The 1,014,517-nt window shown below is 38.6% G+C and overlaps 2 protein-coding genes and 1 pseudogene across 8 annotated transcripts; 2 read left to right on the forward strand and 1 right to left on the reverse strand.

Annotated features, from left to right (window-relative positions):
• Positions 1-48,676: 48,676 nt before the first annotated feature.
• On the reverse strand, positions 48,677-75,925 carry LOC108710199 (annotated as a pseudogene).
• Positions 75,926-139,984: 64,059 nt separating this feature from the next.
• Positions 139,985-282,341, forward strand: LOC108710851 (gamma-aminobutyric acid receptor subunit beta-2). 4 transcript variants are annotated; one of them, XM_018252027.2, is made up of 9 exons: positions 139,985-140,091; positions 143,023-143,114; positions 143,932-143,999; positions 196,140-196,360; positions 232,167-232,249; positions 274,426-274,563; positions 276,699-276,851; positions 277,665-277,909; positions 280,534-282,341. In XM_018252027.2, the coding sequence occupies exons 2-9, from the start codon at positions 143,042-143,044 to the stop codon at positions 280,879-280,881; spliced, it is 1,329 nt and encodes a 442-aa protein (XP_018107516.1). In that variant the 5' UTR covers positions 139,985-140,091; positions 143,023-143,041; the 3' UTR covers positions 280,882-282,341. The 4 variants fall into 4 exon arrangements, with proteins under 4 accessions (XP_018107516.1, XP_018107517.1, XP_018107515.1 ...); XM_018252028.2 differs by lacking the exons at positions 139,985-140,091; positions 280,534-282,341 and adding exons at positions 142,344-142,887; positions 278,041-278,378; XM_018252026.2 differs by lacking the exon at positions 139,985-140,091 and adding an exon at positions 142,350-142,887.
• A 28,772-nt stretch (positions 282,342-311,113) lies between these two features.
• On the forward strand, positions 311,114-974,819 carry LOC108710852 (phospholipid-transporting ATPase VB). 4 transcript variants are annotated; one of them, XM_018252031.2, is made up of 30 exons: positions 311,114-311,566; positions 315,740-315,851; positions 419,945-420,007; positions 549,831-549,937; positions 620,759-620,820; positions 692,791-692,853; positions 762,495-762,551; positions 819,965-820,016; positions 859,808-860,079; positions 864,189-864,383; positions 920,727-920,931; positions 930,806-930,891; positions 935,384-935,490; positions 939,756-939,887; positions 941,920-942,047; positions 942,601-942,853; positions 943,158-943,384; positions 948,488-948,679; positions 949,432-950,023; positions 952,258-952,367; positions 954,633-954,759; positions 955,700-955,884; positions 961,179-961,491; positions 962,347-962,423; positions 963,170-963,295; positions 965,242-965,442; positions 967,620-967,700; positions 969,930-970,034; positions 971,687-971,874; positions 973,138-974,819. In XM_018252031.2, the coding sequence occupies exons 9-30, from the start codon at positions 859,817-859,819 to the stop codon at positions 973,550-973,552; spliced, it is 4,308 nt and encodes a 1,435-aa protein (XP_018107520.1). In that variant the 5' UTR covers positions 311,114-311,566; positions 315,740-315,851; positions 419,945-420,007; positions 549,831-549,937; positions 620,759-620,820; positions 692,791-692,853; positions 762,495-762,551; positions 819,965-820,016; positions 859,808-859,816; the 3' UTR covers positions 973,553-974,819. The 4 variants fall into 4 exon arrangements, with proteins under 4 accessions (XP_018107520.1, XP_018107523.1, XP_018107519.1 ...); XM_018252034.2 differs by lacking the exons at positions 311,114-311,566; positions 315,740-315,851; positions 419,945-420,007 and adding an exon at positions 522,009-522,070; XM_018252030.2 differs by lacking the exons at positions 311,114-311,566; positions 315,740-315,851; positions 419,945-420,007; positions 549,831-549,937; positions 620,759-620,820 and adding an exon at positions 637,226-637,568.
• Positions 974,820-1,014,517: the final 39,698 nt, after the last annotated feature.

A 1,014,517-nucleotide genomic window follows, 5' to 3' on the forward strand; every position in this document is an offset into this window, starting at 1 on the left:
ATTTATTTTTTTTAAATGATTTCCTTTTTCGCTGTAATAATAAAACAGTGCATTGTACTTGATCCCAACTAAGATATAATCAATCCTTATTGGAAGCAAAACCAGCCTATTGGGTTTATTTAATGTTTACATGATTTCGTAGTAGACTTAAGGTATGAAAATCCAAATTACGGAAAGATCCGCCGTCTAGAAAACCCCAGTTCCCAAGCATTCTGAATAACAGGTCCCATACCTGTACAACTAAAAGCAGAGCTTTGGGACCAGGTAGAAGTTGCCTTTAAGTTATTACAGTAAAGGTATGGAATCCCTTATCCGGAAACCCATTATCCAGAAAGTTCCGAATTACGGAAAGGCAGTCTCCCATAGACTACATTGTAATAAATGAATCCAAATTTTTAACAATGATTTCCTTTTTCTCTGTAATAATAAAACAGTACCTTGTACTTGATCCAAACTAAGATATAATTAATCCTTATTGGAAGCAAAACCAGCCTGTTGGGTTTATTTAATGTTTACATGATTTTCTAGTAGAATTAAGGTATGAAGATCCAAATTATGGAAAGATCCATTATCTGGAAAACCACAGGACCCTAGCATTTTGGATAACAGGTCCCATACCTGTATAAGCAGAGTTTAAATAAAAAAAAAAAGCTTAATAGAAACAAGGGGAAATGTGAATCAGGAATATAATTACTAATCTTCTCTTTTTTTCTCTCTCTGTTTTCATTGTATTTTTTTCTGAAAATACATTATTGAAAAATTATAATTAATAAAGGGTTAGTGTCTTTAAAACATCCTTATGTTAGGATCTGCCCAGTCTAGAACTGGGAGCGTTTGGTTTTTAAGATGCTGTTTCTCCAGGTTGAGCATCAGGAAACAGTCGGAGGTAAGAGAGGTAACCTATGATAATGATTGTTCATGCTTGGGCCTTCCTTGGGTCACACCTGTTAGTTACTGTTCCTGATCCAGCTGTGGGTAATTTCCCAATTAAAGGGCTTTTCTGCATGTTCCTTCCTGCTCTCCTTGCTGGATCATTAAACCAAACTACTTGTTGTGAGCAAGTCAACACTATCCTGAGAATTCTGTCCTGCTGTTATTATGTGAGTGTATTCCTGCTCCATTATTGTTGCGGCTTATTTCTTGGTATGAACCTTGCAGCCTGTCTCATGGATTTAGTTTTATAGTGATTGCTCTGATTTATGCCTGTATTCTGACTTGTCTTTCTTTTATGGCTCACCTCTGTTAAATTTTACTTTGAATTGCTTATTAAAGCTTCATTTTGCTGCAATGTATTTGTTTTTGTGTAAAGAACTAAGGGCTCTTACTCTTGAGCGTTTTTACCAGCGATCCCCTGTGTTCCGTTTTCTGCGTTCAGCCGCAGGGGAGCGCAGGAATAGACGCATTTCATTATTTCAAATGGGGCTGTACTCACACAGGCGCGTGTAGGCGCCGAACACAGGAAAAATGCAGCATGTTGCGTCTCAACCTGCGTTCGGCGCCTACATGCTCCTGTGTGAGTACAGCCCCATTTGAAATAATGAAATGCGTCTATTCCTGCGCTCCCCTGCGGCTGAACGCCGAAAAACGGAACGCAGGGGAGCGCAGGTAAAAACGCTCATGAGTAAGAGCCCTTATGGTTCATACTCAACGGGGTTTCTGTCTCCCAAGGGCCTAACTACAGAGGAAACACCGCACAGCTGCAGGGAGGCCCAGGAGGGAAAGGGGCCCCAAGGCCCTAAATCATATACAATTTCAATAAATATTGGTAAAATGGGTCAACTTCTAGACATTTTGGGAACCTGAAAAATAATTTGCTGTGGGCCTCAGTAATATCTAGTTACACAACTGCTCCCTGCATTCCCAAGCGATCAGTTTTTCTGAAATACAGGGGAGCACAGGACAAAACACAGCCTATTCTTTATCCATGGCCGGAACTCACACATGTTGATCCAAGTGCCAAATACAGGCGGAACATCAGTGAGTAGGAGCCCTTAACATTCTTTCATCTGGATACCTAGCACATAGGCTCCTCACTGCCAGTACTACGGCTGGGATTAATCCTGATGGCAAGCCTAAGGGTAGAGCTCCACAAGCGTTTTTCGTCCGCCAACAAAACGCCCCGACAAGTCTGATGGTGTCGCACACGTGAAGATATAATTGGACTGAATGGAAAGTAGTTGTTAACAACTACACGGTCCAACTGTCTGATAAAGACTTTGAATATAATGTAGTTGTTACTAGCAAAGGGCGAAATTGTCCTGTTTCCTATTGCCGCAAAATTTGTGAATTTCCCATGAAATGGGCGAAAAATTCTCAAAGCTCAAATTTTTACTCCAGCAACAGTTTTGATGCTGGCGGCATTTAAAGTCATTGGGTGTCCATTTAATTGTCACCGGCGTTGGAACTGTCGCTAGAGTCAGAACTGTCGATGGTTTAAAAAAAAAAATGTTTTCGTGGCAAATTTATTCGGTGGCGAAACGCAGATATTTGCAGCGAATTCGTACCTGGCTAATAAATTCACCCATCAGTAATTGTTACCTCCGACTTTTCATTCAATCCAATTATATCTTCACATGTGCGACTCAGTCCGACTTGTCTCGTGCGTTTTGTCGACGGGCGTCAATCCGCCGAAAAACACTCGTGGAGCTATACCCTTATAGAATGGTCCAGCAATGGCCCCATAATAAAGATCTTGATCTACAGCTCTCTGCTAAGCATTCACTTTCAATTGTGAAGCATTTAGGGCAAAAAGACATGTTCCCCAACTTTGTGAATTGGCTGTTTTACTTGAACCCACACAAAAATAGGTTTATAAATAGCTGTATTTTTATACTATTCTAAATAACTATATTTTTATGGGTATGGGATCCGTTAGCCGGAAAACCCTTTATCCAGAAGGCTCTGAATTACAGAAAGGTCATCTTCCATAGACTCCATTTTATCCAAATAATGCAAATTTTTAAAATGATTTCCCTTTTCTCTGTATTAATAAAACAGTAGCTTGTACTAAGATATAATTAATCCTTATTGGAAGTAAAACCAGCCCATTGGGACTTAAGGTATGAAGATTCAAATTATCCGGTTATCCAGAAAACCCCAGGTCCCGAGCATTCTGGATAACAGGTCTTATACCTGTACTATACTAGATGAAAACATTGCTGTTCTTAACAAAGTAACCCTATAATCAATCAATTAGTATAATACCATTAGATGAATACTGTGCATGTCTATTCATATAGATAATGTTATTCTTCTTCATTTTATGTAAAGTTATATTTTTAATTCAATAGAAACGCTAGGACTCGTGTTCTTCCCATTTGTGCAAAAAAAAAAATCATAAATCACTACATTAATAAGAAATAGGGTGGACAAAAGAATTATAACTAGAGCCAAAATATCTTGCACAAAATAAATGAGTGAGTCTGGCAGCTCCCATAGCTAAAGGCCATTGAAATGAAAACTGTCCATAAGTGAACGGAATAGTTTAGATATAATTTTTTTAACATTTCCAGTTCAGCAAACACTTGAGAACCTTCCTTCATTAGTAAACTGGGTAGGGTTCATTTGTTATAAATAATTAAATAGGAAATCGTTGTCACATTGATAAATAACAGTAATGTCCAAATCTGGCATTCATAGCTGCTCGATAATGGAGACTTGTGTAGCAGCTGAAGAGCCAAGGCGCAAGAGATTCATGGATGTAGAAAGTCAATTAGGTATCAATAAAGAGAGAGAGCTCCTTTAATTCCATATTTATATTAAATTAAGGGCCCATCTAAGATTGGTTGTGCTTATGGACACAAGCAATCTTTATTGAAACCTCACATTTAATTTGCTCTGACTGACAGTTATTTATAAACAGTGGGCAATTCTGCTCCTGGGTAGTGATGGGCGAATTTGTCCAGAAAAATTTGCGAAATGCCGATTTTGCCGCCGGTGCCCATTAAAGTCAATCAGCGTCCATTAAATGTCGCCGGCATCCGAAACTGTCGGAAACTGATTGTTGCCGCCGGCAAACGTGCAAATTTGCCGTAAATTCGCGCCTACCAAAAACATTCGCCCATCACTAGTCCTGGGCTGTAACCCATGAGAACCAATCTTATGATTGCTTTTAGTGCTTAACCTGCAGCTGGCTGAAAAAAAGTGATTGGTTGCTATGGGTTACTGCCCAGGTGCAAATTTGCCTACTGCTTATAAATGAGCCCAACTCTGACTCTAAGGGGCAAATTCACTAAGCGCCGAAGCGCCTTACACTAGCGTCAATTCGCTAGCGTTGGTCATTTTCGTTACTTCGCAAATTCACTAACGAACACTGGCGTAAATTCCCTAGTGTTACTTCGCACCCTTACACCTGGAGAATTTTCGCAATGGACTAACGCGCGCATTGTACTGAACGCTACCTTTTAGGCTAGACTTCCTTCGCCACCTCAGACCAGGCGAAGCACAATAGAGTAGATAGGGATTGCTTCAAAAAAAGTTCAAATTTTTTCTAAGTCCCAAAAAACGCTGGCGTTTTTTCTATATTATGGGTGATAATTAGCGCAACTTCGCAACCTTACGCTACCCCTGAGCACAACTTCGGATTTTAGTGAATTTGCGGAGCGCTGCTGAAACTACACCTGGCGAAGCGTGGCGAAGTGCGGCAAAGTTACACCTGGCGCAACTACGAATCTTAGTGATTTTGCCCCTAAGGGTAGAACTCCACTGTGCGGCTCGAGCCGACACGTAGTCATGTGACGAAATGTATGCGACATGTCGGATGTCCTGAAGATACAGGAAGTGAAGGAGAAATCGCAGGTAAGAACTACATTTATCCGACTGTCGGATGAAAACGTTGCACGCTGCATTTTCATCCTATAGTTGGATAAAAGTAGTTCCTACCTGCGATTTCCCCTTCACTTCCTGTATCTTCAGGACATTCGTTTCGTCGCATGGCGACGTGTCTGCTTGGGCCGCACCCTGGAATCCTACCCTAATGGAGAAAAAACCAGTGTGATTACTAAACTCACGTAGACTTTCATCAAAGGGGTTGTTAACCAACTTTTATTATGATATTCTGAGACATTTTGCAGTTGGTTTTAATTTTTTTTTATTTGTGTTTTTTGAGTTATTTATATTTTTATTCAGCAGCTCTCCAGTTTACCAATCTGGTTGCTAGGGTAAAATTACCCTAGCAACCATGCATTGATTTGAATAAGAGACTGGAATATGAATAGGAGAGGGCCTGAATAGAAAGATGAGTAATAAAAAGCAGCAATAACAATAAGTATGTAGCCTCACAGAGCATTTGTTTTCTAGATGTGGTCATTGACTGAAGAAGAAGGCAAATATTAAAAAAAAACTATAAAAAATAAAGGTCATTCTAAAACATACTAAAAGTTCACTTAAAGGTAAACCACCCTTTTAAATTATGGGAATAATTTAATAGGATAGAGATATCTATTTATGACTAGAATTGAGATTATTTTCAACATAAATGAAAAAATTTTGCCATTACAGACAATGTGACATTGAAATATATCTGGTACAGTCACGTTGATGTGTAAAATGCATTAAAACTGACTGTATAGCAAGTTTATATTTTCATTAAAACAGTTCTTACTAGAGGCAAAACAATCCTATGGGGTCTCATTAATGGTTAAATAATATTATAGTGCACTTAATAAACAGAGGTCAAAATTACAGAAATACCCTTTATCTGGAAAACCCCAGGTCCTGAGATTTCTAGATAAAAGGTCTCATACCTGTAATTAATTTCCTCTTAATAATAATGTGTGTGATAGTGTTAAATAATTTTGATGCGCGACAATTTTTATGCGTGCGACTAGTTTGACGTGCATCTTGTTTTTGACTTGGCAGATTTTTTGCAGGCAAATTGTCGCCACAGTTTCGTGAATTCATTTGCTTGCAGACCATTCTTTTAATAAAAAATGCAGGGGAAAAATGCTCTTTCATATAAATATTGAGGTCTAATTTCCTATACAGGTATGGGATCTTTTATCCAGAAACCTGTTATCCACAAAGCTTCAAATTACAGAAAGGCAGTCTCCCATAGACTCCATTTTATTCAAATAATCCACATTTTTTAAAAATTCTCTGTAATAATAACACAGTATCTTGTACTTGATCCCAACTAAGATATAATTAATTATTAATGGACGTAAAACAGTCCTGTTGGGTTTATTAAATGATTTTTTAGTAGACTTAAGGAAGAAAGATCCCTTATCCGGAAAATCTCTGGTCCTGAGTGTTTAGGGCCCATACATGAATTACTGTATATTGATATTTTTTTTTACCCTCCCTTTTACTGCCTTTACCTAGTTTACAAATTACAATACCCTTTGTTTGTTTGGATTCTCTTAAAGGCAGATTTATCAAGGGTCGAATTTCGAATTAGAAAAAGCTTCGAAATTCAACCATCGAATTTGAATACTTCGACTATTGAAGTCGAAGTTTTTTTCATCGAATTTGGCCATTTGCGGTCGAAGTAAAAGCGACGATCGATCGAACGATTTTACTTCGACTTCCAAAAACATCGAAAAATGCTCTAGAAGGTCTAAGCTAACAACACTTAGGCAGGTTTAATTTGGCGAAATATTGATGTCGAAGTTTTTTTTAAAGAGACAGTACTTCGATTATCGAATGGTCGAATATTCGAACGATTTTACTTTGAATCGAAGTCGTAGTATCCTATTCCATGGTAGAAGTATCCAAAAAATTACTTCGAAAATTCCCTCGAATTCACTTCGACCCTTGATAAATCTGCCCCTTAATGTCCTCAAAAAATGCAAATACAGATTCACTTGTATAAGAGATGCTAATAACTGGTTCAAGGAAATATTAATGAGCTAAGCCTTTGGAGTTTTAACATTGCATAATTTCCTTTTAGGATCATTATTTCATTGCTTCTAAAACCCTGTGCACTTTTAACGCAGCATAAAAGATGAACAGCCTGTCGACTATAACCCTGTCAACTAGCTTCCACTTTCACCCACAGGGCATCCTTAATTGGATGTCAGATCATTATCTTCAGCTAAATTAAAAATCCTGGGATATTATACAGATCGTTTACATTCATTCCTCAATGTATAAAATCACAAGGAAGAGAACACACAGTCTATGAATGTGAATAAAGAGCTGTAAAGAGATGCATATTTGTCAGATTAGTGAGTAATCTGGTAGTAATTACAAATAACCCACTCCTTGAGCTACAATGCAAACAAGAACACTATTTTGGTACCCTCTGGTGGACAGTCTGTATAATTTATGCATTCTAAGCCCATCAATTGAATAAAACTGTCCAACAACCAAACCTGCACAATTTTTTTTTTCTGCCCGGAACCCAACACACAATTTTAATCAATAAGAGACAAACAGAGAGACAAGGGACAAAGGAAGTGCCATTAATATGCAGGCAATGAACAGAAAGAGACAGTGGCAGGTTTACTAAAATTCAGATTTCTATTTTTTCATTAATTTTTCATATTTTTTCTTCTAAATTTTTCTTTGTGTTTTTTATTTCTCTAAAACGCTATAAATTTGATATTTATTACGTGTAAAATCCATATTAAGTCCTATTTTTTTTAAAAAAGCTCTCAAAATTTTAGATTTATTATGGGGTAGATTTATCAAGGGTCGAAGTGAATTTGAGGGAATTTTCAAAGTAAAAAAATTCGAAATTCAATGTAATTTTTTGGATACTTCGACCATCGAATAGGATACTATGACTTTGACTTCGGTTTGAAGTAAAATCGGTCGAATATTCGACCATTCGATAATCGAAGTACTGTCTCTTTAAAAAAACTTTAACTTCAATACTTCGCCAAATTCAACCTGCCGAAGTGCTATGTTAGCCTATGGGGACCTTCTAGAGCATTTTTCTAAGTTTTTGGAAGTCGAAGTAAAATCGTTCGATCGATCGATTTTACTTCGACCGCAAATGGCCAAGTTCGATGAAAAAAACTTTGACTAAAATATTCGAAGTCGAAGTAAAATCATTCGATCAATCGCTGAAATCCTTCGAATCAGTCGATTCGAAGGATTTAATCGTTCAATTGAACAATTTTACTTCGACCGCAGGATACCCAAATTCGCTGAAAAAACTTTGATTTCGATATTCGAAGTATTTCAATTCGATGGTCGAATTTCGAAGTATTTTTAACTTCGAAATTCGACCCTTGATAAATCTGCCCCTAAGATGAGTTTTTTTTGGATGATTTCCTGAAAAACTTAAATTTTTAGAGGTTTCTGCATTTTTTAGCACATCATTAATGCATTTTTTTTCAAATTTGTACTTTTTATAATTGAATCTTTTAATAACTCTTTTATCGCTTGTGGTTTTAGAGAAAATGAGTTTACGCTCGCTCTAAAACAGGTATGGGACCTGTTATGCGGTACCTGTGGCTTTCCGCAATTTGGACCTTCATACCTTAATTCTACTAGAAAATCATGTAAACATTAAATAAACCCATTAGGCTGGTTTTTACTTCCAATAAGGATTAATTATATCTTAGTTTGGATCAAGTATAAACTACTGTTTTCTTATTACAGAGAAGAAGGAAAATCATTCTTAAAAATTTGGCTTATTTGGATAAAATGGAGTCTATGGGAAATGGCCTTTCTGTAATTGGGAGCTTTCTGAATAACTGGTTTCCGGCGAGCGTTTTCCGACATGAACATCTCAACTAGAATATATTTCTTGAAAACTATTTAAAACACATTTCTTAAGTTATATTGTTTGAGATCTGTGCTAGAATTGGAAAATGGCTAAGATGAACTGGTCCCTGAAACTGGAATATGCGTACCTCTGGGAAGCTTACGGTATATAGAGAATGCTGTATTTCCTGTAAGATAACAGCCATGAAGAGGGAACCAAAAAACCTGCCTTGTAATTTTAAGTTGTTCCATATAAGGTTTGTTTGGAAACGTTACGATGAAAATCAGAATACTATAGAGTTTTTATAATGAGGTGAAGGGTGGAAGCATTTTGTCAGTTAATGTAAATTCAGTATACGCATAAAAACTATAAAGCAGATTTATTGTATATCAAACTTGTAAATCCAGAAGGATTCCCATCAGTACAATTTTTCTCCAGTTATTACCACTTTGACTTGAGCTGAAACCGACAATGATTTGCTTTTGTGGAGCGTTAGCGTTAAGTTTACCAGTATGAAAGGAAATTGGTTTATAATTGCAGTAGAAATGTAAATATGCTTTGTATACGACTGTCTTCATAGTCTCTATTGCTGCAGGAATTGGGGGTAGATATAGAATGAATACATTCTTATGTGTGTCAGAGTTTACTTCTCTTTTAGGGGCAGATTCACTAAAGGGCGAAGTGACTAACGCTGGCGAAAATTCGCCAGCGTGACGTCAATTCGCTGCCGTAATTTCGCCAAGGAGATAGATTCTGGCACAACTTTGCACTCTAACGCCAGTCGAATTTACGGTCTGGCGAAAGAGCGTTACTACGCCAATCCACAAAGTTTTTGATTTTACTGACCCTTACCTCTATCGCCAGACTTGCCTTCGCCACCTCAAACCATGCGAAGTGCAATAGAGTAGATAGGAGTTCCTCAAAAAAAACGCTGGCGTTTTTTTTCCTATTTAAAGGGTGATAGACTGAAAAAGATCTTAACTTTTTTTTGGGGTACCCTCCTTCCCCCCTACATTTGCTAACATATGGCACCTAAACTATACAGTGGGCACATGTGTAGGGCAATATAACAACTTTTATATAATTTTATTAAGGTTCCCTGGCCTTGTGTAGTGTAATGTATTTGCTGCAGCATATACGGCCATTGTACTGTAACTGCACGCCGTATGCTAATTAGCCAACGCAAGTGTAACTTCGAACTGCCAGCGTTCGGTATCCTGTGCGTAACTTCGGATCTTCGTGAATTAGCATTGTCCAGGCAAATTTACGCCTGGCGAAGTGTTGCGATGTGCGCGAAGCCATCGCTGGCGAATTTTCTCCTGTTAGTGAATTTGCCCCTTAATTCCTGATGGAAGCCGAGAATGGGATTTTTTAGGATTCTGAATATGAAATATGTAGGGGCCCATTTACTAACAATCAAATTAAATTTTTTCCACCAATCTCTAAACATTTGTGGTTTTCCTATTTTTTAAAAAAAAAAAAAAAAAGTCTAAAAATTTGAGATTAATGAAGTGTAAAAAACTTAAACAGTATAGACCGAATTTAACTCAAATATCTGTCATTCAAAGTCAGACAGCTGTTTGTAAATTGGCCTCTACATTCCATTAGGCTCCCTTTAAGAGGGGCTGACATAGGGTGGCAAATAGGTGTCCCCCAGATACCTGGACCCCCTACCCATCATTCAGATGTGCAAATAGGGAGCAGCAAGAGGCACAGTCCACAGCAAATGCCCTTATATAACACAACATCACAGGAACCACTGTAGGACATAGGTTTTCAGATTTCATTTCCAATGGGCAATGGGCTGTCATTAATGATGGGCGAATTTGTGGTGTTTCGCCCCTAAATTTGTGAATTTACGCGAAATTCTCAAAATGGTGAAAAATTTGCGAAGCGGCGCCGACGTCTCGTTTTTGATGCCAGTGTCCATTTTTTTGACGCTGGAGAATTTTCGCTGCCGTTTCACTAATTTATTTGCCGGCGCCGAATAACGCAAATTTGCCGCAAATTCGCGCCTGGCGAATAAATTCGCCCATCACTAGCTGTCATAATGGATAGTATTGCTGGGGTTTTATTCCAGCCAGACTCTGTAAGGAGTTTACTGTTTCCCCGTGTTTGTTTGGATTTGTTCTTGGCACTCTAGTTTCTTCCCACATTCAAAAACAAATACGTAGGTTGATTGGCTCCTACAATGTACTGTAGTGTGCAATCGGGGTTCGATTTTAAGATTCACTGTGGCAGAGAAAGATGTGAATGACGGGTAAACCCTGTGCAGTAGAATATGTAGCTGCTATAACTTAACTAGGAAAACAATAATAAATATGTTCACCATTATTAATGGAATTATAGAAGTAGGAGAGCAAATACACATCCTTTCTAATTCTCACCCAGCCTGATCTTTAGGCTGTGCCCTCCATTCCCTATACAGTTATGGGACCTGTTATCCAGAATGCCTGGAACCTGGGGTATTCTGGATAAAATATCTTTAAGTCTTCTAAATCATCATTAAAACATTACTTAAAACCCAATGTGAATTATTTTATTAAATATGGGAGATGACCTTCCCATAAGTTGAAGCTTTCTGGATAACAGGTTTCTGGATAACAGATCCTTTACCATGTCATTGTAGTGGGCCAGGCCCATGGTTTGGGAAACACTACTATAGGGGAAAGGCATGCTAGACATATTATGGAATGAAAGCAACTCTTTTAATTTTCCAAATGATGTCACTTAAATAAACACAGTGTAGAGAAAAATGCTTGCTTCAGTGCTTCACCGGAAAAGCAACTGGAATGACTGATATGTCTAATTGTAAGAGAGGAAAAATAAAGCTGTCAAGGAAAAGAAGGAAAAAGCTTCAGCAGTGAAGACTTACCAAAGAGCTGAATGTAAAAGATTTAAGCTTTACAAATGCTAACAACTATTATTTTTTTTTTTGCATATTTGTAATGCTTTATATTTTGTAATTTTGATAAAAATGGCACAGTATTCTTTATCCATGTACAACAAACTGCATAAAGGCAATTACCTCCTTCTCTACTATTTTCCCCTAATTTTCATCTTTCTAAATATACTAATCTAAGTCATAAAAAGCACAGCTCAAAGCAGCACTGCAAATGACACTTATAATATAGATTAAAGAACACATACCCGAGCCATAACAGTGTCAAAGTGAAATATTTGAAATAAATGACTGTAAAGTGTTCCTGCTGTTACATTCAGTGGGAACTGAGCAACAGTAACATGAAACAAAAAATATAAAAAGAGGAGTGAAAAAGAGGCAGAATGTTATAGCAAAATGTACATTTTAGGGCTCATTTACTCCCACAGATGCAGTAGGCAAAGTTGTGTTCTTCCTCGCAGCAAGTTGTATCTAAAACCACTTTCATCAAAGAGGCGGTTCACCTTTAAGTTCACTTTAGGTGGTTATTTATCAAAGTCTGAATGCCGAAATTTAAAAACTCTTAATTTTTCATGATTTATTAAACCCCGGGCTGCAAAAAGTCCAAATGTGAAAATCCAGTATCTCAAACCTGGCGAGGTTGTATTTAAGTCAGTGGGGAGTTTCTTTGGTTTGCACTGGAATTAGCCCTAAAATCCGACTGTTTCGAACTTTTTGAAAAAAAAAGAAAAAAAAATCGGTTCGGCAAAAAAATCCCGAAAAAAACATACGATTCGGGGAAAAAACTCTGAAAAAAATCACGGATTTCGATAAATAACGCCCCCAGTATGTGTTAGACTGGCTATTTCTAAGCAACTTATCAGTTGTACTCCATTTATTTTTATTTGCCTTCTTCTTCTTCTGACTGTTTCCAGCTTTGAAATGGGGGTCACTGACCCCATCTAAAATCAGATGCTCTGCAAGGCTACACATTCTTAGTTATTGCTACTTTTTATTAATCATCTTTCTATTTAGGGCCTCTCCTATTCATATCCCAGTCTCTTAGCTATAGCAATCATTGTTGCTAGGGTAATTTAGACCCTAGATAGCTGAAGCTGCAAACTGGAGAGCTGTTAAATAAAAAGCTCAAAAACCACAAATAATAAATAATGAAAACCAATTATAAAGTGTCTCAGAATATCACTCTATATAAAAATTTATTAAATAAAAGTTAATTTAAAGGCAAATAATAATACCTTTAAAGGTACTTCCAAATGTGCACTTCCATATAGTGGTACTCATCCCCAACCATCTATTGGCACACGGTGCTGTGCAGTTCATGTTTTAGGCTGTTATGCCGTCTGAGGTGGCGTCTCTCTCTATAGTGTGTCTTGCACTCTCTGCGCTAGAAAAGCCGAAGAGCCGTAAATTTGGCTCTAACAGTTACCAGGACCAGCTTTTTGCCGCCCCGTCTGATGCAATATGCTCACCCTGCCTCATGGCAGAAACACCCCTGGTGCTATGTGACCCCTGGAGCTACCATCAATTTTTAAGATGATGGTAGCTCTGGGGTTCTTTTGATGTCCTGCTTCAATAGATTTAGCACACTCGAATCCAAAGAATCAGGCGCAGGTGTCATTCGCGTGCCAAACACCGGAACTGAGGCCAGACAGTCTAAATATGTGGAGCAACTGAAACAGATTTATGGTGAACCTCTATTAAGTATCTGTTTACTAATTGATCAATCGGACACTGTTGCACCCTCAATGATGCATGAATTCTGGGGAATAATGGGGTATTGTGGGAAACATGCTGATAGCATCCAAATTTGTTCATTGCGTCAGGGTAAGTGAATGAGTCCATTTGTCAGAACTTCAGTTGGTCAGCCAATGGTTTCTATTAAATTTACAATCCTCTTGTAGCTTTTTAATAAATGTTGTTTTGTCTCTTTACATTTTAAGTCGGTCTCTTACTAAGAAAATAATAAATACAGGTATGAGATCCATTATCTGGAAACCCGTTATCCAGAAAGCTCCCATAGACTCCATTTTATACAAATAATTCACATTTTTAAAAACGATTTAGTTTTCACTGTAATAATAAAACAGTAGCTTGTACTTGATCCCAACTAAGATATAATTAATCCTTATTGGAAGCAAAACCAGCTTATTGGGTTTATTTGATGTTTAAATGATTTTCTATTAAGCTTAAGGTCTGAAGATTCAAAACGACATTAAGATCCATTATCCAGAAAACCCCAGGTCTCGAGTACTCTGGATAACGGGTCCCTGTATTGATTTTTAGGTACAGCATCAGTGAATTTATCCTAACTACCGTATGTGCCCCACTATATACTAACTAACACTATATTCTACTAACATCCAACAATATTTACAGATAATCCAAGTAATGTGTGCGCGGGTTTTACATTTTACACATAACGTGATTCATATGTTCCCATTTGCATAATTCCCAGTATTTTCTCCTTGACTATTGTTTTTATTTTGATGTTTCGCAGATGATTTCAGAAAATCAGATTGACCATATGGCTGGTGATGAAGCTGCTCCCACCTTTTCATGGTACCAGATGTCCCCTTGGAGATCCTACTGCACCGGCACAGAACGCAAGGAAATTGATGCAAACTGAAGCATGATAACACAGTGGGTCCTTATTACTCTATTTCCTTTGGTCTGGAGGCTCATTTAATTTGCTACACTAAACATGCATTAGAATGATCATATGCAAAATTCTCTTGAAAAGGTTTTATTGAACGCTCTGTCGTGAAATAGGTTTAAAAGTACTACTACTGTTTAGGACAATTGATAGATATTCCTGCTTTATGGACATAATATCAGTAGTAATTCTGTTTCTCAAAGCTGTAACAAAACACCATAGATTCCCAATTTGTGACCAGATGGCACATATTACTTACAAGCTGCTTATGTTTGTATGCAGACTATACACAGGAACTAATGGAATGTACAGTAATATGGTGGGAGAAAATAAATAATGCTCATTTGATGCCTGTTTAGAGTATTTAAACCAAAAGGTGGTCAATTCTTACCTTGGCACATGAAGCAGCATGGCCAGACATTTTGGAAAACTTTAATCATTGGCAAACCAAATTTATTGACAAAATCTGTTGGCAAACCATAGTTATGTGTTGATCAATTGAGAGGCAATTTTGACAATTACCTTTGTGATTTGACCAAATCACATTGAGTGTCTTCAGTCAGATGGGAGCATTTCCATTCTCCTGGAGTGGACAGAACATTTATCCCACTTCTGCTCAATTATATTTGGCCATTTGTAGGTTTGACCAAATCATATCTTATCAGCTTAAAGTGGAATGAAAATGATTTTTGTTGTAGCATGGTGTTGGTAATATAACTGTTAATAGCAGCTCAAAGTAATCCATTTTGATTTTGAGTTAAAGCCCTCAACTGTACATCCAAGATTCTAATGTTGTTTGGCAACTGCAGTATACAGCGAGCAGCATGTCACGTTGCATCAACGCTGCGACAAGATCCGACAGTAGAATTACTTACCTTATTTTTCATTTTTGCGCATTGCGTCGGATCATGCCGGAATCGTCCGTGGAGTCCTGCCCTTAATAAACCCAATAGTATTGTTTTGCTTCCAATAAGATGAATTGGATCTTCGTTTTTAGCGAAGTGCAAGGTACTGTTTTATTATTACAGAGAAAAAGGAAATGCTTTTTAAAAATGTGAATTATTTGGATAAAGTGGAGTCTGTGCCTTCAGAGCTTAATGGATAACGGAGCCCATACCTGTACATGACAAGGGGCCATTTACGACCGCAAGTGTAGTGCGCAAAGTTCAATTCTTTTTTTTACCCACAATGTGGCATTTTCCCATAATTCCAGCGTAAATATTAACATTAATATGAGGAGGAATATTGTGACTAAAGTAGTCGGATGCATTGCTCCTTTATTACATTTTTATCCACTGTTTATGATCAGTGCACAGAGCAGCCCAGCACCCTTTCTTGTTTTCCTTCAGTATAATATATGTGTAGACTCAAGTTAGCACTCCATTTAGAATTTACAAGCACTTCTCAGCTTTTCCAACAATGGGCTATTTGGCTGGAGTTAGAGGATGGTTCCCCCGGTTTAATCAGCCAAAATGCTCTAAGAGACTATAATTCACAGATCCATAACAGCAAAATACGACTTTGGCACATCTTCTTGTTTTGATTCATTAAGCAGTAAACAAGGCTCATTAAGTTTTTTTAAAAGAAGTTTTCCTGAAAAACAAATGTTACTGTTGTTATTCATAAAAACATATTTCTGTTGCAACCTGCTCCTATGTTGCCATCTGTACAATTGCAACATGCAGAGTGGTATTGTGGGAAGAATTTGCAATGTTTGTTTTACCAAAATTTTGTTGTGTCAGATCTAAATCTGCCCGATTTACCAAAATGTGTTTGTGTTGTGCAGATTGGATTTCCCTGCTTAATGTGGTGGCATCTGCTTCTAATTTACTGGGTTTGATTTCTTAGGTGCAAATGTGCAGCAAGTATTGATACAACCCACAGGGGAACCCTAGAATCACTGCTACATTCAAGATAGCAGTAGTCCAGGGTTGCTATGCATCAATAGGTGCACTTGGACATGATTTGGAACAGGAGGCAGGATGGACACACCGGCACCAATCACAATCATAAGAAAGCATAAGAAGCATCTTTGGATACAAGTACCTTTAAAGGAGAAGGAAAATCTAACATTAAGTAAGCTTTATCAGAAAGGTCTATATAAATACACCAGTAAACTCTCAATGTAATGCTGCTCTGAGTCCTCTGTCAAAAGAAAGACAGTATTTCTTTCCTTCTATTGTGTACTCATGGGCTTCTGTATCAGACTTCCTGTTTTCCGCATAAACCTCCAGGGCTAGGGCTTGAGCATGCTCAGTTTGCTCCTCTCCCTCCTCCCCTCCCTTTTCTGCATCCCTCCTCCCCCCCCTGCTGTAATCTGAGCCCAGAGCTATGACTGAGCAGGGTGAGACTCAGGCAGGAAGTTATGTCACACCAAGCTAATGTGGCAGCTGCTATCTTAACAAACAGAGAGAGTTTCTAAAGCTGTTTACTCAGGTATGGTAAAGCATTCTGCAGAATAATTATAGTCTTATAGTTTGCACTATTGTGGCTAATCTATTGGCATTAAATTGCTTTGTATTGAGTATATGAGTATTATATCATTTAAACCATATTTGTATTTAAGTTGTATGTAACTTCTTTATCCATATAAAGGATACGTTCTATAGGATACGTTCTTTTATATTATGTGCAGTGAAGATTTTAAGTCTTACCACTGAATAGAGAAGGATGAATAAAATGATTTTATTTGCCCATGCATCACTTTGCTACATTCCCCTAATTGGTTTTTAATTTTGCTCTTTTCTCTTACATATGATTTGCATTCTATGAAAGTTTGTCAGATAATTGTTTTTTTTTTGCTCTTTGGGTACCAGCAAAATTAGGCATAAATATTGCTGCTATCTTCTCAGGAAGCCCTGCACTCATAGTAACATAGTAACATAGTAACATAGTAAGTAAGGTTGAAAAAAGACACATGTCCATCGAGTTCAACCTTTTTTTTTTTTTTTTTTTTATTAACTACCTATCTGCCAGTTGATCCAGAGGAAGGCAAAAAACCCATCTGAAGCCTCTCCAATTTGCCTTAGAGGGGGAAAAATTCCTTCCTGACTCCAAAATGGCAATCGGACTAGTCCCTGGATCAACTTGGACTATGAGCTATTTCCCATAACTCTGTATTCCCTCACTTGCTAAAAAGCCATCCAAGCCCTTTTTAAAGCTATCTAATGTATCAGCCTGTACAACTGATTCAGGGAGAGAATTCCACATCTTCACAGCTCTCACTGTAAAAAAACCCCTTCCGAATATTTAGGCGGAACCTCTTTTCTTCTAATCGGAATGGGTGACCTTGTGTCAGCTGGAAAGACCTACTGGTAAATAAAGCATTAGAGAGATTATTATATGATCCCCTTATATATTTATACATAGTCATCATATCACCCCTTAAGCGCCTCTTCTCCAGCGTGAACATCCCCAATTTGGCCAGTCTTTCCTCATAGCTAAGATTTTCAATACCTCTTACCAGCTTAGTTGCCCTTCTCTGTACCCTCTCTAATACAATAATGTCCTGTTTGAGTGATGGAGACCAAAACTGTACGACATATTCTAGATGGTGCCTTACAAGTGCTCTATACAGTGGAAGAATGACCCCCTCCTCCCTTGACTCTATGCCCCTTTTAATACAGCTCAAGACCTTATTTGCCCTTGATGCTGCCAACTGGCATTGTTTGCTACAGCCAAGTTTATCATCTACAAGGACTCTAAGGTCCTTTTCTATAATGGATTTGCCTAGTGCAGTCCCATTAAGGGTATAAGTGGCTTGGATATTTTTTACATCCCAGGTGCATGACTTTACATTTATCAACATTGAATCTCATTTGCCACTTAGCTGCCCAGATTGCCAGTTTGTCAAGATCATGTTGCAAGGATGCCACATCCTGGATGGAATTAATTGGGCTGGATAATTTTGTGTCACCTGCAAACACTGATACATTACTTACAACACCCTCCCCTAAGTCATTAATGAACAAGTTAAATAAAAGTGGACCCAATACTGAGCCCTGGGGGACCCCACTAAGAACCTTACTCCAAGCAGAGAATGTCCCATTAACAACCACCCTCTGTACCCGATCCTGTAGCCAATTTCCTATCCATGTGCAAACGACTTCATTAAGCCCAACAGACCTTAGTTTAGAAAGCAGTCGTTTGTGGGGCACAGTATCAAACGCTTTGGCAAAATCCAAATAGATCACATCTACTGCCCCCCCACTATCCAGAATCTTACTTACCTCATCATAAAATGCAATCAAATTCGTCTGACATGACCTATCCTTCATAAAGCCATGCTGATTGTTGCTCATAATGCCATTCATTAGGACAAAATTTTGAATGTGATCCCTTAACAAGCCTCATTAAAGGCCCTGACTTGGTGACAGCTGGTCCTGAGGGTATCGCAAATTGTATCAAGAATCATAAAAGATTCCTAATGTCTTTGTCTTCAGTGATAAATCATGAACACATCAATAGAATGGAAAGTGGCTGCAGGCCAGGGTCCAGATAGTAAACCACAACCAACAATTAACAATTGGCTTCAATTGGGGGTTGCTGTGGTAAAGGGACCCTTTTATAATCCATAACCTCTAATAATTTATGGTTAATTGGGTGTATTTGCCTTGTGAACTGCCAAATTTCTTGACTTTACTCTGTCCTCCTAGGGCGAAACCGAAGGTTGAGACTGGAATCAGAGTAACATGATGCCCACCTTGTTCACATGCTTGCTGTGGTTTCATGCTCGGGGGAATTATCTCACCAGAGGTCTATAGATGTCCAGGTGACCATGCCCCAGACCTTTCAGCTGAAGGCTAGCTTTACACCATAAGGACCTTAGGAGAAACGCAGGCCGAGAATATGCTTCCCCACTGCTGCTCTGCCTGCACCCGAAAATATAACCTCCACTCAGATCTCCGCCTATTGGTGCAGCCCACATTGGGAACCCTGGAATTACTGCCACATTCAGGGAGGTGGGGGCCACTGCGGCAATTGGTGTACTTGCCTCTGACAGACAGGGTGGGCAGGGCTGAAGCACCTGGAATGAATGGCGTCAATGGGCGCAATGATGGCATCCATTTGTTATGTGACTGCACTTTACCTGCGATCACAAATGAGCCCAGAAAAATATTTAATTTGTAATATATTTGCCTTTCATTTTCAATAAAACAACACTTTTTCCATAAAGTTGAAATTGGAGAAAGCACTTTGCTAAATGGGTTTCCTTACGAATACATGACTAGGAATGGACCTGAATATCAGAGAATTACCATCCAGTTAATGTCAGTCTCTTCTTCTACGACGGGAGGATAATTACAGAGGCACTTTAGTTGCTAGGCAACTGAAATCCATGCAAAACTCAGCGCAGCCCATTAGCATGTGATCGCAACTGTTAAGCTCAGACTATTTTAGTGGCAATGCTCTATGACAATTAAATATTTCAATTTTATTCATTTACACTTTCGGTTTTGGAGCTTGTTTATCATTTCCCCATTTTTACTGAGGGCAGCTTGCAATTTAATTTATTGGTCACATAACAAATGCGAGAGTCTATTTCATTGCAGGCCCATTACCTGCATGTATGTTTTTGGAGTAAAGAGCGCCCAGCTACAAATTTAAATGAAGATCCCAGTAATAGCGATGGGCGAAATTGTCCCGTGTCATCGAAAAATTTGTGAAATTCGCGAAACGCGTATTTTGATGCTGGCAATAATTTGCCGTGCACCTATTTTGTCAATTCTTTGACGAATTTTTACTGCAGTTTTGCGAATTTGTTTGCCGGCGGCGAAACATGGAAATTTATGTGCCTGCCGAGTAAATTCGACCATCACTACCCAGTAATATGTACAAGGGAGCCATTGCACTTTATCCCAAGTAGGGATGAGCGAACGGTACTGTTTTGCAGTCAAATTTGCGGTTTCACCAGCGGCAACGTTTTTGCAAATGAGTGCTAAAATTTCGCATATGGTCTGTTTTGCCATTAAAAAATGTCTGTTCACAGCCTTCTACATTAAGCAATGGAATCCGAACCCTTCCCAGCCATCTCATATCTATATAAGGAGTTGTCTGGGCAGCCATTGTTCTGATGTTTTATGTTTAGTGGACAGAGATATATGTTACTAACAAGGTCAGATTTACATAGTGGGTGCCCTTAGGCCTGCTGCCATTCGTCTCCTTCACCCTCTTCCTCCAGCCACTCAGGCGCATATAGAAATTTCCTTTCTGAGTCTAGAGAATTTTGAATTGGAGCACAGGAAACTTAAAAACTATAAAAAATCTCCTGTGTGTCCCCAATGCTTTGGAACTAATGCGGATGTGGCTGGATAGCATGACACCCCTAAAATCCTGCCTCCCTAGTTCTGGCCCTTTGTGGTCTTCCCACAAATTCAGGCCTAGTTACTAAAAAGGATTTGTTATTGATGGAGGCTATGTTTGGAAGAAATTGCCAACATGGAGGTGCTGTAGCACTGTAGAAGGGAGCTCTAACAACTTATATGCTAACTTTGCTTTAACTACTATGTCATTTCACCTTCCCACTGATTCCAATGACTCCAATTTCAGCCTGATGTTTCACAAATGTTTATGCAAAACGAGACTAACTGTTTTTAAAAAAAAAATGCAGTTGTTTTCATGCAACCTTTGCTGCAGTTGTAATGGGAAACAACCCCATTTATTAAAGATAATTGCATCTAAAGCTACTTGTCACAAAGCCAAAGGAACCCACACAGGGAACAATAGAGCTACCACCACCAAGAAGGTAAACTTTATGGGGGCAGCAACTGCATTGGGGTGGCATGCCAGCAGCAATCAGTAAGGGACAGTAGGTAGTTCCATGAGGTAGGGAACATCGGGTTCCAGTTTAAATTGTCACCAGACACCAGTCACCAGTTAACTTAAAATGTGATTAACCCTTTAATTGTGCCCACAGTCTTCTGCTTCAATAGACATGGGAATGTCAACATCCGATACCAACGATTTTCTGTGCAAATACATCCAATTCACATCAAAGCAAAAGTGCAATTCAGCATATTTTAACACATCAGCCCCAATTGTTTCAGGCACATCGCCACCTCTGGTCCGCTATTACACTGGAGATGTGGGGGGGGGGAACATTGCATTCTGGGTAGCTAATCTGGGCCTGAAATTGCAACTGGCACACCTTTCTTGCTCTTCAATTTTCTTGATTTTACTGCACTTGACTTAACCTACATATGTTTTTTTCATGTTCCCTTTCTATGGTACATTTCTTGAGAAAGTAAACATGTGATGTGGAGTTTTCGACATTCTAGACGTTATCTTAGTTGCTTGCAACGATCTTCCAAGAAAAAAACTAGAGTGCTGCTATTTGTTACTGGGTGACAGTTTGCCCCAAGGGAAACTATTAAGAACTTGTCATCTAGTTAGATTTTTGTATCTTACTGGAAGAGTCATTATCACTGAAGCAAGGTATTGCTGAGCACAGTAACAAGATATTTTCCATGTTAACGGAGAGGGCCAACACATCAAAGTTCTCAGCTGCTATTGTAGAACACTGAACCAATCCATTCTGTTGCTAAACAATAGAACAAATGTAGGGTGCGTAACCTGGCAATGGAGCACAAAACTCAGCTGCAAGTTTTATTGCCTCGATTTCTTTGGGTCTTGGGTTGGCATGTTTTTTAACATCCAAATGTTTGCTTCATTCTGCTTATAAAATCCAAATGTCGGGAATTAACAGGGAACAACAAGGTCAGGAGATCAGGCCACATTGTGCCCAGATTTAGCTATTGTTATGAAGAAGTATTAATAATAGTATTAAGGGGTGTAATGTACCATATGATAATGAACAGTGCACTACAAATCATATGTTGCCCATTCTTGCACATGTGCTGAAGCATATAAATCCATTCCAGATTTGAAGCATTTAACCAACACATCGCTATATTAACTGATTACAAACTGTAATACTGCACTGTAGCATCTCCTTCAAAGAAATAAAAGCACAGGAGTAAAAACATGCAAAATTACAGAATGAGTTAAATATTTGAATTATCTAGGCTGTAACAAGCACTATTTTACATCTATAGTAGGGATTTGTCATGGCTCTTGATGGACTGAGCCAGAAACCCAGACAGTTGTATTTTCAAGTTACTGTTGGTCTAACCAGCCTTTGTGTGTATTAAGAGGATCTGTAACTGGGATAATGAGTCCTAGCAAGATTGAAGGTCTGACCCAGTGCACAGTCTACCGTATGTATGCAGATTTGGAACAAGAGATCCGACCTGCTTACCACTGCGGTGGTTGTGAGCAAATGGCCACTTTGGAGGCTCGAGTCAGAGCAGTAGAGCAACAAATTGCAACTCTGCGGTCAGTTGACAGGAAAGGAGTCTGTTGCTCACTGAGCAGGACCTAGCTGGGTCAGATAGTTTTGGAGGAAATTAGTTATGGGCAAATTTGTCCCATTTGGCTTTGAAAAATTCACGAATTTCACACGAAATTCACAAAACGGCGAAAAATTATCGAAAGCATTGAAGTCAATGGGCGTCAGAATTATTTTGATGCGTGTCAATTTAGACGCCCGCAACAATTGTTATACGCATGCCTACTTTGACCAAATGTATTAAAGTCAATGGGCGTCCAAATAATTTTGATGCGCGACATGGTTTATGCGCGTGACTATTCTGACGTGCGTCCACGTTTTTTCGACCCAAAGGATTTTTCACTGTTGAAACGTGAAAATTTGCACTGAATTTGCTCCTACTAAATATATTCCCCCATTACTAGGGAATATAACAACAGCAGGATGTTGAGGCAGCTAGGAAAATTGGTCAAAAGGAAAATGGAGGCTGCTCCAGGGGTTTATACATCCCAACAGATTTGCCATATTGTGTGAAAAAGATGGGCATGTGAACTCTGGATTGGCAATTCTAGATGGGGCTGATCTCTCTAACAGCCGGGAGACCAGTTTCTCTATTAGTGGTGGGGAGGAGAGCAGAGCCAGGCCTAAGCAGATTGTGGTTGTAGAGGATTCAATTATTAGGAAAGTGGATAGGGTAATCATCGGTAAAGTCATCCGGATCACTACAAACAAACAGTTTGCTGTCTTCCTGGTGCCAGGGTTCGGCATGCGGGTGATCAGGTAGACAAATTATTGGGTGGGGCTGGCATGACCCAACTGTCTTAGTAGCTTAGGGAGCTAAATGTGTGGCTCAAGTCTTGGTGTAGGAAGGAAGGAAGGGTTTGGTTTCCTAGAGCACTGGGCTGATTTTTCCTTGGGTTAGAACCTATACAGTCGTGACAGACTGCACCTCAATGGAAGGGGATCCACTGTGATAGGGGAAAGAATGGCTAAGAGGTTGGAGGAGTGTTTAAACTAGGCAAGGGGGTGGGTGTTAAAGAATTATGGGGAAGCTAGGGTAGACGGGCAGTGGGATTAGTTAGGGGTCATGGGGGAGGAGTGATTGGACCTCACGGCACACAGGTCTGCATGAAGTTTTCAGTGATTTATTGAAGCGGAGTGCACAGCAACGTTTCGGGGTCACCCCCTTTGTCAAGCCTTGACAAAGGGGGTGACCCCGAAACGTTGCTGTGCACTCCACTTCAATAAATCACTGAAAACTTCATGCAGACCTGTGTGCCGTGAGGTTCTTTCTACATTACTGCTTTGGGGGGTTGCCGAGCCTCCACCCACGTGCACCAGGCATATCTTTGCTGACCTAGAAGGTGGGTGTGCTAATCCACACTACATTGCTTGGAGGAGTGATTGGGACATACAGTTTACCAGATAAGGAGGCCCCTCTGTCACAAGGAAAACAGAATAATACTAACTTAACATATAATTCTTCACTAAGTAATGCAAATTTCATAAGAAAAAGTAGTAACCTCCACTGTATGCTGGCAAATACATTAAGTTTGTCAGGTAAAATGGGAGACCTATAATTAATTACATGCTCCAAAAATTATGATATGATTGGTATCACTGAGACCTTGTGGGATGAAACATGTGACTGGACTGTAAATTTAAATGGTTACACCCTTTTTAGAAGGGACAGAGGGATTAAAAAGGGTGGAGGAGTGTGTTTGTATGTAAAGCCTGAATTAAAGCCATGCAGTAAAGATATAACCATAGCTGGCACTGGTGAGGGTGTAGAATCCCTCTGGGTAGAGATTTTCACTGGGCAAAAGGTTACAAAGAAAATTATCATTGGTGTATGCTATAAACCCCCTCGTATAAGTGACAAGTATGAAGCCCAGCTACTCTTACAAATAGAAGTGTCTTCACAACTAGGTCAAGTTATTAATATGGGTGACTTAAATTTTCTGTCCCCTTACAAGTGGAATATACTGACAAGTATATTTATTAAGCAGCTTTTTAGACTTCCCATTTTTTTTTCTTTGTTTAACCCTGTGAAAAGCATTTCTTTCATAATATGTTGCAGAGATGCCCTTATACTATCAAAGTTTGTACGTCTAAAAACACTAAATTTTAGACGTGTAAACTTTGATAGTATAAAGGGCATCTATGCAACATATTAAGTGGGACATGCTTTTCACAGGGTTAAACACAGAACAAAAATGAGAAGTCTTTAAAATGCTGCTTAATAAATATACATGTCAGTATATTCCCCTTGTAAGCAAGGAACGTTGTTGCAAAGCGAAACCTTTTTGGTTGAATAAAAGTGTTGGTGTTGAGGTGGGTAAGAAAAGATGTACATTTAAGGCTTTCAAGTTAGCTGGGACAGCCAAATCTTTTATAAGGTACAAGGAGGCCAATAAATCATGCAAAAAAGCATAAGGCAAGCTAAATTTGAAATGGAAAAGGATATTGCAGCAAGCAATAAAAAGAATCCAAAATTATTTTTTAAATATGTAAATAGTAAAAAAAAAAAATTAAGCAGTAAGGGATCCCGTTCTCAGCCTCAAAACTGTAGGCCAGTTAGTCTGACATCAGTGGTAGGAAAGCTTTTCTAAGAGTTAATAAAGGATAAGATACTGGACTTCATAGCAAATCATAATAATATGAGTTTGTGTCAGCATGGTTTTATGTTTACTAGATCTTGCCAGACTAACTTAATTTCTTTTTTTGAGAAGGTGAGCAGAGATCTTGATTCTGGAATGGTAGTGGATGTGATTTACTTAGACTTTGCTAAAGCATTCAATACAGTGCCACACAGAAGGTTAAATTAAGAAATGTTGGCCTGGAACATAGTATTTGTACCCGAATAGAGAACTGGCTAAAAGATAGACTACAAAGAGTGGCTGTAAATGGAACATTTTCTAATTGGACCAGTGTTGTTAGTGGAGTACCGCAGGGCTCTGTACTAGGTCCTTGGCTTTTCAACTTGTTTATTAATGACCTGGTGGTGGGCATTGAAAGTACTGGTTCTATGTTTGCTGAACTATAAGTTCCATGCAGGATGCTGCCACTTTGCAGAGTTATTTGACTAAGTTGGTAAGTTGGAAATCTGGGCAGCAAACTGGAAAATGAGGTTCAATGTTGATAAATGCAAGGTTATGCACTTTGGCAAAAATAGTATAAATGCAAGTTATACACTAAATGGCAGTGTGTTGGGAGTTTCCTTAAATGAGAAGGATCTAGGGGTCTTTGTAGATAAAACGTTGTCTAATTCTGGGCAGTGTCATTCTGTGGCTACTAAAGCAAATAAAGTTCTGTCTTGCATAAAAAGGGGAATTAACTCAAGGGATGAAATCATAATTAGTAGTGATGGGCGAATTCGCAAAACAGCGAAAAAATTGTGAAACGGTGCCGGCGTCTCGAAAATTTTTGCGCCTGCCGAATAAATTCGCCCATCACTAATAATTTTGCCTCTTTATAGTTCCCTAGTAAGGCCTCATCTGGAGTATGCAGTGCAATTTTGGACTCCAGTTCTTAAGGCACTTGAAAGGGGACATGATTACACTTTACAAGTACATTAGAGGACATTATAGACAAATTGCAGGGGGCATTTTTACTCATAAAGAGGATCACCGTACCAGAGGCCACCCCTTCACACTAGAAGAAAAGAACTTTCATTTGAAGCAACGTAGGGGGTTGATCACAGTCAGGACAGTGAGGTTGTGGAATGCACTGCCGGGTGATGTTGTGATGGCTGATTCAGTTAATGCCTTTAAGAATGGCTTGGATGATTTTTTGGACAGACATAATATCAAAGGCTATTGTGATACTAAACTCTATAGTTAGTATAGATATGGGTATATGTAGTATAATTTATGTGAAGGTATGGAAGGGTGTGTGTATGGATGCTGGGTTTTCATTTGGAGGGTTGAACTTAATGGACTTTGTCTTTTTTCAACCCTCTTTAATTATATAACTATGTATGAGCACACTCCTCAGTGCTCATTCAGAAAGCACAGGAGTTACCGTATTTATGAGCAGGAAGACAGGGTCAAAATGGGTGCAATTGGCAACTTTTTTGCACTTTCTGTTCTGCCTTAAAGAATTTCTGCAGGTGTCTTCTTTGAAATGGTTGCTTCTGCCCAAGTATATACAGTGCTATATTTATGAAGGACAATGAGGGGTTAGGCACGTAGTAGTACCACCTTCCTTATGACCCCTACCATCCCCTAACTTTTACATAAAGAAAGGGTTGGCCTGCACCCACAGATGATGCACTTTGCACCTCTTGGTTTCTACAATCAGATAGCATCCCTCCCAACATGTGAACATTTCAAGATGCAGCAGGTCCGCCAACCTGGTGACAGCAGGATTATACTGTCTTCTACATTGCCTGTGTGCGCGTAGTGTCACTTGATATGTACTGACAGGAGATCAAAAGCAGCTGGTACATAAACAATTGCACATACATCCTCTGTATTGGGAGCTAAGGGCTTGCCACGACTGGGGCCCCCATGGCTTTCTCCAGTTTCCCACTGCTTTAGTCCAACACACTGAAAGACACAATAGAATTTTTTACTATAAAATATTGTAAGATAAAGCAAATAATTACAAATATGTTTTTCTACTCTAAAAGTGTGCATCTTGCCTTGAATAAATGTGCTTCTGTGTCCTGCTGTTTTGTGGCATCTTTGACACTTGCATTAGTTGTATATGTAGAGTATTCTATTGCACAGCTTTTACTTTTGAACCTTCAGCTTTCTAACGTTTTTCTATAGTTATTGAATAAAAACCAGTAGTCCGCTCCAGTTCCTTCCTGTTCCCTACAGAGGGACAATAGACTAATAAAATTAATCTGATTTAAAATTGTTTTTGGACTGTTCTACAGATATCCAGAAAGCTCAGAATTCCATAGACTGCAGTGTAATCAAATAATTCACATTTTGAAGATTTTTTTTTCTTTTTCTCTGCAATAATGAAACAGTACATTGTACTTAATTCTAACTAAGATATAATTAATCTTTAATGGAGGAAAAACAATCCTATTGGGTTTATTTAATGTTTAAATAATGTTTTAGTGGGGGCGTGGCCTAAGCACGCGATGCAGTAGCAGCACTTTCACATTGTCTCCCGGGAAATTCTTTCTACTAGCCTCTTCGGGCTTGCTATAAGCAGTGGCCAGAGTCTCAGTCTACTCCCAGTGCCTCCGGATTGACTTCTGATATGGGTAGGGTGAAAAAAAAGCAATCTCCACTCAAACTCACCTCTTTCTATAATAAAAAGCCAGAGCTGGATCCCATCCAAGATGGCGCTGAAACGCACTCTGAGGAATCAGCGTCGCAGCACAGCTCTCCAGGCGCAGAGAAGCTTATTCCCGCCACACCACTCCGATCCTCTCCCGCTGAACAGCATATTAAAGATATGCTTTCTACCTTTCGGGCAGATCTGCAAATGGACTTTAAAAACATGCTCAAGGAGCTCAAGTCCGAACTCACTGCCTTGGGAAATAGAACGGGCCACTTGGAGGACAAGATGGAGGAAATGGTGAGTGCGCACAATAGTTTGGTGGATGAGACTCATAAATTGGAGGAGGCCATTGTTGACATTAAGCGCAAGTTAATGGATATGGAAGACAGATCCAGGCGTAATAATGTGCGAATCAGAGGCATCCCTGAGCAGATATTACCCGCTCAGTTACAAGAGTTCTTTATGGACTTCCTACGTACTATGTTACCTGAAGTGGAAGGTAACTTTCTACTTATTGATCGGATCCACCGACTGTATAAACCTAAGAATGCACCCCAATCCGCACCCAGGGATACGGTTGCCAGATTGCATTTTTTTCACGTAAAGGATCTCCTGCTGAAAACGGCTAGGAATTCAGAATCCAGGCCTGAGAGATATAGGAACATAGAGTTGTTCACCGATTTGTCTCCAATGACTCTACAAGCCAGGAGGGAATTTCAAGTAACGACTTCCATACTTCGGCAGCACAATATCCCCTACAGGTGGGGTTTTCCTTTGCGACTGGTGATCATGAAAGATGGAGCTACCACCACCATCCTAACTCCAGCGCAAGGGTGTACACAACTCCGCACTTGGGGTTTAAAGCCGATACCTCATCTACCGCCTGTAGGAAAAGAGGGATGAAGTTCTGTTTCTGGTCTTTGATCCCTTTACTGCAAGTTCTATTTTTTGCCCGACCGGGCATTACTGTTTTCATCATATCTCCCGGGAGCTGTGATAAGTATATTGGAATAAGTTACTGTTTGCTTGGTTAACCCCCTGATACAGACTTTACCCTGTGGGCCATTTGCTGGCGGTAGGCCCCACGGTTCAGTGGAAGTATCCACCTTTATAATTATAATGTTTTTTTCTTTTTTGTATGTTTATACTATTGTTTTCTCTCTTCTCCTTTCCCCCCTTCTTCTTGGGTATGCGTTCCTTAGGAAATTGTATATGCTTTGTGATGTTATGCTAACTGGGTTCGCTGGTGACTCTCTATGTGTGACTTTATGCAACCGACATTATATTTATGATGGCGTTTAATGTTTTAACCGTTAATGCTAAGGGTCTGAACAGCCCTTATAAGAGATCCTCTTTATTGTATGAAGCCAAACAGCAGCGGGCTGATATTGTGTTTGTTCAGGAGACACACTTTACTCCTTCTACTACATGTGTTCCGAAAAACAAATTGTATAGTATATTCTATTCTGCCCCAGCATCTACGAAAAAAGCAGGTGTTGCAATAATGATAAGCTCTTCCTTAGCTTACACATATGAGAGTCACCATGTGGACCCTAATGGTCATTGTACTGTGTTGAATTGCTACATTAATCGGAAACCTTATACTTTGGTCAATATCTACTCCCCAAATTCCTCTCAACTTACATTTCTTAGAAAGGTATTGCATAAGATAATCTCTTTGAAACATGGGTCCTTGATCTTAGGTGGAGATTTCAACCTGGCCCCTGATCCTGTATTGGATAGATCGGGCGCTCCTAAGGGCCGACATAAGCTGAAACTCTCCTCATTCCAAAGCCTTTTACAAAAATATGGGCTTTATGATTCATGGAGACTTTATCATCCTGGGGAAAGGGACTATACATTTTATTCCCATGTGCATTTGTCCTACTCGAGGATTGACCTGATCCTTGTTCAGAAGGATATGCTAGACTACATCGCACAGTCCCATATTGGTCTGATTTCATGGTCGGATCATGCCCCTGTGCTGTTATCCGTAGCAGACCAGGTGCAGAGATTTTCTAGGGCCCAATGGAGACTTAACCCTTTACTGATCACCAGACCTGTATTTAAAGAGATAATCTCTAAGGCTATACAGGAGTATTTTGAACTTAACGATAATGGTCAATGTAGTACCTTTAGTGTATGGAATGCCCATAAGGCTTATTTGAGAGGGCTTTTCATTAAGTTGGGCTCTAAATACAAAAGAGATAAGATTATGCCATATCGCACACTTTTGTACAAACTATATAGTTTGGAACATAACCATAAACAGTCACCTGATCAATCTACTGCAGTCTTGGTTGATGATACTAGAAGGGAGCTTCAAAATTTAGCGATGGTACAAATTCAAAGTAAATTGACGTTTATTAAAGCCACTCATTACAGGATGGGCAATAGAGCATCTACGCTTTTGGCTAACCAACTACGCACTAGTTAGGCCAAAAAACGTATTCACATGATTAGAGATAACCGCAACAACCCCATTTATGACCCAAGAGCAATAGGGAATAGATTTGCTGAATTTTATACGACTCTTTACAATATAGCTGACGACCCTGCTACTCCTCAACCCACTTTACAACGCATAGATGATTTCCTAGATTCCATTCAGCTACCCCGACTTACTCAGACTCATTGGGAACAGCTTAAAAATCCTATAACTGAATTGGAGGTCTCGAAAGCTATAGCATCATTTCCTAGTAATAAGGCCCCCGGGCCAGATGGGCTCACGCATTTATACTATAAGACGTATTCCCCACTATTACTCCCACATTTAACAAACACCTTCAACGAAGCTTTTGCCGCAGGTTCTTTTCCCAAGGAAATGCTTCTATCACAGATTGTTACCTTACCTAAGCCGGGGAAAGACCCATCTTCCGTACAAAATTATAGGCCAATCAGTCTACTGAACGCAGATATAAAAATATACGCTAAGGTTATAGCTATACGTCTCCAGTCCATTATGCCAGCAATTATAGCTCCGGACCAGGTGGGATTTACTGTCGGTAGGGGTGCCCCTGATGGTACTCGTAGAGCCATTAATATTTTACATTGGCTGGGGCACAGTCGGACGCCTTCTCTGCTTCTTTCCCTGGATGCGAAGAAGGCGTTTGATAGAGTTAATTGGTCGTATTTATCTAGGGTCCTAGAAAAATTTCACTTCCCCCTGGAATTAATTACTGCAATTATGGCGCTGTACAAAGGACCTTCGGCACAGATCAACACTAATGGGACTTTATCTGCCCCCTTTGACATATCTAATGGGACCCGGCAGGGGTGCCCGTTATCTCCTATTATATTTTCCCTGGTGATTGAACCCCTTGCCCAAGCCATCCGCCAGGACCCGGATATCCAGGGTATCAATATAGCAGGTCAGATTCAGAAGGTGGGTCTCTTTGCGGATGACACTATTATTTATATGTCACACCCATCCCACTCCCTAAATAAATTGCTAGGGCTATTACGAGCATATTCTGAGGTATCGTATTACAAGCTTAATGAAACCAAAACGCAGGCTTTATGTATTAATCTGTCGGATGCTGATGCCGAGTGGTTTAAACGTAATTATCAGTTTCAATGGAAGGGGAATTCAATAAAATATTTAGGCATTGATATTATGCTTTCTCCCAGTGATATGGTTAGGGCAAACCTTACACGGTTGTACCAGGAATTATCTGCTGATGTCAAAACATGGAAGTGCCAATTTTTGTCTTGGTTGGGACGGCTGCAAGCTTTAAAAATGTTGGCATTGCCAAAGGTTTTGTATGTGTTTAGAACTATGTCTGTACATGTACCACCTACCTATATTATGAAACTGCAGTCACTCTTCAATTCCTTTTTGTGGGCGAACCAAAAACCTAGAGTTGCACAGAAAATTATACAATTGTCAAAACGCAAGGGGGGTCTCAATGCCCCTAATATATTGAGCTATTACAAAGCGGTGACTCTTGATCAACTAAAGGCATGGATGACACTAGATATGGAGAAACGGTGGGTTCAAATCGAACAAAACTCTGTCTCCCCGCTTTTACATCCACAGCTTATGGGCACCCAGACGCCACTCTCTTATATTAATCCGCAAAAAGTTCCTCCAACTGTCACCCATTCGCTGGGCGTGTGGCAGAACCACAAAAAATACTTTAACACCTCTTTGCACGTGTCTCCCATTGCACCAATTGCAACAATGGAACTACTCATTCCGGATCTCAATCTAACCCATTGGGGTGACTTCCGATTAGCTCCCATTCACTATCTTACCAAAAAAGGTCAACTTTTGTCTTTTGAGGAGCTACAACGACAATTGCTCCTTCCGAAAATGGTGTTTTACCAATATCTGTAGATAAGACATTATTTAGGGTCAACTGGCTGTATCCCGCTGAGGAACCCAACTGTGTTGGAACGCTGGCTAACTACCCTAACTCCTCTGAAAGGAGGAATATCACTTTGGTATAGATCACTGCAGCCTTCTGTTGAGATTAAGAGCACTTCCACAATCCTCAAGTGGGAGCAGAGATTGAGCATATCTTTGTCTGAGGACGACTGGTTGCAGATATTTACTATTCCTACCACAGTTTCTAAATGTATTTCTCACCTGGAGACTTCTAGGAAAATATTGTATGATTGGTATATGACCCCCAGTAAACTCCACCGCATTTACAGGACTGTACCCAATACGTGCTGGAGGGGATGTCACCAGAAAGGTGATATGCTCCATATCTGGTGGGGATGCCCTAAGCTTCAGCAGTTGTGGCAACAATTGGAGGCCTATTGCAACACTCAGTTGAACTTACAAATAAAGTTTACCCCAGAAACTGTTCTCCTGGGCCTTCTGGATCCAAACGTTCCGAAGGAGTTGTGCACAACCGTGCACCATCTGATCTTTGCGGTTAGGCAATTGATTGCAAGGCAATGGAAGTCCGTCACGGTTCCCACGGTTCGGCAGATTATCAAGGAAGTGGACATTCATTATCAATATGAGAAACTGGCTGCCTTGGCTACGTTTAGTGCAGCGAAATTTTATAGGAATTGGGAGAAATGGTCCTCTGTCAGACACAGGCTGGTTTACGTTGATCCTCCGCTTCAGATATCCTAGGAACGCATACCCCCCCCCCAAACCCCCCCTCTATTCTTTCCTCTATACTATGCTTTTATATTTTATTTTACTTTCCCTTTATTGCATTTATGTGTATTGTTTTCTTTTGAAACTCAATAAAAAGATACATTAAAAAAAATAAATAATGTTTTAGTAACTTAAAGGAACAGTAACACCAAAAAATGGAAATGTTTTACAGTAATACTAATATTATGTTCTGTTGTGTTTGCTTCAGAAAGACTACTATTGTATATATAAACAAGCTGCTGTGTAGCCATGAGGACAGCCATTCAAAGCTGAAAGAGGAGAAAAGGTACAGGATACACAGCAAATAACACATAAGCTCTAAAGTATACAATGGGATTCTTCAATTTATCTGTTATCTACTGTGTATCATATGCTTGAATAGCTGCCCCCATGGCTACACAGCAGCTTGTTTATATAAACTATAGTAAAGTTTCTCCCAACTGGAATGTTATGCAGTTGAACATACTAGTCCAGCATTTGTAGTTTTCATGAGAAGGAACTTAAATATCATATATTATATTCCCTCTTTATTTGTTGTCTTACGTGTTTTCTGGCAAAACTCCAGACAAAATCCCACTTCATATCTTAGGCTGGACAATGCCTCTAATGTCTATTCAGTGATGATGACTTTGCTGAAACTGGCAAAAATAAAAGCAGAGATCCATAAATTGAGAAGAGGGGGTTTATTTTGCATATTACAAATGCGCAGTGAGCCAGTAGATTTTGATTTAAATCTGACTTTAGCGTTTGTAAGGATTGAGAGGTTTTGCCTGGATTTGGCTCAGATGAAAAACTTAACATGACTTTTTTGCTTCTGTTGGTTGTATTTATTTTGTAGTATCTACAACATTCTCAGCTATTCTGATTAGAATCATCTGGATGCACTTCAAATGAAATGTAGAATTTGGTATACACAAAATATCTTTAAGTGTCAAGAAACAAATGGATGTTATGGTTGGTGTCAACAGTGTCAGACTGGCCCACTGGGATACCGGGAAAACTCCCAATAGACCCAAGTGTCTGTGGCCCTCATGCTGCTAAACATTTGGCCTATTTCATGGTCATTCCCTATGACCAAAGAGGCTAAATAGATGGAATAATAGATTAGATTACATAGATAATTAGTAGTTAAAGAAAAGGCACTAGGAAAAATAGAGGTTGAATGAGGAGAGGAAGAATAATATTACTGAGAGTGGGCCCCTGGTCTGAGGTTTTAGGGTGGGCCCTTGGTGTCCCAGTCCGACACTGGGTGTTAATAATAATAACTGTCTGAGAGATACTCCATTCAAAACCATCCATCATTTGTTACCGTGTGGAGAGTTGCATCTACTGCAGGGTGGTGTCATGCATAGAAATGAACACTTTTGCATGTGTGTGTGTTTTGCAAATCAGGTCCAATTTGCAGCTAAATAGGGGACCAACCAAATCCAAATTTTTCTCACGTATTCAAGGTGTATTGTTCATCATATTCTACTGTGGCAGTAGGAATGGCAAAGCGAAAAAGGCAGTAATGTAACTAACTAGCGGCGGGCCCAGGTGCAGGCCATGCAGCCGGGCCCACCCAGCCGAGCCCCCCCCTCAAGGGGGTGCAAGCCCAGGTGCGATTGCACCCTCGGTAATTATGCCCCTGTAAAAAAGGTCACAATGTACAAATGCTTATGTGATATATATCAAGGGTAAACATATTTCACAAAAATCCAATAAAAATACATAAATGAGCTTGACTTATTCCATAAAGAAAACATTATTTTCAATAGTCTTTTGGGAATTTCAGTTTTATAATGAATGTCTGAACCTTAAAATATTATTCATATATATTTTGCACAGCTTTATGCCTCTAGGGGAGGTTTTGTAGCCTGGGCCCTATCCAAAGTAGCTTTTCCAGATTGTATTCCTTAGAAGTTATTACCCCCTCTGTTAATAAATGGATGATAAACAGTGATGGGCGAATTTGGCCCGTTTCACCGAAAAATTCGTGAATTTCCTGCGAAATATGACAGACGGCGAAAAAGTTCTGAAAAATTCACGTTTTTTGACACCGGCATCTGTTTTTGGACGCTGGCGTACATTCGGCGGTGAAAAAGGCATCTGTTTTTGGATGCCGGCTTACATTCGGCGGCAAAAATGCACCAGCATCAGAAAAAAAAACGGATGGCGGGTTACATTTTTTTTGGACACCGACGAATTTTCACGGCAGTTTCGCGAATTTATTCTCCGTCGGAGAAATGCAGGAATTCACCGCAAATTTGTGCCTGGCGAATAAATTCGCCCATCACTAATGATAAATAATAGGTATAAACATGAAGAAGATGGGCAGCCATGTAAAAGAAATCCCCAGTTCAGTATTGCAGATATATTGTTTTCTTTGTTTAAAAAATGGCAAAACTCCAAAAGAAGCTGGGCAGCAAGATCATTAAAGAGCGTAATGATTAAAATAAAATCGAATTTCCTGTGAACATACACTAATAGTTACTTCCCCGCTGTTTTAAAATGCTATTAAAGACAATATTGTCATAGCAATTGTTCTTTAAAGTGATGTAGGAGAAAAATACACTGGCGAAAAAAAAATCATACTTGTATATTTTTGTTCCTTTCAAATATATAAAAACAGCAATAGACAAGTCCTATGTTGAAATGTCCAAGAAAGTCATTTTCCCCCTGCTTGCTATTCCCTCAGGTTCTGTCTTACAAGCGCTATAAGAGATTCTTCTTTTTGCCATCAACCTAAATGCGCAAGAGGTTTTTAACGGAGGATAAAATGTAATGTACTGTGTCTAGCATTTCTAAATGAAGCTTTTAAGTAAGAGTGCATTTGCTTTAATTTCTGTTATTGATGGCAGCTATGCTAAAGGCATTTCTGCATTTTCCTGCGATACCCTTCACATGCATACGACTTCCTAAACATTACTGTAATTTTATGCAAAGAACAGTCATTTGTAAAAATGATAAGATACTGGCAGAATTTAAAGAGGATATGCTACAGCCTGCATGTTGGATGAAATAGAAACCTATCACTTCCAATTCATGCTATTGCACAATCTGGGTGTGATAATATTACAATTTGTTTTACCAATATATGCATTAGAACAAAATTTATTGTGTAAAGCAAAACCAAAAAGAATGCTTACCATGGGGGTTTCCAAATAATTAAGTAATAATTAATAATTAACAAAGCAATTAAGTAATAATTAATGAAGTAATACATAGCAATATATTGTAGGAACCCATAGGGTTAATGTGTCCTTGTGGCTCTAATTCCCTACACTTCCTGATCTCCCTAGTTGCTGGGCAGAGGCCCTTGTAGCTAGATGTAATTTGCGTAGTTGTGCTATTGGCCAGGAGGCGCTGTGACCACATCCTGTCACACTCTGGTATAGTGAGTGAGAAGGGGTGGATCTTCCTCTTTGGCTTCTGGATGCTGATATAGCTGGGTGTGCCCAGGGGAGCCTGGGTACAGCAAGGCCAAGAAAAGCCATGTGCTCTAGAAGGATCATACCTCTAGAGAGTCGGGGAGCAGGGACCCTGTGAATGAGGCTAGTGAGTGGCAGGAATATAATGTTATAGACTCTCTAGAAAGAGCAGCTTTGTGCTCCAACAAGTAGGTGTAGCAGGGAGTAGCTTCTCAGGCTGTAAGATTTGCCTTCAGTGAATGGACCACAGTTGAGGGTGTAAGGCTTTAGGTTCTCCTCCCTGACCACTCCACTGGGTGGGATCCAGACCACAAGTGAGGTCTTTCTGCTGTACTACCTTGACTACAGACTCAGGGATTGCCCCTGCGTCTGCCTCTGAAGCTCTGTCTGAGCTATGTGTATGCCTACATAAATTCTGCAAATGCCTCTGTACTGATTTAAGTACCCTGGGAATGATTTGTCCCTGACTTACTCTGCTTGACTGCAAGAACCTCCTGGCGCCCATTCTTTTCCTGTTTTATTAAACAGTAATCTGCGGGAGTTGTAGTTATACTACACCACACCTTTAGGCTAGGGCCTTTGCTAAATGAAAGCTTAAAATGTTAGAGTCCCTTATAACCCATGCTCTGTTGCACTAGTTGGTGATTAACCCCGTTGGTCTGTATAGCCCAAAATAGCGTTACAATATTATTTATAGTTTTGTATCCTCATATTTGCTATATACTACACAGTGTAGCTTGTTTAACTTCTTGTTTTGCACCTTTCAAGCTTAGAGAAATATTCCCCGTTTGCAATGTGTATGAAAGTGGAAATGATGGTTCCAGTCACTAGATGGTGCTACTAGGAAGGGGATCCTCTTGAGCAGGTTCTTCTCTATGGCACTTTCCAAGAGCGACTATATAAGGGAGGAAGATATGTCAATGGTGAGAGGAGGATTGCCCCTTCAGTGAGGTCCACCAAGGAGTCAACAGTTAGTATAGCTAGTGAAGCTCACTGTAGGTGGAGAGAGAGAGTAGTAGGTTAGCTAGTTGAGGATCCCTCAAGGAGTAAAGAAGGGGCCAACACCCCGGCTGTATCTCACCAACAGGGAAAAGGTACCACACTGAAAATTTCAACTAGGACTTGATATGCCGTAGGACTCTGAACACAGACTGACCCTTGTGCCTGGTGTCTGTAGAGTGCAGAGCCCTTGGCCTGAATAGGAGGAACAAGAGGATAGGCAATAGGTGGCCCCAGTGACTTGGGAACCCTTGTTCTGTATCTTTGAAAGGGATGTAGCGAACGTCGGAAAAAATGTTCGCGAACGTCCGGACAAAAATGCGAACGGTTCGCGAACGTTGCGAACCCCATAGACTTCAATGGGAAGGCGAATTTTAAAAGCTAGAAAAGACATTTCTGGCCAGAAAAATGATTTTAAAGTTGTTTAAAGGGTGCAACGACCTGGACAGTGGCATGCCAGAGGGGGATCAAGGGCAAATATGTTTCTAAAAAATCCATTGTTGACACAGCGCTGCGTTTTGTGCTGTAAAGGGCAGAAATCACACTACGTCACTCAGGTGGTGTTTCTGGAGACGGTATTATTATTGATATTTAGACAGAATGTGAAAAAGCTCACACAGCTAGGTGGCAGTGGTTTGAAGAACACACTGGGCAAATAATGCCTGCAAGGTCAACGTATACACTACAGCAGTGGATACGGAATATATTATTGCTGCTTGGAAAACGTCACTCAGGTGGTGTTTCTGGAGACGGTATTATTATTGATATTTAGACAGAATGTGAAAAAGCTCACACAGCTAGGTGGCAGTGAAGAACAGATGCAGATGAGAGATCAGCAGCAGGACAGACAGCTGCCCACAGCATCTACATACAGAGCACTGCAGTAGAAGGTAGATTACTAGCCAGCAAAGCTACCTAACCTAAAATGTCCCTCAAATCCCTGCAGAGTTCTGTCCCTACAATACAGAGCAGTATCAAGTAGATTACTAGCCAGCAAAGTTACTATCAACTGTCCCTCAAATCACTAACAGCTCTCTCCCTACACTAGCTCTTCCAAGCACACACAGGCAGAATGAAAAAACGCTGCAGGGCTTCAGTTTATATATGGAAGGGGAGTGGTCCAAGGGGTGTGGGGGTGGTCCAGGAGGGAGAGCTTCCTGATTGGCTGCCATGTATCTGCTGGTCTGGGGGAGAAATGGCAAAAAAATGCGCCAGCTAAGGCGAACCCAAATTGGCTAACGTTGCGTTACGTTCGCGAACATTCGGCGGACGCGAACGGTCGATGTTCGCGCGAACAAGTTCGCCGGCGAACAGTCCGCGACATCCCTAATCTTTGATTTTTATTTTGGAATTTAGAAGTAAAATATTTATGTATGCTATCCGTTGCTTAACATTATGCTCATTATAATGATTTATATTTAGGCAATTTTTCATTCCTTAATTCCTGATTCTGTTGCAGTCTGGCTTATGTATAAGAAAGCAAACAATCTGAAAATACACCCTTATTCTCAACAGTACATCTGCTGTGTACTAATGCTGCAAACACATTCATCTATCACTATCTCTGCGAACCTAGTATAGATACAGCATATGTTTATGAAGAACCTGAGAAGTTTTATTTCATGAGTCATGGGAGTAAAGCAGTATAATTGAGTTCTAGAAAGATATTCTGAAAAAGATCACTTTGTAGCATACGTATGAAGAAGTATGTGGGTATTTCCTTCTACCTACAGCATGTGACTTGAATGTCCTACTGAACACAACAATTTAAGCCAAGCCATACAAGAGCTTTTATTTTCTGCCAACTCACCTTAATAATTTATTGGTTTCATGGGGCTAAAAAAACTTCTCCTCCCCCATCTTACATATATATCTGTTTCACTGATTTTGAGCAATCACCCTGGGCCACATATATATTTAGTGTAGCACAAATAACCCTCCTAGTGCTTTCAAATAACCGCCCTAGTGCTTATCAGCAAAGGGTTAACAGGCATTCTTTCAGGCCCAGTCCAATGTTTGCTTTTCCTCCTATTAGGCTCAAAATGTCCTTTTTTTTGAAAATCTGTGGCTAAATCTAATAGTCCATGAAGACATATAAAATCTATAAAGTATAATGTAAGTACAAATAGTCAATAGATGGAATCAGTGGGTGTTTATTATCTGTTATGGGTCACTTTAATCTAGTAAAGTACAAATAGTCAAAGCATTGGTTAAATATGCTGAAATGTAGTAAAAAATTTAGTAAAAAAACATTAACAGAAAACTATTCACAATGCACACAAGGTTTTCTTTAATATAGGTTTATAAAGTTAAGATAATTTAGCGATCTATACCACCACTGGAAAAAAAATGTGAACCCAAAGGATAGCCATGCAGACATGGAGAAAACTTAGGATCACAGCATTGCAAGGCAACAGTGCTACCCACCATGCTCCCTTAACAACGTTATGAAATGACCCCACATAAAAAAAAAGGAAGTGTTCCCTCGATGCTTCCAACAGATTACATCGATAGGAACCAGGGAGCAGAAAACTGAATGGCAGTTGACTGGAATTTGGAAATAAGGAATAAAAATTCCATTTACAAAAACTGATTTCCATGGAATCAATTAGCCAATTTGGAGAAACAAGCATAATAACCCAATTGCTAAGTGCAGTGCCATATGGCTATAGGCTACACAAATGTTGGCACAATTCATGTCTTAAAGGGGACCTGTCACCCAAAAAAATGATTCAAAATCCTATTTTATCACATTAGTCAAGCAAAATGAACTTTAATTACACTATATAAATAATTTGAATCTTGTTTCCTCCAGTCTGAGAATTCATAATTATAGCAAGCAGGCAGGAGCCATTTTGTGGACACTGTTATAAAGGCAAGCCTTGCATCAGCTCAGAATCTTGTTTATGCACCAGAATGGAGGCCCTAATGTCCATCCCCATGTCCTGGCTACACAATTAAATGGTAAAGAGAAAGGGGGAATGTGTGGAGAGTAGTAACACCTAGTAAGTGCTAAATGGAAAGTGAAAGTAATTGTCTGCCCCGCCTCTATGCCCAGGGCATAGAGGAGTGTCAGACAATTTTGATTGACAGCTGATATTTTTAAATGAGCTTACAACAGCTATGAATGCTTTAATAAAAAATAGAAATTGGATTTCATGTTTTATTTGAAAAGGACTTTTATTATACAGATTTTTGTGTCTGGGTGACAGGTCCACTTTAATTACATGACGGATCAGGTATAAAGTTAAATGTCGAGATACCCAAATTTTGGGTACATGTCTAGACAGCTAAAGTTAAGAACAGACCAGGACTCCATATAGAATACCAGAATAATATAGAGCAAAACAGTGCACACCCGTCTTTAACAGTAAGACCTACAATTGGATACTGAATCCAGGTCTGAAAGGTTCTTAATTCTTAAATATTTTGGAGTTTGGTGTCAAACACTGGCATCTTAGTGCAGTTATATTACATCATAGATCCAGAACAGACATGATGGCATCTCCATCCATTGACTTCTATGCGCTTGGCACCTCTTTTTCCGTTTCGTGACTTTTTGGTGAAGCGTAATGGGTCAGCTTTGCCCATTGCAAAAGGCAAGTAAGAGGCACCCTAGTATGGAATCCCACACAACTATAATAATTTTGCCAGATGTTTTTTTTACTGTATTATATATGCTAATTAGCAATTTTTCTGTTATATAACTTTTTAATTTGATGCTTTTTGCAAGCCTGTAGGTCATGTTCACACACCTAATCTAATAGAATCTGAGGCCTTTTTCAGACTAAGGAATGATGACTGTGAAATACAAATGTGATAAAAGAAACTTAAATCCTTGATTTTAGCATAAAAGTCCTGACTAGCCATTTTCAGTAGTGCAGCTGAAAATGTAGAAAATAGAAAAGTTCCATAAAATAACAAAAGGTAAAAAGAAACAGACGGTTAACAGCAAGTCTAAGAGTAACTGGAAATTTCTGAGGGAGAATGAATTTAATTCTCTTAGTCTTAGACCAACTGCAAGTCTTCTGTTTGTTTACAGTTATTGTAGAAATACTGAATCCCTTAAAACCAATAAATTAAAATGACAGTATAATGAAGGATTTCAGTTTACCACCATTCTGCGTGTCATTTCTGAACTGCTAAATTAATAAAAAGGTAAATATTTCATTTTATTACAAAAAAAAACAAGCTGAAAGAAATTAAACTTGAACCACAAAGACAAAACCGGATTTATTGCACAAATGGTTCAGCTATATGATGGCACAGTGTCTCTAAAATAACATTTCCAGTAAATTTCCAGGTGTCTTCACCCTTTTTTACTCGTAAGCCACATTTAAATGTAAAAGGAGTTGGGGAGCAGCACAAGGATTGCTAAATAAGTGCTGTGATTGGCTATTTGGTAGCCAGTATGTGTACTGACAGACTACAAGAGGCTCTATTTAGCAGTACACCTGGTTTTTATGCAACCAACATAAAATTAAAAAAATAAGTTCCTGTTTTGAGGCCACTGAGAGCAACAATCAAGGAGTTGGTAAACAAAATGTTGTTCGCGAGCCACTGGTTGGGGATCACTGCTTTAACTATTGGCTCTGTCTGTTTGGTCTTGTTGCTAGTTTTATTGTATACAAAACAGGGTTTCATATTGAAACTTAAAAAACATAAAAGCATACCTTTCTGACTTAAAGTGTAGGTCATGTGACTTGAGTATGATTAACTGTGCAGTAAAAGTCAAATTAAAGGTGTTCATACACGAGCGATTAAAAAACTGCTGCATATTGGCTTGTGTTTGGGGCCATCTGACAAATATCTCACTGAAAATTGGCCAGGTATTCATTTTCCAGCTAGTGGGAATCACACTGGTACGTTGATGACGTCCTCTTCCCAAAGGCCTGCACTGGTGGCAATATGATCCAAACACTGGAGGAAGGGCCAAATGGTTGGATCTCATGGTAGGTGGGCATACTGGGGAAAGCTCAACTTGTTTGGTGAACTTGCCAAATGAGTGGATCTCAGGTGTATGGCAAGCTTAAGATTGAGGGGTACTTAAGTATATGTAGAGTATATGTAGAATGTAGAGAGTTGTTTCTTAAAAACTAAAATGTTGCGTGGTGTACACACATACAGATTGATATCATGCCTCCAAACAAATGGTTACAAATCTGTTTATTAAGCAAAAGTAAAAATTACATAAAGGATGCCTTTGGGATGTCTGGGGGAGAAAATGATGATCATGATATGGATACAGAGAATTTATTTTAAATTGTGTCTCTGTTCATGTACTTATATGTATGGGAAGCACTCACTACTGATACTGCTCTAAGGCTGCATAATGCCCTGCAGATATTCCCCAGTTTGACATTAATACAGGTTTCCAAGAGGTTCCAGAGGGTCACTTTATTGTATAAAGCCAAAGTGAATTTGCAAAGTCATCATTAATCTGGTTCCCAGTATTCTCCGTAAAATGCACAATAATCATTGAAGATTAAATATCAAAAAATAACTTTTTTGGAGATTAACTCTGCACAGATGTTTTTCCAATAGATTGATAGATGATTGATAGATGATGATCGATAGATATTTATTGTGATGATGTAGGTTGTGTTTTACTACACTTTTGAAACACAGATTTATAACAGCTCTATTCTTTAACCATCATTAGGATTATGATATTTAGTCTGAGATTAAGAGGTTAAACGGGTTGATTAAATAATTGTAAAGAGAGGTTTTGCAACAAAAGTTTGATTTTTTTGCAGTAGCAGCTGTTCTTTGTTTCTGATCTGATAATAAATCAATGTTAGTTTATTATGTGTCACAGTTGCTTATAGATGGGTTCCTTTCTCTTCCAAGCAAAGCGTGCACTTACTGTCTATTGTCTTATTAACATATTTGATAATGTTTTTAATGAGCATGGGATTAATGATTAGATATTTGCCAAATCCATTTCAATCAAATCAGTGAATACTCCAAACTGATTTTCTCATTCCTGCAAAATGTATTATACAAAATTTAAACCATCAATTTCATTAAATCTTAATAGGGTGATTTTTTTGTTCTTTTTTAAATTGATTAATCTCCTGTACTAATCCCATTGGCATAATGATAGTGTACAGTCCTAAGAATTGTAATCACGCTACAATTATTCCGCAATCAATGACAATTATGATTTTTTTGTTCCTAATTTCATTGCTTTTTAATTTTTTGTTTTAATTTTTTTTTTTTATGTTTCATTCATGCTTTGTGGCCTCTAGATCTTGTTCCATGAATTATGCATTTCATTATCAAACAAATTATGTTATTTACTCAATATGCGCGTATAGGGTTACAGTGTCAAATATGGAAGAATGTATTTATATACTACTATATATTTACTATATATTTATAGCGAATACAGGAAATAATGAACTATGTACAAACATTACTTTTGAGAATTGTCCTTATTGTCCTTTACTAGCCCTGTTCATAGAGTAACAACCCTTTTAATAAGTACAGTGCACTGAAATGTTTACTTTAGCTACAATAGTTAGGAGGAATGTGTCAGGACCACATGGAATACAGAATTTAGGAGAAGACAAAACAGGCCAATAGCTTGGTATCTAAAGGGTTACGCAGTCTTGTAGTCAGTATTCACATATAGCTGGCACTAAACAAAATGGCTGGAACCTTTGCAAACAGCATAATTCGATAATTTAGAGCAAACCTATGAGCTTAGCAATGAAGACCTACAGTTGGGCATTGATATAGTATTTTCATTTTGAATAATGCAGCAGCCTGTGCTGTGCTTACGTCACACATAGGCACATCATTACATCGGCATCATAGTTCTTACTGCAGGGCTGTACCATAATGATGTCACATCTATAGACACCACTCTTTTAGAATTTAGCCCTGCAATCAAAAGAAGTTCCTGACTTAATGGTACACACAACTTTCCTCTTACTAGAAGTTACTCGGAACAGATGCCGCTACTTTAATTGATGTTGAATAGTTGAAGAAGATGGAAAGGCTTTGTGCACTTGAGGGTGCCAAATGTAAGGCCCCCTCAAGTGAAACCCCAGTGAAAATCAGCTCACACTTATATAACCCGGGCCAGTGCAGTTTTCTGCTGATAGGAGCACTGGCGGTTATATCAATGAGCACCAATTCAGCACCAAATTTCCCGGGGCATACGCAGTTGAACGATATTGACAACTTTTTAGTTAAAGTTCGGCTTTTCGTTCTACTGCGCATGAGCAGCCGCGCGAAGGAAAGATGAAGAGGGAAAAGGATCGCTCTGTTGTTCTCACTGGTATAACCATGGGCCAGTGCAGTTTTCTGCTGATAGGAGCACCGGCCCGGGGTATCAGGTAAGTCAATACAATCACTTGGGGTGTCTAACATTTGGCACCCCCAAGTGCACAAAGTCTTTCCTTCTCCTGGTGCATGGGTGTGAGGAGCTAGGGTAGAAGTATGTTCTTGATATCTGCTTCCAGGTACCAGAGGCACATACTATGATATAAAAAAAAACCACAGTGAGTTGCTGATCGGTTGTTTCATTTTGTAGACATACTGTAGTAACAGATTTTCAAGAGGACTGGTGTACCCATCCCTACTTAATAAAATATTTCCTGTCACTCCAAGTTCTGCATACAGAACAGCCACTGGGCACATGGACATCCATGTCAACCAATCAGGTTTTTTGTATTGTTCTATTTATACTAAGCTGAAAAACTGGAAAATAACTTGAGGGCAATTTTTTTTCGACACCGGTGAATTTTTGCCAGCGAATTTTCACGGCAAATTGGAATTTATTCACCGGAAGCGAAACATGTGAATTCGTGCCTGGCGAATAAATTCGCCCATCACTAATAGTAGGTAGGCTGCCAGTGGGGGAATGCCTTCACGCATCACCCAGCTGTCCCTCGCCAATACAGCACTGACTCATTGCAGTTGGTGCTGTAGTAGTGAGGGGTCCACAGATCTATGTGCCCCAAAATGGATTGTGGAGGCCCTATAATGTCCTTCACTTTGTAAATGAGGCACAAAATCTGCTAAATTAAGTATTTTTGATTTTAGCGTGGAGGGTTCTTTTTTTTATTATAAATGCCCCAGATAACAAATTTCAATGGGTTATTCATTAAAATTAAAGGACTGAGCAAGGCACTTTAGTAAAGACTCTCCCATTCGAATGTTCCATATATACACTGTATATATTTATGGGAAAATGACCCATTTTTTGATTGCTTGGTGGGTGGAAAGAGGATGGTTGCAAATGACTTAAACCACTGGACATAGAATAACAAGGGAGACACTTTCTGTATTTAGCTACAGAAGGAAATGAAGATTACAGAATTTTCAATTTAGCTGCATATTAATTTCATTGGTTCTGTGCTGGAAATGCAGGTTTCTGTGTAACACTGTGGTTTTGGTTAATGTGAGCAGTTTATGTAAATCGTTGAGTAGTCTGTATTACTGGCTAGTTATGGTTCAGTGTGGCACTTAGTACACTTGGCATGAAATCATCAAGGTTCAGCGGATTGCAATAACATTTTTGATATATATGCCAATGCTAATGTTCACATTTGTTGCAAGCAGCGTGAAAAGCGCAAGTATTATGGGCAGTAGCAATTGATCTAGTCCCTAGAATGTAGTTCAGGTTCAACTTACAAGCCTAGTTGATGCCATCAAAAGGATGCAACCAGGGGCGCTCCACCAAGAAATACACAGTATTAATAAAATATTTATGTTCTACTACATTTTAAGTCACTATTTATTCAAATACCAAAGCAAAATAAAAATGATCATCACAGATATATATAATATACCTAAAGGGCCAGTAACACAAAAAAATATAATTTGATATAGTATTTCTGTTTTATGCAGTGTGTGTGTGCAGAGCCATGATTCTCTGGGGGTCCATTCCTCATGATTAAGGGCAGCAGGGTCAGAATGGGGCATCCAGGGCCCACAGGGGCTGCAACATCAGGGGTCTTAATCGTGACATCTAGTCTCCCTGTGAACAGCTTAATTCCGTACCTTTTACCTTCCTACTCTATTTTTGCGAGTGTTAACAGGAGAGAGCAGGTGATCTAGGAGGGGGAGCGGGCCTGGGCCAGTGGGGTCCTTGAAGGCTGTGGTGTAGTAATAACACTTTCATTCCAACAATGTCACTTTTGAAATCCTTGAAAAACTATACTATTTAATAAAAAAAAAGCTTTGTGATTGATATACAAGCTATGCAGAAATCATACAGGCAGGGCAAGCTGGGATAGAGGCTTGTGCCAGAATAGCTTCTGTGTTAGTACACCCCAGGGATGAAAAATAGCCAGGGCTAGTGAGCAAGAGCAGCCCTGTACTCCACTAAGTAGTAGAATTAGTATCCCCCAGGTGGCACACCATTAGTCTGTTTACTATATAGGCACCTGGGGCCCATGCCTAGGTAGCGGCTTTAGTGGTTAGTATTTGGGTGTCTATAAACAATAAAAATCACTTTATAAAAAAATTTTTCAATAGAATTTTTTTGCTACCAATAAAGATTAATGCAGCTTAGTTACTGTGAAGTAGAAGCTACTTTTTTATTACAGGGGGAAAAGAACTAATGAAAAAAAAAAACATATATCTCAATTATCCCCATCCCAATAGTATCAAAGCCCTTGTGTACAGAGCCCAAATTACCTACTACATTGGTTTGTCTGTATTTTAGTTACATAGTTAAGTTGGGTTGAATAAAGACCAAAGTCCCTCAAGTTCAACCCATCCGAATGAACCCTAGTGCACATACATACACATACTTACATTCATACTGGCCTATACACACACTCTCATGGTTACCTATACTTTATCTATAATAATTGTAGATTTTAGTATCACTATAGCTTTTGACATTATGCTTGCCCAAGAAATCATCCAAACCCCTCTAAAAGGTGTTAAAGGACCCCAGTGAGACACCCTCACTGCCTCCCTCTACTATGAATAACCACATACGTTGCTTGAAATTAAAGTTCTGCTCCTCTAATCTAAATGGGTGGCCTCTGTTGCAGTGATCCTCTTTATGGAAAAAAGTGGGGCTGTCTATAATGTCCTCTTATGTACTTTTGAAGAGTAATCACGATCCCTCTGAAGTGTCTTTTCTAAAGAGAAAACAACCCCAATCTTGAAAGTCTACCATCATAATTTAAATCTTCCATCCCCCTTAATCAGTTTCGTCACTCTTTCCAGCTCATTTACTGTATATCCTTCTTAAGGACTGGAGCATAAAATTGCAATGTATTCTCCAGGTGAGACTTTACCAGGCAAAATTATGTTTTCATCCCTAGAGTTGATTACTTTTTTGTGCAAGACAGAACTTTATTTGCTAGTTGTATACCCTTATCTACAACTGTGCAGGATATGCTGCTAACTTATAAATTAATACAATAATAACACATCTTATTTTCCATTCTAGCCATCATTTTATCAGTAGTTTTTTTTTATTCAATTAATCATTTGTACATTTTATTCAGAAAAGGACAGTGAGTGCCACCTTAAAACAAAAGTTAAAGGCAATCGTTGAGAAATCTGTAGGAAAATCTGTAATTACTAATATTTTTTTATGTCAGCATATTAAAATTATATCATTTTTGTCAATTGAAGCCGAGTAACTACAAACAATATTCCTTATATGCAAAGCACATAACAGTTATTAACATTGTATTTTTTAAGGCGGGATCGTGCTGCATTTTCTTTATAGTCGTACTCCTTATACTTATTACAAGTCTAAAACAACATAAATCATGAAAAATGATTAGCAATATATAGGTTTTTCTTCTGCATGCAATTGTGGATGTGTAGACATTTCAAATAGTATACATACTGCTAACCGTGGCTTTAAGAACTGCGTCAAGCGGGGTAGCCCCCATAAATCCATATAAACTAAATATTTAGTTTTACAAACATACCCACTCATGCCCATAATAACTCTAAGTTCTAAGCAGAATTCATACATAGTGCAAATAGGCAGTTTTAATTTGGCTTTGTGTTCCCAACAAATTTTAACAAAGCTTCAAACTATACACCCCTCTCAACTGTTTGAGCCCACCAAGGGTCTTCAGTATCTGTTGTCTGGAAAAAGTGGGAACTGGAGGGTGAATTTGAGTATTTTTGGCTGTTGGGATAATAAATATGACTGGCAAAATAAATGATATTGTCCCATTTGTCATTGTCCTGATGGTCGTTTCTGCAATCTGATCATTAACATTGTTATTCTTAACTGATGGCTTAAATTTACAGTAGGTACCAATTTATAGTTTCTCAAAACTAGCTAATAATTCCATAACCAAAAGGCATTAGATTAGTCTAAAATAAATGAAGATACTACAACGATGAGCTTACCTTTTGTAACTTTTAGATTCAGTTACCATGATTAACATCCTTTGTGTCTTTTGAAAGATAAACAACCCAATTAACCAGGTTGAATCCTGCAACTGATATTGATAGCATATTGGTCTATTTTACTTGTTCCTGTAGGCTGGTTGGAGGAGGTATCCAATAGCATATAATTTCTGGTGGGGATATCCGTTTGTTGACTGTATGGAGAATCTTCATAGAGTGGCAAATCACCTTCAGTTGACTGATCCCCTTTAGGGGCCACTGAATTGATTCTTTTTTTTTTTTTTGAAATTGCAGTTTGAGTAGGCATGCTGTCAAAGCAAATATACACTCTGTTTAAGGCAGAAGTACAACAAAAGTTTGCTATTAAAAGCTAAGCTAAAGTACATAAACTAAAATAATATTTCAAAGGCTAGTCATTAGTCATGGCTAATTCCGCCTACTCTTTGTACTTTCAAGCCCTGTGCAGGACGTATACAGTACTTACTATAATGATAGATGTCCAGAGACTAATTTAACTAATATACTAGTACTTTACGGTCTGCAAGCAAATGATTGATAAAAAAATATAACAAAGAGTTTCTAGGTAATATCGATGATTCATTTGCAGATTTATATAAACATATTTTCCATAAAAATAAGGCTTAAGGTAGATATAATGGTTTGTGAGCAATAAATCACATTTTCTTCTAAGTTCTCAATTATTATATTGGGTTGGATAAATGAGAAATAATAGATGGCCCTTAATACTTAAAAATCTGGGGAAATGAGCATACTCATAACTGGGTTTAAAATTGGTGAGTGCCTTCCATGGGTGTTTTTTCTGTTAACCCTTAACCATTAATTTTGAAACTTGTACAATTAGCAGGTTTATTTAAAATTACCCTCAACCTATTGTTTATCTCAACAACATAAAGGAGAGTTTTGTTTAATCTCCAGAAATATACTGCGGCATTAACACATTTAAAGGAAAATGAAAGCTCCAAGGGGGTGCCAAATGTTAGGAAACCCCCACGGATTGTAATGACTTACCTGATATCCTTGACTAGAGTATGATTAGATTCCGCTACAATTCTCCAACACCCCATAAATACACTCCAATCACAGATCTTTTGGTGAAAAAGGCCGCAGCTTGTTTTATTAAATAACATTTGCATTCACTTATTCTTATTTAACTTATTTAAAAACATACCAGCATTAGTGATGGGCGAATTTATTCGCCAGGTGCGGATTTGCGGCAAATTCCTGCAAATCTTCACCGCCGAATAAATTTGCGAAACCGCCGCGAAAATCGCAGGTGTAAAAAAATTGGATGCCGGCAATTTCGGTGTCCAAAAAAATGGATGCCAGCGTCAAAAACGAGATGCCGGCACTGTTTCGCAAATTTTTCCGTGAAACACCACAAATTCGCCCATCACTAACCAGCATAAAATAATACTGCATAACACTTTGACATTTTGGGGTAAAAACAATAGCCGCTGAAGGCTGCACATAACATTTAACAATGTTTACAATAACTTCCCAAACCCTTCTTAGTCAAAACCCATTAAACAGCCTAAGGCTAAGACTCAGACACCTGTTTCCTCACTTACGGTGCCTCCTTGCCCCCTAATCCTCACCCCAGGCCTATCCAACCAACCTCACTTTACCTTCCAGCCCCCTTTTTGGCTACCCAGTAGGGCAGCCCAACTATGCTACTGCTGCAACGTAACCATCCACCCCCCCATCTCCGTAGGGCGGGAGGGAGGGACATTGTATCTTCTGTGCCAACTACAAGTAAAATGAGTTCCCGCACTTTTCACCCCTATTTATAGGTTATGCCCTACCCCCTTTACTCCACACTACAACTCCCACAATGCCTGACACCACTACACCCTTTATTTCCTCTACTCTCCCCTCAGTCATGTGCCCCTTCCACTCCACCGCTTCCCAGGCTCACTATTTGGGCTTCTGGGCTGGTGCTCCTGTTAGAAGAAAACGGCATTGTCCCAGGTAATTGTGAGCAATTCTCTTCTTCCCGTCTTTATTCAAAATCCAGTGGGCAATGCATGTGCAGCAGAATGAAAAAGATGGCTTTTCTGCCCATGTCCACCTGCGAGAAGAAGGAAGGAAGAAGATTGCTTGCAAGTGCCCTGGGATGATGCAGTTTTCTGCTAAAAGAAGTGCTGGCCCGGGGTATCGGGTAAATCATTACAATCCTTGGGGAGTACCCTAACAAAGGACATCCTCCTTGGATTTTAGCTTTTCTTCTCCTTTAATTGCTTTGCCAAGCTCTTTGGAATGTGCAGTGCAGCTGAGATGCCATTTTATACATGCTAAAGATTACTAAACATATTTAGAGCAGAGCAATATTTGTTGTACATCTTCTAGAATATATGGGTTTTTTTCTGCATCCAATTGTGGATGTGTAGACATTTCTTCTAGAAAACTTCCAGCGCATGGTGGGTTCTGAGTGTATAGGTATAGGATTTGAATGATGGAAAGGCCATCTTCCACAGACTCTATTTTATCCTAAAAAAAATCCAAATTTTTAAAAGTGATTTTCTTTTTCTCTTTAATAATAAAACAGTACCTTGTACTTGATCCAAACTAAATAAATACATGGTATGATTACTGTGAGTTCTTTTATTTGAAATTTACTTGTATTTTGGTATTGGTTTTGGCATTTTATAATTGAAAAAAAATCCATATCTGCAATAATGTGTGTGCTGATTTTTATCAATGCCACTGCTTTTGATGGGATCCTCTTGATGAACACTACAATATTGCTCTTTTATTTTGCATTCCCTTTTCTGCCTGACTCTCCTAATATTGGACTTATGAAAGAAATACAAATCTATTACCGTAACAAACTCATTTTCTGCCTTTGCAGTTACCGCTGCTAGAGCTGATTCCTTAGCAGCCTTCATCATTGTTTTCTGAATCTGGAGATTAATAAAATAGTTCCCAGCAGCAAACTCAATTAATGCGGAGAATACAAACCAGTCCATCGCAGTTGCATATGAGACTTTCGGGAAAGAATGACTGGCGCTTATACGCCATAAGTCAAAGGTTTTTTTCGTTCGTTTTGAAGGGTTAAATCGTTCGTTCATACGATTTTACTTTGAACGTACTTCGATCAAATATGGCCGTTTCTGCTGGAAAAAATACTTTGACTATCGAAAGAACTCAAATTCAATTGTCGAATTTCGACGTTTTTTTACTTCGAAATTCGATCCTTGATAAATATGCCCCTAAATATGGTCATTGTTGTGATACCTGTCAAATAGAAGAAGGAATGATTTTATTTTTTTATGCAGAAAGTATAGCTCTAATGCGAACAGCACACAAAATATTCTCATTGCCACTACATGGCTACATAATAGTGATGGGCAAATTTGTTTCGCTTCGTCGCCATATTTCCCACGAATTTTGACAATTCGCCAGCGTAAAAATGTTCGCGGGCGTCAAAGTTGATGCCGTCACCCATTCAAGTCAATGGGCATCCGTTTATTGTCACCGGCGTCAGAACCGTCACTGGCATCCAAAAAAAAATAAAGTGACGCCAACATTGAAACCGTCGACTGCCTCAAAATTTTTTCAACGCGGTGAATTTTCTCCAGCAAATTTTCACAGGCAATTTCGCTAGTTTATTTGCCGGTGGCGAAACTGGCAAATTTGCCGCAAATTTAGTGCCTGGGAAATAAATTCGCCCATCACTACTACATTAGTTTATGGTTCGTAATGTATATATTTGGGGATGTTATGGTATCAATTTAGTTTATTGGCATTATATGGTTATTATAATGTATAATCTACTATAACCTATATAATTGTAGAACCAAAATTCAGACAAGAAGGTTCTTCTAAAACATCATCTGTACAAATGCAAAAACCATGGTTCATGAGCGTTTATACAGATCCCACATTCCTACAGTGAACAAGTACCCCATACAACATACTGGAGGCTTCTGGTAATCTTATTTAGATCTGTATGCAATTCAATTACAACATTTATAAGGACACATTGTTTTTAATGGTTTCATACAGCTAGAGTTGATTTTGTCATTTGTCCTCATTTATGAGTTTTAACCCAACAGATAGATTACAAATATTACATAGATCCTGGATATAGTAATTAGGTGAAGAATGCAGTGAAAACTGTAACAGAACCATTTATTGGAAAGTCTAGGGACTTATATGACTGCAAAGACTTAAGAGGAAATGTATGATAGGATGCAAAAGCTATCAGTAAACCAAAATGTCATACCAGCAACAGTCCAGGCTGGAACAGATTCTTTGTTGATCCAAAAGACAACTTGAGACAGAACAACAGTCGTGCTGCATGGGATGTATGTATGAATTATATAGTATCCTATTTTACTCTTAAGGAAAAACAGGACTACTTGGAGTGAATATTCACCTACAAACACACAGAAGCATACATTATATGACAGATAATGACAGAAGATGAAATGGATTTATGAAACTGAGCCCTGGAAGAGAGTGGACCACATCATTTTGCACAGATTTGGCAAAGGCCATAGCAAACACAGTTCTGGAAGGAACTGACTTCTTGTTGATCCAAAATGAAACCTGAGAGAGAATGACTGTCACTATGCAGGGAATATAAATTTGTATCACAAAATAGCCCATTTTCATTTCCAAGTAGAAACGCACTTGCAATATATTCACCTGTAGAAATATAGAAGTTACATTATTCAATTTTATTGTAGCAGCTTACAGAACAGTCTGAGAATGTAAAGAGCCACTTAACTTGGCCACACATAGAGGTGGATTTGGTGGTTACCCTGACATATCATCACTGCCACTTATTTGGCTGATGGAGTTGACAAGCAGGTCTCCATGGAAGCAGAGAGTATTATTGGCATGAGTCAATGTCACATGAGCTTGAGCATTTTTAAATAGGGATCCACTGGCCAGAAGCTTTTTGATGACCACTATTCTTTGCAGCAGGGCAGCAGCAGTTCGTACGTGTGTTTCATAGGTCTATTATTTGGCAAGTATTGATGTAACCGCTTTATACTCTTGTATTCAACACCAACATGGGTTTGAGGCTATTGTCTTCCATCTTGATCACTGTAGTACATCTGAACCTATTCTTATGCAATCCATTTAATTTTAACTTTTTTTTTTTTTTACTACTTATAGAAGTCCAGAACAGCCATAGGGGCAACGTTTACCCCAGCTTATGCCAACCTGTATGTGGTTTGGTGGGAGCATAGGTATGTGTACAAAGACCACAATCCTTTTAAACAATACATCTTTTAGTATGGTCGCCACATTGACAACCTATTAACATAGATGGTGTCAGAGATATGTTTGTACAGTTTACATATGGCCACTATATTGACAACCTATTATTAAAAGACACCAAAAGATGTTTGCATAATTTGTTACAGGTATGGGACCTGCTATCCAGAATTCGTGGGTCCTGGGGTTTTCCAGATAAGGGATCTTTCTGTAATTTGGATCTTCATACCTAACAAGGATTCTGTCATTATTTTTTTGATGTTGTTTTATAATAAACGTGGCTGTAGCAAGCAATGCCAGTCAGCAGCTGCAAAGGCAAACAAAGTCTTGAGCTGTATTAAAAGGGGCATAGATTCACAGAAGAAGGGGGATATTCTTGCACTGTACAGTGCTCTGGTAAGGCCCAATCTAGAATATGCTGTGTAGATTTTGTCTTTGCTGTTCAAACGGGATATTATTGAATTAGAGAGGTTCCATAATGTAACACTGGTTAAAGCTATGGAATATCTCCACTATGAAGAAAGCCCGGACAGGTTTTGTGTTGTTCACGCTAGAGAAGAGGTGCTTAAGGGATGATATGGCAACTATGTAAAAATATATAAGGGGATCATATAATAATTAGAGATGGACGAGGTAATGACGCCCTTGGACTTACATGAGGTTTTGCATCAAAAAAATATAAATATTCGCTGCATGTCAATTTTTTTTTTTAAACTTTAATGGGCGTCGGTGACATTTCGCCGGTGGCAATTTTTTGACGAAACAGGTCAAATTCACCCAAGCCTAATAATAATCTCTCTGTTTTATTAACCAGTCGGTAAAACACAAGGGCAGGCATTCTGATATTTTTCCCCTTTTCTGCAAATTAGTTTAAAAGGTTGAATTTGAGGGGCATTTATTTTTTCAGCCTAACTTACTATGTCACAATGTTACTATGTATGTTAAAAACATTTAAATACATATTTCATTAGAACATTACTTTCAGCGAATGATTCTCAGCAAAGTACATACGATCGAACAGAAGTCATTTTATAAATGAATACATATGATTGAGAGCAGGTTGCAGTGCTTGTGATATTCTTAATCATTCTGTTAATGCTCTTGATGTTATAACATAGTAGGTTACTGAATACATTAATAAATATTGCCCAGGAACCAACTCATTTTACTAAAGTTAAAATTTTGAGGAAAAAAGTAGGGAATATCATGTTAGAAGTAGTAATGGGAGAATTTATTTGCCAGGCGCGAATTTGCGGCAAAACCGCCGTGAAAATTCGCCAGGGTAAAAAAAAACGGACGACGGCGCCGTTTCACGAATTTTTTGCAGTTTCGCGAATTTCACTGGAAATTCACAAATTTTTCGGCAAAGTGAAACGCTCCAAATTCGCTCATCACTAGTTAGAAGTGCTATTTTATAAACACAACAATGCTTTAATTGCAGTATATTAGATGCCGCTGCTTGAATTATTTACTTTAGTGTATGTATTAATAACTTTGATGTTCACATTAAAAGTATGGGGGTGTGATGTGTTTCCTAATTATAGCTACATTTGCCAGACTTAGCAGTTACAGTTTGACATGATTTAGGTACATTGGGGCTAATGGAAGATGAAGTTCAATTTTGACATAGATAAATGCAGGTTTATACATATGGGGATTACAATAATGTCCAAATATTCAGCAATTTGTATAAAAATGGAATTAGGAATCTAAATGCCGACAACTTTTTTATGTTTTATCTACCTCAAATGGATCGCAATAGTCTACGGTTTTTTATCTAAATTTTTTTACCTGTCTCACTACCCACTTTTTGTTCAACTAAATCATACTGGAGGAGACTTGAAGATTCCTCTGGTACCTCAACAGAGTACAATGGTCCTTTTTTGAGTTGACTTCGCCACCTCAGACCAAGCGAAGTGCATTAAAGTAGCTAAATCGTCCTCAATCTTCTGTTACTTAAATTATATTCTATGAGCCGAAAATGCATAAAAGTCCAAAAAAAACTCTGGGGTCTTTTCCTATTTTCAGCCTCATTGTCTGCAAAACACCTAACAAACTTATTTTGGGTAACCGGTTTTCCCCATACATTTGCAAACATATGGAACATTAATTTTACAGTGGGCACATGTGTAGGGCACTACAATAACTCTATTGTCTTTATTACGGTTCCCTGGACATGTGTTTTTAAAAGTGTAATTGGTAAGTGTATGCACCAATATTTAACAGAAAGATGTCCATACAACTTTAAATTTCCCGCCGTATGCAAATTGACCTGAGCCCAAGATCTCTAGCGAAGTTTCGCAAGGCAGAAATGAACGCTATTTGGCGACCACAACTAAATTTTAATGAATTAGCGTAGTCTGAGCAAATTTTCGCCTGGCAAAGTGTGGGTGCAAAGTGAATGCTGGCAACTTTTCACAAGTTAGTAAATCTATCCCTATATTGGATGTATTGATATGACATAGCTAATGAAACTGAAATAGCAACTGATTGCAGAAATAAATATGAAAGTAATATGTTGGTGCTCAATATAATACAAAAACATTGAAAACATTGCAGCAATTCCGTATAATAATTTGGTCCCACTGACTTATTATTGCTAGAAATTGCACATGGTATTTCAGTTAATAATCAAGGGTCTGAAAGCCTTTGGTGCTTTCTACTGATATTAGTAGGAAGGAGTCTATGGCAAACTAGTTAATGTTTTTGTTGTCCCTGCAGGTAGCAGCTACTATCCCGAAACATCAAACGTGGTAATGGCAAAACTGCAGATAACAATGTTTTTTGTAGCAGTTATGCAATGTAGACAAATTTTTGAGCACTTATGAAGCTATTTATTGTATTAGTCTAGGGCTAGTTTTTCCTTAATTACATGGGGGCAAATTTACCTAGGGTTGAATATCGAGGGTTAATTAACCCTCGATATTCGACTGCCGAATTGAAATCCTTCGAATATCGAAGTCGAAGGATTTAGCGCAATTCGAACGATTAAATCCTTTGAATCGAACAATTCGAAGGATTATCCTTCGATCAGAAAATTGTTAGGAAGCCTATGGGGACCTTCCCCATAGGCTAACATTGACTTCGGTAGGTTTTAGGTGGCGAACTAGGGGGTCGAAGTATTTTTTAAAGAGACAGTACTTCGACTATCGAATGGTCAAATAGTCGAACGATTTTTAGTTTGAATCGTTCGAATCGAAGGTCGAAGTAGCCCATTCGATGGTCGAAGTAGCCAAAAAAAACATTAGAAATTTGAACTATTTTTCCTCTATTCCTTCACTCGAACTAAGTAAATGGGTCCCTTACTGTCTAAAAAGTTATTGAAGATGATGAACTCCCTTTAAGTGAGATTTATTTTTTTAGATTGCCTAATTCTTCATAAACTGGACACTGCACCCAAGAGATTAAGGCTTTGCAAAATTTGACTAAATTTATGGAAAAAAAACCGCTTGTAATGTTTAAAAGAGGAATAGCCTTATAATATTAATAATAATTTTCTGATTCCTTAATCCCTTCATGCGATCGCCGATTTGCAACTTGTGCTGAACACCAAAACCCATTGAAAATTAAGGTGTTTGACTGTCCAGAGCAAGCAACATACATATGTACAAATTGTACATCTGTCACCTTTGATAAATGCATAGGTTCATTAACACTATAAGTGGTAGGAAATGTTTCTGGATCATCAACAAAGTGGTGTTAAATTGAAAAATGCATCAAACTGCTCTGAATTTTAATTTGCGATCTTTTTACATCTGCCCCTGAACCAATCAAACTGGTTGTAAAGGGATTTAATCCCTTATACCCTCTCTCTCTCTCTCTCTCTCTCTCTCTCTCTCTCTCTCTCTCTCTCTCTCTCTCTCTCTCTCTGTGTATGGATGAATTATTGAATTTAAGAAGCTAATTAAAACAAAATTTAACAAATTAAGACATTGATCATCTCTAGAAAATACTTTCATTAAAGTAGTTCAGCTTCACCAACTTCTTTTATAGCTTATTTATTTTTATACATAAAGCAACAATAGGGTAAAACTTTAAAGGCAGATGTTTTGTGATTGGTGTTTTGATGTCCCTGGTTGTCCCTGAGATAGAAATAATGGTTAAATTGTCTGGGTAACTTACCAATAGTTTAATACATTTTGCCTAGCTATTTGCAGGTAGATCTGTTAATAGCACACATGAATCTCTTAAAGATTTAAGACTTATTGAAATCACTGGGATTCAAGTGGCAAAGCTTGAATTTTGCTTTTTTGTTTTTAAAAAACTGCTAATTAAGTATGGTTTTTGTATTGTGAAAACAGCCAGGCCATGGGGTCTACAGTGTTATATATTAAAAAGGAGTTAAGATGAAATACATTCAGAATTCGTGTTTCAGCTCCCAAACTTTAGAGGGCAGGGATGTCCATCCATTGGGAAATTCATTAGCCTCATTGGGGCACTCAGCTTTTATTGCCAACCTGAAATGAAAACATTGTAAAGTATTAATAATACAATTAAAAGGAATTCAAAATACAGTATAAATGTTTACATGATAAAAAACATATTAAAGGAAAAGGTGTGAAATTGCTGTATACTGAAACTGTTGCTTTACAAGGAGCTTACATATACTTTCACAACTGAACCTTCAGTACTGTTTTTTATGTCTATTCATGTATAGACTTTGGTTTCTTGTTGATGCAGTTGCACATTGATGCTGATATCAAAGAAACACATTATAATCATAACTAACCTAAACTTAGGGGCCTAGTTAAGATTGCTTGCACTTTTCAGTGTGAGTTTGCAAACTAACGCAGGGTTTTGGACAAATTTCCAGCATTTTACCCTGAATGGGCATTTATAATAAAGAAAAACTTTTGCAGCTTTTAGGTGCCAACGTTTCTACATTCCAAAAGCCCATTTGGATTTTTTTTTTTATCCTGAAACCTGTGCTTGTTAGGAAACTCATACAAGGATTCCTTAAAAAGTGCTCATGCTGAAAAGCACAATCAATTTTAAATAGGCCCCTTAGCTTCCTTACAATTAATTCAGTAACTTTAACTATTTAACGTATTGTGCATTTATCAGAATATACAATGTCATATTATTTAAATAGAACCCCAACCTGCATAGCCAGTTGTACACATGCAAACGAATCCAGCAGCTGAATGATGCACTTGCACATTGTGAGATATGGAGTGCATAACATTGAGCAAAATTGTAGCAGGGTCTTGCAAACACTTTTATACAGTCCCCTAGGGTTCTTCCTTTATTATTGGTTAATTTGGAATGCTGATAGTAGTATAATTACAGAAGAAAATGAAAGACTAGTTTTTGTGCAGCCCCTTTTGACATCCCTTATTATTTTCATGGTCCCTTTAGTATATAACAAGCTTAAGGATATGCAAAAACACTATTCTATACTATCTTGGACAGAAAATATTGTCTAATTAAATCGCAATTTAGAATGGATATTTGTGTAAACAATTTAGCTAATTATTTTTTTTAATTTATACGTGGTCAAATCTGATGAACTTCAATAGAAGACAACGAGAGTTGCATGTCAATATTCAAGCTACTCTTTATTATTTTTACATTTATTTAAAAAATGAATTTAACCATAGCCAATGTAACTGATAAAATCGGGTTATACTGATGATATAGTATTGTTCCTTACTAATCCTCAAATGGCAGTACCAAAACTATTGCAAATTTTAGAAGGTTTTAGCAACATATCACTGTATAAACTGAACCAATCTAAAACTCAAGTTATGGGGATGAACATTCCTGAACACTCTATGGTACAGTTAAAACAGGCCTACCCATTTGAATGGAAACAAAAGGAGATTACATACTTGGGCATGCACCTATCAAATACTATAAAAAAACTTTGTTAGAAGATAACTTTTTTCCATTGTTACACTCAATAAGAGAGGAAATTGCCTCATGGAAAATTATGTTTATATCTTGGAGGATACATGCCCTGAAAATATGTTTACCCAAGGTATTAAATTTAATGCGAGTTGTGCCTACAACTTTTTACAACTGTCTTATGGAATTCAAAAACCTCACTTATCACAACATATTCTACATGTAAGCTTACCCTGGTGGTCTAGCGGGGACTATGGCCCGGCGGGGATGCCCGCAGTCCTAGTCCTTTCAGTTCCTGAGCCGGCTTCACTATGGCGCGCGGCCATTTTACATGCCGGCCGCTTGGCGTCATCACGCCAGCGGCGCGAAATTCAAATATTTAAAGGGGCCTCTGATCTTAACTTATTGCCAATTGTTAGGTCTAACTTCTTAGTAGCTGGGTGCAATTCTTCTGCTGTTTGATTCCTGTTTTGACCCTTGCCTGCCGACTATTCTGAACTGTGCCTGCCTGACTATCCTGTTTCTTGTGATATTGACCCTTGCCTGCCTGACGATCCATGTACGCTGCCTGTAACAACTCCGGCCTGATTGACTTTGCTTGTATTCTGACCGCACCGACCCCGGCCTGTCCGACTACGCTTTTGTCTGCTCCCTGAACTGTACATTTCGTCCTAAATCTTGCTAACGACCGTGCCCCTTTGCTCGTCCAGAACATTTGCTTGGCTCCTCTCTTATTAAGACCTGGTGGCATCCAATTAGCTGAGGGCTCCTCCCGAAGTAAAAGACGGCTGTTAAAGGCAGAAGCAAGAGCTGATACCAGGGAGCCTAGCACTGGTTCTAGATTAAGGGTGCCAGTCGTGACTCTACAACAAGAATAAAAAAATAGGAGGCCTGGCATCCCCTGCCATTGCAATATATCATAAAGCAACATTACTGGATCAGTTAGCAGAATTAAATCTACCTAAAGGAACCAAGCACTGGGTTGACATAGAAAATTCATTTTTTTGTCCTTGTACTCCAAATAAAAGTTTCACTTCTAACAGCCCAGTAACATTTTGTAATTCATGAATCATTCCTCCCCATCTTTGGTGGATTATAAAGAACTGGCGAATGATACGCAATTCAAAATATATTTACCCTTTTCCACCTCCATTTTTATCACTGGATACAGTTACTATGGATATATTTTGTCTCAAAATGGTGCATACTCTCTACTACAACTAGTGGAAGGTCATTGAAATCATTTACTTCCATACAGAAAGAATTCTACCTTCCGCGTACCGAATTCTACAAATACCTTCAGATCCGTCATTATTCATATAAATGGATGCGACAAATCAACAGACCACCTACAGTTTGTGAAGTATTCTTCCGAAATCCAACTCTCAAGAAGCAAGGTACCTCTGTACTATATAAACTGCTATTATCCCCAGAGAATCCGTCTAAATATGGTTTCATGCAAAAATGGGAAAACGATTTACAACAAACATTTACAATGCGACAATGGAATGAAGCTCTTAAATTACCACTTTTATATTCCAAATGTGTTAACCATCTTGAGAAAGCCAGGAAACTAATTTATCAATGGTATCTAACACCAAACAAATTACAAAGGACATATTGTACACCAAATAGTTGCCGGAGAAATTGTAGTGGCCCAGGTTTATTTTGCATATCTGGTGGTCATGCCCGGTTATACAAATAATATGGAAATTAGTGGAAATTGTGATTCAAAAGGTTACTAAAACAAACAAAGCACAACTTTATTTATTATACCATATCTTATTTGCAACTAGAATGGCAATAACAAGGAAATGAAAGTCTCAAGACATTCCATACAGTCAATTGTGCACAAACTCATTTAAACTTCAATCTATGAATGTTCTATTGCCCACAATCAAGGGAACAATTTCTAAAAATTGCAAGCTGGCACCATATGCATGTATGTATACATCTTTGTGATACAAAGATCTATGTAACCCTTAACATATAACTATGACTTAAAGGGGACCTGTCATCCTAAGAAATAATTCCAAATTATTTTCTATCATGTTAGTTGAGCAAAATAAATTTACTTACACAAAATTTATTATTTACATTTTGTTTCTTTCCGTCTTGGAATTACACAATTACATCAAGCAGACAGGAGCCATTTTCTGTACACTGTTATTAAGACAAATTGTGTATCACCTCAAAATCTTATGTATGCACCAGAATGGGGACCTAATGCCCATACACAGTACCTTACCAAATTATGGAGTGTTAGGAAGGAGGGTGAATGTGTGGGGGCAGTGACATCTAGGAAGTGCTAAATGGAAAGTGAAAGTAAGTGACTGCCACACCTCTATGCCTCCGGCATAGAGGTGGGGCAGGTAATATTTGATTGACAGCTCAGATATTTAAACACCTTTATAACAGGTCTGGATGCTTAAATGAAGACAAAAAATTTGGGTTCCATGTTTAATTTGCAAATTACTTTTATTATACAGCTTTTATGTGTAGCTGACAGGTCCGCTTTAATGGTACGTAAACAAATGTTTCCCAGAGTCATGTTAATTTGTATGGTTTTTTTTCTCTTTCTTTTTCCTTTTCAGAATTGTTTATTGTAATTTTATGTCTTTTTTTCTTTTTGTGGAAATCAATAAAACACTTTAAGTAAAAAAAACATTGCAAAAAAACCTTTATCAAGTTTAATCACATTCCTTTCATAATAGAGTAAAACAACTTACAAAAAAGCTCACAAATTAATAAAACTTCCTCCCTGTTGTATCTAGAGCTGAAAAGAGCACAGTCATCTATAAAAGTGTTTCTGAATTAACACTGCAACAATTGTAAAGCCACAACCAAAATACACAAGGAAGAAAATTAATAATGCCAACAAATGTGAAATCTTTCAGCGTTAATCTGTATTGAGAAACTATTCTAAATATTCCCTATGCACCCTTCTTGAATCAAATATTCGTTGTATCATGTAATTCTTTTTTAATTAACATATTCTGGACTATATTTTGGGGAACCAAAATTCTAGTAAATCTAGTCTTCCAATAATTTTGGGCAGATTCATCAAGGGCCGAATTTCTAAGTAGAAAAAATGTAGAAATTCGACCATCGAATAGAATCCTACGACATTCGAATTTGAAGTTGGAGGATTTTATACATCGTACGATCGTATTCCAATCGTAGTACGACCGTATGATTTTATCGTACGATCGTAAGATTTTCCCAAAAAAATCCTTTGACTTAAAAAAACTTACCAAAACACACAGGAGGTCCCCCATAGGCTATACAGCAATTCGGTTTAAGTTTGCGAAGTATTGAAGTCAGTTTTTTTAAAGAGACAGTACTTCGATTATCGAATGGTCGAATAGTTGAACGATTTTTACTTTGAATCAAAGTCAAAGTAAATTCGAAGTCATAGTATCCTATTCGATGGTCGAAGTATCCAAAAAATTACTTATTATTTTTTTATTATTATTCTTATTATTCCCTCAAATTCACTTCAACCCTTGATAAATCTGCCCCTTAATGTAGTTTATAAGAAATCCTGGTGAAAGCCCTTGTCAAGAAAACATTTTCAAATGAATTTTCAGTCTCACCTCATTGTGTAGAGCACCGTTCCATTCTGCATTATTCTCAAAAGGTTTATTGGGGGTTGTCATATTGTGAGAAATTGACTTTTTACCATTCCTGAAAAAAGTGTCTGGAGTCCAGATTTTACTGACCATTAAGTTGTTCAGCTAAAGTATTTCAGTCGGTCCATCAAATTTCAGTCGCTCATCAATCCATATCTGATGAAAAAATATATCCATTGTGTATTCCTAAAGAAAATTCGAATATATTCAGTTTTCAGCCCAAAACAATAGATAATTTAATAATCCTCTTAACTAGTATGTTATCCACACTTCTGTCAGCATTTAATGATTCTAATCCTATTGCATTAAGTAGTTACCTAAAAAAAAAAAAAAAAAGCTATTTGAGGGGGAAGAGAATGAGTGGTTTGCATAACGATTCACTAAACAAAACGTTAATCAAGCAGTACAAAATGGTTTGAAAAGCAAATTAGGCAAAGAATTGTGCGCAATAATTAGATGAAAATACATAATTTGGGATTTGAAAAGCAAAGAAAATTGAATTAAACTTTTCTTTCTGAACTTTGTGCTAGCCAATTTGGTTAGTGTGCAATTTGATTAGTTTTAATTGTAAAACTATTATGCTCATTATTGAAACCGTCATAATCATAAAAGTATGTTATACAACTGTAGCAATAGACTTTAGTTGTGAGGGCTCATTTACTAATCAAGTGCAACGTATAAACGTTTAGCTCAGTGCACTTTTTTTTTTTTACCCATAATGCATAATTCTTTTCTAGAGTTACAGCTGTCTGGTTCATATATTCTCCTTACTGTATGATCCTTCAGTAGGGATGTATGATTCTCACCTGCAATGAGCAAGTCACTCTTGGATTTGAATAAATAGCTGACTCAAATTGAGCTTGACCCTGAAGTTCTCCTTGGGCCTGAATAAAACCAGATTTACTCAGCATATTAATCAGGCATATTTATTGTAGGTATATATAAATACAAAGTAGTACAATACAGAATACTCAATGCATCATGACAATGACAATGTTCTGCATGCGTTTATATTTACAGTATAAAGCTGGGCAAATACTATGCAAACATCATTTTTTCTTAAGAGCAATTGTCCTTAAAGGAATACTGTCATGGGAAAAAATCAGTTAATAGTGCTGCTCCAGTAGAATTCTGCACTGAAATCCATTTCTCAAAAGAGCAAACAGTTTTTTTATATTCAATTTTGAAATCTGACATTGGGCTAGACATATTGTCAATTTACCAGCTGCCCCAAGTCATGTGACTTGTGCTCTGATAAACCTCAATCACTCTTTACTGCTGTACTGCAAGTTGGAGTGATATCACCCCTCCCTTTTCCCCCCCAGCAGCCAAACAAAAGAACAATGGGACGGTAACAAGATAGCAGCTCCCTAACACAAGATAACAGCTGCCTGGTAGATCTAAGAACAACACTCAATAGTACAAACCCATGTCCCACTGAGACACATTGTTACATTGAGAAGGAAAAACAGCAGCCTGCCAGAAAGCATTTCTCTTCTTAAGTGCAGGCACAAGTCACATGACCAGGGGCAGCTGGGAAATTGACAAAATATAAAAAAATCTGTTTGCTCTTTTGAGAAATGGATTTCAGTGCAGAATTCTGCTAGAGTAGCACTATTAACTGGTGTGTTTTGAAAAAAAACATCTTTTCCGATGACAGGATCCCTTTAAGAGCTTTTTAAATATGGCATAAATGCAAATTACAAATGTTTTTGCACCACAACTTTAGTGGCAGAAAGAATGTTTGCTAAACAGTTTTTTCTAATTGTAAATTGATATTTGCAAAATTACCATCAACGCTGGGTTTGATGTGAGAAATTATAGTCACTGGGGGGTGCCTAACAAAATTGGTATTAATGGTGTCAGGTGGAGCTTTCATGTACCTCTGGTGTAAAGCAGGGTACAGCAGGATCAGGGGCGATCCTGGCCCCTCCGCCGCCTGAGGCAGCATTTTTGCTGCCCCTGGTACCTAGTGGGGCGCTGCCGCCTGAGGCGACAGCCTCAACTCGCCTCATTGGCTAAGCACCCCTGAGCAGGATGATCAGTTTAATATAAGCAATGGTCAGTTAAAAAGCAAAAAGATGGCCCAGCACAGACTATTGCCGCACCTCCCACATCTCTTGACACACTTTTGGCACAGACCCCCCTAGACAACCAGCATTCAATTCAGCAATATTTACCATTCCCTACATTGCATACAGGAAGGGAACCCGTGCATCAACATTTCAGGGGGCAGAACATCCCCTTCATCAAGATACAAAGACCCGCCTCTTGTCCCAAGAGCCCCAAACAGTCCAGAACTTTTCCAGAATGAGGCTTGTTATAATCCACAAATTGCCACTTATTCCAAGCATTTGTGAGCAGTTGTATTTTTATATTCTCTGGGTTATGATAGGTAGCAGCTGTAGTGCTTAAGAATGTGAATGATCTTTCGCTTGCTATGTGACCCCTTCTGTGTGTGTGTATGTATATATATGTACACACACACACACACACACACACGGCACTATATATAGTGAATAAAGTACCCCCTCTTGTAAAATATAAGGATATTATAAGTTACAGAGGAGTTTCATGACTATATAAAAGTACGAGGCTGAAGGCTGAGTGTATTTATACAGGTCATGGAACTCCGAGGTAACTTCTAATTTCCTCATATTTTGCAACTTGGAGTACTTTATTTATTATAATACACAAGTTTTAGTGAGTCATGTGAGAGAAATGACATCAGAACTCACCGTTTATAAGGATATTATTTACAAGCTATTCATGGCTTTTGTGTATTATATATATATATATATATATATATATATATATATATATATATATATATATATATATATATATATATATATATATATATATATATATATATATATATATATATATATATATATATATATATATATATATATATATATATATATATATAGATACAGGCCCGGACTGGCCATAAGTTAATTCGGGCAATTGCCCGTTGGGCCGCTGCCTGCGCAAAGTAAATGGGCTGCACCATACCAAAATCTTCTCCCTCACCAAACGATCCCCTGTGCGCGTAGTAACAGTGATCGAGGAAGATCACTTTTTTCTGTCTGAAGAGCCGTCCCAAGGGCCGTGCTTGTTTTCTTTTTTCTGTCTGGACTGCTCATCTTTAGCAGGGGGTGGGGTTTAAGTGTGCAGTGGAGAGGAGCGAGTGGGAGAACTAACGTAACTTACGTCCCCTGTGTGCCCTCAGCTATGGGACAAATGACAGGCAATTGCAGGCAGGGAAAAAGGCACCTGTATACGATTGCTTTGTCCAGTACTGAACAGGCAGGATGGATGGCAGATGCTGGTGCTGCAGATTCATCCTCTTCACCCACCACTATCAGTGCAGAAAGAATGCTGGCCAAGTAAGGATACAAATCATTTTTATTACACTGCCTTGTGATTTTTAACCCTTTCCTTGTGCCATTTCTGGGGGAATTCATGGAATTCTCACTGTGTTCATCCTGCTTTTAGTTCTGGGGTATTATGCATGGAATTGCAACTGTGTCTTTTGGGTTTTAATAAGTTAAATTGCATCAGTGTCTTTTTTTAAAAAGAAATGTTTAGCTGTCTATATTCAATATTCCTCCCATAATGGGCATGGTCAGATGGTCACCTCACATTTCAGCAGGAACAGCCCCTAACTTTGCTCATAGTCTGTACAGAGATATCCCATAAAACTATGGCAGCATAGGTATTCCCCTGTACTAAGCACAATTCAGCAGGAACAGTCCTCTAAATTTGCTCATAGTCTGTACAGAGAGATCCCATAAAACTATGGCAGCATAGGTATTCCTCTGTACTAAGCACAATTCAGCAGGAACAGCCCCTAAATTTGCTCGTTTGGTGCCTGTTATTCAGAATGCTCGAGACCTGGGGTTTTATGGAAAACGGATCTTTCCAAAATTTGGATCATCATAGTTTCTAGAAAATCATGTAAACATTAAATAAACCCCATAATCTGATTTTGCCCCCAATAAAGACTAATTATATCTTTGTTTGGCTCAAGTATAAGGTTCTGTTTTATTATTACAGAGAAAATGAAATCAATTTTAAATATTTGGATTGTTTGATTATAAGAGTCTATGGGAGATGGCATTTCCATAATTTGGTGCTTTCTGGATAATGGGTTTCCAGATAACCAATCCCAAACCCGAGGTGGGCTGCTTTGATTTATTTTGCCAGGGCTGCTTTTTTCTCCCAGTCCGGCCCTGTATAGATAGTATCACTCCCAGAATAGTACCTATAGGTGTTATAAGCAAATCAGTTTTATAGTCTTTGATAAATTTTACAGTCTGATAAGTTTTATAGTCTGTGATATACAGTATATCTGGACCTTGCAATTTTGTAACACTTAGCTCCAAATTTATGAAATCCTGAAGAAATATTTTTCCTTTTCAATACAGAAATAACATTAAAGGGGTATTTACTAAAACTCAAATTTAACTCACCTATTTATTAAACCAAGCTCAAACTCCCATCAATGATTTTTCTTATTTATCAATAAAATAACTCGAAAAAGTCAGGTTGGGTAAAGACGATAAAATCGAGCGAAAACTTGAATCATACTGATATATCGGATTTGACGTCCAAAACGCAAGATTTTTTTTCGGGTTATTGCCCAAAATCATCATTTTGTGTTGTTTGGAAGTCTCCAAGAGCAGTTTCTGATTAATTACTATTGTGATTTTAATTTTGATATTCATAATTAGTGTATCAATTAACCATGATATTTTAATCTTTGTGATATTTGTAAATTGGAAAACTCATATAACCCTTCTATATATCTGTAAATGCAGTGTAAAGACTTTGAAAGCAATTTTTCATGTTCTATGTTACTATATAACAAGACTTTCAAAGTTATTGACTAAATACTATGGCAAAATAGTCACTAATAAACCAACATGCTAAAACCTTGGTATCACTAATCAATTTATTGACTGCCCCATGTGTTGTGTGATATTCAGCAATAGAGTTTATATACAAAGAAGATTGCAGCGAGTTCTAAAACTGTCCCAATAGTGCTCCGTCAGGGCACCCAATAAACAATTATAATTCGAATAAGGAACAGAAGGACAGAATCGCAGGTTTAACTGCTAAAGTGCATTTTGAATTGTCCACACGACATGTTTCGGGCACATCTGCCCTTTTTCAAGTATGAAACACAAGTGAAATACAAAGTATAAATAACCACACAGAGGCCCTGGGAAAAGAAATGTCTCGATACAGGAGTATCAGATTGTGTACCTACTTGGAAATTTCTAATATTACCCTTATGTTCTTTTATGCGTTCCTTTACAGCTCTACTTGTTTGACCAATGTAGGCTAATCCGCAGGGACATTTTAACATATAGACCACATTTTTGGTCTCACAAGTAGAAAAATCTTTCAAATGGATATTGTTGCCCTTTGTGGGATGGCTTACTGTTTCTCCTTTTATTATAGAGGAACAACATATGCAATTTAAACACGCATGTGTGCCTCTCTTCGGAGGTCCCCAAAACCTCGTTTGTTCGTTTCGCTGGGTAATATCTGAAGGGCAAAGAATATCTTTAAGGCTGCGTCCCCTAGTGTAGCTAAAGATGGGGGTTTGCTTAAAGAGTGAACCATATTTAGTATCTAGTTGCAAAATGGGCCAGTATTTCTTGACAATAGTTTCAATATGTTTACTTTGTCTGCCAAATCTAGATACAAAGGGGGTGCGTGCGGCCTCCGAACGTCTGTTAGTAGGTCCCTGCAAAAGTTCACTTCTGTTCATTTTACCTACCTCATTCTGAATAGTTCTAAGTTTAGATGCCTGATAGCCACGTTTAGACAATTTACGTGTAAGTGTATCAGCTGCTTTTTTATAGCGGCTCTCTGATGATGCAATCCGGCGTGCACGCATGTATTGACCCTTGGGTATAGCATTCAAGATATGTGAATTATGGTAACTGGAATGAACTAGTAAAGTATTCCGGTCTGTCGGTTTAGAATACATCTCAGTTATAATTTTGTTGTCACAAACACTGAGTTTAACATCTAAAATATTTAAGGATTAATCTGACCACTCACCAGTAAATTTAATGGTAGGATGGCATTTGTTAGCTTGGCACAACATATTGTTAAACATCTCCTCAGAGCCCCGCCATAGTAACAAGATGTCATTCACAAAGCGCCAGTATCGTAAAATGTGTATATTGTATGGACCCTTCAAAAAAATCTTTTGTTCGAGATGATATACAAAAATGTTTGCGAATGAAGGGGCAACCGACGCACCCATAGACGTGCCTTGGCGTTGCCAGTAGTACTTGTCTTCAAATCTAAAGTAATTTTTGTGCAATACCATAGATAGACAATCTAAGAGAAAGTAAAGTAAATGATGCTCAATATCTGTTTCTAACAGAGACTCTTCCACAAAACTTATGCCTTCATTTTGCGGAATGGAGGTATAAAGACTCTGAATGTCTATAGTGCAAAGACTAATATTACTGTTAGAGTGCACATTGCTATCGGGAAAAACAAGATCCTCAAGCTGTCTAAGTACGTCCGTTGTGTCCTTTAAACATGTAGGAATTTTAACTACAATTGGTTGAAGATATTGATCAACGAATTTGGATAAAGGTTCCAAAATAGATCCAATCCCTGAAATGATCGGTCGCCCAGGCGGATCAGTGAGGGATTTGTGGATTTTCTGAAGCAAATGTAAAATGGGCGTGCGTGGATAATTGGTAATAAGGAACTCTTTTATGGTGGCATTAATTACACCCTGTTGCCATGCTTCTGTTACTAAATTATCCACTTCCCGTTTTATAGACCAGACAGGGTCATATGGGGTTAACTCGTAGTGTTCAGGCACAGAAAGTTGTCTATGTGCTTCCTCTATATATTGGGATTTATTCATAACTATTATAGCTCCCCCTTTATCTGCTGGCCTGATTATTATTTCAAGGTTATGAGTTAAGGTATATAGAGCTTCCTTCTCTTTTTTAGATAAGTTATGAAATAATCTATGATGACCCCTTATATCCCATATTTTTTGGACCTCTTTACATATGGTATTTTCAAAGGTGGTAATGGTTGCATTATCGATAACTGGATTAAAGGTGCTGGGCTTCTTTAACTGGATCTTATCCCCATGGTTCACACTAGCACTATCAGGATAGTCAAAGAAATGCATTTTCAATTTAAGCCTTCTCACAAACTTTAAAAATTCAATGTCCCACTCATAGTATGGTATATAACCCAGTCCTTTATTAAGCAGTGCAGTCTCTGTATCAGTCAATGCATACGATGATATATTAATGCACAAGTCTAATACCTCGCCTTGGAGTGGGTTCTTCGTGGGTATCTCTCCCTGGGTATCGGTGCTCTCGGGTTCCTGTATTGCCGTTTCGGTGGATAACGTTGCTCCCTGATATCCACCTCTAAAAAGGGCTGGCTGGATGGTGTGGAACTTTATTCATCATTGCTACTGGATGCCCGCATATCTACCTGTGCAGCATTCTGTGGTGGATAGTAACTGCGGCGTTGTGGTAGGGGATCTGGTGCTCCCCCGGCAATACGGCCTGTATTGTCCCTCTGTGCGGTATTCTCCCCTACGGCGTTCCGTTGTCTGCAGATTACGTCCCATCCTCTGCTGATAACGCTCCTCCCGCCATGAGTACACGCGGTTATATATATACTGAGCAAGTGTGCATTAATATATCATCGTATGCATTGACTGATACAGAGACTGCACTGCTTAATAAAGGACTGGGTTATATGCCATACTATGAGTGGGACATTGAATTTTTAAAGTTTGTGAGAAGGCTTAAATTGAAAATGCATTTCTTTGACTATCCTGATAGTGCTAGTGTGAACCATGGGGATAAGATCCAGTTAAAGAAGCCCAACACCTTTAATCCAGTTATCAATAATGCAACCATTACCACCTTTGAAAATACCATACGTAAAGAGGTCCAAAAAATATGGGATATAAGGGGTCATCATAGAGTATTTCATAACTTATCTAAAAAAGAGAAGGAAGCTCTAAATACCTTAACTCATAACCCTGAAATAATAATCAGGCCAGCAGATAAAGGGGGAGCAATAATAGTTATGAATAAATCCCAATATATAGAGGAAGCACATAGACAACTTTCTGTGCCTGAACACTACGGGTTAACCCCATATGACCCTGTCTGGTCTATAAAACGGGAAGTGGATAATTTAGTAACAGAAGCATGGCAACAGGGTGTAATTAATGCCACCATAAAAGAGTTCCTTATTACCAATTATCCACGCATTTTACATTTGCTTCCGAAAATCCACAAATCCCTCACTGATCCGCCTGGGTGACCGATCATTTCAGGGATTGGATCTATTTTGGAACCTTTATCCAAATTCATTGATCAATATCTTCAACCAATTGTACTTAAAATTCCTACATGTTTAAAGGACACAACGGACCTACTCAGATAGCTTGTCTTTCCCGATAGCATTGTGCACTCTAACAGTAATATTAGTCTTTGCACTATATACATTCAGAGTCTTTATACCTCCATTCCGCAAAATGAAGGCATACGTTTTGTGGAAGAGTCTCTGTTAGAAACAGATATTGAGCATCATTTACTTTACTTTCTCTTAGATTGTCTATCTATGGTATTGCACAAAAATTACTTTAGATTTGAAGACAAGTACTACTGGCAACGCCAAGGCACGTCCATGGGTGCGTCGGTTGCCCCTTCATTCGCAAACATTTTTGTATATCATCTCGAACAAAAGATTTTTTTGAAGGGTCCATACAATATACACATTTTACGATACTGGCGCTTTGTGGATGACACCTTGTTACTATGGCGGGGCTCTGAGGAGATATTTAACAATATGTTGTGCCAAGCTAACAAATGCCATCCTACCATTAAATTTACTGGTGAGTGGTCAGATTCATCCTTACATTTTTTAGATGTTAAACTCAGTGTTTGTGACAACAAAATTATAACTGAGATGTATTCTAAACCGACAGGCCGGAATACTTTACTAGTTCATTGCAGTTACCATAATTCACATATCTTGAATGCTATACCCAAGGGTCAATACATGCGTGCACGCCGGATTGCATCATCAGAGAGCCGCTATAAAAAAGCAGCTGATACACTTACACGTAAATTGTCTAAACGTGGCTATCAGGCAACTAAACTTAGAACTATTCAGAACGAGGTAGGTAAAATGAACAGAAGTGAACTTTTGCAGGGACCTACTAACAGACGGTCGGAGGCCGCACGCACCCCCTTTGTATCTAGATTTGGCAGACAAAGTAAACATATTGAAACTATTGTCAAGAAATACTGGCCCATTTTGCAACTAGATACTAAATATGATTCACTCTTTAAGCAAACCCCCATCTTTAGCTACACTAGGGGACGCAGCCTTAAAGATATTCTTCGCCCCTCAGATATTACCCAGCGAAACGAAGAAATTAGGTTTTGGGGACCTCCGAAGAGAGGCACACATGCGTGTTTAAATTGCATATGTTTTTCCTCTATAATAAAAGGAGAAACAGTAAGCCATCCCACAAAGGGCAACAATATCCATTTGAAAGATTTTTCTACTTGTGAGACCAAAAATGTGGTCTATATGTTAAAATGTCCCTGCGGATTAGCCTACATTGGTCAAACAAGTAGAGCTGTAGGTACACAATCTGATACTCCTGTATCGAGACATTTCTTTTCCCAGGGCCACAATCAGACACAACTGAGGTGGTTGGTATTGGAAAATGTGAAATTACCAAGAAGAGGAGGTAATATACAGAAATTGCTTTTACAGCATGAAGCAATATGGATTAAAAAACTATGCTCCCCATGGGTTTGAATGACCACTGGAGTCTAACGCCGTTCCTGTAATAGATATATCTTTTTTGACCTCTCATTTTTTCTATTGCAGATTTTGAATACCACCTTAATCGTTAGTCTCTACTAAGGGTAAAACGCACAAATTGTTTCTAGCTACATCAAGTTGTATTTATTATACATTTAGCAGGGCTAGCTTAAAATCTCAAATATGTCGTGTAACATATGCTATAGTGTGAATAGGCCCAGTTGGGCAGTCTTCACACTTAATCTTTTTCTAGTGTTTTTAAGATATGTGCAATACGTATTTATTTGTGTATATCCAACTTTTTATATTTATATTTAATATTTTACTATCCCCAGGTATCTATTGGGATTTTCACTGTTTATCCTGCACATTATATTTACTATGTTGAACCTCGGCAACAATGTATTCAAACTGAACACATGTTACTAACTAATTGTTACTTGCTATCTAGGATGTGGGGGGGGGGGTGTCTACATACCTCAGTGTGGTTATTTATATTTTGTATCTCACTTGTGTTTCACACTTGAAAAAGGGCAGATGTGCCCGAAACATGTCGTGTGGACGATTAAAAATGCACTTTAGCAGTTAAACCTGCGATTCTGTCCTTCTGTTCCTTATTCGAATTATAATTGTTGTGTGATATTGTTAATAATCTTTGATAAACAGCAATGTAGTAAACAGCTCAGTAAATTGGTCTATAGTTTCTTGTATACTTTGGTGTCAAAAAATGCATTTAAAAAAGATAACATTAGTGTTGAAATGTAATTTTATATTTATTTTATTCAGTTATTTCATATTTATTTGCCAAGCCTCAAAAATCAATATTGTTATAGCAACTACAATGGCTTCTAAGAATACAGTAATACAAGTACATTTCAGGCACATTTATTTCTTTATATTATAATATATATGCAATGATATGGAAGCCAAAAATATTTTTCATCATAACCAACGTTTGTGGAATTCTCATTGGAGTTAAAATTTACTTTTGTTACTAGATTGCAAAAAAAAATATGCCAAAAAGAGCCAAAGTGTAATAAATAAGTCTCTGCCTTCTGTAGGTTGACATTGACAAGAAGATTAAACTAAGTAATCTGGACTAATCAGTTTGCTTAAATACTGTGCGAGCTAAATGCATCTTAAAAAAGTAACGGGACAAGGTTAAGTGTATTTTATTATTTTTAAACAATATTATTTATGCATAGATATGACTATTTATGATTCTTACCATGTCGACATCTGAAACAGGGCCAAAACGGGTCACATATATGTCTCTTTTGACTTTGGTTACAGGACCTGTTAAAAATTTGGGCTAAAAACTTTGGCTGTAAGACTAGTTATAAATATAATAAAACTGCTGTATATTCTATGTTTTAAGTACAATGCATTTAAAGAGCGAGCAGGAAATGGTAAATTCTGGTTTCTCAAATACAATTAGTGATGGGCGAATTTATTGGGCAGGCGCAAATTCAAGGTCAATTCCCGCGATTCGCCACTGGAGAATAAATATGGGAAACCGCCGTTTTTTTTGGACGCCAGCGCATTTTCGTCCGCGTCCAAAAAAACGGACGCCAGCATCAAAAACGAGACGCCGGCGCCGTTTCACGTTTTTTTCGCCATTTCGCAAATTTTGTGAGAAATCCGCAATTTTTTCGGCGAAGCAAAACGGCCCCAAATTCACCCATCACTAACAATGATAGTTTTTTTCTAATTTGAAATACAAACCCTGAGTAGTGATGGGTGAATCTCCCGCCAAACTTTGCCGTCGTCAAAAAATTCGGAAATGCAAAGTATTTCTATAGTTTATTTCAGTGTTTACTTTTTACATTAAATGCAAAGCCCCTGCAAGAAGTATAAGAAAACAAAGCATTAAATAAAATAATTTAACAATGTAACAGTGCATTAGTAGTAAATCACACTAATTACATGTGGTTTAAATATTTTAGTTTCATGTATAAATCAAGAGTTTTAATTATTTAATGAAATAGGTCGATACAGGTGTGGGACTTGTTATCCAGAATGCTTAGGACCCGGGGTTTTCCGGATAACGGATCTTTCCATAATTTGGATCTTCTTAGCTAAGGTCTATTAGAAAATTATGTATAAACAATTATTAAATAAACCCAATAGGTTTTGCTTCCAATAGGGATTACTTATATCTTAGTTTGGATCAAGTACAAGCTACTGTTTTTTTATTACAGAGAAAAAGAAAATCATGTTTAAAAATATGGATTATTTAATTATGATGGAGTCTATGCCATTCCATAATTCGGAGCTTTCTGGATAATGGGTTTCCAGATAACTGATGTCAGTTGTATAAATGCAAAATATTACCTCCGAAGCTAGGTCGGAGTCTGTTGTCATAACCAAGAAACCGGGTTATATTTTCAGAATGCAAATTTGCAGTAGTGATATAGATTCCCAGTGCATTTCATGTACTGTAGAAATGCATAACATTAAAGGTCAATTTTAAGGTATGAAAACATAGCAAAATACTCATGTATAACAGTGGACATTTCCTAAGTATCTGCTCACCATAAGAACACGTACAGCCACACAATAAAAGATGCCATGATCCCTCTTTGACTGAATGTCTATAGGACAAAACAAAAGGAATTAGTCAAGCGAGATAAGTTACAGATGCCATGATTTTTCTCACTTCTCCATCTGGATATCGATACAAGTTAGAGCAGTGCAGACAGAATGTTTTTTTTTTCTCTCTGCTTTTGCTCTTTGATTTCTCTATCACAGTTAAGACTCATCTGACTTGCTCAGCTCAGGGAATTAGTGTTTGAAGGGGCCGTGCATGGATGGAGAGCATTGACAATAATCTAATAAGGCATTATAGAAGATTACCAGGAAGAAAGCCACAGTTAGTTTTGGCATAGCATTATCTGGAAAGCTTTGTTACTAAAAGACCTATGTTATATTATTTCTACTGAAAGGTGATTATGCAAGATTTTTTATCATTCCATTAACTCAAAAAGCATTTTTTTTTCTAATTTGGTAGTTTAATATATTAGTAATTACACGAAAAACTGGTTACTACACACCAATTAAGGGATGTATAGATTCATTATATCATTAAACTTGAAACATTTCATTCATTCAAACTGTTACTCTAATCTATATAAAAATGGACTTAATATGTTTTCACTCTAATCATTAAATATAATCGAAATAGCAAATAAAGGTTCATGGCTACTTTAATAACAACAACCTGTCAATAAATATAATACCTATGGGCTGTGATGCTACAGCCTGATATATGAACATTGGATTATTATGTTTGGCAGTTGTATTATTATTCTGGCAAATATTTCAAGGTTGCTTTCAAAAAATTCTCACTTTTTCAAATGAAAGGTTTATAGTTTAGAAATGTACTTTTCTATACAGGTCATTTTCAAAGCAGAATGTAGCGTGCAAGGTGCAAAAAAAAAAAAGCCATAAGGGCTTATTTATAAAACATTGGGCAAATTTGCACCTGGGAAGTAGCCCTTGATGACCAATCAAAATTTTGCTTTTGTGCTTTTGTTGTTCAACCCGCAGCTTTCTGAAAAAAAAAAAAAAAAAGAAAAAGCTTACTAACTGGTTACTATGGATAACTGCCTCGTGTACATTTGCCCTGTGTTCAGCAGGTCAAATCCTTTTTGCACACTGTGTTCTACAGGTCTCTGTGCTTCTGTTTGGATCACAGCGACCTGTGAGTGCTGCCTGTGTTGGCAAGAAAGATGGGCACGGGGAGGTACATAGGCAGCTTTCCCTTGAACCCAAATGCTTCTTAAGTAAACGTTAAGGAGCATGTTCCCGAGGGAATAAAAAAATGGCTCCTATGTTTTGAGTTCATCAGTTGGAAATGCTGATGTACTTTAGTTAATTTATTCACTTTATTGAATACTTATGTCTTTGAAAAGATAGGGTTTTTTTTTTAAGGGTAACCATATTAAAATATATGAATGCATTCCGAAAGACAGGCCTTGCCGTTCTGTGTTATATATGTAGGGACCTATAGGATCTATTAGGCTCCTATAGAGTTAATATCCTACCTTTCTTTAAGTTCTCTTATCCGTTGTTATTGGACCAAGCCCTTTATACTGGTTAAGTGTAACATCTTCACCTATTGGACAAAGAGTGTAATGACACTCCCCTGCCACACTGCTATATAGTGTTGTGTAGGGAGTGGCCTCTTCCTCTTTGGCTCCTGGTGTCTGTGCTGCTGGGTGTTTCCCATTGAGCCTGGGATCACCAAGGCCCCAGTAAGCCATTTACCCCAAAGGGACCTGTACCTTTGGTGCTAAAGTCGGGAACCAGGCAATCCCGTGAATGAGGATTAGCTATCATTAGGGCAGATTCTGTAATAGTCTCTCTAGGAGAGAGAGAGACAGATTTAGATAGTATGAGCAGTTGTGTGCTCCATCAAGCAGAATAGCAGGGAGTAGCCTCCCAAAGGCTTCTAAGGTTGCCTTTAGTGTAGGGAACTCAGTGATAGGGAATTCAGTTTTGCAGAGCACTGCCTGACCCCTACTTGATTGATCCTGTTTCACACTGGTCGCTGGTCTTTGAGAGTGAGATATTCTGCCTACTATTTGACTATGGGAGTGACATCTGTACATGCTGCAAAGTCAATAATAGTGCCACACTCACACTAACCCGCCTGTTGAAGCATCGGGTGCACGACTGTGTTCCTCTCTGCAAAGGAAATTTCCCACAGTATACCATAAAATCCAGCAGCACTCCGATAAGTGATTCAAATGTTTATTCGTGCCACTAGCCAAGCGACGTTTCGGGCTATTCCAGCCCTTTATCAATCCCTTGATAAAGGGCTGGAATAGCCCGAAACGTCGCTTGGCTAGTGGCACGAATAAACATTTGAATCACTTATCGGAGTGCTGCTGGATTTTATGGTAAATCTGTACATGCTGCATCATCATCTGCTATCCTTCCTCCTCTGTGCTATGCTAAGTCCTGTTACAGCTCCTGCGTGAGTAAACCTGTGGTCAATTGCCTTTGCATATTTGTGTGCCAATAAACCATCTCACTTGTTTCACTATCTAAGAACCTCCTGGCGTCCAATTAATCTATCTTTAACACTAATTAGCCTGTGGGTTGTAGTTTTACACCATCTTAAAGGGGAAGCTTCCATTTAGCGAAGGCTCCGCCCTGAGTGTAGTTTCACAGTGTAACCCATGCTCATACACTAGCTGGACATCTTAACCCCTAATTGGCAGGATAGCCCAAGAAAGCGTTACATAAATAAAATATACTAAAGAAGAAAAAAAAGTGGGTAATTTTTATGTGTTTGGCAATACCTTTCTGTGGGTATAGACTAGGGTTGCCACCTTTCAGAGCCATGCTATCTTGACAGGAGAGTGTGCCAGTGATGTCACAGGGCTGATCACTGACATCACAGGGCTGTGACTTGGTGATTGGTTAATCACAGCATCATCTAGGAAAACCAGGCAGGCAGTGACCTGGGCAGCCGTTCCGAAAAATCAAGCTGTCTGGGGCAAAACTGGACAGGTTGCAAGCCTAGTAAAGACCCACTGGAATAATTGAGATCAAATATTTAATTTTTGTTGTACAGAAGCAAAAGAGTCTGGTTACATGCCCTTAAACCAACAAGCAATGAAACAGAAAACCACTCTCTTTTTCAACCCCTGCTGCAGCAATGTGCCAAATAAAGTGGTTTTAAAGAATACAACAAGATGTTTGTATGTTTGTTTGTTTGTTAAAATTATATATATATACGGTTAATAAAAGATGCATTTGGGTGATCTTAACATTTGTTTTCCATTAATATATAATGTTTGCCATTTATATAATCTTAAAATAATAGTCAATTTCAGTGCAATTTTGGAGATCTCTAAGGCTTACTAATAGCAGTATTTCACGAAGCGTGTTACAGCCGTTCCTTTTTACTTATATAATAAACACACCCTTGGGAACATATTATTTCCAAAAAGAAATGCAAGCAGAGAAATGAAAAAAAAATCAAACTTTCTAAAAAAAGAAAAAGAAAAAAAAAGGTTACCTTTTTGGTATTATAACCTTTGTGGTTTCTAGTTAGTCAGAGAGAGTCTTGTTTTCATGATAGATGTAAGTTCTATAGAGATTAGCTAAGGATAGTTTGAACAGGATGTGACAAATAACCAATCAAATGTACTGTAGGTAAATAGGTTTTTTTTCAAGAACATGCTTAAGGGGTTATTTAATAAATGGTAGAATGAGTTTTTTGGTATTGTTTTTATGTATTTATTTAGAATGTTTAACTCAAGGTTTAAACGTGAAACTGAAGTTTTACATAGGGGAATTGAGAATGTCACTAATTAGAGTCTGATATGGTAAAAAGGAATATTATTCTGGTCTATCTTGTAGACTTAGGGCAATTTCTTGATGACTTGATATAATCAAAGCTTAAGGGATACTGGGCTATAGGGAGCTAATTGGTTGTAAATGTGCAAGTTCTACGTTTTGACTATGGTAGTACATTCTAAACTATTTTTTTATTGTTTTGTTGGCGTTATTTTTCGTACACCAGTTTTTATGTGCTTAAAATATTTATAAACCCAAATAAAAAAGATGCATAATGAAAAGAAATTAGTCTAACACCTTTAGAATATGCATAAGCTACAAATATTTAGTAACTTTAAAGTCATTTCAAAATATAATTACTGTTAAAAACAGCATTTGCCCATCTTTTGTTATTGTTACTGTTGGTCCTGACTACGTGTATCACTAAAATAAGTAGTCCATTCTCTTCTAGCCAAGACTTTTCAAGTTACATTATTACATAGTCGGATTACTGGTTATAGAGGACCACAGATTACATTAGACCTGCTGTCTCCAAGCACTAAAACTATTGTATTCTATATAGCTTATCTGTTTTCTGCAATGCTATAACTACAGGCTAATTTAAGATTCAAGACAACCCACATATGATAAGGCAGTACATAATCTTAAGGGCAGTGACAGACAGACAGTTTGTCACCAGCAATTAATCATCCTTTATTTCATCTTCTGTTGCTAACTTGGGAATTATTGCTGGGCAAACAAATGCAGCGCAAGTCCTTAGTTTCCTCGGGTCCAACCTGAGAGAAAAGAGAAATGCTGTGTTGCTCCCTGTACCCGAGATGAATTAGAGGCAGCAAAATTACCTGTTTCTCATTAACCTTAAGGGCAGAGACAAACGCTCAGATTCAGGGCGAATAGTCGTCCAGCAACAAATCTCCTCTTCCTCGGGGCGACTAAACTCCCCGAACTGCCTTCCGCCAGCTAGAATGTAAATTGCCTGTGGGACGGCAATCGGTTTGCTTAGTTTTCCGAAGTCGCCTGAAGTTGCCTCACGAGGAAACTTTGGGTGACTTCAGTAAACGAAATTGCTCCAAGTGCCATCCCGCCTGCGATTTAGATTCTAGCCGGGGGGAGGCAGTTTCAGTGAGATTAGTCACACCGAAGAAGAGCCGATTTATCGCCGGGCAACTAAATCTCCCTGAATCTGAGAGTGTGTCTCTGCCCTAAAGGGGAAGAATACTTAAAGCTCTTATGAATTATTTATTTGGTTTTTTTTTACCTTTCTAATCTTTCTAACCTTAAGTGCAGATACACACGCTCAGATTCAGGGAGATTAGTCGTCCAGCAACAAATCTCCTGTTCTTCGGGGCGACTAAACTCCCCGAACTGCCTCCCGGCAGCTAGAATGTAAATTGCCTGCGGGACGGCAATTGGTTAGATTTGTTTTCTGAAGTCGCCCGAAGTTGTCTCACGAGGAAACTATGGGTGACTTCAGAAAACGAAGCGATCCAAGTGCCATCCCGCCTGTGATTTAGATTCTAGCCAGCGGGAGGCAGTTCAGGGAGATTAGTCGCCCCGAACAAGAGCCGATTTAACGCCGGGCGACTAAATCCCCCGAATCTGAGAGTGTGTCTTTGCCCTAAAGTGGAAAAATACTTAAAGCTCTTATGAATTATTGATTTGTTTTTTTTTACCTTTCTAATCTTCCCCTTTGTAATCAGGAATGCTACCTTCCACATGAATGCAAGGGTTCTGATTCCCAGAACTATTTTTTGTGATAACGGAGTTGGGTTTACTCTCCACTAGGGATGGGCGACTTTCTTCGCATTGTTTCGCCGCGTAAATTATACTCATAGACTTGTATGGCGTTGTGCGACAAAAGAAGTCGCGCGTCAAAAAAAAATTTCGCCATGCGGCCAATTTTTTTTGATGCCCATAAACTTTAATGGGCGTCGGTGACATTTTGCCGGCAGCGATTTTTTGCTGAAATGAAACGGGTCAAATTCTCCCATCCCTACTCTCCACTACTGAATGCTATAAAGTGAAAGTTCAGTGTAAAAATAAAAGCTATGTAAATAGACTGTACAAAATAAAAAATGTTTATTATATAGTTAGCCAAAAATGTAATGTATAAAGGCTGGAGTGACTGGATGTCTAACAGAACAGAACCCAATGTCCTGCTTTTTAGCTCTCTAACTCTGTCAGTGACTTGAAGGGGGGCCACATGGGACATAATTGTTCAGTAAGGATTGTGAGACTTGTGCAATATGAATGCAAACGGCTATATTTTTAAGTGATTTTAAGAAAAGTAAAAAATAATCTCTAAATTTAGGCTTTGCTGTTTGGTAATTTTGCATAGAAATAAATATTTACCTGCTATGAAATAAACAAAAAGTGTACTTTTCAAAAAATGTATGGTTTTATGGGGTCTTTGTACTGTGATGGGTTCTTACTTCACACAGTAAGAAGGCAGAGTGCAGTGTTTACAGAAGCTGAATTGCCAAATTTGTATCCGATTTATCCATTCTAGGGTCCCTTAATGGCCACAAGCTTTGGTAAATATTTGCAAGCTGGGCATCAAATTGCTGAGTAGATGGAAATAATAAATGAAAATATCAAAATGGCTTTGCTGTAAAGAGGGTGAAACCAGAAAACGTTGATGGGTGAAGCTTATGATACCAATGGGTGTGGCTCATTTTGTCATGCTTTTCTACACACGTCACACATATCATTGCTCCACTTTTTTTTATTAGCGCAGTTTAAGCACTGTCACTACCTATGAGGCAAATCCCTCCAACACTAAACTGTCATTGAGCATCTCAAGACCATTACATCTAATTATATAAAATGTGAGCACAAGATGTCAGGCTGCTTCCATAATATTACGCCCCCTTTTCCTAAAGTCAGAAAGGGTCAATGTATTAGTGCTGCTGGATTTTTTAATTATGATAACCCCTTGCCTAGGACATGTGCTTTGTGGATTTTAGAAAACCATATAAAACCTGTACGTAATATACAAATTCTATGCAATTATGTTATACTGTGTATAGTGCCAGTACATAAATACACAGGGCTGCAAGGGCTCACCAAGGCTGACATATTTTAATGGTACAAGACTTAACAAACACGTTATATTGACAGTTCACTTGTAAAATAGATTGAATCAATCAGTGATGTCTACATGTACTCTGTGTATACATCATAGCTTTGTGCTCTTTGCCAAAGTGAACGTTTTAAGATAAATAAAGCAAGTTTTCTAGCATGAAATAAATTCTGCTAGTGCTCAGAAAAGCAAAATATAATGCATATAAAAAGTGTATAATGCATCACTCCGAATGCTTGGGAACTGGATTCTTTGGCAGAAGGAACTTTGTATAATGTGAATCACCATGGCTTAAGGCTGCTACTGAAATTATTTCAACAGAAAAAGCAAAAATGAAGGATTTTGTTAAATTTAAATAGGTTTTGTATTTTGCAGCTACTGTATTCAGATTAAAGGTTTCTTGACAACAGATCTGATAATTAGATCCCATACATTTATAAATGTTCATTTTCTCTCAATATAATATCTCAATATAATGTTGTTTAAATGAACCTATAGTATGATGTAGCAGGGATCCCCAACCTTTTGAACCCGTGAGCAACATTCAGAAGTAAAAGCAGTTGGGGAGCAACACTAGCATGAAAAATGTTCTTGGGGTGCCAAATAAAGGCTGTGATTGGCCATTTAGTAGCCCCTATGTGGATTGTCAACCTACATTGAGGCTCTGTTTGGCAGTGCACCTGGTTTTTATACAACCAAAACTTGCCTCCAAGCCTGGAATTCAAAAACAAGCAATTGCTCTGAGACCACTGAAAGCAACATCCAAGGGGTTGGAGAGCAACATGTTGCTCACGAGCTACTGGTTGGGGATCACTGATGTAGAGAGTGATATTCTGAGAATTTGTATTTGGTTTTCATTTGTTATTATTTATGTTTTTTGAATTCTTCAGCTTTTTATTTAGCAGCTCTCCATTTTGCATTTCAGCAATCTGGTTGCTAGGGTCCAAATTACCCTAGCAATTATGAATTGGTTTGAATAATAGACTGGAATATGAATAGGAGACGGCCTGAATAGAAAGACGAGTAATAATAAGTAGCAATAACAATAAATGTGTAGCGTGTAGCCTTACAAAGCATTTGTTTTTTTAGATGGGGTCAGCGACCCCCATTTGCTTAGAATTAGCCATTTTATTTCAAACTAGAAGTTAACTTAAAGGTGAACTACCCCTTTAAGCTTTTTTAATAGAGCGGTAACACAGAAAAATGATGGCACTCTGTAAGTTGAGGTTCAGGACTGTAGATTTTATTTTTGATAATACATTAAGGGCAGATTTTAAAGGGTTGAATTTAAAAATTTGATTTCAATTTTTTTATGGTAAAAACTAGGGAATTATCCAAACTAGATTCGAGTTTTTAAAACAATTCAAATTTTGAGATTTATTATACTCTGATCCTTTAAGAATTCAAATTCAGCTATTCACCACCTAAAGCCTGCCTAATTAATGTATAAGTCAATGCTAGAGGTCCAGTGACAGTTTCCTGACATACAAGTTTTTTTCGGAGAATAAACTCAAATCAATTTGGGTCGGTAAAATTTAGATATTCTTTTTTTTTTTTTATTAAACAACCCCCCAGTCGAATTTCGAGTATATTTGAGTTTAAGGGAGTTAAAAAAAAAAAACTCACATGAACTTGACATTTGACCCATGATAAATCTGCCTCCCCTGGTTAAAGAGCATTGGTTAATTCTATAATATTTGTTGGGAGAGGTAAGCATTATCATTTATTTGTTGTCAACATTATTGGGCATGCGAGAATGACTACTGTTTGCCCTATTAATCAAGCATATGGTATAGTTAGGGGCAAATTTACTTATGGTCGAATAACCCTCGATATTCGACTGCCGAATGTAAATCCTTCGACTTCGAATATCTTCGAACGATTAAATCATACGAATCGTTTGATTTGAAGGATTTTAATCCATCGATCGAACGATTTTTGTTCGACCAAAAAAAGATTGCAAAGCCTATGGGGACCTTCCCCATAGGCTAACATTGACTTCGGTAGGTTTTAGGTGGCGAACTAGGGGGTCGAAGTTTTTCTTAAAGAGACAGTACTTCGACTATCGAATGGTCGAATAGTCGAACGATTTTTAGGTCGAAGTAGCCAATTCGATGGTCGAAGTAACCAAAAAGAACATTTGAAATTCAACGTTTTTTTTATTCTATTCCTTCATTTGAACTAAGTAAATGGGCCCCTTAGTGTTTAAAAAATGAGGAGTATGGCAATTTGTTTTTTAGTGGTTCTATTTTTTTTTTCTTTGTGCGTGTTTGTATTCATTACCTTGGATCAGAATTGCTGTAAAACAGTTAAAAATCAATCTGTCTAAATCACTTGACATCACAGCTAATTAAATCTTATCTGGGTATAGAAGTGAGCATTAATTGAGTAACACTTTATTTGGAGCGTTTGGAGTATCCACAACGTAACTGTTATCACGGTATGCATAATTCATCAAGAATAAAGGGAAAGTGATGGGCTTAATGACTCTGTTGCTGTAGACAAGGTCAGTAAAACACAGAGGCTTTCAGTAAACCTGTTTTATTAACTATGTTTTTCTGTTTTGGCAGCATTGGAGAAATGGGGGAACTGGTGTTAAAATAACAAGACTGGGTATATATATATATTTTAGAGAGTGTTTGTTTTTTTGTTTTTTGAACAATGAAAGATCTATTTTATCTGTTATGAAGATAATTCAAGGGTTTATCCTCACCATTTGTGGTGGATTAGCAACTTTATGGCCATAAACCTGTAAGTATACCCCCACTTTTTTAAAAAAAAAAAAAAAAAAAAAAAATTCCAATTAAAACATGGTGCCGTGGAATGTGAATTTATCCTCCTCCTTTTTGTGGAGCTTATTTATTAAAATCTGAATTTATCTCAATATTTAAATTAAAAAAAACATGACCAAACTCAAATCGACTGAATCGTACCATTTTTTCAGCGTCTTTTTCCCGACTTGCTAGATTTTTTCAAACTTTTTCCTGACTCACTCTTTTCGGGCTTCTTCCCAAAAAGCCGAAATATTTTGTATCTTTGCCTGAAACGCTCAGATTTTTCTGGCTAATTCCAGCGCAGACCACAGAAACTTCAACTTCTGCCATTGACTTATACACAACCTCAGCAGGTCTGAGATTACCGATTTCCAGATCCATGTTTTTTGCAGCACCAGGCTTTAATAAATTTGAAAAAAGAAACATTTTAGTTTTGCCCCAAAAAGCCCAACGAGATGCATTCAGAGTTTAGTAAATAACCCTCTAAGTGCTTGGAACAATACTGGCCAGAGCATACACACTTTCATTATACAAAAGATATTGTAGAACAACAACAATAGGTTGCAGTGCACGAAGAAAGGCACCAACCATTTTTTGCACTTTTCACAATGCGTTTTGCTATTTACACATTGCTGTGTTCTTAAGCTAGCTCCATGAGTGCTGTCAGCATTAGGAAGCACACTATCCAAGGCATGTGGGCTTGCAGGTGTTCCCCTACTCCCTCCCTATCTATTTGGTAATGCAAGTGTAACGACTAATAGTTACCCTGGTGGTCTAGTGGTCCACTTGCTGGCATGCGGGGCCGAAACGCCGTGCCTTCGGCGGGGATCCCCGCCACATGCTTCTGGTTCCCTTCAGAGCCGGTGTTCCTATGGTGTGCGCGGCTGCGCCCATATGGGTTTATGCGCCGGCATGATGACGTCATTGCACAACGGCGCGAAATTCAAACTATTTAAAGGGGCTTTGTAATTAAACATGTTGCCCGTTGATCAGTTCAATCAGTCTGTTCCTGGTGCTATTGCAACGTGAATTAGATTGATCTTCTTTTTATTGACCCTTGCCTAGTCCTACTATTCTGAACTCTGTATCCTGACCTTTGCCTGGCTGTTTATTCTGAACTCTCCTATCTGACCATTGCTTGCCTGTTGTATTCTACTTCTCAAATCCTGATTCCGGCCTGTCTGACTATTCTACGCTCTCCAATCCTGATTCCAGCCTGTCTGTCTATTCTACGCTCTGCTTATGCTGACCCCGGCCTGCCTGTTCCACACTGTGTTATCTGGTCTGTCTTCCATATTATGTGATCTTCCATTTCCAGTATCCTTGGTGAAATGATCCTGCCTCTCTGCTCGTCCAGAACCTTTAGCTTTGCTCCTCTTTTAGTAAGACCTGGCGGCATCCAATTAGCTAAGTGCTCCTCCCAAGGCGAAAGGCAGCTGTTAAAGGCAGAAGCAAGAGCCAAGACCAGGGAGCTTAGCATCGGTTCTGGATTTAGGGTGCTGAATGTGACAGCAAGTTAAGGAGTGACAAAAGCAGGCTGTCTGCCCTGTTCCCCTAATGCTGCTCTCTGCACTTAATACAGTATTCCCTGGGGGGTAGGTGTATGTTAAGTACTAAGTGGTGTGCTTTAGCGTCTATAATTGATTCCTATAATGCCTAATTATAAAAAGAAATTTAGAAAAAAGAAGGTATCAACACTTTCCTGTACATAATAAAGCCAGAGGGTGCAAAAAATAAGGTTAGGCTTGAAGTAGAAAGGGAGCAGGCTTACCAGGCAAGGAAAAGCAGCTTGAGCCAGAATTCCTCCAGTCTGTGAGGATTAGCAGTAGGAGCAGCGTCTCTCCTTTGTGTTTTGGAATTCATGAAGGTTTTGATAAGGATGCTGTGATGGCAGCTGGGTAGGTGGGTGGCGAAATGGGGCAGACAGCCTGCTTTTGTCACTCCTTAACTTGCTGTCACATTCGGCACCCTAAATCCAGAACCGATGCTAAGCTCCCTGGTGGGTGGGGAAATGGGGCAGTATTTTATCTGTGGAGTGTGCTGGCGCCTCTCCAGGTAAGGGTGAGGTGAGGCCATTTGCTCCTACTTGCTCATCTAGGTACAGCACACTTTGGGTGGCCCGTTCACTCAGTAGAGTAATTGGTTAGGGAAGAATTACCATTGGGGTTGATTTTATGCTACATGTTGTTCATATATTTTATTCATTGGCATGGTTAATAACGCTGTGGCCTTTGCAGGGCTCCAAGTGTTATTATTGTGATCACTGTTCTATACATGGGTTAAGTCAAAGGGGTAAAACTGGTGGCCTCAACACTGCCCAGGTCATCCCACTGCTGGCTGTTTCAATATGCACAGCAGATTTGCACCGAAAGAATTACTTGCACACATCATAATGAAGTCAAGCACCAGAAATTATACAATCCTGATTAATGTTCTTTTAAACATTGGCCCAGCGATGTCAAATAAAAATATCTACATACTGTGGGAATCATGACTTTATGACTGTGTTTACGGCTTCGCTGGACTGGCAGTTAATGAACTGTTAGAAATAGAGATACCTGTGGTGCTAATTGGATAAGTGCTGTGGCTATTTGTTGACAATTACCAATAACGTTATTTCATGGAGTTTCCTGTTAATAGTAATTTTTTAGGGCAAAGCTTTAAAAAAAAGCTTTAGCAGTTAGGGGGTCAATTAATGTCGGAAATTGTATCCCTGACAAGCTTTGAATTATTTGCTTAACACAAACTATTTTAAGTTTAATTGTTCATTTTACCTTCAAAGGAGAGGAGCGGCAATGTGAGCGCGGTTTGCGCCCCATAATACGCAAACCTCTTTATGGGGTTATCTTACATACCATTAGTTATTTTCATTAGATCGTCGATTTGATTTTCATTTGGAATGGTAATGATTCTCCAGTTAGGGATTTCATCCAGTACTGTAATGATATGCAGGATATGCACCTTTAATTCTCAGGCTGTGTTATTCGAGGATATGACATCTTTACAGCAGGATCTGGACACACTGGACAATCTGAGCGGCTAACGGTAGCCATAGACGTAACAATTACGATTTTTCTTGGAAAAGCTCTTTCCAAGAAAGATCGTTCAATACACACGCGTAGAGCTGAATTGTTATACAGGTAGATATACGGGAAGAAACAATAGAATTCTACCTGTATCTGATGATTCAGCAACAATGGCCAATGTGTGGGTCCCTTCAAGGGCACCTGATCAAAATTTTCCGTCCAGCCCATTCGACGAGCAAGTCTTCTGCCGATATTGGTAGGCTCTTTTTCCACCATACACGCACTGAATATTGCATGAAAATTCGCTACGTACGATATTATCTGTGCTTCTATGGCCACCTTTAGAGGTAGACTTTAGTGATGGGTGAATACATTTGCCTGGCGCAAATTCACAATGAATTTCGGTGTTTCCCCGCCATCGAATAAATCTGTGATTTGCCGGCGTCAAAAACATTTTCTACGAAAAGGGAGAAATTCGCCCATCACTAGTAGACTATAATTAGCAGGGTATTTACTAGAACTCAAAACTACTCAACTACTAAAACGAATTTATCAATAATTTTGTTGAAAAAGTCAGTGCAAAAAAATGTTGTGCCAAATTCGTGGGTCAATTCAAATTTTTCGATTGACGCTCCATAAACTCAACTTTCTTAAATTGTTGCTGCGAAAACTCTGCTTTATCAGATTATTAGACGAAAACCAGCATGGATCACAATGTCAAGAAACATTTTCATGGACATTTGAAATTGACTTCTCAACAGGTTTGAGATGACACATTTTAAATTCTAATTTTTAGTAGCTTTGGGGTATAATAAATCTCTAAAAATCTTTTTTTCCATTAAAAATTCAAGTTTTTCCCTTTAAAACCTTGACCTGTAAAGTCAGAGGTTTAATAAATGGACCCCTTAATGTTTATAAATGTAAGGTCATGCACCTGTAATGTAAAAATATGCAAACTGCTTACAACTAAGTTTGAGTAGTGAAGCTGCTGACAATCTAAAACTTTGCATGCGGCTGAAGAATTCAGCACTGCTATTGGGACTGAACAGTTGAACTTTGATATTTATTATTTGCAGGTTCATGAGAAGGGATGAGCATGGACAAAACAAATCCATTGACTACAATGTATTTGGCGAACTTCTGCCATTTCCTGATTTTTACACATTTTATGGGCAGCGTTGATTATTCTCCAATGTGCTTCAATAAAAGTGTTAATGACTATTTTATATTTATAAAAATATTTATTTTTAATGATAAAATAGTATCTTTCCCTTGCAAAAAAAAGTCATCCCACCAAACCTTTTTAGTACAATTACATAAGCAATAGATTTTCTTGTCTTTGCAGCTCTCACTGTATAAAAATCCTATTGCACCTTAAAATTATACCTGTTTTTTACTACTTACTCTTAGAGGCAGATTTATCAAGGGTCGAAGTAAATTCGAGGGAATTTTCGAAGTAAAAGAATTCGAAATTCGAAGTAATTTTATTGGATACTTCAACCATCAAATAGGATACTACAGCTTCGAATTTACTTCGAATTTGATTTGAAGTAAAAATTGTTCGAATATTCGATAATCGAAGTACTGTTTCTTTAAAAAAACTTTAACTTCAATACTTCGCCAAATTAAACCTGCCGAAGTGCTATGTTAGCCAATGGGGATCTTCTACAGCATTTTTCTACGTTTTTGAAGTCGAAGTAAAAATCGTTCGAACGTACGATAAAATCATTCGAAACGTTCGATTTGAAGGATTTAATCGTTTGATCGTTCGATTTTACTTCGATTATTTTATGGCCAAATTCGGTGAAAAATCCTTTGACTTTTACAGATGCAGCCACTTTGGTTGGTCTGTTTGACACAGAATAACTAAACACAGATATCCCATTTATCTCATTTAACACAGAAAACTGTGACACAACATCCCATCTAATTAAAGCATTCACCATTGTGAACAATGGTGCTTTGGTATGCTAATGAAAAGGTTAAATGCATTAAATGAGTTAAGATAACTTTAGATAACACAGTTTCTTCAATTAACTCTGAGTCATGACGCATTTAACTCACAAATCCAAGTGGCTTCATGTATATTCGAAGTTGAAGTATTTTAATTTGATGGTAGAATTTCGAAGTACTTAAGTGAACATCATTTAGCCATATGCCAAAAGTTCATCTGCTGACAGGTCTGAGTCATTTTATTTGAACAAAACATTTTCATGTGAGAGGCAAATTTACTTTGAGCTACAGAAAAAAAAGCTTTATCCTTTTTAAATGCCAAATCGTTTCCTAAAAAGCTTCATCCGGAATGACACTCTTTCATGCATAACATTTTATAACACCCCACTGAACAGCTAAATAAACATCTACCATTTTGTGCTAACCTGCAATTTTTTCCATTAACATTTAAACAGTTGTTTATGTTTGCTTTGCGAAAGAGCTGAAGTTATCACCCAAAACCCACAAGGTTTTTTATTATACAATATGTATTCAGAAGAATCTATTCTAGTGTTTGCTAGTGTTTATCCAAAAATAAAATGTATTTAATGAACTTAATGCCCTTAGTTTTTTAACCTATCACTGGATAAGAATGAGCTCTACCCTACTGGCAGCTAGTGGTAGTAGAGTTATGTTTAAACTTATGATGTCTATAGTAGAAGTTACCACCTCCATTCTCCTTATATACTGTTCCAATGGGTTCTCTGTGCCTATAGCACAAAATAATATTCAAACAGGGAGGGCAAGGTTTTATAATATTCGTATTCAGATTTTCACACAAAAAGGTAAACTTAGAACGCAAATAGTAGGCTTTAAAGAGCAAATGTCCTTAATATATTGATAATGGATGGAGTGCAGAGGACCACTTGTATTTGTCTGTGAAATTCTTAGTGAATCAGATGCAAGTTGAGTGTAGGACCATACCATGTAGGCCATACCGGGGATGACTTTGACATAGTTGGCCAGCTCAAATATATTGCAATATATGGACAAACAATCCCTGTTTTGTTTAAAGGGGAAGGCATTCTTAGTAGCTTAAGGCACAATGTTTCAATGTCCTTAATATACTGAGGATCTCTTATATGTGTCTAAAAGAGCATATAGAGTGATCTAGATTATGAAGACATGGCTGATCTTTTTAAAAAAAAAAAAAAAAGAAAAAGATATGTAAGTCTAGTGAATGTTTATCAAATATCAAATTGTGAGTTTAGAGCTCACCACACAAAAGCACGCACTTTATATTAATTCCTATGGGATTTTTAGAAGCATATTTATTTTGAGAACTGCCCCTGTGTTGTGATGAATATGTAGGTATAAGCCTAACAGCAAATGCACATTTAGGAGGTTATTTACTAAACCTCTGTTTTTGTGGTCAAGGATTTTTGGCCAAAAACACATTTTTCAAGATTTATTATACCCCGAAGCTGCTAAAAGTCAGAATCCGAGAATCTGCCATCTCAAACCTGTCACGGTCATGTAGAGGTCAATGGCAGATGTCCCTTTTACAACTGAAAGATATTGTGATCTCCACTGGGTTTCATCAGTAACCCAGTAGTAGATATATATACGTAATTCAAAGACTCTATTAGCGTTACCTCTGTTAATTATTTCCTTAAAGGACAAGGAAATTTAAACTAAAGAAGTAGCTGTCATATATTATGTTTTGTGCTTCTGTACCAGCCCGAGACAACCACAGCCCTTTAGCAGTAAAGATCTATGTCTCCAAAGATGCCCCAGTAGCTCCCCATCTTCTTTTCTGCTTATTCACTGCACATGCTCTGTGCTGCTGTCACTTACTGAGCTTAGGGACCAACACACAATATACAGTACACATAGAATATAAATGTCACAATATAAGGCTGATTAGTAATTAATACAGAAAGTTACTACATGGCAGCACAGAAACCAGTGCAACTAGCATCAGAATTTATTAATCAACCCTGTAGCATCAACTTATATTACAGGCCAGCCTCATTTTCTGCTTGATAATTAGTGACAACCCCTAAGCTTAGCTTCTCAACAGCTGCTCAGAGCCCACTGAGCATGTGAGTGTCACAGACACTTTCCAAGATGGTGACTCCCTGTGACAAGTTTGAAGTCCTGGATCATTGCTGCTACTGACAAGCTGGAAATTCAGGCTGGTGCAATAAGTTCAGTATATAAAATATGACATTTTTAGCCCTTTTCATTTCTATGGTTTACTTCTCCTTTAACGGTTGGGGCATATTGGGTCTACAGCTTAGCTGCTATTGCTCTACATTTGTTCATCAAATTATGATTTACTAAGGTTTGACTGCATTTGTGTATTACTTGCAGAATGCTACATGAGGTGCTAGGATCTGATCTGGTAGATTATTTATTTGTCCAGAATGGTTTGGATTAATTGGACAGTCCCAAAAATATGTAATAGTGATAATGACATTCTGCAGTTTCTCCAACACAAGGTGGAGAGATCTGGAGAAAGCTTATGGAATCAGTCAGAAGTGGAGTACCAGAACATACATATGTTTTTGCCTGGTACAAATGACTATTTTCCTAATTTTCCCAGATCTCTGTCTAGTCCAGTGATCCCCAACCAGTAGCTCGTGAGCAACATGTTGCTCTCCGACCCCTTGGATGTTGCTCCCCATGACCTCAAACTTATTTTTGAATTTCAGGTTTGCAGGCAAGTTTTGGTTGTATTAAAACCAGATGCACTGCAAACAGAGGCCCCTGTAGACTTCATGGAGGCTACTAAATGGTCAATCACAGCCCTTATTTGGTACCTCCAGGAACATTTTTCATGCTTGTGTTGCTCCCCAACTCTTTTTACATCCGATTGTTGCTCACAGGTAGAAAAGGTTGGGGATCCCTGGTCTAGTCAGTGGCAGATTAGGAATGCTGGAGAAGCCTGTCCCATTTAATCATATAAGAATGTTGTCATGTAGTGGAGTTCAAAGATTCAGTAAGAATCTTATATATTCTGGAAATAGGATTTTTTTTTTTTTGGAAGGCCATATTTGGCTAGGGTTTCAAAGGTTGTAGAGGAGTTTCATTTTGCAACAGCAGATGGGTTAAGAAAGTGGTGGAACTGAACATATCCAAATAAATGAAGGGATTTTTGGGGAAACTTGCCTTTCAAATTCAGAAAAAGTATGTGTTAATAGGTCAATTAGTTCTCCTGCTATGTTGAACCTGTCTGTGTTTTTTTTTTTTGCAGAAGGCGTGATCCATACCAGGAGGGAAATTGGGGTTTTGGAGATAGTTTGTTGTTAAGAGCCACTGTGATATCAAACCATATTTATGTTTAAGCTTATTCCATATTTGCAGGGTGAACAAAGTGCAGTAGTTGGGAGCAAGTCCATTAAGGTATTTAATATCATACGACCAATTACAAAAGTTTGTGCTGGCATCTACAGTGACATTAGCATATTCACAATATGACCCAACACAGTGGTTTGAGTCTGAGTGGCCCAAGAGGCTTATTGATTTAAAAAAAGGGGGGGCTACCAACTTTAAAAAAAAACTCAAGTTGACATGATTGCTTGAAATTTGCTATGACAATTCCTATTGACTTTTTGATGATAATTAGGGGCACCTAGTAAATCCTTTGCAGTGTTTTACTGTACCTGGCAAGATGCAAATAATATTTTTCATTAATGTTTTGGAGATGGATATTGCGAATGTCAACACTTTCTGATTAAAATAAATGTTGTTATATGTCACATAAATACGCAAGTCTTTTGCTTCATAGTCATTCTGTGTAAATTATTCTGTAGCAGGAGCCAGGAGGATTTTATCAAGTATATTTCCAGCATTTTACCTGAACCTGTATTGATTTCTCGTACACATTTCAAAGTACTTCAATGTGTCTGCAGTCGTGTAGTGTTTTAGGGTGATTGATTTGCATAGAGGGAATGTTGGAATTTTCACTTGAAGTATTTGCATTGATAGAAGGGCTATCTGGGTATTGAAACCTACTGAAATGATGCCATTGGGAAACAAGCTGATCTTGTAATCTGTTGCCCTATACTGGCAGTGTATTTATTTACATGAAAAAAAACATTTCTATGTGATTTAAAATTGAGAGGTTCAGTAGGATGGAGCATTTGGGAAATTCACACGTTTGAGTATAACCAGCAAAAAGACATAAAAATGCCACAACAGAAAATGTGTTTAATCTTTGCCTATATTCATCTTAAGGGAGAGGTAAATGGGGATATACCCACCTTGCAAGTTGTTTACTTGCAAATAATCCATACTTAACACAGTGGGGCAGATTTGCTAAAGGGCGAATTGACTAATGCTTTCGAAAATTTGCCAGCGTGACGTCATTCAGGCACGTCGACGATTTACGGACGGGCACAGGCGTAACTTCGCTAGGGAAAGAGACAGACGCTAGCGATCATTTGCACTCTCTCGGCAGGCGAATTTTCGCTCTGGCGTTTGGATGTAACTCCGCAAATTCACTAAAATGCGGATTTTACTGAACGTTACCTCTTTCAACAGACTTGCCTTTGCCAACTTAGACCAGGCGAAGTGCAATGGAGTGCATAGGACTGCCTCAATTTGTAGTGGAAACATTTTCCCAAAAAACACTGGTGTCTTTTCCTTTTTTCAGAGCGATAGCCTGCAAAAGTCCTTACATTTTTTTTGGGGTAACCGGGTTCCCCCCATACATTTTCTAACATATGGAACACAAACTATACAGTGGGCTGATGTGTAGGGCATTATAACAACTATATTTTCTTTATTAATGTTCCCTGGATTTGTGTAATGTATTTGCTGCAACATATACGTCCATTCAACTGTTTAATTTCCCGCCGTATGCAAATTAGCCTGAGCGAAGATCGCTAACGAATTTGCACTAGGCATAATTGAATGCTAGTGCATCTTCGCTTTGATTGCTGACATAACTCTAGCAAAATTTTGTCAATTTGTTCGTAGCCCTGGACGCAACTTTGCATTTTAGTAAACTAGCATTGTCTGAGCGAATTTTCGGCTGGCGAAGTGTCGCTGGCGAATTTTCGTAGGTTAGGGAATTTGCCCAGTGGCATCCCATATACTTTAAATATATTTAAGTCAAAATTGACCCACAAAGGCATTCTATAACTCTTTACTGCCCCAAGCTCTGACAGCATAGGAAATACCAAGGAATGGATGTAGGGAGCTTGAACACTACAACTTTTACAAACCCTTCTGTGATCTTAGAAGCTTATTCCATGTTTGTGGTGCACCATGTTCTTATTCCATTTTTGTGGAGAACCATGAACTGAGAATATAAATCCAGTTGTACTGCCAAGAGACCAAAGTTTGGGTCCCAGGATATAAATTTTTCATTCTAAGCATGGTGGGTTTAATCACCACAAGAATGTACTTACTATGCTGTTCTAGGGTTTTAAGTGCCAGGCTGTTAAAGCCAAATAATTGACATGTGGAAGGATCATTACACCCTACCATATACATTAATCATTCTTTCACCACAGCAGCCCATCCAAAAATTATAAGTCAAAGTCCACAGATTCTACGTCTGTCCTCATTTGTAGAGAATGGAGAATCTAGTGGGACTCGTTATGCCATAATGATTAAAGACTGCCCCATCTTTCTTATACCGTATTATTGCTTCAGGTTCAGGCAAAAGAAATATTTGCAGTTAAAAGCATTAAGGTCAGACTTGGTAGAACACTTATCCATCATTCTAGTAAAGAATTTACACATGGAATAGAAAAAAAAGGGAAAAACAAAGATGTGAAAATGTAAAATCGCATCTGCAGAATACAAAGAGTAATTTTTGATGCACCAAGATTTTTTACCCACAATGCAACTTTTTAAAAACACAACTCCAGCATGTTTGCAGGTACAAGGGGAAATTCCACCTGATACAGTTGGGACTGATCTGTTAAATGCACGTGTAAAGGGCTGCAAATCAGACTCAGTTGCTCTAAAATTCGTTGGTGTTCGAATGTTATAATTATGTACAGTAGCATGACAGTTAATAATGATTTGAAGTGGTAAATAAAAAGTACTATGATTAAACCATAAGGTAACATAATGTAAATAACTGTTCTACATATAAGGAATAAAGGTGTAAATATTGTGTGGTATTATTTGATTAGCAATTGGAGTTTCCCTGTTCACTTTAAGGGGCAAATTCACTAAGATTCGTAGTAACTTTGCCGCGCTTTGCACACACACTTCGCCCGGCGTAGTTTCGCTAGCGCTCCACAAATTCACTAAAATCCGAAGTTGCGCTCAGGGGTAGCGTAAGGTTACGTAGTTGCGCTAGCGTTGAGTAGCGAAGCGAAGTTACGCTAGCGATGGTTAATTTGCATACGGTGCCAAATTCAAATTTCAATGGAGGAATATGTAGCAGCACTACAAATGCCTGGGAAACCTTCAAAACATCAAATAAAATTTTTATTTTGCCGTACACATGTGCCCACTGTATAGTTAAGTTGCCATGAGTTAGGAAATGTAGGGGGGAAGGCGGGGAGCCCCAAAAATTTTTTCGATCTTTTTCAGCCTATCGCCCATAATATAGAAAAAACGCCATCGTTTTTTGGGACTTAGAAAAAATTTGAACTTTTTTTGAAGCAATCCCTATCTACTCTATTGCGCTTCGCCTGGTCTGAGGTGGAGAAGGAAGTCTAGCGTAAAAGGTAGCGTTCAGTAAAATGCGCACATTAGTGAATTTGCGTAGTTACGTCCGTTGCGCAAATTCGCCAGGCATAAGGGTGCGAAGTAACACTAGCGAATGTACGCCAGCGTTCGTTAGTGAATTTGCGAAGTAACAAAAATGACCAATGCTAGCGAATTGACGCTAGCGTTAGGCGCTTCGGCGCTTAGTGAATTTTCCCCTAAGCATGAAGCCAGGGATGAAAACATTTTTCTTTGGATATTTATTCTTATGTACCGTATTATATAATCAAATATGTTATCTTCATGGCATTATTTATTTAGACAATGGTTAAAGCAGTTTCAAATGACTAGTTATACTCCATAAAGCAGCTGCATTTCTGTATTAGTATTGTATCCTTCCATTTAACAGTAGATTTCAGATTCTGAAATGTCCACTTAACTTTGTGAAAGATAAAGTCATTGCCATTCCAACAGCTTATATTTTTGTAAAAGGCTCTCCACAAGGTAATGATTTTTAAGCTGTCATGCTTTCGAAAATGCTCTCTTGTTCCAGGTTATATGATTTCTGAGAATCCGTATAAGCCCATCATTTTTTTCCTCTAACATGGTTTCCACTGATAATGGTGTTCCTCTGAAAAGAAACATCCTAATATACTGTACATAGAGAGAGAGAATACAATATTTTACATTTAATTTGTTCATTCCTTTCAATGTGTTGAACAAAGATTTCCCGTCACTAAAAATCTCTGCTATAGTCAAGAAGCATACTAATGTATAGGTGATAATAAGTGGCAATAATCAGTGTGAATAAATCATTCTCTGATCCGCTTCAATTAGAAGCTATGATAATTGGCAATAACCACTTCTAAGAATCTACAGTATGCGAAAGGAAAATGTAAATGTTGAAAACATGCAAATAATAGTTCTACAAATAAAAATTAGATAAGTTTGCATAAATATTCACCAACCAAAATAATATTTTGTTTCAGCTATCACTAACTTTACTCTGCTCTACTCTAGTCTGACCAAACTAGAATCCACTATTGGAGCTTATTTATTTAAAAAAAAAAAAACCACGATTTAATCAGATCAGGGACAAAACTGAAAAAATTATTGCCCTACACATGAGCCCAGTGTATAGTTTATGTCCCCTATGTTAGGAAATGTAGGGAGGAAGCCGGGTACCCCAGAAACAATTTACGATCTTTTGCAGCCTATCACCCTGATATATGAAAAGTCGCCAGCGTTTTTTGGGAATTTTCAACTATTTTTTGAGGAAGTCCTATCTACTCTATTGCACTTCGCCTGGTCTGAGGTGGTGAATGCAAGTCTGGCACAAGAGGTAACGTTCAGTAAAATCCGCATCTTAGTGGATTTGCGTAGTTACGTCCCTTTGCCAGAGCGCAACTTTGCCAGGCGTAAGGGAGTGAATTACTGCTAGAGTCTATCTCCTTTGATAGCGAAGTTATACCTGCACCCATTAGTAAATTGGCAAAGTAACAAAATGACGTCACTCTGGCGAATTCTCGCTAACGTTAGTGGTTTTGCCCTTTAGTAAATTTGCCCCACAGGCTCTATATACTCTAGATTTCATGGATAAATTCTCATTTAGACACACTGGAGCAGTGTGTCTCTGACTGTTCTGCTATTGGTCCCAGCCGATGAAGATGATGACGTTTTCAAACATTGCACATAACTCTGTCTGTCACCTTGTTCACCATATCATTTATGGATTGTTTAAAGGTGAACTGCTTTCAATCCATTATATTGAGAGAGTTGTTCTGTGAAAGGGCCTGTCGCTTCATGCAGACATTTTTCAAACAATGTCCTGTCTGGTAAGGCCAGTTCTCCACAAGTGATACAATCCCTTCTGGGCATCATTCTCCTTTGTAAATCGTCTCTAGGTAGGGGAATCCTGGAAAATTAAAAAATAATTACTCAACAATGTCCTTAAGTAATTCACCTCATAAGCACTTACCCCCTGGAGCCAGAGCATCTGGAGCTCATGACAGCTAGTCTGTATAAAAAGATGACCAAATTATAGGTTAGTTACAGAAAATGGAGGCTCCATGAGTAATACTCCTCATAGGCTTCACTTACACCTGCGTTTTAAGAAACATTAAGCTTTAAAGTTTGGTGCCAGGTCCCTTTAACTCTGAACATGGAAGTCTGGGCATGCACAAAAGCACTTTTCTGCATGGGCTCCATCTTGGATTGGCGCACAGCGTCTTCTTGATCATGTGATGCTTTCTGCATCTAAAGCATTGCACAGGAGGCAACGCTTCCCCTGTAACACTAAAAAAGGTTGGTTCAGGTGGTGTCAGTAGGAATTGTAAGGCTCTGCTGGGGCTTGAACACATGACATCCTGCTTGTAGGCTGCTCTCCTTAACCACTGGACTGGGAGAGCAGCCATCGTGTGTACACCCCTCACTTCAACTTGTTTCCCTGACTGTGTTGCATGACCCCTGCAGCCTTATTGGTTAGTGATGGGTGAATTTAGTCGGCAGGCGCGAATTTGCGCGATTCGCCGCCAGCGAATAAATTCGCGAAACGCCCGCAAAAATTCACGGCAAAAATTCGCCTGCGTCAAAAAACTTTTTTCCGAAAAAACGGACGCCGGCGCAAAAAACGGGGGCCGGCGTCAAAAACGGGCGCCGGCGTCAAAAACGAGACGCTGGCGCGATTTAACGCGAAATTCACTAATTTTTCGGCGAATCGAAACGGCGCAAATTCGCCCATCACTATTATTGGTTGGTTGCAGTCAGCCTATCATGGCTGACTCTGCCCTATATAAGCCCAGCCTTTGTCACAGCCAGTGCCTGAGCATCGGCCTTTGTACGTGAGCACTGTGGCATGTCCCTAGCTCTCTTCCTTGCTCTAGCTCCTTCACCAGCACCATCACGGATTCACGGTCCAGTCCTGTCTCTACTCTCACTCCCATTTGGCAGAAGTTTTGGGGGCAAGACAAGGATTTGCATTATCTTACATTCCACTGAATAGAGAAACAACATTTTATTTCAAATAAACATACTATTATTAAATAAAGGTAAACTCAAATTTTTTTAAAAAATGTTTATTACATTTTTTATATTCCTGGACCCGAAAAATAGCCAAGAGTGAAATATAATACAATTATGATGTTGTGTTCCACAAACATTTGTTGTATGTTTTTTTATTTACTTTTTCAAGTAGTGTATATTAAATCATGAACCCCAATTTGTGTTTTTGCAAATGTTCCCATCTAATAAAAAAAAATCTTTTTAGCAAGAAATAAAATGCCCTCCAAATATGAACACACCAACAGAGCTCAAAATTAATATGTTTTTTATTTTATTTTAATAGTTGAAGAAGCAAGATGTTCTCAAGAAATTATTTCTGCTCTACAGATTAAATTACTCTATTAAATACTACAAGAACAGGCAATAATTTAGAATAATTAACTCTCCATGAATTTACCAAAGAATAATGGGCAGCATTAAGTCCCATTTACCTACAGGATTTAATTATGCAAGGAACATTTACCTTTTGTAGTGAGAAAAGTTATCTGTGATATTCTATACAAAACTATATAAAACTTATCACTAAAGCACTACTGTGCCTATAATGTTTTCTTTTTATAACCACTAAGAAATACTAATAACTGTTCTTCAATTCCCTTCTTAATCCCCACTAAACAAAATGTACACCAAATGTGTTGTAAAATAAAAATTGAAATAAACAACCATTAATGTTCTGGACCTTCCAAATACATTACCAGCTGATTTGCCTTAAATTGTCAAGAGATTAAATCTAAGGCACAGGATTATTTTAGATAATTGCTATTACAAAAAGTTTTTTTTACCAATGTTTAAGAATAAATACAAAAAAACTATACAATTTGGTTTATAAAATTTGTTTCAGTGAACAATATCTAGATATTATTTAAATACTTTTTGTGGTTTACTAATTATTGCTCATTAAGTAGAATATATAGATAGAGAGAAGATACAAAGATAGACGGTAGGGGGTAATTTACAATGGTCTGAACTAAGGTGCTAGGGCACTAGTGGGTGCAACATTCCACCTCTTAGTGCTCATTCTTTGAATCCCCATGGTACAGTGTGGAAATATGGAAAAAACATACTAGTCTGCGTCAATTTTTACACATGAAACATTGTACCTGTCCTATACTTTATAAACAACACCTAATATAAAATGAAAATATTTGCTAAAGATGAAAAAGATCAACCAACACCCCTTCGCTAGTAGTGTATGATGGGCCATGGCTGCTAGGGCCAACCCTTGATTGTTTAATACTTTTGGCTGTCTGGCGGTGGGGAAAACAACAATTTAATAATGCTGTTGCCTTTATTCCCTCCAGCATGGTGTCAAGTTTTTTTTCAGTAAATGGTGTATACCAAATACCACATGTAATTAAAAATAATATTGCACTTACTGACCCTCTTATTGTGTTTTTTATCCTCATGGGTACCAGTACTGTAGTAGATACTTCTTTTTTATTACAGTGTGTATGTGATTCCACACTCATATGAGCTGTTTATAAAACTGACTCACTCCCTTCTCCATTGTAATGTTTGAGCTGATACACTCACTGTATTATACATGGTTTACGTCAGTTTGGAAACACCGTAATCTTTACTGTACAGCTAGACAAACTCCTACGTTGTTGGAGGACATGTGAAAGGAGACACTGAACTGAAATTATTTTACTGAAACCTCAATGGAATCAGTCAGTGTCATAAGTTTGTTGTTATGGAGCTATGAGGTCGTTTGTGAAAATGTTGGTTTCCTTTCTGTATAATTTGCAGTTTCATCTACATTTTACCAGCAATTGTATTGTCCACAGTAAGCCTCACACTCAACAAAAGTCTAATCTATAGCTCATTTAAAATGATTTTTCTCTTTTATTTTCAAGATTATCTCTCTTGTTAAAGATGTTACAGAAAATAATTTCAATTTCTATTATGCTTATTTAGTTCTCTATCTGTTGCGGGTACATTTATTTTTTAATTGTTTTATATTTCATTACTATATATTGTGAAATTGCGGAAAACGTGACTCACTTCTCCTAGTTATCGCCACCTGGATTAAGCAACACCATCTCAAACTGAGCAAAAGAAAGTTCATTCAGTGCTACAGGTATATAGTGATGGGCGAATTTATTTGGCAGGCGCGAATTTGCGGCGAATTTGCTTGATTCGCCACCGGCGAATAAATTCGCGAAACGGCTGCGAAAAATGGACGCTGGCGTAAAAAAAACGGACGCAGGCGTCAAAAACGGACGCCAGCATCAAAAACGAGACGCTGGCGCCGTTTCATGAATTTTTGCCCATTACTAGTGCTATATTGTGGTGTAATAACTTGATTGCAGCTCCTCAATAAGGTCCATTCGGACAGATTCTCCAAGTAAAGTCAATAATCTTGATGAGAGATTAATGTTTGGCCTGACTTTACATGCATCTGATGAGTAGGTGACTCAGCCAGAGTGTGGTTTTTAGATCACCTTATACCTACACAAGTTTGTATGGAAAAGTTTTGCACTTTTAAGGAAATGAAGCAATAATATTGGCACACACACACTTTGAAGGTACTACACACTTTGAACACACATGTTTGAAGGTATTACAAAATTGTTGACCATCTTAAAATGAACCCAACAAAAACTGAATTAATTCCAGCTAAACGTGTTCCTAATCCTTTCTTTACTATTTATACTGATGCCGTGCTCATTAACCCTGGCAACTGAGCATGTTGGCGTGGGGTAGATATTAACTTGTCCCTCTCCTTCTCTGATAATATTATCACAGTCAAAACCACTTCTTTTTACACAGTATTGGCAAAATGTATGCCCCTCCTGTATTGAATTTCTTACCTTGGCTTCCTGTAAAGCAAAGAATATACTCCTCAAAACCTTCCATTCCTTTCCTGCAGCTCCATAGACCTCTTCTCTTGTATATCCTTACATTCCTATTCCTCTGAGTCCTCTTTAACAATTAACTTGAATCTGACTATATTTATTTTATTATTGCATGGACCAATGTTAGTTCTATTAATGTATTTTTCTACTGTATACATACATACATTCACAGGGAATGACTTATACTTTTCCTAGTAGAAATCAATGGCACAATGGTATGCTATACAGCTTCATGTACTGTACACTGTACTTCCCATTCAACAAATGGCTGCAAGAGGCTGCAGTTCTCCCTGTGTGACATGTACATTACACATATGACCTATAGCTTATTATGCCTTTCTGCCCATGGTAAGCTATGCCTGGTATTGATTAAAAAAATAATAAATGGATAAAAGATGTATGACCCACTCATATTTTATGCAAAAATAAGCTATTCCAAGCTATATTCCTTGTTAATAATATAGAGAATATTTTTTCCAATATGCAAACCTTTTCAGTAAGGTTATGTCAAGAATATGCAAGCAATTTCCACGTATGTATTGTTTCATCCATGTTTTCATTTTCAGACTATAAATACAGCTTGTTTTATTAATTCTGCATGAACAGAACATGATATTTTCTTATCACATTGATGAACACCCACATATATGCCCTGTGTCATCCCAGTTATCCAATCTCAGAAAAATAATGGGAGTAAATGTATAAAATAATCGCACCATTACCAGGTAGTATTGCTTAGCAACAGCATGTTATAATATGTAACCCTTATTTCAACCATATTACAAAGTCCATAATTTATTCATATTATTTAGGTTTTTATCATTCATTATCACATTTGCGGTTTGTTATCATGTATGAAATCTTCCGTGAAATATTTATGTACTGTAAATGACAAAAGGAAATATTTAGATACAAATCATATAGGACATCTAAATACAAGTCCTAATACCTAGCTAATGGTGATGGTAAAAAAAAGAGTCGCCAAAGCCATTAAAATTATGGGTAGTTTTTATATTCAAGCCTGTTTCTATAATAAGCACACATTCGGGTTTGGTAAGTTATTAGTGAAATCTAATTCAAATATTGATAAATAAGACTCTGTGTTTGTTGTATAGTATTGCTCTATACTATACTGCATTTAAATGTGTTTTGTTTTTAAGCAATGTCATTATTTGATAGATCTGTAAAAATATACTATACATAAACAATGCATAATTACTAAATCATTCATTTCAAGAGGGTGCCTTAAATATTTTGAAATGGAATGCATGAAATAAAATGTTTGCAATTAACAACATTTCACTGAAACAAATATTTACTATGTAGAACAGAAATCAAACGCTGTTAGACTATTCACCCTGAACAGTATTTGTGTTGTGCTCTAAAATATTCAAGTTGGATATGAAACCATTATGTTTAACTTGTGTTAATAAAGTTGTGGTATCACAATGCTACTTCAAGCAGGCAATTACTGTTATCTGCCATTCCATGAGGCTGAGAAAAAAAAGTCCTTTTCAAAGAGTAATGGAAAATGATCGTAAAGCCAAATTTTACCAAATGAGGTCCTTGAATTTCCATTTCAATGTGTGACTTTTCTCCACGAAAGAAAGTGTCATAATAATGCAAATTCAAGAACACAAATCTGCATAGTTTGTTCTTGAGAGTTTCTCAAGGATGAAAACATCACTAATCTGCCTTATGCAACTTTTTATAATTTCTGCAAGAAAACACAGACCTCTGTTACATACATAATAAGCAGGCTGTTTTTCCAATGAAACCAAGTCCACATAAAAAATAACTACTGGGGGGTGGGGTGGATGGGGGTCATGTCTGAGCCAGTGGGCCCACTGGATCCAGCTCATAGGGCATGTTACATATTGTGGGCTCGCCTTGAAGGTTGGCCAGGGTTTTAACAAATTACTCTTCTAGTAGTGGTAGATACTGTAGCTCCTTATTTTTAGAACCCAATTTCAAAGTCTCAATAGAAAAATTGCATAAAAACTCTGAAGCTAATTTAGCCATCAACATTTAATAAGCTGGTATCTAGGAACCTTAGTTTCTATATCGTCTTCCAGTTGGGAGAGCCAGTCTCTTAATACTCTGGAAATAGGAGGACTCTGCTCCCTGTGGGACTTTGGGTCTCTTAGACCAGCACCATCTTCCACAGATGAGGGTCTCTTAGAAAACCAGGCCAATATCCATAGTAGGAGAATTTTCCCAGCGGTAAGCTTCCTTGTTTAAGATAAAAACACCAATCTCAAAATCCTACCAGAAAGTAGGACAGAAAAAAAACATGATGCTAAAATCGATGTTGTTTCATACGTGTCCTATTAGAAGGGTAAGAGGGGTTAACAAATAGGTGCCGCTGTATGCACATTAAGGAAATGCTGATTGACTCCAATGCATTTGACGCAAGAAAAAACTGCCAATTGAATTCATTGCATTTGATGGAAGAGGAAAAACACCCTTTGACTCTAATACATTTCACAAAGTTTTTTTAGGGTAGTTTCCCTTGCATTTCCCTTTGCTGAAGACGGCCCTAGTAAAGGAGCCGAAACGTTGAAATAAATCACTTTAATTTTTCTCACTTATAAATTTCCTGGAGTGCGGTTATTGGATATTTGTAATATAGTATATATGTATACTATATATATATATATATACAGTATAAATAAATTATATGTACTTTATTCCATACATTTTACCAACATTTGTACTAGCCTTGAAAAAGACTGTTTTATATAAATACATACAGGTATGGGATCTGTTATCTGGAAACCCATTATCCAGAAATCTCCAATTTATGGGAAGGCCAACTCCCTTAGACTCCATTTTAATAATATAATTCTTGTTTTTAAAAATGTATTTTCTTTCTCTGTAATAATAAAACTGTACCTTGCACTTGATCCTAACTGATAAATAATTAATCCTTATTTCAGGCAAAACAACCCTATTGAGTTTATTTAACATTATTTAAGTTGATATTTTTTTAAGTAGACTAAGAGGTTATTTATCAAAGGTCAAGTTGTTTTTTCCACATAAAAATTGAGCTTTCAAGGATATTTTTCATTCAAAAACAATTTTTCAGGTTGAAAAAAAAAAAACAACTTTTGAGAAAAAAAGATGATTTATTATACCCCGAACCTGGAAATAGCTCAAATACAAAAATACACCTATAAACCTGTCAAGGTCATGTAGAAGTCAATGGCAGAGGTTCGTTGAACCATTTTAAGATGTTTATAGCCTTCATAATTAATTTTTTTGTTGGTTTTCATTCGAAATTCGAGCAATTCTATTTTTTTTTCACCGAAAACTCAATCAATTTGAGTATTTGAGTTTTTCACCCCGATTACACTGATTATAGTTTTTTACATTAAATTTTTTTCTTACATTGGAAACCATTCCAGTTGTCAGTTCATTTGAGGTCTAAAAAAGCTCACAAAGCTCTAAAATTAGACCTTTGATAAATAACCCCTTATGGTATGGTGATCCAAATTGCAGAAATATCAATTAGAAAGTCTAAATCAATTATTTTCTGTGAACGCAATTATTTTCTCTATCACTAGCCTATGCAAAATAAAACAAAAATCAGAAAAATGTCAGTTATTTTACAGAAAAAAAGGTTTCATTAATTTTTTTCAACTGTAATAAAAATATTGGAAAATAAAATAACTTGAATGTGGCAAATCCACCTCTTATTGACTTATGAAAAAGTTTTAACTGTCGAATATGTATTTGACCATGATTTTTTTTTTTCATTTGTTTGGAGAACTGAAATCAAGTTAAAATCAAGTTAATTTTTTCCTGTCATTTTCTTGAAATGTGGAAAAAAAACACAACATTTTTTATAAGTAGGTCCTTAAAAGTAGATAGGAAGCAGAATAGCATGGTGGCTGCCTGGAGTATGGGGTGTATACACTGGAGAGAAGAATAGCAGAATGCAATTGTAGTCATGTCAATTTTGAATATTCTGAATCTGTACAGTTCTGAGAAGCTGTTAATATGAATGATATACTGGTAGATTTATAAAAACATAATAGTTTATTTTCCCAAGCAAGAACAGAATGGACAATTGCAAGGACAATAAGGAGTGGGAGATCAGAAGAATATTTTAAAAGGACCAGAAGGTTTCTACAGACCTATTGAAATACATACACAGTTCAGGTTGCAAGCCTTAACAGTGAAACAATAATGTACTATTCACGGAAGAGGATATTTGGTTTATAGTTGTTATTATTACACATATTTCATGCTCATATTTAAAGAATTGGAAGTGATTTTGTTGATAGAATAAATGCATTTATATAACTAAAAATGTGCCTCTGTTTGCCTTCTAATCATAAAAGCCACTAGTCAATTTCCTGATTTTTAATCTATATGCATATAAACCGCTGTCTCCCCCGAGAAAAGGCATGCAAAGGAATGCTTCCTGTTCAGGTTGAAATTGAGAGAACAATGAAAACATAAAAGAACAAATAAAATATCCCATGAATACTAACAGTTCTTTTTGTACAGATAAGCTAAGAATAATGTCGTCCAGATTTGTGGGGATGTGTTTTCTAACTCATAAGAAAGTAAGAATAATTAAAATGATGGGTCTACCAATTCAAACTACCAAATTACAATTTTTGCTTTTTGTCTATACTAACCATAGCTTTGGGTGCTGTTCTCTTAATGGACATGCAAAAGACTTCCAGCAAAAAACAAGCAATAAATGTAAGTGACTGTAAAGACTATTGTAGGGATCCATATGGTTTACTTTACATTTGGCTTGAAAATTTCCATTATTTGGGTGGGATAGTAATTCCAATGACTTAGAGATCCTATCACCCAGTAAAGAGTAAGTTCCCTAAGAGGAGAACCCCTTTAGAGAAGTTAAGGTAAAGGGACCCCATTAGGGATTAGACAGATATAGGATTATCTTTGTCACAGTGAGTTTGAGACTGTAGTTGGAAAGAGCAGCCTTTTGTTCCAATTTAGGATTGATACCTGGAAGTACTGTAGCTCAGCATTGGGCACAGCTGCCCTAAAGTAAAGTGACTACAGTGCTGAGAGAGATTCAGGCTTACTAATTACTTTCTGAAAATTTCTACTAGAGGGTATCTAGACCACTAGTTAAAAGATGTATCTTGTACCTGCCTCACCCTCTCCACAGTGGGGCCTTGGTTAAGCTCTACCTTGATTATATATGTTATCTACTGTGAGTATATCTGTGACTTTTGCTAATACACCTTTTGTTTGCACTTAAGAACCTCTGGCATCTTAGCTACCATGCATAACCTGAAGGGTGTAGTTACGTAACACCCTCTTCTTTACTCCTCCACTTAGTGGGGGCCCAGCTAAGAAAAGGAGTCCAGTTTAACCAATGTTTCTGCCATAGTAAGATAGAAAATATATTCTGCGCCAAGATAGAGTTTCACTGTCTTTTCCATTTTAAATAATAATAATTTCTAAAAAGTCTTTTACATTTGGAAGAGTTCTCATACATCCAGCGAGACATAGTAACATAGCAACATAGTAAGTAAGGTTGAAAAAAACCATGTCCATCGAGTACCTTTAATTAACTACCTATCTGCCATAAAAAAAAAAGGTTGAACTCCATGGACATGTGTCTTTTTTCAACCTTACTTACTATGTTGAAAAAAGACATGTGATATGAAACTTTACTCCTCCTTTACTATCATTTATTTATGAAATGAAGATGAATAAAGAAGTGCAAAGGAAGAAAATGCAATGGGCCATTCCCTTAATTACAAAAATGAAGCTTTTAAGATCATGTGGGACAACGTAGATATTTAGATAAGCAAAGAAGTAAATACAAGAATAAACCACAGCAAGGGAGGGGAAAAACATTTTTCTCATGCATTTAATGTGCATTTGAGTAGAAGATTAGAGAGCATAAGCTAATTGATTCCATTTTATTCTGTCTTCACCACTGTCTGGGGATGCCAGTGTACTTCAATAAAGGGACCTGAGACACAGTTGCAAAGGTGCAATTAGTGGGCTGTAAAGTAAGTGGTGTTTGGAAGAATCACTGTTGTTTATTTTTATAATAGTACTTAGGCAGGTCAAGGACTTAGCTATGCATGAATATTTTTGTTTTCCTTTGAGGCCCGATTCTACTTATGGGAAAGGTCCACTTCCAAGAAAGCCCAAGTAACCGGTGGGCTTATAGTTGGGGCACCCTGAGGTGAGATTCCTGTACCTTATAGGGATTCCAAACAGGATCTCAGCGTACAGGAGGAGGACAGTGAAAGGGCCAAGGAAGGGTGTGGGAAGTGATGACAAAGGCTGGAAAGGTGGGTCAAAAAAGGAACTAGTGTGTCAGGAAGAGAAGAGTGGCACCATTCTTACCTGATCCAGAGTAGCATCCCATCCATGGATTAGTGTGGTCACTGTGGGTGCTAAGCTACAATTTAGTCAAAAATAGCAGTGGAATGCTTGCTTTGGAGGACGATGGCCATGGATTGTTACAGCTAAGTAGCAGGTAGATAAACAGGCTCTTGACAGGCATGGGTCTCGCATGAGTAGAGACAATTGGTTGCCTGGTTTTACCTGACCCCAAGGGGTTGGGTGGCCTGCATGCCAGGTAGCCCAGGAAGGTGTATAGTGTTGGACTTAGGCAAGCATTCTTCAGAAAGGGGCTTTTTCCGTGTGTTCTTAGCTGTCAACATTTTGGTTGGTAAGTTAATACATTGATGTTAATGTATCTGTATCTTGCTCTGTAATTAAAGCTGTGGTCTCTTCTATTCAAAAATGGAAGTCATTATTGTGTCTTTGGGGAAGAAGTTCCAAGGGGATACTGGTATAAGGTGGGGTGTGTGAAGTTTATGTGGGGTTTTCCTTTGGGGCTTGTCAGTAGTGTGGGGTCCTCTGATTATTGATGGCAGCCCTGCCTGCAAGAATTTTAGTGCAATTGCATGCAGCTGCATTTTTAATGCATTATGCTGCATATTTATGCATTTTATGTGATTTCAGCATATAAACTAGAGAACTTACATACATTGACATGGCTCAATTCACTTAAAATAACTGAATTAAATATACTGTAATGTGTACAAAAGACTACAGAATAATCACAAATTGGTTTTATTCTTTTGAGAATACTAGACATAATTGTCTAGTATTGGTAATGGTAATATTAATTATTCTGAGGCCAGTCATCTGTAGAATTTACTATACTTGGATTTTGCAAAAGGGGACACAATATATTATACATAGCCAAGATGTAGGGATTTGGGATTTGAAGATGTTTTGCAACATGGATTTTATTTTTGTATTACAGGTATGGTAAAGGACTGAGAAACCAAAGATCATGGTGTGTGGGATGCTGTTCCCTTGCAGGAGAAGCCCAACCTCTGTGAAGTGACTTTCCCACTGGCAGTGCTTCAACATCCTCCCCTACTGCCAGCTTCCTTTATATCCTGCGTGGATCCTTCCCCAATGCGGCAGGTACAGAGCTCCCATGTGGAAGCAAAGCTATCCTATTGGGTTTAAAATTAAGTTTTTTTTTAGCAAACTCAAGGTATGGAGATCCAAATTTCATTAAAAAAAATCATTATATGAAAAATCCTAGTCCCCAAGCATTCCAGATAATAGATCCCATAGCTTTCCTACCTTCAGTCTTATACCGAAATATTAATAGAAATTAAGGATAAGCAGCTTTTTTTTTGAAAGTCGTTTTTCAAAAAAAAAAAACTGCCAACATTTTTGTGAATCTTGGTGGAATTATTCCATGCATTTTGTGTCATCGTAAAAAAAAATGTTTTAAACAAAAAAAATGAGAGAAAATGCTCTTTCACTCCATTGTGCATTGTGCATTGATTCCAATGTATTTGCTGCAAGAAAAACTGTGGTGAAAAAAACACCATTGGGTTTAATGCATTTAGTGATGCAAATTTCTCTGTGCCTTTGTTTGGTGAAGCGAAACAGGAAAGTTTTACTCATCACTAATATAGATGATTAAACCCTCAAAAATATATGAATACGTTTTTATTTTCTTGAAAGAATCATATTGCAGGAATTTAGCTGTTTTTTTTATTCAAGTATTCTCTTTGCCAACAAGGGGAGAAGAATATTTTAGCTAAAGACAAAGTAAAGTTTTGTGCTGATCAATACACTTTCACATGCATCTGCTGAGAATGCTTTTTGAAAACAACAAAATTAGGAGAGCGGATACATCTCAGGATCAATTTCATTGATATCAGGTTACACATTTACCAGTATTAGGCGATTTAACAGCAGGACGATTTCCAAAAAAGTTGTATATTTGAATCAAAACTGTCTAGTGTAGTTCATTGGGGGGAAGTAAAAAAAATATGGGAATAATAACAGTCTATCAACTTGTGGAAGTTAGTCCTCTAACCAAGAGAGACAGGTCCTATTTTCTTCTTCATATTGAATGAAAGTACAGTTTATTGAAAATTACCTTATAGTATTTTTTCATTAGGCTAAAAACATATTTTTGGTTTTTTTTATCCCTTTTAAAGTTTTCTTTAAACGTTTCACTAAAATCAAAATAAAATAAAATAAAAACGTGCAGTAAAGATCAAATCATGGCAAAAGTGTGGGGGTCTTTTATAAAGTTCGCGCATTGCATATTTATTCGCAAATGGTTGTTTTGCCCTTGTTTTTTCATGAACGCTAAAATATTGCACTACTGTGCTGTCTTTCCGGTTTTTGCGAATTGGCTTTGAGGATAAATTTTGGTATTTGCGTGAGTGCGCCCACTGTGCGAAGTTGTTGTGCGTGGAAATATCACTTAAATTTGCAATTTGTGAATATTTTCTCCGCCACCAAAGTTGTGTTGTGATTCAAACACAGAGTGTGTACATAATATTCCCAATTTGCAATGTTTGCCATATTTAAAAGCTCTTATAGACATTCATAGTGTGAAAAAAGATTCATAATTCTGTTTGCACACTCTTATTCAGCTTCATAAATGTACCCATGTGCAGGGCAAATATATTCACTGTGTGAACCAATCTGCCCTGCGCAAAGTTTATAAATGAGCCCCTGTGTGTTTTGATAAAATGAGTGTGGTGTTTAGGGGTGTGGTCACAAAGTGGTTGTGGGCATGGGCAAGATCATGCTGAAACTTGGTGCCACATTCAAAATAAAAAGATGCCAAAGAGACTTGATAGTATGTCTTGTTTCCTGGTTGTCTGGTTGCACTATTATTATCTTCTATTGCTGATTTACCAGTACCTGACTTTCTAGCCTGTTTCTGACCTTCCTGATTGCTGCCATCCCTGACCTTTGCCTGAAATTTGACTATAATCAGGGGCGCTCCACCAATGAGGCGAGTTGAGCTCCTGGTAACTTAGAGCCAAATTTCCAGTTTTCAACCCGAAAATTCGGCTCTTCTAGTGCAGAGAGTGCAATTGTGCTCTCTGCACTAAGCGACGTGGACCTCCCCTGCCCTCTCCGTCGCTGTAAAGGTAAGTGCCGGGGCAAAAGAAGGCAGCCTCAGGCAGCATAATCGCTAGAATCACCCCTGACTATAATATTTTCTCAGCCTCCAGATGCCACATATTGGATCTTCCTCCTTGGTTCTAATAATATCCTCAAAATTTTTAGCAGCCCTAATATAATAAATTCTCCATAATAATCAGGGTATATCAAACACTAAATGAGTTATTTCTCTAGCTGATTAAGCTATGTATAAGGAAGTAAGCATTGCCAATATGCTATGATAACAAAGTACATGGTATCGATTAAATTACCCTCCTTATTGAGGGTTCAGCTATTCCCTCAAGGCTCACCTTAAAACCCACAGTTTGAGGATTACGCTGATTTAACATGACTGAATCAATATGACTGAGACCTTGATCCCTGTCCATTTCTCCTCTGTTTAATATATATACTTAATCCCTTATTTGTTGTTTTGCCTCAAGTAAATGCCTACAATCCCTCTAGATCTTGTAAATACAATATTTACAATTATATTTGGCCTCTACCCCTTCAACAAGAAGCATAGCTCAGTTCAGTTCATTCAGTATGGTGGTGTCTCCATTAACACCATTTTGCTATAAGGTCCACAACATGGAAAAACACTTTCCTAAATTATTCATGCAGCATATTTACTTAATTATCTCCCTTGCAACCCTTTGTGAAGGGTAGGTTCAGATTTGGAAATTTGAGTGAGAATTATTGACACCTCTATATCTGTATTCTGGATGCATTCGTGGATCCATAATTGCAGCGGATTTGAATGTGATTGATTGATTTTTGGTTTCTATCAGATGATTGGCTGCAAACGGTGTAATTGTGAAATAGATGACATGCTTCTAGAGATGGTCATGAGTTATTGCAGAACTCATAAGACTCATTTACAACCACTAGGCACAGTTCTGGTCTCCCAGAAAAAAAATATTCACACTAGTGCATGTACCTTCTTCATCCAGCAGCAGTACCTACTATAAGTTGTGCCTGCTATAAAGCAACTGTGCCATGAACAAGATCCAGGAGTTAAATATGCAAGATCCCTCTAGAAATCCCAGGAAGAACCGACTGACCTAAAAAAAAATTCAGACTGAGTGATATCCATTGGTTGATCCTTTTTGTTTCCACATTGTTGAGCTTTCTTTTTTTACCTGTCACAGTGGACCCAGACCCTACAATTTTAAGTCATAAGCAAATTTCCATTAGCAAAACAATAATAATGATTTCAGCCTGTTGAAATGACAGAAATCAAAGAACATGGGATAATAACAATTATAAGACTGCTAACGTAGCTCTCCACAAAGATGCTTGACGACAAGCAATTTAGAATGTCATTTGTCAATAGGAAATGTTGATCTCCTGGAAACATTAACAAGTAGCAGTCATTATTAAGACTTTAAAGTGTCAAAGACAGACGTATCACATATGGGGGCAGCTTTATTAATACAGTACATGAAAAAAGAAAGAATCCTTTAGGACAATAAAATCTCCCATTGAAATACAGGTATGGGATCCGTTATCCGGAAACCCGTTATCCAAAAAGCTCTAGGACTATTCCCGTAGATTCCATTTTATCAAAATAAAAATGATTTCCTTTCTCTCGGTAATAATTACACAGTACCTTATATTTGGTCCAAATTAAGATGGAATTAATCCTTATTGAAAGTAAAACTAGCCTATGGGGCTCATTTAATGTTTATATGATTTTATAGTAGACTTAAGGTATGAAGATCCAAGTTAAGGAAAGATCCACTATCTGGAAAACCCCAGGTCTAGTGATGGGCGAATTTGGGGCATTTCACTTTGCAGAAAAATTTGCGAATTTCACGCGAAATTCGCGAAATGGCGAAACATTTGTGAAACGGCACTGGTTTTTGACGCCGGCGTCAGTTTTTTTTTATGCCGGCGCAAATTCACTGTGAATCTGCGACTGGCGAATAAATTTGCCCATCACTACCCAGGTCCTGAGCATTCTTGATATCAGGTTAGTATGTCACTTTGTTTTGGGAATTGGGAATTTAAAATCATTGTGTAAAAGCATTAATATCTGTCATTCCAATAAAGGGAATGCATATTTAGTAAAAGGCAAAAAAATAAAAACAAGGGGAAGGTGAAATTGCATTGCAGTTAAGACATTTTTTATCTCTGCAATGCATAGCTCCGATGTTGGCAATTTATTTTGGTGACAACTTCTACATCAATATTGCCTAGATATCCTTTCTCCCAGTTTCTCTGGCCAGAAATTCTCCAAAATGTGGAAGACAACGGCGGTTTCTTTCTAAAACAGACCATTATTAGTAGTGTGAATTTCTGAAAAATTTTACCATTGGAGAATTTAAATGCACAATTATACCATAGCTCATTCCTACTAACATATAGGGGCAGATTTATCAAGGGTCGAAGTGAATTCGAGGGAATTTTCAAAGTAAAAAAATTGAAATTCAAAGTACTTTTTTGGATACTTTGACCATCGTATAGGATACTACGACTTTGAATTTACTTTGACTTCGATTCAAATTAAAAATCGTTTGAATATTCGATAATCGAAGTAGTGTCTCTTTAAAAAAACTTCGACTAAAATACTTCGCCAAATTAAACCTGCCGAAGTACTATGTTAGCCTATGAGGACCTTCTAGAGCAGTTTTCTAAGTCTTTAGAGGTCGAAGGAAAATCCTTCGATCGATCACTGAAATCGTTCGAATCGTTCGATTCAAGCAATTTAATTGTATGATCGTACGGTTTTAGTTTGATCGTTCGATTTCAAAATTTTGGTAAAAATCCTTCGACTGCTATAGTCAAAGTACTTTAATTCGATGGTCGAATTTCTAAGTAATTTTTACTTCGAAATTCGACCCTTAATATATCTGCCCCTTACTGTATTTGCACCATAAGATAATGCTTTTTTAAAATTATGGGTAAGCTGTTTGTGGCCAACATTATGACAAAATTATGGTTTTGACAATGACGAATTGTGTGTAGTATTTAAGATCAGCGAAGCAAAATTTTACAAAATTTAAGGAAAATTGAAGGTGTCTGTCAACAAGCATAAAAACAACTTCCAAGCTAATCTCAATATGACCCCCGAGCTCATGGAAGCTTAATGACCTTCTGTCAAATATTCTTCCTGAAGTGATATTTATTATTTGCAAAGAATTACTGCCATTATGTAGAAAGGATCTAATGGTCACTCTAGATGATGAGGCAAAGGACATATTGATTAGAAAAGGAAGAAAACACAGTCCATCTATTTTAGATAAAAATGGAAATCCCCATCTCTTCTAGTGAGGTTCCTGCTAGTATACTATAATGGGTTTTGTGGTTGTTCTCAACAACTGCGTTATTAAAAAAAATAAAGTTTTGTTTATCCTTGCATCCTTTCTACTGTAGCCTTGACTTGGGTGTGTTCCAGAGGGTGCATGATCAGCACAGCCAACAATTTTAGCATTCCAAACATCCAATCAAATGATCAATGGGGTTACAGCTACTATCAAGTAGCAGTCCTAATTTCAGCTTACTACTGATATCCTGGTTTATAAATATTGATTAAAAGAACTACAGCACACAGTCACATGTTTTTCCCCAATAGAACTTAATTGTGAGCTGAGCACAGTGTCCATCATTACAAAGAAAAAAAAAGTCAACTCCATCTGCATACTATGGCATTTGCAATATCTATCTAAATAATGAAAAGGATATGTTTATACTTTTCTTTGAGAAGGTTATTTATCAAAGGTCAAGTTGTGTTTTCTCACAAAATTCTAGTTTCACTAAAAAACTTTAATGAACTTAATTTAACTTGAATTTTTTCGGTTACATTATTTCTTAGAGATTTACTATGCGCGAAGTTGCAAAAAGCCCGAAAATACTCCAGCTAAAACCTGTCAAGGTCATGTAGGAGTCAATAGCAGAGGTCAGTTGAACCATTTTTTAGCCTTCATGGTTTTCAGGCTTTTTTCTGGTAGTTTGTGCTCAACAACTTTGAGGATCAATTTGAGGTATTTGAGATTTTATTTTGCCAATAACGAGATCAGTCGCGTGTTCAAGTTTTTCCCCTGATTGCATTTAATTGAGTTCTTTACTTTTGGGTTTTTTCATAAATAAGCAAACATTCGCCTTGTGAGTTTATTCGAGGATGAAGACGGTCCTAATAAGGACTGAAATGTTGGAGCATTGTAACGTGTATATGAATAAAAATCACTAATTTCACAAAGGGAAGTGCTGGTCCAGGGATGATTCATTCCAAATTGAAGTTATATATATAAATACAAGAGGTTCTCTACACTCAACCCATTATTAATATATTAACGACTACTAAAAATGCTTTCCCCTTTAAAAAAGCAGGGGTTGTTTGTCCGAACCAATTTTGGGAGTTTTACTTTGAAAGCAAAGAGTAATTTGCAGGTAAAACTTAGTCCCTGTGTAAAATGTATAATGAAGCAGTAGAGTTCTAAATTAATCAAATGAAAGTTGAGTGTAGGACTGGCCATACCAGGGATGACTTAACTTAAATATATTGCAATATATGGACAAACAACCCCTGTTTTGTGGAAAGGTTAAGGCATTTTTAGTAGCATAAGGCACAAAATGTTTCAATGTCCTTAATATATTGATAATGAGTTGAGTGCAGAGGACTCTTGTATTTGTCTGTGAATTTTGTGGTTACAGCCTCATTGTACCACGCCTAATGGTTTTAAAAATTAGTGGTGAGCACAACTTTCCCTTGTTTGTATATATATTTTTATATTGTGTCTTGTCTTCCACATCTGATTTCAATATAGGGATGGGTTCTGCATACATGTATACATTTGGGGGCAGATTTATCAAGGGTCGAATTTCGAAGGATTTTTAACATCGTACGATCGTCCTATGTCCTTTTTATAGAGACAGTACTTCGATTATCGAATGGCCGAATAGTCTAAGCATTTTCACTTTGAAAGTCAAAAGTCGAATTTGTACTATTCGGTGGTAGAAGTACCCAAAAATTACTTTGAAATTCAAAGTTTTTCAATTCTAATATTAACTTCAAATTCACTTCGACCCTTAGTAAATGTGCCCCTTGGAGTAGAGATGGGTAAATTGGGTCAAAATTATAATATATAAAAAAACATAATAGACGCGTGTAAATTTTTGAGGGAGTCAAAATTGAAACACGTCCAAATAATTTTGACACCCTTTGGCTTCAATGCAAATTTTTTGCCGTTTGCTGTAAATTCCGAAACAGGACAAATTAGCCAATCACTAATTTGGAGGGTTAGTTGGAGACTTTTATTCATATTTTTTGTTTTGCAGAGAAGAATGTAATTTTCAAAACAGAATCCAGTGCATAGGGTAAACCATTTTGGTAAGTAAACATATAGTACTATTAAACTTCATATGTATCTGTCTATGGAGAATGCCTCTGTAAAGGGAGATATATGGATTATGTTATAATGGAAACTCACAGAAAATGAAAAAATATACATTCATGATCATTTCTGTTTAATGAGATATTCTTTCCATTTAAAGATCTATACACCTTTAATAACATCTCTAAGAAGGTATTAAATATTATTGAAAATGTGTCTACCTTGAAGTGGCATATTTATCAAAAGTGTAAATAGACAATTATACTTAAAATTATTCATGAAATGTTCTCAAAGAGCAATTTCCTTTGTGGGCTTCTGGGTACTTATTAGAATCATTCTATTAATCTGTTGATTCTTTTAACTTAAAGAAAACACTGAAAAAAACACCATGTTCTTTTATCCGTTAGCAAAATATTATTTCAATTCTGCATTATTCTGCAGGTGCATTAAAAAATGGAAAACAAAAATCTGAATAGCAAACCATTATATTCACTATAAAAAGCTTGTAATAAAGTATTTATGGCATTAAAGTCTCTTTTTATATATTGATTAGCAATGTTACATGTAGAGTTTCTTAGTAATGGTAGGTAATAAAAGGATTAAACTTGATATTTGACATTTGAAATTGTTTCCTAAAATCTTGCTTTCTGTTGTTTTGCCATGTGAGTAGTGTTCTGTATCCTAAACCTGTAACCTTTTAAAGTTATTAGTGGATACTTGCATTAAAAATAAAAAAATCAATGAATACAGATTTAATAAGGTCGAGTGAATAATTGGAATACAAAAATATTCGAATTTCGAAGTAATTTTTTAGGTACTTCGACCATCGAATTGGTCGAATGGTTTGAATGGTTTGAATGATTTGAAGTAAAAATCGTTCGACTATTCGACCATTCGATAATCGAAGTACTGTATCTTTCAAAAAGAGTTTGACTTCATACTTCGCCAGATTAAAGCTACCGAAGTGCAATTTCAGCCTCTGGGGACCTTCCTGAGCACTTTTCTACGTTTTTTTTTGATCGAATAAAAATCATTCAATCGATCGATTCAAATCGTTCAATTCTAAGGATTTTATCGTTCAATTGAAAGATTTTTATTCGTTCATTTGATCGAAGCTTTTGCGCTAAAATCCTATTTTATTTCGAGGGTCGAATTTGAGGGTTTTTTAACACTCGAAATTCGACCCTTGATAAAACTGCCCCTCAATATTATATTTGGAAACTATCCCCAAAGTAGGCATTTAAAAAGGTTCTGTGCTCAATTCAAATTTCATGTAGCTGTTTTTTTTCGGAATTGAGTTCTTTTCTTAATTGGTATTTTGGTTCTAACCAGCTCTTTTAAATATGAAAACTGACCCTGAACATGTTTAAATCTATTTGATGTACAGCATTAACCCGATAATAGGAAATGTCTCTAAGGGAGAACCTGTTTATTTGATTTAAACTCTACTTCTATTGCACATATGTATGGTCTATTTAATAAAGGTGCCCTCTGAAATAGTGTTTAATAATTAGAGGTAATAATTATTATAATCAAAGAGCAACGATGCAATTGTAAAAGATCAATCTTTTGAAATACTCTCAAGGCTCAAAAGATATTGTATATTACTAGGGTATGCAATATATTTCCAGAAGAAAATCTGCATTTTTATACCGATCGCAATATTTTTGGAAAAAAAAAAGTTTAGCAAATTGATTTTAATTGCATCAAGGACCATTTCTAAACAAAGTGACAATAACCAAAGTGCATTTGCTACAGCAATTTATACAGGGAGAGAGTGATTAAGTAATTGAATGCAGTTTTGACCTGTTGCAGACATCTGGCTATAGAAAATACAGGGGATCCGTTATCCAGAAACCCATTATTTAGAAAGCTCAGAATTATGGAAAGGCCGTCTTCCTTAGACTCCATTTTATCCAAATAATCCAATTTTTTAAAAATGATTTCCTTTTTCTCTATAATAATAAAACAGTACCTTGTACTTGATCCAAACAAAGATTTCATTAATCTTGTTACATGATTTGCTGGTGGACTTAAGGTATAAAAATCCAAAATCCATTCTGGATAACAGGTCACAAAATACATTAGTCTTTCATGACACTTAGGGGCAGATTTATCAAGGGTCGAATTTCGAAGTACAAAAAACTTATAAATTCAACCATCGAATTAAAAAACTTCGAATTCGAATATCGAATTCAAAGTTTTTTCAGCAAATTTTGCAATCCTGCGATCGAATATAAATAGTTTGCTCGAACGATGAAATCGTTTGAATCGATTTTATCGTACGATCGAACGATTTTTATTCGATGTGTAAAGACTTAGAAAAATGTTGTAGAAGGTCCCCATAGGCTAACATAGCACTTTGACAAGTGTAATTTGGTCGAAGTGTTGAAGTCTTTTTAAAGAGACAGTACTTAGATTATCGTATGGTTGAATATTCGAACGATTCTTACTTCGAATTGAAATCAAAGTAAATTTGAAGTCATAGTATCCTATTCGATGGTCGAGGTATCCAAAAAATTACTTTGAATTTAGAATTTTTTTACTTCGAAAATTCCCTTAAATTCACTTCGACCCTTAGTAAATCTGCCCTTTAAAATATCTATGGATATATAGGCATCTGTGAATACATTTGCCACCTTTGAGGGGGCCAAGGATTGTTAAAAAAATGTGGTTATTCAAATATCATTCACAAGCCTCTCACTACTGCAATTCCTTATACGTGTCATTAACATGGAAAAGTGACCAGACTACTGAAGTTACTGGTGCAAACTGAATAAAAACATTACAAATCAAAATTTATATAAATACTTTCCCCAAAAATCCAACCACAACATTTATTCTAAGTCCTCAGTTGGTCTATATAGTGCCCCATTAATCCAGGCAAAACATTTTGACAGGCAAAATAGACCTGGTGGTCTCCAACAACACCATATAACAAATAATAGAAAGTCCCGAAATAACAGGAGCACACTGGTGAGACTGCAATGTGGAAATAAGATGACTTATTGAGTAATGTGAGACACCAAATAATTATACCCCCATACTTTCTCAAGCACTTGCAAATGTTGTCTGGTCTAAATTTCTGGTGTCTCTCATAACTCAACAAATCTTCTGCAACGTACACGTCAACTTGTTCATCATACTTGCTGACTTTATTCACCATCATTTCCTTTTTTGTTTTCAAATCCTGAACATTAAGACTAGTGATGGGTGAATAAATTCGCCTACCGTGAATTTGTGGCTAATTTCCACATTTCGCTGCCAGTGAATACATTTTTGAAACGCCCGCAAAACATTTTGGACATGCATCCGAAAAAAGTTGATTGCGTCAAAAATCGCCGTGAGTCAACACTATTCAGAAGCCCATTGACTTTAACGATGGCGTCAAAATTGACGCGGATGTCAATTCTCGAGTTTCACAAATTTTTCCCCATTTCGAGAATTACACTGGAAATTGGCAAATTTTTCGGAAAAGCGAAACGGGAGAAATTTGCCCATCACTAATTAAGACAACATCCACTTACCCGGCATCACGCAGTTATGATTTTTTACAATCCGATACAAAGAATGGTTAATTGTATACTGCAAGAGGGTTAATGGCAAAGAACTGGAAAGCATTGACCCCTCCAGAAAAAGAACTATTAAAGAGAATAACATTTGTTCGAAAAATTGGACTACTTAACTGTCAGGACTGCCAATGAAAATCCAAGATGGCGGCGCCCATGTTGAACACATGGGTGCAGCGTCGCTGCATGATGACGTCATCAATGGTGCCGATGAAAATCCAAGATGGCGGCACCCATGTTGAACACATGGGTGCAGTGTCGCTGCATGATGATGTCATCACTAGTGCCGGGATTTTGTCATAAAAGGGTGCCCTGGACACTGAAACCCTGCCCAATTATAGGTATTCTTGCCTGCATTGTACCTGGGTGTTTCCTGTGAAGATTTCCTGTTTGTTCCCTGATCTTGATACCTGCTTGTTCTGGACTTTGACCCTTCGCTGCCTGCCTGAAGAACTTTGCCTGTGACTGGACTATTCTCTTGTTTTACCCTTCGGATACCTCGATCTTGGACTCTTGTTCCTGGCTTCCTCCTTGGTCTGTCCTTTTCGGAGCCGATAGGCCCCCTGACATTAACAGTGCTTAAAATGATAAGGTGGACCAGTTTGACAAGATCTGGGGTAACTGTGATGCATTGGAGGCCATGATAAACACCTAAAATGTAAAGATGTAATTGGAGGCCAGATTATAGGGGGAAATAAAACAAGTGATATAGGTGAGATCTGGAGAGGGTCATGTTATAGCCTACCTGGATCATAAGAGGGCTTGGGTATGGTGACCAGCCAGTTTTAAAGAGAAATAAACTATGATGTCACGCATAAGAACGTTTTGGTCATACTTGATGTAATTGCAGAAAACCACTCACTGGTACATTTCTTATGTAACTGTGAAAAATGTCATGGCCCATTGAGGGCAAACTGTTTATTGTTTTTTACTAAAAATTTTTAAAAATAATAATAATTTTTTACTAGTTTGAAAATTTCCAACACATAATTACCTTGCATTGCCTTGTTGCATTAATGTCTGTGATTAAAAAAAAAATATATTAGCTGCTGTCCTTCTTGTGTCTTCTGAGGAGCTTTTTTTACACATTAGAGGAGTATTGAAGTCGAAGTTTTTTTAAAGAGACAGTACTTATCGAATGGTCGAATATTCAAATGTTTTTTATGTAGAATCGAAGTCGAAGTAAATTCGAAGTCGTAGTATCCTATTCGATGGTCGAAGTATCCAAAAAATTACTTTGAATTTCAATTTTTTTTACTTCGAAAATTCCTTCGAATTCACTTCAACCCTCAGTAAATCTGCCCCTAAATAGCTGGTACAGTTTTGTATAATTATGTAACTGCATCAGAGATTAAATAGCCTGATAAAATTTATTAATTTAGGTGCCATCATAAATGGATTATAAATGCAAATTGGTGACACACACTTACCACTTTATTTTTACTTTCCAGAGATTATATGCATCACCCACTATGGAAAGCAGAGGGACTTCAAATCCCAGAATCCATCACTTTACAATGGATCAAGATGAAGGAAAGGTTGCATGACATTCTGGAAAAGGGTTGAGTATCATGGCTTCCTTTTAATCTGTGGAATCAGGTGTCTATGAGAAAAAAAAAACATTTATATTTCTTTTTTAAAATTCAGAAAATGTTAAGCACATTTTCTACACCAAACAAGCTCATATCAGAAAGGTTTATTTTTCCTTTAAATACTAACACAATATCCAAGGCAATAAGTTCCAATATTAGATATATTGGACAATGACGCCTTTACCATATTTTCAATAAAATGACTTTTTCACTGTAATACATTACAATCTCTTTTTAATACAATAATACAATTCAATTGTGCTTTAGTTCTTGCAATAAAGCAGCACGAAATCACTTCCCTTTGATGTCTTGTATTTCAGATGCTGTCGCTACCACGATTGCCCTGAAGTCACACGCTCACATGCTCCTGAAAAGTAAATTAGACAATGCATTCATACATACCATGAGACTGAAAATGCAAACTTTACATTTTTCATGAGATAGGCATCCATTGGCTGAGATTTTCCGAATTTCAAAAAAGTCTAAAAGCCAATTAAAATTAAATTAAAAAATCATTATCTATAAATATCCTATATATTTCCACTGCCAAAGTGCAAAACAGCACTTTACCTACTGAACGTCTATGATTTAGATGAGGAGAAAATTTGCACTTTAGTAAATATAGCCCATAGATTCTTGAGCTAGTTATACAGTAATACAGATGGTTAATTGTCTGGAATTCTGAAATGCTTTGGACCTTGGGATTTCCTGAAAAGGGGTCTTTCTGTAATTTGGATCACCATACCTTAAGTCTGCAAAGAATGAATGGAAATGCGGTAAATCCTTCGACTTCAATATTCGAAGTCTAAGGATTTTACTTCGATGGTCAAATATCGAGGTTAATAAACCCTCGATATTCTACCCTAAGTAAATGTGCCCCTATGTCTGCAAAGAAAACCCAAACACTTAAACAATAAGAGGGTTATTTATTAAAAGTCGAGTTGTGTTTCCTCGAAAAATTTGAGTTTTTAGAGGGTAGTTTCACTAAAACTCATACATTTTTTGAGATTTATTATGCCCTGAAGCTGCTAAAAGCCCAAATCTGAATCCTCCAGCTAAAACCTGTCGAGGTCATGTAAAAGTCAATGGCAGAGGTTCCTTTAACCAGGTTTGTGCTTGAAAATCCGATAAATTCAAGGTATTCAAGTTTTTTCCCTGATTACATTCAATCGTGTTTTTTACATTCAGATTATTTTCATAGATAAGCAAGCATTCGGGTTGTGAGTTTAATCAAGGTAGTAAAAGAAAAACCTCTCAAACTTGATAAAAAATAAATAACGGATGGGATTCATGCAGCTTAGTTACCATGAAGTACAAGGTACTGTTTTTTGTTACAGAGAAAAAAGGGGGGCAGTATAGTTAGAATGGACTTTATGGAAGACGGTCTCCTCAATTCAGAAAGTCAGACAGATTTGCTGATAAGAGATCCAATGTACCAGAAACGAGAACTCCTCTAATTGCATTTCCACATCACACCAAGGGGCAGATTTATCAAGGGTCGAATTTCGAAGTAGAAAAAACTACAAAATTCGACCATCGAATAGAATCCTCCGAAATTCGAATTCGAATTTGGAGGATTTTATACATCGTACGATCGTATTCCGATCGTACGATCGAAGTAAATTCGAAGTCATAGTATCCTATTCGATGGTCGAAGTATCCAAAAAATTTATTCGAATTTTAAATTTTTTTACTTCGAAAATTCCCTCGAATTCACTTCGACCCTTGATAAATCTGGCCCTTAGTGTTTAATCTGATCGATTAGATGATATCAGAACATACAGCTCTAAATCAATCAGATTCTAAATGATTACTTAAAGGGATGGTTCACCTTTAAGGTAACTTTTAATATGTTATAGAATGGCTAATTCTTAGCAACTTTTGAATTGGCCTTCATTTTATCTTTTATAGTTTTTGAATTATTTGTTTTCTTCTTCTGACTCTTTCTGGCCTTCAAATAGGAGTTACTGACCCCATGTAAATATATTGTCATTGCTACTTTTTATTACCGTATATACTCGAGTATAAGCCGAGTTTTTCAGCCCCCAAAATATGCAGAAAAACTCTACCTCGGTTTTTACTCGGGTCAAGCACAAAAATGGTCGCCAGTGTCCAAGAATAGTCTCCGGTGCCCAATAATAGTCGCCGGCGTCCAAGAATAGTCGCCGGCGTCCAAGAATAGTCTCCGGTGCCCAAGAATAGTCTCCAAGAATATTCACCGGCGTCCAAGAATGGTCGCCCCCATCCAAAAACGAGACACCGGCACCTCCAATGGGAGCAGAAACCCTCAATTTTTTGATTGAAACTTACCAGAAGCTGCTGCATTTCTCACCCTAGGCTTATACTCGAGTCAATAAGCTTTCCCAGTATTTGGAGGTAAAATTAGGTACCTCGGCTTATACTCGGGACGGCTTATACTCGAGTATATACGGTACTGGTATTTCTATTCAGGCCTCTCTTATTCATATTCCTGTCTGTTATTGAAATTAACACATGGTTGCTAGGGTAATTTGGAACTTAGCAACCAGCGAGCTGCTGAATAAAAAGCTAAATAACTCAAAAACCACAAATAATAAAAAAAGTAAACACATTGCAAATTGGTTCAGAATATCACTCTCTACATCATACCAAAAAAAAGTTAATTTAAAGGTGAGCAACCACTTTAAGAAAGTTTAAATGTGATCATTATTGATCATTACTGGTACTGAACCAATCACAGTGAGCAAAAATAGTAATACATTTTCTATAGCCTTGTGTGGGTCTCCAATAATGTGTTTGGGATTCTTTACTGGTTAAAATGTCTGCAATCCTTTTGCAGAGAAGATCTGTGCCTCTGAAAATGTCTTCGTTAGATCTTCATCTAGTTTTCTACTGATTTACAGCTATGGGTGAACCAAATTCAATTTTTTTTGATTCGGCTGAATCCTTCATGAAAGATTCAGCTGAATACTGAATTGAATCCAAACCCAAATTTGCTATTGTTTGTGCGTGACTAAAAAGCATGTGACTTGAGTTCCGAATCCTTCTGAAAAAGGCTGAATCCAGAAGCAAATCCTGGGCTCAGTGCACCCACATGTCTTTTATGTCCCATGTTGCCACCGAGGGACCCCATTCCTGACCTTGCCCACCACACTGTCCAACCAGCTCAACAAAACCCATTACACTCTCATTACTTCCCATGACCACCACTATTGCTGTGACTCTTCAAACCTCTATCCCAATGGTTATAACTAGGAGCCCCCAACCCCAGTCTTTACCTCCCCTAATTCCCTGATTGACCAGCCAACCCTGCCTGTGTCAATATAGGGTGGGGGGTCATTTTTGATTGATCACTTCCACTGATTCTACAAGTAAGTTGAGATTCCTCAACAGTTGCCCAGAGCATACTGAGCATACATAGTGTCATGGCAATCATAAAAAAAAGCAAGATGGTGGCTGGACAGGACAAGTAGGACAAGAAGGCCTGAATCATTATTGTTATACGGTTGCTGAACCTCATACAGCATTTTAGGCCATATTGATTTTTTTCATTATTTTCAATTCCTCCTTATTTTTTTTAAATGTTCAATAGAAAAATTATAATTGCAATTGTTATTTTTTTTTCTGGACTGTATTTTATGAGAATTTCCAAACGGTGTTTTGTTCCCAGCCTGCCTCCAATTAAATGTGAACTTGAATGTCCAAATTGTCGATGACCATTGCACCATTCTTGTTTACTTATTGCATCTGTTATATTGGAGTAGAAATTCCTTGATCAGTATCCGTCTTTAACTCTTCTCTAACAGTGCCCGTACCTTTTAAGGGCGGAGAGTGATTCCAAATCCTATTTACTCGCTTGTCCTTTCCTCCTATGCGAAGCTGGTGCTTGTTTCTGAAGCTAGCTGAGCTTATCTCTTGAAGAGCATGTTCACTCTATAATGCTTTCCACCTTTCTGTACAGAAGTGCTTTCAAGAGCTATTCCTGCAGCTTTGGTATGAAAGAAGGGATAGAGGCAAAAAGGCAGTTTGCTTTGCACTGTTGGTTTCTGATCAAAGGGGTTAATGAGAAGCCACATTCCCCCTGTACCGCGTACCCGTGGAGAAGTATATTATTACGGTGAAAAACACTCAAACAAAATGTTATATAAAAGGATGCATTAATGTTACAGGCAGATGTGCCTGTCTGAACAGGGAATATAGATTGGAAATAGTACATTCATGTGTGTCTGCAGCAGTCAAACAGGACATGATCTGAATGACTATATTCTGTATAGAAAAACCTGCACTGTGGATTAATCTTATAGCAGTCAAATATGCACTTTCCAATTATTATTATCATTATTATTTTGTGTCTGTCCAGTGATAAATAAGTGTAAGCATTGATGAATGGAACGGAGCTCTTTGTGCATCTTCATGCTGTTCTTTCCATTACCTTGTCAAATCCCCACCAGGTTAGCAGCGATGTAAAGTTCTTGTTTAAAATTCTGTTCTAGTTGCACGAAACTGGAGCATGATAGATGGCGTGCAGTTTGAGGCACAAAATGCTGCAGTGTATCAAGCAGGAACATTGACACTTACGGACTATTTACCAGGCCACTGTGAGCAGAGAAGCCATTGCTTTTTTTTGTTCAGTATTAAACTGATTGCAAGCTTTGCTTCTTCATTTCTCACTCTTTATAGGTTTTATAAATGAAATGCTACACTACAGGTTTAAATGAGTCAGACTCAATATATTCATGCTTTGCAGTGGTATGTAGAGCCAGTGTCATTGGCATGCTGTGTAAGAGCGACTCTTCTATCCTTTGTACTATTCTCTCCATAGAATTAATATGGCTTACACCTATCATTACTGTCTCAAAAAACACTGTAAATGTCTGTCCTTTTTTCTTCTCACTCTGCAACCAAATGCTTATTCTTTCACAGCTGGATTAATGTAATGTTCTGCTTACTGTTCTCCCTGCTGACCATACATCCCCTTTGCAATCTGTCTTTAGATCTGCTGCCAGAATAGTACATGTCTCAGTTCTCTACTAGAGCAATATTTTCTCAAGCTCTGACTCCTTCTGAAAGGGCAACCTGTATACCAAATAAATTATTAGTCTGGTGACTGTGTATGTCACAGTGTGTATATATATATATATATATATATATATATATATATCTATATATATATATATATCTATATATAGCATACAAAAAGACCAGCAGCACTGGGATTTCAGTGAAAAAAGCAAAATATTGTATTTATGAATGCATATACAGCTGGGCCATCTAAGACCTGCCGAGGTTGTGTATACAGTACGTCAGTGGCAGAGGTTCCTATCCTAATTTAAATTTTCCAACATACGAAAATTGAGTAGATTCAGTTAATGACCTTTAACCACCGCTTCCACCCAATGAAGCATATACAGCTATAGGATCCCTTATCCGGAAACCCGATATCCAGAAAGCTCCGAATTACGGAATGGCTGTCTCCCATAGACTCCATTTTATCAAAATAATCCAAAAATAACCCAAATTTTTAAAAATGATTTCCTTTTTCTCTGTAATAATAAAACAGTATCTTGTACTTGATCCCAACTAAGATATAATTAATCCTTATTGGAAGCAAAACCAGCCTATTGGGTTTATTTAATGTTTAAATTAATTTCTAGTAGACACAAGACATGAAGACCCAAATTACGGAAAGATCCCTTATCCAGAAACCCCCAGGTCCCGAGCATTCTGGATAACAGGTCCCATACCTGTATATAGCAAAGCAATTGTGGTGAAGAATTGGTCAAACGCAGGTCGTTGCTGCAAAAAATTAAGGTGCTTTAATTGTACCCTGTACAATTAAAGCACCTTAATTTTTGCAGCAACGACCTGCGTTTGACCAATGCTTCACCACAATTTCTTTGCTAATTGGAAGTTATCGTGGTCTGTGATGGGTTTAACCTGAAAATCCGATCATTTTGGGCTTTTTGGGCAAAAACCCAGAATAAAGTACGATTCGGGGAAAAAGCCAGAAAAAAATCATACGATACGATTTTTCATATACAAATTTGTCTGGGTTTTCCCTGAACCGATTAATTTGAGTTTTTAAATAATAAATAAGGACAAATTGTGTTGGCTCTTATTAAGTTCCGGCACAATCTGACTGCAAAAAAATTTTTAAGAGACGTTTTTCTCATTTGGCAGGAGGTTAGTGACACTTTTGTGTGGTTCATTCAGTCATCAGAGAAATACCTAGCAGCAAACTGTAGCATTGTTCTATATTGCACTCTTTTGGCTATGCTCATCCTTTGACTCTAAGGGGCAGATTTACGTAGGGTCGAATATCGAAGTTGAAGGATTTAGCGCTATTCCTACGATCGAACGATCAAAGGAATAATCGTTCGATCGAACGATTAAATCCTTCGAATCGAACGATTCGAAGGATTTTAATCCATCGATCGAAGGATTTTCCTTCGATCAGAGAATTGTTAGGAAGCCTATGGGGACCTAGGGGGTCGAACTAGGGGGTCGAAGTATTTTTTAAAGAGACAGTACTTCGACTATCTAATGGTCGAATAGTCGAACGATTTTTAGTTTGAATCGTTCGATTCAAAGTCGTAGTCGAAGGTCGAAGTAGGCTATTCGATGGTCGAAATAGCCATATTCGACCATTCGAAATCCGAAGTATTTTTTCTTCTATTCCTTCACTCGAGCTAAGTAAATGGGCCCCTTTATGTACAGTACTATGTATTGTTTTTTGCACTGTATTTGTATCTGTAATTGTATGCTTGTACATCTTTAGTAGCCAGCAACTTGTAATGCAGCTTCCTATTGAAGGAAATGATACAAGCTCACTGGCTGTTATTCATTTACATATTTTGGTTGGTAATTGTCACAATCAGCCTATAACTAAGTGCCCCAGAGAGGCTTTTTACAGATTTAATTTTTGTACAATAAGGGGCAGATTTACCAAGGGTCGAATTGAAAATTCTAATTTTTAGATTTGAATGTTGAGTTTATTTTAGTGTAATTTGACTAGGGAATAGTCCAAATTCGATTTGAGTTTAAAAAAAATTGAAATTCGAATATCGAAAATTCAAATTAGACTATTTGCCATCTAAAACCTGCTGAATTGGTGTTTAAGGCTATGGGCTAAACAATTTGCAGTAATTTGGTGGACTTTTGAAAATCTAATTTTTTCAATTCAAATTCGATTTTAGTTTGCAGGTAGATCCTATTCACCCGAATATATAAAAAATGTGTTGTTGTTTATAGGAAATGATGGGAGTTTTTAGAAACTCCAATAAATTCAAAATTCGACCCTTGATAAATATGTTGAGGTTTTTAAGCAGCAACTTTTCTATGATCCAGTTTTAAGTAACGATGAACTATGGAGCTCTCCTCTAGCTGAAGGTTTGAGGCATGGGCACATGTACATATATTAGGAATGTGCCAGATTAAAGGTTGAATTGTGTTTCAGTATATAAAAATTGGGAACTTGTTACATCCCTCTAACACATCATAAAAGACTCCCACAGTAGTTCAGATTTATTTTTGACAGCAGCCATCAAGCAACTCTAGCAGTCATATAGCAAACATTCTCATTACAGCATTCAATATATCAACTGGCATGAGATGATTAACGTTTAGAGTAAATAATATCCCATTATTAAAAATCTAATTTCATCCCACATGCCGGCTATGTCTAGAAAGCAATATAAGATTTGTGACATGTAACATATATAACCGGCGTGTGTTGATAACATACCTGCAGGGCACACACACACACTATTGCAGAAGGCCCTGTAATTATAAGCTGCAATTGACCTGCCACATATATCTCAACTATACATGATCCACTTGTTAAGCCCATGGTTTGAATGTGGAAATTGTTTCCCTTATTGTTTGTTCAAACTGCATTAAATAAAACCGCACATGTGACGTTTCCACATTTTGTTTTCACCGCTCCTTTGCAGGCCTCCATTACAGATCTTTTCTATAGTAAAGACATTCTTGGTCATCACTAGGGCATTGATTTATCAACGTTTAAATTCAAAAGTTCACCACAATTAGTTTTTTGGGGTTTTTTTTGCACAGAAACTCACCAATTTGAGTTATATTTTCAATAACTCAAATGTTTGGTATTTATTAAGCACTAAGGATCCCATTTACTAAGGGTCGAAGTGAATTTTCTAATTAAAAAACGTTGAATTTCGAAGTCATTTTGGGTACTTCGAACGTCGAATAGGCCAAATTCGACTTCGATTTGAATTGAAAATACTTTACAAATTCGACCATTCGAAAATCAAAGTACTGTCTCTTTAAAAAAACTTCGACACTTTGCCGAATTGCTATGTTAGCCTATGGGGACCTCCTAGAACCTATCGCCAGTATTTGGCTAAGTTTTGAGAAGTCAAAGGATTTTTTTGTAAAATTGTACGATCTTAAAAATCCTTCGACTTCAACTTCGAATGTTGGGCTACCCTTTTCGATGGTCGAATTTCAAGTTTTTTTCACTTTGAAATTCGACCCTTGATAAATCTGCCCTAAAAGTCAAATGTAAAAATGTATTATCTAAAAGCTTCCGAGTTCATGTAGAAGTCAATGGGAGTTGTCCTAGGCAAAATTCAAGCCATTTTTTTTTTTATTTGAATTTTTTTCGTTTTTTTGAGCTGATAAACTCACAAATTTGAGGTACAGTATTCAAGTTTTTTCCACGAGTGTATTCAATCAAGTTTTTTCTATTCAGATTTTTTTTTTTATAAATAAGCAAACATTTGAGTTTTTTATATTGTCAGTTAATTTGAAGTAGAGAAAAACTCTAAAACTTCACAAATTAGATTTTTGATAGATAAGCCTATAGGTGTCTCCTGATGACAAAAACAGGACATTGGCTTCAAATATGTGTACCAATATCAGCAATGTATGAATGGATAAAAAATTCCCTAAAACCTTTATAAGCACATTGCAACCAAATAAAGATCTGCAGCCTTTGGTAAATTCTGCACAATAAAGTAAGTCCAGATACTGTATACGAAGCCTTAGGTCTGAATCCCCATACCCACTATAGACAAGTAGTGATGGGCGAATTTGTCCCACGTCGCTGTAAAATTCACATATATCCCACAAAATGGATACAAATTTGCGAAGTGCAAATTTTGCCGCCGATGTAAATTTGGATGCATCAAAATTGACGCCTGCAACAATTCTGATTGCGGCGATAATTTAACGCTCATTAACGTCAATGGGCGTGAGTTTAATGTCAGTGAATTTTTGTGCCAATTTCGTAATATGTATTAGCCGGCGCCGAAACACAGAAATTCCCCATGAATTCCGCCCATCACTATTGACAAGGTATACTTAAACTGAATTATAGTCCCAGGCTGGAAAGATTTTGACTGCCAGTGACTAGCTACCTGACACTGCCTACAAACTAGCTATTGATGAATGCAAGAAAATGCAAGAATGCCAGGCAAAAATAAAGTGTTCACAAGATCATAACACTCCTGAGAGGCTGTCAGGGGGCCTATCGGCTCCCAGCAGGAGAGTCAGGGCCAAGGAGGAAGCCTTTAGGGGGTAAAGTTCAGGTTCAAGGTACCTACAAGGGTTAAGGCAAATTCAAGGTCAAAGTTCAGGCAGGGGTTCAAAGGCAGGCAGAAAGGATCAGAATCTAAGTCCAGGCAGGGGTTCAAAGTCCAGAATACAATAAAAGAGCACCCAGGAACGCTAATAAACATATCCTATACTTGGGCAGTGTCTAGAAGGCCAGGGCGCCTTTACCCATGTGGCAGCCATGGGCGCCGCCATTTTGGGAGCGACGCCGGCGGGGAAGGGTGCGCCGGGCGGCGTTTCTGACAGAGGCTACACAAGTTTTTCCAAGATCAGTCCCCTTTATTTTAGCAAAATTGTGGAGTGAATGGCTCCTTACTGCATTTTTTTTTGGGACTGCCCAGTAGTGCAACCACTTTGGTCTGAAGTCAATTCCCTTATCTAGCAGATGCTGGCATGTCCCATTTTTTTTCCTCGGCAAACCAACACAGGTTGCACGCAAATTAAGCCAGGCACTGGTTAACCAGATCTTAGCAGCACGCATGGCAACAGCATCCAAGTGGACAACTCCAAATAGTGCCACCATACAGGAAATAGCTAAAAGAATCAATGTCAACAGAGCCTTCGAGGCAAATATAGCCTTCTTAGGGAATAAGGTACCACGCCACCTTCACATATGGAGTACAGGACTGCCATCAGAAATCGCAGGGCCCCATAAGACAAAATTTCCTGGGCCCCCTGGGCTACGCGAACCGCAAGCCCCACAGGTCCGCCCTCCCCACCACACAGTAAAAAAACAAAAAAAATATTGGTGGCTAGGGTTCCCACGTGTTAATAAAAGATATTGGTGGTCAGGGCCCCCCATAAAAAAAATTTGTGGCCAGGGCCCCCCATTAAAAAATATTGGTGGCTAGCACCCCTCATGAGAAAAAAAATTGGTGGCCAAAATTGGTGGCCAGCCCCCCCCCCCACATTATAAGAAAATTAGTGGCCAGGGCCCCTTAAACGCCCATGCCTTCCCGAAGTCAGCAGCTCTCAGAAAGATGGGGGGCCCGGCTAATCAAGTAAGTGTGGCATGGCCAGGCCCCCCTTACCCTCGGGGCCCCCTACAACTCTCCCCCCTGTCCCCCCTTGATGGCTGCCCTGATTGAGTATATGGGAACTCAGGGGCTACGCCCTAGAATCCAACCCACATCTGACCTATCACCTACAGGTATATAGATCACTGATTTATACAGTCCTTATATTTATTTTTTTCTTTTGTTAGGCTCACACTACTAAGCACCGTATAGGAATCTGACCTTGGAAATTTTGAAGGAATCTGACCTATTCGAAACTCTGACTCAATTGTATACTTGTGCCTATGTAATCACTAGGTTGTTTCTTTTAACCAGGATGTATAATTTTGGTTTTCTACTTTGGCAATGCATTTTTTCTTTTGCTACAATTGAGACTTTATGCAATTACCCTCAATTCCAGTATAACATCACTTCTTTTACTTGTTACCACTCTTATTTATTCATATACTATGTTATATTGATATCTGTTAAAACTAAATAAAATATAAATTACAAAACATTGTGATTTAGCCCTGTTTTGCAGGTTTTAGTGTGTTTAAATTATTATTATTATTATTATTATTATTTGCCAGATCAGGTCTTTAAAATGGTAGAAATAGTTCTGTTGAAATTGGTTCCTATTTTTATAGATAATATTATATATATATATATATATATATATATATATATATATATATATATATATATATATATATATATATATATATATATATATATATATATATATATATATATATATATGCTTGTAAAGTCACATTCAGCATTTTTCAATCTGCTGTTGTAGTGGAAATGCAAAAAAATGCACTTTATACAGTTAGCAAAAAATATTCTCAAACAGACAAGGGGTTACATTTGATTGATGGTGCTGGAATCTGCCAGTGAGTAAATATTTTTTTAACCTTGAGCAAGTTCAGAGGCAAACAACTTTATTAACTATCTGTATACTATGTTTAAGAATTTCAGGGGTCAATCAAAAAAAACACTCTGAGGAACGTTTCATACCTAGGACTGTAGGTAGGTGAGAAGAGATAGTGGTAGAGTTGGGGTTGCCACTATTCAAATGGTTTCTTGACCGATAATTATTTTAATTCATATGTAGAGAGACTGAGCTAAGAAATTAATCTGATTGCCATTTGAAGGTCACCTATCAATAGGTATCAACATATTCAATAATAGAGCTGTTTGCAGCTGGTTGACCCAGCCAGATTATAAGGAATTATAAAATATGTAGATAGAGGCAAAGGACAACCATTCCTGCACCTCCAACCCCATAATGAGACAGCTCCTGAAAGTGTAAATAGAGTTTGTAAAGAGAAGGAGAGGCAAAGCCAGTCATTTTGCAGCCATGGTGGTGTCAACTACAGGTCAGTCTATGACATCCTAGTGTAGATACTTTGGGGATTTGTTATAAAGGGGGGAAAACTTTGAACTGGATGTTCTATTGACTCTTTGTTAACCTTGCCAACAATGTTGCTATGAACAAATACATAATGTAAATTATTGATTAATTTGATGTTACATACAATCCTCACATACTAAAACCTTGATGGATTGCAAAGGAATATGGACAGACAACACAGTACTTGATGAGTATTGATGAAATGGAAATGTGAAGGAAATGAAAAAAACACAGCACTTGATGACATTGGACAAATATCCCAATGATGATAAAATGAGACACAATGATGAGTGAATGACAGCTCTAAGATGATAATTATACACTGTAACACCAGCTGTGTTACGTTACCTCTATATCATGTGCTGGATCTTGCCAAAACAACAAAATATAAAATAAAAAAACAAAAGTGTCCCTATGGATTAGATATATAATGACATCTATTTACACCTTATCTGATATATAATGAAATAATCTGTGTATAATGTACCCATCAAATTAAAAAGTGGACGCACAAATAACCCTTTTGACCCTTTTGCCAACCACGCTCACTGAATAGACAGCTTTTTCATATCAAGTGGAAGGTGCATTGGAAGTTTCTCCAGTCTCAAAAGCTACAAATGATCATAAATCTAAAAAACAAAACCCAAATGTGCATGGTATAAAAATGCATATGGGTCTTCAAGGAATGGTAATTGGTACAAAATAAATACAATATGAGAGTGAACCTTCTCCTATTCCTTTTAAAGTTTCTTGTGTTGTTTTTATGTAAAAACAACACAGGACTAAAGACAAGTGGGAACTTTTTTCACCCTTATATATCACTGGAACATCCTTAAGTCATTTCCCATCCTGGGAACAATTACTTTTCAGGTGATTTGTCTTCCGTCCAAGCAGCTATAAAACGAGATGATCAAAAATTTAAAAGATACTCATATGTCACTTCCCTAACATTTGCAGCTGTCCATCAAGCTAAAGTAAAACCAACAATATCTGATATTTTAGATATTTGCAACATACCCACTTCCCCCATAACCAAGACTCTTAGGGGGTTATTTTCAAAGGTCAAAAATTAGAGTTATGGGAGCTTTTTTAGACCACAAATAAACTTGAATGAACTCAAATAGTTTCTAATGTAAGAAAAAACTTAAATCAGAGAGTTAGGGGTTGACAACCCGAAAACTCGAATTGATTGTGTTTTTCTTGGGAAAAAACTTAAATCGCTCAAATTGATAAGAGTTTTTGAGCAAAAAATACCCTTGAAAACTCAAATTTTTCACAGAAAACACAAATCGACCTTTAATAAATCTGCCCCATAATATTTTGTAGATGGAGCTCTAGGTTTGACTCCAGGTTTGCCCTTTCTTAAGGGCAGTAAAACACAGAAACATGTTTATATGCCTTTTATCAGAAAAGGTGATTACATATTACAAAATATTGCTACTTTCATTCATCTTGGAGGAACTTGTGACCTAACTCAATATTACAGAGAGAGAATTTCATGCACACTAGTGTTGACCAGCAACTGTTGGTCAGTACTTTGTCTAATATTTGCCTAATATTTTTTAGTTTCAATTGGCTAACTTCTATTTATATTATATACTGCCACAACTTGTACACAGAAAAGAGAAAACAAATTCCAAATCAATTCCTCCATCATGTTTGCCCACAAGGCACTAGGATTCCTTTTATTACACCCACTGCTGTTATTTGTGCTTAATAATGTATGGCATGTAAGTGAGAGCATCCTTCAATCACCAGTAAAGGGATGGGCATGGGCCTTTCAAATGTGCCATTGCTTAATGGTAATAGTGTGCACCTGTGGTTGTAAGATGCAGGGGGTTATTTACTAAACCTCAAATTTATATGGTTGGGCTTTTTGGGGCAAAAACTTGGTGAAAAAAAAACTTATTTGCTATCTCAGACCTGTCGAGGTCCTGTTTAAATCATTGGTTTGTGCTGGGTTAAGCCTGATAATCCAAAATGTTGCGGTTTTTGGGCAAAAACGAGAAAAAATCGAGTGATTCAGGAAAAATGTCTGAAAAAAACGTAAGATTTGTGTTTTCGCTCGATTTTATCAGGTTTTTTCCTGATCCAAAAAATTCCAGTTTTTCTATTAATAAATAATGTTAAATTGGGAATGGGAGTTTGGTGCTGTTTTTCTAATAACGTAATGAGATAAATTCAGAGTTTACTAAATAACCCCTGCAGTGTTGGTCCTGTGCTCCCCTGTTCATCAGTGCACCTCTGCACAGGCACTTGCACCCAAAGCCATTGCTTGCATGTCCACATAGTTGCTATGAGCCTCCATTCATTCCAAACAATGTGTGTAAGTGTGCCTATTGAATCAGGGGAACCCTGCAGCTACCACCACACTGGAAGATGGCGGCAGCTCCACGGTACCCACAGCAGTCTGTGTCAGTAGGTGCAGTGAAATAGTGGCTCAGGACTGCAATCACAGTGGGATTTTGTTAAAAATGTTGTATTGTGGGTAAAGCATGGTAAAACTGTGCACTGCATTCTTTTTCTCTTGTAAATGAGCCCTCGTGTCTGTTCTCAAAAATATACAAAATTATATAAAATAATTATGAAATTATGTATAAGCACAGAGTAAAAATAACTGACTTTTCTATGACAATTATTAATGTTCATCTTTTTGTGTACTACTGGTCCTTTAGCAAATGCATAGCACAACATCACAGTCCTATAATCTTCGGTTTAAAGGGGTGGTTCACCTTTAAGGTAATTTTTATTATGTTACAGAATGGCCAATTCTATGCAACTGGTTTTCATTATTTATTTTTTATAGTTATTTGCCTTTTACTTCTGACACTTTGCAGCTTTCAAATTGGCTACAAATGTATTGTTATTGCTACTTTTTATTTCTCATCTTCTATTCAGGCCTCTACTATTCATATTCAAGTCTCATGCAAATCAGTGCATTGTTGCTAGGGTAACCTGGACCCTAGCTACCAGATTGCTTAAACTGCAAATTGAAGAGCTGTTGAATAAAAAGTTAAACAACTCAAAACCCCTAAATAACGAAAAATGAAAACCAAATGCAAATTGTCTCAGAATATCACTCTCTACATCATACCTAAAATTGGTGTGAATATCCCCTTTAAGAGCAATTGGCAGATTCTTGTAGCAGCCAAAATGGACAGCGGATTTTTGCATCTGCTTGACTAATTAAATTTCTGTCCAGAAAAGTGGTTACTTTATAAATGTTTAGAAACCAAGGACCCGCGTCCAAATGAATTGGCTAGTTCATTGATCCTTATTTGTTTTACATTGGAAGAAAGTAGACTTTAATCATTAATTCATTTTTGTTGTTTCGCCAAAGGTCAAAGAGCAGACACTAAACAATATGTTTTATTGGCCTGTAATCATTTCTTAGATTTGCTAATTGCAATGGCTGGAAGCCATTTCTACACTGCAAGATAATCTCTTTATTCTGAAAATACTTTACAGTATTTTCATATAAATAAATCCGACTTTTTCATAAAACAGACTTTGGTAACCAAAAATATCTACCAATGTAACGGTTGCAGTATATTCTAAATTATATCTTCAAGCATACGAAAGTGGAGAAATGCAGTAAGGCAGAAAAGAAAAATCATACAATTAAGAAAACAATTCATCCACAGTGTAATATTCATTAGATATTGGTTATATCATTGCAAATTTGAATTCCACATACAGCTTTTTTTTTTTTTTTAAATATACAATTTCAAAATTACTTTTTTGGTGGAAAAATAACTTTCTAATTAAGAAGCTTTATTAAATATACTTTGTACAAGCATGCAAGGCACTATGGGAATTGGAGACTTGCCTGGAGGAAAGCTGGTTTCTGAGAAATTGCTTCTATATTTTGAAACTTTATAATCATGTATATTATATAAAAGTTGCTAAGAATTAATTTTTTTTTCACTATAGCCAAAGAAAATCTTAAAGATGCACAAAGAAAAAACTGTTGGCATTGATCAAATTCTTTCCATTAACTTTTATTATAGTCACTATACCCTGCTCCAACAGATGTCCCCTCTAATAGTAGTGGTTAATGTACAGTGTGCTAATAAGAGGCATGCACATGGACATCCGTTCTCTAGGCTGCATCCACTTGGGTGCTATTCACTTCTGGATTTGGCCATTAAGATTTGTACTTGGCAACTTGGCAACATTGGGTGCAAATAGGTAGTAGTAAAAAAAAATTCCCCCCTATCTCTTAGGGCTCTTACAGACGAGCGGTTGAAGCTGCGCTCCCCTGCGTTCTGTTTTTCTGCGTTCAGCCGCAGGGGTGCGCAGGAATAGACGCAGTATGTTTTTTTTCAATAGGGCTGACTCACACAGGGGCGTGTAGGCGCCGAATGCAGGTTGAGACGCAACATGCTGCATTTTTCCTGCGTTCAGCACCTACCCGCACTTGTGAGAGTACAGCCCCATTGAAAAAAAACCTAATGAGTCTATTCCTGCGCTCCCCTGCGGCTGAACGCAGAAAAACGGAACGCAGGGGAGCGCAGCTTCAACCACTCATCAGTAAGAGCCCTTAGTTGCTCTTCATATACTATTTACTGTGACATTTTAACTGAAAGCCAGCATTACTAGGTGTACAGGGGTGATGTTTGTCTATTTGTTCCTTTTTTTGTTTTGGCCCAAAAACAGCACCCCGATAATAAGAAATATTCCCCCATACCAAGGATGGAAACTGTCTGCTAATAAGAGTGGAGATGAGAAGGACAATGGCATGTGCACCCTGTGAGCTACTGTAGGTTTAAGAGGCTACCTAGCGGATATAGCTGGCAACTGGTAGAGGAGACTGACAGAGGTCCTAAGGATTCAAGGGATTACATCTGCTGTAATGTTATATGTTATTATGGGTATTGGAATATTTGATATTGAAATGTTTTTATTTACACACACACATATACATTGTCCCAGTGGGAATTGTGTGTATGGTGGCAGTTATATAGCACCCATGCTGATGTATTGGCTCCTTTAAATCTCCAGGAATCTCCAGAAAGGCTAGGGCCCTGGAAAGTGCTCTGGCCAATTATTCAGCAGGTGAAACATTTAGGGGGAGCCTGGGTGTGATGAGGAGTTCAGTGAACTTGGAGAGGCTGTTAGGAAAATACTGACTTTTGTAACAAACCTCCTCTGATACTGGCACTCCAGAGAAATACTTAAATCTGGTGAGAGCTTATGAAATCTTATTGCGTTTCTTATTCACGCGGAAGTTGTGCTTTGTATATTTTGTCTACTGTGAAAATAAACCACAGACAGGAGCCTGCAAATTTGTTGCTAACCTGAGTTGCATGTCTCGTCTCTGCAACTAAGTTACCTGACCCCCTGCAAGCTACTATAAGCAATCCCCCAATATATATATATTTATATATATATATATATATATATATATATATATATACATATAAAAAATCTTTATCAAGGACCTTAATCAGGGACCAAAACATTGTAAGGGCTCTTACTGACGAGCGGTTGAAGCTGCGCTCCCCTGCGTTCTGTTTTTCTGCGTTCAGCTGCAGGGGAGCACAGGAATAGACGCATTACGTTTTTTCCAATGGGGCTGTACTCACACAGGCATGTGTAGGCGCCGAACGCAGGTTGAGACGCAACTTGCTGCGTTTTTCCTGCGTTCGGCACCTACACGCGCCTGTGTGAGTAAAGCCCCATTGAAAAAAACTTAATGCGTATATTCCTGTGCTCCCCTGCGGCTGATCGCAGAAAAACGGAAGGCAGGGGAGCGAAGCTTCAACTGCTCATCAGTAAGAGCCCTAAGAGATAGGGGGGAATTTTTTGTATGTTTTGTAGTGATGGGCGAATAAATTCGGCAGACGCAAATTTGCAGCGAGTTTCCATGTTTCCCTGGAAGCTAATTCATTTGCGAAACTGCAACGCATCAAAATTGGCGTGCACATAAATGTCGCATGTCAAAATTGTTCGGACACCCATAGATTTTTATGCGTTTGGACCAAATAGTTGCGCGTATATTAGCTCTTGTCAAAATTGACTTGCATCAAAATCATTTTGACGTCCATTGACTTCAATGTGTTTCGCAAATTTTTCAGAGTTTTGCCAATTTTGCCGTAAATTCACAAATTTTTACGGCAAAGCAAAATGGCACAGGTTTGCTCATCACTGATGTTTTGTTATTGAACTCAGTCCTGATTAACACAAGGTTAGGGTGCATTAGGGAACATTTACTTTGAATGTAATACAAATGTTTTGAGGATTCAAAATACCCATCATCCTCCATCATCTTCATAAAGCAGGTAAAGTCTGCATGCTATGAATGCAGCACAGTAAGCATGATGGGCACAAATTGCAAGCTATTAAAAAGGTAAATATAAGTTACTGGAACCTGCAACAGGTTTATATGAAAGTCCCCAAAACGCTGGAAAGATGCCCCATTTTGCAAATACAGGTATGGGACTTGTTATCTGGAATGCTTGGGACCTGGGTTTTTTGGATAACGACTGCTCCTGTAATTTGGATCTTCATACCTTAGGTCTAATAGACAATCCTTTAAACATTAAATAAACCCAATAGGCTGGTTCTGCTTCCAATAAGGATTAATTATATCCTTTGATCAAGTACAAGGTACTGTTATTATTACAGAGAAAAAGTAAATGATTTTTAAACATTTGGATTATTTGGATAAAATGGAGGCTATTGGACACAGCCTTCCTGTATTTCAAAGCTTACTGGATGATGGGTTTCTGGGTAACGGATCCCATACCTGTATATGCCCAAATATTGCAGGCCTGTATACCCGTGGCCCCACTACAGTTGCCAGGTCCCTCCTTCTGCAAATACATCCCACTTCTTGTCATCCTGACAAGAAGTGCTCTCCTGAGCAACCTACATACTTATTTTAATGTCAGTGTAATGTATTTTAATGTAATTTAGCTTTTTGCAGTATTTCCTCCAGCGCTGCAGCTCGCAAAGCTTTCCACCTTGAGAGGAAGCTAAGAATTATGGGAGCTGTAGTTCCTATTCGAGTTCATTTGCATTATAAATTCCCATCTTATCCTCTTTCTTCTCCAAGATAAAAACTACTGTATAGATGAGCTGGCTCAATAATAACCGTATTAAATATTTTCCTTTGCATCATCCTGAGACATGGCTGTTTCAGGGATCAGGTATTCAGATCAGGGTTAGGATTATGTACAGTTCGTATTAGATTTTTGCTGCTACTATAGATTATCACTAGGGTCCTTCTCCTTTCTGCTCATTGGAGGGGTGACTTAAACACATTGTAAGGACTACATTGCAAGAAGTTCTGCAGCTGCAGGTTATCATGGGTCACAAATAGCATTTCTATGTCGTCCGTGGGCTGTATGGAGGCAATGATGCTGCTGGGCTGATTCAGGCATGATCTGAGTCCATATGCCCCACAGAGAGGTTCAGCTTGCTAGGTACCAGTAGGAATGAAGAAGACAGCTGCCTCTCCTCCACAGCTCAGCGTTGGAAGCTTCTGTTCATTTTCCCACTCCCCCCTTCCTCCACTCCCACATCAGCCTCTCTGTCAGCAGCAGCAGCAGCACTACAGAGAGAGAGAGACAAGTCGCTGCTGCCTGCACTGAGCTCAGACAACGCAGGGAAACAAATGAGCAGCAGCATTAAACACGCATAGAAGGGAACTGAACCACAGGGGTCATTGAGCTTTGGTGGAGGAGTCACCTCTGGCTGCCTAAAAGTTGGGGAGGGGGGGTTCCTATTCCCCCTGTCCCCACCATTGTTTGCGCTTATGTCTGTAGCCTGTGAATGCTGCTCTCTTTTGATGTTGGGCTGAAATGTGCGCATGCGCAGCACTTTAGAATTACTGCACTGGCCAGAATAAGTTGGATGTCTTCTGCTCTTCACTGGAAAGCCTAAATCACATCAAAACCTAAAGGGATGCTGAGGATCAAGAAAAAGGGTTACTTGGGGATCTGGGCATTCCTGATTACCATGGTCTGTACGCAGAGGTAGGTGAATCCGAGGCATCCGTTTCTCCCCTTTACTTTGAATGAAATCAGGATGCCAGTGTCAGCTGAGCACCCGGTAATGACAAATCTCTCGTCTCTTCTTCACCTGTTTTTGTATTTTTTATTTTTTTTTAGTGTCAATGATGCCAGCAATATGACACTGGTTAAGGAGACGGTGGATAGACTGCTGAAAGGCTATGACATTCGTCTGAGGCCAGATTTCGGAGGTAAATGATATGGGGATATTGGAGCAAGCTGACTGTACTTCTGTTTAGCTGCATGTGTATCTGTCTCATTATGCTGATACCACTAGTCTCCCTCCAGCCAAACTTCACTTGTTTTCCTTGGGTCTCTTCATGTACAACAGACGTCCATCTGAATTCAGATCTCATCTGCCTCGTTCCAAATTGTCATTATTTAATCCCCTGCCTTATATTAATTGTGCTGTGTTGGAATAGTAATGAGCCATTTTACTGCAATATATATACATACAGTGTTTCTTTGCTGGCATAGTATATGCAACTATCAACCTCTAAACATTCCAGCAGACTTTCCAAGTTTCTGTCTTTTATTTTAATGATCTTATCTGCCTCCTTAAACAGATGCTAATTCATATGACTTGCCTTGTCAGCCACATGACATCATTATGGGATGGATTCCTGTCCCTAAAAAATAAATAAATGCCTAACATAGAATGCCCAGTGTAGCTGTTTTCTTCATGTTATAATAAACCTGTAGAAATATTGCCACCATGCTTCAGTAGGAATGATGACATTTTGACATGCAAGTGGTATATGCCTATAAAACACGTGCCCCATTTTGATAAACCAGGAATATGCCCATGACAAATAAAGATGGACATTTGTATCCATTTATATTAATGCCAGTGAAAGAATATGGCAAAGGTTTCTGAAGTTAATTAGGCAACTTCCTTAAAAAAAAAACCAAAAAAAAACCCCTGTCACCATCCTGGAGCTAATCGATGCCTTTAACTTCTACAAAAGGGTTAAATTCTTAGAGATCTGATTGTGGATTGAATTACAGGTGACCCTGTGGCAGTTGGTATGAATATCGATATTGCCAGCATAGACATGGTATCAGAAGTCAACATGGTGAGTCAATTTTATTTATTTTTTTAAATAAAAAATCCGGAATATTGGATCATTGCAATTTTTTTTAACCTTAGCTGCTCCCCCCCCCCCTTTGGGTTTATTCATATGCCTCTGTAGTGCGGGTATGTAGAGGGAGAGATTTGCAGGAATTCAGAACAGGATCAGATAATCTGGCTAATCTGGTATTATTTTAATGAATGGCTTAACAGTGATATGCGTATTTTTAAAAACGCTCTAGTTGACGAGAATCTAAAATAGATCTATGCTGATTTAACTTTATGAAATGCTTGAACATTAGGTTTAAATGTCTGCTTTTAATGCAGTTAAAATGCTTATTATTGGATTAGACTACACGTCGGGGAAAAGGGTAATCAAGCTCATGTTGCACAGCAGTGGTTCTTTTTTTTTTTTTTCCTTAATTGTACCGTCTGTGTCGCCTATCAGTAACAACATGCACCGTGCCCTAAAATCTATTGACATCCTTATTATGGAGTCACTCTAAATGCATGGGGGCTTTTGATCACTTCGTTGAAATTCAGAGAACACCGTTGGGCTTGCTTTGCTTCATGCAATAGCATCCCCTGCTGACATCTATGTTCCACTGCAGATCACAGACAAATTAGAATGTTAAAAAAAAAAAAAAATAACAGCAGATTCAGTGCAAGGTCCAACACTGAAGGTTTTAGCCGCTGTATAAAGTGGGAATTCATAATGGGTCTGCTCAGCATCAGAAACCATTTCATACAGTGTTTCAAATGCATTTTACATGTGATTTTTTTTTTTAATTTTTTTAATTCTGTTTGTTCAATCTGATTGGGCGGCTGTATTTAGTGCTGCGGTTAGGTGCAATAGCAGCATTGCCTTGAAATGTAAAAAGTTTGCTCTGTAAAGAGATGCACCCATATTTATACAATAAACCAGCATATTATAAAGAAAGGGGGGGGGTTTGTGTATGCATTTGTGTGTAAACACCAAGAGGTTGTTTGTGAAACCAACTTAGTGAAAAGACAGTTGTAGTGTATGCCCTTTATGTAGCAAGCAGAAAACTCTGGCTGAAATCGATTCAATGCTTTTAATCTGAACAGGTAGAAGAGCTCTGCTGCAATGTTAGCACATCCGGAAGTCAGGAGCAGAGACGCATAGTAATTGCCAGGCTGATACGCTTTATATTTAGACCAAGCTTTATATAATCCTACCTAATAAATGTGAGTTAAACATGTTTTTTTTCTACAGTTCTTCAGCTATGGTGTTTTTTTTTTCCTCCCCCCAAATTTACCACGTACCTGCCCTGGCCTATATTATTCCTGTGGGACTCAATTCGCTCAATTCTATTTCTTTGATGAATTAACTCCTTCGTTCTGGTTTTTGTATCTCTCGTGACTGCAATATCTTAAAATTGTCATTGGAATGTTTTTAATGCTGGAAAGACTCCATTTTCTTTTTAGGGATGCACCGAATCCACTATTTTTGATTCGGCCAAACCCCAGAATCCTTTGCGAAAGATTCGGTTGAATACCGAATTGAATCCGAATCCTAATTTGAATATGCAAATTAGGGGTGGGAAGGGGAAAACATTTTTCACTTCCTTGTTTTGTGACAAAAATTCACACGATTTCCCTCCCCACTTAAGCTTATGCAAATTAGGATTCAGATTCAGTTTGGCCAAAAGGATTCGGCCGAATCTGAATCCTGTCAAAACAGGCCGAATCCCGAACCGAATCTTGGATTCGCTGCATCCCTAGTTCTTTTGACTTCATTCCAAAACAAGGCTATTCATCACGTCAGTTCATAATTTAAATAATCATTTGGGATTTGCGTGAATTATGAATTGGATTCACAAATCAGAAAAGGTTTTTGGAAAGATACAGATGCTTCTTTTTGACCACACACTGTTCAGGCTGGAGATAGACAAGTGCAGTATGAATGTAGGCTGGTTCTGCTCAGTGCAAAGAATAATGGTTGGTGCCGGGCAAAAATGCTTTTGGTTTAGAGTATAGGTTCTGCTCAGTGGCCTTTTAGCTTATGGTGGCCTGAAGCCACTGAGTAAGAGCATCAGTTGACACCCCTTGTGACTGCCCTACTTACACCCACATGCTGCTGAGATACCAAAGCCACTAAATCCACTAAAGCTGGATATCAAACAGATGGGTCATACGCTGTGTCTCAATGAGTCTTCCTGGGACCAGTGCCATCACTGGGTCATGTCTACTGAAACCCAATTTTTTAAAATTCTGCTCATGTTGGTTGTGGTCAGACATTCTTAAAGAAAAACTATACCCCCCCCCCAACAATGTAGGTCTCTATAAAAAGATATTGAATAAAATAGCTCATATGTAAAACCCTGATTCATGTAAATAAACCATTTTCATTATACTTGTTTAGTAGTGTGTTCCATTGGGTAAACATAAATAGAAAATGGTCATTTTAAAAAAATAAGGGCCGCCCCTTGGGATCGTAGGATTCACGGTGCACACAAACAAACAAACCATACATGTTCGGTCACATAAGCCAATTAACAGAGTTCTGTCTTTTGCTTCCACAGTTCTACAGTTAGAGCTGCAGTATTTCTGGTCAGGTGATCGCTGAGGCAGCACACAGACCATCACAAAATGGTGGTTCAAGGCAAGAGATGTAAAAGGGCAATATTAACATATATATATATATATATATATATATATATATATATATATGTATATATATATATATATATATCAGTTTGGCAAGCTTCTTTAATATGCCACTTAATTTGATATAAGCTGTTGCTTAAATATTCATTGTGGGTCTATAGTTTTCCTTTAACCAACACCAGGGCAACCCCACTTTCTCTGCCTGTCCAGCCTCTGCCCATGTCCATTTCCAGAAGATGGTAAAGGTATGGCCCACTTATAACAAATATGACGTGGAACAGTTCAGTGTACAATAATAGGTGGACATGGGTGGTGATTGATGTGGAGCACAAACTCTCTGGCAATGCAGCCACAGAGCAAGTTGCTGATTACCAGTGCAGATTTGACCCATGCCAGGTGACCGGGTTGCTATAGGAGACAAGCGGGTTATGTAATAAAAAACACAAAGGGGCCTATTTATCATGCGGTGTAAAATATTAACAGTGATGTTGCCTATAGCAACCAATTATAGCTTTGCTTTTGTTGTGTAACTTGTGACTGTTGAAATCTAATTGCTGATTGGTTGATATGGGGCAACATTACCAGTGATATTTGTCTCCAATGTTTTACACAGCATGGCCCCTAAGTTTTCCCAGGTACAGTAACCAATAGCAATCAGTCAACAGGAGAAATGTCCTGCCCACCTGTTTAAAATCCAACATTTAATTGGTTGTTATAGATCACAGACCCTGGGCCTTGCCTTTTAAGCATGTGTTGATCTATTACAGGGTCCTCCTTGGGAGTAGAGAGTTTATGTTGATGATCCAACTCTGGGCACATATGGGAGAGAGAATGTCCCACTGAAAGTGAATCTTACTGTGCTGCTGTACTACAGGCGTATGCCTGATGTGGACAATTATTATTATTATTAATGAAGAAAATGTAAAACTACTGGAAATGGACCATTCACCTTTGTTTCCCCCTTTATTTTACAGAAAATAAAATTTGCCTCAAAATAAAGTCAAAAATTTACATTTTATTTAGGCAAAAATAAAAAGCGCCCTCTGCCTACTCTAACATGTTGCAACTTAGGCTTTTTCTCCCTTAAGCCCCAACTTTACTCATCTGTGTAAGGCTGTTGTGACTGTGACACTGAGGTTGAGGGCTGGGTGATGATCTGAAATAGAGAGATACAACTTACATCAATCAGTGGGCCAGTCTTATCAGGTCTTTGCTCCTCCCCAAAGTCCAACATCACTGATAAAACAGCAATGTCTTAAAGGGCACCTATAATTGAAAAATGTTTCCGCTACGAGGTGGCAGAGTTTGTATTCTGTATGGTAGAACCAAAAGCCAATGTTTAAAAATATGCCATGCACTGAGCACTGCTGCAGGTGACATTGGGTGCCTACTCTTGATACAGGTGGCCATGCTGGGGTGCATGCTTGAATGACAGAGCCTGGCATGCCATGGCTACTGAAAACACAACACCCTACTCTGTCTTTTTTCCCTGAGAGGCAAAAAGGCAAATTTGTTTTATTAAATACATTTATTAAGTCTATTTAATTCACCAAAGGGGAACCCCACAGCTTCCTAAGATGTATTATTTTTCTTATACTTAATACAGGTATGAGGCCTCTTATCCAGAATGCTTGGGACTTGGGGTTTTCTGGGTAATGGGTCTTTCTGTAATTTGGATCTTCATACCTTAAGCCTATTAAAAAATCACTTAAACATTCAATAAACTCAATGGGCTTGTTTTGCCTCTAATAAGGATTAATTGTATTTTAGTTTGGATCAAATACAAGCTACTGTTTTATTATTGCAGGGAAGAAGGAAATCATTTAAAACATTTTTTAATTATTTGGATAAAATGGAGTCTATTGAAAATGGCCTTCCTGTAATTTGGAGCTTTCTGTATAATGGGTTTCCAGATAAGGGATCTCATACCTGTATATAATATATATTATATTAATATGTATAAGTCTACACCAGTGAATTGAGAGCTCTGGCAAACTGTGGCAAAGTTTATTTTCATAAATTGATAATTAAGCTCCAAAGTGCAAGGAATTGACTAATACTACTTGGGAAATTGTATTGGCTGTGCTACAAAAGAAAATAAAATCATGAAACTGAGTCAGGGCAGTCCATTACCTGCCACAATTTCATGCTGAATTTTAATGTTGTTTCAACAACCACCAATTCTCTAAAAGAAAGCAAAGCCACAAACAAATACCAGTGCAAGGATATCCCTTACCTTTACAAATGAAATGTTTTAGAAACAAAGTCAGACTAGGATACCTATGGCCCGCCAAAGAGCCCGACATCCAAGGTCCATTATCCCAAACATTAAATGTATATACAGGTATGGGATCTATTATCCAGAAACACGTCATCTAGAAAGCTCAGAATTATGGGAAGCCCATATTCCGGAGACCACATTTTAATCAAATAATTCAAATATTTAAAAAACGTCCTTTTTCTCAATCCTGCTGGGTTTAATTATTTTTTAAATTATTTTTTTAGTAGCATTAAGGTACGAAGATCCAAGTTATGGAAAGATACCTTATCTGGAAAAACCCAAGGGCCCAAGCTTTCCAGATAACAGATGTTCCTTACCTGTACTGCTAAATATTATTGTTGGTCCGACCCTCTTTGCAAGTGTGCCCCCTTATCAGGTGCCACAGCACAATAAACTCAGAGAATACCCTTGTATTCTTTTCCTTTGTTATCATGTTTTCTTTGTTAGACAATGGTACAAAACATGCAGATCCCTATGGGTCATTTGCCTGTTCTCTTTAGCTATCATTAGAAGCCATTTTAAATTTTCTTGCACCTATGGAGTTCAAAAAATCATTATTAAAAGTACCAAATGATTGCAGTTACATTATTCTGTTCATGGTAGAGCAACGTTTCCAGTTGGTTAAGCCTGGAAGAATAATTTCCTACATGCAAGGCATGGTGCAATGTTCAAAAAATGGGGACAATCTTTTCATCAGCATTATATTCATGACGATGACAGACATGTAGGCATTCCCTTTCCTGACCCGCCCCTAACTTCTGTGTCAATCACTGCTTAAAATGAACTACAAATTTGCAATCTACAACTGCACTTATTTTTGGTTATTTTTTCCCTTGTAGATGAATGGTAATCTGTGACCTATGACTGTGTGCAAAATGTCTTGCCAAACTTCCATTGGTTTTTTCTTCTACTGCTTTTAGCAGAAAGACCTATTATACGATTTAGTCTTATGATCAATAATGTATGCATACCATTTGAGATATATATATATATATATATATATATATATATATATATATGTACTGTATATATGTAAATACTTCCCTTCCACTTTTTCCTAACAATGAAAATACATTTATGTAATGTCTACAGCCTCGTTTTTTTTTAATAAAGCTTCATTATATTTTACCGCACTGTCTAACAGCGTAGTAAAAGCCAAGCTCTGCAAACGTTATTGCTAATAAAGGCAAGTTTTATAAACACAAAAGAAGTAAAACAGAATGAACACGAGCCAGAAGGAGAATTAGAGATATTTGGGTCATTAAACAAATCTTTGCTTGTGTTTATTTTAGAACTTTAAATGCAGGATTTTTCGGTTTAGATATTGAATATGCAATAAATGTTACAGAGAACCACTGTGTAGGGCCTTAGACTCAAATACAGTGCATAGTATGTTAAGCTCTTGTCCACCATTTCATACCTCCAGACATTTAAACACAACACTTAAAGGAGAAGGAAAACTAGGCAGTTTATTGCCAATAGGTTAGCTACAACAGTTCAAGCTATAACACCATTTTTATTCTTTAGAATGCTTTTCCATACCTGAGTAAACCGCTCTAGACACTGTCTCTGTTTGTTTAGTATATCAGCTACCATATTAGCTTGCTGTGACATCACTTCCTGCCTGTGTCTCCCTGCTTGCTCATAGCTCTGAGCTCAGATTACAGCAGGGCGGGGGAAAGGAGCAAATTGAGCATGCCCAAGCCCTGGAGGTTTAAGCTTAAAACAGGAAGTCTGACACAGAAGCCCATGTGTACACAATAGAAGGAAAGAAATGTGGTGTTTTTTTTTGAAAGAGGACTCTGAGCAGCATTACTTTTAGGGTTTACTGATGTATTTATATAAACCTTTCTGATAAAGCTTACTTAGTTTTTAGTCCTTTAAATTGCCCAGTATCACAGTTAAATCCGCATGCAGTACAACTTTCAGTGAAAAGAAAGACAACGCAATAACTGGCTTCCAAACACTGTACTGTACCTATGCAAATATGCTTAGTCAATTTAAGGGTATAAAACATATATTTGGACTTTAGCTGTGATTTAATAGAAATACATTTGTCTATTTTCATATTCTGGCATTGCTGTTTTATTGCCTAATGTTTGGGGTGGGCAATCACTGAGCCGCTAGCTTATCCTTGCCCTTAATTGCTGTGCATTTATAAAACAAAATCTATATGGAAGAATGTGAATTGAAATGAAAGATTTTTAGAGTATGAACAGATAGTCAGAATGCTTTGGCATAAATAGTAAAAATATCTACTATCTTACTTAATGGCTTTGTCAAGTTCAGCCCACAGCAGCTTCCGGGAGTCAAGCAATCAATAACAGCCACTTGGTTATTACAGTGTTGTGTTGGACATCCATGTTCTGCAGTGTGCCCATGATACAAGTTAAACAGCCATGATTCCGATATATATTCAAGCCAAACTTTGTTCTTGCTACAGAAAATATCAAGTTTATAAATATACTGACTACAGTGGGAACACAGAGAGAAATTTTGGACATGTGCTTGGTTCACTATTGTCTTTACACAGTTTAGAGTCCTGCAGCGGGTCGGGTACCCGCGGGCTACTCGCAAAAACCTGCGGTACCCTGCGGGTAGAATTTCCTGTGAGGGTATAGATGCGGGTCGTTGGTTCTGCGGGCTTGTAGGCCGCGGGTCGGGCCACGGGTCTTCTCAATAGCAATTTTTACTCCTTTTTTCTGATCATGCCTACTTCCGATGCTGTCACTTCCGGTTTACAATGACAGCACTTCCTGATTCTTGATGGTCAGCGGGTCTGGGATAAGGTACTTGCGGGTCAGGTAGCAGGTCCAATTGGGTAAGAATGTGGGTCCGGGTTGCGGGTATGGGTCGGGTACAGGTTCCAAAAAATGGACCCGCCCAGGACTCTTAACACAATTTAGAAGTGTGACTTCCAGCCCCCCATTCCCAAAACAGCCTTTGGATAATGAATGATACTATGAATTCATCGGTAGTTGGCAGGCCACAGGTTGAACATCTTTCTGATGACCGATGGTAGCATATTTTTTTTTTTTTTTTTGGAGTAGTAGAATGGGACAATAACAAAAGTAAAAATCTTTGCTATATCTGTTGTTGAACACAACCTGGAAGTTTAACTTAGCAGTAATTGGGTGAAGGAAACCACTATAGTAAAGATAAAAGAATGTTACACTTTATTAAAAAAATAGTGATACAATTGAGATAGAACCAGTAAGCTTTTTATTTTACAGAAAGAGATAAGTAGTTCCTATCTATAACTGGCTTAAAATTGATTTCTTAGAAGATTCTGCTACCCATAAAATACACATCACACCTATTATATCATTTAGTTTAGTTAGAAGCCATTGCTAAGGTGGAAGTGAAAATAAAAAAGGGTTTTTGCACCCATAGTTTTTCATGTTTTTCTTTCTCAGTCAACCTAGTTAGGATGTGGTTTGACTATGGCAGTGTCTCATTAACATTTCTAGAGGAAATTTGTTCCTGACATTTTGTTGGAGAAATCCTTAGCTATGTGTCGACTCCAGGATTCTGAAGCTGCACAAACTCCAGGTTTCACAAAGTTTCATTTTACCTGAGCACAGATTAACAAAATCACCTATTCAATGCATCTGTGTTGAAACCTAAAAGTATGAGTAGTTTACAAAGTGCCTCTTTCCTGATGCTAAACCTCTGCCCCTGCTTAATGTACTGTAACTTTCCAAACCTTGGGCATCTCGCAATGTTAAAATAATTGACACTTTTGTATTTACTGGTCCTTTGTTTTTTAAAGGTCATTTTGGTTTTAGCAAATATCTGAATATGCCAACTTTTTACTTTTAATCCAAATCTTTAAGGTTGCATTTAGGGATGCACCAAATCCAGGATTCTTTTCTGTATTTGGCCGAATCCTAGTGCCTGGCCAAATGGAATTCAAATCCTTAAAATCACGTGACTTTTCATCACAAAACAAGGAAGTAAAGCCATTTTTTAACCACATTCTGCATGTGCAGTTCTCTTTTTTTACCCTGTCGCCCCTAATTTGCATATGCAAATTAGGGACCACTAGGGAAAAAAGAGATCTGGGTTCTGTATTCGGACGAATCTTTCACAAAGGTTTCGAGGGGTTCAGCCAAATCCCATTATAGTGCATTCCTAGTAACTATCACCTTCAAATTATTTTTGGGCATTTCCATTTAAAGGGATACTGTCATGGGAAAAACATTTTTTTTCAAAATGAATCAATTAATAGTGCTGCTCCAGCAGAATTCTGCACTGAAATCCATTTCTCAAAAGAGCAAACAGATTTTTTTTATATTCAATTTTGAAATCTGACATGGGGCTAGACATATTGTCAATTTCCCAGCTGCCTCAAGTCATGTGACTTGTGCTCTGATAAACTTCAATCACTCTACTGCTGTACTGCAAGTTGGAGTGATATCACCCCCCTCCACCCCCCCCCCCCCCAGCAGCCAAACAAAAGAACAATGGGAAGGTAACCAGATAACAGCTCCCTAACGCCTGGTAGATCTAAGAACAACATTCAATAGTAAAAACCCATGCCCCACTGAGACACATTCAATTATATTGAGAAGGAAAAACAGCAGCCTGCCAGAAAGCATTTCTCTCCTAAAGTGCTGGCACAAGTCACATGACCAGGGGCAGCTGGGAAATTGACAAAATGTCTAGCCCTATGTCAGGTTTCAAAATTGAATATAAAAAAATCTGTTTGCTCTTTTGAGAAATGGATTTCAGTGCAAAATTCTGCTGGAGTAGCACTATTAACTGATGTGTTTTGATAAAAACATGTTTTCCCATGACAGGATCCCTTTAAGTAACTGGAAGTAATAGTATTTAAAATGTATATACGAGTGCTGTATCATTGCTTAATTATGTTAGGATCCACAACCGGTTATAATATTCTATGTATTTTTGTATGGGTAGTCATGAAGGAAGTAGTCCAGAATGACAGAAAAAAACTATTGCCAGGTTATTGAATTAAAAAAAAAACAGAATACCAGATTACAGTAGTATCATTGTAAAAACCATCTTCGTAAAATACAATTTCCTCAAGTTGACTAGATACATCAGAAACCAAATGACACACTCTTTCACCGTGACACGAGGGAAAATTAAGCCAATGGGAATAAGTGGATGGCTCGTTCAGTAAATGAGGAATCCTTCACTGGTTTAAGCTCTGATATTGTTACTAACTTATGGTATTTTAGTAAAAAATGGGGGGAAAAATGTATTTATCACATTTAATACAGAAAAACGACATCTCAGAGTCAATTAACGATGAGCAAATGCAATTGCCCTGTAAAAGTCCCAGTGTCCACTGGTATTCCATCTTTGTGCCTCCCAAATGAAGTCTTGGGAAGCCTACATTCCACTCAGCCCTCTCATATATAAACGTTATGCAGACAGCATCTGCCACTTCAAACAAAACTAGCAAAACTGTTGTGCCTATAAGAGCAATAAGGTAATAATATAAGGGCACTTTGCACCCATTTTCTTTTGTATTTTACACCCTGTCCTGGTATCAAAAATAAAACCATTACGATTTCTGTTTGAAGAAAATCTAAATCTTAACTGAATAGCATGGTTAGCAAGTTTGATTTCCATGCAGATCATTCCATGGCACCGTTTTATTAGTATTAACACATTAGCATAGTGCCAATTCATTTTCTAATGTGATTTCTGTACTAAAAGATGCCTGTTTTGTTTTTAGAAATTTGAAGAGACATTTAAATAATATTTTGGACATATATAGGGTTATGTAATAAAAAAACACTGTTTGCCCAGGAGCAGTAACCCATAGCAGCCAATCAGCAGGAAACATTTACTGTTCACCTGTTTAAAAACAAACATCTTATTGGTTGCTATTGGTCTCTGCTCCTGGGCAAACTGTGTGCCTTTTATTACATATAGGGGATAGTCAGTTATATAGGGCAAGCAATTATATAACAATTTGTGAGAACTAAACCCTAACAATGAATATGGATAAAAATGCCATATTTTATATACTGCACTTATTGCATCAGCCTAAAGTTTCAGTATCTCAATGGAAGCAATTGTCGAGGAGTTCAAACTTGTCACAGGGGGTCACCATATTGGAAAGATTGATAAGCTAAGGTTAGAGGTCATTGCAAATTATCAAGCATAGGTTGTAGGGATGGGCGAATTTGACCTGATTCGTTTCGCCAAAAATTAGCCGCCGGCAAAATGTCGCCGACACCCATTAAAGTCTATGGGTGTCAAATAATGTTGTCGCGCAGCGAAATTCTTTTTATTTTGACGCACAACGCCATACAAGTCTATGGGAGTAATTTTTTCGGCAAAACAATGGCGAAAAAATTCGCCCATCCCTATTAGGTTGGCCTGTAATATAGGCCTTATATTGTGACATTTCTATTCTATGTGTACTGTATATTGTGAGTAGGTCCCTTAGTGACAGCAGCACAGAGCATGTGCAGTGAATCAGCAGAAAAGAAGATGGGGAGCTACCGGGGCATCTTTGGAGACACAGATCTGCTAAATTGCTCTGGGACCCTTGGGCTGGTGTTGAAGCTCAAAACATAATGTACAACATTTCTACCCTACTAAGCTTTACTTCTCCTTTAAAACACATTTACATGAAAGGATCACGCATTTGTATGAATTCATTGTAGTTCATATAAAATTTGATTCACACTCACATTTAAGGCCCTTAACAATGAAGCCAATCCTTGCTTCTCAGCTCTGGTGTCAAACTACACTTTTCCCTTCAAACTAACCTTAATTTCTCTTCTCGTCTCATGTCATCCCATTGCCAACTGCAAGACTTCTCTTGACCTTCTTTTTTTGAACTCCAAAATACGATTCTCCCCTTCCCTTTAAACCTTTAATTGCTAAAGACCCACCTATTTAAAGATTATGCAAGGTCGCTTTTGAAAGCAGAAGAGATGGTTTGTTGGAAGCAGAATACAAGGAAAATGAAAGAGAAGATTCACTGTCTTTGATCATTTTACATCAATTGTAATAATTAGTATTTCATTTGTATGTATAAAGGGAAAGTAATAAAAGTCGGGGCAAGGATAGCACCTTATTATGTGTGAACCTGTACATTTTTTCAACTGGATTTGTCTTGTTTTCTTGTTCAGAATCTAGATTTATCTTGAAAATGTCTATCTTAGCTGCACATCATTAGAATGTATCACAAGGGTGCACTACACAGATAAATGCCCAAATGTAACAACAAGAGACATTTTATCTATCTATCTATCTATCTATCTATCTATCTATCTATCTATCTATCTATCTATCTATCTATCTATCTATCTATCTATCTATCTAGCTATCTATCTAGCTATCTATCATCTATTTCTATCTATCTATAATCTATTTCTATCTATCTATCATCTATTTATTTATACTTATCTATCTATATATGTCTGTCCATCTGTCAAAGGAGTTATTTATCAATGTCCAATTTTTCTGTAATTTAAAAATAAATTTTGCACTGAAAATCATTAATCATAATTTGAATGATGGTAAAAAAAACCCCACAAATGTTTGATATTTATTAAGCAAGAAAAGTGAAAATCTGTAATTTAAAACGTAAGCATCCAAAAGCTTGCAAGGTTAGAAGAAATTCATTGGAACCCATACTACACATTTATTGAGGAAATGCAAAAAAAAGAATTAAAAAACACAAAAAGTCAATGGAAGCTGTCCTGGTAAATATGTCAATTTTTTTTTCAATTTGAGTTTTTCAAATTATTTTTGAGTTTCTCCACCCATTACAAATATTGACTAATATTAATTCAAGGTATTCTATTTTGCTACAATTTTATTTGATCACATTTTTTATAAACAATTATTGAAATGAAAAATTACACAAATCCAAATTTTGATAAATAGGCCTCCCTGTGTCTGTATGTTTGTAATTTTTTTTTGACATGCATGAACCTAACTTTTTTGCTTAGCTCATTTTATTACCCACATTTATAGAAATCTTTTATTGGTGGTCAGTTAAGGTGGTGCATCATTCTTATTCTGACTTATACATCTTTTAGTCAGTATTGCTTTCTTCTGTGTTTAAAGCCTGAATATGCAAACATATGCATGTTTCTCTGGAATTTCTGCTTCCTCCTTAGCCATATAATAAGCAAATGTATAGACATAAGTTGTCCTATTAAATGGCTTTATTGACCATTTATTGATTTTGTATGGGTCTTCTAAGAAAGCAAAGTCACGAGTTACTCATGCCTCTAGTATGTTTTGTTCAGTAGTATTTACTTTAATTAAGCATTCTAAGTTAAAGATAGTTTTTGAGGTCATAGAACAGTTATTTCTATCTGCCTTGCTGACCATTTACTTTATTTGGCTTGTACCTCTTCTCAAGTTTATCCTTTTTAAGAGGGGAGTATTCTTTACTGATTGTATGTTTTAGCCTTGGATACCTTGCTTATTCAAGAAGATAGCCACTTCATTTTGATGACTCACGGGGGCAGATTTATCAAAATTTGAGATTAGAGCTCACCTCAGAAAAATTCACCCACTTTCTATTAATTCCTATGGGATTTTTAGAATTGTATTTATCAGTGGGTGAAAGGTAGAGCTCACCATTTAATAAATGCAATTAAAAATCCCATGATAATGAATAGAAAATGAACTTTGTTGTGGTGAGTTCCAGTCTCACATTTTGATAAATCTGCTCCTAAACAAATCTTCTATTACAGTCGCACATGACATAACGTTCCATATATGTAGTGCTCTGATAGCGAAGAACCCTTTACGTTGCTGAAGGTGACTTTCATTTTTCTGAGAAAAATCTGTCTCTTGGGATTTTTCTATTTTAAACTCATATATTTATAAAAAGCTACCATATCTCCTTGTCAGAACATTTAAAGAAAAATAAAATGAAACTAAACCCTTGAGACCAAAACTATAAAATATACAGATAAAACATAAATTGAACAGGGACTTTATCCATTTGCCATTTTCAGATCCAGGAAAGCTTTCCCTGGATCTGAAAATTGCATTTTTGGATTTTGTATATTATACCAAATTCAGGCTGTAAAGCTATATAAGGTTTGTATGCGTTAAATCAGGGTCTCATAAAGGTCCAATGGGCAGTATACCCAGGTTCAACAAGACTTGGGAATTGTAATTATTTTTAAAATTAATTAGTTTTAATATTTTACCAATCATTTAACAACAAAAACATAAATTTTTTAATTGCCACCATCTGTTTGCTTCCCAGAAACACAGGCAACAGTGAAGAAAAAAGGGGGGACTCAATAACAATAGATTATCGAATGTTTCCTTTTTTTCCTAAATGATTCCCAAAAATTACGACATAGCTCAAAAGTTTATTTATTTTTATGAATACATCTTAAAAACCCCATCTTTCCACATAAAACTGGCCTCAGGAAAAAAAACTTATTGGGGCTCATTTATCAACACTGGGCAAATTTCACCATGGTCAGTTGCCTATAACAACCAATCAGCGATTAACTTTTAAAGTCAGCTGCAAGTACAACAATGAATGCAGAAATCTGATTGGTAAATCTGTCCTGTTTCGATTAACCAAAAGATTTGCGAAACTCCGGAAAAAACAATAACGCATGACAATTTTGACACAAGTGACTCTTTTGTCCAAATACAGTCAATGGTTGTCTGAAAATTTTTTTGTTATGGCAAATCTGGAAATCCGCAGCGAGTCCATGCCTGCCGAATAAATTCGCCCATCATTACCCTTTACGTCTCTGTTTTTTTTTTAAATTTTTACTGCCCATGGCCAAATTTGCCCAGTTTTCACGAATGACCCCCACTGAGTGTGTACTATTATTTATCAAAATAATTAATATAAGTAATACTTTAAACATTTTTATAAAAATATATTTTTTAACTGTGTTGATACAGTATAATGTGAATATTTTTAGGTAACATTTAGAAAAATCTTCCTACATCTTCCTATAAATCCTCCTCTTAATTTGCAGTTTCAAGTGTCACATTCACTGCACACTTTTGCTGCAGAGTGAAAAATGTATATTCCACTAGAGAGAAATAGGCTGAGGTTGACTATCTTCTGTATCTGAAGCAATGTAGAAATTAAGTTTAAGCACTGCTGTTACAAATAAAATAAATGTATTGGTTGGCCGTTATGCTCATCTCAGTTTCTTGGGAGAGTACAGTAAATTGTCATTGAAGAACAGATTCATTTACATTGCTGGATATCTAATGAGCTGTAGATCTTCAATGTAAGAATTTTGTTTCGATTGATTAGGTTGAAATTTGTAAAATATAAATATTGTACACTTATTAGGAAAGCTAAAATAAGAAGAGAATATGTTTGCATTGTTCTTGGAGATTTATATTGCAAATTAACTTTGTGTTTATTTTTAAACAAAACACATACAATCGTTTTTTTTTATAAAATAATTTTATTAACACAATAACTGTTTTAATATAATAATGTAAAATGTTATCTCATTTACAAAAAATGTGAAAAATTTAACAAATGTATTATTTATCAAAGTAGATGAAAGTGTCAATTATTGATGGGCGAATTTGGGGCGTTTCGCTTTGCCGAAAAATTAGCGGATTTCCCACAAAATTTGCGAAACTGCAAAGAATTTGCGAAACAGCATCCATTTTTTTTGGATGGCGGCGTCCATTTTTTTTTACGCCGGTGAATTTTCTTGGTGGATTCGCGAATTTATTCGGCGGCGAATCATGGGAATTCCCAGCGAATTTGCGCCTGGCTAATAAATTCGCCTATCACTAGTGTCAATCCATTAGAATGTGGGTGATTGCTTTGAGTAGTCAAACACTGTTTGCTTCTAAAGGATGTTAAAGGGGTTGTTCACCTTCCTACATTTTTCCCAGTTCAGTTGGATTGAGTTCATTTTTAGTTGTCTCATGTCTTTCTGGAGAGACATGAGAACCTGGTAAATTTGACAACATTGGTACTTTTTATCACTTGTTAAACATTGTTGCAACACAATAAAAGAACAGTGTATAATAAATGATCTGCTATGCCTTTCTGTCATTTCCATTCATTGTTATAAACCTCATTTAATGATACATTTAAACCAATTTTCAGCTTTTTTGCTTTTTGAAGTTGCCCCTTATTAAGTTGAAGTGTTATAAAGTAATATAAATGAGAAAAGTTCATGAAGTTGAAATTCATTATGAAAAGAATTGGAGCAAAATTGACACAAATTATAGCATTTATCTCCAGTTTGCAAAGCTGTGACAGAGAAGCAAGGCAGATTTGTCTATATCAATATTCCACCTGGAAAACCCCAGTTGCGAACTGCAGAAATAAACTTAAATATTAATACTAATTCTATATGAATATCTGTAAATGCACTCATGTCATCTTTAGGTCATCACTTTGCTTCTGTGTCTGTGGACTGCTTTTGAGACAAAGGTTGTTTGGTGAACAAATTTACGGTTACTTTAATGGGGTCATTTCTGGTCAGGGTTTTTTTTGGGCAAAATCAATCCAAAAAGCTGCTGGACTGCTGGTGGAGGTCCCATGGGAGATGTAACCTGAAAAAATGTAGTGATAACCCAAAAAAAACAGCGATTCGTCAAATCTGAAAAAATTAATACGATAAAGGTTTTCATGATTTTATCACGTTTTTTCCCCAACCTGACTTTTTCAAGTTATTTTATTGATAAATACGATAAAATCATGGATGGAAACTTGGTTGAGCTTGGTTTAAAAAAAAAAATATTAGATAAATTTGAGTTTTAGTAAATAACTCTTGGGGGCACATTTACATAGGGTCGAATATCCCTCGATATTCGACTGCTGAAGGTAAATCCTTTGACTTCGAATATCGAAGTCAAAGGATTTACCACAATTAGTTCGATCGAACAGAAAATTGTTCGATCGAACGATTAAATCCTTCGAAACGAACGATTCGAAGGATTTTAATCCATCAATCGAACGATTTTTCTACGACCAAAAAAAGCTTAGAAAGCCTATGGGGACCTTCCCCATAGGCTAACATTGAGGTTCGGTAGCTTATAGGTGGAGAAGTAGGTGGTCGAAGTTTTTTTTAGAGTCAGTAAGTACTTCGACTATTCGAATGGTCGAATAGTCGAAAGATTTTTAGTTAGAATCGTTCGATTCAAAGTCGAAGTCGTAGTCGATGGTCGAAGTAGCCAAAAAAATCATTTGAAATTCGAAGTTTTTTTTATTCTATTCCTTCACTCGAAATAAGTAAATGTGCCCCTTAATGTTTTTCCTATTAATCCTTTATCTCACTGCTTTTCCTCAAAGGAAACAGCTCATCAAACAGAAGGAGAACACCCATTTTACATTTCTTAAATGTATAAAAAATATTTGGGAAGGGGCTATGCTTCTGCATTCAATTGGCACAGAAATCCTTGAATGTGCATGTCTCTCAAGCAATAATGAGCAGATGCAGAATCTAGAACTAAAACAAAAAATCAAGGTGATTGCTTAATTCAAACATAAGGAATTAATACCAGACCCTGAACATGCTCTTTTTTATTACCAAATTAACACTGTACTTTGCATAGCCTGTTTATCGATTTGTTGAATTACTGGTCTGGGTGATTAAACACATGGGGAAGATTTACTAAAGGGCGAAGTGGCCATCGCTAGCAAAAATTCACCAGAAACCCTACCCGCAGGCACATTGCCAATTTACTAACAGGCATAGAGGAAAATTTGCTGGCAAAAGAGACTATTGCTAGCATAGTTTCACTCCCTATTGCCAGGCAAATTGTCGCTCAGGCGAACAATCGTTACTCTGCAAATTCCCTAAAGTGTGAATTTTACAGAAGGTTACTTCTTTGGCCAGAGTTCCCTTTGCCACCTTAGACCTGATCAACAGATAAAATTAAGCTGTTTCCTCAATCTTATGTCAGTGACATCATATCCTGTATGCCAAAAAGTCATATTTTAGAGAGGGATTGCCTTCAAAAGTTCTAACTATTAAAGGATTTTGTGTTAACATTTTTTTTAACCAATTTGAGGGTCATGCGACATTTGTTTTAGGATGGGCTCATGTCTAGGGCATTATAGGATGTCTTTATTTTGCTTCCTTGGACATTTGTAATAATAAATAGCCACTTCAAGCATTTGCACCATCTCTACCCAAGAAATATACTGTATATGACCTAGATGTACCTGCCCTATTTAAATTGACCTAAACGTAAGATTACTAACAACGTTTTGCTAGGCAGAATTAAACACTAGTGAAAGATCGCTATGAAATACTCTCACTGACAAATTAACTCTAGCAAAACTTTGCTAGTGTTTGGCTGACGAAGTTTCGCAAAGTGTGGTGGATCGTCACTGGTGAAAATCTGCCCTTTAGTGAATTTTCCCCTTGGAGTGAAGCATTCATCTAAGTCTGGTTGACACCACCAGTTACTTTATTGAGATTATAGATAACCGTGAAATTAGCACAAGCTCTAGTTCTTGTTATCCAAAGAAACCAATTAGCAAGATGCAGTAACTTGGTTGCTATGGGTTTGACATGAATCCTTGGGGGGTTATTTATCAAAGTCCAAATTTATCTCAAATTTTTCTGCTTGGGTTTTTCTGCTTATTTATTATTACATTTTTACATTATTACACTTTCGCAAAAAAATCTTTTTTTATCCGATTTTTTCAGAATTTTCACCCGAAAACATTGAAAACTGTGGGGTATTGCACGAAACCCAGCGCACATCGAAAATCATTGGGACATCTTCCATTGAGAATCTTTCCTTTTCATGTTATTATCTAATTCATAATCAGATCTGAACGTGGGCTGTTCAAAGAATGGAATAAAAATATATTTTCCATGTTTTTGAAAATAGCTCATCTCTTATAATGTGTGTAGGTGTGTATATTTATATCTTGTGTAGGTGCAGCCAACAGCGTAGGCAAAGAAATACCTATGGGCTTTTAAAATGATTGCATTATGCATATCATACTGTATATGTAGACGTTTTTATAAAATCAATACAAACATGTAAATTTAATGGTTCAACATCTAAAAGCTGGCGATGGGAGTTGTCCAAGCTAAATTTGATATATTTTTTTTTCAATTTGAGTTGTTCAATTTTTTTTAGGATTGGTTGAAAATGATCAGTATGAACTGATTGTGTTGCATTCAAGAGTTTTTCATATTTTTGAGCAATCCAGTTTTGAAGATTCATATTTATTTGAAGAAAACCCATTTGGAGAATTGTTTTGATTAGAAAAACATTTTTGAAAAATAGACCTCAGCAAATCCCCATGTATTGCATTTATTTCCAAATGGTACTTAAATTTTAGCAAAAGGCATGTATTATATTTAATCATATCTACACATGTTGTTGACTAGATGGTAGTGTAACAAAAAATTTGATTCTCGAATTTTGCAGGAAATTCGCAAATTTTTCAGCAAAGCAAAACACCCCAAATTTGCCCATCACTACCTTTAATATATTTTTGAAGGGGTGGTGTTTTAAAGAGATCTATGTCCTCATTTTACATTTGTCATACTATACATTTCACACACATTTTTATACCTAAACTAAAATAAACAGATCTGCTCTGGACCACCCCACTGCCAGGCAATATAGTGCCATTCATTGTTCACAAGTGGATGATTTTAGACTGAAATCCACAGTTGATCTACATGTAAACTGGAATTGGAAGCTTCAAATAAAAAATTACAACATTGTCTGCAGTTCTTTTTCCCTTCTCCATTTTTGCATCTCATTTGTGCCCTGGATAATAATACAAAAGTATTATTAAGCTTGAAAATACTCAATAGACCATTTACTGGTTAAAAAACTTTGAAAGCTGCCAGGCAATTCCCACAAGAGTGAATAGTAGGAACCAGCAGAGTTTGTTGGCACATCTCTACTGTATGAAATAAGCACAGTGTGATCATTACCTGATGTAAAACTGGTTATTCTAAAGATTAGGGTGTGATCGTGGATGAATGAAATTGACCATGTCCGTGTTTTTTAAATGAAAATGAACAATATATAACAGTTCTCACACCAATGATATAGGTTCTCTGTAAACAAGGCGTGTGAATTGTTCTAGTAGGACAATCTGTTGACTCAAACCTAACGTAGCTAATGTATTGTACATGTGCGCCTTTTTTGTAGCAGCAGGAAGTCATTGTTTTATTCTAATTGCCAAGGACAGCTAAATTGTCTGCCATGATGGGATAAATACTTTTTCACTTCTCTTTTTTTCTAAATTATACTATCCTCTACCTTCAAAATCTTTTGTTAGTTGCTGGTTTATATGACTGGTGCAGGTGTTATATTCATTCAAAAGAGAACAGTTTTATCTTTGTGTGCTTTTTGATATGCTAATTCTAAACCTTATGTTTTTTATTTTAACAAATACAATGTTTCTTACAGTTAATATATTTTTAAGAATATGCTAAAATAAAAATAATTTATTGAAATAAAGATAGTTAGATAAGGATTTGAATGAAAAAGTAACAATAGCATTTCAGCGGTCCCATCGAACTGTAAGATTTTTGGACAGTGACAGGTTAATGCATATGCCAGTGTTCATTATGGGGCAGATTTTTCAAGGTTTGAATTGGAAATTCCAATTTAAATTTTCGAGTTGGGTTATTGATCAAAATCCACGAATTTGAGTTGCATAAAATCCAAACTCGAATTCCAATTCAAATTTAAATTTGAGATTTATCATACCTGGACCATGGGAACAATTCAAATTCGACTATTTGCCGCCTAAAACCTGCCGAGTTCATATTGAAGTCAATGGCAGAGGTCCAGTGACCCATTTGAAGATGTTATTATCCTTCCTGACATTCAAGTTTTTTTCTGAGAAAAAACTTGATTCAAGTTCAGTCAAATTCAAATCGAGTTTTTGGGTTGGTAATATTATTTTAGACGTTCTAATTTTTTCTTAAATAACCGCCTAGTCAAATTGTGAGTATATTCAAATTTATTAACTTTGGTAAATGTGCCTCTATGTGTGCAACAATAGTTGCACAGAGTATTCTTCATATATGTAGAGATATATTGGACTAACTAAATAAACGTTAACTCATCAAGTGGACATGCTTGATTCAAATATAAGAAAGCCAGGAATACGTTATTGCTTTCTTAATTGTTGATAGCTAAAGGTGGACAAATATGCAGACATAAGTTGAAACTATGTAAATTCTGTCACAGAAGAGTTTGCTAGGCATTCTGGGTAGAATACTCAAGGCAGTGCTACAATCTGAGCATGCTCCTGAAATTTGCATGTTATAGTCTCTGTTATAGTCTCAGTATGGACTCAGTGAAAGAGCCCATTTGACAAAGTAAGGGATTTTTAAAACCTGCAGTTATTTCAAAAAACAATATATGTAGTTTGATTAAACGTGTTTGATTTTGGCTGTGATAAGTGCCCTTTAAAGAAGAACTGAACCCCTCTTTCTTAAAATAGGGTGCTTGAATAGGACTTCCTACACAGTCCTACTAACAAGTGTCCCCCAAATGGACCTGTACCTCATACCTGACGAAAAAAGCAGGCCTACACAACATGTTTGATGGCCACAGTATCTGACTGTGCCATTTCCTGTCCCTGATTTTCACAAAACAGGATGTGCACATTTGAAATCAAGAACAAACTTCTTTCGAGAACAGGAAGTCAAAACATGTCAAGACATGCCAGCCAACCTACTGAGCAGCTCTGCATTTTCTGCTCAGGCTTGGTTTTATAAAGGATTCATCGGCCTGAAACGAGTTTCAGGTTTATATGTTTAAAGCATTGCACTTTGCTGCAGGCTAATAGCACATACTGGTGCAGAAACTATTCTGTATTTTTATCAAGAGGAGATATTGCTAAAACTGCCCATTCTGCCTCCATTCACTTTAATGGATACAACAGGTCTTGAAGATGCATAGCATCTTCTTAACCAACTTTGTTAGCCAAACACTTTATACAATAGTATAGATAAACATGTATGTATAACCATTGGACACTGAAGGTTGCATGACAGGTTACTAAAAAATCAAATACATTAACATTAACCATCTGGACAGAACCCATACCAAGCCTGTGACTTAAGCCTCCTCCTTGTAACTAATACTACTCTGCCTTCTTTGCTTGTTCCCCAAGCCCAGCCCCAGGCCTGCTCCTACTAAAAACACTTGCACCTTAATCAATTCCCACCATTCTTCTCCCTTTTTGGGTACCCGCTAGGGCATCCCCACCGTGTAAGAAGCTGCAAAATAATGGAAACTCCATCCCCTTCATCTTCCCTAGATTACTACAGTTGCCATAATGGCAAGCAGTTGTCTGACCCAGGGTAATACCTCACTTCCTGCCTCAGCATTTATGCTTCCCTCGCTACTCCTATTTCCCTCTCTCTCACACCAAAACTACAATTCCCATCATCCCCATAGTACCTTGTTTTCCAAGTCTTTCTTTATCCCCCTAGTGATTGCTCTGTCACTCCATCTGTTCAAGGCTTGCTTTTTGGAGCCTCCTTTCTTTGAGATGTCCACTAAATGGCTAATGGCAAGCAGGGTCAGACTAGGCTGACTGGATACCAGGAAAAAAACAGGTGGTGGACACATTTATTAAAGAATTTTTTCACTGTGTAATAGGTGCCACAAAATCAACATCGCCAATGTTACAGATTTACAAAAACTGCCAGATTTACAAAAATTAAAACAAAGCTTGTGACCCGGTTAATGGTCTTAAGCATGGCCACATTACTTCAAATTTCAGTTTGCTATAAATCATGTAATTGATGGTCTAAAAAATTTCTAGTGTCATTCTAAGTAGGAAATAGTTCAGAAAATGTAGCAAATTTAGTCCCTTCAGCCAACACGCTGATATGACTTTACTGAACATAAACTTAACAGAGAATCTGTTTGCTATTGTGAAACTGTTTTAACATTATGTGGAAACATGCCAACCATTAAAATATTAGGTCTGCCAAGCAGACATTACTGATGATACAAAATAGTTGCACTATTGCCAAGCACCTCTGGTTGCCATAGAAACCATTTTCTGCAGTGTTATTATTAGAACATGTCAATATGGAATAAGACACTTTGGCTAAATGTTTATATCTAGTATGAAAAAAATGTATTGCTTGCAGCACCAGTTAAGGGAATATGGCTGAAACTAGCTTTTCTTAGATGTAGCTTATACAATCGGGTATGAATAAAGTTTAACAAAATGATAATTTAATTTCCAATAAAATGGAAATATTCACAACTGATTCAGTGGCTCTCATCAGTCAATAAATATCCAAATAGGAACTGAAAAGCAAGTACTGTATATTTATTCAGTGCTTCCTCGCATGGCTTCAGAATGCAGGTGGATTGGTGCAAATATGCGTAGATAATGTAAAATCTTGCATTTTGATAGGTAGAATAAACCATGTGACATTTCTAGAAAGGAAAGTCTATAGACTCTCCCCCTCCCCACTTTTCCCTCCTTTCTTACACTATATCACTAGGTGTTGTACAGGTCACAGATAGGCTTGAGAAAGGGCCCAGTGGGGTCCGAAACGTTGCCTTGCATGTATCTACTCTTTGGGGCCAATAAAGAAATTTTTATGCACTAATCTTCAAGTTTGGTGTGCTACAGTGTACCTGGTTTGCTACATGTGTTTTGGATCATAGGCGGATGGTCCCTTTACTGTTAAGCACCCTACCCAGCAAAAAGGGCCCAGCAAAAAGGGTTTTCTACAGGTAGAAGCTCTCCTTATTTGTGTGATATAGAGTGTTGCCAGACATGGTTGCCAGTCATGGTATTATCTGACTAGTATCATTGGCAAGAACTAAATTTTGCACCATTTAACAATGTTGTTAAGTGGCCTCACTTAGCTGATGAATCAAATTAAATAAAAAATAATTGTCTTATCATTTGGTGTATCTTTCTGTGTACCAATCCAAGACATTCTGTATATTATTGTATTTGAAAATATATATGCCATGTATCTGTGAGTAATTTTGTATATGTGGCATAAAATGGCTGATACAAAAAAATCATATCACTGTTTTTGCTAGTGTAACCCATTTTTGGCCACCCCCCCTGGTGCAAAGGTGGTACATCACAATATTTACACACTTAGAGGTCCTGAGTCCCCTTTCCAAGGTGAAAGGGTACTGGGAATTCTTCTCTCTGGCGGGGACTCCATCTAATGGGATCCTGGAATACACCCGAGGATAGTCCCATTAGGAATAACATGAAACACACACTCCCATGGGAACATGTGGCAGTCTATTTCCTGGCCCTCTATGCCAGGCAAAGTCTCGCAACTCCTTTGGCAGACAAAGAATCTCAGTCCCTTTTAATCAAAGAGCACATATGTCCCCAGGTAGCGCTACCTGCCCCAAATACCTTTCCCACTGGACAAGATATTGGCTCCCACGTCGCAGGCACACAAACAGCCTGTTTCACAAACAGGAGATACGCTGGATCCTTTTTTTTCCACCCTCCCCTGACATCACTCACCTGAGGGCTCACACATAGAACTGGCAGGCTCACCTAGAGCTGGAACAGGCATCCACAGCGCTAAATCATTTTATCCAAGGACAGGAATCTTGATTTATCTTTAGGGTATTGCTCCCAGCACTGTCTATAGCGCGAGCTTGTTAACCTGCTTTATTTCTCGTGACACAGCTCCCAGCACTGTCTATAGCGCGAGCACACAAATATCTTCTTCTACAGAACTACAGCTCCCAGCACTATCCATAACACAAACACAAAAGATGTCCAGCAAACTCCAAACCGGCATGGTTGAGCTTTCCAAGCTTTTGGAGTACCCTACATCAGCCCACAGGGCTATCGAACTCCCTTTTAGCCCCTACAACTTTGCATGAGTTCTGTCCACCTTCCTACATGAAAGTGAAAGTAGGAATCCTCCAGCAGTAATGGCTGCGAGCACATGGCAATCACCTTTTATAGGGCACAGCGACATCTTGTGGCTGCTTTTGGGATCAGCCATGTTGCACCAATCCAAGAGCTCTGCCCCTGGAAACTCTAGGAGACCCTGTATCCACCATGAGGCTCCGGATGAAAAAGGGAACTTAAGCCTCAGGGTCCCTACACTAGTTTTGCCTAAAAAAATATAGTTACCTTTTATTTATCTAGAAGAATAATTTTTCAAAACATTGCAACACATAAAGCTTAGTTAGTGTGATTGATTTGCAAGGGCAGAAGTGATATAAATGAAAATTTGGATCAAATTGTCATTTTTGAATTAGTTCTGAGGACACAAAAAATTGCAAACTTTCATAAAACTGGTATGTATTCTTATGTTTCTACATACAACATTAAAGGATTCAAATAAATTATAAAATGTTTATCATGTGAAAACTTAAGGCAAGATTCAATTTGAGGAGAAAAAAACGTTTCTCTCAACGTCTCTTAAGTTTTCATGTTATAAATGTTACTTATATTACAATACATTCTTGCCATATATATGGCATTGGATTGTTACATCACTTATATAGTTCCATAGTTCTTATCAATACAAAAATGCATTCTATGCTTGTTTTACTGATGATTTTATGGAACCAATGATTATGATTAATAAAATGCTGTAAAAATAATAGAAATGTAAGGCTTTTTCAAAGATTTTGACATTCTTTAGAAATTTCCTTAAAATATAATGTTTTATGGGGGTTAACTTACTGCATATAAAATGCAGGCAGTGCAAATTTTTCAGACACATGATAAAACTGATAATCATTTCTCAAATTTGGGAGTCTCTATATTTCACATAGTTTGAGTAGCCATATGCATATGTAGAAAAGTATTCAAAAGACTTGTACTATTAATATTTTTAATGTTTTGCCTTTGTTCCCAAATGCATAAGATGCTGTTTAAAAGTGCAAGCTGTAGTCAATTTCGAACATTTTTTAGAGATCAACATATCGCATTTTGAATTCTTCCGAAACTGTACTTTCCAAAATATATGGTATTGTGTAGTTAACTTACTGCTAGGGGTCTTTGAGACACATACAGTATAAAGCAGAAAGTGGTTTGCTTGCAGGAACCAAAAATTGGATACATATTATTTATTTTTTACTGTGAAATGAAACTTTTCAGAAGGCCTGGTACATTCATTTAATTATTTTTTTTTTCTAACCTGGAGCATGTGGGAGAAAAAAAATCTGTACATCTGAGCCCATTTTTATTTTTTGTTTCGTGTTTAAATTTGTCTTTCTACCCAAGAGCATGTTGGACATAATGTCCTTTGTTTTAATATGTAGCACTTCAGAACTTCATTATATCAATGCCAGCAGCAACTTGGGCAATGGGTGTATTACAACTTGGTTAAAGACACTTGCTTAATTTCTGGTGCTTTAAGGTATTTAATGGTTTCCCTTTAAATAAATCTAAACAAATGCCTTACTTGACTATCCTTTAAGAAAATCATTCTCTGTATAACAAGGAAAATTGATGGTTGATTGTTTAACCAAGCAAGGAAAATGCCAGAGGCCTATATGTAACACATCTTTCCAGTAGATCTTAAATTCTTAATACAGCTTCTGACCGTATTTTATTTTCTTTATTTTAAATTTGATAACTGAAATACAACATTACTGAAGATTGTTCATAGCTCCAGGATTGCTCCAGCATGAAGTATGTAAAGTGAATTAAAATAGAGACGTTTGTTGGTGTTGATCAGGATTGTTAGCATTTTACGGTAGTGCTAAGGGTTTTGTGGACATGATGTTGGATAAGTGCATTAAGTCTAGTGCCACACAGTGGGCAGAAATCAGCCTGCCAACTGTTAGGTTGTAGGCTGAAGTACAGGCAGACACGGCTGATTTTGGCATAAGAAGTCTTATGTTTCTTCATCAAAATCTGTCATATGCCTGCACCCGAGCTGACACAATGTTTCTGGGTGATTGCAGAAGAGGAGGCTAATGCATGTGTAGGGGCTGATTTTCACCCTGTGTCTTTAAATTTCCATATGAGTGCATATGCTGCAAAATGTAGTTTCTACATTTTTTCAACATTTACAAACATAAAGGGGATGTTATATGAAATTTTAAATTAGTGGAAAGTTATAACATTGCAATTTTGTATTTTCTTGCCATTTATTTTTTTTTAAGCACGTTTCATTTATAGTGTGTCGGACAGTGGGGTAAGAATGGGAGGGATATGGGTAGGAGGAGTGGTGGAGGGTTACAGTTACTCAGGTACAGTAGACATATACATTAGTTATAAACCAGCAGTCGATGACAGACATGTTGAAAATCAGCATACTTTCATGGTATCAGAAGCCCTATCTAGGATCAAATGTGTCTTTCATTTTTAGTTCTTTCTGGTTCTAAATTATTTACAACAACTAAATTATTTACTATTGGAAGTTAAATCATGAACTTTCCTGTTAATAAAGTATTGCTGCCATGGAGATTACTGGACTGGTTCTACAATACAACTCTCGGCAACAGCTGGGAGATATGAACACCCCAGGATTTTAGTTCAGGGTTACAATCAACTTTATTTTTATCAGCAGACTTCTTTGTTTTTTTTTTTGCTTTAAAAAACACATGTCCATTCATCAACTCCTCTTATTATTTGAACAATAATGGTAAAAGGATTATTTTAATCAGCAATTATATCAGGAGATTTCAGAATCCCACATAAACAAACCACTTATCACACCATGAAAGCTTTATTTACATATTTCCATACTTTTATCATGATTACAATACACCAAAGTGTTGCAACGAAGATGGGAAATAGAGGCTGTTAAATGGAATGCAGTTAAATTGACATAAACCCACATGGTGTTCCTATGACAACAGACAGGAGAGCTTTTAGTTGATATTCAGATAAAATTGAGTTTATGGGCTTCTGATAACTAGTTTAGAGAAATTAGTTTCACAAAGTACTCAAGATAAAAGTTCAATTATGAGGCTTTTGCAGCATGAATAGCTGAATAGCCATTGGGACCATCAAATTAAGTCTATAAGAAAATATTATAAACAATAATACTGTATTACAGTACTTATTTTAGAAGCAGAGAGGATTTAGAATGAAAATCCTTTCTTAGATAATCTTGTTTATGGTCTAAACCAACTGATAGCAGAATGCATTTAGGGCACAAAATACTGTTTGCACACACTGCAAATATGATCTCACTGTGCAAAAATAAGGCTTCATAGCATTCAGCTAATGATAAATGTACTTATATTCATGCATGGATGTATTATCAGTCTATACAGTTTTGTATTGTAGGTTAAATATTTAGGCCTAAACTGAAGACTTGTTTGAATATAAATATGCCATTGTCTAAAGTTGGTTGAGAGTTCTCAAAACCAATTATATTTTGGGATTCACTCGATGCAGCATATTTACTAAAGAGTAGTGATGGGCGAATTTATTCGGCAGGTGCAAATTCGCGGTGTCAAAAAAAATGGACGCCGGCGTCCAAAAAAACGGACGCCTGCGTCAAGAACGAGACGCCAGCGCCTTTTTGTGAATTTTTTGCCATTTCGCGAATTTCATTGGAAATTCACAACATTTTCCGTGAAACGCCCCAATTTCGCCCATCACTACTAAAGTTAAAATTTCACTCATGAGGCAACTTTGTGCTATATGTTACATTAATGCCGGTGGGAAGGGAACTTCATACATGTTGTCACTTAGATTAAAGGGATTCTGTCACGATAAATAGTGATGGGCGAATTTATTCGGCAGGCGCGAATTCGCGGCGAATTTGAGCGATCCGCCGCCAGCGAATAAATTTGCGAAATGCCGGCGTCAGCGGGTGCCGGCGTCAAAAACTAGACGCCAGCGCAGTTTTGCGATTTTTTTTGCCATTTTGTGAATTTCGCGTGAAATTCGCAAATTTTCCAGCGAAGCGAAACAGCGCAAATTCGCCATCACTAACGATAAAACATGTTTTTTTTTCAAAACTCATCAGTTACTGCAGTTAGTGCTTCTCCAGCAGATTTGTTGACCTGGATCAATGAAAACCTTCATAGACATATAGCTTAATTGAAAGCAGTTCCACCATGATGTGCTGGCTCTTTCTGAAAGCACAGAATCCGGCAACATGACCTGAGATCTACAAAACAATATTACAGTTAAAAACCTATTCTTGTTGGTTCAGGAATAAAATTGTATATTGTAGCGTGAATTGCAGTGTAAACAATATAATTTCGAAATAAAAACTACACAATAAAAATCACGACCACAAAATGTTCCCTGTTCCATTGAACTAAAAGGTACTATAGACATAAAATGGGTTATGTAAGAAAAGGCATGAAGTTTTCTCAGGAGCAGTATCCCATAGTAACCAATCAGCAGGTAGAATTTACTGGTCACCTGTTTAATACTAATATCTTATTCTGCTATGAGTTACTGCCCCTGGACAGTACTTAGTACCATTTATTACTTATGGGAGTTTTGCTGATCATCTCCATTTTTCTTGTGGCAGTAAATTGATGAACAGAGTTAGTGTGACTTGCCTCATTGTGTCAGATTACTTTTTCCCTATGAAGCCATTAAATGCTTGTGAGTGATAGGAAGATACTGCATGGAATATTGTGATTTATATTGATAGATATAATTAGGACAAATTCAGGGTGAGAGCAGAGGACAGAGGCAGGTACTTACTCGTATTCTTTACCTACTACCTACATATTACTCATTCCCTGCCCTAATGGAGATTATTGTCCACTTTCACTAATGTATGAGCACAAATGCAAAGGTTAAATGCCTTTATGAGATATTCAACCAAAACTATTTTTTTGAATGTGGGAGGAAACTTCAGTCTCTATATGCTCTGTTCAATCCAGAAATTACCTTGATTCACCCATTTTCCTGATAAACCAGTGGTTTGTAGTCCATGATTTGGGACGGTAAGTTTCTTTACCCTATACAGTCTAAAACAATTACTGATTGCTCTTGGCTATGTAATTACTAGAAATCATTCATAAACAAGACACATCCAGGCCAGTGGAGTATTACTACTTGAACATAGTAGCACAGATGATTACGTTAATTAATTCCCTGCTCAATTGGAATGTCAACCCTTGTCATTGTTTCTAGGCAGGCCTCTGATGTTGGCTTTCAAATAAGACCAATTCTTGAAAGTGTGCAAATTGCAGCTCTATGTGACATTGAATTCTGCATCATCATCACTTGCTTTCCATCATTCTAAATAAGGATATAAAATATTCATTGATTCCACTCCATTAAAATTAATATGTAAACCGATTACTTACATATTTGAATTAGAAATGTAAAATACTAACTTTCTTGTTTAAAGCCTAATCTACTAGCAACATAGAGGTAGATTTATTTTTTGGTTTACTTTTATGGAAAATATTGATTTTTTTCAAATCCCATCTGTGGCATAATTAAAAATCACTGAAGTTTAGAGGAGCTAAAATCCGGAATTAGCATAATAGTAAAAGATTCAGATGTTTTGGTAGCATTTGAATTACTGATCTAGAAGAGAAGAAGAGAAGGATATAAAATCCAGGGAGTCATGACTTACTTTGCATTTGCTTGTCTGAAATCTCTTTTGCATTTAGAAAGAAATTATTTTGTTTGATTAACTATCTACAGTATATGAAGTTTGATGCTGTTTATGCTAAGCTCAGGTTTTTAAGCTATGGGGGTTATTTATCAAGGTCCGAATTTATCTCAATATCGGCTGCTACAAACTCCGATCTAACCCGCTCAGGTTTTTAACGCATATTTATTATTACATTTTCCCGAAAATTTGCGGGAAAAGCTCAGATTTTCACAATTTCACGAAATTTCAGAATTTTTCATTGTTTTCACCTGAAAGCTCCAAAAATATCGTGAAATTGCCCGAAACCCCCCGACACAACCAAAAATAAATTGGACTGTTCCCATTGACTTTTATGCAACCTCGACAGGTTTGAGATGCCTGCGAATACTGCGATCGAACGATCGAAGGAATAATCGAATGATATTCGAGGGAATATCGAACAATTCGAAGGATTTTAATCCAACGATCGAAGGATTATCCTTCGACCAAAAAAAGTTAGGCAAGCCTATGGGGACCTTCCCCATAGGCTAACATTGGGTTCGGTAGCTTTTAGGTGGCAAACTAGGGGGTCGAAGTTTTTTCTTAAAGAGACAGTACTTCGACTATCGAATGGTCGAATAATCGAAGGATTTTTAGATTGAATCCTTCGATTTGAAGTCGTAGTCGAAGGTCGAAGTAGCCCATTCGATGGTCGAAGTAGCCAAAAAAACACTTAGAAATTCAAAGTTTTTTTCTTCTATTCCTTCACTCGAAGTTAATGAATTAGCCCCTTAGTAAATCAAAGTAGAAGAACCAATGGTACAATGATACTTTTAGACTGGTGCTCCATAAAACACCATTAAAATAATTTTAGGTAGTCTAGTGTATGTAGAGTATTCGAACTGGTAAAAAAATTTCAGCCACATACTGAGACTTTTTTGTGTACTGGTTTTATACTGATTTTGAAATCAAAGAAGAGAAAAGCCAAAGAGATCGAGAACAGTTAGAGGGAACTCGCCTCATGAAAACAGCATTGCTAATCACTGGCAACAATATATTTATAGGGCAAATGCAGATGTCTGCTCTTTAATTTGGACCTGTAGCGATTCATAAAAGTAGTGGTTATTTCTACACATTCTTTGCATCTTGCCTTGCACTTTGTAATTGAGCCTTCTAGACGATACAGTATGTCTATTTCTCTATTATTTCTTGGCTCTGGTCACATTATTCTTGTTAAAAATTCTTTTAAATTATTGCAAAAATGTCTTGAAGTTATAATGCAAACTAAACACTGCTGTTGATACAAAGATGGAAAGAAGGTGGAAGAAACCAGCTATGCAGCCATAATTATATGTAAAGATTTGAATGGATTTCTTCAGTATGTTGGCAAAATTGCTGTTCAATTGAATTTTCTGTCAACATATGAATTGTACTATATGTAGTTATGTCTAAGTTTGGGATATATTCCTGGATAAGAGAGAGCGGCATCCTATAGAGATATTATATAGGTATGATTCCTATCATAATGATATGCCTTTCATTTCAGTCTGGGCCTCAAGTATATTCTCTGTTCCAAAATAAAATTGGGCATCCTATCAGTTACAACAGCCTGTCAGTCAGCATGAAAGCAATGGCATGTAATTAACTCAAATTGCTTTTTCACTTTCAACCTTTCAGCTCTTTTCAGCATTTGGAATAAAGTATCATAAAGAATGAACATAGAACAGCATGTGCTGGGAGATGGAACAGGCTTTTTACTGACTTGGGTTTATGTATTGGTATCGAACAAATTTGTCCCAGTGTGATATTGTACAGCAACTAGTCATTACCAGAAATGACAATTGTTCAATACAGTGTAGGCAAAATAATAAAAAGAGAACATTGATTGACTATAGGTATCTGCCATGAAAGGCTGAATCTTGTATTACTTAGTATATACAGAATATAATAAAGAATGTATGTCAGATAGAAATACAATCACCCAACATCATCTGGAAATCTGGCACCTAATTAGTTATTACAGTTTGTGACTGCAAGTCATGTATCACTTTTATATACTGTTTAAGGCTGTCTTCATGAGTCTTGCATATATGGTTTAACCTTAACTTACACTATACATGCATTTAAGATACATATTTTATCCTTAACCTACAACCATGACTTATAGATGGCTCAGTTAGTTTTTATAATAGTGACTACATAGTCTGGGCACTTATGCCAGCTGGGGCATTAGTTTCAATAGACTATAAAGGTATAATGAAGAACTGCAGTCCAAGCTGAAAATGTTCTCTTTTGATGCATATTGTCAGTTATGGTGCATTGGCAGAGGAGAATGTGAACTAGAGTTTACTGCAGTTGTGGATCTTTTGCCAAATAAACTAAATGATAGCATGTACAAGCAGTTGGTGTCTCTAATTTTGCCCTGGTGGCTAATTGGTAAGATACCCTGAAGAGTCGTTATTCCTCGATCCAATTTATAAGCCTAAAAAACAATAGCCAAGAGCAGACCTACTGGTGATGTTGAATCATATGTCCATTCCCTATTAACCAATGGCCAAAATCTAAAACAAATACTGCTTTATTACAGGTAATAATATTAGATTATGATTATAGGAGCACTCATTTGCCATTACCTAAAACTCAAAATATTTAGTGGCGTTGATGCACTGTATCAAGTAAGAGGCATTTAATGAACAACAACCTACAATACAATTTTTTTTGTGTATTTGCATTCATGTTTGCAGACCTAAATGTATCTTATCACACAAATTGCAGATAAATATGGGATTTACCCAAAAATGTATGCCTGTAAAGATATAACTTTAAGTTAATTTTAATATTACCCATTTAAATGCGAATCACTAAAATGATTATTCATAACAGCAACCACATTTAAGTTTCTGTCTCAAAAGGAGAAAGTTGTGACAGCATGTCTTTGATCTTCTTTTAGAGACAAATGGTTTCTCTTTTCAAAACAAAGACAGTTTTGTGTTTTGATAGGAATTAAAACTGTCTTGAGTTGAGAATCATTCAAACACAATAAAGCTTTTCTTCTGAACCCAAAACCAAAATTTCCAGAACCAATATGGTCAAATCAAAGATGCTGTGATATTTCAATATGTTCTACTAAGCCATGTGCTGTAATCACTATCATAACAAGTTGGATGAAAGAAAAAAGATAATTAACAAGTCAAACAGGTTTCCCTTTAGATCTCTAACACAAATTTAAAGGAAAATGTTAAACCATTTCCAGTAAATAAAGTGTAATAGATTAAGGGGCAGATTTATCAAGGGTCGAAGTGAATTCGAGGGAATTTTCTAAGTAAAAAAATGTGAAATTCTAAGTAATTTTTTGGATACTTCGACCATCGAATAGGATACTACGACTTTGAATCTACTTCAAATTCATTTTAAAGTTATAATAGTTTGAATATTTAACCATTCGATAATAGAAGTACTGTCTCTTTAAAAAAAACTTTGACTTCAATACCTGCCGAATTGCTATGTTAGCCTATGGGGACCTTCTACAAACTTTTTTCAAGTCTTTACACATCGAATTAAAATCCTTTGATCGATTGCTGAAATCGTTAGTTTAGAAGGATTTTAATTCGATCGAACGATTGCCAAATTCACTGAAAAAACTTTGAATTCGATATGTACTTTGAACCCTTGATAAATCTGCCCCTATGTATAGAAGTTGACTTTACAGTTATATTCAACCTTTACAAATTCGTATAGATCTCATAGTTGCCTTCACATTTTCAGCAATTGTTTTTTGTTCTATTATCTAATATTCAAAACTGAGTTCCTTTATTTAATCATGTACTGACTCTATTAAGGAAGGATTGCACACTCAATTTGCAAAAAATAAAGTGAATTTATTACATAAGTAAAAAAAAAAAGTATTAACACAAATAACAAAATAATAAGCGAGCCCAACATGTTTCAACCATAGTGGTCTTCCTCAGGGGCACAAATAATGCAAAATCAAAAATGTCCCCGAAGCAGACCACTATGGTCGAAACGCGTTGGGCTCACTTATTATTTTGTAATTTTTGTTAATACTTTTTTTTTCTTATGTAATAAATTCAGTTTATTTTTTGCAAATTAAGTGTGCAATCCTTCCTTGATTACTTACATGTTAGACTTGGAGACCCTTATGGGGAGCCTCCTATGGATTAGCACCTCGCTCTATACACCTTCTTTCCTGATATTTTCTGGCTCTATTACAAGTCTCTGAAAAAAAATTCCATTAATGCTTTTAAGGAGCAGGAACACAGACACCACAGTCATTTGTTTAATTAATTTAAATCACTTAATTTAGCCCATAGATAATTTTTGATTTTTTAACCTTCTATTCTACTCTTGAAAAAGTGTGCTGTAAATTCTTCTTTTCATATTCCTGGTAAAAAGAGTGTGAATGAAAGGCAAGTGTGCTATAAGTGGTTCCCTTTATACCCCTGTGAATAGAGAATTTGTTTTATGTTGTTCCTGTGCGACAATTGTGTTGTATGTTTGTTTGCAGGTGAATTCTGAATGTCCTGTAAATTGTTACTTTTATAATGAATGGTTATCAGTTTCAATTGTCGGTGATTAATCCAATGCTCATTACTGACCTCAGTTCAGTGTACAAAGAGCAATTTTCCGACACACATTTAAATTTTTTCCAACAATGCTAAATTTTATCCCAAAACTCCAACACTGCAGTCAAGAAGAGGTTGTGCATTACAAGGAATGCAACTGCATTTTTTTTCAATCAGGTGCAACTTATGGTTTACGTTCTCAGTGTGGGGATTTCATGAATTCTGGAACATTATTTTGTGATGATTTTGGCACTAGTGATGTGAGAATCTGTCATTTTTCTCTTCAATGAAAAATTCACAAAACCATGGAAAGATTTGCAAAGCCGTGGCTTTTCAAAAAACCCACTGTGGTATCTCTTTTTACTGTTCATAAATAGTGCTCAACAAAAACCCGGATTCTGTAGGCAAATATACTTGTAAAACCCGGATTCTGTAGGCAAATATACTTGTCCAACTCATTCAAGGTCACATTGTCTACAAGATAAATATTCACTTGTTTGTATCCTTTCTCTAAATAATGAACAGCCTCTAGTTCATGCTAGACATTTGAGTGGTTAAAAAGGTGATAGAGAAACATTCCCCCTCAGACCACCTGCTGCTATGCTCAAATTTAAATTTAGATCTACCTGTGGGTATTTTTAGCATTAATGCAATAACACTACACTACTTTATTACATTCCCACAAAATGTAATACAAAGGATAAAGTTAATTCTGGTGCAATAATCGATGGCAACCAATAATATGTTTGCTATTAAACAGGTAATCGGTAATTGTTATCCACCAATTGGTTGCTATAGGTGATAAGTCCTTTAGAAAACTTTGCACCTTTTATTACATAACCCCATTTGCATTCTGTCTAGTAGAGAATATAAAAAGGTAGGAAATAGATCTAGGAAATATTCCGTTAAAAGGTTAGTTTTTGCATTTAAAATATGTTTTTTTTAAACGTCATCCTTCCAATTAAACTATTAGGTTTGATGTTTCTTTGTGTTTTTTTTTAGATTTTATGCCATACAGAAAAACACAATTAGTAAAAAGAAGCAAATAAAGAAGAGTTACAATTAGTATTTTTCCATCAAATGTCATTGCCTAGTAAATCTATCAAACTATTAAATCTTTTACTTTTATTCAAATCAGGGAGACCCTAAACCTTCTAATTACTAAAAACAAAAAACATCTGTTTGCTTCCCTCTGCTGTTGGGCACCCTTAGACATGAACCTTTTGTGGCTTCAGATAAATACTGATACCGTTGTTCCAAAGAAAAAACAATTGCACTGTATATAATTCCCTAGGTATTATGCTTCATCCTCTCTCATCCAAGATCATTCTGAATCTCTTGTTTGTGCAAAACTAAAAGTAAAAATTTTCATTTCATGCTACGCTCATAGCATTGTCTTAAAACCAAAAATTATATTTTATAATTATGGGCAGAGACATGCAAAGTCATTAATTATGTCCCTGTGGCCACCTATGAATCTAGAAGTACTGGTTTAACAGCACATATATAGCCGAATTCAGAGCCATATATGAAGTATCCAAACTACCAGATCTCGTGTTGCAATGTTTTTAAATACTGAAACCAAGATATTGGAGCTTGCCTCTTCAATGCCTTCAAGCCTTTCTCTTCCTTACCACAAAGGATTTTTCAGCTATTGAATTTCTCAAATCTATTAGATTAAAAAAGGTTACAAAAAACTACTAATGCTGTTAATGAATTTCTGAAACTAACTTTTTACAAATTTCCAGTAAAGCTGTGTTTGTTCTGGTCTACAGTACATTGGAAAGCGGAGCTGACCGGCACTCGAACGGATCCACAGGACCAGAGATTTTCAGGTAAAAAATGATTTTATTGATAGAAAAGTTAAAAATATAGCTATGTCTCCATCCACCCTACGCATTTCGCACTCTTCAGGGTTATAAGTCCATGACTAAGCACCCTGAGGGGTGCGAAACGCATAGGATGGATGGAGATACAGCTATACTTTTCTATCAATAAAATTATTTTTTAACTGAATATCTCTGGTCCTGTGGATCCGTTCGAGTGCCAGTCAGCTCCGCTTTCCAATGTTTTGCTGTACCGCTCCCTAAAGCTGGGGGTCTGGGGCTGGTGCACCCGGACCACTTTTACTGTTTGGTGGGTGACTATACATTTAATTCTGGAGCACCTTGTCCTTCTCCTAACCATTTCTACAGTACAATTACCAAATGAAAAAAGTTCAACTCAAAAGGTGAATTCTCTGTAGATTTTGGAATTTGATACGTAAAGGTATGAAATATATTATTTTGGGACCTGAAGGTTTTTTTAGGTCATTTGGATCACCATACCACCATAAAGTTATTAAAATACATTTAGATTTCAAGAAACAAGCCCCAGCAGGATTGTTCTGCTTGCAGTTTGGATTCATACTGTTTTATTATTACAGACAAAAAGAAATTGAAAATTGCATGCTCGTATTCTATAGTTTTCTGAATAAAACCTGGGTTTCAGGATATTAAATCCCATTCCAGTAATTTTTTTAACATTTATGTTCCAATAAAGATTTACTGAAAATCAAAACAAACAAGGATTGATTTAATAGACTTAAGTGTGCTCAGTTGTTCCCTGTACACACCAATTTGTGGTGTATGGTGATGACAGTTCAGCACTAGTTTCATACAACAATTAGCTTCTTTGGGATTTCCACATTCATAAAGACTAAAGAAGCAGGTTTTAACAGGCACCTAATGAAACATTCTTACAAATGTAATTTTGTACATGGTCTAAATATAGTTTTAAATTAAAATCAGCTAAATTAGTGGTATTTAATTAATGTGACATTCAAAACTGACTGTGCATACATTGCTCTGCTTACGGCAATTCACTGGTGAAAGGTAAACTATAATTTCCTACAGTTATAGGTAGAATTATAAAAGGTTGAATTAAGAATTTATGTACATTTTTTTTACTCTAATAAATTTGCATATACGCACAACTTGAATGGGAGGTTTTTTAAGAAAAAATTTGAACATCTAACATTCTATCGAATAGCCCTGACCCGAAAATTCGAATCTAATTCGAATTGAGTTTTCCCTCTGAAAAAACTTGAATGTCAGGAAGGCAATTAACATATTCCAATGGTTCAACTGACCTCTTCCATTGACTTGTAAATAAACTTGGCAGGTTTTAGGTGGTGAATATTAAAATTAGAGAATTCCATGGTCAAGATGTGATAAATCTGACATACAAATTTACATTTGCATTGGGGTATTACAATTCGAATGTGTGAATTTTAACACCAAAAACAATTTCTATTCAACCCTTAATAAAGCTACCCCTTAATGTGTACAAAGGTATTGTACACATTGGGATATTTCTATTTATATGTCTGTCTAGTGGGAGATAATTTATAGAGAATGTATAGAATTTTTTGAAATCTTTATTGTGTACAACACGTATGTGTGTGCCACAGGAATGGTTTTCCAATTGATATAGAATCAATTATTTATTCTCCCTCATTCTTTCAAAGCCAAGTTGTAGCTACACTTCCTTAATCTTTTACCCATTAGTTATTAACATGTACTTGGAATGAGTGCAAGATATCTGATATAAAGCATTAACCCAAATGCAATATGTCCCCTAAGTGTTTAATGTTTATGTGTTGTTTCATCCTCCTTAAAGCTGGTGTGGCATGAATTTTATACAGTGCATTTGGCAGTTTACAAGCAATATTATTTACCCTTTTAAGCTGTAAATAAGAGGTTTTTTTTCCTGTAAAACATAAAATACTATACCATTGTGCATTGTGCATTTAATATACAAAGTAAAAGCATTTAGGTACTAAGAAGATTTCTTAATGTTTATAATGCTCTCAGTACCAACAAACTGTATTTACACAGCAATAAAAATAAACTACTTTTAGTAGCTCATTGACGTTTTTATTGTATACTGGCATGTGCCATTTGGCTTCAGGAAAAATCATAGTTTAGTTCAATTATAAAAGTAATTACAGTATAATTTGAAAGTGATGGATATAACATGTGACAACACAAACATGTGATAACACAACTATGACAACATATTTATTTTTCATTATGAAGGTTATTGTTTAGGTTCTCATCTCCATTTCATAACTTACCTATAAGCTAGAAGGTAAGGTAAGTCTGTATATAACCTGCCTAACTGCTCCAATTGCTCCAGAGGAAGGCATAAAAAAACATTTGAAGCCTCTCCAATTTGCCTCAGAGGGGAAAAAAATTCCTCCCTCACTCCAAAATGGCAATTGGACTAGTCCCTGGATCAACTTGTACTATGAGCTATCTTCCATAACCCTGTATTCCCTCACTTGCTAAAAAGCCATCCAACCCCTTCTTAAAGCTATCTAATGTATCAGCCTGTACAACTGATTCAGGGAGAGAATTCCACATCTTCACACCTCTCACTGTAAAAAAAAAACTTATTAAAAATATTAAGATGGAACCTCATTTCTTCTAATCAGAATGGATGCCTTGTCAGCTGGAAGGACCTACTGGTAAATAAAGCATTAGAGATATTATTATATGATCTCCTTATATATTTATACATAGTTGACATGTCACCCCTTAAGCACCTCTTCTCCAAAGTGAACAACTCCAACTTGGCCAGTCTTTCCTCATAGCTGAGATTTTCCTTAACTTTTACCAGCCTACCTGCCCATCTCTGGACCCTCTCTAATTCAAAATGTCCTGTTGGGCCCAATACAGAGCCCTGAGGGCCCCACTAAGAACCTTACTCCAAGTAGAAAATGTACAACCACCTTCTGTACCCGATCCTGTCAGTAACTAAACTGCATAAATGCATATCGGTGTTGCGTTTATGTCATGTTTTAATTATTTGTTTTTTGTAGACTTGGAGGCCTATTTATTAATGGTCAGATGTTGAAACCACAACTAAACTCACAAACTCGAAAACTACAAAAGTCATGGAATTTATTAAAAGATCCAAACATATAAAGTACAAAGAAAATAATGCGCTAAAAAATCTGAATACCTTGAAAACCTCTAAAAATAAAAGTTTTTCAGGAAATTCCTAGCAAAAAAAAATCTGCAAGCCTCTAAAAGTTGTAATTGATTCAAAGGGATACTGTCATGTGTGAACCGGTAACTGGAGCACAGTGTGAAGGGAGATATATTTCCCCTAGGTTCATGTCTTGCTCCCATATGTACAGCAGTTCTGAGTGGGTTAATTACCCTAGAAAGTCTCACCTGGGAAATAATTAGCAGGCTAGATCTGCTAGCTGCTAGAGAGGGTTGGTGCTCAGAGAGTAAGATTGAGATACATGCTGAGAGGGCTGAGAGCTGGGATCTGTGTAGCCATTTGGAGCGGCTGTTTGTTTTTCTAGAAGGAAAAAGGACATTGTAAAGGTACTGTGACTCTGTGGAGTTGTACTTCTGTGTTTGGCCTGGAATCCCAGTAGGGGACCGGAAGTAGAGAGGTAAAATACCCTGTGTATGAGTTACAGCCGAAGTGTGGCAAGGATTTTGTTTTGTTTAATGCTGCTTTACTCACAGAGTCTGTATATGTGAACAATAAATGGACTTTGCCCTGTAAAAGGAGAAGGAAAGGTTAAAACTAAGTAAGCCTTATCAGAAAGGTCCATCTAAATATACCAGTAAACCCCCAAAGTAGTGCTGCTCTGAGTCCCCTGTCAAAAGAAACACTGCATTTCTTTCCTTCTATTGTGTACACATGGGCTTCTGTATCAGACTTCCTGCCTTCGTCTTAAACCTCATTGCCCTGGGCAAGAGCATGCTCAGTTTGCTCCTCTTTCCCCCCTCCCCTTCTCTACTGTAATCTGAGCCCAGAGCAGAGAGAGATTCAGGCAGGAAGTGATGTCACACCACATTAATACTGCAGCTCCTATCCTAAACAAACAGAGAGTTTCTAGAGCTTTTTACTCAGGTATGGTAACACATTCTACAGAATAAATATAGCATTCGAGCTTGCACTATTGCAGCTAATCTATTGGCACTAAAATGCCTCTGTAGCTGTCTGTTCATCTGATCCTGCTCACTCATGGGAAAACATGTTTTTTTCCAAATGCATCAGTTAATAGTGCTGCTCCAGCAGAATTTTGCACTGAAATCCATTTTTCAAAAGAGCAAACAGATTTTGTTACATTCATTTTGAAATATGACATGTGGCTAGACATATTGTCAATTTCCCAGCTGCCTCCAGTCATGTGACTTGTGCTCTGATAAACTTAAATCACTCTTTACTGCTGTACTGCAAGTTGAAGTGATATCACCCCCTCCCTTTCTCCCCCTCCCCAGCAGCCTAACAACAGAACAATGGGAAGGTAACAAGATAACAGCTACCCTGGAAGATCTAAGAACAGCACTAAATTGTAAAAGCCAAGTCCCACTGAGGCTGATTCAGTTACATTCAGTAGGAGGAATAACAGCCTGCCAGAAAGTAAGTCCATCCTAAAGTGCAGACACAAGTCACATGACTGAGCAGCTGGGAAACTGATAAAATGTCTAACCCCATGTCAGATTTCAAAATTGAATATAAAAAAAATGTTTGCTCTTTTGAAAAATGAATTTCAGTGCAGAATTCTGCTGGAGCAGCACTATTACCGTATATACTCGCGTATAAGCCGAGTTTTTCAGCACCCAAAATAAGCTGAAAAACGCTGCCTCGGCTTATACGCGGGTCATTTAAAAAAATATTACCTATTTGATGCGATACTAGGTGCAGTTGTCCCGCGGCTCGGCGCTGATCGGATCTTCCTTGACTTCCGGGTATTCTCGGCAGTTTCCGGAGCGGCGGAGGGAGCAGGAGGACTTCGTGACTTGACTTCGTTTATTTCCGTCACGGCGCTCTTACGTCACGGCGTCCGATGCGCCGCATGCCATTGAGATTCTCTGACTGGGAGGGGAGAGCGCGCGTCTGGTGAGTCATCCCAGAGTCTCCATACTTTGCGTCTCAGTTGCTGTTAGGCTGCCCGCCGAGGTAGAAGATTTTTCTGCTGCATTTTGCATGATCATCGGATCAGATCCCAACCCAAATCCAATTGTAGTAACTCACTGTAAGGTAGGCCGCTCGGATGATCCCTCAACGAACCCAATTTTAGTAAACTTCCTTTCGGGCTCTGCTGAGTGCTTAGTAGGGGGGTATTCTACTTGGACTACAACAAGTAGGTCTCAGGGGAAATGTTAGGGTCAGGCTAAATAAAGTTGTAAATAGTAACTCTTTTACACACCAATGTGTACGCCCCACTTATGGTGACAGGCAGGCTTATTTGCCTCCTTTTCCTCACTCAAACCTGTTGGGCAGGAAGGAACTCATGGAGTTTCCAGGATTCTCCATACTGTGTGACCCCCCCCTCACCTTGATGGTCTCACTATTGTGATGCACCTCATTCTGCTCAGGGCAAATACATTCGTTGCAGCATATGGGGGTCGGGGAATGTGACAGCCTGGATTCACTGGGTGCAGTAAGTTATAACCTAGAAAGCCTTTCATTAAAGACGGCATGTTTATTAACCTTTCGTTCTCCTTTAAGGTGGAAAAGCAGCAATGCAGATGGTGATGGACCTGCTTTTGCAAGCTGCTGCATTTCTCACCCTAGGCTTATACGCGAGTCAATACGTTTTCCCAGTTTTTGTAGGTAAAATTAGGTACCGCGGCTTATACACGGGTCGGCTTATACACGAGTATATACGGTAACTGATGCGTTTTGGGAAAAACGTGTTTTCCCATGACAGTATCCCTTTGAAATGGTCCTTTTGGATCAGCGCAGCTCCCATTGACTTCTTTAGAACCTCAAAAACTTTTACTTGGCAAAGTTTTGTATTAGTGGTTTTTGTATTTTTTAACACTTAATAAATCTCTAATTTTTAGAAAATAGGAAAACCACAAATTTTCAGAGATTCATGGAATTCTAGATATTTAGACATATGCAGGTATAGGACCCTTATTCAGAAACCTGTCATCCAGAAAGCTCTGAATTACGGGAATACCATCTCCCATAAAGTCTGTTTTAACCTTTTAATCATATTATTACCATATTATCACTCATAAAACAGGCCCAACTCTGGACCATATATAGTTAATTATGGTTTAAACCCCTCCAAATGAATCTTGGTGCACATGTACTGTATACACATACTTATACAGATCTATCTAAACAATCTCATAACATATAAAGATATATACCAATATCAAACTAGAGCCTTGGATATTATGCTTTTTAAGAATTTAGAATCTGCTATGACAACATAAAAATTAGTATTTTTCTTATAATTCTTTAAAGTTTATTAGTGTAATAAGTGAATTTTTTTACCTCTACATTTAGGGGCAGATTTATCAAAGGTTGAGGTGAATTTTTGAATGAAAAAAATTTGAATTTCAAGCTATTTTTTGTGTACTTCAACTAGGGAATAGTTCAAATTCGATTTGAATTTGTAAAAAAATTCAAATATCGGAATTTATCATGTACTGTCTATTTAAAAATTTGACTTCGACCATTCACCTTCTAAAACCTGCCGAATTGCTGTTTTAGCCTATAGGGGACCTCCTAGAACCTATTTGGAGTCAATTGGTGGACTTTGAAAAATCAAAGGTTTCTTTTTGGGAAATTCCATCGAATACGCTATTACTTCGATTTTTATGATTTGAATTCGGCTGAATACGGACGAATTTGATTAAAAAATGGACCTATTCTGCCCAAAAAAAAACTTTGACTTAATTTCAGTTGGTCTTTTTGAATTCGAATTTCGAAGTTTTTCAAATTCGAAATTTGACCCTTGATAAAATATGTCCCAAAAATTGCGATGTAACTGTACTGTGTATTTTACTTCAGTTTTATAAATGTATTTCTCCCAAGACGTAAACGTTTACGTTAAACTTTTTTCAGCGTTTGCGATAAAAATATTACAGAGAAAGAAAGGTATTGAGTAAAGGATTTGATGTTCAGTTAGATGAGAAAGTTGGTCAAGGGTCTAAATATTTTTGAATAGACTGTATATATTATACATCATGTCAAACCTATACAACATACAGTGAAAATGCAATAAATAAAAAAAGAGAGATCTCACTTGTCCCTTTTAAGTCTAACCTTTGTGTTAAATCGTACAGTATAATATATTATTATCCAATCACTCCTGCTGATATATTTATAGGCAGTATAAAAGAAAAACTCTTATTGCACAAATGAAATCACATTGTTCACATTCAGAAATGAAATCACTAAGTCACATTATTTTGTTTTGACATTGAAATGTGAGTGGGACACATTAAATATTATCAGGTAATAACTTTGTATGCAACTGTTCCAAATTAAATGTGTGTGGTGATAATGTTAAAGTACAATGTAGTAAGAATAGACATACATATGTCAGTTTAAATACTGGCCATTGCTTCAGAATCTCAGTGTAACTAGTATCGTATCCAGGGTCCCTACCCTCATGGGCCCCCGCCAGACCCCCTCTCCCAACATTCGGTTCTACAAAAAAATTATTTTTTTTCGGCGTTACACAGCCCCGTTCGCGCATGTGCGCCATGCAGAGCTGTTGGCGCCTGCGTGCCGAGCGGATATTTCTTGCATGTGCACCAAGCATCACAGTAGGGGTCGCAGGGCAGCCATCAGGGGGGAGAGTTGTAGGGGACCCCGAGGGTAAGGGGGCCCAGCCATGCCACACTTTCTTGATTAGCCAGGTCCCCCTGCTTTCTGAGAGCTGCTGACTCCGGGAAGGCAGGACGGGAGCACAAGGGGAGGTATCTTCTGTTCATTACTTCCCCTTATTGGTCACTGTGTGGTGGGGAGGGCAGACCTGTATGTAGGGCTTGTGGATGGCGCAGCCCAGGGGGCCCAGGAAATGTTTTCTTATGGGACCCTGCGATTTCTGATGGCGGCCCTGAGGGTGCGCATCACAGTAGGGGGTGGGGGGCCAGAGGGGGCCCTGGACAGCAGTCCTGGTGGGCCCCCGGGCTTCCCAGTCTGATCCTGATTGTATCTGAAAATGTAATTATAAGTGGAGTAGAACGTGAATTTTAAGTCATTTGGATCCCCTGATGGTGGGGTCAATGTTCCCACCTAGAAGTAATTACATTAAGGGACAAATTTATCAAAATGTGAGTTTAAAGCTGAATAAATAAAAACTCACCTACGCTCTATTCATTCCTATAGGATAGAACATGGGTGAGTATATATTTTTCAAACTCTAAACTTACATTTTGACAAATCTGGTGCAAAATGTTTTTTTTAGGACTCTAGGACCCCTGTAGATTACACAACTACCATGTACTGTACACAGTTACCATGCACTGGTCAGTGTTTGTACCTTCTGTCATTTGTTCTACCATATTTGACTTTCTGTGTAATTTATTTCTTGGAAAATTAATTTAAAAATGACCATTACATACTTAATTTATAGTTATCATATTGATAGGATTTTCTGCCTACTTTATTTTTTCTCCTGCCTCCCATTGTTTTATTACACCATGATATTCTAGTAACATTCAGCAATCTGTTTTTCACAATATGTGTCACAACTAATGCATTGCCTATTCTTAATGCATAGTGTTTACAGGTCCTGCAGGAGCACAATGCTTTTATGTCAGGTCAAAAACTGTGACAGGGGCTTGTCATAGCTGAGAAAGACAGTTATAAGCACGATGTCATTAGCAGCAGTGAATTGTGAAGGTATGGTTCCTTGTTGGTGCTGGCCAGTAGCAAGCCTAATTGACATTGCTCTGGGTGCTTCTTGGCTCTGTGTAAGAATTCTTTCTTGTGCTGCTGTGGGTGCTTGTTATATCAGCACCCATAACTGAATTTCCTCAATGTGCTGGCATGACAGTAGAGAATGACACCATCATGTTTGCAACGGGTGCTGGTCTGACAGCAGCATCCATAGCATAGTGTTAAACAACATCTGCCTATCTTTGTGCAATTTTTATTTACACTGCCCCTTATTCTGATAATGAGATTTACTTTATGTCCCCCTATATTCATTTCTTGGCTAAGAATGAATGCACATATAAAGGGTTTAAACATTTTAAACTTTTTCTGCTACTTATAAAATTGAAAAAATGAAGATTACCCCCAAATCAATTTGTACCATATTTAATGGCAAGTCATTAGTTGCAAATTTGGTTTTAGATGCTATTAGTCAAGATAACCTTTAATTGGGACTTAAACACTGCACCTGGTTTCATTAATTAAGTGGCTCCATTTTAGTGCTACATCTAGAAACACAAGCAAATTTGTTAAATGGATGTGCCTAATTGAAGGGAAGGTGATAACTCATTTGTTCACACAGCAATAAATAAATACATTCATGTTTTTTATTGTTTATTTTTCTGTTAATATTCTCTGTCTTCATCTTCAATTCTGACTAGTGATGGGCAAATCTGTCCATTTTCACTTTGAATAATTCACGAAACGGTGAAAATTCGTGAAACACATTATAGTCAATGGGCGTCCAAAATAATTACTACGTATCCCATCACCTATTTATATAACACCAGCAAGCTATGCAACACTTTAATTTTATAGCATGGTGTCTTATATAAATGTACAAAATTGCAAAACAAAGGACCTAGACAAGAATGGACCAAGGCAAAGTACTTTGTTAAAGGCTACAGGGAGATCTAAAATGATCAGTATGGAGAAGTAACCTTTACATTTTGCTAGCAAAGAGGGCATTGGTTAGTTGTAGGAAGAAAACTTTAAAGTAGACAAATCTAAGGTATTTTAAGGGCTCTTACTCATGAGCGTTTTTACCTGCGCTCCCCTGCGTTCCGTTTTTTCGGCGTTCAGCCGCAGGGGAGCGCAGGAATAGACGCATTTCATTTTTTCAAATGGGGTTGTACTCACACAGGCGCATGTAGGCGCCGAACGCAGGTTGAGATGCAACATGCTGCATTTTTCCTGCGTTCAGTGCCTACATGCGCCTGTGTGAGAACAGCCCCATTTTTAAAAATGAAATGCGTCTATTCCTGCGCTCCCCTGCGGCTGAACGCTGAAAAACAGAACGCAGGGGAGTGCAGGTAAAAACGCTCATGAGTAAGAGCCCTTAGGATGGGGGTAATTAGTGTGTGCTTGAATGAGGATGGAAAGTACTAAAAGAAAGGTTAAAGGTAAATTGTATTAAACTATATTTGGAAATGTGTGGTATATATTATATATATATACAGTATATATATATATATATATATATATATATATATATATATACACACACACACACACACAAAATAAATGTTTTTCTGCAGGAACTTTACTATTTGGGGCTTTTGAAAAGCACAGATTGTAGTAAGCTTTGTTTGCAGTGGCTGAAGTAGCCTGAGAGGTTTCCTTTGCCTTATTTGCAGATTTTCTACAAGTACTGATCCCTGTCTAGACAAGGATTTATGAGTGGTTAGAAATGAAAAAAACTTTCTTTGGGACTGATAAGTCACTTTGTAATGTTTGGCAGTGAAGTACTTGTGTACTCTCCATAAGTTGGTGTAATTGTAGTGTCCTTATATTTTCCCAGTTGGATATAAACTTGGCAGGGGCTACTGGTGTTGAGATGGGAGAATTCTCTTTCCATTGTCTAAATTTATTTGCAAAGTAATTTTGACAAAAGTTAAGTAGATAAACTGTGTTTTTGAAGTTTGTTTTAAAGGTATGGGAATCTCTTATCTGGGAAATCAATATCCAGAAAGCTTAAAATTACAGGAAACATGGAATCCCACTAGGGATGGGCGAATTTTTTCACCTTGTTTCGCGGCAAAAATTATGGCTATAGACTTGTATGGCGTCAAATAAATTTCGCCGCGCTATGAAATTTTTTTGACGCCCATAGACTTTAATGGCCGTCGTCTGCATTTCACCGGCGGCGAATTTTTTGCGAAACAAAATAGGTCAAATTCGCCCAGAAACTGTACTCCCATAGTATGATCTTATCATTAAGCCCCAGAGCGATAATTGCATATGCCCAATTTGGCACAGGTCTTCAAATCAAAGAGAGAGAGTGTCTCATTAAACAGCTTAGTCAAACATCAAAACCTCAAAAACTAGGAAGCAAAGAAAGATTTTTTTCATTGAGAAAGGACAGCTCCCATTGACTTCTACATGACCTTGGCAGCTTTTAGATGACAATGTTTTGTATGAATGTCTTTCATGGTTTTCATGTTTAATAATTGTTTTTGTGATTTAAAGTAATTAATATAATCCAAAATTGTAAACTGGCCACTAATCTTCTTCTGGAGGTTAAGATGCTGACCCAAAACTATTATCACATTAGGCTTTTTGGTTTACTCTAGCCTACAACAACATAGGTTTTAATCATTTCTTTCCCTTTACACAACTGGCTTTATGCCAGTTCTGCATGAAAAAAATTACGAACATTATAAATAGATGACTATTGCAAGGCAACACGTGGCATACAAGGCAGCAGTGCACAGTGTCGAACCTTTTTTTGGAAAAAAATAATTTATTTTCGGCGATGCGCAGCGCCGAGTGGCATTGTTGCGCATGCGCGCCGAACTGAGTTATTGCGCATGCGCGCCAAACGCCGTTGTTGCGCATGCGCGTCAAACGCCGTTGTTGCGCATGCGCGCCGAATGGCTGGGCCGACGGGTTTTAGTAGGGGGGCGGGGGGCCCCTGGACAGCAGTGCCGGTGGGCCCCGGGCCCCCCAGTCCGACCCTGGCAGTGCACAAGATTTTGAGATGATGCAAGGCTTGTCCTAATAACATTGTCCACAAAATGGCACCAGCTTGCTATAATTATTAAATTCCCAGACCAAGAGAAACAAGATTCAAATAATTTATATAGTGTAATTAAAGTTCATTTTGCTTGACTAACATAATAAGCAATGATTTGGAATTATTTTTTCAGGTGACAGCTCCCCTTTAATAGTGTTGCTTTCTTTTTATTTTAAGATAATGCCTACCAGCATTCCTATAAAGGTATAATATATATTAGCAAGAAAGCTCCAAAACATAGCAATTGCACCTCCCATAGTGTCCAAATCAAACACACAGAATGGATATTAAAATAGTATTTTGTTTTTTATCAGGATTTATGATAGCTAGAAAGACCCTTTTTTTCCAACATTTCTCCTGCAAAATAGGTGTGTGTCAATCATCCTTTGTGCATATTGTTTTGATTATAACATATGTATGTTTTCTGTTATTTATATATTGTATGCACTAAATGTGGCAAAAAGCTGAAATTTTGTATTAAAACAACAGCTTAATGGTTTGTTCATCACAAGCCACAGTATGTGAGAACATTTGGAGGATTTGAGCTCAAATCTATTTGGATGACTTTACTTGCTGTAGCATATAATGGTCTTTGCATGGCTAGCGAAGCAGCACCAATGTTAGTAAAGCTGATGATGCTTTCTTCGATGCCACTTGGCATTTGAATTTGGGCAAGGATATAAACATAGGAATTTAAACAAATACAATATATTTGAGTGGATATAAATAATTTAGCAATTAGAGTTAAAGTATAGATAAGTTATGGCAAATGTTGCATTATGAAAAGTGTATTTGCTGAAATTCCTAAATAATGTGATGAAACCCTAGTCCATAAGCCACTACAAATATATAACTGAATAATCCTTTAACTGGGGTCAATATATTTTTTCAAGTTGCATGTGTAGCATTTTAGCTATGAGTAGACATTTTAATATTGTACCCTTTCAATGGTGCAGAAAAATACCTTTCTGTTAGAAGATGCTGAATTATTAAAGGTCTTCTTCATTTAAGTGATAATGAAGTTACCAGTATAAGGAAGACAGCTGACATTGGTTTTTAGCAACTAACAATATGCACCTAAATTACTCATAGCAACAAGATATTTGACTTCATTATTCTAACTGCAATAGAAAATCACATCTAATTGCTTATTGGTTTTATGTACCACCGCACTGCTGCAGTTATATGAGTAAATAAGGGCTACTGGGATTTCAGCAAGGGTCTTTGGCTTCCTAATCAGTATGGTTACTTAACCTGTGCGTCACTCTTTGTCAGCAATTAGGGCCAACACCACAATTTTCTAGAAAAAAACATTCTTCCTCTTTTATTTAACACGGTCACAAAACATAGATATGAGCAGTCAAAAGAAATTAAATACACTTTTTTTCCGTTTGCAAAAATACATGTAAGGAACATATGAGATATTAAACTTAAAAGAACCGATTTAAACAAAATATGTAAAAAAAATTGTACAGGTAAAGGATGTTATTAGGAAACCTGTTATCGAGAAAGCTCCAAATTAAGAGAGGGCCATCTACTGTTGACTCCAGTTTAATAAGATAATCCACATTTTTAAAAATTATTTCCTTTTTTTCTGTAATAAAAAACAGTACCTGTACTCAATCCCAACAAAGATATAATTAAACCTTAGTGGAGGCAAAGTAAACCTACTTACTTTATCTAACATTTAAGTTACTTTTCAGTAGACAAAATATGGTTATGCTTTACAGAACGATCCCTTATCTAAAAAATCCCAGGTCCTGTGCGTTTTACATTACAGGTTCCATGATGCAGCATAGTGTAAGAACCAGTGGACTTAAAATTACAATAAATAATAATAATGGGAAGGTATGGTTAAATACAGACGGACAATAATGCATTCTTAAAATGCAAGCATACAGCACAAGCAAAAACAACATGTCCTGCTTACACAAAGCTAACCTACTCAAAACAAAAGAACTTGAGAAATTAGGATAAGAGGCAAAAATAAACAAAAAAAAGTAGCCATTTTTGAGTATATGGCAAGGATAAATCTGAAAGCTCTCTGCAAATGTGAATCCAGAGATATTGATTATAAGGCTGTATCTGTTCCATTAAACCAGTAGCTCTGGATGCATAAGTAATTCCAGGTGCAAAAAGACAAATCTTATCAGCTTACATTTCCCTAAGACTAATCATACATGTTAAATAGAGATGGAAAAGGGTATTGCAATGAAGAGTAAAAGGAATCCAAAATTATTTTTTAAATATGTACTGTAAATAGTAAAAAAAAAAAAAAAAAAAGCAAGAAGGGGTGGAACCATTTGAATCAAAGAGACGTCAATACGTTCATGAGAGTCCAGCACTAGAAGATATGCATCCCATGGAACTAAATGTGCAGCACATCTTAATGTGTAATAGATCTTGCCAGACTCATTTATTTGTCTTCTCTTAGGAGGTTTATGGCAGCAACATCCCTCTTTTCCCTGACTATTCCCCAGCCGTGCAAAAACAATGAGCATCATTCCAGAAAAAACACATTATGACAGAGGGATGAAAGCTCCATGACCTCACTTGCATATACTTGACGTTTCCTTTCTAAACTTGCATTCGAAATTAAAATGTTGAAGAAATATTCTCCTGGTTGCGTATATGCTGGAGAGTGTCCTCCGAACTGCAAGTTAGCCCCCTACTGAATCTCTCAAAAGTTTTATATTTGCCCTGTTTCAGGACAGGAATTTCTGCACTACTAAGACCCACCTTGCACATGATATGGTTTCTGGTAAAGGCTTAACTGTGTTTGGGGTTGGATATTTTGGGTTTTAGGGTGGGTTTTTTGTGTTGTAATAATTACTGATCATGTTCTATTTCACTTGCCTTAACACATGGCACCCCAATACATAGGTATGTATTTTGTAATCTGTTCATATTATTACACAGTGACAATGCTCATGATGTACGAATGAACCATCAATGATGTTGGTTGTTGTTCTAGATCATTAGTGTGCTCAACTCAAAGTTCAAAAAGGCACTGGTGTTCAGTCACATATACCAATACAAACCTGATTTAATGTTGCTCCAGGAGACCCATCTTGCAGGCCTAAAGCTTTTGGCATCGAAAAATTCTACTCACCCCTAACCTGTGACCCAGGTAACAATTGAATGTGATGTCTTGAGGGGGTTGACCTCCGCTGATTATCAGCTCATTAAGTAGATTTTCTAGACAATCCACTAACACAAGCATAAATTGCGCAGGTCATTGCAGACCTCCATGCCCACAAAGTATTTGGCCCACACTTAAATGTGCTGAAAATACAGTAGCATGCAGTTTTGCCTTTACGTGTTAGTTATGGGGAATAACCGAGACCTCTTAATTTTCATCTGTAGCTTGTTGTAGTATTGATTTTGTTGTATTATTAATTGGTTAACCCGTATGTATGCGCTCTAACATTAAATACAACTTTCTCATATTCAATTTCAATTATTAATTATTGTATTCTTACAGGACTATACCCTGACAATGTACTTTCAACAAGCTTGGAGGGATAAAAGACTTTCTTATTCAGTGATTCCTTTAAATTTGACCTTGGACAACAGAGTAGCAGACCAGCTCTGGGTTCCTGATACATACTTCCTGAATGACAAGAAGTCTTTTGTTCATGGAGTTACAGTGAAGAATAGAATGATTCGTCTGCATCCGGATGGTACTGTGCTTTATGGTCTCAGGTGAGTTTGTGTCGCATTGTTATGTGCAATTGTTTGCATGCAATTGAACCTGCAATTATTTATGGCCACAATGATGGGTTCCAGTAACACAATAACTACCTAGTAGTACTGTAGTATGATTGTGTTTGTGAAGGCATAAGGAGTACAGTGTGCTGCATAGTAGTGAATTCTTTGAAAGCTATATCTCGGTATAATACACAAGAGCCATGTGTATCCTGTAAACTGTATCCTTGTTATCAATGCACCAAGCCTAGGCCTGTGACTTATAGTATCCCTATGTTTTACAATACATTATACACAATAGTTTACAATTAGGGATGTAGCGAACTGCCGATTTGGTGTTCGCGAACGTTGCAAAAAATGCAACGTTCGAGGACAGTTCGCGAACTTCGAACACCCGCTAAAATCGTTTGATTCGAACGATCGAAGGATTTTAATCATTCGATCGAAGGATTTTCATTCGAATCGAACGATCGAAGCCATTCGATCGAATGCTTTCATTCGATCGAATGCTTACAATCGTTCGAACGAATGGAAATCGTTCGATTTTTAGCGGTCGAAGGAATTCGAATGGTCGAACGACTTGTATTCGAATCGAACGCGAACTCAAAATGCGAACGTTCCCAAACGTTCGCGAACATTCGGCGGACGCGAACGGTCGAAGTTCGCGCCAACTAGTTCGCAGCAGAACAGTTCGCTACATCCCTATTTACAATACATTATCCATTATTTATTTTCACTTCAGCATTGTGAATAATAGTTGACTAATATACTCAGTGGCATTCAATTTCACATTATCAAAAGGTATTTAAGAACTACAGTCTGACATAAGCTATGTTTGGATGGATTCATTTGTTTGTGATACATTTACAAATGGCTGATGCCCTGTGATACAGTGGGCTGGAATCTTTTTTTCATATCCAAGGAGAGTAAACAATGCAGTCATTTCTCTCTCATATATTGTGCACAGCTGGTTTCATACCAATGGATCTGGAGCTGTTGGGGGAGTTATTCCCACATCGATGGTTGCTTACTTTCCAGTGGGACATAGTTAACCATTGTTATAGTTTATCAAATGTAACATTTGACAGTGGGGGGCTTCATTGAAGGAGAAGGAAAGTGTTCTTGCACTTGGGGGTGCCAAAGTGAGCACCACGGAGCGACCCTCTTCCTCTTTCTTCACACGACTGTACTGAAAAGTGAACTTTAACTAAAAAGTTATTTCGTTCTACTGCGCATGCGTCTGCCCAGGCAAATTTGAAGAAAGAAGCCAGAAGAGGATCGCGCTGTGGTGCTCACTGGAATAACCCCGGGCCGGTGCAGTTTTCTGTTGATAGGAGCACCGGCCCAGGGTTTCAGTTAAGTAAATACAATCACTTGGGGTGCCTAACATTGGCACCCTAAGTGTAAAAGACTTCTCCTTTAACATTCTCCTTCTCTTTTAACATTAGTTAGGAAGCACAAACCCTTCCTAGAATAATTTAGACACCAAGGTCTATCGGAATACAAAAGGAAACCAATAAATCAAGAAAACAAAATTCTTGAGTTACTTGTTTCAGCCTGGAAGGAATCCAAAAATTCATATGGTCCATATGGTTGTGGTTCTGCTTGTCATTATTTAAAAAGGAACCCCTTATAATGTAAAGCATCCATTATAAGGAGCATGCATCGCTTACAGGCTCAGCAAACCCATTTATATCCTACACAGCTATCTCAGTAAGGAGACTCAGCCCTTCTCTATGGGGAAACTACAACGGCAAATTAAATCCATGATCTACAACATTGTACTAGGCATGATTTATCAAACCCAAGGTGGAACTAACCCATTTGCGTGCAGGGATGTCCCTTCTAACTGACTCATTAATTGCTTATAGAATGACAAATTACGGTATCTACTATATATTTTTAACTACTATATACATATACATTTTGGATCAATCTTAAATTCGGCAAAACCCCATATAAACCTTGTTTCAGTTTGCCTCAGTAAAATCTAAATGGATTATTACTAATAATCATACCAGCATCCCAAAAAAGTGACAAGAATACATTTAACTTTATATTGGAAGCTGATTTAGTTTGATCTTTATTACTGATTAATATCAATAGCCGTGTATTTCTGATATCAGGGATCATACACAACTGCAGTTGCAGTTATAGCAAATGAAATATAGGGTTCCAACTGTGGGCTGCAGCCTTGTGCCTAAACATTCACATGCAAAAGTCATTTGATGCACCATTCTGAAAGTGATGTAATCCTGTATCCACAAAAATTACTAATTAAGTCAGGAAATAACTCCTCTTTGTTGCTGCAATGGGAGTGACTCTGCATTGTGGGTAAAAGAAATGACTAATTGCATCCAAAATTGGATATACAGTATATACTTTTCTCCTGCAGGTAACTCAGGGGTTGTGACTGGTGATATTGTGTGGGGGCAGTGCGGTGACATTGACGAGGTGGGCGGCACCATCATGGTCCCATGGCTGCATCAATCTAATCCTAATATGGAAAACTGGCAAGGGAGTTTTGACTTGTTCAGCCTTTCCGAAAACCAGACTGGCCAGGTCAAAATTGGACAGGTGGCAACCCTAGAATTTGAGTGCAATCTGAGTGCACCTATCTAGTTATATGTCTATATATATATATATATACAGTATATATAACTGCTCAATCTCATATAATAAAATATTAATCCAACATGATATCATGTATCCGTGATGTAACTAAAAACCTTTATGTGTCTTTTATTGGGTGAATACCGTGTCACCGTGATCATTTGTGAGGCTTAAAATCATTGCTTACCGCAATATTCCTTGTTCATCGCCCCTATGGACCTTATTTAATCCTTCTTATTTGTATATCGCCTATTTAGTGGAACCCATGTCGGCGATCAAAGTAGGAGTCAACCCGTCAGTATCTAATGCCATTACCGAGTGCCAATCTGCAACCGGCAGGTGCGGTGTATCATGTTGGATCAATATTTTATTATATGAGATTTAGCAGTCACCGCATACAGCTTGTATTATTATAATATACTTATCACTTGAGAAAATGTATGACCAATGGGATACACTTCCTGTGGATGACATCATGGGTTGGTTTGGCGCCATCTTAAGTTTTAAATTTGTATGTTTGCTGTGTTGTGTTCACTCCCTGAGGACGGCTTGAGTTAGGAGCCGAAACATTGGAATAAACATCGCTTAAACTTTTTTCACTTGAGAAAAGAGTGTGGTTTGTTTGTTTTTGTATGTATGATATATCCTGCACCTAGGCATTTGGACATTTATGAGGAGTGCTCCAGGTAGATAACTTGTATGTATATATATATATATATATATATATATATATATATATATATATATATATATATATATATATATATATATATATATATATATATATATATATATATATATATATATATAGATATATATATATAGATATATATATATATATAGATATATATATATATAGATATATAAAGATATATATAGATATATATATATAGATATATATAGATATATATATATATATAGATATATATCTATATATATATAGATATATATCTATATATATATATATATATATATATATAATTTTATTTATTTTTTATTTTATTTTTTTCAGAATATACAGTGAACAAACAAGCCGCACTCCAAGGACTTCATTTCGAAAAATAAAGAAATAAAGGTGAACTTCACCTTTATTTTTCAAAATGAAGTCCTTGTTTGTTGAAGGCTTGTTTGTTCACTGCATACTAATTTGTTGACCAGCACCCAGGCAGCTGTGGATTGTTAAGAGTGCACCAGCTAAGCTGTATATATGTATGTATATATACATATGTATATATATATTTACATGCTATATATATATATATATATATATATACAGATAGATAGATAGAGAGAGAGAGAGTCTCTGCAAAAATGTAGTTAACTGCCTGGGTTCTGGTCAAATAAAATAAATAAAGAAACAGAGTACAGCACTCACTGGGAATTAATACAAAGAAAAAAAAATCCAACATTTTGAGCACAAATGGTGCTGTTTGTCAGGTACAAACCAACAGACTGATATGAACCCAGGGGCTTAACTACAGAGGAAGCAGACCCAGCAGCTGCAGGGGGGCCCAGGAGTTAGAGGGCCCCATAAGACCCTCCTTCATATACAATTTAAATATTGGTAAAACAGACATTTTGGGGGCCTGAAAAATGATTTGCTGTGAGGCCCAGTAATAACTAGTTACACCACTGTATGAAATACAAACACTTAAACCCTGAACAGTCCTTGGTAACTAAGGCAACCAACGTAGAATAGGTGCAGTAATTAATGAGTGGAAGGAAAGGTGAAGCACACAAAATTAAGTCACCATGAACATGATTTGAAGCTCAGAAACAGAAATGTCAAAATAAAACATCAGTAGCAAAACATGTACAATGTTTATTGTGTGAAGAGAGATAAGGCAACAGCGTTCAGTATAAATACACTGGTAGAAAATGGACACAGCTCAGAATTGTAAGGTGGGCAAACCCAGAGGTTTCACTGTATAAGACTGCAGTCCCACATGGCCGCCCTAGCACCCGAGCAGTCCAATGTCATAGAAGAGGAACATCATTTGGAATCAAGGCAAAGAAAGCACAGCTAGCCAGACACAATCCCTTCAGTATAGAAAGTGCAATAGAATAAAAACAGCAGAGTAGACAGGGACGGTCAGAAAAAGAAACAGAAAGCATTTGTTATCAGCTCATGTTCAATGGGGAATCAGCAGGGATATAGGGTCAGATGTGCCCTGAACCTGGGCAAAGGTGATTAAACCCATCACCTTATTGGTCGGTAATGTCAATCAGCAAAAGAAAAGGCATTGGTAATGGAAACAGTGTCCAGTAGAGGCCACTGGAGTAGTGTAACTGTAACTCTCAACAAAGCTGCAAATGATAAGCAAGTATTTAACGCATACTGTTAATCAATAAGTAAAGGGCAAGTGTAACTCCTCATATAGTGGTTTATCCACATATTTGTGGTGCTATTCACACCAACATTAAAAGCCCATTGCCGCACGAGGGATTCCTTTTAGCCGTGTATGTAGGAGTGTTTGGTTAGGGTTTAAATGTTTGCGTTTCATTTCAGTCTGTTGGTTGTCTCTGAGGAAGAGCACCTTTTTTGCTCAAAATGTTTGTAAAAAAAAATCAATTCTTTGTATTAAGTCCCAGTGACTGTTACTTTATATATACAGTATACATGTATATACACACACCAATTAAAATCACTGTGTATATAACTGTAACTACTATATATACACAATATTATCACTTGTATACACTGCTCCAGTCCTAATAACACAAAATATTTTCCGAATAACAGTTAACGTTATAACACATAAAACACTTATGAACACATAAAAAGACAATAGATAAGCCTACAAATTATTTACAGATTTTTCAGAAAGTAAGAAGTACAAAGAGAAATTGCTGCACCTATTAGCTGAACCTTTTTGATGAAGAAACCTCTATGGCTTTGCAAGATTACACAAAAGAACATTGTGCATCTTTCTTTCATGTTGCTCCATTAAACTGTAACAACATTTTCAACATTCCTCTCCTCCTTAGGAATAATGCTGCTATAAAATAGATTTGCTATTTGTGCAATGTGTAAATTATTATATTCAAATTAAAAACTGACATTTATATAGGTTAAGTAACTTTTAATATACAGGTATGGGACCTGTTATCCAGAATGCTCGGGACCTGGGGTTTTCCGGATAACAGATCTTTCCATAATTTGGGTCTTCATGCCTTAAGTCTACTAGAAATTAATTTAAACATTAATTAAACCCAATAGGCTGGTTTTGCTTCCAATACGGATTAATTATATCTTAGTTGGGATCAAGTACAAGCTACTGTTTTATTATTACATAGAAAAAATAAATCATTTTTAAAAATTTGGATTATTTGGATAAAATGGAGTCAGACAGCCATTCTGTAATTCAGAACTTTCTGGAAATCGGGTTTCCGGATAAGGGATCCTATACCTGTACTGCCCTTTAATAAAATATTTAAAATAAGTAGGGCTTTGTGCTGGCTCTTAGCTGCCACTTCATATGAGGAGTTACAATATGAAAGGACTTGGGTACAAATGCAAGTGCAAAAATGCACTCACATCATCATGTTTTTTTTCCTAAAATACAGCATTTCCCCAGAATTCTAGATCAATAGCTCCCTTGCTTTGGTGTGTCCTTCAGTTTTGTACTTGCATCCACGTATGAGCCACACATTTTAATTCTACCCCATACTCCTTAGACTGGAAAGCTACTGTGCTTCTGATGCCTTAGAAAGGATCGTTCACTCTTCATGGAGCTCTAAATTAAAAACATGGTGGATGGTGCCTATTTTTAGCACTATGCACAGTTCCCTGTAGGTAATATATGACCCCCATTATTTCATGGCTGGTTGCTGTAAAGGTTACCTGTAGCTTCCAAGGCCTGTTCAAGAACTGAGTCTCTGTGACTGTCTAGTTCTTATTTTAACTTTAATAATCAAAAACTTGCTTTATTTGGTAGAATATGAGCTTCAGAAAATATTTTAAGGCTCAAGATGTTTTATCCATCTCAAACAGTTCTAAGAGCTTGGATATAATTACATATTTAGGACAATCAGACTTAACACAAACTAAAGATTTCTCTTAGTGGTTGTATATAAACTTTTTTTTAAGCTTTTTAGCTCTAAACCAGGGGTGTCCAACCTTTTGGCTTCCCTGGGCCACTTTGGAAAAAGAAAAATTGTCTGGGGCCACACATGAAATACACAAACACTTTTGATTTGTAAAGGTAAAGAAAATAAACAGAAAAGAACTACAATACCAGTTGGATAACCAGATGGAGCTATACACTGGAATATGGGACACCTGGATATTAAATAGACTTATTATATTATTATGAGCTTTCCACGGGAACTGAGCGTTTCAAGCTAGGCCGCATGGGCCCTCAGGCCGAGGTTGGACACCCCTGCTCTAAACCCTAGGACACGGGGTCTGTTCCTGTACCAAACTCTTTTTGGCTTACTTATAGTACTTTTTTATATTTTGGCAGGAATAATGTTAGAAAATGTTTTGGTATCTACAATTACAAGGAGGCCAGTGATTATTGTTGAGACAACTACTACAGTATATCTTTAAAAAGAGAAGTGCTGTGAAAAAGCTTATTCTGCACTCAAACCCCCAAATTGTTAAAATTATATTTTTCTTTAGAATAAATAAGGAACTATAACAATAAGTCCCTAAGTCCTTGTTTTATATATATAGGCTAGAAAATGCTGCCCACATTTGTTGGAATAGTAACTGTTCTACCTGGAATTGGGGAATTGAGTTCAGAAGGGAAAAAAATATGTACAAAGATTTAGGTTTTTGTTGTGCCAGGGTTCATGAAAGAAAGGTTTGATTGAAGATTTCGGGAAGTGAATAACACGAATGCTTCAGGGAACAATTGGCAGGCAGTAGAGTTTTGCTAAGCTCATAGGAAAGCATATAAAGACATTAGGAACATCAGTCAACCAGTTCTCCATCTCAATTAAATCTGGGTTACCAATATTTATACCTTGAGGATTTTTTGACAGGAAGGTAGAGAAAAGACGGGATTGTTGGCTTTCCGCAGTGCCAAGTTTCCTTAAAAACTATTGGCCTCTGCCTTATTTAAAGAAAATGATTATGTTTTCACTCTATTCACAAAAATAACTGCAATCTTAAAGTTCACTGCAGTATCTGGCTGGTTATTTTACACATTTATCATCATGAGTCAGAGAGGTGAATGCCAGAATGTTTGGGACTGTTTCCAGAGAATCCTGATGGGGCTTGTTTGACAGAATTTATGTTATGCAGTAACCAGGGGTATCGCTCACTTAATACAGCCCTGTGGAATTTCAAAGTTAGTTTTATCCAAGTATAAATAATTGTGCAAGAGATCCAAAGATTTGTGGCTGTGATACTTCCAGTTATTTATCTAACCTGTCATTTTTTGTTGAAAGAGCACAAGCCACTTAGTGGTTTTTTTCCCACATAAAACAAGCATACATTTTGTCTTTCTCTTTAGGAAAATAAAATCTTTATATCTTTATCTTAGCACAAATATATTTTATATATTGGTATTTTTTCAATCAGTTAAAACAGAGGCTGCCTGTAAAAATATGAAAATGAATGGTGAAGGTGCTACAACACACAAATACTGTAACTAAAATTATATGTATTTAGGGGAATCCATGCTATGGAATGATAATCAGACCTGGATTTGTGGCAGGGCCAGCAAGATTTTGGGGGGAAACATACCGCCCAGGTGCATTCCAATTTTATTGGAAGTGCTGGGCATGCTCTGCTTTTTAAATTGCCAGCACACCTAATCCCCAGTGCTCCGGAGGGAACTTGCGTGCACCGAGAGGGGAGGGGGGCACACTCGGAAGGGGGGGGGGCTAGGGGAGGTCCAAATAGAAATCTGGGCTTGGAAATATTGGGCTGCATAAATTTATAATTCATTAAATCATGTATTCAATGAAACCCTGCTTTTTCTATACCTTTTTGTTTTTCAATCATGTTTCTTTCTTAGCATATTAAATTCATATTAAACAAAGTGGTAACTGTTGGTAGAACAAATTTCAAAGTACCTACTCTTTTGAATTTCTACTTATTCTGGTCTTGGGGAAAAGTATGTGTGGAATTTTTATATATTACATATCCTTTATTACACAATGATATGCATTGAGAATGCTGGTACTTATTACCCTTAACATTCCTTCTGGTGGTGTCTTGGGATTCACAGGCACCCTTAATGCTTCACCCTTAATGCTTCAGGGGGCGACAATGTCATTAGAATGTGTCTCTTGCCAGGGAGCAATCAAACTTTCTTGTGACCTGACAATACTGTGAAGATATTCTAGGGACTGCAAGGGCCAGATCAAAAGAAGCAAATATCATGCATCTGCATTGGGACTTTAGCTTGAAGAGGCACCACATTAGCTCCCCCCCCAGCAGTCGAACAACAGAACAAAAAAAAAAAACAACCTGCCAGAAAGCAGTTCCATCCTAAACTGCTGGCTGTTTCTGAAAGAACATGACCAGACAAAATGACCTTAGATGGCTGCCTACACGCCAATATTGCAACAAAAGAAAACATACACTTGCTGGTTCGGGAATGAAATTTTATATTGTAGAGTAAATTATTTGCAATGTAAACAGTGTAATTTAGAAATAAAAACTACATCATAAAAATCATGACAGAATACCTTTAAGAATTTGAATTCCACTATTCGCCACCTAAAACCTGCCAAATTCCCGTATAAGTCAATGGGAGAGGTCCAGTGACCAATTTGGAGATGTTTGGCATTTTTAAAATTACATTTTACTAATAAATTTTCCCGTCGAATTTAAGGGAATTTAAAAAAAAAAAAATAACTGTGCCTCAATCTATTTAACTAAGGGGAAGATTTACTAAGCTCGAGTGAAGGATTCGAATGAAAAATAATTAGAATTTCAAAGTAATTTTTTGGGTACTTCGACCATCGAATAGGCTACTACGACCTTCGACTTTGACTCGAACTAAAAATCGTTTGACTATTCGACCATTCGATAGTCGAAGTACTGTCTCTTAAAAAAATACTTCGACTACATACTTTGCCAGGTTCAATGTTAGCCTATGGGGACCTTCCCCAGCACTTTTTTACATTTTTAAGATAGAATAAAAATCAATTGATCGATTAAAATCGCTCAAATCATTTTTTTTTCCCCGCTAAAATCCTTCAAATTTGATATTCAAATTTGAAGGATTTTACTTTGAGGGTCGAATTAGAGGCTTTATTAACCCTCGAAATTCTACCCTTGATAAATCTGCCCCTAAGTGTTTCCTCTCTGTGGCACTTTATGCCTATGATGTAGGTATACTGTATATCCCTTTAATTCTAGTGTTATTTTCTTCTATGAACTTTATTGTTCATTTTATTACTGTGTGTTAGTATTTTATATAAAATAAATTAAAATTTTATATCCTAGCCAGTGTACCAGTTTCTTGCTATACATCAGTGATTGTTTTCCAGATTTTCTTGACTAGCACATAGTAATGTTATAAATTGTCACACTCTCTTTTATCTCCTGTCCAAAAGCAGAGTACTGACACACCCAGATGAGCCATGAAAAAGTGGAAAGGTAAACTGTCTCCTAATTCGATTATAAATAACCAAAAAATCACAAGTGCCAAGTCAATTTTCAATTTCATATTTCTTGAAGGATGTCTATGATTTAAATGATGTAATATGACTTCATATTATTATTACTAGAAGGTGTTTGTTTTTCAAATAGGAATGAGAAACCAGCAGTACATTTTCTTGATTGTATTTCTTAGTATGTAGAAACATTTAAACAAGGCATAATTAGGATGGTTAAGTTAAAAAAAAATTGCAGCTTAATCATTTTCCAAAAAATTCAAGATGGCTAAGTTGCTTGTGTTTGTAGTAGCCTTATACCAAATCTGAGTTTGAGGAATTGATTTCGTAGACTTAAAAACTCAAATATTTTGGGCAATTCTGAAGTGTTATTTTTATAGATTTTGTAAATCCAGTGCCAACGAAAACATTATAATAATTTAAAATATATGGATTTGTGAAAATAATGTACTGAATTGATGCCATTAATCATTTTGGCCATTGTACAAATCACATTGCATAAAATGTAGAATTCGATGCACCCTTTAAAAGTGAGATTTATTTTTCCTGTCTTTATTTCAGTTTTTTTTTTAATAAGGAATGACTGCATATTAACCTTTACTCTGGCATCCAAGATTAATATTTTTCAGGTCCTTTATATGCAATCAGTTTTCTGCTTAAACGGCTCGCTACTAATGCCAAAATATTTAATTATAAAATTAGATGACCTTCTTTGGGGAATGACTAGGCTTAATTAAGATGAATATTTGGCTCTTCATGTGCTATAAAGAAAAGTATTTTTCTAACAAAGTGCATGCATAGTCAGGTTTGGTGATACGCTGTCTGTATTACACAAGTGGTAATTTAATTTTACTGTAATATCTATGACTCTATGTATTTCAACCCGACCCTTGAACCAAGCACACAGCCTGATTAAAGTTGTCTCATTGCACAGAGCAAATTAGGGACCTAATGGGTTCTTCATTAGGGTACTGACAGATAGGGCTGCTTTGGATTAATAAAAAATGCTAAATGAAAGCCTCTAAAATAGCCCCCCTGTAAAGTTACTTTGTAATCATACAGATACTTTTTCAGGCAGCTATGACGTGGCAAGTGCAGTTGTTTTGGGGTGTATTTTTTGGCTACCTAAAAGCATGATGCTTAAAGCACGCCAAGCAGTCACAGGTGCCATTTTCTTATGGTGTCCCCAAGCAAAGATTATAAGGTATAAAATAACCCCTAATCTCATTTCATTGATGAGATGTTCACATATGAATTTAATTTAGTATGTTATAGATGAACCTATTCTTAGCAATGTTCAGTTGACCATTATTTATTTGAAATATTTTTTGATTATTAGTCTATTTTAGCCTATTTTGCACCTGCAGGTTATCAAGGGTGTCTGGGTCTCTTTTCAGGCCTTCTACAGATGAAGCCACTTAGATTTGTGAGTTAAATACATCATGACTCAGGATTAATTGACGAAACTGTGTTATCTAAAGTCATCTTAACTCATTTAATGCATTTAACCTTTTCATTAGCATACTAAAGCACCTTTGTTCACAGTGGTGAATGCGATAATTAGATTGGATGCTGTGACGCAATTTTCTGTGTTAAATGGGAAAAGTGGGATATCTGTGTTTAGTTATTCTGTGTCAAACACACAAACCAAAGTGGCTGCATCTGTACATGTATTTGCTAGTGATGGACGAATTCGCGGAACAGCGCCGGCGTCTCGTTTTTGACGCCAGCGTCCGTTTTTGATGCCGGCGTCCGTTTTTTCTGATGCCAGTGAATTTTCGCAGCCGCTTCGCAAATTGTGCAAATTTGCCGCAAATTCGCGCCTGGCGAATAAATTCGCCCATCACTAGTATTTGCTATTCTGACTTCAAAACTGCTGTCTGGTTGCGAAGGTACCCTTCTATCCCTAACACCCAGATAGCAGTTGAAATAAGACAAGAGTTCTGAAATGACAATATAAATGTATCAAAAGCATTATCAAAATTACATTCAAGAGTGCTGTGCTCTGCATCTTACACCGGCTTTACTGCAGGGTGCCATGAATCCTGCAGGCAGAATTAGTAGCCATTATATATGTAGCAATCAATGTGCGTGTGAACGTACTTAAAACATAATTTAAAAATATAAGAAAAGAATAAGGCTACAAATGCTGAACATTGTGTTGTGAGGTTCTGTACCAGCCCACCAGCAACCACAGCCCTTTTGCAGTAAAGATATGTGCCCCCCAAGAGCAAATGCTCTTTGCTACTGTCTGAGCTTAGGAACTAACAATATATAGAACATAAAAGTCATGGTTCAAAGCTGAATAGTAATTAATTTAGATTTTCATTTTTTAGCAGTTCAGAAACCAGTACAATCAGAATTTAATGATCAGTAATGTATCATCAGCTTCTATTATCACTTGTCAACTTAATTTTTTGCTTGATGATTTGCGACAACCCCTAAACATTGCTTCTCAGCAGCTGCCCAGGGCACACGGAGCATGTGCATTTCACTGACATGCCAAAATCCAAGATGGTGGCCCCCTGTGCACAAATTTGAAGGCCTGAATTATTACTGTTCTAAAGATTCTACATGTGTAGTTCTTTAAAATGCTTAATGCTTTCCATGTATACAAACATTCAAATATGTTAACAAAGTTTTAAAAATATATGTACTTTAACATGCATTTTGTTAAATTCATTTAGAGGGCTTGTGTTACTTTTTTTAAAAAAACATAAAACACCACTGGTTTACAAATGATATTTAGGCTAAGTATCAAACGATGTGTTCACATTAGATTCAGAAAATCTGCCAAAGCATTGAGTTTAACACAACAGAGGTAAATAGGGTAGTTTTTAACCACAGTGTGCTGTTTTATGTCTTGATTTTCATGGCAAGATTTAATTTGTTTTTCCTTTCCAGTTAATAGAGGTTGTTTAATGGCATAGTTCCAGATACTTAACTGTCGCAGCACTGTTTAGAATATAATTATTTTAAATTATATTGTTTTATGGAATGATGCATAATAAAACATGTTTACCCATACATCACCTTCCGCTGCCACTTACTGGAAACACCAAAGGCTAAGGAGTATTTATCAATATGAGGTCATATGATGACTCTTAACTAAACTAAATGGAACATGTTTGTTGTTAATAAAACATCACCAGGTCTTCTGTCATTAAATCAAAATCACATCATCTAAACAATGACTTGTATCAAAGGCAATGTATGCTCTAAATGCCCTGATGCTGCTGACAACTTAAGGGAAAGAAAAACAAAGTAAAAAATACAATTGTTTCATCTTTTGAGCACTTTTGCAATTGACTTCTAATCTCCAGCATCATGCTGAGTTCCACCTGTGCACTTGGATATGCATGATTGGAACTATGTACAAGACTATAGGGAAATACATACTGTGTTTCTTTCTGTGCTCCCATGTGGTGGAATGCAGGAAAACTGACTGCAGAGCAAAACACCCATCAGTATGAGTCCTAAGGAAGGAAACTATTTCTCCTAATATGGGTAGGTGATACTCGTAGTGATGGGCGAATTTGGGGCGTTTCGCCGGAAAATTAGCGAAATGACGAAAATTCACTTGCGAAAATGTGCCGACGTCCAAAAAAACGGATGCTGGCATCATTTTTTTTTTTTTTATGCCAGCGAATTTTCGTAGCGGTTTCGCAAATTTATTATATCATGGGGATTTCTTGGTGAATTCGCCCATCACTAGATACTAGTCAAACAGACTTATATTACAGAACACTTTGAGCATGTCTTACCAAATTAACACCATATAGTGTACATATGTGTCAAAACTGCCATTGGCCGTGTTAGATTTCCTTGGTAGATGAGTACAGGATACCAGGATCTCTTAGTGAATCTAAAGAATGAAATGCTACATTTATATAGATCTTTCAATGGCCTCTGGAAAAAAAATACAAAGTACAAGAATACGACAACAAATTTTATTAAGAAGTATAGTGTGGAAACATATAATACATGGACTAAGGTTTTTTAGTGGCCCTTTCTTTCAAAATATAAAATGATATATGGATTAAAAAGTACAGACAGGCGGTTGCATTTTATTTTTCATTTTATTTAGCTAATGTAAAAACAAAATAGTTATTTACTTTGCTCTTTTTTCAGAGCGTCACTGATTCTGTTGAGAATTTCAGACTAGTAATAGTCTCTATTATTCACTGGCTGGCTAATGGCAGCGTTTCTTTTTCCATTTTCTTATCCTAAATCCATAAAAAAGCAACCCCTTGGGACTTGGTCTGACATCACTTTTAAGCATGACCAGACAAAATAGTTTGGTGATTCTGTTTTGACCAAAAGAAATGACAACCCCATAGTTGACAAGCTCATAGTCTTTGCAGAGAGATATGATAAAACTATGCCAGTATTATTCTATACGGATTATGATTTAGAAGGAAATTTTAGTAATATTTTCACTACTTACCATTCCTGAGTTGATTAGAAAAGTTAACACATACATGTGTGATTTATTGACTACAATATAATGTACTTTAGAATCACAAGTACTGCAATTAGTATTACAAATTTTACTAGACTTTCAGTCATCACGGGTTAGTCTTAATTGGAATCTCTGCGCCTATATAAACATAAATTTGCTGTAAGAAGGAAAGAATTTGATTGGCATAAACAAAAGACAAGTTAAAATAGCACAGCATGTTCAAACACATGCATATACACTGCCTTGCAAAGGTAATCACCCCCTTGGCTTTTTACCTATTTTGTTACATTCCAACCTGTAATTTAGATGTTTCTTGATCTTATTTTATTTGATGGATCTGCACAAAATAGTCTAAGTTGGTGAAGAGAAATGAGAAAAATATATATAAAAAAGAATTAAAAAAAATAAATAAACTGAAAATTGGCATGTGCACATTTATTCACCCCCTTTGCCATGAAGCACCTAAAAAATCCTGGTGCAACCAATTACCTTTAAAAGTCACATAACTAGTGAAATGAAGTTCACTTGTGTGCAATCTAAGTGTCACATGATCTGTCAGTATAAACACACCTTTTCTGACATGGTACCACAACAATGGTACCACAACAAACCTGCCAAGAGAGGTCCGCCCACCAAAACTCACAGACTGGGCAAAGAGGGCATTAATCAGAGAGGCAGCACAGAAACCAAAGTTAACCCTGAAGGAGTTGCAGAGTTCCACAGCAGAGACTGGAGTATCTGTCCATAGGACCACAATAAGCCGTACATTCCATAGAGCTTGGCTTTATGGAAGAGTGGCCAGAAAAAAGCCAGTACTTAAAGTTAGAAATAAGAAGGCACATTTTGAGTTTGCCAAAAGGCATGTCGATGACTCCCCAAATGTATGGAGGAAGGTGCTCTGGTCAGATGAGACTAAAATTTAACTTTTTGGCCACCAAGGAAATTGCAATGTCTGACGCAAACCCAACACATCCCATCACCCCAACACCATTGCCACAGTGAAACATGGTGGTGGCAGCATCATGCTGTGGGGATGTTTCTCAGCAGCAGGGACTGGGAAACTGGTCCTAGTCGAGGGAAAGATGGATGGTGCTAAATACAGGGATATTCTTGAGCAAAACCTCTGTCAGTCTGCCTGTGATTTGAGACTGGGACGGAAGTTCACCTTCCAGCAGGACAATGACCCAAAGCATACTGCTAAAGCAAAACTCGAGTGGTTTAAGGGGAAACATTTAAATGTGTTCAGAGCCGGGCCAAGGTAGTTTGGCACCCTAGGCAAGGACTTCAATCAGCGCCCCCCCCCCGTTCTGTAGGACCATTTACCACCTAATCACTTACAGTTTTTTTAATAAAGAAACCTTACAACACATTAATGAATTAAACTTTTCTTTTATATAAATATGTAATGTTAACAAACAAAAATAAAGTACACTAAAAAAATTTCATAAAAACCAAAACAGTAGGATAATTTTATCCTGTTAAACAAAGTGCAAATACTAGAATATCCACAACATTTTACTTTTAACACAACTACTAAGAGAAAGTGAAATCCATCAATTATCCATGCAAGCAGCAGCCAAGATATTCTGCCTGTGCCAACAGCACACAAAATCTGTACCTGTGCCAGCCAGCAGCACCTAAAATATTGCCCCCAATATGTACCTGTGCCAGCCAGCAGCACCCAAAATATTGCCCCAATCTGTACATGTGCCAGCCAGCAGCACCCAAAATATTGCCCCCAATCTGTACCTGTGCCAGCCAGCAGCACCCAAAATATTGCCCCCAATATGTACCTGTGCCAGCCAGCAGCACCCAAAATATCGCCCCAATATGTACCTGTGCCAGCCAGCAGCACCCAAAATATTGCCCCCAATATGTACCTGTGCCAGCCAGCAGCACCCAAAATATTGCCCCCAATATGTACCTGCGCCAGCCAGCAGCACCCAAAATATTGCCCCCAATCTGTACCTGTGCCAGCCAGCAGCACCCAAAATATCGCCCCAATCTGTACCTGTGCCAGCCAGCAGCACTGAAAATATTGCCCCCAATATGTACCTGTGCCAGCCAGCAGCACCCAAAATATTTCCCCCAATATGTACCTGTGCCAGCCAGCAGCACCCAAAATATTTCCCCCCCCAAATCTGCACCTGTTGTGCCAAAAAAATTCATTGCCCCCAGCCCCCCCCCCCAAATCTGTACCTGTTGTGCCAAAAAAATTCATTGCCCCCAGCCCCCCCCCCAAATCTGTACCTGTTGTGCCAAAAAAATTCATTGCCCCAGCCCCCCCCAAATCTGTACCTGTTGTGCCAAAAAAATTCATTGCCCCCCCAAATCTGTACCTGTTTTGCCAAAAAAATTCATTGCCCCCCCAAATCTGTACCTGTTGCGCCAAAAAAATTCATTGCCCCCCCAAATCTGTACCTGTTTTGCCAAAAAAATTCATTGCCCCCCAAATCTGTACCTGTTGCGCCAAAAAAATTCATTGCCCCCCCAAAATCTGTACCTGTTATGCCAAAAAAATGTATTGCCCCCCAGCCCCCCCAAATCTGTATCTGTTGTGTGTCCAATATCAGCAGTTCAGTCGCCACTCACCAGGCACAGGCAGCCACCCACAGTTTTTCAGGAGCCAGGAGGTCCCTGCTGACGTCACCGCGCACGCCAGCGCAGCGGCGCGCCTCTCTTTATGCCGGCGCATCATTGGATGGATGCGCAAGTCGCTGGGCTGGTTTGCTGCTGCCCTGCTGCCTCTAGACGGATCCAGCCAGCAGGACAAGTAGAGACTGCCTGGCTGGGTCTCGGAAGTTGGAAGCAGAGCGGAACTCTGCAGGGGGCCTGGGGCAGCCGCACAAAGTTTAAAATTTAAAGAAAAATAAAAAACAAATAAAAAAAAAATTCCTTTTGTATATTGCGCCCCCCTATGACTGCGCCCTAGGCGGGCGCCTACTCTGCCTACCCCTAGTTCCGGCCCTGAATGTGTTGGAATGGCCTAGTGAAAGTCCAGACCTCAATCTAATTGAGAATCTGTGGTCAAACTTGAAGATTGCTACTCACAAGTAAAAAACATCCAACATGAAGGAGCTGGAGCAGTTTTGCCTTGAGGAATGGGCAAAATCCCAGTGGCAAGATGTGGCAAGCTCATAGAGACTTATCCAAAGTGACTTGTAGCTGTAACTGCCTCAAAAGGTGGCTTTTTTCCCCATTTATTAGGAAATACACTGAATGAGGATCATTACAGCTTTCACATAACAGAAGATGATATGGAGCTTACATTCCCCTGTGTATCTTATTAAGTGGTGCAGAATGATTACAACATGACAATATATGTATGATTATTTTTACTCTTTGTTTTGCTATTTAAAGGAAGAGACAGAATTACAACCAGTACAAGAAATGATTTATAAATAAGATAACTCTCATTGTTTTAAGGCCAATAGAAATTTTTGCAGACCCCCACCACATAAGCCTCAGGCAGGGCCGTACCTATAGAAGAAGCAGAAGAGACTTATCCAAATTGACTTGTAGCTGTAACTGCCTCAAAAGGTGGCTCTACAAAGTACTGACTTTGGATGGGTGAACAGTTATGCACGCTAAAGATTTCTGTTATTTTGTTCTATTTGTTTGCTTCACAATAAAACATGAAAAATGCCAAGGGGAGTGAAGTCTTTTGCAATACACTGTAATAAGGAAATTCCAACACCAAAAAGATGTAAATACATATTCAAAATATAAAAGAGGAATTATAAATAACTTAAAATTTGTCCCGTTTTGCTTCACCACGAATTTCGCAAATTAGTGGCGGAAAATTTGCAAAACCAAATCAAAGTTGACGCGGGCACCCATTAAAGTCAATGGGCGTCCGTGTATCGTCTAAATTGGCGTCAGCATCGGAACCGCCAAAACCATCGCCGGCATCATTGCGAATTTATTCTCCGGCGAATTTTTGCCTGGTGAATAAATTTGCCCATCACTACTTAAAATATATGTGTTTAGAAGAGCTGTATTTGGGAGCAGGAGGGTGGAAGGAATGTAGACTCCCTTCCCCATCTGCCCCCTACCCATCTCCTAGCATCATTTAGAAGCTCAAAATAGGGACTGCAATGGGACTTTAATAACCACCTGTCCTGTGGCTGATGGTAAGGACAGGGCTATTTTGAGCCTGCTGGTATTGTGCTTTGTACCTTATTGAGCATGGTGTGCAGAGCTTAGTCAGACCTTGCATTGATATGTTTTTTAAATAAGGACTATGAGGTGAGCTTTTGTGTTTTTCTCCAGGGTCTAGGTAAATAACCCTTATCATTTCTCATTTAGACTAGCATTTTCTTACAGATCTCCATAGTTAACTATCTGTTTATTCATAAAAAATGGTGGCATATGCCACAATGATGCAAATATGGGTTGAAGCACATGAAGACAGCATGACTTTTATTAGATGAAATAGAGTCAGTGTTGTTCTTGATTACCATTGTCAGCCAGCTGTGTGCCTTAACTCTCTGACCTCATTTTTGTAGCTGGGATCTGCCAAAATGTGCCTCTGAGGGGCCAGCACTAAAACCACAATGTGGATCACTTATTTCTAAAAACCTAAACTTATCTTACCTCAAAGAACCTTAAGCTTTTTATTTCTTGCAGTGCAAGCAAAATCACTTTTGTAAAACAAAAAATCCTGCAAACTTCAGCAAATAACATTAACAAGGTAAGGAAATGTAAATAGTAGATGCATTCTCTTGGGAGTTATGATAAATGGCTAAATAGACCTTGCACTAAATAGGGCAATTATTCACATGCTTTCTCTGCCAAATTTGTTTAGTAAACTGACACAGAGTATGCCTGGCACACTCGCTATACATGATATGTATGATAGCTCATTCAAAACCGTGCCCTAGTTCTAACAGAAACGCCACTTTGTATACTGTATATTTAGACAGCAGTAAACTTGAGTGTAATGTAATGTAAGTTTTATTCCCTTATTCCATAACTGAAATAGAATGTGAAACTAACACTTTATTCTGTTAATTAAGCACGGAAGTAGGATGTATTAATCAAATCTGGTCAGACCGTTCAGCTGCTAATTCCATTTGAGCTTCATGCCCTGCTCACACAAAAGCATAATTCATCCATGTTTCATTTCCAGTACTTGAGAATTGTATTCTTCTTGCTCATGCGGTGCACAAATATTTATACTACTCTAGCAGCATATTTTAGCTAAACACACAGATATAAACACACACACATATTCATTTATTATCAAAGCTAACAATCAATCAATTTTTTTGCATAATGATTTAGCATTTGCTAAGGAGTTCGTAAAGCAATAGACATCTTTTCCCCTGTACACCTTTTAGTTTATTTAAATTGCATAATTTATCATATGATGTGTTCTCTACTTTTAAACAACCCTTTCAAGATGCAGTTTGTCAGTTCTTAGTTTGTGCTACAAAATGTTTCCTTACAGCAATTTTGTTCTTTTAAGACTGTACTGGCCCTGCAGAGCATTTCATGCATTATTTAAGATACATATGTATTTGTATAGGTCAGATGACAAAAAACTATCATTCTGTAGTGAATTTGATATTAGTAGTGTGTATCTTCTATAATCCAGGCCAGAGAGGTAGGGTTGGGATCAGGAAAGGCTTCCTATAACGGCTAACCAGGAAGGAAGTACCTGTTTCCCAAAGGAAGGGGTGGGATTTCCCATAACCCTGTTCCCCAGTTCCTCTGTGTTTTTATTCATTATTCCAGTGCCTGCTAAGCAATAGTTTTTAGATTAGCATTTGGCTGCAAGTAATGGTTCATACCATTTAACTCGACAGTTAAGGAACCAGAACATGACATTGAAACGAGAAGAGCCTTGGAAATGTGTTGGTGCTATATACCGAGAGAGAAATAAACACTTCTTTGCAGAAAGAGAGAACCTTCCTGCTGATATTTGTCCCCATTTATTAGGAAATACACTGAATGAGTAGGATCATTACAGCTTTCCCATAACAGAAGATGATATGGAGCTTACATTCCCCTGTGTATCTTATTAAGTGGTGCAGAATGATTACAACATGACAATATATGTATGATTATTTTTACACTCTTTGTTTTGCTATTTAAAGGAAGAGACAGAATTACAACCAGTACAAGAAATGATTTATAAATAAGATAACTCTCATTGTTTTAAGGCCAATAGAAATTTTCGCAGACCCCCACCACATAAGCCTCAGGCAGGGCCATACCTATAAAAGAAGCAGACCTTGTGGCTGCAGGGGGGCCCAGGAGGTATAGGGGCCCAATGAGGCCTTAATTCATACACAGTTTCAATAAATATTGGTAAAACAAGTCATCGACTAAAAATTTTGGGGTCCTGAAAAATTATTTGCTGTGGGGCCCAGTAATATCTAATTAAGCCACTGGCCTCAAGGAAGAATATCAAAGCAGTTGGCAGAGTAACTATCCTGTATCCAGCAGTCATTGTAATTGTGCATCAGTTGTAGCTTCTGGTGGAGTCTTCAAACTCTAAAATACTCGTAGCAGCTGTCATTCAATTGATTTTTTCAATTCTGAATACTGGCTGAATCATTTTGGTCTTTATTACATCTAACAAAAAAAAAACAACCTTCTCAAATCTAGTAAATACATTATTTTCTGAGAGGAGATAGACATGCACATTTATTTTACAGTACGTGTATGTAGTTCTGTCCTAAAAATGTGTACAGATAAAATTCACAAATGAATGTAGTGCCGACTTGAGATAGAACTGCACTTCATAGAACTTTCTGACATTCTCCATGGGTCCAACTAAAATGAATTGATGTTTTTCATTTGATATTCATCCTATGCATATTTTTATCAATTAAGATGCTTTTCAGTTCCTACAGAATCTTCCAATTAAATAAAATCTAGAAAATGTAAATAGAATTATTTGATTAAATCCTTATGAGCTTCTATAAAGGTCAATGAGAGGTGTATTTTCAATATTCAGACTATAATATTTATTATTTTTTCACAAATTAAAATGATTGTGTTCAGTTTCGGGATTTTGGAAATTTGATTGTTGAAACTTTAGTTTGATTCTGTTTTTCCGCCCCAAAGGAATTTTTTTTAAAAATGAATAAATCTGACATAAAGGAAAGATTTCAGCACAGTATGTTTCCTCATAAGATCCCCTTCTTTAAGGCTTCAAAGATTTTGACTCCATGGGGCATGTTTTTAATTTTAATATTTTTTTATTTTTTTAATTCAAATATAAGAAAATAAAACTTACTGAGATGAAATCTACCCTCACCCATTAGTGTAATAATGTTAGTTCTCAAAAGCATTTTCCCACTGTTGTTACACCACTGTGTATGCTTTGAGCTGTGCCACATAATCATTAACATTTTGTGGTAAAACATATTGATGTGTGTAAATACAATCAGTGCAAATCACCTCCCTTTATGGTCCCAATGCAGCTGTTTGTCGATATAAATGTCTCAAAATGTAAGTGAAGCAATTTTCAGTAGCCTCTCTACATAACTAAGCATTGCATATTCCATTCAGAAACCAATGCAAACTCATAGCAAGGTATACAAGTAGAGAAATGAAAATCTGGTGGTGTGTTTCTGCTGGTAAATGTAATATTAAATCCACTGTGGTGGATTATAAATTACAAAAGAGACGCATATGTACTCATTCAGGGCATGAAAACACCATATACCTACAAACTATAGATATTGATGAAGCATTACCCATTTTTGCCATATCAAATAAATGTCTTGACAAAGCGGTGGTTCTATATTATGAGCAAAGAGACCCTTGTTTTGGTAGAAAAGTTGCAGCGTCAATGAGATCATTCAAGCAAAGCAAAAAACGATCAAAAACTCTAATCTCAGGATCATTTATTCTTTAAACTGATCTTGGGAAGAAGCTGTAGTATTTTGTCATATATCATGTAAAAGAATTATTCCTTCACATTGTCCTTTTGTGGAGAAGGTACATTTATGAAGCAGAAAATATCACCAGCGACGGAGATTAAAGTCAATAATGGTGTTGATCAGTATAAATTTAGATTGGCTAAGGAAACGTCTTCATGGCTTATCAAGGTTATTGATTCTAGAACAGCAAATCAGCATGTAAACTAGTTAAAACTCTCCGTCTAGGCCTTAATATCCTCAGATTTGAGACACCTTAAGATGCAAAGCCCCATAGCTTGGATCTCATGTCTAATGCCTGGCATGGTCACTCAAATCTCCCACTGCAGTGATGCATGACAGTCTTCAGCCATCTGAAGTGTTAAAGGGTATAGTACAATACAAACTATGGTAATGGAATTTTGTTTGATTGCTACTGAAGGTTTGAAATCATTGATTTTCTTCACTACCTGCATTTCTTCCAGTAAATGAGCAAAACTTCCTTTGGATCAATATGATGTCTAGCTTCTAACCAAATGAGAAAAACTGTTGGTATGTTTGCTTGATTTGATTTAATGTGATTTAAGAGTGAATCTAAAATGCTGAAATTAAATTTCCAAAAGTTGATGCGTATAATTCCTTGGTTAAATTGTATTAAAGGGGTGTTGGACAGCCACTGCATAACCAAATTAGGAAGTTTCTCAACAGATTTGCCTTTTTTCCCTAATGTACAAGCAACCTCTTTAGTCAGCTATATATCTTTCATTTAAACAAGCAGCCTTCAGACACATGTTTTTCCAAATGCCATAGTGAGTATTTATATTTATTCATTGTATCTGTTGGTAGACATAGCAATCACAGCGGTGGTTGAAATTTATGATACACTTCTATGTTGCCTTTGTCCAGTGGCTTTGTTTGGAACAAGTGAAATACAACTCTACAGATCATTCAACCACAGTTAAAAGGATTGTAGAGCTTAATCTAAGAAAGAAAAGCATAACAAGTCAGTATTTCATCTAATACACACCAGTAATGTATTTGTCACTGTTTGAATGGACATTTTTACTGGTTCTGTGTGAAATATACAGGATCATTACAATGGCCCTATGTTTGGAAGTACAAGTTCAGTGCACATTTCTCCATAAATCTGTAAAGTATTTATACAGTCTTTATTTGTTCTATTAGATGTATATGCTTAGAAGTATTAGTCCCTTTAAAGGGGACCCATCACCCAAAAAAATTATTCAAAATCCTATTTTATCACATTAGTCAAGCAAAACGAACCTTAATTGCACTATATAAATTATTTGATTTTAGTCTGGGAATTCATAATTATAGCAAGCAGGCAGGAGCCATTTTGTGGACACTGTTATTAAGGTAAGCCTTGCATCATCTCAGAATTGGAGGACCTGATGTCCATCCCCATGTACTGGCTACACAATTAAACGGTGAAGAGAACAGGGGAATGTGTGGAGAGCAGTAACATCTAGGAAGTGCTGAATGGAAAGTGAAAGTAATTGTCTGCCCCGCCACTATGCCTACACATAGAGGAGGGGCAGACAATATTTGATTGACAACTGAGATTTTTAAATGAGTTTACAACAGCTATGAATGCTTTAATAAAAATATAGAAATTGGATTTCATGTTTAATTTGAAAAGGACTTTTATTATACAGATTTTTGTATCTGGGTGACAGGTTCACTTTAATGCCTCCCTTCTCTTGAGTCTGGCATTTGTCTTACGCACATCCAATTTTTTATTCCTTTATTACTGATTTTATTACACACTGCAAATAAGTATGCAATATGTAAATAATGCACTAGATTGTTCAGTTATGCACTGAAACATACACCAAATAATACTTTGTTTGAATATATGTATACTAGATTATAATCATCGGGTTACTGGTTTGCAATATTTTTGGTACCGGTATAGAAACTAGTATGCTTGGGACCAGGGGGTTTTCCAGATAAGTTTTTTTTTCTTAGTGATGGGTGAATAAATTCGGCATACATAAATTTGCGGGGAATTTCTGCGTTTTGCCGCAAGTGAAGCTGCGGTAACTATTCACCGACGAAAAATCCTGTGTCAAAAAAAAATTGGTGCGCGTGTAAAAATTGTCACCTGTCAAAACTATTTGGACGCTCATTGACTTTAATGCATTTGGACCAAATATTGACGCTTATAAAAATTGTCATATGCATCATGTTGGGCAGTCATTTCTTCCATTGATTTAATCTCTCATATACAATTGATTATCTCACCTATGGCTGGATGTTCCATGTATTTTCCAGGTAGAAGTGACTGGAAGTCTAATAGTTGTGTATATATCTTTTAAAAGCTTTTGTTCAGATGGCAGGGTATGTGAGAGAGGGAGTGTTCTTGTCCACACAACCTCCAGTGCATTGCCAAAGTATTGCTGGGTATAATTAATTAAGCTTCTCTGGAGTGTTATACCGGTAGAGTATTGTTTTGTATATGCATTATTTTTGTCTCACACGTTTAACACTCCTTATAGCGTTATCCAAAACGCTATCCAAAACTCTAACATTATTCTAGAGATAAGATTGTGGAGAGCTCTGTCTCCCAGCGTAGCATATATTTGTGCTTGGGGAATGGGTCTCTTGCTACAGTATTAAGAAGAGAGTAGTTATTAGATATTAGGGCTCTTTGGGGCAACCCAGCTACACACTAAAGGTGTCAAAGAAGTGGAAGAACTGATTCCCCTGCAGGTATTCTGAATAAAATGTGAAATCTGCATATATTCATAATGCCAGCTCTGGAGAACTTGGGATTTCATTTGGAGTTCTGCAAACTATTCTAATTTTGAACATGCTTACATCCATTATTTTGTTGTACAGGTTGCAATTAAACTAATTTGCTATAATAATTGCAAATGTAGTGCATTCGTTGTGAGCTGTGTAGGAGGCATAACCCTGTTATAACTAAATTCCTACGATATGATTAATTGTTGAAGAATAAATCATGATCTTATTTTGTGTGTGGGTGTGTGTATGTACTGTATGTGTGGAAAGGAAAAAATAATGTATTTATATATAGTGTAGAATATAGTCTCATGACTTTTAAGGTCATTATTCTATTTTTGCTTTCTACCTTCTTATTTTCTGAAAAAACTGTAATCTAAACCGTTATGTGTCGTATCGATGTTTTTTTATTTCTTTTTGTAATGATATTGTGGGCCTTGTTTGGTATTTATCGGCGCCCTCGAATATGGCTCATGGATCTCATATACAAATTTCAGTTGGATCTTCCAATAGTAAAAATTCTTATCCCTTTGAGAAATAGTTGGAAAACCCATAAAAACATAAAGTTTTTAGGGCAAGGGTCCATGGAGCATAGGCTGCACTGCTCTCAGCCTGTGTATTTTTTTGCTGGCTAAGATAAGTGGTTCCTCTCTATGCCTAACCTTAATTGATTTGCATTAGATTCACTTGTGTGCACTCACACAGCTGAGTGGGAGCAGAGGAGGCATCTTTGGGCTGAGCTCTGCTTCTCTTCCCTGCATGAGCACACATGGGCTGAAGCAGCTCACATAAATGGAGCAGGGGCACAGAGTGGATCTACGCTCCATGTGCCCATGCATAAAGTTAAAAAGTGGCTGGAAAATAAAAGTAGCAAGACTTCTCTCTTCTGCATATAGCACATAAATAACTGCCTACCATAAAGTTCACCCAGTTACTGCTATTATTTTATGCCTGAAAATTAAGCACACCAAAATGTATTGTCCTTTAAGAAACTTGCCTACCTCCCTATGACAAATGCAGTGTAGTAAATGCCTATGGCATCTTCTGGCATTTGCCACAATCCACAGATAGCCGGTCCAGGCCTCAGGGTACCCCAGATAACTGCCACAAAGCCATCAATGAGAGTGCTGTGCTCCTGGTCTTCCACCTTCCCAATGCCAACTTCAAGGTAACTTTTGTAAGCACCCTTAAACCCCTAACCCCGAGCCAGGCCTCCTAACATTGTCATGCCCTGCTTCTCTCCATTCTGCTATAACATTATTAATAGCTTCCCATAGGCTGTTTTAAAAGCTGTTGGTGCCAACATAAGACTTCTTCTGCCTTCTAGAGTAATATTTTCAACTGGTCATAGAGTCACTTCTTAATGTTTTTTTAATTTTCATAATGGAATGAAACAATATTGATTTTGTAACACAATCTGTACCTATAGCTCTCTTGGCTAAACTGATGTGGAAAGAAAAATCATATGACATATATACTTAATATCTGTTTTTTACAATCTATTTTAAAATGTTGGACTTTCTCATGAGATGTGTCAGGCCAGCGAAGTTTTGAATTGCTTAAAGTGTCAGCACTGAGCAGCCCAGCTGGTACTTTTACACTCCGCAGAAGTGAAGGGACCTTAGAGACTATTACCTTGTGACAGGAGGCATCTGTAAGTAATTTATTTTTCCTATTTAAAAATGTTTTGCTCGGCTGCGTAAGGTTAGCACAGCCTTATACTTCTGGGAAACGAAGATAGCAAGTTGAGCAGAGACCAACTACAGAAGTGTTTTCTCTGCAGATTTGCTTTTTTTGGATTCAAAGGTGAAACACTGTAAACTGATTTAAAAAAAAAAAAAAAAAAAAAGAAATGACATCAGTAAAATGTGCAACAAAATCCCACAGAGTGGGCTGGAAACCACTGTACATTAATGATATTTGCCATTCTTTTAAAAACATATAATGAGAAAATGTTTTACATTTAATTGCTAAAACTTGTCTCACAAGTCAGGAATCATGAGCTAGTCTGAGCACAATTATTCGACATGTGACTCATAAATCCAGTATAATTGAGATGTCACAGTAGCAAGCTTCAGTTTTAACATCCTAAGGCTCATTCACTGACGTAAGTACTAAATGGCACAAGTGCAGTTGCCCATAGAAACAGTCAGTCATTAGCTGTGAATATTCTTCTACTACAAGTTAGAAAGCTAAAGCAAAGATGTATTTGCTATTGTGGGTAACCCTACTCATACAATTTAGCACTTACTATATGTGACTAAATCAACCTGTCTGAACATTACCAAAACTCTTCACTCACATGAAGGAAACTCAGTCTGCCAAGTGATAAAATAAGGATGATAAGTTGCACTGTCTACTAATAATATCCATATTATAGTTAGTATATATAGCTGACTTGGCTCCGATATACTAGAACCCCAATTTCAAGACCTATTGCCATGGATATTGTCAGGTTTCTAACTAAGTTTAGAAGTCATGGGTAAGATATAAATAAGTCATCCAGTAACATCATGTGCTATTCAGTTATATCAAATTAATTTTGGATGCTAATTGGGAAAGTTGTAAAGAGTAGTTAGTCTTATATGATCTAAGTCAATGTTCTCTATATTTACGGTGTAACAATTATTTTGAAGGTAAGCTTAAAGGCCATGTTTTTGGAAAGTAGACCCCTCAACCAGGGGATGGTTGCATAGTCTACTGTATGGAACCATCCACCATTTTAACCTTTCTCACCCATCACAAACAATTGATGTATGTTCTTATGTTTAATACAATGTGTTCTGAACCTGATTCCTTTGGTGTTTTCTTGAGAGCTGGACTTAATGACCCCTAGTCTGTCAGAGACTGTATAATAAAATACAGAATATCATCTTCAGCACAGAAACTTATTTATGTATTTTTGAATTTAAAGACATTTCCTTTTACATTTCTCTGCCCTTTAAAATGACTTATTTATGGCTTTGAAAGCATTAACTCGCGGCATGGAAACAAATCTGATAATATAACATTCTGTGAATAAGCCTAATGTGTAACTTGACCTTTTGTCTTAGGTTTCTTCTGATTAAACAATATGGGTTTAGTTTTATATTTGTATTGTTATAAGTAGCTTATCAGGTTGGACATGGTGATACTAACACAAACAATAATGGACACAGAACTTTTACTGCTCTAAGCCTTACTCCAATCTTTTCCTTTCCCTACCTGGTGGTTGCCATTTGTTTCTCTTAGTGCATGTTCTTTTAGCCCTTACATTAGGTTATACAATCTATGATCTTTGAAAAAAAGGGAGCCAAAGTCTGAAGCTTTTCTGAAGTCATAATTCACTTTCCACTGAACCTAAGCAACAAGCTGTAGAACAAGTGACCTCTGGGGTGCAGTTGCCCAAGATACCCTGGACAATAACAGACACATGGAAACCCATTCTTGCCATAAGCCCCCTGCTTTTACACACTAATATACAATGTGCACTAATATGCACATAACTTGGTAGGTGTACACACACACAAATATACACATAAGAACTTTTTTTTTAGCATATTAAGTATTTTTTAGCCTTAAAATGTTTATTTATTTTTGGGGGTGACCAGTGTCAGATTAAATTATACTGGATTCGATTTCTATGATTTTGCTATTTAACAATTTTAAAGCTGCCCATAATGTGCCCATAATGTGCCCATAATATGTTTCCTGCACAGGAAACAATGGAACTGAGAATCAGTGATCTCACTATGTGACAGATTTTTTAATGCTTTGATTTGTTTTATTGGATTTTTAGTAATTGTACTATGGGTGCTGTACTTTATTTATTGTTTTGCACATTAAGGGGGTATTTATTAAAGTCTGAATGCCAAAAACTCAAAAAAATATTTTTTTTTTGTATAATATCTGAATTTTTAGTGGAAAAAATCTTAAATTTTTCAAGATTCATTACACCCCGAGGATGGAAAAAGTCCAAATTCGAAAATCCAGCATCGCAGATCTACCAAGGTTATATATAAGTCAATGGGAGAGTTCCTTATCCTAATCGGAAATTTTTGTGGTCTGTGTTGGAATTAGCCAAAAAATCTGAATACATATCAGAAAATTCCAGGCTTTTTGGAAAAAAGCACAAAAAAATTGAGCAATTCGGGTTTTCGCTCGTTTTTTTTTCTGTTTGTCAGATTAAATCATGCTTTTTTTTATTAATAATAAGGTCCAATCATGAATTATAGTTTGGTCAATCTTTTTTTAATTAAAATAATCAGAAACATTTGGATTTTGGAAATGTTTGTGTGAAATGTTTTTATTTTACATGCCACAAGTTTTTTCATCCAGTGCATAGTGGATAATAGATATTTTGTATTATTATTTATTGTTTATTTTGTTTATTTATTTGTTTATTTTGTAAACACATTTATCTTATATTTGCATTTGGTAGCTTGGACTAGAAATACACATTTACCCATTTTGTGTAATTACCCATTTACCCATTTTGTGTTTGCAGAAGCAAACATCCTATTTATAGGGGAGTTTAAGACATACAAAACACAGCTAGTGAGATTGTCGTGCAGCAATATTTTTAACTATGAAGGATCATATGTGCTATTTTTATTTAGCAATCTCTACATACCACATACTTTATAATCTTTATAATTATTCCTGAATCAGTTATTTTCATAAACATGACATTTATATGTATGATGTTTTATCTTAATACCTAAGGATTTATGGTAAGATACTGAAGTGCAATCTTTTAAAAACGGCAAATTTTAGCAATTTGTTATTACTGGGAGTAGAAAGCTATGCTAATAAAGTTCCAGTACTACCAGGATATGGACTTTCTAAAAATTATATGTTTTTCTGGGGCCAGTTTAATTTTGGTGGCCTTAAAATCCTTGGTTCATGCTTTGAATGTTCAGTTTTGTACTGCTGTTTGAAGTCAGACATTTAAATATTTTTTTGCAAAATGGGAATAACAAAATAATGCAGGTGCATTTAGAAGCCTTATTCTGTCATAAAAAAGTTGCAAAACTACTTGAGTACTACTACTAAACTGGTTTCCTTCTGCAACATGGTGTTCCTTGTATAATTGATTCAAAATTACTTTATTTTATCCGAGTCTTTGGTTTTTCAATGTTGCAAATGCATGTATATGCAGTAAATGTATGTGCTAAATGGATAAGGACTTCAGAACCATTTTTTTTAAATTTGATATAAAATCGACATTGGTAAATGATAAGTTCATTATGTATTAAAGGAGAAGAAAAGGTTAAAACTAAGTAATCTTCATCAGAAAGGTCTTTATAAAAACACCAATAAGCCCTCACAGTAATGCTACTCTTGAGTCCTCTGAGTTCAACACAGCATTTCTTTCCTTCGGTTGTGTACACTTGGGCTTCTGCATCAGACTTCCTTTTTTCAGCTTAAACTTCCAGGGCATGGACTTGAGCATGCTCAGCTTGCTCATCTCTCCCCCTTCCTCCTCCCCTACCTGCTATAATCTGAGACCAGAACTTTGAGCGAGAAGGAAGAGATTCAGGCAGGAAGTGATGATACACCAAGCTAATATGGCAGCTGCTATCCCAAAGAAACAGCTTCTAGAGCTGCTAATCAGGTATGGTAAAGCATTCTACAGAATACATATAGAGTTCTAGCTTGCACTTATCTATTGGCAATAAACTGCCTCGTAGCTTTCCTTCTCTTTAATACAGATGATTACTCTTTTCTTTTGCACTGACAAGGGTTGGCGATTAGGTCATGTTGCAGCCCAAACACAACAATACCTCCTGTCTGCCAGAGCTAAGCCTAACCCACAGGTAGTTCAAATATACTCTGCTCGGTTCAGTGTATAGTATTTCTATAGAATACCCATGTTGCCAACAGAACAGTATCAGAAAAATTAATTATTTAGTGATTTGTCTTTAAAACAAATTAATTTGTTTGTAAATTTTTGTAAATACAGATGGTCTTACACACACAAAATGAATGCATGATATTGTTAATAGTTTGTTGATTTTGTAAATAAGTATATCGTAGTTATTGCTAGAGAATGCACAAATTACTGTTTCATCATATCAATAGCTAAGGCTAGAGATCTGTAGACAAACCAGAAAGATAATTAGACCTCAAATGACTGGTCTATCATGTTGAATAAAAGGAGAAAAGTGAGCTAAGATTAGTAACAATGAAGTATCCAACTGTATTCATAACCTTATTTTAATACGACAAGTAGTTTAGTATTTTTTAATATAAGTACAGTTGTAGCACAAATTTAGAATCACTGTTCAAGTCCTTTTTACCTCCAGCTGGTTCCTTTAGCAAACATGGTCACCAGTTGTACTCAAACCCTCAAAATATCCTCAAGTAAATGAGTATACTATTAAATGTACCATGGGTTCATTAACATTACCAGCACAGTTGATCTCACACTGCTGGGTCAACATTTACATTTTACAAATTCTCCTTCTTATAACCATTTTACCTTTTCACACACTGCTTGGTATGGCAAGTTTTGTACTTAAGTTTTGATCCTTCATGCACTTAAGAAAGGTGTTTGTTGCTTGAAATGTCAAACTCTGCACTTTTATAGTCACTGTAATGCCCATGCAAAAGTAAAGACTTTTAATAGGATAAATGTCTATGAACTTGGAAAATCATTTTAAAGTTTACAAATCAAAAATGTTAAATGTTTTGTGCAGTCCATATGTTGCTCTCTACAAACTACATAGTCTTGCATATTGAATTACAGAATGAAGCTACCAGAAACAGAAATTCTAAAACTTAAGTTTGATTAAGATTGTATTATGGCTGCAAGCCCTAAAATGGATGCAAAATTGATCCCCAACCAGTGGCCTTGTTATTGAATTCTTGGCTTTGAGGCAAGTTTTGGAGGAATAAAGACCAATTTAAAGGTCTGGGACCTGTTATCCAGAATGCTCAGGACCTGGGGTTTTCCGGATAACGGATCTTTCCGTAATTTGGGTCTTCATGCCATAAGTCTACTAGAAAATCATTTAAACATTAAATAAACCCAATAGGCTGGTTTTGCTTCCAATAAGGATTAATTATATCGTAGTTTGGATCAAGTACAAACTACTGTTTTATTATTATGGGGAAAAAGGAAATCATTTTAAAAAATTTGGATTTTTTTTGGATAAAATGGAGTCTATGGGAGACAGCCTTTCTGTAATTCGGAGCTTTCAGGATCGGGTTTCAGGATCCTATACCTGTATATGTAGAAATATGGATGAGCGAAAAAACGCCATTGACTATATTGCGTTTGGCAAATTTATCACTTAGATCTAGAGCCTCCTTTTTACTAACAGTCTACACTGGCTTTTAAACAGCCTATTATTTGGCAATCCACAGGAACTTTTTTCATGCTCAAGTGGCTTTGCAACATTTCTTACATTTGAATTTGTCTCAAAGGTAAAATACTAGAGGTTAAGGACCCCTGTGATAATAGGTCAATAATATTCACAACTAACTCTTGGGAGTCAATAAGTTTGATGATTCCCTTTCATGGTGTTATAACATCCAAGTAGGAGTTTCCCATAGCAGGAAAAAACATAATTTGACATGAATTTGCATGGAGAAAAAACATGCTCTTAAAGAGCAGCTGTTACCCAAAAATTGTTTTCCCCATTAGAGGTTCAGGCTAATAGAGCCAAGTTTAGTAGCATGCATGTGCATAATGAGTGTTTCTCCTAGCCAGCTCCTAATGTGAATGCGTGTATATAGGAATATCTCATTTTTAATGGCAAAACAGATTACACAGGGTTTTTTCCAATTAGTACAATTGCACCTGGCCAAAATTATACCGAAGACATACTGGGGCTCATTTATAAACACTGGGCAAATTTGCACCTGGGCAGTTACCCATAGCAACCAATCAATGACTGGCGTTTTACAGGCAGCTGCCAGTTGAACAATGAAAGCAAACATTTGATTGGTTGCCATATGTTACTGCCCAAGTGCAAATTTGCCCAGTGTTTATAAATGAGCCCCAGTCTCGAGAAACATGTGTTCGTAAAATCAGTACGTAAATCTCAATAATAAACCTGCTACAATAGCTTTTACAAATGAATTCTGTACTATTAGCATATTAATACAGAGTTAACAGATGGCATGATATCATGCATGTAAAAGAACAGTTGTCATCAAACTAAAATACAAAAGCTTTTTACCTTGGTTTAATTTTGAAAATGTTGCAAGCATTTTAAAAAGGGCATTTTGTTTTGTAATAATATTGCATAATTTCAAATTTTATCAAGGTTATTAACACTTTCCTGGTTGCTTATATTGAAAGACATTTTAAAGTATATGTACAAATGTGTTTGTAACATTTTCTATACAGTACAAAATTTGTGGAAAAATATAAAATACCCCTCCCAGTTTGAATTTTCATAGCAGGTGCTTAAGTGAATGTCTACATGGCAGCTAAAAAAATGAAGTCACCTTATTACCTAAGCATATATTGAAGAGCCGCCTTTTGCAACTCCATCCACACCTCCAGCCTTGCCCCTGCCATAACTTCACTCATGCCCTTTCCCCACTTTATTCATTCCCTGCCTAAATTTAATTTACACAACTATGTTATTAACCCATACTGCTCCATAATTTTCCCCTGGTGTTTACAAAGGTTATCACGCCAGAATCTCACATTCAACCGTACATTCATTACCTTCATGAAGATGTATAAAAATTTTTTTGTAAAATAAGAGATATTTATAATGCTGTGTTATTCTCTTAGTCTTGATTTTAAACTATCTGAATTTAACAGGTAGAATTTATTGCAGCATAAAAAGTGGTATATATTACAAATATGTGTATTTCGATTTCCTCTTTAAAGGTGTACAGTTGTTATACTGGTATGTGATCTGCTACAAAGAATGTCCGGGACATGGGGTCAGGCCCGGATTTGTTAAAAGGCCACAAAGGCCTTGGCCTAGGGCATTACACCACCCAGCCAACTATAATTTTTTTTCTGTAGCTCTGGGGCCAAGGGTTCATAGTGCTTTCAATCTTTTCTGCAAAATCCCTGTGCTATAGATGCTGTAAGAAATTCTAGTTAGAATATTGTGCAAGTGTGCACATGTGCAAACTTGTGAGGAAGGGGAGGACAGGGTATGGGGACCACCTGGCCTCCAGGCAAACTAATTGAAAATCCAGACCTGCATGGGGTTTTTCAGATAAGGGGTCTTTACATAATTTGAACCACCATACTAAAAGGGGAAGATTTATCGAGGGTCGAATTGAAAATTCTAATTAAAATTTTTGGTTTTCTTATGGTCCAAACTGTCAAATTCGACAAGGGAGTTAGTAAAATTAAATTTGCGTTTTAAAAAATTCTAATTAGATTTTCCAGATTTATCATACTCAAATTCGACTATTCAACACCTAAAACCTGCCTAATTGCTGTTTAAGTCAATGGGAGAGGTTTGCAACCTTCCTGACATTCAAGTTTTTTTGGAGAAAAAAAACTTGAATCGAGTTTCTTAAATTCTAATCAAATTCGAATAAAATTCTATTCGAGTTATTGGGTCTAGTCTATTCATCTGAGTTATAAAAGTTATATTTTGTTAAATAAATTTCGATTGGTCAAATTTCGAGTCCATGGAAGTTTATGGGAATTTGAAAAAAACTCAAAATAAATTCGAAATTCGACCCTTGATAAATGTATCTCTATGTCTACTAAAAAACATTCATTTAATATACAAAGTAGGATTGGTTTGTTTTTAATAAGGATTAATTATATCTTAGGAAAATGTACTGCACTGTTATTTCTACAGAGAAAGAGGAAACATTTTTTAAAAATGTAAAATATTTGATTAAATGGAGTCTATGGAAGATAAGGAATCCAATAACGTGACCACCTTAGACCTTATGTAACTCATTAAAGTCAATGGGACAGGTTCTGGAAGAGAAGATATCCTTCAGCAAAAAATGTTGTACAATTATAAAATAACATGATCAGTTGCTTTGTAATTATTTTCTTATTTTTTTAATGTATTAAACTGGAAACATGAAATACTTGCCCTCGTGATCACATAAAATATTTACTTAATACTTCTTATAACTTTCAAGCAAGTCATGGCAATTTAAATATAATCTGGTATCTTTCTCAGTTTTGATTTCCCTGAGTGTTTTAGGTCAGTCTTTGAAAAATCAGTTACATCAAAAAGAATCTAAGTTCTTAATTAATGTACCCTTACTATTGTTATATCTGAAAGCAAGCCAGACCTTAATTATCTGAAACTCGTGCATGCACTGTACTGTATAACTGCCTCATCTTTACATTTTAATTTTAACTTGTTTGCTACGTATTAATTAGTCAATTATTGTAACAATAAGGGATGAATCAGTCAAACTATACAAGCAGTATAATAGCATGAACCCCTTTTATTTATATGACTGAACCACATTCACAAATTGTGCTCATATTGTGTTTTATTTTTGTTTCACAAAAGAAAAAATGCTTTTCATAGCTAGTTGATTACTGAACCTGTCTATTCATGTCTGTCCCCAGGATCACAACAACGGCTGCTTGTATGATGGACCTCAGAAGATATCCACTAGATGAACAAAACTGCACTCTAGAAATTGAAAGCTGTAAGTAAGATTGTGGATTTAGTTCATAATATTTCTCAGTAGACTTCATATTATACCAGGTGTTTGTTTCACTTGTTAGTGTCTCTATTCTTCCCTTATCCTTACCCAATATGTCTGCATTAGTTCACAATTTCTTTAGTGTGTTGATTTTCAGTTGTCCTGGTGATTGTTTCCCTTAATTGTTTCTGATCTGACCCTGGCCCCTGCACAGTTGATTTTTAAATGAGCAAGAAGAAAGATTATTTTTATCTCACTGAGAATTTATGTCTATTCTTACCGCACAGTAATAGCATTTATAGGCATTTATCAGCATGAGGGCACATTTATGATCACAAAGAGCATCCCCATTATACCTTGTGTGCTTATGTATATGTACAGTATTTATATGTATGAATCATACACCATTGCTGATTGTGCCTCCTCTGATGCATGCTGATGCCGAACATACACCTTGACCAGGAGGTACATGGATAGCTGCCTTTGGTTGTTGCACTCTATAATGTGTACTTCATATTGTGTGGCAAGAATTGTGCACAGCTGATGGGCATGTTAATAGAAGCCCAAGTTAATCCTCTTTAAGTACAAGCTGTGCCCTTTAAAGACTAGTATCTAGTGCAAAATTTACATCTTGTTTCCAGTAGATAAAAATATGCTGTTATTCTGAAAAGTACTGTAAAAGGCATTGTGGGTAATTAGACTTTAATAATTGCACACATATTTGCACTTTGCATTCCTTTAGTAAATGAGATCATTTGTTAATTCTGCTTAGACCGCTATACTTTAAAAGGGATCACATTCAAAAATTCATCCTGTTCTCAGCCTAAAAGCTATAGACCTGTTTGTCTGACATCAATGTCATGATAGCTTTTGAAAGGGATAATATGACATAATATATGAGTTTGTGCCAACATAGTTTTATGTATAATAGATCTTGCAGAGGTGAGCGGGAACCTAAAATCTACCATGGCAGTGGATGTGATCTACTTAGATTTTGCTAAAGTATTTAAAACAGCACCACACAGTAGAATATTGACCTTGAGTATAATATGTATACTTGCTGAAAAATAGCTTACAATGAGTGGGGGTAAATGGAACTTATTGGTCTTATTGGACCAGTGTTTGTGTGGAGTACAAATAATGGCAAATGAGGTTCAGTGTTGATAAGTGCAAGGTTATTCACAGTATTGTGTTGGGGAAATCTTGAGAAGTATATGCATGTGTGATTCTGTCTGGTATCAATGATGAGTACTCCGGATTCTTTTGGTGCAACTCAACTATGGTGATTGACGTAGGGTGCTGAATGAGCCCTGGAGCTACCACCTGGTCCAGTGGTGCAGCAGTACTCAATCCAACATAAATAAGCTCTTTTATTTTACCTCTTTATAGGTTCCATGGTAAGGCCTCAACTTTTAAATACAGGATTTTGCAAATGAACATTTAATTTATGTGTATAATTTTGTAAGTAAAAATTGCTTTGTACATACTGATTGTCATTTTTTAAATTTGTTCTGTAGATAACATAGAAGAATTCTTTAGTTTTTATTAAGATTGCATGGTTTCTGCAAGTAAGCACCATGTGCAAACAATTTGTTTTCCAGAGGGATTTTAGGTGTCATGATACCTTAAGATAGATTTTGTGTAGTGTAGTAATGTTAACAGTGTTTATATTGCTCTTTGACAAATCGTTTCATTACTTTAACAAGTTGGTTCTTCTGTTCTCTGTTAATAGGGGCATATTTATTACTATGTGTAGAAAACATCGCCAGGCTACGGTGTATAAAATGGAGTCAACTCTTTTACATGTTTGCTTTTTTTTTATTTTTGGCAATTTTGTTTTTTTAACCCGGAAAACCCCAGGTCCCGAAAATTCTGGATAACAGTCCCTGTACCATAATCATGGATTTATCAATTTAACTATGACAGTATTTTAAAGCTGCTTTGGACCAGTTTTACTGGTTTTATACATAAGAGTAAAATTAGAAAGCTGATTTCTTGTGAGCTCATTGCAGAATGTTTGCTTCAAGCACTGAAGATCTGTTAATCATTCTCTTTCTTCTATGTACCAAAGGTCTTACTCTCTTGTGTCACTATTTTCCAGTTCGATCTTGCTATGCAGTTACCACAAAGGACAGTTGCATGACCTTCAATGTCCTTTGAATAACTGGTTTTCTGTTCACCTAGCAACAATGTGACTTTTTTTGTCAAAGCTGATATTGGCTTATAGTCGACTAAAGTTGAGGAACACAATAGGGATTTAGTGAAATGATCAGTGGAAGCATGGTCTTGTAATTTCTCCTTTTTCCCTTTTTAATGATGTTTTGCCATTAGTCATCAGTTTTAGGGTCTAGATTGGCTTGTTATTTCTATTTGCGTCTAAGTAAATACAGTACATATATAAAAAAAATGTGGTAATACAATCTTTGCTATGCACAAATGTCATTTGTTTGGATCCAACTGCACGTTCCTTTCCAGCTTTGAACCTATTCTTGTCTAACCGTGTTCCCCAATAATGTTAGTAACATTTTATAAAAATGATTTTTTTTTATGAACAATAATATTTTTTCTCTTTAAAGTAGTGATACTTGTGTACATAGTGTTGTACATTTACCCAATTTATTAATAGAACTAATAGGGTTCAATTCAATACAATAATAGCATATAAATAAATACAAAAATATAACAATATTCAAGATAAAGTGCTAAAAGACAAGTGATATTTGGTGCAGAACATAAAACAACATCTAGCAGTACCTATCTTTTTTGAAAGTGTAATGTTCATATTCTTGTTAGCTCAATATTTATTTGTTTCTTTGCTAAATCATATTGTTTTTTACCCAAGTAGTGTGTTTATGCCAATAACATCACAAAAGGGGCAGGGCAGGTGCACTCCTATAAAACCAGAAATTGGAAGCCGGCAGTCAAAGGTGGCACAATCGGTCCGAACCCACACAACCCGTGGGTATCAGGCCAGCCTGCACATCACTACTCCAGGGGTACTATTAATTTATTTTAGATCTGATTTCTTTAGACTGGTCTCATACCACCTTGACAATATCACCATTTTTGCTTGTCTTATCAGGTACAAGAAATACAAAGGCAAAAAGTAGACCATTAAAATGCAAATATATTATTTAAATATATTGAATTTTCTATAAGAATTATTTTAAGAAAATGCTAATATATTTCACACACTATTTTTATATTATCTAACGGGTTAGTTAACTTATTGTAATTATTCATATTTGTATTGAAACCATGCCATTTTGGGAAATTCTCTAATAAAAAAGTCACTTTGTTAGCAAGAAAAAGTTATCTTTGTGAGTCATAATTAGTGTGCCCTACCGCATAACACCATTGTATTGTCCATTAAAATAATGTCTTTTCTAGCTAGTTTAGTACATTTGAATGTTTGTAACTGAAGATGTATTTAATTGCTTTTATTTAATCTATTTTAGGACCCAAATTCCTTTTTAAGCCACTAGATAACTATAGAGTAGAAAAAGTATGCTTAACAAAAATATAAATGAAGTCTATGCCAAGCTTTGCGGGAAATGTGATGGGATCAGCAGTGTTGGGCACATGAACTATATTTTCCTCCGAATTAATAATTCATGTCCACGATTCCTGCTTTTTTTACTTTTTACTCATTGCTTTGCATTTTTATAAAATAGCCACTGTAGTCAATCTGAGGTTATCATAGGGAAAATAATAAATTCCATGTCATGCATGGAAGGAACACTGGTACAGTTAAACAAATAATTAAATATGAAATAAAATATTAATAACACACAAGTGCATTGCATGTCCAGAATACATGTTTACAACTGAGCCAACATAGCTGGTATATTTATAAGGCTGCTTTGTTTGTTTTTTTACACAAATTAAGGTCATGCATTGCAAGAGTTGATATAATCCATTACATCATTATTACACCAGCTCATACTATACTCTATATAAATCACTGAAGGCAATGGGACAATTTTGGCTGGAAAGACTCTTTTTATGTTACTCATTTATTTCCTTTTAAAGGACATGTAAAGTAAAAAAAAATGCTTGAGTGGAGGGGTTAGTGACCAACTCGCTAAATGGCTCAAAATGAAAAGAATATATAAGTTGCTGAAACTTTATATGTGCATTAAAAACAAACCAAGTGTGTCTATAGCTTAAGTCTATGGGGCAAATTTATGAAAATATGAGATTAGTGCTCACCATGGAAAAATTCATACTCATTTTTTTTTTCATTCCTATGGGATTTTTTTTTAAATGTGATCATCAATGGGTGAAAGTCTGAGTTCACACTTCTAAAAATCCCAAAGGGTTGAATAGAAAATGGGTGAGTTTTGCTGTGTTGTGTTCTAATCTTACATTTTCATACTGTAAATCTGCCCCTAAGTGAACATGTAAACCCCAACTGATCTAGTCAACTGATACACATTGACCTGGGTGTACAAACCCCAGACCCTGCACACATGGCTGAAAAACAATGGTAATTGAAAAACAGAAGGGTGCACTTACCAGATATCAAAAGGGGTCTGGGTCCATTTCCCCAAACTCGTAGCTTGAGGTGGTTCCAAATGAATGCTGTTAACTCTTCTCTTCAAAACACTGAATGGCCCAGTGTACTGTGCTGCAGTGTATGGCAGTGATATCTTTCCTTGCAGTTACCTGAGCTTGGGGGACATATGTAATACAGTATAGTTTTAAGTACTATTCAGTGTAAATCAATACCATTTTTTTTACGCTTAGACTCCTAATTGTTTAAGACCTACTGACATTTGCTTTTTGTATTCTTTTTTGCATCCTGTTTTGTGCAAGATGAGATTCACGTCCAATGTGAGGGGCGAATCAGCAAAATTAGCAAAACTGCAAACATTTGCATTTCCATGGGCAACAAAAAATGTTTGATGCGCAAACTTGGTGAAAATGTTGCTCATCACTACTTGTAATCTAATTTCTACACCACAAAAGATTTCTATACCACAAGCACAGACACATTAGGGTCAATTTAATCAGGGTTTAAAGGTGAGAAATGAATATTCCATGCAAAATGATTTGCAGATACTTGGATAAACATTTAAAATGTGTCCCATCTTAGTGAAAATTGGAAGATTCATAACCTTGTCTTAAAAAATAACTTTTTAATTTTTTTATATAATTATGTAATCGCTTTAAACCCAACTAAAACAAACATTATAGTGTAAAATGAATAAATGATCTATGAGCAGAATAAGATTATACAGGAAATAAATCATACCAATATCATATACTGTACCGTATAAGGGTACAGACGTTCAAGCATAGTCTGCCATAATAATTTATACATTTGCTTCCAGTTTACATTTTATTCAGGGGGTCTATATTTTATGAAATTTTTTGTGGCAACCCCTATTTGATGGGGCAAATTTATGAAAATATGAGATTAGTGCTCAGCATGGAAAAATTCATACTCATTTTTTTTTTTCATTCCTATGGGATTTTTTTAAATGTGATCATCAATGGGTGTAAGTCTGAGTTCACAATTTGATAAACACACTTCTAAAAAACCCAAAGGGTTGAATAGAAAATGGGTGAGTTTTGCTTGTGTTGTTTTCTAATATTACATTTTCATACTGTAAATCTGCCCCTAAGTGAACATGTAAACCCCGACTGATATAGTCAACTGAAACACATTGACCTGGGTGTACAAACCCCAGACCAGTGATTTATAAAAGGGAGATGATTGTCAATGTCAACCATTGAGGAATGGGAGTGCAATTGGGCCCATCCATTTCATAATTAACCTTTTGGCAAAGAGTAAGATATTCCTTACATACCTGTACTTCCTAGTTTTATTAAGAGGACGCATTTCATCAATCACCCGTAGGCGGCAGAGTTACAGTAAGAAAACCTCAGGTAAAGATAGATAAGAAACGTGTTATTCCTGAAATGTGCTTAAATGATAACAACCCCATATTAAGTGGAGTAAATTGGCATCTATTTAAGCACATATAGGACACAAACCAGCTTTGCCCATTTTTTTAAAGCAAAGTTGGGGTAAGGTAAAGCCAATAAGTAGACTTAAATTTCATCCACCTATACCTAGTCTAAATGGTATGAAGACAATTATGTACAATATGTACAATCTGTTCATATATTTTTCCCGAGGATGTGTCTGGGATTTGAGGAATGGTTGCTTCCCATTTCCTAAGCCAGGTAAAATGGCAGAGGTGATTTATACAAGCCGGAGACCAGTTTGCATTTTTTGGGGGGGTCCCAGAGGACCTCTTCAAGTACTAGGAATTTACATTTTATTTTCAAGAATCCAGTTTGTGCTATAATGGGAGGAAATGTGCTGCTTGGGGCAAACTGTTTTGTTGTAAGAGGGTAATGCAGAGGGATTCAGTGAAGATAAGTGATGGTTGAATGTTAGTCTATTGGGTAATTTTAGGAGGGAAGCTGAGTTTCCTTTCTGTTTTGCACACAAATAAAGAGAGGGTCTCTAATTTGAAATGGTTTTCATGTCGTTACACATGCACTATGCACCTATAGATTCTGCATATGTGAATGATACATTTTGCAAACATTAAATAGCTTTGATTTTTCGTCATTCAAACAATGCCATGAAGTATGTTCAGCACAAGTTCTATTCATTGAATTGATGTTGAACAAGAGGTTATACTGCCCTGTAACTCATACTTAATAGCTAACGTCAGCTAATCTGGAAGTCTCTCACACCATTTAAGCCAATGTATTTCACTTTTTTGTGAAATCCTTTCGTATCCAAAATTTGTCAGGGGCTTTTAAACATATGGTTGTAGGAATTTTTGTTCATATGAGATGTAAGGAAGCATAATGGAATTGACCATCCTGATATAATTCCCGGGGTTTTTAGAGCAGCAGTGTGTATCCTTATTCCCATCCTAACTGCCCTTTAAGCTAGGATTCTACCAAAAGGCAACAAATACATTTTTGCCTAAGCTATTACCATCAGTGGCCTTAAAACGGTGTCCCCACTCACTTCGTCAGTGTGATGAAAACACTCACCCTGGTGGTCTAGTGGGCCGTCGGGGACAACCGCCGCGCTCTGGGCGGGGACGGCCGCCATATTGATCTGGCGCATGGCGCGCATCTCCTGGATTTATGCACAAACTACGCTGGCGTGATGGCGTCATAGCGCAATGACGCGAGATTTAAAGATATTTAAAGGGACCTTGTAGATTTTCTCACTGCCCGTTGTTTGGTTCCATTTGTGAGTTCCTGGGTGCTATTCTTGTTATATTCTGTCCTCTGATTTCTGTTTTGACCCCTGCCTGCCTGACATTCTCCTGAATTCTGTGATCCTGACCTTGGCCTGTTATTTGACTATTCTACATTCTGTTATCGTGCCGGTTTGACTACTCTGATTGATCTTCCGGGTTTTGACCCTTGCCTGTCTGACTCCGCTTGAATTCTGCCCCACCGACATGGCCTGTTTGACTACGTTTTGTCTAACCCTTGAACTTTGACCTTTTGCCCAAAATACTTTGCTTAACGATCGCGCCCCTCTGCTCGCCCAGAACCCTCGCTTGGCTCCTCTCTTTTTAAGGCCTTGGCGGCATCCAATTAGCTGAGGGCTCCTCCCGAGGTGAAAGGTGGCTGTTAAAGGCAGAAGTAACAGCCTTGCATTGGTTCTGGATTCTGAGTGCCGATTCCTGACACTCAGGCTTTGTGTCTGGACTTCTATTTGTTTGATAATGGTGTTTTCTTAACTGACCATGTTGTATAATAAATAATGATATATAAACCAAAGAAGCTAGGTAAATCATAATTTTTTATAGGCCATGCATCAACAAGTTTCTTTACTTCTGTGTCTGTGAGCACTCGGAATTGTTTTTGTAATGGTAAATTTATGACCACTGTAGCAAGCCTTTAAATGCACTTGAAAGCTCTTTTAGATAGTGGTTCACACTGGTAATAAATCTTAAAAATAAATCTTTACCATGTCATTATGCAGTAGATGTTTCCTCACATTTTTTCTTTCTGAAAAATAGTAATACATAAAGGTACACAGCTTGGTTATGTACAGAGAAAGGAGATTTATAATAACTGTGGTGCCCTTAAGCATTTATATTGCAGGCATCCTGTCAATTTCGAAACTCACAAGCATTAGTTAGTCTTGTTTTTCAAGGAAAACTATACTCCCAACCAATGTAGGTCTCTCTAAAATATACCAAATAAAACATATATAAAACCCTGCTTCATCTAAATAAAGCATTTTCATAAAAACATAATTCTATGTAGTATGTTAATTCTCAATAGAAAATCACCATTTTAAGTACTAAGGGTCTCCCACTGGGACCATACAATTCACCCTGCACAGAAACAAACCAAAGGCACTAGTGATGAGCACATCTGTCAAATATTTTGCCAAATATTTGAAAAACGCATAAAAATCAATTGGTGTTTTTTTTTTACGTGCAACTTTTTTTTTCATGCAACTTTTTCAGCACACAAAACATTGGAGACTATGAACGTTTTTTCGCAGCGAACCCTGGCAAAAAGTTTCATTCCTCAATAAAAGGCACACAGACATGTTAGGTCACATGAGCCAATTATTGGACAAACTTCTGTGTTTTCCTCCCATACTTCTTCCTGTTACAGTTAGAGCTGCAGTATTTCTGGTCAGGTGATCTCAGAGAGCACACACAGACCATTACAAAATGGTGGCTCAAGGTAAAAGGGCAATATTTAATAATGTATATATTCTCCAGTTTGGTAAGATTCTTTTACAGGCCACTTCATATGATATAAACGATCTGCTGATTAAGTATTCAATCTGGGGGTATTGTTTTCCTTTAGGTTCTATATCATTTTAAGCAGTAAAATAAATATTCTTAAATTTTACAAACCCATTTGCTTACAATACCGTCTCCCAAAGCTAAAAATGCAAATAAGACAAACACTGTCATAATATAGCCTTGTGTTTGCAGAGAATTGTATTTGCATGCCTATTCTAGCAGGACATTTATATTCGGGGCATAAATCACCTTTATAGCTATACTCACTGCCTCCTGACTCTGTAAGGAACCTATGATAAAGCCAAGCTTTCAAGATGCAGCTGTTCCAGTCACTTTAACTGTCTGCGCTATTTAAATGGATAGTTGTTATACATAAGGCCATATTTATCAAAGGTCGCAGTTTATCCTGCTCGATCTTGACTACTGCTGATTTATGAAAGGTCATATTTTTTCCTGCCCAGTTTTTTTTTATATAACAAGTGGGGTAGATTTATCGAAATTTGAGATTAGAGCTCACCACAGGAACACTCGCCCATTTTCAATTCATTCCTATCTGGTTTTTAGAAGCATATTTATCATTGGGTGAAAGAGTTCACCATTTGATACACTTCTGAAAATCTTATGGGAATGAATAGAAAGTAGGTGAGTTTCTGTGAGTTCTAAATTCACACTTTGAGAAATCTGCCCCAATGAGGCCCATTTATCAACATTCTCATTTTAGTGGTTTTATAGGTTTTTGGGAACAAACTCATTTTCTTCAAAATCTGAAATGCAATGCAACTTATTAAAAGATCTGAAAATCAAAAGCACAAACAAAAAAAAAAAGTCTGATTTATGCACTAAAAAAATACAAGAATCTCTAAGACCTCTAAAAATCCCCTCTAAAAAAGTTTTACAGATAATTATTAATGAAAACCTCTGTCTGAAATGGCCAAATAGAATCAGCACAACTCCCATTGTCTTCTATGGGACGTCAACTGCTTTTATTAAGCTTTGTTTTAGCTTAGTATTTAGTTTTGTATTAGAATTTTTTGTATATTTTACACATTTTTTAGGAAAAACAAAAAAAAAAATTTTTTGAGAAAAAATATGATTTGTGATAATAAAAAAAAAAGAAATTCAAATGTTAGAAAATAGGCCCAATGTGTTTGCAAGTGACACTGAAGACAGATAGTACAGGTACGGGACCTGTTATCCAAAATGCTCGGGACCTGGGGCTTTCCGGATAACGGATCTTTCTGTAATTTGGATCTTCATACTTTAAATCTACTAGAAAATCATGAATGCATTAAATAGGTCCAATGGGCTGGTTCTGTTATTAATTGTGTCTTAGTTTGGATCAAGTACAAGGTATTGTTTTATTATTACAGAGAAAAAGCAAATCAGTTTAAAAACTTTAGATTATTTAGATTAAGAGTCTATGGTTGATAATTTTCTTGATAACAGGTTTCTGGATAATGAATCCCATGCCTGTAGTTTCCAGATTATACGTTTTCTAACCAACATTTTCACAGATCTATGATGGCCAATTGTGGAAATAAATCAGACCCTGGTAAAAATAAGAAAAAATCTTGACAAGAAAAAACTTGCCATTAAAAGTAAGGGACAAATTTATCAAGGTGTGAAATGAGAGCTCATCACAGAAAAAAATCCCCCACTTTATACTCATTCCTATAAGATTTTTTAGAAGTGTCAAACCCCTCTGACTTACTTCTTGTCAGCATTCTACAACAGCCTACATGACCAAAGAACCACAGAATGTTCAAATACCCCTTCTTCATCCCAGTAACCACAGCACCCCAGGCAGCATATTTCGTATTGCATCTAGCTTAGTAGGCCATTTTCTGAGCTATTTCCAGGTGATTGTTGGAAGTGGTCACTTATTATTAGAAATGTCCAAGCAAGCAAAAAACAATAGAGATCCTCTACTGTACTAGATATAAGCCCATCCTAAAACAAATGTGGCATGAGCTTCCAATGGTTAAAAACTTTAAATAACATATATTTAACAGTTACAACCTGCAAACATAATACCACATTAATATATGAAAAAAAACAGCAGCCTTTTATTTTTATGACTTTTTTGGAGTACAGGACATGATGTCACTGACATAATAATGATGAGGATGTAGCTTCATATTATCAATCGAGGTAGTACCTGTGAAATAGACTTTGGCAAAAAGGGTAACAAATTGAAAAGTTTAATACATTTGCGCATTTACAGTCGTTTGAAAATTATATAAAAAATATATATATATGAAAAGGCTACTAAAGTGTACTTTATCCATTCAGCATCACGGCTTGCTCACTACCATCGCTCAATACCCACCCGCTTACAAAGGATTATATGACTATTTATCAAGATCCACCTTCTCTTTTCCATTTCATGCTATACATATTCTGTACTACTGCTTCTTGGAAAATCACAGGTCTGGCTAAGTGTTACTGGGCAGTAGGGATGTAGCGAACTGCCGATTTGGTGTTCGCGAACGCCGTTCGCTAACACCGGCAAAAAATGCGAACGTTCGCGAACAGTTCGCGAACTTCGAACACCCGCTAAAATCGTTCGATTCGAACGTTCGAAGGATTTTTCATTCGAATCGAACGTTCGAAGGATTTTAATCGTTCGATCGAAGGATTTTCATTCGAATCGAACGTTCGAAGGATTTTAATCGTTCGAACGAATGGAAATTGTTCGAACGAATGGAAATCGTTCGAACGAATGGAAATCGTTCGAAAGAATGGAAATCGTTCGAACGAATGGAAATCGTTCGAACGAATGGAAATCGTTCGAAAGAATGGAAATCGTTCGATTTTAGCGGTCAAATGGTCGAATGGTCGAACGATTTGTATTCGAATCGAACGCGAACTCAAAATGCGAACGTTCCCAAATGTTCGCGAACATTAGGCGGACACGAACGGTCGAAGTTCGCGCGAACAAGTTCGCCGGCGAACAGTTCGCTACATCCCTACTGGGCAGAATTTCCTTTTTTTTTTATAATTATATGAATTTATTAAAACTTGATAATCATAGTACAAGTTGTGGTCAAAGTGTGAATTTAAGCAATTTGATTAAATTATTGGTAGATAAGACTTTTCTGTGTCGGTTTGATGCTGGCCACAGGGTACTGACATTTTCAGGTTTAAAATAAAAAATGTAACTAATTGCTGTTTTTTTACAGCTTTCTCCATATTGGTATATTCTTCAGATACAATGCAACGTTTAAGATAACAAGTTGTTTGATAGGTCTTTTTATTTTAACAAAAATGAAGGTAGGGATGAGCGATTTTTTTTCACCTGATATGGATGCACTACAAATTTGCTGTGTGTTTTGTTTAGCTAGAAAACAAACCACCGTTTTTGTGAGGGATAAAAAACACAGGAAAAAATATCAAAGTAGGATATTTTGTTCAGAGCACATAGTATTCTACAGTAGCATACTCTATTAGACTGTTCTGACACAGCACAAAATTGATGCCATTTTATATAACAGGAAATCGTTTACATCACCACAAATTGGTTAAATAATTACACCTCCTGATAAAATTAAGTTCTTGTTGGTACTGGCACTATGGGACTGATTTATCAAGCTGTGCTGTCGTGGGTTTGGGCAATCGATTGAAGAAACTGCAATTGAGTTCCTGAACTTGCGCCTACAGCAATTGATTGCTTTGGCTTACTTCTGAATGTTTTTTTTTTTTTTTTAACAAATGATTGCTTTTGCCAAAAACAAAACAGTTGCCAGGCTTTTGGTGGCAAGTTTTTATTTTTGTTAATTTTTTTTTAATAAAACCCTATTCAGCAGCAAACCAAAGGAATCAGTGACAGAAAATGTGATTAAGTTCAGGAACACAATTATCAATTCATGATGAATTTTTTCTGCATGTACAGTGTTCTTCCCTCGTTGTCCTTGCTTGTTATGGGCAAATTAATTCGCTAATTCGCGGCGAATTTGCGCATTTTGCTGCCAGCAATAAAATTCACGAATTTCGTCAGAAGAATTTTGACGCCATCGATGGTTCCGATGCTGGCGTCAAAAAATCCTGGCACTGGGGATGATTAATGGACTCCCATTGATTTTAATGGGTGTCCAATGTCACCGGCGTTGAAGTTGTCACCGGCATCAAAATTCGTGTTTTGTGTATTTTCCACTTATTTCATGAGTTTCGCGGGAAATTCAAAAAATGTGTGGCGAAGCAAAAAGGGACATATCACTAGCCCTTGTTATATGACAATGTCGAGTAGACGTTTTGTTATATGTTTAGCAATGGTAGGGAATTGCCTTTTATATGCAGTACAATTGTACCTTGGTTGTAATTTGCCTGTAAAAAAGATCATGATGTTCTCAGTCTTGACAACTTGAATTATAATGTTGAAAAGTGTAGAGTTTTCTGCAGAAAGTAATTTTCAGTTTTTTTGAATCATCCTTTAAATTGTCTCAGCAATGCTCTCGTTTGAAAATGAGTTCTGAATATCATAAATATGCATTATTCTTTGAAAACCATTAGGGCACGCATCAGCTACTTTATAAATCATTACCATATTATCCTTAATATGTTGTTTGATTTGGATGAATAAAATGTTTTATATTGAAACTACTTTTCACATATAGATACATTGCATACATATTATTGATTGTGCAAAGACTTCTTGCTTTCAGAATGTCTGCTTTAATACCTGTAGCCCACTTATATTTCTCCCAGGCTTTTCATGCATTCATGTTTTCTTGCTAAATTGGTCTGTTTTTTTAATAATTTTTAGAATTTGTTCTCAGCAAGCCCCAGAGTATTTCTGTTCCTGCTTCTTCTTTAGTCTTGCGGGTGAGCATAAGCAACAGAGTGAAAAGCAGAACTTTAACAAAAAGATTTACACTTTCACTTTACTGCACATGCTTCGGCATCGGGGGAAGTGAAGAAAAAAGAAGCCTAACAGTTTGGCACCCCCAGTGATTTCACCTTATCATCTTTTTTCAATTTTGCCTAAGACAGCTCCCATTGACTTTTTACATTTGTACTTTTTGCATTTAATAAAACTTAATTAAAATTAGAATTTTGGTAAGAGTTCTTAGGTCTTAGTGAAAAAAAACTTGAATCGTGGTACAAACTTGAATTACCCCATAAGTGTGCAAATGGTATTAGGTAATAAAAAAAAAACACAGGTAATGTTGCCCAGGTGTGTTAACCCATAGCAACCAATAATCAGGTAGCATTTACTGTTCATCTATTTAAAACCACATATTTGGATATATATATATATATATATATATATATATATTTTTTTTTTTTTTTTTTTTTTTTTTTAATGATAGGTTTCCATTCAGCGTTGCATTCATTTTAGTTGATGCCCTTCATGCAGGGCTGTCATAGGAAATGTTGGGTTTCTACAGTGAAATAGGTGATGGCATTGTACAGCACCTTGCCTGGCTGGGAGCAGGGGGAAAAATGCCTTTGTCCCTTCTAGTCTATTTGTCAGGCCCTACAGCAGTCCTGGCTATCCCCATTATGCATGAAATCACAAATTTACAATGATCATATGGGAATTCTTCAAATTTCACATAAGCCTTACACACAAAAATGATAATTTGTGGTCACTATTTAAAAACTGTGCACTTGCAGGGGTTGGTCCAAGCCAATGTATGTCTATAAACAAATTCGGCATGTTCCTCAATTTGATCTGCTGTTACTGTATAACTTGCCTTCTTGCATGAGTCGCCATTCTAGCGTGAATATTAGATGATACATCACAGCTGTAAGCAGGGCCGGAACTAGATGTAGGCAGAGTAGGCACATGCCTAGGGCGCAAAGCTGGGGGAGAGCCAGGCACGTACCTGCTCTAACACCTACCCCATTGTCCAGTCCCGTCTCTCCACGACTGCCACGAATATTTTTTTGTAATAATGCACTTCTGCGCATGTGCGCATGTACTTTCGCGCATGCGCGCTCGAGCTCACCTTCGCACATGCGCACCAGAGCACGGTTTTGCGCATGTGCACCCAAGCATGCATTCAGCCGGCGCCGTGCCCGGCCAGGTTACCTAGGGCACCTGGCTGGCTTGGCCCGGCTCTGGCTTTAAGATTGCAACTGGTTCACTTACAGTAATTCATAATAATTGTATTTGTGGGAGCTGTTATCCAGAATGCTTGGGACCTAGGGTTCTCCAGATAAGGGATATTTCTTTAATCTTTGCTTTAAGTTTGCTTAAAAATCTTTTAAACACTGATTATATCTTAGTTGGGATCAAGTGCAAGGTATTGTTTTATTATTTCAGAGAAAAAAGAAATACCTTTTAAAAATGTGAATTATTTGGTTAAAATCGAGTCTATCGGAGATGGACTAAACGTAATTCTGAGTTTCTACATAGTGGGTTTACTGATAATGGATTTTTAATTATCGCTATGCAAAAAAACACAATTGTGAGTGCACATTTCTGCAAAGTTAGGTGTAATGCTGTTAACAGACTCGTGGTGTTTAAACAGCATTCCAATTTTATTCTTTTGGTGAAAGTATGTTGTGGCTATTTATACAACCTGCAGAGAGAACTTCACACTAATGAGTGTAATTAATTTAAACACGTGAATCATCTGCTGGATAATGTTCATTAAAGAACTAATACACTCTACAACCACTAGAGACGCAGGGAAAGTAAGGAACTTTTAAAGAGACCCTGAGACCTCCAAACTATCCAGTTCAGACAAATTAGTAATTGAAAAGGTGTTTACAAATAGTTTAAAACGTAACTTTTACTTTGGATAGGGTTAAAAACATACGCACAACCACACAAATCATTCCTAGTCTGACTCCATTAAACATATATGGAAGTCTGGGACCATGTCTGGGCGTTTCGCCGTATATAATTATGCCCCTGAGGAAGCCGTTATATACGGCGAAACGCGTCGGGCTGGTGGCATAGGTGGACGGTGGGTGATTAGCCCCCACTTGTTCCCTACGTAGTCAGGCAGGAATTTGACACTGGGGAATGAATGGAAGGGGGGTTCTGGGATAAGCTAATGAAGCTGGACTAATGCTTTATGACTGTGGGTGTCAGGCTGCAACTCAAACGCTGGCAACACTTTTTTACCCACCGTGCCATTTCATGCCTGTTTTTATGGGTGTTTTTAGGGACATGGTCCCAGACTTCCATATATGTTTAATGGAGTCAGACTAGGAATGATTTGTGTGGTTGTGCGTATGTTTTTAACCCTATCCAAAGTAAAAGTTACGTTTTAAACTATTTGTAAACACCTTTTCAATTACTAATTTGTCTGAACTGGATAGCTTGGAGGTCTCAGGGTCTCTTTAAAAGTTCCTTACTTTCCCTGCGTCTCTAGTGGTTGTAGACTGCAGAGAGAACCCCTAAATTATAATGGCAGTAATTCCAGTGTCAATCGGAAAAACTTGAGCTCAAGTCATCAGTAGATGAGCAACTTTTTGCACCTGATATAGATTCCTGGCAAAATTCCAATTTTCACTACTGTTGAAAGTTTTTTGTGCTTGAATCTGTGCTAACATATTAACAGAAAAATTGCCCATTAAGAAAGAAAAACCTGAGAAAAAAGTGTCCCATTGATGCCAGTGCATTTGGCTATTTCACAATTTTTTTCATGGGTTTTGTGGATTTTTCAGGGAAATGGGGCAGTTTCACACATCATTAGTCTTTAGAACAGACTAGGTGGGCACATTGGCACTTAAAGGAGAAGGAAATTCCCTGTGTTGCCCCACCTCCTTCCTCCCCCCTGGCCTACCTGTCCCGCCGCGCAAATGCCCCTAGGGGGTAGGTAGGCCAGGGTGGAGGAGGGAGGTGGGGCAACACAGGGGAGGGGGGAGGAGGGGAAACACAGGGGAGGGTTTTTTTGCGCCCAGGGGGTTTCCCTCTCCTTTAAGTGCCAATGTGCCCACCTAGTCTGTTCTAATGGGCTTTTCAGTTAAATGTAAAAATTTCCAATATTTAATTTAGACTTCTTATTACTGGCACTGTAGTGACATAGAAGCAAGGACATATAATAACATCCCAGTAGACCTTCAGAAAACATTATTGGCTAAATTAGGTTTGACTGCTGTACAAAAAAAAGATGTTTAACATATACATCATATTTCATTATAAACGGTGTCTGTATTGTGTTGATCTTACTGCTATTCTTTATGTAAATAATTACATTACAGACAGATTTAGGACAACCTTGCTGTAAAGGCTCACATGGGGTGTCTTATGACGCAGGATAATGCACTTGCTTTCCATCATATGTCCTTTTTCAGGAAGTGAAGAATTTTAAAAATTCACATCAATTTTATTTGGTTCATTCTTTCAGAACATTGTTTACTGCATTATGCCCTTAGTCAGATGGATATGCCCATGAAATATAAAACAGGAAGGTCACAGACTGACATCTGTCTCTTAGTAAATTATAGCTTCTACCATTCTTATGTATATTACAAGCGCTAAAAAGGTGTATTTTATATCCCCACTTTTTTTTTACAACCTACAAGTATTGCTTTTTTTTTCAAAACGCATCGGTTAATAATGCTTTTCCAGCAGAATTCTGCACTGAAATCCATTTTTCAAAAGAGCAAGCCATTTTTTTTTATACTTGATTTTGAAATCTGATATGGGCTAGATATTTTATCAGTTTCCCGGTGCCCCCAATCATGTGACTGTGCTTTTTGCTCTGATAAACTTCAGTCGCTCTTTACTGCTGCACTGCAAGTATGATTGATATCACCCCAACATTCTATTAATAGAACAAGAAGAATGTAACAAACCCGGTGGGTGAGAATATAACTCAATAGTAAAAATGCAAGTCCCACTGTGAATACTTCAATTACATTGAGCTGGAAAAACAATAACTTAACTGAATGCAGTTCCATCATGAACTGTTGACTCTTTTTTTTCTGAAAGCACATGAACAGGCAAAATTACCTGAGATGGCTGCCTGCACTTCAATATTACATCTAAAAAAAATATCTGTTCGTTCAGAAATAACATTTTATATGGTAGAGGAAATTGTTTGCAGTGTAATTAATGTAATTAAAATACAAACTAAAAAATCATGACAGAATCCCTTTAACAGTGACCATATAAGAATTCATTGGTAGTGAGGACATTTCCTATATTTTACAAGGACAAAACTGAGCAAAAGGTCTCTGTTTATAAATAATTTATGGGAACTATTACTGTATTACATGCCAAGCTGACCACAAACCACTTCATATGTTTAATATCATTACTATGTACTGTACCTATCGTGCAGAAAGGGAAGAAATAGGCAGAGGTTCCTAAAAGCCCCATAATTGGAATGGGTTTGGCACTCAACCCCTTGCCCAATCCTGGGTTATCCTGCAAGGGTTTTTTTTTTTAAAAAACGAATAAAAAAATTTCTATGCAACCTTTCTCTCCATCTTGAGCAAATTGAATGGAGACATACAAATAGTATCTACCGTAACTATATCTGACTGTAAATCTTCATCTGCATGATCCCAGGGGAGGGTCTCCATATAACTGGCTGCCATTCAAATAGACCTACAGACAATTACAGGAGATCTTTACAAGTTCCCTGTCAGTTTGCCATCCTTTATATACCCAGGTGCAACATCAGCTCTGCTCTACTTGCCCAGAGGGCTTCGAATAAAACCTCCTCCCTCTACAGGCATTTTTTTTATTTAGTGTGGATAAAGGGTCTTGGGTGATGATAGTGGTTGGAAACTTTAAAATGAAAAAGAAAAAATTTATTTTATGTACCTAGAGTTAAAATGTGGACTATAGTTTCAGGTTTTAAGGTCCAGAGCCCTTCATTTGAACTATAATGCCTTCTTTATACCAGCAGTGCCAAGGAATATCAATAGGTGATATGGTAAATGTGGGCTGTAGCTGGATGACATCTATGTAGGTATTACTTAAACTAGCCATGGTCAAAAACCTTTTCCAATGCAGAGTTCTGATGAGGATTACAATTGGCAGCAAATTTGATTTTCAGGACTAATGCTCAAGTCTGCACATTTCCTGTTGCCAAATTATCAGGGGGCCTATCGGCTCCCAGCGGGGAGAAGTCAGGACCAAGGAGGAAGCTTAGGGGTAAAGTCCAAATACGCAGTAACAGAAGGGATCAGGAGTAATCGTCGTCAAATTCCAGGCAAAGTTCAGTAGGCAGGCAGAAATACAGCAAAATCCAAGTTCAGGCAGGGTCAGGATGTTCATGAATCAAACAGCTCGAAAAATAGATACCCAGGAACCAAACAGGAAATCCTATACTTGGGCATTGAACCGGTGTCCTGGGCGTCCTTTTATTTGAATTTGGCTACCCACGTGATAGCTATGGGCGCCGCCATTTTGGATTCGCAGCCTGAGAGGAAGGACTCACCACCGGCGCTCGTGACACAAATAGGTGATCATCAAATAATAAATCTATAAAGATGAAATGGTCTATTATGCAGAATATGTGTAGTATATCAGCAAATAACAGTATAGAGAAAATCTAGTTCATCCTATTATTGATTTAGGGGGTTATTTATTAAAGGTCGAGTTGTGTTTTCCCCGCAAAATTCGAGTTTTTTAAGGGTAGTTTCAGTAAAGACTTCGATTTTTCTGGACCATTTGAAGATGTTTTAGCCTTCATGATTTTATAGGGTTTTTTTTTTTTGCAATCAATGTATTCAAGCTTTTTTTTGCTGACAACTCGATTAATTAGAGTATTCGATTGTTTCCCCCCTATTGCATTGATCCCAGTTTTTTACATTAGGGCTTTTACATAAATAAGGAAACATTTGAGTCACAAACCCGTCCTTTGATAAATAACCCTTTAGTGCCTCCGATTTCATTAACTGAAAATTGTTTTAAATAAATCTGAATATACAGCATTATTGCCATATCTGTAATACAAATTATGCAGATTAAGTCAACATTGGCCAGTGGATGCTGCGGATACCTTTCCCATTGTTTTTGCTATTTACTCTATGTTGGAGCAGCATTTGTAGGCTGTTTTGTTTCTGTGCAGGAAATGTGAGGGGAAGGAGTGCCCACCCTCTTGCTTTGTCCAAATAAGAAGGAAGATCTGCAGTAAGAAGTGTTGAAAGTAGAAGCAGGCAGAGAGGAGTGATTATGTTTAGTGGTGAGCGAATTTGTCCTATTTCACTCGCCAAAAGATTTGTGAAACCACAGAAAAATTTGTGAAACACATCGAAGTCAAAGGGAGTTTTTTATCACTCCGAATTTGAAGTTAATGGGAGTCTTTTCTAACTCCAAATGCATTAGTCAGTGGGCAGTCTTTTTTTTCTCGATTTTTTCTCATTCCAAATACATTGTAGAGAATGGGGATTCTTTTACCTGATTTTTCCTGGAGAAAATTTTTGCAGCAAATTATGGCTGGAATTTCACAAGTCCATGCATGGTGAAAAATTGTGCTCATCATTAATTATATATAATGCCTTGAAGCATGTAGTAAGTTTGAACCACAGTGGCAGCAAAGCATGATCTTTCGAGAGTGTGGAAGAAAAAGCAGGGCCTGCTCTTATTAAGGCAAGGAAATTCAAAGGGAGATCAACACACAATAAAGCAAATGATATGTATTCATGTGTGACTCCTTTTCTAAGAATTCTGAAGCCAGTGAATGATGTGCTAAAATTGTTATGTTACTTAACCATATTGTTTTATATAAGTGTAGGGATGTGAAAATCTTAGACACCCTTACACATTACAGACAGGCACATCCCTAGTAAACAGTGGGTCCTTATGGGGACCTTGTGCTTATGTAACCCCTGTAGTTCCCACAGTGTACACCAGATGGCACTGTGCCAGAGTATAAAAGGTTTAGGAACCATGTGTTCTAGGTCCATTGCTTTAGCCCTTGGACCTAGGAATTAGACAGCTATACTCGTTTATAGATCGCTCTAGGAGTGATAGAGAGGTTAATTAGTTGAGCAGCTCAAGGCTCCGCTGAGGAGATTAGAGGGATTAAGATCCCAGGGTATTACTGACCCAGAGATAGGGATGTCAGGAGTTCCCCTAGGCTGCCACTGGAAGATATCCTGAAAACTGGGCAATACCCATCACATGCTGTCAACTTACTCTCTGCTGTATATTCCCTAGCCTGTGGGGATTCAGCCTATACGTGCTGTGAGTATATGCTTCCTTTATGCTGCTGTGTATGTTCTATACTCCATTGTGGATCAATGTGCTAAATGATCTCTGTGCTATTGTTCAATAAATATTGTTCTTGGTTCAACCGTTAAAGAACTACTGGCGCCCATCATTGTGCTATCGCACTCAGTTAGAGTTACACTACACCCTGCCTCCACCGCGTTGCGAGGGCTTACCCCTGAGAAAGAGAGCTCATCTGTGGTCTCAGCCCACAAAGGAAAGTAGCTAAAACTGCCCTGGCACAAGTCAGTTTACTATAGCGCTACATAAGTTTATAAAAACCCATTGAGAACTTGCAAACCAGTTCAGTAACCATTATAAAGAATACCAGCTGCTTCTAAAACTAGACTTTTCTTCATCACCTCTATATGGAATTAATTGAATGGGTATGAATTCATATTTTGCAAGAAATTGCTGCGCATCATGTTTCCCTATGTTTTGAGTGAAATACGTTTATTCAACAGCATTATTTTTTCCCTTGAAATATAACACTTTGTGCAGTACCTTTTCCAGTTTTGCTCTACTTCGCTTCAGTACTTTAGAATTGAGGTTAGGCTGTTTATTTGTCCCACAGTGTTGTCTCATCTCTACAGTACAGAGAGCTTTTTATTTCCATCTCTCGCTTTGACAAATTAACTTTAAATGAGACTGACTGTACAGAAAGCAAAACCCAGAGCAGCATGTCAGCTGAGCACATATGGCTTTTTGAGGCACAAAAGATAGAAGCATATTGTGAAAAGAAAATGGGAAACTGTCTGATGTAGAAGTGTTCTTTTAGATGCACTCATCAATTGTCTTTTGCATAGGGAAGCTGAAGTATACTCTTACTTCCTCTGTTCTGTTGTAACAAAGATATGTGTATGCTTAAAGATTTATATTAGATTACAACATGGCAAATTAAACCGTCAACTTATTAGTATATTAAATGCAACTGCCATGCAGTCTCTTTTTTTTATTTATTTTTATGTTGGCTTTTCATTGGATGCTTGGAGGAAGAAACGTAAATGTAGACAAGCTCTTCATTTCATTTACAATCTATTGTATGCAAGTATCATGATGTCTCGTTAACATACATCTCTTGGACCGAGTGTTTGAAAAGCCTAATTAATTTTAGTTATGGTGCGTGAAGTGAAAGGTGCTCTAGGTCTCCGTTCATTTGACAGCTGCTGCAGCTCTCTGTGAGACACGTTCAACCGAAGGCTTTGCCCCTGTTAAATCTGAAAGCTAACTTAATTTTCCAATGAGTGGATTTGGCAGATTTTAAAGCGTTGTGAACATAACCGATATTAAAACACTAACAAAACTTGGAAGACTTTTAAACAACATCTCCTCGGTCAGTGCACAAAGTCAATTGCCATTGGCCATTTTAAAAGTACACTGATGCTGATAAATACATTTACTTGTTAAAAGTTAATGCTGGCGAATTTATAGTTTTGAGTCCAATTGAAAATTGAGATATATGGTTTTAAAATAAATATTTCAACTAGAAATTATTTTACAATTATTTCTCACTAACTGCAGTATTCTAACACTTGCATAGTCACATAGTTAAGTAGGGTTTTAAACCTTAAATGCAAAAATAAAAAACCTTTTTAAAAAAAAAAAGTTGGGTTTTAAACCACTCCAAATAAACACCAATAGACACTTATACAGACCTGTCTATGCACTTATATATATATAACATGCATTATGGAATCAGTAGTATTTCAGCAGTGACATAAAGTTTATTGGATTAACATAAAATATGCACTATGTATCATAACAAATAAAGACAGGTGCATAAATTTGGGTACCCAAGCAGAGATATTACATCAATACTTAGTTGAGCCTCCCTTTGCAAAGGTAACAGCCTCTAGATGCCTAATTCTTTGAATTCTGGATGGCTGTATTTTATACCATTCGTCCATACAAAATCTCTCCAGTTCAGTTTAATTTTATGGTTGCCGAGCATGAACAGCCTGCTTCAAATCATCCTATAGGTTTTCAATGATATTCAAAACGGGGGACTGTGACGGCCATTCCAGAATATTGTAATTCTCCCTCTGCATAAATGCCTTTGTAGATTTAGATTTGTGTTTAGGGTCATTGTCTTGTTGGAATATCCAACCTCTGCTTAACTTCAACTTTGTGACTTATGCTTGAACATTATCCTGAACAATTTATTAATTTTGGGTTGAATTCATCCGACCCTCGACTTTAACAAGGGTCCCAGTCCCTGAACTAGCCTCACAGCCCCACAGTATGATGGAACCTCCACCAATAGCAGTTGTTTTTCTTGGAATGCTCTTCTTCCACCATGCAAAGCTCTTTTTGTTATGACCAAATAGCTACATTAATGTCTCAAAAATGACTGTGTCTTGTCTAAATGAGCTTTTGCATACAACAAGCAACTCTGTTTGTGTCGTGAGTGCAGGATTGTAAAAGGATGTACAAATACACCATCTGCAGCAAGATGTTCTTGCAGGTCTTTGGAGGGGATCTTTGGGTTGTCTCTAACAATTCTCACAATCCTCCGCATATGCCGCTCCTGTATTTTTCTTAGCCTGTCAGACCTGGGTTTTACAGCAACTGTGCCTGTGGCCTTCCATTTCATGATTACATTCCTTACTGTTGAAACTGACAGTTTAAACCTCTGAGATAGCTTTTTGTAGCCTTCTCCTAAACCATGATACTGAACAATCTTTGGTTTTTTTTGATAATTGCTTTGAGGATCCCATACTGTTACTCTTCAGAGGAGAGTCAAACAGAAGCACAACTTGCAAGTGGCCACTTTAAATACCTTTTCTGTATGGTTGGATACACCTGCCTATGAAATTCAAGGATTAACGAGCTAATACAACCAATTTGGTGTTGCCAGTAATAAATATTGAGCAGTTACAAGCATTCAAATTGGCAAAACTACAAGGGTACCCACATTTGATTTAATTGCATACAACTGAATACTGCTTCACTAAAAATCTTTCTTTAGAAAACACCCCAGTACTTAGATGTTCCTGGAAAATGAAAGACATACCACTGTTATCTTTTTTGTTAAAAGTGGAGTAAATTATTATGCAGGCTGAGAGGGGTTCCCAAACTTTTTCATATGACTGTATCTGTGAACCATGACAGTGTACCTTTTATAATGTAGTTTCAAGGAACTGTGCAGTCTGTGAAAATAAAAAAAATGTTTTCAATATAGTTATGATGTGATGTAATGTATAAAGGCTGGAGTAACTGGATGTCTAACATAATAGCCAGAACACTACTTCCTGCTTTGCAGCTCTCTTGGTTTCCACTGATTGGTTACCAGACAGTAACCAATCAGTGACTTGAGAGGGGGGGCACATGGGCCATAACTGTTTACTTTTGAATCTGAGCTGCATTCTGAGGATCAATTGCAAACGCACTGAACAGCTATGTCCCATGTGGCCCCCCTTAAAGTCACCAACTAACTAAGAATTAGAGAGCTGAAAATCAGGAAGTAGGTCTTTTTTAAACATCCTTCAATCCATCCTTTATAAATGACATCTTTGGCTAACTAACCAAATTAGAAACATGTTTTATTGTGCACAGCCTGTCTATTTACCCAGATTTTATTTTTATACAATTTTTTTCCTTTGTTTTCCATACCTTTTACCAGTTTATTTGCACATCTCCGCACTCTCTCTAGCTCGTTAACCATTAACATCCCTCCTAAGAACTAGAGAAATATTAAAAAAATGTTAGAATTACTTGACTTAAATGAAGCATAGTGCATAAATAAATAAATACATAAATATAAATATATATATATATATATATATATATATATATATATATATATATATATATATATTTCAGGCCACTCCAAAGTGAAAGTGTTTATTTTGAACTCAAAAGGCTTCCAGCCACAATCATTGGCAACAGAAAAACAGCTTCACTTTAGCAATATAAGTCCCAAAATAAGAACAGCTTACTTGAGCAAAATACAATGTCCAGCCTGCAAGGAGTGAACAGTCTGGTCTTTTAGAGAGGATCTTTTTTATGGAGTGCCGTTTGTCCCAAATACATTCTGTATACAAAACTATCCCTAATACACAGAATGAATGTCTCTCATGTTATATAAGTATTTGTAACAATACACAGATAAAAAAAAAATATACAAAAGACTTATTTCTATTAAAGAATGAAAACAAAATCTAGTTAGTGCACAAAAGGATGTCATTAAATCACAAACTCCATTCTGTACAGTTTAACAAGCAATCTGTCTCACAAATATATAACCTCCATGTAACGGACACACTTATGTGCAGAGTTACTTACAGAATGAATTATGTAAAAACAAAGTTGGACATAATATATAATAGTGTAACTAACTAGTGCTTGTCAAGCTAGATTTGACTGACAAAATAGATATCTGTGACAGAAAGCAAGATTTTATAGTACAGGATTCATTCTTTCCACAAAATGACAGTTTTGTTTCACAAAACAGATAAAATAACCATTCTGTGAAGCAACACTGTCAGTCACATTCCTGAACCAATAAGAACAAAGCTTATTGCCATATACAAACAAGATGAGAAGTGGCCAGCTCTGCTCCACATGGCTAAGGCAAAGTATCTGACCTGCTATAGAGGGCGCCCTCTAATGTCCCTTGTGCTGCATAGTAATAAACATGAACAAACCTTTCCTAAAAGAGCTGCTGTTAAACACTACAGGTTCATAAATGGAAGTTTTTACAAATGGCTGAGAAATATAATGCTGCACTTCTAATGATTGTAGAAAAAGAAAAGTATGCAAAACATAAATATGCTCATTTTAGGTGATATGGCTATTCTTATTGTAGTAACCTGCTTGTGTGGCTGTTTTGGTTATGGGCATTCCTGCTGTTTTGCCATTATCTTATGATTTACTCCTATTCCTCTTCCTGTCTAAGCTGAGAGCAATAATAGGATAGGCCACACCCACCTGCCATTAAATGTACCTGAAGTTACTGTGCTTGTCTGGCTGCTTTGCCTGACTTTCAGAGTCAGTTATAAGTTTTGTATATGATATTTAGACTCCAATATCTCCTCCTAGCTGTAATCTTGCACTAATTAGCTTGTAGTAGTCTCTTAATAATGTGCTTAGCTATAGTTCAACTACTACATAATAGATTTAGCCAGAGACTTGGGACTGATCATGTGCATCACACATTGTGTATAGTATGATGTGTAGGTTATATGAGCAGCCACTCCTGAGTATTGTGTGTAAACAAAAGACTTCAGGACTTCAACTTCACCTCCTTTCGTGAATTTGTGTCTTTTCACCTCTTCGGGACTTCAGCTTCGTCTTTTCGGCACTTCCGCATTCGGTAATATGTGAAATGGCCGCACGGCTCGGGCGCTCGTAAAGGGGACCCGGCTCTTTGAAAAATGCAGCACTTCTGGTCCCCCCTTCAGGCCCGGAACACTTGTCCCCCCTGCTGGCGGCCCTGGACATGCATGTGACATGGGCGCAGTTGTGCTCTCTGCTCTAGTGTTGTGCCCCCCTCGACCCACTCTTATGTGAAAGGGTTAAGCACTGGGCAGGTAAGGGGATGGTATCATTTATGGAGTCTTTTGTTATAAATAAATATAAAGCATTGTATAGCTTGTTGCTTCTATATAAATAGATTATGATCCCCTAAAATTGCCCCTGCCTAAATGACCCCCTTTTGTTTACACACAGTACTCAGGAGTGGCTGCTCATATAACCTAAACATCATACTATACAGAATGCGTGACTGTGCACATGATCAGTCCCAATTCTCTGGCTAAAGCTATTATGTAGTAGTTGAACTATACCTACCAACATTTTGGAAATAAAAAGAGAGAGACAAAAAATGTTTTTGCATGTAGTGCAGCAATTTTTTTTGACCACACCCATTTTGTGGCCGCACCCCCTAATTACCATGTTCATTTTTCAAAGTTTGGCAGGTTATAAAAATTTGAAAATATTCCTCCTTATCTAAACTGTTAAAATTTCTTATTTTCTTATCTCAAAATTGTTATAAAGCATCTTAGTTGCACCTGTTATCTGTACTGGCCTCTCTGCCAAAAGCCAATTAAGTTAGAAACTTTGTTTCTTTTTCTGGCTGTTCAGTGCAGAGAAAAGAGGGACTTTCCAGTACAAATGAGGGACCTCAAGTTGAGCTGTCAAAAGAGGGACTGTCCCTCTGAAAAAGGGACAGTTGGGAGGTATGTGTGCACATGATCAGTCCCAAGTCTCTGGCTAAATCTATTATGTAGTAGTTGAACTATAGCTAAGCACATTATTAAGAGACTACTACACGCTAATTGGTGCAAGATTACAGCTAGGAGGAGACATTGGAGTCTAACTATCATATGCAAAACTTATAACTGACTCAGAGCAAAGCAGCCAGACAAGCACAGTAACTTCTGGTACATTTAATAGAAGATGGCAGGTGGGTGTGGCCTGTCCCATTATTGCTCTCAGCTTAGACAGGAAGAGGAATAGGAGTAAGTCATAAGATAATGGCAAAACAGAGGAATGCCCTTAACCAAAATGGCCACACAAGCAGGTTACTACAATAAGTATAGCCATATCACCTAAAATGATCATATTTATGTTTTGCATACTTTTCTTTTTCTACAATCATTAGAAGTGCAGCATTATATTTCTCAGCCATTTGTAAAAACTTCCATTTATGAACCTGTAGTGTTTAACAGCAGCTCTTTTAGGAAAGATTTGTTAATGTTTATTACTATGCAGCACAGGAGACATTAGAGGGCGCCCTCTATAGCAGGTCAGATACTTTGTCTTAGCCATGTGGAGCAGAGCTGGCCACTTCTCATCTTGTTTGTATATGGCAATAAGCTTTGTTCTTATTGGTTCAGGAATGTGACTGACAGTGTTGCTTCACAGAATGGTTATTTTATCTGTTTTGTGAAACAAAACTGTCATTTTGTGGAAAGAATGAATCCTGTACTATAAAATCTTGCTTTCTGTCACAGATATCTATTTTGTCAGTCAAATCTAGCTTGACAAGCACTAGTTAGTTACACTATTATATATTATGTCCAACTTTGTTTTTACATAATTCATTCTGTAAGTGACTCTGCACATAAGTGTGTCTGTTACATGGAGGTTATATATTTGTGAGACAGATTGCTTGTTAAACTGTACAGAATGGAGTTTGTGATATAATGACATCCCTTTGTGCACTAACCAGATTTTGTTTTCATTCTTTAATAGAAATAAGTCTTTTGTATATTTTTTTATCTGTGTATGGTCACAAATACTTATATAACATGAGAGACATTCATTATGTGTATTAGGGATAGTTTTGTATACAGAATGTATTTGGGACAAACGGCACTCCATACTTTTTCCATGTCCGTTAGCTACCACCACGTAAAACTCCTTCTTTATCTCTCACACACACCCTCCACCTGCAGCCCACCTCCTTTAACCATCCCTTGGATGTCCAGTCCACCTCTGGCTGGTTAACCCCACGGTGTCTCTTAAAGGTGTGGCCCTTTAAGGCTTTAAGGGGTGACTTTAAAACCTAAATAATTTGGATATATACAGGCCATCCACAATATATCCCCTCCAGCTTGTACTATATATAATATATATATAAGTCGCAGTCACAGGTCTTGTGATATGATAAAAACTTTTATTGTGGGCACACACTAACGTTTCGAATGGAACGCCAGCCTTTTTCAAAGTGAACCAGAAACACAAACAACAGTATAAATACATTGTATGGCGGGAAGGAAGTGTGATGTGCAGAGGAATGTGACGTAACCCAAAAGCTGTATATTCTGTGTATATAGTGAATAAAGTACCCCCTCTTGTAAAATATATGGATATTATAAGTTACCGAGGCGTTTCATGACCATATAAAAACACGAGGCCGAAGGCCGAGTGTTTTTATAGAGGTCATGGAACTCCGAGGTAACTTCTAATATCCTCATATTTTGCAACTGGGGGTACTTTATTTATTATAATACACAAGTTTAAGTGAGTCATGTGACAGAAATGACATCAGAACTCACTGTTTATAACTGATGACATCAGAACTCACCGTTTATAAGGATATAATTTACAGGATATTCATGGCTTTTGTGTATTATAAAGGGTTATATACACAGAATATACAGCTTTCGGGTTACGTCACATTCCTCTGCATGAAACTCTTCCTTCCCGCCATACAATGTATTTATACCAATGTTTGTGTTTCGGGTTCACTTTGAAAAAGGTTGGCGTTCCACCCAAAACATTAGTTTGTGTCCACAATAAAAGTTTTCATCATGTCAGAAGATGCGGCTTCTTCAGACCTCTTCTATTCATCCACATCGAGGACTGCACCCACTCACGGCTGACTTGATTTTTCGTGAGTGCCGACATTCATTTACCTATATATACTGTATGTGTGTATATTTAGTTCATTTGACCATGAGTCTCCGGCATAAGATTTATGTTTAGCATTGTGTAAATTGCCTGCTACGTTTTTTGTGACACCATTTAATGTTTGTAGCTTCTGTCAGTAGCGTTCGTTGAGGGAGACGGACCCTGGTGCGTGACGCACAGCCGGGCCCCGCATTTGGCCGCATTTTCAGCAGCGAACGGACTGCTGGGGGGCCCTGAGGGGTGCGGGCCTTGGCCCCCTGCTCCCCCGGTAGTTCCGCCTCTGGCTTCTGTGGTAAAAATTAATATGTGTATATAAAGGTTAAGGGCCACACATGTCACGGAGGACTTCCATGAGCAGTGTTGGGCTGGAGGAGGCCAGAAAACCCAGGCAAAGTGCCAACCACTCCAATCGCTTCCTCCACCCAAGGGCCCATTACTCCAGTCTCTCTCTCCCCCCCCACACTAAGGGCCTGTTTCTCCGGTCACACACTTCCCCCCACTAGGTAAGGACTCCCTGCCTCCAGTGATTACCACTGCTACCAGTGCACTGTAAATTATCACCTGACACATTCAGACCCTCCTAGCACTCCATCACTGTACCCAGGTCTAGACTGAGAATCAAAATAGGCCCTGGCATTTCAGGCACATAGAGGCCCAAACAGCCCCCTACCAGCCCAATAAAGAGTGACTGTCTATGGCATCTTACAGCAGTCTCTCTGGCATTTGCCAGAACCCACAGATTGCCAGTCTGAGCCTGACTGTACCACACAGCCTGCCTGTGTGCCTAGGCTGGTGGTGCCGGGTTTTCTGATAATTTTTTTTAATTAAAATAAAAGTGTGGTAAGTACTCACTTACTCTTGCAGTTAGAGTCCTCAACAATGAATCCTCACGCCGTTACAGTAACTGAATACATTCAGATATAAAGGGCATCTTACATCAACACTTATAAGGCTTCTGAGAAAGTGGCTAGGTCAGCCACAAAACAAATTAAAGTGAAACTAAAGTCTAATATAGAATAATGTTAAAAATGCTGTATTTTAAATACTAAACATAAACTTGAACTTACTGCACCAGAAGCCTAATAAAACAAATGATTTATGCTTTCAAAGTTGACCACAGGGGGTCACCATCTTGTAACTTTGTTAATCAGCTTTGCAAGACCAAGACCATGCACATGCTCAGTGTGATCTCGGCTGCTGCTTAGGGATCGTCATAAATTATCAAAACAGCACAAGTCAAATAATATCTGCCATAGAAGCAGATACAGCAAAACTGATTAATAATCAGAAAATGCAGACTGCACAGGGGTCCTGTGTTGTCATGTAATCTAATGTGGATTTTATAATTTTTGCATTGTTTAATACAAACTTTCTCCAGCTCTGCAGAACCAGTGGCTGCAGCAAAAAAAAAATCCTTTACATAGAATACCAGTTTATCTGTTTAAATCTGGCTCCATGATCTTTGTCCCTGCAGCTGGAGTTGGAAATAGTAAAGGGGATGTAAAGGCAAAAATAAAATCCAATCCAATCGATTGCTTTACAGGGAAGAAAAATAAAGCTGCTTGAGTTCTGCATGGCTGGGAAGTAAGGTGGGGCCCCCCTGCTGTTCATAAGTATGATTGTTTCCTTGCAGAGCAGTTAAGGACTGTCTGACAATTCCTATCCACAGCAGTAAATGAAGGGAGAATTTCACTGCATATAGTCAGGTTTCTTATAAAAATGGTACATATTTTTTAAATAAAGTATATTGGAGATAGTTTTCTTTTCCATTAAAGAAAGTAAAAATAGGATTTTATTTTTTTGCCTTTACATGCCCTTTAAGCCAACCAAGCGCATGTCCTACTGTCAAATTGTTAAATGCTATATAAAGTAGATTGATTAAACCTTTGCATCTTTGGCTGACCATGTGCAAGTTGCCCCTACCAGTTTGTGCCTGAATGTATCAAACAAATGCTGAATGACCCACTGTTAAACATAGCAGATGTTTTATAGAATGTGAAACAATTTCTCTCTAGCTTTCTTCTGTCTAATATGCATACTTTGAGATATTTAATGAAAACAAAGCCACTTGATATTTATTGATGAGCATTTCCATGATAATTTTTCTAATGTGTTAATTATCCCAGGCTGTAGAAGAGGCTGAGACATCATTATCAGCAAAGTTTAAAATTAATTATCAGCATAGTTTAAAATTAGCATTTACATTTTTGATAACCGCATATTTATTTAATTATATAGTAAGTAATGTAACTGTCAGATTTGTATTTTTTGAAAGATATTAATGGGCACAAACATTAAGCAAAAGCTTTAAAGAGTATTTAAAAAGATTGTCTTTTTACAAGCCACCATAAGGAAAATTTGTGAATATCGGAAATACTGTAGGAATAGGGAGATCATTAGGAAGAAACTGAAATACAGGGCTAGGGATTTAGATGGAGATATAAATAGGGTCACTTTACACCTAGGGGCACATTTACTAATGGTCGAATATCGAGGGTTAATTAACCCTCAAAGTTAAATCCTTCAACTTCTAATATCGAAGTAGAAGGATTTAGCGCAATTTGTTCGATCGAACGATTCAAAGGATTTTAATACATTGATCAAACAATTTTCCTTCGATCCCAAATTGGCTAGAAAGCCTGTGGGGACCTTCCCCATAGGCTAACATTGATGCTCGGTAGGTTTTAGGTGGCGAATTAGATGGTCGAAGTTTTTTTTAAAGAGACAGTACTTTGACTATGAAATGGTCGAATAGTCGAAGGATTTTCAGTTTGAATGGTTCGATTTGAGGTCGAAGTCGAAGTAGCCAATTCGATGGTCGTAGTAGCCAAAAAAATACTTCGAAATTCGAAGTATTTTTTATTCTAATCCTTCACTCAAACTTATTAAATCTGCCCCCTACTGTAGCTTTTTTACTTTGTAGCTCCATTGAGAAAATCAAAGCCCCAAATCGATTATGAAGCCATTGCTCTTTTTAAACACTTGTGTGGAATTTGCTAGGATACTTAAATGAGACAAAAATGCCATATATTATATACAGAACTTATTACCTAAAGTTTCAGCTTCTCAATAGCAGTAGGGATGGATGAATTTTTTCACCTTGTTTCGCCGTGGAAATGACGCCCATAGACTTGTATGGTGTCGTGCGTCAAAAAAAAAAAAAAAGACGCGCGTCGAAAATTTTTGACGTCCATAGACTTTAATGGGCGTCAGCGAAACGAAACGGGTCAAATTCACCCATCGCTAAATAGCAGCAATGATCCAGGACTTCAGACTTGTCACAGGGGGTGACCATGTTGGATAGTGTCTGCGACACTCACATGCTCAGTGGGCTCTGAGCAGCTGTTGAGAAGCGAAGCTTAGAGGTTGATGCATTATCAAGCAGAAAATGAGGTTGACCTGCCATATATGGTGATGTTACAAGGCTGATAATGAATGAATTATGAAACCAGTTTCACTGACTTCTGTGCTGTCATGTAGTAATTATCTGTATTAATTAATCAGCCTTATATTTTGATATTTATAATCTGTGTGGTTGATCCCTAAGCTATGTAAGTGACAGCAGCACAGAGAATGTGCAGTGAATCAGCAGAAAAGAAGATGGGGAGCTACTGGGGCATCTTTGGAGACACAGATCTTTACTACTAAAGGGCTGTGGTTGCCTTGGGCTGGTACAGAAACCCAAAACATAATGTACAAAGTTTCTAGCTTACTCCTTTAATAAAGCTTTATTTCTCCTTCAAGCAATTAATTGTATCAATATGTACTCTCTAATGTGTCCATTTTAGGGCACCGTCATTTATGGGTGCTCTTTCTGTCTCATTTCTCCAAACTTTGCAACCTCAGCAGATCAGCAAAAGTTACTTTCTGACTGCACTTACTGCTCTCAGACATAAGATACCCTTAAATAACATGACCCATGCATGCGCCTACACTCGCTCATCTGACTCACAATTGCCAGTGACAAATATCATTATTGGAATGATCATAGCCACAGCTTTTATTAATTAAAACAGTGCATAGCATCAATACAAAATGTAAACGTGAATAATTCATCCATAAACATCCATTTATATAAAATTACAACAATGCCATTAATAATAGTAAGTAACACAAACGTGTCTGCCTGAGCCCATTGTCAGTCTACCCCTTCCAAACCAAGCCAGAATATCCTCCAGCCACCAAATCCCAACCTTCCTCCGCTTCGTTCACCTAAAATGGTGGCTAGCCCAGCCTACTCCTGTCTCCTTTGTTCCCCGCTCACTGCCCTGTTGCTATGCCCCTTCCCCCCCTTTCCTCCCCTTTCCTCCAATCTCTGACCTATCACCCGCTGGCAATGCAGAGCTAGGTCATGCCGCCCCTCCTCCGACTTCGCTGCTTTGGGGCTCTCATGATGCCAGGGTCGGACTGGGGGGCCCGGGGCCCACCGGGACTGCTGGACCAGGGCCCCTCTTCGCCCCCCCCTGTCCCCCTACTATGACGCGCCGAGCTCGGCACGACTGTGCGAATGCGCTGCTCGTGGTACATGCATGAAAGCATGTATGAGCGGCGTTGCTCGGTGCGCATGCGCGAGCTGCGGTGCGTATCGCCAAAAACTTTTTTTTTCTCCAAAGTGTTAATATTGGAAGAGGGGGTCTGGCCCAGCGGGGGCCCATGAGGGTCGGGGCTCACCGAGTTTTTTCCTGGTCTCCCGCCAGGCCAGTCCGACACTGCATGATGCATGGTGTTTTCTATAAGTAATGGCTTGAGACCATTATAACCTGCTCTCACAAGCTTCCAGTGAACTGAGGAAAAGCAAGGAAACATAAACACATTGGAGATAAAAGCGTTGGTTTATATTATTGTCATTCTAGTGATTGTCCGTATGTTTGAATACAAATTGGCTTCCACAGTATAGTGTCTAGAAATATATAGCAATATTACTAAAAGTAAACAAGATGTATATTCCTTTTGTACTGGCTAATATATGCAACATAATGCATATCTGGTAATTTGTTAGCAATTGCCTGGAATCTACACAGCAAATTGAAGGGACATTTGCATACCGAGAGTGTCCTTGTTTCAAATTAATGATAACTCGTTAGACCTAGAAAGAAAGTACTTCACTGAATGAATGACAGCTGCAGAAGCAGACAAAACTGACAACTGTTTGCACAAGCAGCTGATGATGAATAAAACTTTTTAAAGCAAAACATGCCTCATGCTTGATACATTGCTTTTTCGTGCCTGAATAGGAGTTTTATATCTGGAGCAGTTTGACATATCCAGATAAATTGTCTTGAGTTTCAGAGTTTAATTTTCTTAACTCTTATTTATGTTGCATCTTGTATTCAAAGAGCTGTGATATTTTGTGGTAACAGTATGAGAAAGATTTACAGAAGGGTAGTTTCATTCTAAGAATGATTTTTTTTATTTCTATAAAACTCTAAAAATTAGAGATTTATTAAGGGGCCCATTTACTTAGCTCGAGTGAAGGAATAGAATAAAAAAAACTTCAAATTTCGAATGTTTTTTTTTGGCTACTTCGACCATCGAATTGGCTACTTCGACTACGACTTTGACTTTTAATCGAACGATTCGAACTAAAAATCGTTAGACCATTTGATAGTCAAAGTACTGTCTCTTTAAAAAAAAACCCTAGTTCGCCATCTAAAACCTACCGAAGTACAATGTTAGCCTATGGGGAAGGTCCCTATAGGCTTTCTAATGTTTTTTTTGTCGAAGAAAAATCAAACGATTCAAAGGATTTAATCGTTCGATCAAACGATTTTTCCTTCGAAAGTTCGATCGAACGAATTGCGGTAAATCCTTCGACTTTAATATTCGAAGTCGAAGGATTTAACTTCGACAGTCAAATATCGAGGGTTAATTAACCCTCGATATTCAACCCTTTGTAAATCTGCCCCTAAGTGTAAAAAACACAAAAAAACTGTAATATAAATCTTTGCAAAGTAAAAATAATCTAGGTTATACAGTAGATACTGTCAATGGGAGCGTCACTGGACCTTTTTTAGTCCTCCAAATTTGAAGAGGTATTAGGATTTTTTATTCACCAGTAATTGTCTGGTAAACTCAAATTTATAGAGTTTTTCAGAATTTTTAGCCCACCGTTCTGGTTTTTTTCTTTCCATTTGTGCTTTTTATATTTGGATATTTTATCAAATTACATGGGAATCTTGGTTTTAAAGAATATGAGTTTATTTATGGTTTCAAAAAGCTTTAAACCACTGAAATGTTGATAAATGGATAAAATATTGCTGTTCTCATATATATATATATATATATATATATATATATATATATATATATATATATATATATACACTGTATATATAATACTTACATGCTAAGTACCTGATAAGGACCTTTTTGGCTCAAGCTATTTTTAGGAAACCCTGAGTGAGTTTCCAAACTAATCGTCGGCTTTCAGGCCGTTTTCACAAAAGTTTTACCAAAAATTAAGGAAATAGCCGAGCCTCTTCGTCCTGAAACCCTTTGTGAACTATGAAACTTACGTGGAGCTTCCTTAAAGATTGTTTGAGCCAAAAAGGTCTCTATTAGGTTCTTACAGTGTCGGACTAGCCTACCGGGATACCAGGAAAACTTCCGGTGTGCCCAGGTGTATGTGGGCCTCTTGCTTCTAACCATTTGGCCTATTTCATGTTCATTCCCTATTTATTTTATGAGAAAAAGAGGCTTAATAATGAAAGAATAGAGTATATTATGTAGAGACTAGGAAAATAAAGAGGTTGAGTGAGGAGAGGAGGTAAAATAGTTTGGAAAGTGGGCCCTCAGCCTAAGGTTTCTGGTGGGCCCCTGGCATCCCAGTCCGACACTGGGTCTTTAGCATGTAAACATTATATATATATATATATATATATATATATATATATATATATATATATATATATATATATATATATATATGTGTGTGTGTGTGAGAGCAGCAATATTTTATCCACTTAATGTGCACTACAGAAAGAACAGCATCCCTACCACAAGCAGGTAAAACTCTACAGTGTCTACTAATAATGTCTAAGCAAATCAACATGTCATACATCTAATATAATTACCAATACAAAGCATACTACAAGATTAGATCACTTGCTAATTAAATATTTTCATAGAGACTTGATCGTGTTACACACATTCGTTCAAACCTTCTACAGCTTGGTCATTGCAATGGGAATAATAACATTCCAATTACTTCTGTGAACATCTACCCCGCAGTCCTATTAACCACATAGTGGACAGATCTCCCGTGGGAACAGTAACTCAAGTAGGCCGTATTAAATCTGCTTATGTACACTGAATCTAAATTAGAATGAATGTGTACTGACAGCATTTTGTTACTGCCAAGCAGTGCAATTTATCTCTAATTCGACCCTATGGATGATGCATCCTTTAAAGTCGCATATTATAATATCACGAGTGATTACTATTGCATTTATTTACTGAAATACAAAATGTAAAATTTGTAGATTTGTGCTCCCACAGCTATGGGCTTTTTTACTTGGATATCTAGAGGGTACAGGTCTCGTCTGTGTGTTTAGAGGAGAGAAACGGTGCTGGTTGTTCCTAGTGAGTGAGAGAAAGCCTAAGTGAAGACCAAGGGGCCTGAGGAGCCTGAGACATGGCAAGAGTCTAATAAAGAGAGACAGAGTGCCTGAGCTTAAGATAGACAACTAGTGCCAAGGGACCTGTAAAAGGGTCTGGAGAGTGGCAGTGTTTGGAGAAAGTGTAACAGTGAAGTGTTTATTAGCCAACAGGGTAATATTTTAGAATATTCTGTTCCATTCCTTAAGTCAAGGGCACAACTGGCCATGAGAATAGTTCTTTATTTGACGTTTCAAGTCAGCTCACATTTCCCCCAATATAGCTAGAGGAGACAAGACAAAAGAATAGAAAACAGAGGAACTATAAGCACTTTTTCATAAGAACATGTATAAATCATAGGCTTTATTTAACCCGTTAGGTGCCAGTGTATTTAACTGATATCACACCTCCACTTTTTCTAACTCCTGATCACCCTCTGGCCTAGGTGATGATATTTGCACTTCTTTTAGAAAAACTGTTTCCATTATGGCAATACCCACCGTCCTCTAATGAGCCATCTATCTGCACATAGCTATTTTATTATGAACCATTGCAGTCAACTGGAAACAACCCAGGAACATTTATTGCCGATTATACTGATATGAAATCATTCCATGTTCCACAGCTTTAAATAAAAGTATTTACAAAACTGGAAGCATAATGTCGTATATTTGTTATTTGAACAGTACCTTTGGTTTCTTTTTCAATTCTTCTTAAAATGTCCATTTAAAAGATGTCTAAACATGATACAAGGTCAACATATTGGTGTTTTAAAGAGTGTGGTACATTGTTTGCTTATTCCTTTTTTCACTGGAAACCCTTGTGCTTTATGGGAGTGGACAGAGCAAGATAAACTAACCGAAAACTAAACTAAAACAGGGACAGTTGCTGGCCAGTCTTTTAAAGTAAGGTTGGCTCTAGTGGGAACTTGCTGAGTGAGCACATTGATTATTTTATGCAAGGCAGTAGATTTAAACATGCATATATCAACATATCACTAATAATTAATTGGAGCCTTGAGTCCCCAAAGCACAATATTCCCAGTGTATTCTCTCACAGGTAGCAAAAATAGACCAGTTTGCCCTGTTTCTTTCAACTGCATGTTTCTTAAAACCCGCTTTTCCTAATCTACAACATGCTTACCTCAGCTTTTAAACTGTAGTTTCAATGTCTTATTTTGTTCTTGATTAAATAATGTATTTAACCATCCTTCACATACTCTTTATGTAACCAACTTTCACATACTCTTTGGGGCACATTTACTTAGCTCAAGCGAAGTATTAGAATAAAAAATACTTCAAATTTCTAAGTATTTTTTTGGCTACTTCGACCATCGAATTGGCTACTTCAACATTCTACTAAGACTTCGAATCAAATGATTCTAACTAAAAATCGTTCGACTATTAGACCATTCGATAGTCGAAGTACTGTCTCTTTAAAAAAAACCTACCGACGTACAATGTTAGCCTATGGGGAAGGTCCCCATAGGCTTTCTTACTATTTTTTTATCGAAGGAAAATCGTTCGATCAATGAATTAAAATCCTTAGAATTGTTCGATTCGAAGGATTTAATCGCTTTTCCTACGATCGTTCGAACGAACGAATTGCGATAAATCCTACGACTTCGATATTTGAAGTCAAAGGATTTTACTTCGACGGTCAAATATCGAGGGTTAATTAACCCTCGATATTGGACCCTAAGTAAATGTGCCCCTTTGTGTACCCAACATGCAAAGGAAGTTACATGCAAGTTAATGAAGACCTTGTATTATAAACCATACAGTATATTCAGAATATCTACATATCTAACTATTCTTTTAATGTTACAGGTACAAAAACACACAATAGGGCTGCACTGTGTGCAAACCACAAAATCATTCACAATTTGCCATGTTCCTTGCCTGCAATACAAGACTCCTACTCACTCAGTGGTTTAACTTTGTGATTAAGTTAAAAATTGTGCACTGTGCAACCGGAGCCAGAATGTATGATGTTAAGAAAGTATGATTCGATTGGGAATTCAAAGTTGACTTTGAGAAAGGGGTAATGTGCTATCCCAACATGTAAATCTATGTAATGTGAAATTAGAGGAGTTTTAATCCACCCTGAGTACCTTGGAGTCTGCAGAAAGAGTACAATGAACTTTTAATTCAAAGAATAGGCTGGTTGTTTCTAAATGGACCATCCTCATAAGCCTGACTCCATGGTTATCGTTTTACCCGACGTCCACATTACCAAATGTGTTGGCTCCGTGAGTCTTTGCTTTTGTCTTCTTGATTATATTTCCTAACATACGTTTGTATTTTCTAGATTTATATAAATAGAAATGTAGATATAGAATTCTATATAGATACAGAATTGATAGGAATTTCATGGAACTCCCATAAAGAATAATCAGAACTGATGTACTATTTATCCAAAACACTAAATGCAGTTTTAACAATACAATACTAGTCTCCCAGTATGGCTCTCATTAAACAAAGTCCAAATTTCATTAGTGTCCTGTCTGGGGAAAACAGGACTTTCTCATTCTGAAGTCATAGATGTGTCTTTTGATTGCAGACAGTAAATATGACAAGTGAAACATGCACTGACATTATGTTATAAACTGTGTTATAAAGCTAGTTGGAGGCTTATAAATTATAGACAAGGTTAAAAATTGAACTTGTTACATAATATTAAGCATATTTTCAAACAATTATGTAATCCTTTATTCAGTACAACAGCCACTAACCGCTGCATTCAGAATTCCAAGTTTGGGGGGGGAGGACGGGAACGCTTTTTAGCATGTTGCCCTATGGGGGAAGAGACAAAATATATCCTTTCCATGCTACTATGTCCGTCATAGAGTGGTCTCTCCACATGTACTTGAAGAAAATTTGCCCTGATCCTTATGATAAATGTGATGTGGGCTGCATTGTGAACTCATCCCATTGTTACATTTAAAATACCCGCTATTGGACTGGGTTCAATACATTATTTAGCAGATTGTGTTGAGGGCAGTGATTTCTCCAGAGACAACAGTGACAGTGTGACACTCACCGGGTTGCTTACAGAATTGCTTATTTTTACTGCTTGCCTTCAACTAAAATTATATATTTGGGACATTGTGGTCAGGTCTTCAGGCTGCATGTGAAGGCACTAGCTAGGTCCACATTAATATTTGTCAAACAGTAACATATAGCAAGACCACTGACTGCTAGTGAAAAAGCCAGATGACCATAATGCCAAGACTCATTCTCCCTGCAAACACATTGCATATATTCCTACCTTTCAAATAGGTCAGAGACAGTGGGGGTCATTTAAAAACACTGGGCAAATTTGCACATGGGCAGTAACCCATGGCAACCAGATGATTGCTTTCACTGTTCAACCTGCAGCTGGCTGAAAAAAGCTAATCACTGATTGGTTGCTATGGGTTACTGCCCAGGTGCAAATTTGCCCAGTGTTTATAAATGAGCCCCTGAGAGTACATAAGTTATGTGACCTCCGATCTGACCTATAAGAAAAGTTGTTGGCTGGGACAGGATGGCTGTAGAGACTCTGGTCTAAAAGTCCAAATTAGGACCCTGGACCCTGGAGTTAGAATTGTCTAACTGCCTTATGAGGGCAAAATTCTGGGAGGGTGGCAAGTGCCCCTTTGCCCCTGTTTGCAGATGGCCATGTCTATTTTGCCTAGACATTTCATTCCAAAAATGTTAACAATATATTGACTTTAAACTAAATATAGATAGGTACAAATTATGTGATGAGTTGGGGTTATCTGTGCAAACAAAAAAGAAGAAAACAAAATAACATCATACGGCAACACATGCTCTATATATATATATATATATATATATATATATATATATATATATATATATATATATATATATATATATATATATATATATATATATATAGTGAATAAAGTACCCCCTTTTGTAAAATATAAGGATATTATAAGTTACCGAGGAGTTTCATGACCATATAAAAACACGAGGCCGAAGGCCGAGTGTTTTTATACAGGTCAGGAAACTCCGAGGTAACTTCTAATATCCTCATATTTTACAACTGGGGGTACTTTATTTATTATAATACACAAGTTTCGGTGAGTCATGTGACAGAAATGACATCAGAACTCACCGTTTATAACTGATGACATCAGAACTCACCGTTTATAAGGATATAATTTACAGGATATTCATGGCTTTTGTGTATTATATATATATATATATATATATATATCTATATATATATATATCTATCTATATATATATATATATATCTATATCTATATATCTATCTATATATATATATATATATATATATATATAGATATAGATATAGATATAGATATATATATATAGATATAGATATAGATATATATATATATATATATATTTTCCTATTAGCACAGCTGAAACCTGAAAATGAGTTGTATTCTGCAAATACTGTACTTTGTGCATTGGTAAGTAATTACTGCATTGCCCTGGAATTAATGCACAACTAACATGACCCAATTTTGTCCTGAAAGCTTTGTCTTTTTGCAAATTTAAATAGTGTGATAATGTCAAGTATGTAGAAAACCCTTCACCTAAATAGCCATTCTTTTAGTCTAATGTAGTGAATAAAAATCAGGACTCTAGAGAATTCCCCATGAAATGGCTATATTAATGGAGAGGGAGAATTATATTGCTTACATAAAAACATTCATAATAGCAGCTGGATAATAACTAGGTCTTTACATTGACAGAGCAAAGCCAGAACTGGCACCCCAGATCTCCAAAGATACATCAATACATACCCTACATTTCTGCCATATTTGTAGACTAGACAGGAAACAGCTCCAGTCATACAGTGATTGAATACTTCCTGAAAATAAAATTATAATTTCCACAGCTGGCAAATCAGTTTCTAGTCCAGACAGGCCATTCTAGATGCCACACACTGTTCCACCCTAGGCACCAGGGCCTTTTCTTCCAAGTCACGTTTTCTAGAATATCTATTGATCTCTGGTCCATTGGTACTACTGAAAATCAATTTGTATAGTGGTTCTACCCCCTTAAAAAACTATCTATTTGTTATGATGTTAACATTTAAATATTAAAAAGTAATGTAAAGGCTCCCTACTGGAATTCTATGTTGTCAAAGCTGTTTGCCACAATATAATTTTAAAGTTACCGATATCTACTGACGGTTTCTTTCTTCCCAGGTATTTTTTCCTGCCGAACAGACAGTATGTAGGATATAATAATTCTTAAATTAAACAGTGTTGCCTATTTCTAATTGTATATTAGATATTGTATTTTCCTTATTTGATCGAATGTAAAAAATATGGTATTTGTGATTTGTAGATGGATACACCACAGATGACATTGGATTCTACTGGCGTGGTGGCAATAATGCTGTAACAGGAGTGGAGCGGCTTGAACTGCCACAATTCTCAATCATAGATTACAACCTTCTTTCAAGGAATGTGGTTTTTTCTACAGGTAGGTTTCTGTAAATTTAAAAAGTGGTAAAAATATTAATGTAATTTTTAATTGTGTTTAAAGTATATTCAAACATAATGCAAATACAATTTTGTATTCATGCTAGTATGTGACCTGTTATCCAGAATGCTTGGGATCTGGGGTTTTCTGGATAATGGATCTTTCCATAATTTGTATCATACCTTAAGTCTACTAGAAAATCATGTAAACATACAATAACCCCAATTGGCTGGTTTTGCTTCCAATAAGGATTAATGATCTTAGTTTGGATCAAGTACAAGCTACTGTTTTGTTTGAAAAAATCATCTTTCAAATTTGGATTAATTGGATAAAATAGAGTCTATACGAGGTGGCCTTTCAGTAATTTTGAGCTTTCTGGATAATTTGTTTCTGGATAACAGATCCCATACCTGTACATCAGTTGGTACTTTGGTGCAGGGACCCTTATTGTTCTTATTTAGGTTTATGGTCACAAAAGATAATGTTCTGCGCTAAACAAACAAAACGTCTACTTTTTATCTCAAATATGTAGTATGGGAAGCCTATTTGTCAAAATTCAAGTTTGTGAATTTTCGAGTTTTAATAAAAAAAAAAAACTCACAAACTCAAATGTGCGCTCAACAACTTGATGCCTTCAAAACGTTAAAAAAAATAAAATTCAGCACAATTGCATTCAGTGAGTCTATCAACTTTCAAAAGAACGCAGAAAAAAACTTGAATTTAAAAAAAAATCACTTGAATTTTGCTCAGGCAACCTCTATTGACTTCAGCAGTTTTTAAATGCCAATTTTTTACATTTTACATTGAGGTTTTAAATTTTTGCACTTGAAAAAACTTAAATTTGAGTTTCAGAACCCGTAATGCTAATTTGTGAGTGCAAAAAAGCTGAAATCCCAATAAAAAGTTTAATTTGAACGTTAAAAATGCTGTGTGGCTCACTCAAAATGCAATAATAATTTAGGTATAATTATATTCCCAAATGCATTACAGGTACTTTAAAGGGGCTCTATCATATATCATGAAAATATATTAATTTATCTTATCAATCGTTATAGCTGATTAAGAATATTTTAATAAAAATATGTTTACAGTTCAGTATCAGTATACATATATTAGAAGCATGTTTATCACATGTAGAGAAGAGCAGTTCAAACTTTATGAATCACCTCTCACTAACCGTAATCTCCCTGTAGCAGAACTATTGACTCAGTCCTGTAAATGATATGCCAGCAGTAATGCCCTTAGGCTCACTATCACTTACAGTACAACTTGCACTGTTAATTAATTGTTCAACTGAGAACAAGTTACAATGAGCATACTTTGACTCATAAAGCTTAACTGTTGCTCAACTTTTACTTTAAGTAACTTAAACAATGCTGTGAGTCCCTGAACAGAAAGTTTATCTATATTTTAAAAACATCTGTCATGTAAGCATCCGTATGTAAAACATGCATCAAATAAATATAAATATAAAACTTACAATTGCTTTTAAAATACATTACACAAAATAAATTAAGTTGTAAATTTATTTGAAGTATAAAAAAACTCTAATATTCGATCTTTGATTAATAACCCCATTAATTTAAAAATTATTTATATGTAGGGATAAAGGCCCATTTATTAAATGTAGAATTTTAGTGGTATTACAGCTTTTTGAAACCACGATTAAACTCATTTTCTCTCAAACCACAAATGCCATGAAAGTCATTAAACAATCCGAATATAAGAATGATTAAGGAAAAGATACAAAACGATCTGCTAAAAAATATTTTTGAGTTTTTTGAGTTTTTGAGACAATTTCTAGAAAATTAATTTTAAGACCTCTAAAAGTCTGGCAAAAAAAATCAATTAGGATGAGTGCAGAACCCATTGACTTCTAAGTTTTGATTAGAGCTTATCTCTTTTGATTTTTAGAGAAAAAATACCATTTGTGAAGGATATAGAAGTAGTAGATCGGCCCCACCGTTAACATATCATAGATCTGGCCCACTCTAGTACAAAATACTAAATTAAAATCTAACAAAATATGTTCATAAATTAGCTGAAACAATGAACAAATTTTTGCTAATGTTTATATTGTATGTTTGTACTGTACTTACTAAGATGTAAAATCTATTTCCAAATCAATTTTTTAGGATCGTATCCAAGGTTGTCCCTTAGTTTTAAGTTGAAGAGAAACATTGGCTACTTCATCTTGCAGACATACATGCCTTCAATATTGATCACAATTCTTTCATGGGTTTCTTTTTGGATTAACTATGATGCATCAGCTGCTCGAGTTGCTTTGGGTAAGACGATTCAACATTTGAATTAAAAAAACAATGTCTTGACTCTAATGAATCAACTGATTCTAGCCACTATAGGATTGGTTTTACAGAAAGCAATTAGCTATACAGGATAAAGCCAAACTGTTGGATTTGAATTCAGTGCTATAGTCAACAAAATAAAGAAAATGGAGAAACAGCTTCATAAACGACACATTATATATGATGTTGATTCAACAGCAGTGGAATGTTTCTCTAAATTTCTTAATGATGCAAAATTATATGTGGAATCCTGTCCATAGTGAACCAAAACAAATGTGTCCTCCATGAGCACCTTTCCTCCATGGGCTCTTTATTAAGCTGACCCCCAATATATGCCTATAACCAATATCTACCTATAAGTGCATCTCACCCCATGATATAATTTTGGTTTGGTTCTCTAAAGAGGAATTTAAATATCTGTGTTCATTGACCCCTTCATTCCTAAGGTCTGATTTAGGTTGCATTCACTGATGTGTAAGGAGTTATGCGCTCTAATGAGTGAAGTAGTGGAATTTCTGTTTTTATGAAAAACTCACATTTGCTTCCATTTAACAATTCATTGAATACAGTTAAAGCATAGCTGGGGTCTCATTTGATAAAACAGATGAATGCATCAGTGAAGTGCCTTTTTTTGAACAGCAATTAGTTGTGGTTTAGGCAAAACATATCTTTGTTTGCAATCGTAGTAAAAATGTGTACATTTTTTAATATATTTCTATTGATACTTACAATGGGACTTGCTCATATAATTAAAATGCTAGTACAGTAATACTTTTCTTTCCTTTTCTTTTGAAGGAATCACAACTGTTCTGACCATGACAACCATCAACACTCACTTACGAGAAACCCTACCCAAAATCCCATATGTGAAAGCTATCGATATGTATCTTATGTGCTGCTTTGTGTTTGTTTTCATGGCTTTGTTGGAGTATGCTTTGGTCAACTACATATTTTTTGGCAGGGGACCACAACGCCAAAAGAGAGCAGCCGAAAGGGCTGCAGTTGCCAATAATGAGCAGATGCGAATGGAAATTAATAAGGTATTGCAAAATTGCATTTTGATTTTACATATGGTTAATACTTTTACAGACAGTCATAATAAAACAACTAGATTATTATAAAATTTATGTTAATATATACTGACTTCTGTCTATCTATTCTGGTTATCTAGAACAGAGCTGTCCAGCAGGAGGCCTATAGGCTAGATGTGGAGGCTAGATTACTTCTTGCTGGATGTCAGGTGACCTACTAACTGCACCATTCTATTGTTCCATAAATGGTTAGCGCATCTGTATGTTATAATATTTCAGGAGGCTGAGGAATACATTTCAACATATACATATCTCTGTGGTATATTTTCCTGTTTACACAGTGTGCTCTGCAAAATACTGACCCTTGATTCTTGCTATAAAAAAAAAAAACCCTTACTACAACAGACTTACCAGAGAATGCTTTTTTCTTTATTTTTATTTATCTATTACTAAAATAAATCCGTATGAGTTAAACATTTGCATTTGGTAATTGATCTTGGCTTTGGGTAAAAGGAGCAGAAACAAAAGAGGGAAGGGACTTAAAGAAGTGTTAAGGTTAAGAAATGTAGATCACTAGAATTTAGAGGCCCCCTATTCATATATTTATAACTAAAAGGCCAGGTTTATTACTATTTTTTCATGGCCTTCCTTGTTATGTTATGTTCTTTTGTTATTAAATCAAAATCATTAAAAAATCATCAAAGTCAGAATTGGTCTAGTAGACCCTTGTTTTTCCTATTAAGTTACTGGTAAGTTTCTCATTCAAAAAGACGATGATTTAGCATCTATAATGCCTCTCTTTATTAAAAAAAAAAAACTTGTTTTTTGTCTGTATACCCTGTAGGTGTCATGAAACCTGCAACCTTGTAACGTTTGGTTTTAGGTTATAACAATGAATTAATTGAATAAATATTGGGGTTGGGGCTGTTAAAGCTTGAGATGAGGTACCTTAAGGCTTAAGCAACCAAGAGCTGTATCTGCCTTATACGTAAAAGTAAAGATCTAAGGGGCAGACTAAAGAAAAAATTGCATTAGGGAATCCTGAATGATTCCCAACTTTTTGAATTTTATCAAATTATTAATACTTTATTAAGAGCCAGGAAGGGGTTTTAGCCAAATTCCACATACATACAGCATGTCCTGCTTTAAGAAATCATCAGAATTGAATCGACAGCAGACAAATTGATTTCTTTCCTGTGGGGCACTGTAGTTTAGTAGCTACAACCTAACCAGTTTAAAGCTTTTAAAAAAAATAACCATTGTGTTAATTTTAACCTCATTTAAGTCTATCCTATGTCAGCTTTTGATGCAGTTCTACTTAAAAAGTAATTTTGAAATTTGACGCTATTAGTATTTTTTTTAACTAAATTGTAACCTCTGTTACTGCTTGGTGAAAAAAAATTAAATTATAAATTTGCCCCTCTGTAGCATTACCTGGTATTGGTGACACACTGCATTATTATTCTCTGGACTGTTTCCTAATGATGCTCCAAAAAGAATCGGGATATAAAGCTTTGGGTGAAACTTTTAAGGCATGGGTCATTGATATTAACATGTTTCTATACCGCCAATGTGGTGTATAAAAATCACTTGCATGAGATGTATAATTTAATATTTTTAGCTTCTGTTTAATTATTGTTTATCTCTTGCTTATCTCAATGGCTAACAAGGCATCCTCTGTGATGTAGCTCTCTAGATGTTGACGTATATATTGATGTATATTATTTTAATGCTATATTACATAACTGCAATATTGTATTGATACCTTTAGTATTTAGAACATTTTGATATGGCTAACATAGTTTCCTCAAAATGTATTATATTTGAATATGTTAATTGTAGTAAAATATACTAATGTGGGGTATAATGTTGGGTACACTATTTAAAGGGGTCATACTCTATAGCATTTTTTAAAAAAGTTTTAAAAAATTACATTCATCATGTAGGCAATGATGAATAACATGCAGCCAATGATTTTTATCTGGTCTTAATATGATTGTTAATTTTAAAATTACCAGAATAGACAACAGCAAAAGGAGAGCTGTCAAAAGAATCCACAGGGCGAAAATAATAATAAGTTAAAAAAAAATGTCTTTATTAGTCAAAGTTTATAAATATTTTTTACATCTCCATAGGCCCTACGCATTTATGGGCCCATGATTTTTTAAATAATTCTTTTGATCCTGTGGATTCCCCTGAAGCTGGGGGACTGGTGCACCTGGACCACATGATCTAATCTGTGAGCTATTTACATAAACATTCCGGAGCATCTTCTTTCCTTTTGTTGCAATTTTAAAATGACCATTACTGGAGCACAGCATATAGATCCTATCTGTATTCTATGAGTGTAGGGTGTATTCTCATGACTATTAGGATTCTACCTGAAAGCACAATAGGAGATGGGTAGACAATCATAGCTTTAACTTCACACAACAAAACTGTAGTCTCCTATCAGGCCTTTCTACCTTCTGATTGGCTGGCATGCCATGGCATATGGCTGGTACTAATAGGGTTTTTGGGCATATTTTCAGCTAAGTAGAAAAAAAGCATTTTTAGAAATGCATAATATAAGATCAAGGATGAAACTAATGAAGCAGTCAATATTTTGTCTTATTTCTCTCCTTATTTTTAAGATGGACCCCCATGAAAATATCTTATTAAGCACACTTGAGATAAAAAATGAAATGGCAGCATCCGAAGCAGTGATGGGGCTTGGGGATCCACGAAGCGCTATGTTGGCATACGACACTTCAAGTATTCAGTACCGCAAAGCCGGGTTACCCAGACATAGCTATGGACGGAATGCCTTAGACCGACATGTGGTTCAAAAAAAGAGCAGACTACGAAGACGTGCATCCCAGCTTAAAATTAACATTCCTGACTTGACTGATGTGAATGCCATAGACAAATGGTCACGCATGATCTTCCCAGTGGTTTTTTCATTCTTCAACATTGTCTACTGGCTCTATTATGTGAATTAAAGACTAAAAGCCATACAGGAGGCAAGAACTGGATTTCCATTCAGTTTGTGTTTAACCAGAAGTGGGGCTTAGACAAAAATATTCAGGACAAAAGCTATTTTAAAACACCTTAGTTGCTGGCACATTCCACTGTGTATATTTTAAAACTGGTTTTATTCTGTACCTATAAGAGTATGTATATCAATACTCCTTCTACCTTATAATAATCAAAGTTACTTTTATATACAGAGTCAAGTTTTTCCTCATGTAGATGCTCAAGAAAAAAACAATCCTCATAGATACTCGAGCTCCAGATTCATTACCGGTGCACTTTGAAACATGAAATATATTAGTCAATAATATGAAACATTATGACAAGTCCATCTGTTATAAAGGTAAACCAGTCCACAGTCCTTTATAGCCTCCATGGCACTTGGTTGTTAATGATAAGTTCCAAGTTATTTTCTAAGTCAATGTGGATAACCAATATCTCTGTAATTGTTTTACAATAATTAATGCAATACACATGGTGGTTACAGGAGTAGGGAATGAAGTGTAGTGTTAAACAATTTTCACATTTAAATTAAAAATCTGTATTTAATAGTGTGGGAAAGATATTTTTGCAGTGGTGTTAAAACCTTCTTCTGCAGTATGAATTGAACTCAGCATAGTGCAGCGCTTTCATATTACCCTTAGAATACAACCCACACAGCTGGAAAGACTTTATCTTAGAAAAATGTTATAGACAGTAGAGTATCAGGAATAAAAAATATATCCAAAGGGAACAAAATTATCTATGCCAACAGTCTTCTAAATAAAAATATTGATTTATTTTTCATGAAAATATTTAATTTTAACTATAAACTATAAAAAAAATTGTGCCTATCATTAAATCCTCTGTATAAACAATGAAACGAAATACAAACTTCTAATATATATATATATATATATATATATATATATATATATATATATATATATATATATATATATATATATATATATATATATATATATATATATATATATATATATATATATATATATATGGGAACCAGCACCCGTCTCTGTAGTGATGGTCGGGTGCTAACCAAAATTTATATATTCAATGGGGAAAGCATCAAAGCATGTTTTTTTACTGTAAATCAGCATGCTCTGACATCATGATATCTGAGCTTGCTGATTTACAAGAAAAACTTGCTTTAATTTAACATCTGCCATGAGTGCTTTCATTCCTCATATATATATATATATATATAGACACACCACATTTTTGCAGTTCAAGAGAGAGATTAGAGGAGTTATGCAAATTTCTCCATAAACTTAAAATAATATGAAATACTGTACAGTCTATTTTTAATAGGGATAATTCACAAATGGCATTAGTAATAGTATATAGACATGTATGAATCCTGACAAAGGAAGTTACCCAGATACTGTGTGTGTGTGTATGTGTATATATATATATATATATATATATATATATATATATATATATATATATATATATATATATATATATATATATATATAGTAAAATATTTTCTCTGCTGTTTTGAATATAGTATGCTAAGCAGAAAGAATGAATGCAATATGCAAATTTGTAGTTGCACTATTACTAACTGTACACATTTAAATTTTCAGAGACTTTAAACCAAAAATATGATGAAATTAAAATCTAGATTCTCCTTGGGGGAAAAAATTCAATTCTAAGCAACTTTCCATTATATATTCCAGTGATTTTTAAATGTTAGTTTGATTGAGTTGTCTCTTTCTGCAATTTAGATTTTTGTGGCAATGTAGCCGAAGTTATCTCTGCTTCTTCACTGGTCTGTTAAATCAGCTGACTCTTGCTTCTGTTTTTAAATTCAGAACCACATGGGCAGAGAATGCAGACTACAGCTTTATTTACAAATAACTTTAAAACCATTGAAAATGAATTTACATTAGAAAGTTGATTAGAATTACAATTTCTTTCATTAGGCAAAATTGCATTTTTTGGTTTAAATTCCTCTGAATACTTTAAGTACAACTTATTAGTCAAATTCAGTATTACAAGAAAATACACATATTTTTTCATAATTGAAATTAAATCAAGCTCTCAACCAGCTTCACACAGTCAAGTTATTTTAACATATGAAGAAGAAATAACAGTCCGATCTTCTTGTGGTTTACAATTAAAATGATTCATGTGCAAAACAGCTTCCTTGCATTCCTCCCCCTGGTGAGTTCATATAATAAATATCAAACACGACACAGAAGTGCAGAAAAAATATATAATATAGTGTAGCATGATACAAAAAAAAACACAATGAAAACTTGTGTATTTTAGTGCCAAAAACACTATACTGAAATACTGAATTTCAAACAGGCCAAACAAATACATATACAGGCTACCCAGATATATTTCAGTTTGAGGAGTAGTTTGGCTCATTATTAGCATTGATCCCATGATCCCATTTTTGAATGCAATCACTGTGTTTCACATCATATATAACTATTTTGTATTTAAAACAATTTATTTTTGGCACTAGAATACAATTGTATATTGTGTTTTTTTCATCATTCTACACTGTATTATATATTATATGCTTCCTTGTCTTTGATCTGATCTATTTCTACATGCATGCTTCCATTTTTTTACACTTATCACTGATGGGATCTTATTAATTTTTAATTTAATTTTTTGTTGCTGTTTTAGCACTTTATATCATTTAAAATATGCATAATCTTTGCAAGGTTTTACTTTCCAGCAAATGTGCATATAGTAAATCTGTGTCAAATCATGCAGTATATGCATTCATAATTTGTATTGCTTCACATAGCCAATTTGTTTTGAGGTCTAAATCTGGATAATAATCCAGAGCTGTATGTAATGCTTTTTTATAGTACCTTCTCAGTATTATTGGACTGCACAACCCTATTAATCCAAGTCAAGTTTTACAATAGCTCAGTGGGTGATATGATACACAAGATGAATCACGTCAGAGCTAGTAGAATGGAGGAGTGATTGGTAAATTATAATGAAGTACATCAAAAGAATGTCATACAAATGGCAGGAGTGGTTCATGAAGACCTATACATAAATGTAAAGCTCAGCTGTCTCAACGCAAGTAAGATTATGTAATTTTTGCTGAACTTAATCTATGATAGTTAATAATTAGCCCCTTTGTATTATACTTGTGTTTTTGGATAAAAATGGGAGTCCGACTTCTGCTAGAGAGGCAGGGCATGATCAAACTCTAGTGGAATCTAGTGAAAAGGACTTTCCCTGGTTCTGCATTTTCTTTCTGTATTTCTGCATGCTGTTTGACACCGATTGTAATTTGAAATGTGCATACATGTACCTATAACATACTTACGAGTAGGATTTCTTTTCTTTGAGTTTTCTTTGTTAGTAAGTTCTAAAGAACTCTCTTCATAGCTGATTTTCTGTATATGGGTAAGAGGGTTCCTTAACTGAGATATACTTCACAGAGGGAATTGAATTACGCCTTGAATTGGCATTTGTTGGTGTATGAGGAAAAATAATGCTGTAGCTACCACTTCTATGTGAACAATAATGTGCAAAGAGGGAATGTTTTGTGAACACATTAACTATATTGACTTTTCCCTGAAAATTTGCTGATTATACCCTTAAAACAAAAAAGCCCTGTCATGTAAAACAGTATTCCATGGAGCTTGGTGGGAATAATTTAATATGTTAACCTGATTAAGTAGCAGTCAGTGGTAATTAATCTCAATATTTTAGCACAAGGATGGTGATCTCTGATCAAGAACCTTTTTTTGTGTAGGAAACACATTATTGCACCATAATATGAAAAAAGATATGTTTTAGGTTAACTCAAAGTGGTGCCTGAATAATTTCCAAATATATTGGTTAACTCAAAGTGGAGCCTGAATAATTTCCAAATATATTTGTGTCAGTTCTACTAACTAGACAATGTTTATGTATTTTTTTTTTTTGATATTGGTAAACTGTACCTGAATTCTGTTTATTCATCTTAGACTAGAATGTGGATTTTAGTGGAAAAAAAGCAGACTATGAAACCACTTGCTAGAATGTAAGTTTTTTAACCCAGTGGCCTTCCGTCTTATGCTAAACTACAGTTTGCAGAATAGCCGCAGGTAAATACTGCAAGCACAATAGTTGGAGGGCAACACTGGAGATCTGTATATATCCATTTCCTCAACCAAGATCCACATTTATCATTTTCACCTGTTTGGTGAGATAAGGGACTGTATCAGCTCCAGTCCATTTACAGTGCATGCGAACATTAACTGATCTACTCTACGACCAAGGTCATTCTAATTATACATAATTTATTTTAGCTTAACTTAATTTTCAGTCAAAATAATTAATACTTAGTGGGAAGCATCTAAAAAAAGTGCAATCCTGTGCTCTTCTTCATTGTATGTAAAAAAAAAAGGAATTTACTATCAGCAAACCAGATAAGCCACTTTATCATCATTGTTATTGCAAGATAATTAGTGCATGTGCATATTTACCTTTTTCTCTTCTTTTTATGTGGACTTTGCCATTGGATAGCAGTGATACCATATCCATCCAGCTGTATGTATGCACAAGTTAAATTGTTATTTTAAAACACAATACAAATTGACAGTTTTGCCTTTTATATGATGCCCTATAATATTTAAGATGACATTATTAGGATAAGATCTGACATGGGTGTAACAATAACATAGTTTGTAAAAAAAATTACTTGTGGCATTCTGGCATTCATTTCTTTGTAGGAATATTCTGCTGATCTCCAGCGTGACATGCATACACTTAAAGTAACACTGAATTATCACATTTACAAACTTTAGGCAAAACAAAAACTTAATTTCCAAATGTTTTATAGTATGATACTTGACTCTGACAATCCAGCAAATAAGGTGTTTTTGAATGTTATGACATTGTAGGCCAAATTGAATGCCATAAGTGAAAGGAGGGCGTAGAACACATTGCAGAGCAATGTCTTTTGTTGATGACCTTTGTAGATGTAAAGACTTTAAGAAAGACTTTGGCACAGCTTTAAAGAAAACTTTGAGATGCGTATGTAAATACCTACTGTAAATGATTGCTAGCAAATCTGATGATATGCATTTCTTGATCTAAGATATCATGCATCATGTGTCTGTTTTTTTTTTTCATACTGAATGTTCTGTTTCTATTTAACACAAATGCAGGGTATAACTAATTTTACAATGTCTACAGATATATCTTTTCTCATTCTGAAATATGTATGTATATGTCTGTAAAGAGGATATTAACGCATAGAATCATTTTTACATTATATACATTTAATGAATTTTTGAGAAAAAGCACAATATACATGAGATTGGGGTTCTAGATTAGGGTTAGTGATAAATATATAATTTGTACAAAATAGAGGGCCCCGTTAGAGAATCATTTATATTTATTTATATGTCCCTTTTTTAAAGAAGGGGTCTGAAATGTAATATCACATTAATAATGTTCCAGTACTTGAAAATTAGCTAGATAACTAATGCACATATTTAAAAGTATGTATGTATTGAAACGTTGGATGGTCACAGGAATAAGCCAATGCCAATTTTTTATGGTTTGCTTAATAACAAGAATATTATTAGTCTGTTGTAGTAGAAAAGGAATATTTAATTGCAAATGGGCATTCAAAGATTAACTATAGTGAGAAAAATGGTACTTTATACTGTAGAAGACCCTTTGCATTTTAGTTAGATTAGTCTACTCATTGCTTTCCACTTTACCATTTTTTTATACCATTACTGATAATCAGTAAAATGAACAATACATATAATTCCTTAAACTACCAAGTAAAGCAAAAATATCATCATTTTTAGGAACTATGATGAAGTGACATAACACACTGTAATTGTGATGCATACCATATTGCTGTATGTAAATAAGTCATAAAATGTGTGCATCCATGGAAGCTAACCATTTGTAAATATCACAACTTTCTTAAACATTTTTAACTTCTAATTTGTACTTTCAGCAAGGCAAAATGATCCTAAACTAGAGTAAATGTAATAGTGTTCTTGCTTATTTGTATACAAAGAAAAGCGCATTAATTTATTTAAAAACAATTTTTTTTTGTGGCCAACTTTTGTTTGCATTTTCTTAAGCTAATTATTTTACTATGGCTGAGTCATGTAAACACCTTTTTACATAACTTTCAGTTTTGCAACAACAAATGCTTTTGGTTATAGAATGGGTGAATTCAAAATGAAAACCTTATACAGCTTAAATAACAAATATATTGCTGTGTATGTAGGTCAGTGTATAGAAGAAAAAAGGATTTCCGTCTCATAAAATCGTGTCTGCTTAAATAGAACACCATGCAATTGTGCTACCACAATGCTTTCAATTCTAAAAGGCCTTCTAATATGAGTTGACCTTGAGTTTCTTCATGTGCGGAAAGAATATTAAAACTGTATAAACATCCTGTAGATCAAAAAATGGTAAAGATATTTGAATTAGAAACACATTGGTAGAATATTTATATATTATTCACATAATGTTGCTTAAATAAGGATTAGAATAAGGATTTTTTTTTTCATGAAAGGTCACAGTATAATTGATTTTTCTCATTATGATACAATAATTGTGGTGGGAAACAAGGTGGTTGCTAAGGTATGTGACCCTGTAGGATATCATGTTGGACTTCAAGTTCAAGATCATTGTAATTAGTGATGAGCGAATTCTTTCACCAAGTTTCATTGCAAAAATAAAGCCCATAGGCTCCATAGACCCCTAGACTTCAATGCATTTTGGTGAATTTCCAGCAAAGTGAAACAGGTCAGATTCACCCATCGCTAACATTTGTAATCAATGGCTTGCAGAGAAACTATATGTAGTTGAAATCTGCCTTGTAGATGTAGAAAAAACAAGGCAGATTTAACTAATTATATCATTCACCATTTATTTATATAAATTCTGTAAATAAAAACACACAGCATTATAGACAAACAGCATAGTGAATATATTGTGCTTCAAAGACTCAGTTTGCAAAATACATTTCCTATTTAGAGATATCAACTTCATTCCATGTTACAATTGTAAAAGTGTGAAATAGAAAGTGGTATTAACAATGCCTGAAATGGATCAAAATCTAGCTTACTGCACAAGTAGAATACATTTTTTCTCCTTTAGGCAGGGAAGATCTAAAAAAAAATTCTAAAATATAATAATCTGGGATGGAAATCTTTTTTTATGCTTAATACACTGACTTTATTTTTAAATAAAAGGTCTTGAACCTCTTACAGTGGTGCCTACCTTTTTCAAAAATGTATTAAATGATTTTGCAAATGTTTTGCTTAAACTGTTTTTTTTTATCATTATTTTTTATTATTCATTAAAGGATGTAAAACAGATCTAAATTAGGGATGCACCGAATCCACTATTTTGGATTTGACTGAACCCCCGAATCCTTTTGCGAAAGATTCCCGAACCGAATCCTATATTCAGTGTATCCCTAATCTAAATTTAAACAGACCTAAATATATAATGCAAGAGTTTACCAAATTAATCGTTGTAAATGTTTCTAAATTTATTATATTTTTCAATGAAACATACAAGTGATTCTAACAGAAACATAACATCCAGATAATGTACATAAAAAAGCTTGACAATGTTAAAGGCAAAGTGAAATTTGCATGGTTACATTTAGAATAGTTACTAAACACATACCTGAAACTAATTGATAGATTTTTTTCAGCAGATCATTGTGTTAATATGTCAGAATATCTTTGAATAATTGGAGCAGTTAAGCATAATTCTGTTTTATCAGATGCTGAGCTCTAACACCACTATGAGTCATTAATTTCAGAAAATTACATAGAATGACTTTACAATGAACACAATGCAAGTTAATGGTTGTTTAATGAACTAAAACACACTTGTTAAAAATGCTTTACTATGCTAAATCTGTCCATGTTATAAGATTTGTAGGTGTTGTCCTAATCTGGAGCTTAACTGGTGCTGAAATCCAAAATGAAAACTACCTAATATATAGAACATTATTCTGTTTTATTTTGATAAGATGATATTCTGACATTTCAGGCAATAAAGATTTTAGCAAGTATACATTTTGTGCTTGTAACCACAAAAGCAGTTATAATCTACTTTTGTAAAATCTGTAGTTTTCTCTGCAATAGGCATAATACAGTGCTCAAATAAAACTACCTTGATTAAATATTGCAATGGTTTTATACAACCCTGATTTATTCATATTTAATTATATATACTGTTTTAATTATATTAATTTTCATGCTCTTTAGTATGTTTCAAACTTTCACACAATAACTTATAAAATAACTATCATTTGCAACTCAAATGTTTTGCCCTTAACTTTAAATAAACGTAATATTAAAATATTATTATAACCTATATACATTAAAGGGATATGCATTATTTAAACTATTAATATAATTAGAATTAATATAGAATATTAAAATAATATAGAATTAAAATAAAGAGCCATCATTTCTTTTAATTAGTATGAACATTTTCTTCAGTTCAAATAATGATGTGTCCCAGACATCTCTTGTATGGTATACAAATATTTGATCTTGAAATTAAGTTTAAACACTTCTTAAGCAATGCTGGATTTTGCATTATTTAAATCTGTTCTCACATATATTCTGAAAAGTGTTGATAAGGAGTAATGTGATCAAAGATTTCACACATGAAGAGAGGAAGAGATATTTATCTTTATGAATATTATTGAAGCAATTTTGAGTTGATTTAAAAATACTTCTCAATTAAATTATAACAATTTTAGGGTATATAAGAAGCAACCAAGCAGTATTTATTGTGGATCACCTGTGATCACCTGTGAAGCACAGATATTTAATGAACCCCTTATAATACCTGTGCTACTAATGTGCTACCATTTGGAAAAATGGATGGACCATGAAATCTTTGTGCAATAAAAATTGTTTGGTCTATATCAGTTTCAATGATCACTTGATTGATACACTAATAGACAGATATATCAACAATTTAATGTTTGAATTTGCGTGTTTTTTTTTAACTTGAAAACTCAAAAATGTCAAATGTGTGCTTATTTATTTAAAACTTTCATTTGAAAAACATGATTGCACACAAATGTGAAAACAGAACTTGAACGATGTGAAATCAAAAGAAATGAAAAGTCCCATTGAATTGAATTCAAAATGTTGAATTTTTATATTCCAGTGTTTGAATTTTGAACTTGAATTGAAATTCATGATATTTGACCCAAAAAACTCAAATTGTTCTAGAAAGTCAAATTTGATCAAAGATCAAATCAATTTGTTCCTAAGACTGATGAAGGATATTGGCTTGACCAGATACTATTATTATTTCTAAAGCACATGAGCACTTTGCCTGTTTATTCATTATTGCAATGGCTGCCAGGAGCAAATACACCACAAAATAAGATTTAAAACATCATCAAGGACTGATTTACTCTGATACATGCAAACCAAAATGTTTTGGAATCAATTTGCTCAATCTATTTCAAATTTCACAATAAATAATATGGTTACTTGCCAAGTGAAAAATATATTAAATATTTATATATCTTTTCCTATAGAACAAAAACATTTGTAGTTATTATTTCTTAAAATATTTTAAAATTTGAAGGGCTATATTATGTATGCAAAATTTTCCGCTCGTATCATTATATAAAAAAAATTAATATACAAAAAGTGGATACTAAGAAGGCATTTACAATTAAACTGGACTAATCTGAGGAATAATATTGATTGTAAAATGTTTTCCCTATCATAAGCAAGGATATCTAAAATAAAGATGGATTACAATGATATTACATAAAAAACGGAATAATAATAATAAGTAGTAAATGATTGTGGTTATATGTTAAAACAGTACATATAATTATTTTGTGCCAACGGGTAGTGTACCATTTTTCTTAAAAGTTATCAGTCAATGGAAAAGTAACAAGCTTACTAATGAACAAATCTGCTGAGACATACATAAATAAATATATGAAAAATATCAATGCACTGAAAGATATTTGTAATGCCTGTATGTGACTTATTTTTTTACACAATATGCTAACTAGATTTTTGTCAGAAATTTAAAATTGAGAAGGCTTTGTATAACAACAAACACACAGGCTGCATGCTATTATAAATTATACCACAAAATTTGCAAAATAATATGAAAAACATTATCAAAATACAGAATTTATCTTATAGGCTTCATAAATACAAAGGAAAAGGAAATCAGTTGTTACTTAATAAATATTAATAAAATATTTCCATGGTATCTTTTTCAAGACAAAAATATACTTAACATAAATGTTTTTAAATTTAAACAAAATGATACCCATTTTCTCTATTGCAAGTATTTTCCAATTTAGAAACACACTTTTAAATGGTTCTTAACTCTTGCTAAGATTAGAAGACATGCTTTTCAGACAATCAAATATTTAAATTATATAAATGTTTATTGTGCTGTTGTACTGTTAGAAAAACAAACAGAAAACATATAACATCTGTGTTTTACTTTTATAATTGGATTTGTTTTACATCCAGGTAGCTATTTTTTTGGTTGTAATCTTTTTTTTTTTTGTTATTTTTACAATTGCATTCATCGCCTTACTGACTTTTTTTGTAGCCTATATGATATGCACATGATGCACATTTTCAATAGCTTGGCAATTCAAAATGCTAATGGAAACTAGATTCTGATTAAGTCTTCAAAAAGACTGCAAACCTCATGAAGTATGAGGAAGTAAACTATTGATTGTAAATGAGTAGCGCATAAAAGATATTTTCTTGAATTTATTGCAGACAGTTGCAGCATGTAAATATATAATAATGTTGGCTAGTGTGTACTTCTTGAACTGAAAATATAAATAAAGAACCAATTGAAATATGATTGTGTGGTGTCTTTATGTATATGAATAAAGAAATAAAATAAGCTTAGTGCCTTTTGGAATGATATTAGAGGTATTTAGCATGTTAATTTATATTAAATAATTGCGAAATGCATAGTCTAAATATAAACTAAATAATTGGAAAATGCATAATCTCTCTCTCTCTCTCTCTCTCTCTCTCTCTCTCTCTCTCTCTCTCTCTCTCTCTCTCTCTCTCTATACATATACAATTCAAGACCCGCACTCCATGGTTAGTGAACCAACAATATTTTACTTCTCAAACTTGTGCATCCGTTTCGACCCACATTAGGGCCTTTATCAAGGACAAATGGGTCAAAGTGGGTCGAAATGTTGGATGCACAAGTTAGAGAAATAAAATATTGTTGGTTCACTAACCATGGAGTGCGGGTCCTCTTGAACTGTACATAAATGCTTTGAACCTGCACCCACACTAAAAGAAGACTGGTTCGGAGTGAAAGCGTTTGATCCAGATGATATAAATATTAGTGATGGGCGAATTTGGGGTGTTTAGCTTTACCGAAAAATTCCGAAAAGTCAGTTTTTGATGCCAGCGTCCATTTTTTTTTATGGCGGTGCAAATTCGCTGGCAAAAATGTGCCAGCATCCGAAAAAACTTTTTTTTTGACACCGGCGAATCTTCGCAGCGGTTTTGTGAATTTATTCGCCTGCGGCGAATCACAGGAATTCACAGCGAACACTAATAAATATACATATATATATATATATCTTTTTATGGAAGGAAGGAAGAAGCAGCAAGAAAAAAAGGTTTAAGATGGCAGTGGTTATTTGTGAAGAGGACTGCTAGACATACAGTAACCAGAAATATGTGCATATTTTTTGCACAAAAAAAAAATCAAATTTAAAGGAGCCATTAACTCAATGCCTTAAGTATATGTTAATACATTAATATTTTTCTATTTATTCGATATTTGTGTGCTTGGTTATACCCTTTTATTTTTTATTCTCTATTTGGGACCAGTGCACCTTCTTATACATTTAGGGACCATTACCAACTGCTATTAGAATGTAAGTGATCATTTCGGTGCGAGAATGATGCCCATAGATTCCAATGAGCGAAAAACATTGCTGCATGTCAAAAGAATTTTGTCGCCCATAGACTTGGTCATGAACTTGAAGGCATTATAGGAATTTCCTCCGATTTTTTGGCAAATTGAAATGCTTCAGATTCACCCATCACTAGTCTTAAGTGTATAAAGATTATTGTTGTCCAAGTGTTAAGTCTTGCGTATATTACCTTTAAACTTCATTTTCCAGTTTGCTGATTGTTCTATAGTCTAATCAAATCACTCTGCAAAAACTTCCTGCAGTGAACTTATAGTTTTGCACAATTTAGTGTCCTCTGCAAATATAGAGAAGGTATTTTTCATGTTGAACTCATGGCCATTGATAAATCAATTAACTAGGAGAAAGCACCAAGGACAGACCCATGTGGTACTCATATATATGGGAAGAAATATATCACAATTCGCTGCAGATACAGTAGCTGTCACAGACAGAAAAAAAAATCTTGCTCAAACATTTGCGTTTGCCTTTTATAATTAGCATAACATGTCCCATCTGTTGAGACCTGGAAAAATAAATTCTTAACATCTTGTTTAATTTTCTGCAGGCACTTACACACATTACTGAACTGGAAACAACCATGACAGAATTAGTCATTTATCCAGGCCTGGTGTTGTTCAGTATATTATATGCCTTTTAAATACAATAAAAAAAAAAGGCAAAATGCAGCTAAAAATTAAGCTGTTCTCAAGTGATATATATGATAGTATTAATATATTTGTCTGCAGAGGTTTTATATCCATAAATGGATTATGAAGCCAAATACAGGGACAGGTGGGAGAGATGCTGCTCCCTTGCCTGGGCCAGAGGAAGGGCAACCGTGCCACTTGCCTGTCTAGTGCTGCAGCAAGTCCCTACATCCTACATCATGGAATCCAACTCTCTTGCTGACAGCTTCCTTCCACTGGGCAAGGGCCAGGCTCCTTCCCCAAGATAGATATGGCACTCCCTTACTAAACAACCTTATAACCCTCTGAGATATAATCAGCAACCTGATTTTAACGTTTTTGGAGGGGGATGTGACAAAACATGAAAATACTAACTTTCTTTTTCCATTTAATATGCAAGTAGAAAAGCATTATTTATTTTGATGATAATATATTTATTTTAGATAACCTTTTTTTTCGCAGAGTTCCATAATATAGAATTTAGAAAATGAGTATTCTTTATCTGCAAAATCTACTTTAAAGTACATCACAATTTTAAAAATGATAGGAGAGTCTCTCTTTTAGTTTCTTTATTATCCTCTATTGGCACATGTTATATATAGAATGTAAAAAGAGTTTCTGTAAGTGCTAGCTTGTCATAGCCATCATATTTGCATGTTTTTGAATGTATTGCACCTGTCTATTAAACTGCAAATGGTTAATAGTGGTTGGACATGTTGCTCAACATTTTTATTTTTTCCTTCTGCATATAAGGTAAGTGCAGGATACTGCTGGCTGTTTTCAGAATATTTCTGCCATCTGTTTAATTTCTTCTTGCTTTCTACAAGTCCCTTTATTAGCAAGCAGTGATCTTTCACATATATTTTTATAAGCAGCTACTGCCACGTGCAAGCTTAATGGCTGTATGAAAACACATTTTCACATTCTCAGATAAATATAGAAATGTAAGCTAGCCCACACACTGCTGTGTTTATTTGCAAACCTGTAGATAAAACACATGCACTTATGCTCCACTTAAATAAATCTTACCCAGTGGCATAGGTGGCCCATTAAATGAATGTGGTGGTCGTGACTTTAAAAATTGAAACTTGTAAGCATCTGGCACTTGAAATGGTATTATCTGCCTGACTGAATGAAAATTTTACATTATGAATAGACTACACAGTAAATATGCACTGATCAAAAATGATCTAGAACATATTTTTTTTACCATAAACAAAGATTCAATATGAGTTTACAGTTTATAAGTCTCACCATATAAAATGAAGTAATGCTATACCCAACTGACATTATTCCATATGAATAAAAAATTAGCATTTTCTGTCTATCCAGTTATTATTAAGTGTTGCAGGCTTTGAAACCCATTGGTCTTTAGACAGTAGACACTTAGGGGCAGATTTATCAAGGGTCGAACTTCGAAGTGGAAAAAAACATTGAAATTCGACCATCGAATAGGGTAGTCCGACATTCGAAGTCAAAGGATTTTTAAGATCGTATGATCATACTTCAATCGTACTTTGAATCATACGGGCGTACTTCGATCGTAGGATTAAATCATACGATCGCAGGATATTACAAAAAAATCCTTCGACTTCTCAAAACTTAATCAAATACTGGCTATAGGTTCTAGGAGGTCCCCATAGGCTCACATAGCCATTCGGCAGGTTTAAGGTGGCGAAGTGTCGAAGTCGAAGTTTTTTAAAGAGACAGTGCTTCGATTTTCGAATGGTCGAATTTGTGAAGTATTTTCAATTCGAATAGAAGTCGAATTTGGCCTATTCGATGGTCAAAGCACCCAAAAATTACTTCGAAATTCGAAGCTTTTTAATTCGAAAATGTATAATCTTGACTTCCACCTTTGCAATTGTTATGCCTCTTCATTGGTCTCTCCATTTTCATATAATTGATCATAAATAGAGACTACATGGCTAGATGTCAGAGGACTGGGCTGCTTTTGCTGTTATTTTGGAGAATTTTCTCAAAAAAAAAAAAAAAAAAGGGCTTCGCTCTTTAGTAACTTTGCCCCTTGGTTTCCAATTCATCGTTGTGTTAGCCCAAATCATTTATTTCTCTCTGCAAATTTTTGTAGAGCAATCATGGCTTCAGAAACTGTTTGGGAAATGGCTGATGTCAAGGCCACTTGAAGGTGTGCTAGTTAACCACTTAGGACTTGTGCAGTCACTGGTTTTTCAGCTGGGGTGGTGTCTAAAGCTTAATGCTGCAGGGACAGATGTAAAGTGGTTGATAAAGCAGAAAGTGAAGTACTTACTTAGGGTGCAGGACATGTATCAAGGTGTGGTGCAAATTGGGTTTAGAGGAGCAGTATTGGATTCTGTGTCATCTTGGAAATGTAGCTGTGTGTGCTGGTTGAGAGTTTTATGAAGGAAAAGTGAAACAATAGTGCATACATTTTATTAAATATTAAAAACTGGTCTCATACAGGAGTCACTCCTACAAGAATACAAAAATACACAGTTACATAGTTAAATTGGGTTGAAAAAAGACAAAGTCCATCAAGTTCAACCCCTCCAAATGAAAACCCAGCAGCCATACACACACCCCTCTCTACTTTTAATTAAATTCTATATACCCATACTAACTATAGAGCTTAGTATCACAATAGCCTTTGATATTATGTCTGTCCAAAAAATCATCCAAGCCATTCTTAAAGGCATTAACTGAATCAGCCATCACAACATCACCCGGCAGTGCATTCCACAACCTCACTGTCCTGACTGTGAAGAACCCCCTACGTTGCTTCAAATGAAAGTTCTTTTCTTCTAGTCTGAAGGGGAGGCCTCTGGTACGGTGATTCACTTTATGTGTAAAAAGGTCCCCTGCTATTTGTCTATAATGTCCTCTAATGTACTTGTAAAGTGTAATCATGTCCCCTCGCAAGCGCCTTTTTTCCAGAGAAAATAACCCCAACCTTGACAGTCTGCCCTCATAATTTAATATCCCTCTTAAGGTCTAGAGTCCAAAACTGCACTGCATACGCCAGATGAGGCCTCACCAGGGACCCATAAAGAGGCATAATTATGTTTTCATCCCTTGAGTTAATGCCCTTTTTTATGCAAGAGAGAACTTTATTTGCTTTAGTAGCCACAGAATGACACTGCCCAGAATTAGACAACTTGTTATCTACAAAAACCCCTCATTTAAGGAAACTCCCAACACACTGCCATTTAGTGCATAACCTTGCATTTATTAACATTGAACCTCATTTTCCAGTTTGCTGCCCAGTTTTCCAACTTAAACAAATCACTCTGCAAAGTGGCAGCATCCTGCATGGAACCTATAGTTCTGCACAATTTAGTATCATCTGCGAAAATAGAAACAGTACTTTCAATGGGTCCCTTAAATTATATATAAGAACAACCTTAGCTGGTCAGTTTTGCTTCGAGATTCCACCTGAATAAAACACAGCTTGCTAACATGCAAGTCTGGTTCTATAAATGTTCTTTATAAGTAAATATAGGCAGCACATTTGATACGCAAACCCCCATCTGTTACAAATGCCGGGTTGTTCAACTTTGTTATGGACTTAAAAGTAATTATTTTAAAGACTTGATAAGGTCCTTTCTTTTTATCTTTTTTTCCCCTTGATCCTTGAGTTCATTAAGAGGATCATCTTAAAATGCAGTTAAGCACTGAATGAATTTGCAGTTATTTATTTAAATACACAGTTTTTATTGCAAAACAGTTCAATTCGCCGAATTGAACAAGTGTTTGCCTTTTGCTTTTAATTTTAATTTTGTCAGGTCAAAGTAACCTTCGCTCTAATGTCTTTTGAGAAACATTTGTGTAATTACTGACTTCAATTGCATCTGCCTTTCACTGTGCACCTAGGGTGATTTCAGCCACAAAATGCTAAATGCTGATACTTTTAAATCAGTTGCTACATGTAAAGATAAACATCAGACAGGGTCGTCATTCTCTCTTCTGGTAGAGAAAATGCAGAGGGACAGATTTATCAAAAGTCAAATTTTTGAGTTTCTTGAATGTGCACTTATTTTTTAAAATACTTAAATAAGACACCACATGAATACAGTGAAATCACATTCTACCCTTCATTTTCAATGGGTGCGACACATTTTGAATTAACCTCAAAAACTTTTGAAAAATAGCTTTTGTTTTGTAATTACAACACCCATTGACTAGTAAGCTTTTAGATGCAGCATTTATGTATTTGAGGTTTTCATTTTTTTTGTGCTTAATCTCAAACATTTGAGTTTCAGATATTTGAACTTGTTGGTATTGATACGAAAAAAAACTTTGATCACAGTAAGAAGTAAATTTGAATGCTGATAAATCTATCCCTAGTGTGTCATTAGACTAAATGATTCCCAGTAGTTCTGAGCAGTTAAAAAAATACCCTTTTGACTGTCATGGAAATTTTCGTTGACTTGACACTTTTTGGGGCTAATTTATCAATGATTGTTTTTTTTCAGCGAATTGAACTTTTTTGCACTAAAAACTGAGTATTTAAATAATCACATAAAACAATAGCTTTGCAACATTTATTCAATGGAAAAAGCATGGAACTTGTTATGTTTTGGGTAGCCGAGGATGAGTAGAGTATAACAGTGCTTTATTAGCAGAGTCAGCCATTACACAACAGTAACTTTCACTTTCACTTTTAAGCAGTTCAGGAAGTATGCACAGTGAGCACAGTGACATCTACAGGCCATTTGTATAAACACCACAGAACTCTATTATAAAAAAAAAGCCATCTAAAAGCCAGCAAGGTAATATAGTAGTCAATATGAACTGTCCTTCGAACATTGTAAAATCTTTTTTTGATTCAAGGTTTTAGAGTTTGTAATTGCACAAAAATTTTGAGTAAACCAGTTTGGAGGAATTCATATTAATGCCATGATTATTTTCATTTGTGCTTTTTATAATCATATTTTTTATAAATGTTTATTCATGGTAGAAAAAAAAACTTCTAAAATTACACAAATATGCATTTTGATAAACATGGGCAGAATGGGTTTGCTTTGAGCGGTCGAACACTGTTCTGCTTAATGGGCTGCAATGGAGATTGTTTGTTCTTTGAATTTCATTGCAAACCATGGCTAGTTAAAATCGCAAATATAGTCTATGTTAAATTATTTTTCAGAAGATGCCAAAATGGATAGTTTAATGGACATTTTGCTAAATTAGGATTAGTGCTTCCTTGCAGCTGCTCCCTTACGTTAAATAAATTGGCGGAAAACTGTGACAAAATCATATGAAACATCCATCTTACAAATATCAGACTTTTGAAGAATTAAAAATTGAATTCCTACCTTAACTGGGAGTATAACACCACGGGGCCGATTCACTAACTTCGAGTGAAGGATTCGAAGTAAAAAAACTATGAATTTTGAAGTGTTTTTTGGGCTACTTCGACCTTCGACTACGACTTCGAATCGAAGTATTCGAACTAAAAATCGTTCGACTATTCGACCATTCGATAGTCAAAGTACTGTCTATTTAAAAAAAATTCGACCCCCTAGTTCGCCATCTAAAACCTACCGAACTCAATGTTAGCCTAGGGAAAGGTGTTATTTAATTGGGGTTGTCAAAAGTTAGGCACCCCAAGTGATTGTATATACTTACCTCACACCCCAGGCTGGTGCTCCTATCAGCAGAAAACTGCACCGGCCTGGGGTTCTTCCAGCAGAACGATCGGCTTCTTCTTTATTCACACAGGTGCGCATACACAGTTGCTAGAAAAGTCAAAATGAGCTTGCGTCTGCCCAGCGTAATTAAAGAACGAAAAAGAAGGAAGCTGATCGATCTATGGTGCTCACTGGAAGAACCCCTGGACCACGGTAGCCTGAAAATAACAAAATGAGCATTAATAAATGTTATTAATGACTACATATTCAAAGTCGAATTTGAGAATTTCCAGTTTATGCTAATTTATTTTAAAAAAACTGGAATCTTGAAAACTTGATCACGTAAAAATGTGAAAAATCTTAATGCAGTACAGCTGTATTCTACTTGTCATTTTTTACTGAGTTTACCAACTTTAAAAAAAAACTAGAAAAACTCAAATTGAAAAAAAATCACTTGAATTTTGATGAACAAATCCCATTTACTTCTACATAACGTAACAGTTTTTCTGTCTTTTGCATTTAATTAATCTTGAACATTTGCGTCTTGAAAACACTTTTTTTTTAAAAAAAACTGTGGCAAAAACTAGCCTTCAAATTGTAATAGATAAGACCCATAATATATCTAGTAGAAGTAAATGTAGATCTACTGGACTTGCTGAGTATTCAGTTCAATTTGAACTGAAGAAGCTGCTCAGATGAGTAGTGAAACATCTTTAGGGAACAACTGCATGAGCGTCTGCATCCAACAGTCGTGTCGTGTCGGATGAATGCTGCGGCACCATCTGACATTGCTATTGCTTACCTTATTTTCCATTGCATCCGACTTGACGCCTGCGTTTTGGTGCACTGCGTTGGATACGCGTTGAAGACATTCGTGTAGTTGTACCCTAAATGATCATCAGCAAGTTGCTCCAGATTTACTTCTTCTAGATATACCCTGGCCTAGATGAATGAAAACCTTCATAGACTTGGATTCATAGTACAGGTATGGGACCTGTTATCCAGAAGGTGTTTTCCGGATAACGGATCTTTCCGTAATTTGGGTCTTCATGCCTTAAGTCTACTAGAAATTCATTTAAACATTAAATAAACCCAATAGGCTGGTTTTGCTTCCAATAAGGATTCATTATATCTTAGTTGGGATCAAGAACAAGCTACTGTTTTATTATTACAGAGAAAAAGAAAATCATTTTAAAAAATTTGGATGCAATGGAGTCTATGGGAGCCATTCCGTAATTCGGAGCTTTCTGAATATCGGGTTTCCGGATAAGGGATCCTATCCCTGTACTAAAAATTCTCAAGTTCAAGCAGTGAAATGAATGCAATGAAAATAAAATACCATCACTGAAATTGATATAATTAAAAAAAATGTAATAAAATTACAGAGTGAGGTCAGTGGTTAAAATACCCATTCTACATGCAATACTATGGTAATTATGTTTTTGGGGGGGTTTGAGTTCAACTTAAATCACCAATAGAATTCCAAACACTATAAAATGAAATGATAGAAGCTTCAACAGAGATAAAAGCCAAATGTTTATTTAACACAATATTTATGCACCACAGGGTGTGAAAAAGGAGAAAAAATGGAGAATTCTCATCATAATTTATAAGCTGTAGTGACTTTATTCCTACAGAATGTCCTTGTGTATTATTGCATGCAATTGAAACACATTCTTTATTTTAGATAGCAGTCTACAATGCGTGTGTGTTTAAAGTGCACTGAACGCTTTAGATAAACGAAGACAGTTTTTCATGCCTAGAGCCTAAAATGATGAACTAAAGCAACTCGAGAGAATGTTACGCTGCATCTATCCTTAAAAGTTAAAGGCTCAATTATTTCTTTGTACATGTCAGACTTCATTGATTATAAATTGTTTAAAAAATCAAGGATTGTTTATTTTTAAGTTGTAATTTCTTATATGAAGAAAAGTACTGTTAATGAAGTAATTATCTAAAAAAAAAACAATATTACATTGAAAGAAAAAACAAATTGGACTGTGCATTGCCCAGCAACACATTCCACAAAATATCCAAGAAAAATATAATCTATGGAGCTGGCATACTCATACTTCTGTTACAATCTTCAGTATTTAAGGCATACCTCACAACTGTCCCATTTTTCGTGGGACAGTCAGATTTTGACAGCTCAATCTGCAGTCCCGGGTTTGTTACTGAATTGTCCCGACTCTCTCTCTCTCTTTGATCTCCTGCACTGAACAGCCAGAAACAGTTACAACATTTCTAACTTTAAAGGAACAGTAACGCCAAAAAATGTAAGTGTTTTAAAGTAATGAAAATATCATGTAGTGTTGCCCTGCACTGGTAAAACTGATCTCATACAGTATAATCAAGCTGCTGTGGAGCAATGATGGAAATTGAAAAACAGCTATATGGCACAGGTTAACTAATTGATAACAGATAACACCATTAGACAGACAGAGCTTATCTGCTATCTGCTGTGTAACTTGAGCTTTTTCTCCTTTGAATGGCTGCCCCCATTGCTACATAGCTTATTTATATAAACAATAGTAATGTTTCTTAAGCAAACAAAGCAGTTTTACCAGTGTTGGGCAACACTGCATCATATTTTTATTACTTTAAAACACTTATTTTTTGACATTACTGTTCCTTTAATTGGCAGAGAGCCCAGAATAGATACTTAGATACTTTTGTAACAATTTAAGATAAGCAGGTCTCTTTGGGGAAACTGTGATTTGCATCTTAAAGGGCAATTCGCCTTCATTAGCAAAATTGTAGTAACACTTAGGGGCACATTTACTATGGGTTGATGTTAAATCCTTCGACTTCAAATATCGAAGGATTTACCGCAGTTCGTTTGATCGAACGATTGAAGGAAAAATCGTTTGATCGAACTATTAAATCCTTCGAATCGAACGACTATCAAATGGTCGAACAATTTTTAGTTCGAGACGATCGATTCGAAGTTGTAGTCGCAGGTCGAAGTAGCCAAAAAAATACTTTGAAATTCGAAGTATTTTTCATTCTAATCCTTCACTCGAGCTAAGTAAATGTGCCCCCTAAACACCACAGAAATGTGCTCAAACTTTCATAACCTCCCAAATATTGTAAAACGGACATGGTAATTAGGGGTGTGGCCAGAAAAATTGGCGTGGTTAAAAACATTTGCCACTCTCCAAATCTTTGTGCCCCTCTTTCTATTTCCAAAATATTGGGAGGTATGCTTAAGGCAGTGGTTTCAACAATCTGGCATATTCAAAGCACTGGAAAGGGTTGCCCAGTGTGTTGGTTAAGTAGGGTGTGTAGTGTATTTGTCTGTGACTTTACCACTGGAGTAATATAGAGGGCGCTGTGCTGCACCTACAGCAGTTTCTTTCCAGTGCCTGTTCTGCTATCTCTCTCTCTCTCTCTCTCTCTCTCTCTCTCTCCAAACCAAACCAAACCAAACCAAACCAAAAATTCTGAAGACTTTTGAATTAAGGGGTTAAGACCTATAGTCCACATTGTTAATCTTCCCTGTAACATGTCTGTTTAATAGTTTCCTAAGGTTCTATGAAAATTTAGGCTGCACTACAGTTCCCAATAAATAAAGTGCAGTAGGGAATATCGCTGATGAACCAGGAATTATAAAAAATTGTGTTGATTATGAAAAGTCCCTCGTTTTGGTCCATACCACTTTTGTTTCTATACCATTTTTTTAATTGTAATTAATGACATATACATGTGTATACACACTCACGCAATACTGATGAGCCATGGATAACCTGAAACACATCTTTTTAAATGGTACACAGTGGGTGTCCTTTTTTACTGTCTTTTGCATTTAATTATATATATACCAGTAAACCCCCGATTCTCTAAAGAATCGTTAATGAAAGAATGGTAACAACAGTGAGGCAGCAAAATGCGATGGGTGCTGATTCACTCGGCATCCCCAGGCAGCAACTGGCGACGCTAATTTGTGGGGATGTAGAGTGAATCTGTGCCTATTGCTTGTTATTACCTATCTGCTATTAGAATTCTTAAATTTTGAGTTTATTGGTAGTAAAGTGTTACTGAAAAATTTCTTTATAAACAAAATTTTTTGTGAAAATGTTCTCCTGTCCTTGAATGAGTTCTCCCTGGTGAGCTGTACTTAAAATCTTGACTTTAACATCAGATGAACGCTGCACTCTTGAAAATGCAACATAAAGTTGACCATGACCAAACACAGGCTCAGATAGGTAAATGCCGACTTTATCCAATGTTTGTCCTTGTGATTTGTTGATTGTCATGGCAAATGCAGCCTTAATGGGGAATTGTCGTCGTTTAAGTTTAAAAGGTAATTCCTGGTCAGAACTGGTAAGGTCAATTCTGGGAATCAAAACAGTATCACCGCTATGGGATCCTGTAAGCACTTCTGCCTTGATAACATTTTGTCTCATGCTCTTCACAACCAACCGTGTACCGTTACATAAACCTTGCTTAGTGTTAGGGTAGGGGCACACGGCGCGATTTCGCCACGATTCTGCGCTGGGCGAGTTGTCGCTGCGTTTTTTAAGCCGAAATAGCTTTGCTAACTTTGGCGCTGGCGTCAATGCAAATCGCGGCGAAATCGCTGCGCTAATTCACACGCGGCGATTCTTTTTCTACTGTCGCCCGGAAACGTTCAGCGAGGCAACTTCGGACGACAATAGAAAACGAATCGCCGCGTGTGAATTAGCGCAGCGATTTTGCCGCGATTTGCATTGACGCCAGCGCCAAAGTTAGCAAAGCTATTTCGGCTTAAAAAACGCAGCGACAACTCGCTTAGCGCAGAATCGCGGCGAAATCGCGCCGTGTGCCCCTACCCTTAAGGTTTCTTAACAGCATGACTATTGTTCCTACTTTGAGTATAAGATTGTGTTGTGGTAATCCAGCATTGTTGATAGTGTTTAAATATTCTAATGGGAAGTTAAGTTTCTCACTTTCGTCTTCAGAATCAATACAGTCAGTACTCAGAAAGACACAGCTTTGTCCAGGAAGTAATGCAATCACTTGGTTGTTTATCATGTCAACATCAATATTTTTTGGAGATAATATAGCCCGTTTTGCTAAAAATGGCCACCCACGCAGGTACGCAACCGGTTCCCCTCCTAGAGTGACGCTAGCGCCGCCATTAGACAAACTTGCAAAGGAGTAGCAAGATGGCCGACGCTTATACAGACTTTAGTGGGCGGATGACAAACTCGCAGAGGAGTAGCAAGATGGCCGACGCTTATACAGACTTTAGTGGGCGGATTTGGCAGTGGGCGGATGACAAAGTCGCAGAGGAGTAGCAAGATGGCCGACGCTTATACAGACTTTCGTGCAGGTACGCAACCGGTTCCCCTCCTAGAGTGACGCTAGCGCCGCCATTAGACAAACTTGCAAAGGAGTAGCAAGATGGCCGATGCTTATACAGACTTTAGTGGGCGGATGACAAACGCGCAGAGGAGTAGCAAGATGGCCGACGCTTATACAGACTTTAGTGGGCGGATTTGGCAGTGGGCGGATGACAAAGTCGCAGAGGAGTAGCAAGATGGCCGACGCTTATACAGACTTTCGTGCAGGTACGCAACCGGTTCCCCTAGTGTGACGGTGAGCGCATCTGCCTCCCTAGATCCTAACCTTCCAGCGGTCGCCGCCTGAGTGAGCAGGAAAGAAGAGGCGGCGGGAGGCAGAAGGAGACGGTGAGCGCATCTGCCTCCCTAGATCCTAACCTTCCAGCGCATCTGCCTCCCCGATCCTAACCTGTTCTGATCCTAACCTTCCAGCACATCTGCTAATCGAAGGCCGCATCTATGTCTTTCGGCTGAAGTTGCGCGCGCATCTCATAGATCCTAACCGAAGTTGCGTGCGCATCTGCCTCCCCTCCACTCGGGACATAGATAGGCCTTCGGTTAGTATATAGGATAACTAGATATATTATGGGTCTTATCTATTACAATTTGAAGGCTAGTTTTTGCCACACTGTTTTCAAGACGCAAATGTTCAAGATTAATTAAATGCAAAAGACAGTAAAAAAGGACATTAAATGCTGAGAAATGTCACTTGCAGAGTAAGACTCATTGAGATGTATTATAGCATTATTTTATTATAATTTTTATCATAAAAATGAATGCACCCAGTTAAAAAACCTTTATTACAAGACATCTTGGAGTTCCATGACATGTATAAAAGCACTTGTGCCTTGATGTGCTCATACCAGTTTGAAGTGACTTTCAATGCCTGTTTATTTTACAATAGAGGGTCAATTATATTCGCTATACATTCCTTCCTTTGATTTCTTTACTTTTCCTTTCAAGATGTTGTAAATCATGCAAGGTTAAATTTAAATTAACTGCCTACCACTATGGTTTCTCCTCAATAAACATGCCTCTCAATAAAGGGCACCATACTAGCACATTAAGATTATACAAGCTCTAAGGATTTTTATTGATCTTGTGTGTCATTTTATCTGTTCCTTTATAATGTTGAACGACTTTTTTTATTTTCGACATTGCCACAACAAATTCATCTGCACGGATATTCTAGTAAGCAAATGCATCATTTTAAGGACTCTTGGCAATATATTTGACAGCAGAAGGTTACTCTGCACAAATTGGGGATAAATCTACGAGAAATATATTTTCAGTTGATATTGCACACATAGAAGTTTCAAGTTTGTGCAATGCTTCATTATACACATAAAATGCACACAAATTAACTAATTCAGACACCATGTGGCATATTTATCAAGGGTCGAATTGAAAAAACGTAGAAATTCGAATTCAAAAAGACCAACCGAAATTAAGTGAAAGGTTTTTTTTGGTTGAATAGGTCCGTATACAGCCGATTTTGAATCGTACAAACCAAAGGAATAGCGCATTAGATCGAATTTGCATAGAATTTAGCCTCCAAAGGCTAAAACAGCAATACGGCAGGTTTTAGATGGTGAATAGTGATGGGCGAATTTCGTTTTTGACGCCCTTTTTTTGAAGCCGGTGGCAGTTTTTGATGCCGGCGTCCGTTTTTTTTTTTGAAGCCCGCGGAAAAAAATTTTGACGCTGGTTTCGCGAATGATAAATTTTGATATTCGAATTTTCGTTTTTTTATCAAATTTGGACTATTCACTAGTCGAAGTACACGAAAAATAGCTCGACATTCTAATTTTTTTCATTCAAAAATTCATCTCGACCTTTTGATAAACCTGTCCCCATGTGTACACATACACAAAACCAGTTTGATTAAGTAGGAATTTTTTTTTATACATCTGATGGCATATTTTACATAATCTTAATCCCTGTGCTGTTTTCTGCTTGCTAATAGTTTGCTTTCTTTTATACAGTATATGTTTAATGGCCAGTAACACCAAATAATAAAGGATTTTATACACATTTAAATAGCAAAAATGTAAAGGTTTTTTTTGTAAAGGTAAATAACCTACTATATACTCAGGGTCGGACTTGGCCAGCGAGACACTGGGAAAAAACCCAGTGGGCCCTGCCTCTTGTGGGCCCCGCTGGCCCAGTCCAGCTCCCTGTCACTGCTGCCCCGAACCTCCTGTTCTCCTTGCCCTGTCTCGCATATTGAAGGGTGCGCAATCTAGCAGGGGTGGGTACAAGCGTGCACGGGAGTTGTGTGTGTGCACCAGCGGTCCATAGGGAGTTTTGCAGTATGGATGGGGGTTGAAGGGAGCCCCTAAGACAGGAGCACTGGTGGGCCCCAGGCCAGCGGGACAAGCGGTGAAAATGCAGTGGGCCCCGGCCCTCATGGGCTCCGCCGACCCAGACACATACCCATTTGCTGCCTTCACTGGCCCGTGCTGTCTCCCGAACTGCTCCTCTGGTCCTGGAGGGGGGGGGGGTTGTGCCTGGGGGAGGGGGCCTGGAGGGGGGTGGGGGCCCCTGTGTTAGAAGCCCCAGAGGGGCCTTGGACCCTCCAGTCCGACACTGTATATACTGTAGCTATTAAAATTTCAATAGTCTAGGTCAACAACTGTTTTTAAAAAGACAAAAACATTTTTTGTCTGGCTCCGGTGATCTTCTGTACATATCTGACATTTGGGTTTTTGCTCTATTTTTTCAAGTATTAACCCTGATCAGATTAAATTGTGCTTTTTTAATAATAAACAATGTCAAATCTTGGATTCTAGTTTGGTCGGACTTTTCAAAAATCTGAAAAATTTGTATTCTATAAATAACCCTTTATGTTGTGTGGCACAGTATCTAAAAATACATATCTCACAGAATCCTCTACACATCATATTAGGGGAATAACAAAGGCTTTGTGTAATCAGGCTGAAGTAGAGGTAACTACTACAGGTGCTGGGAGTGACCACCTGGGGAGGGGAGCCCTGTGCCAAGGAAGCAGAACGTGGAGTGAGTGGCAGTTCCTGAGGCAAGAGAGAGATTTAAAAAGATCCTGGGGGAGAGTCAAGTCTCTAAAATAGATTTATAGTACTAGCTGTCCTAAGTCAGGCAAGGACTTTGTAGGAGATCTGTGAAGAATAACCCCTAGGCTGTTCTGATTAATGGACAAAAATTGTGAATTTGTTACTTTTGTTGTACACTGTCAAAACCTATTTTTCTCGTAAAAATCTTCCAAAGTCAATAAAACAAACTGATTTATGTTTAATTCTATCCTGAGTGTCTCTGTTTATTATTGTAGAAAAGGTATTGGCAAGTTTGCCATTTGAGTGGAACCCCACAGTTGTTACTGGCACTGATGTTTTCTTTGTTTCAACTCCTTTTTTTTTCCTCTCTAATTCCTTTTCTTAACTTAAGTTAGCTGTGGAGATATAAGCAGAGGATTCATGTAAGTACACTTTTCTGAATGGCCAGAGTGCTCTAAAATTGAGCCTGATTCTGCCTGTGTTCAGCAGTGCTGTATTCATGAGACTCATGGGGGAGAGGCACGTACTGTAGACTTCTTCCCTCCCACCCTATTCCTTAGTCTTGCCCAGTGATTCCCAACCAGTAGCTCGTGAGTAACATGTTGCTCTCCAACCCCTTGGATGTTGCTCTCAGTGTCCTCAAAGCAGGTGCTTATTTTTGAATTCCAGGCTTGGAAGAAAGTTTTAATTGCATAAAAAGTATAGTGCCAAGTAGAGCCTCTTGTAGGCTGCCAGTCAACATAGGGGCTACCAAATGCAAATCACAGTTCTTATTAGGCACCCCAAGGGAATTTTTCATGCTTGTGTTGCTCCCCAACTCTTTTTAAATTTGAATGTGGCTCACAAGTGAAAAAGGTTGGGGAGCCCTGGTCTTGCCCTATCAGACACATTATGCTACAACATCCTCTGCTTATTTAGCTGAAGCCTTACATCCTAACCTTCATAAAATACATGGCAAAAACTAAGATTATAAAAATTAAAATTTTGATAAAGTAAATTATGACCGGTACTGTACTAAAATGAATGAAAAATGTTGCCATGGGCTTAAATTACCCTAGCAACCATGCACTGATTTAAATAAGAGAATGGGATATAAATAGGAGATGCCTGGATAGAAAGAGGAGTAACAAAAAGTAGCATTAACAATACATTTGCAGCCTTCTAAAATACTGTGTTTTAGATGGGGTCAGTAACCAAATTCGATTCAAATTCAATTCGAGTTTGCGGGTCGATCCTATTCACCCAAGTACCAAAAATTAAAATTTTTATATAAATTGCAATTGGTCGAATTTTGACTTCATGGGAGTTTAAAATAACTCCCATGAACTCGAAATTCGACCCTTCATAAATCTGCCCTTACATGTGTACTAAGGCTGGTCAACTGCTTGTGTCTTTACAATACATATCATAAAACACGAAATAAAACACAAAAAAACCAAAACTTTTTAATCCACTATTACATTTTTTCAAAAAGAGGAAAAAAGGTTTACGTATCAAACTTCATAAAAGAACTTATTTTACCCAAACCCAACCCTTGATGAATAATCAGTCCCTTAGGGGCAGATTTATCAAGGGTCAAAATTCGAAGTAAAAAATACTTCAAAATTCGACCATCGAATTAAAATACTTTGACTTCGAATATCGAAGTCGAGGATTCTTTACCGAATTTGGCAATCGAACGATCGAAGTAAAATCATTCGATCGTACGATTAAATCTTTCGGATCGAACGATTTCAGCGATCGGTCCAAGGATTTTCCTTTGACCTCTAAAGACTTAGAAGACAGCTCTGGATGGTCCCCATAGGCTAACATAGCACTTCAGCAGGTTTAATTTGGGAAGTATTGAAGTCGAAGTTATTTTAAAGAGACAGTACTTCAATGGTCGAATATTAAAACTATTTTTTCTTCGAATCGAAGTAAATTCAAAGTCGTAGTATCCTATTTGATGGTCGAAGTATCCAAAAAATTACTTTGAATTTCGGATTTTTTCACTTCGAAAATTCCCTCGAATTCACTTCGACCCTTCATAAATCTGCACCTTAGAGTTAATTTAAATATTAACTTTGCCTGTAAAGCTAGTAATATAACAAACAACCAAACAAACCTACTTGGCCTATCAGAGAATAGAGGTTTGGGATCTCTGATCCAGAAATTAGATATCCAGAATTATTATCTGAATTATGGGAAGGCCATCTCTCATAGTCCATTTCAAGCAATTTAAATATTTTACATGTATTACTTTTTTCTCTGTTATAATAAAACAGCTGCATAGACTCATATTAGTGGCAGAACAATCCTATTGGGTTTATTTAGTAGACGTAAGATATGGTGTTGCAAATTATGTGGGAAAAAACCCAAGTCTTGATAACAGATCCCATACTTGTACTTTAAGTTCACTTGCCCTGTTTGCTGATCTACTTATTTTCAAACATCAATTTACAAGACACAAATCATTATACGAAAACTTGGGAATTACAATAGTTTGTCACTGACTGTAGATATTACAAATCATTTAGTATCAAATTAATGGGCTCAACCTTTCCAAAAATGGTTTGGGGATTAGATGTCAAGTTCTATAGCTCTGTAGAGATACTTAGTTAATTGGAAATTATAAATAGTAGGCTGTTATATCACTTAACGTAAGCAATGAAAGTACACCAAGGATCGGGAGATCTTCCATAAGCGCACTACCATGTAACTATTTTTCATTAAAATACAACAAGTATATTTCTTGTCATGATTATATTTCCCAAACAGGTACTCTGTTTTATGTTTTTTTACTCGCCCTATTTCTGTAGAAGAGTAAAGCATGTATCAAGGAAAAAAAAAAAAGTTTGTTCACTAACAGCAATAATCTATTATATATAGGACACTATAAATTACAAAAACCCTCCTGAGACCTCTGCTATGCTTGGAATTCATCATGCAGTGCCAAAAGATTTTTTTTTATTTTTTTTACTTATATTTTTCTAAAAATGTTCTTCACTTTAGAACATTGACCCAGTTTCATTTTTAAAGGGGATCTGTTTCTATTTTATTGAAATTGGTGGTGGTGTTAAAAGTCTATATTGCTTGCTGAATTGCTGGGTAACAAATACGCACACGTGCTTGACTATACACAATAGGGTTGCCACTAGTGATGGGCGAATTTGGGGCGTTTCGCTTCGTCTAAAAATTTGCGAATTTTGTGCGAATCCACGAAAAATTTGTGAAACGGCGCCGGCGTCTAGTTCTTTTACGCCAGCGTCCATTTTTTATGGACGTACGTTTTTTTGGACGCTGGCATACGAAAATGTGCGAAAAAAAACGGACGCCAGTGTCCACTTTTTTTGACACTGGCGAATTTTCACTGCGAATTCGCCCCAAATTTGCGCTTTGTGAATAAATTCGGCCATCACTAGTTGCCACCTGTCTGGATTTGACTCAGACAGCCGGGTCAAGGCAATCTGCCTGGTTTTCCAAAAAAAGGAAAACTGGCCAGGATCTCTCCTGATAGACATGGCGATCAGTCAATCTCTGATTGACACTTCATAGCCCCTCCCTTATGAAGTAGCACACCCCGCCCACAATGTCACTGGCCTGCCCCAGTGATGTCATAGCCCTGCCCCATGCCTGGATCGTGAGCTTCACAAACGTGGCAACCCTAACACATACAAACAAATACATTTTTGTATGCAAATTTATCAAAGTACTGTAAATTGCCATCCTTAATTATGTGGTGAGATCAATCCATCTCCTCTGCCTATCTGTATCTGTTAAGCTGGTAACTAATGAAGAGTTTAGGGTTGCCTCCAGTTTTCATCCGGACAGCCCAATTTTTGGAAGGAGCTAATTTCGAAAAAAGTTGACAACCCTAGAAGAGTTTGAAGCAGCATATATTTTTCCCAAGTTTATCTCTTACTACTTGTGTACAGTGCTCCAGAGAGGGTTAATTCCTCTGAGTAACTCACCTGTGGAATAATTATCACATAGGAATCTGCTGGAGAGAGACCAGAGTGAACTAAGAGCTGGAAGAGTTGAAAGCTGTGTGGAAAGAAGGCCCCAGTGGGGAGTGCTACTGGTTTCTGAAAGAAAAAGGTAAAGTGAATTTACAGTTATATCTTGTTTTTACGCATGAATCCCAGTAGGGGACTGGACATAGAAAGTTAAATGGTTAAGTGTGGCAAGGTTTATGGTTTTTTTGTGCACATAATGTTTTTTCACAGAATATGGAAAGCAGCTCCTAACAGAATATGAATACATTATACTGCCTATTAGGAGCTGCATTCAGCACTTGCCTGACTTCTCATATTCTATTTTACTGTTACTCCCTCTCCATTCTCTTTCTATTCCTCCCCTTATTTATTCCTTTCTCCTCCTTTTTTCTGACCCCAGGCTGATGATATGATTGAACTACACCTCTCATAATTGTTTCGTTCATCATCATTCACGTCTTTCAGTTGCAGTGCAGGTATGGGATCCATTATCTGGAAACCCTTTATCCCAGAAAGCTCTATATTTTGGAAAGGCTGTCTCCCATAAGCTCCATTTTATCCAAATAATCCAAATTTTTAAAAATGTTTTGCATTTTTTCTGCAATAATGAAACAGTACCTTGTACTTGATCCCAACTAAGATATAATTAATTCTTATGAGACAAAAAAATGCTGTTGAGTTCATTTAATTTTTACATGATTTTATTGTAGACTTAATAAGCTCCCCATAGACGCAACGATTCTTCTTGCCGAAAGACCGATTTTAGGCAAGTCCGACCGCTCCTTCGAAATTATCGTGCGGTTAGTGGGATTCAAACGATCGTACATCTTACGATTTTTCGGCCGACATCTGTCAGGAAATTGATCGGCCAGGTCAAAAAATCTTTGTCGGTCCCAGTGCAATCTATCTATGTTTGCAGGGCCAAGCAGGCAGCTCCCCTTTGTTTTCCTGGCAAATTGGTCTTTTTAGTTGATGGTCAATTCTTACGATCGTTCCGAGAAAATCGTGGTCTCACGATGAGGATCAGATCTTTTAAAAATCTCAACATCTATGGGCAGCTTTAGGTCTGAACTCCACTGGACGATCCGGTGCGATGCGGCAAGTTGAAGGCCTCAAATATAATGGAAGTGATAGAAAAATCGCAGGTACAAATAACTCACAACATGGCTGTCTAATGAAGACGCAGCATATGGCGTTCACATTCGACAGTGGTGACGGATACATGTAGTTTGTACCTGCGATGTTTCTATCACTTCCATTATATTCAGTACTTCTGACTTGTCGCATCCGTTTACTCTCTGCGTGACGCATCGCATCAGATCATCCAATAGAGTTCAGCCCTTAAGGTATGAAGAGAAAAATTATGTTAAGATCCATTACCTGGAAAACCCCAGGCCCAGAGCATTCTGGATAACAGGTCCCATACCTGTACTTTAACGGGCGCTATAGCCTTATACATTAACTAGTGATGGGTGAATTTGGGGCGTTTCGCCGGAAAATGTGCTAATTTCCCGTGAAATTAGTGAAACTGCGGAAAATTCGTTTTTGACGCCAGCGTCCGTTTTTGATGCCGGCAAATTTTCGCTGGCGTTTTTTTTTTTTTTTTGCCTAGAATTTGCTCATGCCGAATAAATAAATCCATCACTAACATTAACTCCATATATTGCGCCAAATATTGTGCCAGGGTGTTTAGCCTGCCTGTACAAGGGGTATTTCTAAATGTTTTGGGGCTCTCAGTTTAGGCCTGAGCATTGTGTTTACAAAAATAAAGTGATGAGATGAAAAGAATGCATAAAAGAATGCATAAAATAATTAGCAATTTTAGATAAAGGTAATGGATTCGTTATCCAGAAAGCTCTGAATTATGGGAAGGCCATCTCCCATTCAAATTGTGAGTTCATTTGAGTTCATTTGAGGTTTACAAAAGCTCACATAGCTCTAAAATTCAACCGTTGATAAATAACCCCCTAAATAAACCCAATAGGCTGGTTTTGCTTTCAGTAAGGATTAATTATATCTTAGTTTGGATCAAGTACAAGCTACTGTTTTATTATAACAAATCCTTTTTAAGATTTGGATTATTTGGATGAAATGGAGTGTATGGGAGATGGCCTTTCCGTAATTAGGATCTAAAGGGATTCTTGATAATGGATCCTATACCTGTAGTCAGAAATGTAATGCTCATTTCCAGTAGTTGTGTGCGCATGTCATGTTTACTTTATCTTTATCTCTACACACCTTGCATTGGTTTTTTTTTTTTTTTATAAATTTCTAGTTTTCCGCTTTTTTGATACAAGAAAATAAATAATTTCTTTTAAAATGGCTGAACAAAAATCATATTAAAGAGCTAATTTGTAGAGTGTTTAAACTTTTACTGCCCATTTACTGTTAATGAAAAGCCTAATATATGAAATTTATTAAGCAATAAAATTAATGTTTTATTTTATAACTTGTGGGTGATTTGATAACGGTGGCAGAGTTAGTGTCCATACAAAATTCTACTTTACTTACTGATTACGGTAAAACAATAATAGTTGAAATTATTGTGGTGTGGAATCCTTTATTTTAATCTCTCAATAAGGACAATGTAGATAATTCATTGAACACTGACTAAGCTATCTTAGTTGTTAGCAGAAAACATCTATTACATTTGATGGTGTAATCAGAGCAGGCAAAGGAACAGAACTTCAACTGAAATGAGATGAATATAACGATATTTTTTCACTGTGGAAATATTTAGAGTCGCCAACAATATTTTGCATTTAACTTAGCAAGGCATTTAATGAGAGCAATACAGTGCATCATAATATACAGGGTTTGGACATGTTATCTAGATCCACAATGTTTGGCACCTGGAGTTTTCCTGCTAAGGGGTCTTTATGTAATTTGGCTCTCCATAATTATGTTTTTCCACCAATATGGGTTTGTTCAATTACCATCAAGTACAAGATAATACTTTATTATTATTACAGGAAAAAAAGGAAATATGAATTATGTGATTAAAATGGAGTCAATGGGAGATGACCTTTATATAATTCAGATCTGGATAGCGGATACCATACCTGTATTGTCATCTTCATCTACAGAAAAATGCATAACTCCTGAACTATATTTATCTTTTCCTTTCTCTCTTTTAAGGGTTGGGGCAGACGGGAAGATTCGGGGAGATTTAGTCGCCTGGCAACCAATCGCCTATTCTGCATGGGATAATTTCCCCGAACTTTCTTTCCTTCTGCTTGAATGAAGAATCGCCTGCGCTAATGCACCTATGGCACTTTGATTTCCGAAGTCGCCCGAATGTTTCCTCACGAGGAAACTACGGGCGACTTCGGAAATCGAATCAATGGGCTACTTCGGAAATTGAATCAATGCGAGTGCATTAACGCAGGCGATTCTTCATTCATGCAGACGGAAGGCAATTCGGGGAGATTGTCACCACGCAGAAGAGGCGATTAGTCACCAGTCGACTAAATCTGCCCGTCTGCCCCAACCCTAAGAGGTACATGTAAGTAGATAAGCAGTGATTTATTCGGCAGGCATGGATTAACAGGGAATTTCCACGTTTGGCCACCCGCAAATGTTTTTGCGAAGCTGCAGCGAAAATGCGTGCAAAAAAATTGCCACACATCAGGATTATATGGACACCCATTGACTTTAATGCATTTGGACAAAATAGTCGTGCATATAAAAATTGATGCTTGCGTCAAAATTGCCATTGACTTCAATACGTATTGACGTATTGAAGTTAATGGAAATTTTGACACAAGCGTCAATTTTTATATGCACGACTATTTTGTCCAAATGCATTAAAGTCAATGGGTGTCCATATAATTGTTTTTAGAATTTTTTTTACCGTTTCGCAAATTACTGTAGATACGATTTACCAAAGATCCTTAAAATCCTTGATTTGGAGATTTATTAAAGCATATATAATAAATCTGATGAAACTGGATTTGATTCTGATTGAGTCAAAATAAATTGTTCTTAATTAACCTCATTCTGAAAAAAAATCAATTAAATAAAAATAAATAGATAACTAAAGAACTGACATAGCCTTTTCTGCTATTGGACATTTAAGACCACTATTATTTTGGGGTCTAAAATAATTGAAGAATCACACAATGATAACTATCAATCGATCCCGACTTGCCCAGTTCGTTCCGTCTTCCTAAATAGATTGGTTGGGATTCCCAATTCAATTTTTTCTGAAATGCTTCTTGAATTTATGTCACAGCTCTTCATTGGATGATTATATTCTGTTTGTATATTTCTGCAGACAGGATGTCTGATTGAAGTGATCAAACTGAAAGTCTCCTCTGCAACTTGTGGAAGTGTACAGCCCAGAATATGACTTGATTTTAATTTAAGAAGTTCCGTTTTATCTTAAGGTATGTATCCAAGCAATCCTTTGGATGGAATTCACACTTGTTAGCCTTATGAACACAAAGTTACAATGCGACTTTCTTTTGTCCCCAAATCATATATATTTTGTGATTGTAATTTGCAGAATTATGACATAAGTAAGTAATATAGGATTGTATGAGTAAACCGCTATATCTCTCCTGTATATACATAATTTTATATAATTTTGTTGTTGTTTCTAGCTTCTATAATGTTGTGCCTTACCTTAAACCTTAGCTACAAAAACGATGAAATAATTAAATTTGATTTGCTTTCAATTCTGTACTGTAACCTACAGTATAAAAATAGTATTATGACGGGAACATCCCATCAATTTATACCATATTCTAGACATATCAAAAAGATTATACACAGATCTTGAATAAAGATGTTTTATTTAAAATGTGTTCGAAACAAGATGACACCTAGCTCTTTAAAATTTTCTATAAAAATTCTGGTGAAGATAAAAAAAGAAATATTATGAAAGTGAAAACATACTCAGAAAAAATGATAAAAGATCAAAATGAAAATAAACATATTAAAAAAATGGTCAGTTTTTCATAATCTGTTCAAGAAATTAGGTATTTTCTAGGGATGCAATGAATCCAGGATTCAATTCGGGATTCTGCCATGATTTGGCCTTTTCAGCAGGATTCGGCGAATTCTTCTGCCCAGCCGAACCGAATCCGTATACTAATTTGTATATGCAAATTAGGGATGGGTAGGGAAATCACATGACTTTTGTCACAAAACAAGGAAGTAAAAAATGTTTCCCCTTCCCACCCCTAATTGCATATGCAAATTAGGATTCAGATTCAGTTCAGTATTCGGCCAAATGTTTCGGGGTTCGGCCGAATCCAAAATAGTGGATTCGGTGCATCCCTAGTATTTTCATGATGCTGGCAATCATATGCGACATTTGAAAATCGTGCATAGTGTGCAAAGCTCATTACTAAAGGTAATCGTCATAAATAGAATAACGCCAGCCTCCCACATGCATAAAAAGACAGATATCCGGCACTGAAATTGGCCTCTGTTGAAGAATCTGGAGATGTTTTACTGTATATCTAAAGGTTTCTTAGAAATGTATAAACAGATGTCTGTATGAACACATACAGATGGTGCCTTTATTGATATATATGTAACTGAAGCATAAGAGCTTATTCATTTATTTGAATGGGGCTCTAGTGTAAATAACTAACAACATAACTAACAATGCCTTGGGCACAATATGTTACATTTTGCAGTATTGACTTGCCATCTGTATTTAATCTGACTGTAAATTTTGTGTTCTAAGATGTCAAAGAAATACACTGTATTTGAAAACATTTTTAATGTTACTGAGCATATAAAAGAAAAATGCAACATTAAAAAAAAAAAATCAACATTTATTCAAGGTCAAGAAAACACATTTATCTTGTGTTCTGTTTGGGGAAAAAAATGTTGTGTCTCCTTTTAGTTTCTCTTTGTCTCTGAGGGTTTCTAAGAAGGTTTTGTAAAATATATTATCGTTCTAAAGATCATACATCAAAGTGCTGCCTACTTGGGGAGAGCATATTATATTTATATGACACATCAGCAGAGTTGATGCTGGCTTAAAATGGGAGAGTTTTAATCCTGTTAGCGCTGCAGAGGGTAAACTTAAATTACATTATGTTTCTATATCCTGCTGTCAAGCGTATTACAATGACTATAAAAAGAAAAAGTAATTTAAAGACCACATACCAATAATTTAAAATGTTCAGAATCTTAGCTTTTTTTATGATAACAAAAAACTCCTGTAATATGCTCTATTAGGTAGAAGGGGAATTTAAAAGCTGAATTTTAAACGATGTAATCGTTTAAAATTCCATTTCTTCAGTAAAATGCATAATCACAACTTTATTAAGCATGAATAAGTTGAAGCAGAGAGGACTAGACATTCCATAAAATACGGAAAGATAAATATTGGTATTGTTCACTTCTGTGGCATTTTTGTTTTAATGCCATTAATTCATTTTAGGAAGCATTCAATTAGAAACTCCAGGGAAATGTGCAGTGCTGCAGCTAGTAAAGCTGTTTAAGTGGTGAACCAGTTTAGTAAAAGCTGGATTATGGGTCCCAGGAGTGGATGGAAGAGAGCAGGGTGGGCTTCCATCCCTTGTTCCATGTAAGGGTTTTGCAGCTGCCAAGCTAAAGGCAGTTAGAGGTTCTTGACTACAGGTATGTGGTAGTTAAATGGAAATGTGGAGCAACACCTCAGGGCTGCTTCCTTCTAGAGACCTCCTGGAGTGGAGGAGAGTGAGGGGTCATATGTGCTTGTGAGCACCAGGGAACAAGAGTGATTCCCCTGAGCTGGAGAAAGGACCAGGAGACAAGAGTGTCTAAAGTGAACACCAGTGAGGGTGTTAGAATTGGGACTGTTAATATTATGTTGTGACGCATATGTGATTCCCCATGTGAAGCCAGTGGACTGAAGAATTTGTGTTTTGTGCAAATAAAAGCCAGCAAAGCGGCAATTTGAACTCTTTCAGGTGGTTGTTTTCTATTTCTGTGCTGAAATCTGTGCTGGGGCCTTGGGTTTCGCTACCGGAAGCACTATATATATATATATAAATACGTTTTAATGGCATGAAATTATAATGTACAGTTTCCCTGCCCTGGTAAAATGGGTGTCTTTGCTTCATAGTTTATATAAACAAGCTGCTGTTTAGCCCTGGGGACAGAACAGGATACACCATAGATTAAAGAATCCCATTCTATACTACAGAGCTTCTCTGTTTTCTGCTATGTATCATTTGCCTTTTCTCCTTTTTCAGCTTTGGACGGCTGCCCCCATGGCTACACAGCAGCTTGTTTATATAAACTATTGTAGAGTTTCTCAAGCAAATACACCCGTTTTGCCAGGGCAAGGCAAAAGTACATTAAATTGTCATTCAATTAAAACACTTCATTTTTATATGTTACTGTTCCTTTAACATTAAACCTTACCGTGATACTGTTTATATAGTGCAGATAGTCTTAGTATGCTTGGCAGGCTTAATAAAGGCTTATGGAATACCAGCTAGTGGTCCAGATCCCCTCCATTAAAAACCTCAGGGAGTAGATACTAGCCTGAATTCCTTTCCCAAACAGTGGTCTCCTCATTTGAAGGACAGTATTAACTTGAGGCCACATTAATTAGAACAGTAAACATAAGTATGTTAAGGAACTCGCACTAGCCTAAAGGCTAGAGCAATCATAAATCTGCCCCCTGGAGTGTAAGCACCTTTTTCACTGAAGGGGTAGTCCATTTAGGGCAATATTCATACTGGGGCCTTGTCCCACACTCCCCAACAGATATCCACTCTGTTACGCAAGTGGACGTTTAAAAGGAAGAGACCTGACTCACTATATTAAAGCTTAACAGCAAATGGTCATGCTTAGCAAAATTACTATCCCACTCAGGTATCTGCCAGGAACTGGAAAGAGCATGAATAGGGGAAGGACCAAACCATAGGCAATAGTAACTATAATCTAAAAAATGGTGGTTATGTGTTAAAATGGGTGTGCGGTCATGTGGCAAATGGAAATGGGCACAGTCCTAAGCCAAAGTGGACAAACAAATTACAAAATACATGAAACTTGGAGATTCTCTACAAATATTGTAACCATTTGCTCTGTCCTTGTAACCCACAGAATCCACTAAAAAGTTAGCTTTTGCTATTTTAGTGCAGACAACATAATGAATTTATAATATTTTTTGAACTAAAACTCTCTACATACAGTATCTTTGTAAATCTGTTAACAAATACACTAAAAATATATACAGGCATGGGACCTGTTATCCAGAGTGCTCAGGACCCTGGAGTATTTCAATAATTTGGTCTTCATACCTTAAGTCTACTAGAAAATCACGTACACATGAAATAACCACAAAAGGCTAATTTTGCTTCCAATAAGGATTTGTTTGGATCAAGTACATGGTACAGGTATAGGATCCGTTATCCAGAAACCCAATATCCAGAAAGCTCCGAATTACGGAATGGCCTTCTCCCATAGACTCCATTATAATTAAATAATTAACATTTTTAAAATAGATTTCCTTTTTCTCTGTAGTAATGAAACAGTAGCTTGTACTTGATCCCAACTAAGATATAATTAATCCTTATTGGAAGCAAAGCAATCCTATTGGGTTTATTTAATGTTTAAATTATGTTTTAGTAGACTTAAGGTTTGGAGATCCAAAGTACAGAAAGACTCCTTATCCGGAAAACCCCTGGTCCCGAGCATTCTGGATAACAGGTCCTATACATGTACTTTATTATTATTATTATTATTATTATTATTACAGAGAAAAAGGAAAACATTTGAAGGTTTCTGGATAACGGATCCCATACCTGTACCTTACTGCATAGCTTTAATGCTAACTCAGCAATTGATAAAGGAACCCATTAGCGTTTTCTGTGCATTATGAGGGGGGGGGGGACAGGGTCTCTATATATTTATATAAATAAATATATAGAGAATATAAAGAACTATTATACATAATGTATACTAAAAGATACAGTATCTTCTATATGGATGAACTGAAGCCATCAAAAAAAGGATGGGAGGATCCTTGTGCAATGAATTAAACCGATCTTCAGCAACCATAATGCATTATAGCAAGATTATTTCAGGGTTTCAGTACTTCTATATGCTATGCTACAACCAGATGGTCAAGGGTTAGTTGAGAGATTGATGCAGCTGGCTTTTCCTAGCAAAACTTCATTATCATTCAGAAAATGTCCGATTAAACATCAGATTTCCAATAAACATATGTTATACTACAAACATAGCAAGGACAGTCCGACACAATAGCAATTGATGCAACACATTTAAGTTACTGATTTCTAGTCCTACAGCGTTTCCCATATGCTATACTACAGTTGTATGTATGGCCTATGGCCAGCACTGGACATCAAACTAATCAGTGCATGAATGCATCATGATATGTTGACTTGTAATCATGGCATTAAAATAATGTGTAGGAGCTGGCTTTCTCTGACTGTACCAGGAAGGAAAACAAGCATAATATACATGTGTATTTTGATATAGCGGTAAGTCTACCTCATTTATAGAAGACAGTATTACAATGAATGATCAATGCAATATGTGTTTCATGTTTGCATAAGAAGCATTGATATTAAGTTATATTCTTTCTAAAAAGAGCATTTCACAGTTAAGGGAAAAATAGCAAAATTATAGTATAGTGCCAATGTATGTATGTATATTTTTATTTGTAAAGCGCTCCTTGAGGGCAAAGCACTGTACAACAAAACAATAAATTAGTAGTAACAAACAAGGGGTCTTTGGAATAAAAAGTAACAATAAGTGCAGTATTAGAAATACAATTCACATAAATATAAAAAATATAATTACAATACAGATTAAGTGCTCAGTGTCAAGGAAACAAAAGGCTAGAGGACCCTACCCCATAGGGCTTACAGTCTAAATGGGAGGGTACAGACACAATTCAGAGGGGTATTAAGGTGCTGTGGGTTACAGTTTGTTACACTGTTATATAAGTGCCAGTTCAGGTGTTGTTCAGGTGTTATCCATGTGCTCCCAGAGGGAGTCTTTGAGTTTTGTTTTAAAAACACTGAAGGAGGATTCTCTCCTGAGAGATTCAGGAATGGCATTCCAAATATAAGGAGTCGCAAGAGAGAAGGGTTTGGTACAGGAAACAGCAGTAGTAGTGGGGGGGTACAACCAAGCGGTTGCTCTGAGAGGAGCGGAGGTTTTGGGCAGGATCATATAGAGAGACAAGAGATGAGATGTAGTTAGGGGCAGAGGAATGAAGGGCTTTGAAGGTTATGAGGAGGAGTTTATAAGTTATTCTTTGTTTTATAGGAAGCCATGATAAGGACTTCTGCAGCGGAGGGGCCTGTACCATTTTGGATGAGAGGAGGATAATTCTGGCAGCAGTGTTTACTACAGACTGTAGAGGGGAGAGATGGGAGTTAGGGAGGCCAGTTAGTAGAAGGTTACAGTAATCTAGTCTGGATAGGATGAGAGCATGCATGAGCATCTTGGATGTATCTGGTGAAAGGAAGGGACAGATTTTGGCAATATTGCGTAAGAAAAAGTGACAGGTTTTGACAGTGGTGTTAATATGATCAGAGAAGGAGAGAGAGGAGTCAAAGATTACCCCCAGACAGCGTGCTGAGTTGACAGGATTAATGAGCATGCCATCAATAGAGATAGTAAATAGGGGAGTAGGACCAGGCTTAGGTGGAAAGATAAGTTCATTTTTTGTTAGGTTGAGTTTGAGGTGGCGCTGGTTCATCCAATTTGAGATAGCCAGGAGGCAGTTAGAGATCTGAGCCTCTGTTTCAGCTGTTAATGAAGGGGTGGATACATATATTTGGGTATCATCAGCATACAGATGATAATTAAAGCCAAATGAATGGATGAGAGTGTATGATCGGTTAGAAAGGTAAGAAGAGAGCCAAGATGCCAATGATCTCTTTCCAATAAGGGCTGGCACGTGAGGACTAGTGGGCACTGGTGTAACCTGTATATGTAAGATGCGTTGGTTATTACCCTGCTTAAAAGGGTAAATAGCATACATAGAAAGACCAACAATGTATAGTTCTCTCAGACCTGGTCAAGAAAGTACATGTAAAAAGTCATGCAAAGAGTGGAAACTGTAGAATGGGATTCTTCTCACTTGAAAAACCACCTGTACAGAGCCTGGCCATCCACGTCTCCAGAATGGAAGGAAAGAACAGAATGACTGCTATGTTAATAGAACTCTACAAAAAAAAAATAATCTGCATCAAGTTGCTGGTGCATTATATTAAGCTATATAAAATGAATTCTAAGGGGCCTTTTTACTAACATTCAGATTTCCATTTTTTTTCAGGAATTTAAATTTTTCTCTAAAAATGTTTGTCTGTGTGAAAACCATGAAAAACTCTTGATACAACTTCTCCAAGTAAAAGGTTTTTCGATTTTTATTTTCACTAGTAATTATCTGTAAGCCTTTGAAATTTTTAGAGGTTTTAGAGATATTATTATTTTTCTCTGCTCTTTTTTTCCATTTGTAGTTTTTTATGTTCGGATGTTTTAAAAAGTTTCATGGCATTTGTGGTTTTAAAGAAATAGTTTAATTGTGGTTTAAAAAACCTGAAATACCACTAAAATTCAACCTGGACCTCCCAGTGCTTGAGCTATGAATGAGGTTCTATACCAGTTGTCTCCCACCTTACGCTATATATCGATATGGATAATGGTGGGAGAAACTGACCATATTCAGCTTTGCCTTCAAATTACAAGCTGACAGAGCAGACTTTTTTGGTGAATATGATACCCCCAGTGGCATAATTATAGGGGACAGAGACCCCATATTGAGAGAGGGCCTACAGACAGAGGGGGTCCAGTAAGCATTATTCTAGAATGCCATGATCCCTATTCATGGTGGTACCCTCAATAATGGGTAGGGTGGGGTCTCTGGCTTCCAAGTTCTAAATTTTTCAGGGAAATCATCATGAACCAAAAATAACGTATTTCTATATTTTATTTAGGACTTTGGTTAAGAACATTTTCTTGGTCAGATGATTTAGATCAGTTGCCTACAGAATATGTGAGATTTACAGTATGTTCATTTGAAATATTGATGACCGCACTGATTTAGTATTTATAGTATGCATTTACATGACCTCCAGTTATCCAACCAAGTACGAATATATTTTTCTTACACCATGCTGTTCTTTGCAGGCTTAGGGTACTGAGAGAAGAAATCTGTAATCACAGTCGAAATGAACCACCAATCAATGTGGACTACTGATAGATCAATTTAGATTAATGTCTTACTTGAATGAGCAAGTTTGCAAAAATGTATGATGGAAGAATAATGAGGTTTCTTGTAACTTACACTTGCCACAGTATATAGCAAGGCAAAAAAAGCTCAGAGAAATACTACAGCTTTCCATTTTGAGAGTATTAAGGTATGTGCTTCATGTCCTATTCCATAACAATTACATTGAATACTTAACAGTAATCTTATGTTAACATTTTCTCTTTTATTATAAATTATAATTATTTTCCCCAACATTCTGCATTATGTTGAACTTATGATACATATCATTATAATACAGACATTACACAAAATACTTAGGGGTTCTGCTAAAACAGGCTTTACAGTCTTAAGTGTTAAGACCTAATGCAAGTAGTACACTGATCTCTTATTGTGGCACTTCTCTGAAGCCCTGTTGACTTGCTTGATTTATCTTCAGAGTTTCTCTCTCTTGTGCCTAAATTTGATTTGGAATCATCTTGGCTCTGACTCCTCTCTGAAAGTTTCATAGAACTGTTTTCCTTCCTACTCCATTTGCTGGGTTCTGCCTGCTGTTTTATCCTTCCTGCTATCTTTAAATGATTGTCTTCCATATATCGCAACCCATTTTACTCCACCACTACTATTAACTCTCCCGTATCCACTCATTCAGACTCCATTTTGCCATCTTGCTCAATGACAAGCTTAGCCTTTTCCTTTATTGCATCAGACTCTCTTCTACTAAGAGTATAAACTCTCTGCCACTTTTCATAGCTACCTACCTGCTTTTTAAGATCTTAGCTTACTGACCTGCTACTATTATGTCGAACTCTACACCTTACTTACTGACCTGAATTGCTTTAATGTTCTTTGCTACCTGTATGAGCTACTATAGGATAGAGCAATTATAACTGAACAGTTATTACTGGACTATAAGCTATAGACTCTAACATATTCTTCAACCATCCCTTAATGAGAAGAAGCATAGTATTACCCAGTAAACTTGGAAAAACCTTAACAAGGAAACCTTAGACATTTATATTGACAAGAATGTCTTAAGGAATCTTCCTGAAAAATATTTTTTCCTGTTACAGCCTGGCCCTCCATTCCATGTTAAATGTTAATCTAAAGCTCAGTTTGCCAGTGCAAGGGTGAAGTTAGAGTTCACCACAGTTCTCCAGAGTGGCACTTATGGTTTCTATAACTACAGGAGTATGGTTGGGCAATATGGCCTTTCAGGATTATTGCTTATACATTGCTCTGTGCAAGGACCACTTAATAGATCAATGTGTCCAGACAAAGAATATAGTCTGTTGATGCATATCATCTTCAATGCATGGGCATTGTCATATCTAGAAATAACAGGGGAGTTATTTGGCAAATCAGCTTGGTCTTTTTAGTGTCTCACAGTTTTCTTATTCAGTGTTCTGCTGTTCACAATTTTTAGATTATTTGGTTATGAAATTTGATTGCTACTTATTCTGTGATTGACCCCTGGCTCTGCCTGAATACCTACTCAACTATGCCATCTTCTGGCTTGATTGACTCAGCTGATGTCTCTTTTTTATTTTTTTCTCTGGTCTGTAAAAGTTTATTCTGTAGTTTCAGGACACAAAATGTAACAATGAGTGACTCTTTTCAGCCCCAATAGTAATGCTGCAAGAGGTGAGGTTGTCGAGCCATATGTTACATTTGATATACATATGATATGTAGAATTGCTTTGTAGACACATACACTAAATTCAATATCATCTTCAGGACCTCACAACCTGATTTATAGGAGAGGACACCTTGCTTGTTTCTTAACTATTTAATTTAAAATGTGAAATGTTGTTCTAACCTTCCAGACCTGACTTGTTTAGACACTTAGTTTGCTGCACACTCCTATAGGAAATACAGGATGAACCTTGTATCAGGAAAACAAGTGTAATCCTTAGGAAACTGGGAACTTTAATGATATAAGCACCTTTTCAAACAAAGTATTAGTATCCCTTTAAATAGCAAAGTATTACCGTTTTCTTTAATGGCCTGGGGAAGCTGAGTTTTCATATTAATGGTCCTTTTGTGGTCCTATCCAACATCAGGTTGTATTTTTATGTTGTATTATATATACAGACATTCAGATTTTACAGAATAGCTTGTAGCATGTACAGAACAAAAACTATCTGTACTAATATATATAGTGGGAGTTGCCACATTTGTATTCAAATTTCAATAGCTCTTCGGCTTCTTTTATCTCTGCAAAATGCCTTTAAGGAAGAAAGTCATATGACAGCTTGGGTTCATTTACAAATGCAAATATATCATCATTTCCATGTTTGCATCATATGCAGGATCCTCATGGAAGATAAACCCTACTTTAAAAGAGCATGATCTTATGTTACATATCATCATTGTGATAAATCTAGGCCACCTATTTTATATGCTGTAAAGTCAGCATAAATTTTAGCAGACTTAGAAATCATTTTACAGCTTACAAATCCCGCAGTTTTCACTCACCCCAGATACAGAGTTATCTTTAGATCTTTTAAAAGCTGATTATTTTTCTTTGCAGGCATGTGTTTGCTTCTGCAGTGCTTTATACTTTCCCCCTGGTGACCATGGTAACAGAAACATTTTATTCTTTTCACATATTTGAGATACAAATGAACTTGTATATGGAAAAAAAAAGTTTGTTTGCCGCTTTGTTCTTTATGTGCTGGAAATAGTGTGATGTAACAAAACTTGAGAGGGGCCATGCTTTTATCCAGGAGGAACTTTAGGTTCAGAAAGTCTTGGACCCTCATTTGCAATAAGTCAGACCCCCATCTGCAGTGTTTTTCTATGTTTTCGCATATCATTCATTTGTAAATGCAACAACACTTTTTCTGGACCATCCTCTCATCTGGGAGAAGGCCATTGGTATTTGTTCCCAAAATTTAAGTTTCCCCAGCCAACCAATCTCTCTGACAAATCAGGAATTTTATATGGTGCTGTATGACCAAACATTTTAGGTATCCTCCTCTTATCCAGAGGGCAATTTCTGTCTCTAATATACCTATCTTTCTGACCAATAATATTTCCCATTCTACAGTATCTTAGAATTATTTAGGGATTATTTAGGACAATGTATATGGATATGTAAAGCCTACATTTTCTTACCATGTATATAAGTTGGGTATATCTTCCCCACCCAAGCCACATCATTTGTACTCTATATACCCCCTCTAATTGCAAGCACCATCACATTTTCCTAAAACAAATAGCAGCTTTCACCCGGAGTCCATTTTCCCTCTGACACATCATCAGTAATATTGACATGTGCAAACAGGACATGTATGCTGTAAAGTTCATGCAATTCAGAATACATGTTTACACAGGCACAACACACTTCGATAAAAAGTTCTGCTGGGGTTGAGCAGTGCTGAGCTCAGGAGAGGTGGTTAGGAGAAAAAAATAGGATCAGACAGCTAGAGCAAAGTTTATATGGGAACCAATAATGCAATCTCTTCATTGGCTGTTAGACTGGAGGGTGTGTTAAGTAGTCTGAACTGAGTAACTGAGCATGCTCATGAGCCAACAGTCAAAGTAAATTCCTGAGGGAGGGGGCAGAGTGGGTTAGAGAAGTAGAAGTATTTCTAAGTGATTAAGGGGGTGCTGCAGCCTTACTGTAACCTTACTGTAACCTTTTAACAACCAAAGTGACCGTTATCTAAAGATTTCAAAAAGGCAGTTCACTGATTAAATTTTTGTGGGGAGGGTTTATATGTCCTTTAAGTAGTATTATGCCATGTACAACAAATATGCAGAAAAGTTTCTCTGAAAATGACATATGCCCTTGTATAAATGTCTACTATAATATACAGGTTTTAGGCAGTGAGCTTTTTTTAATTCAATTGTGCAAAAAAAAATAAAAGAGTAATCAAAAAAAATGACCATCTTGAAAGTTCCCACATATTCACCTACTCAAGACTTTTCTTTTCTATTATTATTATTATATGACTAAATGTTCTGGTAAAAATAGTCTCTCTACTCTGATATACAACATTTTGGAAGCAATTGTAAAAAACAAAAGCCCCCAATTTGGGTAGTCAGTTCAGTAACTACTTTGTGTGTTGGAGAAGGCAAAATTTATATGTGACAATACATAGACACATCTGATTCCTACCCGTTCGTTTTTGGAAAAGGCTTTACATGATGGTTATATCAATTCAAGTGGGGTAGAGAGTTCATAAATATATAATACAGTCAGCCTGGACTTGGAAAGCTTCCATGTCCTATAGAGTTGGAGATACCTTTTTAACTTAATATTTCTTATTTCAAAATTGTGACAGTTTTGTCTTTGGATGCAGATTAGTAATTTGTGTGAAATGCAAAATTATAGGTCGAAGTACTTTACTGAACATTACTAGCATACTTAATAAATATCAGTTTGAGATAAGGACTGCTTTCTTAGTGAATTGAAGAAGTGTTCTCTGTACACATCATTAAGAAATAAATTTTTTTTAGAAACTTCTGTAGTTTCTTCTATTGCTATACCCAATTTTCATTTGTAAATGTTGTGCGGGCCTCTTTGAAATCAGATATATTAAAGTCCATTTTGCATACAAGGAATATAAATACAATTTTTTTAGATGGCGCTACAGCTGTGCATCCATAATGGGATGCAGAAACTTTAAGATGCTTCACAGAAGTTGATGTAAAATCTAAAACCCCATATGGTGAACTATTCACTGCATGCGATACCCTCAAGTAAGCCCTATGGTGATAATGCTTATTCATTCCACTTGGCTAGGCTTAATGCCGGTGCGTCTATCCAACACCTGCTGTAATGTCTTTTAGTAGTGAATCCTGTGAAAAAGAACAAATAAAGCTGACAGATTACAGAACTCCTGTTAGTAATAATGTTTCCTACAAGTACATTTTCCAAATACACACATACTGTAAGAATAAAATAAAAAGGGTATTCCAAGCAAAAGTGTGCTTCTAGTGTCCCCAAATGAGTAAAGCAAAAAGTATAGGGAGATATTACGGTAGCCCCAGTAGGTACGTAGTCGGTGCAATAGGCAGGACTTTATTCCCACTACTGCATAAGTGTGTTTTGTATGGGATGTGTGTGTAAAGCAGTAATACTCAACCAGTGGCTCGCAAATAACATGTTGCTCACTAAGTAGTCTGATGATGCTCCAAATTGTCTCAAAGGAGGTGCTCATGTTTGGATTTTTGACTTAAAGTCCCTGTGTACTGCCAAGTAGACCCACCTGTAGTCTGCCAGTCCACATAGAGTCTACATAGAGACAAATAACTAATTACAGCCATCATTGGGTAGTTCAGCACTCTTGATATCCACTAAGGATGATAAGTCTCAAGTGCTACACTTAAGGGTAGCAGGTATTCTCCTTAAATTTATTTAGACATGGTTATACGTTTGCAGTTGCCTGCTCATTAAATATGTGTTTAGTCAACAAAGCAAAATAAATACAATGCAGGACTGTAAGCAAAATGAAATTTTTCCGCTTTTAAGCTCAAAACATTATCTTGACAACTAATACTGTTCTAAGATAAACCAAAAAGCAATCATAAACACATTTTAACATTTTACATCTCACACAGTGTCTGTTTAACCAGATATTGCTGGCATATGTACACATTACACAATAGCATGACAATGCAGTTTTAATATATATTTAAATTGCGAGTTGTTCTTACAGGCCACACAGAGCTCTACATTTCAAAGAGAGATCCATGCATATGTGATACATACTGTAAGTCTTCTGCAAGGAATGATTTTACAAATACATTTGAAGATATCTTGGATTTTCAGTGGATGATATTTTCAAAAGGGGCTCAGTGGGCCCCATCGCCCACTCTGCAGCACGCGCATATAAGTGTGTGTACGTGAGCAAATAAGTGAACTAGCCGGACTGAGGACTGGACTGGGGTAGGCAGCATTCAAAGGTATGTGCCTGGCGCCCTAGGCGTGTGCCTGCTCTGCCTACCCCTAGCTCCGGCCCTGGACCAGGGAGTTCCTATCCTGACCTGGGATTAAGTGAACCGCTATATTCTGTTAGTACAACACTTGATTTTTGTTGGATCCTAACCATTTCTGTAGAAAGAAACCCAAAAGCACATCATTGTATTGCTCAGTGCTAGGAATTGTCCCAAAAACTCAGTTTTAGAGGTTTATGAAGGTATTTGTATATTTTAGTGCATTATTTTCTGTTGTACTTTTTTTTTTTTTTATAAATAAACAATTAAAAAACGTACTTTAGATATGGGCATAGAACTCGATATGGACAGATAAAGAATGAATTGAGTGAGCACTGGTACATTCTTGATAATATACATACCCTTAAGGGCAGAGAGACACAGTCAGATTCAGAGAGATTAGTTGCCTGGCGTCAAATCTCCTCTTCTTCGGGGGAATTTATCTCCCCAAACTGCCTTCCCGCCAGCTACAATGTAAAATGCCAGCAGGATGGCGTCACCTGCGATTTACATTCTAGCCAGCGGGAAGGTTACTAGGGGTAGGCAGAGTAGGCGGACGCCTAGGGCACAATCATGATGGGGGGCGCACTTTTAGGGGGATTTTGTTTTCTTTTTTTTTAAACCCTGGTTTGATTGGCCTTTAATAGTTTTTAATTTTATAAACTGCCTATTCCAACCCCCTCTTGCCCGTGATTTGTACTGTGGACACTCCCCACCTCCCTCTTGGCTGCTGCTGGCACAGCTACATATTTGTGGGCAATATGGTGGATTTTTGGCTCCTGCTGGCACAGGTACAGATTGGGGGCAATATGAGGGATTGCTGATGGCACAGGTACAAATGGGGGTAATATGATAGCTGCTGGCACAGGTACAAAGATGTTTGGGGCATTATGATGGATTTTTGGCTTCTGCTGGCACAGGTACAAATTAGGGGCAATATGATGGATTTTTTTGCTTGCTGCTGGCATAATTACAGACTGGGGGTAACACTATGATGGATGTTTTGTCTTATGCTGGCACAGGTACAGATTGGGGGCTTGGGGATAATCTGAGTGATTGACTGCCGTTGGCACAGGTACAAATAGTGGTAATATGATAGGCCCTGGCACAGGTACATGGGGCAACATAATGGCTGCTGGCACAGGTACAGTGGGCAGTATGAATGGTAAGGTGGAAAATGATAATGAAAGGCCGGGTGGGGGGGCACTGATTGAAGCCCTTGCCTAGGGTGCCAAAATACCTTGGCCCGGCCCTGCCTGAAGAAGATGAGATTTGTCACTGGGCGACTAATCTCAGTGAATCTGACCGTGTGTCTCTGTCATTAGGAGTGGATTAAGCATTTTAAAACACATATTTTTAAGAACTTTTCCTCCACCTCGATTAGCAATCCTTCACAAATAAACTACATGCTACTACAGCTTCTAAATGTAATGCTTAATGTCTATCTCTCATTTTGTTGACTCCTTATCTTGCATATCTCCACAGCTTGTGTCTTATACTCCTTTCTTATTTTAGTCCATAAGCTCTTTGAGCAGGTTCCGCTTCCTCTTGTATTTTTTAGTGGTTGTAATCTGTATGTTCATGTTCATCCATCTATTGTACAGCGATGCAGAATATGTTAGTGCTTGATAAATATATGTTGTTGTTAATAATAATATTAATTAAAGAGAGGGTAAATGATCGGGACATGAAAAAGGTAAAACCTTGTCTAAAAATTGGGGAAAAGATAATTCTCTTCTGTTAGGTGATTAATAGGGTGTCCTATAAAAAAGGCAACAACTTGGCAGTTTAACCCTCATAATGCTAGCTGTGACAAAACCTTACATAAACATATAGTAAAATGGAATCAGATGCTAATGAGTATAGGACTGGTCAGACCAGGGATGACTGTGATGTGGTTGGCAGCGCAAATATATTGCAAAATATGGACAAACAATCCCTGTTTTGTCTAATAAAACTTTTTTTAGTAGTTTATCTAATTTGTTAATGTTCTTTAAGATAGTGATATTGATGAGCGCAAAATATCTATTTTCCTGTCTATATAAATACACAAACCTTTTTTTTTTAATTTTCCACTGTACATTTTTCTTGTGCCGAACCCTAGATTTGCTTATTTGCCGTGTGGTACAAAGTTAAATACTTGCGTGATGACAATTACATTTTGTAACCAAGGGAGTAAGTTTCCCTAACAACAGCATTCGCATTAAAGCTTAAAAAACTTCTCAAAGTATGAGACAACTGGAGGCTGGATAATCATGATTGTTATTCAAGAAGATACAAATTAGCATACGTATGAAATAAAGCTGATACAAATACAGAAAATAGCAAGGATTTCTTTCTTCACAGTTTTCTACTTGCATGAATACCATTCTGCGATGAAGCCTTAATTATATGTGAGGAATTAATCTAGTCAAATTGTTGTTTTACTGTGGTTTTCTATAGGTCTTTGCAAAGGAAACTATTTATGTTGCCCCCTTAATCAAACTTTCCCTCCCAGAGAAAAGTGAGAAAACACTATACTAACAGCAAATGCTTTTTTTGGGGTGGGACACATTTTAACAGTCCTTCCTGACCCATAAACCATAACATGCTATGTTTATCAGGCAAGACAACTCAGAAGTCAAGATGTGTATTTCTAGGGTGATTTAAAATTCCATTTATGTGGTTCAAAAGCGATTGCCCCAGCTGTTTCTCAGCCCTCTCTAACAACCCCCTTTTCAGAACATACTGTCTAACTCATGTATTGTCTTTTCAAACATCTCCCTCAGAAATCGAATACTGTTTCATCTTTTTGTGCTAATCCCCATTCTGGGATCTACGGGTCAAGCAATAGACAAAGCATGGGTCAAAAATACTCACAGCGGGGGATGCAGCTCCTAGATTGAAAGGTGTTATTTTCAGTGGACAGAATGTCACCAGTTTTGAAAACGGTGCTACTGGAAAGCTCAGAAAAGAGACATATGGGGGAAAAAAATAAAAATACAGTATATAGTTTAGTGTTTTAATTGAAGAATGATGTGAAGATCTTAAAGATCTCTTCATTGTTTGGTGGAGACTTGAAGATCTGAATTGTTTGGTGGAGAGTCCTTGGGCAGTGTAATTTGGCACTCCAGTGCTGTGATACTTGTAGCGTTGTACTGGTTATGCCTTTGTGTTTAACTGTTTTGTTTTGTACTAAAACAAACAATATGCTTGATGACTTACTTCCCTTTTTTTACCATACCCTTGATTAAATGAGATCTGGACATTTCTAAATTCATAATCATATTCTGTTGATTCACCTCCCATTACAAATTAGGGATGCACCGAATCCACTATTTTGGATTCGGCCGAACCCCCGAATCCTTTGTGAAAGATTCGGCCGAATACCGAACCGAATCCTAACCCTAATTTGCATATGCAAATTAGGGGTGGGAAAGGGAAAACATTTTTACTTCATTGTTTTGTGATGAAGAGTCATGCGATTTCCCTCCCCACCCCTAATTTGCATATGCAAATTAGGATTCGGATTCCGTTTGGCCGGGCAGAAGGATTCGGCCGAATCCGAATCCTGCTGAAAAAGGCCGAATCCTGGCCGAATCCCGAACCAAATCCTGGATTCGGTGCATCCCTATTACAAATGGTAGAGCTCATTCATAAATGCAATGTGCAATTTCAGATTGATAAAGCTCTAAAAATTAAGACAGTCAAAGAAAAAAAGTAGTTGTAGGCTTTAAACTCCTATACTTCCTATTCTCTCAGTTAATAGACCGAAGCATATGCATCTAGTTTTACTGTATTTTCATATCTATCATATTGGCCCATAGGTTGATGACCACTTCCTGTCACACTTTTTAATATAGTGTTTGGAAAGGGGTGATTTTCCCTTTTTGGCTTTCCTCTTTAATCTGGGTGGATGTCCAGGGAACCTGGCATCAACAAGACTTAGTAAAGCTGTTTTGCCCTAGGACAACCTTTCTAGAGAATGTCAGGAAACAGGGACCCTGTGCAAGAAATTTAGTCAGTACAGGATTTAGTTACTGTTATAGCAAGTTCTAGGAACATGAGACAGACAGAACTAGATTGTGCTCCAACCTTGAGACATAGGCGTAGCTCTCCCCTAGGCTCTGCTGAAGGGTGAAGGTTATGGTTCTCATCCCTGGTCCATTTCTAATGTAAGGTATAAGGACCATATTTCCTAGAAACCCTAAAAGAGAAATATTAAATCCCCAAAGATGTCTCCACAGTGGTGTCACAGAATCTGCCTCTACTTTGATTGCACTAATATCTTACAATACTACCTTATGTTACCCTGTGGCTCTTTTACATGTTTTGCAAGAATCTTCCAGCATCCTATATCTTACTAACATATATTTTCTTTGAAGCACCAACATATTGTGCAGCGCTGATTTACACTACAACACTGTTAGGGCTTACCCTGGTGGTCTAGTGGGCCGGCGATCCTGGCCCCTCCACCGCCTGAGGCAGTTTGCAGTTGCTGCTGCCCCCCCCTCCCCAGTGTGCTCACCTTTTTGTGCTGGAGGGGGTCCACGAGGGCGGCAGAGAGGGCCAGGACGCTAGTGCAGAGAGCATAATTGTGCTCTCTGAGTTAGAAGAGGCGAATTTCCAGTTTGAAAACCAGAAATTTGGCTCTTAAAGTACCAGGAGCGGCATTTTGCCGCCCCTGGTACCTAGTGTGGCGCGGTCGTCTGAGGCGAGATTCTCAGGTCGCCTCATTGGCGAAGCGCCCCTGGCTGCTCCTCTTCCATTGAAGTGCCAGTTCCTTAGGGCATGCGTGGCACGCTTTTCCTTTTCTTATGTGCATTGACGCTGGCGTGATGACCTCAGCACGCAATGTCCAGAAATTCAAATACTATTTAAAGGAAATTCCCTGTACTGCCCTTTTCCTGTTATAGGTTCATCTTTGTGAGTTCCTGGTGCTTTTCCTGTGTTTTCCTGACATCTGATTCCTGTTTTGACCCTTGCCTGATTGACTATTCTGACTTCTGTGATCTTGACCCCTACCTGGTAAACCGACTATTCTACACTCTGTAAACTGACCTGTGCCTGTTTGGACAACTCTTGATTGATCTCTCGGTTTTGACCCTTGCCTGTCTGACTCCGCTTGAATTCTGCCCGCACCGACCCGGCCTGTTTGACTGCGTTTTCGTCTAAAACCTTGTACTGTGACCTTCTGCCCAAAGACTTTACTTAACCATCGTGCCACTCTGCTCATCCAGAACCCTTGCTTAAGACCTGGTGGCATCCAATTAGCCGAGGGCTCCTTCCAAGGTGAAAGGTGGCTGTTAAAGGCGGAAGCAAGAGCCGAGACCAGGGAGCTTAGCATTGGTTCTGGATTAATAAGACCTGGCGGCTTCCAATTAGCCGAGGGCTCCTTCCGAGGTGAAAGTCGGCAGTTAAAGGCGGAAGCAAGAGCCAAGACCAGGGAGCTTAGCATTGATTCTTGGTGCTGATTCGTGACAAACACAAGCCAGGTATAGTTAAACAACATTTTCACCTTTCCACTTAGCAAATGTCCACCATGAGAGAGTCCAGTGTAACTGGTTACTAGATGTACAAAGCCTGTGTTAGCCAAGATAGGGTTACACTATTGGAAATGAGATACAGCAGTAGAACCGCCACTTGCTATAGGCAAATATAAATCATGGATTAAATAAAAAATAAGAAGCTCTGCAAAACCCTTTTGTTTTTACCACCAGTAGATTAATTACGCGGATATTTTTATTTCATTATTTACAGTATATCATTTACTCTTATCTTTTTTGGATCTGTGCATAGCATGAAGGGCATAATGTACTATGCTGTGTTCCTTGATAAGGAGGCTTAAAAGCATAACATTAAATTTAGTTTATCAGATTAAAAGTTTTTTGACTGAATTCAGTCTATTTCAAAGTTTTCCTCCTATAACTGGGATAATGACTGGTAGCAGGGTTAATGATCTGAATAAGTGCACAGTTTTCCATATGTTTTCATATTTGGAACAGGATTCCCAGGGTGCTTACCTCTGTGGGGTATGTGAACAAATTGCCAGCCTCAAAACTTGTATTTGAGATTTAGAGCAGCACATTTTAACAATGAGAAAGAACATGAATCTTGAGATGAGCTGGGTAAAAAGGAAAAGTGATGCAGATTGTACTAAAATATCAGAATTTAATAATCTGCCCTTATATTACAGACTAACCTCATTTTCTGCTTGATAATTTGTGACGACCCCTAAGCTTAGTTTCTCAACAGCTGCTCAGAGTCCACTGAGCATGCGAGTGTCACAGACACTTTCCAAGATGGTGACCCCTTGTGACAAGTTTGAAGTCATAGAACATAGTTGCTATTGTGAAGCTGAAAATTTAGGCTGGTGCAATAAGTGGAGAATATAAAGTATGACATTTTTAGCCATATTCATTTTTTAGGGGTTACTTCTCCATTAATGAATTAGGAAAAATGCAGAGACATGCAACGTAAAGGGGTTTTTTTTACCTTCAAATTAATTTTTGATATGTTCTAGTGTCCTACCTTGTAAAAAAACTCTTTTCCACTATGCTACAGCTGTTCTTTATAAAAAAAAAAAATGACCCCTATGTTGCCAATTTGTTTCAAACATGGCGCCCTAACAACTCCTTAAATAGATGGGGGCTGGGAAAGGCCATCCCATTGGTAATATTGTTGAAGTCAAGGGACAGATTATAATAGCATCTGCATTTTTTTCCATCACAGCAGACTCAGAATACATGTCAAAATTCTAGCATGGATATGCAAAATTTTGTACCTGTACCAGGTGAAAAATTAGGCTCATCCCTTGTTACTTTCATAAAGAACTTAAATCAAACAGTCCAACAGAATGTTATCTTTCTAGTATGCAAACTTGATAATACATTTTGAGCCAAACAATATGGATCTTCTATAACAAATATTTAAAAAGGACTGTCCATACAGTATGGATCATTTCCTATTTAATCAACGTCTAACGGATTTGCTGTTTCTATGTAATAATTAGACAGGTCTTAATATTTGTTGGTGCATTTGGTGTTTAAATGTTGTTGTTTTTTAAATTGATACTTACTGCTCCACATTTCAAAAAGATTACTTATTGAGCAAACCCCAGTTTTCAAACAATAATAAGTCCCATTTCTGTATTTCTATTGATCCACTTTTCTGTATAATTACTAGCAAGATGATCAGCAGGTCTTCATGTCTGTTCTTCTCCATATCTGCTGCTCTGTTATGCTGTATCTGGGAGGGTCAGAAGTTAGGTTCACAACAACTTAACTATGTTATCAGACTAACCATAATAATATTTTTGCTCCTGATACTTTAACCGAAGAGGCATTTTTATTACGGTTATTTGTTATATGTATTGAGATTCACATCTTAAGATGCTTACAAGGAATAATAGAAATAGCATTTTAAATAGATGAAAAGTCAGAAGGAAAGAATAGATAACTTATGGCCACTTTGATGAATTGGTGCTTCTTGGCAGAGCAGAAAGGTCTTTCCTTCTCAACTGTAGATCTCTGCTCTTTTAATTTATAATAGGTTCTATCCAAGGCATTTTATTTTATATGGTGGAGGTGTAGCCCACACTTCCCCCTCAACGCCACTGATGGATTTTTCTGCATGTCTCCAGCCACAAACAAAAGCAATTGTTTGGGTGGAAGAGAGGGTGGTGTGCCCCCCAACAATACTTTTACCCCTCCAACTTGAGAAAATCTACCCTAAAACCAATGCTCTCAATCTCAGATACTTGCGAAAAAAAGAAACATAATTCTAATTTATGATTTATACATAGGAAAAAAAATCAAAATTCTGAAATAGTCACAAAAAAATTCTTATTTTTTAAAATGATATAAAGAATTATTAAATATAGAGTGGCTAAGATGATCATTTTCCAGCTGCCAAGCATTTGCAAAGCTATTTGTCCACTTAAAAATTATTATATATTTATAAAGCTATGGGCTTTTATTTGCAGAAAAACACAGTAGCATTTTAATGGTAGAAACTGTGAAAAGAATTTCCGTTATGTGTTGTGTGCTTAACCTGTATGGAACACAGAAGCAGTCTATGGTAACGGCAAAATAATAAGATGTTAAATATTTATTTTACACTCTTCTCTCTCACTTTCTCATTTGTGTGGATTATATTGCCAAATAGGCAACCTTTAACACAACTATTCTAGCAACTGAATTTTGTTAAACTTTGTAAAATCCCTCATTTTATGTCTAACAGTTACAAAACATGGCACAGGTTTACAAAATTGATTCCAGTTTATATGCTTAGTTTGTCAATGGGGCTTCCTTTCTCCCAAGTCTTCTCAACTTGCTAGGCATAAAGGCCTTAATGGGTCAAAGAGACAGATCTGCAAGGTCATATCATCAAAGAAATACGTGTAAAAAAAAAAGTTCAACTGTGAAAATTTAAATATTTGTGTCTGACAGAAATGTAGACCCCACTTGTCTTGGCAAATACTGCTTCAATGAACAAAACGTATATTTTTTCATGATTTCTAAATGATTAGTGGTCAATAACTTTTGGTTTGCTTTTCTCTTCTATTAATTATTGGTATACACTTATAGACCAGAGATGATGTATAAATATGTCTCCCGTTCCCCAGTTGCTGTTTGTCTGTCATATTTACGGATGTTCAATATACAGAGGGTTTAACTCTGAGACTGGCAATACCTTCTTATCCTCCTTCAATTGTTGTGTAGAACCAATAAGTTGTGATTATGTGTACAATGAAAGTGTTTGTTGAGAGGATGCTTCTCTAGAGAGCCCTTTAGGTAGGCGACACTCAATTGGAAAATTGCAAGAATCCAACCATCCAGAAGTATATGGTCATAAAGTAGATGAATTCTCTTGAGAAATTGAGAAAGTACTGTATCTGAAGCATTGATCCAAATGTCATAGCAAAACAAAGCCCCACAAAATAATGATGGCAGACATACCCCCAACTTTAAGTAACTGTAATAACCCATCTTATCCAGTGAGAAAAGCACAAGCAAAATGTCCAAGCCCTTTTAAAAATACTTCAATACCTTGCTGTCTAATCTCCTAATGGTTCCATGCAGGGTGTTGTCACTTTGCAGAGTGATTTGATTAATTTGGAAAACTGGGCAGCAAACTGGAAAGTGAGGTTCAATGTTGATAAATGCAGGTTATGCACTTTGGCAAAAATAATGTAAATGAAAGTTATACACACAGGGGCACATTTACTTAGCTTGAGTGAAGGAATAGAATAAAAAATACTTCAAATTTCAAAGTATTTTTTTGGCTACTTCGACCATCAAATTGGTTACTTTGACCATCGAATTGGCTACTTCCACCTTCGACTACGACTTTGAATCGAACAATTCAAACTAAAAATCGTTCAACTATTCGACCATTCGATAGTCGAAGTACTGTCTCTTTAAAAGCAACTTCAACACCTACTTCGCCACCTAAAACCTACCGAGGTACAATGTTAACCTATGGAGAAGGTCCCCATAGGCTTTCTAAGTATTTTATGATCGAAGGAAAATCGTTCGATCGATGGATTAAAATCCTTTGAATTCGAAGGATTTAATCGTTTGATCGAACGATTTTTTTCCTACGACCGTTCGAACGATGAATAGCGGTAAATCCTTCGACTTCGATATTTGAAGTCGAAGGATTTTACTTCGACAGTCGAATATCAAGGGGTTAATTAACCCTCGATATTCGACCCTAAGTAAATGTGCCCCTAAATGTCAGCGTATTGAGTTTCCGTAAGGTTTTTTTGTTGATAACAAGTTCTCTAATTCCAGGCAGTGTCATTTTGTGGCCACTAAAGCAAATAAAGTTCTGTCTTGCATAAAAGGCATTAACTCAAGAGAATGAAAACATAGTTTTGCCTCTTTATAGGTCCCTGGTAAGGCCTCATCTGGAGTATGCAGTGCAGTTTTGGACTCCAGTCCTTAAGGATATAAATGAGCTGGAGAGAAGTGCAACTAAACCAATTAAGGAGATGGAAGATTTAAATTATGAGGGTAGACTGTCGAGATTGCGGTTGTTTTCTCTGATGAAAAGACTCTTGTAAGGGGACATGATTATTCTTTACAAGTACATTAGAGGACATTATAGATGGTTAGTGGGAGTGAACTATAAGTATATATATAATTATACTTTGAACTAATTAGCAAGAATAAAATGTCAGGATGGGCTACTCTACAGGATTGGATACATTGGCACCACTTGTAAACACGCAATTGTTTACCAACTGCAAACAGTAAGTAAGTAAGTTAGTAAACCTAAAATGCCTGGAAGAGGCATAAATTTACTTGTGCAATGTCCTATTGCCATTGTGCATTAAGACCAAGACGCAAGATACAGCATTCTCTTTACAAAGTACCTCTTATAACTGGTTACTAGTTTAGGGGGCGAATTTATTCACCAGGCGCGAATTTGCGGCGAATTCCCACGATTCGCCACCGGCAAATAAATTTGCAAAACCACCATGAAAATTCACCAGCGAATGTGCGCCGGCATCCAAAAAACGGACGTTGGCATCCAAGACACGGATGCCGGTGTCAAAAACGGACGTCGGCGTAAAAAAGGATACACCTGCACCGTTACACGATTTTTGCAGGAAATTCGCAAAATTTTTAAGCAAAGCGAAATGCCGCAAATTCACCCATCACTACTGGTTACATCAATAAGCACTGTTTATAATAAGAAATACACAAACGCCGTAAATATGCCTAACCTTGAATAGAGTCTGCCTTGTTATCTTTCATATAGAAACCATGTTATACTTTTTTTTTTCAGAAACAAAATCAATAATAAAAAAATAAAAAAAACATTTAGTATTCACAGCACATACTATGTGAACTTGACCACAGATCCCCATAATATATTGCTTTGCAAAACGTCTCCCTTTGGAAGCTAAGGGGAAAGATCAAATAGACTTGTGTGCTTTGGTAAGGGCAAGGCTTGACCAAGTTGTCAGACTGCTGAATGCAGAGGCTCCTGGAGGGGAACCCGTACTTTTGTATCTCATAACTGTCACTTTTGCCGCTCTTACAGTAATACCCAGAAGTGAATGCCAATCATCCCTGTCATATCATGGTAAAGGGCATAAATGATTTAATATTCTCTCCACTATACAAATTGTATTTTTTTTTTAAATTAAATATATGATTTTTTTTAAATCTATTTTTAAAGAAATGTTTTTATGCTAGAAGCGTGTATAGTTAATGCTGAATATATTCATATGCCAGCATGCAAACTGGTGTTTCATTAGGGTTCAGTGGAACTGATTATAGACTTCAGCGATGAAGCACATTTGGGAAATCTCTTGATATTTCATACTGACTGAATGAATGTCGGCAGCTCTTTGTCTGCAAATGCAGAGAAGGGGAGGAAAATATTTGAGAAAAGAATGATGCATATAATTTATGTATAAAAACAGACTACATGCTACATGGTTGCAGAACAACACTGAACAGTGATAAAATTAGACACTGTATTTCTGGCTCTAACCAATGTTTTGTTATACATCCTGCCAAGTTAATTTCCCAGCATGCCAGGCAGTTTATAAATTGCCAGCTACCCTGCTACACAACAATACTCCGTTCTGTGCTAGAGGTATCACCTTGTTTTGCTGTTTGTTCTTTAACCATTTCAAATCTCTTTGTATTGTTATAGACAGGGATGGAATGCAGTCTCTGTTTGTATTTCGATTTCAGAGGTATATACATATATGTGCTATATTTAAATACATACATGTAATTTCTTTGCTCATAAAAGAAGGATAAGTACTGACTTTAAGAATGTTTAATAATATTAGGCAAGGCAGTTTTTTCAATTTGTATAGGCTATTTTAGAAGAAGAGTTTATTCTATGATATGCAGTAGTTTTTATTATTCTGATTATTTTTATTTATTTAATAATCTAGGGATCATGTGTCAAGCCTGTTTTCAAACTTAAGACCAACAAGCACCTCACATTAGATGGAGGCTTGCCTGAGGGAAGGAACATGAAGGACAGCAATGAAGAGAGACTGTTGGGCTGAGTAGCGCAGTACAAAGGGGTCAGTAGAAGAATAGTGGACAGATCCACGTCAGCGTAGAATCTTAAGTGATAATTCAGGTTACGGTACAGGTCACAACTCAGGAGTAGGTAGACAGGAACTAGGATACAAGGCTGAACTTGATAATCAAGCATTTGTTTGGCCCCTTTAAAGGCACCCGTTGGCCGAAAATATTATCCCCAACCAAAGGTGCTCACTCTCTGGTTGGGGATAACAGTAGATTTTTTTTAAATTGCCCCCCGCCATCGATAGGACCGGGAGCAGGGGCGATCCTAACCCCTCTGCCACCTGAGGCAGCAGCAGTTTCCGCCGCCCCCCCCCTCCCCCGTGCGCTTACCTTTTTGTACCTGAGGGGGTCCGGGGGGTCCACGAGGGCAGCAGAGAGGGCCAGTACGCTAGCGCAAAGAGCCTAACTGCGCTCTCTGTGCTAGAGAAATTTGGTTCTTAAATTACTAGGAGCGGCATTTTTGCTGCCCCTGGTACCTAGTGGGGTGCTGCCGCCTGAGGCGACATCCTCAACTCGCCTCATTGGCGAAGCGCCCCTGACCGGGAGCTCCAGGCAAGCAGCCATGTTGTAGATAGCACTTCTTCATAATGTGTTTGACGCCACATGCATAACGAGCAAGTTGTAGCATTTGCTCATTATCCACATGTGCCGCTCGTACTGGGAGCTCCCTCTCGGTACAGGTGACCTAGTGCTGTCGGGGGCAATTTTAGAAAAAAAACTACTGTTACTCCCAACCAGAGTGTGGTCTCCCCCAAACCTTTGGTTGGGGATAATATTTTTACCCAACAGGTGCCCTTTAAGCACTGGACAGCCATGCACTAGCATGGTGACATGGATGCGTCATCAGGTGTGTATGTGCACTACATGCATTATAGATACGCTAGATATATGCACATAGTAGGGAAAACACCAGCAGAGCTTGCACTTTGGCAAGGCTTGGTACATAATGTATTCAGGGCAAGGTGTAGAAAACGTTGTTTGCGGGCACAAAGTAGCCCTTTACTTGTGTTTGCTAAAAGAAGATCCCAAGTTCTTCTTAATTTGTACATCATAAATATGAGGACCAGTGTTAACAAGTGAGCTGTAATAGCTGCATATCCAACAAGGTTGGTTGGATGCAGGTATTTTTAGTATACTGCCTGCCAAAGGTTTCTCTAAAATCTGTGAATGGCATCATCGTTATGATAAAAATGCCACTAATACCTAGATACATTGTTTACCAACCAAGAAGGGAATGATGAAGATTGAAACTTTAATCTTCTGCTTTTTTATGTTTTGCCTTAAGCTTTGGATCACCAAAGAGCAGACTGGCACACGTTGAAGCATGCAAATCTCCTAGTTACAGCTATTTTTGTACAGTATCTATGTGAAATGCCGCAGCAAAGAATATCTTTGATAAAATTATAAATAAGAGTATGGCTAAAGAATATTTTAACTGAGAAACTACCAATGGTCTATGCTGGTTCTTAAAGGAAAGGTTTCATGTTGATTTGAAATCTCGGTTTAATGGTTTAGCTCTAAGTCACAGCAGGGAAAGCATGTACCACCGTAAATATCAAAGAATAGACATCACCGGGAAGCGGTGGCAAAGATCAGGAAATTACTCTGTCTCAGACATTTCTAGTATTGATAGCCCAGTTAAATGTCAAAAGAATCTCATTGTAGCATTCAGCCGGCATAAAGTTTCTTTCTAACTTTGAAGAGATTAAAAGTCACAAGAGGAATATGCAGCATGATTTTCATGTATGTATAGGATGTGCAAACCACTTTGTAATAAATAGGGATGGGCAGATTTTTGGCGAAACGAAACGGGTCAAATTCCCTAGTAATAAACACATTTGAGTAATCTGAAATGGATTTATAAACTAGTCCAAATAAAAATAGGGTTCACACTGCTTAATCACATCACAGATTTCATAATAGGGAGATTTGTCGCAATTTGATTACCAGTAGTCATAGTTGATGGGATTAAAAGTTATAGGGAATGCCTATTCCCCACCACTGGTGCACTCAAGAAAACCCTATTATATGTGCAGCATAAAAATGGGCCTGTTGGAATATGATGGAGCACATAGGGGCAGATTTATCAAGGGTCAAAGGGAATTCGTGGGAATTTTCGAAGTAAAAAATATCGAAATTTGATTGTAATTTTTTGGATACTTCGACCGTCGAATAGGTTACTATGACTTTGACTTCGAATTCGATTCAAAGTAAAATACTTCGATTGTTCGACCATTCGACAATCAAAGTACTGTCTGACTTCAATACTTCGCCAAATTAAACCTGCTGAAGTGCTTTGTTAGCCTATGGGGACCTTCTAGAGCATTTTTCTACGTTTTTTTGAAGTCGAATAAAAATTGTTCGATCGATGGATATCCTTCGAATCGTTCGATTCGAAGGATTTCATCGTTCGATCGAACGATTTTACTTTGACCGCAAATGGCCAAATTTGATTCAATGGTCGAATTTCGAAGTTTTTTCTACTTCGAAATTCGACCCTTGATAAATCTGCCTCATATTGTTCCATTAAAGGGGCAGAATATCCTCCTATTCAACATGTGTTCAAGAATAGGGCTTGTGCAGGACATAATTTTTGCCTACAGTTTTAATCATGAAAAATATAGTTATTTTTTTATTACTTGAGCTGATCTGGGAAAACGCAAGCTTTTCCATGTGAGCAAGGTAATTACATTACCATTATTCAAGCCCTTTGCCCTGTGTTTGGTAATCTAATTATCTAACTCACATGGATCAAACATGGTGCAGCTTCAGTTTACTTGCTTGCCCCGTTTAGCTCAAGAAAGAAAAAATATAACAAGAGGGTTTGCTGCCCCTCTTGAAATAATTAGATATTAGATTAACAGATCAGACTGAATTCAATGTAATTCCTGATTGAAGGTGTTTCTTCTAAAATGTAAGTAACACCTTGTTATTTCTCTAGTAATGACTTGCTACAATTAGGGGGCAGATTTATCAGTAGTGATGGGCGAATTTATTCGCCAGGCGCGAATTTGCGGCAAATTTGCGCGATTCGCCGCCAGCGAATAAATTCGCAAAACGCCCGCGAAAATTCGCAGCAAAAATTCGGCGGCGTCAAAAAATTTTTTTATAAAAACCGGACACCGGCGTCAAAAACGGGCGCCGGCGTCAAATTCGCCCATCACTATTTATCAATGAAAAAAAATTTTCAAATGAAAAATATTTTAATTTTGAGCTACTTTTTGTGTACTTCACCTAGGGAATAGTCCAAATTCAATTCAAAATTGAAAAAAAAGTCAAAAATCAAAATGTACTGTCTCTTTAAAAATTCGCCATCTAAAACCTGCCGAATTGCTGTTTTAGCCTATGGGGGACCTCCTAGAACCCATTTGGAGTTGAATTTGGCCGAACATGCACCTATTCGATAGCAGACCTATTTTACCAAAAAATAACTTAATTTCAGTTGGTCTTTTTGAATTCGAATTTCAAAGTGTTTTTCAATTCGTAATTCGACCCTTGATAAATATGCCCCTTAGAGTTATTCGTTAGCTCCTGCAGTGCCTCCTAATACAAGAGAAAGCATTGAAAGTAATGAAACACAGCCCCATGTGCCTTTACCTTTAGAGAAGGTTGTAAAAGTCAAAAGCAAAGTTAATATCATTATACGTTCTCCACAATCAGGTTCACATGAGGCAAGTATAAAGGGAAAATCATTTTTGAAAATAGCAGCACAAAATATAATTTTATATAGATTAGTTTCCCACTGAATGAAAAATTCTAAATCCCTACATAGTTTCAGAATGTACAGTGTAATACACGTATGGGACCTGTTATCCAGAATTCATGGTACCTAGTGCTTTCTGTATAACCGTTCTTTCCGTAATTTGGATCTTCATACGATAAGTCTACGATAAGTCTACTCAGGCCTGGTTTTGTGGAAAGGCCGCCTAGGCCTAGGGCGGCAGGATTTTAGGGGGCGGAATGCTGCCCAACCACACCCACATTGGTTCAAAAACACTGGGGATGCGCTGGAGATACAATCATTTTTTTAATTCCCATGCGCTAATCCCCATTGTTCCGGTCCAGATGATGAAAATTTGCATGAATAAAGGGAAGGGGACAGGGGCGACGAATGGCAGTGGGCCTAGGGGCACCCACTACATAAATCCGGCCCTGTGTCTACTAGAAAATCATGTAAACATTAAATATTTATGGTTTTGCTTCCAATAAGGATTAATTATATCTTAGCTAAGAACAAGTTCAATATACTGTTATTATTGTTATTATTATTATTATTATGATTATTATTATTATTATTATTATAGAGAAAATGGAAATCATTTTTAAAAATGTGGATTATTTTAATAAAAGGGAATTGGCCTTTCTGTAATTTGGAGCTTTCTGGATAACAGGTTTCCGGATGCCATACCAGGCATTTTAAAAATGTTAATATATGGTTCTCTGCCAAATCAACTAAATAACATACCGCAAAAAGGGTCTGAGATGACTTTTTAAAAATGTAGGTTAAGGGCGAGAAGTTGAATATTCCATATCCATTTCATTAGTTTAATGACTTAGAAAGTGGCCCATGTGTTACACTGCTATTAAACCAGACAGAATCCTTCATAAGAATAGTGAATGTTTAATAATAACCAGCTCAACTGCTTCCATCTGTTACTGGAAAAAATAATGCTTGCCAAAAATATAATTGTTATTCTGCACTCTGGTTTCATGCCACGTAAAAATAAAAAAAACAAAAAAAGTTCCATTATTTGTCCCAAATCTTTTCTTCCATTGGATGCTCTCAGTGCACTGATTAATTTGTGCATAGTTATGCAAAGTCAGAGAGAACAGCTCACAGGTTATAGTAGCACACACACAGGGCAGGTAAATGGTATTTATCAAAAACATAATTGCTACAGAAAAATATACCCTGTCTAGTACAACAGAAAACAATAAACATATGTGCTGGTCTCTTCCAAAGTGGAGGTTACGATAATGTCCTTGGTGCATACATAAAGTATATGTTACTGTTATTGACTCAAAAATTCTCAAAAATGCTTTGAAGTCTATGTATGGATGACAAAATATTTTTTGACGCACGAAAGGAAAATCTTTTTTTTTTTTTTTTGACACGCAACCATTTCACCCATTTGAAAACTTCCTCTGGAAAGTGACCTCCAACATGAGAATTGGACCACTGGAATGGACCAATTGGTTGCAAATGTCAATGAGAAATAAGCTTTACATCAAACAATAAATGTTAAGGTTAAGGTCAAGTACTCTATTAAAAAAAGCAATCAGTATGAAATTTTGGTTATGCGTTAAGGCAACAAAAAAAAATATCTTACCAGGTGTTTGATAAGTGGATGGGACTTCTGTATCCACTCCACCAGGTACCCCAGACATGGCCGAAGGAGAAGTTTTCTCCTGTAGCAACAATTCCCACGGAGAACTGAACAGGCTGATATGGTCCTCCTCGAGATTTTTTGACCTGACGGGCTTCTTCCAACATTTTTTGTTTGACTATTCTTTTGCAGTTGTTAAACATTTTTTAATCACATATGTGCTTCTGCGTACACTGCTCATGCTGTTGACAGATGCTGTGATTTTTATTCCAGCAGGCTGATTTTTGTGAATAGGATGTATGGACCTTGCCAGTTCTATACAAAATATCTTTCAGTGATAGTTGTGATGAGTTTCAAAAAAATTGTCAGTGCTAAACTTGACATTTGTGTGGTCTGAATGGATATTGTCATATGACCTTGGTGGATTGACTGATTGACTTGGCTTGAGGAACACTTTGTTCTTCTACCAGAACTATCTGAGCCACATCTGGAGGTGCTAGGTGACCTGATTTCACTTTGTTCCTTAACCACATCAGCATGTGGGTTCAGGGTCGGACTGGGGGGCCCGAGGCCCACCGGGACTGCTGTCCAGGGGCCCCCTCCGGCCCCCGCAGCCCTACAAAAATGCGTCTGCCCAGCAACACCGCCGCTCGACGCATGCGCAACAGCGCCGTTCGGCGCACGCGCAACAGCGTCGCCGGAAATTTTTTTTTCCCCATGATAGGAAATATTTAGAGACGGGTTCTGGCCCGGGCCAGTCCGACACTGTGTGGGTTTGTCTCATCAGGACCACCATGGACTGTGTTAGGGTCTATTATACTACTAAAAATTATCAAGATAATTTTTCATCTAAGGGGAAAAAATATGTTTAGGCCTGTGAGAGACACTTAGGGGCAGATGTATTAAGGGTCAAATATCGAGGGTTAATTAACCCTCGATATTCAACTGGCGAATTAAAATCCTTTGACTTCGAAGGATTTTGCGCAATTCGATTAAATCCTTCAAATCGAACGATTCAAAGGATTTTAATCCATCGATCGAAGGATTATCCTTCGATCAGAAAAAACTTGGAATGCCTATGGGGACCTTCCCCATAGGCTAACATGGACTTCGGTAGCTTTTAGGTGGCGAACTAGGGGGTCGAAGTTTTTTCTTAAAGAGACAGTACTTAGACTATCGAATGGTCGAATAGTCAAACGATTTTTAGTTCGAATCGTTCGATTCGAAGTCGTGGTCGAAGTAGCCCATTCGATGGTCGAAGTAGCCAAAAAAATTCAAAGTTTTTTTTCTTCTATTCCTTCACTCGAACTTAGTGAATGGGCCCCTTATAGACACAATGACATTAACATCAAATAATGACATTGGTTACATAGAGAAAATTCAATTAAATTGAAGCTTTCAAAAAATACATAGCATGGCGATACTGGTTAGCTTAACTTTTTGTTAATTGATCATATTCTTTGTTGCATCAAAGCTCCTGCTGTTTTCCTAACATCACCTGTGTAGTTGTGACCCTAGCAAGCAGCCTAGGTTTGTAATTGCAGACTAGAATAGTATTAGAAATGGACACGAACAAACTATTTATAAACCTAAAAAATACAACTTGACACCACAGAAATGTATGATGGAAGGATCAATTAGCAACCGTGTAAACATTATATTATGTTGAAATAATCATTACATATTTTTCATTAAACAGGCTGATTTAACCCTTTAAAAGCACATTCTGAAAAAGCCAAATCATATTTTGAGTTATAATTATTGAAAATCAATAGATATGGCCAGTAAATGGTTCTCAATAAGCATATTTTTGCTTGGATTGTTGTAGAGGATGGATGTTACAAATATAATTGTTTAGATGTGGATTGTTTTAGTACTCAAACATTAAACCTCATTTTAAAATACAAAACACACATAAGAGAAGAGGAACACTTGCTGAAAATGAAAGATAGATGATATTTTTGGAAGGCTGGTAAAGATGATATAGAGGATATGGTTTCGAGCGCATGGTTGTCTTGTGGGTTGTTAGATTGCACATGGGTGTATATTTGTTTTTTAAGGCCAAACGTACCTAGAATAGCAGACTTGGAGGATACAAGCACCTGCAGCATTGAGGGCAAAGGCAGTCCGATGAATCTTCCAGAACAGCAACTTTATAGCAATGCTATGTCTGGGTGTGGTGTTGAAGTAATAACCTTTCATTGGTTGGGATGAGCGCATAGAAGATGTTACTAAAAAATCTTAGGCAGCGTTCCGCATCAAAGACTGTAGAAGTTATGAACTTGAACTATGTTGTATTAATGCAATTCTAGACAGAGGTAGAATTTTGTATGTTAAGTTGCGGCCTTTTCTGCACAAAATGGAAGTCAAAACTCGAAACCACCATAACGCAGTACCACTAAATAGAATGTTCCCAAATTGTAATGAATTGAGGTACAATTAGGTACAATATTGCATTTTTTATCACCGATGAACAAATTTTTTTTTTAATCTCACATCTAGCACATTGAATTGAATTGTTCCTAAAAAGTTCACTCTTGACCCATTCGAAAACTACCGTTTTACCAGTAGAACCATGTTGTGTTCTCAAGTAAAACTATCTTCCTGCTCTCTCCACTTGTGGCCATCCACTTCCACATCCATTGTGATTATAATGATTTTTCACAAAGTTCACGAAAATGACACCCATAGGCTCCAATGGGTGATGGCCCATAGACTTCAATGCATTTCGGCAAAGCAAAACAGGTCAGATTTGTCCATCACAAATTGTGATCTCTTTGGGGCATGGGAATGTTCCATAAATTCCATTGGACAAGTAGATCATAGAACACAATTAGGCTATGTACAGTGCTAAAATGCATCATAAAAGTGCCTACTAGAAATGCAGAATCTATAAGTATTATAGGCAAATTTTTCCAATCTGGAAATGCTGCTTACACCCAACTGATTACCTTAGGAAATTTATAAGCAATGCATTAAATGAAAACAAGGCAAGTCAATGGCTGCTTAGAGACATGGAAAAGTTTTTTACAAACTAAAATATATTAAGCTTGTTAAAGGGCTCTGTCTTTTTCTACGCAATGGTAAAGAATACTGATTATTCTTAAATCAGCCACTAAATTATAATCTTTTATTCAAACTTAACAGGCTGGCACAGATGTGAGCATCATAACTTGAACAATTCTCCCAAGATATAGGCTTTAGGGGGCAACTTAAAGGGGACCCGTCACCCACAAAAATTATTCAAAATCCTATTTTATCAGATTAGTCAAGGAATATGAACTTTAACTACACTATATAAATTATTTAAATCTTGTTTCCTTCAGTCTGGGATTTCAAAATTATAGCAAGCAGGCAGCAGCCATATTGTGGACACTGTTATTAAGAAAAGCCTTGTATCATCTCAGAATCTTGTTTGTGCACCAGAATGGGGGACCCGATGTCCATCCCTATGCCCTGACCACACAATTAAATGGTAAAGAGAACGGGGGAATGTGTGGAGAGCAGTGACATCTAAGAAGTGCTGAATTGAAAGTGAAAGTAATTGTCTGCCCCGCCTCTATGCCCAGGGCATAGAGGAGGGGCAGACAATATTTGATTGACAGCTGAAATTTTTAAATGAGCTTACAACAGCTATGAATGCTTAAATAAAAAATAGAAATTGGATTTCACGATTAATTTGAAAAGGACTTTTATTATACAGATTTTTGTGTCTGGGTGACAGGTCCACTTTAATCAAAGGCTACTGCCCCATAAGGTGTAAAATGCATAAGGCCTGTGTGAAATAATTTTTATTAAATAAAACACTTTTAACTACATATTTCAACCACTATGAAGCTTATGGTCTAAGGCAGGTGCTAGAGCCCTAATTGATAACGGAAATATGTAACCTAAAGTTATCTGGAAACCCGTTATCCAGAAAGTTCAAAATTTCGGGAAGGCCATCTCCTATAGACTCCATTATAATAAAATAATTGAAATTTTAGTGATATCCTTTTTCTCAGTGTCTTGTACTTGATCCAAACTAAGATATAAGATATAAGACAATCCTATTGGATTTAATTAATATTTAAATGATTTTTAGTAGACTTAAAATAAGGTGATACAAATTACTGAAAGATTCCTTATCCGGAAAACTCCAGGTCCCAAGAATTCTGGATAACAGGTCCCATACCTGTAGTTATTGAACCTGCCCCATTCCTAGCTTTGACAAGACCCTGGATACTACTGCTGTGAGAAACCTTTAGTGTAAGCTCTATAAATATCCTCTTTAAATTAAAACCGTGTGTAGTTTTGCTTCTTTTTCTTGTAAGACTAATATAAAACTAATATTTAAATATGACAAAAGCTTGACTTCCCATGTTAAAAATATGTGCACCTTAGGGGCACATTTATTATGGGTCGAAGTTAATTCGAAGTGATTATTCGAATTCAAAAACTTAGAATTTCTAAGTAATTTTTGGGTACTTCGACCATCGAATAGGCCAAATTCGACTTCAATTCGAAGTGAAAAGGCTTCGACCATTCGAAGTACTGTCTCTTTAAAAAAACTTCGACACTTTGCCACCTTAAACCTTCCGAATTGCTATTTTAAACTATGGGGACCTCCTATAACCCATAGCCAGTATTTGGGTACGTTTTGAGAAGTATAAGGATTTGTCGATTCGAAGTATGATCGTACGATCTTAAAAATCCTCCGACTTTGTCTTCGAATGTCGGACTATCCTATTCGATGGTCGAATTTCGCAGTTTTTTCGACTTCGAAATTCGACCCTTGATAAATCTGCCCCTTAATGTCAAGAAATGTTTGGTAGTCTTATCCATATATGAAGGGGGAACCGATTCATTGGGATCTGGTCATTTCATACAAAGCAGTCTATGATTCTAAGTCATGCAGCTCTTTTCACAAAATTTTTATAAAAAAATGATTCATTAATAATTTCTATCACAGAGACATGATGAATATATTAAATAGGCTCTAAAACCATTTTAACAGACTTCTAGGATTATTGGGTTCACAGTAAGAGCACTGTGTCATGTAGTGAAGTCATAGCAAGCGGTACAATGTTGTACACAAGATGGAGTAATTAATCATTTTGACCAGGAGTCGTAATAAACATGCACAATTCAGAAATAGTAACACATGAAAAATAGCGTTGTCTCTCCTGCATATATTTTTTAATCCTCTGAGAGGACCTTTTTTCATCTTTTGCTTGAAAACCCCCCCCCCAGTATTTCCTGATATTGAATGCTTAACGGCATCAACCGCTTGCAAATTGTTCTCCTGTTCCTGAAAGCAGTTTGTATTTGGAAGATGCAGTATATTAGAAAAAGGAGTTCATTAAAAAAGCTGTTTAAAATATCACATATATAAAAATGAGGGATCATAGGGGCCATTTAAAAGAGTTCTTCACAGAGCATTTGTTTTTTAGATGGGGTTAGTGACCTCCCCAATCAAAAGCTGAAAATACAGGGAGTCCTCGAGTTACGTACACCTGACTTACATACAACTCATATTTACTTACAGAGGCTACAACATAATGTACTGTGGTTTGCTTGGCCTTTATTAGCATTTAGCTTTAATAAACCACCTGCCCCAATCCCCTCTGGTGGGTGTTGTCTACTGCGGAGCACAGAAAGGTAAAAATAAATGTCCACAGAACTGTAAAAATAAATATTATGTTAAGATAAATGTCTGTCTTGTTGCATTTAATAAGTAAATGAATATGTTTTATCTTCAAACTACAAATTCAACTTAAGAACAAACCTACAGACCCTATCTCCTATGTAATCCCGGGGACTGTAGTCAGAAGGTGAAGGCAAATAATCTACAAACTATAAAAATAAATAATGAAGTCCAATTGAAAAGCTGCTCAGAGTTAGTCATTCTATAAACTACTAAAAGTTAACTAAAAGGCGAACCACCACTTTAAGTCCACAAGTGCAATGAGCAAAGTGCAAGTTCAAACACAATCACCATGTTTTTTCCCACAATGCCCTTTTCTCCCATAGAATTCCAGTGTTATAGTAGTCGCAGGGGGAATTGCTCCTGATGCAAATGCAGTTGAATCGAATTTGTCAAAATGAACACAACTGCACTCACATTGCCTCTTAAATCAAACGTAACTGCACTTACGTTAATTTGCTGTTATTTCCAGTGTGCTGTGTGCAAATGATGTGTGTACTCAATTCTTCTGACACTACTGCCCTGTCCCTGTGTCAGGAACTCTTACCCTGGTGGTCTAGTGGTGTGGCGTGGACGCCTGCCGCGCCGCTCCTCCTGCCGGCTTCCTTCCTAGTGCGCACACCACACGCATTCTCGCCATTTAAAGGCACGTTGACGTATGACGTCAGGACGCAATGGCGCCAAATTCAAATATTTAAAGGGGTATTTGTTAATCTAATGTTGCCCGTGATAGGTTTTGTTCCTGGTGCCTTGTACTTTGTGCTATTTAGCTTCTTGTCTGTTGATTCCTGTGTTTGACCCTGCCTGGCTGTTTTACTACTCTGAACTCTGGAACCTGACCCTTGCCTGTTATTTGACTCCGATTCTGCCTCATCCCTTCTGATTGATCTCCCGGTTTTGACCCTTGGCTGCCTGACCTCGCTTTGAACACTGCCTGCCCAGACCCGGCCTGAATTGTTACGCTGATTTTCTGCCTGTCTCGACCCAGCCTGTTCTGACTACTCTATTGCCTCATGCCTTGCACTACGACCTTCTGTCCAAAGACTTTGCTCTACAGTCGTTCCCCTCTGCCTATCCAGAACCCTCATCTTGCACCTCTCGTTTAAGTCCAGGTGGCATCCAAGTAAGCCGCGGGCTCCTCCCGAGGCCCAAAGGCAGTCACACTACTGGTGAAGCACGAGCCGAGACCAGGGTGCCTGGTGTTTGTTCTGGTGTTGGGTGCCGACCGTTACACCCTGTTTACATAGGACATTATCCCTGGAGCTACCACCTGGTAGGGAGATAGCAGTAGCACCAGGATTCCTGGTGTCCATAAGTGCAGCAGTGCTTGGTACTGAACAGTTGGAAGGGAGGTGTGAGTGGAGCCAAGTGCAAACTTTATGGAAGTGCACAGACGCATTTTGATGCATGTACCTTTAAAGAATGCAACTGAAATTGTGGGACTGCAACTGCGCTTGCACTCTTTGATGACTTTTCATAAGTCCGAGCAGTGAGCAAAACTCTTCAACTAGTCACGCTATACAATTATAGTTTTCCAGGCAATTTTAAATAAGGAAAAACAGTACAGAAAGAAAAATACAATGAAAACACAAAAATGCTATAAAATCCTTCTAATCAATAAAATAAAAAAGATTTGATCAGACAGAAAGGTTAGTGTTCAAAGTTACTGATTATTCGGGCAAAAACAAGTGACAGAATTGTGATCAATTAAAAAAGTTAAGGAAAAAAAGTGTTTGTGAACATGTATGTAATCCTGTACAGTAGAACACCCGTTTTAAGTTTTTTAGGGGAACAGAAAACAATTATGCAAAATCCAGGAAAATGTAAAGTAATGGAAATATATTGTGCATCCTATATTTGTGGGACCATTGGAAAACCGTGTAAAATGTAGGAAAACAACAACAAAATAAAACTACAGTATATCATTATATTTGTGTGCAGTGTTAAAGGGGACCTGTCGTCCTAAGATATAATTCCAAGTTATTTTCTATCATGTTAGTTTAGCAGAATATTTTGTACTTACACTACATGTATTATTTAAAATGTGTTTCCTTCAGTCTTGGAGTTACACAATCATAGCACACAGGCAGGAGCCATTTTGTGGATAATGTTAAGACAAGTTGTACATCACCTCAAAATCTTGTGTATGCACCAGAATGGGGAACCTAATGCCCATACACAGTTACCCGACACAATTATAGAGCATTAGATGGGAGGGGTAATGTCAGGAGAGCAGTGACATCTAGGAAGTGCTGAATGGAAAGTGAAAGTAATTGACTGCCCCACCTCTATGCCTCAGGCATAGAGGTGGGGAAGGTAATATTTGATTGACACCTCACAACACATTTATAACAGGTATGGATGCTTTAATGAAAAAAAAATTTGGTTTAATGTTTAATTTGCAAATTACTTTTATTATATAGCTTTTAATGTGTAGGTGACCGGTCCCCTTTAAGTAAGCTTTCCTTAAAGAAGACCTAAAGCTTAACTAAAGAAGTAGGATAGAAATGCTTTATATCATGTTTTGGACTTCTGTATCATCCCAAGGCAACTACAGCCCTTCAGCAGTAACGATCTGTCTCTCCAAAGATGCCCCAGTAGCTCCCCATCTTCATTTCTGCTGATTCACTGCACATGCTCTGTGCTGCTGTCACTTACTGAGCTTATGATCCCACTCACAATATAGAACACATAGAATAGAAATGTCACAATATAAGGCTCATTAGTAATTAATGCAGATAATTACTACATGTCAGCACAGAAACCAGTATAATTAGCATCAGAATATTAATAATCAGCCCTGTAGCATTACCTTAAAATACAGGTCAACCTCATTTTCTGCTTGATAATTTGTGACAAACTTAGCTTCTCAACAACTGCTCAGAGCCCACTGAGCATGTGAGTGTCACAGACACTTTCCAAGATGGCGACCCCCCTGTGACAAGTCTGAAGTCCTGGATCTTTGCTGCTACTGAGAAGCTGAAACTTTACACTAGTGCAGTAAGTTCAATATATAAAATATAGCATTTTTGAGCCATATTCATTTTTAGGGTTAAATTTGCCTTTAAGGAAAGAGCAGTATGATACAAAGCAAGCCACAGATTACAATAAGATAAGTATGTAATGCATAATTTATTTTTATCTCTTAATAGAAAATGTTAATGCTAAACTATATGAAAACAGGTTCTAAATGCAGTCTTTTATCAGCCTTTAATCTTGTTTTATATTTCTAATCTTAAAGGAAAGAGAGATAAAGTATGTTCAGCAGCAGGTAAAGAAACATAAAGGCTTACCTTGTAATTATCATTTTATCTCTCGTTGATGCATCTGGGGCTAAAAGCATTCCTTATTATGAGAATGCTCATCACTGAATTTTTTAGACTGGCTTCTCTGAGCCAAAATGACATTTAAAATACAATAAAGAAACATTTCGCATTCAACCAAGAGAATTGAAGAGCTGTACAAATGTAATCAGGCTATTGAAGATTTTTTTTTTTCAAACTGCTCACATAAGTGAAAAGGTTATAAATATTGGCAGAAGCCTAAAAGATTAATAGAAAGCGTAAAAGATTTGCAGGGTCTTAAGGGATTGTTAATAAGAAGCAGGGAAACGTGTCTGCATCACGGAGATCTGGTGAAGCCTTTGGCTGTGGTCATAGATATAAACCATACTGTTTCTTTGCCCAGTATTAGCAATAGTAGTTATATTTATATAATGTAAACATTTCCCACAGTCCAGTGCATTTAATTATTGGGGGGCCAATGCCTTTAGGGGGTTATTTACAAAACCTCGATTTTTTTTTTTTATGGTCAGGGTTTTTTGGGCAAATACTTGAATTTTTTGTGGGTAAAAAAACTAAACTCTTTCAAGATTTATTATACCCTAAAGCTGCAAAAAAATCAGAATCTGAATATCTGCTCAAACCTGAGGAGGTCATGTAGTAGTCAATGGCAGATGTCCCTTTTACAATTTGAAGATATCACGGTCTGTGCTTTTGTCCGATAATCCAAAAATGTTGGGGTTTTCGGGCGATAACCCAGAAAAAACAAGCGATTTGGCTGTCAAATCCAAGCAATTTGAACGATACGGGTTTTCGCTCGATTTTATCAAGTTTTTTCCAACCTGACCTTTTCTAGTTATTTTATTGATAAATAAGATAAAATTGTGGATGGGAGTTTGGTTGAACTTGGTTTAATAAAAAAATGAGAATTCTTTATTTTAGTAAAAAAATAACCCCCTTATTGTTTATAGACTTTCATACATATCTCAAACATATTTTAAATGCAAACAGGATAAACATTTTGGGGCAGATTTATCAAGGGTCGAAGTGAATTCAAAGGAATTTTCAAAGTAAAAAAATTCGAAGTAATTTTTTGGATACTTTGACCATTGAACAGGATACTACGACTTTGAATTTACTTCCAATTCGATTCGAAGTAAAAATCGTTTGAATATTCGACCATTCGATAATCGAAGTATTGTCTCTTTAAAAAAACTTCAATAGTTCGCCAAATTAAACATGCCGAAGTGCTATGTTAGCCTATGGGAAAGTTTTTTGATTTTTCAAAGAAAATCCGATCGATCAATGAAATCGATATATAGCCATTCAATGGTCGAATTTCGAAGTATATTTCACTTCGAAATTCGACCTTTGATAAATCTGCCCCTATATATAACCGTTAATGATGTTCAAATAAGATGTACAATAAATGCACATAGATGCCTTGAAAAAAATGTATACACCTATAAATCAATTCACCTTTTAAATCTGCATAATCCTCAAATCCCTTTTTAGAAAAGCAAGCTGACATCACTTTGCCCCAAAGTAAGAGGTGCATACCCTAGACCCACAGATTTCTAAATCCATCATTTTAAATATTTGAAAATTGGTAAATCAGGCCCTTAGAGGCCTATTTATGAAAGGTGAAATTTTAGAGGGTTTGGAAACCATAACTAAAACTCACTGTCTCTAAAACTATAAGGGGCAGATTTATCAAAGGTCGAGGTGAATTTTCGAATTGTCTCTCTTTAAAAACTCGACTTCTTCGACCATTCGCCATCTAAAACCTGCCAAATTGCTGTTTTAGCCTATGGGGGACCTCATAGAAGCTATTTGGAGTAAATTGGTAGACTTTGAAAAATCTAATTTTTTTGGAATCATTTTTTTGAATCAAATTTAATCAAATGGGCTATTCTTTCAATTCAATGATTCTAATTTGGCCGAATACTGTCCTATTCATTTGAAAACGGATATATTCGGAAAAAAACATATATTCGACAAAAAACTTGGACTTAATTCCGGTTTGTCTTTTTGAATTCGAATTTTGAAATTTTTCAAATTAAAATTCAAGACATGATAAATATGCCCCTAAATTTCAAGACATTTTACCTGGCATAGTTTTATAATAGTGGTTTTCTTGGTTTTTACATTTAATAAATCTCAAATTTATTTAGATTTTTTTTTTAAAAAAAATAGGAAAACCACAAATTTTCGGACAATTCCTAGCAAAAAAAATAGGAAACCTCTAGAAGTCCGAATTGATTGTACAATCCAATAGGATCAGTGCAGCTCCCATTGACTTATAGCTCCCATTGACTTATATAGGACGGCAACATCTTTTACTTGGCATAGTTTTATATTAGTGGTTTTCTTGGTTTTTATATTTAATAAATCTCACATTTTTTGAGATTTTTTTTTTTAAAAAAATAGGAAAATCACAAATTTTTTGAGATTTGTGAAAAAAATATCTAAATTTTATTGCAAGTTAATGGGCCCCTTTAGTGTTTAGCTAAATCAAATCCAAATCCTTAAAACCATGTGTGATTGATTTGGTCCTCAACGCTATTGAAAACCAAATGCAACTTTTTTTTTTTTTTTGCTAAGAGATGCAAATATTAATGTAAATGCAATTGTCAAAAGAAAAATAGATAGGGGTCAGGACGACCTGTATAATTAAATCAGTACTGTGCATTCTGACCATTAATTATTTCTCTTTGACAATCACATTTACATACAACAAGACAGATATGGGATCATGGTTTGCTCCACACTATGCAAATATATTAATGGCAAAGCTGAAAGAGGAGGATTAACATTTCACCCTGTATTGTGAAACCTATAATATTTCTCTGCTACATACTGTAGATGATCATCTAAATCACAGATGAGAAGGCTCAGCTAAACGTCTATTCTGAGTAAAATACATTTCACCCCACCATAAAACTGAAACACCTGGACACATTTGCAGTCCAACTAACCACCCTATTACCTATGTTTATATCCAGGTCATAGACTATAGTTGTATATGTTCTAAAACCACAGAACCAAAATTTAACCAACTTCAGACACATGTATTCGACAGTGATGGGCGAATTTATTCGCCAGGCGCGAATTTGGCCATTTCGCCACTGAGAATAAATTCGTGAATTTGATGTGAAAATTCACTGGCAATTGACGAATTGTGACCCTGGCGAATTGTCGCCGGCGGCAAAAACTCTTTCGCAAATTTTTCAAAGATTTCGTGAAATTCGTGCCGACGCGAAACGGGACAAATTCGCCCATCGCTATTATTAGACAGACATACAGACTCAAGACCATTGATAAATACAAAAGCAAGCAGAATTCTGAGGGCTGCCCCACTGACATACAAAGGAGGACTAAAGGACAGCAGTGTACTTGGAAATAGATATCAAATTGCCAAATAGCCCAAATGTCGTTTATAAAATGTCCGCTAACCATGCCTGAATCGTCCCACAACAGGACTGTGCATTAGCAAAACAAGACAGACAGAGACTTCAACATAACACAAAAATGCACAGATTAACTGTTACAAGATGTCTAACAGGGCCCCAATAACAGCAAAGTAGGATCTAATGAAGAGCTTGAAATCAGAGAGGGGAAGAAAGGAATATAAATTCATTGCCTTGTGCAGTGGCTTAAAGGAGACGGAAAGCTACAAAGGCAGTTTATTGCCAATAGATTAGCCACAAAAGTGCAAGCTAGAACACCATTGTTATTGTTTACGATACTTTTCCATACCTGAGTAAACAGCTCTAGACACTGTCTCTGTTTGTTTATGATAGCAGCTGCCATATTAGCTTGCTGTGACACTTCCTGGCTGAGTCTCTCCCTGCTCAGCTCTGAGCTCAGAATACAGCAGAGAGGAGCAAACTGAGCATGCTCAAGCCCTAGCCCTGGAGGTTTAAGCTGAAAACAGGAAGTCTGATACAGAAGCCCATGTGTACACAATAGAAGGAAAGAAATGCAGTGTTTCTTTTGACAGAGGACTCAGAGCAGCATTACTTTGAGGGTTTACTGGTGTATTTATATAGACCTTTCTGATAAAGCTTACTTTGTTTTAACCTTTCCTTCTCCTTTAAAGGGGTTGTTCACCTTGGAACTGTTATTATTATGTAGAGAGTGATAATTTGGTTTTCTTTTTTTAATTATTTGTAGTCATTTAGCTTTTTCAGCAGCTCTCCAGTTTTCAATTTTAACATTCTGGTCGCTAGAGTCCAAATTACCCTAGCAGCCATACATTGATTTGAATAAGAGACTGGAATGTCTAAAAAAAAATGAAGAATTGAAAAGCTGCTTAGCAATTCTATAACATACGAAATAGTAACTTGAAGGTGAACCACCCCTTTAGATAAAGATCACATTTCATGTGCAAATATGCTGTGTATCTCCGGGACGTTTTAGCCAAATGAACTGTACTATAGTTAGATATGGACACTTCAAAGCACCTGACAGTAGGGATGCACCGAATCCACTTTTTTGGATTTGGCGGAACCCCCGAATCCTTTGTAAAAGATTCGGCCGAATATTGAACCTAATCCGAACCCTAATTTGCATATGCAAATCAGTGAGGGGGAGGGAAAAATAGAAATTTTTTACTTCCTTGTTTTGTGACGAAAAGTCACATGATTTTAAGGATTCAGATTTTATTCGGATTTGGTTCAGCCAGGCACAAGGATACGGCCGAATCCAAATCCTGCTGAAAATGGACGAATCCTGGCCAAATAGCGAACCGAATCCTGGATTCGGTGCATCCCTACCTGACAGCATCAAATGGCAGCTTTAAATGTATCTACCCAATATGCATTCAGTTCCTTTGGTATCTAAGTGCTAGGACCAGGACAAGCAACAGATCCCTATCCTTAACCTTATTCAGGTTTCTGTTATCTACAGGACATTTCATTTCACATCTCCCAAGTCAGAATTCTACTTTCATATAAACTATATCCAACTTTGTCTCCATGTGTATGTATATCTTCAAGTTCTGCTTTAAAAAATAAATGTACGTTTTGAATATATAATGCCTGATTCTAAGATTGTCATTTTTTTTACAGTTGTAAATCTTGAATTCTAACATATATCAGCTAGCCAATATGAACCATGACTTACACAGTGCAGTGCTCTATCAGGAAATAGTGATGAGCAAATCTGGCCAGATTCACCAAAAAAAAGCAAAACTGCTGAAAAATTTGCGAAAAACACATTAAAGTCTACGGGCAGTAGACTTCGTCGCAGTGACTTTTTTTGTAGCAAAATATATTAGTCTATAGGTGACTTTTTTTTCTCAGTCCGGTTGCATTAAAGTCAATGGTTGTTTTTTTTTGGCAAGTTTATTTCTCACTCCAAAAGCATTGTCAATGGGCATTTTTTTCTCACTCTAAGAATTTTTTTTTTTTAACAAAAAAACAATCCTGTAGTGGTTTAAATGGTTTTATGCTAGACTGAATCTATTCAGAAGCATTTAATATATTGGCTTTGTTTGTAAAAATGTTCATGATATTTTGTTAGTCTACTAAAATGGAAAGCATGCAGGTGCAAAGAGAGGTTTTATCCAAATATTTCATTTAATATTATTCTAAAGCCAGTACAGGTATAGGATCCCTTATCCGGAAACCCGATATCCGATACCCGATAACCCGTCTCCCATAGACTCCATTTTATCCAAATAATCCAAATTTTTAAAAATGATTTCCTTTTTCTCTCTAATAATAAAACAGTAGCTTGTGCTTGATCCAAACTAAGATATAATTAATCCTTATTGGAAGCAAAACCAGCCTATTGGGTTTATTTAATGTTTAAATGAATTTCTAGTAGACTTAAGGCATGAAGACCCAAATTACAGAAAAATCCGTTATCCGGAATAGCCCAGGTCCCGAGCATTCTGGATAACAGGTCCCATACCTGTACCAAAACACTATGCTCTGATGGAATCCTAGTCATTTGTGTAGGCATTTTCCATTGGGAGTACCTACCATCTGGAGATATTATACATTGTGCTCATTTATCATATTACAGTTTGTACTTCTTATTTTCAGAGGATTTGGATCTTTAACATACCTCAGCAATCCAGACAATCTAATTTCCAGTAAACTGGTCCTCAGTGCTCAGATTATATAATAGTATTATGAAGTGAATATAACTGTTACTGTTTGAAAGATGATATATTTTCTGCATATTGCTTTTTTATATTTGTGTGTTTCTCACCTGCGTCTGCTCAAATCTGATTAAAATAGAGATATGCAAATCAAAATAGACTACTATTGGCAAACAGCCAAATTAATTTAGCTGTGATATAAGACATTAAAATGTACTGCTTGAAGCTGGGCTTTAATTATATTGCCATACTACTTCTGGGCTTTCTTTTTTTTCATCACATAAACCTAAAGAAAAGCAATTTATCATGTAAAAAAAAAGTCCACAAAATCTTATAAAAAAAATACATAGTGTATTAAGTATTTTTCTCAAAGGGAGTTGAAAATCAGAAAAAGTTTCATTTACAGTGTTGTGTACCTTTCTCATGCCAGAAACATGCCACCATTCACCACCATCTCGTTGCACATGGTTTAATAGAGCTTCTTTCTCCCTAGCCTTGAGTGATGCAAGGGGTCGGGGGACTTAGTAAACAACATGGGATTTCATAATCTAGGAAGTTTGGAAACCAGGCTTAATTTTATATTTAAGGTTCACTAAGAAAACGGTAGGCAATTCTCATTAACATTGGATTTACTAGGCCCCATCACTATCCAATATACTTCTCTCTGGAGTATTTTTTTTATCAGTTACCCCCACCCCCTGCACAGTCTAACATTTGTTGATGATCTAGCCAAATGGGCTATTTAGAATTAAAGTCTGTGCTTGAGATTAACTCACAATTCCTGTAATCACTCCACAATGAATAAATACATGTATGAAAAAAAAAAGTTCATTCTGCATATGTAATGAAGAAACAAAAAAGCACAGCTATAGAAGTTCTGGTCCCTACAACACTTATGCCAAGCCAATACAAATATAAAGCACATAAAGTTATGGCATGGATTGTAAACTTAAGCAGATATTTATAAAAAAAATTGGTTTATAAATTGGTTGGAAAATATAATATGCTTCTCTATAATATTTATAATGTTTCAGTGCTGCAAAATATGTTGGCACTCTATAAATACATGTTCATAATAATAAAAATATCTGGTGCATTTTGATTACCAAGTAGCACAAATTGTCGCAAATGGCTCGCAAACGAGCCTGGAGTTTGCATGAGTGCGACCACTGTGTGAGGTTGTTGTGCGTGAAAATAGCACTGACAGTAATTTCAATTACCAATTTTCAAAACTGTTTTGCAAATATTTTCTCCATCACGATAGTTGTGGAGTAACTCAAACACAGAGTAATCGCATAAATATTCGCAATTTGCATTTTTTGCTCTATTTAAAAAGCTGTTATAGACATTCGCAGTGTGAAAAATTTGCAATTCTGTTTTCACATTAAGTACAACTCTTATCCAGATTTAGACATAGAACTATACGCAGGGCAAATATTTTCACTGTGCAAACCATTCTGCTCTGCCCCATTGTGTTATAAAGACACTTGCAAGATCAGAAGGTTCATTTAAGAAAGAATTGTAAACTTTTCTATTATCTATCTTGCTCTTATGCAAATTTGTAATTATATTGATATTAGTTTATATAGATAGTGGAAGTTCTAGAAGATGTAATCAAGGTTCTAGGAAGACCTGCATGAAGGGTGTCTGCAGACATTCATAACTAGCTGGTATTACTTTTCTCTTTCACAAGTCATAACACAGGTATGGAATCCTTATCCGAAAACCTGTTATCCTGTAAGGACCTACCGGGATTTGAAAATTTGGGATTAGGGTTACTGGATTTACAGTGCACAGTCGGTGCATTTACTGAGTGAGCCACTGGAGGCTCTTGGGGCTGTCCTGATCCTGTATTATTATTGTTCTGTATTCTGTCTGGTTCTAGTTTGTCTCCTCCCTGGTCTCCTCCCTCCTCGTTTCCCTCATGTGTTTTGTATTCCCTAATTATTTGCCCTTTATAAACCACACCCTGAGCTTTGCTCAGAGCTGAGTCATTGAGTTTGTGAATTGATTGAATCTGTTTGTTCCTGTGATTCCAAGTTCCAGAGTCTTGCTCCTGTGTTTTTGTTCCAGTTTTTCATTGCCTGCCTGGTAAAGACTTTGTTTTGACTTTTCATCTGATTTTGACCTGATTCTGTGTTCATCTTCAGTTCCATTAAAACTTGCGAATTCACCATGCATGTTTGTGGCTATTTCCCTGGGCTTCCACCACACTCACTATCAGGTGTGAGACCAACTCCCGTTACAGTGGCTTCCCGCTGTGAACGTTACATATCCATTTTAACCAAATAATTCTATTTTTTTTTTTTATTAAATATTTATTTTTTCCCCTGTAAAAATAAAACAGTACATTTTAATTGATGGTAATTAAAATCCAGTTGGGTTTATGTAGTGTTGAAATGATTTTTAGTGTTAAGTTATGGTGATCCAAATTTTGGAAAGATCCCTTATATGAAAAACCCTAGGCCCAAAGCATTCTAGATAATAGATCCCGTAGGGATGCACTGAATCCAGGATTGGGTTAGGGATTCCGAATCCTAATTTGAATATCTAAATTATGGGTGGGAAGGGAAATCATGTGAAGGAAGGAGCAAAAATGTTTTTTTAAACTTTTTCCTTTCTCATCCTTAATTTGCATATGCAAATTAGGGTTGGATTTGGTTCGGTATTCGGCCGAATCTTTCACAAAGAATTCAGGGATTTAGATGAATCCTATATAGTGGATTCGGTGCATCGGCAATAGTTATAATCTAGAAAGGCTGGCGTGACCGGATGTCTGACATAATAGCCTGAACCCAACTTCCTGCTTTGCAGCTCTCTGATTGGTCAGCAGTCAGATTGACATGGTATGAACAATCTCAGGACAATTATTCCGACTCCAGACATGTTCTGAAAATTGTATGAACCTTCGTCTCATACCACTATGAAAAGAGTTAGAGAGATGTAAAGCAGGAAGTTGGGTTCTGGCTATTATGTTATGGCTTCTGGCATCTGTTCAATTCAGCGTTTGTAGATTACATTTTTTGCTAACTAATTATATTAGAATTTTTTTTATATTGCACAGCCTAAATCTATTTACCCAGTTTTTGTTTTTACGTTGTTTCTTTAAGACAGTATGCATCAAGCAGATCTTATCTATAGGTTAATAAGAAATATTCCATGATCATGTATCCTTGAATTCATGAAATAAAAACTTGTTCCTTCATCTATATATCAGTTAGACTCAAGTGGGAGGTTTGTTTTTACCACATCAAGATACATTATTAGTACTCTTTCACATTTCTAGATATTGCATTTGTTACAGATTTATATAATAACATTGTATTGACTTAAAAAACATTGTCCAACATGAAGGACAAGGGTCATGACATATTATGATAACCCTTTTTCCAATCTTTATAAAGATTTCATTTTATTTTATCCAATTTTTTCTCTCTTGGTCATTGCAAAGTAGCACTTTATATACCTGGAGAATTTAAAATCTACTGGTCAGTTATGTAACATTTCTTTTGAGTTGCAGATCATTTGCATTATCGCTTCCCTTTTTCAATGGATGTCAAGTCATGTGCATGGCAATTAAAATTCTTGAAAGTGATGCCATATAATATGAAACTGAGGCAAAAAAATGTGATGCTTCAACAATACATTAAAGTTCTAAAGACAAGGATCAAAGGCTTTCTGATTTGCAAGGAAATCAATGCCCTTGACCAAAGACAGAAAAAAAACATGAATTATAAGTTTTGACATGGAAAGCTTCTCATACATCCCCAAGAAAAGGGTTGTGATATAAAATTCTCTTAATATTTATGAATGCCATCTTGAATTTTAAAAATGCTTTATGAACAAACATATACATTACATGGCTACTCTTATCTAATTTTAAAAAGAAAACTTCATACAAAATAATTTTAACTGATATAATCATGCAATTATGGATTACACAATTAATGGTGAATAAACCAACAAACTCATGAACATGTTGGCTGTCAAAATGTGTGACCAAGGTCATGGTAATAGTGAATGATAAATACAGGTATGGGATACTTTTTCTGGAAACCCATTATCCAGAAAACTCCATATTATGGGAAAGCCATCTCCCATAGACTCCATTTTAATCAAATAATTTAAATTTTTACAAATGATTTCCTTTATCTTTGTAATAATAAGAAAGTACCTTCTACTTGATCCTAACCAATATATAATTAATCCTTATTATAGGCAAAATCATTCTATTAGTTAAAATTAATTTCTAGAAGACAAAGTATAAATAAGGAAGAGGACCCATCATCTGCAAAACCCCAGGTTACTAGTATTCTGCATAATAGTTCCAAATGGATATATAATCAATATTGCAACTAGACAAGATTTTGGTTTTCAAGATGTTTATTGTCACAAATTGTCTTAAATACCAATGTTGTAAAACAATAAAAATTTATTGATATAAAATTAATTTCTGGAAGACAAAGTATAAAGTATAAATAAGGAAGAAGACCCATTATCTGCAAAACCCCAGGTTACTAGTATTCTGCATAATAGGTCCCATACCTGTACAGAATTAAGATAGCAAGGCCATCAAGAATAGTGTATCATGAAGAACATACAAAATAGGTTGGGGGTAAAAACATAAATGTTAAACTACAAGGTTATCTGCACTTCAGGGGCCCATATCAGAGCAAATAATTGGCATGTATTACATCAAATAATAAGCTGATATGTCCAATGAAAATATAAAACACGACAAACCAAAATACTGTTACTAAATTTCTGGTAATACTGGATGCATGTTTTATAAGGTCTGGTTTGAAAAATGCATATCCAATGCTATTTCTAGAATAAACATTCTATCAAAGGGAATTGTTAGGGTCCCTATTTAATCAGTTCGTAATTTTAGTGCTATTTAAATATGCTTGATATTTTTTAGTAGTATCTGAACAAGCACAAAAAAGAACAGCTTTGTCAGGAAAAAATATAAAAGTCAGCAAGCAATCATTTGGAAGCGTTATATCATGATGCCACCACTTCAAAAAAAATTGAAAGCAAATGAATTCTGAATATTTTATGAGATTTAATTTGAAAGTTAATTTTTTTTTTTCCAAAAATGCCTGCGGTCATGAACGACAAAGCAGAAGTATATTTCACAATACTATCAGTATTAGTCACATTATTAAAGGGAAATATATATTTTTATTAATTATTATTAAAATAATGTAATTTCAGGATAGAAGTGTTCTAATTTTCTATTCTTTTATGTATAACTATTTTTATGTCTTATGCTGTACACATACAGTATAGGATTTCAGTATACTGCCATTCAGTAGGGATGTAGCGAACGTCGGAAAAAAAGTTCGCGAACATATTCGCGAACTTGCGCAAAAATGCGAGCGGTTCGCGAACGGTTCGCGAACCCCATAGACTTCAATGGGAAGGCGAACTTTAACATCTAGAAAAGACATTTCTGGCCAGAAAAATGATTTTAAAGTTGTTTAAAGGGTGCAACGACCTGGACAGTGGCATGCCAGAGGGGGATCAAGGGCAAAAATGTATCTGAAAAATCTGCCTGTGTGTGCTTGGAAGAGATAGTGTAGGGGGAGAGCTGTTAGTGATTTCAGGGACAGATGATAGTAAGCTTGCTGGCTAGTAATCTGCTTGATACTGCTCTGTATTGGAGGGACAGAAGTCTGCAGGGATTTGAGGGACATTTTAGCTTAGGTAGCTTTGCTGGCTAGTAATCTACTGTTCTCTTTAAACAACTGCCATACGTTGACCTTGTAGGCATTGTTTGCCCAGTTTTTTTGGACGCAGCCACTGAAGCACAGTTGCCAGAAAAAATATGCCATATAAATGCTGAAAATAGTAATTTTTCGCCATACGTTGACCTTGTAGACATTGTTTGCCCAGTTTTTTGGACGCAGCCACTGAAGCACAGTTGCCAGAAAAATTATGCCATATAAATGCTGAAAATATAAATTTTTTTGGTTGCAGCCACTGAAGCACAGAGGCCAGAAAAATTATGCCATATAAATGCAGAAAATATGCATTTTTTTGGTCGCAGCCACTGAAGCACAGTTGCCAGAAAAATTATGCCATATAAATGCTGAAAATATAAATTTTTTTGGTTGCAGCCACTGAAGCACAGAGGCCAGAAAAATTATGCCATATAAATGCAGAAAATATGCATTTTTTTGGTCGCAGCCACTGAAGCACAGTTGCCAGAAAAAATATGCCATATAAATGCTGAAAATAGTCATTTTTTGCCATATACGTTGAGTCAACGTATGGCAAAAAATTACTATTTTCAGCATTTATATGGCATATTTTTTCTGGCCTCTGTGCTTCAGTGGCTGCGGCCAAAAAAACTGGGCAAACAATGCCTACAAGGTCAACGTATACACTACTACAGCGGTGGATACGGATTACGTAAAATATATTATGGCTGCTTGAAAAAAGTCACTCCGGTGTTTTTTCTGGAGACGGTAATATTATGGATATTTAGACAGAATGTGAACAAGGTCACACAGCTAGATGGCGGGTTGAAGAAAACAGTGTGCAAATAATGCCTACAAGGTCAACGTATACACTACTACAGCGGTGGATACGGATTACGTAAAATATATTATGGCTGCTTGAAAAAAGTCACTCCGGTGTTTTTTCTGGAGACGGTAATATTATGGATATTTAGACAGAATGTGAACAAGGTCACACAGCTAGATGGCGGGTTGAAGAAAACAGTGTGCAAATAATGCCTACAAGGTCAACGTATACACTACTACAGCGGTGGATACGGATTACGTAAAATATATTATGGCTGCTTGAAAAAAGTCACTCCGGTGTTTTTTCTGGAGACGGTAATATTATGGATATTTAGACAGAATGTGAACAAGGTCACACAGCTAGATGGCGGGTTGAAGAAAACAGTGTGCAAATAATGCCTACAGGGCAAATAATGCCTAAAAGGTCAACTTATACACTACTACAGCGGTAGTAAATAAAAAAAGTAAAATAAAAAAAAAATGAATATTAAAAAAAAAAATTAAAGTTGGTGCTGCTGAACTACTAGGAGCAGCAGATTAGCACACCAGTCCCACTCCCCAACACTGCTAGACTAATAGCACTGGGCTCTTATAGTAGTAGTAGTAGTAGTAGTAAAACAACAAAAAAATAAATAAAAGCAGTCCTTACAAGGACTACTGTTATTGCAGCAGTCAGCAGATGAGATCAGAAGCAGGACAGCTGCCCACTGCAGCTACATACAGAGCACTGCAGTAGAAGGTAGATTACTAGCCAGCAAAGCTACCTAAGCTTAAATGTCCCTCAAACCCCTGCAGACTTCTGTCCCTCCAATAACAGAGCAGTATCAAAACGATTACTAGCCAGCAAACTTTCAACTGTCCCTGAAATCACTAACAGGCAGCAGCTCTCTCCCTACACTATCTCTTCAGCACACACAGGCAGAGTGAAAAAACGCTGCAGGGCTTCGGTTTTTATAGGGAAGGGGAGTGGTCCAGGGGAGAGCTTCCTGATTGGCTGCCATGTACCTGCTGGTCTGGGGTGAGAGGGCAAAAAAAAGCGCCAACAATGGCGAACCCAAAATGGCGAACGTCGCGCGACGTTCGCGAACTTCCGGCGAGCGCGAACACCCGATGTTCGCGCGAACAAGTTCGCCGGCGAACAGTTCGCGACATCTCTACCATTCAGCACCTTCAGTAAAAAGTAAAATTTTTCTGAAGGTGAATAGTTTGATCATTGTGAGGTTTTTGTTGGCTTCTCAATTTTGATATTGATGAGGCCATACGCATGAAAAATTTGATCATGATTTTAACCAGTTTTGGTCAATCAACTGTGCTGCAGTTTTTTTGAAATATGAAAAAGCTTGAAAAATGTATGCGTGAATGGACAACTTTATTGTACACAGACAGGGGCATATTTAGAAAACAATAAGCGGAGATAGGGCTGGAACAAAGGATAGTCAGAAGAGGCAGTTGTCTAGAGTGCAAGGTTAGTGAGGGGCACATGGGTGAATACCTCTGCTGCAAGTGGCCGGCAGGGGGGAATATTGACAGTGGAAGGAGCAGGAGAGGTGTGAGGGCTGCAAGTATTGAGGTTGTGCAGGGGGGTTAACGTGATGTGTGAATGGCAACCAGTGTGTTGCCTCTGACGCACAGATGTTTTGGCCTGGCACTGGTGGGAGAACTCCATTTTTTTTGGATAAAAGCATGGCTATGGGATGTATTCCATCCAACATACTCTATAATCTGTAATGCCTCATATCTATGCCAGTGCTTTGTTTTTAATCTTCTATTTGTTGACCATATTGAACAACAGAGATTTACTTTTATTTATATACTGTATACATATATATATATTGGTAATGCCGATGCCCACAGTATATTTGTAAAACAATTACAACATATCACAATGCTATCTAATTGGTATTAACTATCATTACAGAGGCAGCGTCAAGGCCACCAGTTTTAGTCTTACTATACTGAAACCGTATATTTTCCGTGTATTAAACTAAATGAAGACACCGATAGCCCAGGGTGGATTAGAAAAGGCCACAGCTTTATTAAACCAATTTGATTAATAACATGAAAGTAAGTTCACAGTTTACAATTGTAACACATATTATTCAGAACAATTACCGGTATGCTTGCCAATAGAATTCTACAAGAGTGAATTGACCACTGCCATGCCAGTCATCCCAGTGCTGCTTTTTTCAGATAGGCAAGTAGAAGCGAAGTAAGCCTCACTCAAACCCTTACCTCCTGGGACCATTACCCAAAATCTTCCAAATAGGTCAATGCTGCCCCATTACCTCTCCAACAAGCATTCTAACAGACCAACACAAATGTGACATATATCACATACCCCAAATCTACCAATATACCAAACCCAAAACAAAATCCCAATACCTATGTGCCATACTACCGGATGGGAGGGTGGCATACTGGTCCTTCAGGCTGTCAGATGAGAAGAGTGGCTTCACTACCTGACTACTCCCCCCCTCTAAAGTAGACCACTACAGTCCAGAGAGCAATATTATTTTTATTAATGTATATTTGCATAGCATTGCTTTACAGAGGTTATACATCATATCAGTCCCTGTCCAAGTAAAACTTACAAAAGCATAGTACCCTGGATAGAATCAACTCTATATACTGCCCACTGTTTTCCAGTGGATAGCATACGCTGGCATAAAGCCATTCTGAGTAAAAACATTTTATTTTTATTTCCTCAGGAACCTTTTAACTAGAACCTGCACAAGCCTTTTATGCTAGTTGTCAGGAAGGACAGCTTAGAACCACAGGAACAGGAGTGCAATACAGAGACAAGTGCCAAGAGTATTTCTGTTGCAGTGATACTGTACTTGCAGAAATATATGGTACTATTTGACACAGGAAAGCTGAACAGTGCTGATGAGTCATACTGCACATTTACTGTACAATAGATGTACAATGGCTTTAGCACTTTGCTTGGTTTAAGTATAACGTCAGATATTTTACACCAGAGTATGCATTGTTTATATAAAAAATAACTATATATTTGGTTGTTATTATTATTTGGTCATTTGGTACCACTTCATTGACTTTCTAATGGACCTGAAAGTTAAATACTAAGCAAGTAACAGAAAATATATTTGATGCTATGGAAAAGGGATACAGATGAATTATTTAACCTTTTCAAATGATTTCTTCTCTTTTAAGAAGGCATAAGGGACATGGTCATCTAGTACATTGTAAATAGTCTTGCCATATCTAACTGAACCATTTTGTAAATTGCCCCAGCATTTACAGACATATTATGAAGGATAAAAGCATGCAAAGCGCTGTAGTCTGTCAACACCAGTGTCATATTTTTAAAGCAATGCTACTTGATAACATTTTTCAAAGCTCTAGAGAGCCATCGGGCCAACTGAGCAATATGATCTTCATATGAGATATATGGTTGCTGTGTCTACACCTGGCTCCCTGCTCTTTGTTCTTATTATTGTCACCAGAGGCATTAAACTAAATTATTAGTTTGTGTCATCATCCATCTAAACAGGACTAAGCCTGGTCTTCTGAAGTTTTTATATGATTATATCAGAAAGTAATGTCCCATTGTTAGATAATAACAAGCTGACGCTCACCAAAAAAAAATCCATGTTTTTTTAATTAAATTTAATACATACTGTATATTGGAAGAGCAAGACCATGCAATAAAAAAGTTTCTAGAGGCCTCTAAAATGGTTACTCTAACACGTACTGTATATTCTCAATGTCAAAGTATATACCATTTTCCCCCAATTCTGGATCCAGTTACAAATAAAAAAAGGAAACCAGACACAAGCCACTACTTAAAGGAATATTGTCATGGGAAAAATTTTTTTTTCAAAATTAATCAATTAATAGTGCTGCTCCATCGGAATTCTGCACTGAAATCCATTTCTCAAAAGAGGAAACAGATTTTTTTATATTCAATTTTGAAATCTGACATGGGGCTAGACATATTGTCAATTTCCCAGCTGCCCCAAGTCATGTGTGACGTGTGCTTGGGACCTGTGGTTTTGTAGATAAGGGATCTATGCGTAATTTGATTCATTCAAATTTTATTGATATTGCACTGTATACTGTTACTGTATATTGTATTGTATTCTACTGTATTGTATTTACCTCAGTTTTGGGTGTCTGGAAGGGCATGGAAAGGTCTATACCCCCAGTGAGATCATGGCATAACTACCTTGAGTTCCTACAATTTGTCCTTGTTGCATTCAATGTCCCTTCTGTGTTCTATACAGACTTTTTTTCTCTCAATGTCATCCCTGTTCAAAACTGATTTGGCACTGTAAAAAATTAATTTCTGATCCTGCTTTTTCATCGCAATCTGTTTAAACAGTAAAGAAACATGGGCTTCACACACCAGTGAAGTATTGAGCTGGACAAATAATCTCTGGAACAGCATAATCACTGGATTAGCCAGAGAGCAATGTACTGAAACATTACATTCAATATATTATAACAGATTCCCAAACTACTTCTGCCTGAAACAAATATGCCTGCTGTGATCACTCGACTTCAAACTATCCATGCTATGGAGAAAACACCTTGGTTTTCGTTTGTCTTACTTTTGTGATCACTGTTTAGTTTATCGAATGCAAGCAAATTGGAATTTGGAATCCAATTATGCACTTTCTTTATTAGCCATTCTATTACTGACAGAGCCTAGAGTTATTATTTTAATAAAGGAATCTAATGTATATTAAATTAATTGAAATATTTACTTGGTCATTAATAAGGGGGCCCATCATTGTCTTAAAAAACAATTTATTTATACTTACTATTTACAACCCAGAGTGAAAGCTTTGTATCACAATTTAGTTACTCTGAAATCTCAGAATAGGTTTATTTATAAATTAGCTTGTCTTAAAATTTCTTCAAATGATGATCTTGTTTTGTTCCCAAAAATCATTTCCCCATCTAGTACATAATTCATTAATTCCTCTGGGCAATTGTTCTGTAAGAAAGAATGCACACAGCAAGTGGTGGACTACAGAGAAAGGAAAATAAGACGTTATTCTATAGAGACTCACAAGCTGAGATCCAACGGAATAACTTGTGGTGTGAAGAAATTGCTTCCCAAAGGGGACCTACATGGAGAAAGCTTTCAAAATCATCCAGACACCCCATGGAACATTTCTAGGAAAACTAGAAGGCTAATTAACAAACCATCTTGAGTATGCAGGGCAATTGTAGGACCAGTCTCTAAGAAGTGTATTAATGAGCTAGAAAATTGCAAAGATGTACCCATCTACTTAGTTCGAGTGAAGGAATAGAATAAAAAACAATTTTGAATGTTTATTTTGGCTACTTCGACCATCAAATTGGCTACTTCGGCCTTCGACTACGACTTCGACTTTGAATCGAACGATTCGAACTAAAAATAGTTCGACTATTCGACCATTCGATAGTCGAAGTACTGTCTTCTTTAAAAAAAAACTTCGACCCCCTACTTTGCCACCTAAAACCTACCGAGGTGCCATGTTAGCCTATAGGCTTTCTATCAATTTTTAGGTTGAAGAAAAATTGTTCGATCGATGGATTAAAATCCTTCGAATCGAACGATTCAAAGGATTTAATCGTTCAATCAAACGATTTTTCGTTCGATCATTCGATCGAACGAATTGCGGTAAATACTTCGACTTCGATATTAGAAGTCGAAGGATTTCCATCGGCAGTCGAATATCGAGGGTTAATTAACCCTCGATATTCGACCATAAGTAAATTTGCCCCTAAAGTCATATATCCAATAGAACTACAAGATTGTCAAAGTTGGGTTTGTTCTGTTTGCAGAAGATGCATTTTCAGATATTGATGTTTTAGATTTATACTTTATTTATATTTTCTAAAACTCAAATTTATCTCATTATTTTATTAAAACAAACTCAACCTAATGCCCATCCACTATTGTAACTTATTTATCAATTAAATGACTCGAAAAATTAGGTATGGGAAAAGACTTAATAAAATCGAGCACATTTTTGGTTCTTACCCGAAAACCCAGAATTTTTTGGAATACCACACAAAACCCAGCATGATCACAACGTCTTCAGATTGTAAAAGGGACATCTGCCATTGACTTCTACATGACAGGTTTGAGATGGAGTATTTTCGGATTTGGACTTTTAGCAGCTTCTGGTTATAGTACATCTTGAAAAATTTTAGGGTTTTTTTTCATCTTCAAAATTCAAGTTTTCCCCTTTAAAACCTTGACCAGAAATATTTGAGTTTTAGTAAATAACCCACTAAGCTTCTGCAACTATATTGATAAATTGTGTGCAAGTTTTGGTGCACTCCAGTTTGCAGGTGCCAGCCATTGCATTGGAATTCTGGGGGGGGTGACACTGCTATGTGGATTAATGTCAGATTAAGTGCATTCTGCATTGAGCACATTTCCTTTGCATTTATAAATAAGTCAATGGGGGTCATTTATCAACACTGGGCAAATTTACCCATGGGCAGTAACCCATGGCAACCACTCAAATTGCTGCAGGTAACTGCCCATGGGCAAATTTGCCCATTGTTGATAAGTGAACCCCAATGTTCCTTAAAGGGATTCTGTTATTGGAAAACCTGATTTTCTTTGTAAATGCATCAGTTAATAGTGCTGCTTCAGCAACATTTTGCACGGAAATCCATTTTTTTAAAAGAGCAAACAGATTTTTTTTATATTTATTTTTTTTAAATCTGACATTGGGCTAGGCATGTTATTAGTTTCCTAGGTGTCCTCAGTTATGTGACTTGTGCTCTGATAGGCTTTACTGTACTGCAAGTTGGAGTGATATCACCCTCCTCCCTTCTCGGCACCTTATCACAATGGAACAATGGGAATACAGTAAGGAAACAGCTCCCTAGCACAAGATTTCCTGGTACATATGAGAATAGCACTCAACAGTAAAAATCCAAGTCCCACTGTGACTCCTTCAGAGTTGGAGAACAATAACTTAACTGAAATCTGTTCCATCATGAAGTGCTGCCTCTTTCTGAACACATGAGCAGGAAAAATGACCTGAGATGGCAGCCTACACCCCAATATTACAACTAAAAAAATAAAATGTTATAAGGTAGAGTGAATTATTTGCAGTGTAAACAGTGTAATTAAGAAATAAAAACCACACCATAAAAATCATGACAGAATCCATTTAATGTAATCAATAACCTTCTGTGTGAACTGAAACCCCTCTGGCAACCTGGGTCAACATTTCTCCTCCCTTCTAAACTCCATCACTGGAGACTCACTAAACAGAAGATATTGTTTATTCTGACTTAAAAATGCACAGAAGCGCAGTAGGGTTGACAGGCATGGAGCAGGGGCAGTGGACCAGGTCGGGATTGGCTTCAACTACACGTTTCTGAAGAGGACCTGAGTTATTTAAGATTGTGGGTGCCAACTCAACTGTGTTACTCTACACAATATCTTCTGTTGGTTGAGGCCCTGGTGGTGAAATTCAGGATTTTTAAAAAAGTGTCACTCTTTTAAATGTATTAAATTAAATCTATTAAAAAAGATTACTTTATCTGGTTTCTTGGTGTTATAAAAAGAAGAAAAGAATCAGTATTCTAGATTTTGTATTTTCACATGATGGATATGTTGCTAATTTTGAGTAATGGACAAATGGTTCATGCAGGTTGCGATCTTAGAAATTGATGCAAAAGCTGCAGCCTCCTGAGCATAGAGGGGTTTTGGATGTATAACCTTACATTCTGTATTGCGATGTTATTTTAGTAGCTGGGCTGCTTCTTTGGTAGAAAAACTCCTACCATAGCACTAATATTCACACACAATGGATTGCTATAAACACTGATTTTCATAATCAGAATAATCACCATTTATGCAATTCATGCAAAAGATTAATGTTTTCTATAGAAATATAATCTGAAAGGTACTTATCCTTTTAGGAATAATTATTGGGGACATATTTGTTTGTGTGTATAGACATTTAATGTACAAATCAAGAAAAGACAAATTCAATTTCCTTTTTAAACAATGCAGAAAAAAAAAAATATATATATAATTATATTTAAATGACAGCCATAACAGACTGAACCATTGATTTTCTTTAAATGTATTTTTTGTTTTAGAGCCGTTATTATCATCTGCTTTGTAACGACTTTTTATAATAAAGCTTTAGAGTGTACTAAAATCTGATGGGAACCCAATAAACTCTACAGGCATTATTGACTCCAGACAGGCATATAAATGTATAATTCTTTAGTGGCTATCAACTCTATAAAATGACATTGTCTTGAAACGAGATAAATGCCTATAAGCCTTCCTTCTCTGCTGTAAATGAAATGAGAGTTGGCCTTGGCAGCAGAGGAGTGAGGTGCACTATATTTGAGAACAAAGAAAAGACAAATATACTCTGTAAATTACAATGTATCTCTGAATATGACTGCAGCTGTGTGAAAATCAGTCTTTTAACTACTTGTTCTTGAAACGACTGAACAGTGCAATGTCAGCCACAGAGAGTGATAATACATGTAAGCATATTTCACAGAGACATTTGCTTTCTTTCACACTGTAGATTACAACAGATTACATGATAATCTATTATCTAGGTGCTGAGTTAAATTACAGTGCTTTCTCTTCAACTGTTCCTCTTTCAGCGATGAGCTGTCACATTGATGAATCTCAAGCTGTTATATTCTTCTTCTGCTTCTGACCAGTAGCAATAAGATGCACAGTGGCTTTTAGTCTGCTAGTAGTGATGGGCGAATTTGCGCCGTTTCGCTTCGCCGGAAAATTGGTGAATTTCCAGCGAAATTTGTGAAACGGTGAAAAATTCACGAAACGGCACTGGCCCCTATTTTTTTGAGGCCGGCATCCGTTTTTGACGCCGGCTTCCTTTTTTTTTTTCGACGGCGGTGAAAATTTTTTTTGACGCCGGCCAATTTTTTTGGGCGAATTTTCACGGGCGTTTTGTGAATTTATTCGCTGGCGGCGAAACGGGCAAATTGGCAGCGAATTCACGCCTGGCAAATAAATTCGCCCATCACGATCTGCTAGCAATATGCAATAAAATCAAGAACACATTTCAATATGCTTCAGACATGTAGGTCTTAAAGGAACCGTTCAGTGTAAAAATAGAACTCCGTAAATAAGATATGCACGATAAAAGATGTTTTTAATACAGTTAGTTAGCCTAAAATGTAATCTATAAAGGCTGGAGTGACTGTATGTCTAACAGAACACTACTTTTCAGCTCTCTAACTCTGAGTTAGTCAGTGACATTATGGCAGGCCACATGGATCATAACTGTTCAGTGAGTTTGCGATTGATCCTTAGCATGCAAGTCAGATTCAAACCAAGAGAGCTGCAAAGCAGGAAGTAGTGTTCTGGCTATTATGTTACACACTCAGTCACTCCAACCTTTATACATTACATTTTTGGCTAATTAACTATATTGAAAAAATGTTACAATTTAACAGGCCATATTCTAATGCTTTTAACAAACAATTATCAAACAAATTATTTAAACGCACATACTTATGACAATTCCCTTGGGTCTATGCTGCTTCAAAATACAGAGAGTAGTAGTTGTACAGTAGTAGGATTTGCACCCTTAATTTGCAATGTAGGCTGTAACTCCTACACTAGGTGAGTCAAACCTTTAGGGAAAGTTTGCTCCCTCTCTATGCACTTATTGTCATAACTGCAACCCCTTTATTTGTGCCCTGTAAGTTTGTTTTTTTTTTTTGGTTTTTTAATTTACGTTATGTTTGTAAGGCATACTTCTGCACTAAGTAATAATATTGGATTTTGTGTTTAGCGTACTGTATTACAAAAATCTATGATAGTTTAAAGCCACAGTGGTACATTTTATTGGCAAATTTAGTAGATATCGATCTTGTAGGACTACTTATGTCATTACCTAAAGAAGTATTCTCAACAGCTTGCATTCTATAGCCTAGTGAGTTAGCCAATCAGATTAATCATTTACTTTATATTTCCACGAATGTCCTTTTCCTGATCACAAAAATACTAAACATAAATCAATAGTACAGATGAAAGGAAAGTCACAAACCACAACATGATGCTTTTCTCAAAATATTTGCAGGAGGGGTCAGTTGGTCGATGAAAGCAGGGAAAAAGCAGAGATTCTAAACTGTTATTATTCATCTGTCTATACACTAGTAACCAGCTAATGAAAGTTTCCTTCTTAATAGTCCCAATTCTAGTAAAACAACTACTAACACATGGGTGAGGAGATTCCAAAGAGACTAGTGCATGTAAAGGTAAACCAAGCTCAAGGACCAGATGGCATTGATCTCAGGGTACTAAATGAGCTTAGCTCTGTAATTACCTAACCTCTTTACTTAATTTTTCAGGATCCATTGAGATCTCACATGGTGCTGAGAGACTGGCAAATTGCTTATGTGGTGCAGCTGTTCAAAAAGGGATCCCATTCAAAACCTCAAAACTGTAGGCCAATTAGTCTGATGTCAGTGGTAGAGAAGCTTTTAGAAGAGGTATTAAGGCATAAGATACTTGACTTCATTGCATAGAAATATCATGTTATACATAAAGCCATGTGCCAGCATGGTTTTATACATAACAGATCTTGCAAGATAAATTTAATTGCCTTTTATGAGGAGCTGAGTAGGTACCCCGACTCTGGGATGGTAGTGGACATAATCTACTTAGATTTTGCTAAAGTTTTTGATACAGTGCCACACAGAATGTTACTTATTAAATTAAGGAATATTGGCCTGGAAAATAATATTTGTACTTGGATAGAGAACTGACTGAAGTAAGGTGACCAGATTTTCAGAGTGAAGTTCAGGGACAGGAGTATACTGTAGATGTGACTTGCACTGTAGTTGTTTTTTTCACAGTGAGGGCAGTACATTTGGGGAATGCCCTACCAAGTGATAATTTTGGGTTTTTGTAGATAGCAAGCTGTTTAATTTCCAGCAGTCATTCCACGGCTACTAAAGCAAATAAAGTGCTTTCTTGAATTAAAATGGCATTAACTCAAGGAATGAAAACATAATATTGCCTCTTTATAGGTCCCTGGTAAGGCCTCATCTGGAGTATGCAGTGCAGTTTTGGGTCCTTAAAAAGGATATAAATGAGCTGGAGAGACATGCAACAAAACTGGTTAAGGGGATGGAAGATCTATGAGGGTAGATTGACATGGTTGGGGTTGTTTTCTCTGGAGAAAAGACATTTGTGAGGGGACATGATTACGCTTTAGAAGTACATTAAAACCCAATAGGAGGCGCTGTCAAATGCCTTTTCAGCATCTGTGGTAAGGATCAGTGCAAGGATTCCCTTGTTTATTTTCTTTATTTCAAAAATTGAAAATCAATAATCTAGAAAGAAAACCCCAATAGGATTTTTTGCCTCTAATGTGAATGTATGCTAGCATAATAGCTATGAAGCACAAGATACTGTTTTATTTTGTATTGTATATTTTGTTTTATTTTTGTATGTTGCATTTATTATATTTTGTGAGAATAATTAAATCAGTACAAAAACAAGAATTGTTTAGTTAACACTAAGGAAAATTACATTCATGTATTTTGGAGCTAGAAAATGGGAGGCAAGATAAAATACCTCATACCTATACTGGAATGACACCAAATTTATCTATAATAAAATGGTTTGCTATTGTTTAGGCTCCATATTTTTATTTTTCTGCTAAAATTATATTCTCTTAAAGACAAAATTAGTTAATCTTTGCACAGTGACCTGATATTCCTTTCAGCTACTCATAATGCTTGTCAAGTTTCCCTAACCTTTGCTTAGATGAGGCCTGTGCTACCCTCTTTTATGTTTTCCTTCTTGTTACACAATATGAGAGAATATGATATATTTCTGACAAGAAGAATTTGTACAAGTAAAATGTGAGACAGGGAAAAATCGAAGATATACGACCAATGGAGCACCAAATGTTAACCTATCAAAAAATGTCTTTTCGAAACGGTTTCTTTCTAATGGGCTTTCAGAGCAGATTCCCAGAAACTCAAAGATAGTTGAGATGATTATGTGTCATCCACAAGAGTTGTTAATGCTGTACAGCAGAATAACTCAAAGGAGGCTATCTGCAAGGGCACGAAAGGTCATGTCCATTTTTTAAAGACTTAACGTTGAATAATGCTATTTTATTTCAAAGACTGGCTTCCAAGTGATAAATGGAGAAGCAAAACATCTGCAGCAGGGATGTAAGGCATGCTTGCGATTTTATAGTAATGACAATAAGGGATAAAAAAAAAAATTGTCACGCGTCAAAATTTTTCGCCGTTTCACAAATTTTCTGCAATTCGCCCATCACTAATGACAATTCTAATCTTCCAATAATACTAGAAATTAGTGGTCAGGTACTAAAACTATCTGCTCGTTGTTTAAGCCTGCACATTCAATAATCTCTTGAATTAATACTGCTCCTGTCTGCCATAGAGTATTGAACAAATTTCACTTTTTGGTGTGCCACCACATGCAGTCGATCCATATATAATTCTGCTTAATGGTACAGGACTGTGAAGGTCAAGACAATGTTTGGGCATTATAAGCAACACTATTTTCATGCAGAGGTATCTACAAAAACCTTCACTCAATTCATCAAAAAGCAGAGTTAATCAAAACTAGGACTGCAACTGAGCACCTCAAGTATCCCTGCAACTACAAGTTTCTCCAAAAAACTGAACAACTTTGAAAAATTGAGGGTCTGGGCATATTTACCAATGTAAGCTTATAGTAAACTGAGTGGCAATGTTGCACTACTATGAGCCTTACCCCAATAATGTGCTCCAGATGAGACCGTAACTTTTACAATTCAGACAATTGGTCTACCCAACGTTTCTTCTGTTTCCTCTGGGGACACTTCTTGTAGGAAACCCAGAGGGGATCTAATCTAAGTCCCTATTGCCCTGTCTCTGGTTCCCTAACTAGGCAACAATGCCTTTGGGATATAATTACCAATGGACGAATTTATTCAGCAGGCGCAAATTTGCAGCGAATTTGCACATTTCACCAGTGTGGGAAAACTGTTGATGCTGGCGTCAAAGTTTTTTTGACACCGGCACCAATTTTGAGGCCAACGGTGATTTTGACGCCTGGTGAATTGTCGCCGGCGTCAAAATCGCTGTTTTGTGAATTTCATGGGAAATTCACAAAATTTGCATCAAAACGGGACAAATTCGCCCATCACTAGATATAATCCTTTATATTACTCCTTGATGGAGCCAAAGCTGCTTTATATAGGTAGCCCCAATATATCTGGATCTCCTAGAGACTACTACAGAGTCTAGCTATTCCTTACTAGTCGTGACTAATGATGACTCCACAGGAGGCTCAAATCCACTTATGAGGGGACAAGCAAAAGTCTCTGGCAGAATTCCGCTGCAGACTCCCTCCTGAGACCACAATCTTGGGGAAAGCATAGTAAATGGGGAACATATTCAATCCAACCCCTACATTAACATTGGCGATATATATCTCTGGAGATGTTTCCCACTGCAACCAATTAACAATTGGATTTAAGCAGTCACCTACAAGTTAGAAAACAAAAGCAAAGATCTGATTGGTTGCTACTGGCAACATCTCAAGATCTCCAGAGATTTTTATCTCCAATATTAGTAAATATGCCCCAGCGCTGTAATCATAGCCCTTGGGCTCTCTAAGGGGCAAGTGTCCATCGCTAGCGAAAATGCGCCAAAATGACACTTTGCAGGGATATTGGCAATTTACTAAAATGCTTAGAGGACAAATCTCTAGCGAAAGAGCTCAGCGCTAACAAAGTTTTGCGCTCTTTCACCAAGCGATTTTTTGCTCAGGCAAACGATTAACTACTTTTTGCCAGAGTCTGCTTTGCCAGGTTATACCTGGTGAATTGATAAGATGAAGCTACATCCTCCTCAATCAGTCAGTGACAGCATATATGTATGCCGAAAATAAAAATAAAAAAAAGATGGTGTTTTTTTCATATTTTAAAGTGGGATTATGTTTAAAAGTTGTAACTATTAAATATATATATATATATATATATATATATATATATATATATATATATATATATATATATATATATATATATATATATATATATATATATATATATATATATATATATATTTTGAAGGTCTTGCCACATTTGTTTTAGGATGGGCTCATGTCTAGGACAATAGAGGATATTATACAGTAATGAAAGATGCCCATTGACTTGAATGTGGACTTGAATTTGGACCAAATAGTCACGCATATAAAAATGTCAATATTTTAGTTTCAGTAATTTAAGTCTATATTCTGTCTTTGCAAGTAATATCTTAAGCTGTCTTCTGGTTTCTTCTATTTGTTTTTTTAAATTTGTTTGTGTAATATTTGTTTGGGAGGGCTGAAGAGAGGTTTCCAGCTGTTATAATTGTATCTCTAGGTTTGCTTGTTGGGTTTCCCTATCATGTTACTTGTTTACTAAGTTTAATTAATTCCCCTGTAGTAACTGCATTGTGGGCTAACCCAGGGGCGCTCCACCAATGAGGCGAGTTGAGACACTCGTCTCAGGCGGCAGCGCCCCCCTGGTTGCCAGGGGCGGCAAAAATGACGCTCCTGGTAACGAAGAGCCCAATTTCCGGTTTTCAAACCGGAAATTCGGCTCTTCTAGTGCAGAGAGCGCAATTGCGCTCTCTGCACTAAGCGTCGCGGACCGCCCCTGCCCTCTCCAGCACTGTAAAGGTTAGTGTCGTGGGGAGGGGTGGGGTCGGCAAAATAAGGCCGCCTCAAGCGGCATAATAGCAAGAATCACCCCTTGGCTAACCATAGCGTTTGTGAGGTTGTTTCAGTATTCATGTTAGTTTTGGAAGAAGTCCTTAAGGCCCTGTTCAATTTGTTATTTATGTTCTGTTTTGGCTCATAAAGAGACATTAAGTTGCCATATTCTTGGGCCCCTTTGTTCAATTTGATTTCCTATATCTACCACTACTGGTGCATAGTCTGACTGAGATAAGGCTGATCCTTGAGTATGAGTCATGTCTTGGGGAATAAAAGGTGTATTTTTTTTTTTCTTGAATTATGATTGTCATCTCTCCAAAGATCTATGAGGGCGTTGGTATGTATGTATGTAGTGATTTTCTGCGCTATCTTTAGTAAATTTGGAGGTAGGCTTTTCCCTAGGGGTTGTCCCTGGGTTGATCTAGCAACCACCAAGCAGCCCCTCTTAATCTCATGCAGTTTATTGAGGGTGTTACATATAAATTTCTCTTGATTGTCGTTCGGTACATAATAATTGGCAATTGTGTATAAATTACCATTGAGCGAGCAGATTACCACCAGATACCTGCCACTGAAATCTGTTATTGTTTTATGTAGGTCAGCTCGTCTTGATATTGGTATTGATACTCCTTTCGCCTTTGTCGGGCATAGGAATGAAAGCTATGGGGGTCATTTTTTTGGTAAAATGTGTGAGTTTCTTGAACCAGTAGCATGTCTGCATGAAATCTGCTCGCCTCATTCAATGGTAAATTATGTTTTTGTAGGGTATTTAGTCCCTGAACATTACGTGAGACAAATCTAACCATAACATCTTTCCAATAAATGCTTACACCTTCACTGAGATGGGTTCAAGAAGTTAGGCTGATAGGAGTGGGAAGAAGGATTTGGTGCAGCTTACCCCGGATGTACAAAAAAATTGAAAAGTAGAGAGATTGAGGAGAGACTTTGTTTGTGAAAGCATACATTCAAAACAACAAGTAAACCAAAAATAACCTGAGGTAGGCCTTTGTGGCCTTGGTGTTGAAAGTTTGTGGTTTAGGTCCTGATGCGGTTGCAAATTTGCGAATACGGCCGAGGGGCCTGTTCACAAAACAGGTAAAGTGGGGGTTTAGTTGTCTCTTGAAATGTTCTTCTCTTTGCCAGGTTGGCCATGGAGAGGTCTGCATAAAGTTCAAGATTTGCAAATTTACCGGGCCAGCCTTCTTTTTTCCTGACTAGGGCCAGTATTTTTCTTTGGTCCTGTAAAAGTTGCGCGAAGTGTGGCAGAGCCTTCCAAGGCAAACATTAGCCCTTAAATCTGAAGCTTTGTGTCATGGTTATATTTTTTTTATTCAAATATTATAATAATATTATTATTTAAAAAAGTAGAGAGAGAAAGAAGACAAAGTAAAATGTCACAAAACTCATGCGTTGCACAATGCATTTTTTCCAAGAGTAGAGGAGGAGGCAAGTTTGTATCTTTCTCTTCTGATCCGATGGTTAAGGAGTGAGAACCTTTAAAAGGTTCTCACGAAAGGGAAGCAACAGTTTGTGCTAGGTATTTATTCCAAATATAAAAGAAGCAACCTTTAGATTCCTTGGGGCTCATTTATCAACACAGGGCAAATTTGAACTTGGGCAGTTACCTATAGCAACCAATCAGGGACTAGCTTTTTAAAGCCAGCTGCACGTAGAACAATGAATGCAGAAATTTGATTGGTTGCCATGGTTACTGCCCATGGGCAAATTTGCTCAGTGTTGATAAATGACCCCCCTTGTCTTGTAGTGCCAAGACCCACTGGAGTTGCATTGTGTACAACAATTTATGTTTCCATAATTTTTTAGCAGTCCAAATTCCAAGATGGTTTTAACCTGCTGTAAAGAGCTGGGCAGGCAATCTAATATTGCATTTATATAATCCCTTTCAGGCTGTTGTCTGTGGGTTTAGGAAACAACAATATTTATGGGTGTGTTCAAGTTACCAAAATACCACATAAATCAACAATTTGTGATAAAACTTTGTATCAAAGGGCATTAAATTCAGTGAATTTCCATAGAGTGGGTTGTAGTGTACCATCTGAATGATTGCATTTTGGACAATTAGGTGTGTTTACTAGGCCTATTTTGTATGCTAACTTGGGTGAAACATACTGCCAATGAACTTATTTACAGTATATGAGTTGGACTCTTTCAATTTTATCAATTATAAGTATGTTCTTTAGGGCAGTGCCGAGCTTTAAAGGGGTTGTTCACCTTCAAACACCTTTTTTTTTTTAATATTGAAGTGTAAAATTAAATTTCTCACCTGCTAAAGCAGCTCTGGGAGGGGGGGTCGCCGACCCTGTAAACTGTTCTAAAATGATTAATTTAGTTGATACATTTCTTATCTTTATCCCTGCTGAGCAGAATCCCTGGGTTTCATTAAAGGCAGCTGTTAGAATTGATACAATAGTTGCTAATACTCCAGAGATGATGCTGAGAAATGTATCAACTAAATGTTGCAAAATTTCAACAGTTTAGAGTCTGCACCTGAATTACTGAGCTGCCAGACTCAAACACCAGAGACACGGACATTCACATCAGAGCATGTCTGGCATGGGGTGCTGGTGCTCTCTGCACAAGAATGGCTATTTTTGTGAAAATTCTGCTCTTAATACCAGTGGTGGCTTTTTACTGCCCTTGGTAACCTGTCACACTGCAACTTGAGGCATGTGGGTCTGATGAATACATGAGAATAGGCATTTCAATTGGTTTTGGTGCATTGCAGACTATCCAGTTATGTCTCCTGTTTCCCACAGCCTCCCTCCCATGTCAGCATGTATACAGTAGATATACATTCATGTACATCTAGAGTCCAAAGTGTTCCTAATTAATTTTATTATGGGAATAGTGTTAAAAGGCATGTAAATCCAAAAAAATAAAATCCAATTTTTACTTTCTTTAATGAAAAAGAAACCTATCTCCAATATACTTTAATTAAAAAATGTCTACTGTTTTTAAAAGAAACCTGACTGTATGCTGAGAAATTCCTCCTTTGTTTTACTTGCTCTGCCAGCTATGGGTAGCAAACTTCAGACGGTCCCTAACTGCTCTGTAGGGAAACGATCATACTTTTAAATGGCAGAGGGGAGCCTCCACACCTTACTTCCCAGAACTCGAGCAGCTTTGTTTGTTTCCCTGTAAAGCCGGCGACTGTGTAGAGATTTGTATCCGCCAACCCAGCGCAGTCTGTATATTCTAATTATTAATCCGTCTTGCTGTATCAGCTTCCATGGCAGATATTATTTGACTTGTGCTGTTTGGATAATTTATGACGATCCCTAAGCTTAACCTCCCAACTGAAGCCCAGACCACACTGAGCATGTGAGTAGTCTTGGTCTTGCAGAGATGTATAACAAAGTTACAAGACGACAGCCCCCTGTGGCCAAATTTGAAAACATAAATCATTTGTTGTATTAGGCATCTGGTGCAGTAAGTTTATGTTTAGTATACAAAATACAGCATTTCTAGCCTTATTCTATTTTAGACTTTAGATCCCCTTTAAATTTCTTCCTGACTGTAACTTCATAATCAGCCACCTGGATCAAATAATTACCGAAACATTCAGCATCATAAAGCTGTTTTTTTTTATTGTGTCCAGACAATCAGGTATAACCACCATCATAGGCACTTCCTAACTTCATTGACCTTATTGTAAAGAACTTCTTGTGAATACATCTGCTCTTATTAGGGTTGCCACCTGTCTGGTTTTGATCCAGACAGCCCGGTAATTTGAAGAGCTGCCTAGGTTAAAACTGCCTGCCGGTTTTCCAAATTAGGAAAACCAGGCAGGATTCTCTAAGATTGACACGCCGATCGCCGCATCATAGCCCTGCCCCCGACATCACGGCCTGCCACCTGCACAGTCTTCAACGGACTAAAAGGTGGCAACCCCTAGCTTTTATCTTTTGCAATATTTAAGCAAAAAAAGTACATTTGTTTGAAGTCAGGTCATTTTGAGAGCAAACTCAGCCAGACATTTCGACAGTGATGGGCGAATTTATTCGGCAGGCGCAAATTCGCGGTGAATTTCCGCGGTTGGTGCCGGCAAATAAATGCACAAAATTGGTGAGAGAGTTTTTATGATGCTGGCAGCAATTTCGCCGCCGGCTACAATTAACGTACACCCTTCAATTTTGATGCCCGCAAATTGACGTTGGCGTTAAAATTCGTGTTTCGTTTATTTTTCGGTGAAGCAAAACGGGACAAATTCGCCCATCACTATTCAAAAGGTTCACCCCTTGCAATTCTCTGCACTGAAACACCATTCCCCAAATTTCCCCCTATTTTATTAAAAGATGGGTGTTATGCCTCCAGCATTTGTTTGTGTTCCACTGCCTAGTGATTTAGTTGTTGGTTTATATGCATTGTTATAAAAATGTCCTTCTTAGGCTACCATACCCTTACCATGTAACATGTGTAATACCAGGAAATGCTCACTCTAGCTGCCATCCTTACACTGTTCACAGCTAGCACAACACCATCCGCAGTAATCCTACTCCATCCAGCCTTGTGGTAGCATCATTGGTAGGTATTAATAATCTCCAACCCTGGTATGTGAATACAGACCATTATTTACCTATTTATACCTTTATTTTTATACCTATTTTTATATCTACTGTGTTTAATGTATGTTATGCTATGCTATATTATACAGTTTCAGTAAGCACTTTTTTTTCTGCCTTCTCTAGTTTTAACATGTGTTAGTAAATTAATGAAGAAAGGAGTTTAGCTGCATGTCAAGCTACACACTACCCCCAGGGTAACGTAGTGAGGACAATGGGTTCTAACCAATGGTTTAAAAGAATTAAAAATAAATTAATTTTCTTATTTTTCTTTATTCCTATTCATACTGGATAAAAACGTATTAACTTTTCCATGTCCGCCTCTGAACCTTGCTGCATAGCCTGCTGTGAACTGCTATACCTAGCTCTTTTTTTCATTTAGGTTCTATTGCAATAAAATATATAAATAGCTATTTTATAAATATTTTCCTTCTTAAATGTACAACCTTACACTCCCTAACACCAAATATCACATATTCATAATTTAATTTATTGATGTATAGTGATGGGCGAATCTAGGCCTCGTTTTTGAAGCCGGCATCCGTTTTTGTATGCCGGGGAAGATGCGCTAGCATCCAAAAAAAAATTTGCGGCAGTTTTGCGAATTTATTCACCGGCAGTGAATCGCGGTAATTCGCCACAATTTTGCATCTGGCGAATAAATACGCTCATCACTATTCACGTATGGAAATCACACCTTCTTCTGTATTTCACATACCTCCCAACTGTCCCGTTTTTAGAGGGACAGTCCTTCTTTTGACAGTTCAACCCGCAGTCCCTCGTTTGTACTGGAAAGTCCCTTTTTTTCTCTGCACTGAACAGCCAGAAAAAGAAACTAAGTTTCTAACTTAATTGGCTTTTGGCAGAGAGCCCAGGACAGCCACAAGGTGCACTTGGAAACTTTTGTAACAATTTCAGGAGAGCAAATAAGTCATTGTAACAATATAAGATAACAGGTCCATTGGGAAAAGTTACTCACAGCTTAAAGGACAATAATTAGCAAAACTGTAATAACTGGAAAAAAAACCCACAGAAATGTGTTCAAACTTTAATAACTTGCCAAATTTTGTAAAATGAACATGGTAATTAGGGGGTGTGACCACAAAAATGGGCGTGTTCAAATATTGCCGCATTAGGCATGACAACTTTTTTGTTCCTCTTTTTATTTACAAAATGTTGGGAGGTATAATTTCACTACACAAAATTGTCTACAAAGGTTTCTATTTTGCTATCTAGCTAGTACCAGAAAAGAAAACAATTTAAGAATCTGGAAAAAAGGAAACTGAATTATTTGCATTGTGGCACACCAGTGGTTACTTTTTAACCCTTTCTGAATGTATTCATTTTATCTCCCTTAGACAACTATATCACAACCAACAACACAAATGCAGGGCACTTTTAGATTTCCATATATGCAGCGCTGGATTTAGTAAGTGGGCACCCCAAGGCCGCACAGTCCTAGCTCCCATCCGCATACCCCACTCTCCGTGAGCGCACATGCGCGCCTGCACCGGAGTGCTCCCTGGAAAGCAGCTGGATGGCTTGTAGCCCCTAATATTTTGCTGTCCCAAGGCCCGCGCCTTTGTGGCCTCGCCAAAAATCCGGGCCTGCATATATGTTGTAGAGAGCGCCATTGTCAATTATGGGCCAACCAGTGGCTGGGCTTACCTAGGTCTATTCCAATGTAAAGGTTAGCTCATTTCACGCCAAATTGACCCAATGGATTGGTACAGTGGAAAAGTGATTGATTTTTATTTGCATCTCAGTAAAGGGATACTGTCCTGGTAAAACTTGTTTTTTTCAAAACACATCAGTTAATAGTGCTGGTCCAGCAGACTTCTGCACTGAAATCCAGATTTTTTTATATTTAATTTTGAAATCTGACATGGGGCTAGACATGTGACTTGTGCTCTGATAAACTTCAGTCACTCTTTACTGCTGTACTTCAAGTTGGAGTGATATCACCCCCTCCCTTCCCCCCCCCCCGCCCAGCAGAACAATGAAAAGGTAACCAGATAGCAGCTCACTTACACAAGACAACCGCTGCCTTGTAGATCTAAGAAAAACACTAAATAGTAAAATTCAGGTCCCATTGTGATACATTCAGTTACATTTTGTAGGAGAAACAACAGCCTATCAGAAAGCAGTTCCATCCTAAAGTGCTGGCTCTTTCTGAAAGCACATGACAATATGACCTGAGATGGCGCCTACACACCAATATTACAACTAAAAAAAAATACACTTGCTGGTTCAGGAATGAAATTTTATATTGTAGAGTGAATTATTTGTAGTGTAAATTAGAATTAAAAACGAGACCATAAAAATCATGACAGAATCCCTTTAAGTACTAATTGTTGATGAATTTGGTGCATTATTACTATTTGACAACGCTTCATTTAGAGTAATGAAATAACATACTTGTTTATGGCTGCAGTAATCAAATTAGAAGGGTAACCCAAATGATATCATATATGATGCTTTCTGAGAATGCCGATTGAAAATCTTTGAATTTTTTGAAGCCTGGAGCCTAATAGATAAACATTGGGAGAGGTTTCAGCAAATTTAGAACGTTGCTCAAATATGTTTTTTCCTGGTTCTTGGATTAAGGTTCTGTTTTCTCTCTAGTAAAGATGCCCGTGGAGTGACCCTGGGACAGGTGGAGTGGAATAGGGGCATGACTGAGGGACGAGTAGAAAAGCCAGTGGGGGGTTTTAATGCAGTGAATTATGGGGATTGTAGTGCAGGGACAAGTAGGTTGGAAGGGGGAAGGGCTTAGCCTTTAAATAGAGGGGAAAAGTGCAGGAGCACAGCATACCTTCGAGGACTAAACTGGTTGTCAGTGTTTCCCTCCCGCACGCCTCACATGGTAGGTGGGAGATAATGTTGCAGCTTTGGCATAGTGGGGCTGCCCTATTGGGTAGCTGAAAGGGGGGCTGTAGTTTTAAGGTGAGATTGGCCTGGGGCTAGGCTTAGGGGCAAAGAAGGCGAGGAAGGAGGTGACAGAGGCTTAGATTTAGGCAGGAGAGCAGGTTGGTAAAGAGGAGTACTGTTAAGTTATTGGAAGTACTTCTAACTGTTATATGCAGCCTTAAGCGGGTAGTGTGTTTTACACATGTCAGCTGTTATTCATTGGTTATAATAAGGAGTAATGTTGGATGGTTTGGCAGATATTTTACCTTAAGCTTGAGTAAAGTTGTGTAATAAAACAAGCTGAGGCCTGGGGGTAAAAGGTTGGGGGGCTGACATTGAGTCATACGCAAGTTGCGTATGGACTCGCTCTGTATAAATGTTTAAATAGGGAAATTCCTTTCCTTCCGGCTACCCGAAGTCTCGCGAGACTTCAGTACGCGACTTCCGGGCTCTTTACTTATGCCCCTGATGAAGCCGAGCGTATCGGCGAAACGCGTTGGGCTGGCATAGGTGGGCTGTGGGATACCTAGCTCCCACCAAGTCCCTACGTAGATAGGCAGGTTTGCTCGGAGGGAACACTTGGAAGGGTGGGAATGGGAAAATGGTGCACTGAATCACCGGAATAGATATATGACCACAGCTAGGGGCAGAGGAACTGCCATAGCTTAGATAGTCCACGGGTCCACTGTTTGCAGTTTTTAATCTCATATTTTTTATGGACTGAGTCCAGCACTGCCAGCGATACTGTTGGGCAGTGGGTGTGTACATATATGAGCGCTTTTATTGGCAGAACATAATAAAAGTTACATTTTAACTTTCTCAAATTTGCTATGCTGCTGACTGAACTGGTTTGCTTTGTAGCGACAGGAGGAAACGATTCTATTTCGTTTCTGGACACCTGCCTCTTCATTCACCTGCGGTACAGCCACATACACAAAAAACGTATTGGCTCAATCCTTACATAGCTAAATAGGAAGGTACTAACAGTAGTAGGTCTTTGAACTCACATACTGTATCATTTGCATGATTTAGGTGGGTTTTCAAAAGCAGATTTGATATTAGATATGTTCTATAGTAGTGAATTTAGAGGGGCCCAACATATGGTGGCAGATGGGCATCCCTTGGAAAGTCCCCCTGGAAATGAGGGGGGCAGAAAGGTGTAGGAAGATCCTATATGTATGTATCTGCTTATATCAGATGTTTTAATAAGGGCTCATGTGTGCCCTGTACCTTGCTCCAGATACTTGATCCAGCACAATGTGGCCTGCACAGACAATTGCTTCCAGTTGCTTTGGTTGAATCCTGGGAAACAGATTTGCCTGAACCCCCGAATCCTGGGAAATGTATTTGACCAAATACTGAACCAAATATAAACCCTCAGCAGTGCTTACAATTCCCAGCATGGGCCAGAAAATACTGATGCTCTTGGAATCGGTGGAATCCAAATAATAACAATGGCTCCGATTTGGCAGAATCCCAAAACAAATCCAGGATTCAATAATGATTTCTCTGTTTCAGATAGAAGGAATGCAAAATATATTTGCCAGTAAAAACAAAAATTGGCCCAACAATGTCACATAATCCTTACCCCAACATATACAGCAAAATTATTTCAACAATTTGTCATGTTATGAGCAAATCTGTGGGCGTTAAACCATAATCAGTTTTGTTCTGAAATTATACAACTTTAACTGCACTTGTTTCTGCTGCACAGTCTTAGTTTTACAGGAGTAAATGTAGTGTATAATACCTGTACGTGAAAAATTGTTCACCTTAGACACAGATGCTTGCACGCAAATTCCCCCGGCCTTCCTTATAAATGTTTTTATTCTTCGGTGAAATTAAAAAATCTGAAGAAATTCTGTTTTCCCACACTTCAAAGAATTTTATATCAGTAATGAATTCAGGCTCAATTAATTTTTTCCCAGCTTCAAAAGAGCAAACCTTGTTTATTTCTTTCTGTTTCTATTAATCAGTCCAGAATACTCTTCTTAAAATGTACAATATACCGTATTGCCGTTGCGGTGTCTATATTTGTGTTTAGACCATTAGAATATCTTAATAAAGCATGTAATGGAAATCCTACAAATATCCTGGCGTAACCTATTCATGGCCACTACCATGTCTTTCCTTACACTGAACAATGGAGAAACAGATTAAGTATTTATATGAAATAGTTTGGAGAAAAGAGGGAAAATATTAAGGGAACATATTTACATATAGCAGACTCTTTATATGAAATAAAACACTTTTTGGTTTTACTAGGACAGGGAGAATTAAGCATTAGCTAAAACACAAAGATGACTGCCAAACTAGACAAAACACAACCTATACATCTGGTGGGCAGTAGTATCAGATTATTCCTTCTTCTTTTTCATGTTTTATGATTTTGGTTCATTGAGTTTTCATTATTTGTAAAGGACCTTGAGGTTTGCATTGTAAGTACCACCTCTGTTTTTGCTCATGATACTAAATTATGTAAAACATTGTTTCATAAAGGATATATGTAATTCGTAGAGCAATCAGAATAAACGGCAGCAAACTGAAAAATTACATTCTTTGTTAAATACAAGGTTATGGATTTGGGCAAAAATAACATGAATTTAATTATATTCTAAGGGGCAGATTTATCAAAGTGGGACATTAGAGCTCACCACAGTAATATTCCAGAGCTCTCTATTCATTTATATGGGATTTTTATAGAAATAGTTATCAAATGATGAACAAGCATAATAGCCAAAGCTATAGCCATTTTAAGATGTACAATTCATACAGATAATGGTATCGATAGTTTATATATGTGAGTGTAGGTTTGTATAAGTCTGTGTGTGTGTGTGTGTAAGGTAATATCGGTTTTATATACCATGTAACAATATATCACTATTTTCATATCAAGACCAAGACTTGGTGCTGATTTTTTGTTCAATTTTTTTTAATGTACAGTATGGGGCACATTTACAAAGCTCGAGTGAAGGATTAGAATAAAAAATACTTTGAATTTCGAAGTATTTTTTTGGCCACTTCAACCATCGAATTGGCGACTTCGAATCGAACGATTCGAACTAAAAATCGTTTGACTATTCGATAGTCTAAGTACTGTCTCTTTAAAAAAAACTTTGACCACCTACTTAGCCACCTAAAACCTACCGAGCACCAATTTTAGCCTAAGGGGAAGGTCCCCATAGGCTTTCCTAGCTTTTTCTGATCTAAGAAAAATCGTTTGATCGATGTATTAAAATCCTTCGAATCATTCGATTCGAAGGATTTAATCGTTCCTTTCTCCTTCGATCGTACAAATTGCGGTAAAATCCTTCGACTTCGATATTCAAAGTCGAAGGATTTAACTTCGATAGTCAAATATCGAGGGTTAATTAACCCTCGATATTCGACCAATAGTAAATGTGCCCGTGTGTGTGTGTGTGTGTGTTTGTGTGTGTGTATATATATATATATATATATATATATATATATATATATATATATTTCTATTTCTATATATTTCTATTTCTAGATATATATATGTGTATATATATATGTATATATATATGTATCGGAAGATGAAGAATGGATTGCGATTATGTAAGCCCTACATGAAGTGTTACAGAGTGTCCTGCAGAGTGTTAAGTAACCCTTACCCCCGAGGCCGATGCTTCCAGCTAATTGTATTCTTTTATGGCTTTAACCGATGACTACATTGACATTTTGTACTAATACTTGGTGATTTTCTTCAAAGCACTTAATAATAATTGTATTTGTCTTTTATGTTGTTTTCTTTTCTTCATTTTTTTATACTATCATTTTTGACTTTTTTTGTAATCATTTTTTGTAAAAATTTTTGGAGAATTTTTTATACACTTATAGTGTTTAATTGGCCATTTTTGATGCTAAATTCGTTATACTGTATACACATGACTGTATGACATTATGCTGCTATACCTTAAGGTCATGATATAGGAGCAGGTAGCAACTGACACATTTGGGGTTAACAGTTTGAGGGAAATATGTCTCTTTACACACATATATTATATGTTTATCTTGGGATGTTTTTGTAACCCCGTGTGGGATGATGCACCGGTTAAAATAACCACACATTATTATTTTTTGGTCAATAATGACATTAATGGTTAGGTTGCTATGGGGGAGGTACTTAGCAACAATAGCTATTTGATTATGTGGTCCTATGTAGAGCTCTGCACTGATCATGCTGCAATACAATATAGACAGCATTTTATCTATCGCTATGGAGAGAGCATGAAACCAGACCTTCTACCTAGACTCATATTTGTTACTTTGTAACATTACCAGTATTTCTTAGTATTTTGATACATTTAAATAGTTGCGAGTGAGATTAACAACTGTTACAAAGTTTGTTTTTAAGTATTCTTCTCTCTTTAAACAAGGGGTGTTTTAACAGTGATATGATTATCTGTATATAATACACAAAAGCCATGAATATCCTGTAAATTATATCCTTATAAACGGTGAGTTCTGATGTCATCAGTTATAAACGGTGAGTTCTGATGTCATTTCTGTCACATGACTCATTGAAATTTGTGTATTATATTAAATAAAGTACCCCCAGTTGTAAAATATGAGGATATTAGAAGTTACCTCGGAGTTCCATGACCTGTATAAAAACACTCGGCCTTCGGCCTCGTGTTTTTATATGGTCATGAAACTCCTCGGTAACTTATAATATCCCTATATTTTACAAAAGGGGGTACTTTATTCACTATTTCTTAGTATTGATGTATTTTGAGTTATGCTATTGGATGCATTGTGATGATAACAATGACATGTCAGCCAATTAACTTTTCCCGCCATCATGGGTATTTAATGCATTTTTCATTGTCTGTTATTACTTTGAGAAAGGCCTCGGAGAGGCCGAAACGTTAATCTTTTGTTAATAAAACATTATTTAATGAATAATTATTTCAAAAATTGTGGACACTGCACCAAGGCAAGTTAGTGACGAGAGTGCAGACTCCCCCAAAGTTCTTGTGTGTGTGTGTGTGTGTATATATATATATATATTGTATCAAACAATTATGATGCACCAATCAATTACAGAGTTACAATGTACATCGGGTGCTGATCCGTGTGGCGGTGAGTAATTCCGCTTTCAATAAATATATAGTATCCAGCCAGATCGCAACACCTTGGTAAAACGTAGCATTTATTGTTGCTATTAAAACATTCAAATATGTACTTCCATTTGCAACATTATTTCAACTTATCTGTACAAAGTCCAGCATTTTTAAGTCCAGCAATATCGCCACATATTCAAGCACCCACGTGACCTTTCGGGAAATCCTCCTTCCCTTTCTCAAGCGTTTCCAGCGTGCAGTGGCATCTAGGACTCCATTGTTGCATCCAATGCATCTCTATGCGAGGCGGAAGTGACGTGGCCGATCACTGTGATGACGCGTCTTCATATTGGAGACGGGTCTGCACGTAAGCGGACACATGCCCCCACCTCTGTAACGTTAGTGTCAGCTATGTTGCTGCTGGCAGTCAAAGGGTTAAATAAGGCTTCTTTTGCAAAATCCATTCACTTATGAATCTGGGAAATGTTCTTAAAGGAAAACTATACCCCCCAACAATGTACAGATGCAGCCACTTTGGTTTGTCTGTTTGACACAGAATAACTAAACACAGATATCCCATTTATCTCATTTAACACAGAAAACTGTGTCACAACATCCCATCTAATTAAAGCATTCACCATTGTGAACAATGGTGCTTTGGTATGCTAATGAAAAGGTTAAATGCATTAAATGAGTTAAGATAACTTTAGATAACACAGTTTCTTCAATTAACTCTGAGTCATGACGCATTTAACTCACAAATCCAAGTGGCTTCATCTGTAGGTCTCTATAAAAAGATATTGCATAAAACAGCTCATGTGTAAAACCCTGCTTCATGTAAACAAACCATTTATATAATAATATACTTTTCTAGTAGTATGTGCCATTGGGTAATCATAAATAGAAAATTGCCATTTTAAAAAATAAAGGGATCGTACGATTCACTGTGCACACAAACATACCAACAAACCATACTTGTTAGGTCACATGAGCCAATTGACAGACAGAGTTCTATCTTTTGCTCCAACACTTCTTCCTGTTACAGTTACAGTTGTATTTCTGGTCAGGTGATCCCTGAGGCAGCACACAGACCATCACAAAATGGTGGCTCAAGGCAAGATGTAAAAGGGCAATATTTACTTAAGGGCAATATTTACTTAAATATATAGACCAGTTTGATAAGATTCTTAAATGTGCCACTTAATATGATGCAAACTACGGTATCTGTTGCTTAAGTGTTCTTTTTGAGGGTATAGTTTTCCTTTAAGACAAGACGTTTTAATTCTAAAATATTACTTTGACTAATCTAACATCATGCTATAATAGCTCAGTGCTCAAAGTACACTTTTAAAACATCATTGAAAAGAACACTCCTTTTTGGCACAAATAGATGAAATGGAAAAATTGAAGTATACTTTACTAAGACAAGTATTTGCTAATCAGCATTGCAATCTATTTATTAATGATTAGGATGACGGCATTTCCTATAATTAGCAAAAATGTTGACTCTGTAAGGTATCATCTTGTTGGATAATTTTCTCTAAGTGTAGCCTAATTAAGTAGTTCAAACTATATGAGAATTCTTATACTTTCTCATTAACGATCTGATCATTGCAGAAGTAACAGAACATACAGTATTTTCACAGGAATTCACCATAACAACGGATTCTTTCGATTCAAACCTGTGTGATCTATGGTTGGAGGTTAATACATGGAACAGAATCATTTCTGTTATAAAACTACTGCATTCGTACCGTATACAATTATTTTATGCTACTTTAGTTTTCAGTGTCGGACTGGGGTGCCAGGGGCCCACCAGAAAACCTTAGATCGTTGGCCCATCTGAAAACCTTAGACTGTGGGCCCACTTTCCAAATGTATTATTCCTCCTCTCCTAATATCTACTTACTATATTCTTCCATTATTATGGATATTTTTCCCATAGAGAAATAGGAAATGGCCAGGAAATTGGCCATATGGTTAGAAGCAAAAGGGCCCACTAACACCAGGCCCACCGGGAGTTTTCCTGGTATCCCAGTGGGCCAGTCCGACACTGTTCGTTTTAGCAAAACATTAACAGCCAACTAAGCCATCTACAAGTCATCTTTCTATTTTTGTGGTATTGATTGAGCTAAGCTACATTAGGAATGGGGACTGTATTGTTGAAGTGGCTGAAGCAAGGTTATGCCTTTAGATGAGTCCCCGTCACCTTTCTTGTGACCTCTGGGGTAAGATCATTAGACAATGATTTGTAGCTTCCCAGCTATGAGAAATAGTCAATATTGCTACTTTGACACAACACAGATGAGATAAACTTGAACTTAAACAAATGGACCATTTGCTAGTTGGACCGATGATGTTAGTGGAGTACCTCAGTGGGTCTATAATTGGTCCTTCACGTTTAATTTTGATAAATTACCTTGATGTTGGAATTGTAAAAAGTGTTGATCATGTGGATGTTACCAAATTGGCCAAAAATAGGTTTCATGTAGGATGTTGTCACTTAGCAAACTCACAAATGAGGTTATTGTTGACAAATGCAGAAAAATTTTATACTTACCTTTAACCATCTGTCTGCACAGCAGCACACAAAAGTATACCCCCCATGTGCCTCCCTAGTAGAGGAAGTGGTTGGGGATGCCCACTTGCCCCCCCCCCCTAAATACAGGCAGGGCTGTGTTTATTGGGCAGAAACAGATCTCTGTTTTGGAGCACAAAGACCTAAGGCTATTCTGCAGAGTGCAAGATTGGGTGTAAATGTGCTAAAAAATATTTGTGGTTTGTGCTTGGTTTTTGCACTTTTTACACCCCTTTATACTGCATTTTGTAAATTAGGCTATACTCCCCTAACCTGTCTTTTGCCAATTTTAAGCGTTTATATATTTAATAAAATGTTTTCCATTGGTTCAATGGGTGTTACTGGGAGGCACATTTATCAAAAGTCGAATTTTATTAAACGGAATGTAATTGACCTGAAAACTCGAATGGAATTTGAATTGAATTGGATTCTAATTTTAAAATTAAAACACTGGCTGACTCAAAATTGAACCCTGGACCTTCCCCCTTTGACTTAAACAGCAATGTGGCAAGTTTTAGGTGGCGAATAGTCAAATTCGAGTTCTTAAAGGGACAGAGTATGATAAATCTAAAAATCTAATTACATTTTTTTTAAAAAAAACCTCAAATCTAATTTGAATAACTCCCTAGTGGAATCTGACAGTTTTGACCATAAAAAATTTGAAAACTCTAATTTTCAATTCGACCCTTGATAAAGGTGGTTGAGTACAAGATTGAAATCCTACAGATTTTTAGTATATGGTCTCATCCTTGAAAACATCTTCTTCTTACCAGAGAATCCAATGAAAGCATCATGTTCAAATGTTTGATTTTAAAGCCATATAGAAGGGAAGGAAACGTTTAGGGAGTCTACACTTGACGTGGAGGTGTGTCACTTTGACACCAACTTCTGTATAGCTTCCAAATTCTCCCACATAAAATACACCGTTTTTTTGTATTAGTAATGTACTAGTAAAGTCTGTTATTTCCTGTACAAGTCTTTGTTCACGCAATAATAAGCGTTCAGTAACCAAGATGTCAGACTGAGATTTAGAAATTATATATCAGAATCCATAAGTTATCCTGTGACAGGTGCAAAAGTTCCAAATAATAAGATCTTCAATCTCATTCTGATATATTGCTGTTATTTTTGCTTGTTTCACTTTCATTATGACCTTTTAGATCTTTGGAAATGGTGTAGCTATGAAAGCCATTAGCATGATATTATCACATGACTTGATCAATCTTTTTGATTTTATCTCTCTTTGTTTATTAATGTAAGAAACGACAGCAATGTTGTGCAAATGTATCAAGACATGGAAAATTATATTCTCTCTGCTTTTGACTACAGATTTTTTTCTGCCAAGCCCTTTAAATGAGTTCACCAGTCCTGAAGACACGCAGCTGTGGTAATCAACTGTGAAGGAGAAAGTTTAAACAATAGAGCTTTATTCAGCCCACAATTTTGATTACTTCTTAAATTGCTCAGAAATTGTATGCCCTTGTCCAGGTCAGATTATTTATAATTTGAGCTTTGGCCCATGAAATTTTATTACATAGGACCTTCATTTCTTGAGAAACAGAGATTACCTTGCTCTGAATTATTCTCTGAACCTTCTGGGAAGATCTATCGGATCCATTGTGACAATAGGATCTATAACAATCTGTTTACCTCGGATCCCGGAGGAAGCTGATCCAGGAGAACTGATGGTAACAGGAACCTCTCTACGGCTCCGGTATTCACTGACTCCTTTTTGGGGCCCCGGGCTTTCTGCTGCGGAGGTGGTAGAGAAGCCAGGCGAGTTACCAGGAGCGAAGTAACAAGGGATCAGGCAAGGCGTAGTCAAGTGCAGGCAAAGGTCGTTTCCAGAAGACGGGTTTCAAAGAAGCGAAGTACCAAGGGGTCAGGCTAAGGCGTAGTTAAATGCAGGCAGAGGTCGAATTCAGGCAGCGAAGGTTCGGAGGTCAGGAAAACAGGCAGAGGGTCAAAACCAGGAAACTCGAACAACCAGGGCTTTAGCAGGAACAGTAGGAACTGAAGCCAGCTTGGGCAATGTGAGGAGGAAGAGGATGGTATTTAAGGGAACAGGAACCAATCAGGAGCAGGCTGTGGAAGACAGACACATCAGGGACCAATAGGTATTTAAGGGAACAGGAACCAATCAGGAGCAGGCTGAGGAAGACAGACACATCAGGGACCATTAGGAAGCCAGGCGCCTAAATTAGAGGTCATTGCTCCTAAGTATGTGAGCGTCCATTCCTGCGCAGGCGTCCGATTTGACGTGCACGGGCGCCTCGATGCCGGCGCCCAAGTTGATGCGTGCCTGCGCTTATGCGCCGGCGCTCAAAACCAGCGGCGGGTGTTACAGGATCTTTGCTGATGATGCTTTAAACTGAAATGATTTATTCTGTACGGAATTTCCTTTTTAGAGAATTTGTTTAGGTACCAGAGGTACTATCCTAATTTTTCTTCCTTGAATGGAAAACAAAAACAATACAGAATTCACAATTTTCAACATTCTCAATTGAATGAAGTTATAAACAGCCTCTTGGAATGTTTATTTTTTTAAGGGGACATTAGAAATCATATAGTTTGAGGGAAAATTATGTATTATTCCTGTTTCGTTGAATTTAGAACCCATCTGTCCTAGGTTTATTTTTTTTCCCTGTTGATGATAAAAATGTATCCAACTTGGATGCATTTGGGCTGGTGTCAGAACTACAGTCTTTTGCTTTTGTAATTTTTAGCCTTATTACTTCATTTATTGTCTATATCTGAGTCTGTAGTCCTAGATTGTCTGGGTATTCTGAAAAATGCTCTACTTCTAAAAGTAATTATACATGGTTTTGTCTAGGAGAGTTATTCCTTGACTTGCAACAAAAATATGGTCTTTGGGATTTGTTTTGGGGTAAAGTCTAACTTTTTTAAATTAAGGAGTCTATCTTGGAGACAAACGACTTATTTTTCAAAGGGTACATAAGCTGCTTTTCAATGACAAATGTGCTTTCCATGCCTTCATCCAAAATGCTCTCTAACCGACGGAAGAACATACCATAAAACTTGATGACAACTTGACCAATTCAACCACTGAATTTGGTGTACAATATTAAATGTACAAGAAATTGGTGGCTAGTGTTACATATCTCAGAGCTTCCAATATGTTTCCCTTGATAATCCTGCATTGGTATATTCCTCTAAGTTGTTGATCCAGCATTTTAAAATTCTTACTACTACTATAGAAGTTGTAGACCGTGCTGCTGCCTTGATATAGGACTTCCATAAAGCTGTCTCAGCTTTTCTAGAACTTTAAATCTGTTTGTCTCTTCCATCAAAAAAAAAATCCTCCTTTCTGACTACAATAATATTTACTTTTGGAGAAAGGATGAAACATCTTGTCTATTTAAACAAAGCAAAAATAAGAGTGTCAGTAAGCATTTCTGGAGGGGTCTTAAAGAAATTTTGCCCAATTGCCGTTCTTCAGCCTATATTAAGTATGTTACTAGGTAAATATTTATAAAGTAATTTTTTTTATGTTCAATTTATACACTGTATTTGGTAATGGAACCCATACAGGCTTTTGGATTTATGAAAATATGAAGAGGTTCAGGGCAATGTGGATCTCACACAAGGAAAATACTTATGAAATAGACTAATATTGTTACTTTAAAAACTGAAATGTAGATATTTCTTTGCATATTCATAATTTCAGACTAGGAAGATAAAAAACATTGTGAAAGGATCCTTTGATGTACATTCTAGAGCACACAATGCTCAGCTGTAATTGTTGATGTTAATATTGCCATCTCCAGGAGAGTTAATGGCCAAACATGAAGGTTGGGAGGGGGAATTACGGGTAATACAAGAAAAATCATTTTTAGTGTATCTTGAAAAGTACTGTTATTTTATGTAATAAAAATAGTTTTTTCCTAGACCAGTTTTTATACTTTTTGCCCCGTGCCTGTGAGGATGACATTTCTTCACTCTATAATGTTCACAAACCACAAAACCTTTTACATGATATATCTAGTTACTCTCCCCCTTGGCAGCTCATACTGATCTATAAAGCTTTTCAGTGTATCTATTTCCATTGTAGTATGTTATTTGAATCAGGTCAGCAGATCCCTGGAGTTCATTCTGGAGGTGTCTGTCTTGCCCACACATAGCTACAAGAATTAGGTTGTATCAGCATTGGCTGAGTGCCATGAAATATTGTAATAGAGCCTCTCTAACACTGAGCATTCCGCAGGGACAGTAGACGTATTTACTGTCTTCACCTGCTTCATGTACTAGTAAAAGGGAATTGACCTTCTATAACCCCATCTTAGATGCAGTCAGCCTGTAAGTGCATATTCATAGACAAGGATAGGAAAAGGCAGATATATTAAGGGTACTATTGAGTACTTGCACTCTGCCCTAAGAATTCTCTAGAATAGTTAAAATGAATTATTACATGAAAGTTAAATATATATTAAGAACAACCACAATAAACAGACTACAAACAGAACAAGTCTTTAATGTAAATTAGTTCAAATAAATATCCGCATGGATAGGCCACCTACAAGACGCATTGAACTCTATATAAAAATCTTTCTCTTCTGCAAAGAGCCCAGAGAGTGTGAATATAGAAAATCATGATCAAAGAACACAAAGAATCTATATAAACTTCAACATACAATGTTTGTTCTGTTTAATTAAATTCTCCTAAGAACAATGTCAGATAACCACAAAAGTACAAATAACTATCCCTGTGGATAGGCCACGTTTTAGACATGCATTCAATTTCTCAATATCTTTCTCTTCTGCAGAGAGCCTGGAGAGTGTGAATGTAGAGAATTATGATCAAAGAATGCAGAAAATAAAGAGAATAAACTACACTGTCCATTCTATATTTAATTATATTTTCCTAAGAATAGATTCAGATAACTACAAAATATATAAAAATATTAATGGAAATCAGTACAAATAAGTATCCCTGTGGATAAGTCACTTGCTAGACATACCCGTACATTCAAACTCTCAATATATTTTCTTTTGCAAAGAGCCTGTAGAGTGTGAATGTTGAATATAATGATGAAAGAAAACAGAGAATGTATATAAACCTAAACATACACAGTTCATTCTATATAATTATTTTCTCCTAAGAACAGTTTCAGATATTGTAAATTATATGTTTTGGTCATACACAGGATGATACTCATAGTCTAAGCAAATGGTAGCATACCACACAAAGGGCTATGCACAGTATGGTTCTATTTTTCCATCATGGCCGATCCACGATCCCACTCATATTCATAGTACATATAGATTAAGGGGCAGATTTATCAAGGGTCAAAGTGAATTCGAAGTTTTCGAATTTCGAACAATTTTTTGGGTACTTCAACCATCGAATAGGCCTAAATTCGACTTTGATTCAAAGTGAAAATACTTTGACTATTCGACCATTCGATAATCAAAGTACTGTCTCTTTAAAAAACTTTGACTTCGACACTATGGGGACCTCCCAGAACATATAGCCAACAGTTTTTGGAAGTTGAAGTATAATCGTACGATCGTACGATTAAATAGTTCGAATCGTTCGTTTTGAAGTACGGCCGTAGAACAATGGTATGATCGTACTACGATTGGAGTATGATCGTAGGATGTTAGAAATTCTTCGAATTCGAATTTCAACGTTTTTTCCACTTTGAAATTTGACCCTTGATAAATCTGCCCCTAAGAGTTTTGACTCCCCATAATACCAAGAATTTAATGAAAGTTTGAGTATGTTATTATCATTATGTGCTTGGCCAGCTCTAGGGTCCTTATTTCTAGGAGAATGCTTGTCAACCAGGAACATTCTCATTCACTAAACTATGTGCAAGCAAAAGCTAAAGTTTTTATTTACTCAATATCTCTCAAAATTTATTGTGTTTCTGAAATTATATTACCAGCATTACCAATTTTTTTCCACGTTATGGTAAAGGGTTAATATAGGTTGTGCAAACAAACCAGATAATCATCTAGTGAACGTTTTCTAAAAAATTTTACCAGGATTTTAACACTTTAATGGTTTTGTTTATTTATCAGTAAATTATCCAACTTTCCATTTTTTTTTTTCAGAAAGCATTTGTCAAGTTAAAGGATAAGTAAAATCCCCTAAAATTAATGTATACAGCCCCCCTCTATTGCAAGCAGCTTAAAAAGCAAAAATGAAAATTTCATATATGCTTCATCATACTGAAATAAGAAGCTTTCTAAATATTAAACATTTGATATGGCTTCTGAAATAATATATTTATTTCTCTCAGCATCTGTTTTTCATTCAGGATATGGGTGTCAGATTTTCCGTTAGATCCAATATATCTTAAATGGGGGTGCCCTTTCCGAGCAGATGCATTAGAGCTCACTCAAATAACGGATTCCAGGGGCGCAGCTTTATACAGAACAAGGTAGTAGCTTAAAGAACTGCATTTGAGCTGCTTGTGGTAGAGATATTAAATAAACTAAACAGACGGAGAAGGGTGTGTAATGTAAGAAGGAGAAGGGAGTAATTTTAGAGATAAAAAATTAAAGGTTTACTCATTCTATAAGGCAGTCAAATTCCATTGTTTCTTTTGAGCACAAATCCTGTAAGGCTGCATAATATTCTATAATAACTGATATATAAAATCATAGAAAAATGTTAATTTTAATGAAATGCAAGACTATTGGGTGATTTTACAAACCAGTCACATATTTTACCATTTTAATTTAGCATTTTGGTATCTGTGGATTGGAAGGGACCACATATTTGAAAACCAATATTTTTAAACAATGTAGAGACTGTTCTATGTCTTTTTGATTAAATGTACACAGTGTAAGATGTATGACTGTTCCTGAAAAAATATTGTTTTGGCTCATTCGTCTCCTCTTGTTCAGTGTTTTCATTATGTTCCCCTAATAAATGCATACAGTACATGTGATCTATCTCAGCCAGTTCATTGCAACACCCAGAGAAAACAAAAAATGATTCGTCATTAATTGTGCCATTCCTTCTAACCACCATTTGCAATAACTCTTCTGTGTTATGTGATTGAGGCAATGAATGTCACAATGATCCAGTGGTGAATGATGTGGTTTTACTGGGTATTTGTAGATTTTTATGAAGGTATATACACAGATTTTATCAGGAAATTCACTTCCTTCTTTGTAATGCCCAATTATTTTACTGCTCAATTCCTGGATATAAATGTCCAAATAAATAGTAACCTAGTAAGTGAAGTTGAAAAAAGACACACGTCCATCAAGTTGCCTGCCTAACTGCTGCTAAATTAATAATATTTCTTTGGATAGTAGATAAAAACAATAATAGAGACACTCATAATCCATGCTCTCTCATCTGAAATGTGGCATCATACCTCGGCTTCTTCTAACACTCATGGTCACTCAATTGGTTAGTCTATTGCAACTGTAGGGCCTATATTGGCAAATATAAATGCTAAAAGTTCTCTGAAGAATACCATAAGCAATTTTACTTTATTTTGGTGCATATAGTTCCAAATTAATGTCAATGGCAAGGTGCAACAAACTATTTGTGTGTACCCTGAATGGGCAGCACCTTCCAGCCTTGAAGAAACATGGATGACCCCTGGTGTACCCCTTTGCATGACTCTATAAAGCCTTACACTTAATTGTAATTAAGGGGGTTATTTATCAAAATCCAAATTTTCTGGGGGTTTTTTTTGAATAAAAAAGTTTGACCAAATTAGAATCGACGATTTGAACTTATTTATTATTTAAAAAGCATGTTAGATTTTTGCCCAAAAAGCCCAAAATTATTTTCAGGCTAATCCCAATGCAGACCATGGAAACTTCCAAATAGGATAGAAACCTCTCCTACTGACTTACAGTAGGAGAGACTTTTTCGATTCAGACTTTTTGCAGCATCGGGTATAATAAATCTCCAAAAAAAAAAATTTTTTCACAAAAAAAATTGATTTTATAGTAAACAACATTTTTTTTTTTTGAGTATAGCATTTGGACTATAAATAAATAACCCCCTAAGTGATGGGCTCCCATGCATCTTGCACTAGATACACCATTTTAGGTGCCTCTGGCACAAGGGTGATGCTGCTTTGCACTGGTGGTAGGTACAAGTGTTATGTTCATTATACAATGGTGGGTGCAGCTTTGCACCCATCTTTGGCTTGGGTTTCCCATTTGGTGTTAGTAAATCAGTCCTAGGACTTCCTTGCTGGCGGAAATGTACCAATATTTAAATACATTACACCCACTGTGATAGAATTACAGTGCTTTGCAGCTACAGAGAATGCATCTAATGTAGCAACCGAGTCACCTATATTCTATATCATTTACCAGACTTCTTTCCAGCCTTATCAGCATAATTAAGGTAAAGAGTTTTATGTTTCCATAAAGATAGTGGCAAGATGGAGAGCAATATACTTGATTCATTAGCTTGATAAAAAGCCTACAAGGGATTAAAACATTGTTAGGCACTAAGTGCTAACAAAGCACTTTGACTTTTACTAAATTGCTGCCACATATGTGAACTTTGAATTAAGCAATAGGCTTGGAAATATCTGGGGACAATGTGCACCAACTGACACATTGCAAGTGCTATCAAATGCTCTACAAAGGGGGTCTTGAAAAAGGACTATGCACATGAGATTAGGCCCTCTTAAGCATCGGCTTGCCAAAATCAATTTAAATAAAATCACTATAAAATATTGCATTTATTTTTATCAACATATTAAAAAGCATACACATTTTTAGAATTAGGCACTTGAATTAGGGTTGTAGGCAGACTTTTGCACGCTCTAAGGGGCAGATTTATTAAGAGTTGAATAGTAAATTCAAATTCGAATTTTTGAAATAGTTTTTTTTGGTCAGCACTCGCAAATTCAAATTGGGAATAATCCAAACTCCATTCGAATTCGAGATTTATCAAACCTTTACACTGGCAATAATTCGAATTTGACTATTCGCCACCTAAAACCTGCAGAGTTCATGTATAAGTCAATGGGAGAAGTCCAGTGACCCATTTGAAGATGTTAATATTCAGGTTTTTCGGAGAAAAAACTCCATTTGAGTTTAGTCTAATTCGAATCAAATTCCATTTGAGTTCTAGAGTCTGTAATATTCGAGTTTTAGACATTCAATTTTTTTTCTAAAATAACCTCCCAATCAAATTTCTAGTGTATTTGAATTTATTAGAGTAAAAAAAATTTCACTGTCATCAAATATTGTCTGTCCCTCCTCTATGCCCTGAGCATAGAGACGGGGAAGACAATTACTTTCACTTTCCATTCAGCACTTCCTAGATGTCACTGTTCTCTACACATTCCCTCGTTCTCTTTAACATTTAATTGTGTAGCCAGGTCATGAGAATGGACATCGGGTCCCCCATTCTGTGGCACAAACAGGATTCTGAGATGATGCAAGGCTTTCTTTAAAAACAGTGTCCACAAAATGGCTGCTGCCTGCTTGCTATCATTTTGAATTCCCAGACTGAAGGAAACAAGATTCAGATAATCTATATAGTGTAATTAAAGTTCATTTTGCTTCACTAATGTAATAAAATAGGGTTTCGAATATTGTTTGCGGGTTTTAACCACTTTGGTGCCATACATTCCACTGCTGAAAAGTTCATTGGGATTATTCAATAAATAGATCTCAATATAAACAGCTGATAAAAAGCCTACAAGGGATTAAAATATAGTTGTAAAATTATAGTTAATATAAATAGTTACAAATTAATGTTGTAACAAAGTTAGTTAATTAATTGGGGGTCAGTGGAAAACCCCCAGTGCTAAGCATTCTGGATAACAGGTTGTAATACTTGTATTTGTTGATGTATTTATTTTTTGTTTTATATTGTTAGTTTAGGACTTTAGGAAAAATACTACATGTCTATTTTGATGAATTAAAATTAACCTGTGAATTATTTGCTGTTTCCCTAGATTAATCTTTGATTCATTTTGAAGAGCAGTTGAGTTCCCTTTTCATGTTCTAAGATACATGGTAGATAAATGGGAGTAAATAGCTAAAAAGACAGGACTTATTATGTATGCAGCAATGCAAATAACTCCTCATTAGCCCTGACGAATCTATGTTATCATAACATGATTGATGTTTGTTGCATTGTTTATTGCAATCATTAATTCCGCATCCCTTTCTGCAAGCTACGTGGCACACAATTTGCAAAGTCTAATATGATATTTTGAAATAGTTTTTTCACCATAGAATGAGAGGGATTGGGTAAAGAAAAACAGTAATAAAATGTACTCCATGAGATCACGTTCATCCTAAAAGAAAATTGTTCAAATTAAACATATGGTTTTTACTATTTATATAGTTTTCTAGTTCATGGATGGAATTTTGATGTTGGCTGCTCATGATTATAAATAAATATGCGTAATAATCTGGCCATTTACATGCAGCAACATAAATTAAAGTTAATTATCACTGTGTGATTAAAACTCTGTAGGGGGGCAGTTTACGACAACAAGTGCAATGAGCAAAGTACAATTTCAAGAGCATCTGTCATGTTTCCTAATTCCAGCAGCGTTGCAGTCGCAAGAGTGCATTGCATCTGATGCAATTGTGCTCAATTTTAGTCAGTAGTAATATAATTGTGATTGCACTTTGACTTAAAGATTTAAGAAGCTCAAAGTTGAAATCAAGGCATCCGAATCAGAGCAGAAGGTTCAGGTACCATGAATCAGCCAGAAAAAGCATTTAAGGCACACCCAGGAACTCTGGTAAGACCTTATTAAATTCGGACATTGAACCAAGGTTTTTTACATCATTGCATAGACACCACGCGTTGGTTCTTAGTCCCATTTGATAGCTATGGACGCCATCTTGGATGCTGTAACCAAGAGTGATGCATGCGTCCAACTCTTTAGAGTCAAGTGCTCGGCACCCAATCACGCATGGTACAGACGGAACTTTAGAGCTACCACCACCTCTGAACCAAGCGGCAGTTCCAGGGTTCCTTCAGCTCCATACCTCAACAGGTGCAGTGCACTTGAATCTAAGCATTGAATGCATGCATCACTCTAGCGCCAAGCACATCAATACTCTAGATCAGGGTTAGCCAAAACTTTTAGCACCATTCAGATATAAAAAGTGCTGTGATTGGCCATTTGGTAGCACTCATGTGGACTGTCAGCCTGCATTAGGCTCTGTTTGGCAATAAACAAAGGCAATTAAAAGCACTGGGAGAGGCTTTTATCAATACCGTGCCACTTCACTAAGTATCTCCGCTGCTTCCTTAATTCCAACTCTCACACAAAGTTGGTCAGTGCTGTTAAGTCAATGTTCAGCTTGCATGTCATTTTTGTTTTGTATTCCACAGTTAATTCATTACTCCATACATGAAATGTAGATAAAAGAGAAAATAAAAATAGTATAATTCCGTTTAATAAATATTTTAAAAACAATCACAGAACACCAATTGCCTAGACACAAACAGTTCAGCATCAAAAGCACATCATATTCCAAGGTAAAAGTTTGGCGCCACACTGTCCTTCCCTACGCGTTTTGCAGACTATCCGTCCACTTCCTCAGGGAAGGTGTGGCTCCCTCATTAGTTCCAAATTTAAAATCTTTTTGCAGTATAAGGGTAAGATTACATGGACGTTTTCGGCGCAATCCGACATGCTGCATCTGCATCCAACAGTCGCGTCGAGTCAACGTTGTGGCACCGTGCGATAATGCATTCACTTACCTTATTTTTGTCGCACGCGTTTTGTCGCAGCGTGTCGGATCCCCCCAAAAAAGTCCATGTAATCCTACCCTTAGTCTCCACCTACTCTGCCCCTGTGGTTTTATGCAAGGTACATTCCCTTTTTACAAGGGGCTTTGTAATGGATATATTAACATTTAGACATTGTCTACTTAGCACAAAGTTTTTGTAAACATTAAAATTATAATCACATTTCTAAAAGCAATAGTGATGCAAAGCAAACTGACATTACTGTTTCTAACCCATATTATTTTGAAACATTTTGTCGCATAATCACACTTCTAGATTGACACCATCTTACTGTTTATATAAAAAATCATATCAAAAACACTTTTAAAATATAATGCAAAATTATAGCAGTGTCTGTTTGGACAAATGTAGGTATTAAGGATATTTCAATTTAAAAGCAGCTAAATCAAGGTCATTGTTGAGGCCTCCATTTCTCAAAAGAGCAAACAGATTTTTTTACATTCAATTTTGAAAATAGACATTTTGTCAATTTCCCAGCTGCTCCTGGTCATGTGACTTGTGCCTGCACTTTAGGAGAGAAATGCTTTCTGGCAGGCTGCTGTTTTTCCTTCTCAATCTAACTGAATGTGAGACATGGGTTTTTACTATTGAGTGCCGTTCTTAGATCTACCAGGCAGCTGTTATCTTGTGTAAGGGAGCTGTTATCTGGTTACCTTCCCATTGTTCTTTCGTTTGGCTGCTGGGGGGGTGGGGGAAGGGAGGGCGATGATATCACTCCAACTTGCAGTACAGCAGTAAAGAGTGATTGAAGTTTATCAGAGCACAAGTCACATGACTTGGGGCAGCTGGGAAATTGACAATATGTCTAACCCCATGTCAGATTTCAAAATTGAATATAAAAAAATCTGTTTGCTCTTTTAAGAAATGGATTTCAGTGCAGCATTCTGCTGGAGCAGCACTATTAACTGATTCATTTTGAAAAAAAAAATTTTTTCAAGACAGTATCCCTTTAATGTGTTCATTTTATATATCCAGTAGGTTTCCCTTTGTCTTAAGTTCTTTAGTTGATCGCCCCCCTTATATGTGTGTTTAATGTGTTCCAGTAGCACCTCCTTGGGTCTGCACAATGTGATTCTTTAAAATGACTTGGGAACACTATGATTTGTCAGTTTTTAAATATATTATTTACATGCTGTAGAATGTGTGCAGGGGCGCTTCTATAATGAGGCCGCCTGAGAATTTCGCCTCAGGCGGCAAAATGTCGGTCAGTTCTAGGGGCGGCATTTGGACTGCTGTCTGCTGCGGTTAGAAAAAAAATTAAATATGCGCTGCGTGTAATGCGCCTGTGCCGGCGCCTTTCATCCCCTCTCCCGCTGACTGCTGCCTGGCTGCCGCCCCTGACTGGCGGAGTGCGGTGCCAGTCAGTGCGTCACGTGACGTGTGTTACATTCTGCGCTGCGCTCCGCTGCTCCCTGCTCACGTGACGCCGGTGACGTCACTGACGTCGCTGGCTTCGCGCATATCTCCAGGCTGGGTCTGGCTTTTGGAATTTGGACTGCAGCAGTGCCTGGACCTGTTGGTCTGGTGCCAGTGGTGGCTGGCTGGCTGCTGCGTCTGTCTAGGGCCTGTGTGAGGCAGAGTTTGTTCACAAGAAGGACCAGGTACTGTACTGTACTTACAGAAAGATGAACAAATATTTGTATTAAATAATTTAATAGTTGTAATGCCTCTGCCTGTCTGTCTGTTATTTGAATTCCACTCCCACTGTGTGTGTCATCAAAAAGCCTAGGCTTCAGTTAAAAATGTTGAAAAAAAAGGTACATTTTTTTTTAAAAAAAAAGATGTATGTTCCCTGGTTAATGCATAAAGACGAAATTCAACGTTTTTGTGGAAATTAAGGGGGAAATTTACTAAAGGGCAAAGTGGCTAACGCTAGTGAAAATTCGCCAGCATGACGTCATTTTGGCACTTTGCTGATTTACTAACGGGTGCTGGTGTAAATTCGCTGGCGAAGTAGACATACACTAGCGCTACTTCGCACCCTAACGCCAGGTGAAGTTGCGCTCTGAAGAAGGGACGTAACTACGCTAATTCACTAATTTGCGGATTTTACTGAACGTTACCTCATGCGCCAGACTTGACTTTGCCAGCTCAGACCAGGCGAAGTGCAATAGAGGAGGATCTTCAAAAATAGTTTTCTAAGTCCCAAAAAACGCTGGCGTTGTTTACATTTTTTGGGGTACCCTCCTTCCCCCCTACATTTCCTAACAAATGGCACGTAAACTATACAGTGGGCACATGTGTAGGGCAATATAAGACCTCTATTTTATTTAATGAATGTTTCCCAGGCTTGTGTAGTGTAATGTAGTTTATGCTGCATTTACGTCTATTGCACTTTAACTTGGCGCCGTATGCAAATTAGGCATCACTATCGTAACTTCACTTTGCTTGACGAATTAACGCGAGCGCAACTTTGCAAATCCACATATTTTCATATTTTACAAAAATTCTGGAAATTATTTTTAAAGTGGTTGTGCACCTTTGACTTAACATTTAATATGATGTAGAGTGATAATCTGAGACAATTTGCAATTGTTTTTCATGCTTTATTATTTATATGTTTTTGAGTTATTTAGCTTTTTATTCAACAGCTCTCTAGTTTGCAATTTCAGCCATCTGCTTGTCAGGGTCTTTGAATTTACCTTTGTAGCCTGACAGAGCATGGAGGTGATCAATGACCCCGATTTGAAAGCTGGAAAGAATCAGAAGAAAAAGGATAATAATTTAAAAAACTATAAAAAAAATAAATAATGAAGACCAATTGAAAATGTGTTTATAATTGGCTGTTCTATAACATACTAAAAGTGAACCTATTATTTTTAATAATAGGTTAAAAAAAGACAGTACAAAGTATCTTCTACAAAGTATCCATATACTTTATTAACTTTAGGGACAGCATGGTAACACATTAAGGGTAATTTACCTATCCTGTATAAGAAAAGCATTGTGGGTGGGGGCGTGGCTTGGGGTGTGGCACAGGGGGGCGCATTGCCATGCTTTCGCCTCAGGCAGCAGAAAGGTCAGAATCACCCCTGAATGTGTGTGCCCACTGCTCTCTTTGTTCTACCAATATGCAATAGTTTGCATTCACATATTAGAGCATATACCACAAATACTGTTTTGCAATAGTGATGGGCGAATTTATTTGCGGTGAATTTCCAAGTTTTCGCTGTATTTTCGCGAATTTGCCGAAAATACGCCAGCGACAATTTAGACGCTGGCGATGATTAACTGACGCCCATTGACTTTAATGGGTGCCGGCGTCAACTTCACCAGTGGCGCCAATTTTTGCGAATTTTTCACCCGTTTTGCAAATTTCGCGGGAAATTCGTGAATTTCGTGGTGAAACGGGAAAAATTTGCCCGTCACTATTCTGCAATTTTACAAAATGTTTTGTTCTGGAAAGCCCAATTCTGTATACTGAAAGTCACGTGGAGCTACGAACTGACAGGCTTTGCATTTCTTATTAAAGCATTTGAATGTGCCTTTCCAATTGCTGTCGGGATGGTCATCTTTATCAAGACCTCTGAATGTGTTTGAAGGTGCTAACATGCTCTTTAATGATGTATTTTATAGTTGGTTTTGATTCCACATGTTTTCCTAAGATTGGGTCTGTTTTAATTATTTTCCAGAGTTTTTTGATGATGTTACCTATTTTGTCCGATAAAACACTGTATTTAGTGACAAATGGATTTTTGCTGCTAATATCCTTATTTGTAGGACTAGTTTTGGTCCTCAGTAGGGAGTTCTTATTCCTTTTGTCACCTTGTTCTTTTGCTTTTGACACGATAAGAGGATTCGCTTGTGAAGTTATGGTCATTATTGTCCCAAAGAAATGATGATATAAAATGATATGGTGAGCATAATCCTTTGATCCCCAAATAAAGCTATCCTCCCATTCCGCCATATATAAATTTGCATATGAGGGCATGAATTTCGTTCCCATTGTGGTCCTGGTCGTTTGTAGATAATGTTTGTTTGACCAAGTTAAATCGTTATGTGTAAGGATGTATTCAATACCACTTACAATAAAATCTATATGGTTATGTATAAGCCTTCCCTCATTGCGTAGTGCTTTTTCTATTGCTGATATCCCATTGGAGTGGGGTATGCAGGTACTGTATATAGGGAAGTTACATCACATGTGACCAAATGGTAGCTATTTTCCATTCAATGTCTTTGATCATATTTAGTAAATCTGTAGTGTCCCCTAGATATGATTTCTGCTTGATGACTAGAGACTGTAAAAAGTAGGCAATATATTCTGAAAGTGGACTTGCAAGGCTGCCAATCCCAGAGATGATTGGTCTTCCAGGTTGGTTTACTAATCTTTTATGTACGTTCGGGAGATGATACATTATTGCTATACGGGGGTTGCTGTTACTAAGATAGTTATATTATTTTTTGTTTATATCCCCTGTATCTATGGTCTTCTTCAATAGCTGATCCATTTCTCTTACAAATTTACAGGTGGGCTCTATTGTTAATGGACTTAGTGTCACCCAGGATCCTTAGGGCCTCTGCACTATAATTTTCCTGTCCTTATTACTACTGTTTAGCAATACACTTTTTGTTTTTTTATGCAAATTTGCCTCTAAACCAGGAATTCAAAAATAATAACCTGCTTTGAGGCCACTGAAAGCAACATTCAAGGTTTAGGTGAGCAACATGTTTCTCATGAGCCACTGGTTGGGGATGGGGATCATTGCTCTGCATCAATAGATGCAACTGCGCTTGATTTAGAATGGGAGGCAGGATGGACTGAGCAGAAATCAGAGCAACGATAAGTACATTTTTGAGAACATAGTGACGTAAATGACTCCTTTTAACGCATTCAAAATAATAATTATTTAATGCATGCTACATATGCCATAGGTTTTCTTATCTGCAAGACAGGGCTTAAATCAGAAAAGCCATTAGGCCGATAAAGTACCGTGCACATGGGAGATCTAGAGCGCTTTTTGATCACCAGGATTAAAAATTGCTTTGCTGCCCTCCTGGAATGCTGGGGCAAGTACAGGTATGGGATCAGTTATCCAGAAACCTGTTATCCAGAAAGCTCAGAATTACAGAAAGGCCATCTCTCATAGGCCATTGTATCCAAATAATCCAATTTTTTTAAAATGATTCAGTTTTCCTCTGTAATAATAAAACAGTACCTTGTACTTGATCCAAACTAAGATATGATTAATCCTCATTGGAAGCAAAACCAGCCTATTGGGTTTATTTAATCTTTACATGATTTTCTAGCAGACGAGGTATGAATATCCGAATTACAGAAAGATCCCTTACCGGAAACGCCCTGGTCCCGAGCATTCTGCAAAACAGATCCCCTATCTGTACAATTGTGCCTCCTGTAACCCCATGATACTTTCCCAGTTTTGTGCACACAGACTCCAACAATCAGGCCCATGGAGTATGTGTAATGGAACCACTATTGTGTTAATAAAACAAAGTGTTGCCCTTTAGTATATCTGTTGAGTTTAGAAAAAAAGAAAAACAGATTGAAATGAACTGGTAGTTCCGCTAACTAAATTATTCATATATTGCACTGCCCGGAGTCAACAACATCTAACATGACAGACTGTAATGCTTTCATACAATCCTTAGCGTTGATAAGGCATGTGAATTCTCTTAAGCATAGAAATGATGATTTATGTTTTCTTTTGTCAGTAGCACAATAGCCTGGGATAAAAAAAAAGATAACACAACCCAAAAAAAATGAATACTCTTCCATAAGCATTTCTCAAAGGGTTATTGAGGCAGACTGTAAGGTTCATTCCAATAAAAGAAAAACTGGCACTCAGAGCTCGATGCATGCGGGCAAAGCCCTGCGTGTTTATTACAATGTAACGTTACATTGTAATAAACACGCAGGGCTTTGCCCGCATGCATCGAGCTCTGAGTGGCAGTTTTTCTTTTATTACGCTGACTACAATTGGGGTTGCCGATCCCTTCTGATTGTGCACCGGGCCAACTTATGCTGGAGAGGCCAGGGTGTGCTGGTGGGTTCTGGAAATTGGACTGTAAGGTTCATTCCCCCATATCCTGTGTTCTTGATGTACTCCATGCACATATTCTCCACTCCTTTTCCTCCTGTAGCCATTCTATATCTAACTGGACAGCATGCTTACACTGTAGAATTTGTGTTTGCTATTCTTGCTGCTGAAACCCCCTCTACTAACATTATGATTAAATTAAATCATGAAACCTTTATATTTTTCCCTATCGGTTCTTATGATTTGCTAATTTACTGTGTAAAATTGTAAAGAGGACCAGCACTCCGTTTTCCAAAAACGTGAGAATTTATTGTAATATCACAGTGTCTGTGATATTACAATTAACACTGTGATATTACAATAAATTATCGAGTTTTTGGAAAACAAGGTGCTGGTCCTCTTTACAATTGTATATACCATTTTGACCAAGCACCAGGAAAAACACACACATCCACGATTGCACTAATGCATGTAATAAAAGAAATTTGAATCTACAAATTGGAGTGCAGGTCTATGTGAAGATATATATACTGCATATAATGAAGAACCAGCACCCAATTATTTGATCAAATATATAAATCCTTTATTTAACACCACATCACTTTCAGTCCGACATGTCGATCCCCCTTGGTATAATCTTGATTCTTGAGCTACACTTGCTTTCAAGCTAAACAGATGGTTATTTGAAGCTCAGGGCCTTTGAACAAGCCCAGGTGTATGGTTTCTCTCTTTTCCGAATGCAATGTGGTAGAATTCAGAGATGCTACTACTTATACCCTTAATGGGATTTTGCACTAGGCAAATCCATAATGGAAAAGGACCTTGGAGTCCTTGTAGATGATAAACTTGGCTTAGCAAGCAATGCCAGCCAGCAGCATCAAGGGCAAATAAGGTCCTGAGCTTTATTAAAAGGGGCATTGATTCACGGGAGGAAGCGGTCATTCTCTCACTTTATAGAGTACTGGTAAGGCCCTAGAATATGACGTACAGCTTTGGTCTGCAGCGCTCAAACAGGACATTATTGTATTAGAGAGGGTGCAGAGAAGGGCAACTAAGCTGGTAAAAGGTATGGAAAATCTTAGCTATGAGGAAAGACTGGCTAAATTGGGGATATTCACGCTGGAGAAGAGGTGCTTAAGAGGTGATATGATAACTATTGTGACAGGTTGTTTGGAAAACACCACTGTCTTGCAGGAAAGAACATGGAAAAGAGTACATTTAAACTGCAAGATAGGTGTTGCAGAGAGATACTCTGCTCAGGTAGGGTTAATATTCTCTCTCAGCCAGGTAATTAAGTGGCAGCTGAGAGAGCATCTACTTGACCATGTAAAAGGGGTGTGTGAGCACAGCTCAGGGCTCTCCAGGGAAGTGAGGTGCTGTGAGAGACAGAGCTGGGCAGAGGGAGCTTTGCTGACAGCAAGAGAGTTCCAGAGCTTGGAGCCTAAATCCCTTGTGGGGAAAGAAAGAGAAAAGGACTGGCAGAGGCCAGTGAGTCTGAATCCCAGGAGGGTAAGCCAGCAGGGCTGAGTGTGAAGCCCAAATACTTCAAAGTGCAAGAGGGTCCCTTGATGGTGAGGGACCAGAGGGGGGGAAAACCCTGAATGTATTTGCTGAACTGTACCCTGCATGTTCTACAGTGAAGTTGTTGAACTGTAACCTGAACGTTTTTTCTGTTGCCTTTTCGTTGGGAATGCCCAGTGCTTAATAAAGCTGTGTTTTTGTCTGAAGCCTTGGTGTCCCTGTCTCTTAGCTCAAAAATCCTACGCTACCTGCCTACCAAATGCTAATTCCCCCATAAAAGTGCATGTGCAGGCCAGTGGCATGTCACACTATGTATAAATATATAAGGGGATCAAATAATAATCTCTGGGGGTTATTTATAAACAGTGGGCAAATTTGATCCTGGGCAGTAACCCATGGCAACCAGATGATTGCTTTCAGTGCTCAGCCTGTAGTTGGCTGAAAGAAGGAAATCACTGATTGATTGCTATGGGTTACTGCCCAGGTGCAAATTTGCCCAGTGTTTATAAATGAGCCCCTCTCTGTTTTATTTACCAGTAGGTCTTTCCAGCTAACATGAGGTCCACCCATTCTGACTAGAAGAAAGGTGGTTCCGCCAAAATATTCGGAAGGGTTTTTTTTTTACAGTGAAGATGAATTCTTTCCCTGAATCAGTTGTACAGGCTGATACATTAGATAGCTTCAAGAAGGGATTAGATGGCTTTTTAGCAAGTGAGGGAATACAGGGTTATGGAAGAAAGCTGATAGTACAAGTTGATCCAGGGACTAGTCCCATTGCCATCTTGGAGTCAGGAAGGAATTTTTTCCCCCACTGAAGCAAATTGTTTTGTTGCTGTTCAACGATATCACAGGGTGTTATTTAACTTTATATGGATCACCTTAGGTGGGCATACGGGTGGGTACTCACACGCGTTTAGCTTTAATATGCGCTTATCTGCAGGGTCTGTAATTTTCCAGGCTCTATTGTGCTAATGGAGAAGTAGAGAGCAGAAATAGTGTGAAATCTTTTATTATTTATAAAACCATTTTAAACAATTGCACTCACATTTGTGTAGAATACTTATAGGCACATCAAATCCGTTCCCTTGTGTAAACTCCAACTGTTCTGCGACTAGGCTCCAACCAGCGTTGCCTCCACGTTCAGTATGGCACTTCCGGGTCTCTTGGGGATGACGCCAGGTTGCTACTTGCCTACTTGCTACGCGTTTCGTGGCATACATGACTTCATGGCCGTGGTTCTAGCGTTGCTTTTTTTTTAAAGTCATTAGCCCTGACTTTGTTTCTTTTTGTTCCAATGTATTTGGTGAAATTCTCCAAAATGTCATCATTCCTCAAATATTTTGCAAATGTCCCGGCAAAAAGGGGCATTTTAACACTAAAGGGTACATAGTTTATTGCCTTGTTAGCAGGCATGATTATATGCAATTTAATATGGATTTGCTCAGCACATCCACATATAACCTTCTGAATACAAATGTCTGTTTCAATACAGAACTTGTATTGGTAAATGAATATTACTTACTGTATAATAATAACAGGGTTCACGTCTCTTTTGAATCTGTTTTATTCAGTACATTGCTAAATTATAATTGTTTTACTTTAGTCCATATGGGACAAATGAAGTGTACAAAGCCATATTGCTGATGCAGATCTTGCTAATGGCGCTGCCCCATGGTTTTAGTGAAATGCCATGAAATGAAATGAAACAGATGTGAAAGCCTTTTAAAAGTCAAATAAACCCAGAAAAGGGACAGCCCAAGTAATGTACAAACAATCTAATTTCCTTCACGAGATTATTATTTTACATGTCCTAAACCCTTACAATATATTTATTTGTTTTAATGCTAGCCCTGATCCTCAGCAGCCATATAATGATGAAGGTCCAGGCTTCTTAATTAGACCCCTACTGCTCCATATGTTTCTGATTGTCATCAGCCCTCTGTCGCCTTAATGAACCATAATGCCGAGTGAACATTCAGTACAATTCTCTGAATGTTATGAATATTCTGCTTCTTGTAAACCATTGTCGATTATAAACACCTAACAATACAGACATGAATTCAGTTGTGTGTATAGCTTGTACTAAATTAAAATAAGGTCCTTGACTACTCCATTTAGTTTGTGCCAAATTCAATATCATGAAAACTGTAATAATCCTTGAGGGAAACATTATGCAAACAGATAATTTTTTGTTTTTTGCTGTTTCTTTCCGTTAGATGCTGGCTATGGTCAAATCAAAAGAAATACCAAGTATATCACAAGGAGTTGCTCTCATACAGGTGAGAAATAAATGTATAATCGTGTTATTCATAAAAATGTTAAAAGGATCAGATCTCCATATTTTGGCCTAAAAAGGAAAGGGAGACCGGTGGAGCTTATTTAAAATGAGTTGCAATGACAAAAACTTGATTTATTAAGAGCACTATGGCCAGGATTTATTGCCATGACATTATCAGCTATGGGTGGAGGCAATTATTCCTTTAACAATGGTGTTGTTGCATTGGTTTTACATGCAGAGCAAAACAGACAAGATGCTATAAATCATTTAACTGCCAAAAGGACTCTAGGGTGTGAACAGGCCATGCCATCAAATACAGTTCATCAAAAACCTTACAGAGAAGACTACCAATGGCTTTGCTGTTTTGCAAGGTGCTTTATATTGATGCTATGCTTGATACCTGTATGCTATACTGCCTTTAATCAATAATCTTGATTATGAGTCAGTTTGTGTGCAAATGGTTTGCTAATAATACTTAGGGATGTAGCGAACCGCCGTTTTGGTGTTCGCGAACGCCGTTCGCGAACACCGGCAAAAAATGCGAACGGTTCGCGAACCGTTCGCGAGCTTCGAACACCCGCAAAATCGTTCGATTCGAACGTTCGAAGGATTTTTCGTTCGATTCGAACGTTTGAAGGATTTTCATCGTTCGATCGAAGGATTTTCATTCGAATCGAACGGTCGAGGGATTTTAATCGTTCGAACGAATGGAAATCGTTCGAACGAATGGAAATCGTTCGAACGAATGGAAATCGTTCGAACGAATGGAAATCGTTCGAACGAATGGAAATCGTTCGATTTTAGCGGTCGAATGGTCGCGAACTCAAATTGCGAACGTTCCCAAACGTTCGCGAACATTAGGCGGACGCGAACGGTCGAAGTTCGCGCGAACAAGTTCGCAGGCGAACTGTTCGCTACATCCCTAATAATACTGCCTATTTTGTTTTGTTTCGAAAATTCACCTGCATCTGCAACAATAGCTGTACAGCATTGAAGACCTGTTTGTTGGGTTCTCTATTACAAATCGTATCCAACATGAGTGTTTCTGTTTTTAAAGGAATGAGCTGCCAAAATTAGCATTTTCTTTAGAATCCTTTGCCTGCGTTATGCTGGAATGGTTTTGGAGACATCCTTCTGTGTTTACCCATTACAAGCAGGAACCAGTGAACTATTGGAATATGAACATATTGAATATGTGCCTTTAGGCAATAGCAATCTCATATTTTGAAAAAAGTACTTGAGATAAATGTGGAAAATCATTGGTCAAAGCATCATCTGAGATTCAACAAACCTTACCTAAATAATGCATGCATTAAATATCAGTGAAAGATCTTAGCGATACATAGCACAACAGTTTTATATTTCCTGAAAGATAGACAACACAAAATGCAAATAACAAAAGATACAATTGGTGTTAATCACCAAACATTTGTAAACAACCAGCAATGTTTCCTTTTATTTCATTCATTCAACAAGGATGTTATGCACTTTACGCTGTGAAATTGATTTATTATTAACATTATTAACATGTATTTATATAGCGCCAACATATTGCGTAGCACTGTGCATCAATTAATTCAGAATCATTGTAATAAACTATTAAAACTGTTTTATAATTAATTAGTTAACTTTTTAATAACTATAATGTTCCTTATAGATAACTGTGATATCTCTAGGAACTTGTTACCCTAACTGTGTCTTGGTTGTGGTGTGTGATCATCAGAGCAATGCAAATATTAAATCAAAATTTGCAATACTGTCTATGAAATAATATAATCTAGGGTTTATTTAGCTGAGATTAACCTGAAATTGTTTACATCTTCATGTTCATATGGGTTATAAAAGCTAAGCTCAGTAGATCACTATATTACATACAGTAAGTGGGCTTAAGTTACAAGGGGAGATTAGTAGCTGCCCCCTGTATGTTGACCATACAGGATTCATGTTTTTATTTTGGCAAACAGCCTATCAAGCCATCTATGAAGCCATAATGCCTGTTAATAACAACCTACTCAATGAGTAGGACTTTGTGCTCAACATCATGGGTTTGTTATTTCTTCAGCTAAGCAGGCCAAACAGAAGCCAATCTTGATTTGTTTTATAATAAAAAGCAGAATTTATTTAGCAATTTATTTCTCATTCTGATAAAAAAAATCTGTATGCTGCCCCTAAATTACAGTAGTCATAAGGGTATAAATCAAGCTATCTTACCATAATGCAACATAGCTGTGATGAAAAAAAGAAAAAGCTATAGCAAAAACACAAAAAGAATTTCAGATTCATTAGATGTTATTATAAGGTAAATGCAAGAAAGCACACTTTGCTAAAATTTCCTTTAAAAATGAATGTTAAGTAAACTGCAGATGTGGTCAGTGAAGCACTTTCTACTTGAATTAGTTTAACTTTTCAACTTTAAGTTGGCTATGGTCTCTACACCAATGTTATACATCAGTTACAGTTATATCAGTTACAGCATCAGTTCAGCATAATTTTGCTTACGTACTTTTTTATTTGGATTTTTTTATAATCTCATGACATTGTAGTGTGAGTTTAGTCGTGGTTTCAAGAACTACTAAAACCACGAAAATGATACTGTTGATAAATAGGCCCCCACATGTAATGCAAAGATTGTTGTGTTTTGGTGATTTTCACTTTCACAAATTCCTGTCATAGGGATGAGTAAAAGCCATAGGCATTAGCAGAGTGTAAAGAGACAGACAATAATACAATTTTGGTAATAAGTATCACAATAAATTGGAACTAAAAATACACTCTGTTCTTTTAATTTTTTCCACATTTTCCTTTTTTTTACTCTAAAAATCTAATTTAAACGTATTTTTTCACTGAACACCCTTCTTCACTTTATTAATAGGACAATTTGTAAAGAGCTCCTTAACTAACTTTAAACAAACCTTTCCCATTTTTAGGCAGCAGCTGTAGAGCGGTTCATTATCAAAAGACTTCTCGGTGGACATGTAATTCGTTTTAATAACCTTTCCTGTGCTCTGTGGGACCAGGAAGTGAAACATTGAAACTTTAATTTTCTTGTTCAGTGCCAGATATAAAAAAAATCATATATATTTCTTACTTCAAATAGGTGAAAGGTATGTCCAGCAGAAGCCTTATTTGTCCAGCTTATGTTGAAAAGGGGTACATAGTGTCCCTTTAACTGCTTAAATCTGTCAAGTCTTAATGAATATATCAATTCATCAAGTGCAGGCTTATAATAGACGATTTAAAAAAAATCCTGCTCTAAACCCCAAAGAAATGAGTGAGTGATCAATACTAATATAGTAAAGTCTAACTAATCGGCATTACAGATGTAAAAGCTATGTTATGATGGCAAATTTTATACAACTTCTTGAGACCATAATCAGATTGTAAAACCCGGTTTGTCATATTTGCAATATTTTCCTGTCTTTGAATAACCAGTTATAATACTATAACAATTAAAGTACCAAGTTCTGGCAAAAAACACCAGCACTTCACTCTAGTATCCAGCCTATATGAAATAGAAATCAAATCAAGTCTTGACTCAATTTAATACAGCTTCAGTGAATAAAAATGAATTACATCCAGGAGATATATTCATGATAGAGTGTCTTCCATCTCCACAGTATCATCAGCAATTTCCTGCATCATTAAAAAGCTGAAGTTGGCACTTTATATCATTTAATAAATAAAGATTTATAACTGGTATCCCAGCCAAGGAGAGCGAGCATTTTCCCTTACACTAAAGATTGCTTTAATAGTTCTCTGTGCAGAGTGCATTGAATTTAAATATATCTGTTAAAGCAGGTTTGGGTCATTTTTTAAACAACAGTAAAACCAATCACTCAAACTCGTTGGGTCAGACAAGACATTTGTAGAAAGGTTTTGCTTTTTGGGTTACTGATTGGCATGTTGACTAGTGCCATATCTGCTATATAAGGGCTTGGAGGCTCTGCTAGGATTTTGCGGACCAAGGCCAGGCAAAGGGTCAACCCAGGCAGCAAAGTTCTTAATTGAAATAACAGGCCGAGGTCAATAACAAGAATCAGATTCAATAGCAATAGATCACACCCAGGAACTCAATAAGATGAACTTATAATTGGGCAAAGTCTGTAATGTTCTGGCATCTTAAATAAGCCAATTTGGCACCAAAACAGGCGTGATGACGCCATGACCCTGCGTGCTGAAGCTGCGAACTTTGACGCCTGATGCTGCATCCATTCTGATGTGCTGGCGTCAAGACGTTGCGCACGTTTGACACACTGGCATCAGAACGTGCCACGTGGAAGCCCTGGGCGCCGCCATCTTGCCGAAGTGGACAGAAATCAGAGTGGAGGCCGGAGCGGTGAGTATTCCTTGCATACTACAACTGAAACAAATTATGCACAATTTAAATTAAAAATTGTTAATAAAGAACTCATATGCAAGATTCCCTATTAGTGTAAAATCCCTATGCAAAAGCTTTTGTACCCTTATTTATAAAAGTGAATCCGGCAGAATTATACTAGGGGGCAGGAGCAGGTTTATTAAAATTATTTTTTCTTTCACAATTCAAGAAAAAACTGTAAAAACACAAATACATGAGTCTATTTATTGAAAACTCTCAATTTATTCAAATAAATGCAAAAATGTACATGAAAAACGACTAAATGCTGCAGAGTTTCTATAGAAGTCAATGGGAAATTATTTTTCGCAGTTAAAAGATTTTCAATCTTATATAAAATGAATGTGAGTGCAACAAGTGAGTTTTGTAGCAGTTTTTGTTTGCCACTTTTATTTTCTCTCATACTTAAATGCCTTGAAAATGTTATATTTCAATATACCTTGGAAAGTGCGTTAAATTAATTGGAATCCAGTGTAGCAAACAAGCTTGGTTGGTAAAATTACGAAATATAGTGCATCTAGCAGATCATTATTATTATGCCTCATTACATTTTCTTCCAAATGAAAGCAAAATTGTTGGAGAAGACTCAAAGCACCTACATGCCTCTCCCTGGCCATTCGTTTTGAATGGAGCGCTGTTTAACGAAGGTAAAGTGCAAAAAAAGGGCAATTGTTGCCCACTATGCAAACTGCCGGAGGTATTGTAAATAAGCCCTCTGATCTCCTTGTGAGCAAATCATCAAAAATCAGATTGTAAATGGTGTTTAGGAATAGAACTGTCAATATTTACTATAAATATATACATTGTAATTTGTGTAATTCATTCTGTGCTTCTGTTGTAGTGTTTCACAGGTGTTTACTCCCTGTTACTGTAATGTAAATATGTTCATAGGAGCCCTAATTTTGTATTCTGCTAATTCCACAAGTATTTTCAAATGCAGTTGTTCTGAAACATGAAAATACAAATTAAAATACTGTTGATTGCTTTTGTTATACACAGCCTTTAATTGGGCTTATTTATTTAGAGCTTATTGCATGTTTCCTGATTTTACTGTTTCCCTGTTTGTTCATTTAATTACATGTTTGAAAGTGAGTAATTGTTTGTTACATGAAAACACTGAAAGTGGATAGAAAAAAAGCCTGAAATTAACCATATAATATGAGTACAATGTAAATTAGGCTCTAGATGCCAATTATTGTTACACAGAACTCTGTCTATTAATAATGAAAATACACAAACATTTATAAGATAAATTAGGGCTCATGCACGTCCGGAAGTGCAGTTGTGATATCTTCAATTTCCCTCCAGACAGTTTCACATAAAACACTTTCATTAAAGGCACTTGCACCAAAATGCGCTCTTTGCAATTCCAGGGTTCTCTACACACCCAGCGCAGCATCAGTGCAGCATATTTGCACTTAAAGCATTAAAGCAATCTTCACTTGCATGCCGAACATACAAATGATGCCAGACTGCCACACAATTGCATCAAATTTGTGATAAAATGTTTGCATTTCTTCTCTTTGTGACCCAGTGGTAGCTCTAAAATCCTTGTCAAAAGGTGCAGCACACCATCACCTAAAGAATCAGACTTGCATGCCGAACGCCCGGAAATAATGCCAGACATAGTTTTTCCCAATTGTGCTTGGCTTGACACAAAATGCATGCACAGTTGTACGGTAATATTGTGTTACACTGTAGCACCTAACAAAGTTGTGATAGGCAATGACGTGCAATTGTGGGGGAAAAAACATACCGATTGGTATCATTAGGTGCCTAGGTCCTCAGAGGCAACCTCTTTGCCACTAGTGGGCACTTATTACATTATGAGGGTAATAAATAATGTTCGCATAGCGCAACAGCGTTGACAGTAATTTAAATTCACAGTAGTGGGCACTTATTACATTATGAGGTTAATAAATAATGTTTGCATAGCGCAACATCGTTGACAGTAATTTAAATTCACAGTTATTTTAATATTTTCTCCACCACCAAAGTCGTGGTGTAACTCAAACGCACAGTATTCGCAAAGATATTCACAATTTTTGTTTTTTTTTGCCATATTTAAAAAGCACTTATGGACATCCACAGTGTGACGAAAAAAAATCATAATTCTGTTTGCACATTAAATAAACCAATCTTATCCAGCTTTATAAATATAACCATGCGCAGGGCAAATATGTTAACTGTGCGAAACATTCTGCTCTGTGCAAAGTTTATAAATGAGCCCCCGTGACTGTAAAGAGTGCAGGGTTTTATTAACAAAGATTTCAACACTATGCAAAGTTTTTTTTTTTGTATTATTATTATAGGCTGTAGGAGATAAAATAACCAGCTGTGAAAATATCAGGAAGCTGCTGAGGCTGTCAGCTGTTGAAGTATGGTGATGGTGATAAGAGCTATCTATAGATATGGTTGTACTGTAAGTGAATTGTGAGACCTGAATTATAGAAGGAAAGAGATTTACTGTAGTACCAGCACAGAGATTGTGTGTGTGAATCAATGATCACTAATCTATTGAACTGTTTGGATCATATGTTTCTTTCTAAAAGATTTAAGCATTAAAAAATACTGCTTATGTTTTAAAAATGATATTTATGCACAAAAACTTTACAACATTTCGTTGTCAATGATTTTAATGTACAAGTATATCCGTATTTGTGAACATAATATTGTAGAAATAGTACATTATCATGTTCTCTTTCTGTACTGGATATGAAAGTTATGTAAATTCCCCTACTGTGCAGAAAGTCCCATGGGGTAACTTGTGCCCCATTGGAAGAAGGCATTCCCATTGGTCCAGATGCACCCATCAAGCATAGGGATTACAATGGAAAGAGACTCGGATTAGTGTTCGTATACCTAGAATGCATCCATTGAGGGATCCACTACACTGAAATGTTATACTTAACATTTGGTTAGACTAGAGGTGAGAATACATCTTTCCAGGATTCTTTGTTCTACCCTATCTGGGTGTGTCAGTACATTACTCCCTAGTAAGTAGAGGGGAGTCAGTGCAGGATCTAGTGGTGAGCCACCTCCTGTTATGTCTCTCTAGGAGAGACAGTTAGTATCAGGGCTATTTAGCTGAGTAGCTTGACAGCTCCACCAAGGAGTGTGAAAGGCGCTATGTCCCCAGTGGTAATGTTGCCTAAGGAACCAGTGTTCAGGTTCTAGGGGCTACATAGTTCCTCATCTGGGTTCAACTCCTGGCTTCCCACGAGAAAGAAAGAGAACCCTGGGTGGACTGAATAATATTCCTTTTTATATGTTCTATAGAAGGGAATGCTCTGCTTATTTTGGTTCATAAGTATATACTGACTAGTGATGAGTGAACCATTTTGCCATGTACAAATTCACTGTAAACTTCTGCGTTTTGCTGGTGGTGAATATTTTTGCAAAACTGTGTAAAGAATTCGCCCTACAGCCCATTTCATTTTGCGTGACAAAACAAAAATGACGCACAACAAAAAAAAGATGCGTGTGACAAACAAATTCATAATTTTATCCTTCCCTTCTCCTTCCACATCAACCAAGGGATCTGAGCTGTCCCACTGTCTATATAAGGACATACACATAAATAAATAGTTTATTCATTTTATTGTGGGAATTAAAAGCACCCAGATATGATCTGTTGATGGTCATATTTATTATTACAAAAAAGGAGGGTTGTAGGTGCACTCCTAAGGCCATATAAAAACATATTTATAACATATTTATTATTAGTTGTGCCTGTGTTTGTAAGCAACATAATGCAGTAGTAGATACCATTACCAGTAGACCAGTTGAGGTAATGTCAAAAACCACAGACATGCTTTTAAAAAATTGGCAACATGGGAGCCTTTTCTTCTGTTGAAAAAACAGTTGTAGCCTAGTGGATAGGAGGTCCTCTAACTATATAGGGCATATGTGTAGAAGTATACTGAGTGAAAATGCATGTGATTTTGCCCTGCCAAAGCAGAAACAATGAGCCACCACAAAAATGCGCAACAAAATATGCGTGACAAAACAGTTTTGTGAATTTTTCAGCAGTTTTGCAAATTTTTTGGAGACGCAAAACGGGACAGATTTGCTCATCACTAATACTGATTATTCAGTGACTATGGCCACCACTTTTGAAAATGCATGTATATGCTCATCCCTATTCCAAAATAAAATTTGCATTCATCCTCCGTAACTGTATTTCAATGAGCGCCTGCAATAAGTGTGGTATTACTATTCTTGTTTTTGTTGAAATGCTGGCTCAATATCTTTGTACCTAAAAGCACTTCTGCCTCTTAAAACATCATGCCTACCACCATTTTGGAAATAGAAGGAGCGACAAAAAGATTGTTGTGGCCACGCCCCCTAATTACCACATTCATTTTACAAAATGTGGCAGATTATGAAAGTTTGAACACATTTCTGTGGTTTTTATGTGTTATTGTCCTTAAAGCTGCAAGTCACAGTTTCCCCAAGAAACCTACTTATCTTAAACTGTTAAAATTGTTTCTTTGCTTTGCTTAAATTGTTACAAAAGTATCTAAGTGCACCTGCATGTATTCTGGGCTCTCTGCCAAAAGCCAATTAAGTTAGAAACTTTTTCTGGCTGTTCAGTGCACGAGATCAAAGAGAAAGTCGGGACATTTCAGTAACAATCTGGTTAGTGCGAGTTAAGCTGTCAAAATCTGGACTATCCGTGAAAAATTGGATATTTGGGAGGTATGCAATATTAACTCTTTCACTGCAAATTTGCTTGTCTAAAATTTTATATAACACACTCTATAAACACTATAAACCAATAAATAGTTTCTAGAAGTGATTAAGTCTAAAGCAACTGGACTTTTGGATTAATCTTACAAATGTTTCACCATTCACCCAAGCAGTTCATTTGTCACTAAAGCAGTATATCCTCATGCAATCCTATTTGCTCCTATTAGTAGTGTTGCCACCCGGCCGGTATTTTACCTGGCCTAGCCGGTAAAACACCAGCCAAGTCTGGGGCCGGTAAATTTGTAATACACCTAAAAAAGCCTGTGGCCTGCCCCCAGTGGCCCTTTTAGGAAATGTTTGTTAATTTTTTTTACTATGCAGCAGAGGGGACATTAGAGGGCGCTCTCTGTAGCAGGCCAGATACTATGCCTTAGGGATGATACAGCCGTGTGGAGCAGAGCTGGCAACTTCTCCTCTTGTTATATGGTAATAAGCTTTGTTCTTATTGGTTCAGGAATGTGACTGACAGTATTGTTTCACAGAATGGACTTTTATCTGTTTTGTGAAACTGAGCTTTCATTTTGTTGAAAGAATGAATCCTGTACTATAAAATCTTGCTTTCTGTCACAAACATCTATTTTGTTATTAAAATCTCGCTTGGCATGCACTAGTTACACTATTATATATTATGTCCAAGTTTTTTTTACATAATTCATATTGTAAGTAACTTTGCACATAAGTAAGTTTGTTACATGGAGGTTATACATTTGTGCGACAGATTGCTTGTTAAACTGTACAGAATGGAGTTTGTAATATAATGACATCCTTTTTTTTACATAGTTACATAGTTACATTGGGTTGAAAAAAGACAAAGGGGCAAATTCACTAAGCCGCACTTCGCCAGGCGAATTTTCGCCAGCGTTCCGCAAATTCACTAAAATGCGAAGTTGCGCACAGGGGTAGCGTAAGTTTGCGAAGTTGCGCTAGCGTTGTTTCGCTATATAAAGCGAAGTTGCGCTAGCGAAGGCTAATTTGCATACGGCGCGAAATTCAAATTTCAATGGAGGAACACGTATCTGCACTACAAATGCCTAGAAAACCTTCAAATCAGCCAATAAAAATTTTATTTTGCCCTACACATGTGCCCACTGTCTAGGTAAGTTGCCATGAGTCAGGAAATGTAGGGGGGAGGAAGGGGAGCCCCAAAAAATGTTCGATCTTTTTCAGCCTATCACCCGTCATGTAGAAAACACGCCAGCGTTTTTTGGGACTTAGAAAAAATGTTGACTTTTTTTGAAACAATCCCTATCTACTCTATTGCGCTTTGCCAGGTCTGAGGTGGCGAAGGAAGTCTAGCGTAAAAGGTAGTGTTCGCTACACTGCGCAAGTTAGTGAATTTGCGTAGTTTTGTCGCTAGCGAAAATTCGCATGGCGTAAGGTTGCGAAGTAACACTAGCGAAACTACGCCAGCGTTCGTTAGTGAATTTGCGCAGTAGCGAAAATGCCGAACGCTAGCGTTCGGCGCTTCGCGCCTAAGTGAATTTGCCCCAAAGTCCATCAAGTTCAACCCCTCCAAATGAAAACCCAGCATCCACACACACACACCCCTACCTACTTTCACATAAATTATATAAACCCATATCTATACTAACACAAACCAGATTTTGTTCTCATTCTTTAATAGAAATAAGTATTTTATATATTTTGTTTATCTGTGTATATGGTCACAAATACTTATATACCATGAGAGACATTCATTCTCTGTGTTAGGAATAATTTTGTATACAGAATGTATTTGAGACAAACAGCACTCCATAGCGTTTCCCAGCCAAAATCCGCTGAGTCTACATGCACCCAAAAGTGTGCAGGCAGACCAGAAATGGAAGTGCAGCAGGGCAACGGATTCTCGCATGTGGAGAAACGCAGGCAGAGATACACCATTGTCTGGCCCTAGCCTTCAGCTGGCCATAGACGCAAAGATCCGATCGTACAAATCGGGGATTCGTACAATTTTCGGACCGTGTGTGGAGAGTCCCAACATTTTCGTCCGGCAGAGATCGGTAGTTTGGACGATCGGACAGGTTGTTGGCTACCGATAATATCTCTGCATGTATTGCCGATCGTACGATTTTCAGTGGGAGACTGTCACTAACATAGATATTGTACGATTGCTGTCAGGGGCAGAACATTAGCTGATCTGTTCTTTAACTACTTTATTTGATCTGAATGGTAAGATTCTGATCTGAATGGTTAGTGGCAGGTCGGGAGATGGGGAAGTCCGATCTTACGATGATTCATAGGATCGGATCTTTGCATCTATGTTCAGCTTTAGAGGGAACAATTTGAGGGTCTCCTGTTGTTAAGAAAACCATATACAAACAAGCTAGATTTTGATGCCAATTCGGTGAAAACGCCTCATTTATAGATATTATAGAGCCTTCAGCAAGGTCATACATTTTGGATTTTATCCCTGTTATTATTCGGTTTTTCAGTGATGTACACTTTGTTGTTTGGTCTCTAAATAATTGCACCCTATCAAGTACTGTATATTGTGCATCTTGTTCCAGACATGCATGCACTTAAAAGATTTTGAAGTGTGTTGATCCTTGTGTTTTCCTTTGAAGTATCTTGTCTAGATGATGGATTTAGCACTTTTAGGTAAGATGGAGAAAACCAATCAAAGTGACACTAAAACAATTCACCCTTAATCTGTGTGGCTTACTGCTTGCGTTGTGAAGTTGCAAACTCTAATTTATTATTTTAATTCTGTTGAAAGAATGCTGACAGATGATACTAAGAGATGACAGCATACAAAGTGTAAACTTGTTTATTTTATGTATCTATTGAACTGTGATTCCCACACTTTGCTCACACATTTACATCAGTGAGCAAATGCAATTTCAAGCAAATTTTCAGTTTTTTCCCACAATGCAGTGGGTTTCCTCCCCAGAATGAAAACATCTTTGCAGTTGGTAAAAATGCAAGGCACCTACTTTAATTCACCAAAATTAGCATAACTTTGCATGCATTTCACCGCAAGTTAAGCATAATTGCCTGACATTGTATCCAGGGGTTCAGCATGCGGGTGATGTCTGTGCCCAATTCTTTGAATACAAGTATGCTGTGCCTTTTGCTGGACACAAAGGAAATCCTGGACCGCCTAGTCAGGAGGTGGCAGTAGCTCCATAATCCTATAGACTCCATTTTATCCAAATAATTTGGATCCTCATGCCTTAAGTCTACTAGAAAATCATGTAAACATTAAATAAACCCAATAGGCTGGTTTTTCTTCCAGTAAGGATTAATTATATCTTAGTTTGGATCAAATACAAGTTACTGTTTTATTAGTACAGAGAAAAAGGAAATCATTTTTTAAAATGTTCTGATTATTTGAATAGAATGGAGTCTATGGGGCAAATTCACTAAGATTCGTAGTTGCGCCAGCATCCGATTCGCAGCGCTTCGCCAGGCGTATTTTCGCCAGCGCTACGCAAATTCACTAAAATCCGAAGTTGCGCTCAGGGGAATTGTAAGGTTGCGAAGTTGCGCTAGCGTTAATTCGCCAAGCAAAGTTACGCTAGCGATGCTTAATTTGCATACGGCGCCAAATTTAAGTTACAATAGAGGTATATGTAGCAGCACTACACAAGCCTGGGAAACCTTCAAAACAGCAAATAAAATTTTTATTTTGCCCTACACATGTGCCCACTGTATAGTTAAGGTGCCATGAGTTAGGAAATGTAGGGGGGAAGGAGGGTAGCCCCAAAAAAAATTTCGATCTTTTTCAGCCTATCACCCATAAAAAAAGAAAAAATGCCAGCGTTTTTTGGGACTTAGAAACATTTTTAACTTTTTTTTGAAGCAATCCCTATCTACTCTATTGCACTTCGCCTGGTCTGAGGTGGCGAAGGAAGTCTGGCATAAAAGGTAGCATTAAGAATAATTTGCGCGTCAGTGAATTTGCGTATTTACGTCCATTGCGCAAATTCGCCAGGCGTATGGGTGCGAAGTAACACTAGCGAATTTATGCCAGCGTCCGTTAGTGAATCGGCGAATTAACGAAAATGCGATAGACTAGCGCATTCACGCTAGCGTTAGGCGCTTTGTCATTTAGTGAATTTGCCCCATGGGAGATGACTTTCCTGTAATTCGGAGCTCCTGTAATAACGGGTTTCCAGATTAAGGATCCCATATTTTAGCACAGGCATTTAATTTGTTGGATATCCAAAATTGCGTGACAGAGGTTATGGATGTATAAGGTTGTGGTCCATCCATACATTTAAACAAACATACAATATTTGTAGGTATAAGGCTTTACATACAGCCCTATAAAATGTTTTTCTGATGTATAGTTGAGTATGTAGTTTTGCAGTAGTTTTTAAATGTTCAGTGCATACAATGTTCGGTTTAAGGAAAGTTAAAAGGAATACAAGAAGTTATTAGTTACCATTCTCATTGAAATAGCCAGGAGAAATGATTTAAATTCAATCCCAAACTAACCTGAAGCTTTTACGTGCCACTTGAGCAGGGTATGGAAATATAATCATGTTCTGTACCTCTCAAGATTAAATCTCTCTTTAAATTTCACACATTATACTGTGGAAGATCATTATTTCCAATTACCGTCCGAAATTCTCAAGCATGTCGTATAATATTTGTATCTCTTCATTATGAGAAATTATCGTTTATATACTAGAAGTCTGCAGGTGTTTAACGAGGGAGAGGCAAGTTTCGCTGAAAACCCATTTCTTCACACTGACATGTCTCTTTATTAAGGGATGGATATACGTAGTAGAACATTCCTCTATACACAATAGATGCCAAGTCAATGGTGAACTCATAATATACTTATTAAAAACACAAATGCTTAAAAAACTCTCAAAGGAGATGATTAAATAAGACTGGGCAACTATGCTTCAGTACAGTGACCCATAATGCCATAACGCCATATTTGTGAGTCACAGATGGCAGTTAGGAGCTTGGAGGAGGGGCTACATGACCCTGCTCAAGGGCAGTGCCCATTATGTAGTTTAGAGGTAGGGAGGGGTTAGCATGGGAGGACTTTGCCTCCATTTAGTGTTAGGTGAGGAGGTACATGCCATATTTTAAGGCTGGTGTGCAGAAAACAAGATCCCCACCTGCCCTCTTATCTTATCTTTTTTTGTTTTAATAGTTGCCACTCATTTTTTGGTAATTAGCTAGTGGAGAGGGATGATTTATCTGGTTTTCTCTCTTCACAGCTCATGGTGGGCCCTTGTCAGTCTGGGTGTTATTTGGAGGCAGAGAAGGTATGTGTTTAATGGAACAGTCAAACCAAAAAATTTGTGTTTTAAAGGAGAAGGAAAGCTACCAAAACAGTTTATTGCCAATAGATCAGCCACAATTGTGCAAGCTATAACACTATTTATTCTGCAAAATGCTTTACCATACCTGAATAAACAGCTCTAGAAGCTCTCTCTGTTTGTTTAAGATATCAGCTGCCATATTAGATTGATGTGACATCACTTCCTGCCTGAGTCTCTCCCTGCTCACTTATAGCTCTGGGATCAGATTACAGCAGGGAGGGGAGGAGAGAGGGGGAGAGGAGCAAACTGAGCATGCTCAAGCCCAAGCCCTGGAAGTTTAAACTGAAAACAGGAAGTCATATAGAGAAGTTTACACAATAGAGGGAAATGAATACTGTGTTTCTTTTGACAAGACTGAGAGCAGCATTACTTTGAGGGTTTACTGGTGTATTCATATAGACCTAGGATGCACTGTATTAGCTGGTGTTTGTTTTGCACTATTAATAACAAATAAAGCTGTGGCCAGTATAATTCCAATGATGAGCGTGTCACATATCCATTGCTAGTCAGGTGATGGTGTGGTGTGTGATACATAGGTCATGCTTACATTATTCTACCTATAGCATACCTATACCATGTCTTATGTCTGCTAAAAATCATTTAATCTTTAATTGAACCCAATAAGATAGTTTTGTCTCCAATATGGATTCATGCAGCTTAGGTACTGTTTTATCATTATAGAGAAAAAGAAAATCATTTTATTTGCTTAAAATGGACTCCATAAGAGATGGCCTTTCCATTCAGGGCTTTCTGGATAAGGGATCTCATACCTGCACTGTGTATCTCTCACATGCATGCTTGCTAGGAGTATAGTACCATTTTGAAGGCAGGTGTGTGCTGTAGTTTCCACTGAATACCTGATAAACTTAATAATGCAGAATGCGGTATAGATTGCAGTGGATTTGTAAGGAGGTGAAATATATTTAATATTTCAGTGTACATGTATGGGATCCGTTATCCAGAAATCAGTTATCTAGAATGCTCTGATTTATCGAAAACCCCTCTCACAAACTCCATTTTCTCCAAATAATACATTTTTAAAGTGGTTTCCTTTTTCTCTGTAATAATAAAATTGCACCTTATACTTAATCCTAACTAAGATATAATGAATCCTTATTGGAAGCAAAACCAGCCAATTGGGTTTATTTAATGTTTACATGATTTTCCACTAGACTTAAAGTATAAAGATCCAGATTATAGAAAGATACCTTATCTGGAAACCCCAGATTCCAAGCATTAAGGATAACAGGTCCCATACCTGTAAATAGTTGGGCAACTTTCAGGTCAGGACTTGGCCTGTAGGGAAATTTCCCCTGCAGGAGCTTCAAAAAGGAAGTGCACAAACAGGCACTTTCTCTTTTGGCCTAAGGAGAACTGATGGCAGCACACACCACTGGGCCAGTCTCAAGGAAAAGGGGGCTACACTTGGCTAGGGTGAATAGAAGGTTAGGATCACCTCATACAGCGCCGGATTTAGTGGGCAGGTGCCCCGAGGCCACACGGTCCTGGCGCCTGCCCACTTATCCCCCTCCGATGTGAGCGTGCATGTGCGCTGGAGCGCTGCCAGAGGGGGCTGGACGGCATGCCGTCCCTAATATTCTGCCACCCTAAAGCTGGCCATAGATGCAAAGATCCGATCATGTGAATCCTCGATTCGTACGATTTTCTGACCGTGTGTGGGGAGTCCCGACATTTTTCGTCCCATCGAGATCGATCATTCAGTCGATTGGCCAGGTTAAAATATTTCTTTCGGCTGCCGATAGTATCTCTGCATGTATTGCCGATCGGACGATTTTCAGTGGGAGACTGTCACCAGCTTTTGTCGGACATAAACTTTCGTATGATTGCTGTCAGGGGCAGAACATCGGCTGATCTGTTCTTTTACTACTTTATTTAAACTGAAGGTTGGTGGCAGGTCGAGAGATGGGAAAGTCAGATCGTTCGAGGATTCGAACAATCGGATCTTTGTGTCTATGGCCATCTTAAGCCCGGGCCTTAGTGGCCTCGCCACAAATCCGGGCCTGACCTCAGAGGAGGTAGTTATTGAGATTAGGACCCTGGGCAAAGGTAAGAGCATTCCTGCTAGTGTTCTTCCATACGACAGGAGTACTGGAGGCTTCTGAAAGGATTTGGTGTGTTTTGGTGATTTGTACCTGAAGATATACTGAAGTCAGATAAGTTGTGCCTTAATACATTGATATATTTTTACTTTGCCATACCTTATGTTGGATACCAGTCTGCCTGGTTGATCATATTGAAGTGTGAGAAATCCAATGTACATGGTAAAGGTCTTCCTTGTTACCCTTTGTCTATGTGCTTTATTCATGATCAAGCACAGGTCTTTGGGCTTCATTCTGGACAGGGTGCAAAGTGTATCTATCCCTGCACTAAACAAAGCCCAAATAACAATCCATTTTTTTTAGACTTTGAGTTTCATTTCTAAGACATGAGATATGTTTTTCTCACCTGTTTTAATCTGGAACAAATTTACTTTTCTGAAGTTTATTGTTTATTTTGTTCACCATGAGTTTCTAGACCTGAACATACTGTACCCCATGTTTAAACTATAGTAACTATACTGTATGTCTGCAACAAAATATATATATAAAAAAAAAACGTCAAAATAAAGATGAAATATAGCTCACAAATATAGCTGTATTCAGAGAACATCATCCTTTGTCAGAATAAGATCATGAACCCTTCGTTTACTGAATACTGCAGAGTGGCACAAAGTGAGATATACTCAGAAATAGCATTAGACAGATTAAGGTTTTGAAAACTGTGTGCTTTTTTTTTTTTAATAACAAAAGTCGCCCAATTTCCTTGTCAAAGACCTCATGGGCAATTCCCCACTGCTGAAAATAATTCAGACGTGACACTTAAAGATCAGACCTTGGAAGTCCTTGTAATGTTTCACAATTGTCATGTCGTCTCCTGCTAGCAGTACTGAGCGCTGGGGCATATGACGCTTTTAAAAACCCAGAGGAAAGGACCAGGGCAGAGAAATATGAAACTAAAGCAAGAAAAATAGATTAGGAAAATTCATATTGAAATATCAGCAAAGTTCTATATTTGTATCTATAATAAAATACTTAATAAAGTAAGTACTGAATCAGAACTATGAAGGCATCAACACCAAACTATTGAAGAACATATGGTTGCCAGTTTTAAAACGGACAGTTTTTTAGGGTCATGTCCAGTTTAAAACATTATGCCCGTTTTTTGGTTTTTAACATTTTTTAAAAAACGGGCACAATTTTATAATCTGTGCAGGCCTGACGTCCTAGCCACGCCCCAACATCGTTAGACACGCCCCTAACATCACCAGACATGCAATCTCATTTCACTGCATGGCAAGCCGTGGGTCTCGCGTGGCAGGATCCAGTGTGTTTTCTCCTGGTGTCCTACCAACCCAGTCCTATGTTGTTTGTGAATAAAAAAGGTAGAGGAGAAGATAGTTCAAAATACATTGGAGTCAATGGGTGTTTTTCTTGCGGCAAGTTTTTCCAAACAAAATAATTGTTACTGACTAAAAGTTTTCTTTTCAAAATAATAATCTGCAATAAAAGTTACAGTAATAGGTCACATTGATCGTTTTTCAAGTAATTTTTACTAGTGATGGGCGAATTTATTTTGTATATTTTTAATTTTTGTTTTGTCGCTGTGGAATTTTTTATTTTTTTTGATGCAAGCTACAGTTCCGATGCCAGCTACAATTTTGACACCAGTGACAATTAATAGGTGCCCATTGACTTTTATGCATGTCGGAATTGTCCCCGCCATCGTCGGCGTCAAAAAATATTTTGTTTTGTGAATTTTTCGCCATTTCGCAGGAAATTCAAAATTTTTCTGCAAAGCAAAACGGGAGAAATTCGCCAATCACTAATTATTACTTGAAGTTCCTAAACCTGACTGTTTTGCCAACCTGACTGTCCCATCTTAGTATGTCAGTTAGGGGGTTATTTACTAAGCCCTGAATGCAAAAATCACAAAAAATTTGTGATTTTTTTTTTAAATCAGGCTTTTAAAAAATCACCAATTTGTCGGAGTTTATTAAACCCCAAGGCTGGAAAACTCAGAATTTGTAATCCCAGCATCTCAGACCTGTCGATTTTGCATTTACTGTATGTCAATGGGAGAAGTCCCAATGATTTTATTGATGTGTGCTGGATCTCGTGCCATACCCCAAAGTTTTCAGAGGTTTCGGCTGAAAACTCAGAAAAAATCATGAAAATCGGGTGAAACCTCTGAAAAAATCGAGTTTTTACCGCAAAGCAAATTTTCTGGAACAATGTAATAATAAATAAGCGTTAAAAACCCGAGCGGCTTAGATCGGAGTTTGTAGAACACAATATTGAGATAAATTCGGACCTTCATAATAACCCCCTTAGAGTTTCTAATGCTAACCGACTACTGTTGCACAAATATGGCCCGCATCAGTCAGGTAATGTAAAAACATCAGGCAAATACTTTTATGGCAAAATTATAAATAGCATTCAAAGATTATGTTATGATGGATATAAAAAATGTTATTGTCTAGTGTCAGTATCTCTTTAAGTTCAAAAGGGCGTTATGTCTCGGTGGAATTCCCCAGACAATCAATGCCTGGTAAAATATTTTTCTCCTCACTACTGGTGGTTGTATGGCAATGATGAAGTGTAAAGATGACTACTGATCTCTTTTGGGGGTGAAGAAAGGAAGTAGACAAATGGCAGAATAGCAACTGATTGCAAATGAAGGGTGCCCCAGAAGACCTAGTGTTGGTGTTTGTTTGCCACAGATGATATTTAAAAGCCCCCAAAAGAATGTGTCCTAATAAAAAAAACATAATTCTAACTATCCAATATATATTTAATCAAACATGTCAGTGCTGTTAAGGGTTAAGGGCACACCTGGCGATTCGGGGAGATTTAGTGGCCTGGTGACTAATCGCCTCTTCTTTGGGGCGACTAATCTCCCTGAACGGCTTCCCCTGTCTTCTGCCGGATATAATGAAAAATCGCCTGCGGCATGGCACACGCGGCACTTCGTATTCCAAAGTCACCCGAAATTTCCTCGTGAGGCAATACATATACAGGTATGGGACCTGTTATCCAGAATGCTCAGAACCTGGGGTTTTCTGGATAATGTATATACCGTCTACTAGAAAATCATGTAAACATTAAATAAACCCAATAGGCTGGTTTTGCCTCCAGTAAGGCTTAATCATGTCTTAGTTTGGCTCAAGTACAAGGTACTGTTTTATAATTACAGAGAGAAATATTTTTTAAAAGAATTTCTGAGCTTTCTAGATAACAGATCCCACACCTGTACAAATAACTTAAAAAGTGTATATTGCAAACTTGTTTAGTGACCCCTAGGGTTAAATGTGTCCCTAGTTTAAAGATTTGCATATCCCCTGATATTGGCCAGGAGGCGCTGTGACCACATCCTGCCTCACACTAGTATAGTGCTGGAAGGGAGTGGCAACTTCCTCTTGGCTTTCCACCTGAGGTGCAGAGTGGATGTCTGGGCATGGGTCCAGTAAAGTTGGGGACCAGGCAACCCCATGAATAAGTTTAGCCAGTGGCGTAATGACCGGGGGAGCAGGTGGGGCGATTGGGCCAGGGCCCGCACCCCCTCAGGGCCCCCCGGCAGCTTGTGTGCCACTGAGTTCTTCGGCCGCTTACGGGCTTACGGAGGGGGGCGGGGCCCAGCTGCACGTCCTGCGCCAGGGTCCGCCCCCCTCTAGTTACGTTACTGGGTTTAGCTATAGTAAGGCAGACTGGTAATAGTCTCTCTAGGAGAGAAAGGTAGATAGATAAGAGAGAAAGAGCAGTTGAAACTCCAACAAGGATTTGCAGCAGGGAGTAGCTTCCCAGAGGCTCTGTGTGAATGCCTCTAATGCAGGGACCTCAGTGAAGAGGGACTGTAGGGTAGAGGCTGCTTCCTGACAACTCCCTGGAAGGAATGGTTGCACTGATGTACTGCAAATGCCTATTCAGCTGAATTACCTATTACCTAAAGCTCTGAATTAGTTATATGTGCCTCTCCATATGCTTTTTCTATCTATAAGCTCTTTGTGAGTCTATCAGTTTCTATCAGTGAGCTGTAAAGTATGTGTCATGTGCTAAAACCTCATCTCCTAAACCTGCGGTCATTGCATCTGACAATAAACCGTTTGTTTGTTTGCACCAAAGAACCTCCTGGTACAGTAGCTTGTGTGGGTTGTAGTTCTACTACACCTTAAAGGGAGAGCTTCCTCTTAGCGAAGGCCCTGACCCTGTGTGTAAGTCGCAGTGTAACCCGCGCTTATACCGTTAGCTGGACACTTTAACTAATTGTGGTCAAGATTGCCCAAATAGGTGCTACACTTACTTAGAAATATGTTTTATTTTATTAGTCAAATGTTCATTTTGGGGTTGACTTGCGCTATAAATATGTGTTTTGACATATTTTTTTAGCCTGCAGTGAATTTTCTTATAGAGCAGTAATAATATAAATATATACAGTGTATATATGCTATCCAAAATCAATTTGCTATAATTTATTGTAGATAAACATACTAAATATATATATATATATATATATATATATATATATATATATATATATATATATATATATATATATATATATATATATATATATATATATATATATATATATATATATATATATATATAAAATAACTGCATTAGATACAGCATACAGTGGAAATAAAATATCTAAGGCTATAAAAAACCCATTTGAATTCATACAAATCCTGTTTTATTCATTCCATGCAATGTTACATTTTTAAATGTACTACAGCATTTCTACTTGACAAACCAATAACACATTATGCCTAAAGCTTCCATAAAGTGTTTGATGTTAACTAGAAAAAATGGTAATTTTTTTTTTTTTCAATTCACTGGGTCAGCTTCACCTTGAAGCCGCCACAGAGGAAATATTTTCAGGTCCCACTGCTGCAGGTCAGTTGTCTTCCTAGTATATTGGTGTAGAAGTAGAAGTATTTAGTATTCTGTAAAATCTGCAACAAGTCGTGCAATGCATTAAATGGTGATATTGCTGCAGAAGTGTCCTTTTTTGAAGCTAAGATTAGGGAAGTACTGCGTTTACTGGGAGAGAGCCCCATTAAGGATAGATAGATAGATAGATAGATAGATAGATAGATAGATAGATAGATATTGATAGATATTGATAGATATTGATAGATATTGATAGATAGATAGATATTGATAGATAGATAGATATTGATAGATAGATATTGATAGATAGATATTGATAGATAGATAGATATTGATAGATAGATATTGATAGATAGATAGATATTGATAGATAGATATTGATAGATAGATATTGATAGATAGATATTGATAGATAGATAGATATTGATAGATAGATATTGATAGATAGATAGTGATAGATAGTGATAGATAGATAGTGATAGATAGATAGTGATAGATATTGATAGATAGTGATAGATATTGATAGATAGATATTGATAGATATTGATAGATATTGATAGATAGATAGATAGATAGATATTGATAGATAGATAGATAGATAGATGATAGATAGTGATTGATAATGATAGATAGATAGTGATAGATATTGATAGATAGATAGATAGTGATAGATATTGATAGATAGATATTGATAGATAGATAGTGATAATGATAGATAGATAGATAGATAGATAGTGATAGATATTGATAAATAGTGATAGATATTGATAGATAGATATTGATAGATAGATAGATAGATAGATAGTGATAGATAGACAGTGATAGATATTGATAGATAGATAGATATATATTGATAGATAGATAGATATTGATAGATAGATATAGATAGATATTGATAGATAGATATTGATAGATATTGATAGGTAGATATTGATAGATAGATAATGATAGAAATTGATATATAGCTTTGTAGAACATTTAGCATGCTGTAAAATAATGTAATTTAATAAAGAGGACATTATGTTTTGCAATCTTGCCCATGGACTACTTTTAATTCCCTCATATACTTATCTGCCCAAATGTAAACAAGACTCCCCGATGTAACCTATCACACTGACTTCCCCAGAGATAAGAATATGATCTGACTTAGATCGTCAGTTCAGTACAGCCCTTATTGACCCATGGGCTAGTTCCTACAGCAGTGAAAGCTGCCAATGTTTATTAGTTGAAATTCCCAGTAAGTAAAAAAAAAAAATAGTATTATTTTGTTTATTGTTTCAATAATCTTTTATTAATCTTAAATTATGGTAATCAAAAATGCATAAAGACCCCTTTTCCCCAGGAACCCAAGGAAACACCTGCAAAACCCCAGAGCCTGAGCACTGAATAATAGGTCCCATACCTGGTTTGGGATCCATTGTCCAGAAAGTTCCAAATTACTGAATGGCCATCTCCCATAGACTCCATTTTGTTCAAATAATCTCTGCAATTATTAAACAGTACTTTGTACTTTATCCAAACTAAGAGTTATTGGAAGCAAAATCAGCCTTTTGGGTTTATTTAATGTTTACATGATTTTCTAGTAAACTCACGGTATGAAATTACAGAAAGAAAATTATTATCTATCATAACATTGTCTTTGAATGCTAATGCTAATTTGTGCAGCAGTAGTCCATTAGCATTAGAAACTGTAACTGACAGGTACGAGACAGCGATATTTATAGAATATAATTAATCCTAACGCCTTATTCACTAACATCTTTTAAGCAATAAAAGCATAAAATAGTGCAATAATTACTGTGAAATTTAACACCTCCCAGGAGTAGGCATTACTAAATAACATCAAATGGATTAATAGAGGAAGATGTAGTGAGGAGCTGTAGGGCAGCAATTAACTGAGGAACCGGAGCCTCACCTACAGCCACTAACACATTTACATGATACCTTGGGCAGATCCAGAATGCACTACGTTCTGTGTCATGGAATTATATTAGGTTTCCCAGGGAAAGGAACGACTAGAATAATGTTAAAAGATACTTCTACTCTGCCAGTGGTATCCCGAATGTCTTAGGTGCTATAGATTGCACTAATAACGTGTGACTGTATCAAATGGCCTAAAATATTGCACAAAATAACGCATGCTATAAATACACAATTCACAATTCAGTTAAAATGAACGTAAAAATAAGCTTTTAGTGAATTGATCGTTAATTCTAAAAATATAAGAAGTGATAACATTTTTACGTCATGCTATAAATAAATAACACTCACTTTATCAACCTTTAGTGAATCAGCCCCAATCAGGGTCGGACTGGGGGGCCCGGGGCCCACCGGGACTACTGTCCAGGGGCCCCCTCCAGCCCCCCGCCCCCCTACTAAGATGCGACGGCTCAGCGAATGAGCCATTCGGTGCACATGCGCAATTCTAAATATCTGGAGAAGGGTTCTGGCCCCGACACCGGCCCCAATACGTTTATTTATATAAAATACACAAAAGCCATGAATATTCTGTAAATTATATCCTTATAAACAGCTCTTGGCAGAGCCGGGCCAACCCGGCCAGGCACCCTAGGCAACCTGGCCGGCTGGAGTGCGCATGTGCAGTAACGGAGAAACTGTCAGCGCCAGTCGGGGAGAGACAGGACCGGACAATGGGGTAGGTGACTGAGCAAGTACGTGCCTAGCGCCCGCCCCCAGCTTTGCGCCCTAGGCACGTGCCGATTCTGCCTACCCCTCGTTCTGGGCCTTGGCTCTTAGTGATGTCATTTTTGTCACATGACTCACTGAAACTTGTGTATTATAATAAAGTAACCCTTGTTGGAAAATATTAGGATATTAGAAGTAACCTCGTAATTCCATGACCTGATAATTGATATGATCATGGAACTCCTCTGTGACTTATAATATCCTTATATTTTACAATAAGGTGTACTTTATTCACTATATATCTCCGGTAGGGACAGGGTCGGACTGGGCCGGCTAGATCCGCACCCAGATGCGCAATTTCCAGGCACTTTCCTGCTGCGGGTGCTCAGAAAACGTATTGCACGCACACGCCAGGTCTGGAGGGGGGCCCTGGACAGCAGTCCGACCCAGGCCCCCCAGTCCGACCCTGGGTAGGGAACAACCAGAGACATATCACAGACCAAGTAAAGGGCGAGATAAACAAGAAAGCAGATTCTTGAGGCAAGAGATAATATGGATAATGGACAATGAAGCACTGCTCTAACTAAAATGATAAAGATCTCTCAATACTAAATAATCTATTTACCAGTATAATGCCAATTACCTTGACCAGACCATAGTGCCTGGCTAGCTTTTTCGAGGCTTGCAGCTAGTAAGCAGCAGGTCACAATTTTAGAAATCATCTCCCATAAGAAGAGGGAAAAAAGACTACCAATAAGTATAAGATGTGAATATGTCCTTGTAAAAGCTGGAAAGGATCAGAAGAAGACTGATGATTTGGTTGACTAATCATTTAAAACTATAAAAAAAAAAGACCAACTGAAAAGTTAAGAATAAGACATTCTATAATGTACTAACCCCCATAAGCAAATAAAAGGCGCCAAGTTTGCCCAAAAACATTAACTAATTGGATCTGTGCTTTTAAACAGGGGGCCAGTAGATTCTACCTTCTGATTGATGGCTATGGGTTACTGAACCTGAGCAAACTCAGTGCCTTTTATTATGCAACCCCCTTGTTAGCTTAAAAGTAGCCATTTAAAAATACACCTGAAAGTAATTGTTTGACATCTAGTTCCAGGCAAACATATGACTCTTATACTTCTTTCCTAGTAATGACCATTATCATCTATTCCTTTCAGTCTTACAATTTCTCAGTTATTTCTATTCTTCTCCTAATCTGCATTTCATCCGTCGCTTGCATGTCCTTAATTTTACCCACAATGTTCTCTCTACCAGAAGGATTCTGCCAAATACAAAAAATAACTCTTAAAAGGGGACCCATCACCCAAAAAAAATATTCAAAACCCTATTTTATCACATTAGTCAAGCAAAATGAACTTTAATTACACAATAAAAATTATTTGAATCTTGCAGGAGACACTGTTATTAAGACAAGCCTTGCATTGTTTCAAAATCTTGTTTGTGCACCAGATTGGGAGACCCAATGTCCATCCCCATGTCCTGGCATCACAATTAAACAGTGAAGAGAATGGGGGGAATGTGTGGAGAGCAGTGAAATCCAGGAAGTGCTGAATGGAAAGTGAAAGTAATTGTCTGCCCCGTCTCTATGCCTAAGGCTGATAGACAGCTGATATTTTTAAATGAGCGTACAACAGCTATGAACGCTTTAATAAAAAATAGAAATTGGACTTCATGTTTAATTTGAAAAGGACTTTTATTATACAGATATTTGTGTCTGGGTGACAGGTCCACTTTAATTGCCTTTGTTTTCAGCAATGTGGATCGACAAACATAGAAAATGTTCTTGCGAGACAACAAAATAGGTTGAATTTATTTCATTAGGTTTATAAGTTGTAATAACCTCAGGTAAGCATTGCAATTGTTTTAGCATTCTTTGTTCTCGTTCAATAACCTTAATGTTCAGGGAATACAGTTTATTAAATATTAAAATAAATAATGTAGACTTGTTTTTCCTGCTGCATATAATATAAAGTAAATAAAATACATAAACAAATATAAAAATACTGAACATTTCACCTAAATTCCCCCCCAAAACTTCAATGCACACTTATTCAAAGTCTGTATCATTTGCATACAACATCTTCCACTAGAATCAATTTTTCCAAGGGTTGTCCCTGATTGGGCAGCCATTGACATGAACAGGTGTGGGATCCCTTATCCACAAACCTGTTATCTAGAAAGCTCCAAAGTATGGGAAGGCCATATCCCATAGACTCCATTTTAATCAAATAACTGAAATTTTTTTTAAAAAATTTCCATTTTCTTCATAATAATAAAACAGTACTTTGATCCCAACTTAGATATGATTAATCCTTATTGGAGGCAAAACAGTCATATTGGATTTATTTAATGTTTACATGGTTTTTATTAGACTCAATAAATGTAGATCCAATTTACAGAAAGATCCCTTATCCAGAAAACCCAGGTCCAAAACATCCTGGATGAAGGGTCCCATACTTGTATAATGACCCAATACATTGTAAATGAGTGACATTTTGTGATATGTAAAATACAAAAACAAAATAATAAGAGGCCTGGTTATCAATGCCCAATGCACACAGAAAAAGTACACTTTATATAAACATAATCAGTACTTTTTGTTTACTTTACTTAATTCTAGAGAAAGTGTGCCTGTATGTGGCAGAAGTTCCAATTAAGCCTCTACATCTGTAAATGTTGTGGACGTTTGTGATCAGATGATAGTGGTAGGGTTCAAGGGAAACAAGATTATACTATTTAAGTATTTATTTTATATTGTTAGTCTTTCATTAGTTTTCCAGTGTATTCTTCCTTGGTTTAAGAATTGGGGCAAATTTACTAATATAAGTGCTTTTGTGCACCTGTGCAGTTGACGTGGTGAGGTATCACGAGGGCATCTAAAACCTAGTGTCCATGCAATGAAGCATTATCAGCTTGAACTTCCATCTATAACAGACACCTTCACCTCCCACTAATTAGTAGACACCCCTTGCACTGCTCAGGTGCCTCAAGGACTTAGTGGCATAAAGTTGGACACTGGGCAACACAGAATATGGTCATCCAGATGAAGAATTGCCATACAGAATCAGGAAAAGATGGTCAGGGCAGGTCAAACCTAACCAGAACAACAAACATAACTGAGAATTACACTAAGTAGCTGTGTCTGTGAAGGTTCTCATTCATTCAGGTCATGGTATATCTATAGTAGTAAGTCAAATCAACTGGATTTGCTGTGTTTTTCTTTTTCCTTGAAGACGTTTCGCTAGCCATCTCACTGGATTTCTCACAATTCTCATTGTGTTGATGTGTACAGTGGAAGTCTGTACCTCTTGTCTGTGTATCTTAACCCAGGTGTCATCCACATATCTGAACCAATGACTGGGAGCCTTTTTTTCCACTTCCTCCATGTACAAGTTTGCCACAGTGGGTGAAACTCATGATCCCATGGCACAGCATGCTTCTGCCTGTAGAGTTTATTCTTGTACTTTAAATAGGAGGTACTCCGGCATAGGTCCAATAAGCAACACATTTGATCTGGGTTAAGTTCTTTTGCCATGTGTGTTGTCTTGTAGCAACCATTTTTTCACACTGCCTCTGTAATGGGTATGCATGTAAAAAGGAAAGTGACATCATAGGATCATAGTTTCTTCTATGCCCAGTACTAACCCTTGGACTTTGCTTGTAAAATCCTGGGAGCTCTGGATGTGATGCTCTGTAGATCCAACCAAAGCGGCTAGGATGTTGGCTAGGTATTTGGCCACATTGTAGGCCACAGAGTTGATGCTGCTGACAATTGGTCTGAGAGTGGCCCCTTCCTTATGTATCTTAGAGTGTCCATATAAACACGGAGGGATTTCACCAGGTTAGGGATGAGATGATATGTAGCCCAATCAATAGCTTTGTGTTTTTGTAGCTGTTTTAAGAGGCATGTGACCTTTTTCTTGTAGCTGTTGTTTGGGTGCCTTTTTAGAGTTTCATATGTGTTGTTGATTATAAGTGTGGTAACCTTTGCATGGTAGTCCTATGTATTAAGTACAACTGTGCATCTTCCTTCATCCACAGGCAGGATGGTGATATTTGAGTCCTTTTTTAAGGGATGTCAGAGCCTTCCTTTCCTGTAACATGAGGTTTGATGGAGGTGGTTTGACATTCGCTAGGGCTGCCAAAACTTTAAGGTGCAGTTTTTCAGACTTATTTTGTGGTACTTTGTTGTTATGGATTGAGGCTTCAGTGGCTGTGATAATATCTACAACTGGGATGGTTTCAGGAGCAATTGCAAAGTTCAAAACCTTGGCTAGGATCTCCATCTCTGGCTGGTTCTGCGACATATTCTTTACCTACTTTTCCTTGTTTTTCTGGGTCTCCGTTTCATCTTTTTGCCTCCAGGTTAGTTTCTTCTCTTTTTTATTTTGCTGTTCCCAAAATGCGATGCAAGAATGGAGAGCTTTTTCTGTGGAAAGCAGGACAGATGAATGAACTTGGTCCTCCCACATATATCAGGGGTATCCGAAGAAGGATCTTTAATAAACACCACATCCCAATCTGCTTTAAGTCCATCAATAAACTGAGGCAAAAATTGGTTCATCCAAAATATTTAATAACAAAGAAGAGTAACATTGTGTGTGCAGTGCAGTGAGGAATGGTCGATCTTATACGAGGTAGAAACTAAACAATCGTTACACAAACATATGGTGCAGCACAAGAGAGCCGGCTCCTCTGGTCAGTACCTTCATCTAAAGGAAAAAAGACACACGTTTGAAGACCAAGTTAATATCCGGGACGGGGAGAAATGGAAAAACCAAGTTTGAACAGAGGTGGAGGATACGACAACTATTGTCTGCCACATACAAAGCACCTCTACCTGGATCGTTTAATAATGCCTCATAGCTAATAGCATAAACACCTTGCATTCATGAGGTCTCTGACCCCATGCTGGTTTTACTAAACAGATTATGCTAATTAGAGTAAGATTCCAGGGTATATGACAAGAAATGTTTTTGTACAGGACATTCTTAATTGAGAAAGTCAGTCGAATGACTATTGAAAAGTCTTCAAGGAAAAAGAAAAATACAGCAAGTCCAGTTGATTTGACTTATTATTATAGGTATACTCAGGAGCTAATAACCCTAGATCTATCATGATAGGAGGCATAGGAAGGAACTTCAGTACCACAGACAGACTCATACAGCCTAGCTTTGCAGTATAATGGGAGGACCACATATCCATTTTGCCAAGGCTCTGTAGATGGGTAGAGCTAGAGCAGTCTATGAAACACTGCACGTGCAAATACTGCAGCAATTTAAAACTAATGTTCATCAACGTAAAATTGCTAACAATTTGGAGATTTCACCATGTACAATAGATAATAACATTCAATTCAAGAAAATCTAGAGACATCTGTATGCAAAGGATAAAGCCAAAAGCAAATATTAGATCACCTTGATCTGCATGGGTTCAGGCATACTTCTGAAAGCCATTGTCTTGGAGCACAGTTTGCCACTGCACCCACAAATGGAAGTTATAACTCTACCATCCAGAATGGCCTTGTTTATTTCAGCAAGACAAAGCCAAATCCACATTCTGTACATGGCTCTGTAGTAAAAATATCTGGATACAAAACTGACCCCCTGCCTGCAGTCCACCCAATGAAAATATTTAGTTTAGTATGAAATAAAAAATTTGCATTGCAAACTCAGACACTTTTGGAAACGTTGTGAGTAGCCTGTATAGCAGAATGTTTATTTTAATTTAACAACATTTTATTGCATTTGGCGATTTCTCTCAATGTCCATCCATTTAATGAGGATCGATTGGAAGGATTGTAATATTTTCATCCTCTGTTCCTTGTGATGTGCTTAAGACCATTTTGGGTCTGTTGAGTCGGCATACTTACCTCAGAATCATTGGAGGCACACTTACGTTTTGACTCCTGGGGCTCATTCCCAATTCAATTGCATTGTACACTTTAAAAGAAAGTAGAACAAAAAAACATTCTCCCCAAATATTGCCATAAATGGTCTTTTTTGCTAGCTTAATTTGTACACATCCATACGTGTTAGTTTTTCTTATTATTTTTCCTCATCAATTATGCAGCAGATCTCTTGCGCTACCATAAAATTCCTCTTTGAAAAATGCATAAAGCTCTACATTGACTTTCCAGGATGATTAATCAAATGTCTCAGCTCACCATGGAGAACAGGAGAAAAAAGTAATCTGGCGTGCTTGATACAATACACGTGTTCTTCTACAAAGTAATTCTATTGAAAATGTTATGATATTAAAGGTGCATTTTTTTTCCCTTTAAACTGATACTTTTGTTCAAGTAAAATTGCTTTTGACAGTGCAGAATGATTTATGTTGGCAATAAAACAAACAATATTTCTGCTATTTCCTTTTATGTTCCCTATCTGAAAACAAGATGTAATATTTTAGTTGCAATTAAATTTGCGAGGGATCATTTGCATTGAAAATGATTCTCTATTAGATAATAATAATTATCAGGACTCCGTTAAATGGTATAATTGAAATATCAAATTCAGCATACAATCCAAAGAGATTAACTATTCAGCTGGAAATTGCCGCCCATGCTATTTTGCTGGTTCAAAAATCAGTACAGTACATGTACAGTAATGTACTGAACGAGGAACAAATATTTCCCCCACCAAAGGTGCGGGCTAATAGAGAAAAAAAAAGGACTGTAAGGCCTTATCTTGACGATGCTGGTCAGTTTGGGGGTCAGATTGAAATAGTACAGAGATGTGAACATACATAAGAGGAATGGAAGAATTGAACTATGAGCAAGTTGTGGTTGTTGTCTTTGGACAAGAGGCACCTATTCTTTGAAAATACATTGAAGAACATTATTGACATAAAGTGGAATATTTTTATAGGGGACAAGAGGCCACCCCATTTAGACTGGAGGAACAGACTTTTCACCTGAAGTAACACAAATGGTTTTTCACCATGAGTGTGAAGAGGTTGTATAATACCCTGCTGGGGAGATGTTGTTGATAACTGATTTCCTTAAATCCTTTAAGTATGGATTTTACAAAGACCTGTGAGTGCATGCTCTCTTTTTTATGTTTTATATATCATTTGGAGAAGTTGAATTTGATGGAGAATGTTTTCTTTTTTAATTAGAATTACTTATGTAACTATGTTCCTATATTGTTCAGAACTGCATAAGTTAATTGCACTGTGAAAGCAAAAATATTCATACATACCGCCTTACTGCATCTTCTTTGTGTCTCTTGTAAATGTCTAATAACTGTAAATAAGGTGAAATTGTAAATGCTTCACTGCATATATTTATTCATTATTTTAGTAGAGACTATATGTTCACAGCTTTCATTTTTATGTTAATTACTGTACCCAGTGTTGGACTGGCCCACAGGGATACCAGGAAAAGTCCTGGTGGGCCAAGGTGTCAGTGGGCCCTCATGCTGCTAAACATTTGGCCTATTTCATGGCCATTCCCTATTTCTATGAGAACAAATATGCTAAATAGATGGAAAAATAGAGTATAGTATGTAAAGAAAAGAGACTAGGAGAATAGAGGTTGAGTGAAGAGAGGAAGAACATTAAAGGGATACTGTCATGGGAAAAAAAAAAAATTCAAAATGAATCAGTTAATAGTGCTGCTCCAGCAGAATTCTGCACTGAAATCCATTTCTCAAAAGAGCAAACAGATTTTTTTATATTCAATTTTGAAATCTCACATGGGGCTAGACATTTTGTCAATTTCCCAGCTGCCCCAAGTCATGTGACTTTTGTGCCTACACTTTAGGAGAGAAATGCTTTTTGGCAGGCTGCTGTTTTTCCTTCTCAATGTAACTGAATGTGTCTCAGTGGGACATGGGTTTTTACTATTGAGTGTTGTTCTTAGATCTACCAGACAGCTGTTATCTTGTATTAGGGAGCTGTTATCTGGTTACCTTCCCATTGTTCTTTTGTTTGGCTGCTGGGGGGGAAAAGGGAGGGGGGTGATATCACTCCAACTTGCAGTACAGTAGTAAAGAGTGATTGAAGTTTATCAGAGCACAAGTCACATGACTTGGGGCAGCTGGGAAATTGACAATATGTTTAGCCACATGTCAGATTTCAAAATTGAATATAAAAAAATTTGTTTGCTCTTTTGAGAAATGGATTTCAGTGCAGAATTCTGCTGGAGCAGCACTATTAACTGATTCATTTTGAAAAATTTTTTTTTTCAAATGACAGTATCCCTTTAATACTAAGAGTGGGTCTAAGATTAATTGGTGGGCCCCTGGTCAAAGGTTTTTGGGTGGGCCCCTGGTGTCCCAGTCCGACACTGACCGTACCTTACGTTAAACTATATTCTGCACAGAAAACTATTCTTGTATGCTTTCCTTATGAGATATTAAATGCATAAATTGTAGACACCATGTTTTCTATGTGTACAGATATGGAAATCATCAGAAACCTTCCATATCCGAGAAACTGTCTATATCTTTCCTAAGGCTCAGCTATTTCTGCTTAGCGATATATATATATATATATATATATATATATATATATATATATATATATATATATATATATATATATATATAATATCAAAACAGGGGGGTTGTGGGAGCACTCTAAAGGCTTTAAAGTATATATATACAAGTATAATAAATGCTATTGCATATGTACCCAAAACAGGGGTTATTTTGTTACAAAGTTATGATCATAAAATTGATAAGCCACCATACCACGTCAAGGTAAACCCCGAATGGCGGTCCCTAACTTGTTTTATATTTTATGTGCATTTTAGCATTACCTGTAATCAATGTCCATTGAACGCTGTTTTTTCACTAAGGGCTAAATCCTCCCCAGCCAGCAATCAGGCTTTTAAAGGAGAGATATTCCCAAAACATTTTTTGATATTATATATATATATATATATATATATATATATATATATATATATATATATATATATATATATATATATATATATATATATATATATATATATATATATTTAAGGCTAAAGTCATCATTGATATGAGCATAGTTGCTTGTAGTGATTTTTTTAAAGCAAGTGAGTAAGTAATGGAAAATATATGAAAACAAAAAAGGTATAAGCAAGAAATGTAGTGAAGATGAAAAAGATATATGGCACAGTAGAAAAGGAGCTCAGAAAGGTTAATGAAGTGAAAAGGGGGAAAATGTGTGATATTTACTTGCTTGAAATTGGGGAATAGAAAGCTGAGAATGTGTGGGATGAGTTGGAGAGAGAAGTAAAACAATGTGACAATGTGTGAGATATGGAGGTTAGAATGCACACCATGAACCGCAGTTCAATTTGTAATGGTTAAAGTTCGGTCTTGTGGCAAGCATAAAGTATCATTTCATTAACAAAGAGGTCAGAAAAGAGCAACATCATTTTATACTACATTGTGTTGTATTACAGAAAAAAAACATTTATACAAAATGTTAAATGGATACTGTCATGGAAAAATACTTTTTAAAATAAAAATGCATCAGTTTATAGTGCCATACAACGTTTTCTATTTTCCCTCAACACACATTTCAGCCGAGCGTACACACTAATCTCAAAGGGTAGAAGTAAGAAATGTCATTTAAGGCCAGATATTTGTTATGCAAAAATATTTTTTAAATTGGGATCCGGGAAATTACCAGAAACCAGAGACCTGATCTGCCAGTGAAAGATAAGGTTGTGAACCTTGTAGTTTGCACCTGTGTTCAGTGTATGCATATTTATGTTGTGAAATGAGAATCTTTGTTGTTCTTCATGCAAATGCTTTTCTACTACTTTTATTAGATCCCCCCTTAATTCCTCATATGTCCCTTACACAATTCTTTCATATTAGAAACCTCTCAAAAATCTTGCAGAACCTAACTTTCTGCAACCAAGTATAGTTTTATTGCAAACAGCCATAAACACTATGATCATTTAGCAATCATTAACATCATGCTTACATTCCCCTTTACCCACTCCGTTTAGACCCACTGACTGTACATTCATTTTTGAACCCTCTTATGTTCATGTCAGGAACTTCTTGGTTCTCCTCCAGGTTGAGCCACAGGGGGCATTGTGGTTGGCGTAATGTTTTTCTTGTCTGTATTCCCTGGCCCATACCCTAATCCAGTTGCAGGCAATAGTTTAATTAAAGGACTATTTAAGCCTGCCATAGTCAGTAACCTGTTCTGGACCATTAGTTTATTTCATTGTCCAAGGCTCCTGTTTCATGTTCACATTTTTGCTCCAGTTTCTGTTCCTGATCCTGTTTTCTGAATCTATGCTTCTGAATCCTGTAAATCCAGGTGGCTTTAAGGACCAATGAAAGTGAAGGGACAGGGCCATGCTAGGCCGTGAAAGTGGGCTCTGGAAGCAATAGGTTGCAAGGGATGGGGGTTGTACTACAGCACAGGATTGGCTAGAGTAGTAGGCAGAGCAGGTGCCATTTTACCTTTTGCAGCTCCTCCCACCTGCCTTCTTTGTTGGAGTGAAGGAAGTGGGAATTGGCAATTTAGTAGTTGCAGCTATGCGAATGGAAAAAGGGGACATGAAGAAGCTAAGATGGAAGTTGTTTAGGCCTGATGCTAGGGATTGTGGCGTTTAGCTGCTTTTAAAAGGGGAGGATAGCCTTCAGCGGCAAGTGGTGGAGATCCAGTTGGTAATTTTACTATGCTGAAAAATGTAAATCCATAAAGAAGCATCCGGTTGAGTGTTTTAGTTGTGGGATGGGGGGGGGGGGTAAGAGTGTTATACGGGTTGGGGAGAAGGAGCCAATCCTTGTCATGCTTCTGCAATAGCAAGTATCCTTTATCATTCCTTTATTGCATTATCCAAGCTTCTTGTTTTGTGTTCATGTTCTTGCTCCAGTTCCTGTCCCTGAACTTACAGTATTTCCTGAACCCGGGCTCCTAAATCCCACAAGTACTCCTCCTGACCTATGTGTTCTGCTTATATTCTGTCTCGTTGGTATTGATCCTTGATCTGATATTTCACTATGAACTTTTTTCTGCCTTCCATGACCTTTGGACTCAAGGACTGTTTTTCATTGTCTCCTGCCCAGATCTCTGCTGGAACCTCATTTAAAAAATGTTGTTTTTTTTCTGTGTTTTCTATTTAATTCTGTTTCTAAACCTTAGTTATTTGCTAATGGTTATTCAGCAGCATTATTCTTACAAACCAGCAATTCCTAACAGTATAATGTAAAATATTATTGCTTAATATTGTATTGCCACAATATTATTCAACATGAAGAAGGGATGCCAAACACAGGATGACGCACAAATACAAGCTCATACTAGTTCCCATTTAATAAGGAGGAAATCATGGCTAGAACCCCACACAGTCACAGGTGGAGCAAATTTATGGACTGAAATTTTTTATGAAAGTATGTAGTTTAAAATGCATTAACCAAGCTTGCTTCAAAGACTCAGCAGCAGTTTCTTTTGGTTAAAAATATTCCTGCTGAAATCCTTATTCTAATTTATGAGATTTAGACAGAACATATAAAAGGTCACATTGGTAAATGAATGGTGATGTGAATTCTATTACTTTGCTTTCTGCATGCAGGTCATTTAAACACCAGTATGCAGGAGCAAAATTTCAGTAGAAAGCACAGCCATTACCTACTGAATATATTATACAGTCTTAACATTCTGGAATGCACTGCATAAAAAGGCTGTCAGTAAATTCCAGGTATCAGTTTCCTATTTTATGTTAGAGATTATGTGAAATTACAGATGTATAGTGAGCAATGTTTGATGCAATCAGGTTGCTCTGGCATGCTTTCAACAAATGTTAAAGATGGTTAAAGATTGAAAGGACTACTATTCTTACCAGCTAGTGGAAAATGTCCACGCTTTGTTTTGAGCTCCTCATGAGTATAACAAACCTAAAAGGCACTTTGGTAAAGCCATGAATGAATCCCACCATTTTCTCTGGGTACTTTGATTTTAAGTGTCTATGTAGGCAAAATGTGTCCAGTTTTATGCAAAGTAGAAGAATATTGGTCCAAATATATTGAATTGAGGTTCAAAGATTGAGAAGGCTTGAAAATCTTACAGGTGAGGCTTGAATTGGGCTGTTGGTGTGATCTAGGACAAAGGGGGCTGTCTGGGCTTCCAATGCTGTAAGTCTAATTTGGCTTCTGTGTAACGTAGTTTTATCTTTGGAAAAGGTTTCTTAACTTTAAGGTCAGTTATGCCTTAGTGAGCTACCAAGCCTAAATTGGTGTACAAGGCTGCTCTTGCTAGCTAGGAACATGGCTAACATGTTTCTAGAATGTCTTTTACATATGTTTTGCTATTGCTGTCTTGACCTTGTTCATGGGTACCCTGTGCTCCAACTTCTCTAAAGAGTTGTTTATTTTAGTACAGAACTTTTTACTGGTGTGTTTAATTGTTTTTAATCTAAAGTAATTAAGGCATGGGCTCCACATTATAGCAAGCATTTCAGATAATAGATCATACACTTTAATTTCATAATCTGTGTTCAACTGCTTGAAGGCTCCTTGTGGTTTCAGCTATGGTGTATCCACAGAACCATATTCTGGAAACCCTGTGCTAATTTGTTTACAATTTCTTCGCCGTTCCACTGCAAAGCATATTGGCATTTGACCTATGTGTGCCTACTGTTACTGCAAATTAAGGCAATGTCAGTTGTCACCTGAATGGGGTAAATGATTTTGTTATACAGTGCTACTTGACCTCTGAAATATACAGGTAACAAAACAAACACATTTGATCTGTTGGGTTACATATTTAACATGTCCTAAATTAAAGGGCAGTAAAGACCATAACATTGATCAGTGCTTATTCTACTTTTGCTGATATTGACACAAAACATCTACTGTACTTCTGAAGGTTAACTGCCTGTATTACTTGGTGATAATGTTCCATACATTTTTTAAATACTATTTTTATGCATATCATTATGCATTCCATTTATATATGTGTAATATTTAATAGAAATTGAGTTTGGGGTTCAAAACTTTTAGAAATCCTGCTAAAATTATTGAAAGGTTTGGAAAAATGGGCTTATTTTATTCCTTACTTAAAGTTCCTGATGTTGTCTGGAAAATTTGACATTAAAAAAAAGTATAACATTTGACAGTCTGAGAAGAAATTTCAACATACAACTGCTGTCGATCTACCCAGAGGCACAATTGGCTTGTAATAGCAATTTTTCTTTTCCACAAGCACTTGAGATCAAGAGTTGAGGTCAACGCAAATGGACTTTCACTGTGAGATTAGCGAGGTTGTGGATTTACCTGCACTGTAGTGTTGTAGTTGTAGTGGTGGCTTTGTTTTTTAAGAGTGGCTTGGATACCCTTTTTTTACATAATATCCAAAGCTACAAGGGGCTCAAAATCTACAGCTAGTTTTATATATGTATGGGTCTATGTATTGTAATAGGCATCTGAGTGTATCGATCTGTATATGCCAGAGATAATTTCGAGGGGTTGATATTGAAGGACTTTAATCTTTTCCCAACCCAAATAAACTATGTAACCAACTACATATGTAACTTTTGTTTAATTTTCCTTCCAGGCTCTTCTCAAAGTCTCTTAATTTCTTTGCTTTTGAAAATTGTAGTCCCTTAGTTTAGTAAGATTTTCTCTCCTTTCCATGTTCTACATTCTGGAGGCTGAAAAGCTCAAAAGTTGTTGCAGAATTGTCATCCACTTTGGTAATTCAACTGCAGAATTTTTCTGGCATCAGTATGGGTTTAGATTGTTTGGACTGTGTCAGCATGCAGTTCATAAGGAACAAGTTAGTTCCATGTATAGATGGAATACTCAAAGGGAACCATGGAAATAATACCTCCTTCTAGGTGTCAGGTTGCCCGATTATAGGTTTACTTCTGAGTGTCACTGGGCACGCTATTATTCCTATCTGGTTTCTGGCTTCTGACCTTCCTACTTTGTTTCCTGACTATGTTTGATTACTGCCTGCCTTGATCTACTGCCTGGATATAGTTACATAGTTACATAGTTAAATTGGGTTGAAAAAAAGACAAAGTCCATCAAGTTCAACCCCTCCAAATGAAAACCCAGCATCTATACACACACCCTCCCTACTTTTAATTAAATTCTATATATCCATACCTATACTAACTATAGAGTTTAGTATCACAATAGCCTTTGATATTATGTATGTCCAAAAAACCATCCAAGCCATTCTTAAAGGCATTAACTGAATCAGCCATCACAACATCACCCGGCAGTGCATTCCACAACCTCACTGTCCTGACTGTGAAGAACCCCCTACTTTGCTTCAAATGAAAGTTCTTTTCTTCTAGTCTAAAGGGGTGGCCTCTGGTACGGTGATCCTCTTTATGGGTAAAAAGGTCCCCTGCTATTTGTCTATAATGTCCTCTAATGTACTTGTAAAGTGTAATTATGTCTCCTCGCAAGCGCCTTTTTTCCAGAGAAAACAACCTCAACCAGGCCTGGACTGGGAGTCAAAATAGGCCCTGCCATTCCAAGTACAAAGAGGCCCAAACGGCCCTCTATATGGTAACTTTCTATGGAACCATACAGCAGCCCCTCTAGCATTTGCCAGAACCCACAGATTGCCAGTCCGGGCCTGACCCTAACCTTGATAGTCTACCCTCATAATTTAAGTCTTCCATCCCTCTAACCAGTTTAGTTGCACGTCTCTGCACTCTCTCCAGCTCATTTATATCCCTCTTAAGGACTGGAGTCCAAAACTGCACTGCATACTCCAGATGAGGCCTTACCAGGGACCTATAAAGAGGCATAATTATGTTTTCATCCCTTGAGTTAATGCCCTTTTTTATGCAAGACAGAACTTTATTTGCTTTAGTAGCCACAGAATGACACTGCCCAGAATTAGACAACTTGTTATCTACAAAAAACATTAGATCCTTCTCATTTAAGGAAACTCCCAACACACTGCCATTTAGTGTATAACTTGCATTTATATTATTTTTGCCAAAGTGCATAACCTTTTATCAACACTAAACCTAATTTTCCAGTTTGCTGCCCAGTTTTCCGACTTAGACAGATCACTCTGCAAAGTGGCAGCATCCTGCATGGAACCTATAGTTCTGCATAATTTTGTATCATCTGCAAAAATAGAAACAGTACTTTCAATGCCCACCTCCAGGTCATTAATAAACAAGTTGAAAAGCAAGGGACCTAGTACAGAGCCCTGCGGCACTCCACTAACAACACTGGTCCAATTAGAAAATGTTCCATTTACCAACACTCTTTGTAGTCTATCTTTTAGCCAGTTCTCTATCCAGGTACAAATTCTATGTCCCAGGCCAACATTCCTTAATTTAACCAGTAACCTTTTGTGTGGCACTGTATCAAATGCTTTGGCAAAGTCTAAGTAAGTCTTGCTGCAATATCTTGCATGATTTATTGGCCTCCTTGTACCTTATAAATGATTCGGCTGTCCCAGCTAACTTGAAAGCCTTAAAAGCACGTCTTTTCCTACCCACCTAAACACCAACACTTCTATTGAACCAAAAAGGTTTTGTTTTGCAACGACGTTCCTTGCTTACAAGGGGAATATACTTACAGGTATATTTTTTAAGCAGCATTTTAAAGTCTTCCCATTTTTGTTCTGTGTGTAACCCTGTGAAATGCATTTCCCACTTAATATGCTGCAGAGATGCCCTTATACTGTCAAAGTTTGCACGTCTGAAATTTAGTGTTTTAGTTACTTTCTTATAGAATTGCTTCTGCAACAGAATCTCAAAGGAGACCATGTTATGATCACTATTCCCTAAATGCTCACCCACACAAATGTTAGAGATGAGTTCAGTATTATTAGTTATTACAAGGTCCAAAAGTGAGTTATTCCTAGTAGGTTCTTGAACGAGCTGGTATAAAAAGTTGTCATTCAGCATATTTACAAACCTACTAGCTTTTTCTGTCTTGGCAACCCCATTACCCCAGTCAATGTCTGGATAATTGAAGTCACCCATAGCAACAACTTGACCCAGCTGTGAAGCCACTTGTATCTGCAAGAGTAGCTGGGCTTCATACTCAACACTTATACTAGGTGTCTTATAGCATTCACCAATGATAATTCTTTTTGTAACCTTTTATCCAGTCAAAATCTCTACCCAGAGGGGTTCTACACCCTCACCAGTGCCGGCTATTGTTATTTCTTTAGCGCATGGCTTTAATTCAGGCTTTACATACAAACACACTCCTCCACCCTTTTTAATCCCTCTGTCCCTCCTAAAAAGGTGCAACCATTTAAATTCACAATCCAGTCACATGTTTCATCCCACCAGGTCTCAGTGATACCAATTATATCATAATTTTTAGAGCATGCCTAGGTCTCCCATTTTACCTGACAAACTCCGTGCATTTGCCAGCATACAGCGGAGGTTATTACTTTTACTTTAGAAATGTGCATTACTTAGTGGAGAATTATATGTTAAGTTAGCATTATTCTGTTTTCCTTGTAACAGAGGGACCTGACCAGGGACTTTTATTTTACCCATTGGGTACCGTGAATCTGAACATTTCTTTTCAAGCCTGTACAACAACTTCAACTCCAACCATTAAGCTGCAAGACCCTGGTTCTAGGCAGGTGTAAGGATTTTCATTCCAATGACTTGGCCAAAGACTCTGTCACAACCGGCACCCAATACCAGAACAAGTGCCAAGCACCCTGGTCTCGGTTCGCTTCACCAGTAGTGTGACCACCGTTGGGCTTCGGGAGGAGCCCTCAGCTTACTTGGGTGCCACCTGGACTTAACGAGGGGTGCAAGGTGAGATGTTCTGGCTGGCAAAGGGGCACGGCTGTTAGCAGAGTCTTTTGGGCCAACGGTCACGGTACAAATGGAGCAGGCAAGAGAATCGTCAGACAGGCTGGGTCGAGGCAGGCAGATATCAAGAATCGTCAGGCAGGCAAGGGTCAAAACCGGGTAATCAAACAGATGGAATCAGGCAGAAAGAGTAGTCGAGATGCAGGCAAGGTCAGAGTTCGGATATCAGAATAATCAGGGACAGGCAGGGATCAAAACCAGAAATCACAGCTAAAGTTTTCAGGAACAAACAGCACAAGGCTTCAGGAACCACTAGTATAAAGATTCTATCACGGGCACTGGCTGGGAGTCAGAATGGCCTTAAAATACATTCAAATTTCGCGCCAAAACGTGCCCAATGCGCGCTGGCGAAATCACCTTTATAAATCACCTTTAAGAGGTGTGCAGGCGCGCAGCGCGCGCCCTAAGGAACAAAGATGGCGCCAGCGCTGGAGGCTGGAACATGCGCCGGGCGTCCCTGCCGATGGCGCGGAGGACGACCCCACCGCACAGGTATTTTTATTACAGACTCACATGCTACTCTCTACTACAGGTCTCCCTGTCTCTATCCTCAAGTAGGGTGTGTGCTAGTTACAATAACTGATCCTCCGTCACCCAAAAAAATTATTCAAAATCTTATTTTATCACCTAAGTCAAGCAAAATGAACTTTAATTACACTATATAAATTATATAAATCTTGTTTCCTTCAGTCTGGGAATTCATAATTATAACAAGCAGGCAGGAGCCATTTTGTGGACACTGTTATTAAGACAAGCCTTGTATCATCTCAGAATCTTGTTTGTGCACCAGAATTGGGGACCCAATGCCCATCCCCATGCCCTGGCTACATAATTAAACGTTGAAGAGAGAGGGGAAATGTGGGGAGATCAGTGACATCTAGGAAGTGCTGAATGGAAAGTGAAAGTAATTGCCTGCCCCGCCTCTATGCCCAGGTATAGAGGAGGGGTAGACAATATTTGATTGACAGCTGAGATTTTTTTAATGAGCTTACAACAGCTATGAACGCTTTAATAAAAAATAGAAATTGGGTTTCATGTTTCATTTGAAAAGGATTTTTATTATACAGATTTTTGTGTCTGGGTGACAGGTCCACTTTAAGGAAGAATGCGGGGGGGGGCATCTAATTGTAGACCTTTTACTTAGCACCTTGCACCTTAAGCAGCAAAATGGTGACAGCCATACATTTTGCCCATTTTTATTTTGACTTATAAGTGTTTCACAGCTCATTTTTCGTATTTTTCTATCAAGTCAGTAGCTGCATGTCCATGCATGTCTATCTCTCGGTCTGTCTATCCATCTGTCTATCTGGTGCTGAGTTAAGGGGTTTTTTTTATTTTAAGAAAACTTGTCCTCAGTCAAAAGTTGACAACTATTATTCCAGTTTTCTGAGTTAAATAAAAAAAAAATATATATATATATATATATATATATATATATATATATATTCTAATCTGCAGATTTTATTGGGGAATCTTACCTAATAATGTCTGCAAGCAGTAAAATATCACACCTCCTTCAGGCATTCTGACATCAACAGTGCAAACAATATTCTGTAAGTGGAGGAAATGTACAAGATGAACTAGGAGAGAAAAATAGAATCCTTCAGCCCGAATCCCCTGGTCTTCAAGAAATAAAGATGTGACAGATACACTGAAGGTTTGACATGTAACTTTTAATGAGCCATCTAACTTTTATAGCTGTGACTGGGGAGCTATATGTATGATTAGAACTCTGCATAAAAAACTCTGTGTTCAGCCCACTCTTGTCTTCCTGCTATATCCACAGCTGACTAGAAGATTTTAGTTTTCAATTTTGATTTGATTAAAGAATAGCATGTGGCTTCTCTCATTTAACAATAAGGGCAGAGCCTATTTGTCTTTAGGTCAATTGGGAGACTTCTGATTTAATGAATCCACAGGGAAAGAAGAATTTTACACTAATGTACCCTTTTCTTAGGTTTCCTATTACTCTGCAATTGTGGAACAAGACATAGGCAGACTCCCTATATTCTGGTGTAGCCCCCAGCATAACACAAAAGATCTTTCTTAAAAATAGATAAATACATGAATAAAAACTTTTACTCATTAAATTCAAACTGTAGCAGCGCACATTTTGCACTATGCGAATTTACAGAATTTCAAATCAAACCAACATTATTTCTATTTACCTGTACTGCAGGTATAAGACCTGTTATCCACAATGGGTTTTTCTGTAATTTGGATCTTCATACCTTAAGCCTGCTAGAAAATCATGTAAACATTAAATAACCCCAATAGGCTGGTTTTGCTTCCAGTTAGGGTTAATTATATCTTAGTTTGGATCAAGTACAAGGGATTGTTTTATTATTACATAGAAAAAAACTTGGATTATTTGGATAAAATGGAGTCTATGGGAGACAGGCTCTCCGTAATTCGGGGCTTTCTGGATAACAGGTTTCCAGATAATGGATCCCATACCTGTACATGCCTCATAATTTCTTGGAGGCATTGTTTCATATATGACCATTTCTTTTTAGCAATAAAGGGGATGTCTAGATCTGTAGGTTGTACCTGGAGTTCAGAAGGTTAGAGTAGTGATGGGCGAATTTGAGGCGTTTCGCATAAAAATTTGTGAATTTCCAGCGGCGAATTTTCACGGCGGTATCGCGAATTTATTCGCCGGTGGCAAATCGCGGGAATTCGCGCCTGGAGAATAAATTCGCCCATCGCTAGGTTAGAGGTATCTGATATATGATTTTGTATACTCTTCCACCAGCAGACCGCATCTGAATGGAAGATCACATTGAAAGTGGAAGAGGAGCATGGGACCTACACTAGACATATGAACCCAAGCTTAAGAACCAAAACTATCTGAGAAAAGTACTCAAGATAAAACACAAGACATAGTTTAGGGTAGGCAGCAGTGAATTTAATAGGAACAAAAGGGTCAGCAAACAGGGAGCAGATGCAGAATTGAGTGAGACTGCAAGTGCATTTTTATATCACATTAAGACATTTTTCATAATTACTCAATGAATTTTTGTCATTGTGGGTGCATTTGTAGATGTTCTTTCATCATTGTGGCTTCATAAGACATATCAGAGGAGGCTGAACAGAAAACCAGAAAATAGATGCAGGCACCAATGTATCCAGGATCAGAAAAGTAGTATAACAGATCTTTCTAACATCACAAAATGACATGGGGCCATGTAAACCCGTGATTTGGGCAGGCTTTCGCACAATATTTCGGGTTTTGGGTTGGGTTCTTCCTTTCTCTCTCCCCACTGTGACTGTTGGCCTCTGTTATAGGAGCATCTACCCTGCCCCCTTTTGTGACAACAGAGGTGGGTGAGTGGGTTTATAAATAGAGGGTACTTGCTGGGTCAGATTGAGTACAGTTCTGAGAGGGTTGACTTTTTGTCGACCCATTTATAACTAATACAAACAGTATAATTTTCCATGGGGAAATCAAGCCCCTGACATTACAATAGGTGCCAAGAGGTAATATTTGCATTGCATATTCCCTTTATTGCAGTCAGCATTTTATTTGTCCAGTAATATTAACCATAAACACCTGAACTTCAGATTAATGATAATACCTGAAAGAGATTTACAAGAGTTATATATTATGTTTTTCATTTGAACGACACTATAAGGATCTGATTTAAGAATGTTAAGCCTTCAGCAGGTACTAAAACCGCACAAGAGTTCCACAACACAACGTGGTTTCTACATTCAAAAACAGCTTTTTTTGCTGACCAAAGAAACTTTGGCTGGAAGTGGTGGTATTCGAAATTAAGAAACCACATGAGAGTTTAGAAACTCTTGTGTGGTTTAAGTCCCTGAAGGCTTGAGCATTCTCAAATTGGACCCTAGGGGGTCCATTTACTTATAATGGAATTTGTTTTTTTCCACGACTCTAACGTCTATAAATGTTAGGTTTTCTCATTTATTTAAAAAGCTCTAAAAATTCGAGATTTATAAAGAATAAAAACCACTAATACAAAACTTCAACTGGTAAAAGTTGTTGAGATCCTATAGAAGTCAATAGGATCTGCGCTCATCCTATTGGACAGCTCTAAATCAATTCGGATTTTTAGAGGTTTTTGTATTTTTATTTTTGCTAGGAATTGTCAGAAAAACTCGATTTTCCGTTCATACTTTTTATAATTGTGATTTTTTTATATAAATCTCATGACATTCGTAGTTATTAAGTTTAGTCGTGGTTTCATAAACCTCTAAAGCCACTAAAACCTTTGATAAATAGGCCCCCTAAGGCTAGTTGCACACTAGGCCACTCCTCTGACACTAGAATGGCATTGAATTAGTGAAACGGATTTGCCATGGAAATTAATGTGCTGCTGGGGCTAAAGTAGGACAACTCAATCACACACAGATATGCACACACACTTACAAACAGTTTATAAAGACAATCGCTCCGTGCCCTGCTTCCACCTGATTTTCCCTCTCGTGCATTTCCTATCAGTGCTGTACCGCAGAATCAGCATCCCAGCCGTATTCACACTCCTCTCAAGCACAAAACAGGCAGCATTCTGGTTAAAAGAGCAGTCATTTATTGCGACAGGCTGTTTGACAACCAGGCCTGATGCGTTTCGTGCATGGCGCCCTTAATCATAGGCCTATAAGCCTGTTGCAATAAATAACTGCTCTTTTAAACCGAGTGCCGCCTGCTTTGTGCTTGAGAGGAGTGTGCACACAAACGTACACTTTTCTTTTTTTGTACACAAATGTAAAACAGTTTTGTAAACATCTGAATTAATTATCAGTACTGAGAGTTCTAAAGAATTTTTTGAGCCTTTTCAGCCTGATAGTAGGCATTAAGACATTTTTTTCCTTATCTTTTCACAGCTTAAACTAAAAATTATTACTGAAAGAAAACCGTTTTTACTTTGCAAGCTGGTACCAGGCCTTTCTCTCTTCTAGGTTATGACATTAGGTGAAAGATGATTTTTCTGATTACAGCCCTTTTCAAGGTAATAGAACGAGCATAAAGAATACTGGGTTTTTTTGGGTGTAGGGGATTATTTTGTGTCTTTGTCTTGTGTGATCAATATAAGTTCGATAAAATACTGAAAACACAGCAGAAATCAATGAGCAAAGAAATAATGTAACCTATTGAGGAAAACTATCTGTGTGGCAAAGGCTTTTAGATTATTTGTTTTCTTAGTCTTTAAAGAGTTGGCCAGCTCTGATATACAGTTTAGTGATAATATTTTTAAAATGGCATGGCAAAATGACAATATCATAATGACATAAAGGGGTCATTCATCTTTAAATTAGAGAAAGATGCAGATCTTGATATTCTGAGAAACTTTGCAATTTGTCTTAATTTTCTATGGTTTTTGAATGATTTAGCTTCAGCTGCTGTCTCCTTGCTAGGGATCATTTTAACCTATGGACCAAATACTGGATTGAATGAGAGACTAGGAAGAGGTTTTTGGCTGAAGGAGTCAGTGACCCCCATCTGAAAGTTGGAAAGAGTTAGAAGAGAAAGGCAAACAATTCAAAAACTATAAAAGACACCTCCTTTTTGAAAAAGGTAATAAAGGGAGCAAGCTGCTGGCCTTTCTGCTTAGGGAATCCACCACTCCCACCCCGATCACGCAGATACAGTCTACATTGGGTGATCTGCGGGATTCCCCTAGAGGCATTAATGACGCCTTCGTATACTACTACCATAACCTCTACCAATCCACAGCCAATATGACGCACCAAACCCTAAGTGACTTTCTGAGTAACATTCCCTTGACACCACATGAAAGCCTCTCACTGGATGTGCCATTATCAGTTGCAGAAATTATGGATGCTATCTCATCCTTCCCTCCGGGTAAGACGCCAGGGTTGGACGGCATCACGATAGATTGGTACAAGTTCAATATAGATAGTATAACCCCTAGACTACTTTGCTTATATGAATCTGCACTGGAGGTCGGTATGATGCCCTCGTCCCTTAGGGAAGCACTTATAGTACTGATACCCAAAAAAGGTGGCGACCCACTGGACTGTGCAGCCTATAGTCCTATCTCGCTCCTCTGTAATGACGTTAAGATTTTGGCAAAAGTGCTAGCCAACCGTTTTACCAAAATAATCTCTTCTGTAGTGCATCCTGATCAGTCGGGTTTTATGCCAGGCCGGGCAACTGATGTCAACATACGTAGGCTGTTCACCAATATTGACTTGGCCCGACTTGGTGGCTACCCAGGGGTAATAGTCTCCCTCGATATAAATAAAGCATTTGATTCTGTTGAGTGGAACTTTTTGTGGGGCGTGTTGACAGCCATTGGCTTTGGTCCTAAATTTATAAACTGGGTTAAACTGTTATATGCTAATCCGTCAGCTAGAATTCGAACTAATAAGATAGTCTCCAGCCCTTTTAGCTTGGGTAGAGGTACTAGGCAGGGGTGCCCGCTCTCGCCACATTTGTTTGCGCTGGCTATTGAACCTCTGGCAACCTTGATACGTGCAAGCCCACACATCACTGGTATGCGCTTTGGTGGGGTGGAGGAGCGGATATCCCTATTTGCAGACGATGCCTTGGTGTTTCTCCCAGATGCTAAACAATCGCTTGGGGCCCTCCTCAGGATAGTTGACCAGTTTGGAGAATTTTCAGGGCTGCAGGTCAACTGGCAGAAATCTACTTACATGACTATTAATGGACAGCAGCCCTCCCCGCACATATGTCTGCAGGAATTTCTCCAAACCTGTACAAGTTTAAGGAACTTAACATTAACCCGGTAGTCCAGCAACTGACCGTGAACCTTACAAACTGGTCGGGACTCCCACTTAATCTTTTAGGATGCATCAATCTCTTAAAAATGGTGGTTCTTCCCAAGGTATTGTATCTTTTTCATAATTCCCCAGTTTCCTTGCCCCTCAATCTTTTTACCAAACATGACTCGCTTGTGTGCAAGTTTATATGGGGCAACAAACAGGTTCGTATAAGTCTCAAAACACTGACAGCCCCTAAAACACTTGGAGGTCTGGCTTGCCCGCATTTTCTTTTGTATTATCTGGCGGTTCAACTAGTGTATGTAGCATGGAGCCTTAACCCATCAGCTGAGAATGCTGCTTTCCCTATCTTGGCAGAAGCAGCCGGGTGGGTTGAGGCACTCACCAATACTATACTCCAGGGAACTACCCATAGGGGTTGTCCCCCCTCAACTCTAAAGCTGCTACCTTCAATTTGGGAAACAGCCCATAGGTACGACAAAAACCGCCAACTTGATATCTCCCCCTACACACCTATATGGTGCAATCCTAAACTAAGACACTTTCTGCCAATACCAGACCCAGTACTTTGGGCAAGATATAATATCAAATACATTGGCCAGCTTTATGACAACCAGGGGTTTAAATCATATGAGGACCTGGCAACTGAGTTTAATCTTCCAAGAAACATGTGGTACAGATATTTTCAAATAAGACATGCAGCACTTAGCCAATTTCCGACTGCCCCCAAGTTGTCCCTCTCCTTGCTTGAGGAAACTCTAAGGTCACCAAATCAGGGGAAGCTAATATCTCGCATTTATAACACTCTTAATAAACAAAGGGGCAACCCCTATGCACAATGCCATGCCAAATGGGTGCAAGACATACCACACTTAGATCTGGATGACTGGGATGATTTTACACATTCATATCTGCCTTCAGTAATAGGTAGCAATGATATCCTAATACAATACCGTATGATACATAGAAGCTACCTTACTCCGGCAAGGCTGCACTCCATGGGCCTTAAAGCAGATAATTTATGCTTTAAATGTGGGATAGATCCGGGCACTTATCTCCACACCTTTTGGACATGCCCGCAGTTGATCACATTTTGGGACAAGGTGGTTAACTACGTCACACAAACTCTTAATATACCGAGTGTGTGGACACCGGAGGCTTGCCTTCTTGGTTGAAAACATTACATTTGACAAATACCAAGGTATTTTATTGAGGTTGCTGTACTTTTCCGCAAGGAAGGCGATTACCCTGGTCTGGAAGTTACCCAGAGCTTCCTCCTTAAAATGCTGGAAATCCCTAGTGAATGCAGCTCTACCCCTATACAAATTAACATACCTAAATAGAGGTTGCCCGGACCGGTTTAGAAAGATCTGGGGCCCATGGTTAGATGAACTTGACACAGCCTCTGTGCAGGACAATGGTTAATGTGCTACAAGATATATATACTGCGTCACTTATGATGCATCGCCCTCGGCCTACCCCCCCCCCCTCTTTTCTTTCTGTTACCCTTCCCTCTATTAAAGGAGAAGGAAAGCTATGGAGCCATTTTATTGCCAATAGATTAGCTGCAATAGTGCAAGCTAGAATGCAATATTTATTCTGTAGAATGTTTTACCATACCTCAGTAAAAAGCTCTAGAAACTCTCTGTTTGTTTAGGATAGGAGCTGCAGTATTAATGTGGTGTGACATCACTTCCTGCCTGAGTCTCTCCCTGCTCTGGGCTCAGATTACAGCAGAGAAGGGAGGGGGTGGGGGAAGAGGAGCAAACTGAGCATGCTCTTGCCCAGGGCAATGAGGTTTAAGCTGAAGGCAGGAAGTCTGATACAGAAGCCCATGAGTACACAATAGAAGGAAAGAAATGCAGTGTTTCTTTTGATAGGGGACTCAGAGCAGCATTACTTTGGGGGTTTACTGGTATATGTAGATGGACCTTTCTGATAAGGCTTACTTAGTTTTAACCTTTCCTTCTCCTTTAAACCTGCTATTCTCTGTTAAAAAGGTTAAAAATGCTTGTACCATCTTTTCCTGTTTCAGTCTAAGTAAGCATTGCTGCAGTGATGAATATGCAGGGACACGATAGACTGGTGTAAATTTGAACTGTTTAATACTGTTTTTTTTCATGGATGTATCAAGCTTAAACAATTTAAATTCCTGCCTCTGAAATAAACACCTGAGGCTGATTTATTATTCGAAAAGGTTTGGCTACAACTGATACAATGTAAAAAAAAAAATCACGATTGAATTTTCTTGTATCATTTGCTTCTACAAGCAGGACTTTTTACGTCAAAAAAACCTGAACATTACAAGATAATAAATTAGCCTCTATAGAACATATTTAGAGTGGTATTAAAATATACAACACATTCCCACCAAGGCCATGGTACACCACCAGAAATTCCACAGAATTTTTGATCATTGTAGTAAATATTCTCCAATTTGTAGCCAAATCTAAAACTCAGGTGTAAAAAGAGTTGTTTGTTTAAAAGTAAAAGTTGTATAAAATTTTTTTTAGTAAGTATGGATTTGTTATCCAGAAAATGCTGAATTACTGGAAGGCCCTCTCCTATAGAGTTTATTTTAATCAAATTCTAATATATAAAAATGATTTATATTTACTCTGTAATATTAAGACTAGTAATGGGTGAATTTGTCCTGTTTCGCTGAAAAATCAGCAGATTTCCTGTGAATTTTACAGCAAGAAATTAGAGAAACGCATTGAAGTCAATGGGTGACAATGTTTATGCGCTTGACTAATCTGCCGCGCGCCCAAATTTTTTCGATGCAACGGATTCTTCACCGTCAAATTTTTACGGCTGTTTTGCGAATGTATTCGCTGGCAGCGAAACTTTGCTGAGAATTTGCACCTGGTGCATTTATTCGCCCATCACTAATTAAGACATTACCTTATACTTGATGGTAACTAAGCTGTATGAATCAGTATTGGTGACAAAACAATCTCATTGGGTGTATGTAATGTTGAAATGATTTTAAGCAGACGTATGATAAACAATATAACAATAATTCAGTTGTCTGGAAAACCGTAGGTCCAGAGCATTCTGAAAAACAGTTTCCATACCTGTTCCATTTTCTTATGCTATACTTTATTTTTGTCCATCCAAATTTCCCATTCACTTGAATAGATTAATTTAAGGATGGTGTTAAGGGGACCAGTCACCCAAAAAAAATGATTCAAAATCCTATTTTATCACATTAGTCTAGCAAAATGAACTTTAATTACACTATATATGTTATTTGAATCTTGTTTCCTTCAGTCGGGGAATTCATAATTATAGCATGCAGATTTTTTGTAAAAAAAATGTGCAAAGCAGTTAAACTAGTTATAAAAATTCACTAATCCCCTACCCCTCAACCCGCATCTATATAACCACCCGCATCGTGGCCCACCGCGATACCAGGAAAACTCCCGGTGGACCAAGGTGTCAGTGGGCCCTCCTGCTTCTAATCTTTTGGCCTATTTCATGGTCATTCTCTATTTCTTTATGGGAATAAAGAGGCTTAATAATGGAAGAATAGAGTATAGTATGTAGAGAAAAGAGACTAGGAGAATAAAGAGGTTGGGTGAGGAGAGGAGGTATAAAAGTTTGGAAAGTGGGCCCTCAGCCTAAGGTTTTCTGGTGGGCCCCTGGTATACCAGTCCGACACTGTACCCACATCTGAAAGTCCGACCCGAAATCCACAGGTTATGCACTCTAGTCCATTAAACAAGCAAGGGAGAGTATGCAATAAACTTACAAACACACTCAGAGGCCCAGGCTTTTGCTGCAGATGAATGGGCAATATACAAAATTCTTAAAATGTTGTTTTGTTCACCTCTAAACACTAGCAAGGGCAAACACTGTGACATCTGGGTGTGAATTGTGGGGTGCTGTAAAATTCTGAAGAAAACAGAGATTTTGCTATAAGGATATTTGCCGGCCTTGTGTTTCCCATCAGTTTTTATGGGCCCTAGATGCTGCAAATCTAGAAGTGTCAATACTAATTTTTGTTGAGCTTCTTAAAATATATTCACAATCAATCTCACATGTTATCACTTTGAAGAATTTGACAGCAAATTAAAAGCTGAAATGTTGTTAGAACAGCAAAAACAACGAAGCCCTTTTTCTTGTTAACACCTTGCCAGCCAACCTAAAACATAGCGAGTGCAGTGATAATAACATAACAGGGATGAAGTGGTGGCATTACAGCTTTGCAAACACTTGCATCTGTAGTGCATTTATCCCATTCACTTCACTGGGCAGCAAATGTACAAATTAATTAGTACGGGGTCAGAGAGCTGCGCCCGTGCCCATTGGCCCATTATACTGAATGGGAAATGTTACCCACAGACAACTTCATTTGGGAAAAGATCACGCAGGACAGATTGATATTAGGAAGCACATTTGATTAAAACTGTCTGGAAACATAGCGTGGTGTTCGGTTTTTCAGTTCCATCCCATCAATCATTGTCACATAATAATCTTGCTGAGCCGTTGTGTTTCTATCCCAGAGAATGTCTCTGCCAGAGTACAGTGGGGGCTTAATAACCATTTGCAGCAGAGCATGGGTTGCACAATAACATTCTCACAGCATGGCACATTTAAAGCTAGTGCCCTTATACAGAGTTGCATGTTCCAGCTAAATGCTGCATGTTCCTGCAGAGAAATCTACACATACTGTCCTTAAACCAGATGGAATGCAAGTTTGTTATTAACATTTTTTAGACAGAATTAGGTCTAAAGACGAGGACTCCTTTACCTCTGTAGATACAACAAGCAACCTGCGCTTTTACCCACAGTGAGTTGCCTCTAAACTATATATATAACAGTATACTGTATATCAACATTGTTTTTCATATCGTCACTCTCAAAAAAACAAATTGTTTAGGTGCCTGGGTGCAGGTTTCAAAAAAATCCAATTCATATAGTAAGAAAAACCGCACTGCTCAGATCTTATAGAAACCTGATATATTTTTATTGGCACATACTGACGTTTCGGCTGTAAGTGAACATACAAAACAACGATATAGACCTTCCTATTCACGCAATAATTGGAAGGTCTATATCGTTGTTTTGTATGGTAGTTTTGAGTATTTTATGAATGAAAGGGGAGATACACATTTTTACACTTTCAGTCACGTCGGTGATGTCACTTGAGGTATGCGCCAATACCACGTATTTATCATGATGGATGTATTAGTTTTTTGTACTTTGAGAAAGGCTGCAGCCAAAAGTCAGTATGTGCCAATAAAAATATATCAAGTTTCAATAAGACCTGAGCAGTGCAGTTTTTCTTACTTATATATATATAGTATTATAATAAGTACTTGCATCCAAGTGTACTCTGCACAATTGTTCTGTGCTTTGTGGCACATTTTGAAACATGGGGCTGTACCCAGGGTTCCCTTAAAGCCCAGCGTCAATAGATGAAGCACACTTGTGGCTACAGAATCAGTGGCAGACTAGTGATGGGTGAATCTGACCTGTTTCATTTCGCCAATAGAGAAACAGCAAAAACATTGCCAAACACGTTAAAGTCAATGGGCGTTTCTCATGCGACATATTTATAACAACGCAACATTTTGCGCAAAATATTTTGCTCATCCCTACTGCAGACATCATTTGCATGCCAAACACCGGCAGGCCCGGATTTGTGGAGAGACCACCAAGGCCTGGGACTAGGGCAGCAGGATTTTAGGGTGTGGCATTCTGCCCAACCACACCCACATTGGTTTAGGAATACAGGGGATGAGAAGGAGATCAGATAGTTTTTTAAATCTCCCATGCACCAATCCTCATTGTTCAGTCATGATGATGAAAATACGAGCAAATAAAAGGGAGGGGACGAGGGCGACGAACAACAACGGGACTAGGGGCGCCTGCTATGTAAATTCGGCCCTGAACACCGGAAGTGTATGCCCAGTAGAGACCATTTTGATGAATCAGACACAGTTCCTGAGAGGAATGATGGCGGCGGGCAGCTGGAAACTACAACAAAGTATAGGTGGGGGTTTGGGTCTGGGTTGGTGGGACCCAAGGGGGCAGGGCCAACCAGGTTTTTTCCTGGTGTCGAGTCAGCCCAGTCTGACCCTAAGGTTAGGGTAGGTGAATGTGCCCTGATAGTTCTCTGTATGTTTTCATTTTAGTGATAGGAAGTTTTTTTTTGCTGGGATTCACCGTGGAAAAAAATGCCGACAGGCTCTAATGTGTTGTATGTGTCGGACTAGCCCACCGGTAAACCAGGAAAACTCCCGGTGGGCCAAGGTGTCAGTGGCCCATCATGCTGCTAAACACTTGGCCTATTTCATGGTGAGAAGGAATAATAGTACTGAGAGTGGGCCTCTAGTCTAAATTTTCTTGGGCCCCTGGTCTAAGGTTTTTGGGTGGGCCCTTGGTATCCCAGTCCGACACTGGTTGTATTGCGCTGTGAAGCAAAGTGAAATGGGACAAATTTGCCTTCAATATTTTTTATCTATATTCTTACTTGTTTACAGTACAGATACAAGCTCTATATACCTGACTGTCCAATCTCAGCCTGTCAGTTAAAGTTTCTATTGCTAACGGACTCCTGCTGCACAGATATGGAAGCCCCCTCATAAGCGATCGCAGGGAGTCAAATAAGTAATGTAAAAGCATTGGACAAATACTTTATGGCAAAATTATAAGAAGCATGCAAAGTCAGTTTTATGTAAAAAAAACGATAATTTTATGGTGTCTAGTAAATTTCTCCCGTTTCGTTATGCCAAAAAATTTGTGAATTTCCAGTGAAACAGGGAAAAATTAGCGAAACTCGAATTTTGATGCCCGTTTCAATTTTGATGGCCTCATCAATTCTGATGCCTGCGTCAGTTTGCGCAAATTTTGCCACAGTCGTTAGTCAATAGGTGTCCAAATAGCGTTGATGCGCAGAATTTTTGCTGGAGTTTCATGAATTTATTTGACGGCGGTGCAAAGTGGAAATTCACCGCAAATTTGCTCCTGCCGAATTTATTCGCCCATCACTACTGGTGTCAGTATCTCTTTAAAATGGACTCTGTGGGTGTGGGACACCTGTAATATGGATAATGGGTTTCCGGAGAAGGGACCCCACACCTGTATTCTTACTATAAATGCACAAGAAAACGAGTTTATCATGCTGGTATATCTTATAGATAACACTAGACATTAAGACCGTTAAATTAACGGGCGCTAGAACATATGTAGTCAAACATTTATAAAAACAGAATTGTTCTAGTCTAAAAAAAATTGCCAGAGACGGTCCGTGGGGCACATGCGCAGTAGCGCAATCCCACGGACACAGGCACTGGACGCAGAGACACTTCAACTTTATTATATAGGATACGCTATTATGCCCTATTATGCACTATTATGCGCTATTATGCACTACTATACGCTATTATGCACTATTATGCGCTATTATGCACTATTATGCACTACTATACGCTATTATGCAATACTATACGCTATTATGCACTATTATGAGCTATTATGCACTATTATGCACTACTATACGCTATTATACACTCCCTGCATTGTGTTAATAACTCCCTGCACTGTATTAATAACTCCCTGCACTGTGTTAATAAATCCCTGCACTGTGTTAATAACTACCCGCACTGTATTAATAACTCCCCGCACTGTATTAATAACTCCCCGCTCGGTGGCGGCGCATGCGCGTTGGGAGGAACCAGGAGCTGCGGTGTTTGTTTGCGGCCGAGCTGACTGGAAGTGGGTGACAGGAATGATGAGTCTGGGGGAATCCAGTCAGTGAGTCCTCGCCGGCGCCGCTTCCCGCTGCCGGAATGGAGGTCGCCGAGCTGATTAAGACCCCCGGGTGGATAATGTGGTTCTGCACAGGCCTTTTCACTCCCCTGTGTGGGGCACCCTCTGTCTGACCGGCCACCACCTCATCCTCAGCTCCCGGCAGGACAACAGCGAGGAACTCTGGCTCCTACACTCCAACATCGACTCCATAGACCAGGGGTGCCCAGACTTTGTTACACTGGGATCTACTCTCGACACCTGGCCCCCATCAGGAGATCTACCTTGATAACGCGTTGCATCATTTTTTGACCATGCCCATATTTGTGGCCACACCCCCTAATTACGATGTTCATTTTACAAAATTTGGCAGGTCATAAAAGTTTCAACACACTCCCTTTCCCTCCGTGCTTGCTGCTCTCAGCCCTCCCTTCCCCTCTGTGTCCATACTTGCAGTGACCATGCTGTTAGCCCAACTTCCCTCCTGTGCCCATGCTTGTTGCTGTGAGCCCGCCCTTCCTCCCTTCCCCTCTGCTGTCAGCCCAGCTCTCATTCATTCACTCATTCATTCACTCATTCACTCATTTACTCACTCAGCCACTCATTCACTCACTCAGTCACTGAGTCACTCATTCACTCACTCATTCAATCACACTCATTCATTCACTCACTCACTCAGTCTGTCACTCAGTCAGTCACTCTTTCATTCACTCATTCAGTCACTCATTCACTCATTCACTCACTCAGTCATCACTCAGTCATCACTTAGTCAGTCACTCATTCACTCACTCAGTCACTCATTCACCCACTCACTTATTCAGTCACTCACTCGCCAGAAAGTCCATGGGAAAATAAAGGTGAGGCAGTTGCTGCTGTGAGTGCCGTGAAATACAGGAGCTCAACAAAAGCAGTCCCTGTATAACTGTGATTCAGCTCCCTCCTTTCTTCTCGCATTCCCAGCTCTCTGCCATGTTCCTAGCAATTGTGTCACTGCCCAGCAATTGTCCCGCTGCCCAACAGTCCCGCTATCCGTGAGCTGTCCTGTTTTTACTCACACAGCCCACAGTCCTGCAGCGCTACTTACCGCAGTACCGCAACGCCATTATTATCCAGCTCCTTGCCTCCAGTCTGACAGCCAAGCCCGACGTCCAAATCTCATCACGCAAGTTTGAGGCATCAGCACTACTTGTAACTGTGGTGATGCTCCGCTCTCTTTTCCCCTCTGCTGTCAGCCCAGCCAGTGCACTTCCCACGCCAGGCCCCAGGTCGCGGTCTACCAGGAACATGACGGGGATCTACTGGTAGACCGCGATCGACGTCCTGGGCACCCCTGCCATAGACGGTCCGTGGGGCACATCTGCAGTAGTGCAATCCCACGGACACAGGGACTGGACGCAGAGACACTTGAACTTTATTATATAGGATTTCAAGCTATTGCATGTATACATGTGTACACTGTGTATGCAGCATTTGTTTCACATGTAACTTTCTTTCATTTGGTTTGTGCTTTCACGTAATAAATTGTTGCCGACTCATTTAGCCAGGGCACATTATGAAAAGGGGGGGGTGTAGAGTGACACAGAAATCGCACCCGCATTTCATGAACTAGTGCGTAGTGTCACAACCCATTAAGTCTCTTATTGCATAAGCATTGACCTGAAACTGCTCCCGAAGATTGCTGAATTAAGTTGTGTACCACTGGGGCGTGTATACTGAGTATGTATCTTAGCAATGAAGCCACAGCTTTCTCTCTAAAATACAGTGTGTTGTTACTGAACTATCTGCTTACACTATTTTAATAATAAAATAGTATAAAAACACTTTAGGCCTGTAATGAGGACAGAAAAATGACAAATACATACGTACAACCAAAACATTTATTATAAAGTTCCATTGTACAAATATCTTAATGGAGAACAACCCCCCTCCCCATTTCTAACAAGTAACAGCCAATGGAAATGGTATGTGACATGGCTGACACCATGCACTGCTGTACAAGGGAAAGGGCAGATTTTGGAAGGGACAGGGGGACCCATGAAGGGTGTTCTGCACTTTCAACTTATAGCCGGTTAATTCAAGGTCTTAACTATGAAATATAAATAAATCAAGTTCATTCATAAACTATGAGCCACGCATAGTCATTTATTCATGTTTATAGTATTTGCTGGGAAAGTGGTTCCTGGAATAGCTTAGAATATAGGTATATAGTTTTACTGTTATTTTTAGTGAGGTTGAATAAAAAAAAAAAAGGATAAGGCCAAGCTTCCCAGAATCTTCTACCACAGACATAGGCGAAAATAACATATTTAACAGAAAAATACACCCCCCTTTGTGACTTACGTATATATTTTTTTATATATATATACATATATATAAACTAAAAGGGTGGTTCACCTTTTAGTTTGTTATAGAATGTTCAATTCTGAACAAATTTTCAATTACTCTTCATTATCTATTTTTTTATCAATTTTTTTTAATTATTTGGATTTTTCCATTTGTCTCTTTCCAGCATTCAAATGTGGGTCACTGACCCCATCTAAAAACAAAGGTTCTGTAAGGCTACAAATGTATTGTTATTGCTACTTTTTATTACTCATCTTTCTATTCGGGCCTCTCCTATTCATATTCCAGTCTCTTATTCAAATCAATTATGGTTGATAGGCTACCAGACGGATTAAATTTCAAATTGGGGAGCTGCTGAATAAAAAGCTAAATAACTCAACAATAATATTTAATAAAAAATGAAACCAACTGCAAATTGTGTCAGAATATTACTCTCTACAACATAATACAAGTAGCCTCAGACAACCCAACTATGTTGAAGTGATGGACCTGAAGTCCCTTTGCTTTTCAGAGACTCTTACCTTGTCTCCTCCATCTCTCTGCAGATTGAGTCAATGCTTCCTGCACCTCCTGCTCTTTTTCCACTCATCCCTTGCCCATAGATTATAAGATCTCAATAAAATGCAGAGACTAAATGGGCAATGTGTAGATTGTCTGGAAAGCTGGAGGTCTTAATGTCCCAGAATCCATCACTTCAATATGGAACAGGGTTAGGGAGAGGTGAAGGGAAAGGTTAGGCAATAGGTCTGGTCTGGTTTGGTTTCCAATACATCCTCTATTAATAGCATGGTCTCCTTCCAATTACTAACTTTGTTGTTGTGAGTGAGACAGTTAGTCAATCTTTCTCAGTTCCTGTGATCTGGCACCCTGTGTCCCTTAATCATCTTTCTGACCATTATTCCTGACTTTTTTTTTTTTTCATTCACCTTTACCCAAAATATTTCAGCCCATTAATAATTGTCTTTTTTTTTTACATCTTTAGAAATAAGTCAAATCAACTGGACTTGTTGTGTTTTTTTTTTCCTTGAAGACATTTTAACCAGTCATCCAACTGGCTTTCTCAATTCAGAATAACTTGTACATAGGATCTTGCTTTGGAATATATCCTCTGAAATGTGGCTCCAATCAGCATAATCTGGTTTTTCAGTTTTTACATATACAGTATGGCTTCTTTAACACCTATTTTGAACCAGTCGCTCTCTCGGTCTAGAATCTGGACTTGGCAGTATTCAAACGTGTGTCCTTTTTCTTTTGGCTGTAGTTCTGACCAGAGGAACTGGCTCTTCTGTGCTGCGCCATACGCTGGTGTAACTGTTGTTTGGTTTCTCCCACAAATCAGTGCATTCCTCACTGCACTAAATACACAATGTTACTCTTCTTGTGCTTTGGGGTTGGGTATTTTGGGTGAACTAGTTGCTGCCTCAGTGTGTTGCTGGGTTTAAACCAGATAGTGATGTGGTGTTTATTAAAAATCCTTATAAGTTTTTCTGACACCCCAGCTACATATGGGAGGACCAAGTTCTTCCTCCTGTCCTGTTTTCCCCCTTCACCTTCAAATGGCTTGCAAAATAAGATAGACGTTTTTCATGAAGATGGCCGCTGTTCGTGGTGGTTGTGTGCAAACATAGGGGCCCATTTACTTAGCTCAAGTGAAGGAATAGAATAAAAAAAACTTCGAATTTCGAATGTTTTTTTTGGCTACTTCGACCTTCGACTACAACTTTGACTATTCGAACTAAAAATCGTTTGACTATTCGACCATTCGATAGCCGAAGTACTGTCTCTTTAAAAAAAAACTTCGACCCCCTTACTTCGCCACCTAAAGCCTACCAAAGTCAATGTTAGCCTATGGGGAAGGTCCCCATAGGCTTTGCAAAAAAATTTTAGGTCGAAGAAAAATCGTTCGATCGATGGATTAAAATCCTTTAAACGATCAAACTAATTGCGGTAAATCCTTCGACTTCGATATTCGAAGTCAAAGGATTTACATTCGGCAGTCGAATATCGAGGGTTGTCTCTGTCTTAAATATATTGATAATGGGTTGAGTGCAGAGGAATCTTGTATTTGAATATCGAGGGTTAATTAACCCTCGATATTCGACTATTAGTAAATCTGCCCCATAGCGTTGACAGTAATTTTGCAATTGTACATTCGCACTTTGCTTATATTTTTCTACACTACCAAAGTTGTGGTGCAACGAAAATACAGCGTGTGCACAAAAATATTCATTTGCTTTTCTGCCATATTTAAAAAGGACAATCGCAGCACAAATACATTTTGAAATTTTGTTTGCACATTAAATAAACCAATCTTGTTCACCTTTCTAAACATAAATGCACGCAGGTAAATAGGCTTGCTCATTAGTTTATGCACTGTGTACTTCCAGAAACAGCAGCTTTTGCAGTTTTCCCATTTTTCAGTTTTATATTTAGTTATAAATAAATAACATTACACTGCAACCCTTAAACATGGGGTAATTAAGCAAACGAGCCAAGCTGGATCCTTGTGTAATGCGTATGTTAATTTCTACCCTCTAACGTTAGCACCTCTCTGATTTAAAATGTTTTACTGTTTTTCCTGCAAACAAATCATTATAAAGGATTTAACAGACCCAAGCTAAACAGCAGGAAATACAGTGGAATTAGCTGCAAGGATACCAGACTTCCAATTAGGACTAAACCAAAATAAATGGAGATGTCAGTATAAGTGATCTGACTTTATGTTAATCAATAAATCACTAAAAATTCTAAGCATTTTTAATTTTACCAAATGAAACAGCATGGAGTTACTCAAATATTGTGTGTACTTCTGTGTATGTGCACAGTCATCCCTATGTCTAGACACAAACACACAAACTAACATACGTACAATATGAATATATTTTTTACAAGAAATGTGGCATGAGCTTCTAATGTTAAAAGTATAAATAACACATTTTTTCAGTTAAAACTTGTAAACATAATCCCACTTTTAACCCTTTAAGTGCCAGCAGAATTTTACATTTTGGTTACGCGAAATGCCAGCCGTTTTTAAGCATTTTGTGCTCTCTCATTTTAGGGGCATTTTCTGAGGGGAAACCTATAGTTTACCTAGGAAAACTATACATTGTTTTTTTCGGTAGAAACTGAGCTTTCTAAATCTGCCTGAGTTTTCATGTATTTCCACCTGTGCAAAAAAATTTATAGTGCTAAATACCAAAAAAAAATGAAAAATTACCATTTTTCATCGTATATCAATTTATACCAGAAAAATATTTCATTTTACAGATGAAAATCCAACTGATTTGGAAAGCCTTATGTCTCTCGAACGTGCCAATACCAGATATGTATAGTTTTAGGGAGATTTAGGACTTCTGTACAGCAAAAACTCCCGGCAGTATATTACTGAAGTTTGAAAGCACTAAGGCAGAAAATGGCATGCTTTAGATTCCAAGGCAAAAAATCCTGAAACCATAGGTTTACCCCAGAAAACCATACATTTTTGAAAAGTACACATTCTGCCGATTACAAAATGGGTAACTATGTCTCTCTACTCCCAACTACCAAACAGAAAAGCTTGTCTGAACATAGCGGTTTTTCAAAATAAAATTCAAAATTTTGAAAAATCATTTCAAAGGTTTTATTTTGCTGCTCCGCATATCCCAAACTATATTAGGTACCAAGAAAAAGCACCTGCAATATGATTGCCAGGGGTCCACTGAACAGTTTGATACCCATTATGCATAGGTTTACCAAAGTATCTGGCATTTAGAGACACCAATATGAAGTTAGCACATCCAAATTGTTCAGGACTTTACTTCAGCTACTGAGAAATCAACACATTGACTGCATTTTTTGTGGGGTAAAAACACAAATATATATTTACCCCCCAAACCCATATATTTTTGGAAAGTACACATTCTACAGAATCTAAAATGGGTACCCATGCCTTTCTGCTCCAAACTACTGAGTCGCAAGGCTTTCCCAAAATTGTCGGTTTTGGTGAAATATCTGAAAATTGCCTCAAACCTTCAACTTCCCAGCACCATATCACCCATGTATCATTACGTACTAAGAAAAAGCACCCTAAATATGATTGCCAGGGTTCCTCTGAACATTTTGGTGGCCATTGTTCATAAGTTTACCAAAGTATCTGGCATTTAGAGGCCCCAAAATAATGTTAGCGCATACAAATAGTCCTGTGGGTAACTTCAGCTAATGAAAAATCAACACATTGACTGCATTTTTGTGGGGTAAAAACACAGAAATATATGTTTACCCCCCAAAACCCATATATTTTTGGGAAGTACACATTCTACTGAATCTAAAATGGGTACCCATGCCTTTCTGCTCCAAACTACTGAGTCGCAAGGCTTTCCCACAATTGTCGGTTTTGGTGAAATATCTGAAAATTTCCTCAAAGCTTCAACTTCTCAGCACCATATCACCCATGTATCGTTACGCACCAAGAAAAAACACCCTAAATATGATTGCCAGGGTTCCTCCAAACAGTTTGGTGGCCATTGTTCATAGGTTTACCAAAGTATCTGGCTGTTAGAGGCCTCAAAATGAAGTTAGCGCATGCAAATAGTCCTGTGGGTAACTTCATCTAATGAGAAATCAACACATTGACTGCATTTTTGTGGGGTAAAAACACAGAAATATATGTTTACCCCCAAACCCTTACATTTTTGGAAAGTACACATTCTACTGAATCTAAAATGGGTACCCATACCTTTCTGCTCCAAACTACTGAGTCGCAAGGCTTTCCCAAAATTGTCGTTTTTGGTGAAATATCTGAAAATTGCCTCAAACCTTCAACTTCCCAGCACCATATCACCCATGTATCATTATGTATCACAAAAAAGCACCCAAATTGTGATTGCCAGGGGTCCTCCAAACAGTTTGGTTCCCACTGTGCATAGGTTTACCAAAGTATCTGGCATTTAGGGGCCCCAAAATGAAGTTAGCGCATACAAATTGTCCTGTGGGTAACTTCATCTAATGAAAAATCAACACATTGACTGCATTTTTGTGGGGTAAAAACACAGAAATATATGTTTACCCCCCAAAACCCATATATTTTTGGAAAGAACACATTCTACAGAATCTAAAATGGGTACCCATGCCTTTCTGCTCCAAACTACTGAGTCGCAAGGCTTTCCCACAATTGTCGGTTTTGGTGAAATATCTGAAAATTGCCTCAAAGCTTCAACTTCTCAGCACCATATCCCCCATGTATCGTTACGCACCAAAAAAAAGCACCCTAAATATGATTGCCAGGGTTCCTCCGAACAGTTTGGTTCCCACTGTGCATAGGTTTACCAAAGTATCTGGCATTTAGAGGCCCCAAAATGAAGTTAGCGCATACAAATTGTCCTGTGGGTAACTTCATCTAATGAAAAATCAACACATTGACTGCATTTTTGTGGGGTAAAAACACAGAAATATATGTTTACCCCCCAAAACCCATATATTTTTGGAAAGAACACATTCTACAGAATCTAAAATGGGTACCCATGCCTTTCTGCTCCAAACTACTGAGTCGCAAGGCTTTCCCACAATTGTCGGTTTTGGTGAAATATCTGAAAATTGCCTCAAAGCTTCAACTTCTCAGCACCATATCACCCATGTATCGTTATGCACCAAGAAAAAGCACCCTAAATATGATTGCCAGGGTTCCTCTGAACAGTTTGGTGGCCATTGTTCATAGGTTTACCAAAGTATCTGGCATTTAGAGGCCCCAAAATGAAGTTAGCACATACAAACAGTCCAGTGGGTAACTTCAGCTAATGAAAAATCAACACATTGACTGCATTTTTGTGGGGTAAAAACACAGAAATATATGTTTACCCCCCAAACCCATATATTTTTAGAAAGTACACATTCTACCGAATCTAAAATGGGTACCCATGCCTTTCTGCTCCAAACTACTGAGTCGCAAGGCTTTCCCACAATTGTCGGTTTTGGTGAAATATCTGAAAATTGCCTCAAAGCTTCAACTTCTCAGCACCATATCACCCATGTATCGTTACGCACCAAAAAAAAGCACCCTAAATATGATTGCCAGGGTTCCTCCGAACAGTTTGGTGGCCATTGTTCATAGGTGTACCAAAGTATCTGGCAGTTAGAGGCCCCAAAATGAAGTTAGCGCATACAAATAGTCCTGTGGGTAACTTCAGCTAATGAAAGATCAACACATTGACTGCATTTTTGTGGGGTAAAAACACAGAAATATATGTTTACCCCCCAAACCCATACATTTTTGGAAAGTACACATTCTACAGAATCTAAAATGGGTACCCATGCCTTATTGCTCCAAACTACTGAGTCGCAAGGCTTTCCCAAAATTGATGGTTATTGTGAAATATCTGAAAATTGCCTCAATGCTTCAACTTTCCAGCATCATATCGCCCATGTATCATTACGTATCACAAAAAAGCACCCAAATTGTGATTGCCAGGGGTCCTCCAAACAGTTTGGTGCCCACTGTGCATAGGTTTACCAAAGTATATGGCATTTAGAGGCCCCAAAATGAAGTTAGCGCATACAAATTGTCCTGTGGGTAATTTCAGCTAATGAAAAATCAACACATTGACTGCATTTTTGTTGGGTAAAAACACAGAAATATATGTTTACCCCCCAAACCCATATATTTTTGGAAAGTACACATTATACAGAATCTAAAATGGGTACCCATGCCTTTCTGCCCCAAACTACTGAGTCGCAAGGCTTTGCCAAATTTGGCGGTTTTGGTAAAATATTCCGAAAATTGCCTCCAAGCTTCAACTTTCCAGCATCGTATTGTCCATGTATCATTACCAGCATAAAGCATCCTAAATATAAACATAGGGGTCTACTAAACAGTTTGATGCCCAATGTGCATAGATATACCAAACTATGTGGCGCACAGAGACCCCCAAATGATAATATGTATAGACATTTTCACGGCTGACGCGCTGGCTGCTGCAATATAACCACCCGGTGTGTGTATTATGCGACATTAGACCACATAACAGTACAGAGACCCCAGAAAACCATATATTTTCAGAAAGTACACATTCTGACGAATCCAATATGGGTAAATAAGTGTTTCTACTGCAAACTGCCAAACTGCAAAGCAATGCTGAACATAACAGTTTTTATCAAATTTCTGAAAATCGTCACAAAGCTTGAATTTTACCCCATTATATGCCCCACATTTTGTAACTTATCAGCATAAAACATCCTGAATATGAATGCCAGGGGTCTACTAAACACTTTGATGCCCAATATGCATAGATATACCAAACTATGTGGCACACAGAGACCCCCAAATGACAATAGTGTATATACATTTTCACGGCTGACGCGCGCTGGCTGCTGCAATATAAGCACCCGGTGTGTGTAATATGCGACATTAGACCCCCCTAACAGTACAGAGACCCCAGAAAACCATATATTTTCAGAAAGTACACATTCTGACGAATCCAATATGGGTAAATATGTGTTCCTACTGCAAACTGTCAAACTGCAAAGCAATGCTGAACGTAAAGTTTTTTATCAAATTTCTGAAAATCGTCACAAAGCTTGAATTTTACCCCATTATAGACCCCACATTTCGTAACTTAGCATAAAACATCCTAAATATGAGTGCCAGGGGTCTACTGAACACTTTGATGCCCAATATGCATAGATATACCAAACTATGTGGCGCACAGAGACCCCCAAATGACAATATGTATAGACATTTTCACGGCTGACGCGCTGGCTGCAGCAATATAACCACCCGGTGTGTGTATTATGCGACATTAGACCACCTAACAGTACAGAGACCCCAGAAAACCATATATTTTCAGAAAGTACACATTCTGACGAATCCAATATGGGTAAATATGTGTTCCTACTGCAAACTGTCAAACTGCAAAGCAATGCTGAACGTAATGGTTTTTATCAAATTTCTGAAAATCGTCACAAAGCTTGAATTTTACCCCATTATATGCCCCACATTTCGTAACTTATCAGCATAAAACATCCTAAATATGAGTGCATGGGGTCTACTGAACACTTTGATGCCCAATATGCATAGATATACCAAACTATGTGGCGCACAGAGACCACCAAATGACAATATGTATAGACATTTTCACGGCTGACGTGCTGGCTGCTGCAATATAACCACCCGGTGTGTGTATTATGCGACATTAGACCACCTAACAGTACAGAGACCCACAAATGGATATATAGTAGATAAAATTTACATAGGCAAAACAAACTAACACAGAACAGTGTGAAATGCAAATAAATCACCAAAAACTAATAAAACCACAAAAATCAATGCTTTTTTTTTCACACTAGTGTAATCGGCCACCAGAATTACCGTTTGAATATTTTAGCTGGGCCAAATCGATTACCGGTATACGGACAGAAACAAGTGAACAACACAAATGCAGAGCTGAAAATGCAATAAAATGGCTAAAAATTCAATAAAATGGCTAAAAATGCACCAAAATACCCAAAATTGCAATATAACCACCAAAATAACATACAAAAGCTATTGCACAGTACGGTTAGCGAATACGCTATTCGGAACGGCAATACAACATTGTTTTTTAGCCCAAAAAGAGACGATGCGATAAGAAAAAAAAAAAAAGCCACAAAGCCATATATGTACATATGCGTGTGCACAACGGGTAAATTGCATGTTATTTGCACGTGTGCGCGTGTGCAAGTGTACATGGGTGCTGTGAGTGTGTTTGACCCCCCCAATCCCCAAAAATCTATGTGTGAGTGTGTGTAAGTGTGAATGTAAGTGTATATTACTGTAATAAGTGTGTGTTGGTGTGTTTGTGTGTTTTTGTGTGTGTAAATGTTACACTTACCTGGGGTAGATGCATCAGATCGATGAGAAAGGGTCCCACGCAGCAGATCTCCAGCTCCAACGGTCAGCAGCCATGGGGGGGCGGAGCTGGGCGGAAGTGCAGTGCAGGCAGCAGCAGGACGCATAGGAAACGCGTCCCTGCTGCTGCTTTGGGGCCCCTGGGCGATCGTTGTCTAGGGGCAGGGGATTGTGAAGGAACGGAGCGAGCGGCTCTAACAGCCGCTCCTCCGCTCGCAAACCCGGAAGTGCTGCAGAACGTAGAATCTACGATCTGTGGCACTTTGGTCCTTTGATCCACAGAACGTAGATTCTACGTTCTGTGGCACTTAAAGGGTTAATATGACCAAATGCCAGCATTTGTATTCATTGTATTCATTTGCTAGTCAGAACCTGGTGAAATAGATTTTGGTGAAAAAGGGCAAGGAATTTAAATGTTTACATTTTTATAAAGTAGCAGATTGAAGATCGTTTCGACTGAGCGAAGATTTGCCAGGCGAAACAAATCGAAAGTTCTCCAGTGACAGTGATGTCGCTGCAAATTGTGCCCCTATGAGCCTCAAAATGTACTTTTAAGAGCTTTGTCCGCTTATAAAACTCTATGGGGTATATTTACCAAAAAGTGAATTTAGAGCTCAAAACAGGGGCAGCGTCAATCTGACGGACCCCTGTCAACAACACCAAGTATCGCCCCCCCCAATAAGATATAATTAATCCTTATTGGAAGCAAAACCAGCCTATTGGGTTTGATGTTTACATGATTTTCTAGTAGACTTCAGGTATGAAGATCCAAACTACAGAAAAATCCATTATTCGTTAAAAAGGGACTTAACAGGGCATGAGGGTTGGCATTGCTATGCAATCACTAAAAATGTTCTTAATGGTTTTAATTGTAGGGCTTTCCTATTGTATGTTTTATAGACTTGTTAAGACATTTCTGAAGCTCAAGTATTTTGCTCCTTCCATCCTACCTATTGTAAAACAGTTTTGTTCCAGGGTTATCGATGATGGGTTTTACACTAATAGGTAGATGTTATATGGTCTTCTCAGGTCTCAAGGGAAGGGGGTCCAGGTGCACCGCCCTGAACCTTCAGCTGAGGGAGCAGATAACCGTTTGTAGAAATTGGGCACTTCTAGGAACCAGTCTTCCAGACAGACTTTTCCATTAAAAAGTATATATTTATTGGAGAACACTAGGACACAGCCTAACGCGTTTTGTATCAACAGGATACTTAAGTGATTAACGGGAATGTAATAAAAAACGCTAACGGAAAAACTATTCGCAATGCGAAAAGTTATGCCTTTGCGCGAACAAATTTTGCTTTGTGCGAATTTAATATAGCTTTTGCGAGCCCGGAAACTGTTTAGCGACCACTTCCGTCAGTGAAAGACCGTTTGCGAATTTTATCGTTTATAGTCAATGTAATAAAACTTCTTACTGAAAAAGTCGTAATGTTTGCTCCAAAAGATTACGACACCTTCAAGCACTTCTTCTGAGTGCGCAATTAAAATTCGCAATGCAATAACAGTTTAAGGAACAATATTACATTGCGAGATGTGGATTTTTAGTCTTATTGGTGCGAATTGTTTTGCTCTTTGCGACTTTTATTACATTCCCCTGTATGTATCCTGTTGATACGAAACGCGTTAGTCTGTGTCTTAGTGTTCTCCAATAAATATATACATTTTAATTGAAAAGTCTGTCTGGAAGACTGGTTCCTAGAAGTGCCTGCTCAATTTCAACAAAGGGTTTTACATAGGTGTTGGGACCAAAATTAATTGAGCGACCCCTATGTCTTAGTCTGAATCCCCTTTCAAACCATAAACCTTTTTTTGAATGTCACATAGTAGTCACCAGTTGCCATTAAACCTCAATGCACAGTTTATGGTATGATCTGGAACTACATTCTAATTGTTCTTGCAGAAAATATGAATTTCATCAAACCAGCATTCCCAGCACCCAACAATTCATATATTGTATAGCTAAAGCAATAAAGGCAGTGCAATTGTATTGCTATTTTTAAAAAAGTGTAGGTTGCTTACTATAAAAAAAATAATAAATACATGTGAAGAAGTCCAGAAGGTCTAGAATTATCGATGATCATTACTTTACTTTTAGAGAGGTTTGTAAAAAAAAAAAATGGTTATTTTATAAACATGGAACCTCAACTCGGTCTGTTTTCCACAGATCAAAGGCATAAAGCTAGGTATCCGTTTTCTCTGTTGGATGCTTAACCTGATTCCAGGTGTGCACATGGTGGCTCAGCAGGATGCTGTACATGATATTTACAGTATGTAGAAAACACATTTATTTTCTTCGGAAGGCATTTCTCATTGTAGGAAAAATTGTAGTGTAGATTATGTTTCAAAGGGTACATTTCACCATTCTCCGTTATTTTTACATACTGGCTTATACGTTATTTTATTATTATTTTGTGTTCCAAAAAAACAGCTTCACCCCCCAAAATGAAAGATTTCTTTGTTTATGACTACTGACTCGTTAACAGCTCTAAGTTTCAATGCATAGCTGCCTTGCTGATCCCATTCAGACCACAAGACTTAGGGACAGATTTACTAAAGGGCAAAATGGTTAACGCTAGTATCAATTCGCTAGCTTTACCGCCAGCAGGGACATCACCAATTTACTAACGGGTGCAGGCGCCAATTCGCTAGCGAAAGAGATAGGCACTAGCGATCATTTCACTCTATCGCCAGGCGATAGACAATTTGCTCTGGCGAATGGACGTTACTCCGCAAATTCACTAAAGTGCGGATTTTACTGAACATTGCCTCTTACGCCAGAGTTGCTTTCGCCACCTGAGACCAGGCAAAGTGCATTGATGTAGCTTGATCTTCCTCAGTCACTTACATTATATTCTGTGAGCCGAAAATCCAAAAAATGCTGGCGTCTTTTACTTTTTCAGCCTGATTGCCTGCAAAAGACCTAACAAACTTTATTTGGATAACCGGTTTTTCCCCAAACATTTGCAAACATATGGAACATTAATATTACAGTGGACACATGCGTAGGGTATTAGAATAACTATTTATTTATTTTAAGGTTCCCTGGACATGTGTTTTAAAAAGTGTAATTTATAAGTACATGCACCAACATTTAACATAAAGATGTCCGTGCAATTGTAATATCCGGCCAAATTCAAATTGACCTGAGCGCAAGTTGTGAAGTAGTGAAGTTTCGTTCTTCACTATCAAATGCTAGCATTGTAACGATATCGAAAAGTAGCCAGAGTTCGGTGCCCATATCGAAACTCCGCATTTTAGTGAATTAGTGTAGTCTAAGCAAATTTTTGCCTGGTGGGTGGTTGTGCTGGGTGTGAAGTTGACGCTGGCGAAATTTTCGCCTGCTTCCATGTCTTGGCCCCCCCCCCAGACTATAATTTGCTGGTATGCATGACTTTGCTGCAGTTTTAGAGAAAAGTTGGTACAACTATAACAATATTGGAACGGTCTACTAAATTGAAAGATAATGTCCCAGGAAAGTCCATTCTATCTGGAAACCCGTTATCCAGAAAGATTTGAATTGCTGGAAGGCCATCTCCTATAGCCTCCATTTTAATGAAATGGTTTTACCCAGCATTGGGTAGATTGTGCTATCAGCATTGAATACTTATTTTGCTTAATGCTAAAGCCATATAAAGGATTTTGTAAGGATATAGAGAGGTAGATGTTGAGATGCAGTGAGATGAAAAATCAGTAATGGTTCATTTTAAAGAAGTTGGGCATTTACTCATTGCGCATGAATGACAAACTCAAAGCTATCCCTGAACAAATTTAGAATATTTCACTGTGTTGGAATGATGGATGCTTCAGGCCTAATTTGAATCAGATAAGAGGAACAGTGGAAGGTGTGAAGCCAACAAAGGTATGCATTATGACTCTATGAAGTTTCTAACCAGGTCTAAATTATTATCTCAATTGCTCATATACGAATGTTCCCACGTTCAATCTGCATTCAAGCTCAGTTTTAAAGAGATTGCAAAATAAAATGAATGCTAAGAAATATTTCATATCCATGGTAGAAGTTCAGAAAGTACCTGATACAGAAGGTGATAAAATAATAGATAAATGGAACATGCTCCCTGCATAGATGGAAGGGTTTGATATAATAGGAATTCACACATTCGCCGGGTGTATACATAAAAAATATGTATTTTTTTGGCTGGACTTTGTTTAACCTTGTGATTAACTAATACGCAGGCTTGACCAAAGAAGCCCAGGAATAGTCCGGCTTAGGATGGGTATCAGGACTGGCACTTAGTACCACTTAGTAACCAGTTGGACCACTGTGAAATTGATTCTTTCCCCTCAGCCCACCTGGATAAGGACGTGGTATGGATACCACACACCAAAAGAAGTGCACATGGCCGGAGAGGACAACATGGACAACCTAATTAATACAGTATACTTTGCAAATCCAAATCATTTGGATACTGGGGAATTGATTGGTTACCCTGAAATGCAACCCCCACCATGTTCTGGTACAAAAAACAGCCTCCTATGTGACTTATCCAAAAAGGTATATTGTGATCAGATATGATAGCTAGTACACTTTTGCATGTACAGAGGAACTTTTTCCTATTAAATACACCAACTTCAATTGGGTATAAACCTTAGTAATGTGAGTAGAGAAGCAGGTGACAAGCATTTTCATAGTTTGCCCTCCTTCCTTTGGAAGCCATTGATATAATCATGTCCTAATCATATTGGGCAGTAAGCTGTTAGAAAAGAGGTGGATATGGAGTTTTGAACATTTCCATCTAGCCCACAAAGTCTGTGGAAAAACATTGAAAAATGTAAATATTACTGAACATCAGAAACAACATAGGGAATGCAGTTGGTATTATATGTATTCACCCATGTCTTCCTTTTATTATCTAACATTATGATGTTGGACCAAGATAAACCTCTTAAAGGAGAAGCAAAGCTTTAGTAGCTAGAAATGTTGTACATTGTGCTTTGGGCTTCTGTCCCAGCTCAAGGCAACCACAGCCCTTTAGCAGTAAAGATCTATGTCTAAAAAGATGCCCCAGTAGCTCCCCATCTTCTTTTCTGCTGATTCACTGCACATGCTCTGTGCTGCTGTCACTTACTGAGCTTAGGGACCCACTAAAAATATACAGTAAACAAAGAATAAACATGTCACAATATAAGGCTGATTAGTAATTATTACACATAATTACTACATGGCAGCACATAAAGCAGTGCAGTTAGCATCCGAATTTAATAATCAGGCAAACCTCATTTTATGCTTGATAATTTGCAACAACCCTTAAGCTTAGCTTCTCAACAGCTGCTCAGAGCCCACTAAGCATGTGACAGACACTTTCCAAGATGGCGACCCCCTGTGACAAGTTTGAAGTCCTGGATCATTGCTGCTATTGACAAGCTGAAACTTTTGGCTGGTGCAATAAGTTCAGTATATAAAAAATGGCATTTTTAGCCATATTCATTTGTAGTTTGTTTTAGTTCCCCTTTAATTCCTTTATTCTATGTATGTGATATTCTTAATTTATACATTAAAGCAACTTATCTGTCCACACCAACAATTTTGGAACCTTGGAAAGGGGATACTCATCTTACAGAAGGAAAAACATTTTATCCAGTCAATTGAAAATTGACACTGTTTTCAAGTGTAGAGCACGTGGGGACAGTTTGTGAAGTAATTTCCCAAGCCCCATGACTATTTTCTATTACACTGATAAAGAAGCAGTCAAGGTTTTTACAGAAACATGTCGGTTTAACACTACAATCATTTCCAGTGCTACGCTTCAAAAAAGAAATCCTTTGCCCTTCATTTTGAACCTGGCTGTGTTGGTATCCATGGTTCTTTCAGATAACAACTTCTGAGCAATGGATGCTGGACATTATTACAGACTTGGGGGAGATAATGCTCAATTGTGCTCTAGGGTATTGGATAGTTACACATCTCTCAGCAGCATATTTAGTGCATGGTTAGAAAGAGGGTTGAAAAAGATAGAACATACTGTAGGTATAATGATTAGACCAGTGATCCCCAACCAGTGGCTCATGAGCAGCATGTTTCTCTCCAACTGCCTTGGATGTTGCTCCCAGTGGCCTCAAAGCAGGGGCTTATTTTTTAATTCTAGACTTGGAGCCAAATTTTGGTTGCATAAAAACCAGGTGTACTGCCAAACAGAGTCTCCTGTAAGCTGCCAGTCCACATAGGGGCTTCCAAATGGCCAATTATAGCACTTTTTAGGAACATTTTTCATACTTGCATTGCTCCCCAATGAATTTTTATATTGTCTTTATTTATTTTGCTCAGTGGTAAAAGGGTTTGGGGACCCCCTGATTAGAGTATAGATAGTTGTAATCTAAATTCTGCTGCAGAGGAAAGCTATCATGGGGTATCGGTGCCGTTCTACCTCAAGCAAGATAGTGGTGGGGAATAACCTGCTGGATTAACCTCATTCCGTTGAAATTTTGGAATGTGCCAGAATTACTTCAAGCTTTTATTTTTCTGTTAGGGTAAACTCTCAGGTTGTATATATCTGTGTTTGGAACCATTGTAGAGAGTTCTGCTTCTTGGGCAAAATGGGGACGCTCATGGCCACCACTGATGTCATCACACCACGTCATGATGCAGCAGAGCGTGATGTCATTGAGCCATGTCTCGCTGCAAAAATGGGTTCAATGCCTGAATATACTGTAGGTCTTTCTTGATAAAGGTCCAAACAGTGTAGTGTGAATTCGCACACCCTCCTTTCAAAAGAATATAGATATAGGGTGGAGGCTCGGCAACCTCCCAATGCAGTAGTGTAGAAAAAACCTCACGGCACTCAGGTCTACATGAGAATTTCAATCTCCCGGCCTACTAGAGCCATTAGGCAGTGACAATCTGAGAAACAGATATATGAGAGGAAAATGAGGAGGAAGAGGTTGAAGAGTAGGGTGCAACATGAGCAAGGGGAGCTGTAGAATGTATAAAAATATATCATGGGCAATGTAGAGGAACTTCTTGATCAGGGCCATTTTGCCAATCTCCTTTGCTGGAGCCATAGTAGGTTCATTGTCAAATTTATCAGGGCAGCACCTGCTGAGATATGAAAGTTTGAGTTATGGAAGAGTATTATTTATCAACCCTTATTGAGGTAGGGGACATGGGTAGTTTCCATCTTAGTATTATTGCTTTCCTTGCATGAAAAAATACAGTAGAAGGGTGACTATAATAATAATAATAATAATAATAATGTAATTTGTATTTTATATTTTGTTTTTATCCTTCAAAAATCATAGCTATATTTTTGTACTAGTACTCATAGAATACCTAGGATTAGTGGTAGAGTGTATTTTTTTTTATACCATATGTTTTTTTGGGGTTTTTTTTTACTAAATATAAGCAGTGCTTGACATTTTAAATCCATTTCAATTAAAACAGTAGGAAAAGTCTTCGTTTCCTTGGGAAGCCATAAGAATATGACATTTCTGAATTTTCATGTGTACTACAAATGCAAAAGGTTAAATCCATATTAAATGTACCTTTTTTCCCATCTATTTTGTAGTCCCTGCCACTTGCAGCTTTGGCTTTTCCTACCGCTCAGGTCCTGAACTGAATATATAAGTGATTCTTGTGCAAGCAAAGTTTCAAAGTAGCAAACTGCTTTAGCATATTAATTGATAGCACACACACATCGGACTGAGTTGTCAAGTCTCAATGCTTTGTTCTTCGTTTCTTCTTTGCATAAACAGGGACAAGTAAGCTGCCTTCGACAATTCACAACATCCGCAAAAGTTGTAAGAAAGCAAAGTCACTGAATTTTAATGATAATCCTCTTGGGCTTTTACAGGTTACACAAGACTGTTTAGTGTTGATGCAGTGAAAAAAATGCTTTCACTGCATATTTAAGGAGTAAATACACAGATATCTTATAAGATGCAACCTACATATTTTAAGTTATATTCAGTGGTAATCTATGTTTATTAACTTTTCCATAAATTTTTAGATGGTTTTCCTACATTTTTACAGCATTAATTGCAGTTTTTTGCCAGCCTTAAATTTGATTGGATATATTAAGCACAACTTTGTCAACTCTGTGCTGATACTGTAAAAAAGTGCTTTCTCTACAAACTTGGAGGAGTACTCCGCAGATCAGATGTAACCTACATATTTCAGAATAACTCAGTATGTATTATTTTCGGTGATAATCTACATTTACTCACATTTCCATATCCATTGCACTTTTCCCTGTAGTTGTCAACAATTTTCAGTTTAATCTGCCAAGAACATTTAGAATTAAAACTTTTTTTTTCTGGATACTAATAAGAAAATAGCAGATATTCCGAGAGAATAATAAGGCCTCGAAAAACTAGGAGCTGTATTTCAATGAATACATACAAGGATTGTGGAAATAGGAGCTGTATTTCAACCAGATGCCTTTTCATTTGTAAGCAGATTTGGTGAATGTCATTAATGGCGGAGGGCCAGGGCTAGTTTTCAGGTAGAAAACTATTTTTTAAAGCAATTAAACTTTGATTTAAATATAATTAAATATATATATATTATTATTTAATATATATATATATATATATATATATATATATATATATATATATATATATTATCAGAACATTTTAAGTATATCCTTTATTCCCAGATGATAATGTTAGCCTGGACAGATACTCTATGAACTTTAATTCAGGTGCCCAAAATTTAGTGGTGTGGGGGCAAGTTTGGCAAGTCAATCAGTCTCCCACCTCAAGTGTTGCAAAGTCATAGAAAGCGTACTGAAAACATATATCGTGCAGCATACATATTACAATCCCAGATGAATGGTATAATGGAGTTGCATGTAGATAATGCAGGGTAACTGTTGTTTGGCTGGTTGCTCAGGATCACTTGGTAGGACACGATTTTGTGCACCTCACTTTAAAAGAGTAAAGCTTAACTAAAGAAGTGGGCTAAACATGTTGTATATGTTTTGAATTTTTGTACCAGCCCAAGGCAACCACAGCCCTTTAGCAATAAAGATCTATATCTCCAAAGATGCCCCAGTAGCTCCTCATCTTCTTCTCTGCAGATTCACTATACATAGAATAGAAATGTCACAATATAAGGCTGATTAGTAATTAATACAGATAATTACTACATGGCAGCACAGAAACCAGTGCAATTAGCATCAGAATTTAATAATCCGCCTTCTAGCATCTAGCATCCTTTAAAGGAGAACTAAACCCTAAAAATGAATATGGCTACAAATGCCATATTTTATATAGTGAACTTATTGCACCAGCCTAAAATGTCAGCTTCTCAATAGCAGCAATGATCCAGGACTTCAAACTTGTCACAGGGAGTCACCAGCTTGGAAAGTGTCTGTGACACTCACATGCTCAGTGGGCTCTGAGCAGCTGTTGAGAAGCTAAGCTTAGGGGTCGTCACTAATTATCAAGCAGAAAATGAGGTTTGTCTGTTATACAAGCTGATGCTACAGGGCTAATTATTAAATTCTGATGCTCGTTGTACTGGTTTCTGTGCTGCCATGTAGTAATTATCTATATTAATTACTCAGCCTTATATTGTGACATTTATATTCTCTGTATTCTGTATATTTTGAGTCTGTATATTTGGAGACACAAATCTTCAATTTTGTTTTGTACAGAAGCCCAAAGCATAATGTACAACATTTCTAGCCTACTTCTTTAGTTAGGCTTTAGTTGTCCTATAAAAGCTTAAAAGTATAATTGAGTCAGCTCCAATTATCCAATTTTGATAAATATTGGTGCATGTACCATCAGTGGTCCATCCTCCACCAGTAGGAGAAAATTCTTCATACAGCACCAAAATAGATTAAAAATGCCTTTATTTGCATTTACATGGCAGAACCTGGTTAGTAACGTTTCGGCCCCTTCTGACCTTCTATCATGCTTGATAAAAAGCCAGAAGGTGCCTGAAACATTGCTAACCAGGTTCTGCCATGTAAACTCAGATGCATTTTTTAATCTATTTTGTTCCTTTAAAAGCTTTCTTAAAGGGATGGTTCACCTTTAACTTAACTTTAAGTATGTTATAGAATGGCCAATTCTAAGCAACTTTTCAATTGATCATCATTATTTATTTTGTATAGGTTTTACATTATTTTCCTTCTTCTTCTGACTCTTTCCAGCTTTCAAATGGGGGTCACTGACCCCATCTAATAACAAATGCACTGTAAGGCTACACATTTATTGTTATTGCTACTTTTTATTACTTGTCTTTCTATTCAGGCCTCTCCTATTCATATTCCAGTCTAAATTCAAATTGTGGAACAGAAGGACAAAGTCCCAGATTTAACTAACTTTAACTAACTAAAGTGCAAATTTATTATGGTTCACACGACATGTTTCGGCCACATCTGCCCTTTTTCAAGTGTGAAACACAAGTGAAATACAAAGTATAAATAACCACACTGAGGTATGTAGACACACACACACACCTCCTGGATAGCTAATAACAATTAAGTAGTAACAAGTGTTCAAATAGAAAAGTCCCAATAGATACCTGGGGATATTAAAATATTATATATAAAAATTGATATACACAAATAAATACGTATTGTACATATCATTAAAACACTAGAAAAAGATTAAGTGTGAAGACTGCCCAAATGGGCCTATTCACACTATAGCATATGTTACACGTCACATTTAAGGTATAAGGTAGCCCTGCTAAATGTATAATAAATACAACTTAATACAGCTAAAGGCAATTTATACGTCTTACCCTTAGTAGAGACTAACGATTAAAGTAGTATTCAAAATCTGCAAAAGAAAAAGATGAGGATCATAGAAATGATCAAAAAGGTTATAACCACTACAGGAACGGCGTTAGACTCCAGTGGATGGGGAGCATAGTATTTAATTTATTAATCCATATTGCTTCATGTTGTAAAAGCACTTTTTGTATATTACCTCCTCTTCTTCGTAATTTTACATTTTCCAATACCAACCACCTCAGTTGGGAAAAGAAATGTCTCGATACAGGGGTATCGGATTGGGTACCTGCTTTGAAATTTCTAATATTACCCTTATGTTCTTTTATGCGTTCCTTTACAGCTCTACTTGTTTGGCCAATATAGGCTAGTCCGCAGGGACATTTTAACATATAAACCACATTTTTGGTCTCACAAGTGGAAAAATCTTTCAAATGGATATTGTTACCCTTCATATGATGGCTTACGGTCTCTCCTTTTATTATTGAGGAACAGCATACGCAATTTAAGCACTCGTGTGTGAATCATATTCCAGTCTGTTATTCCACTCAGTGCATGGTTGCTAGGGTAATTTGGACCCTAGCAAGCAGATTGCTGAAATTGCAAACTGGAGAGCTGCTGAATAGAAAGCTAAATGACTCAAAAAACATAAATAGTAGAAATTGAAAACCAATTGCAGATTGTCTCAGAATATCACTCTCTACGTCATACTAAAATTTATTGAAAGGTGAACAACCCCATTAATGTCAGGCTGGAGAAGGTATAAACCAATACCGATAAATAGTATCTTAGGGTATACAAATGTTGTATTCTAGAAGAATTGTGTTTTTCCCATAAAAATGCAAGTTTAGTTTACTGAGGCAATGAATTACTACAATAGGTAATAATTTTAGAGTACAATTGTCTCCATGAGCTTTGCTGTATTATCAGTAGTAGTTTTCTTTTCAATATTAAAGGGATACTGTCATGGGGGAAAAAAAATTTCTGCACTGAAATCCATTTCTCAAAAGAGCAAACAGATTTTTTTATATTCAGTTTTGAAATCTGACATGGGGCTAGACATATTGTCAATTTCCCAGCTGCCCCAAGTCATGTGACTTGTGCTCTGATAAACTTCAATCACTCTTTACTGCTGTACTGCAAGTTGGAGTGATATCAACCCCTCCCTTTCCCCCCCAGCAGCCAAACAAAAGAACAATGGGAAGGTAACCAGATAACAGCTCCCTAACACAAGATAACAGCTGCCTGGTAGATCTAAGAACAACACTAACACAATAGTAAAAACCCATGTCTCACTGAGACACATTCAGTTACATTGAGAAGGAGAAACAGCAGCCTGCCAGAAAGCATTTCTCTCCTAAAGTGCAGGCATAAGTCACATGACTGGGGGCAGCTGCGAAATTGACAAAATGTCTAGCCCCATGTCAGATTTTAAAATTGAATATAAAAAAATCGGTTTACTCTTTTGAGAAATGGATTTCAGTGCAGAATTCTGCTGGAGTAGCACTATCAACTGGTGCGTTTTGAAAAAAAAAAAGTTTTCCGATGACAGGATCCCTTTAAACTACATTGGGGTGTTAAACTTGCAGTCCTTAATCTCTCAGTATATCCCAGATTTCTTTAGCAGCTGAAAGCTTGTGTTTAATGTTGAAAACTGAAGTTCTCATAGACGGCTACAAGTTTTGTATGAAAACGTAAACTTTTGAGGCTGACGGAAAATGAGAAGAGCTAAGTCTGTACTGTATGTAGTAAATGTAAAAGAAAAAAACACAAGTAGTGGCCATTCAGGGTGACTGTACTATAATTTTGCCTATCCATCGACTCCAATGCAATTCAGGGAACTTTATCTGTTTCTGGAGTTTTTGACTTGAAACAGAACCTCTCACCACTAACGGTGAGTTATTAGAGTATGCGCAGAGTGCTGAGTAATAGTGCTAGCAGGCACCCACAAAGGAACATCAATGAATGAAGTAGAATGCAAGAAGGGTGTCATAGAAAGGACTGGCTCAAGAGTGTAATATGTAGCTTAGGTTAAAGGAGGCATAAGAAAAAGAGAAAGGAAGGGCAGAAGCAGAACTTCTTAGAAGCAGGGGCGTAACTATAGAGGAAGCAGACCCTGCGCCTGCAGGGGGGCCCAGGAGGTATAGGGGCCCCACGAGGCCCTAATTCATATACAGTTTCAATAAATATTGGTAAAACAAGTCAACTGCTAAAAATTTTGGGGGCCTGAAAAATAATTTGCTGTGGGGCCCAGCAGGGCCGCCATCAGGGGGGGACAGGGGGGACAAGCGTACCGGGCCCGGGCATGAAGGGGGGCCCGGCAGCGCTGCATTTTTTTGAAGATCCGGGCCCCCCTTACGAGCGCCCGAGCCGTACGTCTTGCCTCTTCAGTGCCGAATGCGGAAGTGCCGAAAAGCCGAAGCCGATGCGACGAAAAGACCCGAAGTCACGGAAAAAGCCGAAGTCCCGAAGTCACGAAGCGCCGAAAAGACCCGAAGTCACGAAAACAGCCGAAGCCGAAGTCCTGAAGCAGCGCAAAGACCCGAAGTCACGAAAACAGCCGAAGCCGAAGTCCTGAAGTGGTGAAAAGACCCGAAGTCACGAAAGGAGGCGAAGTTGAAGTACTGGAGCCATGAGTTCAATTCTACTGAACACCAGTTTGTGTTTTTTTTTTTTTTTAATCCCCTGGCCACCAATGTATTATTTTAATATTCTATAGGCCCCTGCCACCAATCTTTTTTTTAAAACTTTTGTTTTTGGGGCCCCAATTTTTTTTTTAACTCGTAAGGGGCCCCTTGCCACCATTGTTTTTTTTTGGGTTTTTTTTAAAAAAAAAAAATTAATTTTCTTTTTGGTGGCCCCAAATTTTTTTAACTTGTAAGGGGGCCCCTGCCACCAGTTTTTTTTTTTTTCAAAAAAAAATTATTATTTTTTTAAATTTTTTTTGGGGCCCCAATTTGTTTTTAACTTGTAAGGGGGCCCCTGCCACCATTTTTTTTTTTCAAAAAAATTTTTTTTTCTCCAAATTTTTTTTGGGGCCCCAATTTGTTTTTAACTTATAAGGGGGCCCCTGCCGCCAATGTTTTTTTTTTTTCAAAAAAAAATTAATTTTTTTTCAAATTTTTTTTTGGGGCCCCAATTTGTTTTTAACTTATAAGGGGGCCCCTGCCGCCAATGTTTTTTTTTTTTTTCAAAAAAAAATTAATTTTTTTTCAAATTTTTTTTTGGGGCCCCAATTTGTTTTTAACTTAGAAGGGGGCCCCTGCCACCAATGTTTGTTTATTTTTTAGTTTTTTTTACATTTTTTTTGTTGGGGCCCCAAGTTTTTTTTAACAGGGGGCCCCTGCCACCAATGTTTTTAAAAAAAAAAAATTAATTTTTTTTTTTTTGGGGCCCCAATTTTTTTTATAAGGGGGCCCTGACCATCAATAGCTTTTTACAACTTGTGTGGGGGGGGGTTACTTTTTTAGCGCTGATGTCTGTGTGGTCTTTTAACTGCGATGTGGGCGGGATATGGGGCGGAGCTTGGTCGTCAGTGTGGGCGGGGCCCAGGGGGCCCCAAAAATTTTGTTGTACGGGGCCCCGTGATTTCTAATGGCGGCCCTGGGGCCCAGTAATATCTAGTTACGCCACTGCTTAGAAGAGGAGGAGGCAGATGAATTGCAATAGCTTGAAATATTTTAACTAAAATATGCATGTAGGGCTCGGTTTTCCCTCTTTGTTTAAACATATTTTGATAATCCCCTGGGTGCCCAAAAGCAGGTAAGTCTCAGCAGTAAAATGCAATGGGTGCTTGGTATTTAGAGTGTGATTCAATAGAATGAGCATGCACACAAAGTAAAACTCAAACCCTAGCTTTTTAGAAGTGTGCAGCTTAGTATCACACAAAAATACATGTAAGCAGTGATGGGCGAATCTGTGCCTTTTACCATGAAATTCGCGAAATGGCGAAAAATTTGAGAAACCCATTGAAGTCAAAATAATTTTGACGAGATCGAAATTTTTATATGTGCGACTATTTGGTCTAAATGGATTAAAGTCAATGGGCGTCCGATAATTTTGACATGCTACAATTTTGACGCCTGCCAAATTTTTCTTGATGCGGCGGATTTTTCTCGGGTGAATTGTTGCCGCAGTTTTGCAAATTCATTCGCTTGGGGCGAAATGTGGAAATTCGCAGCAAGTTTGTGTCTGGTGAATTTATTCACCCATCACTACATGTAAGCTTTTAAACAGGAGAAGTGGTTTAATGAAAACATAAACCCAATTTAAAATAATCCTATTATAATATAAAACAAACCCCATTCCCTATAAGGGGTTTTAGCTGAAAGACAAGCAGAAAGCCAAACTAGAAGTGCAGGTATATGTTAGGTATACATTGAGAATAATAACAGCAATACAAATTTTGAATTGGGGATGTGACAGTGTGTTTAGAAAACACATCTGTTTGATATAAAAATGTACAGGGAGGCGTAGATTTAAGCTGTATGATATGGGCTGAAAGAATACCTAGTGCAGATAGGGTTAATATTTCCTCCCAATCAGGTAATTTAGGTGTCAGTGGGAGCAAAGCTGCTACTACAGGTAAAAGAGGTGCCACACCTATTGGCTCTTCCCTGCATGACTGTAGGAAACAGGTCTCTCTTGTGTGTCTGGAGAAGAGACACGGTGCTGGTTATTCCTAGTATATAAGAGGAAGCCTGAGAGAGGAACAAGGGACCTGAGTAGTAGCCGAAAAGTTTGTGAATTTCCCGCAAAATGGCGAATAATTAGAAAAACTCGAAAATTGATGCCTGCTTCAATTTTGATGCCGGCGTTAAAGTCAATGGGCGTCCGAAAAGTGTTGACGTGTGATGGTTTTGAAACAAGCAACTTTTCCATGCACTGGCAAATTTTTGCGGAGGTTTCGCAAATTTGTTTGCCAGTGGCGAAATGTGGAAATTCGGACTGCCGAATTTATTTGCCCATCACTAGAGCTGAGGAGCCTGAGACACAAAGAGTGCCTGATTAAGACGGACAGAGTGCCTGAGCTTGAGAGAGAAAGCGTGTGTCAAAGCCTTGGCTTTTGGAGAAAGTTAGACTAAATGGCCTGGCTGATAGAGAGATAAGTGATCTCTGAACTGTGAGTGACAAGGTGCTTACCTTGTGGTTGACCAGAGTCTGAGACAGGCCCTGGGGTTCAGTAAAACTACAATCTCATGTGTGGGAGACTATTGGATTTATGATGCCATTTTGCCATATAAAGACAAACACCCTGTTGATATACTTTTGTTGCCGTCATATATTTTTCTGCATTATTTCTTTGGGGTCCGTTTACTAAAGTGGATTAAAAATATTCGCACGATATATAGACAGAATTTTCGCCAAATATGTTATCGCCAGTTTACTAACCTGCGGTAAATATACTTGCGCAAGAATAAATGTTCGCCAGTTATCACATTCGCTGAAAATAACGCTACGTACACATTAACGCCTGGTTTACTAAACAGCGAAATGTGCTAAAGACAAAATTAACACCAGAATATTCACAATCTTTTACCGCCACCTATGTAGTGGCGTAAAAGTATTTCTTTTCGCCAGAAAATTCTCAAGGGGCAGGAAATATCCCATAATACTGTTTTTTTTTCCCCATCATTCTTTGCTGACAGGAGACAGATCTGTAGCTATTGCTGACAGGATGTTTTGTCTCAGAGGCATATTATTAGCAGCGGCATCACAGTCCAAGGATTCGTCAGCCTCTACGCTTTTTTGGTTTCATTGTGATTGGCTACATTAAACTGTGCATTTCAATGAAGCAAAGAGATTGACTGGTATCATTTCTTGTTCATATGATTCTATTGGCAGAAGGGTTTATATGATGCAGACATGTTTGATTGGTGTTACTCTGGTAATGTTGTTGGATGGTCTAATCATCAGTCAATAAAGTTTTAGAGTTTTGAAGATGCATTTCTGGCCATAAATGTCACAGTAAAAATTTCCATAATAACTGCCATAAAACAAGACCATTTTATAGCATAAATATTCGCAAAAACGTAATTTTTCGCCAGAAAATTCGCAACTCGCTAAAATTACCGCTAACGTATGCTGGTTCATTAACGTAGTTACCGCAAGTGATTGCAATGACTTCTGAGCGCATCGCTGTTTAGTAAACTTAGTTGCTGCGAATATTCTGGCGTAAAAATATTCTCAGCGATAACATGCGGAAACTTAAAGTCAGATTTACCGCACTTTAGTAAACGGACCCCTGAGTCTCTTCTCTGCATAAGAAACCCACTTGCCTACCATTATAAAAGCGAATCTTTCCACAGAGTCAAAGTGCACATGTTTAAGGTCAACAGGTTATGACCCCTGATTTTTAACTGCCCTATGGTTATGTCTATCCTCCTCTGTTCAAACTGTTCCATCCAAAGTACCATATTGGGGTGGTGCCACTTATGACACTTATTTCTCCTAAATATTCGATAAAACAAAAACAATAACAATGTCTGTTACTTTTATATTCATTCAAGCATCATCCCTGTTCTTTAAAATGGCTATTTTACACTTGATATGATTTTCCAGACAATAAATCTTAATTAATTTCTGAACGCTTTATCCGTGCAACAAAGTAGATTTAATTTTCCACATAATAAATTTTAGCCGACTTTTTTTCCTGCTACAAGCTTTTGAAATACATTTTTAATTGATGTCCCCTCTAGCACATTTCATTTGCCCAAAACATCATTTACTGTAAGTCCAAATATCACACTGGTGACTTTTAGTTCTAAATAGATAATTTAAAGATTAAAACAATCTTTAACAGAGTAACATAATAAGTTAGGTCCCCTATGGGCCTCAGACCTTTCAGGCCAACACTGAAAGCAATATTTCATAGTTAACTCATCAATGCATTGGCATAAAGTTAGAAATTATGAGTGGAGACATGCCAACGTGTATAAAAAAAAAAAGGAACTACCATGAAAACAAACATAACATAAGCTGAAACACATGGAAGTAAATGTTTCTAAATAGAACCAATACAAAGTTATTTACCACGTTTGAAATAATCAAGTTCATCTTCTCTACTGCCTTTTCAGCAATCTGACTCTCTACATGCAGACTGTGCCTCATTTTTTTTATTGATAGTTAGCTCTTAGGCACCATTCATCTGTGCTCCCTGTGCCTAGATGATGTATTATATTGATTGTATTTGGAAACTTTCCTTTTTCAGGAGATGAAGCTTTTAGTTTGTGTTGTTGTTGCCATTAACTAGAGGGTGTTCCACGTGATGAAATTCCTCATGTGTTTGGTTTTGTGAGGTTTTTTTTTTAAGTAGAAATGTGCTATGCTGAAAGGTGATTTGCGTGTCATAGCCTTTCTAGAGATACTAATAATGTAGCCTGGACATGTCCCTAGACTAAACACAATTAAGCAAAGATCTATTCAGAATTTAATGTCACTCAAGTAAGAATCTAACACAAGAATTTCCCATTTCTGTAGCACTAACAAAATACTATACACGGAAACAAACCCAACAAGAAAGCTAGAACCTCATCTAGATGTATAGGTGGAGTGGGGTATGTCATGACAACAAATACAAAAAAACTCTATCATCTATCTATCTATCTATCATCTATATCTATCTTATCTATATCTATCTATCATCTATCTATCCTCATCTTTAGGTAGCTATCATCTATCTGTCTATCTATCTATCATCTATCTATCTATCTATCTATCTATCTATCTACTGTATCTATCTATCTACTGTATCTATCTATCTACTGTATCTATCTATCTATCTATCTATCTATCTATCTATAATCTATCTATCTATCTATCTATCTATCTATCTATCTATCTATCTATCTATCTATCTATATCTATCTTATCTATATCTATCTATCATCTATCTATCTATCCTCATCTTTAGGTAGCTATCTATCTATCTATCTATCTATCTATCTAGGTATCTCTCTTTCTATTTCTCTCTCTCTCTCTCTCTCTCTCTCTCTCTCTCTCTCTCTCTCTCTCTCTCTCTAGAAAACCGGAACTGAATGTATAAAAAAAAATTATTAAAATATTATTAGGTGCAATATATTTGGATATATTTGAGCACAAAAGAAATACAAGGCTACGTCAACTCATTTAATATTCTAGGGCTATGGCCTAAGTGGTGTGCTTCCAATATATACTTTAGTGGAAAGTGCAGAGAATCTTGGAGTATATTTACTGGACTTATATTCTTAGTAGTTAGCCATTGTGCAGTTGAATCCAGCCTTTGTTATCAGTGGGAATGCAGGCATGCAGAATGCACACTTCAGAAATCCACTTTGTTTTATTGACATATGTTCCCATGATAAAGATTGAACAAGAAACCTCATGCACTACTTTATGTAATAATGGTATTATCCTGTGCTGAGTTTCATGCTGTTTTGTTCCTATAAACTATCCTATTCTCCTTTATAATAATAGTCATTTCATTGGAGCCAAGTCATTTTTTTTTTGTATTACTAGAACACATATAGGTATTCTTATAAATGCAGCATATCTATTCTTTCTATAATAATTGACACTCTATTTTAAATGTAAGGCTGTAAGAAGTCATCAAGGAGTTCCATGACCGTATACATTTCCAAGGCTGCAGGCTTTATAAGGGCCATGGAACTTGAAGGTGACTTTTAATATCTTCATATCATCTTCATTTTAAATTATTTATTTTTTACAATTTACATTTTTTATGTGACACAAACATTACAAAGTGCCAATTATAAATAATTATATAATTGATCCTTGTTTATAAGGATATATTTTTATGAGGACATTCGGTATTTGTATAATTTAAATGTTTATGTATATAAGGTATATCTATATTTTCTGTACTGCATTTCCTGAAATTAGCATTGTACAGAACTGCTGCCTCAGGGACCCCCCCCCCAGGTTGTGAGCTGACACCACAACCTCCCCCCCCACACACACTTGTACCTTATACTTCTCAGTTGCGGCCACAATCTGGAGAGGTCAGGGTGAGCATAGTTACCAGCGGGGATTGGGTCTAGGTCGTCGGGCCCACTGCCCCCAGTCTGACAACAGGTGTTCCTTAGATGGTAATGCATGTAAATCCTTATTTATTATCTGGAATTCCTGCAACCTGGGAGCAGAGGTGGGCCAAGCCCGACTGATGCCCTAGGCAACCCAGCCAGCCAGCTCTGTGCCCCCCAACTCGTGCACACGTGTGTGCACGATTGGTTGCTCCCATACTGCGACCCGTCCACTACACATGCGTGGATAATTGCTCGCACTGATGACCCGACTGCACAGAGGATACAAGGCAAACAGTAAGGGGACAAGGCCAAGAACTGGGTTAGGCAGCAGAAGATGTACTGTACGATCCTGGCGCACTAGGCACATGCCTCTTTTTCCTACTACCCCTAGTTCTGACCCTGCCTGGGGGTTTTCAGGTAATGGTTAGTTCTATCATTTGGATCATCATACCTTAAGCTTAAAACAGCAAGTCCAGCAGGTTTGACAGCAGTTGGATCAGTAGTTGGATTGGAAACTCCCAGCAAACATTGGACATCTCATCCAGACATCACTGCTCATCATTACTTCTGTAAACAAGATAACCCTGGTTATACCACCATTTAACTATGTTTATTTTGATTGCCTTCTCTCGTTTCTCTCTATTTCTGCATATAACCTCTGCACTCCATTTATCTCATTATCCTGAAATTTCACTTCACTGCTCCCATCACCCTCTCTCAATCTCAGCACACTGTCTTGCAATGTTAATTCACTTAAGCCCTCTCAACTCATCAAACATTACAGTGCTGACACGTTGAAATCTACACTTGTTTTCTCCAATCTCTCTGAGTGTTGCAGTTATATAGAGTGCTGCTGCTTGGCTTCCATACTTTCTCTAGTGACACACCAGCTCTCATTTTAGATGACTTCAATATTCCCATTGAGAACTCTGCTTCTCCAGCAACTCTGAACTCCTCTTGCTAACAACTTCATTTGGTCTCTCTCAGTGGACCATCTCTCCTACTCACATTGCTCATGCTCTTGATCTTATATTCTGCCACTCGTGCCACCCTTCAAACCTTACTAAGTCTCCCTTCCCCCTATCTGACCATCACCTACTTGCCTTTCAAATAACACTTTTGCCTACACTATCGCAACCATCTCTTTCCACCCACACGTACAGAAACCTCAACACATTTGATTCAGAATTATCAGCACAGCAGATCTCTCACATTAACAAGTTTTTCTGTCTGACTATGGACAGGATAAAAAAACTCAAATTTTTCGATTATTAATTATACCCAGACACTGGAAATAGCTCAGATCCAAAAATAAACCATGTAAAACCTGTCAAGGTCATGTAGAGTCAATGGCAGAGGTCCCTTGAACCATTTGAAGATGTTAATTGCCTTCATGATGTTTGAGTTTTTTTTGCCAAAAACTTGATCAATTCAAGCGATTCCAGTTTTTTCCCTGCTGAAAACTTGATCAATTCGAGTTTTTGGGTTGTTAAAGTTTTTAATTAATTAGAATTTGAGTTGCAAATTCATTCAAGTTAATTTGAGGTATATAAAACTCTAAAATTCAACCTCCCGCTTTTGATAAATAACCCCCTTTTTGTATGAAGATCCAAATTACAGAAATGATCATTATCCAGAAAACCCTAGGTCCCAAGCATTATGGATAACAGGTCCCATACCTGTATTCATATAATGGATCATCAAAATACAAAATGGAGATGGACTGCTAATTTTTAAAGAATGAAAAGAGATTTCCATAACCAGTCAATGAAATAAACCCCAGAATTCAATAAATGTAACTCATGCTTAAACATTACCAGCATTTTAGAACAGTGAAAATTTCCGCGCTGAACGGGTTGTCAGAAGTCAATGAAAGGAGTCGATCATATTATGTCTTTTTCAAAAGCTGTAATTCTTTATAACTAGAACTGCTATTCAATGTAGTTTCTTTTGTTTGAAATCAGTATGAATAAGATATTCTTCTTGAGATTCCAAAGAAGATTTCTGGCCATGACAATATTATTAAGTTTTATGGAGCATATTACAATAAGGCCTCTGCGAGAACAATAACAAAGGAAGGACTTGTAGGTAAGGAAGTGTTTATTCAGATAGATTAAAACCAGTAAATTTTGTAGAAGGTAGACTTTTGGATGCAAATATGATCCAAATGGATCGAAATATGAGCCATTTATTCTTTGTTTTATAGATTACTTTGGAGATGTGTGCCGGTGGATCTGTATATGACCTAGTGGGAATCAGAAAGCATTGTTCCTTAGGAGAAAGATGGATCTCTTATATTTGCAGAGAGGTATTACAGGTATGCCTCCTTATTACTACTCGTTACTATTCCAGTTGTTTGTTTAACAAATCTCTATCTTTTTTTTCTTCAAGAGCATAAAAATATTTATATTGTCACTTTTTCAGTATTCATTGCCAAGGGCCTTTGTCATCTACAAGAATGAAAAATCCTACATCATGATATTAATCTTGATAGTCCCATGTGTACCAAATACAGAGATGTGAAAAAAGGTAAGTAGTGCTTAAAATTATACTGGTCTTGCCTATAAATTATATCATTAAAAAAAAATTGTAAATTAACAATTGAATTCACACTTATGTCCAATTATTTCAGTTGATTTTGGAGTGGCTACAATCGGAGAAAAGACTGTGCTGGAACAATATTATATATGGCACCAGAAGCACTTGCCTGCCGTCATAAGTGTGCTGAATATGATTAATAAGGTACAGTGATGTCTTCTCTCTTTTTATTTTAGAGCTAATGTCACATTTATTGAAAAGGTTTGTAGCCTACATGAGGAACTGCATGTACTCTCGTCATATACCCCTCTAATAACCATAAAACCAAAGTTATAATTTAGTTTTTTTCTATAATTTGAATGATCTGTAGTTCAAATTACTATATGAATCGTATATATATATATATATATATATATTACAGTAGAATATATATATATATATATATATATATATATATATATATATATATATATATATATATATATATTCTACTGTAATAGTTGACTTTTTCCCTATATTATAATTTCTAGGCTGATACTGTATATGGTCTTTGGGAATCAGACCATAAAAATATAAATACATGTTAATAATCACAGCCATTGCATTTTCATTCTAATTCATGTGATGTTTATAATATAACTACTATAATATCTACAGTTCTACATTGAACTGAAGAAGCTGCTCGGATGAGTAGTAGTGAAACATCTTCAATAATTATTTAGCAAGTCCAGTTGTTTAAGAATTAACTATACTAGATATACCAATCTTCATAGTCATAATAATGGCTTAGGATGTTTTAGGGCAGGGGTCAAGAAACTTGGCTGGATATAGGAGAAACCCCCCAAGGTGAAATGGGGGAGAAAGCTATTGTTGGATATAGTTTTAGTTGACCTTTAAATTAACAGCAGAAGGTTTTAGACAAAATTTGCAATTGCCAAACGTGTAAATATAAATAATCAAATGAGAAAATCTAAGTATTATTATACATATTCCATGTCTAACAATAAACAATATTTTTCTCAGGACAAAAGCATCAAACCATAAAAGAACATTGAAAACATCGACATCATCCGCCATCCATTTCTTATAATGTGCAGATAAGGAGTTGATGAAGACTGAGAAACCACCAAACTGTGTTAAGGAATTCTGCGGACAGCATAAAAGCCTACTTTGAAGAAGAATAAAAGACAGATCATGGAACTGGGGCAGCCATCGAGGGAGGAACAGGAGCACAACTTTAGGGCCCCCAAATGTTATACATCTACTGGGCCCCTTTAGAAAATGTTGCTTACGAAGACAGCCCTCCATGGAAAACCTTTAATAAATGCATCCTTTTCTCATATGATTTAAATATTCTCTTATGTGACGGCATCTCATACTAAATCAGGTGTTTAAACAACATCTGGGGAAGGGGATGCTTTAGAAGACTGACAAAAATGTGACTTTTTTTGTCATATTACTGTATTTTCTTTCATTTCACTTTTTTATTTAGCTCCAATTGTTTTTAATATTTAAATAAAGCAGAATTTCAAAAAAGACAAAATGTGTTTAGTGCATAAATAATTGCTTTCTCGTACGCTGACACTTTCTTGAATTAAATTGTGTACTTTATTTTTATAAGGGAGACTGGAAAGGGAGGATGGAAGCTGCCCATTTTAAGAGCTTAATTTAACCTCATTTACCTGATCCTCCTTATACTCCTCACTGGAGTATTTGTGTATATTTAGAATGCAGCAAAAGGGAAGTCCTAGTATTCAAAAGAATCTGAGCACTTTTCAGATGCTAACCTTCTTTGGTGCATTGGCAGGGAATGATGGTATAACCTTTAAGTCCACTGTTAGCTCACATCCATCACAGACATAATGTTATGATAACTTAGAGAAAAGGGTATAGCCTAAATCTGCTGGGACAATATATTGTGCCTAAGCTTACTATGTTTTAGTCATCTGGAACTTGCTGATATTTTGTGGATTATGTTAATATCTGCAACCTACATGAGCCAAGCAAGATGAGCAATATTGGTGCCACATACTGTATACAGTGCTGGTAACCTTAAAGGAGAAGGAAACCCCCTGGGCACAAAAATCCCTCCCCTGTGTTGCCCCCCCTCCCTCCTCCACCCTGACCTACCTGTCCCCCCGGGCAAATGCCCCTAACTTGTTACTCACCTCTCTGCGCAGGTCCTGTCCACAGAGTTCACAGGCGCCATCTTCTCCCGAGCGGTCTTCTTCGTGCTTTGACCGGCGTTCTTTGCATTTACCGGTACGGATCTACTGCGCATGCGCCAAATGTCACAAAGTGAAGTCGGAAAACTTCGTGACTTTTGGCGCATGCGCAGTAGATCCTTACAGTTAAATGCTCCTACTGCGCATGTGCCAAGAACGCCGGTCAAAGCAGGAAGAAGACAGCTTGGGAGAAGATGGCACCTGTGAACTCTGTGGGCAGGACCTGCGCAGAGGGGTGAGTAACAAGTTAGGGGCATTTGTCCAGCGGGACAGGTAGGCAAGGGGGGAGGAGGGAGGGGGGCAACACGGGGGAGGGTTTTTGCATTCAAGGAATTTCCTTCTCCTTTAAGTGATGCCATCCCCAGGTCCCACCCATTGTGCAAATTATCTTGCTAACGTTTTTGTGGAGTGAAGTTGAGTACGTGAGAAAGAATGGGGGAGAGCAAATAAAATGGAGCTGAGATGGGCAGAGACTAGATATAAGCAAGAAAGCATATATAGAAGGATATGATTAAGGGAATGGGGCAAAGACAAGGGAAGTGCACATGGAATGAGACAATGGGGGAAGCATACTACAGGGTGAAAAGAAAGCAGAAACAAAGGGGAAGATGACCATATTATGGCAGGGGGCAGAAACAAGTGGAAATTAGGAAATTAAGCAAAGATGCACAGGTAGTGTACAGAATGTGGCAGAGATAGGGGCAAACAAATGGGGGGGGGTAAATGAAATATGATAGAAATAAGGGCATATGAAATTGGACATATACAAGCTTATAGGACAGGGTACAGAAAAAGAGCATAGGGGAAGAGATGAGGCGATAATATACTGTATGTAAAAGAGTGCATTAAAATTGCAGGGTATAATGAATAGGGCAGAGAAAAGGGGGAAGAATATAAGCAATGGCTCAGAAACATGGAAGAACATTAGGGTAAGAGAGAGTACAAATAGAAAGGGAAGAAAAAGGGGGTTAAGGATAGGGTACAACAATAAGCAAGAGAGTACGAGTTTAGATGAAAACTGTAAAACAGAACATTGAAGAGATAAAAATTGGAGTGAATGAAACAGAGTTGTCATACAGGGTATGTCTTTTTCTGCAGTTAATGTGATATTGGGGAGATGCGATGAATCTGATGCGATGAAACCAGGCCTCCAATGTACCAGCCACTGTCCAGGCAGATTCAGTTTTACAGTAAGATTCACAGATATGCCCTAAATTCCTGGCTAATGTATTTAATTTATGGCTAATTATGTGGACTAGGAAAGGTCTGCACCAGGTCAGAAATACAAACATATGTGGATCTGGACTAAGAGATCATATGGAATTCCTTTTATTCCACCATTAATTCAGTCTTAATTTATATTCAGCCCTAATTTATATTCAGCCTCTTTGACCCACATTATCTTGTACCTTATCTGCTTGTCTCTTGCAGATCCCATTGTAAATGACCTTAACACCTTACGCACAGATTGATATTCCTTTTTGTTGGTCATTTGACCTTTGAGCTGAATGTTGTATATACTGTATATACCAGAGAACACCACAGCTTCATTGTGATCATCTTAAAAAAGGAACTAAAATGTCCTGAAAGCTTGCTATGATTATTTTTGTTAGCCAATAAAGGTAACACCCTTATACCACTTTATTTTTTATTTCAAAAGGTTGCCCTGTAACCCTAAATTCCTGACACTTCCAATAAACAAGATACAGACCCTGTGTACCAGACAAATACTATGTTCCAGGCCAACATTCCTTAATTTAACCAGTAACCTTTTGTGTGGCATTGTATCAAATGCTTTAGCAAAGTCTAAGTACAGGTATAGGATCCCTTATCCGGAAACCCGATATCCAGAAAGCTCCGAATTACTGAATGACCGTCTCCCATAGACTCCATTTTATCCAAATAATCCAAGTTTTTTAAAATTATTTCCTTTTTCTCTGTAATAATAAAACAGTAGCTTGTACTTCATCCCAACTAAGATATAATTAATCCTTATTGGAAGCAAAACCAGTCTATTGGGTTTATTTAATGTCTAAATGAATTTCTAGTAGACTTAAGGCATGAAGACCCAAATTACGGAAAGATCCGTTATCCGCAAAACCCCAGTCCCGAGCATTCTGGATAACAGGCCCCATACCTGTACTGTAGATCACATCCACTGCCATCCCAGAATCTTTTCTCATTAAAAGAAATTAATTTAGTCTGGCAAGATCTATTACGCATAAAACCATGCTGGCACAAAATCATAGTATTATGATTGGCTGTGAAGTCCAGTATCTTATCCTTTATTAACCCTTCAAAAAGCTTTCCTACCACTGACATCAGACTAACTGGCCTATAGTTTTGAGGCCGAGAACAGGATCTCTTTTTGAATAGAGGCACCACATTATCAATTTGACAGTCTCTCTGCACCATGCCAGACCTCAATGATTCCTTAAAAATTAAGTAAAGAGGTTTGGCAATCACAGAGCTAAGCTTGCTAAGTATCGTGGGATGAATACCATCCGGCCCCGGACCTTTGTTTATCTTAACATGTTCTAGTCCCTTTTGAATTTCCTCATGTGAGAACCATGCACCATTTGTTATATTACTAGAATTCATTAACTGGTTCCTCAGCTTTTTTTCCTAAACTTTGGGAGCTATATTTTCTATAAACATTAAGGGAAACTGTTTATCAGGCAGTGCCCTACTGAGCCTCCTATAGCTACTGGGTCCCCAACAGCTTCCTCTAGAGCAGTGATCCTTAACCAGTGGCCTGCTAGCAACATTTTGCTCAGCATTCCCTTGGATGTAGGTCCCAGTAGCCTCAAAGCAGAAGCTTAATTCATTTTGAATTCCATGCTTGAAGGCAAGTTTTGGTTGCATAAAAACCGGGTTTACTGCCGACGAGTGCCTCCTGGAGGCTGCCAATCCTCATAGGGGCTACCAAATAGCCAATCACTGACCTTATATGGCACCACTATTGTTCATGCTTGCGTTGCTCCCCAACTCTTTATGCATCTGAATGTTGCTTATGGGTAAAAAAGGTTAGGGACCCCCTCTCTAGAGTAACTCCCCTGTTGTATCAATATGGAGTCCATGGTACATTCGTTTTAACTGGGTCAAGTAAATTGATTAAATGTCTTCTTCACTTCTCACAATAGAAAACTCATAGAGATAGGATAGTAAGTGTAAAGTTAAAATGTTTCTATAACAAATAAAAAATATAGATTTGTTTGATAAAACAAATAGGCAGCATACATTGCCAACACAACCAATACTTACTTATATTAAAAAGAAGTGTATATTGCCTTTTAATGTAATGGAAAAACACAAATTGCTTCTTAGTAGTGACTATGCAGTCTGAAATGTTGGTTATAAAGAGAAAAAGAGCCCTACAATTTCATGTCTCACTTTGTTTTGCTTTCTTCTTTATTGTTGTTCCTTTTTATTTCTCTCCTATTTTTCTGTATATTCCTGGGGGAAATGTCAGCACCTGAAAACGATCCTTCAATAATAATGTCCTCACGCTGAAATGGAACACTGACATTATTTTGAATATGTTATAAAACATAATGCAACATGTTGGGGAAAAAAAAAGCTCTTTTCATCTGAACGAATACTTAAAGGAAGAATGGTCTGTGAGTGTGGAGCGCTTTCATTTCTATAGCTGGGTCAGTCCCAGTGATAGAAAGCATCATTACTAGGTCACTGAACATTGGAATACGAATTTTCCCTATTTATAACAGAATGTCACCTGTATATCCCGAACCATCTAATCATTTTGTGATAAATGTTTCTTCTGATGCACTTTTTCAGTTCTTTCTGTAACCAACCGCGGATACTGAAATTACCTCTATTACCTCCTGCCTTTTATTGCTGCTGGCTTGAGAGCAGAATTGTTACAAAAATACCAGAATAGATCTCTGTCGTAAATCTCTCTTTTACTTCCTATTCATAAAAGAATCCATTAAATAAAACAACAGGAGCATATTAGCATATAACACAAATTATTCAGATCACTGAAGCATTAACCTTGCCCATCACCACTTCATTGGAAATCAATAAAAATCACTTAGATCTCTTGGATGCTTGAAGGCTTGTTTTGTGCTGTAAGACACTGATGGTCAAAGGTTTCCGTACACTCCAGAACAAGCATTGCAAAAGATAGAAAGAATCTCTCACTCTGGTTTTTAAGAGATTTTATTTTAATAAAGCTTACTTAAAGGGCCAGTAACACAAGCATACAAGAAGAGGAATTGTGAAATAATAATAGCTTATTTTTGTAACTCGAAATATACATGCTTTAGCAGAATTTCCATATGCAGGTGCCTCCAATGCGACTTTTGCACTGTGAATCCATAGGGAAAAAAATGAACATCCATTTTAGCAAATCACATGGGAGATGCAATGCACATTTTTCATAGTTGAGTATATGTTACTTTGACAAACCTTCAATACAGGTACTATGGATGCGTGCAGTTAAGGGAACCCTTACCAACAGTATAACCAGCAATCCTAACAATACCTCTGAGAATAGCATCAATGTGCACTCAGCCACCTTCTGACTTCTCTTTTCGCAGAATGAAAAATAGGCAGTACTTAATCAAATGAATCCGCATTACTTCCTACAGAGGTATTGTGGATGAAAAACACCTTGTGGTATTACCTGATAATGTCAAAAGTGGGATGGGAACCTGGAAAAGCATATGACTGATCCTCTTAGAAGCTTTCCTGGCAACATAGACTGTATAGCAATGTGTTTGAACTTAATTCAAAGAATATGTTTCAAAATCTAAATCCAGCTCTTATCATTCTGTTGCTTTCCATTTCTTACATATTTATGATACAGTTGGCAAAGTATCTGGTGTTACTCATTCACTAACTGTCAGAATGGCTGGTTGTACTGTTTTAAGGAGCCCATGGGCTTTCAAGCCAAAATTGACACACAGAAAATAGGGTTGGGGCAGGCAGCAAGCAAAACAGAGTCTTAGAACAGGCATAAGGTTGGGGCAGGCAGCATACAAGCGGAAATTCAATAAAAGGCCAAGGCTGAACTGGGAATTCAGAACCAGCGCAGGAACAAACTTATAGGACAGCATCTCAGGATAGGAACTTGAGGCTTGGATAATGCAAATAGGCTAATGATCCAGCACCAGCGTATGGTAGCTGCAGGCCTACTTACCTCAAAGGACAAGGAAAGGCAAAAAAATAAAATCCAATTTTTACTTTCTTTAATGAAAAAGAAACCTATCTCCAATATACTTTAATTAAAAAATGTGTACCCTTTTTATAAGAAACCTGACTGTATGCAGTGAAATTCTCCCTTCATTAACTGCTGTGGATAGGAAGTGTCAGATGGTCCCTAACTGCTAGGGATGTCGCGGACTGTTCGCCCGCGAACTAATTCGCGCGAACATTGACTGTTCGCGTCCGCCGAATGTTCGCGAACGTCGCGCGACGTTCGCCAATTTGGGTTCGCCTTAGCTGGCGCTTATTTTTGACCTCTCACCCCAGACCAGCAGATACATGGCAGCCAATCAGGAAGCTCTCCCTCCTGGACCACCCCCACACCCCCTGGACCACTCCCCTTCCATATATAAACTGAAGCCCTGCAGCGTTTTTTCATTCTGCCTGTGTGTGCTTGGAAGAGCTAGTGTAGGGAGAGAGCTGTTGAGTGATTTGAGGGACAGTTGATAGTAACTTTGCTGGCTAGTAATCTACTTGATACTGCTCTGTATTGTAGGGACAGAACTCTGCAGGGATTTGAGGGACATTTTAGGTTAGGTAGCTTTGCTGGCTAGTAATCTACCTTCTACTACAGTGCTCTGTATGTAGCTGCTGTGGGCAGCTGTCCTGCTGCTGATCTCTCATCTGCTGACTGCTGCCTGTAACCCAATAGTCCTTGTAAGGACTGCTTTTATTTTCTTTTTTGTTTTTTTACTTTGCTACTATAAGAGCCCAGTGCTATTAGTCTAGCTGTGTTGGGGAGTGGGACTGGTGTGCTGCTCCTAGTAGTTCAGCACCAACCAGAGTAATTTTTTTTTTTTAATATACATATATATATATTTTTATTTTACTTATCTTACTGTTCTTTAACGTGTCCAGTGCTGTTTGCTGTTCTTCATAGTAGTGCACCAATAGTAGTGCACTTGCAGGCATTGTTTGCCCAGTGTGTTTTACAAACAACTGCCACCTAGCTGTGTGAGCTTGTTCACATTCTGTCTAAATATCAATAATAATACCGTCTCCAGAAACACCACCTGAGTGACGTTTTTCAAGCAGCAATAATATATTCCGTATCCACTGCTGTAGTGTATACGTTGACCTTGCAGGCATTGTTTGCCCAGTGTGTTCTTCAAACAACTGCCGCCTAGCTGTGTGAGCTTTTTCACATTCTGTCTAAATATCAATAATAATACCGTCTCCAGAAACACCACCTGAGTGACGTTTTTCAAGCAGCAATAATATATTCCGTATCCACTGCTGTAGTGTATACGTTGACCTTGCAGGCATTGTTTGCCCAGTGTGTTCTTCAAACAACTGCCGCCTAGCTGTGTGAGCTTGTTCACATTCTGTCTAAATATCAATAATAATACCGTCTCCAGAAACACCACCTGAGTGACGTTTTCCAAGCAGCAATAATATATTCCGTATCCACTGCTGTAGTGTATACGTTGCCCTTGCAGGCATTGTTTGCCCAGTCTTTAACCAAGTGCCACCTAGCTGTGTGAGCTTTTTCACATTCCGTGTTCAGAAACATCACCTGAGTGACGTAGTGTGATTTCTGCCCTTTACAGCACAAAACGCAGCGCTGTGTCAACAATGTATTTTTCAGATACATTTTTGCCCTTGATCCCCCTCTGGCATGCCACTGTCCAGGTTGTTGCACCCTTTAAACAACTTTAAAATCATTAAAACGTTCGCAAACCGTTCGCATTTTTGACGCAAGTTCGCGAATATGTTCGCGAACATTTTTTCCGCCGTTCGCTACATCCCTACTAACTGCTGAGCAGGGAAACAATCATACTTATGAACAGCAGGGGGAGCCCCCGCCTTACTTACCAGCCATACAGAATTCAAGCAGCTTTGTTTATGACGATCCCTAAGCAGCCCAGACCACACTGAGCATGTGCAAGGTCAGGGTCAGGCAAAGATGTTCAACAAAGTTACAAGATGACAGCCCCCTGTGGCCAACTTTGAAAGCATAAATCATTTGTTTGATTAGGCTTGTGGTGCAGTAATTTCCTGGTTATGTTTAGTATACAAAATACAGCATTTCTAGCCTCTTCTATTTTAGACTTGTCTTGTCTTTTAATTGGGCTATTGCCTAATTAATGATCATGGGTGTTGTTGACAAGTGGGATAAAACATTATCCACCACCACCCAACCACACTGCCTCCTGTGGCTCAAGCAGGAGGAGCAGTGTTCAGTACATACAGTAGCAGGTTCCTGGTTCTAAACCACAAGTTCCTGACACTAGCCCTCTAGAAGGGGTGACCATTATCCATGCTACCTACATAAACAAGAATAAATGGTTGCTGCTCCAAGTACAACAGGTGTCTTCCAACAGTGAGTAGGAAATGCCACTTCCTCCTAAGTATGATAACACTCACATCAACTATTGCCCCTCTGAGATCCTCTGACCAGTAATATACTTTTACACTTCATTCCTCAGATAAAACTTGCCCATGCTACCTAATTTCAGAGGCAAGCTATTGTATGTCTACTCCTATCATTATCAGCCTTTACCCACTGTGCCTTTGTATCATCTACCCTCCTTGTGTTTCCCTCCAAGATGAGGCAGGCCAAAAATGACCAATCTTATTTCACCAACCCCCTTTCATAAAGTCCAGGCCTGAGAACCTTCCTGTAGCCAATTGTAAGTAACCATAAAACATATGAAACATCCATTCATCCAGCTGTCATTTATAAAGATGCTCAGCACACTAGAGTGGCCTTATAGACAACTCAATGGGATGCTTGCAATAGCTGCTCACCATTCTAGGAAGACACTTCAAGTTTTACGTCTGTATGCTTTGTTACATTGTGACATCTGTATGTTATGGGTGAAAGCCAGTAGAAGATCCAGCCTCCAATAATACTGGCTACATCAAAAGGGAGAAAAGGTATTTTTTCATTAAGATACAGCTCTCATTATAGACAATATCCTGGCTGCACACATTACAAAAAAAAAAAAAAAGTAATACAGGCATGGGATCTGTTATCTGGAAACCCATTATCCAGATAATTCTGAAATACAGGAAGGCTGTCTCCCATAGAATTCATTATAATGAAATAATCAAAATTTTTAACTATTTACTTTTTATCTGTTATAATAAAACAGGAGCTTGTACTTGATCCAAACTAAGATATAATTAATTCTTATTGGAAGCAAAACCAGCCTATTGGGTTTATTCAATGTTTAAATGATTTTCTAGTAGATTTAAGGTATGAAGATCCAAATTATGGAAGGAACCAGTATCCGGAAAACCCCAGGTTCCAAGCATTATGGATAACAGGTCCCATACCGGTACATGGTACATTAGATTAGGTATTGATCCCATACAGACTAATAATGATAATAAAAATCCGTATTAAATGTAATCTAAATTAAAAAAAAGAAATGAAAAAATATTTATTAGCACATGTACCATAAATCAGGTGGTTGATTCCCTCAGTTTGACTCAACCTTGAACATAGAGAAAATGTAAATAATTACTAAAATGATTATACTCTGTTCCTGCCTGCGGCTAACCTATTAGACATGTACAGGACATTAGGCAGCTTAATTTGTGTTTTTAGAAAAAAGTGACCCTTAATGGCAGTCGCAGATTAAGAGCTATGACCATATGAAATATTTATCCAAGCGGTGGGAACGAAAAGCAATTCCTGGATACTGAAGCACACTGTATGACTAATCATGTAAAGCTCTCCATTCATTGCACTTATCTTCTCTTGTACACATTCAAACTGCCTTTTTCATATCTTAAAGAACATATGTATTTGATCAAAGCTCAGGAAGCCAGAAAAGGATGGTGTTCAAAAATGCGTCTGCCCCCGCCCAACACATTCCATCTCACTCCATTCTTCTCCTGCATGTTCTATATACAATATTTATAGCCATTGCCTAGGCTAAAACCTTTCCTTGGTTTTTAAATAATTCAGTCAATAAATCCTTTGACAGGTTGGGTAGGATGTCAAGTTCAGCATATTTTCACCTACATTACTTAAGGTGGTTTAAGTAAATAGATTCAAGACATGGGCAATTTTGAAAGAAAAATGAGAACTGGTCAATAAAAGGGCAAATAGAGAACTGCTCTGTTTTAATTCTGTAATTCACCGGATATAATGAAAAATCGACAGCGGGATGGCACTCGCGGTGCTTCTTTTTCCAAAGTCGCCTCACAAGGAAACTTTGGGCGACTTTGGAAAACGAGGTGCTCCGAGTGCCATCCTGCTGTCGACTTTTCATTATAGCCGGCCGGAGATTGTCACCCCGAAAAAGAGGCGATTTGTCGCCCGAATCTGCCCGTATGTCCTTACCCTTAAAGGGTTTGTCCTCCTTTGAGCTAGCTTTTAGTATGATGTAGATGGTTTTCATTTTTTATTATTTGTGGTTTTTGATTTATTTAGCTTTTTATTCAGCAGCTCTCCAATTTACAGTTCCAGAAATTTGGCTGCTAGGGTCCAAATTGCCATAGCAGTCATGTATTGATTGCAATAATAGACTGGAATATGTATAGAAGATAGATAATCAAAAGAAAAGCAATAAGTAAAAAGATAAGTAATAAAAAGTAGCAATAACAACACATTTGTAGCCTTAGGGCTCTTACAGATGAGCGTTTTTAGCTGCACTCCCTTGCGTTTCGGTTTCATGCATTCAGCTGCAGGGGAGCGTAGGCTTAAACGCACTGAATTCTTTTCAATGGGGCTGTACTCACACAGACACATGTAAGTGCGGGACGCAGCATGTTGTATTTTTTCTGTGTTCGGCGCTTACATGCATCTGTGTGAGTACAGCCTCACTGAAAAGAATTCAGTGTGTCTACTCCTGCGCTCCCCTGCAGCTGAACGCATGAAACGCAAGGGGAGCGCAGTGAAAAACACTCGTCTTTAAGAGCCCTAACAGACCATTTGTTTTTTAGATGGGGTCAGTGACCCCCATTTGAAGTCTGGAAAGAGTCAGAAGAAGAAGGCAAATCATCCAAAAACTATAATAAATGAAAGATGACAGCCAATTGAAAAGTTGCTTAGAATTGGCCATTCTATAACATACTAAAAGTTGATGTAAACAACCCAGTTAGACTAATCATTAATAATCCTCAAATTGTAGAAGAGTGCAGCAGGATAAGGATACTAAATATTAATTTAAGCTGGGACAGACTTATTTGAAATCCAAAGAAGAGCAAGGACTGCTGACATGCATGGCTTCCCCCCACAGTTATCAGACCTTAACCTTACTGTACATTTTTGGGAATACAGTTATGGGCTCTGTTATCCAGAATGCTTAAGACCTGGGGTTTTACGGATAATGGATCTTTCCATAATTTGGATTTTCATGCCTTAGGTCTACAAAAAAATCATGTAAACATAGAATAAGCCCAATAGGCTGATTTTGCTTCCAATAAGGATTAATTATATCTTAGTTAGAATCAGTACAAAGTACTGTTTTATTATTACAGAGAAAATTTAAAAAAAAATTGGATTATTTTATTATAATGGAGTCTATAGGAGACAGCCTTCCTGTATTTTAGAGTTTTTTGGATAATGGGTTTCCAGATAACAGGTCTCAGTATTGTCTAGAGGTTTATCTTTATGAATAAATACTTTTTCTCCCTTTTGATGTAGCCGGAGTCTGCCTTCTTGTAATTCCGCGTATTCTAGATATAAATATAAACTGGTAAATAGAGTAGAGTTCTCCCTCATGTACAGCAGGGTTAATTCCCTAGGAAGACTCACCTGGTGAATAATTAGAAGGTTAGAGTTGCTTGCAGTTCAGAGGGAGAGGGTTCAGAGCACAAGGAAAAGGAAGGCCTGTGATCTGGGTGGAACAGAGTGGGGTGCTGGGTTCCTAATGAAAAGGACTTTAAAAGGTACAGTCTCTGTGGGCCATACTGTTGTGTGTTCAACTGTGAACCCCAGTAGGGCACCAGTATAAGAAAAGGGGAAACATACCCCATATGATAGATTCCAATGTGGTTTTGTTTTATTTTGTCTAAGCCTCTGTTTGCTCACAGACCACAATCTGGTATAGGATCCGTATCTGGAAACCCCTTATCCTAAAAGCTCCAAATTACGACTCCATTTTATTCAAATAAAGCCGTTTTCTCTGTAATAATAAAACAGTAGCTTGTACTTGATCCCAACTAAGATATAATTAATCCTTATTGGAAGCCAAACCAGCCTATTGGGTTTATTCAATGTTTACATGATTTTGAGCAGACTTACAATATGGGATCCATATTATGGAAAGATCTGTTATCTGGAAAACCCCAGGTCCTGAGTATTCTGGATAACAGGTCCCATACCTGGAACTTGTTTTGCCTGATTCCCAAAAAATGGGATGAAAATTAAGAAACCAGCCCCATGTGTATGTTTTGTCTAAATATTATTATGTAGATTTGCAATATAGCTAAGGGCTCTTACAGATGATCGTTTTTAGCTGCGCTCCCCTGCATTCCGATTTCATGCGTTCAGCCACTGGGAAGCACAGGAGTAGACGCACTTAATTATTTTCAATGGGGTTGTACTCACACAGACGCATGTAAGCGACGAACGCAGGAAAAATGCAACATGCTGCGTCCCAACCTGCGTTCAGTGCTTACATGTGTCTGTGTGAGTACAGCCCCATTGAAAAGAATGCAGTGCGTCTATTCCTGTGCTCCCCTGCGGCTGAACGCATGAAACCGGAACGCAGGGAGAACCATAATTCTGTCAAAGCCATTTTTTTTTGGTTACTCTGAGGCATGCAGCCAAACATAAGCTTGGGAAGGGTAAAGGGCAATGCAACCCCAAAATAAGAATTTACCTAATAAAAGAAAACATAATTATAAGTAACTTTCCGATAAACATTTATTAGAAATTTCAGTGCGTTTAAAGTCATTTGTAAAAACAATTTTGTTGCTATTGAAAGCTGCATTTGCTTAACTCCTGGTTGTTACTGTTTAAACAATGTTGCAAAAGTCTTGGTTCTCCATCAAAGACAGGTCTGTTAATCAGCTGCCTTGTCTTACATTGTATCAACACTCTGAGCCACTAGAACAGAGAATAGACAGAGACAGACACTGCTTTCAATAGCAATACATATACAAATAATTTACTAACCATAATGAGTGTATATGGCAAAGTTGCTTAGAATTATGTTTTCTTTTATTGGGCAAATTTATTTTTAGAGTTGAAGTTCCCTTTAATAATGTTACATGGGTTTAATCGTCTTATTACATTGATGTGTATCAAAAGCACGTTAGATCTATATAATCCAAATGTGCTATTATAATCAGTATTTCCCACAAAAACAATATGTAGAAAAATAGGATTTTTTTCATTATCTTCCATGGTAGAATTGATTGCTTATAATAGACATTTATCTCGTGAAAAAAATGTTTTTTTTTATTCAAAGTATTTTCTATATGCACAGTTGATATCATTATTAAATGTCTAAGGAAAATATAAAGACGTAAGTGTCTATTAAATGTACATATAACCGGCTCATCTTGCAAGTCCAGTCTTTCCATGGCTGCTATTAGCACATCTGGCAGGTCATAACCTTGTTTCTTACAGAGAGGAGGAAAAATTATAGTTGCGCCTTCTCTAGTGTTATTTACAGTGAAGCTGGAAGTAGATTTCTATTGATCTGTACATCACTGTGCCAAGTGAATACGTGTAGCAACGTTGGATACAATGTGTGACCAAAACTGTTAGGCGTCACAGCATCACTTGGGTGGTTTATGAATGCACCTGTCAGACCATCTCAAGCTTCAGTTTTACTGGGAAAACCTCTCCAGAAATAAATTCATGCATCCAGACCTCCCAACATTTTGGAAATAAAAAGAGGACAAAAAAAGAGTTGCCACACCCCCTAATTACCATGTTCATTTTATAAAATTTGGCAGGTTATGAAAGTTTGAACATATTTCTTTTTTTTTCTTTCAGTTTTGCTAATGAAGGTGAATTTTCCTTTAGGGTAAGGGCACACCTGGAGATTCGGGGAGATTCCTCACTAGTAAACTTCGGGCGACTACAGAAATCGAAGCTCTGCAAGTGCATTGGCGCAGGCTTTTTTTCATTGAAGCCGAGGAAGACACAGGGAAGCAGTTCGGGGAGAAGAGGCGATTAGTCGCCAGGCGACTAAATCTCTCCGATTCTCCAGGTGTGCCCTTCTAACTTCTCCCAAGAGACCTGTTATCTTATACTGTTACAATTACTTATTGTCTTATTTTGAAATTGTTACAAAATTATCTTATCTGCAGCTGTTCTGAGCTCTCTGCCAAAAGCCAATTAAGTTAGAAACATTTTCTTTTTCTGGCTGTTCAGTGCAAAAAAAATCTGGACTTTCAAGTACAACTGCAGGTTGAGCTGCCAAAAGAGGGACTGTCCCTCAGTTGGGACAGTTGGGAGGTATGATGCATCTTCTCCAGTATGCGACTGTGATAAATCCTGACTGCTTTCCCAAAAGCATCTCTGAATCTACTTCATTACTTCTAGGAATTTAACTGCATTTCATTATTTGCATCTTCATACCTTGCGTCTACTTGAATATCATGTAAACATTAAATGAACCCAATAGGCTGGTTTTGCTTCCGATAAGGATTAATTATATATTTGTTTGGATCAAGTACAAGCTGCTGTTTTATTATTACAGAGAAAAAAGAAATCATTTTTAAACATTTGGATGAAATGGAGATTCTGTAATTCACATAATTCGGAGATTTTTGGATAAAAAAATTTACATATATATATACATACATAGTTAATCCCTATTGGAGGCAAAGCAATTTTATTGGGTTTATTTAATGTTTAATTTTTTTTTTTTTTTACTAGACTTAACATATGAAGATGCAAAATACGGAAAGATCTGTTATCTGAGAAACCCCAGGTCCCGAGCATTCTAGATTAACAGGTCCCACACCTGTATGTGTTTTCCCTAATCACCACTTTCACACTTTATTGCTATGTATTGTTAAACTTCCATGGTATAGAATTATAATTTTTAGTGCTTTTTTTTTTACTTTAAATTGTTCACATGTATTAATTTGGGCAATATAATAATTTCACGCTAAAACAAACAGAAGAAAGAGAGCATGGCTCTTTTTTTAGGCATTTTTTAGTAGCAGTATGCACAAAATGTCGCTGTCTTAAATATATTGAGAATGGGTTGAGTGCAGAGGACTCTTGTATGTGTCTATCTGCCTAAAAGGCTACACTGACCATTCAAAATAAGGAGTGTATATACCCCAGATTTAGTAATCCCGTAAATTTAATATGATACTTTTAAATTAATTTAAATTGATGCCTTGAAATCAAACTTATCGGCATTTAGTTGAGACCAAGGCCTGCTGATTGTATCAATTGTTAGTTTTATTGGTCCGGTTGCATAAGGCCTTAAACCCTTAGCTGGAGGTACATAAATTTAGAAGATACCGTTTATTAGTTTACCTAATGGACATAGTAAAATCTAATTATAAAGGGGTCCAATTTAAAGTTAACTTTTAGTATGTTATAGAATGGCCAATTCTAAGGTCTTCAATTGGTTTTCATTAATTCTTTTTTTATTGTCTTAGAATGATTTGCCTTCTTCTGACTCTTTCCAGCTGTGAAAAGGGGGGGACTGACCCCATCTATAAAACAAATGCTCTGTAAGGCTACAAATATATTATTATTTTTATCACTCATCTTTCTATTCAGACACTGTTCTATTTGGGCCGACGGGGACGCCCCCCGCATGGTGTTAATCCTCCGGTGTCCTGTCTTAGGGCGTGTGCGGCGCGCACTTCCGGGTTTTCTGTGCGCAATCACTCTGACCTCTGTATCCTGACCCTTGCCTGGTAATCGACTTCGCTTATTCCGTATCCTTGCTGATTGATCTCCTGGTTTGACCTTTGTCTGCCTGACTCCGTTTGTACTCTGACTGCCCCGACCCGGCCTGATCTGACTTTGTTTTCTGTCTACGCCTTGTACCGCGACCTTCTGCCCAAAAGACTTTGCATTACAGTTTTGCTGCTTTGCTTGTTCAGAACCCCTCGCTTTGCACCTCTCTTAATAAGACCTGGCGGCATCCTACTAGCTGAGGGCTCCTCCAGAGGTGAAAGGTGGCTGTTAAAGGCAGAAGCAAGAGCCGAGTCAATGTTCTGGATTTAGGGTGCCAACCGTGACACTATTCATATTCCAGTCTCTAATTCAAATCAAATCCAAATGGTTGCTAGGGTAATTTGAACACTACCAACCATACTGCTGAAATTGCAAACTGGAGGGCTGCTGAATAAAAAGCTAAATAACTCAAAAACCACAAATAATAAAAAATGAAAACCAATTGCAAATTGTCTCGGAATATCACTCTCTACATCAGTGCTGTCCAACTTCTATGGTACCGAGGGCCTGAATTTTTCCAGTCTACATTGTGGAGGGCCGATAACGGAAGCCAGTGTTAACCACTCCCTGTTTTTAGACCACACCCACTTTAAACCACACCCATGTTACCGCAAGACCATGTCCACATTAATAGCACACCAAAAAACCAAATGGTTGGTGCTCACTGCAGGGATCAGGGCCGGAACTAGGGAGAGGTAGAGTAGGCGGCTGTCTAGGGCGCCATCATTGAGGGGCGCACTTTTTTCAAGCGTCTATTTAATAATTTGTTTCAGTAATCATGGTCACCCAGTTGGGTGGAATCCATCTCCTTCCCCTTCAACCTCTTGCCGGGTAATAGCTCCTTCTGTGCGGTGCACCGTGACGTGCGTACACGCGTCAGTGACATCACTGATGTGATGACAGAGAGAGGCAGAGAGCTGGGGGGCTGCCTGGTGTGGCTCTCGCTGCTCTCAGCCTTGCACAGTTTCACTGAACTGAAGACTTTCTTTCTATTACTGTAAAGTGTGAAGCTTCCTGCTGGCACAGCCAGGTACAGATTTGGGGCCCATATGTTTGCTGTTGCTGCTGGGCTGGGTGCTGGCACGGGTACATAAATACTTGGGGTCATATAAGATATACCCATAAATCCATATGCCTCCTCCTCCCCTGTGTATAATACAGTACCCCAGCATATGATTAAACACTTTAGGGGGCACTAACAATAATTTTCAAATGCTAACAAACCCCCAGAACAAATACCAAAGTATGACACACACAGGAGCATAGGGAAGGCAGAACAGAGCAGGAGACAGGAATCAGGAGCAGTCTAATATGTACTACATACAGTGACACAGTGCTGGTGCCCCATTAGCATTTTGAATAAGGTGTGAGCAATGTTGGTAGTTTCATTCTGGGTCTCAGGTGTGAACAGTACAGGCCTTTAGGGGAGTGAACAATAGAGGTGTCACAAGTGTGAACAATACAGGGGGATCACAGGTGTGAACAATGCAGGGGATTACAGTGTGAATTTGAGGTTTAAACAATGCAGGGGCCAGTTAATCTCTGTAGTGATACCTTTTAAATTTTACATATGGTAAACAGACACAGCAGGCAGACTTTGATGTGGAGGGCCACATGAGGGGAGGTCGCCAGTTGGACAGCTCTGCTCTACATCATACTAAAAGTTAATTTGAAGACGAACAACCCCCTTCAGCATTTAGTCTGGAGTGGGATGGTTTTGCAATTTGATTTTCAATATGGAACAGTTGTCATGCTGGGTCCAGGTCCAATCAAAATTTTACTACCTCAGGTTTTTTTATTTTCTTTAGAAAGCTTATTTAATGAAATACAACTACATAGGGGACAAATTATAGATACATAACAAATACTATTGCAGGTATGGGATCCATTACCTGGAACCCAGTTATCCAGAAAACTTCGAATTATAGGATAATAGATTCCATTATAATCAAATAATCCAAATTTTTAAAAATGATTTCCCTTTTCCTTGTAATAATAAAACAGTAGCTTGTACTTGATCCAAACTAAGACATAATTAATCTTTATTGGAGGCAAAACCAGCCTATTGGGTTTATTTAATGTTTACATGATTTTGAGCAGATTTATGGTATGGGATCTAAATTATGGTAAGATCCGTTATCCAGAAAACACCAGGTCCCAAACATTCTGGATAACAGGCAAAACCTGTAATCTGTTTTGCCTGATTCCCAAGTATGAAAATTAAGAAATCAGCCCCCTTAAATTTTTTTTTGCAAACTTACCGTATGGAAATCCAAATAATGGGAAAAAACCCTTATCCAGAAAACCCCAGCGCCCCAGCATTCTGGATAACAGATCCCATACCTATATTTAAAAGCATAATATCCATAAAATGTATCTTAATACTCCGCTTTCTCATTGAAATGAACCAATTGACAAGCAGTGGATGCATTCTCAGATACTATTCGAGGTTCACTTATTGTAATTTAGGTTGCCATTTGCGCAATATAACTCCCTTATCAAAAAAATAATAGAGACAAAAGGTTTCCATTAGGTCTTCGGAAATATGCTGAGATCCTGTAGCCTAAATCCAATTCTGCCTGAAATGCAGAGCCACGTGTAATGAGGCAGAACAACGTTTCAATCAAGACCCTTTTTCTTAGCATCAGAGGAATGTGTTCTTATAGACCATCTCTAACTAACTCCCTTTGATTTAAGTTAATGGGCTGGATATTGGCAGAAAAGAATATGTCAGTATTTTTCCAGACTAGTTTTCTTGTAAATCCTTCATAGCAAAGGTGACCTTGAACACAGAAAATCTGATTCATTGTCGTGTTTGTACTTAAATGTGTTTAAAAATGCCCAAACCATAAACACTGGAATTTCTTTTTGTGTTTTAAATAATAAAATATGAAAAAAGGTAACTGTGGGGTCAGACTGGGCAGAACACCGGGGGGAGAAATCTAGTGGGCCCCAGGCCAGGTCTGCTCCCCCCATTGGACGCCAGTGTTAAGGAGAAGAATGGCGTATGGAACGCAACGTCAATATAACGTTATGTGCAGGGGGTGGACTTGGGAGGGAGGCCCTGTTGGATGCAAGGAGGGCCCTTGGTGGCACAGCCTTGGTGGGTCCCCTAATACCCCAGTCCGACACTGGGTAATTCTGCATATTTTTATTGGATTGAACTTAATGCTTTTGGGACAGAAACAATTTAGCAATCAATATTCCTTCCCAGTTTCACCACTCTATATTCAGAATGCACTCAGTGAACTGAATATGAAATGAATATCTATAAAAGTTGATTTCAGGTTAGTAGTGATGGGCGAATAAATTCGCCAGATGCAAATTCACGGTGAAATTGCGTGATTTGCCGCCGGCAAATAAATTTGTGAAACTGCAACAAAAGAGAAGAGTTGCTTGCACCAAAACCGGCGAGTCAACGTTTTTCGAACCCCCATAGACTTTAACGCCAGTGTCAAAATTGACCCGGGTGTCAGAATTGACACAGGCGTCGAGATTTCACGAATTTTTTGTCTTTTCGCAAATTTCACAGGAAATTCATACCTGTGCTAACTGTGGTGATTGGTCAAACATACAATTAATCTGAAGCATTATTCCTTATTATGTATGAGGGTCATGAGTCAACCCAGAACTGCACAAGTCTGTAATTCCATGTAGTGATCCCACCCCTGCCTAGATCTCATCTTGACTAAGGGGGTGAGTTATCAATGCTCAAAATTTTTTGCCCCCGATTCAAGATTTGTTTTTAGCGAAAACTCACACGTTTTGAAGTTTCAAAAACTTGAATTTTAGAGATGTATTTATTATTTGCCATCTAAAAGGTTCCAAGTTTGCCTAGGCAAAATCAAAGTGCTTTTTAAAAAAATTTTAAACTTGTAAACTCACAATTTCAAAGTATTACGGTTTTTTTCCAAAATTTTATTCAATCGGGTTTTTTAAAAAAAAAATGAGCAAATTTTTTTTTAACTTGGGTTTCAAAGTAGAAAACCCTCTAAAATTATAATTCTAATTTTGATAAAAAAAGGCCTCCCCATGAAAACCCTTTGTCATCCTTTAATCCATATCTTATGCCTTATAATATAAGGGAACATTGCAGACATTGCTTGTGCCTGGCAGTACCTGAGTAATGGAGGGTTTAACTCTAAAATATTATATTATAAAGTTAAAGGAAAACTATACCCCCAAAATAAATACTTAAGCAACAGATAGTTTAATAAGTGGCATATTAAAATCTTATCAAACTAGTATATATATATATATGTTTAGGTAAATATTGCCCTTTTACACCTTTTACACTTGCCTTCAACCACCATTTCATGATGGTCTGTGTGCTGCCTCCAGGGCCACCATCAGAAATCACGGGGCCCCACACAACAAAATTTTCTGGACCCCCCTCGCCACGCCTCCATTAACCATGCCCCCCGTAACCACGCCCCCCACCAGGTCACATGGGCACAAGCACAGAAACAGTAAATAAAAGCATTTTGGCAAAAGGACCCCCATGCAGGGCCCCTGATCCCCCCCATGCAGGGCCCATAATTAGCATTGATGGTTCAGAGGCCCTGCATGGGGGGGTCAGGGGCCCTGCATTGATGGTTCAGGGGCCCTTACTTGGGGGGGCATCAGGGGCCCTGCATTGATGGATCAGGGGCCCTTCCTTGGGAGGATCAGGGGCCCTGCATTGATGGTTCTGGGGACTTCCTTGGAGGGATCAGGGGCCTGCATTTGGGGGATTCAGGGGCCCTTCCTTGGGGGGATTCAGGGGCCCTTGCTTGGGAGGATTCAGGGGCCCACATTGGGGTTTCAGGTCCTGCATGGGGCTTCAGGGACCCGCATGGGGCCTCAGGGACCCGCATTAGGGCTTCAGGGACCTGCATTGGGGCTTCAGGGGCTTGGGGGCTTATAGGGGCCAACACACGGCGGATCAGGGGCCCGCACAATGGTTCTGGGGCTCTCATTGGTGGTCAGTGGCTCATTGATGGTCAGTGGCTCATTGGTGGGATCAGGGGCTCACATTTCAAGGGGCCCACATTAGGGCTTCAGGGGCCTGGCAGCATTGGTGGTCAGTGGCTCATTGGTGGTCAGTGGCACTTACCTGCAATTCCAGTTTCGACTTCTTCTTCTGTGCGGTCTTCTTATTCCTCCAGCGGTGTCTTCAGCATCTTTGGCGTATCCAGGAAGCCGTTCCGTCTCCAGGAAGCCGATCCTTCTCCAGACGCGTCTTCTATCTTCTGTGTGCAGGCGGCAGGCTGCGGCGGTTTAAATAGTTGCGCCCGTGCGTACTGACGTCACGCGTACGCACGGGACGCTACCAGTGTAAATTTCACCGGCTAAATTAAATCAGTGCGGTGCGGTCGGGCCCCCCTCAAAGTTAAAAATCCTGCGGGCCTGGGAGGACTGGCCCCCCTGTGACCCCCTGATGGCGGCCCTGGCTGCCTCAGAGATCACCTGACCAGAAAAACTACAACTCTAACTGTAACAGGAAGAAGTGTAGAAGCAAAAGACAGAACTCTGTCTGTTAATTGGCTCATGTGACCTAACAAGTGTGGTTTGTTGGTATGTTTGTGTGCACAGTGAATCGTAAGACCCCAGGGGGCGGCCCTTATTTTTTAATATGCCAATTTTTTTTATTTATGATTACCCAATGACACATACTACTAGAAAAGTAAATTATTATGAAAATGATTTATTTACATGAATCAGGGTTTTACATATGAGCTGTTTTATGCAATATCTTTTTATAGAAACCTACATTGTTTGGGGGGGGTATAGTTTTCCTTTAAGCCCATTTAAGGAGAGAATATTCCCGAGCAGATGGGATACTGTATTTGTTTAAATCCCCTGATAAGTCGAATGTCTGCTAAATTCGCTATGATATTACTGCTAAATGTTGCTCTAGTATTCTTTTAAATGTTTGTCTTTATCAATGTGGATTTTTGATTTAAACCTTAGTAAATGTGCACCACAAACTACCATGAAAATGTACTGGAACTGTTAAAAACCATTGCGTCTCAATACTAGCAATATGTTCTCTTTATGATGACTTGCCACAATTGTTTGTTTTTTCTCACTAGGATAACCTTTTATTCTCCTCAAACCAATGTTCTATAACAAAGAAAGCAAACATAAAAAGGCAGAATGTCACATAGTGAAAGGGGCACGCAGATTAAATGTTACTTGATTGAAATGTGATTTACTAAATAAGGTTCCCTGCACAGGTCGGGGAGGTTAATATAGTGAGGGAATTCAAAACGACGTGATCTAGATATCATGGAAAAATGAGAACTTTGCCAATTTTTCTGTTCCTATGAACAAAAATATTTTGTTTATTCATACTGCCAGCTTCCATGTCATTTATATCACTAGGAAGTTCTATAGTGGGAATGATGAAATATAATGGAACACCAAGCTCTAAGTGGCCTCATAACAACGCAGTAGATCAAAATACACTATTCACCTTGTGGCAAATTCACTATGCACCGAAAATGCGCAAGCGTCGGCTTCGCCGCACTTCGCCAGGCGTAGTTTCGCCAAGGCTGCACAAATTCACAAAGATTTGAAGTTGCGCAGAGGTTACCGAACAGTTGCGAAGTTGCGCTAGCGATAATACGATAAGCAGTCTGAAGTTACACTAGCGATGCCTAATTAGCATACGGCGTGCAGTTAAAGTACAATGGACGTACAGTATATGCTGCAGCAACTACATTACACTACACAAGGCCAGGGAAACGTAATAAAATTTAATAGAGGTCTTATATTGCCCTACACATGTGCCCACTGTATAGTTTAGGTGCCAAATGGAAGGGGGAAGGAGGGTACCCCCTATCACCCAGTAAAAAGTAAAAAACTTAGGAGTTTGTCAAAAATCTACTCTATTGCACTTCGCCTGGTCTGAGCTGGCGAAGGCAAGTCTGGCGCAAGAGGTAACGTTCAGTAAAATGCGCAAGTTAGTGAATTAGCATAGTTACATCCCTTCACCAGAGCGCAACTTCGCCTGGCATAAGGGTGTGAAGTAGCGATAGAGTATGTCTACTTCACTGGCGAACTTAAGCCAGCACCCATTAGTAAATCGGGCAAGTGGCAAAATGATGTCAAGCTGCCGAATTTTTACTAGCGTTAGCCACTTCGCTTTTTAGTAGATTTGCCCCCTTGTGTTTGGAGCACAAGACGTGCCTCCAGTGAGTGTTTTTTCCGTGGCTCGCCCCTTCTGTGATATCATTGCTGGGTGAGCTGGGTGTGGGCCTATAAACTTAGAGGCGTGCCCAGTTAGGGTCAGGTGTGGGTGGTGGAAGGACGGTTTAGGGGCAGTTGCGGGTCGAATTTTTCTCAACCTGCACATCACTAATATGTGTATGTTTATATAGTGCTTATGTTGTACATTTTAACAGTAATAACACAAATCGAAAGATAAACAATGCAATGAAGAAATATATGGAACTCAGAGGTGACTAATAATATCCGCAACAGGGGGGTACTTTATTATAATACACAAAAGCCATGAATATACTGTAAATGATATCCTTATAAACGGTGAGTACTGATGTCATCAGTTATAAATGGTGAGTAGTGATGTCATTTCTGTCACATGACACTGAATCTTGTGTATTATAATAAATACACAAGATTGTTGCAAAATATGAGGATATTACAATTTACCTTGGAGTTCCATGACCTGTATTAAAAACTCCTCGGTAACTTATAATATCCTTATTATTTACAAGAGGGGGTACTTTATTCACTATATATATATATATATATATATATATATATATATATATACATTAAAGGAGAAGTAAAGAAGTAAAGCATAACTAAAGAAGTACTGAAGCTAGACATTTTGTACATTATGTTTTGGGCTTCTGTACCAGCCCAAGGCAACCACAGCCCTTTAGCAGTAAAGATCTGTGTCTCCAAAGATGCCCCAGTAGCTCCCCATCTTCTTTTCTGCTGATTCACTGCACATGCTCTGTGCTGCCTTCAGTTACTGAGCTTAGGGACCCATTTACTACATGGCAGCACAGAAACCAGTGCAACTAGCATCAGAATTCAGTGTCAGACTGGGACACCAGTGGCCCACCAAAAAACCTTAGACTAGGAGCCCACTCTCAGTACTATTTTCTTCCTTTTCTCACTCAATTTGTCGTCCGGATCGCTACAACCGAACAGTTTGCTGTCTACCTGGTGCCAGGGTTCGGCATGTGGTTGATCGGATAGACAAATTATTGGGTGGGGCTGGGCATAACCCAGCTGTCTTAGTGCATATCGGTACTAATGACAAAATAAATGATAGATGGAAGACCTTAAAGAATGATTTCAGGGATCTAGGCTCTAAGATCAAGGAAAGGTCTTCCAATGTCATCTTTTCTGAAATTTTGCCCGTGCCACGTGCAAGTTTAGGAAAACAGCAGGAGTTTAGGGAGCTAAATGCGTGGCTCAAGTCTTGGTGTAGGAAGGAAGGGTTCCTAGAGCACTGGGCTGATTTTTCGTTGGGGTACAACCTATACAGTCGTGACGGTTTGCACCTCAATGGAAGGGGGTCCGCGGTGCTGGGGGAAAGAATGGCTAAGAGGTTAGAGGAGTGTTTAAACTAGGCAAGGGGGGGGGAGGTGAGATAAAGAATTATGGGGAAGCTAGGGTAGACAGGGCAGTGGGGTTAGTAAGGGGTCATTGGGGAGGAGTGAGGGGGGCATACAGTTTACCAGCTAAGGAGGTCCCTCTGTTACAAGGAAAACAGAATATTACTAACTTAACGTATAATTCTCCACTAAGTAATGCAAATTTCAAAAGTAAAAGTAGTAACCTCCGCTGTATGCTGGCAAATGCACGGAGTTTGTCAGGTAAAATGGCAGACCTAGAATTAATTGCATGCCCTAAAAATAATGATATAATTGGTATCACTGAGACCTGGTGGGATGAAACATGTGACTGGATTGTGAATTTAAATGGTTACACCCTTTTTAGGAGGGACAGAGAGATTAAAAAGGGTGGAGGAGTGTGTTTGGATGTAAAGCCTGAATAAAAGCCATGCGCTAAAGAAATAACAATAGCTGGCACTGGTGATGATGAAGAATCACTCTGGGTAGAGATTTTGACTGGGCAAAAGGTTACAAAAATAATTATCATTGGTTTTTAAGTGTCGAGTATGAAGCCCAGCTACTCTTGCAGATACAAGCGGCTTCACAGCCGGGTCAAGTTGTTGCTAAGGGTGACGTCAATTATCCAGACATTGACTGGGGTAATGGGGTTGCTAAGACAGAAAAAGCTAGTAGGTTTGTAAATATGCTGAATGACAACTTTTTATTCCAGCTCGTTCAAGAACCTACTAGGAATAACTCTCTTTTGGATCTTGTAATAACTAATAATACTGAACTCTAAATTTCAGACGTGCAAACTTTGACAGTATAAGGGCATCTCTGCAACATATTAAGTGGGAAATGCTTTTCACAGGGTTAATCACAGAACAAAAATGGGAAGTCTTTAAAATGCTGCTTAATAAATATACTTGTCAGTATATTCCACTTGTAAGCAAGGAACGTCGTTGCAAAGCAAAACCTTTTTGGTTCAATAGAAGCGTTGGTGTTGAGGTGGGTAAGAAAAGACGTGCTTTTAAGGCTTTCAATTTAGCTGGTACAGCCGAAACATTTATATGGTACAAGGAGGCTAATAAATCATGCAAAGAAGCTATAAGGCAAGCTAAAATTGATATAGAAAAGGATATTGCAGCAAGCAATAAAAAGAATCCAAAATTATTTTTTAAATATGTTAATAGTAAAAAAATGAAGCAGGAAGGGGTGGGACCCTTACTATCAGAGGGGGGTCAGCTGGTTGATGAAAACAAAAAAAAAAGCGCAGATTCTGAACTCATATTTTTCATCTGTCTACACAAATGAGGAACCAGTAAGTGAAGGTTTCCTTCTTAATAGTACCAATTCTAGTAATACAACTAATGATGCATGGTTCACACATGAAGAAATTCAAAAGAGACTAGAACATGTTAAGATTAACAAAGGTCCGGGGCCAGATGGTATTCATCCCAGGGTAATTAGCGAGCTTAGCTCTGTGATTGCCAAACCTCTTTACTTAATTTTTCAGGATTCATTGAGATCTGGTATTGTACCGAGAGACTGGCGAATTGCTAATGTGGTGCCTCTATTCAAAAAAGGATCCCGTTCTCAGCCTCAAAACTATAGGCCAGTTAGTCTGATGTCAGTGGAAGGAAAGCTTTTTGAAGGGTTAATAAAGGATAAGATACTGGACTTCATAGCAAATCATAATACTATGAGTTTGTGCCAGCATGGTTTTATGCATAATCGATCTTGCCAGACTAACTTAATTTATTTTTATGAGAAGGTGAGTAGAGACCTCGATTCTGGGATGGCAGTGGATGTGATTTACTAAGACTTTGCTAAAGCATTTGATACAGTGCCACACAAAAGGTTACTGGTTAAATTAAGGAATGTTGGCCTGGAACATAGTATTTGTACCTGGATAGAGAACTGGCTAAAAGATAGACTACAAAGAGTGGTGGTAAATGGAACATTTTCTAATTGGACCAGTGTTGTTAGTGGAGTACCGCAGGGCTCTGTTCTAGGTCCCTTGCTTTTCAACTTGTTTATTAATGACCTGGAGGTGGGCATTGAAAGTACTGTTTCTATTTTTGCAGATGAAACTAAATTGTGCAGAACTATAGGTTCCATGCAGGATGCTGCCACTTTGCAGAGTGATTTCTCTAAGTTGGAAAACTGGGCAGCAAACTGGAAAATGAGGTTCAATGTTGATAAATGCAAGGTTATGCACTTGGCAAAAATAATATAAATGCAAGTTATACACTAAATGGCAGTGTGTTGGGAGTTTCCTTAAATGTGAAGGATCTAGGGGTCTTTGTAGATAACAAGTTGTCTAATTCTGGGCAGTGTCATTCTGTGACTACTAAAGCAAATAAAGTTCTGTCTTGCATAAAAAAGGGCATTAACTCAAGGGATGAAAACATAATTATGCCTCTTTATAGGTCCCCGGTGAGGCCTAGTCTGGAGTATGCAGTGCAGTTTTGGACTCCAGTCCTTAAGAGGGATATAAATGAGCTGGAGAGAGTGCAGAGACTAAGTGCAACTAAATTGGTTAGAGGGACGGAAGACTTAAATTATGAGGGTAGACTGTCAAGGTTGGGGTTGTTTTCTCTGGAAAAAAGGCGCTTGCGAGGGGACATGATTACACTTTACAAGTACATTAGAGGACATTATAGACAAATAGCAGGGGACCTTTTTACCCATAAAGTGGATCACCGTACCAGAGGCCACCCCTTTAGACTAGAAGAAAATAACTTTCATTTAAAGCAACATAGGGGGTTCTTCACAGTCAGGACAGTGAGGTTGTGGAATGCACTGCCGGGTGATGTTGTGATGGCTGATTCAGTTAATGCCTTTAAGAATGGCTTGGATGATTTTTTGGACAGACATAATATTAAAGGCTATTGTGATACTAAGCTCTATAGTTAGTATAGGTATGGGTATATAGAATTTAATTAAAAGTAGGGAGGGGTGTGTGTATGGATGCTGGGTTTTCATTTGGAGGGGTTGAACTTGATGGACTTTGTCTTTTTTCAACCCAATTTAACTATGTAACTATGTAACCTCTATTCTCCTAGTCTATTTTCTTTACATACTATAATCTATTATTCCATCTTTTTAGCCTCTTTGTTAAGGAAATAAGAAATTGCCATGAAATAGCCCAAATTTTTTGAAGCAGGAGGGCCCACTGACACCTGGGCCCACCAGGAGTTTTCCTGTTAATCTGGTGGGCCAGTCCGACACTGTCAGAATTTAATAATCAGCCCTACATTATCCGCTTATATTACAGACAAACCTCATTTTCTGCTTAATATTTTTGACACTTTCCCAGATGGTGACCCCCTGTGACAACTCCTTGATCATTGCTTCTATTGACAAGCTGAAACTTTAAGATGGTGCAATAAGGTCATTCAGAGTCGGACTGGGGGGGACGGGGCCCACCGGGACCGCTGTCCAGGGCCCCCCTCTGGCCCCCGCTACCTACTTTGAGCCGAATCGCCGATCACCATACTCGCTCAGGCGGCGCATCGCGCATGCGCAAAAATCACTAAGCACACATGCGCAAACGAGGCTAGGCGTGCATGCGCAAATAGCGCTGCGATGCGCCGAAATTGTTTTTTTTAGAAAAACTGTTTGGGAGAGCGGGTCTGGCCCGGCGGGGGCCCACTAGGGTCAGGGCCCACCGGGTATTTTCCCGGTGTCCCGCCGGGCCAGTCCGACACTGAGGTCATTATATAAAAGGTGGCATTTTTAGCTATATTAAAGGGATACTGTCATGGGGAAATTTTTTTTTTCAAAAGGAATCAGTTAATAGTGCTGCTCCAGCAGAAATCTGCGCTGAAATCCATTTCTCAAAAGTTTTGAAATCTGACATGGGGCTAGACATTTTGTCAATTTCCCAGCTGCCACCGGTCATGTGACTTGTGCTCTGATAAACTTCACTCACCATTTACTGCTGTACTGCAAGTTGGACTGATATCACTCCCCTCCCTTTTCCCCTTCAGTCTCCAAACAAAAGAACAATGGGAAGGTAACCAGATAACAGCTCCCTAACACAAGATAACAGCTGCCTGGTAGATATAAGAACAACACTCAATAGTAAAAACCCATGTCCCACTGAGACACATTCAGTTACATTGAGAAGGAAAAACAGCAGCCTGCCAGAAAGCATTTCTCTCCTAAAGTGCAGGCACATGTCACATGACTGGGGGCAGCTGGGAAATTGACAAAATGTCTAGCCCCTGTCAGATTTCAAAATTGAATATAAACAAATCTGTTTGCTCTTTTGAGAAATGGATTTCAGTGCAGAATTCTGCTGGAGTAGCACTATTAACTGATGCATTTTGAAAAAAAACATGTTTTCCGATGACAGGATCCCTTTAAATTTTAGGGTTTAGTTCTCATTTAAATATTATAATAAAATATAATAAATAATAAATATTAATGTTAGAATGTAAGCTGTACCTGGCAGGGACCTTCCTCCTCTTTTGTCTAGGTAGGTAAGTTACTTACAGGCTGAATAATTTGGCTAATAAATACTGTCATCTTGAAGGCATAGTCACTGGTCAATAAGTGCCAAGCGTGGACCAGCAAACTTGCTATTGCTCCAAGTCAGGATCATTATCGTGCTTTTTATAGCAAGTTATGCAGTATTTTACAGCGATTAATAATAAACCAACTTGCAATAATAATGTTCACCTTTGAGTTAGATTTTAGTATGATATAGACAGAGACATTCCGCAACAATTTGCAACTGTTTTTTTCTCTTTACAACAAAGGTGTCTGGGAATTTTATTGGGAAAAAGGGGTGGGTTGCTGGGTTAAATAAGGGAGGGTGAAGGGGTTGCAGTCTCGATGCTATACTTGCCATGGGCAGGTTTATATAAGTACAGTGATTTCATGTGATTTTAAATTAAACAACCTTAAAATGAACTCATTTATAGTGATGGGCGAATAAATTCTGCACATGCGAATATCCACGTTTCGACACCAGCAATTTAATTTGCGAAAATTCACCAGCGCCAAAAAAAAATTTGGACGTGCATCGGAGTTGTCAATCCCGTCAACATTATTCGGGCGCCCATTGACTTTAACGCGGGAGTCAAAATTGACACAAATTGACACGGGAAGTTGAAATTGAAGCAGGCGTCAAAATTTGTGTTCCTATATTTTGTCAAGGCAAATTCGCCCATCACTACCCATTTATGAATATAGTAGCGTCTAAGAAGCAGAAATGCAGTTGACCATAGCACCCAATCTGCAACTAGTTTGGAGCCATTAGAAAATGGAAGCAAAGATCTGATTAATTACAATGGGCAGCTGCACTTGTGCAATTTAGCACCTATTAGTAAATCAGCCCCTTACATGATAATACAAGGTGTAGCATATAATGCTCCTGCAAAGATGTTCAAAGATGTTTTTGCCAACATAACTTCTAATAATTTGTCTGCAGATTGTCTATTGATCTCTGTAATCACCACACTGTTACTGTCCTTGAGCAAGGGCATACCTCTCTTTGCTCTCTGTAGTCTGTGCACTCTGTTCTAATGCTAAAAAAAATTTAAATATTAAATAAACCCAATACGATTTTTTTGCCATCAATTTGGATTCATGCAGCCTAATCATGATCGACTACATGGTATTGTTTTTTTTATTATAGAGAAAAAGTACATGAAAATGATATGATTAAAATTAACTCTATGGCCTTCCTGTAGTTCAGAGCTTTCTGGATAACGGGATTCAGGACCTGTGCTGTATTATTACAGAATAAAAGAATTTGTTTATTAAAGGGGTGGTTCACCTTTTAAGTTACCTTTTTGTATATTATCGAATGGCTAATTCTAAGCAAGTTTTCAATTGGTCTTTATTATATGTATCTTTTATATTTTTTGCATCCTATGATTAGGGGGCCCATTTACTTAGTTCGAGTGAAGGAATAGAGGAAAAATAGTTTGAATTTCGAATGGTCGAATATGGCTACTTCGACCATCGAATGGGCTACTTCGACCTTCGACTTCGAATCGAACAATTCGAACTAAAAATCGTTCGACTATTCGACCATTCGATAGTCGAAGTACTGTCTCTTTAAAAATTTCTTCAACCCCCTAGTTCGCCACCTAAAAGGCCACCATAGGCTTCCTAACAATTTCCTGAACGAAGGAATATACTTCGATCGATGGATTAAAATCCTTCGAATCATTCCATTCGAAGGATTTAATCATTCGATCGACCGATTATTCCTTTGATCGTTCGATCGTAGGAATAGCGCAAAATCCTTCGACTTCGATATTCGAAGTCGAAGGATTTTACTTCGACTGTCGAATATCGTGCCCATTGGCACAAAACGTGTAAGGCTATGTAATTATTTATTTTTTGTGGCCTAAATAAAGTTCTCCGTTCTTTTATAAGCCTGTTTGTGGGATCTGCTCACTGGGTCAAAACCTAATTTCCTAATTTGGAAAACTAGGCAAGATTCTCAAAGATTGATGCAGTGATTGACCTATTGCCACACCATAGCTCTGCCCACCGCCCTAACTGTGCAACGTCGCCACCCCACGCATGTCACTACCCTGCCCCCATGATGTAATTGGCCTGCTCCCTTCCCAGAGTTCCCAGTGGGGAAAGGTGGCAGTCCCTACACATATGCTTAGGCACAAGTGTAGAGAACCTGCCTTGTCAGGAGGTGGGGGTAGCTCCAGGGTCGCTCCAGTGTTGCTTGTGATGTCAATGGGGCAGTTCAGTGATGTTGTTTGTGGGTCGTCTACATCACATGGGCAGGCCATGGCATGATGATTAGTGATTCCTGAAATCTTGTGCACTCATCTGAAATGATGACAGGTTACAGGGTGACAGTTGATCCAAGGTTTCCCTGCATATTAGGCGCACTTGCACACAATCTAAAAAAACATGGTTATGCTCAAGAATGGTGTCTACAGTATGTCCAAAGATTGCACCCATTTTTGTTGTACTGCAATTGTATCTGCATATGAAAATGAGCCCTACTGACTCGCAAAGCAAACACCACACACACATTAGGTCATTTTGAAAACAAGGTAGATGTATCTTGGTATAATTTGATTTTCTGGACCCAACTACATCAGCGTCAACAGAAAATCGATGAAATAATAAATCATACAATCTTTAGCAATATAGGAGTTAAGAGGACAACTGCTTACTTGCTTCCAGAAAGGGAAACATGACCTATTTTACACGGTTTTTATTTTGTATAATAAATACACTGACATCACCAGAGCTTATGAATCTGTGAATGCAAACTGAGTCCTATTTCATTTTAATCGGTTGATTTTGTTGTACAACAGTCTCAAGTATCAGCCAGTAACAACGCTGAATAGCTTAGCATGCTGGATGCATAACCAATATTGTTTATTAACTTTGGAAGCATTTGAGAGGAAAACAAACCCCGGACAATATACTGGATTTTGCCAATAAACAAATTCCCTACAAATCTGCCATTATCTGAGTCTACCTCGGAGATGTGGTATCTTTGAGCAATTGTAGGGGGCTGTTTTTGCTAAACTTCACCTATTACAGAGGGATATTTATAACGACTTTTATGTTATCTCTCTGTACAAGCTATGACCCAACATAGGAGGTTGGTCCTGTTAAATTCTACTTAGTGCAGGGGAATATCTATGCTGGCTTTTATGGTATCTTTCTGTACTGGCTATGGGTAAAAGTTTAGGGCTGTTTCTGCTGAAATGTGCTAATTACAGGGGTTATACCTGTGCTGGAGTAGTTCTATGCTATCTTTCTGTAAAGGTTATAAGCAAACATAGGGGGCAGTTCCTGCTGAATTGTGCTTACTACAGGGGAATACCAATGCTAAAACAGATTTGAATTATTGATAGTATCTCTGGGATCCCCAACTTTTTTTTACCCATGTGCAACATTAAGATTTAAAAAGAGTTGGGGAGCAACACAAGTAAGAAAAAGTCTCTGGGTGCCAAATAAGGGCTGTGATTGGCTATTTGGTAGCCCCTATGTGGACTGGGAGCCAATAGGAGACTCTGGCAGTACATCTGGTTTTTATGCAACCAAAACTTGCCTCCAAAACAGTAATTCAAAAATAAGCACCTGCTTTGAGGCCACTGGGAACAACATTCAGGAGGTTGGTGAGCAACATGTTACTCATGAGCTACTGGTTGGGGGCCACTGCTCTAGCTCATCTACTGTATTGTTTCTGTGCTTAGAGCTCTTGAAGCCAGTTAAGGCTAATGCATTAGATATGTATTTTCTCTTAAAAAATAAAGATACTGGAATACATGCAGTGCTGTCACCTATGGCACCCATATAGACACTCAAGCCTTTGCTTAGGGATGCAGCTTTAGGGAGACAGCCCTTGGATACCCATATGGTAAAAAAAAAACCAAAAAAAACCCACTGTTGCCAGATACTTTCCAATGAAATCTGGAAGCAGATGTGTATGGGTAGGGTTGCCACAGACAGCCTGTCTGCTTGACTGGCATGAGAATTAGCCAATTGGTGATCATCATGTCATAACCCTGTCCCCCAACATCACAGGCAAACCCTGGTCCTCCACCTGCCCTAGATATCACCCCCCACACCTCACTAGGCCCGTCCTTTGCCTGGTCTGCAACTTGGCAGAAAGTGGAAACCCTAGGTGGGGGGTATGTTTTGAGGTGCCGGAATGGAAGTGACATCATTGCGCCTGCACAGATAAGTGCACATAGGACCGGTATGTTGCCCCAGCAGTTAAAAGTTGAGTTATGTTTAATATTCATATTTTTATACATGCTGCCTACATACTGTTATACTGCCACCTACTGACCAAAATCATATTGTTTGTAAAACCTTCCTAATTTCCTTCTTTATATGTGATGCCATTTGCTCCTAGCATCCTTTTCCTGTTCTCGACTTCCATGTGTGAGAGGAGCTACTGCAGAGGTTAGGAAGGGAAATATTCCTTCTGACCTCCAACATTTGTTCATCCACTTTTGTGGATTATAAGTGTCTGGTGAGTTAAGATATCTGGCAAAGATTGCCCATTGCATAATGCATATTTTATTGCTTTTGGGGAGAAAACTGCCCATGGCAGGTGGCTTTGGTTAAACTTCATGACACAGCAGTTCAGCAGGTTTTAGATGGCGAATAGTCGAAGTTGAATTTTTAAAGAGACAGCACATGATAAATTTTGATATTCGAATTTTCGATTTTTTTTTCCCTAGTCGAAGTACACTAAGGATAGCTTGAAATTCGAATTTAAAAATTTGAATTTTCACTTCGACACTTGATAAATTTGCCCCATAGTCTTGGTTGTTCCACAGAAGGAGAGACCAGCACTATCTGCCAAAATATTCTTGGACTACACACAACATGTTTTTACTCCTGATTGTAAAATTTTAGTATGCTTCTGGGATCTATGGTCCAGCAATCTATGTATACTAGTTCAAAACCCATTTTGTATGTCTCTGGGAGAGACATTATGTTAAAAGTGGACCTCTAAGTCCCCAAATCACTACCATGCCTAGGGATACTGATCATAGAATGTTGGGAGTTGTAAAAAGGCAACAACTACAGACCCATCAAATATTTGTTCTTTGTATGTTCCTGCTGCATTACTTGTAGAGCAGGTCACTGTTTCACATCAGTCTGTATATGCAGAGTCGGACTGGAAGGTCTGTGGCCCACCCCGGCTTCCCCCACAGGGCCCCTCTGTCACAACCCCCCCTCCAAACCCCCAGCTGCAGCCTGACACCCCCTTCCTTGGCCCAGCTGCAACCTGACACCCCCTTGCCCCTCCACAATCTGGACCTGGGGGAGATCAGGGGGCAACATGAGTGTCAGTAGGGTGTTGATCTGGGACGGCTGGGCCCACTGTGTTTTGTACCCATGATTAAGCACCCTGGGTGGGTGCGAAATGCGTAGGGCAGATGGAGATGCAAATATACATTTTTAACTTTGTATAAATGAAAGATATTTTTTAACTAATCTTCACTGGTCCTGTGGATCCTTATGAGTGCCGGTCGGCCCTGCTTCTTCTTCAAATCCTCCACAATCTGGACCTGGGGGAGATCAGGGGACAGCATGGGTGTCAGTAGGGTGTGGATCTGGGTTGGCGGGGCCCACTGGGTTTTGTACCCAGTGTCCTTCCGACCCCTGTGCAAAAAGAGCAGAAAAAAATATCCAGTGCAACTCTGTGCTTCATGCACTGTTGCACCCCTTAATTCTCTTGTCACTCTGCCTGTGGATATGGTAAACGACCATTTTAGCATACGTCTTTCAGGCTATGAGTAGGGATGGGCGAATTTGTCCCGTTTAGCTTCACCACGAATTTCGTGAATTTCCTGCAAAATTCACGAAACTGGAGAAATCGTCATTTCACTAATTTTTCTCCAGTTTCGTGAATTTTGCAGGAAATTCACGAAACTGGAGAAAAATTAGTGAAATGACGATTTTGACGCCGGCGACAAAGTTGAAGAATTTATTCGCAATTTTCACTGACGTCAAAATTGCAGTTTCGCATATTTTTCGCCAGTTTCGTGAATTTCGCTGGAAATTCACGTCAAAAGTGAAACAGGACAAATTCGCCCATCACTAGCTATGAGCAAATACAATACAATGCTGAATAGGTTTATGATACCTCTCTACAGATTTTGAGAAAATGTAGGGTATGTTCCTGATCATATTCTATTTCTGGTAGGGATGCACTGAATTCAGGATTCAGTTCGGGATTCAGCCAGGATTCGGCCTTTTTCAGCAGGATTCGGATTCCAAATTTGCATATGCCTTTTTGTCACAAAACATGGAAGTAAAAAATGTTTTCCCCTTCACACCCTTAATTTGTATATGAAAATTTGGTTTTGGTTTGGCATTCGGCCAAATCTTTCGCAAAGGATTTGGGGGTTCAGCTGAATCCAAAATAGTGCATCCCTAATTTCTGGGCACACCAAAAATAATATCAAACACATCCTATAGTTTGCTATGCCACATGTCCTGCTGATCACTAGCATGAGGCTGTACGTGACATTACTATGGAACTATAGAACAATGGGGGATAATAAAGTAAGTTATACAAGGATTAATGACATATAAGTTATAAGCAGAATCAGAAATGCTGTAGCTAGGAAAACCAATGAGAAAGATAATGATATACTAATATTCCCACGCTATCAACACAAAGGCAGAATATTAAATATCTGGTATAGCGTTGCTGGCTTGGTGGGAAGCTGGCAAAGTTTCAATATTTAGAAAGAAGGCACAGCTTTAGCTTGGCAATTACAGGAGTTTTTTTTAAAGAGGACCTATCACCTAAAAAAAATATTCAAAATCCTATTTTATCACATTAGTCAATAACAATGAACTTTAATTACACAATATAAATTATTTGAATCTTTTTCCTTCAGTCTGGGAATTCATAATTATAGCAAGCAGGCAGGAGCCATTTTGTGGACACTGTTATTAAGGCAAGCCTTGCACCATCTCAGAATCATGTTTGTGCACCAGAATGGGGGACCTGATGTCCATCCCCATGCCCTGGTTACACAATTAAAGGCTTAAGAGAACTGGGGAAATGCGGGGAGAGCACTGACATCTAGGAATGGAAAGTGAAAGTAATTGGCTGTCTAAAGCATAGAGGCGTAGAGGAGGGGCAGACACTATTTGATTGACAGCTGAGATTTTTAAATCAGCTTACAACAGCTGTGAATGCTTTAATAAAAAAATAGAAATTGGAATTCCTGTTTAATTTTAAAAGGACTTTTACAATGCGGCTTTTTGTGTCTGGGTGACAGGTCCACTTTAAAGGGGTTGTTCACCTTTACATTAACAGTATGATGTAGAGTGTGAAATTCTGAGACAATTTGCAATTGGTTTTAATTTTCTGTTATTTATGGTTTTTGAGTTATTTAGCTTTTTGTTCAGCAGCTCTCCAGTAGCAATCTGGTTGCTAGGATCCAAATTATTCTAATCTAGGGAAGGGTTATTTGCCCTTTCCCTAAATGCATAACCCTGTCACTTGAAATCTGGAGCCACCAAAAACATGTCGGCTGCTTGCACTGCAGTGAGACAGTTTTCAGCCACAGCCTGGCCAATCAGCAAGAAGGATTTGCTTCTGACCTTGTGACCTCTCTGAAGGAAGTTTGAAGCCAAAATGAAAGTGAGGCTGAGGTTAACCAGGAAGAAGAGAAGAAGAAAGCATGGTCTCTGCACATGAGCCGGCCTGAGATTTCTCCTCTCTGCTGTGAGTGTTCCTGCTGATTTGTTTGAGTAGGAAGCCTGGGATTTCACCTGTAGGACATTTACCCATATAGGGAATCCTACAGTCAGGGTGCAGGGAGTTAGTTAACCCTTACCAGTCAGCCATCATAGTGACTGGAACAAGTGCAGCTGCCTTTGCTATTGCTAGGGAAGTAATACCTGTGGGATAGATAAGACTTCAGCCCTGAAGTGAGTTGTCAGCGTATACACCATATCTGGACTTCCCATCAGCCTCTGTGACACGTGCAATGGATCTCCTCAGGAATTCCGGAAGCCTTTCCCTACACCAGCATTCCAAGCTCAGTGTGGCTTAAAGCTGTCAGACTGCTCCCCTGCATCTGCTCTGCCTCACAGGATCTATTTCTTCTTTCACTATCACTGGGAGTTGGTGAGACCTTCACTTTACACCCCCCGGGGTGCATCAATCTGATCATACTACTTTGGGATTACTAATTTATCCCTGCAGACCATAGTGTGCACCATTCTTAAAGTGACCGTGGACATTTACATACAAGGGGTGATCATCATTGTATAACCTAACATCTGTTGTGTTATTGTTATTTCACTGTTCATATTGCATCACCAATATATATATTATTGCAATATACAAATTACTGCATATCTGCCTATTGTGTGGTTTATTGTCTGTTATATTGTGTACAGTTATCACTGCTACTGCAGTTCCCAGGGAGTAAAAAATCTCCACCAAAATCTGGTTTTAGCCCTGGGTGGAGGCACTTAACTTACCCAAACCCCGCAAATCTCCCATTTAGCGGAGGCTTGGGATCTAAACTGTTAGCGCCACAGTGTGGCCCTGGATATTCCTGCCAAGAAAGGGTTACACTACCAGCCATGCAGTGATTAGAATAAGAGACTGGAATATGAACAGGAGAGGGTCTGGCTAAAAAGATGAGCAATAAGCAGTTTGTAATGAAATCCGCTTACCCTGGTGGTCTAGCGGTGTGCTCCTGGCATGCGGGGGCGTCCGCCGTGTCTCTGGCAGGGACGCCCGCCGCCTGCATCCAGGCTGTTCCTGTGCCGGCTTCCCTTAGGGCGCGCGGCGCGCGTACATTATTTAAAGGCGCATGCGCGCTGGCGTGTGGCGTCAGCGCGCATTGACGCGAAATTCAAAAGTATAAGAAGGGTATTTAGGTTGCAATACACTGCCCGTTGTTAGGTTCATATTAGTTTGTTCCTGGGTGCTTATTCCTTGAGACTCCTGATTGATCTACTGTGTTTGACCCTTGCCTGCCTGATTTACTACGCTGATTTCTCCAATCCTGACCTCTGCCTGTCCATTGACCATTCTACGCTATCTCTATCCTGATTTTGGCCTGTCTGATTATTCTACCTGCTTGTGCTAGCCCGGCCTGCCGGTTCCTGGTGTCTTCCTATCTTCCAGTATCCTTGTAAACAGTCGTGCCCCATTGCCTGCCAGAACTTACGCCTTGCACCTCTCGTTAAGTCCAGGTGGCATCTGAGTAAGCTGAGGGCTCCTCCCGAGGCCAAAGGCGGTCACTTAACTGGTGAAGTCGAGCCGAGACCAGGGTGCTTGGCTTCTGCTCTGGTGTAGGGTGCCGACCGTGACACAGTTGCAATAACTATAAATGTGTAGCCTTACAGAGCATTTATTTTTAGATGGGGCCAGTGACCCCACCATTAGAAAGCTTGAAAGATTCAGAAGAAGGCAATTAATAAAACTATAAAACAAAAAAAAAATAATGAAGACCAATTGGAAAGGTGCTTGGAATTGGCCATTCTATAACATACAATAAAAAAACACGGCTCTATCCATGTATGAAGTACTTAATAACTTTTAATAAAAAGCCAAAGCTCACCCTGTGTAAAAATTGACCTGGGTGCAAAGCCCCAGGTCCATCTCTAAAAGGGTTGGCCTTGTTCGCACTCACTGATGAAGATGGGTGGCCCGGGTGCAGCGGCCCGAACCCGTAGCTTGGGGGTAAGATGCAAGGAAATCCTGAAATGAGCACGCACTCCTACGACACAACCAGTATGTTCTTTATTCCATGAATTAAAAACAGATGTCCTAAATCGCTTCATATATAGATATACGTAATCATAGGCACCTGGTGTAGTCGTATATTCGTATTCGTGTATTCATCTCACTGTGTATTCGTATTCTGCTGAGATGACAATAAAGTTTACTTTGACTTTGGTGCCTAAGAGCGAATTTTTATCCCTACTGGTTGTGTCGCAGGAGTGCATGCTCATTTCAGGATTTCCATTCTATAACGTACTCAAAGTAAACTTAGAGGAGAACCACTCATTTTAGTTCAAGAATATGACTTGGCCCTGGGAAATGATAGTAAGCAGCTTGGACAGGGCCACATAAAACTTTGCTTCCTAAATTAAGTTCTTTCCAACAGACATGATTGTGCTCTTTGTACATAGCCAAAGAACTTGCTGAAGGATTGTTTACAGAAAGTATTTGTTAGATGCACTGAGTATGTAAAATAATATAGTGTGTAAGATGTCTTTCTAACTTGATCTTTATGGCTTCCCTTCTCTGTCAGTTCCATATATATATATATATATATATATATATATATATATATATATATATATCACTATATCTTAAACGCTCTCTGTAGCAACCCCCTGCAGAGATATCTACAACAAAACCTCTTTATCTGCAGATATCGGTTTTACCCTGCCCTGCACCTGCTCATGTTTATTAGCTCCCAGTTGTATTCATTACCCATCTCACACCTTCAGCAGAGGCACTGGAGCCCCCTTCCCACCCCTTTACATTTTTATATAGGAAAAAACCCCACAAAGACATGCGTATGGCAAAATCTTTTGAGTCACAGGGTTAATTGATAATAACGGATAATGATAAATGCAGGTATTTTGATATACTGCTGAAAACAAACACACAAAAAAGAAATGTTAGAAATGGATAAAATGAGAATGTTACAAACACTCTCTTGCTTTTTTTTAGGATACAAAAGTCTCAGGGCAGAGTATATATCAAGCTTCAAAGAGCTTCTGTATGTGAAATAAGGGCTCCATGTTTTCATCACCAGTAAAATTCCCATCTGAATGCAGGTGAGTAATTGCGGCTTCAGGGTTGGTAAAAAATTGAATATACACAGGGATTTGCCATTATACAGGCAATGTTACGTGTTATAGAAGGGTTTGGTCGTTCATTCAATTATTATAATCTTAATATCCTGATTAGATCACATGGTGTATATATAAGAAGGTCTAAAGGAGATTGGCAGTTAATAGATACATTATTCAGCTTCTCGACAATGACTCTTTCTAGCCTTTTCCGTAAGCTCAGCCTCGCCACCTCCACCACTGGGGATCTTCTGGTTATTTAGTCCTCAAGACAAAATTGATATAATGAGCCAGTGTTGCAACCATTTTGCTAAAGCCGGACTGCAAGTGTGAGTTCCCCCCAAGAGATGTATCTAGTTACAATTGTATCTAAGTGCAGGTGCTGTGAATTAAGGGCTCTCTGCCACATGCCTCTTATTTAATAAAGTTTCAGAATCTTTGCATCTTTTCTCTGGCGTTGAATACAGCAGATCGAAGAGAAATGCAGGGCATTCAGATAAGAATCTGGGACTGGCAGTAGTGATGGGCAAATCTGTGCCGTTTCGCCGAGAAATTCACAATAGGCGGAAAATTTTCGATGCACTTTCTCAAATGTATTCGCTGGCTGGGGAAATGCGGAAATTCCCTGCGAATTCGTGCCTGGCGAATTCATTCGCCCATCACTAGCTGCCAGTAACTGTCACCATTGGCACTAGGGATGCACTGCATCCACTATTTTGTATTCGGCTGAACCCCCAAAATCCTTTGTGAAAGATTTGGCCGTATACCGAATCGAATCCAAAACCTCATTTGCATATGCAAATCAGTGAGGGGGAGGGAAAAAGAAAGCCGGCAAAAAACATTTTTACTTTCTTGTTTTGTGACAAAAAGTGATAGGGTTCGGCCAGGCACAAGGATTCGGCCGAATCTGAATCCTGCTGAAAATGTCCGAATCCTGGCCAAATACTGAACCGAATCCTGGATGGATTGGAGAAAGTGATTCTAGCACAAACTAAGATTTACATAACTCCTGGCATTTTAGATATACTGAGGGCCAATAAGACCCCTCACAGGCCCAATAGAAAGCACAGATTTATTGCTTCTAGCAGCCACACTAGCATTTAGCAGAATATCCAGATTGACAACTAGGCCTGCATGCACAATATCCAGAGCCAGACCACAGGGTCAGCTTCTTCTATAGAAGTGCTGTCCAATTTATATGGTACAGAGGGCCAGAATTTTTCTAATCTACATGGTGGAGGGCCGATAATGGAAGCCAGTGTTAGCCACTCCCTGTTTTGAGACCACGCCCACTTTAAACCACACCCATATTACCAAAAGACCATGTCCACATTAATAGCACACCAAAAAACCAGGCTATTTCTAATCTCAAGTCTAATAAGAACATTATTATTAAGAATGCCGATAAAGGTAGTTCAGTAGTGGTTTTAGACAAAGATTATTACAAAACTGAAGCCTTAAAACAGTTAAGGGATATACATGTCTATGAACCATTTGAGTTGTGACCCCACTAGAGAATTTGGAATTATTCTAAAAAAACTTAGTGAACTGGGCAAAGAATGAGTCTGTATTGACGGAAAAAGAGTATAACTATCTTAACTGTGCCTCTCGCATTCCAATTTTTCATATGTTACCGAAGGTTCATAAGTCGATTAAAAATGTGCAGGGGAGACCCATTGATTCGGGCATAGGCTCATTAAATGAGCATTTGTCTGAGTATGTTGATTGTCCTCTCCTTCCCATGGTCCTGGATTTACCCAGTTTCCTTAGAGATAGCATGGACTGCATTAACAATATTCAACAAGTAACATGGAATTCTTCCTATATGTGGGTTACAATGGATGTAGCATCCTTGTACTCATCTATTGAACATACTCTTGGCATTTCAGCCGTCAAATTCTGGTTAGAGCATACTAATTTATATTCAGATATACAGAATGATTTTTTAGTTAAAGGCGCTACAATATCTTCTTAGCTCAAATTATTTCATGTTTAATGGCTCATTTTATCTTCAGAAACGAGGGGCGGCCATGGGTGCACGTTTGGCTCCTTCGTATGCGAACTTGTTCATGGGATTATGGGAACGCCTCTTTGTCTATGGAGATCACAATCCATTCCATACCCATATAATTTGTTTCTTTAGATACATGGATGATCTGACCTTTATTTGGGATGGTGATGGTACATCTGTTAATGATTTTGTTAAATACTGTAACAATACGAAGTGGGGTATATCTTTCACGAGTGAATACAGTTCAACAACTATGTCCTTTGTTTGGACATTACATTCATCATTGAGGGCAACAAGATACTCACAGAATTATATAGTAAACCCATAACTCGTAATAGCCTTCTGCATGCCAACAGCTGCCACCCCACGAATGTTCTACGTGGTGTCCCAGTGGGTCAGTTTCTGCGTTTACGCAGAATTTGTACTACGTGGGACGCTTTCAATCACCAAGCAATGCAATTGTGGGATAGGTTTATACAACGTGGATATGGATTTTGGGAGGTTAAAAATGCATATGACAGAGCAGTGGGCACAAGTCGGCAGGACCTTTTGGTCTCCAAAAATAAGAAACATTCACTGTATAGATCTCATAGGAGCTTAAAAACATATAGCCATAACAACAATGAATGCCCGAGAATTATTACCACTTTTTCCCATAACAGCGCTCAGTTGCGCAAGATAGTACTGAAATATTGGAATATTCTGGGTCAAGATCCCAAATTAAAGGATATATTACCCTTACAACCCTAATTTTCTTTCAAGAGAGGCCCCAGTCTTAGAACGATACTATCCCCTAGTTTGTTCACTGAGTCAGATACATCCAGACCTGCACATTGGCTAACGACTAAGGGATGTTATAGATGTGGTGTTACTCCTTGTGTTACATGTCGTTATATGAGACCATCTAAGTTTTTTAAGGGGAAGTCCAACCAAAGAACTTAGAATATTAATTTTTATGCCAATTGTGGCACTGGTAATATTATTTACCTAATTACATGTGAATGTGGTTTACAATATGTCGGTAAGATGATCCGACCTTTTAGGAAGCATTTGGGTTGCATTACACGTTTTGATTTGAGCTCAGCGGTGGCTAAACATTTAATTGAGTGCCATAATAGTAAAATGTGTATTACCACCCAGATCATTGATAGACTTGTAACAGGTACACGAAAGGGTGACACAGAGGTACCACTCCTCAGGAAAGAAGCGTTCTGGATTCATAAGCTCAACACTGTGACACCAAATGGGCTTAATAGGGAATGGGAATTGAGCTGTTACATTAATCGCTGAGTATATGTTAGATACAATTTTTACCTACATCTTTACTAATATGTTGCAGTCTCTGATATTATTTTAGTTACATCTTTATCATTTTGTTTTCCATTATGTCTATTGTTATTTTAGTAACAACTCCAGTACTCTGCTTCCCATTTCTGCATATGTTGTATACATTGTATCTTCCTGCCTCTTTCAATATTATTTGTATTTATATTCCTTCAATATAATTTTTGATATTTTCTGGATATTTTCTGGATATTTTTGCTATTTTGCTATTTTTGATATATATATATATATATATATATATATATATATATATATATATATATATATATATATATATATATCTATATCATTTTTCATATATATTTTTGCATACATATATACATTTTTTCATATTTTTTCATCTCCTGTCTCTTCTGTTATTTTGTCCTATTTTATCCCATCATTATTATTATTCAATTTATTGAGCATATGTGATAGTTATCTACATTGGATTGTTTGACATTATGTCTATTTATTTACATATTCATGTAGTGCAGGTGCACGCTTTTCGTGATTTGTAACCATATGTTCTTGATGTTCTTAATTGCATATGTTATTTTAGTGTGAGACCAATAGAGGGCACCTATGCTTCTGATGAAGTGACACTTACGTCACGAAACGCGTAAAGCTGTTGTTTCCCTGCTTGCTATTTGCTAATTTTAAGCATTTTTTCAATAAAGCCACATATATTTTATCATATTGGTTCGTACCCGCACTTGACTTTTTTCCGGTTGAGTCCATCATTGCATGATCTGGATCAAAAAACCAGATGGTTGGTGCTCACTGCAGGGATCAGGGCCAGAACTAGGGGTAGGCAGAGTAGGCGGCTGTCTAGGACACATCATTGAGGGGCGCACTTTTTTTTTTGATTTTTTTCAAGCGTTTATTAAATAATTTGTTTCAGTAATCATGGTCACTCAGTCAGGGAGGAATACCCCTCCTTCACCTTCTCCCTCTTTCCAGCAAGTAATAGCTCCTTCTTTGCTGTGCAGCAGTGCAGCAGTGCAGCGTGAGGTGCGTATACACGTAAATGACATCACTGATGCGGTTGGGTGGCAGAGAGCTGGCGGCCTGCTTGGTGTGTCTCATGCTTGCTGCTCTCAGCCTTGCAGGTACAGATTTGGGCCGGGGGCCATATATTTGCTGTTGCTGCTGTTGCTGCTGGGCTGCAAGCGCTGGCCCAGGTACATAAATACTTGGGGGCAATATGATGTGATCAGATTTGTGTTTGGCTGCTGCTGGCACAGGTAAAGATTGGGGCAATATGATGGCTGTATGATGCATGGCTGCTGAGCTTGCTGGTACAGGTATGGGGGGCAGTATAGTGGATGGCTACTGGCACAGGTATGGGGAGCAGTATGATGGATGGCTGCTGGCACAGGTACAGGAGGGCTGTATTATGGATGGCTGCTGGGCTTGCTGGTACAGGTATAGGAGGCAATAATATAAATGAAAAAGTGTTGTACATTTTCTTTATTTAAAAACCATCATGGTAAGGAGGTAAATGCAGGGCAGGGGGGCGCTGATTGAAGCTGTTGCCTAGGGTGCCGAACTACCTTGGCCCGGCACTGGCAGGGATGCCACTCATATGTGAAAAAAGTTAAGTCATATTAAGACATACCCATAAATCCATATGCCTCCTCCTCCCCTGTGTATAATACTGTACCCGAGCATATAATTAAACACCTTAGGGGCCCCTAACAATAATTTTCAAATGCTAACAAACCCCCAGAACAAATTCCAGGCTTATGTTCCATAGGGATCATGAGCCAGGCAGAGTATGGCAAACACAGGGTGCAAAGAGCAGGCAAAGTATGACACACACAGGGAGCATAGGGAAGGCAGAACAGAGCAGGAGACAGGAAAATCAGGACCAGTCTAATATGTACTACATACAGTGACACAGTGCTGGTGCTCCATTAGCATTTTGAATAAGGTGTGAACAGGTGAACAATGTGGGCAGTTTCAGTCTGGGTCTCAGTTGTGAACAGTACAGGCCTTTAGGATATGAACAATAGAGGTGTCACAAGTGTGAACAATGCAGGGGCATGAAAGGTGTGATACAGGGGATTACAGAGTGAATTTGAGGTTTAAACTATTCAGGGGGCCAGTTAATCTCTGCAATGATACCTTTTAAAATTTACATATGGTAATCAGACACAGCAGGCAGACTTTGATGTGGAGGGCCACATAAGGGGGGTCGCGGGCTGGCAGTTGGACAGCCCTGATGTAGAGAGTGCTATTCTGAGACAATTTGCAATTGGTTTTCATTTTTTATTATTTGTGGTTTGAGTCATTTAGCTTTTTATTCAGCAGCTTTCCAGTAGGGTCCACATTACCTTAGCAACCAAGCACTGCTTTGAAGAAAAGACTAGAATATAATAGGAGAGGACCTGAATAGAAAAATGAGTGATAAAAATTTGCAATAAATATAAAGTTATTGTTAGGGGTCAATGACCCACACTTAAAAGCTGGAAAGAGTGTGAAGAAGGCAAATAACTAAAAAAAAATTAAGGCCAATTGAAAAGTTGCTTAGAATTTGCCTTTCTATAACATACAAAAAGTTAACTTAAAGTGTACCTGTCACCTACACATAAAATGTGGCATAATGAAAGTCCATAGCAAATTAAAGATGACATTTCTTTTTTCATTCAAACATCCATACCTGTTATAATGGTGTTTAAATATCTGAGCTGTCAATCAAATATTTTCTGCCCCACCTCCATGCCCAAGGCATAGAGGTGGGGCTTTCAATTACTTTCACTTTCCATTCAGCACTTCCTACATGTCACTGCAGTTCTCACAATTCCCCTTCCCTCCTCAGGCTCTATAATTATCTAGGCACACGGGCATTAGGTTCCCCATTCTGGTGTATACACAAGATTTTGGTGTGATACATAATTTATCTTAATAACAGTGTCCACAACATGGCTCCTGCCTGCTTGCTGTGATTGTATAATTCCAAGACTGAACGAAGCAAACTTTAAATAATACATTTAGGGGCTGATTCACTAAGCTCGAGTGAAGGATTCGAATGAAAAATACTTCGAATTTCGAAGTATTTTTTTGGTACTTCGACCATCGAATTGGTTAAATTCGTTCGAATTCGAACAAAATCGAACGAATCGAACGAAAAATCGTTCGACTATTCGACCATTCGATAGTCGAAGTACTTCCCCTTTAAAAAAAACTTCGACCCCCTACTTCGGCAGGTAAAACCTACCGAAGTCAATGTTAGCCTATGGGGAAGGTCCCCATAGGTTTGCTAATCTTTTTTTGATCGAAGGATTTTCCTTCGATCGTTGAATTAAAATCGTTCGAATCGTTCGATTCGAACGAAAAATCCTTCGATCGTGCGATCGAAGGATTAGCGCTAAATCCTTCGACTTCGATATTCGAAGTCGAAGGATTTCAATTCGAGGGTCGAATTTCGAAGTATTTTTAACTTCGAAATTCGACCCTTAGTGAATCTGCCCCTAAGTGTAAGTAAAGTTCATTTTACTCAACTAATATGATAGAAAATAATTTGGAATTTTTTCTTAGGGTGACAGGTCCCCTTTAAAGGTGAAACACCCCTTTAAGAAATATTCAATGGACTGGAGCATCAACATAACTATTTATATATATATATATATATATATATATATATATATATATATATATATATATATATATATATATATATATATATATATATATATATATATATACAGCAGACAGCACCACACTATGATTACCCTATTGCACGGTAAAACTTAGAACATAAAGGATAAAACAGACCAGTACAAAAAAACAATGTTTTGGTATTTATCAAGAGGGACTATTTATAGTTGAATCTGCCCTGTTTCGCTTTCCAGAAAATTCGCCGAAATACATTGTGGTCTGAGGGAGATATTTTTTTGATGTGTCAGGCGGTGCGACAATTTATTTTGTTGCGTGACCATTTTTATCACCCATTGGAATCTAAAGGCATCATTTTTGGCATTTAGTTATAACAATCTTTTATATATACCCTCAGAGGCTGCATTGTTTAACCCTTTGGGTCACAGATTAATATTGGTGCCTGGTGTATCGCCTGAGGCATAGGTGTGGGGGTAAAGAGTAATAATGTATTTAAAGATATTTCCTTATCACTTCAATAGAGAGACCATCAATTGTGAACTATAAAGAGGTGATACGTTTACATTGTCATTGCCATTTTATTGTTTGCAGATTAGTGGGGACTAGTTCAACAAGTCTGACTGCAGAATGAATGGAGCTAGGACTCAAGGGTGTGGGCTGGGTGAAAGGCAGTTCAGCTTCATTGGATCAAGGCAAAATGTGTTCAGTTATTTAAAATACTGTAAGAATACTGCCCTTTATACTCTGGGTGTGGGGCTGAGAAGAAGAACAGGCTGAATAAATGAAGGATTTACAATAAAAGCCAGGAAAGGGCTTGTCAACTGACTTTTCTGCCCTGTAGCATATATATATATATATATATATATATATATATATATATATATATATATATATATATATATATATATCCACACTCACGACCTGGAGCACTCCCAAGATCTGACCAATGCCTGGATGCAGGTTATATGATAAACATCAAAATAACAAAAGAACCGCACAACCAGGTCTTTTGAAGGTAAAAAAAAAATCAAAATATATTTATTTCAACGTTTCGGCTCCTAACTCAAGCCTTCCTGAGGACGGCTTGAGTTTGGAGCCGAAACGCTGAAATAAATATATATATATATTTTGATATATATATAAAATATTATTATATAATGCTGCTCCCAACCAGTCTGGCTTGTCAGTAAAAAAGTCCTGATGCACTGGTCTCAGTAAAGGCATTTCCATATTTGTTAATATGTGGGTACAGATTTGGTTGGGGGGAAATAACTGCCAGGACTGGGGCACAAATAAGGACCACCGCCCAGGGCAACACTGAGGAGAAAATGGAATTCCACTGTGTTCCATACATTTCTTTCTTCCTTGAAGGGACTGTAGGTCTGATTTACTAACATAGAATACAGTATGGGGCATATTTATCAAGGGTCGAGTTTCGAATTGAAAAAACTTCAAAATTCGATTTCAAAAAGACCAACTGAAGTGAAGTTGAAGTTTTTTTGGGTCGAAGAGGTCCGTATTCGGCTGAATTCTAATCGTACGATCGAAGAAATAGCGCATTCGATCAATTTCGATTCAAAGTTTTTCCCCCCAAAAAACTTTGATTTCTCAAAGACCACCAATTGCCTCCATATATGTTCTAGGATGTCCCCCATAGGCTAAAACAGCACTTTGGCAGGTTTTTTCAAATTCGAATCGAAGTTGGACTATTCCCTAGTCGAAGTACACAAATAATAGCTTTAAATTTGAAGTTTTTAACTTCGAAAACTCACTTTGACCCTTGGTAAATCTGCCCCTATATGGGACTGTAACTGTGGGACAAAGCCTATATTAAGGAAAGATGGTGTTAAAGATAGGAGACTGTATCTGTGCATAGCGAGTAATGATACAAGATGTTGTATCATAGTAAGTAAGTATCATATTTATATTAACGAAAAAAAACCACCAAGGTAGTTTCGTTAAGTAGAAACTAATTTTTTTTTTTTCTTAAAAAAAAAAAATTATGTTATTGGTCCTTTAACGTTTGTCATTCTGCAGATAGATCTACAGTAAGCTAAAGGCAGATAATGCAGATAAATTAATAAAACACAGATATAGCAAGAGCTTCATACTCATACATGACACGTACGCTAAATGTTATTCTGGGATGTAGCTATTATTAGTCAGGCTTACATAACAATTAACCATAATGTCAGTTTCTGTACAGATTTATAAAAATGTGAGATAAGCGCTCACCACAGGAAAAAGCTTTTAATATCACAACGTTTTTTTTCTTAACTTCAAAATTATTGAGGCATTTGTGATGAGCAGGCCAGCCTGATACCTGTGGGTTTGGGCTGGCTTCTTCTTCTGCCAGCATCTATTTATAAGCACCTATCCCATTTCGAGACATCAGAGATGGGTTAGTCAGGCACAGGCCTATAAATAGAAGATCAGGTCAGGTGCAGATTGGGAGTGGGAGGATTAGGGTCAGGTGTGGGTGGAATCTTTGTCTACCCTCACATCACTGGAAGGCATCACAGATCACCATTAAATAATCCTTAGAGGAATGGCACCTAGCATTCTGCAGGTTTTGGACCAGTTATCTGTAACCCATTATCCAAAAAGGTCCCATACTGAACCCAGGCCCAGATTTGTGGTGAAGCCACAAAGGCCCGGGCCTAGGGCGGCAGAATAATAGTTGCGGCATGCCGCCTAGCCGCTTACCGGGGAGCACCACTCCCCATTGATCCGGTGCAGACGTGCATGTGCGCTTGCACCGGAGTAGAGTATACGGGCGGGCGCTAGGACCGCGTGGCCCTGTTCGACCGCCCACTAAATCCGGCCCTGACTGTACCTGTATAGGGAACCAACAAATCAGGTGTTTCTAGCTTCTGGTTCAGCAATAAAGGATTTCTCCACTGGAGGACCATCACAAGGTCGGGGGGGGCTCTTCAGCCATCCCCAAGACTAGCTAAAAATGTTAAAGGACCAGTAACATCAATAAAATGAAATTGTTTGCTTCAGAAACTTTACTATTGTTTATATAAATAAGCTGCTGTGTAGCCATGGGGGCAGTCATTCAAAGGAGAAAAGGCTCAGGTTACACAGCAGATAGCAAATAAGCTCTGTTGAACATAATGGTGTTATCTGTTATCCATTATTAATCCTGTGCCATATAGCCGTTTTTCAATTTCCGCCATTGCTCCACAGCAGCTTGTTTATATGAACTATAGTAGTGTTTCTGAAACAAACAGATCAGTTTTACCAGTGCAGGGCAACACTACATTACTTTCATTACTTTAAAACACTTTCATTTTTTTTGGTTTTACTGTTCCTTTAAGTGATCAAACTAAAGGGAAGGCAAAATCAACAATAGCGGACAAATTGTAGTAGCACATGTCACCAAAATACCAGAGATCAAGCACAGTGACAGAGAAGAAGAAATAAAGGACAAGTGAGCATCAGCATGAACGTACTTAGAATTCCCTATAGAAAAGCAATTAAGGAACAGACATCGTTTATTTTGAACTTCGTGAATGTGCATGTTCCTTAACTGTATAATAAACTGACAGTACAGTTAAAATAAGGGTGTACCCCGCTAGTGCAAATCAACCCCAATCTTAATACATGAAGCCCATTTACTCACTTTTATTAACTTAGACGCTGAAGTACAGTAACTCATAGCAGCCTCCCAGTATTGACTGATTTAGAGCAAGGTATTGAAATTATTGTAAATGTCTGCTTTGTTGCTATGGACAACAGTAAGCTGGACACTTTTGCTCTTATGTCAGTAAATGGTGCTGTGGGTTAATACACAGAAAGGCTTATCTGTAAGTTAAAGGAGAAGGAAACCCCCTGGGCGCAAAAACCCTCCCCCCTCCCCTGTGTTGCTCCCCTCCCTCCTCCCCCCTGGCCTACCTGTCCCACTGGGCAAATGCCCCTAACTGTTACTTACCCCTCTGCGCAGGTCCAGTCCACGGAGTTCACAGACGCCATCTTCTTCCACGTGATCTTCTTCCTGCTTTGACCAGCGTATTGGCGCATGCGCAGTAGGAGCATTTCGCCGGTACGGATCTACTGCGCATGCGCAAAAGTCACGATGTTTTGGCGCATGCGCAGTAGATCCGTACCAGCGAAATGCTCCTACTGCGCATGCGCCGGTCAAAGCAGGAAGAAGATCGCTTGGAAGAAGATGGCGTCTGTGAACTCCGTGGACTGGACCTGCGCAGAGGGGTAAGTAGCAAGTTAGAGTCTTTTGCCCAGCGGGACAGGTAGGCCAGGGGGGAGGAGAGAGGGGAAGCAACACAGGGGAGGGTTTTTGCGCCCAGGGGGTTTCCTTCTCCTTTAAGGGACTAGATTGCACCTGTGCAATTGCCTATAAACCATTCACTGTGTCACATTAAACAATTTAATTCAGTGCAGTCCCCCCTATCTACCCTATAATCCCCCCCCCGGCAGGGCATTTGATTTAATACACTCCCGGGAGGAGAGACACGCACAGTTGAGGCGCAGGAAGCGACTCACAGAGGGAAGGGGCGGGGCTAAATCCAAACTGCTGCTCTGAGTAGTAGAATAGGCATTGGGATGGTCCATAATTTAAAGGGGTACTGACCATAAGCTGTAAGCGTTTTATAAATCTATTGAAAATTCTTAATGGTAATTATATATAATATCTATATATTGGAAGTTGGGTTTTCATTCACCTTGACTGTGGTCAATCACATAGGGATTGCTGCCTATATTATTTTACCTACTCTACCCAAACACATCTTCTGCAGCCCATAATGCCAAACTTTATCTTTGCATATCAACTTTTATTAATAGAAAAATTACCCAATATTCTTAATCAGTATAATGTAGTCTAGGATATTACCATGTAAACAAAATAACATTAATGAAGGGTCGGACTGGGGGCCGGGGCCCCAACGGGGCTTCTACCTCAGGGCCCCCCTTCCGGACCCCGGGGGATACTGCCTCATCGGCTCCTGTCCAGCAACCCACCCAACATGAGTGTGCACAAGCCATAAGGTAGAAAACCAATGTGCGGACCACTGGAGCCGGGGGTCCACCGGGTTTTTTCTCGGTATCCCACCGACCCAGTCTGACCCGCATTAATGTAACACAGTAGATTGAGCCACACTATCATTAATCTTTAGTTTAACACCATTGTGTAAGTGGTTCTGGGATTACTATAGCACTCTACAAGCCAACTGTACACCAACTTGATGGCACTTGACTTGATGGATTAAAGGGGCTGTTCATTGAGTCACCTTCCTGGTGGTCTTCCCTATGTGCCATTCTCTGCCAACAGCCTTTAAGTCATTAACACCATCACATACCCTAGGGAAAGCAAGACAAGAGTGAAATGAAAATACATTGACCCATAAAAAATACAATATTTATTTGGAATCTGTATAAGAAGTTAATTAATATTAGTGGAAAGACAATGACATGTGAAAGTTGACTTTTGAGAAATGTACAAAAACTTTAAGAATAGTCAGTAAATTTGAAAGTTGCGTTTTATATAATTTTAATAATACTACTTTTTTCCTTGAGTTCTGTGTTTTCTACTTGTTTCTGTGATATTTCACATGTAGCATAGTGTTACCTTGTTCTCCTCTTTGTAACACATTTCAACAAAGCAGAACTTCTGATCAATAATTTAAAGAGCTTTCCCAGGCTGCTCTGGAACTAATAAACACCCTAACTGTGTAATTCATTGGCCATGGCATAAGGTTTATGAAGGGAATATTCCTGCACAGGATGGGGACATCTGCAATATTTGCCTCCTGCAAAGCATCTCCTATGACACATATCTGAAATCATTAATAAACCAGACTTGCAAATAATACGCCTTTGTACAAAGAATTATATTGAAATAATTTTGTCTTTCAAAAAGAACCAAAGGCATAATATATTAGACTTTGCTAGATTTCCTGTGTTCCACCCAGAATAATTAACTTTTTTAATCTCTTGTATCAGGATAGTTGAGAATAACACAACTAATTCTAGAGTTGCTCGAGTCCTGTGTGTGCACATCCGACAAAGCTATTAATAGTGTACTGCAGGCATGAATCATTTAAATACCAGATGCCAGATACATAAAACATCTACTCAGCGCCGTTCCTGTGTATATTGCCATCTGAGGTGGCTCCAGTAATGCTGCCCCCCCACCCCGAATCCATTTCCGGGGGGAGGCAGCAACGCTAGTGAGGAGAGCGCAATTGTGCTCTCTCGCCATAGTAAAGCCGAATTTCAGGTTTAAAAACTGGAAATTCAGCTCTTAAAGGCACCAGGAGCGGCTTTTTGCCACCCCTGGAAACCTAGCTAACGATACCGCCTGAGGCTAGCGCCTCAGCTCGCCTCATTTGCGGATCGCCCCTGCATCTACTTTTCAGAGGAATTTTAAAATTATGCCCCATAAAATGACTTACATCAATCACAAAGGATTAAAATAGTTGTACCAGGCAAAAAGCGCAACTTCATTATCTGCAAAACATTTAGGGGGTTATTTACTAAACTCCGAATGCAAAAATCACGAAAAATGTTTGATTTTTTTTTTATATAAATTCAGACTTTTAAAAAATTGCTAATTTTTTGGAATTTATTAAAACCCGAAGAACCCAACCTGTCGAGGTTGCATATAAGTCAATGGGAGAAGTCCCAATGATTTTTTGATGTGCACTGGGTTTCATGCAATACCCTAATGTTTTCTGAGTTTTTGGGCAAAAATATGAGTTTTCTGAAAAAAAATCTGAAAAAACTGTGACCTGGATTTTTACTATTGAGTGTTCTCATATCTACCACTGGGTGGTGCATTTCTAACAATGCAGGTGTCATGGAGCTGTTATCTTGTTACATTCCCACTTTTCTTCTGATGGCCTGCTGGGCGGCAAGGGAGGGGGTTGAGATCACTCCAACTTGCAGTGAGGCAGTAAAGAATGACTGAAGTTTATTAGAGCATAAGTCACTTGTCTGAGGGCACTTGGGAAACTAAAAACATGTATAGCTCCATGTCAGATATCAAAATTAAATATAAAATGGATGGATTTCAATGCTGAATTCTGTATTTTGTTAAAAAAAAAAAAAAAAAGTTTTCCTGTAACAGAATCCCTTTAAAGTTAAACTGCCAAACTTCTTCTATTCAGTAGGTCAACTATGCCACATGTTGTTGGGCCAGGACCTATGTTAAAGTTAAAATGAATAGTCTACAGTGCATCTGGCCAATTTATAACTGTTGATTGTGGTGGTATACAGTGTTACACTTAGGGGCATATTTGTTATGTGGTATATAAAAACAGAGGAGTAATTTACCACACTTCGCCAGGCATCACTATGTAAAAAACAGGGTAAACGTTTTCATTTTTTACTCACATTTTCTTTGAGCAAATTCCACTGGAACATACTGACACAAAGGTCTTAAGCAGTGTAAAATAATGGCGGCAAACCTGGTATTCGCATGGCATAACATTTTACACAGCTTTTTTGTTTTACACAGCCATAGCCATGGTTTTACAAATTAAAGCAAGATAAATTACTCTTTATCTGAAAGGCACATTGATATTTACAAAACTATTGATTTTGCATTAAGAACAATGTCATTGTGGGAATAGGCTCAAATGGCAGAAGTGGCGCTCCCCTTTTTGAAGGAAGAGACTTCCAGGGTCCCATGAATTTGGTTTTCTCCTGTGTTTTATTCACAGCAGGGGTTTCCACAAATAGACACTTTTCCATTCACACCCCATAAGAAAATAAGCATATTAATGTTCATTCTTCAACCACCATAACAGACTGGTCCACTGAAAGCATGCAAACCTCATACACCTGCTTTTAACAGAACCACAGTCAACTTAATGCTGAGAAAAACTAGAGTTATTTCACTCACATTCTTTGGGAGGTTTTTTTTTATGGTTTTTTTTTTTGCATTCACAAAATTGAACGTCCTGGTTTCTACTTTCTTCTCACCTCCTACCCCTTTATTACATGAGCATTCTAGGAGAGCCATACATAGTCTAAATGATTTTTCTAGTCACTGTAGCGCAGGCCCATGGTCTGAGCTTGTTGTCCATGCAGTGATAAGTAACCCTATAGGTAGAAACAAGATGTTAAAAAGTGCAACCCCTTCCCCAATTAACGTCCAAGGGTTGCATTTGCTTGCTATGCCATTGTCACCTGGATATGCAGTCAATCAGCAATTGACTGGAAAGTAAATACGACCATTCTGAGGGGTTTGCCCCCTACCACAGAGCTACTACTGAGGGACAAACTGCAGAATTGTCTCTTGTCCCACAAATCAAGGTTAGCAGTGACAAAGTTAATATATGCACCAATATACTATGAATTCAATAGTATTCATCAGTAGAATAACTCACCAAATTGAGTAGGTGGCCCAGGTACTCCTGCCCCAGGCCCTCAGCTCAGGGGAGTGGACAAACCGTATATAAGAAAGCAAAAATGTTGGAGCAAGGCATTCAAAAGGTCACGCTGGGATCAGACGAATGTGGAAAAAAATAGAAATCTTTATTGGTATAAACTACTCATGCCTGACGCGTTTCGTGTTGAAGACACTTGGTCATAGACGAAACACGTCAGGCATGAGTAGTTTATACCAATAAAGATTTCTATTTTTTTCCACATTCGTCTGATCCCTGCGTGACCTTTTGAGTGCCTTGCTCCAACATTTTTGCTCCCTTATGGCTTCATTCCCTGCCAGTGCCTCCTTTCCCTGTTGCTGGGTTAAACCCCATGTAACATATTATACATTATTTGCATACACTTACTATTGGTTCTGGGTAGTGACCGTTGTAACAAAGTGCTTTGCAGGGTGAGGCAATTCCCTCTTTGGCTTGCAGCAGTTGACCTGAGCAGTTGTTCCACTGACCCTGGAGTAAATAAGACCCCAGAAGTGTTAGGCCCCAAAGGGACACCCCCTTGAGTGAAGTTGGAGTACAGGGACCCTGTGAACGAGGTGAAGCCAGTGTATATGATAGCCCTTGTAAGAGCACTCTCTAGAGAGAGTGAGTCTGAAAGGCTTAGCTAGTAAGAGCAGCTCAAGCTCCACCAAGGAGGATAGAAGGGAGTAGCTCTCCCCCAGGCTCTGCTTGTAGTGAAAGGACCACAGTACTGACAAGGGATTCAGGCTATGTTCTAACCCTGTTCCACATCTTCTGTATAGGATCCGGGCCACATGAGTTACTGAAACCTTGGATGGGGATCCTACCAGCTTCCTATGCTATTCCTACTGTGGTGTCTTTCTATGCTGTGTCTGCTACAGCTTTGAATGTACCTGGCATGTTCTTTGATTACCTCAGTTGTCAGAGTATTATAACCCTGTGGCACTTTGTACCTGAGTAAAGCCTGTTCTATCTGTTTGCAAAGAACCCTGGCGTCCAACATCTGTTATTTCACACCTTTGGCAGTAGTGATTTGTAGTTCTAACAACATCAACACGTGTTCTTTTCATTTAGTGAAAGCCCTTCGTGGAGAAAGAGGGTCGTGTGTAGCCCATGCTCTACCACACCAGTTGGTATTTGTCTAAATCAGCCAAATAGGGGTACAGTATTATAAAAAAAAAAAGGGGACAATTAAGTGATGAAAGATTTCGATCTGTAGGGAAGCACCAAATCCAGTATTAGGTTTCTGTATTTGGCCAGGATTCTGCCTTTTTCAGCAGCATTCGGATTTGGCTGAATCCTCTTGCATGGCCAAACCAAATCCAGATCCTTGAAGGAGAACTAAACCCCCAAACTAATGAAAACCCCTACTCTCCATAGCCCCCCCCCTCCCCGGTCTCCCCCTGCACAGGTGTTAATACCTGTATATGCCCCTAAGTCTTTAATTACCCCTCAGTGCAGAGTCAGCAGAGCGGATCTCACAGGTGCCATCTTCACTGCTTCGGGAGTCTTCAGTAGGTAATCCTTGTATTGGCGCATTGTATTCCGGTCCAGAACAACTGTGCATGCGCCAACAGCCACAGAAATTGCAGAAGGAACCCAAAGATTCCTGAAACGGTGAAGATGGCGCCCTGATTGCAGCCGCCCTTAACTGGTCCACTCTGCTGGACTCTCCAATGCAAACAAATCTCTGTAGGGAAGCACAAGAATGGATACTATGGTGCAGTACCCTATATTACAGTGCCAAGTGCAACACACTGTGCTGTGTTAATTACGTGAAACTTGTTTAAAAAGTGCCATGTGCTGTAGACCCTTCAGGTTAGTTAGAGGAAGGATGGTAAATCAGCCCACCTCTGGTGAAATTGCCTACTCAAAGTATGTACACATCAAGCAAACTGGTGTCCTTGAGTATTCACGCAATGTTCATAAAAAGAAGAAATATATGATTTATTTAAAATTGTGCCCCGGGAACTGAGTATGCTCACAAAATAACATGAAATTGAGAACGTTGTACAATTAAAACTGCTCTTCACTTGGCACTTTAATATACAAATTCAAGAGTACTGCACCACAGTATCCATTCTTGCGCTTCCCTAAAGAGATTTGTATTACACTGAAAGTGTTACTCCAGTCTATCCATTGTGAGTAAACTCTAGGTGTGTGTGTGCTTCCGCTTGTGTCACCTGTTGCCTCAGACTACCGAATTGCAATTAGCCCTCATGTCACTTCCGGGTACCAAGTGCTTCACCTGTATTGTAAACGGGTAGAGCAGAGTATGGGCTTCTCTCTGTGCGCAACAATGTGGGTATTGATCCTACTGCTAGCGGGTGAGTAGTCCTCGACATGGGGAACTGCTGCTTCTCAACTTTACATTTGTTTGCCCCTAATATTGGACTTGTTAGTTACCATGGTGGGGGGGGGGGGCTACAAATTGCAGCAGCTAGACTATAAAGGTTGCTACCGTTCACATAAGTTCGCAGACATCGGTCAAATAAAAGAAGTCACTTGACTTAACCACAGGGAGTGGCCGAGGTGGTCATCCTTACTAAGGGGCCGTGCGTTCCACATCGGAACGCATGGGCCTTCACCAGCAGTGGGAGCAGCGGTGGGTGTTCCACGTCCCCTCCTCTCTTGTCCAGGCAGAGCCAGCTGGCAGGTCGTGGTCTACCAGGAACATTCCCAGGATCTACTGGTAGACCGCGATCGACGTCCTGGGCACCCATGTCATAAGGGAAATATTTATATCATCAACACTCATGTCTGCATGGGTTAATGACACCAGGAAGCTTTTAAATTTTATTTTGATTTTATTTTCAAGACACAAAACAGATACAAATATTCTACATGCAAATCATGTCCCTCATCATTAAATAATATTCATGGGGACATATTGATCAACCATAAAACTGTAAGGTTAACTACTTGGCAGGTAGTGAGCCCTCTCCTCCTTTAGTATATCTGAATCAATAATATTCTCTTTTTTCCTAAATAATATTGAACATTCTTAACAATACTGGGAGCTTGTCTAACTTTGAATTTGCCCAAGGTTATAACCTGTACTCAGACAAGATGTACCTGTAATCAATCAAAGCATTAAATTGCATTAATCAGTTAAATTTGTTTCAATTTGGTTATTTCATACACATTTTTCACCACTTATCTGTGTGAGACCCAGTGATTGATTTTCCCAATCAAATTCCAAACCCTACCCCCCCCACGCATGTATCTTTTCTTGCAGTGACCAGAGCAGAAGAGGGAGGTAATGGGCAACGGTGATAGATTCGGGCAGGGAGTGGTCCGACCCTGCTCATATTTAAAAAACTAGCCTAACCAAGAATCCCCTTTTTTAAATGTGGGCTTGATTACCACTGTTACACTGCTAACTGATAAGCCATTGATATTCGTCAACATTGTAAGTGCAATATTTTCTAATAAAAACACTTTTAAGAAAGTATAACACGAGGGGAGTGTCCGCTTCATTTCTTTTGTTTTTCCCATGTGGGTGGCATTATCCTTATAGGGCAGTACTATGGGAAAAGTCCAAAAAACAAACCTGATGTTTGTTATTGATACTCTTAGCTGATTTATGATGGGGCCAGAAAGAACTTTTAACAACATCAGGATGCTGGACAAACCCATTGGCTCTGCAATTTGTTAATTGCCAGTGGATAACACACAGTATATGTTCCACTCTGACAGCTTATAAAAAAAAGTCAACAAAAATTAAAAGAATAATACAGGTATGGGATGTGCTATCCAGAATGCCTGGGATCTGGGGTTTTCTGGATAAGGAATCTTTCCATAATTCTATTCTTTATGTCTGCTAAAAATGATTTAAATGTAGAGACCCTGAGGGTTAAGAGTTTACTAAGGCAGTTCCCCTATATAGTTGGACATCTAAGTGGTTCTTTGATCTACCCAGCCAGCAATGTCTCCCTTCCTGGGTCATCTGTAATATGATCTAGTTTCCTGTTGCCTAGTAGGGGACAGAGTTAAAAGTATAAAAGGAAGAGCACACAAGGGATCAGGGTCTTACTTGGGAGGTTGTTACAGGCCCAGGGTTAGTTGTTACAGTTGAGGACAAGGTAAAGTGCCAAAGTATATTAAGGACAACCTTGAAAGAGGGTTCATTAGGCCTTCTAGTTCCCCTGCGGGGGCGGGTTTTTTCTTTGTTGGGAAGAAGGATGGTGGTCTACGCCCCTGTATAGATTATAGGGGTCTCAATAAGATCACCATAAAAAACCGCTATCCCCTCCCGTTAATTTCTGAATTGTTTGACCAGGTTAAGGGTGCCAAGATCTATTCTAAGCTAGATCTTAGGGGCGCCTATAATCTCATACGCATTAGGGAGGGGGATGAGTGGAAAACTGCATTTAACACCAGAGACGGCCACTACGAATATCTTGTAATGCCCTTTGGTCTCTGTAACGCACCCGCCGTGTTCCAAGAATTTTTCAACGACATCTTTCGGGACCTGCTGGGGATATTCGTAGTGGTCTATCTTGACGATATCTTGATTTTCTCCTCTAATTTGGGTGAACATAGAAATCATGTTCATCAAGTCTTGTGCAGACTCAGGGAGAATAATCTTTATGCAAAACTGGAGAAATGTATCTTTGAGATTACTTCCGTTCAGTTTCTAGGGTTTAATATTTCCAGCAAGGGTCTTGAAATGGATCCAGGCAAGGTGAGAGCTGTACTGGATTGGACCCAACCCCAATCATTACGTGCTACCCAAAGGTTCCTTGGGTTTGCAAATTACTATCGTCAGTTTATTAAAAAAATTTCCTTAATTGTGGCCCCCATCACTGATTTGGCCTCCTGAAGCTGTACAAGCTTTTGAATTCCTCAAAAAGGAATTCAGTTCTGCCCCAATCCTTCGTCACCCCGACACTGCGCTTCCTTTTATTGTGGAGGTTGACGCCTCTGAGGTAGGAGCTGGGGCAGTCCTTTCTCAAAGGCACCCGACTACCAACAAGTTACATCCCTGTGCTTTCTTCTCCAGGAAGTTTTCACCCGCAGAGGTGAATTATGATATAGGTAACAGGGAATTGTTGGCAGTCAAATGGGCATTTGAGGAATGGCGGCATCTTCTAGAAGGTGCTAAACATTTGGTGACGGTCTATACCGACCATAAAAATTTACTGTATATTGAATCAGCTAAACGCCTAAATCCAAGGCAAGCCCGGTGGGCTTTATTCTTCTCTAGATTCAACTTTTCGTTAACTTTTCGGTCTGGTTCCAAAAATACCAAGGCGGATGCACTCTCTAGGAGTTTTGAATCCTTTTCCTCTGACTCTAGTGAGTGCACTCCCATCATTCCCAGGGAAATAATTGTTGCGACCTTGAAGTCTGACCTCTCTTCTTTGTTGTCCCCTTTACAGTCATCTGCTCCTGCTGATACCCCATCTGGTAAATGGTTCGTTCCTGAGGAGCTTAGGGAACAAGTGTTAAGAGAGGTTCATGATTCTAAAGTGGCAGGTCATCCAGGTATTGCAAAAACCATTTCTCTTTTATCCCGTCATGTCTGGTGGTCTTCCTTCAAACAGGATACTAAAGGATACTAAAACATTTGTCAATTCCTGTCCAGTTTGCCAAAGGTCTAAGTCATCTCATCATCTGTCCCAGGGTCTATTAAACCCCTTACCCGTCCCAGAGAAACCATGGTCTCACATTTCCATGGATTTTATTGTGGAGTTGCCTCCTTCTCAGGGTAAGACAGTGATTTGGGCGGTGGTCGATAGGTTCAGTAAAATGGCTCATTTTATTCCTCTTCCACATCTCCCTTCTGCTAAAACCCTGGCTGACTTATTCATTACTCATATGGTTTTCCTGAAAATATTGTTTCTGACAGGGGGGTTCAGTTTGTTTCAAGATTTTGGTGTGCTTTCTGTTCCTTGGTGGGTACTGAATTATCTTTTTCCTCTGCCTATCACCCCCAAACTAACGGTCAAACCGAAAGGGTGAACCAGTCCCTTGAGCAGTATCTCAGATGCTATGTGTCCGATAACCAGTCCACATGGTCCGAACTGCTACCCTGGGCAGAATTTGCATACAATAATGCTACCCATTCCTCCTCAGGAGAGTCTCCTTTCTTTGTTGTCTATGGTTTGCACCCCAAAGCGTTTTCTTTTTCTGACTCTAATTCCCCTGTACCCTCTGCCAATTCTTCTATCCTGAAATTTTCCGAAATTTGGTCTCAAGTTCATAATTCTTTATACGCAGCTTCCCTAGCTCAGAAAAGAGCTGCTGACAAATCCTGTAGGGAAGCACCCCAGTACAAGGTGGGAGATTTAGTATGGTTGTCGACAAAGAATATCAAGTTGAAGGTTCCCTCTCCTAAACTGGGTCCTAGGTTCATTGGTCCATACCCCATCATTGCAGTAATTAATCCATCTTCTGTCCGTCTTCAGTAACCTCCTAATTTCAAAATTTCTAATTCCTTCCATGTCTCTCTTTTGAAGCCTGCCAATAATTCTCGTCTTCTGTCTGTTCCTCCCCCAGTGTTGGTTGAAGGTCAGCCTGAGTATGAGATCCAAGAGTTCCTCGACTCCCGCCTCATGAGGGGTAAGTTACAATATCTTACCAGGTGGAAGGGCTTCGGTCCTGAGGAGAACTCTTGGGTCTCAGTGGATGACATCAAGGCTGACCGCCTCAGGAGGCAATTCCATGCTAAGTTTCCTGAGAGGCCTGGGGGTTCAGTGGCCCCCCCCTGGAGAGGGGGGTAATATGAGGAAATCTTACCCTGGTGGTCTAGTGGGGGGACGGCAGGGACGCCTGCCGCCCCCTCGGCGAGGACGCTCGCCGCACTGAGCAGGTTCACTGTAGCACCGGTCTGTTAGGGCGCGCGGGCGCCCCTCTACCTGGGTTTATGCGCATGCGCGCTGACGTGATGACGCCAGCGCGCAGTGGCGCGAAATTCAAATGCTATTTAAAGGTACAGTTTTACTTTATGCATTGCCCATGATAGGATTTTGTTCCTGGTGCTTCTGAGCTTTGTGCTATATTCTGAACCTGTTTGATTCCTGTTTTTGACCCCTGCCTGGCTATTTTACTATTCTGACTTCTGGATTCTGACCCTTGCCTGATTACTGACTACCGCCTCTGATTAACCCTCTGATTGACTCCCTGGTTTGACCCTTGCCTGTCTGATAACGTTTATTCTCTGCCTGCCTCGACCTGGCCTGATCTGACTACTCCTTTGCCTAAACGCCTTGTACTGCGATCTTCTGTCCAAAGACTTTGCTTTACTGTTGTGCCCCTCTGCCTATCCAGAACCCTCATCTTGCACCTCTCGTTTAAGTCCAGGTGGCATCCAAGTAAGCCGAGGGCTCCTCCCGAGGCCCAAAGGCGGTCACACTACTGGTGAAGCACGAGCCGAGACCAGGGTGCCTGGTGTTTGTTCTGGTGTTGGGTGCCGACCGTGACACAACTGTTCTGCCCTCAGGGAGGAATTGCTTCTATTGTGTGAATTTGCCTTAAAGAAGCGACTGCGCGTTTCAGTTATTGGACTGTCCTACTGTTAAAAAAATAAGTTATTGCAGTAAGGAAATCTGGTACTGGGAGTTTCTGGGAGTTGTCCCAACTGCAAGTGGGTCAATGGTACAAGACACTGTACACTATAATTCATACTGCTAAAGCACACTTGGGGGTGGGCTGCAAAAATATTCAATAAACCCAATAGGATTGTTGAGCTTCCAATAAGGATTAGTTATATCATAGTTAGGATTAAAAACAAGGTACAGGTATGGAATTTGTTATCCAGAATGCTCATGTAAACATTAAAAAACCCAATAGGCTGGTTTTGCCTCCAATAAGGATTAATTTTATCTCACTTTGGATCAAGTACAAGTTACTGGTTTATTATTACAGAAAAAGGAAATAGTTATAAAAAAATTGGATTATTTGGCTAAAATGCAGTCTATGGGAGGCCGACTTCCCATAATTTAGAGCTTTCTGAATCCCATACCTAAGAGATAAGATGTTTCCAGATAACGGATCCCATATCTGTAAAGGATAATATTGATATCTCTTCCATTTGTACTCGAGTTACTGTACTCATGGTGGTTAATGTCGAGCAATGACTTTTGTGTTTCTCTGCTAGATGAAGGGGATATGACACATGTGACAACTGGCAGCAATTAAAAGTATGAAGTCTGCCTGGGAGCTAATGCTGGGTGATTCTTTTTCATACAGATAGTTGAAAGTAAAGAGCAGTTGTATGGAAGTAGCAATGATCTCCATCACAGCAATGGTCCATGTACAAGGAAATATTATACATTGTTCTAAAATAAAAGGTTGTACATAATCATACGCTGCTTTGAGACCACCATAGGTTACGAAAACAAGTTACAAAGAGCGGACAGATGTGCAGGGTTAAAGCTAGTGACAAGAGTAAGATCAAGCATAACATTTCCAACTAGATCATTCTCCCATAGAGAGAGGTTTTTTTTTTTTTTCATGAAATAAGTCACTTTCATTTATCCATTGAGGCATTTTTCTATTACCTAGGTTAAAAGGCATATCTATGAATTCTATAGGAATGAGAGATTCAAAGATATGTTTCTATAATGTTTTGTTTACTCAGTGGTGTGCTCTTTACAGTTACACCTGTTTCATCTCTAGTTATATTCTGCTAAACATCAAAACATCAAATGTAAAGGAAATTACATTATGTATATCTGTCTCTCTCTCCCCCTCCATCATCGATCCTGTGCACATTAGGGATGTAGCGAACTGTTCTGCTGCGAACTAGTTCGCGCGAACTTCGACCGTTCGCGTCCGCCGAATGTTCGCGAACGTTTGGGAACGTTCGCATTTTGAGTTCGCGTTCGATCGTTCGACCATTCGACCATTCGAATTCCTTCGACCGCTAAAAATCGAACGATTTCCATTCGTTCGAACGATTGTAAGCATTCGATCGAATGAAAAGCATTCGATCGAATGGCTTCGATCGTTCGATTCGAATGAAAATCCTTCGATCGAATGATTAAAATCCTTTGATCGTTCGAATCGAATTTTAGCGGGTGTTCGAAGTTCGCAAACTTTCCGCGAACGTTCGCATTTTTTGCCGGTGTTCGCGAACGGCGTTCGCGAACACCAAATCGGCAGTTCGCTACATCCCTGGTGCACATGTATATAAAGTATTTGTTTAGGTTTTAGAATCAAAATGACCTTATTAAAGTACAGTATATGTACCAGAGCTTAAACATCTTCATTTAAATATAGTGGAACCTCAATTTTACATCCTCTGATTTTAAGTTTTCCCTCAGTTTACATTTTTGTTTTGTGGTCCCACCTATATATGACTGTGAAGATGTTTAAGCCTATGGAACTTAACATTTATGCCCAGCTAGGGATAAGCCCTTTGATGCTAATTTATGAATAAAACACACTGAAACAGAATAGTGGGTGAAAGTCGGCCACAGCTTTATTTATATATATTTATTTATTCCCGATCCTTGCCATTTCAAAATGTATCTCGTTAACTGTCAAGTATATGACCTTATATATCTTACCCCGAATGCTGGCCACTGCGTGCAGTGGGCATGTGGTGTCTCCTTTTATACTAGGCCGAATACAGGCAAAGGATCAATAACCGCCACGTTGTGACAAGAACACTGAAATTCAACAAATATACTTTAAAATGAACAACTTCAGACCTCATCCCCCCCTTTTTTTTTAAAACATAACAACACAACAAAGGAATCATCTATGACTGGGTGGGTGGGTGGGCGGGAAGTTGTGCCTGTAGCTGCTATGGGCGCCAAGAGGAAGCTCAGTGGGAGGCGCTGCCTTATAAGGCCGTTCCTGAGTACATGCGCGCTGAGCGATGACGTCAGCCCCGTTCTTGCGCCTGCGCAAAAACGCCAGGCGCGAACACGCTGGCTAAATTAAATGCCACTGTTACAAGGGGAAATCCCACTCCCAGTCAGTAGCGCTTTTGCTACTTGCTTCAGCGCTGCTCAGACTGTGAAGATGTTTAAGCCTATGGAACTTAACATTTATGCCCAGCTAGGGATAAGCCCTTTGATGCTAATTTATGAATAAAACACACTGAAACAGAATAGTGGGTGAAAGTCGGCCACAGCTTTATTTATATATATTTATTTATTCCCGATCCTTGCCATTTCAAAATGTATCTCGTTAACTGTCAAGTATATGACATTATATATCCCCGAATGCCGGCCACTGAGTGCAGTGGGAATGTGGTGTCTCCTTTTATACTAGGCCGAATACAGGCAAAGGATCAATAACCGCCACTAGGAGTTCGTGTAATCCTACACAGAACTCCGACCTCCACCCAGAAGAGAAATGGCTCTCCCTACGCCATTGCGCAAGCCCGACAAAAATATATCTAAACCGACCTCATTAAGGTGAACCCCGTCAGCCAACAAGGGGGTATCCGTTTCCAATTGCCGGTGCCTAACCACCACCCAGCCCTGGCGACGCACAAAACGCGAGATTCTTTGATAAGCAGGGTGCGGGATCTATCAACTGCAGCAACATTGCGGGCACCCCTCCACGCTAACCTGGGCACCAACTCTGACCAAACTATAACCAAATCCATAAAAAATGGGGGAAAACGAGCAATATCGGATTTTATGAGAGAAATTAGCTCAGCTACCCGAACTTGGCACAAATCATTACCCCCAGCGTGAATTACCAGTACCAGCGGGCCATCATAAGCTCGGCTAAAGCGAACCACCTCAGCGAGTACTTGCAGCCACCGCATGCCACTGATGCCTCGCCAAATCACACGCGTGCCAGAAAAACCAAGGTTTTTTCCCCCTGGATGATTCTCCGCACGCTGTGCCGCTCGACAGATGTATGAGTGCCCCACCAGAAGTATCACAGGAGATGATCCGTCTGTAAAGAAAATTCAGTTAGTAAGAAGCTGCGGTCGAATGTAACCAGCATAACATTTTGATTTCCATCTGCCTATGCTCTTCAATTGATCCTCACTCATGCCGTGAACACTAGCCTCCGTGGCAGCCCCTATCCGAAAGGAATGAGTCCCAAACTCCTTGGAGTCGAGTCCCAACGCAGTCAAGCATTTCTTAAAAATAGAGTCAAACTGATATCTAGTCAGCCTGGAACCGTCCTCATGAGACAAAAAACACACACCCTGCTTCCGAATCGCCGCAAATGCGGCCGCAAGTCTTGCCGGGCAAGCTACGTCATCAATTGCCGAAAGAGTCACCCAAGTCCCCTGCCCATAGATGTCCGTTTTAGATTTACGGATTCGGAAGCGTATGAAGGAGTTGCCAAGAATAACGTCTTCCGCCTGGAGGCCACCTGTTTTGACCTTACTCATGGGGACCAGTTCGCTGATGCGAAGAGCACCAAAAAATGCCAAGCTAAAAGCCGTTTGAAACAGGGAAATCTCATAAGGGGAACTAACTGCCTGCTGCAGACCCAAAATTAACTGTCGCAGCAACGCAAAAGAGACGGGTCGGCGGCTCTCCCTTTTAACTACTACCTTCTTCCACCCTTTAAGCGCCTGCGAAATTACAAAATGTTTTGTCACGTCATGCCAACCCGCCAACTTAAAATAAAAAGCAAGCCCCGACAGACGTCTCTGAGCCACTGTGGCAGAATAGCCATTTGCCCTCACTTGTAACAAATAATCTATCGTGAGTTGCAGCCTGTCAGCGTCACTGGCTAAGGACCTGCCATGCCCCATCTGTACCCACTCAGTCCAAGCATTACCGTAACCCTTCCATGTCGCTGCCGTAACCGATGCCTGTATCAAACTCATAAATTCGTCTCCACCAGGGGCCACAGGGAAGCTGGGCATTCCGTACCCTCCTCGTCCGCCTCGGGAGCCAGCAGTCGAAACGTTGACCTCTGAAAACGAGAAAGAGCATCAGCAATGGAGTTGACCTTCCCTGGTACGTGCCTAGCACGAAACCAAATGTTATGGGCTAAGCACAAATACACCAAATGTCTCAGCAACGCCAAAACAGGAAGTGAGGAGGAAGATAACCCGTTAATGCAATGCACCACACTCATATTGTCCGTCCAAAGACAAATCTTGTGATTGGCCAGGCCGGGAGCCCAGAGCTCAAGGGAAACTACGATGGGGAATAGTTCCAATAAAGTTAGGTTCCTGCAAAGACCAAGCTCGAGCCAGGTGGCTGGCCAAGGATCCGCACACCAGGAATTCCCAAGTACGGCTCCAAAACCAGTCAAACCAGCCGCATCAGTGTATAAGGACACCTCACTGTTTTGGACCTCCTCACCCAATAAGCAAGTATGGCCGTTGTAGATGCCTAGGAAAGAGTGCCATACACTTAAGTCCTCTCGCAATTGTTTAGTAATGCGAATGTGGTGATAGGGTTTTTCAACACCATGAGTGGCCAGAGACAGCCTTCGGCAAATCACTCTGCCCATATGCATAATGCGGCAGGCAAAAACCAATAGCCCTAATAATGATTGCATTTGTTGAAGTGTCACCTTTTTGCAGATTCGAGCCACCGTGATGGCGTCCTTCAATTTTTGCAATTTGTCTTATGGCAACCTAAAAACCATCAAATTGGAGTCTATTTCTATGCCCAAAAAAGAAAGAACCGTAGTGGGGCCTTCGGTTTTATCCAGTGCCACTGGCACCTCAAATTTCTGCATGAAAAAGTGGAATGCATTCGACAACGAACCACGCACCTTGGAAGATCGGGGCCCCACAAAAAGGAAATCGTCAAGGTAGTGCAGTGCGGAATTGAACCCTGTTTCAGTACGTACTACCCATTCCAAAAATGAGCTGAAAACCTCAAAGTACCTGCAGGAGATTGCGCAGCCCAGCAAATGAAAGCAATCATTGTGGACCGGTAGGAGCCGGAAAGCTGATTCTATGTCCGACTTAGCAAGGAGCGCCCCTGAGCCGGCTGCCCTAACCAAGGAGACAGCCCTATCAAAGGAAATATACGACACTGCTGCCGCCGCTTTGCTAATCCCATCATTCACAGATGTACCCTTTGGGTAAGACAGGTGGTGTATCAACCGGAATTTTCCGGGTTCCTTCTTGGGTACCACGCCCAAAGGAGACATCCGCAAATTGGGAAAAGGCAAATAGTCAAAAGGGCCGGCTACCCTGCCAAGCTGGACTTCTTTAGCTAGTTTTAGCGCAACTACCCCCGGGTTGTCAATGGCACTTTTCAAGTTTTCAGCAAATGTAGGAAAGGGCGAGTACTGAAAAGGGATGAAAAACCCATAGGTAAAGCCAACTCTAAGTAGGGCGGCTTCCTGCTTCTTGGGATAACTGTCTAACCACGGAGACATCCTTCGTACGCTCACCGGGGTCCTCTGGCTTACCGGTGCCAATACGGGTAGTAGGTTTGAATTTCTTAAAGCATCGGAGTGCCGAATGGGCTCCTCCGCAAGTGGAACACTCGTGTTTGAACTTACACAGGCTGTAGAACCTGCAGTGTCCCTCATTAAACAACCAGCAGGAACCGGGCGTGTAGTGGCCGCTGCACTGGGTGCCCCAAGGGTATGTTGTGCAGCGGGATATTGAAAGGGTTGTGACCTCTGTGAGGTCATTAACCGAAGCCAAACATCAGTCGCCTTGCTATCCCAACCCAGATTCGGTTTAAGCGCTAACCGCCTCCTGAACTCCTCATCATATCTGCACCACGCAGCGCCCCCATGTGTCTTGTAGGCCCCATAGATTAAATCCAAGTACACAAAAAGCTCAGAACATTTATTGGGAAATTTCTGACCCACTACACAGGCCAGCACCGAAAAGGCTTGTAGCCAATTTCCAAAAGTCTTTGCTACTTTTACTTTTTTGTCGTCAGGCTTTTCAAAACGCCTCTCCCGGTCAACTGTGGGCTGATCCGGTGAAATTAAAGACCATATGTCAATATATTCATTGCGCCAAATTTTTTCCCTGATATCAGTGGAGATATGGCACCCTAATGGTGTAACACCACAAAAATAGTCTTTCAAAGGACAAGCTAAAGAGGGTTGGGACGCTGCCGAAGCAATTCCTAGTAAATTACCCATAATAGACTGTAAAGCATTAAGGACTTCTGAATTACCTCTCAGCTGATCCCAAGCACCCAAACAAGCATGCTCACCTGTATGCTGTTGTACGCTGCTCGGCAAAATGCCATCACTTCCAGCCTGTAACAATGGGTTGGGAACCGGTAGAGTAGCTGTCGCTGTCTGTTGTGCAGGAACTGTAGTAGCTGCCTTCCTTTTAAGGCGAACAGAGTCTCTCTCTGAGGAGGAGGTTTCTCGTGCGCGGGAGGCGGATGAGCTGTGGACCTATCAGCGCTACAATGACGTTTACACCCGCCAGAACCTTGTGATGCAAGATCCCTAACCGCTACCGACCCTCCCATCCCATGTGACCCCCGCCTGTCTAGCCTGTACTGGCTTGAACCCTATGTGCAGGGAGTGAGGCCGGAAGCCGGGATGGTATAAGGGAGGAGGGTTGAATAGGGGCGGAGGAGATTGATGAATCACAGGTGTGTGTACAGGCTGAGGCCTAATGGCCTTTGATGGTGCCGTATCAAAATTGGGCAGCTCTCTTTCCTCAGAGCTGTATGCCATGGAATCATGAAGCTCCTCCACTAAATTAGCCCCTGGGCCCCCATCACCGTGCAAACCCCAGTTGGTATGCCACCACATGGCTGGGGGGAGGGGGGGAATCATGGAAGGTGATGGGGAACGACTTTGCATATGCCCCTGACCACAACTAACATGACCTGGGGAGTGTAAACGTGACTGCAACCCAGCTAAGGTTGGTTCTGCAGATGCATGAACTTGTGCAGTCAACTGTAACTGTGGGGCTGTTACTGCCGGTGTAGAAGTTACAAACGGTACTATGGCTGGCTGAGCTCTCTTACGAGCTGTAGGGGGACTGGGGCTTAATCTAGTGGGCGGGCGAGAACGGCGAACAGGGCGAGCCCTGGTGCCTCTTACCCCTTCTCTCCCTGATCTTCCTGCTGCCTTATCTTTTTCAGTGTAGAGGAGGTTCTGCAACCACTCTGTACCCTCTTGTGCCATCCTAGCCTGTATCTGCTGTAGGAGTGCGTCCTCCATCTCAGAAGTTGTGCCTGTAGCTGCTATGGGCGCCAAGAGGAAGCTCAGTGGGAGGCGCTGCCTTATAAGGCCGTTCCTGAGTACATGCGCGCATGCGCGCTGCGCGATGACGTCAGCCCCGTTCTTGCGCCTGCGCAAAAACGCCAGGCGCGAACACGCTGGCTAAATTAAACGCCACTGTTACAAGGGGAAATCCCACTCCCAGTCAGTAGCGCTTTCGCTACTTGCTTCAGCGCTGCTCATAAGCATAATGCATTTCCCTGATTTTACATTTTCCTGGATTTTACACCATTTTTTTCTGGTCCCCTGAATTGTATTGCAAAATGTGCCTTTTGTGCATATTTTTGCACATTTGCTCTCTGTCCTGCATTTGCTCCAAACTGGAGCTCGAAATTCTGCATTTAAATATAGCAATGCCTTTAGATCACAACTAGACCCCAGATCGTCTAGTACTCTAGAGCTGACATCAAGGCACATTACCCTTTGATGCCCATTTATCAACATTCTGATTTTAGTGTTTTTTTGTTGCATTGCATTTTTATTAAAGTAAATTGACATATTACATATCAGCGTCATTCCTTTACATCAGGATTGAATAGTGGGACATTCAGGTTGAACTGAGGTAGCAAAAAACAGTGTACATGTAAGCGTGGTACATGTCGATGTACCAAGAGAATATTGCAATAATTGTTTTAACAAACACTGAAACAACAAATTAAAATATCAAACACAACAAAATATATAATTTGTGTGTCGTAGGGGAATAAATTATCCCAATATCTGATATGTTGTACGTGTTGTTACTTGAAGGGGTCAGTATCTGGGGTGGATTGTTAAGGAGCGAGATCCTCTGTTATGGGTATACACATTTGTGCTAGTTTGGATTTGAGGGGTCAGTTAACCAAATTTAACCAGGGTGACCAAACAAATGTTAGTGTTTTTTAGAGGTTTTAGAAACCACAAAAAAAAGATCTCTAAAACCACAAATGCCAAGTCATTTATAAAAATCGTGAAAAGCATGAAATGCGTTAGGCTCCATGTGGGGTAATGTTGTTGTACTTTCGATGTTATAATAAATATACTTTTTAACGCAGCATGACAATAGAGAAATTTTTTTGGACTTTAAATTTATTAAGACGGCCTAGTATAAAAAGCACAAATGAATAAAAATGCAGAACTAATCTTAATACCAATACGAAAACTTTTTGTTACAAATACAAATGAAACCCCCCAAAACCTCTAAAAGCTAGAATTACAGAACATTTTACAACATGACTTTGACAGGTTTTAGATGTCGAAGTCTTATAATAGTGTTTTTCATGTTTTTTTTATTTAATACGTTTTGAAATTTTTCATGGTTTAAAGTAATTACTGTTTACTGTTTTTAATGCTAAAAAATATGATTTGTCAAAACAAAATACCCACTGTGGTAGATTGACCATTAATATTAGTCCCAGATTAAAGTGCTGTTTTGTGATCTATATAAGTATATATAGAAAGAGAGAGAGTAGCTCCTTCATGTGCATTGACTTTCCTTAGATTGTGCTGTACTTGTGTGTTTCAGTTCTGAGCACTCTGCAACCTCTCTTGGATTGAGTTCACTCTATTTATCCAGTTGTCCCATTGTCTCTTTTTCTTTCTTTTGGTATATTGTTTGATAATGCATTTCACAATATTCGAGACTGAAAGGGTCCAACAGCCCAAAGGGTGTGTCTTGAGTAGGTAAGGGTGATGGACCCACTGAAACCAATGTGCAGGCAACTAATGTCAAGTGAATAAAAGAGACACATCAATAAAAAAGTATGGGATCTGTTGTCCAGAATGCTCAAGGCCTGTTTTTTTTTTTATAAAGGATCTGTTCTTAATTTCATACTTTTGGTCTACTAAAAAAATATTCAAATATTAAAGAGACCCTGAAGTTTAAGAATTCCTCTATATAGTTGGACACCTAAGTGGTCTTTCGATCTACCCAGGTCGCTATGTCTCCCTTCCTGGGTCACTGTAATTTGATCTAGGTTATTGTTGCCTAGTAGGGGGCAGTACTTATAAGTATAAAAGGAAGAGCACACAAGGGCTCAGGGTCTGTAAGGACTTTTTTTTCCTGTAAGGACTCACCCTGGTGGTCTATTGTCTGGTGGTGACGCCCGCCGCATGCGTCTGCTTCCGTTCTGCGCCGGTTCCTCTATGGTGCACGCAGCACGCACTTCCGGGTTTTACGCGCCGGCGTGATGACGTCATCACACATTGGCACGAAATTCAAAGGTATTTAAAGGGGCTTTGAATGAAAACTGATTGCACGTTGTTAGGTCTAACTTGTTTAGATCCTGGTTGATTATTTCTATATATATCCTTTTGTGTATCCTGGTTTTGACCCTTGCCTGCCTGCCTGACTATTCTGAACTGTGCAATCCTGACCCTAGCCTGCCTGACTATTCTGAACTCTCTAATCCTGATCCTTGTCTGACCTTGCTTGAACTCAGCCTGTACCGACCCGGCCTTTCTGACCTTGCTTGAACTGTATGACATGCTATCCCGTTAGTTCCTCCTGAGTTGTGTGGCCTTCCATCCAAAATCGTGCCCCATCCAGAACTCTTGCTAGGCTCCTCTGGTATTAAGACCTGGTGGCATCCGATTAGTGGAGGGCTCCTCTCGAAGTGAAAGGTGGCTGCTACAGGCGGAAGCGGAGCCAAGACCAGGGAGCCTAGCACTTGTTCTGGATTTAGGGTGTCGATCATGACAGGGTCTTTCCTGGGACCTCACCTTTCTTGGGAGGTTGTTACAGGCCCAGGGTTACAGTTGTGGTCAAGATCTTGAAAAGATAATTTAGCAATAGTTACTGTTGTCATAGTTGCTCTAGGAGCAAGAGTAAGGCTCAAGGAAAATAATGATCTCAATGGGTGAGTTAGGGTGCACCCTCTCATGGATTGAGTTCACTCTAACCATTTGTCCCATGTCTTCTTTTCTTTTTTTTTTGGTATACTGTATGGTAATAAATATCACAATGTTCAAGAATGAAGGGGTCCTACAGCCCAAAAGGGTGGGTCTTGAGTAGGTAAGGGTGATGAGCATAATGGCCCCACTGAAATGTGCAAGCAACTTTATTGTCAAGTGAATAAAAAAGACACATCATTCTTTCTTACTTTTGATCATCTACGATTTAATCAAGATGAGTCAGAATTGAAGAATGACTATACAATGAAGATAGCAAGGAGAAAAGACCCAGTGTGCCAGAACCTTTTGATAAGGACAGATTTTGTGTTGTGTTTTAATCTGTGCATTTAAGCAATGTAATTTATAAAACTATGAAAAGGTTTTAGATTGCCATGTGACATATTGCTGAATAATATCATTGCAAGGGAGCCAAATTTCTGTTAAAAAAAACAAAGCAATGAGCCAAACACTTTAATTTCGAGAACAGTAATTGAAAGGCAAATGTCATTTCACTGCATGAAAACGAGAAATGGGGAAATGTAAAGTACAGGCTGCGCACTTTGGATTTTGCAAACTCTTTAATGACCATCAAATCGTTATCTGACAAGGTCCTAATAACAAAGTATTAAAGAAAAGTCACAACAAGTAGTCATGCCAGTTTTCTAAAACAGAACCCGACTAATGATAAACCAGGCAGATCACAAAGCACAGATGGCATTGTGGCTAAAAAAAAAACCAACTCTGTAAACACATGAAAAGTGCCAAATTACATACGTATCTTCAAAATTAAGCAAGGGTCCGTTTATGAAACAAATAACTGTTATCCAGTAAGATCCAAATTACAGAAAGGTTGTATCCCATAGACTCCATTTTGTCCAGATAATCCACATATTTTTTTCTCTGTAACAATAACACAGTACATTGTACTTGATGCCAACTAAGATATAATTAATCCTTATTGAAAGCAAAGCCAGCCTATTGGGTTTATTTAATGTTTACATGATTTTTAGTAGATTTAAGGGATGATGATCTAAATTACATAAAGAACCTTTACCCGGAAAACCCCAGGGCCCCAAGCATTATGGATAACAGGTCCTATATACCTGTATACATTTTTTCAACAGGCCCACTAATAACATGTCTGTTTTAAGGCATCATCTTATCCATTATCCTCTCACCTATGTTAAGTACAACATTTTAGTTTGATGAAATAAAGGAGTTTTTACATACTATATGTAAAAACATATAACATACTGGTATGGGGTCAGTTATCCGGAAACCGGTTATCCAGAAAGCTCTGAATTACGAAATGGACATCTCCCGTAGACCCAATTATAATGAAAAAAATGCAAATTTCTTGAAATGATTTCCCTTTTCTCTGTAATAATAAATCACTACCCGGTATAGGTAGGGGACCTGTTATCCAGAATGCTCGGGACCTGGGGTTTTCCGGATAACAAATCTTTCTGTAATTTGGATCTTCATACCTTATGTCTATTAGAAAATCATGTAAACATTAAATAAACCCAATAGGCTAGTTTTGCTTCCAATAAGGATTAATCATATCTTAGTTTGGATCAAGTACAAGCTACTTTTTTATTATTACAGAAAAAAAAGAAGGTAATTTTTAAAAATGTGAATTATTTGGATACAATGGAATCTATGGGAGCCTTTCCATGATTCTGAGCTTTCTGTATAATGGGTTTCCGGATAACAGATCCCCTACCTGTACTATACGAATTGTAGCTCTTGAAATCACTGTAGCCTTGGACTTCAGATTTCATGGAGAAAGACAAACAAACTGAAGACTTTGGAGGGGTGAAAGGCAAAGAGGTCTTTGTAGTTTTATGTATTAACGGGAAGGTCTGATGCAAGGGCTCATTTATGAGTGAGGTAAATAAGGTGGTCTATTTGGAGAGAAAAAAACACAGAGGTCCAGTTATTAGGGGGGGTGGTTCAGTGTTTTCAAAAGAAAACATTGCATTCAGATTATGATTGTTTGGGTCTCTGAATGTTTTACCTGATTTTTGAAGGGGCTGGAGTGTTAAATGTCCTTTGAAGCATCACTCATAGAAGTCCCAATATGTTTCCCAAGGTTTCTGGCTCTTCACTGTGTGACTGTACACCACCATCCATTTTAGTGCATTTTAAACTAAAGGTGTAATGAAGAGAATGGGTACCGACAGGTTGTAGGACTGCATCAACTAGCCAATGCGGTCCTCGATCATAGGAGACACACATGGGCAGATTAGCTGCCGAATATCAGCAGTTTCAATATGCCTGTGTATGGCCACCTTAAGTTGGTTTGGAGATTTAGATAATTAATCTCCTGTCTCATCTTCATTCATCTTATGCCGTGTAACAGTAAGGGACTAGGAACAAGCCACTTCTTTGCAAAAATGGATGGGAGGTAATACCTGAGTGAAATTTGAATGCAGAACAGATACTGGGCTGGAATATGGAATGCTTTAAACAACACAAAGTGCTAAATATTGTGCAGGAGAGGATGATAAAATTAAAAATGAAATAGAAATAAGCAGTACTAAGCAGAAGATAAAAAATAGATGTAATTAAAACCAAGGCAGAAAAAGATAGAGGGGGGGAGAGACAGTGAAAGAATAGAGGGGTTAAAGGGGGAGTGTGAAATGGTTGAAAAGCAAGAGTAGAAGATACTGTGCTATGGTAGGGGAAACATTTTGAAAGAGAAAGAGATATGCTATTCATCATATTATCAGTTGCTAATCTGAACTTTATGTACTTAACCATACTTTACCTGATCTGCCTCTATTAATATCTGTTGTCAACTTATCCCCCAAGGTTATACATTATTTTATCACTAGTACAGTACCTGTTAAAAATGTCTCTGCCTTCCCCCACTTCCATCACATCTCACTAATAACTATTACCCTGCCATTTTCATATTAATGTCTCCTTTGTTGATCTAACCCCTCCCTGCCAATTAGTACATTGCCCATAGAGTACGTTTATGTAAGGAAAACCGTAAGTCCTTCCCAAGATGGCGTCCAAGATGGCAGCCCCCTGGATTCTGCTGGTCGCAGCACGATGATGTCAGCGTCTTTCCGTCCCCGGATTGGTCGACGGCGTCGGAACGGACGCCGGCGTCAGAACGTGCGTCAACGTCAGGACGCTGGCGTCAGCGTCGGCGTCATGACGTCAGCGCGTCCAAAATTGGCGCCGAAACCTGGCCTATTTAAAGCAACTCCGGGATTCCCTCAATGCCCGATTATAGGTTTAGTTTACTACTCCTGGGTGTGATCCATTGCGAACTTCTTGATATTTGTGTACCGACCTTTGCCTGAAAACTTCGACCTTGAACCTCTTCTGCCTGGACTGATCTTGTTGCCTGTTTGACCATTCTTCTGTTTCATCCTTATCTGTACTGCGAACTTGGACATTGTTATTTCCTCCCTTGGTCCTCACTACTCCTGAGGCCTTTGGCCTTACATTATAATCGGGCCATGGACCCTTCGGAGGAGAATCCAGCGCCGCCTGATGTCGGTGGAGCGCTTCGTGGTCTGGCTTCCCGGATGCAGTCCTATGAGGTACAGCAGTCTCACTTTGGCCAGGCTCTGGAGACCATTCTTGCTAAGCTGTCGGCTTTAACACCCGCCGATCCTATTCCTGCACCTGTACCTGCGGCCCCGCTTCACGTCTCCGAGCCCCGCATTCCGGCCCCTCCACTCTACAGTGGTGATCCTGCAGCCCGCCGTGGGTTTATCAACCAGTGCGAGGTCCACTTTGCACTCGCACCCAGCCAGTTCGTGTCTGAACGTGCCAAGGTGGGCTTCATATTCTCCCGTCTGCAAGGGAAGGCACTGGAATGGGCTTCGCCTCTATGGGAGAAGGAGGATCCCATTATCGATGATGCTAGAGCCTTCGTTCGAGAACTTCGAGTGGTCTTTGATGCTCCGGGTCGTGCCACTGCTTCCTCCGCACGCCTGTTCCATCTTCAACAGGGAACTCGCTCAGTCTCGGAGTACGCCATTGAATTCCGCACCCTGGTTGCAGAGACTTCGTGGAACAATGACGGGTATCACGCTGCCTTTTACAACGGCCTGGCGATACGTATAAAGACTGATCTGGTGTCCAGGGAAATTCCATCCCGTTGGGAAGATCTAGTTGCCCTGGCCATAAAGGTAGATACTCGGCAGAGGGAGTTTCAAGCTGAACTCGACAGAGAGCGCTCCCCAACCAAAAGATTCCACAGGTTCCAACCTACTCTGGCTCCTCGTTTTCAAAGACCCTTTCTTCTCAACCCGGCTTCCACCTTGTCTTCTCCAAATCCTGCGGCTCCTGCTTCTTCTTCCCTGCCTTCGGAAGAACCAATGCAGATCGGACGGGCTCGTCTGACCGAACAGGAAAAGCTTCGGAGAAGGGCTGCTGGACTTTGCCTCTATTGTGGTGGAAAATCCCACTTCGCCTATGAGTGCCCAGTGAAGCCGGGAAACGCCAACACCTAGGTAAGACTGGGGAGACTTACCTGGGTGGAATTGGTCCCTCTCCCCATTCTTCTGCTCAACGCTTCCTCCTTCCTGTGCAGATTCGTTTTGGAACCCGGACGATTTCTTCTGAAGCTTTCCTTGACTCCGGCGCAGCTGGGAATTTCATGGATAAAGTCTTCGCTGAAAGCCACTCTATTCCCCTGCGACCTCTGGCTGTTCCTCTTCGTGCATTGGCAATTGACGATCGTCCACTTTCCTCTGCTACAATTTCCCACTCCACCGATGAACTTTCCGTTATTGTGGGATCCATGCACCTTGAAAGATTGTCCTTCCTTTTAATTGATTGTCCTTCTACCCCCATTGTACTTGGTTTGCCCTGGTTGAATATTCATAACCCAGTAATCGATTGGGCTTCGTCTCAGATCTCCCGATGGAGTTCCTTCTGCCAACAAAATTGTTTACCCACCAAATCCATCATTAAAGCTTCATCTGTGTCTTCCAATTCTTCTTTGCCCTTTGTTTATCAAGCCTTCTCTGATGTCTTCAATAAAAAGTCTGCCGAAGTCCTGCCTCCCCATCGTCCCTATGATTGCCCCATCGAACTTCTTCCTGGAACCATGCCTCCCAGAGGTCGCACCTATCCGCTTTCTCCTTCTGAAACCTGTGCCATGAAGGAGTACATTCAAGAGAACCTGCAAAGAGGTTTTATTCGTCCTTCCTCTTCCCCGGCTGGAGCCGGCTTCTTCTTTGTTGAGAAGAAAGATGGAGGTTTGCGGCCCTGCATTGATTATAGAGGTTTAAATAAAATCACAATTAAAAACCGTTATCCCCTTCCTCTCATCTCCGAACTGTTCGACCAACTCAAAGGGGCTTGTCTTTTCACCAAGTTGGATCTTCGTGGGGCTTATAATTTAATCCGGGTCAGAGAGGGAGATGAACGGAAGACCGCTTTCAACACACGGGACGGGCATTATGAATACCTTGTCATGCCTTTCGGTCTCTGTAACGCCCCCGCGGTCTTCCAAGAATTTGTGAATGACATTTTCAGGGATTTACTGGGCCAGTATGTGGTGGTGTACTTGGACGATATCCTTATTTTTTCCAAGAATCTTGCTGAGCATCGTCTTCAAGTTCAAGAAGTACTTTCTCGTCTTCGAAAGAACAACCTGTTTGCCAAGTTGGAGAAATGTTCCTTTGAAGTATCATCCATCTCCTTCCTAGGATACATCATTTCCCAACAAGGCTTCAAGATGGACCCAGCCAAGGTTTCGGCAATTCAAGATTGGCCTCTCCCCACCAGTGTCAAGGCTGTTCAAAGATTCATCGGCTTTGCTAACTATTATAGACAGTTTATTAAAGGTTTTTCGTCAAAAATTGCTCCAATTCTTGCTCTTATACAAAAAGGGGGTAAACCACAACATTGGCCTCCTCTAGCCTTGGAAGCCTTCAAGACTCTTAAAGAATCCTTTTCATCTGCCCCAATCCTCAGGCACCCTGAACCTCTCCAACCTTTCTTCATCGAAGTAGATGCCTCGGACATCGGAGCAGGAGCAATATTATCCCAAAGATCCTCTTCTGATGGTAAACTGCATCCGTGTGCCTTCTTTTCCAAAAAGTTTTCCTCCTCCGAAAGGAATTATGACGTTGGGAACCGTGAGTTACTGGCCGTCAAGCTTGCTCTAGACGAGTGGAGACACTTTCTTGAAGGGTCATTGGTCCCTGTGACCATCTTCACCGACCACAAAAACCTAGAATATATCCAGACCCTTAAGCGCCTCAATCCCCGACAAGCCAGATGGGCATTGTTCTTCTCACGTTTTAACTTCATCTTAACTTTTCGTCCTGGTTCAAGAAACAAGAAAGCGGATGCTCTTTCCAGAAGTTTTATCCCTGAAGATCCCATCTCCGAAGACCCAGAATCCATTTTGCCTCCTACAAAGATCATTGCTGCCCTGTTCCCTTCCCTTGCTTCGCATCTCTTGTCCATTCAATCTTCTGCTCCTGTGGAAACTCCTGTGGGCGTAGCCTTTGTTCCTCCTGAGCTTCGTCAGTCCATTTTGATCCAGTCTCACAGTTCTAAACAGGCCGGTCATCCGGGAATTAAAAAGACGACTGAACTTTTATCTCGTCTCGTCTGGTGGCCTTCCTTAAGAAAGGATGTTAAAGATTTTGTTTCTTCCTGCAATTGTGCTGTATCCAAATCAGGACATTCTCCTCCTAAAGGCCTACTTTTACCTTTGCCTGTTCCATCCCGCCCTTGGACCCATTTGGCAATGGATTTCATCGTGGATCTTCCTGCTTCCTCTGGCTACACCGTTATCTGGGTGGTGATTGACAGGTTTAGTAAGATGGCACACTTTATCCCTCTCCGGAAACTCCCTTCAGCTCCAGAACTTTCTTCGTTATTTATTAAACACATTTTCCGTCTCCATGGTTTTCCTGCTGAGATTGTCTCTGACCGGGGGTCCCAATTTGTTTCAAAGTTTTGGAGGTCCCTTTGTAAAGCCCTGGACATTTCTCTCCAATTTTCTTCTTCTTATCATCCCCAGTCTAATGGAGCGGCAGAAAGAGTTAACCAGGCTCTTGAACAGTTCCTTCGGTGTCATGTGTCCCTGTGTCAGGATGATTGGGCTGACCTCCTCCCTTGGGCCGAATTTGCACATAATAATGCCATACACTCTTCCTCAGAAAAGTCTCCTTTTTTTTGTGTTTATGGTCTTAACCCCCTGGCCTTTCCTCAAGATCTACTGCTCACAAATGTCCCTGCCGCCAACGATCAGGCTGCCCACATGCTGGCCATCTGGCAGGCTACTACTGTCAACCTGGAGAAGAGCTCGCTTGCACAGAAGAAGTTCGCTGACAAGAGAAGGGTTTCTTCCCCTCTGTATGTTCCTGGTGACATGGTCTGGCTGTCTACCCGCAATATCCGCCTCAAAGTTCCCTCACCTAAACTTGGTCCCAAGTTTATTGGTCCCTTCCCTATCACCGAGATCATCAACCCTGTGGCTGTGCGCCTGCAACTTCCTTCTGAGATGCGGATCCCCAATGCCTTCCATGTTTCTTTACTTAAACCTGCAGTTTCGTCTTCTTCTTCTGCTTCTTCCCCAGCTCCTGTCGTTGTGGATGGGCATCAAGAGTTCGAGGTAAAGAAGATTTTGGATTCTCGAATTTCTAGAGGCACCCTGCAGTATCTTATTGAATGGAAAGGATTCGGTCCTGAGGAGTGCTCCTGGGTAAAAAGCTCCGATGTCCATGCTCCTCTCTTGGTCCAAAAATTTCATCGGAGATTCCCGTCGAGCCCAGGTAGTCCTGAGGCCCCCCCTGAGGAGGGGGGTACTGTAAGGAAAACCGTAAGTCCTTCCCAAGATGGCGTCCAAGATGGCAGCCCCCTGGATCCTGCTGGTCGCAGCACGATGACGTCAGCGTCTTTCCGTCCCCGGATTGGTCGCCGGCGTCGGAACGGACGCCGGCGTCAGAACGTGCGTCAACGTCAGGACGCTGGCGTCAGTGCGTCAGCGTCGGCGTCATGACGTCAGCGCGTCCAAAATTGCCGCCGAAACCTGGCCTATTTAAAGCAACTCCGGGATTCCCTCAATGCCCGATTATAGGTTTAGTTTACTACTCCTGGGTGTGATCCATTGCGAACTTCTTGATATTTGTGTACCGACCTTTGCCTGAAAACTTCGACCTTGAACCTCTTCTGCCTGGACTGATCTTGTTGCCTGTTTGACCATTCTTCTGTTTCATCCTTATCTGTACTGTGAACTTGGACATTGTTATTTCCTCCCTTGGTCCTCACTACTCCTGAGGCCTTTGGCCTTACAGTTTATAAATGGTGTCCTTCAGCTATTGCTGATTGAATATCATCATCAAGTCAGATGATGACAGAAACTGCCAAATAAGTGTGGGCATGAACAAAAAAAAGTCTGGTCATTCTGATCTGGTGCTGAGCTGTAAATACTATTCTTGCAATATAAATTGTCCTGTAAAATAACTACTGTATATTTCACCACTTGTGATGAGCGACATATATTTGCCAAAATTATGCTCATAGACTGTAATGGGTGAAAAAATTTGTTGTGCATCAAAAATTTGTGGCGGGCCAAAAAATTTTTATTGCCCAACTTCAATGCATTTTGTAAGATTGTAGCCGTTTCACAGATTGTTGGCAAAGTGAAACGACAGAATCACCCATCACTGTCCTCCATTTCATTCATTTTTAAATGTTTTAAAGTCAACTGGTGTTGCTTCAAACACGAGATTCAGATGTAGTATTTGCATGCACACTCATGAAATCAATAAATTAGGATCAGCGTTCTCATTTTAAGATAAAAAAGCACATTTATCATTCCCTAATGACTTCACTAGCTATTTTTACAAATATAAAAAACCCGGCAGCTTTACATGGACAGTATTCCTAAAAACTATGGGTTTCTTCTTGCCCAGTAACAGCCATCCGACAGCCAATTTTTATTCTTAAAGAATACTGTAGGTGTAAGAATATGCATTTTTATAGCTGCTTTATCTAAAGAAAACCCTCATGTACTTTTCAAATGTTCAATCCTAGTACTTCATCTTGTTTTCCTATTGTTCAAAATCAATATAATATATATAATACAGATCATCTAAGCAGAGACTCCAGTGGAGTCTGTTGAGTACCAGCATGTACAAGTAAGTCAAATGAACAGGCTACAGGTAAGGACAGGCCTCAGGCAAGACTAAGTCCAAAGTTCAGACCAGGGAATTCAACAAGTAAAATAATACCGAGCACAAGACACTCTTTAATCCAGGCAGGTGCATGGTGAGAACCTCAGGAACAACGAACTTAGAAAAAGAAACCTGGAACTCAGAATGAAGGAAAAAGGAACCAAGAATTTAGGAACAGATAACCAGGAACTCAGAATCAAAAGAGGCAAAATCCAGCATGAAGACTGATCAAGGCAGGGACAACGGGTTGGCTTAAAAAGGCACATAATATAATTATTATAGGCAGCTCCTCTAAACAAAGTCACAGGTGGATCCACAAGGAGGCGGTGGAAGAAAAGCTAAAGGCTCAGTAGGGAAGAACACTGGTGAATAAAAGTGTAGACTAGAGTTCCTTACAGTTGTTCACTCAGTGACTCCTTTAAGTACTTCCTTCTACTATAAATAATTTTACAAATTGTCTCACCTTACTATTCTTTTTCAATTTGCTCTTGGTTTGACCGACCTGCTTTTGATTGCTAATTTTATTCCTTCCACTTTGCTAAATTACTCAACTAAATGTCTTATATTTCAGCACTCATGTAAATTACTTACCCTTGAGCTACATTTGACTTTCCTCTCCCATAGGAACAGGCCCTAAAGGTTTGAACATGTGGGAAGATTGGGTTGATTTGTGTCATGCATTGGGAACATGATCACCATGGTCTCTTTTCTACAAAAATACATCCTTATCGGTATTCCAAAGTGTAAACTCTATATAAACCCTAATTAGAAGCTTAGCTTAAAGGAAAAATATAACCCCAAAATGAATACTTGAGCAACAGATACTTTATATCAAATTAAGTGGCATATTAAAGAATCTTACAAAACTATATTTAAGTAAATACTTTACATTGCTTGCCTTGAACCGCCATTTTGTGATGGTCTGTGTGCTGCCTCAGAGATCACCTGACCAGAAAATACTACAACTCTAACTGTAACAGGAAGAAGTGTGGAAGCAAAAGACAGAACTCTGTCTTTTAATTGGCCCTTGTGACCTAACAAATATGGTTTGTTTGTGTGCACCGTGAATCATAAAATCCCAGGGGGCGGCCCTTATTTTTTAAAATGGCAGTTTTCTATTTATGATTTCTTAATGGCACAAACTAAAAAAAGTATATAATATGAAAATGGTTTATTTACATGAAGCAGGGGTTTACATATGAGCTCTTTTATAGAGACCTACATTGTTCAGGGGGTATAGTTTTCCTTTAAAGATCTCTCTATGGAATCTTATTCTGCTTATTATGCAGGGCCTAGATACCCTACTGTACTAATGCAAAGTTCTTTTTTTTTTTTTGGCTAAATAACATTTCATGTAATACCCCGGTTCAGAAGGAAAGTTCACCTTCTTTTAAAGAAGTCAAACACGATACTTCCACTTATACTGTTCTGCCATGTTTCACAGTTGCTGCAGTAACTATATGGGGCACATTTACTAAGCTCGAGGGAAGGATTAGAATAAAAAATACTTCGAATTTCGAAGTATTTTTTTGGCTACTTCGACCTTCAACTATGACTTCGAATCGAACGATTCGAACTAAAAATCTTCGACTATTTGAGGTACAATGTTAGCCTATGTGGAAGGTCCCCATAGGCTTTCCTAGTAATTTGGGATCGAAGGATCGATGAATTAAAATCTTTTGAATCGTTCGATTCGAAGGATTTAATCGTTCGATCAATCGTTTTTTCCTATGATCAAATTGCGGTAAATCCTTCGACTTTGATATTTGAAGTCGAAGGATTTAACTTCCAGGTTTGAATATCGAGGGTTAATTAACCCTCGATATTTAACCAATAGTGAATGTACCCCTAAGTGTCATCATTTCTAAATGATAGCCAGTCTACCCTTTATGGTGAAAAAGCTTTAATTGAAAATGTCAAAATGTAGAGATGATCCTGTTGGACTTTTTTTTTCAGCCATCCAGACTTTTTTTTCACTAGTAATTATCTAAAAAACCCAAACAGTTAGACGTTTTAGAGATGTTTGTATTTTTTCTGCACTTTTTTTTGTTTGTATATTTTATATTCAGACCTTTTCATAACTTTCATGGCATTTGTGATTTTAGAGAAATATGGAGAAATTTAATAAAAGTTGGTAATGGAAAAAACATTCACAATGTGAAAATGTATGCCTTTGCGCAAATTTAATATAGCTTTTGTGAACCTGGAAACTGTTTAGTGACCACTTCCGACAGTGGAAGAAAGTTTGCGAATTTTATAGTTCGTGCCAATGCACAGTGAATGCAATAAAACGTCTTACTGAAAAAGTTTGCTCCAAAAGATTACGACATCTTCAAACACTTCTTAAAAGTGGACAATTAAAATTTACAGTGTGCAATTAAAATTTGCAATGCAATAACAGTTTAAGTAAGAATATTACATTGCAAGTTGTGAATTTTTCTTCTTATTGGTGTAAATTGTTTTTGCAAGCTACTTTTATTACATTCCCCTATAGTGTTTAATCATGGTTTCAAAAAGCTCTAATACCACTAAAATTTGACCTTTAATAAATGGGCCTCCCTGTGACAGTCCCAGTTTCCCCATGTTATAAAATGCCATTTACCAACAATCCCAGGCACATCTCAAAAGACAGACGCTGCAAATTAGAAATAACACTATGGACACTTGAACTAAGAATTGCTTTTATCTAAGAGGACAAGCCCACATAACATTAGAATCAATGTGATGAAAGCTGTAGAAATACGCCATTATTGCTCATAATTTTTCCTTAATTCTTCATGTCTTTAATTTCTTCTGTACATTCACACTATTCTTTCCTTTGGTCTCACAAATATAGTCATTTGAGATTATTTACATATAACAGTTAATTGAATAGTCTGAGCTGGGAATAGCATAAGATAGAATGTAAGCACATAAAAATGGCACAGCATACATCTTGAGAATCTCAACAAAATATATTGCTGTTACAATACCCCTTCTTAGGTGTTACAGTATAAATTCACTGCAAAGAGTTACAACGCATACCACGCTTCACTATGTTTTTACCTTTGAACAGAGACAGATATAATCTCAGTAAGAGTTTACAGCTAACACCAAGACTGGAGATAGTGGATGTTTCATGCATGCTTGATGAAGCTTGAAGAAAGCTCATGTGTAATATTTTCAAAAGTAAGAATATGTAGAATTGGTGCTTTTTAAAAGCTCTCAGCGATGTAAACATATCCACAGTCCTATTTTTAAATTACATTTTTTTTATTTTTTAGTCTAATCTACCTGCCTTTCCACTGTGGGTAATGATACTTCCTGCATTTAATATTTTACAGATTAGCTAAAATGATCTTGTAAAAATTGTCCATTGCTAGCTAGAAAGCCATAAACTATAATAAAGCAAGTAAATTTACTAGGTATACACATGTTCTTTCATAGTCGCTTTATATTGTGTGTACAACAAGATTAATACATCATAAAAATGTAACCACTGAAGAAAGCAAATTAAAAAACAAAGGTTAAACTCTGGTAGACAATGAACATGCTTTTAAATTTCCTCTTCCCTTAAATTTTCCCTTCTCAGAAGTCTAGCCTGTTGGTTTCATGTTGTTGCTGATGTACATTTTCAATATTTTCTATGAAATAAAGACAAACCTTCTGTTGCAGAACTATATTCACGTTGGTCTCAAATTACCACTGATCTTTGCAATTTTCCCCCATAAAATGTAAGCCATGCTATATCAATGTTCTATGAATGTTCTAAAGACTTCCACCTGTTACTTGAAAGACTTTCAGAAGATCATAGTCATGTCATAGTCCTTTCATTGCCGTTGATGCCATGGACCGTAAATTACAAGGATAAATACAAAGATAACATAATTGAACACAAAATGCAGTTTTTAAATGAAGGTTTACGTTATTAAGGGAGAAAAAAAACTCCAAATCTACATGGGCCTGTGTGAAAAAGTGATTGCCCCCCTTGTTAAAAACAACTTAACTGTGGTTTATCACACCTGAGTTCAATTTCAAAGGTTATAAAGCCATTTCTAAAGCTTTGGGACTCCAGCAAACCACAGTGAGAGCCATTATCCACAAATGGCAAAAACATGGAACTGTGGTGAACCTTCCCAGGAGTGGCCGGCCGACCAAAATTACCGCAAGAGCGCAGAGACAACTCATCCGAGAGGCCACAAAAGACCCCAGGACAACATCTAAAGAACTGCAGGCCTCACTTGCCTCAATTAAGGTCAGTGTTCACGACTCCACCATAAGAAAGAGACTGGGCAAAAACGGCCAGCATGGCAGATTTCCAAGGCGCAAACCACTTTTAAGCAAAAAGAACATTAAGGCTCGTCTCAATTTTGCTAAAAAACATCTCAATGATTGCCAAGACTTTTGGGAAAATACCTTGTGGACCGACGAGACAAAAGTTGAACTTTCTGGAAGGTTCGCGTCCCGTTACATCTGGCGTAAAAGTAACACAGCATTTCAGAAAAAGAACATCATACCAACAGTAAAATATGGTGTGGTAGTGTGTTGGTCTGGGGTTGTTTTGCTGCTTCAGAACCTGGAAGACTTGCTGTGATAGATGGAACCATGAATTCTACTGTCTACCAAAAAATCCTGAAGGAGAATGTCCAGCCATCTGTTCGTCAACTCAAGCTGAAGCGATCTTGGGTGCTGCAGCAGGACAATGACCCAAAACACACCAGCAAATCCACCTCTGAATGGCTGAAGAAAAACAAAATGAAGACTTTGGAGTGGCCTAGTCAAAGTCCTGACCTGAATCCTATTGAGATGTTGTGGCATGACCTTAAAAAGGCGGTTCATGCTAGAAAACCCTCAAATAAATCTGAATTACAACAATTCTGCAAAGATGAGTGGGCCAAAATCCCTCCAGAGCGCTGTAAAAGACTCGTTGCAAGTTATCGCAAACGCTTGATTGCAGTTATTGCTGCTAAGGGTGGCCCAACCAGTTATTAGGTTCAGGGGGCAATTACTTTTTCACACAGGTTTGGATTTCTTTTCTCCCTAAATAATAAAAACCCTCATTAAAAACTGCATTTTGTGTTTACTTGTGTTATCTTTGACTAATAGTTAAATGTGTTTGATGATCAGAAACATTTTGTGTGACAAACATGCAAAAGAATAAGAAATCAGGAAGGGGGCAATAGTTTTTCACACCACTGTAAATGAAAACCTTCACAGGCCTTCAAAGGTCCAGGGGTTATTTCCCTAGCAAGGACCATAATTGATTTACAGTAAAGTACATCATTCCATTCTTTATGTGTCTTAGTGCCAATACTGTGCAGCTGTCAGATCATTGACAAAAACAAACACCAACAGCCAGAGGTAATGCTGATGTTGTCTGAGTTAGACTCAGTGATGCACCTTTATCCCTGAAGATTATTTTTCACAATATCTAAGGAGAAAGCAATTTGCCAAAATGTCAAGAGATCACTTGTAAGAGATGACTAGTTAATCGATTTTTTTAATTCCTGCTTGATAACCAAAACTATATTTTTTCCCTTTAAATTCCTATAAATTCTATATACCCATACTTATACTAACTATAGAGTTTAGAATCACAATAGCCTTTGATATTATGTCTGTCCAAAAAATCATCCAAGCCATTCTTAAAGGCATTAACTGAATCAGCATCACAACGTCACCCGGCAGTGCATTCCACAACCTCACTGTCCTGACTGTGAAGAACCCCCTACGTTGCTTCAAATGAAAGTTCTTTTCTTCTAGTCTAAAGGAGTTGCCTCTGGTACGGTGATCCTCTTTATGGGTAAAAAGGTCCCCTGCAATTTGTCTATAATGTTCTCTAATGTACTTGTAAAGTGTAATCATGTCCCCTCGCAAGCACCTTTCAGCGTCTTCCATCCCCCTAACCAGTTTAGTTGCACGTCTCTGCACTCTGTCCAGCTCATTTGTATCCCTCTTAAGGAATGGGGTCCAAAACTGCACTGCATACTCCAGATGAGGCCTCACCAGGGACCAAAAAAGAGCATAATTATGTTTTTATCCTTTCAGTTAATGCCCTTTTTATGCAAGACAGAACTCCTAGATCCTTCTCATTTAAGGAAACTCCCAACAAACTACCATTTAGTGTATAACTTGAATTTATATTATTTTTGCCAAAGTGCATAACCTTGCATTTGAACCTCATTTTCCAGTTTGCTGCCCAGTTTCCCCAAGTGGCAGAACTCTGCATAGAACCTATAGTTCTGCACAATTTAGTATCATCTGCAAAAATAGAAACAGTACTTTCAATGCCCACCTCCAGGTCATTAATAAACAAGTTGAAAAGCAAGGGACCTAGTACAGAACCCTGCGGTACTCCACTAACAACACTGGTCCAATTAGAAAATGTTCCATTTACCACCACTCTTTGTAGTCTATCTTTTAGCCAGTTGTCTATCCAGGTACAAACACTATGTTCCAGTCCAACATTCCTTAATTTAACAAGTAACTTTCTGTGTGGCACTGTATCAAATGATATATATATATATATAATATGTGTGTGTGTGTTACCTGTTTGCAGAGGCATGAATTTTTACAGAAAATAGGGAGGATTTGGAGAGTTTGCAGTGGCAGAGCCTTAGTTGCAGTCCTTACCATGCCATCTATGGAATAGAAATCAACTTGAATACTTTAACTACCATATAAACTTTATATCAGTAGCAAAGGTTTTGTCCCTTTAATATTGAATATACCTGACAGGCCAATGAATCAATATGTATATCAGCTGCTTGGTTTATGTGGCTCTTCAACACTTTATCCTCCAGGTGAACTTCTGACACAAGGGCATATTTTACATTGAGTTATTTCTAGACCACATTGGTTAACACGCATTTGGCTTACACTGAACAAATATATGCATTTACAGGTATGGGATCTGTTATCCTGAAACCAGTTATCCAGAAAGCTCAGAATTACTGGAAGGACATCTCTCATAGACTCCATTTAATCCAAATAAAAATGATTTTCTTTTTCACTGTATTAATAATAAAACTGTACCTTATACTTGATCCAAACTAAGATATAAATAATCCTTATTGGAGATAAACCAATCCTATTGGGTTTATTTAATAGTTACATACTTTTCTCGTAGACTTAGGGGCCAATTCATTAACTTCGAGTGAAGGATTCGAAGTAAAAAAACTTCGAATTTCCAAGTGTTTTTTGGGCTACTTCCACCATCGAATGGGCTAGTTTGACCTTCGACTTCGAATCGAAGGATTCGAACTAAAAATCGTTCGACTATTCGACCATTTGATAGTTGAAGCACTGTCTCTTTAAGAAAAAACTTCAACCCCCCTAGGGGAAGGTCCCCTTAGGCTTGGCTAAATTTTATTTGGTTGTAGGATAATCCTTCGTTGGATTAAAATCCTTCGAATCGTTCGATTCGAAGGATTTAATCGTTCGATCGAACGATTATTCCTTCGATCGTTCGACCGCAGTTTTTGCGCAAAATCCTTCGACTTCGATATTCGAAGGATTTTCATTCCCAGTCGAATATCGAGGGTTAATTAACCCTCGATATTCGACCCTTGATGCATCTGCCCCTTAAAGTATGAAGATCCAAATTACAGAAAGATCTGTTATCCAAACGTTCTGGCTAACAGGTCCCATACCTGCACACAAATACAGAGAAGAAGCAGCTGAACTAGATAAGAGAAATCTAAAGTGTTATGTCAGACAAAGTGCCCTTGCATCTAAAGTGGCTTATTAATTTTTTGTACAGTATATGTTGTACCAGCAGCTGCATTATAACTGTGTTAAATATATGTTTTAAATATTTCTGCAGCTCCCCTGGGATGCCAATATTATTACTCTGAATGACATATTTCTAGATCACGTAATAAAAACAGCTGTTGTATAATAGCACATCCATCATATTTTGTGACCTTAACGTAATGGTATTTCTGAACCTAAGTAAGTACAGGTACTTAAGAAAAGAAAATACATTTCTAAAATAGAAAGTCCCTTGCAGTTTGACTATAATAAATTGGCAATTTATCTGAAGCACATTGTTCATAATATTCAGAGCTGGAAATTCCAGAAAAGACCATTTCATGTCAGTAAGTAAGGCATGCATACTATTTCACCCTTTTTTTCTAATGTAAGCTTTCGATGTTAAAGCTTTTTTTTAATGTCATCTTTCTTTCTCTCTAGTTTGTTGGTTCTGTTTACCTAACTCATAGCCAAAAAAAACACAACAGCAGGTCAACTACCGTGGGGATCTTGGTGTACATACCCTTGTCCTACTAATGCAAATAGAGGCAGCTGACCCTACCACTGAGAGGAAATGTGTTACAATGCGAATGTGCCAAAAACAAAATGACAAGGTCATCCCACATTCTGTTTCACTTCTCAATATGGTTGAGCTGGTCATGTGCCTTACCTTTTTTTGTATTTTTATCATTTCAATAATTGCAGGAATTTTAAAGATATTTCAATAATTGTAAGGACTAAAATATCTGTAGTGTTTACTTAAACAGGTTCAGCTTTTTAAACAGTGTAACTGAATAATTACTTAATATATTAGTAAAGGTATTTTTCTTTAACATATAGCATGCAACAAAAGCTTAATTTATATGCTGTATATATATATATATATATATATATATATATATATATATATATATATATATATATATATATTTTACATTGGTCAACTAATGAATAGGTCATAATCTTGTTGATTTGCCTTTACTGATTTGATTTTACTACAAAATATATATTTATATGTTTAATATATAATTTATATTTAATATTCTTATTCATATATATATATTTAATGTACTATTATGTTGAATATATTATCTTGCCCCTAGCTTGGTCAGCTATCTGCACTAGATTTACACTTTTAGCTATAGTTAAAGTACTAGTTAAAGTTAAAGTACTAGATAACACTAAGGGGCCCATTCACTAAGTTCGAGTGAAGGAATAGAGGAAAAATAGTTCGAATTTCAAATGTTTTTTTTTGGCTACTTCGACCATCGAATTGGCTACTTCGACCTTCAACTTCGAATCGAACGATTCGAACTAAAAATCGTTCCAATATTCGACCATTTGATAATCGAAGTACTGTCTCTTTAAAAATTTCTTCGACCCCCTAGTTTGCCACCTAAAACCTACCGAGGCCAATGTTAGCCTATGGGGAAAGTCCCCATAGGCTTGCTAACAATTTTATGATCGAAGGATAATCCTTCGATCGATGGATTAAAATCCTTCGAATCGTTCGATTCAAAGGATTTAATCGTTTGATAGAACGATTATTCCTTCGATCGTTCGATCGAACGAATTGCGCAAAATCCATCGACTTCGATATTCGAAGTCGAAGGATTTTAATTTGGCGGTCGAATATCGAGGGTTAATTAACCCTCGATATTCGACCCTTGATACATCTGCCCCTTATATTTAAAGTAATCCATATAATAGCTTGAAAGGCTACATATTCACTGTAACATATTATAAATTGATGGGATGCCCGACCAGATATTAGTGTCAAGGATTATGTAGGGTGTGATGTAGAGGCAGAGGAGGAAGGTGAGTCATTTAGGCAAGAACTGGCTGTGCCCACGGAAAGGGAAAGGGCAAGAACAGGGTGACGAGGACGTAGAATCAAAACTGGACAGGATGACGAGGACGTAGAATCAAAACTGGACAGGATGACGAGGACGAGGAGTCAGTTCTCTGGCTCGAATCTCAGCAGAGCCTGACAATTATATGACAAATGAGGGGTCGGAATTAAAATCTTTGGAAAGATATGTTTATCGCCATTCTTTCATTTGTGTGATTTACGTGCATTAAGCAAATCTCTCAGTGGCATAAAGAAGGGGTCATCAGAGTGGAGTCTATAAAAGCTATAAATAGAATACTGACATGGCAGCATAATTAACAAAATAAAGAATTTAAGAATTTCGAAAATAATATTTAAAGAGAGGAAACTTTCTCATGCAGATAACTGTTTCTGGGGCTTTGTATTATTGAATTTTAATGGATGTGCAAACTTTCAGGCTCCACCTGGTATGAAGACTGTTTGGGATAGATTTGTGTTTCACTTCTATAAGCAAAGAGCTGGCAGGAATTCTAATATGAGCAGATGAAGGTTTCTTAGAAATAATGAATAATTATGCAAAACTCAAAGCACCATACCTGTCCTTAGTATGCCTTCTGGGCAGCCATGTGGCCCATCCTTGGACTCCGAGCTTTGGTTGTGTACAGCCAAAAACGAAATACTACACGTGTCTCACATTTTTAAATGTTTAATTTGAATAGCTCCCCAATTTGTTTTGCTCTGCACATTTTACATTTACAAAGATAAATATGTGTACTGTTTAGATTAGGACGGTTAATGATGAGTGATTAAGCCTTATTTTATGTATAGTAAACATTTATGTGAGTCTTGGTCAGTCATAGATCTATATTTTTAAAGGTTTGAAGAGAAACACTTTCACCTTTCTTCTGATATTTTAAAGGACACGGAAAGGCATAACTATAAAATCCCATTTTTACATTCTTTAATGAAAAATAAACCTTTCTCCAATATACTTTAATTAAAAAATGTGTACAGTTTTTATAAGAAACCTGACTGTATGCAGTGAAATTCTCCCTTCATTTACTGCTGTGGATAGGAATTGTCAGATGGTCCCTAACTGCTGAGCAGGGAAACAATCATACTTATGAACAGCAGGGGGAGCCCCCACCTTACTTACCAGCCATGCAGAATTCAAGCAGCTTTGTTTATGACGATCCCTAAGCAGCCCAGACCACAATGAACATGTGCAAGGTCAGGGTCAGGCAAAGATGTATAACAAACTTACAAGATGACAGCCCCTTGTGGCCAACTTTGAAAGCATAAATCATTTGTTTGATTAGGCTTTGTGGTGCAGTAAGTTCATGCATTTCTAGCCTTATTCTATTTTAGACTTTCCTTGTCCTTTAATTGCAACTGCATTTTGTAATTTAAAAATAAATAAATTGTCAAGGGAGCCTGAAGCAACCTTTTTCTTTTTTTGTTAGAGAGGTTAGTAACTCAAGTACATTCTCATAAAAACCTCAGAGGCAGGAGATAACGCAATTAGTCCTAAACCCAGGTAGTTAGGCAGAAAAACAAGGTGGGGGATGCATTGGTTGGTGTAACCTAGTAAACATGCATTCCTATGTTAGTTTGTGTTCAAGTGGCTTTTACATTAACACTACAGAAGTGTTTTATTTTGGTATAATCCAAGGGCACTTCTTTAAAAAAATCTTTAAAAAAAAAAAATCTACCCTATGACTGTCTGCTATAAGCCCACCTCCGCACCTCTGTTAATGTCCCATTATCCTTGACCAACAGAAATAGTTCGAATTTCAAATGTTTTTTTTTTCCATTGGCAATCATGTTTCAGCTGCTTTTATATCTGGGTTTCTTAACTGTTTTCTCAGATTTAAAATTGTAAAATACATGGAATATGTTTGTACCAATGCGGTAACCCATAATGTTTTCTCAGAAAAGTACCAGTGCAGTCCAATCAGAACACGGTGCCCAAGAGACCACTACAATGTGTCCAATCAGAAACAGGACGCAGATATGGGATCTGTTATCCAGAAACCCATTATCCAGAAAGTTCCGAATTATGGTAAGGCCGTCTCCCATAGACTCCATTATAATCAAATAATCCACATTTTTAAAAATGGTTTTCTTTTTCTCTGTAATAATAAAACAGTAGCTTGTACTTGATCCCACCTAAGATATAATTAATCCTTATTGGAAGCAAAACCAGCCTATTGGGTTTTATTTAATGTTTACATGATTCTCTAGTAGTCTTAAGGTGTGAAGATCCAAATTACAGGAAGACGCGTTATCTGGAAAGCCCCAGGTCCCAAGCATTCTGGATAATAGGTCCCATACCTGTACTTATAATGAGAAGCACATGTATACTTAACCTGTTACATGAAAACAGCTTGCTAAAGTTATAAAAAGAACTGTTCTCAAATACTTATAAACATGGTAATATTTTAACGTGTGATTCCCGTAAGTGTTAAAAACACAAAAAAAAACACAAAAACACAGAGGATTGCTAAATCTTTCAGCATTTACATCACACGGCATACATTGCTATGTAAAAATGGCAAATTTCATTTTAAGTCTGTCCACCTGGCCGTTTCCATGTTAAGAACTGTCAAGCCAACTTGCAAAGCATTGTGGTCCGCCCTCCTTGCTGCCAAGGTGTTAAGATTATAAATAAAAATATATGGGAGAAAGCAGATGGCAAAGCTAAGAATAGATGTGCTATGACACACAGCTCATAATGGATACAGCCCTGTTTGAGTCATAATTGGAGATGTGCTAGAAAGTCTTCAAGCAAGTTTTAACTGTTTCATTGCCGCTCTAAGTTGACAACTGCAAACGTTTGCTGGTTAGGTTGCCAGTATGTTACATAACAGACAGAGATGGTTAGCTTATAGCATAATCTGCTGGTGTAATTAAAACTGCTTATGTAGAAGGCTCCAAAGATGCAGAAACAATTATCAGTAAAAAAAAAATACAGTATATAATTGTTTTTTGTGGAAGCAGCATTTAGTAGAAAGTATGATTTAGTTGCATACATTTTTTATACATCCAAGTCATTATATACAGTATCTAGCAGTAACAAGTCTAAAGCAAGCTGACTTGCTGAATAACCATGGAAACATAAAAACACTACTGGAAACTTTTCTTTATCTTAATTTGGAAGATATTCAGTCCACCACTGATAAAGTACATTAGTCTATGATAACTTATATTTTGGACATGATATGTAGCATAGCTACAGAACCTAAACCCAAACATTCACTCATCTTATGCTAAGCCACTGGGAAAGAGGATGCATGATTGTTTCTCTAAGAAGACCTTGAAAGCACCCTATGTAACCATAAAAACATTTCATTGCTCATTCAAACAACTTAAATGAAGAAGCTGCTTAGATGTGCAAGTCAGCTTACTTTAGATATCACTTGAAACTTTTTGGAATCTGTGCTTGGATAAATACTAGTTCCCACAGAAGCACTCCGCTGGACCCAATTACATAAAAAAGACACAACCGTTGGCATTTGACTTTATTTTATGGAGATCCCAACCATGTCTTTGTTAGGAATATATTAATTTCACCAGTAATATGGGATGTTGGTTTTTAATCTCTGTAGATAAATACAAGAGGTCCTCTGCACTCAACCCATTATCAATATATTTAAGACATTGAGACATTTTGTGCATACTGCTACTGAAAAATGCCTTACCCTTTAAACAAAACAGGGATTGTTTGTCCATATATTGCAATATATTTAAGATGGCCAACTACGTCAAAGTCGTCCCATATCTGGCCAGTCCTACGCTCAATTTTCATCTGATTCATTAAGAATTCTATTGCTTCATTATACATTTTACACAGGAACTAAGTTTTATCTGGAAATTACTTGCTGCTTTCAAAGTAAAACTCCCAAACTTGGTTGCCCTCTGCACTCAACCCATTATCAATATATTAAGGACATTGAGACATGTTGTGCATACAGCTACTAAAAAAAATGCCTTAGGCTTTAAACAAAGCAGGGATTGTTTGTTATAGTTTATACAGGAGCAGTGGCCATCACCTTTTTTTTATATATCGTGATTGTCACTTTGTCATCTAGAGTAAGACCAAGAGGTATAACTTCCCTCATCACCCACAAAGCCTTAAGGGAAAAAGGTGGAGTCTTCCAATGCATTGAAAGTATTAAGTATTTCAGGATGCTTTCCACTGCTTGCATTATAATTTTGTATGTTTGCATTTCTCTTATTCCCTCCACCTGTTCATGCTCATAGAACAACTACAGTACCTCCATTAAAGACTTTTTCAGTATTGGTTGTTAAAGCAGTAACTGCCCCGAAGCATAAGCAATATCTTTTATGTAAAGTAGCATTTATTATGGTTATACAAGGGTATGCCCTTAACTATGGTGTTTAATGAACTCTCCACCCTTTAGTTACATGTTAATTGAAATGTAATTGAAATGAAGTGCCAACAAGTACTATTTCAGGCTCTTGGCTAATAAATAGTAAGGAATATTTCTTGTGAAGTGGCACGCCTCTCCTCTTTCATGCTTCTCGCAAGATGGCGGCGCCCAGTGAAAGAAGACGATACGTCACAGCGCGGTGACATCATCATGCCGGCACGCAACACTGGCCTCAACACGCAGAGCAATGACACTAAATTCAAATCTTAAAAGATGGCAAAAGACTAGAATCACTGCCCCTGAATAGGTTCTGTAGTATACGTTCCTGGGTGTGCTTATTCTGCTATTATTGGACTGTTTCTTGATCTTGACTTTGGCTTTCCTTCTGACTATGAATCTTGCTGCCTGTACTGACCCTCTGCCTGAATTCAACCACAAACTTTGTTTAACCCTTCGGATACCTTGCTTGGACTTTGTTTACCCGTTTGGCTTCCTCCTTGGTTCCAACTTCTGAATCTGAGCTGGTAGGCCCTGACACTGTTATACAAACTCCTGATTTTTTCCTCTCGACACATCTTTTTTTAAAACTCAAAGCCCTGCGATGCACATCAAAAAATGAATCCTTAAAAGTAATTTTTGAACATCTGAGTGTTCTTTTCAAAGCTATCATTTAGATGATACCATGCCTGCAAATGTCAGGGTTTTGTAAAAAGTTAACTTTAGAAATATGGTGAAAGTGTACAGTCTAGAAACATTAGCAGGCTTTATCAGCTCCTACAGTACAAATCTACAGTACCCATCTCTGTGTAATAGGCTACATTTATTGCAGGTATTACTGGAACACAAAGATGTTCTAAAAAGAAACCTTAGTATTTTGTGCTAAAATAATATTTGAAGTTAAAGAAAAAAAAAATCTTTGGCCATGGTCCACTAACCTACTATATGCTTTTATTACTCTAACTTCTTTCAACCAACACAAATTAACTGTTGCTATTTCAGGATGTCAAGTGCTTTCTATTGTGTTTAGTATTGTCCTAGTTGTGTTTTTACCCACTTCCATTTGGTTTTCATTGTGGATTTGTTCCCTGTTACCCTTACTTTACTTATTGAATGGCACTTGCTAGGCCTTTCACTGAGCTGACCAAGAAGGGGTCATGACTTGTTTGGACTTCACAAGCTCAAGAAGCCTTAGACAAATTTAAAAATAACCTTTACTACGCCTTCTCTCTTTGTCCACCTTGACCTAACACAAGGCTTTTTTTTCTCAAGGTACATATCCTCTTTCATAGACATGGACAAAGAAATCTTCATCCTACTGCCTTTTACTCCAAAAAGTAATCTACTTTTGAACAAATTTATGGTGTGGGAAATTGCAAACTAATGGCCTTTGGAAGAGTAGAGTCATATTACCATACTTCTTTATACTGAACATAAGCATTTGGAATTTTTGACTTTCTACAAACATTTTCTACAAACATTTAAGGACCCTGGTTCTTCTGAGAGTCTTCCATCCTGTCTTTTTCACCCATCAAGTGGGTGACTTTTAATTATTTAAAGCTTGCCTTTGTATTGCTTCTAATCTATGACTTTGAATACTATGTATGATCTCCCGGTTATGAGTCATTCTGGCTTTCATAAGATCTTGATGTCTTTTTTGGTGCTCTAGCAGTGTCAATGACTATACCAAGTTTTTTGCTCCTGTGTTTTTTGCTCGTGTCAAGAACAGCAAACCTGTAGGACTTCCGCATCCTTCACCATTTCCAAGTCATCCTAGTCGTCTAATTCTTTGTATTACACTGTTACTTTATCAGAACGTGTCACCATGATACTTGTGTTGTTTTTGATCATTGTTAGGTCTGCCCTGTGCTTACAAAACTGCTTATGTAAGGACATGGTTTGGAAGGACATGGAGGAATATACAGTAAAAGTGTCATATTGGAGCACCCTCTGTAAGTGCCTGCAAAGCAGTCTTTTTCACCTAGATATAACCATCAAACCATCTTCAGCATATGTTACCGCCTACAACCATTTCTAAGTCATCCCTAGTCTTCTAACTCTTTGTATTACACTAAAACAAAAACTGTGGTACCGTGTTAGCCAGTAGCAAAAATAACAAATAAAAAAAAAAACAAATACAAAAAGTATTGTAGAAGTCATACGTATATTGGCTAACAATAAAAATACATTGCAAGCTTTTGGAGCACCAAGGCCCCTTCATCAGGCAAAATACAATTGAAAGCTGGAAAGACAAGGCATATATTCTGTTAGATCAGTGAAAGGTATTCATGTGCAATAAAATAGGAAGTTACAGATAGATAGAGATCAAATGTAGAGATAATACAATGAATTAGGGTGGGTTGTAAATAGTCCAGGAGTCTGGATTCAGTCAGGTCACTTAGTGGGACATTCACTAAGAATCGTAGTTGCGCTGGCGTCCGATTCGCCGCACTTCGCCAGGCGTATTTTCGCCAGCTATCCGCAAATTCACTAAAATCCGAAGTTGCCCCATAGTGTGACATGAAACCTGACCCTAAATTAAGGCCCTGTCTTAATGTGTTAAGTAACTCCATACATTTGAATTCATAAATCTTCCTTTCCAGTTCAGTTTTAAAGTTCCCTTTTAGAATTAAGACCTGCATGTCCTGAAGACTGTGATTTTGACTGCAGAAATGTTGCCCCACAGGTGTATCACATGATTTGGTGTTGATTTTATGTGTGTGATGGTTCATCCTTGTGCGCAATTGTTGTTGTTTTTTTGAAAGCATATGTTTTTATTGATTTCCAAAAAAGGGGGAGGGGAAAGGGTACAAAATAAAAGGGGAAAAGGGAAGGGATGATAAAAAAACAATGAAATCACATTAAACATATACATTACTGTCTGTTGCATAAATCAGCATCATGTACCATACCGTAAATACACTACAGGTAACCATCAAGAGCATTTAAGTGTGTAAAAAGACACAACTATCTCTCCTTTTCAGGGATCCTGTTCTGGGTGTGAGTCTAACCAGGGGGACCATATTTTCTCAAATTTAGAAGGACATCCTCTCGCTTCATATGTCAATTTGATGTTTACCAGTGACTTTCCTACTAGCGAGAGCCATTGCTGTACTGTGGGTGATTGGGGGGCCATCCATTTCAATACTAGAGCCTTTTTAGCATAGAATAGTGCAGTTTTTATAAGTATTCTGGATCTGATTAGGGGGAGAAGGTCTTCCACAGCCCCTAGTAGGCAAATTTCAGGCGTGCAGGTTCCGGGAAAGTCCAAGTACCCATGCAAGTGATTCATTACATCAGCCCAATACTTAGAGATGTGTGGGCACTCCCATATGAGGTGGGCGAATGTGGCTTCGGGCAATTTACATTTGGGGCAGCGTGCTACGTTGGCTCTCCCAAACTTCTGAAGCTTAACACGAGTAAGAAAAAGCTGGTGTATGAGTTTAAATTGAATAAGACGGTCTTTGACAGATATTAAAAACCCATATAGGTCGTCTGTAACCTCATCCCATGTGTCCGAGTCTAGGGAGGGAATCATGTTCTGCCATTTCTGCTGAGCTTTGAGAAAAGGGGCCGGTAGGCAAGCGATTAGTGACTGGTAGAGCCTAGAAATCAGTTTCCCAGCCTGGGGGTCCCATAATATCTCTTCAAATTTCGGGCCATCGTAAACAATCTGGAGTGTAAGGAATTGAGCTCCAAAGGCCTCTCTAAGCTGCAGGTATCGAAACCATTGTATCTCTGGCTGAGCAGTTAATTGTTTAAGTTGGTCCAAAGTAGGGAACGTAAAGTCCACCAGTAGGTCATCTAGGGACCTAATGGGATTTTGGGGCCAGTAAGAGAAGTCCTGTAAACCTCGCAGATGTGGCAGATTGGAATTTCTCCATAGTGGTAAGTGTGGAGATCGTAGGGGGGTAGATGTTTTAAATAGTTTACACACCATTGTCCATACCTTACAGGGGGTAGAGATGGTAGTAGGGAGCGAGTCATAATCACCCACCCTCCTATAGGGGGCACTGCGAAGTGCCTCCAGTGAGCCCACTAGGGCTCCCAGTAGTGAGCTGCTTGGGTTGTCTTCAGTGGGATGGAACCATGCGTGAATATGATATAGCTGCCCTGCTAAGTAGTACAGTTGCAGGTGGGGGAGACCAAGGCCACCCCTAACAGTGGGGGCTGTTAAAGATTCCCACGAGATTCTAGGCACTTTGTTAGCCCATAAGAACGGGAGCAATACTGACATGACACTTCTGAAGAATGAAAGCGGGATATACACTGGAGAGTTCAATAGAGCATATAAGAATTTCGGTAAGTATATCATTTTGTACACATTTATCCGTCCCCACATGGTTACAGGAAGTTTGGCCCATGTGTTGAGGGATTGCTTGAACCGGTGGAGTATGGGGTCAAGGTTATTTACGGCAAAGTCAGTAACATTCCCAGTAATGTGAATGCCCAGGTACTTGAACCGGGTCACACACCGCAACCCTTTTATGGTGTCAGAATGAGCTGGGAGAGGGTCAAGAGGTAGGAGCACGGATTTTTCCCTATTTATAGCTAGACCGGAGTATCCCCGAAATTCTTCCAAGATGTGAAGTGTTGTCTCTAATGACTCGTCCCTATCTCCTAGGAACAACAACAGGTCGTCGGCATAAAGAGCCAGTTTCTCCTCTCGAAGACCTAACCGGAAGCCCTGTATGCTGGGAGACTGGTGAACTCTTAACGCTAGGGGTTCTATAGCTAGAGCAAATAGGAGAGGCGACAGAGGACACCCTTGCCGTGTGCCTCTAGATAAGGGAAAGGGTTTCGAGTTAAGGTTGTTGACTCTAACCTGGGCCGAGGGGGTTTTATACAACATCTGAACCCACTTAATGAAGTTCGGGCCAAAGCCAAATTTGGACATTGTTGCCCACAAATATTGCCACTCCACCGAGTCAAACGCCTTGGCTGAATCGATTGACACCACCACCCTAGACCCTTTATTGTCATGGTCAATTTGAAGGTGCGTATGTAGTCTTCTAAGGTTTATTGCAGTGTCATTTTTGGGGCATAAAGCCGGATTGGTCTGGGTGTATTATCGATGTGATCACCTTAGCCAATCTCTTAGCCAGAATCTTTGCTATTACTTTCATGTCCGTATTAATGAGGGAGATAGGGCGGTAAGAGTCCCACTTTTCAGGGTCTTTCCCCTCTTTTAGTATAAGTGTTATTAAGGCTGAGTAAAAGGATTGAGGTAGTGCGCCTGTCTCCAGTGCATCCGCAAATGTACTACAGAGATTATTGAGCAGTGTTTCACCCTGAGCTTTGTTCCAAGCGGGGGGAAGTCCATCAGGACCTGGGGTCTTCCCAGAGGGGAGACCCGCTATTGCTTCCTGTACCTCCTGTCGAGTGACCGGACCATCTAAATAAGCAGCCTCTTGGGGTGATAGAGTGGGGAACTCCAGAGACGCTAGGTATTGATTTATTTGCTGGGGGGTGGCATTGTTGTGGGAGGTATATAGGTTGGAGTAGAAATCTCCAATGGCATTGGCAATATCGGAGGGATCAGTTAGGATTTCGCCCCTGGGACCCTGCAATCTAGGAATTGTCATAGGGGAGCAGTGCGGGTGGGACAGATATGCTAGGAGTTTGCCAGCTCTATCAGCCTGTTCAAAATATCATATATATCAAATATCATATATATCAATCAAACTGGTTGGAATACAGAAGTTTCTTTTGAGTAAGCTTAGTTTGGACTAGTTCCAAGGATTGCTGGCTCTGCGTGAGCCCGACATAATTGACCTCGGTTGGATCGGACGCATATACTGCCTCCGCTTGGGAAAATTTGGTAGCCGCCTCTTCCACCTCCTTTTTAGCCCTTTTTCTAGCCAATGATATGGCATTAATCAGGATACCTCGGGCCACTGCTTTGGAGGCATCCCAGAGAACATTCGTGGAGGCCGAACCAGTATTACTAACCCAGTAATTGGCGTACTCTGACTGACTCTGTTCCAACACTTCTGGGTTTGAGAGCCAGAGCGGACTAAGGCGCCAGCATCTATGCATTTTCCCCATGCCCTCCCGCAAGGTGAGTGCGAGGGGCGAGTGATACAAAACAGCTCTTTGTAAGTACTCCACCTGTTGGACAAATTGTGTGAAGTCAGGGCTGCATACTGCCATATCTATCCTGGAAAGTGTTTTATGTTTGGCAAGAGTACTGTAATGTGGTGGGGTGTTTCCAGCGCCATAACTCTAGTAGTCCCATATTATTTACCCAGTCATTCAGTAAAGGAGAGTGGGTAGAGGAAAGTCCCAGTCTGTCTTTATGGGCATCCAGAGTAGCATTGAAATCACTTAGTAGGCATACAGGACAGAAGGAAAACCAGCCAGGACAGTGAATATATGTTCCAACAGAGCTAGAGAGAATGGGGGTGGCGCATAAAGATTTACCAATATCATTTCTTGATAAAAAAAATTACAGTGCTTAATAATGTATCTACCGTAATGGTCCGTCCGTATGGACAGTAACTCAAATGGCATGTTTTTCCGTACCAGTATAGACACACCTCTAGAATAACATGAGTACGTGGCATGGTAAGCGTGAGCAACCCAACGTTTGTTGAGAGCTAAAGTTTTCTGCCCCATTAAATGTGTCTCTTGGAGAAGTAAAACTGAGGGGTGGAATCGCTTGACATAGTCAAAGAGTGCTGCACGCTTAAATTTAGAGTTCAAGCCCCTAGTGTTCCAAGATATGATTGTAGGAGAACTCATGGTGGAGGTGTGTCTATGAGTACCAGGAGGTTGCATAAGGAAAGTAAGCATCTTAAACGTAGCTGCAGTGCATTGCATAGTCAGGTTTAACAACAGACATGTATCTTGAACAGTATAAATAGCAGTCGCCAGCTGGAGAGCCGGTTTCTGCATACCCTGTCTACCCCCCAAACTCGGGTAGACCTGTACCCTAAACATAGAAAGCAAACTTTTAGCAGGAGGAGTAAGGAATTCAGCGATCTGGTGTAGTTCCTGTGCCGCCCAAAAGAGGGGGCTCCCTGCTGCTTTGTGAAGGCAACCATATTTCAGTCATATGGGAGGGTAGGTCAGCCATGTTCCCAGAGGCTTCTTTAGTAAACCAACAGGCCTTAGGAACCGCCGGAAAAAATAAAGAAATAATAGAGAAAAAAAAAAAAAACAGGAAAAGAAAAAGTAGTCACAGGATAAGCTTTTCCTCTGAACAGCCAAGCCGTCGGAGTTCCAAATGGGGTCAACTTACACAGAACTGCAGCGGCTGAGAAATGAGGCCCGACCGCCTGGAAGTAGAGTAATTATAAAGTGCTTACAGATTGTTGGTTTGGAGAATCGCGGCCGTCGCCAAACCATGGTCTACGGAGCATTCCCCCCATCAGGATTATTGGGGGGTGCCCCGTCCGCCTCTGCCATCCAGCCACTTATCCGCTTCAGCTGAGGTAGTAAAGAAATGTGTGGAGTCGCCTGCCACTATGCGCAACTTCGCAGGGAACAACATGGAGTATACTAGCCCTGCCGATCGGAGACGCCTCTTCACCCCCAGGAATGACGCCCGTTGCTTTTTCACCGCAATGGAATAGTCAGGGTAAAGCGATAGCGTGGCACCATCATGGGTAATTTGCCCCTTTTTCCTGGCAGCAAGCAGTGCTGCGTCACGATCTTTGTAGTTTAGGAAGCGCATTATAAGCGGTCTGGGTGGGGCCCCTGGGGGTAGCGTCGAGTGGGCACTCGGTGGGCTCTTTCAATAGTTAGTAGCGGGGAGAAGGAGTCCAGGCCAAAGGTGGATTAAAGCCAGCCTTCTATGAAGGTTTCGGGGGATCTCCCTTCTACTCCCTCTGGCAGCCCAACTAACCTCACATTGTTGTGGCGCAGACGGTTTTCCAAGTCGTCCGTCTTGTTTGCCATTTCGGTGAGTTGAGATTGGATGCGGGCTATGTCAGGAGGCAGGGGCGCTGTGATGTCCTCCAGCCGGGAAACACGCTGTTCAACATCTGTTGCGCTCGCATAGTTTTTGTAGTTCTTGGCGAATTAGGGAAACATCAATCGTGATAGTATCCAGTTGCGACGTGGTATTCGCGTGTGCTAACCTTATCGCTTCCAAGATCTCCTTGTTGGATGGCTCCGCATCTAGGTCTTTGGCGGGATCCTGGGACAAGGCGGTTGCGGCCTGAACTGGAGTCTTTTGCCTGCTGCGATGGTTGTAGGTAACGATCGAGCTTTGAGCTCGGTTGCCTGTTACCAGACTTGCCCATTTTCGGGGTCCCAGCTTGTCAGCGTCTAAATGCAGGTGAAAAGATCTTGTTTCCTGTGTCACAATGTGCAGGATAGGTAAAGGATGGGACTCGTACCAGGGAGCTCCTCAGTATGCATGCTTTCAGGTCGCCATCTTGGCTCCGCCTCCATCAACCGCATTTTTAATGCATGAATCATAGTTTGACTTTCAACTTGAACCTGAAATTTGACTGCTCTTTGGGTTCTGACCTTGGCTTTGCTCCCCCTTGCCCATGCTCTACTTATGCTCTACCTGCCTAGATGTCAAGAACAGATTCCAGAATCAGACATTGAAATAAGGCCCACAAACAACATCAAAGCCTCCTGGGATTGGAACTCGTGGTCACTGAAGTGGAGAGAGGAGAATGAGGCCAAACTGAGGCTAAGTACTAGAAGCAGAAGGAATAATCGTAGCCTGGCAGGTCCGAGGTCAAGGAAGGAACAAGGGGTAGGCAGAAAAGGCACATCTCTAGGGTGCAGGGGTAGGAGGGGTGCTGGGAATGTACCTCTTCTGTCTGTCTACCCCTAGTCCAGGGTTCATGTCTAGGGTGCCCAGTCTACTTGTCATGAATCTGGTACTCAAGGCAGAGGTTGGTTCAGCCTTGTCCTGACCTCAGCCTGTCCTAACCCATACTTTTGTCCTTCTACACTGTCTTCAGTTGTAACCCTCTGGGATTCCTCTGTTTGAAAAAGTATAATGTCACCATTCCCAGCACTCTAGGTGCCAGCCATACATTCCAGGCAGCAGCACAGAAATTGTGTCAGAGCGGACAATTGTGTAACTTACAGATACAACCCCACCTACTGTATTTTTCCTTACAAAAAGTTTTGTATTATTCCTGGTCTCAGGTCACAGTATGCAGAACAGAGTGAAAGTCTCACATATCTTCTTATACTTCTTGAGCTTATCATTCATTTTATCTTTTCAATGCACTACATTTGACTTTGTCTGTTTAGCTCAAATTAAGCAAGAACGACGCTTACCATATTTATTCCTTGCAAATATTGTAAGCTACATAAATGATTTATGCGCTTTACTATGCAGGATGTCAGCCACCTTTTTCTTGGCATCTGTTAACTTTCCCAAGTTATCTGCTGAAGGAGATTTCTTATGACCCAATTATAACTTTTTCACATCCTTTTGTATATTTAATGCTTTCAGACTTGTTTTAGAAAAGGACACTAATCAAAATACGATGAATTGGTCATGGTATAAACTTTGTTTTATGTTATAAAGGCCTTTTTAAGAATACATGCCAATGTATGGAGTCAGCCACACATGCAAAGATCAGCATAGCTATTTGTGATTGATGTTTCTCTCTGTCTGGGACAAAAACAAACAGTTGCATCATGTGCTGTAGCTGGTCACTTGCCTTCACAGTAGAATGTCAGCTGGCCATGTTGTCTTTCTACATTCCTGGCATTCTAGCAATGAACTTCCTGGGGTTGTTCTTAAAGGGGTTGTTCTCCTTTAAATTTACTTTTAGTATGATGTAGGGAGTAATATTCTGTGACAATTTGCAACTGGTTTTCATTTTTATGAGTTATTTAGTTTTTTTATTCAGCAGTTCTCCAGTTTGCAAGTCTGGTTGCTAAGGTCCAACTTGCCCTAGCAGCCATGCATGGATTTGAATAAGACTGGAATATGAACAGGAGAGGCCTGAGTAGAGAGATGAGTAATAAAACGTAGCATGAACAATAAATGTGTAGCTTTACAGAGCATTGTTTTTAGATGGAGTCAGTGACCCCCACTGAAAGATCAGAAGGCGGCGGCAAATCATTCAAAAACTATAAAAAATAAAAAATGAAGACCAATTTAAAAGAATTAGCTATTATGTAACATGCTAAAAGTTAACGTAAAGGTGAACCAACACTATAATGGCGCTAACTGCATAGCTAGCGCCATTAAATTGTTCAGGATCTCTTTACCTCTGGCTTTCTCTGTTTCTCTGGCTCCTACCCCTGGTCCAGTCTCCTCTCTGGACTGTCGGCTCGCACTTGCGCTTCTGCGTCCATGCATGCCAATGTCCATTTGTAGCATCCATTTGCGCATGTGCGCGCACCCAGTCGCCGCTGTGGCCAGCCAGGTTGCGGCTCTGGTTCCATGATCAATTAAAAGCATGAGGCTGAAGGACGAGTGTTTTTATACAGGTAAATCCATAGAATAGAAATCCAAGGTGACATAATATCCTCATATTTTGCAACTGGGGTACTTAATTTATTATAATACACATGTTTCAGTGAGTCATGTGACAGAAATGACAACACTAAGCTATGATTATAACCAATGACATCACTTATAAAGATATAATTTCCACCCCCCAGATTCAAGGCCTACTATACAAAGGACTAGAAGAAAAAATCTCTTTGTACACAGATGACACACTTCTCTACTTAGCAAACCCAGCGGACTTATTGAAAATCGCTTTAGACACAATCTCCATTTTCGGGAAATTTTCTGGCCTACAAATCAACTGGTATAAATCTAAAATATTTCCACTAACCACACAAGCACTACAAATGATAAACCCTACAGTTAACCTTAAAACAGTTGATACTTTCAAGTATTTAGGAACTCTAATACATAAAGATCCTACCAAATTTATTCCTTAATATGCAACCTCTCATACAACATAAGAAAATTACACTGGCAAAATGGCCCACTTTACCTTTAACCCAAATTGGCAGGATTAATATAGAGCCTTACAGTATTGTTGAAAAGTTTGAAAGTTTAAACTAACACTGTGTTATTTATAATGGCTCCATATTTGGTAAAAAATATCTTTTTCCAGTATGCCATGTTTCAGTGTCATGATCTTACTTACTCGAGTGCTTTGTATTTCCATTTATTACTCATAGAGCAGTTTCCTGTTGCTAGGAAACAGTGATGAATTCTTTTGCCGTTACTATCTTCTTCGTAGCTATATAACAAACGTTATGCTTGAAATGACGCACTGTTCTATAGTGCAACAAGTAATTAAGTGTCCTTAGTGTTGTCCAAAAATGTACAATTTGGCTGCTGCTGAGAAGGGTATACTATAACTATATAATACACAAGAGCCATAAATATCCTGGCAATTATATCTTTATAAATGGTGCTTAGTGATGTCATTGGTTATAATCGGAGCTAAGTGATGTCATTTCTGTCACATGACTCACTGAAACTTGCGTATTATAATAAATAAACTAACCCCTGTTGCAAAATAATGTGAGGATACGAAATCACTTCGGAGTTCCATGACCTGTATAAAAACACTCATCGTTCGGTCTCATATTTTTATATGGTCATGGTAATTTATAATATGCTTATATTTTACAAGAGGGGTACTTTATTCCCCATAATAAATTATATATATATATAGATATAGATATATATAAACCAAAAGCAAAAAAAAACGCACTCACAGGACTTTTGTTAGTGCAAACAAAGTGGTTTTTTCCGACATTTCGGCTCCAACACTCGAGCCTTCTTCAGGAAGTGAACACAGTACATTGTACAACCCGTGATTTAAACCCCATTTGGCGCCAAAAATGAGAGAGTGACGTCATTATATCCCATATATGTGAATAGTGACCGTGTATATACATCAAAGTGATATGCTATACTAGCCATTGTGGATATACCAAATGTGCTATTCGTTCTCTCAATAATAATCCAGTGAAAATATATATTGCATATATAGTGCCAAGTGTATAGTCAAAGCTGCATGTTAATCGGTGCTGAAATCGCGAGTATGCAGCAAATGCATGCTATCAAAAACTTACCCTGAGGTCGGACATACAGCAATAAGATAATGATCGCCCTTCTTTTCGGCGACGTTTACCCATAGATCGCCGGCAAACCCTTTCTTAAATGCACCTATGGCTATAATATACGCTCAACCTCCAACGGCTCTTACCTATTCAGTGTTTAAATCACGGGTTGTACAATGTACTGTGTTCACTTCCTGAAGAAGGCTCAAGTGTTGGAGCTGAAACGTCGGAATAAAACCACTTTGCACTAACAAAAGTCCTGTGAGTGCGTTTTTTTTTGCTTTTGGCTTATATCATTATATAACCAGCACCCAGGCAGTCGACAATTTTGCGATGTGAGTGCTTCAGCATGTCACTTTATTTACCAGCACCCGTGAAAGTTGCTAAACAAGTTTAGTGTGTGTTCCTCCATGTTTTTATATATATATGATAAGATACCCGGAAACCTGTTATCCAGAAAGCTCCAAATTACGGAAAGGCCGTCTCCCATAGACTTCATTTCATCCAAATAATCCAACTTTTTAAAAATGATTTCCTGTTTTAATGTAATGATACAACAGCACCATGTACTTCATCCCAACTAAGATATAATTAATCCTTACTGGAAGAATAAACAGCCTATTGGGTTTATTTAATGTTTACATGATTTTCTAGTAGACTTAAGGTATGAAGAGCCAAATTACAGAAAAATCCATTATCCGGAAAACCCCAGGTCCTGAGCAAACAATGTAGGTCTCTATAAAAAGATATTGCATAAAACAGCTGTAAATAAACCATTTTCATAATATACTTTTTTAGTAGTATGTGCCATTGGGTAATCAAAAATAGAAAACTGTCATTTTAAAAAATAAGGGCCGTCCCCTGGGATCTTATGATTCACTGTGCACACCAACAAACCAAACAAACCATTCAAGTTAGGTCATATGAGCCAATTAACAGACTGTCTTTTGCGTCAACACCTCTTCCTGTTACAGTTAGGGGCACATTACTAAGCTAGAGTGAAGGATTTGAATATAAAAAACTTCGAATTTCTTAGTATTTTTTTTTGGGTACTTCGACCATCGAATAGGCTACTTTCGACTTCGATTCGAACTAAAAATCGTTCGACTATTCGACCATTCGATAGTCAAAGTACTGTCTACATACTTTGACTATATACTTCGCTAGTTTAAACCTACCGATCTACATTGTTAGCCTATGGGGACCTTTCCCATCACTTTCCTAAGCTTTTTTTGATCGAAGAAAAATCGTTCGATCGATTAAAATCCTTCGATCGAACGATTTTTACTTAAAGAGACAATACTTTGACTATTGAAGTATCGAAATTTAATTGATACATTTCTCAGCAGCATCTCTGGAGTATTATCAACTATTGTATCAAATCAGTGGGGACAAAGATAAGAAATGTATCAACTAAATGTATCAATTTAGAACAGTTCGGGGGTCGGCGACCCCCCCTTGCCAGAGCGGCTTTAGAAGGTGAAAAATTACACTTTACACTTCAATATTACAAAAATGGTGACACATAGAAACTAGAGTAATTGGAAAAAGTCTATCTGAAAACAACTAGTTGTTTAAAGGTGAAGAACCCCTTTAATATGCCACTTAATTTGATATAAACTGTTGCTCAAGTATTAATTTTGGGGGTATAGTTTTCCTATAATGGTTTTAAAGGAGAAGCAAAGGTTTAATCCCTGGAGGGTACGGAATCCATTATCTGGAAATCCGTTATCCAAAAATCTCTGAAATATGGGAAGGCCATCTCCCATAGACTCCATTTTAGTAAATTATTCAAACTTTAAAAAATTATTTCCTTTTTCTCTGTAAAACAGTTATGGGATCCGTTATCACGAAAACCTGTTATCCAGAAAACTCTGAATTACGGGAAGGCCATCTCCCAAATATTTATTTTAATAAAATAACTCAAATTTTTAAAAATGATTTCCTTTTTCTTCTTTATATTTAAACACTAACTGGTACTTTGATTCTAAGATATAATTAATCCTTATTGTAGACAAAACAATCCTATTGGGTTTAGTTAATTTAATAGTTTTAGTAGACTTAAGGTATGGAGATCCAATTTACAGAAAGATCCCTTATATGGAAAACCCCAGGTCCTGGAAAACAGGTCCCATACCTTTTCCTTTCTTTCCCTTGAACCACAACTGAAAACTCTATTTATCGGTCCCTTTCTGATTTCCTGGTTGTGGTTCCCATCGCTTTAGCAGAAATCATCCCTCTTCCAACTCATACAGCTCAGTTAATCATCGGGGCTTCTGCTACATTGTTTCATTATTATATATAGTAATGCAGACCTTATTTTCAAATGAACAGACTTTTGCTATCCTTTCAGATTTACGTTACAGAGCAGAACCCAAGAGATCCGAAACCCTTTTAATATACTGTGCCGCTATGGTAAGTGCCATTTGTCTTTGGAATGACTCTATTTGTAAAGGATCGAGGGAATATAAAATTAAATCTCAGTCTGCCGATTGAAAGGATTCAATTATTGCCTGTCCAATTTTGGCTGTGTGTTCAAACATTGCTCGGTAACATTGAGATAGAGTATTGTATTTGCAGTCCTTCAAACCCAGCAACGATGATAGCCTTCTCTTAATGTAATGCCATCCTGTAGGAACACAGTACTCTCTATGGCTCCTTTATGCAGCTGGGAAGTACCACTGTATTTCCCAATTAGTTCGGCACCTTTAGTTGTGTGCGGCAAGAAGCAAAATTTCCTGTTAGTCATAACTTGCCGACACTGAAGAATTTGTGGCTTGCTCTCAGGGTGCTTTATACAAAGTCAAGAAAACTGGCCAATGATTTTATAAACAGGACTAGGGATGGGCGAATTTGAGCCGTTTTGTCAAAAAGTCCCTGCCGGCAAATTGTCGCAGCCGCCCATTAAAGTCTATGGGCGTCAAAAAAATGTTGTCATTTCATTATATTTTTGTTGAATAGGCCAACTTATAAATATTTTGTGGTCCTAAATTGAATCTGCCGTGGGGCCCAGTAACACCTAGTTACACCACGGAGTGGGATCATTTTATCTCATTGAATTGCGTCTGGCTATATGAATTAGGATAAGCTTCTCTCATCAATGTCGCATTTTTGTTTTTTTCGTGATGGAGCTTTTAAATATATTTAAAATTGAATTTGAAAATGAATTGGCTTACATTTGTTTGTCACCATACAAAATGACAAACTCCAACCTGAACAGCACAGTCAGCTGTGAGCTGTGTACAGGGGCGATCCTGGCCTCTCCACCGCCTGAGGCAGCTTGCAGTTGCTGCTGCCCCCCCTCCCCAGTGCGCTCACCTTTTTGTGCCGGAGGGGGTCCATGTTGGGCGGCAGAGAGAGCCAGGACGCTAGTGCAGAGAGCATAATTGCGCTCTTTGCGTTAGAAGAGGCGAATTTCCAGTTTGAAAACCGGAAATTCGGCTCTTAAAGTACCAGGAGCGGCATTTTGCCGCCCCTGTTACCTAGTGGGGCGCTGCCGTCTGAGGCGAGATTCTCAGGTCGCCTCATTGGCGAAGCGCCCCTGGCTGTGAAAAAGCATTCATCCAGATAATGATACTATAGAAAGGAGTCAGCGGTAGGCTGGGAACCTACAGTATGTGAGTCTACAGTTGGGCAGCCTAGTAGTATAGAGTTAAGGTTACTTCCTTTAAAGGAATTGTTCAGTGTAAAAATAAAAACTGGGTAAATAGACAGGCTGTCCAAAATAAAAAATGTTTCTATTATAGTTAGTTAGCCAAAAATGTAATGTGTAAAGACTGGAATGACTGGGTATCTAACATAATACCCACAACGCTACTTCCTGCTTTGCAGCTCTCTTGGTTTCCATTGACTGGTTTCCCTGGTAACCAGGCAGTAACCAATGAGAGACATGAGGGGAGGCCACATGGGTCATATCTGTTGCTTTTGAATCTGAGCTGAATGCTGAGGATCAATTGCAAACTCACTGTAGTAAAAACATACCCTGGTGGTCTAGTGGGGAGACGGCAGGGACGCCAGCCGCGCCAGTCTCCATCGCAGGCGCCGGCTTCCTAGGGCGCGCGCGGCGCCTCTTCCTGGTTTAAATGCGCTGGCGTGATGACATCAGCGCACATTGGCGCGAAAATTCAAATGTACTTAAAGGGACATTTTTCATTTTCTTACTGCCCGTTATAGGAGTTTGTTCCTGGTGGTATTCAAGCTTTGTGCTATTCTGTTTGAACCTGTTTGATTCCTGTTGTGACCCCTGCCTGGCTATTTGACGATCCTGACTTCTGAATCCTGACCCTTGTCTGATTACTGATTCTCCTTAACCCCTCTGATTGACTTTCTGGTTTGACCCTTTCCTGCCTGACTACGTTTATTCTCTGCCTGCCCCAACCCGGCCTGATCTGACTACTCTATTGCCTTAAGCCTTGTACTACGACCTTCTGCCCAAAGACTTTGCTTTACAGTTGTGCCCCTTTTGTCTGGTCAGAACCTTTCACCTTGCACCTCTCGTTTTAAGACCTGGCGGCATCTGAGTAGCTGAGGGCTCCTCCCGAGGCCAAAGGCGGCTGCTACAGGCGAAAGCCCAGGCCAAGACCAGGGTGCTTGGCATCTGTTCTGACTTTAGGGTGCCAACAGTTACACTTACTGAACAGATATGTACCATGTGGCCCCCCTTCAAGTCGCTGACTAGCTCAGAGTTAGAGAGCTGAAAAGCAGGAAGTAGTGTTCTGACTATTATGTTAGACATCCACTCACTCCAGCCTTTATATATTACATTTTTGGCTCACAAACCATTTTAGAAACATTTTATATTTTGCACAGTCTATCTATTTACCCATTTTTTATTTTCACACTGAACTGTTCCTTCAACGTATTGCACCCTCTGAATGACTACATTTCTTTCTGATTCGGAACTACCATCTATTATCATTGTTACTGACTCAAAAATGTTGGGGTTTCAAAACATTATATCATGCCCATTTTAATAAAAAAGTAGATAAATGAACAAAAGGGAGCTACCAAGCTAGTTGGTCCCACAATCAAACAAACTGCTACAACTTTTGACTGAAACATCCCAGAAAAATGCCCCCTCCTCCCATTTTAATCCACATCAATAGTAATTGTGTTTTATCTGCTCCCATGGCTGTTGTTGCTCCTATTCCCCACTTCTACTTTTGGTAAACACAGAACATTCTTTATTGGCTGCCTTATTATCCATTATCCAGAAACCTGTTTATCCGGAAAGCTCTGAACTATGGGAATGCCATTTTAAGGCAATCTAAAACCACAAAAAACAAGACTGTTGATGAATTGACCCCTAAATGTATGGTGATCCAGATTCCTTATCCAGAAAACTCCAGGTCCTGGGCATTCTGGATAATCGGTTTCACACCTGTACAGTGAATTGTTATCCGAAAACCTGTTGTCCAGAAAGATCTGAAAGGTCGTCTCTCATAGACTCCATTTTATTAAAATAATCTAAATTTTAAAATATTATTCAGAAAGGCAGTATCCCATAGACTTCATTTTATTCAGATTTTTTAAAATTATTTAATTTTTCTCTGTAATAATAAAACAGTACCTTGTATTTGATCGAAACTAAGATATAATTAATCCTTAATGAAAGATTGCTTGTTTATGTGATTTTCTAGTAGAATTAAAGTATGGAAATCCAAATTACAGAATGATCCCCAGGCCCTGAGCATTCTGGATAACAGATACCATACCTGTAGGCAATTCCACCTGCTTGAGGAATGTACCATCACAAATTCTTTTGGGGCTCACCATTGAGATCTTTGCTTGTGGCCCACTGTCACCTTAAATTGGCCCTGCTCACAACTTTATTTTATTGTCTACCTTGTGTACTTAAATCCTTTAAAATGAATCCAGGTTTTGCTTAAGGGTGTAGCTATAGATATTTGTACAGGTATGGGATCCGTTATCCGGAAAACCATTATCCAGAAAGCTCCGAATTATGGAATGTCCGTCTCCCATAGACTCCATTTTATCCAAATAATCCAGATTTTTTTAAAAGATTTATTTTTCTCTGTTATAATTAAACAGTAGCTTGTACTTGATCCCAATTGGAAGCAAAACCAGCCTATTGGGTTTATTTAATGTTTACATGATTTTCTAGTAGACTTAAGATTTAAAGATCCAAATTACGGAAAGATCCGTTATCCGGAAAACCCCAGGTCCCGAGCATTCTGGATAACAGATTCCATACCTATATTCACTGTAATAGAATGGGTTTTCTGTGTTGCTCGTAGGGCATAGAACACTTCTGGATCTGCTGTTAAATGGTAAAGTATAATAATGTAAAATTACTCCTGGTGCTCTTACAAGCACTTTTGCAATTTACAATTATTATTCAGAAGAGGGAAACTCAATTTAAAAAAAAATGAAAGCCCTTCTGTTTGCAGCATCTAAATCCTCTGTTCGTTTTGCTTTCTGTTCCGTTTGTACGGATTTGCAACACATAACATCCTGCGCTTGTTGATGGGCTTGAGGTCATTTGCATGTGTTACTTATTCATACAGAGGATTTTACCTTTAATCTGTAAAGCTATTTGTAAAACAAGAAGTGATTGCTTTGGGGGTTATACACAAAAATCAGGTGTTGGCGTTGTATAATACCATAAAGAAGCAGACAATGGTTATGGTTTATTAAACCTTCCCGTGTACGATACAGGAGAAATAACAGGCTCATAATTACTTGCAGAAATGTGCAACTCGTCACCTGTCACTTTTTGTAGAACAGTTAAATGGAGACGAGAATTCTGGGAAATGACATGCAAATTAGCAAGCCCATCTTGTCCTATTTACTTAAAACGGTTTCCCTAGGGCTTTTCCCAGCTGTATTTCCCAGCTTGTGCAGCATCACATTGGCCATATAAAAACGGAAAAACATATTTAGCATCTTTTATTTAACATTTCCACAGAAATACAGGTACGGGATCCATTATTCCGGAAACCTGATTTCCAGAAAGCTCCGAATTGCGGAAAGGCTGGCTCCCATAGACTCAAATAATCCAGATTTTAAAAAATGATTTATTGTACTCTGTAATAATAAAAAAGTACCTTGTCCCCGATCCCAATTAACATATAATTAATCCTTATTGGAAGCAAAACCTGCCTATTCAGTTTATTTCATGTTGACATGATGTTCTAATACACTTAAGGCAGAAAGATCCAAATTACGGAAATATCCATTATCCGGAAAACCCCAGACAGGTCCCATATCTGTAATAACTTTACCTTGTTTTAGGTCCAGGAGCATTCCCTCTTTTAATGGCCATGACACAGAAGTTCCTATCTGGGTTCCATTCATAGCATATTGGTAGAACTGTTAACTATCAAGGACTGGTAACCATAGAGCACTTATGGTTCTCTATGAAATGGGAAATGAACAGATTGCATGCCTTGAATCCTTGTTTGCATTGGTGGATGTTGTTGGTGCTATAGCAGGCTGACTACTACATTATTTAAATTCATTACTCATAGGTAGGGGATCCGTTATCCGGAAGCCTGTTATCCAGTAAACTCCAAAATTATGGAAAAGTCTTCCACAGACTCCGTATAAATCAATTAATTCAAATTTATTAAATTGATTTCCTTTTTCTCTGTAATAATAAAACAGTAGCTTGTACTTTATCCCAACTAAGATATAATTAATCCTTATTAGAAGCAAAACCAGCCTATTGGGTTTATTTTTTACATGATTTTCTATTAGACTTAAGGTAGGAAGATCCAACTTACAGAAAGCCCCGGAAAACCCCGGGTCCTGAGCATTCTGGATAACAGGACCCATACCTGTAATATTAATTATTTCATATACCTTATTATTATTGATGTATGGATCAACAAAAATTCTACCCGACCCTTATAACTGGAATATATACAGTTATAAGATGGATGGCTAAATACTCAGATATGGTGCTATGTAATTATGTTAAAAAGTGACAAATACAATGTGTTAAGAGAACCTGGTACCCATTGCAACCAATCAGCAAAGAATTGTCCTTAAAGGGTTGGTTTACCTTTAAGTTAATGTTTAGTATGTTATAGAATGGCTAATTCTAAGCCACTTTTCAATTGGGCTTCTATAGTTTGTTTAATCATTTGCTTTCTACTTCTGACTCTAGCTTTCTAAATGGGGTCACTGACCCCATCTAAAAAAAACAGATGCCCTGTAAGGCAACTTTTTATTATTTTCTATTCAGGCCCTTTCCTAATCATTAGTGATGGGCGAATAAATTCGGCAGGTGTGAATTTGTGGCGAATGAATTAGCGAAACTGGCGCAAAAATTCGCTGGCGTCAAAAAAAGTCACTTTCGTCAAAAGTGTCGCACATAACATTATTTTTTCCATTTAACACCTTCAAAATTTAGCGTCAGAATTTACGCAAATTTCTTGTAAAATTTACATCACGGTGAAAAATTTGCGTGAATTCTGACGCTCGAGTCAATTTTGAAGCCGGTGTTAAAGTCAACAGTCGTCCTAATAATGTTTTGCGGCAAAGCGAAACAAGACAAATTCGCCCATCATTACTTATCATGTTCCAGTCTCTTAGTCAAATTAATGCATGGTTGCTAGGGTTATTTGGACCCTAGCAACTGTATTGCTGAAACAGCAAACTGGAATAAAATCTAAATAACTCAAAAAACACAAAAAATTAAAAATGAAAATCAATTGCTAATTGTTTCAGAATATCACTCGCTGCATCATTCTAAAAGTTCATTTAGATGTGAACACCCCCTTTTAATTTCGTATAGCTGCAAAATGAGAGCACAAACCTATTGGTTACTATGGGTAACCGCACAGGTACAATATTTTACCTAGTAAATGAGCCTTTGTGTCCCCTGAGCAGCAAAGCCAAAGACATAATATAACCAAGAAAATCATGCGCTAGAATATCACCCGCAGCTAGAGCAACAAGGGATACAAATGACAATCTCAACCCATTTAATGGAAGCACAGAAACGGACTAGCTAATGATGAATGGCTGAGTTTGCATTCTGCTACTGATTTTCAAGCTTGGGTGCAACTTTGTAATACAGCATTCATGGTATGAAAACTGTTAAAAAGGAAAAATGTATATCTAAAAATGGAATCTTAGAATAAATGCCTTATTTTAGATGCCATTGCAGGATAACTGGAACGGACACTGCCATCTAGAGCCCAGATGTGACTTAGTGGCTGCATCTCTGGACTCAAACTCGGGGATGAGTTCAGTTCCTGTATCATTTAACAACTTGCAGCCGGGTTATAAATAAACGAATCTGCCTGTGTTTCAGGTAGCAAGTTCTATGGCACAATATAAGTTATTTGGTGCAGAACCCTGCCAGCATGGAGTTGCAAGAGCTTTTGATTCTAACAATGGCATCATTCTTTTATAAATGTCGAGCTACACTCTAGGACAGATATAAATATGGATATAAATATATTTAAAAAAAAAAAAAAAAAGACAAGTGGAACATCCAGCCAGGGCAATTACATCGTCCTCTAAAAGCACTTATCTGAAATCATTATGGATCAAGGCATTCTAAATTACATATTGCCCTTTGGATCAATACTAAGGTTGTCATTATGGGGATTCATTTATAAGTATTCTCATTTAATGCGCTGTCTGTATTCAGATACCAGTGGCGTATTCCCGACTGTGTAATGCAGAGCAGACCTGTACTAAATATTTGAACCAAGGAAGGACCTTTGGGTATAAGCGAGCATGGAAAACAGATGTTATATTTAAAGGCAGATCCTCTCAACCAGGATAAAAATGATAGAATGCCTAATGACTTTGGATATTCCATTAAATCTGGTTTATTATGAGACTTGTCATGAAATTACTGTATGGTCATATTAAATTTCCCGTTTTTCATGTAACGTAGCGTGGAGCAGTAATTTTACTTTACTATACTATACCATGAAACACGAAACTTTTAGAGTTACTTCTGAAATAAGCAAGAAGTTGTTGTGCTGTTATACTACAGGTATGGGATTTGTTATTCAGAATGCTCGTGACCTGGGGGTTTCTGGAAAAGGGATCTTTCTGTAATTTGGATCTTCATCATACAAACATTAAATAAACCCAATAGGCTGGTTTTGCTTCCAATAAAGATTAATTATATCTTAGATGGGATCAAGTACAAGCTACTGTTTTATTATTACAGAAGAAATCATTTTTCAAAATTTTGATTATTTGATTATAATGGAGTCTATGGGAGAGGGCCTTTCCATAATTCGGAGCTTTCTGGATAACGGGTTTCCAGATAACGGATCCCATACCTGTATATTACTCCCTTCCCTTTAGAGTGTATGCTCTTTTGCATAGGGCCTTCCTTACCTTTTGTACCACTATTGATTGTGATGTATGTAACTCCATTTATTCTATGCATATAATTCATGTGATTTAGCTGTTTAATCACATTTACTTTACAGTGCTACGCAATATGTTGGCGCTATATAAATACATGTTAATAATAATAATAATAATATATGGTCAGTGATCTCCTAAATGATTCTAATATGCTGTATCATTCCAATCTACATTAGGAGAGAGTGACAGTTAAAGAGCATGTCAACCCCCAAAATAAAAAATTGCATTATAAAACATAATTCTTAGCAACTTTTTATAAACATTTTCAGTGCTTTTAAAGGGGTTGTTCGCCTTTAGATTAACTTTTAGTATGATGCTGCGAATGATATTCTGAGACAATTTGCAATTGGTTTTCATTTTTTTATTATTTGTGGTTTTTGAGTTATTTAGCTTTTTATTCAGCAGCTCGCCAGTTTGGTATATTTAAAAGGGTTGTCCACCTTTAAATTAACTTTTTAGAATGATGTAGAGAGTGGTATTGGGAAAAAATTGCAATTGATCTTTCTTTATGTGTGTTTTTAAATGTATTTTTTTTGTTCAGCAAACCTCCAGTTTGTAAATTTAGCAGCCATCTGATTTCTATGGCCCAAATTATCCTAGACTGGAATATGAATAGGGGAGGACCTGAATAGAAAGATATTTAATAAAAATTAACAGAACCAGTAAAACTGGTAGTAAAACTGGAGTAGTGATGTGTGGGTTGACAAAAATTTTACCCAAACCCGCCCGCTCCCAACCCGAACTTGGCCAGCACCTCCATTTATAGACCTGTGCCCAACCTGCCAGGCCCAGGTTGGCAATCTATGGGTTCTGGCAAATGCCAGAGGGGCTTCTGTAAGTTGCCATAGACACTCACATTTTATTGGGTTGGTGATCTGTGGACATCTGTGAACTTGGAATGCCAGGGCCTATTGTGGATCCCAGTCCAGCCCTGCAACCCGTCTATCTCTGATGTCACGAGGGGATGAGCCAGGCATGCACTTATAAATGGAGGTTGCCGTGGCTGGGGTGAGCAGAAGAAGAGCTCGTCCATAACCCACAAAATGTGTGCAGCAGTCAGATTAAAGGGGTTGTTTACATTCAAACAACTAGTTGGTTTCAGACAGATCACCAGAAATAAAGACTTTTTCCAATCTGTTTCTATTTTCTATGTGTGACCGTTTTTCTAATATTGAAGTATAAAGTGTTATTTTTCACCTTCTAAAGCAGCTCTGGGAAGGGGGGTCGCCAACCCTGTAAACTTTCTAAATTGATACATTTAGTTGATACATTTCTTATCTTTGTCCCTGCTGAGCAGAATCCCTGGGTTTCATTACAGGCAGCTGTTAGAATTGATACAATAGTTGCGAATACTCCAGAGATGCTGCTGAGAAATGTATCAACAAGGGGCATATTTATCAAGGGTCGAATTTCAAATTGAAAAAACTTTGAAATTTGAATTCAAAAAGACCAACCGAAATTTAGTCTAAGTTTTTTTTGGGTGAATAGGTCCGTTTTCGGGCGAATTTGAATAGTACGAATCGAAGGAATAGCGCATTCGATTGAATCCGATTGCCGGCGTCATGTTGGTTGCGACGGAAATAAGGTAAGTAACTATTGTCAGATCGTGTCGCATTGTTGATGCGACGCAACGTGACTGTCGGATGCAGAGGCTGCACGCTGCGTCTGCATCCGACAGTCGTGTCGCATCAACAATACAACACAATCTGACAATAGAATTACTTACCTTGTTTCAGTCGCATCCGACGTGACGCCTGCATTTTTGCGCAGTGCGTCGGATCAGTTGCAAAATTGTATCAGTTTAGAGTCTGCACCTGAATTACTGAGCTGTCAGATTCACACACCAGAAACATTCAACTTTAAACTTAGATTTTGGAAAAACAGTAAAAAAAATATTATAATAATAAGTAATTGAAAAAAGTCTTTATTTCTGGGGAACAATCTGAAAACAACTGAACTGAAAAAAGTGTTTGGAAGGTGAACAACCCCTATAAAAATCAATTGAACAGTAAAGATTTTACCATTCTACAAAATACTGAAATTTAGGTGATCCACCCCGTTAATTTGCAGTTAAAAAAAACATGAATTGCCTGACTATTAGCAGTAATGCTAGTTTAGGCCCTAGCTACTTCTAAAAATAGTCCCAACATGAAAAAAAAAAAAGCCCGAAACAAAGAGTTCCTTTGTAATATACTTGTTATTTCTATTGTCAGAAAATGATTTGAACGCCTCATCCTGCAGATATATCACTTTTATCTGTATAACAGCAGCTTTTGTTCTTTTCTAGAATCAACATTTTGCTCTGTGTTTGTAAAATGCCAATGTTAAACAGAAATATCTTTTAATCTTTGGATATGCTATAAAAAATGAATAGGGAAAAAAGCCTGCATTGCTGATGTAGAACTGAAAGGCATTTCAAAGGCATTCACAACTCCTTCTGACAAATCTGTAACTTCCAAGCAGCCCTATCAAGTGAAGCTGCATGCGGCTCCCATCCAGCATTCAGATTTCTATGGACAAGTTGCGGCTCGTTGGAGAGTGTTGATTTCTAAGCTCGAAGACAAATCTGTGAGAAGACGTCTGTCACTTCTTAGTATTTTATAGAACGTTTACAAAACTAGACAGCGAAAAAAATTCAACTAGAACAGAAACGCTCTGACATAAATTGTACTGACTCTCTTTATAGGGGTAAATCATGTAGCGGCTGCTGTCCATCTACAAACATTACCAAGACCAAAAGTGACAAGTAAACAAAATCCCAGTAGATCCTATCTATTGCACCCCACTGTCCAACTTCCTATGTGCTTCATTATAAAAAGCAATTCATTTGTTTGACCCATTTTGACATCCGTAATGCCACGATGATTACTTCTAATAATGCCATTCTCCGGAACATAAACTTGGAATCAGAATCTTGCCCATAACAGATGTCAAACTAACAAGCCTATAATTGCCAGACTGAGATCGTAATCACTGGTATTACATTAGCTTTCCTCCAAGCCATATGTACCATACCTGAGAACACGAGACAAAGGTAGCCTGGCTAAAACTGAACTAAGTTCTTGAGGGTGTATTCTATCAGGCCCTGTACCTTGTTCACATTAACTTTAAGTTAAAATTTAAATAGTATATCATGGGTCGACCACTGACTTGACTGAGCTAAGCCATCTGTGCTCCTAGAGCAGTGATCCTCAACTAGTGGCTTGTGAGCAACATGTTACTCACCAACCCCTTGGATGTTGCTCCCTCTGACCTTACGGGATACTGTCATGGAAAACATGTTTTTTTCATAATGCACCAGTTAATAGTACTACTCCAGCAGACTTCTGCACTGAAATCCATTTCTCAAAAGAGTAAACAGATTTTTTTATATTCAGTTTTGAAATCTGAGATGGAGCTAGACATTTTGTCAATTTCCCAGCTGCTCCTGGTCATGTGACTTGTGCCTGCACTTAAGGAGAGAAATGCTTTCTGGCAGGCTGATGTTTTTCCTTCTCAATGTAACTGAATGTGTCTCAGTGGGACACAAGTTTTTACTATTGAGTGTTGTTCTTAGATCTACCAGGCAGCTGTTATCTTGTGTTAGGGAGCTGCTATCTGGTTACCTTCCCATTGTTCTTTTGTTTGGATGCTGGGGGGGGGAAGGGAGGGGGTGATATCACTCCAATTTGTAGTACAGCAGTAAAGAGTGATTGAAGTTTATCAGAGCACAAGTATAATTAAATTACCTGTAGGGCTGGGTCGCCCGCCGCGCCATCGGCGGGGACGCCCGCCGCGTGGTTCTTAGGCACCATCTTTGTTTCCTAAGGCGGGCCCTCTTAAAGGTACAGGCGCGCTGGCGTGATTGCGCCAGCGCGCATTGACGCACGTTTTGGCGCGAACTTTGACGGTATATAAGGCCCATTCTGACCCCCAGCCAGTGCCCATGATAGAACTTAGTTCTAGTGGTTTTCCTGAGCCTTGTGCGTCTGTCTTTGAAATTCTTATCTGATTATCCGTGTTTGACCCTGCCTGTTTCCTAACAATCCGACAATCTGTATCCTGACCTTTGACTGCCTTCGACAACTCTTCGTCTTAACCCTTTGTTTGATCACCTGGTTTGACCCTTTGCCTGTTTGACGATTCTGATATCCGCCTGCCTCGACCCAGCCTGTCTGACCATCCTTCTGCCTAATTCTCTTGTACTGTGACCTTCGGCCCAAAAGACTCTGCTACCAGCTGTGCCCCTTTGCAGCCAGAACATCTCGCCTTGTACCCCTGGTTAAGTCCAGGTGGCACCCAAGTAAGCTGAGGGCTCCTCCCGAAGCCCAACGGTGGTCACACTACTGGTGAAGCCGAGCCGAGACCAGGGTACTTGGCACTTGTTCTGGTATCGGGTGCCAGTTGTGACAACAAGTCACATGAATTGGGGCAGCTGGGAAATTGACAATATGTCTAGCCCCATGTCAGATTTCAAAATTAAATATAAAAAAATCTGGTGCTCATTTTTGAATTCCTGGGTTAAAGGCATAAAAACCAAACATAACCTCTTGTAGGCTGCCAGTCCACAAAGGTGCTATCAAATGGCCAATCATTTATCACGCTTCCCCTACTTTTATTACATTTGAATGTGGCTCATGGTAAAAAATGTTGGGGACCTCATGCCCTAGAGAATGGATCTTGAAACTCTGATTTCACTTTTAAATCCGTTATAACTAAATTATTTAAATGGAACACTACTCTCAACCTGCATCTTTTTAATGTTAAATATGCTTTTAAAAATATGTTGGGATTAGTCTTTCCCTGTGAAGCAATCAGTTCCTCGTTTTCTATCTCTGCTTTCTTGATTGCTGTTTTACAACTTGTAGTAGTATTAGTATTTTTAGCACAGTATAATATTTACAGTATGCACTGAAAAAATCTTTTGTCCCATCTACTGACAGTTCTTTCCTTATTGCTTAATAATGCCAAGCAAGCAAGCTTTTCTGTTTTAAATACATATATGAGTCTATCCACCTACTCCCAAACAGTTCAACTGCTGGGAACCATGATAGACTTACTTAAAATCTCTGAAAAAAACCCCAGATATTGCAACAAACTCCCAACCTGAAGCCAAATAGGAAGAGTGACTGCAAGCAAATGCAATATTTCATCAACAGCAAGAGTGAAAGGGTGACTTGACCTGGCTGAGTAAATGTTCTTGAACCAGGAGAGTCATTTAGATGAGAAGACCACATTGGCAGATTTTTCTGTAGTAGAAGCAAGGCCTATGTATTTGTGAATACTGCTGACCTACTTGGGCAGTATTGGGGTCACAGAGGAGATTTGCTGGTTGACATCCAAGGGGACTCCATGTGCACCCCATGTGCGCCCCCTGCCTGCACCTAATGAATAGAGGGTTGCCAGACACATGCTATGCTGTATTCAGGTGCAAGCTGCAGGACCGGGTGCAAATAATGGTCCGCCCCACACATTTATCAGACCTTTTTATCATCAAGTGTGAAATGGTATTTAGCCTTTAAAAATTATCATTAATTCAGTTTGTGTCTGGAAAAAACCCACTGAGCTGCACAGACAGCACATGCTAAAAAGGTGACTAAAAGTCAGCAGCCATTTTTGTACATAGATCATTCAGCCAGGAACATGATTATTCTATGTGTAATTAAAGAGACCCTTAAGTAACCCCCCCCCCATGTTGATGTCAGATGAAACAGACGCCTAACCCTGCAGCGGAGTAGCCGGATAACATTAAAGATTGTGAATCTTTATGGTAACTAAGTGTTGATATTTATGATAATTCTGCACCTGGGAAAATGTTTTTGTTTCAATATTTAATTATACATATGCACTGTATCATAACAGGGTGGAGGAACATAGATGAAACACACATACCAGTTTTGCTTACCATGCTGTCTGTTTACACATGAATATCATTAAAGGGTTGTTCGCCGTAAAATTAACTTTTAGCATGATGCGGGCGATGCGATATTCTCAGACAATTTGCAGTTGGTCTTCACATTTTCTTTTCTGTGGTTTTTGAATTACAGGTATAGGATCCCTTATCCAGTAACCCATTATTCAAAAAGCTCTAAATTACGCGAAGGTTGACGCCAATAGATTCCATTTTAATTAAATAATTAAAAATTTGAAAACTGTTTCCTTATTCTCTGTGATATCAAAACAGTCCCTTGTACTTGATCTTGACTAACATACAGTGGGGCTCATTTATAAACATTGTGCAGGGCAGATTGGTTTGCACAGTGGTTATATTTGCCCCACGCATGGTTATATTTATAAAGCTGGATAGGAGTGTGCAAACAACTGCAATTTTTTTGTCGCACTGCAAATGTCTATAAGAGCTTTTTAATAGGGATTCAGCTCAGTATTCAGCCGTTTTCAGCAGGATTCAGATTCGCCCGAGTCCTTGGCCTGGCCGAACCGAATCCTTAAAATTATGTGACTTTTCATCACAAAACAAGGAAATAAAACATTTTTGTCGCCCCCCTCACTGATTTACATATGAAAGTTATGGTTCGGATTTGGTTCACATTTGGACAAATCTTTCACGAAGGATTCAGGCGATTCCAAAATAGTGGACTCGGTGCATCCCTACTTTTTAAACATGTCAAACATCGCAAATTGCGAATATATATGCGAACACTCCGCATTTGGGTTATGCCACAACTTTGGAGGCGGAGAAAATTTTTCGCGAAAAAGTTTTTGCAATTTGCGAATTTTATTACTGTCAACTCTATTTTTGCGCACAATGACCTCGCATAGTGCCTGCACTCACACAGATACCCATCTCAGTTTGAGAGCTTGCGAATATTTTCTGCGCAATGTGAATTCACAAAAGACGGCAAAACTGGCACAGCAGTGCAATATTTTAGCCCTTAAGAAAAAACATGGACAATACATCCATTTGCGAAAAAATATGCACAGTAAAAACGTTATTAATGACCCCCAGTGAATCCTGTGAATGTTGGTGGGGAAACAATCCTATTGTGTTTATTTCATATTTTTTAGCAGACATTTTGTAAAGCGGCTCTTCAGTTTGAAATTTTTATCAGGTAAAGGTATGGGATCCATTATCTGGAAACCCATTATCCAGAATGTTGCGAATTACGAAAAGGCCATCTCCCATAGACTTCATTTTATCCAAATAATCCACATTTTTACAAATGATTTCCTTTTTCCTCTGTAATTTTGAAACATTAGCTTGTACTTGATCCAAACGAAGATATGATTAATCCTTATTGGAAGCAGAACCAGTTTATTATATGTTTTCATGATTTTCTAGTAGACTTAAGGTATGAAGATCCAAATTAGGGAAAGATCCATTATCCGTAAAGCCCCAGGTCCTGAGCATTCTGGATAGCGGGTCTCATACCTGTATCTGGTTTCTAGGGTCCAAATTACCCTAGCAACCAGGCAGTGGTTTGAGTAAGAGACTTTTTTTTAATAGCTTTTTGTAAAGCAGCTCTTCTGTTTGAAATTTTAGCAGGTATCTGGTTTCTAGGGTCCAAATTACCCTAGCAACCAGGCAGTGGTTTGAGTAAGAGACTTCTTTTTTAATAGCTTTTTGTACAGCAGCTCTTCTGTTTGAAATTTTAGCAGGTATCTGGTTTCTAGGGTCCAAATTACCCTAGCAACCAGGCAGTGGTTTGAGTAAGAGACTGGAATATGAGAGGCCTTAATATAAAGATACTGTAAATAATTACAAGTAGCAATAACAATAAAATTATAGTATCAGCAGTGTTGAACCGGGGTGTCTGGGGCCCACTAGGACTGAACCCCCTCCAGTTGCCAGTTGTATCTCCTTCATACGCCACCTGCCATGAAACAGGGCAGGGTTTTTTTTTTTATCCAGTGTCATTGGCTCAGTCCGACAATAGTTTTAGCTCCTGGGGGTCAGTGACCCCCCTTAAAAAGGAGGAAAGAGTTAGAAAAAAAAAGATTAATAAAAAGACCAGTTGATAAAGTAAGGGCAGAGACACGCGTGAAGATTCTGGGAGATTTAGTCGCCGCGCGACATATCACCTCTTCTTCGGGCGACTAATCTCGCCGAACTGCTTTCCCGCCGGTCTAGAATCTAAATCGCTGGCGGGATAGCACTCAGAGCGTTTTGTTTTCTGAAGTCGCCCGAAGTTTCCTCGTGAGGCAACTTCGGGCGACTTTGGAAAATGTAGCGCTCTGAGTGCCCTCAAGCTGGTGATTTCGATTCTAGCCAGCGGGAAGGCAGTTCAGGGAGATTAGTCTCCATGTGTGTCTCTGCCCTAAAGGACTACCCCTTTAACTATAATAATAACACCATAAGAATAAGGAGTGTAAGCATTGCGACACTGCTGTGCACATTGCAGACAAGGAATTCATTACATCACACAGTTGTGCCTGCTATTGGCTTGCAGTACACTCACATTACCCATTCACAATGCTTTCTAAAGCAAGGCGCATGCAAGGTGCGACCCCCCTCCAACTACTCCACCTGAAAACAGGTCAGACACACTCCTAAAGGAAAGCGACTCCCCTCAAGGCTTTTCCCTCTCTACTTCCCACCACATTCTTTCCTCCAGCAGTGTTTGTGGGCGGGGCCTCCAGAGTAGTTTGGTGAGAAGTTACAAAGTAGCCAGACACACACACACCTCCTTCCTCACCTGGATAATCTGACAAGGGAAACTGTGTTTTTTTACAATTATTTGGCAGTGGTGGATTATTGTGGAATTCCTGCTACCCCCCTGAATGCGGACCCTTTGCAGCACTGCTACCCACACAGGGGCCACAAGCAAAGACTTCCTGTGATTGGACAGCATTTTAACTCAGTAAGTTGGTTTTGGAATAAACATGGCAGTTTGTGCTGATTGGGACTGATTTCCCCTGTAGCTGAACCTGTATCTGGATCATTGCTGCCCTAGCAGGGGCATTTTAATTGTGCAGCCTAGTAACTCTCATTCTGCCTGTGGATATGTATGTACAATGTTAATTAAAGCTTTCTTTAAGGGCAAGTAAACCCTATGATAGCATAGGTCTCTTCCCTCTGCCATCACCCTTATATGGTTTAAGCAACAATCCCACCCACCTCTTACTTGCCTTACAGGTTCCTTTGATGCACTTGTCCTCCTATTATTTCACTGTCTGGTGATTATGTGTACTGTGTTTATGGCATGGGTTGCCATTTGTATCAAGTGCCCTGAGTTGCCATTTGTATCAAGTGCCCTGGGTGGCCATTTGTATCAAGTGCCCTGGGTGGCCATTTGTATCAAGTGCCCTGGGTGGCCATTTGTATCATGTGCCCTGGGTGGGCATTTGTATCAAGTGCACTGGGTGGCCATTTGTATCAAGTGCCCTGGGTGGCCATTTGTATAACGTGCCCTGGGTGGTCATTTGTATCAAGTGCCCTGGGTGGTCATTTGTATCCCGTGCCCTGGGTGGTCATTTGTATCCCGTGACCTGGGTGGCCATTTGTATCAAGTGCCCTGGGTGGCCATTTGTATCAAGTGCCCTGGGTGCCCATTTGTATCAAGTGCCCTGGGTGGCCATTTGTATCAAGTGCCCTGGGTGCCAATTGGAATCAAGTGCCCTGGGTGCCAATTGGAATCAAGTGCCCTGGGTGCCAATTGGAATCAAGTGCCCTGGGTGCCAATTGGAATCAAGTGCCCTGGGTGCCAATTGGAATCAAGTGCCCTGGGTGCCAATTGGAATCAAGTGCCCTGTGTGCCAATTGGAATCAAGTGTCCTGGGTGCCAATTGGAATCAAGTGTCCTGGGTGCCAATTGGAATCAAGTGCCCTGGGTGGCCATTTGTATCAAGTGCCCTGGGTGGTCATTTGTATCAAGTGCCCTGGGTGCCAATTGGAATCAAGTGCCCTGGGCGGCCATTTGTGTCAAGTGCCCTGGGTGGGCATTTGTATCAAGTGCACTGGGTGGCCATTTGTAATCAAGTGCCCTGGGTGCCCATTTGTATCAAGTGTCCTGGGTGCCCATTTGTATCAAGTGTTCTGGGTGGCCATTTGTATCAAGTGTCCTGGGTGGCCATTTGTATCAAGTGTCCTGGGTGGCCATTTGTATCAAGTGTCCTGGGTGGCCATTTGTATCAAGTGTCCTGGGTGGCCATTTGTATCAAGTGTCCTGGGTGGCCATTTGTATCAAGTGTCCTGGGTGGCCATTTGTATCAAGTGTCCTGGGTGGCCATTTGTATCAAGTGCCCTGGGTGCCAATTGGAATCAAGTGCCCTGGGTGCCCATTTGTATCAAGTGGCCATTGGCCATTTTTATCAAGTGCCCTGGGTGACCATTTGTACTAAGTCCCATTATTAACACAATATGCATATGCTTTTTCAGGAGTCACACCTCACGCAACATTCAAAATAAGTTTTAACTTTAAAAAGAGATTTTTTTTTATTTTTTACTGAAATTCTTAGCCATGCAATGATACAAATAAAACGAGTGTGGCTTTACTTGCCCTTTAATCTGTTTGAGCAGAAGCCAGTTAAACATTCACTATGGAATTCTGTAACTTTAAAAACCTGTTTGGGTTGTGCTGCTCTACAGACCATGTGACCAGCGTGCACCTTTCCCAGCATCTAGGAACTACACGCCTCAAGCACAGGGATTGTGCCGGCTTTGTTTTCCCTGCATGCAGATGTTACAGGCAATAATAAGTCATTAAAAGAAATCTATAACCATTGTTAGAAAGTATCATTTAAAAAAAAAAAAAAAAAAAGGGCAATCAGTTTCCTTCATTACGTTGTGTTGAAATTTGCTTTTGTTGATAAAACACGTTTATTGTACATTGCACTTGCTGTTGTCTGTGCTTGTGGAACACTGCTAATTGGGACGACAAATTATAACAAAGCGGCTCCTCCTATTAGTGTATTTAACTTTCTATTGAGAAGTTAATCACTGCTGTTTTGCAGATACCGGCATTTTTCCTCCCTTTTGTTGTCGGTAAAACTGGTTGGTGAATAGAGAATTTTCAAAGAAAAAATGTTTTCCTCATTATTTTTATTGGAATCCGAAGCAATTCTGGGACAGAAGTCAACATATAACATCCAGTGAGATGTGATTGTGATTTTGAAAAAAGTTATAGGGGTGGTTCACCTTTACGTTAACTCTTCACATGTTCTAGAATGGCTAATTCTAAGAAACTTTTCACTTGGTCTTCATTATTTATTTATTTTAATTTGCCTGTTTTTCTGTTTGTTTTCTCCAGCTTTCAAATGGGGGTCACCGACTCCATCTAAAAAATAAATGCTACAAATACTGCTATTCATTGCGCTTCATTTTATTCAGCACCTCTCCTATTAATATTCTAGTTTTTCTTTTAAATCAGTGCATGGTTGCTAGGTAATTTGGACCCTAACAACCAAATTACTGAAATGCCAAACTGGAGAGCTGCTAAATCAGGGGTCCCTAACCACTCAGTACCGGTTCCCCAACCGCCCACTACCCCCAGTCTTCAACTGGGTGTCACAAAATTGGACGCCGGTGCACAGAATTGGATGCCGACCCCTCCCAACCCCCCGACCCCCTTCACCGGTCACTAAATCACTAAATAACAACAATTAATAAAAAATGAAGATCAATTGCAAAGTATCACTCTCTACATCCTTCTAAAAATCAATTTAAAGGTAAACACACCCTTTAAGGATTAACCCTTCACATACCAGGCAGCACTCTACTTCAAAGACACAAAGTATCAGAATGGATCATACTGTAGGCCTAGTGAGACCCTTTGGGAAAAGACTGTGTGGTCCTTGCCTGATGGGGTATTATAACCTGCCTAATAGATATCTTTTAAAAATATGTTTACCAAAAGGGGCAACCCATACAAGTGCCAATAAGCTACTTGGTCTGGAGCAGTTTATATTGGCTGTGAATATTTTTGGATTTATCTTTGACATCATGTGGCATTGTATAGAGGAAATGTATATGTACAATATAAAATAAATATACTTAAAGAACTTGGCAGGGCAATTGACATTTAAAGGGGTTGTTCACCTTTAAATTAACTTTTAGTATGATGAAGTGAGTGATAATCTGGGACAATTTACAATTGGTATTTATTATTTTTGGTTTTTGAGTTTAGTTTTTTGTTCAGCAGCTCTTTTGGCAGGGCCCAGCTTACCCTAGCAACCATGCATTGATTTGAATTGAATAAGAGACTGGAATATGAAAATGGACATGGTCTGAATAGAAAGATGAGTAATACAAAGAAGCAATACATTTCTAGCCCTACAGAGAATGTTTTTTAGATGGGGTCAGTGACCCCATTTGAAAGCTGTAAAGTGTCAGAAGAAGGCAAATAATTCAAAAACAATAAAAAGTGAAAAATGAAGACCAATTGGAAAGTTGCTAAGTATTGGCCATTCTATAACATACTAAAACTTAACGGTGAACCACCCCTTTAATCATTTTGACATGATTCTGTAGAGAAACCCGTAAAATGAAAACGTGTTCAGCATTGACTCGCTGGAAGCCCTGTGTCACCGCTGTCCATTCTCCTATTTTAACTATGGAACAAGCTCTTTTTCTTTGACTGCTTATGCAATGATACAGGATTGCAGCAGGGCTGGTAGCCCAGAGGCTACTTTCTTTTGCAGAAGCATAGGAAATCCTTCATTCCTCTATAAGGTACTGATATGCCAAAAAAGTACAGTTATTGTGTCACTGTCAGATCACGATTGGTTCCACTGTTTTCTATGGGGACACTAGAACTGCTGAAATTAGTTCTTAAAGGGTGGTCCACCTTTACGTTGCGTTAGTATGTTATAAAATGGCCAATTGTCCAGCAATAAGCAAAAGTTGTTGTCTATCATACATCTTCTTGATGTCCAGTGGCCTAAATTATTCTCTGAGTTGGCACATGAGTGCCTGAGTGTATTGACAGGTATTTTGATAAACAAGCTAAAATTTCATTATCAACATCTGCAACTGTCAGTTTCCATGCTCTAGATCCCCAACCTTTTTTTACCCGTGAGCCACATTGAAATGTAAAAAAAACTTTGGAAACAACACAAGCATAAAGAAAGTCCAAGGAGATGCCAAATAAGGGCTGTGATTGGCTATTGATATCCCCTATGTGGACTGGTAGCCTACGGGAGACTCTTTTTGGCGGTACACATGGTTTTTAATCAACCATAACTGGCCTGCAATTGAAAAATAAGGCCCTGCTTTGATGAGAGCAACATCCAAGGGGTTGTTGAGCAATATGTTGCTCCTAAGCCACTGGTTGGGGATCACTGCTTGGGATTAATGAAAGGGAACTCATTTTGCTGCTACGGGATAGTGCACTGGTGTAGCCCAACCTCTGTCTGTGCATTCCCCCACTCACAGTATTTATAGAAGTTCTAAGGACATTATAACAAATTCTCATGACATACACCTGAATCATTTCGGTGGTGATTTATTCTGGAAGATCCACCTTTACTGTGGATTGATCTGTAATCTTGTAAAGTGGTTATCTTCTTTGGTGGCCTTAAAGGCAGGGTTAAGCAAATACGTATTAGCCCATTTAATAGAATGTAGACAATGTCAATACGTCTCTCGTTGCCTGAAGGACGCTGGCATTAGCATGAGCTATTATAGTGTCGTTAAATGAGCTTGAAAGCTTTGGCACTAATGCTCAGGATTTTAGTACAAAACAAAAGTCAAAATAAAGTAGATATTAAAGAATGTTATTAAAATGAAAGAATAGGTAAAAAATCTTTTTTTACATTTTAGGGAGGTTTTTCTTCGGGTTTAAAGGAACCATTTAACCGCACCCACATTTAAGACCATCAGTTTTTAAACTAAAGTTTCCAACGTGGAGATAAGACTTTGTGGCGCACAGAGTATGCCTTTAAAAATGTACCCATGCTAATTGCTATTAAATACAGTTGTAAAATGTCTTAAATGTCTTAAATGTAAATAAGATACAGGTATTGGATCTGTTTTACAGAAACCCATTATCCATAAACAGTGGCCCCAACATTACACGCAATATAATAAACAGTGGCCCCAACATTACGTGCAGTATAATAAACAGTGGCCCCAACATTACATGCAGCATAATAAACAGTGGCCCCAACATTACATGTAGTATAATAAAATGTGACCCCAACATTACATGCAGTATAATAAAATGTGACCCCAACATTACATGTAGTATAATAAAACGCAGTATAATAAACAGTGGCCCCAACATTACATGCAGTATAATAAACAGTGGCCCTAACATTACATGCGGTATAATAAACAGTGGCCCCAACATTACATGCAGTATAATAAAAATGTGACCCCAACATTACATGTAGTATAATAAACAGGGACCCTAACATCATATATAGTATAATAAACAGTGGCCCCAACATTACATGCAGTATAATAAACAGGGACCCTAACATCATATATAGTATAATAAACAAAGGCCCCAACATTACATGCAGTATAATAAACAGTGGCCCCAACATTACATGTAGTATAATAAACAGGGACCCTAACATCACATGTAGTATAATAAACAGTGGCCCCAACATTACATGCAGTATAATAAACAGAAACCCCAACATTACATGCAGTATAATAAACAGTGGCCCCAACATTACATGCAATATAATAAACAGGGACCCTAACATCACATGTAGTATAATAAACAGTGCCCCCAACTTTACATGCAGTATATTAAACAGGGACCCCAACATTACATGCAGTATAATAAACAGGGACCCCAACATTACATGCAGTATAATAAACAGTGGCCCCAACATTTCAAGACACAGTTGCCCCAGCATTTGAATACAATATCCAATACATCATCATAGTTCCCTTTCCCAAACTTCATTCTGCCCACTTGAATGCAATTTACGAGAAATAAAGTAGGATGGAAAACTAATGGAATGGAATGCCCCCCCAGTTACAGAAATGGTAACATTGATGGACTGGCCTGTCCTGTTGGTGAAGTTGGAAATCCTAAGCAAAAGGCTTTTATATGTAAGGGCTAGTCCACACAAGGAGATTCGGGGAGATTTTGTCGCCTGGCGACTAATCGCATCGTCTTTTGAGCAACTATCTCCCCGAACTGCCTCGTTGTTTTTCCCCATAGGTTACAATGCAAAGTCGCCTGCGCTAATGCACACGCGGCGATGCGTTTTCTATTTACTGAGGCATGTATAACAACGAGGCAGTTCGGGGAGATAGTTGCTCAAAAGACGAGGCGACAAAATCTCCCCGAATCTCCTCATGTGGCCTTACCCTAAATGTTTTGCCCATTACATACTGAGGTGAAAGGGCCTCTTCTAATGCCAGTTTTACCTTGTGCGTGTTTCTTTTATTTGTTTCTGTACGGGTTTGTGTGTACTTGATGGTGTTGTAAAGTTTTCCAACAATTGTCTTGATGCTAAAGGTTACAGTTCTATCTTTGTGTTCTGCATTGTGTGTTGCTTAGTTTTGTGGCTATGGGCTGGTCACACACAATACCTGGTTTCCATTGTTGAACATGCAGAATGTGGCTGTCTTTGGCAGAACAGGAAAAAGCACAATTTAACCATGAAATAAAAGGGTGTGTGTGTGCTTATTTGCATCGTTTAAAGACATATGCTAAAAGTATCACGCCCTTATTTTAATAATGTTAATGCAAAAGTCTAATTTTAGCACCCATGTTATTAAATCAGGCTGATCATATCTTAACTCTTGAAGTGCTACTCACAGTTGAATAAGGCTTGGCATCTTAATGATACTGTATATCAGCTTAGGTTGTATCAAGTGAAGCGGCACAGAAAGGGCTGTATGTCTAGAACTTTTATCTGTTGGAAAAATATTACTGTCCACCTACAGCAATTTTTTTCATAGTTTGCCAGAATACAGGTATGGGACCTTTTATCCAAAATGCTCGGGACTTTGGGTTCTCCGGATAACGGGTCTTTCTGTAATATGGATCTTCATAGATGACCTTAAGTCTACTAAAAATCATTAAATAAACCAAATAGGCTGGTTTTGCTTCCAATAAGGATTAATTATTTCTTAGTTTGGATCAAGTACAAGGTACAGGTATAGGATCCCTTATCCAGAAACCCGATATCCAGAAAGCTCCGAATTACGGAATGGCTGTCTCCCATAGACTCCATTTTATCCAAATAATCCAAATTTTTAAAAATGATTTCCTTTTTCTCTGTAATAATAAAACAGTAGCTTGTACCTGATCCAAACTAAGATATAATTAATCCTTATTGGAAGCAAAACCTGCCTATTGGGTTTATTTAATGTTTAAATTAATTTGTAGTAGACTTAAGGCATGAAGACCCAAACTACGGAAAGATCCATTATCCGGAAACCCAAGGTCCCGAGCATTCTGGATAACAGGTCCCATACCTGTACTGTTTATTTAGATAAAATTGAGTCTATGGGAGATGGCCTTCTCATAATTCAGAGCTTTCTGTATAACTGATCCCATACCTTTACTGCAAGTCAGAAGAGAGGGGGCAAAATATTCAAAATAGGGGTGACTGCTTGAATTGCCTGCTTCAGCTGCTCTGGCTCTCTGCCAAAAGCCAATTAAGAGAAACTTTGTTTCTTTTTCTGGCTGTTCAGTGCAGAGAAAAACGGGACTTTTCAGTACAAATGAGGGACTGCGGGTTGAGCTGTCAAAAGAGGAACTGTCCCTCTAAAAACAGGACAGTTGGGAGGTATGCCTTCTCCACCTACAAACTTGTATCTGCTGTTCTTGATGGGTGCAGGCCTGGGTTGGTGGGTCCCACCGGATTTTCTCCTGGTGTCTCGTTGACTCAGTCCAACCTTGTTTATGCACCCGATTTCAACTGCTAATGTCTATTTTAGTACAGATATGGAACCTGTTATCCAGAATGCTTGGGACCTGGGTGTTTTCTGGATAATGAATCTTTCCATAATTTTGATTTTCTTACCTTAGTTCTACTAGAAAATCATTAAATAAATGTTTGGATCAAGTACAAGGTATTGTTTTATTATTACAGAGAAAAAGGAAATTAGTTTTAAATATTTGGATTATTTAGATAAAATTGAGTCTATGGGAGACAGCCTTTCTGTAATTCAGAATTTTCTGGATAACGGGTTTCCAGATTACAGATCCCATACCTGTAGTACAGAAAATAATGGAGTCAGGTTGTTAAAGGAAAACTATACCCCCAACATGAACACTTAGTCAACATATAGTTTATATCATATTAAGTTGCATATTAAAGAATCCCTTTTACATCTCGTACCGTGAACCACCATTTTGTGATGGTCTGTGTGCTGCCTCAGAGATCACCTGACCAGAAATACTGCAGCTCTAACTGTAACAGGAAGAAGTGTGGAAGCAAAAGACAGAACTCTGTCTGTTAATTGGCTCACGTGACCTAAGAAGTATAGTTTGATTTGTTTGTGTGCTCAGTGAATCGTACGATTCCAGGGGGTGGCCCTTATTTTTAAAATGGCAATTTTCTATTTATGATTACCCAATTGCACCTACTACTAGAAAAGTATATTATTATGAAAATAGTTTGTTAACATGAAGCAGGGCTTAACATATGAGCTGTTGTATGCAATATCTTTTTTATAGAGACCTGCATTGTTTAGGGGGTATAGTTTTCCTTTAAGGAAATATGGGCCGTGGGTGACATGGGAGTTGGTGCCAATATGCAGGGTACTTACTGTACATCTCTGTTACAGTCTTGTATCTATCATAGTGTGTGCCTAAACCTCCCAAACCTAAATATCCTGATACGATGGGGATTTTGCATGGGAGAGGGAAGTTGTTTTTAGTTAGCTAAACTTTGCACAGTATGGAGTACTTCTTCATAAAAGTTTCCTTTTATATTTACTGATTATATAATATATGTTATTGCTAAAAATAAAAATGGTGCTTTTGTATGTCAGCTTGTTTCTGCTCTTTGCCCCTCGTACCTACAGAAGCAATTACTCAAAGTCACGGTCCCTTATTTCCAGGGAAAACTCCTTTTTATTTGTTTCGGAGAATTCGTATCCCCCTAAGCATCCGCAGAGAACTCTGAACCTCAAAATGCTTATGGGACACTTGCAGGGATACGCAGTCCCTGGGGCAAATGAAAAAAAAAAATTAGGTTGCGGTCACACAGGGAGACAACGGCCTCATTTTAGCAGAATTGATCGTTCTACTTAGCAAGGTAACTGCAACATTTGCAGCAAATACTCCAACTAAAGTATAAGAAGCACAGGACAACTAGTGATGGGCGAATTTATTGCCCGTTTCGCTGCTGGCGAATAAATTTGCGCGTTTGCAGCGAAAATTTTGCCTGCGTGAAAGTTTTCATGGTGATGGTTTAGGCGCAGGCGACAATTTTGACGCCGGCGACGATAAACTGACGCCCATTGAATTGACGTCAAAACCAACTTTCGCAAATTTTTCGTGGCAAAGCGAAACGGGACAAATTCGCCCATCACTAAGGACGACCTATCTTATAGTTTCTGGCTACTGACCACATGAATGTTGGGTGAGATTATTGCTTTTTTGGGGGGTCTGATGGGCATATCATGTGTTGAAGTGTTTTATATTTGATATATTTTCTTCCAAGTTTTTGGATTTTTTTTACTACTGGGCATATTCCCCCACAGCATTGACTTCTGCCTCTTCTACCAGGGTACCATATAGGTGTCATTAAATTTGGGTTATTTATGTATAACTTTTATGGTCCTTTCAACCTTGCATAGGCCTGTGTGTTGTTTTAATCCAATGCCTTGATGTGCATTCATGTGGGTTTCTTAATACAGGTATGAGATCTGTTATGCGGAACCCTGTTATCCAGAAAGCTCTGAATTACAGAAACACTGTACACTATTTTATTCAAATAATCCATTTTTTTTTTCTTTAATATCCTTTTTCTCAGTAATAATAAAACAGTACATTGTCCTTGATCCAAACTAAGAAATAATGAAACCTTATTGGAAGCAAAACCAGCCTATTGGGTTTATTTAATGTTTACATGATTTTATAGTAGCCTAAAGATATGAAGATCTGAACTATGAAAAGATCCCCTATCCAGAAAACCCCAGGACTTGAGCCTTCTGGATAACAAGTCTCATACCTGCACCAATAATTTTGTCCCTAGGATGGGTACTGTCACGTGTTTTACTTACTCATTTGCGCAATTTCTAGGTTTTGTTTTGATTCGTTGCCTTGCAGAAACAAGAATGTATTTTGACTGTACACAGGTTGAATCAATTACACTAATTAAGTGACTCCAGGTTTGCACCAGATGTTATTTAATGATTTCACAGCAAAGGGTGTGGATACTTACCCAAACAAGGTTTTCATTTGTATATTAAGTTGGAAAAACTAGGGTTTTCTCCACTTTATGGAATTTTTTATGTAGATCAGTGACATACAATTCCAGTTAAATCCATTTAAAGGGGTGGTTCACCTTTAAGTATGTGATAGAACTGCCAATTGTAAAAAACGTTTCAATTGGTCTTCATTATTTATTTTTCATATTATTTTTCTGACTTCTTCTTGATAACCTTCCAACTGGAGGGCACTGATCCCATCTAAAAACAAATGTGTTGTTACTGCTACTTTTTATTACTCTTCTTACTATCCAGGCCTCTCCTATTCATATTCCAGTCTCTTATTAAAATCAATGCATGGTTGCTAGGGGAATTTGGAAGTTAAATAACTCAAAAACCGCAAATAATAAAATATGAAAAAACAATTGTAAATTATTTAAGAATATCACTATTTACTTCATACTAAGTTAAGGTGAACAATCCCTTAATTACAGGTAGTAACACAGCACAATGAGTAAGTATCGAAAGGGGGGGGGTAATACTAATGTAATATGTTGTTTTATCACTAAAGATATATCATTATTATGGAGAAGGTGATAAATTGTCTCTTAACATTGCATTGCTTTGCTATAAATTGTGTACATGCATTGTCCTTTTAGTCTTCGTAAAGTCTCTGACTATTCATTCTGATCTTGGCACCTTATGTATAGGATGCCAGCCAGTTGGTAGACCTGTATACTCACAGAACACCCCACTGATGTTTGCAAACCACCTTGACCACTATTCAAGAGGAATTCGGTGCAAAAGGACATGACAGGAGGCTTCAAATTTAGGGCTCTTACTTACGAGCGTTTGAAGCTGCGCTCCCCAGCGTTCCGTTTTTCTGCGTTCTGCCGCAGGGGAGTGCAGGAATAGATGCATTTAGCTTTTTTCAATGGGGCTGTACTCACACAGGAGCGTGTAGGCGCCGAACGCAGGAAAAATGCAGCATGTTGCGTCTCAACCTGCGTTCGGCGCCTACACGCGCCTGTGTGAGTACAGCCCCATTGAAAAAAGCTAAATGCGTCTATTCCTGCGCTCCCCTTTGGCTGAACGCAGAAAAACGGAACGCAGGGGAGCGCAGCTTCAACCACTTGTCAGTAAGAGCCCTTAGGCAGGATCTCCACAAATGATTGATCAAAAAGGTGGCAGGGCTTTATAGAATATTGAGTGTAATTGGATTGGAGTTACTATTTGGATTTTGCCAAAGCATTTGATACTGTGCCCCACAAACGACTGCTTTCTAAACTAAGGTCTGTTGGGCTTAATGAAGTCGTTTGCATGTGGATAGGAAACTGGCTACAGGATCAGGTACAGAGGGTGGGACATTCTCTACTTGGAGTAAGGTTCTTAGTGGGGTCCCCCAGGGCTCAGTATTGGGTCCACTTTTATTTAACTTGTTCATTAATGACTTAGGGGAGGGTGTTGTAAGTAATGTATCAGTGTTTGCAGATGACACAAAATTATCCAGCCCAATTAATTCCATCCAGGATGTGGCATCCTTGCAACACAATCTTGACAAACTGGCAAATGAGATTCAATGTTGATAAATGTAAAGTCATGCACCTGGGATGTAAAAATATCCAAGCCACTTATTAGGGATGCACAGAATCCAGGATTCGGTTCGGGATTCGGCCAGGATTCGGCCTTTTTCAGCAGGATTCGGATTCGGCCGAATCCTTCTGTCCAGACGAACCGAATCCTAATTTGCATATGCAAATTAGGGGCGGAAGGGAAATTGCGTGACTTTTTGTCACAAAACAAGGAAGTAAAAAAATGTTTTCCCCTTCCCACCCCTAATTTGCATATGCAAATTGGAGATGTTCACACTGGAGAAGAGGCGCTTAAGGGGTGATATGATGACTATGTATAAATATATAAGGGGATCATATAATAATCTCTCTAATGCTTTATTTACCAGTAGGTCTTTCCATCTGACACAAGGTCACCCATTCCGATTAGAAGAAAAGAGGTTCCGCCTAAATATTCGGAAGGGTTTTTTGCAGTGAGAGCTGTGAAGATGTGGAATTCTCTCCCTGAATCAGTTGTACTGGCTGATACATTAGATAGCTTTAAGAAGGGGTTGGATAGCTTTTTAGCAAGTAAGGGAATACAGGGTTATGGGAAATAGCTCATAGTCCAAGTTGATCCAGGGACTAGTCCCATTGCCATTTTGGAGTCAGGAAGGAATTTTTCCCCCTCTAAGGCAAATTGGAGAGGCTTCAGATGTGTTTTTTTTGCCTTCCTCTGGATCAACTGGCAGATAGGTAGTTAAAAAAAAAAAAATGGTTGAACTCGATGGACATGTCTTTTTTCAACCTTACTTACTATGTTACTATGTTACAGGTACAGGTGCCTCCAATAAGGATTAATTATATCTGAGTTGGGATCAAGCACAAAGTACTGTTTTATTACAGAGAAAAAAGGGAATACTTTTTAAAAATTAGAATTATTTGATTAAAATAGGAGTCTATAGGAGATGGGCTTCCTGTAATTCGGAGCTTTCACAGTAACAGGTTTCCTGATAACATATCTCATACCTGCATTGCTAAGCATAACTTGCATGGCTCAGTGGGTCTGACCCAGATCTCCCAGTTTTCCAGGATGGAATGGTGGGGGACATGCTTTTTTTGTATATGATGCTTATAAAATCTTTTAATACTATGATACATGTGTCGTGTAGTAGAAAATCTGCTACCACCAAATGAATGAGCCCTGTAACATTACACTGAAATAAAAGGAAAAACAAATGCAGTAGCAATTAAACAGAAGACTTTTTGCTCCTTCCTTGTCTATAGCGTTGGGAGAGAACACGCCTCCCGTCCCGAGGCCCAATTGCTTTTATGTTTTTATAGTTCATTAGCTATAAATGACCAGCACTATAATAAGATTACACCTTATTTTTTCTTTTTTTAAATGATTTAAAAGCCTGTATCTTAGAACCTCACATAAAGGGGGTTATTTATTAAAGTGTAAATGCTAAAAACTAGAAAAATGTGAGTTTTTCTACTGTGAAATCCAAATTTTTAGTGGAAAAAAACAAACACAAATTTTTCGAGATTTATTATACCCCGAGGCTGTGAAAAGTCAGAATCTGAAAATACTCTATCTTCAACCTGGCAAGGTCCTGTAGGAGTCAATGGTAGAGGTTCAATTTGAAGATATTATTGTCTTCGCTGAGTTTCATGCGATAATCCAAACATTTCAGGCTTTTCCCCGGATTTCACGAAAAAACGTCAAATACGAAAAATTCAGATTTTTCGCGCAACTATCCGAAAAAGTCGCTGTTTTTGTTGTTCCGTGTTTTTTTGTGTTTTTAATGATAAATAAGGGTCAATCGTGTATTGTGGTTTTGTCAGATTTATTTTATAAATGAATCAGAAAAAATTTGGATTTTAGTAAAAAAACAAAACAAAATGTAGATATACTATAATAAAGATTGTTCCTACCGCTTTTCTATTAACCAGCACTGTTGTGTATGAACGTTAAAAAGTTTAAATTCTCGTGAATACGGTTTAAACGGAAAACATGAAGCTATAGCAAGCAGACTGTATTGACATTAATTAAGAATTCACATTTCAGCCTAACACAAGGTTTGGCAGTTTTGCTAAGTCGATAAGAGTTGTAATCGATGGAGTCAGTTGCAAGTTAAAGATGAAGGAAGGGCTTCTTTTTCTTGTCTGATTCTACAGAGGTTGCTGAACATGCAAGGCATGCTAATTACTGTACGCCAGGTTATGCTATAGCCAGCAATTAAAGCCTTAGTAATGCTAATGAGTTCCCGTGTTTAATAACATGCGCAGTGGATGCTTTACCCTTTTATGGCTTACTATGAGCTTAAATTGTCTCTACCCCCTGCATGCGACTACAAGGCGTTGTTTAATTGGGAAGAATAGTATTTGTGCCTAATGTGGTGTGAAATCACTCGGATGGGCCCCACTGGTTCCTAAGTAATTAATAAATAGTTTATTGACATGGACAGGGAAATACAAGTTCTACAGTGGAATCAATGTTCAGGATCAATAGTAACGACATCAACAGAGACTCTTTGGTTAATTTACACATACACTGGGGTTCTAACAGGTTACTACCTTCTAGCAGAACACACGTCTACCCTTTGCCTGTGCACTTCAGTCCCTACATTGGAGAATGAATTTCCCACTCACATTCCTTGGTTGAACCATAACTGCTTACCAAATATCCTTTGCCACTTTATGCTCCTAGAGATAACCCCTATTAGTCTAGACCTCATTCAAAGTGTCCCAATGTCTGAACTTTGGGTCTCTCTGAGGCTTCTTATGCTTTGGACTGGGGGATCCGGAGTCCATCGGAGCTGCCTCCTTATGGTAGAGTCCTGCAGCGGGTCGGGTACCCGCGGGTTACCCACAAAAACCTGCGGTACCCTGCGAGTTGCGTTTATATGTTCCAGGAGCCGGTATACCCGAGGTTCTGCTGGTTTGCAGGTTGCGGGTCGGGCCGCGGGTCTTCTCAATATCGATATTCACTCATTTGTTCTGGTCACGTCTACTTCCGATGACGTCACTTCCGGTTTTACACCTTTCCCCCCCTGATCACGTCTACTTTTGATGATGTCACTTCCGGTTTCAGCACTTCCTGATTCTTGATGGTCAGCGGGTCGGGGTTGCGGAGAAGGTACTTGCGGGTAGGGTTGGGTAGCGGGTCGAAGCGGGTAAGAATGTGGGTTGCGGGTCCGGGTTGCTGATTGCAGGTTGCGGGTACGGGTCGGGTCCCAAAAAATGGACCCGCGCAGGACTCTACCTTATGGGCCTGCACCCCCCATGGGACCCCTAGCCGCAACACTCCACTGCCTCGGAGTGGAGTGGTTTCTCCAGGTACTCCACCACACTCCCTCTTTTACAATGGTGTTTGAAAACGGTGATTCAGTGGGCTGTCCAAGGAGCCTCACCACACTACCCCGCGGATTCTCTCTCCTGAAAAGTACTGTATGTTCCATAAAAATATATGTGGAATTCTATCCAACACATTAGAGCATAAGTGCATCGAAGGTTCTGTAATCTTGCCTTTGGGTACACCATTTTCATCCCACTGTCCAATAGTGGCTCCTGATGAAATTGACGGCAGATCTTTAGTTACAAAGAGCATTTTTGTTTGGCTTTATATTCATCTTGGCAGCCAAGTTGCTTTCTCCCATATGCTGCTTCTGTATAAGATCATTTACAGATCACCTCCCTTCCAGCACCTTTTAGTGTTATCATTGATGCTCATATGCATTTCGCTTGCCCTGCTGTTGTGTAGACTTAGCCCTCATCTTCTGCTGTTAAGAGATACTTACTGCGACTTTTACTTTGCCTCCTTACAGCTACATAAAACATCATTTGAACCAAACCCAATAAGGTGATTTTGCCAGCAATTTTATTCACTCTAAGACATCCATCAAAGCTAATGCATAGGTGAGCCCTGAGCCAGCATTATGTAAAAAATACTATATTATTAGTTCAAACAACTAGTTGGTTTCAGACAGATCACCAGAAATCACAACTTTTTCCAATCACTTTCTATTTTCTATGTGTCACCGTTTTTCTAATATTGAAGTGTAAAGTGTCATTTTTCAGCTTCTGAAGCAGCCCTGGGAGGGGGGGTCGCCGACCCTGTAAACTGTTCTAAATGGATACATGATACATTTCTTATCTTTGTCCCTGCTAAGCAGAATCCCTGAGTTTCATTACAGGAAGCTGTTTATATTTGATACAATAGTTGCTAATACTCCAGAGATGCTGCTGAGAAATGTATCAACTAAATGTTGCAAAATTGTAACAGTTCAGAGTCTGCACTTGAATTACTGAGCTGCCAGACTCAAACACCAGAGACACAAACTTTCAACTTTAAACTTAGATTTTGGAAAAACAGTAATAAGTAATTGAAAAAAGTCTTTATTTCTGGGGAACAACTGAATTGAAAAAAGTGTTTGGAAGGTGAACACCCCCTTTAAATAGGATGCTATGGGAAATGACTGTCGTATTTCAGAGATTTCTGGAAATGGGTTTCTGGATAATAGGTACAGTTATGGGACCTGTTGTCCAGAATGTTTGTTAACTTGGGTTTTCCAGATCAGGGATCACATGCCTTAAGACTAGTAGAAAAAATCAATTAAACATCAGCCTTGTTTTGTCTCAGTATTGATTATATCTTAGTTTAGCTCAAGTGCAAGGTACTGTTTTATTATTACAGGTATGGGACCTGTTATCCAGAATGTTTGGAACCTAGGATTTTCCGGATAACAGATCTACTAGCAAATCATGTAAACATCAAATAAACCCAATAGTCTGTTTTTACTTCCAATAAGGATTAATTATATCTTAGGTGGGATCAAGTGCACGGTACTGTTTTATTATTACAGAGAAAAAGAAAATCATTTTTAGAAAAATTTAATTATTTGAACAAAATGGAGTCTATGAGGTAAATTTACTTGCGAAAACGTCAGACATTTCGTAGGGAATTCGCATATTTATCAAAATGTGAAACTTTGTCCTTTAGCCAGAGGAAATTTGTCAGCACGGAAGTTTCTTAGCGACTTTTCTCTAGCGTTACTTTCTTCAAGCAAAACTTCGTTAACACGCTTACTCTTACGTCAATTTATATATGGCGGGTACATACAGGTCATATATATGTCTTTATTAGTGATGTTAGTGAAATTGTTGGAATTGGTCACTTGTTAAAAATATCCAAGGAAGCAAATAAAAGAAAAAAGAGATCCTCTATTGTCTTAGACATGAGCCCACCCTAAAACAAATGTGGCATGAGCTTTAAATGGTTAGAAAACATATATTTAACAGTTACAACTTGTAAACATTATCCCACATTAATATATGAAGAAATGCCAGCATTTTGTCTTTTTTTATGACTTTTTTGGCGTTCAGGATATGATGTAACTGATATAATAATATTGAGGATGTAGCTTCATCTTATCAATTCGCCATGTACAACCTGGTATAATAAACTTTGGTGAAAAGTGTAATGTATTGAAAAGTTCACACTTTGATAAATTTGCGGATTTACGATCGTTCACTTGAGTGAAAATTCGGCTGGCGAAACTGCATAAGCTTCTCTAGCACTGAGCTTTTTCGCTAATGAATTGTGTTTTCTGCGCCTTTTAGGGTAGAACTACACGGACGATTTCCGTGTGCTTCTGTCGGATTCGCTGCTGTGCTGCAAAACGCCCGAGTCAAGTCGGATGTGACAGGAAACAAGGTAAATAACAAAAGTCGGATGGTGTTGCATCGTTCATCTGACGCAACACAACTGTCGAATGCAGACGCAGCATGCAGCATTTGCATCTGACAGTCGTGTCGCGTTGGACTAATGCTGCGACACCATCTGACTTTTGTATTACTTACCTCGTTTCCCTTCGCATCCGACTTGATGCGGGCATTTTGTCACCCAGTATCAGATCCGTCAGAAGTGCACGGAAATCGTCCGTGCAATTCCACCCTTAAGGTGTCCATACACGGAGAGATCCGCTCATTTGGCGCCATGTCGCCAAACGAGCGGATCTCTCTCCGATATGCCCACCTTGAGGTGGGCAATATCGGGCTAATCCGATCGTGGGCCCTAGTGCCCAATGATCGGATCCTAACGAATAGTAATGGGCGGTCAGATCGCGGGACCGCATCAACGAATAGATGCGGCCGCGATCCGATGGGATTTTTCGTCCCATCCGATCAAGATCTGGCCGACTTTCGGCCAGATCTCGATCGGTGAAGCCCATCGGGGGGCCCCATACACCGGCCAATAAGCTGCCGAAACGGTCTGTCGGCAGCTTTTATCGGCCCGTGTATGGCCACCTTTAGTAAATTGACGATCTCCCTATGAATGTAATCATTTTTGCAAAAAAAAAAAAAAAAAAAACGCTCTTCGCTCTCTCCCATGGGAGACGCTCTTCCAATAATTTGAAGCTTTCTGGATAACAGACTCTTGTATTATAGATATAAGATTCTTGGGTAGACATATCTGGTTTAAATATCAACATACTGCAAAAAACAAAACTTCCGACTTTTAACTTTGATGTTTTCTTTCTATGTCAGTGCAGATGCCTCTTACTCTAAATCAACAGAGAGCTCTTCTTAATAATAAAATGGGCCGGCTAATATTTTCTTAAGGGAAAAGGTCATCACACAATGATGGCACCAATTTATTTAATCTGTTTTGTTTGGAAAGTATTGCAAGGTGGAAAATGCATTAGTCACTTAGTCTAAGCCCTTTTCTAAATTAAATGGGTCCCCTTGTACGGGGGCATTCCAGGTATCCTGCTTTAGCGTAGACTAAAAAATTGAAGGTCGGTTGGATGTAGAAAGGTCAGTAAATCTACTTTTGTTCTAAAGGCCAAGTATGTGGTAAAGTTTACGGGAAATTTCCTGCAAGCAGAAACTGGCATCCAACTGTATCAATATAGATACATTTGTATGTAAATGTATTATTTATATTTTATTTATATTTTATGATTATATTTTATACATTCATTTTCTGGAGAAATACCGTAGCTCTTCTAACATTGTGTCTGTAAATGATTTACCTGTTTAATTCTTATATTTATAATTATTACAGTAATTGGTGAGTTTCTATAGAACTAAATGTATTATGCGATTTGTGCAATGCCCTATAGAGCTTTTGAGTTTAAATGCTTACTGCTTTGCAGTCCTTGGTTTGATCCCACCTAGGACATCACACTATGCACATGGAGTTTGTTAAGAACATAATGTGCCATATTAGGGGCAATGTGATGTGTTATTTTACCCATAATGCAATATGTTCCCCACTTACCCATTGTAGATTTGCACTGCATTGGAGTATGTTGGTGACAAATCGAACGCAATTATGCTTACAATTTTCGATGTTTGGATTGTATAAGTTGCACGTGATTCCTTGGGCTCAAGTTGGCTGTAGCTATTAACGCATTTCACAACAGTGGACCTGGAATTACCAACATCAAGGTGGAAGAAGCTCCAGGGATCTCTACGTCAATAGAAGCACGTTTTTTCTTCTCAAGGCCACGACAAAGGCTTGGAAGGGAGCTTGGGGGCAGGAGCAATAGATTCAGACAGGTGTGGACTGGGAGTCAAAATAGGCACTGGCATGTCAAGTATACAGAGAGCCAAACAGCCCCCACCAGCACACTAAATAGTGACTGTCTATGGCAACTTACAGCAGCCCCTCTGGCATTTGCCAGAACCCACAGATTGCCAGTCCAGGAATCGGATCTAAGCCGACAGAGGCCACTGGAGCCAGCCAGTCTGAGCCTGGGTGTTTCCATTTCATTAGAACAGACTGAGGAGCACAATGGCATAAATACACACAAAACTGCAGAGCTAAATTAGGTGCGAGGAATCACATCAATACACATTTGTGACTGCAGTGGTAAATGAGCCCTTGTGTGTTCTCCTTGTGCTTTAGTGATTTTCCTCTGGGTACCAGTGGCGTAACTATAGAGGACAAAAGTTCTGTATGTAGATGAACCGCACCTCTCACCTTTCCTATGCTTCGGTGGTGCAGAACCCTTAGACGGTCGGCAGACGACAATACAATGTAGATAGTTTCTAAAAGAGAGTCGCACAAACACCATATGTATTGCAGGTGGGGAGTTTACCCCTTTTATTGTAAACCACCTGTTTTGGGGGAAGGGGTTTTACCTCCCTTAGGGTATTTACAATTCCAATCCCACTCATCACTTTGCTTCTTTTTCACAGATAATCTTTGCCAGTAGGAATAATGAAAGTTAGAGGTAATGTTTAACACCCGCTGGATGTAAGTAGATCATTTACCTTTTATATATTGTACACAAATCAAAGGTGATTAATATATGCATCTATTTTTTGCACTTTAACAAGGACAACAAGAAATCATGTTACCTTGGACTTTAAAGTAAACTGTGGACTCTATATTGGTTTATGGACTATGTGTGTCAAGCCTCACTTTGGGACTGCACTGAACCCTGGAGAATTGTGGGTAATGGGGTGGGATTGTAAGTACCCATATGCTTTTAATTTTGTGGTAGCACTGTTATACTGTATGTATCCTGACGGAGGGAGGGGAAACCCCCCTGAAACGTTGATGCACAGGTGGTTTACAATAAAAGGGGTAAACTGCCCACCTGCAATACATATGGTGTTTGTGTGACTCTCTCTTAGAAATTATCTACATTGTAACTATAGAGGAAACAGACTCCACAATTGCAGAGAGGCCCAGGAAATAGGGAGGCCCGGAAAGCTTGGTTTGTTTCCTCCACAGTTAAGTGGAACCCCCCTCCCCAGCCACTTACTTACCTTTGGCCAGGGAAGGGGGGTGTATCCTTCTCCTTGAGGCAAGGTGGTGCAGACAAGCGGGAGGCTTGGGAAGTGCAGTGCACCCAGCCCTCTGAAGATTTTTTTATATTTTTGCACTGTGGTTGCGACACTGCTGGATACTCCAATTTTTTACTCCCCACTCCATAAATATAAAGGCAGATTAATGGAAGATAATATATCATATTTCTTGGGATTAAGGGCTTTAGACTGTAAGATCAACTGGGGCAGGGACTGATGTGCATGATGTCTTAAAAAAAAAAAAAGTAATGCACAATATGTCGGTTCTGTAAAAATAATAGATAATTACAGCATTTAAGGCTGCCAGAGGCACAGTTAGTTAATGCACTTTTACAGTAGGTCACACTGATATTTCAATAATAGACTCTGCCTTTTCAAGTCACAGGAAACTTTACAGACTGCTTGTATCACAGTGGAACTTTTGTAAAAGTAAACGAAGCATGAGCTATATTTAGTGATATTGACCTTGGTTGCTTAAATATATACATTACAGTTATTAAATAGGGTATAATGTAATAATACAAGCACCGAGGGTTTCCTGGGGCCCACTAAAATTTTTCCTGGGGCCCACTAAGATTTTTCCTGGTGCTCCACCAGCCCAGTCCAACCCGGGTCACTCCTTAAGCTGGCCATAGACGCAAAGATCCGATTGTACAATTTTCGGACCGTGTGTGGAGAGTCCCGACATTTTTCGTCCCGCGGAGATCGGCCGTTCAGTCGATCGGACAGATTAAAAGATTTCTGTCGGCTGCCAATAATATCTCTGCATGTATTGCCGATCTGACGATTTTCAGTTTCAACTTTCGTACGATTGCTGTCAGGGGCAGAACATTGGCTGATCTGTTCTTTTACTACTTTATTTCATTGGAATGGTTAGTGGCAGGTCAGGAAATGGGGAAGATCCCCAGTAGCTACATTTACAGGGAAGCTTCTTGCTGGTGAATGTTCTGCAAAAGGACTTAAACCACAGCAATGTAATTCCAGGCTCAATCCTCCCCTGGAGTTTTTGGAGAACTGAAAATACATAATACATTATTTTGCTTTTTCTAAGCAGTGTCAGGGTCTAATTAAGCCATGTTCCGTAGATGGAGAGAATCAGCAATTTTTCTGTTGAATGGGTCCTTGAGACAAAAAGTACTTTGACAAAGATGAACTCCAAGGTTGTACAAATGTAGATTGTGTTATTTAAAGAGCATCCTTCTCGGCTGTGCAAAGTGAAAAGAAATGCAAGTCTTCGGGAAAACCAGAGAGGGAAAGGCAATATTTATTACAACTGTGTTCCGAACAGGACAGTACTTTATTGCTCTAACAACAATCAATATAGCCCAGGTCATTAGAGGAAGAATGGTGGCTCATTTTAATGGTGAATGATTGCTTGCTTCTCCGAGATAAAACTAGAGAAACAGGTTCCCAAACTCTCGAGATAATGTATTTACTGCGGTGCAAAAAGTAAACAATCTTTTTGCTTAAAGGAAAACGGCTACTCTATCATCTGGCTGCCTATATCTAACTAGCTGTTTCTGATACAGGTATGGGATCTGTTGTCTGGAAACCCGTTATCCAGAAAGCTCCAAATTATGCAAAGGCCATCTCCCATAGACTCCATTTTAAACAAATGATTCCAATCTTTTTTTTAAAGATTTTCTTTTTGTCTGTAATAATTAAACAGTACCTTGTATTTGATCCTAATTAATGTCAGGGAGCCGGGAGCTCCCTCCAGGGAGGTAGTCAGGATCTAGGAGGAAGCCCTCTTGAGGGAGCAAGGTCACGGTATCCAAAGGGTTAAGCAAGCGGATGGTCAGAGTCCAGGCAAGAGTTCAGTGGCAGGCACATCAGGATCAATAAGCAAGAGTCCAGGCAAAGGTCAATAACACAGGCAGATAACAGGAAACACGACAAGGGAGCAGGGATCAAGGCTGGAGCAGGGATCAAGGCTGGAGCAAGGATCAAGGCTGGAGCAGGGATCAAGGCTGGAAACAGGCAGGAATCAGGTAACACAAACAGGAACCCAGGATCTTTGGCAGCAAATCCTATTCTTGGGCACCCTTCTGGCATCCTGGGCGCCATTTAATAGTTGAATTTGGCGCCATAGTGACGTCACTGGCGTCCATACGCCGGCGTGCTTGCGCCGGCATGTTTGCGCATGCGTGTATTACGCATGCGTCGGTGTTGCCGCGCTGGCGCCCACGTGGGCCGACTGGGCACCGCCATTTTGGATTCTTCGCCGCCAGGAGCAGACACGTCTCTTCGCGCTCCCGGCGGCCTTGACAATTATTCATTCTTATTCTAGGCAAAATAATTGGTTTTATGTAATGTTTAAATAATTTTTTAAGAGATTAACAATTATGGTGACACAAATTACAAAAACCCCTAATATGGAAAACCCCAGGTCCTGAGTATTCTTTATAACATCCCATACCCGTATATCTTCTTTATGCTCGTTTTTCCTTTTCTGCAGTACTAAGCGCTAAAGTCTACTATAAACATAGTGGACTTTAAGGGTAGGACCCAACAGGCGATTTTCGTGTGACCCGATGTGCTGCGCAAAAACGCAGGTGTCAAGTCGGATGTGACAGACATAAAGTAAGTTATAGCATTGTCAGATGGTGTCACAGAGTTGATCCGACGCGACTGTCAGATGCAGACGCCGCACGTTGCATCTGGTCAGCTGTTTTCCGATTGTTCACCAGAAATAAAGTCTTTCTTCATTTGCTATTCATGTTTTATTTTTGACTGTTTCCCTATAATTAAAGTTGAATGTTCCTCCCTCTGGTGTTTTAGTCTGGCAGCTCAGTGATCCAGGTGCATACTCTGAACTTTTACAATTTTGCAACTTTTAGTTGATACATTTCTCAGCGACTATTGGCTTGAGGGTCGAAAAAACTCGAGTCCTGCAGCTCTGTGGGTTTGCGGTTTTACTCAAGCACTATGCTTATGTGCTTGCTGCAGCTTTTGCTCATACTTGTATAATGAATTCTTCCTTATCTTCTGGAATGTCTTCTTGTCACTCAAACATTCCAGTGTTGAACCCGTTCTTTAAAAGGCCAATAAGACCAACCCTCTCTCTCCAATTACCATCCCATTGTCTAGATCTATCAACTGTATAAGATGCTGAAGAGCATCCCATTGTTCTTTAAAAGACCAATAAAACCAATCCTGTGTCTTCAATTACCATCGCATTGTCTAGATCTATCAACTGTATATGATGCTGAAGACCATCCCAATTTTCTTTAAAAGGCCAATAAGACCAATCCTAGGCCTCCAATTACCATCCCATTGTCTAGATCTATCAACTGTATATGATGCTGAAGACCATCCCAATTTTCTTTAAAAGGCCAATAAGACCAATCCCAGGCCTCCAATTACCATCCCATTGTCTAGGTCTATCAACTCTATATGATGCTGAAGTCCATTGAATTGGTATCCATAATCAAGCTGCATTCTTTTTCTCCTCTAACTTTTCCAGCCATTCATGATCTCTTTCATGTAATGAACAAACATTTAACTAGTATGGAAGTGCAGAAGAAACCACCACTGTGACCCAATGCCTCCCCAGTAACTGAGAGGAACACTATCGGCTTATCACTTTGCATCTGGGAGGGTTTTGGTCAGAATATGCTCCTGTGTGCATTTGAGTGACATTTTGCCAATGAAATCAGTATTGTTACATATTATTCATAACTCAAAGTACTGTACCACAGTTTGAGAAGAATACAGACATGATGACCAAAACTAAACAAATAAGAGTCCTAAATGGAGACAAGGGTTCAGAGGTGGTGCTAACCTCTGCCCTCTAAATGATCTTATCATACTGCAAGACTCATAATAAAGGCAAATTATGAGATTGCATATCTAAGAACATAAATTTAAAATGAAAAAAGAGTATATTTTTCAGCACAGTTATTCCTCAGAACAGGTTTGAGTACAAATGCGATTATGCTTGAGAAGAATATTGTTGATTATACCTGACAGGAATCCTCATTTGGTTACTGTATTTGTTCTTGCTACAGTACAGGCAGTATTTGGGAACCACAAATGGATCAATTACTTGTTCAAAGAAATTGTTATAAGAAATTGTTATAAGATCCATCACCTCTCTTATGCATTGTTTTAAGTTCTTTTCCTGGGTGATATATAAGTGAGGGTGGCAATCATTTCTAAAATGTAGTTATCGGGTAGTTACGGACCTCAATGTGTAAGTGTATGTACCCAAATCAGTAGTGGATTATATAATTGGAGCTTTTAGGGGCAGCAGCCCAGGACTCTTGGCTTCTGGGTACCCCAATGGTGCTGAGCCATTTTAAAACCATTAGGTGGGGGTGCAATGAGGCTGTGACCACAAAATACATACAGACAAATACAAGAGGTCCTCTGCACTCAACCCATTATCAATATATTTAAGACAGAGACATTTTGTGCATACTGCTACTGAAAAATGCCTTACCCTTTAAATAAAACAGGGATTGTTTGTCCATATATTGCAATAAATTTAAGCTGGCCAACTACGTCAAAGTCATCCACAATGAATTTCAGATGCTGTCTGTAGGTATTATGTTTACTTTTGGCAGCTGGATTCCCTGGCCCATTTATGGAGCTGCTTGTGTTGCAAAATGAGGGCCTAAGGGTGCCTGGCCAGGCTCGGTTTGTGACCAGCTTACTTCAGGATTGAGAAGCAGTTAGAGTAGCAGCAAGGACAGCCTGTGTCCCAACGAAGCATTCGAGATTGGTGTAGAACCCCAGGGCGATTGTCCGCCAGTCAGGTATTAAGAGTGTGTAGGACTAGGTTAGTGGCAGCCTAGTGGAGCTTTAGTGAGACAGCTTGGGAGCAGCTTGACTTAATTGGTAGAGGAGGCCCCCTCAATGGCTAATGGCACTCTGCTAGTACATTTCCACGTAACAGGGGTCCTGGAGACTTCATGAAAGAATTGCTTTGTGTGGACTGGAGAGGATCCTCTGAGCGGTATTATTGTCTAACTGAAAATTGCTGGTCAATAGGCTCTGGTCTGCCACTGCTTTGGTTCATCACATTGACATGTGGCGTGCCTTCTTCATACAGCAAAATTCTCTACTGTGCCCAGGCAGGGAGCGTGACCAGTTCTCGCATTTTTTTTTTTTCGTGCAACAACTGTAACAAAATTTGTGTGACGTCAAATGTGCCCTGCGACCTTAAAGGGATCCTGTCATCGGAAAACATGTTTTTTTCAAAACGCATCAGTTAATAGTGCTACTCCAGCAGAATTCTGCACTGAAATCCATTTCTCAAAAGAGCAAACAGATTTTTTTATATTCAATTTTGAAATCTGACATGGGGCTAGACATTTTGTCAATTTCCCAGCTGCCCCTGGTCATGTGACTTGTGCCTGCACTTTAGGAGAGAAATGCTTTCTGGCAGGCTGCTGTTTTTCCTTCTCAATGTAACTGAATGTGTCTCAGTGGGACACAGGTTTTTACTATTGAGTGTTGTTCTTAGATCTACCAGGCAGCTGTTATCTTGTGTTAGGGAGCTGTTATCTGGTTACCTTCCCATTGTTCTTTTGTCTGGCTGCTGGAGGGAAAAAAACTTGCAGTACAGCAGTAAAGAGTGATTGAAGTTTATCAGAGCACAAGTCACATGACTTGGAGCAGCTGGGAAATGACAATATGTCTAGCCCCATGTCAGATTTCAAAATTGAATATAAAAAATTCTGATTGCTCTTTTGAGAAATGGATTTCAGTGCAGAATTCTGCTGGAGCAGCACTATTAACTGATTCATTTTGAAAAAAATTTTTTTTCCCCATGACAGTATCCCTTTAAGGACCTTTAATGGATAAAGAAAAAACACACATCTTAATCGATTTCCATTGTGTAGCACATGTCTACTGCTGATGTTCAGGTGTGCTTACTCTTTTTTTAGGCACAAGAGCAATTGCATACACTTTGCATAATCCTCCTCACGTATATGAGCGGCTTTGCTTTTGACTATAAAAAAGAAGAGAATTAAGGCAACAGAGTTTACACATACTTTGCATATTTCACCTTGAGACTAAACGTACAATTTTGCAATTTTCTGTGAGGAATCAGAATTAACAAGTTTATTATCAGTATATGGATCAACTAAGGCATTCCTTAGGAGTTCAAATAAAGAGTGGCCTCGCTGGTATTGAATCCCTTCAAGGGTGCTACTGCCACAAGGCAAAGATTTCCACTCAAACAAACCCAGAAGTGGCCAATGTTTTGATTGAATTGACATGAGAGCTCCTCAGTTGATTATAATACAGGTATGGGACTCGTTATCCAGAATGTTCAGGACCTAGAGTTTCCCAGCTAAGGGATCTTTCTGTAATTTGAATATTAATTTAACCCAATAGGACCATTCTGCCTCCAATAAGGATTAATTATATCTTAGTTGGGATCAAGTACTGTTTTAGTTACTGTTTTATTATTATTACAGAAAAAATGGAAATCCTTTTTAAATATTTGGATTAGATTAAAATGGAGTCTAAAGAGCTTTAGCACACGGGCAGATTCGGGGAGATTTAATCGCCTCTTCTTCGGAGCATCACTCTCCCCAAACTGAAAATAAAATGAAAAATTGCCTGCGGCAATGCACTCGCAGTGCTTCAATTTCCGAAGACGCCCGAAGTTGCCTCATGAGGCAACTTCTGAAATCAAAGCGCCGCGAGTGCATTGCCGCAGGCGATTTTTCATTTTAGCAGGCGGAAGGCAGTTCAGGGAGCTTGTCGAAGAAGAGGCGATTAGTCGCCAGGTGATTAAATCTCCCCGAATCTGCCCGTGTGCTAAAGCCCTAAGGGAGATGACCATACCATAATTTGGTGCTTTCTGGATATCGGGTTTCCAGATAACGGATTTTATACCTGAAGATAAAAACATATTTTGCTCTGTAGGATAATATATATTTCAGGGTTTGGTGAATTAGCCCATAATTAATAACATCATATCCAGAATGCTTGGGACCTGAAGTTTTTGGATAAGGGAAATTTGTGTAATTTGCATCTACTAAAATCAAAAAAGGAGATGACCTTCTTGTAAATTGGTGCTTTCTGGGTGACGAGTTCATATGTTAAGCAATTTTTTTTTTTTTTTTTTTAAATAATGTTCTCATGTGGAAAAAAAGCAATCCAGGCAAGAAAATTTCTGTTGCCATACCGAAACAGTTATATTAAATCTACTGCTTGAAGGGGCAGTATAGCTTCTTATTCAACTTGAGTTCAATAAACAGGCTGAAGCTGAACATACTCTTTACCTGTTGTTTGTATCACATTATTGTTATTTCTTGAGCTAAACAGGAATTGAAGTTACTACATGTTTGGCCTGAGTCAGGAAGATAATTAGATTCCCAGAGCACAGATAATGCTCTTGCCTAATGGAATTCTTATTCTTACAAAACAGTCACAACAAAAGGGAAAGGGAGGAGCTTGCATAATGATTCTCTTCTTTGCTAGTACTAAACACAGTAGTAATTTCAGTATCCCTGTTTGCTTCGTTTAGCTCATGAAATAACAAAAATCATAGCGTTTTCATGATTCAAACAATAGGCAAAAGGTATGTTTAGCCCAAGCTCTGTTCACGTTGCTCATGTTCAATAAGAAGTTTGCTGCCTCTTTAATGCTTACACATAGAGCTTTGTCTACTAGTTGCAGTCCATGTTTATCATCTCTGGACAATGCACCACTTTTCCATGTGCAGATGGTTGTGGTCCTCCTCAAAGAGCGAAAATTGGCAAAACACAAAGTTTTGTTTTTGTGGTGACTGCACAGCTTTTTTTTCCGCTGCAACTTTTTCTGCACACAATGCATTAGAGTCTGAGCATCCCTATCCCCTCCATTATAAATGACTTACCATTGCACATCAGTGTACCCTAGTTCCCCATGAATGCCACATGGTTGCTAGTGCGATGTAAAAGTTTGGGAAATATCTGTCGGTATGAGGCCAAGACGCTGCAGTTTTGCATATTGTATTACACGATCTCACCTTTTCAAATCCTGACAGATACTAAGCACGCGTTCCGCATAAGCATAGCTGATTAGTAGGGATGTAGCGAACGTCGGAAAAAAAGTTCGCGAACATATTCGCGAACTTGCGCAAAAATGCGAGCGGTTCGCGAACGGTTCGCGAACCCCATAGACTTCAATGGGAAGGCGAACTTTAACATCTAGAAAAGACATTTCTGGCCAGAAAAATGATTTTAAAGTTGTTTAAAGGGTGCAACGACCTGGACAGTGGCATGCCAGAGGGGGATCATGGGCAAAAATGTTTCTAAAAAATCCATTGTTGACACAGCGCTGCGTTTTGTGCTGTAAAGGGCAGAAATCACACTACATTTCTAAACCTGTGTAATAAAATGCTTTAAAACGTCCGGCGTCTACATGCCAATCAAGTCGTGTAAAAGTTACAGCCTGTTCACACGCAAAGACGAAACGCGGTGCTTACTGCAACGCAAAAAGACGCAAAGAGCTTTAATGAATGATACCGTCAAGTGAGCAAATAATAGTTTTTAATTACTAGTTGCTTGTCACCTCCAGGATGTTCGTCCTGTTGGTGGCAATATTTCTGTAGTGGTGTGTTTAGCAGTCACCGTGCTTGTGCGCACGTGCACGGTCAGGCAGAGGTAATTCAATGTACAGTGAAGTGAACCAAAAAACACAGATTCTGCAGTGTGGGCCCAGTTTTGGTCTACTTTATTGATCACCTGCGGTGACCATAAAAGATGCGATTTTGCCACTGTTGCAGAACCCTGAAAAATTAGGCATGTGTACTTTCCTGAAAAATTATGTTTTTTTTGTCGCAGCCACTGAACCAGAAGTCCAGAAACAATATGCCATATAAATGCTGAAAATATTAATTTTTTTTTGTGGCAGCCACTGCAGCACAGAGGCCAGAAAAAATATGCCATATAAATGCAAACAATATTAATTTTTTTTTGTCGCAGCCACTGCAGCACAGAGGCCAGAAAAAATATGCCATATAAATGCAAACAATATTATTTTTTTTTTGTCGGCAGCCACTGCAGCACAGAGGCCAGGAAAAATATGCCATATAAATGCTAACAATATACATTTTTTTTGTCGCAGACACTGAAGCACAGAGGCCATAAAAAATATGCCATATAAATGCAGAAAATATGCATTTTTTTGGTCGCAGCCACTGAAGCACAGTTGCCAGAAAAAATATGCCATATAAATGCTGAAAATAGTCATTTTTCGCCATACGTTGACCTTGTAGACATTGTTTGCCCAGTTTTTTGGTTGCAGCCACTGAAGCACAGAGGCCAGAAAAAATTAAACCAGTAGGGTTTGCACCCTAGTTTGTAACGGTGGCGGAGGGAGGAGGACGCTAAAGGACAGCTGTGTGTGGAGTCATGAGGCTTGAAGAGAAGGACAGCTGCATAGAAGTCAGAACAAGTCTTCCGGCGTGCAGTAACCCTCCGAGATCCACCCCTCATTCATTTTAATAAAGGTCAGGTAATCGACACTTTTGTGACCTAGGCGAGTTCTCTTCTCAGTTACAATCCCTCCTGCTGCACTGAAGGTCCTTTCTGAGAGCACACTTGAGGCTGGGCAAGACAAGAGGTTCATGGCAAATTGTGACAGCTCTGGCCACAGATCAAGCCTGCGCACCCAGTAGTCCAGGGGTTCATCGCTCCTCAGAGTGTCGATATCTGCAGTTAATGCCAGGTAGTCCGCTACCTGCCGGTCGAGGCGTTCTTTGAGGGTGGATCCAGAAGGGTTGTGGCGCTGCCTTGGACAGAAAAACATTTGCATGTCTGACGTTACAGACTGGCCAAAGGGCTTTGTCCTTGCAGGTGTGCTCGTGGCAGGATTACTGGCACCTCTGCCCCTGGAATGTTGATGAGTTCCTGAAGTGACATCACCCTTAAAAGCATTGTACAACATGTTTGCAGGCTGGTTTGTAAATGCCGCATCTTTTCGGACTTGTGGTATGTTGGTAACATTTCTGACACTTTATGCTTGTACCGAGGGTCTAGTAGCGTTGCGACCCAGTACAGGTCCTTCTCCTTAAGCCTCTTGATACGGGGGTCCTTCAACAGGCATGACAGCATGAAAGACCCCATTCTCACAAGGTTGGATGCAGAGCTATCCATCTCCGCTTCCTCATTATCAAGGACTGCATCATCCACGGTCTCCTCCCCCCAGCCACGTACAAGACCAGGGGTCCCCAAAAGGTCACCACTAGCCCCCTGGGAAGCCTGCTCCTGTTGGTCCTCCTCCTCCTCCTCCACAAAGCCACCTTCCTCCTCTGACTCCACTTCTGGCACCTCTCCCTGCGTTGCAGCAGGTGCCTGGGTTCGTTCTGGTGATTCCGACCAGAAATCGTGCGCTTCCAGCTCCTCGTCACGCTGGTCTACAGCCTCATCTGTCACTCGTCGCACGGCACGCTCCAGGAATAAAGCGAAGGGTATTAGGTCGCTGATGGTGCCTTCGGTGCGACTGACCATATTTGTCACCTCTTCAAAAGGTCGCATGAGCCTGCAGGCATCGCGCATAAGCACCCAGTAACGGGGGAAAAAAATCCCCAGCTGTGCAGATCCAGTCCTACCACCCAGTTCAAAAAGGTACTCGTTGACGGCCCTTTGTTGTTGCAGCAGACGTTCCAACATAAGGAGCGTTGAATTCCAGCGAGTCTGGCTGTCAGAAATCAAACGCCTGACTGGCATGTTGTAGCGCTGCTGAATGTCAGCAAGGCGTGCCATGGCTGTGTAGGAACGCCTGAAATGGGCCGACACCTTTCTGGACTGGGTGAGAACGTCCTGGAATCCTGGGTACTTGGAGACAAAACGTTGGACTATTAAATTTAACACATGTGCCATGCAGGGCACATGTGTTAAATTGCCTAGTCTCAACGCTGCCAACAGATTGCTTCCATTGTCACACACCACTTTTCCGATCTGCAGTTGGTGTGGGGTCAGCCACCGATCGGCCTGTGACTGCAGAGATGACAGGAGTACAGATCCGGTATGGTTTTTGCTTTCCAGGCACGTCATCCCCAAGACAGCGTGACAACGGCGTACCTGGCACGTCGAATAGCCTAGGGGGAGCTGGGGGTGCACAGGTGTGGAGGAGGAGAAGGAGGACCCAGCAGCAGAGTAAGAAGAAGAAGAAGAAGACGAGGTAGAGAGCGATGGAGGAGTAGAGGTGGTGGCAGAACCGCGTGCAATCCGTGGCGGTGACACCAACTCCACTGTTGTTGTTGAGCTACCCATTCCCTGCTTCCCAGCCATTACCAAGTTCACCCAGTGGGCAGTGTAGGTGACATACCTGCCCTGACCATGCTTGGAGGACCATGCGTCAGTAGTCATATGGACCTTTGGCCCAACACTAAGTGACAGAGATGCGGTAACTTGGCTCTGCACATGTTGGTACAGGTGTGGTATTCCCTTTTTAGAAAAAAAATTGCGGCTGGGTACCTTCCACTGCGGTGTCCCAATTGCTACAAATTTGCGGAAGGCCTCAGAGTCCACCAGCTGGTATGGTAAAAGCTGGCGGGCTAAGAGTGCAGACAAGCCAGCTGTCAGACGCCGCGCAAGGGGGTGACAGTCAGACATTGGCTTCTTACGCTCAAACATGGCCTTCACAGAAACTTGGCTGGTGGCAGATGACTGGGAATGGGAACAGGTGGTCAAGGTGGAAGGCGGAGTGGAGGGTGGTTCAGACGGGTCAAGGAGAGCAGAGGTAGAGCAGTAAGATGCTGGACCAGAAGGAGTGTGGCTTTTAGTTTGCCTGTTGCCTTTGAGGTGTTGCTCCCAAAGTGCTTTGTGCTTGCCGCTCATGTGCCTTCGCATAGAAGTTGTACCTATGTGGCTGTTGGGCTTACCAAGGCTCAGTTTCTGACTGCACTCATTGCAAATTACAATGCTTTTGTCAGAGGCACACACATTAAAAAAATCCCACACTGCTGACTTTTTGGAAGTGTGCGATCTGGCGGTAACAGTAGAAGTTGGCGGAGTTGGCGGTATTGGCGGCAATGGCGGGTGCGTTGGCCGGCTGAACACAGGTGCCGATACATGTTGTTGCCCTACTGATCCCTGCGGGCTGTCCTCCCTGCTTCTTCTAGGTCTTATTCTCCTACTGCCTCTCTGACTCTCCGTCTCTCCATCTGAACTACCCTCCTCTTGCTCTCTTCTACTAGGCACCCACAAAACATCAATCTCCTCATCATCATTCTCCTCAGATGCATCAATTTCTTCTGACACATCACAGAAGGAAGCAGCAGCGGGGACCTCCTCCTCATCACTCATTATGTCCATCTCTATCGTGTTCTCTGCCAGAATTAAATCTGGTGTAAGGTCCTCATCTCCTTCATCTTCTTCTGGCAATAATGGTTGCGCATTACTCAGTTCAAGAAACTCATGGGAAAATAACTCCTCTGACCCCAGTGAAGAAGGGGCACCGGTGGTGGAGGAAGTGTTACGTGGGGTGGCCATAGCAGTGGAGGATGAGGAGGATGTTGTGGTAAAGTTAGAAACGGTAGAGGATGGGGTGTGCTGTGTAAGCCAGTCAACTACCTCTTCAGCATTTTGGGAGTTCAGGGTCATTGGCTTTTTAAAACTGGGCAATTTGCTAGGGCCACAGGATTGCATAGCAGCACGGCCCCTAGCACGGCCTCTGCGTGGCGGCCTGCCTTTGCCTGGCATTATTTTTAAAAAAACAACAACAACAAAAACTCAGTTGGTTTTTCTGGAAACGATAATACACACAGCTAGATGGCAGTTTGAAGAAAACAGTGTGCAAATAATGCCTACAAGGTCAACGTATACACAGCGGTGGATACGGATTACGTAAAATATATGAATGCTGCTTGAAAAAAAGTAACTCAAGTGGTTTTTCTAGAGACGATAATATTATCAATATTTAGACAAAATGTGAACAAGCTCACACAGCTAGATGGCGGTTTGAAGAAAACACTGTGCAAATAATGCCTACAAGGTCAACGTATACACAGCGGTGGATACGGATTACGTAAAATATAAGAATGCTGCTTGAAAAAAAGTCACTCCGGTGTTTTTTCTGGAGACGGTAATATTATGGATATTTAGACAGAATGTGAACACGGGCACACAGCTAGATAGCAGTTGGTTGAATAACACACTGGGCAAAAAATGCCTACAGGGCAAATAATGCCTAAAAGGTCAACGTATACACAGCGGTGGATACGGATTACGTAAAATATAAGAATGCTGCTTGAAAAAAAGTCACTCCGGTGTTTTTTCTGGAGACGGTAATATTATGGATATTTAGACAGAATGTGAACACGGGCACACAGCTAGATAGCAGTTGGTTGAATAACACACTGGGCAAAAAATGCCTACAGGGCAAATAATGCCTAAAAGGTCAACGTATACACAGCGGTGGATACGGATTACGTAAAATATAAGAATGCTGCTTGAAAAAAAGTCACTCCGGTGTTTTTTCTGGAGACGGTAATATTATGGATATTTAGACAGAATGTGAACACGGTCACACAGCTAGATAGCAGTTGGTTGAATAACACACTGGGCAAAAAATGCCTACAGGGCAAATAATGCCTAAAAGGTCAACGTATACACAGCGGTGGATACGGATTACGTAAAATATAAGAATGCTGCTTGAAAAAAAGTCACTCCGGTGTTTTTTCTGGAGACGGTAATATTATGGATATTTAGACAGAATGTGAACACGGTCACACAGCTAGATAGCAGTTGGTTGAATAACACACTGGGCAAAAAATGCCTACAGGGCAAATAATGCCTAAAAGGTCAACGTATACACAGCGGTGGATACGGATTACGTAAAATATAAGAATGCTGCTTGAAAAAAAGTCACTCCGGTGTTTTTTCTGGAGACGGTAATATTATGGATATTTAGACAGAATGTGAACACGGGCACACAGCTAGATAGCAGTTGGTTGAATAACACACTGGGCAAAAAATGCCTACAGGGCAAATAATGCCTACAAGGTCAACGTATACACAGCGGTGGATACGGATTACGTAAAATATAAGAATGCTGCTTGAAAAAAAGTCACTCCGGTGTTTTTTCTGGAGACGGTAATATTATGGATATTTAGACAGAATGTGAACACGGGCACACAGCTAGATAGCAGTTGGTTGAATAACACACTGGGCAAAAAATGCCTACAGGGCAAATAATGCCTACAAGGTCAACGTATACACAGCGGTGGATACGGATTACGTAAAATATAAGAATGCTGCTTGAAAAAAAGTCACTCCGGTGTTTTTCTGGAGACGGTAATATTATGGATATTTAGACAGAATGTGAACACGGGCACACAGCTAGATAGCAGTTGGTTGAATAACACACTGGGCAAAAAATGCCTACAGGGCAAATAATGCCTACAAGGTCAACGTATACACAGCGGTGGATACGGATTACGTAAAATATAAGAATGCTGCTTGAAAAAAAGTCACTCCGGTGTTTTTTCTGGAGACGGTAATATTATGGATATTTAGACAGAATGTGAACACGGGCACACAGCTAGATAGCAGTTGGTTGAATAACACACTGGGCAAAAAATGCCTACAGGGCAAATAATGCCTACAAGGTCAACGTATACACAGCGGTGGATACGGATTACGTAAAATATAAGAATGCTGCTTGAAAAAAAGTCACTCCGGTGTTTTTTCTGGAGACGGTAATATTATGGATATTTAGACAGAATGTGAACACGGGCACACAGCTAGATAGCAGTTGGTTGAATAACACACTGGGCAAAAAATGCCTACAGGGCAAATAATGCCTACAAGGTCAACGTATACACAGCGGTGGATACGGATTACGTAAAATATAAGAATGCTGCTTGAAAAAAAGTCACTCCGGTGTTTTTTCTGGAGACGGTAATATTATGGATATTTAGACAGAATGTGAACACGGTCACACAGCTAGATAACAGTTGGTTGAATAACACACTGGGCAAAAAATGCCTACAGGGCAAATAATGCCTAAAAGGTCAACTTATACACTACTACAGCGATGGATACGGATTACATAAAATTTATTATGGCTGCTTGAAAAAAGTCACTCCGGTGTTTTTTCTGGAGACGGTAATATTATGGATATTTAGACAGAATGTGAACACGGTCACACAGCTAGATAACAGTTGGTTGAATAACACACTGGGCAAAAAATGCCTACAGGGCAAATAATGCCTAAAAGGTCAACTTATACACTACTACAGCGATGGATACGGATTACGTAAAATTTATTATGGCTGCTTGAAAAAAGTCACTCCGGTGTTTTTTCTGGAGACGGTAATATTATGGATATTTAGACAGAATGTGAACACGGGCACACAGCTAGATAGCAGTTGGTTGAATAACACACTGGGCAAAAAATGCCTACAGGGCAAATAATGCCTAAAAGGTCAACTTATACACTACTACAGCGATGGATACGGATTACGTAAAATTTATTATGGCTGCTTGAAAAAAGTCACTCCGGTGTTTTTTCTGGAGACGGTAATATTATGGATATTTAGACAGAATGTGAACACGGGCACACAGCTAGATAGCAGTTGGTTGAATAACACACTGGGCAAAAAATGCCTACAGGGCAAATAATGCCTAAAAGGTCAACTTATACACTACTACAGCGATAGTAAAATAAAAAAAAGTTAAATAAAAAAAGAATGAATATTAAAAAAAAAAAATTAAAGTTGGTGCTGCTGAACTACTAGGAGCAGCAGATTAGCACACCAGTCCCACTCCCCAACACTGCTAGACTAATAGCACTGGGCTCTTATAGTAGTAGTAGTAGTAGTAGTAGTAGTAGTAGTAGTAAAACAACAAAAAAATAAATAAAAGCAGTCCTTACAAGGACTATTGCTATTGCAGCAGTCAGCAGATGAGATCAGAAGCAGGACAGCTGCCCACTGCAGCTACATACAGAGCACTGCAGTAGAAGGTAGATTACTAGCCAGCAAAGCTACCTAAGCTTAAATGTCCCTCAAACCCCTGCAGACTTCTGTCCCTCCAATAACAGAGCAGTATCAAAACGATTACTAGCCAGCAAACTTTCAACTGTCCCTGAAATCACTAACAGGCAGCAGCTCTCTCCCTACACTATCTCTTCAGCACACACAGGCAGAGTGAAAAAACGCTGCAGGGCTTCGGTTTTTATAGGGAAGGGGAGTGGTCCAGGGGAGAGCTTCCTGATTGGCTGCCATGTACCTGCTGGTCTGGGGTGAGAGGGCAAAAAAAAAGCGCCAACAATGGCGAACCCAAAATGGCGAACGTCGCGCGACGTTCGCGAACTTCCGGCGAGCGCGAACACCCGATGTTCGCGCGAACAAGTTCGCCGGCGAACAGTTCGCGACATCTCTACTGATTAGTAGTCTGTTCAGAGGAATGTGTTTCTGCAGAGAAATCAGTGCAGTGTGCAGCAGCAGCATCTGACATGATTACTAATCAGACTGCAGAATGGGAAGCTTAGATGGAACGAGGTGGCCACCCCAAGCACAGAAACAGAACTAAAATGAGAAAGAAGGTGACCCCATGAAAGGGCACAGTGATTCAACGTTAAAGCATGAAAAGACAATAGTATGCTACTGCCTTCTTCAAGGGTTATATACCATGTAAATAGATATATTAACAGACGCTTCTGTGGTGCTCTGGGTTTGTTCTTGTGCTTGGGTAGATGAAGCGGCATTTACAATCGCAAAGGGCATCCTGCAAAAGTGAATGCACTTGCCCAGGTCCAGGGTTCCCACAGTTGGCTATATCAACAGCTGCACCCGAATTATATATTTATATATATATATATATATATATATATATATGTAGGGATGTGTAAATAGCCACCCCTAGTATTTTGTGCAGGCAGTTCCTTCATGTTATGGACACCTAATTGGGTCCTAAAATACAGTTGGGAGGGGTACTGTTGACTCTTGTTGTTTCCCACAGTGACCAGCAGATGGCACTGTGCTAGAGTATAAAAGGCTCTGAAGCCATACTTACAGGGTCCATCTTGTGCTGGCTCTAGCCTGTGCAGGAGGCAGAGCTCGAGTGGAACCTAGACAGGTCAGGTCTAGTAAGAATAGGATACTCACCCTTATAGATCACTCTAGGAGTGATAGTCAGTCAGTTTATTTAGCCGAGCAGTCTGAGGCTCCTACGAGGATTGTAGTGGGATTAAGATCCCAGGGTACTCATTCCCCAGAAGTAGGGACTAAGTGTACAGACCTAGGGTAGATAGATTCCCCTCAGGTTCTACTTAGGGAAAAGGCTGAAAGCTGGGTGTACCTCCTCAAAGCTGCATGTATTGTTCCTATCTCTGAGGAGAATCATACTGACCAAAGGTGTTGTGAGTACTGCCTATTCAATGTATTGTATGAATCTGCAATGTTATGATCTATGTACACTCCACTGAGGATTGTATACTGTGCTCAATAAATCTGTTCTATGGTTAAGTTATAAGAACCACTGGCGCCCAATTCTTTGCACCCTGATTACTGTTACAGTTGCACTACACCCTGCTTCCACCTCGATGCGAAGGCTCACTCCCTAAGATTTAAGGTCTTATCCGGAGCATATGTACTAGGAGTGAAGTGCATAGTAGAGTAAGGTGCACTCAATTTACTATAGCGCTACATATACATACAATCAATAAAGCTCAACTCGTCAAAATGGATAGTGTTTGTGTAATGCACTTTGAGAAAGGCTAGAGTGCTAGCTGAAACATTACCAGCTTCTTTGCTGAATAAAACACCATTTTCATCCTGCATAAGACCTGTGTGCACGCTTTCTTTTGGACAGTTAATTAAATATATATATATATATATATATATATATCTATCTATATATATATATATATATATATATACACAATATATATCATTGGTTACAGCACTGGGTGTGGCTGTGCATTCCTACTTTCATTAATGAAAAAGAAACATATCTCCAATATACTCTAATTAAAAAAATGTGTACAGTTTTTATAGAAACCTGACTGTATGCAGTGAAATTCTCCCTTCATTTACTGCTGTGGATAGGAATTGTCAGATGGTCCCTAACTGCTGAGCAGGGAAACAATCATACTTATGAACAGCAGGGGGAGCCCCCGCCTTACTTACCAGCCATGCAGAACTCAAGCAGCTTTGTTTATGACGATCCCTAAGCAGCCCAGACCACACTGAGCATGTGCACAGTCTTAGTCTTGCAAAGATGTATAACAAGTAACAAGATAGTGACCCCCTGTAGCCATCTTTGAAAGCATAAATTATTTGTTTGATTAGGCTTGTGGTGCAGTAAGTTCATGTTTATATTTAGTATACAAAATACAGCATTTCTAGCCTTATTCTATTTTAGACTTTACATGCCCTTTAAGGGTTAAAGATGCACATACAATTCATCACTGCAACTTTTGAAAGAGTTGCGGTGACTAATCGCCATACCACAAACAACCCCAGTTTGTCCCGGAGGTAGGTGGCTACTTGTATGTTTATCTACGGCCACTAAGTCATCATGATTGAGTTTTTATATAGTTGGAATGTCTCATTTTGTTAATTCTTAAAGGAGAAGGAAAGCTACGGAGGCATTTTATTGCCAATAGATTAGCTGCAATAGTACAAGCTAGAATGCTATATTTATTCTGTAGAATGTTTTACCATACCTGAGTAAAAAGCTCTAGAAACTCTCTTTGTTAAGGATAGGAGCTGCAGTATTAACGTGGGGTGACATCACTTCCTGCCTGAGTCTCTCCCTGCTCTGGGCTCAGATTACAGTAGAGAAGGGAAGGGGAGGGGGAAGAGGAGCAAACTGAGCATGCTCTTGCCCAGGGCAATGAGGTTTAAGCTGAAGGCAGGAAGTCTGATACAGAAGCCCATGAGTACACAATAGAAGGAAAGAAATGCTGTATTTCTTTTGACAGGGGACTCAGAGCAGCACCACTTTGGGGGTTTACTGGTATATTTAGATGGACCTTTCTGATAAGGCTTACTTAGTTTTAACCTTTCCTTCTCCTTTAATGTAAATGGCACTGCCTCCCCCGTACAAAAAGCACACTCTCTAAGAAACCCACTCAAACGTCCATTTATTGCAAGCTTATAACACTACTATCTGATGAAACTGTGTTCCGAAATTACAGTTCACTGTGAATAATTTGCGATGAATGCTATAAAACGTTATTGAGTTAGAAACCTGTGAAGGGAATTTGCATTATTTCACTTTAGTGGAAAGCTGGCAAAGTATAAAAAAAAAAAATATTTTCAAAATAAGAAAATGTGATGTTGGAAGCTTTATTAGATTCTTAAATAAAGATACAAATTGGATGGTAAATTGAACTGCCCTGTTCATAACCCGTCTGTGCCTCGTTCCTTCGGAAAAGGTGGTTCTTTCATGAGCTTGTTAATTTCTCAGTCTTAATACATTTTGCTTATCTCCTAATTAGCCATTGCCTCTAGCATATTTATGATGGTTTTTTTCCACCCATCTGCCTTGATTTTAAATATGGTCTTTTTTTTTTTTCTTTCTGCTTTTAGAAAGCTTATATTTTGGGTACAGTTCTGCTGAGCTAATAATCTGCAAGGTTGATATATTCTAAAACCTTTTCTATTTCTTCACTTGTCGCTGGTAATTGCGCTGCAAGTGTTCCCTTGGGAAGGACACATAAACGAAGGGCAGAAGCCATATTTTACAAAGAAAACACTGCAGAGAGAATGACATTCTGTTTTCACATATTTGTTAATATTTTAATGTGTGTGTAGTGCTTCAGATATACAGGTATGGGATCTGTTATCTAGAATGCTGACTGTTATCCACAGGTCTACTAAAAAAACAATTTAAACGTTAAATAAACTTACTAAGCTGGTTTTGCCTCCAATAAGGATTCATTATATCTTAGTTGTCATGAAGTACAAGCTACTGTTTTATTATTACATTGAAAAATTGAAATCATTATCAAAAATCTATTTAATTAAAATGAAGTCTACAGGAAATGGCCTTCCCATAATGCTGAGCTTTCTGGATAATGGGTTTCCGGATAATAGATTCTGTACTTGTATTGTATGCATTGTTTACTTTTATGGCTGGATTACGTCAACAACATACAGTATCTTCAATACAGCCAACATCCTTTGGGACACTTGCTTTTAAATGGTCATTTTGTCACCTAAATAATGTAAGTTCTGCCAAAAAGTGTTGGAACCAAAGTTACCTTTATAGCTTCATTGCAACATGGCAATGAACATTCTGCAAGCTAGAAACTAGCAGTGATGTCTACTAGCAATGGAACGATATTGGAAGAATGCGATCTCATTGTTCAACAACAAATTCCATGAGATGTTTTGTTGGTGTTGAAGGTCTCTCTTAAGCTGGCCATAGACGCAAAGATCTGATCGTACAAAACGAGGATCCGTACGATTTTCGTACCGTGGGTGGAGAGTCCCGACATTTTTCGTCCGACGGAGATCGGTCATTTGGTCGATCGGACAGATTAGAAGATTTCTTTTGGCTGCCGATAATATCTCTGCATGTATTTCCGATCGTACGATTTTCAGTGGGAGACTGTCACTAGCTTTTGTCGGACATAACTTTCGTACGATTGCTGTCAGGGGCAGAACATCAGCTGATCTGTTCTTTTCTACTTTATTTGATCGGAATGGTTAGTGGCAGGTCGGGAGAAGGGGAAGTCCGATCATTCGAGGATTCGAACAATCGGATCTTTGCATCTATGGCCAGCTTTAGATTCTAACCTCTCCAAGAAGTGTTCAAATGGGTGATTTCCATATCCGAACCCTCCAGCTAAAATTATCTTCACAGAGTCATGTCATTTTTTCTAAATAAAAAAGAGCTAAATAAAAAAAAATCTGGGGAAAAAAGCCTAGGATCTGTCTCAAAATTTATGTTTCCGTTGCACGGAAATTGTATAGGCAACAGTCAGCAATCTTCGCAGAATTTGTAATGATTTGCATAAGAACAAAGAAGAAATATTTGTAACCAAAAGGTTTTTCTTGTGTTTCTTCAAGATAATAGTAAGAATAACTGCATTCACCCAGACGCATGAAGAGAAATAAACCATGCATTGCAAGTGCACCAACTACAATTTGTTCCATTGTTGGAAATTAGCAATCTTGCCTGCCAACGTCTATGGCATGTGCTTCACATATAGTCATCTGCGCGTAGACAACAGAATTATGGATGTTGGTTTTTTGGGGACTAGGGTACATTTTGTGTACTTAGACCTTACAGTTTAAGGGTATGCAAACTTTAACGTGTAACTCCTTATTGTTACCCTTAATTGATCCTCACTGGAATCATAATGCAAACTCATTGCAATAGTGATGAACTAATAATATTTTGTTTCATAGATCTAAATCTAGATTTAAAGGGTCCGGTTATCCCCTGGTTCAAGAAAAGCTTAATGAATACAGCTGAACCTAATGAATTGTACTGAACATACTTTTTTTGCCTGTTGCTTTTGTTATTTATTAAGAAAAACAGGTGAAACACACAACTTTAAGCAATGTTGGTAATTTGATTCCCTGAACGGAAGTCCCCTGCTTTGGGGTATCTGTTTCTCTACAAGCCAAACGACAACAAAAGGTAGAGTTATGCACATCTCCGTATCTTCAGTTAAATGAACGTATTTGCTTCAAAATAAAAATAACTAAAAAAATGTGTGTATTATAAGGAAAATGATTGGTATAAAGTATTTTCAGCAATTGCCCATGTTGATAAGAGGTGAATATAGGTGTATAGTGTCCCTTTAATTCATAAAATCAATTGAATACTGACACCAAAAAAATACCTCCCAACTGTCCTGTTTTTAATGGGACAGTCCCTCTTTTGACAGCTCAACCTGCAGTTCCTCATTTTCACTGGAAAGTCCCGTTTTCTCTGCACTGAACAGCCAGAAAAAGTACGTTTCTGACTTAATTGGCTTTAGGCAGAGAGCCCAGAACAGCCACAACAGAAGATAAGATCAATTGTAACAATTCAAATGTATCTAGATAAGCAATCTAGATCAGCAAATAAGTAATTGTAACAATACAAGATAACAGGTCCCTTGGGAAAAGTTAGACTCACAGCTTAAAGGGCAATTCACCTTCATTAAAAAAACTGTAATAACTGAAAAAAATCTACGGAAATATGTTCAAACTTTTATAACCTGCAACATTTTGTAAAATGAACATGGTAATTAGGGGGTGTGGCCACAAAAATGGGCATGGTCAAAAAATTGTTGTCCCTCTTTTTTTATTTCCAAAATGTTTAGAGGTATGCAAAAAGGGGTTGTTAAATGCGCTTTCCCGGTATGCACTTGCAACAAATGAATTACTACTGAAACCTAGGTTTTAAAACTAAATCATTTTTCGCTTGTGCATACACTTTAAATAACTTCTTAAAGGACAAGGAAAGTCTAAAATAGAATAAGGCTAGAAATGCTGTATTTTGTATACTAAACATAAACATGAACTTACTGCACCACAAGCCTAATCAAACAAATGATTTATGCTTTCAAAGTTGGCCACAGGGGGCTGTCATCTTGTAACTTTGTTATACATCTTTGCCTGACCCTGACCTTGCACATGCTCAGTGTGGTCTGGGCTGCTTAGGGATCGTCATAAACAAAGGTGCTTGAATTCTGCATGGCTGGTAAGTAAGGCGGGAGCTCCCCCTGCTGTTCATAAGTATGATTGTTTCCCTGCTCAGCAGTTAGGGACCATCTGACAATTCCTATTCACAGCAGTAAATGAAGGGAGAATTTCACTGCATACAGTCAGGTTTCTTATAAAAACTGTACACATTTTTTAATTAAAGTATATTGGAGAAAGGTTTATTTTTCATTAAAGAATGTAAACATGGGATTTTATTGTTTTGCCTTTCCTTATCCTTTAAAGGTTTATATCTTTTAAATTCCTGTATGGTATGTTTATAGCATATTTTAGCAACTTGCAGTGCAGCACTAAAGAGACTGGAGAATTTATCAGAGCCCAAGTTACAAGGCTAAGGGCACTTGGGAACATAAGAAAATGGCTTGCCTCATGTCAAATTCAAAATTAAATGTAAAAAAATTCTACTTGCTCTTTGAAAAATGGAATTCATTACAGGCTTCTGCTGTAGGAGCGCTATAAACCGATGCATTAAAATTTTTTTTTATCTATATATATATTTATATGTTTGTGTGCAGAGGATTTCTTGTCTTTTGCATCAGTTTTGAGGTCACACCATCATTGCACCTGCCCTAGTGATTTAAAGTAGTTCAGTGGTGAGTGCAACTTAAACCTTGGCAAAGGGCAAATTAAATACGTTCTATTTAGCCAGATTCCTTTTGAAATGTTGTTTTTTAAAACACAAAAGACTTGAGTAACTTTTGACACATATATTGATATCCACAGAGCAGACACCACAAGTCGATTGTATATATTAGTGCAGTAAGACCAGGAATTTAGCCGATCAATGCAGTGGAGTTTAGGGAATCGCAAGCAAAAGCTAATCTAAAGTACAATATTGTCAAAGTGAACATTCTGGAAAACGGCAATTATGAACAGTTTGGGTAACAGGCAATATTCACTATATGAGCAGAAAGTATGGGCCAGCAAAGTTTATACGTTCTTTTTTTTTTCTTCTTATATTGTGCTTGATTTTTCATTTTTCATTTTAAATTGTTTTAAGGTAATGTAAGGTATGATACAGCATTGATATGAGGCTCTTGAAACACTACCATATAGTAAAACAATTGTCGGGAAAAATGGTACAGGATCCGTTATCTGGAAACATGTTATCCAGAACGCTCCCAAATACGAAAAGGCCATTTTTCATTGAGGAGTTGTGTGACCGTTGAAACACTGCATACTGAGTGCTTTTATACAGATCCGGGAAATACTTAGTCAATTAATTTTAATATCCTCCTATTTTTAAGCAATTTTTAAGATATCACTAAGCACCAGTTATCCAGAAAGCTCTGAATTACAGGAAGGCCATCTCCTTTAGACTCCATGTTATCTAAATAATCCATGTTTTTAAAAATGTCTTTTTTTTCTGTAATAATAAAACAGTACCTTGTACTTGATCCAAACTAACATATACTTTAATTAATCCTTGTTGGAAGCAAAAAAAGCCTACTGGGCTTATTTAATGATTACATGGTATTCTAGTACATTTAAGGTGGAAAGATCCATTATTCGGAAAACCCCAGGTCCCGATTCTGAATTTCAGGTTCGATACCTGTAAAACCATAGTTTTGTGCCCATTTTCAGTTCCTGCTTTGATTGCCTGTCCCAAGAACACTGTTTTTACCTAAAATGGAAAACAAGCAGCAAGGCCAATGTAGACAACAGGGAACCAGGAGAATGAGTAGTAGGAGGTGTGAGTTTTTGTTGTATGCCCTTTCAGTTCCTGCAGCAGTTGCTTGCAGTCTAATCAGAAGCCTATAGACCTATTGGGGTAATTGAGGTGTATACGTTTTTCAGTTTTAGCAAAATAACGTAGGGTTGTCTAGGCATCTCTGATTCTTGAGTTAGGATTGGTGCAGGTGTGTATATGTGTGGCCTAAAATGGATCAAAGTGGGAGTGGCAAATGTTTAATTTTATGGACCGTGGGTGATTGGTACAGCCCAGTGAGATATACTTGGGGGTTACGGTAATGGGGGTTTAACTTTTTTTTTTTTGAGTTTGTTATTCGTTCTTATCGAATTGGTGCAGCAAAGGAAGTGAGATGGTTTGAATTAGGCAAAGCAGAATTAAGTATTGTGTGGTAGAGGGTCTTCAGGAACAATATTAGTCCCAACGTGTTGGTATAAGTTTGCATTGGATAAATAAACTATGGAAGTATCAGTTTGTTTTTCATTTTGGTTTTCAAGAAGCAGCAACAATTTCTGGTGGTCAGCCATTTGTACATGTACTGAGCCTGAAGAAGAGCAACCAGAACATTGCTGGACTTCTCCAAGGATAAATGTTTAGGGTATGGGGGTTAGAGGAATGAGATATCAATGTATGCTCTTTTGAGGTAAAAAGGACGAGGGTCCACAATTATTATCAGATGTATGCGATTTAACTCTGAAGGTTGAACTTTTTGCGTTTAATCAAGTGATACTGTAGGGTTTGGAAGGATATTTTAAAAGAGACATTTGAAGGAATGGTTTCCATGTTGACAAAGGTCAGCAGAACCGAGACTCTCCTGATATTTGTTAGGCTTATGGCAAATACATTAGCATCTGTTTCCTTCCTTGTGTAATTTTTTATACAAGTGGTAGCAGTCCTGTGTAGTCAGAGGAAAGATCACTGAATGTTCTTTTAAAACAAAGAGGTCGTATCATATTCAGTCTTTCCGAGTACCTTAATGCTATCTCATATGCTGATACTTTGCTTGGACTGGGACATTTCATGTAGGACCATCCATGATTCATCAAATGTCATCTCAGATGATTGTCTTCCTTTCAGTAAACTTTGAGCGGCCTCTGCAGACCTAGGAACCCTTCTTGTTCTTTCTAGGGTGCGGCTGCTTATGCTGCACCTCATGTCTTGGCCTCAATGCTGTCCATATGGATATTATGTCAGTTGTCTCTGATAGGGATAAATAAATGGACCAAAGTCAGGGCATTTGGTGGACAGTGAGATGGACAAATGACTGTTTAATCTATATGTCTGTGCAATGGAGTGCTCGATAATTAGTAAGGAGGGAGGTAGAAAAATAAATACCTCGCTAATCAACTCGTTAAAACCGGAGAAAGCCGAGATGTGTTTTTTTAAATGAAATTGCTTTCTTTGTATAATTTGCATTCCCTGTCTCCCTTTATATGTTCTTTTTTATTTTCCACCCACCCACTAATGAATGTTCTTTTAATTCACACTGTGAACAATTCAATTTATGTTTCAGTTTCAAAATACCTGTGACATGTGTAAGTTGTATTTGCGCTTTCCCCCAAGATCGGACTTTTCTAACTTTTATTGCAAAGACAGTCTCTTTAATTATGCGTTTTAATCTTTTTCATCTCTCCCCGGTGCAAAGCTTTTTATTACAGAAGATAAGTATAGCTGTTGCTTAAAATGAAAAATGCGATATTGTATAGGCAGCAGTAATACGGGAAAACTGTGTCCTTTCAGTTTCCTCTATGCACAGCCCTTGTTACGAGTTAGGAAGGGATTTCTTATAATTGAAACTAAGACATAACATGGATAGATCCTTTGTTCTATTGCCTGGAGCAAAACAATGAGCACCAGTGGCCACTCCTGCAATTCTGCTTACACTAACAAACAGTTCCAATGGGAGAAAGCCTACTCCCCGCTGGAATAAAGAAAATGGGACACGCACCATTGCCTTAATAACTTTATGATGAATTATATTTAAAAAAAGAAAACACAAGATGAATTGGTCAGTATGAATGATGTTTGCAATAACACAAGCTCCCTTCAAGGTGAAAAGCCTACCATAAAGGAACAGTTATGTCTAGAAATAAGGACTTGTCATTTGAAAGCTAATGCTAGATTTGCAGATACCTATAAACAAATAGCAACTCTGAAACATAGCAAATTGGATAGTTAGAGGGGGATTCTTCATGGGACGTTATACTTCTTTTCCACTGTGAACTCAATTCATGGGGCTTATGTTGAAATATTTGCCTATTGTTTTAATTAAAAACATATTGGTGGTTTTTGCTATTTCTTGCACTAAAAAAATAGAAAACACTGTCCAGTGTCCCAGTTCATAGTAAGAGTCAGTTGGCTGTCATTTAACCCGCATATCTAATTGGAATCTGACTGATTCTGAACAGAAAGTACTGTAGGTTGATTTGGGTTGACATGTTCGTTGATCTGTTTGGATTAAACCATCTAAATTGGCATTGTCTGGATATGGATAGTCAAGATAAATATTTTGCTTTCATCAGTCGGCAACAGTCTACACATATCTACACTTAACCAATGTTCTTTAGGCTAAAATGTTATGATAAAACTTTTCCAACATGGCATAAATTATAGTTTTATGGGGGGAATTTATGAAAGAAATGGAGAGGCATGAAGGTCAGTGCATTATATATCTAGATTTGATTTCCTTTTTCATTGGTGGAGGTAGCACAAAAGCAGAGAGCACGAGGGCCCCAGATGAATAAGTAATTATCAATGAAAATGTCTTGTCCAAAATAGAAATGTGTTTTGAGCATAGGGTATACCTGATGGAGACAGTAAGAATGACCCACACTCCACTTACTCGATACATATAGCAATGAGAATAAAGTAGTTCTCTAAGAGGAAGCAAAGTCTGATCGCTTTGTACAGAGCTACAGTATATCTAGCAATAGGAAGAAGAGGCATGCGTCTGGGATTACAACTTGTGGGGGGACAGTGAGTTTTATTATCGGGGTAATGTTGCTTGATGTTGGCAAGTTTACAAAGTGGGGTGCAGGGGTTGTTGGTGCTGTGCAGGTAGACACATATATTGTTTGGTATATAGTAGGTGCTAGACTTCAAACTAAATATATACCTTTATTACTTTAAACCCTTTCTGGCAGCCTCAGCTCATTTGTTATTAAGCTTCGCTTCAAGACATGAGATCCCAAGGGCCTTACAATCCAAACAAACACTGAAACCCCACTTTTTTTTTTTTAATGTTTTAGGGAATTTCTATAAAGGATATCTGCTATGAGGCTACTGTATTTTCATTCCTACAATTTGTTGTTTTTTTTTCTTGACATTCCAAAGTCCTATTCCGACACACACCACCAGTGTATCAGAACTTACTGGGAGGAAGGTCGGGTTTAGGGTGGACCTGGATGGCATTAGGATAGATGGACAGGATCTAAAATGTATCATTTTTAGCTTGGAAAGTTGACAGTAATATACATACAGATAAAAGCAAAGACATCAATGGTAACTTCAAGCAGGTATGTATGTGTTTTATTGACAGCACACACAACATGAACATTTTACATTTATTTTCCTGACACGAGACTGGTTCGCTTGCTGTGTTTATGTTTAGGAAACCATTATTTTATAGTTCCTCAGCCACTATTAGAACAAAGTCATCCCCCCAAAAATGTAAAACGGTCAAATCTCTTTATGCTTTTTATCTGCTCTCGGAAACACTGCACAAGCTCCTTCTACACTTCCAACGGAGATCTCATCCCCAGCCTCTCCCCTTTAAGACCCGTTCTCATTAGGGTAAGGGCACACACACGAAAATTCGGGGAGCGATAAATCTTCTCTTCTTCAGGGCGACTAATCTCCCCGAACTGCCTCCTGCCGGCTAGAATGTAAATCGCCGGCGGGATGCCACTCGGATCGCTTCATTTTCTGAAGTCGCCCGAAGTATCCTTGTGAGGAAAGTTTGGGTGACTTTGGAAAACGAAGGGTAATGATTGCTATCCCGTTGGCGATTTACATACTAGCCGGCGTGTGTCTCTGCCTGTACTGTGTCTTGATAGATAGATTAATATGGAAATCTCACAGGTAATCAGAAAAAAGCTAATTAACTTATTATTCAATGTAACATTCAGTGGTATCTGAGTCGTTAGTTTTACAGAGATAATAATAGTCTGTACCACACAGAGATTCAGTGTTTCATAGCAATCCATGGGCACAGAACATTATGTAAGCACTTTTCTGTTTCTTAAGGTTAGTTGCAAGGAAGTGCATGACAATGCTGGAGGAACTGCAGATGTGCATTTTTGTAAGGACAAAAGATACAAAAATACCAAATTGGTAACTACATACATGTCCGGTGTTCTATTAAAAACACGATCTCCTTTACAAGGTTTTCCGATCGTTGTGCACTTACTTGCCTTTTTCCCTATTTGTCGCCCCGAAGCTAACACAAAGGCAGGCAGCCGAAGAAAAAATTCTGCTAGCGAGCAATTATAGTTTCTTGTACTATAAAACCACCTTAGATAATCCTCCGACAGGAGCCTATTGATTCCTAATTTATATTCTGCTAAAATAAGACTCTTGCCTGGAGAGCCACATTCAGAATTTGCTATTGTGAGATGAAACACTGATGGAATTAATGAGAAGAAAACCGAAATAGCTCTGGAAACGGCAAGGTTTAATCATCCAATCACATAGGCAAATTTAAGAATGCGCGTCTCTTTCTAACATCTTAATTATATGAAAAGGGGTAAGATACAAACATGTAAAAGGTAATATTGAATGAATATTAAGGCCTTTACTAGCCTTTTTTTTGTTTTTCCATTGTAGTAATAGAAGATGTACAGAACTTGCTGAAAGGTTTTTTTGTGATATTGGCTACTCTCATGCATGGATTTTTGACCAAACTGCATGGTCATTAATTCTTGGCTCATGCATAAAAAGATTAATCTGACTAGTCAGTCTATGGCTGACCAAACCTACATTGACAAACAAAAAAAAAAAAACTAGGCTGACCACTTACCTCTGTGATTTAGCTCGATTATTGATCTACAGGTAGGGGATCTGGAAACCCGTTACAGAAAGCTTTGAATTACAGAAAGGCCATCTCCCGTAGACTCCATTTTATCCGAATTTTTTAAAACTTACAGAGATAATATCCTTACTGGAAACAATACCAGCCTATTGGGTTAATTTAATGTTTAAATGATTTTCAAGTACAGAAATTACAAAAAAGATCCATTATCCAGAAAACCCCAGAACCCGAACATTCTGTATAACAGGTCTCATACCTGTATCCCTTTTTAACACGTCAGGCCCACTTAACTTGCTAGCCTTGTACACTACTTCTATATCCCTGATGGGGCATGTATATTGTTGAGTTTAATTACAGATATGGGGCCTGTTATTCAGGATGCTCGGGACCTGGTGTTTTCCGGATAATGGATCTTTCCATAATTTGGATCTTCATACCTTAAGTCTACTAGAAAATGATATAATAAACATTAAAGGGATACTGTCATGGAAAAACATGTCTTTTCCAAAACACATCAGCTAATAGTGCTACTCCAGTAGAATTCTGCATTAAAGGGCATGTAAAGGCAAAAAAATAAAATCCCATTTTTACTTTCTTTAATGAAAAAGAAACCTCTCTCCAATATACTTTAATTAAAAAATGTGTACGGTTTTTTATAAGAAACCTGACTGTATGCAGTGAAATTCTCCTTTCATTTACTGCTGTGGATAGGAATTGTCAGATGGTCCCTAACTGCTGAGCAGGGAAATAATCATACTTATGAACAGCAGGGGGAGCCCCCACCTTACTTCCCAGCCATGCAGAACTCAAGCAGCTTTGTTTATGACTATCCCTAAGCAGCCCAGACCACACTGAGCATGTGCACAGTCTTGGTCTTGCAAAAATGTTTAACAAAGATGGTGACCCCCTATAGCCAACTTTGAAAGCATAAATTATTTGTTTGATTAGGCTTGTGGTGCAGTAAGTTCATGTTTATATTTAGTATACAAAATACAGCATTTCTAGCCTTATTCTATTTTAGACTTTAAATGCCCTTTAAAGTCCATTTCTCAAAAGAGTAGGGATGCCCCGAATCCAAGATTCGGTTCCGGATTCTGCCACGATTCGGCTTTTTTCAGTGGGATTCAGCCGAATCCTTGTTCCTGGCCAAACCGAATACCAATTTGCATATGTAAATTAGGGGCAGGTAGGGAAATAACTTCACTTTTCGTCACAAAAGAAGAATTGTTTCCACTTTTTCCTTTCCTGACCCTAATTTGCATATGCAAATTAGGATTTGGGTTCGGTATTCGGCTGAATCTTTCACCAAGGGATTCGGCCGAATCCCAAATAGTGGATTCGGTGCATCCCTACAAAAGAGCAAACAGATTTTTTTATATTCAATTTTGAAATCTGACATGGGGCTAGACATTTTGTCAGTTTCCCAGCTGCCCCAGTCATGTCCCCAGTCATGTCTGGACCTATTATCCAGAATATGCTCAGGACCTGGGGGTTTCTGCATAGCCAGTCTTTCTGTAATTTGGATCAACAGACTTTAATTCTACAAAAAATTGCAACATCAACATTAAATAGCGCTAGGACACTTGCAACATGAGGAAGCTCCTGGTGTGAGCGGCCATGACTTACATAGCGCATGCGCATTATGAGCAAGTCGAAGCATTTGCTCATTATGTGCATGCGTGTGCCCCAACATGGCCGCTCATACTGGGAGCTCTCTCCCGGTGCAGGTGGCCTAGCACTGGCAATTAAAAAAAAAAAAAAACTACTGTTACCCCCAGCTGGAGTGCAGGATATATTAGCCGGCACCTTTGGTTGGGGATAATATTTTTGCCCAACAAGTGCCTTTTAACCACACTGTAAGAAGCTGGAATCATTAATGGGGCCATGTTGTTTAACTCTGTATTCGTTACTGGAGCCATTGTAGAAGTAAGCTTGAGTCTTCTGTTCAGAAGTATAAAGTCCTAATTGTGACAAAGTTTTGATCCACATTTAACTGAACCATCGCATATCCTTTCCCACAAAGTACCATGCATCTTCTTTTATTATGAGAAACCTCACAATTCTAGTTTTGGGGGGGGGGCAGAAATGTCCTTAAAAACCAGTTTCAGCAGCAAAGTACCACTTTAGCCTTATTGGTGCTTGTTCTTTATAGACTGCAAGAAGCAGCATCAAGTTGTTATGATGTTTGTATATTTTGGGGCAGATTTATTAAAGATCCTGTTGCTATTTCCACAAAAATGTGAGTTTTCATTCAAGTTTGGTCAAAAATCGCATTTTCTGGTTAGAAAAAAACTAAGATTTTTCGAGATTTATTATACCCGACCCTGGAAATGGCTCAAATCATAAAATACACCATCTGAAACTTGTCAAGGTCATGTAGGAGTCAATGGCAGAGGTCCCTTGAACTGTTTAAACATGTTAAGCTTCCATGATGTTCAAGTTTTTTTCAGAGGGTTTTGCCTGAAAACTCTTAAAATTTTGAGGGTTTTTAATTTGCCAAAAACTCTATTAATTACAGTTTTTTTGGGTTGTTAACCCCGAACTCGCGGAATCAAGTTTTTTACCGTTCAAGTTTTTTCTTAAATTATAAAAAATTTGAGTTCATTCAAGTAAAAAACTCTGAAATTTGATAAATAACCCCAATTTTGGAAACGTTATGCTCTCTGGCTAAAAATGAAATGTGTCATTGAAACTGAAAGAGACTTCTCTGCCTATGAACAGCTGTGATTGAGATTTTTTTTTTTTTGTCCTATGGCCTTCACGGCCACCATGTATTGTAATAATTTCTTCTAACACGAGCCCTCCCACCCCTCTATCTATATATTTGAAAAACTGTTATCCCCGTGAAATCTGTAGTCATTTGAGAACATGCTCTTTTGTTCAGTAGGATGATCTAGGCAAACAAAGAAAACATGGACAACATCCCAATAGTAATTAAGACCATATGGTGACAGAAGTAGGTTGCATGGCAGTGCCCTTTAAATGTCAATGCACGGTAATGCATAATAATGTAATATGACAGATGCAATATTAACTATTCTCCTTAGCAGACGGCTGCTCTTGTAGCCCATTTAATACCCTTGCACTATAAAGGTGAAGGACAGCCAAAGTGATAGGACATCAGCAAGCGACACTAACTGAACAGGAGGTCATGCGAAGAAGAATTAACCTGTGTCGGGATTCCAGAATTTATAAATCACAGGTCAATTATACATTGTAATTGCTTTTTCATTTCCATTGCACAGACTTGCATAACAGCTTGTTCTCGCTCCGACATCTTCTATAACCAGCTTGAAACATAACTGACACGTTTTGTGATTATTTTTTTTTTTTTGTCATCATTGAGCCAGTTATGATTAATACATCATAACCTGTCAGAAAATCATTTTCGTTTTAGTAGTAACAAAGGCTTTGCAAGGCTTATTTTATCATGTATATCTAGTGTTTTTTTTACCTTTGGGTCAATAAAAGGGGATTACTGGGGCACCTAATAGCTGCCGTTGGATTGTTGTTTCATTGCTGTTACCTTCTGTATAGTTGGAGCAGATCTTTGGGCTGATATAGTCTGATCTAGTACAATATGGCCCCATGTGGATTATTCTGTCTATTCATAGATATGTATGCTTATGCTGGGTTTCCTATATAAAAATGCAGATTATATTGTGACCCTTCAGATTCATTTAAGTTTTTTAACAAAGCTACCAATATTGCTCCCATTTTAGGTGATAAGTGTTATTTAGAATCAACCTTTAATTCATAGACCATAAGAAGTCTACAGAGGATAGCTGTTGCAGCAACATGTTCTAGCTTATGAAGAAGAGTGTTCTAGGAAAGACCTGCCAATCCTCCCATATTTTGGTGAAATCACAGGGACATGGACTAGGCACAATGGGGCATGGCCAAAATGTACCCAGATGTATATCCAATGAAGTTGGATCTCTGTAGGAATAGCGCAAAAGCCTGGATTTGTGGGAGGGTCCAGGCTGGCAGTAATTAGGGACAGTATGCTGCCCAGCCTCATTTGTCTCTGGACAGGAGTACTGGCGACTGGGTGCTGAAGATTTGGACAATGCTACTTTATTTCCCAGAAGAACAAGCCCTCGTGTCAGGAAAGAAACTAAAGAATGGATGGGCACGTATGATCTGTAGGGGGCTGGACAGGTTGTGTGAGTTGGCGCTGGCCTAGAGGTGCCGAGTTCAGAAATCTGGCCCTGATACTGAGAATGTTTCAGTGGTATCTAGAGCTTCCATCCATACCATTTTCCAGTGATTTTACCAAAAACGTATGAGCTGTTAGTTTTCAGAGATTGCCTATGACTAAGTGCTAGGTAAGCATGAAACGCGTTAGGCTCCATGAGGGGTTTTGTTGACATTTTATAACATGCAATAAACTTTGTATTTTTTTAACTTTACAGCATGCTTTGGAGGTTTTTTTGTATCGACCAAAAACTTATGAGCTGTTAGTTTTTAATGTACAGTATGTTCCTCTTAGTGTCAGAACACAGATTCTGTTTAGAAAATCTCATTGCAGTTGTGGATTGGCTCGAAATATACCTACTGTGTAAATAATAACTATAAATCATGTAAATAAAAATCTGCTGTTATGCTGAAACTTTTTCTAGTCTGATTGGCGTTGTTTCTGTTCGGTTGTTTAGAAGAAGGGTGTCATCTGTGCCTGGTTCTTTAGTAAGTGTGCTGCACCTATTGACATAGGCTGTTGAGTGAACTCTGAAGCTACCATCTGGCCCAAAGTTTGTGGTGGCTTCAGGTTTTCTCTGTGCCAACAGTTGCTACTGCTACTACATCTTACGTAGGCAGGGTGGGGCAAATGGTGTCAAAAGCTGAAGTTCAAAGAGTAAAATGTTGATGTAAGTACCTTTAATGAATGGGGTTTTACATGCAACTGACTGCAGCAAGATTTATGGGAACACAACTGTGCTAGTTGACACAAATGAGCCCTTTTATGACTGTTTTCTACCTTTAGAGACTATATTACTTCTTTTATATTGCTTCATGATAGTGTTACTTTCTAAATAAAACAGATATTTCTACCAACAGTGTTTCTTTTTACAGGTTTTTACAGAGCCAAACAAAAATGAGAAGATGAACCCATAGTGGCGACTGCCCAGGATTAAGGTAAGCCATGTGATTCATTATAAAGATTTACATAGTTCAAAACATTACTCAAGCCGTACAATTATTATCTGATGGGAGTATTTTAGGTTGTAAAGTGTCCTCATTTTTCTTTTTAGGGTAATGTCATTTTGCTCCAGGTCTAGTTAGCAATAACAACTGATCCGGTGTTTGCTTGGGGGAAATGTTACTTGTTGGCTGTTTCTATGGGTTTCTAGAACTAAAGCCACTTAAATAACTTTGCTAAATGGTTGTTCTATTCACTTGCTAGCTAACCCATTCATTGCAATCTGTTTATATTACCTTTATATTAAATGTATTTAACGAACGTGGTTCTTTATACCCTTCTGGATACAATGGTCACAACAAAGGAAATATTCTTCACCAATAATGGTCTATTCATTTTTGGCCAGCTGAGCATAGTTCTATTTCTATGGTGGGAGTTGTTTTTTTTTTTTTCTTTACAAGTTATTAAACTGACACTATTATAATTTGCTGTTAATGACCTACCATGTGCTCCCGGAATGAGTACTCCTCACAGAGGGACGTTAAAAGGCTGCTTTTACTTTAGTGTAGAAAATGAGCATATTATATAGCCCTTGTGTTTTTGCAGAGAACAGATTTCCTTAGCATTGAAAACCCGCGCTGGCTTATTGAACTGAAACATTTCTGCAGACCCTACAGTGCAAAGCTTTATCAAAATCTCGAGCTGAGATCTTTTTTTTTTTTTTTTTCTCTGATGCATAGTTTGTTCTCAAACAACAAAGGAGCTTCTTCAGATGGAACATTTGCATAATTTCATTTTAATACCTGCAGGATCTTTGAGGATGGATTTTTGCAGAAGAATCGAGATGGTGGCACGTGAATAAATCATGCTTATATTTTCTCCTGAGATTTATGTAAGCAATTTGGGTCTTACAAATGTAGCCATTTCTAGAATGGCTGTTTTTTTTTTTTTTTTTTTAACCTGCAACGGTCCAGTAAACCCAGTTTGACATTTTTATTGGGGCTCTTAGTTGAAGCACAGGCATATGCACGCTCTATGAGCCATCGATATTGGCAGCCTTCTTGCAAGCAAACACTACAATGACATGGCTTCTGCTGTTGTATCTGGATTCTGACCGGCAGCATCAAGGATGTGCCCTTGTAATATTTTAATATTCTTATGTACATACACACTCCAACAGATTGCAGCAAACACCCATCAGTGATCTTTATGGGATATGGCATCATTAGTGCAATCTGGCTGCGCTCTGTGCAGAATGAACGTGCTGTGGATGACATCATTAATGAAGCTAGAAGGATTGTAAAATTCGGCGCAAGTCATGCACGCAGCACCATCAGGTTACTTCTTTGTCATACCAACAATGTTCTGTTATCTCATCCCGTTGTCCTGTTGAGAACCGCAGGAATCCTTCACTTGGGTGGAATCATCCGGTTGCCATTTGGCAAAGATCTCCTTTAATCCAAGATTAGGCGCCACTTTTAAGACATCTCTAATTATATCCCCTTCTATTTTGTAATGACATATGTCACTGGGAAGTTTCTAATTTTAAACTGCAACTTGAAGGTCAGGATTAGTTCTATATATTCCATCTACAATCCCTTTAAATTGCAAGAGTGTGGCATTAGTGAGTAAATGGATTCTATACGTTTGAGAGAAAGACGGTTTTCTCCTTATAAATGACATCTGGGCCAACCAAGAGTACTCTAGCAGGGGGAATAACTGATCAAAGAGATCAAGTATTTATTGAATTGCCTTTATCCTTTAGAGAAGCGTATCTGGCGCCAGCTCCGTCTTTCAAAAAAAAAAAATCAATATATTGTTTTAATTATTAAAGCAACCCAGCAAACTATATTTAAAAATAAGATCGTTGTTTGTGCATCATCAGGGGCATTTAAGGACAATGTGAATGTTCCTTTTTTTCTTTGTGAAATAGTCAGGGCCGGATTTACATAGAGGTCACCCCTAGGCCCACTGCCTTTCGTCGCCCATGTCCCCTCCTTTTTATTCGTGCAAATTTGCAACCTTACATTATATTTTAATTACTTTATACACGCTTGCCCCAAGTAGTACAAGAACGCTAGTTCCACTTCTTAAAGGAAAACTATACCCCCAAAATGAACACTTAAGCAACAGTTTATATCATATTAAGTGGCATATTAAAGAATCTTACCAAACTGGTCTATATGTTTAAGTAAATTTTGCCCTTTTACATATTTTGCCTTGAGCCACCATTTTGTGATGGTCTGTGAGCTGCCTCAGAGATCACCTGACCAGAAATACTACAACTCTAACTGTAACAGGAAGGAGTGTGGAAGCAAAAGACAAAACCCTGTATGTTAATTGGCTCATGTGACCTAAGAAGTATAGTTTGATTTTTTTGAGAGTACAGTGAATCGTACGATTCCAGGGGGTTGCCCTTATTTTTTTAAAATGGCAATTTTCTATTTATGATTAACCAATGGCACATACTACTAAAAAGTATATTATTATGAAAATGGTTTATTTATATGAATCAGGGTTTTACATATGAGCTGTTTTATGCAATATCTTTTTATAGAGACCTACATTGTTTGGGGGGTATAGTTTTCCTTTAATCATAGCAAAATAAATGTGCTGTCACAAAGAGCAAATTTTGGCATTAAGGCTTTCTTACCAGGCCCGGATTTGTGGCGAGGCCACATAGACCCGGGCCAGGGCTGCAAGACTGTAGGGGCGGCATGACGCCCAGCCGGCTGCATGCGCACACACGCACCTTATGGTGGACAGGTTGTTGTGCTTGACATTTGTGGGCAGTAGGACCCAGCAGTTCACCTTAGCCGGGCGATAGGACCCTGCGGCACAGAGCGGCCTCGGGGCGCCAAAGCTAGAAATCCGGATCCTGTTAATTACCATTATTCTGCAGAGGCAGGCTTCACGAACCACTGTCTGTAGTACACGTATAGGATTGGTTATCCGGAAACCCTTTAATCCAAAAAACGTGAAGGCCATCTCCCATAGACCCAAATTATCCAAATTAGTAAAAAATCTCCCATAGACCCAAATTTAGCCAAGTAATCCAAATTTTTTAAAAAGATTTCCTTTTTCTCTGTAATCATAAAACAGTGCCTTTTACTTGATCCAAACTAAAATAAATTAATCCTTATTGGAGGCAAAACTAATCTGTGAGATTTACTTTATGTTTAAATAATTTTCTAGTAGATTTAAGGTTCGGAAATTCAAATTACGTAAATATCCATTATCTGAAAAACTCCAGGTCCCGAGCATTCTGGATAACTTGTACTGCAATCTCTATATTCTCTACTGCTCTGTTGTGCTTGCACTTACAGCTCCCTATAAGCCTTCTCTTTAATAACCCCAAAAATGATACTTCTCCTACAGTATACCTTATTGATGTGGTGTTACTAGTTTCTGATGAGGCTTGCTAGCTAGCTGGTACTTTACTGACCTGGCCTACAGGCCCGGATTTGTGGAAAGGCCACCAAGCCCCGGGCCTAGGGTGGCAGAATTTTAGGGGACGCATGCTGCCCAACCACATCCACATTGCTTAAATGGATGTGCACCAAAACCCATTGCTCCAGTCCCAATGATGAAAATTTGCACGAATAAAGTGGAGGGGACAGGGCGAAGAACGACAGTGGGCCTAGGTGCACCCGCTATGGAAATCCAGCCCTGCTGGCCTGTAAAAATGATGCTCGATGATAATGTTATTAATAATGAAGAAATATTCGCGTATTTTGTTGGTTGTTTTAGAAAAATTGTCAAAACTGGCTTCTGGCGGAGTTTCACGTTCTGCTTGTTATTTTGGTTGGACTACCCTGCCAGCTTCTTGACCCTGTCTAATCGCAGTCTGATTGAACATTGCCTGTATATGACCAAACCTTGTTTGAAATTTCTGTACTTGGAATTTTTAACTGGTTTTCCCAACTTTTCATGTCCTAACCCATCCTATTCCCAAAACTGGAAAAATTCTGGTGATACTCAAAGTTGTAGACTGGGTATAGATTAGTTCTTTCTAATGGTACATCCATAAAGTTAGGACAAGGATTTTAGTTTTCCCCTTTAACCATATAACTGAGATGATCTTCCAGTTGTGATGTTGACCTCAGGAGGAAAGAAACTCTTTTAAACATTGGGGGATTCTGGCATAAGCTCTTTGGAATGTCCATTTGTGGGGAAAGTGTGTGCGATTTCTGCAGAAGGAAATTTAATTTCAAGAGGGAAGAATACTCTATACTTAGAAAATCAACGTTTTATTTATTAACGCCTATTAGGGCAGAGACACACTTGGAGATTCGGGGAGATTAGTCGCCTGGCAATAAATCGCCTCTTCTTCTTCGGGCGACTAATCTCCCCGAACTGCCTTCCCGCTGGCTAGAATCTAAATTGTCTGCGTTATGGCACTCGGAGTGCTTTGTTTTCCGAATTTGCGGAAGTTTCCTTGTGAGCTCCGAAGAGACATCCCACCAGCGATTTATATTCTAGCCGGTGGGAAGGCAGTTTGGGGAGAAGAGGCAATTTGTCCACATGTGTCTCTGCCCTTAGAGTTGGGGAGCTTTTATATAGCTCTGATAGTTCTCATTTAAATGTCATAAATCAGGCCCTATAATTGTTATTAGGTATAAGTGATAATGAACATAATATGAGCTGTTTGACTAAACCTTAATATAAATGTATAAAATTCCTTTAAAATTGGATTGTTTCTCCGATTTCACCATTCAGTTCCTTTACATCCTGATGGAACAGGGTTTATCTTAGTTTTTTTCATACTAATGTTTTGCAGCTTTCAATGCAATGCACACACATGGACATTTAGAGTTTATCTATTGATTACACTTTAGATTACAGTTTATTTAATATATAAATGAATTTCTTTGTTTGCAAATTTCCCAGCTCTTCATTTATCCTGCCAATGGTTTCATTGATCCAGTGTAATTGTTATTCCGCGGCTTTCGTAAGAGTGACCTTCAGATAACTTCTAATTTGTTATTATTTGTTTCTTATGCACTTCAATGTTTCTTCCTTATCAATGCTAGTTGGGGAGAGACTAGTGGGCTGATTTTTGCCAAAATTATTTTCTTCAAAAATCCCCAAAAAAAAAAAAAGTACCATAAAAAAATGGAAGTTCAAAACCTCAGAACAAATTCTTTTAAAATTGCCGCGAGTGCTCCCAATTCATATACATTTTTTTGCTTCTTGATTTCATGATATTATCAATATTGTAAAGGAGAAGGAAATTTTTACATGAGCTAGAATCACTTATTTTTCTCTTGGAAGTGACCAGCAACACTCTGCATGTATGGTTGGGCCTGCACGTGCTCAGTGTGGGTGAGAATACTGACTGCGATGGTATTAGAGACATGGGTTTTAGGCTCCTTAAAATCACCTCAGAGCCAGCACTATTCCGAAAAAATCCATAATTTCTCTTTTTTTCATGCAAATTATATGGAATATTGGTAGATTAGACCTTAAATATAATATAGATTTGTATAATAACAAATAAAATGATAGCAGTATATTTTATTGGGGTGGGTATCATCATCATTCATCATCATTTATTTATATAGCGCTGTCAAGATACGCAGTAATTTACTGCAGTTATAGCAAACAGGGAATAAATGGTGGATAACAAACAAGGATTACAGAGTACAATAGGATTAGAAGGACCTAGAGATTAGAGTTTACAAACTAAAGGTTAGGGTACAGTTGAGACATTAGGATTATATAAACACTTTGTCATTTTTGATACAGCAATGATTAATTAAGGTACATCGAATAAGCCTCTTTAAACAGATGGGTCTTTAAGGAGCGCTTGAAAGTTTGGAAAGAAGGAGAAAGTCTGACAGCTTGCGGCAGAGAGTTCCAGAGAAAAGCAGAAGCCCGAGAGAAGTCTTGTAGACGAGAATGGGCAGAAGTGATCAGAGGAGAAGTGAAGCGAAGATCAGAAGCAGAGCGTAGGTTTCGTGAAGGAGTGTATTTGGAGATCAGAGATGAAAAATAGGGAGGGGTTTCATTATTAAGGGCCTTGAATGTGAGTGTAAGTAATTTGAATTTGATTCTAGAGGAGATTGGGAGCCAGTGAAGGGACATACATATGGGAGCAGCTGATGTTGAGCGGTGAGATAGATGAATGAGTCTAGCGGCTGCATTTAGAACAGATTGGAGTTGTGAAAGGTGACTTGTTGGAATACCTGTGAGGAGTAAGTTGCAGTAATCAAGGCGGTAGATGATGAGAGACGGAATCAGTGTTTCAGTTGATTCTGAACTCAGATATGGTCGTATTCGAGCAATGTTGTGCAGTTGAATACGGCTATGTGGGACAGTTGTGATGTACTAGAATTGTCCTGAATAGCAGCAGTACTGTAAATATTTGTTATTGGGCTCCCATCTGTAGCTCTTCCCTGCTTACTCCTTTTTCTTTTAAAGCACCAACTCCAGGAATTTTGATTTACTCCCTCTTACTACCAATGTGGGAAACCAAAGATTTGGTGCTCACTTCTTCCCTTAAATTCTTTCCAAAGTGGATTCTGGATATAAAAGCCACTGGCATCAGATTAGGAACCCCAAGTCTATAAAACAGTATAAAATAAAATACAAACATTAGCAGGGATTGACTACAGAGGAAGCAGACCTTTCAGCTGCAGGGGTGGGGGCAGGAGTGTAAGGGGTCCGGAAAGGCTTACATTAATGAGCAACTTTCATACAGTAGATCTAAGTACAATAGGTCAATAGGGATGTAGCGAACGGCGGAAAAAATGTTCGCGAACATATTCGCGAACTTGCGTCAAAAATGCGAACGGTTCGCGAACGTCGCGAACCCCATAGACTTCAATGGGAAGGCGAATTTTAAAAGCTAGAAAAGACATTTCTGGCCAGAAAAATGATTTTAACGTTGTTTAAAGGGTGCAACGACCTGGACAGTGGCATGCCAGAGGGGGATCAAGGGCAAAAATGTATCTGAAAAATACATTGTTGACACAGCGCTGCGTTTTGTGCTGTAAAGGGCAGAAATCACACTACGTCACTCAGGTGATGTTTCTGGACACGGAATGTGAAAAAGCTCACACAGCCAGGTGGCACTTGGTTAAAGACTGGGCAAACAATGCCTGCAAGGGCAACGTATACAGTAGTGGGTACGGAATATATTATTGCTGCTGTAAAAACATCACTCAGGTGATGTTTACGGACACGGAATTATTATTGTTATTTAGACAGAATGTGAAAAAGCTCACACAGCTAGGTGGCACTTGCATACATAGTTACATAGTTACATAGTTACATAGTTAAATTGGGTTGAAAAAAGACAAAGTCCATCAAGTTCAACCCCTCCAAATGAAAACCCAGCATCCATACACACACCCCTCCCTACTTTTAATTAAAATTCTATATACCCATACCTATATTAACTATAGAGTTTAGTATCACAATAGCCTTTAATATTATGTCTGTCCAAAAAATCATCCAAGCCATTCTTAAAGGCATTAACTGAATCAGCCATCACAACATCACCCGGCAGTGCATTCCACAACCTCACTGTCCTGACTGTGAAGAACCCTCTACGTTGCTTCAAATGAAAGTTCTTTTCTTCTAGTCTAAAGGGGTGGCCTCTGGTACGGTGATCCACTTTATGGGTAAAAAGGTCCCCTGCCATTTGTCTATAATGTCCTCTAATGTACTTGTAAAGTGTAATCATGTCCCCTCGCAAGCGCCTTTTTTCCAGAGAAAACAACCCCAACCTTGACAGTCTACCCTCATAATTTAAGTCTTCCGTCCCTCTAACCAATTTAGTTGCACGTCTCTGCACTCTCTCCAGCTCATTTATATCCCTCTTAAGGACTGGAGTCCAAAACTGAACTGCATACTCCAGATGAGGCCTTACCAGGGACCTATAAAGAGGCATAATTATGTTTTCATCCCTTGAGTTAATGCCCTTTTTTATGCAAGACAGAACTTTATTTGCTTTAGTAGCCACAGAATGACACTGCCCAGAATTAGACAACGTGTTATCTACAAAGACCCCTAGATCCTTTTCATTTAAGGAAACTCCCAACACATTGCCATTTAGTGTATAACTTGCATTTATATTATTTTTGCCAAAGTGCATAACCTTGCATTTATCAACATTGAACCTCATTTTCCAGTTTGCTGCCCAGTTTTCCAGTTTAGACAGATCACTTTGCAAAGTGGCAGCATCCTGCATGGAACCTATAGTTCTGCACAATTTAGTATCATCTGCAAAAATAGAAACAGTACTTTCAATGCCCACCTCCAGGTCATTAATAAACAAGTTGAAAAGCAAGGGACCTAGTACAGAGCCCTGCGGTACTCCACTAACAACACTGGTCCAATTAGAAAATGTTCCATTTACCACCACTCTTTGTAGTCTATCTTTTAGCCAGTTCGCTATCCAGGTACAAATACTATGTTCCAGGCCAACATTCCTTAATTTAACCAGTAACCTTTTGTGTGGCACTGTATCAAATGCTTTAGCAAAGTCTAAGTAAATCACATCCACTGCCATCCCAGAATCGAGGTCTCTACTTACATTCTCGTAAAAAGAAATTAAGTTAGTCTGGCAAGATCTATTACGCATAAAACCATGCTGGCACAAACTCATAGTATTATGATTTGCTATGAAGTCCAGTATCTTATCCTTTATTAACCCTTCGAAAAGCTTTCCTAATACTGACGTCAGACTAACTGGCCTATAGTTTTGAGGCTGAGAACGGGATCCTTTTTTGAATAGAGGCACCACATTAGCAATTCGCCAGTCTCTTGGCACAATACCAGATCTCAATGAATCCTGAAAAATTAAGTAAAGAGGTTTGGCAATCACAGAGCTAAGCTCGCTAATTACCCTGGGATGAATACCATCTGGCCCTGGACCTTTGTTAATCTTAACCTGTTCAAGTCTCTTTTGAATTTCTTCTTGTGTGAACCATGCATCATTAGTTGTATTACTAGAATTGGGAGTGTTAAGAAGGAAACCTTCACTTACTGGTTCTTCATTTGTGTAAACAGATGAAAAATACGAGTTCAGAATCTGCGCTTTTATTTTGTTTTCATCAACCAGCTGATCCCCCTCTGATAGTAAGGGTCCCACCCCTTCCTGCTTCATTTTTTTACTATTGACATATTTAAAAAATAATTTGGGATTTTTTTTACTGCTTGCTGCAATATCCTTTTCTATAGCAATTTTAGCTTGCCTTATAGCTTCTTTGCATGATTTATTGGCCTCCTTGTACCTTATAAATGTTTCGGCTGTACCAGCTAACTTGAAAGCCTTAAAAGCACGTCTTTTCTTACCCACCTCAACACCAACGCTTCTATTGAACCAAAAAGGTTTTGCTTTGCAACGACGTTCCTTGCTTACAAGTGGAATATACTGACAAGTATATTTATTAAGCAGCATTTTAAAGACTTCCCATTTTTGTTCTGTGTTTAACCCTGTGAAAAGCATTTCCCACTTAATATGTTGCAGAGATGCCCTTATACTGTCAAAGTTTGCACGTCTGAAATTTAGTGTTTTAGTTACTCCCTTATAGAATTGCTTCTGCAACAGAATCTGTCCCTCTTTTGACCACTCAACCCCCTGTCCCTCTTTTGTACTGGAAAGTCCCTCTTTTCTCTGAACTGAACAGCCAGAAAAAAAACAGTTTCTAACTTAATTAGCTTTTGGCAGAGAGCTCAGAACAGCTAACAGGTGCAAATAAGATACTTTGTAACAATTTTGACTCTGGTTGGTGCTGGTACAGTAGTGGTGAACTACTAGGAGAAGCAGCACACCAGTCCCACTCCCCAACACAGCTAGACTAATAGCACTGGGCTCTTATAGTAGCAAAGTAAAAAAACAAAAAAGAAAATAAAAGCAGTCCTTACAAGGACTATTGGGTTATTACAGCAGTCAGCAGATGAGATCAGAAGCAGTGCCCACAGCAGCTACATACAGAGCACTGCAGTAGAAGGTAGATTACTAGTCAGCAAAGCTAACTAACCTAAACTCACTGTCCCTCAAATCCCTGCAGAGTTCTGTCCCTACAATACAGAGCAGTATCAAGTAGATTACTAGCCAGCAAAGTTACTATCAACTGTCCCTCAAATCACTAAACAGCTCTCTCCCTACACTAGCTCTTCCAAGCACACACAGGCAGAATGAAAAAATGCTGCAGGGCTTCAGTTTATATATGGAAGGGGAGTGGTCCAGGGGGTGTGGGGGTGGTCCAGGAGGGAGAGCTTCCTGATTGGCTGCCATGTATCTGCTGCTCTGGGGTGAGAGGGCAAAAATAAGCGCCAGCTAAGGCGAACCCAAATTGGCGAACGTTGCGCGAGGTTCGCGAACATTCGGCGGACGCGAACGGTCGATGTTCGCGCGAATTAGTTCGCGGGCGAACAGTCCACGACATCCCTATAGGTGAATGTGAGAAATTGAATTTGTGGTGGGGCTCAGTTACACCCCTGAATGTTAAAGGGCACCTGTTGGGTAAAAATGTTATCCCCAACCAAAAATGCAGGCTAACAGAGCCCGCATTCCGGTTGTTTTTTAGAAAACAAAATGCCCCCGCTGGCGCTATGCTACTCGCACTGGGAGGGAGCTCCCGGTGCGAGCAGCCATGTTGTATCACTCGCATGCACATAACGTGCTTTTGACATCATGCGCATAACAAGCAATTCGTTGCACATTTTCATTATGTGCATGTGAGTGACTGGACATGGCTGCTCACCCTTCCGGTGTGGGTAGCGTAGCAATGGTGGGAGGCATTTAAAAAAAAAAACGACTGTTATCCCCAATGAGAATGCGGGCTCTATTAGCCCACCCCTTTGGTTGGGGATAACATTTTTACCCAACAGGTGCCCTTTAAGTTCAGGGGTGTCAAACCACAAGAATTTAGTCAAGGGCAGCAGAACACCAAAGAAACAAAGCAGGACCAGAATTATAACTGCCATTGACTGCAATTCTATGAATGTTATCTATCTCTTAAAGGGGTGCTTAGCAGTGCAGAATATATTGACATATTGACACCTTTAATATATTAAAGGGGAGGTTCAACTTAACGTTTAGTATGTTAAAAAATGGTGAATTCTAAGCAACTTTTGCTCTTCCTTTTGGTTATATGGTATACAAAAAGTAGTACAATAGGTATTTTATTTAAGGATTAAAATCTCTGCTTGTATATCTTCAGAATTGGACCTAACCTGTAATTGTTATTAATGTTTTTTCCCTCCTCCTTTTTTCTATTAGTTCATTGTGTCCTTATGTGCGGCTTTGCCTTTAAATACTATTGGTTTTTTTCACTCTTTTAAATTTGCTCTCTATGTTGGTTTTTGAGAGTTCTTTCTTTTTTTCTACAGTCGCCAACCCATTGGCCCACAAGACAAAGTCAGACACAGCAGGTTGAACTAGTGTATTTAGTGCAACATTGTACAGCAAGACTTACACATTGAAGTTAGGCAAGGAATTAAATATTGTGGCTTGTAGTTGCGTTGGTTAGAAAATATAGATAATGCAATCACAGATAGGTTACGTCAATCCATGCATTTGACGTTACTATGTGATCAATGCTTCTTATGTTTTAGTCATCACAAAGAAAACAACAGCAAAAACTACTATTTCTTGTTTGTTTTGGTTTTCTTTTCGGTTATCTTACTAATTTTTTCTGTCTTTGTATTAGATTACCAAATAATTTCATGTTAAACAGTCTGTTATCTGTTGTTTATTTTATTCTCCTGTAGCTTCAGGAATTCCCAGATAAAGTTTTTCCATTTCCAAAGTGCCCTATTCTATAAGGAGAGGAGGGGGGCAGAAAACAGCAAACAATTGTAAATTCAATAGAATTGTAAGAATTGTCAGACACATGCTAAAGCGATACCAGCTAAAAAGACTTCAGCAACCAAGCAGGTCTAAATAATGAAAATGTCTCTTTGGTAGCAAACAATATATTCAGCAGAACATGCATAATCCTTCTCTGTGGGCATTGAGTCTCCTGAATATTAAGAAGGGCTGTGCTGTTTATAAAGCCAGAGAAAGAGAGGTTATATTTTATTTATATTGCCAGCAGTTTATAATGTTCTACACAGAGGAAACAAATCAAGAGAAATTTTAATACAGAATAAGGCATTATCACACATACAACCGTGAAGCCTTGATAATTCAAGGATCTATTCAGTTCCAAAACAAAACTATATATGTGTGTGTGTGTGTATGTATATCTATACATACATACATATATATATATATATATATATATATATATATATATATATATATATATATATATATATATATATATATAATATAGATATATATATAGATATATATAGACATACATACAGATATACAGATATATTTATATATATATATATATATATAGATATATAGATATATAGATATATAGATATATATCCCATCTCTCTTAAACGGAGTGCAAAATATTTGGCAGATTGTGTTCTTAAATGAACCTGTAAGATCTGGGAAGTGCAGGGATGGGATCCGTTATCAGGAACCCCAATCTCTGAATTTTGGGAAGGCCTCCCTTCCCATAGACTCCATTTTATCCAAATAATCCAAATGGTTTCCTTTTTCTCTGTAATAATAAAAAAGTGCCTTGTTATTGATCCCAACTGAGATATAATTAATAATAATTGGTAGGGATGCACGGAATCCAGGATTCAGTTCGGGATTCAGCCAGGATTCGGCCGTTTTCAGCAGGATTAGGATTCAGCCGAATCCTTCTGCCCGGCCGAACCGAATCCTATTTTACATATGCAAATTAGGGGCGGGGAGGGAAATTGTGTGACTTTTTGTCACAAAACAAGGAAGTAAAAATGGTTTCCCCTTCTTACCCCATATGCAAATTAGGATTTGGTCCAGTATTCGGCCAAATTTTTCATGGAGGTTCGGGGGATCGGCTGAATCCAAAATAATGGATTTGGTGCATCCTTAATTATTGGAAGCAAAACCAGCCTATTGGGTTTATTTTATGTTTACATGATTTTCTAGTAGATTTAAGTTAGGAAGATCCACATTTTGGAAAGATCTGTTGTCTGGAAAATCCCAGTTCCAGAGAATTCTGGATAATAGGTCCCATACCTGTATATCAAAACAAGTTTTAAGATTTTTTTATGAACATCTTCTTAGAAATGTTTATAGAGCAACATGTTTTTGCCAAAGGTGACTGACAAATATTGTGATCACTCATTCTAATGAAGGTAGTTAGTACATGTTTACTTAGTTTATTATATTTTATTCCAATGGGATGGTGGATCCAATTGTATTATCATTGGATCAGTTTCTTAACAAACCTAGGCATGGTTACTACTTCAGGATCAAGATGCCTGTATACTGTAAATCTCAATGCTGTCCACCAGATGATTTATTATGAAGTCCACAACTTGTGAAATCATTCACCAATTTCAGAAAAAAAACTGCCCAAAGCTACACATTATTATTTGTAAAAGAAATAAATGTGAAGGTAGGGACTGTCCTCCAAACCCAAAGCAAGGCTGATGGCATGTCATATGTATGTGGCATGTAACCAAGATAAATTAGGGACAGAAAGTGGGGGGGGGGGGAAATCAATTCATTCTAAAATCTAAAGCTTTCCAGAAAATCTCTGCAACATCTTTTATGTAAAGCAGAGGGACTTCCAAGTCCCAGAATTCATTACTTCCCAATAGAACAATGTGATTGTGCCTATGAGCCCAAAAAGGTGCCAGGTGTATGAGTATTATGGGATCCTTTCAGTCTATGGAATCATGGATGTCTGTGTAGAAAAAGTATATATATTTGGAAGTTAAGATTGTTCATACATGTTTTCTATAAGCCCAACTGAATGAGCTCATGTCAAAAAGAGGTATATATTTTCTCTTTTACAAGCTAAAGATGTTGATTAGTGATGGGTTATGCTTCCAGGCCCGGATTTGCGGCAAGGCCGCATAGGCCCGGGCCTAGGGCGGCAAAAAATAGGGGCTGCATGCCGCCCAGCCGCATTATGGGGACGTGTGCGTCCCCATTCAATTACACCAGCTGCGCTGGCGTTTTTTCGCCGGCCCGCTGGGAAGGGGAAGTGTAGGCAGGCGCTAGGACCGCGCAGCTGCCTGGTCGGACCGCTCGGCCTAGGGGCGGCCGGCAAAGAAATCCGGCGCTGTATGCTTCGCCGAAAAATGTGCGAAAACTCATTGAAGTCAATTGGAATCCAAATAATTTTGACGAGCCTCAATTTTCATGTGTGTGCCAATTGTGATGCGGCAAAATTAATTTGCATGTGCTGAAATGTGGAAATTTACAGCATTCTCCCATCACTAATGATGACTCTACAGCATTTTTTAAAAACATACTTTTATATGAGAATGCGATATATTTAGTAACCGAAAACTGCTCAGCCCCACATAAAAGTGCTAAGATATAAAACACATTTTATGGGATAAATGTATCCCTGTAATTATGAAATTGTATAAAGATGGATTAAATTTCAGCTTTATCTCTGCAGATAAGCCCACATCTTGTTAGGCGGGTTTACACAACCCAGTCACATACACACATATATGGTGAAAAGCATGATTGTTATCATTATATGGATAATTTGTGCTGTGTCGATCTGCTGGCATACAAATGAATGTCCATTCTTCCTGGTGGTACTTTATATAGTAAGGGCATGTTTTATCCTTGGTTTGTTATCTGAATGCATTATCTGTGTTTAAAGGCTTCGGGGATTTTGTAATTTTAAATTCAGATAGTTTATTGAAAATCGGTAAACAAAACATATCACTGGTCAACGTGTCATTTACAGTAGACATTAGTAGTGGTCTTAGGACAGGATAGTTGTTACTAGAGGGGGTTTGGTAGGTGAGAAAACCATTCTTCACACATGAGATAAAATTCACGCGTTTCATGCCTCCTTCTGGCACTTCATCAGAGGTCTCTCTGATGAAGTGCCAGAAGGAGGCATGAAACGCGTCAGGTGACCTAACATGTCATAGGGTAGGAGTACATCTGCAATAGATGCCTGTTTGTTGTTTTATTATTCCAATAAAGCTGGACAGTGAATTTTATCTCATGTGTGAAGAATGGTTTTCTCACCTACCAAACCCCCTACATGTGATGTCTACTGGACTGGAGACCAGTATGAGGGAACCAACACACCACTGAGATTGGACACAATGGAAGATTGGCCACAGTATGGGCATGTGAGTTTTTTCCTTCCTATAAACCCTAGTTGTTACTAGAGCATAGTTTCGAAGAGGAATATAGTAATTAGTGCATGACATAGTAAAACAATGGAAACAACAAAGGAAACGGTGTAACCAAAAATGAGTGTATACTTTTTTTCCTTTATTGCCCTACGAATGGATGCTGTTGGGGAAGGGGATACACATCCATCCAGGGACCCCATATTTTATGGAATTTGTTTGGGACCTCCCTTTTAATATACACCAGTTGTTCAACATTGCGCGTATCCTGCATTATTTGTTTCCAAGTAGCAAATGTAGGAGTGCCTATATTCCTCCAATCCTGAGTTACAAGCCCCATGTCAGAATACAGAATTTAGGGGGTTCTATCAATTGTTATTTGTAGTAGGGCTTCCAAGGTATCCAGAATTGTCCCCCAATACGAAGCAATCTTACTGCAGCTCCACATTATGTGAATAAAGGTCCCTTTTTCTGAGGTGTCTCTGGTGCAGAGGTTTGGAGTATCAGCATTGATGAGATGAAGTCTGTCTGGGGTATAATAAGCTCTTTGCATGATATATAATTGGATAATACGTAACCTGTAATTGGGGGATACCAGTTGAATTGACTCTTGCACTTCTAGACATTTCTCATCTTAAATAATGCCCACATCAGCTTCCCATTTATGGTCTAACTCTTGCAAATTATTACCATGGACATCTTGCTGTAGTCTAGCATACAACATGGTAACCAGACCTTTAGTATGAACCTTATTGATATATGACAAAAGTGGATGAGTGCTAAGTGTAATGTTGCTGTAAGTATATTTAATGCGCTCTAGCTCTCTCTCCCTCTCTCTCTCTCTCTCTCTCTCTCTCTCTCTCTCTCTCTCTCTCTCTCTCTCTCTCTCTCCCTCTCTCTCTCTCGCGCTCTCTCTCGTGCTCTCTCTCTATATCACACTCCCACTCTTGACCCTGCTAAGCAGAATCCCTGAGTTTCATTACAGGCACTTGTTAGAATTGATAAAATAGTTGTTAATATTGCTGAGATGCTGCTGAGAAATGTATCAACTAAAGGTTGCAAAATTGTAACAGTTCAGAATCAGAGCCTGGATTGCTGAGAGGCCAGACTGCAGAGAACCTTAAATTTTCAAGAAACGGTTAAAAATAAAAATAAGTTGAACAATCGGAAAACAACTGCACTGAAAAGTGTGTCGGAAGGTCAACAACCCCTTTAAGACTTAGGGTGAATTTTCAAAGTTAAAAAAGTTCGAATTTCGAAGTAATTTTTTGGATACCTCGACCATCGAATAGGATACTACGACTTCGAATTTACTTAGACTTCGATTCAAAGTAAAAATCGTTAGAATATTCGACCATTCGATAATCAAAGTACTTTCTTTTTAAAACTTCATACTTCGCCAAGTTAAAGCTACTGAAGTGCAATGTTAGCCTATGGGGACCTTCCACAGCACAGTTTTTTTGATCAAATAGAAATCCTTCGATCGATCGCTAAAAATCGTTTGATTTCTATTCGATCGTTCAATCGAATGCGCTAAAAATCCTTCGAAGGATTTCAATTCGAGGGTCGAAATTCAGTTTTTTTAACTTGAAATTCGACCCTTAGTAAATCTGCCCCTTAAACGTAAAAAGCCAAATTGATCTCAAAGGGGAATGATTTATAAAAAAAAATTGAGATTGCGTTTTTTTCCATGATTCGAGAAAAAAATATAATATACTTGAGAATATTCTTTGGAATATTGAATAATCTGTAAAGTAAACTGGAAAGTAATAGCTGGCATTGCTTCTGTTTAACTTTGCCAGTTAACACTTGTTGGAAATATATACAGTATTACATCTCCAACAAATGTACAGAATATACATTACCAGTTCATTAAAACATTGGCAATTTTTTGCCTCATTAAAATGAATGGAACAATTTGATTCTCACTGGCATGCTGAGATTTCTTAAATAATGTGGAGTTCAAGAAAAAAAAAGAAGCTGCAAGAATTTTGTCGTTTTATTTCTTTTTTTTTGGGCGCTTGCATTATTCCACCTCAACCTCGAAAATTGTTAAATAAGCCTCTGAGGGTTAGTGCAATGCAACACTTGATCTTCTCGCTTTTGTCTTACACTCTGAAGCGGTGTTTTTTTTTAACCAGCAGCTGAACAATTATCCAATACATCATTAGTGTTAATGATGGAACACAGAGAGATCTATAGATTCCTATGGCTGGCTAAAGTCCATTAAAGCCTTTTGAAGGTTGTATCTAACTTGCAGGTCTCAAGTTGGAATTTATGGTAAATCACTGGTCTTATGCATATGCAAATTAGGATTCGGATTCGGTTTGGCATTCGGACGAATCTTTCACAAAGGATTCGAGGGCCGAATCCAAAATAGTGGATTCGTGCATCCCTATTTCTGCTGCTCTCAGTCTGCATATTTTAAAAGAAGCAAATCCACTCCATGCTAGAGCCCTGCAGCGAGTCGGGTACCCGTGTGTTACCCACAAAAACCTGCGGTACCCTGCGGGTGGAAGTTCCGGGTGCGGGTATAGACGCGGGTCACGGTTCTGTGGTTCTGCGGGTCAGGACGCATGTCTTCTTAATAGCGATTTGTACTCCTTTTTTCTGATCACGTCTACTTCCAATGATGTCACTTCCGGTTTACAATGACAGCACTTCCTGTTTTACTCCTTTTTTACTGATCACTCCTACTTCTGATGACGTCACTTCCGGTTTACGGCAGCCTGATTATTGATGGTCAGCAGGTCGCGGGTCCGGTTTGTACCGGATAAGGTACTTGCGGGTTGGGTCGGGTAGTGGTTCCAAGCGGTAAGAATGCGGGTCCAGGTTGCAGGATCTTTCTATCAATCAATATCTATGAATTGCTATATAGCAATAGCTCTATCAATCTATCTATCTATCCATCCCTCTCTCTCTCTCTCTCTCTCTCTCTCTCTCTATCAATTAATATCCTGATATAAGTTAACAGTTAAAGGATCCATTATCCGTAAACCCATTATTCAGAAAGCTCCAACTTACAGGATGGCTTTCTCCCATAAAATTATTTCCCTTTTTTATTGTTTATTTAATGTTTGCAGGATTTTTTAGTCAACTTTAATGTATGAAGATCCAAATTATGGAAAGATTCCTTATACGAAAACCCCCAGCTCCTGAGCATTCTGAATAACAGGTCCCATACCTGTATATATTGTATAAAAGTACAGCTGTACCTTTCTTGTGGAAACTCTGCTGTTATTAAAAGGCAGACTTATTCCTGCTTAAAAATTGCATTGGGCTCTCACTCTGTTTACACCTAGGCTAATGTACTTTATATCTTTTTATGTATAAAGGTAAATATGAGTTACTATAAAGGGAAATAAATGAAAGTTAAACCCTTAGGGCTTACATTGCCCAAGCATGTAACACCAACAGAAATATTCGCTGCAAACCTTTTTTTTCTCTCCGATGAAGAAAACCGCACAGAAATATGAGATACTGGAAATGAAATATGTTTGAAGGAATGCTTTAAATGTCAGATTAAATTAGAAAGAAAGTGTCAGCGCAGAGATTTGTACAAACATGCTTCAGGAGAGACGTGTTAAGGGTCTGATTTACAAAGCATAATGTTGCCTCTTTCATTTGCCAAGCTCCTGTGACAGTATATCAAATTTACAGATTTCAGGCCGAACAAAGCGTCGGCAAAATGCTAATTTGTGTAACTGCAGACTGCATCTTGTTAATGCGATCTCTGTAGCTCTTCTGATGTAAAACATACCAAGCATTTAAGTCCTGAAACTTCCTTGAATTATTTACAGTAGAGCGTAGTCAAGATCTTAATGTTAAGCAAATGATAGCTCTTCTTCTTCTCAGCCATGGCATATAATTACGCTGGCATTTTATTTCCAGCTAGAAACGGAATATTTTGCACTTTTTTGGCAATACTGAGCGCAGCTATACAATTCATATTCCTGTTTTGTAATGGACAAGAACTAAAATGAGTCTATAAAACTTGCAGAGATGACGATTTTGAACATAATGATGTTGTTGATGGTGTATTACTGTGGTTTTCATCAGGTGTATGGCTCTTCTTGTGTCAAAGAGCTCATCCTCAAAGGAAGATTGTTCTATATCCACTTTTATTATATATTTAAGGATAAATGTCAAGATGGACCTGTTATTTAATTTATTTATTATTATTTAGGGGTTATTTTTTTGCTTTAGAGAATTATGAACGGAAGGCATTGTAGTATGGTGAAAATGCTTAAAGGGGTTGTTCACCTTTGACTTAACTTTTAGTATGACGTAGAGAGTGTTATTCTGAGACAATTTGCAATTGGTTTTCATTTTTTATTATTTGTGGCTTTTATGTTATTTGGCTTTTTATTCAGCGGCTCTCCAGTTTTACCCAATCCTCGCTAAACTTATATTTAAATGAATCAGCGTGTTCTATATAAACTGCGACTCTCCCTAGTGATACAAAAAAGTTCAATAGAATATATATACAGGTATGGGACCTGTTATCCAGAATGCTCGGGACCTGGGGTTTTCCGGATAATGGATCTTTCCGTAGTTTGGATCTTCATGCCTTAAGTCTACTAGAAAATCATGTAAACATTATATAAACCCAGTAATCTGGTATTGCTTCCAATAAGTATTAATTATATCTTAGTTTGGATCAAGTACAACTACTGTTTTATTATTACAGAGAAAAAGAAAATCATTTTTAAAAATTTTGATTATTTATATAAAATGGAGTCAATGGGAGAAGGCCTTTCCATAATTCGGAGCTTTCTGGATAACAGGTTTTCGGATAAGGGATCCTTATCCCTTATCCGAATACAATGTGCTATTTATCAGGTTAGTGCTCCTTTATATCCGAACACCCCAAATTTATAACAATTTAATTCCCAGATTTATTTAAATATTCAGATATTTTCAGGGTGAACAGTTAACAGCACTAATCAGACATTACTCTAAAATCCACTACATAAACAGATTATGTGACAACAGTTTTCTTAAAATTATCAGGAAAGAATTAAAACAGTTGCACAATCACAGCTTTTTAATTGTGGGTTTCCTGCACATAGAATTCAGTGGCATAAAACATATAGGGTCACTTACTCAGAGTGCCCCTTCAAAATCCTTCACTTTGCACATTAATACAGCACTAAGAAACCCCCTGTAAATGAAACAATTTACCTATATAAAAATTGTCACTGGGTCTATAAGTTAAAATTTAAAACAAGGGAGCTCCACTTCTCCGTTCCCTGCTGTGCGTAGTTTGATATCACACCAACGAAACCTCCAATACCAACGAGGGCCTCGATAGAAGCATGAGTAATAAAGAGTTGCACTAACAATACTGTAATAAGTAGCCTTACTGAGCAATTGTTTTTAGATGGGGTCAGTGACCCCATTTGATTGCTGGAAAGAGTCAGAAGAAGACGAATAACTATATAAGACTATATATAAAAAAAAAAAAAGAGTTTCACTTTGTCTCATGGCAGAAACACTCCCTGTCTACTATTTTTTATGTGCTTCACTTTTGGATTATGGGTATTTTCCATTGCTGTTGCCAGCTGCTCTTCTGAACCCAGTTTGACTGTGACCGGAATTATGGGCAAAACAAACTGAAGTACCAACCACATACATACCTGAATTAGTACTGGTAGTCTATCGCAACAGACAAAAATTGTGAGTTTTTCTCCAAAAAGTAACAAAACATGTAATTAAAAGTTCAAGCCATTTATTAGGACATAGAGATGAAGGTCTAACGCGTTTCATGCCTGTTGGGGGTGTGGGGCACTTACTCAAAGACTCATGAGCCTATGAATAAGTTCCCCAACAGGCACGAAACACGTTAGGCCATCACCTGTATGTCCTAATAAATGGCTTGAACTTTTAATTAAATTTTTTTGTTACTTTTTGGGGAAAAACTCACAATCTTTGTCTGTTGCTTCTTATGCACCCGTGGAATGGGGTGAACTGTGAGTATACTTTTCTCCTCTTTCTTTCACTGCCCCTGTTATTAGATACTAATTTACAGTAGTGTTGGTATTGGCAATTTACATAAATTCTGCTATTTTTCTGGTAGTCGGTCCCCTTAAAATATCCATTCCTGGTATGTCTTCCCTCAAGGCTACAACAGCACTTCCAATCTGCTCTATTTAATGTTCTTGTGATTTGAAATATAGGTCTATGGTAGTGATTAATTATTGCAGGGTGTTTGAATGTTTGTTCACTGTTGTCCACTTGGCTTTTCCTTTGGTTGAGTTGACTGCAGAAATAGAAAAAAAAACCTAAGTACCCGACACCTATATGTTTGACTCAGTAAAAGTAGTGTGACCCCTTATAATAACTTTCTCGTAAGTCTTACCTCATGGCTGAAACAGTGTTGCCTTTCTGCTATACTTAATGTTTTTTGTTGGGTTTTTGATGAAGTTAAAGGGATACTGTCATGGGAAAAAAACATTTTTTTTTCAAAATGAATCAGTTAATAGTGCTGCTCCAGCAGAATTCTGCACTGAAATCCATTTCTCAAAAGAGCAAACAGATTTTTTTATATTCAATTTTGAAATCTGACATGGGGCTAGACATTTTGTCAATTTCCCAGCTGTCCCTGGTCATATGACTTGTGCCTGCACTTTAGTAGAGAAATGCTTTCTGGCAGGCTGCTGTTTTTCCTTCTCAATGTAACTGAATGTGTCTCAGTGGGACATGGGTTTTTCCTATTGAGTGTTAGATCTACCAGGCAGCTGTTATCTTGTGTTAGGGAGCTGTTATCTGGTTACCTTCCCATTGTTCTTTTGTTTGGCTGCTGGGGGGGAAAAGGGAGGGGGTGATATCACTCCAACTTGCAGTACAGCAGTAAAGAGTGATTGAAGTTTATCAGAGCACAAGTCACATGACCAGGGGCAGCTGGGAAATTGACAAAATGTCTAGCCCCATGTCAGATTTCAAAATTGAATATAAAAAAATCTGTTTGCTCTTTTGAGAAATGGATTTCAGTGCAGAATTCTGCTGGAGCAGCACTATTGACTGATTTATTTTGAAAAAAAAATTTTTTCCCATGACAGTATGCCTTTAACACATGCATGCCTACATCAGTATGGATAAAGCTATGGATGGTAGCTCAGATATTAACAGTCTTTTTTGATGCAGAAGCATCAATATTTTACCAAAGTAATAAAGACTTTCATAGAGCAAACAAACATAGACAGACTGTTCTGAATCAGTTCAGCCCAAATATGGCGTTCCTCTACATTTGGTGTGTGTGACTTTAAGGATCCCAAACAACCAATGATCCATATTCCAGGCAGTCTTTCAAGAGTCAGAGATGAGACTACTGAACCCAGGTGGCAGCTATTCTTAGATACTATAACTTTGAGGACACCCCCAACCCCAGGTGCAATGCTGTCTTAATAATCAATCTGCTTTCAGCAGTAATTATAACAAGTCAGCATGAGCTCTGTACCTGGTCTTTGCCAAGTAATATTTATGATCCGCCTCTTTTTCATGTAAATCCACTGCTGTTTGCTAAAGCCTGACCATCTGTACAAATGTCTCCTGAGTAACAATCTTTATTTACTATAGAATGTTAGTCTAGCAATGTGTGTAGCTCATGGGTTGTTAGAGCCATTGCCTTTTTAATAGCTGTCAATGTACTGATCTTGTTTCCTTAATGATATATATTTTGTAAAATCAATTGTGAGACTCCTATGCTACAAATAAGGAGAATGGATTAGCATTACAGCAGATCCTTACTTGAGTTGCTCTAGATAAGTAACTTGGACCCCGGTCAGGCCCTACTGTTATCTGTACTATTTGTACTATGCTGCCATCATCCATCTTCTAGAACAGGGATCCTCAACCTTTTGAACCCGTAAGCAACATTCAGAAGTAAAAGGAGTTGGGGAGCAACACTAGCATGAAAAATGTTCTTGGGGTGCCAATTAAGTTCTGTGATTGGCCATTTTCATTGTCAACCTACATTGAGGCTCTGTTTGGCAGTGCACCTGGTTTTTATACAACCAAAACTTTCCTCCAAGCCTGGAATTCAAAAATAATCACCTGCTTTGAGGCCACTGGGAACAACATCCAAGGGGTTGGAGAGCAACATGTTGCTCATGAGCTACTGGTTGGGGATCATTGTTCTAGAATTTCCTGGGAATGCCTTTCAGTGGTCTGGATCTGTGCACATGTGTGATATGGTCAAATTTGCTATGTCATTATACTGAGACTGCTCTGACTTATAGGGATATTATATTGCACGTGCAAATGTTATCGATCCTTCAGAGATGTTAGATCAGTGATCCCCAACCAGACAAATTTCTCACCAACCCCTTGGATGTTGGTCCCAGTGGCCTTAAAGCAGATGCTTATTTTTGAATTCATGGGTTGGAGGCAAGTTTTGGTTGCATAGAAACCAGGTGTACTGCCAAACAGAGCCTCCTGTAGGCTGCTGGTCCATATGGGGCTAACAAATAGCCAATCACAGCCCTTATTTGGCATCTCCAGGGACTTTTTTCATGCTTGTGTTGATCACCAACTCATTTTATATTTGAATGTGGCTCAGGAGTAAAAAAAAAAGGTTGGGGACCCTTGTGCTAGAAGATGGCGGCATGGTGCTTATAAGAAAATATATTCACTGGGAGGGGGGTGTCTAACAATTTGAAACCCCCCAGTGACATTTAAATTTGTGTATACAATTGTACTTGCAAACTAGCCATTTCTTCACAAAGCACTGTATCTACTCAACTGGCAGATGAGCAGGTTAAAAAAGGTAAAAAGGTTGAACTTGATGGACGTGTGTCTTTTTTTCAACCTAACTTACTATGTTACTATGTTACTCAAGTATTTTGTTGCAACATGAGTTAAGGTAGATTTTTTTGACCAGGTTAAAAATGATTTATTCCAGGATTCAGTTTGGGATTTGACCAAATCTTAGTGCTTTTGGCAGGATTTATGTTCAGCAAAAAAAAACAAACTAATTCAAGACACTAATGCTCTGTACAACTAAAGCTTATGAATATATGGGGGGGGGGTACTTAAGTTTGAAAGTGGGAATGGAAATTTAGGTTCTGCTGAATCCAAAAATTAGGGTTGTGGTGCATCCCCAGACCAAGGAGGTGAAATGATCGCCTTACACAGTTAGTATTCGTGACAAAGAAGTTTCTAGTCCTGCATCATCTTCTCTAACAGTGATTGATCACCTAAACCAGTGCTCTCCATGTGTCTCTGTGCCAGGTAATCAATAACAGCCAAGCACCAAAAACAATTTCATTTGTAAAAAAACCTAAGAAAAAAGATCATCTATTATTTTTTCATGTTCATGACAGAAGGCCCACAAATTTAGTGCAAGGTCGTAGGAAAGGTGAAGTACAACAACCAAGAAACATTTATGAGCAATGTAAAGAACATCTTTAAAAGAAAATAAAAGGTAGTTACATACTGTAAGGGGGTTTATCAAAGTCCTAATTTATTTCAATATTTTCTGCTACAAACTCCGATCAAATCCGCTCTGATTTTTTACACATTTATTTATCATTACATTTTCCTGAAAATTTTCTTTGCAGGAAAAAAATCAGATTATTATGATTTTTTTCTGATTTTTTTCATCCGCTTTTCGTTATTTTTTGGATTCATCACCCGAAAACTCAGATTTTTGCCCGAAAACTTCGGGGTATTGCACGAAACCCAGCATACATCAAAAAATAATTGGGACTTCTCCCATTGACTTATATGCAACCTCAACAGGTCTGAGATGCCGGATTTTATGATTCAGACTTTTCCATCTTCAGGGTTTAATAAATTCCAAAAAATTCGTGATTTTTTAAAAGTCGAATTTTAGAAAAAAAATCACAAATTTTTCATGACTTTTGCATTCAGAGTTTAGTAAATAACCACCTAAGTGTACGTTTGACTCGTGTAATCTTGTTACGTGTTAGATGTTATATGCTTCTTCCAGAAGGAAACCTGAATGGAAAAAAGTGCAAGAAACATCCCTTAAAGGAGAAGGAACCCCCTAGGTTCAAAAATCCCTCCCCTGTGCTGCCCCCCCCTCCCTCCTCCACTCTGGCCTACCTGTCCCCCTGGGAAAATGCCCCTAACTTTTTTACTCGTCTCTCTGCGCAGGTCCTGTCCACGGAGTTCACAGGCACCATCTGCTCCCTAGCGGTCTTCATTCTTTGACCGGCATCTTCTGGCGCATGCGCAGTAGGAGCATTTACCGGTACGGAGTAACGAAGTGAAATTGGAAAACTTTGTGACTTTCGGTGCATGCGCAGTAGATCCATACCGGTAAATGCTCCTACTGCGCATGCGCCAAAAAACGCCGGTCAACGCAGGAAGAAGACCGCTCGGGAGAAGATGGTGCCTGTGAACTCTGTGGACAAGACCTTCACAGAGAGGTTAGTAACAAGTTAGGGGCATTTGCTCGGGGGGGACAGGTAGACCAGGGGGAAGGAGGGAGGGGGGGCAACACAGGGGAGGGGGTAGGGATTTTTGTGCCTAGGGGGTTTCCTTCTGCTTTAAGGTGAAGCTTTAAGTTGATACAAAGCAGTGTATTGTTATTTTTTTTTACAGAAATATCATTACATGCTAATTTCATTAACAGGAATATAGTATGCCAGCCATTAATGGAATTATGACACGTCTCATTTAAGCACGCTATAGAAAGGGCACAACAAAGATGACCAACAGGATGTAGAGAGGGTGATAAATCTGGTTACAGACATTTAGGATCATTTATGATTGCAAGTGGAAAGCTAATTGTAACAATTAACACAATATTTATAGTGTCCTATTAAAGCATGCCAATTCTTCATTCTTTAAAGACTTAGTTCCTGTGACAAGCTATGGTTCTGCAACCTCCAAGGGATGGTTCATCTTTAAATTAACGTTTAGTATGTTATAGAATGGCCAGTTTCAATCAGTCTTCATTATTTTTTTTATTGTTATTTAATTATTTGCCTTTTTCTGACCCCATCTAAAAAACAAATGCTCTGTAAGGCTACAAATGTATTGTTGTTGCTACTTTTTATTACTCCTCTTTCTATTCAGTCCTCTCCTATTCATATTCCAGTCTTTTATTCAAATCAATGCATGGTTGTTGGGGGTCCCTAGTAACCAGACGGATGAAATTGCAAACTGAAAAATAAAATGAAAAGCAAAATGACTGTAATCACTGCCTCCTTTAAGTGTAAAAAGCTCCCATTATTTGTTTTGTCAATAAATTAGAGCCTGAAACATGTGAATTCCTTATTTTCTGCCCACCTCACACCAACCTTTCTATTTCTTTCATTTCGTTTTTGTTTCCAGGATACAAAACCTATCATATATGTGTTTTAAAATGGGATATCACCCAGTAGAAACAAATGATGAAAATAACCATAAAAATCGTGCTCTGTATAAAGGACGTAGACGAAATCCATTGCCTTTGTGAGTGTATTAGGATAAAAGGTTGATAATATGGAAGATGCATTCTAGATGTGCTCTCTGAGGATATCTTTCCCTGACTAAGGTTATACAGATGAACTTTGAAGGAATGTATTTCATTATGGATCACTTCCAGGCTCACATTGCAAACGCAAATCATATTTTATGCTGAATGGGATTTAATGAATGCATTTGAAGTTCTACATTTAGCTTATTAAACATTCATATTTCTTCTAAAGGCAAAAATGTTTCAAATCAATAGCAACATATTTTTTTTATAAATAGACCATAATAGATATGATATTTAATTTAGCACTTTCAGTAAAACAGGGTGACACATTAATTATAACCAGTGCTGGGGTGGCTAAATGTACCCTCAGATTTTTCTGCTAAATTGTTTTTGGTACAATGAAATTAAATATTAGCAGGACTTGCAATTCCAACTAAGAAAGCATCAACTTTATAAGGTCTAAGCATAAAAATGGAAATGCATTATTCTTTATATATTTTTTTATTTACATTATTCAAAATTCAATAAAAAAATTGAGGGTCAGAGATGAGCATATTTTTTTTTTTCATTTGATACAGATTTGTGATTAAAATGATTAAAATGTGTGGTGACAATTTTTGTGAATCTGCTTTGGCATAAACAATGCTGGGAAAATAAAATGTGAAAAAAATGTCCTTTGACTCCAATGCGAAAAAAAATGCCCACTGACTTTAAAGGGGTAGTTCAGGGTAAGTAAACCTTAAAAATAAGTGAATGTAAAATTGATGAGGGGGCTATTCTAAGCACTTTTGTAATGTATATTCCTTATTTATTTTGTTTTTAGTCTAAGATATTAAAGGATACATGTACTGTTAATATTAATTATTTATTACATTAATTTTGTTACAACAGCACCACCTGCTGGTCAGTTTCTGACCAGTCTGACCACCAAGTAGTCAAGACAGTTGTCAGGAGAAAGAGGCTGCTCTGATATTCTTCTGGTTAGAAAAGATTTGAGAAAGGTTTCTAATTGTTTTGCTAACCAGAAGAACATCAGAGCAGCCTCTTTCTGTGTCCTGAAAACTTCCTTGACTACTTGGTGGTCAGAGTGGTCAGAAAATGACCAGCAGGTGGCGCTGTTTGTAACTAAATTAATTCAAATTAACTGTACATGTATCCTTGGAATAAAACCAAAATAAAAAATGAATGTACATTACAGAAGTGCTTAGAATAGCCCCCTCATCAATTTAACTTTTTTAAAAAAAAAAAAATGCTACAAATAATAAAACACGAAAACCAATTACAAATTGTCTCTGAATATCACTCTTTACATCATCTAAAAGTTACTCAACAGTGAACATCCCCTTTAATGTATTTTGTGTAAGAACAAAAGCCCACTCACTGCCACTAATTCATTTAACAAGAGGAAAAAAAACACTCATTTACAAATTTTAAAAATTTGCAAATTTTTCATGAAATGGGGGCATTACTTCTAAGGGTATAATGGACCTTTTGAATAAGCCTTCTACCATGCATGCTGCAGGAAGGCATTGGAATCAGTAACACCTGGGACATGCAGTAGAGTTGCAGAAATAATGAACAGTATAATAATCCATATCTAGATGTGCTTCCCCCACATAATATACCTTAAATTCCATTATTCTTCAATCATGTACAAATCATTTTAACAGTCCACAAAAAAAGAAAAAGGCAAACCATAACTCAGTGGTTTAATGGTTCCCTCCAGATAAAATAAAACAAATATTAGTTTTTAACATATATACCATGTATCTTTAAGCCAGAATTTCAGGAAAATCTAATTAATAATTGCGGATCCATTGTAAAAAATGAAGAGCAAATCTGTTCCTGGTGCCAAGTAAAACTTCACCCTCCCACATTTGTCTTTTAATACCTCTGTATGCTAAGGGAATGTTCAGTATATATCTGTGTCCCGTCAGTATGGTGATTGTTCTGCACAGACCCTTTAGACAAGGACAGCATTGATGTGCTGATGAGCACTACTCATCCAATAGGATTTTCATCCCTGCACAATTTTATGCCATATATCAGGCAGGCCTTTTGGTCGGCTTCATATAGATAAGCCGTTGACCGCTTCTTAAGGGGCCAAATTGACAGCTTAAATCTGCCCATCCGACGCCTATATTCAACTTTACATAGACAAAGCACAAGGTAAAACCAAGCTAGCTTTGTTAACCTCAGTACACTAAGTAGGTTCACTGCACCCCAACTACATTTGCCTTTTGAAAAAGCTTTTTAGCGAAACGTGCGTCAGGGCAAGATGCGCTCTAATTGGTTTTATAATTGATACTGGGTATATACTTGGTGAATTCTTTATTATTTTAACAATTTCTCCTTGACTCTTTACTCAATCTATTTTCACTCCAAGAGCTGTTGGGTTTGTGTTTTTTTTTTTTTAGGAAATATAGCTTCTCCTGTACAGAATAGGGAAGGTAACAAATGAGCCTGCAGCCCTCTAGTCTCTGCCGTTCTCCAACTTTGTGTTGCTCCCATGGAATAGAAAAAAATTCTAGCTAGACTCTATTGGGAGCAGCTCCACTTACTATCATTTTCTATTTTCTTATCCATAACTAAGGAGATACTTGATGATAACTCTAGATCAATTGGGAATTATTCTAATGCACTGGTCACTTTTTATTTAATGAACTAAGGGGGTTGGAAGGATTTTTTTAAAAAAAGTTTAATTCACGTAAGCACTGATTGATTTAATCTAGTTGGATCTTGGCAGCAAATCATGACATGTAGCTAATCTATATCCAACATCACAGAGCGAAACTATTTATATCCATCAAAGAATTGATTAAACTGGTGAAATTGTTTAGATTAAGAACTAAATATAATGGGTGTCAGAAATCGGAGAACTTTTATATTTGTTTAAAATTACAGTCACAAACAAGGTTCTTTCTTCTTTTCTTTTAAGTGTGGCACCCCAACTCCAGATACGCCTATGAAGGTTTTCATTCATCCAGGTCATGGTATATCTATTAGAAGTAAGTCTAGAGTTGCTCTAGATTTAACAGATGTTAGTCCAGATATTCCACAGAATCCAAAAAATGAGCGTTAATGTACAAAGAATGAAAGGTAAAAACAGCAAAAGTAGAATGCAAAATGTGAAAGGAAAGGACAAAGCAATGAAAGTCAAGAAGCAACACACATACCTTTATGGTCAGGTATACCATAGAGAATAGCGATGTTCCTTGAAATATCTATAGAACAAAACTATTTATAGACTTGCGGTGGTTTCATGAATGACACAGAGCAGAACGTTTTTTTTCTCAAGAGTATACAGTAGATATCTTGTGTTTGTACAAAAACCCTCTGTATACAAAATAGATTTACTAACTTCATTGCAACTGCCGATAGGAATCAGTCTGGTCTTTGCTTTATTTCTTTCATCTCGTTGCTGATGGGCAGCTACCAGAAACTACCCTAAGTAAGATGAATTTCTTTGATTTTCTTCAACTCAGCCCTAAAAGAGCATCTGTTGGGTGTTACTGGAGAAGCTGCAGGAGTAGTAAATGTAAGCTTGTCTGTACTGTTTCCAGAGCTCTCTCTATATTAGAATCCTGGCAGTGGTGCGTTCCTTTAAAGGGATCAGGCAGCTCAGGTCTTCTGAGGCACACGACTCGCAGATACTAAATAAACAGTAAGAAAGTAAGAAAAACATGCCAAAAAATGTATTCTTTAAAGTACTACTCAAAAGTATGCCTTTCATTGATGCTATCAGTAAGCAGTGAGGAGCAGGAAGGGCCAGCTAGTTCCTGCTCCTTGGATGAATCTCTATGGCAGCTCCCTACCATTTCAAGTCATGTGACCTGCCATCAGGGGATGCTGCTTCCTGAACTACAATTCCTATTAAAGGAGAAGGAATGCTTTTATTGCCAATAGATTACCTGCAATAGTGCAAGCTATAACATTATATGTATTCTGTAGAATGTTTTACCATACCTGAGTAAAAAGCTCTAGAAGCTCCGTTTGTTTAGGATAGCAGCTGCAGTATTAGCTTTGGGTGACATCACTTCTTGCCTGAGTCTCTCCCTGCTCACTCATAGCTCTGGGCTCAGATTGCAGCAGTGAAGGGAGGGGGAGGGAAAGAGGAGCAAACTGAGCATGCTCACGCCCGGGGCAAGGAGGATTAAGCTGAAGGCAGGAAGTCTGATACAGAAGCCCATGTGTACACATTAGAAGGAAAGAATTGCTGTGTTTCTTTTGACAGAGGACTCAGAGCAGCACTATCTTGAACCCTATGTAACAACTTATACATTATTTGCATACCCTTTCTATTGGTTCTAGGTTGTGATCACTTCCTGCAGTGCTGTAACAAAGTGCTTTGCAGGGAGGGGCACTTCCTCTTTGGCCTGCAGCAGTCGACCTGAGCAGTTGTTTTACTGAGCCTGGAGTCAACAAGGCTCCAGAAGAAGTCGGGGTACAGGGACCCCGTGAACGAGGTGAGCTAGTGCTAGTGTGTCTCTCTATAGAGAGAGTGAGACAGTGAGGCTAGTGAGAAAGAGCAGCTCAAGCTCCAACTAGGAGGATAGAAGGGATTAGCTCTCCCCCAGGCTTTGCTTTGCCTGTAGTGAAGGGACCGCAGTAGTGACGAGGGAATTAGGCTATGGTGTAACCCTGTTCCAAGTCTGCTGTGGGGGTCCAAGCCACATGAGGTACTGAAATCCTGGAAGGTTATCTCTCAACTCCTTTGGGCTATGCCTAGTGTGGTGTCTGCTTATACTGTCTCTGCTACACATATGAATGTAATTGGAGATGTACTGTAGCTACCTCATGTGTGAGAATTACAATCCCTGTGGCATTTTGTTTTAAATAAATCCTGTTCTACTGTTTTGCAAAGAACCCCTGGCGTCCAACTCTATTTTCGTGTTTTTTTGGCAGTAATGAGTTGTAGTTCAACAACATCAGCACGTGTGATTCCAATTCTGCGAAAGCCCATCCTAGTGAAAGGATGTCATGTGTAGACAATGCTCTATCACACTAGTTGGCATTTGACTAAATACAGCCAAATAGGTGCTACACTTTCTTAGTTGTAACCTTTCCTTCTCCTTTAAAGGCATAGTGGCACAAGTTAAGTCACTAAACTTAAATCCCAGTCTATCTTTGTCAGACCGGCATGTAAAATGTTCTCAAGTGCTACATTACTTCATACTGTATACTATAATACATAGGGATGCATTTTTTCCATAGACCTTACCATGCAGAGAACGGATAACATTTCTGGAAATACATGCATGCTTTGATGTATAGCTGTTTAAAGTGCAAGGCAACTGTTAATATTCCAAGATATAAAAATATATTTTTAATGATATATTTAAATTCTCTGAGCTCTGATTTTTGAAACGCCATGAGGAATCTCCATCTAAAGTTTCAATAACAGGTTTTTATAGCCCCTATCTGAAATCAAACAAAAATCTGTTTTTGAAGGCAGCAATCATCAGTCATGTTGTGTGAGGTAGACACACATCTCTCCTTATCATGCAGATGTAAAGTAAATAAGCTTCATCATATCCTAATATTTCACATTCATCGACCAAAGCAGTCCTGTATTAAATTGCCAAGTATCATTGTTTTGTGATAAGGGACAAATACATTCCCTGGGCCTTTTTGTTCATGTTTCTGTCTTTTTTTTCTCTCCCTTTTCCCTGAATTGCTGGCATGCTGTAACTTGCTTTCTGAAAGGCAGTTTGTCCTTTACTGTCAGAGAGGCTTGATAATGGAGAACATGAATGAATTCAATCAAAAAGCAGCTGTTTCCCTTGAGATCATATGGTGGCTGGTTACCTATTTTATTCATCCTTTTTTTTTCTTCTTCATGCATAATTATAAACGTGTAATATTAATGTGTTATTTACAATAGAAAACAGTAGTCCTTTTTGCATTCATTTCTTGTTAAGTTGGGTTGAAAAACAAAAGTCCATCCAGTTCAATCCCCCCAAATAAATTCCAGCACATATACCTGCAAACTAGTGATGTCCGGTCCAGCCCGATACCCGTGGTTTACCTGTGGTTCGGGCTGACCTCGCACCCCCATTTGCGGGTGGCAAGGTCCGGGTCGAGCTCTTCTTCCTGGTCTACCCGCCCGCAACCTTATACTGCCGGCTTCACAGTTCTAGTTTTATAGACCTGCACCTGCTCACCTTGCCCCTTTTGGGATGTCATCAGCGGGGTGGGTCTATAAAAGGAACCTGGAAGTCGTGCTTGGGCGGTGCGGGTGGTGGGAGGTTGGATATCAGGCGGGTGCGGGTCGAGAAAAAACCTGACCCGCACATCACTACTACACATACCCAATGAAACTATATACAGTAGAACCCCCATTTTACATCCCCTGATTTCATGCTGTCCCTTATTTTACATTGTTGTTTTGTTGTCCCACCTATATATTATGCTTAATACATTTCCCTGATTTTACATTTTCCGGGATTTTACACCATTTTTTTCTGGTCCCCTGAAAAACCTAAAATGGGGGTTCTACTGTATATCAATATCTTTATTAATTGTAGATTTTAGTATCACTATAGCCTTGGATATTTTGCTTGTCCAGGAATCATCCAAGTCCCTCTTAAAGAATCAGCCTTCACATAATCATCTGGCAGGGCACTGCCCAACCTCACTGTCCTGTCTGTGAAGAACCCCCTACGTTGCTTCATATGAAAGTTCTTTTCTTCTAGTCTAAAGGGGTGGCCTCTGGTACGGTGATCCACTTTATGGGTAAAAAGGTCCCCTGCTATTTGTCTATAATGTCCTCTAATGTACTTGTAAAGTGTAATCATGTCCCTTCTGAAGGGTCTTTTTCTCCAATCAACCCCAGCCTTTAAAATCTACCCTCATAGTTTGTCTCCATCCTTATAACCAGTTTAGTTGCACGTCTCTGCACTCTCTCGAGCTCACTAATATCCTTTTTGAAGACTTGAGCTTAAAACTGCACTGCATACTCCAGATGAGGCCTTACCAGGGACCAATAAAGAGGCAAAATAATATTTTCATTCCTTGAGTTAATGCTCTTTATATGCAATAAAGCACTGTATTTGCTTTAGTAGCCACAGAATGGCAGTTCCTGTAATTCGACAACTTGTTATCTACTAAAACCCCTAGATCCTTCTCAATCAAGGAAACGCCAGCACCCTGCCATTTAGTGTATAACTTGCATTTATATTATTTCTGCCAAAGTGCATAACCTTGCATTTATCAACACTGAACCTCATTTTCCAGTTTGCTGCCCAGTTTTCTAATCAAATCACTCTGCAAAGTGGCAGCATCCTGCATGAAAACTATAGTTCTGCACAATTTAGTATCATCTGCAAAAATAGAAATGGTACTTACAATGTCACCGGTTTCATCCCACCAGGTCTCAGTGATACCAATTATATCATATTTTTTTTTTCTTTTTTTTTGTGGTTTTTGCGTTACTTAGCTTTTATTCAACAGCAATCAAATGCATTGATTTGAATACGAGACTGGAATATGAATAGGAGAGGCCTGAACAGAAAGATGAGTAGTAAAAGGTACCTACATTTGTAGCCTTACAGAGCATTTGTTTCTTAGATGAGGTCAGTGACCCCCATTTGAAAGCTGTAAAGGGTCAGAAGGCAAATAATTAAAAAAACTATACAAAATAAATAATGAAGACCAATTGTAAAGTTGCCTAGAATTGGCCATTCTATTACATACTAAAAGGTATCTTAAAGGTGAATCACCCCTTTAAGTCTAGTAGAAAATAATTTAAACATTAAATAAACCCAATATCTAGTTTTGCTTCCAATAAGGATCGATTATATCTTAATTTGTTAGAAAATTAGAAGTTGGGGAGCACCGCCCATCAAACACAGAGGATGGTGTGCAGGGTCAAATAATAATTGTAATTGAAAAGAAAGAAAAGAACTGACCCATATATCTGCACCTACCCATCATTAATACAAAACTCCAGTGAAGCAAATTATTAAAACTTAACCTTTAATAGATTGTTAAAAACCACATCTAGAGAGCACAATTAAAAATGAGGTTAGGTATAGGAGGCTGACTGACACGGCAATAGCGGGTTTTAGGGGAAATGTGCTAATTGCACTTGAGTCGGTCTAATGTAGCGGTTGGGGTCCAAATGGTAGTAATTTGGCACGTAGGCCAAGTTATACTTCTATCAGGCACAGCCCAGGATTACCCCGCACCAAACCAACCCCTTCACCCACTTGAGGATCCCTCCCTTGTGGTATTTGGTTGAAGGAGTAAGAGCCAAGGTAGCATCAGCGCTGAGGCACTTAAATTAATTAGAAGCAACAATGTAGCCGATAGTATCCGACCCACAGTTCACTGCTTTACCCACGCCAAATCAACCCCTTCACCAACTTGAGGATCCCTCCCTTGTGGTATAAGTTGGTTGAGTGAGAACCAGGTTAACAACGGCACTGAAGCGCTTGATTTCTTCAGAAACTAAATTATATCAAAAAGTATCAGACCCAAGGATCATTACCATTGTCCAACCCCTTCACCCACAAAGATCCCCTCCCGATCCGTTAACCCAATTGAGCCAAAACTGTGTCCCTATCAGACGCCTGCCTAACCAGAACTAAAAATGCGCCTGACGCGCGTTTCACCCGCCAAATTGCGGGCTTTGTCAAAGGCAAAAGAAGAGCCGGTATTACACTTCTATTTAACACCGCGGAAGAGACAGTAACCGTTTGAATTCGACCAATCAGAGGGTTACACTACATCCTCTGCAGCGTGACGGAGTAAGAGCCAATCAACGCACCATACATCACGATGGGGCAGGATACTGTCAGAATGTAAGCCCTGCCTGCTATGACAGATCGAGTATTGCGCAGTCTGTGTAATCGCAATGGCCCAAGGCGCAACAATGTATCACGTCTGATTACATCCTTTATCCAAGGGAAATAGCAGTTTCATTGTTGCAAAACATATTAACCAAAGTAGCGATATTGACAGGTTGCGCATAATAGTATGTTGGCAATTGCACAAAACACTGTAGATATATTATAGAAAAACGTAAGTATTCAAACATCAAGGGGATATGCATATATCATCCTCTAATCACACTTTGACCTGTGTAAGAAAGCCCCAGGACCGTGGGGCATTAAAGGTGCCTAACAAGTATGGCTTAATGAAAAGAGCTGACATGTGTCAATATTGGCGTAGCATAATATGTTGTAGGTACTGACTGTTGCATCATGAACTACTAGATGAATATGTTCATAGTGATGCTCTCATTGAGACCATTAGGGCTCAATGCATTCATCAAGAATATCCACTCGCTTTCTCTGGATAAGAGAGCTGTTTCTAGGTCACCCCCTCTTATACCGAGGGAAATTTTCGAAAGGCCCATTGCTTTCAGACCAAAGCTCGAGTGGTTATGGACTTCCAGAAAATGTCGACTAACCGGCGGTAGTTTTTTGTTTGCTTTTAATAAATCCAGGGCATTATTAATACTATGGATATGTTCCATCAATCTTTTCTTGAAAGCACGGTTGGTTTTGCCAATATATATTTTCTTACAGGGACAAGTTAGCATATACACAATATTATTAGTATTGCATGTAAAATAGTGTATGATCTTATGCTTTCTGCCAAATCTATCAACCACCTGATTTTGGTTATGCATATATATGCAAACTTTGCAATTGCCACATGCAGAAGTCCCATTCACAGATGTCTGAGATTGTTTAGAGAAATGACTCTTAACCAGCCGATCTCTAAGATTCGGCGCCCATCGACAGCAAGTTAGGGGTCGTGGGCCCACCATCGTAGAGAGAACTGGATCCGTATGTAAAACATGCCAATGTTTCTTCAGAACTGAGTCAATAATTGGCCATTGTTTGCAGTAGGTGCCAATAAATCTAATAGGTTGTCCAGTATTCTGTGGGTTACGTTTACTGGTTTTCAATAGAGAGTCTCTAGGGGTCTTAATCGCTCTAGTATAAGCTTGATGGGTTCGTGATCCATCAAGCTTATGAGAGCATCACTATGAACATATTCATCTAGTAGTTCATGATGCAACAGTCAGTACCTACAACATATTATGCTACGCCAATATTGACACATGTCAGCTCTTTTCATTAAGCCATACTTGTTAGGCACCTTTAATGCCCCACGGTCCTGGGGCTTTCTTACACAGGTCAAAGTGTGATTAGAGGATGATATATGCATATCCCCTTGATGTTTGAATACTTACGTTTTTCTATAATATATCTACAGTGTTTTGTGCAATTGCCAACATACTATTATGCGCAACCTGTCAATATCGCTACTTTGGTTAATATGTTTTGCAACAAGGAAACTGCTATTTCCCTTGGATAAAGGATGTAATCAGACGTGATACATTGTTGCGCCTTGGGCCATTGCGATTACACAGACTGTGCAATACTCGATCTGTCATAGCAGGCAGGGCTTACATTCTGACAGTATCCTGCCCCATCGTGATGTATGGTGCGTTGATTGGCTCTTACTCCGTCACGCTGCAGAGGATGTAGTGTAACCCTCTGATTGGTCGAATTCAAACGGTTACTGTCTCTTCCGCGGTGTTAAATAGAAGTGTAATACCGGCTCTTCTTTTGCCTTTGACAAAGCCCGCAATTTGGCGGGTGAAACGCGCGTCAGGCGCATTTTTAGTTCTGGTTAGGCAGGCGTCTGATAGGGACACAGTTTTGGCTCAATTGGGTTAACGGATCGGGAGGGGATCTTTGTGGGTGAAGGGGTTGGACAATGGTAATGATCCTTGGGTCTGATACTTTTTGATATAATTTAGTTTCTGAAGAAATCAAGCGCTTCAGTGCCGTTGTTAACCTGGTTCTCACTCAACCAACTTATACCACAAGGGAGGGATCCTCAAGTTGGTGAAGGGGTTGATTTGGCGTGGGTAAAGCAGTGAACCGTGGGTCGGATACTATCGGCTACATTGTTGCTTCTAATTAATTTAAGTGCCTGAGCGCTGATGCTACCTTGGCTCTTACTCCTTCAACCAAATACCACAAGGGAGGGATCCTCAAGTGGGTGAAGGGGTTGGTTTGGTGCGGGGTAATCCTGGGCTGTGCCTGATAGAAGTATAACTTGGCCTACGTGCCAAATTACTACCATTTGGACCCCAACCGCTACATTAGACCGACTCAAGTGCAATTAGCACATTTCCCCTAAAACCCGCTATTGCCGTGTCAGTCAGCCTCCTATACCTAACCTCATTTTTAATTGTGCTCTCTAGATGTGGTTTTTAACAATCTTTTAAAGGTTAAGTTTTAATAATTTGCTTCACTGGAGTTTTGTATTAATGATGGGTAGGTGCAGATATATGGGTCAGTTCTTTTCTTTCTTTTCAATTATATCTTAATTTGGCACAATGTACTGTTTTATTATTACAGAAAAAAAGGTAATTTTTAAACATTTGGACTATTTGGATAAAATTGAGTCTAGAGTCTATGCAACCTTTCCATAATTCAGAACTTTCTGGATAAAGGGTTTCCGGATAACATTTCCTATACCTGTACCTTTACAAAATGTAAAATCCTGAGCCTTCTTTAATAGCCAATGCTGAAAAGCCAACAAGAAATCTTGAATTAGCTCATTCCGTCTTGCAAATGACAGATACTTTTGCCGTTTATAAGTTATTTAACAATGTGTACATGGTGATCTGGGATATGCCTTGTACAGTGTGTTCGATGGAAGAGAATTCACCTACTCAGATTAGCTAAAATATGGCCGCGGATCAAATTGTCATCCAAATTGGATTGAATCCCACTGATAATGACAGGTGTTATAACTTCTTCAATATATGGAAAGCTTTTTGAATGCGAATTATTTCTCAACATGCGATGCTATTCAAGCGCTGACAATTGAAGAGTGTAGGAGGGTGAGGTTCAAGAGAATAAGTGAGTGAGGAGGAGGAACGTCAATGCAGATGCAGAAATACCTTTCAGATATTCTTCCCACGTTACAATCAACTAATCACAACTTTCATATTTTCAAATGCCTACACAGTTTCTTGCTTTGTATCGTTTAAAGCAGGTAAAGAACAATGAAAGACTGAAAAACATTACCGCGAAGAATATTGGTCAGTTTGTGCTTATGCAGTTATCCAGGAGCCTGACATTGCTTACATGATCAGCATTTTAGTTTTTGTCAATTAATGACCTTTTACTATTTAGCAATTACATTTTTCAGGGGACCAGGAAAAAAATTTATGTAAAATCTGGGAAAATGTAAAATCAGGGAAATGTGTTAAAGTATTTTTTCATTCAAGTGCTGAAAGGATATAAGCACAGGAGTCAGTTTTTACTTTGAGAAACAATATTTACTGTGTTGATAAGGGTTAAGCCTTGCAGCGTTAATGTTACACTATGGGGGGCATGTGCAAGGCCAGTCACATACACAAGCTAAAGTGATTGGTGCAGGACTGTATAAGGGGCAGACTAATTGGAATTGAACATTTACAGGCTGAACCATGGCAAAATATATATCTAGTATTTTAAACCTCTTTATTTCACAAATAATAACATTCATAGAGGGGGAAAAAAGCAGTTTTGGGTACATCAGGACAAAATTTTGATGTAAAATCCAGGAAAACATTACATAAAATCAGGGAAATGCACCCATTGAAATGCACTATAAATTAGTGGGACTGCAAATAAAAAATGTAAAGTATGGGAAAACTTAAAATCAGGGTACTTAAAGTGGAATCCAATCCTAAAGTTGAAAAAAACCTACTCCCCTACCCTACATAGACCCCCTCCCCCCAGCCTAAGTGTTACCCCGGGCTCCCAGGCATCGGAGTTCACGGGTGCCATCTTCTTCTCTTTGGAAATTTTTGGAATGAGACCAGCGTGACGGCGAATGCACAGTTGGAGCAATTAATTGTTTCGCGACAAACTCGTAAAGCTCACGAAAATTGTTGAAGCGCCAGTCTCATTCCGAGATTTGCTGAAGATGGCGCCCATGAACTCTGACGCCTGAATCTGCACAGAGGGGTAAGTAAAACGTTAGGGGCATTTGCCCGGGGTAGCACTTGTGCTGGGGAGGAGGAGGGGGGGTCTATGTAGGGTAGGGTTTTTTTAACTTTAGGGTTAAATTCTTCTTTAAAATCGAGGTTTCACTGTATTACAAAACCGTAAACCCATACAAGTTAAAGTTCTTGGCTACATATTTATACAGTATTCGCCAAAAAGAATCTTATTCTGTATTCGAAATACAAAGGATGACTTCTTGGCAGGCATGAAATCCAGGGCTACAGTACGCCCAATTTAACTATAGCATTATCTATTTGCAGGAAACACTTCGATCCTTTCCAATTTGTGAATGCATAATGGAAAATACCGGATTAGCTTGTGTGCATGTAGCAGTTTGAGTATTTTTCACTGTTACTGAAACTAGAATGGATATGTTTTAAATACCCTTTGTTGAAATCTCTGTTCTCCAATAGACTGGTCCATGATCTGAGCAGATGGATTTTTATTTTTATCCAGTTATGTAAGCTAAATAGATGTGAATAATATGAATAGAAGTGAGAAGGAATTCCTGCTCCTTTAAATGGATTATATCATTATTTTGATGGTATAGTTTTTATTACCAAATTGCCCTTTGTACATTGCAAGTAATTCTACCATTTAAAATTTTATTCTTGAACCAATAAGTGTATTTTTTTTTGTAGTTGTAATATTAATGTGTAGGCAGTAATCTCGGGTAATTGTGCCTGAGCCTGTGCTTTCAGAAAGAGCCATCACTTCACAATGAAACTGCTTTCAGATCAGCTCCTACTGATATTACTCCAACTTCCAGTGCAACAGTAAAGAGTGACTTAAGTTTACAATGACTGTCACATGACCGAGGCCACCTGGGTAACCAACAACTTGTCTAGCTCCATGTCAGATTTTAAAGTTAAATATTAAAAAAAAAAACAGTTTTCCCTTTTGAAAAACGATTGCAATACAGAATTCTGCTGGAGCAGCACTATTACCAATGCAAGGGTTTACAAGAGGAGCATCTTTTAATTTTTTTGAAGAAGGATTAAGGGAGTTATATAGACCTTTTAGCTAATTAGAATGAAAGATCTGACATTTCTTGAAGGCGTTTCATCCACAGCTTTCAGACGTCAATGACTCTCGAGTGATTTGAAAGAAGAAATCTGCGTGTTTCTCTCTTTCAAAACTTTCTATCCGTGTTCAGTGTTATAACGATCTGATGATCAAGAAAATCTTTGAAGGCATGGATTTCATCCTGGACTTCGTCCAATCACATTGAATGTGTGTAGCAGTGGATGGAGATTTTATTAGTTTAATTTATACAATGTCTTTCAAAATTAGAAATACATCGGTAATTAGGGCTGAGAGTAATGGAAGACTGAAAATCCCCTACACTGTAATTTTTATGTATTTAAAAATATAAACCCTTTATTACGTCTTTGGATTCGATTGTATAATCCAATAGTCATTTTTTCCATGGTTTACTTCATTGCAGTTATTTTAATGGTAGTTGTATGGGACCTATTAATACAGAATATGATGGACTTGGGGGTTTCCAGCTAAGGGATCTTTGTTTAATTTGGATCTTCATACCTAGAAAATCATGTAAGCATAAAATAAACCCAACTGGCTTGTTTTCTTTCCAATAAGGATTATTATATCATAGTTTGGATCAAGTACAAGGTACAGTTGTAATATTACAGAGAAAAGGGAAATCGTTTTTAAAAATGTGGATTATTTGGATAAAATGGAGTCTATGGGAGATGGCCTTTCTGGATGACAGATCCCATACCTGTATATGGTAAATGTACAACCCCACAGAGCAAACTATCCTGAAGTGGTTAAGAATTGTTTAATTAAAAAAATGTTTTTAATCAAAAAAAGTTTGTCACAAGTTTCCTGGACTAATAAACTCTACATTATGCACTTCCTAGCAGATTGCACTCTAATGTTCTTGAGCTTGATGGGGTGTGATCTTCTAAAAAGGTTTTTATCTACAATTTAGTGTTGCATTAACTGCATTGCAAGAGCTTGTAACAGGTGTATATCTGGGTTTTAATGATCCAAATCCACTTGATGAACTGGCTTCAGAACAAGAAGTTGAAGAAATTAGACCAGGGGGTCAAACTAAACTAGATTTGAGCAAAAAAAAAAAAAACACTTAACGTTCAGTGCCTGCGACATTAATTTCACACATGCTTGACTTTTACTGATATTGTACAAATGCAAATGACTGTCGGAGAAGCCTACAGTCTGATTTGTTTACTCTGTATTTGTAAAATTGCACCAGTGTTGTAAGTGGAGTACTGCAGGGGTCTGTCCTTGGCCCTTTGCTGTTGAACTTGTTTATTAATGACCCGGAGGAGGACATTGGACGTACTGTCTCTATTTTTGCTGATGATGAAATGCACAGAACTAGAAGTTCCATGCAGGATGCTGCCACTTTGCAGAGTGATTTGACTAAATGGGAAAACTGAGTTGCAGGTAAATGAGGTTCAGTGTTGATGAGTGTAAGGTTTATGTTCACTGGGGGTAACTGGGGATTTTTGTAGATAACAAACTGTGTAACTCTAGTTAAACTCACTCAGTGTCTATTAAAGCTATTAAAGTACAATCTTGTGTTGAAAGAGAATCAAACTAGAGGGATGAAAACATAATTTTGCCTCTTCATTAGTCCCGGGTAAGGCCTCACCCTCACCTCGAGCCCGCAGTGCGGTTTTAGACTCCAGACCTTAAGAAGGATATTAATGAGCTGAAGAGAGTGCAGAGATGATCTGCAACTAAGCTGGTTAAAGGGATGGAGAATTTAAACTATGAGGACTGTCGTAGACTGTGGGTTTGTTTTCTCTAGAGAGAAGGCGATTGCTAGGGGACATGATTACTCTTACCTATTGGTGGGCATTATAGATTATAGATGGTGGAGAAAAGTTTTTCGCATAGAAAACATCAACTTTAAAACATTTTCATTTTTTTGGTGTTACTTTTCTTTCTAACGATTAGGGGCACAGTTACTAAGGGTCGAATTTCGAAGTGCTAAAACTTGAAAATTCGATCATTGAATTGAAAAAATTCGATAGTCAACGTTTTTTAATTAAATTTAGCAATTATTCGATCATAGAAATCGGTCGAATCAAACTATTCAAACGATTTAATTGATTGAACGAACGATTTTCAAAAAAAAAAAACTTTGACTTCTAAAAACTTAGCCAAATGCTGGCTGTAGGTTCTAGGAGGTCCCCATAGGCTAACATAGCAATTCGGCAGGTTTAAGGTGGCGAAGTGTCAATGTTTTTTAAAGCCACAGTACTTAGATGTTCGAATGGTCGAATATTCAAAGTTTTTCCAATTTGAATCGAAGTTGAATTTGGCCTATTCGATGGTCAAAGTACCCAAAAATTACGTTGAAATTAGAAGTTTTTGAATTTGAAAATTCACTTCGACCCTTAGTAAATGTGCCCCTTAGTGTGTTATATAGAATGGCTAATTCTAAGCAACTTTTTGATTGGTCTTCATTATGTTGTATAGATTTTTAATAATTTGCCTTTTTCTGGTGACTCTTTCCAGCTTTCAGATGGGGGTCATTGACCTCATCCCGTAAATTAATGCTCTGTAAGGCTACAAATGTGTTGTTAATGCAACTTTGTATTACTCATCATACTATTCAGGCATCTCCTATTCATATTCCAGTCTCTTATTCAAGTCAATGCATAGTACCCTAGCAACCAGACTGCTGAAATTGCAAACTGGAGAGCTGCTGAATAAAAAGCAAAATAACTCATAAACTACAAATTATAAAAAATTAAACCCAGTTGCAAATAGTCTCAGAATATATGATCTACATCAGACTAAAAGATAACTCAAAGGTGAACAACTCCTTTAATAGCTTTCCTTCCAGCTCCGTACCATTCCCTGCAACATTCACCAATCATTTGGTAAAATTATCGAAAGTAAACAAAACGGAATTCAGGATTTGCTGAAACCTCTGCATTATCCTCTCAATATTCAGATTGTAAGTAGATATTCCATGCCAGGTGGCTGTACATTATACATGTTTTATAAGTGCACCAATTTAATGGAGAAATGGTGGAAGCTTTGCACTACAGTTCAGTACTAGGGATGGGCGAATTTCTTCTGCTCGTTTCGCCGAAAAAATTACGCCCATAGACCTGTATGGGGGTGTGCGAAACGAAACGGGTCAAATTTGCCCGTCCCTATTCAGTACCAAAGTTGCTCAGCTGTAACCTTAAGACACAAGATATGGAAGACTTTCTCTTAAACAGTTAAAGTTTATTGCTGTGATTCCTTCATAACAGTTAGACAGCAGCACAACTTTTTCTCCTCACCTCTCCCTAACAAAGACTGCTGTCAATTCCTCTATCACTGCCAGAAAGGCCCACCCTATTTCCTTTTCCTGTTTTCATTTATTCACTTTTCAGTACCAACAAAATTCACAGTTCATATTAGAAAGCACTGCCACCTAGTGGCCAAACTAAGTATACATATACTATTTTACAATTCATATTTTGCATCCTTACAAGTAGAATGTTGCCATTAATGGAGAGAGATGGACACTGTGGAGATAATTACTATGAATAGGATTGAAAACTTCTGCGTACAGAAAATGACTTTATATTTTCACTGGCATTAAATAGGACAAGTCATATTTACTGCTCAGTCCCCAGCACCAATATTGACAAAGCAAGTGTTTTTTTTTGTTTTTTTCTATAAGGGCATTTACAATTGGAAATCCACTGAATTAGTTGTACGGTAGAAGCCAGACAGCAAATCTTTGCATAGTGAAGATAAAAACATTTCAGTCCTTCCCTTACCTGCCATTGTGCCTGTAGCAGAATGAAAAATACATTTAATTAACTTCTGTTACCTGGTTGTTAGAGTAATTAACCCTAGCACAAGAAAGTGTTTCAGTGAACTGACATATTCACAAAGAGGTTACACATGTATGGGACCTGGGCTTTCCAGATTTACATAATTTGGATCTTCATTTTTTAGAAAATGATGAAAACGTTAAATACATCCAAATAGGCTGGTTTTGTTTCCATTAAGGATTCATTTTATCTTAGTTGGGATCAAGTTACTATTTTATAACTACAGAGAAAAGGGAAATCGTTTTTAAATAATGTTGATTATTTGGGTAAAATGGAGTCTATGGGGAGACAGCCTTTCCGTAATTTGAAGCTTTCCGGATAACGGATCCTATACCTTTGCTAAACTACGAAATGAAAAGTCTGCCTGAAAATAAGAGAATTGTCTTAATTTTTTTTTTATATTTACTACTAATAAAAATACAAATGATGAAAAAAATCCCCAAGAACCACATACAATGATGTTATCCACTGTAGCTTTGTAATACACACAAATTTGGGTTTGGCATTTCTAGTTGTCAGCAGCAACATTTAAAGCCTGCCTGGGCCCCCCAATTTTATTGGCAGTAGGGCTTCTAGATGGAAAGCAGGCTCGGCTTCAGTGGTTATATGCACTTCTTCTCCCAAATATTTTCACCAATCAAACCAGAAATCATGAACATGTAGAATTTACCATTATATGGTTTTCTCTGCTTGCAAAAAATATCTTTTTTTCATTACTGTCTAACGGGAGTACATGGAAAACGACAATACTTAATAGTTATATTATTATATCAGGCTATATTTCCCCATTAACCTTGTTATTTTTTATTATTTAAATATGACTGCCATTCCCATTGCATTTATACAGAAAAGACAATTTTTTCAAGATTATTTCAAGATTATTTTATAGCCTACAGGCTTTTAAATTAATATTGCTGTGTCCTCATTTTCCTTTCTCAGTTGGTGTTATATAGATGACCTTGATAAACCAGCAGAATTATCTGCATCCCTCCTGTGCTGCCCGCCGCAAGATTAACTGCACCTCAGTACTCCCAGAAACATGCAACGCTGTCTCAAGGGAGTAGATCTTGTTTCCCATTGGTTTATTTTATTCCGGCAATTTCTAATAAATACTGCAAATGAATTGAAACCCTTTGATTGTTTGTTTCATGCAAAGCAGGGGTTTGTCTGTGTTTTCAGAATACTAACAAAGAAGCATTTGCCAATTATGTATACATGGATTCTTCCACCTGTGCACCTACCAAAATATTCTTAAAAGCTGCAATATTAGAAAAGCAGACATAAACCAAATAATATCAGCTCTATTATAAACACCAGATACCCTTCATTGTATCGCTTTCAGGCAGGAGTTATTATCCCACAATGGTGTACAATGTTCGACAACCCCTGCTGAGTGATGTGCCAGCTTTATCCCAGGTTTGGAGTGCCTGGTTCATGAGCGTATTAGTTGGTTTGGGGGTAGGACAGCCGGAATATACTTTAAGCAAGTGATAGACCCTATATCTAATGGTTATTGGACAGTGTCGGACTGGGAAAACTCCCGGTGGGCCCAGGCTTTAGTGGGGCCTCTTGCTACTAACAATTTGGCCTACAGTATTTCATGGTCATTCCGTTTTTCTTTATGGAAAAAAATGCTTAATAATGGGAGAATAGAGTAAGTAGATATAAAAGACTCGGAGAATAAAAAGGTTGAGTGAGAAGAGTAAGAATAATAGTTTGGAAAGTGGGCCCACGGTATAAGCTTTTCTGGTGGGTCCTTGGCATCCCAGTCCGACACTGTTATTGAACCTGCAAAGCCCATTCTTTCTGCATTGTTTGTACTTTTGAATATGAAACTGATGTCAGAATTTCATCCACTTTGAAGAGACATAAAAGAGGTGGAAGTGAGGAAGAGCAAGACCTCTGGTTATGACTGTGTTCTGCAGAAGTGGTATTCTGAGCCTGGGTCTAGTACCCCTTCAAATTAGGGTAAGGACATGGGAGGTAAGGGCCTGAACATTTTTTGAGCCAGTAATATGAGAGAGTGCACCACCATTTTAAAAGGTTAATCCTGCCTGGAATAGTAAATGGTAATTTCCCCAAGGTTTGCATCTTTCTCTCGTATACTATTTGAGGGTGTACACATTTTTGGATACAAAATCAGACTGGTTAAAGTTATTATCTTTAAGTTAAGGGTGTCCTATGGGGATCTATGTTTTGGATGTTCTTTGATGTAGAAGACTCTGGTTTTTATCTAGTTGATGTGGAGGCCAGAATATTGGCCCATTGCATTAATTACCGAAAGGGCTCAGTTTAGGGACCGGAGGTATCTTTAAAACAATACATAGCCCCTCTATCTGAGCTTCAAGATGTATTTTGGCCACTAGGGGTTCAATTGCCAGGGTGTAGAGGAGGGGTGAAAGGGGGCACCCCTGCCTTGTCCCACTTTGGAGTGGGATGGGTTTGGATGTTAGATCTTTAACACAAGGGGACAATACAATAACTGAGCCCATGGAAATACAATAACTAAACCCATGCTATAAAGTCTGCTCCACAGCCTATTTTTTCCAACACCGCCCGGAGGATAGGCCATTCGACTGAATCAAAGGCATTGGCTGCATCAAGCTCCACCAGAGCCCAGTCATTGGCTTGACCATACAGAGCTTGTATTGCCTTGGACACTCTGTATATTAAGAGCAATACTTTCCAGGCATAACTTGGTCAGGGTGTATAACATGAAGCGGCAGATTTATCAAAATGTGAGTTTAGATTTTAATACTTAAATTAAAACTCGCCCATTTTGTCACGGACACGGTACTTCCAACCGCACGTGACTTTAGGTGTGGCTATCAGGGGTCACTCACTCAGTCTCTCACCCACCTTGCACACAGGTTAGACTAATACAAAGCACCCCATAACACTAACCAACACCCACAAAACTCATTCGCTGCCACCATCTATCATTCACAGGCGATAGAAACCTAATGTGACTATTTCCCCGTTCTCTCTAATAGGTAATAACTCACAATGCACCAATGCATTAAACACTCTCTTACTATAGTCAGTTAGTTCCTACTGATTCAACAAGTACTTCAGCATGCAGAGGGTTATGGCTCACAGTTACACTCTTTCAGGCTAGGTTCGTTTAGAGCATCAAAGACAATCTTATTGAATTCTCTTTAATATTATAAAAGGTATAACAGTGCAATTTACAAAAGGATGTTACAAAAAGAGACATACATTCAATAATAAAATTACAAACAGTTGTAAAATAAAAGGGAAAACATGGAAAACCTATACTTAACTCCAAAGATATAGAATTCCTGGTCCTGGAGGCAAGGGGAAACAAACGGGATAACTTCCAATCACAATTGGTACTCCAAAGTAAATCCAAATTTTAGTCAGAAGAGCTGACTATTTATAAGTGATTTCAGGGCATCAGGTAACTGCACACTCCCCCCTCCCTCAGGAATGTAAGGGGGCGTGACCTAGCAGGACACAGATTGAGTTTTTATGACCTCCTGTGAGTAGGAACTGGACCAAGAATATAATGACCATAACTCCCTATTGGAACATAGGAGAGAGATGATATTATATTCACTGGTTATTAATACTCTCAGGGATTCCATAGATACTAAACATCAATACTGTTTGACCTGCCCCTGCCCAGATATCCACATCTAATACACAGAGTACCAAACCCTGTCATGTTTGGACTCGTTTGAAATCTGAAATTGCCTTGAACCCATCACCAGTTTTTTTTTATACTGTTGGTACAACAGGTCTGGGTTCTGTGAGGATAAATATATTTGAGTATACCTTATATGTGACCTTCACTTCACCTTTGAGGGTCTTGCTGGGAACTTTAAGTTCTCACTCCTTGGGCTTCCCCCTCCCCATGGAATGGCTCTTATCAGCCAGGGCATGGAGGAGGGCATTACAGCTCTGACGCCTCTGACCATAGTGAAAAGAGGCCTGTTATGTGTCTGATTTAGATGCTGGTAGAAATATGTCTCATGATACCTTGGCCTGTTTTATTAACTATTACAGGCCTGTATTATGACACATATTCTATTCATTCCTATGTGATTTCACTAAGCGTATTTATCAAATGGTACGTTCTAACTTTCACCCATTGATAAATATGCTTGTAAAAATCCCATCGGAATAAATGGAACGTGGGTGAGTTTTTATTTATTAAAATCTAAACTCACATTTTGATAAATCTACCTCTTAGTGTTGCCAAAGACTGTTGGCTATCGAAAATCTTGGTTAAAATATTTACATCTATTGTGAACTTTCGACTCTTTCTTGCCAGTGTTGTAATTGATATAATGTTAGGTTGCCATTTGTCCTATGCTAGTCTGTGTGGTTGGTAATGCAATGTCACTTGACTGGGAACATGACAGTTGAATTTATTGGGTCCATGGGGGCCCTTCATGGTGGCATACCTCTTGGCAACAGCTGCCCCTCTCCCTCCGCTCTAGGGCCCCAAAATAGGAACCTCAGTTGAGAAGACCGTCCCAGGTCAGATATATTGTGTGTAGATGTCCATGTATGAAAATCTTTACCTTTAAATAAAACCACCATTTTTAAAATGTCAAACTGAAAAAGTAAATTTCTCCTCTCCATGAATTTAGTTCCCAAATATAAAGTCTCTCTTTGGTAAGATAAATGCGTATGTTACCGACTGTAACTTCCCAGGCATTGAATATATCAGTACTGTGCCCTTACTCTGTGCTTTTCCTTTCATGCTTGGATAGCTAAAATTGTCTTTCTTTTCCAAAGCTAGCCATTACTTTCTAGATAATATGCCTATTGAAAGTAAAGTAGAACCCAAAATAAGATAGGCTTAATTAACTTAAAATAATGCATAGTCTATCATGTATAATTGCTTTGCTTGCGCTGCATAATTGCTATGTGCAGCATTTTATTGGTTAAGTGACCTTCCACAGGCAGCAATTTAGTTTTGCTAAAAAATCTTGGAGAATAAAGTTCAAATTCATGTTAACTAAAATATCATTTTAATTCCTTTATCCTTAAAGTGAAATATGCATTGTGATAAAAAAAACTGCAGTAGCTCCTGAATAAATATGTCACACATTTGTTTCTTAAAGGAGAACTAAAGCTTAACTAAAGAAGTAGGCTAGAAATGGTGTACATTAAGTTTTGGGCTTCTGTACCAGCCCAAGGCAACCACAGCCCTCTAGCAGTGTTTCTCCAAAGATGTCCCAGTAGCTCCCCATCTTCTTTTCTGCTAATTCACTGCAAATACTCTGTGCTGTTATCACTTACTGAGCTTAGAGGCCCACTCACAATATACAGTACACATAGAATTGAAATGTCACAATATAAGGCTGATTAGTAATCAATACAGATAATTACTACATGAAAGCTCAGAAACCAGTGCAATTAGCATCAGAATTTAATTATCATCCCTGTAGCATCAGTTTATATCACAGACCAACATCATTTTCTGCTGGATAATTGGTGACAACCCCTAAGCTTAGCTTCTCAACAGCTGCTCAGAGCCCACTGAGCATGTGAGTGTCACAGACACTTTCAAAGATGGTGACCCCCTGTGACAAGTCTGAAGTCCTGGATCATTGCTGCTATTCACAAGCTGAAACTTTAGGCTGGTGCAATAAGTTCAGTATATACAATTACATTTTAAGCCATATTCAGTTTTATGGTTTAGTTCTCCTTTAAGCTATTTTTGCTAGAGTCCGCAATTGGTTGTACCAGGTGATATTGTTAAAGGACCAGTAACATAAAAAAAATCATTAGTATACATCAAAAAAAAACCACAAAGACAAATTAAACTTTAAAATCTTTATTAAGAAATAACTTACTGAAACTAAACGAAAAATATCCTTGCAAAGGTCATTGCCCTATTATTAGATTATTAGACCACCCAAGTCCCCTTGCCTTCTTGTGAACCGAGTGCACCTAGACCACAGTGTAGTCAGGAAGCCTTTGCACTGATAAGGAGACAGAACCACAATGTTGGCGAATAGCCTAAACAAATGAATTCCAGTATTAAAGAACATGGAGGTGCCATTCTTTTCTATTTTTATGAAGGATATTTGAGCTACAGGATACAGTATGTTTATTGTTGTGATTTTGATCTTGTCCCCTGGTACTGAGGGGCTATCCTATTCTCTTCTTGTCTCTTTGATTATCCCGCATGCTCCCCATTAATAGCAATTTTATTTCCCCCAGTAATTAAGCCTTTACTTTTCCTTTAAGATAAAGAGCTTTTTGCCAGATATTTACCATAACTGCAGTGTATGTTTTCTGGAGCTATTGTTCAGTATTGTTGCCTTATATATCTCATTTAGAGGATCCCATGCTACATTTTATTTTCTCAAAAACATAACATGGGAATTCAGGTATCTATTATCCAGATACCCATTATCCAGAAATCTCAGAATTACAGGAAGGCCATCTCCCATAGACTCAATTTTAACCAATTAAGCCACAGATTTTAAAAAGGATTTTCTATTTCTCTGTAATTTCTCTGTAATTTGGATAGAATTGAGTCTATAGGATACCGCCTTTCCTTAATTTGGAGCTTTCTGAATAACGGGTTTCCCGATAACCAATCCCATACCTGTATAAAAATTCAGACTCACCCACTCCTTTAAGCTAACATTTTACCTTCAGTAAAACTTGGCCATCTTATTTTGATAACATTGATACTAAAGATTCTTAAATCGGCAACTTACCAGCCTTTTTCAGTACCACCTAAAAAAAAAAATAATAATTAAACTTTTTCAAATTCAGCTTCTATGAACTGAGAGATATTCTCATGACTCTGATGAATGCATAAAGGCTGCAGCATTTCTAAAACACTCGGTAAGTGTTCGTCCTTGGAGCTGATATTGCACACAAGCTTCTTGACATGTAGGGTCTTTATGGCAATGACACAGTGCTATGCAATATGTTGGCGCTATATAAATACATGTTAATAATAATAATAATGATATCCTATTGGGGTGTATTCAGGCCTCTGTGTCTTCCTGTATGTAGAGCGTTCACCATGCTTTGATGGTTTATTAGTTTGCATGAGCATACACCGGCTATACTGTGTCTCAACCACAAACATCCAATTCCAAGTCTTCTCCAGGGACATCCAGTAGGAAGGGACAGACGTTTTAGGTGACCTGATCTGCATCCCAGATTCACATACCAGCATTCGTTGGCATTCAATGCAATCATTCTGTCTCTTTATCTGTAGGGGAAACACCATTAACCTTCTCGCTATAACATGCTGCTGCGGAATAGTCAGAGAAATTGTATTTTATGCTGCAGTGTACAAATAAAGCATTCCCGTTTTCTTAATATATTCTTATATGGGATTTAGATTTCAAATATTTTCTACACTGTAATAATACTAATAATTATTAATTTAAGTTTACTGGTTCACCAGGTTTTCCTTTCTATGCAAATAGAAGCAGTAGCCGTATTCATCTGAAAGCATCAATTCTACTGGGCAATAGGATTTAGGTTTGATGAATACGATGTGAGTTTGCCAGTGTGCCCGGCACCAACATTTATGTGCTTTGTATACGGATTGTCCTCTCCACTGAGCTGAGGGCCTGGGGCTGGAGCACCTGGGCCACGTCCTTATTTGAGTGAGTGTAGTGATAGGCGAATTTGGGCATCTGTTTTTTGGATGCCAGCGTCCATTTTTTTGACGCCAGTGAATTTTCGTGGCAGTTTCGGGAATTTATTCGCTGGCGGCAATCCGCGTGAATTTGCTGCATTTATTCGCGCCTGGTATATAAATTCGCCCATCACTAGTGCGTGACTCTACTACATTTGCCTTATACTTGAAACTGACTAATTCAAGATACAATAGGATTTAATGTCCATATAAAACTCCTTGGATGACATCACTCTGATATTGGCCTTAATGGTTTTGAAATTTAGTTTTGTTTTAAATGTTTTTGAATTTAATGAGGTTTCTTATTGAGATGCTCCATTCAGTTATTAGTTGAACACGTGAGTTTCTCATTGGTCTGCCAGTGGGAATTGTAAATTCATTTGACTGTATGATATTCTTTAATAGTGTTTCATGCTGCCTGACCCAGCAATGTGGTCAACCAACCTGATTACAATGTAATTCTCCTACCGCACACCTGTAGTTCACCAATCCTGCAAGCTGGTGGTGCGTTCCTTCCGTTGACCCGGTAGGGTCCCTTAGCAACCAATGTGTAAAAGAAACGGATCCGCACACACACCGATTAATGCATCATCCTGATGAAGGGTGGGTGTTTCCCCCCCCGAAACGTTGATATTTGGTGGCTGAATAAAAGGGGATACTCCCCGACTGCATTAATCGGTGTGTGTGCGGATCCGTTTCTTTTATACATTGGTTGCTAAGGGACCCTGCCGGGTCATTGATTGCCAACCAACCTGACCCAGTGAGTAGTGATGATTTCATTTTTGTTTTGCCAGGCATAGATTTGCAGCTACATTCCTTGTTTTGCCATCTTCTGTGGTTTTTGAGAAACCACAGAAAAAAAAATTTGGCGCACAAATGTCATTGTTTTTAATATGTTAGTGGGCTTATCTACTAAACTCTGAATGCAAAAATCCCGAAAAATGTGTGATTTTTTTTTTTAGTATAAAATCAGAATTTTAAAGAAAAAAAAATCACACATTTTTCGGAATTTATTATACACCGAGGATGGAAAAGTCTGAATCAGAAAGTCTGACATCTCAGACCTGTCGAGTTTGCATATAAGTCAATGGGAGAAGTCCCTATGAATTTTTTTGAAGTGCGTTGCGTTTTGTGCAATACCCCAAAGATTTTGGAAGTTTTAGGGAAAAAAGCATATAAAATCTTTTCGGGTGGAAAATTAAAAAAAATCATGAAATTCCGATTTTTTTCCCTGCAAACCTTATAATAAATAAGCCGAAAAAACCCCTGCGGAAGTAATGAGTTTTTGGCAGAACGTGTTGAGATTAATTCGGATTTAATAAATAACCCCCCCTTTAGTGAGAAAATACGCCTATGAAAGGGGTAGCTCACCTTTAAGTATTTAGTATATTATATTTTCCAATTGGTCTTCATTATTTTAATTATTTGCCTTCTTCTTCTGACTCTTTCCAGCTTTCAAATGGGGATCGCTGACCCCATCTAAAAAACAAATGATCTGTAAGGCTACAAATATATTGGTATTGCTACTTTTTATTGCTCATCTTTCTGTTCAGGCCTCTCCTATTCATATTGCAGTCTCTTATTCAAATCAATGCATGGTTGCTAGGGAAATTTGAACCCTAGCAACCCGATTGAAGAGCTGCTGAGACACCTCCTGTGACATAGCCTTAGGGATCGTAAGGAATACAATATTGTTACAATATTGCTAAAGATCTGTGGCTGTACTCTAGAGAACACAGAGTATTGCTGGAAGGATAACTGCAGTCTAAAGCTGCACCCAATCGTTATAGATAGGCAGCATAACTATAGATGGAGCGTTAATGTTCGTCCTCATTAAGGCAACAAGAGTGCAGCAGACATTTTTTTAGACCTAATAGAAAAGCAAGATTGTGCCAAGCCATGACCATTTTGTTGCTATAACAATACAAAATCATAAGCAATGGAGAGCCCGTTATCCGATTTTCTATCTTGGCTCCAGGAAATGTTAGATTGTCGTAATTTGCAGTTTTCTTGGCATTGTAGATTTGGAGGCTTATCTTATTACATTGATATATGGGGCTCATTTATAGCTGTGCTTCTGACTTCTAAAATAACTTTATTCTCTTGTCTGCCCCACTGCTTTGTGAATATAAATGCCATCTAAACGGGAAAAGCCTTGTTTCTGCAAAAATGCCTCACATCTTCAAGATGACATTGCGGAGCTTCTCATTTAGCATGTATTGTGTGTACATATTTGTAGCTGTGTGTATGTATATATGTATATCGCTATTTTAATAACACACAGACTCTGCTTCTTCCTGTGATAACTTACCCTTGGGATATAGTGGGGGGTGACGGGAACGTTTGCGGCGTCCGTGTCCTCCCGTGTCGGCTCTCTGAATGCGCGGTTCATCCAGGTTGCGCGCTCTGCTACTCCCTGTTTTTTTTTCGGAAAAGGCTGAACGTGATGTCATCAATGGTGTGAAATTCAAATATTTAAAAGGCTCTTTGTGTTTCTTCTGTGTATTTCTATTGTACTAATCCTGCCTGTCTCTGCCTGTCTCTGGTTCTTGTCCTGACTGACTGCCTGTCCTGATTATTGCCAGTTTTGACAACTCTTTCGGATTCTGATTTTGTAATGCAATTCTGGTGTGTTTATCCTGGCCTGTGACCCCGACCAGGTCTGGACTGGGATTCAAAATCTTTTTTGGGATTCAAAAAGACGCCCAAACAGCCCACACAGCCCACACCAGCCCACTTAATAGTCACTTTCTATTGCATCTCACAGCAGCCCATCTGGCATTTGCCAGAACCCACAGATTGCCAGTCTGGGCCTGACCCCGACCATTCCTACGTCTTCTGCATCTGTACCACATTGACTGTTTGTTACCGACCCGGCCTGGCTTTTGACTACGTTCCTAGTTTCCCATTCTACAATACCATGTTGGTTCCCTTGCTCGCTCAGAACTCTCTCCTTGGTTCTCCCACAGTAAGACCTGGTGGCATCTGAGTAGCGGAGGGCTCCACCCAAAGCTAAAGGCGGAAGAGTGGGCCAAGACCGGAATCTTGGGGTTTATTCTGGGTTTGGGATACCCTGCATTACACTCCCCTTACTTCTTGAATGTTACCAAACTGCCTGAACACATCTCTTACAAAAAACCTAAAAAAATAAATCAACATTCCAAATGTTGTAAAAAAGTTATATTTTGAAAAAGCAAGAATGAGAGGGAAAGCCTCACAATCATTTACATCCAAATATTGCCAACTGCTTAGATTAATTAAACCCGTAAAGAGTCCCAGTTATAAAATAAAAAAAGAAGCAGCGCTTGTGTCCATAACAAGGCCATACCTTGGATCAATTAAAATGTACAGTATGAAAGGGGGTGGTGAAATGTGAATTGTTAAGTAATGGTTAATATATAATTAGTTTGCCCACTAGGTGGCAGTGAGTTATAAGTTAAAATGTGAAGTGTGAGATTGTTTGTAGTGAAAAGTGAAAAAAAACCAGGAACAGGAAATGTGTGGCCAAATTGGCAGTGATAGAGAAAAGGACAGCAGTCAATGTCAGGGAAAGGTGAGGAGAAAGAATTGTGCTGCAACTTATCTGTTATTAAGAAGTCACCACAATAAATGGATCTGTTTATGAGAAAGTCTTCCATACCTCTAAGTCTCATTAAATCCCTAGCATTGGCAATATTCTCTCAGTTAAGTCAAGATACGATATTGTTCTTGCTGCAAAATTCTTAAATCCATTTCTAATCAACATGGTGTCCTACCTCCTCTGCCCCTTTAAAAACGTAATAGGACAGATTACAAGAAATTAGTCGACTCATCTAATGTTGTAAGTAGTAATGGTTGTAAAAACTTTTTGTTTTTTGTTTTTGTATTCTAGTTTTCTAATCATATTATCCTGATGTTATTATCCAAATTATATTATGCCTATTGATGATTTATTATGAAGAATTAAAAAAGTTTACTGGTAATTAAAATACAAATACACTTGCACCCATGAAGTTGTATTTTTTTTGTCTTCATGTAACGTGCCTCACTATTAGTTGATACATCTCTATTTTCATGTAGTGTTTATAGGCCTGTCCCCTCCAACTTGTCATTTTTGAATGTTTTCAGCATAGGCTAGTCCCTAATGATATCTAATAGAATCCAGACTTCACTTAATTTGATCTTTCAGCCAACAAAAAATTTAGCAAAAGAGACGGCAATGTACAAGCCTCGCAGTTGCACCATATGTATTTGTACTTGGATAGAACTGGCTGAAGGATAGATTACAGGATATTTTCTAATTGGACCAGTATTGTTAGTGGAGTACAGCAAGGTTCTGTACTTGGTCTTTTACTTTTCAACTTGTTTATTAATGACCTGGAGGTGGGCGTTGAAAGTACTGTTTCTGTTTTTGCTAAATTGTGCAGAACTATGCAGGATGCTGCCACTTTGCATTGAGATTTGACTAAATTGGAAAACTAGGCAGCAAACTACAAAATGAGGTTTAATGTTAAGTGCAAGGTTATGCCCTTTGGTAGAAATAGCATTCATTAAATAGTAGTGTCGTAGGGTAGTCTTAAATTGAGAAGGATTTGGGGAGTTTTGTGACACTTTTGTGGCTAATAAAAAAAAAAAAAAAAGTACTGCCTTAAATAAAAAGGTCATCAACTTGTCCCTTGTCCTCACATTGAGTATGCAAAGCAGTTTTGTGCTCCAGTCCTTAAAGGAGAATTCAACCATTTATTGAAAAACCCTACCCCCTTACCCTACATAGAACCCTAGCCTAGCTGCTACCCCGGGTAAATGCCCCTAACTTTTTACTTACCCCTCATTGCAGATTCAGGGCATCGGAGTTCACGACAGCTATCTTCTTCTCTTCGGTCTTCTTCGGGAAGTAAGTGCTGTATTGGCGTATGCGCAGTTGGAGCAGTCTTCAGTTTTTGTCAACTGTGCATGCACCCGAAAGTCGCAGAAATTGCCGAAGAGCCAAAAAAGACCCGAAGAAGATGGCTGCCGTGAACTCTGATGCCCTGAATCTGCACAGAGGGGTAAGTAAAAAGTTTACCCAGGGTAGCAGCTAGGCTGGGGGGGGATGAGGGAGGGGGGGTCTATGTAGGGTAGGGGGTGGGGGTTTTCTTAATAAGGGTTTGAATTCACCTTTAAGGGGGTTGTTCATCTTTAAGTTAACTTTTAGACAAAGCAGTTTATTGCCAATAGATTAGCCACAATAGTGCAAGCTATAACACTATTTATTCTGTAGAATGCTTTACCATACCTGAGTAAACAGCTCAACAAGCTCTCTTTGTTTAGGATAGCAGCTGATATTTTCACTTGGTGTGACATCACCTCCTGCCTGAATTTCCCTGCTCACTCATAGCTCTGGGCTCAGATTACAGCAGGGAAGGGAGAGGAGCAAACTGAGCATGCTTAAGCCCTAACCCTGGAAGTTTAAGATGAAAACGGGAAGTCTGATACAGAAGCCCATGTGTACACAATAGAAGGAAAGAAATGCAGTGTTATTTTGACAGAGGACTCAGAGCAGCATTACTTTGAGGGTTTACTGGTGTATTTATATAGGCTTTTCTTAATTTACTTTATTTTAGCCTTTCCTTCTCCTTTAAGAGTGACTTGGATGATTTCTTTGACATACATAAAAGTCAATACTATTGGGATCTACAGTTAGTACAGGCATCGGTATATATAGCTTAAGTATGTGAGTGTATACATAGGTCTGTTTATGTATGTGATACATGTGCACTGGGTTTATATGGAGGGGCTGAATGACTTTCTATTGGCCCCTGTTGTTGATTTCCTTGTATGGACCTAAGAAAGTGTTAACTGCACTTTGTTCAATGAAATACAGTCTGTGTTCACTTAACTTGCTTTGCTTTATATGTGTTTGTGTGTAATTATGGTAGTTCAGTTGTGTGTGACAACATCTTTTAAAGTGCTATGTATGATATTGTGTTTAATATGGATAGGTCTAGGCTAGGCACATGCAGAATTAACCAGGCTGGTAATAACTTAAATTGCTTTAGTTGATTTCTGTACACTTTGCCAGTAGCGATGAGCAAACTCTTTTGCCGCGAAAATGATGCCTATAGACTCCAATGGGAGAAAAAAATGCGTATCTAAAAAAATGTTGCGCGTTAAAAACAAAAAAATTGATGCCCATAGACTTTATTGCATTTAGTCAAATTATCAGCGGCAAATTTGTGGCGAAGTGAAGCGGATCAAATTCGCCCATCCCTATTTGCCGGTGATTAGATGCCAGTGTTTACATACCTCGGTATATCTAAAGCTTAGTTAACCAAATGCAACGTCTTTATCAGTGATTGTCGAGGTTTGAAAAAAATGAACAGATAAAGACGGAGTTTTCAGAGCCTTGTTAGGTTTGATGAATTTTCACTTCTCTTATTGTTGATGCTCTGTGTGAAGTGAAATTGATTTTGCCTTCTCTAAATCTGTCACCTTTAGAGAATGAGTGAAAGAAGAATGATTGAATAAGGAAACTGCCAGACAATTGAACGCTGATGTTCAGCACGTGTAGGGCTAAAATGCTTTCACGTGAACACTAGAAAAAATATGTCCTTGTTTCTCTTGGTTATATTGCAGGCTAGTAATGTGCAGGCCGGCCCCATACCCTCGGGACCTGGTTTCCCTGTGGGTCGGGCGGGTTCGGGCCCACCTCTCATTCCTCTTCGGGTGGGTGCGGGTTTAGTTCTTCTCCTGATCTCCCCGCCCGCCACCTTCAACTGCAGACTTCTGGCTTTATAGCCGTGCGCCTGCTCACCCCACCCCTTTTGTGATGTCATCGGTTGGACGTGTTGGTGCGGGTCTATAAAAAGAAGCCGGTGGATGCAGGCAGGCATGGGTGGAGGAAGGTCTGGCTTCGGGCCGGTGCGGGTCAGGAAAAACCCGACTCGCACATCGATATTGCAGAATTCTGTAGCGGGCCTTTGCACTGCAGATAGTGGCAGTTGGGTTAGAACATGTAGACTAGGTGCCTTTTGGATAAATAAAAGACTAGGATCAAGTGGTAGTAAAGCCCAAGTAACATTGAAAACACAGAGGAGGGTATTTGTTGTGTTTATAGACTGTGGAAAGACTTACAATACACGCAGAACTAGTTTAGGCAAGGAGACCAGGGTGCTATGCCCTGACATAACATCACCTAAACTTTTCCAAGGTTATAAATTAAGAGACCACATTTATTGCCTAATGCACATAAAATTAAGCTATACAGGTATGGGGTCTGTTATCCAGAAACCCGTTATCCAGAAAATAGCAAATTACGAAAAGGCCATCTCCCATAGGGGAAAATCTACTAAAGGGCTAACACTGGCGAAAATTTGCGTAATTACGCTAGCGAAGGAGAGAGACTCTAGCGCAACTTCACACTCTAACACCAGGCGCCAGTCCCAAAAAACGCCGGCGTCTTTTCCTTTTTAGAGGGTGATAGGCTGAAAAAGATCATACATTTTTTTTTGGGTACCCTCCTTCCCCCCTAAATTTCCATACATATGGCACCTAAACTATACATTGGACTCGTGTAGGGAAATATATCAACTCAATTTTATCTTATTAAGGTTCCCTGGCTTGTGTAATGTATTGACTGCAACATATACGACGATTGAAATTTAACTTCCCGCCGTATGCAAATTATCTAACGCTAGCGAAACTTCGCTATGCCTGCCGTAGTAACTCCATCTTATCCAAATAATCAACATTTTTAAGAATAATTTCCTTTCTCTCTGTAATAAAATGCAAATGCCTGTGGTTTATCCACAGGGCAAGAATTCACCACATCTGGCATTAGCCTCAGTGTCAGACTCACTGGGTCTCCTGTAGTCCTGTGTACAATGTGACATGCAGGACCCGTTCTCGCGCCAGTTAGATATAGACCGTGCTAAATGATAATGGTCTTACAGAGGCTTGTGTTAATGGTAAAGTCCTAGGTCGGACTCCTTGTCCTCCAGCGGGCCCTGTCCTATCTTCATTTGTCTTTTGTTTAAATAAATGCATAGTTGCTTGGGTAATCTGGACCCTAGAAACCTGACAGCTGAAACTGGAAGCTTGGGAGCTGCCTAAAGAGCTAAATAACTCAAAAACCACAAACACAAAGTTAAAACCAGCTGCTAATTGTCTCTGAATCTCACTCTCTACATCATACTAAATGTTAATTTAAATGTGATCAATCCCTTTAATATGGTTGTTAAAATCGCTACGCGTCAACACTATTGGGATGCCCATTGACTTTAACACTGGTGTTAAGATTGTCGCAAGCGACTTTTCCGAGGTGCGTTTCACTCATTTTTTGTTAATTTTTCTCCATTTTGTGAATTTCACAGGAAATTCGCTAATTTTTCTGCGAAATGGGAGAAATTCGTCCATCTCTTTTGAGTATGGTGCTACTTACTCAGTTACTTTTAATATCCTCATGTTTTCTGCGAAACGGGAGAAATTCATCCATCACTACTGAGTATAGAAATACTTAGTCAATTATTTTTAATATCCTCATGTTTTTAAGTAAGGGCTATAACTTATGATATCACTAATGGTGGCCATACACGGGCAGGGGGGAAGGAGGGGAGCCCCAAAAATTTTTTCGATCTTTTTCAGCCTATTACCCATAATATAGAAAAAACGCCAGCATTTTTTGGGACTTAGAAATTTTTTTAACTTTTTTGGAAGAAATCCCTATCTACTCTATTGCGCTTTGCCTGGTCTGAGGTGGCGAAGGAAGTCTAGCGTTAAATGTAGCGTTCAGAACAATGCGCGCGTTAGTGAATTTGCGTAGTTACGTCCGTTGCGCAAATTCGCCAGGCGTAAGGGTGCGAAGTTACACTAGCGAAGTTACGCCAGCGTCCGTTAGTGAATTTGCGAAGTAACGAAAATGCCCAAACGCTAGCGAATTGACGCTAGCTTTACGCGCTTCGTCGCATAGTGAATTTGCCCCATAGACTCCATTTTAATCAAATAATTAAATTTTTTTTAAAAAAATTCCTTTTTTCTCTGTAATAATAAAGCCGCACCTTGTACTTGATCCAAACTAAGATATAATTAATCCTTATTGGAGGCAACACCAGCCTATTTGGGTTTATTTAATCTTAACATGATTTATAGGCGAAGATGCAAATTATGGAAAGATCCCCCCCAGGTCCCTAGCATTGTGGATAGCAGGTCCCATACCTGTACAATAAAAGGGTCTATAAATATAGATTACATGCAAAAATTCAACCTATACTGTTAAGAGGGCACTGCCAAAAGAGTTCACAATTTAAGAGGCTATCAATAAAATGTATGAGGATGTATTGTACTACCGTAGTTTGTTTTTGTGTTGTTATATATATATATATATATATATATATATATATATATATATATATATATATATATATATATATATATATATTTCTTTTTCTTCTTATTCTAAACATCACAATCGCATAAAGTAAAAACATTTATTTATGCTGGAGGTTTACATTCTGGTTTACAGAGTGCTATAACAATGTGTTGTTCATTCTTCATCAATCCTGCATTCCTGATTTACTCAAAAACAGAAGCAGCTGCATTTTTCTAGGTGCTTTAGCTTACATTACGGTTGGTGCAGATGCTGCAGGCAATACCAATGGCACATTTCTTTTCCTGTAACAAGCGCAGCCTGCTGTTACTAAAATACACATGGTGAATGTTCCTTGTCACATGAGATTGAAGCTGTTGTGCCGGCTGAACGCTCCTATTAACCAGGCGAATACCCAAGCCCTCCTGTCGCCATACATGCAGGACTGTATGTGGAATCGAACATAGCTCTAGCGTGTATAGACTTGTAAACTAACTGCAAGTGACAAGAAGATAAAAGAATTCAGCACACATACCTCGTGACACCAACAATACAACGGAGATAATGTAAAATTTGTTAATTAATGTGTATTCAAAAACAGAAACCTGCGAGTAAGAAGTCGCATATCTTTGGGATTAAACAAATGTGCCTGGGCCTAATTAATTCAAGATTAAATTCAGGGCTTTGAATTACTGAGCTGCAACATGAATTTTCAATTTCCTACCTTTGTTCCTCGTGGCACTAATTCAAGTAATAACAATGAAAATACCAACGCTGTGCCAGTCTTAAGTTTTGTGTCATATTTTACCAATGAGCAAAACTACCCTGCTTCACCATTAAATTTTTAAAATGGTGACATTTGCCCAAATTGCTCCAAATACATTAGTTAATAGGATTGTTTTGTGTTTTGTTTTCTTGTACCCATCGCATTGGATTTAATGCTTTTTTCCGCTAAATGCTTTGAAGTCAATGAGCTTTTTCTTGCATCAAATGCAACGGGTCATGCAGTGTTTTTTGGGTTTTTTTCTTGCACCAAATGATTCATGACTGTTTTCCTTTCGATTTTTCTCATGCCAAATACATTTGAGTGCAAATAAATTTTCTTGCATTTTTTTTACACTTTTTTACATTTCAAAAAAAAAAAGAAAACACTCATCCCTATTCATTTAAGCCATTAAGCTACAGTATGCCTCTAGTTCTGTAAAGTTGCACCTCCAAAAAATTGTATAGATAGTCTACTTTATAGATGGTGATGTTGTTTATAATTACCATATGTTCAAAACTTTTGTTCCCCTTATTTCTTGAACTTTAATGTTCTTGTAAAACCTTATTGCCTATGGTTGCAAAATATGCGGATCCTGTGAAGCATAGTTCAATGCTCCTGTTATTCTTATATTGTAAACTGTCTCTAACAATGTGCCGATAAAGAAAAATGACTGTTTTCTTCAAGGTAAAATGTGTTTATTTACAAGCATCATTAACCAACATAATACAGCCATGTCTGAGCCGTCCAGAATTGGCGACATTTTTCCCTAGACATCTTTGTAATATGGAATTCTTATTAACATTTTATTTTTGCTCTATAAAATGAAATATATCCCAATTGTGCCGTAAAATCAGATTTTTATTTGATCACATCATTACCTATAAGGAAGTTTTCCAGACAAATCAGTATGAAGCTCTGCTTAGCAATGGTGATATCTTTGGTATGTGCCTTTTTAACATGTATTCTAGTGTTTGAAAGCATTGGCTATTTTATATATTTTTTGCAGCATAATCAAAATCCTGCGCTCAAGTACAACATTCTTCTTAAAGCATTGAGTGAAAATTAATAATTCCCTGGTTGGGTTCACTGCACCTCGGATAAAATTGCATGGTCTAATAATATGCCTGCAGTCATGTTTCCGTGCAAAGTTAAAACAAGCCAATTTATTTTGGTGTAAACTAATTTTACAGAAGCCTCTTGGGTATTGATAAACATGCAAATGTGGATTATTGTTATTCAGCAACAGGATAAGACCATGTCTTACGACCTTCTTTAAATTATCAATCAACACTTTATTCTCCCTGCATTTGACAGTTCTAGTAGTCTCTAGTGATCCATTAAACCAGTCATTTCTATGGGAGCATTTTCTGTATTTTTAGAGCTTTTTTAACCGGACAAAAAAAATATATATATATTTCTTTGACGTTTTTGCCACTGTCTATAGCATTTCGACTACTAAAACAAATTGAAGGTCAATTGTTGAGTATGCCACAAGCAGTTGTGCTGTAAAGTGATTGATTGTATCTAAATTAATAACACTGTGGCCATAAATTGATAACACTGTATGATGAACCCCATTGGTAATAAACAAAAATAATGGTTAGAGCTAAGTGCCTATATACTTCATAGAATGAAAAGAAAAGCACCCTAGTAGTTTGAAACCGATTGAAGCTGGTAATTTCTATAAAAATTGTCCAGCATTTCTTGATAACCAAATGGAGTGATCATTCTGTTGAAAGGTGCCAATAGTGTCCCACTGGGCCGAGTTGGCAGCTTGTCTACTTGTGTATTGGCCCTTCCCGATGGCCTCCCTGAATATTTATGATCATCACCTAGATTTTTATTGGGCAGGTTTGGAAATCTTGTCTCATGAGGACCGCATTGACGTGTTGATGGTGTCCTTTCCAGACGGGCCTTTATAGCTTCCACTTATGATATGATCATTGACTTGGGTGCCAAACTTTTGGATCAACCAATTTGGCCCTGCACACAAGTGTCCAGATCAGGCAAAGATCCACCCATTTGCCAACCCTTTCAAACAAGTGTTTCTTAATGTGAATGACCAAATACCTTTACCTGTTCCATTTTCTCTCAACAGGGGGATCTCCCTTACCTCAACTATATTCTCCCAACAAATTAAACCCATATAAATAGAGAGCGGTATGGATTAAATTATGGATGGAAAGTATGGATTACATTTTTTGATGAAAATCAGTTTTTCTATGTTTCTTTTGTATTCTAGGAGTATTTGCCCCCTATTTGGGTATTCTGGTCTTTATGGCAGAGAACCATGTTTCCTATTTAAAAAAAAATATTGCGGTCACATGACTTGATTCCCAAAAAGAGGCTAGTCACTGTATCACCGTATTTTAGTTGTGGGCTTTTAAATGTATTTATGGTTATTATTCTGCATCAGTCTTGCACATTTGATTACATGAATGGAGGAGCACTGGACGACTTTTCATATATTCATATTTTTATGTCTACATTTCATGTGTTTGTTGGAAACTGTATTACAGTACATGCAAAAAATCTCTATGAAGGTTCATATTCATCCAGGTCGTGCTATACAGTATCTAGTGGAGATAATGCTAAAGCAACTGGACTTCATCCGTTGAACTGGAAACATTTTCAAGAACACTCCGTGTCCAGTTGCTTTAGACTTATCTATATCGTGTACAGTTATGTACTATAATATTATCACGTGTTATTTAGGGTTTTTCCTGAGTGTAGCATAAATAATTGTACACCAATTCACATGGGCTTAAGCCTTCATCTTGTTTATTGCAGACATTGTGGCAGAAACTTTCGGGACAAACCCCTTCCTCAGGGTTTGTCCCTGATAGCTTGTACCACAATGTCTGCAATAAACAAGATGCAGGCTTGGATACTATTGGACTTGGAGGCAGTCTGGGAATTGAATGCACCCTACATGCAAGTAAGTGGTGTGCAGCAGTGAATTTTCATTTCTTGCTAGCACATGAATCAGTCTGGTCCAAAAACAATTCACATAGAATTTATGCAGTAATATATGGCCAATGAGAATATATTCTGGCTGAGACATTGGAGTCTCATCATGGCTGCAACACCAAGGGCCCAATGACCAAACACCCCTCCCCCTTTTCCCAGTATGCATCATGTTCTGTACCGCTTACCTCCTTCCTTCTCTTCAACAGCAGAAGAAGTGGCCCTGGGTCAGCGAGGTTCACCGAGTGTTTTTCCCGGTGTCCTGACAGCCCAGTTGAACCCTGTTGAGTTTCTTGAACAATATCAAAACTATTTACAAGTATCACTGATTTTGGAGCTTGTATCAGAACCTTTTCATTATTCTACCTGTTGCTGCATAGAGGATATAAAGACAAAGCTGGTGGGTCACAGGGTGAGACTGAGAATCAATGCCCTACCCCTTTAATTGGTGCATTTGTGACCACCTTTTGATGGCCTCTATTATTATTAAATCCAGTAAAATGTTATTGTATTATGTTGATCATTCAACCTAGGCTCATAGTTAACTCCTGGCCGTTCGTATTATGCAGTCTATGAGCATTGATAGGAAGATGACTGCAACCAAAGCAAATAGTCTGGAAAGTGAGCTTCAGACATTTCTCTGGAGAATATCTTGTCAGAGAGACGGTATGACACATTGGCAGAGGATATATGCTCTACAAACAACCTGGTCAAATTATTTCTTTTCATAAACGGATTTGATTCCCATGGATATTGACTTTTTCCACCTTAATGTCAGACTACCCGCTGAGAAAATAAAAGCAATGTGTTGGGGAAAAAAAAAAAGAACAGAAAAAAACAAAAAGCAAATGTAACTGTGTTCTGTATAGACTAGAATTATTCCAAGGCATAGGTTTGCAGGCTTGCAATAGAACAACCAGATGCTCTATATGATTTATAGTTAGAGGTTAGTTGGTTATAGGCCAATTTATCATTAGTCGCCAAATTCCAAGTGGTAAGGAACAGTAGTAATAGTAAATAATCATCATGGATACTTTCCCCCCACATGCTGTACTCATCGGAGATCAAGGATTTGGATGGGTTTTGGTCGCAATGCTGTGTTGGGCACTATTACCCATTGGGAAATGTGTTTTACTGCTTAAAGTGGTTATGCATGTGTATTGGCTTTGATCAATATGTTAATTTGTTTTTTGACTTTAAAGGAAAGACAGGGACAAAAGGGGAAACACAAGTTTTTCTGCCATGCTAATGTCCTTGGCAAAAACAACATATTTTCACTGTAGGATGACAATCCTACATCTTGTCAGCTGTTGCTAAATTGCAATTCCTGGCCTGCTACAAACTGTCGAGCATTGGGGCCAGAACTTTTCACATTGCTTTGACCTTGTCTGAGTCCAAGCTTACTACCTGCAGTTCAGTAATTCGTTATGACATTTCCAGAAGGCCAATGCATAATGTAGAAGTGCATAGATCAGGTTAGAAAGGCTACTGAGGTCAGTGTTAAGTGTGAGGGTACTGGGTGGGGGGGCATGTGTAATTTAGGCAGTTATTCAGGAACAGCAGGAAATGTGTATCCTTTTTAGTACAGGCAGTGTTGGGAGTTGCATCAACCCCCCTATTCCACCCTATTAATGTTTAGGGAGTAGGGGTTGGGTTGGTTAGTCCATTGTCACAGTTGTTGGATGGTAGGTGTTTAGGATGAGGCTTACCTTAACATCTCCGTGGCCTGTTTAGTCCTGTAGAGTTTCAGGCAATGAGGTGCTGGTTACCTTTGCTAAATTCATACTTTGTTTGCTCTCTGCATCCTTGCATACCTATCAAGGACTTGTGGGTTGTCTTTTTGAGGTGGGCTTGTCCTTGGTAAAGGGGAGAGGTATATATCTTGGACCTGGGTAGTTGCCTAGATGCTACTTTGGTTTTGCAGTATGTATAGTGTTCTACAATGTTGGGTTTTATCCTACTGCAATACGTCCTTGACAAGCGGGGCAGAACTGATGTCAGCGGCTACTTATTACATTGTCCCGTTTGGTTATTTTTTATCAATGTTGTGTATGTAAAATAACCACAAATTGTATTCTGTTCATTTTTCCCTAAAATTTTAATTTCTTTGCATTTCTATGGATATCGTCAACATCAATGCAGCATGTGAGCAGAAAATGCATTTTGTGACAGTTGATACTCCGCATAAGCAATTTGTTAGTCATTACTCCAGTTACAATGATTCATAATGTTTGTCACTACACATGGCCATTAATACAATTGCAGAGAGGGAACTTATTACTTCATAGCAGAATGTAATAAGGTCGTTAACAAAATCTCCTCTAAAAAAAGACATTACACTCTAAAACGCCCAAGGCTTGAGCACGTATTATTGAGAGAATGGTGTTTTGAAATGTTTTAATGTTCAGCCAAAAGCCCCATAAATATATATATCAAAACGCTATGTAAGTATTAACTGTTAATGAGCCTGATGATTTGGGGGCCCATTTACTTAGTTAAAGGAGTTACGAGTGAAGGAATAGAATAAAAAAAAACGTTGAATTTTGAATGTTTTTTTTTGGCTACTTCAACCTTCGACTTTGAATCGAACGATTCAAACTAAAAATCTTTCTAAGTTTTTTTTGGTCGTAGAAAAATTGTTCGATTTGAAGGATTTAATCGTTCGATCAAACGATTTTTCGTTCAAACTATTTTCGGTAAATCCTTCGAAGTCGAAGGATTTACATTCGGCAGTCGAATATCGAGGGTTAATTAACCCTCGATATTCGACCATATGTAAATCTGCCCCTAAGTGTACTCAGGCAGAAGCGTCACTAGAGGGGGCAGGCCCTGGTGCGTGACTTACATTTGTCAGTGGCGCGCGGTCTGCCGGGGGGCCCTAAAGGGGTGCTGGCCCTGGCCCACTCGCACCCCCTGCTTCCCCGGTAGTTCCGCCACTGTACTCAGGATATGTATCTCATGTCTCTTTATTTTAACAAAAGTTGGGGGTCTGGTTACATTTAATCATTTATATGTAAAAAAATATTCTGGCAGTTCTGTAGTTTCCTATTGTATTCTGTTTTCAAAATTTTCAGCTCTGTGCCTTGAGGATTGCACATACAAAGGTACACAAATGTTCAACAGTTGCCCAAGTCTAGTCTCTTGTAGCTAGAGTTGGACCACCCTACACATAAGGGCACCCACTATTTTCCACCACCCACTATGTACATGCTGTAGATGAGCAGGGTGTCTTAACAAAGTAACTAAGACAGACATGCCAAAATGATCAGTGCAGAAAATGTATTGAATGAAAAGATAACCTTATGAACAGTTACATAAGCATTATATCACCAACTTCTGCTTCTCTCTGAGCACTCCCATTCTGTTTTTTAAATTTCTTTTTACTTTAATAAAACTCCGGCAAAAATTGAAGATGTCCGTGTGTTCCACAGTGGAATGCACATCCATCTTAAATTGTATTTCAGCTCCTCTGGTGCTGGTATCTTTTAAGCATCGGCGGGCGAGTAGCTTGTAGCAGTGGCCTACAGTAGAGCCTATCAAGAATGGGGCTAACTAGAATTTTTTTAGGTATCCCACTAGGCCAGTCTCACCCTGCTTATAATTCAATCAATCAGCAGGTAATATTTACTGGTCCTATGTTTGAAAGCAGTAGATTGGTCACTATGAGTAAAACATTAAAATTATCCTTTTTATTTATGTCAATCTTCTTCAAGAACTCTTGAAGGCTCTCTGTTGCATAGGTGCTATGTAATTTTCATTAGATGTATTGCCTTGGTGGGACAACCGTAAATGGTCAGACCCAATAAGAGTTTATTGGGGACAGTGGATCAGGGCACATGGGGTAGCGATTACATTTTTAATTCCTGGAGCGGATTTGCTGTTGCTTCCTCCAAGGCCTTGCCTGGATCTAGCACACAGAAAAATCTAACGTAAACTCAGAGAAATCAACAAGGATATCAAAGTTAAATATCCACTTATTAGGGGGAAGACTGGAGTCTTGTTCCATTACAGTGCCTCTAATCTAGTTTTCTATAGTGTTTGTTTTGATATTCTAAGTGAGAGATGAGAGACTTTAAATAGGCATTTTAATATTAATCTTCAATTTGTGCTTTCATTTTCTTTCGGAATTCCCTGGTACATGCTTTTAGTTAATAGACCTTAAATAAGCATTAAACTTTAATAAATCTAATTTGTTTTCCTCGGTGGTGATTTTTGGTCGGGTTTTTCGTAAGGACAAAATATTCCTTAACTATTATTGCATGCAACTTTGTGGGCTCATCTCTCCTCTGTATGCACAGAATAGTCATTCTCCGAGTTATGAATTTGATAAACTTGTGTGTGTGTGTGTATATGTGTATATATATATATATATATATATATATATATATATATATATATATATATATATATATATTTATATATAATATTTTAATTTTTTTTTTTTTCCATTTTAGATTTTCATGAAACAATTTTATCCCAGATTTAAAGCAAAGAATTAAAAGCTGCTTACTGTAAGTATTGCCATTTTTCCAACGCATTTTTTTGTAACGCATTCCATATGTATAACAGGATTGACAATTGGGGAATTCTGATCAATAGACTAGATTAGAGGATAGGTGCCAAGCAACAATGACAAGCAAGTGTTCCTGAATCCCATCCCTGCTCTTATGAAAGATGCGGTGATCCTGCTCTTTTGAGATCTCATATAGAGTATGATCACTGCTAGATTTATTTAATATAATTCTTTAAGATCAATATGAAATGAAAGATTCATAGTTATTCTGAAACATAATGAATTTTGTTACACCTTGATCTCATGTTTTATTACAAATAGGAAGTCCATGTCTTTTCTGAGATGAAATATTTGATGCAAGGTTTGCCAAGAGGCTACATCCTAAATATACAACAGATTTCCTTGGGCATTTTATTGAAAAACACTGCTAGCTGTCAATGCACTGTGAGATATGTTGAGCGGTGCAAGAATGCAATTAGCTGACATTTTTTAATGTACAGACTCCATAGATCGAGCCGATTTTGTTCAAATAGCCCCCTAGATTGGGAAGTTAGTGCTAGATTTGAGCTATTTAGTTTCAGAATCATTATCTGATTCCTGTTTAAAACAGAAATGTTGCTCATGTTGGCAAAGCAGCGGAGCAACAGCACTGCATTTTCTAAACTTGCTGATAGCTGGGTTCTGTCCTTGCTTGTATAGGAATGCTTAATCACTTTGCAGCGGAACAGTCAAGGAAACATTTAATGAGTAAAATAATGGCTGTGATTATTTCTTTCTTCTTTTGACCAGATCATTAGCGGCATGCTTAGTTAGCATTGCATAAATAGTTGCATAAAAAGCAAATACAAATTCATATCCTGACAGAAATACACCATTTTACATTGCAGTGATGTTGGAACCCCCAAATGCCCTGTTTCCGTGTGGATTTGGCAAAGATGGTTGTTTCTCCTTCTAGAGAGAGCCAAGATTGTGAGTGCCGGTACTTAAAGGAGTGGTTCACCTTTAAGTAAACTTTTAGTATGTAAAAGTATGGCCAATTCTAAGCAACTTTTCCCTTGGTTTTCATTATTTATTTTCTATAGTTTTATAATTATTTGCCTTTTTCTTCTGACTCTTTCCAGCTTCCAGATGGGTGTCGCTGACCCCATCTAAAAGCAAATGCTCTGCTAGGCTACTCACTTATTATTGATGCTACTTTTCATTGCTCATCTTTCTAGTAAGGTCCTCTCCTGTTCATATTCCAGTCTCTTATTCAAATCAATACATGGTTTCTAGAGTAATTTGGACCAGATTGTTTATAATGCAAATTGGAGAGCTGCTGAATAAAAAATTAAATAACTCAAACACTTTAGATAATAAAAAATGAAAACCAATTGCAAATTGTTTCAGAATGTCACTCTCTACATCATACTAAAAGCTAACTCAAAGGTGAACAACCCCTTTAATTCAGAACTTGAGGGATCAAATCTTATCCACATGCTGACCTAGGACCCCCAGCAAAATTGTTTTGGGTGCCCACTGCCACATATGTACACATAGGAGCACAACTCTTAATGCAAGCTACTCACACATTTCCTTAGGAAACGCACCAGTCCTAGTAGGTCTCCCAGCAGTCGAGGGGTCTGTACTATATATAGCTAAGCGAATGCCTAGCTCTAGGTTCAGGTTATTTCTTAAGACGTAAGATAAGTAGGAGAAATAAAGCCTTTTAAATACATTGGGGGTCTTTGTGCAGGCCCCCCTCTGCAGCCACATCACCCAAACATTCCGTTATGTAGACCATCACAGTTTGGTGAGTAGCCAGTGTCTCACTGGGAGTCGAGGGCCCACCAGGATTGTCCCACACCCCTTTGCCCCCCCAGCCACAACCCCCTCTGCTAACCCCCCACCTTGTATGTGCCTTATTTTCTTTCTTGACGCAACATGATCGGGCCAGTAGGGGAGGTCAGAAAGCCAGTGCGGGCAGTGGGTCTAGGTAAGTGGGGCCCACAAGCCAGGACCCACCGTGTTTTTGCCCAGTGTTACACCGACCTAGTCCAACCTTACAAGTAATTACCATTTTTGACTACTGTAACATCCTGTCAAAGTCTCTACACTGGATTATGCACAATAAAAGCCAGGAAGCTTTCAGTGCACATATTCCTGGTTGGAGATCAGGTCAGAGAAGTAGCTGTGGCAAAAGGAACCACTATGAAACTATGCATTGGACCTGGAGTTACAGAGGAATGGAGAGGGTGGATATGTTTTTGTGATTTGAAAGGGAGGGGGCTTTTGCAAGGATTTACTTTTTTTTTTTAGGCCTGAAATCCTGATATGACTATGCATTAAATTTCTGAATGGCTGACGTAGTTTTGAAAAAATAAAACTTGCATCTAGAGTTTTTAATGGATAATCCTCTTTGTTGCTGCCCCAGAAGGTCAATTATTTTGAGCAGTGTTGCCTTAAGAATCTATTACTTTTTTTGCTGCAACACAACTGCTAGCTTCCTATAGCCCTTGATTACAAGTTGAATTATGATGAGAGTTGTGGTCGAGCAACATATGGGTCTTCTCTCTAAAATCCTCTTAAAGGGGACCCGTCAACCAAAAAAAAATATTGCAAATTCTATTTTATCATGTTAGTTAAGCACCACGAAATTTAATTACACTGTATAAATTATTTAAATCTTGTTTCCGTAAGTCTGGGAATTCATAATTATAGCAAGCAGGCAGGAGCCATTTTGTGGACAGTTATTAAGACAAGCCTTTCATCATTTCAGAATCTTGTTTATACACCAAAATGGGGGACCTGATGTCCATCCCCATGAACTGGCTACACAATTAAACGGTGAAGAGAACGGGGGGAATGTGGGGAGAGCAGTGACAACTAGGAATTGCTGAAAGGAAAGTGAAAGTAATTGCTTGCCCCGCCTCTATGCCTAGAGGAGGGAAAGGCAATATTTGACTGACAGCTGAGATTTTTAAATGAGCTTACAACAGCTATGAACACTTAAATAAGAAAAATAATTTGTATTTCATGTTTAATTTGAAAAGGACTTTTATTAAACAGCTTTTCATGTCAGGGTGACAGGTCCACTTTAATCACATTGGACTATATTAACAATGACATCTTCTGAAAGCAATAAGGTATACAAACAGCTATCACAGTTCTTCTGTTTCATCACAATTCCTTATTGATTATGCTATATATATATAAAATGGCAGTTAACACTCAAGTCCAGCTGATAAGGGTTTAGTCAATTTTCCTTTTAATTTACTGCTTCACTGACCCAATAAATCTCTACTTTTTATTTAAAGCCATTGGGTGCATTCGCCACTGGCATTTCTAGTTTTCGCTGGCATCACCTTATCTCTAAAAGAATGTTTAATATGTCAAGGTATCGATCATCCCTCACCCCCATCTTCTATTGCTATAATTAAAATATACCTGCTCGTTCTCAGGTTTCTCTCTATTTTTTTTTTTACGGTGCGGCTAATTGATACATTGTATCTGAATGTTCTACTTCATAAGCTGCCCATGACCATGTAATTACAAGTAGATGTTGTGGAGCTCTTTGTACTTTTATTATATCGTGGCTATTCATACAGTACTTGAAAGCAATTTTAATGTTAATTTTACAAGACTAATATAGCCATGCCCTAGTCATGGAGTTTTGCTTATATTAAGGATTTGCATCTGTGGGAAGCTCAGTTAATTTTCACTATGCAGCAATATATCTATTTAGGCAGTGCCTGCATAAGCAAAATTTGCTTTATACTGTACCTTGGAAATCGTTGCTTTACTTCCCTCCGTATCTGTTTTATATAGAAACCAGTTGTATGGCTTTAGTATCAAATAACAAAATATAATTTGATAAAATATAACAAATAACACAGCTTTGTGTGAGCATTATATTATTATTATTATTGGGGTTATTATTTCTTGTTTATTTTTAACGTCTCAAAATTCACAAAATAGGCACATAGCTGATATGAGGCTAAACTAACCTTTAGTTTTTTTTATTCCAAGCCATTTAGAAATGCCAAAATTCGGAGAATTCTGAGACATGCTGATTTGTTTTGCTTATTTGTGGTTGAGGGAAAACACTAACGAGTCTTGAAAACCTCCACTGTCAGTTCCTCTGCTTTACTGTACTGTTAGGCAGCCTGGAAATAAGGAAGATGCTCTTTAGCTTGTTCTTGATGACCACAGCTAAAAAAGGGAATTCAATGTTTTTAAAGAAACACTTTTAGACACTTAAGGGCACATTTACTAATGGTCGAATATCGTGGTCGGATATTCGACCCTCTAAGTTAAATCCTTCAACTTTGAATATCGAAGGCGAAGGATTTAGCGATATTCGTTCGAACGATTCGAAGGATTTTAATCCATTGATCAAACGATTTTCCTTCGATCCCAAATTGGCTAGAAAGCCTATGGGGACCTTCGAATAGTTGAACGATTTTTAGTTTGAATCGTTTGATTCAAAGTCGTGGTGAAGGTCGAAGTAGCCAAAAAAATACTTCGAAATTCGAAGTATTTTTTGTTCTATTCCTTCACTCGAGCTAAGTAAATGTGCCCCTTAATAATTTGGTCAACACATACATTTTTTATTAAGCTCACAAATATATCAAAACATTCTTAGGCATCAAATATCGTTCACCTAAGCTTTCACTATGTTTGACTTTTCTGCCGCCCTGTCCCTGCAGACATCATAAAGGCTCTGCATTTTTTAACTCAAGATGAATGCGGCTCAATTGGTGGGTTTTAAGAAAAATAAGTTTAATGCAATCTCATTTAATCACTGGAAAATGTCAAACGTGATTACATTGCTCCATTCATTACAACCGTTTAAAAAACTGAACATTGACTGGCTTGAATGCTTTTGATGCAACTTCCCATTGACTTCTATAGAAAATTGGCAGGTTATAGGTGGAAAAAAATTTGCAATTTTTTTATTTAATAAATCTGGCAAATATATGATTGAAAAACAGACTTAAAGGGCAAGTCAACCCAAAAATTAAGATAATACAAGAAAACATTCTAATCAAATTTCCAATATACATTTATTAAAAATGATCACTGCTTTTAAAATTATTTTTAAAAACAATTGCTATTGAAAGCTGCATTTGCTCAACTTGTGGTTGTTACTTTTAAACATTGTTGCAAAAGTCTTAGTGACCCAGCAAAGACAGGTCTGTTATTCAGCTGCTTTGTCTTACATTGTATCAACAGTCATCATGGCAGAAAATAGAAAGGGACAAACAATACATGTACAAATATCTTAAAAACCGTAGAAAACTTGTAATAGATGTGTATTGGAAAGTTTCTTAGAATTATGTTTTCTTTTATTAAACAAATTTTTATTTTGGGGTTGACTTGCCCTTTAAATACGTAAATACGAGATTTAATATAAATACATTTGCCTATTGGTGTCAATTTTTTTTATTATATTTGGAATTGGGGTATACATTTATTTTCTTAAATGTATGTTGTCTGGCAACTTTTAATGATCTGTCAAGGACAAGTTAAATGACTCTCACATCTAGTCTCCCTAACTAAAATGGCTTTACATAATTAATTTAACAAACTGGCTGTAATGTTACAGCTAATACCTTCATTTTTAATTAGCATTACTTGATTTAGCCAGTAAAGAATTGGGTTATATCTTTTATGCTTTTAAGACAAAGTGGCTAATTGTAGCAGATTAATTGGGCAATGCTGAATCAGTAACTCCCAGTAATTAGATCTAAGCATGCAATATTTTAATATCTACAAAATTAATATTTTTAAAATAATTTTTTGCTTTTTTATAGTATCAAAAGGAGATACATTTTACTGAACTAAAACATCTTTTGCCAGACCTTATTAACTACTGATCTTTTATATGTCCTTTTAAAGGAGAAGGACGGTTGTTTACCACTTGGGGGTGTCAAATGTTAGGCACCCCCAAGTGAATGTATTTACTTACCTGAAACCCCAGGCCTGTGCTCCTATCAGCAGAAAACTGCACCGGCCGGGGTTCTTCCAGCGAGCTCCATGTAGCACTCCTCTTTTGACTTCTTTCTTCTTAGAATGAAAAGTCAAACTTAAACTAAAAAATCGTATTTTTCATTCGAAATTTGAAGAAAGAAGAAGAGGGAAGAGGATCGCTCTGTGGTGCTCGGAATAACCTCGGGTGGTTCAGTTTTCTGCTGATAGGAGCTTCAGGAAAGTAAATACATTCACTTGGGGGTGCCTAAGATTTGGCACCCCCAAGTGCTAAATGACTTTCCTTCCCCTTTAACAAACTGCCTCTTTTTCTTGTATACATTAATGTTCCAGGGTAAAAATCGTATGTAGGTGCTTAATAAGGCCTAATGTACATGATTTCTCAATGATAAACCAGAGTATCAGTTGTGTGATTATGGTTATTTGATAATACGATTGATGGAATTTGATAATACAATTGGATGGGGTTATGTAATAAAAGACACTTAAGTTTGCCCAGAAGCGGGAACTCATGGTAACCAATCAGCAGGTAGCTTATTGGTCACTATGGGTTACTGCTCCTGGGCAAATGTAGTGCATATTATTTCATATGGGGATTAGTTTCTAACCTACTGTGCAGTTTTGATCCAACAGAGTGAAAACTGTGCATGCCTGGCGGGGGGTATTTTTATAAATGTTTTTATAAACGTTTGTATCTATATATATATATATATATCTATATATATATATATATATATATATATATATCTATATATCTATATATATCTATATATATCTATATATATATATATATATATATATATATATATATATATATATATATATATATATATATATATATATATATCTATATATATATATATATATCTATATATATATATATATCTATATATATATCTATATATATATATATATATATATATATATATATATATATATATATATATATCTATATATATATATATATATATATATATATATATATATATATATATATATATATATATATATATAGCGCCATGGCTGTATCCAGTTTTGCTTGAGAGATGTTATGATATTGCTTTAATCATAAACACAAAACTAAAGTTGGATAGCCTCTGCATTAGTTTATTGTGGATCAGACACAATATTCCACGTACATTAGCATGTTATTTAATGACATTGTATAAGGAAAAAAAAAAAGATGTGCGGCCTGTTGCATTCTAATGTCACAAATAATGGGAATCCAAAATGGCTGTTTTTATATTTAATTGATAATTGTGTTGGATCAGTTTAACCAGTCTTAATTTTATGTTGTGTTCAAGTGTACAACTATATATGGCAGTTGCACCTTGAACTTGAAAGTTAACAAACCTGTTCTCTCATGGTGACGGGCTTTGGATGGGCCGTAGCAGGAACACAAATGCTGTTTCTTTCAGACGAAGTTGCCCCGGCTGCCATAACTCAAACCATCAATGCACATTGTTGAGTGGCTTTTAAATTAAGTCTGGCATTGATTCATCCCGAGCGTCACAAGTGAGATGTGGTTTATTTCACTCTGATACTATAGATCAGCGATCCCCAACCAGTGGCTCATGAGTAACATGTTGCTCTCCAACTCCTCGGATGTTGCTCCCAGTGGTCTCAAAGCCAGTTCTTATTTTTGAATTCCTGGCATGGAGGCAAGTTTTAGTTGTATAAAAACCAGGTGCACTGCCAAACAGAGTCTCCTCTGGGCTACCAGTCTATATAGCTGCTACCAAATAGCCAATCACAGCCCTTTTTTGGCACCTCCAGGAACTTTTTTCATGCTTGTGTTTCATGCTTGTGTTTCATGCTTTTACATTTGAATGTGGCTCACAGGTAATACAGGTTGGGGACCCCTGCTATAGATAAATCCAAAATAGGTGCAGAGTCAGGAAAAGTCAAAACAAACTTTTCTTTCGAAATGCAGTGCCCACATCAGACTCCATGCACTGCAGCTGCTAACATGTAGTAGCTCTGTCCCTCTCAATATCTCTGGCCTTACCATTGGAAAGAATCATGGTGCTTTAATCCTTAGTTGTTTCTTCACCTTTGTTTTTTTCCCCCACTTTCCAGCACTACGATATCTTTCTTAAATAATAATTTATAGATCTCTTGCCAGAAAGTATGTGTGTAATGGGATTTGTAGGTAAATATGCAGTAATCTGTAGTTTATCATACAGTAATTTCCCTGGCAGGGACTTTAAAGTCATGTATTTAAAGAAGACATATGTAAATAACAAGATTGTGCCAATGAATTAAACTCTGTTTTAAATACAGAAGGTAGTGTTTCGGGTTGAGTAATGCAAGATTTCTCCAAAAAACGTACTAGCCCCACCCATCTGTTCCACTTCCTGCTGCCTCCTTTCCTAGGTTGTGCAGGGGAGCCGATGGCACTCAACGCACTACATTGTAGGATATGTGACTGCAGACAGGCCGGGGTTTCTATTTAAGTTACTCCTTACCTTAAATACGGCCTACCTGCAGGGCTGTGATTGAATACCTCTTCCCCACTTGCTTCTGGCTGGTAAAGTTTGGAAATGCCCATCCCCATGTGAAACACAGACAGGGACCAAAGCGGATCTATAGGGGTAATTTTTAAGATAATATTTTTAGCCCAAAATAAAGCCAGCATCATTAAATCATTATTCCCTACAGAAATGGGGGGGGGGGGTTCCTTTATCCAATATGTCTCCTTCACAGATTGAAAGAACAACTTGCAACTTGTACAGCATGAAGTGATGTCACTCTCTCTATGACATAAATGCATGCAACAATAATTCTGCTACCTACGATAATTAAAGCAAACTTTCTTTTTAATGACTGATATAATATTAAAGGGGACCTGTCACCCTAAAAAATAATTCCAAATGCTACTTTGTGGTGTTAATCAAGTAAAATAAATGTCACTTTCACTACATAAATGAAAATCGTGTTTTTTTTAGTCTTGGAATTACACAATCACAGCAAGCAGACAGGCGAAATTTTTTGGACACGGTTAAACAAGTTTCTGGAATGAAGCAAAGCTTACCTTATGTGCCAGAATGGGGGGGCCTAGGTACTGAATACACAATTAGATTGTGAGTAGGGAGGGGGAATGTGGGGAGGTCATTGACATCTAGAAAGTGCAGAATTGGAAAGTGAAAGTAATTAGCTGCCGTTTCTATGCCATAGAGGAGGGGCAGGCAATAGTGATGTGTGGGCCGGGCCGAGACCTGCGGTCGGGCATGTTCAGGCATGCCTCTCGCCTTTTTGTGACGTCATCGTCAGGATGGAGCGACACAGGTCTATTAAAGGAACTTGGAAGTTGGGCTCGAGTGGTGGGAAGGTGGGCGGGTCGGGAAAAGCGCATATCACTAGCAGGCAATACATGATTGACAGCTAAGACTTTTAAACATGTTTATGGATGGTATTGAAGTTTTAATTTTAAAAAAACTGTTTTGGTTTAATTTGTTTTAATGTTTAATTTGAAAAGGATTGTTATTATACAGCTTTTTATGTCTGGGTGACAGGTCCCCTTTAACAGTCCCTGCAACCATACCTCCCAACATTTAGGAAGTAAAAAGATGGAGTTCACTTTCCAATTCTGCACTTTTTAGATGTCAATGCCCTCCCCACATTTCCCCTCCCTACTCACAATCTAATTGTGTATTCAGTACCTGGGCATTAGGTCCCCCATTCTGGCACATAAGGTAAGCTTTGCTTCATTCCAGAAACTTGTTTAACCGTGTCCAAAAAATGGCGCCTGTCTGCTTGCTGTGATTGTGTAATTCCAAGACTAAAAGAAACACCATTTTCATTTATGTAGTGAAAGTGACATTTATTTTACTTGAAAATAAATTTCGCATGTAGAACAGCGACATTTTTGACCACGCCCTTTTCTGTGGCCACACCCCATAATTACCATGTTCATTTGACAAAATTTGGCAGGTTATGAAAGTTTGAAAATAATTCTCCTTATCTAAACTGTTTTTTGTGTCTCAAAATTGTTACAAAGTATCTTATTTGCACCTATTAGTTAGGTGTTCTGTATTCTCTGCTGAAAGCCAATTAAGATAGAAACGTTGTTTCTTTTTTTGGCTGTTCAGTGCAGAAAAATAAGGGACTTTCCAGTACAAATGAGGGACTGCAGGTTGAGCTGTCAAAAGAGGGACTGTCCCTCCGAAAAAGGGACAGTTGGGAGGTATGACTGCAACTGGCAATTTAGAGTTTCCGCTGTAATCTATGTGTGTGGCAGGGCACAAACACAGTAACACACAGAAGGTCAAATATAACCTAATAAAGGCATATTACTCCATTTCTTTCAATACCATGTTGGTTTTGTCACACAGAGCATGCAATCCATTTAGTGCCTCGGGGACAGAGACATAATGCGATTTTGCCAAAGTCACAAAAGGCCGAAGCTGAAATCAATCCTTCTTGATTGTCTGAATTGAATGTCTTTTTCCACTAAGACTACGCTTAGCTCTTAATGTCTATTATGGATTGCAGCCCTCACAGATATAAAAGTTTATAAAGTATAAGGTGTTGATTGACAGGGGAAAAACCCTTATTATCTGTTAAATAAAATAAAGTTTCGGTAAGTAGAATCAGTGCTTTTGCTTTCAAAAACGTATTGCAGTGTCCTAAGGCAAATGGTTTTAAACGTAAGTATATCTTTTTATTTGTATAGCCCTAGTTCTATAGGCCGCACTAACCAGATTTCGAATACAGTAACCATAGGGGCATTTCTATATTTCTGTCCGGGGCCCCATAAATCACAGCTCACTAAAATGTGTGGATAATGTCAGTGGTGTAACTAGATGGTACTGGGCCCCACAGCAAATTCATTTTAGGGCCCCCAACATATCCAGAGGTTATCCATTTTACCAGTAAATCTTGAAATTGTTCCTTAATTAAGGCTTCATGGACCCCCCTATAACTCCTGGACCCCCTGCAGCCTCAGGGTCTGCTTCCTCTATAGTTAAGCCCCTGGATAATGTATAAAGAGGCAATTTGTTTTAATGCAACAGATTTCAGCTTAATATCTTTGTTTTCCATACTGTGTCTTAAACCTTATTACACTTAGGGGCAGATTTATCAAAGGTCGAGGTGAATTTTCGAATGGAAAAAATTAAAATTTTGAGCTATTTTTTGTGTACTTCGAAAAGGGAATAGTCCAGATTCCCTTGTCGATTTGAATATCAAAATTTATCATGTACCGTCTCTTTAAAAATTCGACTTCGAACATTCGCCATCTAAAATCTGGCGAATTGCTGTTTTAGCCTATGGGGGACTTCCTATAACCTATTTGGAGTCAATTGGTGGACTTTTGGGGAACAACGTCAAATCGAATTTGATGGAATGCGCTATTCCTTCGTTTCCCACCGGCCGAATACGGACCTATTAGATTGAAAATGGACCTATTCGACTGAAAAAACTTTGGTCTTTTTGAATTTGATTTTAGAAGTTTTTTCAATTCGTAATTCAACCCTTGAAAAATATCCCTCTTAAGGTCTTATTAACTAACATTTGGATTTCCTTTTCTTTCACAAAAAACGTATTTGCGTTTTTTTTAAAAAAAAATATCTCTAAAACTTCAAGATTTATTAAGTGTAAAAACCACAAAAAAAACTCTTTGCTAATTTGCATCTTCATTCTTTAAGTCTCCTAGAAAATCATGTAAACATTAAATAAACCCAATAGGCTGGTTTTGCTTCCAATATAAATCGATTATATCTCAGTCTGGATCAAGTAGAAGGTACTGTAAGGAAATCATTTTAAAGAATGGAGTCTATGGGAGAAGGGCTTTACGTAATTCAGAGCTTCCTGGGTAAAGATTTTCTGGAAAATGGATCCCACACCTGTACTGTATTTTTATTTTATCGTTTTAAACTTTTTTCAGAATAGGCCCAATATAATTTTCAGCTGCAACCCTGGTTATCAGATTTATATTCATTTCAGTGAGGGATGTATGATGCTTGGCTTACAGTACAGAAGCAAACAGAGGAAGAGATTTGGAAGTCTAGCAGGTCACCTTGTCACTAATCCATTAGAAGCTTGATAAAAGACAACAGCCAGAAGAACATGTCACTCACCCCTTTGTATCACGTCTGATACTGCTCCGCAGCGGGTATAATTATTTCTTTTTTAGATTTCATTTTTTAATGCTAAAGCCAGTTAACGCTGTGCATCAAAGTTGCATGATGTCTAAGAAAAGATGTTTCTTGGCTGAATATGAAATCTTTTTTTTCAGGACATTGCCGTTACATTATACTGTGGGGATAACCGTGACCTGTAAAGGGCCGAAGCTTTTTTTATTCAATGAACTAATTCCCCTCATACATTAAAGCAGTGTGTTAGCTCTCACCTTTGAATGCAAACATATGTTTAAAAAAAAAAGAAAAAGATGATTATGGGCAATATATATATATATATATATATTTTTTTTTTTTTTTCATTTGCACACTCCTGACGAAGATCTCTGTGAGGGATCGAAATGTTGAGTTTCTAATAAATTTTGTGGTTTTTCATATTCAAACCCTGTGAGTGCCGCGATTTGCTTTTGCTTGTTATTTTATATACTTTTTTGCTCGTACACAGGTATTATCTGAGTCAACGGAGTGCACCCTTGAGAGTCGCATATATATATATATATATATATATATATATATATATATATATATATATATATATATATATATATATATAGTCATATTATTCACCGGCACTCACCATCGATCTATATATATATATATATATATATATATATATATATATATATATATATATATATATATATATATATATATATATAATATATATATATATATATATATATATATATATATATCTATATCTTTATATATAGTGATGGGCGAATTTGCGCCGTTTCGCTTCGCCGAAAAATTCGCGAATTTCGCGCGAAATTCGCGAAACGGCGAAAAATTCGCGAAACGGCGAAAAATTCGCGAAACGGCGCCGGCGTCTCGTTTTTGACGCCGGCGCCCGTTTTTTCGACGCCGGCGCCCGTTTTTGGCGCCGGCGTCCGTTTTTCGGAAAAAATTTTTTGACGCCGGCGAATTTTTTTGACGCGAATTTCGCGGACGATTCGCGAATTTATTCGCTCGCGGCGAAACGCGCAAATTCGCCGCGAATTCGCGCCTGGCGAATAAATTCGCCCATCACTATTTATATATATATATATATATATATCTATATCTTTATATATATATATATATATATATATATATATCTATAGATATATATCCAGAACAAAGGATGCGCACAGGTATTTTATCAAAAAGCTTAAATTTTAAAAAGCGGGTCAACGTTTCGGCCGGTATCGAAGACTTTCCTCAAGACCATAAGCTTATTAAAATGTACTAAATTACGTAAGTTTTTTAACTTTTCTTTTTTTGTATATTGCTATTTTGGATTGCACCAGGACTTTATACCTCTTTGGACTTTGTTACACACACACACACACCCACACACCCACAGTTACAAACTGCACACCTCAAATGTAAATAAAAAGACCTGGGTGCTCAAGTGAATATTATAAATATAGAGTCTACACAGGAACCTTTCTCAAGGTCAAAAACAAGAGAAAGGTTCCCGTGTGTAACTGAAATGTCGGCTTAATAAACCTTCATCTTTATTCATCAGATAACCTTTTTTTCTCTCTTTTTTGTGCAAATCCTGTGAGTGCCAGTACCAGAGACTCTATGTGTGTGTGTGTGTATATATATATATAGAGAGAGAGAGAGAGAGAGAGAGAGAGAGAGAGAGAGAGACGAACAAAGTATGGCAGGGATATGAAAATGAATGCAGTCTTTATTCCATTTGTGATACAAACACCACAAATGGAATAAAGGCTGCATTAATTTTTAAATCCTAGGACTGCACTGCCATACTTTGTTCATGTATATACAGTCCCAAGAGCAGCACCTGGGTAGATGAACTAAGGGTTAACATTGGGAGTGCGGATCTGCTTGGTTGGTAAAGGGTGGGAGCTACAACATGGAGCTGGTCACTGCTCCTGTATAACTATAACAAACAAGGGAAAGTTGTGCTCACCACTATTTTTTAAAACCATTAGGCGGGGGTGCAATGAGGGTGTGACCACAAAATACATATAGTCAACTACAATTGATTGAATTCTTAATGAATCAGATGAAAATTGAGCATAGGACTGGCCAGATATGGGATGACTTTGACGTAGTTGGCCAGCTTAAATATATTGCAATATATGGACAAACAATCCCTGTGTTGTTTGTCCATATAGCAGTAGCAGTATGCACAAAATGTCGCTGTCTCAAATATATTGATAATGGGTTGAGTGCAGAGGACTCTTGTAGTTATATATATATATATAGATTCTAATTTGAATTTAAACCTTATTAAAGTATATTTTCAACTATGAACATTATTGTAAACAGGCTGACGGCACTTCTGGAAAAGGTTTATTGGGGTTGCTGCTGTGAATCCTAACGCGTTTCGTGAGTAAATCCCTTAATCATAGGTAACAGTTCATTCCCAACAGCTGGGTTTTATACAAAAGATAACAGTGACCCCTAGTGGGTACTTATTAAAATCACATTTTTATTTAGGTATGTCTAAAAAAACCTTGTGTTCGGTAGTACTATTAAAAAGGTTAAAACCCAAGCAAACTGTAAATTTACTCATCTTGTTTGTAGCGGTCCAGTTCAGTATAACATCAATCTCATATTGAAATAAAAAGTATTAGGGTACAAAGTGTTTGAAGGCCGGGGTGGAGAAATGGGGGAGATGAGGGAAAAGTGGGAATGGTGGGAGAGATAGGAGGAATAAAGAATAGTAACATCCCACTAGGGGTCACTGTTATCTTTTCTATAAAACCCAGCTGTTGGGAATGAACTGTTATCTATGATTAAGGGATTTACTCCCGAAACGCGTTAGGATTCACAGCAGCAACCCCAATAAACCTTTTCCAGAAGTGCCGTCAGCCTGTTTTGAGTCTATTGAATGTTAGCAGTGTGGATACTGCTTGACAGAGCACCTGGACGAGTGTATGCGGTGAGCAGTAGCGGTCTTTTACCTTTGTTTTCGATCCTATGAACATTATTGAACTAGGGTACCAGGGTCAAACAAGAGAAGTTTGAACTTAGGGCTCCCCCCACCAATTATAAGAGACCACAGGTAAAAAAAAAAAAAAATACATAAAGACTTCTATCTTCAGATGCCCAGTAGTAGAGCGTGAGGCAGTCAGCAGGTGGTATCTGTATCTACTTTTTGCTTTGCTGAGTGCACTGCTCCCACCATGTGAGGTTTCACCAATTTCACAGTCAGCACCCTCACCTCCAAATTACTTTAATTCGATGCACGTCCAACGGTTTCCAACCTCAATCAATGACACCAGTCAGCGGTTTGTTATCTTAAAATGCCTTTTTTGGGACATAGGCTCTGACCCCAAACACCAGGCACCATGTGAGGTGCCTGCTTAAGCCTTCAGAAAGTGCTGAAATACCATAGCACAGGCCAATTCCTGATGAATAATGCCAATATAGAGACAGCAGCACCTTTTGTGACAAACTCTTTAGTCTCTGTGTACATGGTCCCATTGCATTGTCTCTTCTTTATTCATAAATGAATTGACATAGTAAAACAAACAGGCGCATAAAGAGATTAAACAGGCAACCCAATGATTAGTGCAGGACTTCTAAGAATGCAGGACTTCTAAGAAATACATCAAGTAAAAACTGCATAGAAATGAGTTTATGTGCCAAGATAAAGCATCGCTTAAACCCCTTTTATTTCTTCAGCACAGAATGTACGTTTGAAGCTGCGTTTGATTGTGCGCATGCAAATGGCAGGAAAGATGAAAAAGAGGGCAAGCTTTTTGATTGCAGACAAAATGATTACAAAGAACCGACCTGACTGTTTTAAATGAAAACTGATTTGTAATTGCACAGAGGGTCTCAAGCCAGATCACTAAGGGTGCCACTGTCTCGCATGGGTGATTGCAATGGAATGTTGATTGAAGATCAGTTATGTCACAATGTTAATAAATAATTACAACAGAAGCTTTCACTAACAGCATTTTTTCACCCAAATGTCATCGATCTTCAACTCCCAGCATACTGCAACAATTTAATTATGTTTTCCATCAGGCTGGGGGACGAAGTCTGAAAACCTTAGGTTCTTTTGTGCATATGTTGAGACGTTGAACATATTTCTTCTAGTTTTAAACACTGTATACCTACCGTATATACTCGAGTATAAGCCGAGGTACCTAATTTTACCTCCAAAAACTGGGAAAGCTTATTGACTCGAGTATAAGCCTAGGATGAGAAATGCAGCAGCTTCTGGTAAGTTTCAATCAAAAAATTTAGGTTTTCTGCTCCCATTGGAGGTGCCCGTGTCTCATTTTTGGATGCTGGTGACCATTCTTGGACGCCGGCGACTATTCTTAGACGCCGGCGACCGTTTTTGCGCTTGACCTGAGTATAAGCCGAGGTAGAGTTTTTCAGCATATTTTGGGGGCTGAAAAACTCGGCTTATATTCAAGTATATACGGTATATTGAATTTCATTTTTGTGTTGGTAAATAACAACATTCAAAGTTAATTTTTGTGTTTTATAAATACTTTCTTTGATAACAAAACATTGTTAAGTTTAGGGTGTCTTCTAGAAAGGGCAAGGGAGGACACACGTGGGGGGAGTTTAAAAGTGAAGGAAAGGCTAAATCACTGTGTGGTTCCAAAGTTATGCAGTGATTGTAATTACTTATCTGATACCTTGGGCTTCTTCCTCGTCTTATTTTTTTAATACCCAAAGCCTTCACAGTAGAGTTAAAAAGCCGGCTTAGTAGAGTAAGAAAGGAAAGGAAGAACCAGGAAAAGGATTTAAGTACACTGAGCTGGTGCATTTTTCTGCTAACAGGAGCACCAGCCCAGGGTATCAGGTAATTGATTACATGACTGGGAGGTTGCCTAACATTTATAACCCCCAAGTGATTTCCTTCTCTTTACATTGACCCAACTGTAATATCTCACCTTATTGTTGAATCAGCAGGAACATCATCCAACCGACCAGTTTGAATTTGAATTGCAATTAGGTTTGAGCATTCTGCCGCTTTTGTCCAACAGTTTCTTTGGTAATAGATTTAGCACTTTGATCTGATTGTGATGCACGGTGAAGGATGCGAGTACTGGCTTTGCAATCATTTGGATCAAAGTCACTGGTATCCCTTGGGGCTCAGCTTGCGTTGAGACCAGCTACAACATTAGAATGTTAAAGACACTATCTTACTTTTACAAATCTGAATGGCATTTCAGAATTTTTTATTCATCTGCGACTTGCATCTTGCGTGCACTGTGGAACCAAAGTTGCAGCATAGGAAAGCTCCCCTTGCTCCTCTATTACATTTCTAGAGAAGGACTCCATTGAGCTAGGTGTACATCCTGCTTTTAATGAATTAAATATGGTGGTTTTAATTTTTGAGAAAGTATGCCCTATTTTGCTTTTTGTATGAGGTTTGTTTTGCCAATATTCTAACTGCACCCAGTTAGCCCAAATGAACCCCATAACAAACCTAAGTAAAGCTATAACAAATCTAGCAACATGAAAATCCGATTTCTCTGAATTTCAATTCTTGGGTAACTTTGCTAAACCGGTTATGAAGGACACTGGTAGTTATTGATTTCAATCTACATTGTTTTCTATTGGGTGCATGGCCATTAGGGGTAAATGATGTATATGATTCCATAGAAATCCATACAGATGAATGATGTATGAGTGCCTGTAGGAGAGCTCAAGGTATGTTAAAGTTGCACAATACTATACTATATCTTTCCTGACAATAGCAGTGGGATTACATGTTAGAAACTGCATGAATTAAAGGGGATTTGTCAAACAGACATAAAAAGATATATAATAAAAGTAATTTTAAAATGAAACCGGACACCCAGTCTATTTATTTTAATTAAAACATCCATACAAAACTTACATGTCAGTCATGTATCATTTGCCCCTCCTCTATGCATTAGTCACATAGGCGAGGCAGGCAATTACTACACCCCCCCATCACCATCTTATTGGTATCAGGTCCCCCATTCTGGCAAGTAAACAAAATGTTGGCATGATCTAAAGCTTTCCTCAATAACAGTGTTCACAAAATGGTGACTACCTGCTTGCTGTAATTGTGATTTCCAGGACTACAAGAAACCAAGCCAAAGCCTTCCACACCCTCTGCCATCTCTTGTCTTAAACCTTTCTATCTTGCGTCTCCTTACCCCTGGAATTCCTGAATTCCTATATAGGAAACCACTCTTAACCTCTTTAGAAAGAAACCCCTCCTAAAGATCGTACCTTTTGAAACACTAGAATGTTCCCTACCCAGTCTTGGAAATTAAGGGCAACTGTTGAGGGAAAAAGTGTTTTTTTTTTCAGAACACACCAGTTTTCAATATTATTTTGAAAATGGGCATGGGGCTAGACATGATTTTGACAAAATCCCTTTAAAGAGGCCCCGTCACCCAGACATAAAAAGCCGTACAAAAGAAGTCCTTTTCAAATTGAACAAATTCTTTGTTTTATTAAAACATCCATACCTATTATAAACGCATTTAAAAATCTCAGCTGTCAATCATTTATTGCATGCCCCTCCTCTATGCCTTAGGCAAAGAGGCGGGGCAGGCAGTTAGTTTTGTTTTCCATTCTGATGTCACTGCCCTCCTCAACTTCCCCTCCTTCCTTGCTATCTAAATTTGTAACCAGTGTACGGCCATGGGAATCAAGGGGCCTCATTCTGGCTCATAAACATGATTTTGAGATAATACAAAGCTTGCCTTAATAACAGTGTTTACAAATAGAGATGTCGCGAACTGTTCGCCGGCGAACTTGTTCGTGCGAACATCGGGTGTTCGCGCTCGCCGGAAGTTCGCGAACGTCGCGCGACGTTCGCCATTTTGGGTTCGCCATTGTTGGCGCTTTTTTTTGCCCTCTCACCCCAGACCAGCAGGTACATGGCAGCCAATCAGGAAGCTCTCCCCTGGACCACTCCCCTTCCCTATAAAAACCGAAGCCCTGCAGCGTTTTTTCACTCTGCCTGTGTGTGCTGAAGAGATAGTGTAGGGAGAGAGCTGCTGCCTGTTAGTGATTTCAGGGACAGTTGAAAGTTTGCTGGCTAGTAATCGTTTTGATACTGCTCTGTTATTGGAGGGACAGAAGTCTGCAGGGGTTTGAGGGACATTTAAGCTTAGGTAGCTTTGCTGGCTAGTAATCTACCTTCTACTGCAGTGCTCTGTATGTAGCTGCAGTGGGCAGCTGTCCTGCTTCTGATCTCATCTGCTGACTGCTGCAATAACAGTAGTCCTTGTAAGGACTGCTTTTATTTATTTTTTTGTTGTTTTACTACTACTACTACTACTACTATAAGAGCCCAGTGCTATTAGTCTAGCAGTGTTGGGGAGTGGGACTGGTGTGCTAATCTGCTGCTCCTAGTAGTTCAGCAGCACCAACTTTAATTTTTTTTTTTAATATTCATTTTTTTTTTATTTTACTTTTTTTTATTTTACTACCGCTGTAGTAGTGTATAAGTTGACCTTTTAGGCATTATTTGCCCTGTAGGCATTATTTGCACACTGTTTTCTTCAACCCGCCATCTAGCTGTGTGACCTTGTTCACATTCTGTCTAAATATCCATAATATTACCGTCTCCAGAAAAAACACCGGAGTGACTTTTTTCAAGCAGCCATAATATATTTTACGTAATCCGTATCCACCGCTGTAGTAGTGTATACGTTGACCTTGTAGGCATTATTTGCACACTGTTTTCTTCAACCCGCCATCTAGCTGTGTGACCTTGTTCACATTCTGTCTAAATATCCATAATATTACCGTCTCCAGAAAAAACACCGGAGTGACTTTTTTCAAGCAGCCATAATATATTTTACGTAATCCGTATCCACCGCTGTAGTAGTGTATACGTTGACCTTGTAGCATTATTTGCACACTGTTTTCTTCAACCCGCCATCTAGCTGTGTGACCTTGTTCACATTCTGTCTAAATATCCATAATATTACCGTCTCCAGAAAAAACACCGGAGTGACTTTTTCAAGCAGCCATAATATATTTTACGTAATCCGTATCCACCGCTGTAGTAGTGTATACGTTGACCTTGTAGGCATTATTTGCACACTGTTTTCTTCAACCCGCCATCTAGCTGTGTGACCTTGTTCACATTCTGTCTAAATATCCATAATATTACCGTCTCCAGAAAAAACACCGGAGTGACTTTTTTCAAGCAGCCATAATATATTTTACGTAATCCGTATCCACCGCTGTAGTAGTGTATACGTTGACCTTGTAGGCATTATTTGCACACTGTTTTCTTCAACCCGCCATCTAGCTGTGTGACCTTGTTCCCATTCTGTCTAAATATCCATAATATTACCGTCTCCAGAAAAAACACCGGAGTGACTTTTTTCAAGCAGCCATAATATATTTTACGTAATCCGTATCCACCGCTGTAGTAGTGTATACGTTGACCTTGTAGGCATTATTTGCACACTGTTTTCTTCAACCCGCCATCTAGCTGTGTGACATTGTTCACATTCTGTCTAAATATCCATAATATTACCGTCTCTAGAAAAACCACTTGAGTTACTTTTTTCAAGCAGCATTCATATATTTTACGTAATCCGTATCCACCGCTGTAGTAGTGTATACGTTGACCTTGTAGGCATTATTTGCACACTGTTTTCTTCAACCCGCCATCTAGCTGTGTGACCTTGTTCACATTCTGTCTAAATATCCATAATATTATCGTCTCTAGAAAAACCACTTGAGTTACTTTTTTTCAAGCAGCATTCATATATTTTACGTAATCCGTATCCACCGCTGTAGTAGTGTATACGTTGACCTTGTAGGCATTATTTGCACACTGTTTTCTTCAACCCGCCATCTAGCTGTGTGACCTTGTTCACATTCTGTCTAAATATCCATAATATTACCGTCTCTAGAAAAACCACTTGAGTTACTTTTTTTCAAGCAGCATTCATATATTTTACGTAATCCGTATCCACCGCTGTAGTAGTGTATACGTTGACCTTGTAGGCATTATTTGCACACTGTTTTCTTCAACCCGCCATCTAGCTGTGTGACATTGTTCACATTCTGTCTAAATATCCATAATATTACCGTCTCTAGAAAAACCACTTGAGTTACTTTTTTTCAAGCAGCATTCATATATTTTACGTAATCCGTATCCACCGCTGTAGTAGTGTATACGTTGACCTTGTAGGCATTATTTGCACACTGTTTTCTTCAACCCGCCATCTAGATGTGTGACCTTGTTCACATTCTGTCTAAATATCCATAATATTATCGTCTCTAGAAAAACCACTTGAGTTACTTTTTTTCAAGCAGCATTCATATATTTTACGTAATCCGTATCCACCGCTGTAGTAGTGTATACGTTGACCTTGTAGGCATTATTTGCACACTGTTTTCTTCAACCCGCCATCTAGCTGTGTGACCTTGTTCACATTCTGTCTAAATATCCATAATATTACCGTCTCTAGAAAAACCACTTGAGTTACTTTTTTTCAAGCAGCATTCATATATTTTACGTAATCCGTATCCACCGCTGTAGTAGTGTATATGTTGACCTTGTAGGCATTATTTGCACACTGTTTTCTTCAACCCGCCATCTAGCTGTGTGACATTGTTCACATTCTGTCTAAATATCCATAATATTACCGTCTCTAGAAAACCACTTGAGTTACTTTTTTTCAAGCAGCATTCATATATTTTACGTAATCCGTATCCACCGCTGTAGTAGTGTATACGTTGACCTTGTAGGCATTATTTGCACACTGTTTTCTTCAACCCGCCATCTAGCTGTGTGACCTTGTTCACATTCTGTCTAAATATCCATAATATTATCGTCTCTAGAAAAACCACTTGAGTTACTTTTTTTCAAGCAGCATTCATATATTTTACGTAATCCGTATCCACCGCTGTAGTAGTGTATACGTTGACCTTGTAGGCATTATTTGCACACTGTTTTCTTCAACCCGCCATCTAGCTGTGTGTATTATCGTTTCCAGAAAAACCAACTGAGTTTTTGTTGTTGTTGTTGTTTTTTTAAAAATAATGCCAGGCAAAGGCAGGCCGCCACGCAGAGGCCGTGCTAGGGGCCGTGCTGCTATGCAATCCTGTGGCCCTAGCAAATTGCCCAGTTTTAAAAAGCCAATGACCCTGAACTCCCAAAATGCTGAAGAGGTAGTTGACTGGCTTACACAGCACACCCCATCCTCTACCGTTTCTAACTTTACCACAACATCCTCCTCATCCTCCACTGCTATGGCCACCCCACGTAACACTTCCTCCACCACCGGTGCCCCTTCTTCACTGGGGTCAGAGGAGTTATTTTCCCATGAGTTTCTTGAACTGAGTAATGCGCAACCATTATTGCCAGAAGAAGATGAAGGAGATGAGGACCTTACACCAGATTTAATTCTGGCAGAGAACACGATAGAGATGGACATAATGAGTGATGAGGAGGAGGTCCCCGCTGCTGCTTCCTTCTGTGATGTGTCAGAAGAAATTGATGCATCTGAGGAGAATGATGATGAGGAGATTGATGTTTTGTGGGTGCCTAGTAGAAGAGAGCAAGAGGAGGGTAGTTCAGATGGAGAGACGGAGAGTCAGAGAGGCAGTAGGAGAATAAGACTTAGAAGAAGCAGGGAGGACAGCCCGTAGGGATCAGTAGGGCAACAACATGTATCGGCACCTGTGTTCAGCCGGCCAACGCACCCGCCATTGCCGCCAATACCGCCAACTCCGCCAACTCCGCCAACTTCTACTGTTACCGCCAGATCGCACACTTCCAAAAAGTCAGCAGTGTGGGATTTTTTTAATGTGTGTGCCTCTGACAAAGCATTGTAATTTGCAATGAGTGCAGTCAGAAACTGAGCCTTGGTAAGCCCAACAGCCACATAGGTACAACTTCTATGCGAAGGCACATGAGCGGCAAGCACAAAGCACTTTGGGAGCAACACCTCAAAGGCAACAGGCAAACTAAAAGCCACACTCCTTCTGGTCCAGCATCTTACTGCTCTACCTCTGCTCTCCTTGACCCGTCTGAACCACCCTCCACTCCGCCTTCCACCTTGAACACCTGTTCCCATTCCCAGTCATCTGCCACCAGCCAAGTTTCTGTGAAGGCCATGTTTGAGCGTAAGAAGCCAATGTCTGACTGTCACCCCCTTGCCCGGCGTCTGACAGCTGGCTTGTCTGCACTCTTAGCCCGCCAGCTTTTACCATACCAGCTGGTGGACTCTGAGGCCTTCCGCAAATTTGTAGCAATTGGGACACCGCAGTGGAAGGTACCCAGCCGCAATTTTTTTTCTAAAAAGGGAATACCACACCTGTACCAACATGTGCAGAGCCAAGTTACCGCATCTCTGTCACTTAGTGTTGGGCCAAAGGTCCATATGACTACTGACGCATGGTCCTCCAAGCATGGTCAGGGCAGGTATGTCACCTACACTGCCCACTGGGTGAACTTGGTAATGGCTGGGAAGCAGGGAATGGGTAGCTCAACAACAACAGTGGAGTTGGTGTCACCGCCACGGATTGCACGCGGTTCTGCCACCACCTCTACTCCTCCATCGCTCTCTACCTCGTCTTCTTCTTCTTCTTACTCTGCTGCTGGGTCCTCCTTCTCCTCCTCCACACCTGTGCACCCCCAGCTCCCCCTAGGCTATTCGACGTGCCAGGTACGCCGTTGTCACGCTGTCTTGGGGATGACGTGCCTGGAAAGCAAAAACCATACCGGATCTGTACTCCTGTCATCTCTGCAGTCACAGGCCGATCGGTGGCTGACCCCACACCAACTGCAGATCGGAAAAGTGGTGTGTGACAATGGAAGCAATCTGTTGGCAGCGTTGAGACTAGGCAATTTAACACATGTGCCCTGCATGGCACATGTGTTAAATTTAATAGTCCAACGTTTTGTCTCCAAGTACCCAGGATTCCAGGACGTTCTCACCCAGTCCAGAAAGGTGTCGGCCCATTTCAGACGTTCCTACACAGCCATGGCACGCCTTGCTGACATTCAGCAGCGCTACAACATGCCAGTCAGGCGTTTGATTTCTGACAGCCAGACTCACTGGAATTCAACGCTCCTTATGTTGGAACGTCTGCTGCAACAACAAAGGGCCGTCAACGAGTACCTTTTTGAACTGGGTGGTAGGACTGGATCTGCACAGCTGGGGATTTTTTTCCCCCGTTACTGGGTGCTTATGCGCGATGCCTGCAGGCTCATGCGACCTTTTGAAGAGGTGACAAATATGGACAGTCGCACCGAAGGCACCATCAGCGACCTAATACCCTTCGCTTTCTTCCTGGAGCGTGCCGTGCGACGAGTGACAGATGAGGCTGTAGACCAGCGTGACGAGGAGCTGGAAGCGCACGATTTCTGGTCGGAATCACCAGAACGAACCCAGGCACCTGCTGCAACGCAGGGAGAGGTGCCAGAAGTGGAGTCAGAGGAGGAAGGTGGCTTTGTGGAGGAGGAGGAGGAGGACCAACAGGAGCAGGCTTCCCAGGGGGCTAGTGGTGACCTTTTGGGGACCCCTGGTCTTGTACGTGGCTGGGGGGAGGAGACCGTGGATGATGCAGTCCTTGATAATGAGGAAGCGGAGATGGATAGCTCTGCATCCAACCTTGTGAGAATGGGGTCTTTCATGCTGTCATGCCTGTTGAAGGACCCCCGTATCAAGAGGCTTAAGGAGAAGGACCTGTACTGGGTCGCAACGCTACTAGACCCTCGGTACAAGCATAAAGTGTCAGAAATGTTACCAACATACCACAAGTCCGAAAAGATGCGGCATTTACAAACCAGCCTGCAAAACATGTTGTACAATGCTTTTAAGGGTGATGTCACTTCAGGAACTCATCAACATTCCAGGGGCAGAGGTGCCAGTAATCCTGCCACGAGCACACCTGCAAGGACAAAGCCCTTTGGCCAGTCTGTAACGTCAGACATGCAAATGTTTTTCTGTCCAAGGCAGCGCCACAACCCTTCTGGATCCACCCTCAAAGAACGCCTCGACCGGCAGGTAGCGGACTACCTGGCATTAACTGCAGATATCGACACTCTGAGGAGCGATGAACCCCTGGACTACTGGGTGCGCAGGCTTGATCTGTGGCCAGAGCTGTCACAATTTGCCATGAACCTCTTGTCTTGCCCAGCCTCAAGTGTGCTCTCAGAAAGGACCTTCAGTGCAGCAGGAGGGATTGTAACTGAGAAGAGAACTCGCCTAGGTCACAAAAGTGTCGATTACCTGACCTTTATTAAAATGAATGAGGGGTGGATCTCGGAGGGTTACTGCACGCCGGAAGACTTGTTCTGACTTCTATGCAGCTGTCCTTCTCTTCAAGCCTCATGACTCCACACACAGCTGTCCTTTAGCGTCCTCCTCCTCCCTCCGCCACCGTTACAAACTAGGGTGCAAACCCTACTGGTTTAATTTTTTCTGGCCTCTGTGCTTCAGTGGCTGCAACCAAAAAAACTGGGCAAACAATGTCTACAAGGTCAACGTATGGCAAAAAATGACTATTTTCAGCATTTATATGGCATATTTTTTCTGGCAACTGTGCTTCAGTGGCTGCGTCCAAAAAAATGCATATTTTCTGCATTTATATGGCATAATTTTTCTGGCAACTGTGCTTCAGTGGCTGCGACCAAAAAATGCATATTTTCTGCATTTATATGGCATAATTTTTCTGGCCTCTGTGCTTCAGTGGCTGCAACCAAAAAAATTTATATTTTCAGCATTTATATGGCATAATTTTTTCTGGCCTCTGTGCTTCAGTGGCTGCAACCAAAAAATTTATATTTTCAGCATTTATATGGCATAATTTTTCTGGCAACTGTGCTTCAGTGGCTGCGACCAAAAAAATTACTATTTTCAGCATTTATATGGCATATTTTTTCTGGCCTCTGTGCTTCAGTGGCTGCGGCCAAAAAAAACTGGGAAAACAATGCCTACAAGGTCAACGACGTTGACCTTGTAGGCATTGTTTGCCCAGTTTTTTTGGCCGCAGCCACTGAAGCACAGAGGCCAGAAAAAATATGCCATATAAATGCTGAAAATAGTCATTTTTTGCCATACGTTGACTCAACGTATATGGCAAAAAATGACTATTTTCAGCATTTATATTGGCATATTTTTTCTGGCAACTGTGCTTCAGTGGCTGCGACCAAAAAATGCATATTTTCTGCATTTATATGGCATAATTTTTCTGGCCTCTGTGCTTCAGTGGCTGCAACCAAAAAAATTTATATTTTCAGCATTTATATGGCATAATTTTTCTGGCAACTGTGCTTCAGTGGCTGCGACCAAAAAAATGCATATTTTCTGCATTTATATGGCATAATTTTTCTGGCCTCTGTGCTTCAGTGGCTGCAACCAAAAAATTTATATTTTCAGCATTTATATGGCATAATTTTTCTGGCAACTGTGCTTCAGTGGCTGCGTCCAAAAAAACTGGGCAAACAATGTCTACAAGGTCAACGTATGGCGAAAAATTACTATTTTCAGCATTTATATGGCATATTTTTTTCTGGCAACTGTGCTTCAGTGGCTGCGTCCAAAAAAACTGGGCAAACATGCCTACAAGGTCAACGTATGGCAGTTGTTTAAAGAGAACAGTAGATTACTAGCCAGCAAAGCTACCTAAGCTAAAATGTCCCTCAAATCCCTGCAGACTTCTGTCCCTCCAATACAGAGCAGTATCAAGCAGATTACTAGCCAGCAAGCTTACTATCATCTGTCCCTGAAATCACTAACAGCTCTCCCCCTACACTATCTCTTCCAAGCACACACAGGCAGATTTTTCAGATACATTTTTGCCCTTGATCCCCCTCTGGCATGCCACTGTCCAGGTCGTTGCACCCTTTAAACAACTTTAAAATCATTTTTCTGGCCAGAAATGTCTTTTCTAGATGTTAAAGTTCGCCTTCCCATTGAAGTCTATGGGGTTCGCGAACCGCTCGCATTTTTGCGCAAGTTCGCGAATATGTTCTCGAACTTTTTTTCCGACGTTCGCTACATCCCTATTTACAAAATGGATTGTGAATTTTCAGACTGAAGGGAACAAGATTTAAATAATTTATATAGTGTAAGTAAAGTTTATTTTGCTTGACTAACATCATAAAATAGGATTTGCAATTATTTCTTAGGCGGACAGGTCCCCTTTAAAGACTAGTGCCCACATCTTTGTGTACTATACCCTACTACTTGTTGTTGTTATCCACCCACTTATATTGTAAACTCTATGGGGCAGTTGTTTCTTCTGTTGCTCATTCCAACCAGATTATGCAAAATTTTTACTGCAAGTAAGTATTGTATTTGTTGTAAAGCAGTCTGTTGGTAATTCTACTTTTTCCCCTAAGAAACCTTCTTCTATAATGGAAATGATTCCCTTTATACACATTTTAAGGGAAAAAAAACTTTATGAGGAACATAAAAAGCAACTGTTGAACCTTTTAAACCTTAAAGTATGTGTGTATAGAAAATATTCTGGATACAGTTGTTGTTTTTTTCTGCTGTCGGTGTGTTTCTGTACTTTACAGCCTAACAGCATTTAATAGTTTTCTATTCACTGTACTTCGCAATAAAAGGGCAGTAAAACTGTCCAAAACAAATAAGTAGTAGAATAGGTTTTGCAGGGTTCACTGTTCTTTGTTTACAATGCTTCAGCTGCATTATAACATCTGAAATATGTCACAGCTCCCTTTGAAATCCATTCACAAATGCACTGATAAGGTTGTCTCTGCCAACTGCTGCCATTTCTTAACATCGCAATAACTTTGCCCCTTTTTGTACCAAGTGTCTGTGAAGAATGTAACTGCCACTGTTGGATCTAGATGTTTTTCATCCTTTAAAAGGAAAGTTTACTGACAAATTCATATATTTAGTTCAGGATTCCTTGCTATGTAATACAAACAAGTCCCCAAGTCTATGTTTAAACCTAATCCCATTGTAAAGTTAAAAAAGATTCCTCCCGTTACCATATTCCTCCAAGTACCATATTTACAGACAGCTTCTTACTTTTTTATGGCATAATTTGCTCATGATGAATTATCCCCAACCTCCGCTTTTATGGGCGACTTGCTACACTTAGTCGCAGAACAATAAGGATCTGCTTGATGTACTTTACTGGAAGATAATTACTGAAGCTTCCGAAGGGCTTGATGCCTTAATTCGGTGGTAAGCTAACTCCTGCAGAGCTCTAAAACTATTAATGAATGAGAGGATGGTTTGGGATTAATTATAAAATAATTACTGGAGCAGCTAAACTGTTCTTGGAAAGCCAAAGTAATATGTATGCCAGTGGCAATAATCTCCATGTGACACATAACAAATCTCTGCTTTAGTAATAATAATTACATATCGTAGAGAATCTATGAATCTATTGGAGGGTTTATGATTAATGGCAAAACTATGTCCATTGCAGAAAGGAAAAGTGGACAGGTTTGTCTCGATTTAGACAGGACAGTTCCAAATTAAGGACCCAAGAAGGGGTCAGGCCAACTAGAATGGGGTGTGGGATTATCATGATTTTTACTTTTAAATGTTGGGAGGCATAAGAAGATCTTTAACCTGGTGCATTGGCTCAGGGTCTAATAGTGGAATCCATGTATTTCAGGTGTAGTCATGCGCCTGAAAAATGAACAACACATTCTAAACTCCAAACAGTGGCACCATGTGACCCATTCCTTCTCCCTGTCTGGTACTTCTTAGCAAAGGAGGGGGAAGTGTAACAGGTGGATGGGTTAAGGGTGCCTCAACCTCACCTTTTTGTTACTGCTTACTGGTTCCAGGACCCTGGCACGGGGTCTAACTCCTGTTAAGTACAAATATACTGAGACTCTATATCTGCAGGTGGGCCTTCGCTTATGGGATGGAGGAAGAGATACCACTATGGTATGGGCACACAGCATTCACTCTTTCTTAAATAACTTTGGGTGCCATTGGTTCTTAAAAACAGCAGTTTATTGAACAGTTGGTATACTCTCAGGATGCCAATTACTTCAAATATGCAAAGTGTGTGCTCAGTTGCATAACAATCGGTACAAGTGGTAGCAGGTCAGTTACATACAGAATACTCCCAGACCCTTATTCCTTCACCCACTTTCTCTTATATAGTATAACCTGCCTCTTGGATCTACCTGAACCTGACCACTCGGGTCCCTATAATGGCAGCAGAGGTGCCGCAGAGTACTAACCCCTCATTTAAACTCCTCATTGGAGCCTTAGCTAACTTTCCTGATCCCAACAAGATTATGACCTGACACTTTCTTCATCTATACTGAGGTCTACTTCTACCTCAGGCCCTAGCAGCTACATTCCACATCCTCCAGCCAGTGTGTGTACTAGAAAGAGACATAGCACATGTGGTCATTCATTTTTATAACCTCTGGGAAACTACTCCCCCTTCCCTCTGGGACAAAGGATCCAGCCCAGCTGGCTAACACATTCCCTGGGGGAACTAAAGGACCTAAAGGTTATAAAAACCTTTACCCTCCTACACAAGTATACAGCAGATCCTGTGGCCTGGGTCCCTCTCCCCCCCCCCCCCGGTCATGGGGTCTGCTGTATGGTAGTTAAGCCTCTGCTCACTAATATATGAAACATATGCTGATATATTAAATTTTTTAATAAACGTGTGCCATTGATATTAGACCAATAAATTACACCTCTCTAGATAATACACTATTATATATTCAGAAAAAAGTCACAAGGCCAATGCCTGGAAATATCTTGGAGAAGAGAGCAATTTCTGGCATTTTGTTCCATCTGTAAATCCTCATGCTATAACTTTTTCTTCAGACTTTTACATGGGGAATTACACCAAGAAACAGAACGAGTTTTTTTCCCAGTTTTATTCCCCTATGCTATAAATCTTTACGGTGCTTTATAAATATAAAAACATTCAGACAGTTTGATTCTGCAAACTGAGCCATATTTTGATTCTACGCTTTTATTCACAGGCCCCTTGATATTGCAAAATAACTACCGACAAATAACAAACTGTAGCCGATGTATTAGACTGTGTTCCTGTTTTTAAACAATATGATTCATCTCTGATCTATGCTTGATCTTAAAGAAAAACTGCTATTCTCTGACAGATTGGGTTTTTTTTGGTACTTAACTATATTTTTGTGAGTATTGTCACAGAAGTTTTCTTGTCAGCTGAAAGTTGTCTCCCATAGACTCCATTTTAATCAAATAATTTGGCTTTTTAAAATGTATTTTCTTTTTCTCTATAATAAGAAAACAGCTTCTTGTATTTTTCCTTATCTGGAAAACCCTGGGTTCCAAGCATTCTGGATAACAGGTCCCATACTTGTACGTATTCTTAATAGACTTTAGTTATTAGTAAAGAAGAGCAAATTTCTTCATCTTTTTTTACTGTAGTTCTGCAAATATAAAAACGTGGCAGTTTTGTCACTAATTACAATTGTCAAGGAAGTTAAGAGTTGGAACACTAAGCAGGGCCATTATTCATGTTACAATCTAAAGTGAATTTGTTAAGCAGAATATTCTATATATTTTCCCTTTTTGCACAGTTTGCAACAACAGCATTGCAACTCAACAGGCAATGGAAAAACGATTGCTCCTTTTTCATTTGTGCTAATGTGAACGTAATAAAACCGTTATTTTGCACCAATAAAATTGTATCCCTTTCAGGCAGGTTTAAAAAAAAATGTGCTGGGCTCAATTAAAGGTCATCAGGATTTAATAAACTCTGTAGGGAACTTTATAACATTGTAGTATGCAATTTTTTAATATTATGTTTGGTATTTTTTTGTTCCATTTAGCTTTTATTAACAAAAGTGTCAGATGAACCAATAAAAACTTGAATTTTTAACTGCTATACATATGAGCTATATAGTTTTTTTCCGGGCAAAGTCCCAACCAGTTTTACTCAAAAGGCCCACAACCTGCTGGGCAGGACAGTTCCACTCAGGTAGTGCCAGGGGTCCACCAGAAAACCATAGACTCACTCTCCTGCTATTTTTTATCCTCCCTTCACTCAACTTCTTTATTCTTTACATTCTATAATCTATTCTTCCATCTATCTAGCCACTTTGTTTCAATACAAAAATAGGCAACACTCATGAAATAGGCCAAATGGTTTAAAGCATGAAGGAATACTCACAGGGTCCTTAGTCATTGTAAAAACTTGGTTTGGATATCCTGAAACCCATTCTCCAGAAATCTCTGAATTATTACTTTCATATACTCCATTTTATTCAATTAAAATGTTTTAAATAATTTCCTTTCTCTCTGTAATAAACCAGTAAATTGTACTTGATCCCATCTAAGATACATGCAATCCTTACTGGAGGCAAAAACAATCCTATTGGGTTGAATTAATATTTATGTATATTTTTTATTAGAATGAAGGTATATATATATATATATATATATATATATATATATATATATATATATATATATATATATATATATATATATATATATATATATATATATATAATAAATGTGTGTTATTGTTATTAGACATATGAGATCCAAATTAAGGAAAGATCCCTTATCCAGAAAACCCCAGGCCCGAGCGTTCTGGAGAACAGGCCCCATACCCGTATACTCAATATTCCACCGATATTGTGTGTATTGGGATTTTTTTCAGGTTGCACTGTTGCCAAGCCACTAGATGGCAATAATAAGCTGGGACAAAACAGTTGCAGATGCTTCAGAAGCTTTCAACAGTCATTTACTAATATGTTGGGTTGCCAAGAAGTAGTGAAGAGCTCATTCCAGCTTAACTGAAACATGAGATAAAAGAAATCCTTAACTTAATAAAATAATGGCGTTAACGGCATGAGTTTTACTGACCCTCACCATGTTTGATTTTTGTAAGGGTTTTTTTTTTAGAATGCTGGAGCCTTCAGACACCCCATCTTGCTTGACCACATACAGAATTACTCCCTATATAGAATTCCAACCAGTAAACTACACAAAGAGCCCTTAGAGTGATTTTCAAGCACACCATGACTCGTGCAACTAGAAAGATATTGAGGAATGATGCTAAAAGGTCCCTTATATAGAACTGTTTTGCACTTGGAGCCCAGGGTTTTACCACTAATGACATATGCAGAGGGACTCATTTTTGCTAAATAAATTTAAACCTATCTCTAGAATTAAAAAACAAAACAAAAACGATAGAAACATAGGCGGCCTGAAGAAACTCACTAGGAATACCATAAGTAGAAGTATGTGAAGTGTAAATATTCGAGGTGAAACACATTTAAATGCAGAGGCTGTACGTCTAATTGAACAACCCTCATATAAAACCACTGTTAACACATACCTCTGGGGGTGTTTTTATAAATTCATAGGGAAGTCCACTTTACTAGAAATCAGCTCTAGGCAACTACAGCTTTCTAATAATAGATGAAGGGATGGAATGGTGAGACGTGTGCTTTCATGTAGCATATTGTATAGAAATGTAATGTATTCATTTAAGAAACATGACAAGTAAGACTTGAAACCAAAATAAAGTAATGGGAGTCCTATAGCCGAAATCTACTGATATCTTTTGGAGAATGTTACCCATTGCAATGTATGTAATGAGTAAAGTGCATACCAATCATTTCTGTTGTAGGTGTAATGGCAAAGTGATGATTTGACTCTCTCTGACAGGAGCTTGTTCTCTGGGTGCTCTAGTCCTGATCAAGGAACCAGAAGATACCCCTTAGCACTTCTCAGCATTTCTTGGCATATTAGCTCAGCCAGCACATATGTCTTGCTTGTCCCTGGCATCCTCAGAAACTCTTGGTGTCAACATGTAATCTTTTTATAAAAGTCTAAGATACAAAAAATGAATACATATATATATATATATATTGTATATGTGCAAATAAACACATACTATATAACCCAGTTTTCTTGCTTTTACTTTATATACCAGTACAGGTATCGGACCTATTATACAAAATGCTCAGGGCCTGGGGTTTTCTGCATAAGGGATCTTTCTGTATTTGAGATATCTATAGTTTGTCTACTAAAAATCATGTAAACATTACTTAAACCCAATAGGCTGGGATTTCTCCCAATAAGGATTAATTATATCTTAGTTTGGATCAAGTACAAGCTACTGCTTTATTATCACTGCCTTAAAAAATTTAATTATTTGCATTAAATAATAGGAGTCTATGGTCTTTTTGTAATGCAGAGCTTTTTGGATAACGGTTTTCCGGATAACGGACCCCATACCTATGCTTGCATTAAAAGTCGCTCATTGTTCTTCTGTATAGTTGTGCTTGGCAAAGCTCATCCCTTCCTGCAGCTTTGGAAAGGACAAGCTTTAGAATATTTGGATAAAATGGAGTCTATGGGAGATGGCCCTTCTGTAATTCAGAGATTTCTTGATAATAGGTTTCAGGGTAACGGTCTTATATCTGTATTTATATCTTTGCTGAAATCAACTACAAGGCACTGTTTTATTATAAAGAAAAATAAAATGGGTTTTGAAGTGTTGAATTGTTTGATTAAAATGGAGTCTATGGGAAATCACCTTTGCATACAGTACTTTGGAACTTTCTGGATAACAGGTTTCTAAATAATGAGTCCCATACCTGTATTTTTCTCCACATGTAGATCAACTTTACAAAACAAAAGCACACAATGCCAATTGGGCCAGAGCAAGGTATATAATAGGAGTAATGTAATAATAGGTGCACATATTGTACCTGGTCTAATAGCAATCAATTGGGTACCATTTACTGGTTGTGTGTTTGAAAGCTAACAGCTGTTTAGATTCTATGAGTTACTTATTACCCTCATTTAAAAACAGGTTTTATCATTAAAAAAAAAAAAAGTAGGGGGATGTCATCCAAAGTTTTAAAAAGTAATGAATGCAGAAACTGTTTCTTTCTCTAAGTAATATTTCACCATACGGGACTTGTTTACAAGTAGGCAAAGAAGACCTATGCCTTCACCCCCAACAAGTCCCCTTGGGGGAAAATATTATTATTTTCATTATATACTGATCTGAGGAATATCTTCCAGCTGTTGTACTGCAATGCATCTCATCCCAGCAGGTAAACCATCATTCTAGCTGTTATTGCATTACCAATGGCTGCATCCCACTGAAAAGCAACAGGCACAAACGTGTTGTTCAATAGTTGATGGGATACAAGTTGAACATCCCTGATTTATTTAACTCATCCACCATTATTGGTTGTCCAGGGCTCTGCTCCTTCTCTAACCGGGATCTTATCTAGTGATGAGCGAATTTGTCCCGTTTCACCGAAATATTCGTCAATTTCCCCACAAAGCAAAATTAGCGAAATGTGAATTTTGACGCTAGCGTCAGTGTTGATGTCCGCGTCAATTTTGACGCTGTTGTTAAAGTCAATGGGCGTCTGAATAACTTTTCCAACGCGCGTCCAAAATTTTTTTGCCACCGGCAAATTTTCGCGGCAGTTTTGGGACTTTATACAACAGCGCCGAAATGCAGAAATTTGCCACAAATTCGCGCCTGCTGAATTTATTCGCCCATCACTAATCTTGACACTAAAATGACAGAATGAATGAAAATTAAGCAGTTCTGGAATGAATGTGCTGTGAATTCCTATGTTTATATATGCCGGCTGCTACTTTTTATGATGGAAAAGAAGTATGGAATGAGGTATTGCTTTGCTGTTCCAATTGACAATAAAAACGGCATGTGCTACACTTCACGTAGGGGCAGAAACATCCCAATAAATCACATTTTGCTCATCTTTTTCACATGGGTCTTTTAATAGATCTCAGCACACACAATTTGTCAGTGTGATGATTCATTAATTAGATAAGTGTAAAGACTACTCTTGGGATATTAAGTTGGGAGTAGTTCATATTCCCCGGAATAGCAACTGCTCTGTATTACTCATTGCCAGTGGATGTGACTGTAAATAAGATCAGAACCTTTGTAGAAATATAGATCACATACAGCTAAATATAAAGATGAAGGAATAGCAGCGCATGATTGGGAAAGGGCAAGCTAAAATTATTTGTAAATAGTTTGTGTTTGTCCATTTATTCTGCTTTCTTTACCTGTATTTTTAATGGATAAATCCAGTTTTAATTACTCATAACTTCATTACTTCATATGGCTTTGAAGAATCCCATATAAAGCTGTCTCAAATCAGCCTCAGAGGGTCAACTTTGTGCCAACGTTTAATTCCATCCATCCATAATCTTCTCACTTGCTAAAAAGGCCTCCAATATTGGCAGCAAGTGTGCACTCTGTTCTAGTGATGGGCGAATTTATTCGCCAGGAGTGAATTCGCGCGATTCGCCGCCAGCAAATAAATTCGTGAAACGCCTGCGAAAATACGCCCGAAAAAATTCGCTCGCGTCTAAAACGCGAATTTTCCGGCGAAGCGAAACGGTGCAAATTCGCCCATCGCTCTGTTCCTCAAACTGGCAAATAGTTGTCACATTTATGGGAAAGACTGGCTTCCTTAACTGATATCTGTGACAATGACTAATTTAAATATCAGTCACATTATAGCGAATGTATGATTAGTCTAGGGCCACATCGGACTGCACAAGTAAACATGACATACAGTCTTTGAAACAACAACCAAAACTCTAAATCAGTTCAGATAGCCCAACAAATTGGTATCCAGATGTATACTGAACCATTTTTTTTACCTACAGAACTACCTTTTTCATATTTTCATTTATATTAAACAGGTCTGAGGGCCAGAGCAGTCCGTAGCAGCTATTAGGCAAAGTTGATGAATTCCCTCAATCACAAAACAGGTGGCACTCCGGTTAAAAAAAAAAGCAAGCAATTTATTGTAACAGGCTGCTGGAAAACAAGGCCTGATGCGTTTCAGGCATAGTGCCCTTAATCATTGGCTGAGCCTATAATTAAGGGTGCTTCTCCTATAATGCATCAGGCCTTGTTGTCCAGCAGCCTGTTGCAATAAATTACCATTTTCTTTAACCGGAGTGCTGCCTGGATTGAGAGGAGTGCGTATACATTTGGTACGCCAGTGGCTGAGCATCCAGGAAGGTCGCGGCATAATCTATGCTGGAGCTGTGAAGCGGGGACATTAGGTGGAAGGTGGGCCTGATGTGTTTCGGGCATTGCAATCTTAGTTATCTGCTGAGCCTATCAGTAAGGGTGCTAAGCCCGAAACATGGTAGGCCTTGTTGTCCTGCAGCCTGTTACAATAAATTACTGTTTTTTTTCCGGAGAGCCACGTGGAGTGCAGATATGGTTTGGACACTGGTGGATGAGCACTTTGGAACGTCGTTGCACAATGTATGTGGGAGGTGTGAGGCAGGGACATTGGGTGGAAGGTGGGTCTAAAGCAGCCTTTCCCAAATAGTTGATAAATTGTCCATAATCAAGAACAAAGAGATATAACACACCTAGGAATTCACACAAATTGTAACTGGCCCCAAAATATCTTTCACCACAAACTCATTGTTGTGATACAATGACACCATCAGGATGACTATGATGTGGTGGGACTAAGGAGCTCTGTGGTGCTGTCCAACTCATCAAGCTCCACTTTACACAATGTTTAACCAACTCGCATATCTAAAGGTGGCTATAGACGTAAAAATTACGATCTTTCTTGGAAAATCCAAGAAAGATCGTTCGTTTCAATACACACATGTAGAGTTGAATCGTCGGATATACAGGTAGGAACAATAGAATTCTACCTGTATCTGACGATTCAGCACTAACAATGGCCAATGTTTGGGTGCCTTCAAAGGCACTAGATCAAAATTTTCCGTCCAACACGATCGACGAGCTGATTGATTATCCAAGTCTTCTGCCGATATTGGTCGGCTCTTTTCCCACAATATACGCACCGAATATTGTACGAAAATTTTTTGTATGATATTATCTGTGCGTCTATGGCCACCTTAATAGACAAATGCATTTGTTACTTGGTCCATGGACCTAAAAAATTATGCCTTCCTTCCTCTCCACCATGCCCTCTGTTATCTCTTGCCACTTAATCACTATTCTAGTTCTAAACCTTGGTCATAATTGCTAAATCTTGGTCATAATTGCAAATTATTTCCTTTAATGCCTTTTCTCTACTTTGCTCACTTTTACATATAATTTTGTTTTAAATAAGCTTTCTGTGTTACCTTGAAAGTGGGGATAAATACAATTACAGAGATTATGCTCTGGGAGCCTGCCGTGGGAGAATGCAGATAAGAGAGACCTGGCTCCTGTGTTTTCAGATGGTTTGGATACCTAGGCAAGTTCATCTATCCTCTGGCAGGACAATTATAGCATTTGTATTACCATTAGACTCTTTATGTTAAGTTAAAGGTAAAAATTGACTGCACTGTAAAAATATGAGTGAAAATATGAAAAATTGGATTGTGGAAATCTTTACTCGATACAAACATGAATTCAAATTAATCCCTAAAGAAAAATAACTCCCATTTTACTGTTTAGCAGGTCTGTGTTTATTTCTCATTTTTGGAAGTTGCTCCACGAGGCAATCTGTTTTGGTTCCAACTGGTTTTAGAACATTTTTATTACATTTCCAAACACATTTATGAAATAATAAACAGTCGTGTTTTTTTTTCTTCCTTATTTATGTTTTACTGAATTTTCTCCTCTTACAAACCATTTGTAAATGAAATAATAAAAAAAAGGGTCAAGCTTAAAAAAGAAATCAAAGGAAGGAAGAATTGCAGGAAGAAATTAAATTTAAAAGATTAAAAGCAGGACATTCCTATAAATCCTATAAATCAGTGTTTTTATGTCTTACATGTTACTAAATTCTATAACTCTGTATAGCATTTAGAAAGGAAATTTATGTAATTTAGATTTATTGTGGGGAAGTTCCATCAGAAAAATGAACAACATTGAAACATTACTTGTCAGATTAGGGGGCAGATTTACATATGGTCGAATATCAAGGGTTAATTAACCCTCGATATTCGACTGCCGAATGGAAATCCTTCGACTTCGAATATCGAAGTCAAAGTATTTACCGCAAATAGTTTGATCGAACGATCGAATGAAAAATTGTTCGATCAAATTATTAAATCCTTTGAATCGAACGATTTGAAGGATTTTAATCCATCGATCGAACGATTTTTCTATGACCAAAAAAAACTTAGAAAGCCTATGGTAGGTTTTAGGTGGTGAAGTAGGGGGTCGAAGTTTTTTTAAAGAGACAGTACTTCGACTATCAAATGGTCGAATATTCAAACAATTCGAAGTCGTGGTCGAAGTAGCCAATTCGATTATCAAAGTAGCCAAAGAAAACATTCGAAATTCGAAGTTTTTTTTATTCTATTCCTTCACTCGAGCAAAGTAAAAGGGCCCCTAGGTGTAACATAATGGAAAGGAAATGTATTTTGTGCTGAACTAGGGATCATACATAGCATGGCCATCTTTCTATTGTTCTGATTGTTCAGTGGTTACTTTTCAGTTCTGTATACACTGACATATATGATGCATCATACGATAAGATATCCCAGAATTCCCCCTCCTAAACAAACTGATATCCATAATAGAGAATGTGCTCTGTGATTGGCCATGGCTTTGTCAAAATATTTATATCATTTTTTTTCCTGATTTCATGGGGAAAAGTTGCCCCAAGGGCAAAGAACTTCCTTTCATCTGGTCAGCTCAGGCAGAATCCTGTAGTGATTAGATGCGATTACATTTTTACAATATATTATCAAGATTTGAGCTGCAACGTGTTGGCCATTGTACCGTCAACCCCCCTCCTTAATGTATATTGATATCTGAATGACATCTGAATGGGGTCTAGCTGTTACTCAGGCCCATGCAAATAATTCCATTGGATGCAAATACTCCCACTTGGTAAGTGTGTAAAAGTTTATGGAACTGGCCTGTCCCATGTGGCTTGGACACTTGGGGGCACATTTACTAAGGGTCAAATATCAAAGGTTAATTAACCCTCGATATTTGACCCTCGAAGTAAAATCCTTCGAATATCGAAGTCAAAGGATTTACCGCAAATACTTTGATCGAAGGAAAAATCGATTTGAACAATTCGAAGGATTTTAATCCATTGATCGAAGGATTTTCCTTCGATCAGAAAAAGCTAGAAAATTTATGGGGACGGTCCCCATAGGCTAACATTGTAGCTCGGTAGGTTTAAAGTGGCGAAGTAAGTAGTCACAGTTTTTTTAAAGAGACAGTACTTCGACTATCGAATAGTGGAACGATTTTTAGTTCGAATCGTAGTCGAAGGTCATAGTAGCCTATTCGATGGTCGAAGTACCTAAAAAAAAACTTCGAGCTTAGTAAATGTGCCCCTTGGTCTGCACTGTCTCTAAGTAACTATTCACTGCTAGAATGACCAACTTTAGCTTGAAAAAATATATATATATGTGTGTAGGAACAGGGCCGACCGTCACTCAAACAGATCCACAGGACCAGAGAAAATTAGTTAAAAATATTTTAATTTATACAAAGTTAAAAAATGTGTATCGCTTTTCGCACCCACTTAGGGCACTTAGTCATGGGCACTCACTTCAGGTACCATGTTGGGGTGCCAAGCCGCAGACTCCCTTACATATATGTGGCACACGGCTCTCTCCCTATTTCTGACCCTTTACATTTTTTTAATAAAGCCTGTAAAGAAGGTTAATAAAGAATCAACCAAAATGTTTTGGCGGGGCTCCGATATAATACCTTCTGCAATTGATTGTTTTTGTATTTAAATCTGTGTTTTTTATATATTGTACGGCGCTGTGGAATATGTTGGCGCTTTATAAATATATAATAGTGACCAAAGATTCCCCTGAGCGGATGGACTTTTGTCTCTTGTACATTCAAAGTTTATACCTGACCAAAATGTCAAATACCTGCAAGGGATCCAAAAAGCTACGAGATGTTACAGCCGTAGCAAAATTCCGAGTTTTCTGTGTTTGATGACTGGTGCAATGTTTATCTTACATCCGGATGTCTGCACAGGGATTTCAGATGAGTCTTAGGCAGACAATTAGGGATTAATGGACACAGGTGAGACATTACCTTACAGTTTGCATTACCATGATATTATGTAAATACAGAGGATAATGTCACTTCCCTGCAGCCTGTAAATTTCCCACGTGTTTAATAATGCCATTAAAGAGGCTATTTTAAGCACCTCTAATAAACGAAACCAGACGTGTACAAATTAGATCTTAGCTGTCACCTTACAAACACAACCCCACACCCAAGGTCTCCAACTGCCACCCGACCCTCAGACAAGTCTTCACCGCATTATTTTCTATATTGCACTTTTCAGATACAATGCGATGGGAATTAGAAAGCTGAACAGCATGAACCAAGAAATATTACTTGGTGGCAGATAATCTTTAGATAGGATTTCCTATATGCTGTTGGGAGGAAAATAACGAAGGCTGCCAGAAATCTGACAAACAGTGGACTGCAGCCTTTGAATTATTCATTTGGATGCTGCCTGCAGGAGTGTTCCATTCCTGTGCTGTATTAACATAGCAGTGGTTTCATGGGCAATTTCATTCTGTTCTTTTAATTCGGCCACATTTTATTCACTGCCTTGCCTGTGCATGTTCTAAACCGCTCATTGTGCTTGGCACTTATTTAGACTGTTAAAGGAAGAGGCACGATTTGGAGCAGTAGACGGCACACCATGGGCTCACTGACAACAGGATCAGCGTGAAAACATAGTGCAGGTTTATTAATATAATATATATTATATTATATATATGAACAAACTCTGTATTTCTTCTTGCTGAATCCCTTTGAGGGATATTGTAATAGAAGACACAATGTGGACAATATAATTAGTGAGAGCTGTGAAGATGTAAAATTCTCTCCCTGAATCAGTTATGCTGGAAGATACATTAGATAACTTCAAGAAGGGGTTGGATGAAACAAGCGAGAAAATACAGGGTTATTGAAACAAGGGATGCACCGAATCCAGGATTCGGTTCTGTATTCGGCCAGGATTAGTCCTTTTTCAGCAGGATTCGGATTTGTCTGAATCCTTATGTCTGGCCGAACCGATTCTGAATCCTAATTTGCATATGCAAATTAGGGGTGGGGAGGGAAATCGTGTGACTTTTCGTCACAAAACAAGGAAGTACAATTGAAACTAATTGCATCCCTAATTGAAACTAGCTCTTAGTACTGTTTCAGTTGCTTGAAATGAGGAAAGAATTTTCCCCCTTCTGAGGGAAATTGGAAAGGATTCCTCTGGCTCAACTAGCAGTTAGAGAGGTTTTATATAAACATAAAAGGTTGGACTTGATTAGCATGTGTCTTTTTTTCAAACCACTAATTTACTGTATTACAATGATGTGAAGGCTATGGCAGGCATTTGTCCTTGCGTTGAAGTTACATTAATAATTTTTAATTTAATGTCCAGCCGTTTATTTCTCTTCATGGTTTCACTGTATGTTACTTGAGGACACTTCTGTCTACTTTAAGGTCCCTCAAAACAGGTTCCTCTCTCAAGCCAGGCATCTGCATTTATCCAGACTTCCTCCTGAGCAGAGATTTGCACTTTCCCATAGTGTTCACATGAACTCTTCTAACTGCTCTCAACAGTCCAGCGCACTGACCCAGCACCCTATTGTACCAGAAGCCCTGTTATCTCTCAAAGGGTTACCTGAAATTCAACAATATAATACTTGGAAAAATCTGCTCAGCACAGTCAACTTTTTCTTAACTTCCTATGGTTATTGTGCGTGCTTTGAAGAACTTCTGATTTAGTAACTTCAGCAGTTCCTGAGCGCTGATCAATGCCCTGCTTAGCAGCCTTCCAACCTTAAATTAACTCTCATTACCACTATTTGTCGATGAATAATAGCGTGTCTGCATCCTAGCAAAAGGTCTGTGTTTGAAGGGTTGTGTGGCTTTTCAGCTGGTTAGCAGTTTATTTTACATCCTGTAGCTCTTTTTAGATCTGGATCTATTATTTTGCAGACCAAAATGCTTCCATTTCACATTATACAGTATTTTTCCAATCAAAATATTAGCGAACATGGATGTGAATTGTTATTAAACCCATAAATATTTCTTCCTCTCGGTTTCTAGTCCTGTTAAAAATGTGTGTGATGATGGCATATATCAAATTGGACTCACACTGTCAGAGGGAAATCGTATGGAAACCCTCTCATATCAGTTGCAAGTGACTGCAGGCAAGGAATACCCTGAGAATTCACGGGAAGTCAAAATGTGCAGTTAGTATTACGCCATTGTAGACTGTATGGCCAGAGCCTTCTTTATCATATCCCATAGTCTGCAAAGTCACATAATCATTACATAGTAACTCAGTACACAGTAATTCAGTTTGAAAAATACACATGGCCATCAAGTTAAATTTTTTGGTCTAAATCAAACCTTAAGAAAGAAAAAAAACAACAAGTGAAGGCCTTCTAAATTGCCTCAGAGGGGAAAAGAAACTCATTGCTGTCCCCAATATGGTAATGGGGTCAGTCCCTGGAGCTGAAATGCCATCCAACCCCTTCTTCAATCTATGTAATGTGCCTGCCAATACAGTCACTTCTGGCAGAGAATTCATTCTTTATTCTGAATGGATACCCTTTTGTCTGCTCCAAGGACATAATGGAAAATAAAGCATCAGAGTTTATTTTATGGTCCCCTCATATGTTTATACATAGATCACACCAGGACCTTCAGTGTGGCAGCTTGGCCAGTCTTTAATCATGGTTGAGTCTTTCCATACCCTCATCCAATCTAGCTTCGCTTCTTTAGACTCTCTCTCACTAATATCCCTTTTTAGCACTAGTGATCAAAACTGTAGGTATATTCTAGATCAGTGGCTCCCAAACAGTGGCTTACGAGCAACATGTTGCTCACAACCCCTTGGCTGTTGCTCCTAGATGCATCAAAGCATTTGCTTATTTTTTTAATAAGTTTAGGTTGCATAAAACCAGGTGTACTGTCAAACAAAGCCTCCTTTAGACTGCCAGTCCTCATTGGCACCCCAGAACTTTTGTCATGCTTGTGTTGTGCCTCAACTTCTTTTAGAACATTGAATCACATCTGGCACTTAGCTGCCCAAATTGCCAGTTTGTCAACATCCTGCTTCAAGGAGGCCGCTTCCTGGAAGGAATCAATTTGGTATCATCTGTAAACACTGATCCTTACTTAAAATGCCATCCCCTAAGTCATTAATGAACAAATTAAACAATAGTGGACTAAATACAGAACCCTGGGGGACCCTAATAGAGAACCCTACTTACCTTACAAGTAGAAAATGTATTGTTGACATTGACTTGTATGCAATCCTGTAGCCAGTTTCCTATCCATTTACAAATAACGTTACCAAGACCAACAGATCTTCATTTAGAAAGTTAATGTGTATGCATTACTGTATCGGAAATGTTGGCAAAATTCAAATTGATCATAATTTTCATCTTCATCGATAGTAAATACATTTGTCTGGCATGATCTGTCCTTCATATAGCCATGGTGATTACTGGGTATAATGCCCTTCTCTGGAATAACTTGAATGATACCGGGTTGGTGCTGAGAGCTCTGTTTCAGCAAAGTCTAATTTGCTCAGGGACTTGCTCATAACATATACTGTACCATACTTGTGCACAATATAAGTATGATTAAAATGGTGATGTTTGACATGTACCTTATTAAAATGTTTGCCTTCTCAGTTCCATGTCTTCATTAAACTCCTATTTGTATGTTATCCAGGTTTTATTTCTTTATCGACACTTCAGTTCAATTACCTTTAGTGGAGCAGCACCCTTGGGACCTGTAAATGGCCTGGAGTAAGTTGATGCTAAATGCACTCATCAAATATAAATAGCCCTAGGAAGTGTCAAGCGTAATTAGATTTCAACCCTTGTTAGCCCTGAATGCTAATATCTTCTCATTCTTTACTTGCTAAAGGGGTAGTTCACCTTAAAATGAATATTAGTATGATGTAAACATCATCACCATAAGACAATCTGCAAATTTGCTTTTATTATTTATTTATTTTTTAAATATGCACATTTTGTTTTGCAGCACTCAGGCTTAGAATTTCAATTTGTATTGTAGCTAATTGTTAGAGCTTAATTACTCTAGCAATTATAGAACAAATCTATCTGTAGCTCTGGGTTTTTTGTCGGTACATCCAAGCCCTGCTTAAAGGTATTAGGGAATCTACTATCACAGCATCTCTCAGAAGAGCATTCCACAGCCAGGCCCGGATTTGTGTAAAGACCACCAAGGCCCGGGCCTAGAGCAGCAGGACTTTCAGGGGCGGCCTGCTGCCCAGCCACACCCACATTGGTTCAGAAACACTGGGGATGTGCAGGGGATACAATAGTTTTTTAAATTTCCAGTGCACCAATCCCCATTGTTTCAGTGATGAAAATTTGTGCGAAGGGAGGGGATGGGGGGCGACGAATGACAGCGGACCTAGGGGTGCCCGCTATGTAAATCCGGCCCTGCCCACAGCCTCATGTTTAAGAACCATTTGAATTGCTTAAGGTTAAAATTTACTTTCTCCAGGGGTGGCCTTTTCTGAGGGTCTCTGCACTTTCTCATTAATATCCTTCTCTAATGAAGTTGGGCCCAAAACTTCACTGCAAGCACAAGTAGATGCCTTAACAGTCTAGGTATTCGTACAATTGTCTAAAACAAAAACTATGGCACTTAAATGCATGATGGAATATACTCCTAGCATTGTAATTTGAAATGTATTCCAGCATGTAATACTCCCTCCAAAATATTTCCTACCACAATTGCCAAACTGCCAAGCCTATAGTTACGAGTCCAGGAACCCTTTTTGGATAATGAGACCACATTAGCAACTCTTGGTACTATCCCAAGCATCAAAAAATATTGGAAGATAAAGTTAAATGTTTGGGCAACACAGAGCTGAGCTCCCTTAATACCCTGGGGTAAATACTAACATGTCCTCCATCTTTGTTTAGCTTTATTAATTCTGGTGTCTTTTGAACTTCCTCCAATCACCTAGCTAACTGTATCTGTACCTACAATCACTTATATGTAATGCAGGACAAGTTGGCAGGCCTTTGGTTAAAAGATTCATAGGCATAACAAGTACAGCTACTTTAGACTCATATATCTCCGGCAACCAACAGTCATTATTAGACTTTCATGAATGCAATGAACATTAAGTACAGTGAGACATAAATCCCTGCTTCCAGCAAGTATACTGTCAGCACTGAGGTCTTAATTTTAAGTCTTTTTGTTCTCGTACTATAACTGGCACCAAAACCCTTTTTCAGAGTAGAAGTAAAAATAAATGTACACTACAGGTTTTTTTTTTACTAAAACTTGAATTTATCTATTTTTTTTTTTTAATTAATACAAAGTCAACCTAACTCCCATCCACGAATTTAACTCATTTATAAAATAATCAGCTCGTAAAAGTTGTCCGAGAAAAGTCTTAACAAAATTGAATGAAAATTCAAATCATATTACTTTTTTTGGATTTGACACCTGAATCGTTCTATTTTTTTTTGAGCTGTTGACACCCGAATCGCTATATATTTTTTTTCAGCTGCTGCCTGAAAATCCCAAATTTATTACATTTTTATATGAAACCCAGGGCAGATCACGATATCTTCAAATTGTACATGGGACATCTGCCATTGACTTCTACGGGACCTCGACGTAGAATTCGTATGTTTAAGCTGGGGTATTTTCGTATTTGGGTTTTTAGCAGGGGTATTATAAATCTCTAAAACAAAAATCTCTAAAAATGCAAGTTTTCCCCTTTAAAAAGTTGACCAGAAAAATTCTTTAGCCACTTGCTAAATAAAATATCTCGATACACATTGAGCAACCCCAGGTTAAGCATTTGTGCATTGAGGGATCTGCTGTTGGGATTGCTTGCGGAGATACTGGCATGCACAAGATGTCGCCATAGCTTAGGGGTGTCTAAAAGGAAGATCGGGATCGACCAGTAGACCTTTAGCTGGTGATCAGTAGATCTCAAGACTCTGTCAACAAACAGCTTGTCTAAATCCCCCTCCTGTTTCATGCTTTTCATTCAGATATTCTGTTAAGGTTACATAAGAAATAGCTGTTGGTTAAATATAGCAATATAAATTATTTTATAAATCAATATTATGTTTTCCACGGAACAAAATGCTAGCAATGCTTTTATGGATGTAAATCATAATGGGACTTCACTAGAAGTATGGGCACCCCGGGGTTAGGGAATTTTATTGGAATTAAAACTATATACAAAATCAATCATTACAGAAAAATATCAAACAAAACTTATAGCATCAATTAATAAAGCATCAAATCCAATTATCCCTTCACATGTGATTTCTCAATTTCCCATGTTTTGCTACCAACTATATAACAAACAGTGCATTTACAAAACCCACTCAGAAATTGATAACATTTGCTGCAAACATTAATTATTTCTGGACTGATGCTTTTTTATATTTTTTCTTGAAAGTATTCAGCCCCCCAGTTCTGGCTCGCTTAACCTCTGAACCCTTGCCCCTAAACCCACTTCTTCACTGACTTCCATTAGTTCCCCTTCATCAAGTGACTCCCATTCTAAGTCCTGAGACTGCTGCTCCTGATCTTTCTTACTTTTCTTTCTACTCTCCCCGGCAGGAACATTCTGCCTCTCCTCCAACCCCTCCAGCATCTCTGATTGTTCCTCCATCAGTTCCCCCAATGAAACCTTCCCCAGCACCGAGAACCTGTTCTCACTCTCAATTGTCAGTTTCCCACTGGGCTCCTTTTTCTTTTTCCTTTCTCTTGTCTCCTTACCCAGCACCTTCCAGTCCTCCCCTCCTCTCCTTGGCCTCTCCTGCCCCTCCTTGGGGGTAACACAGAACTTTCTGTAGAAGTGCTTGGGCCGGCCGTGTCCTGCACTGACTCCCTCTCACCAAGGTCTATGCTGATCAACTGCTCTGTATTGGGGCAAGACTTCCTAATGTTCTTCCATACCTCGGGGCAGTTCTTATAGGTATGGCCTAACTTCAGACATAAATTGCACTGGATTTGTCTCTCGCATGCCTTACTCACATGGCCAGTCTCCCCACAAAAGGCACATCTCTGTACATTACATTTACCTGCAAGATGGAACTTGGAGCCACAGTTAAAGCACAACCATTGCTGGCCAACATAATAACAAACCCCCTGTCTTTCCCTATGTAAAAGGAGTTGGGCAAATGTTTCTGGGTTACGAGTTCACCAGACAGTCAGACTTTGTATGTTGGAGATTGGCAGGTATTATATCAAGTCTTATTTGGTTGTACGTGGGAAGTGATCCAACAGCCTTACACATGAATGTAAACTATTAAAGGCCTTTGGAATGAATAGTTGAAATGTATAGATCCATTTTGACACTTATTTTATTTATATGCAGTAAATTGTGGTAGTTATTATGTACATTATTATGTTAAAAAGTATAATCACACACACACACAAAAACACAAAAACACACACAAAAACACACACACTAACACACACAAAAACACACACAAAAACACACACACACTAACACACACACACACAACACACACAAAAACACACACACTAACACACACACACTCACTAACACACACACACAACACACAGTTTGATAAAAGGGACAGCAAGGAATTGAAGGGACGGGACAATGACAGGCCTAGGAAGGGGACCAGGGAAATAGGGCAATAGAGGTAGTAAATAGATAATAGAGGTAGTTAAGCAGGCAGAAGAGATACAGTTAGATGCCAAATACCATTGTAGGGATGTGAAAATCTTAGACACTCTTACACTTTACAGACAGGCACATCCCTAGTAATATGGACACCTCAGTGGGTCCTTATGGGGACCTTGTGCTTATGTAACCCCTGCAGTTCACACAGTGTACACCAGATGGCACTGTGCCAGAGTATAAAAGGTTTAGGAACCATGTGCTCTGGGTCCATTGCTTTAGCCCAACCAAGCAGGCTGGAAGGGAATGGGTAGTGTCGACCCTAGGCGCCTTGGCCCTTGTAATTAGACAGCTATACTCGTTTTATAGATCGCTCTAGGAGTGATAGAGAGGTTAATTAGTTGAGCAGCTCAAGGCTCCGCTGAGGAGATTAGAGGGATTAAGATCCCAGGGTATTACTGACCCCGAGTAAGGAACCAAGTGTTGAGATAGGGATGTCAGGAGTTCCCCTAGTCTGCCACTGGAAGATATCCTGAAAACTGGGCAATACCCATCACATGCTGTCAACTTACTCTCTGCTGTATATTCCCTAGCCTGTGGGGATTCAGCCTATACGTGCTGTGAGTATATGCTTCCTTTATGCTGCTGTGTATGTTCTATACTCCATTGTGGTTCAATGTGCTAAATGATCTCTGTGCTATTGTTCAATAAATACTGTTCTTTGTTCAACTGTTAAAGAACTACTGGCGCCCATCATTGTGCTATCGCATCAGGTTACAGTTACACTACACCCTTGCCTCCACCCCGCTGCGAGGGCTTACCCCTGAGAAAGAGAGCTCATCGGTAGTCTCAGCCCACCAGGGAAAGTAGCTAAAACTGCCCTAGCACAAGTCAGTTTACTATAGCGCTACACCATTATTTGGAGAATGAGATGAGAAAGGTAGTTGATTGTTAGATGCAGCTTTGTGGGGTAGGTGTAAATACATGGAGCTACGGATTAGAGGTTACGGAGATTAGCTGCTGTTAAAGGATGTTCACCTTTAAGTTAACTTTTAGTATGTTATAGAATGGCCAATTCTAAGCAATTTTTATTTGGTCTTCATTATTTATTTTTTATAGTTTTTATTATTTTTTTCTCACTCTTCCCAGTTTTAAAATGGGGGGTACCCCCCATTTAAATAAAAAATGCACTGTAAAGCTACACATTTACTGTTATTGCTGCTTTTTATTACTCATATTTTTATTCAGTCCCTCTTCTATTCATATTTCAGTCTCCTATTTATATCAATGCATGGTTTCTAGGGTAAGTTGGACGCTATCAATCAGATTGCTTATATTGCAAGCTAGAGAACTGATGAAACAAAAGCCAAATAACTCAAAAACCACAACTAATAAAAAATGAAGACCAATTGTAAATTGTCTCAGAATATCACTCTCTGCATCATTCTAACACCCCCTTTAACAGTGATATTGTAACTAAGCTGATGCTGGACATCTTTATTGTCTCTTCCCCCCTGACTGCCATATACCCCATGCTAAAACAGAGAATTGGAAGGCAGATTTCCACATTACAACTACTGAAGGAGCCTTTGAGAACAGGACACGTGATGTAGTTCCTAAACAAAGACAAACGGCATTTGTTGCACAGGCCTTGCTGAATTCTTCCTATAGAGAAAAATAAAGACTTTGCTGTTCTGGCCTGATCCAGATTATTCAATGTGTATTCCTATTCTGCAAAATCATTTTCCCTGCCTGGCAGAAGAAAGGCTGCATGCACATGGTCCCCTCTCAGCGTTAAATCTCTGCTAAATCTTGCCTATTTATAGTAGGAATAGAGCGGTGAGTATTTTTGCTTGTGTAAATAACATTAATAACCTGAGGATGATTCTGACTCTGACCTTCAAACACCAAGATACAAAAGAAATTGTGGCCAAAGGTGTAATTGTCTGTGTTAAAGTTCATTTGGATGTTTATTCACTCTAATAACATATTGATTTGTGTTGCTGGAGGTTTTTCCTTCTAAATGACATTACAGCCGAGCGATATTTCTTCTGAATGTCAAAGTTGGATGAAGCTTTTATACAAAAATAAACTACCTCTTGATATACAAGAAATGTTAAGTCCCTAACCTAAACTTTTGTTATTTGTCGCTGAGCGTATCTTGGAGAAGAAGCAGATCTATAGGTTGTGCTTTTAATAACGAGATAGACTCCAAAAGACCCCATGGTTAAAGGGGGGTTTATTTTAAATTAATTTTTCTATGTTAGAAAATTAACAATTCTAAGCAACTTTTCAATGGGTCTTCGTTATTTATTTTTATAATTCCATTATTTGCCTGTTTCTTCTGACTTTTTCCAGCTTTCGAATAGGGGTCACTGACCCATCTAAAAAGCAAACGTTCAATAAGGCTATAGATTTATTGTTACTTTTTATTACTCCTCTTTCTATATAGGCCTCTCCTATTCATATTCCAGTCTCTTATTCAAATCAACCCATTTGGACCCTGCTAAAATTGCAATTTGGAAAGCTGCTGAATAAAAAGCTAAATAACCCAAAAGCCATAAATAATAATACATGATAACCAACAGCACATTTTCTCAGAATATCATGCTCTACATTAGTGATCCCCAACCAGTAGCTTGTGAGCAACATGTTGCTCCTGAATGCCTTTTATGTTGCTCTCAGTGGTCTCAAAGCAGGGGCTTATTTTTGAATACTTGGCTTGGAGGCCAGAGCCTTCTGTAGGCTGCTAATTCACATAGGGCTACCAATAGCCAAATACAACCTTTATTTGGCACCACCCAGGAAGATTTTTCATGCTTCTGTTGCTCCCCAACTCTTTTTACATCTGAATGTTGCTTACTGGTGACAAAGGTTGGGGACCCCTGCTCTACATCATATTAAAAGTAAGTTTAAAGGTGAACAACCCCTTTAATTGCTCTGATCTGAACAAGATTTTGTATTGAGTGCTTAGTTGGGACAGAAGTGCAAAATGTCTCAGCCTATTTCAGATTCCTCAGTGGGATGAGTAGTGGTCAGTTATTGATAGTGCCACTCATTTCTCTTAACTTCCATCCACAAATTTAGCTCATTTATCAAAAAATCAGCTCGAAATATTGCGAAACAATTAGAATTGGAGGAATTTTTCAAGTTTGACACCTGATTATCTTTTTTGAGTTGACGCCTGAAAATCTGACTTTTTTTGGACTATTGTATGAAAGCTAGCGCAGATCACATTGTCAAGAAACATCTTGAAGGACATCTGCCATTGACTTGTACATGACCTTGACAGGTTTTAGTTGGAATATTTTCAGATTTGGATTTTTAGCAGCCTCGGGGTATAATAAATCTCTATAAATTTGAGTTTTCCCCTTTAAAAATGTGACCAGAGAAAAATAAATATTTAATATATAGGCCCCCAAGTGTACCAACTATATCCTCCTCCTAGATTCACTGAGCTGATGATATGGTGTAAGGAAGTCTTATCCTGGTGGCCTAGTGGGCAGCGGGGTCCATCACCGCGTTCTCGGCGTGGACGCCCGCTGCGCTGTTTCTTCCTCCTGTGCCGGCTTCCTCTATAGGCACACGCTGCCCGCACATTCTTCATTTAAAGGCGCAGTCACGCTGGCGTGATGACGCCAGCACGCATTTGGCGTGAAATTCAAATGTATTTAAAGCCCATTTGGATTACAGGACCTTGCCCATTGTTAGGTTCAATTAGCTTGTCCCTGGGTGTTTATTCCTAAGTGATTCCTGTTTGATCTACTGTGTTTGACCCTTGCCTGCCTGCTTACTACTCTGACCTCTCCAATCCTGATCTTGCCTGCTTGCTTACTACTCTGACCTCTCCAATCCTGACCTTGCCTGTCTGGAACTACGTTGATATCTCCAATCCTGAAACCTTGCCTGTTCTCTGATTATTCTATGATCTATATCCTGATTCTGGCCTGTTTGACTATTCTAACTGCTTGTGCTGGCCCGGCCTGCCCGTTTCTGGTGGTGTTCTTCCTTCAGTATCCTGGTGAGACGATTGTGCCCTTTTGCTAGTCCAGAATCGTTAGCTTTGCTCCTCTCTCTGTTAAGACCTGGCGGCATCCCGAGGTGAAAGGCAGCGGTTAAAGGCAGAAGTGAGAGCCGAGACCAGCAAGCTTACCTTGGGTTCTGGATAAAGGGTCCCGAACATGACATATGGTTCTTAGTTGTGAAATTATAAAGTCAGGCTCACGTGCAGAGTCATCTGTCTTACTTCCTATAAGACAGATGGGAGTTAGCAATTATTATAGGCTTAATAAAAACAAAAGTTTTTTTACTGGGGCTCCTCACTGAAATGGGCAAGTGAGTGTGCTCTGATTATGCTTTGGTGTATGTCTAACTCAAGCACCATACATTGCTAGGAGTTATGTGCCTGCTAGTGATGGGCAAATTTCCCCCGTGAGAAATGTGTGAAACTTGAAAATTGATGTCCGTGTCAATTTTGACACCAGCATCAAAGTCAATGGCTGTCCGAATAGTGCTGACGCGCGCCGGTTTTAATGCAAGCGAGTTTTCAGACGCCCTTCCAAAATTTTTTTGTCACTGGGGAATTTTCCCCAAAGAATTTTCACAGGAATTTTGCGAATTTATTCGCCGGTGGCGAAACGCGGAAATTCACAGCGAATTTGCACCTGGCAAATTTATTCGCCCAACACTAGTGCCTGCTTCTATCTGCAAAGCCCCAATTCTCACAGCTCCTTGCTGTATCTAAATAGATAAAGGCAAAGACATTCAGTCGCTTCAGTGCAGATGTGCAAACCCGCAAACCTGTATTTTTTTCACTTGGAACAATGACAGGAGCATATAGCCACTGTTATCAATTTCTAGCACTGTGAATGCTGCCATTTGTCTGAATAAACAACAGTCCAGTTTTTGAGACAGTGACTTTACAAGCAGCTCTTTCTCTTTCTAAAAACACAACCGATTCTGTAAAGTGCTTGTGTACATATACATTTATCCAGGTTAAAAAAAAAAACATAGTAGGATCTTCTGCAGGAGCAAATCCATCAACAACAGGCGAGTTGTTCCCCCTAAAACAATTAACTTTTTTATAAGGGGTTTCATAAATGACATACATACCTGAGATGTTATGGTTTTGGTTTTTGCCTCACTGTTAACAAGCACAACCATGAACAGAAGAAGAGCGTGGAATACATCATGGTCTTCAGTTCCATCAGGATGGAATGTTCATGTGTTAATTTGGGGTAGATGACCAAATGTAGGTTTATAAAAGGACATAATGGGATATTATTTTTTTAAGACATTACCATATTAATTATTGGTTGTTGAGAATTTCAGCTGCAGTCCTTTATATATGTAGGACCATCAGACTTAAGATAGTATTTGACTAGGGTAACGTAAATCACATCGGTTTTCTGGAGCCTATAAAATTGACAGATCAGGTGTTTATATCTCCTTTGAGGTGTCCTAGGTACACCTAGTTCAAAATTTCATCCTACCTTGAGGTCCATATTAGTGATGGGCGAATAAATTTGTGTTTCGCCGCCAGTGAATAAATTCGCAAAACTGCGTCAAAAAATCTGCCACGTCAAAAAGATTTGGGTGCATGTCAGAATAGTCGCGCACATAAATATTTTGCACATTAAATGCCCATTGACTTCAATGCGTTTCGCCAAATTTTCGCTGTTTCTCAAATTTCATGGTAAATTCACAAATTTTTCGACAAAGTGAAAATTGCCCATCACTAGTCCATGTTGATGGCTTAGGCACACCATGGGTCTCTACCCCGGTCTATAAAGTCCTTCATCAACCAATGGTTGACATTCCTTTTTCCATGTCTTTGAGGCTGACATATTTCTACGCACTCTAATTATATACAAGAAACACTGGAAAGATTCACTGGTGTGCTTCACATGGAGATGTTTGACAGCAGACTCCTAACTCTATTATCATAACAGTATTTAGTGGCATGCACTGAACTGTAGTGGGATCAATATTGTTTTTTATGTTAGGTGGTACTGTGGCTTTGTCTTGCCCAAGACTTTTTTCTGTATTTTCGTGGGCTTTAATAGATGTTCTGTCTCTGTATATTAGATACTGTATATTGAAGCAAATCCCTGGCAGTAACTATTACTGAATTTACCAAACAGACTATATTGTTTAAAATAATTTGGTATTTTTTCATAACAATATACTGTAGTTACTTTAGTCATGATAAAATCTAATTTCAGTTAGGCTTTATTACTTCGTACAAAGGCACCCGACCCTTCTAATCAAGTATTTGATAGTTTGCTATATGGTCCCCTTATATATTTATACATAGTTATAATATTACTGTAAGCACCTCTTCTTCAATATAAACATTCCCAACTTGTCCAGTCTTTCCTCATAACCGAGCCTTTTCATACTTTTACCTACCTGCTTAGTTGCCCTTCTTTGTACTCTTTCTAATTCATTAATATCCATTTAAAGCATTAGCGAAGACCAGAGCTGCACTTTGTATTCCAGATGAAGCTTTACCAGTGCTTTGTAAAGAGGAGCAATAATCATCCAGTGACTCTATGCCCCTTTTAATGCAGCTCAAGATCTTGTTGCCCTGACTGATCCATTATGGATTTTTCTAACGCAGTCCCATTAAGGGCATACGTTGCTTGTATGTTTTACATTCTGGGTGCATAACCTTACAGTTATTAACATATGCTTTGCTAATGCAACATATGGCACAAGTAATACCTCTTAAATAATTACTCTAGAAGTCCTTGCCTTCAACCATGGTACTATTGGTACCAATGTGTGCCAAATCCATTGGGTGTTCCCCAGCCACCCTAATATTCTTCCCACTTTATCCACCACATGCCTAATCCTAGCACCATGCACACAAAACACTTTATACACCTTCCTAATAATTAAATTCCCTATTACTACAACCTGCCTTTCCTTCCTAGGACTCTTCCCCTACCTATTGTAGAGCAACTGAATGACTTAACTGAACATTGTTTATAAATAGAGTCGTCAGTCCTCCACAAATATCTAAGTGGGGCAACTTTTTATCAGTTTTGGTGTTGACTGGAGCTAAAGCTCAAGGATGTGGAACTGACGTTGAGGTTATTGTGTGTGCAAATCACTCTGAATAGGACACACAAAGACTGATAAGTCACTTCTAAGCCTGAAGCCGTTCCTATTACCCTTTGTGCTATATTCAGATAAAAATAGAATGTAATCTCCACAATAACTAAGATGTGGCCTTAGTCCCAGATGTCATTTTTTATTACTGGAACTGTTATTGTACCCTTTGATTTGTGTATACAGCAGCAACAAGGAAGTAATTAGCTGAAAATGTTGCCTAATATTGAACAAAAAAAACCATGTCTTGTACTTGTAAACGTGGCCTATGTTCTCAAGCAGTGTTGTTTTTCTTCTAGGTACCTAGTAACACAGTACATAACAATGCATCAAGTTTATCTGAACCATCTTCAGAAATGCCCAGACAATGAAAAGAGCATTGAGTGGGGATGGAAAATGCAAAAGCTTTTCTGATATTTTCCAGCCTATTTTCAGTGCACCAACTATGGAGCCTTTCTCAGCCTTTGGGTGCACTAGCTGTGTGGTATACAAGGTCCCCACTCTAAGCCACTTGTGCAGTAAGGGAAGGTACAGTTGATATCTATAGGAAGGATAAACTTATGCAGTTGAGGTGCCTGTGTTAGAGAACTTATTGCCGCCCAGCAGTGCTCGAAACTGCAGTCAGATGGGCACCATTCATGCTCCTATGGAAACGAGAAATGTTTAAGTTTCTATGACGGAAAGAGTCCATCCGTTGAACTTCTGCAAGCGTTGATTACTTATGTTCCTAAAACAAATTTATTTTGTTGGGTTTTTTTTTCTCCCTTGCTATTATGAACCTGACGTAAGGAATGATTATTTTTACCCATGACACTGTGCCTGCAGCAGCCGCTGTTTATTGTATCTACTTCCAGAACTGGAGCCCCATGGGAAGTCTCTGTAAAAGGCAAATAATTAAATGTCCTGGAACCACCTGAGCCTCTGCTTGCAAACAGTTGTGACACTACTGAAAGTGTGATTCCCTTGCACTGCTGTAGGATGGCCTCTGTTTTAGGGTGAGGTGCAAAGGCATTTACACCCCCATGAATAGTCAAGATCCATCTGAATGTACTTAATGCTCTCCCTCAGTGGAATGGAAGGCTTTAATATAATGTACTTATTTAATTGCCCCTTACACATTAGCTCTTCATTGTGAATTTCACGTTCCTTCTACTTTAGCTTCGAAACCTTTAGACCAGTAAAAAAGTCACAAAGCTTGTCCTACATCGGCCAATGTTAGCTGCCTTTTTTGCCGCTCCAGATGGAGTTGGCAGCGTCTTGCCCAATGTATGATGATTAAACATGATGGCCTTCCCAACCAGTATCTGGCTGGCTATTGGCCATACTGTAGCTCTGTTCTGTTTGAAAATGTCATTGCATGGACTGCAATTGGGCATTGACGCAGTCCCCTGTTATGATACTTTGCATGCTTTAGTGCTAATAAATTACTTTTTTCTCTTCTAAAACTCGGTGTGCTACTAGATTTGCATCAGTTAACTTGGGTTTAACAAAATAAGCATCTTGTGCAGTTTAAATACTTTTTCTAATAGGCCATCACGGCTCACCTTTATTACTAAAAATGATGATTGATTATGTTGTAAAGCCTAAAAATGGCCTGCCCTGTGTTTGTAAGACCCAAATCCCCATATGTAACAAAAGGCACTATGTTTGCCCAGGTGCAATAACCCATATCAACCAATAAGATGTTTGCTTTTAAACAGGTGAACAGTAAATGCTGATTGGTTGCTGTGGGTTTCTGCACCTGTGCAAACTAGGGGGGGTTATTTACTATACCTTGAATTTTTCTGGTCGGGCTTTTTGCGGCAAAAACTTGAATTTTTCGAGATTTATTATACCCAGATGCTGCAAAAAAACAGAATCCGAATATCTGCCAATTTGAAGATATTGTGATGGGTTTAGCCCGATAATCTAATAAATTCAGGGTTTTCAGGCAAAAACACAGAAAAAACAGGGAGATTCAGGAGAACAATCTGAAAAAATCAGACGATTCCAGTTTTTGCTCAATTTTATTCAGTATTTTACCGATCCAATTAATTTGAGTTATTTTATTAGTAAGGCAAAATTGGGGATGGAAGTTTTGGCTTTTTTTTATTGAAACAAGATAAATTCAGATTTTACTAAATAACCCCCTTAGTGTCTTTTATTACATAACCTCATGTATAAAGTATATAATGAACAAAAGACGTGAACATATGCCAAATCCAGTATATTTGTATTGCAGCCGCAACATACATTTTGATAAATTTGTTTTGTCTTTATGAAAGAGAGAAAAAATACTTCTGAATTATCTCAAAGACTATATTTGTAAACAGCCGGGGGCCACAAAACAGCACTGAGAGCTCCACATTTGGCCTCTAAAATACATGATTACAATCAGAGTAGTAGTAGTAGTAGTAGTGGTACTAGTAGTATGTGCCGTCCATCTGCAGTCTTCCTTATATTTTTTGCTGAGAGCTGAAATAACTGTTTTATGTTCTCTGCCAAATCTTCCACCGTAGCAGTTCCAGATTTCTTTGCGAGTAGCTGTTCTAATTGGAGCAGATCTATTTAGCTTTGGAATATAGAGTTGTGGAGTATAGATATATTCTAGCCTGTTTATTTTTAGTTTGCTATAAAATATAACCATTAAGCACACACCTAATTACCAAATATTATTTTTTTTTCCAGGAAAAAGGGGACTGTTGTCCTAAAGTTGGGTGCCTCATTCTGCTCTTCTCAGGTAGGTTACATTGTGCCTGTGCTTGTTTATTTATTATACAAAAGTAGAACACTGCAGAAAGGTTACATTTTCCACTACGAGTCACACTTGAGCTGTTGCTTAATTTTAAATCCCAGGGTAACACAGATGGCTAATCCCATGAGTATTGACTACTACAAAGGCCAAGACAAAATTATTTGAGAACCCAGTTAAATTTTGGGAATACAGGTACAGGATACATTAACCGGAAATTTCCAAATTATGGGAAGACCATCCCCATAGACTCCATTTTAATCCAATAAATACATTTTTAAAAAAATATTTCCTTTTTCTCTGTAATAATAAAACAGTACCTTGTACTTGATCCAAACTAAGATATAATTAATCCTTACTGGAGGCAGAACAATACGATTTGTTTTTTTTTTTAATGTTTTAATTATTTTTAGTAGACTTGGAGATCCAAATAACTGCAAGATTTGTTAAATTGAAAACCCCAGCGACCGAGCACTCTGGATATCAAGTCTCATACCTGTAATACTTTTTTAATGGTACCAGTTTTTCATATTTACCAACAATGTACTTGTTTGTAATAACTAGTCCTCAACCCTCTCCGAGCTCCCTCTTTAGCCCACAGACCACCACTCAACTGACTAAAAAGTTGGCGACCCTATTTCTGAAGAATATCCCAGTGTCATGTTCTGTGCCCCCCACGCCTGTGGTCTGCCTCCGGTGCAGGTAGCCATGCTAGAAAGACAATACTGACTCAAAATGGGAATGAGTGGTGCCCGTTATCCACATTGTTCATACTTTTTTGGGCCGATGGACTCCTGGTATGGAGGGCACAGCAATCAATATGTTTATTCTTCAGAAAATACTATTGTTTCCACCATCAGGAATGCCGGGAACATTATTTTGGTGTCCTTTAAAGGGTTGGTTTAGCTTCAAGTTAACTTTTGGTATGTTATAGAATGACCAATTCTTATCAACTTTTTATTTGGTCTTCATTTTTTGTTTTTTTAATTATTTGCCTTCCTCTTCTCATTTATTCCAGCTTTGAAATGGGGCTCACTGAACTCCACAGCCAAACAACTACTGCTCTGGGAGGCTACTATTTTATTGTTATTGTTAATTTTCATTACTTATCTTTCTATTTAGTTCCTCCTATATTCATATTCCTGACTCTCTGCCTGGTTGCTAGGTTAAACTCGCAGTTGCATAATGTATCAGAATAGCATTCTCTACAACATAATAAGGGGGTTACTTACTAAACTCTGAATGCAAAAATCACGAAAAATTTGTGATTTTTTTTAAGAAAATGGGACTTCTAAAAAATCACTAATTTTTCCGAATTGATTAAACCCTGAGGATGGAAAAGTCAGAATCAGAAAATCTGGCATCACCTCTTTAGCCCATTTATGGAACTGTCCTTGGAATAATAGTATATGTAATATAGAGCACGTTCTAATTCTATTTATCTTAAAGCTTTATTAAATAAAATGCTATATATAAGTGTAGATCGGTTTGTGTTTAATCCAGAAATATTCAGAGCACAGAATAATTGTAGAACGAAAAGAAAAACAGCACAAAATATACTTCATATCACATATCGGCATCCAACAGAGGTTAGCAAACAAGGCCAAAGTATAGAAAGGAAAAACACCCAAAGCAGAATTTTAATGATGATGTTCAAAGGTACCGGGAAGACTTAGTTAAAAGCAGATGCACCGTGTTATCTATAGAAGCTTGTCTTAAGAACATTCTGTTTCTGTGGACGTATTAAATCCCAGGTCTCTGATGCACGGCAATAACATCACAGCTGTCTGAGTACAGCCATGTCTCATTTTGTAATCCGCTAAGAGAATGGAGTTGGGGAGATGCAGGCAGGTAATAATCAGTTGTACTTTTATAATTTAGTTTCAGGTTTGTCTTAAGAGGCAACTCTGTAATTAGGGAGGGAGCCATCTGCATTCAACTTTTCATGTCAAGAATACTGGACGGTAGGGAAGACTATATCACGATAATTTAGGTGATTTCAAATTGAGCTATTCCAAATAGGAACTTAATATTTGTAGGCAGCATGTCCTTGAAGCCAGTTATAATGCTCATTTGCTTTGTTATATACAGATTTAACAGAATATCTACTGTTAAAAATAGTACTCGCAAACAATGTAAAATAATAGTAGGAAAAATGGAGGGTTCACTATTGTGTAGCCCCGATCTGATACTATAGTATATCCCATCATGCTCATATCAGGTTGGTTTTTTAGCATACAATTGGCCAGCTATAGAAGTGGCTTATTTATCAAATTTGCCCATGGGCAGTAACCTGTAGTAGCCAATCAGCAATTGGCTTTTTTCAGGCAGCTGCAGGTCGAACCATGAATGCAACAATTTGATTGGTTGCCATGGGTTATTGCCCACGGCCAAAATGTGCCCAGTGTTGATTAATGACCACCCAATTGTGTGTATAAGTAGATCCATATAAAAAGTATTTAGAGTGAGGAGACACTCGACTCATTTGCATGCAAATCAGAAGGAATCCTGGGAAAGAAATGCGGTTTTACTCTTTTTATCTCTTTTAACCTATAGGTTAACACTCACCAACCAGGTTTATGCTGATCAGATCCCAACAATAGTGATGGGCGAATTTCTCCCAGTTCGCTTTGCTGGAAAAATTCTCGAAAAATTTGTGAGAGCCTGCGTCTATTTTGGACGTGCGTCCAAAAAGTCGCTCGCATCAAATTTTACGGCGGCGTTAAAGTCGAATAGTGTTGATGAGCAGCGATTATGGCGCAAGCAAATTTTAGGGCGCGCGTCAACATTTTTTTGACGCAGATGATTTTTCGCAGGAGTTTCGCGAATTTATTCACCGGCGATGAAACGCGGCAATTAGCTGCGAAATTGCGCCAGGCAAATTTATTCGCCCATCACTACCCAACAACAGAACACTTTTGTCCTATATAGTGCTCATCAGTGCAGTGCAGAGTTTTCTCAACAATATATGAACAACCAGGTAGAGGATGTAGAGCAAACTTCTCCATCACCAGCAACATAAAAAGCACGATAATCACAGAACCTTATACACACGAAAGGACTGTGGTGATCTGGGTGCACCAAACCCATCAGAAGTGCATAACATTCTCAGTTGAAGATAAAACTCACCTTTATTGTTTGTTGGCCCAGGTACTGCCGCCCTGAGCCAGTAGCAAGGGAAGAAATCACCAATCAAACCAAATAAAGGCTCTTGCACAGGGATAGTGTAGAGGCTGTTGTCCAGAATTCCTTTGACCTGAGGTTTTCCAAAAAGGATCACCATACTTTATCTACTAAAAATCAATGAAACATGAATTGAACCCAACAGAATTATTTGGCCATCGATAAGGATTAATTATATCTTCGTTTGATTCAAGTACAAGCTACTGTCTCCTTACTGCAGGGAAAAGGGGAAATCATTTTTAAAAATTGGAATTATTCGATTATATTGGTTCTATGGGAGATGGTTTTCTGAGCTTTTTTGGATAACAGGTTTACAGAAAAATGCCCCCATACCTGTGAATAGAATGTTAGCGATTTTTTATTTATTAAGCTCTAAACTCATATTTTGATAAATCTGCCCCTAAAATTCAAATTGATGCATTTTGGCCCATGTTCATTTAATAAAAATAAACTTAAAACCATGCAATTTAAAGGGAGCTACTCATTATCCCTCCATTTTGGGGTTGTGAACTGCCCTCATTTTCAATATGTTCTGTATGACTGTGGTTTCCTTTAAATACCTTTTATTTGTTATATTGTATATACTGTATTGTATTGTATATACAGTTGTGTACACCACTTGACATAAACGATGCATTGTGCGTTTCTTGCTCGCTTCTTTAAACCCTTTTAATCCTTCTTTCCTTCACCTACTTAAATATAAATTGTTGCATGTATGCCTAGCTATTATATACACAACAGCTTGTGTTTAAATGATAGTAAGGGGCACATTTACTTAGCTCGAGGGAAGGAATAGAATAAAAAATACTTTGAATTTCGAAGTATTTCTTTGGCTACTTCGTTTATCGAATTGGCTACTACGACCTTCGACTACGACTTAGAATCGAACGATTCAAACTAAAAATCGTTTGACTATTCGACCATTCGATAGTCGAAGTACTGTCTCTTTAAAAAAAACTTCGACCATCTACTTCGCCACCTAAAACCGACCGAGCACCAATGTTAGCCTATGGTCCCCATAGGCTTTCCTAGCTTTTTTTGATCAAAGGAAAATCGTTCGATCGATGGATTAAAATCCTTCGAATCGTTAGATCGTTCGATTTTTCCTTCGATCGTACGAGCGAAGGAAATGACTTCGATGGTCAAATATCGAGGGTTAATCTGGCCTGAGACATTTCCAAACTGGGTACTGGGTGCTGGGACCGACCTGTGTAGTTGCCGCAAATGCTTCTCTCTGTACAGTCAAAGTGCCATTGAGCAGGCCAATTATTTCTAGGCTGGGCTCTGCTTGTTGCAGATCCAGGACACAGCAAGTAGCCATGCTGGGAACTGGTAAAGCAACTCCAATTTCAAACCCTGCACCCTTACCAGGATTCATGGGGACTTATTCAGGGTCAGATTCGACACTGCGAAAAAACCCCTGTGGGCCCCACTGACCCAGACCTGCTCCCTGCCAGAAACGATGGGTGCTCCCCCTGATTGCAGTCACAAAGGAGAGAGGTAACGGGTATGCATGCGGCTAGTGAGGGATAGGGGAAGTATGCAGCATCAGATACGGACTTTGGAAGAACTTGTGACTTAGACAGGGGCCCCTTGGCAGCCCTGGTGGGTTTGGGCACCAGCCTTATTTGAGAGCATCAGCCTTCATACAAGGACATGGCCCAGGGACAGAGTGTCCAAAACAAGATTGGCCCCTGGTGCTCTGGGACATATGAGAAGTTTTGTATAAAGCTCCTAAATTTACATTTTGCTCTGAATCAATCTAAAAGGTATCTTATTGCACATCTTGGTCAATAACTCTTATATCAATATCTGTGAGTGTTTCAATACCTTCGAATTCTTTTTAATTCATACAATGTGACCTAGTTCTGAAATCTTATTTACCTTGTAGTTTTTTTTTTTTTTAAAGAAAATGATCCCATCAAAAATCCTAAACAGGCACAGCAATGCATTTATAAATGGCCCAAATAAACATTCATGTTGCAGGCAGGGCTCAGAAAACATAAAACGCTTTTTAGGGCAAACGCGGCGCAGGAGAAAATCTTGTTTTGAACTTGGATAACCCTGTTTTCTGCTTGTGCTCCACAGAGCTTTCCTCAAGGTTGATATTTACAAGTTTTGGGAAGATAATTTAAGGCTCAGTTACAGCATAATAAATAGTTCTTACCTTATGTGATCACTAGAGACCGTCACTATTTTACTGCCTAAATGAGAACTGCTGCCTATGTCTGATTTCACCCCTAATTCCGTGCTTTATAAATTGGATTTACGGGTTTACAACACAACAGCTAAATGAGACCAAGGCACTTTACATTCCCATTAAATGTGAATTTAAATGTAATCATCTCATACATGATGTTAAAGGGCTAACAAGATGTAACACAGGCCTCCTCCCCTTCAACCTTGTGATAACCTTACTTAATCTGCGTATGTCACTTCAGCACGACATATTATTGTGTATTTTATGAGTATTAATTACATGTTTTTTTTATTTATTGTACACTTTATAGAGACAGTATCTTGTCCCATATGCTGAAATAAAATACACTGCACTCTGAATAAATGGGGCCTTCTGTAGGGCCAAACGCAGAGCTGTATAATTGGGGGGCACTCGCCTATTTATGGCAACTTTTTAGTTTATGCGGGGGTCACTGACCCTGGCAGCCAAAACAACGACTGCTCTGTGAGGCTAGAGTTTGCTTATCTTCCTATCAAGGCCCTGCTTATTCTATTCGTTTACCCCACTGGCTGGTTGCTAGGGTGAATTGGAATGTAGCAAGCAGCTGCTGAAGCAAAATTGAAATAATTCAAGGGCCTCAAAAAATTTAAATAATTTGTACATTGTCTCAGACTATGACTATCTTCGTTATACTTAAAGTGAATTCAAAGGTGAACTGCCTTTTAAAAGAGAAGTAAAAAATCATTTTTTATTGGAAGCTTTAACAGAAGCAATGCAACCAAAAAATGGCCAAAAAAAGTCACCAGTACCACTACACAACTCTGCATTTCAAGACACACTGGGAAAAATAGCCGGTACAGTGACAAACACTGATAACAAACAAGGATGGGGGAACAAGGGCCGAACTAGGGGTAGGTGAAAGATGAGGTATGTGCTTGGCCCTATCTTTCAGCTCTAGGCATGTACCTATTCTGCCTACCCCTAGTACTTCCGGCCCTGATATTTCAAGAGTCTGATGGAGCATTTTTGAAAAGAGACCTGTTCAGGGAATCTTTACTTTATGTAAGGCTTTACCTTCCTGTTTAGGTAATTCTGTTTATATAGCGCAACTTATGTACGCAGCACTGTACAGCAGATCAATAAATTAGTAGAACAAACAGGAGGTTGTTACAATTATAGATAAAAATAAATTCAAAGTCCAGTTATGAATACAGATAGATACAAAGACCATTTGCAATAAAGATTTCCCGGAGGAAGAAGTCAAGGAGACAAGAGGATGGAGGTCCCTGCCCGTAGAGCATGCACTCTAAATGTGCATGTGCATTAAGTAGTACTGGACAGGCAATTATAGTAAAATATCGGACTTTACTTTTTTTTAATAGGGATGTCTAAGAAATTGACAATCCACCTAGTGAATATGATTCTCCTTGTCCTTTAGTTACACAGCCCTACTCATTGAAGTGTGTGCAATTTAGTAGTATTGGGACATTTAGGGGCAGATTTATTAAGGTTCACGTTATGTTTTCAACGAATATTCGAGTTTTCGAGTTGCATTTTTTGTCAAAACTCCAGGTTAAAAAAACTCAAATTTTTTGAGATTTATTATACCCTGACCCTGGAAATAGAATCCGAAACTACACCTGTCATGGTCATGTAGGAGTCAATGGCAGAGGTCCCTTGAACCTTCTGAAGATGTTAATAGCCTGCACGATGATCAAGTTTTCTTTAAGAGGGTTTAGTTTTCACCGAAAACTTGATTAATTTAAGTTTTCGGGTTTTTGGACTCAAACTCACAGAATCGGGTTTTTACCATTCGAGTTTTTTCTAAAATTAGAAACCATTCGAGTTTTGAGTTCATTCGAGGTATAAAGAACTCTAACAGTCGACCTTTGATAAATAACTCCCTTATAGTCTATATATACCGTATATAGTGCCTCAGAGGGAACATATTTGGAGGCACAGATCTTCACTGGTAAGGGTTGTGGTTGTCTTGGGCTGATACAGAAGGCCAAAACATACATTTCTATCCTACTTCTTTAGCTAAGCTTTAGTTCTGCTTTAAAACGTAGGAAAAGCAATAAGCTGTGCCACAACTAAAGAATGCCATAAGCGATTAAAATATTACAGAAAAATGATACTTATCCATGTGCCAAATGTATATTCTAATCATTTGGGATTTGAATTAAATCCTCTTGTTTTCTAAATTAATATTTGATGAGAAATCCCCAGGAAGACTTGTTGGCGGCAATTTAGCAATGTATGGATATCAGGCTATTTTCTTTGAAACATGCATGATTAAGACAATTCTAAAGAGAAAAGCATACAGAATAAGGCTTTATACCATTAATCAATCATCACAGCTAATTGTTTTTTTTTTTTTTTTTTTTTTACTTTTCTGTATTCCATATCTGAGGGGGATTTTCCTAGCGAGAGGCAAGCGGTTTCTATACTTGGAAAGCAAGCCTTCTGGCTAGTTTATCTTCATCTGTCCGCTCGGTCCCCCATGGCCGTGCTTTGCACTCTCGATTCTGCACCAAGCACATCTGGGGAGCACTGCCACACTTCTAAATGTCTGCAAAAAGTCAAAGCAATTAATAAGGAGCAGGAAATATGTTGGCAACAATTGGCAACTCAAGGGAGTTTCATGTTGTTTTTATCTCTCTCTCTTGATTGGGTTTACTGTACAAACCTTTAATGCTGTGAAAGCTATAAATTATGAGATCTAGCACACCTCTTGGGAGCCTTGTCAAAAGACCAAGTTATTTAAGAAAAATCTAAATTCCCCACTTTCACAGATCATAAGTATAAAAAGTATCTTCTTCTTTTTCTGGCTTAGCCCCTGCATTGCTTAGATAATATCCACCCTGGGATTTTCAGGCTGCGCAGAAGGAAAACCAAGATTTATTCACCCTGGTGTGTGCGCCCGCTCCGATTTATAATGTTAGCAAGCATGCTGAATGTGCTATCAAATGCTTTACCTCTTTACAACTTAATAGCTTGTGTGATTAATGGAGCAGTAAGTTTTTTTTTTTTTTTTACCTGCAACTAATTGTAGGAGATATTTTTTAAGTATATTTTCTGCTACAGAGCAAGAACCAGGAATTTTGAGGCCAATTCCATACTAATTTACGCAATGTGCCAAATTAAATTTTTTGCATCCACTATATGACACCTGATGACATAATGGCTCCAATGCAGCAGCAGCACCTGGGTTTCACTTGTTTATTCTACTAAATTATAAGTTTAAGTATTTTTTATTGATTTTTATTGATTTTTTACATAAGGTAACATTAAGCAATACATTGTGTTCCTGGCTGTTTATTTTTAATTAGTACAGGTATGTTGTTGGTTTTAAATATAGACATAAGATGTAGGCACAGCATTGATGTCCCCTTGAACCTTTGAGCTGGAGAGAGTGCAGAGACATGCAACTAAACTGGTTAGAGGGATGGAAGACTTAAATTATGAGGGGAGACTGTCAAGGTTGGGGTTGTTTTCTCTGGAAAAAAGGCGCTTGCGAGGGGACATGATTACATTTTACAAGTACATTAGAGGACATTATAGACAAATAGCAGGGGAGCTTTTTACCCATAAAGTGGATCACCGCACCAGAGGCCACCCCTTCAGACTAGAAGAACAGACCTTACATTTAAAGCAGTGTAGGTGTGCTGCCCCAGCAGTTAAAGTTATCAGGGTTAGAATATATATATGTTTAATTGCTTATGTTTATATGCATACCCATTGTTATGCTGCCACCTGCTGACCAAGGCTGTATTGCAAGCTCTGTATTTCCTTGTTTGTAAACCCTCCTCCTATTCCTTCCTTATGTGTGACATCAGTTCCTCCCATCATCCTCTTGTGTTCCTGCCTTCCATGAGTGAGGAGCTACAGCTCAGAGGTTAGGAAGGAAATATTCTTTTTGACCTGCAGCACTTATTCATCCACTGCTACATTGTTTATCCACCTCAAATAAAGCAGCTTTGTGGACTACAAGTGTCTGGTGAGTTCAGCTATCTGGCAAAGATTGCCCTCAGTGGTTGTTACAGCTCCATACAGGCCCAGCAGGGAGGTCTCATGGGGATTCAGCCATTATTACAGCAATTGGAGTCAGAATAGTCAAAAAGAATACAATTCTATAACCTGCTGTCACACTGTATGTTCCATCAAGTCTCCACTCACTGGCAAGTCATTTATATTCAATCTGCAGCCAAGTTTAATGCAGTCTAACAACTCCCTGCAAGCACATGGTTCTACAAGCACATGCTGTTCCCTGTGAATGTTCAGGACTGTTTTATGCAACTGGATTGTGTTATTGTGCTGCTCAAGCTGCAGTATATACTGCTCTCAGGGTCTTGCTATAACAGTTTGCCCCACACTCCTGCCACTGCTGTAACTTTCTTAAAGAGACAGTAACCATTTTCAGCAAAAGTGCAAAATGTCTCAGCAAGGCTCTGTGCATTCATTTTCAACTGAAGCTAAGCAAGTGCACCATGCACCAGAGCTCACAGACATCCAGGGAGAAAACCCCATATATACTGCAGAGCAAAGCGTCAGGCCCAAGCGCATAATAAAGCCATCTCAAAAGTCCAGAGAAAATTATGAGATTACAAGGGATGAGTTTTCAAGCAATTTATCAGAACTATGGGATAGAACTGTGCAATGCATGTCTGTTCTTTCACATTCTAACAACGACGCAGCCGATTTAAGAGACTGTATAAATCGCTTATCTGCTAAGTATGAACATTATCAGCGGCTGTCTGCTAAATATACTACCTTCTTAAAGGACACTAATATAGAGGAATCCTCAGCAGAGTTAACCAGATCTGAAACCGTAGACAAAGAAAGAGTCCTTTTGGTGCAAAGCGCTAAGGATAAGGCAGAGCTCAAGATTACACACCTGCAAGAGACTAGGTCTCACAGATCCACATCATCACGGCTCACATCAAGATCTTCCAAGACCTCTCATTCTAGGAAATCCACACTAAGTGACAAGCTTATAGAGGCCCGTGCTAACGCGGAAGCAGTTAAGGTGCAAATTTCCTATGCTAAAAGAGAGGTTAAACTTAAAGCAGAGATGCAAGCAGAAGCTGCACACCAGCAATCAGAAGCAGCGGCAGAAGTTGCAAAGCAGCAAGCAGAAGCTGCACGGCAGGAAGCAGAAGCTGCACGGCAGCAATCAGAGGCAGCAGCAGAAGCTGCAAGGCAGCAAGCAGAAGCTGCACACCAGCAATCAGAAGCAGCGGCAGAAGTTGCAAAGCAGCAAGCAGAAGCTGCACAGCAGCAAGCAGAAGCTGCACGTCCGCAATCAGAGGCAGCAGCAGAAGCTGCAAGGCAGCAAGCAGAAGTTGCACGCCAGCAAGCAGAAGCAGCAGCAGAAGTTGCAAGGCAGCAAGCAGAAGCTGCATGCCAGCAATCAGAGGCAGCAGCAAAATTTCAAGGAAGCAAGCAGAAGCTGCACGTAAAAGGGCAGAAATGGAAGCCGAATTAGAAATTCTTCAAATGGAAAAGGAAAAGGCAGCAGTTAATGCAAGGTTAAAGGTCTTTGAGCAAGCACTGGGAGAATGGCATGAACCAGACTGCCCTATCCCAGCAGAGTCTGAAGATCCTATTGAACGCACAAGTAAATACTGTATGTACTAAACCAGGATGCATCTAATGACAACCAACCAATCTTACAAAATCCAAGGGTAACTCCTGCAACTCATAACACAGGTCAGTCTCTTTTACCTGTTACTACTAACACTGCTGTACCTTACAGTACCCAAACCATGGAGCTGCCACCGCTAGCACAGCGACAGACCAACCACACAGATGTAGTCACTCAGCATGAGATGATACCCCCTACCATCTCTCAGGTGAATTTCAGTGACAAATCTCAGTTTAAACTAGAGCCAGCAAAAGCCTTCCAGACCGAACCACTGCTTAATGCTTACGCCACTTCATTTTATCCTGGTTCATCTCACCTTTATACACCAGGAAGCTTATACAACCCCCAGGTTCCACAAGTTACCCAGGCACCAAAGAGTGAGAGATCAGACCTGTCTGACTTTGCCAGGTACATGATACGTTGTGAGCTCATTAACGTTAGTCTCTCAAGGTTTGATGGCTGTCCTGAGAATTATAGAGCCTGGAGATCTACGTTTAAAGCTGCAATTGCTGACCTCAACCTCACAGCCAAAGAGGAACTTGATTTACTCATCAAATGGCTAGGTCCAGAGTCTGCAGATCGTGTTAAGAGACTAAGAGCCGTGCATGTTGACTACCCAGATGCAGGTCTTGCTGCTGCTTGGGGAAGACATGAACAAACCTATGGCAGCTCTGAAGCCATAGAAAGTGCCTTGTTTAAGAGACTACAGTCTTTCCCAAAAATAACCAACAAAGACAATCACAAGCTGCAAGAACTCAGTGACCTTCTGATGGAGCTGGAGTTAGCTAAGACAGACCCTCGTCTCTCAGGACTCAGCTACTTGGATACTGCTCATGGGGTGAACCCAGTAGTATTGAAGCTACCATATGGGCTGCAAGAGAAGTGGGCCACAGCGGGTTCAAGGTACAAGAAACAATATAATGTATCCATTTTCATACTTCTGCAAATTCATCAGTGACTATTCCTGGGTCAAGAATGATCCAAGCTTCAACTTTAGTGAACCCAACCTTTCATCATCTGCTCAGCATGACAACACAGCTACTAAACACAGAGACTTGCATGGCACTGTGTCTGTTAGAAAGACAGACATCCCTCCTGCTACAAACTCTTTAGCTGGGAAAACTTGTGCTGGGAAAACCGAGGATCCCAACCGTCAGTGTCCAATTCACAAGAAACCACATCCACTTAAGAAATGCTGTGGGTTCAGGGCAAAGTCTTTACAGGAGTGCAAGGAGCTTCTCCAAAAGTTTGGGGTCTGCTATAAGTGCTGTGCCTCCTCAGATCATTTTGCTAAGGATTGCACAGAGTGCAGCAGTGACAAGCATATTGCAGCAATGCATCCAACACCTCTTCCTGACAGTCCACAGTCTCCAACCCCCATCTCAAGTCATGGCAGGGAGGAACAAGGATGTGTTCCTGCTTCAACAAAGATTTCAACTTCATGTACCGAAGTCTGCGGAGAAGGCTATAGTCCCAAATGCTGTGCCAAGGTATGCCTAGTCCAGGTATATCCTGAAGGTCGACCAGAGAAAGCAATAAAGACTTATGCTATGCTTGATGACCAAAGCAACAGATCTTTGGCAAGGGAGATGCAGAACCCTATACCCTCAATAACTGTGCTGGTCATATAGAGACTCTGGGTACATTATCTCCTCGATTAAAGGTAACATTCATCTGCCTTTACCTACACTAATTGAATGTGGTGAGATACCTAATAACAGGGAAGAGATTCCCACACCAGAAGCTGCATGCCACCAACCCCACTTAAGGCACCTCGCCAGTCAGATTCCTGCCATTGAAAAGGATGCTGAAATCCTGCTCTTGTTGGGAAGAGACATTCTTAGAGTCCATAAGGTACGGCAACAGTGCAATGGTCCTCATGATGCTCCCTATGCGCAAAGACTTGACCTAGGCTGGGTAATAGTGGGCGATGTTTGTCAAGACAAAATGCACAGGCCATCTGAAGTTGACTCCTTTAAAACTCATGTATCGCAAAGTGGATAAGCAACTCTCTTCACACCATGCCCACATCATTTCGAGGTAAAGGAGAATCCTAAGTATATGATACCAGTATCCAGTGTCACTCCCATCTTCTGTGATGACAACTTTGGGGATACAGTGTTTCATACTACAAGTGATGATAACAAAATTGCACCTTCCATTGAGGACAAGGAGTTCATAAAAATTATGGACACTGAATTCATTAAAGACAACTCTAACAGTTGGGTTGCACCCTTGCCATTCCGCTCTACAAGAACCAAACTTCCAAACAATCAAGAGCAAGCCATGTCCAGATTTGCCTCACTGCAGAGAACCCTTAAAAGCAAGCCTGAAATTAAAGAACATTTTATTGCCTTTATGAAGAAAATATTTGACAATGATCATGCTGAACCAGCCCCACCACTACAAGAACACGATGAATGCTGGTACCTACCTTCCTTTGGCGTGTATCACCCACGCAAACCAAAACAAATCAGGGTGGTATTCGACTCCAGTGCCAAATATCAAGGTACTTCTCTCAATGATGTTCTTCTCACTGGTCCCAACCTAACTAACAACCTTGTAGGAGTACTTATGAGGTTCAGAAGGGAGCCAGTTGCAATCACAGCCGATATCCAGCAGATGTTCCATTGTTTTATCCGAGAGGACCACAGAAACTTTCTCAGATTCCTCTGGCACCGCAACAATGACATCAACAGTGAAGTAATGGAATACCGCATGAAAGTGCATGTCTTCGGTAACAGTCCATCACCTGCTGTTGCTACATATGGTCTAAGAAGGGCTGCTCGTGAAGGTAAATGTGAGTATGGTGCAGATGCTCAACACTTTGTGGAGAGAGACTTCTACGTGGATGACGGCCTTAAATCTTTACCAACAGACCAAGAGGCTATTGACTTACTCAGAAGGACACAATGTGTGCTTTCTGAGGCTAACCTAAGTCTCCACAGGATTGCTTAAAACAGTACAGCTGTAATGAAAGCCTTCCATTCTGATGACCATGCCACAGAATTTAAAGACTTAAATTTGGGAACAGATGAGCCACCCATTCAGAGAAGCCTTGGCTTAAGATGGGACTTATTGCATGACACATTTGGCTTCCAGGTTACCGTGGCAGATAAGCCATTTACCAGACGTGGTGTCTTATCAATAGTGAACAGCCTGTATGACCCACTGGGGTTTGTAGCACCCATCACCATTCAAGGTAAATCCTTGCTAAGACAGCTATCAGAGACTGTTAAGGACTGGGATACTCCTTTACCAATTGATAAGCAGTCAAAATGGGAGTCATGGAAGCATTCTTTAAAGGCCCTGGAAGAGCTTCAAATACCTAGGTGCTATACTTCAAATTCTCTTGCTGCCAACCAGGAGAAAGAGAGCCATGTTTTCTCAGATGCATCTACTGAGGCCATAGCGGTTGTGGTCTACCTCAAGGATCACTCAGAATCTACAACTTCTGCAGATATCTTTGGTCTCATGGATCCAGACAGAGACTTTGAGATTCATCCTGAAGTTTCCACCCTTGTCACGAAAATTGCTAAGGATGGTGCCACATAGACTTTCGATCGGCCCATCACTTAACTTGTACTCATCTTACCCTTTGGGATTGAACTCTTATTTTCATTAGTTCTTAAAACAGAGACTCCCACAGATTTTAACAGGAAAACCTACTAAGGACATTGGTTTATTTTACAATGCCATGTTTAATGCATTGCATGCCTGTTTTCCTCTTTGTTTTTCAGATCACAGGAAAGATCTTCAAGCAAAACTGCTGAATGTTTATTTTGCATTTTCATAATTGCATTTATGTTTATTATAATATAGTGGTATCTAAGAATACCAGACGGGGAGTGTGCTGCCCCAGCAGTTAAAGTTATCAGGGTTAGAATATATATATGTTTAATTGCTTATGTTTATATGCATACCCATTGTTATGCTGCCACCTGCTGACCAAGGCTGTATTGCAAGCTCTGTATTTCCTTGTTTGTAAACCCTCCTCCTATTCCTTCCTTATGACGTCAGTTCCTCCCATCATCCTCTTGTGTTCCTGCCTTCCATGAGTGAGGAGCTACAGCTCAGGTTAGGAAGGAAATATTCTTTTTGACCTGCAGCACTTATTCATCCACTGCTACATTGTTTATCCACCTCAAATAAAGCAGCTTTGTGGACTACAAGTGTCTGGTGAGTTCAGCTATCTGGCAAAGATTGCCCTCAGTGGTGGTTACAGCTCCATACAGGCCCAGCAGGGAGGTCTCACGGGGATTCAGCCATTACTACAGCAATTGGAGTCAGAATAGTAGGTGGTTCTTCACAGTGAGGGCAGTGAGGTTGTGGAATGCAACATGTAACTATGTAATATAGACAGGTCAGATCTAGTAAGTGCTAGGCATATCACTTTAATAGGTCACTCTAGGAATGATAGATAGTCAGGGCTATTTAGCCGAGTAGCACAGGCTCCACCAAGGAGTCTCGAGTGGGACTAGTACTAGTACTACCAGAGTAGGGACTTTTTATTATGCTGTGTAAAACGAAATTCCCCCAGAAAAAAAGGTGTAAAAAGCTGTGTAAAATAAATGGTGAACTCATCAAGGTGCGTGATATTTTATGCCCTACGAACGCCAGATTTTACCTTTGTATTTAAGTTCCGGTTCAAAGAAAAAGTGCGTAAAAAATTGCCGTTTTTTACACCACTTAATAAATCTCCCCCTAAGTGTCAAGAGTTAGCTCCACTTAGGGAAAGGGCTGAAAACTGACAATGCTCCTGTGAATGCTGTGTATTCTTTCTTTACCCTTGGGGAATTATACCGACCAATGGTGCTGTGAGTATATGCCTATCCACCAATGTTCTATGTTCCTGCTTATCTCTAAGTGAACTCCTTTGTGGATTATGTTCTTTAATAAACAAGTTCTATCAGTTGCAAGAACCACTGACGCCCATTCTTTTATAATACTAATGATTATAGTGTATTGCACCCTGCCTCCACACTGTTTGGAGGGTTCATCCACTGAGAATAAGAGTTCTCATCCAAATTGGGGTAAAGCTGTTATGGGCAAATTTACTTACCTCCGAATTTGCACCAGCGTTGCCTTCATCGCACTTAGCCAGGTGTAGATTCACGAAGATCCGAAGTTGCACACACGTTACCGATCGTTTGCGAAGTTGTGCTAGCGATGTTACGATCAGCGGTTCCAAGTAATGCTAGCGATCGGAAATTTGTATACGGCGTGCAGTTAAAGTTCTGTGGCCGTATATGCAGCAGAAAACACATTACACTACACAAGGCCAGGGAACCTTAATAAATGTATTCTAATGCCCTACACATGTGCCTACAGTATAGTTTAGGTGCCATATGTTATAAAATGTGGGGGGAAGGAGGGTACCCTAAAAAAAAATTCACTCTTTTTCAGCCTATCACCCTTAAAAAGGTAAAAGACACCAGTGTTTTTTGGTTGAATTTAGAGTTTATGGGAGTTTATAAAAACTCCCATAAACTTAGAATTGGAAAAAAATTACCAAATTGAAATATATTAAAACATACTAATAATTCAGGTGAATAGGAACGGCCAGCAAACTCAAATCAAATTTGAATCGAAAATGTATTCTGCACTTTTAATCATTCCTATACCAACAGTACACTTGGGGAGAGACTGCAATATCCCACAATGCCCTCTGTTGGTTATATGAAAGAATAACAGTGCGCCCTCTGTTGGTTATATGAAAGAATAACAGTGACTGCAATATCACACAGCGCCATCTGTTGGTTATATGAAAGAATAACAGTGACTGCAATATCACACAGCGCCATCTGTTGGTTGTATGAAAGAATAACAGTGCGCCCTCTGTTGGTTAGATGAAAGATTAACAGTGACTGCAATATCACACAGCGCCATCTGTTGGTTGTATGAAATAATAACAGTGCGCCCTCTGTTGGTTATATTAAAGAATAACAGTGACTGCAATATCACACAGCACCCTCTGTTGGTTATATGAAAGAATAACAGTGACTGCAATATCACACAGCGCCATCTGTTGGTTATATGGAAGAATAACAGTGACTGCAATATCACACAGTGCCCTCTGTTGGTTATATGAAAGATTAACAGTGACTGTAATATCACACATCGCCCTCTGTTGGTTATATGAAAGAATAACAGTGACTCCAATATCACACAGCGCCCTCTGTTGGTTATACGTAAGATTAACAGTGATGGCAATATCAAACAGCACCCTCTGCACATGGTAGTGGGACAATGCACACAGTAATCCGTTTGGCAATTCTCTGTCACCATCAACTTTGCAAAGAAGTCCGGTTGAATGCTGGGGGGGTCGCTTTGGCAGAATGTGCGCTGCTGGGAGACAGGGCTGTAGTTGAGTCTAGGCTTATACTAGAGTTAATAAGTTTTCCCAGTTTTCGTAGGTAAAATTAGGTACCTCGGCTTATACTCGGGTCGGCTTATACTCGAGTATATACGGTATGTATTTACTTACCTGAAACCTCGGGCCGGTGCTCCTATCAGCAGAAAACTACACCGGCCTGGGGTTATACCAGTGAGCACCGTGGAGCGATCCTCTTCCGGCTTCTTCTTTCTTCAAATTTCCCAGGGCAAACACATGCGCAGTAGGATGACTTTTTAGTTAAGATTCGGCTTTTCACGCTAATGTGCATGCGCAGCCACAAGAAGAAGACAGAAGAGGATCGATCCGCGGTGCTTGCTGATATAACCCCGGGCTGGTGCAGTTTTTGATAATAGGAGCACCAGCCTGGGGTTTCAGGTAAGTAACTACATTCATTGCCACCCCCAAGTGGTAAACAACTTTCCTTCCTTTAAGGGCCAGAACATCCAATTTTACATGCACACATTTGCCCCTTCAATGGAGCTGCAGGACGCTCAATCTGTGTCCAGAATAACCTTGGATATTACTCTTGTTGAATATTCAAATTAAAATTTGTGTTACCTTATTTACCTTATTAATTGGTCTGCTGATCCCTTCATTAGAAGTGGACCTTCTATCCTCCTGTTTCTCAACATGATCTTTGTATGTAGATATGAAATTTGGCATTTTTTTCACATGATCATTTCTGGATTATAAATTCTGTCAGTAAATTTGATAAATACAGGTATGGGACCTGTTATCCAGAATGCTCGGGACCTGGGGTTTACCGTAATAGGGGTATTATAGTAATTTGGATCTCCATAACTTAAGTCTACTAAAAAAACATTTAAGCATTAATTAAACCCAATAGGATTAATTATATCTTATTTGGGATCAAATACAAGGTACGTTTTTTTTATTACTACAGGTGCCTCAACCTGGACAGGACCAGGGGTTTTCCAGATAACAGATCTTTCCATAATTTGGATCTGCATACCTTAAGTCTATTAGAAAATCATTAAAACCCAATGGGCTGGTTTTGCTTCCAATACGGATTAATTATATGTTAGTTGGGCTCAAGTACAAGATATGGTTTTATTATTAAATAATTAAAATTTGGATAAATTGGAGTCTATTGGAGGCAGCCTTTCCATAATTTGGAGCTTTCTAGATAATGGATAACAGATCTTTTACCTGTATGCCCCAAGGTTTCAAACTGGAACTTAACTTATTACAGTATAGTAGTCATAAATAATTATTACACCTTTATCATTCTCATATTTCGTTTAATATATGTTTTAAACTAAATGTTTGTGATCCATAACATCCTCTACCCAATGTCTGTTTCCTGTGTGCAGCTTTACACAACAAGATTTCCTGCACGTTCTCCTAAACTGTGTGACTAAAATGTTAAGATCACTGGTATCTGACATGGCACACCCACGTGGCTGCCATACTGCCTTCATACCTGCTGCCTTTCCATGCATGTTGTTCATTTAATGACTCATATCCTACTTAATTCACAAGTACTTTATCATAATATGAAAATATATTTGGTCTAAAGGGATTAGAAATAGGTTAAATTGCAGGTATGGGCTTTGTTGTCTGTAAACCTGTTGTCCAGAAAGCTCCGAAATACGGGAAGGCCATCTCCTGTAGACTCCATCTTAGTTTAATTTATTTTAAAAAATGAATTCCTTTTCCTCCGCACTAATTAAACAGTACCTTGTGCTTGATCTCATCTATAATTAGTCCTTAATAGAGGCAAAACCATTCTATTGCGTTTATTTAATCTGTAAATACATTTTAAGTAGATTTAGGGGGTTATTTGTCAAAGGTCGATTGTTATAGTTTTTTTTTTTTTACCTCAAACTCAAAATTTGAATGGTCTATTATTTAAGAAAATAGAAAGATTTACAAAAGCCTGATTCTGCGAGTTCGAGCCCCGCAACCTGAAAACTCAAATATGCTTAAATCGCTGAAATAACGTGAGTTTTTGGGTAATATCCCCAGGAAAATAATTTGAACATCAGACTGTTTACCTCTTCAAATGGTTCAAGTGATCTTTGCCATTGACTCCTACATGAGCTTGACGGGTTTTAGATGGTGTATTTTCAGATTCAAGTTATTTCCAGGGCCGGGGTATAATAAATCTTGAAAATCAAGTTTTTTTTTTTTAAACCTGAAGATTTGAGTTTTGACCGAAAAATACAAATCGAAAACTAGAATTTTGGTGGAAAAAAACAACTCAAACCGTAATAAATATGCCCCTTTATGTATGGAGATCCAAATTACAGAAAGATCCCTTATCCAGAAAACCCCTGGGCCCAAGCATTCTGGATAACCGGTCCCATATCTGTATATCATTTTGTGACCAGAGGTGTATTAGTGCAGGAGGGCAGTACCGATGACCATTTATGGAATGTCATTTTTACAGACTAGAAATATCGTAATATTTTTTTATGATCGGCTTCCTGCATCATCACACACTACGACACAGTCATATAATTGTTTGATGGAAACGTATGTGCAGTGCAAACAATGTATTTATCAGGAACCTTTCGTGAGGTTTAGTGTTTATTTTGTTTTAAGCTTTGCAAACCTGCATTTAACAACTGCCCCAAATTGCAAATGTTATTGTGTGCGCCAGGGAACGATGTAGGTAATAAAACTTCTTACTGGAAAATTCATGATGGACAAAACTCCATGCAAACCATAGCAAAAAGAAAAATATGATTAATTAAAATTTGCAGTGCAATAGCCTCTCAATAAAGACAATACTTTGGGAAATAGGGATGATCTTTCAGCGTATCCCCAATTTTTGTAGTAATAGGCTTTCCTTCCAAAGGTCACACCGCACAGACCCCAATATCATCAAACATAAACGTTAAGGAAGCCACAGACCGCAGAACGCTGCTTAGTGTTTTATTGTACACGACATGTTTCAGATCACATGGACCCTTTCTCAAATGTAACAATCACATGGTCAAAATACATCTTGTAACCTTATAACCACACAGTGCACCGCCTCCCACCAGTTATCTCGGTAGTCCAATCGCATTAGGTTAATTGTTGCATGAGTAAAAAATCCGGATTTCTCACATTGAACCAATAGTGTCCAAATACACGGGTTTCAATTCATCAGATTCATTCTTTAATAAAAGTCCAAAAGTCCAACCTCACATAGTTCCATTCTAGGAAGGACCAACCCACCCTGTTTAAAAACATATATAAATATACACATGAAAGGTGATACTTTCCATTTCTGGATCTACCTATCCTGTTCATCAAAGTAACATACATTGCTGTGTCGCTTCACAGCGCTCTGATTATATAACACATTCATTTTATAAGAAACTTCTCACATTAATGTAAGTTCACGTATTAAGATAATAACTTATTACCTTACCTTACCCCCAGATGAGAGGATAGGCATCAATTAATATCTGAAAAAGACAAGAGTATAATAGTACATTTCTATAGAAAGCATTTCAAACTCCAGGCATCATTAAGACCTACTGGGGCAAGTGAATTTAGTTTGAGATCCATTTGGCTTCATGTTGTAGCATCTTTTGTTTAAAGTTACCTCCTCGATGTAACGGTTGTACTACCTCGAGAATTACCCATTTAAGTTGCCAATGGCTATGTTTCGCTTCATTAAAATGTCGGGCCACAGTGGTATCTGTTTGAGTTCCTTGTTTATAACTCCTTATGTCACTTTTATGATCCTTAATTCTAGTTTTCACATTTCTCATGGTTTGTCCGACATAGACTAGGCCACATGGGCACTTCAGCATATCACCCCCTTTAGACTCACAAGTGGCATAATCATTCAGATTGAGTTTCCCTGTGTGAGGTGATTTATGCTTGTTCCTTTAATTATTGAAGCACAACAGACACAGTTTAAGCAGGGAAAAGTGCCCTTCTTTTGTGTTCCCAGGTAATTCTGATGGGCATAATATGTCTCTGATACTCATTCCTTTCCTATAGCAAAACTGAGGGGGTTCCCTAAATAGTTTGCCAAAAGTTTGATCACCTTGGAGGACTGGCCAATGTATCTTGATGACCTTTTCTATACGTTTACTGTGCCTCGCGTATTTAGACATAAACAAGCTACGGTTATTATTTTGTTTAACTTGTTAACTTGTTTAACAAATCGTTTCTAGGTATAATCTCCACCTCTTCCATAACCTGATTAGGGTCATATCCCCTTTGTATAAACTGCTCACTTAAGGACTGGCCAGCCATTCTATAATACTCATCCGTAGATGCAATCCTTTGCCACCATCTTGGAGCGACGCATGGTGAGTAACAGTTTCCTTTACAGTACCCCCTTCCTTATGGGGGGCCTCAGGACCACCACGACTAGGGCTAGATGGAAACTGCCTGTGAAACTTCCGGATGAGAAAAGGAGCATGGACGTCAGAAATTTTCACCCAAGAGCACTCCTCAGGTCCAAACCCCTTCCACTCAACCAGGTACTGCTATACACCACTGGAGACCGGGGAATCCAGAATTCTGGATGCTTTTGTGGCTTGCCAGATAGCGGACATGTGGGTGGCTTGGTCATTGGCCACTGGGACATTCGTGAGAAGGAGATCTTGAGGGAATGCCAGAGGATTAAACCGTAGACAAAAAAGAAGGGGGATCTCTCAGAGGAAGCATGTAGCACATTGTTGTGGGCAAATTCAGCCCAAGGGAGGAGGTCTGCCCAGTCTTCCTGACACACATGGCAATGAAGAAATTGCTCTAATGCTTGATTAACTCTCTCTGCAGCTCCATTGGACTGAGGATGGTAGGCAGAAGAAAACTGAAGAGAGATGTGAAGAGCTTTGCACAAGGATCTCCAAAACTTTCAAACTAAGTGAGAACCTCTGTCTGGCAGAAGGCAACTTGCAGAGGCGAATGAAATGGGCCATCTTGCTGAACCTGTCGATCACCACCCAGATGACAGTGTGCCCATGGGCGACAGGTAAGTCCACAATGAAATCCATCGCCAAATGAGACCATGGTCGAGAGGGAATGGGTAACGGTAAGAGTAACCCCTTGGGAGTGGAACGAACAGACTTGGAAGTTGCACAAGTAGAACAAGAAGAAACAAAGTCGTTAACATCCTTAAAAAGAGAAGGCCACCAAACAAGGCGAGATAAAAGTTCAGTTGTTTTTCTTATTCCAGGATGGCCAGCTTGCTTAGAATTATGGTACTGAGAAAGGATGGTGTGACGAAGTTCAGGAGAGACAAAGGCTACTCCGAAGGGGGTATCCAAAGGAACAGAAGATTGTGCTGTCAAAAACTGAGAAGCCATGGAGGGAAACAAAGCAGCTACAATCTTGGCAGGAGGCACAATGAGTTCAGGATCCTTGGAACAAGGGTCTTCAGGAATGAAGCTCCTGGAAAGTTCATCCGCTTTCTTATTTCTGGAACCTGGATGGAATGTGATGACAAAGTTGAAGTGTGAGAAGAAGAGTTCCCATCCAGCTTGCCTATGATTAAGACGTTTAAGTATTTGGATGTATTCAAGGTTCTTGTGGTCAGTGAAGATAGATACTGGCACTGAGGACCCTTTCAACAGATGTCTCCATTCTTCTAGAGCCAATTTGACTGCTAACAACTCACGATTTCCCACGTCATAGTTCTGCTCCGGAGACGAGAATTTTTTAGAAAAGAAAGCGCATGGATGCAATTTCCCATGACATGGTAATCTTTGAGACAAGACGGCACCAGCCCCAACATCAGAAGCGTCAACTTCAATGAATAAAGGCGAGTGTCCACCTTGACAGCCAAAACAATAAGATCTAAAAAACAATAAAAAAGCGTAGGCAGCTCACGGGAGACCAGGTCATCTTTCAGGCAGATAGAGAGCCCGTTGTAAAAAGCGGCGTGGTAGGCCTCGTTGTTCCAACCCGTCTCAGCGACCAACGTACGGAACTCTATGGCGTATTCAGGCACAGTATGAGTCCCCTGGCGAATCTGCAGCAATCGCGAAGAGGCGGACACAGCTCCCCCAGGGGCATCAAACACGGTCCACAGATTTTGAATAAAGGCCTTGGAATTGTCTATTAGAGGATCCTCCTTCTCCACAGAGGGGAAGCCCATTGTAGAGCTTTTCCAGTCAGGCGTAATGATGTATCCCACCTTGGCGCGTTCCGAGACATATTGATTGGGGAGCAGCGTAAACTGAATCTCACATTGGTTAAGGAATCCTCTACATGCCAAAGGATCACCACCGTAGAGAGTAGGCGCCGGGATACGAGGCTCTGAAGCGTGAGCAGGAGCCACAGGAATAGGAGGAGCCAAGGCAGAGACCAGTGTCACCGGCGTAAGTTCAGACAACTTTTCCAGGATAGGCTCCAATGCTTGACCGAAGTGGGTCTGTTGTGCTTCATAGACCTCCATGTGTGAAGCCAGTCCACGGAAGGCTGTCCCGTAGTCGGGCTGGGCTTGTGCCTCCTTAGAGGGGTCCATGGCCCAAGTATACTGTAAGGGCCCGTAGGCACAGTTGGAGTGCGGACCAAGGAGGAGGCAGTTCAAACAAACAAAGTTTGAAGTACAAGAGGGTTCGGCAATAGAATGGTCAGAAGAGTTCAGGCAAGGGGTCAATCCTGGCAGAATAGGGTCAAAACGGTAAGTCAGGCAGAGGTCGGTACACAGGAATCAATATAACAATCACACCCAGGAATGCACAAAGTGAAACATATACTTGGGCAATGTTGCATTGTTCAAGCTCCTTTAAATAGGCCTGTTTTGGCGCCAAAAGCTGGACGTGATGGCGTCTCTTCCACTCTATGTATAAAGAGAGTGACAAAAAAGGGGACGACCGGAGCACCCATTGAGGTCCTCTGTGATTGGACTAACAAGATAATTGGTGGGAGGCGGTGCACTGTGTGGTAATAAGGTTATAAGATGTATTTTGGCCATGTGATTGTTACACTGGAGTAAGGGCCCATGTGATCCAAAACATGTGTACAATAAAACACTAAGCAGCAGCATTCTGCGGTCTGTGGCTTCCTTCACCAGTTATGTTTGATTCTATTCTTGAATTTTACATTTAGACCTTTATTACACTCTTCCAATGTCTCCTTATACCAAACAGCCATTTGGTTTAAAAAGAAATACACCTGTTTTAAGAAGCAAAACTGCTGTTCAGGGGTCGCTGGTACTACACTCCAACATGCATCAGTAAACTTAGTGGTAATCCGGAACATGACACTTGCTTCAGAGGATCTGGGTAACAAGGGTCCTTTCTACACGCTTGGTGGTCTTGCACAGTGGCCCAAGAATTCTCGAAGATGGTAGCCTCTCTGCTCTCCGAGGTTCTACACAGCACTATTCAGGCAACCCAACACACATTTCTTTTAGGCATGAACATTAGGCCCATAAACTCAAAACAATCCCACAAACTAGCTACACATATCCTGACAGCGGCAAGATCTCTCCTAGCAGCAAATTGGAAAAGACCACAATTACCTGGTCGGCAAACACTGATAACCAAGGTGAACTGGACCCCAGCGATGGAATCTATCAGAGACAAACTTCTAGATGGGAGCTATGAAGGGGAACTGGAGTGGTATCCATTGGCCCAATACCTGGAAGGAATCCAATCCGGGTCTAACACCAATGATCCTGGAACTACTTGAGCAACGCAATAGATACGTTGTCGTCTGGTAATATACTAAAGCTAAAATAATTATTTCTCCCTCCATATGTCTTCCCCTCCCTCCCCCCTTTCCTCCAGCTGTTCCCCCCCTTTCTATCTTACTGCCAGCTGCAAGATGGAAGCACTGAAATAAAATAACCCGAGAGGTCACGGGAAGCGACCAATTCCATAGGATAATCTATATGGAACGACATTAAATAACATGCAGCTGAATACATGTTGTAATTTTTTGCATTTATAATTTGTTACAATGAAAACCAATAAAAATGTTTAATAATAATAATTTACTTTGCTGCAAAAATGGTGCATGCCAAAAGAAAATTGTCGCGCAACAAAAAAGCCAAATTTTTCGGCTAAGCTAAATGGGACAGATCGCTCCTCGCTACTTTACACTTCACTCGACTTCTTAATTTTCTTAATCTCTTCTCTTTGCATACTATCATTGATCCTTCCTTTCCTTTAATTCGTCATGGTAAAGGCATAAAAAGCCACATCGTGAGCAGGAGATGGTATACTGGAGAGCAAGTCCCCTGTCAAGTGAAGGATAATTAACAGAACCTCTTCTACAAGCACTTCACTCCTCTTTTTCACACAAATATAAATACAGTAAAAACAAAGTACAAGTAAAAAAAAAGTGTACAGTTTTGATGTGTGTATGTATGTGTGTATATATATATATATATATATATATATATATATATATATATATATATATATATATATATATATATATATATACATACATATATATCTATATATATATATATATATATATATATATATATATATATATATATATATATATATATATATATATATATATATATATATATATAGTACATTATTTCAAATACTTTGACTGCCATTCAGTTTCCCCTTGACCTTGTCTCTTTCTAGAGTCAATAATGACATTTCAGTCCCTGACTATGTTCTTCTATTGTGTATCGTGCGATACTTTACAAAAACATTTAGAGATATATATATTCAAGTCTGTTCTGTAAACAAACATTCAATATCTTTAATATTTAAAGCCCCCTGATCTCCTTTCCAGGAAAAGCAGTCCTTCAGCCTTGGCCGCATGCTGTATTTCAGGCTTGTTCTGTATTGATTCTCATGTATGAGCCTGATGTACTGCTTTGCACAGTTGATCTGAGTTTATTGCTACCTGTTATTGTCTTTGGATATACTGCGAGATGAAATGAAGCGTTGCAGACAAGCCTGTTTTTTTTTTTCCCGTGAAGTATCTATATAAGCCAGATAGTTGGAATAGATGTACTAAGAACCACAAAGAACCAGAAAATAAAGATTAACTCATGTAGTTGAAAAATAAAAGCCTACAAGTTCAAAGCTATATCCGTGTGCTTAACAGAGTGTGGTGGAAATGTACCAAAAGGAACACTACCATTAAATTATATCGTTTAAGCTGATGTAGACAATGGTGCATTTATAAAAAGTGGACAACTTTGCATCTGGGCAGTAATCCATAGCAACAAATCACATGTGCTTTAGTTGTAACTGCAGCTGCTAATTGTTGATTGGTCGCTTTGGGTTACTGCCTAGGTGCAAATTTGCCCTGTGTTAATAAATGAACCCCAGTTTTCTTCCTACTGCATTGGCTATATTACAAGGAGAAGGCCGAGAATCTCAGTTAGTATGTGAGCATTGCATTCTCTTTGGAAGCTAAATTAGCCCTCTTCTTATTCGAATCTTATAGGTTCTTTAAAGGGATACTGTCATGGGAAAAAAAAATTTTTTCAAAATGAATCAGTTAATAGTGCTGCTCCAGCAGAATTCTGCATTGAAATCCATTTCTCAAAAGAGCAAACAGATTTTTCTATATTCAATTTTGAAATCTGACATGGGGCTAGACATTTTGTCCATTTCCCAGCTGCCCCATGTCATGTGACTTGTGCCTGCACTTCAGGAGAGAAATGCTTTCTGGCAGGCTGTTGTTTTTCCTTCTCAATGTAACTGAATGTGTCCCAGTGGGACATGGGTTTTTACTATTGAGTGTTGTTCTTAGATCTACCAGGCATCTGTTATCTTGTGTTAGTGAGCTGTTATCTGGTTACCTTCCCATTGTTCTTTTGTTTGGCTGCTGGGGGGGGGAAAGGGAGGGGGTGATATCACTCCAACTTGCAGTACAGCAGTAAAGAGTGATTGAAGTTTATCAGAGCACAAGTCACATGACATGGGGCAGCTGGGAAATTGACAAAATGTCTAGCCCCATGTCAGATTTCAAAATTGAATATAAAAAAATCTGTTTGCTCTTTTGAGAAATGGATTTCAGTGCAGAATTCTGCTGGAGCAGCACTATTAACTGATTCATTTTGGAAAAATTTTTTTTTCCCATGACAGTATCCCTTTAATGCCCTAGATATAGCTGGGATTAATGTGAATATCATTCTGGATACCTGAAGCTTCATTTTTGCTTTCTAATATTTTAAAATCTTAAAATTGATGTTTTTAAAATGTGCCTTTGGTATTTACAGATACTGTACGATAAATGTTATCTGTCCTTGCTGTTCAAGGGGTTGTTCACCTTCCAAACACTTCGAGTTCAGTTATTTTCAGATTCTCCAGAAATAAAGACTTTTTTCAATTACTTACCATTATTTATTGTTTACTGTTTTTCCAAAATCTAAGTTTAAAGTTGAATGTTTGTGTCTCTGGTGTTTGGGTCTGGCAGCTCAGTAATTCAGGCACAGACTCTGAACTGTTACAATTTTGCTACATTAGTTGATACATTTCTCAGCCGCATCTCTGGAGTATTAGCAGCTATTGTATCAATTCTAACAGCTGCTGGAATGAAACCCAGAGATTCTGCTCAGCAGGGACAAAGATAAGAAATGTATCAATTTAGAACAGTTTACAGGGTCAGCGACCCCCCCCTTCCCAGAGCTGCTTTAGAAGGTGAAAAATTATACTTTACACTTCAATATAAAAAAAACGGTGACACATATAAAATAGAAAGTGATTGGAAAACAAACTAGTTGTTTGAAGGTGAACATCCCCTTTAAAGGGGAAACAAACCCTTAATAAAAAACTTTTTCCCCCAAAACGTACAAGACTTTTTATACTATGACCAGAGGTAAACAAGTTAGGGACCACCGTGTGGGGTTTACCTTGACGTGATATGGTGGCTTATCATCTTTATGATCATAACTTTGTAACTAAAAACCCTGTCTTTGTAAACACATGCACTTGTATATATGTACATATATATATATATATACTGAATTACTTAGACAGGGGCCCAGGGAATGTGCACTGATTAATTGGCCAAGTCAGTAGCACTTCCATTATACTTTAATACATTTTTACTTAGCCTTAGGAGTGCACCTACAAACCCCATTTTTTGTATAATATATATTTAATACTTACTGGACTCAAAACAATTGTATTCGGTTTAATTCATGTTTGAATGATTTTTAGCAGACCTAAGGTATGGAGTTCCAAATTGCATGAGAACCCTTATCCGGAAAGCAGCATTCCCCAGCAGATCCCATACTTGTACTACTTTGCAGCTTCCAATCACTTGAATGGGAAATCCTTGAAATCGTCAGAACTGTCTCTTTCAGACTGAAAAGAATAACCAGTGAATCACTGCCCCGAGACAATTGCATGAATCATGCTCCTGATGTTTTTTCTGAGAAAAGTCCTGAATGCATAACAGAGACAATTCACTTCAAGAAAGACATACACGAATCAATGTTTCTTTGCTCCTAAATGTAGGACGTGACTGTATAGGTAGCAGCTGCAATGCTGGATTAGGCCTCAATCAAATAATTAGAGTATAGGGCAATTACAGTTCATGTCATGTTTATTGGACAGAAATTGCTAAAAACAGAGAACACTAACTGCCCTTAAGGGAAATATTGTCCTATATAATGTGATAGTGAGAGACAATCCAGATTGCTTAGCCAATAAATATAAATACTACATATAATGAATTCTACAACACGTGATCATCTTTTATTTTAATGATCACAATATGGGTTTAATTTACATCAATAACAATGATGTTTTCATTTAATCAAAATTTCAATTCCCTGTTCTATTCTGAAGGTCTGGCAAAAGACTTTGCTAGAGCAGATAAATGCCCTTATTAAGACGTAACATACATGTTTAATATGATTCTCTCAGTCGGTTCTTTTAGGGTCAGTGTGGACCGATGGGACACCAGGAAAAAACCCGGTGGGATCTGGTCCTTGTAGGCCCTGCCGACCCATGTCCACTCTCTGCTCCAAAATTGGGGCAAGGAGAAACTAGTAATAGGCATGCATTGAAGGGGGGGTGGCAGGTTTGGTGGCAGGAGTTAGTGACTAGGGTGGGGGCCGACCTGAGATGGCACGCAATTGGGCCCCGGACACTTCAGACTGGAGACTGTGTGCTTTATGCTGGTTGGAAAGAACCAGAAATCACAACTCCTGCAACTCCAATACACTTGAATGGGGAGCTTCTGAAATCTCCAGTTCAGGTATGGGATCTGTTATCCAGAATGCTCAGGACCTGGGGTTTTCCTGATAATGGATCATAATGTACTTTGGATCTTCATACCTTACTAGAAAATCACGTAAACATTAAATAAACCCAATAGGCTGGTTTTGCTTCCAATTAAACTTAATTATATCTTAGTTTGGTTTAAGTACAACGTACTGTTTTTTTTTTAATTACAGAGAAATAGGAAATCATTTTTTAAAATGTGTATTATTTGAATAAAATGGAGTTTATGGGAGGCAGTCTTTCCATAATTCAGAGATTTCAGGGTAATCTATCCCATACCTGTACTGAGTTTCAGCCTTCTACAAGTCACTTTTTTTTTTTAACTTGGACTTTGAATCAAGCAACTTGTATTGTATCTTTGGTGTCCTGTTTTACAATAACTTTCTGTACGCTAGATCTACAATGTGAAGGATAAGCCGCCTTTCCATTGTAATTGCAATGCAAATTCCAGCGCAGTTCAGCTTACTTCTCAACCTGGTATTTTGCTATGATGCTTATCTCCTCCCGAAGGAACATCCAGAATGATTCATTAATATAAATGCTGCCAAATCTTTTTACCTTTCTTTTTTTTTATATAATAGAATGAGACACATTGTGCCTTCCATTAAGGAATTAACACAATAAAAACATAAAGGAACAATGCACTTAGAATACAAGTTACTAAAAAAAAAAATTGACTTTCAAATAAAACATTAGGGGGTTATCGATTAGGGGGTTAATTGTTTGATTCGAAGGATTTGCGGTAAATCCTTCGACTTCGATATTCGAAGTCGAAGGATTTAACTTCGACAGCCGAATATCGAGGGTTAATTAACCCTCGATATTCGACCCTAAGTAAATGTGCCCCAGAATGTAGATTTTCTACACAAAGTCCGAATTTATCTCAATATTTTCTGTTACAAACTCCGATCAAATCCGCTCAGGTTTTTCATGCTTATTTATTATTTAATTTTCCTGAAAATTTGCTTTGCAGGAAAAAAAATCTAATTTTCACGATTTTTTTCGGATTTGTTATACGATTTTCATGTTTTTTTGTCATTTTCACCTGAAAACTTCAGGGTATTGCACAAAAACCAGCGCACATCAAAAAATCATTGGGACTTCTCCCATTGATTTATATGCCAGCTCGACAGATCTGAGATGCCGGATTTTCTGATTCGGACTTTTCCTTCCTCGGGTTTAATAAATTCCGAAGAATTCGTGATTTTTTTAAAATTCCGATCTTATAAAAAAAAAAAATATTTTGTGATTTTTGCATTCTGAGTTTCGTAAATAACCCCCTAGATGTGTCCTCTATGATCTATTTGCAGGGCTGCACTGATAAAAAGAATGAAGTTGATAAGGTTTCAGGCTCGTTTAGGAAATGTATATTAAAGGGCTATAAAGCATTTATTTAACTATATTTAAATTCTTAGCCACCATGGGCTTTCTTTATTGAAGAAGATAAAGCAGGTTTCTGTGATAATTGAAACAAGTTTATTCAGCCCTTTTCCCAGTAGAGCATGATCCCGTCCCCACGCACTAGAACTAGTTTCTCCAGCTACCAATTAAGCTGTTTTGGGGGTGTACAATGACAATGGAGTACCTGGAGACACAAGGGAGAACATACAAACTTCCTCTTCGTTCGTGTCCATGCCAGAATTGAACTCAATTACAATGTAATTCTCCTACCGCACACCTGTAGTTAACCAATCCTGCAATTGGTGGTGCGTTCCTTCTGTTGACCCGGCTGGGTCCCTTAGCAACCAATGTTGCTGATGAAGGGTGGGTGTCCCCCCCCCCCGAAACGTTGATGTTTGGTGGCTGAATAAAAGGGGATATTCCCTACTGCATTAATTAGTGTGTGTGCGGATCCGTTTCTTATACACAAGAATTGAACTCAAGGCATCTTGCTAACCACTATGAGCTATTTAAACGGAGGATTACATATTTTATCATTTCGAAGTGTATAAACTATGTCACAAATTTTTTTTTTTTCAGCGTTGCTATTGGGATTCAAAAAGTTTTCCTACGAGTCCTGTGGTAAACTTACACTTAATTAGTTAATCATTTATTTGTTTGGTTACACTTAGTGCCGGTTTTAGGCTCACCCTTCGCTTCTGTTGGTCCGGGTGCACAAGGCCCCAGACCCCTCGTAAAATCACCAGATCAAACTTCCAAAATATATGAAGGTATATTGTCTTACCCGGACTTCGTTGTGACCCAGGTGCCGCTGCCCTGAGTCCGTCGCTAAGGGAAACGAAATACTGCACACACCAAATTCCTGGACAGCACACTCTTTGGATCACATCAAGGAATCGCTTGCTCATCAAATCATTGGTAAAAAAACTTCATTTTATTTAAATATTAAACATATTAACAAACTGTTAAACCCTGCGCCATGAGGTCACTTCGAAGTGTACCCTCAATATGTTATGGAATTGCCAGTTTGTTTGTTTTTTTGCCAGGCACATTAAATTTCCGAGGCACAGTGAGCAAAGTTTAATTTCAAGAGCAATCGCCATGTTTTTCCCAGAATCCCAGAAGTGTCCTTGTTGACCTAAATGGGTGATTTATAGGTTTGAAACAATTGCGCCAATTAGGTTGCGGCTGTGATGAATATTTTCAAAGTGTGCCTGGCGTCATTGCCAGTGTTCGACATGCGGGTGATGCCTGTTCCTGATTCCTTAGGCAGAAACATGCTGCGTCTGTTGACCTGGGGCACAAAGGGAACCCTGGAGTTACTACCTGGTCAGGTGGAAATTGTAGCTTGAAGCTTCCCCTGATCAATAGATGCAGCAGCCCCAATTCTGAATGGAAGGCAGGAAGGACTCCGACAGGGGAATTATACAGTAGTGCATTTAGGCGCAACTCAATGGGGAAAAAATCACAAGTTGCCCACTGAGCTTGTGGACATAAATGAGTCCTTATATCTTCTGGAGCCATTTGCTCCTATTGGTTCACTTATAAGCCTCTATTTCTTCTCTTATAATTATTACTGTTAACATCTGTGAAGTCAGAAAGCATTTTGTACAGTGCTATACCTCCGAGATAAGTAGTTGACTGCTCGCTAAAATGTGGTTTTACAGTCTGCTAATAAACCTCTGTCGTTGAATTTAATCATTAATTACCATTCCCCAAATTGACTTAATACCTTGATATCAAATCTTTATCTTGTAGCTTTTTGATATGTTTCTGTAATTTAATTAAGCAGCCTAGATCTGGTCCGTCAGTGCTGGGTTTTTGAAATTAATGACAAGAAAACAATTTGATTTATCGCCTGCAGGGAACGGAAAACAGAATTAAACCAAAACCAAAAAAAAAAAAAGTCTCTGGCGTTTCTGAAAGTTTTTTTTCTGTTGTTGACAAAGTTTAGCAATGAAAATGCCTCTAAATAATCAAGTGTTGGAAATATGTATGTGCTTCTTTGCCCACGCATTGTATAATTATAGATTTCCATCTGCTCATTATTCCGAGGTAAAAGTTCTTAATTAATTTGCATAGGTGGATGAACCCTTAATTATTTCTGAAATGGTACATAATGGGAAAATCACAAGTGGGACAGAATATACCCTGGTGTATATAATAAGGCCATTGTGACATCAGGTGTTTTAACTGAACAATAAATCATAGAATACAATGCGACAGCTCACCGCAACCATAAAAAGCCTAGTTTGTCTGAACAGCAGTATGATGGAAATTACATGAAACGAGCTGCTCTATTTTCAGATGCCGCTAATGAATTAAATAAACGGACCCTTTTATCTTATTGAAGCAGACTTGTTAAAGAGACACGGCTGACCAAAATCGTTTTGGAGATGACCATGTTGCATGATATATCTTGATAGCGCCTACTGACACTGTGAAAAAGTAAAAGGGTGGCCCATAGGAGAAAATGTTTAGGATTATTTTTGAATTTTTGTAGGGGATGCAAACCTATGAAACTTAAAGGGATTCAATCATGGGAAAAACATATTTTTTACAAAATGCATTAGTTGAAGGAAAACTATACCCCCCCAAACATTGTAGGTCTTTATAGAAAGACATAAAACCAGCTCATATGTAAAACCCTGCTTCATGTAAATAAACCAGTTTCATAATAATATACTTTTCTAGTAGTATGTGCCATTGGGTAATCCTAAATAGAAAATTGCCATTTTAAAAAATAAGGGCCGCCCCCTGGGATCGTACGATTCACTGTGCACACAAACAACCGACATACCATACTTGTTAGGTCACATGAGCCAATTAACATGGTCTGTCTTTTGCTGCAACACTTCTTCCTGTTACAGTTAGAGCTGCAGTATTTCTGGTCAGGTGATCTCTCTGAGGCAGCACACAGACCATCACAAAATGGTGGCTCAAGGAAAGAGATGTAAAAGGACAATATTTACTTAAATATATTCCAGTTTGGTAAGATTTTTTAAATTGACACTTAATATGATATAAACTATCTGTTGTTTAAGTATTCATTTTGTGGGTATAGTTTTCCTTCAATAGGGCTCCACCAGCAGAATCCTGCATTGAAAATTGAAATCCCGTTTTCAAAAGAGGAAATCCCTTTTTTTTATATTTAATTTTGAAATCTGATATGGGGCTTGAGGTTGCCAGTTTCCCAGGTGCCCCCAGAATCATGATGGAATCCCTTTAATTCGAGGGATTTCATTCGAGTAGGAATGCTGACCCTTGTCTGCAAGATGAAAAAGGAATTGTCAGCTTAGTCATGATTTTTTATTCTTTTAATTTAGATAGTGATTCCCTTCTTGGTTCAGATGTGTTCCGCTACATATCATAGAGCCAATTATTAATGCACGGTGACCCAACACAGTTTTAAACATGCAGCACTAATATTATCACCTTGGAAACAATACAAAAACCCGTCTGTAGTACAGTTTCAGTGGGCCGGAAGCCGGTAGCTGCCGAAGAGCTACAGAGAGAGGAGATGCTGGCTACGTTGCTTGGCAACGGCACAGTAGGGAGTGTAACTTGGCGCTTACATGGATAGCAACCGTTCATGAGTACCTTGCTCGCAACCACTCCTGCCATATGAGGTAGAGTTTGCCAAGAGCCCAGTCTGGTGCAGGGGTTGTTTGCAGGGCGGTATGTGACATAAGACTCTGTCGTTCCCGACTGGGCCCTGCCACACTCCAGCCCTGCCCCTGCTGTTAGGGACTTCGGGTGCCAAAATTTGAACAGCGCATTAGTGCTTAACTCGGGTGCCAATATATGTGTAGCACAGCGTTACCTCCTTTCTCATTTGCTCTTTGCCCACATACAGTACTGAGTTATGTTTGGTGCAGCAAAGCTGCTTAACCTATAGGGGAATATCTATTTGCACCACCCAGTCACTAAGTGCCAAATATATTGTTTAAAAATGGCAAATGTAGAACAGAAGCGCGGCTGAGTAACCCACGTTACAAACATAAGAGAGTGCAGATGTTATGAATGACGTGTGTTGTTACAGTTTCAATCCAAAGGAGGTTGCTAACACAATATACTGTAGCGAAGAAAAGGCCAATAATGAATGTGTATCAACCTAAAGAGAGTTCAAAAATGGAAATGTTGCAGATTACATGAGTATACGGAAGTTATAGGAAACAACCCAGAGGCAAAGAGTTTCCAATTTGTATATCCAGCAATGGCTAACTTGGTCACACACAGCATTCTCAATCCTGCCGAAAGATTGGCCATAAAAACACTAAAGTCGGACAAATCCTTGGTTATAAGACCCACAGACAAGGGTGGGTCAATAGTTTTACTAGACCACACATACTACAAGGAAGAACTATTGGGCCAACTAGCAGACCAGAACACATATAGGCTACGACAGGGGGATCCCACCATTAATTTCAAAAGGGAAATAGATGAATTCCTCCTTTTGGCCAGAAACGTTGGGTGGATTGATCAAAGTACTCATGGTTATTTGACCACAGTACATCCCCGTACACCAATCATCTACACACTTCCTAAAGTGCATAAATCGTTATCTTCTCCACCATGCAGACCTATAATCTCAGCTGTAGGCTCACTGTATCAACCTGTCTCTACCTTTGTCGACAATTTTCTGCAACCTCTCATACACTCCATGCCTTCCCACACACAAGATTCCAGCCACGTGATTAGAAGATTTAGGGACCTGAGCAACACCCCTGACTGCCTCCAAGTGAAAATGGACCTTAAAAGTGTCTATACCGTGATACTCCATGACCAAGGAATACAGGCCTGCAAAAGAGCCCTAATAACTTCACTGCCAGGTGAAGTACCTATTGAATTTTTACTTCACCTTTTAGAACTTACCTTGACAAGGAATTTATTTAGGTTTGAAAAGTCCTATTATCACCATACAGCCGGGACAGCAATGGGCAGTGCCATTGCCCTGTCATATGCCAACCTATGTATGTCGGAATTTGAAGCCATACATATCGATCCACTTGTGGGACACTCCATTTTACGATACGTAATAACAGCACAAAAGAGACAGCAGAAACACAACGAAGGAAAATGTTCCTCAGATTCGTGGAAAGGGGATATCAGGAGAAACTTCTATATACACAACTAAACAGAGCATTGCAATATTCCCAAAGTGACCTACTGTCCGAGAAAAACATCTCCTCTTGTCTTCAACACTACGTTATCGTCTGCATCATGCCAATTATCAAAATGTATCAACAAACACTGGCCCATGTTGAACATGGATGATTCCCTATCCTTAAATACAACACCTAGACCTATATTGGGCTACAAAAGGGATAAAAGCTTGAGAGATCAGCTAATACGTAGGGACATTAATACATCGGCTAAAAAAGAAGTGAATTGGTTAACAAAGAACACCAAACTGGGCTGCTATAAGTGTCCGGACTGTTTCACGTGTAGATGCCTCTTGACAGGACCAGATTTTCCACACCCACATCAAGGAAAACAATACAAGATCAAACACAGACTAAGCTGCACCTCTACTTACGTGGTTTATATTATAACCTGTCCTCGAGGACTGATTATGTGGGCAAAACCTGTACCACATTAAGAGAAAGGATCGCCAATCATAGATCTGCTATTAGTAAAGCCATCAAAGACAATAAAGCCACACAACCGGTGGCTAAACATTTCTTGTCAAAGGGACATCCACCCTCTACTTTCCGATGCATGGCCATAGATCTTCAGCCCCCCCCCCCCCCCTTGCAAGAGGGGATGATAGGGACCAAGCACTTTTGAGGAGAGAGTCCCGCTGGATATACAAATTGGAAACTCTTGCCCCTCGTGGACTGAATGAAACTTTGCCTCTGGGTTGTTTCCTATAACTTCCGTATACTCATGTAATCTGCAACATTTCCTTTTTTTGAACTCTCTTTAGGTTGATACACATTCATTATTGGCCTTTTCTTCGCTACAGTATATTGTGTTAGCAACCTCCTTTGGATTGAAACTGCAACAACACACGTCATTCATAACATCTGCACTCTCTTATGTTTGTATTGTGGGGTACTTACCCACACTTCTGTTCTACGTTTGCCATTTTTAAACAATATATTTGGCACTTAGTGACTGGGTGGTGCAAATAGATATTCCCCTATAGGTTAAGCATCTTTGCTGCACCAAACATAACTCAGTACTGTATGTGGGCAAAGAGCAAACGAGAAAGGAGGTAACGCTGTGCTACACATATATTGGCACCCGAGCCCTGCAAACAACCTCTGCACCAGACTGGGCTCTTCGCAAACTCTACCTCATATGGCAGGAGTAGTTGCAAGCAAGGTACTCATGAACGGTTGCTATCCGTGTAAGCGCCAAGTTACGCTCCCTAATGTGCAGATTGTCTAGCAACGTAGCCAGCGTCTCCTCTCTCTGTAGCTCTCGGCGGCTACCGGCTTCCGGCCCACTGAAACTGTACTACGGACGGGTTTTACTGTAAGCGTACCGTTGTACGAATGAAACCTGGGGACAGTAGGACGCACCCCTGCCACTGGTGTCATGTTGGCAATATCTACAAATATTTACAAATACGTATTACAGTGCAGTTTGTTACCACTTGTTTTACAGTTAATGATGATTGACATGCGCCCCAAAACAACCCCTTTGGCACCATTTAGATCTATTTAAATGTTTGTATGTTTGAGCACTGTGGTATTATTCCTGACGAAGGTTCCTGTGAGGAACTGAAACGTTGGATCTTAAATAAACCTTCACCTGCTTGAGATTATCGTTGAGTTGTGAAAATCCTTGAAGTGCTGTCAATCTTTGCAGAATGTCAATCTTTGCAGAATGGATATATATATATATATATATATATATATATATATATATATATATATATATATATATATAGATATATAGATATATAGATATATATATATAGATATATAGATATATAGATATATATAGGGTAATGTACCCCCTACTGTAATTTATAAAGATATTATAATCACAGAGGAGTTATGTGACCATATAAAAGCACGAGGCAGGTCACATAAACTCCGTGGTGACTTCTGATATCTTTATAAATTTCTAGTAGGGGGTACATTATGCATTATAATCTACATTTGTAGAGGGGTCGGCGTAGAAATTTTGGTCGCCGGCGTCAAATTTGGGCGCGCCACCGCCAAATTCCGACGCGCTGCGTCAAATTCGGCGGCCCCTGTTATAAAAGGCGCGTTCTGACGTCAGAACACGCCATTTATAGGGATATAATTTACAGTCTGGTCCCATAGGGATTTATTACTGGCGCTCAGGCATTTGAAAATTTGTAGTGAGTGCTGTGTGTTTGTATATATATATCCATATTCAGAATGCTCGGAACTTGGAGTTTTCTGGATAAGAGCTCTTTTGATAATCTGAATTACCATGCCTTAATGAAAAATCATTTAAATATTTATTAAAACTAATAGGATTGTTTCTCCTCCGGTAAGGATTAATCATATCTTGGCTGGGATCAAGTACAAGGTACTGTTTTATTATTACAGAGAAAAAGGGAATAGTGTTTAAAAATTTTAATTATATGATTAAAATGCAGTCTATGGGAGATGACTATAGATGGCTCTCATACTTAGGAGCTTAATGGATAATGGTTTTTTGAATAACGGATTCTATACCTGTGTGTGTGTATATGTAAACTGAGTGTGTGTGTGTGTGTGTGTGTGTGTGTGTATATATATATATATATATATATATATATATATATATATATATATATATAATACACAAAAACCATGAATATCTTGTAATTTGTATCCTAAACAGTGAGTAGTGATGTCATCTCTGTCACATGACTCACTGAATCTTGTGTATTATAATAAATAAAGTACCCCCTGTTGCAAAATATGAGGATATTTGAAGTTACCTCGGAGTTCCATGACCTGTATAAAAACACTCAGCCTTCGGCCTCATACTATAAAATGGTCATGAAACTCCTCGGTAACTTATATAATATATAATATAAGTATAATTTACAAGAGGGGGTACTTTATTTGCTATATATATGCACAGCACTCATCACAAAATTATAATATTACTAGAGATTAAGCCTATTAAATTAACGGGCGCTAGAACATATGTAGTCAAACATTTTTAAAAACAGAATTGTTTTAGTCTAAAAAAAATTTGCCAGAGACGGTTTGTGGGGCACATGCATAGAAGCGCAATCCCACGGACACAGGGACTGGACGCAGAGACACTTCAACTTTATTATATAGGATATATATATATCAAATTAGTATATATAATGGACAAGGAGGAGCACTAACCTAGCATGTCTGGGTGCCAGCAGTGTGTGTGAGAAAATAATAGGAAAAAAAACCTAACTCAGCAGTCTCAGTTTACACAACGGGTCTTTCTGTAATTTGGATCTGAATACATCAAACATTACATAATCCATACATTAAACATTAAATAAACCCAATAGGCTGTTTTTTCTTCCAATAAGGATTAATTATATATTTGTGTGGAACAAGTCCAAGCTACTGTTTTATTTTAAAAAATTTGCATTATTATAAAATGGAGTCTATTGGAGATTGCCTTTGTGTAATTTGGAGCTTTCTGGATAGCGGGTTTCCAGATAAAAGATCCCATACCTGTAGTATTTGTCAAATGGTGAACTAAATTTCATCTGTAGATAAATCTATAGATATATATATATATTTTTTTTCTCCGGAGAATCCAGAAACCAATATCGTAATATCAGAATAGCTTTATTATGAATGTACGGCATACCTTCATGAAAATGTCTCTGAAATGGTTTATTTATTTATTTTTTTCATACAGGTTTTGTCAATGGATTCAAGCCTTTACCGCTGGACGCGTGTTGCACGAAGCTGCTCCTCAGAATGCTCCTCTGAAACAACACCTCTCCTGTCAGCCAAGAGGAAACAACCTGAGTACAACCTGAGCAAGGAACGCGTTGTATTTGCAAACAATGAAAAGTACGAGAGAGACTGGAAGAGAGTATCTCGCTATTACAAGGGAAACAAGATTCGAACAACCAAATATTCTTTGCTGAGCTTTCTACCGAAAAACCTCTTTGAGCAGTTTTACAGGTAAGAATGAATTGCTGAATTTGTGTTTCTCAGTTTTGGAACTACAGTATGTGCCACAAGTGTTCTGATCACTATCATTTATGGCTTCCAACCAATCGTCTTGCGGGCCGAATAGACAGATATGGCACGTCGTAGGTATCACTTCTGTTCCATCCATTAAACTAAGATATACATGTATGGGATCTGTTATCCGGAAACCCGTTTTATCCAAATAATCCAAATTTTTAAAAAACATTTCACTTTTCTCTGTATTAATAAAACAGTAGCTTGTACTTGATCCAAACTAAGATATAATTAATCCTTATTGGAAGCAAACCCAGCCTATTGTGTTTATTTAATGTTTACATGAATTTCTAGCTCTGGTGTGCCGCATCAGGTTATTTTACTGCGACCCCTGAAAAAGTGGGGTCGTGCTGAGCCACTAAGAAGCGGATCTGGGCCGGTGGGGCCCAGTCCGACACTGGAAAGATCTGTTATCCAGAAAGCCCCAGGTCCCGAGCATTCTGGACCCCCCTCAGGGTCGGACTGGGCTGGCGGGACACCGGGAAAAAAACCCGGTGGCCCCAGCACTTGTGGGCCCCACAGGCCCAGACCCCATTCCCCAGCCAGCAGCTCCGGTGCTTCCTGACCTCCCCCTCCAGTGATCGCAAGAAGAAATGCGTAAGTTCACATTGGCGGGGGGAGGAAAAGGGAACGAGGAAGCTTTACATCTGGGGAAGGTGAATTTGCCGCGGTGGGCCAAGACCCCCCAGTCCTATGCTGCCCCTACTTGTAATTAATCCTTGTTTGGAGGTAAAGCAATTCTATTGGGTTTATTTAATGTTTACATGATTTTTAGTAGACTAAAGGTATGGAGATCAAAATTACAGAAAGATCCCTTATCTAGATCCTGACCATTCTGCACAACAGTTTCCCATACCTGTAGTTCAGTTAGGCAGATATATCAGGGAAATTTTGACTTCCACGTTCCACTCCATAAAGAGGTGCATCAGTAAATGATGGTTTTATTTGTATGTTGAATTATTTTATACTAGCTGCTTCATCGTGATTCATCATATTCGTTTTATGAAAAGAAAACTGAAGCTACAGACTGAGATAAGGTGGCAACTGACAGATTTACTCATCCATGTTTTCAGAATATACACAAAGAAGCCTGTTCTCAGCCAGTGTCAGAGGCAGCTTAGAAGGAAGCAGGGGTTGGACATAGTGATATTGGCGGGTTGGATAGTGGCAAAACTTTATGGAAAGTATTCCATTCCTTATAAAAAAATAACTTGTGAACCTGTAGCATGGAAGCCAAGATTGAGCTTTGCTTTGTTTATCCTCTGATTGGCAAGAGCCCTGTAGGGAGTAAAATAGAAAGGGAATTGGTCATGACATGATGTCAGAGAATGAAAAGGATTTAAAGGGGTTGTCCACCTTTAAATGAACTTTTAGTATGATGTAGAGAGAAATATTCTGAGACAATTTGCAAATGGTTTTTATTTTTTATTTGTGTTTTTTTTGTTATTTAGCTTTTTTTTTTTTTAGTATCCCTAACACAAGATAACAGCTCCCTGGTAGATCTAAGAATAACAACTCAATAGTAAAAGCCAAGTCCCACTGAGACTGATTCAGTTACTTTAAGTAGGAGAAATAACAGCCTGCCAGATAGTAGTTCCATCCTAAAGTGCAGGCACAAGTCATATGACTGGGGCAGCTGGGAAACTGACAATATGTCTAGCCCCATGTCAGATTTCAAAATTAAATATAAAAAAATCTGTTTACTCTTTTGAGAAATGGATTTCAGTGCAGAATTCTGCTGGAGTAGCACATTTAACTGAAGTTTATTGAAAAAAACATGTTTTCCCATGACCGTATCCCTTTAAGAAAAAACTCGATTGGAAAACAGTTCTGGTTTAACAACACGAAAACCCAAATTGATTGAGTTTTCAGTGGGGAAAAAACTTAAATCACTCAAGTTTTCAAGCGAAACTCACCAAAAAAGACTCAAACATTTTGAAGGTTTTTAACATCTTCAAATGGTTTAAGGGACCTCTGCCATTGACTCTTACATGACCTCAACAGGTTTTAGATGGTGTCTTTTCGTATTCAGGCTATTTCCAGAGTCGGGGGAATAAATCTCGGAAAAAAATTCTTTTTAACACCAAAAATCGTTTTTGGACCAAAAAATGCCCTTGAAAACTCGAATTTTCATGAAGAAACGTAACTCGACCTTTGATAAATAACCCCCTTAATGTGTAGTGTGAGCTTATATTAAACATATTCCATTTTTACAACTGTTTGTAATGTACTTTTTCAAAATACAATAAAATAAACTGTCACAATTGAAGTAATATGGGTTATTAAATGCATCACCTTTATTTAGCAAATCCTTGATTTAATCATTTGGAAGCACTGTATGTTAAAAAAAACAAAAAAGAAAGAGAAAAGCAAATATTGCTGCAATAAAGGGATCTTGTCATTGAGGACAGAGGCTTTGATTTGGAGAAGATCTGGAGCATTGTGTGTTTACGCTTATTTGAACTGAACATACGCAGCAAGCTTTTGTGCGTGGCATTTTTATGATCAAGTGCTTCATGTCACAGCAGCCTGCTCACCTAGCGCATTCCCTGTTATTCATTACATGCACAACAGCGTACCAACCAATTATTTGGCTTGAGTTACGTGTGGATCATCCATCACGATCTACCTGCCCTCTAATGGTTATAAATGATTGGATCACAATTAGCTGATCTTCGCAAGCATCTCAAGAAGTGATGAATAAATGGCAGACAAGTTGCCTCCATTGATGATGGATGATAGAATTATGATTGTCTCAAACAAATTTAAAGGGGGAAAATATTAAAGGGTTTTATATTGTTATTTATGTTATAGAGTGGCCTTTCTTACAAATTTTCAATTTGTCTTCATTGTTTGTTTTTGTTTTATAGTTTTTAAATAATTTGCCTTCTTCCTTGTTTGACTCTTTCCAGCTCTACTCTGGAGACTACTCTGTGGGGCTACAATTTTATTCTTATTTTAACTTTTCATTACTTATCTTTCTATTTTGGTTCTCCTCTATTCAAACTCCTATCTCTTTTTCGAACCATTGTCTGTTGCTAGGTTAATTGGGACCCTACCAACTAGAGCCGTGATCCCCAACCACTAGCTCGTGAGCAACATGTCACTCTCCAGCCCCTTGGATGTTGCTCCCAGTGGCCTCCTACCAGGCTTATTTTTTGAATTACTGATTTGGAGGCAAGTTTTGGTTGCATAAAAACTAGGTGTACTGCCAAACAGAGACTCCTGTAGGTTGACAATCCACATATTGACTACCAAATGGGCAATCGCAGCACTTATTTGGCACCCCAAGAACAGTTTTTATACTAGTGTTGCTCCTCAACTCCTTTTACTTCTGAATGTTGTTCACAGGATCAAAAGGTTGGGGATCCCTGAACTAGAGATACACAGAATCCACTATTTTGGGATTTGGCTGAATCCCTCGCAAACAATTTGGCCAAATACAGGACCAAATGCCAACCCTAATTTGTATTTGTAAGTTAGTGTTAGGAATAGTCAAAGAAAACTCCATGCGTATAGTACATTTACAAAAGTCCCATGATTTTAAGGATTAAGATTCAGTTTGACCAGGCATTTGGATTTGTCCAAATCCTGGAGAAAAAGAGCCAAATCCTGGCTTAATACCAAACCGAATGCTGGATTTGCTGGATCCCTACTAGCAACAAGATCGCTGTAAACTGGAGAGCTGCTGAATGAAAGCTAAAAATAACTCACTAAACCACGAATAATAAAAAATGAAGACCAATTGTAAATTGTCTCTGAATAGCAATTGCTGCATTATACTAAAAGTTAATTTAGAGGTGAACAATCCCTTTGCGTGTTAGTTTGATGTATGAATAAAATACTAAAAAGGAGGCTACTACTGAAACCTACATTTTCATAAGAGAATTAGCTGAACTGACATATTACCAGCAATGGTGAGGGGGTGGGGCTTTAAAAATCAAAAACATTTTTGGCTACCTCTCAAAATCTAATAGACAAATAATAGCAGGACTCCTCAATGTAGTTGTATTTAGTTTACTAAATGCCATCTCGTTTTCTTGTAGATCCGCCAACATTTACTTTGTTTTTCTGGCCGCCTTGAACTGGGTGCCACAAATCGGCGTGTTTCACAAAGAAATAACCATGGTGCCGCTGGTGATCGTGCTGGGCGTTATTGCAATTAAAGATGCGGTGGAAGACTATAAACGATACTGCGTTGACAGAAGAATCAACTTTACCAAAACCAGCGTTTATAATAAGTAAGTGCACAAAATGATTAGTTTACAGCCTGATCCAATGCACTTGACTACTATTTTAGGTAATGTAATAAAAATTGCTTCTGGTCTAGTATCTCATTGCAACGTCCAATCAGCAGGTAGCATTAAAGGGCCTAATACTGAATATTAAATTGTGCATGCTGAAAGAAAATATAATTTTAAGCAACCTTCTAATATACTAGAAAATTTCTATCGCTTAAAAGTTCCACCTCTGAGTTAACTTTTAGTATGATGTAGAGAATGATATTCTGAGACAAGTTGCAGTTGGTTTTCATTTTTTATTATTTGTAGTTTCTGAGTTATTTAGATTCTTGTTAGGCAACTTTCAAGTTTGCAATTTCAGCCATCTAGTTGCTAGGGTCCAAATTGCCACAGCCACTATGAATTGATTTGAATAAAAGATTGGAATATAATTAGGGGAGGATCTGAACAGAAAGTGAGTTATAAAAAGTAGCAATAACAATAAATGCGTAGCCTTGCAGAGCATTTGTTTTTTTAAATGGGGTCAGTGACCCCCATTTGAAAGCTGGAAAGAGTCAGAAGAAGAAGGCAAATCTTTAAAAGACTAAAAAAATAATAATAGTAATTAAGACCAATTGAAAAACATACTAACATACTAACTTAAAGGCGAACCACCCTTTAAGTGATTGAAATTTTCTAATCAATGGATATTACAAAGTAGCTTGAAGTTACTTTATATTTCATTATACAAAAAAAAGTTGAGAATTTGACTGGAGTTCCCCTTTAAGTCTAATGAAATATTAATATTTCCATCAAAACAAATGAAGATGAGAAATGCCATTGAAGCACATTAAGCCTGCCATCCTGATATTTGTTGCCAAGGGCCCCAGAACAGGTGTCCTACCCCTTCTGAATATAAAACCAAACTGTCAGTCAGTGCTGTATATCGGTCTGGGGCCACACTAGGCATGGGACCTAAGCGCTCCCCTAGATTTTAGAATTGATGTCACATGCATGGTTGATCATGATGTCATTTTCACTTACGCATATTTCCTTTTGTAACGAAATGCACTTCGTATCCCTCACCCCACAAGCTCAGCTGCCGGATTTACTCTCTGACAGCAGCTGGGGAGATTTCTTTTCATTTAACTCAATAAAAATTGTGAAACAGTGAAAATTCGCAAAATGTATTAAAGTCAATCTGTGTTTTTTTTCCTACACCCTATGTCTCCTAGCCCTTCTCCTTTTAGAATGTAAGTTCTTTTGAGCAGGGCCCCATTTACCTTAGTTTTTTTTCTTTTTATAATGCATCCTGTATGTTTATTGTATATGCCCATTTATTGTACAGTACAGTGAAATATGTTGGCTCTTTATAAATACATGCTATTAAAAATTATTCCAGTATAGGATCCATTATCTGGAAACCCGTTATCTAGAAAGCTCCAACTCATGGGGAGGTCAAATCTCATAGACTCCGTTTTAATTAAATTTTAAACATTATTCCCTTGTTCTCTGTAATAATATGACAGTACCATGTACTGTATGCCAACTTAGATATAATACAATCAACGATCCTATTGGGTTTAAATAATGATTACTTTCGTTTTTAGTAGACTTAAGGTATAAAGATCCAAATTACAGAAAGACCCCTTATCTGGAAAATTCCATGTCCCAAGCATTCTGGATAACAGGTCCCATACCTGTAATAATACGTTGCTAAACCCACAACTCCCCAATATTGTGATTCCATGACATCTTTGTCACGTGCAAGACTCCCACCAACTGAATATAGCAGTGGTATAAAGCACAAGATATATTACAACAATTACTATAGAAAAAGCGGAAGGAAGGAAAAACTGTAGATGGCAGAATGGCTTGTTGAGTAAGGGGATATCTGGAAAAAGGAGTAAATTAAGGTCCATGACAGACCCAATAAGATTCAACTGTCCCACCACACCAAGGGGTATATTTACTAAGCGGAAAAAATTCGCCAGCGACGGCTTCACAGCCAGTGCAGCACTAGGCCAGGCGTAAATTCGCTAGGACACCGCAAATTTACTAAAATGCGATGTTGCGTCCATGGTGCCGAATGCTGGTGAATTTTCACTAACGTTACGTCGCCAATCAAAGCGAAGATGCGCTAGCGTTTAATTATGCCTATCGTAACTTCCTTAGAGGACTCAGGCTAATTTGCATACGGTGGAAAATTATAAAGTTTAATGGACGTATATGTTGCAGCAAATACATTACATTACACAAGTCCAGGGAACCTTAAAAATGAAAATATAGTTGTTATAATGTCCTACACATAAGCTCACTGTATAGTTTGTGTTCCATATGTTAGAACATGTAATGGGGAACCAAGTTACCTAAAAAAATTTTAAGGAGTTTATCTATCAAAGACGCCAGCGTTTTTGGGACTTCGCCTGGTCTGAGCTGGTCTGGCGAAAGAGGTAACGGTCAGTAAAATCCGCATCTTAGTGAATTTGCGGAGTAACGTCCGTTCACCAGAGCGAAAATTCGCCTGGCGATAGAGTGCAAATGAGCTATCGTCTGTCAATTTCGCTAGAGAAGTTACGCTTGAGCCCATTAGTAAATCGGCGAGGTGCCTAAAAACGGTAACGCTGGTGAATCGTCGCTAGCGTTAGTCACTTTGCCCTTTAGTAAATCTGCTCCCAAGTGCTTAGGGGTTCATCTAACTAATAGCTACTCTTTATCATGCATTTTAAATGCCTCAGGCATGCCCTTGGGGACCATAAGAAAATGAAGGAGAAGGAGCCATAACAGGGCTAGGAATGGAGCCGGGAGGTGTTAATGGCACGGGCTTTTGGGAAATGTATGCAACAGGTGATTGGCTGGAGGCGGTAGGAAGGATTTAATTCAGGGTGATTTTGGAGAAGGGGGTCCAAGACTTGACGCTGCCCATGTCATTACAACAAACTCTTGCTGGATTAGTATTCCGCTGCATAGTACTTACCTGCTCTGCCTCTTATACAAGCCTGACAGATGCAGCTTTGTTTATTAAGGTGCTTGGAATGAAGACATTCAGTAAATAGAAACTTGCTTTAATCCATTGGCCACACATACTCTTCCCCAATTATATGCCATCTCCAAAACTCTCTTATGTCTTGCAACGTGAATTTGTTCTGTTCTGCTGCTTAAGAATGTTTCTGTAGAAAGACGGGCTATTTTGAATCGCCTCCGGCAAGCCTTTAGGAAGGCACAGGATATGGATGAGAGATGCGTTCTTAAGGGTTTTTCATTTTTGCAATATTTTTCACTGGTAAAACCCAATTTAGGAATGTGTTGCAAACGGCAGAGAGCTGACAGTTTAGAGGCTGTATGTCAACACTGTTTAGTCATCCGTCGTGCTGCAAGTTATCTCTTTATCCACAAGGGGCTTAATAAAGCAGTGGAGCTGCTACCCTGATGCAGAAGAATCTGATTTGTTAGCCATGTTTCTTCCAAAGGTGAACCAATCCATTCATCTGAATCCAGATAGAATAAACTTTACCTGCTTGCTATGGAAATGTGCCAAATAGCTCTGTAGCCATCGGGATTGAATTTTAATGGCAACGTTTATATATACAGTTTTCCTACCACCAAACCGTTACTTGTTGCGGTTTTGTTTATAAAGTGATCTGTTCCTTTTGCAAATGAAATTCATGGCAATGTGCCCACGGCAGTAGATGTGATTTCTCAGCTTCCCTGGGAGCCCTTGGATCCATGTTTATATGTCAGCAATTGTTCTGTCTTTACTTCCAGAATAATCACATTTGAACAAGGCCTGAGGCTTTATACAAACAGAAGTTTAACATTTGGCTCCTGATAAAATTGACCATAACATATATTTTGTGTAGTTAAGTTTGCATAGCACATCCACTGACCTAATTCAGAGGTTTGTGTTTTGTTTTGAATGTCAGGGCTTGCACACAAAGATTCCCACCAACTAGGAGGTATTTAAAAATTGTTTATATTTGCAGAATAGTAATATGTGACAAAAGAGCAAAATCCATTGAGTATTTTCCACCATGTAAACAAAGTCAATCAGCATAGCATACAAATGTAAATACATGTCACCTTAGTAGATTCAATAGAAAATTGAAGCACACCATATGGCTGCTATGCCCTGTGTGGGCTCAGGGATAACTGGACCCTGATGTTCTAGAAGATTGATGCCAGACACTGGACTTGTGCTATAGACAGTACTGGGAGCTACAGTTCAGCAAATGGATCAAGCAAGCGATGTGCTCAACTGGGAGAGTCTGGAGCCTATAAAGATTTCATCACTGTGGATGCCTACCAGCTCTGTGTGATATTACCCATCTGTATGACTCCTTTGGGGAGAGTGTTACCTGAGGGAAGGGGTAGGAAAGGATGAGAATCTGGCGATCTCCTGTTTGGAGAAACATGCTGTTTGTGTGCCTGCCACGTGGGAGCAAATACTTTCCAGTGGGAAAGTATGTGGGCAGGTAATGCTACCTAGGACTGGTACTCTTTTGGGGACAAGGGATTGAGACTCTTGGTCTGCCAAAATGGAGTAGTGCGGGACTTTTACTGGCAGGGAATTACCAGGACTGGACTGCTACAGGTTCCTAGGATAGTGGGCATTTTTATAAATGAGAATGTAAAGTTTTACTTCCCCTTTAAATTTGCATAAAAGCTATTTTTTATATAATAAAGTGTGTGATTGATTTGTTGTCCTAATGGGGACACCGCAGGTGTATTCCCGGATCCCATTAGGTGGAAGCACTGCCAGAGAAGCATTCACAGTACCCTTTCACCTTGCAAAGGGGACTCAGGACTCGATTTGGTAAGCAGGTACGACCTTGGCACCAGGGGGGTTGGCCAAGTGGGCGTTACATAAATTAAATTGATCACTAATTGGTACTTTAGAGTGCCCTCCATTGACTTATATCGTTGTTTGTGGTTTGTTTGTCAAGCCTAGTACTTAAAAAATTAAAGGACAATGCAGCTCATGCCCCATATATAAACCTGACCACAACCATTAGCCATTACAGCCAGATATTACCCCCATCTACCTATTCTCTGAAAGTGCCTTTTGCACCAGTCCAGACCCCCTACATACACTGTCACTTGTCCTCTTATTACCATTGTTTTTGGCACCTACCCCTATACCTTATTTGAAATGAGAAAGCAATAAATATTTAAAATAATTGTAACTCAACGTGTAGTATCGCTATGTGTGTCTGTAGATAAATAATGGTCCAGGTGCTCATAATCCACCCAAATGTATTCGTATACAATAAAGTAAAAAGAACACATCAATAATTTATTGTCCATAACATATGTGTAACACAAGCTAGGGCATAGGGTACCTTAAACTCTGAATTACCACAAATAGACTTGAACTTGGCCTGCAACTCCCAGTAAGCACAGGTTACACGAGACATGTTGCTGTTTCCATGTGGGCCCTTGCTCTACTGGTGGAGGAAGGGTTAACAAAAGAACTTAAGCCATCAAATAGCTAAATCCAAATAATAACTCTTTATTGGCTGAATGGTTCGCAGTTTCTTGGCTGGTGCTAATTCTAAGTGCCTAGGGACGTTTCTGTGCATCTGTACAATGCTTTAGTATCACTCAGAGAAAAATTCCTTTTAGGAAAACTATACCCCCCCCCAAACAATGTAGGTCTCTATAAAAAGATATTGCATAAAACAGCTCATACGTAAAACCCTGCTTCATGGAAATAAACCATTTTCATATTAATATACTTAATGTGCCATTGGGTAATCCTAAATATAAAAATTGCCATTTTAAAAAATAAGGGCCGCCCCCTGGGATCGTACGGTTCACTGTGCACACAAACATACCAACAAACCATACTTGTTGGGTCACATGAGCCAATTAACAGACAGACTTCTGTCTTTTGCATCAACACTTTTCCTTTTCCGGTTAGAGTTGTAGTATTTCTGGTCAGGTGATCTCTGAGGCAGCACACAGACCATCACAAAATGGTGGTTCAAGGCAAGAGATGTAAAAGGGCAAAATTTACTTAAATATATATACCAAAGTAGTAAGATTCTTTAATATGCCATTTAATATGATATAAACTATCTGTTGCTTAAGTGTTCATTTTGGGGGTATAGTTTTCCTTTAAGCACTCTAACTTTAAGGGGCAGATTTATCAAGGGTCGAATTTGAAGTAGAAAAAGCTTTGAAATTCGACCATCAAATTGGAATACTTTGACTTAGAATTTTTTTTTACATCAAATTTGGTCATTTGCGGTCGAAGTAAAATCGTTCGATCGAACGATGAAATCCTTTGAATGGAACTAATCGAAGGATTTCATCCATCGATCGAACGATATTTCTTTGACTTCAGAAAAATTCTTTAGAAGGCCCCCATAGGCTAACATAGCACTTCGGCAGGTTTAATTTGGCAAAGTATTGAAGTCAAAGTTTTTTAAAGAGACAGTACTTGAATTAATCGACCATTTGATAATCAAAGTATTTTTACTTTGAATCGAAGTCAAAGTCGTAGTAGCGTATTCGCTGGTCGAAGTATCCAAGAAATTACTTTGAATTTCGAATTTTTTTACTTCGAAAATGCCATCAAATTCACTTGATAAATCTGCCCCTTAGTAATGAGTCATTTATCAATGCCACAAAGAAACAAAGTGTCAGATTCTTCTGGTTGACCCTCTTTTCCAGGTCTCTGGGAAAAAGTCAAAAATGTAAGTGGCTGCGTTTTTTGTATGTGCCCCTTCTATGGCGTATTCTGCATAAATTCTTTTCTTAGCAGTTATGCCTTTTCAGTACTTTTCTATAAATATATTTTGGAAGGGATTTTGCCATTGGCATCATATTTAAAGGCACTTTTCCAGCTGTCACTGTTTGAATTGCACTGCTTTCAATGGATCAACTTTTACGCTTTAATCCTAAAAGTGGGAGTCTACAAATTCACAGGTGATCTCTATATTACAGAAGAACTTAGAAGAGCGAATACTCATACTTATAGTCCCCCGGGTACTTATTATGGGTTCATCCTTTAATTACTAAACTGAAATGCACTGTAACTATGTAGTAACTTTAGGAGGTACAGAGTTCTTTTTTTTTGGTGCTTCTGATGTTAGCCTTTACAAAACTAGCTTCAGGAGTTTTTCCTATTTCATTGTTCCAGCTGCAGCAGTTGCATTGTTATGGGGATCAGGTAAAGCACATAAAAAAAGATAATTTACGATAACAGTAAAAAAAAAAAAAAGGCTTTGTTTGCTCCTTAAAAACACTAAGGGTAAGGGCACACGGGCAGATTCGGAGAAGAAACTTCAGACGACTTCGGAAAACGAAGCGCCGCGAGTGCCATCCCGCTGGCGATTTTTCATTCTAACCGACGGGAATGTAGGGGAAGGCAGTTCAGGAAAATTTCGCCCTGAAGAAGAGGAGATTTGTCGCCGGGGCGACTAATTTCCCACGAATCTGCCCCTGTGCCCTTACCCTAAAGTAACAAAGATTTATAGTAGTGTTTTTTTATTTTATAAAAAATGCTTCTAGCTACGTTGTCAACTTACATGGAAGAATGTACCTTTCTATTCCTACTTTCTACAATTACGGATGCCACAGAGAAAAAGTCAGAAGAGGCTGGGATCACAACCAACCTTCACATGTTCGATTCCACCAGAAATGTAATAGTATTTAAATCTTTTTTAATCGGAAGTGTGAGAAAAGAGTATGGAGTTGTAATTTTTAAACCAAAGTGCAACTTTCCGATGTAAAGTGTCATACTTTCTTTTTTCTTCTTCAACAAAAATTCCAACATAATTTTAAATTAGAGCATGCTTTTTTTTCAGCATTTTTTGCCCACATTTTGATACTCATTTTCAGATTTTGGAAGGCATAGCTTCTTTCTTGCCAATTCTCCTGGTTTTAATAACAGCATTAGCATTTGATTCAATTTGCTTTCGTGGATACAGTTTGCTAGTGGTACCCTAGAATTACCCCAGGTCCAGACTGGCAGTAGTTCCAGTGTCTGGGTATGAAATTGCATGTAATTTATCAGAACTACTTGAACGGGTGCATTGGAGGTCACTACAGGTTGTCAGGACAATCGGTGCTCATTTATGTGTCCATCCTAATGTGTTGTGTTTGTCTTAGGCCTAAACAGGCAGTACTACAGTAAGCTAAGGCATCCCCCAAATATTTTTGATAAATATATATAATTTTCCCAAAAGCCAGAACGCTTGCATACCAGCTGAACTAAAACAATATTACAAGTGTTAACTGTGGTTTAATTCAAGGAAAGCCAGGTGGACACTTGATTTTCCAACCTGCAAATAGGCAAATAAAACCATAGTACATAGTCACTGGCTGCTAATGTTGAAGAGCTTGATCTTCATAAGGACTGCAGTTCTGACCACAAATGATCTTTTTAGACTGGGGAAACACATGGTCCTTTGAAGGTAGAATCCATGCTGGGAGCAAGGAGTCAGAGGTTTGCAGCAATTCATTATGCAATCAGGCATTATGTGTGTAATAGCTACTCACCCTGGTGGTTTAGCGGTTCGGCAGGGACGCCTGCCGCGCCATCGGCGGGGGCGGCTGCAACACCGTTCCTCAGCCTCCTGTGCGCCGGTTCCTTAGGGCACGTGCAGCGCGCATACTCTTTATATATAGGCGCATTCGTGCTGGCGTGATGATGCCAGCGTGCATTGGCGGGAAATTTAAAGATATTTAAAGGGGCCTTTTGTATTTTTTCATTGCCCATTATAGGTTCATCATGTGAGAGATCCTGGGTGCTATCCTGTGTAAATCCTGTGTTCTGATACTTGTTTTGACCATGCCTGCCTGACTTTTTCTGACTTCTGTGATCCCGACCTCTGCCTGGTAAACCGACTATTCTGATATCTGTATTCCATGCCTGTCTCGACCATTCTTGATTGATCTCCCGGCTTTGACCCCTGCCTGTTTGACTCCGCTTGTTTTCTGCCTGCACCGACCCGGCCTGATTTTGACTACACTTTCTGTCTGTGACCTTCTGCCCAAAAGATTTTGCTAACGATCGTACCCCTCTGCTCACCCAGAACCTTTAGCTTGGCTCCTCTATTTACAAGACCTGGGGGCATCCAATTAGCCGAGGGCTCCTCCTGAGGTGAAAGGCGGCTGTTAAAGGCGGAAGCAAGAGCCGAGACCAGGAGCCTAGCATTGGTTCTGGATTTTGGGTGCCGATCGTGACAATGTGTAGACAAGACTCCATGTTATGTGTGTACATGATGCCTGTAGGCCAGTTCCTCTGCATGTTCCTCAAGAAATACTGACTGGAACATTCCCTGTAAAGTGTTCCTGGTCGCTCCTGGCTGCAACACACATACAATTACTTCTTTCTAGGTGCAGATCAACTTCATAATACAACACCAGTTATGAATTTTGCCCTGATTGTTTTGGTATGAGCTAAATTCTAGGTTTGATCAATTAAAGTATAGGTATGGAAAATGATATTCAGAACGATTGGGACCTGGTGTTTAATGGATAACTGATATTGCCATAATTTTGATCTACTAGCCAATCGTTTAAACACTGAATAAACCCAACAGGCTGGTTTTGCTTCCAATACGATTTTAATTAGATTTTAGTTTGGATCAAGTACAAGCTACTGTTTTCTTATTACAGAGAAAAAGGAAATCATTTTTAAAAATTTGGATTATTTGGATAAAATGGAGTCTATGGAAGATGGACATCCATTTTCTGGATAAAGAGTTTTCAGATAACTGATCCCATTATATTTTTTAACTTCCTGGTATAGAAGCAGAACATATTATAACTATAGCGCCTTATTTCTGAGAACTGTTTTATTGTTGTTTTTTTTCCAAAGGTGCGTTTTTCACAGGTTTGTGAATCTATATTTGTTACTTCATTTTGGTTGCTAGGGATCCAGAAGAGCTCTACATCCATAGATACAGCATGGTAACAGATTATATATATATCATACTTCACAAAGGATCCGCACTCTCAGGACTTATAAAATAAAATAATCATTTATTAACAGAACTTCAATCTGAGGTTTCGGCCCTATCCAAGGCCTTTCTCAAAGTGCTGAAACATTGTAAGTATAATGTAAATATTGACCCAGGCATACAAATTGATTTTGTCGAGCATGCTGGTAGCCCTTTGGATTCTATTTGACTACTATTACCGTGCATTTTTTTGGACATTAATACTATGCATAAACTACCAAATGGCGTTGAAGGCAACAGTACCAACGATGATTCCAACCAGCTGCTCATTACGGCTAAGTAACTTCCATCATATCGAAGAATTGAAATATACTCCTCAAAGATACCTTCCTGCTCAACCCCACTTCTGCCTAAATCCTTGACGATCTACACCTGTGCATAGCACCATTACCGACAGTGTACTATGGCTGCAAAAAATCTGCACAGCGGTTCCCGCAGAGGCTGCTAAGAATGTGGACAGCAGATCCCGCAGAGGCTGCTAAAAAGTACGTGGGTGCTCCCCTTCCCTTGGAGAGATTCTTGCCGCTTGTATGCATGGTTGTGGGCCTACATATGGCGAACACAATTCAGATGTGGTGTGTGTTTGAATTCCCTCGATGTGTGACTTGGATAGCACAGGAGGGTAGGCTATACATCTAAATCGTGGGGAGTTTCTGCGTGGTTGGTAAGCTGAGTACACTTTCCATCATCTTCCGGGGTCAAATAAAAATCTGTGCCGAGTCGCTTGTTGCTATACACCCATGAGGGTAGCAACAGCACTGCAACAACTTGTGGGGAGTTTCCCAATGGTTGGTAAGCTGAGAACACTTCCCATCATCTTTGTTTGTACTGGGGTCAAATAAAAATCTGTACTGAGTCGCTTGTTGCTATACACCCATGAGGGTAGCAACAGAGCTGCAGCAAGGAAGATTAACGGATTTGACGGCGGGGTTCTTATTTAATGGACATTTATAACATTTGAACATTTTTTTATTTATTTATTTAATTTTTTGTCTTTTTTTTTGTCTTCTTTTTTTTATCACATTATTGATCTAAACATGTTAAGTGGAGACACTAGTTACTTATTATTAAAGATTAACACAAAAGCTTAAAACAGAAATATAAACGTTATAAAGTAACTTTATGTAGTATGGGGCAATTAGTCGTCGTTGGGGTGGTTTGATATTTTGGTTTTTATAGGTGAGTTCCACATTATGATATGTTATATAGAGATTATGATATGTGGGTTAATTCACTTATTTGACGTATAGAGGCGCGACTGGCCTCACTTATTTATATATTTTCCATCACCTTATGATTAGTTTGTTGTGTATATAGAACACAGGGACTGGTCAGTCTAATTTCTGGCTGTGTAACAGTAATTTGATCCCTGTAGTCATTGGTAGTAGATACAGTCAATTGAATCCCCCGACTAACAATAACAGTGTAGGATATTTCTGGCACATTCTATTTCCAGCATGACCCATTAAGTTCATTATAGTATACTAACAAGGAGGGTTCTCAACACATTTTTTTAGGGCGTGGGGAGGGCCTTACTAATAAATTAATGGAGCAGCCCACAATGGGTTAATCCAATGGATCGAAATAATTGAGGAAGTCTACAAATCACTATATATTTAGCCTTTTAGAGCAGCTGACAGCCTTGGATATATTTAATAGATCGAACTTATCTGCTCAAGAGTTTTACATGGTAGCAATATTTAGTAATTTATGTGTAACTTATTAATAATACAAGATACAAACGTGCTACTTTGGGCTTTGTTTTATTATTACAGGTATGGGACCTGTTATCGAGAATGTTTGGAACCTACAGTATATATATATATATATATATATATATATATATATATATATATATATATATATATATATATATATATATATATATATATATATATATATATATATATATGTGGAACTTACAGCACTAAACTGCATAGTACCACAAGCTGTAGCCTATTGCATGAATATAAGGGCCAATATAGTGCATGGTATATTAAACAGCCTGACATCATTTCATGCTGAAACTTTTGGGAAATGTTGGGGTTTCCATTTGTGCTCAGGTCAGAATTAATACAAAATTCTTCCTTAGAGGGAACATTGTAGAGGAGGGTCTTGTAGGGCCATAGGAGGTATTGGCACTTTGTACGGTTTAACCGATATATGTAATATATGTAATAATATTACAGGATATATATATATATATATATATATATATATAGACAAATACAAGATTCCTCTGCACTCAACTCATTATCAATATATTTAAAACAGAGACATTTTGTGCATACTGCTACTGCCTTACCCTTTAAACAAAACAGGGATTGTTTGTCCATATATTGCAATATATTTAAGCTGGCCAACTACGTCAAAGTCATCCCACATCTGGCCAGTCCTATGCTCAATTTTCATCTGATTCATTAAGAATTCTATGGTTTAATTATACCCACTGGTGTCTAATAAAAGGGCAGCCAAGTTTGGGAGTTTTACTTTGAAAGCAGCTGGTAAGTTGCAGGTAAAACGTATTCGTCCCTTTTATAAAATGTATAATTAAACCATAGAATTCTTAATGAATCAGATGAAAATTAAACGTAGGACTGGCCAGATATGGGATGACTTTGACGTAGTTGGCCAGCTTAAATATATTGCAATATATGGACAAACAATCCCTGTTTTGTTTAAAGGGTAAGGCATTTTTCAGTAGCAGTATGCACAAAATGTCTCTGTCTTAAATATATTGATAATGGGTTGAGTGCAGAGGACTCTTGTATTTGTCTATATGTACTTTGTGGTCACACCCTCATTGCACCCCCGCCTAATGATTTTAAAAACATATCAATTTGATATCCGCTGACCATCAGTTATGAGATTCAAGGGGATGTTCACCTTTGAATTAACTTTTAGTATTTGCAGTTTTCTTTTTTTTTTTTATTTGTGGCTTTCTGAGTTATTACGCTTTTTATTCAGCAGCTCTCCAGTTTGGAATTTCAGCCAACTGGTTGCTAGGGTCCAAATGACCCTAGCAATCATTCATTGATTTGTATAAGAGACTGAAATATGAATAAGAGAGAGCCCGATTAGAGAGCTGTACAATAAAAAGTAACAATAACAACACAATTGTAGCTTTAGAGAGCATTTTTTTGATGGGGTCAACGACCCACTTTTGAAAGCTGGAAAGAGTCAGAAGAAGAAGAAGACAAATTATTTGATTTATATCAAGGTTTCATCTTATCTAGTTATGGATTTCACTGTCCTTTTGTACTCAGGTTGAGGTTGTAAGTCATAAAGGGCATTTGGTAACTGTTGTGTACTTGGCTAGAAAGGTCGCTGTTTCCTGGTCCATAAAGAACAATAAAAGCTATTTATAAACAGCGACACTTCACTCCACTACTTATCTTCATGTGTGACGGGAAGAACAAATGCTGAACACATTCAGCTGCAATCCTTTTATTGGGTATTCTGGCACGTACCACTCTATAAAAGGGATTGCGGTTGAAGTACTGCATGGAGCTTTCATGTTCCCCTTATGTGGTTTTCTGCTTTACCTTATGTTTGGTGCTTTACAGAGTGGCAGGAATATATATATATATATATATATATATATATATATATATATATATATATATATATATATATATATATATATATATATATACAGTATAGTAGCACGTATAATCATTGCTAAGGGTCAATAAAACTCACTTTCTAGTAAAATTTATAGGGGTCAATTTAGCTAAAGTTGAAACAAAATTCTTAAAAATTTACAGAAAAAAAGCATTAAAAAAAAAAAAAGTTACGTTTACGTCAACAACATTAAAAAAAAAAAAATCGCCGGCATATGAAGAATTTTACCTGACCCTAAGCCTCAAAATCTTAACACATACCCAACCCTAACCCACAAAATATTGCCATTACAGGACCCGCACCCATCTTGCTTTGTACACTACATCTGGTTCCAAATCTATGGAATCTATGGGAGAAGAGGAGGAGTGTACTTCCCCAGTCTGTCCCGCCCCCAACCCTAACCCGCAATGGTTGGCCAAATTTCAACCCAAACACGGCCAACAGGAAGTCAGCACTATGGGACACCATAGGTTTTGGGTCAACAAAGTATGAGTATATATTTATGCTAAGTGGCTTTAAGATCTTTAGCATTCACCCCAAGCCATCTGCTTTATATAAAATTATAGTGAATATGAGAAATGTTAAACAATACAGATGAAACACCTGAAATGTTTTGCCACAAATGAATACTCTGTTTCATAGGGGTCCGTTTACTAAAGCGTGGTAAAAATTTGCGCACAATATATAGACAAATTTGTCGCCGAATATGTTTTCGCCATTTTACTAACCTGCGGTAAATATGTTATACGAAATTTTTTTGCGCAAGAATGTTTTCGCCAGTTTGCATTTGTTGAAACATTAATGCCTGGTTTACTAAACAGCAAAATGTAAGAAAGACAAAATTAACGCCAGAATATTTGCAAAATTTTACCGCCATCTATCTAGTGGCGGTAATTTATTTTTTCACAGAAAATTCTGTTCTGTTCCTGTTGCCATTCCTGACAGGAGAAGAGAGAAGTGACAGGATAATGTTGGATGATAATGTATATAAAGATGTTTTGGATTATTCTTTTGTCTGCTGCTACATCAGTTTTTTCAGCTGAAAGACGATTTATTATGACTAGGAGGGACTAAAGGCTTTGTCATCCTGGATTAAACTACTTTTATATGATGCACACAGATTTATCGGTAAAACTTGTTTATGAATTTTATTTACATGGTTCTATTGGCAGGGGGTAAGTCTTGTGACTGGATGTATTGAAATGTGGATTTATATGATGCATACATGTTTGATTGGGTGAAATCTGTTGACTGTGTTGTTGATAACATCTATAAAGTTTAGCAGTTTTGAAGATTCATATCTGGCCACGGATCATGCCAAAATAAACGCCATAAAACAAGACTATTTTATAGCATAAATCTTCGCAAACGTAATTTGTCGCCAGAAAATTTGCAACTTGCTAAAATTACCGCTAACATAAACCGGTTCTTCAACGTAAGTGATCGCAATGACTTCTGAGCGCATCGCTGTTTAGTAAACTTAGTCGCATGCGCATATTTTGGCTGAAAAATATTCGCAGCTGACACATATCGCCAAATTTACCGAGCTTTAGTAAACGAACCCCGTAATGTCTTGAACTAGAAAATGTTACAGTCACTGAGCTACATGCACTGCTGCTCCTAGCATCTGGACAAATATTGATTGCCAAAAAAACCCCAAAAAACTAAATATAGTTACCCCCCCAGTGAAAGGGGGTATAATGAACTCAGTGCTGTTTAAAAGCAAACACACATTGCCTGCATCTGGGATGTAACTGACAGTTACAAATAGGAGTTATGGATATAGTTATTAATAGGAGAGAAAGTGTGACTCTTTCTTAAGAGATTTATTTCCTACAAAGTGCAACAATCTGCACTTAGTTAGACTCCCCTGTAAGAAAATTGAGTTAAATGTATGGAAATCACAGGTAGCTTGATGTTATGCCGCTGTAATGTGCGCCAGGTGAAGCTCTCAGCAGTATGGCTGAGCATAGATAGAATCTCAATTTAAACCACACACGTTTTAAGCTGAGACCCTAGATATTTACACATGGCTACAAATACATTGCATAGACTTTATCAACGCATTGTAGTACAGTTTCACCTAGTTCATTTACCAACCCGCTTTCTCCAAAAATAAGAAAAAAAATTATTTTTAAAAATTATCATTATTTTTTTAGAATTCATTATCAAACCACATTTTTGTTCATTTTAATGGCAGCATGCAAGCAACAATGGTGTTGGTCCACAAGGCCATCAAGAAGTTCAGCTTAAGGTGGAAGAGGCGACTTGGAATTGCAGAACAGACAATAGTCTGTTAATGAAGATTCTCATTGATCCAGGTCATGATATATAGTATCAAGTAGAGTTAAGTCTAAAGCAACTGGACTTTCTGAGTTTTCTTGAAAATGTTTCAAAGTATTAGAGAGTTACAATCAGGCAATGATAATTAGTCGGAAGTTTTTGAATTGGGTGGCGACGCCAATGTCATAAGTAATAAGTAGTGTTGTTATAGCATGGAACCAATGAGTTTGGTGTCATTATTGAAGGATGTGATCCCACTGCCTGAACTGATGGATGGATGGACACATAGAATACATAATGGGGATAGCTATAAAGATTAATACAAAATTTGAAAAATCAATTAACCTTATATTTATACAGGTATCGGATCCGTTATCCAGAAAGTTCCAAATTACAGAAAAGCCATTTCCCATAGACTCCATTTTATCTAGATAATCTAAATATTTCAAAATGATTTCCTTTTTCTCTGTAATAATAAAGGAAAACAGTCCTGTTGGGTTTATTTAATGTTTACATCATTTTCTATCAGACTTAAGATATGAAGATCCAAATTACAGAAAGATCCGTTATCCGGAAAACCCCCAGGTCCCGAGCATTCTGGATAACAGGTCCGATAGCTGTACCCAAAAGGATAGTTCCCCATACAGATAAGCAATGAACGTTTCATACGGTGTGTGGTTAAAGGTAAAGGTTTTTTGGGCAGGCCTAGGGGTTCTGTATGTTGGCTATCATGGGCAAGAAACGTTGGTAACTGCATAAGCGGAGATAACTTGGGTACACTTCACAGGACTTACCATGTGGAGCAGGTTCGGACTTGCCCTGCAGGACACCGGAAAAAAACCCAGTGGGCCCGGACCCTCATGGGCCTGCGCCGGGCCAGAACCCCTCTCCCGATATTTGGCTAAAAAAATATTTTCCGGGCAGCGCCATCTGTGCATGCGAGCGAGTGGCACTGTTTGCTCGTGCACGCAGTGCTGGTTGCGCATGCACCCTGACCGATACTCGGTGCATCGCAGTAGGGGAGTGGGGGCGCTGGAGGGGGGCCCTGGACATCAGGACCCCCAGTCCAACCCTTCTGCTGAGAGCATACTAACATTAGAAGTATGAGATAAAGTCAAGACATCACAAGCTACATATAATGATGGGCTAATAAATTTGGCAGGCGCAAACTTGCGGCGAATTTCCGCCTTTCACCGATGGCGAATAAATTTGCAAAACTGGTGCTAATTTGCAGCGATTTTCTGCTCGCAAATAAATTTGCCAAACTCCAGAGGAAATTTGCCGCATCAAAAATTATTGGATGCACATCTGAAAAGTCTTTTGCATCAAAACCGCCGCTCATCAACACTCTTCGGACGCTCACTTTAACGCCAGCGTCAAAATTGACACGCGTGTCAATTTTCGAGTTTCGTGGATTTTTCGCCGTTTTGAAAATTTTTGGGTGAAACTGGAGAAATTCGCCCATCACTATATATTTGCAGTTTCGACAACGCATGCTTTATTAAGGATATAGAACATCCCTTAACCCCTCATAAATAAACCAGCATTATTTTATCCTCAGATTAGTTCTGGTTGCTCAGGAAATACATTGCTGTTGACTTATGCTATAACATAGACAACCCAAACCCTGCTGCCTGCACAATTTGCATTTCATTTTTTTTAATTATCCTATTTAAGCTGTTTTCTTCTTTCACTTCCTGCTGAGTATCTAGAACATTTTGCATAATATGATCTATCTGGGCATACTTTGGACGTGCTCAATTTGCATTTGTTTAGCCTGCTTATCTGTCTCTGTTCAATATTCATATCCTGTGTTTCATAACTTTTATCTCTTCCACATGCCCCATATCCTCTTCATAACTGAGTAGGCAACTAGTCATATTGGGGGTTGTATAAGTCGCCGTAAGTTATCTTGGCCATTCCTAAACTGAGCTAGAATGGAATTGCTCAAAAGGTGTCACCAGGAAGAGCGGAGAGCTGGTTCATGACCCTAAATTATTATGCAATTGCATTATGGAACTTGTATGGCAGTAGAAGGTTCAAGGTGAGCAGGGTAGGTTACTTCTGCAGTTGTTGCTGAACATTCCATTTATTTTCTTGCCCGGGTTGCTCAGGAAGAAGTGTGATAGTCACTTTACATAAAGGACACTGATTCTCAATATTTGTTTGGGCCTGGGGACACTTCAGGGAGCAAGGGAACCAAAAACAATTAGATAATCAGAACATTAACACTTTTTTATTTGGACTGTACAGAGTTTTTACTTAAGTCCTTCATATCGTCAGGGGGCCTATCGGCTCTCAGCGTGAGAAGTCCGGACCAAGGAGGAAGCTTTGGGTAAAAGTCTAAATTCAGCGGTACCCAAAAGGGGTCAGGATAAAGCATAGTCAAATTGAGGCAAAGGTTCAAAAGCAAGAATCAGAATCAGGGTCAAAGCAGAAGTTAAGAATCCAGGAAAAGGCAATTTCGGAATTTAGGGAACCTAGGAACACAAGTCAGGAATTCCTATAATCGGGCATTGAACCTATGACCTCAGCCTCTTTTTATTTCGAAGTTTTGAGACGGACGAGTGACATCATTGCGCCGGCGCTACTACCCACATGGCGGCTATGGGCGCCACCATCTTGGAAGCGACGCAGAAAGAGACGGGAGCACCATTGTGCGCTCCTGACACATATACAGGTATGAGATCTGTAATGTCAGAATGTTTGGGGGTTTTTCAGGATAACGGATCTTTCTGTAATTTGGATCTTCATACCTTAAGTCTACAAAAAAAAAAATGTAAGCATTAAATAAATCCAGTGGGATTGTTTTGAGTCCAATAAGGATTAATTTTATATTAGTATTAGGTACTGCTGAGAAAAAGGAAATACATTTTAAAAATCTGAATTATATTGGAGCTGCCCTTGAAGTAATTCAGAGCTTTCAGGATCATGGGGTTTCTGGATAACAAATTCATTTTATGCTAATAAATGTTGCTGTTTGGGAGCAGTGTTGCACTAGTAAGTTGAGTTAATAAACCTTGGATACCTTTTAAATAAAGACTCTCAGTAAACACAGCAAACAGTGGTAACGCACAGCCTCTCATATATAACCTGATTTAACAATGCTGCAAAATGGGAAATGATTAAATGTGCCCATTATGCTGCGTGTAAGAGCTTCCTGAAAGCTATATAATAAGTTACAGTTTAACTAAAAGTGCAATCTGTCTATCGAACGTAATCCTCCCCATTCTATATTGCAACACGTTATCCAGGGTTCTCAATAGTACCAAGAATTTGTAACAGACTGTGTCTTGCGATAGCCGTGCACAATGTTTACTAGATGTCGATCGTTTTGGCAATATTTGGAGATAATCTAGCGAGACGCCAAGATTTTAATAGTACAGGTATGGTATATGTTATCGGAAAAACCCTTATCCAGGAAGCTCCAAAATACGGGAAGGTTGTCTCCCATAGGCTCCATTTTAATCAAATAATAATGATTTTTAAAAATGATTTCCGTTTTCTCTGTAATAATAAAACAGTACCTTGTACTTGATCCCTGCGCTTCCAGCCCACGAATTTGGAAGTAATGGGAGTTTTTCAAACTCCCATAACTTTGAATAAAAAAAGACCAACTGAAATTTATCCAAAAAAGTTTGTTTTTCCAGGTGAATAGGCCGTTTTTGTTTGAATTCGAAACATACGAATAATATTTCATTCGATCAAATTCGATTTGAAATGTTTTCAAAGTCAACCAATTGACTCCAAATAGGTTCTAGGAGGTCCTCCCATAGGCTAAAAAAAGCAATTTGGCAGGTTTTAGATGGGTAATGGTTCGAAGTCGAAAATTTCGATATTCTAATTTTCATATTTTTTTCAGTTATACAAACTTATTGGTATGTGTATGGCCAGCTTTAGGGGCAGATTTGTCAAGGCTCAAATTTGGAAGTAATGGGTTTTTTTTCGAACTCCCATAACTTCGAAAAAAAAAAAAAGACCAACGAAATTTATCAAGAAAAAAAACTTTTTTTTTTTTTTCGGGTGAATAGGCTGTTTTTGTTTGAATTCAAAATGTACGAATCGAAGTAATATTGAATTTGATCAAATTCTATTTGAAAGTTTTTTCAAAGTCAACCAATTGACTTTAAATAGGTTCTAGGAGGTCCCCCATAGGCTAAAACAGCAATTTGGCAGGTTTTAGATGGAGAATGGTAGGAGTTGGAATTTTTAAATTGACAGTAATTGATAAATTTCAATATTTGAATTGTCTAATTTTTTTTTTTTTAGTTATACAAAATTATTGGTATGTGTATGGTCAGCTTTAGGGGCAGATTTATCAAGGGTCGAATTTGGAAGTAATGATGGTTTTTTTTGAACTCCCATAACTTTGAATAAAAAAAAAGACCAACCGAAATTTATCAAAAATAAAAAAAATTTGGGTGAATAGGCGTTTTTATTAGAATTTGACACATATGAATTGAAGTAAAACATAATTTAATCAAATTCGATTCAAATTCTTTTCAGTCATCCAAATAGGTTCTAGGAGGTCCCCCCATAGGCTAAAACAGCAATTTGTCAGGTTTTAGATGGCGAATGGTTCGAAGTCTGAATTTTTAAAGAGACCGTAATTGATAAATTTTGATATTCTAATTTTTAAATTTTGTTCAGTTATACAAAATTATTGGTATGTGTATGGCCAGCTTTAGGGGCAGATTTATCAAGGTTCGAATTTGGAAGTAATGGGGGTTTTTTTTGAACTCCCATAACTTCGAATAAAAAAAGACCAAACGAAATTTATCAAAAATAAAAAAAATTTGGGTGAATAGGCCGTTTTTGTTAGAATTCGACACATATGAATTGAATTAAAACATTATTCAATCAAATTCAATTCAAATTTCTTTCCAGTCAACCAAATAGGTTCTAGGAGGTCCCCCCATAGGCTAAAATAGCAATTTGGCAGGTTTTAGATTTGCGAATGGTCGAAGTCAGAATTTTTAAAGAGACCGTAATTGATAAATTTTGATTTTCAATTATTTTTACATCGAAATTTGAACTACTCCCTAGTTGAAGTACACAAAAATAGCTTGAAATTCGATTTTTTTTTATTATTCAAATTTTCAGTTCAACTCTTGATAAATCTGCCCCTTTATCTTCAGTTCATCTCTAAACATCTTTAGTGTGAGCAATTCTTTGGGGGTAGGCAAAGTGCATTGCAGTGAGGCTCTGTAAGCCAATACGGTCATTGTGCCTCCGTTAATTAAATTGTGTGAATGACCACACACACAAGGACCTATTCTAATGTAATCCAATAGTTTTGTTCTGGTTCATCAAATGAATTCAGATCTTGTTTTAAGCACATGGATAGATCTGTTCAAATAGGTCAGAACAATTCATGCGGATATAGGTCATGAATGAACTGCTTTGTTATCGGACACCAGCAACTTATAGTGCAGGGCCGCATTTGTTAGCTTATTCAATTGAAATGAACTGCATTGCTCCATCATGTCTCACACTATTTAATGTATTTGCAATTTTGTGTATCATGCGCAGGATTAATGATTTCTAGTGGACTAAAGAAATGGTTGGTCCCTTGTAAAACAATGAACATTAAATGGTAGGCAGTGGTCAAACCGAACTACCAGTCTGTGTGTGTCTTTGATTCCACAAGTACCAGGGTACTTTATATTAGAACTCATGAATCATTGTAATAATGTTTTAAGTATATGTATGTTTTTAATGTGGTACAGGTATGGGACCTGTTATCCAGAATGCTCGGGACCTGGGGGTTTCCAGATAAGGGTTCTCTCTGTAATTTGGATCTCCATGCCTTAAGTCTACTAAAAAATCACGTAAACATCAAATAAACCCAATAGGCTGGTTTTGCCTCCAATAAGGATTAATTATATCATAGTTGGGGTCAAGTACAATGTACTGTTTTATTATTACAGAGAAAAGGGAAATCATTTAAAAAAATATTGGATTATTTGATTATAATGGAGTCTATAGGAGACGGCCTTTCCGTAAGTCGGAGCTTTCTGGATAACGGGTTTCCAAATAACAGATCCCATACCTGTAATAATAAAGTGAGCTTTTCCTTCGTTTTAATACGGTTTCTGGTTTGTAGCTATTTCTTAAATACCTGGAGGCTCCCACTGAATTTTATAATTATTTATAGTTATTATAGTTATTATATTTATTTATGTTATCAGACTGCTGAGTTATATAATTAGTGCACTCTTTGGTGATAATTTGTATATATATTTTTATATTATTTTACACACTGTTTAAGGGCAGAATTAGCTATGATTCAACTCTCCACTAGTGTAGGAGCCCTTTTGATAAGGGCAGGGGAACACGGCAGATTCGGGGAGATTTAGTCGCCTGGCGACTAATCGTCTCTGGCGACTAATCGGCTCTTCTGCGGGGCGACAATCTCCCCGAAACTGCCTTCGGCCTGCTATAATGAGAAAATGCCTGAGCCAGTGCCGCGAGTGCATTGGCACTTGCATTTTCTCATTATAGCAGGGGGAAGGCAGTTCGGGGAGATTGTCGCCCGGTGATCACTTGCCAGTGCAATGCCTGCATACAAGGCACTGTTTGACCAGATAAGTTCTGGAATCAAGGTCCAAAGTTACTCATTTTACCAGCTGGAAAGTTTGATACTTGTGCATCCCTTGGTTCAAGTTACAGGGAGCGAGACTTCTTAAATAATGAGAGTGCTGACCTGAAAAGGAACATGTAAATGATCTGTTATTAGATACCATAGTAATAAAGCCTGCTTGCATTGCAGGTGACATTCCCTCTTTGACAAAAATTCTAAGTTTTTTGGCTTTTCACTGCAAGAAAATGTTTTGATAACTGTTTTAAGAGGGTTTCCAAAAAAATTATTTTAGAAACGTTGCTAAAATCAAAATTACAATTTCCTTACAGTATATGGACATATCTTAAAGTATGTGGGTAGCTGGAATACACCAACAGGAATATGCACCATGAATGGTACATAACCACACGTAGAATCCTTAAAACTCAAGCTCTATGTTATATTTTAGTTAACTTTCAGAACCAAATTCAGGTACGATGGAGAGACAATTGTTAAACATGCTTTCCCAAGCAGTCCTTAGTAACTTGCTTATACTCTTTGAGATGTGAATTACTCCCCTTTGTCATTATGGGGATTATGTCATTCCTCATCTTTCTATTTATCCTGTGTTATCCTGTTTATTGATACTTGTGCAACAAATGCCTTGTGATTAATCACCATTTGACAGTATGCACTGGAAATGGGGCAGGCAATTGCATGGACCAATATGTGGCAGGAAAAAAAATCCCCTGAAAAATACCAATTTGCGTTTGGGGAAACTACTGTACAAACATTTTTTACCAGCTAATAGACAGTTGTCCTGCTCTTCTGCATGAAAACTGCATGCAATGCAATTCTGATGAAAGAATTAAAAGCAGGGCGTTCCCATTGGCTTTGGAATATCAGCAGCAAAAAACAATAAAAAGGAACACTTATATTACATTTGTAACTTCTCAGAGCAATTGTTTTTGGCTGCTGTCGTCACTGACCCCCCTTTTAAAAGCTGGAAAGATGTAGAAGAGAAAGGCAAATAATTCTAAAACTATAAATAAATTGAAACCAGTTGTTAAGCTGGTACGATTCGGATGTTCTATAACATACTAAATGTTAACTTAAAGGTGAGCCACCCCTTGAACAACAGTCGTTCTCGTTCGCTAATTCCTGAGCAAAGTGCTTCAAATCACCCAAAATTCGAAATGCATAAAAACAACACGTGTGCAAAAAGGGTGCCAATAGACTCATCTTTGAAAAGGCAGGATCCTAAAAACTCTTGTCATCTGGCTGGATGATTGAGCTTCTTCAGATCCAACTTCACCCGAAAGTTAAAAATGGACCCTTCATCTTCCACCCCTCAGCCAACCTGGCCAAAAGGCACAGGATAATAGAGCTTCTTCAGATCCAACTTCACCAGAAGGTTAGGATGGACCCCTTCATCTTCCACCCCTCGGCCAAACTGGCCAAAAAGGCACAGGGTGATAGAGCGTCTTCAGATCCAACTTCATCAGAAGGTTAGGATGGACCCCTTCATCTTCCACCCCTCGGCCAACCTGGCCAAAAAGGCACAGGTTGATAGAGCTTCTTCAGATCCAATTTACCCAAAAGGTTAGTATGGATCCCTTCATCCTCCACCCCTCAGCCTAAAGGCCTGCTGGGAACAAGGGTCTTAAGACCCCCTTCGTCGTAGGGCTAGGGTGGGTCCCATTATCCAGATCCCTCCAGCCAAAAGGCCTCCAAGAGAAGGGGAACTGAATGACCTCCAAAGAGGTCCAACAACTTGTGTGCCCAGAGGGAACCCATAAGAGACTATTGTCAGTGTCCTGCACCCACATGCCTGTTTTTTGGTACTTTGCACCCTGCCCTGCTATCTGTAAACTAACCATAGAATGTTCAGTCCCTCTACAGCCCAAGCACAAGTTGATAAGGACATTTGACTTATGTACACGTGTGCATGGCTGGACTTTCACCTGTTTCACTGTGCCTTTAATATGCTACATCCTATACTTTATTGTTGGTTTAAGGTAAAATAAGGAATGACAGTAAAAATGTCATGCCAGTAGATGTGTGACAAGGAGCTTGATTCAGCGACAGGCCTAATGAAATGTAGAATAAAACCGATTCAAGTATCACTCACTTCCCCTACAGCAGTCACTTCTGTAACTTGTGACCATGCTGCATTTTTATACATGGATACGATCACCAGCGTATATTTTTTCCAAATGGGCAGCAACGTGGCTGTAACAATTTTTAAAGGTTAAAATTAAAACACTTGCAAACTGTTTGCAAATAGGTTACAAGGTTTTTTGTTCAAATAAAAGATTTATTCGGATGATTCTACACGTTTTTAGCAGGGATGAGCAACAGCAGCACATGTATACATTTCTAAACTACAGGTATGGGATACTTTAGGGGGAATGTAATACTCTTCCTTAAACTGTTATTACATTGCGAATTTTAATTATGCATTGCCCACTTTTAAACAGTGCTTGAAGGCGTCGTAATCTTTTGGAGTAAACATTTTTGGGGGAATGTAATAAAAGTCGCAAAGAGCAAAACAATTAGCACAAATAAGAATAAAAAGTCTAATTTTGCAATGTAATACTCTTCCCTAAACTGTTATTACATTGCGAATTTTAATTGCGCACTTTTAAGAAGTGCTTGAAGGAGTCATAATCTTTTGGAGCAAACATAACGACTTTTTCAGTAAGAAGTTTTATTACATTCACTGCGCACTGGCGCAAACTAAAAAATTCGCAAAACCTTCTTCCACTGTTGGACGTGGTCGCTAAACAGTTTCGGGGTCCGCAAAAGCTATATTAAATTCTCACAAAGGCAAATCTGTTCGCACAGAGGCATAACTTTTCGCACTGCGAATATTTTTCCCATTACAGACTTTTATTACATTCGGCCATTAATCCGGAAACTCGATCTCCAGAAAGCTCCGAATTATGGAAAGGCCCTCTCCCATAGACTCGATTATAAGCAAATATTTCTAATTTTATAAAAATGATTTCCTTTGTCTCTGTAATAATAAAACAGTAGCTTGTACTTGATCCCAACTAATTCCTTATTGGAAGAAAAAACAGCCTAATGGGTTTATTTAATGTTTAAATGATTTTCTAGTAGATTTAAGGTATGAAGATCCAAATTATAGAAAGATCCATTATCAGGAAAACCCCAGGTCCCGAGCATTCTGGATAACAGGTCCCATACCTGTATAACACCGTATCCCCAAATAAAAGACTGCCAGGCAACACAGTCCAGTTTTGGTTTTATCCTGTATCTTAAGTACTTTTGACCCTTTTTATTATTTAACAATTATATCATGTAACGTAAGCACTGTTGTAATGATATTCTATATACACACCTTATCTATTATCTGCTATGCTAAATAAACACTTAGGACTATAGTGTGGGCACATGTGGTGCTTTTTAGCAGTTGAAAAGTGCTTGAACTTTCGACCTAAATTGGAAATGCCTGAGCTTTTTAGGTGTTTCCTCTTTCATGTAAATCAGAGCCACAGGAGTCAGTTTTGGGCACTTTTCTCTTCTGAGATCACAATGAGTGGCCTCTGCCTTAGGCCTATGGGGAACTAGGGGTTTTGACCTCTGTGGTCCTTTATTTGCATTATGTGACTTCCTGTTGGGAAGTCGCTGGCTATGTAACGCAAATAGTGATGGGCGAATTTATTCACCAGGCACAAATTTCTGTGATTCGCCACCGGCGAATACATTTTGTGCGCCTATTTTGCCCATGCATTAAAGTCAATGGGTGTCAGAATAATTTTGATGCACGGCAACTATTCTGACGCGCGCCAAATTTTTCACGAAGCGGCGGATTTTTCATCAGCGAATTTTCGCAAATTTATTTGCACCTTACACCGCAGCAAAAGTTGTAGCGCGTCCTCTCTTTTTTTCTTCTTCGTTGGTCCTTGATATGTTCGTGCAAAGTCACATGACTGGGAGCAGACAGTGCTAACAGGAAATCTTCTAAGCATTTACTACAAACCGTGAGTGTATTGAATCCTATTAACTGTCGCAAATTTATTCGCCGTCGGTAAATGCAATGCAAATTCGCGCCTGGCCCATCAATAGTAATAAAAAAATTTAAAAACGAGTGATGTTAAAATAAGATATTTCCGTAACTAATTTCATTATGGTTGTAAATTTGAAAGCATCTCATATACTCAGATATAATTATGTTTAAGCTTTAGTGTTAAATCATACCTGATGCAGTTTATGTTGTAATAACTGTCTAACAATACTGCCCAAGTCTAGTCAGACTATCCCAAGATGTTATACCCCAATTGCGCTGACACCGAATTATGCTGCTGAATTAAGTGACGCGAAATGCAAAAAATTGCCAGAATTCATTGGAGTCAATGGGAAGGTAAAATTACATTGCAGTTAAAGCATTTTTAGCTCTGCAATAGAATATACGTTGTCCCAGGGCTAGAAATAGGGGAAGGCGATAAAAGCACGTGCCTAGGGCGCAGCTCTTCTAGTATCTATGTGTGTGTGTGCTCTTCAACACATGTGCAGGAGGAGAGGGAGATGTGTCAGGGTGCCTAGGGCACCCAGCCAGAATTTCCCCACATTGTTAGAGCAGCTCCTTTCCATTATGATACAACTGTTCTACATAGAAAAAAACTCCCATTTTTTCCAAAACTGCCATCCGGACAGCTCCTTAGATAGATGGAGGAGGGCTCTGATCTGATTGGTTGATGCGAACGGTAAGGGGTGGATAATAATGGCGTCTGTCTTTTTTTCTGGTACAACAGACATGTAATTTTTCTGGTGCAACGGAACACATGGTGAAATTTTAGCACAGCCGAACAACTTTTGTTTGCTGCTAATGATGTGCTGAAATGTTGATGAACTTGTAAGAAGGGTTGCATGAATGACGTTCTTATTGGGAAGATGAAATAAATGAATATAGTGGATGTAATGAAGCAGTGAGTGGGTGCCTCAGCAGCTGTTTATTTCCTCTCTGGCCATTGAGGTTTTGTGTCAATTTTTGTTGAACTCCAACTTTCAAATCATGGGGTTCCTTTGTAAACTTTGCGCAGTGCATATTTATTTGCATACGATTGTTTTGCGCATGTTTTCCCCTAGCCACTTAAATATTGCACTGCTGCGCCCATGTTATTTTCTTACAGCGGGGAGATGCACATTGCTTCTATATATAGACAGCTACAAGAGTCCTCTGCTCTCAACCCATTATTAATATATTAAGGACATTGAGACATTTTGTGCCTTAATTGCCTCATTGAACCCCCGTTTACTGTTTTCTAAAAATTAGTGGTGAGCACAACTTTCCCTTATAATTTATAATTTATAATTTATACAGGAGCAGAGGCCATCTCCATGTTGTAGCTCCCACTCTTTCCAGCTATAGTCATAGTGGTGGCCAATAAAAGTGCAGCCATGTTTGGGTTTTAACCTTGAAAGCAGCGAGTAAGTTGCAGGTAAAACTTAGTCCCTGTGTAAAATGTATAATGAAACTATAGAATTCTTAATGAATCAGATGCAATTTGAGTGTAGGACTGGCCAGATATGGGATGACTTTGACGTAGTTGGCCAGCTTAAATATATTGCAATATATGGACACACAATCCCTGTTTTGTTAAAAGGGTAAGGCATTTTTTAGTAGCAGTATGTGCAAAATGACGCAATGTCCTTAATATATTGATAATGACTTGAGTGCAGAGGACTCTTAGGCAAATATTTTTTTCTGCCAAGGTTGTGGCGTAATTTGAATGCAGAGTATGCGCATAAATATTCTCAATTGGTGATAAGGCCATATTTGAAAATCTCTTAAAGGAGAAATAAGTAGGATCGAAATGTTGTACATGATGTTTTGTGCTTGTGTACCAGCCCAAGGCAACCACAGCCCTTTAGCAGTAAAGATCTATGTCTCCAAAGATGCTCCAGTAGCTCCCCATCTTCTTCTCTGCTGATTCACTGCACATGCTCTGTGCTGCTGTCACTTACTGAGCTTAGGGACCGAATCACAATATACAGTACACATAGAATAGAAAGGTCACAATATAAGGCTAATTAGTAATTAATACCGATAATTACTACATGGCAGCACAGAAACCAGTGCAATTAGCATCAGAATTTAATAATCAGTCCTGTAGCATCAGCTTATATTACAGACAAACCTCATTTTCTGCTTGATAATTAGTGACAACCCCTAAGCTTAGCTTCTCAACAGCTGCTCAGAGCCGACTGAGCATGTGAGTGTCACAGACACTTTCCAAGATGGTGACCCCCCTCTGTGACAAGTTTTGAGTCCTGGATCTTTGCTGCTATTGACAAGCTGAAACTTTAGACCGGTGCAATAAGTTCACTATATAAAATATGGCATTTTTAGCCACGTTCATTTTTAGGGTTTAGTTCTCCTTTAAATGGGTGGTTCACCATTTAGTCAACTTTTAATATGTTATAAAGTATAAAATATCAGTCTCTTCGTCATACTAAAAAGTAACTCAAAACTGAACAACCCTTTTAAGGACAATTGCAGTACAAATAAATGTGTAATCTATCTATCTTTGTGTAGATCTGCTCTGTAGGTACACATCTCTCCACTGTGTGCAATAGATACCTATGTATATGTACAGTATATAGGCATTCATTTCATGCATGAGCTGCACAGTTGTACACGTTACACACAAGCAGCGTAAGAGTGTTTTATAGCTGCCACTTACATGTGACCGGATGCCACTCTGCAGGCCTAGATGTAAATAAGTAGTGACTAGACATTAACATTCCAAAGAGGTGATTATTCCCTCTCTCTGCTGATTAACGTTGACAGGCTTTAGGACCCAGAGGCAGCTGCCCTCGGAATTACTGGTTTATAGAGTGACACAGGTAATAGCCGTGACGTCTCCAGGTGTACTTTGTAAGAAGTGAAAAGGAAACAGAGAGCGAGCAGAGAAGCTGGAGAAGCTCATATAACATCTGAAGAGCTGCTTCACCTTTCTCGTTTGGAGTGCCCAGGGAATCGGAGCCTGTGATTAAAAGAAAAAATAAAAGCAGAAAGCAGCACGGCGTGCCAGATATTTGCCGAATGTCCCATCCCAGGAGCTCTCTAAGTTTTCGCTTCTTCTCCCAGCCATAGGACTGACAATGCCTACAACTTTTCTTGAGATATGGGAAAGGGTGATCAGGTGGAAAAGGAAAAAAAAAGATGACTGCAAGAGAGAAATCCGGCCCAACTTTCTCTTTGAGGGTTTCAAATGGAACGAGAACCCGAACAGCCAGTACCAGACCAACAAAATCAAGACAACCAAGTACACCATCCTCACGTTCATTCCCAAGAACCTATTCGAGCAGTTCCATCGCTTCGCAAACATGTATTTCGTGGCTATAGCCGCGCTTAATTTTGTGCCCGTGGTCAACGCGTTTCAACCGGAGATAGCCATTATCCCTATCTGCATCATTCTGGCCATAACCGCCATAAAGGATCTATGGGAAGACTTTAGGAGGTTTAAGTCGGACAAGGAGATTAATTATATGAGCTGCCTGGTGTTCAGCAGGTAAATGATTTTGTGTTAAGAAATAATATGTAATAATATATGTGCTTAACTGGTTATATACAGTGTCGGAAAACTCCCGGAGGGCCCAGGTGCCAGTGGGCCCTCCTGCTTCTAAACATTTGGCCTATTTCATGGCCATTCCCTATTTATATCAGAATAAAGGGGCTAAATAGATGGAATAATAGATTATAGTATGTAAAGAAAAGAGAATAGGAGATTTGAGGTTGAGTGAGGAGAGGAAGAAAATAATACTTAGAGTGGGCCCCTGGTCTAAAGGTTTTTGGGTGGGCCCCTGGTCTAAGGGTTTTTGGTGGGCCCCTGGTGTCCTAGTCCGACACTGTTTATATATCCTTATATAATGGAGCAGCTAAAGAATTGCATTCACTAATACCTGTGGGATTGGTAATACTTTGAATGCGTAAGGCCTTTAAGATCCTCAGTTTAAAGTTCGCAGGGGCACTTAAGAACACAATACCCAGTACTTGTGACTGCTCACAGCCAACAGCATGGTATTAGCACAGACAGGTCTTTCTAGACGAGGGGTCATTCACAGATTGTACCCTAATCCTTAAAAATAATTGTGTGGTGCTGGAAAACCAACCCATTCATATACAGCAGAGCTGTCAGACTGTATCACCTTTCAGGCACGATTATCATATATACAGGTTTGGGATCTGTTATTCGGAAACCTGTTATCCAGAAAGCTCTGAATTATGGAATGGCCGTCTCCCGTAGACTCCATTATAATGAAATAATCCATATATTTAAAAATGATTTCCTTTTTCTCTGTTATAATAAAACAGTACCTTGTACTTGATCCAAACGAAGATATAATCAATCCTTATTCGAAGAAAAAAACAGCTTTTTATGTTTATTTAATGTTTACATGATTTTCTAGTAGACTTAAGGTATGAAGATCTAAATTACGGAAAGATCCGTTATCCGGAAAACCCCAGGTCCCGAGCATTCTGGATAATAGGTCCCATACCTGTATACTTATATTATACTTTATAGCGCCATTACATATACCGGGTGTTCATGGGATAGACCAGAAAGTTTCCAGAGCCTAGGTCCCACTGAAGTTTGTTTGGGTTCCTATTATTTATCCCCAGGTTTCACTTCAGGTTGATGTGTTATATAGAACTATTGTAAAGGACAAGGAAAGGCTTAGTCAGCTGGGGTGTTAATATGCCAGACACCCCCTAATAGTTATTATTTCTAACCTCAAGTCCTGGGCTGGTGCACCTCTTCAATGGCCCAGGGCCATTTCTCCCGGTGTCCCGAATGTCCAGTCCAACCCTGGTATTATTGAAGGGGGTACCCTGTAAACATTAAAAAACCCAATAGAATATGGATCCATGCAGCTTAGTTACCATCAAGTACGCGGTACTGCCTTGTTATTACAAAGAAAAATTGCAAGTATGAGATTGGAAGCCCATTACAGAAAGAACATCTCCCATAGACTCCATTTTGAGCAAATTATTCTAATTTTAAAAAAAAAATATTTCCCTGTAATAATAAAAGAGTACATTGTTCTTCATGGTAACTAAGCTGCAAGAATCCATATTGGAGGCAAAACAATTGAAGTATGCAACTTTCTAAATACAAGAAATTAAATGTTCTGCATTGTTTCTAAAATAATCAAGTTTATATTCACTATTCCTCTCTCAGCCTCTGTTTCTCTTCATGCAGCAGTTGGGTGTCAGATGAATGATCCAATATATCCTATAGGGGGGGGGGCTTCCTTTCCTAGCAGAGGAATTAGAGCTCACTCAAATGGATTCCAGTACAAACAAAATCTAACTGAATAACTGCCTTTTGCACAAATTCTGCACGTAGAGAGACATAATGTCTGGTGATCTTAATAGATTAAGCTCTAATACATCTTCTAGGCAAAGGGAACCCCCCCTATAAGATATATTGGATCATTCATCTGACACCCAACTCCTGATTGAAGACAGAATGAGGAGAAACAGATGCTGAGAGAGGGATAGTGAATATAAACTTGATTATTTCAGAACTGGTACAGAATATTTAATTGATTATATTTAGAATGTTTCTTATTTCAGTATGATGGAGCTAATATTAAATTTTCATTTTTGCTATAGTTCTCTAAAGTTTAAATGATTTTTAGTAGACCATGTATAGTGATCCAGATCCCTTATTCAGAATCCCATAGGTCTCAAGCATTCTGAGTAATAGATCCAATACCTCTATTTGTTTAAAATGGACACAATGGGAGATGGCCTTCCAATAATGTGGAGCTTTCTGGATAACAGGTTTCTGTAAAATAGATCCTATACCAGTGTGAGTTCAGAAAGTCTTGTAAGGGTCCTGACTGATGCATTTAATCCATAGCTTGGTCGTCTTACTGTTTTATGTGGGAACAGCCTTCCGTTGCAATGAAATGTTTAGTTAAATAATCCCTTTTTGTGTTGTACAGTAGCCCTACAATAGAAGACAGGGAGCAGCTTCCTATTCTGCTAGGAAGGCTAATCTGATTAGGTTTGTAATCCCTGTTTTAGGGTGTCATTACTTTATGCTAATAAATTTATGGTCAGGGCACACGCTCAGATTCTGGGAGATTAGTCGCCCGGCGACAAATCTCCTCTTCTCCGACAAATCTCCCCGAACTGCCTCCCCCTGGCTGGATTGCACTCGGAGTGATTAGTTTTTCGAAGTCGCCTAAAGCTAGAGGAAACTTAGGACAATTTCGGTAAACTAAACGCTCCGAGTACCATCCCGCCGGCGATTTACATTGTAGCCAGCAGGAACCAGTTCTGGGAGATTAGTTGCCCCGAAGAAGAGGAGATTTGACGTTGGGCGACTAATCTTTGAATCTGAATGTGTGTCCTGACCCTTAGCCTTCATGAGCTTCCATGAGTCAGACTGTAAAACCAATTTCAAGGAAACTTAGAGTAAAACTTGGAGGAGGGGGGAATAGACAGTCCGAGGGCAGAGGTAGGCATTTATGGTATGTGGCTGTCTGACCTTCACTCCTTGTATCACATCTCTGTGGGCAGACTACTTGTATTAGCCAATACAGCCTTCTCTGTGCAACTGCTGGGAAATCTTACTCAGCCACCCACTGTAAATTTAGCTGCACTCACTACATACGGCTTTTTCAACTGGCCTTTATACATAGTACTGTATAAAAATAAGCCTGCGGGCCAAACGTTCCCCAGACTATGAGGCTAGAAGTTAAAAACCAGTGGATGGGTGGCCCAGATATTCGTCCCAATTACAGTAAGGGAAATAGCAGATGTGGCGATTCTGAGCTGAATACTCTGAATACTTGTGACTTTGATGATCCTGCGCTTGCAGCCAACTTCTACATAAGGGAGTTGGAGGCAATTTGGAGTGTTTTGTCCCTGGCCCAAGAAGCTATTAGTCACTTTGGTGACATAAATGATTGAAGTTGCCCTGTGTGCCATTGCCCTTAAAGATAGTGTAATTACAGATTTAATACTTGGAAGTAACTGTGCTACTCATGAGAGAGAGAGAGAGAGATCAACCCGATATCTAAACCATTCTCCTTATCCAATATTCTTGTTTTTACCTGGAAACTCGTTAACCAGAAAGCTCCGAATTATTGAAAGACCATCTCACATAGACTCCATTTTAATCAAATAATGTAAACATTATTCCCTTTTCCTGTGTAATAATAAGACAGTATCTTGTACTGCATCCTAACTAGCGATGGGCGAATTTGCACCGTCTTGAATTGCAGAAAAATTTGCGAATTTCCCTCGAAATAAGCGGAAAAAATGAAAAATTCGTGAAACGGCGCTTTTATGTTTACGACGCCGGTGTCCATTTTTTTTGATGCCGGCAAATATTTGCCATTGAATTTTTGTGGCTGTTTCGCGTATTTATTCGCTGGCGGCGAATAGCGCAAATTCGCTGTGAATTTGTGCCTGCCGAATAAATTTACCCATCACTAATCCTAACTAAGATATAATACATAAATAATCCTATTGGGTTTAATTTGGGGTTTACAAGATTTTCTAGTAGACTTAAGGTATGAAGATTCATTATCCAGAAAACCCTAGGTCTCAATCATTCTGGGTACAGTGCTACGCAATATGTTGGAACTATATAAATACATGTTAATAATAATAATAAGAGCCCCCATACTGTACTTTGTGCATGTGGGTAACTAAACTAGCAAAAGTCCATGTTGCTGGCAAAACAATCCGACTGGGTTCCTTAATGTTGAAACCTTTTTGGAATATATCTGTTATTTCTGCATTGTGACTGTCACAGCATCCCATTGGAGGGGAAACTTTTACTACGGATCTGAATATGACTCCTCTTTCCTTCTTATTATTCATTCCCCAACCTTCCAAAATAGTGACTCAAGTTCTTGCTGTGTTGCCTTTTACTCATTTGCAAACCAAATGATCCATGCTGACTTACCAGAAATGTAAGCTCTTTTTTATGTTAATTGGCCATGAATGACTCATTGTTATTAAGGTAGTGAGCATCCATTAGTCTATATACCTTAAGGCTTCTGTCACCTCTCTTCCCTCTCACAACCAAGCAAGAATATGGCATCACTTGTCAACAAGCACAAAGGATTTAGAAAGGACAAAAGTCACAAGCTAACAGTCCCCTATTTTGGGATGGTCTTTTTAAACTATTAACTGCTATCAAGGCCACATTCCTCCGACTCCAAAAAATAAAAGATTATCAATGTTCTATTAGGTAAACTCACCACTTTTCACAGAGGGAGGGATGCACATGGCCAGGATCTTTAGCTTAAAAGAATGGCAACACCAACAAAAATTAAAGTGTTTTAAAGTAATGAAAATATAATGTTCTGTTGTGCTGTGCTGGTACAGGTATGGGAGCTGTTATCCAGAATGCTCAGGACCTGCGGCTTTTCGGATAACGCATATTTCGGTAATTTGGATCTTCATACCTGAAGTCTACTAGAAAATCATGTAAACATTAAATAAACACAATAGGCTGGTTTCGCTTCCTGTAAGGATTATTTATATCTCAGTTTGGATCATATACAATGTACTGGTTTTTTTTAGAACATGGACTTTATCTAGTTTAGTTACCCACATGCACTAAGTACAGTATGGGGGCTGTTACTCAGAATGCTTGAGACCTGGGGTTTTCTGGATAATGAATCTTCATGCCTTAAGTCTACTAGATAATCATGCAAAGCTGAATTAAACCCAATAGGATTATTGATGTATTATATCTTAGTTAGGATGCAGTACAAGATACTGTCCTATTACACAGGAAAAGAGAATAATGTTTACATTTTTAAATTATTTGATTCAAATGGAGTCTATGGGAGATGGCCTTTCCGTAATTCGGAGCTTTCTGGATAACGGATCCTATACATGTACAACTGTTGTGTCTGCTTCAGAAACTCTACTATAGTTTATATAAACAACAAGTTGAAGCACCCATAGCGCCTTACGTTTTTCTTGCCTTCATGGGGCACTTCTCACAATCCTCCTCTACTACGAAATAAATTGAATAATAGAGTCAGACTCTGTCTGCTTTTTAGGGTCTATGAACTAAAACACAATAGATAACAGAAGGTACTACAGCCTTTGGCACCTACAGTTCTGTGGCTCCAAGTCCAGATTCTCTTCCCACCAAGAGCCGAAAGGAGGATATAATAGAGCCACAGTAAACACAGAAATAACTATCCTTTATGCTGGGGTTCCGTTATTACACATAGACATATAATATAAAGACCAGGATATCTGTTAAATGATGTAATAATGATGGGATTCCTGAGGAAGTGTTATAATTAGTGGTACGGCGCTCCATCAAGTGACTGAGGAAATGAGCCAAAAGCAGGTAGTGACCAATTAGTTTAATTGTAGCCTGGCCATTGACTCATTGTTTGGTGATCCTGCAAAACTGTTAGTGTACAGCTCATTTGGCGGGTTTGGTTCATTCTCACATGGCACAACACAAGCATTCTTAGGCTTCATGGTATCTCAGATATTTTCAGGACTGATAATACATGAGCAGCACCTATTTTGGTTCCATTAAAGAAGGGATTGTTCAGCTATAGGTCAGAACACCAAAATGTCCCACCATGCTGTTTAGAGTGGGTCTTCATAATGACCTTTATCACGTTAATCATTAAAAACTTCCTAGAATAGAAATCATGATGTGCATAACTGACTCTAAACTGATTTGTGGGTCACAAAGCTCATTTCTAATAATAATCCCTGCTTTTCAGATCACTGTTATAATCTGTTCATAGTAACATAGTAAATTAGGTTGAAAAAAGACACACGTCCATCAAGTTCAACCTTTGAACTCTACTTTAACCTGCCTTAACTTTTAGTTGATCCAGAGGAAGGCAAAAAAAACCTCATCTGAAGCCTCTCCAATTTGCCCGAGAGGGGGAAAAATTCCTTCCTGACTCCAAAATGGCAATCGGACTAGTCCCTGGATCAACTTGTACTATAAACTATCTTCCATAACCCTGTATTCCCTCACTTGCTAAAAAGCCATCCAACCCCTTCTTAAAGCTATCTAATTCCACATCTTCACAGCTCTCACTGTAAAAAACAGTGATAATTCCACATCTTCTAATCGGAATGGGTGACGTTGTGTCAGCTGAAAAGACCTACTGGTAAATAAAGCATTAGAGAGATTATTATATGATCCACTTATTATTTATACATCATATCACCCCTCTTCTCCAGCGTGAACATTCACAATTTGGCCAGTCTTTCCTCATAGCTAAGATTTTCAATACCTTTTACCAGCTTAGTTGCCCTTCTCTGTACCCTCTCTAATACAATAATGTCCTGTTTGAGTGATGGAGACCAAAACTGTACGGCATATTCTAGATGGGGCCTTTCCAGTGATCTATACAGTGGAAGAATGACCCCCTCCTCACCTTGAATCAATGAACGCCTCTCCGAACTGTAATCTGTAGCCTTACAGAGCATTTGTTTTTTTAGATGGGGTCAGTGACCCTCGTTTGAAAGCAGGAAAGAGTCAGAAGAAGGCAAATAATTCAAAAAAAGACCAATGGAAAAGGTTGCTTAGAATTGGTCATACTAAGGGATAGATTTATCAAGGTTCGAATTGTAAATTCGAAATTTTGCATTTTTTTTATTGCCAAAACTGTCAATTTGAGTTTTTAAAAAACATTTGAATTCGATTTTCAAGATTAATCATGCTCGGGCCCTTTAAATCATTCGAATTCGACTATTCACCACTTGTAACCTGCCGAATCGCTGTTTAAGTCAAACGTCCAGGGATCAGTTTGGAGTTGTTTGCAGCCTTCCTGACATTCGATTCTTAGTGTCGATTTAATTCACCCGAGTTTGAAAAACTGGATTTTTTTTTAATACATTTCGATTGGTCGAATTTCGAATTTATGGGAGTTTAGAAAAGCTCACATGAATTGGAAATTCGAACTTTGATAAATGTTCCTCTCCGGGTTAACTTAAAGGTGAATCACCCTTTTAAAAAAATAAAAAAAATAATGCTCATATTTGTTCAATGTATGGCAACAAGTATGTTTTTCATAGAATGTTGTGGGCAGGAAAGCATCTCGTGCTCATCTGGATTCCTTCCCTTTACCACAAGTACATGTGATCCGCTGGCAGGAGAATAGGCTTAGTGGTTTTTAAAATGTGATTCATCCTCCGTGCCAGTGTTTGCAGTGGTATAACAGCTTCCACAATGCCCGGTGACAGCAAAGCACATGGTTAGGATTCCTCTGCCAGTGACTCAGGGAATTTATTAAGACAATACTTAATAGCCATATACTTGAAGCTGTTATTGTATTTAACAGTCATGTTGCAACAGAGAGACGTGTACATAAAGGATTCCTTTGAATGAAAAGACGTTCTTGTCTTGAGAAGAAAAAATATCTTCTTGATACAAGTTGCCCTTTCTCCTCTTTAGAATTATTTTTATTTGTCTGTGCATTAAGCCCCACCCTCTGCGACTGCCGCCTTCGATAATTAACCCCACTGCCTTCCCTTTTCAGCCTTGCTTTATTTTTGAGTTATTTTTATCCGTTACGAGTAGGGGATCTATTATCTGGTATGCTGGGGACGTGGGGGGATCTAGATAAGAGGTCTTTCTGGAACTGGGAATACCATGCAACATTAAAAAAAAATAGGATTTATTGCAGTTAATATGGATTTATGTCATTTAAAGTACAAGGTTCTTGGTCTGATTTATGAGGGATTAGGACGTTTTTCTAAGCAATAATGATAGTTTCCTTAAATAACTTCCACTGTCTTATTATTGCAAAGAATGAGAACGTCAGTCTAAAGCAGGGGTCCCCAACCTTTTTTACCCATGAGCCACATTAAAATATAAAAAGAGTTGGGGAGCAACACAAGCATGTAAAGACCCCTTGGGGTGCCAAATAAGAACTGTGATTGGTTATTTGGTAGCCCCCTATGTGGACTGGCAGCCTACAGGAGGCTCTACTTGACACTATACTCAGTTTTTATGCAATTAAAACTTTCTTCCAAGCCTGGAATTCAAAAATATATATATATGTTGTCAAGACAAAGGACTTAAACGTAGACCGGAACGTTGGCCTGATCTATTTTAAATGTACCAAATAAAGTAATTATTTTTTAATGTATGTAAATCCCGGTGTGCATCCGTTTCATAAACGCACCTGGGTTATTGTTGGATATATATACCGTGTGTGTGTGTGTATATATATATATATATATATATATATATATATATATATATATGAAATCTCAAAGTCAAAGGGAAAGATAAAAAGGTCTTTATCAACTGTAGATAAAATAATCTGCTTAATCCCTTTACATTGAGAATATAGAAATCTTTCACTTTTTTGTGTATATATTTGTAATCTCCAAATCAAAGTTTAATCGCTTCAGAAGCAAAGCCAATACATGATGGTTTCCTGGTTAAGACAGATTTGCTGTGTGACACTGTGACTGTACATAAATAAGCACTTGCAAACCTGTTAGTGGAATCCTCCCATTCACGTTCAGGGCTAATGCTCCTATATGATGACATGAATATCCTTGGTAAAGAGTCTTAATAAAAATCCAGGATTAAGCTACAAATACATTCTCTTGCAGGCCTCCTCCCTCCATTGTGCGGCACAGTGTGCCATAAATCTGCATATGAGGAATGTACAGTCACACTATGACAATACTAACAAAGCAACATAAGCAACTCAATGTTGGACATGAACTTTGCTGACAGAAAACTGTCGTTGCAACGAGTCCTATTATTAGATTGACAGTAAACCGAGAACCTGATTGCTGTAAAGTTTCTAATAATATTTACAGTTTGAGTTCATTTCCAGAGCAAGAGCCACGGGCTAATTTGCATGTCTTTTTTGTTTCAGGCTGTGGATGAAAATAAGTGTAAATAAGAGTAGGGATGCACCAAATTCAACTATTTTAGGATACGGCTGAATCCCTTGAGAAAAGTGCGGCTGTGTACCGAACCAAATCCAATTTTGCTTAGGTAAAGTAGGAAAGAGAACCATGGTCGCAGTTAAAAAAAAAAAAAAAAAAAAAAAGGCATCAGATTTTTAGGATTTGGGTTTGATTTGGCTGAATCCAAATCCTGCTGAAAAAGGCTAAATTCCCAAACCAAATCCTGGACTTGGTCTTGGTGCATAGCTAAATAAGAGTAAAATCATTTCATCTGAGCCCAGGGTTGGACTGGGCCGGCGGGGCACCGGCAAAAAACCCGGTGGGCCGCCGACTCTTGTGGGCCCCGCTTGCCCAGGTCCACACCCGCATCTTTTTCTTAATGCCGTGACCAGTGTTGGACTGGGACACTAGGGGCCCACCCAAAAACCATTGGGCAGGGGTTCACCAATTAATCGTAGACCAGGGGCCCACTCTCAGTACTATTATTCTTCCTCTACTCACTCCACCTCTACTCTCCTAGTCTCTTTTCTTTGCATACTATAATCTATTATTCCATCTATTTTGCCTCTTTGTTCTCATAGAAATAGGGAATGGCCATGAAATAGGCCAAATGTCTAGCAGCATGAGGGCTCACCGGGACTTTTCCTGGTATCCCGGTGGGCCAGTCTGACACTGGCCGCGACCCCCTTTGTCGGAGTTTGCGGAAATTTTTTTTCGTGCCTATTGTGAGTGTGCATGCGCAGAACCGTGGTGCCACGCGCATGCATACTAATGCAATGTGGCGCCGCGCGCATGTGCAGGAACACACCACCTCGTGCATGCGCACAGACACAACGCACATCTTGGCAGGGGAGGCCGGAGGGGCCCTGGGCCAGTAGTCCCGCTGGGCCCCGGGCCCCCCGGTCCGACCCTGTCTGAGCCTTAAAATAATGTGCAATATCACGTGGATGGGGTAAAAAAACATGGGATCTATATGTCTCAAAAATCAGAAAAAGGGGGCTTATTTATTAAGATATACATTGCAAGGTTATTCCCTTCACAGTTTACTGTTTCTCAGCATTCCAGTGCAATTTTAACCCCCGGAAATAGTGTCCTTTGAATCACATCTTGAATATACCTTTTCTAAATAAGCTCAGAGGCATTAAAGCAAAAGCGATGAGTAAAAGCAATCATTTTGTATCTAAACAATACTTTATATCGAAGGCATTGTGTATATTGGCAGCACTTTAACCAAGTCTTAATAGATTTAGATGTGTTAATAGGTAGTTATATGCAATATATGTCATTTACGAGGTCCAGGGTGCTATTATTAGGTGCCATGTTTCTTTCACCACAACAATGAAGTATCTTCCCCCACAATTCAAGTGTAATTGCCCCTGATGAGTCAAAAAACAAAAACAATTGCATATGCTTCTTCTCAAATCTGGTTGGGGCTAACAATTTCTGAATGGGGTTTGTGCCTAAATCAGCAGAGCAGACTATGTAGTCGTGTTGGTGCTTAGTACATCTATCTATACAGAATTGAATGGAGCATGTTTGGATGCAAGTGTATTTAAAGGGGTTGTTCTTCTTCCAAACACTTTTTTCAGTTCAGTTGGTTTCAGATTGTTTCCCAGAAATAAAGACTTTTTTTCAATTACTTTCCATTATTTATTTTTTACTGTTCTTCCAAAAGTTTAAAGTTAAATGTCTCTGTCTGTGTTGTTTGAGTCTGGCAGCTCAGTAATTCAGGTGCAGACTCTGAACAGTTATAATTTTGCAACATTTAGTTGATACATTTCTCAGCAGCATCTCTGGAGTATTAGCAACTATTGTATCAGTTCTAACAGCTGCCTGTAATGAAACCCAGAGATTCTGCTCAGCAGGGACAAAAAAAATAAATGTATCAACTAAATGTATCCATTAGAACATTTTATCGGGTCGAAGACCCCTACTCCCAGAGCTGCTTTAGAAGGTGAAAAAAGACACTTTTTACACTTCAATATTAGAAAAACGGTGACACATAGAAAATAGAAACTAATTGCAAAAAGTCGTTATTTCTGGTGATCTATCTGAAAACATCTAGTTGTTTGAAGGTGAACAACCCCTCTATGAATGGGGTCATTAAGATCAGTATTTGTTTTCATTTTAGCACAACCTTACTTGGGTTATACAGGTATGGGACCTTTTTGCAAGTTGCATCTTCATACCTTAAGTCTACTATAAAATCATATAAACATTCAGGCCCGGATTTACAAACTTGCCACCCCTAGGCCGGCTCTACTCATCGCCCCCGCTCCCCTGCCGGTGCCGTCCCCTTCGCTTCCCCTGTCCAGCACTGTTACCTCCACTTCTGGTTTGCCCCTGTCCAGCGATGTCCCCTTGCCTTCCAGGGCCTTCCGCTTTCTGTGTATGCGCATGCGCATAGCTTAACACTCGGGAACAGCACTGTGCCGTCCCCTTCGCTTCCCCTGTCCAGCACTGTCGCCTCCACTTCCGCTTCCCCCTGTCCAGCGATGTCCCTCCCCTTCCAGTTGCCGTCCTCTTCCCCCTCAGTGTGTGCGCGCGCATGCGCACATCTTAACACTTGGGAACAGGACTGGAGACTGACGTGAGTCTCCAGTGCTAGTTACTGATGTGGCTGGGCCGCCCCTGAAATTGCGCCGCCCTAGGCCCGGGCCTATGTGGCCTTGCCACAAATCCGGGCCTGTAAACATTAAATAAACCCAATAGGCTGACTTTGTTTCCAATTATGATTAATAATATCTTAGTTTGGATGAAGTACAAGCTACTGTTTTATTTTTACAGAGAAAAAGGAAATCATTTTTAAAAATGTGGATTATATGGATAAAATGAAGAAAAGCCTTTCCATAATTTGGAGCTTTCTGGATAACGGGTTTCCCAATAATGTATGCATAAGACAATATAAGCCAGTGTGCATGCAGTAATGTCACCGGCCAGTGAGCAATAGAATAAACTCACCTACCCTATATAAAGGCACCCACTCTGTTTTCTCAACCTTCGATGGTTGGCTGGCATATATATATATATATATATATATATATATATATATATATATATATCCCTGCTATATATTTAATATTAGTGCCATGGAGTGGTGACGGGGGTTGAACAAGGGCTTAATTCTGCTTGTAAACCATTGCTTTCATCCGGTGCAAGATCTATTTATATGTGTTTATTCTTCCAAACCCTATAAATGTAGGGACGGTGGCTAGAATATATAGGATCCCCACCTGCACTCTTGTTTTATCCACTTTTTAGCTTTGTTTTTGTTCCCTGTAAATCAGGCTGGACATTGTCATCAGTCTTGAAAAGTAAAAAGAACAACACTCATGTAAACTTGACAGCACTTTAGCCATTTATTCAAAGGGGTTGTTCACCTTTAAATGAACTTTTATTATGATGCAGAGGGTGATATTCGGAGACATTTTTTAATTGGTTTTCATTTATTATTTGTGTTTTTTGAGCTATTTTTTTCTTCAGCAGCTCTCCAGTTTGCAATTTCATCAATCTGGTTGCTAGGGTCCAAATTACACTAGCAACCATGCATTGATTTTAATTAGAGTGGAATATGAATAGGAGAGGCCTAGTAGTAAAAAGTGGCAATAACAATACATTTGTCGCCTTTTTGGTTTTTTTAAGATGGGGTCAGTGACCACCATTTGAAAGCTGGAAAGAGTCTGAATAATTCTGAAAAATGAAGGCAGACAGGAATGTTGCTTAGAATGAGCCTTAATATAAAATACTAAAAGTCAACTTAAAGGCAAACCACCCCTTCATTGGGTACCTAGAATAAAAAAATGTTTCCCTCCACCAGAAGTGCCTGCTGATAGAGCCCACTCTCCTGTTGGGGGAACCAATGCTATCTTTGCAGGAAAATACCCCTTGTGAGTGCTATGCTCCATGTTGGGGAGAGTGCTTTGCCATAGCATGTATGGATAGACCTCTTAAACTAAATAAGTAAGTGTTCCCCAAAGCACTAATGAAACCAGAATGATCATTTCTTATCTCTTTTATTCTTGCAGTTTGCTGCAACTGTCCCTGGAGATAAGTTTACTCCACACAAGAGCCAATGCCGACTGAACCGCTTGCACATGATTTTGCACCGAGTTCAGCGTTGCTCTTATTTAGGGTGAGGCCACACGGGCAGATTCGAAGAGATTAGTCGCCCCGGCAACAAATCGCCTCTTCTTCGGGTTGACAATGTCCCCGAACTGCCTTCCCACCGGCTATAATGAAAAATCGCCAGCGGTATGGCACTCGCGGGACTTAATTTTCCGAAGTCTCCTTGTGAGGCAACTTCGGGCGACTACGGAAAACGAAGCGCCGCACGTGCCATACCGCTGGCGATTTTTCATTTGTCGCCCGAAGAAGAGACGATTTGTCACCGGGGCGACTAATCACCCCGAATCCGCCCGTGTGTCCTTAACCTTACAAAATTATGAGGGAAACCTCCTGATATTGCATGGTGATATAGTTTGCTTCTCCTAAGGGATTAAGAATAGAAAAGTTACAGATAATCACTGAGTATGTGACAGAGATATAGGGTGTCTTATTAACTCAGCGTAATATATCTCTGCTCCGACATCCGGCAATGCATCAATACCGCATATATAGTAACTCTAATACTCACAGAATATTAATCAGAGCTGATAGCTGTTCTATATCTTCCTGATTCTTCAGGGAATGTCTTGCCTTCTGACACTGGGAGAATTAGCGGTTTAAAAGAAATTAAAAGATGGCTGAAAAATCTGAAAAAGCAAACATTTCTTTTGGTTATAGTAAACGCTAAAGTGCCAATGTAGCTCAGATGAAAATGTTATTTTGAGAATTCTCCCATGAATTCTTCTCTCAGTTATAGTCATGGGAAACCATTCAAATGTGAGAAGTATATCTAATCCATTCGTATTTGTCAGGGCTTGATACAAAGCCGACATGATGCAACTCTCTTAAGGCTTATTATGTCCCTATATTTGGAAGTATCGCACTATGTGTCTAGAAGAGTAGAGGCATATAAAATAACACCGCAACAATTGCAGTCATGCAAAAATCATGCCTGTATTTATTAGATTCATATGTCTAAACACTTGGATTTTCACACATTGGGTGCAATCAGGGTTGCGGCCTTTCTGCTACTTGCACTCTGGGCAGGGTTGTGGGCAGTGATGTGATGGGACGTTGACATCACAAGCGGGACTAGTGACATCAAGAGTCTGATTGTAACATCAGGGGCTGGACTATGACTTGGTGATCAGCAATTGGCTGATCATTGCATCGGTCAGGGAAAAATCAGGCAGGGAGTTGTGGGCAGAACCGTCCAGGTCAAACCAAAATGGTGGCATCCCTATGTGCAATTGTACAGCCATAATTTTGCTGGATTTGTAGGAAAGAATATTGAATTGTAGGGGGAAAATGGCAAACGTTGTCTTAAAATTACAATGTGCACACTTCACAAAATGCCCCTTCATATGCTGGTTTCTTGAATGCGTCCCTAAAAATTGAGTTTATTTAATGTTTAAATGGCTTTTAGCAGACTCAATGTACAGTGGTCCAAATTACAGAAATATTCCTTATACACCCACGGTCCCAGGGATTCCGGATAATAGATCCCATATATGATCCGTTATCCATAAACCAGTTATGCAGAATTACGGAAAGGCTGTCTCCCGTAGACGCCATTTTATACAAATAATTCTAATTTTTAAAAATGGTTTTCCTTTTTCTCTATAATAATAAAACAGTAGCTTGTATTTGATCCAAACTAAGATATAATTAAACCCTCATTGGAAGAAAAAATAGCCTATTTGGGTTTATTTAATGTTAAATTGGTTTTCTAGTAGATTTAAGGTATGAAGATCCAAATTACAGAAATATCCATGATCTGGAAAGCCCCAGGTTCCGAGCATTCTGCATAACCTGTACTGTACCTGTATTTCTCATTTTCTGCTTCCTCGGGGCAGTGATTGCAACATTCAGAAAACCAATAAACTGTGAAGTTACATATTTATTTCCTTATTATACTTGGTTCTGACATTTCTTTCAATTAAGGGCCTCTCCTACTAATCTGTCCATCTTTAATTTTATGCGCTGGTTGTTGTTATTATTAACCCTTGCAACAGTCGCTGACACAACATACTGAGCTTCTGCAGACCATAGCATTACACCAATGGAATCCATTATCCAGAAAGCTCCGAATTACGGAAATGCCATGTCCCATAGACTCCATTTTATCAAAATAATCCAAATTTTAAAAAAATGATTTCCTATTAGTCTGTAATAATAAAACAGTAGCTTGTACTTGATCCAAACTAAGATATAATTAATCCGTATTGGAAGCAAAACCAGCCTATTGGGTTTATTTAATGTTTACATGATTTTCAGGTAGACTTAAGGTATGAATATCAAAACTACAGAAAAATCTCTTATCAAGAAAACCCCAGGTCCGGGCATTTTTCCATAACAGGTTCCATACCTGTATTTAAATTGTGTTAGAATAACACAGTCTGTCATATGCTTAAATCTGCTAGATCTCATGGCAGGGTAAAACATAAAAAGGTTGCACTTTGAAACATTGTGAAATTCTGTTTATCATGTGCCCTTAGATGCCCTTATTACTTGTCTCTCCCCTCTTTAATTCATATATATATATATATATATATATATATATATAGTGAATAAAGTACCCCCTTTTGTAAAATATAGGGATATTATAAGTTACCGAGGAGTTTCATGACCATATAAAGACACGAGGCCGAAGGCCGAGTGTTTTTATACAGGTCATGGAACTCCGAGGTAACTTCTAATATCCTCATATTTTACAACTGGGGGTACTTTATTTATTATAATACACAAATTTCAATGAGTCATGTGACAGAAATGACATCAGAACTCACCGTTTATAACTGATGACATCAGAACTCACCGTTTATAAGGATATAATTTACAGGATATTCATGGCTTTTGTGTATTATATATATATATATATATATATATAGTTATATATATATATATATATATATATATATATATATATATATATATATATATATATATATATATATATATATATATATATATATATAGTTATATATATATTCTAACTTTATAGCTGCTTCTTATTTGCTAGGGTAATTGAGCCCTAGCAACCAAATATCAGTTAAACTTCCATGCCTGAAAGCTTCAGAACAAAAAAAGGAAATAAATAAAAGGGCAACTGCAAATTTCACCAGAATATTACTATTTACATAATTCTCAAATATAAATCACTGGTTACTTATGGGCTGAAATACCTTTTTTCTGTATTAGGATTTAATCTATAGTATTCCTCATTCGAGGCATTGTCTTTAACCTTCAGCTTGACTTGCTTGTTTTTCTGTGACATACGTGGACACTGAGCAATGTGTCAAGTAATAATGTGCTTTGCTTTATTTCTGGGTTTGGAAAGGTGATTCCCTTGGATGTGCCTGAGGCAGAACATGTTCAGGATATTTTGTGGGCTAAGCTCAAAGGACTGCATTAAAGCCAGGCTTAAAGGGTATCACGTTACACATCTCCTGGCCAACCCCTGATACTGTACCCACCCTTACAGACTCTGCCTCACTGTGTGCCTGCTCACTGATACTCAGGGCTCCTATTTTTATTTCACAGTTCCGGTAGTTGTCCTGATTCCTGTCCTCAGTTGAAGTATCATTGTTAAGTGCCAAATACAACTGGGTGAGGCACAAGAAATTGTAGTTTTATGTAGTGTCAGTGTATGTAATAAATGTTCTAGTTTTAGTCTTACTGGAACTTCCTATAGGCAGAGAGATGGCACAGTGAGGCGCAGTGTATTTCCTCATCCAGGAATGTCCTCATTTGAGATCCATTTCAAAAACATATAATTAGTAGCCAGGAAACCATGCAGAGGCAAGCCTGAGAATCCTTCTATGTAATTGTTCTCTTGCCTTAAAGCAGCCACATTACCAGTTAACTTTAGAATTCATGCAAGTAATTTGCCTTGTTCCTGAAGTGCGACTTAAAAGGGATACTGTCATGGGAAAACATGTTTTTTTCATAACGCATCAGTTAATAGTGCTGCTCCAGCAGACTTCTGCACTGAAATCCGTTTCTCAAAAGAGCAAACAGATTGTTTTATATTAAATTTTGAAATCTGACATGGGGCTAGACATATTGTCAGTTTCCCAGCTGCCCCCAGTCATGTGACTTGTGCTCTGATAAACTTCAGTCACTCTTTACTGCTGAACTGCAAGTTGAATTGATATCACCCCCTCCCTTTTCCCCCAGCAGCCTAACAGAACAATGGGAAGGTAACCAGATAACCGCTCCCTAACACAAGATAACAGCTGCCTGGTAGATCTAAGAACAACACTCAATAGTAAAATCCATGTCCCACAGCGACACATTCAGTTACATTGAGTAGGAGAAACAACAGCCTGCGTGAAAGCAGTTCCATCCTAAAGTGCTGGCTCTTTCTGAAAGCACATGACCAGGCAAAATGACCTAAGATGGCGCCTACACACCAATATTATACATAAAGAAAATTAAATTTTATATTGTATAGTGAATTATATACAGTGTAAACAGTGTAATTTAGAAATAAAAACTACAACATAATAATCATGACACCATCCCTTTAAAGAAGAATCCTTGTTGATACTCTTTTGATGTATCGCACGTGAGTGCCAGCGAATGGAGCGCGTTTCTGTGTTTCAGAACTGTTTTTCCATATCTAATACATGTATGGAACCTGCTATTCAGAATGCTTTGGACCTGGAGTTTTCCATAATTTAGATCTTCAAACCTTGTCAACTAAAATATAATATAAACAATAATTAAACCCAATAGGAGGGTTTTGCTTCCAATAAGGATTAATTATATCTTAGTTTGGATCAAGTACAAACTGTTTTATAATTACAACAAAAAAACTAAATCATTTTTTAAAATCAGAATTATTTGATTAAAATGAAGTCTATGGGAGATGGCCTTCCTGTAATTTGGAGCTTTTTGGATACCAGGTTTCCACCTGTTGCAATATACGCAATAGCACTTCAATACATTTATTCATTCCATCCATTATTAAGTGGGTGTCTCACCTGAACTGATACATTGTTACTATTATAAAGATGGGTACACAATGCTAACATCCAATCGTTTGGTACTAAGGTCACTGTCCTTGTGTGATATGGGTAAATTGGGATGATAGTAACATGGGTCTACGGAGAATCGAAGGGAGAGAAACACATAGACGCACAGATGCTGTCCCCATTTTATGGGATTTTCAAGCCTGTCCAATTGAGATAAAGCTGATTTCAGATTTCAACCAGATATCGATTGGGTTGGACCCTCTGAGCTTTTATCAGCCCATGTACGGTTAACTTAAAGGTTCATTAGAATGAATTTGCCCCAACCAAGACAGAGATCCATTGACCAAAGGCAAAAAAATGATATAAGCCAACTGTAGATACAGTACAGGTATGGTATCCGTTATCCAGAAACCTGTTATCCAGAAGGCTCAGGATTATGGGACAGCCGTCTCCCATAGACTTCATTTTACCCACATAATCCAAGTTAAAATCCAAATGATTTTCTTTTTGTCTATAATAATAAAACAGTACCTTGTACTTGATCCCAACTAAGATACTGTATATTTAATCCTTATTGGAAGCAAAACCAGCCTATTGGGTTTAGTTATGTTTACATTATTTTCTAGTAGCCTTAAGGTAGGAAGATCCAAATTAAGGAAAGATACGTTATCTGGAAAATGCCAGGCCTCGAGCATTCTGGATAACTAATCCCATGCCTGTATATAGCGACTGTATGAATGTCACTACCTTTGTGAAGAAGAATCTAGAATGTGTTTTATTAGTGTCATGTTTAGAGACAATAAACATGAGCCAGATACACTAATGCAAATATAATGGTGACAGACAGACTGGGGCATTTTGACTGTTATTGGCATGATTATACCCCATGAGCCACAGCCTTAAGGTTTATACATCCTTCTGAATGTACAGGAAATTAATTGTTTGTATTCCCAAACCAACTTTCCATCCTATTGGATGTAAAAAAAAAATTCCTGCTTAATTTTACAGTTTATCTGCTTATTTGTCAATATATTTTCCGTTCAACCTATTCATTTTGACCTCCAGTATAACCTTATGAAGCATAAGGTCAAAAAACACTGATAGGTCAGTTGTTAAAGGAGAAGGAAAGGCTAAAATTAAGTAAGCTTTATCAGAAAGGTCTATATAAATACACCAGTAAACCCTCAAAGTAATGCTGCTCCGAGTCCTCTGTCAAAAGAAACACAGCATTTCTTTCCTTTTATTGTGTACTCATGGGCTTCTGTATCAGACTTCCTGTTTTCAGCATAAACCTCCAGGGCAGGGTTCGAGCATGCTCAGTTTGCTCCTCTCCCCCTCCCTCCTCCCATCCCTGCTGTAATCTGAGCAGGGAGAGACTCAGGCAGGAAGTGATGTCACACCAAGCTTACATGGCAGCTTCTATCCTAAACAAACAGAGACAGTGTCTAGAGCTGTTTACTCAGGTATGGTAAAGCATTCTGCAGAATAAATATAACGACACTTTTGTGGCTAATCTGTTGGCAATAAACTGTCTTGGAGCTTTCCTTCTCCTTTAAAGTTTTTAACCAATAGGGTTAAAGCGAGAAGGAAATAGGGTTCCTAGCATAGTCTCATCAGATTAACATATTTTTTATCAAATGTAAAGGGATTGTTCACCAGTATTATTAAAATAATTTTCATTTTTAATGATTTGTGGTTTTTGAGATATTTGGCTTTTTATTCAGCAGCTCTCCAGTTTGCATATTCAGCAATCTGGATGCTAGGGTCCAAATTACCCTAGCAACCATGCATTGATTTGAATAAGAGACTGGAATATGAATATGAGAGACCTGAATAGAAAGATGAGTAATAAAAAGTAGCAATAACAATATATTTATAGCCTTACAGAGGCAGAGACTTAGATGGAGTCAGACCCCCATTTCAAAGCTGGAAAGAGTCAGAAGACTCTTCAGTGTAATTTGGCAGTCTGTCAGAGACCACATTTTTACAGAGATCACTTTGTGTATGATCTGTTTAGTCAAGTCTGTGGCCATCAAGTAAATACGATTTGGAGTATGGCCAGACTTTGTAATATCAGAAGGATTCATTTGTGCCAAAGAGGAGTCATAAGAAAGATATGGGGATTCCCTGTATTAATAGATCTCTTCCGGTGGCTCAGACAGAGAATAAAAGGCTTATGTATCATGCATATTTTGCTTTACTAGACACAATTAAGCAAAGGTTGTTTTTGAACTTCGCATCCCTTTAATCTGCCCCCTTTATCATTCTGAATGGGCCAAAGGTCTTTTTACAGTACTTATTAGCTGTTTATTGTTTTTGTTTTCTTATGGTGTTCATAAAATAAGAAGGCAAATAATTAAACTATATAAAAAATAAATAACAAAGACCAATTGAAAAATTGCTTAGAATCAGTCTTCGATAACATACTAAAAGTTAGCTTGAATGTGAACCACCCATTTAAAGGAACAGTAACACTAAACAATTTTGTATTAAAAAATCCCCCCACGAATAATAGGTCTACCCTGCATAAAGTTTATTAAAATCAATACTTTATTAAAAACATACTGTTTGAAAACACTACTTCCTGTGTACTGCAAAACGGCAATAAGCGACTCATATTAAATCTAAAATTAGAAATGCTTTTTTGGGCGCGTCAAGACCATTTCTTGGCAGCAGGCCACGCCTGAAGCAAAAACCAATTCACGTGTACAATAATGAGCCAAGTATTTGACAGTGAGTGCACAGCGTTTTACCTTAGTGATCGTACAAATACCTTTTGTGAACCCTGGCATTATAGAATATATAGAACAGTTTTATATGAAAAGTAATAAGGATAATATGTAGATACAGAAAAATTGAACTAAGCTCTTATAGGTCACTGGCAAGTCTTATATTTTTAAAATATATCTAGAAAGTATTTTGTTCCTGTTATTGTGCATAAAACAGTTTCTAAAGGGTCCTCTATTTAAAGTGAGTTTATATGAATATTCTGAAATATATGTATCTAAACTTATAGCCCACTTGTCTGAAGCTGAATCTAATCATGTACAGACATAGTTTCTCTGGGAGGCATGTCTTGGTATTCTGTAGGAACAAATAGGACTATTTCTGTGGTTCTGATGAATATTTCTATAGATTGCAGCTTCTCTGTGCCAAAGAGCAAGGCATCAAGGTTCAAACAATTAAAAGAAGTCGTTTGGTGGTGGTTTATCTAAAGAACTAAGGATTCCAGACTATCCCTGCTCTGGCCTTACAGGAGGACTTGGATGTGACCTTCTTAATGACGTATTTAATGACATCAGGCTTTTGCCCTCCTATTGAAAGTGCAAAGTACTAAAAATAAAGTTCTTGTTGGCTCAACTACGTCAGCATGTTAGGTTGAGAACCAATTGAACCAACTCACCTCTCCTGCAATTGATCTCACTAATGTCTACAAACAAATGTAACAAAGTAGCTCTTTGCATTTTCTCTGTGTAAAGTGTGGTTTCAATGATCCATTGAATTGGGTCCATTGTAAGAGCAAATCACTTTCCCCTCTAAATGTGTATCCTAGTTGTTGACCTCTTTTATTCTTCACCCACAACATCTTAAATGGGCTATCCATGCAACATGGACACTTTAAGCCAGGCAATTAGACGTTGATTTTTTTTTCCTTTTATCTATCTTGTGTGTTTGTAACTGTTTGATATATGTTCAGAGTCATCCAGCAGCCAGAAATCAGATTCAATTGTTGAATGCATAAGGGTGTACTTGAAATAAAACAGTTGACTGATGACTCTCAACAGTAAATACATAAAGACATATGCCTGAAATATTATCTAGATAAATTCTGTATTTCAGTGCAATTTGGCAGTCTATGTCAGATGTCCAGATATCACCTAGTGTATGATCCATTTAATCGAGTCTGTGACCCTCATGTACAAGAAAATAAGCTTTGGAGTTTGTGCCAAAGAGGAGTCATAAGAAAGATATGGGGATTCCCTGTATTAATAGATCTATGCCAGTAGGTCAGACAGAGAATAAAAGGCTTATGTATCATGCATATTTTGATGTACACAATTAAGCAAAGGTTGTTTTTGAACTTAGCATCCCTTTTATTGCATTAGCATTATTGAATGCGCCAAAGGTCTTTTTACAGTACTTGTTAGCTGTGATTCAAGCTTTGTTTTTTTATTGTTTTCATAAAATAAGCTACACCGTGAATAAATGAAGGTATTATCTAGATGTTCTTTGGTCAATAAATGGAGCTGAAAATTTAACTGTTAGGCCCAGTTCCAGTACCTATCCTTTACAAATGACTGCCCTGCCAACGAAATACTCTTTCCTACCTTCCTTATCTGTGTTATGGAGATGATTAAGGTACGAGTCTTAAAGGGAACCTGTCATCGGAAAACATGTTTTTTTTTTTCAAAACGCATCAGTTAATAGCGCTGCTCCAGCAGAATTCTGCACTGAAATCCATTTCTCAAAAGAGCAAACAGATTTTTTTATATTCAATTTTGAAATCTGACATGGGGCTAGACATTTTGTCAATTTCCCAGCTGCCCCTGGTCATGTGACTTATGCCTGCACTTTAGGAGAGAAATGCTTTCTGGCAGGCTGCTGTTTTTCCTTCTCAATGTAACTGAATGTGTCTCAGTGGGACATGGGTTTTTACTATTGAGTGTTGTTCTTAGATCTACCGGGCAGCTGTTATCTTGTGTTAGGGAGCTGTTATCTGGTTACTTTCCCATTGTTCTTTTGTTTGGCTGCTGGGGGGGGAAAAGGGAGGGGGGGTGATATCACTCCAACTTGCAGTACAGCAGTAAAGAGTGATTGAAGTTTATCAGAGCAAAAGTCACATGACTTGGGGCAGCTGGGAAATTGACAATATGTCTGGCCCCATGTCGGATTTCAAAATTGAATATAAAAAAATCTGTTTGCTCTTTTGAGAAATGGATTTCAGTGCAAAATTCTGCTGGAGCAGCACTATTAACAGATTCATTTTGGAATTTTTTTTCCCCATGACAGTATCCCTTTAAAGGGGTTCTAAAATCAAAAACAAAAATTGATTTTCCGGTTCTTTTCACAAAAATAAACGCAATTAATTTGCTTTAAAAATATTCTGTTTCAGAAATTAAAGCTTGTCGTTGGTTCTGATGGTGGCTGGCTGTGCTGCTTAGTAGGAAGTGTTAGCTCTGATCTGTTGAAAGGCCAAACAAAAGCAATGTTCATATTTTTTGTTTTTCAAATAGCAACCAAAAATTCCTCATAAGCAGCACAGCCAGAGGCCATCAGAACATCAATACGAATGGCTGTCAAGTCACAGGAGGAAACCGGACTAACTTTAGCCTTTATTTCTGAAATGGTGCAATATTTTTAAAGCAAATAAATTGGTTATATGTTTATTTTTGTGGGGAGAACCTGAAAATCAGTTTTTGTTTTACAATTTTAGAACCACTTAAATTCAAAGTAAAGATATTATTACTAAACACAACTGTGTGGCACGGCAGTATTTTGGCTGTGGAGGTGTCATCTAAGATAATATCTTGTGAACTGTAATTGTGGCACTTCTGTCTTAAGCATATCCGAGTATAATATGTGATTTTTATTTTTATATTGCCTGATTTGAATTAGGCAGTGAGTGAGTGACTAAAACAAATTCAGCATAGCGTTTCTTGACCCATTATGCCATAAATAATACATATTTATCCAACTGGTGATTAATGTTATTATTTTATGCATAGTTTTATTTGACAGGATCTTTGAAACGCCAGTGAGATCTGAAAAATAGCTGCAAAATGCCACATTTACATTTGAATTCACCTTGTAATGAATGCATGCATAAAAGTCTTCTTGCACTGTGACATTTTATATCAACTTTTTACTTAAAACACCTAATTTGGTTTCAAGAAACACCTCAGGGTATTTCATGTCACACGGGCATGGTGCCAAACAGAAATAGTTCTGATTAAGTTGTATAGTCAAGAAATGTGGCTCTGTCTGTAGAAATAAAGCAAGTTATGTCACAGGAAATTCACAAACGGGTTATAGAATGAAATATTAGAGGGTCCTGCTCACAAGTTTACAGTCTAAAGGGTTGGGGAACTATGGTCACATAAGGTTTATTTCAAGAAAAATATTAACTGTTGATTTTTGATAATTCAAGGGCTTCTTTAAACAGGTAGATGTTAAGGGACTATTCGAAGGGAAGGGGAGAGTCTGAATTCCCTAACACTGATTGTGTTAGGGAATTTTAGAATCTGGTAGAAGCTCAAGAGAAGTCTTGAATTCAGGTATGGGTTGAGAGGACTAGAGCGGTGACATTCAGAAGCAGATCGTAATGTAGTGCAGGGTCCCCAACCTTGTAAAAAGAGTTGGGGAGCAACACAAGCATGAAAAAAGTCCCTGGGGCTGTGGTTGGTTATTTGGTAGCCCCTATGTAAACTAGCAGCCAATAGGAGGCTCTACTTGGCAGTATACTTAGTTTTTATGCAATTAAAACTCACCTCCCAGCTTGAAATTCAAAAAAAAAAAAAGCAACTGCTTTGAAGCCACTGAGAGATATTTCCTTTCTAACCAGCAAATGCTACTTTCTGATTGGCTGGTATTGGTTATCCGTGGCAAAGTCTGTGATGGTTATTTCGTTTCATCTAAAGACCTGTCTCTATGCACATCCATTTATATTAGATTTCCATATCTAAGGGGTGGACAAAGGGTCACATTACAGTGATTAAATGAACGGACAAGATTGAGAACCTGGTTGTCTGTATTTCTGTGTTTGTGTTTAAATAGAGCTGCTTATATATAATGCACTGTACATTACAAGCATTGTAATAATACAAAGATCAGGAGCAATTCAAGTAAAACACGAGAAACCTTGGATGAAATATAAAATGGATGTGTTTTGTGGGAAGCGATAGTACTCACAAGTGGTATATATCCCTTAAAATAATCATGGTCTCCAAGGCAATACTATTATAGTTATTGAGAAATACACATTCTTCTTGAGAAGAAGCTACAGAAGTGGTGCAAATAATTACAGAACACAACAGAACAAACACATTACAAGAAGTTAGAGGGCAGTGAATTGACTGACGATGGATCTTCAGGATAATATTGACTGTGAGTGGATATTCTTGATGTGAAGTGTTTGTTTCACGATCAATTGGAAATTGCCGTCTCATTATAGTTTAGGGATGATATATAAGATATTAAGCCTTATAGTAAATGCATGTTCTATTAATATAAACATGGATTTTTTTTTACAGAATAGCTGCCATTACTGACACACACACAGGTCCTTTAAAAGGTATTAATGTGGGGTGGCATATAATGGACAACGGGGGTAATTTTCTGTGGTTTAGCAAAGGCATAATACTTTATTTTATTACAGGTATGGAATCCCTTATTAGAAATACCCATTATCTAGAAATTTCAGAATTATGGAAAGGCCATCACCCATAGAGCCCAGTATAAGCAAATAATTCTAATATTTAAAAAAATGATTTTTTTCTCTGTAATAATAAAACAGTAGCTTGTACTTGATCCAGACTAAGATATGAATCCTTACTGGAAGCAAAACCAGCCTATTTGGGTTTATTTTATGCTGAAATGATTTTGATCAGACTTGGTATGGGATCCAACTTGCAGGAAGATCCCTTATTTAGAGAATCACAGGTCCCGAGCATTCTGGATAATAGATCCTATACCTGTAATAAAAAAAAAATAAAGAGGCTACTTTATTGGTTCTGGTAAGATGTGATTGCATTTCTCCATAACCTTTATCTGATTGCTCTGGAGACATTTACAAAGCACATATAGTGATAATGAATTGTATAGCCCTCCCCCCCCATCTTCATCACTAAGTGTCTTGATTGTATCTGTGTTTTGTTATTACATTTAAGTGATCACATGTCTTCATCTTTCCTACAGGAGCAGTAATAGCTTTGTTGAGAAATGTTGGAAAGACGTCTGTGTTGGAGACTTTGTCAAACTCCTCTGCAATGAGTTCATTCCGGCGGACATACTGCTTCTCTACTGCTCTGACCAGAACGGTATATGCCACATAGAGACGGCTAACCTCGATGGGGAAACCAATCTGAAGCAAAGACAAGTGGTCAAAGGATTTTCTAATCAAGTAAGCTTTCCTTATTTCACATTTTCAGGAGAAGACCATTGCAGACTTGACAGTTGCAACCTATTAGGAGCTAACACTGTGCAGCCTGAATGTGATAGTTCTGCATTCAATTGAAAGTATTGAAGCTTGGTCATCAAGTTCATCTTTTTTGTCTAAGTGAAACCTGTTTAGGTCGCTCAGTAAACTCATTGTCAGGGCATGTGGCTAGGTACAATATACAGGCCAGAGGTTAGGGACATCTGGCAGACAACAAACTATAGCTCAGAACAAGGAAATCCACAATCAGTGCAAAGAGGGCACACAAAGAGCTTAATGAACAAGCACAGCAAAGGGCAGGCCATCCAATTTGATGGGTTTTTTTTCCCTGAAATTGCCCTTAACAAGAATACAGGTGGACTAAAATTGAGGTAGTAAATGTAGAAGATATGCTTGACCAATTATATGACTGAGTCTGTGGTTCAGCCCGGAAGTACATCAATTATCCAAGTCCACATTTAGGCAATAAAGTTCCCCAATGCTCTGATACTTTGGATCACAATCAGGGCCGGATTTACATAGCGGGCACCCCTAGGCTCGCTGACGTTTGTCATCCCCGTTCCCTCCCTTTTATTCACACAAAATTGTCATCATCTGGACGGGAACAATGGGCGCACAGGAAATTTAAAAAACTATTTTATTTCCTGTGCATCCCCAGTGTTTCTGAACCAATGTGGGTGTGGTTGAGCAGAATGCCGTCCCCTAAAATACTGCCGCCCTAGGCCCGGGCCTTGGTGGCCTTTCCACAAATCCAGGCCTGATCACAATTCATATTTAAGCTCCTACTGGTCACGGTATTGTCATCTCCAAGTCTAGTGTGAAGTAGGAACTTGTAGCTCTAGCATCAGGATTCTGCAAAAGGTCAGATATCATTGGGCTAGCGGTATAGTCAAGGTGATGGAATTGCTATCTTTAATAGGAACGTGCTGTAATGTAGAAAGGCTGAGAGGCAATGTCCATGAAGCTCAAAAAATGTATCCGTCACATTTTGGATTTGATTCATGACATGACCGGGAATAAATTATTAAAATAATATGGATACTTCCTCCATTCATTAAGAATTAATTGTGCACCCAAGCAAATATTGTGCTGTGGGGGACAGAGCGGGACCAGGCCGACCAGGCTTTGATTCAGGCATGAATCAAAGCGTGCATATGCAGAAGCGCTAATTGACAGGAAAACCGTGGGAGAGAAGGGGCAGGACATGGGGTAGTCAACAGAGAAGGTACGTGCCTGGCGCCCCCTAAGCTTTGCACCATAGACACAGACCTACTCTGCCTACCCCTATTTCCGGCCCTGGCAGGAAAAGTAAAGGAGCCATGCTCTTCTTGAACTACAGGTATGGGAACCAGAATGCTCAGGACCTGGGGATTTTTGCAGTTTGGATCTTCATACCTTAAGTCTACTAGGCAGGTTTTGCTTCCAGTAAAAATTAATTATATCTTAGTTTAGTCAGGTACAAGGTACTGTTTTATTATTAGAGAGAAAAAAGAAATCATTTAATAAAATATGGCTATATATTGGATAAAATGTAGTCTATGGGAGATGGCCTTTTCATTACTTGCTTTCTGAATAATGGATTCCATACCTGTATTTAGTTGTTTAGAGCTGCTTGTGCTGATCACAGTTTTCTGTTGCTTCCTGTACAATAAATCTTAAATAATAATAAAAAGTTTATCTGACTGTAAACTGTGACTTTCTCAAAAAAATATGGACCCCAGACCTAAAATGCTTCTAATTTCAGTAAAGATGAATAGGTTTGTGAAAGCCATGCACGTATATAACTCTAGAAATGTCTTGGTTTTGTTTGCATTCACTAAAGGAAAAAAATTGCATGTATCATTTTTCAATTACTATCTAGTAGCCCTGAATGACATTAGAATAACATACAGTATATATATATATCACTATTTATGTTTTATTTATCGCAGAAAGTACTAGCAAAAATAATGCTTTGACCGTCCCACCCCGAGTAGTACTTTCCTATGCCGTTTCATTAAAATGAGACTCTCTGCCCTGACTATAATTATAGTTTTTGTTGCAATAGGATATAAAAAAATATATTTCTGAATTCCTGCGGTGTTGATATAGGGAAAATTGAGACATCTAGCATTAACTTTCACATAATTATCCTGCGTCACTTTGGTAGCCGCCGTCTGTAAAATAAAATTTTAAAAACTATTATTTCTTCTCAAGCACAGAGGGTTTATGGAAGAGTCAAATAAATTGGTTATGATAGCTGCTATTGCTATTAAGTGTAGCCTACAGACACCCACTTTGCCCTCTTCCAGTCACCTCTCATACAGCAGTTCTGCATTTAGCTAATGCCTTTAATCCTAAATAGAACTTATATTTTAAGGCTCACATAATTAGGAGAATATTCAATGTCACCGTAATTTGAAGTTGAAGACATTTTCACAGTATTATTCCCCCCCATGTGGATAGATCTTATTGAGGTGACGCCGAAATTAACTTTTCCTCTGATGCTCTCGAAATAAAACTTCTCTTGAGCTATGAATTTGAAACAAGCTGTAATTGAATTTTCACTTTCACTGCAGTTTGAATTCAACTTCTCCTTTTTAAAGCAAAAAGGTAGCACAGAGACGGATGCCACTGAGGCAGAGGCTACCAGGAGATGAACTTTAGAAAAAAGTAGAAACAAAACAATTCGGAATGAGTGGAACTGCACCGCCCCACTCGTAGCCGCATTGCATTCTATCAACACCTTGAACAAGAAAATGCTTTGGCCACAGGGGGTCACCATCTTAAACATCTTTGCAGGACCAAGACTGTGCACATGCTCAGTGTGGTCTGTGCTGCTTAGGGATTGTCATAAATGATATGAAATGAAACAGCACAAGTCAAATAATATCTGCCAGAAGCAGATACAGCAAGACTGATTAATAATCAGAATAGGCAGGCTGCACTGGGTCCTGTGTTGTCATGTAATCTAATGTGGATTTTATAGTTTTTGTATTGTTTAATACAAACTTTTGTCAACTCTCCAAAACCAGTGGCTGCAGCAAAATAATCCTCCAAATAGAATCCCAGTTTATCTGTTTAAATCTGGCACCATGATTTTTGTCCCTGCAGCTGGAGTTGGAAATAGTAAAGGGGATGTAAAGGCAAACATAAAATCTCATACAAATCTCTACACAGTCGCCGACTGCTCTACAGGGAAACAAACAAAGCTGCTCGAGTTCTGCATGGCTGGGGAGTAAGGCGGGGGCTCCTCCTGCTGTTCATAAGTATGATTGTTTCCCTGCAGAGCATATAGGGACCGTCTGACAATTCCTATCCACAGCAATAAATGAAGGGAGAATTTCACTGAGAATTTTTATCAGGTTTCTTATAAAAATGGTACACATTTTTTAATTAAAATATATTGGAGATAGGTTTTCATTAAAGAAAGTAAAAATTGGATTTAATTTTTTTTACCTGCACTTTAAAAAGCAGTTACAAGCTACACACACTTTGTTTCCAGGGTTGGTAAATGATTTTATATGTGTACACACATTTAATGAAAATTGCATATTTAATTAAGTGCAACTGTTCTCATATCTGTTGTTACAGGGATGATGTATATGTATAATTTAGCGGGTGGTTCACCTTTAAAGAAAGGGGACCTGTCACCCGAAAAAAATATTACAAATCCTATTTTATCAAGTTAGTCAAGCAAAATAAACTTTAATTACAGTATTTAAATTATTTGAATCTTGTTTCCTTCAGTCTGGGAATTCATAATTATAGCAAGCAGGCAGGAGCCATTTTGTGGACACTGTTATTAAGGCAAAGCCTTTCACCACCTCAGAATCTTGTTTGTGCACCAGAATAAGGGGGCTGATGTCCATCCCCATGCCCTGGCTACACAATTAAATGGTAAAGAAAGAGGGGGAATGTGGGGAGAGCAGTGACAGTGCTGAATGGAAAGTGAAAGTAATTGCCTGCCTTGCCTCTATGCCTAAGGCAGGGATCCCCAACCTTTAGAACCCGTGAGCAACATTCAGAAGTAAAAGGAGTTGGGGAGCAACACTAGTATGAAAAATGTTCCTGGGTGCAAAATAAGGGCTGTGATTGGCCATTAAGTAGCTCCTATGTGGATTGTCACACCAAGGCTCTGTTTGGCAGTGCACCTGGTTTTTATACAACCAAAACTTGCCTCAAAGTCTGTAATTCAAAAATAATCACCTGCTTTGAGGCCACTGGGAGCAACATCCAAGGGGTTGGAGAGCAACATGTTGCTCACGAGCTACTGGTTGGGGATCACTGGCCTAAGGCATAGAGCAGGGACAGACAATATTTTGATTGACAGCTGAGATTTTTAAATGCATTTACAACAGCTATGAATGCTTTAAATAAAAATTTGAAAATTACTTTTACTCAACAACTTTTTATGTCTGGGTGAACTTTAAGTTAACTTTTAGTATGTTATAGAAAAGTAACTTTTCATTCGACCCTCATAATTTATTTTCTATAGTTTTTTCAAAAGTTATCTTCTGACTCTTTCCAGCTTTCAAATGGGGTCCCATCTAAAAACAAATCTTTCTGTTCAGGCCCTCTCCTATTCATATTCCAGTCTCTTATTCAAATCAATGAATAGTTGGTAGGGTAATTTGGACCCTAGCAACCAGATTGATGAAATTGCAACCTAGAGAGCTGCTGAATAAAAACATAATGAAAGCCAGTGGCAAATTATCTTACTCTCTATCACTCTCTATGGCATACTAAAAGTTAACGAAAAGGTGATCAACCCCTAGACCTATGGAATAGATAGGATCACCAGAGCCATGGTGCAAATATATATATATATATTATATATATATATATATATATATATATATATATATATATATATATATATATATATATATATATATATATATATATATATATATATATATATATATAATGTAAGACATGCTAAGGCAGAATTTAGCCCCTGAGTTCTGGGTGCGACTACTAATTCTACCCAATTATTGCACTATTGGATGCACTAGGATAAGGCACTAAGCCCTAAAGCAGGTGTCCCCAACTTTTTTTTTACCTGTGAACCACATTCAAATATAAAAAGAGTTGGGGAGCAACACAAACTTAAAAAATCTCCCTGGGTTGCCAAATAAGGGCTGTGATGGACTGGCAGCCTATAGGAGGCCCTATTTGGCAGTACAACTGGTTTTTATTAATTCCGCTAAGCCTGCTTTGGGGCCAATGGGAGCAATATCTAAGGGGTTGGTTTGTCTTTGTGAGTAACTGGTTGGGGACCACTGCTGTAAAGCTTGAGCTCAAGTCTTCATGAAAGCTGTGTCTGCAAAGGGGAACAATTATATGTGGCTATTTCCTGTAACACAAACAAACAAAATATATAAAATATGTAAATATATATATAAAACAAGTTCTTTGTCCTTTTAAAACTTCCCAGTTAGATCTATCGGGCACAGATTCATTGCCGATCAATGCATTATAGAAATAGAAATATGTTAGTTATAGAAATATGTTGTCTTGTGGCATATCTAAGTCATGGCATTCCCATGCAATGCAGTTTCACCTTGCTGCTAATGTTTTTATTGATAATTCGCTGAGATTCTGGCACTGTGCCATGGCTAAAATAGCTTCAGGTAAATAAATGAATCATCGCAAGAAAGGCTGCAAAAGCCGATGTGGAAGCCAAGTAATAGGGAAGATAAATAACCAGATAATTAAGTCAGCCTCCTCTCTCTGCTATGGCCGAGAGTTAAAAAAAAAATAATAGTCTGTAATAAAACTCAGCTCTGATTTGCCGTAACTTAAACTATTTTCTTCCTGTAGAGTTTGAGGAAAGGTATTTGGTGTCCCTAAAATAAAACATTATAAACCCAGTTGTGACTACTGTTTCTACAGGGATAACTTAAAAATGAATTTTATATTTGTAAATGTTAAAAACATTCAACTGCCTTCACGATGTCGGAGATTGTAAAAAGCTTTGCAAGATGAACAGAAATCCTCATAACACCACTTTTTGGCATCAAACCTTTGTTTACTGTAGTGAAAAGCCGACGAGGTGCCATGGGCCAAGTGGTCTTTATCAGCAAACTCTCATAAGCACTTAAAGTTCAGCAGTCTGAAACTGACTAAAATAGGAAAAAACATTTTGGCGTTGTGCTGGGATCAATACATTTGTATTTTCCCTTCTAAGGTGCCTGCCTTCAACTCGGCCTATGAATCTATTGATTTCAGTTTATTTCTAAATGTATTTATAAAGCAATATATATTTGTTTTTTTGTAAGTACTGTATATGTAAAATGCGGACGCAATTTTTAAACTGTCTACCGAAATCCATAGCTATATGCTCCGCAGCTCTTCATTTGTAATAATTGTCCTCATGCAAATAAGTGATGCAACGGTGGTTTTTGTTATTTTTAATTTGATGTATCTTTAGAAAAAAGATACCAAATAAAAAGCATGTATCATCTAGTTGTTCTTATTCCAGTTATAAAGCTGTAAAGGATGACTAACTAACTTAAAAAAAAAGTATGCCTTTATGATAATTTTCTCTAAAATAGGAGCTAAACTTTACCTTTTTATATGGATTATTTTCTCTGTGATACTGTACATCAGTGCTGTCCAACTTCTGTGGTACCAAGGGACTGAATTATTCTGCCCTTAGTGGTGGAGGGCCGATAATGGAAGCCAGTGTTGGCCACTCCCTGTTTTTAACCACACCCACTTTAAACCACACCCATGTTACCATAAGACCATGTCCACATTAATGGTGGTAACACACCAAAAAAAACAAATGGTTGTTGCTGGCTGCAGGGATATCACTCATACATGTAAATCATATTAAAACATACCCTTAAATCCATATGCCGTCTTCTCTCCTGTGGTTAATATAGCACCCCCAGCACATGATTAAACAATAACAATTTCCAAATGCTAACAAATATTACCAGGCTTACGGCCCACAGGTAGAATAAGGCAGGCAGAGTATGGCACACACAGGGAGCATAATGTAGGCAGAGTATGGCACAAACACAAGGAGCATAGGGCAGGCAGAATATGGCACGCACAAGGAGCATAGGGCAGGCAGAGTATGGCATGCATAGGGATTGCAGGAAACATCAGGAAACAGGGAAACCTATGAGGACCACTCTATACACTGGTGCCCCTTCAGCAGTTTTGTAAGAGGTGTGAACAATGTGGGCACTTTTAGTCTTGGTCTGATGGGTGAACATTACATGTATTTACATGTAATAACAGTACAGGACTTTTAACAAGGTTTTTAACAAAAGAGGTGTGAACTGAATTTGAGATCTAAACAATACAGGGCCAACAGGGTCAGACTTGGCTGCCAGAACACTGGTAAAAAAACTCATTAGGCCATGCTAGGCCTGCTCTCTGCAGGATACTGTGGGCTCCCATTCGCGGCCAGGTAATGTAAACTGGGTGCAGTTGCAGGAGAGTAAGGCTCACATCTGGGGTATGGGGATTTTGATGGGTGGATGACCCTGAGGTGGCAGGCGCAGTGGGCCTCACACACCCAGTCTGCCAAGGGGGGCCGGTTAATTAATACACAAGGTAAGCAGTCACAGCAGGCAGACTTTAATGTGGGGTCCACACAAAGTGGGGGGGGGTCACAGGAAGCAGTATAATAGTGCCCACCTATTAATTAGTATGGGATTCCTTATCAGAATGCACTGATTTACAGGAAGGCCATCTCCTATAGAGTCCATTTTAAGCAAATAAATGTAATTTTTAAAAATGGTTTCCTTTTCTCTGTGATATTAAAACAAAACCTTGTACTTGTAACTAAGCTACATGAGGCAAACAATCCTATTGGCTGTATTCAAGTTTAAATGTTAAATATTAGACTTATATAACTTATTGTAGACTTAAAGGAGAAGGAAACCCTTTTGCAAAAAACCCCGTACCCCCCACCCCAGGTAGACCCCCCTCACTCTTCCCCCCAGGCTAACTACCCCCCCCCGGGAAATGTCCCATACTCCATGAGTTCCATGCATCCATCTTCCGCATCCTCCGGTACGGTGTGTTTAGCAAAAGGGGTTCCTTCTCCTTTAAGGCAGTTTGTCTGCCAGGGAATTTGAAGGGCACAGATATTAAATGGTTTATTCAGAGAACAAAGCTAATAAGGTTTGTATGACACTGTGGGTGTTACATTCATTCTTGTTTGTCCAACATTTCGGCCCCCCTTGGGGCCTTTATCAATCAACGAACCATTGGACACACAAGGTTTATACAATAAACGATATGTGATTCACTTAAAAATTCAGAGTGCGGTTATTTGTGAATGATTTTATATATATATATATATATATATATATATATATATATATATATATATATATATATATATATATATATATATACATATATATATATATATATATAATTTCTAGGCAGCTTCTCAGTGAGGGAAAATCCTGTGCATCTGATTGTGTTCCTTGTTGCTACACATGATCGCATATGGTGCACTGTGCATTTATCTGCTCTGCAACTGCCATCATTATATCACTCACACTGTCGTTATAGACTACATCTCATTAGTTCCATGGATTTATGCAAATCATGTTTTCATTACTTGTGGATTATTTGCTGGGCTTCCCTGTTTGGTAGCTTGACCTTGTCTGTTCTTTTGGTGATTGGTTAATTGTTTTCATTTGTGAGTTACAGTACTTGCCCAATCATCCGGGGCATCAGATCAGGGGTCGGTTATGACACATTGACTGTCACATTGCAGAGATAAACTGTCATGTTTTAAATATGCTGGGGGGGTTACATTGGAAGTTGAGGGATTGAAAAAGGGATGGCAGCTCCTTTTCACTTTCTGGAAGGTGCAATTGTCAAGCTGTCAGCAGAATAAGTGTCATAAGTGTTTGTTTTCCATAGTCCGATTGATTAAATACTATAGAACAGTGACCCCCCAACCATTGGTGTGTGAACAACATGTTGCTCACGAACACTTTAATGTTGCTCCTAGTGACTTTTAAAGCAGGTGCTTATTTTTGAAAATTCCAGGCTTGGAGGCAAGTTTTGGTTGTATAAAAAACAGGTGTACTACCAAACAGAGTCTCCTGTAGGCTGGCAGTCCAGATAGGAGCTACCAAATAGCCAATCACAGCCCTTATTTGGCACCCCCAGAAACTTTGTTTATGCTTGTAGAACTCTTTTTACATTTGAATGTGACTCACGGGTAAATAAGGTTGGGTATCCTGCTATAGATGATTAGCCAGTGTGAAGACACCATAACACTTGGTTGTAGTTATTTTATATTGTGCTAATATGCTAATAATAATCTGTATTTTTTCTCATTGTGTTATATTTCTTTCAAAGGCAAACAAACAGCCAGGTGTACATATAGCAGCCAATGGTATTGCATAAAGGGGACATTGAATTATTATTTAATATTTAGTAATTTGCTAATGGAGCATGCCAGCCTGTCTGATTACTATATCATATGTTCATCGTTTGAGGCCCTATGCATGGGCCAAAGGGAAGCCATCTTGGTTTTCAATTTGGCAGCAAATATTTGCTCATGTATATCTTTAGGGGGTAAAGCAATAAAAGACACTGTTTGCCTCAGAGCAGTAATCCATAGCAAACAATCAATCAATGCAAAAACAATTTTTGTTTGTACTGTCTGCTAGATCACTCCTCATATTCTACAAACATAAGCTAAAAAAAAGATTAAGAAAGCCTTCCATGAGGCTGACTTTGAAGGGCACATCTGAAATATTAGTTATCTGAAAAGAAATTGTAGCCCTGTTGTGAATGAAATATTTTCTTTTTAAATCAGGCACCGATGAATGATACCTCTCCCTCTTATTATGATTGATTTTCATAGGGGCTGCCTTTTGATCCAGAAGCCTTCAAGAACACCATTGTTTGCGAGAAGCCAAATAATAACCTCAATAAATTCAAAGGCTATATGTAAGTATGTCTCAAGCTGATCGTGTTTGGGAGAAGTGTTGGAGAAAGCACAATGACACACTTTGTTGTTTTGTCGACAGGATTTATATGTATCGGCGTTCAGTTCATTGTTGACAAGATGCCAAAACACAGACGGTTTTCCAAAGTGATAATTGTGCTTCAACAACTGATATGCTATTCCATTTAATTTCCTTCTTCTCTTTTGCTCTGTCAGGAGAAAAAACGATAGCCATAAAAAATGTCAAGTCAAATATTCTGTATATCATTTTGATTGGATATCATTTTCTTTAAAATGAAAAGACATGCGCTCATTGAGATTGTGCTTATTGATTATGTGTAAAAGGTTCATATATATATATATATATATATATATATATATATATATATATATATATATATATATAGATATGCATATTAGGTTTTTCTTTTTGTGAGATTGAGAGGAAGCCATGATAATGTGCCTGTGACCCTTAGGAATTACTTCCCAATCCCTCCCCCTCCCATAGGCTAGCAGAGTCATTCAAACCATTCTCTCATTTTTTGCATCGTGATTTATGGAGCCTGATGTTTGCTGTTCAGAGATTCTGTGTACTGCCTATTGTCGAATTGGGGACTGGTTAGGGGACTGGTAACATAGTAACATAACAACATAGTAATTTCGGTTGGAAAAAGATATACATCCATCAAGTTCATCCATTGAACTATATTTTAACCTGCCTATCTGCCAGTTGATCCAGAGGAAGGCAAACAAACCCATTTGCCAATTTGCCAATTTGCCTCAGAGGGGAAAAAATTCCTTCCTGGCTCCAAAATGGCAATGGGACCAGACACTCAATCAACTTGTACTATGAGCTATCTCCCATAACCCTGTATTCCGTCACTTGCTAAAAAGCCATCCAACCCCTTCTTAAAGCTATCTAATGTATCAGCCTGTACAACTGATTCAGGGAGAGAATTCCACTTCTTCACAGCTCTCACTGTAAAAAAAACCCTTCCAAATATTTAGGCTGAACTTCTAAACGGAATGGGTGACCTTGTGTCAGCTGGAAAGACCTACTGGTAAATAAAGATTTTTATATGATCTCCTTATATATTTATACATAGTTATCATATCACCTCTTAAGCGCCTCTTCTCCAGTGTGAACATCCCCAACTTGGCCAGTCTTTCCTCATAGCTAAGATTTTCCATATCTTTTACCAGCTTAGTTGCCTTTCTCTGTACCCTCTCTAATACAATAATGTCCTGTTTGAGTGATGGAGACCAAAACTGTATGGCATATTCTAGATGGGGCCTTTCCAGTGCTCTATACAGTCGAAGAATAACCCCCTCCTCCTGTGAATCTATGGTAGGATTTAACCTATATCAGATCAACATCAAAACTACAGGACAGTATATTAAATAGAGCAATAACTATTTATCATCTTCTAGTGAGCATTTTTGACATTGGTATGTCTTCCCATGAACTTCAGACTTCTTCACCGTCATACATAATATCTGATCTACATATTTTATGTAGTAAAACTAGTAACACAGTCTTATCAGGATAGTCTGGACTTTGGATCTTCCTTATAGCTGTCTGTACCAGTCTCAAACTGGTACTTTCTGTACAATTTAGAACTGTTATGCTGGAAAACGACGTCAAGGTGTAAACTCAATGTTGAATTAAAGTTCAGTCTAGACACTGTAACCACAGTTATGAAGGCTCACTCATCTTAAAATGCGCATTGGTTTGCATGATTGTGCTTATTATTGAGGAATGAATAGTGTGGATGTCCTCTTTCTGTGCAGGTTATTAGTAAATATAAGGACAGGTATGGGATCCAATTATCTGAAAACCTGTTTTACAGAAAGCTCCAAATTACAGAAAGGCCATCCCCCATAGACTTTATTTTATCCAAATAACCCATATTTTAAAAATTTGTTTCTTTTTTCTCTTTGATATTAAAACAGTACCGTGTACTTGATGCCAACTTAGATATAATAATCCTGATTCGAAGCAAAACCCGCCTATTGGGTTTATTTAATGTTTACTTGATTTTCAAGTAGACTTAAGGTAAGGAGATCCAATTTACAGAAAGATCCTTTATCCAGGAAACACCAAGTCCCAAGCATTCTGGATAACAGGTCCCACGCCTGATTTGTCTATGCTGAATTCCATTGCTAGCCCAACCAGTCCTGTGTATGCCTATAGAGACCCTACCATGCCCTTTATCCCATCCCTCTATTTGGTTTATTGTAAGAGGATTATCTCTTGTGAATCAGAAGACCGACTGGGTCAAAGCAGTATCTATCTGGGGCAAGATAAGATCTTTATGGATTCCAGCTAAGACTTGTTTCATAGCAGCCCCATTATATCATCAATTATTCACAATGGGGCTCATTTATCAACTGCCCATGGGCATTGTTCTTCTTGCAGCTGGCTGCACTGATTCGTTGCTATATGTAACAGCCCATGGGCAAATTTGCCCAGTGTTGATAAATGAGCCCCAATAAGTTTATTTGAATAAGAACGCATGAAATGAGAAACTGATTTTAACACCTAGTTGCTTTCTCTACACGACCGCTTCTTTGACCGCTTCTTTATAAGAACCCTTTTTCTTGACAGTTGTAGGGCATTTCAGGAACACTGTGAGACCTTTCCCGTACAGTTTCTAAACTAATCCACACATATTTAATAATCCCTGGCACCAAGGCCTTGACTGTTTCGCTCTGATATGACCTTGGCACACTCTATACAACTTTTTAAATAGCATAACAAAGCGCATTTGCATTATAAATCCCATGCCTATTGTGGAAGAGCTAGCTAGGAAATATTAGACTTACAGTCATTAGTTATAGAATCATTGGATTTGCGTGCTAAATCAATTTACAGGACCTACATCGTTCTACCCAGTACGGAACAAGGGCAGCCTTTTAATAAGTTCCGTAGCCTGATCAGATGAACAAATATATGTGCGCTTAAATCAACCTCGGGGCTGTGGAAGGTCGCATATGAAAGTTACATAATGAGTAGAGTAAATTGACATATTTGCTTTTTCTCTGCACTGCCTGTAACTTCCAGCTCCTCTGTATTATATTTCCTCACGACCCCAACGCCTGGTGTGTTATATAATGAAATGTAAATATATGTGCTGAGCTATTCCAAGAGCCTTGTGCTTAAATATGAGCATGAAAATGACTGCATACTATTGCATAATTTTGCTACTGGTTAAGAAGACATTGATCAGTAGCAGAATCCTTACACACTCAGAAAGGGTTCCAATAACTTAAAAAAATATATCTATTTTTTTTGTAATATTCCTTTGGATTTGTCCTATGGAAAAATTATTTAAAACAAAGTATGCGGCCTATTAACTCATTGATTGATTGTTCTGATGTCATTGGGTATGGCGTCAGACTGGGGGTCTGGGGCCCACCTGGTTGCTATGTAAGGTCCAACGACCCCCCACACCGTGCATACCTTTTTCCTTCAAGACACAGAGTGATTGGGGGGTTCAGGGAGCGGGTCTGGGCCAACAGGGCCCATTGGGTTTTTCCCCAGTGTTTCATCGGCCAAGTCCGACCCTGCTTGGGTAATTGACAAGAATGCATTAAATCTGCTACAGCAGCTTCCACACTCATAGCCTGAAATGAGGGACACCACAAAGTGATGGCAGCACAGGTTTTTCCTGTACTAAGTGCAATGCTGCAGAAAGATTTGGTTATATAGTAGTCTTTTAAAGGAACATTGCTGCAGGAAAAAGGGCTCAAAGGATGCACTGGCCTCAATGGTTGTGGCACGTTATAGTGTCTATTAGAGCAGAACTGTTTTAGCACAGCATTGATAAAATTGAAGACAAAAATTCTAACTTGTTCACAGAAAGTTTGAGCTTGCAGACGATATAAAATTGGTGTTTCAGAGGAATAAGTCACCCCTTAGGAGAAATAAAAGGGCTAATCACCCATCTGATGTACTGTAACTGTTTCTATAGAATTTGGAGTATCCTGTAGGCACATTTAACAAGTTACATAGAATTAAATGTGGGGACTGCAAAATACAAATTGCTCCAGAAGAGGCTATATTAATAAACATACAGTTATGAATACTCAAAAAGTCTTATACAGGTATGGGACCTGTTATCCAGAATGCTCGGGACCTGAGGTTTCCAGATAACGGCTCTTTCCGTAATTTGGATCTGCATGCCTCAAGGCTAGTTGAAAATCATTGAAACATTACAGATACCCAATAGGGTGGCATTGATTCCAGTAAGGATTACTTTTATCTTAGTTTGGATCAAGTACAAGGTACTGTTCTATTAATTAAAGAGGAAAAAGGAAGTATTTTTAAAAAAAATGTGGATTATTTGGATAAAGTGAAGTCGATGGGAGATGGCCTTCCCGTAATTCGGAGCTTTCTAGATAATATGTTTCCGTATAACGCATCCCATACCTGTATTATTGGTGCTAAAATGTCAACATGAATTCACTCATTTGTATTTATTGGTCATGCAGGCAGCTGGATAATGGCCAGCGGATAGGATTTGGCAATGAAAGTCTTCTTCTGCGGGGATGTACGGTGAGAAATACTGAAGAAGCCATCGGCATTGTCGTCTACGCAGGTGAAGTCACAAACGAGACCTAAATGTTCCTTTTACAGAAATCAAAACACAAATGAGAATGTTTTGATGTAGTCATTGTGTGTATATATATATTCCCCATAGTGTTCATTTGTTTTACTATAACATTGTGTTCCATCAACATGCCTGTTGTGAAATTCCTCTAAACACAGCCATGACCCAAAACCAAATACAAAACCAGCTGTCACCCTAGAATCTGTACCAGTAAACAGACTGGAGTGTTACATACTGCCTCTCATTCCAGTTAGGGCAGGACCAGTGTTTTTTTTTTCATTTACTTTTCTGCGCTGCTAGGGAAATTCTACATCCTTCAAATTGTTTCTCGGTTTTGCTTTTCCTTTTAAAAACCTACTTATTTGCATTTTGCCTTTTCTGCTGTTACCTACTATTTCACGTTGCCACAGATTCATTGGTAATGCTTATTCTCGCTCAAGGCAATTGTTAACTGAAGCTCTTGTGCCAAGTTCAAACTGCAGGAATAGCTTCTAACTTAAATGAGTCTGATAAATGAAAGGACTCTGCCTTGCTGAGATCAACCAGAAAGCAGTGCCCATGCATGCACGATTCTATTCAGTGCACTTGATGAAACCCGGCTGTAGTATCCAGCTGTTTGCCTCCAGGTCTAAAACACCGGAGGAGAAATCTCTTTACAGCTCACTTACATGCACACCGGCCATTTACAGCAAGATGCCTAAATGATTCACCTTTGTAGATTATTATGCTAACTCCCTCTTGTTTCTTGAATAGCACATCCTTTATTTAACTGTTGTGAAACCAAGGAACGTTACAGATATCTGTTAAATCATGTTTAGAAATAAAATTTTGGCCTCTATTTTAAAGAGTCTTGACCGGCTCTATTGAGTCTCCAAAATTTCAATACTGATCATTCCAGACGTAACATTCATGCAACTGCATCACTGCTTTATGTATATATATATATATATATATATATATAGATAGATAGATAGATAGATACCGGTCCAAGGTATTTTGGCACCCTAGGCAAGGGCTTCAATCAGTGCCCCCTTCCCCGGTCCTGCGTTATCATTTTTCACCTTACCATTCATATTGTCCCCTGTACCTGTGCCAGCACCTATCATATTGGCCCCCATTTGTACCTGTGCCAAGGGCAGTCAATCCTTCAGATTGCCCCTAATCTGTACCTGTACCAGCATAAACCAAAACATCCATCATATTGTTATCCCCAACCTGCACCTTTGCCAGCGGCAGCCAGAAACATCCATCATATTGCCCCTAATTTGTACCTGTGCCAGCGGAAGCCATAAAAATCCATCATATTGCCCCTAATTTGTACCTGTGCCAGCAAGAGCCAGAAATCCATCATATTACCCCAAACATCTGTGTACCTGTGCCAGCAGACACCATATTGCTTTATATACCTGAGCCAGCCGCAGCCGATCCCTCAAATACCAGCAGCAGCCAAAAATCCATCACATTGCCCCCAAATGCGTCTCTGTGCCAGTAGCAGCAAAAAATCATATTGCCCCTGTGCAAGCAGCAGCCAAGATATTGGCCACAAATATGTACCTGTGCCAGCAGCTGTCAAGAGGGAGATGGGTAGTGCTTATGCCCGCAGTAAGATGGGCAAGAGGGGATTGAAACAGGCGGTTTATAAAATTAAAGACCAAGCAAACCAGGGTTTTAAAAAATAAAAAAGAATTCCCTTAAAAGTGCGCGCCCCCCCCCCATGATTGCGCCCTCGGTGGCATCTACTCTGCCTACCCCTAGTTCTGGCCCTGGGTATAGACAATGTAGAAGAATGATTGTATAAATACAAGAATGCTGCTTGCAGGAGAATTTTATAACCAGGATAATTTTTTTATGTATGTCTCTTAAAAATATTTTTCTGTTTCCGAATATAAAAAAAGATTATTGCGAATAGAGTGCGCATGAACAATATAGCATTGCGAAATAGTAGTTTTCTTTTATTTAGCCATTTATTACATGGACACTGTTGTTACACAACCCTTTCATTTATTTTCTAACTGTCTTCTGTGGTCTGCAGCCCAGTGGCTACTTGCCCACGTTGTGGCCTGACCTGAATTACTAAAGAAAATTGCAAGAACATTTGCAATTTGCGAAACGTGCGGAGGTTGGTTTAGTCGGACAAAGTCTCGGACTGGTCCACTGGGATTCCAGGAAAACTGGTGGGCCCAGGTGTCACTGGGCCCTCTTGCTTCTAAGCATTTGGCCTATTTCATGGTCATAATCAATTTCAATGAGAACAAAGAAGTTAAATAGATGGATTCATAGATTATAGTTTTATAGTATGTAAAGAAAAAAGACTAGGAGAATAGAGGTTAAGTGAGGAGAGGAAAAATAATAGTACTGAGAGTGGGACCCTGGCCTAAGGTTTTTGGGTGGTCCGACACTGTGTGGGGGCCCCTGAGGTAGCAGTCCCAGTGGGCCCAGAACCCCCAGTCCGACACTGGTTGGACATAAGACAAATGAAACAATCTACCTCTTATAAGAATTACTGCAAACTGGTATCCCAGAAGATTGTCACCATTCATGGCATTAGATGAATGTGTAGCTGACCATTTCTGTATGTCACCGTTGCACACGTTGGGGTATTTGCATGTGTTATTTATCAGTGAGGTGCTGGAGCTATGTACCTTTAAGAGAAGGGAAGTGTGCAGGCAAAGGCAAACAGTTTTATACCCATGAAAGGGTTGCTCGCCTTTAAAGTGAACCCGTTCCCCAGACATAAAAATCTGTATAATAAAAGTTCTTTTCAAATTAAATATGAAATCCAACTTCTTTTTTTTATTAAAGCATTCATAGCTGTTGTAAACTAATTTAAAATAGCTGTCAATCAAATGTTGCCTGCCCCTCCTCTATGCCTAGGCATAGAGGCGGGGCAAGCAATTACTTTCACTTTCCATTCAGCACTTCCTAGGGGTCACTGCTCTCCCCACATTCCCCCAGTTCTCTTAACCATTTAATTGTGTAGCCAGGGCATGGGGATGGACATCGGGTCCCCCATTCTGGTGCACAAACAAGATTCTGAGATGATGCACGACTTTTCTTAATAACAGTGTCCACAAAATGGCTGCTGCCTGCTTGCTATAATTATGAAGTCCCAGACTGAAGGAAACAAGATTCAAATAATTTATACAGTGTAATTAAAGTTCATTTTGCTTGACTAGTGTGATAAAATAGGATTTGAAATATTTTTTTTGGTTGACGGGTCCCCTTTAAGTTAACGTTTAGTATGACATAAAGGGTGATATTGTGAGACAATTTGCAATTGGTTTTCATGTTTTATTATTTGTGGTTTTTACTCAGCAGCTCTCCAGTTTGCAATTTCAGCAATCTAATTCCTAGGATCCAAATTACCCTAGCAACCATGCATGGATTAGATTAGAATATGAATAGGAGAGGGCCTGAATAGAAAGACTAGTTATAACCAGGCCCGAATTTGTGGAAAGGCCCCCTAGGGCGGCATGATTTTAGGGGGGCGGAATGCTGGCCAAACACAAGCACATTGGTCTGGAAGCTCTAGGGCTGCTTACGAGATACAATCGTTTTTTAAATTTTCCATGCGCCAATCCCCAGTGCTCCCGCCTGATGAAGAAAATGTGTGCACGAATGAAGGGGAGGGGTTAGGGGTAAGGATTGGCAGCCTAGGGGTGCCCGCTATGTAGATCCAGCCCTGGTAATAATAAAACATGTGTAGCCTTACAGAGCATATGTTTATAGATGGGGTCAGTGACTCCCGTTTGAAAGCTGGAAAGAGTCAGAAGAAGCAGGCAAATAAATTAAAAACTATAAATAAATAATGAAGACCAATTGAAAAGTTGTTTAGAATTAGCCATTCTATAACATACTTAAAATATTATAAGTTAAAGGTGAACCATCTCTTTAACAGCAATGCAATGCGTCTTGGGTGCTTGCAAGGGTTGGTAGCAGTTGTAAAATAAATATGAAAACACATTTTAGAGTGAGCTTAACTAATTATGGTTCCTTAATGGAAAAAAATCTACAATTCATATAGTGTGTATATAAAACCAGCTACAAGCTCAGCACACAGACTTGTCAGCTCGGTGCACAAATTACCCACAAATCTTGCTTCTAGGGGTCAGAGTGGTTAATTAATACCATTTGATTCCGCTTTTGTTTCGGGGGAACAGCAGGCAGCCCCGTGCTGAGAAGGCTATGCAAAATATGTGCCTATCCAAATATATTTATTAAAATTCTTGCTGTTTGTGTCTCTCTTCCCCAAGGACACGAGACCAAGGCAATGTTGAACAACAGCGGCACTCGTTACAAGCGCAGCAAGATCGAGAGACAGATGAATACCAATGTTTTCTTCTGCGTCGGAATCCTCTTCATTATGTGTCTCATCGGAGCTTTAGGTTGTAATCTAATTATTCATTTATTCCAATGTCTTCAGATATATTATACCCCTAATTTTGTTTAGTTATGGAAAGAAATGTACCGCCGTTCATTGTTATGCTCATTTTAATTTATACAAAATAGAACCTTTTTTTAGCATTTTATTTCACCAAAGTTACATTACATAGAAGGTGATTAATTTCCAAGTTCATTATCCGACATACAGTTGGGCCAAGTTTACTTTTCTTGCATTATCCTGTTATTCAGAGCAACAGGCAACAAACGGAACTCTTTAAAGGAGAACTGAAACCTAACTAAAGAAGTAGCTAGAAATGTTGTACATTATGTTTTAGGCTTCTGTACCAGCCCAAGGCAACCACAGCCCTTTAGCAGTAAAGAAAGATGTGTCTCCAAAGATGCCCCAGTAGCTCCCCATCTTCTTTTCTGCTGAGTCACTGCACATGCTCTGTGCTGCTGTGACTTACTGAGCTTATGGACTCACTCACAATATACAGTACACATAGAATAGAAATGTCACAATATAAGGCTGATTAGTAATTAATACAGATAATTACTACATGGCCGCACAGAAACCAGTGCAATTAACATCAGAATTTAATAATCAGCCCTTTAGCATCATATATTACAAACTAACCTTATGTTCTGCTTGATAATTTGTTACGACCCCTAAGCTTAGCTTCTCAACAGCTGCTCAGAGCCCACTGAGCATGTGAGTGTCACAGACACTTTCCAAGATGGCGACTCCCTGTGACAAGTTTGAAGTCCTGGATCATTGCTGCTATTAACAGGCTGAAACTTTAGGCTGGTGCAAAAGGTCATTATCTAAAATATGGAATTTTTAGCCATATTCATTTTTAGGTTTAAGTTTTTCTTTAAAGGGGTTTGTCCCCTTTAAATTAACTTTTTGTATGATGTCGAGAGTGATAATTTGCAATTGGTTTTCATGGTGGTTTTTGAGTTATTTAGCTTTTTATTCAGCAGCACCCCAGTTTGCAATTTCGGCAATCTGGTTGCTAGGGTCCAAATTACCCTAGCAACCATGCATTGATTTGAATAAGAGACTGGAATATGAATAGGCCAGGGCCTAAATAAAAAAAAAATGAGTAGCAATAACAATACATTTGTAGCCTTACACAGCATTTGTTTTTTAGACGGGGTCAGTGACACCTCCGCCCCATTTGAAAACTGGAAAGAGTCAACAGAATAAGGCAAATAATTCAAAAATTGTAAAAAAAAAAAAAAAAATGTCAGTTGAAAATTTTAAATTAGAACGAACCATTCTATAACATACTAGAAGGTTACTAAAAGGCCTGTAAAAATAATAGGAAAATAAACCCAACAAAGAGCATTTCAGGGGGAATTATCCAGAAAACCCCAGGTCCCACGCATTCTGGATAACAGGTCCCGTACCTGTAATAAAAATTAAATTGTCAGAATACGATATGTCAAATAGCACATGGTCTTGTTTGCATTCAGTGATACAAACACAACACAGGAAGAATGTAAATGAGGTGTATATTGACTATAAACAAACACCATTTTATTACGAAATAAGCCTGCTGACTCTGTGGAATAAACAGACGAAAAGCAAACGGGATTCTTTATTTGATGGCATTTTTCCATTTCTGGCATGTATGCACCATGATAGAACTGTGCAAAAGGAATGAAGTGATATTTACAGGGGGGGGCAGAAATATCAAAATGTGATATTAGAGCTCACCGCATCTGTAATTTTTAGAAGCCGATTTATCATACATTGATAAATACACTTCTAAAATTAAACGCTAAACGCTACATTAAAATAGCATAAAGGCAAATTTGTTTACACAGTGGCATAACTTTTAACATTGGGAATATTTTTTCCGTTACCAACTTTAATTACATTCCCCCAAAAGCTGTCTGAGAACATTTTTTATGGGAATATGTTATTCTACATACCAAGCGCGGCTCAAGCTTTTCAACACAGTAAATGGGATCATCAAAACGTTTCACTTGACATATTTTTGTAATTCTGTGAATATTGTTTGACAGGTCATGGCATTTGGTCTTCAAAGTTTGTAATCCATCCACTGTTTGATGTCCCAGAAGCCAATGGCAGTTACCTCTCTCCTGGTCTTGCCGGTTTCTACATGTTCCTAACCATGATTATCCTACTACAGGTAAGTCTACGTCACGTGAAGTTCAAATTCCCAAATTCACTCCTCAATTTTAAACTTGGTATCTGATTGTTACGGGTGGATCATCGTGGTGGAAAAAATGCAACTGGCAAAGCCAGAATCATCCATAGCGGAGGCATCTTAAATAACCATATCATATTCTTAAGATAGTCGTGCTATAAAAAATGGAGCTTATTTTCAAATAACCCATGGCTTACTGCAGTAGTTTTCAAACCATGGAGCTGCCAGTGGATGAAGGCCCAAGCCAAAGCCAATTTGAGAGTAAATTATAGGTATTGTTGCTCCTTTAATGTTTGTAATTTCGCCAGAACCATATAAGGTTGAATGCTAGGTCAATATGTAACAATATAAGTGGGACTCGCTAAGAGAAACATGGTCAAATTTAGCAATAAGAGGGCCCCAAACCATCACTTTAATGACTTTTTTCAGTCTTGGAGCATATTGTACTCATAGACCTTGTTCCAAAGATTTATTTGGCACATGATGCACCAGAAGCTAAAATCTGAATAAGTGTCCCTTTTTTTTGTTGTTTCAGATCTTAATTCCAATATCTCTTTATGTATCTATCGAACTGGTCAAGTTGGGTCAGATCTATCTAATCCATAATGACCTTGACTTGTATGATGAAGAAATTGATTTGTCAGTACAGTGTCGTGCTCTTAACATCACGGAAGATCTAGGCCAGATACAGTATATCTTTTCGGACAAAACAGGAACGCTTACCGAGAATAAAATGGTTTTTCGGCGTTGCACCATTGTGGGATACGAGTTCTCTCATCAGGAAAATGGTAAGTCACGTGTTTCGATTTTGTCTCTGAGTTGAAAAATATTTGGGGTAATTCAGCAAACACATACCATTTACTGGTCGCCTTTTAAAAAGCAAAAATATGAGACTGTGGTCAGTCGGGCCATATCTGTGCTACAAGCTAAAAATAATCAAAAGCGTCAAAGCTTACGTATTATTAATTAGTAGCAGGACCAGAACTGGACAGGTGGGTGATCCAAACAACTGTCCCATGATCCTCGTCCTCAGTGCTCCAGTGTAGGTTGGAATAAATGAATAATTGCTTCCTATCTATTTCCCATCTGCAGCCAAACGGCTAGAAATGTACAATGAAGAAGAATCTGATGACGAAGATATAACAAAACCCAGAAATTTTTTGTTTGATCTCGATGCTGGAAACCAGTCCACCGTGAGACACAAGGGGACAAAGGCATTGAGGCGCTGCCAAAGTGCCCGGCCTAATATTCAAGGGCACTTCCGCAAGAAATCCGAAGGACGGTTTGATATTTCTCAAGTGGCTTTCAGCAGCCCAATTGTAAGTGTATTATCACCCTATATAGCAAGAATTTACATGTAAGGACTACAACAAGGCTTTATAAGTTTTTGCCTTCCCCAGACCCAGTTAAAGCATCAGTAACACCACAAAAATAAAGTCTTTTAAAGTAATGAAAATATAATGTAGTGTTGTGCTGCCCTGGTACAGGTGTGTTTGCTTGAGAAACTCTACTATAGTTTATATAAACAAGCTGCCGTGTAGCCATGGGGGCAGCCATTCAAACACAGGATACACAGTTGATTACAGAAAAGTTCAGAAGAATCCCATTGAATCTTACCTGTGATCTGTTGTGTATCCTGTGCCTTTTTTCTTTTTTCAGCTTGAATGGCTGCCCCCATGGCTACACAGCAGCTTGTTTATATAAACTATAGTAGAGTACCTGAAGCAAACACACCAGTTGTACTAGAGAAGTACGACAGTACATTATATTTTGATTACTTTAAAACACTTCAATTTTTTGTTACTTTTGCTTTAAAGGAGAAACAAACCCCTTAATGAAAAAAACCCCACCCCACGTAGATCCCCCTCCCTCCTCTCCCCCCTAGCCTAGCTGCTACCCCTGGCAAATGCCCCTAACTTTTTACTTACCCCTCGGTGCAGATGCAGGGATCTGAGTTCACGGCAGCCATCTTCCGGGTCTTCAGTAATCTGAGAATCAGACTGGCAGATCGGCGCATGCAAAGTTGGAGCAATTTCCCGGTTTGCGACAACTGTGCATGGGCCGAAATGGACCGAAATTGCCGAAGGGACAGAAGAAGACATGAAGACCTGGAAAATGGCTGCCGTGTACTCCGATGCACCGATGGGTAAGTAAGTCGAGAGTTAAAATGAAAATGCCCATTTGTGCAAATTCATTTATTTACTGAAAATTTGTAGGTCCAAAAGGTGCCATAACTGCATCTAATATAGATAATTTTCAGTACATCTGAATAAATTTAAAGAGGATTAATTTTGGGAAAGTTTACTATGTTTTCTTCAATTTCCACTTTGTGTGTCCTTAGTATGGAAGAAAGAACCGTAATTACGATTTAGCTGTACATAAGTGGATTGCGTGACAGGTCTCTTCTGTGCTAATCTTCTTTTCTCGAGCAAGGGAAGAAACAACGGTCGCCAAAAGGGATAATGTCGCTGTCTGCAAGAAATTCTATATCAGCTATGGGCTGTTGGGGAGATTTCTCTAATATGACATACAGGATAGCCACATCTCCCTAATCGTTACACCCTGTTAAATATGGATATTAAAGCAGGGAGGTTAAGCAAATGAAATTGTGGATTCTGTCAAGTTAATGCATGAAATGTAAATTCTAAATGAAGAGAAAAAAAGACCAGGGATTTAAAGGGCAATATACCGTGTTCATTAGTTTAAACCAGCGATGGGGAAGAATCAGCAGACTAAGGGGCAGATTTAAGTTTCAAACTCAATACAGAAAAAAACTCACCGACTGTCTAGTCATTCCTATGGCATATTTTGAAGCGTATTTATCAAGAGTTTTAAAAACTCCAAAGGGAATGAACAGAAAGCGGGTGAGTTTTTTCAGTACTGAACTTGAATCTCACATTTTGATACATAAGTCCCTGCGATGTGGTCCTTTAACACAACTTACACGCAACATAAAGCTAGAAAATAAAAAGTCTGAAGGCATGGAAATAATAATTTCAATTGTTACTTTTTTCTCCCGACTCGTGCAATGATTGTTCATGCAGAAACAGGATAACTTCTCATAAAAATACACATAGCGTCCTAGAACTGTATATTTCGCTATCATCACTTTCTAAATACATCCAAAGCTTCATGAGAGCCTAATGGCGTCCTACTGGGGCGGAACTACTAATCTTTTTAGAAATACTGCACAATAAAGGCATCAAGTGCTTCTCCCAACCAATATTTCAATAGCCCAGTTGATTTATTTTCAAAGTATTTTGTCTTCCTGTAAAAATCATGAACCTAAAGGCAAATCTCTTCCCCCAGTAGTGGCACAGCAATATTTGTCTTTTAGTGAATGTATTGCTTTGCCTCTTATCAATAATGCTTCACTTGCCGTATAAATCTCTCTGCCTACTCATCCAATTACAGGCAATCTTCATAGGCTCATTATTCATACATTTGTCATGCATCATAAAAGCCATTTCTTATTGCCACAGCACAATCTCAGGTAGAGAACGCTGGAGCCTCAGCATTAATATATATATATATATATATATATATATATATATATATATATATATATATATATATATATATATATATATAAAATTGCCTTTTTTCTCATCTGTATACCTTTATTTCCGGTGACATTTCAATTGCTTTTGGATTTTTTTTTTTTTTTTGCATGATTTTCCGCTAACACAGAGCAAATGAATGGGCAGAATATACACTATAACTGAATTAAAAATAAGAAGTTCATAAATGTAATGCTAAGGAAGATGTTCTATTTTCTTTCCTTTGATATGGGTCAGTTATTATGAGAAATTAAGGGGCTGATTCACTAAGGGTCGAATATCGAGGGTTAATTAACCCTCGATATTCGACTAGGAATTAAAATCCTTCGACTTCGAATATCGAAGTCGAAGGATTTAGCGCAAATACTGCGATCGTACGATCGAAGGATTATTCCTTCGATCGAACGATTAAATCCTTTGAATCGAATGATTCGAAGGATTTTAATCCAACGATCGAAGGATTATCCTTCGACCAAAAAACTTAGGAAAGCCTATGGGGACCTTCCCCATAGGCTAACATTGACTTTGGTAGCTTTTAGCTGCCGAAGTAGGGGGTCGAAGTTTTTTTTAAAGAGACAGTACTTCGACTATCGAATAGTCGAACGATTTTTAGTTCGAATCCTTCGATTCGAAGTCGTAGTCGAAGGTCGAAGTAGCCCATTCGATGGTCGAAGTAGCCCAAAAAATACTTCGAAATTTGAAGTTTTTTTTACTTCGAATCCTTCACTCGAATTTAGTGAATCGGCCCCTAAGTGACGGGTGGTCCTTGATAGACCGTTCTCTCTCTTTGTTTTTTAATATTATGCATATAGTAATGTTGATGCTGACAATCAGAAGTTTATCTTAAGCAGATCATTTCCAGAAGTGCTTTTCTTCCCATGTTAATACAACAGGGATGCAGTATCGATCAAGAAATGATTAGCAAGTTTCACAAGAAGCTAGATAAGTGCATGCTACTAAATATTGGACAGTTATAGGCATAGAACACTATAGATTAGAGCTCTTTTTCGTTTGTTTGATCCAACCACCAACAAGCATATGTTAGTGGTTGACCAAATAATGCAAATCGAAACTTTTGGCCCTCTAAAATACGTTTGCTTAGCGGTGCATAATGTAGCGGAATATAAACTACTAGTTGATCCAGAGTAAGGGAAACATCTCCAATTTGCCTCAAAGGGGAAAAAATGCTTCCTGAGTCCAAGATGGCAATTGGACCAATCCCTGGGTCAACTTTGAGCTAATTTCAGTAATCCTGTATTTTGTCTAGTGCTAAAAACCATCTAACCCTTATTAAAACTACTTAAGGCAGCGATCCCCAACCAGTGTCTCGCAAGCAACATTTTGCTCACAACCCCTGTGGATGTTGCTCCTAGTGGCTTCAAAACAGATGCTTATTTTTGAATTCCAGCATTGGAGGCATATAGGGGCAACAAGTCGTAAGTCACAGCCCTTATTTGGCATCCCCATTAACTATGTGCATACTTATGTTGCTCTCACTTTTTTACATTTGAATGCAGCCGATGGGTAAAATAAGTTGGAGAGCCCTTATCGAATGTATCTACCTGTACAACCACTTTAGGGAGAGAATTCCACAACACAGCTTTCGCTGCAAAAATGGTTTTTATTGAAATGGAATCTCCATTTTCTAAATCTGAACAGAGGCCCTTGTGTCTGCTAGAACTACCTGCTGGTTTAGAAATCATCAGAGAGGTTATTATATGTTCAACTTATATATAGTTATCATATCTCCCCTTACGTTCCTCTTCTCCAGTGGAAACAATACCCTCTTTCATAACCAAGGCCTTCCGTACCCTATACCATCTTAGTTTATTTCAATGATACTCTGGACATTGGAAACTAAAACTGCACTATATTTTCACACTGTTTTGTCATAAATATACAGTTTGCCCCTTTCAATCCATCTCAAAGCCTTGCTTGCAATGTCCACCCAAGTCATGAATTAACAAATGCCATAAGGATGGACTCAATACAGAGTAGAGCATTTGGAGAGACAGTTAAGGAGCAATTTGTTAACCCATGGCTAAAATGTACAACTAGTATCTTTCCAGTCATTGCCAAATGTTGGCGAGAATTTGATGGCTGTCCGGTTAATAAGCTTTGTTTTATTTGTTGCGATTTGAAGACGTTACAGTAAGTTTATTTGCATTTTACTGTGGCACGCCTTAGAAAACAGTATTCTTTCATCGCAAACAATGAAACAGAACTTTAAAGACAGACTTATGCATGACAATTGCTCTCGTTTGTGCATAAATAGTGGATAAAAAGAAATAGTGGCGTAAATGAGAACTTCTATTCTGAGATCTCCAACTTTTGTATCTGCCTGCAATTCAATTGCTCTGGTTTCTATTGCAGACGTAGTCAAACTTAATGCTAAAATCCAGTTACGTTGTAAAAATAGGACTTCTAAAAACAACCCACAGACGCTGGAATGATTAGAGAGAACAGTGGCGAATCTGTTCTACCCAGATGCCAGCTATAGGACAAACGCTACTAATTGGGATGTAATCTTGCTGAGAAATTAGCATTTTGCTGCTTGTGACTCACAGAGAGAAGGGGGATTTAAGGAAAGTGAATTCTGTCTGTTTCTCGTGTAAATAAAATTCTGCTGCTCTCCAAGTTTCATTCAATTGTTTTGTTTTAGGTATTTGAGCCTAATCTTGGCCTCTTATTTGAATTTCCGGCCAGTAGAAGTCAGAAAAATGAGTGTGTTTCTTGTATGATAAAGTGTCACGATAACTCCACAGGGGCAAATAATGGCTGTTTATTTACATTAGTTCAGATGAAAAACTGCAGAAGGTTGTTCAGAAGCAGCTTTTTTCAAACTTTTTTTTTTACTTTTAGGAAAAAGATGTGACCCCAGATCATATGCTGCTTGCGAAGGTTAGAGAAGCATCAGTCAAGTTTGCCTCCGTCTCGCCATGTGTATCTCAGAGTAACAACAAAGCTGCAACTTCACCGTATATTGACTTTTTCTTGGCGTTAGCCATTTGCAATACCGTAGTTGTCTCCACGGCAACAGAACCAAGGCAAAGGGTAAGCCCTATGGAGTTTCTGTTTATTAGACGTCACACTTCTCAAACCATCGTCTCAGTCTTTCAGTTCCATCCATAGGTTGATGGTTATGCCTGCCCTGAGCAACGTCACTTTTTCTTATGCGAGTTATGTCGCGCGTTGATTTATATTGTGTGCCAGATGCTTCACGTACAAACAGTAGCCAGTTTTCTAGTTTTAGTAAGCGCTACATTGACTTTTGACTCATCGAGTTAACAAAGGTTTAAATCAAAGTTTTGTACTTTTAGTGTTCAAGGACCAATGCTCTGCAAAATGTGTTCAATGGTTACAATGTTCTACTTGTACAGGTATGGGACCTGTTATCCAGAATGCTCGGGGCCTGGATCTTCGTGTACTTTAAGTCTACTAGAAAACATGAAATAAACCCAATAGTCTGGTTTTGCTTCCAATAAGGATTATTTATATCTTAGTTGAGATCAAGTACAAGTAACTGTTTTATTAAGTAAATCATGTTGAAAAATTAGCATTATTTGGATAAAAAGTCTATGGGAAACATTCTGGTATTTCTGAGCTTTCTGGATAATGGATCCAGATCCAGATTTTTTAAATGACAGTAGGACACAAAATAAACATCCACATATAACTGGCTTTAATACAGGGTCATCCACCCATGGCATTGCGATGGGGCCACATTTTGGGAACTTCTCATCTCAATTTAGAAGGCCTTTTGTTTTCAGAGTAAATATTCTCCCCCGCTGGTTCTTCTCTTACAGGTCACCATGCCTACTTTGCTGAAACCTTCTGAATCATCTTTAGAGAAGTTTCAAAATTTTTTCCAAAAGTTATTGAGCTTCAGCCAGTCCTCCTCCACATCTCCATCGAGTTCAGACCCAGGAACCCCGACCAGCTCAAAAAATAATAAAGTAAGTCCCGTGCCGTCGGCAGACAAGGACAACATTTCCAGTTCCAGCTCCGGTGAAGCCGAATGTCAGAGCAGCTGGAAGGAAGACTCGTCGGTGAGCAAAAGCAGCGCCGATAACTGTCTAGAAGAAATGATTGCCACGGTTTCATCCTTTCATATAGAAGATGATTTCTGTTATGAGGCAGAAAGTCCAGATGAGGCTGCACTGGTCCATGCCGCTCGGGCGTACAGCTTCACCTTAATGTCCCGCACGCCCGATCAGGTGACGGTGAGGCTTCCGCAAGGTACTTTGCTGACATTTGAACTCCTATACACATTGGGCTTCGACTCTGTAAGAAAAAGAATGTCAGTGGTGGTTCGTCACCCAATAACGAGAGAGATCATTGTATACACCAAGGGAGCAGATTCTGTGATCATGGACTTGCTAGACAACCCCGCAAAAGGTAATCCAATGTGCAAAGTAACATTGCTTGAATAGTTTGGGCATTGCAGTAGATTGTTGTCCAAAAGACAAAATCAATGAGCAAAACGCAACTCGCAACACAAATTTGAACTCTATAAAATAAAGCTTGAAATGGCAAGATCAGTCTGCCAGCCTGAACGTGTATATTTTTGTTCATTTGAATGCACATTATAGACAAAGAGTAGAAAATAAAATCCTGGGCTGCGAGCCATATAATGGGCATTAGGAAGCACTTAACTTGCTGGATGAATTGAATTATTTATAGCGCTTTACAGTAATTGATCTCTTGTTAGAGATTGAAATGTCTCAAAATGAACATATTCTCAACAATAACATTTCATTTGTTTTGCGGCCTAGTATATTTGAAGCATTTAGACGGCAAATATTTTTTCATTAACACGTCTGTAGTAAAATGGTTTTTGGTGAATTGAATGTTTCTCTAATTTTTAGGTCAAAAAAGCAGCCAGCAGGCCCATAGAATTCTCTTAAGGCAGAGACACACAATGCTATTTTGAAAGATTAGTCGCCCAGCGACAAATCCTTCTTCTTCGGGTGACTAATCTCCCCAAACTGCCTTCCCGCCGGCTAGAATGTAAATCGCAGGCAGGATGGCGCTTTGGCTTTCTGACTTTGGAAAACGAAGCATTCTGAGTGCCATCCCGCCGGTGATTTATTGTACATTAGAGCCGGTGGGAAGGCAGTTCGGGGAGTCACCTAGGACAGGGAGTCACCTGAAGAAGAAGCAATTTCTCGCTGGGCGACTAATCTCCTGAAAAAGCAGCGTTTGTCTCTGCCCTTAGAAGTAAAAACATTGCCCAAGGCCCAATGTTTTGCTAAAAACAAGGATCTTTATCGGCTTCTGTTTTAGAAAGGTCGAGCAATTTTTCACTGTTATTTGATCATTCACACGGCCCATGTATTATTTCACATTGATTCGTATTACATGTATGGGACCTGTTATCCACAATGCTCAGGACATAGGGTTTTACGAGATAACGGATCTTTCCGTAATTTGGATCTTTGCATCTTAAAGGAGAACTAAACCCTACAAATTAATATGACTAGAAATGCCATTTTTTATATACTGAACTTATTGCACCAGCCTAAAGTTTCAGTATCTCAATAGCAGCAATGATCCAGGACTTCAAACTTGTCACAGGGGGTCACCATCTTGGAAAGTGTCTGCGACACTCACATGCTCACATGAGACACATGAGAAGCTAAGCTTAAGGGTCGTCACAAATTATCCAGCAGAAAATGAGGTTTGTCTGTAATATAAGCTGATGCTACAGGGCTGATTATTAAATTCTGATGCTAATTGCACTGGTTTCTGTGCTGCCATGTAATAATTATCTGTATTAATTACTAATCAGCCTTATATTGTGACATTTCTATTCTATGTGTACTGTATATTATGAGTGGGCCCCTAAGCTCAGTTAGTGATAGCAGTACAGAGCATGTGCAGTAAATCAGCAGAAAAGAAGATGGCGAGCTACTGGGGCATCTTTGGAGACACAGATCTTTACTGCTAAAGGGCTGTGGTTGCCTTGGGCTGGTAATGAAACCCAAAACACAATGTAAAACATTTCTAGCCTACTTCTTTAGTTATGCTTTAGATCTCCTTTAAGGCTACAAAAAATAATTTAAACATTAAATAACCTCAAATTGGATTGTTCTGTCTCCAGTAACGATTAATTATATCTTAGTTTGGATCAAGTACAAGATGCTGTTTTTTTATTACAGAGAAAGAGGAAATCATTTTATAAAAATTTGGATTATTTGTCCAAAATGGAGGTCTTTCCATCATTTGGAGCTTTCTGGATAACGGGTTTCCTAAATGTAAGACAGGCGTTTTACAACTTTGGTCTTTGTAAAGGATCCAGACAAAGATTTTTCAGGAGCAAAGGAAGATGTGATCGCTGCTTTGCTGGCTTTGACTGTACTTAAATATCTTAGAATGCTATTTTTGTGCATACATTTTTGCCAAAATCAAGTTTAAGGATTTTTGCAGACACGTAATCACATTAGTAGGACTTGGTCGCAGAACGCCTTGTTGTTTAGTGCCGGTTTTCATTCCTTTTTTCAAAGATTTTAAAGAACTTTGATTTCATACATAAAATATAGCTTTTGTTCTTACCTCCAATTGTCAAAATCTTTGCCTACAAACAGTTTACACTTTGTTGCTTAAACTGACGGCCACACTGTATGTTACAGCTCAGAACATAAGCGATGAGAAGAAGCTGATTAAAATACAATCGAGGACCCAGAGACATCTCGACTGGTATGCACGAGATGGACTTAGAACTCTCTGCATGGCGAAAAAGGTAACACTTTTTAGGATGTGCTTTGTAGTGTGCCCTTTGCTTTCTGAAGCCATTGCTATAGACTTGGTCATAAAAAAATGTTGTTCAGTACTGGACATAAAGCAAGGAAACCTCTTTTTTTTTTAAAAAAAATCCAATGTCTGTCCAGACAACAACCTTCCACATGATTCAACAACTGCATAGTCCTCAAAAAATTGAACTTATTTTCCTGTTGCTGGGGGGTTGGGAATTTTTATATATTTTAGGTTTTTATAAAATAATGTGAACAAAGTTTATTCCATCTCCATATACAGTATATGGGTCAGGGATCCTGTCTCGTGTGGATTGAAACGCGTAGATATGGAATGGAATAAACTTTGTTCACGTTATTTGGACTAAATGATTTTTTTTTTGGTGAGCACCCGGCCTTTGCTATTAGGAGTGGTGATTGCTGACATGCAGTGAATATATATATTATACACAAAAGCCATGAATATCTTGTAAATTATATCCTTATAAACGGTGAGTTCTGATGTCATTAGTTATAAGCGGTGAGTTCTGATGTCATTTCTGTCACATGACTCACTGAAATTTGTGTATTATAATAAATAAAGTACCCCCAGTTGTAAAATATGAGGATATTAGAAGTTACCTCGGAGTTCCATGACCTGTATAAAAACACTTGGCCTTCGGCCTCGTGTTTTTATATGGTCATGAAACTCCTCGGTAACTTATAATATCCTTATAATTTACAAGAGGGGGTACTTTATTCACTATTTTATACACCTCAAGCTACTTTTTCCGGTATATTGATTCTCTTTTGCCAATAAAAGCTCTTTGGACTTTCTCTTTTTCATGAATATCCTTTTTAAGGATTGCAATAGAAAAGCACACTGCATTTTATAGGTAGGGCCATGCCAGTGCTTTATAAAGAAGAAGTTTATAAATCTGTACCTGGACAAAACCGTGCCGGCCTTTCTAATCTGGCATTGCTTGTTACAGGCAAGTGTATTACCCGCTATTACCCCCAGGTCCTACTCCATCAACAGTGCGTCTAACTTAATCCTATGCAGAACATTAGCGACTTGCTTATTTTTATATCCGCAATGCTTAACTCCTGATTTCTGTGGCAACACGTCAAAACCTCTGCCTCAATATAGTTTCACAAGTGAACCTTTTAAATGTTTGTATTGCTGTCAAATCGTAAAAAGAGCCATTTAAATACATTTTACACGGGCATTATAAGCCATTACGTTTCTTTTTAAAGAATGTTTATATCGCCCGTTACCAATTTCTATTGGTGAAATAAAAGCAGTTTGTGAACTGTGACCATTTCAACACTTTCTCTTATTTGACCATTGTTTAGTTCTCTTTTTGACCCTGAATCTCACCCTGTCTCATACTGCTAATGTAATGTGCTGCTGCCTTAGGATCTGAGTGCTACAAACCTTGTGATGATGGCCATTCTCTGAGTCTTTGTCTTTTTGATATAGTGATGAGACCTTTTCAGTTGTATATTTGGAAATCATTTCAGTAAATGTGGAGCTGCCTTAAAAGGGGTGTTCACCGTTGACTTAACTTTTAGCAAGACGTAGAGAGTGATAGTCTGAGTCAATTTGAAATTGTTTTTTATTTGTTCTTATTTGTTTTTTTTTCAGTTATGTACTGTAGCATTTTATTCATCAGCTCTCCAGTTTGCAGTTTCAGCAATCCATTGCTAGGGTCCGAATTACCCTAGCAACCATGCACTGATTTGAGTAAGAGACTTGAATAATAATAATCAGAGTCTGAATAGATAATGAGTACTAAAAACAGCAAAAACAGTACATTTATAGCTTTACAGAGCATTTGTTTTCTAGATGGGGTTAGTGACCCCTATTTGAAAGCTGGAAAGATCGGAAGAAGAAGGCAAATAATTAACCAAAATATAAAAAATAAGTAATGAAGACCAGTCACTTAGAACTGGCCATTCTATAACATACTTAATGTTACCATAAAGGTGAACAGCCCCTTTAAAACAGGTAATATCTCCTCTGCAGCTGTGGTGGAATGTATCACCTATAATGGAAGTTCAGTAAAGCACAAAATGCAAGTTGTAGAATCAGTTTGCAAACCTAAAATTTGTTTAGAACCAGTTTTGCAACCTATTTTAATTCTAGTGATGACATTTCACTTTATTAAAGGACACTGCGGAAACCCACTGTAAACAACATAGAGGGGATCAGTTGTTGGATCCCAATTTTCTGTTTTATAATTTTGGTGCTAGTATGTATTTCCTCCTTGCAGGTGTTAAGCGAAGATGAGTTTGAGAGGTGGTCAAATTTCCGAGAAGAAGCTGAAGCCGCAATTGAAAACAGAGAAGAGCTACTTATGGAGACGGCTCAGCACCTGGAAACAAATCTCAGCCTGCTGGGTAAATAAATGACTTCTAGTTAGGACTTCTGAACAGGCTTTGTAACTGAATATATATAATAATGCTATCCACACAGCCAAACAGTACTGGAAAGACTATGGGGCAAATTTACTAAAGGGCGAAGTGACTAACGCTGGCGTAACTTCGCTAGCGAAAGAGATAGACTCTAGCGGTACTTCGCTCTCGAACCCCTGGCAAATTTGCGCTCTGTCGAATGGACGTAACTAAGCAAATTCACTAAGATGCGGATTTTACTGAACGTTACCTCTTGTGCCAGACTTGTCTTCGCCACCTCCCAAAAAATGCTGGTGTCTTTTCCTTTTTTCATGGTGATAGGCTGCAAAAGAGCGTAACATTTTTTTGGTGTAATCGGCTTCCCCACTACATTTCCTAACATATGGCACATAAATTATACACTGGGCACATGTGTAGGGCAATTTAACAACTTTATTTTATTTTATTAAGGTTTCCCGGGCTTGTGTAGTGTAATGTATTTGCTGCAACATATACTCCAATTGAACTTTAACTTCCCGCAGTATGCAAATTAAGCAATGCTAGCGCAACTTTGCTTTGCATGGCGCAGTAACGCTAGCGCAACTTCGCCATCATTCGGCGCCCTGGACGCAACTTTGGATTTCAGGGAATTTGTGTTACACCCGGCGAAGTGTTGCGCTGTGAGCAAAGCCGTCGCTGGCGAATTTTCGGAGGTTAGTACTTTTGCCCCATATACAGTATGCTAAAAAAAACCTGTATATCGGGTCCACAATCAGTACTATAGTCTCCAGGGCAGCTGCAGGGCTCTGTGCAAAAACCGGTATATTGGGTTTGTCTTTTGCACTTTGCACGCTGTCATAGATCATAAAGTCTTGAGAGAGAGAGACCTTTAATAGGTTATAAACATGCATAGTCATTAAATGTGCTTCATTTACAAATTTATTAGGTGCCACAGGAATCGAGGATCGGCTTCAGGAAGGGGTTCCCGATACGATTGCTTCACTGAGAGAGGCCGGCATAAACATATGGGTGCTGACTGGAGATAAACAGGAAACTGCTATTAATGTTGCACACTCCTGTCAACTTTTGGACCAGTCTGACACAGTGTTTACCATTAACACTGAAAGCAAGGTAGATTTTTAGTTATAGTAATACATGTCTTATATCAAATATGTATATTGGTAACACAGTAAGGGGTTTGTTTGTTCATTCATCCAGGTCATGGTATATCTATAGAAATAAGTCAAATCAACTGGACTCGCTGTGGGTTTTTTTCCTTGTAGACATTTCACCAGTCATCCAACTGGCTTTCTCAATTCAGAATGACTTGTAAATCTTCCTTTGAGAATATATATCCTCTGGAATGTTGCTCCAATCGGCATAATCTGTTTATCGTAATCCACAATGATGTCATTAAATTAGGTGTTGCTCGTATTAGCAAGATTGGAGCTTTGATGTGTTATTCATTTAATGTGTTGCTGACGAGCTTATATTAGAATGTCATGGTTCCTGGCATTAAAGCTGTAGTGATTCTCAAAGTTTTTGACAATAAATGTCAGTACTAATAAGGCAAAAGAAAACAAGATAGAAGTAAAAAGGGTTATTGGAAATGACCAGAAGGTGCCAAGTAGAGTTCCTTCATTCACACTGGACAAATATGTCTCTACTCGAATGCAGGTATTTCCCCACTTTGCCTGAACGGTTGATATTTAACTTTTCACTTAACGTGAATTTATGCCACTGTATGTCTTTGGAGCGCTGAGAAAGTTAAAATTGTATATAGCTGAAGTTTGGATCATCCAAAATGAGCATATATGCTATAGGATGAGCGGCTTTACTGCACAGTACGTATATGTGCTGAAATATAGATTGATTAACGTACATATAACGTTCATATAATACCTCTATACCAGTCTCATTCTGCCACATTCACAGTCTTTGTTTTTGCTGTCAGGCCTGGATTTGTGGAAAGGCCACCAAGGCCCGGGCCTAGGGCGGCAGGATTTTAGGGGGCGACATGCTGCCCAACCATACCCACATTGGTTCAGAATTCCTGTGGATGAGCAGGAGATACATTCATTTTTGAAATTTTCCATGCGGCAGTACCCACTGTTCAGGTCCCGATGATGAAAATCTGCATGAATAAAGGGGAGGGGACATGAGCTACGAACGGCAGTGGGCATAGGGGCGCCCACAATGTAAATGCGGCCCTGATTGCTGTACTGTATCTCTAAAAACAATTTGTCTTTGGCATACCACTTACTTTTTAATTATAGGGTGCATTCAATCCAAAGCTGCTTCAAGGCCAACCCGATAATATCTTGGAAAAAGGGAAGAAGACGCACACCACACTTTGGCTCCTGCCTTTTAAAACGGTGCACCTGATGAAGGGGTTGTCCCTGAAACCATGTGCCACATTTCTACTGCAATAAATGTTTTAAAAGGCAGTAGCCGAAGTATGGTGTGCGTCTTCTTCCCTTTTCCCAAGATGTACTGTATCTCTCTAATGAATTGACAGGCAGCGTATGTCCACTTAGCTCTGCTCCCTTGAAAATACCCAGAGCTATTGCTTCTCAGTTCTTAGGGTAGCGGCACACAATGCTGTTTGGGAGAGATTAGTCGGCCAGCAACAAATGAGCTCTTCTTTGAGAGACTAATCTCCCCCACAATGCCTTCCCGCCGGCTAGAATGCAAGTCGCCGTCGGGTAGGCACTTTGATTGCTTTGTTTTCCGAAGTCACCCAAAGTTGCCTCACAAGGAAACTTCGAGTGATTTAGGAAAATGAAGTTCTCCATGTGCCATCCCGTTGGCGATTTCGATTCTACCCAGTGGGAAGTCATTGCGGGGAGATTAGTCACCTGAAGAAGAGGCATTTGTCGCTGGATGACTAATCTCCGCCAAATAGCATCGTATCAAGCCTCTGTTCTGTTTTAGTGTGTTGCTGGGTTTAAAGCAGATAGTCATGTGGGGTTTTTTAATAATTCTTCTAAGTTTTTCCAACACCCCAGCTACATATGGGAGGACCAAGTTCTTTCTCCTGTACTGTTTTGCACCTTCACCGCTTGGTGTTATTGCTTCTTTTTCTACCGGTTTTCAGAAAGGCCCAATCTGGATACCCACATGTCTTCAGGGCCCCTCAGGGCCCTGTCTTTCAACTTAGCCTCTGTGCTGGTGGGGATCTTGTCTGCTTTGTGATGTAGAGTTGTGATGACCCCCAGTTTGTGATCTAGTGGATGGTTGGAGTCAAACAGCAGGTACTAGTCTGTGTGGGTAGATTTCTTGTAGACCTCTATTTCCAGCTTACCCCTCTTCCCTGATTCTTACCAAATAGTCCAAAAAAAGCCAGTGTGTTATCTTGCACATCTTCTCATGTAAACTTGATGTTGTGGGCCACTGTGTTGATGTGTTCAGTAAAAGTCTGTACTTCCTGTGTGTATATTTTAACCCATGTATCAATCCACATAACAGTACCAATGGGAGTGATTTCTTTGAAGCTATCCACGGCCTTTCTTTCCACTTGCTCCATGTACAGGTTTGCCACAATGGGCGAAACTGGCAAACCCATGGCACAGCCATGCTTCTGCCTGTAGAACTTATCCTTGTACTTGAAATATGTGGTACTTAGGCATAGGTCCAGTAAGAAACATACTTGCTCTGGGATAAGCGTCATTCAGTTGATTTAACTTATTTCTATAGATATACCATGAATTGAATGAATGAGAACTTTCACAAACAAACCCAATAATTGTTTTGCAAACATGGATCTTTCCCATGATGGTCGACACAGGAGGATGACGCAGCTGACATTGCCTAAGCCAGAGAAGTTCACTTTATCCACCTTATCCCCTCCCTCCTTTTCAGCACATCCTCTGCTCTCAGGCACTCAACTTGAGTGACTTCACTTTGCATGTGGATAAATAACCTAGAATTGTAAGCTCCCAGTACATAAGAAAGCTGCCGTTGGTGCATAAGTTTATGATTTGTATCACCATTTCTGGGAAAGTATGAAAAGTTCCAAGTACACAATTAAATGTCTTCATTATTTTGATGGTGATTAGAACCTCTGGAATGGATGATACCAGTCCATACCTTCCATTTTGAAATATCTTTTACTTAATCTGTCGTTATTCTTTATATTCTTTTTACACCATATTCGTCGCTTTATTCTTTCCTGTATCGATAGTTGTCTGGGCTAAAGCAAACCTTTTGCTTATGATGAGCGACATTCTTGTTTGTCGATACCATGTCAAAAGGTAAATTGGTTGTGCAAATGTAATGGATGTTTAAAGTTCAATAGTATCTAAAAATGAGTCTGGAAGAATGCCTTTTGCTTTTCAGCATTCTCGGCAATGCGAGCATCTGAACATCTCTACTTATTTGCAAGTAGATTGCGCAATGCTTTTATGACACCGCCGATCCGGGAAAAGTATAGTTTTTTATGAAATTCAATTTAAAGCAGCTTATGCTCCAATATTCTATATATGAATGCGTTTGGGTTCAGTGGATTGGTGGCAAATGAAATTGTATCAGCGCGGCAGGAATTCTATAAAGCACAAGCTGTAAGTATATATAGGCAGCTTTGCAGCTACAGAGTCGTACAGTCTGGCAAGAAACACTACCTCTGATGGTTAAAGGATAACAAGACAAGCAGGAAATAATAAAATTCAGTTCCGTTGCTTCCCCAAGCTTGATTCAAAGCAGCATATACAGTGCTTGCTATCTAAACATATGCCTATCAGTTGTTACATACACAACTTGTGCTGTAGCCTAGTATGCTTAAAGAGCTATTACAATCCCAACATGTCCTCCTTTTTTTTTTCAACTGGCAGCCCATGACCCCCCTTGCATGCCCCCCACATGAAAGTCTGCCTGCTGTGTCTGCTTAACATATGTAAACTTTAAAAGGTATAACTATAGAGATTAACTGGCCCTGCATTGTTTATCTCTAATTCACACTGTAATCCCACCTGCATTGTTCACATCTCTAAAGCCCTGTATTGTTAACATTTTTTTAAGTGATATCCCTGCAGTGAGCACCAACCATTATGTTTTTTTGGTGAGCTACCACCATTAATGTGGACGTGGTCTTGTGGTAACATGGGTGTGGTTTAAAGTTGGTGTGATTTCAACACTGGCCTCCATTATCGGCCCTCCACCATGTAAACCAGAAAAAATCTGTCCCTCTGTACCACAAAAGTTGGACAGCACTGAGCAGGGGTAAATATTATGTACCTGAACAGGTACTCCACGGGTTTGGGTTAGATCAAAGAGAGGGAATAGCATTATTTTTCCGAGGATGAAGTAGAGATGAGGGGGTTTTTTTTCAGCTGGTATGTATCTGCAACAAAATGTTTATTTTCACGAGCGAGCATTTTTTGTAAACCTGTACTAGAATATTGCGATGCGTTTTGTTTTTGTCAGGGGGAAAAAATTAAGTCTTTTTGCAACGCAAGAGAAAATGTCCATTGACTCCAATACATTTTTGGCGTAACAAAAGAAAGTCCATTGACTCAAATGACATCTGGAATGAGAAAAAAAATCCCATTGGTTTAAATGCATCTGGGAACATTTCACCATATTGCATATTTTTTGCACATTTTTCAGAAAACTGTAAAGGGACAGTTGCACTCATCACTAAAAAAGGAGTCTTAGAAGAGTACTGATAAGGTAGGAAGCATGTTGTAAGAGTAGGGTTTGTGTGGGCAGGGAATCAACTAAGACGGCAAGTCATGAAACAGATCATGGCAATTTGAAACCAAACACTAACATCATTAAAGGAATACTGTTATGTGAAAACATGTTTTTTTCCAAACGCATCAGTTAATAGTGCTGCTCCAGCAATTCTGGACTGACATCCGTTTCTCAAAAGAGAGAAACAGATTTTTTTATATTTCATTTTGAAATCTGACATGGGGCTAGACATATTGTCGATTTCCCAGCTGCCCCCAGTCATGTGACTTGTGCTTTGATAAACTTCAGTCGCTCTTTACTGCTGTACTGCAAGTTGGAGTGATATCACCACCCCCCAGCAGCCTAACAACAGACCAAAGGGAAGTTAACAAGATAGCAGCTCCCTAACACAAGATAGCGGCTCCCTGGTAGATCTACGAACAGCACTCAGTAGTAAAATCCAGGTCCCATTGCAACACATTCAGTTACATTGAGTAGGAGAAACAACAGCCTGCCAGAAAGCAGTTCCATCCTAAAGTGCTGGCTCTTTCTGAAAGCACATGACCAGGCAAAATGACCAGAGATGGCTGCCTACACACCAATATTACAACTAAAAGAAAATACACTTGCTGGTTCAAGAATGACATTTTATACTGTAGAGTTAATTATTTGAAGCGTAAACAATGTAGTTTAGAAATAAAAATAACATCATAACAGAATCCCTTTAATATTTATCTTTTCATTTGTCATTGAAGGAAACCTGTGAGTCCATCCTGGATTGCACTTTGGAAGACGTTAAAAAGTTTTTTCCCGAAAAGAAGAAAAGAGGAATATTCAAACTAAACAAAGCTTCCGTTTCCAACGAGACGGAGGCAGCGTGCCCGCAGGTCGGGTTGGTGATTGATGGAAGGACCTTGAATGTCATTTTCCAGGGAGGCTTGGAGACAAAGTTCCTAGAGCTGGCCAAGCACTGTCGTTCGGTCCTATGCTGTCGTGCCACGCCTTTGCAGAAAAGTATGGTGGTGAAATTAGTACGGGATCAACTAAAAGTCATGACTCTTTCCATAGGTAATAGTCACATTTCATTTTCCAGTAACGTAAAGTCTGCGAGGCAATGGCTGCCTTTTGTTTGGTTTGCCCCATCTGTACTATGTCGATTAGTAGGCAACCATGACGGAAGAGGAACGAACAATACAGAATAGCGCGATCTTGGTCGATGAAATTAAGCTGCTGTTTTTCACTTTATGAAAGATGTGGGATAATAGGGAATAGTCTACCTTAGATAGGAAATCGATTCATTTAATATTTTGAGCGTGTACTGTATGTCAAATACAGGTACGGGATATGTTATTACGAACTCAGTCAGTCTACCCTTATTTTACCCTTCTTAAAGGAGACTCTAAGGCATAAAAATGACAAGGTCAGAAGAAGCCCCCTCCCCCTTTAATCTAGCCCTTAGTCAGAACCGGTGCCAAAAAAGCAGAGTACTATAGTGTGCTACATCATCTTCTGTTGCACTATAGTGTGCCACATCATCTTCTGTTGCACGCTATCCTACACACTGAGCATTTGTAAATTTGTCGGGTCCTAAAGTGCTGCCAACCTCAATGAGCCATTGTGCTTTTTCTGCACCGGTAACAAATATGGAAAAGTATCAGGGGTTTGGTTTGAGACTGGGTAGGGCCTCTCTATTCCTGTAAAAGTAACAATGGCTATCGTTGACTTACTGAAAATGTTTTGCAAGTAGCTTTGGTCCCTTCATGCTACACAAGAAACCAATTCAGTTCAGCTAAATCTGAAGCTCGGATAAATGCGATCTTTAGGTGAATGTAGATAACCGTAACTTCCCCGTGACTCCCAGTTAGACATAACTGTCATCACAGTATTTTAATATCTAATAATAATAATATCATTCTTCCCTAGGCGACGGGGCTAATGACGTAAGCATGATCCAGGCTGCCGACATTGGAATGGGCATATCGGGCCAAGAAGGCATGCAGGTATTTTCGAAATAGTGTATACCACAACATGTGACTGAAACTTGATGAAAATTTGGCTTTTGTTTTCCAAATAATAAAGGCATAGGTTTTCCCTTTATCCTTTTCACCAACTATTTCCCTAAGTTCCACAATAGCATGAGGTTCAATGACATGTAGGAATGGAATAATGCGAGCCAGAATTGCACAAGCAGTGGTGTAACTATAACAGAAGCAGACCCAGGCTACAAAGGGGAAGAAGGGGTGTGCGGTTGAGGGATCATCTATAGGGGGCCTAGAAAGTGTCTGATTTATGGCACCGGGTGCAGAGATATTATAGACGATCCACATTGGAAGCTGTTGTATGCCCCTAGATATGGTAGCATTTTAATTTCTCTAGGGTTTGTGCGGATCCATCATTTCTACATTGTGTTTTAAGGAGCCCTAAGTGAGGTAGTTTGTAATACTGTGGCAATTGCGATATCTATGTCTCTGTTCGGCATAGCTATCCGCATCTAAAAACAACCAGCTGCAAGTAAGTTATTCCCAGCTATAGTCAGGTGATCTTAGCGGCGGTTAATAAAAGGGCAACCATGTTTGGGAGATTTAACCGTAAAGCAGCAAGTTCTACATTTCCAGTAAAAATTTCCAGTGAAAATTTGGATACGTTAATATCTAAAAGAAATAAATATATTTAGAAAAATCAAGTTTTGTACAGTCTAAGGCCTAAATCAAATGTTTACGTGTACTATTTATTCCTATTATTCCAGGCAGTGATGTCCAGCGACTTTGCGATATCCCGTTTCAAACATCTTAAGAAGTTATTACTGGTTCACGGTCATTGGTGCTATAGCCGTCTGGCAAATATGGTCATCTACTTCTTTTACAAAAATGTGGTATGTATTTCACGTGGTCTGTTGTGTTCTAGTTTTTTCAGATTACTGTATAGGACTAAGATAGTTTTTTGTAATATGTATTATATTTGTCTAATCAATCTATTGGGTGAAAAGGCCCATGGCAGAATTTGTAGCCAAAATCCTCGTTGAGTCAATTTTACATCCAACCAGCATTCTGATGAAAAGGCAATGTGGACCCAATTGTTTTTGGTGTATAATGGAAGAAATTGTAGTGTTAATCAATTTTCATTTCAGTGATTTTAACACTATTTGTAAATGCTATTAAATATGGCTCCCCCCCATCTCATTTAAATACCTTGCTGTGATGCGATTTGTCAGCCCTGGCGGGGCTCGGACAAGTCTCCCCGCTAGATTTGTTCGAAAGAGGGCATTGCTGGGCATGAGCAGCAATGCAGAAAGTGTGAAAACTGAAAAGATTAGGTGCATATTTATAGATGGGATATTTTTCCCACGCTCACTTACCAAAATTCTTGTATCAATGACATGAAGATTAATATATTGTGTCGCTAATGCAAGTTATTATAACCCTTGAGAGAAACATATAGTTACTGATTGAACACCCATAACATTCAAATAATAAACAAAACATAATTTGTCTATTTTTAAAATGAAAAAATGGTATTTTGGACACCAAGGGGCAGATTTATCAAAATCTAAGTGAAAATTAGAATTAAAAACATTTGAATTTAGAGCTAATTTTTGTGTACTTTGACTAGGGAATAGTCCAAATTTGATTTGAATTTGAAGAAAATTTGAATATTGAAATTTATCATGTACTTTCTCTTTAAAAATTCAACTTTGGCCATTCGCCATCTAAAACCTGCCGAATTGCTGTTTTAGCCTATGGGGGATCTCCTAAAACGTATTTGGAGTCAATCAAATTTTATTTTTTATTTTTTTTTTAAAAAAAAAACAAAAAACTTCTAATTGAATATGATCGAAGAATGAACAAAATCATTACATATCAGAATAATACAATAAGGCAATATTTACATTATTTACAAAGAAAACATAGAAGAATGATTCCAAGAGAAATCCAAGTTCATCCAATATTTCTCATTTATCTTAATAAAACTTATTTAGGCCCAGGAGGTATAGGGTCCCCATAAGGCCCTAACACATATACAATTTCAATAAATATTGGTAAAACAGGTCATCCTCTGGACATTTTGGTGGCCAACAGATTTTTGGCCCAAAATTGAGGAAAGTCACCGGAAAATGTGAGAATGGGATCGGAGACTGGGGTACAGAGGACAAAATCTAGTAACTCCGATTTTCTACCGTCCCATTGCATGCTGGTTGTTGTTGTCTTACATTAAGCTTGGCAAATTATTAAACAGACACTACATTACCCAACATGCATTGGGAGACACAGGCTTGGCAAATTAGGGGAAGAAAAATTTGGCTTGTTTCCAAATTAAAAACCAGCCAAAGGCCCAAAAAGTATCCCAAATCCGTACCTTGGCTAGTTTGTACTTTCAAAAGCCGCCTGGGCTTTAAATTAGTAGCCCAATTTGGCTGTAAAACTACCAACCTTGCAACTCTGCCCAAACCTGGCCTGGCTCACCGTACCGCCACCCTTTATATCATCTCCGATGTCACGTGAGGGAACGGGTAGGTGTGAGGCTCTATAAGGTAGTGCCGGAAAAGAGATTGCATGGGCGGGGGCAGTCCTGTGTATATTTAGGCCCAACGGCTGCCTACAACTTGCCAGAGTGCCAAATAGTTGGCCCGTATTCACCATCCCTAAAGATTTAAGGTCAAAAAGATATGAAACCAGGTACCGACGGGTAACCGAAAGTTAGCTGCCAAAAAAGACTTACTCTCCGTCTACCTGGAAACATAACGTTTGTTGCATACACCGCTAAGAAAAGCCATCTATAGTGCTCTTCAGATCATTAACTCCTGTTTTGCTTCCCTCCCAGGCCTACGTGAATCTTCTCTTTTGGTACCAGTTTTTCTGCGGCTTCTCAGGAACCACCATGATCGATTATTGGCAGATGATCTTTTTCAACCTGTTTTTCACTTCCGTGCCCCCTCTCGTATTTGGAATACTGGACAAGGATGTTTCGGCGGAGACGTTAATGAGCCTACCTCATCTTTATAAAAGTGGACAGCGGTGTGAGGTAAATGCAGCTGAATATCGAATATGAAAATTTAAAACTTAATTCTAGGGATTGGGTGAAGGTGATTATATGGTGAAATGGATGGATATATACAAACAGCTATATACAGGGGCAGCAAACCTAATGCAGTCATGCAATTGGCACACGCAGTGCACATCAAACACTATTGAAGTGGAAAAAAAATAGGTTGGGACACGTGTGGCCGAAATGTCGTTTAAACCAATCCACATGTTACATACATTTAGGGATACACCAAATCCAGGGTTTGAGGTGAAATTTCTTGATACCTAAAAGAAATGTTTTGTTAAGATATTACGTTTTTTTTTCAAATTGGAAAACGCCAAAGGCCAATTGATTTGAATTGTAATGTTTTTAAAGCTAGATAGCAAATGACTTATTTTCTATTGGTATGGATAGAAAAAGATTGTTCCGTGTATTTTGACAGATAACTTCAAACTACAAAATAGATTTAAAGCTGAAAATACACCCACTGACTTCTTTAGGAGCATATGCCGTCTTTTAGTTTGAAAAGATTTCAGATTGTATTTTTTTTTGGTCTGTTTTGAATGACATTTGTATAAACAGGTCTTATTTCCGAAAGAACGCGCACTTTGAAACTCCATTCAGACAATGTCCAGAGAAATGGTCAGCGCCGCACGTCTAGCGGGGGAATAAACTACAAAATATAAAGTGCATATAGTGTAGTATGTTATAAAATAATGCAATCGCCCTTTGTGACAGATCAAATGTGTGTCTTTAAAAGTTTGGGTTAAGTTGCCCTTTAAACCCTTAATAGAGGCCATGATTGGACATTTTGTACTGGAACTTGAAGACATTGTATCTGGACCGGCAGGAGGAGAAAGACTGATGGTTTAGCAAACTAATAATTTACGATGAGAACCCTAAAGGAGCAAAACATGTCAGGCCATGGAAATATAGAAAAAAAGAGTTACTTCTCATACGTCCTTGGGGAAACAGGAACCACGGCGTTAAATCCTCTCCCAGGAGGCAGGACACATAATAAAAAAGGAATCCTTCCCTCTATATAGGTTTCTTCCGCCTCCAGCTGTTTAGGTCGGCAACGAGCGACAGAGTTTTTATATGCATCTCTTTTTTTTTTAGATGCGCTTGAACGTTGTATGGTTTAATCCTAGCAGAAGGCGTTAGGACGCTGAGATTTTTATCAAGCAGTTTATGCTATGTAATGTTTTCTACAGACAAACAGGCCCCATAGTTAAGATTTTGTTATTTGGCCCAATCTGTTGGGATATATAGTGGTACGGGATCCGTTATCTGAAAACCTGTTATCCAGAAAGTTGCGAATGACATGAAGCCCGTTTGCTGTAGACTCCATTTTAGCCAAATAATCCAATTTATTTCCTTTTTTGCTATAATAATCAAACAGTACCTTGTACTTGATCCCAACTAAGATATAATGAATCCTTATCTATATTGGATGTATTTCATGTTTAATTTTAAGTAGATTTAACGTTTGGAGATCTAAATGCTGGAAAGACCCCTTATCCAGAAATACTCATTAACTTTGATTTGGCGCATCTCTTGCTGTAAAGTACAACAGGGCCACCATGATAAATCTACATACTACCGAGTTGCCAGGCCCTAACCAGGAGATTGTTGTGTAGCTAGGCCCTTGGGTGACAAGCTAAATGGGGTCCCAAAAAAAGATTCATAGACATATGACTATCCCTAGTTGTGGCCATTATACAAAAACTCAACCAGTTATCTTTGCCTGCCTTCTAGCAAGCCTACATAGTTTGAAGCCGCAAATGACCATTTTAATTTTTTGGGGGGCCCCCTCTGTTCCGGCGCACCTGACTGCTCCACTGTACCCTCAGTACCTGCATTATTTCAGTGAATTTCACTATATACAGAGGGAGAGGCTTTAATAAAGCGGCTCTATGGAAGTATATTTATATTTTGACTTTACTGATAAAGTTGTCGGTGTTTGATCCTATTGTTGTAGCGATGGTCAAATCGGACCCGTTTTGCTTTACCAAAAATGGGGTGAAAATTTGCTGAAGCTCATTAAAGTATAGATGGGACAAATGTTTGACGGGTGACAATTTTTTTTCAACCATTAGAGTGTGCGGGTGTCATTTTTTGGTGAAACTTGTTTAAAAATTTCCCTTGTCGATATATTTCATTTTTCTTTGCAGTCCTACAAAATGTCTACATTCTGGATAGCCATGTTGGACGCTTTCTACCAGAGCCTCGTCTGCTTTTTCGTTCCATATTTTGTAAGTATACGGTTTTGTGGGAGCTGGATGATTTTTTTTGCGGTATAGTACTCATATTGTACCCGCTCAATAAAGAAAGCTAAAAAGTGTGAAAAACATATTCTGTATATTTAGATTAATTTTTCTAATTTAATTTATGCTGTTTACTAACTTCTACATACACGTGGATAAAATACGGATAACCTATATCAGTGCTGTCTAACTTCTATGGTACCGAGGGCCGGAATTTTTTTGACCTACCTGGTAGAGGGACGATAATGGAAGCCAGTGTTGGCCATTTCCAGTTTTAAACTGCACCCACTTAAACTACACCCATGTCACCACAAGACCATGTCCACATTACCGAATGCTCACTGCAGGGATATAACTCAGCACTCGCATGTGAAAAAAAGTTGTCATATTAAGACATACATTTAAATCCATATGCCTCATCCTTCCCTGTTGATAACACAGTCCCCTGCACATGATAAAACACCTTTGGGGACCCTAACAATCATTTTGAAATGCTAACTACCGCCAGACAAAATATACCAGGTTTATATTCCACAAGAAGACCAGGGCACAATACAGGCAGAGTATGGCACACACAGGGAGCATAGGGCAGGCAGAGTATGGCACACACAGGGAGCATAGGGAAGGCATAGTATGGCACACACACACACAGGGAGCAAAAGGCAGGCAGAGTATGGCACGCATAGGGAAGGCAGAGTATGAACACACCAATTGTTTAGATGGAGCACTCTTGGAGCCCACTTCAAAGGAATTGCTTGTTCTCAAATTGTAAGAAAAACACTTTATTCAAACATGTTGATACAATTTGAGAACAAGCAATTCCTTTGACGTAGACTCCAAGAGCGCGCCGTCTAAATGATTGGTGTGTGCAGCTGAAACTTTATCCTTAGTGACGGACGCAGGGCGGCAGCACCTGGGTCACAGCGAAGTCCGGGTAAGCCTAAGAGATACATTTATATCCTGTGTGTTTTGGGAGTTTGAACCGCTCCAGTATACTAGTGATAGGTCCAGGGCTGGATGCACCCGGGCCATACAGTTAGAACGGTGAGCGCAAACATGAAATTGTAGTTCAATTAACTAAGTACTGGAACAGGCCACTACGGACTCGAGATTGAGAATAGGAACCCCTGGTTTAAACGCTGGATGCGTGTGTATATATATATACAGTATATATATATGTAAAATTAAGGCCGAGTATGACACACACAGGGAGCTTAGGGAATGCAGAGTATGGCACACACAGGGAGCATAGGACATGCAGAATATGGCACACGGAGCATAGTGAAGGCAGATAATGGCACACACAGGGAAGGCAGCGTATGGCACACACAGGGAGCATAGGGTAGGCAGCGTATGGCACACACAGGGAGCATAGGGTAGGCAGAGTATGGAACACAGGGAGCATAGGGTAGGCTGAGTATGGCACATACAGGGAGCATATGGCAGACAGAATATGTCACATACAGGGAGCATAGGGAAGGCAGAACAGAGCAGGAGACAAGGAAACATCAGGACCACTCTAAAATGTACTACATACAGTGCAGGGGGGATTACAGGTGTGAATACAGGGATTACAGTCTGAATTTGATGTTTAAACAATGCAGTGGCCAGTTAATCTCTGTAGTGATACCTTTTAAATCTTACACATGGTAAATAGACACAACAGGCAGACTTTCATATTGGGGGCCGAACAAGGGGGTCCGCCAGTTCCCTATATCATCTGGGAAAAATGATGAAACTGAAAATGTTGAGCTATAGTGGCGGGAAGAAAGGCAGTTGCAAGCTAATAAGCTGATTTAAAGGGTAACTTTTAGTATATTATAGCATGGCCAATTCTAAGCAACTTTTCAATGGATCTTCATTATTTATCTTGAATAGTTTTTCAAGCAAATGCTCTGTAAGGCTACACACTTATTGTCATTGCTACATGTACTTTTTAGGACTCCTGTTTCTAGTGAGGCCCTCTCCTAATTATATTGCAGTCTCTTATGCAAATCAATGCACGGCTGCTAGGATCATGTAGACAAAATGGAGAGTGGCTGAATAAAAAGCTCAAAATTTGAAAAAAAACAAAGAATCAAAGTTGAAATGATCAACTGGAAGTTGTCTCACAATCTCTCTACGTCATACTAAAATTGAATTGAAAGGCCAACGACCCCTTTAAGCGAATGTAATGTAATTGTATTATCTGTTTGTTTTTCCGTTCTCTTTATGAAGACATATCGAGGTACAGGCATGGATGTTCTTTCCTTCGGCACGCCCATCAACACCGCATCCTTATTCACCATCTTAATGCATCTCGCGATTGAAATAAAAACATGGGTAATGTACTGTGATTTTATCTTTATTCTAAAAAAGAATGTCTGCATAGATAGTATGTAAAAATGCTGATTTAACGTTGTTGTAGAACAGGCTTCTGTAAAGAAAAATGTGAACGATGCTCTGAAGCTTAGTCCAAAATGAAAAAGCCTTTATGGAAACCATTCAACAGGCATATTAATTATTGGCCGTTAACGTATTAGACGGACGCAAAGTTTGTTTTGGTTTGGGTAACTCGCAGAAGCCATGACAAGGGGACTCTTCAACTGACCCTTCGCATTCAGCCATCCCAACATAGGCAGTCGTTACATACCTTAATGAAACACCAGGAGCCAGACACAGTGTAAAATGGCCACAGCATTTATTCACATTTGATCAAATAAATAGGACCTTACCAGCTTCATCCCAAGGCAAAATTGAAAGCCAGAATTCCATAAGAGATCACTACTATGCTCTGACATTCTTCAGAGAAGACTATGTCATTATATCCACCACTGAGTATCAGGCTGCTTCTAGCTACAGAGAGGATGGCCCCAAACTCTACTACCAGCAGGAGTTGCTTCTTCCATCGGAAGAGAAGTTCAACAGCCCTGCTGCTGCTCCTGAATCTGCAGTATGTCGACGATAGGAAATTTAAGCAGGCTGTCACCTAGAACAAGCAGAAGTAGCGTCGGTATAAATCAACCCACTGTGCAGTCCCAGGAGAGAACCTCCTTTTTCCCTCTTCTAAATTGACCTGTGCAGTACTCTGGCAAGGTCTTACCGCTGCTGTAACAAATAAAACTTAAAATACATGATCATATGGTCACTGTTTTGATCCAGAGGAAGGCCGAAAACACAACCCAAAGCCAATGCCAATTATGTCTCAAGAAGGAAAAAATGTCTTCTTGACCCCAGTGGCAATTGTTAAACATTCCCTGGATCAAGCATTTGCCATTCATTTGACATGAATAATACTATGCAGACTCTCATGATTATACAGTACCGAAAATCACAATATACCAGTCTATACAGGAAAATATCCACATTTGGTTATTAATATATAATGTGAGAACATAAAGAAGAGAAACGACTGACATTTTCACAGAGTATGCATAAAAGGAGAACGAGTGGGTGGGAAGTTTGTACCTGTTCAGAAGATAATGAAGTGAACTGTTTCTTTCCTTGACATCACATCCCTCTTTTTTTCCACCCCCAGCCCAGCTTTCCCTACTGTAACTCATTCCTTCCCGCCCAATCTCAGCTACTTCTGATTTTTGCCAGTCTTGAAACATAAACCAGTGTCACTTGGCTGCTGGTCATTTGGATCCATTGTCATGCAGCCCCTGCATTTATAGCTCCAGGGCTTTCATGTACAAGGGGACTTCTCAATTGACCCTTTGCGTTTAGTCATCCCACTGAATCCCATCGTTACATACCTTAATGAAACACCAGGAGCCAGAAATGGTGTAAAATGGCTGCAGCATTTTTTTTCTTAGCTTTGATGTTTTCAACAGTGTCCTTTATATAAGGAATACGGTCCTCTCTGCTTCGCTTTGATTCTTGGGAATATTTTAGTCAAAATTCAACTTTTCTGCATTTTGAATTGAAAGCTTTTGCATGTTTGTTTTGGATGTATCTTTAATGCTCTTCTTTTTCTTTTTATCCACTTACAGACCGTTTTGCACTGGGCGACGATTATTATAAGCATCGTCTCTTACTTTGTGGTATCGCTCGCTTACAACGCCGTGTGCGTGTTGTGTAACGAGCCAGCAAACCCGTACTGGATGATGGAGATGCAAATGTCAGACCCCTTGTTCTATTTAGTCTGCATTGTTACGCCTGTGATTGCTCTATTGCCAAGGTAAGCTAACTGGGCTTTAATTCACTTTTGGACTATGGAGTTTTTTTGTTTGTTTCATTATGAGGTTGGCTGGGATGCGCAAAATGCGTCCCGACGCCAGGAAAAAGGGCTTTCTCTATGAGACCGTTATGGTATAGAGGGCAGCATTGGCAGCTCTGTCCTTGGCGTCTGCCATAGGTAGGGTTGCCACTTTTTCTGGCCAAAATACCGGCCTTCCTATGTATTTATCTTTTTTCCCTATTAATAACATTGGGATCAGTCAAATACCTGCCAGGTGGCAACCCTAGCCATAGGGGAGGCTATAAGCGCGGGATAAAGTAACAGCCTGCGTCTACTGCTGATCTTGAACTCGCGGGTCTAAAAGATGCCCACGTGCCTTTGTTTCCTCCCTCATTGATGCTGAAAGCGGTAGGGTGCAGAGAAAATGGCAGATCAAGGCAGGATGTGCAACATGCACCCTTCGTTAGACTTTGTAAAGTGCCTCTAACGTATTTCCTATTCTTTTTGGATTGTCAATTCTTCTCCCTAACGAGACCTTTTCCGCAGTGTAAATAAGCGAGAGGCACATACTGGGGTTGCCGGAAATAGCTTCTTGGGTATGTAACAAAGGTTTCAAACGTGACAGGAGTTGTTGTGTATTGAGAACTTTGAAGCCAACGTTAAGAGCAGGGATGCAGAATCTATGTGTCTTGTGGTTTGTTAGGCTAAAAAAAATTATCCCGACAGAACAAATGCTTGTTATCTCTAGCAACAATCACTTTGCTATAAATGTGGAATGTTTCTGAAATAACAATGAATTGTGTGTTTTAACTTGAGCACAAATGAAAGTCAAAGGAGAAGGAAAGTCATCTTGCACTTGAGGGTTCCAAATGTTAGGCACCCCCAAGTGAATGTATTTACTTACCTGAAACCACGGGCCAGTGCTCCTATCAGCAGAAAACTGCACCGGCTCAGGGTTATTCCAGCGAGCACCACGGAGCGTTCCTCTTCCGGCTTCTTCTTTCTTCAAATTTCCTGGAACAAACGCATGTGCAGTTGAAAAAAAGAAAGAGGAAGAGTATTGGTCTGTTGTGCTCACTGGTATAACCCCGGCCCGGTGCAGTTTTCTGCCGATAGGAGCAGCAGCCCGGGGTAAGTTAATACAATCACATGGGAATGTGTAACATTTGACACCCCAATGCACAAAGACTTTCCTTCCCCTTCAAGCAAAGATGTAGGGTACATATTTCAAATCTCACAACTTTGTTTTTCCTTATCGGACAGGTACTTTATGCGGGCAGCGAGAGGAACCTGCATCGCCAGTCCGCTTATTATGGCGCAGAAGCTGGATAAGCTGGGTAAATCGGAGAGAGACTTAAAGATACAGCAATGGAAGGAAAAAATTAGGGAATCCGTGCCTAAAGCGGGCCCTGACGAATTTGATTTTAATTCATCCATAAATAACGGATACGTTTTACCTCCGACTCCATCCCGATTGCATCGCGACGCTTGCGTTGTAATGAAGGAAGAAAATAATGGCAGCTCCTCTAAAGAAAGTTTTGCCGCTGTACGGCCGTACCGTAAAAACCCAAATTGCAATGGTGTAGGACCTGCAAAAGGCGTGACCAATCTTCTAAAGGACAATTCTGAAGAATCCATAGCCAATCACAAAAGATCTATTAGCACGGTGACAGTTTAAAGACAAATATCATCGGGATATTATCACAGAGCCCGACGCACCTGTATATTTAGGACGACTGCCATTTGGCCCATATTGGGTGAAGGCAGAGGAGGGATTTGCCAATGTCACTTTAACTGTGAATTTTTTGCTTATGCCGATAAAAAAAAATGAACGTTTATAGAGGCTGCACCGCAATCCTTTTCTTTTGTATATGATACAATCAATGTAAACCGACGTTACTGCCTGACGGTATTGTAATTTCAGCTTCTTCATCTCGTAGGCGTCACCGGTTCCTTCTTCCAAAAGCTTACGCAAAATGGTGCTAAATGACGCGAGATTCCTCTAATGAGTCTATACAGTTCATTGTATTATTTGGCATAACCTACTTCTCTTTAGTTTGGGGCGGGAGTTGCACAAGGGAGGCCACAGCAATGTTTGTGCTTTTAGACAAGAATGTACTTTACTGATTGTTTTTCTGTTTCACCTGCAAACTGAAAATAAGTTGGTCATTTGGCACCAAAAATAAACAAACACACATGGTAAAAGTGTCTTTCTGGGTAATAGCCTACTAAGGTTTGAAGCTATATTAACATTTTTTGTGTCAGGTTTGGGCACCTGTTTTTAACACCTTTTATTCCACGCTAGATCTCTTTATAATTTGGACTGAATATAAAATTGTAGCTACTACTTTAAACCAACATATGGGTAACATTGGCAAAGGCTTGATGGTAACAGAGAATTCTCGGAGCCTCGTTTCTCTGAGGACTAAACAATCGGCAGGCCTTGCTCATTAAATGTATTGTTTGGTTTTTGTAAAGGGGTTTCTGCAATACATAAGTAATAAGTAAATAAGTGCTCAAATTTATTTGGCGTATGGCAAAATTCTTATGTATTTGATAGGTTTTATAAAGAATACCAACACTTATTACTGTGAAAAGTAGAGTTCACATCATACATTGCTGGGTTCTATTGAAGCGACTCGGTGTAAGCCCAACGAATCTACAGAGGTGCCAAAAAAAGAATTGTATATTTTTGCTAATTTGTGGTTTTTAGATCTTTTTAATGTTTATATTGTATTTTTATTGTTCTGAGCTGCTGTGAACAAAAGCGCGGCGACTGTATAAAAGAGTATTCTAATGCACAATATTAAATTAAATGTATTTATTTGAAGTTTATGGCTCGAGTGAGCATATGTCGTTTTTGTAATTTGTAGGGTGAGTGACATTTTTGAAAAGAATTTGTGGATCTGAAAATTGATACATGTCATTAAAGTTTCTTTGATGTGTTTTTTTTTTATTGGTCTTTTTGTGAACATGAATGTTTGGTACTGTGGGGGGTGTGGAATCAAGATGTGCTTGTGAAATTCTAAGCACTTTGGCAATGTCCGTGTATTCATTTATTTTGTAATTCTAACATATTGAAGGATACATGTACTGTGACATGTTACATTTGCACCACCTTTTTCTGACCAGTCTGATCAATTAGTAGGTGGGCATTGCAATTACGGTTTCTATTTTTGCAGATGATACTAAATTGTGCAGAACTATAGGTTCCATGCAGGATGCTGCCACTTTGCCGAGTGATTTCTCTAAGTTGGAAAACTGGGCCGCAAACTGGAAAATGAGGTTCAATGTTGATAAATGCAGGTTATGCACTTTGGCAAAAATAATATAAATGCAAGTTATACACTAAATGGCAGTGTGTTGGGAGTTTCCTTAAATGAGAAGGATCTAGGGGTCTTTGTAGATAACACGTTGTGTCATTCTGTGGCTACTAAAGCAAATAAAGTTCTGTCTTGCATAAAAAAGAACATTAACTCAAGGGAGGAAAACATAATTATGCCTCTTTATAGGTCCCTGGTAAGGCCTCATCTGGAGTATGCAGTGCAGTTTTGGGTTCTGGTAATTAAGAGGGATGTGTAGGACATTATAGACAAGTAGCAGGGGACTAACTTTAACTATTTTAGAATGCTATTTTTGTGCATACGTATTTGCCAACATCAAGTTTAAGGATTTTTGTAGACACGTAATCACATTAGTAGGATTTGGCTGGAGGACACCTTGTTGTTTAGTGCCGGTTTTCATTCGTTTTTTCAAAGATCTTTGATTTCATACATAAAAGAAAGCTTACCTCCAATTGTCATGTGATTTAAAACCCTGCCTACAAACAGTTTACACTTTGTTGCTTAAACTGATGGCCACACTGTATGTTGTAAGAAGCTGATTAAAATACAATCGAGGACCCAGAGACATCTCGACTGGTATGCACGAGATGGACTTAGAACTCTCTGCATGGCGAAAAAGGTAACACTTTTTAGGATGTGCTTTGTAGTGTGCCCTTTGCTTTCTGAAGCCATGGTTATAGACTTGGACATAAAAAAACGTTGTTCAGTACTGGACATAAGAGGAGGTTTCCTTGTTTTGTTTTTTTTTTTTTAAATATCGAATGTATCTGCCAAGACAACGACCTTCGACATGATTCAACAACTTCATAGTCCTCAAAAAAAACCTTTTTGTATTCTGCATCTTAAAATGGAACTTCTTTTCCTCTTGAATTTATATGTGTATATATATATATATATATATATATATATATATATATATATATATATATATATATATATATATATATATATATAAATAAATAAATCATGGCACAAGATTTTTCTAAACTAATGTGAACAAAGTTTATTCCATCTCCATATACAGTAGATCAGGGATCCTCATGACAGTGTTGTGTGGATCAAAATGCCTAGATTTGGAATGGAATAAACTTTGTTCACATTATTATGATTTTTTTTTGGTGAGCCTTTGCTATTAGGAGTGGTGAGTGCCGACATGCGGTGAATATGAATATATATATATATATATATATATATATATTATACACCTCAAGCAACTTTTTCCGGTATATTGATTCTCTTTGCCAATAAAAGCTCTTTGGACTTTCTCTTTTTCATGAATATCCTTTGTAAGGATTGGAATATAAAAGCACACTGCATTTTTTTTAGGTACGACCATGCCAGTGCTTTATAAAGAAGTTGTCTATAAATCTGTATCCGTTTTAATACAGCACAAAACTGTGCCGGTCTTTCTAATCTGCTGACTGGCATTGCTTGTTACAGGCAATTTTATTACCCGCTAGTACCTCCAGGTCCTACTCCATCAATTAGTGACTTGCTTATTTTTATATCCGCAATGCTTAACCTTACATTTCTGTGGCAACACGTCAAAACCTTTGCCTCAATATAGTTTCACAAGTGAACCTTTTAAATGTCTGTATTGCTGTCAAATCGTAAAAAGAGCCATTTAAATACATTTTACACGGGCATTCTTTTTAAAGAATGTTTATATCGGCCGTTACCACTTTCTATTGGTGAAATAAAAGCAGTTTGTGAACTGTGAACATTTCAACACTTTCTCTTATTTGACCATTGTTTAGTTCTCTTTTTGACCCTGAATCTCACCCTGTCTCATACTGCTAATGTAGTGTGCTGCTGCCTTAGGATCTGAGTGCTGCAAACCTTGTAATGATGGCCACTCTCTGAGTCTTTGTCTTTTTGAAATAGTGATGAGACCTTTTCAGTTGTATATTTGGAAATCATTTCAGTAAATGTGGAGCTGCCTTAAAAGGGTTTTAGCAAGAGGTAGAGAGTGATATTCTGAGGCAATTTGCAATCATTTTTTATTTGTGTTTTTTTAGTTATTTAGCATTTTATTCAGCAGCTCTCCAGTTTGCAGGTTCAGCAATCCATTGCTAGGGTCCAAATTACCCTAGCAACCATGCATTGATTTGAGTAAGAGACTTGAATAGGAATAAGGGAGGGTCTGAATAGATAATGAGTAATAAAAACAACAATAACTGTACATTTATAGCTTTATAGAGCATTTGTTTCCTAGATGGGGTTAGTGACGCCTATTTGAAAGCTGGAAAGAGTCAGAAGAAGAAGGCAAACAATTAACCAAATATAAAAAATAAGTAATGAAGATTTGTCACTTAGAACTGACCATTCTATAACATACTTAATGTTACCACAAAGGTGAACAGCCCCTTTAAATCATGTAATATTTCCTCTGCAGCTGTGGTGGAATGTATCACCTATAATTGAAGTTCAGTAAAGCACAAAATGCAAGTTGTGGAATCAGATTTGCAAATCTAAAATTTGTTTAGAACCAGTTATGCAATCGGTTTTAATTCTAGTGATTACATTTCACTTTATTTAAACCCACTGTAAACAACACAGCGGGGATCAGTTGTTGGATCCCAATCCGAATTAGAATTTGCTGTTAATAATTTTGGCTTTTGGTGCTAGTATGTATTTCCTCCTTGCAGGTTCTAAGCGAAGATGAGTTTGAGAGGTGGTCAAATTTCCGAGAAGAAGCCGAAGCCGCAATTGAAAACAGAGAAGAGCTACTTATGGAGACGGCTCAGCACCTGGAACTGGGTAAATAAATGACTATATATATATATATATATATATATATATATATATATATATATATATATATATATATATATATATATATATATATATGCTAATTATAATAATAATATATGTCTTTTACACTTTGCACGCTGTTTCTTAGATCATAAAGTCTTGAGAGAGAGACCTTTAAAGGAGAAGGAAAGGCTAAACTTAAGTAAGCTTTATCAGAAAGCTCTATATAAATACACCAGTAAACCCTCAAAGTAATGCTGCTCTGAGTCCTCTGTCAAAAGAAACACCACATTTATTTCCCTCTATTGTGTACACATGGGCTTCTGTATCAGACTTCCTGTTTTCATCTTAAACCTCTAGGGCTTGGGCTTGAGCATGCTCAGTTTGCTCCTCCCTCCTCCCCTCTCTGCTGTAATCTGAGCCCAGATCTATGAGTGAACAGGGAGAGACTCAGGCAGGAAGTGATGACACACCAAGCTAATATGGCAGCTGCTATCCTAAACAAACAAAGCGAGTTCTAGAGCTGTCTACTCTGGTATGGTAACACATTCTGCAGAATAAATAGAGTGTTATAGCTTGCACTATTGTGGCTTATCTGTTGGCAATAAAATGCTTCGGTAGCTTTCCTTCTTCTTTAATAGGTTATACACTTGCATAGTCATTAAATGTGCTTCATTTACAAATTTATTAGGTGCCACAGAAATCGCGGATCGGCTTCAGGAAGGGGCTCCCCATACAATTGCTTCACTGAGAGAGGCCGGCATAAACATATGGGTGCTGACTGGAGATAAACAGGAAACTGCTATTAATATTGCAACTTTTGGACCAGTCTGACACGGTGTTTACCATGACAGCAAGGTAGGTTTTTAGTGATAGGGAAGGGATGTTTGAAAAGTTTTATCTCAAATATGTATATTGGTAACACAGTAAGGAGTTAATTATCAAAGGTCGAGTTCTAGAGGTTTGTCAGGTTTTTTTATACCTTGAATGAAGTCACAACTTGAATGTTTTCTGATTTAAGAATAAACTTGAATCAGCGAATTCAGGATTAAAAATACAAAACTCAAATTAATAGCGATTTGGCGAAAAAAACCCCAAATTGCGCAAATGAATTGAGTTTTCGAGCGAAACCCACTGAAAAATAACTGAACATCATGAAGGCTACAAACATCTTCATATGGCTTAAGGGACCTCTGCCGTTGACTTCTACATGACTTCGACAGGTTTGAGATGGAATATTTTTGGATTCGAGTTGTTTCCAAGTTCGTGGTCTAATACATTTTGAAAAAATAGGTTGTTTTTTTTTTAACTGGAAATTTAAACTTTTGTCTGAAAAATAAAATTGATTCAAAAGTGAACCAGACCTTTAATAAATGTTCGCTACCTACAGCTTTTCCTCAAAAGACTCTGAACAAGTTTGCTTGCAATACTTTGGTTGCTGACGAGCTTATATTAGAATGTCATGGTTCCTGGCATTAAAGCTGTAGTGATTCTCAAAGGTTTTGGCAATAAATGTCAGTACTAATAAGGCAAAAACATGATAGAAGTAAAAAGGGTTATTAGAAATGATTTAGAAACCAGAAGGTGCCAAGTAGAGCTCCTTCATTCACACTGAACAAATGTGTCCATTTTCCACTCGAATGCAGGTATTTCCCCTCTTTGCCCGAACGGTTGATAATTAACTTTTCTCTTAACGTGCATTTATGCCACTGTATGTCTTTGGAGCGCTGAGAAAGTTAAAATTCTATATAGCTGAAGTTTGGTTCACCCAAAATGAGCTTTTATGCTATAGGATGAGCGGCTTTACTGCCGAGTATGTATATGTGTAGAAATATACATTGAGTAACGTTAGTCTAATTTCCCTCTAAATAGTCTACTCAACATTGAAGGGTTTTACGGCATACTAGTCTCATTCGTTCACAGTCACAGTCTTTGTTATTGCTGTCGCGCCTGGATTTGTGGAAAGGCCACCAAGGGCCTAGGGCGGCAGGATTTTAGGGGGGGCATGCTGCCCAACCACACCGACAGTGGTTCAGAAGTCCTGCAGATGAGCAGGAGATACAATCATTTTTTAAATTGATGAAAATTGATGAAAATTTGCATAAAGGGGAGGGGACATGAGCAATGAATGGCAGTGGGCATAGGGACGCCCCCAATGTTAATGCGGCCCTGATTGCTGTACTGTATCTCTAAAAACAATTTGTCTTCGGCGCACCACTTACTTGTTAATTATAGGGTGCATTCAATCCCAAGCTGCTTCAAGCCCAACCGGACAATATTTTGGAAAAAGGGAAGAAGAAGAAGCACACCATACTCTTGTCAGGCAACCAGCTGGGAAGAGAGCTGACAGGACACACACAGACACAGAGAATGGGCGAGCTTCATGCTGAGCCCCACCTAATAGATTCTTGCTAGCAGCTCAACAAGATGTAGAAACCAAGCCTATATTGGAGCCTTTCCAAGAATTAAAATGTTGCAGGAAACCGCCTCACATTTTGGCTCTTTTTATGCCCCTGTAAGGGGGTCTCCAAAGGTTTCAGTTCTGACCAGAGGTTAAAGTCCTTGTTTCTTTTAGTCCATGTCCTGTGACAAATGCTCTAGGCCATCTGGTCTCAGATGATAATCTTGTCTGGGACTTGAGACTTATATTATGACGATAATGATGATAATATCTCAGCAAGTACATTACAAGCCAAACAGCTCTTCTCCAAAACCTAAGTTTACAATCCTTATGAGGTTAGCAACTAGGCTGTCATTATTCTGCTAAATATAATTCAAACTATATACTTATATTTAATTATCCTCATTCTTATTCACATAACAAATTAATATGGCATAACTTAGCCTCACACTTTGGCTCCTGCTTTTTAAAACGGTGCACCTGAGGAAGGGGTTGTCCCACGAAAGCTTGTGCCACATTTCTGCTACAAATGTTTTAAAAGGCAGGAGCCGAAGTATGGTGTGTTGCTTCTTCCCTTTTTCTAAGATGTACTGTATCTCTCTAATGAATTAACAGGTAGGATATGTCCACTTAGCTCTGCTCCCTTGAAAATACCCAGAGCTATTGCTTCTCAGTTCTTAGGGTAGCGGCACACAATGCTATTTAGGGGAGATTAGTCGGCCAGCAACAAATCTCCTCTTCTTTGAGAAACTAATCTCCCCACAGCGCCTTCCCGCTGACTAGAATGTAAGTCGCCAGCTGGATGGCACTTGGATGGCTTAGTTTTCCGAAGTCGCCCAAAGTTGCTTCACAAAGAAACTTTGGGCGATTTGGGAAAATTAAGTGCTCAGAGTGCCATCCTGTCGGCCATTTAGATTCTAGCCAGCGGGAAGGCATTGCAGGGATATTAGTCACATGAAGAAGAGGCAATTTGTCGCTGGACGACTAATTTCCCCAAAATAGAATCGTATGTCTCTACCCTTACAGATAAACTCCCTCTTCTGTTCCGTTTTAGTTTCTTTATATGATCTCTTCGCGACTTCCTTTTTTTTCTACTTGCCCTCTAATTTTCCTCATTACAGCCAATCTGCATACTCAGAGCTATCGCAGAACCATTAAACAGCCATCGCCCACTGAACTGAAAAAAATGATTAATAGGTGGTTCCATCAAATTTGTTCTTTTGAAGAATGCAAAATCTAGACACTCCTTTTAAATTGATTCCCTAGATGTTGGCGAAATGTGCTTTGGGAAAAATACCTTGATGCTTACTACTTGACTTAATTCAAGATTCAGAGCAGCAATACTATCGGTGGTAGGGTTTTTAAGTAGGCCAAAAACAGCCCTCGATAGACTAAAACCGCAAGCATCTTAGAAATACCTGTGCCGGTCGTGCCAGGGGATAAGTATTCTGTTTTTTTCCAGGTAATTGTGGCCTGTCAGGGCAGGTATGAGCATTTGTCAGGTAACTGCAGTGTTAGGTTATAGCCCCTTACATACAGTCAATTAAAAAATCTATTTTGAATTGATTCCAAACAATGCCTTTAATCTTCTAAAAACTGCATACAAAGCAAAATGAGTCATTTTAAAATGTTATTGTTTATGATATTCTTCCCAAACGTTGTAATAGCCTTCCTTCATGGGTTTACGGCCTTTACCGAGTTATAGATATCACTTTATCTATGGGAAAAAAGTATTTGCCCCACTGCTGAAACCCAATAATTGTTTTGCAAACGTGGATCTTTTCCATGATGGTCAGCACAGGAGGATGAGGCAGCTGACATTGCCTAAGCCAGAGAAGTTCACTTTATCCACCCTATCCCCATCCTCCTTTCCAGCACATCCTCTGCTCTCAGGCACTCAACCTGAGTGACTTCACGTTGCATGTGGGTAAATAACGTAGAATCGTAAGCTCCCAGTACATAAGAAAGCTGTCGGTGCATAAGTATATGATTTTTAGCACCATTTCTCGGAAAGTATCAAAAGTTCCTTTTGTTGATACATCAAGAGACCCGTGAACATTTTTTATTTCACTCTTTCCAGTTACGCAATTACATCTGTTCATTATTTTGATGGTGATTAGAACCTCTGGAATGGATGATACCAGTCTTCCATTGTAAAATAACAGTGCTGCTCCAGCAGAATTTTGTACTGAAATGCATTTCTCAAAAGAGCAAACAAATTTTTTTATATTTGATTTTAAAATCTGACATGGGGCTAGACATATTGTCCGTTTCCCAGCTGCCCAAAGTCATGTGACTTGTGCTCTGATAAACTTCCGTGGCTCTTAACTGCTGTACTGCAAGTTGGAGTGATATCACCCCCCCCCCATAACCGAGTTCAATTAACATTGAGCGTATATGTCAAATACAGGTATGGGATATGCAATCTAGAACTCCAGGCCCTATTGTAGATAACAGGTCCCATATCTGTAATACTAAAGGATACATGAATTCAGCATTAGGATTTTCAATTGAGAAGTTAGTCTACCCTTATTTTACCCTTTTTAAAGGAAAATCTAAGGCATAAATAGGACAAGGCCCGAAAAAGCCCCCCACTTTAATCGACCCCTTAATTATAAGCCGTGCAGAAAAAACAAAGTACTATAATGGGTTTGGTGACCATTTTGCGCCAAGTCATCTTCTGTTGCATGCTATCCTAGACACTTAGCAATTGTAAATGAGTCGGATCCTGAAGGGCTGCCAACCTTAATGAGCTATTCTCCCTCTTTAGGGCTGCTAACTTTTATTTGTAGTTTTTGTTCTCCTATAAAAGTAACAATGGCTATCGTTGAATTCCTAAAAATGTTTTGCAAGTTGCTTTGGTCCCTTCATGCTGCACAAGAAAAAGGTATTTTTACTAGAAAAATCCTTTTCTAGTAGGCCTGAACTGTCAGTGCAAAGGGTTTTGTCTTCAAGTTTAACCCAAGCAAGGTGCATACAATTAGTAACGGCCAATTTGTAGCCCGCATTAAAGAGGTGTCCACATTTACTTTACATTGACATATTTACCCACACCAATATGGGACTTAGCCTCTAAATGCGAATAAACAATACTAGATAACCAAGGCCATACAAATAGTATTAAAAAGCAATATTTATTATCACCATGCCAAAATTGCTAAAACCATTTAAAATAAGCAGCGCTGCTTGGGGGGTGGGGATCCCATTATCCCTATTTTTTCTCACTATTAGATACAATGCAGTAAGAGAGGCTACGTGCACGCTGTTAATGGAAGCCTCCAATTATTTCAGTTGTAACAAACTTTTGATCAAGTGCACGGAACATCAATCTGGATAGATCCGTAATTAAATGTTCATGAGAAGAGGAGAGCGATAAATCATCGCAGCTGTAGTATAAGTCGCCAATAGGGTACTCAATTCGGTGGCGGAAGAGGTGGTTAATCCAGTAAAGTTAATGAGTAGTATGATATATAGCGGTATGTGAGGGCGGAGCCGGTGTGGGGTTAAATATTTAGTGCCCAGAATAGTTCAGGCTATATGATATGAACATAAGGCGCTGAAAGGGGGGTATCACTTATGTACATCCAATGGACATCCGGATCCCAATGCCTTGGTGGTATAGCAATCGCTATGCAATCTTGTTCGTCCAACCACACTGCAGCAGGCCGCTGTTCAGAACAGAAAAGATACTGACCGTGATAGATCACCTCCCACACCGAATGCTCAACGCTCCGTACTCACATCCGAATCTCACAACCGCTTGTTCCACTATTGCGCATCATCCTCAAGAGGAAAGGGGGGAAGCAGGATTCCAGAATTCCCCTTGCAGCGCTGTGCCTCGACAGCTGTTTCGCCGCTACCTGCGGCTTTGTCAAGAGGGTTTTGTCTTCATTCACCTCTGGAGGCAGGACAGAGAATTGGATTTTGGTAACTCTTGGTCCCTCCCACTGTCTATATAGTTTGTCTCCACCTACTCTTCTCAGTTCTGTTGTCAAGCTCAGTCGGTGGATATAGTATAGATAGAAGGAAGGTCAAGAGACATAGTTTGAAAAAGGTCCAGTTTCCCATACTAAAATCAGCCTGGGTGGAACTTACTGCTCTGACAGTTTGGTAAGTATATAATCTCTCTTTCTCTAGTCGGTCCACCTGTCAGTGCAGACGTTAGGGGAAGTCCAAAAGCTGTCCCTCTCATGGGTGGGTAACTTTGGTATGCATGGCCTAGTATACAGGGTTAATCTGCCACTGTGGCCTGTAGAACCTTTCGGCCAAACGTGGCCTGTTGAGAAGCATAAAAGTTCAACTTATAAAACTTGATGAATGTGTTGGGGGATACCCAAGTAGCTGCTCTGCCGTTGCCATATTTTGTAGGGCCCATGATGTGCTTTGTGCCCTAATGGAATGGGCCTTGATTGCAAATGGTCTGCTAATGTTCTTGTTATCATAGACCATGTTAATAGTGTCAACTAGCCAACATGCTATAGTTATTTTTGACACTGCCTTTCCCTTGTAAGTTGTGGAGTAGGACACAAGGAGAGAGTCGGAGCCCAGATTACATTCATTTTATGTAACTTCCTCTCTTTATCGTTGGGTGGGTTCGGGCAGAAGGAGGGTAAGATTATATCTTGGTTCGTATGGTGTTCTGTTACCACCTTTGGAATAAATTTTTGTGTGGTCCTGCGTATCGCTTTATCCTAATAGTGTATAAGCCATGGTTCCTTGTTGGAAAGGGCTGCTATTTCACATACTCATCTTGCAATCACTATCAGGAAGGCCACCTTCAGGGACAACCACTTCAGTTCGCATGTTGCTAACGGTTCAAAGGGTGGTTGTTGTAGCGCTGTGAGAACCAGAGGTAGGCTCCATGTTGCCAGGGGTTCCATAATAGTGGGTGTGGCCCAAGTTACGCTTTTAATGAATTATTGTACTGTGAGATTGTCTGCCCATTTGGTATTCTACTACCTCCTTTGTGGTCTTCCCAATAGATGCACCTCTGCTTGCACCAGATCAGGAATTGTCTCCAGATTCTATGGTACACTCTGTTTGTGGATTGTTTTTGTGCTTGTAAAATAATGTCTATTGTCCTCTGAGAGAATCCTTGTTGCTGCCACCAGTCGGTCTCAAGAGCCACATCGTTAATCAGAGCATGGCCAAGTAGGAATGCTTGATCGGACCTTGTGTTAGATTGGGTACGAGTGGTAAGCGCCAAGGTCTGTCAAATGATAACTTTATGAGATCTGTGTACGGTGCCTTGTTTGGCCAATCTTTGGCTATTGGGATTGTGATTTTGTTGGACTGTTTCAGTTTTCTGATTATTCTGGGTAGAATAGCTAGTGGTGGAAAAACATACACCATCCGGAAGTTCCATGGTACAACTAGTGAATCTACTAGTGTTGCAATTAGGTCTCTCATTCTGGCACAGTAAAGTTAGAGCTTGGCATTGTGTCTGGAGGCTAACGTGTCTATCTCCGGTGTTCCCCACCAGAGAGTCCGCCGTTTTGAGTGAGTTCAAAACAGAGATCTCTGTTCAATTGATGTTCTGCTCAGTTAGTCTGCTTCCCAGTTTTGTAGTGCTGGGATAAACACTGTTGAAATGTTTGTGACCGTCTGTTCTGGCCAGCCTAGTATTCTCTTGCCTTCTTGTGCCCCCCTGTTTGTTGACGTACGCTACGGCTGTAGCTTTGTAGGACTGTACTCGGACTTGCCGAGATTGAGCGTGGACCAGTTCTCCAGTGCTAGTGCTATTGCTCTCTGTTCTAGTACATTGATGGGTAGTAGGCTCTCCTCCCTGGACCAGATCCCTTGGAGTGTCAGTTCCTTGTATACTGCCCCTACCCCCTGAGGCTGGCATCCGTGGTTACTACTTCCCAGGTAGTGTTTTTTTCAACTTCTTCCCTGGAGGAGGTTGTCCACCAGATCAGGCTGTCTCTGGTGGCCTCCGAAATGGGGATCTTCTGTTGCAGGTTTTGGTGGTCCCTGTTCCAGTGTTGTAAGAAGTTGTTTTGTAAGGGTCTGAGATGAAACCAGGCGAAGGGTATGGTCTCTAGGGCGGCTACCATCAAGTTTAATAGTCTGAGGCAGTCCTCTGCTGATGTTCCCTTTTTGGCACGGAACGACTGGGTCGTCATTATTAGCCTCCTGGCCTTGTTTTGAGGTAGGTATACCTTTTGGAGTCAAACAGAGGACCCAGGAATGGTATGGTTTGGCTTGGTGTGAGAGAGCTTTTTCGTGGTTGATCAACCAAACGTGTTGGGTTAGCACAGCTCTGTATCTCCGGTTGCTGCCTTTATCAGGAAGTCGTCCAAATATAAAATGACATACCCCCAGAGATCTCAGGGGTTAGTACCTTGGTGAAAACTCGTGGTGCTGTGTTGAGACCAAAGGGCAGTGCGGTGAACTGATTTGCGTCCTTGACTGCAAATCTGAGAAATCTCCTTGAGTGAGGGAAGAAGGGGATGTGCAGGTATGCATCCTGCAGGTCTATCGAGGTCATGCACATTTCTGGTTCCATGACTCATCTGACGGATTTCATCCTGATCCTTTGTTTTAGGACTATTGGGTTTAGGGGCTTTAAGTTGAGTACTGGTTGAAATGAGCCTTCTTTCTTGCGTACTAGAAATAAATTGGAGTAGAAGCCTTTGTATTATTTTTATTTTTGTGGTTCTGGTACATGTTCTATTACTCCTGTCAGTAGTAGTGTATCTACTGCTCGTAGAAGTAAGTGTTCTCTGAGAGGGGCAGGGGATGAAGTGAGAAATCTTCCTGATGGTAGGTTTGGGGAAAACTGAATTCTGTAGCCCTGTTGGATGATAGTTAGTACCCAATTGTCTGTTACATGTGTTTGCCATGTTCCAAGGAATCTCTGCAGTCTGCCCCCTACTTCTTGTGCCCTGACTTATTGGGCTGAGTCAAGCCAAGATGGGCTTGTTGTTATTGGTTTGTTGGTGTTGCGTGATTGTTGGTGCCAGGTAGGTCTGCCACATCTAGTAGTCTTGTCAGTTGAGGGGTTTTTGGAGTAAGTGCGAAAGTTGCGAAATTTTTGCGGTTGCGAGTTCCAATTTCTCCTCCCCGTGTATTTATTTGTTGTGTCAAATCTGGGTTCCTTGCCTGTGGGTAGAAAGGTACTTTTTCCTCGTGTCACCTCCGCTATGATTTGTTTCAAATTGGGCTTGAAGAGGGACTCGCCCACGAATTTCAGGGATAATAATCTCAATTTGTATGCTGTATCTCCTGTCCAATGTCTTAGCCATAGCGCTCTGCGCACCACTACTGCATTTGCTGTTGTTTTGGCTGCCAGCTTAGGGACCTCCATTGCTGCTTCTGCGAGGAAGGTCAGAGGGGTGGCTTAGCCTTTCCACATCTGTTTGAAGTTGTTGGCTGGATGCTGGCAGATGTCTGGCTAACTCCTGTGCCCAATGTTTGGCTCTGCAGGCTAGTTCCGCTGAGGCCGCCGCTGCTTGTGTATAGGATTGTTTGAGGTCCGACTCCATGCGGCGGTCGAGTGGATCCTTAAATGCGGCCTCCTCAGCTGGTAAGGCTGTTTGCCTTGTGACCACACAGCCTCGATTTATTGTGTGATGGAATTGAAAATTGCAAATGCTAATTTTGATTTCTTTTGGACTCCTATAATTTGTTCTGCCCTGGAGAGAGCTGCGATTCTGATTGTGGTTGTGAGTGAAATGAGCTATCTGAATCTTGTTTCCTGGAGGATTGTGCTAGTGTGGCTGTGCATTTTTTGGTGCTCTTTTGTGCCCCCCTTGAGGAGGGGAAGTTTGTACTGTTTTCTTCAGGGCCGGCCTTAGGCCGATTGGACATATTGGGCCCCGCACCCATGGTGGCCCCGCACAGCAGCTCAGATAAGGAGCTTTCCACAGGGCTTTTCCATTGTGCCGGATAGTTCTCTTTATGTCCGGAACTTGCGCTGACTCAGCATTTCCCCCTGTTGTACGGGTCCTTTCACTGGCTGTTTCCTTCGTGTTCTCGCGAGTTGAGACTGGTGTCCTGTTACTTGCCGAAGTTTCCCCTGCTACTGCCCAGGCTGGTTGAGACTGGACGAGTGGATGAGGCGGTAACCTCTGTCCTGTGCTACGTTCTACTCTGCCTACATCTCAGGCCCTGCCCGCGCAGTTTGTTGATTGCCAGGAGGTCATGCTTTCCTAACTCAAGGGTCTTTTCTGTTATAGCTGAGGTAGGTTGTGCTGCAGTCCTCTGCTAGGCTACATGGCATAATTTGTTTATTTTTGTAAGGAATCTTTACAGATACTGCTTATATTCTCTACACTACACAGTGGCGGAAACTGCATTTTGTATCTACTACAATGCACCTTCTGACAGAATTATTAGCTTTCTAGACATCCAGCAGAGAAAAGCAGAGACAAATTCAGCATAGCAAAGAGACAAGGGCTGAGGAATTTCAAAGTCAGAAACAGTTAAAAGGGTCAAAACAGTCAGAGGTGCATGGAATCACATTTGATAGGGAGATATTAATGGACTTTTGGAGATTGTGTTTTAATTACCTATACATACTATTCTAATTGTCTTATTAAAAGTATTCTGCCTCAGTGGTGCAAATTACTATATGCAGCATTTCTGCCCTGGCAGACTTTATGGCTGAAAAGTTAAAGGAACATTAACACCAAAAGCAGCAGTCCTGCCATGCTTTATGGCATCTGAGATTCTAGCTATCTATGTGCTGTTATCTATGCAGGGCACGGCACGCTTTGCACATCTGTTCATAAATTTGTATCTAATATTCCTCTGTATAATTGTGTCCAAGTAACTGATTAAAAAACTAATATTCAAAAGAAGTTGCCAGCTATAACCCTCACCCAAGCTTCTCCTCACAATTTTAAGTCCTTTTTTGTTTTCCAGCCAAGAAAATGGCAATGCTCTAAATTAGGTTAAAACATAATTTTATAAAACAAATAGTTTCAAAGTGGGAAATCAAAATTAAAAACATCTATTACATATTGACATGGGAGTTTCTGAGAGGCCAGCTATTTAGTAGTTTGCTCCCACTGTTGCTGAATGTTTATCCCTATAGGTATTCCCCTGTATTAAGCACAATTCAGCAGGACCACCCACTGGTGATCACCTGATCGTGTTTTGCTGCTGGGTGGAGAGAGCAGGTTGTGTGTGTGTGCTCGTTAGCTCAATCATGAGCAATTGCAGCCCTGGAGGGAGTGGTTCTTCCAAGGAAGCTGATCCAGGAAAGTCCCAGGCCTCACCACCATCTAGGCCTCGGGTGCTTCTGTAAAAGAAGGGGTTTCTGAGGGGCCCCAAGCGTTGTCTTCTAACCTTGTTGCTGGATTCAACCTCAATATGCAGCCAACTGACCCTGGATTCCATGAAAACATGTCAAAAGGAATACAGAGGTACAAGGAGAAAAAGGCAGAGATTGCTACCTTAAAGACTCTGATAAAGAACAAGAGGCATGCATGTGCAAAGGCATACAGTCTGGCCCGGCCTAAAAAGCGGGTGGAAATAGCAGCCCTGTGTGACAAACTGCACAGTCTGGAGCAGGAGGTGGAAACTCTTGGTAATCGAATTGGTCCTGTAAAAGAGTCGTTTGATAATGCCGAGAGGTTCCGGCAGATGGATCAGAGGCGCCAGGAGGAGAAATACAAAGCGTCACTTAAAAGCAGAGCGATCAAGGAGGTATCCAGTGATGAGGAGCCTCACAGCTCTGTGGCCCTCCAGCCATACCAACCAGCCCCAAGGAGCCCTGGTTCCCCTCTGCTACACCCACTAGTACCCCCACTGTTACACCTACAGGTACCCCCTCTGGAACACCGGGTCTTCTCAGAGAGATCAGAGCGGCAGAATCTCCTTGCACTCTGAGACCACAAAAAATGGTCTTTTCTTCTGAGGAAATAGAGGACATTGACCCAAGGGAGGCAGAAACACCAGCCTTATTTATGTGGCAAGTGATTTCCCTGCTCTGCCCCCAGCCCAGAATCAGCCCGTGTCTCTGGGAGTCTCCCAGGCAGCCTCGCAAGCTGGGGGTACAGCAGCAGCAGCTGAGAATGTCGGGGTGCAGCCGGCACCTGCTGTGTTGGCGGCATGGGCACAGAAACCTAATGCTAATGTGGCTGCAGCAGAGAACTCTGGGAATGTACCATCTTTAAGGAACGCAGAGCAGTCAGTTGAGGAAAAGCCTGAAATGGAGGCACTTTGCCACACTGCTGCAAATAACAGCGCAGAGAAAAAAGATGTCCCAAGTGTTGCTGGGGGAACTCTCACTGCAACCAGATGCTTCAGCCATTCATACTACATCTCATCTGGAGCAGGACAGAGCTGGCAGTGATAATCACATTAAAGAGAACTCTCAGTGCAAAGGTGCAGTTGCTGGGCAACAGGAGGATCAGAAAGATCAGAAAAGAAAAAGGATGGCCAAGAAGAAGACCAAGAAGGCTACTAAAGCAGCATTCTGGAAGGAAAAAAAAGACTCTAAAGTGGACTCTTGTAGTTCGGCAATTCCGGATGTTGCTGTTTCTGGAGGTGCGAGTGTGCGTGGGAGCTACTGCAGTGAGGAGGAGATCAGTGAGCGGATGCCTGAGGTTTCGGCTGGTGAGTGCACTGAGAAAACAAAATCTGTTGGTGCATCTGTGAATGTGAGTGGGGGTAAAGTGTTGGGGGGTCAGGCTGTGCAAGTGTCACATGTGTCTGTGCAAGAGGTGAGTGTGGGTGTCAGTACAAGTGCTTTGGGTGCAGGTGAAGCAAATGTTGCAGTAGTGGATGTGAGTACAGCGAGTGGGAGTGGCCAAAGTTTTGCGAATGTTGTTCGTGGCAGGGAGTCTGGAGGAGTGAAAGGGGTGAGACAAAAAAATGTGGCTATGACTGGGGTGTGTGTGGGGCGTGGAGATCAACCCGCAGAGGTGCAGGTTCCCCGGCGTGGGAGGGTATATCCCTCAGATTTTGGGTGCCGTAAGAATGTGGTGCGGTTGCAGTGGGAGAGGGAGGGACCCTTGCCTGATGGAAATATCATAATTGATAAGATCTGTGATATGGGCTTCTCTGCTAATGACCTTTACTGTTTTGTCCATAATAAGGTCTTCAAAGATTATTCTGTCAGCTTCATGAGAGTCCAGGAGTTAGATGAGTTTTGGCACAAGTTCAGGGAGTTTTTCTGACTCAGGCATGTGGGAGGGATTCAGAGCCGTTCCGTATCTAGACCTGGGGTCTGTAGGGTCACCATTCTTCTAGAGAAAGGTTTGGCTCAAAAGATATGGGGATGTGATAGTTGGAGAAGGTTTTTGGTACAGGGGGATATGGACAGGGAGCTGGCAAGCTAAAGTCCCCCTGCGAACTGTAGGCAATGTCCCCCAGCACATCCCCAGCTCCTCATACATTGGCCGGGAATTAGTCTGTTGCTTTTATCACGGCCAGCCCAGGGAATGTTGGAAGTGTGGCTCCACCAGGCATTTCAGTATCAGTTGCGATGTACTGAAATGCGCCATGTGCCTTGGAGTAGGTCATGTTGCCAAACACTGTCCCAAAAGTATAAGGTGCAACTTGTGCGGGGTGCTTGGCCATGCGTACGGTTCCTGTCCTATGTTGTGGCAAAGCATTGATGAGGAGTTCAGGATGGAAGCAGTGGAACCTGAGTCCGAAGCCCCACTGGGTCAGGTTGTTGCGATGACTCCTCTTGTGCCTGATCCTGACCCAATCATCCCACATAATCCATCTCAGCGTCCCAAAACTCCACAGCCTTCCCAAACCCCACAGCCTCCAACATCTTTTAGGCACACGAGGGGAAGGGGAAGAGGGAGGGGGCAGCCTAGAGGTGGAGACCCCCCTTCTGAGCTACCAAGTGTAGCTCTATCCATTGTTAAAAATCCATTGGGGGATTGTGTTAAGGCAGGTAAACCCCTTAAATCTGCTGAGACCAAAAAGAAGGCTTATAAGACTGTGAGTGGGGGGAATCACAGAAAAAAAGGTAATGGGGAATGTGCAGAGAGTGCCCATTCATGTGTTCAGGAGGAGGGGGTTGGCCCAATTGCCCTATCTGTAAATAGGTTTGCCCCATTATATTGGGGGGGAGAGGGTAGAGAGCGAGGAGCAGGTGTTTGCAGAGGAGGAGCAGCGTGTGAGTAGGGACCTTGCAAGTTCTTGTAATGCTGACTCTTCCTCTGAATTTGAAAATATTGATCCTGCTGAAGCAGAGAAAATCCCATTTGGTATCTCTGCAAAGAGGGAATGTTCTGTTGATGACAGGAAGGCAAAAAGGAGGGCGGAAACCTCCTCATCTTAATCACCCTGTAAATGGCTGTACCCCCTCCAATACGTGTCGTGACCATTAATGTCTGTAGGTGCAAGGGAAGCGGCCTTCTTTTTGCTCTCCCAAGTTGAGGCAGAGATTTTATTTTTGCAAGCGACCAGATTATGTAATCTACAGGTGCTTCATAGAGCCAAAAAAGAATGGACACACGGTCCCTCCTACTGGTCTCTTGCGGCCGAGACCTACAGTGGAGTGGCGGTCCTTTTTAAGACCAATAAGGTAACAGTCAAACGGGTGATTGAGGTAAAGATGGGCAGATGTATGGTCTTGGACGTCCTGCTGAACGGGCAGAATCTTCGCCTTATTAATGTGTATGGCCCACAGACACTGAAGGTGAGGAGGGAGCTGTTTAGCAGGATCAAGCCCTTTCTTTTTACAGCCCAGCAGATATTGTTTGGCGGTGACTTTAACACCGTGACTAGGCCTATGGATAGGGGAGGTGCCGCAGGTCGTCTGGGCTATGATAGCATCTTCCTTAATAGCATGGTTAGTCAGGCCGGTCTAGAGGATGTGCACATTCGCCACTTCCCTAACCGCATGGGTTTCACCTTTTTTAGAGGAGTGTGTAGGAGTAGGATAGACAGGTTTTTTGTTAAGCAGGACTTCATAGTGTCTCCTCGTGAGGTGACAGCTGTGGAGTTCTCTGATCACTGTATGGTGGGAGTGTCCTTGAATGTCTCAGAGTCAGAGGGGAAGGGGTCTTTGGCGCCTGAATACGGCCCTCCTGGGGGAGGAGTGTGTAAATCAGTCCTTCAGGGATTTCTTTCAGGCTCAAAAATCCTTGTTAAATTTCTGCAACACTAAGGCGGAGTGGTGGAAGATGGTCAAAAAGAGGACAGCAGGATTCTTTTCAGGCCTAGCTAACAAAATACAAATTGATAAAGAACGTGCCTACCAAGCTCTCAGGAGAAATTTAGACAGATTGGTGTCTGATGGTGGCCAAGGTGGGGAAGTTGCCAGGGTTCGTGCCCTCATGAAGGAGTATCAGTATGACAGGTACTCTTCCCTGGTTTTGGAGAGGGACTACGGGAAGAACCACTCACCTGACCCTTTCCAAAACTGTAGGGAAGTGTTTTCCCGCAAGTCCATACATGGCTTGCAAAATGAGGCTGGGGTGCTAGAGACTTCGGTCCCTGGTATTCTCAGAGTTGTTAAGAACTACTATGCTGAACTTCTGAAGGGGCAGGGGCTCTCCCAGGCCAGTATGTCTTCCTTTCTGGAAGAGACCCCTTTTCTGCAGGATGAGAACATTCCTTTTGACGAACTGGAGTGTGAGATTGGAGTTGAGGAGGTCAGGACAGCGATTGAAAAAAAATCTCCAGGGCCTGACGGCCTAACGCCCGAATTTTATAAACAGTTTGTTGATATCCTGGCCCCTCGTCTCACAGAGGTTTTCAATAGCACCCTGGAAGAGGGCCTACTCCCTCCCTCTATGAGACACTCAGCTCTAATTCTCCTGTCCAAGGGTTTGGACCAGTCTAAGGTTGAGAACTGGCGCCCCATAGCTCTTCTTAATACAGACAGGAAAATTCTGGCAAAAGTCATGTTTAACCGCCTTTTTCCTTTTGCAGAAAGGCTTCTTTCCCCCTCTCAGCACTGCACCGTGAAGGGCCGCAGCACCTTTTACGCTGTCCTGGGCATCAGGGAGGTCCTAGATCTGTGCAGGATCTGTGAGTGGGGTAAGTATTTGCTGAGTTTGGATCAGTCAAAGTCTTTTGATAGGGTAAACCATGAGTATCTCTGGTTACTCCTTGACAGGTACGGTCTTCCGGGCAAATTTATCAATTGGCTAAAAGTTTTGTACAGAGGGGCAGAGAGTTTCCCGCTTGTGAATGGTTGGTCTGGGGAAAGCTTTGGGGTTTCTTCTGGGGTCAGACAGGGCTGTCCTTTGAGCCCTTTGCTTTATGTATTTGCCATTGATCCCCTCATTAGGCGGATAGAGGGCGATGCATTGGCGGGGGTTCCTTTGTCTCCTGGGAGGACCCTGAAGGTCTCCGCTTATGCAGACGATGTCACAGTAGTCATGTCTAGTGGGGAGGAGGCAGAGACTGTGGCAAGTATGCTAAGGGACTACGAGAGGGCCTCCGGGTCCTTGATTAACCAGAATAAGTGTGAAACTTTCTGGATGGGGAAGGGAGATCCTATCTTCAATCTCCCAGATGTCTTCCCAGTGGCCCGGCCCAAAACAAAAATTCTCGGCATTGAATTTGATCATGGTGATTACGCCAAGAAAAACTGGGAGGGCAAATTGGAAACCACAACTGTTCTGGTGAACCGGTGGAAAGGGTTGAAATATACCCTCAAAGAAAGGGTGGATCTCATCAAAACCTACCTGATTCCAATCTTTCTTTATCTCAGCCACATGTACCTTTTGCCAGAGGCTTTCTATGTTAAGATCAAAGGTCTCTTCCAACTTTTATGGGGGAATAAGACAAACCTCATCAAAAGGGATGTTACCTACCTACAAAGGAAGGAGGGGGGTCTCTGTATGGTGAACCCTGTTGTGTTCTTTGTGAACACCTTTATTAAGTACAACTATAACAACCTCCTTTTGGAGAACCCTCCTTTGTGGGTGGAGATCTTCAGAGTTTGGGTCCTTCCTTATCTTGAGTGCTGGCAGAGAGGTGGCTTGGTAAAGAGCGTGCGTGCTCCTCGTGGCACTCTCCCACCTTATGTTGTAGCGAGTCTGAAGGTGATGAGGCGGTGGTTTGTGTCTGTTGGGGAGATCAGGGCTTCTCCCAGAAGGGAGATCGATGGGAGAGTCTTGGGTTCCTACTTTCATGCATCACTGGCCCTGAAGGACTGTCCAGACGAAGTGTTGAGATCAGGGCTCTCTTTAGTCAACTCCCCAAGGGTCCCCCCAAAGTTTAGGGACATTGTCTGGCGCTCCTTCCATGGGAAGCTCTATGTTAATGAGAATCTGAAGTACAGACGCACCGATGACCGTGATTGCCCATGGGAAAAATGTTCTGGGGAAGTGGAAACAATGGATCACTTTTTATTTCTATGCCCCTTTAATATAGATATCTACAAACAAGTCTCTTCTGCCTTGGCCATTCCTTGCCTCTCTGGTTGTAGTCACCAGGAGTGGGCCTATGGGGCATTCAAGCGGCACAGGGGTTATGATTTGGGCACTCTTTTTTAGTCAGCTCTGTTGTCGCTTTTACTCCTGGAGTGCACGGTGCAAGGTTTCTCTGAGGCGTGAAGTCCTCCCCTGTCCAGCGGTGGTGGAGATGATACTGGGGGAGCTTGGGAAGATATGTTCTTTGGAGAGACAAAGGATGAATGAAGCAAGGAGGAAGGGTCTATGGAGGGGCATTCAGTTTGACCCACCGTGAGTCATTTGCTAATCCTGATGTCTCTTTGGTGTTGGGCTAATTCTTTTTACCCCCATAGATTTTCTATTTTTCTGGAAGGGCTCATACAGTTTTAGGTGAGTAGCCCAATCTTTTGCCTTCCTGGAGTCAGTGTGTTTTGTTTTGTTATGATTAGAGTGGCAGTTAGTCAGCCTGTGCCACTTGGTTTGTTTTAAAGATGAAATGAACGGCAATTTGACTATTTATATATAGAATACAACTGTATAATGTAAATAGCATTATTCTGTAAATATGTTTTTACTGCAAATATATAGTATATATACGAATGTTTATTTGGTATGCTATTTTATTAGCCTTTTTGTATCAGGATGCAAGAACTTAATAAAGAAAAATGTCCCCTGTACTAAGCACAATTCAGCAGGAACAGTCCCTAAGTTTGTTTATAAACTGTACAAAGAGATTCCATAAATTAATACCAGCATTTCTCTGTACCATAGAGCAGGAAGGTATGAGGGTAGTTCTTTAAAGATGCATCATGTGTTTACCATGAAAATGTATAGCTGGTGCTGAGTATGCAGTTGTGCCATGAAAAGAAAACTGAGTAACAAGTGAAATGTATTAATTTTGTATATATAATCCATGGTGCTACACATACATTTTACACTAGTATCTAAAATGTTCCCCCAACTGGCAGTAGTCACTTGAACAGAGGGAAAGGCAGACCCTTTTTGCCATCTCAGCCCTTGGAACCCTGTGGCAGACTGCAAAATTCCATCAAAGGGGCCCCGCCAAAATGGTTCCAATTGGGCCCCACAGTTGGTATGACCGGCCCTGGTTTTCTTTATCCATTGTAAGAAGTCTCCTAACTGAGCGGGCATTTGTGCCAAAGTGTGTGGGGCTGTGTCAGATTCCCATGGTGTGGTTACAGGCCCTTCTGCTTGAGTATGGTGTAGACTTAGGGAGGGTGATGGAGTGCTCGGTGACGAGGCCTGGCCTTGTGAGGGTTGGGCAAGAGGTACTTGTGGGGACAGTAGTGGTGGGTCAGTAACAGATGCAATGTCTGAGGTTGGTCTGCCGTCAGAGAAATACTTTTTTTCTCCGATTTTCCGTTTGCACACTTTACATTTAGGGAGTTTATTAGGCTTTCTTTGCTTCTTGCTTTTCTGAGGTCACCGAGGGAATCCGTTTCCTCCATTTTACCCTGTAGTGCTGTCCCCTGGTAACAGGTGTGGTGTTATTCTGTAAACTGAGTGATCAGTCTTTTCCCCTGGGTATTAGGTAAGTTAAACAACTTTCAGACCTGTTTCCAGCTTTACCTCCGTGATGTAGCTAGTGTGTCTGAGTTGCACTGTGACGTAGACGCACTTTGGCACACACGGGAGAGGTTTTTGGGCGTTGCATAGCAACAGGAGCGGTTAGTGGTTTTTCTCCCTTATGGTATACATTGTGGGAGCCCTTGTGCTTTGTCCCCTTGTAAGTTCCTGGCACTAGTGATGCACCGAATCCACTATTTTGGATCGGCCGAACCCCCGAATACTTTGTGAAAGATTTGCAGGATACCGAACCGAATCAGGGGTGGGAAGGGGAAAAGTCACATGATTTCCCTTCCCCGCCCCTAATTTGCATATGCAAATTAGGACTCGGTTCTTCCAGGCAGAAGGATTCGTCTGAATCCAAATCCTGCTGAAAAATGCCTAATCCCGAATAAAATCCTGGATTCGTTGCACCCCTAGTTTGCACCAATTAATCCTACTATTTTGTGGCATTTAGTGATCCAAGCCGGTACCTAAAATGCGAAATTTGCCTGCTCTGTGTGCCTTACGTCGACATAAGGGAATCAGCATATCAAAGAGCAGCTCTGCGTGCCTTAATGGTTTGGCTGCTGATGTCCTGTCCTTCAGTAATCCCTTGATAGGGAATGTATTGGCTGGACAGCGCTGAGTGCCCCTGTGCCACATCTCCAATGTGATGGTTATAACCAATATACCAGATTATTATTATTATTATTATTATTAACATGTATTTATAGTGCCAACATATTACATAGCACTGTAGGCACTGTGGACCAGATGGGCAGCTTTGCGTAAACCTTAACCTGGGATTAAGTAAGCATTAAGACAATAATCCAAGTTGGAAGTAAATTTGGAAATAAAAGAGAATAAAACAAATAAAAATAAAAAGTCCTTCCTTTACCTCCGAGGCAGGGCAAAGAACTGAGGAGAGTAGGTAGAGACGAACTATATAGACAGTGGGAGGGAGTAGGAGGTACCAAAATTCAATTCTCTGTCCTGCCTCCAGAGGTGAATGAAGACAGAACCCTAACGTCTGCACTGACAAGAAGGCGACGAGAGAAACCAATTAATTTCACCTAAATCTGATGTTCTGATAAATTCGATCTTTAAGTGAATGTAGGTAATTTTCCTGTGATTCCCAGTTAGATGTGAGATTGCAGCACATATTTTTATTAGACAGTTGTAACTGTCATCACAATATCTTAATATCTAATAATAATAATATCATTCTTCCCTAGGCGACGGGGCTAATGACGTAAGAATGATCCAGGCTGCCGACATTGGAATGGGCATATTGGGCCAAGAAGGCATGCAGGTATTTTAGAAATAGTGTAAACGACAATACGTGACTGAAACTTGTTGAAAATGTGGCTTTTGTTTATTTTTTTTTTTAAAGTTTTTATTTAACACTTGGCTATACATCAAATCAGTGCAACATTACAATTACACAAATATTCATATAGCGTATCATTCTGAACCGTGTACAGACAGTGGAACCATGACAGTACACAGATCAAAATACTGGAAAACCTTACTCATTTGTTGATATGGGAAACACATCTACCCGCTGACCCCAAATCTTATCAAACTTGTCGGGAAGCCCTCTTGCTTCATAGGTTCATTTTATTAATGGAAGCATACAATTTACCAGGTTAGTCCACTGTTTAATTGTGGGGGGGTTTGGGTTGGATCCAATGCATAATAATAACCTTTCTTGCATAGAATAGTAAGGTTCTATACATAATTCTGGTGTGGTTGTAGGGAACTAGCTTGGCTACAGCACCCAGTAAGCACGCTTCTGCGGACAACACCTGTGGTAAGTCTAGATAATCACCACTTTCCGCTAAAACTTTAGAATTACAGGGCACTCCCAAAGGATGTGAATGAAGTTTGCTGAAAGTTGGTGGCATCGTGGACAGGCTGAGGATTTGTTAGGGAAAACCCTATGTAATCTTGCAGGGGAGTAGTAGTAGAAATGTAAAATTTTAAAGTTGATTAATCTGTCTCTTGTTGAAACAAGGAAGTTGTAGGCATTGTCCAGGGCCGGAACTAGGGGTAGGCAGAGTAGGCACGTGCATCCTCTGTCGCCTACCCCAAGTCCGGTTCCCTTCTCTGGCCGACTCAATGTAGTTTTTGCGATTTGTGCACTTCTGCGCATGCGCAAATTCGCGCATGCGCACGCGTGCACTTAATAGGCGCTGCGACTGCCGGGACTGCCTAGGGTGCCTGCCCAGCATGGCCTGGCACTGGCATTGTCAGTGGCTTCTTCCCAGCTATCCTCTGAGATTGTTGGTAGTGCCCCTTGCAATTTGCGATGGGCCAGTTGGAAGGGAGAAGCCTTTGCCTCCTGCAGATTTTTGTATAGGGAAGACACCAACTTCAGGGAGGTTGCATTATGAAGAGTATTTCCAATGTCAAATTTGTGGATTATTGGGTTGTATCCCCTAAATTGAGCATTGAATGCATGCTTCAGTTGCATGTATCTAAACTGGTCTATGGGAGTACCCAGCAGTTTCACCTGTATCTGGGGAAGGGATGGAAAGGCACCTTGTTCCAGTAAGTCACCTAGAGTTCTGATTTGTAACTTGGTCCAGTAAGTAAAATCTGGGAGATTGTGGAAGTGCTTGAGGTGTGAGTTGCCCCAAACAGGGGTGTATGGCGAAATCAGAAATGGGGAGATTTTGTCCATCCGCAGGGCGATTTGCCAGGTCGAGTATGGCGTACGAAGGACAGGAGGCAGTGGGTTTGAATCCTTCAATTTACGCATAGGACAGTGGATTAAAGACTCTAATGATCCTAATATTAATGTGTGTAGAAGCATATTAGGATTTTCAGCATTGGGATTAAACCACTCTTGAATGTGGGACAGTTGTGCCGCTATGTAGTACATCCATAGATCAGGAAGACTAAGACCCCCACGTGATGTGGGCGCTGTAAGAGATTTCCAAGAGATTCTAGGCTGTTTCCCAGCCCATATGAAGGTTAATAGCTCCGTGTTAAGCTTTCTAAAAAACTCTTTGGGTATAGCTGTTGGGGCATTTCTAAAGTAGTACAGAAATTTTGGGAGATAAATCATCTTGAAAATGTTGATCCTTCCCCACATGGTGAGTGGAAGTTTTCGCCACTGTGTGATTGCTGTTGTGAATTTCGAATTTTCGCAGTGGAGATAGATTAAGATCTCAAAACTCTGATTCATTTGGGGATATGTGGATTCCCAGATATTTTATTTTGGATGCCCATTTAAGGTTGGTATCTGTTATTCACTGCTGAGAGGGAATATTGTCAATTGGCATTATAAGGGACTTGTCCCAGTTGATATTTAGACCAGAGTAACTACCAAAGTCTTGAATAATATCCAAAGCTGCCTGAAGTGATGGGCCGGGATCTGCCAGAAACAGGAGTATATGGTCCGCATACAAGGCTATACGCTCTTCACAAGTCTTGTAGCGCAGACCATGGATTGTGTCTACCTTGCGTATCGCTATTGCAAGGGGTTCTATCGCTACAGCGAAGAGCAGGGGGGATAGTGGGCAACCCTGGCGAGTGCCTCGGTGCAATTTGAAGGGTTTAGAAATGTTATTATTGATGCGGACTTGTGCAGTTGGTTCTGCATATAGCAGTTGTATCCAAGATATAAATTTAGGTCCGAAACCAAAGGCCTTGAGCGTCTCCCATAGATAGGGCCATTCTACGGTGTCAAAGGCTTTGGCGGAGTCTAAAGACACTATAACCCTTGAACCAGTGTTATCATAATTGATTTGTAAGTTTGTATATAGCCTACGTAAATTAATGGTAGTGGATTTATTTGGCATAAAGCCTGACTGATCAGGGTATATTATTGTTGTTATGACTTTCAGAAGTCTTGTGGCGAGTACTTTGGCCAGTAATTTTGCGTCAGTATTGATCAACGAGATTGGCCTATAAGAGCCACATAAATCCGGGTTTTTGCCTGTTTTATGAATTAGTACTATAAGCGCCGAATATAGGGAGGGTGGAAGTCTACCCTTCCCAGCACTGTCATTCAGCATTTGTAAGTAATTTGGGATCAAGTCTGGTGCCACTTGCTTGTACCACTCAGCTGGTAGCCCGTCTGGGCCGGGAGTTTTGTTACTGGGAAAAGACTGGAGTGCTACAGCTATTTCCTGTGCTGTGATGGGATTGTCCAAATAATTTTTTTGTTGCTGATCCAGTTGAGGACAATTAAGATCTTCTAGGTATCTGTTTATATTTTCTTGTGGACAATTTATTTGTGACTCGTACAGTTTGGCGTAGAAATTACTAAAGGCAGCAATAATGTCATTGGGGGATGTGGTTATATCTCTTGTATCGAGCCTTACTCTAGGAATTAACGTGTTGGGTGCAGTAATTCTGGATTGGTAGGCCAAGGTTTTCCCCCCTTTTTCCCCTTGGTCAAACAATTTTTGGGAGGTGTACAGCATTTTATTCCTCGCAAGTGAGGTATTGGCTAGTTCTAAGGCCTGTTGCGCCTTGCATAGTTGGTCATGGTTACTTTCTGTGGGGTCATCCGCAAAGTCAGATTCCGCTGTGTGGCCTCGGCCACTAACTGTTGGTGTTTCTTGCCATTGCTATGGCCCTGGAGATTGAGCAGCGGGCCACTGTTTTAGAGGCTTCCCAGCATATTTCAGGTGAGGCTGTGTCCGTATTAGACTGCCAGTATTCTTTGTATCATTGTGTGGTAAGTTCTTGAACTTGGTTATTTCTCAGCCACAGCGGACTAAGCCTCCACAACCTTTCAGATGTAGCATAACTTAACTGCAGCTTTACCAGTAAGGGGGAGTGGTCTGAAAAAGCTCTTGGAAGATATTTGACTTCTGAGACTAGGGGTAGAAAATCCAGGGATGCTAATGCCAAATCTTTGCTGGATAGAGTTTTGTGTGTGACGGAATGGCAGGAGAATTGCTTACCATCTGGATTTTTCCATTGCCAAATATCCTTTAGACCCATGGAGTTAGCCCGATGCGCAAGTGGAGTGAAGGTGGTTGACTGAGTAGATAGTCTATCCAGCTGGGGGTCAAGGGTAGAATTAAAATCGCATACATACATTGGACAATATCAGCGGGACTGAATTCAGCCTACAGTGAATAATAATGTATTTGCCGTACATATCTATAGTTAAAACATAACATACTTTCTAACTAAAACTGCCACCCCACGAGCATATGAGGAAAATGTAGCATGATAATGATGAGCCACCCACGCTTTTTTAAGGGCAAGTATTTTCTGACCAATTGAATGTGTTTATTGTAGGAGCATTATTGCAGGTGAAAAGGCTTTGATATGCTGAAAAAGTTGTGCCCTTTTGAATTTGGAGTTCAGACCCCTAACATTCCACGAACAGATTGTAATAGTAGCCATTTTACTCAAGTGATACCTTTAACAAAGTGGTTCAGGAGTGAATACTGCACCTTCAATCGATAGCCAAGAAAATTATTACAAACATAAACATATACACAACTTGTGAAACTTTTGCTCTTCATTTACCCCAACTTTACCCTTCCCACCCCTGCTTACACAAAAGAGACAAAAAAATTTGAGTAAGCCTTAGCCCAAAATGTATCGTGTAATGAAGTAGAGATAGGTTAGTTCTTCGTGGTTAACAGTCTCCCAAAAGGTTGTAATATTTTACCCTCACTGCTGTCGATAACTTGGATTTGTAGTGTACTTACATTATCTCTGTGTTGTCTGCCGAATTGTTGCAACTGTCCTTCACCTTTCGCCAATACTGACCTCTTGATATTTCGCATGGACTGGCAGTCCCAAACTTCAGTGAGGAAAAGTGAAGAAAAACAAACTGCGTATAGTAAAAAAAGCATTTTGTACTCCACAAGGATTATAATCCCATGCCGGGTGGGAGATCAGTTGTTGTCTGACGCCTGATTTGGGGAGCGTCGACCATTTAGAGGTTTGTGGTGGGATTTGATCGAAGAATGGTTTGTCGAAGAATGTCGTGGAGTCCCCTGTAGTGATGCACAATCTTGCCGGAAACAACATAGCGTATTGAATCTTCAGTGTGTGTAGTTGTCAACGAACTTCTGTAAAGGAGCTGCACTTCCTTTGCACCAAGGAAGAGAAATCAGGGTATAATGATATTCTGGCATTCTCATAGCGGATCTCACCCTTGATCCTTGCGGCCCCCAGGGCGGTGTCCCGGTCCTTGAAATTTAGCATATTAAGAACTACTGGCCTTGGAGGGGCCCCAGGCGGGGGTCGGGGAGCAGGCACTCTGTGAGCTTGTTCCACCGCAAAGAGAGCGGAGAATGTTTCGGCACCAAGTGTTACCTTAAGCCAGTTTTCAATGAAGTTCTCCACTTGAGTTCCCTCGCAGGCTTCTGGTATGCCGATCACTCTTAAATTGGACTTGCGTTATTTCCTAGATCATCAACATGGTCGATGAGCAAACGCTGATCATGCTGCAGCTGTTGGATTTGCCTTTGCGGTGGCGTAACATCGTCTTCCAGGGCCCCTATCCTTCTTTCGGCCTCAATGGTGCGCTCACGGAGTTTTTGTGTGTCATGGCGCAGTAAAGATAAGTCTACCTTGATTTCCTCCATTTTGAATGTCATAGTTGCGGCTGTTTCAGACAGCTGCGCCGTTAGCGAGGCCTTGGATTCAGTTATTGCCGCCATCAGCGAGTGCAAGGTAGGTTCAGAGGGCGAATCCTCTGCGTTATCAGATTGTGGTGAGCTGGGACCGCTACCTCTAGTGTATCGCGAGGAAGATTCTGAGTTCCGGCCGCCATCTTGGGCATTCGGCTTGGCAAAAAGCTTCTGCAGGCTCTCAGATTTTGTTCTGCCCTGATTTCGGTGCGACATTTGTGGCCAGCAGTTGTTCACCTCCTTACACAGTGTTTCTGGACCTTAGCCCACTTGCCAGAAAGGGTCAGGATAGTAGTTTTTACGGGAGCTGTGGCTTAGCGCGTCTGTCCTGAATCACATCCTAGCTCTGCCCCAATGTGGCTTTTGTTTACCAAATAATAAGGTTATATATGTTTTCCCTTTATCCCTTTCACCAACCACAAGTTCCACAATAGCAAGAGGTTCAATGTCATGTAGGAATGGAATAATGCGAGCCAGAATTGCACAAGCAGTGGTGTAACTATAACAGAAGCAGACCCAGGCTACAAAGGGGAAGAGGGTGTGTGCGGTTGAGGGATCAACTATAGGGGGCCTAGAAAGTGTCAGCGGGTCCAGAGGTACTATAGACGATCCACATCGGAAGCTGTTGTATGCCCCTCGATATGGTAGCATTTTAATTGCCCTAGGGTTTGTGCAGATCCATCATTTCTACATTGTGTTTTAAAGGAGAAACAAACCCTTTACCAAAAAAAAACCCTACCCCCCACCCCACGTAGACCCCCCTCCCTCCTCCACACAGCCTAGCTGCCCACCCCTGAGGGAAATGCCCCTTACTTTTTACTTACCCCTCGGTGCAGAGTCACAGCATCAGAGTTCATCGCAGCCATCTTCTGGGTCTTCGGTAAGCTGAGACGGAGATTGAGGAATCGGCGTATGCGCAGTTGTAGCAATTTACCAGGTTGTGACAACTGCGCATGCGCTAAAATGGACAGAAATTGCCGAAGCACTGGAAGAAAACACAAAGACCTGGAAGATGGCTGCGGTGAACTCCGATCCTGTGACTCTGCACCGAGGTGTAAGTAAAAAGTTAGGCGCTTTTCCCCGGAGGGCAGCTGGGGAGGGAGGGAGTGTTTTTTTTGTTTTTTTTTTGGTAAAGAGTTTGTTTCTCCTTTAAGGAGCTTTTAGTGAGGTAGTTTGTAATACTGTGGCAATTGCAATATCTATGTCTCTGTTCGGCATAGGTATCCGCATCTAAAAACAACCAGCTGCAAGTCAGTTATTCCCGGCTATAGTCAGGTGCTCTTAGCGGCGGTCAATAAAAGGGCAACCATGTTTGGGAGTTTTAACCTTGAAATCAGCAAGTAAGTTGCAGGTCAAATGTATAATGAAGCAATAAAATTCTTAATGAATCAGATGCAGGACTGGCCATATTGGGGATAATTTTTGTAACTTCAGTTTTATTTGTTCAACAGACAAGTAAAAAGCTTCAGTCAAGTGATGCAATATAGTACACAACAATGTGACAATACAGTATCCGGTACATAACGTGGATAGTTGCTGGATGAAAATTATACCATCTAGAGTGCTTATAATATATAGTATGTACAACTAATGATAAAAGAAAAAAAAGGAAAAACAAATTTAAACAGATCAGCCATCATTCCTAATGATATGGATATGAAAAAGCTGTAGTCTTGTGGGTTTGGGGAGTTTCACTGGGTAAAGTTAAAGCCACTTGAGGGGTCAGAGGAATTTGCTGGCCTAATAGTTGGGTTATGAGGTCAAAGACTTGTTGCCAGAGTGGAGTTATGACTTGGCATTCTCACCACATGTGTAAGAGCGAGCCTTGGGCTCCTCAGCCTCTCCAACAGCAAACCGGATAATGTGGTATGACTTGAGATAAACGTATTGGGGATAAGCGGCATCTGTAAATAAGTTTGATGTAGGCCTCCTTATGGTTTGTGCATTTTGTTGCTCCCTGCGGTGCTGCTAATATCCTTTGCCATTGTATCCATTTTTGACACCAAGATGTGATTTGGATGTGGGGAATGATTCTAGGTAGCGCCGCTAGTGGGAACAGTGGTGAGGGAAACAAGCCAAAGTTATGTTTCAATGCCAGTTTATGCCATGTTTGTAGCATAAACCTGGTGGTCGGTAGCAGGTTAGTGAGGGGGGGTCTGTGTTCTTTATCCAGCCAGAAGTATTGTTCCAGTGATTGGAGATTAGCAAACTCTGCTTCTAGGTCTATCCAATTTTTTTGCCCCTCAGAGGCATGCATACGTACTGCGGATTCCAATATCGATGCAGAATGATAAAACTTTATATTTGGAATACCCAGGCCACCCGCTGCTCTGGATAACTGTGCTGTATGGAATTTTACCCTCGGTTGTTTGTCTTGCCAGATGAAGTGGTTAAGTGTTCTCTGTAGAGTCTTACAGTAGGAGGGCGGCAGCGAGATCTGGAGGGTCTTAAATATGTACGATATCTGAGGTAGAAAGTTCATTTTAACAGCCACAATTCAGCCTAACCAAGATATAAATTTTAGCTTAACCCCTAGATAAACTATGAATTTCTCTCTCCACTCAAACTGAAATGCAGAAGTAAGGGCGGCTAGGGAGACTTGTGGGACGTTAATGGCGAGAGCCTGGGTCTTAGCAGTGTTCATTTTTTACCAAGATATTTTTTGGAACTCCAGGAGATTGGTTAAGGTGAGCAGGATGTCGTCTGCAAAATGCCCTATTTTCTGAGTCCCCACTTTTGTTGCTAGACCTCCAATATCTATGTCATCCCTGATCTTTTGGGCCAGCGGTTCTACCATCAGAGTGAAGATAAGGGGGGAGAGTGGGCAGCCCTGGCGGGTCCCGTTAGTGATGGGGAAGGCGTCCGACAGGGTCCCACCCTGGTGGTTGGGTGAGAATACAGAGGCTGTATTGCTTTTATGAAAGTAGGGCCATGGGCAAATTGCTGGAGTGTTTTAGTCACGTAAATCCAATTAATCCTGTTGAACGCCTTCTCAGCATCTAGTGACAGTAGTTCAGTAGGTTGCCTAGTTTGTTTGATTATGTGTAGTAAACTGTAGAATCTCCGGGTGCTATCGGGTCCCTGCCTACCTAAAATAAATCCAGCCTGGTCATTGCTGATCATAGTGGAAAGTAGATCCTTCAGTCTATCGGCTAATATTTTAGAGAAGATTTTCAGGTCTTTGTTGAGCAGTGCAATTGGGCAGTAGTTTTGGCATAGGTTAGGGGGTTTATTTGGTGTTGGGGCCGTCAAAAATTTGGGTTTGATCCCATGTCTTTAATGTTATTGTATAGTGAGGTTAGGTGTGGGATGTGTTTGATAATATGTATTAGTAAATCCATCTTCTCCTGGTGATTTGTTATGTTTAAGATGTGTTATTATATGTTCTACCTCTTTCTGAGTGATGTCTTTGTTCAAGTTTTCTATCTGCTGTGGGGTGGGAGGGAGTTGTAGTTCATGGAAGTATTGATGTATTAGGGCTTCTGTGGGTTGGAACTCTGCGGAGTCTTTATTCAAATTGTACAGTTTAGCATAATAGATGGCAAGTAATCTGCCATCTGTTTGGGGTCTGTCAGCTTAGCCGTGGGGGTGGAGAGGAAGGCTATCCTAGATTTGGCTTGTTGACGTTTGAGTTGTGACACCAAGAGTTTGTTGGCTATTCCCCATCGTGTAGTAAAATTGTTTTAAAAGTTTGAGTCTATGCTGTGATTTAGCATAGGATAGTTTGTTAAGTCTGGTCCAAGTTTCTGTTATGTCTAGTTGCGTTTTAGGGGTGGGTTTGAGCAAGTTTTCTTTTTCTAGTTTGGAGACCTTAAAGGAGAAGGAGAGCTACGGAGGCATTTTATTGCCAATAGATTAGCTGCAATAGTGCAAGCTAGAATGCTATATTTATTCTGTAGAATGTTTTACCATACCTTAGTGTAAAAAGCTCTAGAAACTCTCTGTTTGTTTAGGATAGGAGCTGCAGTATTAATGTGGTGTGACATCACTTCCTGCCTGAGTCTCTCCCTGCTCTGGGCTCAGATTACAGTAGAGAAGGGAAGGGGAGGGGGAAGAGGAGCAAGCTGAGCATGCTCTTGCCCAGGGCAATGAGGTTTAAGCTTAAGGCAGGAAATCTGATACAGAAGCCCATGTGTACACAATAGAAGGAAAGAAATGCAGTGTTTCTTTTGACTGGGGACTCAGAGCAGCATTACTTTGGGGGTTTACTGGTATATTTAGATGGACCTTTCTGATAAGTTACTTACTTAGTTTTAACCTTTCCTTCTCCTTTAAGTTCTAGTTGATGGCTTTGGTTGGCTGCTAACATTTTAGACCTTTTGGCTAGGGAGATCAGTTCCCCCCGTATGACCGCCTTATGGGCTAACCATAGAATTTGTGGGTCTGTGGACAGTTGTTTATTGTCTGTAAAATATTGCTTAATTTTTTCATCTCAAAATTTTTTATGTTCCAAGTTTGATAAGATTGACTCATTGATTCTCCATTTCCCTTTGCTTTGTCTGTGATTGGTGGGCCATAGCTCTATATTCACAGGGGCATGATGTGACCATGTACGGAGGCCGCTCCAGGTCTTAGAGATTTGAGACGTGGTTTGTGGGTCTGCGAGGAATAGGTCTATTCTGGTATTCTGGCGTGGGTGTTGTGTCTGGGAGAGAAGTATGTATAGCCTCTTTCTCTTGGATTTTTAGCTCTCCAGACATCTATCAGGGCATGGAGATGGAGCAAATCTCTGAACTTCTGTGCTGGGGCATTAGACGGGGTAGCACTGGCAGTTGGGTTTTATCTATGGACATCTAGGTATTGAATTTGGTTGTTGTTAGGGACAGAAATATTGATAAGGGTAAAATCTGTGGTTCCCAGTTTACATAGCAACAGTAAGTATCTTCCCTGGGGGTCAGCGATCACCTTGGATACCTGCAATGGTACCTTAGACCCTATGAGTATTGAGACTACCCTGGTTTTGTTTGGGGAATAGGCATGAAAGCTAGATGGGTAATGCTTGTTATGAAACCTCGGCGGGTTGGTTTTGCAAAAATGGGTTTCCTGATAGAAAAGAATATCGTCTCGGGCCTTAAATGCATCATGGAGTGCTTGGTTGCGTTTGTGGGGGAGTTTAATCCCCTCGCATTAAGAGAATAAAATCGTACCATTGCGAGGCTCAAGGCGATTGCTTTTCCCCATACCCATGAAACCCTCTATCATAAAAATACAAACATTAGATTGGCATGATGGCTGATCAACAGTAAACAAGCAAATCAGTAAACAACAGTGTGCATGGGAATGCATGGCTAACTGGGTTGTGGTTTACTACTGAGGGACCACTAAATTAGACTCCTGGTTGAAAATTGTCGGAGTCCCGAGGGGGGGGTAGCAAAGGTGGGATGAATTCGATCCTGGAGGCACCAAGGATTCTCTCGAAGGAAAGTATCTTTCCCATTATTTCACAGGATGAAAACAACAGGAAAAATGCAGAGATCCTGGTCAATATGGAGTTAACTTCAATAATGCAAGAAAGAACAAGAACATGGGAATGGTAATAGTGGTAGAAGTAGTGAGACAGGATTCCATAGTCACCTTTTAGCCTTCCGAGCCAGAGTGCCACATTTTGGCTACCTTGTTGGGCTTTGAAGGTGGGAAGGAAAGCGATTGGGTTACCATTTCGTAATACAATCAGTTTTACCGGGTAGCCCCAGCAAAATTGGATGTTGTGCTGCCTGAGTGTAGCCGTGAACTCGTGGTATGTTTTGCATTTCAGGAGAGTGGCTCTAGAGAGGTTGGTATATATTTCCAAATGCTGAAATTTAGGTGGCAGTAGTCACAGTATGAAATCTCTAGGGGCTTTCTCGGGGGTGGACTTCGGTTTGGGTAAGCAATGGATGCGGTCCACTGTAAGTTCCAGGGCTTGGGCCCCCAGCATTGTGGTTTGTAGCAATTCTAGTAGGTAGGCCTCTAACTCCGATTGCACTTTGGAGCATGTGTCGGTAAGTTCGTGTAAGGGCCCGAAGGCACAGTTGGAGTGCGGACCAAGAAGGAGGCAGGTAGTTAGACCACAGTTTGCGGTATCAGAAGGGTTAGGCAAGAGAGTGGTCAAAAGTCCAGGCAATAGTTCGGTATAGTTCGGTCAATCCAGGCAGAGAAGGGTCAGTACGAAATAACAGGCAAGGTCGGTACACAGGAATCAATGAATAAGTAATAACACACCCAGGAATACACAAAGTTAAACCTATACTTGCGCAATGTTTGCAGTGTCCAGATTGCTTTATATAGGGCAGGTTTGGGGCCAAAAGTTTGGACGCAATGGCGCCCTGACACCGACGCACGTTCCGACGCCGGCAGCCAATCGGCAGACGGGAAGACGCTGACGTCATAGCACTGCGACCAGAGGAATCCGCATGGAGAAGCAGGGAGTCGCCATCGCCATCTTGGAAGTAAGTACCAATTTCCATTACAGTACCCCCTTCCTTAAGGGGGGCCTCAGGACCACCATGACTGGGACTGGATGGAAACTGCTTTTGAAATTTTCGGATAAGAAGGGGAGCATGGCTGTCAGAACCTCTCACCCAGGAGCACTCCTCGGGACCGAACCCCTTCCACTCAATCAGGTACTGCAACACGCCTCTGGAGATCTGGGAATCCAGAATTCTTGTAACTTCAAACTCCTGGTGCTCATCAACAAGAACAGGAGTGGGAGTGGATGAAAAAGAAGAAGGTATTGCAGGCTTGAGAAGAGACACATGGGAGACATTAGGAACCCGCATCTCTGGGGGAAGCTGCAGACAAACCACCACAGGATTAAGGATTTTGACACTTGGAAAAGGGCCAAGGAACTTGGGACCAAGTTGGGGAGACGAATATTTCTTGTAGATAACCAGACTTTGCCACCAAGATTATACTGAGGGAAAGAATTTCTTCTCTTATCGGCAAACTTCTTTTGAGAAAGAGAACTCTTTTCCAAGTTATATCTAGTATAGTTAAATCTAAAAACAACTGGATTTGTCCAGTTGTTTTTAGATTTACCTATACTAGATATACCATGAAATGGATAAATGAAAATCTTCATAGTCATATCTTTTCCAAGTTGGCTTTTGTGGCTTGCCAGATAGCGAGCATGTGAGCGGCTTGATCATTGGCAGCAGGAACGTTCGTAAGAAGGAGATCTTGAGGGAACGCTAGGGGATTCTGACCATAGATACAAAAGAATGGAGACCTATCGAAAGAAGCGTGCATAGCATTGTTGTAAGCAAATTCAGCCCAAGGGAGCAGATCTGCCCAGTCATCCTGACACAAAGACGCATGGCAACGAAGAAATTGCTCTAATGCTTGGTTGACTCAATCTGCAGCTCCATTGGATTGAGGGTGGTGGGCAGAGGAGATGGGAAGAGCCTTACACAAAGATCTCCAAAATTTAGAAACGAATTGGGAACCTCTGTCGGACACAACTTCAGCCGGAAATCCATGAAGGCGAAAGATATGCTGAATAAACAATTTTGAAAGTTCTTGAGCAGAAGGCAACTGACAAAGAGGAATGAAATGGGCCATCTTGCTGAACCTGTCGATCACAACCCAAATGACCGTATGCCCATGGGAGATAGGTAAATCTACAATGAAATCCATCGCCAAATGAGTCCAAGGTCGAGAAGGAATGGGTAATGGAAGAAGCAATCCCTTTGGAGGGGAATGACCAGACTTGGAGGTTGCACAAGTGGAACAAGAAGAAATAAAGTCCTTAACATCCTTTCAGAGTGAAGGCCACTAAACAAGACGAGACAAAAGTTGAGTAGTCTTCTTAATTCCAGGATGGCCGGCCTGTTTGGAGTTATGGGACTGAGACAGGATGGAGTGACAAAGTTCAGGAGGAACAAATGCAACTCCCAAGGGAGTATTAACAGGAGCAGAAGATTGTGCAGATAACAACTGGGAAGCCATGGTGGGAAACAAAGCAGCAATGATCTTGGTAGGGGGCACAATGGGTTCAGGATCCTCAGAACAAGTTTCTTCAGGAATGAAGCTTCTGGAAAGGGCATCTGCCTTCTTGTTTCTGGAACCAGGGCGGAATGTGATCACAAATTTGAAATGTGAGAAGAAGAGTGCCCACCTAGCTTGCCTTGGATTAAGGCGTTTGAGAGATTGAATATACTGTATTCAAGGTTTTTGTGATCAGTGAATATAGACACTGGCACAGAGGAACCTTCCAACAGATGTCTTCACTCTTCTAGAGCTAATTTGACAGCTAACAGCTCACGGTTTCCCACGTCATAGTTCTGCTCGGGAGAAGAAAACTTTTTAGAAAAGAAAGCACAAGGATTCAATTTCCCATCACACGAAGATCTTTGTGATAATACAGCTCCAGTCCTGACATCAGAAGCATCAACCTCAATGAAGAACGGTAGAAGAGGATCAGGGTGTCTGAGGATTGGAGCAGAAGAAAAGGAATCTTTGAGAGACTTGAATGCTTCCAAAGCTTGAGAGGGCCAGCATTGAGGTTTTCCCCCTTTCCGGATGAGGGACAGGATTGGAGAAATCTTAGGCGAAAAACCCTTGATGAACTGTCTGTAATAATTGGTGAAACCAATAAACCTCTGTATAGCTTTGGTGCTGGTGGGGAGAGGCCAATCTTGGATCGCCGAAACTTTTGCTGGATTCATCTTGAAGCCTTGTTGGGAAATAATGTACCCCAGGAAGGGAATAGAAGAAAGGAGCCTTTTTCAAGTTTGGCAAAGAGATTATTCTTCCTCCCGTACCTGGAGCCGGTGTTCAACGAGATTCAAGGAAAAGATTAAAATATCATCCAAGTAAACGACTACACTTTGGCCTAACAAGTCCCGGAAGATGTCATTAACGAGTTCTTGAAAAATCGCAGGAGCGTTACAAAGTCCAAAGGGCATTACGAGATACTCGTAGTGCTCGTCACGAGTATTGAACGCAGTCTTCCATTCATCCCCCTCTCTGATCTGGATGAGATTATAGGCCCCGCGAAGATCAAGCTTGGTGAAGATACTGGCACCCTTGAGCTGATCAAATAACTCGGATATGAGGGGAAGAGGGTAGGGGTTTTTCACAGTTATTTTGTTTAAGCCATGGTAGTCGATGCAAGGTCGTAGACTGCCATCCTTTTTTTCGACAAAGAAGAACCCCGCACCAGTAGGAGAAGAAAATGGGCGAATGAAGCCTCTTTGGAGATTTTCCTGGATGTACTCTTTCATCGATGCTGTTTCAGAAGGAGAGATCAGATAAGTACGTCCACGAGGAGGCATAGAGCCAGGAAGAAGTTCGACGGGGCAGTCATAAGACCGATGAGGAGGAAATGTTTCTGCAGATTTCTTGTTGAAGATATCAGAGAAGTCTTGGTAGGCATGAGGTACGGAGGAATCTGGAACAAAGGAAGATATCTTGAAGAGGGAGTTGGCCAGAAGACAGTTCCGTTGACAAAAGAAATTTGAGTTGCGGACCAGTCAATGACAGGATTATGGATGCGCAACCAAGGAAGTCCTAGCACTACAGGAGTCGACCGGCAATCAATCAGAAGAAACAAAAGTCTTTCTGTATGCAGGGTGCCCACTTTGAAGGATAATTCTTGAGATGATTTGGAGATGAGGGCAGAAGAGAGTAGCCGATCATCAATGGCTAGGACTCGGAGTGGTACAGCCAAGGTTTGTAGAGGAATGGAGTGACATTCCGCAAATGCTTTGTCCAAGAAATTCGTAAGGAAGGCTTGAGTAGAAATGGTCTTGGAGGAAAGCTGGAACTGCACCGGAAGAAGAAAACGATGTGCAGAGGAATGGGGAAGATGATCAATTCCGCCCAGGTAAGTTTCCCCAAACTTACCTAGGCGTTGGCGTTTCCTGGCTAAACAGGGCACTCATTGGCAAAATGTGATTTCCCCCCGCAATAAAGGCAAAGTCCCGCAGCCCTTCTCCGCAATTTTTCCTGCGGAGAGACGAGCACGACCAATCTGCATTGGCTCTTCTGTGGAAGTGGGAGAAGAAACTGGAACAGAAGCCGAAGAAGGAGATGGTGCAGTGGTGGGGAGAAAAGGTCTCTGGAAGCGGGGAGCCAGGATGGGTTGGAACTTCCTTACCCGCTCCTTATCAGCTTGGTGCTCCCTTTGTCAAGTATCCACCTTGACCGCCAGGGCAATAAGATCCTCCCATTGTGTAGGCAGCTCATGGGAGACTAGAACATCCTTGAGGCTTATGCCATTGTAGAAAGCGGCATGGTAGCTCTCATTGTTTCAACCAGTCTTGGCAACCAACGTGCAGAACTCTATTGCGTTTTCTGGCACAGTCCACGTTCCCTGACAAATCTGGAACAGGCGTGACGAGGCGGACGCTGCCCGCCCTTTATCCAGATCTTGGATAAAGGCCTTGGAGTCATCGATTAAGGGATCTTCTTTCTCCCACAGAGGAGATGCCCATTCCAAAGCTTTACCAGTCAGGCGAGTAATGATGTACCCCACCTTGGCGCTTTCCGAGACATATTGATTGGGAAGCAGGATCTCACATTGGTTTATGAATCCTCTACAGGCCACAGGATCACCACCGAAGAGTGGAGGTGTCGGAATACGAGGCTCGAAGGCATGAGCAGGCACCACAGGAATAGCGGCAGATGCAGAGGCAGGGACCTGAATCGTCATTGTGAGGG

The sequence above is a fragment of the Xenopus laevis genome, chromosome 3L (genome assembly GCF_017654675.1).
Source record: "Xenopus laevis strain J_2021 chromosome 3L, Xenopus_laevis_v10.1, whole genome shotgun sequence".
NCBI classification, from domain to species: domain Eukaryota; kingdom Metazoa; phylum Chordata; class Amphibia; order Anura; family Pipidae; genus Xenopus; species Xenopus laevis.

Excerpts from the sequence above, each read along its gene's own strand:
- LOC108710851 (XM_018252026.2), top strand. The coding sequence starts at position 142,817 with ATGCTGAGGATCAAGAAAAAGGGTTACTTGGGGATCTGGGCATTCCTG. Across the intron at positions 274,564-276,698 it reads GAATGTGGTTTTTTCTACAG|GATCGTATCCAAGGTTGTCC; the intron begins GTAGGTTTCTGT and ends TCAATTTTTTAG. Across the intron at positions 276,852-277,664 it reads AGCTGCTCGAGTTGCTTTGG|GAATCACAACTGTTCTGACC; the intron begins GTAAGACGATTC and ends TTTCTTTTGAAG.
- LOC108710852 (XM_018252031.2), top strand. The coding sequence starts at position 859,817 with ATGGATTCAAGCCTTTACCGCTGGACGCGTGTTGCACGAAGCTGCTCC. Across the intron at positions 950,024-952,257 it reads GCTAGACAACCCCGCAAAAG|CTCAGAACATAAGCGATGAG; the intron begins GTAATCCAATGT and ends TGTATGTTACAG. Across the intron at positions 965,443-967,619 it reads AAAGTGGACAGCGGTGTGAG|TCCTACAAAATGTCTACATT; the intron begins GTAAATGCAGCT and ends TTTTCTTTGCAG.